We start from the raw sequence: 1,153,433 nt of genomic DNA on the forward strand, positions 1-1,153,433 counted from the left end.
GGAATACTGAAGGAAATCGTGGGAAGCCCATGCAATTCCCCGATTATGGGTTTGCAGAAACTTAGTGGGAAATTTAGGATAGTACAAGACCTTCGAAAAATTAATAACATTGTTGTTTCATGTTGTCCAGTGGTACCGAATCCATCAGTGATACTGTTTCAGATACCATTCCAAGCTGAGTGGTTCACAGTGATAGATCTTTGTCAGGCTTTCTTTTCAATCCCATTAGACGAAGAGAGCCAGTATCTCTTCGCTTTTAAAATGGAGAGTCGCGTCTTAACATGGTGTAGAATCCCACAAGGATTCACAGATAGCCCTTCAATATTCAACCAGCTGTTGAAAAAGAACCTTGAAAGTCTGGTACTGCCCCAGAATTCGGTTCTGGTCCAGTACATAGACGACCTACTTGTTGCGTCAGAAACAGAAGAGGCTTGTAAGACAGATACCATCGCCTTGCTGAACCAATTAGCTGAAAATGGACACAAGGTATCCCCGAGCAAATTGCAGTACTGTCTGACAGAAGTACAGTACTTGGGTCACCGGATAGAAAAAGGAAAGCGCAAGGTGTCACCAGATAGAATAGAGGCAATCATGAAGATGAACTCGCCTACAACACAGAGAGAAGTCAGGATGTTTCTAGGAATGGTTGGTTATTGCCGACAGTGGATAGCGAACTTTTCACTGAAAGCAAAACCCTTACAGAAACTGACGCACAAGGAGGTGAGTGATCCGGTACCATGGGACAATGAGTGCTTGATGGCGTTCCTACAGCTGAGAGATGACTTGTGTCGTGCTCCGGCTCTGGGGATGCCGGACTATGAGAGGCCATTTTCCCTCCATTGCTGCGAAAGGGAGGGCTGTGCTTTGTCAGTTTTAGTGCAAGTCCATGGAAATGCCCGTAGACCAGTTGCTTACTTTTCGGCTACCTTAGATCCAGTAGCCGCAGCGTTGCCCGGATGTCTCAAATCCGTTGCTGCAACAGGTGTCAGCATTGAGCGTTGTGAAAGCATAGTGATGGGACACCAGTTAGTGGTGTATGTACCTCATTCTGTGGAACTGTTAATGACCAGGACCAAGACCCAGCACTTGACTAACAGTAGGCTCACGCGCTATGAGCAAGTTATTCTTGCTGCGGAGAACGTGACCCTTAAGAGGTGCTCTGTCTTGAATCCTGCTACACTGATGCCCCTCCCTAATGACATTGAAAGCGAAGACTGTGAAGATCACGATTGCCTTGATGTGACTGAACTATGTACGAAGCCAAGACCAGATATTGTGGATGAACCATTGATCGACCCCGATGAAATTTACTTTGTCGATGGTTCATGTTTAAGAGATGATACTGGTCGGTTGAGAGCAGCTTATGCTGTTTGCACCATTACTGGAGTTGTGGAAGCCGCTTGCCTGGAAGGAGTACACTCCGCACAGGTAGCAGAAATCGTTGCATTGACACGTGACTGTACACCAGGCAAGAAAATTAGAGTCACCATATATACTGATAGCCAATATGGTTTCGGTGTAGTTCATGATTTCGGGCAATTGTGGTCTCAGAGGGGTTACATGACTTCCTCTGGTTCGCCAATCAGAAATGGAGAATTTGTGCGGCTGTTGTTAGAAGCATTACAGGGTCCAGCTGCAATCGCGGTTGTAAAATGTGTAGCGCATACGAAAAATACAGATTTTGTGTCACAAGGAAATAGATATGCAGACGAAGTTGCCCGCTATTGTGCGGAGCATGGTTATTCTTTCACGGAGGTGGAAGTAGGTGGGGCTCAGGAAAGGACAGAATTAAGCATGATGTTAGAAACGGTCGATACTTGGGAAGATTTGAAACAAATGCAAGACAATGCACCTGAAATTGGGAAGCAGGCATGGGAAACAGCAGGGTGTGTGAGAAGCGAAATGGACTTTTGGGTTTCAGCAGATGGAAGGGCAGTGTTACCTGAGGAGTTAGCGAGCCCAATGGCACGACAGATACATGGTCCAGTGCATTTAGGAAGAGATGCCATGTTGAGGGTGTTTAGGCAGACTTGGTATTGCCCAAAATTTAGGATTGCAGCAGAAGCAGTGTGTAAGCGATGTGTTACCTGTCAGCAGTTGAACATAGGGAAAAGAACACCAGTTACACTGAGTCACATTGAGAGGTCTGGGGGGCCTTTCAACAGAATGCAATTGGATTTTATTGAAATGCCAAAAGTCAACCGCCTTAGGTATGTTCTGGTGGTAGTATGCATATTTTCCAGATGGGTTGAAGCATACCCTACACGCAGGTGCGATACACTCACAGTAGCAAAGTTGTTGCTTAGAGAGTTGATACCGCGCTTCGGGGTGCCTGCCTCTCTGGAATCGGACAGAGGGACACATTTTAACAGCGAAGTTGTGAAGATGCTTTGCTCTGCATTGAACATTGATCAGAAATTGCATTGTAGCTATCGACCAGAGGCTTCAGGTATCGTGGAGCAGATAAATGGGACGTTGAAATGTCGAATGGCTAAAGTGTGTTCATCAACTTCCTTAAGTTGGCCTGATGCTCTTCCTTTGGTCCTTATGAGCATGCGTAGCACACCCGACAGGAGGACAGGTCTCTCTCCACACGAGGTGCTGATGGGGAGGGCAATGAGACTTCCAACTGTCCCAACAACTGCATTACTGAACATTACAGATGACCTGATCCTGGATTATTGCAAGGGGTTGTCTGACGCCATTCATTCTGTGTCTCTTCAGGTACAGGCCGCAGAAGTTCCACCTTCAAGAAATCAGTGCCGCGACCTGTGCCCAGGAGACTGGGTGCTGGTGAAGAAGCACGTCCGGAAGAACTGCTTGGACGTGCGCTGGAAGGGTCCTTACCAGATAATCTTAACCACGAACACTGCCGTGAAGTGCGGAGGACTGCCAAATTGGATCCATGCTTCCCATACTCGAAGAGTTCCAGCACCTCTTGAAGAAACAGCTCCTCTCACAGACGAAAATCCAGTAGTGGAAGAAGAGTCACAAGAGGGGATCGGTCAAGCTGTGGGGGTGTCTGAAGAAGTTGGGAGTATCACAGAAGACGAAGAAAGGCAGGACGGCAGTGAAACCGAAGTTGCCACTGAAGGAGAAAGCTGTTGTGAAACCAACTCAGAGACAGAACGAATCCAGAGTGATCAAGAACTGAGTAAGCGGACAAGAGATAGGAGAACAAGGCGTGGAGCAGCTACCTGGCCTGAAAGAAAAAGGAGGCCAAGCTTGAAGCTAGCTCGAGAGGAAACTCTTGCTCCTATATCCGAAGACTCCGATCCAGAAGAAAGTGCACAAGGACATGAGCAGGAAGGTCCGAGAAGGTCAAGGAGGGTGCGAGTGCCTTGCAGAAGATACGCTACTCCCGAGTGGACCTACCTCGCTACAGATGTCCTCAGCGGGACGCAGAACTGGGAGGGTGAAGAAAGTGACCCTGACCAGAACTGACCCCTTCATAACAGTGGAAGTAGAGTTGGTGGTACCAGGAGTGGAGGTCGAGAGACTGCTGACACTTAACATCGTCTATCAACCTCTTCTGAGCGGAATAAGAAAGTTGATCCTAGAGACAGTTGAATTTCCATGTTGTTGTTCGAGGTGTCCAATACTTGAGGGAATCCTTCTTCGTATGGAAATATTCGAGCAAGTGGTGGAACTTCTTGGAACACGCATAGTTTCGGATTACTAAAGACTTTGCAAAGAACTTTGTAAATACAGATTGAGAGATAACCTAGTGCCAAGAAGAAGAAGAAGAAATTAGGGATTTCCATTTTAGAGGATGGAGAAGGACTAAGGTTGCCTGTTGCTACAGAACTCAGAGACTGTTTTGCGGAGGGGATTTTTCAGCTTCCAGGTGTGGTTCGAAAGATTGGAGGAGCAAAGAAAAGAGACTTGTGCTGTGAAAGAAAAACAGAACTACACTGTTTTGGGACCATGGAGGCTGGCAACCCGAACCGCAGGGCAAAATGCATAATAGGCACACTTTTAGTGGTAGTGATTTCTCTTATAGTTTTAGTGGTTACTGTATCATATGTAGTAGGACATGAAAATGATGTAAAAGCAGAAAAAGAAGCAAAAAGTGCATCGACACAGAAGCCTCCTACGATTGGCAAACAGGGGGAAAACACAGCGAAGGAGAAAGCTTTGTTAGATGCTGAAATAAAAAGATTACATGCAGATGAATCACAGGGGAACTTTAAAACAAATGCTTATGCCAAATTGCTTTATGAATATATTGATGTCATGGAGGCGAAGAACTGCTACGTCTGTATGCAGTTGCCAGCTTCTGTAGTAAAACAAAAGGACCAAGGCAGTAGACCAGGTCAAGCACTACGGATCGTTTAGTTCTCAAATCAGGATGGTGCAATCTCTTCCCACACCCTCTGCCACAGGATGTACAGAATAATGAAAGTACAAGAAACAAAATGGAAGGTGCACTCAAATGAAGTCAAATAGAAGTAATAGTTTAAAGTGTCTTCTTCTTTATTCAAAAAGTATTCGTGAAACATAGGCACAGCCAACGCGTTTCGTTCCTCTTGCCTCTTAGGAACTTCGTCAGGGCGAGTTCTGTAAGTGAGATCAACTGGAGTCAGTGGCGGTCATATGGTGTTGAAACAAGGTGGCCGTTTAGATTCGTCGGGCCAAAAGAAATAACCAGCAGTCGGCGCCCAGTCAAGAATAATGTAGGGTATATTGACCTCGTGCACTCCTCAACCAAGATTCTATAATAAATCGCACGGTGCTGGAAGCATTGGATCTCATGGGAAAGACCTCTGAAGTTAGAAAATCAATTAAGTCGTTCTTTCGCCGCCGGTCCGGTTTTGACTCGAAAATGTGTGGCGAAGAGCCCAGAGCGCCTAAAATAAGTCGTGCGGTGCTTAAGGCATTGGATTCCAAGAGAGAGACCTCCGAGGTAGGGAAGTCGAGTCAGTCGTTTTTTCGCCGCTTGGTCCAGTTTTTGACCCGAACGTGTATGGCGAAGAGCCCAGAGTGCCTGTGATATGGCACTCGAATCCAAAGTTTCCCAGCTTCTGTAGATGAAGGCATCAGATATCACCATTTTCCATTGACTTATGGAATATCATGTAGTTTATTGCTGAGCATATTTTATGAACGTGAGGGGTTTGAGTATTACTTCTCGAACTTCGATTCGGTACTGCCAGAGGTGCCGAATTATAAACACCTAAATAAGTGGGATTATTATAAGTGTGAAGACAGGTTACAGAAGTTTTTCCTTCCATGGAGAACTTTAGATACTTCACATGCCCGAAGAAATAATTTGACTTGTAAAGTATCCGAAATTGAGAAAAAGTTTATAGGGCAGGTGGATGATCGATATAGGAGACAAAAGATCCTAAAAGCTTCAGGACAATGGAAAAAAGATTGGACCAAGGAAGAAAGAGAACACCAAAGAAAGGGTAGCAGTGGTCCAATAGCTTTAGACTGAGAGAAAAGGGGAAAGCTATGTATACACAGAAGTCGAACATATTATGAGAATGTGTTTGTGGGAGAAGTCAGTTGTGAACATGCTTTCCAATTAGAGTACTATTCTAAGGATTTCCTGAAGGAAAGGCAGGCGATCCCAAATGTGTATTTTGTTTGTGGAAGAAATGCATACGTGAAACTACCAGATAATTGGTATGGATCATGTTATTTAGCTATAGTCTTCCCCAAAATTTACCATGCTGAGGACTTAGAAACCAAAAAGAGGGGAAAACAAACTAGGAGAAGGAGGGGTGTAAGCGCTGAGGAGGTAGTTGGAGATGTATTTGGTGCTATGTTCCCTATTTTGGGAATAGCACTAAATGATGTTAAGATAAGAAGATTGGCAACAGTTGTAGATAGACTATCCGCCAGTACTGCTAGATCTTTAATGCTGGTGGAGGGAGAGATGCAATCGATAAGGGCAATGGTTCTTCAAAACCGACTTGCTCTAGACGTTCTGTTAGCCAAAGAGGGCAGAGTCTGTAAGGCTTTGAAGGTCCAGGAATGTTGCACTTACATTCCAGACAATTCAAAACCTCTAGAAAAGTACATTCGAAATATTACTGAAATACACCATGAGATAGAAGATTTGACTAAGGTAACAGTGTGGGAAAAAGTAGGTCAAGGAATGGGTAAAGTTGGAGGTTGGTTTGCCAACCTGGGAAAGAATATCATTTGGTACATATTGAAACCTATCATCATAATAGTGATTTGTGTAATCACTTTGTGGGGGTTGGTGAGGCTGTACAAATGGTACCGAGCAAACAGATTGCAGCGATCCATGCGAGAGCAGGGGAGGAAACTAGCTGCGATGCAGGAGAATCAGTACAGGAGTCTGAGGGCTCTAGAGGAGATGAAACGAGGGAAGGTTGCAACGACTTCAGTTTGATACTCTATACCTTAGAGAGGGTGTTGTGATGATGATGACTACTGTAAGTCATCAAAGGGGGGATTGAGAGAGCACAAATCTGAAAAATGTAGAAGTGCACCATATTTACAAGCACGTTGTATTAGTCTAGTAGATAATATACAAGAGTGTCAAACTTATATAGAGAAAATATATACATGAGTGTTTAATTAGAATAGAGATACATATATCAGTGTGAAAAACTAATGTAGAGATGTAGAAATGTTAGAATGATGTTGGAGTCTCACGTTATGGGGCTGTGTGAAAAAGAAATGTAATTCTGCAAACCATGGAAATGTGTAGGCCACATGGCATTTCACAAGAAACGAAAGATGCTGCTACACTTTTAAGTAACTTGGATTCTAATGTCTTTTTACTATAGAGTATTGTTAATCATAGAATTGAAATAATGTTTTAAATAGATGTGTTACATTATAGTAATGTGTGTTAATTAGAATACTGTTTAAATAAAGAAATTAAATGTGCATATTGCAGAGGCCCGTTTCATGTAATTCTAGTAGGCCTGAATAGATAAAGTCGCTTCTTTGATCTGCATGTGCTCGTTAAGGAGAGGTCGCACAGAGCACGAATGTAAAGCCTGTCCAAAAATAGTTTACGACCTAAGATATGGTGGAGGTCGGAATTTGGGGCCTACCGAGAAAGTGTCTGTTTGCAGGTGCGAGGGGGACTTAATCAGAAATGATGAATAGACTTTTGTTCAGAGACGCCAGGCACAGGCCTGTAGGAGTCTTCAGGAATTTTAGGGGGTACCGCCTGGTCGGAGAGAAGCCTGGGAAGCAAGGTCAACTTTAATGAAGGGTCCCGAGGAGCACCAGCATGGAATTTGCCGCCGGAAACTACACCACGTGAGAGGCGTCTCCAGGGGCGTTCCTATTGGAAATGTGATTTTGTATTAGGGACAGCACCCCGGGGTGGAGCTAGAGCAGATGATCTGAGGAACCTAAGAGAGCGGATGGGTAGGCAGCTAGGGAACTGCAAGACTTCGACTTTGAGACATAGACTAAGGGAAGTGTGTGATCTTCTTTGGGAGTCACCACTGCTGACACCTTTTTAGGTAAAGATCTTGTTAAGTAGGGATGTCACTTAGTCCAGTGTAGGGACAGCCTAACCTGAACTTTTTCTTTCTGTAAATGACTCTCAAGTTGCAACTCATAGCGATTCTTGCAACTCTCATGGTATTTGAGATATTTTTGATAATTTCCTTTTGCCGATTAAGAGCATTCAGAGAATATCTTTTTATATTGATACCTGTATATCTTTTGAATCTTATTCTGAGATGTTTGTATCTCCAGATACTTTTGGCTTTATAATAAACTTTTAAACCTTTTCTAGTGGTAAGTGGTTCTTTAGAGTGGTGTACGTTCTTTCTTGATTAACCTAGAAGTGGATTGCCTTTTACTCAATGACAGATACCAACGATTCAGTCGACCTGAGCTGGGATCTGGTAAGGTAACAATAGACCAGAAATCCCGCGTCAGCAGGTGAGACAGAACATCCTTGCATACACATGAAATTCGCAGACTACCTCCAAATGCGAGAGCTTACCAGGGAAATTACATTTCCAGTCCTACACAATTCGACCAACATAAGAATAAACTAACAGGCCTTTCATGAGCGCAACGTGAACATTTCGTTTAGGCCTTTACAAATCAGTTATACACTCATGTTAATAATGCTGCATCTGCAAGCAACTACATTTCATTACACCTTAAGCATAATTAGCCATTTCTTCATGCAGGCTTCATCATGGTGCACATTCAAATTAAAATGCATTACATTTCACATCAGCTTTTCATTAAGTAATTTCAATATACATCAAAAGCTTACAGTTTCAAATACAAGCACCATTTTAGTTCTCTTCTGCATGGCACAGAATACTTTTCTATTCATTCACTTGCACATCTTTGTTATTACAACACATTTCTACTAATCAAAATTAATACAACACAAGAATATATATGTGGATGCGGACTATTCATGATTATGATGCACCCCTACAATTTTAGGGCACCATCGCACTCCATCACTACTCTGCTCACGTGAGTGCACAAACAGTCTGCTTGGCACCACTCAAAACCTTTGCACCATGGTGCAGAGGTTTGTGCTGTCTAAATAGGATTTGTACTAAAAGCATATGCTTCCATGACATTATCCTAGACATATTCTTAAACATTCCACACATTATTTATGGGCTGCACTTTGCATCATACAATGCAACGTGTGGAATGTTTACCGAGATTACAACATCCCTCCGTGTTAGTGCTTGCTTCAAGAGGTATTTTTTTACGTATTGCCTAGTCTGGCTACCTTAGTAGATTAAGCTTTGCGACAAAAAACATGGGTGATTCCGCAAATCCATCGAAGTTACATTTAATTGATGCAAAATAGTGAAAACAACACAAATAAATATTTACGCTGTGAACTCCTTTCCAGTGCAAAATAAGCACTCTTGCAAAAGTGTGCACTGTTTTGCATCACTTTGCATGCATTTGCTCCGCGCAAACCCTTAGTAATTGTGGCCTTATGTTTTTGTTAAGCATGCTTAGGTGCCAGATTTTAAAAATACAGATTTTTTATGGGCAGCGTTATTATGGCAGAAATGTCGACTGTCCTACTCACTTTACCAAGAGGTCCCTTGGCAGGTGGGGACACTGGGCAATTGCCCACTTTGCCTTAAAACGTCTCTACTTATATGTTGTAAATGTAAACACGGCCTAATGGGGAGGAATGCAGCCATGGCCAGTAGGACTGTTTCAGCACAGGATCATGTTTATGAATAATGCACGTCGCCCCCAAAAGCAAACCTCCACCGTATTGTCTATTTGCTATCTGTCTGGCACTAAGGCAATCCACTGAAGTTGGACAAGAGGAAACAGTAGTTTTCACAGATTTCATCCAGACTTTCAGCGCTTTATGTAAATCTCAATATAATAGTGAACCTAGGTAAATCCAATATTTCTGGTTGAGGCAGTAGTTCCACCATACCAGAAGTAGCTGGGCTGCCAAATGTATATATGTCCACTATTGCAGAACGCATTTTCCCCCTAAAATGGCTCCCGCCTCCAAGGCAATAGACAATATGAGAGGAAAAGGCACGGTGCATTGGCTACATGGCACAATCCCCAAATTTGGAGGATCGTTTCCAAGACCAACACAACAAATGTCACTGTTGCACTGGGAGTGTTCTCCTAGCATTCAGAGAACATTTGAAAATACATAGGGGGTCATTAGGATGGCCCACCACCCTCACGGTGCTGGGACTGTCCGCCAGACTTGTGGCGGTCCCGCACCACTAATTAGGATGTGACCGCCACCGTGGCGGTCGAATTCTGCATTTCTAACATTGCAGCGGGTGCTGCTGCAAGAAGCACTGTCCGCAATGGTGAAAATGGTGAATGGTGAAAAGGCATGTTGTTCATTACCATGAACAATGTGGCAGGCACCACACGGTGCCTGCCACCTTGTGCATGGCAATGTAGGGGGTACCATAGGTACCCCCCAAGTGCAGCCCCCCTCCCCTCCCCACCTGGGGGTCCGCAACGGACCCCCAAAGTGAATCCCCGCCAGCCTTTCCATGGCAGCATCGCCGCCATGGAAAGGCCTTGATTCCCACCCATCCTAATATGGATGGCGGTGCTTGCTAGGCACCGCCACCATATTGAGGCCCAATTCCGCCCGGCCGGCAATCGTAACGATTGCCGACCGGCGGAAAAGCGGCAGACACACTTTGCATCCGCCACAATACCCCATTATAATATGGCGGGGGTAAATTGGGTTGCGATGGCAGGCAGATTGCCACCGCCGGGCCGGCGCCGGGCCGCCATCTTAATCAACCCATTGTGTCCAGAAGTGCCTTCTTCAGTGGTAGTGTCAGACAGAAGGGGACGTGAAAGTAAACTGACTCCGTATGGGTGTTCCTGAATGGGGAGTTGGCAGCAAATACACCTCTGCAAATGTTTTCCCTCTTAAGGCAGACAACCGTCGGAGGCACATAGGTTTAATACATTTTTTAGGTTCTAAAACTTTGTTTAATGCTTTTGTTTAACATTTCTGAAAATGAACTTTATCAAAAGAATTTTTTTTTTCTAAAATTACAATTTTTTCTTAACTTTGTAGTGTAACATTTTTTAAACAATTTCAGGATAAAAATATTTTACACAGCTGCCAAAGAACTGCTTAAGATATTTTTGAGGCGATAGTCCAAAACTGAATGTGCAGTATAGGGCATATGTACACGGAAGTGGTGGAGCGCAGGGTTATCCTCCTTGGCTTAATTCCACGCTCCGCCACTCCAGAAACGCAGGGCTGCAATGTATTTACAATAATAGAGTGCAGCCCTGCGTTTCCCCTGTGCTGGTGTTAAATTTAGCTGCCTAGCTCCAATGCAGGCATCTTTGCACTATGGTGCAAGGGTGCCTGCATTGAGGGAAATGCTTGTTTATGTACAGGAAGGTGTCTCTTCCTGCACATAAACAATCTGAAATGGCGTTTTGAAACTTCTTTGTGTGCTGCTTAATGCACAACTTAGAGAAGTTGCAAAACGTAATTTTTTTTTAATGATTGTTTATGTGCAGGAAGGGAAACCTTCATGCACATTTACAATCAATGGCGGTTTGCTGCTTCTGTGGGTGCTGCACAATGCATCACACATGGAAACAGAAAAAACGAGGATAAATTAAGCATTTCTTCTCATTGTGCCAGGGTAAGACCAGGTTTTCCCTGGTCTTATTATTGGCACCGCCCATTATTTACACCAGCCTTGTAATTATGGAGCAGCATCAAAATTAATGGGTGTTGCGGTGGAACGCCCACCACAACACCCATTGCCCGACCCTTTTGCGCTAAGTATAACGTGAAAGGGTGCCTTATTCACAAGGTGGCATTAAGCCACCTTGTGAATAAGGCAAAGCCCCTATCGCCACCACAACATCGAGAAAAGTGACGTTGTGGTGGTGATAGGATCTTGTAGATATGCCCCTTTGTTGCAAAACAGCTTTAGCCTATAATCAATCTCTCCTGCCTATGTTTTCAGGACTACAGGAGACATTGATTCTTCCTCCCCTTCCTCTTATTGTTTCTTCAGTCAGGAAAAAACTCATTGAGATGAATGTCTCTCAGATGCTCTATCATCCCCGTGGCCTCAAATGAGTAAAGATCACTGTGGTCCTGTTACAGAACTGGGTTGCACAAAGTGGGGTGACTTTTCCTGCAGTAAACTTCTTACATCATGAGCGAATACATATATATTTTTTTTAAATGACTCTCTACACGGATGCTCACATACACTTGTAGTGGGTGGTATTTCAACCACATTTCCACCTTGAACTTCTGTAGATGAGGCTGTGAACTAAAGTCTGCTGTCTTTTTAGGTTTCGCCTGGCGATCCGCTGCGCAGCAGCGTTCGCGCAGGCGAAATCTTTTGAGAACAGTATGTTGTTTAGTCCCGCCTCTCTCTTCCATTGGCTAGCTCCATAAATGGAGGCTAGCCATTGGAAGAGAGATCTGTCCGTCATTGTGCGAGGCGATTCGTGGCGTTCCGGTGATTTTTTTCCCTCTCCGCCCCTTTTTAAAACGTCATGCGGCAGTGGGCGGATGTTTTTTTTTTTCCGTGATGTTTTGGCCATTTTGGACGTGTATTTTGCAGGGGTGGGTTGCGCGATTTCAGTCCTCTCCTAATCAGGTAAGCAGCATTTTGTTCATTTACGTCTTTGCATGTCTCCTTGCTGTCGTCCTCTGTTCCCGTATTGCCCGCCTCCTGTTGATCGCTCCCAGTGCCATCCAGCCACATTGCCCAATGCCCACCCGTCCAGTATCATCGCTTGATCAAGCCCGACATTTGATTGCTCTGTGTCCCTGTCCCTCCCCTCTTATCTGATTCCCCCCCTCCCGTTTTCCCGCCGGCCATGCTGTGGATTGTATGTTAATACCCCACAGGACGCGCAAGCCGCCTCTTCTCACACCCTGGCAGCTGAAAGGGTCTGAGGAATGCCAGATATTCAGAGCTAGTGGCACCACCCATGCCCCCAGACTCCCCCACTGATTCCAGGCCCCCTTTCAGGCCCCCTTTCTCCCAGCGCGCAGGAGAGCAGGCTGCGGTGGTGACCTCCGGGGTGGGCAGGCCGCTCTCCTTACGCAAATGGATGCTTGTGAGCAGTGGCTGCAATACTTCACTGTGGGGAGTTGTGAAATGAGGAAATATACGGTGTTTACTTTGTGAAAAACAGCCCTTTACCACTTGATCACAGGTCGAGCACGCTTCCCAGGTTGGTACAGCAGCATACGTACCCAGGGGTTTCTTTCGCATGCATCTATCTTTTTATATGTTTTTGCTGAATGTTTTTTCGATTTCTTGTTACGCGTGGTGCCTACAACTTTTTTATTTATTTCTGCAGCAACTGGCTGGTGGTTTAAACATGACTGTTAATTCCAAAGTGTGTAAGACAAAGAGCTGTTGGAAACCCCCAGGATCCACAGTGATGAGTGTAGACCCAAACCTCCATCGAGCACTTCTCATAAAAAAGTTGTTACATAGTTATCAGCTGCACTAAAGTAGGTGCGGGAGTCTGGCATCCGAGGTGTGAGATTGTTGGTGATGTGAGTTACGTTCGTATTTATCGGAGAAAAGTATAATATTTAATGGAGTAAAACTCCTGCATGGCGCAGATTGGTCGGCTGGATCTCGGGGTAGTGGCTTTTTGGTTTTGGGTTATAGTGCGAATAGAATAAACAGAATGTGCTAGCTCCAAGAAAGGTAATCACTGGAGAGGAGCTAACATGCCACAGAAAAAACAAAAGAACGGTTGCTGGCACACTAGAATTAAAACTAGCCACTGGAAATTACCATTTCCAATTAATTGTGTTTTTACCATCTATTGCTCCAAACAGAAGCTGGCCATGCACAGGTCTAACGTGGTCTTATTCTAGTAAAAACAGTCCGACCTGAACTGCCAGGCCAAGTCCCCCCTCCCCCAAATACGTGGTCACCAGCAATCCCAGACTGCTGCAGCACTGGCTCTCTTCAATGGGGTTTAGTTTGAGTCCTGTGGCACATGGAGCATGCGCCCCTCTCCTGGTCAGACCAGTCACACTTATGGTGTCTCATATAGTAAATCGAAAAAAGTGATGGGTCGAATGCTTTGATGTCAGCTACTGGTCATTTACTTTGTCCACATCCTAGTTAATCATTCATTGTTCACTATGCCACTCCAGATTGAAAACAACTATTTGCAAATCGGATTTGGTCGTGCTATAATGGGAAGAGCAAAGCTTTAATTGCTGGGTCTCATGCTGTGTAGACTGGAAGACAAGTAGTCCCAGAAAGCTGGTTATATGCGCCAGTGTTTCTGTTTACTCTTCTGTGCATGACTTTGTAAAAACAGTCTAGTGACCAGTTGTAAGTCCCACCCTCTAGGTGTTGATCACCCCTTGGTCTGAGCCACCGGTTCTGTGCTATAGCGGCACTCTGTGTAGGTAGGGAGAGCATGGGAAAATCTGTTGAGTGACAAGCTGGATTCTTATTTGTTCTAGGTGATTAAAGCCCTGGGACTGACTTGCCAGTTTCTAGGCTCTTTTTAGGTGCGTATGCACTCTAAACCCAGTCTTCCTAAGTATCTGCAGCTCCTGAGATGGCATCCTTCAGCCAGCCTGGGCTCTACATGCTTGCAGCATTTCATCAGAACACATGTGTAGCCCTCTGGTGAATAGTTGGCCAGTCCGTACACAGTGTGCCTCGCCCTTTTAATGTGTCAAGAGCGCTGGAGTGTCTATCTCTTTACCATGAAATCCACCTGTTTGAATTAGAACGCCTGTGATCTGTTGAAAAGCTTATACCCAGAGGTGTCATAAGATCTTGAGGCCCATGTGCTTTTAACAACTCTTCTGTGTGTGGGCATCAAGAAAGCTGTGGAGATCTGCTGTAAGCCATGTTCTTCCAAGTTTGCAAAGGGTTTCGTCACCTGTCACTGGGCTGCACCTGCGCTCAGCTGCTTTCCTATGCTTGATGGGATATGAATGCACCAGAATTGCCTCACTGAAAGCCCTGTCCAAGCTCTTGACCCATAATCCATCTGCCACTAGTTCTACCTTCTATTAGCTGTTTTTCTGTGCTTGGCAGTGGTGTATGGATGGGGGTTCCTGTAACTTGATGAAAGCCTCAAGAGCTTTGTGTGTTTAGAACTCTTGACCCTGCATTCCTGAGCGCCCAGTTCTTCCTCCTTTGAACTGCTTTTCTGGGCACGAACTCAAGTTGTAGGCACAGCTCTGTGGTGACCTACTGTAATTCTCTTCACATTCAACAGCCCTTATTTTCTATAGCTTCTGCGATCTCATGAACGTCCATTGCCTACAAATGGTCTCCATTACACTTCTGTCTGCCTTTGTGTGCATGACATTAGGATATGGTTGAAGCTTTTGATCTTCTCTTCGCTTCATCCTCTGCGTGTGACACTTCTGAGCCTGTAGCTCTCTGTCCAAGGTTTTAGCCTTTTTGTTGTGCTTCATCAGGACTGTGTTATGCAGCAACCTTGTGTCTAGTCACACACATTGTGAAGCTCTGGGTGTGTGTTTGTGTGTGGCTCTGGGTGTGTGTGTGTGTGTGTGTGTGTGTGTGTGGCTCTGGGTGGGTGTGTGTGTGTGTGGCTCTGGGTGTGTGTGTGTGGCTATGGGTGTGTGTGTGTGTTTGTGGCTGTGTGTGTGTGTGCGTGTGTGTGGCTATGGGTGTGTGTGTGTGTGGCTCTGGGTGTGTGTGTGTGTGTGTGGCTGGCTCTGGGTGTGTGTGTGTGGTAGTAATTGCTGTCTGCTGAGCTCGTTCAGTAGGGTACAATAGGTCTTACATTTGCGAGAGATTCAGCTGTTGGCAATGTAAATGACAATGCCATTTATTTATCTGTTTTCAAAACCAACACATAAATAAAAATATTGTCAATTACAATGCCAATAGCTCTAACTTTTGCAAAGGCGAAACCATTGCATTGTAAATGCTTGTTTGCTTTTCTGGCTATGTTGTTGAGACACTGTAATTTCAAAGATATTGAGCTGTACTGCCTTGAATAGTTTTCTCTGATCAGAGTGGACACAAATGGATTCTGCAGAAGAGTGAGGTCCTTGTTTACTATTGTCTGGAACTTGTTTTTTTGAAGTCAGTTTAGTGTGTAACCAAACAGACGTCTGTTTCCTTTTTTGATTTAGCAGATCCAGCCTTGGACATAGCACTTCCAGGTTGAGATGTCGGGAGTCCTTTCTTGTGGTCGCGGATCTCACTTGATCGCAGAGGTGGGATTGCCATTTTGAGAACCGCAAATCCAACAAGCACTGGCAAAGCCAATAGGTCTCGATAACAAGAGAACCGCTATGACGCACCAAACCCTAGCAGTGTCTTACTGCTTTTTTGTTTATTGCAGGGTGAAAGACAGGAAGGATAATGGTGCAAGGAGAGGCAGAAGACAAAACAGAAGGAGGAGAGGTGAGAGTCAACACAAATTGAAGGAGGGCAGGTTGGGGGAAACATGGACAACGGGGGTGGAAAGGAATGAGTGGCTGTAGCATGTACTCAGACAACTGAGGGTGCGAGTGCACAAGTTGTACCACAACAGACGGTGGGAAGGGCTGGACCAAACAACAACACAGGCAACAACGGAAGGAAAGGAGTGGGTTGGAGCAAGCAAAAACATGAAAAACAATGAAAAGAGAGATGGGCAAGCCACAACACCGAGAGCAAAAGAAGGAGGGGAGGCAGGTGGGGGCAAGCAACAACATGGATAACAATGGAGGAGTGCGGATGGGGAAGCAAAAGAGAAAAAGGAGGGCGGGTGTGTGGTTGGGTGCAAACATCAACATGGAGAGCAATGGGAGGATGAGTAGGGCAAGCAAAAAACAGAAAACAACAGAAGGAGTAAAGGTAGGTGGGAGAATGCAACAACATGGACAACAACAGGGGAAGGAGGGCAGATGGGACAAGCAGAACAGAGGTAGGAGGGTGGGTAGGGGCAAACAACATGGACGAGGCAGGGATGGGGAGAGGAAAAACACAAAATGGGAACAGTACACAAAGGCACCAGGTCAACAAGAGACACTCAATAGAGTGCTTAAAAAATAAGGAACATGTAGCTCCTAAAAAAAGGGCAATGAAATTACACAAGTAATGCATTCATGCTGCAGGGGAGTAACAAACAAACTATAAGGAATGAACCTTTTGGCAGCTGACCAATTTAAATCAAGCAAATGAGAGTGACAATGAAACCAACCAAAGATAACCATTGGACAAACTCTAAGCTCAATGTTAGAAAACAAAAGATCTTGAATAGACAGTGGATACACTGACAGGCGAGATCTCAAAATGAGCGCTGCGAACCTCGAAAAAGTTTTTCAGAATGCGTTTTATATGAAAACAAACTGTACTATACTGTTTGAAGGTAAGGTTATGTAAGTACAACTAAAAAGTCACAAACATACCCTAAGATTTAAATTTTTCATGTTTGAAGCCTTGTGAGTATCAAAAACCAAGGCGTGCCTGTGTCTCCAAAGCCTGTTTTCCAAGGTTTGCGGAGAATCTACAAATTATTATGGACTATTGCAGAGCTTTGATTGGTTCATGAGAATGAATTGGTTCATATTAAAACAGTTCTTGGCTTTCTGGTGAAGTAAATTTCACTTCTTATCACAGAGGGCTCTGCAACAAAGGATACTGTATAGTTTTTTTGCTGTAGTTTTCCCCAAAAGAGAAGCATTTTATTCTACTTTTCTGGACAAGTAGAACAGTAAGGGAGAAATCGAGAAGGAAATAAAGACCTGGTAGAAGTTCAGACTGAGGATTCCTGTTCACCACCTAAATCCGCTGTAGGGAAATTTTACACCATCCTTCAGATGAAACAAAATTGACACCCAAATAGGTGAATTGTACTTTGTCTGTGAAGATGCTGAGTCAAGGCAACTGAGAGAAATACAGCTTTGGAACCACAAAGACACACAATTACCTTAATGTGTGCCAAGAATCGTAGTGTATTCATGAAACAATTAAAGAGGAAGAGGGACGCAGAGGAGGCGAGTACATCTTCTGCAACCATGCCTTTTGCATACCTGCTGGTGATTGGTTGCCTGCGGAAATTCTACAGGAAACCAGGAAGCCCTGGTATAAAACTGTGGGATTGCATTGCGTGATGTGTGGCACTGTCATCTGCTGTGGTAAAAAAAAAACTGGCCTGCTCAACTGTGGCAAATTACACCAGCCAAGTTGACAATTCCTTTAGCTGTTCCAATTGTTTATTTCCAGTTTTCATTGTTTGAGCAATACTAGTGTAAATTAAAACAGAGTTTACGCCTGTAACAACAAAACCAAACGGTTCTTCCCAGAAGCAACTTTTATGGCGTAAACAAAATACAAATATATTTTATTTATTTTGGCAAGAGACAGTGAATGACAATACAGAAGACGAGGAGAGTCACTGAATGACACAGAGTGTGAAAGTGAGTAAAAGAGTATGTGAGAAGGGGTATTGAATGAAAGGGACTCAGTGTGTGAGTGTGAACGTACACTGACTAAAAGACGCCGAATAAAATCTGAGTAAGAATGAAAGTGAGAGAATGAGAATGAGTTAGGTAGTTAGTAAGTGAAAGGTGGAGTGAGTGAAAATAAGGTGAGAGGGAGCAAGACGAAGAGTGCAAAAGTTACAGAAAGAGTGAAGGACAGATAGTGGATGAAAGTGAATGAGGGTGTCAGTGGATGAAAGTGAAGGAGGTTGTGAGGAGGCAGGCTGCATGAGAGAGTGGATGAGTCAGAAAGGGAGTTAAAGAGAGAATGCGAGGGAGGGAGTAAAGAGTGAGTGATAGCCACTGAGAGTGCACAAGGAAAAGTAAGGAAGTCAGTGAGTGAAATGGTGAGTGCATGAAAATGAGGGGGTGAGTGGGTGTAACGAAATTGAAGAGTGAGTGAAAGACAGTGACTGAAAGTGAAGAAGGGCTAAATAGAGAGTGTGATTCAGAAGGAGTACATAAGAGAGTGGCTAAATGAGAAAATGAATGAGAGACCGAGAAAGTGGTGACTAAGAGGTGGAAGAGAGTGAGGAAAACTTAGGAAGTGAGTAAAATGGTGACTTATTGATAATTAGGGATTGAATGAAAGTGAAGGAAGGATTCAATGTGAAAGTGAGATAAATGTGAGTGAGAGAGCAAGTGGGGTGAAAGAGGGTGTGAGGGAGAGTTTGAAGAAGGACAGGGAGTGTATGAGAGTGCAGGCAAGTGAGAAAGTGAGTGAGAGTGAGTGAGTAAAAATAAGGGAGCCAGTGAATGAGGTCTTTATGTCTAATCACATCAGCTCGAACTCAAACAACACTGTTTTTTCCAAAAGAGGTCGCACACTGCTCGTCCCATCAGCGTGTGAGCCCGGAGCATGATGGTCGATGTAGTAGGTATCAGCGGGTGCGCTTCTACCCGAGTCTTGAGTCTTGAGGGTGTTCACTGATGTGCTTGCCATCCCTGGACACGTGTTTCGAGGTCATTACCTCTCATCAGCAGGGATTAGGCGTGTGCACGGGGTTGCTGCGTGGGCTGACGAAAATATTCATAGTTCCAGATACCTCTTATGGCGCGCAGGTGCGTTGTCTCGAGGTCGGCACCTCCACCGGCTCAAGGGAGCCTGTATAAATAGTTTTGCCTCCCAAGGTGATGAGCTTCTGGACGACGCACCTGCGCAATTCTTCGAACTTCAGGCACTACACATACCAGAGTGCTTAGGGGCGACCCGGAGGAGGGGCTAGCGGTGTGCGGTCCATTGCTGTTTTTTCTACATAAGGGCTCCCTTGAGCCTCCCAAGCTGATGAGCTTCTGGACGACGCACCTGCGTGCTGGGCAACGAGGCCCGTGACGGTTACGAGGCGGCCTTCTTTTCCATCCCTATTGACTTTCTCTACTGATGAGGGAAGATATCCCGAAACCCGGGCCATGTCCCGGGTCTAGAGATCAGGGTAACAACAAGTATCTACTTGCACCTACATAGGTGAGCCACTTGCGAACTTTCAGCAATTCTTCGAACTTCAGGCACTACACATACCAGAGTGCTTAGGGGCGACCCGGAGGAGGGGCTAGCGGTGTGCGGTCCATTGCTGTTTTTTCTACATAAGGGCTCCCTTAAGCCTCCCAAGCTGACGAGCTTCTGGACGACGCACCAGCGTGCTGGGCAACGAGGCCCGTGACGGTTACGAGGCGGCCTTCTTTTCCACCCCTATTGACTTTCTCTACTGATGAGGGAAGATATCCAGAAACCCGGGCCATGTCCTGGGTCTAGAGATCGGGGTAACAACAAGTATCTACTTGCACCTACATAGGTGAACCACTTGCGCACTTTCAGCAATTCTTCGAACTTCAGGCACTACACATACCAGGGTGCTTAGGGGCGACCCGGAGGAGGGGCTAGCGGTGTGCGGTTCATTGCTGTTTTTTCTACATAAGGGCTCCCTTGAGCCTCCCAAGCTGATGAGCTTCTGGATGACGCACCTGCGTGCTGGGCAACGAGGCCCGTGATGGTTACGAGGCGGCCTTCTTTTCCACCCCTATTGACTTTCTCTACTGATGAGGGAAGATATCCCGAAACCCGGGCCATGTCCCGGGTCTAGAGATCGGGGTAACAACAAGTATCTACTTGCACCTACATAGGTGAACCACTTGCGAACTTTCAGCAATTCTTCGAACTTCAGGCACTACACATACCAGAGTGCTTAGGGGCGACCCGGAGGAGGGGCTAGCGGTGTGCGGTCCATTGCTGTTTTTTCTACATAAGGGCTCCCTTAAGCCTCCCAAGCTGACGAGCTTCTGGACGACGCACCAGCGTGCTGGGCAACGAGGCCCGTGACGGTTACGAGGCGGCCTTCTTTTCCACCCCTATTGACTATCTCTACTGATGAGGGAAGATATCCAGAAACCCGGGCCATGTCCCGGGTCTAGAGATCGGGATAACAACAAGTACCTACTTGCACCTACATAGGTGAACCACTTGCGCACTTTCAGCAATTCTTCAAACTTCAGGCACTACACATACCAGGGTGCTTAGGGGCGACCCGGAGGAGGGGCTAGCGGTGTGCGGTTCATTGCTGTTTTTTCTACATAAGGGCTCCCTTTAGACTCCCAAGCTGACGAGCTTCTGGACGACGCACCTGCGTGCTGGGCAACGAGGCCCGTGACGGTTACGAGGCGGCCTTCTTTTCCACCCCTATTGACTTTCTCTACTGATGAGGGAAGATATCCTGAAACCCGGGCCATGTCCCGGGTCTAGAGATCGGGGTAACAACAAGTATCTACTTGCACCTACATAGGTAAACCACTTGCGAACTTTCAGCAATTCTTCGAACTTCAGGCACTACACATACCAGAGTGCTTAGGGGCGACCCGGAGGAGGGGCTAGCGGTGTGCGGTCCATTGCTGTTTTTTCTACATAAGGGCTCCCTTGAGCCTCCCAAACTGACGAGCTTCTGGACGACGCACCTGCGTGCTGGGCAACGAGGCCCGTGACGGTTACGAGGCGGCCTTCTTTTCCACCCCTATTGACTTTCTCTACTGATGAGGGAAGATATCCCGAAACCCGGGCCATGTCCCGGGTCTAGAGATCGGGGTAACAACAAGTATCTACTTGCACCTACATAGGTGAACCACTTGCGAACTTTCAGCAATTCTTCGAACTTCAGGCACTACACATACCAGAGTGCTTAGGGGCGACCGGGAGGAGGGGCTAGCGGTGTGCGGTCCATTGCTGTTTTTTCTACATAAGGGCTCCCTTGAGCCTCCCATGCTGACGAGCTTCTGGACGACGCACCTGCTTGCTGGGCAAGGAGGCCCGTGATGGTTACGAGGCGGCCTTCTTTTCCACCCCTATTGACTTTCTCTACTGATGAGGGAAGATATCCCGAAACCCGGGCCATGTCCCGGGTCTAGAGATCAGGGTAACAACAAGTATCTACTTGCACCTACATAGGTGAACCACTGCGAACTTTCAGCAATTCTTCGAACTTCAGGCACTACACATACCAGAGTGCTTAGGGGCGACCGGGAGGAGGGGCTAGCGGTGTGCGGTCCATTGCTGTTTTTTCTACATAAGGGCTCCCTTGAGCCTGCCAAGCTGACGAGCTTCTGGACGACGCACCTGCGTGCTGGGCAACGAGGCCCGTGACGGTTACGAGGCGGCCTTCTTTTCCACCCCTATTGACTTTCTCTACTGATGAGGGAAGATATCCCGAAACCCGGGCCATGTCCTGGGTCTAGAGATCGGGGTAACAACAAGTATCTACTTGCACCTACATAGGTGAACCACTTGCGAACTTTCAGCAATTCTTCGAACTTCAGGCACTACACATACCAGAGTGCTTAGGGGCGACCCGGAGGAGGGGCCAGCAGTGTGCGGTCCATTGCTGGTTTTTCCTCAAACAACACTGGTCACAACTCACCCCTAGCATCCTTGCAACTTTTTTATTAGGCTGTCATCTACATGTCTCAACACCATTGTCTGGGATAACGCATACAGTTGTAGAATGGTTGATCAGTCCCCAGATTACTCCAGCCTTTCCACATGCAGTTGCTGCTCGTGAATAGTCGATGATCTGCTACTAGTGTGTATTTCGGGCTTGTTCTTTTACTTGTATTCTGTAGTAAGTGGCCAATTTGCAGTAGCTCTGAAATGCATGATGAGTGCTAATCACACAGTTTATCATAATTTTTCTAAACTCGCTACCTGGCATGAAGTTGGATTACTTGCCGGTAATTTTTTATTCCCGAGATACCTCTGCTAAGCACTACCTACAAAAACAAAAATGTGTTTATTTCAAGGACCAACCTCATATAATGTTTCTCTTAATAAAATGTAGACGATAACATATTTCACTATGAATAGAAAAAAAATATATCATTGCTACATTCAACAAGATTGGCAATACCAATTGGTCCTGCATTGTTAGCTATAAGCCAGACTTATTGTCATTGGCAGTGCTTGTCGGTAGGTGGTATGCCTCCTGTTTATTTGCTCTGCCATTAATTGCCTAATTTGCCATGCTATTAAGATATTTCTCCACTGCTCTCAATTATTGTAAATTGTTGCTCTGTGTTTTACCCTGCCTAGGCCGGTAAAAAGCTTGATTTTGGGAGAGTCGGCTAACTTTATGAATATTGCAGGTTACCCCACTCTTTTTGGCGCTGAAAGCACCGATACTCCCTTTTAATAGGGAAACTGCTTACAATTGAATAGTAAAATGCTGTCAATATTGCATTTTAAACCAAACCTACTTTGTATCTAAGTGCTGCACATAGCATGTATTGCTATTGCCCAATTTAAAATGCTTAATTTACTGACATCAGAAGTAGAGACCTTTGAGTTGGTCCTGCTGGAATCCAGCTGGTGCTCTGCACAACACTGTATGATTCAATTCACTGAACCACATTGCCACCTGGAAGCAGCCAATGTGTTATTAAAAGGGACATCGAGTGAAGTGAAAAAGGTGTCAGTTTCCTTTACCCAGCAATCCACCTCCAGCAATGCCTGACAATAATGATTCTGCCTGATACCAGGCTAGAGCCCGAAACTATTGTCACATCATTCACTCAAAAGACCCTTTAATGCCCCAGAATTATTTCAGCCCTTGGGTATTTGATCTTAGTGCATGCGGGTGGCCTGGTAGTTTTCTGATACGCTGCAAATGTTTTAGAGGTGGAAGCTGTTGAGTGTGCTGCTAGGTAAATGGTAAATAGTCTGCTATTTTATCGGTTACCTGAAAAATAGAATATATTTTATGCTATTTGGCCGGTGGCCATGCAAAACCCAAACAAACTTCAACATTTACACGCCAGCTGGCTGAATAATAGAATTTATGCAATATGTGTCCAGGGCCGGACGGGCCGTAGCAGGCAACAGGCATTTTCACCGTGGGCCGCCAGGGTGGAGCCGGTTTGGACCCTTGGGGGGCCGTTTTTGTTACAGGGATGTTTTTGCAGTGTCGACCGAAACCGGCCCAGGCAAACAGGTCGGCCGTGCCCCCAACCCTTTGAAGGGCCCACCAAGCACTTTGCCAGGGCCGGTATTGACTCCCAGTCCGGTCCTGTATGTGTCTGGCAGCCACACAAATAGTAAAGAACCATCGCTATTTGTCCGGCTGCTGGACAAAAAGTGGAGTGCTTAGTGTGGCCCGTGGCCATTCAAATAACAAAGAAACTTCACTATATACCTGACTGCTAGACAGATATCAGAGATTAAGTACTGTTTGACCAGAAGCCGTCTAAATGGCAGGCATTAAGTACTTTTTGAAGGCTGCTGGGCAATTAGTAATGAAATTTCACTATTTTCTTGGCCATTGGCTAAATAGTAAACATTTTACATGATTTGGCCAGTGGCCATGGAAATGGCTAAAATGCTTTATTATTTACCCTGCTAAAGTTTAAACAATAGACACTATACATTATAAGGCCAGTGGCTGTGCAAATATCAAACAAACATCATATTTTACCATACTATAAATGAAAGACACAAACAATGCATACAGCAAATACACTTCGTTTTTTTTTTATCCATGCAGGGATTAAATAGTAGACATTAGGCATGATTTGGCTGCGCAAATAATTTTCATTATTTGCACCGTGGCTGGTTAAACAGCAAACATTATGAATAATTTGGCTGGTAGCTGTGCAAATAGAGAAGAAGTGGTATTATATATCCAGCAACTGGCTACATTTGCAAAACATATGTAGTTTTTGGCAACAGTAGTGCTAACAGCATTGAAACTTCACTATTTACCCAGCTGCTGGTTAAACAGCAAACATTAGGAGTGGTTTGGGCAAACCTCATTATTTATCCAACAACTGGCTAAATAGTGAATAAACAAAATAATATACTATTTGATCAGCAGGCATGAAAATAGCAAATAAACGTCACTATTAACCATACATCTGACTAAACAGCAGATGGTACATAGGGGCAGATTTACAAGAAAGTGATGCATCTATAGAGATGCGTCACTTTCCTTGCGCCACCCGACAAAATGCTTGCGCCACCATGGATGCGGGGTATTTACAATACGACGCACCCTGGCGGAAGGATTGACAGATGCGTCAGAATGACACATCTGTTGGGGCAAACGACACGCATTGCTGGAGTTGTGTCGCAAGCACAAAGCAACTCCAGCAATGCATTTTGTGGCGTATTCCCACGCCACTGCGTCACCCTTACACTTGCTTCAAGCAGGCATAAGGTTTTGATGCAGTGTAGATTTCACTGCGTCACTTTTACGAGGCTTTCCTGCATAGGAACGCCCCCCCTGCATACATTATACCTGACGCAGGTATAATGTGACGCAGGGCTTTAAAACATGAGGCATCTCCCCAGGTACATCAAGTTGTAAATAGGGCACATTATTTGCGCCACAGTTGCGTCACAAAAAGTGACGCAATGGCAGTGCAAAGAGGCACAAGGGGCTTGTAAATCTGCCCCATAGTATTTTTCTGGCACCACGCAAACTGTAAAGAAACTTCACTGATTGCCTGGCCACTGGTTAAATACCAGTTTAAACAAAACAAGTTGCCAGTGCTGCTATGTAAATCAACTAATTTCACATGCACAACGACTTCAAACTGTTGCTGCATATATATAGACACACAAATGTCAAGCTTAATCCTTTTTATTATTTTGACACTTTTTTAAATTTTTGCACAAGAAATTTTTTCCAATAATTGTCAGGGCAGGGGGAGAGGGAAATATCTTAAAATCTCTTTTATCAGAAAATAGTGTATAAAGATGAAAAAATGCACCAAAATAGATGAAAAAATAGACCTCAATCATGCAGACTCATTTATACGTCAACATTCATTCCGTAAAAAAGTCTTACACACACTTCTTACTCGCTAAAACATACATGCAAGTGAAAAAGATAGGGGTGAGAACACGTGTGAATACCCTCATCTAGACACAGGAGAATCTATTATAATCGTGGGTGATGGGGTATTAATGAAATGATTTCACAATAATTTTACAAATGACAAGTGGTACAAAGGCAGGCCATCAAAAAATTTTAGGCAATCTAAACGTTTTTACAAATGATATTAACATATGATAGGCCTGAACGAACAAAACAGGGTCGACGCGTTTCGCAACCCCTTAATTGCGGCCTTCTCCTCAGGACCTTGGGGGATTCACTCCTGCAGAAAACACAAAAACATATTTCTTACTATCCTCACTCCTGAGGTGAACCTTCAACTTCAAAAAGACCAGCAGGACCTAAATAAGTTACTTTATCTTCTTCCCATTGAAAAAATGGGAAAGCTCACATTCCTGTGGTTCGACAAAACGGAATTTGCAATGTCCTGTATATTGTAGCACCAATCATATACTGTTGGTAAAAGAAGGGGGGAAGAATGTGTTGGATTTCGTGGTTGACTTAAAACAACATAGAGTCATATAACATCGGATCGATCAATTTAGAATCAGACGGTTACCTTATTCAAAAAGGGTCTTGTATCTATCAATCTCTTCTGTTTTCGTTTTGATATTTTCCAATCGTGCCAGACTCGGCTTGGTTATTAGTCCCAGGGAACCGGATCCTGTTAAATATAAGAGGACGGGTCACTAAATAACGTACTTCCGGGAACTGGAGTTTCTCATTCGGTTTGGACGTTTTTTACAAAAAAGGGAATGAATAACACGGTTCCTTTCGCACGAGACAGCCCGTGATTTAACATAAGAGGGAAAGGATGTATCGGTTGTAACGTGAAGGGCTCGTGGCACACGTCTATAGTCTGGGCGTATGGTCTTGCTTACCTCAGTCAAGAAACGGGTTTCCTCTCCATTGCGCGGCGTCTGTCAATCCACCGTCGCCCTGCGATATGCGTTAGTGCCGGCACGTAATATATGACGTAGATGGATCCCCGCATGATGGACATTACATCACTATACACCCAGATACCCCAAGAGGAGGGACTGGAGGTTCTAAGACTTTTCCTAAATATGAGAGAAAGACCTATGAAGATACTGACGAAATTCATCCTTGACTTGGCCAAACTTGCCCTTAAAAAGAATTTCTTCAAATTCCAGGAAGATTTTTACTTCCAAATTCGCGGAGAAGCGATGGGCTGTCCCTTCGCCCCAGAATTGGCAGTGCTATTCATGAGCAAATTTGAGGACAAATTTATCTATGAAAACAATCCCTTTTCACAATTGATCGGAGGTTGGCTCCGATACATAGATGACATTTTTTTCACTTGGTCAGGAACAGAGGAACAACTACTGAAGTTCCACCAATGGCTTAACAATCGGACGGAAAACATCAAATTCAGTGTACAGTATTCTAAATCCAGATTATCTTTTTTGGACGTGGAAGTTTATTGCACGGATGGGGTTTTGGTAACAACTCTCTATAAAAAAGAAACGGACCGAAACAATGCGTTACACTTCTCAAGCTATCATCCAAGAAGTCTGAAAGAAAACCTACCACTGGGGCAATTTTTGCGGATCCGCAGAAATTGCACGTTTAAAGACGAATATATGTTTCACTCCAATGCCCTAAGAGAAAGACTATTATTTCGAGGATATCCAGCTAAATTATTGAAACGCGCGCTCAAACGGGCGTGGTGGACTTCCAGAGAGACCCTCCTGACAAAGAAAGAAAAAAATGACCAAAACAGAATAGTTTGTGTGTCCACATTTTGCCCAACATCAAACTGGCTTAAGAAAGAAATCTGTAAAAACTGGCATTTGGTAAAGGACTTGGATGGACGACTAGTAGAAACACCACTATTTGCCTTTTTTTAAAAAGGACAAAAGTGTGGCCAATCATATAGTCAGAGCAGTAATGCCAAAACAGAAACCCCAATCTCTCAGAGACTATTTGAACCTTCCACCCATCACAGGCCACCATCAATGTTGTACATGTGTATCTTGTCCTCTCACAATAGAAGGAGATCTGTTTCAGCATAATGGCATCAGCTGGAAACATTCCAGATTTTAGAACTGCAAGACAAAATATGTAATTTATGGCATCATATGCCCATGCACCAGGCTCTATATAGGAAAAACGAGCCAAGAAGTCAGACAGCGAATAAACCAACACAGGTCGCGAATTAAAAGAACTATCCTCGCTGCACTTCTAGTGCAACACTGGATGGACCATTCACATACTGAAAATGACTTAAAATGGATGGTCATTTCCAAGGTGGACCCTGATCCAAGAGGAGGTGACCTGGAGGCTAAATTATCTTCTCGAGAAGCATTGCTGATTCTTAAATACAATTCGGCAGTCACAGGACTGAATGAGATGTCTGAATTATATCACCTCTAAGACTCCAATATCATAGTTTACACCCGAAAAAGCGATCTGTATAGTCAAGTTTCAAAATGTTTACACCTGCAGTGTAAATTTTTTGCAACTTCCGCCAATCATTGGGTTGAATACCCTTCCAGCATACATGTTACATAAAGCAACTTCAATTTTAAGATGTGCTCGAGTCTGTACCAGCATATACAATCCCAAAGGAACTATAATTCCCATAAAACCGTGGGGATCCATCTACGTCATATATTACGTGCCGGCACTGACGCATATCGCAGGGCGACGGTGGATTGACAGACGCCGCGCAATGGAGAGGAGACCCGTTTCTTGACTGGGGTAAGCAAGACCATACGCCCAGACTATAGACGCGGGCCACGAGCCCTTCACGTTACAACCGATACATACTTTCCCTCTTATGTTAAATCACGGGCTGTCTCGTGCGCAAGGAACCGTGTTATTCATTCCCTTTTGTGTAAAAAACGTCCGAACCAAATGAGAAACTCCAGTTCCCGGAAGTACGTTATTTAGTGACCCGTCCTCTTATATTTAACAGGATCCGGTTCCCTGGGACTAATGACCAAGCCGAGTCTGGCACGTTGGAAAATATCAACACGAAAACAGAAGAGATTGATAGATAAAAGACCCTTTTTGTATAAGGTAACCGTCTGATTCTAAATTGATCAATCCGATGTTATATGACTCTATGTTGTTTTAATTCAACCACGAACTCCAACACATTCTTCCCCCCTTCTTTTACCAACAGTATATGATTGGTGCTACAATATACAGGATATTGCAAATTCCGTTTTGTCGAACCACAGGAACGTGAGCTTTCCCATTTTTTCAATGGGAAGAAGATAAGGTAACTTATTTAGGTCCTGCTGGTCTTTTTGAAGTTGAAGGTTCACCTCAGGAGTGAGGATAGTAAGAAATATGTTTTTGTGTTTTCTGCAGGAGTGAATCCCCCAAGGTCCTGAGGAGAAGCCCCGCAATTAAGGGGTTTCGAAACGCGTTGACCCTGTTTTGTTTGTTCAGGCCTATCATATGTTAATATCATTTGTAAAAACGTTTAGATTGCCTAAAAATTTTTGATGGCCTGCCTTTGTACCACTTGTTGTCATTTGTAAAATTATTGTGAAATCATTTCATTAATACCCCATCACCCACGATTATAACAGATTCCCCTGTGTCTAGATGAGGGTATTCACACTTGTTCTCACCCCTATCTTTTTCACTTGCATGTATGTTTTAGCTAGTAAGAAGTGTGTGTAAGACTTTTTCACGGAATGAATATTGACGTATAAATGAGTCTGCGTGATTGAGGTCTATTTTTTCATCTATTTTGGTGCATTTTTTCATCTTTATACACTATTTTCTGATAAAAGAGATTTTAAGATATTTCCCTCTCCCCCTGCCCTGACAATTTTGGGAAAAAATTTCTCGTGCAAAATTTTAAAAAAGTGTCAAAATAATAAAAAGGATTAAGTCTGACATTTGTGTGTCTATATATATGCAGCAACAGTTTGAAGTCGTTGTGCATGTGAAATTAGTTGATTTACATAGCAGTACTGGCAACTTGTTTTGTTTAAACTGATATTTGGTGCAGCCTTACTGCGCTTTAGCCAAACCCTTTCGTTGTTTTCTGACTGGTTAAATACCAGCTATTATGTATGATTTGGGTAGCGGCTGTGCAAATGAACATCATTTACTCAGCCTTTGGCTAAATAGCACACATGATCTATCATATGGCTGCAGTCTTTGAAACAGCAGAGATATTTCCTTATTTACAGGGCTTCAGGCTACACATCTGAGCTTATTACTGTTATGTCTTGTTCAGATTTTAACCAACGCTTACCACCAAGTACAAAACTATGAAAGGTAGCTGGGGAGAGAGCATGTACACACGTAATTATCAATTCAATTCAGAATGTCTCAATCATCACAAAGCATCAAGTGTTGGGTGCTCAAGCAGTGGGGTAGGAAGTGGGGTGCGGTGGGTGCGGGCCGCCCCAGGTGTCATCACTGAGCGGGATGATAAATCGGCAAAAATATGTGTGTTTAAACACATATTTTTGCCATTTTGTCAAGCCGGGAGTGACAAGAAATTTTCCGCACCGGGTACCACCTGACCTTGCTGCACCACTGTGATCAAGAAGGGAGAGGAGCCACCAATTCTTCTACTGCTGGAACAAGTCCAAGGCATAAGATAAAGAACTCCAAGCACTCCGAAAATAAATCAGTGTAGAGGTTTTTGTGTGTTATCACCAGAAGGATTTATTCCTCTCGAAAGAGGTTTAGCTATTCCCTGCTTTTGCCAGCATATGCTTTGTCTTTGCTGCAGATTTGGCAGCAGACTTCAACAGGGCTAATCTGGTGTTCCTATGAGGCTGTGTCTACCGTGAGTTCTCAAGTTTCTGGTCGTCAATTCCTTTAGTGCCTGCAGTGTGTGTGCGGTCGCAGGATCTCTTCTTTATATTACCATGCACGCCAGTGAATACCCAGTAGAGCCCTATGAGGGACTCGCACGCCGGGAGAGCTCTTGTGGATTTGTGTCTCCTGGTCCCGTTTGGTCTTTCTGTCTTTGTCCCCCTTATTCCTGAGCCTCTTGGTTCTCTTCGTACTGTACCGGCTGTGAATCTCCTGGCCCTGGTTCCCTGAGTCAGTTTTCTTTTCTGTCTGAGCCCAGTCTCATAGTATTTCTTCTTCTGCCTCCTCCCACCTTCACAACTGCTGCACCTTGGTCCTGGCTCTCCTGGTTCTCCATCCTCTGATTGTCTTAGCCTAGGCCGTCCTGGTAGCCCTGGTCTCAACATAGCCTTCTTTCGAGTATTAGTGCTTGCCCTCTGCCCCAAAAATTTCACACCCAGCCATTAGGGCTCCCAATTCTGTCACTAAAGTTTTATTTTTGCAGATTTAGAGGGCCCCAAAGAGACCTGCCATGAACACCTATTTTTTGTTTTTCTAGTTATGAGCATAAGCAGGACTCAGCCTACTCAAATCACTGCTAATCGTGTTAAAAGCAAAACTGCAAGCCCCAGGGTACATTGTGCATTTGATTAAAATGCTAGGTTGAGCTGAAGTGTATATAGTGCAGATAAGCACTAAAAAGAAGATACAAGTAGGTAATGGCTCTCTGGCTTGGACGAGACGTGGAAACGGTGAGAAGGGACAGACAGACAACAACATCAACAAGTGACTATTGTCCTGCAGGATTTTACCATTCTAGATGGAGTGCTCATGCTAGAGACGAGTGAGAGGGTTGGAACGAACCATCTAACATTCCTCTTCCCAAAGAGTTGTTTGCAGAATGCAAACCTCATTTCACCACACGTGGTGGGAACAGGAATGAAACTGAATTAATGTCAACGGAGATATTTTCAGAAGAGTATATGCCAACCCAAACAAAGATTAAAAAAATCCAGTGCTACCCCTGCTCCCAGATGTGTCATTCCATCAAGGCCCAGTACTTCTGTAGACGCAAACGAGGACTTCGATGTCGGGGTCTATCTACGTGGTACTTCCGCATTTGCGTCACAATCTGTTGCTGGTGCTTGGGATAGTTTTATTTCGCAGCTGAGTCTGTCTCTTGCGAAGGAAATTGAAGAAAACTATGGCAGCATAAACATATTATCAAGTTTCCAACGGCGAGAGAGAGGATAGTTTCCATGCAACGCTTTTTCAACAGGAGCATTTATCTTGGTGAAAATGATACTTTGGCAATATAAAAATCCAAAGTTCCGCTGTACACAAGAAGGTTCTGAAGCGAATAGCTTGAATTGGGATGCATACTGCTCCATACACAGTGACAACAAGTGCTTATTTAGGCTGAATAACTCTGAGCACCAGCCTCTTGCTCTTGATATTTATCTCTGACCTTCAAGACGCTTCTTCAAGAGTGTTGGTGCTCTTGGTGTCCTCCTTGACCCTGGCGTGTCCCACTGCAGGTCTGTGTTTTATCATTTGCCGGTAGAGGACTGGCCTTTCATCCATCACTGTCCAAACTTTGCCCAGACCCTTAATCATCTCAGACTGGAGCACTCTCTGTCTCCCTCACTACCGCCACTTTGTGTCTACCTGCTTTTCTCGCTCCTCTGTGTTCTCTGCCTCCTCCTCCTCCTGTGCGTTGTCTCCTCTCCTCTTCTCTAGTCCCTGCTTCTCTTCTCCCAGAATCACGCTCCATTTCTCTGCCTCCTCCTTGTTCTCCTTGTCTTCTCTTATTCTCCTCCTACGGCGATCAATCCCACCCACCCACTTTTTGCGCCCCTGGCCCTCTACAATGCTTCGCCTTTTTCTGTCCATCTCTAATTCGCCTCTTTACTTCCTAACTCTTATTGTCTCTGTCTCCCTCGTGTTCTTCTCTAGGTTTCCCTCTCCCCTCCTCTTCTCTCTGTATCGCTCTCCTCTCTTCCCCCTTCTCCTTTGCTCCCTCCCCTCTACTCTCAATTTCCTCCCCCTTTCTCCTCTCTTCCACTCTCGTCTTGACCACTCCAGTGTCTCTGCCAGTCTCACTCTTCCTCTCTGTTTATCTCTTCTGTCTCCCTCTGTGCCTCCTCCTCTCATGGGTCCTATTCGCCCAGTCACTCTTCTTCCTCTCTGTGTCGCTCTGATCTCTTTCCTCTTCTTGCTGCAATCCTCCCCACTTCGCTCTACTTCATTCTTCTCTTCGGACTGCCTCCACCCTCTAATATTTGGGTCGCTTCAACTCTGCCTTTTGCTTCCCTCAACCTCGTCTCTCAGTTTCCCTCCCCTTCTCTACACTTCTTTTTGCCACTTTCCATCTTTCTCCCTGCATCTCGTCTCCGCACGGCCTCCTTCCCCACTTCTCTTGGCCCCTTCATCTATCCTCTTTTACCTCCTTTTTCATCCTGTTTTCCTGCCCCCTCCCCTCCCCTCTTCCTTCTGCCTCTCTCTTATCCTTTCTTTGCCCTCAACCCTCTTATCCCTACCTTCTTCTCTACCTTTTTCTCCTCATCTTTGTCTTCCTCTCATCTCTACCTCCCTCCGCTCTTCTTTTTGTCTTACTCTGGTCTCCTTTCCGTTTTCGTTTCGTCTCCTTTCTTCTCTACTTTCCTCCTGTCTTTTTCTGTCTCTCTCTTACCTCCTTCCAACCTCTCTCCTCTCACCCCTCACCCCTCTACCTCTCTCTGCTGTTTGCCTCTCCCTCCTCTTCTCTCTGCCCCTCTCCTCTGATAAAGCAGTCCTGTTCTGCTCATTATGCTGCCACACTTGGCACTGTCAGTTTGGATTGGTTCCTCAAGTCGGTGTATGACGAGATTGAACAAAGCTCAGTGTGCTTTACATTTGCATGTCGCCTCTTTGCAGGAGAGGATTCCAGCAATGCCATTAGAGGCCACTCACGCCCACTCTTCGTGGGAGCACGACCATGTGACTTAAAATAAGTGCATACAAATAAAGGGGCATATTCTCAAGGACATATCGCCGAGCTATCGGCCCTTTATCGCAAACAAAGTGGCGATAAATTTATTGCCAAGCTGGAGCTAACAGCCCATATCACCAGTTTACCTGCGATAGCAGCCGCAAAAAACATCGCCACAGATGACCCCAGCAACTATCGCTAATGAGATGCAGAGTAGGCATTCCCATGCAAAAAGCAGCGAGGACACCACTCTGCAACATTCTCAATGACCAGCCAGATTGGCAATAAGATACCAAAACAGGCAATAAGGCACATTAGCAGCAGGGATTTAACACCTGCTCTGACCTGGTGTAAAGTCGGACGACAAACTGCACTGGAAAAGGGAGCCCAGCACAGAGCCACTCCTCAAGAACAACAGATGCCATGGAGCTACTGATCATGCAGCTCGGACACCCAAGAGGGCCACAACACCCACCGCTACCCCCCCGGGACCCTTCCAGGGCCCCTACCCCAGGTACCCCTCCCCCTTCCCGGACAAAGATATGTTACATCAGCCTCACGAAACCATGAAAAAGACAATTTGCCTTATGTTGCACAATCACAGCACTTAACATGCATGTGTGGTCAGAAAAAGGAGAACGACTCATTCATCTTTGAATCACCAAACAAAACATTTTATTCACATGAACTCAAAACAACTATTTTGAAGAGTCATGGCGGGTCTTCTCAAGACAATCTGTAGGTCACAGCCTGCAAGACAAAATTCCAGATAAGAAGGTGTGTCATGCGCTCATCAAAGGATAGAGAGAGAGAGATAGAGAGAGCAAGAGAGGGAAAGAGAGAGAGCGAGAAAGAGGGAAAGAGAGGGAGAGAGAAAGAGAGGGAGAGAGAAAGAGAGAGAAAGAGAGGGAGAGAGGGAGAGATAGAGACAGTGGAAGAAGAGAGGGAGTGGGAGAGAGAGTGCCGACACTGCAGACCCAGGCCTCACCGCTCACCTGCTGCCATCGGTGTGTCTCCAACCACGTGCCGGTATACACTGCAGTCCACCTAGTCCCTTATCTGAAACAGAGTCCAGATTTATGAATGGCAGAGTACCTACAATTGCACACGCCATCATCGCTTGCCCGCCCCTGCACACCCAGGCTGCTGCACCTCAGCCCCTCCAGCCACCCAGTGGTGACTGCCCGCCCCTGCGTACCCAGGCTGCTGTATCCCAGCCCTTCCCGCCGCCCAGCGGTGATTGCCCGCCCCTGGGCACCCAGGCCTCACTGCTCACCTTCCGCCATCGGCGTGTCCCCAAGAGGGGCCACCACGTGCCGGTGCGAGCCCCAAGCCCGGGGTCCGCAAACATGGCACGCTCCACATCATGCAGCCCCGCTCCGCGGGCCACCAGGTCACACACTTGATTCTGGATCTTGATTTCGGTATGGCAGAGTTCATATCGGTGCACACTGCATCATCGTAGGCTGCACACGCGCTCAGCACTTTAGGTGCCACTAACTCTGTGACCCGCGAGACAACACCACATGCCGAAAGGCCAGCACTGCTCGCTGGCTCAGGCCTACACTGCTGTCCAGCAGGACTTGCAGAAATCCTTACCAGTCTGGACCGCCAGGACGGGGCATCATCGCAGGCTGCACACCCGCTCAGCACTTAAGCTGCCCCAACCTCATTGCACCAAAAGTCACCATCTCATAGCGGTGTGCCTGTGCCGACCGTAGTGTATCCGGTGCCACCAAGTCAGTGCCCTGCAAGTCATGGACCCTTTAGGATTGAGTCTCGTGGTGCAGACGCCATCATGGCACCTCCAGCACTGGGGAATGTGATGTGGCAGGGCCTAGGCCCTCATGCATAAATAATAACCACACGAATACACCCAGATAGAGAACGGAAATGGCATCCAGCCTTTTTTATTGACAGGGTCACATGTCCTGTGATGCTTGTGCTGGATGGGTGTGGTGTGGGTATATACCAGCCGTGAGGGAGTGGCTGTGGCATGCTGACAACTTGACCTGTGATCAGCAGATCACTACAGGGAAGACCTGGAACATGTAGCGTTGTTGTCCCCCTCCAGTAAGCATAAGCGGAGTGGGCTTGCCTGGCGTATGCCAGTCCAGCGTAAGGGTGCGAACAATGACCCCGGGGCTCTGGGCGTGGTTCCGTCCTGGGCTGGACAAGGCAGTAACTGATGCGTGTGTCCCTGTTGTAGTGCCGGCGCCACCTGGACCGCAATCGGCAATGTGTCACCCTGTGACCCAAGTCCGACAATATGAGCAACATGGACGTAAGGTGAAATCACTGAACCTACATTCATCCATACTTCCACACTTGAAAGATCATGGACATGACACATCTGTGTGAATATGAATGTTTAATGCAAATTCAGTGGAGTGTTGTAGCTGGAGCAGTACAGGGCCATGCAAACCCCACTTTACATTGTTGGCCCGTGAAGGGCCAGCCAGAGTCCTTCAGGGAATGACAGGTTCCACAGAAGGGGAAGAGTACAGTCCGCAGTCTAAATGCTGTGTCATTGGTGACCAAACAGAATATGGCAGTCCATGTCGAGGCCCAAGGTGAGTGTCGCAGAGTGTATCGGGGGAAAGTGGAAGGTGATGATGCAAAGGGCAGACCCAAGCAGAAACCGTCAATATGGCGGAGATGAATGCTACAATGTTCTTATTACCAGTAAGGCAGATTCATCCACATCTTCGTCCTCTGCTGTTTCATGTGCCTCACGTGTGGGCAGTGGTGTTCTGTCTCCAGCTCTGTTTAGCAGTGATACCTCAGGGGCCGGAGGTGGAATGTCTGCCACATTGTGTGGCACTGACACTTCAGGGGCGGAGATGTGGATGGAGTGGTAGCAGCAGCATTCATCAGCGCCAGGCCTTGTGGCAGCAATACCATCAGGAGGGTCTTTAGGGCATTGAGGAACCCAGCTACCACTGTGGCAGCCGCTCTTTCCGCTTGTGTCCGCTCCATGGTCTCCATTATCCTCCGTATGTGTCCCAACTCCCGGGTGACATCTCTAGAGCCACTCTGACTAGAAAGTTGTTCTTGACTCTGAGTCAGGACTCCAACGATGTCAGCCACGGTTCGTTGGAGAGCATGGAGCGGACTGTTGGTGTCTGTTAGGGACTGTGAGTGGTCCCTGATGGGACTTAGACACCCATGTATGGCATCTAGTTCGGCCACCATGAGGTCGACCCCACCCGCACCTGTTCAGTCAGATGCTTTTGGCACCCCAACACAAGGCGTTGGAAGGCAATGTGGTCTTCGTGGGGGTCCTGGGAGGCTTCCGTAGTGTTGGGTGCTGCCTGCTGTGTGGTCTGTGTAGGGGATGGGGTCTCCTCATAGCAGCTGGGCTGCCCTGCTCTTGGAGGTGGGGTGCAGAGCCTGTCCATGAGCTGTTGGAGGATGTCGGGGTCGAAGGTGTGGTGGTCCTCTTCGTCATCAGAGAAGCGAGGTTCGGCCTGCTCTGCAGGGGGTGTTGGATTTCCCTCTGCAATGTGAAGGGGAAATGCAGTTTAAAAGTGTGTTCACATGTATGTTGACACATTGTACATGTTTATATTCAGACTGCATGACAGTGTGCATTGTGACTGTTTGGGTGGAGCTGCCTATTTGATGTGGGACAGTGGACATTTCAACACCATCATGGATGTATGTTTGTACTTGTACATCATCATCTAACATTTCCCTGCAATGTCAAATGTGATTGGCCAGTTTCTACACACAAGCAGCACCAGTTGTGTCCTCTGTTCTGTTGTGGACGAGTTGCGGTTTGTACCACATTGTTGTCAATGTTGATGTGCTCTGCCTGTTATGTGTGTATGCATTCTTTTGGGGGAGTTGCCCCTGCAGCTCTGATTTTGCTGCCCCTTCTCCCTTTCATGTGGTGTGCCTTTGACTTCTCTGCTTATACAGTGCTGAGATGTTTCATACTTGGATACATTGGTCTCTTGGTGGGAGTTGGGGGTCTGGGGCATGGTTTGTCCACAGATGTGCTCTTCTTAACTTTGCATGTGTGCCATTGTGCCCATCTCCCCCTGTCCCCACAGTCCCTGGTCATTACTCACCCTGGTGCTGTTGTGTCCGGTCATGTTAAGCAGTGTCCGGTCCCCCAACTCCTGCCACCGTCTCCCCACTGATGACTTTGGACACCATTTCCTCCATCTCGTCCAGGTCCTCCTGTGGCGCTGGACTCCCACCTCCAGTCTGCATTGCTGTCTTCCGGTTGTTCGCGAGTTTCTGCTTGTTTTGCACTTCACATCATTCCAGCGCCTCTTGACCTCTTCCATTGTCCTCTTCAGCAATCCAACTGCATTCACCTTGTCCACGATGGACTGCCAAATTCCATCTTTTGTTGCTAATGATAGTGGAGGTGACGAACAGTAGTTGATGGTGTTCTACGAACTCCGTTATCAGGATCCTGTTTTCCTGTGGACTGAAACGCTTCTACCTACTCTTCTTGTCCTTACCCCTCCCTGACCCAGAGGTCCCAGGCTGGTCCTCCGGGGGGCTTGTGGGGTTCTGGTTGTCCTCAGTACTTGCTCCGACTACCTCCATTCTGCTTCGCTGTTGTTTGACTTTTGCTTGTATGTTTTTTTCCTACTTTTATAGTGATTTTTCCCACCCGACGTGTGTGAATTGCAGGCCTGAGGAAGATTATTGCAGATTTTTGTATTGCGGTTGGGCCCATCGCAACTTTTTTCTCGTTAGGGTTTACTTTTTTATCTCCGTCCCGGTGACTTTATCGCAGACATTTGATGCTATATTGTGAGACTATCATATGGTACAGCCGTGTTGAGAATACAACGTTAACACAGCGTTATTTTCCTGTGATAGACTGTGATGTGAAGAGTTGCGTTAAGCTTATTTTGCGATAATTATCACACGTTCTTGAGAATATCCCCCAAAGAGTTTTAACAGAAGGAGCCATGTTGCCTCTCCCCTGCTACCAGTGCAATTTGTTCTTTTGGAGGGGACAGATCCATGTGCCCGTTTTGCATTCTGGCCTGGAGGTAAAATGGACTGAGCAAACTAGGGTACGCGTCTCTGTGCCTCCTGAAAGCTGCCTCTCTACACATTTACAATGAATCTGATATCTTACAGGACCGAAGCCACACCTTGCTTGAGGCAAAGAGGCATGTGGCCCACGTAAGAAGTCCATTGTTTATGGTGATGAGGGGTCCAGCAGCCCAGCAAGGGTGTGATGGGACTGAATGCATGCAAAGTATAGAGACTTCTTGATTCTCGGTTGGTTAGTGAAAGGCAGCTTTATTTGGGTTGGAGTGGACCTTTTATAACCCCAGGCCCAGGTGCCACTGCATCTGCTGCAACATTGAAGCCTTTGTCCATCGATGGGCCACATTGTGCTTCCTTTTTTTCAGGAAGAAGGGGGTTTATTGCCTGATGGTTATACTTGTTCCTGCCTCTTCCACAGTGAATGACTGCAAGGAAGGGATATGTCTGGATGGAATTATATGTTGCGTCTCACATACCACTCATGATTCAATGGCTGACCGTATTATTGTTCAGTAAAACAGCTTTCCCAAATGCATCCTGATGTTTCAGGACTAAGAAAAGGAGCTTCTCCTCACCACAGCAGGAGTCTGTAATCCAAACAGCATGTGTCTTCAACTCACTGCCAATGCAACAAGCCCATGAGATCTCTTGTACTCCTGCATCTTCTGGTGGTAGTTTTAAGTCCACCAGAAGATGGTCATCAGTCCATCTCTCATAAGCAAGACCTGATGTCATGTAACTTCTAGTTGTTCAACCTTATTAATATTATGTGGAAAAGCTGACACAGGGGCCCAACTAGTCAAACATACTGCGGGACCACTTGCGTGAATGTAAGTGGATCTTCGCAACAGAAATCCACATAAATATTTTTCACATGCAAATGCTACTTTGTGCCTAAAATTGAAATGAGCATTATGCCAATTATTCTTTGTATTCAGAGCACCATCCCCTCATATCTGTATGCACAAGGCGATTAATCGGGCAAGAAAACCACAAAACACCCCTAGGATTCCATGGAAAGCCAAATTTATTAAATTAGCAGAGTCTGTGTTTGCATGAAAGCCTAGAGTAAATTGAAAGCATTTGTTAACAAGAGGTAAGCAGACTATCGCATAACATTTCCAGGTCATTTGCAATTTCTATGAAATTACACATTTTATAAAGATTACTCTTGGTCCTTACCATCACATAGAGATTTGTCCTGAACGGTGTACCCTGGTAAAAATCTGTCACATGACACCACAGCCTTATCTGTGTGCGTCTGCATAATACTTAATTATTGCGCTGATGTGGAATGTTTTGTGCAAGTGCAACGATGGCATCGTAAGGGCGAGGCTTGTTTCTCTTAAAGGAGCCGTTGTGCAATATTCCCTGCAATGCAGGGCTGCTGATTTTAAGCAGGACTGTGCAGCACGACGGTTATAACCCTTAAATCTTGCTTTGCAACTCATCAAGTTACAGACTTAAATGCGTGGAGCCAGGATCCTGAAATGCAGCTCCTGATGTTATGGAATCCTCCTGTTGAATAATCATATGCATCAAACTTGTTTATTCTTCAGCCAATATTGGCGAGCTACAGACATACAGGACCCGATTCACAACAGTAAACTGAGACGATAGTTTAACTTTATGACTTTCGGTATTCACAAAGTAGTAAATGCCCTTTGTGACAGTAAAGTTAGACTTTGGTCTCATTTTACAGGAGTGAATCGGGCCCATATTGTTTACTGTTGAGGCTCGACTTTGTCTCTTACTTTCTTTAGTTCATAGCTAATGATGATTAAAAACAACATCATCATAGCTGCGGATTTAATACACGATAGTCCACTCCAAAAATGAGTTTATAACTTTTCTTTTTCATTTTAACTAACAAACTACGTAGAAGTTGCTGAATGAATTTGCTTTGACATTTTACTTTCATTGCACATATTTTATTTTATAATGATTCGTGACTTAATATGAAATTTACTTTCAACTTCTTTCTTTGCTCTGATAAAAACTCCACGATACCTCTATGTTTAATACAGAGGCACATGATTATAGTAAAACTGGTGTATAATCTAGTCAGCCCCAACGAACCAGGTTAAAATAGTAAGAGCTTGATGTAAGAAGTGGGGTTCCTTGCATAAATTCCCAGCAGCTGGAATTGCTGTTAATGGCAAACATCTCTGCAAGGAATTCTACAGATTAGGAGTTAGGGGGCATATTACCAAGCAATAGCGATTATTATCGCTATTGCTTAGTTAGAGACAAAAATTTACCGCCGAGCTGCGGCGATTTTTATCGCAGATAAACCTTGGGATTACCAAGGTTTATCGCAAATGCGATAAAAAACGGCCGCAATGCATGAATATCGCTGAAAAGTCAGCGATATTCATACATTACCAAGCTAATGCTCTTAGCCATGTTATCCACCTCCCATTGGATAACATGGCTAAGAACTGCTCAGGGCAGGTGTTAGCTTTTGGAGATATTCGCGCTTAGCGCGAATATCTCCAAAAGTTGGTAATAGGAGATAGCAATGTTAGCGACTGTTTCCAGTCGCTAACATCTTGGCACGCCCACTTTGCATGTCATTAGTGATAAATATCACTGACATGCAAAGTGGGGCCCAAGATGGTCGCTATCTCCTACTAGCTGTCGCTAACTGGTGTTAGCGACAGCTAGGTAATAGGGAGATAATTTTATCTCCGCTTTCTTGGCTTTTAAAGCCAAAAAAGCGGAGATAAACCCCCTTCATAATATGCCCCGTGATTCCTTGGAGTGGGGGTAACTGTAATGGCCTGCCCGGGCGGCAAGAGTTATGGGTAAAGCAGCCTCCCCCGCTCTTACTTGCGGCCGTCGCAGGGTGGCAAAATCAGAAATCGCCAGCTCGTCGAACTGTGCTCTTACATGTGGTGGCAAACACAAAGACTGCCTCTGACAGCCACACGTCTAGCTGCTCTTAGGGATGATAAGTTTGCGCATTACAAATATGGAATTATTATTATGAACCATTTGTGATCAGGTGGAGTATTATATCAACTGGCCCAGACCTAGCCCCAGGTAGTCAGGCCCTACATGGATATCAGGAAACCGTACTAGCCTAGGCATGATACTGACGAGTGTTTACCCATTCAGTCCTACACTTGTGATGAACAGCATCTTCAACTGAAAATCTTCTCAAAGCAATGCTCTTTTATGCGCTATCTATATGGTCATGCTGTAAATCCCACAGACACCTGCTTCAAATAGTTAATCTTGCGCCAATTCATAAAATCCAAATGTGCTCCTTGTAATCAATGTGCTAATTTTCTCTAATTGTCTATGTTACATACCTTCATTAAGAACCCAGCTTGAGTACAAAACACCCTAATCACAGGCATGCTGACATACCAAACAGTTGGGCACTTTTTAGGTTCCGCCTGCAGAGCGATTGCACTGTGCTTTTGAAATGTCTTGTATTTAATATATCTTAAAAGGGGCCTCTTATAACTCGCATGGCCTAATTACTGGGTTCATTCGCTTTTGTGTGAAACTTTTTTTTTTTACTTCCCCTGGCTGCACGCATTGACATTACTTCAACTAAAGCTGTTCACACTGTTTAAGCGCCATTCACTGACGAGATTAGATCTATTCCCACATATAAGGCAGAGGGCCTCTAAAAGTAGGCTGGAATGTTTGCTTTTTATTACTTGGTTGTGTAAAGCAGATGCTTTAGCCTTAGTACATTTGCATGATTTCCTATTCATTCCTCAGTGCTTTTTTGCACTTTGAAAGCATTATCAGATAGATTTTTTTCAACTTAGTCTATTTGGTCATTATAATCAAATTCTAAATGTTGTAATAAACATTATGTGTTAAAAATAAAGTTAATATACAAGACCTGTGCTATACTTTACTACTAAACGGGCAGTCCCAAGTGCTGTCACCTTGCAGACAACAGGGTGATTATTTGAATGGTGCATTAGGTGCAGTTGTAAAAGTAGACCTCAGCAAAGCCTACCGGTGCTAGGGGTTCGTCCTTCTGCGCACTAGTCTCAGACCAATAAGTAGAGATTGGCACGGAAGCTGAAATATCAAGAAAACACTTCAATAAACCTCATGAGGTGGAATTACCTTCACACAGCACCATTCGGCATTGTATGAAGTAGCACAAGGAGTAGAAGAACTGTGGGTCTTTTATACCCACACAGGAGCTCAAAAGGAGGTGGTACAAGTACACATAGGATGTGTTACATACATAGATGGTCATACAAAGAATGCACAGTCAACAAAGAAGGAAGGGCAATGAGTTGCTGACTTCAGTAAAAACAGCCTGACAGTAACAGACTAGAGCAGGTGCATGGGCAGCTACAGACTCTTCTGAGCATGTGCAGAGTAGCAGGAGCTAAGTATAGCCAGCCTTGATCAAAGCACAAGGGCAAGCAACTTCGAAAAAGGAAGGAGCACATGGTCAGTCAAGATGGCTGCCGGAAACAATATGGCTTCAGCGCAATTCTAACAGTAATCTCTGCCAAATTTCCACAGACGACCCTTTTAGCATTAGCTGAAGACATCTATAAGTGTGAAGAGTCTAAGTATACGTCATGTTTGTCGATTCTCATCATTTTATCAATCTCTTTTTATAGTACACGTTGGGCATTCATTTGTTTAACATCACGTCTGGTAGGTGTACAAGCAGTGATACGGAAAGAGCAAAGCATTGGTCCGCATTGTATACATAAACAGCAGGTCATCAGAATTACAAACAATATACATAATATCGTCAACAACTTCCAGCCCCAGGTGGTAAACAGGGTCCATAGCCAACCGGTCAAATTCCATTGTTCCGGTATCAGGGTGTATCTCAGCATCTATTTTGTGTAGCTTGGATATTGCATCAAAAAACGGGGCATGATCTGGAATGTACATGCAGCAACTACTCCCGATGATGCGGCATGCACCACCTCGATCAGCCAGGACTACGTCCAGGAGCATACAGTTTTGGAGCACCACAATCCTCGCAATCTGTAATTCCTCTGGGATGTTTCCAAGTGCCGTAGCTATCTGGTTGGTCACAGCCTCTACGACACGTGTCAACCGTCTGATTTTCCTACTGTTCAAAGTGCACCAACAAAGAAGAACAGCCACAAATTAAAATCAACATATTGCTGCAGTGCGGTGTACCTACCCAGTCGGTCTTTAGACAGACTTCCTTTCGTCTCTCCTGTCGTCTCTTCCCGCATCCTCTCTCTATTTAAGTCTCTCCTCTCTCAATGTATTGAGACTGAACTATTTTGTCTGATGCCCGATGGAGCTACCTGGTTTAGTTATAGGGGAGATGGGCCGTGGATTCCCTCCTTGGTCGTCACCTACCCAGTCGGTCTTTAGACAGACTTCCTTTCGTCTCTCCTTGTTGTGTCTACCCTTATCCTCCCTTTCTCACCTCCCCTGTCCCCTCCACTACCTTTCTCTCTCCTTTCTTCCTCTCGTAATGTATTCCCTATTTTTTGATGTATTGTGTAATTGTTGATCCCTTTCTGTTACATTGTTGGTTCTCATGTAAAGCGCTCTGATACCTTCGGGTCTAGCCAGCGTTATATAAAACTCTTTAAATAAAATAAATAAATAAAATAAAGTCTGATCCACATCATCATTACTTATTGTTCTTATGTATCTGTTCTTGGAAATGTGATTAAACAGTCGCTAGTCCTTGTGATATGATGCAGGTGCCAGAAACACAGGAGGTAACAAAAAGGACACATAACATGTTCCTGACCAGCCGACAGGTAAATTATAGTACCCCTTGTTCCCACATATAAAATAGGTGTTATATGACGATGTGAAGCTGCTGTTGATGGTGTCAGCAATGTTCAAAACCAGAGCACATTCACTTCTTCCCACTGGAATTTTCCCAACACTACTCACACATAAATCTGCTTGGGCTCTTTTGACAGCTATAACAGGAGGTCCATTACCCTTAGATGTTCGAGTATTTGGGTAAACATAATGTGTAGAAGCATTTCCTCGTCGGTACTCCTCCATCTCCCATATAGTCCCTTTAGCTTGAAGATCACCTTCCTCATCAGGATAACACGCTTTATTAAGATAGTAGTTTAGCCTCCCTACTCCAGAATCAGTAATATTAGCCACTTCGGAAGCCAATAAAAGTGCAAACCAGGCTTGACAAGAACCACAGTGTGAGAATGGTAAAGGAATGAAAGGTGTTCCTCCCTTTTTCTGATGAGCAAGCATCAATCCACACACCCAACAGTTTGTAATGTTCATAGCATCATGTGTGTGGTGTAACATCTGGATGAACGTATTATTCAGATAGGATTGTCGATGTTTCTGCTCATGATAAAGGAGAGAAAAGTAGTGATGCTGAATGGGTGCTGGAGTAGTGGCCGTCAGTATTTCTCGAGCAGGAGCCACTTCCTCTACAACCCAAGTAATTACTGCCATAATGATCACACTGACAGTAGACCCAACAATTCACATAATCTTCTTGCCACAGATTCTCGCAGCAGTCGAGGTCTCTTTCACAGGCATAGTCTCTTGATCCTGAAACAACAAAGCAGATGGAGCTCTAAAGTCCAGGGCAGCCGTTTGTTTCTTCACTGAGGGCTAAGATGGGTGTCACTAAGCAAAAGGATCACCCCCTCACCACATCAGTCTATCACAAACCCAGGACGGTTGCTCAACCAGTCTCTTTCAGCGATGCAGTTTCTCTCCGGGGTCGCAGTTGGTATTGGGATGTACCAGGGTTTGTGTGGTCCAGGAAAACTCCCTCAGGTTCTTCAGGTGATGTAGCTTGGCCTCTCTCTGTGTCCAGGATGTTTCGATGGTCGACCAGGGCAGTAGGTTCCACCAAGGTAGATGGCACCTTTTTGCAGTGGGTGGAATGCACCCAGTTCCTTCTGTTCATCACTCGGAGGACCTGTTCTGGGCCGTAGTTCGTGGCCTTCACCTTTTGACCTGTCAGGAAGAGCTTCTCGAACCTGTTGATGAATAGAAATCAAGCTGTCAGCCAACTGTGATGGGTAGTCACTTATCAAGACACAAGGTATGGGGCGCGGCTTACGAATACCCCAAATATTCATAGGCCTTCCAAATACCACCTCATATGGTGTAAGGCCAGATCATGAATGTGGCACTGACCTAATGGACAACAATGCCAAGGGTAGTGCGTCAGGTAATTTCAAAGATGTAGAAGCCTGGATTTTAGCTAGCTTCAGCTTGAGGGTAGCATTGTATCGCTCCACTAGCCCTGCTGATTGTGGGCGAATGGCAGCATGAAACTTCTGCTTAATCCCTAATCCTTTCAGGACATTCTCAACAACTTGCTCAATAAAATGGGGTCCGTTATCACTCGAAAAAAGTTTGCAAACACCAAATCTGGAGAAGAATTCTTTTAGAAGCACCTTTGCTGTAGTAAGAGCTGTATTGTCCTTCGTAGGGTACGCCTCTATCCACTTAGTCAAGGCACATAACACCACTAGGACATATTTCACATTGTTGCAACGTTCAAGCTGGATGTAATCCATTTGCATAACTTCAAAAGGTGCAGTTGGTGTAGCAAACCCTCCTGTAGGAGTTCATGTCCCTTTTCCAGGATTGTGCTAAAGACCTATCAAGCAGGACTGCACTATCTTTTTAGCCATGCTGGCAATCTCTGGATGCTCCCAAACTTGCGTAAGCAACTTCGTTATCGGGGAGACTCCAACATGTGCTGGCCCATGTGCCATATGAATCATAGAATGTAAGTAGGCTGTGGGCAATCGCCACTTAGTCATATCTTTATCTCTCCAACAGCCCTCATTATCCAATGTTCCCTCCTTAGACCATTGCTCAAGTTCTTCCGTAGAGGCAGATGTCTGCATATCTAGCACTTCCTCTTTGGCATCATGCCAACGTTAAGCCTGTGACTTCACCACGTACATAGATGTGGTGCTTCGCTGCATTGCAGTTTTGCGGGCTATGTGATCTGTGAAGGCCTTGTCTTGTACTATTCTATCTGTCACCTTCTTATGTGCACTACACTTAACAATCGTTATTTTCTTTGGAAATGTCAAGGCAGTCAGGAGATTGTGCACCAACTCTCCACGCACTATTTGCATCCCATGGGATGTAAGAAAGTCCCTCTCCTTCCAGAGTAACCCAAAATCATGAGCCACTCTGAAAGCATGGCGGCTATCAGTGTAGATGTTAACAGACAAGTCAGTACTAAGTTCACACGCTCTCGTCAGGGCTATTAGCTCAGCTGCCTGAGCTGACTTCTGTGGAATACGAGATGTCTCAACTACCATCTGAAGTGTTGTGATTGCATATGCAGCTGATGTTGTGCCATCTGGTAATTTCAAACAGGACCCATCAACTCACAGTTCTCCATCAACATTTGAGAGGGGCGTATCTTGCAAGACGGCACAACCCTTTGTCTGTTCCTAAGTAAGGAATATACAATCATGAGGCTCTTGTGACAGGGACTGAGTCGCTGGATATGGCTACAGAGTAGCCGGATTCAGAGTTGAACATCTTTTCAGAGTGATGTGAGGAGCCAAAAGTGTAAATTGATACTTGTAAATTGATACTTGTATAGTGCACTACTCACCCGCAAGGGTCTCAAGGCGCTTGTACGAATACCGCTGTGGAACCCATCCTGGCTTTCCCTGTGAGGTGTCCACTCCTGGGAACCCCCAAGGTGGAGGCCAGGCATCCTTAGCGTTGTGGGGGCCGTTGTGGAGATTAAGCAAGCTATTGCCCAGAGTTGCAGAGTGGGACTCCATGATTGGAATAGGCACCGAGGCGAGAATTATCAGGTCCGTGGAATTTTTTAGCCCAAGACCCGCCGAGGCGGGGAATTGAACCCTGCTCCCGGGCTAGACCTCTGCATCAGGGTCCGCCGCTCTAACCATTGAGCCACACTTCTCCACTGTCAATTCATATCCGGTCAAACGAGCACTAGTTAAATGCTGCGTTTTGGTTTGGTTCAAAATGGCACCAACTGCATGGGGTACTAACATAAGCAATCTATATGACAAGACTATCCCTTCACTCTGACGTATGGACACAGCTTCCACTGCAACAGCATGGAAACATCCAGGCAACGCACGAGCAACTGGATCAAGGACAGCAGAAAAGTATGCACAAGGACGCTGCTTATCACCGTGTGTCTGTACTAAAACTGAAAACACACAACCATCCCGCTCGTGTACATAGTATGTGAAAGCCTTGTTGTAGTCTGGGGTGCCTAATACTGGTGCAGAACAGAGAGCTTGACGCAACTGTTGGAAAGCATTCTGGCATACAGTCGTCCATGGAAGGGGCATTGGAGTGTCTTTAGTCAGAAGGGCCAACAAAGGTTTAACAATGTGTGAGAAGCTAGGGATCCATTGCCTACAAAAAGAAGTAGGACCAATGAATGCACGTACATCTTTCTGAGTACTGGGCACAAGTGCGTCTAAAATAGCTTGAAAGCGGTCAGGTGTAAGTGCACATCCCTCCTTAGATAGGAGGTGACCTAAATAGGTAACCTTCTGTCTACAATATTGCAATTTCTTCCGAGAACCTTTGTGATGGTGTGAGCCAAGAATTGAAAGCCATGACAGTGTTCCTTCTAACCCTGGGCAAAGCACTACGCTACGCTCGGGTAGTTTGTGAAGTTTGCGCAACTTTGCACTAGGCGAACTGCACTTAGCACAGTGCAAACATGCGTAGCGTAGTGTAGCGTAGTGCAGCAGTCATTTTTTGCTTGCTCGCAGTCCTCAACGTCAAGTTGGCGACCGCGAGCAAGCAAAATGACATCCTCGAGATTCTCAACGAGGGAGGCCAGGTTCCTCATTGCGATGAGAAACTACCAGTCGGCATTGAGAAAGCTGCAGCTCGAGTAAAAATCTACTCGAGTGGCAGAAAAGTACAGCTCGCACTGTGCAAGATGCCGTTTTTAATGATTACACAGTGCCAGATGCTTGTCCGCACTGTGCAATCATTGAAAGCGACATCTTGCACAGTGCGAACATGCTACTACGCAGTTCGCGAAGTGCTATGCGTAGCTCGCGTAGTGCAAAGTGCACATTGCGCAGCTACGCGTAGCGCTACTTCGCGAACTATGCCCACCCCTAGTTCCTTCTTTACACTGCTCAGGATGTCATCTGAATATTGTACAAGAGCTACCCCTGTTGGCGCAGGAAAAGAATCAAGTTGTCTTTTTAACGCTCGGCTGTAATTACTAGGACTCTCTGTATACCCTTGGGGAACTTTACTAAATCTGAAAGATCTATTATCCAAAGTGAAGCCAAACAAATATCGGCTATCAGGATGGATAGGGATCGAAAAGAAAGCGTTCTTCAGATCTATCACTGAAAATGTAGTAGCAGTCGGAGGAACCATGGTAAGGAGTGTCGTGATGTCGGAGACTACAGGGTATTGGGGCACTACGATCTTATTAACCTCTCGCAAGTCAATGATGAATCTGTTTAGTTTAGTATCAGTGTCTTTCTTTAAGATAGGAAGGATAGGGCTCTTGCAAATATTGTCAATCCTATAAAAAAAAAAATATATAATAATATAAAATCAAATCCTGAACAATTTGTATTAATGCCTCCTCGAGAAATTTTGTATTGAGGTAACCGAGGTAATGAAGCACCTTCCCTCACGTGAATATGAACTGGTGGGATAACCATTTGTCCTACATCTGTGTCTGACACAGATGTCCGATTTGTTTGTTCAGCTGCAGCAGCTGCCTTTTTCTCCTCTCGCAAACAGAATGCACTGGCTTGTAGTTTAACCATGCGTCTAATTAAGTCAGCCACCTGGAAAGGGAGAAAAAGACCGCCACCCAATTGTTTATAATCGTTTGCTGTATCAACACGCTCTAATTCTCTGGAATGCTTTCTAAACCATTCAATTACTTCTGTGGCAAACATCTCTACAAAATATAACTGCTCTCTATCCAGCCATTGTTGTTCATCGGCTGTAAGATCAGAAGCAAAAGTCTTACCACGAGCTGCTTTGCGAGCAGCAGATCTAACAGTGGCCACAAGGTCAGCCGTCATAAAAGAGCGAGTCTGTCGCTGAGCATCTGATCCTAACTTATCCTGATCTGAAGGAGAAATATCATCATCAGAATCAAAGGTAGGAGCAGAAAGAAGAGTATAAGGAGGCGTAGAGCGATCCAACAAAATTGAATCATCCTGAGGTTTATTAAGGTGAGGGTAGAGGGTGCACCGGACAGGGTATTGGCCATTTACCTGTAAACGACGCTCCCTTTCCTCTCTCTCTTTTATCTCCTTCATTTCTTTATTTTTCATCTCCAACGCTTTTGCAAAGATATTTTTGCGTTGTTCTTTTTCTACAAAAGCTTGCTCTCTTCTCACTCGTTCACGCGCTTCTTTCTCCCACATTCGTACACAGTCAAACATATCTTGTCTACTCTTGCACTTAAACATACATTGTTCCACATACTGAATTTTTCTAAGATCAAATGACCCATTTATAGGCCAGCGCAACTCAGGATCCTTGCTGGTATATTTATTCAATAATGTGCTGCACATTATAGAAGAAATACTGTTTTTAATATATATGTCCCTATTTGGTGTCCCCTCAGGGGGAGCCAGCTGAGCTCGTTCAAGATTCACATTGGTACCTCCAAGATAGCAGCACATTCTACGAAGTGTGCTTGAAACAGGCATGCCAAGAATATTGCAGTATATACAATATTATATACAAAGTAGCACTTAGCTTAGAGTGTGCCGTTCAAGTATTCACAATTTAGAGAAAAATCTCCTCATTACCTGCCTATGTAAATTGCAATTTACATATATAATCACACAAATCATGATAATCACGTTATTGGCCAATACAAGTCAAGCACATGTCGACGACAATACCAAGCACAAATCTCCAGCCTCTCCCTGCCAAGTTCTGATTGACCAAACGGTCTCTGCACAGTGAACATCAGAAAGGATCTCAGTCGAGGACCGGCACCACCTGGAGGGTCAATTCGGGATAAGTAGAAAAATACCTTGGCTGCCAAGACACGGGCCTCCTCAAGCAGCGATCTTCCGCAGCGAGATTCCAATCCCTTGTCAAAACCACTCCGTCGGGCATCCGAGTCGCCGATGAGCCCCACGGGTTGGGCGCCAATTTGTACAAGTAGACCTCAGCAAGGCCTACCTGTGCTAGCGTTTCACCCTTCTGCGCACTAGTCCTCAGACCAATAAGTAGAGATTGGCACGGAAGCTGAAATATGAAGAAAACACTTTAATAAACCTCATAAGGTGGAACTACATTCACACAACACCAGCCGCGGCCGGTAGTGGGAGTACTGGCCGGGCGGTGATGTGGGGAGGGGGAAGGGCAGGGTGGGGGGTAGTAATGTATGGATTATGGACTTTAAAAGATACGTAAACATACAAATAAATAAAACGAATTTCGTTGCACACACTGCATCACCAAATGCGATGCAGTGTGTGCAACGAAATTCATTGTATTTATTTTTATGTTTACCTACCTTTTAAAATACGTAATCCATACATTACTAATCCCCACCCTGCCCCTCCCCCTCCCCACGTCACCGCCTGGCCGGTACTCCCACTACCTGCTGACTTCAGTAAAAACAGCCTGACTATAACAGACTAGAGCAGGTGCATGGGCAGCTACAGACTCTTCTGAGCATGTGCAGAGTAGCGGTGGCTAAGTATAACCAGTTCTTGAGCAAAGCACAAGGGCAAGCAACAGCGAGGATGGAAGGAACACATGGCGAGCACATGTTTAGTCAAGATGGCTGTCAGAAACAATATGGCTTCAGGTTAATGCGAACAGTGATCTCTGCCAAATTTCCACACAGTGGCACCGGGCCCAAAAGTTGTCAGAACTTCTCTAAACACATAATATTGCTATATTTTACTACTAAACAGACAGCCATATGTGCAGTTATCTAGCAAGCAATAGGTTAAAGATTTCAATAACACAACAGGTACAATGGCATTGGGACCAAAAGCTTCAGGCACCCCACTAAACACTGATTATTGCTATATTTTACAAATAAACAGGGAGTCACAAGAGCAGTTATCTTTCATGCAGTAGGGTCATGATTAGAATGGTGCAGTGGCCCTGGGCCAAAAAGCTGTCAAAACTCCTCTAAACACCTAATATTACTATATTTTACTACTAAGCAGGCAGTCACAATTGCAGTTACCTTGCAGTTGAAAGGGGCTTGATTTAAATGATGCAGCAGGTACAGTGGCACCAGGCCCAAAAATTCTCACAACTATTCTAAACACACAATATTGTTATATTTGACTATCAATCAGGCATTCACAAGTGCAGTTACCTTGCAGTTAAAAGGGACTTGATTGTAATGGTGCAGCGGGTGCAGTGGCACCCGGGCCAAAAGCTCTACGGACCCCACTAAACCCAAATGATTGCAAAAATGTCAAAATAAACAGGCAGTCACAAGTAAAGTTACCTGGCGGACATCAGATCGATGATTTAATTGGTGCCGCAGGTCCAATGACACCAGGAGCAAAAGCTGTAGGCACCCCACAAAACACCTAAAATTGCTTTATTATTCTACTAAACAGGCAGTCACAAGTGCAGTTACCTGGCAGACAACAGGGCCATGATTTGAATGGTGCAGCAGGTTGAGTGGCAACGGGCCATAAAGTTGTCAGAACCCCTCTAAACACCTAATCTTGCTATATTTTACAACTATACAGGCAGTCATAAGTGCAGTTATCTAGCTAGCGCTAGGGTCATGATTTCAATAGTGCAGCAGGTGCAGTGGCACTGAGACCAATAGCTCCAGGTACCCCACTAAACACCTAGCATTGCTATATTTTACTACAAAACAGGCAGTCAGAAGGGCAGTTATCTTTAAGGCACTAGGTTCATAATTTGAAAATTGCAGAAGGTGCTTTGGCACTGTGTCAAAAAGTTGTCAAAACTCCTCTAAACACCTACTATTGCTATATTTTGCTACTGAACAGGCAGTCACTAATGCAGTTACCTTGCAGTTAAAAGGGGCTTTATTTAAATGGTGCAGCAGGTACAGCGGCACCGGGACCAAAAGTTATTCATAACTCTGCTAAACACCATATATTGCTACATTTTACTACTAATAGGCAGTCACAAGTGCAGTTATCTTGCAGGCAAAGGGGTCATTTGAATGGTGCAGCAGGTGCAGTGGCACTAGGGCCAAAAGTCATAACTCCTCTAAGCACCAAGTATTGCTATAGTGTACCACTAAACAGGCAGTCTCAAATGCAGTTATCCTGCAGGCAGAAGGGTCATAATTTGAATGGTGCAGCAGGTGCAGTGACACTGGGCCCAAAAGTTGTCAGACCTCCTCTAAACACATTCTATTGCTATTAGCTCAATAAATTCAAGTATGTCTCTCTTTCATTTCAATGTTCAAAATGTTGCTATTACTTACCCACACTAGGCCACTAGTAACATCACAATATACTACCTTTTTGTACAAAAACAAGTCTTAACACTTTAACATAATATCTGAAACTTATTTTGCACACCTGCTCAGCAAGCTACAACGTACAACAAAAAACTGCTTATTATTAATCATATAGGCGAAACCTAATGCATTTACCAATGCATATTTTTTACACCTGTGCCTTGTAGTCACAAGCTAGTAATCACTTAAATAAGTCTCATTCAGAAACCAGGCCTGAGCCAATTCTATATCCCCACAGAACACATGTAAATCCTTAATTACCTATCGACTCTAAACTAAGGACTGTGCCCTCTCTTCTGTCATCAGTGCTTTTTAGGTCGCTCGCTTTCCAGTGGCATCCGGCAAACACTGTAAGCCATTTACAAAATTGCAGCTGGGTGCGTGACTCTGGTGAAAGAAGAACGTTTATAGTCTTGGTACCTAGGGAGCCAGTCCTCTTAAGTGAGCCATGGAGGCAGACTGACAAGGCGACACAATCGTGCAGAGGAAATTATTTGGAGATGCGAGGAATGGTGATATCTGTACGACAAAAAATATTGAATTGTTTCGCTTCTGTAACTTTAATTAGTTTTCGCTCTCGCCTAAAGACAGCTTTAGCTGTTTCCAAGCTTCATTTTTTGAAAAAAAATATTGTAATTATAGATACATATATACACACACGGCAATTCTGTCAGGCCTCTGTATTCATTTGTCTGCTCAAGTGTCATTCACGTGTTGCTTCTGCTCACCGCAGCACTCAGCATGGGGCAGTGGGTCACACCGCTTCATCCATTATGTGTCTTTCACCTGGACTGACGCCATTTTGTTTGTCAGGTGCAGAGCCACCAGAATAAAGGAATGCCGGGCTGGTGAGCCTGGGTTGCTTGTATGGTGGGCAAAATAAAATACTTTTTAAAACGCACGCATGTGAAGGCCATACCTGTTGGTTTCCCCAATACTAGCTTCCTATAATGGTGGTGAGCGTACTTTTTTTTTCCAAACACTGTTTACACTAGTTTATAAGAAAACCTTCCATAATTGCCTGCCAAGCTCCCAGCCACGTGTTTAAGGCAGATCACTCTAATTTATTATAGATCTCTCATTTAAGTTTCTCTTTTTTGAGACTCATTCCTGTGCTTTTCCATCACTTTTATTCTGAACAGCAGGTTGCCGTGACCTATGCACGTGACATTTGACCTCTCAGGTTGATGAAAGTCACTTGATGTGCTCCTCATATGCATCCTTTATGGCTAATTTGCATTTATGTCTGCCAAGGAATTCTTTGAATACTTAGGTCTTGCCTCCTGTCACACTCTTCTCAGTCTGCAAGACATGACGCATGAGTTGGGTTTTTGACTTGACTGTGACATTTCTGTTTTAGAGACCTAGCACGTTGTTGATGATCATAGGTTAGTAAACCAATATTATTTTAATGTCTTCTGAATAAGTTCTGGTAAAGCGAATCGGGGTCTTGACTTTTGATGCAGATCCCCACATGTGCAGGGAATGGAGCAAGGGGAGGCTTTGACTTGGCATTTCACTTGTAGAGGAAACAAGTTGCACGTGGCCGCAGGTTAGATGCAAAATAGTAGAGCTTTTTTTAATCAGGTGGTGTTGTGTGCTGATGTGTGCATACCCATGCACTGTGGAGAATTATTTGCAAGTGCAGAAAGGATACCCTATTAACACTCATCAAACCATCTCAGTTACCCTTCTAAATAAAAAACATATCTTTGAATCTTTTCTGTGCAGCTACATAATAATAGATTGAGAGTTGAGCGGATGACTTCTTTTTTCAAATTAGTCATATACAGGGTCACCACAACAGGGTTCAAAGGTGCTCTCATAGGGGTGCGCTTTATAATGTTTCGCGCAATAACTCACTGTCCACAACTTCTTTATTAGCCAAAAGGCCACTTTATTAAGACAGGTGCAAAGTATTTATTTTCTACAAACCATCTTGCAGTTTATCTGATAAGCAAATCCCCAAACTTAGCTTAGCATACCTACCAAACATAAACCCCCACAACTTTGACCCAACCAAACCCAGAAGGAAATTACTCCTGTTGAGATCCCCCTCATTTTCCTTTCACTGTGTACCCCACCTCCCCCCTTTGAGGATGGACAAACCCGCTCCAGGCTGCCCACCCCCCAGAAAATCCCGCCTACCAATCCTAACATCTAAGCTAAACCTGTCTTATAGTGGCAAAAATTAGAAGACAGCTCTGGCAGTAACCAAGGCTGACAAAAGCTAATACCTGAAAAAAGTCCCGTACAGAGTGAAAAACCGGGAACGGTGGGTGGGACAAAATTGAAGACCTCCGCCTCCCACCTCCCGCCTCCCGCCTCCCACGGACACAGTGCCTTTCCCGCCCCACCTCTATAAATAAACTTTCAACCCTGCACGCCCGCCGCCTCTCTAATCAGCCCTATCCCCCTGAGTGGCCCGCTCCTCTGCGTGAAACAACCCAGGGGGAGACCGGCTGGCACCCAGCTCCCCCTGGGTCTCCCCTCGCTCAATAACTCACTGTCCACAACTTCTTTATTATCAAAAAAGGCCACTTTATTAAGACAGGTGCAAGTATATATTTTCTACAAAACATCTTGCAGTTTATCTGATAAAGCAAATCCCCAAACTTAGCTTAGCATACCTGCCAAACATAAACCCCCACAACGTTGACCCAACCAAACCCAGAAGGAACCTACTCCTGTTGAGATCCTCCTCATTTTCCTTTCACTGTGTACCCCACCTCCCCCCTTTGAGGATGGACAAACCCGTTCCAGGCTGCCCACCCCCCCCCCCCGAAAATTACGCCATCCAGGAAAACCTAACACAGTTTTCCTGCCCCACCAAGGAGAAAAATCAGCACCATCTGCTAGAGCACCATATATTTCCCTTCCATATGCATACAAGTCCCTTAATTCCAGTAAATAAAAAGCTTGCCCCATCTCACAAAAAAGATGTCCCTCAGTGCTTTGTATATTAGGGTGACATAAAACTTTAACCCCCAAGCCCTCACAGAAAAGTCTCATGGCTCTATTAAGTTTCCGTCTCGCCTTCTCCAAAGCTGCATGGTTTCTTGCTCCTCTCCAATGCAGCCGCGTTATGAATTCTGTTCAAACCACTGTGGTGCTCACCACTTGTCTTTGATGACGGACAGATCCAATTTCATTAATTTGATCAGAGTCAGGCCAGATAAGTCTACAAGATCGTTCTCGCCTAGGTGAATAACAAGCAAATCCGGAGGGCCCCCCCCCCCTAGAACACATCAGAGACAACACTGGAAATAAACCCCCCCAACGGATTCCCCCTTTTCCTTTCCATACCACCTCATGGTTAACACTTGTGAGTCCAAACGATCTCCCACAAATTTGTTGCTCAGCGTACACAGCAGCCCACTTTACGAAGGATTGTCTTACTATCCAATTGTCTTTTTCAAACTCACAAGCCTCTGAATCTGAACTAGGTAGAGAAATAAAGATTAACAGGAGAACAAATGAAGCACTGACAATTATTTCCTAACATACTTTTTGCAACATTTGGACTTCCACCTCCCAGTCCTACGTATGTCTGACCAAGACCACCCCAATCGTGCAGCTTCCGTTGCTGCTCCAATACGGAAGGAGTTATTATTCGGGATTCTCACCTAAACTAATGAGCACCTTCCTCAATACTGCCAACAACTGAGCAATGGAAATCAGTCTCCCCTGTGCATGACGAAATATGTCTCCTGGTGTGAGAAAATTAGAAGCCTGGAAAACTTCCCATTCCTTGGCCGGACAACAAAACCCCACTCCACTCCTATTCAAGAAAACTAATTTTCCCCTACCCAATTGATCCGTCTTAGAACCCCTCAACCAAATTCTCAGCCTGTGGCCTTCAACAAAAACTTCATTACTGCGTATGCCTGTCCTATTCCTTAAACCTAGTAACTCAGATGCTCTAAATGCCCCAAAAAAGAACCACAAAAAACATAACCTAAACTTACCACACTCAAACTCATTATAGCAGCAAGAAGGCAACTGCAACAACATCCTTTGCAGCAACTCAAAATTCCCCGGCTTACACAACTGTTTGCTACCAGCCTGTTCTCTGCTCAACCCTTTAAGAACCTTCTTCACAAATACCCCTCCCCCCACCGGATCCCTCCCCCACCTCAACTGCCCATAAAAAGAAATACCAGCCAATTTGCCAGAAATAGTAGTGTGGGAAAGACCTTTATCTATCATGTGTAAAACAAAACCTAATAAAAACTGTTCCTCATCAGCCATCCTCCCATTTGTAGGAAACCGGTTACCATTTCTTAAGAACTCGTTCCAGGCTCGTTGATAGCTTCTTCTCGTGGAGGCTGCCACTGATTTCTCTACCAACTCGACAATTCTCATTCCCCCATGCCCAGACGCACTGTGGGATCTGAGTCTTGTTGGGCTCTGCCCCAGGAGCAAGCCTGCGGAATTCCTCCCACTGAAAACGAGACAGAGTGTCCGCTATACAATTATTGACTCCTGGAATATGTCTGGCTTTAAAAATAATGTTAAGCTGTAGACACTTGAGCATGAAAGCACGTACCAACTTCAAAACTCTCAAATCCCTGGCCTTTTGCTTGTTGATCAACTCAACCACCACTAAGTTGTCTACATTGAACAAGACTGTTCTATTCTGAAATTCCTCGCCCCCGACGTACAATGCCACCAGCAGAGGAAAAAGCTCTAAAAAACCAATGCTGCGACCCTGATGGCGCCAATGCAATGGCCAACTTTCGGCGCACCAACGCCCCGCCCAGAATATGCCAAAACCTTTAGCACCAGATGCATCCGTGTAAACCTGCACTTGCCAAATCATATCTTCATCCGCAAAAAACAAAAGATACGCCATTGAAGACCTTTAGAAATATTAACCATATGTACAGATCTGCCCTAGTCGCTGCTGAAATGCGCACTCTATGGTGTGGGAGATAGGCCCCAGAAAACGACATCCCCGGCCTCCTGCAGAAGGTTCTACCAGCTCTAACCGCCCTACATGCGAAATTCAGGTATCCCAAAAATGTCTGCGCCTTCCTGAGCTCCATTTTACGCTCCTCCATCACTGAAGACACAAACGCTGAAATTTCCTGTACTTTTTCCTCTGATAATCTCGCTACCATTCCCATAGTGTCTATTTCTATTCCCCAAAAAGTCAGTCTTGTACTAGGACCTTCAGTTTTGTCATGTGCCAACGGCACACCAAGCTCCTGAGCCATACCTTGAGAAATGTGTAGCGCTTTTTGGCACTGCCCTGAATTCTGAACACCAATGAACAAAAAATCGTCCAAATAGTGACAAATGAGGTCATGTCCACTGATGTAAGTAAAACGGACTGTAAGAAAATGCTGAATGTTTCAAATAGCGCACAGGATACCGAGTACCCCTTAGGAAGAACTTTATCGACATAGAATGCACCTTGGAATTGCATACTTAGCAGACCAAAATCAGAAGGATGAATGGGTAAAACCCAGAATGCAGACTGTATATCACTTTTGGCCAATTGTGCAGCTCTCCCCACTGATCTAACCAAACTCAATGCATCGTCCACCGAGGCGTAAGACACACTAGAATCTTCTTGGGATATGAAGTCATTAATAGGGGAGCCCTCGGGCCAAGACAGGTGGTGTATCAAACGGAACTCCCCAGCTTTCTTTTTAGGCATTACCCCCAGAAGAGAAACAATCAAGTTGGGCATTGGACAATGAACAAAAGGACCAGCAACTCTGCCTGCTTCTGCTTCGGCTCGTAACTTCTTCTGAACAACCTGAGGGAATTCTTTAGCTGACTTCAAGTTGTCCAACCACCTACTCTGGCGGGCACCTTGGTAACCAATCTTAAATCCATCTTTGAAATTTCAAAATAATCTGTTGGCAGCTTCAGTGTCTGGATATGCTGCCAGCCAATTTTCCAAAATCTCCAACCTAATTGGTGTATGAGCCCTATTGGGACAAACTGAAAAGCCTGGCCTCTTCCCCTCTGCCCCCTTCCTTGATCACCAAATCTCTGGCCTGCGAACCATTGTGTGAGGGGATGTCTGCCACCACATTGGGAGCACTCATGCGTGTACCTACAGAATTTCCTACTGCAAAAACCTCTGTTGAAATTCCAACAGGCTCCAAAAACCGCTGTCTGACCCCTACTGCTAAATCCCGCCCCAGGCTGGGTGGGACGATATTGAAAGGGCTGGTAAGATACTGGCAATCCACTTGCAGTATGAGTAGTAGCATGCGGCTGAGAAGACGCCATCCATTGTAACCACAGCTCCGAGTCCACGTCACTCCAGGGTCTATCAGTAAAAACACTCATGCAAGCTCTGAATTCCTCATCAAAGGACAACCAAGCATAACCCCCAAAATAACTCTGAGCTTTCCTTATGATATCCATGTACTTAAACATTGCTACCGCTCTTTCCTGGTGTTTTTCACAATAAATGCTAGCGTATATAAGAAAGGCAGATGTCAGTTCTCAATCGTTTTGGGGACCCTAGGTCATCTGGCTAACTCCCACTCCTCCTCCTTTGAGCCTTCATTGGCCTGAATATCCTAATGCAACAATTTAAAAACATCCACAAATTCATGACGCCAGATTCTGCTCTTGGTCTTTTCCGACAAATGAGAGCCTAACAGCATACCAATCCCCATGTAGGGCAATTTTCTGTGTATATTGTTATCCTCCTCTACTGCCTCTTTGCTTTCTGTTTCCACTCCCTTGGTTCCCCGTACAACTTTGTCAGTGACGCCACCCCCGAATTTCTTCTTGTAAATGACCTTGATGCACCGTCCCAGCAGGAACCTTATCCAAAGCTGTCTCCCCGCCAAATATGAATAGACCTGGTAGATTTCTGTGATTGACACCCTTGTTGCCAAAATGACCACCATCTAACCTTACCTTTTGGCAACTGCGATGCTCTCCTGTGAAAGTCCTGAGGGTCATCATGCTGGTTATTGATAGTTGCTGGTTCCCGTAAAATTGCTCGGTCCGCACTTGACGTCTGCAAAAGACTAAGAACACTGGTTTTCCTTGAGGCACCCATCTTCTCCGCCACCAGAGTCAAACATTTTTTCCCATCATCCCCACAGTCCCCATCTCTCAATTCACCTTCTTCCAGGTCATCGCTGTCTGCATCAAATACCAATGATTCTCCACATCCAACATAATCTGCCCCACTTCCCCCGGGCATTTCCCCATCACCAAGCCGTCCATCATAAAATTGCCATTGAATATCTTTTTTAGCATTTATGTTGCTTGTATTGGAAAGGAAATCCGCTCCAGATCTCCCTCCCTCCAGCAGCCCCCCTGACTGAGACGCATCGTGCTTAGTCCGCAGCTTACTTTTGCCAGCCACTTTCCTTTCAGACAAAACTGGCACCTTGCCCCTCAAGCCGCTCAGGCCTGACTACTCCGCAACTCCCGAAGTCCCCTTTGAAACTCCCAATCTGCCACCAAGATCTGCCGGGGCCGCTCCACCCTTACACACCCATACCCACTGGCCTCCCTGGGGCTCCTGTACTGACTTCTTAAGAGGGCCTCCAAAACTCAGTCCCTGATGACCCAACACCAGGACTGGTCTGTCTGGCTGCTGTGCCACCTGGCATGCTGCGTCCCCGATGGGAACAGTGGGCCCTGTCTCCTGTAGGGGCTGTGGCCATATGGGCAGCTGCAGTGCCTCCCCGTGTCCCTTAAAACCTGCCTGCAACACAACCTCCCCACTGTTGAGGGCCTGTCCTGCTGCCAACACATTTGGGGTCAAACTCCCACTCCCATGTGCCAACCTCCCCGCTGGCGCCACCGCGAAAGCCTCCAGGGGCATATCTGTGTGGTATAATCATAAAAATAGGCAACAAATAAATAAATAAACCCCATGGTGTCAGGCATACAACCAACTTACTCTCGTGCTACCAATCATACTGCAATCAAACCTCATACATAGATGAAAAAAGGAACTGGTTAACAATTAGCCAGATCACACAGCTAAATTGTTCAAGGGCTCCAGAAAAGGAATAACGACCCTTGTAGCAGGTCTACGCGCGTTTCGGTGGTTCAAGCCACCTTCATCAGGACCTTGTTCATCATTTTGGAGATAACTACCAAGACATGAGCTACGGCCATTCAAACCCTGGCCCTTTCAGGGGGAGACCTAATCAACGTCCATTCAATGGGAGGGGTTTTTTACACCGGGGCCAATACAGAGGGAGGAATGTTCGCTGGCAAGACCAAGCGACCCATGCTCAAATGAACCCTCAACCTCCACAACAATACGTAAGAACTCGCAACCAACAGTATTGGTGGTAGAAAATGCAGAGGAGCTCATGGTTACCAATGACTTACCTGTCTACAATCTTTCCTCTATAAATTTCAAACCTGAGGATATAAAAGTACTCAGTAGGGGATTGTCCTTCGTTCCGAGTATCCATCTCAATAAATTCAAATTACACGAAGATTTGTTTGCGTTCTTCCGCAAGGTTAGGCTAAATACATTTTTTAATGATCGTCCACCTTGTGAGGAAGCGAACAACTTATCGGGCTGTAAACCGACATCGACTTTTACACCGACCCTGGATATGGTGGGCACAGAGGTACGCATTTTTGAACAGAGTGTTCTTCAAGATATCGCGAGGGTTATCAAAAACACCTACACCCCTCAATCTAACCTCTCTGATTCAGAAACAACTGCCCTTAATGAATTGAAAACCAACTCCTCCATAGTCATCAAGCCTTGTGACAAAGGCGGAGGTATTACTGTTTTTGATAGAGCGAATTATGACGACAAAATGTTGGGAATGCTAGCAGTGACAGAACACTATAGACCTGCTCAGCGAAAGGAACTGGACCGCTTGCAAAAACATATTCAAGAAACAACTCAGGTGGCCTTCGCAGATGGTTTTATCTGCGAGGATGAGTATGACTTTCTTAATAAAACCACTCCTTCTACCTCTGTTTTGTATGGTCTCCCGAAGACACACAAATCAGAAAGTAATCCCCCAATGCGGCCCATTATTTCAACTATTGGCTCATGTACCGAGCCACTGTCAAAATATGTAGACAGATTTTTATGCCCCTTGACGCAGAGATATGCATCATATGTCCGCGACACCGGGGATATAATTAACAAAATAGAGGGCCTGCAATTTAATCCTGCCACAGACATCCTGGTGACGCTCGACATTGAGGCCTTGTACACCAACATTCCTCAATGTCGAGCGTTGCAAGCGGTGTCTACTCTCCTCAGGAGATATCCATCTGATCGCCCAGATATTTTCATTCTCCAATGCTTGGAAATTGTGCTCATGAACAACTTTTTTGAGTATAATGGGAAGATTTTCAAGCAAATTAAGGGGACATCAATGGGGGCTTCTTGTGCCCCTAGTGTGGCCAACGCATTCATGGGAGAATGGGAGCTTAAAAATATTTACAATGAACTGGCCCCATTTTTTGAAAACATTTTTGTTTGGAAGCGTTTTATTGATGATATTTTTTTTATTTGGAAAGGATCTGAAGAAGAACTACAGGCGTTTTACCTTTGGCTCAATGCAAGTGACACCAACTTGAGGTTCACTATGAACCTGAGTACTCAAAAGGTAGACTTTTTAGACATCAGCATTGCAGGTACCAATGGACACCTAACAGTTAGTCTGTTTAGGAAAAGCACTGCCAAAAATACAATCTTGGAATTTGGCAGTTTCCATCCGAACTGTCAAAGGGAATCTATACCCTTCGGCGAATTTTTACGAATTCGCCGCAATTGCACGGATATTGGTGCATTCCACCTACATGGAGATGCACTTAAAGACAGACTACTGAGGAGAGGTTACCCACATCGCTTGGTGCGACAAGCCTACAAAAGGGCCAAATATTATGATAGATCTGCACTACTACAAGGTAAAACACGTGTCAAACACGACAGAATCACATGTGTGATCAACCACTCCACCCTGAATCACAAGCTTCGGAATATCATCAATAGAAACTGGAGGATTTTGAATACGGATGAGAGCGTTCCTCCGCTTCCTCTCCCCATGTTGGCGTATAGGAGAAATAGAAATCTTAGGGACATGTTGGTCCACGCCAGACCGCCCACGAGAAATTTCCAAATCAACAACCAGCTCTCCATTACTGGACTTCCGGCAGTATTGGGCAACCACAGGTGTGGCTCCTGCCACGCTTGTGAGTCAGCTATGATATCTGACACTGTTACTTATAATGAAAAAAAGATTAAACTACGTTGCCTTACAAACTGTCGTAGTAGTAACATAGTGTATATCCTTTTTTGTGATTGTGGCCTGGCCTATGTGGGCGAAACCGGTCGCGAGTTTCGCGTCCGCTTCAGCGAACACAAGTCCGCCATCAGGACCAAAAAGCTATCAGCCCCGATAGTCCAACATTGCATTGATAAGTCCCATAAGGAGGATGAGATCAAATGGTCTATCCTGGAAAAAGTTACACCGAAAATGGGACAACCGAGCGAAATCACGCGTAAAAAACGTGAAACCTTTTGGATTTTCCTGTTGGACAGTGTGAAAAGAGGACTCAACGAAGAACTTTCTTGGTATGTGACCAAGTAAAATATTATCTCCTCGACGCAGTAACCCTCAGTATGTGCCAGTGTGGAATCTTGCTATGAAACTCTCAGAAAAACTGTTTTTTATTGCTCCCTCTGGGTAGTTTCAGTAAAGTTTAGGTTCAGTGAATCTTGACCTACACTAGAATGTTAGCTTGGATATCTAACACACTTGATTACTTTTTTTGAGTATTTATTGTGAATACGTATACATTAATGCAGTGTGTACAACAATATACATGTTGCAGCATTGATGATTCAGTTGTCACACATGCTTCGTGTACATCCCTTGGCGGTTGGACCACGTCATGTACTTTGTATTATATAGTTGGACCATTTGCGGCTTTTCAGGCTCTTCTTGGAAGACTCCCTCTGTTTTTCTCGCAATCTTGCGTTGAAATTAAACAGCGTTATCCTTTACGCCTGGAATTGTGGGACCACTAGTACTGACAATTCCATTTACGCAACTATTGATACACCCTGAATCATTAAAGGCGTACTTTATTGCAATTTGCTGTAAATGCACACCTCCTCCCTTGATTATGTTACACTCTAACATGTAAATCTCAAGCTGTAAACGCTTTTACTTACAGTTACTTGGCTCAGCGGTATTATTTATTTTGCCACGTTTGAAATTACTCTCTTAGTCTGACACTAGCAAGATGGACGCATTTCGAAAGTCCCTCGTTTGTGTTTACATTTGAAGCCCTTCGTTTGTGTTCACATTTGGAGACCTCTGCCATCTGACGTCCACTTCCCGCGGGATTGGAACGTCTTTGAAGGGGTATAAATCATGGCGGCTATGAAGTGTCCGTTTACCAAGGGGCGCAGTGACGGAGAAGGATTACGGCGCGTTGCCACAGACCTGAAGGTAGGCGTTTGAATCACGGAGTCGTGCTGGAGGAACCTCCGGTTTTAACGTTAGGACATGGCATTTTGAGGTTTTGGCGTACTCGGTACTAACCCGATGAGTGGGTTTAGACACATCTTACTGATGCAGGATGGTCAGCCACCTAAGGAACAGGCTGCCTTTTGCGCGTCCGCCAGCCCGAGAAACAGTACAGGGCCCCCCATCCTGCCAGCGCGTGATAAGTTAACGCGGTACCGGGCAGGTTATTTTGAAGTTGCGGCACTCTTGTTAATAACTCGATGAGTGGGGCTAGAAGCATTGCACTAATTCAGGAGTGTAAGTCACCTGAGGTATAGACTGTAATGTGCGCGGTCACCAGTCCGAGAAAGAGTACAGGGCTTTCCTTCCGGCCAGCGCGTATGTTAAGGCTAACGAGTTCACGTGATACCGAGACCCGTGTTGCCAGTTGTTTATTCAGACCAATGTACTTGACAACACTTATAGTCCGTAACTATCATCCTTTACTGAAGTATGGACGCCTGCACGCCCTCAAGATATGTAGCCTATCTAAATTCAAATAACTATCTACGCGCAGTATTTCTTGCCAGACTCTGCATAAATTTAAATAGCGTGTTATACTTGTTTCGCCTCTTCCTCCATAGGGTCGCTGGTATATAATATAGCAGTTGATTAATGGACTGCATCTCCACTGTATATAAAAGTAAGCCTACACCCCTCCTTCTATGGCTTTACTGCTCGTTGTTATCTTGGACATGCATATCATGTGTAGTGCGTCAGTTCTCATTGAACTTTTTGTTATTCTTTCTTCTGTGCACAGGTTAGGAAGTAACAGTACTTAGTCCCTTCCCCGTCTGCTCCAATTAACTTGAGACCAACTTTTAACATGGCACATTGATGTATTTCGTGAACTCTCACTAAATAAGGACACACTGCGACCACCTGGGTAGGTCACCATCAGTGCGTAATAAGGATGGGTGTTTGTAGGAAGCATCCACACGTTATGCAATTTCCGTAATTTGTGTATAAATTATGACATTATGGCGTTTAACATTCTCCTTGTAGCCATCAATTCGGATGAAGTCCTGAGTCTCGCATGCCTTTATTGCTCCCATCATGAACGACGCCATTGGTAAGCCCTATATAATTTGGGAAATGCTAGAGTCTAAGCAAGTCGCCATTACATTTTAATTGACAGCCTCCCTCAATTCCTTTGTAGATGCTGCTTAATTGATCTGGTTCCTCACTTGACCTTTATACTCACACTTACTAATGAGAAATACTCACTGTGTAAGTATATGCAACGAACATCTGTGCAATTGCGTGTCCCCCTTTCCTTTGAGGTTAGGCCTCCTTGTAAATAGCCAACTTTTGAGTCCCTTTTATCTGGTGCTCAAAATTTAGCTGGTAACATGATATGAGTGTGAATAGGTAAATCTGGGCCCAATAAGGTTTTACTATGAAGCTAGTTAAATCATGTTCCCTTAACTTTTATAGTATAGGATCCTACTATAGTCACGGTGATGAGCCCCCATAGTTTAACTGTAATAGTGAACGTTGTACGCTTTTTTAATATTTCACTTGTGGATGTCTGAGTGACAGATTTATTTTCCTTTTTAGGTTTTTTGCTCTGTCTGATCCCCGGGTTCTGCACAAAATGATGAACAAGGTCCTGATGAAGGTGGCTTGAACCACCGAAACGCGCGTAGACCTGCTACAAGGGCCGTTATTCCTTTTCTGGAGCCCTTGAACAATTTAGCTGTGTGATCTGGCTAATTGTTAACCAGTTCCTTTTTTCATCTATGTATGAGGTTTGATTGCAGTATGATTGGTAGCACGAGAGTAAGTTGGTTGTATGCCTGACACCATGGGGTTTATTTATTTATTTGTTGCCTATTTTTATGATTCTATTGTGTTGCTCATGAATTTGTATAATTAATTGATGTGTTTTCTATAAAATTGTCTGATTTATAACGATTTTTATATGAATTTACACTTACAAAAAAGATAAATAATAAATACAATGTTTTGAATGACTTTTGTTCAGTACTACCTTTCTTCTGTCACTAGTTTTTGATATGTATTGATGTATGCACATAATTGAAGTATTTGGCCATTGAAGGGACTTCTTCCACTTTCAGTTTAGTTGTTTTTCCCCTCCGTCCCTTGGCCACATTCGCTCTTTTGAGGGGGTCCCATTGTACATGTTACCTTCATTCGCGGTTTTTCAACCGTGGGATTTTCGTATGTTATCATTGTGAATTTGTGACCTTTTCTTCTTTTTTGAATTATTTCACTATTGTGGTTTTCTTGGGGTGTTCTCACGTGACTAGAGTATTTAGATGTAAATTTCCTTTGAGCCATACTGCTTGGGATATTTTTTGCCTTTCTGATATTAAGAAGTACAGTGTCTTTTTTTCTATCTTGCACTGTTAGTATCCTCTCATCAATATGGACACCTTCCAGACGTTTGGTTTCACAGACGATGATTTCAATACCCTTATGGGGAAACTAGCAGGTGATGGTGGCCCTACTCCTCCCCAACAATTAGGTAATAGTGAATGGCAGAACCTCTTGAACATGCGTAAAAGACTTAAACGCATAGAATCTCACGCCTTCTACATGTTTGAATATTTAAAGGCGGGGGTCATTCCTACAGGCCTTAGAGTACGTAATGCCCCTGCACTCTTTGTTGACATCAGAAAGTTCCTGGAGCGGTGGTCGCTTATTTCCAACCGCTGCTCCAGGGATTGGATGATGTTAATCATTGAAACCGCAAAAGATGTAGCCTCTACACTTTTGCAGGAAATTAACGACCTCGAGGAAAAATTGAGCACATCTACAGCTGTAGAAGAAGGAAAGACCTGCCTTGAAAAGATCAGAACAGATATAAAGGACTTTGAAACCTACCTCACAAACAAAAAAATGGATAAATTAAAAAAAGATGTGAGATGGTTTACTAAAGAGAAGATTTACCCCTACCTTACCCCGAGCTACTACCAGGAGGGACCACAAAGTAATCAGAATCCCAATTTTAATGGATATCAAGGGAGGAAATATACTAACTTCTCTGATACAGGTTCCTCGGGGTCAGATGGAGATAACTACCAAGACATGAGCTACGGCCATTCAAACCCTGGCCCTTTCAGGGGGAGACCTAATCAACGTCCATTCAATGGGAGGGTTTTTTTACACCGGGGCCAATACAGAGGGAGGAATGTTCGCTGGCAAGACCAAGCGACCCATGCTCAAATGAACCCTCAACCTCCACAACAATACGTAAGAACTCGCAACCAACAGTATTGGTGGTAGAAAATGCAGAGGAGCTCATGGTTACCAATGACTTACCTGTCTACAATCTTTCCTCTATAAATTTCAAACCTGAGGATATAAAAGTACTCAGTAGGGGATTGTCCTTCGTTCCGAGTATCCATCTCAATAAATTCAAATTACACGAAGATTTGTTTGCGTTCTTCCGCAAGGTTAGGCTAAATACATTTTTTAATGATCGTCCACCTTGTGAGGAAGCGAACAACTTATCGGGCTGTAAACCGACATCGACTTTTACACCGACCCTGGATATGGTGGGCACAGAGGTACGCATTTTTGAACAGAGTGTTCTTCAAGATATCGCGAGGGTTATCAAAAACACCTACACCCCTCAATCTAACCTCTCTGATTCAGAAACAACTGCCCTTAATGAATTGAAAACCAACTCCTCCATAGTCATCAAGCCTTGTGACAAAGGCGGAGGTATTAATGTTTTTGATAGAGCGAATTATGACGACAAAATGTTGGGAATGCTAGCAGTGACAGAACACTATAGACCTGCTCAGCGAAAGGAACTGGACCGCTTGCAAAAACATATTCAAGAAACAACTCAGGTGGCCTTCGCAGATGGTTTTATCTGCGAGGATGAGTATGACTTTCTAAATAAAACCACTCCTTCTACCTCTGTTTTGTATGGTCTCCCGAAGACACACAAATCAGAAAGTAATCCCCCAATGCGGCCCATTATTTCAACTATTGGCTCATGTACCGAGCCACTGTCAAAATATGTAGACAGATTTTTATGCCCCTTGACGCAGAGATATGCATCATATGTCCGCGACACCGGGGATATAATTAACAAAATAGAGGGCCTGCAATTTAATCCTGCCACAGACATCCTGGTGACGCTCGACATTGAGGCGTTGTACACCAACATTCCTCAATGTCGAGCGTTGCAAGCGGTGTCTACTCTCCTCAGGAGATATCCATCTGATCGCCCAGATATTTTCATTCTCCAATGCTTGGAAATTGTGCTCATGAACAACTTTTTTGAGTATAATGGGAAGATTTTCAAGCAAATTAAGGGGACATCAATGGGGGCTTCTTGTGCCCCTAGTGGGGCCAACGCATTCATGGGAGAATGGGAGCTTAAAAATATTTACAATGAACTGGCCCCATTTTTTGAAAACATTTTTGTTTGGAAGCGTTTTATTGATGATATTTTTTTTATTTGGAAAGGATCTGAAGAAGAACTACAGGCGTTTTACCTTTGGCTCAATGCAAGTGACACCAACTTGAGGTTCACTATGAACCTGAGTACTCAAAAGGTAGACTTTTTAGACATCAGCATTGCAGGTACCAATGGACACCTAACAGTTAGTCTGTTTAGGAAAAGCACTGCCAAAAATACAATCTTGGAATTTGGCAGTTTCCATCCGAACTGTCAAAGGGAATCTATACCCTTCGGCGAATTTTTACGAATTCGCCGCAATTGCACGGATATTGGTGCATTCCACCTACATGGAGATGCACTTAAAGACAGACTACTGAGGAGAGGTTACCCACATCGCTTGGTGCGACAAGCCTACAAAAGGGCCAAATATTATGATAGATCTGCACTACTACAAGGTAAAACACGTGTCAAACACGACAGAATCACATGTGTGATCAACCACTCCACCCTGAATCACAAGCTTCGGAATATCATCAATAGAAACTGGAGGATTTTGAATACGGATGAGAGCGTTCCTCCGCTTCCTCTCCCCATGTTGGCGTATAGGAGAAATAGAAATCTTAGGGACATGTTGGTCCACGCCAGACCGCCCACGAGAAATTTCCAAATCAACAACCAGCTCTCCATTACTGGAATTCCGGCAGTATTGGGCAACCACAGGTGTGGCTCCTGCCACGCTTGTGAGTCAGCTATGATATCTGACACTGTTACTTATAATGAAAAAAAGATTAAACTACGTTGCCTTACAAACTGTCGTAGTAGTAACATAGTGTATATCCTTTTTTGTGATTGTGGCCTGGCCTATGTGGGAGAAACCGGTCGCGAGTTTCGCGTCCGCTTCAGCGAACACAAGTCCGCCATCAGGACCAAAAAGCTATCAGCCCCGATAGTCCAACATTGCATTGATAAGTCCCATAAGGAGGATGAGATCAAATGGTCTATCCTGGAAAAAGTTACACCGAAAATGGGACAACCGAGCGAAATCACGCGTAAAAAACGTGAAACCTTTTGGATTTTCCTGTTGGACAGTGTGAAAAGAGGACTCAACGAAGAACTTTCTTGGTATGTGACCAAGTAAAATATTATCTCCTCGACGCAGTAACCCTCAGTATGTGCCAGTGTGGAATCTTGCTATGAAACTCTCAGAAAAACTGTTTTTTATTGCTCCCTCTGGGTAGTTTCAGTAAAGTTAAGGTTCAGTGAATCTTGACCTACACTAGAATGTTAGCTTGGATATCTAACACACTTGATTACTTTTTTTGAGTATTTATTGTGAATACGTATACATTAATGCAGTGTGTACAACAATATACATGTTGCAGCATTGATGATTCAGTTGTCACACATGCTTCGTGTACATCCCTTGGCGGTTGGACCACGTCATGTACTTTGTATTATATAGATGGACCATTTGCGGCTTTTCAGGCTCTTCTTGGAAGACTCCCTCTGTTTTTCTCGCAATCTTGCGTTGAAATGAAACAGCGTTATCCTTTACGCCTGGAATTGTGGGACCACTAGTACTGACAATTCCATTTACGCAACTATTGATACACCCTGAATCATTAAAGGCGTACTTTATTGCAATTTGCTGTAAATGCACACCTCCTCCCTTGATTATGTTACACTCTAACATGTAAATCTCAAGCTGTAAACGCTTTTAATTACAGTTACTTGGCTCAGCGGTATTATTTATTTTGCCACGTTTGAAATTACTCTCTTAGTCTGACACTAGCAAGATGGACGCATTTCGAAAGTCCCTCGTTTGTGTTTACATTTGAAGCCCTTCGTTTGTGTTCACATTTGGAGACCTCTGCCATCTGACGTCCACTTCCCGCGGGATTGGAACGTCTTTGAAGGGGTATAAATCATGGCGGCTATGAAGTGTCCGTTTACCAAGGGGCGCAGTGACGGAGAAGGATTACGGCGCGTTGCCACAGACCTGAAGGTAGGCGTTTGAATCACGGAGTCGTGCTGGAGGAACCTCCGGTTTTAACGTTAGGACATGGCATTTTGAGGTTTTGGCGTACTCGGTACTAACCCGATGAGTGGGTTTAGACACATTGTACTGATGCAGGATGGTCAGCCACCTAAGGAAAAAGGCTGCCTTTTGCGCGTCCGCCAGCCCGAGAAACAGTACAGGGCCCCCCATCCTGCCAGCGCGTGATAAGTTAACGCGGTACCGGGCAGGTTATTTTGAAGTTGCGGCACTCTTGTTAATAACTCGATGAGTGGGGCTAGAAGCATTGCACTAATTCAGGAGTGTAAGTCACCTGAGGTATAGACTGTAATGTGCGCGGTCACCAGTCCGAGAAAGAGTACAGGGCTTTCCTTCCGGCCAGCGCGTATGTTAAGGCTAACGAGTTCACGTGATACCGAGACCCGTGTTGCCAGTTGTTTATTCAGACCAATGTACTTGACAACACTTATAGTCCGTAACTATCATCCTTTACTGAAGTATGGACGCCTGCACGCCCTCAAGATATGTAGCCTATCTAAATTCAAATAACTATCTACGCGCAGTATTTCTTGCCAGACTCTGCATAAATTTAAATAGCGTGTAATACTTGTTTCGCCTCTTCCTCCATAGGGTCGCTGGTATATAATATAGCAGTTGATTAATGGACTGCATCTCCACTGTATATAAAAGTAAGCCTACACCCCTCCTTCTATGGCTTTACTGCTCGTTGTTATCTTGGACATGCATATCATGTGTAGTGCGTCAGTTCTCATTGAACTTTTTGGGTTTCGCCTGCCGAAGGCTGCGCTCTGCGCAGCTCTTCAGCGCAGGTGAAATCCTATGTCGTCAATAAGGACTCCTGGAACGTCCCCCGGCTCTCATTGGTTAGCTCCATAAATGGAGGCTAGCCATTGAGTGCCGGATCTGTCCGTCAAGGCCGGACCAGATTCGGGGGCGTTCCCGAGATTTTTTCGCAGGGCGGAGTTACGTTTTTTCCCGTTCCCTCCCCTTTCACTGAAAGTGAATTCAGATGCGCTGTCCATTCCCGCCCCCTCCGTGTCCTCTCCCGCCCCCTCCCGCCGTCCGTCCCGCCCCCTCCGTGTGCCTTTCCGCCCCCCCCCCTCGCTGTCCTGTGCACGTTTCCCGCCCCCTCCCGCCGTCCGTGTCCCCTCCCGCCCCCTCCCGCCGTCCGTGTCCCCTCCCGCCCCCTCCCGCCCACTCCCGCCGTCCGTGTCCTCTCCCTTCAAGAATGCTTCGAAGGGCTCAGGACGGAGCAGCGAACAGACAGAAGAGCAAAGTAGTGGATACGTTGAAAGGTGCATTTGGAATAATAAATGCATTTATTTGCACGAGCTCAACTGACCTCATCCCCCTCCGTGTGCCTTTCCGCCCCCCCCAACCCCCCTCGCTGTCCTGTGCACGTTTCCCGCCCCCTCCCGCCGTCCGTGTCCCCTCCCGCCCACTCCCGCCATCCGTGTCCTCTCCCTTCAAGAATGCTTCGAAGGGCTCAGGACGGAGCAGCGAACAGACAGAAGAGCAAAGTAGTGGATACGTTGAAAAGTGCATTTGGAATAATAAATGCATTTATTTGCACGAGCTCAACTGACCTCATTTTACTGCAGCTGCCCTCCCCCCTGTGAGCGGCCGGGCGTGGACACACCTGCCGGGGAGTGAGGCGGGAGGAGCCGAGGACCCGGGCCGGAGCGGGGACACCGCAGGTCAGTGCAGCTGCGTGCGATGTGCCGGGAGGTAGTCTGTCTCCGAGGCGTGTTCTGCTGTGTGCCTGCGCGTATTTGTGTAGGTGAGGTATCCCCATGTTTGTGAGGTGCTTTCTCTGCTCGCCCCCTCCGTGTGCCTTTCCGCCCCCCCCCCCTCGCTGTCCTGTGCACGTTTCCCGCCCCCTCCCGCCGTCCGTGTCCCCTCCCGCCCCCTCCCGCCGTCCGTGTCCCCTCCCGCCCCCTCCCGCCCACTCCCGCCGTCCGTGTCCTCTCCCTTCAAGAATGCTTCGAAGGGCTCAGGACGGAGCAGCGAACAGACAGAAGAGCAAAGTAGTGGATACGTTGAAAGGTGCATTTGGAATAATAAATGCATTTATTTGCACGAGCTCAACTGACCTCATTTTACTGCAGCTGCCCTCCCCCCTGTGAGCGGCCGGGCGTGGACACACCTGCCGGGGAGTGAGGCGGGAGGAGCCGAGGACCCGGGCCGGAGCGGGGACACCGCAGGTCAGTGCAGCTGCGTGCGATGTGCCGGGACCCTCACCTCGGGTTCTTGTGGTTATAAATAGATTTTTAAACACATTGTAGCACGCCCTGCCTGTCTGCCTCGCGTGGGAGCGGGGTAGTCTGTCTCCGAGGCGTGTTCTGCTGTGTGCCTGCGCGTATTTGTGTAGGTGAGGTATCCCCATGTTTGTGAGGTGCTTTCTCTGCTGTGTGCGCTATATCTTTCACTCGGGGGTGGGTGTGTTTTAGTCTGTGTGTCGGTGTACATTTGTGGGTGTTGGTCCTCTCTGAGGAGAGGTTCACTGTTTATTTACATTTTATGTCGAATATTTTATGTGCTGATGTCAGTCCCGTCCCCGGTTTTCGGTGTAAAGCGCTATATATCTCGATGTGTGGGGTCATTCGGTTATTTATTGCGGCGTGTGTGTGTTTTATCTTTGAGCAAAGTGTACTTCGATGTTTGCTTAAGTCTGTAAGTATACTTCATCTGTGCTATGAGGTATATTAATATCGGAGTAAAGTAACACTTATCTGCGTCTGCCATAGTCACAGCTGAGGCGCTCTGCAATCAATGGTCTATAGCGCAGCTTTTATTCATTTACTTTTGCAGACGAAAAGTGGCCAATAATGCAGTGGGCCCCGGTGCCACTGCACCCGCTGCACAAATGGTAGTGCACATCTGTCCCCTGACAGGTCTTGATGGTAATAGATATGAAGCTTGTAATCTAATAATCTAGGAGAATATTAGTATGAATATTTACCCCTTTGGTCATTTCAGAACCTGATTTTCGATCAAGTAATACAGATTCTCACATTACCTTGTACATAAATCGGAATCCTGGTTATGGTAAATACATTCTTTTTAGTCCTTAAAAGCCAAATATTAATATTCTGAGTGGGTGTGTGTGGCTCTGGGTGGGTGTGTGTGTGTGTGGCTCTGGGTGTGTGTGTGTGGTAGTAATTGCTGTCTGCTGAGCTCGTCCGTAGGGTACAATAGGTCTCACATTTGCAAGAGATTAAGCTAATGGCAATGTAAATGACAATGCCATTTATTTATCTGTTTTCAAAACCAACACATAAATACAAAATTTGTCATTTACAATGCCAATAGCTCTAACTTTTCCAAAGGCGAAACCATTGCATTGTAAATGCTTGTTGTTATTCTTTCTTCTGTGCACAGGTTAGGAAGTAACAGTACTTAGTCCCTTCGCCGTCTGCTCCAATTAACTTGAGACCAACTTTTAACATGGCACATTGATGTATTTCGTGAAGTCTCACTAAATAAGGACACACTGCGACCACCTGGGTAGGTCACCATCAGTGCGTAATAAGGATGGGTGTTTGTAGGAAGCATCCACACGTTATGCAATTTCCGTAATTTGTGTATAAATTATGACATTATGGCGTTTAACATTCTCCTTGTAGCCATCAATTCGGATGAAGTCCTGAGTCTCGCATGCCTTTATTGCTCCCATCATGAACGACGCCATTGGTAAGCCCTATGTAATTTGGGAAATGCTAGAGTCTAAACAAGTCGCCATTACATTTTAATTGACAGCCTCCCTCAATTCCTTTGTAGATGCTGCTTAATTGATCTGGTTCCTCACTTGACCTTTATACTCACACTTACTAATGAGAAATACTCACTGTGTAAGTATATGCAACGAACATCTGTGCAATTGCGAGTCCCCCTTTCCTTTGAGGTTAGGCCTCCTTGTAAATAGCCATAGTGTTGCATGTAAGTGTGCTTGATATAAGATCCTCCTATTGTGGGTTGAGAGTGTAACATTTAGATGTGAGAGAGATCTCATTTATATTGAACTCAGACATCCAACCACTGTGGATACCAAATGTTCCTTAGCCGGCTGTAGATGGTTCCAATGGTTAGGACCTGATTTTAGCCTTTGTCTGTTTAGTTTATCCTTAGTTAGTGTTATATTTGTTGGTTGAGAGTGTTGTCATTCTCGTTGCTAATTACAGGAAATAGGTATGTTGAGAAATTGACGTGTACTTTATTCAGAAGTTCTCGCTGTCAGGATTAAAAAAACAGTGCACCTGCGGTATGGATTTAAAGTGCATCTCTTCCCTAGGACCCTCCCTTCATTTTATTTTGTCCAGAAACATAAGGATATCTGACAGAACCGTTTCCAAAGAACAGTAAGAGAACTACATTTCCTGGTGAAAAGACAGCCAGGGCACACTGAGATGTTATCTCTGGCAGAAACCGTGCAAACAAATACCTCTACCTTTTTTTGTTTTTGTTTTTGGGGGGGCCTTTATATGGGCCGAACTCGACCCGAAGGGATCAGAGTGCTTTACATGAGCACCAGTTGCATTACATATCAGACATTCATTTAGTTAGGCAGGGAAAATTAAGTGATTTGCCCAGAATAATAGGACGTTGAGCATCCCTGCCCAGACTCGAGCCTGGTTCCCCAGCTTCGAGGTCCACCGCTTTAGGTCACATCCTGGTTGCCGACTGTCTACTCTATAATCTTTAATTAACCTTTCTCAAGGCAGCAACACACACACACATAAGGGGAAAAATGCCAAGCCCAGCCAAGGCGCGTGGGCCTTCTAGTCTAAGAATATTTTGATGCACGATCCTTTGCAGCCTATGGTATATGATCCATATGTCAAGAGAGGTACTCCTCTCGCTCAGAGCAACCTCATTTGGTGCTGTGTCAGTTTCAGTAGCAGCCTGAGTGGTTGTGCGTGACGCGCTAATGTAACTTCATATCATTTTTTTTAAATCAAGGCAGTACTTGCAACTGTGGTGTATTGCCTGTGGACTCTGCTGCCAGCATGTACGTTCTGTTAGGTGTTACGCATAGATTAATAATCTATGATCATATAACGAGGAGCTACATAAAGTGTGTACTGGTATAATGGATCAGGGTTCGAACGCATTGGGCTTGATACATAAAGCTTTTTCGCAGTTGCAAAGCCTTTCCGTTTCACAAAGTAACTTTTTGAGACCCTTTCTGAATCACAAATAGGCGGGCCGTTAAAAGGGGGCAGCCCTCCTATCTGTGATTCTGAATGCCTTCTACCAATGGCTTGTGACAGCAATTGTGGCCTCAAACCACAATCAGTTGGCAGCGCCTCCTCTGGGGTTGTTGCCGATTTGGAAATCGTGTAGGGCGGCTTTTGGGGGGAATCAGGAAGTGGCCCAGAGGCCGCAGAATGATCCTTACAATGTCATTAGTCCAGTGAACATGTTTTTAAAAGCAGCCGTGCATCTTTAAGTGGGAGGGATAGCGGGCTCCTGTCCCTCATAGGCCTCCATCCATGTGCAGTCAGTCACAGGGGGACACAGAGGGCCTCCTTCCTGATTAATATTCATTAAGCAGGATATTTTGCACCTCTGCAGATTTAATATGACTGGTTAGTTCAATCTTCAAGCTGCAAAATGAATCCCAGGTAAACCTGGCTGGAATGCAGATAGAACATGATGGTTCCGAGCTTGGCTTGTTCATTGTGACCATGGTTGTGTAACAGAAGGAGTTATGTCATGCAAGATCTTTCTTTGCAAAAGCCAAGTTCCACTCATTAGCCTGAAAATGACACATTTGTAGGATCGTCAGTCACCCCGCCTTAAGAGCATGGAGCACAGCACACACTGTACAGTAGGAACCTATTGGGAAGAGCTTCCTATCCTTGCATGTAGGAGAGTAGGGTCTGCTTCCTATGGTTACCCCCACTTTTTACTGTGATTCTCTGGTTTTTCGACTTTAGTGTGACTGTGGGCTTGCCAATCAGACCCACAGCCCAGCTGTTCTCTCTCTAAATTGATACCATGTACTTTAGGTACATACCAGATTGGTTACTGGGTCACCCTTGTGTGCCCCTGTATAGTATACCATAGGTACCCAGGGCATAGGTGCACCTTGGGCGATATCTCCCTTGTGATCAAGGAGTGACCACCCTGTTCAAACAGGCACCAACAGCAACTTTGCCGGTCTGCATTTTTGAGGCTCCCGCCAGATCCCGAAGAACCTGCGACACAGGACATGGACTTCCAGACATCTTTGACCCTGACCGACCCACATTCACAGCAAAGCTGAGACACGTGGCGGACACGAGAGACATGGGACCGGAACTCCTGGACATCCTGCATTTTGCAAGCTGCACTCCTTCAACGAGGTATCTCGAAGTTGTTCTTTGGGGTGCATGAAGCCCCATCACCGAGCACCATTTGCACCGAAGCCCAGGCACCCACACTCTGCGAGTGTTCCGTGGGCCCCGCTTTTGCATTTGAGCTTGACGTGTCTTCCCGGTTCCTTGCCCATTGGCTAGTGAGCCCCCTGAAGACTTTTCTTTGAACTTAACTTGCTTTCCTGATTGCTCCAGGATTGCTCTAGCTTCCCTGTGAGGTTCCGTAATTTTTGGAACTGGACTCCATTTTGTTTTACGTTGTTCGAGACGCCATTTTGTGTTGCCCTCACGTCGGCCGTGGAAGTAAACAAACAAACGAAGTTGCATGGGCCTCGTTGTCCATGTAAAGTTTAACGTGGGCCTTTTCGACTTGCGAGTGAATTGCAAGATGCTGACCCCCTTCACCTGAAACTGACCCTTCCTCGAAGCTAGTTTCGTTAGCTGATCGTAATCTGGGAATCCAATCAATGTTCAGGATATCGTTAGCCTTTACTTTCTTGCACATATCTTATCCTATACTACATCTGAATTGCTCTTTTCTTTATGTCTTTTCATTACATGGGTAGTGCTTTCAATTATGGGTTTGTCCGGCTTTTGGAAATCGAATTTGGGACAATCCTAATAATTAACTTGTGGGGTTCGTACAATGTAAAGTGAGCTTTTGGAATGTGATAATGTATAGAAATGTGTTTCTATTGGTCAGAATTTGCCGCAATGGGTGTGCATTTGTAATGGGTTGAAATTGGGCATAAAAGGAGATGTCTTGCTCTACCAAAATTGAGCAGGTTCCTGAGTTGTACACCGTGTTGTATTGCTTGGTTCACTGTTACTGGCTGCAGCTAATAAATTTGATCTCTGACGCCACCTAGAAGTTTTCCGTGTCTCTGTTGGCCAGAACAGGTGGAACTCAAAGACATCGGGCGTGTCACTGACGCCGCCGGTTCTGAGTGACCCGGTTCTTCAGTTGGGGCCCAACGTGGGGCGACTTCAGCGGTACCGGTCCAAGCCTGAGGTTCGTGAGGAGCCATGTGAGGAAATTCTGGAGGAAGGCCGCCACTTCATCGACCCCTGTATGTCGATGTGGACCGAAGGTGTTTTCTGCGAGGCTTCCCGCTTCCCAACGGCTACGAAGGACTGCTGCCCTGACTGTCGCCCTGTCTTGGACCCTCGATAGATGATTTGTAGAGCGAGACGATAGACGGTCTTCTGGTGGCGTGACAGATATTTTGGTTAAGTATAAGTGGGTCGCTCCCACGAATTGGTTTGGTTCTTGGTTTGGTTCTTGGTTTGGTTCTTGGCTTGGTTTAATTCGGCTGATGCAGCAATCGAAGCCGAGGGGCTCGTATATTTGCGAGTGTATCGATAGTCGATAACCCCTTGAAGTTTGAAGCTAGATTAGTGAGCTATAAGATGCCTGGTCTTAGCAAAATTAGGAAATGGATTAGTTGTGGTTGCAACAAGGATTCCCGATTGGAGGACTCGTGTCCGATACCTCTGGTTGGAACTCTGACTTATGAGCTCTATGCAAAACACAGAGTGGGACCTACTACTTATAACGAAGTATGGATCCGTTATACTAGGAAGGATGGTGTCTTATGATGGCCCCAATATGGTAGTTTCGAATTAAATATTTTAGATAATCTGGAAGTAGCACTGTTCAAGAAGAAAGCCAGGCCGGCAATGTTTGACTCTTTCCGCCTTTGGCGAAAGGAAGCCAAACAGCGAGAAATTGAGCAAGCGAAAAGAGATAGGAAAGATAAGAATATGTCAGTATTACAAGCTGCTAGGCAGTATAGGGATGATGGAGAGGAGCGAGCTAATGAAGTTCTAGATAGGCAGCGTTGCATGGCCATAGATAAATGTTATCTGGCCTTGCCGTCTTCTCCTCCGAAGGCGATTGAAGATCTTGAAAAAGATTCTTTGATCTCTCATCTGTTGAGATGGACACCTCCTTATGTGCAGGGTGCTACTGTGCCTCCATTACCACCGGTTGTTCCACCCTTTGTTGTTCAACCTCCTGCTGTTGTTCAGCCACTCGGTGCTCCACAGATGGTTTTGCCTTCTCCTGCGCAACCCACTCTAGGGTCGCCAGCTTTGCTACCAGCTTTGCCTCAAACTCCTTTGCCTTCTACTTCTGCTTCTTTGACTCAGACTGTTCTTATTCCTACACCTTCTTTGCCTCAGAATAATTATTCTCCTGTTCTTATGTCTGCTTCTTCTCCTTCTGTTCGAAAACGAATGACAGAAACTGTTTCAAATTTGCTGTCTCCATTGTTTGGGTCACTGAATATGACCCCTGTTTCAGAACGTAAGCGGAGTCGTAGTCATCTTCCTAGTTCCGAGGAACAGACTGTGTTGGACTTGTTGGCTCGTAGATGGATTTTAAATGCCTCAAGGTATAATTTGCCAGCGGTTATGGATGTTTTCTTTCAGTGGGAACCGCCTAAGCAAAGGTATGTTTTCGATGTGATGTGTAATGACCTGCGTCAGGAATGGGAAGATAATGAGTTGGGTCCGATTCCGCAGGATGTGCTCGATGTTCAGTCAGATTTTGCTAAAGGGATGATACTGGCTTTTAGATCTAGACTTCAGTCCTAGACATTGTACGAACCTGATTCCTCTGTTAGGAGGAAAGTCAAACAGTTTCCTATGAGAGAAGTTCCTCCCGTATGGAAGGAAGCAGTTCAGGCTAATGTAAATCAGGGTATTGTTGCTGCTCCGGCTCATTTTCAGCGAATATGGGTGCATGTCCCTTGGAAGAGAGCAGAGGTCTTGGCTCTTAAGCAGACCTTACCTGATCCTCGTAAGAATCCTGCTGGTTACTACAAAGAGTTGTCTCAGACAGTAGATGCGTGTATAATGAATTTAGCCGACATCGACATGTTGATGGGTAATGTAGTTCCGCAACCTTTGTGGGCGAAGATTCGTCATGAGAATCATGCAGCAGAATTAGGTGATACTTGGGCGAACATTGTTGCTGCAGATGGTAGACAAGAGGGAGGTGCTAAACCTGAACCTTTGGTTACGGAATTGCCAGGTAGAATTATTAATTTAATGAAGACGATGATGCCTGCTTTACGAGAGAATTGGGATAAGTTAGCAGCATGCAAGCAGAAGAAAGACGAGAATGTGTCTGACTTCTTCACTAGGTTTGAAGAGACGTTTATCAATCACAGTGGTCAGGATATGAGTACGGAAGGTGGTCAAAGGTTGTTCGTGGACAAATTCGTCTTTAATTTTGCTTCCCGAACTTTCTAATAATTTGAAGGACTCTGAGAGTTCATGGGCCGTTTCTTCGTCAGCCCAGATATTGGCTACTGCCCAATATTACGAGAATAGGGATAAAGATGAGAAGGATAAAGCAGAGAAGAAAACGAAAGATTTAAAGACGAAAGTTCTTTTGCAGCAAGCTTATCCGCCTCGTCAGAATCAGCCTCAGTTTCAGCAACCTCCGCAATTTCAGAGATTGTTACAGAAGCCTGAGCCTTATGTTCAGCGATTCTTTCCTGGCCCTAATCAGTGTGCTTACTATAGAGAGGAAGGTCATTTCAAGAATAGTTGTCCGACTTTGTTACAGCGTGCGAATGGTGCACCTGGTCAAAGAGGTCGTGGTGGTTTTCAGCAAGCTCTTAGGGGTAGAGGTCGTGGTGTGATCCCTAGAATGAGCGTCCCTCTTCCCTACAGAATTCTGCGAATTATTTTGACAGGCAGAATGTTTTGAGTGGTCAGTCTTCTCAGTACTATGTTGAGGATTACTATGTTGAAGGTGAGAGTGTTGGTTATAATGATAACTAGGGCAGCCATGGACAAAGTAAGGGAGTAGTGTCAGTTCCAGTAGATCAGAGTGGACCGTATGTTGAAGTGATTACATCAGGTGTGGTAGAACCTTTTCTTTTGGATACTGGTGCGACAAAGAGTTCTATTATGCACTCTAAACCGCCTGGCGCACCTTTGTCTGGTTTGACCAATGTTTCCGTAGGATTTTCAGGCACCCCAGTTTGTAATCCGGTTTCTAGTCCTTTGTCCCTTTCCATTGGCCCTTGTGAATTGGAAGCTCCACTTATTCTAATGACTGGTTGTGGTGAGAATCTGTTGGGTTTGGACTTGCTGAAAAGATTGTATGCGACATTGCATTGTTCTCCTTCAGGAGTACAACTTACTCTTGGTAAGAAAGTGATTTTTCCAATGTATTTGTCTAAAGATTATCTGCCACTGGAATTACATTCGCTTCCTGAAACGCTTTGGGCTACAGGTCCAAATGATGTGGATCTTTTGCAGATTCCACCGTATGTTGTTACGCTCAAGTCGAATGCTAAGTTGCCTCGTATACCACAATACAAGATCTTGAGTGATGGTGAGAGAGCTCTTTTAGCGATTGTCTATGATCTTGTTGAGAAGGGTGTGGTTGAGGAAACGAGAGGTAACGTGTGTAATATCCCGGTTTTGCCTGTTCTTAAGCGTACTGATGCTTCTCAGCCGCCTGTGTATCGGTTTGTGATCGACCTTCGGGAGGTCAACAAGATTGTCGTGCCACAGTTTCCTGTGGTACCTGATATCACCGCATTGTTGACCTTGATTCCTGCTTCGGCAGCCTGGTTTTCTGTCATCGACTTGAAGAATGATTTCTTCAGTATTCCTATTGCTGAGGAGAGTAGGGATATTTTTGGCTTCTCATTAGGAGGACGAAGCTTCCGGTTTAAGAGAGCTCCCCAAGTTTATCGTGAAAGTCCCTCAATCTATAGTCAAGCGTTGAAAACTCAGCTTGACGGGTTTGTGTTACCAGTTGGTTCTACTCTTATTCAGTATGTCGATGTTTTGTTGATTACTGCTGATGACGAAAAGATTTGTAAAGAGGCTACTCTTTCGTTGTTGCGATATTTGTCTGACCTTCATCATAAAGTGTCACCTTCGAAGTTACAATATTGCCGCCAAGAGGTAACCTACTTAGGTAATCTCTTGTCGAAGGAGGGAAGGAGATTGACCCCAGAAACAATTCAAGCGATTGCGCAAATGAGTGTGCCATCGACACAGAGAGAAGTTTGTGCTTTTTTAGGTATTACGTCGTATTGTAGACAGTGGATCCCCAATTTTTCCCTGTTGGCGAAACCTCTGTTAGCATTGACTCTGAAAGATACTCTGTATCCTCTTCCTTGGTCTGATGAATGCCAGAAAAGTTTTTCTGAATTACGCAATGCATTGTGTTCGGCTCCTGTGTTGGGTACTCCAGACTATAGCAAGCCTTTTATGTTGTACGTGCACGAGAGAGAAGGATGTGTGTTGTCAGTGTTGACACAACCTTTTGGGGACAAGCAGCGTCCATGTGTGTATTTCTCAGCAACGTTAGACCTAGTTGCTAAAGCATTGCCGAGTTGTCTGAGAGCTACAGCCGCAGCTGCTGTTTCTATCCGACAGTCTGCTGGTTTGGTATTGGATAATACGTTGATTGTAATGGTTCCACATGCAGGGGATATTTTATTAAACAGGACCAAGACTCAGCATCTTACTAGTGCACGTCTTTCAGGTTCCGAGTTGACACTGTTGGCTAGCCATGTTCACATTAAAAGATGTAATGTGTTGAATCCAGCTACGTTGTTGCCGATCTCTACAGAAACGGATGCTCAAGAACAGCATGATTGTTTTCTTCGTACAGAGGAAGAAACAAAAGCCAGGATTGATCTTAAGGACACTCCTCTTGAGAATGTTGATGGTACTCTGTGGGTTGATGGTTCGTGTTTTAAGCTTCCGAATGGTGAAACGACTGCAGCGTATGCTATCACAACTTTACATACAGTTGTTGAGACAGCACGAATACCACAGAATTCTGCGTAAGCAGCAGAGTTGATTGCACTGACTAGAGCGTGTGTATTGTCGGAAGGAAAGCGAGTGAATGTTTACACCGATAGTCAGTATGCGTTTGGTGTTGCCCACAGTTTTGGGCGTTTGTGGAGAGAACGAGGGTTCCTTACTTCCCATGGTACTAAAATTCAGCATGGGCAGTTAGTGAATGAACTTTTGGAATCTCTCACTCTCCCAAAGCAGATTGCTATTGTGAAGTGTAGTGCGCATAAGAAAGTTGTGGACGATGTTGGTCAAGGGAACGCGTTCGCGGATGTAGTTGCGAAGGAAACGGCGAAAGACATGATGAGCCGTATGTATGTTGCAGGCCCAGCAAGATGGGTTATGGCTGATGGAATGTGTGAAGACACAATAGAAAGTGTGAAGATGATTCAGGCTGAAGCTACAGAAAAGGAAATGAATGTTTGGAGAGAGAGTACGGGTATGTTGGATTCTACAGGTTGTTGGGTTGAGTTGTCGGATCACCATGTTGCCAGATGCGTATATGCTCCCAGGGGTTACAATGGCTCATGGATTGGCTCATATTAGTTCGAAAGGAATATGCAAGTTGTTGGCTCCGGTTTGGCAGAATGCTGGAATCCCGAAATGTGCAGAGAACGTGGTGAAACATTGCATGATTTGTCTGCAGTATAATCCTGGTAAGGGAACTCCAACTCCAGCTGGTCATTTTGCTCCTCCGACGTATCCGTTTGAGGTGATTTATTTATTTGAACTTATAATGCGCAACAGCTAGATTACATTCACATGGAGAGATGCAATAATCTGAAACATGTTCTTGTGGTTGTTAACGCCTTCTCCAGATGGATAGAGGCTTACCCCCTAAAAGACAATACTGCCTTGTCTACAGCCAAGGTTTTGTTGAGAGAGTATTTCCCTAGGTATGGATTGCCGAGAATTGTGTGGTCGGACAATGAGAGTGAATTTGTGGGTCAAATCATGAAGAAAGTGTGTGCTGGATTGGAAGTCAATCAGAAGTTCCACGCAGCGAATCACCCCCAGTCTGCTGGACTTGTTGAATCTTACAATGGTACGCTTAAGCTGAAATTATCTAAGGTACAAGCGAGCACTGGTCTTACATGGCCAGATGCCTTGCCGTTGGCTCTTTTGTCAACTAGGACGACTGTGCATTCTCGAGTGGGATTTAGTCCGTATGAAGTTGTGTTTGGTCGTCCAGCGAATGTTTGGGGAGTGCCTCGTCCGAGAGAATACAGCAGTATTGAGTACCCTATGTTGGTGGATTACTTACATGACTTGACTCCTAAATTACGTGTTCTCCACCAACAGGTCTATGACAGTTTGCTGACAGCTACTACAGATCCAGGCCACGTACTTGAACCTGGACGGTATGGCCTCGTGAAAAATTTTCAGCGCACCAAGAACTTGCAACCGAGATGGACCGGTCCTTACTTGATTTTGTTGGTTACTAGAACCGCGGTTAGAGTAGCAGGCAAAAAGAACTGGGTGCATGCCACCCACTGTAAAAAAGTTTCTTTGCCTTTACCACATGATCAGTGGGTTAGGGATGGTATAGCCGACTTTGACTATGAGAAGGTCCCTAGATTTGTTCCGTTTAGTGATGCCCATTTGACATGGACTCGGTCAGAACGCGAGGATGATGATGTTCTACAAGCTGCTGTGCCTCCTCATCTGAAGATTGACACCACCAATCCGGATCTTCTGCTCAAGGACCAGACTGTGCCTGATAAAGAATGCTACGATTTGAGACCAAGAAAGACTGTACATATGGACTAATAAATTCTTTTTTTATATATATAGTGTATTTACACGTTGGCAGATCAAGAAACTTTTTTGCTTTTCCTTTTTCGAGTCACCATTCGGACTCCGCTGCAGGGTCATGGTAGGAAGTTCTTAAGGGGTAAACCACGTAGTGACAGAAGGTCTGTGGTCCAGGGTCGTTAGTACGATCTTGGCACACACTTAAGCGAAGAAGGTAACGACAGTGAGCAGCACGTTAGAGGATGGAGTTTTTTGATGCTGACCAGAGTGTTAGGAAAATGCATTCTAAAGTCCGAATATGTATATTGGTTCGTAGCAAATGTTTTTGTAATAATGTGTTTTATAATGCTTTTTAATATTGCGTTAGCTTGTGTGGGTTTGATTTTCTGTGCCACACAACAGCCGCTTACATTTACCTCCCAATCTACTTTTTCTTTTTCTACTGTTTCTCCACATGAGTCTCATACTTTGCCTGAACATGAACAAACACGTAGATCAGAATTTGTGAACAACTCGTTTATACAAATGTTGCATCAGCATCAGCTAGTCATAAACACTACAAATTGTTGGGTGTTTGGTCTTATGCCACATACGACAGATAAGGGAATGCCATATTTGGTTATGCCTTTTTCACCTAGTGGGTCAGTTTGGGCACTCCAATTGATGTTCATATATGCGAATGAAGCCTCTCCAGTGTGTTCTGTCAACGATAACGTGAGTAAGAATGCTTTGATACGGGGAATAGTCGATATGATTAGAGATATTGACGCATATAATGCTATCCCCAAAGATGAGGTACGAGCGTATGTCGGTTGGAATAAGACGACATATAGTATTAGTTTGATGGAGAAAGAGAGACAGTGAAGGTCTCCTCCGATTTGGATTGTACCCCACCGTGGTCATCTTTGCTTACAAGGTAATGTTCAGAATCCGAGAGCTCAGCTTGGCAGGAGTGTGTACGTTCACACATACGTCTATACGTCCCAGAAATCTCCTATGTTCGTGCCAGCCAAAGGCACGTATTTTGTCTGTTATGATAGAGCATACACATGGTTGCCGTCTGATTTTTTTCGGGCACATGTTATGTAGCGTTTTTGCTTCCCCCTACGTATACAGCTGCTTTTGACTACCATAAGACAAGATATGGTAGAGGTATTATCGATGCAAGATACTGTCGCACAAGAAGTTGGAGACTTCTTTAAGGGTTTCTTGCCCTTTTGGGGTCCTATGGCTAATAGTAGGAATATTCGTCAGCTTACTAGAGTGGTTGAGGCCACTATAAATGAGGCTGCAGGTGCCTTTAGCAATATTACTGCTGAGCTTCAAGCGGATCGCCTTATGACCTTACAGAACCGCTTTGTTTTGGATATTATACTGGCAGATAGAGGTGGGGTATGGAAATTGATCGGATCTAGTTGCTGTGTTTTCATACCAGATAATGCTCCGACGGTGTACCAAGCTATTCAGAAGTTGCATAAGTCTGCTGAATCTATACATGTAGATGAAGGTAACTGGTCGTTAATGGGATGGTTTTGGGAATTGCTGTCTAAATGGGGATGGAAGATTTTGATGTTCCTTGGTATTGCTTTAGCGATTCTTTTCTCGTGTTGCTTATTCATCCAGTGTGGTCCCGCCATTTGTGGCCTTTTTGCTAGGATCTGTGTGAGAAGACCCGTTTCGAGAGAAGCGAGAGAGAATAAGATGATGTTACAGCAACACCTTGATGATCTGATGAGAATAGACATAGACCTGGATTCAGATTGACATGAGTTTAGGTTATTGCCTACATAATGGCTCAACGAGGGGCTGAGGTTCCGTAATTTTTGGAACTGGACTCCATTTTGTTTTACGTTGTTCGAGACGCCATTTTGTGTTGCCCTCACGTAGGCCGTGGAAGTAAACGAACGAACGAAGTTGTATGGGCCTCGTTGTCCATGTAAAGTTTAACGTGGGTCTTTCGACTTGCGAGTGAATTGCAACATGCTGACCCCCTTCACCTGAAACTGACCCTTCCTCGAAGCTGATCGTAATCTGGGAATCCAATCAATGTTCAGGATATCGTTAGCCTTTACTTTCTTGCACATATCTTATCCTATACTACATCTGAATTGCTCTTTTCTTTATGTCTTTTCATTACATGGGTAGTGCTTTCAATTATGGGTTTGTCCGGCTTTTGGTAATCTAATTTGGGACAATCCTAATAATTAACTTGTGGGGTTGGTACAATGTAAAGTGAGCTTTTGGAATGTGATAATGTATAGAAATGTGTTTCTAATGGTCAGAATTTGCCGCAATGGGTGTGCATTTGTAATGGGTTTAAATTGGGCATAAAAGAAGATGTCTTGCTCTACCAAAATCGAGCAGGTTCCTGAGTTGTACACCGTGTTGTAATGCTTGGTTCACTGTTACTAGCTGCAGCTAATAAATTTGATCTCTGACGCCACCTAGAAGTATTCCGTGTCTCTGTTGGCCAGGGCAGGTGGAACTCGAAGACATTGGGCATGTCCCTGAGTGACCCGGTTCTTCACCTGCAAAGGAGAAGCGCCACTGACCTTGCTGGTCTGCAACAGAGCCAATCTCGACATCCTGTGTGGGTTGCGGTTGCCAAGGCTTGTTGGGTCCAATCCAGATACTGACACTGCAGTCAACTAGATCCATTAGGGGACTGCTCGAATCCAGCGCCTGGTCATCGTCGAGGCCTCCTGGACCTCGTGACTGAAGAGACAAGTTTGACAACTTCACCTGAAATCACCCGACATTGCCTGGTTCCTTCCTGGTTCCTTCCTGGTCACTGGCTAGTGACCCAGACTCTGTCCCTTCTGCTTTCAGGTTCTTCAGAACTTTATTCCACCCTTGGATCCACCCGAACACTTTTCCTCTGGTCGCCTGCAGCACTTCTTTGCAGCTCTCCATAGAAAACGACGAGGAAACCCGACACGAAAAGACACCTATGCACCCGGCTCCCCTGGGTGAGGTAACACGAGTCCTTCGGTGCTCCCGTGGGTCTTAACTCTCGAAGTGTCCTAGTTTAAAAGGGTTCCATCCTAGTCTATCTGGAAGCGTCCTTAAATTGTATATTTGTAACTTTTTTCGATCATCATAGAAAGTCAATGGTAACCTGCTCCTGTATTTGGATACTGCATGCGTCTCCCTTGGACCTCCTCCTTCCTAACCTTTGGTTGTTTAGAGTAGCCCCAGCGATTCCACAGGCCCCATGCCTGCTTTCTAATTCTCTCGTGGTTCTTGTACCACTTACTTAGTATATGGTTTGTGAGGCCCCTAGGGCATAACGTATACTGTGCAACTTATTGTATATTAATTGTGTGACTTGTATTGTATGTTTACCTCTGACCTCATAAAGAGTGCAGAGGGGTTATGTTTAGACTAAATACATATATATTTGATATATACCTTGTGTGGTGCCCTTTCATTTGGTATTCAAGGGATTATAATTGGTAAAACAACTTGCTTAACTTGCCTAATGAAGTCTTAGCCTGATGACTGCTGGTTCATGCTACGACTAGGATAGCTTTCTATAAGGTTGACTTTACAACCACCATCAATAAGGGTTGATTAGACTGGTACAAGGTGCCCACTAGAACAAATGGACATCATGTGCCAGGCTAACTTCTCACATTGCATATGTAGCAGCCCTTTCTGATTCCATCATGCATGGCATGAATCCCATGTGGAGTACCTCTGTTTCGCATCTACCATCTTTGTCTCTATTCCAGGTTTGTGTTCCTTAAACAGGAGTAGGCAAGCATCCCTGAGCCTGGAGTAGAACAGAGATACTTGAGTTTGTGGATATGTATACATGTATAAGACTGTACGAGAACTGAGAAGTTCGATTGCACTCTAGTATTGTAGAGAGGCCACACATTCTGACGTTAGACACCAGATTACGCAAGGTGCGTGCGGAGTAGGGCCGGGTAGATCTGCGTTCCAGGACTTTGAGCCTTGTGCTCAGTACTCCGTGCCCCGAGGATTTTTGTGCTGGTGTGGAGTAGAGGGAGCAGGCAGGTGTTCTCCGCACTTCAGGCTCCATGCTCTTGGAGGGCCTGAGTCTGAGTTTGGGGCCCGCTTCCCGAGCGTCCTGAGCCTGAGGATTTCGTGTTGGGCGCTGTGGCCTTTCCTTTGGTTCCTTAAAGCTTGCCCAGCCTTAGCGGGACAGAGAGTCCTTTGGTAGAGGGGACAATGTCCTTTGGTGGATGGAACATTGGGCTTAGCCCTCAAACTCTCTACAGACAGTTGCTGTACTAATTCCCCCTTCCTGGAGGCAGGGGGCAGACAGCATCGTCGGTGATAATGATGCAAGGTGCAAGGTGAAGTTGGTGAGATGGGTATCAGGATCTCATGCTTTAGTGGCATTCAGTGTACAGTAGAGGCTTAGGCCACAGGCCCCCTCAGCGGTGAGGAGGTGGTTGACATTAGGTCGGTGAGTCTTGTACCTCCTGGTGGAGAGCCTGCTCTCTGCTCACATACGCATATATTGCTGTCTTTTACTAACTCTCTGTTTGCCATTTGGAGTCCTGGACCTGGGCTTCTCCTGCTGCCCACTGTTTGCCCACATTTATTTTATTTTATTTTATTTTATTTATGTTATCAATCCTATCTCTGCTAATTTTGTCATCACTGCTATCTATGCCTGAAGGATGTTGTTCACATTTAAAATTCCTCAACTCTGACCTCAAGAAGAGCGTTGTGTGGTTACTGGTGCTTGGTCATGAACTTGAATCTGAAATACTAACACACCGAAATATTAATACTGAAATATTGAAAGTTTGACTCCAAGGGGTGCGGCAGGGTGGGTATTGGAGCCATATTGGGTTGAGCCAGTCATCATGAAGATGGCACTGCTAGGTCAGGGTGCGGTAAGTGAGCTCGATGTTTGCCCCATCTTGTATTCTAATATCTCAAGTAGTTGGCGCTCCATGACCCCAAGCACCTTAAGCTTCCTAAGTACACCCAGCAAGTCTCGTAGCTAGTTGGATTACTGTTTAACTCAATTGATCTCAATCAACCACTAATAAGTGTAGGTTCTTTGTAGGTGCCCTGCTTTCTTTCAGGACATCATTGTAAGATGCCATCAAGGCTTTTGCACTCTGGCAATTTAATTCCTACCTCTGCTTCAACTGCAACATCCTTCAGTTCTCCCAAATGTTTAAAAACAAAAAAAAACGAATCTGTGTAAGAAGCCATAGTCTCATTTGTCTATCGTGAAATCTCACCCTACCATTCTGTCTCCGTTTTCGAGGAGGGGAAACGGGGCAGGGTATAAAGATTTGGAGATGGCTTTGGGCACATATAAGTAAGATGACGTGAGTTCAGATATGGGTCTGTCCCAGTGAGTCTCATCATGCCAGGTTAGTCGAATTGGTCACCGATCGGTCTGGCAGCTCCCCTAAGCCTGTCTGATAAATTATGCTGTACAAAGGAAGCAGTGGAAGAAGAGGATGCAGGGGCTTCACCTATGATGAACATCACTTGCATCAAGTTTGAGTTCAAGATCCATCCCAAGTGTCCCATGGTTCCCTGTGGTGGCCAAAATGCTGCATTTGTGCCAGAAAAACTGCCGCTTAAGGAGACCTCTCGAGAGTCTCATGGGGGACTCTGTGAGGATTTGTACAATGGGGATCCTGGGCTGTCAGAGGACTATTTACTGCCAGACATTGCTGCTCTTACAGAAAAGAATCAGATAAGGGAGGCCAATTTAAGACCACCTATTGCTTTGTGGTTAGACTTGAGCCCTTCTCTGACTTGTCTACAGAGCGGTCCATAATTACCGGCATTGTGTAGTAGTACGCCATCTTCGAGGGTCTCTTTATTAGGCACAAAAAACTCCTTGAACAGTGTTTTATCTGTGTCTGCAGGAGCGCAAGTACTTGTGCAGTGATTTAATTTGGCAGGGGCGGTAGGGGTTAGTGCCTACTCCAATATTTTGTTTTGTGTTGAGAAGGTCTCATCTTTGATTTTGGTTTAATTTGATAGAACAGTTGCTAATTCTGATCATTTGCTGGATGTGTTGTCCGCAATATTAATGGGGGTGCAGCACCTTATCTCTTTTGGCCTTTGCCTAAGGAAGGAAAGAAAAGGTATTGAAGTGAAATCACAGGCCTCCCAGACTAACATTGTGGCACAAACTGGGGTGAAAGAAATTAGAATTCAGGTTGGTGATCCTGGTGGACCTGGGGGGTCACATTTTTTGGCAATCTAACACAATCCTGAGTCCACTAAGGAGGTTGACAATCTGCCTCTCTCTCCCTCCTTTAATCATTTGTATGAAGAGTGTGGTCAAGAAATCCAACATGCCAAAGTAACTGTAATTGAGAGTCCTCTTCCTAGTTTTCAGATTTTTAAAAAAATGTTTCCCCCTCCCTTTGGTTTTGTTGTTCCCCTAGATGATCATTTTAGTGCTAATTCACCTGGGGCTTCCACGAAGGGTGTTTCTCCTGTGAAGGGGGCTCCCTCTTGATGTTCTACGGTAAAACACCTGAAGATGAAAAAGAAAAGAACATGGTGGATTATGAAAAGTATGTTAAAAAAACTTAGGTTTTCAAATCTTATAGATGAGTATGTCCCCATTATTTAGGCACAAAAAGCAGAAGTGCAACAGAATGCTTCCCAGTTCGAAAAGCAGTTGTCTCTTTTCGGAACCCTTTGGAGTAAAATTAGAAATACTAGTGTTAAGCCCCCTTCAAGTATCCCTTGGGCGGTAAAAAAGGTAAACCGTGAAGTAAACTCTTTAGTTAAAAAATAATTTAAGTTGCCGTCATTATTGAGGCAAAGGGAAATCAACTGGTTGAAGCGTGTAAGAACTAGAATGAAGGCGTGAACAAAGGAAGGAGGAGGATCAAAAATTGATTAAGTTGAGAGAAGCTGCCTTTTCTTGTGACACACGTAAATATTGGTCTTTAATAGCCAAATACTGTAATCCCAGAATTAAGGGTGTGGCCATTTCTGTATCGGATGAAGAGTGGACTCAGTACATTTCACAGTTATATGCCTCTAATTCTAGTTGTAGAAATATATATATATGTAGATATATATATATATATATATATATATATATATATATATATATATATATATATATATATATATATATATATATATATATATATATATATATATATATATGTGTATATATATATATATATATATATATTACTCCACACTCCTGGTACACACGTTCCTTCTCCGGGGATGAAAAGAACCAGAGCCGAGGCCCAAATAGTGCTCAGTGCAATAATTTTAATGGCATACAAGAAAAAACACCCTACGCGTTTCGAAGTACTCGGACTTCTTGCTCACGGGTGAGGTGGAATCCCGGGCCATTCTATTTAAAGATACAGTGTTATTTTATAACGTGCACGTGATCAATAAAGATAGAAAAGTTACATTGTTGCCAATTCAGTCCGACTTGAAATAATAAAGTTATAACTTGATGTATATGGTGCAGTCACATAATTAAATGGAACATATCATCGTTAGATCCAATTAAATTGCAATACGTTATTCACAATGAAAAACAACCCAAGTATTTCGGCATGATTTTCGAGTCTGTAAATAAAGCCCAAGTGGGCAGATGAAACGGACTCAATTATTAGTGAAACTAGATAACGATCAGCAATTTCTAAATATAACATGACATAAAGTTTCACGCAATGTGCTTCAACGTTCAGCACCATGATATCTGCTTCATGGGATATTGCCCAAGTGGGCTAACCCTCTCCATCCGCACATAACATCTTTAAATATTGTCTGTAAATCAAACGGACAAAAGGACACATTTACTATCAAACAAAGATCATTTCTTATCATCTTAGCTCTTACTGATCAGAGCTAAACGTAATTGTAGCTCACAGGCAGGATATGAGAATGAAAAAAAGACTATGGACAAAAGATTTGTGGAGAGAGGATATAGCAAAACTGTGATCAAACAAGCTGAGGCAAAAGTAGATCAGATGGTAAGAAATGATCTGCTTATCCCCAAACAAAGGGATAATAAAGGACAAATAAGATTCATCACTAATTATGATTGTCAAACCTGGGAGGTCAGGAGGAGCCTGAATAAATTCTGGAATATCCTGAAACTTGATAAAGACTTGATAGAGGTCATAAGTGATAATTCATCCATAACTTTTAGAAAGGCTAAGTCAATTAAAGATACACTGAGTACTGCCTTAATTAAAGAACAAGGAAAATCTAATCCGATACAAGGATTTTTTGTTTGCAAGAAATGCAAAGCATGTAAGAATAGTACGAATTGTAAAAAAACTCAAAATTTCTGAAGACCAAGCTCCACATAAAATAATGAAGCATGTGGGATGTAATACAGAATATGCGATATACGCATTACAATGTCCCTGTAATAAGTTTTATAGAGGGAGCACCATCTAGAAAGCTAAATTGAGAGTATTAGAACATTTGAGAGCTCTCAAAAATGTGAACCAGCAATACCCAATTGCACGACACTTTGCAACAGAAAACAAACAAAATCCAAATCTACTTCAATTCTATGTACTAGATTGTATTGCATACCGGGAGAGGGGAGGTAATAGATTGTTGGAACTGCGAAAACTTGAATCAAGATACATTATCAAGTATAACACGACCCACCCCACAGGACATAATTTGGATGAGGAACTGGCAGTTCACTTACAGATTTAGAAAAGTATGATGAAGAGAGTAGGCCGTCTTTTCAAGGAATCTCATTCTTTGAATTTAATGTGTTTTTAATCAAAAGTGGTGATCAATTTTTCTTTGTTTGATAGTAAATGTGTCCTTTTGTCCGTTTGATTTACAGACAATATTTGAAGATGTTATGTGCGGATGGAGAGGGGTAGCCCACTTGGGCAATATCCCATGAAGCAGATATCATGGTACTGAACGTTGAAGCACATTGCGTGAAACTTTATGTCATTTTATATTTAGAAATTGCTGATCGTTATCTAGTTTCACTAAGAATTAAGTCAGTTTCATTTGCCCACTTGGGCTTTATTTACGGACTTGAAAATCATGCCGAAATACTTGGGTTGTTTTTCATTGTGAATAACGTATTGCAATTTATTTGGATCTAATGATGATATTTTCCATTTAATTATGTGACTGCACTATATACATCAAGTTATAACTTTCTTATTTCAAGTCGGACAGAATTGGCAACAACAATGAAACTTTTCTATCTTTATTGATCACGTGCACGTTGTAAAATAACACTGTATCTTTAAATAGAATGGCCGCGGATTCCACCTCACCCGTGAGCAAGAAGTCAGAGTACTTTGAAACGCGTAGGGTGTTTTTTCTTGTATGCTATTAAAATTATTGCACTAAGCACTATTTGGGCCTCGGCTCTGGTTCTTTTCATCCCCGGAGAAGGAACGTGTGTACCAAGGGTGTGGAGTAATTTTAGGGGTTGGCGACCCCGCCGAGTGCCCGCCGCGTCAAGAGGCAAATTGGTGTTTTGATATATATATATATATATATATATATATATATATATATATATATATATATATATATATATATATATATATATATATATATATATATATATATATATATATATATATATATATATATATATATATATATATATATATTTGAGGAATGGTGCAAGGTCTTCTGGGGCGATGTGCCCAAATGAACTTTTGATATCTGTTATGAACAAGAAGTTTCTGCATGGGCTCTCTTTTTAGATCCTGTGTTTCAATACTGTTACATGACTGGGGTTATTCCGCCTTCCTGGAAGGGAAGTGTTGTTGTACCTTTATATAAAAACGGTCCTAAATCCTCTTCTGCCAGTTTCAGGCAGACTGCTTTATTGTATACAATTGGGAAATTGTTTGCCAAGAGTATTCTTCATCAACTTCAGGATTTTCATTTGGTAATAACATCGTTCCTGTTTAGCTGTCCGGTTTTTGTAAGAACTGTGGAACTTCAGATAATACCACTATTCTTGAAACGCTGATCAAAAAGTACCCTGTGGGTAAGGGCATGGCTCTATGCTCTGCCTTTGTTGATTTCTCCACAGCGTTTGATAGGGTTGACCGTGGGACGCGGGGGGAATTGTCTGCACTGGAGATCCTGTTCATCTCTTTAGTCTAATTATTGCCCTGCTCTCTTCCACTTGGACTCAGGTCTTGATGGGAAGAAATCAGGGTTTGTCCAGCAAAGAGGAGACACATAATGTCTTGAAGCAGCGGTGCCTACTTGTGTCCCTCCTTTTCTGTCTTTACACTCATGAATACAATGCAGAGTTGGACAGACTAAAAGGGATCCACATAATTTAGGATTTATGAGTGTCAGTTGTCTACTCTATGCTGGTCTTGTTTTATTTGATTGAACCCCAATAGGATTACAGAGGTGTCTCTCTACACTGGAAAACTATGCTGTGGAACACTTTCTAAAACCAACATCTCTAAGAGCAAAGTTATGGTTTTTAGGTCTTTGGATTGTAGGGTTAGGAAAGATTTCAAATGTTTCTTGGGGAACAATAAGTTGATGGCCGACTGAATTGAACCCTCCCCCTGAACCTGTTCATACAGCCCGTAACCTTGGCTTCCAATTTGACACTGCTGTCTCCACCAAGACACAAATTAATAAAGTTACCTCAGCGTGCTTTGGCAAACTACGCATGATAAAAAAAATGATCCCTTACCTACCAATTGACTCACGGAAAACAGTTGTCCACTCTCTCATTACAGCTCACCTGGACTACGCAAATAGCCTATACGTAGGTGCCCCGGCTTATCTCATTAACCAACTTTAGAGAGTACAGAACGCGGCGGCCAGGTTGATTTGCAACATCCCATTTCGCCACTCTATCTCCCCACATCTGATCAATCTTCACTGGCTCCCAGTAAGACGCTGCATCCAATTTAAAGCCCTAATTCTGGCCTTCAGAGCGATGAATGATCGAGGTCCTCTCTACCTGCGCCACAGAATCAAACACTCACAAGCCTCCCGGAACCTCAGATCCAACCACCTCCGTCTTATGATCTGCCCCCGTTTTCGCCTAACCCGCACAGGTGGAAGAGGCTTCGCAGTGACCACCTCCAGACTGTGGAATCAACTGCCCATTGAATTAAGATTCTTGACATCGGAACCTTTATTCCGAAAAAAACTCAAGACCTGGCTCTTCTCCCTTGCCTAAAAATTCTCTAATCGCAGCATTATCCCACTGCCCCTTGGTAAGGGTATACCTTCAGCGCAGGGACACCTCCGTTGGAGGTAGCTGTGCGCTCTACAAACTACTAAATAAATAAATATATAAAATAAGTGGTGAAGCTGTAGCCATATCTGGGTGGAATTTTTTGAGCAATTGTTTAAATAAAGAACATATTAATCAGTATAGCAGTAAGGCATTATCTCAAACCTCAGCCATTCACAGACTATTTAAGTGTTGAGGGAAAAGGCACATTGCCCATGTTCTTGCGGTTCCCGCCTTCACTGAGTTATGCGTGTGAAGTAATGGAGGAGTGGCATTGGGCCCTTTTTAAGAAGGTTGAAGGGGAAGCATTGTGTGAATGCCCGGGGGTGGGGGGGGGTTCGGGGATCTTCCTCCTCTGGGGACTTTTTCTCTCTTTCTGTAGATTTGTTCAATGGGGCGACAGGCACACTGCAAGTTGGGGTGGCTATTAGGTCTACCGCAGGGGTGCAGGGAGGGGGCTTTGACTTTGATGGGTTCCTTGGGGGTGGTGGGGGGGTTCTTTTCTTTTTGTTGGTTTCGAGGCTGTGTTTTGCTTTACAATTGCTCTCATGTGTCTGTTTCAGGATGGGTGGGGCGGTCGGTCTTCTTCCGGGATGGGGGGTAGGGGACTCAGGGTGTTGAGCTGGAATGTTAACGGTCTTGGGGACAGGATAAAACGTGGGGTTGTGCTACAATATTTGAAGAGACACACCCCAGATGTGGTCTTGCTTCAGGAGACCCATTTGGTGGGCAATACTTGTCATGCATTGGATAGAAGAGGCTATCGCTTGGTGGCACATTCCGGCTTTACTTCGGGATCGAGAGGGGTTGGTATCCTGGTTAGGAATTCCCTTCCCCTGGAGATAGATAGCACGGTGCTGGATGACAGGGGCCGCTATGCTGGCATTACGGGGAGATGGGAGGGGAAATTGATTTCCATAATGTCTATTTATGTTCCGCCTGGGCTGCAATCTACCACATTCACCGACTTGGGTGAGGTTGTCCTTGGTTTGCCCGATGGCTTACTGGTGTTGGGTGGGGACTTTAACTCTGTGGCGAATGGAGAGAGTGATCGTAGCCCCCCCAGGCTCCTCCCTGCCTCGCAGTTGTGGTTGGGGAAATTCTTGGACGCCTTTGGTTTGGCCGACTGCTGGAGGCAGCTGCACCCTGGCCGGCTTCAGTACACTTTCCATTCGGGGGCTCATGGCAGTCTCTCGAGACTTGACTATTTCCTCGTGCCGGTGGTGCAGTTGCTCTCTGTGCGTGAAATTAAACACTTGGCTAGAGGGATCTCAGACCACTCCCCGATATGGCTCCACTTGGATATCTGTTTGGGGAATGGGGGCCGAATTGCCCCGATAAATCCATGGCATTTTCAGGACCCTAAGATCAGAGCAGAGGTGGTCAAATGCATGAATTTTTATTTTGCTGAAAATGAGGGATCGGTGTCTTCCCCGGTCTCCTTATGGGAGGCCTATAAAACTGTTATCCGTGGTCAGACTTTATCACTAATTGCTGACAAGAAGCGGCGCACACAAGAAGAGGTGGTGAGATTGGAGTCTGAGATTACTGTGTTGGAGGAGCGGTTGGAAGCTGAGGTTACGCCTGAGTCGCTGCATGTTTTGGCTCTTAAGCAATCTGATTACAGAGCCTTGGTCACTACCTCGGCTGAGGCACTGCATCGTATGCAACAGGGGCGTCTGTACGACGTGGGTGACAAAGCGGGGAAGTTGATTGCATGGCTGGATAAGCGAGATAGACTGAATCGTGTGGTGCCTGTGGTGGAGAGAATTGATGGAGCGCGAGTCGTGGACCCGGTTGAGATAGTTGAGGTGTTTGCCCAGCACTTTCGGGTTGTGTACGCGCCGGTTTCGGGCTTGCCGGAGGAGGACTCGCGCTTGCTACTTCGTGATCTTGAGCTGCCCAGTCTCGCGGAATCGGACGGGCTTTTAATGGAGGCTGATTTCTCCATCGACGAGGTCGCACTCGCTATTCGCTCTCTTCGTTCAGGAAAAGCTTCGGGCCCTAACGGCATACCGGTCGAGCTGTATAAGCTATGCCCGGATAAAATGGCGCCGTATCTGCTGCGTATGTTTGCGGCGTCGCGTGACCTCGGCTGTCTTCCTAGAGACCAGAGGCTAGCTTCTATTGTGGTCATTCATAAAGACGGCAAACCCCGTGAGTGCTGTTCCTCGTATCGCCCAATTTCGCTTTTAAACGCGGAACCCAAGATATTGGCGAAACTACTGGCAAACCGACTAGCCACGGTGATTAGCGGACTGGTTCATCCTGATCAGTTCGGTTTTATCCCCCAGCGTAATACTGCACTCAATCTTCGTCGACTGCATGGCGTCAAAGCGAGGGCGGGATCTCTTGGGGAGCCAGCCATTTTGGTTTCTCTTGATGCTTCGATGGCTTTTGATACGGTTGAGTGGCCATATTTGTGGGCTACTCTCGCCAAGTTCGGTTTTGGCCCGAAATTTATTGCATGGGTTAAACTCCTGTATGAGCAACCGTTGGCGCATGTGGTGGTGAATGGTAGAGCTTCACGGCCCTTCCTTCTTGGGCGAGGCACGAGACAGGGCTGTCCTTTGTCACCGCTGTTGTTCACCCTCGCGCTCGAGCCGCTGGCGGCCTGGCTCCGGTGGGAGCCCTCCTTGAAGGGTATTCGGTGGTCCCCTGATTTTGAAGACCGCGTTTCATTATATGCCGATGACATTTTGTTGTATTTGACGTCCCCCCGTAAGTTATTGGGAGTCCTCTTTGATGTCCTGCGATCCTTTGGACGTAACTCCGGGTTGGTTATCAACTGGTCCAAATCCTGTATTTTCCCGCTTACCTGTGACCCTCTCTCTTTGCCCCGAGTGTGCCCGATCCCGGTCCGCACCAAAGGTTTTAAGTATTTGGGTATTTATATTTTGCTTGACCCTGTGTTGCGCTACGATCGGAATCTGTTGCCTCCACCCGCCCGACTTCGGTCGGACGTTGCGGCTTGGTGTAATCTGCCCTTATCCCCCCTGGGACGGGCGGCCCTGTTTAAAATGATGTCTCTTCCCCGGTTCTTATATGCTGTGCAAAATACACTTGACCTAGTGCCGGCTAGCTATTTCCGCGAAATTGAGGGCCTCCAAAGGAAGCTGGTATGGGCTGGCCGGCCTCGTATTGCGTTGACTAAGCTTACGTTACCTTGGTACGATGGGGGCATTGCGTTACCTGATATACGACGGTATTATTGGGCATCTCAACTGAGTGCTGTGAATCATGCTATGTATGGTCCAGTTCCGAACCCTGCTTACGAAATGGACCGGTGGCTCTTGCCCGGGGGAAATTATTACAGGGCGTTCTATTCTCGGAGTGCTAGGAAGAACTTGACAGGACCCACTGGAGTGGCGGTGCGGGTATGGGGCAGCGCGACCGCGGCTACCGGATGGACAGATAGGCTGACCAGAGCGACCCCTCTATTTGCCGCGGAGAGGCTGGGTGAGTTGTGGACCTCAAAAGGGTTTGATAGATGGGACCTCATCGGGATCAGTGAGTTGGATGACCTCTGGGTTAAGGACAGGGTTAAGTCCTTTGCTGAATTGTAACAGGAATATGGTTTGTCTGATTCGAAGTTTTTCCGGTACCTTCAGGTTCGTCATGCCATTGGGTCGGTTTTTCCGGCTGGGTCTGCCATCCCGGAGAGCTCCCCCCTGGAAGACAGGGTGCTGGACGGACATGTGCCGGACAGCACTATCTCTCTTATATATAAGAAGCTTATTAATACTCGGTCGGATTTGCTGCTTCATCTGCGTACTTCCTGGACTGATGACGGACTGGAGCTGGATGATGAGGATTGGCAGACCGCGATATCCTCTCCTAAGGAGGTTGCGATTCCGGCGCGTCTGCGACTCGTTCAGCTGAAAATTCTACACCGGGTCTATGTCATGGGTCCCCGACTGATGCATATGGGTTTTTCAGAGTATGGATTGTGTCGGCGGGGCTGTGGTATGCTTGCTACCTTCCTCCATATTATATGGGAGTGTCCGGAGGTTGTATCTTTTTGGTATGGAGTGTATGCGGTGATGAGTGAAGTTACGCAAGTTCAGTTGCTGCCTGAAGCCCGGCGTTGTCTTTTGAATGTATGGGAGCCGACTGATTGTAATGTTGCTCAGACTCAATGGGTGACGCTGGGGACCATGGTTGCAAAGAGGGACATTGCACAATTGTGGGGATCTCAGAGGGCTCCATCGGTCTCCGGGTGGGAAGATAGTATGGACTGGTGCATGTTCAAGGAAAAGATTGTGTATGTCTCCCGTGGCAGGCCCAAAAAATGGGGTAGGATATGGGGCCAATGGAACTGGTTCCGTGGGGTTGTCTGCGACCCCCCTTTCATTGATCCCCCTGATACTCCTTGTTCCCCTTAGCTGTGTGTTTCGGCTCTTTCTCATGCTGTATTTTTGTCCTACCGCTGGCGCTGGGGCCCCCTCTCTCTTTCCTCCCTTTTTCTTTTATCCTCTGTAGATTCTCCTGTCTTTCCCTGCTGTTTTAGGTCTGACTCACCTCGCATCTCATGACACAGACGTAACAATTCGGGTATAGCCTTGTCTTTTTCTTCTTCGTTTGTTTAGTTGTTTTGAAAAATGAAACCTTTTTATATCCTGTCGTTTTGTGATTGATCGATGTCATTCACCATGGCTGCCGGACCCCTGGTTGTCGGCTGATGAGCTGTGTACCTTACCGTTGTCTTGAGATGCTGCATCGGCCGGCCCAGAGGGTTGTAGACGCATCTTTGTTTCTATTTGTCTATTGTAAATAAAGGTTTAAAAAAAAAAAAAAAAGAAGGTTGAAGGGCATATTTGGTGCCACATTTGTAATTTGAATAACTCAGCTGCTCCTTCTCCCCTCTGGCTCCTTTATACATATGTATTTGCTATAGCAGCTGGGTTAAGGTGGGGGAACAATTTATTGAATGTTGGCTTGCTTTCTATCCACGCAGCATTAAAACGTGAACTTTTTCAAAGCTTGAAGGGAAGAATTGCCATTTTCCCAAATTATTTGAAAGCTTTCGATATGGTCCAAAATGGTCAGAATGAGGTGGCACCTCTCCCTAAACTTATTTTAAAAAACCTAATAAAAAAATCTGTTTATATAGTGAGCTGGAAAAGGGTTATTTTACTTGTGCTCAGCTTGCTGGAAATGAAATTGTAGTTGAGAGCAGCATTTGTAAAAAAAAACCTCAACCGCATGTTTTATTGAGCCTTCCCTATAGGATGCATTGAACCATCTTATCACTAAGGTTGAACTTGCTCCCTCTACGAGTTCTTATGGGATCTTGGGAAGGCATACCTAATATTCTTTGTGTCCTTTGTCAAGTCAAAGTCAAAAAGATTTATTGCATAATTAATAAAAATTATTACAAATTCACATGATAAGATAAAATGCAAAGATAATAAAATGTTCCTGAGTTATTACTTCTCAAGATCTAATAAAGTTAAAATGATACAGTTTAAAAAGGAGAAGGGAAGTAAAAACTTCCTCGGACGCTCCACAGTCTATCTCAGATCTTTAGTTCTAGTCTCAGTTTGCCCTCCGCCATGATGTTCCCCCTGCTCAGCTTGTCCTAAGCATTTTCTCGCCTCATCCAGAAATTTGACTCCACGGCATGCCAAGATAATGGATGCTCCTCCCAACCAACTTTTTACTGCGTGCCTGCATGATCGAATATTCAGCTCATTAAAAATGGATTTCAAATAACGTCGTCTCTGTTGTATCAGTGCCGGGCATACACAGAAAAGATGGGCTAAAGTTTCGGTTTTGTACCCGCAAAGGCGACATTGCTCCGTCTGGTGTGAGTGTTTCCAAGAGGGTAATAAGTCCTTCGAGACATGCATGCCCATCCTATAATCTGTGAAAGCTTTTTTTAAGTGACCGCTGAAGTGGGATGTAAGATATGGCAGAGGTTTTAATGAGGTAAAAGAGTTAATGATGGTCCAACCATGCCGACGATTTGCAAGTGATTGTTTATCCTCCAAAAAGGATTCCCTTTTTGCTGCCGCATTAGCTAGTCTGCTTAGGGTTGATTTGTCAGTCCCAGATTTCCAGGCTAGTTCCAGGTCCAGTTTTTCCACGCAGCATTTCAAATACTTCCCCCATTTGTTCACGGTTTTGGTCTCCCCCCGTTGTTTAATTTCTTCCCAACTCAGCCAGTCCATTGTGTTTGGGTCTGCGGCACGAAGTTTATAACATAGTTTCACGAAGCCGCTCATGCTCCGGAAATACTGATTATGCAGTCCGAACTGCAGCCTGACTTGGGATACTGAAGCGGATTTTGGGAGATAAAAGACCGCTTTATAGATTTTAACCTGTAGGTCGTTTAAGAAATCGGCCTCCTTACCACACCAGGTAACTAGACCATAGGATAAGGTGGGCATGATTTGGGCTGCCATTACTTTTAATAGATGTTTATGATTTGGGCAGTCCATTTTTCCTTTTAATGATCGATATGCAAAGATTAGAGATTGGGCTTTTGCTTGTATTGCTGCTTTGTGCTCCTTATGCTTTAATCCTTTTGATATTATTATTCCCAGGTACTTGTATGACCCTTGTTCTTCCACGGTTACCCCGTTTGCCGTCCATTTATACTTTAGTTTTTGCGAGTCTATTAGACGGACCACTTTTGTTTTGTTTTTGTTTAATTCCAGCCCTTCCCGTTCCAGGTAAGATGTTAGTTTATTTATGGCTCTTTGTAAGCCAATGGGTGTTTTGCTCAGCAGTACTATATCGTCTGCGTATTGCAAAAAGTGTATTGGGTTGTTGGTCAAAGATGGAGGGTGACTTTCTGCCAGTTCTAGCACGCTTGAGAGGTCAGAGAGGAAAAGGTTAAAAAGAGTAGGGGCTAATACACAACCTTGTTTTGGTCCTTGATAAGTTGGAATACTCCTGGTTGTACTACCTCCATTACCCAGTTTCACTCTTGCCCAGGTGTTCTGATGTAGGGCTTTTATGGCTTGTAAAAGTTGGTTTGGCAGGCCCCAACTCTTTAGTTTACCTCACAAGCGCTCTCTATTCACCCGATCAAAAGCAGACTTGATATCGATAAAACAAGCATACAGCCGAGCTCCCTTGGCTACTGCAATGTCCATTAGTAGTGACAGACAAGTTAAGTTTGTTATTGTTCCCATTCCTTGCCTGAAACCTGTTTGGTACTTGGGAATTATCTTTGTTTCTCCTATCCAGGTTTGTAGCTCAAGTAGGATACAAGAGGCGTAGAGCTTGGCCTCCACATCAATTAATGATATCAGCCTATAGTTTGTGGGGTTACGATGATCTCCATGCTTGAAAATCGGATGTATAATGTTGCCTTTCCAGGAAGCGGGATCCTCAGCTTGATTATATATATGGTTAAATAAAAGGGTTAGAGTCTCTAGCCACAAGTCCGGGTCATGCTTAAAAATCGCATTTGGCAGCCCATTCGGGCCTGCAGCTCCTTCTGACTTCAGTCTCGAAATGATCGTTCTTAGATTATTTTTTGTGATTAAATCGACTGCTTCAATTACCCCCTTTGAGTCTTTCTCAAGCTCGAGACCTTTATTTTCTTTGTTCTTTACTCCTTTTGATTTATACTCGTTGTAATGTATTGCCCGGAAACCTTTCGCGGGACCTTGATCTATATCTCTATAAAAGGATTGCACATAACGGATCCAAGTATCTTCTCCAACCCCAGCTTCCTGTTGGAGTTTTACTCTTTGGTTCAGATCGTTTATAATTCCCCAGAAGTGACGGCTGTTAGGGTGTTTGCCCGCAATTAAAAGTTTGTTCCAAATTGTTTCTTTATACGAAAATTTTGCAGCCCTCACGGCCTTTCTGTAAATGCTCCTAGCTTCCTTTAAGTTGGATTTGTTTATCACTGACCCTGGTATTTTTTGGCTGGCAAGAGCTCGTACCTCCTTGGCGACTTTTCTTTTTTTTGATCTTAGTTCCATATTAAACCAGGGCTCCTTCTTACAGTGAGTGTTACTCTGATTCCTGGCCCTTGCTGGGAACTTTTGCTGTAATACCAGTATCATTTGCTCCCAGTTGGGTACACGCTCTTCATCTTTTTGGGTCCCTAGGTTGGCCATCTGGGCTTTCACTGTAGCCTCTATCCTGCCCAACCCTTCTCCGCGCCATTTACATTTTTTAGGTTAAACTTTGAAGCGTGGTGTAGAAGAGAAATCATTCTTGGCGCCAACGTGGGAGCGATGTTCAGGCTTGTTATTTGGGGGAAGTGATCGCTTTCTACTCGTTGTTCTATTTTGAATGAATCAATGCAGGGAATTAGCTCGTCGCTTACAATAGTGTAGTCAATAATTGACTGAACCCTGCCGCTCAGGTAAGTAGCACCTGCTGGCCTGTCCCCCTTTGTATTGCCGTTCAGGATTGACAGTCCTAAATCTTTTAAGCTTGCTAAAAAAGATTTTCCGCAGCTATTTGCTTTCTTCTTCGCCTTGTCCATATTTTTCCCCAAAAAGGCGCTGTTGAAGTCCCCGGAGAAGAACAGGGGACAATGTGAATATGTTCTTTGCATTAATTTAATCAATGCTAGTAGGCTTGCATATTTTTCTTTTTGTGACTTTCTGTCTGGATGAATATAGACATTGAAAATTAAAAGTTGCCACAATTGAGGCCCGGATAACGAGGTTTCAGTGATTCTGGTCACTTGGACCCAGTTTAAACCCACGTCCAGCTCTTCTGATAACCAATTATATTTTTGGGCTATATAAGTTGATAATCCACCACGTGGATGCCCACAAGTTGAGAGGCGTTCTGCAAATATATGGAGTTCTTTAAAACCTGAAATTGAGGTTGGTGTTAATTTCCAGGATTCCTGGATCAAAATTACGTCTTGTTGATTAAAAAAAGTTTGCGTTGCGTAGTCGTGCACCATTTCTTGGAATCCATGCACATTCCATGAGCAAAATGACACTCTTGTAGAATTTTTTCCATTTTGTGGAAGCTTCTTGTGCATTGCCATGGAGAGATTTGGATCATGGTTAGGTAGATTTGTTACTCAGAACCTTGAGTATCCAAGACCAGTCCGTTTTGTCCGCATCGTAATAGCCAGTTACTTGCTGGATATCAACCGGTGGGGGCCTAATCCTCGCAGTTGGAGGTGCTGGCGAGGAGGCCCGAGCACCTCGCAGACAGGTGATTTGATGTCCGATATTTCCATTTCCCTTTTTTTGGTAGCACGTTCTGTTTTGTAAAGGATAGGGATACCTTGTACGCTTATGTCGTATAATGGAAATGCCCCATCGTTCAAACTGGGGTCTTGCAGAATATATCTTTTCAACCAGGTCTTTTGAGGCCCAAGTTGTAACGGTTTCCTCAATTGCCGCATTGTTTTCGTTAAGTTGAAATTCGACGGAATGAAGGTCCTTTGAAATAATGTCTTTTAGAGCTGATGTTTCATTAAATAGTTTTAGCAGATTGCCTCGGTTGAGAGTATCTTGCGGACCCTTAGTCGGATATTCTGGTATAAAAGTTAATTTTAATTCAAATGGGTCTGAAAGTTGGATAGGCTCCTTTGGTCTTAGAACTGCTTTGGGGAGTAATGAATTTTGTAGTTGGGTGCTATCACGCCACACGTAGGTCACCTGTTGTGCCTGCACCTCCTGTGCTGCCTCAACTGTAGTTATTATTTTTTGTGTTGGTCCTACATTGGGTGACTTTATTGAGTCCATACTTAACTCCCTTTGCATTAGCGTGCATTTGCGTTCCTTTTCAAGAACTGTGACTCACATGGGAGTTAATACACTTTTGATTCCTGATACGACTGTTTCCCCAAGATTTTCATGTAGGTTCCCTACAAGTGGTGTAGCTGTAGACTGCGCGCTGCTAGCTAATATATCCTGATCTGACCCGTTTTTGGGTATTCTGTTTATACCTGTATTTTTTATTTTTGTTACCGGGGGTAGTGGAAATTGAACTTGCTCGCCTCTGCCGATGCCCGCCACTTGTACGGATTTCGATTTTTCTTGGCACTGCTCTTGTGATTCTCTTTGCTGGACCGATCTTTTTTTCCTTTGGGGGTTATGACCTGAAGTTGGCGATGGGCACATGTTTCCTCGTAAGTGAATAGGAGTGTATTTGATTCCTTGACTGGAGCCTCCTTCCCTGGGTGAGTTTGATGTAATTATTTTATCAGATGGGTCTATATAATTCTCCTCTCCCTCTGATAGACCAATTGGTGAATTTAATTTATTTTCCTGGAGGATCTTAGTTTTAAAAATGGGAAAGATATTCTCAAGGTCTGCGTTTGGTTGCTTTTTGTACTTAAGCCTGGCCTTTCTTGCTTTTTTCCTTTGCCTCTTTGTGGGCTTATCCTCGGTTAGGGATTTTTGGGTAAGCAGTGTATGTTCAATGTCTATGGCTGATTTTCCTAAGCCAACTTCATTTAAGGTTTGTTCTTGATTCATTATTAGGCTTCTTTTTGTGGGACCATTTGTGTGCTTACTCTTTACTATTAGTGACTTATCCAGATTGAGTTTAGTTTCTTTCGCCTGACTGTGGAATTGTTTTACCCCTCCCAGGATGTCCATCAGAATGGCCGGGAGGCTTGCTATTTTTTCCAGTATACTTCCACATCCGCAGTTGCACTGTTTACTTGGGCTGGTGATTGCCTCTGATTGCCCCCCATTTGTTAGGAGCGATGATAGAGAGTCCAATTTTGCGTTGATACCCGAGATGTGGCCGGCCACTAAAGTAATGAGGTCAATCTGAACCTCAATTTTATTTGATTGATAATTCAACACCCTTATTGCTTGATCTAAAGTGCTCAACAATGGTTGAAACCATGGCGTGGTTGGCTGATCTTTTTGGAGATTACTTAAATCCTTAAGCTCTGGGTCCGATGTACACCCGGATGAAATTGAAATTGGAGCAGAATGGTTAGGGTGAAGTTGGTTTGTTGGCATAATAATGCAGTCATTTATGGAAGTTTTTCCTTGGTCACTTTTTGCCGCATAACAACGGGGGGTTGAGACCAGCATACCAGCACTCGAGTGGCGATCCACGAAGCCATGTTCTGCACGTGGTTCCCTCCCCTGAGAGTCAATGTACTTAGTTATTCTCTCAGTGAGGTCCTCCAGTTGAGAATCGTTTGGTAGAAAAAGAGATTTTAGCCATGGATCACCTTCTTGACAAAGCGAGTTGGATAAGCTACTTTGTCCAGCGATTCCCTCCTTGCAGCCCTTAATAGCCTTTGTGTGGTCATTAGCTTCTACCAACTCCGTGATTGTGGTGCTTTTGTTCTCGATCACTCGGTCATCTTTTGGGAGGGGCTTGTCTATCGGGACTTTTATGACTCCTATGTTTCATTTGTGGAGACAGCGGTGTTGGAATGATGCACTTGGGCGGTTACTAACACCTGTTTGCCCTGCGGTGAAGGAACCAGCTGCACTATGGGGGGTGGTGGCCCTGGTTGGTCGTCTATCGATTTCTGTAAGGAGAGAGCATTCTGAGGAGCAATAGGGCTTGGCAATTTGCAAGCCTCAGCTGTGGATGCATAAATCGACGCCATTGGATCCTTTAGGTAAAAAAATTTTAAGAGACCGGTTTTCTGTCTGGAGTCCGATGTTTGTTCCGGGGTTGGGGCTGAAACCAACCTCTCCCTAGAGTTTGACCGTGACCCTATTTCCAATGGCGGTTTGGCGCCCACTATAGACTTCCTTAACTTTTTTTTGCGTTTTTTTAGTTTCTACAGGTTGGCGCATTTTCCCCGATCTCATATCCAAGGTTAGGGCTTTGCGTTCTTTTTATAAACCTACTCAGAGATCTGGCCAGGTGAATAAATGGGAGGTTTTTTTTCTTCTTGACTCTCAGTTTGTGGGTTCCAGTCCTGCCGTTGCAAGTGGCCCTGCGTGGGCTTTTCGATTTCTGGAACTTGTATACTCCTTCCTACGAAACTTGGTTGTTAAATTGGAGCGGGCTCCAGGCTGAATCACGGCCTCACTTACTCGCTTAGTCGAAAAAAGAACGGGACCCTCGGGGCAACCGCTGGTTTGTGGTGATTTTCCTCCTGCTGCTTTAGTTATAATTGATGTTTTTCTGTGTATTTAGTTTCTTTATTTGACCACGTTTAAATTAAGTTAGTAGCAGGTTCCTGCCGTGTTTGGTTAGATCGATTCCTGGGTTTCTTGAGTGAAAGAACACTCCTGAAGGGGTCCAGGAGCTGGCAGCAGTGTTGGCGCCCCTGCGTTCTTGTTCGTGTTCCGATGGCTTCCTTGGGAGGTCTCAGCCACTACCAGGCTTGTCTGCCCGGAGATCTTTTGGAGGGACGGCTCCTGCCTGCTCCTGCCTGCGCGACACAAACCCGTTCCGTTCTCAACTCTCAAGGGACGCACAGGCACTCTAGCTCTGGCTCTTGACGGGGGTGCCCGACTTTGGCTATTTCAGGTGCTTGTATGAGGGAGACGATGTAGGTGCTGGGCAGGGGCGGGGGAAGGGCTGCTGCGGGGGCTGGTACAGGTACAGGTGCAGTCACTCGCCCGTTCAAACTAACACCCTCGACTGCCAGCTGCCGTCACCCCTCCAACTCACCCCGTCCTGGTGGCGGTTCGCGGCTCCTGTCAGCTCCTGTCAGCTCCTGGTCACCCACCGCCACTGCCTCTGGTTCCGCGGGTTCCGCTTGCCGTTGGCTGCCGCTCCGCTGCTGCTCACAGGGGCTCGCTACGACTCACTGGGGCTCTCCTTGCTCATTAACACTGAAACACAGTAGCGAGTAGTAGCCAGGAGCCAGGAGCACAGGGGGAGGGGGAGGAGCCAACCGAGGGGCCAGCGAGCCGTACTGTGTGCTCACTTGGGTGCACTTTGACTGGGGTGCCCCTTCGAGTGCTGTCCTCGGTGCCTCCCGTCTTCACTTTCTTCTTCCCATCTCCGGGATCTCGCCGGATCGCTTCAGCTGTTTTGCGGGTCTGTCCCTGCCCCACCCGCGACCCGACCACCGGGTCCGACCTCCGAATTCCTGTCCCCGGCGGAGCTTGCGAGGGGGGGGGGTATAATTGATTCTCCTCTCCTGCTCACCCAACCCGTGAGACTCAAAGGCGGGGGGTATAATTCGTTCTCTCCGCAACGGTAACAGCAGCGAGAACGAGCTCCTGAGCTCCTGTGGTGTCCACGGCAATCCGGCAGCAATCGTAATAGAGATAGAACTTTTGTTTGAGCTATGTTCAAAATTTAAATCATGTGATATTTGTTTGTCCTTTCCTACATTCATTGCAATGTCAATTGTTAAGACCATTATTCACAAAGTACAGCATATATGTGCCGAAGCTCAACAATAACTCTTCGCTCCTCTAACAGAAATGGATTGCAAAAAAAATGATTTTTTTTTAAACACTTCTTAAATATGTTTTAATATGTTTGCATAATGTAATTCTAATGTTAATATTTGTCTTTGCACTTGTTTGACTAGGGTATCATAGCTTTCTTTAATGATTAGACATTCCATAACATAAGTATTGTATAAGTATTGCCTTGTAAAGTTGAATGAATACCTTCGCCTTTTATTTGCCATTTTGCACTATTTATCTGCTGTCATTTATTAAGAATGCTCAGTTTCCGGCATGTTCCAAGAATTGCATTGCAATGCCTAACTGATCCCTTTGTGTATTTACAATTTATCTGATTTTTAGTTTTAAGTAGAGCATGGTAGTGAGCGGAATGGCTTTGTTTTGTACTTTATATATTTGTATACTTTTATTGTATGTTTCTCTGTATTGCTCCTTGCATAGTTTTACTTTTATTTTTGTGAACTTCTTTTGAGTTCTTAATCATAATAAAATACTTTACTTGAAAATATATATAGAGACATTATCATTACCATACAAAGGTTATGAAGGGTCAAGGAAATGATATACTGCACCCGCCAACACAATGTAGAAACAATAAGTTGTAATCTCAATGGTGCAACAAACCTGAAGTGCAACTCTTCTACACTCCTGAGGGGAAATACATTTCTAAAATGAACAGGCAAGATGGTGGTTCAGCACTCAATTTCAGAAGTTGTTAGAAGTACATAGTGAGACTTATCTCTATTTGTGCATAATTTATAACTTCAAACAATGTTATCATTTAGTCACAATAAGCAGATGTGAAGATAATTTCTTCTTTCAGTAAATCTTTATTCATCTCTTTTTTCTTAAAATCACATCAATCGAACAGTAGCCAATGGATTTCGTCCGCCAGGGACTTCTTCAGGGCTCAATTCATATATTGCCATCATTTGTCCTTCCTATTCCAATGAATATTACAAATGGTTTATCATATAACAAAGTCTAGAGTGCAATTGCCCCTGCAGTATACCAGCATGGCGTCTGCTTCGAGTGAAGCAGACACCATGCTGGTATAGACATAAGTCTCACTATGTTCCTCATACAACTTCTGAAATTGAGTGCTAACCCACCCCAGAGACATAATCATGCTAAGGCCTGAAAGTTATTTTAAACATTACTGACGCCACCTCATTTCTTGAGTCCAATAAATATTTGCATTTGTAAACAAGTACTGGCAAAGCCAATATGTCTGGTACTGAAAACAAGAATTGCCTATATGCTGTGCCAATGAAATAATGCAAATCTGCAGCAACTGATTTTCCTAATCACTTATGAATTTGCAACATATTCCAAATCTGCTCCATAATCTGCAGATTTCTATTTCAAACGGATCAAACATTTCTAAAAATGTGGCAGCACGTGTCCCAGCTGAGTAGAAAGCCTTTGCAAAGGCTGACTGATTATCTTGCAAATCATTATTGCTGTATTTGGATGTTAAACTGATACTAAAAGAGTGAAATTCTTGCTCAGACAGTGTGACCATGTGTAAAAATGTCAAAATAATTAAGTAATACTATAACAAAATGTGCATCTTTACGCCACATAATTTGCTTTTTCTTGCAGCTTAATTTGGTAAACTCTGACACACAGTTTGCTCCTCCCCTGCTGCATGATTCCAGAGGCCCTTTCCTTAAGCTAACATGTACATACTTTTTATGAAGAAACGCATTGCACCAGTAGGGGACAGCCGCGGCCGGTAGTAGGTGTACCTGCAGGGCGGTGACATGGGGAGGGGGAGGGGCAGGGTGGGGGTAGTAATGTATGGATTGCGGACTTTAACAGGTAAGTAAACATATAAATAAATAAAACGAATTTTGTTGCGAGCACTGCATCGCATTTGGTGATGCAGTGCACACAACGAAATTCGTTTTATTTATTTATATGTTTACCTACCTGTTAAAGTCCGTAATACATACATTACTACCCCCCACCCTGCCCCTCCCCCTCCCCACATCACCGCCCTGGAGGTACACCTACTACCAGCCGCGGATGGTAGGGGACTACTTATTGCACAGATGTGCACTTTGTGAAAGAGCAGAATGCCACAGCTCACCATCAGGTAAGCCAATGGCTGACAAACTGGAGTCGATGGTGCTGATGTCGGTGAGCAAAGGCTGCAGTGTTGGATGGAGCAGTGCATTGTGTAACTTACAAGCAATTCCCCCCAAAAAAGTAGCAGGCAGCGGCGTTGAAACCAGCTTGGAGCAGCATCGTCGGTGAAACCAGGGTTGTGGTGAGAAGTGTCCTATGCGGTGCCTTCAGGTTACGGAGCCAGGATGTGGTGCGAAGCGGGATGGTGCTCAGTGTTCTCCAAAAGTGGTGTCCACAGGTCACGGTGCAGGTAGCGGCGTCGATGACGTAATCGACAGGGATACCTGGGCAGCGGTGTGAAGTGAGGTGGTGCGGTGCCCACAGGTCATGGTGTAAGCAGCAGCTCGGTGATGGCGTCAAACGGGATCGTCGGTGAGACCTGGGTTGTGGTGCGAAGTGCAACAGTGCCCTCTGTGATGCCTTCAGGTCACAGAGCTGGCAGCAGAGTCAGGACAGAGTTGTGTTGCTTTTTCCTGTGTGGCAGCTGAAACAACCAGTTACAGAAGCTGGTACCCAGAGGATCTTGAAGTCTTTGTTGTTCCTGAGACCTCTTGATCAGGGGGCAAGCTCTACCTTAAGCCCTTGGAGACACTCAGAAAGAAGTTGCTGAAAGTTCAATCCAGTCCTTTCTCTGCCCAAGACAGAAGCAGCTACTGCTGGCCAACACAGCACAGCACATAGCCAAGTGGTAGTCTCTACTCATATCTTCTCCAGCTCCTATCCTTGGCAGGCACCTTGATCCAAAAGAGTTCTAAAGTTCTGGGATCAGGGCCCTCATATTTATACTGCATTTCCCTTTGAAGTTGGCACAAACAAAGTTTCACTGGCATACACAAACCAGTGCTGTCCGGCTCAGGCCAGGTTCACTCCGGGACGGGGAGAAAGCTTTGTGGAAGGCAGCTACAGTCTATTCAGGTGCATGTGACAACTCATCCTACTACTCTAAATGCAGCCAGGTCTATTCAGCCTGGCTATGAGTCACCCAGGAAAGGCAGTACACACCTCAACCGCCCCCCTTGTTTCTGTCTGGTGTGAATGCACATCCTTGCTCCTATCACTCTGAACCCAGACGGGGAATACACAAATAGCAGAGGCACAGAGGATGGTAAAGCAAGAAAATGCCCACTTTCTAATTGTGGCCTTTTCAAACACACAGCATAACAAGCATTGGCATAGCCAATAGGTCTCGCCTTTGGGACCTTATAAATGTGTAGCCTGAGATTTTTGTAATGTTTTTAAGGTATGTTATAGAGCAATGTAGCTGTTGTGTTTAATACTGTAAAGATTGTGTGCAAGTTGTGACTAGTGTAGTGACATAAGGGTAGTGTCATCCAGTGGAATATAGTGGTGAGTTATGATATGATGTGTGTTGGTGGGATGTATGTGTGTAGTGTGTTTTGGTGGTGTGTATGTGGTGGTATATGTAAGTTTGCACCCCCCAAAAAAACAATTGTAATGATATTAGTTATGTGCGTAGAGTAGTGTATTAGAGAGATGAGGGGAGCAAAAGACAGAGAAAAGGGACAAAATGAGGGTATGAGAAAGAGTAGCATAGAAAACCGAAAGTGCAAGAAACTGGTGGACTGAAAAGAGAGGAGAGAGGCAGAGGAACGAGAAGAAACACGGCTCTAGGTGCTGTTCCTAGCCACGGGATGGTTACGTGATTTGCCCAGAATCACTGGCTGTTGAGTCGCTGCAGACCGCCAGCTACAAAGTAGGCATCACTGGCCATTACGCCACACCTTTGACTCTCAGCCCTAGCCCAATCCCGAGTTTTCAATCTGCTTTTTTGAGCACAATAGTGTTTAAATCTGAGCTAGGAATGGCGGGGCTGAAAGAGTTAATAAAGGCAGACATTCATATTTTGCCTATGGATTTTAATTAGAGCCTAGCCCGGATCGATGGTTCCTAAAGTGCATCGATACATGCAGAACCGGCCGGGATGATGGAGGAGGTGGGAATGGCATGTGGAAAGGCCGTCGGAGAGTCCCGTGCAGCCTTTCAGGGCCGAATGCAATGCATGATATTTATGGTGGCCCCCCGTATGGGGCAGCGCCAAAGGAAGCACTGACTGCCGGAAGCGGCCTCGTCCACCGCCGGCTTAACTGAACTGTAGGGGCGGAGCATGCATGCTAACTAGAAGTCCAGTTGGATTAATATCTGATGCATATCAGCCATTGGCCTCAATAACCAGTATTGTGTTATTAAATATATATGCTTTAAAACGCTAGACACTGTCCCTTAGGACTGTGTGACTTAATCTGTGTTAACTGGAAATTTTAAAAAAGGGACAGGGCATCATACATGCCCCGCACAGAACCAATTCTGCATACTAGAGTGAACACAGCTGGTAGGTGATCGTGCATGCCGTAAGGGTTGGGTGTACCCAACAGAGCCTCCAGCATCCAGAGACAGCCACTCCCCTCTTTTAGTTTTCCCTCCTAAAAAGAAGAGGAATTTGGAGTAGGAAAACAATCCCGAAATCTTGAGGAAAGTGGTTTCAATTCCAGACAGGCCTGTGAGGGGATCTCTCGGTTCCCCCTGAGGTGGAGGAATCCTGAGCAAGAACTGATTGTAAACAGCAGCAGGAAGGGGCTGGCCTCCATGAGGTAGACAAGAGGTATGCTGGGGGTCCTCAGTACCCAGAGAAAGCGGGTTTTCCAGGGGTATCCTCAGCAGCAAGCTGGCTTCAGCATGTTAGCATGGCAGAAGGTTGGAATCCGAGGATCCTCAGGGAAGACGGTGGTTTTCAGAACACTTCCAGTGCAACAGGAGGTGCTGAGTTGTCTTCCGGAGTAACGGGTATTCGTGGATTGCAGCAAGGGGTGTTCTGATGTCATTGGCCGGGCAGCTGAGGCGCTCAGGTTTCTTCTTCGGCAGTACAAGGTGCATGCTTGGGGCACCGTGCTTGGCTGTCTCTCGGGCCCCAAACTGCCAAGTCCTATAAAAGGGAGGTGGTTGCCATCTGCGGTGCGACGGGCAGGGTTCAGCAAAGCCATCTGCAGTCAGTGGTCACCGCCCCCAAAGTAAACTCTCGGCAGCAAGCAGTGTGCATGCTCAGTTGCAGGAAGCACTTCCTCCATCCCCCGCCCCGCCCGAAACTACCTGCACCCTGGGAGCTCAGCCAGCTTATCACCGAGGCCATTACATAGTTGAGCCAGGAGCTGCAGCAGAACATCATCGCCGTTTACAGTGTTAAAACAAGCGTGGTACGTGAAAGCGCAATGCAAAAGTTAACTTTCTGCAAGGCTTCTGATGAATGTGCCATGAACGCGTAGGGACAAAAAATGCGCGCACGTGTGCACATCCCTATGCTAATGAAAGTAAACAAAGAGGGTGTCGGGCTGTCCACATGCGCATGCATTTTTTTGTCCATATGCGTGCATGTTTAGCAGTGTGGACGGCATGAGCAGCCATCTTTGTCCACCTGGATGCTCGTGCATTCAGCTTTGGCTGTATCTATTGCAAAAGGCGCTTCCATGGCGAGAGCAGCTCATGCTCTGCTTTCGCCAGGCGAGACCTAAAAATCATCTTTACTAAAAGATGTATCTTTAAATCCTCCTGAGTTCAAGAAGCCTAAATTCCAGTTCTCTATCTTGTCCCAATGGAGTGCTATCCTATGGGACAGCAAGCCTTTTTAATAGCGAAAACGAAATTGGCAGTACTTCACTATCTGAACATGTCCCACACAGCAGTACATGTCCTACATTTTATATAAAAAAAAGAGTGTCTTTGCCACAGTGGGGAGCAGTAAACTCAAACTTATGAGACGACCTCACTAGGACGTTTAAAGAAAGCCCTCACTCACCACCTAGTGATGACATGCTTCATCATCGGGCTTCACCAAAGAGACCGAATGTCTCTTTGGTGTGCTGCAACGCCAGAATTACTGCGGAGCGGGATAGTGAGTTAAGGGCGTGTTGTGTGATACTAAACTAGTGAGTGATGAGAGTATAAAAAAAGTCAGTAGTGTATCACAATGAAAATTTTATTCTATGACCACTAAAGACAATGGTTAAAATAATGTGTATGGAAGCAGTCCACATTAAGTTGAGTGGAGGATTCCTATGCATCAGTCGACATGTTTCTTGCCATCGAAACGGTGTGATTTTACCCGGAAATTCTTCAGGACTAAAAAGTGTTCTATACCCTGGTGGTATGGACGCGCTAAGGCCCACCCTTACCTAGGGGCGTGAAAGTGAAAATTAAACAAAAATAGTGCAAAAAATTAGGAAGAATAAATGGCTTCCTAATAACTCCTGGTTTAGGAGGCTTCGATTTAGCGGTTTCTGCACTTTTCTGGCGTTAAATTGAAACACCATGGATCTCAGGATCTCAGGAGCGGGGTGGGAGCGTATTCGGCACACCGCCCTCGACGCTCGGCACCCTCAGTCTACCTGCATCGCCCTCAGACTGGATCCTGAGTCGATGGCAAGAAACATGAAACATGTCGACTGATGCATAGGAATCCTCCACTCCACTCAACTTAATGTGGACTGCTTCCATACACATTATTTTAACCATTGTCTTTAGTGGTCATAGAATAAAATTTTCATTGTGATACACTACTGACTTTTTTTATACTCTCATCACTCACTAGTTTAGAATCACACAACACGCCCTTAACTCATTCTGGCGTTGCAGCACACCAAAGAGACATTCGGTCTCTTTGGTGAAGCCCGATGATGAAGCATGTCATCACTAGGTGGTGAGTGAGGGCTTTCTTTAAACGTCCTAGTGAGGTCGTCTCATAAGTTTGAGTTTACTGCTCCCCACTATGGCAAAAACCTACTTCTCTAGACACTCTTTTTTTGTTTATTAATGTATGACCGGGGATTAAGAGTGTCACATTACTCTCCCTATCTCTCTTCTTGTTGAACCCTACATTTTATATATACTGCACTCTGCCCAGGGGGGACCTTGGGCCTGCCTGTGCGGCGCCTTACATGTAAGAAAAGAGAAGGTTAAGGCCTGGCAGGTGTGTGCACTTGCGAGGTTGACATGGCAGTAGAAACTGCGTGCAGACATTACAATTGCAGGTCTGAGAACCGTTTGAAAGGCTACTTGTGTAGGTGGCACAATCAGTGCTGCAGGCCCACTAGTAGCATTTGGTTTACTGGCCCTGGACACACACAGTGCATTGTACTAGGGATTTAGGAGTACATCAAATAAGCCACTCATGAAAACACCAATCCATAAACACAATTTACAGTAGGAGCACTTGCATTTTAGTACTGATCAGAAGTATTAACCCTTTCCGCGCTGCAGGAATTTTTGTGCAGTGCGGGCGTTTTATTGAGTGGGCGGAGTTCGGACGGCCCCGGCCGTCCTCCGCACACGGCCACCGTGACGTCGGATGGCCGGGGGCTGTCGGACACACGCAAGTGTGCAGAAACACTATACCAGCAAAAACAATATCCAGAGTATCACCAAAACCAGTAGGTCAGAAGCAAAAAGACAGGAGAAACACACAAAAAGATGCCAGGTCTAACAAGGAGGAAGTAACCAGGAGAAATAAAGATATTTCCTCTTGTTAAGCCTCCCTGGGAAGGCATATCATTTTGGCGCATTCCAAGGATTACCAGTTCTGGTAAATCTGGGAATGCATCAAAACTATGGAAGTAGCATTGGAACACTCATGCAATGCCGATGGAAAGCCTCACTTATGCTGCGTCAGGCACTGCAGCGATTTGCGCTGCGTTGCTTTACTCCAGAATTATGGAGCCACTCAAGACCATGCAGAGTTGCCTTGTGTGGCTTTGTAAATCTCATTTAGGACTTGCGTTGCTCTTGCACATTACGTGGTGCAAGAGACACTCAACTCCGCTCATAAATAATCACCCAGGTTTATACATTATTCCCACATCTGTAGAATATGAACATACTGTTCCAACAACGCAGAGAGCATCATCATCATCAGAGCAGCACTCCCTTTGTGTATACCAGCACGTGGTGCAGTGAACCACCCACACTGTACCACCAGCATCAGAATCAGAGGTCTTCACAGAGGTATTAACTGGCACGCATATTTGATGGGAGTCACACTGAGTGTATTGTTGATGACGGCATCTCTGTCATTGACCCGCACCATTTGTAGGCTCTCTATGCTTCTCAGTCATCAGGGGCCCTATTATTACTTAAAGGTGTTGGCGAGCTAGGGAATTCAAGGAAAGAGCTGAGCCAGGAGTGTAAACCACGAGCAGAGCAGGCAAAACATAATTAGGTAAATGTTTTCTCACTCTCCCTCATTCTCCTACCATCTTGTCTTCTGCCTCCTTTTCTTTCTCCCTCTTTCAATCTCTTTCTCTCTCTTTCTCACTGTTTCTCTTTTTTTTGTCTCACTCTTCCCTCTGTTTCTTTCTGACATTTCTCTTCGGTCTCTCACTGTCTCCCTCAAATAGCCCTCCATTTGTCTCTTTCACTTTTGCTATTTTTTATTTTATTCTTGCCGCTGCATCTCTTATCCTATGCATACCCTTCTCTGTTTTTTCATTTCAACTCCATTCAAGCTCTCACTTTTCCCGTCACTCTTACAACCTTAGTAATCAGCTTCTTTGAACCAAGTCTTTCCTTTCTGAGCCCATCCCCCTCCAAACTTCCAAGTCAGTCTCGGCCTCAGTTTCTCAGAATCTTTCTTCCAGTCGCCAGAGATACCCTAAATGAAATGAAATGCATGGAGTGTATTTACCAATTCCAAGAGAACACTAGATAGCAAAAGGTTTGATATTGAAAGGAGGAAAGCTGTGCTACTACACAGGGCAAGACTGGCCATAAGGGGCACGGGCATTTCCCGGTGAGCCGCCAGGGTGGGGGTCGGTTTTGAACCCCTCGGGCTGTTTTTAGCATACCAAAGAAGCAGCGGTGAGACGGGAGTGGTGACAAGCTTTTTGCCAGGCCAGTTTCGATTCCCAGTCCAGCCGTGCTACTACATCTCCTGTGTTTGGAGGTAAATCGTTTATGACCTACCTCTTGACAACATGGTGTTTTCTGTGCGATCTAAAGCCCAGATGTGCGACCATTAATTGCGGTCACAAAGGGGCATTTAGCCCGTCTTCGACCTCAATAAACTGTGGCACAATGTACTAACCCTATTTAGCGAGTCGTTAATCTCTTAGCGACTCACAAAATAGGGTTAGCAACTCGCTATTAGGAAGGGGCGTGCCAAGGGCGTCCCTTCCTAATAGCAAGTGCTATTGCCATTTATGAGTGTTTTGCAACCGCATTTGCGGTTGCAAAACACTCACAGTTAACCATCTACTTGAAGTAGGTGGTAAACCATTCACAAACGGGAAGGGGTCTCCAGGGGACCCCTTCCCCTTAGTGAATGGATGAGCAAATATTTTTTAAGAGCAAGCAGTGGTCCCAGGTACCACTGCCTGCCCTTAAAAAATGAAACTGAAAAGTTTCATTTTTCTTTTTTAAATGCATCTCTGTTTCCTTTAAGGAAAACGTGCTGCATTTTTTAAAAAACTGCTTTATTGACAAAGCAGTCCCAGACATGGTGGTCTGCGGACCACAGCAGGCCACCATCCCTGGGAGTGCCAGCAATTCCCAATGGGGTCGCAAATTGCGACAGCCTCATTAAAATTCAAAAAGGATGCAATTTGCGGCCCCACTGGGAATTGCGAAACACTGTTGTGCATTAGATTTTGCGTCTCACAAATTGTGACTCGCATTTTGTCACAATTTGCGAATCGCAACATCGAATGGTCGTACATCTGGCCCTAAGAGTGCTCTCCCCTTCTACGGGCGAGGTCATGCAGGAAGGGAAGAGTGGAGATCTCACTCACTATGGCTGTGCTGTAACAATACCAGCCTATAAGAGGATAGAGCCCTCAGATGGAAAATAGCTCACTAGTGAAAGGGTTCATCCCTCCTGCAGGTAAGGGTGGGGGGTAGGAGAACCCTTATACAAACCAACATAACGATTAGGTGGAAATATGAGGTAAATTATTCCTTGTAATAAATAACTTCTTGCGAATAGTAGCATAATTTTCTTATTACAGGCGCGTTCCAACATCAGAACACGAGGGCATTCGTGTGAGTGTGCATTCTATTGCTGCTTCCCTCGATGTACCTATTACTTTGTTAAGAAAAGATGCTATGGTCCTTGTTGTGAAACACCATCAAAGTTCACATTTTCAGGACCAAATCTCCTCCGCTTCTTCAGCCAACAATGTATCCCAAAATAACTGCCCCACTGAAACACCATCCTAAGAGAGCCTCTCTTTACCTCTTACTCTTGTAGCTCTGCAGTCTCCCATCTTCCTCCTCTTCCCCTTCACCCACTTCTGTTACATATGCCTCCTCCCCTCCCTGACCCCTCTTGCCCCTCTCAATTTTGAACCCCCTTTCTTCGTACTGGACCCTACGCCGTCTACCCACTCCGTCACATTGCGTAGCCCTTTTTCATCGAGTCTCCAGGGTGCCTTGCTCTCTCTTTTACCTCTCAAGTCCACTCATTGCAGTAAAAGGCTTAGAATGGCCAGATCCATTGAACCCATTGAACCCATTTAGGTAAATGTAAATGTAAATGTACATGTATTTATATAGCGCAAATCACCGACACGGTATCTAAGCGCTTGCTTAGGGAACCCGTCCTGGTATTCCCCATTGAGATACCCCGGCAGGGTATCCACAAGGTGAAAGCCAGGCATCCCGCCGCGAGGGGCCGTAGTGGAGATTAAGCAAGCTATTGCCCAGAGTCGCAGAGTGTGACCCCGTGAGTCGAGTAGGCACCGGAGCAAGAATTATCGAGTCCGTGGAATTTTAGAGCCCGAGACCCGCCGAGGCGGGGAATCGAACCCTGGTCCACAGCCGATCTCAGCTTCCGGGTCTGCCACCTCTAACCACTGAGCCACACTTCTCCACGAGGTAGTCAGCGGCACTCCGTAAAATGTGGCATAGTTCTGCGCTTACGCTGAACACCCCTGTTGTAAGTAACCCCAGAGCTCTGAGTGGAATAAAAAAACTAGGGGGTCTCTCAAAGGAGCATGGCCGATGTAATTAGGGGTGTGGCTTAAAACATGCAAGCTCAAAATCCTGTGCTTAGCACAGTGTGCCGCCTGACTGGGATTTTGCCTGTTTCTGTCATTGCATACAGATATATAATTTAACAAGTAACATTACACCTACAACAAGACAGGACTATTGGCTTTGCCAAAGGTTGTTAGTTGTGTAAGATAAATAAAGCAACACACTTTAGCTTTGTTATACAGAAAATTGAAAAGGCTTCAGTTCTGAAATGATGAGACTGTGAAAGAACTAGAACGAGTCACTTTGAAGTTACCTCAAGGCAGCGAAGGGCGGTACTCCTGCAGAGTTGAGTTTTTTCTCCATCCTGAGGGTGAGGGCAACAATGGAGAGCCCGATAGGGACCCGTCTCAGCACCTGCTTTTTCAAACTGCCAGTGCTGAGCACCAGCAGGACCAGGCCAACTTAAAGCCCCGAGCAAACCCATTTAAATCTTGTATAGGCCTCCACTGCTTTGTAGATAGTTTTCCATCAAATAAATCACAAACATACAAGCACGTATTGTCTCTATTCAAATTCGCATAAAAATGGAGAATTGTAGTTAGTTTTAGCATCTATCGTTCTAGCGCTTCTGCATATAAGCGGCACACGATTGCCTATGGAGCACATTAAAAATAAAAGTAATGCCTTGGGAAAATAGCCTTATTTATTTTCATGTATTCCTCCCACACATTGCAAGATGTGCAGAAACTGATTCTGCAATATGAGCTATTATGTAGGTGATATGATAGGAGGGCATTATATGATACAGAGCTTGTATGAACATTGAATCTGGGAAGAAAAAATCCATCTGGTAATGTTATTGAAAGACAGGACGTCAAATCAAGATTGTGGTACATCATATTAACTCTAACCCGGCACCTTGGGAAATTGATATCCAGCAATATACATGATGACATTTTCAATAAAGAGTCCAGGCTGCCTGGAGTTATAGCACCTCTGCTTATTCAAGATCTGGATCTGCCTAAGCCTTCTCGCTAACCTCAATATGCTGAAAGCATTGGAGCTGGGATTATCTCCCCTGGGCCTCCCAAATAAAGGTTGTGGGGAGGGGCAGCAAGAATGTTCATTCATATTTCTCCGGCAATGTTTCCCGTTTATCCCAGGACTCTGATAAACATGAACAAGTCTCGCTCACTCCCTCTATATCTGATATTCTTTTTTCCCTGCCTCCACCTTTTCTCTTCTCCACATAACCACTTCCCCACATTCTCTCCGAGATCTGTGGATGGCTTATAGGAATCCTGCCATAGCTGTATGTCCTTCCACAATCCTTCCCTCTTTTTTTCTGCCCTCCTAGAACCTACAATTCACTCTCCCCTATAACCAAATTCTGACAAAATTTGGTGAAGAAGAAACATTTTTAAAGACTCATCTAACGCGTCGCTGCAAAATATCAATAGCATATTTTATGTATAAAATCCAATCCGCATACTTGTTTTGAAGCATACTGACTTTGAATACATTTGAGTGAATAAACGCCCCAACTCCTCTGCATTCCCATTTGCCTCCTACATGTGAGAAAGTATGTGCTGCCCATTCTAATTCAAATGAACTGCTTGTTGTACTAAGGACATTTTAAGAACAAAATGTTCTGTAGAATTTTCTCAGCTTGTCAGCTTATTAATAGTATTCTTTAAACACATGGACCTTGTCATGTAATTTGTTCTTTTTGGGCTGAGTTTCTTTCAACACGAACCTCTTTTAGGTCTCCTCCACAGATATCTTTAACTGCCTGTTGTCAAAAGACCTATTGTGCACAAAATGATGTGCAATGCCAATATTTGTATTTGTATTTGTATTTGTATTTCCGGTTTATATAGCGCCAACTCACCGGCAGGACTCAAGGCGCTTCTGACCAAAAGGATACAACATCTTACTCAGCAGGATGACCAGAGAGGGGGCACGTTTAGGCTAAGCTCAAAGCCTCTCTGAATAGAATTGTTTTCAGGGACTTCTTGAAGCGAAGGAGGTTTCCCTCTTTGCGGAGGGACTCAAGAAGTTTGTTCCATATTTTAGGGATCAAGACCGAAAAAGATCTTCCACCTTTTGTATCGAGTCTATAACGAGGACAGACAAGCAGTTGTGCATCAGAAGACCTAAGACACCGTTCTGGCTTATACAGCTCCAGTCGTTTTTTTATGTATGACGGAGCTTGTCCATAGATCGCTTTATGGGTTAACAGAGGCTCTTAAATTCAGACCGCTGCCTTATAGGCAGCCAATGGAGGCTCTGTAACAATGGTGAGGCATGTGAGCGTCTCAGTAGCCTAAAAATGAGACGGGCCGCATCGTTCAGAGTCACCTGTAATCTGTTCGTTAGTGTTTTCGGAAGACCTAAACACAGCGCATTTCCATAGTCCAGCCTGGATAGTCCAGGCTGGACTATGGGCTGGACGTGGGAGTTTGGCCAGCACATTGCTTGTCATTGGGTGGCTTACTTGTTAGTCTAATTTGCTTCTTATTAGATGGCTTCCATTCCTCTTCTTGATTTTGCACCATCCCTCCTCGTACCCAGAGTTTCGCTTCTTTACCATCCTTTTGATTGGATGACTTGTATCCTTCCACTGCTTGTATTCTGGGAGCTACTTTTCTTGCTCTCTCTACCTTGCAGCCTCCGGTGTTCTACGGCACATTTCACAGTCCCACTTCTGTACTCTCCATGTTTGTCTCAAACCCAGCAGTTTAAGCATTGCCTCCTCAACATCTTGGATTTTTTATTTATTCTCTGTGGAGTTAGTCTAAAATGTTCAAATTTTGGAGCCTCTAGAGTGTTTCCAGTTGTATGTGGCATCATGCTAGGAAGATTCTAGTCAGTTGCACTGGTGTGGAGAGAGTTTAAGGTTGGGTAACAGGACTTTGAATAAACTTAGATGAAATTAAAACTGGCACCGTTGTGATCATTGTATTTTTACACCACCTCCCCAGACTTCTTCATTACTCCTTTGCCACATCTCACTTTCCACCACTTGCTGGTGGTGTGGACTTGCCCCTTTTACCCATCACTGCTCCAATGCTGGCTCACCCCGCTGACATCCCATTTTTTTCATTACATTTTTATATAATTTTTAAGAGAGCCTGGCATCTACAATTTGCTACCAGGCCATTCCTTTCTCTAAATGTACTTCTTTTTTAATTTACTGCTGCAAGATAGACGTCGGCCATCTTGGAATGGTAAATTTAAAAAAAATGCTGCAGCATGGTGATACGTGTGCATATATCATCACTCTGTGGTCTCTGCAGCATCATGTCATATACTTTTATATGTGTGGTAATGGATGTGAATGTGTATATCATTATGCTGGAACTTTTTGTTTTAACTGATGCGGAACACCAACGGCAAAAAAACATTCGCAAATCCAAAAATTGCACTCTAGTTGCTTTACCAATGCTTGTTTATGCAAAATGGTGGACATGACTGAAAAAGGAGTGAACTGCAATCATAGGCAGATGTTAAATAAGTACAGCTACTTTAGTTCCAGTGAAGTCGGTCAGTTAAAGAAACTCTTTCAGCCTGGGATCAGCTTTCGAGACTAACAATCCAATACTATCACTACCATTTAGTTGGCTGATGTAGGTATTGATACTTGGTGGTAGCATTGATCCTACACCTTTGCTAGGCAGGCTCAATCAATAATTCACAGTTTTTCCTGGGACAGTTGCTGGTGTTCTGCCACATCTATAGCGAATGACCTAGCTGCATCCTAACTTGTGTTAATAATATATCAGACCTACTGCACCCATTCCCAATACTGCAAGCAACATGTATTATTGGCATGGTAGCTTTAAATACATATGATGCCCTTGCCTTGAGGTGTGGTGGTCAGGCTGTACACAAAGTCTGCGCTTCTGATCGCGAAGAAACAGACAAGTGAAGCAAGCGAAAATGGTGTAAACATGGAGAACACCTCCACCTGCAGGAGAGCTTCCTTCAAGGAAAAATGAATGTTTAGAATGTTGCATCAGTGAGACCATTCCATTGTGCGTGCCCTGTTTGAGACCTTCGAGGAGAGGAGTTTTTTTAGGGGTTGATGGCTCTCCAGTCTTTTCTTAACCAACTTGGACTATGCTTTGAACTTATTATATGAATCACAGACATTAGGCAGGGAATTATGGTGACTGCTGTACTTCCACCACCTGGAATCCATGAATGAGAAATCTTTCCTTTCCTAATAATCAAAGTGAGTGGGACTACTGCAGACATCCAGAGCAAGGGCTTTGGTGTTGCAGGAGTTCAAGAAGAGCTTCTCTTACAATAAACACCAGAACAAAATGCAATGTCATAATTGCTTTTAGTTTTACTTTCATTTTCCATCAATGTTATTTGTTGGTGACAATCCCTAGGATTAGGTAATTTCACGATCATATCATACTTCTGCGTTTCTGTATTTATAGAAAATTATGATTCTAAACCAATAGTTTCAGTCGCTGCACTTGTACTCATTTTTTCAAGTCCTCCTCTCTGATTCATTCCTCAGTCGAATCTCATGTTTCTCTAACACAGTCAGATGGCCACCTTACTTTCCTTGGATCAATTGTGCTGGTGGTGTTTATCCTCTCTCCTCTCATTCTGAGGACATCTCTTGCACCCTTTTGGTTGACTTAAAGTGAGCCTTGTTAGAACAGTAAGAAACTTACAGTCAAGAGCTCAGTTTGCCTTCCTGCTAGCGACTGATGGTCAGGCCCCCGCATTACTACATCCATGCATCCCATAATAATAGTACCTGCTATTCATTTTGCCGAAAAAATTTAAATAGCCATTTTGAGAGAGATTTTATCCTGTGAAATACGGTTTTGCAGGAACAACTTTGTGACAGGAATATTTAGAAAATAATGTCAAAACCTTTCAATTTAGAAAAGTGACAAAATCATAAGATTTCATCCAATTCTGCTCACAAATCTTTGCCCACCTCTAATGAAAGCTGTTGCACTGCTTGTAACAGAAGAAGTAGGTACACCAGTCCCAGTCCACTGTAGAGCTTTAGGTCCTTAGTCCATTTTGTAAGAACAAGCCCTCCCTGTGACTACGGCTATGAGGCTCATTTGCAATAGGGTCTATCCATATTGCAGCAAACACAACAGAGGTGTCCTCCACAAATCTAATCAAACTTCAGACATCAATGAACATATTGAATCCTTTTAGGTGCAGCAGAGTGTAAACCGTGGGTAGATAACAGTGTCCCATGAAGGTCCACATTGTGGCTTTGGTGAAATATTGGCGTAGAGGGTTAAGATCACAAAGGGTTCTTTTGGTGAATACTTTCCACCCTAGATAGAGTGATTGTATCAATCTGTTGCCATATTGATAACTTTCTGGGTCAACGCTTTGCTCCTAGGGGAAACTAAATGCACAAGCAATTGGAAGCCCTGGTGTCATACAGCTTATGCTTTCTCAGTAAAAACTGTGCATTTGTTGGACAACATAAACTTCTAAACTGTGCAAGAATGATCCTGAGCTCACCATCAGGATATGTTGGCCTTAGTCCTGCTAGCTCACAGTGCACCATCTGTACCCCTAATCTGACAAGGTAATAAATATATGGCGCAACATCACAACATGACAACTATGACTCCCCAATGAAAATTGTGGTAACAGATCTAGAACCTTTTCATTTGTTTACTCATGCATACCCAAAGGAGAAACACAAGAAATACACAACATGCAGTTTAACATTTATTGAAGCATTGTGATTCAAGATTAAAAGATGTGCTCTCTCTGCAATAATCAATGGAAGGAAACAGAATAATGTTATTAGCATAACGAGAAAGGTGAAAAAGATAAACAGTTCAACCATTTTGCTGTTACAGAGAATATATGTTCCATATAAGTACTGTATTATAATGTACTTCCACCTAGCTCTACCTAACCCAGTGTGCCTAGGTGGGGGGGGGGGGGGGTAAATCTGTCAAATCTCTGTAGGTTGATCTAACTCCCCAGTGACCAGTTGGTAAGTGTAATCGGGGAGCCCATCTTGGTGGAGAGCTGGGCCTCCTCCCTTGCATGAGGAAACCAGGAATCAGCTGAGCTGGAATTCCAGCATGTGGTGACCTCTCAGTGCCAGCGAAATGCTCCTCTAACTAAACAAGGAAGTGATGTTGTTTATATCATAAACATCACCCATGTTGTCATACAGGACTCCCAGTCAGGTTGCTTTTGTTGAAGGTATTCTGGCAAGCTCTGTCGCCAAATGGACAAAAACAACAGCCCTTGTACAGAATGTTCAAAGTATTATCTTTCCTAAAACACAATGACATTTGACACACAGTTGCTTGTGTGCCGGTGCAGGATAATATTCTCTGAAACAGCATTGCCTACAATGTGGAAATGTAAGCAATGCTGTTTCAGAGAATATTATCCTGCACCGGCACACAAGCAACCGTGTGTCAAATGTCATTGTGTTTTAGGAAAGAAGTCAACTTAAAAAACACAAGCATGTAAAATGGTAATGTTTCTACCCGGGACTGTAATGTGACTACACAACAATGGAACAGCGCAGTCTCAGGTCATTGACCTGAAAGCATGGAAGAACGTCCCCACAAACTTGGTTTAGCACATTGCAATGTTTTATTGATAATCACAAAGTCATCGGGTCAGCTTGCTTTGAATCATAATATGAAAATTCCTAATAACATGAAATGAAATGAAAGGACATTTGTAAAGCGCGCGGCTACCCGGAGAACTCCCAGCGCTAGGCATGACCAGTAATCAGAGGAGAGAGATTAGGGGAACAGAAGGGTTTTCAGTTTTTTACGGAAAGCGGGATGGCTGGGTTCTCTACGGAGGTGGAGTGGCAGTGCGTTACAGAGCTTTGCGGCGTTAACCGAGAAATGTCTGCCACCGCTCCTGGACCTCCTAATTCTTGGGGTTTCAACTAAGTGAAGTTCGTCGGAGTGATGTTTCCTCCTCGCTTTGTAGGGGTGGTTAACTGTAGAAATTAAGGGTGGGCCCATCCATCTGTTATCATAGGTAACTATCCCATAACCCTAGCATTTATTTAAGACCAGTACCACCCTTAAGTCCATTTTGCACTTGCTTGTGTTACACTGAAATGTGACTCCATTCAACTTCAACACTGTTGTTGGGACTGCCTTTCAGATGAGTGAACTCTTGTTATCATGGACCAACATTTAAGATCTCTTAACTAGTAAATTGTGGAATAGAAGATATGTGTGTTGGAAACAGATAATCTTTCATCTTGCAGTATTGTTTCTTTGGTCAGGTCACTGCAACAACAGATGAATTTGTACTTGTATAGCGCACATATACCCTGATGCGTCTTGGCGCTGTACGCATACCGCTGTGGAACCCTTCCTGGCTTTTTCCTGTGAAATGCCCACTCCTAGGCACCCCCAAGGTGAAGCCAGGCATCCCAGCGCTGTTGGGGCCGTTGTGGAGATTAAGCAAGCTATTGCCCAGAGTTGCAGAGTGGGACCCATGATTAGAATAGTCACCGAGGCGAGACTTATCAGGTCCGAGGAAATTGAGCCCAAGACCCACCGAGGCGGGAATTGAGCCCTGCTCCCGGGCCAGACCTCTGCATCAGGGTCTGCCGCTCTAACCCTTGAGCCACACTTCTCCAGATGATCATAAAAATTGAAGCTTGTGAAACATGGTACCCAATATGTGACCAATATCTATTAGAGATCAGGGAAGTAGCTGATAGAACTGACACCACGGAATTTATGATCAAGTTAATGTAACAGGGCCTTTCAGAAATGTGTAACTTTAATAAGGAAGCCCCTTTGCCCACCATTTTCCCTTTAAACAGTTTGCTGATCAACAAGTTCCTCAAGCTATTCTCATTAATTTCAGGGCACTTCATCAGTCTGGAGCAGGGTACCTTAGCGCAAGAATTTGTGTTTACCCTACTTCCAGACGTCTGCGCTCTGGCTAAAATCCCCAGCATTCAATGTTCCAGAACGGGGGAGTAGGTCCTTTTCATTTTTGGGACTTTCACTTTGGAATAAACTCCCTTTGGAGTTAAGGTGCATTTCATCTGCTCCCCAGTTCTGGAAGAAATTTTAAAAATGGCTTGTTAACCAAGATTAACGTTGCTTCTCTCAGCTACATCTCCCTGGAGGTGCAGAGCACCAGGACACTCCTTGGAGTAACAATGCGCTTTAGAAATACCTTTTACATTATATTACATTACATATCTAGAGATGTCGGAAACTATGGGCCATATTTATGACCCAGTTTGCATCGCGCTTGAACCATGCAAGGTGATTCAAAAGTGACACACACCGTAAGTCATATTTTTGAAAGCCTCACAAAGCTACTTTGGGTGGCTTTGAATGGCTTAAAACATATGGAGTAATGCAACGCAGCGCAAATTGATGCACTGCATTCCTCTGCGCACGTGAGGTGTTCTATGGGCATTGTGTGAGTGTTCCACACAATTCCTATGGTTTTTGATGCATTCACAAATTTTCTACGCCTGGTAAAATTTTGAATGCACCAAAAAGAGACACCTCCCAAGGTGAGGATAACGAGGAGAAATATTTTTATTTATGCTTATTTTTTTACTCTTTCTAGGTATGCTTTGTTCTGCAGCACATACAGAACGAGGAAAACGCCTCTCAGGGTTGTTTTTGTGCAGAAAGGTACACTTTGGTCAACAAAGTCAATCTTGCCTACAGCACAGGCCTCCTTTTCTGGTGCAGGAGTGCCTGCTTTGGAACGAGGCTGTCAAAACGGTGCCAGCACAAGGGGAATGGACAGGAATGCACTGTATGGGATAAATATACAACATTCCTGCCCTTTCCCTGTGATGCACTCTTTTTATGCAGTTCATCACTTGCAGCCCAATTTTTTTTATACTGTAATTGGAGGTAAAGTATTTTTTATTTACTGTATATAATTTGATTTAATTAATAACTTAAAGAAGTTCCATCTTAGTTCTGGGATATAGATTTGTTGAAAACACCATCTAAAAGTCTAAATTGTTTTATGTCTTTTATTAATTCTACTTACCTGGATTTTATGCTGATTTGAAGTGTTTGGACGAAAATATGACGCTACTTAGCATGCCATTACTACGCATGCTTTAGTGCAATGTTTTTACATCAAATCTACCATTACTCCGCATATTTTTAAAGCGCAAACCATTACTATGCAAATGCATTTATAAAATAAGAAACTGCTTTTACTGTGCTGTTAATTACTTCGCATACCACTAATACGCAAATATGTACAATTTTTTATATTTTTAAATAAAATAACCTAACCCCTGGGACGGGATTACAGGAAAATAGGGGTTTTGGGTGGGGGAGTAATTTTAAATATATTTTTAATGTTAAAATCTTAACCGCGGCGGCAATTCCGCAGCGGGCGTTCTAAAGGGTGGGCGGACTGCGACAGCCAACGGTCGTGCGCAGCACCAGGGAGGGAGTGCGCCTGTCGGCCATTGGCTGACGGGAGCACGGAAGGGGTTAATAGTCATGTATGAAATTTAATACACAGCCTTTTTTAACATCGCTTTTTTTTAATAAACACCCAAACACTTAGAAAGGTAATAAATTGTTTTTGAAACATTTAATAAATAAATAAACACCCCTGCACTACGCAAAATACAAATTGCAAATACACTACCCTACACAACACAAACTTCTCAACACTACTCTAATCCTTTCAACACTACCTTTAGCACGACCCTTCTCTGTGCCACAGTCCTACCCCTATACACAAACACTTCCCTACACGTCCCCCTGACACTACCCCAACCCTAAAACACTACACAAACACTACAACACTACCCTAAACCCTACATGACCCTACCCCTACTCCTAGTCCGTTCCCTACACTCAAACACGACCCAACACAACCCCCTGGTACTACCCTAAACCCTAAAACACTACCCTACACTACACTACACAACACAAACACTACAACACTACACTATCCTAAACCCTAGAACTCTTCCCCCAGTACAAGCCTACCCCTACTCCCAGTGCTTCCCCTACACTGATATTTATTTATTTAACTTATAAAGCAGACTGTCACCTTGCAGGCATCCTGGCGCTGACTGGCTCAAAAGGGCGGGCGAGTATCGGGCGAGACGTGAAAGAGCAGTACAATTACTTAGGAAACAGCCAGGTTTTGATCTTTCTCCTAAAATGGAGAAGTTCCCTGGTTTGCCTAATCTCGAACGGGAGCAGATTCCATAGTTTGGCAGCGGCCACCTCAAAGGATTTACCCCCTGCTCTAACCTTCCTAAATCTAGGCACCATCACCAGCCTAGCCGCTGCGGATCGAAGCCGCCTGGTTGGTGTATACCAAGCGAATTTTGATTGCAGGGAAACAGGGCCAGTTCCATGGAGGGCCCTGAAAACCGGGCAAAGGGCCTTGAATTGTACCCTCTGTCTCAGAGGTAGCCAGTGCAGTTTCGCTAGGGCAGCTGGCCTCTCACCTGATACACTACAATACACGACCCCCTTACACTATCCTAAACCCTAAAACACTACACTACACTACACAAACACTACAACACTACCCTAAACCCTAAATAGATACCCCCAGCACGACCGTACCTACTACCAGTCTGTCACCTACAGTGAAACACTACCATACACAACCTTCCAACACTACCCTAAACCCTAAAACACTACTCTACACTACACAAACACTACAACACTTCCCTAAACCCTAAATCACTACCCCAGCACGTCCCTACCCCTACTACAAGTCCGTCCCCTACACTGAAACACTACCCGGCACAACCATGGGACACTACCCTAAACCCTAAAACAATACCCTACATTACAAAAACACTACAACACTTCCATAAACCCTAAAACACTACCCACACTACAAAAACACTACTATACTACTCTACCATAACACTAAAAAAGCTACTCCACATACTCAAACCCTTCAATAATACACAGTCCCTCTTACATCTCTAGATCGCAAAGTAAAATAATGTGTGCATTTGTGAAGCAAAAGCATGCTATGTAGCAGCATGCGTAGTAAACCCTAGAACTCTTCCCCCAGTACAAGCCTACCCCTACTCCCAGTGCTTCCCCTACACTGATACACTACCATACACGACCCCCTTACACTACCCTAAACCCTATAACACTACACTACACTACACTACACAAACACTACAACACTACCCTAAACCCTAAATAGATACCCCCAGCACGACCGTACCCCTACTACCAGTCTGTCCCCTACAGTGAAACACTACCATACACAACCTTCCAACGCTACCCTAAACCCTAAAACACTACTCTACACTACACAAACACTACAACACTTCCCTAAACCCTAAATCACTACCCCAGCACGTCCCTACCCTTACTACAAGTCCGTCCCCTACACTGAAACACTACCCAGCACAACCCTGGGACACTACCCTAAACCCTAAAACACTACCCTACATTACAAAAACACTACAGCACTTCCATAAACCCTAAAACACTACCCCACACTACAAAAACACTACTACACTACCCTACCATAACACTAAAAAAGCTAATCCACATACTCAAACCCTTCAATAATACACAGTCCCTCTTAAATCTCTAGATCGCAAAATGTAAAATAATGTGTGCATTTGCGAAGTAAAAGCATGCTATGTAGCAGCATGCACCACCACATGCCGACCCCGTTTCAGAGACTCACTCCTTGGTGCCCCCGATGTCCTGGCACTCTTTACTAGTGCCTGGACTGCACTGCAACACGCACCCCCTGCACATCCCGAATTTAGTCTCTCTTCCACGATGCCCACAATTCACAGGAGCTCCAACACCTGTAGCCACACCAAGACACGCACCCTGCACGTCAGAGTCTTAATTCGCTCTGGGCATCCCTTCAGGGGTCTCAGACTGCCACGACACGGTCCCACCACCGCGCCACTTGAGACTACTTGGAAAGTTTTATGTTCCTGTGTTTGCGAACAGGGAGCCAGCTCACCTCGGGCCCTGGGGGTACAGGACGCAGTACACAGAAAAGTCCTGCTCAGGAAGAAGGAGGCACGACCCACTGTAGCGACCCTTCAGTCTCTCTTCGGTCAAGAGCTACTTGGGGAGACCAAATCGGGCCCCCCTTCCAGAACTCCCACCGGAAGCAGTGCCTTTCGTGGTAGTTCTTACAGGGGTGCCTGAGCTGGAAGAGAACAAGCGGGAGGGATTCGCTCAACTGAAGAACAAGATCTCGCATTGGCTGAGTTTATATAGGCCAATTGCAAGTAATATCAGCTGCGAAATTGTACACGTCCGCCGCCTTCAGTGGTTGGGGGGCAGACCCAAGGATAAAGAGGGTGATGTGGTGGTAGTGAACTTTAGAGATCAAAATGCTGTTCATTTTATATTAAATTGGCCCCTAGGTAATGCCAACAACCGCATTATTCCCCGACCACTGACTTATTTCTATCCAAGATCAGTGGTGTTTCCACCTCAGCACCAACCCCCCCAAAACATGCAAGCACAAGTTTACTCTAACATCTACCCTCCGACCATATAAAATGCCAGGAACCCTCCCTATGTGCCCTATTCTATGTCGGTCCCCGATCGCTATGGGTGGAATTTTGTACCAACTAGGTCCAATACTACCACTAATAGGAGAATGGACCATTTAAAACCATTCACGCCATTGGAGACTACAAATAGGTTTGACATATTTAATGGCCTAGATGACTGTGATTGATGTTTTGGGAATTCAGGGGATGAGGGAAGTGGAATACATACTTTCAGTGTGGAGGGTATTGATAATGGAGCTGAAGCGATGGGGACTCCTGAGGTCAACTTCTTAACCACTGTAACAAGCTCAAGTATTCCGATTGAAAGAACCGAAGCGGAAGTCCCGAGACTGACTGACAATATCCAGAGGTCCATGAGGTGCAATTATCACCCAGGTCCCCTAACTTCCCATGGGGAAGGTCGTTTACAGTATATGGTACCCCCAAACGATCCTGGGGACCAGGGAACTTTGGGTCATTGTCATGCTCATGTCACTGGATTTATTCCAGGGTGTCCAATTGCAGCCAGATAGCTAATATGGTAGTGAGGGATGAAAATGTTCAGGGGGAGAGCAGAAGAGGTCCTATTGCAATAGGAGGAGTAAAAGACATGTCGACACAAATGTCAACAAGTGAGGAATCAACATCCGTGGCCCAATCCGAGACCCTAATTGAAATGGTGGAGACTCTAACATTGGTATCTTGGAACATAGCCGGAGTCTCCAAAAACTTAAGGGACCCCGAATGGGCAAGATTCATAGATACCAATGATTTCTGTCTGTTGCAGGAAACTTGGGCGGTGGAAATACCACATAGGCTAGGGTTTAAGTCTTTTGGAATAGGTGCTATCCCATCCAAAAGTGGAAGGCCCTCGGTGGCCTTATAATTTGGGTGAAAGTAAATTTGAGGATCCAGATTGAGGTGGTAGACGCAAATTCTTTGGACATACTAGCGTTAAAAGTTACCACATGTGAAGGGAAAAAATTCCTTCTAATAAATATCTATAATAGACCAGCAACCTTATCCAAAGAATCACCTACCCTAGCCAAACTAGATTTTTTTTAAAGTAGATTAGATGGCAAAGAGGAATATGTTATTCTGGCTGGTGACTTAAACTGCAATTATGAACCAGTCCTGGGGCTCAGTGACATTTTCGAAGATGAGGACCAAGCTAATAATATCCCACCATTGGAGAATGTCAAACCGGTTAAATGTTCGGTTTTGGCACTCCAAATAATGAAACTATGTGCGGAGCACTGTCTTAGGGCCTGTAATGGACGGTTCTCGTCAGATTGTTTGAAAAAACCAACCTTCAGTAGAAGTAGCTACAAAAGTAATTTAGATTTCGTGATTATTTCTACTCCCATCTGGCCGAGTATTCTAGATTTTGAGGTAAAGGACAGGTTAGAAAGTGACCACTTTCCCCTGAGCCTTTCAATAGAGGCTTCTCTGTTCCAGGGAGTAGTGCGTCCGTCACCAGCAGATGTAAATAATGAAGAAAACGTTGAGATACACATTAGCAACAACAGACGAGTACTCAAATGGCCATTTATATTGGACCATGGCGAGATTCTCGCTGACATATAAGCACTTTTTGCAGGGACTTTTGGTCCATATATAGGTTCTATGGTAGATGAGGAAAATCCTACCCATTTTATGTCACTTCACCAAAAATTCTTTATGGATCTAAAAATGCTAGTTACCAAAATGCCCAAGAAAAACCAACAAAAGACACAGAATCTGTCCCATAGTAAACCATGGTATGACAGAATCTGCAGGGAATCTAAAGGGGCGCTTATATTAGCCATTAAATCCAAGTCACTACCTGATATAAAAATAGCAAGGAATAATTATAAGACAGCACAAAAGGACTCAAAAAAAGCCTGGGAAGAAGAAAAATGGGCAGACATGCTGCTAGCTTTTAAATCAAATGATAGCGTAGGTTTCTGGAGGTTAGTAGCTAATGGGAACCATGTAGGGAGAGTGGTTAAGGACGTCTATTTGGACGAGCTAACATGGGTCAACCATTTCACTAACCTCTACAAAAAGTATGAAGATGCCCAATTTGATGTGGATGCCCCATGTTTTGAATACCCCACTGACTGCCTGGACTTTACACTAGGTGAAACCGAGCTGGCAATTAACCTAGTAAAGACTGGTAAAGCTCCAGGCTTAGATAAGATTCCTGGGGACTTATATAAACATGATTTAAAAGAATGGGCACCATATATAAATTATCTGTGCAATAAGTTATCCCTTAGCTTAGATTTCCCTGAAAGTTGGAGGGGAGCAGAAATTGTTTTAATTTTTAAAAAAGGGGATCGGATGGACCCTTCTAATTACCGGCCAATCAGCCTGATGGACATTCTCCAGAAAATCTACTCACGACATATCTTATTTCGTGTCAGTGACTGGATGGAGGAGAATGCAATCTTAACCAAATTTCAAGCTGGGTTCCGATGTAAAGTAAGCACAATAGATCAGATATTCAGATTTTGTTGCCTTTACTGGAAATATGTACATATTAAAAAGGGGCATTTATACGTTGCTTTCGTCGATCTGAGAGCAGCGTTCGATTTAGTGCCACGCAACCTCTTATGGAAAACATTGAGTCTAGTGGGGTTACCAAATAGCCTATTGGTTCAGATAAAAGAGCTACACGAAGGGAACTTCGCGAAAATTAGATGGGGTCCAAGTGGGGAACTGACCCAAAAAATTCCCATCGAGCGTGGCGTTCGTCAAGGCTGTGTACCGGCCCCCACACTTTTCTCCCTGTTTGTGAATGACATCCCTACACATCTAGAGGGATGTTTAAATGATTCACCTAAACTCAATGGGGAAAGGGTAACATCACTATTATTTGCAGAGGACACTATTTTGATTTCCCAAACTAAGAAAGGCCTCCAGGCACTACTTAATTCTTTTAGCGAAAACTGTAGTAAGAAAGGACTGGAAATAAATGGGAAAAAGACAAAATGTATGGCCCTCAATCCACCAAAAACTAACAAAGGCTGCTTAACACTGAAAGGTGAAAAACTAGAATCGGTCCCACATTTCTCATACCTAGGGGTTACTTTAGACGCTAACTTTTCCTGGAGAGCCCAAATGGATAAAAGCAAGCTGGCATTCATTCAGAATGCAAAGCCGATTCTTAGGAAACAAAGCTTGAGCACTAGTAAAGCTGTGTCTCCGGTATTAGAGATTTTTAAATTCAAGGTCCAACCAGCAGTGTTATATGGTGCAGAAATCTGGGGCCCTGGGTCAAAGGATACCTTCTGCGTCTTGGATAACAACTTTATGAGAAGTCTGGTAAGGGCCCCAAGAGGTACTCCTTTAGTGCCTCTTCAACTGGATTTAAACGTCAAAAGAACTGACCATTACACTATAATTCGTCCACTGATGTTATGGGTTAGGCTGTGGCGGATGCCAGAATTGCATGACTACAGAGATGGTCTAAAAGAGATTATGAGGCTGGATAATTCAAAAACTATCCCGTGGTTAAAACATGTTAAAATTTGGTTTACTAAAATAGGTCTAAAACATTTCTGGGAGAACCCAGAACATCTACCGTCTAACCCAAAATTAATTGTAAAAAGGGCCTTTTGGAGTTTCATGGTTAACATGGTAACAAATGTATCGGATGCTGGAACTTTAGTAACCAATTTTCTTAGTTTCAAGGATGAGCCACTATTTGAGACCTTTCTTGACGAGATAGAGCCCCCACTTGCCAAAACCCTACTCTTAAAACTAAGATATGGGAATCTTTTGATCAAAACAACTTTGGCACGTTGGTCAAGGAGGCCTAATGTTCCACTCCTAGTGGTAGATGAAATTTGTTCAATGTGTGAATGTAACCAGATTGAGACTGAGTTTCACATCTTTTTTTTCTGCCCTGCATATGCAGTGGCCAGAAGAAGATGGATCAAACCACTGTGCCTATTGTTGGGCCTGAGATCATGCAACCAGGCCCTGAGAAAACTTAAAACAAACACAACCCAAACAATAGTATTTAGTGTTAGTCGATTTTTACACTCAATCTTTTTCTTAAGGAAAAGAAAGGGGCAAAAACTATAAATGAAACATATCTCCAAGATTAGAATTAGAATGAGTCTTAGTAACCAGGGGGGATCTTTGGTATCTAAGATTCAGTTGTGCCTCGACGTATTTGTATTTAGAAATGTATTTTTATTGATGTATTTAAATTTTTCTTGACCAAATGTATATTTTAATGTAATGATTTGTGTTGTGACTCTTTTATGGCATTCATGCCGAAATAAAGAATTTGAATAATAATACTCCACATACTCAAACCCTTCAATAATACACAGTCCCTCTTACATCTCTAGATCGCAAAGTAAAATAATGTGTGCATTTGCGAAGTAAAAGCATGCTATGTAGCAGCATGCGTAGTAAACCCTTGAACTCTTCCCCCAGTACAAGCCTACCCCTACTCCCAGTGCTTCCCCTACACTGATACACTACCATACACGACCCCCTTACACTACCCTAAACCCTATAACACTACACTACACTACACAAACACTACAACACTACCCTAAACTCTAAATAGATACCCCCAGCACGACCGTACCCCTACTACCAGTCTGTCCCCTACAGTAAAACACTACCATACACAACCTTCCAACGCTACCCTAAACCCTAAAACACTACTCTACACTACACAAACACTACAACACTTCCCTAAACCCTAAATCACTACCCCAGCACGTCCCTACCCTTACTACAAGTCCGTCCCCTACACTGAAACACTACCCAGCACAACCCTGGGACACTACCCTAAACCCTAAAACACTACCCTACATTACAAAAACACTACAGCACTTCCATAAACCCTAAAACACTACCCCACACTACAAAAACACTACTACACTACCCTACCATAACACTAAAAAAGCTACTCCACATACTCAAACCCTTCAATAATACACAGTCCCTCTTAAATCTCTAGATCGCAAAGTAAAATAATGTGTGCATTTGCGAAGTAAAAGCATGCTATGTAGCAGCATGCACCACCACATGCCGACCCCGTTTCAGAGACTCACTCCTTCTTGGTGCCCCCGATGTCCCGGCACTCTTTACTAGTGCCTGGACTGCACTGCAACACGCACCCCCTGCACATCCCGAATTTAGTCTCTCTTCCACGATGCACACAATTCACAGGAGCTCCAACACCTGTAGCCACACCAAGACACGCACCCTGCACGTCAGAGTCTTGATTCGCTCTGGGCATCCCTTCAGGGGTCTCAGACTGCCACGACACGGTCCCACCACCGCGCCACTTGAGACTACTTGGAAAGTTTTATGTTCCTGTGTTTCCGAACAGGGAGCCAGCTCACCCCGGGCCCTGGGGGTACAGGACGCAGTAAACAGCAAAGTCCTGCTCAGGAGGAAGGAGGCACGACCCACTGTAGTGACCCTTCAGTCTCTCTTCGGTCAAGAGCTACAAATTCCCCACAAGCCCCAGATCACGAAGCAAGGATCAAGTGTCTCCCACAGCCTATTCAGCAACTCTTCCTGAGGCAGAGGTTTTCTTCCTGATCGCGGACAGGTCAGAGCCTCCAAAGACTTGACCAGTCCATGGCGTCTTCAAACTGCTCCCAGCGCTTCTCTGAACGATACCGAGACTGTTCTCAACGACATCATCAACATAACCATAGCTTTGGGGTTACAGTTCTTCCAGTTATACTCCTCATTGTCTTTGAAGTTTCCTTGTGCTCATGTGTCCTCAACCCCTCCCTAAATCAGTCTTGTGTATCTCCCCACCCCCCAAGTGTCACCATTCTCTATTTGATACTGGGGGCTTGGAGCTTCAATCACAAAGAGGGAGATGGGTCTATTGTTTTATGGCTCTGAACCAGGCCTCTTCACCTTGCAAAGCTTATCCTTCTCCCCGCTTCAGGTGCAGGGCAGCCTGGTGCAATCTCCACCCCTCCCCTGGGGCATGACCTCCCTCAGCCTTTCTCACCTCTCCCAGATCCAGGCAGGCAATTCACATTCTGCTGAGACACATAAAGGTCTAAAGCACAAACTCAGCCATTTTCTCAAACAGCCGTTTCTGGACACACAGCGACAAAAACGTTTACTCAAAAAGATGCATTATGTCGCTGTGAGTTCAGACGTACCAAACTTCCATTTCCAATTCTTGGGAAACTATGCTAACAATACTACACCCAGCCTCCCCCATTCTGTCCCATGGGTAGGATGGCCTTTCACCAGGGAAGATGAAATTGAGTATTTTCCACTGTCAGAGCCTAACACCCACACTGGCACAGGTCCTGCCTTTTACCTGCACTGCATCCTGCCTAGGGGTTACCCAATACGTCCTACAGAAGTGCCCCATGTGTATGAAAAAGGCCTGACAAGTGGTAGCACTTGTCAGGACAACATGCTAATTTAGCATAATGCGCGCTGGCCCTGCACTGAAGACCTGTGTTCCCTGTCTGCGCATTTCGTTAGTGCTAGCTATGGCACACACAGTGCACATCACTTAGGGACCTTGCTAGTAAGGCAAACATACCAATCAGAGACAACCAAACACCACTACAATTTATGCAGGGAACATCTGTATTTGCACACTGATTAGCAGTGGCAAGTACCTACAGCATCTAACTTCACAGCTCTCTGTCAGGAAAACGGTCTAGGGGAAAAGCAAAAAGATTAAGTCAACTTTAGCAAGCAAGGCCAAGTCCAACAACTCCCATATGACTCCATGAAAGGAACAATACAGAAAGCTGGGGTGCATCCCTATGTGGGGATATCAGTACCTAAATATTTTTTTTCATATTGAAACGAAATTATATGAAAGTAATTTCACAGTACCTTGCATATTACTGGGACTTAAGGGTCAATGTTGCATGAGATACCAGCAAAGGGACTGCCTCAAGTAGTAAATGTCTCATGCAAATCACTTTCTACTCAAGCCATCCTCCTAGAAGGAAGTAGTGTGAAATTTCGTACCTACAAAATTCACATATTTTTGGGAAATGTTGCGTAATGCTACATTTGTCAATTTCCTGAATTTTGTCAGCCAATAAAAATTGTGCACTTGCTTGCCCACACCCGTAATGTGCTACTGCTTCAAACTGTGTTTGCTTGGAAGACTGAATGCATCAATTAGCCTTTGCCTCAACCTCAGGTCATTCTCGGTTGACATTTTTACTTCATTTTCTGAAGCAAAGGGGCTTTGGATTTCTTTTAATGTTATTTCTGTTTTGATAGGTATGACCCAGGTCATCTAGGAAGATCTGCTGTTCTTCAGGATCTTAGCTGTGTGCTTGATAATTGGGCATTGCTTCAAGGAGAATAACCCGCAAGACCTTAGGGAGTGGAAGTATGAAATCCTTCATGTATCTTATTTTCAGACGCTAATGGCACAATCACACTCAGGGCCATGGTGGTTTCTGAGGGTAAGGAGAACTTTAACATTGATCAATGCTCAGATGCATGTGTGTGACCTTTTTCACTTTCGCTATACAGTTGATCACTTGTAGACCAACCATTTTATCTTTTTCATATTGTAGGAGGTAAAATATTGTTTATTTTAATGATATTACTTGATGTAATCAAAAAATTAAAGAGGTTCCATCGTAACTCTGGAATGTAAATTTTGTGAAAACACCATCTAAAAATCTAGATTGTTGTATGCATGCGAGGGAAGGACCTGCAGGGCTCTGCACGTTTTTATTTCAATGTGTATTCACTACCGAGGAGGACAAGTCCCTGCAGGGCAGTGGAACATTAGTTTCCTGTCCTGAAGGGCAGGACAGAACATAACAGGGCAGTCTGGCAATGCCTTCACAGTTTTTAAAGGGATGTGGTTAAGCAACTCCCCGGAGAGGCTCTGCAGCTTTTTAAATGTAATATTGAAAAGTGCTACAACTCATTTTTGATAAACATAGAAGGCAGACTACATTCGGGTATGTTTTATAATGTATAGTCAACAGGTTGTATTTCTTTAAATACGTGAACATAGGTCAGACTGTAACTTTAACAGGGAAGCCCATCTTGCCCAACATTTTCCCTTTAAGGTTTGCCAAGCAATAAGTTCCTCAAGCTATTCTCATTAATGTATTGAATCTTTTTGTAAGGTGTGGGGGAAGTCTTTTCAAGTTGGGCAGGGAAATTTACTTGCTGGTTGAATTCTCCAGTACAAACTGGATTCTAAGTGAAAATTGCATACTATAATTATCTTTTCTAAGTGTAAGCTCTAAAAGTACCATTCACTAACTATAAGGTTTAAAATTACCATTCGCCATTTGACACCCCTATGAATCCATGCAAAATAAAGTAAAGAAAAGCTTGACCTTACCCCGTATGTAGTCATGTCGGAAACTATATTTACTTAACTAGGTGAATTTCTTTTTTAAATAACAGAAAATTATATCACATGTATTTCACAGTATCTTGTGAATTGCTGGACTTCAAGGGCACACTTTGCATTTAACAACCACACATGGTACTAGCAAAAACACTGACTCAAGTAGAAAATGTTTTCCTCAAGTCATTTTCTGCTTAGCCAGGCCTCCATGGAGGAAGATTGTGTGAAATTAAAATACCTTCAAAATTCATGGAATTTTTTTAAATATTGCATATTGTCTCAATTGCGAATTCCCTGAATTTTGGCGACTCAATAACAATTGTATACATGCATGCTCACAACTGTAGTGTTCTAGTGATAGATGAGGTGTTTGCTTGATAGACTACGTGCATATATTTCCCTGAATCTCAACCTCAGGTTTTATTTTCGATTTCTGCAGTAACTGAGCCATGGATTTCTTTTGATGCTGTTTCTGTTATGATACATATTATCCAGGTCATCCAGGAAGATCTACTGTTCTTCAAGATCTGTATATTTGATAATTGCCCATTGCTTCGAGGAGGATCACCCTCAAGTCTTTAAGGAGTGGTTGCATGAAATCCCAGGGTCATCGTGGTTTCTGAGATTAACATACAACTTTAACATGGAGAAATTTTCAGATGCATGTGTATGTCCGTATTCTTTTTTTTTATGTAGTTCATCACTTGTAGCCCAAATGTTTTATGTTTTGGTATATTATTAAAGGAGGTAACGTTTTGTTTATTTTACTGGTATCATTTGGTGTAATAAATTAAAGAAAGTTCCAGTGTAGCTCTGAGATGCAGCAACTGTGAAATAGAACATCCTACATCCACATATGTAGTTAATCATGTGTGTCTGTAATGAGAAATTGCATTTCTCGTACCTATGTGGTATGAGAACCAATAGAACAAACTTGGGGCCAGATATAGAGGGCCGAATCACAAAAGTAATCTGAGACAAAATCCTAACTTTACGACTTTCGGTATTCACAAAAGGCATTTAGGAGTACTAAAGTTAGGATTCCTTCGGTAAATACCGAAAGTCGTAAAGTTAGGATTGTTCTCATTTTAGAAGTAGTAAAGTTAGGAATCATAATGTTAGTACTACTAAATGCCTTCTGTGAACACAAAAAGTCATAAAGTTAGGATTTTGTCTCAGATTACTTTTGTGAATTGGGCCCACAGTGTTTGGCAGACCTGATACTCTGTCTGAAACATGACAGAATAACCTGTCTACCAAACCCTAGGGCCCTTCAATGACATTGGTTTGTTTCAATGTACAGAGGTGACCACTGTAACGGCGGAAATCTCAAAGATTTGATTAGTGGTCGTCCATCAGGAATGGTGGAGGTAATGTCTGATGAATAAAGTGCCATGGGTTAAACAGTGCAACGGGCCTTTAGACCATTGACCTGCATAAAGATGTATACTCAACATTATTTGCCAAAAAGGCATGTCTACAGGAGTGGCCCGTGCAGCTAAGAGCAGTGGGCGGGATGTGGTGGTGGGGGACTCAACAAGCGACGGCGAGGGAAAATTAATTACTTCTTTATTTTTTCCTTGTCGTTGTCTGTCGAGGCCCCCCTGCCAGCCCTAGCATCCTTACCTGCTCTGGCCAGTCCTGCATGTCTATAGTACACTGGGAATAAAACTTCACTTTAAGTAATTCAATGCGTCAAAATTATTGAGCAAACTGCCAACATATCACCATATCATTATCTTCTTCAAACAAAACCACAAAATAATCACTCTATGGCTCAGCAATCATATCCCTAAGCCACAAAATAATTTTCCACATCAATAAATATTCACTACCTTTACACTACCTAATGAATTATACAAATAACATACACCCACACGGGCACCAAAACATTCCCACTTAACAACAATTTAGCTCATAACTGTCACAATGTTCCACTTACCCCGTTACGTCTAATTACAACACAGTTTACCCACTTCTATGACCACCATAACTTTTGCATTAACACTTGGGTATGGATACCTTGGTGGCCTCAGCAACGTAAAGAACTGTTAGATCAGCGCCTAATATAAAATCACATTGTATGCAATACAAGTCAATTGCAATAAAAAAAATTTTTTTCAAATACACCATGTCAGCCTCATCTGCTACCCCCTCCTTTTAACAGATCAGGATAGCAGAGTCAGAGCGAGTCATATAAGAAATTGCAGCCCTTGACAACCAATCTGTTGCTCCTAATCTGGCCCTTCCTCGGTTCCTAGGCAGGGGTCATTCTGCAGGTCCAGCAAATCCCAATATCGACAAACTCACCATCAAAAAAAGAAAGATGTGATGCCATTGTATGTGACTCACACTATGGACAGTGATTTCTTTCTATCCACATTACCTCACACATTCCCTTACTGTGCTGATGTCTCAACACTGACTGCAAACAACTACAGATCACTTTTCCCAAGCACATTCACCATTAAACTACCTCATCCCAGGGAATCCTATGACACCTTCAGCTCAATAGGACAAAAATGTATATATTGTAAATAAAGAAACAAGTAGAAATTATGGACCATGTACTAAACTTTATGTATTTTTTCACAATGATGTATCCATGAATGCCTTATTTCTCCATGTTGCAACATATCAGCTGAATGGCTGCGGCCTGTGAAAGTTTGAACAAAACATTCATGAATTTGAGAAAAAATCCAGATAACATGCAAACCTATGTATACAGACTTCCGATTTGTATGATACTCAAGCGGACACTCCAACTTAATTCGAAAAATCCTCACACTTTTTGTGTACGTGGTCAAACTGAGCACCAAGTAGATTGTTGTACACTGTGTGGATACTTATTTATTTATTTTTATTTATTTGCTTGTATAGCGCAGGAATTCAACCCCCGAAGGGGTATCTCCGCGCTTGTGTTCTTACCAAAAGCCATAACCAAATAAAAACAATCAGAAACAAGAAGATTAGAGTCTACATTGTTGGGAACAGGTAAGTCTTTAAAACACCTTCAATGCTACAGGGTATTTTTCTCCTGTGCTGCAAATCGATATTTACCCTTATTCATGACAAGGTCAGCTCGTCATAAGCACAGCTCCAGTGGTACTGCATGACGAGCTGGCCTTGTCATTAGCATGGAAGGGGTTAAGCATTTCCTAAAGGCTCCAAGATTGGAGTTTTGCCTCAGGGTGAGGGGAAGAGTGTTCCAAAGGGTGGGGCCCCTATAGGAGAGGGCTCAGCCACCCTGTCTTTCCCTTTTGATCCGCGGTACCTGGAGTAGTGATTGATTCTTAGAGCGCAAAGAACGACATGGCTCATAAGGTTTGAATTTTTCTGACAGGTATTTCGGACCAGTACCAAACAGGCATTTATGTATTACACAGCATATCTTAAATTTCACCCTCTGGCGGATAGGCAGCCAGTGGAGTTTATTCAAGAGAGGGCGAGAAGGGGATCTGGCTGGAACGTTAAGGATCAGCCTAGCTGCTGTGTTCTGGGCCACCTGTAACCTGTCCAGTTGCTCTTCATTGGCAGAAATGAGCAGCCCATTGCAGTAATCTAGTCTACTGATTACCAGTGCCTGGACCAAGGTTTTTCTATGATTGTCTGCCAGGTATGGGAACACTCGCCTCAAGAGCCCAATGACCCTAAGACAAGATCCCGCTACCTGACTTACATGGTCCTTTAAACTTACACTGACAGTACAGTAATTAATAATATAAACATGTGAGATGTGTATGAACAAAGGAAAACACCACATGTCAAACCAAATGCTGTCCTGCTGTGCATTTCACAGGAATTTCAAAAACAGAAATCTTGTTGGCAATGCATTGTCACACATCCTCTCCCTATTGCAGCAAGTTTTCCAACAGATTAGTAGTCCTGCAACACAATGACATGATTGTGCATGACAAAAATGTACATAAAACAAAATGTGTCTATTACATGCCCCTATTAATAGATGACGAACCAATTCAACATCCTCCTCTGGAATAAAAAAGGAAACGTATGTCCTGAGTGGCATGAGGTGTATAGGCCGACATGTTCCACAGCACCATGCAAAAAAATAGACATCTTAAAGAATAACAGATTTACAAACAACACAATTTTAGGTAAATAATGACAGATACAGCCCTTTGAATACAGGCATTTGGCTCAAAAGACACACCCCGCCACCGCTGTGCTAGCAGTAAATATAAACAGACTATGGATGATACCAATCAATGTCACAAACAACACTTTTTACTGAAAGACACATTTACTGAAAGTTCATTCTGTAAACAGATAGGAAGTTCTCTACTTCCGAGTGGGCATGGGACTGTTAAATAACATCACCTCAAAGTTCTATTTTTTTAAATGTACTCCATATATGTCAGATCCAACTGGCAACACAGATGTAACACTGACATCAGAATATGACTGAGGTCTGGCACACCCCGTCCTGAAGCACTCACATTCTTTCAGTGTGCAGATGCTTTGCATTGAAGTTACGCACAAATCCAGTATTTCAGTTCGAGGTTCTAAGGCCCAAAACATGACTTGATAGTGACCCAGTAAATAACGTAACGAAAAGGTCTGTGAAGAGACAACAATGAAGACTATATTGAGGACAACCTATAGATGTCAAATATTCCATCACCTACATAGACCCAAAAATATTATGTAAGAAGCAAATCCTTTATGGAAGCCTTGATCGTTCTTATCCCTAAACCCGACAAGGATCATTCCCTGTGTAAAAATTACCAACCTAACTCCTTAATCAATTATGACTGTAAGGGTTTTGCTAAAATTCTTGCCACTCGACTTGAAACTATTATCCCACTATTGGTTAAAACTGATCAAGCTGGTTTTGTTAAGGGCAGATTGGCTGCGGATAATGCTCGTATGTTTGCCAATGTTATTTCATTTGCTAAAACATTTTAATCCCTACTTGCAGCATTTCCCCTAGATGCCGAAAAGGCTTATGACCGAATTCATTGGAAATTTATGTTTAAAACACTTCAATGGTTTGGATTTGGTCCAACTTGTATTTTCTATATCAAATTGTTATACTCTTACCCTTGTGCCAGTATCTTTGTTAATAATCATTTCTCAACATATTTTTCTCTGTCTAGAGGTACACGTCAAGGATGACCTCTCTCTCCCTTGTTATTTGTTTTATGCCTTGAACCTTTCCTTGAACGTATTCGTGTTAATACACATATTTCTGGCTTCACTTATAACTCTTTAAAAACCAAAATGTCAGCATATGCTGATGATATCTTAATATATATGTCTAACCCACACACTTCCCTTCCTCTCTTTTTGGACGAAGTTCAATTATATTCTAATATTTCTGGCTATAAATTGAACTTTTCAAAAACAGAAGTGCTGCCATTGAATTCATTATGTTATCAATATATGTTTAATGACACTAATTTTACTTGGTGTCCAACAAAAATTAAATACCTTGGTATCTGGTTTTCTGCTACTTTATCTATCACAATTAAACACACGTTTAATACAATATTTAACAAAATTCAATCTCTCCTACATGTTTGGTCTCCTCTGCATCTATCCTGGTGGGGTAGGCTGGACCCCATTAAAATGATGATTGTCCCTCATATCCTCTTTATATTGTCTATGCTTCCTTTCCGTATCCCTGTCTCATATTTTTCACAAATCAATTCCATTTGTAGAAAGTTTTTATGGAACAAAAAACACCCACGCATTTCTCTTACGAAACTTAAACGTCCCAAATCTGAAGTAGGCGCGCAATTTCCTGATTTTAAAGCTTATCACTCTGCATTTTTGATCAAACAATTGTTTGCCATATCTTATGAATTTGCTGATATCCCTATACCCAGATGGATTATTTTCAAACGATCCTTATTGAAAGATTTTTCTTTATGTAATATAATTTACATGTCTAATTGCACTTATATAGCCAATAATCCAATTTTTAAATATTCCCAAAATGTATTACATAGTATATTTATTGGTGGTCTAGACCTGTTTCAATGTTTTTTATCCTCCACTATCTGGTATAACAAATACATTAAATACAAAAGAAAATTGTTCTATTACAAACACTGGAAGGAGAAGGGAGTTATCTTTGTCCATCAATTTATTCACCAGAACTCCATTACTTCCTTCCCTGAATTACAATTGCGTTATCATTTACCCGATACATTCCTTCATGAATATATTCTAATTTCAACAGCTTTGCTGTCTCACTTAGCAACGTTCGATCTCTCTAATGTACCCACCTCTCTTACTCCATCCACACCGTTATATAATATTTCTCAAAAACACAAGCCTAAAGCCGCTCACATTTATAAGTTGCTGTTAGCACCTGTTACTGAAAGACCTAAATCCCTTACAGAATTAGCCTGGGAAAATGACATCCTTTTCAATATCTGTCTCTGCTTGGGATAAATTATGGTCTAAGTTATTTAAAATCCCTGCTGCTGCTCGTATTACTCAATCTCTTTATTTTATTTATAATAGAGCAGTTATTACTCCTGTTTCTATATCCAAGTTTTCCTCTTACTCATCTACCTTATGCTGGTCTTGTTCTGATTCTACTGGTACTTTATCTCATCTAATTTAGGAATGCTCTAATACTTTGACCTTTTGCCGTTCTATTTGGTCTACTTGCATGGAAATTTTTAATTGTGATATTAAGTTATCATTGAAAAATGTTTTTCTAGGTTCATCTTCGCCTGACTTAGTTGATTGTTCTCCTATATCTTTACTGTTTGACCTATTTATTGCATTCACTTTTAAAGTTATTATGTCTTGTTGGAAGGATAATTCTAAGTTATCCTCACTAATTTGGTGGAATTTCATTTGTGATGAACCTAGAATTGCTATTGTGTCCTCCTCTATTTTATCTCAGAAAATTAAGTCGGATCTTCTCTGGTAACCTTTTACATCTTACCTTGCCTCACATGCACCTATGCCTTAATTATTCCCTCTTCTCGATTTCATATTTCATTCCATGCACTTTATCTTTTCTCTTACTTTTCTAATATATTTCCTCTCCCTTCTTTTCTTTTACTTTCTTTCCCTTTTTGTGTTAGCGTTTTCTCATTTGACAGTTGTATATTATATCCTTATATATTATTTGTAATAAGCATACTGCTCTGATAATGTTGTTACCGCTTCTTTTTCATGTGTTTGTTATCTTTAAAACTCAATAAAATTATTTTTTTTAAAAGCAAAACTTATCACGAGTCATAGCATACGTCAATATGCTTAGGTACAACAACACATATCTACCTGATATCCATGTCTGACAGGGATGTCCATCATGGCACACAACCATCAACCCTTTCAGACACAAAATATACCACATCATGCATTAACTTGACTTTGGGCGAACATGTTTACAATCAGATTATACATGACATCTTTGCTATCTTCATAATCACTTGATCATGCTGTTGTCTGCTCTGAATATCACTCTCGAGCTAGGAATGGTAGTGATCATAGGGGATAAGTAGCATGATCCTTTAGAAAAATGTTGTGAAGCATATACCTAGGCAGCACATGTTGTCAGACACTGCACAGCATAAACTCTGCTCCAGAGGTACATTCACAAATTAAACGTAAATAAAAAAAATACATGATTAAACAATTTGCATCATTATTGATTAATTAAATATGTCATTTACAATAAAACAATTAGTTAACAATAAAATTGAAACCATTATAGTTTAATTAGCTTCCCCTTCAAACCTAAAAAACCCACTACTACAAAAAGACAACCTTGTGCATGTACCAATAATAAACAAACTACAATTACATTTCAAATAAAAAAAATACTTAAGCAAATTATATAAATAATAAATCAAATATTTAATGTACAATAACAAATTAATAACAAAACATATTATAATTGTAATTTCATTAACTTCCCACAGTATTGCCCTACAAGCCCACCAACATAGATTAACGTGTATCTAAAACTTGTACCTAAAAATAAATACATTAAACCTAAAGACCTAATATAACATTTAAACAATTTACATTAATATTAAGAAATGTCATATTTAATTTACAATAAAAATTGACAATAAATATAAATTGATTATAATTTAATAAATGTCCCTTTCTTTTCTCTACAACCCCAACAACCCACTCCTACTTATTAAACTACTAAATAAATCAATATTTAAATTACACATTTTAAATGGAAACTATATTTAAAATCATTAAAAAAATTACGGCAATACTACTACCTAAAATTATGATACTAATATCTATTACATTGATTAAAAAACTTTATTTATTGCAACTATATTAAAATAAACATTATGAAATACAATGATATTATTAAAACAATGTTATATTCCCCAAAAATATATTCTTACCTTTTGATACTCTGTTTCACAGTATTTTTGTTGCCACAATGTTTTTTGACGATATTAAGTAGCACAAAAATTTTACTTTGAAATTTGTGTCATTCATCACTCATTCAAACTCTATTTTCAGTTTTAATCTTACCTGGGGCAACCACAAAAAATATCCAAGTAGTTGACTACCTAGTAATTTTCTTATAAAATATTTTGGATCCCATTGTCTCGGAGTGCCAAACCGACCAGCAGGAGCTCATTCAGACAGGCATGACAGATGTTCTTAATGAAAAGGTAACCCAATGATGAAACACCCAAAAGGGTGGTGTTGACACGTTGGATGGACGTGGGTTGGAGGTCAATTAAGTCCTTGTTCTGCCCAGAAGACCTGTAGATGAGATGGAAGGTGGTGGTCTGATGTTGTAGAAAGTAAGAAACGGTGTGTGAGAAGTTCCATGGAGATGAGTGTTACTTACTTGCCTAGAGTGTAGGACCGGAAGGATTTATGTCTCAAGTACATAGTCCACATGATGGATGCTGTAGCAGGTGGTAAGAAGGACATCTAGGATGTCTGAGGGTGAATCATGCTTCTGTGATGAATAGGGCAACTTTAGATAGTTAACGAGCTCTTAATTTTGCATGGCATATTGGAGGGCAAGGCGGTTAGATTAGAATGTGTTTATGGCCCAAACATGGAGAACCCTGACTTCTTCTTATCTTTACGGCATCTGGTGCTAGGAATAAGCTGCTCAACAAAAATCTGGAAAGGGGAATTTAACGTGATTCTCTGCCCCTACTAAAATAAGTTTCTCGTGGGATGGCGCCCCCACCCACTCGCAACTGTGGTATTGCACACCATAATCTCTGACCATGACCTGGTTGGTATACTGCTGGCACCACACCCAGAGGGTCTGGAGGGCACCTGTATCTGAACCTCACATAAATCTAGGTGCCAAATTGATTATGGTTAATATCAACAGACGTTGCAGCTCTGGCCCTTGAGGCATAACATCTGCCATGCATGCTCTCTGACCATGCCATAGTAGTGTTAAGATTAAGTATGGCTGTGGCTGACTTTGGGATACCAGGTCTTCCACTCTGAGGTCAGGGATGCCTTTGTGGAATACTTTACACACAACACCCACTTGGCGCAATCTCAAGGTGTGCTATGAGAGGCCTTCAATATCAAGGGGATCTGCATATCTAAGCATATGGGGGTGCTGCGCGCCCTCTGGACTCAACTGGAACACTTGGAGCATGAGATATGCGACCTAGAAGGTAGTTACTTTGCCACTAATGACCCACAACTCCTGGCGCAAGCTTCGATCGCACCTGGAGGATGGAGAGAGAGAAACTCCCTGCTTGCATAAAGAGGCTGCAGCTCATAGGTAAGGGGACAGCTATAGTGCTGGGAAAACTCCTGCATCCCTGCTCTGGTCATCTTGTGTAGCTCCCTATATCTCTTACATTTTTGACGTTGACGGTGAGCACTGCTACTTCACTAGGGAGGTGATGCATGATGTCACACAGTACTACATGAACCTCTATTAATCCTCCACAATAGTGGCCACGGAGGCTATACAAGAATACTTTGAGCCCGTGTAGGTACTATGGCTAAACAATGCACATGAACCGTATCTAGATACCTTATTTGACATGGGGGATGTTGTCCGTGTCATCGGTAGAATGCCTAGCGGTAAGGGCCCTGGACTGGGTGGCCTCAATGTTCAGTTCTACAAAGAATATGCTGAGCTGCTGGCCTGGCACCTTATGGCCATGTTTGAAGAATCCAGGGCCACTGGAGCATGGTGTAAAGCTGGGTAAACCCCCTGACAAGTGCGACTCCCGTCAACCCCTGTTGATGATTAATGTGGACAATAAAATATGAATAATGTTGACAATAAAATACTGGCCAAAGTCCTTGCTGATCGCCTGCTGTCGCTCCTTCCACATATCGTGCAGCCTGACTATTTGCGGTTTGTACCTTGCTGGTCGACTGAACATAACCCGTGCACTCTGTTTACAGTGCTCCACACCCTGACTCCGGAGCTGCCTGCTGTGGCCGCCTCTCTAGATGCCACAAAGGCTTTTGATTCTTTGGAGTGGACATACCTATGGTTCCTTCTGCAGTGCTTTGGGATCAGCCCAAGCTTTTTAAAATGGGCCACTCTGCTTTATACATCCTCTACTGCTCGAGTTCAGGTAAACAGCTTGGCATCGCCCGCCTTCACAATCGGCAGAGGCATGCATGAGAGCTTTTTCTCCCCTGTGCTCTTTTTTTTTTTTGTCCTCATTGCCCAAGTATACCAAAGCTTTGGGTCACAAGTCCCTATCAGGAAAGAACGGATTGAAACTACCCCATAGTCGATATATTGGGATGTATCACTCTACACCGTGCCTACCTTATTCACCCATCGGTAGCTAATTCTTTGCAGCCCTTGCGTGCCACCGTCAGAATATTAGGCAATATGGTATAGAGGCCTAATCATCGGACTATTTTAGATTTAACCCATTTCTCGTATGGAACCCAGAAATGGTTTCTCTTACATATTGAAGATCTATCTAAAACATTAGTATGTTGTATAGAGGCCAACCATTCTACTTTACTGGGAGGTACCGCTTTCACCTATTTTTTACATATTTCCCTGTGGGCTAATAATATGAGGAGGAAAATCAATTTATTTATATTTTTTCTCTGTGATGTATAGTCAACAGGAATTTAAAAAAAAAATCAAGATTATGCTTACCTGGAGCGTCTCTCCAAGTATAACCGAAATAATATTACTCACTTCCAACCAAAAATCCTGGATCAACCGACAGTCATAAAACATGTGGATATCATCGCCTTTCGCTTTACCACATTTAGGACATTTAGACACTGCTCCATTCCCTATTTTGGATAGTTTGTATGGCGTCCAATAAACCCTGTGGGGACAAAATAGGTGGTTCCGCCTTAAATGTGCAGGCCGTACTGTGGAATATAAATTAGTACAAGATACTTGCCATAATTCTTCCAACTGCTCCCTGGGCAAGCTCTTCTCCCACATTTCTTTCGGCAGGTTAAAATCACCATCACTCAGCTCCACCAACAGCCAATATCCTTGTGACACCTCTTTTTTCAGGTTTACTCCAGCCGTCAGCGATGATTCATGATTCCAGATTCCAGATTATTGTCCTGACCTGCACCGAGTCCCTCAGTACGACTCCAACTCAACATTTGTAGATATTTAAAACTTGATAATCATCCATTCGTTAGTATTTGGGTCTCCTCCCAGGAGATTAAAGCCTCATTTTTCATCACCGAACCCCAGGGCAGGATTCCCGCTTCTTTTAGTGGCTGCGCCAGACTGTCTTTCGTCCATTCCGGGGATCCTGGTGAGTCAAAGATTGGGGCCCTACAGCTATAATAACTGATCTTTAATTCCCTCCTAACTTTACACCAGGTTGTGGCTAAGCCCTGCAGAGTTTTTAATCAAATCTTTACAAAGTAGCGATTTATGTAAAAAATCAGTATCTCCTCCGTTTACATTTTTTAGCATTGCTTTATACATTCTGCCTATATCTGATTCCTCTGGAACTTTGAACAAACGTTTCCCTCCTTTTAACAAGAACACCCATGCGTAGTATGAAAGATCCGGCAGCTTAAGTCCTCCTCTCTCATATCGCCTTATGAGTTTCCATATAAAGCTTGAAATTTTGGACTGAGCCTTTTTAAGCCATTCTTCCTTAAAGGCCATCGGAATGTGTCAGAATAAAAAAGTAATTTTTGGAAGGATAGTCATTTTAATGATATTCACTCTTCCGTAAATTGATAGTGGGAGATGTGACCAGCCCAGGAGCAATTTCCCTATTTCTTTACTGACCCTCTGGAAGTTAGTTTCAGGAATTTGTTCTGGATTCTGTACTATTTTTATACCCAAGTACCTCATTTCCTCTTTGACATATTCTACCCGTGTATCAATATTCCAGACCATAATACCCGTTTTACGCTGGTTTATTTCATAGCCTGAAATCTCGCCAAAACCTGCAGCAAGCTCATACACCACTGGTAAGGCTGAATCCAAGTTCGATGTATACACTACCAGGTCGTCAGCATATAGGCCCACTTTCTTTTCCCCACTTCTTACTTTAAACAGGATGATTTCGGCATGCTTCCTAATCTTTTCCGCTAGGGGCTCGATATATAAATTAAAGAGTAATGGGGATAGCGGGCACCCTTGCCTTGTCCCACTACAAAACTTTTTTGATAGTCTTCCATTTATTAATATTTTTGCAGATGGGGCTTTGTACAATTGCATTATAGCACTACAAAAGTTTCCTCCTAGATTAGATAGCCTCAGAATTTCCTCCAAATATCGCCAGTTCACGCGATCGAAAGCCTTTGTCGCATCAACCGTGATAGCTGCTAAAGGCACTTTGTCTACCGTGGCTAGATCGATGGCGCCTATGAGGTTGTATGTAAGATCTTTAATATTTCTCCCTCTCACTAACCCTTTTTGATCCTCGTGTAGGAGTGCTCCCACCACCCCATTCAGCCTATCTGCTAAAATGTTTGAGTATAACTTGTAATCGGAATTTAAAAGCGAAATAGGCCTGTACGAGTCCCAGCAGTCTGGTGGTTTGTCAGGTTTTAGAATGAGCGTAACAGTGGCCTCATTCCATGAGGGAGGGATTTGTTCCCCCTTTTCAAATATTGCAGAAAATAGTTTCTTTAATACTGGGGCTAAGACTTTCTCTAATTTTTTATATAGTTCCGTAGGAAGGCCATCTGGACGCGCCGCTTTATTTGATTTACCTAACTTAATAGCCCTCACAATTTCTTCCTCCGTTAATTCCTCATTAATACCTTCCTTCTGAAAATCTGATATGTTAAGCGGGAGCACTTGGTATAGCCAGTCTAATATCTCGGCCCCTGTGGTGTACTTGTTTAAAATAATTTAATATGGTATCCACCGTACTAACCCCCACTTTTCTTGGGCCACCTGCTGTCTCGTAGTTTAGCTCGTTTATATAACTTCTCGCCTGGTCATTTTTTATTTTCCAAGCTAGAAGCTTGCCGCACCCCTCCCCAAAGTTAAAATGTGTCAAATTACCAGCACGCCATCTATCTTGTAACCTTTTTTCTAGAACTGCTACAAGATTTGATTTATGAGTCTGGATAAAAGCCTGGCCCTCCTCACAACCTATTTCATTATTATGTATCATATATTCCAAACTCTGAATCTTTTTTTCTAAGTCTTGGATTTCCGCCTTCCTCTGCCTATTTTTATATACCTGCGCCGATGTAATTTTCCCTCTTAAAAAGGCTTTATAAGTGTCTCAAACTATACCTAAGGGGGCACTTCCCAGATTGTTATAAAAAAAACTCTTGGGACTCCAGACCCAGGCTCTCCATTTAAGAATCGTCCGCCAATATGGTGCGATCCATAGTCCACCTCTGTTGTGCCCTCGTATCCTGTGGAAACAGAGTTAGCGTTATGGCGGAGTGGTCTGACAAATGTGCACTCACATGGTTTACGTCGCCTGCTGGATGTTTTATACATTGGTTCATTAAAAAGAAGTCAATTCTAGACTGATGTCCATATTTTTTGTTATTGAATTTAAAACTTTTTAACAACCCCTTATTTTCTCTCCAAATGTCACACCACCCTAAAGATTTAATTGTGTTAACTATTAATGACCTCGACTTGTTATGCGTCTTACTCCTACTTTTAGTGGAACGATCTAAATTACCATCTAAGACCACATAAAAATCTCCTGCCATTATGACAGGGTCAGGAAAATCCAGTAACTCTGAGACCAGTTGACCAAACGGAAGAGGGTCATCAGTATTGGGCCCATAATACCCAACCCCTGTGTATAACTGATTGTGGCTTTTTAACTTCACAATTACCCATCTGCCTGCCCTATCTACTCTGCTTTCCATTACTTCAACTTGGGCATTTGATTTTATCAATATCGCCACCCCTCTTATTGTGAGCTGCTGATCCGTACAAATCAGAGTTCGCACCCATTTCCTTTTCTCAAAAAGCTCTTTCATCTCCTTACAAGTTAAATGCGTCTCTCAAAATAATTTGTGCTGGCACATCCTTTAAGTATTGCAACAACCTCTCCCGCCTATGCAATCCTCTCAGACCGTTTACGTTCCAAGAAAGAAATTCTAAACGCGGCTTCTGACTATCTGCCATCTCTTTTTAATCTCTCCGGCTCCATTATATCTTGGGCTAAGCTATATATAGAGGCCAAACTTTTTTTGGACTTTTTTTCCCCCTGCTCCCACACCTGTGCACTAGCAGCACCCCGTGAATCCCACCCCCCTCCCCTCGGGAAACCCTCCTCTTCTTCCTTAATGGCTCAAAGCCTTGGGAGGCCCCCATTCGGGAGATTTACTCCTATTAACTATCGTGCCTATATTATCTGAAAGCATACTTCCAGAGTTTATTCTTTTCTATGCTGTGTTCTCTACGTTTAATACTTTTTTACACTCTTACACTCTTGGAGAAATCCGATCTAAAGACTGAAAACGTATCCTTGTCCCCTATTCTCAGTGGCGGCTGTCTCAGAGATTGATATTAAGAAGCTCTCTGCATCTTCAACTCTACAAAAGTTCTGCATTTTATTGTTATACATAACACGCAGGATGGTGGGAAACTTTAACTGTACCATCGCTCCCAAGCTCTTAAATGGTTCCATCAGTTTTCCTAGTTCCCACTGTCTATTTGCAGTGATTTGTGAGATGTCTGATCTGATCTCAAAATCATTTCCATCCACTGTCAAAAGTCTTAATTTTAATGCTTTCAGGAGGATTTCCTCTTTCAAGCTATATGTGTGGAAGTTCACCAGTATTTTCCTCGGTTTACTTTTGTTCCAAGTTCCTCCTGTAAGGATCTTTGTGCACCCTCTGTATATCTTTCATTAGTTCTTCTTCCGTCCATTTCCCTTGCAGACCTTCTTTAAACAGATGCACCACAAAAGACTTAGGGGCATATTACCAAGCAATAGCGATAATTATCGCTATTGCTTGGTTAGAGACAAAATTTTACCGCTGAGCTGCGGCGATTTTTACCGCAGATAAACCTTGGTATTACCATGGATTATCGCAAATGCGATAAAAAACGGCCGCAATGCATGAATATCGCTGAAAAGTCAGCGATATTCATGCATTACCGAGCTAATGCTCTTAGTCATGTTATCCACCTCCCATTATGCTCACCCTTTCTTGAGATTCGGTAAACTCCGCCAAAATCTGACACTTATTAGTACTTAAAATATTTTCCTCTTCTGCAGTCACTTTAGCAGGGACTAACGTTGTTTTTTTTTACAGTACCTTTTTTGGAACTACCTTAAAAAAAGTTCTCAGGGACGTGGTTATCTTGAGATTAGAAGCTTGAAGCTCTCCTTTCTGTGTCTTATAATTAGGTTTCGCCTGGTCGTAGCACTGCGCAACAGTGCTCGGGCAGTCGAAATCTTTATGATCCTACAGTATGGGGCTTTGTCCCGCCTTCTCTTCCATTGGCTAGCTCCATAAATGGAGGCTAGCCATTGGAAGAGATTGGTTGTCAATCACTCTTTCCCCGTCAGGACGCGATTCGGGGGCGTTTCCGTGTCTTTTTTTAAGTCCCGCCCCCCCACACCCTCCCTCTCGCCGTCCCGTTGTCCGTGCCTCCTCCCTCCCGCCCGCCCACTGTCCCTGAAACCAGCTGCTGCTGAGACAGTGCGGGGCAGGCTCAGTGCACCGTTATGTTCATGTTTACCAAGAGTTTGCTTTCTTTTAGTCACTGAAAACTCGGGGAGCACACGTGTCACCTCATAAATCTCACTGGCACGCCCAGGCTCCGGCTTAGTAAGTCACAGCTGCCACCTGCTGGGGCAGGTCCGTGCCTTCTTCCTCCCACCCGCCCACTGTCCGTGCCTCCTCCCTCCCGCCCGCCCACTGTCCGTGAAACCAGCTGCTGCTGAGACAGTGCGGGGCAGGCTCAGTGCACCGTTATGTTCATGTTTACCACAAGTTTGCTTTCTTTTAGTCACTGAAAACTCGGGGAGCACACTTGTCACCTCATAAATCTCACTGGCACGCCCAAGCTCCGGTTTAGTAAGTCACAGCTGCCACCTGCTGGGGCAGAGATCCCGTTGCAAATGTCCGTTAAGCATAACGAGCCTTTGTTGGCAACGGCTGGGATAACCTTTGCCCCCAGGGCCACCTGCCCGCCCCAGAATCAAGCCAGGGGTGTGCAGTTTGCTGTGTTATGCGCTGAAGGTGCAGTTCCCAGAAGAGGGCCTCGGACACTTCCCCTGCCTGCCCCAAAACACAAACCCTCGAGAGTCGCAGTCTGTGACAGGCATGCCCAGATGGAGACGTTTCTTCCAGAAGGTTCTTCTGTGTGTGTTCGCTGCCCAATAAGGCCGGCGTGCCAGATGTAAGGATATAAATAAAAAAAAGAGAAATTCCACTGAGCAGGTGCTTTACAGGTCACCAAAGCTCGCCGCCCTCCAAAGTGAATCATCTCTCCCCCAGTTATGACAACGCCCTCCAGTTTCCTGTTGCTCCCCACATCATTACTGCTGTAAACCACTCTTCACCCCTTTTCCATGTTTCACCCCCTGCCGTTCTCCCCTTTACCCCATGCTGGAGTGACCAGACCCCGCCTTGCAATGTACTCCCTTGCTGTGAAGCATGGTTCGTGGATGCAAATTACTTACAGACCACCATGGGCTACGACTCGGTCGTTGAGTGACAAACTTCTACTAGGCGCTTCACTTCACGGCCCGGGTCGGGAAGCTCCCTATCAAGCTCCACACTGTCAAATTAATTCCATTACAAGTTATGCCCGCAGCATACAACCCAGAAGTATTATATTTTTAATGTTCCATGTTGTCTGCTCGGTCTCCACCAGCGTAAGAATGTAATTACGTTTCCCGCCCGCCGCATGGACGTATACACGTGGCACAGGGTCGTGAGCAAGGCCTGCAGTGTTTATGAACTGTGGGGTGTCTTGTGGTGCGTGAGGAGTTGGAGCTGTGGAGGTCGATGAGATAAAGATGGCAAGAGCCCACATCGATTGGCACAGCTCGGACACCGTACTGGCAGCACCTGCAGCTCGGCATCACATGCCTTTGTGCATTCCAGCACTCTTCTTTTATGGGGGAGTGTCTATTACAACACTTTTAATATTTTGTGGGAGGTTGAAAGTTCAGCTGGATGTTTTTCAAGCCCAGGAAGGTAATCACGTTAAGAACATTATTTAGCGGTATACCTTTCGTAAACTTTTTCCTCCCACAAATTAATTCAGATCTGAAAATTGGCCCAAACATTCAAATACGGGAACAGTCCACAATTCAGGGCCTGAACTTAGAGTTACAAACAAGACAGAGACGTTCTGTTTATTTCCTGTGTTGGTCCTTAAATGCAGGCACCCAGTGCGCAAGTTCATAAATATGTTTGTATCACATACTCCTGAAGCATGTCTAATTAGGCTGCTTTTACTTTACTACAGCCAAGTCAGTAAGAACATACAGACTGTGGGTATTTTATCAGTGGCTCCTGTTTCAACTAAAACGTCTAGAACGAATCCAGAGGTTGCAGGAACAGGAACAAATGCACACACAGTTCTGTGATATTCAAAAAGAGTAAGACATTGAACTGTATTAGTGTGTGAAACGTATACTGCTGTCTGAGCTAACAAAGCTTTGTTTCATTGTCTTGTGCTCCTACAGGTCAGGCACGGAACCCTCACCCCAGTCTCCTGAAAATGTAACCAATTTCTTTTCCTTTAGCGTTTCAGATGTCCCGCAGTGCAATCACTTCTCATAATTGACTTTCCCCCCTTTTTATTTTATTAATATTTTCTGCAGGTCACCGTCGGAAGTGGCACCCCTTTCTAACCCTTATTTATCATTCTTTCCATTTTTTAGGTTTCGCTGGCCGTAGCACTGCGCAGCAGTGCTCGCCCAGGCGAAATCTTTTGATGTACAGTAAGGGGCTTTGTCCCGCCTCTCTCTTCCATTGGCTAGCTCCATAAATGGAGGCTAGCCATTGGAAGAGATAGTTGTCAATTACTCTTTCCCCCGTCACGACGCGATTCGGGGGCGTTTCCGTGTCTTTTTTTAAGTCCCGCCCCCACACCCCCCCTCTCGCCTTCCCGTTGTCCGTGCCTTCTCCCTTCTGCCCGCCCACTGTCCGTGCCTCCTCCCTACCGCCCGCCCACTGTCCGTGGCCTTTTTTGTACTGCAGTGTGCAGCTGAGCCAAGTGCGCCATCAGCAGAGGGCTGGGCTGCAGCCAGGAAGCAGTGTCCTGCCGGTGATCCAGAGAGAGACGGGTCCTGTGTGCCTGGAGACCCACCAGCTAGATGTAGTGCTTCGTGCTCACTTTGGGCTTGCAAAATAAATTCTACCACAGAACTCTTTGGTGCGCCTCGGGCTCACTAAAAGAATTCTGCGACGGAGCACTCCTTGTGCAAGTTGGACTCGGTGAATGTATTCTGTGGAGGAGCGCTTTAAGCGCGTCTTGGGCTCAGTAGATGAGTTTTACGACAGATTGCTTTATGCGCTTTTCCTTGGGCTCACAGCGCTTCATGAGCGCACTCGGCTCACTGAATGCATTCTGAGATTAAGTGCTTCATGCGTGCCTTGTACCTACAGCGCTTCGACGCCTGTGGGGCTCACTGAATGAATTCCCGCGTTGGGGCCAGGAGCGAGGCCCGGCGTTGCGACAGCAGTGTGTGCCCTGCATCCAGGATGCCGCCCTGTCCAGCCGGCCAGATTACCGTTCAAGGTTGGAGCAGCCGCTTTCCCTCCACCCGACTTCTAATTACAACAGCCATTATACAGGGCACATCGGCGATAAGGACAGGGCATGGACAGGGCACGGACAGGAGCACACAGGGCAGGGGTGACATTTCAGGAACACCGCACAGGCTGCCGGGTGTGTGCACAGAGCAATTGGCGTGCCTCTGCCGAGCGCATGATTGGTATTCAGCAGGAGTTGCCTGGCGCCATGCACCGGTGAGTGCACACGGGCCTGAGCACGGCAGAGTCAAGAGAGGGGTGAGGGGGGCACAGCCATGCCACTCTCTCAGGCCTCCAGCACACTGCCACCTCCCACTACATCCACAGCATCTCTCAGCTCCTCTTCCCCAGTAAGTCAGATATGTTTTTCGGCCTGTCGTCTCCTTCGCACATCACCATCTCACATCTGTCTCCTCTGAAAGGACAGGCGCTCCCCATTCCCGCTGTTTATTTTTCATTGCGCTTTCCCTTTAAAGTGAAGGCGAGATGCAAAAATAAACATGTGGCGTCATGTCTCTCCAAACACCAGACGGAAAAGCTGTGACAAGGAAATCCATTGCATAAGAAGCAAGCAATTGAGAGTGACGATAAAGCCAACCACTGGTAAACAATGGGCTGGAAACCCCTGTAAGTACTTGGTAAGCGCATAATAGGCCTTTCACAATCAGACATCTTACGCTATCTGATAATCAAGACCTAAAAAACACCAACTCATGATGCTGAACAGAATCCTCTCTCACATATGGACTTGCTGATTCGAACTTAGAAGGCTTCAGGTATTATTCTAGATTCTCTGTGTGTGTGTGTGTATGGCTCTGGGTGTGTGTGGCTGGCTCTGGGTGTGTGTGTGTGGTAGTAATTGCTGTCTGCTGAGCTCGTCCATAGGGTACAATAGGTCTCACATTTGCGAGAGATTAAGCTATTGGCAATGTAAATGACAATGCCATTTATTTATCTGTTTTCAAAACCAACACATAAATAAAAATGTTGTCATTTACAGTGCCAATAGCTCTAACTTTTCCAAAGGCGAAACCGTTGCATTGTAAATGCTTGTTTTTCCTTTTAGGGTTCTTCTTTTTGGGGGTCACCCACACTCCGGGATTGTTATCACCCTCCACTGTAGATAAGGTTGTTGCTTTTCCTATTTCACTTAGGTTACGTGATGGGGCTGCCCCCCCCTCGTACGACCTCCCCCTTTGCCACTTCTCAGATAATATCTTTTCTGTTGGGGTTTTACCTCTCCTACCACCCTTTCAGGAAGCAAGCCACCCGCGAGCTGGACCCCCCTCTGCACCTCTCTTCACTTGAGATTCAGACACCCTATTCACTAAGGAGCTTAAATCAGTTTTTTGACCTCTCAGCCTTTCTATGCCGGTATTCTCTGCACTCCCCTCTCCCAGCCTACCCTCCTCACAAACCGCTCCCTTCTTCTCCCTCACCTCCTCTGTCCCCCCTGAATCAGTACTGCATCTACTCACTTTTGCGCTCACTTTCTATAGACCTCCAAGACTCGCTCTCCGTGATAATGCCCTCCGGCCCCTGCCAAGTTCTCGAGCCACCCGGGCCCAGCAGGGGTCCTGAATCGAAAGTTTTGCAGTATCCACTTTCGTCCTCTGCACCTTCCCGAATACTGTAACGCCTCTCCGGCCGTTCAGCCGTGTTGTTCCTTCGTAGAGGCAGCCTCCACCTCCAGATACACCCTAGACCAGACTAGCCGCACTCAAAGCCCAGCCGAGAAGGTGCAGCAGAACCCTGCTCCTCACCCGCGGCGCTCGGTAAGTTTTACCCAATCCCACCAGTTTTACCGCAATTTACTCGTACGGTGAGCTGCCCTGAATGCTCACATAACTTAAAAACCTCTGTTCGGCACTTTCCACAAAACTGCCATTATTCGTATGTCTCCGTCTTGGGAGCCTCCGCGACCGCGTTTTAAACGGCCGCCATGTTTCTCCAGCCCCGAAGTGGAATTGTGGTCGCGTCCGAGACATGATGTGACAAGGCCTCGGGAGCCGAGAAACGCTTGCCTGTGGCGCATTGGACCTCCCCTGTGCTCTTTTTGATTGCTACAGAGCCCTTAGTAGCCCAACTCCGGGAACACCATGCATAGCGGGGACAGGCTTTTACATCCCAGAGGCTCATTATCTCCATGTATGCAGATGATGTCACGGTCTATGTTCGAGAACCTGCCCATAATGTAGCTGTTGTTCTGTTGGAGTTTGTCCACTTTGGCGAACTAACTGGTGTCATGGTCAATTGGGAAAGTCTACTCTTCCCCTTGACTCCCGCCATGCCCTTCCTATGCACTGTGTTTTACTGGGAACAGATTTTAACCCTGATTAGGGCTTTTACAAACGCCAGACATGCTGAACAGTGCCAGGAGGGGTAGGGGAGCACACCCTAGACTCACTCCTCTTAGGGCTCTCTACCTCAGCTAGATAAATAAGGAAATAAAAAATTTAGAAATTGTAATGAGAAGGCCTCAGGGCTTGACTTTGAGTTCACTTAGGAGACCTTGTGCGATAGGAAAGCTTCTCCAGAGAGAGGTGGGATTCCAAAAACTAGTGCCTATGTGGGAATGTGTCCGGTAGGATGTAACAGACAAAATGAGAAGCTTCAGCAGTGTGCAAATCAGGGGCGGCTCTGCCGTATTGGAGGAGGAGCGTCGCCCCACTAGATCGGAGCCAGCAGCTGAAAAATAAAATTATATTCTACCATTGTTTTATTTTTGATCTGCTGGCTGAGCCAGCATGTGTAGGAAGGGGCTGGGCTGGGCCATGGGAGAGGGTAGGAGGACTGGCTGTTGCACTTCTAAGTGAGCATGTGTGTTTGGCCGGCTGTCTTAGGCTGGCCAAACACACATGCACACTTAGGTTTGTCCAACCCCGCTGTAATGAACAGCTGGTTTGGAGAAACAGCACAGACTCCCCGAGTGGAGCGTCAAATTAGCCTGCTCAGGCCAATCCCCATGCTGCTCTCATAGCATTAGAGCAGCGCTGGAATTGCACAGGGAGTCGGCCACGCTGTCTGAGTGTCTGCTGGGACCAGGAAGGAGAACATCGAGGCGCGGCAGGCATCCAGCAGCTTCAGGTAAGTATTCCTCTTTTTAATTATTACATTCCCCCCTATGCTACCTCTCCCGTGTTCCGCCCGATCGCACCCTGACCGCCCACCCTACCACTTTTTGTTTGTGGTGGCCGCCACTAGTGCAGACAGGAAAAGTCGTCCATGGATAGTCATGCAAAGCTTTCCAGTACTGATTCGGCCACAGAACTCCTAAAATGTATCTCTGTATTTGTTAACTGGCATCATGCACCAAATCAATATTTTGAGTACTCTCACAATGTGCTTCTGTTGTGACAGATGCTGTGCGCTAAGCTCCAGGCACTCAGACAGTCACCAAACTCTCACAACCATCACCTGTAGTATGCACTGGTACTCCAGTACTGAGTCATCCACTGAGCTCTCACATTGCATCTCAATTGTGATTTGCGTTACACAATAATAACCATACCTCAGACATTCTCAGAGCTCTCATAAAGCACGCCTGTCCTGACTTTGAGTATGAACTGGCATTCCAGTGTGAGATGTATCCATGCCTACTACAAGCACAACTATCCTTCAGAACGGAGCCACCCACCTCTATTATGGCCTAAAAGTGCATCTTTATCTCAATAGTGGTAAATTCACAGAGCCTACTCAACTTGCTTCTATTCTGAATTAAAATGTGTACCAGTAACTCACTGCTGAAAAACTTGTAAAAGGAATCAATGTGTTTTATTGGTTTCTAAAGCTTGTCCCCATATTTGGTAATCCTCATCAGGTCAGTGCGCCTGGTGCAGAGGCTTACTGTGCCTCTTCCACAGATGTGCTTGCAATCCGACTTCCATGTCATACAGTTAGTGCACCTACTGTTGCTATGTGTATGTATCCTGTCTATCACGGTACGTACTGCATCGTGATCAGCTAAAATGTTCACTCTTTTATAGTCAAGAAAAAGAGTCAGTGTGAATTAAGCACTCGTTACAGATGTTGCCACACGTTGTACAGACAAGCCTCAACGTATGTTATTCACTCCCCTCTTTTTAACTTCCTTTGATCAAGAGGAAGAAACCTAGAGATATTTAACCTGCAGCCCCCAATTTGACTGTTTAAAACAGGGTCATTTGTGTTCATAAACAGAAGCATTACATAATTTCTTAAAGTATATGAAAACCCCCACTGCATTCCTGATAGACCAGTAATGCTTAAAATATAGAGGTTCTCACTTACTATCTTTTGACGCACAGCAGCACAGCAATCCTTCCTGCTAAACTGCTGTGCATCAAAATAAAAGGGCAAGAAGTAATTGTATCTATAAGATACGGTGTCCTTCTACCCTGAGCCAGCGCACAAACAGCAGCCATGTGCCACCGCAGACACCCTTGCGTCATGGTGCAAGGGTGCCTGTGTTGCAGGGATGATTATTGTTGTGCTGGAAGGGACACTTTCTTGCACAAAAACAATCATTAATGTGTGAAAGGGGCCCATATTTTCAAGGCCATGAAAAGTCATGCAGAGTGACTTGGCATGCCCTGGTAAATGTGGCCAGGTACACTGCGCCGCAGGTGCGTCTAAAAAAGTGGCGTGCCTGAGGCGCAATGGACTTGTAAATGAAGCCCAGAAACGTTTCCAGCCACAATTTTTTATTTTTCTTATTTTATTTGCCTGATTACTTAAAACCATTGCAGAATTACAACCGTGCTAAAAGGAATGCACAGATTAGTAAAATCATGTTAATAAATCTAAAATAGCTCAGTAATTTTAGACAACACATGGTCAGCGACTAGCTGCCGCCTCCCCCCCAATCCGGCACCCAACACCCAGGAACGTGGACACGAGACGTCTTTACTTTTTGGAAGGCGGGCGCTAGTCGCCCGGCCGTATTTATTAAAGTATGAAATTAAAAAAGGTTTTTAATTGCATCATCAACAATGAATACAAAAATCAGCAGGACATTTAGTTACACAATTCGTATCAACAAGTTTGAGAGCCTGACCTTAACAAAACTCTAATACATGTTGTTTCCTAACTTAGACTAAACATCCTAATCTTGATTTTTGTACATTTCTGGCCATATGGCAGGGTCACTACCGGTGTCAGGTCCTACAAGCTGCGCCTCCCCTAGAGACGTGCGCATGCGCAGTGTTACCCCGGGAATTGCCCGGTCTACGCCCTGAACTCCATTTACCCACTAAAGGAGAGCCCTTACTCTGCGCCGGTGGCGTCATGAGTCCATGCGCGCGGGGTGGCTACCAGCCTAAGGAAAGCGTGAACTACTCCTACCCGCACTCCTTTGCTTTGCAGCATCCATTACCTTGCCCCTGGAGTTCTGGGAGTGGCCCGCAGGCCCCTCCCCCTGGGCGGGAACCTCCATAGGATGATGCCCGCCCCCTCAGACCTCAAATATGTGCTCACCGATAATGACCTTACCGCATGCCCCATACCTAATAAATACGACGACCTATGGGAAAAAATTCTAAAGGACAGCTACACTGGCTAATAAATAACAGTATCAACGTATAGCTACAAAGGGAAAAAAGGCCTAAAGACACATGGCATCAAATACAATTCACTTCACACATGGTTTGCTAAAAAGGGGAAAAATTCCTAAACAAAAGCATCAACAAAATATACCAGTTCCATCTCTACTACCCTGTGAAACCTGTGGACCGTACCTTCAAAAACTTACCATTCAACCAGACATAAGAACTGCTACAAGACTTTTTTGTTCCAAGGGATGGTGGGTGGGAAAACAAAGAAGCCCCGAGTGCGGGGCACACCGTTCAGCGAGGGAGCGTCCAGGGACAAGGGGGTCTCCTGGGCGCTCCCCACCTCTTTATTCCCGAGGGGCCAGCCGGCCCCTCCTATCGCCCGCCCCCCCTGACCCGGACCCACTACTTTGGATCCGGGTCAGGAAGGCCGCCGGCCAATCGGCGGTGGGCCGCGCCCCCAGGGCACGCCCCCACCGCCGAATGACAACAAAGGGGAAAGGGGGGGCGACGGTCACCGCGCCGCCATGCTTTCGGGGGGGCCGAGGGCCCCCCCTTTTCACATGGTCAGCGACTAGCTGCCGCCTCCCCCCCAATCCGGCACCCAACACCCAGGAACGTGGACACGAGACGTCTTTACTTTTTGGAAGGCGGGCGCTAGTCGCCCGGCCGTATTTATTAAAGTATGAAATTAAAAAAGGTTTTTAATTGCATCATCAACAATGAATACAAAAATCAGCAGGACATTTAGTTACACAATTCGTATCAACAAGTTTGAGAGCCTGACCTTAACAAAACTCTAATACATGTTGTTTCCTAACTTAGACTAAACATCCTAATCTTGATTTTTGTACATTTCTGGCCATATGGCAGGGTCACTACCGGTGTCAGGTCCTACAAGCTGCGCCTCCCCTAGAGACGTGCGCATGCGCAGTGTTACCCCGGGAATTGCCCGGTCTACGCCCTGAACTCCATTTACCCACTAAAGGAGGGCCCTTACTCTGCGCCGGTGGCGTCATGAGTCCACGCGCGCGGGGTGGCTACCAGCCTAAGGAAAGCGTGAACTACTCCTACCCGCACTCCTTTGCTTTGCAGCATCCATTACCTTGCCCCTGGAGTTCTGGGAGTGGCCCGCAGGCCCCTCCCCCTGGGCGGGAACCTCCATAGGATGATGCCCGCCCCCTCAGACCTCAAATATGTGCTCACCGATAATGACCTTACCGCATGCCCCATACCTAATAAATACGACGACCTATGGGAAAAAATTCTAAAGGACAGCTACACTGGCTAATAAATAACAGTATCAACGTATAGCTACAAAGGGAAAAAAGGCCTAAAGACACATGGCATCAAATACAATTCACTTCACACATGGTTTGCTAAAAAGGGGAAAAATTCCTAAACAAAAGCATCAACAAAATATACCAGTTCCATCTCTACTACCCTGTGAAACCTGTGGACCGTACCTTCAAAAACTTACCATTCAACCAGACATAAGAACTGCTACAAGACTTTTTTGTTCCAAGGGATGGTGGGTGGGAAAACAAAGAAGCCCCGAGTGCGGGGCACACCGTTCAGCGAGGGAGCGTCCAGGGACAAGGGGGTCTCCTGGGCGCTCCCCACCTCTTTATTCCCGAGGGGCCAGCCGGCCCCTCCTATCGCCCGCCCCCCCTGACCCGGACCCACTACTTTGGATCCGGGTCAGGAAGGCCGCCGGCCAATCGGCGGTGGGCCGCGCCCCCAGGGCACGCCCCCACCGCCGAATGACAACAAAGGGGAAAGGGGGGGCGACGGTCGCCGCGCCGCCATGCTTTCGGGGGGGCCGAGGGCCCCCCCTTTTCACATGGTCAGCGACTAGCTGCCGCCTCCCCCCCAATCCGGCACCCAACACCCAGGAACGTGGACACGAGACGTCTTTACTTTTTGGAAGGCGGGCGCTAGTCGCCCGGCCGTATTTATTAAAGTATGAAATTAAAAAAGGTTTTTAATTGCATCATCAACAATGAATACAAAAATCAGCAGGACATTTAGTTACACAATTCGTATCAACAAGTTTGAGAGCCTGACCTTAACAAAACTCTAATACATGTTGTTTCCTAACTTAGACTAAACATCCTAATCTTGATTTTTGTACATTTCTGGCCATATGGCAGGGTCACTACCGGTGTCAGGTCCTACAAGCTGCGCCTCCCCTAGAGACGTGCGCATGCGCAGTGTTACCCCGGGAATTGCCCGGTCTACGCCCTGAACTCCATTTACCCACTAAAGGAGGGCCCTTACTCTGCGCCGGTGGCGTCATGAGTCCACGCGCGCGGGGTGGCTACCAGCCTAAGGAAAGCGTGAACTACTCCTACCCGCACTCCTTTGCTTTGCAGCATCCATTACCTTGCCCCTGGAGTTCTGGGAGTGGCCCGCAGGCCCCTCCCCCTGGGCGGGAACCTCCATAGGATGATGCCCGCCCCCTCAGACCTCAAATATGTGCTCACCGATAATGACCTTACCGCATGCCCCATACCTAATAAATACGACGACCTATGGGAAAAAATTCTAAAGGACAGCTACACTGGCTAATAAATAACAGTATCAACGTATAGCTACAAAGGGAAAAAAGGCCTAAAGACACATGGCATCAAATACAATTCACTTCACACATGGTTTGCTAAAAAGGGGAAAAATTCCTAAACAAAAGCATCAACAAAATATACCAGTTCCATCTCTACTACCCTGTGAAACCTGTGGACCGTACCTTCAAAAACTTACCATTCAACCAGACATAAGAACTGCTACAAGACTTTTTTGTTCCAAGGGATGGTGGGTGGGAAAACAAAGAAGCCCCGAGTGCGGGGCACACCGTTCAGCGAGGGAGCGTCCAGGGACAAGGGGGTCTCCTGGGCGCTCCCCACCTCTTTATTCCCGAGGGGCCAGCCGGCCCCTCCTATCGCCCGCCCCCCCTGACCCGGACCCACTACTTTGGATCCGGGTCAGGAAGGCCGCCGGCCAATCGGCGGTGGGCCGCGCCCCCAGGGCACGCCCCCACCGCCGAATGACAACAAAGGGGAAAGGGGGGGGCGACGGTCGCCGCGCCGCCATGCTTTCGGGGGGGCCGAGGGCCCCCCCTTTTCACATGGTCAGCGACTAGCTGCCGCCTCCCCCCCAATCCGGCACCCAACACCCAGGAACGTGGACACGAGACGTCTTTACTTTTTGGAAGGCGGGCGCTAGTCGCCCGGCCGTATTTATTAAAGTATGAAATTAAAAAAGGTTTTTAATTGCATCATCAACAATGAATACAAAAATCAGCAGGACATTTAGTTACACAATTCGTATCAACAAGTTTGAGAGCCTGACCTTAACAAAACTCTAATACATGTTGTTTCCTAACTTAGACTAAACATCCTAATCTTGATTTTTGTACATTTCTGGCCATATGGCAGGGTCACTACCGGTGTCAGGTCCTACAAGCTGCGCCTCCCCTAGAGACGTGCGCATGCGCAGTGTTACCCCGGGAATTGCCCGGTCTACGCCCTGAACTCCATTTACCCACTAAAGGAGGGCCCTTACTCTGCGCCGGTGGCGTCATGAGTCCACGCGCGCGGGGTGGCTACCAGCCTAAGGAAAGCGTGAACTACTCCTACCCGCACTCCTTTGCTTTGCAGCATCCATTACCTTGCCCCTGGAGTTCTGGGAGTGGCCCGCAGGCCCCTCCCCCTGGGCGGGAACCTCCATAGGATGATGCCCGCCCCCTCAGACCTCAAATATGTGCTCACCGATAATGACCTTACCGCCACAGGCCAGCATTGTTAACCGACGATCTGGCCTCCCCCTGCCTAGACCTACCCTAGAAAGTTCTCACTTCAGCAACACCTTCCAACCATGCCCTGACTTCATCAGACCACAGGGCCCTTCTTTCCTCCGTCAAATGGACTCCCCTCACCAGGTAGAACAAATACACCCATGTTGGATCATCTATAACCGAGGGGGGGGCTTGGAATAATTTGTCCCACTGTGTGTTGATCCTCTTTATCGAATGATTCAACGCCCTGACCGAGTCTCCGCCACCACGGGATAAGTTGAGACCCTACTACTGTGCCACCCGGGCAAGTCCTGAAGACCCACCCACAGTGGAGATGAACTCAATGAGTATTCGCCTCCCCAGTTTGGCCAATTCAGTCCCCCCTAGGTGAAGTAGCACCGCTGACAGGGGGTCGGGCTGCTGAGCTAAAAGTCCCTGCAAGATGTTCCCGGACTGACCATAGCACAGACCCTTAACCAACTCTTCCCTGTCCTGCCTGTTGCTTGTGTTGGCACATTGTAGCTCCTCGACTTCTGGTGATGAGTACCTCCCCTGCGTGACAGGTTTGAGAAACTGCAAGAACCAGGAAAAGGCCAAGAAAACCTGGATGACAAATTTCCCACTTCCCCCTTAGGGAATGGGTAGCACTTACACCTGCCAGCAATACCTGGGCCCTTGGTGTCCTCTTTCTCGACGTATGCTTCCCTTTTGACGTCCACCCGCTGCTGATGCTGCGGTGTGGAGGACTCCTCAGATATCCGCCATGAACCCAGCCGTGACTGACGTAAGCATCCCTTGGGCTGTCCACCTGTTGCAGCTGTTGTGATGTGGAGCACTCCAGGTATCCACCATGGACCCGGTCATACATAAATTGGAAAGATAGACACAAACCATTAGTGTTCCGGCAATAACTGCTGTACACGCCCCAAACTCACATTACCATCAGTCGCTAAGTTTTAGATAATCTTAGTGCCAGATCACTACACATTACCATGTCGACAGTAAATGTTACCATGGTAGGCTGAAAAATTGGCTTCCTATTTTCACAATCATTGTTACACAAGAAAGTTGTGCTGCAGGCGAGGACCTCGCCTCTGACTCCTGGTTTTCTACCCACGTCTTCATGCATAGGATCTAAGTGTAAAACAAGACAGCCTCCTTAACAATGCAGCATCACAGTCTTTAGCTCAAAAAATTAGCACAGCCCTACCTCCGCCAGGCCATACGCTGGCCCAAGGACCTTTTCCGCTCGCCACTTTGGCTTCTGGGAAATATCATCCCAGCCAACCGGACATAATCACATGCATCCCTAGAACTATGTGATGGCGCAACTAGGCTCTTGGGCACCTTTCCGCTGTGACATCAGGGTGTGTATCATTATCAGTACCCCAAGTGGTCTTCCTAAAGGCTCTAGGCCCTGTCTCTATGCTATTCGTGGTTCCCCCACCATATTATTAATGTGTGGCTTATGGTACACCCTTAGAGCTCAACGTATCTGGTGCTAAATTACTGTGTGCCATATAAGTTTTCATACTGCAATTATTCGCCTCAAATCTCATCATAGGCTCAACGTATATTGTGCCAATTTACTTGTGTGTTAAATAAGTTTACTGACTGAACTAAAGGGGTGTGTTTAGTACAAATACATATATTTGTTGGTATACACCTGTTCTTTCTCATTTACTCATTCATGAGATTAAAGATTGGTAAAACAAGCTGCTCTCTATTCCCTCATGATTTAGCTGAAGGCTGCACGCAATACAGCTAACCCTAGGATAGCTTACTAATAATGTTGACTTTAACCTATCATCCATGAAGGGTCGTTTGGACAGGTGCAATTTTTCGGACTGGTGCAACGCCCCCCCTTAGAATAGTGAACAGCACCTCATATGGTGCATACCTCCACAATGCAATCAGTCCATTGTTTTATACCTTATTCGTGAATGGTTCCATGATTGTTCTAACTATCACCTCCTGCTGCCGCCAAATTCTTGCCACCACCCTCTCAATTATCCTACCTCGGCTACCAACTAGGAAGCCCTGGGGCAGTCATGCATGTGTCCATGTGCCCAATCCACTATTTTGTTCTGTAAATGTAAATTACAACTATGCCAAGGTCTTGCAGATGTGTACGGTCACTCATTGAAGTATAGCAATGATACCTGACGGAGTCCTAGTAAGGGGCTGAAAGATGTTACTAGCAAAGTCGTGATGGCCTATCTAGAGGGGCGTTGGAGTGTTTCCACATAAGCAAATATCTCTGAAAGACTAAGGGCCTTATTTATGGCATTTTGGCACAGGGCAGCGCATTTTGCTGCGCTGCCTTACGCCAAGTGAAAATGCGGGAATCAACCGTGTTTGAGCAATTCAAAGCATTCCTGTCCTTTATGCCAGCGCTGACGCCATTTTTTCAGCTTAGTGCCAACTTAGGCCAACCATGGTGCAAGGGGCCTCCGATGCAGGCAGGATTGTTGTAGTGCAGGAAGTGGCACCTTTTTGCACAAAACCATTCTAAGAGGTGTTTTTCTCTTTCTATGTTTGCTGCAGAATGCTGCACACATGGAAAGAGGAATTAAGTTATTTCTCATTGTTATGCCCCGCCTTGTGAGTCATATGGATTTGGTTCTTCCCGGGGTTTGCATGTTTTTATAAATCTGGCTCAGTGTCAAATTCCATGAGTGATGTGTGGGAAAACCCACTGCCACATCATGGAGTGCCTCCCTAGCTCAGAGTAAGGTGACACAGCAATTTGTGCTGCGTTGCCTTACCCCTGATTTTTTAAGCCACTCAAAGCCACGCAGGGTGGCTTTTCATGGCTTCATAAATCTTTATGCGAGCCTTGCATTGCACATGTACTACTTAACGTGGTGCAAGTGTCACTCAGTTGAGAGCCTTGGCTAGCTTATTTAAATTATGTAAACAAAACAATGTGCTCTAGCTTTATAAGAGCACCCTAATCCTAGGAAGCAAAATACTCCCCACCGTTGGATAATGGCTAGTAAAATAAGCTATATTTGGAGATCAGTGTTCTCCATATGCACCCGGGCGCTGGTGCCAATGGACCTGCTGCAATATTAGTCGCAAGACAATTATGTGATAATCACCAGGACAGGGGATTTGGCTTTGTCCACATGTTGGGAGCCAAGAATACATGTCATGAAAGGCAAGAAATTGTGCTACCACAAAATTGTGCTTGCACACCACACAACTGTGATCACTTTTTTGTATTCATCCGGCTTGTCAAGCTTGAACTTTCAATGGACACAGACATAACATTGTAATACTTTTACATTTTCCTAGAAAAATAGATAATGTATGATGTTTTTATCTGGCAGCAACACCGACGGAAGGAGGGCAGTCAATAACCTGCCATGATTTTTTAGGTCTGGCTTGACAGTTCAACTGTTACCTGATCTTTACACCTACACCAATATCATTCGAGTTCAACAGTTCTACCTTCTACCGTTCTTTGCTTCCACAGGAATGGATATCACTTCCCATGCTATTCACTTGTAATGCTCCACATTTCCATACAACATTCCTTGAAAAACAGACCTATTGACACTGCGAATGCTTTTTAAGAAATTGTTCCTGTTTATGACATTCACATTCAAAGGCAGACTTTCTTACACTTCATACCCCCATATGCTTTCTTCTCGGTTCACCGACTGCTCCTCCACAGTCGTTGCTCCCGTCTCCACCTCTCTTTCCATGACCTTTCCTTCCCACTGTCTCCTAGTTCTGTTAAATTCAGGTTCTGAATTTGTTTAAGGATCCCTTTTTTGAATTCTGAATTATCTCGGAAACGTGAGGACTGTGTTGGTTCGGGAATATTTTGAAAACTTGATCCACTCTCCATGCTTGTTAGTGATACTCTCGCTAGTTATTTTAAAACTGAATATTTGAGATCCCCATATTCACAATTAGCGCACAGGATTATTGATGCATTTGAATGGAAATGGTGACTAAGTAGACATTGTTAAAGCTTTAAAAACACCGAGGTCTGACTCAGAACAACATCATAAATCTTCCTCAGAGACTTTAAATAGATTTGTACAACACAACGCAGTGAGGACATTTGCAGTAATGCACCATAGCAGCCTCCATATAGTGGAGAAGTGTGGCGCAAATGGAGAAGTGTGGCTCAATGGCCAGAGCGGCAGACCATGATGCAGAGGTCTAGCTCGGGACCAGGGTTCATCTCCCCACCTCGACCGGTCTTGGGCTCAAAATTCCCCAGACCAGATCATTCTCGCCTCGGTGCCCATTCCAATCATGGAATCCCACTCCGCAACACCGGGCAACAGCCTGCCCAATCTCCACAACGGCCCCACAACGCCAAAGATGCCCGGCCCCCACCCTGGGGGCGCCCAGGAGAGGACACCCCACAGGGAAAGCCAGGATCGGTTCCACAGCGGCACTCGCACAAGCGCCCCGAGTCCCCCGCGGGTGAGCAGCGCGCTATGCAGGTATCAATCCACATCCCACATCCACATCGTATCATCCCCAATGAGGACCTCCGTTCGCCAAAAAGCGCCAAAAATGCCCTGCTTGCATGACGCTACACACCACCTGGCACAGTGCCACAGCACGCAGGTGAGAGGCCGGCGCTCCCAAACAGCTCCGTCCCCAAGGCAGATGCTCCAGCAGAAACACACTATGTATCTCCCCAGGGTCCAAACGCACAACATGTCCAGTCCCACGGAAATCACAGACCGCACCTAGCGAACCAACCACATGCGAGTTCCAGCGCGCAGTCAGCCGCACTCCCCATCTAGCACTGGGACTCCACACAAAGGCAGGCGACGCCACCCCACACTCAGCCGACGCTGCGCGGCCTCCACACGGTCGTGTCCATGCACACCCACCCTCCCAAGATGAAGAGGGGCCTCACACCGCTCCACACAAAACCCGTCTCAGCGATGCAATCCCATCAACGCTCAGTGCGGGTCCATACAAAAGGATGCTGTGCACAACATATCATCCAGCCCGGGCCCCCATGTGCCTGGGCACACGGCCACGTCACGAAGCGACCACACTCCGTCCACCTGGCCCACAGAGACACCGGTCAAACCCAACTCTGCAATTTCGAATCTGCACCCGAAACGACATTTCCTCCCGACACTCACCCGAGCCCAGCATGGTCTGCACCTGAAACGACACTCCCCCCTGACACTCACCCGAGCCCAGCATGGTCATTCATGACTGCAGACGAGCCCGCACCACTCGCCGAACAGACGCAGGTGAAAACTAAAACGACACACAGTGCAAAACCGGCCTCGGACAATCAGGATTTTCCATATTTCCTACCGTGCACAATCGGGCCGCCCCCAGGTCCCGCCAACAAATACCTCGTCGCCTGCCGGCCCCTCCACGCAGAAACACCGATTTGTTCTCCCGGTCCCTGATGCGGCGCCGCTCTCTAGCCGCTCCTGTTCCCGAAGCGGTGTGGTGCTTTGGAAGAATTATGCCCGAGCTGGCCTCTTCAGCCGGCGGCCTCCGCCTGCCGCGTCGACGCTCTCGCTCACAAAGGGGTTCAAATCCAAAAACGCCTCCAGGAACCTGAAAAAGAAAGCGGACAAAATTATAAAAACAAAGAAGCCCCGAGTGCGGGGCACACCGTTCAGCGAGGGAGCGTCCAGGGACAAGGGGGTCTCCTGGGCGCTCCCCACCTCTTTATTCCCGAGGGGCCAGCCGGCCCCTCCTATCGCCCGCCCCCCCTGACCCGGACCCACTACTTTGGATCCGGGTCAGGAAGGCCGCCGGCCAATCGGCGGTGGGCCGCGCCCCCAGGGCACGCCCCCACCGCCGAATGACAACAAAGGGGAAAGGGGGGGCGACGGTCGCCGCGCCGCCATGCGTGCGGGGGGGCCGAGGGCCCCCCCTTTTCATATGCCGTTGTGTCTATTCCCAAATTCATAAAACCACGTTATTAAAACTAAAAAACACAGTAGTTTTAAACAATGAATGCCATAATATCTATGTTAAAAATAAGGATTTCATTGTGGAGGTTAAACTTCATTTAGACTTTTGCAATTAAAAACTTTTCAAGCTTGTTCTAAAATAAGCGGTAATCACAGGTTTGTGTCCGGTGAATCAGTTAGCTGCTAAGTTTAGCTTAGTTCCTGCTGCGCTCATGAAGTGGACCAGGCTGCAGGCTAGCTGGATAGCTCTTCCTTCAAAGCAGGCTTTCACTACCTGTCTACATATTTGGATCTGTCTTTCATTAAGGACTGGTTTTATTAATGATCTTCGTTCCTTGTCTGAACCCTTACAGATGTACAGTAAGTGTAGTACATCTTCTTTGGCATCATCACATAATCTACACTGTTTTATTGTATCTAACTGTTTCCATGGTGGAAGGTGCCACATTGCTGGTAGGATGCCCAGCCTCAGCTGCAGGAATCTTTCCTTCGCTGCTCTCGAAAAACCTATACCAAGGTACGTTTGTGGCGAGCACCTGGAATAGCTCTAAATGACGAACCAAACGTGGGCCCTCTCCTTTAGTGCGGCTTTATCTTCTCCAAGGGACAGTATTTGTACTGATTTATTTACTAGTTCCTGCCACAATTGTTACTGTCAATCAGGGCCGGAATGGCCATAGCGGGCACTGGGCAATACCCCGGTGCGCCGCACGGGTGGGGGCCGATTTTGGGTCCCTGTGGGGCATTTTTGTTACAGGCCCGTTTTTGCAGCTGCAAAATCGGCCTTTACCAAAATCAGCCAAAAACCGGCACCGGCAAAGAGCTCGGCAGCACCTCCAATGCCACCCCCTTGCCCCTAGTGGGGGGGAGGGGAGCAGCTGAGCACTTTGCCATGGCCGGTTGTGGTTCCCTGCTGTCAATGATGCCCTCTCTGCAGTGGTGTAGCTAGCCACTTTGCTGCTTGTGGCAGTTCCTGCCTTTGCCGCATGGAAGAGCCGGGGGCGGGCAGGCAATATTCCAGCGAATCCCCGCCCCCCTACACTACCGCCTATCTGGAACATTACAAATGCCGCCTGTGTGGCCACCGGCATATGGACTGACACCGGCTGCAGGCCAGTCTGCAGGCACTGGTTTTAAGAATTGGATATCAGAGTCTGCCTTTTATGACTGTACCTCTAGGATTCGATAGAAGCCTCACCCCCAAATTGCGAAGACACCAACTCTACGTGGGAGAATGGTCCTTGTCCTAGCACAGACGTCAAGCTTCCAGTCTGACTCGGATAGATAACCTAAAACAAAACGGAATAACAAACCTCGATGAACGGTGCATACAGATGTCCCTCTGTGAGGCTGTGCAGATCTATGGTGTAAATCAAGCCTGGTGTGGATAAGTATTATCGAAGTTTGCTCAGGCCTGGTGAAGCTGCGATGCTTTTCTTTTGCCTTTTTGTTCCCTGTGGCTTTTCAACTTCGCAGCTTGTCTATGTTTGTGCTAACACAGATATCTCTGTTCTTTTCAAGGCTGCCATGGCCCCTTGACAACAACATCAATAACCGGGCGACAGCTTTATTTCATGACCTTAAACATTGTATTTTTTTCGCCATTGAACTTTCCATGTCACACTGAGAGAAAATGGCAGTGTGAGAAATGCGAGCTGCTGTGTATCTGTATTTATAGTCTGTCCTGTGACCTTCGAAGCTAAACATTGAAGCTACCACAAAAATAGAAACAAACCTGTAGCATGAAAGATAAAATGAAGGTAAATTCAAGGTATCAAAGAGACAGATAAAATTGCTGTGCGCCAGGTCAGTTTAGTTAAGCTCGCGGAGGTGCAGAGTAAGGAGCGCATTATGTGCACTTGTGAAGAGACAGCGCATCAAGGGGGTGATTTCCTAACATTTCACGCAACGCAGCGCAGTAACCATAGTTGCTTTATTGCATTACGTAAAAGGTTGAGAGCAGTACATTGCCGTATTCTCGCTCGCCCTGCACTGATGCTTTTTGAGCCTGCCTTGCACCATCATACACACTTAGGGCCCCATTTACATGAGGCCTGCAGAGGCAGAAAGCCACTTTTTTTGATGCTCCGGCGGTGCAAGTCTCAATCATATTTATGAGGCCACAGACAGCCACCCTACGTAGATTTGCATGGCCTCATAGATTACCATGCAACATCCATTGATTTTGACGCTGCCCCAGATTCACAAAATCACGTAAACCTAGAGCAGCACCCAGTGACGGCTGGCAGGGACCAGGGGTGGCGGGGTTGAAAAAAAAGAAAATATTGCAAAAAACACCTTTTCACAGCTGCTGTCTCTCCTCCGTCGTTGCTTCTCTTCCTGACAAGTCCCGGAAGCAGGAAGCACACAGGCTCCCTTAAGCCAATCGGCAGCATGGGGATTGGATGGGAGTCTTGGTCTCAGGGCCTGCTGAGACCTAGGAAGAGGAGGGGCGGCAAAAGCAATGCGGCGCTGGAGGCGGCTGATGGCAAAAGGTATGGTTTTTTTTGTTTGTTTTTAAATGTATTTCTAACACACCCCATTGGAACCCTTCCCGCCCACCACACTTTGTTTAAGGTGACCGCCGCTGCATCTATTCACTCCCCAACCTCTCACCATCAATAAGTTACAGTAAACCCAAAGTTCGTTTTATGGCCATTTTTCCTCCACTGAACTTCCCATGGAGAGAAAATGGCAGTGTGCGAAGTAAGAGCGGCTGTGTATATGCATTCATTGTCTGTCCTGTGACCTTTGAAATGAAACATTGTACCTACCACAAGAACAGAAACATTGTTCTCCTGTCTCTTAAAGTGACACAAGGAAATACGTTGGCTCAGGCCTACAGCAACTTCATCGTGCGCTGAGATCTTAAGCCCTTCATGAATATCCATAGGAAAGCAGGCCTTAGCAGAGAATGCCAATAACCACATGAAAGAATGCAATATAAAAGTAGGGTCAAAGAGGAAGCATACTTAGTCCAGCATGAAATGGTTAAATGTCAAACCTCAGCCCCCATAACTGAAAGAACAAAAATGCAAATAATATTGCAGGATGCGGGAGGAGCTTCGCGCGCACCCAAGATGGTCACGTGAGCACAGGGCTCCCGGACCCTCGCCACCATCACTGATTATCCTGTATTTTATCCTGCTTTGGACGATGGGTTGCTCATGGCGAAGCCCTGCTGATCACTTATCCGATCTCGAAAACTGTTTTGGACTTTGGGGACCGGAGCTACGGACCTTCGAATTTCTCGGGCCCGCTCACGGTGGTGCCCCGGGTTATGTTATCTCTGCCAGCCGGCCAGTAATTGAATAACAACGGCTTCCTGGATTCGTCTGAGCTCGGCAGTCACTTTCGGTTTCGATTCTTGTCCGGAGACCTGATTGACTTTGCCTGTTGTGCGGCTGGACTTAATTGCCCTTACTCGCCTTTCAACGTTTGACGCCGGACTGTTGTGGCTTGGGCTTGGAGAAAGACGTCTGCTCTACACTCCTTGGTGCTGCAGATGCCTCTACAGTAACCATTTTTACCCGACACCAAGCGGCCCTCCTGGGTCCGGGATCTAAGATGGCCACCAGGCCAGAGGGTGAGAAGCGCAAAACCAAGCCGGGTGTCCGAGGAGGCGCTGTACAATCGAATGTCATGGACAGGTACACCCTTACTAAAGGATCACCAGGAGCAGTGTCTAAACCTTCGACCGTAGCTCAGGAGGACCCCTCGATTGAAGAGGAACTCTCGTTACGAGACGTCATGGGCGCCATTTCTGGAATGAAGGCTACACTGGGACAACAATATGAGGCCTTGTCCCTCAAGTTGGATACGGTCGCCATAGATGTCAATTTGATCAGGGCAGACCTGGCGAAAACGAATGAAAAGGTCAAATCCCTTGATATCAAGACTTCCAGCCTTGTTACCGATGTCGCTGATTTGCAAGCTGAGGTCGGGAATCTGCGGAAAGCTAATGACTATTTCTCCGGGCGGCTGGAGGATTTTGAGAGCCGTGCCAGACGAAATAACGTTCGCCTGATTGGTGTGCCGGAAAAATCGGAGGCTGCCTCGACGGACCTCTTGGTGGAAGATCTGGTGCTGAACCACCTGGCACCCAAGGGTCTTAGCAAGTTTTTTGCTGTCGAGCGTGCACATAGGATCCCTGGCGGCACGCCTAAACTTGGTGCCAACCCACGTCCCATCATTGCGAGGATTTTTAATTTCCGGGACAGAGACGCTATCCTGCAGGCATCGAGACAGTCTGGTCCCATCGCCTACGAGAACTCCACGGTCAGCTTTTATCCGGACTTTACCCAACAGATCCAGAAGCAGAGACTGGGGTTTCAAGGGGTTAAGAAGCGGCTGAGAGACAGATCCATGAAGTACGCTATGCTCTTCCCGGCTCGCCTACGTGTGGTGCATAATGACCGAACCTTTTTCTTTGACCATCCTGGGGTTGTGAGTGACTGGCTGGATTCGCTACCTATGGATCAAGAACATTCTGAGGGTTTTGGTCAATCGGACCATGCGGAAGAAGGCCTGCGGGAACAAGAATAGGGACCAGTATCGGCTCCCGCTCCCTTATAGTTGACTTTCAGCTGTGGCTAATGCCGTGACGTTATAGTTTGCAAGTATTTGGTCCTTTCGGGGGTGGGTGGGGGGTGAGTGAGTCCTTCTCCTTCTGGGTTTCTTTTCGTAGACTAGTTGGGTGGTAGGGCGACAGGCACACTGCAAATTTATGGGGCTTTTTAGTCTTCCGCAGGGGTGCGGGGTGGGGGGTGAGACGGATAGGGCATGTTTGGGGAAAGGGGGGTTTTTGTTTGAGTTTTATTGTTGTTATTTGCAAGGTGAAGACAATACGAACTCCTGTTTTTGGATGTTGCTTAGGATGTGGAGCGGGGGTGGGGCTGGATGCGGGGATGGGGGGTAGAGGACTTCGAATATTGTGTTGGAATGTAAACGGGTTGGGGGACGGGATCAAGAGGGGTGTAGTGTTGCAGTTGTTGAAACGTTTGTCTCCTGATGTTGTTTTGTTACAGGAGACGCATTTGCTCGGCAACAAGTGCTATGCTCTAAATAGGCGTGGCTATCGTCTTGTGGCGCAGTCCGGCTTCACTTCGGGCTCCAGAGGGGCGGGTATTCTAGTCCGGACTTCCCTCCCCCTGGCCATTGATGATGTCATGCTTGACGATAGGAGAAGATATGCCGCCATTGTTGGGCGTTGGGAGGGGAAGGTTGTTGTTTTGCTTTCTGTATACGTGCCCCCGGGCCTCCAAGCCACCACGTTTGCCGATCTGAGTGGGGTTATCCTGGGACTTCCCGAGGGCTTGCTTGTAGTTGGTGGTGACTTCAATTCCGTGGTTTCTGGGTTGTGTGATCGCTACCCTCCCCGAGACCTTCCGAGGGCCCAGTCTTGGTTGAGTGGCTTTCTGGAGACCCTGGGGCTAACTGATTGCTGGCGTTTGCTCCACCCGGGGCAGTCGCAGTATACTTTCCATTCTGGTGCCCACGGCAGTCTCTCGAGACTGGACCATATTCTTATTCCCTCTTCCCAAGCCTCCGCCATACAGGAAGTAAAGCATCTTGCACGAGGCATTTCGGACCACTCTCCGATTTGGTTAGTTGTGGATGCACAACGGGGTTCGGCGGGCCGCGTGGCTCCGATCAACCCCTGGTATCTCCGGGATCCCAAGGTCAGGGCCGAACTGATTAAAACACACAATCACTATTTTGCTGAGAATGTGGGTTCTTTTTCCTCCCCAGTTTCCTTGTGGGAGGCTTACAAAACTGTCATTCGTGGCCAAGCTCTTTCTTTGATCGGCAGCGTCAAGTGGGCCAACCGTGCTGAGGTGGTTCGTGTCGAGGGTGAAATCACTGCTCTGGAGGGAGACTTGGAATCTGGGGTCACCACGGAGGGGCTGCATCTGCTGGAGTTGAAGCAGTATGAATACAGGGCTCTGGTCACGGATGCTGCTAAGGAAATGGGTAGGGAGCAACAGGGACGTCTGTATGATATGGGTGACAAAGCTGGTAAGCTGCTTGCTTGGCTGGATAAAAGGGAGAATGCGAGCCGGGTTGTTCCTGTGATTGTTGCCGCGAATGGAGAAAGTTACACTGACCCTGTTGATATTGTTACATGCTTTGCCGAATACTTCCAGGAAGTGTACTCCCCAGTGTCTGATAGATCCGAACAGGACTCCCACTTGCTTTTACGAGATATTGCACTTCCCCGTTTGTCTGATATTGACAGGGGCGCTTTGGATGTGCTGCCCACTGTGGAGGAGATTGCTGCTGCCGTCCGTTCGGTCCGATCTGGCAAGGCGTCGGGCCCAAATGGACTCCCCATTGAGCTCTACAAACTTCGCCCAGATACGCTAGCCCCGCACTTGCGCTTGATGTTCCTCGAATCTTTGAAGGTGGGTTCCCTCCCCCATGACCAAAGACTGGCCTCTATAGTCGTTATTCACAAGGAAGGAAAACCACGAGATCGCTGTGCCTCTTTTAGACCTATCTCGTTGATTAACGCCGAACCTAAGATCCTGGCCAAAATGCTAGCTACGCGTTTGGCTACTGTCATAGGGGACTTGGTTCACCCTGATCAATCCGGCTTTATACCGCATCGCAATACGGCGCTTAATCTTCGACGTTTGCATGGCGTCCTAGCGCGAGCTGGGACGTTGCGTGAGCCCGCCATTTTGGCGTCTTTGGACGCCACTATGGCATTTGATACAATAGAATGGCCGTATTTGTGGGCGGTTCTTGTGAAGTTTGGTTTCGGTCCGGAGTTCATTAAGTGGGTAAAACTACTATACACTGATCCCATGGCTCAAGTAGTTGTTAATGGTCATGTCTCCGCCCCCTTCACACTTGGCAGGGGTACGCGACAGGGCTGTCCTTTGTCCCCGCTTTTGTTTGCTCTCGCCTTGGAACCACTGGCGGCCTGGTTGAGGTGGGAACCGTCTCTGAGGGGCATTGGATGGAATTCGGAGCTTGAGGACCGTGTGTCTCTCTATGCGGATGATATTCTGCTATATCTGACGTCACCTCGAAAATCCCTCATTGTTTTGTTTGATGTCTTGTCATCTTTTCGCAAGAACTCGGGTCTAGTCATTAACTGGTCGAAGTCCTGTATATATGTCCTATCGGGAGACACTCCCCCTCTGCCGCGAGGCTGCCCCATTGCGGTCGCGCAAGACGGATTTACCTATCTAGGCATCTTTATCACTCTGCAGCCTGCTCTGCGTTTTGACCGAAATCTGCTGCCCCCTCTCCAACGCCTCCGGGCAGATGTTATTGCTTGGGGTAAACTGCCTCTCTCCCCTCTGGGAAGGGCAGCATTGTTTAAAATGATGTCACTGCCCCGTTTCCTCTACGTATTGCAGAATACACTTGACATAGTGCCAACTAAATATTTTCGTGAGATTGAGAGCTTGCAGAGGCAATTGGTGTGGGGGGGGGGAGATCTCGTATTGCTATTGCTAAATTGACACTCCCGTGGTACGACGGTGGTATTGCTCTACCTGATATCCGTCGTTACTATTGGGCGTCCCAATTAGGGACGATAAATCACTGTATGTACGGCCCTTCACTGAATCCAGCCTTCGAACTGGACAAATGGCTTTTGCCTGGGGGTGATTACTATAGAGCTCTTTACTCCAGACCTGTTCCCCGGAATGTAACGGGTCCCACCAGGACAGCCGTCCAAGTATGGCGCCATGCCTCAATGGCGTTAGGCTGGACTGAAAAATTGACTTGCGCCACTCCACTGTATGCCTCCGATCGGCTCGGGTCTCTTTGGCAATCGAAGGGATTTGATAGATGGGATTTGATAGGTATCAGCAAGGTGAACGACGTATGGACTGGAGGGAGAATGAAGACGTTTGACGAACTGAAAACTGAATACGGTCTGAATGATCGCGCATTTTTTCGCTATGCCCAGGTCCGTCACGCGGTCCTATCTGTTTTCCCCTCGGGCACGGACATACCGGAAGCGTCCCCACTTGAGGACAGGATACTGGACGGGCATGTCCCGGACAGTACGATTTCGCTCATTTATAAAAAATTGATTAATTCCAGGTCCGATCTCTTGTGTCACCTTAGGGAGAGTTGGACTAGCGACGGACTAGAGCTCGACGATGAAGATTGGCAGGCGGCGATCTCCTCCCCCAAAGAGGTGGCCATCCCGGCGCGCCTCAGATTTGTACAGCTCAAAATCCTTCATAGAGTGTACGTGACTGGTCCCCGCTTGGTACACATGGGCTTTTCTGTTGATGGCCTGTGCCGGCGTGGCTGTGGTCTCGTGGGCACATTCCTACATATCATATGGGAGTGTCCCGAGAGAGTGCGATTTTGGTCTCGTGTGCATGAAGTGATGAGTGAGGTTACGGGTGTGCGGTCGGTGCCGGAGGCTAGGAGATGCTTGCTGAATGTATGGGAGCCGAATGACTACAATGTACCGCAGCTCCGATGGGTGACCCTGGGTAATATGATCGCCAAGAGGGATATTGCCCAATTATGGGGTGCTCAGGGACCGCCCAGGGTTCGGCAATGGAAACAAAACATGGATTGGTGCATGTTCAGGGAAAAAACTGTGTATGTTTCTCGAGGTACGCCCCGTAAATGGGGGAAGATATGGACTCAATGGAACTCTTACCGTGGCGATATATGTACCCCCCCTCTCCCGGAATTGGATATCGAACTGACGTCCCCACAACCCAATGATTCCTCCACTTGATGCTATACATTGAACCGTTGAACTGCTGTTGCTCCCACTGCCCCCCCCCGAACTTCCTTACTGAGATATTGTGTGACCACTTGTATACTCTCCCCACTCCTCCCACATGATGCAACCCTGTAAAGAAATGATGTTGTCTTATTTCTCTTCGTTCCTTGCAAGTTGTTTGTGTTCTTTCAAATTAATAAAATGTTTTAAAAAAATATATATTGCAGGATGCTGACTCGCACTGAAAATCCAGTCAAATCTATTTGGAAAATAGCAATGAAACAACAATAATATATCAGTAAAGGTGTGCACCTTACAGGACATCAAGAGATCGATACATAGCAGCTGATCCACACCTTCCGAGGAGAAACTTGCCTCTGCTTCTCATTTGTTTCCTGGGGTGGTTGCCCTTCCTAGGGACATCAGGATTGATCAGCACTCTACCATCTTGCAGGCCTTCCATAATAGACTGGGGGGCATATTCTCAAGGAGCTATTGCAGAGTTAATGGCACTTTATAGCAGCCAAAGTCCAGATAATGTTATTGCCCCATTCACAAGCTGGTGCTAACAGTCCATAACACCAGTTTACCTGCGATAGAATTCGGAAAAAACATCACCACAGAGGACCCCTGCAACTATTGCTAATGAGATGCAGAGTAGGCGTTCCCGAGCAAAAAGTCACAACAACAACACTCCGCAACATTCTCAACGACCAGCTACATCGGCGATAAAATGACAAAACATGCGATAAATACGTGGTCAGTGGCACTTAGGGTAAGTGCCAACTCCTTGAGCACAACCTTTGTGAAACGAAATTCGTCTCTGTATTGAATGTATATCGTATCAAAATAAGGTTTGAACCAAAATTGCATCAAGTTTCATTCATGTTTAATTCACATGATTTTAGTATCGTTCATTGCATGGTTTCATTCCAATGCTTCATATTTGAAATCCACTTTAGTATATGCATAACATCATCATTTCCCAATGCATTTCGGACACAACGGTCCTTCATCAGGGGAATCCTGAAAAACAATAATCCAATCTAAGTATGGTCCACCGAGATCAAATCAAAACATATAAATACATGCAGGTACATCCATTGATAAGTTGAATAAAAAGTAATTGAACGTTAAAAAAAAAAAAAAAAAAAACCAAAATGTGTGATCATCAAATGCGTGTACTCCCGTTGATACATGAATGCCTTAATGATTTATGGATTATCCGACGGATCAAACGAACCCAGTGCCATTATAAAAAACGCTCAAACCAATCACCGATATTCGGCCAAATTAAAACCATGTGCGTAATGTGACCAAAATTAATGCCCAAAATCTAATACAGTCATGCAAGCCTCGTGAGTATGGAAACTTACGGATAGAGTAGAGCAAGATCCCGCGTCTCACTCGTGTGCCCTTCGCCGGTGAGTGCAAACAGTGTGTTGCGTGAAAGCGGAAGTGAATCAAGTGAAACCAAAAACATAAAAAGCGGACTATCCGAGTGGCGGCCATCTTGTGAAAGTACCGAAGATAAGTGTAACAGAACCTGAAAAGTTAATGAAACATATAGTGTATCAACATTGTAAAAACCAGTCCTAAAACATGAAGTGGCAATTATATCTATGATGTGAAAGTTCCTGCAACATGAAGAAAAATTGTGATAATTCATTACTTAAATTAATAAAATAAATATATCAGAAAATGTCATTATCCACAAGGTGCTCTATAGATAACATGTAAATTCCATCCGGTCATTAAGACCGGACGGTTTCATGGATTGAAGATATTTTATCCAGTGATTTTCACGCTGCAATAAAAAATCATTATTGTCTCTGTCATCACGCTTAATGACCACTTCCACAGCAGCGAACCTGAGTTGACTGATGTTGTGTCTGCTGTCTTTAAAGTGCACAGCGAGGTTGGATTTTAAGTTCACAGTTCTTATATTGCTCTTATGTTCATTTATTCTCAGTTTCAGTTTTCGAGAGGTCTTTCCAGTATATACCAGTCCACAGGGACATTTGATGATATATATGATATTCTCAGTATCACATGTTGCGTTTAGTCTCAATTTTATGTCGGTACCCTTCAGGGGATGCTTAATCACAGGACCTTTGATCATGTTGTTGCAGTTCTTGCAGTTTAAACAAGGTTGATTGCCTTTGTACGTGGTATCGGGAGGATGTTTGGGGTTTTTGATAATTTCCTTGAGATTATTGCCTCTTTTATATGCGAATAATGGTTGTTCACAAAAGATACCATTGAAATCCTGTTCTCTGCTGATAATTGGCCAATGTTTTAGTATTGAAGTCTTGTATGCCCTTGATGCCTCTGAATATTTGGATACGACCACTGGTCTTTTTGCATTGCTCTTTTGTTTGGTTGCTAATGCATCTTGACGTTTTAAACTGTCACATCGTTCTTTAGCTTTGCGATAAGGCACGTTAGCAGCAGGAAACTAACACCTGCTCTGACCTGGTGTAAAGTCAGACCGCAGCCTGCACCACAAACAGGAGCACAGCCCAGAGCCACATCTGAAAAACAACAGATGCCATGGAGTCACTGATCATGCAGCCTGGACACCGAAGAGGGCCACCACACCCACGGACACCACCCCCAGGCCCCCACCTCGCCGTGCCCCCCGACAAAGACATGCCACGTCAACTACACAGAATCATGTACAAATATTCTGCCTGATGTCACACAATCACATCTGGTTACATGCATGTTTCGACACAAAAATGAACATCACACATTCCCCTTCGAAGCAACAAATGTAAATTTATTAAAACAAACAGAGAAACAGAAATGAAGACCCCTGGGGGCCCCCCTCGGGACACTCCGTAGGTCACAGCCTGCAAGACAAAAATCATGATGAGAAGGTGTGTCCTGCACACATCAATGGACAGAGAGAGAGCAAAGGAGAGTGAGAGAGGGAGAGAGAGATAGAGGGACAGAGTGGGGGAGAGAGAGATAGACGGACAGAGGGGGGAGAGAGAGATAGACGGACAAAGTGGGGTAGAGACAGATAGATGGAAAGAGTGGGGCATAGAGAGATAGACGGACAGAGTGGGGGAGAGAGATAGACGGACAGAGTGGGGGAGAGAGAGATAGACAGACAGAGTGGGTTAGAGAGAGATAGATGGACATAGTGGGGAAGAGAGAGATAGACGGATAGAGTGGGGGAGAGAGAGATAGACAGACAGAGTGGGGGAGAGAGAGAAAGAGAAAATAAGAGAGGGACAGGGAGAGAGAGTGCCAACACTTAGCACCCAGGCCACACTGCTCACCTGCTGCCACCGTTGTGTCTTCAACCACGTGCCGGTATGTAGGGCAGTCACCAGGTCCTACATCTGAGCCAGACCCGTCATCTGAAACAGAGTCCAGATACATGAATGCCTAAGTACATACAATTGCACGCGACAGCATCGCCTGTCCACCGCTGCACACCCAATCAGCTGTACCCCAGCCCCTCCTGCCGCACAGTGGTGCATGCCCGCCCCTGCACACCCAGGCCTCACTGCTCACCTTCGGCCACCGGCGTGTAGAAGTGAGGGCCCACCACGTGCCAGTGCAAGCCCCAAGCCCGGGGCCCACAGACATGGCACCCTCCACATCATGCAGCTCCACTCCGTGGGCCCCCAGGTCTCACATTTGGTGCTGGGTCTTGACTTCTCCATAGAAGAGTCATACCAGTGCTCCCGGCATCATCGCAGGAGCACACCCGCTCAGCCTCATAGGTGTCACTAACTCTGTGATCCAGGAGGCAACGCCACATGGCAGTAGTCCCGCGCTGCCCGCTTGCTCAGGCCTACACTGCGGTCCAGCAGGGCACACAAAACCTAAGCCGTCCGGACAACCGGGAAGGGGCATCATCGCAGGTTGCACACCCGCTCAGCACTTAAGATCCCCCTACCTCAGTGCACCGAAAGCCACCGTCCCGTGGCGGTGTGCCTGTGCCGGCCGCAGTGTATCCAGTGCCACCAAGTCTGTGCTCCGCTAGGTATGTACCCTCTATGATTGGGTATCATGGTGCGGACGCCATCATGTCACCTCCGGGCCTGTGAAATGTGATGTCGCAGGACCCTGGGCCCCATTGCCTACATGCACACCACACTGATTTACCCAGAGTGAGGTTTGAAATGGTGTCGTGCACGTGCGCCTATCCCTTTTTATTGGCAGGGTCCCATGTGCTGTGATGTGTGTGCTGGATGGGTGTGGTGTGGGTGTAAACCAGCCATGAGGAAGTGTTCGTGGCATGCTGACAACTAGACCTGTGAGCAGCAGATCACTACAGGGAAGTCCTGGCATATGTAGTGTTGCTGTCCCCCCCGGAGTGTAGGCATAGTGGGCTGGCCTGGTGTATGCCAGTCCAGTGTAAGGGTTTGAACAATGACCCCGGGCCTCTGGGCGTGGTTGGGTATGTGGCTAGACAAGGAAGGAACTAATATGTGTGTCAGCGCCACCCGGACAACATTCGGCAATGTGTCACCCTGTGACCCAAGTCCAAAAACATGAGCCACATGGACGTAGGGGGAATTCAGTGACCATACATTCATCAATACTACCAAACATGAAAGACCATAGACACGACACATCTGTGTGATGCACATTCAGTGTAGTGTTGCATCTAGAACAGTACAGGGCCATGCACACCCCACTTTACAATGCTGGCCCATGGAGGGTCAGCCAGAGTCCTTAAGCGAATGACAAGTCCAAAGGAAGAGGAAGAGTTCAGTCCGAAATCTGTTTGCTATGTCATTGGCGATCAAACAGAATATGGCAGTCCTTTGCGAGGTCCAAGGTGAGTGTCGCAGAGTGCATCGGGGGACAGTGGTAGGTGATGATGCAGAGGGCAGAACCTAGCTGAAACTGGCCATATGGCAGAGATACATGCTACTGTGTCCTTCTTACCATGATGGCACTTTCTTCCACCTCTTCGTCCTCTGCTGTTCCATGTGCCTCATGTGTAGGTGGTGCAGGCCTTTCTCCAGCACTGTGTGGCAGTAACACCTCAGGGGCCGGAGGTGGAATGTCTGCCACACTGTGTGGCACTGACACTTCACGGGGCGGAGATGTGGATATAGTGGTAGCAGCAGCATGCATCAGCACCAGGCCTTGTGGCAGCAATGCAATGAGGATGGTTTTTGAGGTTATAAAGGAACACAGCTACCACTCACTGGGAGCAGCCGTGGCAGCCGCTCTTTCCGCATTGGTCCGCTCCATGGTCTCTATGAGCCTTTGCATGTGTACCACCTCCCGGGAGAGCTTGATGGAAGCCCTCTGACTAGTCAGTCGTTCTTGTCTCTGAGTCAGGACTCTGGTGATGTCAGCCATGGTTCTTTGGAGAGCATGGAGCAGACTGTGGGTGTCCGTTAGGGACTGTGAGTGGTCCCTGATGGGGCTTAGACACCCACGTTTGGCATCTAGTTTGTCTGCTATGCAGTCGAAGCCCACCCGCACCTGTTCAGCCAGCTGCTCCTGGCATCCCAACACATGGCGTTGGAAGGCCACGTGTTCTTCGTGAGGGTCCTGGGAGGCAGCCGTGATGGTGGGCGCTGCCTTCTGTGTGGTCTGTGCAGGGGGTGGGGTCTCCTCATTGCAGCTAGGCTGCCCTGTTCCTGGAGGTGGACTACGGCAGCTGTCAATGAACTATTGGAGGGCGTCGGAGTCGAAGCTTCATCATCAGAGAAGAGTGGGTCGGGCTGCTCTGCAGGAGGTGTTGATTGTCCCTCTGCAATGTGAAAGGGAGATGCAGTTTAACAATGTGTTCACATGTGTGGTGTCGCATTGTACATGTTTACATACAGACTGCATGACTATGTACATCGTGGCTGTTTGGGAGGAGCTGCCTTTTTGATGGGGGACAGTGGACATTTCGACAACAGACGTGTGTGTTTGTACTTGTACATAGTAATCTCACATTTCCCTGCAATGCCACTTGTGATTGGACAGTGTCTACACCCAGTCGGCACCAGTTGTGTCCTGTGTTCTGTTGTGGACGTGTTGCTTTTGTGCCACATTGTTGTCAGTGTTGCTGTGCTCTGCATGTTATGTGTGTGCTGCATTTTGGGGGGTGGCCCCTGCTGCTCTGTTTAATGCCCCTTATCCCTTTTCTGCAATGTGCTTTTGCCTTCTGTGCTTATACAGTGCTGAGATATTGCATACTTGAGTACATTGGTCTCTTGGTGAAAGTTGGGGTCTGGGTCATGGTTTGTCCACAGATGTGCTCAGCTTAATTGTACATGTGTGCCATTGTGGCCATCTCCCCCGTCCCCCCAGTTCCTTGTTCGTTACTCACCCTGTTGCTGTTGTGTCCGGACTTGTTACCCAGTGTCAGGTCCCCCGATTCCAGTAATCGTCTCCCCACTGATGACTGTGGACACCATTTCCTCTATGTCATCCAGCTCCTCCTGTGGCGCAGTACTCCCACTTCCAGTATACATTGCTGCCTTCTGGTTGTTGGCGAGTTTCAGCTTGGTTTTGCTCTTGACATAATTCCTGCGCCTCTTGACCTCTTCCATTGTCCTCTTCAGCACTCCCACTGCATTCATCTTGTCCACGATAGATTGCCATAGTCCATTTTTGGTTGCCAATGACACAGTGGAGGTGTCTAAGAGTTGTTGATAGTGTTCGACCACCTCTGTTATCAGGATCCTGTTTTCCTGTGGACTGTAGCGCTTCTTCCTACCATTCTTCTCCTTTGCCTATCCTGACTCCGATGTCCCAGGCAGGTCCTCCGGGGGGCTTGTGGGGTTCTGGTTCTTCTCCGTACTTGCTCCTGCAAAGTTCATTGTACTTCGCTGTTGTTTGGCATTTGTTGCCAGTTTTTTTTCAACTTTTATGGTGATTTTTCCCGCCTGACGCATGTGAATTGCAGGCCTGTAGCTGGTTTTCGCTGATTTTAGTATCTCAATTGGCCTCATCTCAGCTTTTTTTGTGTTTGCATTTCTAGATTTTTGCGGTGTGGCAATGATTTTAACGCGGTCAGTTGATGCGTTATCTGGAGACTATCGCATGGTACTGCCATGTTGAGAATGCTTGGTTAACACGGTGTAATTTACCCGCGATACACTGTGATGTTGAAAGTTGCGGTAAGTAAGTTTTGCAATGGTTATCACACGTTCTTTAGAATATGCCCCTGAAAGTTCACAGGGAGGCTGGAGGTGCTGGGGCAGGTAGTGTCCACTAGAGCCACAACTTAACCTATCAGTAGAGATGGAAACAATTATTGCTTTTCCCCAACTTGTGCGTCGATAGATATATATATATTCACTGAAAAAACCATAGGTTATAGACCATATATAGTTAGGAATTAGCATTTAAAAAACCTTATTTTACTCACACAAAACCATTGAAATTCCATATATAGTTAGTTGCACTAACTATATATCGTGCACCCGCAATCCACTGCTGATCATGTCACATATTACATCATTCATGACATGGTCAGTGACATCACTGATGACATCACTGATGACATCTCAAATGACATCACTGATGACATCACTGATGACATCTCAAATGACATCACTGATGACATCACTGATGACAACATCCAGTGACTGTATTTTTCTGTAAAGTTAAAATATGTCTTGAGTGGATGTATAAGTGTCTGGATGAAGGATTTAGTAGGTGCATGACTGACTGTATGAGTGAGTGATTAAATGTGTCTCACTGAGTGCATGGGTTAGTGACTAAACTGTCTTAATTTGTGCATCATTATGTCTGTTGTTCTGAAAACTGCTGCATGTGTTGTTCAGTAGGTATATGAGTAACTATATGGGTTATTGATTGGTTGCCCAAGTATTTGTATGGGAGACTGAGTGTGTGTGTGGGTGGCTGGGAGGTGTATGACTCTGTACATAGATGTGTGAGCAGTTGATTCACTAGATGTATGGGTTCAAAAGTGCATGTGGAAACAGCTGTATGGGCGGTTGACTGTGTGCATCAGTGTATTGGTGAGTGAATGGATATCTCAGTGCTACATGTCAAAGTAAGTACATATGTAAAACACAGTACATGTGAGACTTGACATATATAAATAACTGTGCATAAGAGCCAGTGAATGTGTGAGTGGCTGTATGCATCATTGTGAACTTGTATCCAGGATTGTATAAGAGAGTAAATATGTTTTAGTATATGTTTGAATAAGTAAGGTGTGTATAACTGTATAGTTGGGAAAATGGAGGTGTGATTGATTGTTTGCATGACTGACTAGGTGTGTGTGTAACTTCATGGATGAATGACAATCTGTGAGTCTGTGTTTACACTGAGTGTATCTAAGGTTATATTAGAGTCTGAAGAGGTTCATCGTATTATCACATGAATGATGTCATCAGTGATGTGATCAGTAATGTCAAATGAGATGTCATCAGTGATGTCATCAGTGATGTCATTTGAGATGTCATCAGTGATGTCATCAGTGATGTCATTTGAGATGTCATCAGTGATGTCATCAGTGATGTCATTTGAGATGTCATCAGTGATGTCATCAGTGATGTCACTGACCATGTCATGAATGATGTAATATGTGACATGATCAGCAGTGGATTGCGGGTGCGCGATATATAGTTAGTGCAACTAACTATATATGGAATTTCAATGGTTTTGTGTGAGTAAAATAAGGTTTTTTAAATGCTAATTCCTAACTATATATGGTCTATAACCTATGGTTTTTTCAGTGAATTTTCAAGGTTTTGTAAATGCTAATTCCTAACTATATATGGTCTATAACCTATGGTTTTTTCAGTGAATTTCAATGTTTTTTTAATAGCAAATATCATAAGCTGTCGAATGTCAAGTACGTGGTAAGTGAAAACATTTTCGTGTTTATGCACACTGATCTGCTTTGAATGGTGCCCCCCCCCCTCATTTCTATTAGGAGTACTCTCTCTTTGCAGATAGTGAAAGGTAGTTAACGCAGGCCTTTGCCCCCGTTGTAATCCGTCGTGCCTGCTTCTCTCTCCATTTGATTGATTGTTATCCAAGTATTTACTGTTTTAGAATTAGTTCTCTTTGGTTCATTCTCTATTTACAAACAAACACAGAGTCGCAATACTCTGTTTAGTCTTTGCAGATAACGAAAAATCGTGTAAAAAAAAAGAAAAGGAATCGAGCAAAATCAGTAGGCCACTAATGGGATCTCTTTTTGACCTCGCTAAAATAGAAACATTAGGAACAACCCCTCATGACAAATACAAAACTAGTGAGATGAACTGAACTCCACACAATGATGGCTGCAAAACAGCTCGGCTCCGCCACCCACCCCGCCCAAAATAACGATAAAGAGCGGCTGCCATGATTGGTTGCGGAATGGCCACGACGGAGCTACGAAATGATGCTGCTCTCATGCTAACCCCAGCTTCAGTCTGAAACATCCAGAAACACTGTAGACTACCAATTCGATCAGTTCCGGTAGCGCCCCAATGTAACCCGGTAGAGAAGAACTAGCCCTCCCCTCTTTGACTGATGGTTCTTGTTGCCTGTCCCTTCTGTTGTCATTTAACAGAACTATTTAGCCTGCTGAAAGGGGTTGTGTTCCGACCGCTGGTTGGTGGAGACATTTTGACTATATTCTGGACCTGCGTTGTCGCGTAATGCGTCATATGACGCGCCGCGTTAGCGCATCCGGAAGTCATCCGGGGCGCGCAGCGCGTAACGTAAGCATAACAAGTCATGTGACTAGTTAATAAAACTTTTCATTGGTTCATTTTACTTTTCTTATTGTAATGATGAAAGGCTTGGTCATATGACCTAAAAATTACGCTTTTCATTACTTCCGAACATTATTTTTTCTTAAATATATGTTCTAATGTTCCAGGCTAATGTACTTTCCCGGAAATTTTACAACTGTCCTGCAAGTAAAATATATTCTTTTTTCGAGAAAAAGAGCGTTTCTTCGTCCCATGACGGAGCCGTTGAGCAAAAGAGGGTCGACCTGCTGTCTTAGTCGCCGATACGCCTGAATATGAGATTCTTATCGATCACTTTATGTTGCAGGAATAGAAAACACAACAGCCCTTCACCATTTATCTTTACTGCGTTCCTTCGTATTATACCTTTTACCCTTCATGTAATTGGTCTGCTTTATTTCACTTGCCTTTTAATGATTCTAAAACAGTGACTATTATTAAAAACTTTACCAATGTATATACTACTACCATGTTTTCTTTTAAAAACCTTTATTGTGAAAATTTCATTATACAAATACGAGCCTATAACCACGTGGGCCTGCCACGGAGCAAACTGTAATCGTATATGATGAATAGACATTTACACTGTAGAGGAACGTAACGGGCGGGCCATTAGGTTGCAAGAACTAAGGTGTCTAACAGTTACGGAATCGGTGGAGGTACATTTTATTATTAAAATACGACAGGGCCAGTTACAATAAAATTATCTAGATATACATTTGCGGGCAAGTACCATGGGTGACGTTAATTCGAACTTTCAACAGTACAGTAATCAATAACACATCAGAACTTAATATCAATAGGGATGTCGAAATATTCAATCAATTCTCGTCCCCGCCCGCCATGTGCTTCAAAACTGCATACGTATCTCGTGATTTCAAGGTTCTGCAACCAGTACACAACAAGGAGTTACGAGTCCCATTTATTCCGGCGCCATTTTGGGCGAGGACGGGCAGGTCCAGGATATAGTCAAAATGTCTCTACCAACCATCGACTATGATGATGTTCATATGCTGTATTTATTAGAGTAACACTCATCTGTCCACATGAAATTAATTTGCCACAATCTAAACATGTCATTTTAATCTTTCCAAAGTTCTTCTAAATACTTGGGACCGTTTCCCTTGCCTCTGAAGCTCTCAGTGCCACTTCTTTGATGAATGTACTAGCAGGTCAGGGGTTCTCCTCCAAATCTCTCTTTTATGCAGCACTATAATTAATTGGTGCCACCTCTCCATATGACGATGCATGGTATAGTTACCACAACTATATTTTTTTTCGGTTCCTCTGGAGAGTTCATCGTGGCAGATGAAGCGTGTAACGTACCGGGCATTTACCTTTTTTTGCATGTACAGGAAAGGAAAAAAAAATCGAGCGTCCGAGTTCTAAGGTGTCCCAGGGCCATTTTAGTGGACCAGGCCCAAATCCAAAGAACAGGCCGCCATTTTGAGAGTCCTCTTGCAGCCGCCTGTCGCTGTAGCATCAAGAGCAGCCGAAACTCAGCTGAATGGCAACTGAAACGGTAAAGGGGCGCCCCACTACAGCAGACGAGCCTCCACCTAGGAAGGCCCATTCACGCCGCCTCCCCCCCCCCTTCGGGCACCCCACGCCGTTATTCGGAGCAGTATTGTAGGATGGCCACACCAGTGCGGCAACTTGCTAGACATCACCTCGGTGGTAACCGAATCTCAACGCCTTGTGGTGTCTTCTATTCAGAAAACATTGTTATGCTGCCTTCGACCTATTCGCCGCAAGTGCGCACACAACTCAACTGCATAGCTTGCTAGACACCACCTCGGTGCCATCCGGATCTTGGAATGTCAGCGCCTTTTGGTGTCTTCTCTTCAGAAAATATTGTTGCGCTGCCTTTGGCCCCATTCGCACATCAGTCCGCTACTGACGCCATCTCACAGGCTAATGGGGCGCCCCACGCCGACTTTCAGCATTGTAGGATGACCACACCAGTACAGCAACTTGCTAGACATCACCTCGGTGCCATCCGGATCTCGGCGCCCCACTGCAGATGAAGTGCCTCTCAACTATGAAACCACCACGGTGACATCCGGATCTTGGCGCGTTGTGCTGCCTTCGGCCTATTCGCACATTGGTCCGCTACTGACGCCATCTCACAGGCTAATGGGGCGACCCACGCCGAGTTTCAGCATTGTAGGATGACCACACCAGTACAGCAACTTGCTAGACATCACCTCGGTGCCATCCGAATCTTGGCATCTCAACGCCTAGTGGTATCTTCCATACAGAAAATATTGTTACGCTGCCTTTGGCCCCATTCGCACATCAGTCCGCAACTTAGACATCACCTCGGTGCCATCCGGATCTTGGCATCTCAGCGCCTTGTGGTGTCAGTCAGAAAATATTGTTGCGCTGCCTTTGGCCCCATTCGCACATCAGTCCGCTACTGACACCATCTCACAGGCCAACAGGGCGCCCCACGCCGACTTTTACCATTGTACGATGGCCACACCAGTGCCACAACTTGCTAGACATCACCTCGGTGCCATCCGAATCTTGGCATCTCAACGCCTAGTGGTATCTTCCATACAGAAAATATTGTTACGCTGCCTTTGGCCCCATTCGCACATCGGTCCGCAACTTAGACATCACCTCGGTGCCATCCGGATCTTGGCATCTCAGCGCCTTGTGGTGTATTCTCTTCAGAAAATATTGTTGCGCTGCCTTTGGCCCCATTCGCACATCGGTCCGCAACTTAGACATCACCTCGGTGCCATCCGGATCTTGGCATCTCAGCGCCTTGTGGTGTCTTCTACTCCGAAAATATTGTAGAAAATATTGTTGCGCTGCCTTTGGCCCCATTCGCACATCAGTCCGCTACTGACACCATCTCACAGGCCAACAGGGCGCCCCACGCCGACTTTTACCATTGTACGATGGCCACACCAGTGCCACAACTTGCTAGACACCACCTCGGTGCCATCCGGATCTTGGCATCTCAGCGCCTTGTGGTGTCTTCAAATCAGAAAATATTGTTGCGCTGCCTTTGGCCCCATTCGCACATCGGTCCGCTACTGACGCCATCTCACAGGCCAACGGGGCGCCCCACGCCGACTTTCAACATTGTAGGATGGCCACAGAAGTGCGACAACTTACTAGACACCACCTCTGTGCCATCCGGATCTTGGCGCGTTGTGCTGCCTTCGGCCTATTTGCACATCGGTCCGCTACTGACGCAAACTCACAGGCCAACGGGGCGCCCCACGCCGACTTTCAGCATTGTAGGATGGCCACACCAGTGCGGCAACTTGCTACACACCACCTCGGTGCCATCCGGATCTTGACATCTCCGCGCCTAGTGGTGTCTTCTATTCCGAAAATATTGTTGCGCTGCCTTCGGCCCCATTCACACATCGGTCCGCTACTGACGCCATCTCACAGGCCAACGGGGCGCCCCACGCCGACTTTCAGCATTGTAGGATGGCCACACCAGTGCGGCAACTTACTAGACACCACCTCGGTGCCATCCGGATCTTGGCGCGTTGTGCTGCCTTCGGCCTATTCGCACATCGGTCCGCTACTGACGCAAACTCACAGGCCAACGGGGCGCCCCACGCCGACTTTCAGCATTGTAGGATGGCCACACCAGTGCTGCAACTTGCTGGACACCACCTCGGTGCCATCCGGATCTTGGCGCGTTGTGTTGCCTTCGGCCTATTCGCACATCGGTCCGCTACTGACGCCGCCTCACGTGCCAACGTATTTTCTCCGCATTTTATACCCTATGCCGCATAACAGGTCATGTGACTTGTTTATAAAACTTTTCATTGGTTCATTTTACTTTTGGTTTCCTAATGATGGAAGGCTTGATCATATGACCTAAAAACAACACTTTTCATTGGATGAAAACTTTTTTTTTTTCCCAAACGATGAAAGCCCCACCTTGTTTCTGGATGTTTCAGACTGAAGCTGGCGTCAGCATGAGAGCACCACCATCTCGTAGCTCCGTCGTGGTCATTCCGCGAGCAATCATGGCAGCCGCTCCCCACCAGAAGCCTGCAGGAGTCGGGACCCCCAAAACTTTTGATGAATTCTCAAGGCGGAGGGGACGCTTTCGAGAATGGGGTCCAAGACCTAGCAGACAAGCGTCCGATTTCCAAGGTGTCCCAGGGCCATTTCAGTGGACCAGGCCCAAAAAGGAAAGAGCCTGCCGCCATTTTGAGAGTCCTGTGACAGCCGCCTATCGCTGCACCGCAAGAGTGGGCGCAACTCAGCTGAATTGCGGCTTTTGACACAGTGGACCAAAAGCGGACGGAATGGCAACTGAAACGGTAAAGGGGCGCCCCACTACAACAGACGAGACTCCACCTGGAGAGGCCCGTTCATGCCGCCTCCCCCGGGGCGCCCCACGCCGTTATTCGGAGCAGCATTGTAGGATACCAAAACCAGTGCGGCAACTTACTGGACATCACCTTGGTGCCATCGTTCTGCTGCCTTGGAACTATTCGCACAACAGTTTGCTACTGATGACCCACCCCCCGCGACGCCCCACGCCGTTATTTGCTGGGTGGCAACTTACTAGACATCACTTTCGTGTCATCTAGATTTCAGCGCGTTCTGCTGCCTTGGAACTATTCGCACAACAGTTTGCTACTGATGACCCACCCCCCGCGACGCCCCACGCCGGAAATCTGGACGTTGTGCTGCGTTGGGACTATTCGCACAGCCGACCGCTACTTCGTTGTTTTTCCCTAAAAATGTTTATATGTTATTACTATTTTTGTTTTCTTGTATATATTTATAAATTATTAAAGTTTTATAATCTTACTACTTTGTCGGAGTGCTATATATTTTTAATGTGACACATAATTGTAAAAACTTTGATGTACAAAGAGTCATCCCTGGAATCTTCCGCTTCACGCTCGGTCCCCTCCCCAATCACAATACAGGATGGTTTTCAGATAATAGCAACGCTTCTGCTGTGACGGATCTCATCGAGTGTGGGCCTTGATCTACTATAACTCCTTTGAAGAAGGGTGATTCTTTACAGCTGTGGCCATAAACTACATCTGCAGGGCTAGCTGATACCCTAGGACCAGCCTGGACAATCGGACACAGAGGAAAAGGAGTGTCAGAGGGTTCGGTAGTGAATAGGGCGAAAGGGAGGTGTCGGGCGGGCACAGGGTGTGATTCTCAGGGAAGAGCAGCGCAGATGGGGGGAGGTTTATTACCCATGCATAAGACAGAGAGCGGGGGTGACCACTGCCTGGGGGAGATGCTTGCGAGGGTGGGGAGCCATGCTAAGGATCGACAGCGTGCACAGAGTGGGTCTGGTCAAGGCATCTAAAATGGCTGCCGTGCACGACAAAAGTGTGGCATTTGAAAAAAGACAAGATGGCGCAGACAATGTTTTTCAACACTTCCTGATTTCCTTCGAATCGAACGTTAACAAACGTTGGGGCATATTACCAAAGTTAAGCGATATTTATCCCTAACGATGCATTGCAAAGATTTTTTTACCGTCAGAAATTATCGCAGATAAACCTTGCTATTATCAAGGTTTATCGCAAATACGATAAAAAACGACCGCAATGCATTAATATCGCTGAAAACTCAGCGATATTCATGCATTACCGAGCTAATGCTCTTAGCCATGTTATCAACCTCCCATTGGATAACATGGCTAAGAACTGCTCAGGGCAGCTGTTACTTTTTGGAGATATTCGCGCTTATCTCGAATATTTCCAAAAGTTGATAATAGGAGATAGCGATGTTAGCGACTGTTTCCAGTCGCTAACATCTTGGCATGCCCACTTTGCATGTCATTAGTGATAAATATCACTCACATGCAAAGTGGGGCCCAAGATGGTCGCTATCTCCTACTAGCCGTCGCTAACTGGTGTTAGCAACAGCTAGGTAATACAGATATAATTTTATCTCCGCGAAGCGGAGCGCTGTTACAGATATATATCTTGTTTTTGAACGTTAATTTCTCAAAATGCACTGAAGCACATATATTGAGACCTAGCAAAGGCACATCGGGCTACCAGTCCCTAATATTTTACCAAGTTTCGTGCAAATCCATTCAGCCGTTCGATTATTATTATTATTTTTTTTTTTGCCCCGCGGGGCCCTTTTAAAACCTCCACATCAAACCTAGGGGGTCAGCGAGGATCTACTATGCCCCCTTATGGTCATTTGCCCCTTCGCTTTGGCCTTCTCTTGTCTCTCGATCCTACCGAGAGACAAGATGGCGGCCACTACGGACTGTTTGGAATGTTTACAGACACCGGAGAGCCAATCAGCTTCGCTTCGCAAAGCTCCGTAACGCAAAAAGTACGCGAAGCGGTGCGCTGTTACAGATATATATCTTTTTTTGAACGTTAATTTCTCAAAATCCACTGAAGCACATATATTGAGACCTAGCAAAGGCACATCGGGCTACCAGTCCCTACAATTTTGCCAAGTTTCGTGCAAATCCATTCAGCCGTTCGATTATTATTATTATTATTTTTTTTTGCCCCGCGGGGCCCTTTTAAAACGTCCACATCAAACCTAGGGGGTCAGCGAGGATCTACTATTCCCCCTTATGGTCATTTGCCCCTTCGCTTTGGCCTCCTCTTGTCTCTCGATCCTACCGAGAGACAAGATGGCGGCCGCTACGGACTGTTTGGAATGTTGACATACGCCGGAGAACCAATCAGCTTCGCTTCACAAAGCTCCGTTGCGCGAAAAGTACGCGTCCTGGAGCGCTGCCCGGTCCGCTGTTACAGATATATATCTTTTTTTAAACGTTAATTTCTCAAAATCCACTGTAGCACATATATTGAGACCTACAAAAGGCACATCGGGCTACCAGTCCCTACAATTTTGCCAAGTTTCGTGCAAATCCATTCAGCCGTTCGGGCTAAAAGTGAGGCCAACCGCCCTATGGAAAACTCAATGTTAAAAACACGTTTTGGGACCCCCCTTTTTTCTCGGCCCCCCCTTGACGAACCCCCCCCAAATTTTCAAGGGCTGCTCAGAAACAAAATGTGCCATTTTCCTGAAAATGTCAGCCAATTCCGTCCACAAACGCCAAAGTTATTAGACATAGAATTTTCAAAAATCCCATAGAGAAAAAATCCTAACTATATATACCTACTGGCGACCGCCAGTAGGTAATATATATATATATATATATATATATATATATATATATATATATATATATATATATATATATATATATATATATATATATATATATATATATATACATATCTTTTTTTAAAGCAGACAGTGAGTCCGGATAGCCGTGCAACTTCTGTCTGACGCTCTCAGCACTTGAGTTTGCCCTCAAAAACCATGGTATGGTGCCAGGTGTAGGTAGGTATATGAGGAGCAGGCCAGGGAGCCTCACCAAAGGTGGGGCTTTGCACAAGACCAGGCATCAACCTTCTTCAGTTTAGGGTAGTTGGAGGGGAAAGAGAGAAAGAAAAGGGCATTTGTGGACCTATGACTGCGCTCCCACAAACCTACCTGTCGAGGGGAATGATTGCCTTGCTCAGTGGGATGAGACAGAGGCGGTCCATGCTGTGTATTTGGTTCCTGATTGCTTTTATCGAGAGTATAAGGCAAAAAAAAACAATCTTTAATGGTATTTTATTGTTTGGACATATGTATGGTGTGTACTGCTCTTGCCACTGTTTGAGAGCAAGATGATTATGGGCACTGTTATAAACTTTTCCTCTCCTAGTTTCTTATCCTCTAGGATGCCAAGCACCTCACTAAATCCTTGTTTGCTGCTAAACTATTGTATATTTCATACTAAAAGGAGCAAATTTATGGTATTGAACTACTTTGCACAGTTATTATGCTGCTTGTTATACAGTACAGTTTAGTGAATAGATAAATTATCTTTTTACATGGTTCTTGCGTCCAGGATCTAGTACTGTATAGCAAATTAAAAATGTGTCTATTTTATAATAAGTTTTAATACCGAATGTGTTAGGATAGCATTCAATTATAAATCCGTATGAATTAATGTATGTCAACATGATTACTCAAGGTCCAAGCCCTCTAGCACTGGAACACCACAAGTCCGACTGCTACTTTTTGTTTATCCGGGTTTTTTGGATGTAATGTCAATATGAATTTACGTTGGTAATTTTTGTAGAATTAAATGTGCTTTTAACCACTTGGCTGCTAAGGGGTGTGCATGTAGGTCCATTGACTTTCCATTGAAATCAATGGGCCCTACATGACGAGTTACCCTTGTCATTAGCACTGAAGGGGTTAAGATGTATTTTTATGTGGAATTCTGCGAAATTCCAAATCAAAATAAATAAAAATTGAATTGAATTGAGAGCAAGGCTGTGTCCCCTAGGCTTTATTTATTCTTCCGGTGTTGTGTCAGTTCTTATTTTGCCTCTCTGCCAATTATTGTGTTTCAGAACCCACAGTAGAGGGTCAGTCAATCACTTACATTCATCCACACATGGAGACACAAACTCCCTTCAATGAACCCTACCCATCATTCCAACGGGCTTTGGGCGCTTACTATTTATTTACTAAGTCTCATTGCCATTGAATATAGTGTTGGGGGAAATCCCTCTTTGCCAACCAACTTTCCCAGATAGAACCAAGCCCCCGCTGCATTCCTTATCAGTGAAATGTGGGGAAGGAGTGCACCAACAGTGTAACTCTTGATGCCTAGTATACTGTTTAACTTAAAATGGTGGGTGAGGAGTACTTCCAATCCAGCATCAGGTCTTTAAGTGCCTCTGTGGCGGGCATCAAGAATCTCAACTATAATTCACAGTGATTGCTGTAACTCTGGCTGTTAACTATTATCCCTTTTGTAATTTTTTTAGGTTTAGTTTGTTCATATGAACCTTTAAATCCATTTTCACTTTCTGTTTTTCTCTAGCATTGGCGTGTGACATTATCTAGGTTGAATGTCTGAATATCAAAGACTAAAGAATAATGCCACCAAAATATCATTGCCGGGGGAATGGGGGTCTACAGAATAGAAGGACGACATGTCATGGTCCTACAATATCATGACCAGAATAGCAAGGACCAAAATATTGACAGGTTAGCATGTTTATATTTTCTATACCTAACTCCCCATATGCATATCATGACGATATATATAACTTCGTGGCATAAGCATTTGGAATTAAGAATGGTAAATTTATACCATCTTCTGTTAACTTACTTTGTCAATGTTTTTGTCCTCGATATTCTGGTCACAATGTTGTGTGACCTCAATATTGTCTCTTCGATACTCAATACAACTGTCATAGCCAGAATTTAGACTACCAAAATATTGTGACGAAAAGAGTATATCGGTAAGTATAGATTTACTATACTTAATTTCACATATATGTTCCTTGACATTATATATCATTAAATTACTTTGGTTTGAAGTTCAGTATAGCAAATCCATAGTTGTCTATTTATGCTTCAAAGGGGGAGGGTGCACACTGCTTCACATCCCAGCACTGTGTTTGCTCAGATGCATTTTGATAAATGCAGTGCATATTAACACTTTCTTCAGTAAAAGTCTTGAGTTTTCACCATTGCTGGTGCAGCCAGTGCTGTGTATCCCCAGGCACATCTTTCAGGATTGTTGTCCTTCTTCAGTAGAGAGTAACAAATTGGTTTAGAGGTGTTGGAAATACTGCTGACAATCTTCTCAGGTCTCTGTGCCACTCACTAAGCGCAGGTTCATCAACAGAGCTTGTCAGCTCATCAGCTCAATGGAGCCTTATCAAACAAAGGAAGAAGTGAGAACACTGACTGACAATCCAGTAGTCAGTTTACCCAGATAAATTATGGTAAATGCAGAGCATGGTAACACCTACATCAGTAAAGGTCTTTAGTTTTCACCGTTGTTTGTGCAGTCAGTGCTGTGTGTCTCCAGATACAACATTTTGGCATACAATGTTTGAAATTTGGTATTCAGGAAGTGTTGGAAAATGGCCATCACTGAAGGGTCACCCCAAACGTTTTGCCTTCCTCCTGCTCTTTTTCTGACCTTGTTTTCGTTGGCTTTAGGCGTCTAAGCACTTTACTACTGCTAATCCATGGTAAAGTGCACGTGCTCTCTCCTTTAAACAGGATAATCTTGGCGCATACCCATTTGACCCATTTAGTTTACCTGTAAGTCCCTGTTACAATGCGCTACATGTACCCAGGGCCTGTAAATTAAAGGCTACTGGTGGGACTGCAGCACTTATTGTGCCACCCACACAAGTAGCTCTTAAACACGTCTCAGGCCTGACACTGCAGAGCATGTGTGCAGTTAACACTGCTATGCTGACCTGGAAAGGTAAACTCATGCAGGGCCTAAAAATCCCATTTTATTTCCTCATATATCACCCCTAAGGTAGGCCCTAGGTAGCCGAAAGGGCAGGGTGCTATGTAACTAAAAGGAAGGACATGTACTTTTGAGAGGCCTACCACGTCTCATAAGTTAACATTGGGAATTCCTTATTACACTTAATAAGCTGTCATTCCTAACCAGATAGAGATGTCATGTTTAGTACCTCTGGAAACGTAATGAAAAATACTCTTTAATGGTGAAAGTGGATTGTAGTTACGCTTCTGAAAATGGCACTTTCAGAAAGTTGGACACTTTACTGCTCTTATCTCTTTGGTGTTGTAGTAAACTGGACTTTTTGCTGAAGTCCTCTCACATTTTTGCTGCTTGATGCTGTGGTAATTAATCTGAAAGTGTGCTGGGCCCTGATAACAGGGCCCAGCACCAGTGCTCTTTCCCTTAAACTTTAAATAGTAATTGGTACACCCAATTGGCAAGTCCATTTACACCTGTGTAAGGCCCTAGTATATGGTACCAGTGGCACCCAGGACAGGATGTAAAAGGGGCACCAGGGCTGCAGCACTTATTTTGCCACCCCGAGTGACAGAGTAAAACTGGAGTTCGCATGTCAGCCATTTCAGCCACGCACAAGCAGCTTGCCTGCTAAAGTTTGATCCTGCACACACTACGTGTGACAGGATCACCTCACAGCATTTAATATATGTCAGCCACCCCTAAGGCAGACCTCCTATAGCCTAGGAGGCAGGGTGCATTATAATATATTTGTGCGAATATCTGTGCAAGCATATATTGCTCTATAGTAGTATCCTAAACATAATTTTACAGCAAGTGACCGGCGTTTCATCGGATAAAATGGACTGGCATATGGGCATTACCTATATATCCAGCTCCATCATGACCCGGCCATTTTCTTTCGTGTTTGGTGTCACACACTGTGCTTTTCATCCCCCGACACAATGGTTGTGTTGAGATTTAACCAGCATGTACCTAGGTGGCCCTTTAGAAAGTGTCCATGTAGTTATACCAATGTTCTAGTGACTTGGCAGGCTTTTTTGAAGGTTTGCAACAAAGACAGAATTCTGGCCTCCTGCTGGGGAGTGTATGCCGCTCCCAGAGGACCTAGACAAAGACCTGTGTGAGCAGGAGATGACATCTCCGCCCACACAGGATGGCAAATGATTAAACTTGTGCAGCTGTGAGCTTCAAAGGCTTCACTGGTGCCATAGGTCAAAGGAACTTGTCTCCCACTTGGGCACAAAGCCTCCCCTGCCCCAGGTACTGTTTTTTACAGCAGGTAGGAAATTAACTATGCAGGAGGCGCTCACACCCAGAAGGCTGTCGACATCTCTAGGGTGTTGCAGCTGAGGTGTACAGTCGAGGATGGATTTGGCTATCATGGATTTAGGCTAAAAAGTAAATTCTGACTAGCTTTATTGATATACACCCATAGGATGTTGTCACTACTAGGGCAGATTAACAGCAGGACTAGATGGCCATTGGTTATTAGTCCTCACACCCACTAACAACCCTAAATACTGGATTTAAGGGGCACTCCAGACACCAGAATCTTACATTTGATGTGATAACAAGAAATGACCCATTCCCACGACAAGGCAGGACTCCCCAAAGAGAGGCGCTAAGCTCTGCACCTGTGGCAGCCACCCTGCACCCTCTGTATTTCGACTCGACCAAGGCAAGGGGCCGGTTCCAAAAGGAAGGTGAGCCTCTCTGCAAACTCTAGACTTCACAAGAACTCCCTTGGGCTAGAGGAGCTAGTCCCCAGCAAACACAAACCGCTAAGTCCATGACCTTAAAGTCCTGTTCCTAAGCTGTCCAGCATGGCCGTTCAAAGTACTTGGGCAGGTGGCTTCTGAGAACTGTAATTCGGACCCTTAGTAAGGCTCTGCTTTCTACAACATTCCCCTGGTCATATGGACCAAGATTTTCTCAACCGGAGTGCTTGCAGGTACCGAGGCTTGTTGGTGGTCAGTCCAACTATAACCTGCTTTACTCAACACTTCAAGAGAAGATATTCACCTGCACAAATGACCAACCACCCCTGTTGCTCCAATGTGAAGAGATTTGATTTGTTTTCATCCTCTCTTGGCACTCCTGCTAGCTGAGCTCCTCTGGCGTAAGATCCAGTTCAGCACCATGGATAGCCAAGAGCACCTCTGCAGCTGAGCACCCAAAGCCAGGGAGATCGGATCTGCCCGGAGACTTCTGGTCCAGGGCCAGCTCCTTGCTTGAATTCCAAATGGTTCTGCTCAACTCACCCTGCAAGTACCTTTTTGCTAAGGTAACCATTTCAACACCATGGGGTCGATTCCGATCCGGTAAAAAAATCCGCCGTACGACTCGCATCCGGAGCCGTTTCCGTACGACTCGTACAGACGCCGTACGACCCGACGAGTACGATCCCGACCGGTGTACCAGGACGCGAGTCGTACGGTCCACGTCAGGTAAGGGCAATCCGTACGGAAAAGCGCACATTCACATACACACCGTACGGCGCGTACACCCCATGATCGCAGGGGTACGCGCCGTACCCCTGCGATCATGGGGGGTACGCGCCGTACCTGGGAGGGGGCCGTTCCGTACCAGTCTCGGGGCGAACACCGCTTTTAGGACTGTTTTCAGCTCCCGTTGGAAAAGGGTCGTACGGTGCGTACCCAACACGAATCGTACTTGCCGGGTCGGAGAAATCGTCCGTGAACCGTACAGATTTCGCGTACAGCGGGTTCCGAGGGAGAGTCATACGGGGATTTCATTCGTACGGTCCCTGTACGATTCGTACGGAGTACGGCTCCTGGTACGGATCGTACTTCGTCGTTCGTACGGTGGACGTTGCAGGGTACGATTCGTACGGGAAAAACGCTCTGAACGGCAATTCGGAGCGCTTTTTACCGGATCGGAATCGACCCCCATGAGTCAGATTGACAGCGTTGTTTGACCGTTGAAGTGCACCTCTGCGTGCTGCTTCCCTGAGCCAGGTAAAATTGTGCTAGCTGTTGTGTACTGGTCAAGGGAATAATGAGACCTTAACTCTAAATGGGTCGTGTTGAACTCACTCTCTAAGTAATTGCACATATGTGTTTTTCCTATTAGCCGCAACATTAATGTTTTAACATTGCCAAGTACTGATTTATTTAATGCTTTGAAATTGATATCTCCGGTTATGGTGCAGAGTCTAAATATTGAGTTTTTAATTTCGACCTAAAATAATATCGAGTTGGAAATATCGTAGGGACAGAATATCAAAATCAAGAATATCGACCACCAGAATATCGACCTGAAGCTAAGAAATATTGTTTTTGTTAATATAGAAGTTAGTAATATTGATAGCAAAAATAATGATGTTACTAATATCGATATTTATATTAGTATTATGTATTTTATTATGTATTTTATATGTTCGTGTTTATATTTTTTGTTAATTATTGTACTAGTTTTAGAATATATGCATAACATTTTTAGAAGTTAGTAATGTATTTTTAAGTAAATTATGTATTTTAGTACCGTAGCGGGTTGTGGGATTTATAGGGGAATAGGGTGGGAAGTAATTTAAATTAAGTAAATTCATTAAAAAAAATTATGAATTATTAATAATTTGTAAGTAAATTTAGCATTTTAATTCTGAAGCGGGAGGTGGGTTTATAGGGGAATACGGTGGGAAGTAATTTAATTATAATTATGTATTTTTTATGTTATTAATTTAAATTAATCATTCATTTTATGTTAAATAATTATTAATTGGTAATTAATTGTTATTAATTGGTAATTAATTTTTATTAATTAATTAGTTGGTAATTATATTAAGTGCATTAATTTATTATTGAAGTGTGTTGTGAGTTTATAGGGGAATAGGGTGGGATGTAATTTAATTTTAAATAAGTAATTAATAATTTTTTTGTTGAGTATTGATAATCAATTAATTAATTAATTATTAATGGGTAATACATTTTTATTAATAAATACTTTAAAAACACATTATTGTACATTAATTAATATTTGGTAATTAATGTTTATTAATTATTATTTATTGGCATTTATCAATAATGTATTGTTCATTAACTATTCATTGCTAAATATTTTTATTTGGTAATTAATTTTGAATAAATATTATTTATTTGTATTTATCTTTACCTTAATTGTTAAATAATTATTATTTGGTAATTATTTTTTATTAATTATTTATTGGTATTGGTAATTAATTTATTGTCATTTAATAAATACATCATTATTTATTAAAAAAAATATTTTAATTATTTGTAAGTAAATTTTACCCCTCCGCTATCCAACACTTTCCCTACTGTTGCACTCTCTGGAGTTGGAATATTAATTTTTACCCCTACGCTATCCAACTCTTTCCCTACTATTGCACTCCCTGGAGTTGGAATATAAATTTTTACCCCTATGCTATCCAACACTTTCCCTACTGTTGCACTCTCCGGAGTTGGAATAGTAATTTTTACCCATACGCTAACCAATACTTTCCCTACTGTTGCACTCTCTGAAGTGGGAATAGTAATTTTTATCCCTATGCTATCCAACATTTTCCTTACTGTTGCACTCTCTGGAGTTGGAATAGTAATTGTTACCCCTCCACTATCCAACACTTTCCATACTGTTGCACTCTCTGGAGTTGGAATAGTAATTTTTACCCCTATGCTATTCCACACTTTCCCTACTGTTGCACTCTCTGGAGTTGGAATAGTAATTTTTACCCTTACGCTTTCCAACACTTTCCCTACTTTTGCACTCTCTGGAGTGGGAATAGTAATTTTTACCCCTACGCTATCCAATATTTACTCTTTTGGTTAATGTAGTGTATTATTCTTTTTGTTTTGTTTTTTTGTTATATATAAATATATATATATATTTAATCTTTTTGTTTATATTATTGTTGTATGTGTCTGTATGTATTTATAAGTTATTACAATAATTATTTGGAAATATTAAGTAAGTATATATATTGTATTTTATATTTATGTGTTTAATTTGTTTTTATATTATATGTATTACTTATAATTTTAAACATATTTTAACTATGTTTATTTTAAATATATGTATTATTTACTTTATTTTACATTATTTTTAAACATTCAAAAAAACGATATTTTTAACAACGTTATTTTTGACAATGATATACTTTTTCCGATATTTTTGTACTTACCAAAATGTAGATAGGACTTCGATATTCTTGACATCGATATATCGCCTCCAATATTTTTGACGTCGATATTTTTGACGTCGATATTCTGTCAGTGATTCTCCGGTTATACTGTATGCATTGGTTTCATTTTGGTGTCTAAAAATCTATAAAATCAGAGCTATTTTTATCAATTGGATTCGGATTTCTCTCGAGTCATGTCGATTACTTATCGCCCATGTTGGTGATGTGAAATGCTTAACACATTCTTTTAAGTAGCCTGTTTGCTCTTTGCCACTCTACCAAGACTGAGAGAAGGTGTACGTAGAGATTACCCAGGGCCATCTTTCTGCATTGTGCTAGTATTCCATGGAAAAGCACCCCTGCCATCCAACATAATACTTTCACCTTGCAACAGGTGTCTACTGCCTGCATCTGATCACTGGTTGGACTGGGTGACAGTTCACTTTGTGTATTCCCACTAGACAGTCCCACACAAATGAAGAGCTTGGTGTGACCTCATGCATCTTCCTGGGAGGAAGGAGGGGAAGGGCTGGACACAGCCTCACACTTACACCTGAATAGGCTGTACTCTAACCACACACAAAGATCCGCATAACCCTCTATAGTGAGTCTAAAACCAGGGCAGGATGAAGGGACCTGTGTGCACTTCAAAAACTCTCTTTGAACTCACCTCCCACTTCAAAGGCACAATTGGGTATAAGTACTGGACCTGTGATCCTACCAACTCAGTAAACTTCTGGACTTGAAACCACTTTTGACAAGAAGGATGACTGCTATGGTGAGGATTGCTGCTTCCTGGACTGCTTCTCTAGAAGACTGCTGCCTTGCTGTGCTCTCTGCTGCTTGATTGGTCCCATTGACTGTCTCTGAGGTCTAGCAGACTAGCCTCTTGTTGCCAAAGACACAGGGACATCAAAGTCTTTAACTCTGCTCCTGTGCCTGGGTCATTGGAAGTGACTCCAGGTGCTTGCTCAGGAAAAACCGACGCAACCTCTGCTGCGACGGCAGAATCAAGGCATCGCTGCCGAAGTGGGAGCAGAATCGCTGCATCACACTTGGAGCCCGAGCAGCACTACTGGAACCGCTGTGTCAACCGCTGCTGCTGAAGGACGATTGATGCATCAGTTCGACAAGTGAGGAGAAACCCAGCGCATCAGCTACAGATGCAGCAAATAGACCACCACATTGCTGCCACCACTGAAGGACTATTAACGGATCCCTTCTACAGGCGTGGAGTAACCTGGTGCATCAGATTCGGAATCAATGCATAGTGGCTCTGATGCTCAGATACTAAAACGAGAGCATTGCCAACAATGCGTAGGGAAAATCAACACATCTCTTCATCTGCAGGAGTGACATCCACGCATCGATCAACACATCCTGCATCTCAAGGACTAAGGTACTTTTTCTCAGCAAGCCCTGCGTAGGTCCTTTAGCCAGTCTGTGCTCCATGGCTGGCAGCCTGAACTCTTGACTTTGTCCCGGTCCAGCACGTCCAGATAACCCCTTTACACGCTATTTGCTTCCAAGTGTAATAACTGCATTTCATCTTTAAAAATTCATATCTCAACTTCTACCTATTGGATTTTTATTGTTTTGGTCTTTTTTTATTTATAAAATCATAGACTGTTTTTCTAAACCTGGGTAGAGTATTTTTGTGGTGTTTCCACTGTTCTACTGTTGTTGTATTGCACAAATGCTTAACACATTGCCAAAGAAGTGAAGCATGCCTGCTCTTTGTCAAGATACCAGAGGGTGAGTACATGTTAGATTAAAGTATGTATCTGACGTACCCTGACTATGATTGTGGTTCCTGCTTGTACGGGGTAGATACTCTGCCAACCAGGATCTTAATTTCTAACAGGTAGCTGACCATTATTAGATTTGTAGAGGGTTCTAAATATAGGTGGATTTCCCTTGTTTGCAACTCAGCACTTTTTTCACCACTTCGTGGCTTGATATCTTAGTCCACTGGGTAATGTGTGATGTCCTAAATAGAAGATCTTTTCTATGTTTTCCAGTTCTTACTCTATGGATACGGTCCAAAATGGGCATTTCGCCCTTGTCATTTAGCGTGCTTTTCATGAATTTTCGTCCACTTGACCTTATGGCGAGTGGTAATGAAATTTCATAGGATTTCGGACTTGACTGCTAAAGACGGTGAGCTGTATGGGTAGGTAACAACCAAAAAACATAAGGTTTTCACTCATGTAATCTGCTCTGCAACCTCTCCTCTCTCTAGAAATGCGGCCGTCCTAGGAACAATCAGCCTGATTCATCAAGCCGAATTGCGCTCGCAAAGGGCCAGATTCTGAGAATCTGGCCTTTTGCGAGCGCAATTTTTGCATTTGGGATTCATCATCCCAAATGCAAAAATCGGTAATTGCTAATTCGCTAAATTGCGAGGAATTACATTTAAGGAATCTCTATTTGAGATTCCTTAACTGCAATTCATCAACCATTTTTAAATTGCGAAAATGCAATTTTGGGCCGCTATTTACCGAGAGGTCAGACCTCTCGGTAAATAGCAAAAACTTAGAAAAATGCTTTTAAAAGCATTTTTCTAAGTTGCATGTTGCACACACACATGTCCCTTGGACATGTGTGTGCGCAACACCTGTTTCAATTTGCATTTCAGGGGTGCTACAGGGCACCCTTTCAATCGCTATCTTATTTGCGAGTAGCAAATTGCTAATCGCAAATAAGGAATACTCCCCATTCATTCCTATGGGCCTTTTGGCCCATAGGAATGAATGGGGAGTTATTCCTTATTTGCGATTAGCAATTTGCTACTCGCAAATAAGGAATGTGTAGGAATCGCTATTTATTTAGCAATTCCTACATGAATACCGTTTTGCGAGTCCTTAATAGCGATTCGCTATGATTCGCTATTAGGGGCTCGCAAAACGGCCCGTTGATGAATCAGGCTGAATATCCTTTGCTGCTGTTAGGATACAGCTCTAATACGGTAATATGTAATGCTGTGACGTATCTGTAAACAATAAAATGCCTAAAACTGAATATAATGTACTGTCTGTTAATGGCTCACAAGGAGCCGTTATGTAAATTGCTTTTAAAATGTTGCAAATTGTCAAAGAATGCTTTGTCCTCTCTCCTTAGCAAAGAATTGCTCTACATGCCACATGTAATCACATGGTACTACGCTTTTTTTCAGCTCTGTTTGCAATGAAGAGAATTAAAAAGCTAAAAAAAGTGGCCTATAGTTGCAAATTGGGAGAGTTCTGAACTTGTAAAGACATGCTGTATATGTGTTTTGCAAGTATGGGAAGCCTGCATTAAATTTAGCTTGCTGTAAGCAATGTTTAGTTTAATTTCAGGGAAATCAACAACAAAAACCAGTCCAGTAGACCTAACAACAGGTCCATAAACATCTAAAAATGTGGCTCAGACACTCACCCGTCAGACCAGGTCATCGGGCACTGCCTCATTGCCCTTTAGGCCAGTCCGACCCCGCTCTCTACTAGAATTTCCCCGGACCCTTCTACAGTTCCAGCTGGAAACAGTTGGCATTTTACCTCAGACAGGGACAAGGACAAGGCAGTATTGGGAAGTAAGACTGGAAGAGAAAGGAGGGGGCCGCATAGGCCCCCCCTCAGGTATGGCGGGGCACCGGCCCCCCTCACCTTGTCTGCAACCCATGTTGGGGCGCGCCCCACCGCGTCATCATGACGCGGTAAGCGCACCTCACCATCGATTGGTAAGAGCTCCCAGTTGACCCGGAAGCGATAGGATCACTTCTGGGTCAAAGGGGGGGAACTGAGGTCAGGCCTGTTAGAACTGGTCTGATGGGTAGGGGGTTTAAAAGGCCGGGGAGCGCGGGAGGCGTTCTCTTGTTTCCCGTGCTCCTAAGGCCTGCCTTTGCTCCCAGCCTTCTATGAGGCTGTGATCTGTTTCTTTTTGTAAATCTTTTTATTAAACAGTCTTGACATGGAGGTACAAATCACAGAATCAATTGGGTTTACAGTAAAGTCAGGTTATGCACAATAGAGTAATGCAATTCATTGGAATTCAAGAGGACTGGGGGTCATCATCATCTGCATCACGAGGAGGTGTACATATATCTCTCCGGTATGTGTCCCAGGGGGCCCAAACCTTGGACCATTTGCTGGGACAACCCCGAGCCACATAGACTGTTTTCTCTGTCAGCATACACCAGTCTAGGTCTTGTTCCCAGGCTACAACTGTGGGTGGGTGTGGGGCTACCCAAAGCTGCGCAATATTTCTCTTGGCAATCATACAGCCAAGCGTGACCCATTTTGTAGTTTGGGCGTTAAGGTCGGTAGGTTCCAAGATATTAAGTAGGCACCTGGGTGCTTCAGGTCTAAGTTCCACCCCCAAAACTTCACTCATGACTGTATGGAGTTTACGCCAGTATTCCTGGATTTGCTCACAGTGCCATAGAATGTGTATGAATGTGGCCAGCTGTGTTCATCCCCTCCTACAAGAGCCATCTGTCAGCCCTCCCATGTGTACCAGTTGGGGACCAGTTATATAAATTCTGTGGAGGATTTTTAATTGTACCAGCCTGAGTCTTGCTGGGGTGGCAACCATTTTAGGAGAAGAGACCGCCACTTGCCAGGTTTCATTATCTAATTCTATTCCGTCCTCAGTCCATTTGTCTCGCAAGTTTAGAAGAGGATTGTCTGTGTTGTTGATGAGTTTCCGATATGTTAGGGAAATGGCCTAGTCTGGTAGGTGGCCATCCAATAGTCTGTCCTCTAGTGGGAGGTGTCTAGTACAGCAGAGCCCTCTGGAATAGCTGTTTGCAGCGAATGCCTATTTTGTAGGTAACGATAATATTCGGAATCCATCAGGGCATATTGAGTTTGCAGAGTGTCAAAGGGCTTCACTCCCCCTGCACCCCAAAGGTCTTTTACATGGGAAATCCCTATTAAGTCCCATTTATCAAAGCCTTTTGAGTTCCCCATATATCCTAGTTTTTGTGAGTCCCACAAAGGTGTGGCCATCGTTAATTTGTTTTGCCAGCCGATCGATTTAGTAGCAGAGTGCCAGATTTTAACTGTGTGAGCCGTGGGTCCGGTGAGCGGGTATTTATTTGTTGTTGAATATAATGCTCTTCAAAAGGTCCCTTTTTGTAAAAGCTATCGATCCATCAAGAACCCTGGGTTGTCAGGGTGTCCGTACGTGCAATGGTTGATAGCAACGAGATGCAAAGCCCAGTAATATTTTTTGATATCAGGCAACCCGATTCCCCCATCATACCAGCCAAGTGTCCATTTTTTCATCGCTATACGCGGTCTCCCGCCCCATAATAGGTCTCTAAGGAGCCCTTCGAGGTCTTTAAAGTATGAGTTCGGGACAAGGTCAATGGAGGTCTGTAGCGCGTATAAAAATCAGGGCAAAGACATCATTTTCAACAAAGCAGCCTTGCCCAACATTGAGAGCGGGAGGGATTTCCAATGCGTAATATCACTCTTGAGCTTCTGCAGTGGGGGAAGTATATTGTGGGTGTAGCGAATAGAAGCGTCTAATGATATAAAAATGCCTAAGTACTTGAAACCTTCTGAGGCCACTGGAATAGGGCAATTTCGGGGCAGAGGGGGAGTAGTTCCCCAAAGGACGTACAGGAGTGACTTCTGCCAATTGACTCGAAACCAAGAGTATCTCCCAAAAGTGTCCAATATGTCAAAATCTGCTATTAGGGATCTCTTAGGGGACGTAAGATAAAGAAGAATATCATCAGCATAAAGGGAAATCTTGTCCTCCCATTCGGCCGACCAGTGCATTCCACGGATCATTACATCTTTATGGATCCAAGCTGCGAGTGGTTTAAGGGCCAAAGCAAATAGTAGGGGAGAAAGAGGGCATCCCTGACGGGTTCCCCGGCTAAGTTCAAAGGGTTCAGACTTTCTGTTATTTACTCTACTTGAGCCAGTGGCTCGCTGTACAACAGTCATATCCAGCGGCAAAAATTTGGCCCAAATTCCAGTTTGGCGAGTACTGCAAAAAGATAGGGCCACTCCAATGTATCGAAAGCCATGGAGGCATCTAGGGAGACCACAACGGCGTCCTCTCATATCGTCGGTACCCTGCCCAGGACTCTGTGTAGTTGGCGCAGATTGAGTGTTTCTTTTTAGCATGAACCCTGATTGGTCTGGGTGGACCATATCCCCTATCACTTTAACCAGCCGGTTGGCAAGTACTTTACCTAGTATTTTGGGTTCTGCATTCAGCAGCGATATAGGCCGATAGGAGGTACATTCCATTCTAGGCTTCCCTTCTTTGTGAATTGTGACTATAGTCACAATTCTCTGGTTGCGTGGTAATATTTCCTCCTTTAGGCTATCCTCAAACATAGACTTCAGATAGGGGGCCAGTCATCAATGGAGCGCACACCGCTAGCCCCTCCTCCGGGTTGCCCCTCGGGACTCTGGTACTTGTAGTTCTTTAGTGGATCACCCAGGTGGGTGCAAGTCGGTACTTGTTGGACTGATGAATCTCTAGACCCGATACATGTCCCGGGTTTTAGGATATCGCCCGAGACATGTCTCGGGTTTCGGGATAACTTCCCTCATCAGTAGAGAAAGATCGTTAGGGGTGGAAGAGAAGGCCACCACACAACAGTCAAAGGCCTCGATGCCAGAACCGGCACGCAGGTGCGTCGTCCAAGAGCCCGTCGGCCCAAAGCTCAAGGGAGCCGTATTGTGTTTAGTCATCAATGGAGCGCACACCGCTAGCCCCTCCTCCAGGTCGCCCCTCGGGACTCTGGTACTTGTAGTTCTTTAGTGGATCACCCAGGTGGGTGCAAGTCGGTACTTGTTGGACTGATGAATCTCTAGACCCGAAACATGTCCCGGGTTTTAGAATATCGCCCGAGATATGTCTCGGGTTTCGGGATAACTTCCCTCATCAGTAGAGAAAGATCGTTAGGGGTGGAAGAGAAGGCCGCCACACAACAGTCAAAGGCCTCGATGCCAGAACCGGCACCCAGGTGCGTCGTCCAAGAGCCCATCGGCCCAAAGCTCAAGGGAGCCGTATTGTGTTTAGTCATCAATGGAGCGCACACCGCTAGCCTCTCCTCCGGGTCGCCCCTCGGGACTCTGGTACTTGTAGTTCTTTAGTGGATCACCCAGGTGGGTGCAAGTCGGTACTTGTTGGACTGATGACTCTCTAGACCCGATACATGACCCGGGTTTTAGGATATCGCCCGAGACATGTCTCGGGTTTCGGGATAACTTCCCTCATCAGTAGAGAAAGATCGTTAGGGGTGGAAGAGAAGGCCGCCATGCAACAGTCAAAGGCCTCGATGCCAGAACCGGCACGCAGGTGCGTCGTCCAAGAGCCCGTCGGCCCAAAGCTCAAGGGAGCCGTATTGTGTTTAGTCATCAATGGAGCGCACACCGCTAGCCCCTCCTCCGGGTCACCTCTATCTTTCTCTACTGATGAGGGAAGTTATCCCGAAACCCGAGACATGTCTCGGGCGATATCCTAAAACCCGGGACATGTATCGGGTCTAGAGATTCATCAGTCCAACAAGTACCGACTTGCACCCACCTGGGTGATCCACTAAAGAACTACAAGTACCAGAGTCCCGAGGGGCGACCCGGAGGAGGGGCTAGCGGTGTGCGCTCCATTGATGACTAAACACAATACAGCTCCCTTGAGCTTTGGGCCGATGGGCTCTTGGACGACGCACCTGCGTGCCGGTTCTGGCATCGAGGCCTTTGACTGTTGTGTGGTGGCCTTCTCTTCCACCCCTAAAGATCTTTCTCTACTGATGAGGGAAGTTATCCCGAAACCCGAGACATGTCTCGGGCGATATCCTAAAACCCAGGACATGTATCGGGTCTAGAGATTCATCAGTCCAACAAGTACCGACTTGCACCCACCTGGGTGATCCACTAAAGAACTACAAGTACCAGAGTCCCGAGGGGCGACCCGGAGGAGGGGCTAGCGGTCTGCGCTCCATTGAAGACTAAACACAATACGGCTCCCTTGAGCTTTGGGCCGACGGGCTCTTGGACGACGCACCTGCGTGCCGGTTCTGGCATCGAGGCCTTTGACTGTTGTGTGGCGGCCTTCTCTTCCACCCCTAACGATCTTTCTCTACTGATGAGGGAAGTTATCCCGAAACCCGAGACATGTCTCGGGCGATATCCTAAAACCCGGGACATGTATCGGGTCTAGAGATTCATCAGTCCAACAAGTACCGACTTGCACCCACCTGGGTTATCCACTAAAGAACTACAAGTACCAGAGTCCTGAGGGGTGACCCGGAGGAGGGGCTAGCAGTGTGCGCTTCATTGATGACTAAACACAATACGGCTCCCTTGAGCTTTGGGCCCACGGGCTCTTGGACGACGCACCTGCATGCCGGTTCTGGCATCGAGGCCTTTGACTGTTGTGTGGCGGCCTTCTCTTCCACCCCTAACGATCTTTCTCTACTGATGAGGGAAGTTATCCCGAAACCCGAGACATGTCTCGGGCGATATCCTGAAACCCAGGACATGTATCGGGTCTAGAGATTCATCAGTCCAACAAGTACCGACTTGCACCCACCTGGGTGATCCACTAAAGAACTACAAGTACCAGAGTCCCGAGGGGCGACCCGGAGGAGGGGCTAGCGGTGTGCGCTCTATTGATGACTAAACACAATACGGCTCCCTTGAGCTTTGGGCCGACGGGCTCTTGGACGACGCACCTGCGTGCCGGTTCTGGCATCGAGGCCTTTGACTGTTGTGTGGCGGCCTTTTCTTCCACCCCTAACGATCTTTCTCTACCGATGAGGGAAGTTATCCCGAAACCCGAGACATGTCTCGGGCGATATCCTAAAACCCGGGACATGTATCGGGTCTAGAGATTCATCAGTCCAACAAGTACCAACTTGCACCCACCTGGGTGATCCACTAAAGCAGTGGTTCCCAAACTTTTGACTCTTGAGGACCCCCATTGAGTCACCACTGGAAGCCGGGGACCCCCAAGCAATTTGTATGAGTTAAATTTCAAAATTAAAACAGTAATTCAAAAAAATACACACGTGTGCACACAAAACAAAATACTCAAAGTACTAAGGATTTTGGGGCCAGATGTATGACCATTTCATTTAGCGCCTCGAAATTGGCGACACATTGCGAGTGGCAAATTGCGAGTCGCTAAATGAAATGTACAACAGTGTGTTTAACACTGTTTGGGATTCCCAATGGGGTCGCAAATTGCGAGGTTCCTTAATATTAAGGAGCCTCCCGCAATTTGCGAGCCCATTGGGAATGCCAGCCCTCCCAGGGATGGTGGCCTGCTGGGCTCTGCAGGCCATGTCTCGGACTGCTTTTAAATAAAGCAGTTTAAAAAAAATGCAGCCTGTTTACCATGCATTTAAAATAGAAATGAAAATGAAACGTTTATGTTTCATTTTCTAAGGGCAGGCAAAGGTCCCTGGGACCACTGTCTGCCCTTAAACAATAATCTTGCATGCATTTGCAAAGGGGGAGGGGTCCCCAGGGGACCCCTTCCCATTTGCGAATGCATTACCATCTACTTGAAGTAGGTGGTAATTGCGACTGTTTTGCGACCGCAAAAAATTTGTACATGGTTTTGAGACTCCCTATTTGGAAGGGAATGCCCCTTCCAAATAGCAAGTTGCAAAACCTATTTAGCGAGTCGCAAACAAATTGCGACTTGTGAAATAGGCTATGTACATGGCTCAATAGGTTTTTCTTGCATGCATAAACGGGTTCGCGAACCTGTTCGCGCATATAAAAACAGATCGTACATCTGGCACTTAGTATTTTATATTGAAGTAATAGCCCCTCTGTCACATGTATTTCATTGGTTTTATAGCATCTCTCATACCATTGTAGGATGTCAGAGCACTTTACATCACACACATATAGAGACATTGAATCATACATGTAAATCAGTGTGCATATAAAATGTTTAAAGAGTGCTTGGTCTGGAAAAGCACAAACTCAGGATTCGGAACATAACACAGTGGTTAGCACTGACTTTAACATTAAAAATGCATTTCCACCCAAATAAATCTTTTTAGCAGCATCAGGATAATGAATAACTGGGAAAAAATATAAGTTAATAACTGGTACCATGCCGTTTGCAAGCAGCACTTTGATAGTTTATAGGTCCCTCTGCTAGATTATGATTGTCACTTATGAAGTGCACAGTAACAAAAGAATTTCTGTGACAAAAGCAGTAACCACGAACCTATGCACATAAAATATGCTTTTTAAGATGCACGATACACGTTCTTTGCAATAGACACATTAACCCTCTGTGCTACATTAGTTCAATCAAAGCTGCCACTGAACAAAACTCTCCTCAGCTCCAAAAGGTACATTAATCACTGGCATTCTCTTGAGACTTTTATTGTTGCTGGAAGGCTGCTAATTATACAAGGAACGTTTCTGTGCTTTTAAAACTGTTGCCTACGGACCCCCTGGGAATGTGTCACGGACCCCTGGGGGTCCGCGGACCACAGTTTGGGAAACACTGCACTAAAGAACTACAAGCACCAGAGTCCCGAGGGGCGACCTGGAGGAGGGGCTAGCGATGTGCGCTCCATTGATGACCAAACACAATACGGCTCCCTTGAGCTTTGGGCCGACGGGCTCTTGGACGACGCACCTGCGTGTCGGTTCTGGCATCGAGGCCTTTGACTGTTGTGTGGCGGCCTTCTCTTCCACCCCTAACGATCTTTCTCTACTGATGAGGGAAGTTATCCCGAAACCCGAGACATGTCTCGGGCGATATCCTAAAACCCGGGACATGTATCGGGTCTAGAGATTCATCAGTCCAACAAGTACCGACTTGCACCCACCTGGGTGATCCACTAAAGAACTACAAGTACCAGAGTCCCGAGGGGCGACCCGGAGGAGGGGCTAGCGGTGTGCGCTCCATTGATGACTAAACACAATACGGCTCCCTTGAGCTTTGGGCCGACGGGCTCTTGGACGACGCACCTGCGTGCCGGTTCTGGCATCGAGGCCTTTGACTGTTGTGTGGCGGCCTTCTCTTCCACCCCTAACGATCTTTCTCTACTGATGAGGGAAGTTATCCCGAAACCCGAGACATGTCTCGGGCGATATCCTAAAACCCGGGACATGTATTGGGTCTAGAGATTCATCAGTCCAACAAGTACCGACTTGCACCCACCTGGGTGATCCACTAAAGAACTACAAGTACCAGAGTCCCGAGGGGCGGCCCGGAGGAGGGGCTAGCGGTGTGCGCTCCATTGATGACTAAACACAATACGGCTCCCTTGAGCTTTGGGCCGACGGGCTCTTGGACGACGCACCTGCGTGCCGGTTCTGGCATCGAGGCCTTTGACTGTTGTGTGGCGGCCTTCTCTTCCACCCCTAACGATCTTTCTCTACTGATGAGGGAAGTTATCCTGAAACCCGAGACATGTCTCGGGCGATATCCTAAAACCCGGGACATGTATCGGGTCTAGAGATTCATCATTCCAACAAGTACCGACTTGCACACACCTGGGTGATCCACTAAAGAACTACAAGTACCAGAGTCCCGAGGGGCGACCCGGAGGAGGGGCTAGCTGGGTGCGCTCCATTGATGACTAAACTTAATACGGCTCCCTTGAGCTTTGGGCTGACGGGCTCTTGGACGACGCACCTGCGTGCCGGTTCTGGCTTCGAGGCCTTTGACTGTTGTGTGGCGGCCTTCTCTTCCACCCCTAACGATCTTTCTCTACTGATGAGGGAAGTTATCCCGAAACCCGAGACATGTCTCGGGCGATATCCTAAAACCCGGGACATGTATCGGGTCTAGAGAGTCATCAGTCCAACAAGTACTAACTTGCACCCACCTGGGTGATCCACTAAAGAACTACAAGTACCAGAGTCCCGAGGGGCGACCCGGAGGAGGGGCTAGCGGTGTGCGCTCCATTGATGACTAAACACATTACGGCTCCCTTGAGCTTTGGGCCGACGGGCTCTTGGACGACGCACCTGCGTGCCGGTTCTGGCATCGAGGCCTTTGACTGTTGCATGGCAGCCTTCTCTTCCACCCCTAACGATCTTTCTCTACTGATGAGGGAAGTTATCCCGAAACCCGAGACATGTCTCGGGCGATATCCTAAAACCCGGGACATGTATCGGGTCTAGAGATTCATCAGTCCAACAAGTACCAACTTGCACCCACCTGGGTGATCCACTAAAGAACTACAAGTACCAGAGTCCCGAGGGACGACCCGGAGGAGGGGCTAGCGGTGTGCGCTCCATTGATGACTAAACACAATACGGCTCCCTTGAGCTTTGGGCCGACGGGCTCTTGGACGACGCACCTGCGTGCCGGTTCTGGCATCGAGGCCTTTGACTGTTGTGTGGCGGCCTTCTCTTCCACCCCTAACGATCTTTCTCTACTGATGAGGGAAGTTATCCCGAAACCCGAGACATGTCTCGGGCGATATCCTAAAACCCGGGACATGTATCGGGTCTAGAGATTCATCAGTCCAACAAGTACCGACTTGCACCCACCTGGGTGATCCACTAAAGAACTACAAGTACCAGAGTCCCGAGGGGCGACCCGGAGGAGGGGCTAGCGGTGTGCGCTCCATTGATGACTAAATTCAGATAGGGGACCAGTTTGTCTGGTCTAAGCTTGTAGAGCTCAATTGGAATAACATTTGGACCTAAAGGTTTTCCCGAGTTCAGCGCTCTTATTGCCATAGCTATTTCGTCAGTGGTTGATGCACTATCCATGAACGTTAAGTCTGAATCCGATAATCTTGGAAGTGTTATATCTTTAATAAGATCATTAAAGTCTGCTTCTGGGTATGGTGCCACTGAACTATACACAGTCTGGAAGTGGGCTGCAAAGTGGTTAGCTTTGTCTTGGGGCTCCGTCACTGTGGAACCATCAGCGCTCTTAACTTCTGGTACGAGTCTGCTGGCCTGTTCTCTTTTGTCTAACCATGCAAGCGATTTGCCAGCCTTGTCTCCCCAGTCATATATCTATCCTAACCTGACTTGCCCCATTTGTTTGGCACGGTCAGTGACCAATGTTCGGTATTCTTCCTGTCTCAGGTGTAGGGAGTATAGGGCCTCAGGCGTGGCATCTGAGGCGACATCCCGTTCCAAACGGTATAACACCTGCTCTATGTCAGAGATTTCTCGCCTTCTGTCTTTTTTGGAACCTGCTTCCAAGGAAAGGGCTTGTCCTCGGATCACCGTTTTGAAAGCCTCCCATAGTGTCTGGGGTGACTCCACTGTGTTTTCGTTTTCACAAAAGTATTCCTCGATAGTTTTAATTAAGCCTTTCTGAATTTTGGGGTTCTTGAGATACCAGGGGTTTATTGGGGCAACCCTTCCCACCTGTGTATAATCAAGAACTATATGGACTCATAGATGGGAATGGTCTGAGATACCTCTTGCCAAATGGCGGATTTCGTGTATATTCGCAATTTGCGAAGCCGGGACCAGTACATAATCCAGTCGGATAAGCTGTTGTGCGCCCCTGAATGGAAGGTGTGTTGTATCTTATCGGGGTTATGTGCCCTCCAGCCATCCATTAGTCCCATTGCTTCCAGAAAACTGGAGAACACCTGAGCGGCCCGGGGTGTTGCCCGGGGTGGGTGTCTGTCTAAAGCGCCCGAGAAAATTGAGTTAAAGTCGCCTCCGAGCACCAGGTGTCCGTCAGGCAATGTCAGGAGTATAGCACTCAAGTCAGTGAAAGTTGTGTCCTGCATCCCAGGAGGTGCGTATATTGACAGAAAGGTGATGGGTTTGCCCTCCCAAGAGCCCATGATTCCAACATATCTACCTCGGTCGTCTATGTCTAAGTAGAGGTGAGTGAAAAGGGAAACGATTTTTTCTGCATAATGCCTACTCCCTTGGAGCTAGAGGTGAAACCCGCATGCACCATCATCGAATATCCCCATCTGTGCATTGCCTTACATGAGTTGCTGACGAGGTGCGTTTCCTGGAGTAAAACAATGTCTGGTGATTGTCTTCTAATATACTGCAACACAACACTCCTCTTCTCCTCTTGATCCTGTCCCCCAACCCATTAGCATTCCAACTTAAAATTTTTAATTCCCTGTTGCACTGTACATTTTAAGCCAGGCGAATCCCCCCTGAAGTGTTCACATGTATACATTGTACCGTCGAGATAATAGAAACTAACAACATAACAAAAGAATAACAGTCCCTCCCAACAACCCCCCACCCTGCTCCCCTTCACGTCGGGCTTAGAACTGCCCATGTTATTTAAATGCAGAGTGCCTGTCGCCCAACTATTCTACTGAAAAGAGATAAACACACGGGGGAGGTGTCCGAAGTGCATCGCCCCCCGTCTACCATCACAGACTATCGATGCAGGACATGTCCGATATTCAGGTCTCCATATGGGAGAGTTCCCAGGGCGGCAATGCAAGGTTCAACATCGGCGTGGGCTCAAAGTTCCACAGCGGCAGAAGCAAAGCATTTTGAAGAAGTGAAGGCCCTTTCACAAGAGATCACCCTGAAGTCACTGGTCAGTGAGGCCCTGTTCCGGCCAGGGCCTAAGGCTGTCCAGCCAGTCATATGCCACTTCTGGAAGGTCAAAGAAGCGAGTTTTTCCATCAAGTTCAACTCGTAGACGTGTTGGGAAGAGCATGGCGTATTGGAAACCTTTTTCTCTTAGTCGTCGCTTGACATCCATGAAGGAGCGGCGTCTTATCTGCACCGCTCGGGTGAAGTCGGGGAAGAAGGTGATCTCTGAGTTGTCTACTTGCATTGGAGGAGCAACCCTTGCTGTCTGGAGGATTGTGTCTCTGTCTCTGTAATTGAGCAATCAAGCTAATATTGGACGAGGGGGGGGCGGCTTTGGGCGACCCCCTGGCACTCTATGGGCTCTCGCCACTACGAACAGCTTAGAAAGGCCCTTTGGCTGTAACTTCATCGTGATCAGTTCCTCAATGAATAGGTCAGCAGCTGGCCCCTCCGATTTCTCCGGTACGCCAAGAATGCAGATGTTATTACGTCTCATGCGACCCTCATGGTCGACAAGCTTGTCTTCGGTGTACTTGTGAAAAGTTTGAAGCTCCCGATGTCCGTCTGGAGCTGTGAGGTGTCCTCTACAAGACTGGCAGTGGTAGTCTCCAGTTGCTTGACCCTCTCTCTGTATTTGGTGAGACCTGCTCTGATCAACGTCACCTCCGAGGAAAGAGTGTCAATGGACGTGCGGACGCCTATGATAGCCGCCATTAAGTCCTTCATAGTAGGCTCAGTGGGGTCCTGCTCGGCTCCACCCTGCGATTTGTCACTAGTCCCCTTCTTTTCAGCAAGGTCCGCCTTCGGGCAGGTTTACTGATCGAGTCTGCTTTGGTGAGACACCCGGGAGCCCTTGACGCCGGACATGTTGAAGTCCCCGCGGTGTCCTGGAATGGATTCCCAACTGTAATGTTAGATGGAGTCGTTTTTTGGCAAAGTCTCCTTGGGGTCATCAGTGCAGGTCTGTCGCATGCAGAGATGGAGGACGCAAATTGAACTCCGTCGTATCCTGTTGTGTGGTGGGATCCGGCATCAAATGTAAGCAACTGAAAGGGGCATCAAAGGTGTCGCTATCCGCGAGGGCGCCGTTCCCAACAATCGTGGAAATCCTCGCAGGTCGAGTCGGTCGCAGAGTGTGACTCGGTCACAGACCACCATTCGCTACTCAGTCTAGCCCCCTCTCTGGTCTAGGAGGTTTTCAGCTGCTAAGCCCTCCAGGTTGCAGAAGGCATCTGAGGGGAGGCAGACCAAAGGCCACCGGAGTGCCAAGGAAGAATGAGGGATCAGGGTGGATCACCTCATGTGTCTTCGGGCAGTTGACTGGAGTGACATGGATATATCAGGCGGACCCCTCTAAATCCACTCCTCGTGTCCCCATAAACCACAGCAAAAAGCACTCTCACCGCCAGTCCAGGGGAGGGCCATCAGTCATTGAGGCCTGATCCAACAGGGCACAGATTAATGTCAGCCACTCCACAAATGGGCCTGTCCAGCCTCCTCAAAGTGTGATCTTTTTCTTGTGCTTTCTCGTTTCAGGCAGACCCGACGTTTACAAAGATCTGACAGCGGTTTGCGGATTGGGGAAGAAGACTATCTTTTTGTTTTATCTCCCCTGCAGGTGGCTGTGGAGTGGTGGATTGAGAGCGGGCCCGGGAGCAGCGATTGCGGAGCGGAGAGCCGGCGCGGTATGCGGAGAGCTGGCGCGGTATCCAGCGTCCTTGTTTCGGTTGTGGGCAGTGCGGCTAAAGTGTTCTGCACTCGCATGCGCTGCAGGTACTGGGGGGATAAGAGCATACGCTGTATTGCAGCATCAGCGGAGCGCGGCCTGAGCAGGCGGTGAGACTCGCTGCAACGGAATCAGCATTGCAGGTTGGGGTACAAGCCAATCGTGCTGTGTAGCGTAGTAGGCAGAGTGGCCGTCTCATAACCGGAGGGTCCGGTGGTAGTTCCGGATAAAGCGGTTTACGTTTAAAGGGCATTTATTTCGGGAACGGTTTACATTTAGAGGCCCGGAGAGCCCTAGGGGGTAATAAAAAGGAGCACAGTAGTCGTGCATTGCACGCTGTTGCCCACCAGAGGGCATTATTTTTTGTGCTACACGAATTTTGGGTCCTGGTGAAGCCAGCTCAGGGGGGATTGATGTAAGTTTGTGAATCTCGGAGTAGGAGGGCATACGGTCTGAGGGGAATTTTTGGCGGGCAGATCAGAGCAGCAGCTCAATAAGATAATAACTTGGGCATACAAAGAAGATCGCCCCAAATACTGTGATTCTGGGCAGATCACTTAATCTCCTTGTGCCTTGAATGCTTGTGTACTGTTACGGGTGCTCATGTAAAGTGCTCTAATACCAAGGGTCGGGGGTTTTTGGCCCTATATAAAGCAGCATACTTTTTGGATTGATTCGGTGAATGCCACTATTGCAGGATTAAATAAGCTATATCGCTTGTGTGTCCGCAAACATATGCTAATCTTGTTTTACATCGTAGGAGTACATAGGGAGTGCTCTGCATACTGGGACGATAACGAGCGAGGCTGGGGACATCGCGGAAAGGGGACACAGGCAGGCCTGCACTTCACTGCTTCTGATGGCCGCCGGGCTAGAGTACGCTCACCCAACTACCCAGGCTAGCTGGTGCGGCGCGGTCCCAGTTGCGTGGTGCTTACGGCCAGTCTGTGTACCCCCAACATCTGCAGGTAAAGACCGGGCTAGGTCCTGGAGGTAGCAAATAACATTGTGTTCACAGAGTTATTACAGGTCAGGGTGTAGGTTACCTGTCAGTTGTTGGTTGAAAGAGGATGGCCAGTAAACGTAGCTCAAAACGTTCCCGCATGGAACATATGCCGGAAGGAATGATGCGTAGTATGGCGACAACGAATCGGATATGGGGAAAGGTGGAACAGATAAGGAAAAGCGTTGCGGAGTTCAGACAGAGGTTGGATGAGCAGACCGGGCCAGCAGGCAGGCCTAATCGAACGATAGTGCCCCCGCGACCTAGGGGAGAATTGGACCCACTCCCTAAGCGGGCTAGATCAAGGAAGGGGAAAGTTCAAGATCCAAAGCAGCCTGTTGGGGAGGGTCCTTCAGGGGAGGGTCCCTCAGGGAGCTTAGTGCCACCAGTGACCCCTACACCTATCCCTCAGACTCAGGCAAACATACCTGCAATCCCAGCCACAGCCGCGCCGGTGCCAACACCTGGTCCAGTGCCTCCGCTGGACCCAGTGGTAATCCCGGTGGTGCCCACATCGAGCTCCACGCCATCCCTGGAGATTCCTGTCCCAGACGCAGCAGCCCCCACCCCGGTCTTGCCACCAGCAGTGGTTAGTCAGGTCCCGCCGGAGCTAGTGGCTCAGATAGCGGCAGTTCTCCCGTGGCTAGGAAAGGGGGGATGTTACCGTCTTCAGTAGGCGTCAAAGAAGAAGGGGAGGATCCTTTAGCGGAGGCACATAAGATGGTTTCGAAGATTATGGCTACTCCAAGCGGCGTGGGGCCGAGTGTTCCTAGTCCGCCCCAAGCAGCGCAACCAGAGGGCAACACCGGAAAAGAGAAGATGGTAGAGCCAGCAGGTGCAGGGGAAATAGGTAAGGAGGTGGCATTACCATTGCTAGGCGCGGGTACACTACCCTCTAGGAGGGAGCATTTGGCAAGGCATGTAACACGAGAAGTGAAGGAATTAATTTGGGCTGGTACATATGTCAATATGTATTCTTTGCTTGTGGATAACAGGGAAATGAAGTATGCGAGGAAGCAGAAAGATTGGATGTTGCCTAGTGAATGGCGGGTGGAAATGGCGAGATTCAGAGTTGAAGAAACTTTGAACAATTGGATTAGGGCCTTCTCTGTATTTATGGCTATTATAGCTGAGCGTTCACCTAACTTGCAAGCAGAAATGGCGTGTTACCAGAGCAGGGTCACAATGTTGCATGATAATTATGGGGGTGTAAGATGGAAGGATTATGACATGAATTTCAGGAAAGCTAAAGAATTTGACTCATCACTTATCTGGGACCAGGTTGACTTGATATCATGGTTTAATCACTTTACTGCAGGTCAGCCGAGTACTCCAGGCCAAAGCTGGAACAGAGGTTACACCCCCAAATCACCTCAGCCCTTTTGGCCGGCGCAGGCCGGGGGCCCGGCCCCTGGTGCGGGGAGCAGGCGGGGAAAGGGGTCTGCTGGGATTTTAATAAATGACCATGCACCAGGGCGCAAGGCACATGTAAATTTAGACATGCATGCTCCATATGTAATCAACCTTCCCACCCTGAAACAACATGCCGCAAAAAAAGGTAACACCTCCTCTGGAAATAGGGGAAGAAAGAAACAGGAATAAGGAAAAGGTACCACTGGTGTCACATTCACCCATTGGTGTTCTGGCTATGACTCCTTGGCTGAACAAGTACTCAGACCATGCCACTGCTAGGATGTTACAAGAAGGTTTTTTGTATGGTTTTAGGATCCCAGAGGTGGATTACACAGGGACTCCAGAGTGTAGAAATCACCTGTCACCAATCCAGAGGTGGCAGCGGCCAAAATTACAAAAGAACTGCACCTCGGCAGAATAGCTAGTCCCTTTGATCACACCCCTGTGCACAATTTTGTTTGCTCACCCTTGGGCGTGGTCCTGAAGACAGAGGAAGGCAAGTTCAGACTTATTCATAATTTGTCAGCACCTAGAGGCACGTAACTAAATGACGCCATCAATGAAAAAGTCTGTAGTGTAAAATACAGCCGCGGCCCGTGGAGGGAGTTACGGTGGGGCAGGGGGGAGGGGCAGGATGGAGGGTGCTAAAAACTGGCATATGGATAATTGCAGGTAAGTATACAATTTAATTAATAAAACGAATTTCGTAGCGCGCACTGCATCGCAAAATGTGATGCTGTGCACGCTACGAATTTCGTTTCATTAATTAAATTGTGTACTTACCTGCAATTATCCATATGCCGGTTTTTAGCACCCTCCACCCTGACCCTCTCCCTCCCCGCCTCCCTGCCCCACCGTAACTCCCTCCACGGGGCGCGGCTGCTAAAATATACCTCTTTTGACCAGGCAGTGGATATGCTAAGGGTTTTGGGACCAGGTGCCTTATTGGCCAAATCAGATTTTGAATCCTCTTTCCGGCTACTGCCTGTACATCCTCTAGATCACCATCTGCTAGGTTTTTCATTCCAAGGTAAATTCTATATGGATATGTGTATGCCCATGGGTTGTTCCGTTTCCTACGCCTACTTTGAGAAATTCAGTTCATTTTTGGAGTGGGTTTTTAGACAGAGGACAGGGCACCAAAACATCATGCATTATCTGGATGACTTTCTCTTCCTCGGGTCGGCGGGCTCTCGGGAGTGCGCATGGGCATTGCAGGAATTTTGTGTGCTCATGCGGGCTTTTGGGGTCGCGCTGGCGCCGGGAAAGATGGTGGGTCCATCAACAACAAAAGAATTCCTGGGCATTAAATTGGATTTGGTAGAAGGTTGTTTCAGGTTACCAGAGGAAAAAATCATGAAATTTAGAGCAGCACTCCAGCAATGTTTGGCAAAAGACAAGGTGAGACTGCACCAGCTACATCAGACTGTTGGCCAGTTGAACTTAGCATTCAGAGTGATACCCATGGCACAGCCATTCTCCCACTCGATCTCACAGGCCATGACTGGGATGCGGGAGAAGCACCATCACACGAGACTGTTGTCCGAGGTCCGCCAGGACATGCAGATTTGGATCGCATTTCTGGAGGGTTTCAATGGCAGGGTAGTGTGGCTAGGTCCCCCCACTACGTCTGCAGAGTTATGTTTATGGACTGACGCTGCAGGCAGTGTGGGATTTGGTGCCATACTTGGAAACAAGTCGGTAGCACAGCAGTGGCCGACTTGGTGGGAGAAGACTGGGCCAACAGCCAATATAGGTTTCCTCGAGCTATTTCCAATCTGGGTTGCACTGACCATTTGACCTCAACAGTTGTGTAATCAATCTGTAATTTTCTGGTCAGATAACATGACAGTAGTGAAATGTATCAACCAACAGGCGCACCGGTGTAAAATGATACTCCTCTTGTTGAAAGAGATAGTGCTGGTGTTTATGAAGCTGAACATACAGTTTAAGGCCAAACATGTTCCGGGGTGCTAAATAATGCAGCTGACGCACTCTCTCACTTCAAGATGCAGGTTTTCAGGGAACATCTACTATCTGCGTAGGCGACGCCAACACACTTCCCGGAAGCACTCTGGCAGATTGGTGCCCCCAGCTATAAAACCTCAGCAGCTAGCCTAGCGCCCAGGACCAGAAGAGCATACGAAGGGGCGTTTTGGTCTTACTGTGCTTTTTTGGGACAGAGTTGGGTGGAGAGCTGGGATAGGTCAAGGAACTTCCAACAGTACTTGGACACATTGAGCAAGGAGGGGCGCTCGGCGGCCACAGCCAGCCGGCACGTGGCAGCTGTTTCTTTCTTTGCACAGATCAGGGGTACCAAGGACCCCACAAATAGGTGGCATGCAGCCACTCCCCTACTCATGAAACTGCACTGGCTTCCTGTCACCCAACGCTGTGCATTTAAAACAGGATGTATGATCTTTAAATCCTTGTACTGCAAAAGCCCCAAATTCATTGACCAACTAATCACCAGGTACGTACCATCTCGCAACCTCCGCTCACTCCACCAGGGCCTCCTCCAGACGCTCCCTTTCAAACTTAAGCGTTCTGGAGGCCGTAGGTTTGCAATACTTGCCCCCTGCTTGTGGAACACCTTCCCTCTTGAGATCCGGACCTGCCAAGACCTCCTCTCATTTCGGAAAGCCTTGAAGACCTGGCTCTACCGACAAGCATTTCAATAACTCCCCACCCCTCATCCACGTTTATGTTACTGTTGATCTCAGCGCCAAGAAACTAATCGGTGATAGTGCGCTTAACAAATGCCTTATTAACATAACATAACATAACATAACAAATAGCTTCATTGTGATGAAGGCTCTGAAGGGGTGGCGGCGCCTCCAGGGAACCACCACTGACACGAGACAACTGATAGGTTTAGAACGGCTGGCAGCGCTATAACAGCCCTGAGTGGCATTTGCAGTTCGACTGGGGAGGTGCTACTGAGCTGCCTTTTCACTAGCCTTTTATGGGACATTCAGGGTAGGAGAACTGGTGGCACGCTATAAGCAGGATGTGCTAGGTGGACTCCAGCTTGAGCATGCAAAGATTCAGGGTGATGCACTGTTAATTACCATTAAGAAATCAAAAACTGATCAAGAAGCCTGTGGTGAGGGGCTGGTGCTTCATCGGGCACGAAATAACGCATGCTGCCTAGTGACGCACTTGGGGGCCTTCCTCCGCCAGAGGGTAGGTATAGTAGGGGGGACACTATTAATGCATGCAGACGGTACCCCACTTACCATGTTCCAATTCAAAAGTGTTCTGGCCATGGCAATTGACAGGACTGGTTTAAATCTAAAAGGCTTTGAGACACATTCGTTCTGAATAGGGGCTGCCACAGAGGCAACTTCTAGAGGGTTGCACAATGACAGTGTGAAAAGAATTGGGAGATGGTCGTCTAATTGTTACAAATGTTATGTGCGGCTGTACATGTTGTGAGGGTGGCAGAACAATTGGACTGATGCCTGTCTTGTTTGTTTGCTTATATTGCAGTTTCTCGAACCTGTCACACAGGGCGGAAACTGCCGTCAGCACATCACCAGCAAGTTTCTTCACCACGGCGGACGCAGGCACAGGACAAGTGCGCACATGTTGTATGGGTTATTGGTCATTCTTATGTAAGGGGTGTCAAATCCGTTTTTCTTGCAGGTAATTACAGACAGAGAGCTGAGCAGGGAGGTTTCAGGGTTTCCTTCCATGGAAGAGAGGGTCTCTGCCTCAGTCAGTTTAGGGCGTTTGTTACTGAGCTGTTGAACAGACACACTCCGCCGCCCACAGTTGTTATCTTGCACTTAGGTGGAAACAATCTGGTAAATTTGGGGAGAAGGGTCCTGATGGAGGAGATAATCTCTGAGGTAGGCTGGTTAGCTAGGACATGCCAGGACTGCACCATAGTGTGGTCCCAGATGATACCCAGACTCAGGAGGGGGGGATTCTGTCAAAGCGTTGAATCACTCGGTAAAGAGGTTCAACAATAAAATAGCGAAATTGTTTAGGTCACCTCAATTGCAAAACATAGAACATGGGTGTGTCAGGGGGGAACCGTGCTTCTTAAAAGCAGTGGTGGCTCGTCCATGGGGGCGTTTGGGCGCCGCCCCACTGCTTTTTCGCCGTGCGAGAAGGCAGAAACAAATGGTAGGTATTACCGTAATAACTACCATTTGTTTCTGCCTTCTCGCACGGCGTGAAAGCAGAAGTTCCTTGTTGAGAGAGTGGGCGGTGTTACTCAAGGGCAGGGGGGAGCGGCTTGCCCACTGTTGTTAATACTGTCTGTTTGGGCAGCCTGAGGCTGCCCAAACAGACAGTATTAACAACAGTGGGCAAGCCGCTCCCCCCCCCCGGCCCTCGAGTAACACCTCCCACTCTCCCTGTTCTCTGTATGCTGCAGCATTCAGAGAGAAATGATGCGGTTGGGGCAGCCGGCCGCACCAATCAAAGAAGACGCCGCAGTGGAGGGGAGGGAGGCTGCCTGCAGCCTTCCTGTTGACGAGTAGCACCCTTTGAATTCGAAAGGCAGACGGCGGGACGGAGTCGGGAGTCTCGTAACCAACTTAAAGGCGGGAAGTTAAGTTAAGTTTTACAATTACACTTCACTTTTGTCCTGTGATTTTAAGACAAGGCTAGGTCTGTAAACCCAGCGGAACTCATTTATTTGTTATTGCAGCTACTGTTTTGATTGATTTTGGGGTATTTTACAAGGTGTGACAAATAAATACAAGTGCGCAGCTAGTTTCTTTTGCGTCCAATCGTGACCGTATGGTTACGTGAACACATGATGTGTGTGTATATATACATGTTTTTGCAGGCGTGGGCTTTTTTCAAGTGTTTCAGCGTATGATGGCAACACCTGCCTGTGGGTGAGAATAGCGCCTGGCTTGGACTGCATACTGCATAGCCCAGTAGCAGTGACATGTTTAAACTGGTTTTGCAATATGTGGTTATAGAGACAAGTGGTGGAAACCTGCTAAGCTGTGTCTGCCTAGATCAGACAGTGATAATTGAAAAATAATTATCATTCTATCGGACTTTTAGACACGTTGATAGTGTCTGTTGGTTTACATTCGTATAGTTTGCCAGTGGTGGTTTCTTCGCTTTGTTTCTGTTGGACTCCATCGCTACAATATCCAAAAGTCACATGTGACGACGGCTGGATCCAGCAGAAACCATTTTGAAGTTGTTAACTGGCATTCGTGTTAGAGGTATGGCTGCACCGCATACTAACTCTAGTCGGTTGATGTCAGAGAGAACCCTCTAGAGACCCGCGTTTCACGTCATTCTGGCGTGTCAGCGCCTTGAAGTGCTAATTCGCCTGCCAGCGGTATAGCGCCAATAAGGGGGTGGAGGTGTGTGTGTGTGTGGGGGGGGGTACAGAACGCTACCACACCTACTTCAGGTCACCGTAGTTTGAGTAACAGCAGTCATCAAACAGTTTTTGCTCGTACTGGGGTACGACCTACTGCTTTCAAATGTCACCAGCCGCCACTGCTTAAAAGACGGGGTTCACCTGAATAGTGTGGACAACGACATATTCTTGGAAAACATCATGGCTTGGCTAGGGGGTTTTAGGGCAGGGCATGACCTTTCAGCGTAGAAAGATAGGAGGGGGCCAGATAGTCGGGCAACTACGCTGGCCTGTGGCGGTAAGGTCATGATTGGGGAGCAGTCTAGTTAAGGTCCTTAGGGGGCGGCGCCATTCTTGAATGGGGTCACCCAGGGGGAGGGACAAGTGGTCTCTCCTAGAACTCCATGGGCGGTACATCCGGTTAGATGGATGGGTGCGGGGGAGGGGGGAGTCACGCTTTCTTTAGGCTAGTTGGCCACCCCGCACGGGCACTATGACGTCACTAAACGGCGCAGAGTGCAAGGACTCCCCTTTGTTAATGGAGTTCATGGAGCGTACGGGGGTAACCGAGGGGAGGGGTAAAGTACCCTTTCGGTAAACGGGTCCTCTGCGCATGTGCACTCAAACGTGAGGGTGTGGCTGATTGATAAGGATCTGACACCGGTTAGTGACCTTGCCGTAGGCCCAAATACGATATGCAGAAAACTTAATAATGTGTGATTATGATTCAAAAATTAGTTTTGGATAGGACATACTTCATATTAGAAGTATGTTAAGGTTAGCAATTTAATACCGGTCTACATGAATTGTAATCTAATGTCAAGAACGTTTTCTGCATACAATAATTGTGTAAATATTGTTTATTTCAAATTTTTATTTGCTTTTGTTTTAATAAATACGGCCGGGGGTTTGTTTGACCCCCCAATAAGAGAGGAAATGATAAGAGACCAGTTAATAGTGCAGTGCAGGAACAAAACAATGCAGGAGAAACTAAGGGCAGCATAAAACCCTACCTTACAAGCGGCTATAGATATAGCGAAGGTGGTAGAGGAGTTGAATGCGTGCATGAAGGAGATGGAAAAAAAGGATAGTGTAAAGGAGAGTGGGCATGGAAATGGAGTCTCGTGTGTAGAACAGGAAGAAGTTGCTGCTGTAAATAAGAAAAGTGAGGACTCAGGGGAGAAAAGTGTAAAGAGATTTAATAGCGGGTATGCCAGTGGAGAGAGAAGTAGATATCAGGGAAGGATGTGCAATAGGTGTGGGAGTACGTTTCATACCTCAGAATATAAAAAATGCTTTGCCTTAGACAAGGTGTGTAAGAAATGTAGGAGGAAAGGTCATTTCTTTAGAATGTGCAAAGGAGTGAATAGCGAGAAGGTGGCAGTTGTGGAGAAAAGAGAAATAAGTAGAGGAGAGGCTAGCGTTGAGGGCACTAATAAGGTATTGTGTCTGGGTGGAGATGGTGCATGTCAAAAGGAACGAGGTAGAAGGGAGAGACCTAAAGCGCAGTTCATTATTGATAAGAGGGAGGTAGAGTTAATGGTCAATCCCGGGTCATTTTGGACTATTATTCCAAAAGAGATGTACTTAGAAAATTGGAAAGAAGTGCGCTTGTTGGCCAGCGATATTAGCCCTTGTGGATATCAGGGAGAGAGTATAGAATTGATTGGATACATGGTATGTGAAATATCGTTTAAGGGTCGCTCTGCAAAAGGGAAAGTTTATGTAGCAAAGTCAGGACCTGCTATCTTGGGTTGGGGACAACAGTATGATCTCAGTATTATTATTAACCCGAGGGCTGAATAGCAGGTGATGGTGGTAGACAACATAACTGCAGAGTCAATAGTTGAAGGAATGACAAGTTTGTTTGATGAACACACTGGGGAATTGAAAGGTTACGTACATAAGATTGTGTTGCGTGATGATGCTGTACCCATACAACACAGGGTGAGGAAGGTTCCGTTTATTGCACGAGAGGAGGTGAAGAAGATGCTGAAGGAGATCTTAGATCAAGGGGTGATAGAGCAGATAGAGACATCACCTTGGATTTCGCCAGTTGTCATCACGACCAAAAATGACGGCAAATTCAGATTTTGTGTGGACCTTCGCACCTGGAACCAAAACATTGTGGTAGACAACTTCCCACTACCGAATATCAACGAGTTAGTTTTGTCGCTAAAGGGTGGGAGGTATTTTTCGAAGCTGGACCTCCGTAGTGCATACCACCAAATTATGTTGCACAAAGACTCAAAGGCACTGACTGCTTTCATAACAACTGAAGGAATTTATCAGTTCACACGTATGCCCTTTGGGCTTAAGTCTGCGGCAGGGGTCTTTCAACGAATGATGGGTGCTGTGTCAAAGGGGGTGAGCAATGTGGTATATTTTCAGGACGATGTTTTGATTTTTCGGAGAGACTGTGGAAGAACACAATTTAATTTTGAAAGCGGTTTTGGAAAGGATGGAACAGGCAGGGTTGACGTTGAAGAAAGAGAAGTGTAAGTTTGCGGTGGAGGAAGTGGAGTACCTTGGCTATACTCTGTCTGTAAATGGGGTGAGACCAAAGAGAGATCTGTTGGAGTCTATTAGAGGTGCACCAGCTCCATGTGACAAGGACCAGTTGAGGTCTTTCCTTGGTCTCATAGAGTACTATGCGAAATTCGTAAGGAATTTTGCAGAGAAAACTGAGAAAATTAAGGTGCTATTGAGGAAGGGATGCAAGTTTGTGTGGGACGTGGGGCAGGAAGATTGCTTTCAGAAGATCAAGAAAGAAATATGTGAGGCTGGTATTTTAACACCTTTTGATACCAATCGCAAGTCCGTTTTGACAGTGGATGCGAGCGCTGTGGGGATTGGTGCGGTGTTAGCTCAGATGCATGATTCTGGGTTGAAGACAGTTGCTTTTGCGTCAAGAACTCTCACAACTGCAGAGAGGAATTATTCTATAATCGAGCGAGAGGCTCTAGCTGCAGCATGGGGTTGTGAGTACTATAGGATGTATTTGTGGGGGTTCAAGTTCACGTTGTTGACGGATCACAAGCCCTTGGTTAAAATTTTATCACCTGGTGGGGCTGGAAAAGGATCAGCGAGGTTAGCTAGACTGGCTGCGAGGATTCAGGAGTACTTGTATAGTGTGGAGTACATTCCTGGATGGAGGAATAGCCAGGCTGATTGTCTTTCTAGACTTCCGCTACCTTAGGAGGTGGTGGATAAGCTGGGGGTGGAATCACTTAATTCGGAGGGGTCTGTGGCAGCCGTGGATGAAGTGGTGGACATGTGTGCTGGGGCAGTGAGTAGGAGTTGGTGGAATACCAGTATGGTAAATGATGAGGTGCTGAGAGAGGTGAAGGATTTAATTGTGAAGGGTTCAAGGAGAGAGAGTTGTTTATCTCCTGCTCTTCGCCCGTATTTGAAGGTTTTGGAGCACTTGTCGATTTTAGACAAAGAAGGTTTCATCATTTTGAAGGAAGACAAGTTTATTCCCCCACAGGAGGTGAGGTTCACCCTATTCAAGATAGCCCACGAAGGTCACCTGGGGCAGTCTCTTACTAAGAGGAGAGTGAGGGAGCATTTTTGGTGGCCAAGCATGGATCGGGAGATCTCTGAGTGGGTTGAGAGATGTACGGATTGTTTGGAGAGTGAGAAGAGGCTTAAGGTTGGTGTTCAGAGTGGGTGTGGAACAATAGAGGACCCAGGGTTTCCGTGGCATACTATATGTCTTGATTTTATTGGTCCTTTTTATCAGCTGGGTGATATGAGGTTTGCTTTGGTGGTTGTAGATGTTTGTTCGAAATGGTTGGTGGTCAAGTTTACGAAAGAAATCACTACGAGAAGCACGATTGATGTGTTGAAGGACATTTTCAGGGAGGAAGGTTTTCCCATGAAGATTATCACTGATAATGGGACGCAATTGACTTCAGTGGAGATGGTTTATTTATTTTATTTATTTATAAAAACATTTATAGAGCGCGAACGAAGGCCCTTGGGCATCTCGGCGCTAGAGTTACTGCAATGTGTTGAGCCTCATCAGACAGGAGATCATTGGTTAAAGAGCCATGTTTTTAATTGCTTGCGGAAGATCCAGAGGGAGGGGCTAGTTCTGATTGACTCTGGTAAAGTATTCCACAATTTGGGTGCAGCTACCATGAATCTTCTGTCCCCCCAAGAAACGAGTTTGGTTCGGGGTACCACTAAGTCATGCTGGGAAGATGAACGTAGCATTCTTGAGGGACGGTAAGGAATAAGGTTTTGGACAAAGAACGCCGGTCCCACGTTGTTCAAAGCCTTGTAAACCAGGCAGAGGGACTTAAACATGACTCTCCTTCTTACTGGCAGCCAGTGCAGCTGTCTTATAGTGGATGCGGCCGAGTGATGTTTGGGGATGCGCCCTAAAAGCCTGGCAGCAGAATTCTGAATGGCCTGCATTTTCCAAAGCACTCTCTCCTGGGCACCTAGAAACAGTGCATTGCAGTAATCTAGGGTCGACAATACAAGGGAACTAACCAGTGTTTTGCCGGCACTTTCCGGCAGGAAAGGCAGGATTTTTTTTATAAGCCGCAATTTGTGGAAGGCTGAGGAAGAAATTTGGTTGGCGTGTGGCATAAAATTTAGCTGGTCGTCGAAAAGGACTCCTAAATTCCTCACTTTTTTTGGTTAGTTTCTTGGAGAAGTGTGGCATTATGCATTCGAGGACGTCGTTGTACAACCCACAGGGGAATGGCATGGTTGAGAGGGCGAACCGGATGGTTAAGGGGGCAATCCAGATGGCCCTGTCATCTAGGGTGAATGTGAGGGAGTTAGTTAATGATTTGGTTTGGGCCTATAGAACCACTGAGAATGGTGTGACTGGGAAGATCCCTTTTTGCGTGATGAGAGGGCGTTTGGCCGGTACCAAACTTGTTGCGGCATGGATGAAGGAGTGTTTGCGTACCGGAGTTTTGGAGAAGTGTGAGGATGAAGGGGAGGCGGCGAGTAGGTGTAATTTTGCGGTGAATGATTGGGTGAAAGTGAAACCAGGACGTGTTGGTGTTGGATTAACGAAGTTCAGAGGCCCGTTTAAGGTCAAGTCTGTGCATAAGAGGTTTGTGACTTTATTTAATGGGGAGCATTGGAATTTGAGGCGGGTGGCTCTGTACAAGAAAGCGGAAGAGGGGGTTGGTTTGTCTCAGTCTAACCGAGCGTTGGAATCGAGTGAGGGTGGCAGTAGTGGTGATGTGGGAAGAGAGCAGAGGAAAAGGAGACCACCGAGGTACTTGCAAGATTTTGTTTGTGAGTGAGTGTTGTTTGCGTAGTTGAGGGCATGAGCATGTTTTTTTTTTCTTTCTTGTTTTCTAAATTTTTTTTTTTTTTCTTTCATGGGAAGGGAAGAGGATATGTTGTATTTCCTTTACTTGTATTTAGTTGTATCGCTTTAAGATCTACATTCTATGTTACTGATGTCATATGGTGCTTTGGTTTGTCTGGATTCTTGCCTGTCAGTTAGCTCCCTGGCTTTCTGATGGGAACACCAGTTATTCTCTGTAGCATTCAATAAATACCTTTTATCTATTTCTACTCTGGTATCCGCCTCCCTACTTCCATTACAACAAAAATCCTCCTCATGTCCATTTTTAGGTTTCGACTGCAAAAAGTTGCGCAAGCAGCTTTTGCGCAGGAGAAATCTAATGAGTACAGTATGTTGCTCGGGAATCCGCCCTCTGTTCCATTGGCTAGCTCCATAAATGGAGGCTAGCCATTGGAACAGAGAGGTGTCCGTCATGGCCGGACCAGATTCGGGGGCGTTCCCGAGAATTTTTGGCTTTTGGCTATGTCATGCTACTTCAGCCAAAAGCCGGGAACGCCCCCGAATCTGGTCGGGCCGCAAGCAAGCCGGAAGTCCCGCCGCCGCTTGTTCTTTGCCAGGGGAAAAGTGCCCGGGGGAAAGGAGTGCGGCCGCCAGCGAGGCCCCGGTGCAGGAGAGCCCCGCCCGCGGCACCCGAGAAGAGAGCCCAGGCCCCGGCAGAGGAAGGACACCGCAAGCGCCCCCGCCGCCTCCTGGGAGCAGTCCGGTGAGTGCGTTAGGTATTGTGGGTTTAATTATGGGCTTGTTTTCACGAACTCTTATGCTTGTTTTGCTGCCCGGCCTGACAACAGTGAGAGCAGCTGGATCCACCGTCATGGAGTGCCCGCATCTCGTCTCCAGTGTCTGCCTGGCCCCCGACTCACCCAGCTTCCCCGGCGGGTCCCCCTCCTCCTGGTGCTGCACCGGTGAGTGATGCCCTCTCGCCCCGGTCCTCGGGGAACCCCTCCTCGGTGTTCACAGTGTGTAGTGGCTGAAGGGCCTAGGTGTGTGCGAGGGGCACAGGCAGCGCACGGAGCCCGGCTTTGTGCTCTCTGCCCTGCTTTATGCGGATGGTCGGGCACCCTGATCCGTGAACCCTGTGTCATTGGACCTGCATCGGGCACGTGGGCCTCTGTTGTGCTTTGTACGCTGTGTACTGGCACCGGATATAATTAGTGTTGTTTTACCATTGTACCTGAGGCCCCTATGTCATATCTGGTTTAATGTGCTGTACTACGAATCGTGCTATGTTCCATATACACAAAACCCTACAAGGTGCTACTGCATGTCAAGTGTTCTCAACCACCCTGCATTATATCTGCCCTTTGTACTTCACTATACCACAGGCTCTGACGCATATTTTGCATGGCATTGTGCACTTCCCAATGCATTGCACTAGATGACTAGTACATTAGGTACATTGAGCAGTGCTATTTGCCCAGTACATTCTGCAGTTGGTTGGCATACACCTTGCACACTCCAGACTTTTGGTGCACGCACAGTGCGTTCAGCACTGCTACTTGTCTTGTGCACTCTGGGCTCTAGTTTTCCTTGCCCTGTGATTTGCTTTGTCCCACCTGCTCTGTGTTCTCTGTTAATGCTCTGCCGTGTGTACAGTGGTCTGCCCTGTCCTTGGGGTGTTGCCCACTCCTCTATTCTGCATTCTACTCTGGATTCTCAACATTCTCACTGGATCGGATGCCCCCTCCCATGTATATACTCACATCCTGTTGTGTTCACTTCATTTTGCACATGGCCTGACTTCTCTTTACTGGCACTGTCTGCTTACGTCACACGATGTGAAACTTCAACAGTGTGTCATTTTGCAATCGAAAGTAAAATGCTGCCTCCCACTAAGAACTTGAAACGACATTAATGTGAAACATTAATGTCGTATCAGAGCGATACCCAGTGTTAAAAAACAAAACAAAAAAAAGGTTATTTCCAAGGCTTGTTTGATTTGCTTAGAATGAGCGATTCGATAGCTGGAGAACTCCTCTCCAACACAGAGTGTAACCATTTGGTGTCCGTACATTAGCGCAATAGACTATCTAATCTACAAGCATTGTGGGTGTGTGTGTGGAGGGCTCTGTGTGGGTGTGTGTGTGGGGGGCTCTGTGTGGGTGTGTGTGTGGAGGGCTTTGTGTGGCTGTGTGTGTGGGGGGCTCTGTGTGGGTGTGTGTGTGGGGGGCTATGTGTGTGTCATTTGCGAGAGATAAAGCTAGTGGCATTGTAAATGACAATGCCATTTATTTATGTTAAAAAAAACATAAATAAAAATAATGTCAAGAGCAATGCCAATAGCTCTAACTTTAACAAAGGCGAAACCATTGCATTGTAAATGCTTGTTAATAACTGTTGGTGAAACACAAGGCAGGGGTGGGGGATGGTCGGTGTCCCTGACCATACTCAAATGCGTCATGTAGAAGTAAGGAGTTGGAACCTACAATTAGGAATGCTTGGACGTCTCGTAATTTGCCTTTAACCAATTAGGAGAAATTGCAGTGAAATGCCACAAAATTATGCGTTATTATACAAAATTCAAAACCATTTATTGGTGCTGTAATTTAGTGAAAAACGCACCCTCGCGACCTTTTCGAAGTACATTTTTAATTTCTGCTAAAAGAATAAGACTCACAATTAACACAAGCGCCGACAACAGCAGCCGCTCGCCTTCAGGCCATTCTCATTTGTCCCTGCGTGCTCACACAACCTTTTCGGCACGACTCACACGTAATTAGGTGACGTGGCATAAGAGAGTAATTTCTGGAATCTTGTGGAGCATAAAATTACAGAAATTGTGCACGATTGTGTCGGCATAAGAGGAATTTCGCCCGGGCCTGCATGCACTCTTATGCTGAAGACATGATCATGTGGACAACAAAGAATTGAAAGAAATGAAGTAAGAGCGTGCAGGCATGTTCCCATTTGAACTCGTGCTCCAGACTTCTATCCCCGAGAGCGCGAGGAAGGAGACACTGACACTTGAAATCGATCGACTCATATGAGTTTTGTTTGGTGTCAGAGCAGAACAATGGAAGCAGTAAAGGCAGGCGCGAAGAGAACGGAGGTTGCTGCGCAGTAGGAATATTTACCGCGGCAATAAAGATCTTTAGTCTCTTTCATTGCCCCTTTTGTTTTGAGCCGCATTCACTCCCAACAAAGCAGCCTCCTCACCAGGGCAGGTCCTAGGCCTTCTGAGGCCCCGGGCGAAAGGGAAGATGCGAGGCCCCCCTTGTTGCATATTGCGTCACAAGAAGTGACATCACAGAAAGCGACATCGCAGTACTATTGATCTTATTTGGCATCACTGAAGCTAACTAATGTGGATATCAGTAACATGGACAAAAAGTAGAGGGGATTGAAAACACGTGAGCAAATATCAATTTATTATAAAAAGTAGATAAAATTAAATATTGCAATGAAACAAGGTTGAGAGAATGAACACAATGCTTGTTGCAAAATGCAGTGAGGTCGCAAACTCCAAACCAGATCGCTTGTAACCACAAAAATGTTTGAACATCTGGCCCATGGCTCTTCTAGCTGACAAGTTAAAACTTTTTGATTCTGCTGGTTTTAGTTTGAAAGTGAAAATTACATAGATTGGTCCAAAGATCGCCGACCTTGCACCAGGAAGCTTAGCACCTACAACAGTGATTACTCAGGATCAGGCACGTTGCCCATTGGGCTCAAAGGGCTTCAGCATCTTTTTAATTGAGATTTTTCAAACAAAGAGTACAGGCACAGTATAGAAGAAAGAGGAGCAATCGCATAGTGGGGTATGAGGACTGTGAGACGGAACAGCATGCTTTGCTATCAAGTTGTAGAGTCAAGGTACCATCATGACGTAACATAACATAGTAACATTTAATCTTAGTATCCTAGGTCATAGGTGCTTGAGATGAGTAAGGAGCTATAAGAGGACTGGCGAGTGTTGAAGCGCAGAGAATTCTAGAGGAGGCCACCTCACCTACCGGTAGTGAACAGCAATGTAGAGCAGACTTTTTGTGCAGTGGCGAGCGTTACTATTACGTAATCTTTAAGGGTGTGTAATATACCGACCTTGGAAGGTTAAAAGTGTTAGCTTGCCTAGGCACGATTTACGTGTAGGAACCGCAGGTCAGGAGTGAGCATCTGATTTACTGACACATCTTGCCAGTAACGCATAAAGAGCATCTTCTGGTCTATGCCGTACTTCAGGACTAGAGGATAAAATGCATTTTGAAGCAATATGGTTGAGATGTGATAGCATGGCCATCGAAATGATCCCTGCAAGAAGTCACTCAGCACCACCACAGCACCACTCAGCACCACCACAGCATCACTCAGCGCCACCTCAGCATCACTCAGCACCACCACAGCACCACTCAGCACCACCACAGCATCACTCAGCACCACCACAGCACCACTCAGCACCACCACAGCACCACTCAGCACCACCACAGCATCACTCAGCACTACCACAGCACCACTCAGCACCACCACACCACCACAGCATCACTCAGCACCACCACAGCATCACCACAGCATCACTCAGCACCACTCAGCACCACCACAGCATCACTCAGCACCACCACAGCATCACTCAGCACCACCACAGCATCACTCAGCACCACCACAGCATCACTCAGCACCACCACAGCATCACTCAGCACCACCACACCACCACTCAGCACCACCACACCACCACTCAGCACCACCACAGCATCCCTCAGCACCACCACAGCATCACTCAGCACCACCACAGCACCACTCAGCACCACCACAGCACCACCACACACCACCACAGCACCACCACAGCACCACCACAGCACCACCACAGCATCACTCACGGCCTCCACAGCATCACTCAGGGCCACCACAGCATCACTCAGGGGCACCACAACATCACTATGCGCTACCATAGCATCACTGAAAGCCACAGCATCACTCGTCGCCGCCACAGCATCACTCGTCGCCACCACATCACTCCGCGCCATCACAGCATCAATATGTGCAACCATTCAACAACAACTGGTTCAAATACATTCTCTCAATGTTTCAAGCTTTATTACAAATGTCACAAAACGATGTTAATATTTCACTTCTGTTCTTGGATTTTCTTCACAATAAAATACACTGAACATAATCTTCACAAAAGTTATTTACAAAAGTTTAAGCTGTTGCCATTATAAATTACAATCACTTTTATTTAAGTATTAATTAATTAAAAAATTAAAAGCCATTGTTATTTGTAATATCAATACATCTAAGTCACGTAAATACAAAACATGTTGCTTTACAAATGCTATAGGTGTCACATTTGCGAAAGTTATAACTATTGGCATTGTAAATGACAAAGCTATTAATTTAGCTATTTTCAAAACCAAGACATAAATAATAAAATTGTCATTTACAAGACCAATAGCTCAAACTTTCCTAATGCGAGACCTATTGCATTGCAAATGCTTGTTTAAAAGGTCCACTATACTTAAACGGCAAGGTGCTGTTCTACTAGTAATTTATGAACGTGGTTTCCACTGCAACTGATTTTGCTTCACTTACTTTTTCACGTCTCTGCTTCCTGCCCAATAGCCACCGATGGCTACAATGCCCACATTACAAAGATGATAACAATTTTGTAGTCCAGGACAGGCTCATTGGAGGCATACATTGCCACCTTCACTAACTTGCCAAATGTATCACCAATATATAAATGAGTCCTGCTTAAAACCTACACTCTTTCTGCGCTTTCTGAAACAGACACCGAAGGCTACAAGGCCCAGGGAAGGGGGCCCCCACACCATGACCTTCCAGCTCGACACAGTGCTATGAGGCCCTGGGAGGGGGGCCCCCCTCCCCTGGGCCTTCAAACCGTAACAAGGCACTTCCCAAGACACTGCAGAGAGCTCATCAGAGAGCAAAAAAAAAAAAAAAAAAAACCTCAGCTGAAGGGGTGTGCTTCAATTGTAGCTGTACCTAGCTTAGATGGCAACAGTAAATATATTTTCGATGTGTATGTAATATTGCCCCCCCTGTCAGATCAGTACAAGTCAAATATTGCTTATGCATACATTTTAAGATACAAGACACTGCCCTACCAAGATTCGAAGTATAACAAAAGCCAGTTGATCTGGCTGCTCCCTCCTCCCCTCACCCACCTTCTCTTACCTGTGTCCGGCTGGTGCTCGAAAGAAACAAAGGGGCCTCTGTTGCTTGGATACAAAATGCCCAAACAGAGCCGAGAATGGCCGGTACTTAACCAAGGCGCCCGAGGCGCTGCCGGGGGCCCTGAAGTGAGCTGTGAAAGTGTGACCTTTCACAGGGGCGCGAGGCCCCCTGTGTTTTGCTGAGCGCGAGGCCCTGGGCGGCTGCCCACACTGCCCATGCCTAGCGCCGGCCCTGCTCCTCACAACAGAGCAGTGGTTTCAAAGCACCAAGACAGCGGATTACAAGGGTGGGGGAGTGCTCGCCTCGATTGAAGGGGGATGGAGACATGAGCAAGGTGGAAAGGTATTGCCAGGATGGATAGGAACAACTGGAGGATATGTTTTTTGTCAACGCCTTACAAAGAATTTACGCTAAAGATTTTTCCCGCGAAGAAAAACTTAAATAACACAAGTACTTACCAGTACTATTAAGTGCTTCTAATTTGTCTTGTCACAGTAGGGCCTTATTTAGAGTGTGGCAGGGCTGCCAAAAAGTTGTAGCTGTCTCATATGTCCTATTAGAAGGCCATCTGACTAACTCTAAATAAAGACCATACATATTCCTATCCTGATTCATAGTGTGACGAGGAAGAGGTAGAAGGAGGCAAGGACCCAATTCAAATCAATTCCAATGTTCGCATATATTACAAAATTATATAACATTTCTGTAAGAGTCTCCCAACATCTGATCTAAAATTCATAAAAACAGTTAAAACAAAGCTCAAACTTACTATAACTACAATTTATTAGTGTATAATAAAAATCCATATTAGAAAAAAGTTGCACTGGTTCTAGATAAGATGAAATAGATATAAGAAACAAGGGCAAGAACATCAACTGCACTACAGGACAAGATGGGTGCTTACTGCACTTCCACTTCCGTTATTGCAGCAGGCCCTTAGTTGCTACAGGTTTTTTTTTCTTTTTAAAGTACAAGACAGTAAGTGGTCTGAATCTCAGAACAAACAAACAATGTTCCAGTGGCCTCATTGGGCACTTCTCAAGAGTCTAGATCTCACATGTAAAACAGCTTCTAGGTATTTCAAGACTGAAAACACCACAAAGGGACGTGTCTCAAATTTACAAATTCTCACGGTTTTTTGGTACTGCCTTACACCCAATAGGCTGCATAATGGTTTAATCCATTGAGTGCTTTTCCTTGCATAGGCCAAACAAACAAAAAATAGATGTCCCTCCTTTTCCTGTGCCTGGAGAGAGATATGGAACTGTCTAGAATCAGTACATTTCATCTGCCATCTAGTTGTAAAAGAGGCTAGGGGAGGTATGCCTGGCCTCAATTTATATACCCACTTTTATTTGAAATGGGTGAAACGCAGATGAGGAATTTGGTTCACATTTCTTTAAAAACAAGCATTTGCAATGCAATAGGGCTCGCGTTTGAGAGAGTTTGAGCTATTGGCATTTTAAATGGCAATGCCTTTTATTTATTCAAACGCAATTATATACTTGCACATATGGGTTGAAATGAGTTGTGCAGTTGGACCAAGGTGTCTGCTGCTCATAGGTAATACAGCGTGGCCGGCCCCATGTGCAGTTCCTGCTACTTCTGAGATGTGAGCTGACCTTTGTGGTCTAGACAGATGTGAGCCACTCATCTCCTTTCACACCTCGTCCCCGAAAGAGAACTAATATTCAGTCCTGCTTACTCCAGTTCTACGGGTGCCCTGGGTTTGTAGCACTTTATGTCGTTTTTGATTACAACAAGGTAAAAATAAAAATAAAAATCTTTTTTGTAAGTAAATCACAGCCGAAGGGCTGTGAATATTTCTAACATTACGAATCTGGAAGGGCCCCTTGACTGAACAATGCACTTAAGCAAAGCATCCTTTTCTACCTCCTCCCGGAAATAGGGGCAAATAGTGGTGTATTTCTATTTGTCTTCTATTTTGAGGCCTGGTGGGTTTTGGTGGCGAGGAAATGACAAACAGAACTGGGGGGTCCAAGAGAATTGAGTAAAGCTTCAACTGCAGACATTATAGCACGTGTTAACTAGAGCTCGGCCACAGAACTAATTTTAGAGCAGCAGAATAGTCTAGAAGCCACTGAATGTGTCCTCTGGTCAACATTTTACTGAGGCAGTCCCGGACCCACCTCAGCAGCAGCTACGCCGCCTGCAATGCCTCGACCATCCTTGCGCAGGAGAACGCAGTGCTTCCGAGGATGCCCAGTGAGTGAGCTGTCTCTTTGTGTGGTTGGGTTGTGGGAGTGCTGTGGCCGCATCGGATGGTTGTGCTCGGAGGTGCACCGTGGCGGAGCTGCCGGCTGCAGGGACGGTGGAGGGGTTTTCGGTATGTGAAAGAGGCGTGGGTTGAGCAAGAGCTTGTTTAAGGTTCTGCGCTGAGGCTGCAAACCCCTTTCTCAGAAATGTTAGCTCTCGGTGCGTTTGGAATATAGGAATCTTTGTTGAATGCATTAGTAGGCTTCTTACCAGCACCTGGGTCCCACGTGGGAAGCACCCCAAAGCAGAGGACAAAATATCAGCTGCACTTGGTGCTCTCATAAAACTATACAGTCGGTGCGTGATACAATGGATAAATACATTTATTTCATTGCACTGTGTAGGCCAAGTACGTTCGCTAATGGCCTTCTTAGAGCTTTACGCATAGACTTTGGATGCATTGTCAAAATTCAGCCTATCCATGCAAAGCAAGTAACGGACCGGCATCTGTAAAGGCTGGGGTATTTAATGCACTTTGAACATAACAATCCTCACAAATGCAAATGTAACCCCATGCTGTCGCACTATGGATTGTGGTGCTTTGTGAAGTGTGTAGTTTTTACTTGTGTTTGGCAATGTTTGAGGTTTGGTGGAGAACTGTTACGGACAGGACACAAGCCATCCGTGAGAGGCAGAAGTTTGAGCTATCTGCAACTGGCAGTCAAGAGGAGCTTAGAGGGTCTGTGGCCCTCCAGAAGATGGTGTTTTGAAACCTGATCTGTCTTCCAGCTCCCTTTCCCGCGCGTGCACGGGCTGTTCTCTAGGAATGTTTGCCTTTGGACAGGTGGCTGGGTGTTTGCTAAATTGCTAATGCTGGTAGATGTGGTACTGCAGTAGGGTCTCCTGTTTGTTTAGAGCACGAGAGCTGGCCTCGGCATGAGCGCAACTGGCACACGGACATGCGTAGTGATGTGGAAGGACGCAGTGAAAGGTCAGCCAAAACCTCTACCCAGGGCAAGTCTGTGGGAATACTAATGAAAGAGAAGGGGGGGCCCATAGGCCCCCACGCAGGCATGGCGGGGCCCGGCCCCTCCTACACCCCTCCCCCTTCGTGGTCGCCTGTCCCCCGCCCTCGCCCCAGAAGTAGATGAGCACTTCCGGGGTGAGGGGGCGGGGCCGCGGCTACGAAGGGGTTAAGAGCCTGGGGAGCGCGGGAAGCGGCCTCTTATCAAGCTCCAGTTTCCCAGCTACCTGGTCAAGCTACTGTCCAGCTACCTGACAAAACGGACCTTTCACGTGGCAGTGCGAGAAGAATGCTCATCGCCACGCCCAATTCTTGCTGGAGTGCCTCAGGGATCAATCCTAGGACCATTCCTCTTCAACATATTCACAAACGACATCCCCAGGGACCTAAAGAAGACTGATCTTGCCCTTTACGCAGATGATGTTGCGGTCATCTCTCAATCCTTCAGCGACAAGGAAGTGGCTAAGAACCTGGAGACATCGCTCTGCAGACTCTCCGAATGGTACAGCGACTGGCAGATCACCTTGAACACGGGCAAAACCACTGCAACATTATTTACCAGGAAGCAGAACAGGAAACACCCACAGATCCTCCTCAACGGGGACGAGGTCAAATGGGAAAACAGCAGCTCCTACCTGGGGGTGACTCTGGACTCTAAACTCAGCTGGAGAAACCCCATAGAGAAGACCTGCCAGAAAGCAGCATCCAAACTGGCTGCATTATACCCACTCCTGAAGACTAAGTCGATGCCCATGCAGAGCAAGGTGCGAGTAGTCACTGCAATAATTCGACCAACTATGACATACGCTTCACCAGTTTGGAGTGGCTGCCGCCCACAGCTTCGGATGGACCTACAGAAAGTACAGAACAAGGCCTTACGGATTGCAGCAGGTGCACCTATGTTCACACGAACAGCAGACCTCCACAGAGACTTAGGGATTGAGATGTTGGACGACCATCTCCTCAAACTCAACAGGAAATTCTACACAGGATTAGATCAAAAGGAAAACCCACTGATCAGGAAACTCGCAGACATCTCTACGAACCCATTTGACCGCTACCCGCGTCCCATTGAAGCGCTAACCTTGCGAAACTGAAACAGAAACGCAGCATCCAAAAACTCAGCACTGCTTGAAGGCAAACGCCGGCAGGTACACAAAACCCACCGCTGCCAGATGGCATAACAGCCTCGGCAAGCAACCAAAACTCAACACTATCAGAAGGAACTTGATGGACAAAGACAAGACCCTCTGAGGAAACATGCTGACAATTCTGCATACTCAATCGACCGCTACCCGCGGCCCATCACTGAGATGACCATGTGATGCAACCTCAACTGTGACAAAGCGTCACACATCAATAAGACAATCTAAACAGCGACTAAAAAATTCAAAATGATTGTGGAGTAATGAGGCTACTGCCTCGGTATCCAAAAACTCACCACTGTCAGAAGGAATCTGACAGACGAAAACAAGACAGCAGAGAAGCGGCCTCTTTGTGCCCGCGCTCCCCAGGCTCGCTCCTCGCCCCACCATGGGGTTGTGTAATTTTCTTGCTTTTATTTTACAGGTGTTGCCTCGCGACTGGATCTGTGCGGTGTATTTTGCAGGTTTCTGTGCCGTCATCGGGGCTGGGACCAGAAGATCTTTGCCGCTTTCGAAGCAGCGACCGGAGGAGCGCGACCAACGGAGGACTGCGGTGTGTGGTCGGCGAGGACAGCGTCTGGGAGGCTCGAAGAGTACGGATCGAGGCCAGGATCGGCGGCGGGGACACCCAGAGGCGCGTCGCTGAGCGGAGGGTAGTCGGAGAGAGCAGCCGGGACACGAGGTATTTTGCGGGGCGGGCGGGCGGCCAGTCAGCTTCACAACGGTGATAGCAAGCCAGGTTGGCAAGCCCTCGGCGGTTAAGCAGCGAGAGTGTGATAATCAGGCTGCGTGTGAGTGAGCCAGGATATTTTACAGTAATTTCGAGCCAGTGAAATTAGAGCAGAGCGAGGCGGGTGTGCGCTGTCTTTTTTCGTGGAGGGAGACGCGTGGAGGGGGAAACGCGATCGGTTGCCGGGCAAATGTATTATTGTTCTAAGAAGCTAAGCAGGGACAGCTAGGGCACACGGTGGATGGGAGACCAAACAAGGGTCGCTAAGGGAATAAGTTTTTGCATGTAAACAAAGGGCTGGTATATATTAGAAACAGTGAACGCTCCACTCTGTAATAACAGGGGAGATTGAAAGTGTTGTAACAAGATATATTGAAAGTGTTTTAGTGATATTTAACTGTGTTAGTCACAGGTTAAAGAAGTATATGCCCTTTGTGTGTGGGGGGAAATGTGGCAATTGATCAATAAGAGATCTGCAAAGACCCAGCGACAGTTTTGAAAAGTAATTGCAAGTTAATAATTTTCTACCAAATAGTTAGTACTCTGAGGGGTGACTGACCTGCAAGGCACCCAGGAAATATCATTTCTGCCTTGTTTTATAAGGAATCTTGTTTCTGTGGAAAGGTAGTAGAGTGACACCTTTGAATTGCATTTTGTTTTACTGGTATAGGGTCCTATCTAGTTTAAGTACCCACTATTGGAGGTGTAACATATTTTGTTTTTTCAGGGCTACAAGACTAGGTTGTGGTCTTCATACCCGGCTCAGGCACCTTCAATCAGGACGCGGATCTTGGTCGCTTATTCCAGCTCGTGCACCTCCAACAGGGTCAGGTACGGAGCACGGTGTGCTCATAAATATGTCTCAAAGAAGGGGGCATGGGAATGCGAATGTGGGTTTAATGTTCCAGAAAATGATGCGCAGAATGTCTGCAATGGATAAGAGACTGGGGAAGTTTGATAAATTGGATAGGACTGTAGCGGAATTGGGGGCCAAAGTAGATGCCCAGGCTGGGCCATCTGGAAGACCCAAGCGGACGATAGTACCGCCCAAGCCAAGGGGCGTCTTTGTCACACCGCCCAGGCGGGCAAGAAATAAGAGGGTGGGGGGTCGGCCACAGAGTCCTACTCCCATTCTACCTCCGGCGGCACCGGTACCGCCTCCCATTTTTCCTCCTGCTGCACCTATCCCGCCACCTCAGGTCCCGTTGGTCGTCCCGGCACCGGTGCCCCAGCTGCCAGTGGCAGTACCAGTCGTGCCGGTCATTCCGGTGGCGGCACCTGTGCCCTTGGGTGCAGCCCCTACCCCTATCCCCGCGTCAGGGGCAATGCCAACAGACCTGGCAGCCCAGGTGGCGGCTGTCCTCCCGTGGTTGGGGGGGGGGAGCGTTACCGGCCAACACGGCCCTCACAGCAGAGCAGCAAACATTGGTGACTCAAATACTGTTGGCTAGTGGTCGGGGCGCCACGCCGCCTGCACCAGTTTCTCCCCAAACAGGTCCAGCGAATGATGGAGGCGGTGCCAAGACCGCGGAAGTGACGTTACCCTGCAACAATGGTAAGGAGACTGCCCTGCCACTGCTGGGCGAGGGAACATTGCCCTCCAGGGGAGAGTGCTTAGCGCAACATGTGTCACAAAGTGTGAAGGAAATGATATGGGCTGACAAATATGTTAATATTTTTTCATTACTGGTAGATAACAGAGAATGGGAATATGCAAAATCACAGAAGGATATGTTGTTGCCTAGTGAATGGAGAGCAAAATTGTACAAATTTAGGGTGGAAGAAAACATCATCAACTGGGTGAGGGCTTTTGCAGTGTACGGCGCAGTAATGGGTGAACGCTTTAAAGGAATGCAACCAGCTATGAATTGCTATCAAAGTAGAATCACAATGTTCCATGAGAACCATGCAGGTGAGGTGTGGAAAGAATATGATGTAGCGTTCAGAAAATCTAAAGAATTTGATAAGACTTTGTCATGGGACAAGGTGGATTCTATTTCATGGGGGGGGTTGCTTTTCACGAGGAACTCATAATTTTGACTTGTGTGCCAACCGGGGTTTGCACCAAGTGCCAAAATGTATGAAAGCCCGATTCAAATGCTGGGGGTTGTACTTCTATTTGATTAACTGAAAATGAAATGCAGAGATCGATATCGCCCTGTGTCAGTGCATCAACCACGCGACCCCTGAATGTGGTACCGGCCTGAAGGAGGCTACGCTGACGCTCAGCAACAATACTACAATTAAAGCGCCTACCAACGCACCGAGGCAAATAGCCAGACTTTTTGAAAATTGAAAAGACACATTCTTGTAGTCTTGGTACCAGCACTTTCTCTTCCGGGAAGCGTCTAGTGACAATGCAGTTCGCAGGTGAGCGCTACCCAATTGTGCAAATACATTTGCAAATGTTAATCAGTGTAACAAGTAGAAAAACTAAATGAAATAAACATTGACTTGAAGAAACGGTTCACAACCTCTCTTTCCTTCTTTCCTTTAGTTCATTCCCCGTGTAATGGATCCAAACAAACAACAATCCCGCGTGTGGTGCGCATGCGTGCCCACAGCGAGACATGTGGTTTCAATTATCCCGCCCGTGTCTGGGCACGATAATTGAAACCACATGGCAGTGGTGCACGTAATAGACACCAATAAGCCTTGGGCGGAGCAAGGTGCCCGCTTTTGGCCAATTGCGTGCTGTGTTTCAGAAAAAGACACACGCAAAGGCCAATAGCGTGGCCCAAAACGAAAAGCACACGCACGAGCATGTGCAATTCCTAGGGTCGTTTTCAAGCCCCCTACAAAAGTCTCACGCGACAAGGGCAGGGCTACGCACTGCAACGCTAGGTGCAAGACCTAAAAAGGCAATTGTCAGGCTTCCCATCAGTGTAATCATATAAGACTTCTCCCATTTACGACACTTGAATCTTTTTTCACACATTTTAGAAAATTTCAAGTGATGGAAGATGTGTTATGCCAATAATCACTCAAGCCTAATGCAGATAAAGAGCTCTTAATATATTTTAGTCATGGAGCTTATGAGCAGCAGGACTTTCTAAGACGTCACACAAGCCTTTCTTGTAAGGTTTGATTTCTACTGTGGACCATATACAGAACCATTGAATGATACTTCTCAGTTTAATTTGTCCAACTATTTGTTTTAAAGCTAAATTAAATCTCAATTTTGCTAAAGGGGGGGCTGCTCGGGAGTCTCAACAACGATTTCATAATAGATATTTTCAGCCATCTCCAGGGTGTCCACATTACCATGCCCCCACACTTCAGACCCGTACAAGGCAGCATTGACAGCACGAGCTCTAAAGATTTCAGGGCAGGGGAGACTGGGTAAAAAACAGACCGGCTGGGGAACCTCATGATAGCAGCCGACCCGTGTTCCAACAAAAAAGTGCTCTTTGTAATTTGAGAGTACCAGGACTTGGAGTCTGAAAGCCTGACACCTAAATAGTTAAATTCAGATACTGTCTCCAGTAATGTTTCCCCTAGTGTCACCTTACCCCTAAAGTTCTCGTGCGGATTTATAACCATAAACTTTGTTTTAAGTGCATTAATCTCTAGACCATTGATGGTGCATTAGGAGGAAAATCTCTTGAGGAGGACCTAAAGCTCTCCGGGTATCTTTGATTCTAGAAGTGTGTCGTTCACAAATAATAATGCAGAAGTTTTCTAACATGCTAGAGTTGGAGAATCATTTGCACACTTTCTTCAGTATACAACACAACTATTTATAAATAGTAAGAAAAGGGTAGGGGCCAAGACAAATCCCTCCTGCACACCTTTGCTGACTGGAATAGTCTCAGTTAGCTCTCCATTTGGGCCCCAACACACATGAGCAAAGTTATTTGCATGCAGGCATATTATTACGTCCAGAAGGGCTCATGGAGCAATTAGCTCCTTCCAATCTCCCAGAGCTTCCCCCTTGGTACTACATCGAAGGCAACCTTTAGGTAAGCAGAAGCTAGGTAAAGGCTGCCCGATTGATATCCATTGTCATCCACCTGAGCATAAGAAAGGTGAATACCTTGTCTACTCTGCTAGTTTTCAGTCTAAAGCTGGCTTGGAATTCATTAAGAATGTAATTTTCTAACATCCAGGTGGATGATTTATCCAGGGCTTATTTACAGAAGATCTTCCATAAGATGTCGAGTAAACTGATTGGAGGGTAGTTACCAGGTATACTATGACAACCCTTCTTATGGATAGGAACAATCTCTGCGCCTTTTGAAGTAATTGGAACAGGAGTTCCAGCAGAAATGGCACTGAAGAGGCTATTAATATAAGGGAACCTCAACTCAGGACTTTGAGCGGTATAAAGCAGCAGGGATTCTATATATACTAGATGCCTTCCCAGCTCTCTGGTTGTGCATAAACAGGTAAGTGTCAGTCACCGAGAATGAAAGAAGGCTCATGTCTATAGGCCTGACAGGACCATTATCAGATGAAATAGTTCCATCTTGAGGGGTTGGCAGCTGTGTTTCTAGATGCAATCGTTTCATCGAGGGGGTTTGGGAGCTGGGCTGGTGAAGACACAGCATCATCATTACAATTTGTAACCGAAATCTCAAACATGTTTCCCTCTGTATAGGCTGAATATAGTCCTCTGAAATGTTTAATCCACTGGGGGGACAAATCATGAATCTCGGGTTTCGTGTACTTTTTTCATTCCCCGTAAGCTAAAATGTACCAGTATGTTTTGCTATCCTTAAAAAGGCAGCTTCAGCAAATTGCTCTAAAATGTTGTTTCCCATGTTGTTTTAGACCAATCTTGGGTCATTTTATAAATAATCCTAACCTCTCTCACACTGCTTTTATTGTCCTGTTTAATAGCATCAAAGAGTATATTCTTGACAACTCAGCATTCTTTGTTGAACCAAGCTTTAGCTCCTTTAGTGTTAGTAGGATAATTTTTGTTGGGCTTTTAAAAATAACTTTTTTAGCTTTTTAAGGAATGTAGACTGCCCTGCCAGAAATGTTGGTGCATTCACTATAACTTGACTAAAACAGTGGAGAACAGCAACAAGTGTTGTATGGTTTCACCTTTCTGAGTAGGAACTGTTTGTTTATTTGGACAACATAAATGCTGGAATGTTGCTAGACTGATCTATGGACCCCCGTATATGTTGGCTGATAGTCTTGATAGCTCCCAGGGGCCCCATGAATACCCCTAAAGCATAGCAAAGGAACTAATGGTTTTGGAATCTTCAGAACATGACATCCCTGACTCCCCAAGAAGATATGGTAACAGATCTAGAACCATTTCTCTCAGTCTTCTTGCATACTCACGGAGATACACAAGAAATACATAAAGTGATGTTTCAATATTTATTGAACCATTGTGATTCTTGTATAGAATATATGCACTGCAATGTTTAATAGACAGAAGCAAATGTTAGTGATTAGCAATATAAAGACAGTGAAAAGGATACACAATTTGACCATTGTGGGAAAGCAGTAAATATATGCTGGCATATAAGTAGTGTGTATAGTGTACTCCTATGCCCTCCCTAACCAAGTTGCCTAGGATCAGTGCTCTGCCAAGAATACCCTACTGGATGATCCCTATTACCTGAAGGTAAATGTATGAAGGTCCCGGTCTTGGTCACAAGTTGAACATCCCTCCTTGCAGAGGCTAAACAGGAATCAGCTGGGCTGAGACTCTGAGAATAGCGACCTCGCAATGACAGCAGAGTGCTCCTCTGATTTGAACATGGAAATGCATGTGTATTTATAATAACAGTATCCATACTTACTAGTCGAGGCTTCAGCCAATCTGGCATTGTTTATTCTCTTCTGATAGCCATGTTGCCTCATGGACAAATAACAAACAACATTTGCACAATGTGTGTTCAGTCCTTCTACTACATGTTCAAGGTGTCGTGATAGTGTACTTGTGAAGTGGAATTTGTAAGAAATGTGGTTTCAGAGAAACTAATTCTGCACTGTCACAAATGTGTGTCAAACGTCTTCATGTGGAAAAGAAGGCAACTTAAGGAACATGTGTATGTAAAATGTCAGTGTTTCTTCCACGGCCTAATGTAGCCACGTGACACAAGTGTACCATACATTGCTTCGAAGGCACTTTAAGTTACTTATATTAGTTGTAATCAGACCTCCCCCAGGATTTTTCGATTTGGCAATTTGCAAAACAATTGTGAAATCAACACTTTTGCAAAAATGCCATGATTTTTACAAAAGTGCCCACAAAATATGTTTAACAAACACTGCTGTTCATCCTCGCTTTACTGGCTCTGTGCTGCCACTGATCCAGTAAAGAGAGGGTGATCAACAGGTCAGCAGGCAGCATAGGTGTTAAAGGCCTCTGCTGCCTGCCTTTGAAATGCAGCTAGAACCCCTCTGAGCAATTAGCCTGCCGCCTCATACGTTTGGGTGCCCCACTGCAGACTAACCCCTAACCTCCCATGTCTCCTATTGTTTTTTTTTTACCCTCCCTCAACCTTCTCTGCCGCCACCCCCACCACTCACCCCTCCCAGATCTTCACCCTTGCTCTGCACGCATAAGTTGTTTGCCTTCGGTATTTTTGTAGTGGGCACATTCTTTGCCCACTGCAAAAATACAGCAAATTTTGAGGTTTTGGGCTGCAAATTTTGCTTTTTTATGCCACGGTATTTGCCATTCAAAGTCGAAAAATCCTGGGGGGTCTGGGTAATTGTCAAATCAACTGTACCTTTTTGAGACAGATCACGTGGCATGTTAAACAAAGGGCCACTGAGGTAATAAACATAAAGGGATGGTGATCACTCTCATGTTTGGATCACAGACGTATCAATCACTTCAGCCCACAAACTTAAGTCCAAGATAAACATAGTCAAAGCACTTCTATATAACCCTCTTTTAAATGTTGGATTCACACAGATATCTGAAGGTGAACGACCATAACAGGCACTTAGGCCACAGGCCATGGGAGAGTTTAATATTTACTAATTTCCAGGAGGTCCTCGTAAGGTGAGTAATCGTAGCAGGAACATTTAGTTGCAAGATACCCCAATATGCATCCTCATCTCTGGTCAAAACACTAAGGGGCCGATTATGATGGCGGACGGACCTGAGTCCGTCCGCCACCATAGAGAAGGAGGGACCATCCGCAGGGGCAGCAGCGGTCCCTCCGTGCAAATTAGGATGTGACCGCCACCCTGGCGGTCACATCCTGTATTTTTATCATTGCGGCGGGTGCTGCTTGAAGCAGCACCCGCCTCAATGATAAAAAAGTAAGTTGTGCATTTGCATGCACAAAGCGGCAGGCACCTCGCGGTGCCTGCTGCTTTGTACAGGCAAATGCAGGGGGGTACCATAGGTACCCCCATGTGCACCCCCCACCCCCCCTTCACCCCTGGGGGCCCGCAACGGGCCCCCAAACACAATTCCGTATGCCTTTACACGGCGGAAATGCCACAGTGTAAAGGCATCATTCCGCAGTCATCCTAATATGGCTGGCGGTGTCTGATAGACACCGCCAGCCATGTTAATGCTTTTCAGCCGCGGGCGGAATCCGCCCGCGGCAGATTAGCGGCGGACAGATAGTAAGACCCACCAGCCATCCTAATATGGCGGTGGGTCTTGCAAGGCTCCCCGGCGGATTTCCCGCATCCTCCGGGCCGGCGGTGGCTTCCGCCGGCCCGGTGGATGCGGGAAATCCGCAATCGTAATCGGCCCCTAAGTACAATGGATGGTTCAAAAGAAGTGTTAAAATCACTCCCTACAATAACCTGACAATCTCTGCAAAATATATTTAGGAAATCAAGTAATACACGGAGAGTTTGAGATTCAAAAAACGTACTAGTTCTTCTACTGTAAACATTGATCAGGAGAAGTTTCCGATCTTGAGGCAGATCCAGGCTAAGAGTCAATGTGTCTCTTCAGTTTTGGGATGTTGGCCATGTAGACTATTGCTGGGTGTTAGAACTGTCAGCCTTAGGGTGCTCTCTCCTTAAACATTTGCCTTCCTCCTCCGTTTTTACTGACATTGCCTTTGTTGACCTTAGGGCTCTGTGCACTTTATCACTGCTAACTAGTGCTAAAGTGCTTGTGCTTTCTCCTCTAAACATGGTAACATTTGCCTATACCCAGTTGGTGTAATAAATTTACTTATAAATTAAGTAAAGTGAAATCACATGTGCCCAGGGCCTGCAAATCAAATGCAACTAGTGGTTCTGCAGCACAGATTGTGCCATCCACTTAAGTAGCCCGTTAAACGTGTCTCAGGTCGACCACTGCAGCCTGTGTGCGTACAGATTTAAACTGCGATCTCGACCTGGCAATGTAAACCTTTTGCCAGGACCAAACCTTCCTTTTGAATACATACATCACCCCTAGGGTAGGCCCTGGGCGGGCCAGAATTCAGGATGCAATGTATTAAAAAAAGTGGGACATGCACTTATAATATTTACATGTCCTTCTAGTGAAAAAGTCTTACATATGTTTTTCAGTACTGCAAGATATATCACTCCCATGAGATAACATTGGAGTTGCCTTACTACATTCTATAAGTGTAATCTCCAAATGGGAAAAGATGCCCAGTTTCTGTTTGGTGTCACTGGAAACAATGTAACATCCTAACTTGTGTTGAAATCAGATTTTAAGTTACATTCTGAAAATTTTAATTCTAGAAAGTTGGCATTTTCTTGCCTTAGCCCTTTAGTGCCTGTAGCCTGTCTCTGGTCACATGACTGGGTGTAGCTGACAATTGGCCTGGTGTATTTCTCCTAGACAGCGACACACAATAGAGAGTTTAGTTGTGCTTGGATGGGCCACCATCACTGGCAGGATGGGAAAGAGGAGCTGAGCACAGTTCCACTTACACCTGAAGAGGCTGTGTCCTGCTGCCACACAAAGGGTGAAAAGTGCTATGCAAACAAATGATGGACTGAATGCTGAATAAATCATACATTCACCCCCAGTCAAGAGATCTGGGTTAAATCCATTGTTCCTTTGCTCACCATGCCACCCCAGTTTAGACCCAGCCATATGCAAATCAGTCTTGACTCTGTCCCTCATGGGAAAAGTCCAGACCGAACTGCCAAGCCATGTCCTCCCTGGACCGGAAACAAGCATCCTGGGGCCGGGTTCTGGGTATTACCCTTCATCAGCCAGGCTAGCTTGAATCCAGTGGCACAGTGAGCAAGGGACCCACGTCTGGGCGTACCCATCCCACTTAGGGTGAAAAGTGCTACGCAAACAAATGATGGACGGAATGCTGAATAAATCATAGATTCACCCACCAGTCAAGAGATCTGGGTTAAATCCATTGTTCTTTTACTCACCATGCCTCCCCAGTTTAGACCCAGCCATATGCAAATCAGTCTTGACCCTGTGCCTCATGGGATCAGTCCAGATCGAACTGCCAAGCCAGATCCTCCTTGGACCGGAAACAAGCATCCTGGGACCAGTTCTGGGTATTACCATTCATCAGCCAGGTTAGCTTGAATCCAGTGGCACAGTGAGCAAGGGACCCACGTCTGGGCACACCATCCACTTAGGGTGAAAAGTGCAACGCAAACAAATGATGAACGGAATGCTGAATAAATCATAGATTCACCCACCAGTCAAGAGATCTGGGTTAAATCCATTGTTCTTTTACTCACCATGCCTCCCCTGTTTAGACCCAGCCATATGCAAATCAGTCTTGACCCTGTGCCTCATGGGAACAGTCCAGATCGAACTGCCAAGCCAGATCCTCCTTGGACCGGAAACAAGCATCCTGGGACCAGTTCTGGGTATTACCCTTCATCAGCCAGGCTAATACCCCCTGTAGTTAGTCTAGAGCAACAGCAGGGAAGACAGGATGCCTGGAGGCTTTAAAGGGAAACTTCTAGAAGCTTCTTCCCCACATCATAGAAACTACTGGGTATAAAAACTGGGCCTCAGACACCAACTCTTCAGTACACTTCTGGACCTGTGGATAATTTGCCAGGAACAAGGACTGCTGTGCTGCTGAACGGACTTCCACTTTGCTGGACTGCTGCTCTGAAGGACTGCTCCCCTGCTGTGCTGACCTTCTGCACTCTTGCCTGGGTGAGAAGGACTGAACCTGCATCTCTTGAAACCAGTACCCAGAGTGTATTCAAGGGCTAGTTGGCTGGCCTCCTGATCTGAAGCCTTAGATACCCAACAGGCTTTCAACAACCTTGCACCTGCTTCTGGACTCTGCTATGTGCTAGTCAACCTTTCCTAATGGTGCCACCAGTCCTAGACCCTTGGAAGTGGGCTTAAGGGGCTCTGCCAGCCTCTGTGGATTCAGCGGAACCGACACATCTCTCCTGCTGCGTGGCACAAATCCAGGAAGAACCAGTGCTTCTCCGCTAGCATAGATCGGACCCGTTGCAAAGACCCACACTGCCTCAACAGCCCAATTGGAACCACCACTGCACGACGCATGCTTAGTGCAGGCCCAACCACCCTGCCTCAATGGCAGCCTCAGCAATGATGACGGACTCCGCATCAGAACGACGCAGCTCTTCAGAACAAAAGCATAGCCCCAAATTGCGCACCCCAACCTCAATGCTGGACTTTCCATTGTAACCCCATTGTCTGGATCCTCAGAGAACGCAGGTCCTCGTATCCCAACCTTGTTGCATTTTGGAACCAATGCATCACTTTGGCTGTGCAACACATCTTTAACCCCTTCCATGCTGATGACGGCCCCCAGCTGTCATGCACTACGGGGCTCGTGTGCTGATGACGGCTGGAGGCTGTCATAAACCCGCCCACTTGCGATTTTGCCGCGCAGGCGCAGAATCGCGGCCGCATGGAAGAGGTTAATGTGGATCCTTGCAACACTCTGCAAACCAGGGTTTTAGGTACTCTGTTCAGTGGGCCTAACTAGGCCCGCACTCCATCGTGATTGGCATGAACTAGTGACGTTGTCCCGGTCCAGGATGACCAAATATCCACAGCTGGCACGTTGTGCTTTTTGGCGCTATTTTCGTTCAAATCTATTTTTGTAAGAAAGTTCTATTTCTCTAACTTGATGTGGGGTCCTTTTGTGTGGTCTCACTCTATTACTGTTTGAAGTGCTTTGCACATTGTCTCTAATGCCTGACTGTCCTGTGCCAAGCTACCAGAGGGTTAAGCACATGTTAATTTAGGGCTGGCTTGTGCCTTACCCTCACAGGATTATGGTTGTTGCTCAACCAGGGCTCACACTCCAGTCTGCCAACAACTCAATTTGTTACACACAATATAACCAATCATACCAGTAGGTCGTCATTTTCGGAAAACATAACAGGGATGCCAGGTTATTTAGATCTTCTGTAATTGACAGAGTGAGGGCCAAAAGTTAGGGCTTTCATAGAGAGCTCACCTTGTGAAGCATGGAATAAAAATACATCATAAATCTTGAAAAGAAAATTCCAAGACAGCCTAGTTCTGATGAAGAACTAAGGGGCCCATTATGATGTCGGGCGGATTGCCTCCGTCAGGCTGGCGGTAGCCACCGCCGGCCTGGCGGAGGCAATCCGTCCGACACCTATGCCCGGATTCCCCCCCGCCGTATTAGGATGGCGGGGGGGAAGCGCGGCGGATGGAAAGACCGTCCACCGCTTTTTATCGCCGCGGTCGCAAGGTGACCGCTGCGGTAATAGAAAAATATGGTGGCGGTGCCCAATGGACACCGCCAGCCATATTACAATGGCCACATATAGGTGCCTTTCCGAGGTGGCAATGCCGCCACAGAAAGGGAGGCGATGTTTGCTGCGGGGGCCCCCTGCGGGGCCCCCAGGTGATGCCGGTTTAGGCGGAGAAAAGGGGGGGTACCTATGGTACACCCCCCACATTTGCATATGCAAAGCAGCAGGCACCACGCGGTGCCTGCCGCTTTGCACATGCAACTGCGTTCACAAGTGTTTTGCATTGTGGCCGTCGGTGCAGAGTGCACCGCCCACCACAATGCAAAACATGGGGGATGTGCCCGCCACAGTGGTGGGCACATCCTAATTCCCCCTACCGGACCCCCGCCCTTATGGCGGGCGGTCCGGTGAGCCCCTTAGCATCCACTTTGGGTGATTGTATTACCAAGTATTGCCAAATTCTTGTACTTTTTGTTTGTTGTTGCAGTGATATATGATTGGTTTTCATTTTATGTTTTTATAATACAATGTGGTGGTTGTGGATCTTCATGAATCTTCCTATTTGAACATTTGTGACACATCGTGAATTTATCATTCTTTCTTTTGCTTGACAACGGGGACTGGATTTGTATATCATACATGCATTGCTATCTGTCTAACCAATATTATTTTGAATTAAAATAAGTGCAATATATATTTGTTCTGACTGCCACTAATTACATGCTCACTGCATCAGGGATTGATGTCTGTTGTTTGGCTCCGGCAATATAAATATGTGGATAATTGTTATTATTGATTGACTTTCGTATATTGGAATCAGCTGTATTTTGAATGTGAAACCCCATTTTTTTGGCAGGTTCCATTTGATTTGTCTTATATAAGAACGGGTTTGTTATTATTCAATATATTTTCGTTTACCTATGTATATTTTACTTTGTACATTGATATTGCAATGACATTAATCATTGCTGTTATATCTTTCACAGGTTGTGGTTTCATGTTAGCCCACTCTAAGATGTCTGGCATGTTTCACAGACAGGATCCACTACATTTCAACATGCTTTTATGTTTAAAAATAATGTTTACAGTTTAAAATGGCTGAACTTCATAACACCTGAAATAAAGGCATGGGTGTGCTCGCTCTTGTTGTCCGAATACATGTCTTCAATACTTTCAAGATCATGAGTGTACTGTCTTTGTTTGTGAGTTTATATATTATATATATAATATTGCCAAGTGTCAGTTGCCCTCTGGGTATTTATAGTTAGGACAACATTTCTACAGAAAAAACACTATCTGGTTTGCTAATGACTTTGTCACCATCTAATGAATCTTCACAAACCTTTCCCCCAAAAACATTAATCCACTGCATCACCTTCCTGGAAGGTTTTGGGGTGATCTGTCAAGCTGGGGGACGAGAAAAAAGGGGGATCCCAAAATGCAATTTCCCCATGCAACCAAAACGGTTGACCGGAATTACACCAATTCAGCAGAAAGCTAGATCTTGGTCCAGGAAGCATGCCTTTTGTGATTTGGTGTAAATCTGTTTAGTAATTTTGAAGAAATGAAAGTTCAAAAGTTAGTATTGAGGATTGGTGGAATCGACAGTTATAGAGATGAGATCTCATTGGCTGCCACCACATCAACAAAGAAGTGATGGCAGCAATGTAATGACTCAGTTCAAAAGTAGGGGTGGGCGGAATTTGCGAAATTGCCTTTCGCAAAATGGCAAAAAATCTCTGCGAACAGGCGGAATTACGCGTGCTGGTGGAGATTTTCGGGGGCAGGGCTTCTTTGCAAATTCATAGTGCTTTTCCTACACTACAGCTGCGTAAAGGGCCAGAAGAGTTGTCTCTCCAGTGACCATGTGTGTTTAACCTTCCCATCACGCCGAAAGGCGCGGGGGTCCCTTGAGTGAACTGTCCATCATAGTGGGTAAAGTGCGGGAAGACGGTGCACACGGCTAGTGCGTGGGGTAGGGCCAAATGGGCGGGCTTCTATGCAAGTTCATATGCCTCTTGTGTTTATAAAAGGTCAAAGACTGATCAGAGCAGCGGATGAGGAGAAAGAAGCTCCTGGTCACAGGAACTGCACGGGGATTGCGCTTGTGAAAGTCAAGGATGCAAAGGCCTCCATCAAGCATCACAACTAATTTTCGACTGTAGATATGGGGAGAAAGGCAAAGCACACCTGCCCACCCTCGACAAAGCTCACGATGTTTTGGGCTGATTAATGAGTTACTGAATTTGAGCTTCAACTCGGGCACCTGTAAGTGCTTCCTGTTGAGGTTTAATTTTTGTGACAGGAGCACTGTGCTAGAAAGAATACTGCCCTGCATATTTATCCAAGAAGATGCCACAGTTTTGCAATACAATTCCGTTCCACCGCGGATCGTGGAAGTTTTGACATTTTCGCGTTCTGCGCGGAATGCAAAAATGCTGACATTTCGCAAGTTCCGCAAGCGGAACGGAATTTGCCGGCCACCCCTATTCAAAAGTTATCATATATAAGGCCGCAGAGGACTCTCAGAGCCAAGAGATATAGTGATGTGATCTAATTAGCTGCCACCAAAGTAATGTTAGGATTCTGGGACTCAGTCCCCTGTCCTGAAAATAAGTTTAAAAAACGTATGGTGTCAGAGCAGGGATGCCCTGTCCACCTAGGCCTGATAGGGAGTCCCTTTCCCAGGGCCAACAATGGCTGATCTTTATAAGGTACTGAGCATCTGCAGACCCGTCAAACAGAAAAAATGGGCAGAGTTTCACACTTTACGACAACAATTCCTCCAATTAAGCCAGGGCTGGAAGGTTAATATTTTGCCGCATGCCCATCTCCCCAAGTCTTGGCAAGGCCCCAGGGGACCGCATTATCTAGGGCCATATGTTATATTTTTTGAGAAGGAAGATTATGTGGCCCCCTTCTGCGAGCCTTGGAAAGGCCCCCCTGGGACAAGAGCAATTTTTGGGGGAGGGTGGATTGAGGCCCTGGGGCTGTAAGTATGGCACTCCCTTCCGGGAGAAAACTTTTAAGAATGTTTGCTCCCATTGTGGGAGCAGATAGAAAGTCTGCCCCTGCATGGATGGAGCATGCTGGTAGCTGGCTCAGCACCCAGGATGATGCTGGTCGGGGAGTCAGCAGGGGCTGCTGGCATCCTGGGATCCCCTATGGCCCCCAACACACTATATAGATGTGGGTGCCCTAGGGGGCATTGGAGCACCCACCAAAAACTAAAAGTGATTGACTCCAGACTGGTTAGCAAGCAGTAGTTGTAGGAGCCTTGGGGATCCCTCCACAGCCCCCAATAAGTTATATTGATGTTTCTGCCCTGATTGGGCACTACGGCACAAACCAAAAACTAAAAATGGCCAGCTGGGGCTCCCCCATGTCCCTCAATGGAATTTAAGGATGCAAGGTAATCAAGAACAATGTGGACGGACCCACTAGTGAATCCTTAGACAAGGTTGACTCTGTTATAAGTATTGGAGTGCCAGGAACCACATTGGTTTTTAAGAAAAACCCTCACCCACCAACCTACTTAGTGGTGTGCTTCATCATCGGGTTCCCAGCTGCACTGCCGAATGCAGCCCAGCTGTGCTTCGACACCTGAGTCACAGCGGGCGAGTTTTGCTTTTTTCCGGGTCATGTGTGCTCAAAAGGTGGTGAAGTTAAAAATGCCTCGGGGACTCCTTGCTGACAAAATTTTTATTCCCAGTGGCCCAGTACATAGTTAAAGAAAAAAGGGGGGATAAAGTGAAGACAATTAGTCTTCATTATCCTTCAAATACTGGTCGACATGTTTCAGCCTCGTCAACGAAAGTGAGGCTTTCTTCAGGACCTTACAGTGTGAAAATGTGCTGTGGCAAAAATAAGTGGCGAGTTCCTGAAAAGACCGGAATAGGTGAGACAAGCGGGCGGTCAGCTTCACGAATGTTTGACTACAGGAGTCCACCGCTTCTGGGATCTAATACAGCTACCGTAAATACTTAGCTAGTGTCTTAACCAGATGGTGGGTTTGTAAGTATGGTTACACCACTGCATGCACAGTACACCTTAGCGTGTGTGCTGAAATAAATAGACGTGGCTTATTTTTGCCACAGCACAATTTCACACTGTATGGTTCTGAAGAAAGCCTCACTATTCTTGACGAGGCTGGGAACCCGATGATGAAGCATGCCACCAACTAGGTTGGTGGGTGAGGGTTCTTTTTAAAACCTATGTGGTTATGGCACTCCAATACTTCTAACAGAGTCATCCTTGTTTAGGGATTCACTAGTGGGTCCGTCCACATTGCTCTTGATAAGTACTAGTCAGGGGATAGGGACGTACCCCGTTTACCTTCCTCACTCTCTCTTTTGTTTTTTCAGGTGCCCAAGGTAGACACTGGTGCACCTACAAAATATTAAAACAAAAAAAACAAAGGACAAAGAATAATGAATGAATGGATGGAGCTGCTCACTTAAGGGGCACCCTAGAATGCTTTTCTTAGTGTGGTAAATAAATAATTAATTACCGGTACTATTTTTCTATACATTAACCAAAACAGATAGCTCAATAAATAAGAGGCAGGATCCGTGGAATCTGAGTCAGAAATGGCTTTAATCGGATGGCTCGAGCCTAAAGACCATAAAGTGGCATGCAATGGACTGGAATGGCAGCTGCAACGTTTCATCAACAGTACATAGTATATATAGGAAAACATTACAATTGCATTGAATACAGTAGGCGTAACAAGTGACAAACGTAAGATAAGAACAAATGGGCGTACAAAGAAGGCGTGCACAGGGCGTGCACGTAGACATGTGATGCAAACGTCACAGAAGTGTCATAAATGGGTGGATACATGGAGGGGGCTACCTGGGCAGCTGGAACCTTTAACCTACTGGTGCGCGCAAACGGGCCATGACGTGTAACTAGGGAGAACTGGGGGCTCTGACTTCTACACTAGAAGAGGAGACTAAAGTCTGGGATGTCAGGACGACATGTGCCTATAGCATATCTGATATCTGGTGTTTGGAGAACATGTTGATTGAATCTAAATGTCATCAGGGCAAAGGCTACTCGACACTAAGGCTGGTGCATGCATATATTCTACGTGTATTGCGTGTGCTATGAATCTTCTATGGATATTAATTCAGTAATTCTCTTGCATGGAGACAGGAAGACTAGACTATAGCTGAAGATGTTTATGCGGTTCGTTAGCTTTTAGGAATGTGAAGACGGGGAGCTGAACTGATAACTAGAGGCATAACATATTCTTGGCAGACAGGCAGGCAGGCCAGGCCGGGCACCGCGCTGCTTGGCAGAAAGTAAGCGAAGGGTCAGGGATGCGGGAGGGGCTGCATCGCTCCTCGGAGTGGTTTCAGGAGACTGTAGCTTGAATCTGGTGTCCGGGCCCTTTGAGGCCTAGAATCGGGGACAACTCGATGAATTAACGTGCACAATGTAAAACGTTGGCAACATAGGCCTAATACTCGTTGCTTTCACGAAGACTGGAAACTGGCATACTAACGTTGGACACAACTATAATTGCGTCTTTATTCGGTCAAGGGGGAACATATGCATATCGATCATGCACATATAACATATAATGGGGAACACGTAGGGACACATGACAAGGCAAAATTCAATTTTCCTCATTCCCTCCTTGTGCCCTACGTTTCCTTCAGGAAACATCAATATTCATGATACCATCTATCTGTTCATATAGCATCATTTGCTCGTCTCGAATTTTCTTGGAACGGGACTTAGGACTAGGAATACAAGAGGTAGCGCACAAGCCGCAAATCGCAGGGCCACATTGTAAACATAGACAACAACTGAATATGATCATTACTACTATTCCTAGGAATGACAATACTTTCCATCCCCAGGCAGATATTATACTCCAGAGCCAACCGGACCATGTCCAGGTGCCTGGATTCTGGTGCAACTGATGGGCTATGTTATGAAGTCTGGTTATAGCTGAATAAACAGACGGTGCGTTATTAGGAATGAAAATGCAGCAACTAGATCCGATGACTCTACAAGCTCCGCCCCTATCGGCCAGTATGACGTCAAGGACGAGACGATTTTGAAGGACAACAAATCTCATAGCAGATTGTTCTTCAGTTAAGTTACCTAGAGCGGAAGTAGTCTCATTCACTACTGCTTCAAGGGTTCTGGTTAGCCTACGTATTAGCATACTATTCTGGACAGGACCTATGAAGAAAAAGAAACCTTTATTGAAGTCTTGATACTGTTCTAAGGCAGTTTCAGTTTGATCGACAATTGGGGACTCAGTCTCCCTTCTATGTCTAACGTGTACTAGATGTGTATTTCTGTGATAATCGGATGGGGCTAGGAAAACAGGTGGCAGTAGGAAGGCAATGTAACATGTTCCATCCCAATCTAGGGGCAGACGTACATATGCGGTCTGACCACACACAAAATACGAATGACGTGAGGCTTTGAAATTAGATTTCCCACTGTCACTATACTCGACCACAGTAGTACAATCACTATGTCCTAGATGTACTGAACCATTCTTTCTGACACATAATTCGCCTTTCACTGGTAGGACTGTAATAGCAGGCAAATCTGGAGTAGTCTCGGACTGAACATTCAAAACCATGAAATTCGAGGAATAATTACCTAGATCATATACTTCATTTTCTAGATCTAACCCTGTTCTATGGAAAAGTCCTTCCTTGTCTGGGAAACATGTTCTATTCAAAAGGGACTTATCGTCTGAGGATGACGTTATCATAAACCATGCTCCACACGAACCATTATGTGAAAACGGATAGGGAAAGAGTGGCAGAACTCCCTTCGGTGTCTGGAAAGGGGGGAGTCGACCACACACCCAACAATTAGTGGCATTGCTAGTCTGGTGTGAATAGTGTAACATTCGGATAAAAGTATTGTTGCGCATGGCAAGTCTGTAGGATAACTCGTGAGGAGGCAGTTCACTAAAAGTGTGCTCTACTGTATCATTAGAAGACAAATGTACATGTGAATCAATAGGAGGAAAATATACATGTAAAACATAACTTATGCTTGTAACCGTAAGACTCAGAAATAACATAAACAGTAAAGTAATTACGCATCGACTGCGTACATTTTTACAATAACGTATTTTCTTAGAGTTTCGACTAACTCTCTCACTATGGGGGTCTATCTCATACATGTCAGGAACCTGTCTAACCGCTTCACCCGAGAGGGACTTAAACAATTAAACTGTCTGACTTGCTAGACCTCAGTTTTAGTTTATACTCCTGCTGCGGAGTTTTCTCTAACAGGGGAAGTTTAGAGTCAGTATCTGGGCAGTCCTTGAGAACGGGGCAGTCTTTGAAAAAAGTCTTTGGACGGAGTCCATGAAATCGTTTAACTTGACTGGAATGAATCCAGCCTTTGCGGCCCTCCACCTTGATTGCAGTCCTTGTGGTCATCAGAACGAGCTTCGGTGCTTTCCAGCGGGGCTCCAGCGGACTTGAACGATCAAAGTTTCTTATCAATACTAAATCGCCTGGAACGACCTCGTGCGGTTTCACTTGCGTGTTATCTGGAAAGGCAGCAGCGACCTGTGAACGACAAGAGAGTAGTGCAGACATCAAGGAAGCCAGGTAATCTGTCAGCATATTACTGTCAACATCTGTAATTTTACGTGGCATTGGTGTACCCCACATGTTCGGGGGACGACCGAATATAACCTCAAAAGGGGACAGACCTGAACGGGAGTGTGCGACCATTCTCATATAAAAAAGGGCGACTGGCAGAGCTACCATCCAATCTACGCCTTTTTCCGCGCAAACTTTGGCAATGCGGATTTTCAGAGTCTGATTATGTCTCTCAACGAGGCCAGCTGCCTCGGGGTGTCGTACACAATGGAACTTCCACTGGTACCCTAACAGAAGAGATACTTGTTTCATGAGTTCGGATGAGAATGGCTGGCCGTTGTCTGAATACACGACCCTGGGCAAACCATAGCGGGGAAAAAACTCACGAACCAACTGCCTGGCAGTGGTCGCGGCAGTGTAATCTGGGACTGGATATGCTTCTGTCCATCTGGACAAAGCGCATACAACTACGAGGACATACTTGAAACCTCGACATCGATCCATCTGAATATAATCCATCTGGAGGACTTCAAAAGGGTGGTCAGGAGAATGGAATCCACCTTGTTCCACCGGAACACCTTTACCTGGATTGAACTGACAACATATCATGCAGGTACGTACTTTCTGCTTGGCTGCTGCTCGTAAATGCTTGTTAAACCAAATGTTCTGGATGCTGTCTAACATGGCTTTTTCTCCTAAATGTGCTGGACTATGTGCGGTATTAACAATAACTTGAACCATAGAGTCGGGGAGAAACCATGTGGCTTTTCCCTTCGTCAACCATCCCTGATCTGTCTGGACCCCTCCTTGTTCAGACCATTTCTTGATTTCATTGGGAGTTGCATGTGTCTGTATGTCTAGTACATCTCGTGTAGGGTCTTTAACTGTCATACAAGTAGTCTGATCTGGAATATCTGTCTTTGTCGTGTTAACTGGAATGTCTGGAGTCTGGGCTGTAAGCTTGGCTGTTCGATCTGCTAGATCGTTACCTTGGGAAATGGTATCAGTGGCTTTCGTATGTGCTTTGCACTTCATAACAGCAATGGCTTTCGGTAAATGTATTGCTTCTAACAGAGCTTGAATGAGGGGGCCATGCTGAATCTTGGCTCCATGAGCGGTCATGAAACCTCTTTCTTGCCAGAGTACTCCAAAGTCGTGTACGACTCCGAATGCATAACGTGAATCTGTATATATGTTTACTTTCAGGTTCTTGGCTCGTATGCAAGCTTGGGTCAGAGCGACGAGCTCTGCTGCTTGAGCAGACAGGGTGTCAATACGATGTGTTTCTGTAACTTCAGTTTCAGTAGTCACTGCATACGCGGCTACTAGTTCTCCTGTACTTGTTCTCATACATGAACCATCCACATAAAGTGTCAGGTCGGGATCAGGTAATGCAATGTCTGTCAAGTCTTGTCTTGGCTTCGTCATAATGTTGATAACTTCCACACAGTCATGTGTGGCAGGATTCGATGTACTCGAGGGTAACAGTGTAGCAGGATTTAAAATATTGCAGCGTCTGATTTCTATGTGTGGCTGAAACAGTGTCAGTTCATACCCTGTTAATCGGGCAATTGTCAAGTGCTGAGTCTGTGTTCGGTTTAAAAGAACTTCCACGGAGTGTGGAACCTGTACTGTCAGGGAGTGTCCTAACACTATGGAATCACTTTGTCTGATAGCTAGAGCTGTGGCTGCAACTGACTTGAGGCACGCAGGCAGAGCCTGGGCTACTGGATCTAATGTGCTAGAAAAATAAGCACAAGGCTTGTGTTGTCCTGCTTTATCTTGTGTGAGAACAGATAATGCTGTACCATCACGTTCAGTGACAAAAAGTGTAAAAGGCTTACTGTAGTTCGGTGTCGCTAACACAGGTGCATTACATAAAGCTTTCTTTAATTCATTAAAAACAAGTGTATGTTCCTGGGTCCAAGGGAGGACAGTCGATGTGGCTGCCTCCTGTGTCGTTAACTGTATCAGTGGTTTGGCTAGATATGCATATTGAGGAATCCATTGTCTGCAGTAAGAAGTGAGGCCGATAAAAGCTCGTACCTCCTTCTGTGTCTTGGGCTGTGGAAGATGTGCTATTAACTGGATACGGTCAGGTGTCAACTGTCTACCCCTCTTGGACAGTAAGTGTCCAAGGTACACCACTTGCTGGACACAGAATTGTAGTTTGGAAGGGGACACCTTGTGCCCCATCTCAGCCAGAAAATACAAGACTGTCAGTGACGCACGTTCGCAGTCACGTTCTGTACGGGCTGTGATCAATAGATCATCGACATACTGGAGCAGGGCAGTGTCAGTTGGCATGTGAATACTGTCTAGTTGTCTTTTAAGTGCTTGACTGTAAATACTAGGGCTTTCTGTGAAACCTTGAGGAGCTCGTGTGAATTTATAGCTTCTTCCATTTAAACAAAATCCGAAAAGGAACTGGCTGTCTGGATGAATGGGGACACTAAAGAATGCGTTCTTGAGATCAATAACCGTAAAGAACGTAGCTTCAGAATCAATGGCTGTCAATAGGGAAGAGATATCTGGAACCACAGGGTACTGGGGTATGATACATTTATTAAGTTCTCGAAGATCAATCACTAATCGATAAACTGGAGGTGCATTTGGATCAGTACGTTTAAGAATCGGAATGATAGGAGAATTACATACATTGGAGTCAGTTTCTTCAACCACTCCCTGAGCAATGAGTTCGTCAATAATTTTCGATAAGGCTGTTACAGCCTCAGGTGGCAATTTGTACTGTCGGATTCGTGGTAATACAACACCTTGTTTCAGAGTGACACGATAGGGTGTAATGTGCATACAACCTACATCAGTTAGACCTTGTGCCCACAAATGCTGTGGTACATTCAGTAATCTTGGATCAAAATCTCGTAACACATAATGACCTTTAAAATCACGTAAAAACAATCTCACACCTTCTGGGGAACAACATATTACTGCACCTAACTCTTTCAATGTCTTAATACCTAGTAAATTTTCGGGACAGGATTTCGTAAGTAACAAGTCTGTAGTTCGGGACAATGGACCAACTTCTAGGGAAACTGGTTTCGATATTTCATTAACAATAGGCTTTCCTGAAAATCCCAGGGAAACGTTTCTTGAGCCTGAGAGTGGAGCCCCTGGAACTTCGTCATGACTGATGGTAGTCCGACTTGCCCCTGTATCAATCAGAAACTTTCTGTCTTTCCCTAATACTTGACCGTGTACATAGGGACCCTCTTGATCTACAGGAACCTCGATGAGAGGCAAGCCAACCTCCCTCTCTAGGCTGTTTCATGAATACTGCTGATATTCTGGATAATCTGACTGTGCATACTGGTACATCTGTTGTGTAACGTGTTGTGTGGCAGCTATAGGCTGCGGTACTGTAACTGTCTGTTGTGCGTTCTGCGGTGGCTGAGAATTCTGCGGAACTTGTTCTTGTCTAGGAGGACGTGGTCTCTCTTTCGTCTTACCTGTAGCTATGTTGTGTTTCAGAACTGCACATTCGTTTATATAATGCGGCTGCTGGTAACGTAACTGGTACCGTAGGGGTACGTAATGTGGGTTGATCCTGGGGTGCTGGCGCATGGACAGGACCAACGACTGGAAGCACAGAATTTACATTATTAACAGGGGGCTGGACTTGAACTTGAACTGGCGGGGTAGGATCTGTATTAGCATATTCTGGGACAGTGTCGTCTAAATAAGAAGAAAGAAAAATTTCGGCTGCAGTCGGTATATGACGCAGCTTAGTCGGAACCAAGGGTGGCGGTAAATTATGGAGTGCTTCCGGGGTCGCCTTCGGCAAACCCTCGGCGAGAAGAGGATACATACCTTTAATAAGGGCATTTCTCTGTCTGTCTGACTGTTCTGCTCTAACTCGTTCACCTTCTTCGATTAATTCCCTTTCTTGGGCTTTTTCTGAGGATTCTCTACTTAATTCTGCTTTTCTGAATTCTTTCTCGGTTCTTCTATGAGATTCTTTACGCCATAACTCTATGGCATCTTTCTGGGACTGTCTGGCTTTCTTTTTCCATAATGCTTCTTCTACTCGCATGATGCACTCGGCATCCCATGTTCCTGAAACAGGCCATCTATATTTCTCTTCAAGATGCTTGGTATAATCAACCCATAAATCTAGATACAATATGGCATCTAAGCCATGCTTGTGATACATGAAATGTCCAGGACTGTCCCTAGGAGGGACAGGAACTGATTCTTCGAGTAACCCTTTTCTGGTTTTTATCTGACGTAATTTCGAAAACAGCGGCATATTTGAACCGTACTTGAACTTGAACACAATACACAATGAAAACACAGTAATGAATAGCAAAACAATCATTCATACCACGACATCAAGAACACATTAATAACAGCTCGAACAGAATACTACCTGATACATTGAAAACATAATACTTGAATTTCTCGAGAACGGACTTAATAGAATTACTGGATGCACTGCTAAAACAGTACAGAACATACCGGTCTCCTAAAGAGACACGTCATACCGTATCCACCTAGGTGAACACGTCGGACCGGATCTGTGTACCCAAACCCGTCAGGACCGGGCACAAATTAATGAACACCCGTCTAGATACCCCCAGCAACGGTACTCACCGGGAAGCAAACTGAAGGCCTCGGACTGGACTGGACTGCTACGACGTCTGGTTACTGCTACGCACTACGCATGCGCTTCGGGCTTCGGTTACAGGTGGGCCTCCGGATACCTCGGACCTTGCTCTCTCGGCTTGGGCTCTGGTCGGAACGACCCGCCTTCCTCACCGCCTCGTCTGGATGCCGGACCGCAGTCTCCGTCTCCTTCGTGGGCCTGAGGGAGACTTGAAGCAGAAATATCTGCACGTGCACGGTAGAGGTTCCGTCACGGCTGTAGAAGGGTCAGGGGGCCTGCGTTACATCGCCGGCGCGTGGGGAAGGGGCTCGTTCCTATTCGGGCGCCATTTATGTGGTAAATAAATAATTAATTACCGGTACTATTTTTCTATACATTAACCAAAACAGATAGCTCAATAAATAAGAGGCAGGATCCGTGGAATCTGAGTCAGAAATGGCTTTAATCGGATGGCTCGAGCCTAAAGACCATAAAGTGGCATGCAATGGACTGGAATGGCAGCTGCAACGTTTCATCAACAGTACATAGTATATATAGGAAAACATTACAATTGCATTGAATACAGTAGGCGTAACAAGTGACAAACGTAAGATAGGAACAAATGGGCGTACAAAGAAGGCGTGCACAGGGCGTGCACGTAGACATGTGATGAAAACGTCACAGAAGTGTCATAAATGGGTGGATACATGGAGGGGGCTACCTGGGCAGCTGGAACCTTTAACCTACTGGTGCGCGCAAACGGGCCATGACGTGTAACTAGGGAGAACTGGGGGCTCTGACTTCTACACTAGAAGAGGAGACTAAAGTCTGGGATGTCAGGACGACATGTGCCTATAGCATATCTGATATCTGGTGTTTGGAGAACATGTTGATTGAATCTAAATGTCATCAGGGCAAAGGCTACTCGACACTAAGGCTGGTGCATGCATATATTCTATGTGTATTGCGTGTGCTATGAATCTTCTATGGATATTAATTCAGTAATTCTCTTGCATGGAGACAGGAAGACTAGACTATAGCTGAAGATGTTTATGCGGTTCGTTAGCTTTTAGGAATGTGAAGACGGGGAGCTGAACTGATAACTAGAGGCATAACATATTCTTGGCAGACAGGCAGGCAGGCCAGGCCGGGCACCGCGCTGCTTGGCAGAAAGTAAGCGAAGGGTCAGGGATGCGGGAGGGGCTGCATCGCTCCTCGGAGTGGTTTCAGGAGACTGTAGCTTGAATCTGGTGTCCGGGCCCTTTGAGGCCTAGAATCGGGGACAACTCGATGAATTAACGTGCACAATGTAAAACGTTGGCAACATAGGCCTAATACTCGTTGCTTTCACGAAGACTGGAAACTGGCATACTAACGTTGGACACAACTATAATTGCGTCTTTATTCGGTCTATGCTATATGGTATGCTGAAAGCATCTTTACAATCATCGGAGTTAATGAAGAATTCTAATGACTTTGTACTCCATTCTGGTGCTTTGTTTCGTTGTGTGGGGAAACTAAAAATAAACATGTTCCATGTTAGAATGCTTGCCACTTGGTAAGCAAAGAAATGTTAGGGAGCAATCCAGGAAATTTTATTTTACAATGCATGAGAAATGGCTTGCAATGATGCCTAGAAATGTCCCTTCACCAATCATGGTACATGAAGTCAATGAAGCCTCACTGTGGTACTCTGCACAAGTTCTAGTTCCGTTCTGTGAAGGAACATTTTCTACAGACTTTGAAAAGCACTGTTTAATGTTTAACCACTTCAATAACTGAGGGCATATGCGGCCAGTTCAATGCATATGTTGCAGAACCTGTCCCAGAGAATCACAATCTTCAGGTGCACCAGTATTGGCATGAAAAGCTATGTCATTGGCCAGAGTTAGTAAATTGTGTTCTGGCTGTGTTGACATTGGCCTTCTCAAGTGCCAATGTTGTGAGGGCCTTTTCACAGATAAAAGTTTATATGGGAAAGAAAGAGCAAGTGCACATGACCAAAGACTTACTATGTTCGATTTGTAAAAATGTATTTGGACCTCATATACACTGCGCATACACTGTCTATACACCATGCAATATCAGTACAGAAAGCCAGCAATAATAGGAGCTAAACGTTCAATAAATACTGGAAAAGCACTGTTTCTGTAGTTTTTAATGACGCAAAAATGTGTAACTCCTTATAACCACTGTTTTCTAAAGATATTGAAATCACTGGGAAACACACAAAAAACACCAGAATCTTCCAAAAATAGAAACTGAAAACAAGAAAGCCTAATTTTAAACTAAAACAACACTGAAACTAACAAGACGGAACATAAAGTGGGAGCAGGCTTTGAATGCAGGAAGGAGCAAGGCCCATTAGACATGAAACATGCAACAGAGGGTCTTAATCTCAATGCGCTTACTGATTCTAAGCCAATGAAATTGGTGGAGCAGAGGAGAAGCAGAGGCAGATTTGGGCAGGTGGAAAAGAAGGCGAGCAGCAGAATTCAGTAGCCGATGTAAAGGGGCTTTATCAGCACCCAAGTACAGGACTTTGCAGTAGTCCAACCTGGAATTCACCAGAGCCTGTAGAACCATTCTCTGAGCTGCCAGAGGGATTAGCCACATTATTTTTTTAATTCATCTGAGAGCAGCCAAGCAGGATTAGGCAACTCTGGAAACCTGAGGTTTAAGGGAGAGCTTTTGATCAATAATAAAGCCCAGGTTCTTAACTTTAGACACAGGGTAAGGCACAGGGCCCTGACGATCAGGCCAGTGTTTAATACCCCATAGCTCAGGGTTTTTACCCAGAACAAGCACCTCAGTTTTGAAACTGTTAAGCTTCAGGGCGTTACTAGTGAGCCAGGATGAAACATTCCTCAGGCCACGCTGCAATAAGGAAGGATCCTGGTGCTGTGCAGCAGAGAGGGAGAAGACAATCTGAGTATCGTCAGCAATGAAGAAGATAGTCAGACCCGACTTCTCCACAATGTCGGCCAAAGGGCGAACATATATATTATTAAAAAGTAAAGAGCTCAAAATAGAGCCCTGTGGAACTCCAGAGGTTAACTCTAATGTGTGCGATCTAACATTGTTAGAAAAAACCTGAAAAGTATGGTCAGTAAGAAAAGACCTCAGCCACTTCAGAGCCAGAGCCGTAATCCCACAGGCTTCGAGGTGATCTAACAGAATGGAGTGAGACACTGTGTCAAACGTAGTGCTCAAATCCAACAGGATGAGCACAGAGGTTCCCCCGGAGTCAAGTTGAAGTCTGAGATACTCAGTGACCCAAGGAGAGCAGACTCAGTACTGTGGCCATGTCTGAGTCTAGACTGGGACGGATGTAGCAGCTTAGATGTTGTAACAAAAGAGGAAAGTAAGGTATTGTATTGTATTGTAATTGCATTTGTATAGCACTTACTACCCCATACGAGGCGTCAAAGCGCTTCTTCGGCAAGTAGCACGGTACTCCGCCGCAACCCATAGAGCATTAGTGTTGAATTAGTATAGTGAAACATGCAAGTACATTTTAAGTGGTATTAACATGTCATTCCAAACTTTTTGAAAACACAGAACGAAGAGACATAAGGTGAAAATTGGACCAACAAAGCGTGTCAAGACCTTCCTTTTTAGGGCTCGGGCCTAAGCCACCACGAAGTGGAGGCGGAGCTTCCGAGCTCTTATGTGTTAAAAAAAAAAATGCAGAAAGGGGTCCGGCTGGCACATTCCTTAGTTTTTTATGGCATCTGCCTAGTGATTCGTCTTCGCTGTGCTGTGTATTTAGTAGCGTTGACGTGATAGGCTATAAGTAATTTACGCGTGCCCGATGTGGCATATTCTGTGCGAGAACGAGCACGGCAGAGTGATTAATCTTAATTAGGAGCTGTCAGAGTGCCCGTGTAATGCAATCCAGATGGTTAAGAGAGGTGTCCTGCTTGAACTTTTCACACATCAGGAGCGCTGACTCCTTCTCAGTTCTTATCTCTCGCTGTGTGATTCACTGCCGTGTGAAGTGGAGGGGGCAGCCGGGCAGAGCGTGTGCCTAAGGCTCGGAGATTTCTGGACTCGATGTCTGGCGCGGGGATGCTTATCTATGCCCCTGCGGAATGTGCTCGACCAGCCAACCACGGAGGGCCGGCGCGGCGGAGGCCTGGCCTAGGGCAATGTGTTAGTTCTGCAGATGCTGTACCTGTGATTGCCCGAGTAGGACCGGAGCCTCGTCAGCCGCATGTCATTCGGCCTACTACAGGGAATTTATAAGTGTGGGGAACAGTCGACCGCATATTAGGCGATTCCGAGAGCACAATATGCGTCAGAGCACTTGAAATGGTATTAGGGCTGGGTCAGAGTCAGTCTTAAGGGAGATAATAGTTTCAGAATCAGCACTGTCAAGGGCTAGTCTGCAAAACCCCTCGTGTTTTTCCGAAAATGTGCCCCGATTCTCAAAAAGGCTTAGTCGGTCTCTGTCCAGAGGAACGTGCAGAGTGGTAGTGCGTAGTGCAGAGGCGTAGTGCAGAGTGGTAGTGCGTAGTGCAGAGGCGTAGTGCAGAGGCGTAGTGCGTAGTGCAGAGGCGTAAGGCAGAGGTGGAGTGCAGAGGCGTAGTGCGTAGTGCAGAGGCGTAGTGCAGAGTGCAGAGGCGTAGTGCAGAGTGCTGAGGCGTAGTGCAGAGTGCAGAGGCGTAGTGCAGAGGCGTAGTGCAGAGGCGTAGTGCAGAGGCGTAGTGCAGAGTGCAGAGGTGTAGTGCAGAGTGGTAGTGCGTAGTGCAGAGGCGTAGTGCAGAGCGGTAGTGCGTAGTGCAGAGGCATAGTGCAGAGTGCAGAGGCGTAGTGCGTAGTGCAGAGGCGCAGTGCAGAGGCGTAGTGCAGAGTGGTAGTGCGTAGTGCAGAGGCGTAGTGCAGAGTGGTAGTGCGTAGTGCAGAGGCGTAGTGCAGAGTGGTAGTGCGTAGTGCAGAGGCGTAGTGCAGAGTGGTAGTGCGTAGTGCAGAGGCGTAGTGGTAGTGCGTAGTGCAGAGTGGTAGTGCGTCGTGCAGAGGCGTAGTGCAGAGTGGTAGTGCGTAGTGCAGAGTGGTAGTGCATAGTGCAGAGGCATAGTGCAGAGGCGTAGTGCAGAGTGCAGAGGCGTAGTGCAGAGGCGTAGTGCGTAGTGCAGAGGCGTAGTGCAGAGGCGTAGTGCAGAGTGGTAGTGCGTAGTGCAGAGGTGTAGTGCAGAGTGGTAGTGCGTAGTGCAGAGTCGTAGTGCAGAGTGGTAGTGCGTAGTGCAGAGGCGTAGTGCAGAGGCGTAGTGCAGAGGCGTAGTGCGTAGTGCAGAGTGGTAGTGCGTAGTGCAGAGGCGTAGTGCAGAGGCGTAGTGCAGAGGCGTAGTGCAGAGGCGTAGTGCAGAGTGGTAGTGCGTAGTGCAGAGGCGTAGTGCAGATGCGTAGTGCGTAGTGCAGAGGCGTAGTGCAGAGGCGTAGTGCAGAGTGGTAGTGCGTAGTGCAGAGGCGTAGTGCAGAGTGGTAGTGCGTAGTGCAGAGGCGTAGTGCGTAGTGCAGAGGCGTAGTGCGTAGTGCAGAGGCGTAGTGCAGAGGCGTAGTGCAGAGGCGTATTGCGTAGTGCAGAGGCATAGTGCAGAGTGCAGAGGCGTAGTGCAGAGTGCAGAGGCGTAGTGCAGAGTGCAGAGGCGTAGTGCAGAGTGCAGAGGCGTAGTGCAGAGGCGTAGTGCAGAGGCGTAGTGCAGAGTGCAGAGGCGTAGTGCAGAGTGGTAGTGCGTAGTGCAGAGGCGTAGTGCAGAGTGGTAGTGCGTAGTGCAGAGGCATAGTGCAGAGTGCAGAGGCGTAGTGTGTAGTGCAGAGGCGTAGTGCAGAGTGGTAGTGCGTAGTGCAGAGGCGTAGTGCAGAGTGGTAGTGCGTAGGGCAGAGGCGTAGTGCAGAGTGGTAGTGCGTAGTGCAGAGGCGTAGTGCAGAGTGGTAGTGCGTAGTGCAGAGGCGTAGTGCGTAGTGGTAGTGCGTAGTGCGGAGTGGTAGTGTGTAGTACAGAGGCGTAGTGCAGAGTGGTAGTGCGTAGTGCAGAGTGGTAGTGCGTAGTGCAGAGTGGTAGTGTATAGTGCAGAGGCGTAGTGCAGAGTGCAGAGGCGTAGTGCAGAGGCGTAGTGCGTAGTGCAGAGGCGTAGTGCAGAGGCGTAGTGCAGAGTGGTAGTGCGTAGTGCAGAGGCGTAGTGCAGAGTGGTAGTGCGTAGTGCAGAGGCGTAGTGCAGAGTGGTAGTGCGTAGTGCAGAGGCGCAGTGCAGAGGCGTAGTGTGTAGTGCAGAGTGGTAGTGCGTAGTGCAGAGGCGTAGTGCAGAGGCGTAGTGCAGAGTGGTAGTGCGTAGTGCAGAGGCGTAGTGCAGAGGCGTAGTGCGTAGTGCAGAGGCGTAGTGCAGAGGCATAGTGCAGAGGCGTAGTGCGTAGTGCAGAGGCGTAGTGCAGAGTGGTAATGCGTAGTGCAGAGGCGTAGTGCAGAGTGGTAGTGCGTAGTGCAGAGGCATAGTGCAGAGTGGTAGTGCGTAGTGCAGAGGCGTAGTGCAGAGGCGTAGTGCGTTGTGCAGAGTGGTAGTGCGTAGTGCAGAGGCATAGTGCAGAGGCGTAGTGCAGAGTGCAGAGGCGTAGTGCAGAGGCGTAGTGCGTAGTGCAGAGGCGTAGTGCGTAGTGCAGAGGCTTAGTGCAGAGGCGTAGTGCAGAGTGGTAGTGCGTAGTGCAGAGGCGTAGTGCAGAGTGGTAGTGCGTAGTGCAGATGCGTAGTGCAGAGTGGTAGTGCGTAGTGCAGAGGCGTAGTGCAGAGTGGTAGTGCGTAGTGCAGAGTGGTAGTGCGTAGTGGTAGTGCGTAGTGCAGAGTGGTAGTGCGTAGTGCAGAGGCGTAGTGCAGAGTGGTAGTGCGTAGTGCAGAGTGGTAGTGCAGAGTGGTAGTGCGTAGTACAGAGGCGTAGTGCGTAGTGCAGAGGCGTAGTGCAGAGTGCAGAGGCGTAGTGCAGAGGCGTAGTGCAGAGGCGTAGTGCAGAGTGCAGAGGCGTAGTGCGTAGTGCAGAGGCGTAGTGCAGAGGCGTAGTGCAGAGTGGTAGTGCGTAGTGCAGAGGCGTAGTGCTTAGTGCAGAGGCGTAGTGCAGAGTGCAGAGTGGTAGTGCAGAGGCGTAGTGCAGAGGCGTAGTGCGTAGTGCAGAGTGGTAGTGCAGAGGCGTAGTGCAGAGGCGTAGTGCGTAGTGCAGAGTGGTAGTGCAGAGGCGTAGTGCAGAGTGGTAGTGCGTAGTGCAGAGGCGTAATGCGTAGTGCAGAGGCGTAGTGCGCAGTGCAGAGTGGTAGTGCGTAGTGCAGAGTGGTAGTGCGTAGTGCAGAGGCGTAGTGCAGAGGCGTAGTGCATAGTGCAGAGGCGTAGTGCAGAGTGGTAATGCGTAGTGCAGAGGCGTAGTGCAGAGGCGTAGTGCGTAGTGCAGAGTGGTAGTGCGTAGTGCAGAGGCGTAGTGCAGAGGCATAGTGCGTAGTGCAGAGTGGTAGTGCGTAGTGCAGAGGCGTAGTGCAGAGGCGTAGTGCAGAGTGGTAGTGCGTAGTGCAGAGGCGTAGTGCAGAGGCGTAGTGCGTAGTGCAGAGTGGTAGTCCGTAGTGCAGAGGTGTAGTGCAGAGTGGTAGTGCGTAGTGCAGAGGCGTAGTGCAGAGTGGTAGTGCGTAGTGCAGAGGCGCAGTGCAGAGGCGTAGTGTGTAGTGCAGAGTGGTAGTGCAGAGTGGTAGTGCAGAGGCGTAGTGCAGAGGCGTAGTGCAGAGTGGTAGTGCGTAGTGCAGAGGCGTAGTGCGTAGTGCAGAGGCGTAGTGCAGAGGCATAGTGCAGAGGCGTAGTGCGTAGTGGAGAGGCGTAGTGCAGAGTGGTAATGCGTAGTGCAGAGGCGTAGTGCAGAGTGGTAGTGCGTAGTGCAGAGGCGTAGTGCAGAGTGGTAGTGCGTAGTGCAGAGGCGTAGTGCAGAGGCGTAGTGCAGAGTGGTAGTGCGTAGTGCAGAGGCGTAGTGCAGAGGCGTAGTGCAGAGTGCAGAGGCGTAGTGCAGAGGCGTAGTGCGTAGTGCAGAGGCGTAGTGCATAGTACAGAGGCGTAGTGCAGAGGCGTAGTGCAGAGTGGTAGTGCGTAGTGCAGAGGCGTAGTGCAGAGTGGTAGTGCGTAGTGCAGATGCGTAGTGCAGAGTGGTAGTGCGTAGTGCAGAGGCGTAGTGCAGAGTGGTAGTGCGTAGTGCAGAGTGGTAGTGCGTAGTGGTAGTGCGTAGTGCAGAGTGGTAGTGCATAGTGCAGAGGCGTAGTGCAGAGTGGTAGTGCGTAGTGCAGAGTGGTAGTGCGGAGTGCAGAGTGGTAGTGCGTAGTGCAGAGGCGTAGTGCGTAGTGCAGAGGCATAGTGCAGAGTGCAGAGGCGTAGTGCAGAGGCGTAGTGCAGAGGCGTAGTGCAGAGTGCAGAGGCATAGTGCATAGTGCAGAGGCATAGTGCAGAGGCGTAGTGCAGAGTGGTAGTGCGTAGTGCAGAGGCGTAGTGCTTAGTGCAGAGGCGTAGTGCGTAGTGCAGAGTGGTAGTGCAGAGGCGTAGTGCAGAGGCGTAGTGCGTAGTGCAGAGTGGTAGTGCAGAGGCGTAGTGCAGAGGCGTAGTGCGTAGTGCAGAGTGGTAGTGCAGAGGCGTAGTGCAGAGTGGTAGTGCGTAGTGCAGAGGCGTAGTGCGTAGTGCAGAGGCGTAGTGCGCAGTGCAGAGTGGTAGTGCGTAGTGCAGAGTGGTAGTGCGTAGTGCAGAGGCGTAGTGCATAGTGCAGAGGCGTAGTGCAGAGTGGTAATGCGTAGTGCAGAGGCGTAGTGCAGAGGCGTAGTGCGTAGTGCAGAGTGGTAGTGCGTAGTGCAGAGGCGTAGTGCAGAGGCATAGTGCGTAGTGCAGAGTGGTAGTGCGTAGTGCAGAGGCGTAGTGCAGAGGCGTAGTGCAGAGTGGTAGTGCGTAGTGCAGAGGCGTAGTGCAGAGGCGTAGTGCGTAGTGCAGAGTGGTAGTGCGTAGTGCAGAGGCGTAGTGCAGAGGCATAGTGCAGAGGCGTAGTGCATAGTGCGTAGTGCAGAGGCGTAATGCAGAGGCATAGTGCGTAGTGCAGAGTGGTAGTGCGTAGTGCAGAGGCGTAGTGCAGAGGCGTAGTGCAGTGTGGTAGTGCGTAGTGCAGAGGCATAGTGCAGAGGCGTAGTGCGTAGTTCAGAGGCGTAGTGCGTAGTGCAGAGGCATAGTGCAGAGGCGTAGTGCAGAGGCGTAGTCCGTAGTGCAGAGGCGTAGTGCAGAGTGCAGAGGCGTAGTGCAGAGTGCAGAGGCGTAGTGCAGAGGCATAGTGCGTAGTGCAGAGGCGTAGTGCAGAGTGCAGAGGCGTAGTGCAGAGTGGTAGTGCGTAGTGCAGAGGCGTAGTGCAGAGTGGTAGTGCGTAGTGCAGAGGCATAGTGCAGAGTGCAGAGGCGTAGTGCGTAGTGCAGAGGCGTAGTGCAGAGGGGTAGTGCAGAGTGGTAGTGTGTAGTGCAGAGGCATAGTGCAGAGTGGTAGTGCGTAGTGCAGAGGCATAGTGCAGAGGCGTAGTGCAGAGTGGTAGTGCGTAGTGCAGAGGCGTAGTGCAGAGTGGTAGTGCGTAGTGCAGAGGCGTAGTGCGTAGTGGTAGTGCAGAGTGGTAGTGCGTAGTGCAGAGGCGTAGTGCAGAGTGGTAGTGCGTAGTGCAGAGTGGTAGTGCGTAGTGCAGAGTGGTAGTGCATAGTGCAGAGGCGTAGTGCAGAGGCGTAGTGCAGAGTGAAGAGGCATAGTGCAGAGGCGTAGTGCGTAGTGCAGAGGCGTAGTGCAAAGTGGTAGTGCGTAGTGCAGAGGCGTAGTGCAGAGTGGTAGTGCGTAGTGCAGAGGCGTAGTGCAGAGTGGTAGTGCGTAGTGCAGAGGCGTAGTGCAGAGGCGTAGTGCGTAGTGCAGAGTGGTAGTGCGTAGTGCGGAGGCGTAGTGCAGAGGCGTAGTGCATAGTGCAGAGGCGTAGTGCAGAGGCGTAGTGCAGAGTGGTAGTGCGTAGTGCACAGGCGTAGTGCAGAGTGGTAGTGCGTAGTGCAGAGGCGTAGTGCAGAGGCGTAGTGCGTAGTGCAGAGTGGTAGTGCGTAGTGCAGAGGCGTAGTGCAGAGGCGTAGTGCAGAGTGCAGAGGCGTAGTGCAGAGGCGTAGTGCATAGTGCAGAGGCGTAGTGCAGAGGCATAGTGCAGAGGCGTAGTGCAGAGGCGTAGTGCAGAGTGGTAGTGCGTAGTGCAGAGGCGTAGTGCAGAGTGGTAGTGCGTAGTGCAGAGGCGTAGTGCAGAGTGGTAGTGCGTAGTGCAGAGGCGTAGTGCAGAGGCGTAGTGCAGAGTGGTAGTGCGTAGTGCAGAGTGGTAGTGCGTAGTGGTAGTGCAGAGTGCAGAGTGGTAGTGCGTAGTGCAGAGTGGCAGTGCAGAGTGGTAGTGCGTAGTGCAGAGTGGCAGTGCAGAGTGCAGAGGCGTAGTGCAGAGGCATAGTGCAGAGTGCAGAGGCGTAGTGCAGAGGCGTAGTGCGTAGTGCAGAGGTGTAGTGCAGAGGCGTAGTGCAGAGTGCAGAGGCGTAGTGCGTAGTGCAGAGGCGTAGTGCAGAGGCGTAGTGCAGAGTGGTTGTGCATAGTGCAGAGTGGTAGTGCGTAGTGCAGAGGCGTAGTGCAGAGGCGTAGTGCAGAGTGCAGAGGCGTAGTGCGTAGTGCAGAGGCGTAGTGCAGAGTGCAGAGGCGTAGTGCGTAGTGCAGAGGCGTAGTGCAGAGGCGTAGTGCAGAGTGGTAGTGCGTAGTGCAGAGGCGTAGTGCGTAGTGCAGAGGCGTAGTGCGTAGTGCAGAGGCGTAGTGCAGAGGCGTAGTGCAGAGGCGTAGTGCAGAGTGCAGAGGCGTAGTGCGTAGTGCAGAGGCGTAGTGCAGAGTGCAGAGGCGTAGTGCAGAGGCGTAGTGCAGAGGCGTAGTGCAGAGTGGTAGTGCGTAGTGCAGAGTGGCAGTGCAGAGTGGTAGTGCGTAGTGCAGAGTGGCAGTGCAGAGTGCAGAGGCGTAGTGCAGAGGCGTAGAGCAGAGTGCAGAGGCGTAGTGCAGAGGCGGAGTGCAGAGTGCAGAGGCGTAGTGCAGAGGCGTAGTGCAGAGTGCAGAGGCGTAGTGCAGAGTGGTAGTGCGTAGTGCAGAGTGGCAGTGCAGAGTGGTAGTGCGTAGTGCAGAGTGGCCGTGCAGAGTGGTAGTGCAGAGTGGCAGTGCAGAGTGGTAGTGCGTTGTGCAGAGTGGTAGTGCAGAGTGGTAGTGCGTAGTGCAGAGTGGTAGTGCGTAGTGGTAGTGAGTAGTGCAGAGTGGTAGTGCGTAGTGCAGAGTGGTAGTGCAGAGTGCAGAGTGGCAGTGCAGAGTGCAGAGTGGCAGTGCAGAGTGCAGAGTGGCAGTGCAGAGTGCAGAGTGGCAGTGCAGAGTGCAGAGTGGCAGTGCGTAGTGCCGAGTGGCAGTGCGTAGTGCAGAGTGGCAGTGCGTAGTGCAGAGTGGCAGTGCGTAGTGCAGAGTGGCAGTGCGTAGTGCAGAGTGGCAGTGCAGAGTGGTAGTGCGTAGTGCAGAGTGCAGAGTGGTAGTGCGTAGTGCAGAGTGGCAGTGCAGAGTGGTAGTGCAGAGTGGTAGTGCGTAGTGCAGAGTGGTAGTGCGTAGTGGTAGTGCGTAGTGCAGAGTGGTAGTGCGTAGTGCAGAGTGGTAGTGCGTAGTGCAGAGTGCAGAGTGGTAGTGCGTAGTGCAGAGTGGCAGTGCAGAGTGGTAGTGCGTAGTGCAGAGTGGCAGTGCAGAGTGGTAGTGCGTAGTGCAGAGTGGCAGTGCAGAGTGGCAGTGCAGAGTGGTTGTGCGTAGTGCAGAGTGGTAGTGTGTAGTGCAGAGTGGTAGTGCGTAGTGCAGAGTGGTAGTGCGTAGTGCAGAGTGGTAGTGCGTAGTGCAGAGTGGTAGTGCATAGTGCAGAGTGCAGAGTGGTAGTGCGTAGTGCAGAGTGGCAGTGCAGAGTGGTAGTGTGTAGTGCAGAGTGGCAGTGCAGAGTGGTAGTGCGTAGTGCAGAGTGGCAGTGCAGAGTGGTAGTGCGTAGTGCAGAGTGGCAGTGCACAGTGGTAGTGCGTAGTGCAGAGTGGCAGTGCGTAGTGGTAGTGCGTAGTGCAGAGTGGTAGTGCGTAGTGCAGAGTGGTAGTGCGTAGTGCAGAGTGGCAGTGCAGAGTGGCAGTGCAGAGTGGCAGTGCAGAGTGGCAGTGCAGAGTGGCAGTGCGTAGTGCAGAGTGTCAGTGCGTAGTGCAGAGTGGCAGTGCGTAGTGCAGAGTGGCAGTGCGTAGTGCAGGGTGGCAGTGCAGAGTGGTAGTGCAGAGTGCAGAGTGGCAGTGCAGAGTGGCAGTGCGTAGTGCAGAGTGTCAGTGCAGAGTGGTAGTGCAGAGTGCAGAGTGGCAGTGCAGAGTGGCAGTGCGTAGTGCAGAGTGGCAGTGCGTAGTGCAGAGTGGCAGTGCAGAGTGGCAGTGTGTAGTGCAGAGTGGCAGTGCAGAGTGGCAGTGCAGAGTGGCAGTGCAGAGTGGCAGTGCAGAGGGCAGAGTGGCAGTGCAGAGTGGTAGTGCAGAGTGGTAGTACAGAGGGCAGAGTGGCAGTGCAGAGTGGCAGTGCAGAGGGCAGAGTGGCAGTGCAGAGTGGCAGTGCAGAGGGCAGAGTGGCAGTGCAGAGTGGCAGTGCAGAGGGCAGAGTGGTAGTGCAGAGGGCAGAGTGGTAGTGCAGAGTGGCAGTGCAGAGTGGTAGTGCAGAGGGCAGAGTGGTAGTGCAGAGTGGCAGTGCAGAGTGGTAGTGCAGAGGGCAGAGTGGTAGTGCAGAGTGGCAGTGCAGAGTGGTAGTGCAGAGGGCAGAGTGGCAGTGCAGAGTGGCAGTGCAGAGTGGTAGTGCAGAGGGCAGAGTGGCAGTGCAGAGTGGTAGTGCAGAGGGCAGAGTGGTAGTGCAGAGTGGCAGTGCAGAGTGGCAGTGCAGAGTGGTAGTGCAGAGTGGTAGTGCAGAGGGCAGAGTGGTAGTGCAGAGTGGCAGTGCAGAGTGGAGGTGCAGAGTGGCAGTGCAGAGGGCAGAGTGGTAGTGCAGAGTGGCAGTGCAGAGGGCAGAGTGGTAGTGCAGAGTGGCAGTGCAGAGTGGTAGTGCAGAGTGGCAGTGCAGAGTGGTAGTACAGAGTGCAGAGTGGTAGTGCAGAGTGGTAGTGCAGAGTGCAGAGTGGTAGTGCAGAGTGGTAGTGCAGAGTGGTAGTGCAGAGTGGTAGTGCAGAGTGGTAGTGCAGAGTGCAGAGTGGTAGTGCGTAGTGCAGAGTGGTAGTGCGTAGTGCAGAGTGGCAGTGCAGAGTGGCAGTGTAGAGTGGCAGTGCAGAGTGGCAGTGCAGAGTGGCAGTGCAGAGTGGCAGTGCAGAGTGGCAGTGCATAGTGCAGAGTGGCAGTGCGTAGTGCAGAGTGGCAGTGCGTAGTGCAGAGTGGCAGTGCGTAGTGCAGAGTGGCAGTGCAGAGTGGTAGTGCAGAGTGCAGAGTGGCAGTGCAGAGTGGCAGTGCGTAGTGCAGAGTGTCAGTGCAGAGTGGTAGTGCAGAGTGCAGAGTGGCAGTGCAGAGTGGCAGTGCGTAGTGCAGAGTGGCAGTGCAGAGTGGCAGTGCGTAGGGTGGCAGTGCGTAGTGCAGAGTGGCAGTGCAGAGTGGCAGTGCGTAGTGCAGAGTGGCAGTGCAGAGTGGCAGTGCAGAGTGGCAGTGCAGAGTGGCAGTGCAGAGGGCAGAGTGGCAGTGCAGAGTGGTAGTGCAGAGTGGTAGTACAGAGGGCAGAGTGGCAGTGCAGAGTGGCAGTGCAGAGGGCAGAGTGGCAGTGCAGAGTGGCAGTGCAGAGGGCAGAGTGGCAGTGCAGAGTGGCAGTGCAGAGGGCAGAGTGGTAGTGCAGAGGGCAGAGTGGTAGTGCAGAGTGGCAGTGCAGAGTGGTAGTGCAGAGGGCAGAGTGGTAGTGCAGAGTGGCAGTGCAGAGTGGTAGTGCAGAGGGCAGAGTGGTAGTGCAGAGTGGCAGTGCAGAGTGGTAGTGCAGAGGGCAGAGTGGTAGTGCAGAGTGGCAGTGCAGAGTGGTAGTGCAGAGGGCAGAGTGGCAGTGCAGAGTGGCAGTGCAGAGTGGTAGTGCAGAGGGCAGAGTGGCAGTGCAGAGTGGTAGTGCAGAGGGCAGAGTGGTAGTGCAGAGTGGCAGTGCAGAGTGGCAGTGCAGAGTGGTAGTGCAGAGTGGTAGTGCAGAGGGCAGAGTGGTAGTGCAGAGTGGCAGTGCAGAGTGGTAGTGCAGAGTGGCAGTGCAGAGGGCAGAGTGGTAGTGCAGAGTGGCAGTGCAGAGGGCAGAGTGGTAGTGCAGAGTGGCAGTGCAGAGTAGTAGTGCAGAGCGGCAGTGCAGAGTGGTAGTGCAGAGTGCAGAGTGGTAGTGCAGAGTGGTAGTGCAGAGTGCAGAGTGGTAGTGCAGAGTGGTAGTGCAGAGTGGTAGTGCAGAGTGGTAGTGCAGAGTGGTAGTGCAGAGTGCAGAGTGGTAGTGCAGAGTGGTAGTGCAGAGTGCAGAGTGGTAGTGCAGAGTGCAGAGTGGTAGTGCAGAGTGCCTAAAACACATTGCCATTTACAATGCCATTATCTCTAGCTTAAAACAAACCCGAGCCCTAATGCATTCCTAATGCTTGTTTAATAGAGGAAGGACAAGAGCATGCTTCCACCCCCTCGGTACCAGACCTGTACATAAAGAATTATAAAGTAAAAAAAGAATCACAGGAAGGACAATGTCATCCAGGCGACTGAGTATAGAAGGGGGAGAGAATCAGCAGGAGAGCCAGACTTGATAGAGCTCAATGACAGCTTCAAGGAAGGCAAATTCAGGAGAGGCCAAGAGCGGATCTGTTCAGAGAACTCATACGCAGAGGTCTGGGAAGAAAATTCCTGGGAACATGTCAAGGAACTAGTAGGGAATATTATGTTCCCTTGTTGAACAGCGCCCACTGCGAGTTGGGCGTGGATAGACTTAACTTTGTTGTAAAAAAAATGCTAACTCAACATATTGAGGTTGAGTCAGTGAATGAGGTGGCAGAAACGTACTGGCAGCCGAGAGTTGGTTAAGCACCAGTTGAGAGTTGATTCACCACCTACAACAGAGTTTTCTGGTAGTGCTGAGAGCAAGAAATCTTATCTATGAAGAAGGCAGCACATGCGGATCTACATAGAGCGTGGTATTTCTTTAAAGCTCCCTAACTTAATATCAGGCAAATATTGTTTCCTCCATTGTCTTTCTAACACTTTACAGCACGTTCTCTCTTGTTTCAGAGAATCAGTAAACCAAAGTGCAGGGCAAAGTGTCCTCAACTGGGGTTTAGAGACAAGAGGTAAAACAGCATCAGTGGCTGAAGAGAGCCAAGAGTACACACCACCTTGTGCTTGGTGAAGAGAAGAAACAAGAACAGGAAAATTATCCTGAAGCAGTTTATTCAGGGAAGACATATTAAGTTTGGACTCAATAGAAAAGGGAACTACAAAATGATCAGTCCAGAAAAGCTGGACAGGAAGTGCAACAGAAATAGTAGAAAGATTAGAAAAAATAGGGAAGATGACCAGCAATATGAGTGGGAAGTGAATTTAACAATAAAAGAGTGAGAATATTCATATCCTCATTAAATGTAGAGGCTAATTTGTCTTTCAAATTCTCAAGATGGAGATTAAGGTCACCAAGCACAGAGAAGTTAGCAGAGCGGAGAATATGAGGAGCCAATAGATCACAAAAAGTTGAGCACCAATTAAGCAAAGGCCCAGGTGGGCGATAGACAGGAGCATCTGAAAAAAAGTGAATTCATGATTAAAAGGAATGGAAAAGACCAAGGCTTCGGGATCCGAAGGTCCACAATTTTACAATTGTAAATAGTTTTTAAACTGATAGCAATACCACCCCCAACTTTGAGGGATCTATTAATACCCAACAAGGAGAAGTTGTTGGGCAATGCTGAGATAATATCAGGTATAGAACCATCATGAAGCCATGTCTCAGTTAAAAAAACTACATCAGGATCTTCATCAATGAGAAAGTGAAACAGAAGAAGTTGGTGCTTAGGCAGGGAACGACAATTCAAACTAAAACAACGAAATTCCCTCTGCGGTGAGGAAGTGTTAAAAAAATTAGTAGAAGAATCAGAACCCTCACTCTGGGTCTGTTCCGCTGCCAGCTGAAAATTAGAAGTGATTTACAACAAGGGGTGGTGATGGACAGAGTCTCTGAATTAAGCAGAGTACTCTCACCCAGTCAAGAGATCAGGGCTAGATCCAACACCGTTTTTTAGCTCATTGCACCATCCCAGTTTCAGAACCCGGCTGTATGCAAATTAGTCTGTCCCTGGCCCAGTGCATCATGGGAACAGGGCAGACCAGACTACAAAAGCCAATTCTTACACTGGGAAGGAAACAAGCTTCCGGGTAGCTTGTCTCCTTTCTGGTGAAGAATTGGCTTGGTAGTTTGGTCTGCCCTGTTCCCATGATGCACTGGGCCAGGGACAGACTAATTTGCATATAGCCAGGTTCTGAGCTGGGATGGGGCAGTGAGATAAATAACGGTGATGGATCAAGCCCTGATCTTTGGACTGGGTAAGAGTGGTCTGCTTAATTCAGACACTCTGTTCATCACCCCCCCCCCTTTTCTGTATCGTTTTTGGCCACTATAGGTGTGGCAGGGTATACTCAGACATGAGTCCCTTTCTCACTGCTCCATCAGGATTCAAGCAAGCCGGGCCGAAGAGGCTGAAATGCCAGAAACCGGTCCCCGGTAGCTTGTCTCCTTTCTGGTGAAGAATTGGCTTGGTAGTTTGGTCTGCCCTGTTCCCATGATGCACTGGGCCAGGGACAGACTAATTTGCATATAGCCAGGTTCTGAGCTGGGATGGGGCAGTGAGATAAATAACGGTGATGGATCAAGCCCTGATCTTTGGACTGGGTAAGAGTGGTCTGCTTAATTCAGACACTCTGTTCATCACCACCCCCTTTTCTGTATCGTTTTTGGCCACTATAGGTGTGGCAGGGTATACTCAGACATGAGTCCCTTTCTCACTGCTCCATCAGGATTCAAGCAAGCCGGGCCGAAGAGGCTGAAATGCCAGAAACCGGTCCCCAGTAGCTTGTCTCCTTTCTGGTGAAGAATTGGCTTGGTAGTTTGGTCTGCCCTGTTCCCATGATGCACTGGGCCAGGGACAGACTAATTTGCATATAGCCAGGTTCTGAGCTGGGATGGGGCAGTGAGATAAATAACGGTGATGGATCAAGCCCTGATCTTTGGACTGGGTAAGAGTGGTCTGCTTAATTCAGACACTCTGTTCATCACCACCCCCTTTTCTGTATTGTTTTTGGCCACTATAGGTGTGGCAGGGTATACTCAGACATGAGTCTCTTTCTCACTGCTCCATCAGGATTCAAGCAAGCCGGGCCGAAGAGGCTGAAATGCCAGAAACCGGTCCCCGGTAGCTTGTCTCCTTTCTGGTGAAGAATTGGCTTGGTAGTTTGGTCTGCCCTGTTCCCATGATGCACTGGGCCAGGGACAGACTAATTTGCATATAGCCAGGTTCTGAGCTGGGATGGGGCAGTGAGATAAATAACGGTGATGGATCAAGCCCTGATCTTTGGACTGGGTAAGAGTGGTCTGCTTAATTCAGACACTCTGTTCATCACCACCCCCTTTTCTGTATCGAAAATTAGAAGTGAGCTCAAAGCGGCAACAAGGGCACTACAGGAGAGGAAAATCTGGAGTGAGAACTTGGCAGATCTCGCCAATAGGAGTTCGATGGTTATGCAGCATTAAAGAAGAGTAACAGCCTGACTGAAAAAGACCAAGGTTTCTGGTCCCTGCTGCGCGCGTCCGCTGCACACCTGCTTACTTGTGTGCATTAAATAGGGAGAGTGCGTCACAACTAGCCCGCCCCCTACCTGGAAGAGGAAGATGTCCGGAAGTGGCCAAGGAAGAACTCCTTCCATGCCCTCCACTCAAACGGCACAGAGCCGCGGTGGACCAGGGCAGTGATCAGTTAGAGCAAATAAAATGCAGTGAATTAGTTAAAAATAAGTTAAAAACAAAGCAAATACTCGAGAAATTCCTTAATTCCTTCATCACTGCCACACAAAGTGTAAACAAATTCCAGAAAAAGGCATAATATGGAACTTTTTCTTACCGATGCTGGTTTCCCCCCTAGACTGCTGTCCTAATAATATTACTGCAATTATGTCGTGGTCAGTCCTGCAAGCTACGACAGCACAGCACAAAGCAAATAATCTGCAAAAAATGTTTTAACAAAGATTATATGAAATGACGTGAAATAATTTTGTGAAATCTCACTTAAAAATGTAATGCAAGAGCACATTGTGCTTTCAAACGTCAGGTGGGCTACTACCAGCTAAGAGACTGGCCAATGCGAAAGTGCCCCCACAAAGCATGCTATGCATTTCATCAAGTTCCCCACTACTTCGAATTGCTCACCAACTTAAAAAAAATGTAATACAGCAGTTGCTTGCGCAGAGACAGTTCATGGTCTGGTCCTTTAATTGGTGTGAAATTCTTGACTCCTAATGGTCTCTGCACACAAAATAAAGACTTGGCTAATCTCTCTTTCAAAGCGGAAAATCCCATTTTAATTCCCAATTTCAAGCAGAATTTGCGTGCTTCATTTACAGAATGGATTCATTTTGGCAAATGAGAAATTGGACCTTATTTAGTCTTGTTTTTTCCAGTGGATAAATACTAAATCAAGGTGCGGCAAGTCTTCCTAAGTGGAACATCAGAGGACATATATTCACAGTTGCCAGACAATCCGATGAAGTCTGGATAGGAGAAAGACGTGGAAGTGGAGCAATGAAGTAAATTATGTTTTCTATGCTATTCGATTTTATTCTGCGGCTACCTGCCATTCTATTGCTCTGGGTGCTCTTTCGTGTGGATCTGAGGAAGTTATCATTGTCTCTTTTGTGTTTTGATGTTTGGTAGGGTTCTTGCTTCATTCATTGGCCGCACTGCAGAAATAAATCGCCGCTCGTCTTTTTGCCATTCTAGAAATGTTTGAGGTTTTATTTTCCCTTGTTTTTTTTCGTTTCCACAACCGTGAAGGGGGAACATCTGGAAGTCCTACTGTAAACAGCGGGGGTGTTGTGCCCAGTGAAGCGTGAGCGCTTCGTATTTCATGTTTTCCGAACTCCCTTCATTTATTTACTTGTCAAATCTTAATGCCTAAATCAAAATCTCTTCCCAGATCTCTCACCGAGCCTCTGCATGCATATTAATGCCCTGGAGGAAAGCGGGGACATCAAAATGTCCGCCACAGACCGAGACAGCCGTGGCGTCGACAGATATGTTTGGGGCGCTTTGTGGAAGTGCAGACCTTGCACAGCGACAGAGAGAGATGGCCAAGCATCTGTTTCATCAAGATGTCTTGTTCACGACAGTCAACCTTTCTGAAGCTCGAATTGGAGGCAGCCTGCTTTTCTGACAGTGGTCGAGGTGCATTAAAATAAAGTATGAGAACTGTGATTGAGTGAGAGTGTGGGTGCGGTGAAAGGCATGGCTAAAAAAAAAGAAAAAATCTGTAACTTTTTTCTGAGTATTTCACATTTAGGTAACACATAAAAAATAAGGCACAGCTTACCAGAAAATTAATGCAGGTTATGTTGATTAATGGGAAAAACGCTATTGTACGTTCTGAAACCTTTATTACTTAATGCACTGCACCAGAGAACCACAGAATTGAATCATGGTGGGTGCAGTGGAGATTAGTAACATATGTATGTTTAGTGCTACAAGGTCCCAGACTGTGAGACAAAGTACTTTGAATATGTAGTAAATATTTTAAATGTGCATTACAACCAGTATAAGAGCGGCTGCTACAAAATGCGCAAAATATTTCAAGATAAAAAGGTGCTTTCAAAATTTAGATATTAGAAATACCCAAACTGTATATTGTGCAATTTTTTCTATAACTGTCTTTTAAAAGCACACACTTTACAGATTGGCTGGTAGCTCCCTTACAATACCGCTCAAAAAGAATAAATGTGTGTGATCAGGAAGCTTCAAGTCATTCTATCAATCAAAGCCAATACAATGGGCGTGGCCAACATGGCAGATGGGAAAGATGTGCTTTAGTGTCTCTCCACTTCCTGCCGCCGGGCCTGGCCACTTTGCATGCATAGAGCAGTGATCGAGCCCACAGATCGATCCAGCGAGAGAGCCGGAGTGGCGAGGAGGAAAGAGGACTGCCTGATTCACTCGGGGCTCCCTCCATGCCTGACAGAGGAGCTTGCGAGCGGCAGCTGCAGAGGGGCCTGCAAACACGGGCAGTTGCGGCGTGACGTGATCCTGCGACCGCGACTGCAACTCCTGGAAGGGAGCGGATCTGGAGTCTGCTGATGCGCCCAATGCCAGCAACTCAGCTAACTAGCAGGAGCAACTGACCTGCCCTGGAGCAGCCACCCGGCTTGGCCAGTGGTACAGGCCGACGGCCTGGACTCCTGGGCCTGCAAGGTAGGGCGACTGTGGTGGGCCCAAAATCGCGGCTGCGGCCTGATTGACACAGAGTTCCCCGGCAGCCCTCCCTGGATCTGGTGCACGCCCCAGCTGAGGGTGAAGGCATATGGCAGCCGGAGGTGGTGGCGGTGTACTGATCTGACGGGGAGAAGACCAGGTCGCAGGCTGTCGGCCGGTAAGTGAGCAGCAGGTATGGAGTCCAGTAGGAAGGTTTGTACTCGAGACAGCAGGGGACCTAGCCTGCAAAAGCGGTAAAGAGCAGGAGGAAGGAGCCCCAGCATCCCGACTGTCCCGCCCCACGAGCCAGGAGGGACACAGTAGACCTAGACTGCACATAGACCTGCCCTAAAGAGCCTGGAGGGCGAGACCCCTTTGGTGTCAACGAGGGGCGGACCTAACGGGGGCCACACAAGTGGCATGAGCAGGAGAAGTGAGCCCCCAGATTCCGGTCGCCACACCCTGCGAGCCAGGGACAACATAGTAGGCCCGCTTCTGCATCACACCGGGCCATTGGAATGTTCCGGGATGCTGTTTGTTCGGGCCACCCCCGCATCCCTGTTTGCTGGAACTTTACCGGGGGATACCTAGAGGGTCCGGGATGGCTGGTGGAGGAACTCCCCTCACCGCTGCAAAGCATTTGCAATACCTGTGCCCAATCACAAGAACATAGCAGAGATAAGTATCTGAGCTCTTTCACCTGGAAAGGAACACTGACTATTGCACACTGGTCCCTAGAATCCTAAGGATGCACAGCAGGGTGCTAGCCAGTGGTGCTAACCTTCACCTAGCAACTATGGTAAGATATCCCCAGCGCCTTGCCTGCAGCAGCTGGGCTTGGGACATGGGGTGGAGGTGGGAAGTCCCGATCTCTACATAGAGCATTTCTAGAAATTTGCCCGCTACCCCCAGGGGTCCAGAAAGGAGATCATCAGAGTACTCCTCCAGCCCTCAAAATGGCAACGGCAAGAGGGAAAAAAGACCGCAATCTAAAAGGCCTTCTGCTGAAAGCCGCAGGAGTCCCTAGGTGGACGCGCCTTCGAGGGAGACCTAGGGGACACCGGAGGCTGCGGAGGAACAGATCACCCGTCCCTATCGAGAATCGCTCTTCATTCCATGAGGACTTGCATTCTTTCAGGAAAGAGGTCGTGCAGGAACTAAAAGATAAGCGGCGAGACCTGGATGGGCTAGGCAAAAGTGTCTCCACGTTGAAGGACTATCAAGCAAGCAGGGACGAAGAAACCGAACAACTCCAGCAGAAGATTCTGCAACTTAAAGACCAAAACTTGGACCTCCAGGCCCATACGGAAGACTTAGAGAGCAGATCTTGCCAGAATAACATCCAAATCCGTGGCGCACCATCCGGAACGGAGGGATCTGATATCACATCGTATGTGCAGGGTCTATTCAGAGCTATACTGGAAGTGGGTCCTGAGATGACCATCCAACTTGACAGAACACATAGAGTGGGTCTCATACTCTCACCTAAGGCTCTGCCGCCTGACATACTCACGTGTGTCCACGTCTTCCCATTGAAAGAGCGAATCCTTCGGAAAGCTAGAGACAAAACCCCAATGCAGTATCAAGGGGCTCACGTGGTGCTCTATCAAGACCTCGCAGCAACAACTCTTCAAAAACGGAAAGACCTTTATCCCATTAGCGCACATTTATGAGCAGCAGATGTGCGTTACTCCTGGGGCCATCCTTTTCGTATCATTTTCCGCCCTGCAGGAAGGCTCCATCAAATTAGATCCCTGGAGGAAGCATGCCGAGGGCTGGCCCTGGAGGGGGTTGCTTCTGACTCCCTACGCCATAAGGGAGAAGACCTAGATGGTACCAGTGCTTTTACACGGAGGGGCCCTGGTGTCTTCCTGGGAGGCCTTCAACCGGATACTGAAACAATAGCCAGAGAGAAGCAGGCAGTCATCAACACGCTAGCTGGCACCTCCTCGCTGCCAGCATCACCTTGACAAAATCCATTCCTTGGAACTCCCGCTCAGGCCTCTCTGTCAGCAGTTCTGTCCTGTCTCTACCTGTGTTAGATGTACCCTCAAATGGGGATCGGCCGGGCCCAAGCAGAAAGGGGGACACACCCACAACCTCACTAGTGTCTAAATGGATATACGAGAAATGGAGTCTACCCTTTGTTATTTTTGTTTTAAATTTCCACTGTTACAGTTTATAGGGACTTTGGTTTGTTTCAGATTCTTATTTTTTGGGGCCGGACCTGGGAACCGCAGCTGTGTGCCTTTGACCCACATATTTCCTAATAGAGTGCCTAGGCTCACCAACAGGGGCCTCATAGATATTTGGAGTAACACGCACAGGCAGACTAGTGACTACACATATTACTCCTTTGCGAGGAAAACATACTCAAGGCTGGACTTCTTCCTGGGTTCCCGAGAGCTGGTTTCAAGGGTACAAGACCATTTAATGTTTCTGCTTCTCGCACTGTGAGAAAGCAGAAAGGTCTGATTGGGAGGCGGGCGGGCGGGCGGGCGTGTGGGCGTGTGGGCTGGTGGGCCTGCTCTAGGGCAGGGGAGGAGTGGCTTGCCCACTGTTGTGGGCGCTGACTCTTTGGTTGGCCTTCTAGGGCTGACCAAACCAGCCATACACACTCTCCATTTTCTCCATGTAGGCTACATTCAGCCTACATGGACAAAAATTGCCTCCCCGTAGAAGCCTGTGCGGTCGGCATCCCAACCAATCACAATGCTGCCATTTCAGCATTGTGATTGGCTTCGGGGAGGGGAGGGAGGCTGCCTGCTTCCTGTTGCAGAGGACAGCTCGTGCCTGACGACGCGGAACCCGGCTGGTGAAGGTAAGCTTTTTCATTTTAAATGAAACCTTCCTCCCCACGTGCCCCCCTCTCCGCGCGTCCCCCCACACACATCATGCGGGTGCGGCTGTCTACATGAGAAAAAACATTGGGGCATATTTACGAGTTCTGGCGCATCTCTGCATATCAGCAGAGATACGCCAGAACAAATGCGTCATGCAAAACAACCGTTGCGTCACAGAAGATGCGCCGCATTTACAATGCGGTGCGCCGTGGCGCAAGGGTAGGCAGATGCGTGATGCATCTTGTGAGGTAAGGGCGGCGCATCGCTGGAGTCCCCTTGCAAGCGCGACGCAACTCCAGCAATGCTCAGGGCTGCCCAATACTTAACATGCTGCGTCAGTCCTTACGCCTGTTTGAAGCAGGCGTAAGGAATTGACGTATCAGCGTCGCAGAAGTGCCTGCGTGAAATCTTGTATATTTCTTTCAGGCACTTTTGCGAGGCGCACAGGCGCCGGAACGCCCCCATTGTGACGCTGGGCTTTATAACGTGACGCATCTCCCTAGATGCGTCACGTTGTAAATGCCTCGCAGGGATGTGCCACATATACACTGCTGTTGCGTCACGCAAGGCGGCGTAAACGTGGCGCAAGGGGCTTGTAAATCTGCCCCAATGTGTTGAATGGAAAAACTTTTCTTATGCGTCATGCAATAAGGATGAAGCCTGTGCAGAGTCCTATAGAAGGTAATGTCTTTGGAGCTCCGTCCAGGGAGTTGTACCAGGAGAAACGCGTACGGCAGTGTTGTCTTGAAGTGTTTCAGAGAGAAGTCTCTGAAAAAGCTCCAATGTATTGCAAAATCAAAACTGTCACTTTTCTCTGAGGGGCTGTACAGAATGAAGCGTGTCCAGGAATGTTTTCCAAGCCACTGCACGTGAACCACTGCTATTCGACATAGTGAGTGTTGGACTGGAAGCAAGGATACCCAAGAAACCCGTCCAAGGGGCTGCAGTGAGAGAATACAGTGCTGGAAACTGTGTCAGTGGCAGTCCTTGGACAGTCGGTGCATGAACGCTGTCCATGGTGCTGCAGATAGAGAGCCTGAACAGGCGTGCCAGCTCTTCTCCCGACACAAGCAGAGGGAAGAATGATCCCTGGATTACTGCTCTGATAGTCACGGCTGCAAGAGTGCTATGCAATGTCTGGTCTGTAGCTGGTACCGAGGACCAGTCCATGTTTGGTTTATTGGTTGTGACTTGACTGCCTTTGGATTATGGTAGTTCACTGAGGATGCTTCTCAAGTGCAATGGATGCAAACTCACAGTGATAGACGGCGTGAGAGAGGACACAAAAACAGCAAAAGGCTTGGAATGCTATCTATGAAGAACCCCGGGTGTGGACATAAAATGCACAACGTGAGGGACTTCCGGGTTGTAGAAACAATTATCAGGGATACTCTGCAACAGCAAATCTATCAACTCATACATGTGAACCAGTACAACATTCACTACTGAATACTTCATTCGGCCATTCAGCATAGGGGAAGGTTATTTTTTAAGGGGGTCAGGTGTGGAGCAGTTCTCTGCACCGGAATATAAGCATGCCTAAGCTGTTCTTTCATTTCACATAAAGACTGGACATTTATTTAGAGTTTATCAGACAAGGTGCTCCATCACAAATGGGGAGGATGTCGCGCCCACGTACAACATTGTAGTGAAAGGCACTTAATACAGCTGATAGGATATCCACCATGAGATCAATGCTCCGAGTTTTAGATCCATGTAACAGCAAGACACATCAGGGATCTCCATGTATTGCTGACAGTAGTGGCTGGCAACATCAACATTAGGTGGGGCGCTATGCTCAAAAAACCCACCAGAAGTAGGTGGCTGGCCACAGTGTCTGGTCGCCGTCTCTATCTTCTTCTGGTGCTCTCGGGTGGAAAGGGAGGGACTTCCTCCCTTGTACCACGTGAATCTAACCAATCCTGGAGCTGTACTGGATGTAGCAAGCTAACCCTGCGCTCAGTTTGAGTCTGGGTGCCTGTGGCTGCAATCTTTCTGCTGTTTCTCAGCCTTGGGATTGAAGGCTCTGAACTGCGCGGGTCAGATTGGTCAGCTGTAGACAGCCAGTCAATCTTTCATGTGCACTGGCAGGGGCTGACGTAATAGTGCAATTACACTAATCAGCCCCACCCCCTGCCCCCGCGCTGTAGCAGCGCGAGCCTGCCAAACATGATAGAATTGTACTTTAGATTTTTTTATGAATGTGTGTGCCGGCTGCGCTAGCAGCAGGCAGGGCGACGCTCCTCCACCATAGCGGAGGAGCCACCATTGATTTCTGAGTTCACTGGGGGATAACAAAAATGCAGACTATCACAGGAAAAAATTACAAGGGCAGGGAAGCACACTTTCAGAGCCACTCAAGGGACTTTAAGTCCAAAGATTGGCTTTCCCTACTTGGTAACTTTAATCAAGCATATTAATTAATGATGTGCCCTCCAAAAAAAGCTAGTATGTATCCTATTCTGTGATTGCCATGGATTACTTCTCGATGTTCCTGATCTATCTAGGTACTAAAGGCATATCCAACACTTGTTTCTTCGAGTACTTTCAACTCCACTCCATGGTAGGCCACATAGGCCCATATAAGAAAACTTGATTTTTCAGTGTCCTGCCATCTCCACCCTACATGGATCCAATAAACCCATGCATGAATGAAGTCTCTTGCTCTTTCTGGTTCTGAGCATATACACTCTTTGGGGCACCATGTGACAATGATGTCTGTTGATGTTTATTGGGTCACACCCTTCCTTTGCCTAGGCTTCCAACCCACCCATTCTCAACAAGCACAGGAGGGATATCTCACACTAACGTCAACATAAGAAATAATGATGGTAAGTATTGTAGGATAAGTGTAGGCAAAAGCATTCTCTACCTTTTCTGCATTCATACCTTGGTTAAGCACAGCAACATCCTGTCACATATTCAAAGCACATCTCTGAACCTCACACACAACATCAAAATGCTTTCAATATAGACCACACTATGATACATAGTTTCTCCCAGCCATGAATAACACTTTCAGGATCATTTAAGGTAGGAAATTGCTAAGCAAATGCTACAATAAATTACAATGCTCCATAAAGCCATTACCAAAACATGTTCTGTAGGTTTGGTTATTATCTAATGCACATGCCATGGGCATTTACATAAAGGGACTTGTAGGTAGTCCACTTTGATAGCTATCTAGAACATGGGAAAATAGACTATTCAAACATATATGCATTATAATTGCGATTCTCCTATTAACTTGCCTAGAGAATCTAGATTTCATTAAAGACACGGAGGCTCACATTATGCAATGACTTTTAATTGCAGATCCAAGCAGCCGCATCACAATATAAAGGTTCCAATAAGAACACTGAGATAAACTAAGAGAAATAACATAGCAACTATCAGCCTCTTTTAAATCAGGCAAAAAGAAGATCCAGTAGAAAGGAGAGAATTCAAAATGAAATCCAAACAAGAGTTGAAGAAGGCGACCAGTCAGTGAGAATCCATCCAATGTAGCTCAAGTAGAAGGGTTATCTGAAAAGAAAAAGAGCAATGAAAATTGTGTCCAAAGGAACAGAGTAATCACAACGAACTTAACAATTTAAATCACATGTCAATGCAAACATATTAGAAATAACATGTCAATGAAAAAACATGAGCAATCAGGTTATAAGTGAGAATAATAATAAGACACCAAATACCAAACAGGGAATGGGATGGGTGGGATAATGTGAGCCTCCGTGTCTTTAATGAAATCTAGATTCTCTAGGCAAGTTAATAGGAGAATCGCAATTTCATTACAAGAACGGAGGCTACATTATGCATGTTGGTAGCCTTGTAAAACGACATTAGACATGTGTTCAATTGGTTGACAATAGTTCTTGCGAAGGTACCTGCATTAGACCAGTTGGCAGCTTTAAGAATATCATCCAACTTACCTCCGGACCAAAGTGACTTTTTCGCCATAGCACCTCTGAGAGAATGAGCTTGAAACTTGGTTATTTCGATACCTGCTAGAGTTATAGCGGACTTAACCCATCTAGCAATTGAAGTGGAGGAAATGGCCTTATGAGGTTTAACGAAGGAAATATGAAGCTGATTCTCATCAATAGGCCGCAGGATAGACATTGTCTGATCATAAGCTTTCATACATTCAACTACACAAAGTTTCGGGCAAGGGTCGAAACGAGGATAAAAGATTGAGTCAGACATGGTCTTGCTTCTTCTGTAGACCTCAAATTTGACTCCAAACAAATTATAGGACCTGTTAGAGATCTCCAGAGCTTTAACGTCAGAAACTCTATGACAAGAGATAAGGCAAAGAAGAGTGGCGAGTTTAATAGAGAGAAATGTTCTATTCAAAAGAAAATTGTCGGGCCAAGAGGTGAAAAGATCTAGAATCAAATTCACATCCCAAAGTGTATCATATTTCGGTTTCGGGGGTCTTTTGAGACGAATGCTCTTCATAACCCTACAAACAATGACGTTTTTACCGACTGTCTTGCCATTAACAAGAACATGACCCGCAGAGATAGCGGATCTATAGCAATTAATCGATCTATAACTCAAACCTTTGTCAAAAAGTTCAGCCAGAAAGTTCACTACATCAACGATAGGTGCCTGTATGGGATCCAAATCCCTCTCCAGGCACCAACGAAACCAAGATTTCCAGATATTATTGTATCTGTACTGAGTTCCCGGCGCCCATGACTCTCTGAGGAGAGTAGCAGCTGATGTCGAATGTCCTGAGACTTCGTTGGATCTCCTGACACTCTCCAAAGCAAGAAGGTTCAAACTCCTGGATAGGGTCAGGAGGTCAGGATCTCCGTTTACGTCTGTAAGGAGATCTTCTAGAGAAGGTATCAGAAAGGGAAGTTCGTAAGTTAGCTCCAGAACTGTGGGGAACCACACTTGTGACGGCCAGAAAGGAGTTATCAGGACTAGAGAGCATCGCTCTTGCCTCACTTTCTGCAAGACTCTCTGGATCATTGCAAATGGGGGAAAGGCATATGCATTGATCCCTGACCAGGGTTGGAGAAATGCGTTCACTGCTAGAGCACCGGGATCTGGCATTCAGCTGAAGTAATGCTTTAGTTGAGAGGTGAGACGGCTCGCAAAGAGGTCTATTTCGAATGGACCCCAGAAAGAATTCAGTGAGTCGAAGACAGCGAAGTTGAGTTTCCAATCGCTGAAGTCCAAAAGGAATCTGGAATTCCAATCGGCAGAAACGTTCGATTTCCCTGGGTAGTATTCCGCTTTGAGGGCAATTTTGTGTTCTAAGCAGAGCATCCAGAGTCTCTTGGCCAGGTTGGAAAGGTCGGCAGATTTCATACCTCCCAAACGATTGATGTAGGACACTGCGGAAACATTGTCCATCTTCAGAACAACCGACCTCCCCTGTATATACTGCTTGAAACTCATAAGGGCGTACAGGCCAGCAGTAAGTTCGAGGAAATTTATGTGGTGAGATGACTCCTCCCGAGACCATACCCCTCCCGTATTCCAGTCTAGGAAGGATGCACCCCAACCATGAAGGGAAGCGTCCGATTCCAACACAAAATCTGGTTCTGAACCAAAAATTGCTTTCCCATTCCAAGCCTCCAGGTTTTCCAACCACCAGTCTAGTTCTGCTTTGGCTCCAAATCTAGGGTAATTCAGTCCTCGTACCAGAGACCGGACCTCAAGGCCCTTCCTTTTATCCTTTGCAAGGCCTGGTAATTCAGAGGGCCTGGAAAGATCGCTTGGATGGAGGAAGATAAGAGACCTTGTAGGCTTGCCAGCTCCCTTAAAGGGATATCCTCCTGTCTCAATACATGTCGAATCTCTTTTTTTTTTTTTTTTGAAAAACCTTTATTTTATAAAATGAAGACAGATACAGACCTACAACCACCAAGGCCGGTCAGTAATGCGAAGCAAAAAGAATAAATCAGTACACAGCTCATCAGCCGACAACCCAAGGGTTCGGCAGCGTAGAGGCATGATGTGGTCCGGAGCATCTGGCAGATGAGGATAAATAAAAGGTTTTTATATTTTATTACATACAAACAACAAACAAGAAACCCCACAAGAAAAAGAATCGAGGCAAAATTATCAATATAAGGGCCGCTACGTGCGGTATGAGGGAGACAACGAAAAGCAAGCATCAAGAAATCATGGAAGTGGGGAGCGGGGACCAAGAGCAAACAATATTTCACAGAAAATAGAAAATCAAAATACTGGAACGTACAGTCAAGGAGATCTTGTAGTATCAGGGGGTTCCGCAAGGGGAGGGACACAAATCTCTCCACGATACGAGTTCCACTGACCCCAAATCCTATCCCACTTCTTGGGCCTACCTCGGGAGATGTATACAATTTTTTCTCTAAACATGCACCAGTCCATGTTCTCCTCCCAGGTTGAGACCAGCGGTGTCCTATGAGACCCCCAGAGCTGAGCAATGTCTCTTTTTGCGATAATGTTGCCCAGCGTGACCCATTGAGTCTGAGCAACGGTACAATCATTCGGTTCCCAAACATTCAGCAAACAGCGTCGGGCCTCAGGAAGTAGCCCGACGCCCGTCACTTCTCTCATCACCGCATGCACTCGATTCCAGAAAACCACTAACGTCGGGCATTCCCATATAATATGGAGGAAAGTAGCAAGCAAACCAGATCCACGCCGACATAACCCATCCACAGAATAACCCATATGCATCAAACGTGGACCCGTGACATAGATACGATGAAGAATCTTGAGCTGCACCAGTCGGAGACGCGCCGGAATAGCGACTTCTTTCGGGGAGGATACTGCAGCCTGCCAGTCCTCATCATCTAACTCCAGCCCATCACCAGTCCATGCCTCACGTAGCTGTATGAGAAGGTCCGAACGGGTATTAATACGTTTTTTGTATATGAGGGAGATAGTGCTGTCGGGGACATGTCCATCCAGCACTCTATCCTCCAAGGGAGAAGACTCAGGAATCGAGGTACCAGCAGGGAAGACCGAATCGAGCGCATGGCGGATTTGAAGGTATCGAAAATATTCTCTGTCACTCAGCTTATATTCCCGTTTTAACTCGTCAAAAGTTTTGACTCTATTGGTGGCCCAAAGATCACCCACTTTGCTGATACCGATAAGGTCCCATCTATCGAACCCTTTCGAAGACCACAGACCACCCAATCTCTCAGCTGCATATAGAGGAGTCGCCCTAGTGAGTTTATCAGTCCAGCCCGTAGCCGATGTTGCACTATCCCATACACGTATTGCCACCGCAGTGGGGCCCGTCAATTACCTCCTGTCGGTCTTGGAATAAAGCGCTCTATTATAATCGCCCCCGGGCAGTTGCCACCTATCCATATCATAAGCGGGATTAGGAACAGGTCCATACATGGCGTGGTTAATAGCACTCAACTGGGACGCCCAATAATAGCGCCTGACATCCGGTAAAGCTATACCACCATCATACCAGGGCAAAGTAAACTTCGCAAGCGCTATGCGCGGCCGCCCGCCCCAAACCAATTTCCTCTGGAGGCCCTCGATTTCTCAAAAATAACCAGCTGGAACCAGATCCAGCGTGTTCTGGACGGCGTACAAGAACCGGGGAAGGGACATCATTTTAAACAAAGCCGCCCTCCCGAAAAGGGAAAGAGGCAACCCACACCAAGCCGCCACATCCGACCGAAGTCGGGCAAGCGGAGGCAGTAGATTCCGCTCGAATCGGACCTTGGGGTCCATAGAAATATAAATCCCCAAGTACTTGAAACCAACACTGGAAACAGGTATAGGGCAGTAGCGAGGCAGAGAAGGCTGTCCACCCGTAAGTGGGTAAATACAGGATTTAGTCCAGTTGATAACCAAAACAGATTTCGTCCCGAAAGAGCACAGGACATCAAACAGGACACCCAATGACTTACGGGGAGAAGTAAGGTACAATAATATATCATCAGCATAAAGAGACACCCGATCCTCGAAGGTAGGGGACCACCGTATGCCCTTGAGCGAGGGCTCCCATCGGAGCCACGCGGCAAGGGGTTCAAGAGCCAGCGCAAAAAGAAGAGGCGACAAAGGGCAGCCCTGTCTCGTGCCACGCCCGAGGACAAAAGGATCCGAGGCCTTTCCATTAACCACCACTTGTGCAAGCGGTTGTTCATATAGAAGTTTAACCCACCCAATAAACTTAGGACCAAACCCAAATTTAGCGAGAGCAGCCCACAAATAAGGCCACTCCACCGTGTCGAAGGCCATCGAGGCATCAAGGGAAACCAAAATGGCCGGTTCCGCAAGAGACCCCGCCCTCGCCAAGACACCGTGGAGGCGACGGAGATTGAGTGCAGTATTACGGTGGGGGATAAATCCGGACTGATCAGGGTGCACCAAATCACCGATCACCGTGATCATGCGGCTCGCCAAGATTTTAGCAAGAACCTTAGGCTCCACATTTAAAAGCGAGATCGGCCGATATGACGAACAGTGTTCCCGAGGTTTTCCATCCTTGTGGATGGCCACAATGGATGCCAGTCTCTGATCTCGGGGAAGAAGCCCGAGATCTCGTGACGCCAAGAATGACCGACGAAGATACGGCGCCATTTTGTCGGGACACAACTTATACAGCTCGACAGGCAAACCGTTCGGGCCCGAAGCCTTACCAGAGCGAAGTGCACGGACAGCGAGCGCTACTTCATCGGTTGAAAAATCCGCCTCCATAAGCTCCCTGTCCGAGTCCGATAGACTAGGCAACGTGATATCTCGGAGCAACTGATGCGAGTCCTCCACAGGTCTGTCCTAGACCGGCGAGTACACCTCCCGAAAGTGCTGGGCAAAGACCTCAACTATCTCGACCGGGTCCACAACCCGCACACCATCCATTCGTTCAATAACAGGCACCACACGATTCACTCTATCGCGTTTATCAAGCCAAGCAAGCAATTTCCCAGCCTTGTCACCCACATCATACAGGCGTCCCTGCTGTTCACGATTCATCGCCTTAGCCGCATCGGTCACCAGAGCTCTATATTCAAACTGTTTAAGTGCCAAGGAGTGCAGGCTATCGGGCGTAATCACAGATTCCATCCGTTCCTCCAACTCAGAGATATTGTTTTCAAGTCGTACCACGTCTGCAGTTCTGCGCCCCCTTTCGCTGGCAATCAAAGAGAGAGTCTGACCCCGGATCACAGTTTTACACGCCTCCCATAAAGTAACAGGGGAGGATACTGACCCTTCATTCTCAGCAAAGTAATAATCCATACACTTAACCACTTCCTTACTAATATTGGGGTTACGAAGATGCCACGGATTAATAGGAGCGACACGACCCCCGGACTCCAGCCGCACATCAATAGTAAGCCACAGTGGGGAGTGATCTGAGATCCCCCTTGCCAAATGCCTAATTTCTCTCACGGAGACCATCTGCGCCGCTGGTATAAAAATGTAATCAAGTCTCGAGAGACTACCATGGGCCCCCGAATAAAAGGTGTACTGGAGCTGTCCAGGATGAAGTTGTCTCCAACAATCTGCTAATCCCAGTGTATCCATGAAATTTCCCAACCATAGCTGCGACGTGGGGAGGGTTCTACGAGGGCTACGATCTTCTTCTCCACTGACAACCGAGTTGAAATCTCCACCCACCACCAGCAAGCCATTGGGGAGTCCCAGGACCACCCCACCCAAATCAGAAAACGTGGTAGCCTGTAGACCAGGGGGAACGTACACAGACAAAATGGAGATCGTCTTCCCCTTCCATCGACCTACAACAGCAGCATAACGAACCCTATCATCCAACACTTCTTCATCTATCTCGAGGGGGAGGGAGTTCCTAACCAAGATACCCGCCCCTCTCGACCCAGTGGTAAATCCAGAGTGGGCCACCAAACGTTAGCCCCTTCTATTCAGTGCGCGGCACGTATTTCCTACCAGGTGCGTTTCCTGTAGCAGAACAATATCCGGGGAGTGCCGCTTCAAATACTGTAGAACTATTCCCCGTTTTATTCTATCCCGAGACCATTAACGTTCCAGCTCAACACCCTCAGCCCCCTACCCCCCATCCCAGCCAAAAACCAACAGTCCCCCCGCCACAAAGCAGGCACTAAGGATAAAATAGCGACCAAATCAGAGCCTCGAAACAAACAAACAAGAAAAGACGCCCCCTCCACCCCCCAAGGAACCCTCAACACGCAACCCCCCACCCTGCACCCCTGCAGTAGACCAGAAAGCCACCCCAACTTGCAGTGTGCCTGTCGCCCCATTAAACTAACCTACGAAAAGAGAGAGAAAAATGTCCCCTGAGGAGGAAGAGTCCCGAATCCCCCCACCCCCGGGTATCCACAGCGTATAAACATCGCTATCACAGAGCCACTGCAAAGCGTCCAAGAATGGCTCATCAGCACTGACTCACTACTCCTGCTCTTCCAGGCCGCCTTCGGCACCTCTCGAACTCTCCGGGCTGGTGCGCTGTGTCGGCAAGCTGTCCAGCCAGTCACTGGCCACCTCAGGGCGATCAAAGAAAAATGCACGTTCGTTATGCTCCATCCTCAGGCGAGCCGGAAAAAGCATGGCATACTTCAGTTCCATGTCCCTGAGGTGTCGTTTCACCCCCGTAAAGGCCATACGTTGCTTCTGTACTGCCTGAGTGAAGTCCGGATAGAAGCTGATCGATACATTTTCAAACTTAGTGGGACCATTAGTGCGGGAGGCCTGCAGGATAGCGTTTCTGTCCCGGAAATTAAAAATCCTGGCTATGATAGGCCTCGGAGCTGTCCCAAGCTTGGGCTTCCCACCTGGAATCCTATGAGCACGCTCCACCGCAAAAAGATTACTAAGGCCCTTTGGTGACAGATAGTTCTGGATAAGGTCCTCTACCAAAAGATCCGTTGGTACATCCGTAGAATTCTCCGGAACGCCAACGATGCGAACATTATTTCGTCTGGCCCGGCTCTCGAAATCATCCAGCCGACGGGCAAACGAGTCTCTGGCCATGCGAAAATCGCGGACCTCGGTTTGAAGATCCGAAACATCTGTAATTAGGCTTGCTGTCTTAACATCCAGAGATTTGACCCGTTCGTTGGTTTTCCCCAGGTCCGTCCTGATAAGGTTGACCTCAATCGCAACCGTATCCAACTTAGTAGCAAGAGTTTCATATTGCTGACCCATCGCATTCTGGATACTGGCAATGGCGCCCATGACATCCGCCAAAGTCGGCTCCTCATTCGCAGGAGTACCATCACCAGCCTCTCCGAGGGACTTGCTCGATCCACCCGGGGAACCCTTCGGGCGAGTGAAGCGTTCTATAGTCTGGGTCTGAACGGCACCCCCTCGATTCGAGCCTCTGGTGTTACGCCTCTCAGCGTCCGTCCTGCCCGCCATGATGGTCGACGAGCTCCGAAGGGTCCTCTGAGATCTGGGCAGAATGATTCCCTCTATGGCAAGCTTATTAAGTCGAGAGGTCAAGGAACGACAGCCAGAGGAGAGTTGGCGACTAAACCAGGGCAGCAGTAGCAATCAGCAATGAGTCGGCACCAACAATGACCGAAATCGAAACCGAAAGTACCACAGAGGCAGCGGAGGCGTCTCTCCAGCCGTTGTTGTTCAATTGCCACCTGGGCACCCCGGCAACTCAAGTCCCTGGATGGTCTCTGCCATAGGCCTCAGAGTACGGGGTGCAGCAAGTCCAGTTCCCGGCGGCCAAATCAATTTCTGGAAAAAGCTTTCAATATCAGCAGGGCATCAACAAGAAATACCCGTCGTCCAAATCAGGATTTGTTGCAGGATAGATGAGGGTGGCGGAAGGGGTCTCGGGAACCCTCTGCTCACGCGTCCATCTTGGATCCGCACGTAGCTCTTCCTCGAATCTCTTTTTTGATCGTCGATATCTTTGAAGGAGGTAAGAGGAGAAGACACTTGTAAGTGACCAGAATGAAACCCAGAAACTCCAGGGATTTTGAGGGGGATAGAATGGACTTCTCTTTGTTGATGATGAATCCTAGACTTTCTAACAGATTCATAACTGTTTCCAGATCTAAGAGTATTTGATGGAGCTCTTGAGACATTATCAAAATGTCATCGAGGTAAACGATAAGGCGGATGCCTCGTTCCCTCAGGAAGGAGGCTACTGCTCTCATAACCTTGGTAAAGCACCAAGGGGCGGAAGAAAGTCGGAAGGGGAGAGCCTGGAACTGGTAAAGATGATTTTTCCATAGGAATTGTAAGAACGGCTGATGTAAAACCGCCATCGGAATCGTGAAGTAGGCATCCTTCAAATCTAGTTTGACCAACCAGTCTTCTTTTTGGAGAAGATCTCTCAGGAGATGTATTCCTTCCATTTTGAAATGCCTGTAGACAAGAAATTTGTTGAGGCCTTTCAGATTTATGACCGGTCTCGAACCTTTACCTTTTTTCTCCACGAGGAACAGTGTACTTCTATTAGAAGAGGTGTGGCGCCGCGGCCAGGGCGACTGACGCTGGAATCTGGGGACCACGGTTCGATCCCCGGCTCCGGCGGCAGGTTAGCCCAGCACCATGTGACTCTGGGCAATAGCTCGCTTAATCTTCCCGACGGCCCCCAGCGCCTAGAGACCCTTACGGGTGATTGTGTGCTTTACAAATGTGGACTTTATTATCGCTCCTTTTTTAAGCATAGAGGAGATCTCCTCCTCTACTATTTTCTCTTTTTCTAGTGAAACAGGGATGTCCCTAGGTAAGGAAGCTTGAGACGGAGTTTGAACAAAATCTATCATAAAGCCCTTCACTGTGGACAGAACCAAGGGATCCTGTGTTATTTCCTCCCATCTTTTCGAAAAAAGCTTGAGTCTGCCTCCCACCTTTAAGGGGATAGAAGGAGAAAGTAAAGGAGGAGGACTTACTTGGAAGATTCAAGGTGAATGAAGCTGGCGATCTTGCCCCTCTGGCTCGGTTACCTCTTCCACAATTGAAGGGGGTGTTGTAGTTATATTGTTGATAGCCTATTCCGAAGGGGCATGATCTCTGGTAGGGCCTCTGGTTAAATCGGCCGGAAGAAAGGCCCCTTCTTCCGGCCCTCCCAAAAACATTATTGTTAAATACTCTCCTTATGTTATGTTGGGCCTTATCGAGTGCTGTGAAAGTAGACACATACTTTCCAAGCGATTTTATAAGCTCCTCCCCAAAGAGAAGGATTTTCGGGTTTGAAGATGGCTCTTTCTCTGCCATGTCAGAAAGTTTAGGATCGAGTTTATAAAGAATCAGTCTACGCAAGCTACTTATCTGCTTGGAGCCGCATTTAAAAGAGGCTGATAGTTGCTATGTTATTTCTCTTAGTTTATCTCAGTGTTCTTATTGGAACCTTTGTATTGTGATGCGGCTGCTTGGATCTGCAATTAAAAGTCATTGCATAATGTAGCCTCCGTTCTTGTGATGAAATTAATTCTAACCATGGTACATTTGAACTAAGAAAGTGCATTTGACTTTATTAATATTCATTTGCTCTAGAAAAGTCTGACCAATTAATGTAAATACACAGACACAAATGTACATTCATATACTATTCCCACAACAACACCCTGACAACCCTCAACTGAATGCTTGCAAACTGACATGATTATAAACTATCAATATTCATTCAAGAACAAAACAAAATAGCAGAAATATGTTCTATGAAAACCAACTTGAAAAGGAATTTTTTTTAACCTGAACATTTCTTGACTATGCTCTACGTAGCTTTACATAGGGTCCGAATTATAGTTTGGTGGGCAGGGTCAAGCTGAAGATTCACCCACCACTCTTTTTAGAGTAGGGTAGACAGTCATGTTTCCAACAGTGGTTCCCTCCAGGCGTGGCCACTGAAAAACCTTACACTGACAGCCTGATGGACTTGAGTCTGTCAGTGTAAGTACACCAGACCACCCACCCTACTTAGAGCGGATGGTCCAATGCTCATTTGTTTCTCTTTGGGACAGCCAGGGAGAGCCTGGCAGACCCAAACAGGAAAAACATTACAGTCACACACTGGTAGAAAACACCAACGGTATCTGAGTAATTTATTTTTTTTGTTTTTCAAAAACAAATTCACACTTTGAAAGTTTTCTTTCTTTTTTAAAAACAAAAACATTAACTGTGTGGCTGCTTGAAATGTGGCATGGCAGATTCTCAGCAAAGGGGCACCTTTGAAGGCACAGAGATCTCTCCAGGCCAGCAGCGATCATTAAATATGCCGGGCGATAATCTGAAGGTCAGCATTAGTTAATACCTCGGACGCCCTGATGGACCACCTACCAAACTCTAAATCAGGACCTAAGTCACTGTCATTCACTTAATACAAAGATTCCAATAAGAGGCAGAAATGGTGCAAGGATTACTGGTGCCTCAGGCAAACTTTTGTTTTTGGCAGTACACTCTTCAAAAGGACCTTATTTGAAATTCCCCTCTGTAATAGGGACTTTTTGATGCATGCTCCAGGTGATACAATAAGGCAGTAGTATATCACGTAAGATGCCTTTGAATAAAGACATCATAGTGCCATAGAAAAATCTTAAGTAAATCTATGCAACTTTCAATACTGATATGACTTCATTCGTTATTTAGATAAAGGTATAGTTTGCATAGCGCTATTTTTTATATATAAAATCATTTAAATTCAGTCTTTTTCAAACTTTTCTTTGTTTTCAAACTGTATCCTGTACCCACGGTAACATTAACTTTTATTGACACTTTGGGGCATATTACCAACAACTAGCGATAATTATCGCTATGTTGGCTTAGCGGCAATAATTTTATCGCTGTGTTGCGGCGATTTTTATCGCTTAGGAGCCTTGCTATATCAAGGTTTATCTCCTAAGCGATAAAAATCGGCCGAAATGCATGAATATTGCTGTGAAGTCAGCGATATTCATGCATTACCGAGCTAATGCTCTTAGCCATGTTATCCACCTCCCATTGGATAACATGGCTAAGAACTGCTCAGGGCAGGTGTTAGCTTTTGGAGATATTCGCGCTTATTTCGAATATCTCCAAAAGTTGGTAATAGGAGATAGCGATGTTAGCGACTGTTTCCAGTCGCTAACATCTTGGCACGCCCACTTTGCATGTCATTAGTGATAAATATCTCTGACATGCAAAGCGGGGCCCAAGATGGTCGCTATCTCCTACTAGCTGTGGCTAACTGGTGTTAGCGACAGCTAGGTAATAGGGAGATAATTTTATCTCCGCTTTCTTGGCTTTTAAAGCCAAAAAAGCGGAGATAAATCCCTTGATAATATGCCCCTTTGTTTTTGATGTAATAACTATGTACTTTGGTTCTGTAATTGCATTTAGTTAGCATTCACTATCCCTTACGAGATTTTAAATGGCTTTATGGCGAACCGCACACTATTCGGAGAAACTAAGGTTAATGGCCAGTCAAGTAGAATATTGGTTATTAGGATTAGACGTCTGCTTTTAGAGAAGCAATTCCATGAATTTACTTCCTTTTTTTGCTATAAAATAAATGGAATTAGATGATAATATTAGTAAGGGTTTGGTGGCATCATGCAAGTGATTGAAGAGTTGAATAAAGGGGCTAGAAAGGATTAGGTATTATTGAGTTTCAGGGAGAGGAAGAGTGTGATCTATGAAATGGGCTGCAGTCCTTTCGCAGGAATACTAGTTGTTGCTACAGTAGAGTTTGCTATGTTATACCACTGGAATTTTCAAAGGGCCTTGCCATCAAATCAATGAAACTCATTTAATTAATTTTTGAAGGATATACAACGGGGATGCCCCTGAAGGGATTCGAAGGCACAATACTAGTCAATAAACCCATATATACACAAACATTCACACAAACATTCAAGTATGCATTCACAAAAGAACACATGTGCTTTAATCGAAAGGCTGATAGAACAGTTTTATGTAATCCCATATGTGTTGCACAGAACCGCGCCGACGATGAAGTGCACAATGGTGGATATACGAGGTTCTCCATCGAGGATGCATTGTGCCATGGTGGTTCTGATCAGTTTGAAGGTACTATGTCAGGGATGCATCGCTCAGTGGTGGTTCCGATGTGGAGCTGCGAGGCAATGCATCAAGGTAATCTGTTCTGCTAGGACCACAGCTGGGCTGGCAGAGAAATTCCAAAGGTCTAGAACTGTGGGGCCACTACTTGAGGGTAAAAACCACAGCAACCAGAATCCAGGTGCAGGGTGGTTGGAGCCTTTTCTAACCCTGAACCTCTGATCAGAATGCCTGTCAATTAGCCATTGGAGTCACTCTGATGGTTCTGGATTTAAGAAGTAGGGTTCAGTCCTACTCATTCAGGCAGCAGGGCACCAGAACAGCAGAGTAGCAGGACAGCAGAGCAGAGTAGCAGTCTTTCGTGCAGCAGAGCAGCACAGCAGTCCTTCTTCTGAGTCTTCCACAGATCCAAATGTGTACTGAAGAGGGGGTCTGAGGGTCAAATATTTATACTTGGCGCCAGTTTTGAAGTAGACGTTTCTAAAGGTTTTCACCCTAAGGAGTTTGACGTTTCTTTCCTCCCGGTTCTGGCCTCAGCTTGTCTGGGGAAGAAAAGACTAGTGTGAAACCCTTGGTGAGTATGATGAGGCAGAGTGTTTGTGATGAGCAAGTGTGGTAAGTGACAGTTCTGCCACCCTATCAAGTCAGAGATGGGTCATCCTGCCAACACATATTTCTCCTTTGTTTCAATGGAAGCAATACACAAAGACCACCTGCCAGCTGATCTAAGTCATGTGACCCACGATACAGGCACCAAATGTTTAGGAAAAGAAAATGGTAACTTTCTAAAAGTGGCATTTTCAGATTGTGACATACAATCCAACTTTACCACTAAAGAGAGTTTTAAATGATGATTCTTTAGAGACCAAACTCAACTTTCCTATCTGCTCCCAATTAAACGATATCACTTAGTAAATGTAATAATGTAACCCAATGCTATCCTAGGGGAGAGGTGGGCCTCGCAGTACTGAGATATGAATTTGTGCGTTTTCCACTATCTGTACATATACAATTTATAAGTACATGTCCAGCCTTTTCATTACAATGTACCCTGTCATATGGGCAGTTTAGGGCCCATCCTAGGGGTGACTTATATGTGGTAAAAAGGAACATTTAGACCTTTCAAAAGGATTATTTTGCCAGGTCAAAATTCCAGTTTAAAAGTACACAAACAGGCTGCAATGTCAGGCCGTAGACATGTTTAGATGACTACTTGAGTGTGTCGCACAATCAGTGCTGCAGGCACACTATTAGCATTTAATTTCCAGGCCATGGATACAGGTACTGCCACTTTCCTAGGGACTTACAGGTAAATTAAATGTGCCAGTTGGGTGTAAGTCAATTTCACCATTTTAAAGGAGATCACAAGCACTTTGGCCCTGCTTAGCAGTGGTAAAGTGCACAGACTTCTAAAAGTCAACACAAACTGGTTCAGAAAAAAGGAGGGTGGAGGCAAAACGTTTGGGGATGACCCTGCAGAGAAGGTCAAATACCACAATTAGTAAGAAAGATCAGGGGCTGCAGATGGAACAGGGTGTCATTCAAAGAGACAACAAAGGCTTGTTGAGCTGAAAATGACAGTGCCATATATGTGATGGTACTGGCAGCCTGATTCCTAGGCTCAGTCAAATCCACGGGGGCTGCTGCGGGGGGGTCTGAAGCCCTCTCAGCCCAATGGGTGTTATGCGCCTGGTGAAGACCACCTGGCCAGGACACACCATGCACAATGTGAATCACTTCCAATTTGTAGATAATGTATCAGGGATACTGTCTGCAACTGAAGATGCATCGACTCATGCATGTTGTGAACCTGCACAAGAGGCAGCACTGAATGCGTTATTCAATCAGTCAGCATGGGGAAGGTTTTTTGTTTTAAGGGGGTCAGGTGTTGTGGTGTTCTTTCTGTCAGAATTAAAACCATGCATAGGCAGCTCTGTCATCGCACTGGAACCCTGAGCCTTATTTAGAGTTTGCTTGGAAAAGTTATTTCATCACAAACGTGGAGGATGCCCCGTCCAATTACAACATTGTAGTCAAAGGCACCTAATATGGTAGATGGAATATCCACCATGTTTGTGACAATGTACCCAGTCTACCAAATTTAAAATAAGATGCACTGTTGCCTACCTATATACCTTTGTGGAAGAAGGTCATCCTGCAGAAGCCTGTTGCTCTGACCCACTTGGGACCTCGGGAATTCCTGTTCTCTATCCATGCTGAGAGTAATATCCTGACCAGGGAGGGAGTGTGGCCTCGCCCACTCATTCCAGAGTAAAAAGTCCCCTATTAGCAGATGCTTTAACTCTGGCCAGTAAGACAAGGCATTATCAGATCCTGCAGGATCTGATCCCTGGTCTGATTATGGCTGTGAACTTCAAGCCAATGAAGTGCTCTCTCTCTTGGCCACTGTTGCTTAAATTCTTTTCTACGGCTGTTTTTGAATGGTGCTCTCAGGCATGTGGAGTACATGCCACAGTCATCGAGCATACTTTCCGTTTGTGCTGCTAAACTTATCGAAAGATAATGTATATGTTTTCTAGTATCTGTTGGGCATGGTATTGCATATACCACTTTGGCTCCCACGTACGACTAGCAAGGAATAATGCAAAGCATTCTGGGTGGGGTGCAGGTTTAGTTTTTCATGCACAGCACAATTTTCTTCCAGCCATGGTCAACTGCTGTATTGGGATTCCATTGTCCGCCCAACTGTACTGGATCATGCCTGAGTGTTGCAGTGCCTGCAGCCACTTTCGTTGCCTCTTCTTCTCAGTCTTCATAGACCTGCCAGTAATAGGAGCTGGTGGGCTGTTAAATCATCTCCAACACTTTCAGCTTCTGGTACGCTTTGTGGCTTCCCCATGGCAGATACATCTTCTCTAGCTTTCAGGGGTGTAAGTGAACTTCTACCACCTGAGGGACGTTTTGTAGACAGAGGAGAATCTATAGTGTTTTTTGTAAGGGGCATGACTTTCCACTTCCTCAAAGTTTTTCCTAAAGGTACTCTAGAGCAGGGCAGGACTGGCCGAAGCGGGCACCGGGCATTTCTAACTAGCAACCCCCCGCACCTCACCTTCCCACCCCCTCCCCGCTCCCAGGGTCGGTGAAAAAGCAATCTGCTAGGGCTGGTTGCTGGTCCCAGCCCGGCCCTGCTTTAGAGTATAGACGCAACCAATCAGGGTGACTCTTCAACTATCCATCCCCAGTCTTCACTCTCTTAACATTCCAAGACCAAACCAAGTCCTACAAACCAGGGGGAAGGAAAGAAAGGGTTGGGGAGCGGTAAAGCAAGGTAAATAAATGGAATAGAAACACTGTCATTTAAGAATGTACAACGTGGGTTTAAACAGGTGTCTGAGAGTCATTGTCCTCTATCTATGTGTGCTGCAGAATGCAGCACACATAGAAAGAGGAAGAATGAGGGGAAATAGAGACATTTCTTCTCATTACTCCTCACCTTGGGAGGTGTAAGTTTTTGATGCATTCCCAGGTTCACAAGTTTTTGTAAATCTGGGAATGTGCTACAAACCATGGGAGTTGTATGGAAACATTCACCTCAAAGCTCATGGAATGCCACAGAGTAAGGCGAAGCAGCAATTTGCACTGCAATGCTATACTCAGATTTATGAGGCCACTTAAAGCCACGCATTGTGGCTTTGTGTGGCTTCCTAAATCTGACTCCGAGCCTTGCTTAACGCATATACCACTTTGCTTGGTGCCAACGTGACGCAAGGCTCTCATAAATATGCCCCTGATATCCCAAACAAGTGATCTAGCTCAACTGTTGTACTCATCGTGTACCTCAGATTCTTTTAACATGTACATTAGTACCATATTGCTTGTTTAAAAAAAAAAGATATTCTTACCTTAACCTCACCAACTAAAATAGTGATTGACACTGAATTCAGTAGTTGCTTGATCTACATTAGGAAGGTTTTCATGATTACCCTCACCTCCATCTTTATATATATTGAACAGCTATTACTGTAAGGCTATGCTCTGTTTTGTAAGTCAGTTTGCTTCCCACTATCAGTGGTAGACCGAGTATGACAGTAATACAACTGTTAGTTTTTAAATATAGTCAACAGATGTGTCCGTATACCTTTGCTGTACTCCATTCTGACAGATTGGAGGTCTGACACGTGGTCTAGGGGTTCAGTGCTTTAAGGTAGGTACGCTGAGTGGCCGGGGATGCACTCCTCAGTCTCAGCTCAATGTGCGACTGGGATCCTGTGTGCTCCAATGAGTGGCTGGCTCTATTGACAGCTTCCTGTCATGAGACTGTGGTCCAGCGAGTCTATGACTTTACAACCACAAGTAAAAACAGGCAAGGAGGTTCATTCTTAGGTCTGCAGTTAGTTCACTTTCAGCCAGCCTTCTTCATCTATTGGACTGTTATTCTGTCATTCACCTTTTTCTTCCACCCACTACAGCACAGAGCATGGGGCAATGGTTCAGTCCACTTCATTCACTGGCTGATTTGACAGTGATTGATGGAATTCTGCCCTTTCATAAAGAGTACATTCACAGACATAGTGGTTCCATTAAGTGCCAGGTATTACTATCATGATGTGTGCTTTTTCCGATCACATATTTTAGCTGTGACGTAAATGTTTTACCAACATCATAACACAACAAACAAACATTGACAAAGACAACAGGCTGGAGGTCAATGATAGACTAATTAGCCGTGCCAGTGCTTGTTTTCCCAATGTAATTGCAGATGGATTCTTTTTATTCATATTCAGTGGTAGTGGAAGGTTGTTCTCCCTTTCCAATGTATGATAACGGTGGGTTGTTTTCTCTGACAACTGCCGCATTAGCCCTGTCTGCTTTCACTTTTGCTTTGTTGTGACGTCTGCACAGCAGTGCGATGTTCGGCACAGTAAAGAAAAAAATAAACAAATTGTGGACATGAGGGAATCATTTCCCTCGGCCCCTTACTTTGGTTTGGAAAATATTTTCTTTCCATTACTCGTAGATAACCTGTTGACGACTACCGTGCTATGAAGATAATGTGGAGGATTTCAATGGGTCAACTACTGCACCAAAGTGGTTACGCTAAAACATTTGAGACATATGCATTCACTAAGTGAGCTTAAAAAAATGAGGCAGGTTGAGAAAATGATAGATTCAATACTTAGACTAGATATAATGGGAGGTCTGGTGGGCTGCCTGTTACATGTTTCTTTCTTGCTGCTGAAGCCTAGGGAAAAAGAGATGCCTTAAGTAATCAAAATATTTAGAGGTTTCACATGGGTTCTATTTGTAGGACCTAAAGATAACCACCAAAAGGCCTTAACAACTATATTAAATAGCTGCTGCACATGGTCCAACTCGCTAGCATAGCAAACAGTCTTCTTACTGAAGTAATCTGATCACAAATGCTGTAATAAGTCAGATAATGCCCAGAAACATGATAATACCACTATCAAAGGCAGATCAGCTGACCAAAGGTGGAGAATATTCCTTGTTTTGGATAAGCTCTAGGATGATCATGCATAGACACTACGGGCCATATGTATGAAAGTTACGTTTTGCTATTCTCAAATAGCGATTTTTAGAGAATCGCTATTTAAGAATCACAAAATGCTATGTATGTAGGATTTGCAAATCATTTTGCGAATCCTACATATTCCTTAATTGCGAATCGCAAATTGCAATTCGCAATTAAGGACTACCTCCCCATTCATTCCTATGGGCCTAGAGGCCCAAAGGAATGAATGGGAAAACATTCCCAATTTACGATTCTCAATTAGAGAATCGCAAATTGAGAATGCAATTTCAAGGGTGCCAGGGTGTCAAAAGGACACCCTGTTGCACCCCTGAAATGTACATGTGGGCCCATGTGGCACACATACATGCCCTAAGGGCATGTATGTGAGTCACATGGCACTTTGAAAATGCAAAGAAGTGCATTTTTCAATGAAATCGCAAATTACCACCAACTTGAAGTTGGTAGTAATTTGCGATTCCTTATGGCCAAATTGCACTTTTTCTGGGCCTCATACATTGCATTCAAGGAATTGCAATTTGCGATTCCTTAAATGCAATCGCAAAATAGGGAATTGCAAATTTGCGATTTCTTATTTTGCGAGGCTGTTTTGCTTACATACATACCACTTAGCTATTTTGCGATCGCAAATGCCAAAATTCGGCGAATTTCAGTGTTTGCGATCGCAAAATTGCCTTCATACATATGGCCCTACATTTTCTCTGAAGGTTGTATTGTTTCTTACTCCAAAGCTCCTTCAGGGGCAACACACAGACTTTTGTAGCTCTCAGAGGTACACAACAGATTTTGTTCAGAAACAGCTTCATGGAGCATTACATATTGTAAGAAAATGTAATCAGAGGTTGGGCAAACAAAGCTACTATTAAATGGAGCAGTAATGATTTCAGCTTCTCCGTGAGCCTATGGGTTGTGAAAGAATTTGATTAAGGTCTATCGCAATGGTTGTGTGTCCTCAAAGTTTTCTCTACCTTACACAGGCTGCCCTAAAGTGGGACAGCTACCCTGGAAAGAAAAAAGGTGGGATGGGGGACTGTATGTTGTGGAGAATGAGGAAACTGCTGAAGATATGTCTCTTCAAAATTTATTATAGAGTTAAAGGGGACCATGAGTAGGAATATAATGATCTGTTGTTTATCCTCCCAAATTACATGAACAATCAAACAAACAAACTGAAAGTTAATCTGAATTATTTGCAAACAGCAATGGTAAATTGGTCGAAAAGGCAGGTGCACCTAAATCTAAAAGGTATGCCCAGTCAAAGGATGTGAGTGATTTGATTAGAGAATACCCACAGCAGGGTACCCAAGGGTCCTCATCATGCGGTCACTGTCCAATTTATAGTAGGGTGGCAATAAAAACTGGTTTACAACAACCGTATGTATTTTTGAAGATTATTTTTCTGGATCAGTTTTCTATGCAGCTCAGCACACATTCACGTAACTCATAACTCATACCTAGGCTGTGGGGTTTTAGGTTTAAACCTATAATAACTGATAAAACCCCACTGAAAGCAAAATACTCCCCACCGGTGAAAACATATAAACACTGAAAAAACACCTGCACAACCACAAACTAAATGCCATTCAAAGAAAGGAAAAAGAAAGTGAAAGAGTCATTTTGTTCTTACTGAAGGGGTCAATAAAATGTAACTTTGTTATACAAGCTAGCAGTAAAAAAGACTGGCTAACACTATTCTGCTTGAGTTTTGTTCTTTAGGGATGCCACTAAAATATTGTTTCTTCTTCCTTTTACTTTTTTCAGTTTTATGGCCTTTGGTCTAAAGATGCAGGGTTTAGTTTCACGTTTTATGTTTAGTTTAATTATTTTATAAACTGTAGAGAATCAGGACATATCAAACTCACATTTGATATTTTGGCTGCATTTGATTCTTTTACTGATAGGTAAAATGGCTAGTTTCATACAAATCTTTCCTAATATGTGACATCACATTTGCCCACAGAGAATGGGTAAAAACCCTTAATACATTAGACCATAGTTTCTAGTGGGTCAGTATTGATAGTAGGTGAATTGCCAACACCTCAGGCTTTAAACATTAAATGCAAGGTATAGTGACAAGTATATATATCACCGAACATCTGGGATAGTGGTGAAAACGTGACACTAGACTTTTGGAAAACATGGAACGCAGAGTCACTTGTTATGCTCTGCAAAAAAGGTTCTTTCCAAGTTCAACAAAGATTGGAGTGATATTGCTTGTATTTGTAGTGATGCAGCTACGTATATAGAAAATTCGTGTGATGACCTGTCAAAATTGATACCCGAGCTGAAGTGATTCACTGTAGGAGATCCTTGCCACTTGTTAGATGGTATGCTGGAAGCATCTTTACAATCTTCAGAGTTAATGAGGGATGCTATTGACTTTTTAGTCCATTCTGGTGCACTGTTTGATTTCTTATGCCCAGGAACTAAAACGCAAATATTTATCATTTTGTGCTTTATGTGGCATCAAAGAAAGAGTCATCTCAACTGTTCCCCTTAGTTGACGGTTCTCAGCCCAAGGGGCTATGAATGCTTAGAGGGCCTTTTCACAGAAGTTTACATGGGAAGGAAAGCACGAGCACACATGACCAAAGACTCACTGAAGAATTATTGTATGGTGTACTACAATACGATTAATTTGCTAAAATCTCTTTGGACCTCATATACACTATACGTACACTGTCTTTATACCATGTTCTTTCAGTGCCGAAAGCAAGCAATGATAAAAGCAAAACATTCCATAAACACCGGAAAAACACTTTTCTGTTGTTTTTAGTGGCGTGAAAATGTGTAATCACTGATAAAAACTGTTTTTTAAGATATTGAAAACACTGAAAAAAAACACCAGAATTTACCAAAAATAGAAACTGAAAACAGGATAGCCTACTCATACCTCATACCCCGTACATCTGTGTAAGTCAGTCTAGCTGTTAGAATAGAAAAATCATGCTTACGCATAATTTCATGTATGTTAGCATTGGCAGCGCCATTTTCTTTTGTCAGCGCCATTTTGTGATATAATCGAAACGTATGCCCTGCTATTTCCGAGAAGAGGCCCCTGTTAGGTTTTGTTTCTCCAAAGCTAGGTTTTGCTTCAGTAATGAATAGACTGTTCTTATTAACGCATACCTTTCCCTTTAGATAGAGGCTGTCTCCCACTTGTCTAGTGGCGGGCACGGGCAGAATGACCTTGACTGAGAGATAGAGTGTGCCCGCCGCAGAATCAAAACTTTTTTTTTGTATTTCACTGTTTTGCTGCATCTGCTTGGAAAATTCCATTGTGGACGAGCCTTCGTTGATTCTGAAATGTACATAAAGTATCTCTATGCTTGCTGATGTCAGTCCCTCTGCAGCACTCCTAACAGACTGGTCAGACTGGGCTCCACTCTGAGTGTTTCTGAATAAATAGATATTACTTTGTATTCTCTACTGTCTGACCGACTCTTCATTTGGTGTGGAAGGCTGAGAGGTGGTCGTGAGTGACCCAGATGACTCTAATCGGGCCACTTCCTTCAGTTGGTGCCCGAACAGTTTGAGTGACCCTTTCCCTTCTGCGGACGGGTGGGAGGTTGAGGCTATCATCGGGTTGGGCTGACGGTTCAGGAATTCCTGTATGAGGAGCACTGATTGCTTGCAGCTTCCCCTTCTGTCCTGCCAGATGGTGCCTCGCCCAGCGGCCTTCCCGACTGGAGTCTAAACAGCAAAACCCTTGGATCTGACCATTTAGTCTGAAGAGTCTATAGTGGAGAATTAGTTCATTTTGACATGCATATATCAGGTGAGTTTGTTTTGGTTCTTTGTGGATATGGTACCATTTTGGTTTGCATTTGGTACAGTCTAAAGACCATCTTTGGGATAAAAGCTATTGCAATTGCTTTGCCAGGCATAAAATAGTGAACTTGTTTTGTTTTTTAAATGCCTGGGATCATCTGGCTGTTCTCTTTGTGCTGTTGTTGATCTGCAGATGTCGATTGGAAGAAACTCAGCTGGCGCCTCCAGAATGTACTCCATATTTTGATATGTATGTGAAGCATGGTCTTGGCCCTATTATGTTTAGTACATTATGGCACAAATATACGCAGTTGCAGGTACAGAAGAGAACAGGAAAGTCGTGGAAGAGAGCCCAGTACACTACAAAGCTGCCTGGATATTTACAAATCAGGAAGCTACTGGTGCAGACAAACTACAAAAAGAAGGTCTACTTTAACCTACTAAAACAACCTCAAGTAATGAAATTGGGGCAACGACCTTCCTGTCCAGATTTCAGGTTCCAAAACAAAGTAGAAACTTGAGGAAGATAACGGTTGGACATGAGGATTCCTTAATGATTATGGGAAGATATACCTCTACCATATCCCAATTCAGTTGGCAAGAACAATAAACACCAACTGAAAATAAGAAAATAGGAAACCAAGAGCAGAGAACACATAAAAGATTCCGCTCTACAGTATAACCAAGTAGCAGGAACTCCAACAGGCTTCTGGTACTACAATTCACAGCCAATTAATATAGGCTGCAACATAAAATAATAGAAACATTGTTATTAATATAAGAAAGCATTGTCCTGAAGAAGGTGACCAACGTTTTCACCGAAATGCCGCGTTAACAGTTTCTTTTTTCCAAATGGTTTTTATAAAATGTACTTTAATGTTTTAATAAATTGTATGATTTTTTATGATATAATGTTGAATAACAGATCAGACCCCCTTTGTTTATAATAAAATCTAATATAAAACGCAAATCTTCTTGTCAAACTCGCCTAATCCATTTCCGCTGCAAAGCTCATATTGTTCATAATCATCAGTATTTAAGAGTTAAAAGTGGTTGTTTAATCCTCATGACACATTTGTGAATTTGTTAATTTGTTTTTGGACTCCAAGAATTGACTTAACTTACAGGTCACCACAGAATAAGGTAAAACAGGGAGACTACTTATCATAGTATTATCTGTTAGTCAAAACCAGGAAAAGGGATCTCTTTGCATTTGTTGATCACAAACCCATTCCCTTTTTCTTTAAAAAGGGTGTCTCCCATTATATTTTTACCACAAATATACGAGGGACAATGACAAGTTGCAGTGGCCGTTAACGGGCAATCTCGCTGAACAAAAGATTGGGTAATTACAGGAACAGATATTTAAAAGGCAAAATAGACAGTCTATGTTTGATTCTCTTATAACGTGGCAGAACGCAGGTAGACAGAGACAACTGAAATCAGAGAAAGAGGCACGGAAAGGGGAAATGCAGACACTGACTCAGAAAGCTGTAGCATATGATAGAGAAAAACAGGAAAAGGGAGTTGAATGTGAAGCTCGGAGGTTTTGATTGCATATTGATACATCGTATTTGGCTCAGGAGGAAACTGATACTTTTGTGGAAGAATTGTTAGGCACCTGACCCCCGCCTCCAAATGCTCCACAAAGGATATATCCTACTGTACCTGTGTCATCACAGCCGCCTGTTACAAGTGTCCTCTCTGTTCCTGTGTCTACTGATGTCATTTAAATGGCTGTGGCTCCTCCTCCCGCTCCTCTTTCTTCTATTTCTTTGCCGTCTGTGGCAAAGGTGACTTTTAGTACTCCTGCCACACCTATTGTCTCAGCATCCCTGTCTCCAGTTCTTACACCTACGAGGCAACTTCCAGCGACAATTGTGCCTGCTACTTCAGTTGCTTCTCCTTCTATGGTTCTTCATCACCCCATATTTGCAAGCACTGAGACACCAGTTTGTGGGTTCGAGGATAGAGACGTACCATATTATCATGAGTGTATGGGCCCTTTTTTATGGTCTGCAGTGTGAGATGAAGAGAAGAAGGTTGTGCCAAATCAGGCTGCACAGTGGGGTCGTAATCCTATTTACATTGTGCAGGATGTCTGGAATGGTGATGAAAGATTATGAGCCTTTTATATAGCAGCATGCTCATAAACATATGTCCTCTACGTTAATTTGTCTTGGGGAGCCATACTTTGGGAATGCTGCACCTTAAATTTGATTTAATATTAAAGATCGTGTGTATAATAACAGTATGGAGCCAGGTCAAGTTTTTAGTAACATTACCACATAGGGGCAAGTTGCATGATAAGAGTACTACTACAGTGTCCCAGTTTCCGATGAGAGAAGTACATCCCATAAATCCCCCCGAGATACCGGAGCTAACGGACCAGCGTGGTAATGTTACTCAAGCGGCAGTGGCTGCCCAGCTTTAGGAACAGTGGGTTTATACTCCGTGGAAAAGAAGTGAGGTTTTGTCCCTTAAGACTCATTTACCTGATCCTAGGAAAAATCCTACTGCTTATTATAACGAATGGACTGAAGCTGCTTCCTCAACGGTAATGACTCTCGCTGATATTGAAATGTTTTTTGGTCTTCTTGTTCCGGTTCATATTTGGAGGCAGGTCCATACTCAAGATCATGTTCCGGAGTTGGGTGGTACTTGGGATCAAATTAAAGCATGGGACTAGGAGAGAAAGCCAGGTGAAAAACCAAGAGCGGAAATATTTGTGTTGCCAGGCTGCATTATTACATATATGCATTCTCTTATTCAGCCAAGAGAGTAGATTGGAATAAATTGTCGGCTTGTAAACAAAAGAATGATGAGAGTGTGTCTGATTTTTTCACTCGGTTTGAGGATACATTTCTGGATTATAGTGGGCAGAATTTGTCTATTGAGGGAGGTGTTCCGTTGTTTCTTAACAGATTGGTCTCTAATTTGCTTCCTGAAATTGCGACTCGATTGCAGGCTTCTGAAAGTACCTGGTCCACCTCTTCCCCTTCTGTATATTTTAACATGGCACAATATTATGAACATCAAGACAATGAGGAGAAAGAAAGTACAGAGTAAAAGCATAAAGATTTTAAAACAAAGATATTGTTGCAGCAAGCAAGAGGGAATGAGCTGAGTATGAAGCCTTTCTTTTTACTATAGGCCTCTCGCCCAAAGATTCATTTAAGGGTATGCTAATCTACCGCCCTCCCGGGTCACGTGCCAAGTTCCTTGCTAACTTAGGTAATATGATCGAAGCCTCGGTAGGTTCCACCCATTTTACCTTATTGGGAGATTTTAATTTCCACTTGGAATCCATTAATGACCCATACACAGCACAGCTAACAAATGATTTAGCATCTATTGGCCTGCTGCAATTAATAAAAGATCCCACACATCAAGCAGGTCACACTTTAGACGGCCTTTTTACCAACAATCCTCATATTGTTGTCACCAAGGTAATCCCGCTGACTTGGACGGACCACTCAGCCATATGCTTCTCCATTGCAACCCCGTCTACTAAAGACAGTCTCACATCTTCGGCTACAATCTCATACAGAGACTGGAAACACATCAACTTGGATCTTTTAGGAGAACTGATGCTATTCAATCATATTCCTGACGGAACTCAGGACCCCATCTCAGCATCCGCAAGCTTTCTAAGCAGTCTCAATAAGGCCTGTAACAAACTAGCCCCTATCAGAACTCGTCATCTTAGGAGGCTAGCCCCTTCAGCACAGTGGTTCACTGAGCCCGTGCGAATTCAGAGACAGTACTGTAGGAACCTGGAAAGGCAGTGGCGTCGACATTATGACTCTACTGACAAGCAGACCTACATAAGTGCACTCCGGAATTACAAAAAACTCATAAAAGCAGGAAAAAGTCGCTACTACACCGCCCAAATCAATGAGGCAAAAAACTCGGTAGGGCAACTATTTCAGGTAGTCACTCACCTATCCAACCCCCCGGTTCCACGCCTAGAAGGATCACAAGCTCTCTCGGACTCCCTGGCCAAATTTTTCGAGGACAAGGTCAATTCCATCTTTCTGAACTTTCGTCACTCCATCAACCCTCCAATCTCTACGCTTACTACGACCCCCTCGATCAATAACAATTCCCCGATCTTTTCTTGTTTTGAACCAACCACACAGCAGCAAGTTCAACAGCTGGTGGCTGGTACTAAATCGGGCTCCCCTCTCGACCCTTGCCCTGCTGCAATCTTTAATCATATACCGGAAGCCATCTCGCCTGCTTTATCTACAATCTGCAATGCAATGTTTGCAACAGGCATCTATCCGTCTGTCTGGAAGAAGGCCATAATCAAGCCTCTTCTAAAGAAGCCCACTCTCGACCCTCTCCTCCCGGCCAGCTACAGGCCTATCGCATGTCTCCCCTTCCCAGCCAAAATTTTCGAGAGAATAATGAACATCCAACTCTCGAAATTCATCAATGACAATGAACTTCTTGATGATACTCAGTTCGGCTTCCGACAAGGCCACGGAACGGAGACAGCACTACTTAAGGCAGCAGACGAAATAAGAGCCACGATGGACAAGGGAGGTTCCGCTGTCCTTATACTTTTGGATCTTTCTGCCGCCTTTGACACGGTCGATCATCTTACACTGATCGACCGTGTCTCGGCTGCGGGAATAAGAGGCAAAGCTAAGGACCTCCTCGCCTCATTCCTGGCCAACCGTCCACAGACTGTGAAGTTGGGCAACTACACCTCCCCGACCTTTTCTCTCTCGTGCGGAGTGCCACAGGGTTCCTCGCTAAGTCCGATGCTCTTTAATATCTACGTATCGGACTTGGCGAGGGTAATAAAATCCTATGGAATCGCACTCACAACCTATGCTGATGACACTCAGTTAGTGTTATCAGTACACAACGATGGCATTGCAGTCGCGGCCAACTTCCAGGAGGGAATGAGGGCAATAAGTTCCTGGATGTCATCAAACTGTCTCAAACTAAACTCTGACAAAACGGAGGTGATGACATTCGGGAACTTGCAACCCACCTGGTCCCCTCAGTGGTGGCCTTCCCAGCTGGGGAACCCCCCTCAACCTGTAGTCAAGGTGCGCAATCTGGGAGTAATCTTCGACACCAAGCTGACATTCTCTCATCATGCCAATGCGGTGGTATCCTCTTCCTTTTATATCTTAAAAAGGATAAAAAAATTATTGCCATACCTGCCGCCTTCTGCGGGCAAAACCCTGATTAGCTCCCTGGTGTTCTCAAGAACAGATTATTGCAATGCCCTCCTTCTAAATGCCCAAGAAAAGGTCCTTCAAAAACTACAGACGGTACAAAATGCCGCAGCCAGGGTCCTCTTGGCTATTCCCAAATTCACTCCCACTTCCCCCTATATCAGAAAGCTACATTGGCTCCCCATACGGAGTCGAATCAAATTTAAGGCTTTATGCATAGCCTATAAAGCTATTAATAGCCCCGGCCCGCAGTTTTTAAAAACAGCTCTCCGTCCCGTGGAGCATGCAAGAACCTTACGATCATCCTCAGCACATCTACTGAGGGTTCCACGGACAAGGAGGACCAACTGGGGAGACAGATGTTTTTTCATAGGAACTGCTAAACTGTGGAACACATTACCATCTCATATCAAAACTGCCCCTTCCCTACTACACTTCAGAAAGAACCTTAAAACCTGGCTGTTTTCATCCTAAACTATTTCTTGCCTCCAGAGTGAGTTCAGTAGTACCAGCGCCGAGACACCCTCACGGGTATTTGCGCGCTCTAAAAATCGCATAAAATAAATAAATAAATAAATAAATGATAGAGGATGTGGTGGTCCTGCCCAAAAGCTTTTTTGTACTAGTAGGCAGCCAAATACAACGCCTCTGGGGCCGAATCAGTGTGCGTATTGTAAAGAAGAGGGTCACTGGACTTAGCGAGTGCCCCGTGCTTTTGAAAAAGGTGGCAGTCCCTAGAGGACGAGGTTCTTGTGGATGGGGTCATGGAGCTGGTGGTGATGATAGGGCTCTACAGCCTCACAGGATCATTTTGATAATAAATACTTTGATGACCCTGGGCATGGACAGTATTATCATGATGATTATGATATCGATGAAGCAACAGGAATGTCTTACAGCTAGGACAGCCAGGAGCAGAGTGGGGGACCAGTTCTGATACCTGTAGACCAGTGTGGTCCTTATGTAACAGCAGAACTGCAAAGTTCGCCAAGGAATTTTTGGTGGACACAGCTGCAACAAAAAGTTCTGTTTTTTAAAATATGGTCCCTGGGGCTGCTCTGTCTGGCCATATTAATGTTTTGGCAGGTTTTTCTGGTGTACCGGTAATGAGCCCCATTTCAAGACCCCTTGCATTGACTATTGGTCCTTTCACTGTGGATTCACTATTTCTGTTGACATCTAATTGTGGTGAGAATTTGATGGGTTTGGATTTGTTGAAAAAATTGCATGCTACCATTTATTGTTCCCCGGCAGGTGTCTATATGATGATGGGCCCAGATGTAGTAGGCGTTAAACAGTGTTTGTCCAAGGATGAACCTCTCCCTGCTGTATTTGTTGATATGCCACCTACTTTGTGGGCGACAGGAGATACCAATGTGGGACTGCTACATATACCGACGGTTGCGATAAGAGTTAGGGACAATACTCTTTTGCCTCATATTCCTCAGTATAAAATCCCACAGGTAGGAGAGTGAGCCTTATTGCAAATTAGTCAATAAGGGAAGGGAGTGGTTGAGGATATGTTTGCCAATATTTGTAATAGCCCCATTCTTCCAATTTCTAAACAGACACCCTCAGGCTCCCCTAAAGATCATGAAGATGTTTATCGTTTTGTAATTGATCTGCTTGAGGTTAACAAAATAGTGGTTCCCCAGTTCCCAGTGGTCCCATACATTACTACACTTTGACGATGATCCCTTCCACTGCTAAAAAAAATTCTGTCATTAATTTAAAAAATGCATTTTTCAGTTTTCATATTCATCACGATAGTGGGTACTTGTTTGGGTTTACGCTAGCTGGCAGAAGCTATAGGTGCAGTAGAGCCCCTCAAGGCTATACTGAGAGTCCAATATTTACAGTCAGGATTTAAAGAATCAATTGGATTCCCTTTCACTCCCTACAGGTAATGTATTGGTGCAGTATGTTGATGGCTTGCTTTTCGCTTCTGATACAGAGCAAGGTTGTAGAGATAGTATGGTTAAATTGTTATTGTGTTTGGCTCATCATGGACATAGGGTTTCTCTTTCTAAATGTCAGTATTGTTGACAGGAAGTCATCTACTTAGGTTACCCACTGTCAAAGGAGGGTAGGAGACTGACCCCTGAGCGCATCAGTACCATTGCTAAAATGCCTGTTACACAAACTCAAAAAGATGTGCGTGCTTTTATAGATATCACTTCCTACTGTCGGCAGTGGATACCTAATTATTCCCTACTAATCAAACCCTTACTTGCACTAACAATTAAAGAAGTGCATGAGCCCTTGCCTTGGGCGCCTGAATGTCAGCAGTCTTTTGAGCAATTGAAAACTGCACTTTGTTCAGCTCCAGTACTCAGCACCTCAGATTATTATAAACTGTTTATGTTGTATGTCCATGAGATGACTGGTTGCATGCTTTCTGTTCTATGTCAACAATTTGGAAATAAACAACGGGCGTGTGCTTATTTCTGTGCAGTCCTTGATCCAGTTGCAAGAGCCCTCCCGAGTTATCTAAGAAAGGTCGTGGCTGTGGCTGCTTCGATTGGAAAATCGCCTGGACTTGTACTTGATACTGATCTCATAGTCATGGTACCCCATGCTGTGGAAAGATTTTGAGCAAGTCAAAGACACAGCATCTGACCAGTGCAAGTCATACTGGCTATGAATTGACATTGTTTGCTGACATTGTTTGCTAAACACATTACAATTAAAAGATGTGCCTCTCTGAATCCAGCCACGTAACTTCTCCTCCCATCTGAGAGTGAGTAAGTCGACAAACATCTAACCCACAAGCGGAACTATATGTAGATGGTTCTTGTTTTAAACTACCAGATGGCACTACCACTGCTGCTTATGCTATTACCACAATTTGTACAGTAGTAGAGACATCACAAGCCCCTTATCAGTCAGCTCAAGCTACTGAGCTTGTTGCCCTTATACGAGCTTGCAAATTGAGTGAGCGGCTGGTTGTCAAGATTTATACTGACAGCCAATATGCCTTCAGGGTTGCACACAATTTCGGGTGACTCTGGGCTGAGAGAGGGTTTCTTACTTCACATGGCATCAAAATCCAGCATGGGCACCTTATATTGAGACTTTTGCCTGCTTTGATACTCCCTAAGAAATTGGCTATAGTGAAGTGTAGCGCCCACCGGAAAGTCACTGACGATGTGGAAAGGGGAATTGTTCTGAGTGGATCAGACAGCTAAAGAAACTGCCTGGACTAAAATGAAAAGAATGTTTGTAGCAGACCCGGTTAGGTGGGTGCCTGAAGTTACCATGTTTGAGGACACACTTGAGAAAATGAAAGAGATACAAAGTGAAGCCACAATTGAAGAGTTGGCAGTGTGGCAGGAAAGTACAGCACAATTGAATGTTGGATTGATAAGTCTGGAAAACAGAGATGGATGTGGCCTGATGCATATGTTCTTCCTCTCGTTATGATGGCCCATGGCACAGCCCATATTAGTGCTAAGGATATTTGCAAGCTGTTAGACCCTGGATGGCAGAATAACAACAATTGAAAAAGGCCGCACATTTAGTGAAGTACTGTATGGTTTGCATTATGCACAATCCTGCAAAGGGTACCCCCACACTGCCTGGTAATTTTGCACCACCCACTTTCCCTTTTGAGGTCCGTCAGATGGATTATATAGAACTAGAGAGATGCAATAATTTGAAGTATGTTTTGATGGTTGCCTATGCATTCAGTAAATGTGTTGAGGCTTATCCCATCAAGGACAATACAGCCATTACGACTGCAAAGGTACTCCTGTGGAGTTCTTTCCTTGTTTTGGCTTGTCACATTTGACCTGGAGTGATAACGGAAGTCATTTCAATGCAAAAGTGATTCCATTGATTTATGATGGTCTATGTATTAAGCAGAAGTTTCATGCTGCCAAAGTCAGCAGGTTGGGCTAAAATTGGCAAAAATTCAGGAGACCACAGGGTTACAGTGGCCAGATGCTTTACCGTTAGCTCTGTTGTCAATGAGAATGACAGCACATTCTAGGTCAGGATTGTCACCATATGAGGTCGTGTTTGGACACCTGGAAAATGTGTGGGGTGTTTGCGTCCTCTGCGGTTCTCCGATATTGAATATCCTTTGTTAATTGAATATCTTGCCTAGTTAACTGAAAGTTTGAGTTTTATTCACCAACAGGTCCAGGAAGCCTTGCCAGCCACACCAGAGTGGCCCGGACACAACATTCAGCCTGGTTACTTTGTTGTGGTGAGGAATTTCCATGGAAGAAGAGTTTGGAGTCGCGTTGGAAAGGACCAGAACAGGTCTTCCTAGCTCCGTGTACAGCAGTCAAGGTCGCTGGCCGTAAGAACTGGATTTATGCTACGCACTGTCGCAGAATACTTCTCCCTTTGCCCTATGATCAGTGTGTGAAGGATGGAATAGGGGACTCCGAGTGTGAGACGGTGCCTCAGTGTGTCCCCTTCAGTGACGCCAAACTGACTTGGCCCCAAACAGATGAGGAAAATGATGAAGTGTTGAATGCAGCAGTTCCTTCAGAATTACAAGTTATTCAAGAGCCTCTTTTTGTTGATCCTTCTGTGCCCGGAGTTATTAGGTACAATTTGCGTTCTCGGCTGGGGACAGGGCACCAAAGGAAAAGATAGATTAGTTAGGGATGGACTGTGAAAGTTAGGGTGTAATTTGCTATAATACCAATGGAGTTAGTTTACGGTGATGACAGATGAGAGATTTGTGCACTGTTTGAACATTGGAGAGGGTAGATCAAAAGGATCCCCTCGGGGTATATTATCCTGGTCGACGTGGAGACCCGAGCTTAGGACAGAGCAAGCTCCACTGATGGTGCTCAAGAGCACCAACATGTTGATGGACAATAGGAGCCTGTACCAGTGAGGCTCTGATGGACATTGGAAACTTGTATATTTCTGTTGCTTGCATTTCACCCCCATTTCATCATTTGATATGCATCCCTTTGGCAGAATGGTTGCTGAGGAAGAGCAGCCAGTAAACCCCCCTGTTTATACATTTGCCTTTTGGTCCACAAACAAAAGATACTATGTGTTGTTTTTATGATTCTGTTGCTATTGATCTTAGGTGGGGTGTCATGGGTTTTGGAACAGGATCAGATTGTATCATCATGTGTTAAGCAGAAGGTTATTTCTCAAATTCGAAAGAAAAGGACCGCCAGAGTAATATATTTTTAGATACTCATAAGAGATTTTTGGGAGAAGGTATTGCTTGTTATCCCACTGAATCTGTCACTAGTTTATCGACAGCGTATCCATTGTCAATTGTTAATTATACCTATAATCGACCCCCTCATTTCGTAGACGTATTTGGGTTTGGCTATTCAGGTCATTGTCTGTATCATAGAAAGCCACGAGGCATGGGCTATCCAGGGTGTGACAACAACACTTATTGCGACAATTTCTATAAGTAAAAACAGAATGTTACCTTAGTAGGTTACTATTACAAGGAGTTGACAGTTCCCCGAGAAGCTGGTTATTACCCTGCATGTTGCCCAATTGTCACTTTTACTGCCCTCATTCTGTATGTCAACTGTCCAGGGATAGTTTTGCGTAAGGGCATGTACTCTATGGGAGACCCAAAGAACCCGAGTACCGTTAGGTGGAATTCTAGATATTCTTTTGTAGATTATGATAGGCCTATTTATGCCTACCCTGGGTTTTTCTTTCTGTCCAATGGAACATATTCAGATGTCCTTAACGGCACACATGACGTGGCACATGGGATGGTGCTGCCTTTGGGTATACCCTTTCAAACATGCAAAGCCTAAAGTAAGTTGGGTTAAAAGAACATTGACCAATGAATTCTGTGTGGGAGAAAAAGTTAATAATTACAGTAATGGTATTACATGCAGGTGCATTCTCTCCTCCATGATTACATTTGGTGGCACTGCCATGGCCAGGGGTGAGAGATCTAGAGAATATTTTGGATGTAAGCTGCAGATATTGTCTAATTTTACAGTAGCAGCTTTGCGTGCCATCACCACCCAATTAGAAAGTATGCAGCTAAATTCTGAGCAACTAGATATGCTGTTGATTTCATGCTAGCTAAGAGTGATGGTGTAGGTGCAGTAGTAGGAGATCAGTGTGTAGTTGGGATCACTAATATGGAAAGGAATATCACCCAACACATTTTAGATATCTTAGAAAATGTTAAGGGCATGGAAAGTGGGAACTGGAGTTGGTCGCTCTTTGGCAGTTGGGGTTGGATCCTCGAAAAGGTGATTTATTTCATCGTAATTTTGGTCTCTAGCTGTGTCTTTGTTCAATGCCTCCCTTTTTGTTGCTCTTATTGCACCACCCTTCTCACTCCTGAGAGGAAAATATCAGTTCATGATACTAATGCAACAATTATGATTCAGAAAGAGATAGACAATCTTGTGTAAATAGATTAGGGCAATTTTGAGACCTCTTCCTTCCTTACAGTCTCCCTTTCTGATGCTGAAAACATGGAGTGCTCCTAAGAAATTCACCTTTGGTTCACTAATTATATGTTCTTTCCTATTAATAAAAAATGTTGAGCTCATGCTAAAAGGTGGGTCTGTTAGAATAGAAAAATCATGCTTATGCATAATTTCATGTATGTTAGCATTCACGGCACCATTTTCTTTTGTCGGCGCCATTTTGTGTTATAACCAAAACCTTTTCTCTGCTATTTCAGAGAAGAGGCCCCTGTTAGGTTTTGTATCTCCAAGGCTAGGTTTTGCTTCAGTAATGAATAGACTGCTCTTATTAACGCATACCTTTCCCTTTAGATAGAGGCCTTCTCCCATTTGTCTAGTAGTGGGCATGGGCAGAAGGACCTTGACTGATAGATAGTGTATGCTCGGCCGCAGAATCGATACTTTTTTTTTGTATTTCACTGTTTTGCTGCATCTGCTTGGAAAAATCCATTGTGGGCTTGCCTTCATTGATTCTGAAATGTACATAATGTATCTCTATGCTCTCTGATGTCAGTCCCTCTACAGCACTCCTAACAGACTGGGCAGACTGGGCTCCACTCTGAGTGTATATGAATAAATAGATATTGTTTTGCATTCTCTACTGTCTGACTGACATTTGGGGCCAGATGTAGGTAGCCCTTTACCGGTCGGTAACGGCCGAAAATCGGTATTTTCGGCCATTACCGACCGGTATTGAGCGATCAGTATGTAGGTGATAGAAATTTGGCCAAATCGGTAAATTTACCGAATCGGAATATTTACTGATTCGGTAAAATACCAAATCGGAATATTTACCGAATAGGAAAAATACCGATTAGGAATATTTACCGAATCGGAATATTTACCGAATCGGTAAAATACCGATTCGGTAATTAAGAATAGGTAAAATTGAAGATTGAGATGTAGGTAAGCTCTGAAATACCGAATTTGCTTCAAAATCGGTATTTAAGAGTCGGTATTTACCATCGATTCAAATCAGGTGGTAACCAGGTGCAGCCTAAAAAAATTTACCCAAAATGCAATTCTGTTTGCACAATGGCGGCATTTTATGTCATCGCAAGACGGCTACGGCTACAGGAGGAAGGAGAGAGGGAGTGGCTGAGACAGGTGCAGGTCTACAGGCAGAGGGTGACCCTGTTCATGCTCACAGAGGAAGAGATACTGCAGAGGTACAGGTTGGCCCCAGACACCATCTTGGAGCTCATCAGGGACCTCCAACCACTGTTGCAGCACACTACCCCTAGGGCACATGCAATTCCACCCCATGTGCAGGTGCTGTGCAGCCTCCACCTGCTTGCGTCAGGGAGCTACCAGAGCGTGGTTGCTGCGGTAGGTGGGGTGACACAGAGCAGCCTGTCAAGGTTTTTCCACAAATTCCTTGACGCCATGATACACAGGATGGAGCATTACATTTCTTTTCCTGCTACCCATGCTGAACTTGTGCAAACAAAATCTGACTTTTACAAGATGGCTCGATTTCCAAATATACTTGGCTGCATAGATGGCACACACATTCCCATTTATCCCCCTGCTGACACAGAATACATCTACAGGAATAGGAAATCCACCCACACCATCAATGTACAGGTGATTTGCAATGCAAAGTTCGTCATCACAGACCTTGTTGCGAAATTCCCTGGGAGTACCCACGACTCCTATATTTTTCAGAACAGCGGCATCTATGCACAGCTGTCTGCAGAGGGGGAGAGGTGTGGCGCCGCGGCCAGGGCGACTGACGCTGGAATCTGGGGACCACTGTTCGATCCCCGGCTCCGGCGGCAGGTTAGCCCAGCACCATGTGACTCTGGGCAATAGCTCGCTTAATCTTCCCGACGGCCCCCAGCGCCTAGAGACCCTTACGTGTTATTGTGCGCTTTACAAATGTGGACTTTACTTTACTTTACAGGGGAATTTGGCGAAGGATACCTCAGACGTGAGTCCCTTGCTCATTGCACCATCAGGATTCAAACAAGCCGGGCCGAAGAAGGCTGTGATGCCAGAAACCGGTCCCCGGAAGCTTGTTTCCTTACCAGTATAAGAATTGGCTTGGTAGTTGGGTTTGCCCTGTTCCCATCATGCACTGGGACAGGAACAGACTAATTTGCATATAGCCAGGTTCTGAGCTGGGATGGTGCATTGAGCTAAAAAACGGTGATGGATTAAAACCATGATCTCTTGACTTGGTAAGAGTATTCTGCATCATTCAGAAACTCTGTCCATCACCACCCCCCTTTTCCAAAATCGACACAGAATACATCTACAGGAATAGGAAATCCACCCACACCATCAATGTACAGGTGATTTGCAATGCAAAGTTCGTCATCACAGACCTTGTTGCGAAATTCCCTGGGAGTACCCACGACTCCTATATTTTTCAGAACAGCGGCATCTATGCACAGCTGTCTGCAGGGGAATTTGGCGAAGGATACCTCCTAGTTAAGACAGAGTGTGCGACCCCTTCAACACCTATTGCAGTAAGAATAACAAGTATGCATGTGAGTAATGTATTCCCATTTCCCTTTTAGGAGACAGTGCATATGCCCTACGTTCATTTATCCTCACTCCCTATCTCAACCCCTCCACACCCAGCCAAAGGAGGTATAACCGTGCCCACAAAAGCACAAGGAATGTAGTAGAACGGACCTTTGGCATATGGAAAAGCAGATTCAGATGCTTGCACAAGAGTGAAGGTGCAAGGCTTTATACCCCTATCACCTGCTGTAAGATAATTGCTGCCTGTGCCATGTTGCACAACCTTGCTGTTAAGAAGGGTACTGAGGTGGAGTTGTCTGACTACGAGGATCATGATGACGACAATGCTGTGCCAGAAACCCAACCTGCTGGAGTGTCAACACCAAGTGATGGCAGATACAGATGTGAGGAGATTACAGACAACTATTTCTGAGTGAGTAAAGAGACACAGACAGGTTGTGAATGTGAAAAACGATTTTTAATGTTGCCACAATGTTCATGCACTGATGTCGAACAAAAAATAAGTATTTGAACGTGGGGACTGCTAATGTCCCAGGTTGCCTCACCCACACTGTCAATGTCATTTGCGACCGCGCTTCGCAGAGCCACTGGGGTGTTGCTCACTCCCTTCAGCATGGCCTGCAGGCTCAGCTGATCGCCTGGTGCTCCGGCGTGGCTCAACAACTGCGCTACACTTGTAAAAAACAAGGGTGCCCTGAAGGAATGGATAAGAACACAACCCCTAGGTCAGGGAGTAACACAGTGAAGGTATCAACCTAGGCAGTAGAAGGAAACTTGCCCACGTAATAAAAAACATATAATGAGTATTTTGTCATGACAAAATACTCATTATATGTTTTTTATAGAGAGTACATATGTGTCTTTTATGAATTATTATTTTTTTATGTATTTTACTTTATAAAGTAATTTGTTCCATATTTATGTAACGACCACCAATTGGTTTATTTTTGTATCTCATTTGTATGATTACATGCTTTTTAACTTCATATTTGTAATTATGTTTTGTTGATTTATGTTTAATAAAAAGTGCCTTTAACTGGAAGTGGTTCGTCCCTGTCCTACCACTATTACGTGGGCAAGTTTCCTTCTACTGCCTAGGTTGATACCTTCACTGTGTCAACAACTGCGCTAGCCAGGCTGCTGCGGCTGCTGCTGTCGTCTGCCTCAGCCACGTCCAGGGCAGGATTCACAGCAGTATGGGAGATGATCATGGCCTCCAGGGCACTGGTGATCCTGGCCATGCCCCTGGTTACCTCCGCGGTGTTCTGCGTGAGCTCTCCTGCATGTTGGCGCCCCTACGGCATAGCTGGGATGTTGCCGTGGCCAGCCGGTGCATTGCCCTGTTGTGCACACGCGCATCCCTGCGCCTTGTGTGCTCCTGGGTATCCATTTTTGCGCACAGCTGGTTGATGGCGGTGGTCATGTGAAGCATTCAAGATGCAATGTCACTGTTGGTCTTTGCAACTTCCCTGTTGGTTTCCACTAAATCACTGATGCCCTTGCCCATGTCTCCCATTTGCTGATTTAGGATTCGAAACTGGCGGTGGCAGGCCTGAATCGATTTCCCCTGCATGCGCTGGATGCGCACCATGCACCCCTCAAGGCCCCGGAACACAGTGCCCTCTCCAGGTGGACCTGCACTGCTGGGAGTGCGTTGGCGGCTGCGAGTGCTGCTGGACTGATGGATGCACACCTGTGCAGTAGGAGTGACTTGTATGGTTGCTGGAGCCTCACCCTCACCTCCCGCCATGACTCTCAGTGGGGCCACATTTCTCCTCCTGGCTGGTGAGGTAGCAGGTGTTGTCAGGGACCGTGATGGGGAGTGCTCAGGTGAGAACACCAATGGGGGGGATTGGGAAAGGTGTGGGAGTGGGGAAACACAAGGGGACGAACAGTGTCATCCTCATGGGAGATGGCAGTGGCGTCTTCGTCCTCCTGCGAGGCTTCTGCGGTGCTTGGCCCTGCCTCAACACTCTCCTCCCTCGCTGGTGCAGTTCCTTGTGATGCAGATGGTCCACTGCCTGATGTTGGCCCTAGGTATAAAGAAGCGTATGTACACTGAGTGCTATTGTCTTACAGTCACTACAATAAATGCATTGCACATTTCACTTTCATTACTCTGATTGGCTTTCAATGCCTTGCTGTTTTCTGTGCACTTACATGTGGTCCTACATTTGCTGACTACATTTCCGATAATGCATTGCTCATGTATAGTGCTAGCAGTACTGGACTGGGGTTGGCCTGTACACAAAGGCTAAAGGGAAGCAGTTTGCTTTGGGGTGTCATGCTGCGCAAGCCTCTTACCTTTTCTAGTAGCTCTGGCTGAGCTGTCCACATCTCCTACTCCCACAACACTGTCAGGCTCGATGGTTGAGGCCACCAGTTCCTCAAGGTCAGTCAGGGGGGGCGCAGGGTTCCTGCCTCCACCGGTCACACCAGCCTTCTTGTGGATCTCTGCCATTTTTTTTTGGGGTGAGGCTCCTGAGGTCGTAAAATCTTTTCTTCAGGTCCTCCTGGCTCCTGCTGGTCACACCCACAGCATTCAACTTCTCCCCTATGGCAAGCCACAGTTTTCTTTTGGCTGACTCTGGTACTGTGAGGGACAGCCTGCCAAAAGCTGTTTGTGGACACTCACCATTTCATCCACCAGTACCTGCAGCTCCATGCTGCTGAACTTTAATTTTCATTTTCTTTCAGCCTTCTGGCTCTCTGTGCTGCTTGCCATTATTACTCTCTTTCACTGCAAACAAATCTCTCCCTGCTGCTCTGTCTCTCTGCTCAGCTCTGACTGCCTCTCCAGAACCTTCTAATGAGTTGCAGCTGCCTGGTTAGACACTTCCTGGTTGGGAGGGGGAGGGTGGTAGCACCTGATTGGCTGTTTTCATTAGTTTCACTTTTGCTTGCTTCCCGATTCGGTATTTACAGATTCGTATTTACTGATTCGGTATTTACCAAATCAGTATTTTCAATGCATTCCTATGGGCCTTTTGGCCCATAGGGTTGTATGGCCATTACCGATTCGGTAATTACCGATTCGGTATTTGCCGAATCGGTAATTACAGAAAGTCTGATACCGACTTTTACCGATTCGGTAAAAAATACCGATTTTTTACCTACATCTCATTTACCGATTTTTGAATACCGAATCGGTAAAATTCGGTATTTAAGAATCTGTAAATGACATTTACCTACATCTGGCCCTTGGTGTGGAAGGTTGAGAGGTGGCCATGAGTGACCTGGGTCACTTACTTCATAAGGATACTTGGCCCTGATGAAAGCCGCAGACCCTTTATGGGGCTCTCCATCAAGTGGCTATAACTAGAGGTGGGTGTAATTAATGGAATTTCACTCTGAGGAATTCCACGGAGTTCTGTTAACTGGTGGAAATATGCACATTGCGCTCCCCACTCTGCGATATGGCTCTGGTACTGCATTTCGTGCAGACAAATCATAGCAAATGGCACCACATGGTACGCAAGAGCACGCTGCCATTCGAGTTATGTTGCTGCCGCTCGAGTACAAAATCTACTCAAGAAGTAGACCTCTGACCGTGCTCATGACTGCCTGTGGTAGTTAATTTCTCAGGAGGTCCTCCTAGTGACTGGAAATCATGCTAGGGGATAACAAATCTTGCCTGCACTCACCAGCTCGCTTTCTGGAGCCTCACAGGAGAAAAAATACCACCACACAGTGATTGGGGGAATTCGACTGGAGATCTACATTACAAAAGAAAAGCTGAGTCACCAAATTCTGTCAATTCTGTGAGCGAAATAACATTTTTCACCCAGTCCTAACTGAAATCTGATGCTAAGAGTGGATAATACCTTTTATTTGATTGGCAAGGACAAAAGAGGATATCTAGTTTTCCAGCACTCGACACAGTTAACCACCAGGTCCTTCTAGAATGGCTTTCCAAAGTGGCCGAAAGTAGGGTAACAGCAATACGGGGCATATTTACTAGAAAATGACACCGCGTGGTGCTGCAAACCATCATGCTTTGCCGAGCTGTGTCACTAGGAAAGTGTAAGGATTTATCCTATTTACAGCAATACAACGCATCCCTCAGCTTTCCTCTGCACTGGTGCACAATTGGCTGCTTAGTGCCAATGCAGGCACCTTTGCACCATGCATGCAAGGGTGCATGCATTGCAGGGATTATTGTTTTTGTGCAGGAAGGGACAGGGGCCCAGGGGCAGTGGAGCAGGGGCCTTGTAAATATGCTCCTAAGTTGGGTTACCTTTTCCTTGGCTCATCGAAGTAAACATGCAAATCTAGGGTCCTTTCAGTCCACTTCTACATCTTTTCATACCCCTATGTTTTATTTTAGGAAAATGCTGTTTAAATATGGATGCCAAGAGATTTTAGGATGGCCATCTAAGAGAGCAAGAAGAATTGGCAAACCCATTATCTTTCATAGCTGGAATCTATTGGTGTTGTCAATGCTTGTTTAGTTTTATTCACCACAGTGACAGGATATCACAAAGGTTTGTGAACTCAGAGTAACTGTTACTTAGAAGGATTAAAGTGATTCTCCCCTTTGCATTATTTTCCTTCTTGCTTCTCATACTTCCCTGTCTTTCTCTTTCTGTTACACCCTTTCGGTGCATCTCTCTTATCCACTTCTTGAATTCACGTAGGACACTATCTGCAGGGCATCTGAGGACGTGAAAGAATAATTTGCTCAAGGCCTACCAACTATATTTTAATATGAGTCAAGACTTCCTGTACCCTAGAGCTCCTCACCTGCTTCCAATATGAGAAAAACAATAACTGTTCAAGCATTCACACAATACTTTTGCTTCAGTCTTGGAGCATTTCACTCATCTCTCAATTACATCTGATATTCAATTTGTTGAGACGCTCAACCATGAATGAATGCTTGTTGGTCAGACTTGACAGCACAGCTGCCTGCAAAACCTATTGTTGCCAAATATAAAAATATACAAAGTGTGCTTTGTTTCCAGGGCATTGTTTTTCTCTCCCCTTATGATATTGGTTGTGCTTTAAATGTTCACTTATTGAATTATTTATGACTTTGAAGCTTTTGATAGAGAAAACTATTTTTCTCCACTGCAGGTTTTATTTTAGTCAGAACTCAAATGAAGACAGGTCTATTGGCTTTGCAAGTGCTTGTTTTCTTTTGGTGGGTACTTAACATATTTACTTCTTCTCTACCTTCCTTAATTTCATGTTGGGGGTAAGCTCTGCCCCCCCTTCTCCTCTGCCCATTCCTCTCCCTCACCCAGATTCATAAATGCCAACAGACCCAATTCAGGGGGTATACTCCTGATTTTTTTAGCCAAAATTGCTTTATTTTATATGCCGCCTGCCAAAAATTGTCTATGTTTCAGTGTTACTTAATGGGGAAAATAAGTAACCCCAATTTTCTTTTTACTATCTCCCCCTATAAACACTGAGGGGCAACTCGCCGATGATAAAATCTTCTCAGTGAGAGCAGTGCTTAATTTGCACCTGTGGTTTCAGGTGCTCAGCACCAGCAGTTAATTGTCAGCACCAGTGCATGCGACAGCCTGCCGCAAGGTGGCGCTGTCTAGTTAATTTAAAGATGACCACAGCAACAGTTAAATATTAATGCTATATTCATTAAAAATGACTATTACCTGCTGCCCAAGCAATTCTTGTAGCTTTGGGGGCCTGAAATCGTCCGAGTTGTCACACTTGTAGGAGTGTGATGGTTGGTAGCTGTGCTGTTACTGCCGTTGGCGACATAGCTGGGGCAATGTCCGGTGGAAGCTGAAGTGGCATCCTGACGAGAGCCCTGGCACTTTTTTTTTTTTTTTTACAAACCAAGCACTGGAGACAACCTTAACCCTTCGGGGCCTCTCTACTTCCTATTCGTTTCAGCTCCCCCTTTCCCCTCTCATCACGCGCCAGCCATGCCTTTCTCCTTCCTGGTTCTCCCGCGCAACCTATTCTGTGTGCAAGGGCAATTTCCCATAGTAAAGAGTTTAATATTGCATTGTAGCTGTAGTCACACATTGGAATGTCTTCTTTGTTTCTGACTGTCTTATTGCTCGGATGTTTTTCACGGGCCTTGATTTGAAGAGTGAGTCACTCAGCGAGTTTGTCTCCCGTTTGGTTTAACTCAATAATTGTCATCCTCCGAGTGTCAAAACTCAGGGGAAAACACATGTATCAATTATCAAGTTTCCTTGAAGTGTTCATTTTAGGATGTGCCTGGCTGGCTCGAGTGACATTTTTTCAAACAGTGCAAGCTGACAACCCTGGGTTAGACGGAAAATGCAAGAATTTGAGGGGCCTACATTAAATGAGTTAAATGTTCACAGGCAGAGTAATTTTGTATCTCGACAATAATGCAACAGAAGTGAGGAGGCATCCGTGCTATATTTGAACTGCCTCTTTTTCTGCTTGAATTGAACTTTCAAATAACATTTCCAAATTTTTGTCCAGTTTAGTTGGGCGCTGAATGGTGAACAACCTTTACAACGAAACTTTTACAACGCACTACCATTACAACGCGGTCATTACAACGCAAACCATTACAACGCATTGCGCTGGAGGGGCGCTCTAGGATAGGGAATACGTTTAATTTTCTATCCAACACCTTTCCTAGTGTTCACGGGGACTGGAGTTGGAATAGAAAATTAAACTTTTCACTATCCAGCACCTCTAAGCGCTATGCGTTGTAAAGGTTTGCGATGTAAAAACCGCGTTGTAAAGGCAGGAGTTGTAATAGCCTGCGTTGTAACGTCATACATCCGCGCTGAATATGAAATTATGCATCATTCTGTTGGATTCATAGTTCTGTTTCACGATTTCACCCAGGGTTAGTACCACAAATAACAACCGCTAGGAGAAGTCTTTTTCTAATCGTCCGCTTACATTACTTGATGTGGCTCCAAAGGAGAACGATTCATTTTCTACTCTTTAATTTTATGAGCTGTTCAATAAACAGAAGCAATTTAAACAAGCATTTACAATGCAATGGTTTTGCCTTTGTTAACGTTTGAGCTATTGGCATTGCTCTTGACAATATTTTTATTTATGTTTTTTTAACATAAATAAATAGCATTGTCATTTACAATGCCACTAGCTTGATCTCTCGCAAATGACACACACAAACACCCACAGAGAGCCCCCCAATACACACTCAGAGGCCTCCCCACACACACCCACACAGAGCCCCCCACACACACACCCACACACTGCAAGCCCCCAACACACTGCAAGCCCCCCAACACACTGCAAGCCCTCACACACTGCGAGCCCCCCCACACACTGCGAGCCCCCCAACACACTGCAAGCCCCCCCACACACTGCAAGCCCCCCACACACACTGCAAGCCCCCCCCACACACTGCGAGCCCCCCCAACACACTGCAAGCCCCCACACACACTGCAAGCCCCCACACACACTGCAAGCCCCCACACACACTGCAAGCCCCCACACACACTGCAAGCCCCCACACACACTGCAAGCCCCCCCCATGTCCCCCTCCAAAACTGGCTTCTAGGAAACACCCCCGGGCCTGCAGGAGAGCGAGCCAGAGTTTATTTATTCAGTCAGCTCGACAGGACTGAGAGCCCAGAAAAACAAGCCTCTGCCTCGCATTTGGAGAATCAGTCGCTTCTCCGGCCCTGCAATACAGCCTTAACTTTACTGCCGAAAAGAAGTACTTTCGGTTTGCAACTGCAAGTCAAAAGAGAATGGTCATCACAGCTTCTGGCGGGTTCCCATGAAATCGGAGAAGATGAAGCCATCTATCTCTCAAATTTCCACAGAGAGCAGCGTTTTCTTCAGAAGGCCCTCGAGTTAGAGAGAGTTCTGGTCCTTTTGAATACATTTTGTAAACATACTTCATGCAAAACAGACCTTCAATGCAGCAACAGAGAGGAGTTTTCCATTGAAGGCCTTAATTAAAACAGTTCCTGGCATCCAACTAGTCCCAGAAAACATGCATACAGATATACCCACAATTTTAAGTTAGAAAACCCTCTGCTTCACAGCACACTTCGGTGGCAGTTAAAGAAGAATTCTAATATGCATACCTGCCCACCCAGAGCAGATTTTCACTGTGTGCAAGAAGGCACAGGGCCTAAAGTCAGCCAGGGCCTGAAGACCTATATAGGGACACGGAGGGTACGAGCAGTGGCCCCATGGAAAGGGGCGGGGCTTTGTGACCCACTGGAAAGACAACCACTCCCATCCTTCCCAAAAACCCCAACTCCTTTGTCTCTGGATATTTTTTTGAAATCGTGTACACTGCAGATTATCACTGTAGAGCCTCCACAGCTGACTTGGAAACTCAGTTGGTGCACAGGGTTTCCTAGTGCCCCGCGTGTTATCGGCACTTCACCGGGTGACATGTCTTGTGCATTTTTGTTTCACAGTGCTAGCCCCATCCCAGCGCTCACTGACACGCTATCGCTCAACCCAAAGAGTACAGACAGAAAGAATGACACACTGCCGGGGGGGAGGGGCCGCGATTGAAGCGAGGGGAATGGGGCGTCTCAGTCGGGGGGGGAGCCTCGGAGATCAGCTGAGAGCCCCCCGCTGCAATTTGCAATGTCAAACATTGTTTTTTTAAAGCCTCGCATCCGATGAACTGTGTTTAAACGCCGCCCTTTTTTACGTAAAAACCCCCCACATATGAAGCAATCACTAGCGACGTAGGCACGTGACTGATTAAAAAACACACTGTCGAGAAAAACGCACTATTTACAGGAAAACACTCAGCACTGCACTTTCCGTTTCGTTTCTGAACCTGCCGTTAAAGGGTGCCAGGGGCCCCTCGGCTGCCCGACGGAGACCACACAGGATGGGAGGGCACGGAGGATGTCCACTTGCATGCCCCACCGCCCCCGCCTGCTCGAGAACAGAACACCCCCCAAATGTATAAAGGAAGGGCCATCCAAACCAGGAGAGCGGGAGGGGGGAGAGCGGGAGGGGGGACGGCGGCGGGAGGAGGGACACGGACAACCTGAAAACTCACCGGACTGCTCCCAGGAGGCGGCGGGGGCGCTTGCGGTGTCCTTCCTCTGCCGGGGCCTGGGCTCTCTTCTCGGGTGCCGCGGGCGGGGCTCTCCTGCACCGGGGCCTCGCTGGCAGCCGCACTCCTTTCTCCTGGCATAGAAAGACCGGCGCCGACTTCCGGCTTGCCTGCGGCCCGGCCGGACCAGATTCGGGGGCGTTCCCGGCTTTCGGCTGACGTCGCGTGACGTCGGCAAAAGCCAAAGAATCGCGGGAACGCCCCCGAATCTGGTCCGGCATTGACGGACAGGCCCCTCGTCCAATGGCTAGGCTCCATTTATGGAGCCAGCCAATAAATGACGAGGGCCGACCCAAACACCACTACAGTTCTCATCAGGTTTTCGCCTGCGCGAAAAAGATGCGCAGAGCGCATCTTTTCGCCAGGCAAAACCAAAAAAGGCAGTGTCCCAGATGAAACTATAGCATCTGCTTCGAACTATGCATTTGTTTATTTCCTATTCTATCTATATTTTTCTAATTAGCAATCCAACTTTATTTAGGGCCTATGTTTGAGAAGTGTGTTTGATTTTTACTCATTTAACTAACAGATCTATATTTGCATTACTGGTTATTTGAAAGTATGCACTAATGTGCACATTTAACAAGCATTTGCAATGCAATAGGTCTCGCATTAGGAAAGTTGGAGCTATTGGTATTGTAAATGACAACATTTTTATTAATGTTTTGTTTTTGAAAATAGCGAAATTAATAGCCTTGTCATTTACAATGCCAATAGTTATAACTTTCGCAAATGTGACACCTATAGCATTTGTAATGCAGTATGTGTTCTATTTGTGTGACTTACATGTATTGATATTACAAATAACAATGGCTTTTAATTTTTTTTTCAATAATTAATACTTAAATAAAAGTTATTGTAATTTATAATGGCAATAGCTTAACGTTTTGTAAATGACTTTTGTGAAGATTATGTTCAGTGTATTTTATTGTAACGAAAATCCAAGAACAGAAGTGAAATATTAACATCTTTTTGTTACTTTTGTAATAAAGCTTGAAACATTGAGAGAACATATTTGAACCAGGTGTTGTTGAATAGTTTCACAGGTTGATGCTGTGGTGGCGCTGAGTGATGTAATGGCGAACAAGTGATGCTGTAGCGTTCAGTGATGCTGTGGGAGCGCATAGTGATGTTGTGGTGCCCCTGAGTGATGCTGTGGTGGTGCGGAGTGATGCTGTATGCTATGCTATGTTTTGTTTTGCTATCCTATATTTTGTTTTGTTATGCTATGCTATGATTTGCTATCCTATGCTTGGATTTGTTATGCTATGCTATGCTGGGTTTGGTTCTGCTATGCTGTGTTTTGTTATGCTATGCTTAGCTATTCTATGTTTTGTTGTGCTATGCTATGTTTTGTTATGCTATGCTATGTTTTGTTGTCTTTTATTATGCTATGCTTTGTTTTGCTATGCTATGTTTTGTTATGCTATGCATCTGTGTTGTTGTGTTTGGTATGCTATGTTTTGCTATGCTATTATATGTTTTTTTTTGCTATGCTATGTTTTGCTATGTTTTGTTAAGCTATGCTATGTTTTGTTGTGTTTTGCTATGTTTTGTTATGCTATGTGTTGTGTTGTGTTATGCTATGTTTTGTTCTGTTATGCTATGTTTTGGTATGCTATGCTTTGTTTTGCTATCCTATGCTTTGTTTTGTTATGCTATGCCATGTTTAGTTTTGCTATCCTATGCTTTGTTTTGTTATGCCATGCCATGTTTAGTTTTGCTATCCTATGCTTTGTTTTGTTATGCTATGCCATGTTTAGTTTTGCTATCCTATGCTTTGTTTGCTTATGCTATGCTATGGTTTCTTGTGTTTTGCTATGCTATGCTATGTTTTGTTATGCTATGTTTTGTTGTGTTGTATTATGGTATGCTTTGCTATGCTATGTTTTGTTATGCTGTTTTGTTTTGCTATCCTATGCTTTGTTTTGTTATGCTATGCTATGTTTTGCTATCCTATGCTTTGTTTTATTATGCTATGCTATGCTATGCTGTGTTTTGTTATGCTATGCTATGTTTTGTTATGCTATGCTAGTGAGGGTGTGTGAGTGTGTGTGAGGGTGAGTGGGTGTGAGGGTGAGGGGGTGTGAGGGTGAGGGGGTGTGAGGGTGAGGGTGAGGGGATGTGAGAGTGTTTGAGGGGGAGGGGGTGTGAGAGTGTGTGAGGGGGTGTATGAGGTGAGGGGGTGTGAGGGTGATGGTGTGTGAGGGTGAGAGGGTGTGAGGGGGTGAGGGGGTGAGGGTGTGTGAGGGTGAGAGTGTGTGAGGGTGAGAGTGTGTGAGGGGGTGTGGGGGTGAGGGGGGTGTGAGGGTGTGTGAGGGGTGAGGGGGTGTGAGGGTGAGGGGATGTGAGGGTTAGGGGGTTAGGGGGTGAGGGGTGAGAGGGTGTGTGAGGGTGAGAGGGTGTGTGAGGGTGAGAGGGTGTGTGAGAATGAGAGGGTGTGTGAGTGAGTGAGGGTATGTGAGGGTGAGGGTGTGTGTGTGTGAGGGTGAGTGAAGGCGAGAGGGGGTGTGAGGGGGTGTGAGGGTGAGGGTGTGTGGAAAATTGATGATGACAGCCCTGGGATCAACTGCTGGCTGACTCAGCCGGTACACCATATGTGCACTTGGCACTCATCAGTTACATAAGCAGTTCACCATGTTTTTAAATACATTCACAAAGAGGGCAATAAATCCAGTTTACGTACTCAACTGATATGCACTAAATAAATGTCCCTCACAATTCCTCTATCTTTTTTTCAATGAAAGACTGCAATAGCATGGGATCGCCACAAAGCAGCAGGTGATGAGTCAAAAAAAAGGTTTTCATAAATAAAACCTGGGCTACAAAAAAGAATAACTAAAGACCACACACTAGTTAACTAACCACACCAAACAACTGGCCACCACTACCTGATGTCCCGCTCTTGTCCTCGATTTGAATTTATCGGGACTTTATAGATGGTACATCTGCTTTACAACGCCGAACCACAATTGTCCTAGAGGGCGGAATATGATCTTTCAAGCATCCAGAATCCCATATTTACAATACATATTATGTATTTTGAATAATATAATCATGCAATACAACAGCTCAATTCAGCTGATGTTAAATAAGACTACAGCTTCCAGAAAGCAGCTTCAAACTGGATGTGAACCCAGGAACGGAAGCATATGTTGTTAATGGGAAAGGAATGCACAGGTAAGTTAAAAGAAAACATTAAGTCGGTCCATATTAGATAGAATAATGCTGCACCTACACTCTTACCTGCCCTGTGATGCCGGTGATGAGTGCTACTTTCCTGGGCTTTCCGTTGCCCCCTGGGGAACCGCTGACTGCAGTGCCAGAGTGCTGGTTTTGGGCCATGATGGGTTGGCTGTCGGAGCTGTTAGAGGAGGGCACAGGTCAGAGCTCTGCGAAAAGGCTGGCAGGTACAGGTGTGGTGCGTGCAGATGAGAAAGCTGGCGTGCAGGCTGGTGTGTAATGTACTATTTCCTCATCACGGGGGAGGGACTCGTGGAGGCCAGGTGTCCTAGTGAAGCACCAGTAGCAGGACAGGCATGGGCGGTGCCACTCCAGGCTGCAGGTGCGCCAGGGGTGGGGCAGGCAGGAGAGCTGTGGAGCCGTGCACTCGGCACAGGCTTCGCTGCTCACAGATTGAAAAGAGCCGCTCCGCGGCATAAATCCTAGAATACTAATTTTAGCACCCACAACAATACCATCTGCGCCCCAGGGTACTGTACACCACACCCCCTCAAAATCGGTGCGTTGGGATAGCGTAAAAGCGGCAGATGGCACCGGAAGTTAACTGTGACACTGCTGCTTCTACTGCCGAGTAGTGGGGGCGGGGTCAGGGGTGTTATCGGAGTCCGGTGATGCATCAGTGCTGGAAGGCACCCAGCGTTTCTAATACGAAGAAATGCGCTCTCGCTCGTGAAAACGTGGTGGAGCGCGAGAAGAGACGCGCACGTTCACAGCGCGAGATGCGTCACAGCGCGTGTCTCCTAAAGCGCGCCACATAGCAGACCAGCAGGAGCAGGACGACCAGGAGGAGGGTCCGGAGTTCGAAGCGCTGCCCGAGGGATCCACCGTCACCACCCACATGCTGGCCGGGACGTGGGCCGCATCATGGAGCATTGCCTCATGTACCCAGTGGACTGCGTGAAGGTGCAGCCGGTGAGTGGGGGGGAGTGGGGGGTATGTGCGCGTGTGTGGGTGTAGCTGTGTGTGTGCGTATGTGTAGGTGTGCATGTGTATATGTGTGGCTGTGTGGCTGTTAGCTGTGCGTGTGTATATGTGTGGCTGTGTCTGTGCGTGCGTGATCCATGGTGACTGAAGAGCATGCCGGAATCGGAGCGCGTGTTCACGTGCGTGACCTGATCCGATTCCGGCATGCTGCGCGTGCACATCTCTTGTCTCCGTCTTGGCTCCTTGGAAGCAAAGCTGACAGCTATAGGTCTCGCGGCAAGAACGCACTTCGCACGCTTTCGCCAGGGCGAGACCTAAAAATGGTATACTGAATTTCAATGTTCAACAAGGATACAATTTGCCAACTTCACTATTAAATAAATACAGTTAGTCTAGGCCTAAACATGACACTTGATCAATTGTATTTCTTCACTGAAATTTATGTAGGTCCCATCGAGTATTTAAGTGAATGTGGTGTGGCCCTAGTGAGTGTAGCAGATACATGGTTTGTAGAGCACTAGATATGCCAAAATCGTCAGGTCCAGCAGGAAATGCAACAACATGGTAAGCAGGCATGCTGAATCTGGGATGGAAAGAAATTGGTTTGTTAGTTGTGCAAGATGCAGGGGCGGCTCCTTCATTATAGCGGAGCAGCAGCAGCAGCATGAGGAGGGTGGGCTGGCTTTGCCCTTGTTTAAAGTGCGTATGTCTCTTTGGCCTGCCATCGTGCCACGGCCAGCCACACATGCACACTTTAAACCTTTCTAACCCAGCTATCTTAAGACAGCTGGGTTAGAGAAAGCAAAAGCCTCCAGTGCTCTTATGTGCGCTGATAGAGGCCGCTCTCACCAATCCTGGTGCTGCTCTGATGCTGTGACAGCAACACCAGGATTGGTTAAGAGAGTTAGCTGGGGCCCTGGAGTTATGAGGGAAGAAGACCGGAGAGAGCTGGACGCAGCAGCAATCATGGTAAGTACATTTTTTATTTTATTTAATGTAATTGTTTTGATTTTATGAAACCACCCACCGACCACCCATTTCCCCACCCCTCCACTCGCCAAACTTGGCAGCCGCCACTGGCAGGGTGTGATGCATATGCAAGTAATAGGTCCACAAATTCTCCTTACTGGGAACCAAACACCCCATTGTAGCACTTGACTCTCTCAGGGTAGCGAGGAAGAGCAGCCCAGGCCTTCTTAGGGGAGGTGGCGCGAGCTAGTAATCACATTCAGACATGTGCGCACACACACAATACTAAATACTATGCATTAATTTACAAATATACAGATCAGGCAGGTAGAAATACCTTTGTGACATTCCTAAATCACATTTCACCCTTGACTTCCAAAAATTACAATACCCCTCAGCAATACCTGATAGGCAATTACAATATAAGAGGCTAGAACTTCAAATAAAGCAGACATATTGGCTTTGTCAAGGGGTAACCACATTTACAGCATATTGGCATTGTCATGGAGTTATCACATTTAAAAAAAGCAACATCTACATGTTAAAAATACCCCCATTTTATGTTCAAATGACTAACCATGTTTAAGTGCAATAATTATTGTCAATAAAACATTGCAATGTTAATAAAAAATGGATTATCTCCAATATATCAATAAAGTATTTAAAATCAACATAACATGTCTCTGAGTCTTTCATAACACTCTGTAGGCCAAATTACATGTATCCATAGAAACAACCACTAGAGTTTGCTTCACTCCCAGGCTGTAGAACAAAAGTTACCTTCTTGGTAATGCTTATCATCAAGATTGCAAAGATTTGGGGTCATGCATTCCCTGATTCCATAAACTTAGGGTCATTTTTTAAACCCTTTTTTTTTGGTTTGGGTGTTGATGTGACTCCTGCTGCCCCAATAACACTACTTTAAAAAGTTGGTGATGCATCTGCATTCCTGGGACCACTACAAGAAGGAAAATGTAGACAAATTGGCCCATGGGGCACATTAATGGACCTTCCCTGTCGGAAGCCATGAATATTTGATTAGACTCATTAGAGGCTCTCTAACAGGGCCCGCGACAACCTCGCTGCAGGGTCAGTGGGTATGACCTAATTTCTCTTTTTTCTGATTGTGTTGGGGTTCCTGGTCCCACCTAAGACACCCCGATAAATACTTCAGTGGGGCAGCATAGGGAGCACATGCACTGCCAGCCAATGCCCCACCTGCCAGCTAGACTCTCTCTGCCTGTGCAGGCCGAGCTGCTCTTGCGGTGGCTGCCCTGCTTCCACCAGACATAGGCATGGGGGGGCGAGCCCACTTCCATTGTTGGGCACACCCCCTTCCTATTTACTCACCGGAGGCCCAGGGATAGGTCCTGAAGCCCTTCCATTATGGGGGCAGGGCACAATTATGCTCCCCTCTTCATTATTTGTCAAGGGCCTAGCAATAGGGCCCGGGGTGCCTTCTGTGCATAATCCAGCCTTGGTTGATGGGGCTCCAGGGCCTCGCAGAGCTCTGAGGTGAGGGCCCTATGTACCCCTCTCCCAGAGCAAATGTGGCAGAGCCCATGAGCTCTGTCACCTGCGATGTGGGTATCAAAGGTCAAATCATTTAAAAGTGAATATCTTGGGAAACTGTGGGTTCATTTTTCTCCTAGTGGCAAGTTCTGGCCACCAGGAGCATTTTCAGAAGGCCTCCTGGCCTGTAAAGGGGCACATTCTGCTGGGAGCTGGTTTTGCTGGATCCCTGCACCAGCCATTTCCTCTGCTGGGCCCTCCACAGACCCCATGACCTCCTATCCATCTCTGGGCAGTGTAATCTAAGTCTTTCCCCAACTGGTCCTCAGGAGGTGTACGGAGGCTAGTCCAATATGACATCATGAAGGTTGCGCTTTCAGCTGTCAGTGGTGTTGCCGCAATCCAATTCCAGTTTAGCTCTCTCTTGTGCAAGAGCTTTTAAGTGGTGGTCGATACTTGTAGATCACATTACCCCTTCACCCCTCCGAATCCTCCTTCACAGCATATGGGGTACCCCAATGTGGCGCTATCAAATGTCCGTGGTGCACATATCCTCCAGCGGGCCTCCTCAGCTTTACCCCCAGCTGGCATCACTTTCAAGGACTTTCCCACCAAAAATTCGAAGGGAAGCCACATCCTGTGTTGTCTCCAAAGTTTTGGACTTCCTCCTTTGTTCGGTGGGCTTGGGCTGTCCCAACCCTGCTCCGGCGTGGCAGCTAATTAACAGATGCTGATTTTCTTCCACACCACTTTATCCTCAGGAGCTGAGTGAATCACTGTTACTTGCTCCACTTCTCTGGGGAGGCCTTTGTTCCCTCTGCTGAGGAGCGGAGCCATTAACTAGGCCCAGCAGGTTGACAAAATTCCTGGACTCTGATCCTGATAACTATGACAATTCTGGACAACACACAATGTGTACCTGTAGACTCTTGGGACTTGCTTATTCAAACTTGACGTATATGTTTCACCCCAGTTTGATACCTCTCTGGAATTTTTAGGCCTAAGGGAAGTGAAACTGTACTTTAACGCAGATTACCCCCTATGTGCACAATACAGTGACACTGCAGATAAACCAGTAAACCCTACTGACCTTACTTATGAGTGCTCACTAATATTAGAAGGCCTACTCCAGGTCAGCATCTAACCTTGCAGAGTCCCCTCTTGCGGCAGGCTACCTGTGAGCAATTACGGGGTTGCGCGTGATGAATGTCTAACATTTGCAGCCCTCGCACATATACACATGAGTGTGCACACACGTTCACGTGTAACCAGCCCATTGACTCCTACCCTAGCGATGTCCTTCTCTTTAAAGGCAGGCACTGTTGATAAAGGGAGTTCTCTCTGATAGAAGACCTTGGAGAGAACTTAGGCACTCTGTTGGTGGAGGGTCATGCCCTCAGGGACCCACGGCTCGACATTTTGGCACTACGTCGGATCTCAGCCTCAGTTAGGCCAGTGCCTAGTGATCACTCATGCCAGCCCCCACCCACAACAGCATGAGCAGCAGAGGATAGAGCAGAGTCCCCAGAAGCAGGAACTTCTGCTTGTGTAGGAAGTAAACGGGTGATGAGTTGCAAGCCACCAGTACAGGATTAACAACCAAGGTGGGTGAGTATAGAGCATCGGGTGGCATCACACCTCACTGGGAAGGGATCAGCTCAAAAGATTGGCTCAGATCCATGACAGAGGGGCATGTTTTCTAGAAGTGAGTGTTAGGCAAAGCCGGTTATTTAAGTGGATTTCTGTATTGCTTTGGAGAGACAGATCTCACACCCGCACTTGTGTTCTCATTGATGTCTCACTGACAATTGTACAATCACTCTACAATTGGTGGAGGTCACCTCTTGGTTACGGATGGAAAGGCGGGGATTGAGGTTCTGCCACCTCTGATGAGGACATAGACTAAGACTTGTGTGAATGTGTGCCACAATGGGTAGTATTTGTAGAACAGGTTGCGTGTAGGTGTTTTCATCTTCGAAAGTATTTGTTTAGCCAGCTTTCCAGGGAGATGCAGTCTGCTTATAAGTTGCACTGTTTATACCCTGCAACAAAATATGTGTACTGATGCCTGTATGCATGATGCCTACTATGTATACGTTGTGATACAGAAACAAATGATGGACGGAATGATGAATAAATCATACATTAACCCACAGTCAAAAGATCTGGGTTAAATCCATTGTTCTTCTGCTCACTACGCCACCCCAGTTTAGACCCAGCTATATGCAAATCAGTCTTGACCCTGTGCGTCATGGCAACAGTCCAGCCCAAACTGCCAAGCCAGGTACTCCCTGGACCGGAAACAAGCATCCTGGGACCGGTTTCTGGGTATTACCCTTCATCAGCCAGGCTAGCTTGTATCCAGTGGCAAATTGAGCAGGGGACCCACATCTGGGCATACCCATCTCACTCAGGACAAAAAGTGATACGCAAACAAATGATGGATGGAATGCTGAATAAATCATACATTCATCCCTAGTCAAAACATCTGGGTTAAATCCATCGTTCTTCTGCTCACTACCCCACCCCAGTTTGGACCCAGCTATATGCAAATCAGTCTTGACCCTGTGCCTCATGGGACCAGTCCAGCTCGAACTTCCAAGCCAGGTCCTCCTTGGACCAGAAACAAGCATTCTGGGGCCGGTTTCTTGTATTACCCTTCATCAGCCAGGCTAGCTTGAAACCAGTGGCAAAGTGAGCAATGGACCCACGTCGGGGCATACCCATCCCACTCAGGGCGAAAAGTGATACGCAAACAAATGATGGTCAGAATGCTGAATAAATCATACATTCACCCCCAGTCAAAACATCTGGGTTAAATCCATCGTTCTTCTGCTTACTACGCTACCCCAGTTTAGACCCAGCTACATGCAAATCCGTCCTGACCCTGTGCCTCATGGGAAAAGTCCAGCCCGAACTGCCAAGCCAGGTCCTCACTGGACCGGAAACAAGCATCCTGGGACCGGTTTCTGGGTATTACCCTTCATCAGCCAGGCTAGCTTGAATCCTGTGGCAAACTGGGATGGCATGGTGAGCAAAAGAATGATGGACTTAACCCAGATCTCTTGACTGTGGGTGAATGTTTTTATTTGTTCTGCATTCCGTCCATCAATTGTGTGTCTTTTACTATGTATACGTTGTCACTGCACAAGTGTTAGAATTGTGTATATGGTTTCCTAACTACCGATAACCATTTGAAGGCGCTAAGTATGTTTATGACAACAATAAACTTAGCATATTGGACAAGGATGTGAGAATACTTCTGTAATGGCAGTCACAGATATGGGGAACCGAGCACTACACATAACTATCAATCATGTTTCCTGCTCAAGAAACCCAGACTTTTGCAACAAGAGTTATTAATGACAACTTACTTTTATGTACCCCTTCAGAGGCAGTTTTGATCTTTCTAGGCATTGCAACTAGCGGATTTTTCTATTGCCCGATTTGATGGTACTGTATTTACTGACATCAGAAAGATACAAGACCTGTTTTGACGACACCGGCAAGATGCCCGCTGACAGGCCGTAGGGGGAAGACGTGCTCTCTCCTCACTCCCGAGACTGCGGCTTGAACGGACCACGCCACTCTTCTAGGATGGTAAAAGGATGATAAGATTCCCCTTTGAAAACCTCTCATGAACAGCAATGCTATGACTTTTGAAGTTAGATATCAGAAGAAAATATCCATGGTGAGCTTGCCTGTAAGCGGTTTGGGCTCCCCCTTTGAGACACTGTAGTCGGTCCTCGCTTTAAAGGATAATATAAAGGGGGGCTTCAATCGTACTCGTGGAGTTTTTGGAAAAATCATCGATGTGAGCCGTTGCTATTGGTATCGCTTGAGGAAGCGCATAATGGCTCCAAAACAGCAAACCAACACAAAGGAGGACATGGAGAAAGCAGTATGTAGTGACCCTGACCCCCCTGCGGCAAACCTTCGAGCAAAAACAAACCTACGGAGAATGGAGGTCCGGGATACGGAGCCGACTAAAGCAATCAGTAACAGTACAGCGGCAAACCAAAAGGAGAAAAAGGAGAAACTAAAAGAAAAAATAATTGCAAATAGGAGAAATAATACCGGTACAAAGACGCTTGAACAGGCAGGACTAAGGCAGCCTACGGTGTTGGAGGCGTTCTCTCCTGCGGCAGCTGCAATACGCTAGAACGTCAAAGTGACGGTGAATGCCAAATCAGCTGAATCCGCGGGTAAAGTGATCACCCAGACCCCGCTGCTTACGACCCCTGGGCTACATCCCCCGGCGAGTTTACAGGAGTTGAACGGGACATTAATCAACGGCGCTACGGAGCAGACAGGTACGATGACTGTGGGTCCACAGGGCATGCAGGGGGCGGGATCAGGGACGAAGCATCGGTCTGGACAGACCTCGCAGACTCAGCAGACAGAGCAGCTGGGGCAGCCGGAGCAGCCGGAGCAAAGGTCAGGACAGGTCCCGCTCCAGGATGTGCAGAATGACTTAGAACGGCCAGATAGAGTATGTGTTCTGCCGGGGAATGAGAGGAACGAGATCCAGGGCTCAGATATCGCATCTGCTCCCACTCAGATATCGGCAAACATGGAGATAATACAAAAACAAACATTCCAGGTAACTCAGGCGGAAGGGGAGGCCCTGCCTAATGTGGAACTGTTATCAGAGCGTATGGAGCGTATGGAGGGAGTAGGAGTAACAACACAAGCGAATATTGAGGATATAATATGTATAGAAAATACCATGGGTATAGAGGAGCAAGATGGAAGAGGGGAGATAGTGCCCATATCAACAATGCCACAGAGTGATAAGATTGTACTAGACTCGGATTCTAACCCTATGGGTGTTACTCTGCACTCTGGCCTAAACCCCGGTTCACCCAGTGATGATTTTTTCTATTCACTCAACGAGGGCGGTGATGAGGAGGAAGGGGCTGTGGGAGGGAGTGAAGCAGGTTCAAGCACAGAGTTAACTAATGATTCAAAGGATACTGATACTGATATAGAAGCAGAATCACTCCCTTCTGGATTAGACTTGGATAGTTCAAACCTGAGGGAAGATACAGTTCATAAACCCCCCTCCAGACGTAAATCAAAGACCCTTCTGAGAAAGAGATGGAATAGATCTAAAAACGCCGTAAGCCCCCTACAAGTACAGGTTGTAAAAAGACTGGATTGGGATTATTCTGCGACATCACAACTGTACCAAGAGGCAGCGGGTTCTGCACCAACGCAGGATATGTCACAGAGGCAGGCTCCAGGTCAAGGTCAGGATCCGCTTGGATTTGAAACAATGTACTCAATGCTGAAACAGATTCAAGTGGAGGCTAGAGTGGAGAGCTGTAGAGCGAGACAGGAGAGTAAGAAGATACAAGGTTCCCTCAGGAAGGTTAATAAACTATACACAGAATAACTGGGAAGAGTCACTGAAGTAGAGGAAAGAACCGGCAATTTGGAAGATGAAGTTAATAAGTGGCAAGACTTTAAACAGGATCAAGAAAAACTACATCAGATGTTTTGTGGAAACTCGAGGACTTCGAGAATAGGCAGCGAACAAATAATATACGATTACTGGGTGTGGCAGAGGGGAAGGAGGGTCAGGACGTGAGGGCATATGTAATTGAACTGCTCAGAGGTGCATTGCCGGATATAACAGGTTGGAATTGGGAGAGTGAAATACAGCGCGCACACAGATTCCCATTTGTACAGAGCAAGGGCAATATGTCTGCTAAACCTAGAGCAATACTCATATATGTTGGAAATTACCTATTAAGGGAAGAAATCATGGCAAAGGCAAAGCCTCAGGCTAAATGTAGATACAAAGATGGGGAATTCTTCGCTAGGCCTGACTTCTGTCTCACAACAGTTGAGAGGAGATGGAGGATGAGGGAGTTAATAACTCCATTTCAAAAACTAGGATGTGAGGCATATTTGATGTTCCCTAGTAGGCTAAAGGTAGTCAAAAACGGACAATTTAAAGTTTTCTACTCAGAGATCAAGGTCCAAGAATATTTGGTATGGTTGAAAGAAAATAGAGCTCAGGATGGTACAGTGGCTTTGATCTCTCATGGAAGTCGGAAAACTTAATAGCAGAATATGAAAAGAAGCCTATGAGATTGTATTAATTAAGAATCTGAGGCTAAAACACAAGAAGAACAGGGAGAAGGTCAGTGTAGGGGGCATAGGGGGGGTGTGTGGGAATGAGAAAATAAGGGGGAGTGATGTGTTTTTTGGGAGTTGTAGGGGTAGGGAGATGAGGGAGAGAGTGTGGCACCCCTGGGGGGTCACAGTCGCTACATATAGGTCTCATGGACCTATTTGCCAGTAGGGGGGTGGGATCGTCGGGGGGGGCTCTCAGGGGAGAGGGTGGGGACTATTTGGGGGTAAGTGGCACAGCATGGAAAAACTTTATACAAAAATGCAAAGAAAGCAAAAGAAAATAAGCAATGAGCAATTGTGGAGGCTGTATCTGATGAAAGAAATATTTGAGTCGAAACGGTTAAAATGGAATGGACAGGTGTTTGAGGTTTTTTAATGGCTGTATGAATAATGACATGGAATGATAGGCAGAAGAGACAGAAGGTCTTTCTTTTGTTAAAAAATATGAAAGTTGATTTTTTACTTTTACAAGAAACACATATTATGGCATCTGAAATACATCTCTTAGAGCAACTGGGTTTCGTAATCTTAGCTTTCTCGAGACAAGGGTCTAGAAATAGGGGGGTGGCAATATTAGCAAGGCGTAGGGACATCACTACGAGGAAGAAATTAGAGGATGCCTGGGGGAGATGGGCTTTGGTAGAATGTATGGTTGGGGGGGAATGGGTAACTCTAGGTTCTATTTATGGTTCCACAGGAGATGACCCTGAAATTTTTGAATTCCTGGATGTTGAGTTGGCTACATGGGCACCCTGCATCATACTTGGAGGTGACTTTAACATCAATGGTGCAGGGGGATTAGGATTAGGGGCAGGATCTCATACATTATATAAAGGTAGGAAGAGAAGAGTTTTCCGTCAATCTGCTCTATGACTAGGAATAATGCCCTAATAGATCTATGGGATACTTTAAAACCGCAAGAGAAGGGATTTACATACTATTCCGCCCCGCATAGGGTGAGGGCAAGATTAGATTATGTTCTGATCTCGAGTAACTGCTTATCTAAATCTCAGATTGAGAGGATGCCACGCCTATTGTCTGATCATGATCCACTAATATTAAATTATACTGCCACGTCGAGCACTAGGGGGGGGTACAAGGTGGACATTTGAAAGAGCCCTCTTGGAGGACGAGACATATATTCAACACATGACGCAATGGATTGAGGAATACTTGACAATAAATAGAGGCAGCGCATCAGAGGGTATTGTATGGGATAGATTTAAGGCGGGGGTAAGGGGGGATACTCTCAGCTATAGTGTGAATAAACGGAAGCAGGAGCAACGGAGAAACCAAGTATTAAAAACACAAATGCTCTTAGCCGAGGAGGAGTTAAATGAATGTATAGTAGCAGGCAATTCATTGGAGGCTCCACTTATTAAATTAGCAAAGATAAGGATGGAGGCAGAGGAAGATATAGCAATCAAGGCGGCAAAAATATATGTGGCAAATAGAGAGAAATGCTATGAAGCTAGTGAAAGGGTGGGACGAACATTAGCAGTACGAGCAAGGCGAAAAATAGCGATAAGAGAGATAAGGGTGATTAAAGATAGTTCAGGGACTGAGGTAACAGATACGCAGGAGATCAGAGAAGTCTTTAGACAGTTTTATATGAAATTATATGAAGAGGAGCAAGGAAAGGATCCGGGGGAAATTGCACTTTATCTAGAGAACATTACAAGAGTGATGTTAGAAGAGGAAGAACGAGAGAGATTAGATACACTATTAGATTCTCAGGAGATTGAAGCGGCTCTTATGAGTCTCCCTTCTGGAAAGGCAGCAGGACCGGATCAAATACCGATAGAGTTCTTTAAGGTATTCTAGAAAGTATTGGGAAAGGATATGGTGAAAACCGTGCAACAAGCACAGATAGGGGTATCTGTACCAGGCTCTTGGTCAGGTGCAGAAATTGTGGTTATATTAAAGAAAGGGAAACCACCAAAAGACCCCGGATCTTATAGACCTATCACACTTATGAACGCCGATACAAAGGTTTACTCAAAGGCACTAGCAGTAAGGTTTGCAAATGTAATAACACCATTAGTTACCACCAATCAACATCGATTCATACCAGGGTGGGGAACGACCCACCATACCCGGAAGCTTATTACTTTATTAGACACCACGGAAGTCTCGGGGGGCCCGATGGCGGCGTTGTTTTTAGATGCCGAGAAGGCTTTTGATCGGGTCTCCTGGGACTATCTATGGTGTGTTTTAAAAAGAGTGGGATTTGGGGAGGGATTTGTTAATGCTATAAAAATTCTTTATAGGAATCCGGTAGCAGCTGTCAGGGTAAATTCAGGGCTAACTAGGGAGATTCAAATTAAGAGGGGAACAAGGCAGGGGTGCTCGTGCTCCCCTCTGTTGTTTGCTATGTATTTGGATCCTTTGATTCGGAGGATGGAAAGTAATGAAGACATAGCTCCATTGATTACGCACAGGGGGGAGTGCAAGATACTTGCGTATGCCGATGATGTGGCAGTTCTTACACCATCACCCACGGAGGCTATTCGATATGTGGAACTGGAGGCAGAAAGTTTTGGAAGGGTTTCATGATACTCCCTGAATACCAATAAAACGCAAATAATTAAGAATAATAATGTAGTATGTCAGGATCATAGGGTGGTACAAACAGGCGTTTATCTTGGCATTATAATTACCTCAGAACTGGACAAGGTAGCGGAATTGAATATAGCCCCTATCATAGCTACGGTTGGAAGGGATCTAGATAGATTACACAATCTTCACCTCTCAATAGTTGGTAGAACAAATATTATCAAGATGCTAGTGTTACCAAAGTTTTTGTATATATTCAGGGCAATCCCATTGATGTTTGACAATTTCTGGTTTAAAAAGCTAGAAGTCATCATTAATAGGTTTATATGGTCTAAAGGAAAGACCAGAAGAGCATTACGTTTTATGGCACTCCCAAGAGAACGAGGAGGGTGGGCAGTACCTGATCTGAAACTTTACTATTGGGCTGCTGCCCTACAATATATGGTGGGGCTAATTGGTGGTGCAGAGATGGAGGGGGATGATGAATTAGGAACCCTGGCAATATATGGCCTCCTGTTGGGTGGAGACGTCAATAACGTGCTCCTTAGACATTTCGACTCAGCCTATTATAAGAGGACTCGTTTTAAGACCCTGATGGCAGCATATAACATCTGGAAGGCCTTTAGTAAGAGATATGGCCTGGGCAAATATAATAGATACACAAGAATGAAGAATAACTCAACCTTTCCTAATGATATTTTCTCAGATGCAGTATTCACGATTTGGGTTAAAAAAGGAATTATTAAAATTGGTGATTTGATGGGATATCAGGGTCTAATGCAGTTTTCAGAGATTCAGACTAAATATGGGATAGAAACAAGGCACTTTTTTAAATACCTTCAAGTAAGAAGCTTTCTGATAAATAAAAGAGGGGGGACTGCTGGATTTGAGAAAAATAATATATTGGAGTTGGTGCAGGAAGGAACTAGTTGCAGTATTAAAAGGTTTTATTATGAATTAATAGAATCAAAACAAGACGATATGTTGAAATGGGGGGAAATGTGGGCAACTAAATTAGAGGTTGAAACAGACTGTTTTAATTTGTCACTAGAGCTGGGTCATAATGTTTTGTGCTCTGCAGCATTACAAGCGCAACATTATAAGACGCTATTTCGGTTATATTACACTCCGGCAAAAATTGCACAATGGGGCGCTACAACGAGCATTAATTGTGCAAGATGTGGAAGTTTACATGCAGACATTATACATATATTTGCAACATGCCCACAATTATCCACAGTATTGAATGAAATAGAGACTTTTATGCAAAGGGCATTGAGAATATCAGATAACTTAACCCCCTCTTTAATATTGTTGGGTGTAAATCCGGATGGTACTCAAGGGGAAGAATGTTACTTTATTTTTGTGGCCATGGCGATATTAAGATTATGTATTGCTTCTGCATGGCTTGATCCAATACCACCGACATATCAACAATGGTTGGTCAGGATTCTGAATGTATATAATTTGGAAAAAGCAATTTACGCTAGAAAGGGAAAGAAAGGGAGGAAACTGGGACTAAAAATATGGGAACCAATAACTATATGGAAGAATGAGACTTAGGACAATAGGATTGTATATAGAGATGTATTGATTAATGATGTCATTAACTGTTGAGGTATGCTGTTGTATCTATGCTGTATCTATTTAATTTTTTTTTTTTTGCTAGATGTATTTAATATATACTTTTGTATGTACAAAACAAATTTGGTTGTATGCTATGCTGTGCTTCTTGCCCTTGGTTTAGGGGGCAAATAGTTAAAAAATTTCAATAAAAAAATATTTTAAAAAAAACAAAAAGAAAGATGCAAGACCTGGTTTACCTTTCTCGGATTCAAATGTATGAACTTCATGAGGTCACCTTCATTATATCATGTCCTTAATCGGCTCACACATAAAGATCCTGCAGTAATACTCTAATGCTCCACTTACATCATGTAGGAAAGTGTCTCTTTTGACATGGTTAGCCCCCACTTTTTGCCTGGAACATGATGTGGTTCATCTGAAAGTGCCTTGGGTCCCTGCTAACCAGGTTCCAAGTGCCAGAGCTCTTTCCCAAAACTGTACCACAATTAGCTATCCCTATATGTCTCTAGTACATGGTACCCCTGGTACTAGGGCAAGTGGGAGTGGAAAAGGGTCCACTAGGGCTGCAGCACAAATTGTGCCACCTTAGGGACCCCTCATCAAGACCAAGCAAACTGCCACTGCAGGGTGTGCATCTCGGTGCAGAGCAAATTGAAGAGTAGACATGGCACAAATCCTTGTGTGCCATGCCCTCAGACACTGCATTAGGTATAGGTAAGCCACCCCTACTGCAGGCCTTACAGCCCTAAGGAGGGGTGCACTATGTTCTATGTGTGCACATACCTGCATGTGCAGACATGGTCCTATAATATCAGAGTCCATTTTTAGATATTGTAAGTGCACAGGAAAATCATATAGAGTACATGGGCTGGACATCCATCATTATGAGTTCTTTAGCATCATGATTGCTTCACTGTACCCAGGGATATCTGGTACCAAACATCTTGTCTAATAAATCCACACTGATGCCAGTGTTGGATTTATGAATAAATGCACACAGGAGACACCTTAGACGCTCCCCATGAAACCTACAAAACACTTGTGTGGTCTCTGACTAGTCTTAGCCAGCCTGTCTTCACCAGATATGGTTCTGACCTCATAGGGTGAGTGCCTGAACTCTCAGAGGCCAGGAACAAAATATGCTCTGGGCGGAGGTGCTTCACACCTCCTCCAGGCCTGAATGGCATTCCAAGGCGGGAAGTTCAAAGGCGATGCCACCTTTGAAATGTAACCCAGGCATCCCAGGCATCTCCAGATAGTGGAGGATGCCCCTGTCCTGCTCCACATTTGGCGGGATTACAGGCAGCAAAATTAGTTAAATTAGGAGGTGGGTCTCCATTCAGCCAGCACCTACCCTGAGGTCAGGCAGGTAATGTGAAGCCCACTTTTCAGTTTCCTCCATCTTGGTTTGAGAGGGAATTAGCCATTGAGGGTGAGGGTTGTGCCCACTTCCCAAAGAAAGTGGTCACATAGAGGGTGTAGACACCTTAAAGGTAGGTTGTCCAATGGCTGTTACCAGTCCCTCCCTATAATGCCCCTAAAGTTAGTATAGGATCCCTGGACCCTGAACTTTAGATTTGACTGACCTAAGAAGAAGACGGACAAAGAAGAGCTGCTGACCCCAGAATAGAGTACCTGCTGCAGAATGTTGGTGTTGTTGTCTTCAAGTACTTGACTATTTTAGTGTGCTGTCTCAGCCTGCAGCTGTGAGGTCTCCAAGACCCACATAGCACCCTCGCCCGCCCTTTGCCGATTGCCAGAGACCTCCCTTGGAGTAGAGGAGCTAATCCCCTGCAGTCCGAAGGTACTGAACCTGCAGTGTCTGGTTTATTGACTTGCTGCTCCCGGGTGACTCTGACACAGCACCCAAGCAACAAGAGGTTCACCTGCTCTGGAGGGTTAGATCTACCCTCCACCAAATGAGAGGACACCAAGACCTACCGGAGCCATGCCGTAGCAATACCGAATGTACCAAACCACCTACATCTTACACCGAGACAAAGTGTTCAATCTGGACTCCAACTGCCCAGGTAGCAAGCACCCATTGAGGGACATTGAGACCCCTGATACCCACTTTGTGGGTGGCCCAGTTGTCTGGAAATCTTCCCTGCAACCTGCCTGCCCCGACCGCAAATGTCATCTTGACGCACAGAGCCCGGAAAGCCTATCTGCTCTGCAACCCAGGGCCTGGCCTGGTTTCCGACAAACTAGCTGTGCCCCTATGGCCCTGAAGCCTTTGAGGCCCGATCTCTCTTTTGGGGTCCCCTAGATTTACCTGTAAGTCCCCTTCTTCAGCCTGTTTTTGGATGCCCCATTTCTTCATAACGCACCAGCTACCAATGACCTCAGCACCCTGTTCCAGGCTGAATCTGGAACGCTCACAACAATCCAGTGGTGGACTATTAGACCTTTGCCTGCTGCTACCCTAAACCTCAAAGGTGAAACCCTAGAACCAACTGTATGATTTTAGATGCATGTTTGTGTTTTTCTCCACAGACTATTATTGTGCATAATTTTGCACAACAGTGAGCTATTTTTCGAACTTTGAAAATTCATAACTAAAAAAAGTATTTACCTGTCAATGAAGTTCTTGGTTCTTAAAAATGATATACAAATCTGTGTTATTTTCTAATTGGTGTTAAATTTATTCTTGAGTGTGTGTCTAGGGGCCCGATGTAGGTAAATCCCATTTACCGATTTTGAAATACCGAATTTTACCGATTCGGTATTTCAAAATCGGTAAATGGGATGTAGGTCCCAACATCTGGATTCGTTACCGAATCCTTAACAATTCTTTAATTACCGATTCGGTAAATACCGAATCGGTAATGCCTATTCATTCCTATGGGCTTTGAAGCCCATAGGAATGATTAGGCATTACCGATTCGGTATTTACCGAATCGGTAATTAAAGAATTCACAAGGGTGCAGGGGGTGTCACTTTGACACCCTCTAGCACCCCCAAAACGGGCATGTGTGCAATGTGGCACACAGACATGCCCTAAGGGCACGTCTGTCTGTCACATGGCACATGTGTACATGCACAGATGTGCATGTACACAGGAATCGGTTTTTTACCATGGATTTGTATTCCATGGTAAAATACCGATTCTGTAAGCCATGTGCTGATGGAACATAGGCTACCTACATTGCATTTTCGGTAATTTTACCGAATCCTTATCATTACCGAATCGGTAAATATTACCGAATCGGTAAATTTACCGATTCGGTAATGATAACGAATCGGTAAAATTACCGAAAATGTGCCCCTGCATCTCGATAGCCCTTTACCGATCGGAAACGGCCGAAAATCGGTATTTTCATCCGATTCCGATCGGTAAAGGGCTACCTACATCGGGCCCTTAGTTATTTCCTCTGTGAGTACAACAAATGCTTAGCACTACCTTCTGATAAGCCTAACTGCTCACCCACACTACCACAAATAGATCGTTAGTAGTATGCACTTTTGCCTCTGTATACCAATTGGTGACCCACGGAACACTGCACTGTGTGCTTTGTTTTAGTGCACTGTATAGAGAGCCAGCTTCCTACACGTTCCACCTATTGCTAATGCCAGTTGGGCACTAATTTTTGTGAAAAACCTAGAGAAGAACTAGTTTACATGGGCTCTGTCTATAAGCCAGTGTTTCTCAAAATCGAGTAGCACTGGTGTAGAGAACAGCTCATCTTGATTAGAGCACAATCCTACTGTATGAATGTGACTGTTGAAGCTTTGACTGTTGACATGATAACCACACGATTGAACCATGTTCATAGTATACAGCTGTGACCCAGGAGGAGGCGCGCAACACCCATTGGGCTCACGGAGCTTCAGCCCCCTCCCCGTTGTGTGTGTCAGCCCGGGCGGAGACAGCTTCGCGGGGTGGCGAGCTTCTAATTGTAACCGCACCCGAGTACTTAACAGGTCTTTAAAAGACCATTTACTTGTAAATGAGGCTTTTGTTGTGTGTTCACCCCTTCTTACAGCCCCTCTGTCTATGGTTGGAAGAATTTGCCCCCCCCCCCGAAATATTTTTCAGCCCCCCCCCCCCCGAAATTTGGCTCTAGTTGCCCGCCTGCCCGGGAGTAACATTTGAGGTTTGTGCTCACCTCAATTTTTCAGGTTACCCCAGCCTGAAGCAGTGGTTTCCCACATGGCCTGCACAAAAGAGCTCAAATTACCTACTTGTCATGAAGAAATTGACCGGGCTGACTTAACATCCATCCTTGTTAACACAAGAATGTCTCATCTTGGACAAATGCTGGTGTGAGCTAGCCTTATCACCCTCTGCCCTGTAGGTGAATGCCCTACTTTCTCTGTGGGGCAGTGTGCCTCAGAGGACTCCTTGGAGGTGCCCAGGTGAAGTCAGCAGATCTTATTTCAAGCAGTTTCAATTTCACCTTTATCTGAGGTGCCCTCAAAAACTCCCTTTCCTTTCCCACTGCGTCTCTGCTGGCTCAGCCCTTGCTTAATCTATTCATCAGCATGTCTCTTTGGGAGGAGGATGTCTATTTAAATAGTTTCTCGGATGAGAGTGAATGCCTCATTAATTTAAACATATTAACCCGAGAACACTATTTATGTCACACAGACTAATGAATGCCATTATAGAGAGTATACAACACTCAGCAGAAGAGCGCGGCAAAGCTCCGGGCTCGCGCGGAGGACACGGGCCTGCGTTTGCTGCATAACGGCTTTAGAATAGGGAGAGGAGAGGGCGAGGAGGACAAAAGAGAAAAACCAGAGGCAACATGCACAGCTCCAAACCAAACAAATGCCATCATTTACTCTTTGAGGGCAAAAAAACAAGAGAGTGTCAGAAAAAGGGAGTGAGGCTCCTCCCATGTAATGCATGCAGACGAGAGGGAACGAGTACAGGAACAGATGGAGAGGAAGGGTGGGGGTGGGGAAAGAGAGAACATCGGATGGGGCGGAAGGATGGACGAGGCAAAGACAGCAAGCAACATATTATTTATTTATTTATGCGTTTTTATATAGCGCAGACTTTACCCGAAGGTGTCAGAGCGCTTCACAATAGGAACAGAACTGATACATGAGAACATTACAAGTGAACAAATTACAAAAGCAAACGTTACATTACATGAGGCAAAAGTGAAAATCGTGAGCAAACAAAATACAAGAGGTAGCAAACGTTGCATTGCAGGAGGAAAAAGTGACATATGTGCAGGTTACAAAAGCGTACAAAGTACAAGTAGAGGTATAATACTGCAATAAATGGAGGACACTCAAACACAAGAAAAACCGTTACGTAGGCAATGGTGGCACTTGTGCAAGTATCGAAAGCAAACAAAATGTAAGAGGTAGCATACTGTGTGTTACAAGAGAAAAATGACGTGTGCGTGTTACAAAAGAGTACCAAACACAAGTAAAAGGTTAGTACTGCAATAAATGGCAGACTCTCAAACCACAAGAATACACTGGGAAGGCACTTCCATAGTCATGGAGAATAGAAATTTTCTATACTAAAAGGTCTTCCTTCAGATAATAGAGAGGGCTTGAATTAACTTTGGAAGTGTCTTTGAAGGAGGAGAACTTTGAGGTCAGTTTTGAAGGCCTGGGAGGAGTTGGTGGTCCGGAGCTGAGGCGGAAGGGAGTTCCAGATTCTCACTGCGTTGCCTGAAAAGGATTGGGGCCATCGTTCTTTCCTTCTTGAAAGTGGGAGGTTCAAGCAGTAGATTTCCTGCATTTCATGATGGTCTGGAGCCTACAGAGAGTTTCAGTTTAGTCGCCAGGTAGCGAGGAGAGGAGGAGTGCAAGGCTTTGTGGGTGATGCAGGCAGTCTTGTAGATAGATCTTGCCTCGATGGGAAGCCAGCAGAGGGTGGATAACATGGGTGTGATGTGGTCGCTTCTTTTGGCCCCATAAATGAAATGAGCTGCTGAATAAAGAACAGACTTAAGGGGGGACAGGTGGGATTTGGGGAGGCCAGTAAGAAGAGATTTGCAGTAGTCCAGTCTGGAGAGGACCAGCGATTGGACCAGGGTTTTAAGGTCATGCTCCGGGAAGAAGCGACGAAGCCCCCAAAGAAGGTGCAGTTGGTATCGAGCAGACTTTGCAATTGAATTAATGTGGGAGAGTAGATTGAGTTTTGTGTCGAGTATGACACCAAGGGATTTTGCGCTGTCGACAATGATGGGTTTATTGTTCAGTAGATTCATCTGATCCATCAATGATTGAACCGGTGGAGGAGAAAGTGAGGAGGAGAGGAGGAGGAATTCAGTTTTGGAGGGATTCAGAATCACTTGATGTGTTGACATCCAGTCTTGAATGGAGTCCAGAGTAGAGCTAAGGACGGAGAGATCATGAGTGGAGGCAACCTTGAGGTAGATTTGAGTGTCGTCTGCATAGAGATGATAGTGGACCCCGGATTCACTTAGGAGATTTCCCAGTCGTTCCAAATAGAGATTGAACAATGTGGTTGCAAGTATAGAGCCTTGAGGAACCCCTTGACCCACCGCCAAAAGAGATGAAAGACTGTCCGCTATTTTGATCATTTGGGATCTATCAGAGAGGAAGGAAGCAAACCATTTAAGCACAGTGCCCTCCATGCCCATTCTCTGTTGAAGAGTGTTGAGGAGGATGTTGTGATTGACAGTGTCAAAGGCTGCAGAAAGGTCAGGGAGAATTAGAAGACAAGACCCCCCCCGAATCGCTTATCCGCAGTGCGTCATCAATCACTTGCAGCAGGGCTGTTTCAGTGCTGCAGTTTTGGATGAAGCCGGGCTGAAAATTGTCAAGAAGATCATTGTCCTTGATATGACGAGAGAGCTGTTTCCCAACACATCTTTCTGTGATCTTCGCAAGAAAGGGTAGGTTAGGGATAGGGCGGTAGTTGTTGAGGTCATTCGCATCAGCAGTTGGTTTTTTAAGCAGAGGGGTGACCTGCCCAGTTTTAAAGGGAACAGGAAGGGAGCCTTGACAGAGGGAGAGGTTGACCAGAGTGGTCCAATAGGGAAGAAAATGGGTACTGAAGTCAATGGCAATGGCACTAGGGATGGGGTCAAGAGAATGGTTGGAGAGCTTTGTTTCGAGGATGCACTTGAGGAAGACATCTTCAGAGATGGGGTCGAAGTTCTGCCAAATGGTTAGTGATTTGCGCTCCTCTGGAGGGGTAGGATGAGCGACCTGATCCACAAGTGATTTCACTTTTTCGTCAAAGAATACAGCAAAATCCGCAGTTTTCTTTGTAGAATCCTCCAACTTGGAGGTTGGGGGAGAGCAGTTAGTATTCTTGATGAGATCAAATAGTTTTTTGGGTCTATTTTTGGCTGAGTCAAGGAGGGATCTGAAGTGTGATGCTTTCCCAAGGAAGATGTGCTTGTGGTACTTGGATCTTTGCTGAAAGAAGCGTGGCCAAATTATTGGTTGAGAGCGCTTGCCTCCATTGTTTCTCCAGGAGTCTTAGGTGCTTCCTTTTTTCATAGAGAGATTTGTTGAACCAAGGTGCTGAGGGAATGGGCCTTTTCTTTTTGCTTTGGAGAGGAGCGACGTTATTGATTTCGACTGCAAGGACTGAGAGGCATTGGTAGGTGAGATCGTCAACATCTAGGTTCGGGTCTAGCTTTGGAAGTGACAGCAAAGCTGATTCACAGAGGGAAACGGTGTCAATATTTTTAGTGTCCTGAAACCAGGGGGTAGCCCTCTTAGGTTTACCAAGAGTTATAGAGTGTGCTAGGTGAAGAGAGAATGGGATGAGGAGGTGGTCAGAGCAGTCTACGTGAATAAGGGTAGTGATAGAAAGCATGCCTGCTTTAGAAATAACAAGGTCCAGGATTGAGCCCTTAGAGTGTGTTGATTCTCTGCAGTGTTGGATAAGATTGTTTGTAGAGAGGAAGGTGGCCAGCAAGTTCGCAGAAGAGTCTTGCAGAGAGCCCCAGTGGAAATTGAAGTCACCCATGAAGGTCTGATTGTCACTTTGTGAGTATTGGTCGCTGATGAAGTCAGTGAGTTCCTCCATAAACGAAGAGCCGCTGCCAGGTGGGCGGTAAATGACATGGAATCTGAGGGGTGAGCGGTGGTGTAGTTGAAGCTCAAGAGATAGACATTCAAAAGTGCGGAAGGTGCTGATGGGAGAAGCATTAAGTTGAAGGGAGTTTCTAAAGATGACTGCAACACCTCCCCCAACTTTGATAGGTCTGTCATTCCTAAAAATAGAATAGCCTCTGGGTAATAGGAGATCAAACATAGAGTGAGAGGTATCGTTGAACCAGGTCTCTGTTAGGAAGAAAATGTCAATATTGTGAAGGGTGATGGTAACAGAGATTTCGAGTTTGTGTTTTATTGCAGATCTGCAGTTGTGAAGCAGACATCGCAGCTCTGTTTAGACTGTTTTGGTGACGGGGTCACTTGGGCTAAGAAGGGTGATAGGGATATTGTACTTATACGGGGGTGCACGGGAAGGTTTAGGTGGATGCTTGGTTCTGACAGAAGAGATGGTCGGAATAGTGTAGATAGTTGGGTTACTCGGAGATGCAAGTTGAAGAAGGGTGGCATTCAAGGGCTTGTGTGAGTGAACGATGTTTGCAGACGACAGGTTATGCTTGGCTAGGATGGGGTGAGGGGGCTAGGTGCATCTCGTGGGAAGGTGAGAGTTTTCTAAAGGAGTTGAGGGGAATGGGAAAGTGGAAATCTTGGAGCTTAAAAGTGAAATGGAAGCTACAAGCTGGGAGATGGAGGTGATGAGAGAGCCTAGCTTATTTTCGAGAGAGAGTAGGGCAGAGCACGGTAGGTTGGGTGTCTTGATGGCAAAAGGAGGGGGTGAAATTGGTGGTGGAAGGCAGAGAGAGGTCGGGGGACAGGAGGAGAGTTGGGGTATAGGGTTCATAGGTGGGGAAAGGTGGAGGTTGAGAGCGGGGGTTGGTGTATCAGAGGTGAAGGGAGAGTTGTCTTTGTTGGCGTTGCACGAAGGAAAGGAATTAGGGACATATTTAGGGGGAGATGGGTGCGGATCAAGGCGGTGGAGGAGAGGGAGAGGGGAGGACTGTGAGGTGACATAGGAGTGTAGGAGGTTTGGGAGGAAAAGAGGGGAGGTGGTTGGAGAGGTCCTGTTGGCTAGGAGAGGTGGCTGTGAGGGAACGGGCATTGTTATTGTGATTGTTATTGTTAACTTGGTCTTTTATAGCGCCAACTCACCAACAGGTCTCAAGGCGCTTGGAAACAAACCAGCAACAAAGATTCATAAGGAAAAAAGTGACCTAGGGACCAGAGATATGATCTATTTAGCTGGTTCGAGAGCCTCCCTAAACAAGAAAGTTTTTAACAGCTTCCTAAAGCGCAGCAGATTCGCTTCTTTCCGAAGTGTTTCTGGTAAGTTGTTCCAAATCTGCGGAACCAGAACCGAGAAAGACCTGCCTCCTTTAGTTTTTAGCTTATAGCGGGGGCAGACTAGAAGCTGAGAGTCGGCGGACCGCAAAGCTCGTCTGGGGGTATATACCTCCAGGCGCTCTTTGATATACGCAGGGGCCAGCCCATAGATGGCCTTGTGGGCTGTACACAGGCTCTTAAACTCTACCCTCTGTTCAATGGGGAGCCAATGTAACTTGAGGAGTAGAGCAGTAGCATGTGATCTTCTGGGTAGCTTGAAGATCAGACGTGCTGCATCATTTAGGACCACCTGCAATTTGTTAATCAAAATTTTGGGTAGGCCCAAATAAAGAGCGTTCCCGTAATCCAACCTCGAGACAATAGTGGCAGAAGCTACCATCCGAAGTGCGGAACACGAGAGAAGAGGGGCCAGCTTTCTTAGCTGTCGAATCAGGCCAGTGCACATCCCCACTACTGAGGAGATCTGACTGGCCATTGACAGCTCATTATCGATTTTTATTCCAAGGCTTTTCACCTTATCACTAGGTATCGGTGAAGGCCCTAGTTCTTTGGGCCAGTAGAGGTCACTCCAAGGTGATGCTAGAGTAGAGACCACCAGTACCTCCGTTTTATCAGGTTTTTTTTTCAGCAGATTGGCCGTCATCCAGCCAACCGTATGTCTGAGTATGTTCTGAGCACTGGTTTGTGCTGAGATTGTATTATCGATACTCAGCAATAACTGGGTGTCGTCAGCATAATTAAATACACGGCAGCCCATGTCAGCTAGAGAAGCAATCAATGGCTGGAGGTACAGGTTAAAAAGCAGTGGGGACAGTGCGGAACCCTGAGGGACTCCGCACTCTATCACACCTGCTTTCGAAATGGCATCCCCCAGTTGAATCCTCTGGGTCCTACCGGTCAAGAAAGATTGGAGCCATTGATGGGCCTGACCCCTTATCCCAAAAGCAGCCAATCTATCCAATAGCAAGGAGTGGCTGACACACAGTATCAAACGCCGCTGGGCATCTGGCAGAGAGAGGGGGGTTGGGAGAAGGGGAAGTTGAAGAAAGGAAATGGTTCTGCTGTGCCCGATGGGGAGAGATGGAAAGGGTTACCAAGGGGGGAAAGGGGGTAGCACAGCATAGCTGTTGGAGTGGGGGGAAGGAGAGAGATGCAATGGGAATGTGGAGAAATCGGGGTAAGAAGCGAGGGGAGGAGGGGGTAGAGAAGAGGGGGAGGAATAAGGGGAGCATAAGGAAAGTTAGCTGGGGGAGGAGGTTGGAGGAGGGGTGGACTAAAAAAAGAATTAGCAGGTAGGAATAGGGGGGAGGAGATGAGATTGGAGTACTGGGACGGTGCAGATTGGACGAGGAGCGTATTAGCTGGTGGTACGGCTGACGGGATGAAGGGGGGGCATACTGTGAAGTAGGAGGAAAGGGAGAGGAGGGCACAAGGGAGGGGGAGGGAAGAGGACCGACCTGTGCCTCCCGAGGGTGCAGCCTATTGGAGTGTAGAGGGGTCAGGGGAGGAGAAAGGGAGTGATGGGCGGAGCTAGATGGAAAGTCAGGGGAAAACCCAGTCGCAGAGAAGGGGAGTAGGGAGGGGAAGAGGTGGTCAAAGAGAGAGAGACAGGTGTCTTTGCATTGGATCATGACAGTACCGTTGTTATGGATTGAGATGGTGAGGGAGCCGTTGAAATACGCAGAGGGGGAAATCTTTAGTTGTTTCCCATGAGGGATAGAGGAGGAGGAGGTGACGTTAAGGGAATTATATAAGCTGGTGGACCAAGAGGGGGTGTTGTGAGTAAAGAAAATGAAATCGTTTTTGCGCCTCCCAAAACGACCATTGTAAAATTGATCAACAAAAAGGGAATCGGGGAAACGTTCAATAGTGTTATGCTTCAATCGTTTTACTGAAGCTTTAGTCTGGCCGGGAGGATAAATGATTTTGTAGCAGTTAATTCCAGCCTTAACTCAAGTGGTGGCCATGTTGGGAAAATGAGGAGAAGGAGTGCGGGGGGATATGAGAAGGGTGTTACAAGGAAAGCGTTGGTGAGGAGAAGTATAAGGACTAAAAGGGGGCACATATTCCAGACGTCAGATGAGGAAATCTGAACTAATGTGCCGTCCAGGAAGAGAGGTGGGTATTTGTTGGGCCCTTCAACTAGGTATACATGAAGTCAACTGGCACAAGATAATATTTACAAGGGCAATGTTTACGTACAGAAAAAAGCATTCGGAGAGCATAAAGATTAGAGGAGTAAGGGAAACAGAAGAATAGAATGCAGATGGAAAAGATGGGATAAAGAGATAACTTAAGAAAGATTTGTAGCTGAATGGAAAGCTTTGGTGAATTGTTAGGAAAAAGCAGACGAACAGTGACGTAACAAAAAAGGGGCCTCATTTTCCCCCTCTGCTGGGAAAGTGCCACAGGTCACAGAGAAAGTGAACACAATTGGGCCTGATTCACAAAGGTAAGTTCACACTTTTGTGCAGGTTTACTATTTTTTGGGGTATTCAAACACTAAAATCTTAAGTTTACTAATAGTAATTCTACTACCGTCCGGCTGGAGAACTCTGTACGTAAAAAGATAGCATTTACGTGTGGAGTTCTCTACAGTAATAAAATTAGTATTAGTAAAATTAAGCTTGTAGTGTCCGAATACCAACAAATTGTAAACTTACAACAAAGTGTAAGTTTATCTTTCTGAATCAGGCTCATCACACCCTATTCATAAACTGTATCTAGTAGTGCGCAAACTAGTACTACTAACTTACTAAAAATTTAATTCATGAATCTACAGGTGGAAATCGCCACCCCCTTCTATTTTTTCTATGAGGAGATCTCCATACATGTAAGTTTTCTATTTAGTAGTAAATGTGGGAGGGATCAGGGGGCTGGCTGGAAAATGAGCAATATTTCCTACAAAATGGGAGGGGTTTAATGTTGGAAAAGGAAAGGCTTAGGGAGGGCTAACCTAATAGGACCACACACCCCACACAACATAAAGGACATTGTTAGTCACAAACGACACTTCCAAATTTACTGCAGCCCTAAAGTTCACTGAACAGTCATAAATGTATTCCACTGCAGCTTTGGAATAAGACTAGCACCACACAGGGCCATTCACAGGCAGTAGCGGCCGGTGTCAGAGGAGAGGGTCGGGGGAGGGGGATTGGACGACAAACAACAAAAAAGAAGGAAAAAATAAACTTACATGCTAGCTGCAGCCCGCTGCATCCCCGTCTTCTGTTCCTCTTGTGGCTCTACTGCAGGCAGAGGGTCCCAGACTCCCCCAAGGCCAATGCTAAGGCTACTCTCATACTTGAGAGCAGCTGCAGGATTGGCCTGAGCGCCAATGATTTGTGCTTCCAGGGAAACTGGGAGCCTGTGCTTTGCTGTATCCAACTCCGCAACGCAGATGGTTTGGAGAGAGCTTCGGTGCGCATGATGCTTTGGCTGGCCTTAGACGGCCGGCCAAACCACCATGCAAACTCATAACAGTGCATTCCACTCCCCGTGGGTGCCTGTTATAACCCTGGACCCACCCCAAGTCTCCGGGGGAAACAAAATAAAACAATAATAAACCTGGTTTTATTATTAAAAAACAAAAATTCACCCTTCTGAGGGGTTTGGGGGTTTGACGGTACTCCCCCATAACCGAGGAGTCGCCCTGTTCACATGTGTATCAACATACTTCGATAGACTATAATGCAGGTATTGACTTACAATAACACCCCCTCAGGAAATAATTTTAAACTATATAAATTATTTTGACTTTCAAAACAAATATATATGTAACTGTTTTTAGTGTTAATGAGTAATATAACATTTACATTTAAATATTTTAGCCTTTGAGAAATATTAATTCACTTAATTTTAAAAAAGAAATTTAAAGTGTTAATAACACTGTAAAAATAGTTTAAATTATTTTTAAAAAACGACTTTGATTTAAATGTATGAAATATTAATTAAATATAAAAAAATGCTACCAAGGGTAGTTGTTTTGACGTAAAAGAATATTTATACATTCAATTAATGTATTTTTATTTAAATTGTTAATGTTTATTTAATTAGTTACAGTTTAATAATAAATATTTAAATAAAATTTTGAGTTTTATTTGGCATTAAATACTTTTTTATATTTTTATGAATTAATACATATTATTATTTTTACCTATACTTTACCAAAGGAAAATCTTCGGCCTAGTGGTGTAAAACTCCACCTCTGAGTGCAAAGTTACTAGTAGTAACTTTACACTTGTCATTTCAGACTTAGGTGTCTCCACTCCCAGGTTTCAGGAGGTCAGGGGTGTAACACAGGGCCCCGCGGTGCGGGGTCCCCAAGATCCAAGGGGCCCCCTCAGCACAGCACTCTGGCTGCAGAGCTCCTGATTGAGTCCGGAGGGGGGCCCTCCACGTGCCTTGCAGGGAGGCCCCCTAGAGTTTGGTTATGCCATTGCAGGAGGTGGAGGCTTACCTCTCTTATCTGTATTGCATATCAGCTGATTCGGACACATCCAAGAGAAAACTGCGGCCAGGCAAGGCTTGATTAGATCTGGAGCAATATCTTCCCCTTTATTAAAGGAGAAGAGCAGCTGTGTATCATCAGCATAAGATATTATCTTAGCTCTAAAGGATTCTACCAGATGAGCAAGAGGGGTTAGATAGATATAAATTATTTTGGGGCTAAGAGCAGAGCCTTGTGGTCCCCCTACTGTTAGGGATTTAGAACCTGATGAAAAGGAAGGAGGCCAGACCTCTTAACCTCTGTTCCCCGAAAATAAATCCATCTCAGTGCAAGGCCCTCCAGTCCAATGGTCGGTAAACGATGAAGGAGAATGGAGTGTGGAACTATATCGATGGCTTTTGATACGTCTACCAATATTAGCACAGTCTTGCCTTCTTTATCTGAAGTATGTTTAATGTGTTCTAAGAACTGTGCTCAAATTGGGCCTAAACCCCAATTGACTGGGATGCCATTACATTCCAGATAGCGAGATAGCTGTTGCTTTCCAAACTTCTCTAGCCGCTTTGATAGCACAGGGATCAATTAAATGGGCCTATTCTTGGCCACATTTTTGGGGTCCGCTGAAGGTTTTTGCCTGCTTTCAAGCTGAAGGTACCACAGCAGTGGTTAGAGAATCATTTAGCAATGTATTCACCAATGGATTGATCACCTCTGACCCCAAAATTACCAAATCAATGGGACAGAGATCCGTTGGTGATCCTGATTTAAGGACCCCAAGAGCCGCTATAGAATCATCTAGAGAAATAGGGTTGAAGGAAGATAAAGAACATTCCACAACCCCTATTGCTTCCTTAGGGAGGGGTTCTTCTCAAGTCATTCGAAGACGCTGTGATAATATTAGATTACATTTTGAGAATCTTATGAAAAGATTAGGCCAGTTTTTCGCACCATTCTAAAGAAGGTGGTAGGCTTCTGACGCAAGGATTGGGTCCCAAAAATATTTTCATCACCCTAAACTGTTCTCACAACTTGGTACCTGCAGCCTAAGGTGCACTAGCACAAGGAAAGAATAGTAGTGCACTGTATGATGTTAAATACGGTACTTTCCTGCCCTTTCCCTTTCGCGCCGTTCAGTGCATCAAGGTGACTTATTGCGTTGCGTGAAGCACTGATAAATGTACCCCTACCACTGATGACTAATGCCCCATGTTTCTAAATGTTCATGAATCATGTAGGCCACAACAAAAGACAGATGGAGACCCGGCTCCAAATGTCGCCGGGGGCCCTTCAAGGGTGAAGACACCACGGATTGCACTTCTCAGAACTGGAACTCCCCTTCACTTCTTCGTGTGGGGTCCCTTCAGGAACGCCCATCACTAACAGGGATCCAGGACAATGCTGGTAAACAATGAAGAACATGGCCCTCTGCCTTTTCATTTAGCAATAGCTGCAACTTCTGCAACTCCTCGTGCATTCTGCTCCTTGATGCTCCTCAGAGCTTCTCAGCCGGGCCCTTGCAAACCACTGCATCATTCCATATCTTTAAATCAGCCTCTCCTTCCTGTTTGCATATTCTGAGTGACCATCCTGTCCATGTCTCATAAGCATCAGCAGTCTCCTGAGTGTCAGCTCTGTCTCCTGAGCATCATCAATTCTAGCTATTCTAGCCACAAGTACCTTTGCACAGCAGTAGTTCATGCTGTTGGTGCCACAATACTTCCTTCTTGTGTGGACAGTATGAGATGATTGGCTGTGGCCTCCTCATTAGTTTTGTGATTGGGTGGACTTCAAAATACCTGCTGATTAGGTGAGAACTCCTTAGTACTGGTTGATCGGTTGGACAAGTAATGCTGGCTAAATTGTTGGGGTCCAGTCATAATAGCAGGGAAATAGCATCGCAATGGGTCAGGTCTCCACAATACTGTGTAGAACTCTATGTAAAATATATGAATTGTACTGGGAACATTCTGTGTTATGTAAATACTTATGGAACTGTACGGTGAATATTCTGTGTAAGGATTCCACTCAACAATATGATGTATTATCTCAGAATATTTTGCTTTGTAAATGTGACCGTTGTTCTAGAGGGAGACTGTTGAAGGAACTCGTGGGTGAAGTTCTCTACAACTGTGTAGCAGTTGGAAATAAATCTTACTAAAAGTTCATCCTGCCTCCGGCTAACTACTACAAATGTTGTGGTGACGATCCTGATATACAGTCGAACCCTATTCATGTGCTAATCTCCTGTCGCCTTGTGGTCCCACTTTTCAAATTTTTTTCTGAGGATGAGTAGATTTGGATTTCGTACGACCACTAACAAACTGTGACCACAAATGTTTTTCGAGACTTCAGTGTAGTTGGTTTGGTGGTGTGCAGCTGGTTGATGGCAGCATCACAACAGGCACCTCGGCATTTTAGTCACACTCGATAGGCATTTCAATTGATCTACGTGCCATCTTGGGTGTTCTATGTCCTCACATGTGGTCACGCTTGTAGTTCCTGTCACATTGTTCACTGATACTGACGCTTGTCACGTAACGTTGAGTGGACATTTTGGAATCTGTCGTTACACCTTTGTGTGTAGTCTGGTTTTGCTGTACTTTCACAGTGATGTGCATATCTGGATGAGGTCCCGCCCTGTCCTTGCGTTAAGTTACACAGTCTCCCATGATAGCCACGCATCCTTGAGCACTTAGTATAGTCTGGTGCGTGTCTAGTTTTTCCAGACTACGGTGATGCACACATCTTACTGAGAGTGTTCATCTAGGTTCTTCTTGGATTCCATGGTGATGTATAGCAGCTTTGTTCTTATGCCCTCTTTCACTTTCATGGTTCATGTTTACCAACCGTTTGTGTGCTAACGGAGATGCGAATACCATTAGACTAGCAGCTGTGTTTATATGTACTTTTCTCATACGTGGTTCAAGTGTACTAGGTCTTGTGTGCTAACGGTGATGTGCACACCATTTGTAGGCTGTCATTGACTTTAAGATGTAGGGCATACAGTCTGTTCCGTTTTTTTATTTTTTAGGTTATTTGTCATTGACCATGTACGTACGTTGAATCATATTGCATGTCCAGATGCTCATGTTACATATGTTCTGCAGACGAATTTGTGGAGGAAGTGGTATATAAAAGAGTTTTTGTTTAATTTTAAATTTCATATTATAGCTCTGGGCATAATTACTGTGCTATCTTACCTCATTCTATTAGCAATAACCACATACGTATTATGCAAGATGCAAGCAGGTACTCCCCCTCCTCCATTTTAGATATGCCTGGTGGACCGCCTATCAGGTGCGAAATTTGGTTCTATGCATTTGAAACCTATCTGAGGGTAATAGAAGCTTTGCGGTTTGTGGCTGAGAGAAAGAAATGTTTGCTTCATCATTCGTTGAGGTTTGAGGGTTGATCCTTTTTTAAGCATTACTGGATTTTCCACATGAGGAGGGGGATAATGAGATGAATACTGTGATGCTGTACAAAATCTAAAAGACAGATCTGACAAACAGCCTAGTCTGATGGCATTGAGACACATGTTTTTCAAGAGGAAACAGAATGAAGTAGAGGATGTTGGTGTCTATATTTCTGTTTTATGTAGGCTGGTAACTGACTGCCAATTGGAAAATTCCATAGACCAACTTATCACAGAGACTAGTTTGAGTGTCACTGTAGAGACAAACAGATTAGGCAGAAGTTGTTGGCTATGGGTAACCCTACATTGGAAGAAACCATCAAAGTAGCTAAAAGCATTGAAATCTCACAAGTTAAAAGAACCGGATTACAAGCCAGTTGAGACAGTTAATGGGGTTAGTGCAGGGAAATCCCGTCAGAAATCTGTACGTAACAGTAATACTGGGTCATTTAAGCCTGCCAAGAGAGAGAAATCAGACCCGGGCAATGTAAATATATGTTTCAGTTGCGGCAATGCTCTACATACCAAGTGGGGAAAATGTCTGCTGGCCAATGTATCGTAATTATTGCAAAAAGGTTAGACATTTTGCTAAAGAATGTTTTAAGAAGAAAACTTACAAAACAACATGTGGCACATGTGGTTAAGTCTGAGAATGAATAGGATACTGATGCAATATCTGCTGTTGAAGATGAGCAAGTTCATTATCAAGAGTGTGATGGCACTATTTTTAATAACAAACCATTATGAGTGATCCTTTAAGTTGTGTTGATCCAATAGCTAAAGTATGTGTCAGAGATAAGGTCCTTAAACTCTTGGTGGATTCTGGTGCTAGGATCACTGTAGGAACGGGGGATCTGCTTCTTATGGTTACCCCCACTTTTTTCTGAATGTAATACTGTTTTTGACTAGTCTGACTGGGATCCTGCTAATCAGGACCCCCGTCTATCTGCTTTCTCCCTAAACTGTTATGTTATATAATTAGGTACACACCAGATTGGATACTGGGGTACCCTTGTCAGTCCCTAGTATATGGTACCCATGTACCCAGGGCATAGGTACCCCAGAGGCCTCCTATTGGCTGAAGCATGTATTATGCCACCCATGAGAGGCCATGCATAATGGAACTACAGATCTGCCATTACAGCCTGTGTAAGTTGGTGCATGCACCACTTACTTAAGATATAGGTTTACTATATCTAAGGGTCACTGCACTTAAAACCTATAAGTCATGCCTGTAGCAGGCCTTAACAATCCTGAAGGCAGGGTGCTTGGTTCTAAGTGAGAGGGTGCCACTGCATGAGCAGGACACCCCTGCAGGACCAAGGAGTCCATTCTCCCGGGTTGTCAGAGAAGCAGCCATTTACGAAATATAGAGTGGCATTATGCAACTGCGTGATGACTAACTCTAAAATGGCTGAAACAAACCCTATTGTGTTTGGTCAAAAACATGTTGGAATCATACCCCACACCGGAAATCAGTGTGGGAGGTATGATTCCACCCCTCAGAAGCGAGCTTCGTGAGGTCCATGGTGTTCAAGGTACCAGCCTTCTAGTCCCGGGCAGCACAAAATGGTTGCTGCTGACCAGAGACACATTTTTACCCTCCTGCTGCTGAGCCAAGCTTGAGCAGGGGGAAAGCAGAATAATAGGCATCCTGTCACAGGGTCAAGGACTCCATCAACCAACCTGAAGCACCCAACATCGGTGGGAATTCATCTTCTGAGCCCCTGGTCACTCCCAAGTGACCCAGACTCTGTCCCATCTGCTTTCAGGTACTACTCGACAAAAATACACCTTTGGATTCCAATGGACACTTTTCTTCGAAGTCCTCCAATGGGTTCGACAGCGGTTTCTATGCCTGAAGGCTGCTCTACACAGCCACCCCTTCGATAGTTTTCTAAGGTTATCTTTGACCTCTTAAATCACCATAAGGGTTATTTGGACGGGTGCAAGGTACCCACTTTAATTAGTGGACAGCATAAACCAGACCAGCTTCTCACAATCACCAAGATAGCACAATGTCTATTTGCAGAGAAATGGGGAGAAAGACTTTTGTTGCCTCTGGGCCGTTCCTCTGTTTCATATGAAGCATAAGATTGAGCTACTGGGTAATATAGCGGATGTAATGGAGCACAAGGGGAGAAGATCAGAGGAAAGATTTTGGTGGCTATCAAGGGGCTTACCGTCCTGGGATGGTTCCATCAGGGGCTGTTTGGGATGATGCAAAGACCTAGGGCCACAGAGCAGGTTTTAGTTGTTGACTGTGGTGATGTGGGTCAAAGGCTGAAGGCTAAATTGACCTCTGTGTTTAGTAATGATTTAGGAGAAATTCGAGGATTCAAACATAAGATTAACATAAAGTAAGGTGTGGTCCCGGTAAAGCATAAACTAAGAGGGATACCTTTTAGTGTGAGGGAAGACCTTGAGAAAGAACTCAAGAGCATGTGTGACAGAGGCATCAGTGAGCCAACTGAATCCTCCTTGTGCCTTTCTCCGTTAGTGGTGGATCGTAAGTGGTGTAGACAGTTGCAGGTTGGCATTGAACTGAGTTCATTGAATAAGGAAATATGGGTTGACTTGCATCCATTACAGAAAATGTATGATTTATTTCATCCATCAAGGTAGCTAAAATGTTCTTTAAACTTGAGTTAGGCACTGCCTACCATCAGGAAGAAATTCATTCTGACTCACAATCCTTAACTGCTTTTGTATTTCCTTTTGGTACTTTTCAATACCATTGCATGCCATTTGGTTTGCATATGCACAAAGGTTTTTTTGAGGCCTAAGAGGAGGGGAAGGGAAATAAGTACAAAGAGAACAACCTCTTATCAAGCCTGTCTGATTTCTCAAATGGTAATGACTCTAATCAAATTTTTTTCTCTGCAGCATAGAAACACAAAAATTAACTTTCTTTTAAATTATGTTTATTTATCAAACATATTTTTGTATATTTAATTTTTTATATATTTTTCACACTTTGTTTTGGAATTATATTAACAAACATATTGCATAAAACACATTCACATTATTATTTCAATTAGAAAAAGACATTCCTTGACTTTTCTAAACGCAAATTTGTATTTTGCTAACCCCCAAAAGAAAGAATTGAAACTCCATCATTCTTCCATTCTCACCTTTCATTCCTCTCATACATACCAACTATCATACCACAGAAACAAATTCACAATAAAAACACATCTGAGCAAGAGTCCTACTTGCTATATCTGTTTGTCATATATCAGTGCGTTCCATAGTTTGAACACAAACACAAGTCCATCACTTTGGTTCTACTTAGTCGTTTTCTTTACTTGGATTCTTGGGTGAGGCTCACAGATGTGTGTTGCTGGCCTACGTACTTTTTGGTGAAACCAAATTATTATCACCTTCTTCAGGGCCAATAAAGTACATATTCCATCTTTAGGGTTGTCTGGGGGTTTCTATATGTTTTGCGAAAAACAGAAGGCATTTTTTTGATGCTGCAAGGTATGGAGCAGTCCACACGTTTTTTAACCCCTTCCATGCTCATGACGAGCTCAGCTCTTCATGCAGTACACTGCTCGTGTGCTTATGACGAGCTGAGCTCGTCATGAACAAGGGGATCCAGTAAATGTTAGCACAGAGGGGGAATTACTGCAGCAGTCAAGGTGTTAAAGAAGCAAAGATGAGTCTCCCTTGTATTACCTTTAGCTGAAGGTACTAAATCTTATGTTTCTCCAAAGAGTGTTAGAATTCTTTCAAAGGCATATTATTGTCCTGACGATAGAGAAGTGTGATTTTATGTGTAGTGAAGTTGAATATTTAAGACCCATAATTTCGGAGGAAGGTATTAAACCTAAGCCTGGTTTGTGACTTCTATTGTTAGTGCTCCACCTCCTACAGATAAATTAGAGTGAAACCACTGTTGGGTTTGTGTGAATATTATTCTTGTTTCATGCCTCATTATGCCACCAGAGTAGGTCCTATCAGCAGTTTGCTAAAATAAAAGGGTGTTAAATTTATGTGGTGTGATGAATGCACATCAGCTTTTGAACAAATCAAGTCTTTGTTGAGTCAGAGCAGGGCTCTTAAGCCCTTTAACCTAGGTTTTCCATGTTCTGTCACAGTTGATGCCTGCCAGGTGGATTTGGGGGCAACCTTAACGCAGGGAATAGGGGAGTCTGAAAATACAGTAGCTTTTGCATCCAAAGTGTTGAGGGAGGCAACCCTTCAATACTCTGTCATTGAGAAGTAACTGTTGGCATATTTGTGGGCCATCAAGAAATTTTGACCATATGTGTTGGGAAGGCGTTTCATGCTACAAACTAATCATAAGCCCTTAGTTAGTATTCTTGGAAGAGGGGTGAACAAATGTTGTACACCAAGGATTTTGAGAATGGTCAGTAAACTATTGTAATAGCAGTTTGATATAGTTCATATTTCAGGAGGTAGGAATGGTAGAGTTAATTTAATTTCTTGCTTCCCCAGTGGTTGAACTAGTGAAAATGGGTTGGCCCAGAGATGAGATTTTATCTCCTTTGTTACAACCATCTCCTACCTCTAAATGATCTAACAGCACATTGAGCATCCAGAACTTGAATCATGTTTTGTTAGTGTGTCCAGCACTGGCCTTTCATTGTTGTCGCTGGCTTAGGCCGATGTTGTTACAAAATGGTGTTAAGGATGTAGCTTCAGCTCACAACTTTCTTTTTAATCCCAAAAATGAAGCAGTGTGTGTAAAATTGTTTAACTTTTTAAAGGAATTTATGTACATATTTAATTGTATATTTTCCAAGTGGGATATAATTTCTGAACCTTTTGACCCTCTTTGTAGTCATTTTATCCTCTCTTAATTACGAATGTATTTCGCATTGTTCTGTCTTCCATTTTAAAGGTTTTGCTTATTTAATTTTTAACCTTAAATTGTAAACTTGCACATGATCTGTTTGCTTTTTATTTGTTATTTGCACAATTCAGGATATGCTCTGTTCTCTCATTGTTGGCTGCTAATTCCAAACTTTGCTCCATGAAAGTGTTCTATGCTGTCTTGGTTGCCTTCTAATTGTTATTTGCACAACTCAGTATATGCATGGTTTCCTCATTGTTGGCTGCTAAATTCCAAAATGTTACCCTTTGAAACTGCTATATGTTGAAAAAAGTTTTTATTCGGACTGCCTTGTCATTACTGCATTATCACATGGTTTTATTGCACTTTATATATTAATTGGTATGTATCTTTTTAAGTGGACCTCATTGGAGTTCCAAAACTTTAATAAACTGAATTGAATTAAATTGAATACAACCATTCTGTAAGATTGAAAGTGAAATTACTATTGAAGATGATATGCTTTTATGGTCCGACACGTGTTTTCCACCCCACACAGTAAGGAATAATATAATCAGGAAGGCCCATGACAGCCATCTGTGTTTGTCCTTCACTAAACGTCGCATTCACAAGTCATTTTGGAGGCCTAGTATGGACACTGAGATTAATGAGGAGGTTGAAAACGTTTGTGTGTGCAAGTTGACTGACAAAGGTCTGATGGTGGTAGCACTGTCCCCCGTGCCTATTCAGTGTACCACTGGACCATGGGCCAAGCTAGGCATTGATATCAAGTGTCCTTATGATTCCCTACCCGGTGATGCCAAATGCATTTAAGTATTAATGGACTATGCATCAAAATGAGATTAAGATGGTCAGGAAGCCATGTGCTAATATTATTGTGGAATTTCTTAGAGAAATCTTTATGAGACCAGGATTACCTGAGGCTCTTGTTTCGGACAATGGGACACAGTTTGTAAATAATGAATTGCAGGTGTTCCTAGAGTCTTGAAGAATCAAACATTTGAGAAGGTCATTGAACCAGCCGCAGACAAATGGTCTTGTGGCTAGAATGAACTGTGTGTTGGGTGCATGTATCAGATGGGCCAAAAGGGGGAACTTTGGAAATCTGTGTGTACATTGATATGGTTCTATAGAACAGCACCGCACTTGTCCATAAAGGTGTTCCTGTTAGAAATGGGATTTCGGGTTGGCTAAGGTTTGAGCTGAAGCCAGGCCGGAACCACCACTCTGGTCAGGATAACGGAGTTACACTCCTAAAATTACCCCTGCTCACTCCCTTGGTAGCTTTGCACAAGCAGTCATGCTTATCTTACAGGCAGTGTGTAAAGCATTTGCAAATAACCAACAGTAACACAGTGTAAGCACTACAAACGGACACCACACGAGTTTAGAAAAATATCCAATAATTTTATATACTTAAACAAGACCAATTACGATAAAGATACCACAGCACAGTACTTTTAAAATAGTTGCGGTGCAAGATGTCTTGAAAACACAGCTCTTTGATGTCGATAGCTCCGTCCGGGCTATGACGGTGTCGTGAACAAGCAAGTCCAAACAGTTCTGACTGGCCGCGGCGTCGCGGGTCAGCTGCGGGGTCGGGAAGACCTACCAACAGTACCTTTCAGAGATGCAGGTTGTCGATGACCTCTCATTGTCACGCCTGTTGCAGGTCGATCTCCTCACTGATTGAATCAGGAGGGCTGGTGTTGGCGGGAGTCGGGTGCTGCGGTGCAAAGTGCAGCGGTGCGGCGTGCGTTGCACTCAGGTTGCGGTGCAAGCAGCGGCTCGGTGGCGGCATCAGATGGCATTGTCGGTGAGACCAGGGTCTTTTTTCTTTTTTATCTTTTTTCAGTTTTATATAGCGCGAACTAGAACCAAACCGAATCAGTTATCAGAGCGCTTTACATAGCACCAGTTACGTTACATGAGGACACACTTTCATTTTAGGCACGGGGAGATTAAGTGATTTGCCCAGAATCACAGGGGGTTTTTGGCGTCGTTACCGAGACTCGAACCAAGTTCCCCAGGTCCGAGGTCGAGCGCCTTAGCCGTTAGGCCAACCCCCCGCGGTGTGAGAGGAAGGCGGTGCTTGTCATGGTGCTGGCAGGTTGCAGTGCAGCAGCGGCGTCGCTGTCGCTGAAGCACTGTAGTCGGCTGACAACTGAAGTTGATGATACCGGCATCGGAAGGCCAGGGCTGCGGTGCGGAATGAAGGCAGTGCGTCATATATCTTTACAAGCAGTGCCCCAGAACCACGGTGCAAGCAGCGGCGTTGAGTCTGGCGTGGAGCGGCATCGTTGGGGATACCAATGCGTTGTTGTGAAGCGAGGCGGTGCGGAGTGCGGTGCCCACAGGTCGCGGTGCAAGCAGCGGCTCAGTGGTGGCATCAGCAGGCGTCGTCGGTGAGACCAGGGTCGCGGTGCGGAGTTGCGGCAGTGCTCTCTGCGGTGCTTTCAGGACATGTGTCGGCAGCGGCGTCATTCACAGCATCGGGCTTGAAGTCTTTGATGTTCCTGAGACTTCGTGACCAGGGGGCAAGCTCTACCTCAAGCCCTTGGAGATACTCAGCACAAGCAGAGAAAGTTCAGTCCAGTCCTTTCACTGCCCAAGGCAGAAGCAGCAGCTGCAGGCCAACCCAACAAAGCAACAATACAGCAAAGGGGCAGTAATCCTCCTGGCAGCTCTTCCACCTCTTCTTCTTGGCAGGTTCCTTAATTCAAGCGAGTTCAAAAGTCTTGGGGTCTGGGCCCCAATATTTATACCAGCAATTCCTTTGTCCTCTGAAGGCAGAGGGGCCTGGACCTATTTCAAACCAGTTCGGGGTGCATTCTGCCAGGGTGCACCTTCTTTCTTTGTCAGTGTGTGCAAGGGTCCTCAGACATACCACAGGGGGAAAAGCCAGCATTGTGGAAGGTGAGCTCAGCCCTATTCAGACCTAGACTCTACTGCTCCACCCATCTAGGTGTAGATGTGCCTATTCAGCCCAGCTGAATCACCCTGCCTCCCCGAGCTCCTGTCACTCACAAACCAGACAGACAATGCACACGCTAGCAGAGGCAGGCTGGGTGGTTTGGTCTGAAAATACCTACTTTCTAAAAGTGGTATTTTCAAACACAGAATGTTAAAACCAACTTCACTTTAAGATGTATTTTATCATTTTGAGTTCAGGCATATAAACTTGAATTTCTACCATGTTCTCTGACTCAGTTAGGATCATAGGATGTAATGATCAAACTGCCCCTTCTGGCCTACGGAGAACAGGTAGCCTTGCAATAGTGAATAACGAGGTAGGCTGTAATTAAATATCAGGACATGCCACTCACACCAGGGCATGTCCTACCTTTTACATACAATGCACCCTGCCCATGGGGGTACCTTGGGCCTACCTTCGGGGCGACTCAGGTGTAGTAAAGGGAAGGTTTAGGTACTTGCGAGTGTGTGCACTCGCCAAGTCGGCATGGCAGCCCCAGGCTGCGCACAGGCTCTGTGATCGCAGGCCAGAGTTACACTTTATGGGCTGTTTACATCGGTGGCACAATCCAGTGCTTTAGCCCACCAACAGCATTCGATTTATAGGCCCTGGCACACGCAATGCCCTTTACTGGGGACTGACACATAAATCAAATAGCCAATCATAGAAATACCAATCCATAACACAGTTTATACAGGAGCGCTTGCACTTTACCACTGGACCGTAGAGAGGAAAGTGCGCAGAATCATTGTAACAGCAACAACAGAGTCAAAACCGGGAGGTCAGAAAGCAAAAAGTCAGGGGAAACACGCCAAAAGATGCCAAGTCTAACAGTTCCCTTTTGAGTTATTTAGGGGAACGAAAGCTTACACCAGTTTCAGACCTACCTGAATGACAAAATGGCTCAAATGTGACTCTGATGTACAAACATTGCTGTCGATGGTGAAGGAGAATATGTCTCAAACCCAAGAAAAATAAAACAATATGTCTGCTATGACAAAAAGAAAAGTGTCAAATTGTTCCCTTTTAAGATTTGTGACATGGTTCACATAAAGTCTTCTGTCAATGTGAAGAAGGGAAAAAACAAGTTTGGTGAACCTGTCAGAGTAGAAAAGATTGGTGGAAATGCTGTTCAAGTTGAAGGGGGGCATGGGTGGAATTTAGCAAAAGTGGTTAAGGTAAGAAAGAACCAATGTATAATAATAATAATAATAATAATAATAATCTTTATTTGGATATAAAAAAGATATCCTTAAAAGCGCATCTCAGTAATTACCACAACTCGGCACGTTATTAAATTAAATAAAGAAACACAGTTTAACAACAATTAATAAATGAAGAACCAATGTGACAATTGGTGAATGTTAAGGATTCTGAACCTATCAAGCAGTTGCCGAATAAGGGTTGTGATAGCTGTGAGTTGCCCAAAAGTGAATTTAGAAGAAGAAGTTCTAGAGACACAGTTACTCTTAATAGGTTTTGCACCTAATTTCTAGGGTTCTTATGGTTTATTGCCTGCTTAATTACTACTGTATTATCCATGTTTTTTTTGTGTGTTTTGTATTCTGTTTTGTGCTATTGTTTTTTTTAGAAAGAAAGTAAGATGTGTAGTACTCTATGTAAATACTTACAAATTGTACTTTGAACATTCTGCATTATGTAAATACATATAGAACAGTATTGTGAACCTTCTGTGTACGGATTCGACTCTATAGTATGATGTATTATCTCTGAATGTTTTATTTGTAAATGTGACCATTGTTCCGAAGTGAGAGACTGTTGGAGGAACTTCTGGGTGAGGTACTCTACAACCATGTAGCAGTTGGAAATAAATCTTACCACAAGTTCAACCTGCCTCTGGATAATTATTACATACTGGCTGGTCATTTGTTGGCTCCACAGTACTGATGCGTTTGGGTCTGCTACTGGAAGAAGAGATGTGGGCACAATAATACTGCGTTATCCTATGGGTGTTTTTGAGTACAGGCTCATTGAGTGAGTGGTAAATGATAGTGGATGAGGGATACACACCTGTGACTGTATGAAGGACAAATACCTGTATTCGGAGGCAGCAGAATGTGTTTGGCCAATATCCAACCTGCCCATTCCCATTTAAAGAGAGTAATGGATTACTTGCAGTCCCTAAGGGTCATACTCACAAAGGTAAACTGAGACGAAAGTCTAAAGTTATGACTTTCTGTATTCACAAAGAGCATTTATGAGTCGTAAAGCTAGACTTTGGTCTCAGTTAAACTTAAGTTTTGGTCTTAAGTTTAACTGAGACCAAAACTGAGACAGAAGTCTAACTTTACTACTTGTAAATGCCCTTTGTGAATACTGCAAGTCGTAAAGTTAGGCTTTCATCTCAGTTTACCTTTATGAATCGAGCCCTAAATCATGTCATGGGTCTTGGGGTTAGCTATCCCGAGTTTAGAAGCACTGTCCTTTACAATTATACTCAGTTTCATAACTCATTTTCATTGTATCTCACATTCCATTGAAATTTTGGTTAGTCCGTAAAAGGACTCTCCGTCGATAAAATGTACAAACAGAGCACAGTCTTTATTCAGCTGGTCGTAGAGGACAGTTACGTATTAGGGCAGTAGGGATTTAGCAGCGCAACACCCTTCAGGTAGGAAGAGTCCGACTCCAGGCAGCCACTGAAGAGGTAGTAGGCGTGCTGTGGCGGGAATGAAAACATCACGGCCTTTGAGAGCGAATGGTTTCCAGTGGCAAGGCCCTGCCAAGAAGAGGCTTGCTTTCATTCCAAAAACGAGCAAGAACTCGGAAAAAAAGGTTTTATTTCTGAGAAGGGGGGCGTGCTAACAGCGGGCGTGTTGTCTATCCAAAAGCATGTACAGACATCAGACATTCTAAAATAGAGGCTGGGAGAACAGAGGAAGTCAGTCAGGTGTCAGGTGATGTGGTGTTCTTTAAAAAATAATAACAGTAGGAGTGGAAAATCCTAGAGGCGGCGACCACAGTGAAGTCAAACCTGCTGCGTTTGCTGATAGGAAGCTCGGAGAACGGGTGTTCCGAGTATCAAGCATTTTTAGACACCATTCTTCGGAAAAATCAACAGGACAGACAGGAGAGCCATAGGTGAGTGTCACCACAATGTTGCCTTGGTCCCATTACATATCTTTCCTCTTGGCTTGCTGAAGCATATTAGTGCCAATAGTGGTGGGAGGATTATTAGATCTGCTTGACAGCACAGCTGTCTATTGTTACCAGCTATTTAAAATATACGTAGAGTGGGGTTTGTTTCTCCTCTCAACTTCTCAGAACTCTCTCATCTCATGCTGTCGGCTTCTAGGTGTATCCATCCACCTTCCTGGAAATTTTTTCACTGGAATTAACGAAAGACTATTTTGCATCCGAAAGGTACACAGTCATCACACTGTTTGTCACATTTAATTCTTTTAATCCAAAATACATTCTAAACAGAAAGCAATCTTGTTTGCTATGTTTTTCAGAGCATTGGCAAAGCCAATAGGTCAGGCTCTAAAGTGCCACAGCATTTGTGCAGACAATGCATGTATCAATCAGCGGTTTTGTTTAAACGCGAAGGCACACTGAAGACAGATCTACTGACGTTGGCAGTGCTTGTTCAGACAGCACTCACTATGTCTGAGGCACATCGCAAGCAGCTTTCAGTTTGGCACCCTCTCTTTGCCAGGCCCCAGTATCTGTGTAGCATCAGAAGAAAATATAAAGTTAGGGTAGTAAACTAGACAAGCAAGAAAATAGTTTAATAAACTAGGCAAGCAAACCTTGTGTGTGTAAGTGATGCCGCCAGACAAAGAGAGCAGGTGTGGGGCATAGTGCAGCCGGGTCAACTACTGAGTCCATGACTGCCCACCCATGCTGTGTGCTGCTCACTCGGGGGAGGGCGCTGCTGTGCGCGGTGGCATTCATTCATTTAATTTCGTAAGGCTTTATTCGGAGCAAAAGACAAGTCCATAAAAGCACAGCATAAAAAGACAACAATATAAAACAACAGTCAAAAGCAGGAGATACAGCAATTTAAAAAAGTAAAAAAAGCATACTTTTCCTTGCATTAATTGATTTAAGGAGAAAGGAAACCGTATAAAAACAAACGTCAGGGTGATGTAAGTTAAAAAGCAGGCTCATGCAGTCTCGTATTGTCCTGACTCCAAACTTAGCAAACAGGGGTTTCAAATAAGCAATCCGCAGGTATTTGTACAACTGACAGAGCAAAAGAAAGTGCACAGTGCTTTGAGGGGTGGTATTGTCACACGGACAAGGGCCAGCGGGATGCGAATGCTGAGAGGGGAAAGCAACAAGGTTGTGGACTACTCCGGTTCTCAGTCTAGTCAACACAAACCGATGTGCCTTCCAGGTCACTTGTGACAAATACGGTTGGAAACCCACAAATTCATTTAAATCATGATAAAGAACACAGGATGAGAGTTCAGAGCTATTTTGATGCCTCCTGGTGGAAAGCTGTTGTAAAAAACAGTACTTAAGTTTGATTTTGGACAGCTCAGTAGCCCCACATCGATCCGCAATGATGTTAATGTTAAAGATCTCACGAAAATTATCCACAATATACTTTAACCATGGGAACTTTAAATGATGGTCCAAAGAGAGACAATCAGAAATAATGGCTCTGCACAATGAAGTCTCTTCTTTTATCCAAATGGAACACCATAGCATCAGTGGCCTAAGGAGGATCAAGTCGGCAAGATGGTGAATACCCAGTTCATTGTGCACTAAAGCATTAGAAACAGAGCTTGGCAGGCACAAAAGTCTCTTCAAGAATGCATTCTCCTCAACCTGAAGAGACCCTGCCGGGGCGTAGCCCCAAATGCCCGCTCCGTACAAGGATATCGAGACACAACGGGACTGAAAAATTTTAAGCATGTCATGGACCCGCCTGTCTCCCAGTTTCGTAGCCATTGTGAATATTCCATGAGCACTCCTCGCCATCTTAGCCCGGACATTCTTATGTTCATTGGCCCAAATGTTATTATTTGAGAAGGTGACCCCCAAGTACGAAAAATTGTCAACAGCCTGGACCTTCTGTCCCTCTATAAAAAATGAAAACTGTTTCTTTCTGTTCCTTCGCCCGCATTCCATAACATAGGTTTTAGATTTATTTAACACTAACTTTCTGCTTTTAATAAATTGCGAAAAGCCGTCCATCAGCCGTTGAAGGCCGATGGGGGTGCGTGAGATTAGGACCGCGTCATCCGCGTAAAGTAACACAGGGACGTTGTCCTCATTGATTTTGGGAGCATCCACTGACAGAGATTTGAGAAAAGAATCAATCTCATTGATGAAAAGGGTAAAAAGCAGGGGGGCCAACACACATCCCTGTCTGATTCCACGCCCGATTTTAAACTTAGTAGTACATTCCCCGTTAGAACCGTAACGGACACAAGCACGTAGTTTGGCATAAAGACGTGCTAGAAAGAACACAATGCCCTCGGGTGCCCCAATTTCAATTAGCTTTGCCCAGAGAATGCCATGGTCCACCAGGTCGAAGGCACTACTCAAATCCGCAAAGCAGAGATAAATAGTACCGGTCTTTGCCAAGGTATATTTACCGATGAGCAGGTCTAAATTTAGACACTGCTCAATCGTACCACGACCCTTCCTGAACTCAAACTGGCTCTCTGCTAGAATGCCATTATCCTCCACCCATTCTTCCAACCTTACTAGAAGCACTCTGCTCATTACTTTTACGGAGGAATCCAACAAGGAGATTGGACGATAGTTCTTAACGTCCCCTCGGTTTCCCTTCTTAAATATTGGGATTAAGATGGATTCTTCCCAGGTAGGGGGCACCTCATTACGGACTGCTGCGTTGAAGATATTAGTTAACAGAGACCCCATACTTCAGGGACCAATTTATAAACATCGATTGGTACCCCGTCTGGACCCTGTGCTTTTCCTCCTTTGCTGACCCTTATGCTTTCTAAAACCTCTTGGACGGTGATATTGAGTGGCGTATGCGGCCACCTATCCCCTATATCCCTGGCTGCACTGTCCGAATCAAAGATTTTAGAAAAATGAGAAACCCACTCTTCCTTCATAACGTTGGAAGTTAATTCAGGGATCTTATCATCTTTGAGGAATGGGGAATTAACTGTTTTCCAGAACAGGGTACAATTATTCAATTCAGCAGCCAGGGTCAAGTTGTCCCATGCCTCCTGTTGGAGTTCCAATTTCCTCTGTGTTAGGGTTTCTTTGTATCTGGCTCTAAGATCCACAGCCAATCCCTTATCTCTAGGCGTAACTGATAAAGCTGACTTTAGTTCCTTTAGGGCCAGGGTACAAGCTGGATTGAACCACCCCCGCAGGCGTTCCTCCTTGCGCTTGAGTGTACTAGTAAGCTTAGAGTCGATGACCGCATTAATACCAATAAAATACTCAATAGAGCCGGTGGTACCTTGATTGTCTTCTAAAATCCCTGTAATTCCTGCCAGGCAACTAGTAATGATTGAATCGGACATGATTTCAGCCTTATCCCCCTTCGATCTGAGTCTAGTGCTATTAGGTCGCACAGCCTCAATGTTGTTAATAATACACCCCGGAATGGGGGTCCCTTTGTTTTCCCATAGCATGGCCTCTACTATCAGGCAATTGTGGTCACTAAGCTGGATGTCTATAACTTTAGGTGCCATAGTCCAGGCCTCAAGGCTCGAGGAGATACAAATAAAATCAATAACAGAATTCGCTCCCCGGCTTGTGAAAGTGGGGCAAATCTCCTCCTGTTCATTTGTCTCGTTAACTATAATATACATTATATGTGAGTCAAGGAGACTGTTTAAGGCATCTCCATAATAGTTATGTTGAAAATGGGGGACTCCATCCCCATGACAGTCCACCGCCCCCCATACATTGACATCTGAGAGTGGGCAGGTAGTGGCGTTAAAGTCCCCTGCCATGAACAGATCAAAACCTACATTGGAATCCTTGAGGATGTCATCCAATACACTAGATAGTGCTCTAACCACCTGATCCCTAGTATCATCAAAAATGTTGTTATAAAAATGTATTAAGAGAATATTCCTACCTCCTGTTTTGTGCAGCCATAAAATCTGGGAGTGAACCCCAACTTGTAAGTATTTTTTGACCAGCAGAGGAGTTTGGACAGAAATCAAAATCAAAAGGCCCCCCTTAGCTCTACCTGATAGGGAACCGGTAGCAGGTAACTGGTAAGAGACAAAACCATTATATCCTTTAAAGTCCCTACACCAGGTTTCCTGTAAACAGATAATATCAAAGAGAGCTAAAAATTCAGTCCAACCCAGACAATCTGATTTGGACCTGATACCCGCAATATTCCAACTGGCAATATAACAGCTGGAAAAACCGGAGACACCTGACCCCAATAGAGAACAGTTACTACCCTGCTGGAAAATAGCGATGTTAGTAGTATCCAGTAATAACTCCGGGCAACCTACTGGATCACCCTCCTTGCCCATAGGCGTATAATCTACAGTTGTCCCAGAAATGTTAACCATAGGCCCTGATATACAAACACTTTGTCCCATACCAGACGAGACCTGTCTCTCCAAAGTTTCTGGGGGTACCGTACACAGCTCCAGTAATGACTCCTGGCAACCTACTGGATCACCCTCCTTGCCCATAGGCGTACAATCTACAGTTGTCCCAGAAATGTTAACCATAGGCCCTGATATACAAACACTTTGTCCCATACCAGACAGAGCCTGTCTCTCCAAGGTTTCTGGGGGTACCGTGCACAACTCCAGTCAATCGTTTTGATCCAGCCCACTAAAGCATTGGAAACGATTAACGGTGTTCACCTGGAAACTATTTGGAAAGCTATGCGAAGCTTCTCCCCTCGTTCTCTCCCCCCCGTGGTTACTGGGATGATGGCTAGTGTGTTGTCTATAGAAAAAGCCCAAAGGACAGAGTGAAATGCCCTGCTCGTTACAGGTGCGGGTGTGGCTCAAATCAGAGCTGTTGTGGCAAGGTGTGGGTTACTGAAATTAATAATAACGCAATCCCCAGAGATGTTCTTCGGGGACGTGCCAATCCAGTTGGTTCTGGTGGTGGTCAAGATTTGGTCCGCCAGAGCCACTGGAAAGCCACACTCCCGATTGAGCCATGCCACAGTTTTGTATTTGAGGGAGTCATGTGATTCCATAGAGCGGTGAAGCCCATCCTCCCTGATTGGTGTAACGTTTGTCAGGACTGCTACATAGGGTGCGCAGTCCGGAGGGAGGTTCGGTTGAGAGAGGCCACAATTGTTAGACTTCCCCCTTTCGGTAATCTTCAACTGATTCCCCGGGGCACGGGTAGTGGGGGTGTTCAAAGAAACATCATTAAAGCATATAGGTGTTACTGCAGTGACATTAATAGTGTCCCCTGTAGACGGTAGTTTTGGTTTGCCAGTTACGCCCTGCTGCTCGATAACTGTTAAGGGACTACTGTTTGGCTGTGCAGGAATGCTAGAACCTGCACAGGCCACTCCAACACTGGATGGGCCTTTGTTGGATTGCACAGGCTTGCTAGTCCTGCCCCCCGCCACAGCAGCCACAGCAGCTGGTTGCGGACTGGTTTTTTGCTTCAAGCCGTATTGCACCAACACACCCAATCTAATCACTTCCCTAGAGACGGCCTCGAGTTTATCCAAGAGTGGAAGAACAATTTTGTCTAACTTGGCATCAATCATACCAATAAGCAGCTCAAGCTGATCTGGAGCTAGTTTCAGGTGGGGTGGAATTAACGTCATTATGAAGACAGTTTAGCTCAATGGGGCCCCCATTTGATACAGAGACAGTGTTCTTTTTACTTTTATGACCCCCCCCTTTTTAGACAGTACAGGTCTATTTAGATGTCTCCCTGACCTCAACACTCTATGAGTTTTGGGGGCCACGGAACCCGGGGCGTCAGAGTCATTATGGGACTCGTTTGCTTCGGATTCCTTTTCATCGGATTCCTTGTGAGAGTCCTCAACGTCAAGGATATCTTGTGATGGCTCTATTTCGTTGGTACCCTCCCTAGTTGGACAATCCGGAGAGCCCGTTACACAACTGTCATCAATGGTGGGGATCAACAAGGGGGTAGGCAAAGGGACAGGTATGTCAGCAGAGACCAGTGGGATCGTGGGGTCTGGGACACTTCCTAAACCCAGGGACAGTCTTCGTTCCTTATTGATCTTGTCTACTACTTTAACTAAGTAGTTGTCAAGTTTAGAGACAATGGGGCGGGAATTCCCGCCGACTGACTTGGGCATATTGCCTTGGAGAAAGGTACAAAATAACCAGCACAGATATTACCGAATGGAAATAAGATTGGTGATCAGGGCTTCAGGGGCAAGTCCGCCCGCAGGAGTCCGCTCGTGATCCGCTCCTCGCTCCCGATGAAATGCAGGTGAGGTGATGTTTTCTGCAGGTTTTCCGGGCAGGGGCGTGGCTAGCAGGGTGCGCAGGCCGGGTCAGACAGGACTCGCAGGGACTCCTGGACTAGCGAGTCCCTGTGGCGCTCCACCCCTGCTGCACTTGCTGAGTTTGTTTTTCCACCCCAAACGCCACCAGGGGTGTCCCGGTCCCACGAAGCGGCACCCGCGAAGCGGGTGCTGCAAGGCGCTGGTGGGACAGGACAGGACAAGCTCCAAAAGACAGGGCTTCAGGGGCAAGTCCGCCCGCAGGAGTCCGCTCATGATCCACTCCTCGCTCCCGATAAAATGCAGGTGAGGTGATGTTTTCTGCAGGTTTTCCGGGCGGGGCGTGGCTAGCAGGGTGCGCAGGCCGGGTCAGACAGGACTCGCAGGGACTCCTGGACTAGCGAGTCCCTGTGGCGCTCCACCCCTGCTGCACTTGCTGAGTTTGTTTTTCCGCCCAAACGCCACCAGGGATGTCCCGGTCCCACGAAGCGGCACCCGCGAAGCGGGTGCTGCAAGGCGCTGGTGGGACAGGACAGGACAAGCTCCAAAGGACAGGGCTTCAAGGGCAAGTCCGCCCGCAGGAGTCCGCTCGTGATCCGCTCCTCGCTCCCGATGAAATGCAGGTGAGGTGATGTTTTCTGCAGGTTTTCCGGGCAGGGGCGTGGCTAGCAGGGTGCGCAGGCCGGGTCAGACAGGACTCGCAGGGACTCCTGGACTAGCGAGTCCCTGTGGCGCTCCACCCCTGCTGCACTTGCTGAGTTTGTTTTTCCACCCCAAACGCCACCAGGGGTGTCCCGGTCCCACGAAGCGGCACCCGCGAAGCGGGTGCTGCAAGGCGCTGGCGGGACAGGACAGGACAAGCTCCAAAGGACAGGGCTTCAGGGGCAAGTCCGCCCGCAGGAGTCCGCTCGTGATCCGCTCCTCGCTCGCGGTGGCATTCAAATCCCACCAACTCTGATCCAAACTAGACAGACAGAACTACCTGGCTGAAACCCTGTGGTGAGCTCTGCCAATGGTATGAACACCGGAGCTCCTGTTATCCCCAGCGCCCCTGAATGTGCAGTCTGGGCAGGCCAGGTCGCTGCAAACGTCATTTCTGAAAGAAGACAATGAGACAAGTAAGGCCATTATCGCAAAGATTAGCAAGATTGTTCCAGGAATAATGTATATAATGTTCAAAAGAAACACCAGTCCCCAGGGAGTCTCCCACAGTTGTACAAGCGCAAGATTCGAGTCTCCAGTGTCAGAAGAGTGAACACCGGGAGAGGTGTCTTGATGGAGATTTTTATCCATTCATTTATTTCTCATGAGCAGTGCGTTTCTGCTAGACTCCTCCTGTGGAGCGCTGAACTAGAGGCAATGCTTACTTATCTTTGGCCTGGTGTCACGGCCAAGTGGTGAATCAGGAGAGGGCAAATGTTTATGAGTTGGTCTGTAAAGTAGTGTGTACGGTTCCAGTTTGAAGAGGTCAGAGGAGGGACTTTGATAGCTTGTGCCTTTGCGTGTAGAGTTTTCTTTGCTGAAACATTTTCGCTTAGTGGACTAAGCAGATGTCGGTTCTAAAATGCTCGGAGAAAGAGTACTGGACAATCTGGCACACCCTATTATCCTGACAATGTTAATTCCTGGGACAGACAAGGGGGGAGCTCCCTGGTTGGCAGCAATTTATAGAGTGGGGGTACGTGAGGAAAAAGTATTTTTTCCGGGTTTTCCCCCCCACTTTTTGCCCACAATTGTACTACTAGCTGCTGTTTTTTCGACTTTGAGAGGGTGCTAAGGCCTTCTAACCAGATATCAGTTCCAGTGTTCTAACCCCTTACAAAATGTTTGCTACATTGGCTATCCCAATTGGCTTTAGATGACTTACCTATAAGTCCCTAGTATATGATACCAATGGTACCTAGGCCATGTACGTTAGATGGGCCACCCAGGGCTGCAGCACTGATTGCACCACCCTGTGACTGACAAAGTAGAAAATGACTCTCAGCCTGCCACTGCAACCTAGAAGGGCAGTTTTAGAACTGCTAGTTCGACTTTGCTATTAAAATCAATAGCAAGACCTCCACTTCCCTTAATAATATATGTAAGTCTCCCCTAAGGAATGTCTATGGAGCCATTAGGCACGGAGCTGTATATCATTAACTAGGATATATACTTCTGATATATCCTAATAGCAAAACTTCAAAAATGTTGTTTTTGCTGTGGAAATGTTAGTAACCGCATAAGCTAACACTGTGTTACTGTGTGACTCCTCAGTTCAGCTAACTTCTGAGTGGGAGTACTAAAATAGGTAGTTCAAGGTATCAAATTAATCATGGCGGCATTATACTGGACTTGATGTCCAAGTCAAATTTAATGTAATTTTAAGGAAAGCAACTTTTAGGAAGTTGCAACTCTGTTGCCCAATTTGCCCAGTGGCCTCACATTGTTTTTTTTGTCACCAGACTGCCTTCTGCCCTCCTGGGGAGCAGTGTGAACAACTCCCAGGCTCAGAAACAATGGAAACCTGCAACAGGGAGAAGTGTTACCTACTCCTTGCAGGAAGCTACTCAGGTTGTTGGCCCAAAGGTGAATTTCAAAGGTAAAGCCACCATTGGTGGTCAAATGGCAATAACACTCTTGAAAGGTTGCCCCTTTGTTCAGGGAGACAGGCGGGTGATAGAACATAGAGGGGAAACCAGTAGCCAAACTGGTTTTCCCATGGGCGTGTAGCCCACATATAGCATCACCTCTAGGGTGGATTATCAAGGCCCTAACATCCAAGGAAGGGTTTAAACCTTTTGGGAGTGGGCAGACCAGTGCACTCTTGGATTGGTAGACCACACACATAGCTGGAAGTTATCAAAGATCGGGAAGGATCCTGGCAGCCCATTGGCTAGTGAACATATCATCCCCTCAGGGCACTTTCTGAACATAAATATGGCACCCATAGCACCCGGAACCTCAGATCATGCTGGAACTGGAGAAAGGACAGAAAAAAGACTGCTCTGCTGTCACCTGAACTTGGCAGGAGAGAATGCACTGCAAACACAGGGTCAAGACTGATTTGCATATAGCTGGGTCTGAACTGAGGGGATGAAGTGAACTACAGAACGATGATGGATTCAACCCATATCTGTGACTGGGAGTGAGTGTCTGAAAAGTTTCAGCGCTCCATCCATCATCTCCTTGTGTTTGCTTTGTTTGCCCTAAGTAGGCAGGGTATGCCCCGACATGGTTCCCTTGCTCACTTTCCCACTGGATTCAAGCTAGTTTGGCTGCTCATTTTGCCACTGGATTAAAGCTAACCTGACTGATAAGGGATGTTACCTCGAAACAGGTCCCAAGATGCTTTTTTCCGGTTTAGGGAAGACCTGGCTTGGCCAATAGGGCTTGACTATTCCCATGAGGCATAGAGTTAGGAGTGATTTGCATATAGCTGGGTCGGAACTGAGGTGGCAAAGTGAGCTAAAGAACAATGATGGATTCAACCCAGATCTGTGACTGGGGGTGAGTGTCTGAAAAGTTTCAGCGCTCCATCCATCATCTCCTTGTGTTTGCTTTGTTAGCCCTAAGTAGGCAGGGTATGCCCCGACATGGGTCCCTTGCTCACTTTCCCACTGGATTGAAGCTAGTTTGGCTGATATGAGGTATTACCCCGAAACCGGTCCCAGGATGCTTGTTTCCGGTTCAGGGAAGACTTGGCTTGGCCGATCGGGCCGGACTGTTCCCATGAGGCACAGGGTCAAGAATCACTTGCATATAGCTGGGTCTGAACTTAGGTGGTGAAGTGAGCTAAAGAACGATGATGGATTCAACCCAGATCTGTGAATGGGGGTGAGTGTCTGAAAAGTTTGAGTACTCCTTCCATCATCTCCTTGTGTTTGCTATGAGAGTTTGCACTGTCTGCTGGACTGTGTGCCTTAAACTGAAGAATAAAACAAGATAGACCCGCCAATTGCACTTATATTGGCCCCCGTTCAAGCTCAACTTTGGACTACACAATAGTAACTCTCCCACTTGTTAGGCAAACAATCAGCTTTGAAATTGAATGCTCAGCCGATAGTGATCACTCAGCTCAGCATATCGAACTTAAAATAACATTGTTAAAACATCAAGAAGCCCCAGCCATTGATGGGGAAATATCAACAATTAATCTGAAACGTCTAAGATGAACATGTAACACTCTCCCAGACATCGCTTTAAAAGCCAAAAATCTAATTACATCACTTGAGCTAGAAAATAAAATAGTTTCAGAAACATGGACCGTTTTCCTGGAAAAACTCACCGAATCAGGAGTATCCAACAAATGCTCAACTAATAACCGAAAATATATCAATCGTTGCCTGAGTAAAACATCACAAAGCTTGAGAAAGCACTTAAGAAAGGCCCTGCGTAAGGCACAACGTCAGAGTCTCCGGTCAAAGATATGGGATGAAGTACGCCTATTAAAAAGGAAATACAAAAATCAAATCTGGATCGATAAGAGAACCAAAGAAAACAACTTTTGGACAAAATTGTTATATAATGCAAAAAGATCCGATGCTAGGGCATTCTGGGGCCTGGTGAATTCCATGAATAGAAATTTTAAAACTATCAACATGTCCTGCGTCAGTGAGCACGCATGGGTACAGCATTTAATTTCAAATTTTTCAAATACTACGGACCATCCATTCACAGTTGTGACGAAGCCAAATAAAAAGCAGAACAAAGATGCATCTCAGTTGATAGCACCCTATGCTGAAACAGAAATTCTACAGATCATAAAAAAAAGTCGGCTGGACAGTGCACCGGGTCCAAATGGTCTTCCACAGGCAGTTTATAAGCAGGACCCCAATTTCTGGGCATGCAAGATCGGTAGCCTGTTTCAGATGATCAGCACTACTAGTAGAATCCCAGAAAGTTGGAGAGGTGCGATTATTAATCCAACATACAAAGCTGGAGATCGTACAGATCCCGCAAATTATCGCCTGATCGGGTTGATTGATGCGGAGGCCAAATACTATGCAACCTTGATTCTAACTGACTTGATAGATGCCGCTCGTACTGTAAACCTACCGGAGACATTGGTGCAACAGCTAATCACCGGAGCCTTTTGTGAACTTTGCCGACTTTGCCGACTTGGGTGCAGAAGACGGACCGGCAGGCTACCAGCGGGACTGCGAGGACCAGCGTGCTGTGCGGCCCCTGATCTGCCGCAGCTGGTCCTCTTCCCGCCCCACCTCCCATTAGGATAAAACTTCTCGCGGCCCCCGCTTCGCGGGAGCTGCTTGTGCTGTAAACCTACCGGGGACATTGGTGCAACAGCTAATCACCGAAGCCTTTTGTGAACTTTGCCGACTTGGCCAACTTGGGTGCAGGAGACGGACCGGCTGGCTACCAGCGGGACTGCGAGGACCAGCGTGCTGTGTGGCCCCTGATCTTCCACAGCTGGTCCTCTTCCCGCCCCACCTCCCATTAGGATAAAACTTCTTGTGGCCCCCGCTTCGCGGGAGCCGCTCGTGCTGTAAACCTACCGGGGACATTGGTGCAACAGCTAATCACCGGAGCCTTTTGTGAACTTTGCCGACTTTGCCGACTTGGGTGCAGGAGACGGACCGGCAGGCTACCAGCGGGACTGCGAGGACCAGCGTGCTGTGCGGCCCCTGATCTGCCGCACCTGGTCCTCTTCCCGCCCCACCTCCCATTAGGATAAAACTTCTCGGGCCCCCGCTTCGCGGGAGCCGCTCGTGCTGTAAACCTACCGGGGACATTGGTGCAACAGCTAATCACCGAAGCCTTTTGTGAACTTTGCCGACTTTGCCAACTTGGGTGCAGGAGACGGACCGGCAGGCTACCAGCGGGACTGCGAGGACCAGCGTGCTGTGCGGCCCCTGATCTGCCACAGCTGGTCCTCTTCCCGCCCCACCTCCCATTAGGATAAAACTTCTCGCGGCCCTCGCTTTGCGCTCGTGCTGCAAACCTACCGGGGACATTGGTGCAACAGCTAATCACCGGAGCCTTTTGTGAACTTTACCGACTTGGGTGCAGGAGATGGATCTGCAGGCTACCAGCGGGACTGCGAGGACCAGCGTGCTGTGCAGCCCCTGATCTGCGCAGCTGGTCCTCTTCCCGCCCTCACCTCCTCCTACTTATTCCTACTTTAACCCGCGCGGGCGGGCCCCGGTCTAAGCCCGGGCAAAGAGCGGGCCGTCTGAGGCCGTCCGAGGACGCTTGAGGCTGGGCTGGGCACCCCCTTTAGCCCTGGTTTGAGCTGAGTTTAACTAGTATTTGTTAGGCTTCTGTATTCTCCTTACCCTCTCCTTCATTATTGAGTTGTTGTTTGGACTAAAAACTTGGGACACTAGTTACTATGGCTTTACGTTCTGGGAAAGAAAGAACTGTACAAGTTACAACAAAGAACGGGGTGGTAACTGGTGGTACCTTAGATCATTTTTTTAAACGGGCAACAGGTATTTTAGAAAAAGAAATTGCCTTTGTTGAGAAGCGCTTATCTGTTGACCTCATAACGGGTAAACGCTCGTCTTTAGGCCATATTGGGTCAGTAGTATCCCCCGTCATATCAAGCCATCGAGCCCTTATAGTTAATCAAAGTCCTTGTCCTGACTTTATGTCTGTGGTACCGGACATTGAGGCAGTCTGTCCCACACTAAATACAACTATAACCAGCACGTCCTCGAATAGTTTAACCCACAGAGATGGTGACTCTCCCCTGCATTATAGTCCTGTTCAAAAAGTCCAAAATATGGGTGTATCAAAAAATTCTAATCCCAGTAAAAGGAAAAGAGGGGGTGTAATGCAGAAAGGGGGCATTTCAAAAATTTCCCAAAAAAATAGCGTAACTCAGCCCTCACATGTTTCAATTAGCCCCCCCAATCCCACGGTGGTCCCCATCAACTCTGTTGATCAATATTCGACTCGTAGTACAGATGATGAACTTTTGGGTAAAATAGAAATTCTTGTTAAATTTCTGATGTTACCCTTACTGGAACGAACGAGGTTGATTAATTCCAAACTAGATCAGCTGGAGAACTTAGTTACAGCCAATTCCAATACATTGGATAAACTAGCAAAAGGTTTGGAAAAACGAAAGGACCCTCCCATTGATTCCCAGAAAATAGGGACCAGTGACGTATTGAAGGTGGTTCTTCCAGTCACAATTGATTCATCGAATATCCAGTCAGGACGACCATGATTGGAGAAACTTCCCGTCTGTAATAACTCCTTGGTTACTACCAATGGTATGGTCACGAAGGAAGGTGCGGTGCCTAGAAAACAGCCCGCTCCTTGTGTACCAGACATTGGTAGTCAGTCAAAAGGGCATAGCAATCTAGAGAAGGAGGCTGTTAAACAGTGTCTCCCATGTGTTAATTTACCCCCTGAGTCTGTTCCCTATACGAATATTTTGACGGGAGTCCCAGCTATTGCGGAGGCTAAAACGGAATCATATAGGGAGTTGAAAAACAAAGTCAATCTTTTGGCTCAATAAGAATAGAATCCTCCCTCTCTCGTCTAAAACGGAGATTTTAAAAGTCAGAAGAGTAAGCTGGGTGGGACATTGCCCAAAGGACTTAGAGGGAGATTGTGTTATAATAAATTTTAGGGACCCTTGGGTGGTGGACTTTATTCGTAGAGAACCAAGGTTTGAAAGGGTGGGCGAAGTACAATCATTAGGCCTTCACTATTTCTATCCCCAAAGAAGTCGCGGTCCTCTTTATCACCCATCTAAGCTCCGAAGGAGAAGTCCTACTAGAGGATTCCCCTTTGACCGGGTAACACACTTCTCACACTTTTCACCCTTGTTCAACTGGTTTGAGCCCCTTTCAAGCTTAGAGGGAGTCGATTGACTTTTGATCATGCCAGAAACATCCAGCCCAAGAGCACCGGAAGGGCTTCTGAGGGAACATAAATATCTGAGGTTGGTGCGGCCGTTAGTCGTGATCCTGCACAGTGCAGGTCTAAGGAGGTGGTCAAGGTGAGACAGGATGACGATAATGGTGTGGAAAGGTCTCCCCTGGATCTTCTGATTAGTAAACTCCCAGCCATAGAATTACCGATAGTGGGTGGGCGGACAGCAGGATCTACTCTAGGGGCTCCTGAGCAAAGCCAACTGACCGTACAGGATTCTTTACTTAAAATAGTCTCGTGGAATATTGCAGGGCTAAAGGGGAAATTAGACTTAGGAGAGTGGGCAGATTTTGTAGATGACTATGATATTCTAATTTTTCAAGAAAGTTGGGCTCCTGACCCCATTTTTCGTTTGGGGTATCTCAATTTTTTTAAACCTGCCATCCGGGGCAAAAAAGGCAGAGCATCCGGTGGCCTAACCATTTGGGTGAGGCAGTCCCTTAGCTATAGGCCGACAGAAGTGTCAGTGCATAATTCTGATATTCTTGGGATTAAGCTTAGTAAGAAAAATCACCAGGAAATTTTTATTGTTAACATTTATGCACGTGGCCTACCTGGAGGGCGGTGTCCGACAATTATTGGAGAGTTAGACTTGCTCCTTAACTCAATCGGGAGGGACAAGTTTTTAATTGTGGCTGGGGACTTAAACTGTACCTTTGAACCCCTTTTATGCGAGAGAGAGGACATTTTTGCTGAAGAAGATGCGTTATGGAATGTCCCACATCTTGTTCTAAATCCAATCAAGAAGGGGACTGAGGCAGCACTTCACTGGTTGGGATTATGTCTTGAGTGGGGGCTTAGAGCGGTAAATGGCCGCTCACACTCCGATAAAATAGGCCGGGCAACTTTTGATAATGGTACCGGCACAAGTCGAATTGACTATATTTTAATTAAAATTGAGTATTAGTCACTACTTGATGATATGTCAATTTCTGTTCGTCCTGAGAGTGACCACAACCCGCTGGTCTTAAGCTTAAAACTTGAAGATAGCCCTGGGAGTAGTAGTCCTACTAAGTGTGCCACAGCAGAGGCCATCCTAACCAATGACAGACGTATGGTTCGTTGAAGTAGGGTAATAGAAGACCCTACCATTCTAGATAGTATCTCTCACGAAGTTTCTTCCACCCGGTGTGCCATTCAGGCTCTGGTTAACCCTCCAGGGTTTTCGGAGCATTTAATTGCGCTTCATTAGCAGCTTTTTGGTAATTTGAAAGCTCTCTTTACCAAAATCCTTAAACCCGGGATAGTTTCGGCATCTATATCAGGGAACAAATGGTACAATAAATCATGCCGACAGGCTCATAGCTCCTTGATCAAAGCCATAAAATCCAGAGTGGTAGTAGATATTAGAATGGCAAGGCTAATGTATAAGAAGGCCCAAAGGGAGGCTAAAAGAGCATGGGACGATAGCCGCTGGCAGGATTTATGCGAAGCAAGTAGGTCCTCAAACCAGATTAAGTTCTGGCAGGTTGTAAAATGAGGTGGGAATCTGGATTCGCAAACCCTGGTGAACCACGTACCTGCTGAGGATTGGGTTGTTTATTTTGCATCCCAATTTAGGGGCCCCGAGTTAGAACTTGTGTGTGGTTTGGTCACTTCTGCACCTATGCTCTCAATGTCATGTTCGCCTCTAGTGTTTGTGAATAAAGATGCAGAGATTGCGCTGGGTTTGGTTCAAGCCGGTAAAGCTCCAGGCATGGACTGTATCCCGGCCGATCTATTTAAATACGATCAGTCGAACTGGGTGCCTGATATCACAACACTTGCTAATGCCATCGCAAATGGGACACGGATCCCGGACTCTTGGAGAGGGGCCGAAATCTTACCCATCTTTAAAAAGGGGGATCGTTCGACCCCGGGGAACTATCGCCCCATAAACTTAATAGACGCAATTCAGAAAGTTGTCACTAGGATGGTGTTGGCTAAAATACAGGTTTGGATTGATAACGAGAATATTCTATCCCCTATGCAAGCTGGTTTTAAATTTAGCATCAGTACAATTGACCAGGTGTTCAGATTTATTCTGATATACTGGAAGGTGGTGCTCTTGGGTGGAGGAACCATTTATGCAGCGTTCGTGGACCTTAAGTCCGCCTTCAACCTCGTCCCAAGAGACAAATTATGGGCTGCCCTAGGAAAAATGTGAATGCCTCGTGAACTTTTGGATTTAGTAATAAGATTACACGAGGATCATTTTGCAAGGGTTAGATGGGGTAGACAGGGGCAGGTAACCGAGCGTTTTCCTGTCACCCGCGGTGTCCGACAGGGGTGTGTTCTCGCTCCGACTTTGTTCCTGTTGTTTATAAACAAAGTCGTGCAGCACTTTGCAGACACATCAACTGATGCCCCTGCCTTGGGTGGTATAAAGTTTCCTCTCCTTATCTTTGCAGACGACACCCTTATCCTCTCCAAAACACAAAAGGGACTTCAAATTGCGTTAAATAAGTTTGAGGTTTTCTGTAAACTTAATGACTTACAGGTGAATATGAGCAAAACCAAATTCATGGTACTAACTAAAAATAGGCCGATGAAGAGCCATGTTAGCATGAATGGTACTGAATTAGAGCAGGTGGAAGTAATGACCTATCTTGGGGTAGTTTTAGAACATAGGTTAAGATGGAAACCACAACTTGATGCACTCTGTCTAAAATTTGCTCGATTACCAGGGTGCCTAATTAAGGAACAAGGAACCTCACTAACCAAAAGGATAGCGCCAGCGTTAAAAATATTTGATGCAAAAATAAGTTCTGCAATCCTGTATGGTGCGGACTTATGGGGCTTTTCAGACCTTTCCCTATTGTTCAGAATTCAAAAAAAATGTCTATGTAATTTGGTTGGTCTTCCACAGTCTACCCCTATGAAACCCTTAGTGCTTGACATGGGCTGTCGCTCTATTGCTGATGTTTATGTTTATGTTTACGGATTTCTAGAGCGCATGGCTGCCCGTGAGCGTCCCAGCGCTGATGATGAGAACAGGCGTGGACACATGAGGAGAATTAAGGGAACAGCCAGGTTTTTAGGAGTTTACGGAAGGAGGCTAGATTGGGCTGAGCACGAATTTCCAAAGGGAGTGAGTTCCACAATTTGGAAGCATTATAAGAAAAAAGGCGGCCTCCAGCTCGAGCTCTCTTAATCCTAGGTGTCAGGGTCAGATGGAGGTTCATAGACTGAAGGGTTCTGTTTGTTGTGTAAGGGGCAATGAGGTCTTTAAGAATGGGTGGGGCCTTGCCATGTAAGATTTTGTGAGTTATACAAAGGGCCTTGAAGTATACTCTTTCCTGTATTGGCAGCCAGTGGAATGCTCAAAGGGCCGGTTTGGCCGAACAGCGATTGTTGGTGCCTGTAAGGATCCGGGCCGCAGTATTTTGCACGACCTGCAGTTTAGCTGTGACTTTCTTTGGTACCCCAAGGTAAAGGGCATTTCCGTAATCCAATCTGGACAATATCAATCCCTGAACCAGGAGTTTCCTGGAATGAAAGGGGAGCAAGGGTAGGATTTTACGGGCAGTTCGAAGGAGACCATGACAGGTTCCGATCGTTTTCCTTGCTTGAGTACTAAGTGTAAGATCTTGATCCAACCAGATCCCATGGCTTTTAATGTCAGCCTTTGGGATGGGAGGAGTACCCATACAGTGGGGCCACAGGGTCTCTGGACAATAATTGGATTGCTTGCCCATGACCAGGATCTCCGTTTTGACACTATTCAGTTTTAACTGGGACTTGTCCATCCAGCTGGTTATATCCCTAAGGCAGGAATACAAGTCGGTGGCAGTGTTGTTCTTTTGATTAAGGGATACAACGAGCTGAGTGTCGTCAGCATAGGTCAGCAGTTTAATTCCATGGGAAGTGACAATTTTTTCCAGGGGAGACATGTATACGTTGAAAAGCGTAGGGCTCAATGAAGAGCCCTGCGGGACTCCGCAGTGTGTCGCGGTCACTTTGGAGATGTAATTGCCCTCTGCCACCTGAAAGAAGCGGTTGTGTAAAAAAGATCCCAGCCAGGACAATGCAAGTCCGGAGATGCCCAGTTCCCTGAGCCGTTGGACCAGCGTATGATGGTTGACGGTATCGAAGGCCGCACTCAGATCGAGGAGGATCACTGCCACTGATCCTCCTGCGTCAATGATCTTCCTGGCCTCGTCGACTACCGCAACCATCGCTGTCTCGGTGCCCTGACCCGGGCGAAAACCCGTCTGTGAGGGCATGAGTAATTTGCTTGATTCCAGATAATTAGACAGCTGGCCGTTGATGAATTTTTCAGCCACCTTGCTGGTACTTGGCAGGAGAGAGATTGGCCTAAAGTTGTTTAGATCCAGCGGGTCTAGATTCGGCTTTTTTAATAAGTCCTTAACCTCAGCCTTCTTCCAATTCGGGGGGACAATGCCCTGTGAGAGGGAGGAGTTTATTACGTTCACCATTGGGGCAAGAATGGTGGATGCAACAAGTTTCAATGCCTTCACTGGGGCTGGATCTAGCGGCGAACCACTCTTGATTGATTGAAAAATAGGCAAGAGGGTGTCCTCAGTAATCGGAGTGAACGCATCCATTCCCGTCTTAGGATCCTGTGATGGTGTCAATTTGGCTAGTTCATTACATCGGTTTTCCGAAGGGTCTACCAGGTGATGCGGCTTCGGGGTTTTTAGGAGTTTCTTTACGATTTGGAAGGTTTCTCCCGATGAGCTAGAGGCTGCACTTATCCTCTCTTCGAAGAACGCTGCTTGCGCCGATTTGAGGGCTTTCTTGTAGTTAAGAATATTAAGTTTATATTCCTTCTTACTGTTAGGGTCGTAGTCCTTCCTCCAGGCTCTTTCGGATTTTTTACAGAGTGATACGCACTCCCTTTGTAAACCAGGGCAAGGTGGTCTTTTCCCGTGGTTTAGGGGAGATTTTTTTGGAAGGACTGTGTTCAAAGAGTTTTCGATCCATACAGAGAATGTGGTGTCCAGATCTTTGGGTTCTGTTTCGAGGAGGGGGGAGAGAAGCTCTAGGGCATGATTCTATTTATCAGGGTCAAGTTTAGACCAAGGGCGAGTTGGCCTGCAGGGAGCTAACCTGGGGCGGGGCGTCGTCGGAATCCACCAGCTAAATGGAATGAGCATGTGGTCGGACCACGGTATCGGAATAGGTGCCATTACTTTAAGATCGAGATGTTTGAAAAAATGGGGTCCAGCAAGTGCCCCTCAGAGTGGGTAGATATGTGGCTCCCCAGGTGTAGTTGATGAGATGCTAAGTCTGCTAGTAGTTCAGAGGCTCGGCTGTCACCCCGGTTATCGAAGTGGATATTTAAATCCCCCAAGATCATAAAGTTGGGGAGTGTACCAGCCAGAGACATTGAAGTTTCCACAAGGGAGCTGCAGAATTGTCCCATCGCCCCTGGGGGTCGGTAAATTAGGACTCCCGAAAGAGATTTGCATGGGGAAATTTGGATTGCGAAATGGACGTTTTCACAGACAGCAAGAGGACTGCCGTGAAGCCGGCAAGAGAGATTATCTCTATGGATTATGGCTATCCCTCCTCCCCTCCCTTTAACTCGGTCCCAGTGTTGTATTAAAAAACCCGGCGGCAACGCCTGAACTAGGTCCGGGTCAGAGTCTGATGAGAGCCAAGTTTGTGTTAGAAACAGTATCTCCAGATTATGTTCCTCTAGGAGCATATAGACTTCCTGCGCGTGCCTAGGTAGGGATCGACAGTTTAGCATAGCCATGTTAAAAATGATCTGGGCTGGAGGGCAGGGCCTAGGGGAAGAAAGCCTATACGGGCAGTGAGCACAGTAACTCCCCGGCCCATCAATTGATATAGAGTGGGCACAGGGGGACAAGGGGGGCTGGTTCAGTTGGAATAGAGAGTCCCTAGAATAGACTTGTCTGTTGCACGCCAAAGGAATTAGCGTACTAGGCCCTTGGCTCGGTCTGGCGCGGACGGGCGCAGATGGGCTTACCTCTGGTGCACCTCCGGCGCACCATCGTCGCGCCCGCTGCGCGTACGACGTAAAGAGGACATTTTGTAGTATGAGGGGCAAATTGCCCGCAACACTAGAGCGCCGACCGTTCCTACCCCAAGATGGCGCCTATGCAAAACGATGTTTGCTTGCCTCGTCCCGCGTGTGAGCTCGGGAGGATCATGTGAAGATTAGGTGTACGTGAGTTATTTTTTTTTAAAAAGAGTGTCCCAACACACAATTTTTTTAAATCGCTTTCAAAATTGCAATAAATCACAGTGTCATCAATTTTTTAAAAAATGATAAGCCCTTGGCTCCCGGCTTCTGCCTCAGGAGTCGCGATATTCTATCAATGAGGCTTTGTTTCTGTCAGCCCTATATGTAGTATGAGGGCCAAATCGCCCGCAACACTAGAGCGCCGACTATTCCTGCCCCAAGATGGCGCCTATGCAAAACGATGTTTACTTGCCTCGTCCCGCGGTCCAGGAGGCCCCAAATCGGCCACAAAGGAGCGCGTGACCTTGGGAGGATCGCGTGAAGATTAGGGGTACGTGAGTTATTTTTTTTTAAAAAGAGTGTCCCAACACACAATTTTTTTAAATCGCTTTCAAAATTGCAATACATCACAGTGTAATCAATTTTTAAAAAAACAGGTAAGCCCTTGGCTCCCGGCTTCCGCCTCAGGAGTCGCGAGTTGTAGCGCGGTATAGGATGGTAGCATTGTGGAGGAGAATATGGACAACTTCGGAATTGGCCCTCTTTGCTAACGAGATTTCAGATCTAAGATCAATTGTGGGATCAGGTAATCTTCCCTGGTTCAGAGATGTGAAGTCTATGTTGGGAAATATGGGTCTTAGTCTGTTGTGGACGGCCCCCGGAAATAATGTTTTTCCATTAAAAAAAGAATTTAAAGCACTATATTGGACGTCCATAAGACACCAATTTGTTGTCCAGACAGAGTCCACTTCACTGACTGGTAGGTTTTTGGTCCATAAGCTTGACCCCCTATTGGAGGATTATTGGGATGTCATTATTAGGAGCAATGATAGAAAGCTTTATCACCAGCTTAGAGTTGGGACGCTACCTGTGAGGACATTTACAAACAAATGGCGTGGACAGTCTTCAGAGTACTGCCCTTGGTGTAGGGATCAAAAGGAATCAATAGGTCATATCTTTTTTGTTTGCCCTGCTTACTTAGCCCCCCGGAGAAAGTGGTTAAAACCAATTTGTACTAAGATGAGAACACGGGTGGGTGCGGAGGCGCTATGGCTTTTAAGAACCAACACATCTGAGATCGTGACCATAGCAGTAGCGAAATTTTGGGGTGGGCATGGATTATTAGAGCTAGGTACCCACATGTGAGCTGATTAACTGATAGTTTTTAGTTCCAATATAGTTAGTACGTCTGTAATTGCAAATTTAATTATGTTTTATGTTTATGACTTTGCATGATATGTCCAACACCCTGTGTAGTGATTATTTGTGTGTCGAAAACAACCTTTGTATACTAGGTCGTACCAATCTAGTTTTAATGTTTTTATCGAGGGTCATTGTGCATATTAATATTGTTAAGAGTAGAGTGTTTTTATGAATATTTTTTTATATGATGTCTTTTATGATGGAATATCTCGAAATAAAGACGTATGAACTGAACTGACTTGATAAACTGGTCCGATGTAAACAATAAAATTCCCATGAATCAGTCGGGCTTTCGACGCGACACAGGTACAATATCAAATATATTAGCAATAGGGCTAATTGCGGATAAAAGCCTAAGACAGCGACAGGCACTCCATCTATGCTTTGTGGATTTTAAAGCGGCCTTTGACCGCGTCAATCGACATATATTATGGGCCAAACTTAAGCAACAGGGCTTACCAGACACACTTCTAAATTCAATCATCGACCTCTACACGAACACCTGGATGCAGGTTAAGATTGCCGATGGTCAGAGGCTCACACGGAGGATCCACACTAATGAAGGGCTTAAACAAGGCTTTGTATTGGCCCAGTACCTTTTTAATTTATTTATGGCTGACTTAACACCAAGGTTAGACGGGGTCACTCCCACCCACCACGGCTGGGTACACTGCCACTAACACACTTGTCCTATGCAGATGATGTTGTACTTTTAAGCCACACGAGAATTGGATTGCAACGATCAATCCATGAGTTAGCGGATTATACCAAAATAACTCTAATGGAAATAAACATAAAAAAACAAAGGTCATGATTATAAAAAACTGTCGACCGAAACACCCACAATTTATAATTGACAACACCAAGTTGGAAGTAGTTGATAGCTACAAATATTTGGGCTTATACTTGGACCGAAGGTTTTCATTTGCTACGCAACAGGAAACATTGGAAAAAAAGGGAACTGCTCTACTGTTTGCTATTTGCAGTATTCTAAAACGACTAAAAGGCCCATCGTTTGCCCCACTTCTTGCAGTTACGAAAGCAAAACTACTACCAACTATTGCATATGGAAGTGTGGTTAATCATGGGAAAAGTGCGCCATTATTAGACAAAATACAAACACGAGTCTATAAAAGAGTATTCCATCTGCCATGTGATGCCTCGCCAGCCCAAGTACGTCTTGAGTTTGGATTACAAAAACAGGAAATACACAAAAGGTACCAGACAATCAAATTTTGGTATAAAATATGGCTGAATCAGGATCTAGTTATCAACTCTGCACTCTGGGAAACTCTGAAAAATGATACAAAATCATACTACGCAAAGTACTTTCATTCCTCACTGAAAATAACCAAGATGGAGGCTCTCTGGCAAAGGAAACTGCCAGGGACAGCTTTTCAGATGATTATAAAAAAAAGCGGCAAAAGCTCACTCATTAATTGAAGATAAAGCAACCTTAAACCGACGTGCTCAAGCATGGATGGTCCTACAAGCATATACAAGGCCTGAGCCAGCAGCATATCTGGCCTTAACATTTCCGCCATATCTGAAAACTAAGTATATGGAGTTGCGCATGGGGAAATTACCGTCCAATGCCGATCAACCGATCTGGAGTACCCATGGCCGAAAAGACTGCGATCTATGTGGAGCAGCAGTACAGGATTTTACGCATTTGATATGTATCTGCCCAGGGCTAGGGCGCTGCCGTCAGGATTTGCTTAAGAGAAAGTTTAATGAAAAATGCATACGTACCTGCAGATCAGCAATATTAATGAGCATGGACTCAAAGCACCCAAAATTAATTTGTTATATAATCAAATGTTTAACTTATTTTGAGAATTTGAAGAAAGAATAATGTTTACAATATTAGCAGATCTTGTAAAAATTGCAAACTGTTTCTTAAGCTTGATATTAATTGATTTCTACTGATCTTTTATAACAGTTCATGAAGGCAATATGTAATATATTTTATGTTATGGAACATTGTAATGGTTTTAATTAACTACACAATAAACTATTTACTTACTTACTTACTTACTGCTGGACTGCACCTGCCGCACCTTGGGTTAGGAAAGAGAGGTCTGTGCCTTTGACTCCTGGCTCATGGAGAAGTCACTCCCCACTCTAGACCAAAGAAGTGACTCCATGGGTCAGCCAATTGAATTCTTGGAACCAGCACCAGGGCCATCAAAGCTGAAGTAGCTAATTTCAGCAAGTCAGTGTTCACTTTCTGCGAATTACTGCTGACTGCTGCTGGGCACCCCAAGAGACCGATCCTCGATGGCCAAAAGTTATACCTGAGCCTGCCGGACCCAGGAGTGTTAGCTGAATCTAGATTGGTCAGCCAAGAAGGACACCGAGCTTTACCAAAGCATACCGCTGGGCAGTGTTCCCAGTAATGTGCGCGCCCGCGTGGGCGCCCACGTCTAATCCCCCGAGCGCGCAGTGGTGCGTGTGGAGCGCGCATCCACAGCACATTTTAGGAGAACATTTGCGGCGCCGCTTTCAGAACAGGAGCTGCGCAAATCTTTTTCATTTCCGGCTGGTGGTGGCTCCTGTGCTTGCTCCGGGTTTTCCTTCTTAATGGAGCGCAGCTTGGGGCTGTCTGTTGACCATTGTGAAAATATTCCTGTTAATTGTAGCACCGTAGTGCGCTGTAATTAACTTAAATATTTTCACAATGGCCCATAATCAGCCCGCAACCGCGCTCCTTTAAGAGAAGACATGCAGAAAGTCCAAAAGCTCGACGTGTGCTTTATACGTCGTTCTTTTGGGCTTTCTGCATGTCTTCTCTTAATGGAGCGCGGCTGCGGGCTGATTATGGGCCAATGTGAAAATATTTAAGTTAATTGCAGTGCACGACGGTGCTACAATTAACAGGAATATTTTCACAATGGTCAACAGACAGCTCGTAGCCGGGGTCTATTAAGACATGCAACCAGCACAAAAGAAAGACGTGTAAAGCACACATTGTGCTTTTAGGCATGCTGCACACCTTTTGTTAATAGAGCCAGGGCCGGACTGGGAACAGATGAGCTGCACAATAGTAACAACGGGGAATCATGGAAAAATGACAAAGTTACGCAAACTATGCGCTGTCCTTGCATGACCCTGCAGAAAGCATGCAGCAAGTAGCCGGAAAAGCAGGTGTAGGTTTATCATACTTATTTGCATGTCCACTTGCTCACTGTGCAGAGACAGCCGTTGCTTCTCGTTCACATCGTCTCCAGGACTTCGGAAGTTTTGGTGTCAGGCACTAACATACCGTTTAATCTGCAACCTTTCCCGATACATCCGAAATCATTGAGAGCAAAGATAGCAACAGGGCCACGTTCACGCTGGAACGATGGTGCATGCCATTATTTACATTATTCTTCCCATACTCCATTTGCACCCCCACCTCTTATTTACGACTGGCACTGCTTTATATACTTCGGGTGTTCTTATGCAGAGCGTACATAGGCGCTTTGTGTGGCTAACAATTGTGCTATTTAAATAGGTGAAAATGTGAAATACAATAAAACCAGGCAGCCTGGGGGCGTTTGAACCCCGACCTGACCATTTTCAATTTAAAAAAAAAGGCTTGCTGGAAGGGTTTCACTTAGATACGGGGGTTGATGGATTAAACATGCATTTCTATGTTAAATCTAGCAGCTTTTCTTGTTTTTGTCAGAACGAACTTTCATGAGTTGTCTCACGCTGGGTGTTCTTCTCTGTATCCTTGGTGTGAGTTATAGAGCGCGGCAGATTGTGTGACTTTTTGAAAGTTTTGATGTTAAATGCAGCCCCGTGTATAAGTGTGTCGGGCTCTGCAATTAACATGAACACTTTCCAAAAGGCATGTACTCTACCGCCCTCTATTAACTAAAGGCATGCAGCAAGCCTAAAAACATAACGTGTGCTTTTACAATCACTAATAAATGTTAGTGATTCTGAAAGCACACATCCTGCTTCTAGACTTGCTGCATGTTTTTTGTTAATAGAGCGTGGCTGCGGGAAGATTGTGTACATTTTTGAAAGTTTTCATGGTAATTGCTGCAATTAACATGAAAACCTTAAAAAATGCACACAATCTTCCCGCAGCCAAGCTCTATTAACAAAAAACATGCAGCAAGCCCAGGGCTTTAAGTGGACTGGGTCCTGCTGATGCTTCGTTTTTAAGACAGGTCCCAATCAGGCTCTTTATTTTTGCCCTCACCCGTAGGGTAAAAAAAAAATCTCAACTGCTGAAAGCCTTTGGTGTAACTTCAGAGGACTTTTTAAAGATCATTTCAGAACTGAGGCATTTTCAATATATTCAACAAAGCTGTAGTTGTTGCTTATTTATCCTTTGCAACTAACAACCATTGACAAAGTCAATAGTCCTGGGTTTTTGTAGGTATAATGTTACTTATTGTGTTATATATCTGGATGCAATGACAGAGGCAGCACAATAACGGTCGGGGGCTCACTATACTAAGCAGAGATTTTTAGCTTACGTGTTTTAACGCCATGCCCTCAATTACATCAAGCACGCCCCTTTGAGAGACCCCCCAGTTTTTTCATCCCACTTAAAGCCCTGAGCAAGCCTAAAAGCACCCCGTGCTTTCAGAATCACTAACATATATTAGTGACTCTGAATGCACACATGGTGGACATCTATGTACATTCCCCCCCTGCGTATCCAAGAAACCATCTTCAGAGCGGATAAGTGAACTCATGATTATCAGTTTTAAAGAGTGGAGTAACCCCCGCCTTGGTAGAGCCAGCTCTGTTCTGCAGAGTCTTGCCCTGATGACCTTGAATAATACATAAACAGATTATTGCAAATAGCATTCTCCTTTAATTTATTTTTAATCTGGGTAATGTGTGTCGCTGCACCCACACATGCGGTTGGGTTCTTGGCGCACATTGCTGTGGCTGGAGCGCACAGAGACCTCACGCTGCCGCACACAGAGGAAAAAAATTAGAGGGAACATTGCCGCTGGGCCCGCTGTGTACAGAGATTGGAAGCCCAGCTTCAGCTGGCGTTCTACTTGCTCAAAGAGGACTATGAGGTACACTGACCCTTGGCCAAAGTTGCCCCACCTTACCAGTAGACTGCAGATGTACTGCAAGGACACGCCGGTGACCTCACAGCACCCAGAGTATCTTTCAGCATCCTCAGCATCCTGCATCCCCAGCATCAGGGCCCCTCCATTGAAGTCTATGGTGGTCTTGATGTAAAGTGTGGAACTAGACTTGAAACTGCTTTGGTGGTCAGGTAACTGTCCAAGTACTCCTTAATGGGCACCCTGACCTTCTCCCTGCTGTATTTGGTTGCGCCACTCGGGCCAGAGTAGTCAAACACAACTCTTTCAAACTTTTCAAAAGTTACTGAATTTTACAGTCACCAATGCTTATTGTGCTTTGGACTAAAAAGCCAATGTTTTACGCTTTTTATAAAAATGTATATCTCTGGAACCCTCCCGTGGGTTTTGCTCATCTTAGTGTCTAAGCATTCATAAAAATATAATCTATTAAAAAAATTGGTGTTGGATTTCTTTTGTGTTGTGTGACTTTCTTATTTTGTTGTTTGGTTTTTCTAAGTGCTTTTCTCTACTTCCTTTGTTTAGGCCTTGCTGCTCAAAGCCACTGATACACAGGGTTAAGCTAAAGGTTGTACAAACAAGCCTGGCGGTTTTGCAATGTATTACACAGTAAGGTCACACAACTATACCATATAATACACCTCAATCCTCACAGTCTAATTATCTGTGCCATGTAGTACCCCATCACTGTATCCTTCCTTTCTCTTTTATGTGAATGGTAAGTTTGGTAAAGTATCCCTGTAATGTGTATTAGTTGGATGCACGCTTGGACTGTTTTGGACTTTCCACAGTCCACAACAGTGTGAGGATAACTATCCTCACACCTGTGCCAGATCTCCAAATAAAACACAAATGTCCTACTATCAACCCATCTGTCTCTGACCATAACATCAAAAACATCTTAACCATCATCCTACCTCCATATCCTTCTTACCTAAGACCCTGTCACCAAATGAGATAACTTCTAAAAATACCCTACCACCATTCCTAAATCAAACATCTTTTACCAACACAACAAGATGCTGGAAATTACATTTTACACAGTGTAACTCTGCCATTTCACCCCTAAACCTCTCATCTACAGTCTTGGATCATTCCATTTATTCGCGCACTATAAATGACAATGCATTTGCAAAAAACTAACAGCATCTTGAATTTGATAAACAATTCTGATACTTTCTAGCATCAAGACTCATGGTAGTCAAAACCTCTTATTTTCAAGATCTAATCTTTTCAACTATACTTTCAAAGTCAATTGTCGAAATGGCAGTTTAAACTGCACACACAGGCTGTAGTGGCAGGCCTGAGGCATGTTTAAAAGGACTACTTAAGTGGGTGGCACAATCAGAGCTGCAGGGCCACTAGTAGTATTTAATTTTCAGGCCCTGAGTACAAGCAGTACCACTGTACTAGGGACTTACAAGTAAATGAAATGTGTCAAGTGGTTATAAGCCAATTTTACAATGTTTATGTCAGCAAGCACACACACTTTAGCACTGGTTAGCGGTGGTAAAGTGCGCAGAGTCCTTCGGTCAATAAAAACAATGTTGGAAAAAATGGAGGAGTAGGGTAAAAAGTTGGTGGAAGATCAGACTAAGGCTGTCAGGCCTACCTTTGGGCCAAACACCCATCCCTAAAGCAGAAACAAAAAACTTGGAGTGTGGTTTAATTTGAAACTTTCATTTGAAAGTCAAATCAGGAATGTAGCTGTTAAATACTTTGAGACTCTTAAAGTCCTAAGGAAACTCCTCAACCGTCTACCTATAGTAGCCAGAAAAACTATTGTCCATGCCCTGGTCACATCTCAAATAGATTATGGCAACATCTTATATCTAGGCGTGCCTGAAGGAAGTCTAATTAATCTTCAATGCTTTCAAAATGCGTGCCGCGCGAGTGGTTCACAATCTCCTGAGAAGTGCTTCCGCTTCTAAGGCCCTGGCTACCCTTCACTGGTTGTCCGTGGTGAAGAGGATCACCTATAAGGCCATGTGCTACTGCCACTGAAATCTGTGGAATAAGAGCCCAAGTTACCTTCCAACACGTAATCTAAGATCTGGAGGGCTCACCTGGTCAAGGTACCAAGAATTCAGAAAGCCAGGATGGGAGCTCGATCTTTAAGTTACCTTGCAGCTAAAAAATGGAACACTTTGCATCTGAACCCGCGATCTGAACCTGCAGAACGGATCTTCCACAAGGCACTAAAAGCCTGGCTATTTGCACCTTAACTCGGTCCTTCAGTTCTCTGTTCTTGGTATTCTTGCTCTTTTTGTCTAAGTTCTGTTTTGTCCTTTGTTTCTTTTGCCCTGCTAGATGTTGAGAATTTAGCGTGGGGATAATCCACTGAGTGTAACCAGGCACTTTATAAAAGGTAAATAAATAAATAAACGCTGTCAACAAAGCTCTGTCATGGGCATCTTCCTCGCGTCGTCTTAAAGCTAACTTGTCAGCTAAATCATCACATCCTTTGACTTTCCTTATCACCTCTGGTCTGATGACACTCACATGTTTCTCCTTTCCTATGTTCACCAGCCATCTACAAACAAAAAACTGTTTCTTAGCCACACTTCATAGGTTTGCTGCTATATAGTTGTGGTCGAATTTATCTAAAGCAGAAATAATGTACTTTCCTGCCACCACCAAGTCCGCCTCTGTTCCCTACCCTATCCACTTCTCCCCAAATATTCTTCGTACCACACCGACTGCAAGAAACCTCAGAGTTTACTTCAATACTTGTATGAACATGTAACTAATAATTAGCAATACAGTTAACCATAACCAACTTGCAATTATTAAGCATTCAAAAAATCTGGCCTACATTTTCTTCCACTCAGTCATTAAACTGATATTTCCACTTGTCCTTTACAAACTTGACTATTGTACCGTTTAGTGGGTCTCCCCTGTACTCTTTCATCCCACTAGGCAAGGTGTCAAACCTTCTCCAAAGGTCCTGTACAGTCCTCCCCAACACCCTCATACCTCTAGCTCCAGTCACCAGCTGAGAACAGAACTTTTTATAAATTATTATTCCTAGTCATCAAAGGCAAAACTGGTTCCTCTCCAAGCTCCCTCTCCTCAGAACATATTTCTGAGAAGGGGACTGTGCTAACAGCGGGCATTTTGTCTTTCAAAAAGCAAGTACAGAGATCAGACATTCTAAAATAGAGGCTGGGCGAACAGAAGAAGTCACTCGAGTGTCAGGTGATGTGGTGTTCTTTCAAAACAATAACAGTAGGAGTGGAAAATCCTAGAGGCGGCGACCACAGTGAAGTCAAACCTGCTGCGTTTGCTGATAGGAAGCTCGGAGAACGGGTGTTCCGAGTATCAAGCATTTTTAGACACCATTCTTCGGAGAAATCAACAGGACAGACAGGAGAGCCATAGGTGAGTGTCACCACAATACTGCCTTAGTCCCATTACATATCTTTCCTCTTGGCTTGCTGAAGCATATTAGTGCCAATAGTGGTGGGAGGATTATTAGATCTGCTTGACAGCACAGCTGTCTATTGTTACCAGCTATTTAAAATATACGTAGAGTGGGCTTCGTCTCTCCTCTCAACTTCTCAGAACTCTCTCATCTCATGCTGGCGGCTTCTAGGTGTATCCATCCGCCTTCCTGGAAATTTTTTCACTGGAATTAACGAAAGACTTTTTTACATCCGAAAGGTACACAGTCATCACACTGTTTGTCACATTTAATTCTTTTAATCCAAAATACATTCTAAACAGAAAGCAATCTTGTTTGCTATGTTTTTCAGAGCATTGGCAAAGCCAATAGGTCAGGCTCTAAAGTGCCACAGCATTTGTGCAGACAATGCATTTCTCAATCAGCGGTTGTGTTTAAACGCGAAGGCACACTGAAGACAGATCTACTGACGTTGGCAGTGCTTGTTCAGACAGCACTCACTATGTCCGAGGCACATCGCAAGCAGCTTTCAGTTTGGCACCCTCTCTTTGCCAGGCCCCAGTATCTGTGTAGCATCAGAAGAAAATATAAAGTTACGGTAGTAAACTAGACACGCAAGAAAACAGTTTAATAAACTAGACAAGCAAACCTTGTGTGTGTGAGTGATGCCGCCAGCAAAGAGAGCAGGTGGGGGGCATAGTGCAGCCGGGTCATCTACTGAGTCCATGACTGCACACCCATGCTGTGTGCTGCTCACTCGGGGGAGGGCGCTGCTGTGCGCGGTGGCATTAAAAGCCCCCCAACTCTGATCCAAACTAGACGGACAGAACTACCCGGCTGAAACCCTGTGGTGAGCTCTGCCAATGGTTTGACAACAGGAGCTCCTGTTATCCCCAGCGCCCCTGAATGTGCATTCTGGGCAGGCCAGTTCGCTGTAAATGTAATTTCTGAAAGAAGACAATGAGACAAGTAAGGCCATTATCGCAAAGATTAGCAAGATTGTTCCATGGAAAAATGTGCATAATGGTCAAAAGAAACACCAGTCCCCAGGGAGTCTCCCACAGTTGTACAAGCGCAAGATTCGAGTCTCCAGTGTCAGAAGAGTGAACACCGGGAGAGGTGTCTTGATGGAGATTTTTATCCATTAATTTATTTCTCACGAGCAGTGCGTTTCTGCTTGACTCCTCCTGTGGAGCGCTGACCTAGAGGCAATGCTTACTTATCGTTGGCCTGGTGTCACGGCCTAGTGGTGGATCAGGAGAGGGCACATTTTCATTGCGTTGCAAGATTAATGTTTATGAGTGGGTCCGTAAAGTAGTCTGTCTCCGGTTCCAAGTTGAAGAGGAGGGACTTTGATAGCTCGTGCCTTTGCGTGTAGAGTTTTCTTTGCTGAAACATTTGCGCTTAGTGGACTAAGCAGATGTCAGTTCTAAAATGCTCGGAGAAAGAGTACTGGACAATGTGGCACACCCTATTATCCTGGCAATGTTAATTCCTGAGACAGACAAGGGGGGAGCTCCCTGGTTTGCAGCAATTTATAGAGTGGGGTACGTGAGGAAAAAGTATTTTTTTCGGGTTTTCCACCACTTTTTGCCCACATTTGTACTACTAGCTGCTGTTTTTTCGACTTTGAGAGGGTGCTGAGTCCTTCTAACCAGATATCAGTTCCAGTGTTCTGACCCCTTACAATTTGTTTTTTTTAAAAACATTTTTATTAAGTATTTTTTAAATTTTTCTGCAAAATTCCTGTATATGTTACAGCACAGTACAACTGAGAGAGCGCAAATCTGAAAAACGTATAAGTGCACCATATTTACAAGCACGTAGTATTAGTTTAAATATAGATTGCACCAGAGTGTTATATTCATAGAGTGAAAATGATAAAAGTGTTTTAATTAGAATAGAAATATATATATATGTGTGGAAAACTAATGTAGAAACGTTAGGATGATGTGAAACCCCATGTTCCTCATGTTAAGTGACTATGTGAAGGAGAAACGAAACTCTGCAAACCATTGAAAATGTGTAGGCTCATGGCAATTCACAGTAAATGTATAAGTGCTGCTACACTGACATGAGACGTGGACATAACATTTTTCTGCAAAGTATTATTAATCATAGAATTGAAATATATGTTTTATATAGATGTGTTACTTTATAGAAATGTGTGTTAGTTAGAATACTGTTTAAACAAAGAAATTAAATGTTTTCAGAGTGCAGAGGCCTGTTTCATGTAATTTAGTAGGCCTGAATAGATAAAGTCGCTTCTTTGATCTGCATGTGCTCGTTAAGGAGAGATCGCACAGAGCACAAACGAAGACATAGTTTACGACTTAAAGATATGGTAGAGGCCGGAATTTGGGGCCCACAGTAGAACTGTCTATTTGCAGGTGCGAGGAGCCCTAATCAGTTTGGTGATGAATGGGCTTTGTTCAGAGACGCCTGGCACAGGCCTGGAGGAGGCTTCAGGAATTTCTTGGGGGGTACCGATCAGCGGAGAAGAAGCCTGGGAAGCAAGGTCAACTTTAACGAAGGGTCCAGAGGAGCACCAGCATGGAATTTGCCGCCAGAACCGATACCACGTGAGGGGCGTCTCCAGGGGCGTTCCTATTGGAAATGTGATTTTGTATTAGGGACAGCACCCCGGGGAGGAGACAGAGCAGATGATCTGGGGAGCCTAAGAAAGCGGATGGGTAGGCAGATAGATTGAACTTAAGAGAGCGATTCACCAAGAAGACTAAGAGAAGTGCGTGATCTTCTTTGGAAGTCACCACGGCTGACACCTTTTTAGGTAAAGATCTTGTTAAGTAGGGATGTCACTTAGTCTAGTGTAGGGACAGACTAATCTGAATTTTCCTTTCTGTAAATGACTCTTAAGTTGCAACTTATAGCGATACTTGCGACTCTCATGGTATTTGAGATATTTTTGATCATTTCCTTTTGCCGATTGAGAGCATTCCGAGAATTCCTTTTTATATTGATACCAGTATATATTTTGAATCTTATTCTGAGATGTTTGTATCTTCAGATACTTTTGGCTTTATAATAAACCTTTAAACTTATTTGGTAGTCAGTGGTTCTTTAGAGGGGTTTAAGTTCTTAATTGATTAACCTAGTAGGGGATTGCCTTTTACTCAATGACAGGTACCAACGATTCATTCGACTTGATTTGGGATCTGGATTTATAACTATAGACCAGAAATCCAGCGTTAACAGTTGGTAGCAGGTAGGATGGTTATCTTCTTGAGGAAGGTAATCTAGACTAGGTTAGTTTACCCCAAGGCCCCTAGACATCGAGAGATGAGCAGCGGAAGAATCGAGTACCGAAGAAGGTGCTGACGGTGCGAGAGAAGCAGCAGTGTCGGAGGAGAGTGAGTATAACAAGGGTCATGCGTGAACAGATTGCGGTGTTTTGTGTTGTATCTGTATTGTAATGTCTTGCGGAGTTGAATGCCTGTAGTGTGATTGAGAGAAGGTTGTGAGCGCGCGCAACCTGGTACTGGTAAACCTGGTAAACGGGTGAACTGGTGAAAATCTTAAGCTCGAGGTAGAGCTTAAGTGGTTCGGGTGTATCGAACACCCAGAGTAGTTGTCGACCAGAGTAAGGAGGTCATGAGGTACCATTGACCGCCGCAGGACCGAGATAGGGGGAGTGTAAGAGTGAGTGTGTGAGTAACGGACGCTGGTCGAAAGTTACTGTGTGCAAGTAACCTATCAGAGAAGGCGATTGTCTGGACGTAATCGGAAAGACATTTCGTCAGTTAAGGTGACAACTATAGTTAGGCTGTGGACGTACAGTCAAGAAAAGTGATCGCTTGGACGGAAGTAATCATTTTTCATAGTATGGATGAGACGCATGCATGACCGAGGAGACGAGCTAAGAAAGGAGGGGAACTGCTGCAAAGGGGGACGAGAGACGTCGGCTAGAGCCGCGCTCTGATTGGGCGGTTGGTGTGACGTCGGCTAGAGCCGCGCTCTGAATGAGCGGTTGGTGTGACGTAGGCGAGAAACCGCGTTCTGATAGGCCAGTTAGCGAGAACAGTGCTGAGATTGGTGGATCATCACCAGGAAGTAAACGAACGCAGAGAAAAGTAGAATTATTGTAGATTTTGAACATGAAGTGCTTTAAATGTTTGAGAGGGATTTTTAAAAGAAAAAGAAGTGACTCTTTTTACGGGGAAGAGGCACCGCCAGAGGGTACACCGGCTCACTATATGGCAACGTATGTTGGTTTGCACACTATATTGTGGATTAGGGATTGGAACAAGCTTACGGAAGGGAATGAGGAACTGCCGTTCCCAAAGTATGGGACGTTTAAGTTAGAGGTGTTACATCGGCTAAAAGCAACCATGTCCTCATTGAAACCTCTGCCTAGACCGACCCAGTTTGAGGCCCTTAATGCATGGGTTAGGGCGGCGCACGACAGGAATCTGAATAGGCGTCAAGGAAGGCTGACGCGATCGGTAAGAGCAGTGCGAGATTCCAAATGGGATGAGGACGCCAAGAGATGGAGGGTACAGGCTATTGAGGTAGATAAGTTGTACCCAGTGAGAGAGGTGGCAGGAGGACAGAACCTCATGGAAGAGGATGAGGAGAGCGACTCGGAGGACAACTTGATAAATAGATTGCTGATGGATAGACCGCCTCCGAGAGTTGGGGAGATAGAAAGTAGAGGACTCGCAAGGGAAGATGGGGCTGCCATAGAGGGGTATGTACCGCTTCCTATATCGGAATGGACACCTATCAAAGGCGAGGAGACACCTCAACATAGTATAGCACAGAGTGTGGTTGGAAGGTTTGTGGTACAGAAGACACCAACCACTGAGAAGATTGAGTCTTATGGATTGCCAGATGCTCTCCAAGTACCCGTTACCATAGGTCCTATAGTATCGATTTACAACCCGAGAGAGACAGAGAGGAAGAACAGATACGGTTAGACAGAGAGAGAGTTGAAATGGAAAGGAGAAATAACACGACAAATGCCTGGAGGCAATTGCCAAGACCAGTAACGTGGAACACCCCATTCGATTCAGCAGTGGGTCCCACATCAGGACAGGAGGGTCAGAGAGGACCGATGGACCTAAGGCGACCACGGCCGAAATCTTTTAAAGAGTTAAGAGCTGACTTGAGAGAATGGGATGGGTTCGCAGAAGCACCGAGCAACAGGTCAAGAGCAGAGGCAGAATGGGGAAGTCGAGGCAACGGGACAGTATCTCACTGCGGGGCTAGCGAAAGCAGTCAGGAGCGTGAAGGTCAAAGTCAGGAGAACAGAGGAGTTACACGTCCTATGGATGATAGGGAACAGCAGGAGCGGAACGGTAGAGGTATCGAGTGTGAATAGATGTCTCGTCTCTGGGAAAAGGGTGGAGACCAAATGGTACTAGCATACAGAGATAGGTTTAGGTGCGCTCATCACGCACTTGGAGAAGATGTACAACACTGGAATAGAGGGAACAGTGAAAGATCTCGCCATACATCGAGTAGTCAGAGATCACAGGCAAACTGTGAGGAAAGGGGGAGTAATGGGATGTCTAGCCATGCACCCAGAGAAACCAGGCAGGATGGGGAATGTAGGACCATGAGGCACAATGGAGTGTTTCATCATCCACCCAGAGAGGACGGAACTGCATGGGACCTGGAGGGGTGGGAGCATGGGAGGACTCCCCGTAACTCGCCTGAGCCCAGACGTAGGACTCGGAGCTGGGATGGGAGAGATGTGAATGGACCCCCTAGAGCTAGCATACTGAAAGCTGCAGTGCAAAAGACTCGATGTTACCAGCTTAAAATCAGATGTGGATGAGATTATAGATGGTACGTTGCCCTTAGAAAGGATTGATTTGTACGAACAAGATGAGTTGCTGTTTATAGCAAAAGATATTACCCGAAAGGCGAGAGCAATTCATGAAAAACTGTCTGAACTGGCAGACAAGTATATGGTAGACTTGTCCAGAACAAAGACCCTACAGAGTAACCATAGGTTGCAGTATTCGGACCAAGATTTAGATGAGAAGAGAACTACAGGATTAAAAACACACATAAGGGAACTGATAACAGGAATAAGAGTGTGGAGGGATCTGGACAAATGGGAAGAGAGGTGGGCAAAAAGGGGCACTGTCAGACGGAGCACGAGTGTGATGTCTCCAGAAGGAAGGGTAATGCAGATGGAGGCATTTCCTCTGAGAGAAATATCAAATGGGAATTATGTACATGTGCCCTGGAGTAGAGGGGATTTAGCTGCATTTACCAACTCATTTCCAAAGTTAAGGGACAATCCTGTTGAGTGGTACAAGCAGGTAGAAAGGTTTGTGAAAATCTCAAAGGTATTGTGGATTGATTTGAATACCTTGTTTGACATTGTGGTCCCAGGAGATTTGTGGACAGCATGCAAGACTAGTGTCGAATGGCCAGCTGCAGAGCCAGAAAGGGATGCTGCTACAAATGGACCGTCTGAAATTGTGATGCAAAAGTATGAAAGGGTAATAACTTGGCTGAAAGATAAGGTGCCGCCACAAGACATAGATTGGGTAAAAATAGACCGAACAAGACAGGAACCCAAGGAGACAGTTCATGAGTTTTATGAGAGATTGCTGAAAACATTCAAACAATACAGTGGACTCGACGTAATGGACCCCAAGGATATAGGACAGTTTGTATCAAAGTTCGTTTTGGGGTTGAGACCTGATATTTGTTTAATGATTCAGCAACATTTAATTTGCTGGCAGAACAGACCATTAGATGAGATTTTGAGGTACGCAAGGTACTGCAGCGATGAAATAGATTCCAAAGCAAAGAAGCTGAAAGAAAAACTAATGGTAGTGCAGATGCAGTCAGCTGGAAAGGGCGGACAGCAGGGAACAGGGACAATGGGACGGAAATCGAGTAATCAGAATAAGGACAGTGAGGATAACTCGAGACCTAGAATAGACTTTGCCACATTAAAGAAGACGACAAAGTGCCATCAGTGTCACCAGGTGGGACATTGGAGACGCGAGTGTCCCTATAACCCTGAAAATGGAGAATTAGAGGTAGAGGAGGAAGTTCAAGAGGTTCCAGTTCAGGGGGTGACAGTGCCAAAGAACAAGGTGGCCAAAGGGGGGACTTCGGCTCCACGAGCTCAGTTTCCGCAGCCACCTAAGATTGCGACAGGGGGAAAGGTCTTTAGACAAATGCCTCTTTTCATAGAGGAAGAAAATTGTTACTACATTGACCCTTTGAAGGGCCAACGTGTAAGCAAAGAAGAAGACTGTACCCTCGGGGCAGTTCTAGAAGTGGATCAGAGAGGACCATTTGTTGAGGCAGAGGTAGCAGGGTGTCCCACAACATTCTTGGTGGATACTGGAGCTACTCGATCAACTCTGAGATCTGCAGTGGTTCCTAATCTACCAATGTCGGGGGAAACAATTCAGGTGGTTGGAGTCGCAAACAAGAGAATGACTAGTCCTTTGACGGAACCAGTGTCAGTGAGAATCGGAAACTACATGAATGAACATCAGTTTGTAGTATGTGATTCAAGTCCTGTGTGTCTGTTAGGAAGGGACTTGTTGTGCAAATTGAATTGCACCATATATTGCACACCTCAGGGAGTGGAGGTACAAACCACAGACGATGATGCGACTTTTAAAGTTGTTAATTCGAGAACATGCATAGAACTGTATCCGACTCTGACTGTGGAGGAACTTCCTTGGGACTTACGCGAGGAAGTATCATCAGAAGTATGGGACTTTACCGGAGAATAGATAGGATTGATCAAAGGGGTAGAGCCAGTGAAGATCATGGTGAAACCGAATGTCACTTATCCAAGAACGCCTCAATACAAACTGTCCCAAGAGACGATTGCAGGAATAAAACCTGTGATCGATTCTATGATTTAACAGGGAATTCTGAAGGAAATCGTGGGTAGTCCATGTAACTCCCCGATTATGGGTTTGCAGAAACCTAGTGGGAAGTTCAGAATAGTTCAAGATCTTCGAAAAATCAATGAGATAGTTGTTTCATGTTGTCCAGTGGTACCGAATACATCAGTGATACTGTTTCAGATACCATTCCAAGCTGAGTGGTTCACAGTGATAGATCTTTGTCAGGCTTTCTTTTCAATCCCATTAGATGAAGAAAGCCAGTACCTTTTCGCCTTTAAAATGGAAGATCGTGTTTTAACATGGTGTAGAATCCCACAAGGGTTCACAGATAGCCCTTCAATCTTCAACCAGCTGTTGAAGAAGAATCTTGAAAGTCTAGTACTGCCATAGAACTCAGTTCTGGTCCAGTACATAGACGACCTACTTGTTGCGTCATACACAGAGGAAGCGTATAAGACAGATTCCATCGCCCTACTGAATCATTTAGCTGAAAATGGACATAAGGTATCTCCGAGCAAATTGCAGTACTGTCTGACAGAAGTACAGTACTTGGGTCACAGGTTGGAAAAAGGAAAGCGCAAGGTGTCACCAGACAGAATAGAAGCGATAATGAAAATGAGTGCACCTACAACACAAAGAGAAGTCAGGATGTTTCTAGGAATGGTTGGTTATTGCCGACAGTGGATAGCTAACTTTTCACTGAAAGCAAAACCCTTACAGAAACTGACGCACAAGGAGGTGAGTGATCCGGTACAATGGGACAATGAGTGCTTGATGGCGTTCCTACAATTGAGAGAAGACTTATGTCGTGCTCCGGCTCTAGGGATGCTAGACTACGAAAAATCTTTTTCACTTTACTGCTGCGAGAGAGAGGGATGTGCTTTGTCAGTACTCGTCCAAGTCCATGGAAATGGCCGTAGACCAGTTGCATATTTTTCGGCTACATTAGATCCGGTAGCCGCAGCGTTGCCCGGATGTCTCAAATCCGTTGCTACAACGGGTGTCAGCATTGAGCGTTGTGAAAGCATCGTTATGGGACACCAGTTAGTGGTGTATGTACCTCATTCTGTGGAATTGTTAATGACCCGGACCAAGACACAGCACTTGACCAATAGGCTCACGCGCTATGAGCAAGTTATTCTTGCTGCTGAGAACGTGACCCTTAAGAGGTGCTCTGTCTTGTATCCTGCTACGTTGATGCCACTTCCCAATGATATAGAAGGCGAAGAATGTGAAGATCACGATTGCCTTGATGTGACTGAACTATGCACGAAGCCCAGACCAGATATTGTGGATGAGCCATTGATCGACCCTGATGAAATTTACTTTGTTGATGGCTCATGTTTAAGAGACGATACTGGTCGGTTGAGAGCAGCTTATGCTGTTTGCACCATTACTGGAGTTGTGGAAGCCGCTTGCCTGGAAGGAGTACACTCCGCACAGGTAGCAGAAATCATTGCATTAACCCGTGCCTGTATAGCAGGTAATAAAAATAGAGTCACCATATATATTGATAGCCAATATGGTTTCGGTGTAGTTCATGATTTCGGGCAATTGTGGTCTCAGAGAGGTTACATGACCTCCTCTGGTTCGCCAATTCGAAATGGAGAATTTGTGCGGCTGTTGTTGGAAGCATTACAGGGTCCAGCCGCAATTGCTATTGTAAAATGCGTAGCTCATACAAAAAATACCGATTTTGTGTCACAGGGAAACAGGTATGCCGATGAGGTTGCCCGCTATTGTGCGGAGCATGGATATTCTTTCACGAAAGTGGAAATAGATGGGGCTCAGGAGAAAACAGAACTGAATATGATGTTAGAAACTGTAGACACTTGGGAGGATTTAAAAGTAATGCAAGAGAATGCACCAGAATCAGAGAAACGGGCATGGGAAACAGCAGGTTGTGTGAGAAGCGAAATGGATTTTTGGGTTTCAGCCGATGGAAGGGCAGTGTTACCTGAGGAGTTAGCGAGTCCAATGGCACAACAGATACATGGTCCAGTACACTTGGGAAGGGATGCCATGTTGAGGGTATTCAGGCAAACTTGGTATTGCCCTAAGTTTAGGATTGCAGCAGAAGCAGTGTGTAAGCGATGCGTTACTTGTCAGCAGTTGAACATAGGGAAAAGAACACCAGTTATACTGAGTCACATTGGGAGGTCTGGGGGGCCTTTCAATAGAATGCAATTGGATTTTATTGAGATGCCAAAAGTCAACCGCCTTAGGTATGTTCTGGTGATTGTTTGCCTATTTTCTAGATGGGTTGAAGCATACCCTACACGCAGGTGCGATACACTCACAGTAGCAAAGTTGTTGCTTAGAGAGTTGATACCGCGCTTCGGGGTGCCTGCCTCTCTGGAATCGGACAGAGGAACTCATTTTAACAGCGAAATTGTGAAGATGCTTTGCTCTGCATTGAACATTGATCAGAAATTGCATTGTAGCTATCGACCAGAGGCCTCAGGTATCGTGGAGCAGATAAACGGGACACTGAAATTTCGATTAGCTAAAGTATGCTCATCAACTTCCTTGAGTTGGCCTGATGCTCTTCCTTTAGTCCTTATGAGTATGCGCAGCACACCCGACAGGAGGACAGGTCTCTCTCCACACGAGGTGTTGATGGGGAGGGCAATGAGATTTCCTTCTGTCCCAACTGCAGCATTGTTGAACATTACAGATGACCTGATCCTGGATTATTGCAAAGGGTTGTCTGACGCCATTCATTCTGTGTCTCTTCAGGTACAGGCTGCAGAAGTTCCGTCTTCAAGAAATTTGTGCCACGACCTGTGCCCAGGAGATTGGGTCCTGGTGAAGAAGCATGTCCGGAAGAATTGCTTAGACGTGCGCTGGAAGGGACCCTACCAGATAATTCTAATAACGAACACTGCTGTAAAGTGCGGAGGACTGCCTAATTGGATCCACGCATCCCACACTCGAAAGGTTCCAGCACCCCTGGAAGAAACAGCTCCTCTCACAGGCGAAAATCCAATTGTGGAAGAAGAATCACAAGAGGGGATTAGTCAAGCTGTGGGGGTGTCTGAAGAAGTTGGGAGCGCAACCGATCTAGAAGAAGAAAGGCAGGACGGCAGTGAAACTGAAGTTGCCACTGAAGGAGAAAGTTGTTGTGACTACGATTCAGACACAGACCAGTATCAGAGTGATCAAGAACAGAGTGTGAGGACAAGAAGTAGGAGAACAAGACGTGGAGAAGTTAGTTGGCCCGAAAGAAAACAAAGGCCGAACTTAAAGCTGACTTCAGAAAGAACTCTTGCTCCTATATCCGAAGACTCAGATCCAGAAGAAAGTGCGCAAGATCAGGAACAGGAAGGTCCGAGGAGATCAGGGAGGGTGCGAGTGCCTTGCAGAAGATACGCTACCCCTGAGTGGACCTACCTCGCTGCAGATGTCCCAGGGACGCAGAACTGGGAGGGTGAGGGAAGTGACCCTGACCAGAACTGACCCAATCATCACAGTGGAAGTAAGGTTCCTGGTACCAGGAGTGGAGGTCGAAAGACTTCTGACACTCAACATCATCTATCCTCCTCTCTTGAGTGGAATAAGAAAATTGATCTTAGAGACAGTTGAATTTCCGTGTTGCTGTTCAAGGTGTCCAATACTGGAGGGAATCCTTCTTCGTATGGAAATATTTGAGCGAGTGGTGGAAATTCTTGGAACACGCATAGTCTCGGACTATTAAAGACTTTGTAAAGAACTTTGTAAATACAGATTGAAAGATAACCTAGCGCCGAGTGGAAGAAGAAAGAATTAGGGACTTCCATTTTAGTGGATGGAGAAGGGCTAGGGTTGTCTATTGCTACAGAACTCAGAGACTGTTCTTGCGGAGAGAATTGTCAACTTCCAGGTGTGGTTCAAGGAGAGACTTTGTGGTTCAAAGAGAGACATTGTGCAAAGAAAAGAAACACTGGAGTCCAGCAAGAGACTTTGGCTGAGAACGAAAACCAGAGTTACACTGTTCTGAGATCATGGAGGCTGGCAACCCGAACTGCAGGGCAAAATGCATAGTAGGCACACTTTTAGTGGTAGTGATTTTTCTTATAGTTTTAGTAGTTACTATATCATATGTAGTGGGACATGAAAATTAAACAAAAGCAAGAGAAGAAGCAAAAAGAGTATCGACACAGAGGCCTACTACCGCTGCACAAGGTAGAGTTAACACAGAGAAGGAGAAGGCTTTGTTAGATGCTGAGGTTAAGAGATTACACACTGATGAATCCCAGGGGAATTTTAAGTCAAATGCTTATGCCAAATTGCTATATGAATACGTTAATGTCATGGAGGCGAAGAATTGCTACGTCTGCATGAAATTGCCAGCATCTGTAGACGAGGGTATTAGGTACCACCATCTTCCATTGACTTATGGAATCACATGTAGTTTGCTGCTGAGCATATTTTATGAACGGGATGGGTTCGAGTATTACTTCTCGAACTTCGATTCTGTGTTGCAAGAGGTGCCAAATTATAAACATCTCAATAAGTGGGATTATTACAAGAGTGAAGACAGGCTACAGAAATTTTTCCTACCATGGAGAACATTAGACACTTCACATGCTCGGAGGAATAATTTGACTTGTTCCGTGTCAGAAATTGAGAAAAAGTTTATAGGGCAGGTGGATACTCGATACAGGAGACAAAAGATTCTAAAGACATCAGGTCAATGGGAAACAGATTGGACTGAAGAAGAAAGAGCACACAAGAGCAAGGGTAGCAGTGGTCCAATAGCATTGGATCGAGAGAAGAAAGGGAAACTATGTATACATAGGGGTCAAACCTATTACGAGAATGTGTTCGTGGGAGAAGTCAGTTGTGAACATGCTTTCCAGTTGGAGTATTACTCCAAAGACTTCTTGAAGGAGATGCAGGTGATCCCCAATGTATATTTTGTTTGTGGAAGAAATGCATATGTGAAACTACCAGATAATTGGTATGGATCATGTTATTTGGCAATTGTCTTCCCGAAAATATATCATGCTGAAGAATTAGAGTCCAAAAAGGGAGGAGCTCAAGCAAGAGGAAGGAGAGATGCAAGCTCTGAAGTAATTGGAGACATATTTGGAGCTGCATTTACCTCTTTTAGGGTTAATACTGAATGACATCAAAATTAGAAGGTTGGCAACAGTCGTAGATAGATTATCTGCCAGTACTGCTAGATCTTTAATGCTGGTGGAGGGAGAGATGCAATCGATAAGGGCAATGGTTCTTCAGAATCGACTTGCTCTAGACGTTCTGTTAGCCAAAGAGGGCGGAGTCTGTAAGGCTTTGAAGGTCCAGGAATGTTGCACTTACAGTCCAGACAATTCAAAACCTCTACAGAAGTACATACGAAACATTACTTTGATTCATCGTGAGGTTGAGGATTTGGCGCAGGTAAATGTGTGGGAAAAAGTAGGACAAGGAATGGGAAAGGTTGGAGGTTGGTTTGCCAACCTGGGAAAGGGCTTCGTTTGGTACATACTGAAACCTATCATCATAATAGTGATTTGTGTAATCACTTTGTGGGGATTGGTGAGACTGTACAAATGGTATAGAGCAAACAGGTTGCAGAAATCCATGCGAGAACAGGGGAGAAGATTAGCTGCGATGCAGGAGAATCAGTACAGGAGTCTGAGGGCTCTAGAAGAGATGAAACGAGGGAATATTGCAACGACTTCAGTTTGACAATCTATACCTAAATGAGGGTGTCGCGATGATGATGACTACTGGAAGTCATCAAAGGGGGGATTGAGAGAGCGCAAATCTGAAAAACGTATAAGTGCACCATATTTACAAGCACGTAGTATTAGTTTAAATATAGATTGCACCAGAGTGTTATATTCATAGAGTGAAAATGATAAAAGTGTTTTAATTAGAATAGAAATATATATATATGTGTGGAAAACTAATGTAGAAACGTTAGGATGATGTGAAACCCCATGTTCCTCATGTTAAGTGACTATGTGAAGGAGAAACGAAACTCTGCAAACCATTGAAAATGTGTAGGCTCATGGCAATTCACAGTAAATGTATAAGTGCTGCTACACTGACATGAGACGTGGACATAACATTTTTCTGCAAAGTATTATTAATCCTAGAATTGAAATATATGTTTTATATAGATGTGTTACTTTATAGAAATGTGTGTTAGTTAGAATACTGTTTAAACAAAGAAATTAAATGTTTTCAGAGTGCAGAGGCCTGTTTCATGTAATTTAGTAGGCCTGAATAGATAAAGCCGCTTCTTTGATCTGCATGTGCTCGTTAAGGAGAGATCGCACAGAGCACAAACGAAGACATAGTTTACGACTTAAAGATATGGTATAGGCCGGAATTTGGGGCCCACAGTAGAACTGTCTATTTGCAGGTGTGAGGAGCCCTAATCAGTTTGGTGATGAATGGGCTTTGTTCAGAGACGCCTGGCACAGGCCTGGAGGAGGCTTCAGGAATTTCTTGGGGGCTACCGACCAGCGGAGAAGAAGCCTGGGAAGCAAGGTCAACTTTAACGAAGGGTCCAGAGGAGCACCAGCATGGAATTTGCCGCCAGAACCGATACCACGTGAGGGGCGTCTCCAGGGGCGTTCCTATTGGAAATGTGATTTTGTATTAGGGACAGCACCCCGGGGAGGAGACAGAGCAGATGATCTGGGGAGCCTAAGAAAGCGGATGGGTAGGCAGATAGATTGAACTTAAGAGAGCGATTCACCAAGAAGACTAAGAGAAGTGCGTGATCTTCTTTGGAAGTCACCACGGCTGACACCTTTTTAGGTAAAGATCTTGTTAAGTAGGGATGTCACTTAGTCTAGTGTAGGGACAGACTAATCTGAATTTTCCTTTCTGTAAATGACTCTTAAGTTGCAACTTATAGCGATACTTGCGACTCTCATGGTATTTGAGATATTTTTGATCATTTCCTTTTGCCGATTGAGAGCATTCCGAGAATTCCTTTTTATATTGATACCTGTATATCTTTTGAATCTTATTCTGAGATGTTTGTATCTTCAGATACTTTTGGCTTTATAATAAACCTTTAAACTTATTTGGTAGTCAGTGGTTCTTTAGAGTGGTTTAAGTTCTTAATTGATTAACCTAGTAGGGGATTGCCTTTTACTCAATGACAGGTACCAACGATTCATTCGACTTGAATTGGGATCTGGATTTATAACTATAGACCAGAAATCCCGCGTTAACACAACCATACATCAGGTTATTATATAACATAACCAAATTACATCATGCTTCTAGTACATGACATCATAAGAGGACCCCAAATAAACATACAATATATCTCCAAACAATAAAAAAAATAAACACACAACCATACAGGAAAAAGAAAAGATACGAAACTTGCATATTGAGCTAACCCTCCTTATATGCCAGACCTTATATAACGGGTATCAACACTTCCCCCGCATGTCCCGTCCCCAATCTACGGCTTTTCCAGTTTGTGATAGGCTGCCATATCCTTTGACCTAATAGCTTAGCTTTCCTACCTTTCCTATCATAAATCACCTTTTCTAGATTATACATAGCAAGTAGGCTTGCAATCCATACTTGAAACGGGGGGGGAGCCTTGTCCAGCCAAGTCCTTGCTATGCATATTCGGAATACCGCAAGGGAGACAAACATAAATTCTGCTGGCAATCCATCTGCCATATCCCCCACCCCCAAAATAATTAGTTCATCTGTAAGCTTTATCTTAATCTTTAGCGTAGTGTCCATAAACTCCTCAATAGCATTTTTTAGGGTGTACAATTGAGGACATCGTGCAAACATATGTACGATGTCTGCATCAGTTGAGTTGCAGCGGGGGCACGTTATTCCAGTCGTACCGCCCCATTGGGCAATTCTAGCCGGAGTGTGGTACAGTGAGTATACAGTCTTAAAATGTTGGGATTGTAAGGTAGCTGAACATAGCACAGTTCTTCCCAGATCCAGAGATATCTGAAAGCTTTCTGAATCTGCCCCCAGTTTTTCTATCCATTTTAGAGCATATTTCCCCCTGTCATCAATTTTACTTGCTTTCAGCTCCGCATACAACTGTCTAATGGTGCACAAATTACAGCCTCCTATATACTCCATGATTTTACATTGACCCAGCCCTACAGGCCCACCCTGTTTTTCAAAAGGAAGCTTCTGATTTGCAAGTACTTGTAAAAACTGCGAAGTTCTAGCCCAAACTTTGCTTGCAGCTCCCCAAACTGTAATATACTCCCCTGGCTATCCAATAAATTGCCCACTTTCACAATCCCCTTGCTATTCCAGTCCCTCATTGTAATTAAGCATGGGCGGATCTAGCGGATCTCGCGTACGCGAAATTGCGGATTTACGGATTCGCAATCCGCGAAGATACGCGAACTCTAGCGGATTTGCGGATTTTCCCGTTTTTTGTGTTGGCGCGCGTTCGCGCCGATTTTGGGACAAGTTCGCAATTGCGAACTTACTTTTCGGCTCGCAACGGCCGCGACTATGTTGTTTCTACGTCTGGTTTATCATCACAGGTTCACAGCACCCTCTGTTTCACCACTGCCACCCTCTGGGACACCCATGCCACCCTCTGGTACATCCTCACTGCCACCCATTAGGTTTATTTATCACTGTAGATTATGGTGGTTGAAAAAAGCAAGCACACCTGCCCTTCTTCAACTGCCATCAATTAATTTGTGGGTCATTAATGTGTCAGTAATTTTGAAACTTCCAGTCTGGCTGGCACCTGCTTCCTTCCTTATCTGTAATTTGCTTTTTGTTGCAGTGAAATTTTTTTTCACAGAACCTTTATGGTCTACTTGTATCTATTCTATGAGCCTGCTGTTTGGGTCATAGCAGGGTCATAGAATAGTTGCAAACTCTGGAGGGGCCCCTCAGGAAGCACTACCTTGAATGTTACTAATGTTAAGTTTGAACTTTTGCACCTGCTCATTGCTTTCAGTTTAGCTAAAATCGTTTTTTCTGCAATTTCGCGCGTTTTTTGGGGCTCGAATCCGTGCGAGATCGATTTCGGAAGCCGCGAATACGTGCGAATACAAAATTGTTTTTTGTGCGACGTGTATGTTCGCGTGATCTTGCGCGTGTTCGCGAGGCGCTTCTAGCTATACGTTTGCCAAGTTACCCTATCGGTCGTACACGGGCGCGGCCATCTTGTTTGCGTGACGTAATTCCGTTTCCGGCCGCTATGTGTAATCTCGCAAAGTGTGCTGCTCGCTAGTACAATTTCGCGCGTACTCGCAAGGAAAATCTCGCGCGAACTTACCCACGCGGTCGTGAACGGGCGCGGCCATCTTGTTTCTCATTCATTGCTATGGTTCTGGGCATGCTTCTCTATCCTCTCTCAATCTCTGCCATCCTTTGCTTGTTTGAAGTTTATTTGATCTAATTTTACTTATTATCTATCCCTCTATTTTTCTAGCTCTATATTTTTGTGTTTTCTGCTGCTTTTAGTTACTTTTAAACTACTTTTTTAAACTCTTTTCTTTTCTTCTTCACTATTCTATTTCTTGTTTATCATTTAACTGTATTTCTGCCCAGACCATGGTAAAGGGAGCCGGGAAGCACCCTGAGAAGGGGAAGGGTCCCGCACCCCGTGCCCGGCTCCCGTGCGGGCGTTTGAGGGGGGAGCAAGTGGTCCCGCGGGAGATCTTCAGCGCGGAGGAAGTGGCGGCACTCATCTTCCACGTCCAGCGCCGCCTCCCCAAGACGATCCTGGGAGGCGGCAAGATCGCGACTGGCTATGGCATCCGGGAGCGCCGCCAGCGGTGGGAGAAGGTGTGCCGGGCCATGTATAAGCTCTCTGGGGTCCGGCGCACATATGACCAGGCCACCCACCGCTGGACCGATGTCATGGACCGGGAGCGGGACTTGCTGGACGCGCTCGGCGTAGAGGTCCCCGGGCTTGGTGAGTAGTAGTAGCTATTCATTTACTACTCTGTTTTATCCGGCTCTGTTATTTGCAAATCTTTGTTCTTTACCAAGAGCAATAATGCTGCCGATTACATTGAGGTAAATTATATTTCAAAATCTTCTATGCATTTCAGGTGCACTGCTCTCCTTCTCAGTAGCCTTGCTTGCTACTATGCTTCTTTGTTTTGTATGTTGTGTTCAGAAGCATTTCATTGGCCTGAGAAATTATGTATGAGTGTAGTGTAAAGATAAGAACTGCGTAATGCTAGACACTAAGGGTCATATTTTCAATTACCGGCGCATCCCTGCAAAGTAGCAGGGATGCGGCAGTAATTGTGTGCCATGCCACCACCACCCATTGGCCCAAAACGTCACAGAAGCCTTACGCATCTGTGCCGTAAAGGCAGCGCATTGCTGGAGTTGCGTGCCAACGATGGCGCAGCTCCAGCAATGCTCTGGGGTACCCTATCTCCCCAATGCTGCATCAAGCCGTACGTCGGCTTCAAGCGCGCAGGGTTTGAGTCATGCATCATTGTCCTAAAAGTGATTGATTGACATCTTGTAGATTTCCCTCAGCCACTTTTAGGATTCGTTCCTGCGCGGGTACGCCCTCCCTTGCGCCGGAACGCCCCCTGATGGCGCAGGGCTTTACAACGTGATGCATCGCCCATATGTCCATATGTGTTTTTTTTTTAATATATACGCCGCACCAACACCATGGCGAGTCTTTTGTTCTGCCGCTGCGTCACAAAAGGCACGCAACAATAGAGGAAAATGAGCCGCAAGGGACTTCTAAATCAGCCCCAACAGACTGAAGTCCAGTCCTTCCTTTAGACACATGGCTATAAGAAGAAATAGTGGCGGTGGTGGGTGGATTGATAGTTTGAGTATTCACTGATCTGCAAGCAGGATGGACTTTGTCTGTCATGTCACTTCGCGTGCTGCGGACTGCTGCCTGCAGTGCCAGGCCTAGGCAAACCTCTTTAGTAGTCTGTTTATTGAGTTACATAGGAACTTTCTAAGTCAACGTTCCGCAAATCAGGCAATACGAATAACGTAGTATACCACATGAGATAGATCCCGTGGAATAGTTGTCTATCTATTTGCTATTTCTCCAAAATATTTTGTTATTGTTCTTTTGAAATGTTTGATTTGGTTGAAAAATCTCATCCATGTTTTCTGGTTTTTCTTTCTTTCATGTTGTACATCAGCTCCCCCCAAGGGCAAGAGGACACAGGAGGAGGGTGCTGAGGATGCAGGCCAGGATCGGGCAGGCGAGGGCTCCTTTGCTGGCCCCAGTAAGTTTACATTTTAATAAAGAGTACCTATTTTTTCCTAGCGTTCCTCATTCGATTTTTTCTAAATCGTCTTTGATCTTCTTGTAGACTGGATATAAATTCTTATCCTGCCTCGAATATGACTCCCTGTGGTATTACTAGACTATTCTTATTAGTCTGTCTGTGTAGCTCACTAAGATTGGACATTTGGCAATTCCATTGGACTCCCATTCTATTCAGCAATAGCTCTATGCACTGTCTCCTTACTGACTAGATAGTGTGGCACAGTCATTCAGCTCCCGAAGTCACCGATTATTGATCCCCAATGATCTCTAGATTATCGTACGCAGGACAAGAGAGTACGGAGTCACAGCACAGTCAAGAAGTGTCAGAGGCACTCATGCTTGCAAAAATTCCAAAACCTTTAGCTCATCCACTCTAGTCTGGAGGAACAAAAACCACAGAGTCTATTTAAGTTTAAAAGCTTTATTAAAACTAAACACATTTATTACAATTTACTTTGTCATAAAACTATTTAACTGAAAACGGAAAAGTGGTTAGTGCTGACGATTAATTGGACACATTTCTTGTGGTCGAGCCGAGCTCTCACCTGGTTTGAACTTGATCCTGGTCGTGTTCTTAGGAGTCAAGCTTCTGTCTGTTAGGAGAAAAAGTGGTGCGTGTTAAAAATCAAAAGCAAGCATTCATCAGTTGTGCATAAAAGTGCAGCAAGACAACAGCCTTCCCTGGAAAATGGGACATTTTTACTTTGGAGTAGACAGTCACAAATTATTACATTGTATTCCGTTTTTTTAACATTTCTCCTAGACCAAATATTATATAGTAGTGAGTGGTGTATTCTAACATTCTTAAATGTACTTTGTAGGTGTAACATCTGGTGACGGGGCCAGCGCGGAGGTGGCTGTGTTGGGCGAGGACTCGGCGGACTCTGGGAAGGAGGCGGTGCAAGAGCCGGCGGACGGTCCTGTGGGGGTTCAAACGGTGGTGGCGGAAACAGGTAAGCTATATATTCCTTACTTATTGAGATTGAAGACTGCATAGTGTGCTTTCTGCACGGGTGTATTACAAATCAACCAGGTAGTAGCCTCCTCGAAATGTACTTCGACTTAGCTGTGAAGTTTTTGGTGAGAAGAATCCCAATAAGTTCTTAGACGAACGTGATGGATGGGATGAACGAAAAGCGAAAGAAGGGTGTAAGTAAGTGGGACGCGAACTTGTATGATGGCTGCCAAAGAAGAACGATATGTGTTTGCTTGGCCCCCGAGGTGGCTGGGAAGGAAAGAATATGGTATGGTGCATGGCTGGGTCAATGATGAAGCAAGGATGGGTGGAAGGACAGCAGCCTGGGTGGGTGAAACAGAAACTGTATGTGTGCGTATACTTTGACTGAATGGATGCCTGGAGCATGGTATTCTCTGACTCTTAGATAGCACATGTGTATCTAGAGAGAGTAGATGGTCGCCAGATGAAGTAAGTGTTACCTTGAAGAGCATGTACCACCGCACCCGCACGTCCGTTCCAGTGCAGGGAAGGCAAGGAAAAGAAATTGTAAATGTGTCCAATACTACCATGAATAGTAGCAGTACTTTGTATTGCGTCTGCAATCACAGCATATATCTGGTTATTACGGTGGACACTCCGTACCTCTCTTAATAACTTTAGTTTACTTGTAGTACGTCATTCATGTGTGGGTGTATCACTGTTCACTCAATATTAAGCAAAGCACCTAAAGTCATCCCATATGTCATCAAATACGTCCCATGTGAAGTGATAGATAATCAAATTAGTTAGCTTCTTCATTTTCCTTTTCTAGTACTCATTTGCACTGTAGGGTGAAAGGTAAATTAATTAAGCAGTAGCCCTTGTAACAGAGTATTCTCAGTGCCACCCGTAATAGAAAAGTAATAGCTTCACCACCTGCATGTACTGGACCGGTACAGTAACGCAAGTCTGTCTCACTCATCATGGTGTGCAACTTTTTTTCTCGGGTGCAAGTTCACTGTGCTGTCCATGTCATTCTGCCGGCTTGCATAAGATAACGTACCAATTTCCCTAAACAAGAGAGAAGAAGAAGAATAAGACTGGTGTACTGTCATAGTCGACTGTAATGGAAGTCCATAGTGGTCGTAGAATTTGTTCATTAAACTACCACTAATGTTAGAGCAAGGATGCAGAAGTGGGAGGTTACATAGATACTGTCCTCAATAGTTATGTACGGTGCTTTCAATTTGCTACTTGTACTGTGACCCAACTTTCGGCTCAATCACTTTGTGTTATTAATGCTAAGGAGCATTGGTTACAGACTATGTCTTTCTTTCTTCATATAGTTGCTCCTTCCAAATCAACAACACGGAGGGAGCAGGCTAGACTGGCCCGGCAACGGAGGCTGGAGGCCACTGTCGCCGAATATCGGCGGCTGGTGGCCCTGGAGGAGGAGGAGGACACGCAGTCGAGCGGGGCAACAACAACATCCTCGACTGTGACCACTGCATCCTCCTCCGTGACTAAGCCAGCGGGACCGAGCCGGGCTAAGAAAGACAACCGCCACCGCCAAGCAACAGAAATACCAGCTGCCCCCCACAGGAGCTGCAAGGAACGCCAACGCCGCCTACGAGTCCGAATGTCCAACCTGGAGCAGGAGGTCCTGAAGTATAAGAACTTGGTTAAGGGCCTCCGCTCCGAGCTTGCCACCCTCCGCAAGGAGTATGATGCCCATGCCGCAAAATGCCCCAGCACCAGCACCCTCCAGTAGTGGAGTGTCCCTTGCCCTTTTTTTATAGACTTTTGGGGGGTGGGATTTGGGAGTTGGGATCGTTTTGGGACGTTTCAAAGACAATCGTTGGGGTTAGGGTGGGTGAGGGAGATTATTTTGTTAGGGCTACATAAATATATTTTTAAACTTTATCTGACCATACCTGTTTTTTACTGCTTTTCAGTCTGGTGGGTGGGGGGCGGGGGTGTAACAGTAACTTTGTTTTCCTGAACAGTCGTAGGACTTTAGTAGTACAACCGTCAATCTCTTGTCTACTCCGAAATAATACTCCATTATACTACCTCCCACCAAACGCTTATCTTACCTGTAATTTGTGTTAGAAATTAGGGCTAGGCCCAGGGCTGGCTCCACGTGAAATGGGGATTAACGTTGTCAATCCTGGGCGGGTGACATTTCCTCATTGCGGTGGTACTAGTGGTGTGACACAGTGGCAGTTGCATGCCTATGGAAAAAAAGAAAACAAAACCTTGTTTGTCCTTACTGTAGCATTACAACGGTTACGGTACGATCGAGAATATAGCAGGTGACAGACAGAACAGTGCCATAATGTAGCCTAACAAATGGTAAAGTATTTGCTTGCAAGTATAACTAGTATTTGCCTTGAATTTATTTGACATTGGCTACTACTACTAGAAGATATAGTACTGAAGCTGAGTAAGTCTAGAAGATATCCTCGTATTCCTTCACCAGCCTGTTGCTATGACCTTATCCTCCCCAGCAAGTGTGTGGAATTATTGATGTCATTTTAGTCAGACATCAAGCAAAACAACACAGCCCGGGGGAAGAGGGTTAGGGTTTGTAAAATGGATGGGAATGGGGGTTTCTTTTTGGGTAGGTTTTGTTGAGAGAAGAAAAAAAAAGCAGAGCATGGACAAACAATAATTGAAGATAAAGACAATCTTTGGTTACAAAGTAAAGCTAAGCACATGCAGTCACACTCATAGAATAATACAATGGATACTGTATCTGTATTGCGTATGTTTTTGGTGTTGTCCTTGAATTTGGTAAGTAAGTTGCATGCAGCAAACAATTCCTCTTATTGGCGGCACTCCTCCATTCCAGCTGACGCTTCGTCCATAAATGTTGGTGACCACTGACAGAAGACACCCTGTCCACTGCCTGCCTGGCGGATGTTGACTGAAACCCAGCCTGTAATTATTGAACGGAAAACAGGAAGTGCTATTACAATACCACGGATAAATAAATAAAAGGTATGTACGCTGTGTGGTTCAAAATGTGACACTTTGATTTCCCTAATAGACAGTACAATATTTTTGAAATTGCGTGCTCTGTCGGACTCACCTTTTTAAAGATAAATAAGTATGGCCAAAATATTATAGCGGATCTTTCCCCTCAATTAAGGTGTACTATAAACTGTGTTTTAGAACAAAATTTGACCTTCCCAGCAATGCTCCCACCAAGACCCTTACTAAAGCCAGTCGCAAAAATGTAGAAGAACCCCAATCAGATCTCCAAAAACGATGCCTAGCAGAAAAATGGTTACAAAACGTACTTTGAAAGTAACAGTAGGCCGAAATACAGACCGTGGATTGTATTCCAACCACTTGCAAGCAAGCAAAAGTATCCATAGCCAGCATCGCTCCAACAGTGCTCTACAACACCAGAACTGCGTTGCAATAGAACCCCCCGAAACACATGCAATCGTGCTGGTAGGGCTAACCCTAACGAACCCTAACTTACAAAAAGTGCCAAAACTGGTGTTTCCTTCAGGATTTTGTCCAAAACACTTCTATCCGGTATTGGACCTTCCCAGGAATGCCCCAGGCAAGACCCGCCAACCCACCCGGAAAAAACCACCCGACAACACCCCCAAACAGCGAAAAAGCTAAATCTCATACTTACAATATCTCTCGGCCTTCGGTCCAAACGCGGCGCTGTGCAGCTAGGTCATCATCATCATCAATCATCATAACTCCTGTTTTCCACCACGGATTTCCTGAAAAGCAAATGCAATCAAGATTAGATTGTCGCAGCAGTGCTTCGACAGAGACCCCGGCCGCAACCCACCCACGAACAGCAGGAAGCCCCCCAAAACGCTACATTGAGCAAGATGACAGAAGAAATAGCAAAAAAAAGGCTGTTCCTTCAGGATTTTGTCCAAAACACTTCTATCCGGTATTAGACCTTCCCAGGAATGCCCCAGGCAAGACCCGCCAACCCACCCGGAAAAAACCACCCGACAACACCCCCAAACAGCGAAAAAGCTAAATCTCATACTTACAATATCTCTCGGCCTTCGGTCCAAACGCGGCGCTGTGCAGCTAGGTCATCATCATCATCAATCATCATAACTCCTGTTTTCCACCACGGATTTCCTGAAAAGCAAATGCAATCAAGATTAGATTGTCGCAGCAGTGCTTCGACAGAGACCCCGGCCGCAACCCACCCACGAACAGCAGGAAGCCCCCCAAAACGCTACATTGAGCAAGATGACAGAAGAAATAGCAAAAAAAAGGCTGTTCCTTCAGGATTTTGTCCAAAACACTTCTATCCGGTATTAGACCTTCCCAGGAATGCCCCAGGCAAGACCCGCCAACCCACCCGGAAAAAACCACCCGACAACACCCCCAAACAGCGAAAAAGCTAAATCTCATACTTACAATATCTCTCGGCCTTCGGTCCACACGCGGCGCTGTGCAGCTAGGTCATCATCATCATCAATCATCATAACTCCTGTTTTCCACCACGGATTTCCTGAAAAGCAAATGCAATCAAGATTAGATTGTCGCAGCAGTGCTTCGACAGAGACCCCGGCCGCAACCCACCCACGAACAGCAGGAAGCCCCCCAAAACGCTACATTGAGCAAGATGACAGAAGAAATAGCAAAAAAAAGGCTGTTCCTTCAGGATTTTGTCCAAAACACTTCTATCCGGTATTAGACCTTCCCAGGAATGCCCCAGGCAAGACCCGCCAACCCACCCGGAAAAAACACCCGACAACACCCCCAAACAGCGAAAAAGCTAAATCTCATACTTACAATATCTCTCGGCCTTCGGTCCAAACGCGGCGCTGTGCAGCTAGATCATCATCATCATCAATCATCATAACTCCTGTTTTCCACCACGGATTTCCTGAAAAGCAAATGCAATCAAGATTAGATTGTCGCAGCAGTGCTTCGACAGAGACCCCGGCCGCAACCCACCCACGAACAGCAGGAAGCCCCCCAAAACGCTACATTGAGCAAGATGACAGAAGAAATAGCAAAAAAAAGGCTGTTCCTTCAGGATTTTGTCCAAAACACTTCTATCCGGTATTAGACCTTCCCAGGAATGCCCCAGGCAAGACCCGCCAACCCACCCGGAAAAAACCACCCGACAACACCCCCAAACAGCGAAAAAGCTAAATCTCATACTTACAATATCTCTCGGCCTCCTTCGGTCCAAACGCGGCGCTGTGCAGCTAGGTCATCATCATCATCAATCATCATAACTCCTGTTTTCCACCACGGATTTCCTGAAAAGCAAATGCAATCAAGATTAGACTGTCGCAACAGTGCTCCCAGACACCAAAAATTACCCACAAACACCCGGAACCCCGCCAAAGAGCACCTCAAAGGCAAGCAAGTCAGCAAAAACGGCAAGAAATTTCCACCTCATATTTGGTCCAAAACACTTTTGTCCATTATTAGAGCTTCACAGCAATGGGCCCAAATCCGTCAACTCACCCGCAAAGAAGTACAACACCCCCACAAGTGCTGAGTCTTTCTTCATTGGGCGTAATCCAGCACTCTGCTTTGAGGGAAATCGCAGTCTGGAGGAGGAGGATAGAGGAGCATGTTCTTCAGAACTTGTGAACCTGAGGAATGTAGACTGCGGCACCTTCAAATCAATAAGCAAACAAGTGAAGACAGTTCTGATGATGGTCTTGTTTTTGGGATTAGGTGATTAAAGTTTGAATTAAATTAACTGTGCAAAACAAAGAAAGAGAGACACAAAGCACACAGGAATAAAAGTGAATAAGGACGAAAAATAAAGTTCTTGATTGATTGTCTCATTTTCAGGGCTCGGTGTCAGGGAATAAGAACAAGATTTCGTCATCATACTCTGCGAATTCAGGCTGGATGAGGTCAGTGCCACCGAACAGAGAACAAATCCCCTCATCTACGTTGCCGTCCTCCTAGTCTTCATGCGGCGTGCTTTCCCGTACTTTGTAATCTGGTGGTATGAGGTGCTGATTCATCTTGATCATTGTCAGCCGCTCCACATTTTTGGGCGAGAGGCGGCTCCGTTTGGGAGTTACAATGCCACCAGCAGCACTGAAAACACGTTCAGAAGACACACTTGCGAGTGGGCAAGACAAATAGTTTATAGCCAGGTTGAAGAGCTGTGGCCACAATTGTTTTTTGCCATGCCAATACTGCAATGGCTCATCATTAAGAAAGATCTCTGTTGAGTCATTCAGATAGTCCTGCACCATCGACTCAAGGTCATCAACGGTTCCTCCACTTTGCTTACTTTTTGCTGTGGCTGTGACATTTTTTCGAGAACCATACCCAAGCAAACTTAGCCAATCCTCTACAACAGCCACTGTTTTTGTTGTGTGTGGTGCAGATGATCCAGTTGCCGGTGTCTTTAACGGCTGAGAGGTCACTTGTGCCCCAGCCACAGGTGCAGAAGTGGATTCTTGTGACTGGGGATGGCCTGCTGATGCTGATGCTGATGTACTGGCTTCTCCTTCAATAACCTGCCGTTCTTTTTCAAACCTCTTGGCTGACCAGGCTAACCAATGTTTGTACTTTTGAACATCTGCATCAGCAAAAGGAAAGAATGCTTCGCCTGCCAGCGCCTTTTTGTAGCGTGGATCCAGAATAGTAGCACAAATGTAATGCTGATCTGACTTGATCTTTTGAAGACGTTCATCACCACGTAGGCGCTCTAATAATTTCTCAGACAAAATAAAATGGTCTTTTTTTGGAACATCTTTTTCAAACTCAGAAGACACCGCCATCAGTTGGTGCTCCAGCATGCACAACAATGGGATAGCTTTTCCCAAATTACAGTCCTCCTGGCTGACTGCACGCGTGAAGAACTCAAAAGGACGAAGCATGTCTGTCAGGCTTTTAACTATGTCCCATTGCGCCGCACTCATCCGCAGGTCCTCCTTCTGAGATGTACCCTCTGTGAAGAAATAGTGATCGAGTACCGTATACTGCTCATACAGACGCTCAAGCATGTAGAAGGTTGAGTTCCAACGTGTTGCCACCTCCTGGATGAGTGCTTTCACTGGCATTCCACGTTGAAGTAGCAGTCTCCGCAGATGCTTCCGGGCCTTAAAAGAATGGCTGAAATGGTTGCACATTTTGCGGCAGGTGGCCATTACCTCGAACGCTGGACTCTGTTTATCAATCAAGAATTTTTGAACTACCAGGTTGATACAGTGCGCCAAACACGGCACTCTAACATGGTCACCCATCAACATGGCCTTAACTACATTGGCGCCATTATCCGTGGAAACATAACCAATCTTGCGTTTTAGGGGGGATAGCATTTTCAAGACCTTTTTGTCAAACTCTTCCAAAAGGTTTTCTGCTGTGTGACTTTTCTCCAAGCCAAACATGGCTAGTGTTGCATGTTTCCGAGCAGCTTTGAAAACTTTGTCCGGGTCAACACCTGCGTTTAGCTTTGCTTTAACACCTGAAAAAGAGACCCAGTGTGCAGTGATGCACATGTAATCAGCGCCTGCGCCACTGGTCCACATGTCTGTTGTCAGATGTATTGTGTGAACAGCACTCTTCTGCAAAGCTGCCCCAATCGCCTCCAGCACATCTTCATGTAGTGCTGGAACCGCAACTCTGGCAAAATAGAACCGGCTCGGAACCTTCCATTTAGGGCAGAGCGTTGCCACTTATTCAAGAAAACGTACCGCTTCTACAAAAGAAAAAGGTAGAAGGTCCACAGCTAGCATTTTAGCCAGCTTAGTGTTATACAGACGCGTCAGTGGGTGGTTGCGTTCATATGGCACGTCTGAAGTAAGCATTGTTCTAATGTTGCCCTGGACCAAGCATTTACGGGCTGATAATGACTTCGTTGACCCAATTTTGCTCGCTGGTGAACTTTTGTGCGTTGGTGTCTCACTCGCTCCAACACTCTTAGTGTGCCTCACATTGGGTGTGCTGCTGACAGGGGTACTGGGTGTAAGGGAAGTGTTTGACACGTCTTCTTCCTGCTCGTCATCATCAGATGAAACATCAACGTTTCCTTGAATTTGGCCTTTCTTGATCGCATCTAGGTGCGCAAACCATTTGACAGTGTGCTGTCTCCTAAGATGACCTCTCTGGCCTCCGGTACCATAGTTGGTACCTGGCTTACCACGACTAACTGCTTGCTTACAAATGGTACAAATGGCAAACTTTGGATTTTTTGGACAAACAGTAAAGAAGTCCCAAACTGGGGACTTGAAGTGTCTGTGGGACATGGAGGAGGCGGCGATACTGGTGGTGGTGGTCATGAAGCTAATGCCAGATGAAGTGGAGGATCTGGATTGCCCAACTTTTGTACGTTTTGCACTTTCACCGCCACTAATTAAGGTCGAGGTTGACGGAGGTCTCTTCTTGCCAGAAAGAAATATGGAAGCGGGACGAGTTGGTGTACTACTTAACTCCAATGATTGTGGTGTTTCCACTGCCTCCTCATCGACAACATCATCATCATCATCACACTCAGCAGCTCTTCGGGCTAGGGTCAAAATGTCTGTTTGCTGCATGCCCGCTGGGGCTGCAGTGACCTTTATGATGACTGGGTCGTCGTTGGCAGAGTCTTCATCAGCAGCAGTATCCGCCACTTCTTTTTGAGACTCATCACACTCCATAACTCTGAGACTTTGGACGAGCTTCCTTTTACGCTTAACTACCTTTGTCGGATCATGGTGTGCCTCACTCTCAGACGGCTGTGGTGCTGGTTCCCAAGTTTGATCCGTATCATCAGAAGGAGGTGTGCTTGAAGAAGATGTAGACACCACCCTTGATCTCTTCCTTGCTAGGGGTGTGGAAGACAATGAAGGATCATCAGGAGGAGTGGCTTCCTCAAATGATACCTCGCCTTGATTGTCGATTTCCTGATGTGCCCCTACTTCGGGAGGAACAACTATTGTGGGCACTTGTGACCCTCCATGCACCTCTGCTTGCGCATCTCCTTGCGCTGCCTCTCCTTCCACATGTACTTGGGCTTGTACTTGCACATGTGATTGTTGTTGTGGCTGTGGTTGTGCAACACTCGTCAGATGAGCTACAACAACCTGTGTTGATTGAGGGACATTGCTGCTGCTTTCTTGCGATGAGCCAACATCACTGGTCGATGGTGATTGAAGAACTATACTGGCTGCCTCTGCAGCACTCAAGGGCTTGGACTTAAGTTGGCGTGGTGGTGGTGGTGGCACTGAGCCCAATGGAGCGGGGGTGCTGCTGCCAGCTTGGTCCCCAGCAGATCCCGCTGCTGCTGCTGCAGGCATACTTTTTTTTTTACTCCCAAAAAAAGGGGCGGGCAGCACACCAGTGTCCTTGGTAACTTGCTTCTTCTGCTCCTTACTGGCACCTTTCTTGCTAGAGGAGCTACGGGTTACTTTTTTTGGGGCTATCTTCTTCAGAGCAGGTCAGCACGGCAGCAGTTGCACGAGTTGCAGAGGGTTCTGTGTCCAGACGTGACGTCGCGTGACGTTATGCTGCACACACACACACACCGCTGCAGGACGTCTTCCTGGCACTGGTGGTTCTCTTGAGTCTTTTTGTGCACCTAAAAGCAATGGAAGACAGAGGAACATCAGTTCAGTTATACACCCCAAAAAATCGACAAAGCACAGAAAAATGAGCACAATCCCATGCCATCCATGATGTTTACATTGAAGACACCCCACAGAAAGACTAGGGAGTGGGACATGCAAGTATGCAACACTCAGTCACTACCCCTGTGCATAATGGATGAAAAGTAGGCAAAATAAGTGCAGGCCTCAGACACTGCCTCTCCTCAAAATGGCCCCTTACACCCCAAGCACATGTTGCCTGTACCAGCCAGCACTCAAGATGGCCACCACCACCACCCACATGGCCAGTCCACATCAACAGTACACCCCCAAAAAACAGAAAAACAGCCAGAAATCACCACAATCCAATGCCATCCATGATGTTTACATTAAAGAGAGTGAGACCACACCACAGGCACACTCAGTCCATGCACCACCACCCCTGGGCAAAAGGCCACACCAGCAGCCCCCCAAAAACGACAAAAAACAATAAAATCAGCACAATCCCAGCCCATCCATGGCCTTCAATTATGTTTAAATTCAAGAAGACACCCCACAGAAAGACTAGGCCCATGCAACACTCACCACCCACCCCTGGCCAAAGGGCCCCACCAGCAGGCCCAAAAAAACGACAAAAAACAATAAAATCAGCACAATCCCAGCCCATCCATGGCCTCAATGGTGTTTAAATTCAAGAAGACACCCCTCAGAAACACTAGGCCCATGCAACACTCACTACCCCTGGGCATAATGGATGAAAAGTATGCAAAATAAGTGCAGGCCTCAGACACTGCCTCTCCTCAAAATGGCCCCTTACACCCCAAGCACATGTTGCCTGTACCAGCCAGCACTCAAGATGGCCACCACCACCACCCACATGGCCAGTCCACATCAACAGTACACCCCCAAAAAACAGAAAAACAGCCAGAAATCACCACAATCCAATGCCATCCATGATGTTTACATTAAAGAGAGTGAGACCACACCACAGGCACACTCAGTCCATGCACCACCACCCCTGGGCAAAAGGCCACACCAGCAGCCCCCCCAAAAACGACAAAAAACAATAAAATCAGCACAATCCCAGCCCATCCATGGCCTTCAATTATGTTTAAATTCAAGAAGACACCCCACAGAAAGACTAGGCCCATGCAACACTCACCACCCACCCCTGGCTAAAGGGCCCCACCAGCAGGCCCAAAAAAACGACAAAAAACAATAAAATCAGCACAATCCCAGCCCATCCATGGCCTCAATGGTGTTTAAATTCAAGAAGACACCCCTCAGAAACACTAGGCCCATGCAACACTCACTACCCCTGGGCATAATGGATGAAAAGTAGGCAAAATAAGTGCAGGCCTCAGACACTGCCTCTCCTCAAAATGGCCCCTTACACCCCAAGCATATGTTGCCTGTACCAGCCAGCACTCAAGATGGCCACCACCACCACCCACATGGCCAGTCCACATCAACAGTACACCCCCAAAAAACAGAAAAACAGCCAGAAATCACCACAATCCAATGCCATCCATGATGTTTACATTAAAGAGAGTGAGACCACACCACAGGCACACTCAGTCCATGCACCACCACCCCTGGGCAAAAGGCCACACCAGCAGCCCCCCAAAAACGACAAAAAACAATAAAATCAGCACAATCCCAGCCCATCCATGGCCTTCAATTATGTTTAAATTTAAGAAGACACCCCACAGAAAGACTAGGCCCATGCAACACTCACCACCCACCCCTGGCCAAAGGGCCCCACCAGCAGGCCCAAAAAAACGACAAAAAACAATAAAATCAGCACAATCCCAGCCCATCCATGGCCTCAATGGTGTTTAAATTCAAGAAGACACCCCTCAGAAACACTAGGCCCATGCAACACTCACTACCCCTGGGCATAATGGATGAAAAGTAGGCAAAATAAGTGCAGGCCTCAGACACTGCCTATCCTCAAAATGGCCCCTTACACCCCAAGCACATGTTGCCTGTACCAGCCAGCACTCAAGATGGCCACCACCACCACCCACATGGCCAGTCCACATCAACAGTACACCCCCAAAAAACAGAAAAACAGCCAGAAATCAACACAATCCAATGCCATCCATGATGTTTACATTAAAGAGAGTGAGACCACACCACAGGCACACTCAGTCCATGCACCACCACCCCTGGGCAAAAGGCCACACCAGCAGCCCCCCAAAAACGACAAAAAACAATAAAATCAGCACAATCCCAGCCCATCCATGGCCTTCAATTATGTTTAAATTCAAGAAGACACCCCACAGAAAGACTAGGCCCATGCAACACTCACCACCCACCCCTGGCCAAAGGGCCCCACCAGCAGGCCCAAAAAAACGACAAAAAACAATAAAATCAGCACAATCCCAGCCCATCCATGGCCTCAATGGTGTTTAAATTCAAGAAGACACCCCTCAGAAACACTAGGCCCATGCAACACTCACTACCCCTGGGCATAATGGATGAAAAGTAGGCAAAATAAGTGCAGGCCTCAGACACTGCCTCTCCTCAAAATGGCCCCTTACACCCCAAGCACATGTTGCCTGTACCAGCCAGCACTCAAGATGGCCACCACCACCACCCACATGGCCAGTCCACATCAACAGTACACCCCCAAAAAACAGAAAAACAGCCAGAAATCACCACAATCCAATGCCATCCATGATGTTTACATTAAAGAGAGTGAGACCACACCACAGGCACACTCAGTCCATGCACCACCACCCCTGGGCAAAAGGCCACACCAGCAGCCCCCCAAAAACGACAAAAAACAATAAAATCAGCACAATCCCAGCCCATCCATGGCCTTCAATTATGTTTAAATTCAAGAAGACACCCCACAGAAAGACTAGGCCCATGCAACACTCACCACCCACCCCTGGCCAAAGGGCCCCACCAGCAGGCCCAAAAAAACGACAAAAAACAATAAAATCAGCACAATCCCAGCCCATCCATGGCCTCAATGGTGTTTAAATTCAAGAAGACACCCCTCAGAAACACTAGGCCCATGCAACACTCACTACCCCTAGGCATAATGGATGAAAAGTAGGCAAAATAAGTGCAGGCCTCAGACACTGCCTCTCCTCAAAATGGCCCCTTACACCCCAAGCACATGTTGCCTGTACCAGCCAGCACTCAAGATGGCCACCACCACCACCCACATGGCCAGTCCACATCAACAGTACACCCCCAAAAAACAGAAAAACAGCCAGAAATCACCACAATCCAATGCCATCCATGATGTTTACATTAAAGAGAGTGAGACCACACCACAGGCACACTCAGTCCATGCACCGCCACCCCTGGGCAAAAGGCCACACCAGCACCCCCCCAAAAACGACAAAAAACAATAAAATAAGCACAATCCCAGCCCATCCATGGCCTCAATTATGTTTAAATTCAAGAAGACACCCCACAGAAAGACTAGGCCCATGCAACACTCACCACCCCTGGGCAAAGGGCCACATCAGCAGGCCCAAAAAAAGGACAAAAATCAGCACAATCCCAGCCCATCCATGTCCTCAATGGTGTTTAAATTCAACAAAACAGTTGTATCATGCACCCCTAACCAACCCTGGTCCTACTGGATACTGTGGCTACCCACAATATAATTTATTTAATGTTCTGAAAAAGTTCCCAAATTTTACTTGCAGCAACTGTAATGCCCCAAACAAACTTACTTGTGAAAGTTGATTTCTAATCCAAAAGTGATCCAAAGACAGTCAAAAAGGCCTCAAATCCAAATATCCAGCAGCACCCACAAAAAGTAATCCTTCCAGCTCCAGATCCAAATGAAAGTGACCAGGAGATGGACAAAGCACTGGGAGGAGCCTGCTGGACAGGAACAGGAAGTTGGAGACTGTGGGGCACTTCCTTCCTCCCCCCCCCCAAAATGGACTCCTTGCAAAAAAAAAGGCCATGCAAATGTCAACCTGAGGAGTGATTCTGATAAAAATCATAATTTTCTGAAGGTTTATCCTGTTTGCTGGTGATTTTCTTGTGCGAAATTGCAAAATCTCTATTTCGCAAGTGCGAGATTGTTCCTTTCCGCCGCAACTACGTGTTCGCAATTGCGAACTCTCGCGAGGTGTGCTGTGCAAGGTGGCAAGCCGCGAGTACGTATTCGCGGGCGCCAAACTCCCGCGGGAACACGCAGCAAGATCTAAAATGGCGCGTCACTCGCAAAGAAAAACAACTCGGCACACGCTAAATGACGGAAAGTGAACGCCGTGCACCACGCCGCGCGCCGCAACCAAGCAAAAAATCCGCCGCGAGCGGATTCACGGATTTTCGACAAATTCGCGAGAGTTCGCGGATTGCGAATTTGCCGAAAATCCGAAAAATCCGCGAGCGGAGCGGATTTTACGCCCATGCTTAATTGTAATATCCCTAAAGATGTCCCTTGGTAGTGAACAGTTCGTATACAGTCGTGTATAATTATTATACCTTCCTAGGCCAATTTTCTTTGTAACCCCTTTCCAAACCCTATAGGCCGCCGTTAATGTCTTGAATCGTGTGTGCTTAAAATAGCTAAAGTCAATTGTGTTTAAAAGCCCATTCTCTGCCCCCTCACCCAAAAGTGTAGTGTAAACATTGGTGAATCCCGAGCCGCCCTCCACTGTATGTCCTGAGCCTCCCCCTCCTATCAACCCCTGACAGTACTGCAGGGCAGCAGCCCAGTAATAAAGCCTAAAATCTGGTGCCCCCCAGCCACCCCTTTCTCTGGATACCGTTAGGTGTCGATAGGCTCTCCTTGTCTTCCCCTGAGCCCATATAAACTTATTCAAAATTGCTTCCAGTTTATTAAACCATATGTTGTCAAAGGATGTATGACGTTATAACGCATACTATTACTCCGCAGACCATTACAACGCGACTTTTACTCCGCATACCGTTACAACGCATAGCGCCTTGGGGCGCTGGATAGTGGTAAATATAATTTTCTATTCCAACACCAGTCCCCGTGGACACTAGGGAAGGTGTTGGATAGAAAATTAAACTTATTCCCTATCCTAGAGCGCCCCCCAGCGCAATGCGTTGTAACGGTATGCGGAGTAAAAGTCGCGTTGTAATGGTAGTGCGGAGTAAAAAATGCGTTGTAACAGGTGTATACCGTTGTCAAAGAGTAACGGGATGGCTCTAAACAGATAGAGGAACTTCAGGAATGTTACCATCTTTATTACGTTAATACGACCCATCAGGGTCAGATGCAGATTGTTAATCCTTTCAGTATTCTCTTTTACCTTTTCCAGCAAGGGACCCATGTTTATCTCCACTAGCCTATCTAGATCAGTTGTAATTTTTACTCCTAAGTACGCAGCTTCTGGAACCACTCTTATATCCTGATAATTGACCAAATTATTCTGTACTATCTGTGTCTTTTCTTTGTTTAGGGAATAGCCCAACACTCCACCAAAGGCTGCGGCTTCCTGCTCTATTTCTGTAATTGCCGATTCCGGATCTGGCGTGACCACCGCCACGTCGTCTGCGTAGGCGAGTATTTTATACTCATGGCTATGTAGCTTTACCGGACAGATATTGGTATTCCCTACCAGCCTACGCAGAAGGGGATCCAGATATAACGCAAAGAGAAGTGGCAAGGCCGGACAGCCCTGCCGTGTGCCACGCCTTATTCGTATTACGGCAGTATACCCTCTGTTTATCCTCACTTTTGCCATAGGTTCCACATAGAGAGCCTGTATGGCCTTAATAAAACCTACCCCCATACCAAACCAATCCAAGACCTTCCATAGATACCCCCAGGAGACCCTGTCGAAGGCCTTTTCTGCATCTAAGAAAATATCTGAAACAGGGTCCCCCGTGTCTCCTGCTGCATCCAAGATGGTGACCATCTGTCTTGTGTGCTGGGTAGTCCCTTTCCCTGGTATAAAGCCATGCTGTGTTACATAGACTAAGCCCTCAATCACCTTACTTAACCTTTGTGAGAGTGTCTTAGAATAAATTTTTGCGTCAGCATTCATAAGTGTAATTGGCCTATACGACCCCGGCTCCAAATGTGGCTTATTTTTTTTCAAGATTACTATTATGTTTGCTCCGGCCCAGGACCGAGGAATAGCTTCCCCCCTCTGTGCTTGCCTTAATGTCTCCAGCATATCAATCCCCAGGGTGTCCCAAAAGGTTTTATAAAATTCCGCCGGGATTTGATCAGGCCCTGCTGCCTTCTCTGAAGGGAGTTTGGTAACTGCGTTTTGAACCTCGTTCAATGTCAATGGCATCTCCAGTGCTTCTCTCCTCTCATCACTCAGCCCCTCATGTGGAATACCTGTTAGATAATCCTCTATCTCAGCCTCTACATAACCCAGGTCTTGATCATATAGATCAGAGTAAAACTCCCTAAAGACTTCCCGCACATCCTCTACCTTGTTCACCACCCTTCCCCCTTTATCCTTAATTTCTTTTATTTCACCAGCTGCCATATTTTGTCTAATACGGACTGCTAAGAGATGGCCTACCCTCTCATTAAATTCGTAGCATTTTTCCTGTTTCGTCAAATAATTACTTGCTGCTTTACTTGCCAAGCTCTCACTAGCCTCAGATTTTTTTCAGCTCAATCTCCAGTAAGATCTCCTCCAGTGGTTCTTGACTAATGACTGCTCGAATAAGTTGCTCTTCCAGTTCCATCAGGTCCTTCAGTCTTTTAGTTAAGGCTGATTTTTCCCTTTTACCCCTATGGAGTGTATAGGCCAGTGTTTCCCCCCTTACCCCTGCTTTAAAAGCATCCCAGATCATCCCCGCAGATGCCGTACCTCTATTCCCTTCCCAGAACTGCCTAATCCATACCCTCATTTTAGTCACATAGTCTTCTTCCCTAAGTAACCCTCTCTCAAACGTCCAGTTATACTCTTTGTGTTCTCCCCTAGGGTTCTGGGGGATAGTTAATACTAAAGGATTGTGGTCTTAGAAGACGCGAGGGAGCCTCTCTATTTGTATATCAGAAACTAGTGAGCTGGAAACCAAAAAGTAATCTAATCTAGCTGTCACCCTATGAGGAGCAGAATAAAAAGTACTGCCTGTCCCAGTTGGATTGTTGGCTGCCCAGACATCTACCAGTGCATTGTGCTATATTAAATTGCCAATAGCCCTACGTGTTTTCTTTTTACGATCCCCCTGAGCCCCCCCCTCCCGACAGACCCAACCCTAACAAGCCATTAACATTAAAATCCCCACAGCAAATCACGGGTTCTGGCCAGAGGGCTAGTTCCATATCTAGGAAGTTAAATACTTCGGGTTCATCGTCGTTTGAGCCATATATGGAGACAATAGTGTAACACCCCACAGATGTTTCCCCTTCGATCATGACCCATCTCCCCCCATCATCTTCCTTTTTCTTCTTTACCTGTAAGACTCCCTTTTTAGCGATTATAGCAACGCCTTTTGTTTTGGAATCCTGCTGCGTATGTGCTAAGACCTCATAGCCAAGCTGATCCATGAGGTATTTATCCTTACCCCTCAAATGTGTCTCCTGAAAACATATAACATCCAGCTTCAGTAACCTAAGCATCGCTGCAACCTTCTGCCTTTTCCCGCCTTCGTTTAGCCCACAGATATTAATAGAAGCAATTTTTAACGCCATCTGATCTTAAAAAATGAACTAACCAGTCGCCTTCCTCTTGATGTATCTAATACCGGTTTGTTCCTATGTATCATCCACTCTTGTGCTGTACATGTCCATAATTCATCACCACCCCCCCTCCCTCCCCCTTCAGCCCCCCCCTTGCCTACCCCCCCTACTACAGGCAAATAGGTCAAACATGACCTATGTGTGACCGCTCACTGTTGTAGCGTCGCCTCCCCCTCCTCCCCTCCTTTCCGTCTCCACCCAGTCTACTGGCATATCCAATACTCTCCTGTACATTACACTATGCTTCCTTGGCTGGCTCCTTGCCTCTATTATTCCTTCCCTTTTGATTCTCCATGATCTCTGCAAGGTACTCGCCTGCCTTAATTTCGGAAAAGAACATTCTGACGCGACCCCCTGTAATGACTTTTAATTTTGCGGGAAACATCAAGTATGCTTCAGATCCCTGTCGCTGGAAAGGAGTAATTAATTGCCTAAGCTTCCATCTCCGTTCAACTGTCGCGTGACAGAAGTCTGGCCTTGAAAAAAAAGTAACCCCCTCAAATGTTCTCTTTTTGTCTGGTCTAGCCGTCTCCATGATTTCCTGCCTGGCCAGAAAATTCCCAAAAAAGACTAGCATAGCCCTCGGCAATGAGTCCTGGCTGCCACCTCTTGACTTTTTCTGCGTAAGTGTAAATCTATGAGCTCTCTGAACTTCAAATTCCCATTGCCACTGCGCCTCTGGGAATGCTCCTTTCAGCAATTTGACCACATACCCTCTTGGATCCTTCCCTTCCACCCCCTCTTCCAGGCCAAGAAGTCTCAGGTTATTCCGCCGCTGGCGGTTCTCAAAGTCCTCCAGCTTCCATTGCAAGTCCTCGACCACCTTCCCTTGCTCCGTTTTGTACATCTGCCAGTCCGTTACCTCGTCCTCCAACCTGCCAGTCCTTTCTTCCACTTGGACAACTCTCTCTTCTACTTCTTCATATTTTTTATTCATTTTCCTAATACTTGCTTGGATTTTTTTGGTATCCTGTCTGGCTCTCCGGCTTTCGGTTCTGGCCTCTGTGTGCATTTGTTTCAGCATATTAAACATTCCCTTTAATGTAGCATGTGATGTTGATTCAGCATTGGTATCTTGAGAGGCGTGAATGGCATGAGTAACAGCCCCCTCTTCTACATACTGCTCCTTGTACCCTTTAGAGGTATTTCCGTAGTCCCAAAGTAGTTTCCTATTTATACTAGATGCCGATCTGTCCCTATCCCGTCTTAGTACTGATCTCCTTTTCTTCTGTGTTTTCTTGCCTCTAGAAGCGCTAGAGCAGGATCCCTCTGACTCTGACTCGGTAGATAGTTCTGTAGCACTATCCTCCTCCTCCGTACGCACTTGTGAGGAGTCAGAGCCTTCAGTTACTGAATAGAACTTCTCCCCTTCTGGGGATCGAACTCTCCTTTCCTTGGTCCCCTTATGCCCCTGCTTGGAGGCACGACTTTCAACACTTTTCATACTTCCCCAGGTCGCAGTCTGCAGCAGTGTATTATTCCCTCCAGGAGGGGGAGCGAGATCGACCTGCATCAAGGCTTCTAACATTTGGGAGTTATTATAATTTTCTGTGTCCCTCAAGCCTGCCCCTGCCTCCTCCAGCTCCCCTCCGCTCACCGTGGCTGTGCTCTCTGTGTCCTCCTTTCCCAGCGCGGCTTCCGTGGGAGGCGTGTGCAACAGGAGCTCCTGTTGCTTGGCAACCGACGTGCTTGCGTCCTCGAGGACGGTGAGCGCGGCTCCAGCGTTCGCTCCCATGGAGGCCTCGGAAGACTCGGAAACCTGATTCCCCGGTTGGATTCTGCCCGCAAAAGCCTCCGTAACGGTAAGCTGCCTCAGATCTTTGTTGGCAGCGGCGGTGATCGCATGCTTCGAACCTCTGCCTTCCTTAGGAAGTGCGCCGCCATCCAACTGCGAGTGCCGCTGCTGTTGTCCTTTGGTGCCAGGAGCGCCTGCCTGCGCTGCTGCCTTATCCACTTTATCTTTGACAGCTTTCTCTGTTTTCTCCCCCTTCTTGGGCTGCTGGGGTTTTTGGAGGGTGCTGCTTGCAGGGATAGTTTTTTTACTTGTATTTGGGAGCTTCGAGACTGCACCTGAGCGATGTGCCATTTCCACGGCTGCCCTGACTCTGTCCCCTCGAGCGCACAAATTCCTCCAGTGCCTCCCGAGGATGACGAAAGTTGTAGAGAGGGATTTCCGTACTGTCTTAGCTGTGTGAAATAGAATGCCAGTGCGTCCTTCTTTCTGGGTTTTGCCAAGTCCTTGAAAAAACAGCATATCTGTTCAAACTGCCAGCCACATATTCCGTGGGTCAGGAGAGGGAGTAGGTGCGACTACTCTCTACAGCAGCTTAGCGGCCATCTTGCCCCCCCCCCTTACAACATTTTTGCTGAATTGGCTACCCTAATTTGCTTTAGATGACCTACCTATAAGTCCCTAGTATATGGTACCAATGGTACCTAGGCCATGTACGTTAGATGGTCCACCCAGGGCTGCAGCACTGATTGCACCACCCTGTGACTGACAAAGTAGAAACTGACTCTCAGCCTGCCATTGCAACCTAGAAGGGCAGTTTTAGAACTGCTAGTTCGACTTTGCTATTTAAATCAATGGCAAGACCCCCACTTCCCTTAATAATATATGTAAGTCTCCCCTAAGGAATGTCTATGGAGCAATTCGGCATGGAGCTGTATATTATGAAATAGGATATATATACTTCTGATATATCCCAATAGCAAAACATCCAAAATGTTGTTTTTGCTGTGGAAATGTTAGTAACCCCATAAGCTAACACAGTGTTACTGGCTGACTCCTCAGTCTAGCTAAGTTCTGAGTGGGAGTACTATAATAGGTAGTTCAAGGTAACAAATTAATCATGGCATTATACTGGACTTCATGTCCAAGTCGAATTTAATGTAATTTTAAGGAAAGCAACTTTTAGAAAGTTGCCACTCTGTTGTCCAATTTGTCCAGTGGCCTCACATTGTTTTTTTTGTCACCAGACAGCCTTCTGCCATCCTGGGGAGCAGTGTGAACAACTCCCAGGCTCAGGAACAATGGAAGCCTGCAACAGGGAGAAGTGTTACCTCCTCCTTGCAGGAAGCCACTCAGGTTGTTGGCCCAAAGGTAAACTTCAAAGGTAAAGCCGCCATTGGTGGACAAATGACAATAACACTCTTGAAAGGTTGCCCCTTTGTTCAGGAAGACAGGCGGGTGATAGAACATAGAGGGGAAGCCAGTAGCCAAACTGGTTTTCCCATGGGCGTGTAGCGCACATATGGCATCACCTCTAGGGTGGATTATCAAGGCCCTAACATCCAAGGAAAGGCTTAAACCTCTTGGGAGGGGGCAGACCAGTGCACTCTGGGATTGGTAGCCCACACACATAGCTGGAAGTTATCAAAGATCGGGAGGGATCCTGGCAACCCATTGGCTAGTGAACATATCATCCCCTCAGGGCACTTTCTGCACATAAATCTGGCACCCATAGCACCCGGAACCTCAGATCATGCTGGAACTGGAGAAAGGACAGAAAAAAGACTGCTCTGCTGTCGCCTGAACTTGGCATAAGAGATTGCACTGCAAACACAGGGAGATGATGGATGAAGTGCTGAAACTTTTCAAACACTCACCCCCAGTCACAGATCTGAGTTGATCCCATCAACCTTCTTTAGCTCACTTGACCACCCCAGTTCAGTCACAGCTATATGCAAATCAGTCTTGACCCTGTGCATCATGGGAACAGGCAAGCCTGAACTGCTAAGCCATGTCTTCCCTGGACCGGAAATAAGCATCCTGGGACCGGTTTTGGGGGACGTGGGTCCCTTGCTCACTATGCCACTGAATTCAAGCTAGTCCGGCTGGTGAGGGGTGTTACCCCAACACTGGTCCCAGGATGCTTCTTTCCTGTTCAGGGAAGACCCGGCTGGGCAATCGGGCTGACTGTTCCCATGAAGGCACAGGGTCAAGACTGATTTGCATATAGCTGGGTCTGAACACAGGTGATGAAGTGAGCTACAGAACGATGATGGATTCAACCCATATCTGTGACTGGGGGTGAGTGTCTGAAAAGTTTCAGCGCTCCGTCAATCATCTCCTTGTGTTTGCTTTGTTTGCCCTAAGTAGGCAGGGTATGCCCCAACGTGGGTCCCTTGCTCACTTTGCCACTGGATTCAAACTAACCTGGCTGATGAGGGATGTTACCCCGAAACCGGTCCCAGGATGCTTGTTTCAGGTTCAGGGAAGACCTGGCTTGGCCGATTGGGCTGGACTGTTCCCATGAGGCACAGGGTCAAGACTCACTTGCATATAGCTGGGTCTGAACTGAGGTGGAGAAGTGACCTAAAGAACGATGATGGATTCAACCCAGATCTGTGATTGGGGGTGAGTGTCTCAAAAGTTTGGGCAATCCTTCCATCATCTCCTTGTTTTTGCTATGAGAGTTTGCACTGTCTGCTGGACTGCACCTGCTGCACCTTGGGTTAGGAAAGAGAGGCCTGTGCCTTCGGCTTCTGGCTCATGGATAAGCCACTCACGACTCTAGACCAAAGAAGTGACTCCATGGGTCAGCTAATTGAATTCTTGGAACCAGCACCAGGGCCATCAAAGATGAAGTAGCTCATTTCAGCAAGTCAGTGTTCACCTTCTGCGAATTACTGCTGACTGCTGCTGGGCACCCCAAGAGGCCGATCCTCGATGGCCAAAAGTTGTACCCAAGCCTGCCGGAACCAGGAGTGTTAGCTGAATCTAGATTGGTCAGCCAAGAAGGACACCGAGCTTTACCAAAGGATACCGCTGGGCCCGCTGTGTACAGAGATTGGAAGACCAGCTTCAGCTGGCGTTCTACTTGCTCAAAGAGGACTTTGAGGTACACTGACCCTTGGCCAAAGTTGCCCCACCTTACCTGTGGACTGCGGATGTACTGCAAGGACACCCCGTCGACCTCACAGCACCCGAGTATCTTTCAGAATCCTCAGCATCCTGCATCCCCAGCATCAGGGCCACTCCATTGAAGTCTATAGTGGTCTTGATGTAAAGTGTGGAACTGGACTTGAAACTGCTTTGGTGGTCAGGTAACTGTCCAAGTACTCCTTAATGGGCACCCTGACCTTCTCCCTGCTGTATTTGGTTGCCCCACTCGGGCCAGAGTAGTCAAACACAACTCTTTCAAACTTTTCAAAAGTTTCTGAATTTTACAATTACCAATGCTTTTTTTTGCTTTGGACTAAAAAGCTAAGATTTACGCTTTTCATAAAAATCTATATCTCTGGAACCCTCCCGTGGATTTTGCTCATCTTAGTGTTTAAGCATTCATAAAAATATAATCTATTGAAAAACAATTGGTGTTGGATTTATTTTGTGTTGTGTGACTTTCTTATTTTGTTGTTTGTTTTTTCTAAGTGCTTTGCTCTACTTCCTTTGTTTAAGCCATGCTTCTCAAAGCCACTGATACCCAGGGTTAAGCTAAAGGTTTTACAAACAAGCCTGGCAGTTTTGCAATGTATTACACGGTAAGGTCACACAACTATACCATATAATACACCACAATCCTCACAGTCTAAATATGGGTGCAATGTAGTACCCCATCACTGCATCCTTCCTTTCTCTTTTATGTGAATGGTAAATTTGGTTAAAGTATCCCTGTAATGTGTATTAGTTGGATGCATGCTTGGACTGTTGTGGACTTTCCACTGGAAGGTAAACCAGCATAACTATCCTCACACCTGTGCCAGATCTCCAAATAAAACACTAATTTCCTACTATCAACCCATCTGTCTCTGACCATAACATCAAAAACATCTCAGCCATCATCCTACCTCCATATCCTTCTTACCTAAGACCCTGTCACCAAATGAGATAACTTCTAAAAATGCCCTATCACCATTCATAAATCAAACATCTTTTACACAACACAACAAGATGCTGGAAATTACATTTTACACAGTGTAACTCTGCCATTTCACCCCTAAACCTCTCATCTACAGTCTTGGATCTCTCCATTTATTGGCGCAGTAAAAATGACAATGCATTTGCAAAAAACTAACAGCATCTTGAATTCGATAAACAATTCTGGAACTTTCTAGCATCAAGACTCATGGTAGTCAAAACCTCTTCTTTTCAAAATCCAATCTTTTCAACTATATTTTCAAACTCAATTGTCGAAATGGCAGTTTAAACTGCACACACAGGCTGTAGTGGCAGGCCTGAGGCATATTTAAAAGGACTTCTTAAGTGGGTGGCACAATCAGAGCTGCAGGGCCACTAGTAGTATTTAATTTACAGGCCCGGAGTACACGTAGTACCACTGTACTAGGGACTTACAAGTAAATTAACACCTTCAGCGCGGCGCAGATTCCTGCGCTGGGCTGAAGGTTCTAATGAGCCTACCGGCTCATGACGAAACTGTTCCGTCATGAGCACAGCTCAACCGACGCTCATGACGGAACCGTTCCGTCATGAGCATCGAAGGGGTTAAATGTGTCAAGTGGTTATAAGCCAATTTTACAATGTTTATGTGGGCGAGCACACACACTTTAGCACTGGTTAGCGGTGGTAAAGTGCACAGAGTCCTACGGTCAATAAAAACAATGTTGGAAAAAATGGAGGAGTATAGGGTAAAAAGTTTGGGGGGAGATCAGACTAAGGCTGTCAGGTCTACCTTTGGGGCAAACACCCATCCCTAAAGCAGAAACTAAAAATCTTGGAATGTGGTTTGATTTGAAACTTTCATTTGAAAGTCAAATCAGGAAAGTAGCTGGTACGTACTTTTGGACTCAAGTCCTAAGGAAACTCCTCAACCGTCTACCTATAGTAGCCAGAAAAACTATTGTCATTGCCCTGGTCACAGCTCAAATAGATTATGGCAACATCTTATACCTAAGCGCGCCTAAAGGAAGTCTAATTAATCTCCAATGCTTTCAAAATGCGTGCCGCGCGACTGGTTCTCAATCTCCTGAGAAGAGTTTCCGCCTCTAAGGCCCTGGCTACCCTTCATTGGTTGTCCGTGGTGAAGAGGATCACCTATAAGGCCATGCGCTACTGCCACAGAAATCTGTGGAATAGGAGCCCAAGTTACCTTCCAATACGTAATCTAAGATCTGGAGGGCTCACCTGGTCAGGGTACCAAGAATGCAGAGAGCCAGGATGGGAGCTCGATCTTTTAGTTACCTTGCAGCTAAAAAGTGGAACACTTTGCCTCTGAATTTTAGATCTGAACCCGCAGAACGGATCTTCCGCAAGGCACTAAAAGCCTGGCTATTTGCACCTTAACTCGGTCCTTCAGTTCTCAGTTCTTGATACTCTTGCTCTTTTAGTCTTGGTTCTGTTTTGTCCTTTGTTTCTTTTGCCCTGCTAGATGTTCAGAATTTAGCGTGGAGATAAACCACTGGGTGTAACCAGGCACTTTATAAGAGGTAAATAAATAAATAAATAAACACTGCCAACAAAGCTGTCATGGACATCTTCCTCGCGTAGTCTTAAATCTAACTTGTCAGCCAAATCATCACATCCTTTGACTTTCCGTATCAACTCTGGTCTGATGACACTCACATGTTTCTCCTTTCCTATGTTCACCAGCCATCTACAAACAAAAAACTGTTTCTTAGCCATACTTCATAGGTTTGCTGCTATATAGTTAATGTCGAATTTATCTAAAGCAGAAATAATGTACTTTCCTGCCACCACCAAGTCCGCCTCTGTTCCCTACCCTATCCACTTCTCCCCAAATATTCTTCGTACCACACCGACTGCAAGAAACCTCAGAGTTTACTTCAATACTTCTATGAACATGAAACTAATAATTAGCACTACAGTTAACATAACCAACTTGCAATTATTAAGCATTCAAAAAATCTGGCCTACATTTTTTTCCACTCAGTCATTAAACTGATATTTCCACTTGTCCTTTACAAACGTGACTATTGTACCGTTTTAGTGGGTCTCCCCTGTACTCTTTCATCCCATTAGGCAAGGTATCAAACCTTTTCCAAAGGGCCTGTACAGTCCTCCCTAACACCCTCATACCTCTAGCTCCAGTCACCAGCTGAGAACAGAACTTTTCATAAACTATTATTCCTAGTCATCAAAGACAAATCTGGTTCCTCTCCAAGCTCCCTCTCCTCAGAACATAACTTCCAGGATATATCCTGTGCTCAGCCAACCTCAATATCCTTGTCATTCGCAAACCTCCATGTGCGTGTTCCAGCTTCCAGTCCTTCCATTTAATGGCAGCCATACTGGATAAAATGCACTCTGCCATTCTGCCATCCTTTTCCAATACTGTTCTCAATCAATCAGTTTTAATAACAATGTTAACATAGACATACGAGTCATTTCTTTGCATTGTGTATTACCCAGATTAAACAACAGACATCCATCAACTATCTTATATGTTCCCAGAAGAACTGATACACTTCTCATCTACTGTGCAACGGTTACTACCGAGAGCGTTTTATGTAGCTCTTTCCACCTGCTGGTAATAGCCGAAGTAGTTCTGCTTGGACTGATTGTAGTCTGGAATATAAATTTTTTTTTTTCGAGTGGTCCTATTATCATGACCAAAATATCGAAAACCAAAATATCGAGGAGGTAAGTGCACACAGAAAGGTAAAGATTTACTATTTATTACTGCGCGTCTACGTACCTTGACGACCCACATATCATCAAGATATGTGGATGTGGAGTTAGGTATAGAAAATCTAAACATACTTGCCTGCTTGATAGTTTGGTTCTTGATTTTCTGGTCACACTATTGTGACCACTCCATATTCGTTATGTGATACTTAGGGCCCACATCCATGGACTCTTGTCTTACCTATTTGCCTGCATGCTGCTAGATTGCTGAAGTTCTAAAGCCCATCACCATGATGATACCTTGAGTGATTAGCACCAGGATAAACTGACAGTAAGCACAGTTTGTGCCGGAAGGAGTAGATCCATTATAATAAGATACAATCAAAGTGCTGGTGAACAGTGTGAAGTAGTGAGACTGCCATGTGAACTTCCTCCACTACATCACCCCACAAAACTCACAATTTGCTGCCACTGATCTAGTTCTGTCATATCCCTCCTCCAATTTTCTGCACATAAATACACGAGGCTCTCCATAAACCTCTGCCCACTATAGCATCAATGTCCTGAAACTGGAAGTAAAGTAACAAAGCCAGACCATCAGTTTCCTTAGCCTCGTTCAAGATCCACAACTCTTGCACAAAGATACCTGATGCTCGCAGACACTTGTAAATGTAAATGTAAATGTAGTATACTTGTAAAGCGCACAGCTGCCCCAGCAACGGGGCGTCCCGGCGCTGTATAACTCTGGGGAACCCGTCCTGGCTTTCCCTGTGGGATGGTCCCTTGCTGGGAGTCCCCAAGGTGGAGCCAGGCATCCCCGGAATTGGTGGGGCCGTTGTGGAGATTAGGCAAGCTAATGCCCAGAGTTGCCGAGTGGAACCCCTGATTAGAGTAAGCACCGAAGCAAGAATTATCAAGTCTGCTGACCAAGGTCCACGACCCTGCCGCGTCGGGAATTGAACCCTGGTCCCAGGCTGACTTCTGCTCTCAGGCCTGCTGCCTCTAACCAGTGAGCCACACTACTCCACTTGCAGGAATAACATTTTTTCCAATCTCATTAACAGATGCCAAGATATAGGCATCTGAAATTCTCTGACCTTGACTTTAAGACTCCCAGACTCCAGGGGCACAAAAATGTGCACCGTGACAGGTTAATTTGAAAATAAGATCCTATTAATCCTATCCATATCTGCATGCCCACCATGAGGTCCCAGTACCACTAACACAAAAGATAGGTTTTACTATATCCAGACAGTTGCATTATATTGGTTAGTCTTTCCCCCCAGTAATCACATCTAAAACATGTTATGTTATAAACTGTTTTGTAACGCGCTCAATTACTACCGTAGTATCCTGGCGCGGTATACCGCTGGGGAACCCGTCCTGGCTTTCCCTGTGGGATGGTCCCTACGGTGAAGCCAGGCATCCCCGGCGTTGAAGGGGCCTTTGTGGAGATTAGGAAAGCTAATGCCCAGAGTTGCGGAGTGGGACCCCTGGTTAGAGTAGACATCAAGGCGAGAATTATCAAGTCCGCTGACCCTGGTCCACAACCCTGCCGTGTCGGGAACTGAACCCTGGTCCCGGGCCGACACCTGCTTCCAGGTCTGCCGCCTCTAACCAGTGATCCACACCACTCCACTGTGACACATAGTAAGCTCTGGGGCCCTGGCTTCTAGTACAAAATCGTGTAAAAGTCCTAAAATCCCAAGTATGAAAAAATATAACTTTCTTCCAGTGCTTTTGACTTTAATTGACATTTGATTCAACCCCCCACAGATTCACCATAGCATCAACCCACAACCTAAACACACCCTACTGCATTGGCTTAGAATCCCGGGGCCCAATCACAAACGTAAACCTAGACCTGAAATCTAAGGGCCCAATTCAAGTTTACCTTTGTGATTTGGGCCTTCGACTTCAGGTCTAAGTTTACGTTTGTGAATTGAACCACCAGTCATTGAGCTACAGGTTGAGCTTAGCCTATCTGTTGTTGAATGATGGCTTATATATCTCTGTGTCCGGTTTTTATTATCTGTGCATTGATTCTGCAAAACTGAAGTGCGTCTGAGAAACTGCAAAGCCTGTCACAGAAATTTCATTTGGCCATTGTACTTTTCTTTTATAGCCACTATTGTGTGTTCTTCTGCACTATGGCATGCAATGCCTACTCAAGGTCAAATCCCTACTTGACGTCAGATCCTGGGGTGGAGGCACCAAAGGGTAGGCAGAGGCTAATTGGCTCCAATCATGGTGGTTGAGGTAATTTACCACTTGTGTCTGGTGTCTTTCCTAATATGTTTCTACAAAATTGTCAGGCCCAGTTCACCAACATCCACTAGATCTGACTGTTACTGTGAGAATGATGTGGAATCTATTAGACTCCTTTCCCAGTTGACAGAGCTGAATATGTCCAAGAATGCACTCGCTGGTGACGGCAAAGAGGGAAAATTGGGGATGCGGATATGAAAGAAGGCGTACAAGAGACTTGATTGGTTTCAGTCACATAGCTTATCTTGTCAATTGAAGATTGTGTCTGATTTTTCCGCAGTCTGTCATGAGTCACAGCCTTTTTATACTAAATAGAACTTGACTGCTGTAACTCTCTGCTCTTATATGAACTTAAAATGCACACAATTTGTCATTTACATAGATTTCACATGAATGGAAACGTTCTACAGGAAATGAGACATATTCTTGAGTTGCTTTAGTAACTGATGCAGTATGATAAATATGCAACTTATCAATGGCTAAGTACATTTATATTGTTATGACCAAAAGAATCGCCATGAGCTGAAAATGCACTAAAAGTTAAGAAACGATTCAGAAACAAAAGTTCACATAGGCTCTCCATATAACATTGTGGAAGCCGAAGAGACAGTTACAGAACAACTTTGAGTGTGTGACAAACTCCCCATAGTAATCACTAACATCAGACCACTGAAGACAGTGCTAGAAGTGGTGAAATAATTCCAAGGAGGCAATATTTTTAAGGTAATGCTGCAAAAGAACTTTGAAGAAGCTCCGCAAACAGGAAAACTTCTGGGAAGATGTTCTTGAAGTCTGGCTTGCGACTGGAGAGCCAAGAACACAGGTGAAGAGCAGATACCACATAGAGGCTTTCTGTTATCAACTAAGAAGAAAGCCAAGCACGTGGATTACACAATAAGTGATGGACACTTGCTACTTGTAGGTCAAAAAACAAAAGCTGTTGAACAATTGTGATGGGAGTAGGGCCAGTTAGCTATAAATGGAGTGTATTGGAGGGGTAATTGTGATGGTCAACACACGCCTCTGTGACAGTGTATATATATAAATATCTACATATATCAAGAAAGACACAATACCATAAACATATTCATATGACCCTGCAAGTGGCAACAATAACATCTCTTCTTCAGTTGCAGTTAACAATTACATATCTGTCATGTAATGTCTTCCACACTCAGTTCAAATGTGAATGTTTTGCACAAGTCAAAATCTGTAAACAAACAGCTTTTTCAAATGCTGCACACATATACCTGTGTCTTTGCATCCCATCTCCCACCCAGCCCCACCAGTGTTTTTAGTTCAATTACCAACTACAGCCTGGTTGCATACATAAAATATGAGCAGCCAAAAACAAACCCTTTCAGACCTTATGTCATGTTGCTGAATGTGTTTGTCAGTTTACCCATTGTAATGAGTCAGAATGATTTAATGTGGAGGTGGAGGAGGAGAGCTGAGAGGATCTTCATACAAAGGATCAAACTCTTTGGAATGTCCAGTTAAGATGTTACCTCCAGATTCCTTTTACCACCTGATGTCATCTTGGACATAGTTTCTGAGTGGGAGCAGGATCTTGATTCTGCTACATGCCGCGCCATGCCATCCCAGTCTATGGCAAGATCCTAGTAGCTCTACATTTCTTTGCTTCTAGATTATTCCCGAGGGTGCCTGTGACATTGTGGTAATTTCTCAGGCAAGCTAGTCCTGATGCTTGCGTCAGGTTCTGAGCTGCATACATAGAAGAGTTTCTACATACATAATTCTCTATATAGGTATGTCACAAACACTGGCAGTAAGGCACATGGTTGCTAATGATTGCTAACTTTTTTCCCTCTTTCCATGTGCGGTAGGTGTAATTATTTGCACTCATGTGGCACTACAGCCACCTCGCCACAATGTACATATCTTCTGCAACAGACACCACGGGCACACTGTCAACATGCAGGGTGTGTGTGATGCCAATGACTGCTTTACTGATGTGTATCCAGTGTTTGCAGAAAGTACACATGATAGCGACATATTTCCGCATGTCACCTCTTACCTGGTGGTTGGCAGTGGAGAATTTGCCAACATGTGGGTTCTGAGTATGTACTCAAGCACCTTACGTCTGATAGGTATGAATGTTGTTTGAATATACACAATCATTATAAATGACTAACTCTCATGGCAGATACATAAACCCAACAGACACAACATTGCCATATGTCAAGGCTTACACATATCTCTGAACCCTCAAAAAACTTTGAATCCAGGAAACTGTGCATTGTTCTAAACAGAGGGCAGGGTATGCAGGTGCGTAACAAGCTGGTTGACACTTTTTTCTCTTGATCCACCAGTTGTGTTATGGCTTTTATGTTGGTTTACAGTCTGTTGTCAATGATGATTGGTGGACATTTAACACTCTGTCCATAAATTCCATCCTGAGACTACTCTGTAAACCATACATAATGTATGTATACAATAGCTGTTGTCAATAGTAAAGAGATAGGACATGTAACACATTTCTTGCATATGATAGTAATTGGCATAGGCAAAGTTTCAAAGGACTCCATTGCCCTAGGGGAGTAAAGTTCACTGCATGTGTGAAATCTCCCTGGACAGTGGACATCTGAAATGTTGTCTGCACCAAGTGTCACAATGAGTCATGCCAATGCATAGCGTGAGTGAGGATTGGCATTGTGCATTGGATGGAAAGCTACAAATATTTTTGAAATAGATGAGATTGCAAATATTGATAAGTTGTGTAATCTTTTGAATTTTGGGTTAGACATACAACAAACAATCATGCCTTCCCCATGGCTTATATGTGCCATGCAGTGTGGCACACCGTACCTTTTACAATGGCTCTTACTAACATATGTCACATGGGGATGATAATCAGTGCTGACAACTTATTGGTCCACTCACTGTACATTTTAGGAACAACTAAGGATCAAAATGTATCAAACTACATACTGTTTATTACATTTTGAACTTAATGTCAGCATTGGAGACACAGGGGTCCCTGGTGCGTACCCAATGAGGCTAGGAATGTTTAGAAATTTAGTGGGCATGATCTATTGTTTAACAACATTGCATTATGATGGGTAGCATTATACTGTCGTGGCATACACAGTCATTAAAACGTCAAAATGCATGTGTGATGTACTTAGACAGAACTGAATGAATTATGGTGAGTATCTGTGTGGAGTTGTGGTTAGGAATTGTAACATTAAACATATGTATGTATAGGTAGGAAATTATATATTGTATCTGTGTGCAGCTACTCATGTGGCAATGAAGCTTTATGTCTGTCATACATAGGCCATGGTGCAAGTGTACTATGTAATGACCTGGATTGTCTTTGCTCAGAAAATGACACTTTCATGCACCCAACTAAAAAGTAAAAGGTTGATTATTTTTGTGTGTGTGATGTTGAAAACATCACACATACTAATAAAGTCTAATGTGCATCTATTAGTATATGTAACTGTCTCATGGATACTTTCGGGAAGCATGATAAATAATTGACAAGGAGTAAATGGCACTCTTCAAGATGTAAATGGTAAACTTACACATTCTGTATATATTTTCCTGTATGCCACTTTCTGTGTTACTGCCATTGATTTCTGGCCCGATCCGTGGAGCCTCAGCCACATGTGCAGAGATTCCTCTCTGCACTCGGGACGGAGGTTCCGCATTTGGGGTGCGATACTCCGCAATTGGGCTAAAACCACTGAAAATACTCAGGAAGTGACATACCGGAAATTACATACAGGCAATTGAAGGCAGCCATTTTGTGTTCATTCTGTGCCAACCTCTCCTCAGAGCAACATTCTCTGCTGCTCTGCTCCTGCCCTCAATACGGCTGAGGTACCTAATGACAAGGCACCCCCCTTCAATGAGCATGAATTAAATGACCTCACTGAGGGTGTGCTTAACCCCTTCCATGCTGATGACGAGCTCAGCTCGTCATCAGCATTACCTGGCGTACGCGGATGAAGAGCTGAGCTCGTCATGTATCGCGGTAATTTAAAAAATGCCGCACACAGCGGGAAAAGCCGCCGCAGCGATGCTGTTAATAACATTTGTCGGGGACCAGATAGCCAACTGAGCAATGCAGCGTGTTTGCAAATCCGGTGTGATAATGCAGTGCAGTGGGTGTTTACCAGCAGCAGGGCAAGAGCAAGATCAGGCCTGGGCGTAGTTTGCGGAGTTTTAATACACGGAACTCACGGAAGAATTTTCACCAAGTCCTTACAAAATAGGTCCCATACTTTGAATCTGACCCGGAAATCTGACGTTCACGTGGGAGCACTTTTACGGCTATACGCTGCATCTGGACCAAGAAATTTTTCTGCAATGCTTAAGGTATGTAGTGCCAAAGTTCCACCTGTACTGTCGTACGCACTTGAACACATACCGATAAGTCAGTGGTCCTTTCTAGATTTAAAAGAAGGAAAGATCCTACGGAAACTAATGAAGTTCTCCCAGTCGGTTCCAGTACAAGCTCTCCGTCTTGAGTTTTTGTTAACTAGCTCCTATGCCCGAGGAATCGCCAATATCATCAGGTGGGCGTATAATCTCCTCCATGCTGAAGAAGGAACGCTCAGATTCCTGTTAAAAATTGAGACATTTTAACGTGAATCATCGAAGTATGTATTTTCTAGAAATGCCCTATCTGCTTTTAAGCTACCAGAGGTCAACATCAAGCTGTTACTCTCTTGGACTCCTGCCCAATTGAAACTTTTCTTAAAGCACTTTACTACAAGACTAAGTTTTGACCTTGACTCTCAACATTGTCTTAAACTGTCTTTATATAAAAATGTCACCGAAACTATTGAGTATAAGAAACCTCAACAATATATTAATTTTAACCTGTACCATGGGGTTAGGAGATCGATTGTTCTGCTCCGATTCGGAATACTCCCTGTTAAAACCATTACATCTAGGTGGTATTTAGAAGAAAACCCTATTTGTAATCAATGTAATGGTGAAGAGCAGGATTTAGAACATTTATTGTCTACTTATACAAATGCGTCAGTGGTAAAGGCAAGGAAAAGATTTTTACAACCAGTTTATTCAAAATGCAGAATTAACTCAGTACAGGAATTGATTATTTTATGTAAAGATCCGCCAAACGAATTTGTATGTCACAATTTTTACAAATTTTTAAAACCATTTTTAATTTTGTATTAGAATGAACATTTTATCAAAACTGTTTAATTATTACATTGTGTATTTAATATTTGTGGTTCTCAGTGGAGAACCAAATCAAATACAATAAAAAACTTGAAACTTGAAACTTGATACACGGAACTCTGGGAAGTGACAAACACCTCAGCGAAGTTCTGCAAGTGGTGGAGGGCAGTGCTAACTGCCGCTCGCACTGTTTTTTCTGCTTCTCGGGTAGAAATTTTACCAGAGTAGCAGCATGCACTCACGAACTTACCATTTGCGAGCGCGAGCAGGGAAAAAGTCCGCTGCACTACCCGAAGTGGAGTTTTCTGCACTCTGTGAGCTTCGCGGAGCGAGGAGTGCAAAAAACTCCTCAAACTCCACGAACGAAGCGGAGTTCACCTCCCAGGTCTTGGCAAGATGTGCTGCAGGAGCTGGGAGGACCTGTGATATGGGCCTGCTTTAAGGCCCAGGACGTCATGGGTTTGTCCTCACAGATACATTCACAATGGCCCTGGTTGAGTCCACTGTACAAGAGGATCCTGAAATTGGAGAACCGGGCCTTATGGACCCAGCGATGCAGGGCACGCCTAATATCCCCGGGTTCACCTGCCTTGTCTGACAGAGACACGAGACACTCTGTTGGGCGTAGAAAATCAGATTTATTAGCTGCAGCCAAGCACAGTGGTCCTAGAAGTTACAGAAGGTAGATTGTCAGGAGACTGCCACTTAACTCCGTGGCTCACAATCTTTTATAGGTAGTATATTTACAATGCCTACTCCCAAAACATATAAAACCAACGAATGGGAATAGTTAGAAAACAAGCTATTAAATGTCAAAACACACCCTCCTTTCAGACCCCGTGTGCTCTCCTCCCCTCAAGTTAATCAACACTAGTGCCCGTAATTCAATTTTCAGGTGGTAGAACATGTTTGAATGCTTCAAAGGATAGTTTATGTAACAAGAGAATACACAAAGAGAATAGCGAAGGCCAGTCAAATAGAATGAAGTCGAGAAGAATGGTGGGACCCAAACAGTGGAGTTAGACAAGGATTAATCAGTCTAGACACGGATTTAACAAACTCAGCCAGGCCCTGACATCGGTTTGGTAATCAAGGACAAGGGTTACTCTTTAACAGGAGAGACACTTAGCAGCTGAAAAGGCAAAAACACCGCGTTCGCCGTGCTGCCTGAGTGAGGCAAAACAAAATGGCGGCCAAGCACAAAATGGCGGCTAGATACGAAGCGGAGTTGAAAACTACGTAACCTCAGACCCTCCTTTTGCCATACTCAGGCAAAGCACAAAAGACTCATGTTAGTCTGAGTCAATGTCAATGGTCATGAGGTCATTGAGTTGTTGCTGTAACATCATTCTAATATTCTCTGTTTTCTGTGACACTGGCTTCGGAACGCATACAGTGGCACAAACTCCACAAATGGCTGGGCCACACTGTAAACAGAGGCAACAAGAAAAGAGGATTGCTAGAATTGCTCAAAGGAAAGTTAATACTTTCCATCCCCAGGTGGACAGTAGTCCCCAAAACCATCCCATCACAGACCAATCTCCAGTATCCTGATGAATGGACTCGGAAATGACATGTAGCTTAGAGATGGCTTGGTATACTGTAGGGGCATTATCGGGAACATAAACACAGCAACTAGACCCAATCAATTTACAGACTCCTCCTCTATCCGCTAAGACAATATCTAAAACCATTCGGTTTTGTAAAGTCATAAGACGATCCGCCTGAAGCTCAGCTGTCAAATTATTCAATGCTCCAGAAGTTACATTTATGGTAGCATCGACCACACGGACTAGACGTCTGATGTTCCTGCTATTTAACTATTGGACCCCAAAAGGGAAGAAACCCCTTTAGAAAATCTCCTCCCTCTTGTCCAGCTGTGTCTTCAGCATCAATAACCCCTCTACCATATCTCTTTCTGTGATGATCCGCAGGAGCAGTATGTGTCGGAGGAAGAAGGAAAGCTATATAACATGTTCCCGAGAAATATGTGGGAAGCCATGTATAACCTCTATCGTGACAAATAAAATATGTACCGTGAGATGGTACTAACGGAGAAGAAATCAAGGGTGTATAAACATATGTATGGGAACAGTTACTCTTTTCCTGTTTGATCTTAGGGTTCAGACCATTTATTTGTAAACACAAATTACCTTTATGGGGTATAGTCCAGATCGGTTAAGATCTTTTCTTTTTAAACTTGTCAGTGAGACTAGTGATATAACGAGTTACATTCCAACCATCATATGCTCGTTTCTCATCCATGGGAATCTTACTAGTGTCGGCAATTTTCGCCACAGTCACTATTCCCTTTATCAAAGGACTGTGACTAAAATCCACTCCACCACTGTAGGACCCACCAGGAGGATACCGGAGTTGATTCTGGTATGCATTAGAAAACATAGCCAGATAAGCCCAAGCAGAACCTTCATACGAGAATGGGAAAACTAAATACGGCATTCCTCTCTCTGTATTATGGGGCATGAGTCCACAGACCCAACAGTCAGTAGTATTGACTACCAATTGATGTTGATGTAACAATTGAATAAATGAATTGTTAAGATACTCAGTTCTCCTCATTTGCTCATGGTCTGGGAGTGCATAGAATTTGTGCGGAGAAATAGTAGTAGAGGAAATCAAAGAGATAGAAGCAGGAGCAGGTGCTGGCTGCATAATGTGTACAATCCATCCTACACATGCCAACAAACTACATAAACATACCAGAATACATAATGCTACGCCACAACGACTAAACAGTAACTTTTTATAATGGTTTCTTTTCATCACTTTAATATCACCCCCTTCCATTTTGTTATCCATTACTCTAAAGGCGTTGCTCACGATAATCTTCCTTAATCACTTGGCTGTGATTGTTAGCCGTCCTATGACACTGCAAGTCCTGTTGACCTAGTCACTATTCAGGTCACAGCCTAAGACTCCTACTGTGACTCTGCAACTTGATGGATAATGGAAAAGGAATGTCTTTTATTAAAAAGACAAAATCACAAAAAATGCAAAAATTAACTGTCCTTGGTCAACCTTGGTCTCAGGTTGTACCGTGTCTTGCCAGGTATCGTCTGGTCCCTGAATAAAGTCTCTGGGTCTGACGTGTTCAGTCATAAGTGAGATGGTCCAACTTCCTGCAAAATGTCGTCGTCCTCTTTTTCAGAACTTGTCCAATCCAGGCGTGCACTACTAAATGGTACAAATCTGGGTACTTTCTCGCATTCGCTATCACCAACACCTTCTCGGACCCACTGGTCGTAGGGTAAAGGCAATGGTACCCTTTTACAATGCACGCCGTGGATCCAGTTTTTCTTCCCAACGACCTACACAGCGGTACGAGTGGTCAGCAAGACTTGTCTCGGCGGCCCGCAACCAGGTTACAGGTTCTTTTTCCTCTGGAAGTTCTTCAGACACACCCAATCCCCAGGTTGGATGGAGTGTCCTGGATCTGAGGAGGCCTCCGGCAAAGCACTTTGGACCTGTTGACGAATAACACGTAATTTAGTGGTGAGGTCATGCAGATAATCAACCAACAATGGATACAGAACATCTGAATATTTCTTGGGGCGAGGGACTCCCCAAACATTGGCTGGACGTCCAAAAACAATCTCATATGAGCTAAGGCCCAAACGAGAATGGACTGTCGTTCTTGTTGATAAAAGTGCCAAAGGCAAGGCATCAAGCCAAGAAAGGCCTGTGCTGGCCTGAATCTTTGCTAACTTGAGCTTGAGGGTGCCGTTGTAACATTCTACCAAACCCGCTGACTGAGGATGGTTTGCCGCATGGAATTTCTGCCTAATACCAAGACCCACACACACCTTCTGCATAATTTGACCTACGAATTCACTCCCATTGTCACTCCAGACAATGCGCGGCAAACCAAACCTCGGGAAAAACTCCTTCAAAAGAACTTTGGCAGTGGACAAGGCAGTATTGTCTTTTAGGGGGTAGGCCTCTATCCATCTGGAAAAGGCGCAAATCACCACCAAGACATACTTAAGATTGTTGAAACGTTCCATGTGAATGGAATCTATTTGCAGTACCTCAAAAGGATATGTAGGGGGAGCAAAGTGAACTGCCGGGGTTGGTGTTCCTTTTCCTGGATAGTGCATTAAACAAACAATGCAATGCTTCACCACATTTTCTGCACATTTAGGAATACCTTCATTCTGCCATACTGGAGCCAAAAGCTTACATATACCCCTTGCATTTATATGGGCTGGTCCATGCGCCATAGTAACTACAGGTAGTACATACGCATCAGGTAACAACCATCGCTGATGTTCTGATAATTCCGTCCAACATCCCATCATGTCCAACATTCCCGTACTCTCTCTCCACTTACTCAATTCTTTCTCCTTTGCTTCCTTCTGAATCATTCGCACACTTTCTACTGTGTCTTCACACATACCTCCTTGTACGACCCATCTTGCGGGGCCCGCAACATACATGTGACTTTCAATATCTTTCGCTGTTTCCCTCGCAACTTCATCCGCAAATGCGTTTCCTCGACCCACATCATCAGTAATCTTTTTATGTGCACTGCACTTCACAATCGCTACTTGAGCAGGCAAAGCAAGTGATTCAAGAAGGTCAGTTACCAACTGACCATGCTGTATTTTAGTGACGTGGGAGGTAAAGAATCCTCTTTCCTTCCACAAACAGCCGAAACTATGAGCAACGCCAAATGCATATTGGCTATCTGTATAAACGGTCCCTCTCTTTCCTTTCGCCAACACACATGCTCTCATTAATGCAATTAATTCTGCAGCTTGTGCTGAATTCTGTGAAATGCGTGCAGTTTCTACTACTGTATGCAAAGTTTTAACAGCATAAGCTGCTGTCGTCTCGCCATTAGGGAGTTTAAAACAAGACCCATCTACCCACAAAGTTCCATCTGGATTTGCAAGTGGTGTGTCTTTCAAATCAATTCGGCCTTTAGTTTCTTCTTCTGTGCGAAGAAAACAATCATGCTGGTCTTGTACATTTGTCTCGTCTAAAATAGGTAACAATGTTGCTGGATTCAGAACATTACATCTCTTGATGTGTATATGACTAGCTAAAAGCGTCAACTCATATCCTGACGACCGGGCACTCGTTAAGTGCTGTGTCTTTGTTCTGTTCAAAAGGGTATCCACTGCTTGTGGCACCATAACATTAAGAGTATGATCCAATACCAGTCCAGCAGATTGACGAATGGAGATCGCCGCTGCTGCTGTCGCTTTGAGACAACTAGGTAATGCCTTGGCTACTGGATCCAATGTAGCCAAAAAATAGGCACATGGCCTTTGTTTGTCTCCAAATTGTTGTGTCAGGACTGACAATGCACAACCTTCTCTTTCATGAACATAGACTGTGAAAGGCTTACTGTAGTCTGGAGTACCCAACACAGGAGCAGAACACAAAGAAGTACGTAAATCAGAAAAACTCTTCTGACACTCATCAGTCCAAGGAAGAGGTTGGGGTGTATCTTTCAGAGTAAGTGCCAACAAAGGTTTGGCCAACAGAGAAAAATTTGGGATCCATTGTCTACAATAAGAGGTAATGCCTAAGAAAGCAAGCACCTCTCTTTGTGTGGATGGCACAGACATTCGTGCAATTGCATGGATACGTTCTGGGGTCAATCGCCTTCCCTCCTTCGACAAGAGATGACCTAAGTAGGTAACCTCTTGGCGACAATATTGCAACTTAGAAGGTGACACCTTATGATGTAAATCAGACAGATGTTGCAAAAGTAACAAAGTTGAAGTTTTACAAACGTCCTCTGAATTGGCAGCCACTAATAAATCATCCACATATTGGATGAGAGTAGCACCTGGAGGCAAAGAAAAAGTGTCAAGCTGAGATTTTAAAGCCTGACTATAGATGGAGGGACTCTCGCAAAAGCCTTGAGGTGCACGTTTAAATCGGAAACTTCGGCCTCCGAGAGAGAAGCCGAAAAGATCCCTACTTTCCTCAGCAATAGGAATGCTAAAGAAAGCATTCTTGAGATCAATAACCGAAAACCAAGCTGCTGAGGCAGGAATCATGGTGAACAAAGCAGTAATGTCCGGAACAACAGGAAACTGAGGGACAACAATTTTGTTGACCTCTCGGAGATCAATCACAAAACGATACACAGGTGGCTGAGAAGGATCAGTATGTTTAAGGACAGGCAAAACAGGACTATTGCAAACATTTCCTCTAGTCTCTTCAACCACAAGCATCTGACCTAATCGTAAACAATAGCCAATAAAGCTCTTTCACCATCTTTAGAGATCTTGTATTGAGGAATGCGTGGCAACTTAACATCGGGCTTAACAGTAATTACATAAGGCGGGATTTGAAGCAAACCAACATCATTCGGACCCGTAGCCCAAAGTGTAACAGGAAGTGAACGCAATTCGAGTGGCAGTTGGTCTTTAGATACATACATTGGAGAAGTCAATTTATCACCCAAAGTAAGATGTACACCAGAGGGAGAACAATACAATGTGGCATGCAAACGTTTTAATAGATCCAAACCCAACAAATTCTCTCCGCAACCGGTCGTCAAGAGAAGTGGAGCTTCTAAATCATACGGACCAATGGAAATAGGCAAAGTACAAGAAACAGGGTTACTAACTGGGGCGCCAGAGAATCCTACGGAAACATTTGTTAAGTCAGAAAAAGGTGCCCCAGGGAGTTTGGAATGTATGATAGAACTTCTCATTGCACCAGTATCCAAAAGAAATGGTTCTGTAACACCTAATGCTACAACATCAACGTAAGGTCCATTCTGATCCACTGGAACTGATACGACTCCCTTGCTTTGTCTATGGCTGTCCTAGCTAGTGTGAAAGTCGGGACTCTCACTTTCTGCACAATAATCATCGTTATAATATTGCGCGGACTGAGAGTTCTGCTGATCAAAATAATTCATAGTGTTCTGCGTGGGTAAGGAACGCTGTCCTTGAGGCAACGCACCTCGCCCTCTACCCCTAGGCGTTGACTGAAAACCACTACTTCCTTGTCCACCAGTACGTTGTAACAAAACCGGACAATTATTCTTAAAATGACCTTCCTCTTTACAATAGGCGCATTGATTAGGACCCAGCGGAGGTCGCGGAACAAAAGGTGTAGGTTTCTGCAACAATCTCTGAAACTGTGGAGGCTGTTGCGATTGGGGCTGACCAGAACGAGGGGGATAAGCCTGTTGCAAAAGAATCTTCGTTTTCAATTCTTTAGTCTTTTTCTCCACCTTTTCCTTTTATTTCTTATCCCTATTCTCATAATACTGAGCAGTAGCTAATATCTGGGCAGTCGATGAAACGGCCCATGAACTTTCTGATTGTTTCAATTTCTGCGATAATTCCGGAAGTAGATTAAATACAAATGTATCCACGAATAATCGCTGTCCACCTTCAGTACTCATGTCTTGACCACTATGGTCGATGAAAGTTTCTTCAAAACGAGTAAAGAAATCAGAGACACTTTCATCCGTCTTTTGTTTGCACGCTGCTAACTTATCCTAGTTAACGCGTACAGCAGGCATCATCGTTTTCATAAGAGCTATTATTCTACCAGGTAATTCTGTGTTCAGATCATCAGGTTTAGTACCACCTTTTTGTCCTGCATCTGCGGCCACTATAGCAGCCCAATTTCCACCTAAAGCTTGATCATGATCTTCCCTGCTGATTTTTGCCCATAGAGCTTGTGGGACTACATTTCCCATCAGTAAATCAATATCTGCCAAATTCATGATAGACAGTCTGGGACAACTCTTTATAATACCCAGCGGGATTCTTACGAGGGTCCGGTAAAGACTGTTTAAGCGCCAACACTTCCGATCGTTTCCAAGGATCATGTACCCATATACGCTGGAAATGAGCTGGAATAGCTGGATTAGCACCTGCTTGAGGAACTTCATCTCTCCATATTGGAGGAACTTCTCGCATAGGATATTGTGTTGTTTTACGACGAACCGCAGGATCAGGGTTAAGAGAAGTTTGAGAGAAGAAGGAAGACCGGAAAGTAACAAGCTTTTGAACAGCATGCTCTACATCAGGACCCACAATAAGTCCTTTATCAAATTGATCCTGTATCTTGAACAAACCCTGAGGAGGTAAATCTAGATCCATATCTCCCCACCCTTTGATAAGAGTGTTACACATAACATTAAAGACATACCTCTGCGTAGGCGCATTCCATTGTAGAAAAGTGTCTAAAATATCACGCACACTATACCGTGGACCACTCATGATCCAATTATGAGCGAGAGAATCTAACCTAATCCGCTCTTCCAAATCTGGAATCTGGCTACGCGATTGCCTTCGAGATGAGGCAGGAGAAAAATAAAGAGGCCCTAGAAGAGGTTTCAAAAGACCAGAAACGGTGTCAACTAATCGTTGTCAGGCTGTAGGGGAATCCAACACTAGAACAGGAGACAATATATTCTGTACGGCAGGGGAAGAACTGGTAACAAAGGGAACTGAAGGTGAAGGAGACTGAGGCACGGAAGACTGAGGTACAGAAGCCGGTGGCAAAGGGGGTGGAGTTGGAATTATAGGAAGAGGCATTTGTGCAGGAACCGGAACAAATGGTTGAGCAACATTTTGTTGAGCAGCAGGTTGTAATGGGGGCGCATTAGCACCTAATACATAAGGTGGAGGTAGTGTAAGTAAATGGGACATGAAAGGATCTTCATCAAGACCCTTAGTCTTTGAGGAAGTAGGCAACACAGGATAGCATCTATCTATTGCCATACGATGCTGTCTTTCTGAAACTTCGATTATCTGATCAGTCTCATCATTTTTAAACTGTTGGGCAGCCTGTAAAATTGTCATATTTTGCTCCTTCTTATCTTTCTTCATTTGCTTAATTTCTTTCTGTTTGGCTTCCTTACGCCAGAGGCGAAAAGAGTCAAACATTGCCGGCCGGGCTTTTCTCTTAAACAAAATTGCTTCCAAATCATTTAATATATCAGGCTCAAAACTACCATTTTGTGGCCACTGGAGGACACCATCTTTCTTTGTGTATTTGATACATGTTTCATTAAAAATAATAGGGCCAAGACCATGTTTCGAATAGAGCTCGTAAGTGGGAGTTCCAACCAGAGGAATCGGACAAGAGTCCTCTAGCTGGGAATCCCTAGAACAACCAAAGCAACAAAATTTCCTAAACGTACTAAATCCAGGCATTTCGTAACGAACTGGACTTTCTTCAAACGTCAAGGGGTTTTAAGACAATATAGTCACAGCACAAACGTACTTACCCCTCGGCTTCGATAAGTGCACTGATCGAATAACAAAAACCCAAAACCAAAACAAAGAGTAGGCGCTACCCATGAATACTTAACTAAATGTTTTCGTACGCCAACAGATGTCCATCTAACGTCTCGCGATACCAAACATCACCAAAGGGCCAAGGCAGGGGGCGACAGTCAGGGCAGCAGTCGTCAGCAGCCGTCGGAAAGGAGTAGCCGCGCTGAAAAAGACCTTCGTCCACTTCGACATACAGGGGTCGCTCACGTGGCTCGCGAACCCTCCAGAATTTTCTTGCGAAGCTCCTCACGACCCTCGGGCTGAACCGCTACCGCTGAAATCACCCCATGTTGGGTGCCAATTGGAGAACCGGGCCTTATGGACCCAGCGGCGCAGGGCATGCCTAATATCCTCGGGTTCACATGCCTTGTCAGACAGAGACACAAGACACTCTGTTGGGCGTAGAAAATCGGATTTATTAGCTGCAGCCAAGCACAGTGGTCCCAGAAGTTACAGAAGGTAGATTCTCAGGAGATTGCCACTTAACTCCGTGGCTCACAATCTTTTATAGGTAGTATATTTACAATGCCTACTCCCAAAACATATAAAACCAACGAATGGGAATAGTGCGAAAACAAGCTATTAAATGTCAAAACACACCCTCCTTTCAGACCCCGTGTGCTCTCCTCCCCTCAAGTTAATCAACACTAGTGCCCGTAATTCAATTTGCAGGTGGTAGAACATGTTTGAATACTTCAAAGGATAGTTTATGTAACAAGAGAATACACAAAGAGAATAGCGAAGGCCAGTCAAATAGAATGAAGTCGAGAAGAATGGTGGGACCCAAACAGTGGAGTTAGACAAGGATTAATCAGTCTAGACACAGATTTAACAAACTCGGCCAGGCCCTGACATCGGTTTGGTAATCAAGGACAAGTACTCTTTAACAGGAGAGACATGTAGCAGCAAAAACACCACGTTCGCCGTGCTGCCTGAGTGAGTCAACACAAAATGGCGGCTAGATACGAAGCGGAGTTGAAAACTACGTAACCTCAAAGACAGCCAGATACGAAGAGGAGTTGAAAACTACGTAACCTCAAAGACAGCCTGGATGACCCTCCATGCTCAGCTAGAGGACTTTGAGCATCAGAGAGCTGGTAAGCACATGAACTGCATTATGTGTCTTGAAGTATGATGTGTGTGGTGAGAGAGATGTACCATCTTGTGTTGTCACCTTTTACTTTATCTGAGTAATGGCTGCAAAGACTATAAGGTCTATGCATCAGTAGAGCTATTGGAATGCTGATTTCTGAGGGAACTTGGGGACTTGTAATTTTCCGAACACAAATGGTTAAAATGTCATTACAATTGCATTTTTAAGATAAAACAGATGCATAATCATGACTAGTGACCTAACGGCTGTATAAATGTTGAATGCTATGGTGAATGAACAGATTAGACAATGTCTATTGCTAGTATGTTAGTATTTGTGTGTTGTTTGTTGTATCATGCATGCTTTTTGTGTGTGTTGTGTGTCAAAGCTACTAATATTTGTTGTAAAATAAAGGCTGACATTGTGTCACTTGTTTCACTCCAAATTATACACATATCCAATGTGTACTAAATGCACATACATTCTCAACAGTGGCATATATGCCATTTCCAATTTATATGTAGCTGTACAGTAAGCACATAAGATTTGCAGGTACTGCACAAAACAGTCTTGTAATGCAAAATGTGGCTCTTGGCACATACAGTGTCTGATGTTTCCAGGGAATATACACACATTTTGGATCACATTTTTTCAAAGGTTATCTCCAAGTCCTTGCTTGCATGATGTTGTACCCTAGCAACCTTACAGCATCTGGTTGCCATCTCCGCTGGATTCTAGATTGTGGAGTCTAAACAGTAAGAGCAAGCAGTTGCTGAGGGAGAAGGACTTCAGGAGTTGTTGTACAGGACTAATAAGCCTGTTCTACCAATCATCACATGTTTCAGGTGACTTAAAACAGAGGTACAACAAAATTAGCATGTAAAGTATGTTCCGCTATGTTGCACAACAGATGACAATTGATAGTAAGTGTGAGACTGTTGAGGCTGTGCATTCAGAGCTGAGAACTCCATTCATAAAAGGATAAACCTGGATTCCTGTTTAGGTGTGGAGATATCCATTCTGATTGTGTACCATCTCCACTGATAAAATAACATTAGAAGATTACTATGTGAAAATATTAGGAACCTCACATTGCCCTAAAATTGAAGGAGCGGTTGGTAAATCTGTCTTAAAATTAGATTTTGTTTATTAAATACATTTTTGACATTACAGCAACAGTACACCTACTGTTGATTTCAAACCACATATCATTGCTTAGTGAGACAAGGCATATGCATTGTCAGCACTTGCTTTATGTTGTCTCCACCTTTATTAGAAATTGTACACCACCTACAAAAAATGTATTTCATTTTCAGTGGGCCGGGCTGGCCAAGAATCATCTGGAAATCAGAACAGGACATCCTCGGCTCATCGCGGACACGTCCTCTGGATATCACCAGCGAGGAGGCGGAGAAGAGAGATCAAACAACAAGCAGGTGTAGTGCATCCACCCTCACAGAGACATTGACTTCTACTTCAACATCCCAGGTGGAGGCTGAATTGGGGGACATTGAGCGGGACACCACCAGCTTCAGGAAGGATGAATGTGGGTCTCCCCTCAGGCTGACTAGATCTAGAAATGGTGTCTCGTGGGCAGGCACCAACACAATCTAGGCCTGCCACCGACCCATGCTGAACTCCAGAAGCCCTCATTCAATGGGGGCCTCCAGCGGCACTTCCTGTTACTACTACCCCTCCAAGTGCCTGAAATGAAGAGCTGAGAGACACATCTGCCCACCACCATACACCCCTCATGTTCAACCCGAACCCATTTTGCGTGTTTGCTCCTGTGGCTGCACCCCAGTGGTGATAGGAGCAAATTATAAAATCGGGACTGCTTTCTCTCAAGGTTGACAGGAGATCAAAAATTAGGTCAGTGTGTTCCAAGATTCACAGTCCAGGTCCTCGGGGAACATCAATACATCCATCAGTTCCTTGAGTGTTGTCTGCATTGTCCCAAAGACCACTGTTGTTGTGTCCTCAAGTGTGTCTCTGTTTCCCCTGCTACCCCTTGTGTATTACCCCCTTTGGGGTGTCTGGTCCTGCATTGGCCAGCCACAGTGAGCCCACATATGTAAAGGATCTCAGTATTGGCATCAAAAAGGACAGGGAGGGGTGGGGCCCGAGCTATTGAGAAGGCCTGCTCCAGGAGAACCAGGAGCGGTTGCGGTGGGGGCCCATCCTCAAGGGACTTGAAGAACTCTACCTCCTTTGCAGAGAACTGTGGCCTCACTAGGCTGCGGCAGGGTGTGAATAACAATGTCCCTGAGCTGGGACCTGGGACAGAGATGCGTTGCGCCCAAACAGAAGCATAGGGGTATGGGTGGAGACTAGCAGGTGTGTTGCAAGCCTCTCCCGCCACGTAGTATACAGAGGACTGGGCTACAGCAGGCCAAACACACTGCAAGGGGAAGTTGCGCTTGATGACCTCAAAGAAGACGACCCACAGTGAATCTACAAGGGGGGGAAATGGCAAAGACTAGGACTAAAAAGGACCCCACCATCAAGGACCTTTTCACTAAAACCTCACCCAAGCGGCAAGGGCAGAGCAGGCTTGGAGGGCGGCCCTTACCAGTGCTCCAGTAAATGTGTGTTTGTATTTTATATAGGGCACTTCTACCCAGAGGTCTCGTAGCACTGCATTCTAACTGCTATGGAACCCATCCTGGCTTTCCTGTGAAATGTCCACTCGTGGGCACCCCCAAGTTGAAGCCAGGCATCCAAGCACTGCTGGGGCCATTGTGGAGATTAAGCAAGCTATTGCCCAGAGTTACAGAGTGGGACCCATGATTAGACTAGGCACCGAGGCAAGAATTATCAGGTCCGGGGAAACTGAGTCCCAGAGCCGCCGAGGCAGGAATTGAACCCTGGTCCCGGGCCAGACCTCTGCATCAGGGTCTGCCGCTCTAACCATTGAGCCACGCTTCTCCACTAGGCAGGAGCAGAAGCTGGGCAGGAAGGGGGTCAGGAAGTCCCAGTTACAAGGGGCATTATGGAGTCCCTCTTTGGTACATTGTGGGAGGATATAGCAAAATTAAGGACGATGGTGGCAAACGATATGAGAGAACTGCGCCGTGAGGTGGGCGAACTTGAGCAGCGAGTGGACTCCGTAGAGAAATTGTGTGATGCCAGAGAGGGGGAACTGGAGGATCTCTCTCTCATTTCCCTGCAGGGTCGTCGTTCTATGAAACCCATTACTAACTTTCTGAGGGAAAAGTATGTGCGTTACAGATGGGGTCACCTCTTTCGCCTACTGTTTATATGGAACAGTGAGACACGCTTGACTCGCACCCCCCTGCCAGCAGCGGTGATCCTGGGCCTAGACCTGGAACAGGGGGAACGGATGGATGGTCAGGGATCCCCCTCCTCACGCTCTCAGAGGCTCGACAGGCGAGGGCGGCTCTCTAAAATCAAGCCTCCAAAACTCGTGAGCAAGCCATTCACCACTGAGTGCATCATAGAATGGTCGGCTCTATTCCAGCACCTTGCAAAGCAGGACTCCTCACTGGAACAAGGAGACGAATAATGGTCCTAGAAGCAAAAACCAAATGGGACTGCATTTTCATAGCTCTGCAGCGGAATTGGCGTTGGCCCTAATAGACACAGACAGTATGGTTAGCCGGTTCGGCTTCAGTCTCTGCTGAATGATAACATTGTTATATTAGCATATGCTGGCGGAGTACTCCTTTGATTGATTCGTTCTTGAATGACTCAGGAGGCCTGCCAATGACTTGGACCCCTACTACGTCTACACTGGTTGTTCTTCAATTGGTATTGTTGTTGTTTATGTTTCATTGCATATTTCTACCCTCCCAGGCCCAAACGCAGTAAACGCTTTAGACCGTCCTTTCCGCCAAATAGAGTCAAAGCTTAGCATTATTCCTTAAAGCTACCGTTATTCTTCACTTTAACACCAACTCATGATAAAGGTAGTTAGCCTCAACGTACGGGGCCTTAACTCTCCAACAAAAAAAAATAGTGCTGCTGACGCAGTTGAGGGAAATGCAATGTGACATACGTCTCTTGCGAGAGGCTCACCTTGTTAAAAAGTATTGGCGTCGCATGAGATCGAGGTGGTTCGACCAGCAATTTTGGTCAGCCGGACCCAGCAAGAAGGCAGGGGTCGCTATATTATTCGCATCACACTTTCAAGGCTGGATCACTCATACACATTCGGAGATCACTGGCTGAATGTTAGCTTTGTGAATTGCCTTTCGTCAGTGCACTATTATGATTGCAAGCGTGTTTTCGCCTAATGATCACCAGCAAGGGTTAATCTGTGAGGTAATTGGGTCCATTATCACCACTCCTGATGCCCATGTCCTGATTGGAGGGTACTTTAATATAGCTCGAGACACCTCACTGGATAGACACCGATACCGGGTAGATCAAACTGAATCACTCACACCACACGTCTTCAATGGCTCACGGACATGGGGCTGGTTGATGTGTGGAGAGCTCAATGCCCCACTTCGAAATCATACACACAATTCTCCGCAGTCCACTAGTCTTATGACAAAATCAATTTTTCCTTAGTATCTACCTCGTTGTTGCGGTCGGCAATGAAACCAGAAATTGAGGTTTCCTCACTTTCTGATCACCCCCCATTACCCTGGTGCATTGCTTACCGCACAACAAACAAACATTCTAAAATCTGGAGACTTAGTTCTAAGCTGCTTTCAAACAGCTTGGATGTTGAGGAGGTTGTGGGAGTAATCCAGGATTACCTCACTATCAGCGATACATCCCAGGTATCGATCTCAATGCTGTGGGACGCGCTCAAGTCTGTAATACAGGGAACCTAAATAGCAAGAGCTGCAAGGCGTAACAAAGAGCGCAGGACCAAACGCGTGGAGCTGGAGGGGGCGGTACCAGCATTGGAGGAAACACACAGCCATAAGGAGACGCATTAGATGAGGAGACAATTGACCATTGCTAGGAACCAACTCGAAGCCTTAGATATGGATGCAGACGAGTATGCTTTACTCTGCACGCAGCAGAAATATTATGCAGAGGGGAACAAGGCAGGTAAATTGCTGGCACATAGGCTACATACACAGACGCAGACGCAGGCTCGCTGCATACAGGCTTTGGCCGACCACTTCCTGAATACTCTGACGAAAGATGTTGAGATTGCACCAGATTTCGGTGAGTTTTATGCACACCTTTACGAAGCAGAAGCACAGCAACACAGGCACCACACCACTTATATAGAATGGTCTCCCCTGACCAAACTGACGTAGCCGCACCCCTTGGACTAGACATTACACTACATGAGGTTCTTGACGCGATCGGGAGACTTCAGGTTGAAAAGGCCGTGGGTCAGGATGGATACACTGCTGCCTTTTGTAAAGTATTCGCAGAGCAGCTGTCCCCAGTGCTGGTGCGTCTATACAACTCCTTTAGCTCCACGGGTACTCTGACAGAGAGTATGAAAACAACTATAATATCAGTGTTCCCGAAGCCCAGAAAAGACCCGCAACAACGCGCCTCATACCGCCCCATAACCCTCCTTAACGTAGACGCCAAAGTGTTTACAGGAATCTTGGCCACCAGACTGGGGAAGTATATGACCGGCCTGATTGACCCAGACTAATCGAGCTTCATTTTGGGACTCACATGTGGGAACAACATTAAGCAAACACTAAGCGAATACTCCACCTCATCGATAAAACCTACTGGTCGCAGACGCCCACTCTACTTTTATCCATAGACGCTGAGAAAGCATTTGACCGGGTGCATTGGCCCTTCTTAAGTGAGGTGCTGGTGGCCATGGGTCCTCGTTTCTGCAAGTGGATATAGGCCAGCTATGCGGACCCTAAGGCCCTTCTGAAAGTTAACAATGCAATCTCCCCTGTGTTTCTGATTTAGAGAGGGACGTGGCAGGGGTTCCCCCTCTCCCCTCTCTTATTCGCGCTCTACATGGAGCCATTGGCGGAGCGAATCCGAGGGCACCCTCTAGTGGAGGGGGTGCGGATGGGTGGTCAGGTGCACAAAATAGCATTATATGCAGATGACGTTCTGCTTGCAATCACTAAGCCTAGTAAGTCATTGCCTCCGCTTCTTCAGGAAGTGGAAGAGATCGGGGAGGCTTCGGATTCAAAATGAATGCTGCCAAGTCACAGGCCGTTGGCATCACTATCCCATAGGAAGAACAGACTTATTTGACAGACACATTCCCCTTCTCTTTGGCTACACGGGGCATCTCTTATCTGGGTATCCAATTATTCTCCACTACCAATAAGGTGGTGCCTGCTGGCTACGGTGCGTTCTCTCATACAATCATGGTATGGAGGTCCTATTTCATGGTCAGGGCAAATTGCGGCAACAAAAATGACCCTAATGCCAAAAACTCAATATTAATGCAAGCAATACCGCTGTAGCCCTCCCCGTCATGATCAGGAAACATCAACTGGTGTTGGAGTCCTTTATATAGGACTTTAAAAAAGCAAGGATGGCCAGAGAGAGGGCCTATCTCCCTGTGGCTGAGGGAGGCTTGGGAATCGATTACTTGGTACCCTACTATCAGGCGGCTCAATTGAGGTTTCTAGTAGAATGGCTATGCCAGCTTACAGACAAGCATTGGTGTTTTCTAGACCAGGCAGTGGCCTGTGTTAATCTCTGGAAAGGGCCTTGGTTACTGCATAAGAATCGCCCAGCGGGAGTGTATATTTCCCCGGTGGTCTGGGCTACAATGGGAGCATGGGATAAATTGAGCACCTCTAAAGGTCTTTCCTCCCCGATATCTCCACTCACCCTGATCATAGGAAGTGTGGACATTCCCCCGGCCATGAGTGGTACAGCTTTCTCCCTGTGACAAGATGCCAACTGTAAACGAATGGGTGACCTCTTTGACGAAAGGTGTCGACAAGACTTTCCAGGGCTTCAAAAAGACTATGGCCTCCCGGAATCAGAGGGATGGCAATATGCAGCTGTCTGCCACTGGGTGGCTCAACCAGACATGCGACCCCATGCTAGCAGACCCCTAACTCAATTTGAGTGCTGGCTCCTCACGCTAAGCGAGGACCAACATTTGCTTTCTGACATTTACTCCTTTCTAAACACCTCTGCTGCCCCCTACTATCTCCAGCGAAATCCCAATGGGAATTGGAATGTGAGCACACGATCACAGATAAGGAATAGTGCAGGGTGCTCACACATCGCAGTGCAGCGGGGAGGGAGACCCTTTTTAAGTTGGCACATTATTGGTTTTATACACCTGCTCACCTGTCAAGGTGGAAACATGGTTGCAGTGACAAATGCTGGCGTTGCTGTGACAACACAGGTACACTAACCCACCTTTTATGGCACTACCCCAAACAAGATATTGGCAGCTATAGAGCAGATATTTGAGACAGACCTGCCTCGCTTCCCCAGCAATGTTCTTTTGGGTCTTCCCAATGCTTTGACATTTCCCCTCCATTCACTTAGGGGGAGGGCCATTACCCTAGCATTTTGTGCGGCGAAGCAAGTTTTACTCTCACGCTGGGGGGCTGATACCATACCCAGACATTTAGACTGGTTACATAAGCTCTGGAACCTACTGAGAATGGAGAAATTAACTGCGGCTGTGGATCACACACTCCCTAAATTTGAGAAGACTTGGGGCCCTTGCCTTAAATATTTGTCCAACATATTCCGAGAACTCATTTGCCTGAGATATTTACTCATCTTGCGCTTAACAGCGGGCACAGAGCCTGACTCCTAAATAATGCTGGGGTGGAAACTTGATCACATTGACGTTAACACAGTACAGGCGGGCTTGATTGGGATGGGTATTTTGTTCAGTTTAATTATCATTTTATATTATTGATTATTTTTTTCTTTATTGTATTCCACCTCTCCCCCCTTTTCCCCTATTTTGTTTGCTTTTCTCCGCCGGCCATTGGCGGTTGGTTGTAGACGGATGATTTGTATAATGTTTCATTTCACTGGTTGAAAGTGAATAAATTGATACAATCCAAAAAGGGCAGTGAGGATGGCTGATGACTGTGTCCCCCCAAGCCTAGACACTCTTAGGAAAACTGCATGAGCCATAGATGTGTGCAACTTTTATGTGGCTTGCAGTGCATGAGTTGCAGGTGGCATTGATTGTCTGCAGGTGTGTATGATTACACTTTCCCTGCCCCAAGTGTGGAGGTTCCGCCACAAATTTCAAAGCTCTCCCCCAGTAGATCCTTCAGGAGTAAAGATACGGCATGCAAGTCACTTTGTGAATACCAGAAGTGGTAAAGTTAGTCTTTTGGTCTAAGAGAGACTGCTGGTTTAACTTTACTTGTGTGAATCGGGCCCTGAGTGTTACTTTTGTAGGGTGGGGTATTCTTCAATCCTGCAATAGATCATCAAATCCTGTGATACACAGTCATATCACAGGAATGTTCAGTAGACCCATGAATCCTATTGTAGCCTGCATCTCAGGTTGGACATAGAGTCATGTTTTGGAGTGCCTTAAAGGGGTAAGATTACCTCTGCAGGTGACTGGACAATTATAACTGGGCAAATTATATCTGACAGCCACAATCCTGAGTGGCATGACTTATGTCACACAGCATAGTGAGTGTACAAATACCCTGAGAAAGAGACAGAATGGGTAACCAATAATGTGAAGGACCAAAGTTTGATTGCAGTAGGGGCAAAACTGGACCCAGTACAATCGTTTCCACACTTGATGATCAGGGTAGTAAGGATGAGCAGTCACAGACTTCTCGGGGAGCTTGTTTAGGAGGAAGAGCACAGAATTTAACAGCTAAACAATAGGTATAATGACGTATTGCCTTTTACACTGCTTATCTCTTCAAAAGAAAGTACTTTATTTCACACAAAAACAGAATACTACGCAATCATATGAGTAAGTTATATGGGCTTGTCATATGATGCATTCTAACAGTGAGCTCCACTCCTGCTTGAGAGACACTCTCCCTCCTATTATGTTCAAGATCCTGATATTATAGCAGCATACTATGGGCATAGACAGCATTTAGGCTCAGGCGTAGATGGCTCAGATTTTATCACTAGTTGAGTTTAATGTCTTTTTAATTCCTTTTAGACTACCAAATAGTCTCAAGCTGGCACAGATTCCTTGCCCATGTGCCTCTGTCTCTTGTCTCCAGGTGCAGGCTAACTCCTACGATTTACCTGTTGGTCATTTGTGGCAGTCCGGGCTGTGCGACGGAGGTGAGCTGCACTTCCACACTCACAGCATTGACTATTCTTTCTCAGGGACGTCAGCGGCAGTCTCGCTCTGGACAAAGTTCATGGGACGGACTCAACGAGATGGACTTGCGCATCGGAAACCAACCTTCAGCAGTGGCAGTTCTAGACAGACTCTTTGCAGCAGCAGCTGTGGCCTCCAGACTGGATCCCCTCCTGTAGAGTTTTTGGGGTAGGTGCGGCATAAGGACTGGCCTGGGCTGTCTGCTTTGGTGGCGGTGCAGCTTTTTTCTCCTCGCCGACAATGGCAGCACCAGTCTCTGAAGCCAGAGACAGGCTGCTGGGTGACACAGAAATCCATGCTCTGGTACAATCTTGATACAATTAACACATAAACTGCACAACAATACTGGTGGGACCACTCACAGCATGAGTCAATCCTATCTCCCTGTCTTGGGTTGTCACTTTCTCTAGGGGCTTCTCTCACCAGGAACATGCTGGGCTTCTTCTCCTGAATAGTCTATTCTGCTCCAACAGGGCCATTCACACTTCTTCCCTCCCCTAGCAGGCAAGCAGGCTTCCATGTTCTTTAGGCTGACCTTTAGCTCCTCCAGCAGAAAGTGTTGACTTCATGTAAGGTTTCCTCTCCTCTGGTGAACCAGAAGATACAATCCCTGTTTGCACAGCAGCTCTTTGAGTACTCTCTGGAGCACTCTTTACCTTAGTGAAGAACTTGGGACTGGAACAAAGTAGGGCGGTCTGGATAAAGGTGTGTGTGAATTACCATAATTTTCTTTTTGTGTAATTATATAAAATTACGCTTTTACATATATTACTTGAAATGTAAATCTGTCATTTTATGCTGTATTTTAGCGCAAAATGCATATTCGTGTCATGTTTTTGCACGAGGAAACATTAAATAAAAGCACCATGAACAACAGCCATTCACGTTCTCTTGCTCATGTGCATTCACTGTAAATTCTTACCGCAAATTGCACGATTTGCTGTACATTTTTGCCACAAAGCAAGTGGCGTAATGGCATAATTGTGGTAATAATATGAAATTCCCATAACTACACACATTATGAAAGCATAATTTTAACCTCGCCCAGGCCTAGTCCGGAGCCCATGCTTAGGCACATGTTCCAGACAGAGGATGTGGTTCCATAGGCTAAATCTTAAGAAACGGTTTGGGTTGGTTCTCTTGCTGGGGGCCTGCAAGCCCCATAACCTACTTCTGCATTCCCTCCCAGGAGGGAGGAGGAGGAGCCAGGCAGCGCTTGAAAAAAGTGCAGAGCACCACGGTGTGGGGCACGCCTTGCTGTTGCTGGGACTACAAGCCCCATAACATACAGCTGCATTCCCTCTCAGGAGTGAGGAGGAGGAGCCAGGCAGCACTTGAAAAAGCGCAGAGAACCACCGTCGGGCGCGCAGGGGGCGTGCCTCGGCGATGCATGGGTCAACGGTGGGCCCGTCCTGGCCTGTCTTTGCCAGGAAGAGGCAGGGCAGGGCCACCCCCCTTGACTTTTATCTTCTGCTGAAAAACTGTGGGTAAGACTTTGCTGCTTCAATCTTTTGTTAGACCCCTTGCTCCATGTCGAACTATGTGCAGTGTCCACTATGTGGAGCCTAAGTTGGATCGCAGGGAAGAATAATCGCAGTGGAGATCAGGATCAGGAAAGTGTCTCCTAACCATCTCAAGTGAAGAGTTTTGCTCATCATTCCCCCACAGCACTGAACTGGGCTTTTCTTGTGCCCCCTCTGTCAATTTTATCTTGTCTGCTGTATGATTAGCTCGCATTTTCTTAACTCTTTTATAGTATGGACCTCAAGGGGCAGGGAAAAATGGCCAATTTCACTTGTATGATACAGGTTGAAATCTTCTTCCCGCTTTATCCAATAATGATATTCCCTGTATGTTCTCTGGCTGGCTGCTTGTTTTGTCGCTTGTTCTGAGCCTCCTATTTGGGTGGTTACACTGTGGGTCTAACAAGGTTCAGTAATGGGAAAATGCACTGGCGCTGTTAAACAGCTTTGTCCCTGTTAAAAATGGGGGTCTCTAGTTGGCAAGGGCCTACACCTTTATCCAAGTAGGGTTTGTTGAAAATAGCAATGTGTATGTACATAAGCGGCGTTCATTTGTGTTCACAGTACCCCTTGTTGTAAGCAGAACGGATATCGCTAAAACACTGACTGTGTTATCCCGCTAGCATAGACCCATGCACACACGTACACGACAGCCATTTTAGGTATCATGGTCTCCTTGTTCACGATCGATCATCAGCCCCTTCCCTGACCCTGCAAGCTTCCCCCATGCACCCTGACTGCCCCCGCTCTCACATGTACAAGTCATGAGCACCTCCCCTCCCGCATGACTCTGTCTCTAGGGATCACACCCCGCGCCTGACCAACACCTCCTTTCCTTCCATGAATACCCCTCCTTTGATGACCCCGACCTCTGAGCCTGAATGTCTGCACGGACCGCTGGTCATCCCTTAGCCCGAGGATACAGTTTATTGCCCACTACTGTATGCACTCGCCTCTCTTGAAAGGAGCCACTATTGATCATGACCACCCCACCCCCTGAGATTCGATCAGGCACACACATTCCGATGGAATCAGCAGAACACTCAGCTGCGTGACAGCCCCCTCCTATTGCATGGAGGATAAGGGCCCCTACTGTAGCCACGTGTTGGAATATCTTCATACTTCACAATGTCTTGATTGTAATGAAGGATGTGTGTGTGCCTTAAACCTGTGTATAAAAGACGAAGCCTCAGAGAAACTTGTTAGAGCACCTCCCGAAGACACTATGCGAGTGTCCCAAATGACATGCTCTCCTCATGAGAAATAAACCTTTTTCCTTGTCTTCCTGCTTCCAGTGCCCGTCTCTTCATTTGGTAATTATTCAAGATAGGAACGAAGAGTCGCCCTGCACCAGCAGCCTGGGCATCGAGTGCGATGTGGGCTGACTTTTCTACAATTGGCGCCCCAACGCGGGGTCCATCAGCGACAAGAGGTAAGAGAGGTCCAGACGATGAGGTGAACATCTAAATGATTGGAGTATACCTGCCTTGAGAGGGCCCTCGTCCGGCTGCCGATTGAATGAACTTCACCGATTCCGAACGGACCTCTCTCAAATGACCTGTTGTCCTGACTGGAATCCCACAGGAATGCTGCGGTAAAAACATGGAGAAAGAGAACGATCGGGCGCTGGAGGCTGTCGCAGGGTTTCTGTTCTCACACAGAACTGTGCACAGAGGAGTGGAACCTCGGCGAATTAGGGTGTCCCAAAACTCACCTTAGTATCCAACTCACCCCTTACCGAGCTAGCTACAGTGTCTCATTGGACATATCAAACTCCCAATGTTTAGACAAACCAGAACATGAACTTACTGTACCTCAGGGTACGTGGAACTCATGAACACTCTTTCGTTATATTATCATTACAAACCAGAACATGGAGTAAAGAAGACACATGTGCATTTGAAATGTTTATTTACTAATGCCGTCTTCTCAGGCGCAGTATCTTAGATAATACAAGTATACTTATTATCAGTAGCAAAATTACCAGCATAGTTACTAAGACATAAAAAAGCGAATGGTGACAGCATGTTAACATGCTGTAATGAATAAGAGTTAACAATACTTATATCTCACCCTCCCTAACACATATATTATATTATTAGCTAAGAAGGTCTCTTTGGGTTGTTTTAGGGCGGGCCCATACCTTAGTGTCCTAGCATGAAGGAATCACATCAGCATACACCAGCTCTCTCTGCATGTGCACCGCATCAAGTGTGTTCTATGTGCCTTGTGCAAAGCAATATCAATCCCGCCTGAAACCAGAGTTGGCAAAGGCTGCACTTATGTTATGACTATGAAGGCGTAGAGATCAGACCTCATAACAATTCCATATCGTGTTGTTCCTGAAACTTCAGCACTCTTCGTGCAGACATAGTTTATTAAGCAAAGCTGATATCAGAGCAATAACATATTATTCTCACATAAACCATGGCAAACTACTAGGTTGAAAGCTAAGTCAACAATTAAGTGTCGTGTGCAGAAGTTGCAAGAAAGAAAAATGGCGTTTAAACCTCAAATGTACCTATGCTAACTTAACACGATATAAGGATATACGGGAGCTATATGACACCCCCCCATGATCCGAGAACGGACTAAATATGATAACAGAAGTGCCATCACATGAGAGCAGAACTCAACAGTAAGCCAGAATGAATCAAAACTAAACTTTAAAAAGTAACGCTAAAAAATAGCCCAAAAATATAACGTGGCTCAAGCCAATAGGCAAAGGAAATAAAAAGTTCTTGACAAATAAGTCAATAAAATCAATGAAATGCTATTGATCAGCACGTCAATCCGAGGCAGTGTCTATGATAAAACTGTATATGAAAAGTAAGCAGCAACAGCCTCTAATAGGAAATCACTGTCCTCATCCGAAAATAGTTCAGCCATCCAATTTAAAAGATGAAAGGAACATACATGTTCTCCAAGCACCGGATCCTCTATAACCATCAGAGGACAGCTCGGTGGGTTTTCAAGAAAACTTTGTTCCAAGAAAGTCCGTGCTGCAGACAATATATCCCAGGGACCCATTAGTCCATGCGCCACTGCTAAGGCCATAATCCTTTCGTCAGAACAAACCAACTCGTGAGCAATGATAGGACTCATCAGCTGATTAAAATCGACGTCAGGAGAAACCGGTCCGCAGAGACACAAATCAATGGCCCAATGGAAATCACAGGTCAGGCAGTGAAATACAGGCTGGACACAGGTGAAGTAGGAGAATCGAAAAGATAATCCATATGCCGTGCTCAAAGTCGCCAGCGGCAGTGTGCCATAATATTCAAGCATGCGGTTGCGAAACCGCGTCAGTAGCTGTTGCGCGGGGTCTTGCACAGGAAGGACATCCATATTTAAAAAGACAAAAAACCACTAGTGCGCCAGCCGCTAATGCAAGTAAAAACGGGAACCCTCCAAACAAGGATGAAAAAATAGAATGGAAGAAAGCAGGGAGGACTCCAAAAATCTTTTCAAATGAAGTCACGAGACCACTGCTAACAACTTTAAAAAAATGTGCAAGGCCTTTTGTGGAGGATGCGTTGAAAGATAGTTCGAACCATAGCTCCGAAATGCAGAGGCAAATCAGTATTCAAAAGAGCCTGAACCTCTGTACGGGTGTTTGCAATGTGAAGCACGAAAGTTTCACGGGCCGAGCTCAAGGCCACCTCTTTCTGGGACAAAAGAGCCCTTATTCTTGCCATGCCGCTGAATTCTGCTCCCAAGGTTGGTATCTGTGGCCAGATGGAAGACTCCCTATGTTCACGTGTGGGAGGATAAAGCACATTTCTGCAGCAAATAACCCGCTCACTTACTGTAACTATGAAAGCTATACCTTTAATTAAACCACAACAGTTTTCATTATTGAGCATCAAATAACTACCATTCTCTAATAATTTAAACGTGGGGATGATAGCAGGAACTGGCGTGCCTTGTAAAACGCAAGCCATATTGGGTCGGTCCTTGTTGCATGAACCGTGTAACTGTATGTGTCTACACATTAAAGAATGATCTGGCGTCTCAGTGCACTCCTCCCCTGTTAGATAAACTTGCTGGTCATCCTTAAAACATCTGTATGTGTATGGGAGTGACCAGACTTCATGAAGGAAACCGCTACCTAAAGGTTCATAACGACCTATTGGTACATATTTCATGCAATTTGAAAACTTATATAAAGCAAAAGGCAGCGTTATTAAACCGTGGATAAGCCACGTTGCAGCAGTGGCTTCAGCCACGGAAAAAGGTAAAGATTCTAACCTTTCAATATGTAACATAGAAAAGGAAGCATCACGCATTGAAAGTAAGCGTTGTTTGTCAGTCAAATTAAACGGTGCAAATAAAGAAGAAACGTTCATGTACCCCCAGGGAACCTTACCCATTTTTAGTGTTTGAAGGGTCCATGCAAACTGCATGATTGATCGTAATTGATTTTGACCATGGTATAATACTGACACTTCATCATGTACAATATCGAAGACTGACGACACAATATTATCCAAAGTGTAAATTCTAGAGGAAAGCACATTAATGCTATTGTCAACAACTGCAAGCACTTTCTCAAGATTTGCTTGATCAATAGCCCTAAGGCGTGTAGCAGCCTCAATCTGTGATAGCTTCCAAATTTCATTGTAAACCCCATATAACCACCTTTTCGACCTGCCACTAGCCGGGCCTTTAATGAAATCATTCAAGTCCACTTCTGCATTTAGTTTAGAAAGGTGATTCTTAACCGCAGGTAAAGTTGAATGTTTCAGCCAGTTTTGACACAATTTGCCTACAGAATACGAGGTGACAGTATGACCTAAGTCAAAACGGGGATCAGACCTAACAGTTTTAAAACCGTCAGTTAAATTCAAAATTCTATGCTGGCAAGAATCAGCACTACGGTGCCAAAGCAGCCAACCCTTAGGATTCACACTGGAAATGTTAAAGGAGGAATTAAGTAGTAGAGTCTGTAAGTCTCTAATGGACAACCGAGTAAAATTACTCCAACCATCATATTCCTCCAACTCCGGGAAAGAAGGAGCATTTAATTTTTTAGAAGTAGCCAATCCAAAGCATGTGGTCTGGGAAATTGTTTCATTCAGAAACAGCATATGATTCGGGATGAGACATGCACGGTGCAAAGCCTCAGTGCCTTGTACCTGCCAGGCCTTTGAACCCCAAACTGATTTAAGGTCAATCGTATCCTTCCATAACTCATAGCCTCCAGAAACTAATTGATCAAGGAAGGACTTGGAATACAACAATTTAGTATCGGTAAGTCTAACCTTGGACATTGTCATTTTTCGAAACCTAAAATAAAAGGACTCGGGATTGGACTGATTAAAGTCAGTGAAGTAAGAATACTTTCTCAGAAATGTTTCAGAACTCCCCTGATGAGGCGCTGGGCAATGTTCCCACTGAGTAAAGTTAACAGTATCCCTCCTGGATGATGATTTGTGTAAGAAGTGATTGCCATAATGTTGGTAACAGAATAATTCACCATAATTAGCAGAATCTAAATATAAATCCTCAGCATCAAATGCAGCATAGTATTGCAAATCAGAAAATAAACTTTCTACAGCATTGACATCCCAGTCATCAGAACGAATGTTTTGTTTCACCACATCCCCCATATTCACTCTAAGTACATTAGGGACATTAACGACTTCCGTTGGGCCATGAATCTGAAACCGAACTGCATCCCACACGATTCCATCAAGGACAGGCCATGCTGTGATGTTAACCAAAGTCAAGTCTCTTTTTAATCTGTGTGTAGAATGTGAAGAGGAAAGTGGGGCCAAAGTACCATTTAAATGAGTAATGCAAGTTCTCTCCTCGACATAGTGTCCATCCATAATTCGAAAAAAATAAAACACAAAACCAATTGACATAAAAAGGTAAACTGAAAAAAGGACCAGCCAAATGTATGTCCAAGGGGGTATCAAAAAATGTATCTTAAACAGGCTAGCATAAACTGCAATTCGAGAGGGTTTCTTCGAGGCAAGGGAAGCAGAGTCAAATGAAAATCTGGATTCCGTGGCTAAACGAGCTTGCAGGTCAGGCATGGACAAATCAGTGGGGTAGGTATAGTCCAACTCATCAATGTTAGTTCCGGGTAAATTATTTAATAACGGACTGGAAACAGCAGGTAATTCGATGGCCACTTCAGGTTCAATATTAGAAGCAGTGGGCATAACTGAATTTCTCACAATGGAAGGACAGGAAACAGCCGGCGTCATGCTAAGAAGAATCGGCCACTCTGTGTATCTTGACATTGTCAATTGAAATAAACCTGTTTTCCTTACGACCAGGAAGTGGTGGTAAAATGACTGTTCTTGTGCCCTTCACTCCAACGACGGGAACCGGAGCTCGATAGGAAGGACCAAATTCTTTCTTGTTATCGATCTTCTCTCGAACCAGTTCGCCAACTTGGGGTAGCCAGCCAGCTACCGGGATCTGCAACGCATCATCCGACGTGGAGGGCAAATGTTCCTTTGCAAGACTGTCTCTGGTCTTTTGTAGATTCTGTAAAACATTGCAATGTTCATCTGCGTCAAAGGAAGTGGCGCGAACCACATAGTCTAGACCGTCAAGGTCAGGGACGTACATCTTGATACCAAAGAGCATTTCGTATGGGGTCCGCCCACCCAGAGACCTTCTAGGGAGATTATTAAGAGCACGCTGCACGCCATAGAGGTGAGCCAGCCAGTTTCTGCCAGTGCCTATAACTCGGGCTGTCAAAGATTGCTTTAAATCACGGTTCATTCGCTCAACTACACTGTTACCCTCAGGTCTGTAGGGAGACGAAAACTTGACTTGGACCCCCATCGAAGTCATGGCATCCTTATACGCCTTAGAGGCGAAAGCCGGACCCTGATCCGAATGGAAAGTACCACAGGCAAAAATCCTCTATAAAGACACGCAAATCTCTAATGATAGTCCGTGAATCAGCGCTGCGATGTGGCCATACCCACACAAAGCGTGTGCATGAGTCAACTGCTACTAAGATGTACTTATACGCAGTATCAGATGAAAAAGGACCGCAGTGATCTAAATAAACACAACCTAGTGGTTTATTAGAAATGTACAACTGAGTCTGTGGCGGACGCGTAGCAGTTGAAGGTTTAATCTGCTGGCATATGTCACAAAGAAGGACAAAATCACGCGTCTGTTTGTACAGTCCCCGCCACCAGAAACGTTGTTGTAATTGAGCTACAGTGGCCGAGACGCCCGCATGCGCAGACGCCACACCTTCATGTGCCGCTGTAATCAAGTCTGCTCTGCGATCCGAGTTGGGAATCAGCCGTTCCCCAACGTCAGGAATTGTCACAAAAGGAACCTTTTCGGGACTTAAGTGGTATTTGTACTTCGAAGGGAATCCCGCAGGATGTTTACTTCCCTTCTCAGAGGCAGCAACTGCCGCCAAGATGTCGCTATCAATCTTGGTTTTTGATCTAGTAACCGCTGCAACTAAGTATGTAGATACCGCTGATTTCGCTGCTTCATCAGCAAGCGAGTTGCCAACAGCGTGAACTCCTACGCGCTGATGACCGAGAGTATGAATCACATAAACGAGTGGCAACATAGCCTTAAGCTCTGCCACTCGAACCCAGATCATTTTATGTTTTATTGTGCTACCCTTGGAATCATGAAAATCATTTTGAATCCAAAAGAACAAGTTCTCATTGTAAGACTGGACACAGTAGTAAGAATCACTTACAATAAGAGTAGTAACACTTGGATCTGCGTACTCCAACGCTAGTAAAAGAGCACGAAGCTCAGCCAATTGTGCAGTGCAATCGCCAAGGGGCAAGGTGTGTACTTCCCTGGAAATGAACTCATCGTTCAACATAGCACCCACCACAATAGCGCATGCGGAAACGTAGGCATGTTTAGAGCCATGCGCAACCTGCGCCGACCCATCAGTGTAAATGATGCAATGGAAGTCCTCCAAAGGTCGCATAGCCAGAGGAGCAGGATGAACGAACTCATACTGCAAGAACTCTTGCGACCGTAAGGAAGCGTCAAAAATGAACGTGACATCCGTGGACGTCAATGACGCAGCCCACTGAATCCACCGAGGGTGCAAAGCTTTTGAATTCGGTACACTGGCTTTCGTGACTGCCTCCAAATGAGGACAGGGTGTTACCACTAACATGCGCTTCCCCTGTGACAGAGCTCGTTCTTTAAGAATCGCCATCTGTACAGCAGTTAAAACTTTCTCCACAGTGGGAAACCGCAATTCAGCCGAAGTGTACAAGTGTGACTTGTAAGCAATAGGCACTGTGTCTCCTTCATTAAAAGTCAGGTACGTGAAACCCACCGCCCCTGGGATTATTCTTATCACCAGGTTGGTGTGGTTATCACGAGTCAGTAAGTATTTAGAAGCGAGCAGATCAGCCTGCAAGGATTGCAAAATGGCTGAATGCTCAGGCAGCCAGCATGATTTTGAGAAAGTAGGTTGTATTAATGCATACAACGGCTTGATACGCTGGGCATATTCCGGAATGTATGTCCTTCCGAAATTCAAAAAGCCCAGTAAAGATTGTAATTTTTTCAGTGTTGTAGGAGCGCGCAATTGTGCGCACTTCTCTAAGAAGTGAGGAGCCAAACCTCTACCTTCATTGTTGAGCTCATAGCCCAAAAACAACACTGTGTGTTCAGCAATGTGCGATTTTGCAAAGTTAAATTTGTAACCCATGTCAGCGAAGTTGCAAATAACAGAATTTACACGACACAGATGCTCCCAAATATCGTCGTCTGTGAGATATATGTCATCCACATACGAAAAAGCATCAGGGTCGAGTGCCTCCAGAATAGAGACAATGCGAGCGGTAAATATACCAGGACTATTCTTATAGCCCATTGGAAGACGCCGGAATTGTTTTTGGACTCCAGCGCTCGTAAAACTGGTCCATTGGGAGCTAAAGCTGTCCAATCTGTGGGCATAAAAACCATTGGATATGTCAAGCGTTGTCTTGAAACGCTTACGCACGAGACTATCCACAAGGGCAGAGCCGTGGGTATTCTGTACTGCACAGTTACGGCAATGCGAGTTTAAATGCCGGTAATCCAAAACCAAACGATATGATCCGTCAGGTTTGTTCACAGTAAAAAGGGGATTATTCATCGGTGACACACACGTTTCAATAACTCCCTGATATTCCAATTGCTCAAGGATTTCCGCGACTGAAGTTTTTGCTTCACGCCTAATGGGATATTGTGGTTGAGGCTGCGGCTGAGACCGCAACGGAATTTCGTGGCAAGGCGACAATTTATCCCAACCACATTGGTTACGGTACAGAGCCGGCGCGAGAGCTCGAGCCCACTCTTCTGCAAAATGCTGCGCATGCTCTTTCGAGACAGTGTTCGCGAAACTGGGGAGGATCACCTCCTCCCCTCGCGGCGCCGCGAGCACAAAAGGTGGGGGCCAGTCAGCCTCCGAAAGTAAAATATCATATGTAGAAGACAGATTTTCCCAAAATACACCTTTAACGGTACGCTGTATGTCACCTTCAATTAACAGGACAATTTCATAAAGTCTTTCAGGGGGAGCAAGTCTTGTATCCGCTGTTTCTATCACAACATAGACATCAGTCGCTGTCACCCTCAGTAGTGGACGCAGCGCCTCTCTGACTATGGTTATCTCCGCCGCGCTGTCCAGCAAGGTCAGAGCCCACGTCAGATTCCGAAGCCGCGTTCTCACTATCTGTGGCATATCGATGCGCTGTTAAGGCTGCGACTTTCTTTTTCGCAAACTGCGGTCTCTTAGGCGTAGAATCTTCCTGCTTCCATGCGCCTTCTGTCTGGCGGGGCTGGCCACGTCCCTGTTGGCCACCACGTCCCCGTCCGCCTCCTCCTCCACCGGTCTTCTGGGCCGATGAGTCCTGTAAGGAACGAGGAGAGCGTTGATCAGAAACCTGAAATCGATCAGGTGATTTAATCATCGCGCGATCGCGCAAATCATAAACTTTCTCAGCTGGCGCAGGGACTTGTGTTGCAGGATAAGATTCCTGAGTTTGCTGCTGTTGCTTCCCCTGTTTCTGTTTCTGAGGCCAATTTTGTTTTTTGGACTTTGGTTGTACATCTGCCGCAGCAGATTGCACTTGTGGTTGTTTCTTATCCTTAACCGCGAAGTACTTTAAACCCTTACTTGTGCGACCGATAGTTTTGTAAGCGGCCACCACAATCTTCGCTAACTGGCGGGGTTCTCGGCATCGGGTAACGCTGCCAGTGCATTAAAAACCTGGAAGTTCACCGCATCTCCCTTGATGTTGGAGAGTATGAGATCACACACAATCTCAAAAGAACCACACAGGCGCATACCCAATTCAACCGCTGCCTCAGGACCGTGATCATCCTGAACACGTTTTATGATCGTAGGCAGTACAGCCATAGATGGGGTGCCGAAGCACCTCGCATAAACAGCCGCAAAAGTCTTACCCCAGCTTTCACAGTCAACGAGTTCGGGAGTGATATCCTTAGGTAAAGTAATCGTCAACATTCTATGTTTGTCAGCAGGAGAAGAATTGGGAAACACGGCTTCCAGTTGGTCAAATTTCTCGGCCAGCCAAAAAGGAAAATCATCTTTATTATCAGGGCGTTGACCAAAAACAGAATTTACCATAACTGGATTAAGCCGTAAACCACCACGTTCCGTTTGAGCGGCCGGACCCCCCGGGGGACCACCCGGGAGATGACGACCTATGTATTGCACTAGTGCTCGAATCACGGAAATAGATACAACATGTAACCTTCGAATTTCCTGAAGGGTACAAGCGCCATGATTCGGGTGCGGGGTAAAACCACCCAACGCAGGCCAGTTAGTACCTGGAATCGAGAGTGGACCTAACCTCGCAGCGGATAAAGAGTGGGGGAGGGCGCCATCAAACCAAACGCGATGCTGCCAATGATCAATAGGTATTTCCAGCGCCCTGTACGGTGTATATTCAGCTGGGACAGCTGAGGCGGTGTAGGAGTGGAACAAACCAGAAGTTGCATCCACAGCCGGAAACGTAACCCAAGAGTAAAACAACTCGTAAGGGAACGCCGGATCTGCACACACCACGAAAATCACAGCCATCCCATCCACCGGTACTTGGTACGTCTGAAGATGGTTGCGCACCGCCACGCGACTATGCTGCGCAATGGCCACCGCCGCCATGACAACACTGGAAACAAGAAAACACAAAGAATACTTTGTAGCACAACTGGGTAGTAATTCAAAGAAACCGTTTTAGAAAGAATCAAGCTTGAAAAAGACCTATCTCAAAAAATAGGTAGGTTTCACCGACACCCCGCTTTCCGGAAACGGAGGTGAAGGGGTTAAGGAATGAACAATATACTACTCGAGTGTCATGATATAAGACCACCGAAACCGTTGGGCGCCATGTCGCAGGGTTTCTGTTCTCACACAGAACTGTGCACAGAGGAGTGGAACCTCGGCGAATTAGGGTGTCCCAAAACTCACCTTAGTATCCAACTCACCCCTTACCGAGCTAGCTACAGTGTCTCATTGGACATATCAAACTCCCAATGTTTAGACAAACCAGAACATGAACTTACTGTACCTCAGGGTACGTGGAACTCATGAACACTCTTTCGTTATATTATCATTACAAACCAGAACATGGAGTAAAGAAGACACATGTGCATTTGAAATGTTTATTTACTAATGCCGTCTTCTCAGGCGCAGTATCTTAGATAATACAAGTATACTTATTATCAGTAGCAAAATTACAAGCATAGTTACTAAGACATAAAAAGCGAATGGTGACAGCATGTTAACATGCTGTAATGAATAAGAGTTAACAATACTTATATCTCACCCTCCCTAACACATATATTATATTATTAGCTAAGAAGGTCTCTTTGGGTTGTTTTAGGGCGGGCCCATACCTTAGTGTCCTAGCATGAAGGAATCACATCAGCATACACCAGCTCTCTCTGCATGTGCACCGCATCAAGTGTGTTCTATGTGCCTTGTGCAAAGCAATATCAATCCCGCCTGAAACCAGAGTTGGCAAAGGCTGCACTTATGTTATGACTATGAAGGCGTAGAGATCAGACCTCATAACAATTCCATATCGTGTTGTTCCTGAAACTTCAGCACTCTTCGTGCAGACATAGTTTATTAAGCAAAGCTGATATCAGAGCAATAACATATTATTCTCACATAAACCATGGCAAACTACTAGGTTGAAAGCTAAGTCAACAATTAAGTGTCGTGTGCAGAAGTTGCAAGAAAGAAAAATGGCGTTTAAACCTCAAATGTACCTATGCTAACTTAACACGATATAAGGATATACGGGAGCTATATGACAAGGCGGAAGACGAGAAACTGTCCATGCGGTCCGGGTAAGGTCGTGACACACGACAAATTGCGAAATTGATTGATTGATTGTTTGAAAATACTAGTATTACTTATTGACTGTTTCTGAGAGATTCTCTATTTGCAAACAAGCACAGAATCGCCATACTCTGTTTAGTCTTTGCAGATAGTGAAGGATAGGTAACGCGGACTTTTGTCCCCCATTGTAATCTGCCGTGCCTATTTTTCTCCCCATTGATTGATTGTTTGAATCGAGCATTGAATTGTTCGAAGTTGGTTCTCTTAAGGATCTTCTCTGCCTGCAAACGGGGAAGAATAGGAATATTCTCTCTCCCTTTGCAGATAGTGAAGGGTAGGTAACGCAAACCTTTAACACGTCGTGCCTATTTCGTTCCTCATTGATTGATTGTTTGCCCGAACATTGACTGTTGGGGAATTGGTTCTTTTTGGAGGTATTCCCTGTTTGCAAATAAACGTAGGAAAATCTTTGCAAGTAGTGAAGGGTAGGTAATGCGGACCTTTGTCCCCCGTTGTAATCTGCCATGCCTATCTACTCCCCATTGATTGAGACGCCAGTTTCACCCGGACCATTTACTAGAGGTAGGTCATCTGGCCCGACCAGAGAGCACCCCTAGTGAAAAGGACATATACAATAATAACGAAGTGATCACTGTATCCTGTTAACAGAAACTTTAGCATGAAACAGCCTGGAAAGAAAGGAATAGGAGAACGAAATCAGTAGGCCACTGATGAACTTTTTATTAAATAACGAACAAGGAAACGATAACAATACCTAATGATAAAATCTATTATTGTCCTAGAAACAAGAAACGTTAGAAATAAGCCCTTAATAAGAAACCTGAAAATAATAAGAGAAGCCAAGCTTGACATTGCGACGGCCACGAGGCAACGAGGCTTCATCGCCCCTCATTGTTCCAAACATGTCTGTCCCACCGCCTGCCACGCCCAATAACGACAACCTGAGAAAGATACAAAGCAACAGACATCCGCCCCCATCCCGGAAACTTCCAAAGTGCAACAGGTTTGCGGCTACGCCCAGCCGGAAGCAACACATATAGGGCGGGTCCTGCTGCCAACCGTCGGCCGGAGATCATCACATAGGGTGTAGCCGGAGGAGAGGCCGAGGCCGAAGGGATCCGGCCAAGGGGACTGCTACGACAACCCTGGAGAGTTGCAGGGGGGGGGAATGTCTATGTCCTCGACCCTCCCCTCTCTCTCCCAGTCTGGACCAGCATCCATGGAGGGCCTGGGAGTGGAGAGGCCACTGCACGAAAGGCCCAGGAGAGGCGTCACACGCCAAGGCTTACCCCACCGGATGAACCAAGGAACCCGTTCCTGGGGCCAGGGCGAAGAGCGTCCGGCCGCCATCCACCGGAGGCCCGGCCCGAAAACATGCCAGGCGCCACTTCTTTCTTCAATAATGGCTGCGACAACCCTGGGGGGGGGATGTCTTGCACATGCCTCCGACCCCCCCCCCCTCGTCCTCATCGCCTGGTTTGGCCATAACAAATGTCAAGCGAGACGCCGTGGGGTGCACTGGGAGGGAGAGACGGTGCGAACAAGTCTCTCCCGCCTCCCCAGGTGGAGGCTTCCCAGCTGCACCCTCAGCGCTCCAGGCACCCGGAAAAGGGTTCTTCCACTGTGGCGATGCTGCAACGCCTCGCCCGGCAGGGTGGAGCCCGTCCTCTCATTTGACCCCGCGATCGCCGGTAGCTGCCGAACTCTCAAAATGGCGATCGACCTGGCAAGAGCGGGCCCAGCATGAAGGAATGGCCCGGTCACTTGTTGACTCCACCATCATAGTTCTCCACGACCTTGAAGATTCTAGAGGAGCCGCGGGAGTCCCCGACCCCCGCAGATACCCCCGATGGGGAATGACTGCCATGATTGCCCACGGAATGATGGAAACGTAGCCGCAGGACGTCGGCGCTTCCATGCTGTCGCCAGCCTCAGTTTGAATGACTAGAGTCCTGCAGACTACAGTTCGGATCAGTTCCGGTGAAAGCACAGTATGACCCGGTAGGAACATTGTTGCCTCCCTCCCCTTTTTGATTGATGGTTCAGACCACCGATCCTTTCTTTTGCCCTTTAACGGAACTTTTGGACTGCCAAAAGAAGCTCTGGGCCAACCACGAGTTATTAGAAATTTAGACTATGCCTGGTTCTGCCTGAACGCACCCAAAATTGCGCCAATGCAAATGAAACTTTCAACTCCTTGTTGTACCCCGATTGTTCAGCCCTGGTGTCATGAGATATGTATGAAGGGTTTTTTTAACCACATGAATTGATATAGGATGTGTACTAATTATATGTTCGGACAATTAATTGATTCAGGATGTGTACTGTCAGTTCGGGAAATGAATTGATATGGGATGGGTACTGGCTATAGGTTCGGACAATGAATTGATATTGGGTGGGTACTGATTATGTGTTCAGACGGTAAATTGATATCAGATGGGTATTAATTGAACATTCGGACAATGAATTGTTGTTAAGTTTGGCGCATCATGATTATTGAAAGTTGGAAGCCCAACACTCATGACACTCGCTCACACTGAAGTCTCGACATGATTTTGTTGCACTTGTCGCACTTTTAGATTATGAAATAAACGACCACCGACTCCATTAAAGTTTTCCGCTAATAAGTATCCCCACATATAACAGTTCCAGCCTGCTCCGTGGCCGGCCCACGGGGTTGTAAGCCCATATTTATGCACCGACATTCTTATTAAAGATTTTCTGGAAAAAGCAAACGTAGTTGTCACGTGTGAATTAGTAAGTTTCGAATAAATGACCACTGTTTAAGGATTAAAAGGTATAGTACGCAGAGATACTGCAAAAATGAATGGAACAGGTTTTTGTTGTATGTACTTTGCACATCTTTGTACGGCCTAAAGCAACCGCTAAAAGACCCTGGAATTCAGTCTATACTTTATATGCTACCTGTATCAGAAAAATTGTGCTAAAATGCCCCTAAGTCGCTCCAAAGGAGTGCCATCTGGCCTCCCTACATACGATCCGTAATACCACACTTGGGTGACCTATGCTATCCACCGGCTTCCGATAATCATCTCTCGCACACTAAAAGGTTCATCTGGGCTTAAATGCCAAATTGGCAAGAACTGCGTTCCGGGGAGATAGACCGCGTATGTAGTAAGTAAAAGCCTTTTCGGGTTTATGCGCACTGATGTATTCTTAAATGCTGCCCCCGCCCCCTTCTTTTTCCCTCTTTTCTGCAGGTCACTTTGGAACATCGGTTAAAAATACGAGAAAAAGAAAATGGTGATCTAACGGACGAAGAGACGGGAAAAAGGCGTTCGATTATGGTGCCCACGCACTCCGAATAATACAATCTAAACTAATGTGCGCACATGATTAAACCCTCCACACTTAACTAAATAGGGAAAGTCTAAGGAAAATTCCGAGGTAAGGATTACACAAGTACCCTCCGACGGGAGGACTAGGGATATTGCCGACACTTAAAGACCTACTACCTCCTTTTTCGCATCCTCATAGACATGTAACCCAAAGCTGCCCCATTATTCTCCAACTGACACCGACTATTGTCTCAGCCTGGAAACGCATTTGCTAGAAATGACTCGAATAAACCACCGTGAGCATTAGCCCGACCAGGTTAGTTCATGACCAATTGCCAAAGGCGTAAGTTTGTACAATCAAGGCCACCAGTAAGGGCAGCCGACGGTTAAAAGAGAAAAAAAAGGTAAAAAGAGCTTAGGATGCTAAGAATGCACAGCATACAGAAAGGGATCATTTTGGCCAATAACTGTTTTATGTTTTGTCTTGGATTTTCGTACATAATACATGTACTGTCTTCTCCGCCTGAGTTTGTGTATACGTGATGCATGGATCTACGTCATCCCTCTGTCTGTATTTCCGTAGTACTTAATCCCTGTTGTTCTGTGTGCACTGGATGGCCCATTATTGTACACGTCTCTCTCTCTCGCTCCATGCCATGCGTGTACAGAATGGACCATTTAGAGTGCGATCTCTCTCTCTCTCTCTCTCTCTCTCTCTCTCTCTCTCCCTCACTCTCTCTCTCTCTCTCTCTCTCTCTCTCTCTCTCACTCTCTAAAAACCCCCCTGTTCCCTCTTTTCTTGTAATGGTAACGTTGTGCCCCTCCCGGCCAACACCTAATTGGGTTTCCTCGAACACAAAGGTGTTTGGAAAAATTGACAGGTACTAAAACGACTATAACTTGCCATGTTACTACCTCTCCTTTCTGCAAAACAATAGGACCCGAGTTGGTCATGAAAGAAAGGACGGGTCAGACGACTAACGTCCCCTAATCTGGCCTTTATAGGGGGACTATAACGTCAATGGCCTCCTGTTTCTCAGTTCGCTAAAAATGCAATTCCCAATGCACAGATTACTTCGCTCCTCTGCACTAAAGGGTGGATGTCCAGAGTACCCCACTTCTCCCGATCGACCCCAGCTCCCTGTCCAAAGCGTCCCCGTTTCCCCCGATTAACCCCAGCTTCATGTCATCTACCCTCGAAAGCGAAATTGATGACCTTGATTAACGTTCACTCCCCAAGAAGAGCATGTTTTACGTCCACCCCCTCCCCCTTCTTCATGACGATAACGCCCCACTTACAAGAGTTAGCCGACCCCGAAGGGAGATGTAAGATGGTCGATACTTGGGTTAAAGGGAAGGACGAGTCTCTACATAAGGACTCGATTTTGAATTTGATGTAATACACTGTGTATAAAAGTCCAACTTCTCTCATCATATGTCGCGAATGAACGCTAAGCAGGTCTATGAATTCAATAAGCAATGCCCTTCTACAGGCTCCATAAGTGACGACTTCTGACTGTGACCGATGAACTTATCCCCCACCTACATAGGATTGGGGACGGAATTGAGATGTATAAATGTCTTCTCCTGCCAGTTTTTCTAAAACTTGTTTTCTACCCATTCAAAGATATAATCACCGGAGGAGAGGAGCTGGACGTAACGCACAGCCTGGCCACAGATCATAGAGCACGTGTGACGACCAAAGGTGGAGCCGCAGAGCAACGAGACGCGGGACGAGGCATAACTTTCAAACTCGGCAGATGAAAGAATGAAGGGCTACCTTGAAGCCCTCGACTTGCTGACCCACTCGTGCCTGAAGTCCCCGTCCCCTTTTGAGTCCGACTGTTGGGCTTGCCTGCTCATTGTCCTTTGCTCCCTTGGTCTCTTGGTGTGTTCGAAGATCTGGCCCCACTCCGCCCTCTCTTCCCTCGATTATTCAACAAACTCTTTCATATAAACTTTTGACTATGGAATGGGATTTTGCCACGGAAAAAGAAAGACACGCAGGTGCCCAGCATGAGGCACCCCTAAGAAAATGAGTTAGGAAACAGGACTGTGATCTAACAGCAGAGGACTGATCGCACCCTGCAACGCGTAAGGATGATTCCGAGCTGGACTTATAGCTCCACCGCCGGTGATCAAAAGCGCCAACGAAAAGAAAACGGACTACCAGAGTCTACCAGTGGTGGCTCGTCGTTGAAAAAGACATTTTTCACTAAGACCCCCCCCTTCCTGAACTTTCTACCCACCCCTTGACTAGTTGTTTACATCGAATTGCATTCCTCCCTCAATTTTATTGCTTATAAAAATGTTTTGTCGGTCACCCATGTATCTAGCTTCCCAAAGTACTGATAAGACCCGAAGGTATCAGATTACTCTTAATTAATGTCATCGGAGAAAAAGTCTGAACTTGATTCTGTAATGTTTCGGAACCTCTTTTCTTGACTCCGACTCAATATTATGCCGATCTCTAGGCTTGTATGAAGAACCCAACAAATGTAAACTGACATGTAGTGCATTCTGCCTATCGCATCGACTATGTAGAAATTGAACTCGCTTATGTAAAAAAGCGGCGACTGTTGAAAATAGCAATGTGTATGTACATAAGCGGCGTTCATTTGTGTTCACAGTACCCCTTGTTGTAAGCAGAACGGATATCGCTAAAACACTGACTGTGTTATCCCGCTAGCATAGACCCATGCACACACGTACACGACAGCCATTTTAGGTATCATGGTCTCCTTGTTCACGATCGATCATCAGCCCCTTCCCTGACCCTGCAAGCTTCCCCCATGCACCCTGACTGCCCCCGCTCTCACATGTACAAGTCATGAGCACCTCCCCTCCCGCATGACTCTGTCTCTAGGGATCACACCCCGCGCCTGACCAACACCTCCTTTCCTTCCATGAATACCCCTCCTTTGATGACCCCGACCTCTGAGACTGAATGTCTGCATGGACCGCTGGTCATCCCTTAGCCCGAGGATACAGTTTATTGCCCACTACTGTATGCACTCGCCTCTCTTGAAAGGAGCCACTATTGATCATGACCACCCCACCCCCTGAGATTCTGTCGTGTATTTCTATAGGTTCTGAATCGATCCCCCTATTCCTGACCCTATTCTGGTTAAACTAACTATCAAGTTAACTAACAATCAGCCCATGAGGCAATCACAGCCCCCATGATGCAGATACCGTTATCTGACGCAGTCACACTACGGCACAGGAACGTGTTATCTGATTAGGTAATAACGCTTGAGATCTAATTAGACAAGCGACATTCCTCCAGCCCCTGATAAGGCATACGACGTTCTCATAACAAATCAAACCTATGACAACCTGGAAAATCCGTGCGGCCATTGTTTTGATTTCACAGAGAACTTTAGTAAAGAATGTGCTAACGAGCAAGTCGTATGACATCTTTATTGACGTATCTATGTCCATCCTTACGTCAATCTCGGCACCTTTAAGGTATAAATATTGCCGATCTTGCCCTATGCAAAGACACGCGTGGTGACAAGACGGAGCAGCCATACTTGCCGAAGCCGAGAGCAGAAGCAGACCCCGCAGGCAGCAGCCCCGCCTTCCTGACGCGCTGAGAGACGCGCTGCTATCTCAAGCCGAGAGACCCAGCACCGGCGTTTCTGGGCAGCCCTCGCAGGCAGCCTGGAATATCGAGAGCAGAGAAAGAGATACCATTCCTCATTCATCCTAACTTCCAGGTACAGAACTGAATAACCCCTCACAGAGAATTCTTTAGTTATTCACTTGGCAAAAACAAACTTAACTTAAACTGTAACTTTCTATTCCCGCCCACGCATTAGACTTAGGTCAGGTACACGGGGTAGGCGTATTTAGAAACACCAGTTGAGTACGTTTAGTCAAATGTATATGTGTATGTAAATATATTTTAATCATTTTAAACATCACATGGCTCAGAAACCATATTAATGTTTTTACAGTATTATTTTATACTATTGCTTTTAATGTATGCACTTTACTTAACTATAAGTATCGCAATAATATCGATCCATTTCTCTTGTACGAGAAAAGAGACTGATCAATAAATAACATCTTTTTATTGAACACGCCCGTCTCGTTTCCCTTTTCTCTACATTCTGATGAGACTAAGAATGCACGTACTGACTGAGTAAAATAATTGCCTTGTGCTCACACGACTCTCGAGATTGACTCTTGATTAGGGGAGAGCAAAGTTGTCATGTTCTATGGTTGTCAGAAACTAAATCCCTTCTTGTCTAATCAGGGGAGTTAATTCTTTCCTGAACATTCGAGAAAGTTTCTAGCGAACTCTGAGCTTAGCTGGCAAACCCAAAAATTAAGTCTAATATCGACAGTAGTAGACCTAGTTAACGTCTGGCCTAGGCCTTTACTGCTGTAGGTATTATTCCAATGCGCAGAGCCTATTGGGATAATAGGAACTACACTACATGGCGCCCAACGCGTTTGGAAAGGGCGATAAAACTAACGTAAGACATTTAGAGTAACTCAGTCGTGCTTTCTCACTCAGACCCCTTTTCCCAAATACTCCAAAGACGTCTGGAGTGGGTGAAAGGTTATATCCTCCAAAACCTCGCAGGAGGGAACTCCTATGTATGGTTCTTGGTACAGTCAACGTTGAAGGATAAACAGTTCCAAAATATTGTGCATCTAATCTCTGTTTCCATAAAGAAACCTGATCTGCAAATAGACATAATACCATCCTGTCTGTAAAATGGCAGAGAGTGATGATGAAAGAGAGGCAGTTAGATTAGCAACTGAACTCGCAGATGCTGATGCTACCATGCAAGCAGCAGACCAGGATATAATACTCATCCCCGTCATCAAAAGGAAATCTATAACCTTAAAACTTATAGAAAATGGACTGACACCTAGAGGTGGCACAGTCATATTCGTAATCGAGGCACACGAATATCGGCAGACAGAGGTATACTATTCATGGATACATTTTCCAGCAGCAAATGCTGTAACAAAGTACTTCCACTATTACAAAGTAGAGGAACCTCCTGAAACGTACACTCCTTTCGAGGAGGTGGAAGTACCACTCAAATTCCAAGAGCATTTGCTCTTATTTGATGGCGCCCTAATACATAACAATCACATTACAAGGCTCGGTCCTTTAGGAAGACCAGGAGCAACGTGGCCGGTCTTAGCCGGATACACACCACATCCAGACATCGATAGGATGCCTGCAGCTGAGCTGTTAATACAGCTAAAACAATTACTAAAAATTCATAGACAATTAGTTCAGTATGTAATGCGGACTTCAACAATTCAGCCAGCGATTAAACTTCCACAGCTGACCCCTCACCAGGGGAACACAAATAAAATTACACCACAGAACATCCAATCCTGCCTAGGTAAAGTTCCAGCTAAACGGGAACAAATACCATTCTGGTTGGCACAGAAAATTACCCAAATAGAGGCGGTGTTTCCTGACACCACCCCGCTAGAAAAACACAGGATTCTGACTATATGTCTCCCAATGGGAATCGCACCACACATAGAGGACTGTGACACTTGGGGTACAGTCTTTGCTTCAATCTACACAAAAACGCACGGTGTTCCATCCATTTCGGTAATACCAGATGTGCTAAAACAAATTCAAGATGAATACGGTCCAGAACCAGCTTTAACTCTTGGTATGAAATTACTAAAAGACTTCAAGCAGGTCTCGGCTATATTATTAGCCAACATAAAAGGTGAAGCAGCAAACGTGGCGATCCGCCAGAGGTTAAAAGAGACAGATATAGCAGACCAACCAGCTGAAATTGCCAGAATCATAGAAAAATCCTATGAAGAACTAGGCAGAGATAGTCTAGGTGGAATACCAGTAAAACCGCAACTGACTACAAGTCCAGAAAAAATATTTCTTAATAATAATTCACCAAAAAAGAACTGGGATGGAAACAAACAATCCAATCCTAAAGAAAAGAAATTCCAGTCCAGAGGAAGGTCTCCTAGGCGAAGGGAGAAATCTCCGAACCGAAGACAGAGGTCACCACAGAGTGATCCCTCTGGGAATAGATATAACCTTAGAAATAGGGATAATATTAAAAAACCTGATAGATATCAAGACATTGATACACGTCCCTCTCAATCTTTTCAGACTTCCTCGCAGAAATCGGAAAGAAGAGGACGATCAGAAGAGCACGCCAAGTCCAAAGACAAGGAACCTGCTCAGCTAAAAAAGAAATTACAATTTCCAAAAAAGAAGGTAGCCAGTATCAAGGTAGTTAACAATGCCGAGAATACTGAGGACACAACTGAAAAACGGAGAGTGGGCTCAGACAATGCTAGACAGCGCAGCAGAGGTGAGCATAGCTCGCAAAGTCCTTATGAATCATCTGGAGACAGTGGACACGAATGAATACCTTCAAGTGGAAACTGCAGACACCAGAGTTAGCAAGCCCCACAAGATATACGAGATAACATTACGTATAGAGGGAGATAAGACTAGGAAAATAAGGGGACTATTTTGGGATAACCTATCCAAGGGCTATGACATCCTTCTACCTGAAAAAGACTGGCCACCAGAGTTTGTCAGGGAGTGCCCTCATGGCGAAGAAGTAATTATGCCTGCCTTCTCGAATCAAATACCGATTCATAAAAAATATACACTTGCTAGAAAGTGGGCAGTGGCCTTAGCACCTGCTTTATATAAAAATCATGTAGGATGGGATGAGGATTCTCCTCCTCACAAAATCCAGTTAAAATCACAACCTACTGCACAAAGGCAGTACCCAATTAAGCAAGAAATTAAAAAACAAGTAAATGAAATACTAGATCAGCTAGAATACCAGGGGGTGATTGAAACTTGCACCTCACAAATGAACAATCCTTTGTTTCCGGTCTCCAAACCAGACAATTCATATCGTCTAGTTTTGGATTACCGACACCTTAACACATGTTGCAAAACCTTTGCAGTGCAAAACTCACACAGTGCTGCACTAATGAATAACATAGTGCGCAAAAAATACAAAACAACCTTGGACATCTCCAATGGATTCTTTTGTCAAAACATAGCACCAGAGAGCAGACATTTAACTGCATTCTCAGTAAATGGCACTCAAAAGCAATTCTGTCGGTTAGCCCAGGGGTACAAGAACAGCCCGGGGGTATTCTCAGCGAGAGTAACAGAATTACTACAACTATATGATGATGAAGCATTATCTTATGTCGATGACATTTACTTAACAGATGATGACTTGGAGACTCACTTGAAAAGAGTGAACACCATAATACTTGGGTTCGCTGCAGAGGGTTACAAATTTAACTTCAAAAAATCCAGAATTGCCCATCTGAAAGTCCTGTACGTAGGATATGAATTATCAAGTATAGCATGGATGACAATTTTCTAAGAAACTAGAAGAATTAAAAAATCTAAAATATGAAAAGACGTATCCTCTGCCAATCGACATTCTGCCTCTACGACATTACACCTGTGTAATCTATACAGACGGACATGCTCAACCCTCCGTTTGGGGAGAACATGCATACAATCCCACATGTGAGATTACAAAAGAAGTGTGGCGCGGAGGTAAACTAAGACCTCTATTAACAAAATCACACTCAGTAGAAACTAATTCAGAACTACAAACTGAAATAATAGCTTTGAAAATGGCGCTAGATAATGCGGATCGCGAATTCCCGACACTTATAGTGTCAGATTCATATTACTGCGTCAAAGCATATAATAAGGATTTGCAGACATGGATTCAGAACGGTTACAAAGATGACACAGATGCACCAATAAAGCAGAGACTGCTCTGGGAACAAATAGCTCTTTTACAAAAAGAACTACCAAAGACTCACGTGACTCACTCACTGAGTCATCAACGTGATGGCGTTCACGTTGTAGGGAATTCATTGGCTGAAACAGCCGCAGCGGCAGCCACTAAACCGGCTCCCGTGGATCGAAAAAAGCGTACATTAAAATACATTGACGGTAAAACAATGCTGGCAGTAAAAACGTCATCAAAAGGCGACTGCTCAGCGTTACCGATCAACTATCCACTCAATTATACATACATAATCGATGCAAACTCCGTTCCTTTTGCTCGAATCCCTGGAGTGGGGGATAGAGTGATTCCAAACATGGACAGGAGAAGCTTGTTAATCGCAGACGCACACATGGGCGAGGGTCTCAGACACCTTAAATTAAAAGATTCTCTGGAAGAATTACAATCACGGTACTGGTGGCCAGGCATGAGCCTGCACTACACCATGTTTGTAAAAAACTGCCTAAACTGCAACAGAGATCGCAGTGGGGAGAGAAGCAGTTTAATACCTCGTCGGATCAAGGCAGATAATATTACCAGCAAAAAGAATGGCTTGCGATTAACATATACAGGCTAGTTTCCACTTATAATGTAGATCACCAGCACTCGGCTGACGTTCGACTATTATACAAGATTTGCGAGTCTAAATGGCATATACGCTAAGAGCATGCTACGTTCGACCATTGTTTTAACTCAGGCAATCCAGCCTGGGGGGGAAACATGGCCAAATGAGCACAGTCCAGCGGGAATCTTCTCACTTCCTTCCTGAGGGTACGGGATGGTGTAAAGAAAAAACCAAGGCAGAAAGCAATCTATAATGGAAAGGATATTAGGTTCGGGAGCTGGGTGGGTCAAACATCTAATAAGTGTCCAACGTAGTCTAAATAACTTGCCAAGAAATTCTCTGAAGGGATTCAGTCCGTACGAATTATTATTCGGAACTAGGATGTTGATCTCTGACCTTGATAGTCAGACTTCAGTGGTTAAAGAAAAAAGCTTTGATGTCAAAGACCGTTTGGCTATTTTGCAGGACTTAAACAAAACAAGAAAAGACCTGAGCAACATACAGTTGAAACAACAGCCAACGACCACTGAAGAATCACCACCTGTCCCAGCAAGACCTGTCTGGATTCCAAAAGTCGGGGATCTAGTCAGGGAGAAGATCGCGGTAAAGAAGGAATTTGGGCCTTCTTACAGAAAAGCAGTTCCTGTCTTGTCCGTCAACGGGACAAGATCAGTTGTACTACCGCCACTTGCTGGTAAAAAGGAGAACCGAGTTGTATCCATCGACCTGGTAAAACCACAACATGTGGCCGATAACAAACAGTAGGCCAAGTGGACTCCCAATAAGTAGCAGAACACCAAGGTTTGCTACCAGTACAGAGGTCCTAACAAAAAGGCTCATCACATTCGAAACGCCTAAAGAAGAACAAGAAGGACTATGCAACAATGCAATAGAACTCAGACCTCTGAAAACCCAAATAAAGACATTTAGCAGAGACACACCAATCTATACTGAAGTACCAAGTGACAATGCAAGAAACAAAAAACCTGAACCAATTGGAACAATTGACAGAACTGCATCCGGTTACTTTATCAACTTCGATGATTCCTCTGACGGCTTCAGTGAATCAAAGACAAAGCCATCATCAAAATCCTTTAAAGACAAAACTAAGGAACTTTTGAAACATCTGAAAGAAACATATCTGGTTTCTCCATGGATTGAATTTTGGGTGGGTTTTGGTGCATTTATCCTCATACTTTGGCTCATCATGGTATTTACTTTGGGACGCTTCGTTGAGGGAAAATATGCTAAAATGGACACAGCAAGCCAGAACATCAACTTGGTCCTCAAACCACACACATCTTCACACGTCGAGAAAAGAGAACTTTCTCCAGAACTTTCTTCAGCCAACTTCACAGCCAATCCAATACCTGGTGGGGTAGCCTGGGACATCACTGACTATGAAATTTATGGTCCGGTCGAGATCCTAAAATATCCACACCAAATCAAGATCTCCTTGAGTGACTTTGCAAAACCAAACTCATTTGCTGATGATTGGGACTTCGAAAGCATAAACAATATGATGTCTGACTTAGTAATGTCTGCTAAATTTACAAAACATGATTATTTGCAAGGTTCTACAAATTATGATAGTATGTATTGCTATAACCACTATGGTAATCATTTTTTGCATAAATCTGCACAACCTAGAAATGTTTTAAATTATAATCAATGGGAACATTGTGCTACACCTCCAAAAGGGAGCTCTAGAACAGTATATGACAAATATTCATACTTTTCAGGTTTTAACTTAAGTAATGCTGAAACATTTTATTATAAATTGTCAAACAAGACAGGGATGAAAACCATGATAACCAACACAAAATTGATATATTCAGATTCATTCTTCGAAAAAATGAATACTTTTGGATTTGATTATTGGGACAAAAATGTTGATTTGAAAAGTGTTTGGGGTACAAAAGAATGGCAAGTACAGGGTATAGAAGCTTTGTTAAGAGCCTGCATGATCCCAGAACAAATGATATTTTTAAATGACACTGTTCAACAAACCACCTGTCTTGGCTTAGCCAAAATCAAAGATTTAAATAAACCGTCTATTCCAAAGCCAATAATGTTTAGCAATAACTCTGATACAGATGAAGAGATAGACGTAAACCATATATTAAACCAAAACAGAACACATCCTGATTGGAAACAATGGTTGATCTGGCCCACAGATACAAATAACTGTCAAGATAGATTCCTGAATAAAACACAGGGTTTCAAAATGACCAGGCCAGACCCTAGATATCCCCAAAGACATCACCCAGGGATAATAACAACCTACAGTGTGGGCAAATTATGCCTTCAGTGGCTACAAACTTCCACACTGCCTGAAATTAAGCAACACCTAACTTTACTTACTGATGGTGCTGACTTGCGTGATTTCATACTGGGACCACGCAAACAGCGTCAAAAGCGTTTCATAGCAGCCTCTGTATATGCAGCATACAATGAGGCCTGGAAGGTTACTCAAATTGAAACAGCAGAGAGAATACGGGAAATTGACCGTATTAATTTGGAAAAATCACTTTCTGTAGTGGACAATGGGTTAATGACTCTGTCCTCCAGAATTTTTTCATTGGACAGCATTGTGTCTTCAGCAATCGATATATTATCGCAAGACTTACTGTTATTACAACATGGTCAGTCACAATTGCGTTCTATCGTACAGCTTGGCTGGACGTTACAAAATCTGCGTTCAGGCTATGTGCCTTGGCGTTTAATCAACACAACGTCACTATTCCAAATCTTTAACCTTACTGATAGACAAATCGGTATGGCGCAAAAGGGTGCTGATTATACAATCTTGAGCATTGAAAAACTAGAAAGATTACCAATGACAATGTCAGAACGACCTGTCAGTGAATGGATAATCCACGGAATCATAAATATTCCAATCTCAACCTTCAGGTTTCAATACTGCCAAAAATATATACAGGCTGGCATGTACGAGAAATTGGGAAAGGGGTACCTTAAAACAACTTGGAACCTGCCCTATTCACATGCATGTGTCAGTAATAAAGGACAGAAAGTGTTTCTTAGTGGCAACAATTGTGCTATGTCACTAAGCGGCACGCTTCTGTGTAACGGTATTAGTTTGCACGGAGCCTGTGAAGGGAATTCGTACAACCTTTCATGTCACCAGCAAGGCGCACCTGCAACTGAAATAGAACCATTCTTTCAAAGACTCTATAATGGGAGTTACATTCTTATTGTAGACCGCAAATGTTGTAGTCTTATGCCCGGGACTCCTTATCTAGTCACTACGACGGCGAAGGTCAAGTGCTGTGGACGTTCTTTGTTCCCCAGCTCCTTTCCAGACAGGGAGGCGAGGGCATGGCCCAGTTTGAAAATTACTTCTATTCGAATAGATACTTTAAGCAGAATGAAAACAGTGCTTCTTCAGACGCCTACAAGGCTCACGTCATCAAAAGAAACGTATGATCTACAAGTCGCAAGGACGACTGCAGAGATACATACATTATTATCAACTAATTCCCCCGTACATTTCGCGGAAATCCTGAGCGAAATCTTAAATATTTCTGATACCAATGGGATCTCAGGGGTATTTAAGACAGTATTTTCGATGGCATTAACACCATTCAAAGCCATACTGGGTATTTTTCCAGATTTCGTCCATTCGATTTTTGGCGGACTTCCCCTGATACTGGGACTAATTGCAGGAATCCTATTCTTAGTCCTTATTTTTCGTTATGGCAACCCATGTCACAGAGCAAACTCTCGCGACAATGGAAGATACGATCCTAGCCATTGGATACCGGGACCGGATATCAAAAATCCTGGGACTATCCCGGCTTAGAGACCTGAACATGACTTGGTTTCTATCATTTCGACCAATGTGGCAAAGGTGTGTTTTACCTGTATTGAGATGTCTGCTATGCGGAGAAGAATGCGTGTTAGACACCTGTCTGACGCTACAATCGGATGCGCCAGTGGATGCAGATACACTGTTGGTTCCTACCAAGGTTCACGCACTGTGCTGCCCTCAAAGGCTGCCAATTCTGATGACGGCATTCCTGGAATCTTCACCACTACGATTGAAGAGTAGTGAAGTTCAAGATGAAAGCAGCATTGAACAGGTACGACCTTCTGTCAGCAATGCAAATCAGAATGTCAATGGAGACAATCATGCGCATGAATGCATGGTTACCCCTATTTCCGACTTAGTGGAACTTTCCCATGAAGCTGTTGATAGTTTTTTCGAAAGCCTGAATGATATGATGTTCTCTCCGGAACAGAAATAGAGACTTTTGAGCAAGCTCGCACACGGCGTTCCCTGAATTCGGCCTTCAACTTTTAAAATAAAGTCACATGAACAATTTTTCCCACCAGTTCACGGACAACAATTTTTTAGCAGCCCCAAATTATTTTTCACAAATTTTTCGGGACACTTATCTTCTGCTTAAAGTAAGAAACTATTCCTAGAGAACTAAGATTTCTATTTTTAGATACTTTATAAACTTTAGTTGCCCGCTGGGATGTTCACAAATATTTTATTATGTGATGAGATGGTCTCGAACTTCCTTTCTGTATAGCCATATTAAGAGCCATTTCATGTGTATTTCTCATATACCAAAAAGCAATAATGCATAACAAATGCGTGTTTACTTTTGCATTTAATTCATAGCTTAAGTGCGTACAATATATATGACTGCAATTTTTCAGTATATTTGAAAATTTCAAAATGCATTTATGTATTTTGGGGTGGTAAGGTATACACTATACTCTATAGTATGTTGTACTATGTTATACTATGCATAGATTAGTAGATATGACCATAGTTAGCGTGGAGTGGGTGTCGTGTATTTCTATAGGTTCTGAATCGATCCCCCTATTCCTGACCCTATTCTGGTTAAACTAACTATCAAGTTAACTAACAATCAGCCCATGAGGCAATCACAGCCCCCATGATGCAGATACCGTTATCTGACGCAGTCACACTACGGCACAGGAACGTGTTATCTGATTAGGTAATAACGCTTGAGATCTAATTAGACAAGCGACATTCCTCCAGCCCCTGATAAGGCATACGACGTTCTCATAACAAATCAAACCTATGACAACCTGGAAAATCCGTGCGGCCATTGTTTTGATTTCACAGAGAACTTTAGTAAAGAATGTGCTAACGAGCAAGTCGTATGACATCTTTATTGACGTATCTATGTCCATCCTTACGTCAATCTCGGCACCTTTAAGGTATAAATATTGCCGATCTTGCCCTATGCAAAGACACGCGTGGTGACAAGACGGAGCAGCCATACTTGCCGAAGCCGAGAGCAGAAGCAGACCCCGCAGGCAGCAGCCCCGCCTTCCTGACGCGCTGAGAGACGCGCTGCTATCTCAAGCCGAGAGACCCAGCACCGGCGTTTCTGGGCAGCCCTCGCAGGCAGCCTGGAATATCGAGAGCAGAGAAAGAGATACCATTCCTCATTCATCCTAACTTCCAGGTACAGAACTGAATAACCCCTCACAGAGAATTCTTTAGTTATTCACTTGGCAAAAACAAACTTAACCTAAACTGTAACTTTCTATTCCCGCCCACGCATTAGACTTAGGTCAGGTACACGGGGTAGGCGTATTTAGAAACACCAGTTGAGTACGTTTAGTCAAATGTATATGTGTATGTAAATATATTTTAATCATTTTAAACATCATATGGTTCAGAAACCATATCAATGTTTTTACAGTATTATTTTATACTATTGCTTTTAATGTATGCACTTTACTTAACTATAAGTATCGCAATAATATCGATCCATTTCTCTTGTACGAGAAAAGAGACTGATCAATAAATAACATCTTTTTATTGAACACGCCCGTCTCGTTTCCCTTTTCTCTACATTCTGATGAGACTAAGAATGCACGTACTGACTGAGTAAAATAATTGCCTTGTGCTCACACGACTCTCGAGATTGACTCTTGATTAGGGGAGAGCAAAGTTGTCATGTTCTATGGTTGTCAGAAACTAAATCCCTTCTTGTCTAATCAGGGGAGTTAATTCTTTCCTGAACATTCGAGAAAGTTTCTAGCGAACTCTGAGCTTAGCTGGCAAACCCAAAAATTAAGTCTAATATCGACAGTAGTAGACCTAGTTAACGTCTGGCCTAGGCCTTTACTGCTGTAGGTATTATTCCAATGCGCAGAGCCTATTGGGATAATAGGAACTACACTACAATTCGATCAGGCACACACATTCCAATGGAATCAGCAGAACACTCAGCTGCGTGACAGCCCCCTCCTATTGCATGGAGGATAAGGGCCCCTACTGTAGCCACGTTTTGGAATATCTTCATACTTCACAATGTCTTGATTGTAATGAAGGATGTGTGTGTGCCTTAAACCTGTGTATAAAAGACGAAGCCTCAGAGAAACTTGTTAGAGCACCTCCCGAAGACACTATGCGAGTGTCCCAAATGACATGCTCTCCTCATGAGAAATAAACCTTTTTCCTTGTCTTCCTGCTTCCAGTGCCCGTCTCTTCATTTGGTAATTATTCAAGATAGGAACGAAGAGTCGCCCTGCACCAGCAGCCTGGGCATCGGGTGCGATGTGGGCTGACTTTTCTACAGGTTCCTTCTTCCTAGTCAGGGTAAGGGAGTTACACTCCTAAAATAACCCTTGCTCACCCACATGGTAGCTTGGCACGAGCAGTCAGGCTTATCTTAGAGGCATTGTGTAAAGCATTTGCACATATCGGACAGTAATTCAGTGTAAGCTCTACAAAAGGACACCACACCAGTTTAGAAAAATAACAAATATTTTTATATACAAGATCAAAAACGATAAGAATCCACAATACAGTACTTAAAAATCTACAGTAATCAAAACACGCTTTAAAAACAGTTCCTTGATGTCGATAGCTCCGTCCGGGGCTATCACGGCGTCGTGAGCAAACAAATTCAAACAGTACAGGTTGTTTGCGACATCTCGGACCAGCTCCGGTGTCAGGAAGACCTGCAAACAGTACCTGTTAGAGATGCAGGGCACCGAGGTCCTTGAAGTCTCTCGCATTGCAGGTCGAGCTCCTTTCCATTGGGATCAGGAACGCTGGCATCGGCAGGCGTCGGGTTCTGCGGTGTGAAGTGCAGCGGTGCGGCGTGCGGTGCCCTTAGTTCGCGGTGCGAGCATCGGCTCGGTGGCGGCGTCAGATGGCGTTGTCGGTGAGACCAGGGTTGTGGTGCGAGGTGAAGGCTGTGCTTGTCACGGTACTGGCAGGTCACGGTGCAAGCAGCACCGGCGTCGTTGCTGAAGCGCTGTCCTCCACTGACAAACACGAGTTGATGGTGCCGGCTTCGGTAGGCCAAGGCTGCGGTGCGGGATGAGGGCAGTACTCTTTGTAACTTTACGAGTGGTGCCCTCAAACCATTGTGCAAGCAGTGGCGTCGATTTCGGTGTGGAGTAGCGGCATAGGGGAGGCCAAGGCATCGTCGTGAAGTAAGGCGGTGTGGAGTGCGTTGCCCAAAGGTTGCAGTGCGAGCAACAGCTCAGTGGCGCCATCAGCAGGCGGCGTCGGTGAGACCAGGGTTGCAGGGTTGCGGCGGTGCTCTCTGCGGTGCCCAGGCTTCGGCGTGAAGTGAGGCGGTGCCGAGTGTGGTGCCCATGGGTCGCGGTGTGAGCAGCAGCTCGGTGGTGGCATCAGAAGGTGTCATCAGTGAGACCAGGGTTGCAGCGTTGCAGCAGTGCTCCCTGCGGTGCACAGGCTTTGGCATGAAGCAAAGCAGTATGGAGTGCGGTGCCCACAGGTTGCGGTGCGAGCAGCGGCTCGGTGGCGGCATCGGCAGGCAGAATCGGTGAGACCAGGGGCATGCCTCGGCGAAGCATGGGTCAATGGTGGGCCCGTCCTGGCCTGTCTTTGCCAGGAAGAGGCAGGGCAGGGCCACACCCCTTGACTTTTATCTTCTGCTGAAAAACTGTGGGTAAGACTTTTCTGCTTCACTCTTTTGTTAGACCCCTTGCTCCATGTCGAACTATGTGCAGTCGCTACCACTGCCTGGTGCTAGTGCAGTGGAGCCTAAGTTGGATCGCAGGGAAGAATAATCGCAGTGGAGATCAGGATCAGGAAAGTGTCTCCTAACCATCTCAAGTGAAGAGTTTTGCTCATCATTCCCCCACAGCACTGAACTGGGCTTCTCTTGTGCCCCCTCTGTCAATATTATCTTGTCTGCTGTATGACTAGCTCGCATTTTCTTAACTCTTTTATAGTATGGACCTCAAGGGGCAGGGAAAAACGGCCAATTTCACTTGCATGATACAGGTTGAAATCTTCTTCCCGCTTTATCCAATAATGATATTCCCTGTATGCTCTCTGGCTGGCTGCCTATTTTGTCGCTTGTTCTGAGCCTCCTATTTGGGTGGTTATGGTTACACTGTGGGTCTATTAAGGTTCAGTAATGGGAAAATGCACTGGCGCTGTTAAACAGCTTCGTCCCTGTTAAAAATAGGGGTCTCTAGTTGGCAAGTGCCTACACCTTTATCCAAGTAGGGTTCCTTCTTCCTAGTCAGAGTAAGGGAGTTACACTCCTAAAATAACCCTTGCTCACCCACATTGTAGCTTGGCACGAGCAGTCAGGCTTATCTTAGAGGCATTGTGTAAAGCATTTGCACATATCGGACAGTAATTCAGTGCAAGCTCTACAAAAGGACACCACACCAGTTTAGAAAAATAACAAATATTTTTATATACAAGATCAAAAACGATAAGAATCCACAATACAGTACTTATAAATCTACAGTAATCAAAATACGCTTTAAAAACAGTTCCTTGATGTCGATAGCTCCGTCCGGGGCTATCACGGCGTCGCGAGCAAACAAATCCAAACAGTACAGGTTGGTTGCGACATCACGGACCAGCTCCGGTGTCGGGAAGACCTGCAAACAGTACCTGTTAGAGATGCAGGGCACCGAGGCCCTTGAAGTCTCTCGCATTGCAGGTCGAGCTCCTTTCCATTGGGATCAGGAATGCTGGCATCGGCAGGCGTCGGGTGCTGCGGTGCGAAGTGCAGCGGTGCGGCGTGCGGTGCCCTTAGTTCGCGGTGCGAGCATCGGCTCGGTGGCGGGGTCAGATTATGTTGTCTGTGAGACCAGGGTTGTGGTGCGAGGTGAAGGCTGTGCTTGTCACGGTACTGGCAGGTCACGGTGCAAGCAGCACCGGCGTCGTTGCTGAAGCGCTGTCCTCCACTGACAAACACGAGTTGATGATGCCGGCTTCGGTAGGCCAAGGCTGCGGTGCAGGATGAGGGCAGTGCTCTTTGTAACTTTACGAGCGGTGCCCTCAAACCATTGTGCAAGCAGTGGCGTCGATTTCGGCGTGGAGCAGCGGCATAGGGGAGGCCAAGGCGTTGTCGTGAAGCAAGGCGGTGTGGAGTGCGTTTCCCAAAGGTTGCAGTGCGAGCAACAGCTCAGTGGCCCCATCAGCAGGCAGCGTCGGTGAGACCAGGGTTGCGGCGTTGCGGCGGTGCTCTCTGCGGTGCCCAGGCTTCGGTGTGAAGAGAGGCGGTGCCGAGTGTGGTGCCCATGGGTCGCGGTGTGAGCAGCAGCTCGGTGGTGGCATCAGAAGGTGTCGTCAGTGAGACCAGGGTTGCAGCGTTGCAGCAGTGCTCTCTGCGGTGCACAGGCTTTGGCATGAAGCAAAGCAGTATGGAGTGCGGTGCCCACAGGTTGCGGTGCGAGCAGCGGCTCGGTGGCGGCATCAGCAGGCAGAATCGGTGAGACCAGGGTCGCGGTGCAGAGGTGCCCTCTGTGGTGCCTTCAGGACACGGAGTCGGCAGCAGCATCCTAGACGTCTTCGAGTTGCTTTTCTTCTTTTGCAGCACAAAACACACAGTCCCCAGTGCTCAGGGCAGAAGAGCTTGAAGTCTTTGCTGTTCCTTAGTGAACAGGGTGCAAGCTCTACCTCATGCATTTGGATAAACTCACAAAAGTAGATTGCAGAAAGTTCAGTCCAGTCCTTTCACTGCCCAAGACAGAAGCAGCCACTGTAGGCCAACACCGCAAAGCACAAAGAAAAGTGGTAGTCCCTCCTCACATCTTCTCCAGCTCTTCTTCTTGGCAGTCTTCTTGATCCAAAAGAGTTCTAATGTTCAGGGGTCTGGGCCCCAGTATTTGTATCCAACAATCCTTTGATCCTGTAGACAGAGGATGTCTGTGCCCAGCCAGAACCAGTTCTGCCTTCTATAGTGTGAATTCCCGGGAGGGGGTGGAGACGGCATTGTCAGAGGCAGACCAGGCCCTTTGAGGTGCAAGGAAATTTCCTCCCTCTTTCCCCATCGCCGCCCAGGTCTATTCAGCCCTTTGGTGACCTACGTAGACTTGCGGGAGCCACCCTTGCTTCCTAGCCATCTGTCGTCCAAAACCCAGACAGGCAATTCACATTTTAGTGGAGGCACACGGGATGACTGAGCAAGAAAATACCTACTTCCTAAAAGGGTTATTTTCAAACACAGAATGTAAAAATCACCTTTACTAAAAGATGCATCGTTAGATTCTGAGTTCAGGCATACTAATTTTTATTTTCTCACCTAGTTCATAGTGCCAGTTATGTTCATAAGATGTTATAAACAAACTTCCCATTCTGTCCTAAGGGGAATAGGTAGCCTTGCAATAGCGAAAAACTAAATGGGCTGAAATTCACTATTAGGACATGCCACACACACCAGTGCATGTTCTACCTTTCACAAACACTGCGCCCTGCCCACAGGGGTACTTTGGGCCTACCTTAGGGGTGCCGACATGTAAGAAAAGGGAAGGTGAGGGACTGGCCAGTGTGTGCACGGGCCAAGTCGACATGACAGTTACAAACTTTGCGCAGACTTTCCAATGGCAGGTCTGATGTACCTTTTCCGGGCTACTCACGTGGGTAAGAGAGTGGAAGACTTTATTTTTCTATTTATGCTATCGTATTATCATTTGTTTATTTGTGTGTGCTAAAGAAACTGTTAATTGCATGTTCATTCTGAGATTGAGAAATTAGGAGGTACTGGGTGAATATTCTCCTCTTCTGAATGCACAGCAGGATATTTGTGACTTGCCTTATATTTTTCGTGTAAATGTTTTGTGTAAATTTGTGTGAGCGCCTGTAGTCTCTATTTCACCCATCTTTGGATAATTTTCCCCAACATGTGGTTGATTGTTGTGAGGAGGATTCGCGATGACTAATCCCCGATCCACAAATCCCACCAATTAAGGCCTGGTCCCCACTGGCACTTCAGATCAACGTGCTCACACTGACTCATTCTCTTAGAGCATGCAACAGCCGCACAGCATCGGACACACCTGGGAGCCTTACATTCAATAGAATAGGCCAAGCCTCTTCCCTGGATTACATACTAGTGGAGACCAGGCTATGGCACAGGGTTCTTGACTCCACTGTCCTTCTGCGGCATAATAGCGATCACAACGCTCTGTCTATGGATCTGAAGTGTCCGGACCTTGGAACTGCCATGTTCAGCGGTACCCCCCCAGAAAATAGACTAATACTCTCCAACAATAGCAGAAGAGTAAAATGGGGGGTAATTCAGCTGTCACCCGAAAAGCTGACCACACTTTTTGCAGCAATTGTTCCAGTCCTACTAGAATTTGGGGAAGCTGCTGCAGTGTTGCATAATCCAGTATCTACTGACAAAGTCACAGATTTGCATGCCAGTGTTACATCTAAACTGGCTGATATATTCTACCCAAAGATACACTCCAACATGGAAAAACAGGCCATTCGATCTTGGTTTAATGATAATTGTTGAAAGACGAAACATGCTTTGTTAGAGACCATTAAAGCTAAAGATAAGTCACTAACCAAACACATGAGAGTGTTGTATAAAGAGACCACTCGTCTAGCAATACAGACCTGGGAACTGAATAGATGGGATGCCTTAAAAACCACCCTATTCAACAAAGACATGAAGGAATTTTGGTCCATAGTTAGCACAGGCAGTAGTGAAGGTACAACTAGCAACAGAACCGAATACAACAGCAGAAGCATGGGTTGTACACTTCCAGGATCTTTATTCTACAAAGGAAGCACCCGGCCTGGATGATGATTCACCCACAATTTCACCAAGAGCCAATTATGAAGAAGCCGCCAAGATTACCCAGTTTGAAGTTATAGATGCAATCAACAAGCTTCCCACCGGAAAAGCACTGCGTTTAGACAAGCCTTTTTTCGGGCAGAACCAAAAATATGGGGACCTTACCTTTGGGTTTTATTTAATGCTATTATGAAAGGCAGGTCGATCCCTGAAACCTGGGCTGGGGAAGAAATTGTCCCAGTTTTCAAAAAGGGCTCACCACTTCTGCCTGCAAACTATAGACCGATCAGTTTGATCGATGTCACGCAAAAACTCTTTGCATGGGTACTTCTTGATCGCCTCCAGGGGTGGATGGAAGAACACGAAATATTGAGCCCACATCAAGCCGGATTCAGAAAGAACACCTCCACTGTCGACCAAATATATAGGCTCTAACTTTTATTTTGGAAAACGGTGAGAATGGAGGGTGTCAGCCTCTATTTAATTTTCGTGGATCTGAAGAGTGCCTTTGATCTGGTCCCCAAAGCTAAAAAATGGGGGATACTTCGAGACATGGGGATCCTCCGCTACCTTTTGAGTATGCTCATGAGATTGCATGAAGGTAACTTTGCCCAAGTAAGGTCGGGGATAGGAGATGAACTAACCTCCCGATTCCCAGTTGACAGAAGTGTAAGGCAGGGGTGTGTGCTCGCATCCACCCTGTTTTGCCTCTTTGTCAACGCACTGGTTGCTCAACTCACTGAGGTAAAGGACAACGACACCCCTAAACTAGCAAGAACAAAGGTCCCAGCAATGATGTTTGCGGATGACACCCTTCTATTGTCAAAGTCGCCCATGGGCATCCAGAGGGTTCTAGACTGCTTTTGTATCTTCTGTAACAACGGGGGACTGGAGATTATCATCCAGAAGACCAAGTTTATGGTCTTTAACCCAGCCAATACATCCCACTCTAACCCTAGTCTAGAGGGAACTTCGCTGGAGAGGGTGTCGGTATTTGAATATTTGGGTGTCACCCTGACAGAAAATATGGAGTGGGGGCCACAAATAGCCAAATCTAAGCTTAAATTAGCTCAGACTACCGAGGTAATTGCAAAATGACTTTGAAACTCCTCCTCCAAACCTGCTGGGTCTATAGCAGAGATTTATAAGGTGCAAGTCAGAAGTGTGACAATGTATGGGGCCGAACTATGGGGTCACTGTTGTTGTAGTAACGTGAGTAAAGTAGAGAACAGTTTTTTCGGGGCAGATTTTGGGTCTCCCCTCAAGTACCCCCCTATTCCCCTTTGGCTGGATCTAGGTATCAGACCAATTGGGGATGAGATTGTTCTCTGAACCCTAACCTTTTGGGGAAGATTGTGGGTGACCCCGGAATTGGCAGTCTATCGGTCAGAATTAAAAGAGCTATTAGGTTTCCTGGGTGTCGAAAAAATCCCTTGGTTGCATACGTAAAGGGTGAATGGAGTAGGCTGGGAATATCAAGTCTTTGGAGTAATCCAGAAGAAGCGTGTCTTGCACTCTCACTCTCAGAATTGGCAAAAACCTATTTTATGAACAAACTGGCAGGCATCAAAGGGAGTTCGGCCTTAGGACACTTGACAGCTGAATATCTGATAACGAAAGATACGTATATATTAGAGCCCTTCCTGGATGATATCCAGCCACAACTGGCAAGGAAAGTATATGTTCAGTTTAGATTTGGTACCCTGCCGCTCCGTGCCTTTTCCTGCAAATGGTCAAAAACTGCCTTGCGAGGGTGTCCTGCCTGCAACTGTGAGAAGGAGTCAGGGCTCTATGTCTTATTTTTTGGCTACAAACCAGCAAGGAAGCGCTGGCTTACCCAGCTGTGCAGGACTTTAGGGTTTGAGCACTGCGAGGAGGCATTTAGAGCCCCGAAGTTTGATACTCACAAGCCCCTTGTCTTTGATGTATCTCGAATTTTAATTTCAAAGTGGGGCAGGCTCTGGACCTTTCTTAAACTGTTATCATAGTTGCAAGCGCACACACTGCTCCTAGCTGCTAATAGTTCATCTTAAATTTGTAAACCCTTTAATCCATTAAAATCTAATTTTATTGATGTAATAAGTTTTTATTCCTTTCTGGCATGTGTCATTTTTTATCCCCAAGGTGGCTTGTGATACAATTTGCCCAGATCCACCATTCTACGGCCTCTGCTATGCACTTTAACGCTGTCTTAAATCAAACACATGTAGCCTCCGATGATTGGCCCTATTCTGTGTTTGCCTCTGCTTGTCATTGTCTTTCGTAATGCAAATACCTCGTACACGCACTTTAATGAGGCTTTGGATCTGGATATCTGTCACTGCAAACTGTTTTTATGGAATATTAAGGAGATGCACATGCACTTTTTTATGATGAATGGATTCCTTTTATCATTTTATTCTCTAATGAAATGTATTGTACTGTACACATACTTTTATGGTCTTAGTGACCGAAATAAAGTTTTTCTGAACTGAACTGAATTGAAATGTAATGTCTAGGCTGCTTCTCAAGCACAGCCTTTGTGTAATGTGTCGGCTCATCCAACAGGCAAAATTTGGGCTGGCTCCAATCAGGAGCACCCAAAACATGCACATAATGGAGTATGAGTTCTCGTTCATCAACTGTCCAGAAGCTGTAATCAGAAACAGACAAAAGGGTTGGCTCTGGCTATGTCTATAAAACGTCCTTAACCTGAATAGAAATTCCAGTCCCCCCCCACCCACTCTACCATCACTAAATAGCAGTGCTCAGAAAGCAATCATCTGAGTCCTTTACTAGCAAGGAACTTGTGCACTTTCTAAAGGTAGCCCTATCTCCATCCTCCTCACTTCACTGTCTGGCTCGTCACCCTCCAGCCACGGGAATGCAGGCAATATACTTCCAATGTCTGGAGAAAGCTGCCTCATCAATCATTTTGAGCCATGCTAAACTAGGGGCATCCAAAATTGATCCTACTGGCCCCAAATACTCAAACTTGCACAGCACATGAAGTCCTACTTCCATACACGTGACATACTCTCACTGCACATACGTGCATTTGGCATGCTCACAGGATGTCAGAGAAAGATTCTGGGTTTTACATCACAGCAGTAACAGTGGTCAGTAGACTGCACTCTCACTGACACAGGAAAAGGGTCTGGTACCACTATAGAGTCACAAACATGCTATTATTCCACCACCAATTTATGTTTTACACCCAAGGCATGGACAGTAAGCCACTGACAAATATGTAGCTCCCTCCATGCTTGCAGAGCAGATCTTGGAGTTCGCATTGTCAGGGATAGGCCTAGGCATCTATGCACATCTTAGATTAGTGTGTCAGGGCTGAACTGAATGTTAGAATTCCATTTCACTTACAGTAGAGCACTCACAGCAGGGGTACACACCTGTTTACCATTCAGGGGAGATTGCTTTTCCACACTCAGGAAGTGTTTGCGCTGGCCACATCTGGTTTTCACCTATGGTTTTATTTTGAAATGCTCCTTTCTTCGAATTGCATATTAGGTACGTTTTTCTAGAAATAGCACTTTTTGGACATTGACCTTTGTTACGTGTTGGTGTGTGCCCTGTGCTCACTCAATGGCCCAGGGCCAGGAGGCAAACACATACACTTAGGCAGAGGCAGCTAATGATGACAGACTGTTGCTCATCCTTATTGATAACCGGATGCTTCCATCACGGGTTAAGGGCTAAAGAGAGATCTAAACTGCAGGTGAAAATATTTCAGCAGTGTACAAAAGTTGCTTTTGGATTTTTTTTAATGTCAAAAGCCAAAGTGTTACTTATTTTTAAGCACTGAACAACCTCAATGGTGAATTGCCTATACAATCAATTTGTTAGGAACTGGAAAGCTGTCACATATGACACAACATATCTGCAAACATCGAAACAACTCCACCAAACCTTTAACAAGTAAGCTCAAATGTTAAGCAGCACCTAAATCAAGGTATGAAGTGAACACCCAGTGCTTCTTTATTTGTCGTGTGACTGTAGTGGGAGAGGGCCCAGTGAGAGTTGGGAAACCGAAAGGAACGTGGGAGTTGGCCGAGTCAGGGTTGGCAGACTGGCGGAAGCGTTGGAGATGGCCCAGCTAGGGTTGGAAGACAGGCATGAGCGTGGGAGACGGCCCAGTCAGGGTTGAAGACCGGAAGGAAGGTGGGAGGTGGCCGAGTCAGGGTTGGGAGGCCGGAAGGCACGTGGGAGATGGCCCAAGCAGTGAAGGGAGACTGAGAACCCTGAATAAATCCACATTTTTAAGTGTATATATATCCGTGCTTCAGATGCAATGCCATAATTTCTGTATCCGGTTGTCGCGCTGCTCAACGCCCACATACGAAGGTGTTTAACAGCTCTTTCTGCTTATTGCACACCCTATGCTGAGGATTCAATCGAGAACCTGGTGTTTTGCTGTGGGCGGGCAGAAAGGCGAGGGAAACGATGACAAGCTAGCACGAAATCGCCATCTGGACTGTTAACTTCAAGCTCCCTGTCTCGAGACACTCTCATACGAATAGACACAACATGACTTAATTACATTTCCGACTTGTAGACCTTGTACAAAAGCCCACGCAGAGGTAGAAAGAGATGTAAAACAGCTTGTTGGAGGTAGCTCTTCCACAGCATTTTCACACGGATAATTAAGCAATACTTGACTTTTACATGTGTTTTCTATAAGTCTGCCATCGAGCCTTAAGTATTGCCAGAGGAATACAACGTTGAAAAAATAGTCCCGGTGGCTCTCCTGCTTGAGCGTAGAGAGAGTTGCAATCAAGCTAGCGGCAAGTGCTCCGTTTATCACACATTAGGCCAGTAAATGTGGTCAAAGCATTGTGGTGCATTTTATGATCTGGCCTTGCAGGGCAGCTGTAGCCAGACATCTATGTTAGAATCACCAGGAGTGGGGCTTTGGCTCAACCCACATGTTGTGAGCCAGTAGTACATGTTATGATTGGGCAGACGTTGTGTCCTTCCACAAAAAGGACACGCACTCAATGCGCTATGATTATTTTCTTTATTTATCCATCTGCCTGAGCTTGTACTTTCATTGTCACAAACATATCATTGTAATTCTATTATATTGCCTTAGATAAATAGATAATTTATTATGCTTTTCTCTGTCAGCAGCAAAATTGGAGAAGGGCAGTCATTATTCTACATGTATTTGTAGATCTAGACGACAATGCGATTGTCACCTGGTCTTCCGTGATCAACAAAATAGAGCTTTCAGAGCACTACTGAGAGATATACTTAGGCTCGACTGACATCTTAGTCCCCTGAGTACAGGATTTGACTATTCCAAATTTGTGTGCCTCCACTAAAAATACATACAATGCACCTTGTTGGCTTGTATGCAAGTTTACACTCGATGTAGAAGACCTGAGTTGGTTATGGTGGCAAGCCACTGATGGTGGCCGTAGGCCAAATATGTTTATTATGAAATGTTACGGTAAAGGCACTAGGCTTGATGTATCTACTGTGGAAAGTATGTGTTATAGTTGATAGGCATTTTGGTGTGCATTGTTATTTTTCTACATATTTGTAATTTTATAACTGTATGAATGATCATTGCCAATTCAGGTACAGTTGAATAGGCTGTTGTTGTGTAAAGTATAAAGCCAATGTTAGAGAGTAAAGTCATCATGGCCTTATTCACCGAACTAATTTAAGACAAAATCCTAAACTTACTACCATTTTGGTATTCACAGTAGGCACTTACTCATTTCGGTATTCACGAAAGGCACTTACTCATTTCGGTATTCACAGAAGTCATTTAGGAGTATTAAAGTTAGGACTCCTAACTTTACTACTCCTAAACTGAGAGAAATCCTAACTTTAAGACTTTCGGTATTCACAGAAGGCATTATAGGAGTCCTAAAGTTAGGACTCCTAACTTTACTACTCCTAAACTGAGACAAATCCTAACTTTAAGACAGTTGGTATTCACAGAAGGCATTTAGGAGTCCTAAAGTTAGGACTCCTAACTTTAGGACTCCTAAATGCCTTCTGTTGTCATCTAGAAACATTAACCTCTGTACAGAGGGCATAAGTTGGTTATGGTGACATGCCAATGACAAAGGCTATATGCCTAATTGTTTATTATGAAAAGGTATGATAAAGGCAGTAGGCCTAACATTTTGTTTTTGAGAAGCGTATGTTAAAGTTAAAAGGCATTTAAGGGTGGATTCTTCTTACTCTGGATTTAAGCCTACATATAGATTTATTGTTACATGTTGTCTCATAGATTACCTTAGGCGAGATTCTTGGTGTTGTTTACCTCCCTCTGACAAAACATGAGTATGGAAGACTTGCGCTGTGAGAATCCTTGTTAAGCCCCGTTAGGAGAGATGCAGTTTTACTTTGCCAATTCTAATTTTTTGTACATTTGCAATTTTATGACTGTATGCTTGATGGTTGCTTTGTGGAAAAGTTCACATTCAGCACAGTAGGCATGAGTTCGTTATGTTGGCAAGACAATTATAGCAGCTTGATTGGTTTGGAATAAAGGCTTAATTGGTGTGCAGGGAAATGTTACACATGATGCGGTAGGTCTGGCCTGTTTATTATTAAAAAGGCTGGCTTATTTATTGTGAAAAGCATGTGGTAACGTCAGTAGGCCCCTAACTGTGGATATTTGGTACATTATGATACAGGCCACTGAAAGGTATTTTCTTACATATAACCTTAGAGATTGCTGCTGGAGGCAAGGTTATGGTGTTGGTCACCCACTCTTAGAAACCGTGGGAGTGAACGTTCACCATAATGATTCTTGTTAGGAACTTGGGAGCAGCTGTATATTGGTTTGTCAATTGTAATTTGTACATATTTGTAATTTTATAGGTGTATGCCAGATGGTTGTGAACTTTTTCAGGCTTCAGTAGATCCAGGCTGTACATAGTGTCAACCTATTGGTAACCTTATGAGTTCAGTGAGAAACGTATTGTCAGATTCCATAGGCGGGGTCTGCTTATAATATAATTATGACAGCAAGTAGGATTTACTTATTGTCAAAGTTTTTCCAAGTGTGGATGGATATTACATGGTGCTAAAACCTGCAGGCATGCATACTGTTTCATGGGATCTTGCAGATTACTTTAGTAGGCAAGAGTTTTGTGCTGGAGACACACCTGAACAAACCACGGGAATAGATGTTTTGCATGATGGTAATCCTTATTTGGCTCTATTAGTAGACTTTTCGTATTGTTTTGACAACTGTATTTTGTACATATTTGTAATTTTATTATGTTATACCTGATGGTTGCCTTGAGGGAAGGATTATTGACCAACACAGTAGGTCTGAGATGCTCATTGATAAAGGTTATAGGCTTGATCTTTGTAGCATGAAAATATGCAATTAAGGCAGTAGGCCTGACATATTGATATTGAAAAGCATTTGTTAAAGTCTATGGGCATTTAATGGTATATTGTTATTACTGTGCATTAAAGCCTACAGATAGGTATTTTATTATACGGCATCTCATGTAAAGGCAAGATAAAGGTCAGAAAAGAGCAGTAAGAGGCAGAATAAATGTCAGATACGAGCAGAAAGAGACAAAATAAAGGTGAGAAATGAGCACAAAGAGGCAGAATAAAGGTCAAAAAGAAGTAGAAAGAGGCAGAATAAGGGTCCAAAACAAGTAGCAAGCAGCAAAATAAAGGTCAGACACAAGCAGAAAGAAGCAAACTAGAGATCAGAAACTAGCAGAAAGAGGCAAAATAGAGGTCAGAAATAAGCAGGAAGAGGCCCCAACATCCCTCAGCAGGCAAAGGGATTTCATCACACAACCAGTGGTGCTCCATGAGGCGTGTTTACCTAGTGGTTGAGAAAAGAGACGGGCCTCCCATGAGGTCTAAGCAATCCCGCTGTAGGGGACCTACTGGTAGCAACAATAGGAGTTCTTGGCCCCCAAGGACCCTCTGCAGCCAAGGGGACTACATCCCCCAACCAGTAGTGTGCCAGGAGCTGAGTTTGCAGAATGGTTTAGAAATGGGGCGGGACTCCAACAAGGTCTCAGAAATCCCAATAGAGGTTATTGACCCCCATGGGCCCTCATCAGCCTAATGGAGTTCATCCCCCAACCAGTGGTGCACCAGGAGGCCCATTTGCAGAGTGGTTGACAAAATGGGTGGGGCATCTGGCCAGTAACAAATGGGTACCCCATCCCTTGGGGCCCTGGCTTTTTTTGTTTTTAATACAGGAGGGTTGCCCCCATCCCCCTGACCGATTTTGAAAACCAAAGGTTTCAGCGACATCATGGTTAGGAAATTCAATTTGCAAAACCTTAGAAATTCTCTGAAAAAAGCAAATGTAACAGGTACGCTATAGTCAGGAAATAGAATTAAAAAACTGAGAAATTCACAGAAAAAAACAAAGGTTACAGAGACGTTATAGTTAGGCTCACATTTCACTCTTACAAAACCAGTGAAATTCAGCAGTTATAGTTATTTTAGCTACCTATAACTTACTCACATCTCACCATGCAATGCTTATTACCTCACATATTATATGACTCATGACACGGTCTGTGACATCACTGATAACATCTCAAATGACATCACTGATGACATCACTTATGATATCATCCACAGAAGCACTAAAACACCCACTCACATCCCTATACAACCTCTCATACACCCACTCACACACTCACACAACCATTCACATACCCATTCACAGACGCATACAAGTACTCAACCACTCACTCATACATACAGCCACTCAGACACCCACTCACTCATTCATACAGACACTCACACAACCACTCACTCACCCATAAATCTACTCATACAGCTAGTCACTTACCCATGCAGCCAGTCACACAGCCACACACTCACCCATACAGCTACTCACACATTCACTTATTGACCTATACAGCCACTCACACACCCACTCACTCACCAATACAGCCTCTCAAGACAGCAACTCACTTGGGGGCGTGGCCAGCAACATGGCCGTCTAGACGTGCCTGCATAGAGCTCCGGCCGAGCCTGCTCATTATCCGACATTCAATATCCCCCAAGACCCAGAAACGCCATCCAAAAGTAAGGAACTGATACCCGATTACCTGCTACGAGCTGCTGTGGTCCTGAAATGGAGTCTGCCCCGCCTAGCTCCGGCGTAGGAAGCTGACTCCTTTGCATCCCGGAGATCGAGATGGCGGCCTAGGCACCTAGGGAGTACGGCGTGCGCCGAGAGCCGGCGGTCCAACTGATTGCTGTCGCGGGCTGCTGGAGGCTTGACCGGGTGGACGGCCGCCGGGCGGACGGTCGCTCACCGTCTCCGCCGGACAGCGGGAGCGGGACAGCGACGAACGCCGACCACCTACCCAAGATGGCGGCCGACATGGTGGTAGTGAATTGACAAAGGCGAGATCCCCCCATTGATCCCGTCGCCGTGCAGCAGCTGCGACCGGGACCAGAGACGGAGCGTAGGTGAGCCTGCTACAGAGGTGAGGAGATCCGCTCATGTCTGGCACCCGACCCGGGGGACCGACCCCAGTAGCGGCGCCCGCCTTTACCAATATGGCGGCCGCGCGCTGAAAGAAAACGGCGGGACGGCTCTCGAGTCGCGGAAGACCACTGAGGCCTGCCTGGAGGGGGACGGCTTGCTGGTGCTGCCCCGGGAACCCTGTGGCCCATCCCGGATCGGGAGCGACTGGATGACACCGCGAGCCCCCTGCCGCCAGCACTGCGCCGCTTGTGCCTACATCTGGGGGTACAACACTGAGGAGGTGAGAATCCCGGGCGGCACCCCATACGGGAAAAGAAGCGGCTGACCGATACCTCGACTCCCCCAACTACGGCGCTATGTTGCCGGTGCCTATGCCCTGAGACCCGGGCTAGGGGGAGGGAAGGCTCCTCAGGAGACACGATACGAGGACCACTGCCCGGCTACCCGCACCCAGGACGGGAGGTGTGCAGGGACCCAGAGACTCTAGAGAGGCTGCCTAAGGGAACTGACCAGTCGGGGCGACCTGTAGCTCTGCCTCTGCCTCAGACACACGACCGAGCACAGTGGTAGCACAGCGGAGCGGGGATCTAGCCCAGAGGCGTCCGGCCTCCAGACGACGCAGTTATGGGCAAGAGGGAGACAATACCCAAAACGGCGAACAAGGGCCCAATGGACAATTTCGCAGCTCCGCGACCTACGGTGGACCCACAACCCATGCACTCTGGCGCACGCAATGATACGAACATGCTACTGGAGGCCATACAGGCGTCGAGAACGGACATCCAAGCCTCACGAGCGGCCCTGGAAACCAAGATAGGGGAGGTAGGGTCCGAAGTGACACTGCTGCGCCAGGACTTTCGAAACTTGACAGACAGGGTCACGGTGGCCGAGTCGAGGTTGACGGACAATGAGAAGTCGGTTTCTGAACTTAAGAAGGACATGGCAGAGCTCCAGGCCTCCCACCGCCAACTCCTATGGAAGGTGGACGACGCGGAAAATAGGTCAAGGCGGAACAACCTACGCTTTGTGGGCTTTAGAGAAGGGATTGAGGAAAGGAGCATGGCCGCCTTCCTCCTAGACTGGCTCAAGAAGACCTTCCCGACGGCACGATTCTCCTCGTGCTTTCTCATAGAGAGGGCGCACAGGGCGCTTCTGGCCAAGCCACCGGAGGGCGCGAGACCACGACCGGTCATAGCGCGATTCCTGAACTTCGCAGATCGAGATCTGATCCTACGAGAAGCCAGGGGTATGGGCGAGATCCGTTTAGAAAACACCACCATAATGATTTTCCCGGACTACAGTCAGGAGGTCGCGAAACAGCGCCGCTCCTTCGACGCCGTAAAAGCAAAACTGAGATCCCTCAGCATTCAGTATATGCTCCTCTTCCCGGCCAAGCTCAAGGTCATCTATCATGGGAGAGGCCGAAGCCTCAGCGTCGAAGACTGAGGAGGACGCAGAACAAGGCGCCGGGGACTCCCTACAGGACGAGGAACCGACAGGACGGGAGACGAGGCAGATCGGCGTCACCGGGTACCGGTTCAGTGGCGGACTCGAGAATTGGTAGCCTGAGAAATGGAATCCGCTCAGAAGAAGAAGATGTGGAGGAATCGGAAGGCCGAGCATCTGGGGAGGAGGAGGAAGATACAAGGAGTGATTCGTTGCACCCTCTGGCTCAAGAAATCCAGCAACTGGAACAAGACTCTACAGGCAATGAGGGACGAGTGGACACACAAGACTCACATTCGTGAACTGTGGTGTACTGGGAGCGGGAAAAGATGGCGGCTCGGCGATGCGGAGCAAGCAAGTTGGCACACCCCCACTACTGTTCTCTGTGTTCTTAACACTGGTTACTGTTGATTGAGGGTGGGATGTGTGGGAGGGCGACAGGCCTTCTCCCACGGATAGTTGAGACCCGGATTGGGATGCAACTGGAAGGGGAGGGAGGTGGGGAGGGGGGTGTGGGATGGGGTTTGGTTACAGTTTGCCTCATGTTGGGGTGTTGGGACGTTGGGAAGGGAGGGAGACAGATGTGCATGAAGCAGCGAGTTCGAGAAAGTTTACCCTTGCTACCATCCCAGCCCTGGGGCCCGGTACTCGATAGTCCTCAGGTGATACAATGGCGAGTACACTAGCTGCACCAAACGGTGAAGGCGCCGGGGTTAAGGCGCTAACCTGGAACGTGAACGGACTGGGTTCCAAAATTAAGAGGAGCCTGGTTACTGCATATATTAAGCGAGTAGCACCTGACATCATCTTCCTTCAGGAAACACATTTGAGGGGGAACCGCTGTGCCTTTTTAGCGCGCGGGCAATACATGGTCCTGGCACACGCGGGATACACTATGGACTCACGGGGCACGGCAATACTCGTTAGGAACACAGCACCTTTCACAGTAACACGTACATGGTTGGACCCACAGGGCTCGTTTGCCGGGGTGCAGGGGACATGGAGGAGGCGCAGGTACACTCTGCTGTCGGTCTATGCTCCACCCAAATTACAAACACGAACAATGCAGGAGATCACGACCATTCTGCTAGACACGGCTGACACGGTACAGATTGTGGGGGGGGATTTCAATGACGTGATGTGCACGACGCGCGATCGCTCTGGGAACCCACACACAGTGGCTGCAGAGACTGCTTTGGCGCGTAGAATGGACACGATCGGTCTCACCGACGTCTGGCGGTGGCTCCATCCTACCCAAGAAGCCTACTCATTTTACTCTGGGGCCCACAAGGTCTTCTCTAGGCTAGATTACATATTCACTTCGAGACAGGAACTCTCGGCGGAGGACGCGGCAGACTACAGGGCGAGGGGTATCTCGGACCATTCCCCGCTGTTCGTACACATAGGTCGGGGAAGGGGGAGAGGTCAGGCACAGTGGCATATGTCGCCATGGGATTTACAGACTCCTGAAATTCTAGGGGGCATACGAGCGGATATCAAAGTCTTTATGGCGGAAAACGAGGGATCGGTACAGTCCGGGGTAACACTATGGGAAGCCATGAAAACGGTGTTGAGGGACCGCTTCCAATCCAGGGTAGGGGAGGCCAGAAGGAAACGCACTGAAGCCATAGCGAAGGAGGAGGCAAACATCTTGACCCGAGAGGCCGAATATCACAGAACGAAGGAGGAGGTAGATCTCAGAATACTGCTAGACACTCAAAGGCTGTATAGAGAGCTAAGCACGGATGAGGCGCGTACACAGGCGCTGGCCACCCTACATCGCCTGTACGATGTCGGCGACAAGTCTGGCAAACTCATGGCATGGCTGAGCAGGCGGGAGCGAGCTGCCAGGTGGGTGGATTGGGTTGAGCTCCCTGGTAAGGCGCGGGCGTCCACGGACGACACTATAGCAGAGGCCTTTGCGACCTATTTCGAAGACTTTTACAGGGCGAGGGACCTAGGGGACCGTGAGGTGGTGCAGTCGTTTCTGGATTGCATGGCAGTTCCGCAGTTGACCCCCGAAGATAGTGGGGCTTTGGAAGCCGACCTGTCCCTAGATGAAATTGCAGAGGCGATGGCTGCCCTGAAACCGGGGAAGGCCCCGGGACCAAATGGTTTCCCGGCGGAGTTCTTCAAATGAACGGGGGACCTCCTTTCACGTCACTTGAAGTCGCTATATGCGGGTGCATTCGCCTCCGGAAGCCTCCCGCCGGACTTGGCCCTCGCTACCATAATCCCGATCCACAAGGAAGGCAAGCCCCGTGGAGACTGTTCCTCCTATCGCCCAATCTCCCTGCTAAATATTGAGACTAAAATCCTGGCCACTATTCTGGCACGGCGCCTACGACAGGTAATAACGGACCTGGTCCACCCAGACCAGTCCGGGTTCCTGCCGGACAGGGCCACCAAACTCAACCTGCGGCGCACCCACAACTGGCATCAAGAAGTCTGTGACAGGAGTGAGCCACATTGGTTCCTCTCCTTGGACGCAGAGAAAGCGTTCGATGCGGTCCACTGGCCTTTCCTAATGGGGACCCTTGAACGGTTTGGGTTTGGGCCCAAGTTCCGGCACTGGGTGAAACTTCTATACTCGAAACCTAGGGCTAGAGTCCGAATAAATGGGCGAATGTCGAGAGAGTTCGCGATAGAGCGGGGGACGCGACAGGGGTGTCCGCTATCCCCACTCCTTTTTACCCTCACGATTGAGATCCTAGCGATCCGTATCCGGCTTAACCGAGATGTGACTGGCTTCCACTGGGGGGAATCGGCCACTGAACAGGAGAAGATCTCCCTATACGCCGATGATGTGCTGTTGTACGTGACCGACCCGGCTAAGACGATACCGGCCTTATTCAAGGAATTAGGAGACTTTGGTGCGGTGGCCGGACACACTATAAACTGGCATAAGTCGGTCCTCTACGACCCACAAGGTGCCCCGCGAGGGGAGGAACTGCCTGAGCTGCTCATCCACTCCACGGTAGGCTTCCGGTACTTGGGGGTCTTTATCACCCGAGATAAGAGGCGCTCCTACACAGACAATGTCGACAGAATTTTGGTGGCAGCAAAGGCGGAGATGGATAGGTGGAGGCCGCTCCCGCTCACTATTTTGGGCAGGGCCGCTCTGTATAAAATGATCCTACTACCGAAGTTTTTATACGCCCTACAAAATGAGTATTACCCCCTGCCGGCTCTGACATTGCAAAAAATCCATACCGATCTCCGCTCTTTCTTGTGGCTGGGGAAGCAGTCCCGGGTGGCACTCACGACTATGCAGCGACACCAATATAGTGGGGGGCTCTCATTGCCTAATCTGGAGGCCTATTACTGGGCGGAACACCTTACTCCAATCAACGATTGGATACACGCCCCGGCTGATCACCCCACTTATGCACTAGAGAGATCTAAATGGGGCAATAGGACGGTGCTCCACTTCTTATATGGGGGGAGAGGGGGCCGCCAGCTCCTCCCTGCGACTAAGATTACCCTGTTGGCGTGGCGCAGAGCGACGGTTAGAATGGGCTGGCATGAAAGGCCCACCCGCCAAACACCCTTATGGTCATGTAGGTGGCTGACTGAACTGAACAAGCTGCGAGGGTTTCAAAGATGGGATGACATTGGCATCTCCACAGTTGGGGATGTCATAGCAAGGGGGGAACTAAAAACCTTTCAGGCACTGCAGCATGACTTTGGACTCCAGAGAACCCAATACTACAAATACATACAGCTGCGACATGCATGGGGTGCACAAAACATATCTCTCACGGACATACCCCAGTTTGCACCACTCGAGGGCCGCCTGCTGCAAGAACGAATACAGAGGGGGGCGGTGTCCATGACCTACAAAACACTGACAAATAACATGTTGGGTGATCTACAGGCTCTCAGGGAGAGGTGGGAGGCAGATGTGGGCACGCTGGAGGACCTGGATTGGGAACTAATACTCATGCACCCACGAGAAGTGGCCATAAAATCGAGGCTTCGCCTCATTCAGTTTAAGGTCCTTCATCGGGCCTACTTTGACAGAGTGAGGCTTTTCCGGATGGGGAGGGTTATCGACACCGCTTGTCTACGATGCCAGCACCAGACAGGCGATTTCTTCCACATCATTTGGGGATGCACAGTGATACAGGAATATTGGGATGAGGTTTTCACTGAATTGAGTGCGATACTGGAGGTAGAGATACCTAAGGACCCCAAACTGGCGCTCTTGGGAATGTCCACGGAGGTGGATATCACGCGATACTTACTCATTTTTCTGCTGCTGGCCCTGGTAGTCGCGAAAAGAGACATTGCAAGGCTGTGGGGGGCGCCTGGGAAACCCAATCTCGAGGAATGGAGAAGAGGACTAGATATGTACATGGCAGCTGAACGTGTTACATATAAAGCTAGAGGGTGCCCACGAAAATTTTGAAAAATATGGGCTAAGTGGAGGCACTACCATGGATTGGAGTAGGAGGGTGGGACCGGTGGGGGAAGGGGGCGGGTGGTAGGGTGGATCACAGAGATGGTGCGTAGATCGCTGATTCCAGCAGTTGTACCCTTAAAGGTCTCGGGCCATGGGGTTTGCTTATACTCAATGTCACACAACTTAGAGGGCCGAGGGAGTCACGAGGGTCGGGGAGGGGGAGTGGTTGAGAAGGGTGTCACGCTGCTTGGGGGGGGGGAGGACGGGTAGGGGGACTTCGAGGAGAGGTCTCCCAGTTACTGCCTTTCTCTATAGTTGATGGGGGGGGGGAGTTCGGGGTGAAAATGAAAAATAAGTTCGTCAGGATGAATGCAATGTAACTTACTATTTCAAAAGTTGCGTAATGGCGGGTAGAGCGGAATGTTGATGCTCCCCCGCAATGTCTTGTTTCTAACACGTATGATTCGCCTGATGCAACAATAAAAAGAATTTATAAAAAAAAAAAAGACAGCAACTCACTTACCCATACAGGCACTCACACGACCACTTACATACCCATTCACCCATCGATATAAGCACTCACACATCTGCTCACTCACCCACACTTCCATTCACACAGACACTTACTCTACAATACAGTCACTCACACATCAACTCACTTAACCAAACACCCACTCGAACAGCCACCACTCACCCATACACCCACTTACACAGCCAGCCATTCACTCATACAGCCATTCAGACACCCACTCACTCACCCATACAGTCACTTACAAACACCCTTGCCCACCCATACAACACTCACACAGCCACTCACTGACACATACAGCCACTGACACACCCACTCACTCACCAATACAGTCACTCACAGAGCCACTCACTCACTCACACAGCTACTCACAAACCTACTTATCCACTCATACACCCACTCACACATCCATAAAGGCACTCAAACACCCACTCACACACGGAGACACACAGGCACACAGCCACTCACAGCATATATCTTACAAAAAGTATTACTCATTAGTAGTACAGAAAGTATACTATTTTAACTTATGTAGTACCTTCGTATATATGTTTAACACTCATAAACTTTAAGAAAACACTTACACTCACTGGATGATGTAATCAGTGATGTCATCAGTGATGTCACAAGGAATGTAATATTTGAGGTCATAAGCCGTGCATTGCAGGGTGTAAGATATAGTTAGCTCAGGTAACTAGAACTGCTGAATTTCGCTGGTTTTGTACAAGTGAAATGTGAGCCTAAATATAACGTATCTGTAACCTTTGTTTTTTTCTTTGAACATATATGTATATCCCTTCAAAAGTATCCCGCAATGCTGTAGGTCTCATCCACCAATCGGGGCTGGTGCGGAATAACAGCTGTGAGTCCAGTTTCATTATGAAAGGAGTCATTCTCAATCCCAAGAAAAAAACGCACACATTTTGTCAGCTTCACCGGATTTTTAATTGGCCAAGAATTTCAACCTATGCAGGACTTTGTTACGGCCTCATTTTAGAAATTGTGCCCAATCACCTTTAAAAATAGTACACCATTCAAAACATAAACAAGATACTACCATCACCAGTCCAGTCCACAATGTGGGAGCTACAATTATGTAGTACAGTTTAAAATCTTGTAATAAATCAATTTAGATTACTTGAGCATGCGTTTTGATAATTAACAACCTAGTGAGCAAAAAAAGAAATTCATGCTAAAAATGTGTACGTCTCTTCTGGTGACATTTCATCATCATGTTGATGCCAAGTGGCCCAATTACCGCACATTTATAACAATAGACATAGCATGCATACAGATTTTGCTGCTCTGTAAAGGGCATTCAGTAACCTATTTTACAAAATACCATAAAAGCCAACAGTTCCTATGAGGGTATGTCAGTTGACCCACTCTTTATTCCATATTGCAGGTAGTGAATTGAATTGAATTGAATTTAAAGGGCACTTGTATAGCGCATGGCTACCCGGAGGCCTCCCAGCGCTGGGCATGCCTAATCTGGTAGAGATGAGGAGGCTTAGGGGAACAGAATAGTTTTTAATTGTCTTCCGAAGACTAAGTGGTTGGATTCCCTCCGGAGCTGAGGTGGCAGTGTGTTCCATAGTTTGGCAGCATTAAGAAAAATGAGACAACCCCCCACTTCTGGCCCTCTTGACTCTGGGGACTGCCACAAGATGGAGGTTGTCCGACCGGAGTTTCCTGTCAGCTTTGTATTGGGTAGATCATGGATGCAAATAATGGGGGCCCTTTCCCCTGAAGGGTCTGATGAACGATACAGAGGGCTTTGAAATTTACTCTTTCCTTCACTGGCAGCCAGTGAAGGGAGCGGATGGCAGGTTTGGCTGTGGTGCGTTTGGGTACACCCAGCAGCAGTCTGGCTGCGCAGTTTTGAACCGTATGTAGTTTATTCGTGACTGCCGTCGGGGCTCACGGGTAAAGTGCATTGCCATAGTCGATCCTTGAGAGTATTAATGATTGAACTAGGATTTCTTGGTTAGTGGAGGAAGGAGGGGAAGCACTTTCCTAGCCATTCTGAGCAGGCCAAAACAGGTGGCAACTGTCTTTCTGGCCTGCACCTTGAATTTCAGGATCTGATCAAGCCAGATGCCCAGGATCTTTATTTCAGTTTTGGGTGTTGGGGCTGGGCCCATGCATGCTGGCCACAGGGACTCCGGTGTCGCTGGGGTGTGGTTGCCCAAGATCATGACCTCTGTCTTATCCCCGTTGAGCTTCAACTGGGAGGTGCCCATCCACTTAGAGACGTCCGTTAGGCATGAATTAATGGTCTTAGTCTGATGTGTTGCTTGATTGAGAACACAACAGTGATGGACAGAATGTGGATCAATGTCACACATTCACCCCAGTCCAAAGATCTGGGCCCAAATCCATCGTTTTTCCACTCCACACCACCCTGGGTTAGACAATGGCGATATGCAAATCAGCGCTGACCCTGTGCCCCATGGGAACAGTCCAGTCCGAACTACAAAAGCCATGTCCTTCCCAGAACGGAAACAAGCATCCGAGGACCGGCCCGGTTTCGAGGTAACACCTCTCATCAGCCCGGCTAGCTTGATTCCAGTGGTGTGGAGTGCCTGGGACTCACGTCTGAGCATCCCCAGTACACTTAGAGCGGTAATTGCAAACACAACAGTGATGGACAGAATGTGGATCAATGTCACACATTCACCCCAGTCCAAAGATCTGGGCCCAAATCCATCGTTTTTCCACTCCACACCACCCTGATTGAGAGCCACAACCAATTGAGTGTCGTCAGCATAGGTTACCATTTGGATTCTGAATGGGGCAATGATTGCCGCCAAAGGGGCCATATATAAATTAAAAAGAGTCAGGCTCAATGATGAGCCCTGGGGGACTCCACATACCAGAGGCATGGGTAGTGCGCTCACATCTCCCTCAAAGATCTGAAAGAGACGACTCTCTAGGAAAGAGCAAAGCCATTTCAGGGCCATGGCAGCTATTCCTATTTTTTTGAGATGGTGAATAAGGATACAATGGTTTACCGTATCAAATGCTGCGCTCAGGTCGGGAAGGATGATGGCCACTGAACCTCCAATGTCCAGGATCTTTCTACTTTCCTCTAACATGGCTAATAAAGAGGTTTCCGTGCTCTGGCGTTAGTCGGAATCCGGTTTGGGAGGGGTGCAGAATGCTATGGGATTCCAGGAAGTTGGAGAGAGTATGATTAACATTTTTTTCTGTCACTTTGGCGATCCCAGGAAGGAGGGAGATGGGGGTTTAGTTGCCCAAATGCACCAGATCCAAATTGGGCTTTTTCAATAGTGTCTTTACCATTGCACTTTTCCAGGTAGGGGGTACTACTCCTGTTTTGAGGGAGGTATTAATCACATTTGCAACAGTGGGTGCAACTATGTGTGCTACCTATGCGTGCCTCTTTGTAATCACGACCAAATGACCTAAATAATACATTCAACGTATTTGTCATTCGTCATCAGAAGTAAAAATCAGATTATATTAGAGCAAATCATCAACTTATGTCATATTAACATAAGCACAAAGAACGGGGAAGAAGAGACACCTCTACATTTCATGTATCAGTATCATATAGGCTCCAACACTGTACCGATCACCCAAGTCCTACTGCACCCATCAGGAGCGTGTGTCTGTGCAAATGTGTAAAATAACAAACTAAATCAAATTAAAACAGCACAAAACAAATTAAATTAAATGAAAACAGCACAATGTCAGGTTCATTGAAATGAACACAAGTGGAAAACAGCGAGAAAAGTCGATTTAGATCTACACTGAATCTCATAAAAACAGAAATAGTCAAAAAGAGAGGAGCAACGATTGCGAGGGGTGAAGAAAAAGTCAAAACAATCGGAGAAATGAGACTGGATTGGGAAGGCCGCCAGAGGAAGAGGAGGAAACAGCGTAAGAGGAAAAAGACAAAAAGAGGGGCTAGAAACGCCCAATGATAGACTGCCACATGGGAGATCAACAAGGCAGACAAAGATAAAGTAATGGGTGAGAATTCTCTAACTGTGATTAATATTTCTTCCGACACCCTGACCTTGCACAAACTATTGGTGTTAGAACTTGGCCTGACTTTCTGTCCCACAGTGAAACTGGACCAGAATTGATGTATTTCTCTTTGTGTGCAAATGAAACTTGATTGCTCAGTATAGATTTGATTGGAATCAAGGGATTTCTATATGCAATGTGAAATTTGGGTACGATCATCTCCTTAGGGCTATTTGTATTCATTCAATTTACCATTTTAAGGAGGGAGAGTATTTTAGCTTAAATGGAATTATATTACGATTTTATTGAAGTGTGAAATCTCTGCATATGTTTTTATTGTGCTTTCATTGTCGAGATTGACCAAATAAAGATAGCTAGGGTGATGATGATATATATATATATATTCACTGAAAAAACCATAGGTTTCACACCAGTTATAGTTAGGAATTAGCATTTAAAAACCTATTAAATTCACTGAACAAACCATAGGTTTCACACCAGTTATAGTTAGCTGGAAATTTTACTCGCATAAAACCATTGAAATTCCCCTGTTATAGTGAGTTGGACTCACTATAACTTGCACGTGCAATGCACTGCTGATGACGTCACATATTACATCACTCATGACATGGTCAGTGACATCACTCATGACACTTTGCTATGGTGAGCAAAGTATAAAACTTATCATCTGTGCTGGTGATAACCATAAGTGCCCGAAAAAACCCTAATTTTTTCTCTTTTTTTTTTGCTCCAGTTGAGCCATTTACAATTCCCTGTTTTTTGTTTCTCCCCATAAAAAATACAAAAAAATATAAAACTGTTCAGAAAAGCCAAAAAAAGTAAAAAATGTTCAAAAAAACAATAAAAAAATATAAAACAACAAAAAGAATAAAAAAACCAGTTCTTTTTATAACTACCTTTAATTTATAAAAATAAACCTATATTTTTAAAGAATCTCTGTCAATCTTTTTTCTGCAGGGTACGCGTACCTGTACGTGCACCGGGGCGCGCACCGAGGCGCGCACCCAAAAAATAAATTAAAAAAAATATATAGAAAGAGTGCGCATGAGGGAAGAACACAGAGAGAGTAATGTTAAGAGAAAAAGAGCTTGAGGGAGCAACACAGAGGGATTGTTTATTACATAGTAAAAAACAGAGAAGGTGTAACAGGGTGTAAGTGAGAAAAGGAAAATGAATAAGGGAGCGAAAGAAGGGAAGAGAGAAAAAGAAGACTAAAGTAGAGGTACTGGTAGAATGTGAGTGGGTGTTGAAAGTAAAAGGAAGGACAGTAAAGAATAGGGAATGAGGGGTAGTGACGGAACCGGAATAAATGAACAACGGTGAGGGAGGGTGAGAAAGAGAGCAGTGAGTGTAAGTAAAGAGGGGTGAAAGAGGGTGGGTAAAAGTGAATAAGGGTAAGACATGGGGAGTGACAGAGAGAAAAGAGAGAGAGAGTAAAGGAAGGAGTGACTGAAAGAGTCTGAGTGAAACAGGAAAGAAAGGTAAGTAAGGCAGTGTGGGTGACTTATAGGGAGTCAGTGGTGTAGATGGGGGTGTGGGTGTGTAACGTGTGTGTGTGTGGAAGTGAGTGTGTGGGGTGTTTGGGTGTGGGTGGAGGTGTGGGTGTGTGAGATATGTGTGGGGGGTGTGTGGGTGTGGGGGGTATGTGTGTGGAGTGTGTGTGTGTGGGGGATGTGTGGGTGTGTGTGTGTGAGGAGTGTGTGTGTGGCTGTGTGTGTGTGTGTGAGGTGTGTGTGTGGTGTGTGTGTGGGGTGTATGTCAGAGGTGTGTGTGTGTGTTGGGGGGGAGGTGTGTGTGTAGGAGTGAAGTAAATGATTAAGGGAAAGAGAATGAGTGAGGGAGCAAAGGAAGGGAACAGAGGGTAAGGGAAGTAAAGAATGGGGACTGAAAGAAGTTGAATGTGGGAGGGGAAATAGGGAAAGGGTAGTAAACATGGAGAATATGAATAAGTGAGGGAGGCAGAGTAAAGAACCAGGAGTGAGGTAGGTTGAGAAAATAGTAGTGAGGTTAAAGCAAATGGTGATGACAAACTACATTTTTTTTGTCACACTTACCATATAATAAATGTAACTTTAATTACATTTCTTTACTACATTTTGTATCTGTGAAAGAGAGAAGAAAAAATAAGTTATAATTAGTAAAATATATATTTTAAAATAAAAGATACAAATGAAGAGGTTAAACATCATAACAGTGTATTTAGAAATAAAGTAAGAGTGAAGGACACAGAAAGGGAAATAAAGTAAGGTAGAAGGACAAAAAGAGGGAAAAAGAAATAGAAGGAGAGCAAATTACTAAGAGTAAGGCATATAGATTCACTGACAGAAAGGAAGAGAAGAAGAGAAAAATGAACTGAAGGTAAGAAAGATACTAAAAGAATGTGAGTTAGCAAAACTAAATCAGGAAACAGGAGTAAGTAAAAAGATAATGACTGAGAGGGAAAGGAGTCTAATTAAGGATGCATTTAGAAGAATGAGGAATGGAAGATAACTGAGAGTAAGTGAAGGAGAGTCATAGAGTGAAGGGATGAAGGGAGAGAGGATAATATAGAAGGATTGAGGGAAAAGGAGTGAGGAAGTTAGTAGAAAGAGAGACTAAGAGAAGGACTGAGTGAAGTGGAGTACAATGAGTGAGGAAAGGAAATGAGTAAGGGAGCAAAAAAAGGAAAGAGAGGAGAAGAGGACTAAAACAGTGGTACTGAGAGAAAGTGATTTGGTTATGAAAGTAAAGAGAAGGACACTGAAAGATAGGAAATGAGGGGTAGTGATGGAACCACAGTAAAAGAAATGGGATGAAGAACGATGAGAGAGGAGCAGTGAAGTTGTTGTAAGAGAAATGATAGAAGGTAGATAAACACAAGTGAACATAACACAAGGAGAGTGAGGCACTGAGGACATAGAGGTTGTGAACGGAAAATAGAGAGAAGAGGTCAAAAGAAAAGAGCAAACAAAGATAAGCGAGGGAGAGTGGGTGAGTTATAGTGATAGAGTGCGACAATACTGCTGAGTGAGTAAACAGGAATTACTAAAAGAGCAAAGGAGGAACAGACGGAAAAGGAAAGCAAAGCAGAGAGACTGAAAGCTGAAAAGTTATGCAAGGGAGAGAGGGGATGCAGACAGTTGAAATGAGAATGAGAGGTTGTGAAAGAAGTGGAGTAAAGGAACGGGGTGAAAGAGACTGAGAGAAAGACATTATAAGTGAGTAAAAAGAGCTGAAAGAGGGTGGAAAAAGGAAAGTGAGTGTGAGACAATGGGAATACAATTTAAATTACTCAATACAAACTATAGAATAACTTGTACAACATGTTACATAGTTTATTTTTGCTGTTCTCAGAATATATTGAATTTCACTTAAAACAGTGAGTTCAAATTACTCATCATATGACAGCGGGAAAAAAAACACAATCTAAAAGATTGTGTTTTAAAAAAAAACTTAGAAACTTAAAAATCACAAATGTACACTAATCTTTGATTCACTTACTTTTCCTTTAGGCCAAATAGTATATCATGAAGGTCCTTTTCGTTGGAAAGTACTCTGCTGTTCACTAAAAAATCCATTTCATCGACTTTCTAGAAGAAAAGCTCCAAGAACATCTGAAATATGTTTCAATGTTTTTATATACTCCTTCTGTTCAGTCATGACTCTTTCCTCATTCCTTCACCTTTCCTTAAGGCCAAATAGTGTCAGATGTATCAGTATATTTTCAAATTAGTTTAAACAAACTCTAAAATTACCGTTTTCCCGACGTTCTGAAAGAAAGGCTCAAACAACATTTTCACAATATTTAAATATTCATAATTCTATCTCTGGCTCTCTCATGTTGAACATTTCCTATAATACTGATATCACTTACTATTCGATCCACTTACCATACCTTTATAAGAACTATCATTTTTATATTATCTTCATCACTGTTACTCACAATATAATTTTAAACAGTAAACTAACTTTTATTAACTGCTCCCGTCTTCATAGGGCAATTACTTTTACTTACATTTTGGTTCTAAAAACACTAGGTATGAATTTTTTAAGTCAAAAGGTAAACGTTGTTTGAAAGTCAAATGACTGTCATTACAGTTAGTCCAACCTTTACGACATTTTAAATAGCATCTGTAATGCCCTGATGTTGTTGAAGTACCGTCATGATAAATAATAGCTACAGTTGCAAAAGTTCTTCCTGAAATTGATAACTGAGAAGCCACGAAATTTTTAATAGAAGTTGTCAATTTACTTCCATCAGGTCTACATTGTTGGAACATTAAAATGACATACTGACCATAATTTTGTATAAATAATGTGGACAGAATTGCAGACTTACATTGGCTACACACCATATTGTGATCAGCTGCTTTAACTAGATTATTAAAAGACACTGATTTGCAGTCTGGTAAAGTCAAATATATAAATCTTTTAGTGTCTATTGTAGTACTACTTGATAAACTACAGTTGTCACAGTCATGCTGCCATTGATAAGAAAGGCTAAAAAGATTTTTTATATCTACGCCTTCATCTTCCAATACATCAAACATATACATTAAAAATTCCTGACAACCCTGCTGAATATTCTGTGAAAAATGATTTTGACCAGAATATATGTCTAGAAGATTTCGAATTTCTGAAACACTTTCTATTTTTGCTCTATCACTGCTACATTTCTGAAACACAGAATTCAATAAACAGCATCCCGATTTGATCCCGATTTTCAACAATCTGTTCTTGTAAATTTTGACGAAAAAAAAACAACATTAACCACTACATTAGCATAGCAGTTGACACCAGAACTGTTTTCAAACTCAAATCCAACAACATCTTCAACAGAATCCTTTTTCTTTCTGCTTACAATTACAGTTTCATCTACTTTTTGTCTTTTTGCTACTACCTCACTGCAATTATTCTCATTTCTTCTTTTTCGGCCTACCACACGTTTTTCAAACAGAGGATATTGAGGCAAATGTGGAGCATACTCTCTTCTTAACCTATTGTATTCTTTAACACAATCTAGATCTGCACAAATCTTTGTTTCATCACACTCAATCAAGTACAATCCTGATAAAGTTCTGACTCGTGATAATGCCACATATGCTATACCCTCTTTAAACACAGAACTTCCAATGTTCACCAAAGCGATATCTACACTTAAACCTTGAGATTTATGGATTGTCACCGCATATGCCAAACAAACAGGAAACTGTTTTCTGCGAACATATAATTCTTTCACAAGCAAAAATCTAGCTGAACAACGACAAATTTGTTCTATTTCGTCAATGCCATCAAATTTAATTTTTAAAATTTCAATTCCATCTCTATTTTTGTAATTCACAAAATCAACAACATGACCCATTGCTCCATTTACCAGACCTCTTTCAACATTTAAATTCCTTCTCAAAATGATACGACAATTTAAACACACATTCAGAGTCTTTTCAAAACCAGCAGTTTTAGATAGAGTCCTCTCTAATGAATCCAATTTTGATTTCAAATTTTCAGACAAAATAGTTGTTGCTCCCATATGCTCTATTTTATCTATAGCTTCCAGTTTCACTATCTCTTCATTTTCTAACTTTAACATTTTGTTGTTGAACATGGAACATTTTTTCAGAGTTGGCATCAAACATATCCCAGATTTCTTCTTGTTAATTTTCTTAAAAATATTCTCTGGAAGAATGTTTTCATTTGGGTACAAATTTGAAATTAATCGTCCATGTAAAGCTTCTTTCCCATGCTGACTTACTTTTCCGATTCTTACATCTTGTAGAATATTTTTATAATCTTCATACTTTGCCTGCCGCATATTTTGGAGTAGTTCTGCATATTTGAAATTTAACCATATATTAACGTTTCCAATGCTTCCTAGGCACTTCCTGGTATCTTCATGCGTGACCATTTTAAACACTGGTTGTCCTTTCACTGGAGTCAAATGCAGTAGATCTCCAAAAACAATTATGTGTTTCCCTCCAAATAACACATCATACTCTGTTCTAAGAATTTCTTGCATTCTCAAATGCACAAAAGCAAGCATTAGATTTGAGACCATGCTTACTTCATCAATGATAAGAAGTTTCATTTTCTTCAGGACTCTGGAAACTTCGGAACACGCATCTCCAGATAGCTTGTGGTATTGCAATTTGTTATCATGCTTCACTGGCAGCATCAGTAAACGATGTAAAGTAATCCCTTTAATATTATGTGCTGCCAGCCCAGTTGGAGCGGTAACAACACAAGACAGCGGTGATTCAGTCCTTTTCTGCAGATAAGTTGCAATTGCTTTAATCAGAAAACTTTTTCCAGTTCCCGCTTCTCCACTCACGTACAGTTGGACAGGCTTAAATGATGTACATGAGCACTCTTTTTTCTCATGACTGAATCCATGTTCAACCTGTTCTGTGACTTCGTCATATATCTGTTTCTGCTCAAGGTTTAGTTGTTTCACCAAATCTTCTAAGTTAACTACATCATCTTGAACTTGTTCCATAGCTCTTTCCACCTCATCCATAGCAGTGGCAGCTTCCTTTTGGATAATTGGTCCTCCTAGTGGATCCTGACTCAATGAAGCAGAACTCTGACTGTCTTGAGAACTGTCTCTAGCAATCTCTACAGCAATTGTGGCTTCTTGCTCTATTTCTTCGTTCAACATTTGCAGATAATTTGGAAAAACAGGACATTCTATGGTATCCTTGGTTGCATTAAAAGAATCTTCGTAACAGAGAAAATCTCCAAGTAGTTCCTCTTCTGTACGCCATGGCTTAAAGAGTTGCAAAAGAGCTAAATAGTAAAATTCCCTTTTCTCTGGATTTTCGCAACTCAATTTTCGATGATTAATCAAATGACCTTTTCTCTGCTTCACTAGACATCCTTCACACCCAATGACAGCATATATTCCATTATTGATATCTTCTCTGATGTTCCTCTTATAAATATAGTTTTGCAGAACTTCATACAAACAACTGTTCTCAAGATGATTACTTCTATTTGGATAGTATGTATCCAACATGTTTGTCTTCAAAATATCTGTACTGTTTGGTTCTTTCTCCGCCAAATACTCAATTTCTTGTACAGATTTCAAAACTCGGTTTCGTGTTGTAGCAAGACCTAGACTCACCCAAATAATTGTTCTAGACTTGGCGTAGAGACTTGTGTCATGCTTCGAATCTCCTGCAACACTGTCCCTTTAAATTCACCGCTATTTAGGACACCAAGACTCATTGAGCGACGCTTTACATTCTTGCGTCTAGCTCAGTCTGGTGCAGTTTCCTTCCTGATCCTGTTTGCCTGACTTCCGTTTTGTGGATTTCCTGTTCCGTCATCTCTGCGGGATTGTTACCGGCCCTCGCGCTCCGGTCTTCGTTTTCCCCCTCCCGTGGTTTGCTGTCAGCGGGCGTTGCCATCCTGACATCTGCTTTCTTGTATCAGCAGAGTGCGGGTTTCTCCGTCAACAATCACTCCTTTCTGGAGTCCCGCCCGGCGGCCGGGTTCTTCCCCGCCATCCGGCTGGGCTCTGTCTCAGTACTTCCTTCTCCTCCTTATTGCTCCGCCCGGCGGCCGGGCTTGGTCTCCGCTGTCCGGCTGGGCATAATCCCTGGTCCCCATCTCCCTAGAGTCCCCGTCCGGCAGCCGGGCTTGATCTCCGCTGCCCGGCTGGGCATTGTTCTCTATTTCTTGAGTTGCTCCGCCCGGCAGCCGGGCTTAGTCTCCGCTGTCCGGCTGGGTCTTCACTCAAGCCCCCGCTTAGTTAGTTAGTATCCTTCCCTTTATTCACTCCTGGTGCTTCTCCTCACTGCAGGGTTCCTCTGCACCTCCCGCTGGGGTTATTATTTCCCTTTGGGATATACTATCTTTGTTTACTTCAGAGATCAGCTTCAACTGTGTTTTGGAGTTCTTGCGTGTACCCAAGTGGAGTACAGATTTCATCATCCCGACATAGAATCACGGTAACAGCGCTTTTGCGCTGCATACTATATTGATTAATGTTTATGAATATAATGGAAACCTGAAACATATGTTTTGTTTTGTAGATTTACATGCAACGGTCAGAGGTGTTGGTTACAGTTTTCTTTCATATCCATCAGACAATTGGATGTTTATCTCTAGCCTTCTACAACAGACAGAGTGAGAAATTTAACAAGTCAGATTCTGAAAACACTTACGTGTATAAGATTAGAAGAAGTTGTTTACTATTGTTTTATGTCATCTTTGTCACAGCTCAAGACGAATCCCTAATAATAGCCTACATATCATTTCTGCGACATATCACAACACTTTGGTATGTAGTACTGTTCATGTGCATAAAGACATCAAGGTGTATATGGGTATAGTGTTTCCTCTAGATAAGGTTGTTTACTTACCTTTCATTGCAGCCCACCTGTTGTTACGTGCCCATCTGGAGTTGCCACGCATTCATTCTGAAGACCACCATCAAGCACTTTTTCCCCCAACCTTTCCTTGTTTTGTCTCCCTGTTTTCCCCTGGCGAGCCTCTCGATACTCTAGTGTTTGATAGAGTCGGAAGGCCGTAGGGGAAGGCTGTGGATTATTCTTCGGATTCCTGACGCTCCTGCGGAACCTGCTTGCAACCATTACAACTTGCTGATGATAACCGATCAGAACATTCATATGCTCCAATTTCTCGATGCGACAACATCTTCAAACTGAAACTGTATAATTTCTTGCTTATACTCTTTTCATGTGAAATGTCCTCCCACATTTCCTTCAGTTCTGTCTTTTCTTTTTTTGTGATGTAAGACGTCACATATCGAGCCACATCAATAGAGTTGTCAGCAACTAATTGAATATCCATATTAGCATTTCACATGGACAAAATCACTGGGTTGTAGTCGTTGATGTACTTGGACTCTTCGTTTCTTTTTAAATTGTATGTATTTTTTGGTGATTTCCTCGTCCAGTATGTCGCAGAGAAGACATCAAATTATTTACTCTTCCTTTAGAAATCACTGGTCGTGGAAACCCGAAACTACATTTTGTGTAGAACTTGTCCTTGTTTCTGAATTTTCGATGACAGTACTTTCCACAACGATGGGATTGAAAGCGTAAAACTTGTTGCCTTAAACTGTTTTCTTCGGTAGTTTTCGGAACAGCACATGTTGAATACTCTTCAATGAACCTCATCACTGTCTCATCCAAATCTGTTCCAAATTTGGGTGCATCTTTAATCCACAACAACATATGTATGTGAGGAGCACCTCTCGCTTGATACTCCTTTCTCCAAAAGAAATCCAAAACCTCTCCAAGGGGAGGATTTTTTTTGTTGGTAATAAAAGACATCATAGCTTCAAATCTATGATTGAAATAACTGCATACATTCACTGGATCCAAAGAACACAGTTCTCCAGCAGTTTTGAATTCTATATTTTGTATATTTGCATTTGCCTCTCGTAGAAATTGAAGTAAGTCGTCCCATGCATACTCGGCACAGCTAAGAGTGAGGAACCATCTAGGAGTTCCTAAGTTTCTTAGCATACATTTCAATTCCCCATGACGACGGTACCAATACTCGTTTGTACCACGCTAACATGCCATGAGATTGATTAAATGAGATTCTAAAATATTATTTTGCAGATTCACTTTCTCCATAAAGTCCCTCGCCGAAACATTTTACAGATGTGCTCCACTTTTCAGTATATGGTTTACTGCATAAGAAAGCCCAGACAAGTCACTTTCATACAGTAGATGAAACAAATAGGGAATGTATTGACGAAACCTTGGATCTTCAGCATATAATCTTACAGTTCGATATTCAGATGCAGGAATTTGAAGTGGTCGATCGTCATATCGTCCACCTCGACCTTTTGGAAATAAATGTGGAAAACAACAAGCTTCCAAACTTTCTTACCATACACTAATGGGACTTCCTTTTGCTGCTTTCATTTGAAACAAGTCAATTGCATTCCCCATCACTTCTTTGGAATGCAAAGGATGAACAGTATAATGTTCATATATTTCTTCACTTCTAGACACATCAACTTTTTCAATTTGGCCAGCTGAACAATCACTGTCTTCATCTGCAGCTGTTTCCTCTGCTTCAACACATACATGTTTGTAGTACTCATTGTTTTTGACCAAATACAACGTTGCCTTTTTGACTTTCCTAACATCCACTAAATCTTGCCAGATTTTCTTACTCTTTGTCGGAACCCCAACCCCAACTCAAAACAATTCTCCACCCACAAATAAGTTGCAAAATCCTTCCACTCATAATTATTTATCTTTTCACTTTTTACGTATAAATCAACTAATCTAGTTTGATGCTTATAATGAGTTCGTCGACAACACACACAAGTAAAATTCGGCCTTTCACTTGATTTCACCTTAAACCTGGTAATTTCCTGGTCAAACTTTTCTGTACTTGAAATCTGAACATTGTCTTCCACATTACCTTGAATTTCTGTGTCAATTTCTACACTGTCCTCTTTTTCACCAAAATAACAAATCTCAATTTCTTCACAAATCTTCTTCACATCTCATTCAGTTCCATGCAAAAGAGCACCGTTTAGTTGTTTAAGCTTAAGTGCTGGACTTTTTGCATAATACAACCTTCTCACTAATTTCCTCATTTTGTTATGATGCACTGCTAACATCCTAAAATTATGAAAAACACTCTGACAGACTTTTCTAGAAAGACAAGCCAGTGAATGCCCTTGCAAACCTGTGTTTTCTCTCACTCTGCAAGGATCTAAGTCTTGCAACATCTTCATTTTCTGTTTTAGACTTTTCTTACTATATGTACGTAAGAAATTACAAAACAAATCAATTGATTCCTGTCGCACACTACAAATACTACTACACTTCCAAGTGTACACTGGACCCTTAGTACGTCTCCCTAAAACTTCATCAGTTAACACCTCTTCTGGTTCTCTAGGCACAAGTTTCTCTTTTTCAATCTGACAACCGTCTTTCACCTCATATGCTCGACCACTGGTGTCAACTGCATGCACTAAATCATTCTCCTGGAAGTAACTCTCCTCATTAAAAAATGGCTCACAACTTGAACTGTGCATCCATTCTCCTGAAAAAACTTTACAAAAATTAGTCCGATTAATTACTCTTTTCCATCTACTGTTTGATTTGAAAACATCAATTGTCTTGTTAAGTGTCCTAATTCTATTGATTATTAAAATAAATAATTTTTTCTTAACTTCAAAAGCCTGATCAACAATCTTCTCTACACTTTTCTTTTTCTTATAAAAAGCAGCTCTCTGTTTACCTTTCCTAATGTTTTTTAACAAATTTAAAACCACCCTATTGCGAAACATTCGTTTACGAATGTCTCTAAACTGATTCTGCCTTCTATTCCTATACATATTATTCTCTCCTGCTCCAGTAGTAAAATTTTTTGAGGGCCTCTCCTTCCTTTTCAAATTTGCTCTCTCCTTCTCTTTTTCTACATTCTGTCCAACATTTTTTTTTATCTACAAATGTTCCGTAAGAAAGACTTAGTTGTCTTACCAGGAGTTTTTTTTCCTGTTTTTTGAAGTATTTGTTGTAGAGGAGTGCTGTAATTCCGTTGCTGTTTTTGATTTTTTCCGCTTATCATCTTTCCTTCTCCTCTGCCTTGAGGGCATCTTTCCTTACTCTTGAAATCTTGATTTCAATCTGTGGTAAAGAAAAAAATAGCACATTAGACCACTATTACCAAACAACAAAGCAATGACAAAAAGCAAACGGTCTATTCAGGGTTACAGATCAGGTGAGGATTGTCCAGGGGTGCAGAAGAGGTGAGGCCTGTATTGAAGAGTGTAGTGGAAGAGAGGTCTGTCCACAGGTACAAAGAAGGTGAGACCTGTGTCTAAGAGTGCAGTGGGGGATAGGCTTCATGAAGTCTAGTCCACTGTACTCTTACACACAGGCTTCACCACCTATGCTTCCCAGGAAAGGCCTCTCTCCCACTACAGTCTTGAACACAGGCCTCACCTCCTCTGTCCCTCTGGACATGCCTCACCTCATCTGCACAATGTTATGTTACTGGCATTTATTATGCACACAGCTGCTCCAGGGAAAGGAGCGTCCCGGCGCCCAACAAGGCAGCCACACAACATAACTAAAAGATGGACATTAAAAGAAGAAAGAGCTACGGAAATAAAAGAGTTTTAACGGCCCTACGAAAAGGGAGCAGGTCAACAAGGGTCCGGATTTCAAAAGGAAGGGCATTCCACAGGGTGGCTGCCCGCACCCGAAAGGAACGTCCCCCAGCTCTGCTACGTTTAAAACGTGGAACTGCTGCTAATTCACGGTCCGAGGAATGAAGAGAACGGCTGGGAATATAGGGACACAAAAGGTTTTGCAGTATCTGGGCGGAGGGGCTTTTTAAGATCTTGAAGGACATACAAAGCACCTTGAAGTGGATCCGCAGCCTAATAGGCAGCCAGTGGAGAGCACGCAGGGTGTGAGAGACAGGGCAAAACCTAGGAAGGCCTATAACTGCTCTGGCTGCTGCATTTTGCACTCGCTGGAGGCGGGTGAGCTCGGCCTGATTTAACCCTATAAAAAGGGAGCTGGCATAGTCCAGCCGAGACAACACCGTCGCCTGAACCACAAGTTGGCGGGTCGCGGCATCAAATAATTTGAGTGCAGGTCTCAGATTACGCAGAATGCCAAAGCAGCAGGCCGCCATCCTTTTAGTATGGCCTACAAAACAGAGGGTAGGGTCCAGCCACACCCCCAGATTTTTAATCTCCGAAACCGGAGTGGGGGTGGGACCCAACTCAGGGGGCCACCAAGTATCGCCCCAAAGTTCCGTCTGTTTGCCAAAGACCGTAATCTCTGTTTTTTTGGCATTCAGTTGGAGACAGTTGGACGTCATCCAACTGGCCACCGCCCGTAGCCCGTCCCGGAATCTTGGGGCCTCCACCCCAGAGTCCCCGCTGATCGTGACCGCTAGCTGAGTATCATCCGCGTATGACACCATGGTCATACCGCAGTGCCTTACGACCTCAGCCAGCGGCCTCACGTAGAGATTAAACAACGTGGGACTCAGCGAGGAACCCTGCGGAACCCCAGCGTCAGAGGATGGAATTTGGACTGATGGGGCGGGGCAGCCACACGGAAAGAACGATCCGCCAAAAACGATCGGAACCACTGCAATGCAGTGCCAGTCACACCTGCCTCCTCGAGACGCTCCAGGAGGATCCCATGCGAGACGGTGTCGAAGGCGGCGCTCAGATCTAATAGAACAAGCGCCGCCATTTGCCCTGCATCGAGCACCGCCCGCAAATGCTCAACCATAAATAGGAGTGCTGTCTCCGTACTGTGGCCAGCTCGAAAGCCCTTCTGTGTGTCATCCAGAACGTTAGTACGCGAGAGATAGTCAGAAAGGGCGGTGTTGACATACGCCTCCGCGATTTTGGCTGGCCACGGGAGAAGCGAGATTGGCCGATAGTTCTCCGATTTACTGGGGTCGAGAGGTGGCTTCTTCAAAATGGGCATTACTACTGCCTGCTTCCACTTTGAAGGTACACAGCCAGACGTGAGCGAGATGTTAATCAGATCACAGACTGGTTTAGAGAGTGTCAGATCTCTGAACATTGCTGGCTTGAGCGGGTCTGCCGGAGACCCCGATTTAACTTGAAGGGCCAGAGTCTTAAAAATCTCTGGTGTAAGACAGGGGAAAGAGCCTAACACCACCTGTCTAGGCAGAGTATGCAGCCCGGCGCCTGTATGCACAACCGTAGGAAAGGCTCTATGGGTGGTATGAACCTTCTCCAGGAAAAAGGCCGCCAACATTTCACAGTGAGTGTTGGAGATAATAACATCGATAGGGGGCTTTTTGGCCACAAGGTCTTTGAGAGCCTTGAAGATGTTCTTGGCTGGATTCGGACTGTTACGAAATTCCAGGGCATAAAAAGCGGCCCTGGCTCTGCAGACGGCTCGGTGGTAGGACTTAACGGTAGCCATATAAAAGGCTTTCTTGCTGTTATCATACGTTCTCCGCCAGTCTCTCTCTGCACGTCTACAAGAGCTTTTCAGCGCACGCAATGTGCCATTGTACCAAGGACTAGGGTCGCGGGGTCCACACTTACTCGATGTCATTGGAATAAGGGAGTCAAGGGCTCTGTTTACCCATTCGCAAAAATGGTCATAGCCAGTTTCCACATTCTCCGCTGCGCCCAGTGGGTCTTCAAGAAGAAGGCGGTGGAGGTCTTCCAATTTTAATTTACTCCAACGCCGTCTAGACAGGACTCGCATCGAGGGCTTAAAAGGGGCCTCTGGTAGTGGACAGTGAATAGTCACCAGCGAGTGATCTGTCCAAGACATAGGAAGAGGGGAGGCCACCTTTACCTCTGCTAAATTTGAAAAAAAGGGATCCAAAATATGTCCACCGACATGGGTGGGATCCGAGACCAATTGCAGTAGTTGGAGGGCCTCGAGATTAGCCACAACCCCACCCACTGAGGGTAGAGCCAAGGAGTCAAAATGGAGGTTCAGGTCTCCTAAGATAGAGAAATTGGCACACCCTACTGCCAGCGAGCTAATGGCATCAGGGAGAGCCTCCCTAAATGCCACATCGCTGCCCGGTGGACGATAAATTAGCAGTCCTGAGAAAGTAAAATGAGATGTAACAGAGACCTTAAACAAGGCGCTTTCGCAGCCCGCTATATTTTGAACTCTCCAGGCACAAGGGTAGCAGGATTTAACGACAAGCGCAATTCCTCCACCCCTAGAAGAGCGATTGAGCGTATAAGTTGAATACCCAGAAGGAAAAGCCAGGTTAAGAACAGCTGTATCGGAGTCCTGAAGCCAAGTCTCTGTCAGACAGAAAATATCGGGTAGTTCCATGCCCATGAGGTCAGCTATGTCCTGGTGGTGTTTAACCAGCGACCTCACATTCAGGTTCCAAATCTACTTCCTAATCTGAGGTAACACAGGTGACATTATTGTGAAAGATTGAAATATATTTCTTTAATCATGCAGACACTATTTATTCCTTCTCAAAAATGTAAAAGCCATTCATTTTCCCCAAAATCGTTTTTCACATCACATTTAAGAAACACAGCACAGGTCCTATGTACAAGCATTCCATGTCACTACTGAAACTTCACAATTTCACAAAATACAAATCCCCTATCTTGCAAATATTCATACCAAGAATTATCAAAAAAACATGACACAAACCAACAGCAAAGAAGCTCAGTGTGCTTCCTAGTATGAGGTAACACAGGTGACATCATTGTAAAAGGTTCAAATGTATTTCTTTAATCATGCAGACACTATTTATTCCTTCTCAACAATGTAAAAGCCATTCATTTCCCCCAAAATCGTTTTTCACATCACATTTAAGAAACACAGCACAGGTCCTATGTACAAGCATTCAATTCAACTACTGAAACCTCACTATTTCACAAAATACAAATCCTCTTTCTTGCAAATGTTGATACCAAGCATTATCAAAAAACATCACACAAACTAATTGCAAAGAAGCTCATGTGCTTCCTAGTATGAGGTAACACAGGTGACATCATTGTAAAAGGTTCAAATGTATTTTTTTCATCATGCAGACACTATTTATTCCTTCTCAAAAATGTAAAAGCCATTCATTTTCCCCAAAATCGTTTTTCACATCACATTTAAGAAACACAGCACAGGTCCTATGTACAAGCATTCAATTTCACTACTGAAATTCAACCATTCTCAAAAAACATGACACAAACCAACAGCAAAGAAACTCAATGTGCTTCCTACTCTGAGTTAACACAAGTAACATCATTGTGAAAGGGTCAAATTTATTTCTTTAAGCATGCAGACACTATTTATTCCTTCTCAAAAATGTAAAAGCCATTCATTTTCCCCAAAATCGTTTTTGACATCACATTTAAGAAACACAGCACAGGTCCTATGTACAAGCATTCCATGTCACTACTGAAACTTCAAAATTTTACAAAATACAATTCCTCTATGCAAAGAAACTCAATGTGCTTCCTACACTGAGTTAACACAGGTAACATCATTGTGAAACGGTCACATTTATTTCTTTAAGCATGCAGACATTATTTATTCCTTCTAAAAAATGTAAAAGCCATTCATTTGGGAAACGTCGTTTACAACGCGGTGTTTACACCGCACGACCTTTTCCCCGCAGCTATTACAACGCAAGTCGTTACTACGACTTGCGCTGGATGGTGCTGTGGGATAAGGAATGTTTTCATTTTATAGTCCAACACCTTCCCTACTGTTACGGGGACTGGTGTTGGAATATAAAATTAAAAAATTCCTAAATCCGCGCCCTCCAACGCAAGTCGTTGTAACGACTTGCGTTGTAAAATCTGCGATGTCAAGTACCGCGATCTAAAAGATCGCGTTGTACTGACATACATCCATTCATTTTCCCCAAAATCGTTTTTGACATCACATTTAAGAAACGCAGCACAGGTCCTATGTACAAGCAATCCATGTCACTACTGAAACTTCACAATTTTACAAAATACAATTCCTCTATGCAGTAAAAACTTTTTACCAAGCATTATCAAAAAGCATGACACAAAGCAACATTAAAAAACCACAATTTGCTTCCAAATCTTCTCCATAGAGTATACAACTCTCTATCTATATTAAATGAATCATTACTCACCTTTACAAATGCTTTAGGAGATTGAGAACAGTGTCAGACACACACACCAATATTTCTTTAGCAGAGCAAAAGGTATGTACTCCAGCCACTGCAACCATGAATGGCACAGAGAACCTCTAATTCTACACACATATTCCTCATGGTAAGCAATCAAAACTCTTCCCTCTCTATTTTCAAATCAACACCCTTCCCCCCCGCAGCCCTTTCTACCTGTTACCATAGCAACTCCCTCCTCACTGAGCTTTCAGGTTTAAAAGTTTATTCTACAATGTTGCAATTCAACTTAGCAAGGATGTTTGACCTCTTAATACCCCTGCTTAACCAGTGCAATGTTTCTTTAAATGACTTTTTCTTAACCATTCAAATTGCTTCTTTCACAAAACAGAACCATGCACCCTAACTTTCAGTTTTCAACTATCTGAATCCACCAATCATTGCTTGTGATTCAAGAGCACTGAAACTCCACAGTTTTTTTTTTGCAAACTCCTACTGTTCCAACTGCCATTTCATTCCCACACTTCATCTGACTGCACCAGAACCTCCTCTTACCATGTATTCTGTCTGGATTATTGGACATAGCTACATCCACTGGGCTCAAAGGTATGCAGCTATCAGCAATTTTCACAACCTTGATTTACCAAATGTGAACATTAAATGGATTGGCCAGAGAGGATTGAGATGTCATCAATTGATACCATTGGTGAAAACCTTTTTGCATCTGCCACACCTTCACCTCATAATTCTGCACTGTGGTGGAAATGACTTAGGCACTTTGACTGGGGTAGGTCTGGAAATGCTTTTAAAGGACACCTTTGAACAATTGATGGCACTTTTTCCTCAAACTGCCTTGGTATTTTCCAATATATGCCAAAGACAGAAATGGAAGTGGTCCAACCAATTTTGTCCACAATTTGAGAAAGCATGGAAACATGTGAATAAATCTGTTTCTGCTTACATGAGAGACTATGGAATGGGTTCAATATACAACAATAACTTGCGTTACAACATGCAAGATATCTACAGAGGAGATGGTGTGCACTTCTCAGATGAGGGGAATAGAATATTCCTCCTGAATATAAGACTGTGCATTGGAACCTACTTGTAGGTACCTAAATCAGCCACAGAACCCAAAAGCTCTTTTCAGGGCTACCCTACCTCTGATCACTCAAAACAATTACTTTACTCTAACTTTTTTCACTGTTTTTCACCAAAGTACGCTCCCGGTACGCTCCCCGGTACGCGTACCGGGCGCTTCCCCCGAGAAAATTTAAAACAAATTTTTTTTGGGCCTATATGGGCCTCCTAAGCCTTCCTCAGAAAACCTAGGGGGTCAGGGAGTGTCTACCGTGCCCCCTTTTACCCATTCCCAACGTTGTTTGTCATCTATCTTGTGTCTAAAATCTACCGAAACACAAGATGGAGGACTCACGTAGCGCTGCCGGTACGCGTACCGGGGCGCGCACCGGTAAGTGCTCCCAAAATGTTTTTTAAACTTAATTTACATGAAAACCTCTGAAGAGATGTTCACCAAATATATAATAGGCCATACTACATACCAGTCCCTACCATTTTCCCAAATTTGGTGGAATTCCATTGAGCCATTTGCCCTTTAGCCCTGTCTAAATATCCTGAATTACATGACAAAAACACATATGAAGAGTTAGGATTTACAACCAATTAAAATGTTACTTTCATTTTCTACTATTTTTTCCTGACATTTGATTGGTTATGTACATGAATATAAATGTAAAATGAGAGGGAAACACTGCCATTTTGACTACACCTACCTGAGGTACATCTTGAAACTATTTTCTCCATTTATCTTCATCACCTTTTAATAAGGTAAATTGTTAATTTGTAAGGGGCACTTTAAGTTAATTTGTAAAAATGTTTTCTGATAGTTATTTACTGTCCCTCTGTCATAGTTATAGATTGAGATAGGCTTCTCTGTTATAGTTATGGATTGAGTTAGGCTTCTCAGGTATAATTATGAAATTACTTAGGCTTCTTCACATACACTTTTTTGATATTTCTACTTCCTGCTTGATACCATACACTGCCCAAAGATAACTTCACTGTTAAAAACTCAGAAGTACCTGTCTCAGCTTAAACCCAACACTGCCCTAACTCTACTGATATATTTATTTTTAATGCAATTTACAGCAAGAAAATGGAAGGAGAAGCAAATATTTCTTTCGAAATAGTTCTTCAAAACAATCCTGAGGAAGACTTGGACTTTATGGATCAGTCTCTAGACGAAGAGTTAGTTAATTGTGTGGAAGAAATCTAATCATGGACTGAAAATGAGGACATTCCTGACGATATAATGTTGGAAGTGTTATTAAATTTTGAAAAATCAGAGCAATACATTTTTATTTATTAATTAAAAATTGCTCTAGACATTATTCTTTTTTATATGTAATTCATGAAATAGTACCAAAATGAATATAACATAAAGAGAGACTTATAGTATACTGTGCAACTTTTTTGTGTTACATAATAATTTTGCTCATAGTTACTTCCTTTCTCCCGGTGTACATGTAAATTACATTGTACATTGAATTTAAGACTCTGTATTGGTACCTACATGCTGGTACTTAAATCACCCACACAACACAACAACTCTATTCAGAGCTACCCTGCCTCCAAGCACTTTAAATTATTATTTTACTGTTTCACTGGGTTTTCCCCATGTGTGGGGGGGCGGGGGGGAGGTGTGTGTGGGGGATGTGTGGGGTGGGGGGAGGTGTGTGTGTGGGTGTGGGTGTGTGGGGTGTGTGGGTGTGGGTGGGGGTGTGGGTGTGTAAGGTGTGTGTGTGGGTGTGTGGGGTGTTTGGGTGTGGGTGGAGGTGTGGGTGTGTGAGGTGTGTGTGGGTGTGTGTGTGGGGTGTGTGCATGTGGATGTGTGTGGGATGTACTTATAGGTACCTAAATCAGCCACAGAACCCAAAAGCTCTTTTCAGGGCTACCCTACCTCTGATCACTCAAAACAATTACTTTACTCTAACTTTTTTCACTGTTTTTCACCAAAGTACGCTCCCCGGTACGCGTACCGGGCGCTCCCCCCGAGAAAATCGAAAACATTATTTATTTATTTTTGCCCCGCGCGGCCCTTTTATGGCCCCCACATCAAACCTAGGGGGTCAGGAGGGGTCTACCCTGCCCCCTTATGGTCATTTCCCCCTTTGTTTTTGCCACCTCTTGTGTCTCGATCCTACCGAGACACAAGATGGCGGCCGCTCAGGACTGTTTCAAATGTTGACAGACACCCGAGAGCCAATCAGCTTTCCGCGCGCGAACTCGCGTTACGCGCCGGGTGTGCTCCCCGGTACGCGTACCGGGGCGTGCTTATAGATATATATTTTTTTTTTTAACCTAAATTACTCAAAATCCACTGGAGCACATATCTTGAGACATAGCAAAGGCACATCGGGCTACCAGTCCCTACAATTTTGGCAAGTTTCGTGGGAATCCATTCAGCCGTTCGGGCTAAAAGTGAGTCCAACCGCCCTATGGAAATTAACATGGGGAAAACACGTTTTGGGACCCCCCTTTTATCTCGGCTCCCGCTTAACGAATCCCCCCCCAACCGGAGCGCCGCGAGGCAAATTTGAGGAAAATTTCAGGCAGATTCCTCAACCGGCGCCAAAGTTATTCCCAATAGAATGTTGCGATTTCCCTATGGAAAACAATCCTAACTATAACTACCTACTGGCGACCGCCAGTAGGTAATATGTATATATATATGTATTCCGGGGACACAAACATTAGAATTCTAAAGTTATAGTTATAACTTAAATTTAGAAATGACAGTCCATCTTCTAAGTGCTATAAGTTGAATGCCTACGTACACAGTTTTATTACAACTTACATTATAACCTAACACACTGCCTTCAAATTACTCCGTACACTGTGTTCTCATCTCACTTGCCATAAAACATTATTACTTGCAACTCTGCCATGCACTGTGTTCTTGAAAATCATCTCAATTGAGATGTCATAAGTGTTGTTATGAAAGCTATGATTTGAGATGGTATAAGTGATGTCATATGCAAGGGTATAACCAGTGCACTGAGATGGCGCAATATCTTTGCAAGATGGACACTCGCTGCTATATTTGATTTAGTTGTTGGCAAACATATGCTCACAGGGGTAAACAGGCAACATGCTTTCTTTTTTGTACTTGTATTCTTTTAATTTGTCTCGTGTACGTTGGTGTGTTTGCATGTGTTTTATTGCCATTACGTCAGAGGGTGAATGGAAGGATGAGTCAATGAATTGATGATTGGATGGTGGACTCCAGGGTGAGCATCCCTTCTTCGCACACAAGAACCATCATCCTACTAATTAATCACCCACAGTCCGAATTTCTGTTTATGCTACATATTGGAAGGCTGCTGAGGAAGACATTTCTTGAAGCTCCATTATTTTGGGGATATACATTTTTTTCTTGTTGTGAAGGGGCGTTTTTTTTTATTATTTTTTTTTTGGTTCTGGTTGGTTATATATAAAAAAGGCTTTTTCTTTCACATGGGTGTGCGATGAAAGCCAAGCAAGACCCAGTACTTGAGAGACAGCTGTTTCTTTTCAATAGTTGAGCTCCAGAAGGCTTGTATGGCCTGCTAGGTAACACCTTATCTGCCCAGTTCCTGTCCATTCTTTGCAGAAGTCCAGCTCAGGTACATGAGGAGGTTGTTGAGGCAAGCCTGTCTGCGCCCGTCCGCGCCTTGCCTGGGCCCAGGGCCTGTTCCCCTGGCCGTCAAAAACAATTTCCAAGTGAAAAATCACTATCATATACTAGCACTCAGCTAATGGATTTAAATAATATCAATAATAATAATCATTGTTCCCCATTCAATGAGGATGCACTATTCAATATGTCACTTTCCACATGCCCAAACTGTTTGTTTAATATAGAACCAAACCAGGGCATCTTTCTTTTCTAGTACACATATCTCCCTAACTAAACCAGATATTATTTACATCGCACTCTTAAATGTTCGTTCCCTTCCTAAGCACTAGCTTGAAATACATGAATCTCGTATTAGTCTGAACTTGAATTTTCTATTACTGACTGAGACCTGGGGTGATTCCTCTCTGGTCCCGACTTCTGCGCAGCCAACCCCGAAGGCTACTGCGTATTTAGACTGGACAGAACGCAAAAAAAGGGTGGGGGCTTAGCAATTATTTATTGTGATGAATACGTTATTAAAACCGACATCCTCAACCTCTCAGCTTGTGAAGCGTTAACTTTCTCAGTCCCGCTTTCAAATATCAATCCTTCAGAGGAACCCTATTATATCGTCCACCAGGCTCGCGAATTGATTTCATTGCGGAACTTCACACTTTACTAGAATCAACAGCAGGAATCCCGGATTATACTATCCTGGGAGATTTTAATTTTCATTTAGAGTGTCATAACGACAAGGAATCCTCTACTCGTATTACAGACCTCCTAACAGTAGGTCTACATCAGCTAGTCACTTCCGCCATCCACAGAGCGGGCCGTACACTGGATGGTCTTTTTACCAACAACAGCAACATCTTTCTTTCCTCGGTCATACCCTTCATCTGGACAGATCATTCCGCAATAATCTGCACCATTCCGATTAGGAAACCCAACTCTAGGGGTAAGGGTTCCCATATATCTAAATACATTCGGGCATGGAATAACATCGATGCCCACCTTTTGCAAGAATCTCTTTCCTCTTCCCAATATAGACCCTCAGAAGACCCCGAAATAGCATCTAACAACTACTCCACCTGGTTGCATGACACCTTTTCTACTTTAGCACCACCTAAAAAGGTCTCCACTAATGGAAGGGTCCATTCCGCACCGTGGTTTTCAGAGGAATTAAGACTGGAGAGACAACACTGCAGAAACGTAGAGAGACATTGGTGTAAAGACTATAACAGCAACGCCAAAACACTTTATAAAGAGGCAATGACAAAATATAAACATCTTATTGTCATAGAAAATAGTAAATACTATTTTACACAAATAAAACTGGCCCAGAACTCCACCAAGGAACTATTTCAGGTAGTAACCAAACTATCCACACCCCCAACAGGTACTTCTGCAGAAATCTCTCAAGATTTATGCAATTCTTCTGCCAATTTCTTTAAAGAGAAGGTTAGTCACATTTATTCAAACTTCGCCAGTCAGGCCAATATAGAATCGCCTATGTCTAATAATTCATTTAACATCTCCTTCACCGCGGCATTCTCAGAATTTGCTCAGGTTTCATTTGAGCAGGTACGAGAGCTTGTTCTCGCCATCAAATCTGGTTCCCCCTGGACTCCTCTCCCCCTTCCATTCTCAAACTAATTCTGGACCATATCGCCATAATCCTTGGTGACATTTGTAATGTAATGTTCCTCACCGGTGTTTAACCATCAGCCTAGAAAAAGGCTATTATCAAACCCTTACTCAAGAAATGTAATCTTGATCTGTTAGAACCTAAAAGTTATAGACCTATAGCCTGTCTCCCAATGCCATCAAAAATTATTGAAAAGATAATGAACTCACAACTAGCCCAATTCATTGATAACAACAATCTGCTTGATGATACTCAATTTGGATTTAGGAAAGGGCATTAACGCTTCGGACGAGATCAGGATGATCTTGGATAAAGGTGGAGCGGCAGTCTTGATCCTATTGGATCTGTCCGCGGCTTTTGACACGGTCGATCATGCCATCCTGATCGACCGTGTCTCTGCTAATGGCATTGCGCAAAAGGCTAGAGCTTTATTAACCTCATTCCTTGCTTATCGCACTGAGTCTGTTAAGTTGGGTTCATTTTATTCTCCGATTTTTTACCTCCCATGCGGGGTGCCTCAGGGATCCTCCCTAAGTCCGACCCTATTTAATATCTACGTGTCGGACCTGGCCAGGATCATTAAGACCCATGGGATGAGGTTAATTTCCTACGCCGATGACACCCTGATCGTGTTGGCTGTCCACAATGATGGACCAGAAGTGTCAGCAAATTCTCAAGAGTGGATGCGAGACATCAGTTCCTGGATGTCACGGAACTGCCTGAAGTTGAACGGAGGTAATGACTTTCGGTAGTTTATCCCCCAGATGGTCTCCAACTTGGTGGCCAACTGAGAAGGGTCCCCCTCCGCAAACAGTCACTAAGGTTAGGAATTTGGGAGTGATGTTTGATGATAAGCTTTTGTTGATTCACCATGCAAAATGTTTAGGGAACTCCTCCCTTTCCTCCTTCTTAGCGCAGGAAAAATCCTTATGTGCACACTGGTCTTATCTAAGATCGATTATTGCAATGGCCTCCTCCTAAATGCTCAGGAGAAAGTTTTGAACAAGCTGCAATTGGTTCAAAACTCAGAAGCCAGAATACTGTCAGGCACGCCCAAGTCTAAATTCATCTCTCCGATTATACGCCAACTTCATTGGTTGTCGGTCAGTAACCAAAAATAAATTTAAGGCTCTTTGCATTGCATACAGGGCAACCAACAACTCTGGTCCTGAGTTTCTGAGAAGATCACTATGCCTGTACATCCCTAACCGATCCTTGCGTTCCTCCTCAGCTCGCCTCCTAACTGTTCCGCGTACAAAAGAATCATTATGGGGTGACAGCCGCTTCTCAGTTGCGGCAGCACAATTATGGAACACCCTACCTCTTCACATTAGGGCCAGCCCTACCCTTCCTATTTTAAGAAAGCTGGTGAAAACGTGGCTTTTCAACCAGTAATCAATCATTCCAATAGTTTGCTCCACTGTCTTTGCAGCGCTGAGACACCTTTGGGTATTTGTGCGCTATACAAATTGCACAAATAAATGTAGGAACGGTAGTGCAGAAGATCACTCATTTGGGTTTAAGAGATTGCAGATCCAGCTAAGTGTCTATTCCAGCAGCTCCTCGTGGTCCTATTGACAGTTGTTTCCCCTGATCCTTGTGCTCTGAAGCATACGTTTAAAAGACACAGACTCCAAGCTTGTGCACTTGCTGGTATTGCTTCATTCCAATCACAAAACCCGGGGTCTGTGATTCCAGAGAATATATTAAAACCTGATAAGATATCTAGAGCTCTGCAAATAGGTATTCTTGCCTCAATGTACCATTAAACATTCACAGACTGACAAATACCCCAAGAAGGATGATAGAACCAGTGTTAAATGTCTTCCATTAGAGATGTGAGAGAGGAAATGGCTTCTCGTTCCCTCATAGGAGAACCCGTTTCATGGCCGCCCAATGAATTGTACATCCTCGAAAACAAAAAACAAGGGGACAAATGCACACAAAGAGAAGAGAGTGGGAAGTAGGAAGTTGGTACTGATATTGGAACCATTTTCTATTATTCTCATAGTCACATATACCTTGCATCAGGCCTTACTGGAAGTTGAATCTAAACTCTTGCAGCAAACTGACCATATGATCTCTTTTGGAGCAGGAATTTTACCCTGATAGTCATTTATAGTTTTGCAAAGTTCAAATAATTTTTCACCAGATGACCTTCTGCACTTGCCAGAGCGTTCACCTTTTCCTCCACCTTGGTTCCTCCTTCTCTTGTAATTTTAAACACTGATCATGACCCCAGTCCACTTACCTTCACTGTGCTCACTACTCCTTGAATACTGGTCCCACTCTACTGTCTGGCAGGTGACTATTGGCTAAATGTGCGAATGTAAAGAATTGATATTTCCTAATTGCGAATTGCAATTCTTTATGTACATATAATTTGAGGCAACAAATTGTGAATTGCTACTCAGTCACATTGCAGTTTTGGAAATCGCTATTAGCAATTTTCAAAATTGTGACTGGTCATGGATAATCACCTCTAAACCAGGAAGTGCCTCACTCTACCTGCCTGTAGACCAGCCTAAGATGAAGTAGAGTGGAGGTGGGGGGGAGGTGCCATTTCCAGTACAGCTATCTATACCCATAAAAAAGGTCAGCACCAATGGCCAGCCAAAGTGGAGAAAAGGATGCAGGATGCAGACAAAGAAAAATTAAGTTCTCAGAGAAAGAGTTGGAGATCCTTACTGAAGAGTGCTGTGACAACCATGTGTGGCTGTTTGGAAGGGCATCTGTCACAGTCCCAGACTCTCAAAAGACAAAGATCTGGCAGGAAGTGCAATAAAAATGTATGCCATAGAAGTCCTACACAGCTCCGTCAATGGGATCCGGAAGAAGTCCTCAGGTCGCATTAAAAAAAGGTGTCAACGCAACTCATGGAATCATGGGCAACAGGAGGTGGCCCCCACCTGTATCACTCACCCACTGCACTGGAGACCATAGATGAGACCAGTCTGGAGCTCCCGGCTGATATGGTTATCAGGAACATTGACACTTCAGCAGTTGGAACCACACAAAGTAAGTGTGACCTGTTTACTATTGTCACATCTAAGACTTTACGTCTATGTCCAAGACCCCATAGAACTGTAGCATGCATCAGACGATTGTTCTTCAAGTTGATCAAAAAGTATCGTTACAGTGCAATATGGGACATGTAGTCAAAAAATCAGCACAGGTGCCACGTGAATATATTTATTGCAGTACTGCTATCAAAATATACACATTGATAGCTCATCATATCAGTGAGTAAACAGAATTTCATTATTTCCAACAGATCTCACTGAGGAACATAGTCATGACACCAATGTGGAGGGAGTGGAGGGCTCAAACAGGGCAGCTGAGGAACCCATTCCCATTGCCAATCACCCAAGCACAACTCTAGCCCAAAGTAGCACAGCCTCATTGTCACCACATGCAGCATTAATGGAGGACAACAAGGTCACTCTGTCTACCAGTTCCATCCAGCACCATTGTGTGAGGCAACAACAGCAGTGTTTTCCAGGGCGTTGGCACAGATGGTGCCATAAGGCACATCACACTGTAGATCCTGAAGCCACTGCGGAGTTGTTGGAGGCCTTGAGGTGTCCATGATCCAAATTCAGCATCTGCAACACAAACAGATAAAACTCATGAACAGAAAGATGCAAAACATGCAGCAACGCATTTCATTTGGCTTTGACATCATTGGGACACAATTGGCAAAAATGAACACCAATATGGTCAGCCTCTCTGCTGCCATAGGGGAATAATGCCAGCACATGGGGGATAAACGTGCCTATCACAGGTATAGCGACCATAGCGCTGCTTGCTGGAATGGACATCCTAACCTTTTCCATTGGTTTTTTGGCCAATTCCACTTCCACCCTGTCCATGAGAGCAGTTACATTGCTGGTCGAAATGGGACACTTTAGTGGCAATGTTGCCAGGGGCCTAAGGCAGATCCCATCTGCAGTTGAAATGCTACAACCTACACAGATAGCAGATGGTTTTGGAGATACCCCCCAGTATAATGAGTACATCTCAAGTGTTAGCAGCGTCTTTGCCAGTGATGCATGTGCCTTGTGACACAGCAGCAGCCGTACTCCTGCTGGAGAACAAGTAGGGGCAGACCACGTTGGACGTAGATGCAGAAAGCAGTGAAATTGAAATGAAATGAAAACAAATTTATAAAGTGCACTAAACCCAAAGGTATCAGAGTGATGAGCCAAAAAAGGAACAATCTCAAACACAACTGAGAAGCACTCAGGGATAGAGTTCATAAAGAAAAGAGCCAATGTTTTAGATGTTCCCTAAACAAAGAGAGAGAGAGTCAACTTCTGAAATATGAGCAGGTAAAGTGTTCTAAAGATTTGCTGCAGCAACAGAGAGGGAGAAGCCTTCCCATATGTGCTTTGTGGTACCTAGGAATAATCACCTTCTTGCAAAGAGATGATCTAAGAGGTCTACGTGGTATGTACCACTGGAACAGAGAGCTAAAATGCCTGGGTCCATTATGGTGCAATGCCAAGAAGCCCATGCAGAGCATCTTAAAGATTATCCGCTTTCTAACTAGTAGCTGGTGGATAGTGTGAATACTGTCTCTCACCAAGAGGCACTTAGGAATATTCAGAATGTGGCAAGCAACCACATTCGGAATCACCTGGAGTTTGTTAAGAGAACAGCTGTTGATGTTCAAATAAAGTGCATTGCAATAATCTAATCGTGATGTAATCAGACCAATGACAACTGATGTATGCAGTTTCGGAGGAATTAAATTAAATATTTTCCTAAGAGCTTCGATTATATAAAAACAAGGACTAGTTGTGCGACTAAGCTATGAGTCAAAGTTCAGCACATTGCAGACTTTACTGAGGTTGGTAGCGGGCCAGAAACCTCCGGTCAACAAACACCAGCAAAACCGTGTTGTCCACATTTAGCTTTAAGAAATTGTCTTTCACCCAGATGCTAGTGCTAGACAAACAGTTTTTAAATGTATCCGCCACAAAAGGCAGCCTGTCATAAATAGACAAAATGATTTGTGTGTCATCCACATAAGATGGAACTTTGAAGCCAAAGGATCGCACGAACTCTACAAGAGGGAAGACATACAGATAAAAAAAAGGGTAGGACTAAGGAACGATCCCTGTGTAACCCACATGGAAGGCCGAATGCCTTAGCGTTGAATCTTTAACAGTTGACAATATGCACCCGATCTATAAGAAACGAATGAAGAAGATTTAGGGCAGTACCACTCACTCCAGCTGGACAATGTGCAAGGGCAAGACAGAATCAGATGTCAAGGCAAGCGTCAAAAGGATAGCCCCGCCCTGATCTACCTGGCAACAGATAGTGTCTACTGCCACAATGAGTGAGTTTCTGTGCTGTGTCAACTCCTAAACCCATTCTGAGATGGCTCCAGGATGTCATAAGTGTCAATCAATTCGACAAATTCCTGATTTATGTACTTCTCCAATATTTTGGCCAGTGTGGGCAGCAAAGAGATGGAGTCAAAACATTTTTAGATCGTCAGGATCAGCATTGGGTTTCTTCTGCAAAGGAATAGCTATGTCTTCCTTGCATAAACGTGGAAACATTCCAGTTTTTTAGAGTGTAATTGAGAACTTCTTGCAGATGCTCTGCAATACAAGCAGTAGTCAGTTGCAGGGTTATGGGGAGACAATGGTCAGCAGATGACCTAGTTTTAATGCGGATCAGAAATTCCTTGGTTTGGAAAAAGAAATAGGAGGAAAGGCAGAGAGCAAGGGGGAACAGTAAGAGGTAGTCAGAGCGTCAACTAGAGTGTCCCTAGCAGATGACGAGTTGAATTCAGGATACATATTAAGAATTTAATTGCTGAAGTGAGCTGCTACTTTATCATAAAAAACATGTGAAGTGTCCATGAAACATTGAACAGGAGGAATAGAAAGCTCCTTAATCACTTTAAAAAGTTCCCTTGAAAAACTACTTGCTGATCAAATTTTCTCAGTGTAAAAAGTGGATTTGGTTTCACATATGACACATTTATAGCTAAATAGGAGACCTTTATGATTCTTTTTTTCTGCAAGAGCCAAATTCAACCCCCATTTCCACTCCTATCTGTGGCATTTCTGTCTCAGACCTTTGATTTCTTCTGAAAACCAAGGAACCAAGGGATTGCTTCTAGTGCACAATTTAGCTTTCAGCTGTACCACAATATCTAAAGCTACATTAATCCAACCTTCAAAACCCCTACCCTATAAGGCCATAGGGGCAATCATTGATTAGAGTCAAAATATTAAGCACCTCCTCCAAGTCTGCCGATATAATCCTGCTCAAATTCCAGGAGGATTCGGATTTAGATTGAGCATGTCCCACGATTACCAATGGCTATGGGGAAAAGACCTTTAAAATTGCCCGGCGAATCCCCTATGAAGGAATGTGTCTTTGATTTTTCCCTACCTTCTGTATTTGATCCGTTAGTGTTGGGCACAGGCTTGTGTACCACACTGGTGAATTGTGGAAGGTATTCTCTCTGTATGGATCAATTGTTTATTGAGTAAACTTAAAAGACCTCTGTCTGGCTGGACATGTCGCTCCAAATATAGATTTGATTCTGTCTATATTTATTGCTTTATATATTCTTGAATGCATGGGACCAATGTTGTTCTAAAAAGTATGTTCCCCGAGGTCCCCTGCTGACTGAATTGGGGTCCCTTGGTGTTGTTAATATATTTGCTTTTTCCCAAGCTTCATGCAATTGGTTCAGGATGCTTTTAAAAAGTTTCTTTTAGTTAAGAAGAAGCTGAAGGACCGAGGCTTGCTCTACGCCATGCTATACCTGGCATGTTTCCAAGTCACCTGTAAGGACGCAACGGTAGTGTTTGTGGACTCTGCGTCTGCCCTTGCTTTCATCCAGAAACAATCACTGATGCAAAGGAACAGGTCACCCCTGGATGGTAATAACTCCAACTCCCAGCTGGATGATATTGAATGCGGTGCATATTGTGAGATCTGTCCCTTTTTTCTGCCAGATACTATTTTGTGTCCTCTCAACTCCTTTGGCATTTATGGCCTTGTTTGTAGTTTATGTTCATATCTAGGGCCTGCTAATAGTCTTTCCGAATACGGGGAGTATGCTATCGAGCTGTGTTGTATTGTTGTTCGCACATATATGCACATTCGTGAATACAATGTTACATCCTTTGCTGCTCTAACATTCCCCTGCTTTATGCCATTTTTGATTCAAGTCCTGTTCTACATTGTGTTAGACTCACTGGTAAATTTGTTTGTTGTGGTAAACTATGGGTAGGGTGTTCACTGGGAGGTTAGGTACTGGTGTGGGTGAGGGGGGGGGGGTGGTTTGTGAAACTGAGGCAGTTATACCATTTGCTCATCTGGTTCTTGGGGCAAGGTTCATTTTACTTATGACTGAGTTGACAATGCAACTGATGGATTATTATGGTCGGGTACACAGATAGAAGGACAGAACTTTTAAATTGCTTACGCGGAATGTTTGCAGGCTCAATAACCCGAGAGAATGTCGTCAGGTCCTTGTGTACCTGACTTGGCACAACATAGATATTCTTTTCCTACAGGAAATGCACTTTCCCCCTCGACAGGGAAACCCCTTGTCTCCGCATGGAGCTCTCATGGACTATTTTCCTCAAATTCCCCTTATTGTACCCATAGTGAGTATACTTTCCATTTGGCAGCTCATAAGTCCTCGTCACGCATATATTTTTGGCTGGGCATGAAGGATGTGATGGGTGATCAGTTGACTGGGGGTGAGTGTTTGATTTGCTCAAACGCTCCGTCCATCATCCCCTTTTGTATCGCTTTGTTCGCCCTAAGTGTGGCAGCGTATGCTCAGACGTGAGTCCCTTGCTCACTTGGCCACTGGATTCAAGATAGCCTGGCTGATGAGGATTATGAATCCGAAACCGGTCCCAGGATGCTTGTTTCCGGTCCAGGGAAGACATAGCTTGGCAGTTCGGGCTGGACTGTTCCCATGAGGCATAGGGTCAGACTGATTTGCATATAGCCATGTCTGAACTGGGGTGGCTGAGTGAGCTAAAGAATGGTGATGGATTAAACCCAGATCAGTTGACTGGGGGTGAGTGTTTGATTTGCTCAAACGCTCCGTCCATTATCCCCTTTTGTATCGCTTTGTTCGCCCTAAGTGTGGCAGGGTATGCTCAGACGTGAGTCCCTTGCTCACTTGGCCACTGGATTCAAGATAGCCTGGCTGATGAGGATTATGAAACCGGTCCCAGGATGCTTGTTTCCGGTCCAGGGAAGACATGGCTTGGCAGTTCGGCTGGACTGTTCCCATGAGGCATAGGGTCAGACTGATTTGCATATAGCCATGTCTGAACTGTGGTGGCTGAGTGAGCTAAAGAATGGTGATGGATTAAACCCAGATCAGTTGACTGGGGGTGAGTGTTTGATTTGCTCAAACGCTCCGTCCATCATCCCCTTTTGTATCGCTTTGTTCGCCCTAAGTGTGGCAGGGTATGCTCAGACGTGAGTCCCTTGCTCACTTGGCCACTGGATTCAAGATAGCCTGGCTGATGAGGATTATGAATCCGAAACCGGTCCCAGGATGCTTGTTTCCGGTCCAGGGAAGACATGGCTTGGCAGTTCGGGCTGGACTGTTCCCATGAGGCATAGGGTCAGACTGATTTGCATATAGCCATGTCTGAACTGGGGTGGCTGAGTGAGCTAAAGAATGGTGATGGATTAAACCCAGATCAGTTGACTGGGGGTGAGTGTTTGATTTGCTCAAACGCTCCGTCCATCATCCCCTTTTGTATCGCTATGAGTTGTCAATCACCTTCCCTTAACCCTTCCAGATCACTCTCCTGTTTTGCTGGTGCTAGCTTGGCCCAGAGACCGGAAATGGATGTATCATTGGTGCTTATCCCCTAATACTTCATTAGATACAGTTTTTCGGGAGGACATATGTAAAGCACTAACAATTTTTTTAGAGCTAAACAGGGGACCTATGACTATCGTGGCCACCCTATGGGATGCCTTGAAAACTGTCATTCGGGCTGAATGCATCGCTAAGAGCAACAGAACCCTAAAATCCATTTGGCTCGCCTACATACACTGGAGAATGACCTACATAATTTAGAGCAACAGTATGATACCCTACATGACGGCTGGCACCCTATTAGAGACAATGCAGGCATTAGTGATGAAGTTTAGAGAGGAGCCGGACAGAAAACTAAAGTTATTGGGCAGATAAGCACTGTCCCGCAGATATGGGGGGAGAGATAGATCGGGCCACACTTTGGTTTCCTTACTAAGACCTCACTGGGCTGCAGGACATATTACTCATATACAGATGCCTGATGGAGGGAATTATTAAACGCCCAACGCCATTTGGGATGTTTTTGCTACATTTCACCAGGAACTATACTCTTCCAAGTTGCAGACTGATGGTGAGGTTCTTCATAGATTTTTGGAGCGTGCAACTCTGGCCTGGCTGGGGCCGGAAAAGCGTGCTACGTTAAACTAACCTGTTGCCTTAAGAAGAGATTAAAGCAGTGATTCGGCAGCTTAAAAATGGTAGTGCCCCAGAAAATGATGCATTCCCTACCAAATATACAAGACATATTTCAACGACCTTATATCCTTGTTCTTAGCGGTTTATGAGGTAGCTTATGAGGCTGGCACACTTCCACAACCATGCAGGAGACACTTATTATCACACTTCTTAAACAAGATAAGATTGCCCCTTATCACTTATAAATCTGAACAGTAAGATTTTAGCTGAAATAATGATGAGCAGTCTGTGTCATCTTAAACCCCTCCTAGTACAGCTGGATCAATCTGGTTTTATTCTAAGGTGCTCCACTTTCGACAATCTTCACTCCCTATTCGGTCTTACACATTGATTGGACCCTAGCCTGAAAGTTGTGGCAGATTGGGAGATGCGGTGATCAGAATGATTGGATTACTCCACACCGACCCCCTTGACTGAGATAGGATCAATGGAGGCATATCCCTTGCTTTTTCGATTAGCATGGGAATGAGGCCGGGATGTTCCCTTTCCCCCTTACTTTTTGCCCTCACTATAGAGCCCCTTGCCTGCATTCTTGATGTTTGCAGCTGATGCTCTTTTGGTGGTGAGAGACCCTGAAGTTAATTTGGGTCCAATGTTAGATGATATTACCCAATTTTTACACAGGGCAGGTTTCCAAATAAACTGGTGAAAATCCATTATGGCCCAGCTCACGTCTGCCACTACTCAACCCTGTTTGTCGCTCCCGTTACAGTGGTGGTCAGATTCAGTCCATAATTTCGGTATCATGTATCAGGTTGACCCTCAGATAATTCTAATTCAGAACTGTGGGACATATCTGAAGAGGCTCCGGGATAGGTAAAACACTGGATCACCCTGCCCCTGTCTCTGGCTGGCAGGGTGGCACCAATAAAAATGACAATCTTACCAAAATTACTTGTTCCAAAAGATTCCTATCCCATTGAAGAAATCCTTTTTTACGCAATTAAACTCGCTTATGGCCTGCTTGGTTTGAGCTGGCTACCAACCTCATCTGAATTGGAACCTCCTACGCCTCCCTTATGATAGAGGTGGAATTGTGGCGCCACACTTTGAAATCTATTATCTGGTGGCTCCAGTAAAATGTATGCATCATTAGATTCATATTAGTCGACATGCCCCACGTGTTGCACTGGACCAGGGTCAATTGCATCCATTGCCTAAACAAGGGTCTCCTTTTACTCGATTGACTAGACCAAGGGTGGAGATTCACATAGTACAGTGATGATCTGGCAAGCAGATATTAGATACAGTTGAAAACGAGTCAGTTTGGATAAAAAAGCTACAGTAGCTCAGAATGTGTAGTAACATGCAGAAAGATGCTCTCTTTTCTCTATCAAAGGAGTGCGTAAAATAAACATATTGTGTCTGCTTGTCATTGTAAGCTATTAAAATGGGCCACAAGAAAGAAAAGCAAAGTTCTGTTTTTCTTGCTTTTTGTTTTTGTTTGATTTAAACAGTTACTTGAATTTTGCTCATTGACCTGACCTGCCTTTTACCTTGGCTGCCATTGTGAGGTCAGAACTCAACTGTCATCACTTATATTAATCAAGTTCTGATGTCTTTTCTTTATGATCAGAGCTTTAATACATCACCAGTCCCCGATTATAAAGAAATTAGAGATGTGCATTTATACAGGGATTACAGAATCCCATGTATTATATACAAATATATTCAAATATTAGCATAAGATCACACCAGTTTTTCGTTTAATGGGTTGTCTTCCAAAATCTAAAATAAAAAAACAATCAAAATCTAAAATGACCCTACAGGTCTGTTTGTTATGCGATGTGAAGTGAAGTGAGAAGCATTATGTGAAGTGAAGTGAGAGTCAAGCTGCTGTGCAGCATTGAGGGTGCAGCATGTGGTGGTGGCCGGCCGACCTTATAGCGGTGCGACCGATGCTGCTGCACTGGGCGCTGACCTGGACGGCGGACGCCAACCTCAGGGGGGGGGCTTTGTTTAAAAGTACGATTTAAAAGCACATACTGAAGTGTTCTTAGTGCGTCCAGCTTTCAGCAGTAATACAATCCCCCTAATAACTCTTGTGATTAATGATCCAGCTATAAAGAGAGAGAGAGCTGGAGTTTTGTCTAGCAGAAGTTTTCACTTGCATTAAAGCAGTGCAGAGGGTTAAAATGCCTGCTGGACAGCACAGATCTGTATTTTATGTGGATAGCTGAGTGGATTAGTAAAACCAGCCTTTACCAGTGCTTTAAAGCAAATAAAAATATATTTAAGCTAGGGTATTGGAGAGATGATGGGCACTTTTGTCGGATGGTAGTGAGGGAATCTGGGGAGGAGGTCGTATGGAAGGGGGGTGCAAAAAAAAGATTCTCGCACTGGGTGCCACCAGTGCTAAAGCCAGCCCTGCCTTTGAATAGACCACTTCCTGCATCCTGAGGTTCTGTGTTATCTGTGGATGTTCCAGTGCCACCTCATTTACTATGCCTTTGAAAAGAACATAATATAAGCTGGACTAATCCCTATGCCCGAATCGGAGCCAGAGTAGGTTGAAAAGAACATGGCATGTTAATAAGTTCTTTGGTCGATCTAGCCATCAATCAATTTTGTCCCTTGTTATGGGAGGCTCTTAATTGGAGCTACGACTGGTAACTGCTATTTGTAGTCAGCGTTGTAGCATATTCCTTAATCACAGGAAAGTGTGGTACTTGTAACTTCAGCTCTCGATCTGACTATATGCACACTTTTTCCGCCAGCAATGTAGTAACATGGGCCATGGGATTCTGTGGACCACCAGACATAACTCTGCATACTTTTCATTTGGGAAACACTAAATTCAAGCACCTGAGCTCTGGTAAGTTTGCCAGAGGGAGCTTCCGGTGAATTTGTGAGGTGCTTTTTGCAGGAGTTATACTGAGGTTCTGTCAGCAGCTATCTATGGCCGCATGTCTAAGCCCTAGACGTGTTTCACTCTTCATGAGCTCTTAAGCGGAGTATAGCAGGTACTGAGTAGCAAATTTGTTTGCAGTATAACATTTTGAAAAGAAAATGCCTTTTTAACAGTCCATCAAAAGGTGTGTTACTGCAAGATCATCACCCTCTTGTGTATAGCCACTGGCACGAAACCCTTATGCAAAAAAAAACTACATTTGATAGCACTCAAAACATCAAAATAGGGTGGGCACTCACACTTACTTTCCTACAAGCAGAGGCGGCGGGCTTGTACCAAGGGTGAAGGAGCAAGGGGAGCAGGGAGCACAAAAAAAAATTAACTTATCTTCACAGCGCAACATCCTCCTCCCGCCGGTGTCTTCCAGGAATCTCTCAATGCAGGAAACTGCGCTACCCAATCCTGGCACTGCTTTCACAGCATGAAAACAGCGACAGGATTGAATATAGCAGGATCTCCCAGTGCTCCTAAGAGCACTGGAGGCCTGTGCTTCCTCTAACCCAACCGTCTAAGACAGCTAGGTATTAGAGAACTTTAAAAAGCGACTTTCTGGCTGGCCATCCCAAGGCCAAATAGATATGCGCATTTTAAAGTACAGAGATCCCTGCTGCTGCCACTCTGCAGGGCTGGCCCCGCCCGTCCTGACACTTATTCAGTATGGGTTGCTGAAAAATACAAGGAGATGATGGACCGAGCGCTGAAACTTTTCAGACACTCACCCCCAGTCACATATCTGGGTTGAATCCATCATCATTCTTTAGCTCACTTCACCACCTCAGTTTAGACCCATGCTATACGCAATTCAGTCTTGACCCTGTGCCTCATGGGAACAGTCCAGCCTGAACTGCAAAGCCAGTTCTTCCCTGAACCGGAAACAAGCATCCTGGGACCAGATCCGGGGTACACACTTCATCAGCCAGGCTAGCTTGAATCCAGTGGCAAAATGAGCATGGGACCCACATCTGGGCATACCCTGTCAACTTAGGGCAAACAAAGCAAACACAAGGAGATGATGGACTGAGCATTTGACACCTGAGTGGGACGGTTATGCCCAGACGTGGGTCCCGTGCTCTCCATGCCCCTGGAGTCAAGCTATCCTGGCTGATGAGGGGTGAAACCCTGAAACCGGTCCCAGGATGCTTGTTTCCAGTTCAGGTAGGACCTGGCTTGGCAGTTTGGGCTGGACTGTTCCCATGAGACACAGGGTCAAGACTGCTTTTTCATATGGCTGGGTTAAAACTGGAAAGGCATGGTGAGCAAAAAACTATGGCTTTAGGCCCAGAAATCTGCACAGGTGTGAATGTATGACATTGTTCTGCATTCTGTCCATCAACTGTTCATTTTTCTTTTTTCACCCTGAGTGGGACAGGTATCCCCACACGTGGGTCCCATTCTCTCCATGCCCCTGGAGTCAAGATATCCTGGCTGATGAGGGGTGAAACCCTGAAACCGATCCTAGGATTCTTGTTTCCAGTCCAGGGATGACTTGGCTTGGTCGTTGGGGCTTGACTGTCCCCATGAGACACGGGGTCAAGACTGATTTGCATATGGCTGGGTTCAAACTGGAATGGCATGGTGAGCAAAAAAACGATACATTTAGGCCCAGATCTCTTTACTGGAATGAATGTATGACATTGTTCTGCATTCTGTCCATCAACTGTTCTTTTTGCATTTGTCACCCCGAGTGGGACCGGTAGGCCTAGATGTGGGTATCGCGCTCTCCATGCCACTGGAGTAAAGCTATCCCGGCTGATGAAGGGTGAAACCCCCAAACCGGTCCTAGGATGCTTGTTTCAAGTCCGGGGAGACCTGGTTTGGCAGTTTTGGGCTGGACTGTTCCCTTGAGGCACAGGGTCAAGACTGATTTGCATATGGCTGGGTTCAAACTGGATTCGCATGGTGAGCAAAAAAACGATGGATTTAGGCTCAGATCTCTGTACTGGGGTGAATGTATGACATTGATCTGCACTTTGCCCACCAACTGTTCTTTTTGCATTTGTCACTCCGAGTGGGATGGGTGTGCCCAGACGTGGGCCCAGTGCTCTCCATGCCACTGGAGTCAAGCTATCCTGGCAGATGATGGGTGAAACCCCAAAACCGGTCCTAGGATGCTTGTTTCCAGTCCAGGGAGGACCTGGCTTGGCAGTTGGGGCTTGACTGTCCCCATGAGACAAAGGGTCAAGACTGATTTGCATATGGCTGGGTTCAAACTGGAATGGCATGGTGAGCAAAAACCGATAAATTTAGGTCCAGATCTCTTTACTGGAATGAATGTATGACATTGTTCTGCATTCTGTCCATCAACTGTTCTTTTTGCATTTGTCACCCCGAGTGGGACCGGTATGCCTAGATGTGGGTATTGTGCTCTCCATGCCACTGGAGTAAAGCTATCCCGGCTGATGAGGGGTGAAACCCCGAAACCGGTCCTAGGATGCTTGTTTCAAGTCCAGGGAGACCTGGTTTGGCAGTTTCGGGTTGGACTGTTCCCTTGAGGCACAGGGTCAAGACTGATTTACATATGGCTGGGTTCAAACTGGATTCGCATGGTGAGCAAAAAAACGATGGATTTAGGCTCAGATCTCTGTACTGGGGTGAATGTATGACATTGATCTGCACTTTGCCCACCAACTGTTCTTTTTGCATTTGTCACTCCGAGTGGGATGGGTGTGCCCAGACGTGGGTCCAGTGCTCTCCATGCCACTGGAGTCAAGCTATCCTGGCTGATGAAGGGTGAAACCCCAAAACCGGTACTAGGATGCTTGTTTCCAGTCCAGGGAGGACCTGGCTTGGCAGTCCGGGCTGGACTGTTCCCAGGAGGCACAGGGTCAAGACTGATTTGCAAATGGTTGGGCTCAAACTGAATGGCATGGTGAGCAAAAAAAGAAGATGGATTTAAGCCCAGATCTCCGTATTGGGATGAATGTATGACATTGTTCTGCATTCTATCCATCAACTGTTCTTTTTGCATTAGTCACCCCGAGTGAGACGGGTATGCCCAGACGTGGGTCCTGCGCTCTCCTTGCCACTGGAGTCAAGCTATCCTATCTGATGAAGGGTGAAACCCCGAAACAGGTCCTAGGATGCTTGGTTCCAGTCCAAGGAGGACCTGTCTTGGCAGTTCGGGCTGAACTGTTCCCAAGAGGCACAGGGTCAAGACTGATTTGCATATGGCTGGGTTCCAACTGGAATGGCATGGTGAGCAAATAAACGATAGATTTAGGCCCAGATCTCTGTACTGGGGTGAATGTATGACATTGGTCTGCATTTTGTCCATCAACTGTTCTTTTTACATTTGTCGCCCTGAGTGGGATGGGTATGCCCAGACATGGGTCCCGTGCTCTCCATGCCACTAGAGTCGATCTATCCTGGCTGATGAGGAGTGGAACCACGAAACCGGTCCTAGGATACTTGTTTCCAGTTCAGGGAGGACCTGGCTTGGGAGTTCGGGCTGGACTGTTCCCATGAGGAACAGGGTCATGGCTGATTTGCATATGGCTGGGTTCAAACTGGAATGGCATAGTGAGTACAAACAAACGATAGATTTAGGCCCAGATCTCTGTACTTGGGGTGAATGTATGACATTGTTGTGCATTCTGTCCATCAACTGCTCTTTTTGCATTTGTCACCCCGAGTGGGACGGGTATTCCCAGACATGAGTCCCGTGCACTTAATGCCACTGGAGTCAAGCTATCCTGACTGATGAGGGGTGAAACCCCGAAACCAGTCCTAGGATTCTTGTTTCCCGTCCAGGGATGACCTGGCTTGGCAGTTCGGGCTGGACTGTTCCCATGAGGCATAGGGTCAAGACTGATTTGCATTTGGCTGGGTTCAAAATGAAATAAAATGGTGAGCAAAAAAACAATTGATTTAGGCCTAGATCTCTGTACTGGGGTTAATGTATGACATTGTTCGGCATTCTGTCCATCAACTGTTCTTTTTGCATTTGCTGAAAAATAAAACAGTAATAAATAAACATTAGTGCCATTTTATTTGTCAGCTCTGGGGCTTGTGGGGCGAAGCTCCTTCACTCAAATGGAGGAGCCGCCCCTGCCTACAAGTAGACCTGATGTTGCAATATCTTCTCACCAGGCTTGTAGACTCTGCCTCTGAAAATTTGCAATACTCTATTTAATTGTGGAAGAAATGGGTTGGACCAGTTTTCGTGTGCCTATTGGTTTTGACGACTACTCGGAAATCCTTTTAGTAAGTATTTCTTGTTGTCCCTGTAAACAGCGGAACAAGATAGTACTGTGAAGTCACTGATTTATGGATAGACCCTTTTTAAACAGTAACAGCTTACTGTTGAGTGTTGGTTGGAGTGTTCTCTTAGATACAGTAAATAGTGCACATAAAAACGATTGAAAGTCAATTCAAATTATTTAATAAAATATTAACGTAATTATTGTTTAAGTTCAATAGCTCAGAAAATGTTCAATATCTAGCAGTTAAACCATAATCCTACAGTATTTATGGGGTTACTGTCTCCCTCTACATTACCCACTTAGTTACATAGTGTGTGGATAAACACCAAGGGGCACATGCATGAAGCCTTTTTGCAGTTCGCAAACAGGCCTTTTCCAATGCATGTAGGTTTTGTCATTCGCAATTTAGGTAATCACAATTTTTTGCGATTACCTAATGCCGATGCATGTACCCTTTGGAAATGCAAACTGTGTATTTAGGAAATGCTAATTACTATCAACTTCAAATTGGTGGTAATATGTGCATGCTTCTAAAAATGCAAAAAAAACAATTTTTCAAAGTACCATGTAGCGCACACATGTGTGTGCTTTACATGTGGACAGTCACCTTTTTTTGTGCGATGCTTCAGGGGGTCTTAGGCCCCCGGACACCCTTGGATTTGCATTAGCTATTTGCGATTAACAGTTGGTAATCGCAATAGGGAATGCAATGTCATTCATTCCCATAGGCCTTTGGGCCCATAGGAATGAATGCAGTCACATTAGCTAACAGCGATTCGCCATTTCCAAATCGCTATTAGCTAATGTTAAGGAATCGCCTATTTTTGGGCGATTCTTACATGCATAGGTATTTGCGATTACCAAATAGAGATTCGTTAATAATCACTATTTGGTAATCGCAAACTGTAACTTTGATGCATGTGCGCCCAAGTGTGGTGATGATGTGCAGCAAGTTCTTGGGAGTTTAGTAGACAATGCACCCCTGTTTAATATAGAAGGTTCCTAAGCATCACATGTGCTTACGTTTCTCTTGGTGGTGGATGCTGGTGTGGAAGAGTTAAGGGGGACCTTGATTTTGTGACAAAGTCCTTTAGGTGTTAGCCTTAGTGCACTGTGCTGAGTGTGCTGTCCGAGAGTGGCCCACAGATGTGGTTGAGGAAAAATGTATTCCTCTGGCAGAAGGGGGAAACCACTGTTACTTTAGAACAGTAATGGTCTGTTCTGGAGCATCACTATGGTAAGGGAAATAAAAGTTATTGAGGTGATCATCTTTTTCGAAGTGGCAGCCAGCTGGCAATGCAGGGTGGTAGGGCCCACAGAGTAGCAAAGTGTTGCACAGAGGAAAGCAGTTCATTGGCATGATTCGGCTGATCTGCAGCCAAGAGCAATCTGCTCAGCAAGGTTGGTTGAGCTTTGTCCCCCTCACCATCAGTTCCACTTCCATTGGGGATCACCAAGCTGGAGTGGGTGATGAGGAAAGACCCATGGATAGTTGCTGCGGTGATGCTATGCAGTGGGTGTGACCTGGTGCTTCAATTTCCTCTTCAGTTTCGGGAGAGCTCATATAGCAGGGGTTAACAACAGAGAAGGCAGGTGGTTGTTCCAGGGAGGCCAAGAAGATTCACAGCTAACACAGCAGGCTACCTGCTTTTCCCAAGGTGTAAGGAAGCTCAGACGTTTCATCATTAGTCCTAGTGTATGGGTTTCTACTCCTTCACAGAGGGTTACCGAATGTCACGTCACAATGCTGGAGCTGTGTGTATTCAGAGAGATGCTCAAATTGGGGTACCAACATTCACTTGTCCAAAAAATGCTTTTTGCACCCTCTTGTACTTGTGCTGCAGGAGTGGTTCCAATCATGACAGGATATGCAGATATTACCAGGGAGAGCCATGAGGCAGGCTGATGGCTTTGAGGGTGCCAGTTAATGGCCCATGATACAATATAGAACCGCTTCCAATAACCATTAGCTAAGCCATGCCATGGTCATATGGACAAAGCAAACACAAGGAGATGATGGGCGGCGCACTGAAACATTTCTGACACTCACTCCCAGTCACTATTAGATCTGAGTTGAATCCATCATCGTTCTTTAGCTCACTTCACCACTCCAGTTCAGACCCAGCCATATGCAAATCAGTCTTGACCCTGTTCTTCATGGGAGCAGTCCAGTCCGAACTGCCAAACAGACAGTGCCTACCAATTACAGAGTCCCACTTTGTGCAAAAGCCTCTAGTTCAGCAGATTCAAAACTCTGCTAAGGATCAACACAAATATCAAGTAGAGCACCTGTCACGGGACCTGTAATGGGTGTTGATGCAAGAATTCATATGGTGAAATGAGAAGGACAGCATATGGTGATCACGCCAAGGATAGTGAATGTTACGTGAGCTGCAAATTTGGTTCTGCAGGAGAAACCCACAACTTTACAACTTAATAACAAAATAAGTGTAAGATTCCTAAGGGTTTTATTCACATAATATGCTGTAAACATATCCCACAAATTGACTTTTTGCGAATTATTATTGCCCTGAATAGTCACTGAATTTTGCATGACTTGTAAATGAAAAAAATATATTTACCAATTTCTTTAAAAACAAAATGGTTGGGCAATCTCAATTTCGCACACCACCAAATTATGTCGAAAGGTCAGAATAGAATCAAGACTCCAGATAAAAAAAATGTATCTATGTTTCAAGAGTTTAATGTGAAAGAGCAACTGGATAGATGTTATTTAATTTTCTCATTATATTGCACATAAAACAGACAGCCACCGGTGTGTATTGCACAAAACCTACATTTATTTCGGCTCACAGATCATTGTAAGCTCCCCATTTTTACTGTACCTTCACTTTCTTGGCTGCAGCATGTTGAGGCGCACTTGTCTCTGCTGAGATTGTGCCAGAAAGCTCAGTGAGCGAGCACAGCAGCTATTGGAGCCAGTCTGCATGTGCCAGGAAAGTAGGGCGGCAACTCTATTACAAAAGATGTCAAATGCAACTTCAGATATTACCAAATTGCTCCATCTTTTCTTCCCAACTGAGCTGCAATGGTCGTGCTGTGCTGCAAATTGCCCAATCAGATCTTAGAGACAGGCTCTGGCCGCCTGTGAACAGTTCCCTGCTTCCTCCAATTGTTCTGGCGCCACCACGGAGGAGAGTCATGGGGATAGGACAAGAACAGCACCATTTTTACATCTACAAAAGTTCCTTTTGTAGATGAAAACTTATAGCTAAATGCAGAGATTAATAGCATGAATTAAGGCGTGCTTGGGCAAAATGCATTCAATTTGAGACATCCACATGCCTCCACAACCCTTTACTTGAAGTGGCATTGTAGTGATCTCTTTGTCTAGAAACCCAGGTCTGGAAAGACTGTCAGCAAAATTGTACTTTTGGTTATTTATTAAAAAGGTGCAACGGTCTTCAGAACAGAACCGGATACATCACAATCCACTCAGACCGCTCAGGAGACACCAAGACCTTTCACCCAAATGAGGTGACTGTGGTCAATTAAGTTATACCATGGCTAGATCCCCACAGACCTACTGAGATGGGATTACTGCCTGCACATGTGAAGTTGGAACGAAATCTGGCAGTCAAGTTTGATGCTAAACTCACTATTGCCACTCAGGAGCGTGCCCTTGTTTCTCTCTGTACTAAGGAAAGTTCTTCTCCCATCTTAACAAGAATGGCAAGAGATTAGTTATTATGGCCAAAGGTAGTTCTGGGTGGACCAAGCAAACTAATTTTTCTTGGGTCTCACCGAGCAACTTCTCCAAATCATTCAATTCCTTTTAAACCAGGCAGCCCACCAGGTGGCTGGTGCCAGCAGATAGTACAATGCTTTATACTGCAGCCGCTTACACTGGCTTTCCATTACGAAATGCATTTTATTGAAGGCTATCTGCAAGGCATGGCATTTGTGTCACTGATGTAATTGTGGCATTGGTGATTGTGTTGTTCGTTGTTGTTTTGGTGGTAGTGGTTTGTTATTGGTGTTTGAGTAATTGGAGGTGGGTTTTTATGGTATTGCAATGGTTGTATTACTGGGTTTGATAGTGGTGGTGGTGTGATATTGGTAATGTCTTGCTGGTAGTGATATTAGTGATTGCAGTAATGGCTGTAGTGGTTTTAGAGGCATTGGTGGTGTTATTGCTGCAAATAGTGGTAGTGGTGGTAGCATGGCATTAGTTGTGGTATTGATGATGGTGGCATTGGCAGCAGTGGCTTTAGTGGTTTTGTCTGAATTGGAAGTGATGAGGCAGTGTGGGTATTGGTGGTGGTGTGGTAAACTTGGTATTGATGTGGTGTGTTGTAGTGGTGTGTTGGCAGAAGTCCACCAGGTGGCTGGTGCCAGCAGATAGTATGATGCTTTATACTGCAGCTTCATACACTGGCTTTCCATTACAAAATGCATTTTGTTGAAGGCTATCTACAAGGCATGGCATTTGTGTCACTGATGTAATTGTGGCATTGGTGATGGTGCTGTTAGTGGTTGTTTTGGTGGTAATGGTTTGTTATTGGTGTTTGAGTAGTTGGAGGTGGATTTTTATGGTATTGCAATGGTTGTATTACTGGGTTTGATAGTGGTGGTGGTGTGATATTGGTAATGGTCTTGCTGGTAGTGATGTTTGTGATTGCAGTAATGTCTGTAGTGGTTTTAGAGGCATTGGTTGTGTTACTGCTGCAAATAGTGGTAGTGGTGGAGGCATGGCATTAGTTGCGGTATTGATGATGGTGGCATTCGCAGCAGTGACTTTAGTTGTGTTGTCTAAATTGGAAGTGATGAGGCAGTGGTGATATTGGTGGTGGTGGTGTGGTAAACTTGGGATTGATGTGGTGTGTTGTAGTGGTGTGTTGGCAGAAGTACAGAAGGTGAAATTGGTGATGGTATAGTGGCACTGTTGATCATGGTGTTCTTTGTGGTGTGGTATTGATAATATTGATTGGTGGTATTAATGGTGGTGGTTTTGGTAGTGTAGTTTTGGCCGTTTTGGTGGTTGATGGTATAAGAAGTGCCATTGAAGTTATTGCTATTAAGTATTGTATTTGTGGTGGCATTGTTATTCTTGTGGGGTCATTGGTTTAGCTGGTAATGGTCGTGGTGTTAGAGATGGTGTTATTGGTGCACCTGGCAGTGGTGGATTCACTAGTGGTGGTATTAGTAGAATTGGTGTTGGTATTCTTGATATTGTTGGTGGTGGTAATTGTGGCAATACAATTGGAGGTGTCATAGGTAGTTACATTAGTGGTGTAGCATTGGTGGTACAGGTAGCAACAGCATTATTGGAGGTGACATATGGGTGGTGTTATGGTACTGTGGAATAGGTGATGGTGTAGTATCGGTAATATTGGTTGTGTACTGGAAGTGGCATTGGTGGTTGTGCTCTTATTGCACTGATTGTAGTGGTACTCGAGATAGTGTATTATTAATAGTGTGGTATTGTTGATGGTGTGGTGTTAATCTTGGTATGGTACTGATCATGACAGTATTTGCAAAATTTGTGGTATTAATGATTGCAGTGATAGTGGTGTTACTGGGTTTGGTATGGGACAGGTGATGATGATTGTGTTATTGATAGTGTTTTAACTTGTGGTATTGCTGGTGGTGTTACTGGTGGTATTAGTGATATTGGGGGTGGTTTTGGTGGTATTGGAGTGGTGGTGGTATTAGTGGTATTGGCAGTGGGCTGTGTCTGTGGTATCGGTGGTGGGATTACCAGTGGAATTAGCATTTCCCTTATTGCAGAACAAAGCGTGGTGTGGTATTGGTGACATTAGTATTGGTGGAGATTTCGTATTGAGGATGTTGTGTTATCAGTGATGGTTTGGCATTGATGGGGTTGTATTAGTGGTATTGTATAATTCATAATGGTGTGGTACTGGTAGTACTGGTGGCAGTAATATGCTGATGCTGTTGGAAGTATTGAGGGACTTGGTGGTTGTTATTATTATTGGTGGTTTTGTTGGTGGTTATTTTGTGTTGTGTTGCTGGTAGTATTGGTGGAGATGTAATTGGAGTGGTGTTGGTATTGATGGTAGTATTGGCAGTTGTGTTATTGGTTGTGCAGGTGATTATATTAGTGGTTGTTTTGGTATAGTGCTATATTTGATGGTGATACTATTTATGCTATTAGCAGCATTTGTATTGGGGGCATTGGTAGTGGTGCCATCTGTAGTGTTCCAGATATTGCATATATGAGATGAAGAAATGACTGGAGCAAATGTCATAGATGAGTGTACTTTTTAGGTGTAAAACACTACCTCATGCGTTCCATTGCAAGCACTACATAGGAGGTGGAATGAGACACCAAACCATCCATAAAATGAAACAGGAGAGCAAGATACCTCTGGGTGGGGTGAAAGCCTACTCTACGTATAATCTAAAGAACTATTAACAAAGGCCAAGCAAGCAACTAAAGCTTTCTATAGCTAGATCTAAAAGAAAATTAAACAAAATAACAGCTTATGATAAAATGCAGTATATTTACTATTAAATACGTTAATATTCTTATAATTATATAGTAGAAACAACTGCCTCAATAAAGTGCATCTAAAACAGTGGATCTGTGGGCAAAGAAGTGCATGTGTAAAAGATTCAATAAAATAATTACACACACGATGTAACCGTTCTTCAGAATTCTCTCCTCCAGGCATATATAACTTCCTTTAATCATAAGCTTCACAGTTTCATGTTCAATGTGAAATGTCCTCATTATCTTTTGCAGAGAGATATTTCTGTGGGGACTCTGACCTCCACCAGACAATGCCCAACATAATCATTTCAGGATTTTTAATCTGGCATACATGAAAACCTGCCTTTGTATCTGCTGCTATGACCTATCCTGTTGGACCGGTTTATTTCTTCAGGGTAAACCCAGATTTTTGCAGTCCTTTAATGAACGTATTTTTGTTGGCTTTTAGGACTTTGTGCACTTTACTCCTGGTAATCAGAGGTAAATTGCTTGTGCTCTTGTGTAAAAACATGGTAAAACTAGCTTACAACTAGTTGGTACTTTTAATTTACTTCAACATCCTTAGTATATGGTATTACAAGTATCAGGGCCTGTACATTAAATGCAACATTGTGCCACCCATTAAAGTAGCACAGTAAAACATGTCTCAGGCATGTCACTGCAGCTTGTAGTTCAGTTTTAAACTGCTATTTCTGTCTGATAAAATAAACTTTTTTCCAGGTCTAAAGCTTCCTTTTAAATACGTACACATCTCCCCTAAGGTAGACTCTTACCACCCCTTGGGCAGGATGCATATTATTTGAAAAGCAGGACATCTGTACTTACGTTTTACATGTTCTGGCAGTGACAGACTACTAAAGTTATTTTTCACTGGTGGAAGGCCATGCCTCCCATAAACTAATACTGGGTTACCTTATCACACTTAATGTGTGATAACTTCAGTTTGGGAACAGATCGAGAAAAGATTCTTTCACCCAAATGAATGGCATTTTAAAACCATCCTTAATGGCAAAGCTACATTTTAAGTTTGCTTTTAGAAAATTGGCATTTTTTTTGCTGAAACCATATGTGCATTTCTACCAGTGTTCAGGGTCACATGACTCTGAATGGCTAACCTGTGGTGTTTGGTGTTTTCCTTCCAGGCTTGGGGACACAAGGGCCAAGGATGTGGGGGAGGGTATTTACTCTTGAGCAGCAAGTCCTGGGTGTTGTACTAAGCCTTCTAGTGCTTCAAAGGATAGCCTCAAAGCATGTCTACCTCCTTCCCGAATTCTAAGGGCTGCTTGCACTGCCATTATAAAATGCAGCTCACACGTAGGCCTGCCTGCCAGTTTGGAGCCAAACCCAGGAAAGGAGGAAGGTTAGCTGGCCTCTGCTGAAGTGAGTCCTGATAACCAAGAGGTGCCCCTCCAGGGCCTTGTCCATTGGCTGGCAACAGGGAGCATTTCTCCTTCCACAAAAGCACAAGTCCTGCGTTCCAGGTGAAGATTGAGAAGTTTTTGGGCTCTTAGTGACTCCAAGGGGATATCAAACGTTGCTCGACGACCAACCGGGAAGCCTGCAGATGCAAATTTCCAGGGAGGACCTGTTCTTCACATCTGCTCGAAAAACCAGTGGTAACATCAATAGTGTGCGTCAACCACCAATGTGAAGCTTCAGCAATGACCGAATTTGCGCTGAACTGCGATGCCATACCTCCTCTTAGCGTTGACGTCTTCCTTGCATCCACCACCAATACGAAGCTCCACTGCAGCTCCCCACTTGGACTTGGAATCAGAGAAGGTAAAATCTTCAGTGGGATGAATCTGGTTCCTGTACTCAGCCCATGCTCCATCGCGGTTGGCCAGAACTTGAGACTTACCCTTGTCCAGTGTGACCAGATAACCACAATTGTTGTTTTGTGCATGTTGGCGCTATTTCTACTAAAAACTTTAAATATGCATAACTGTGGTACTACTTTTTGGAGTTTTGTCATTTTAATCTTGTTTTCTTCATAAAAATTAACTCTATTTTTATAAATTGGTTTCACACATTGCCTCTACTTAAGTCTGACAGCTTTGTTTGAAGCAACCTGAGGGTTTTGAATACATTTATTTAGGGATATTGGGTTTACTCTGACATGGACTGTGTTTATCATCTGAGTGGGACTTCTACCCCTCTTAACTGATTACCCAATTTCGTATTCGATTTTTTTTAGCAAGGACCTTATTCAGTGCTGACTTATTCACTTCATCTGCAGCTGTTGCTAAAGAATAGAGATTTCAAAGTATTTGTGGACACACCTTCATAGCATTTATCAGGTCCAGCTACAGAGTAAACCACAGAGTTGTATTACCTGAGTGAATCAATGTCTTACACCTAAAGGTAGGATGTTTTTTAAATCTTACCTTCATAAGAGCTACAATCTAATCAAAGCCCAAATGGCTTTGTGTTTCTCATAATTTTGATGCTTTTTACACTACACACTCACTCACTCTCTCACTCACTCACTCACTCACACACCGTATATTTTGCACCATGTATTGAATTAGATAGGTGTGTGACCACCTTCTTTAGATTTGTCATAGAGTAGTACTAAGCCAAATCTCTTCTTATCTTTCTTGGACAATGTCTACGGGACTACCTTCGGGCAAACCCTTAGTCAATCTAAGCTATCTCTACTTCCAGTAACCTGTTGCTTTAGTTTTTGATGAATACATCTTTATATCATGCACATCGTTTTGATTTTCTCCAAAATTACATGCCCACTGCAGTCTTAAGGCCAGCAAGTCAAATACCGCTAGATCATCTGTGTACATGAGTACTATCACCAAGTTGTTATGCAGACGCTGCAGAGACTGATCTACGCACTTCTTGAAGGTTACAAATTAAAGGAAAAAAAAATAATGGTATGACATTACATTCTTCTTTAATCCACATGCTATTGGGGATCTGACCATTATAATATACTCATTACCAATTTTAAGGTAGGGGCACTGAATTCCTGTCAGGAGAGTGGCAGAAGTCCTGCTGTTCCTTAGTTTGCCTTAGAGCAGGTCTCTGTCCACTTGGTTGAACACCATTGATTAATTAATCAAGCTGGCAAACAGAAGCATATTTTTTATTTTAAAGTATTCCTCCGCCAGTCTTTACAGAGCTAAACAGATGACAACATTTGATTGGCTCCTGCGGAAATCAGTTATCTCCATTGGCAGCAGTTTGTTCTGTTCATTCCAATCTGAGATATGTATTAGAATGCGTATGGCCAATGTCAGACCCATATGGTAATGATAGTAACTACTCACCATTGGTCTTTCTGTCCAGAGGGGCTTGGCCTGGCAGTTTCAGCTGACATTTTCTTTTTGGAGTAGGAACAAGACCGATTTGTATGGTTGTTTTCTTTATAGAGTGGCAGATGAAACACGGATTCGTAAATTCATTAGGTTTTCGCTTATGTGATTAATAATAAGCAGTTTTTTGTTGTAAATTGTAGCTTTCTGAGTAGTTGTACAATATAAGTTACAGAAAGTCTGTTGACGTGTTATGACTTGATTATGTACAAAAAGTTGATATATTGTGCTGTTACTAGTGGTATTATAAAGTAGAGAGAATAGGTAAATGGTGGAGTACAAAGATAAGAAAACATGTACTTGTACATAGGCTTGAAAGTGGTGTAGCTATGGTGAGAATAGTTAAAGTATGGATGAAAAAACATACAATTACAGTGTAGGTGCTGTTTTTGCAAATTCCAAAAAGCATGATTATGAAAACTAGATGAAAAGGTGTAGTTTGGCTATTGTCCATTGTAAAGATAACCAAATTAAAATTAACTTTACATTTTTTAAATGTGCATATGAGCAGAGTTTCAATATAAACTCTTGAAACATAGTTCTATTTTTTTTATCTGGAGTCTCGGTTCTATTCTGACCTTTCGACGTAATTTGGTGGTGTGCGAAATTGAGATTGCCCAACCATTTTGGTTTTACAGAAATTGGAAATATATATTTTTTAATTTACAAGTCAAGCAAAATTCAGTGACTATTCAGGGCAATAATAATTCGCAAAAGTCAATTTGTGGGATAATTTTACAGCATATTATGTGAATAAAACTCTTAGGAATCTTACACTTATTTTGTTATTAAGTTCTGAAGTTGCGGGTTTCTCCTGCAGAACCAAATTTACAGCCCATGTAACATTCACTGTCAAAGAAAAAAACAACAGTTTTTTAAAATGTAAAAGTATTCCAAAATAATACAAGAAAAAGAACAGCAGCACAAATCCCATACAATAACCAAACACGCTTTGTCACATAGACAAGCTGTGACACAATGCACTGCAATCACTTTGTTCGGGTTTAAGCTACATAACGCGCCAACAACAAACACATGACACAGAAACAAACTATTTTATTAGCGCAAAACACATGACACAGAAAAATTGCAATTTTATTAGCGGAAAATGATCATAAAAATTTGAACATTTGTTAAAAGTTCCACCCACTAAAGCAGAGTTAAATGACCATGTTTAAAATGCATGAAGCCAGGGGAAGATAAGTATCGGTAAACACTGTGCTGCCTTAACAAAAAAAAAAAGTTCCATAACTTTTGGGCCTGGTGCCACTGCCTCTGCTACACCCTTGAAATCATTACCCTAATGCCTAAAAGATAACTGTACTTGTGACTGCCTGTTTAATTGTAAACTACAGCAATAATCGGTGTTTAGTCAGTTGGCTAGAGCTTTTTGTCCTGGTGCCACTGCACTTGCTGCACTATTGAAATCATGGCCCCAGTGCTTACTAGATAACTGCACTTATGACTGCCTGTTTAGTAGTAAAATATAGCAATATTTGGTGTTCAGGGGAGTTAGGACAACTTTTTGGCTCCGGTGCCACTGCACCTGCTGCACCATTTACATCATGACCACTTGCCTGCAAGGTATTTGCATTTGTGACTGCCTTTTTAGTAGTAAAATATAGCAATATTAGGTGTTTAGTGGTGTGCCTAGAGCTTTTAGCCCCTTTGTCACTGCACCTGCTGCACCATTGGAATCGTTGCCCTAGTGGCTGCTAGATAACTGCACTTGGGACTGTCTGTTTAGTAGTAAAATGTAGATATAATCTGTGCTTAGTGGGGTCCCTAGAGCTTTGGGCCCCGGCCCCATTGCACCCGCTGTACCATTCAAATCAAGCCCCTTTTAACAGCAAGCTAACTGCAATTAAGACTGCTTGTTTAGTAGTAAAATATAGCAATATTATGTGTTTAGAGGAGGTCTGACAACATTAGGGCCCAGTGCAACTACACCTGCTGCACCATTCAAATCATGACCCTAGTGCATGCAAAACAACTGCATTTGTGACTGCCTGTTTAGAAGTAAAATAAAGCAATATTTGGTGCTTGGTTTAGTTCTGACTACTTTTGGCCAAGTGCCACTGCACCCGCTGCACCATTTCAGTCATAACCCTATTGCAGTTAGTAGTTTTACAATATAGCAACATTTTGTGTTTAGAGGGGTTCCAAAAAGTTGAGCCCCGGTGTCACTACACCTGCTGCACCATTGAAATCATGGCCTTAGTGCCTGCAAGGTAACTGCACTTGTGACAGTCTGTATAGTGGTACACTTTAGCAATAATCTGTTGTAGGAAAGGGCCTCTTTTGACATGGTTAGCCCCCACTTTTTGCCTGATGTATGATGTGATTTTGAAAGTGCACTGGGTCCCTACGAATCAGGTTCCCAGTGCCAGGTCTTTTTCTTAAAAATGTACCACGGCTGGCACAACTTCAGCCACTCCTGTAAGTCCCTAGTAAATGGTGCCGCTGGTACCTAGGGCATTGGGACTGAAGAGGGTCCACTGGGGTTGCAGCACAAAGTGTGCAACCCCAGAGACCCTTCACCAAGATGATGCAGACTGCCTCTTGCTTGGTGCAGAGAAAACCGAAGAGTCAACATGGCATACAGTTCTCTGTGCCATGTACCCATACACTGCATGAGATATAGGTAAGTCACCCCTACTCCTTGATACTTGCCATTACAAGTTTCCTAGCGCTATAATGTCTTCACTGTACCCTAAGATGTTCGGTATTGAACATCTGCTCTTAACAAATCCTCACTGATGCCAGTGTTGGATTTATTAACAAATGCATACAGAAGGCACATTAGAGGGTCCCCTGAAGCCTTCCCTGAAACCTACCAAACACTGATGTGGTCTCTGACTAGTTTTAGCCAGCTTGCCACCACAAGGCTTGTTTTTGACATCATGGGGTGAGAGCCCACAAGCTCAGAGGCCAGGAACAAAGCGTGCTGCGGGCAGAGGGGCTTCACACCTCCCCCAGGCCAGAATGTCCTTCCAGGACGGGAAGCTTCAAAGGGCGTGCTGCCTTAGAAATGCCACCCAGGCATCTCCAGATAGTGGAGGATGCCAACCCCCCTTTCCTGTTCCACATTTGGTGGGAGGACAGGTGGGAAAATTAGTTAGATCAGGAGGTGGATCTCCATGCAGCTAGTTCACCACTAAGGTGGGACAGGTGATGTGGAACCCACTTTTTATTTCCTTCCATCTTGGTTTCAGAGGGAATTAGCCTTTTAGGGTTAGGGTGGTGCCCCTTCCCACAGGAAGTGGTCACTTAGAGGGTGTTGACACCATAAAGGTAGGTATCCCATTGGCTACTACCTGTCACCACTCCCCAAATGGCCCTAAATGTAGTATTTTGGTGGCATCCACAACCCTGAACTTTAGATCCGATGGACACAGAGAAGAAAAGGACAAAGAAGAGCTGCTGCCCAGAGAACTGTAGCCCGGCTGCAGAAAATTGGCACCAAACCCTGCCTGCTGCCTTAAAGGCTTGACAATTGTGGTGTGTGGTCTTGTCCTGTAACTGTGAGGCCTATAAGAACCCTGGAGCATCTCCAGCTCTCATCTAATCATCAAAGAACTCCCTTGGAGTAGAGGTTCTACTCCCCTGCAGTCCGCATTCACTGATCCCAATGGAATCTGGTTTCCAGACTTGCTGCTCCCCGGAGACTTTGACGCAGCACTCAAACCAAAAGTGGTACACCTGCTCCTGAGTGAAACATCTGTCTCCCCCCAAGCTTAGAGACACTGAACCTACCAGAGGTGTGCCGCACCAATACCTGGGTTAACGGACCCTCTGCAGCATTTACCCAGATGAAGAGTACAATCCGGACTCCAACTGCCCAGGAAGCAAGCACCCATTGAGGGACGTCAGGACTTCTGAAACCCACTTCTTGTCCCAGATTCGCCTATCCAAGTTGCCTGCTCCTGACTGAGAGGACATCTTGACGCGTGCCACCCGGCTGACATACCTGCTCTGGTAACCATCCCGCCCAGCCTGAGTACCGATGAACCAGCTGTGCTCCCATGTTCCTGAGGCCCTTGCGACCTTCTCCCTTGATTGGGACCCCTCAGGCTTACCTTTAAGTCCCCTAATGCAGTGTGTTTGCACGTGGCCCCCCTCTTCTTTGTGCACCAGCTACCAACGACATCAGTACACTGCTCCTAGACGAATCTGGGACGCTCCAGAGAATCTGCTGGTGGTACATTAGGTCTAGCCTTGCTACTTACCTAAATCTCAAAGGAGAACATCGAAATCCAACAGTATGATTTTATATGCATTTTCTGTTGACTCCCATTTACTTAAATTGTGCGTAACTGCGCACAAAAGTGATTTACTTTGCAAACTTGAAAAATTCATAACTTGAAAAGTTCTTACTGTAGAACAAAGTTCTTAGTCTGCAAAATTATATAAAAATCTGTGTTATTTTTATAAATTGGTCTTGGATTTATTGTTGAGTGTGTGTGTCACTCATTGCCTCTGTGAGTACAACAAATGCTTAGCACTACCCTCTGATAAGCCTAACTGCTCTGCCACACTACCACAAATAGAGTGTTAGTATTATGTACTTTTGACTCTGTATACCAATCTGGGTCTCACTGGAATCTCTACACAGTGTACTTCGATTTAGTGCACTATATAGAGAGCCAGCTTCCTACATCTGTGTTTAGTTTGGTCCCTAGATCTTTCTCCACGGTGCCACTGCACCTGCTGCCCCATTCAAATCATGCCCCTTTTAACTGCAAGGTAACTGCAATTGTGACTGCCTGTTTAGAAGTAAAATATAGCAATATTTGTTGTTTAGAGGAGTTATGACAGCTGTTGGCCCCGGTGCCACGGCACCTGCTGCACCATTTCAATAATGTCCCTATTGCCTGCAAAGTACCTGCACTTGAGATTGCCTGTTCAGTAGTAAAATATAGCAATATTAGGTGTTTAGTGGTGTGCCTAGAGCTTTTAGTCACTTTGTCACTGCACCTACTGCATCATTGTAATCATGACCATAGTGGCTGCTAGATAACTGAACTCTTGACAGTCTGTTTTTATTTATTTATTTATTTATTTGCTTGTATAGCGCAGGACTGGACCCCCGAAGGGGTACCTCCGTGCTTGTGCTTCAGCTATAGTGCCCAAAACATGAATAGAGGTGCGCTGTACTGTTATTTTAAGGTGTCGAGAACTGATGGGTTTTGAGAGATTTCCTAAAGGTCTGGTAATTTGTAATTTTTCTCAGAGTGATGGGGAGCGTATTCCAAAGTTTGGGGCCCTTGTAGGATAGTGCTCGGCCTCCTTGTCTAACCTTCCTGACATGAGGGACCTGAAGCAGCAGTTGATTGCTAGAACGCAAAGGACGACCAGGACTATAAAGATTGAATTTTTCAGCCAGATATGTAGGGCCCAAGCCAAAAAGGCTCTTATGTATTGTACAGCAAATTTTGAATTTGATACGTTGCCGAACGGGCAACCAGTGGAGTTTGTCAAGAAGAGGGCGCGAGGGGGATCTGGCAGGAGCATTAAGGACCAATCTTGCCGCGGTGTTCTGGGCCACTTGTAATCTGCTAAGCTGTTCCTCATTGGCAGATATAAAGAGGCTGTTACAGTAGTCCAGCCTACTAACCACAAGGGCCTGGACCAGAGTCTTTCTGTAACTATCGGGCAGGAACAGAAACACACACCTCAGGAGTCCAATGACCCGGAAACAGGACCCGGATACCTGGTTTGCATGCTCTTTTAGCAACAGTGCCTGGTCTAGTCACACCCCCAGGTTCTTTACTGCCAGTTTGGGGGATGGCACCGGCCCCAAATCCAGTGGCCGCCATTCTGGTGACCACAAAAGAGGGGCCTCCCCAAACAGCATGACCTCCGTTTTGCCCACGTTGCATTGGAGACAATTGGAGGCCAATCCAATCAGTCACCGCTCTCATACCATTGGCAAAAGACTTTTTAATTGCAGGTGTGAGGGTCTGAAAGGGGAACAAAAGCTGGGTGTCGTCGACATACGACACCGGGGTGAACCCGTACGCTCTCACAATGTTAGCTAAGGAGGCCACATACACATTAAAAAGTGTGGGGCTTAGACATGAGCCTTGTGGCACCCCCTTAGTGAGCTCCCTAGAAATGGAATGGTGGTAGCCCAATTTGACACCTTGGGAGCGGCCCGAGAGAAAACTCTCAAGCTAGGACAGAGCCGGACCTCCTATCCCTACCTTTCGTAGTAAAATGTTCCAGCAATCTGTGCTTAGTGGGGTCCTTAGATTTTGGGGACCCAATGCCACTGCATCTGCTGCACCAATTAAATAAAACCCCTCTTAACTGCAAGGTAAGTGCAATTGTGACTGCCTGTTTAGTAGTAAAATATTGCAATATTAGGTGTTTAGGGGGAAAGAAAACAAAATGTTGTTAGAACTGGGGGTCTCTAGTTGGCAATGGTATACACCTTTGACCAAATAGGGACCCTTGCTTCTAAGTCAAGGAAAGGGGATTACACTACTGGATAACCCCTGCTCACCCCCTTGGTAGCTTGGCACGAGCAGACAGGCTTATCTCAGAGGCAGTGTGTTAAGCATTTGTGAACACATACAGTAATACAGTGAAAACACTACAGATGGACACCACACAGGTTTTATGAAAATAAGTATTCTTTATATAGACTTACCACAAGACCATAAACGACAAACATCCACAATACTGTACTCAATATTAATTCTTCAAGATGGTAGAAATGGACTAAAAATAGGTTCTTCACTTAAAAATAGTCTTTAGCAACAAATAACCCCAACTGGAGTTAACACAACGTCAAGGTCAAAGAAATCCCAAAGTTGGACAGAGCGCTAGACTTCTCGTCCCAAGCTACCATCACTGCCGCGGTATGCGTGGGGCTAATGAAAATGCTCCGGAAAGTGCTCCCGCTGCTCCCATTTCAGGCGAGGAGGGTCATGGTCCAGGCCCTGATTCTCTCCCGCCTGGACTACGGAAATGTCTTATATCTTGGGGCCCCGGCAACAGTGACAAAAAAACTGCAGGTCACTCAAAACTGCGCCGCCCGCCTACTGTTTAATATTCCTCGCTGGCAGTCGGCGAGAACTGCCCTAAAGGAGCTTCACTGGCTCCCAGTGGCCTCAAGAACATTATTCAAGGCCATGTGCATCCTGCACAAATCCCTTCATCAAACTGGCCCGGCGGTACTGTACCCTCTAATACCGCCGTATGTGCCACTTAGAACCCTACGTTCAGCATCACTGCATCTGGCAACCAAAGGAAAAATCAAGAGAGCTAGATGGGGCGGCCGCTCTTTCACCTATTCAGCGGCTAAGGCATGGAACTCCCTGCCCCTGTCCCTCAGGAAAAACAGCAACCTGATGTCATTTAGGAGGGAATTGAAAACCCATCTGTTCTCAAAAGCGCATTAATCCCTCCCTGCAGCCGCACACAGAATTCAGTCCCTAGCGCTGCGAGGCCTTCGGGTGGTTATGCGCTATACAAATGGAATTTTCAATTCAATTCAATTCAAAGTACGGCGCTGACCGCGAAGTGCACGGCATCGGGCCCGGAGTCAAAATAGACCCACAAAGAACAGTACCTTGGAAAAGCGAAAACGAAGACAGCTCACAGCGTCGGGAGATGCAGCGTTGTTGGCCCGTTGAGGCGTTGGTTCCTTGTTTCGGGGGAAATGAGGCGCGGGACCTGTATGCTTCCGCAGGCAGGAGAGGCGTCGGTTCTGGACCGGAGAGGAGGTGACATCACGATGGTACCGAAACCATGGCTCCGTACAATGTCGATGGATTCTTGACCACCCACGTCGATGATCGGCTCCGCAATGATGTCGGCTGCGGAGTCGACGCGGCACAGCAGCAGGCGTCGGGCCGGCGTCGCAAGTCGGAGCAGCGCACGCGGCTATGGCAGGCTTACGAGGTAATTCGCTGGCGTTGATGTGGCACGGCAGCCGGCATCGGGTGTACGTTGCAAGCCGGAGCAGCGCTCATGACTTCGTTGCATATTACGGCGTTGCTTGCCAGCGTCAGTGTTGCGGATTCCTTCTGTAGCACTAGAACACCAAGTTCCAGATGCAGGCAAACAGAAGGGGGTGAAGTCTGGTATCCCTGAGACTTCGGTCAGGAGGCAAGCTCAAATCAAGCCCTTGGAGTAATATTCTGCAAGATGATGAAAGCTCTTTTAAACGTTCCTTCTCCTTTCCTTTGCAATAAGGAGAGCACTACAGGCCAACCCAGCAAACAGCACACTGGAAGAGGGGCAGTCCAAACTCCTGCAGCTTCCTTGGTTCTTCTCCTTGGCAAAAGGTGTGTCTTGTTCCCAGAAGTGATCTAAAGTCTGGGAGTCTAGGTCCCCATATTTATACTCAAATTCTCTTTGTTCTCTGAAGGCAGAGAGGCCTCTGCCTAGTGCAAACCAGTTCTGGTCAGCCCTGGAGCACTATGTTGAAAAGACTCCTTCTTTCCTTTCACAGTGTAGGCCAGGGACATGAGACATACCACAGGAAGTGGAGCCAGAATTGTGGAGGGAAGGCACAGCCCTATGCAGGTCCCAGGTGCAACTCCTTCCTCCCATCTGCATGCAGATCTCTCTATTCAGCCTTGTGCTGACTCACCCTGTCTCCTGGAATCCCCCAGGCCCTGTCAGTCAGACTCCAGACAAGGAATACACAACCTAGCAGATGCAGGCTTAGATAGTTAGGCAAGAAAATATATACTTTCTAAAAGTGGTATTTTCAAACACAGAATGTTAAAACCAACTTCACTAAAAGATGTATTTTATAATTCTGAGTTCAGGCATACTAAATTCGAATTTCTTCCATGTTCCCTGAGTCCGTTAGGATTATAAGATGTAATAATCATACTGCCCAATCTGGCCTATAGGGAAAAGGTAGCCTTGGAATAGTGAAAAACGAAAATGGCTGTAATTTACTATTAGGACATTCCACAAACATCAGGGCAGGTCCTATCTTATACGTACAATGCACCCTGTCCTTGGGCCTACCTTAGGGGTGTCTGATATGAAGAAAAGGGAAGGTTTAGGGACTGGCAAGTGGGTGCACTTGCCAAGTCGACATGGCAGTCACAGACTGCACACAGGCCCTGCAATGGCAGGCCTGAGGCACACTTTACAAGCTGCTCCTGTGGGTGGCACAACCAGTGCTGCAGGCCCACCAGCAGTATTTGATGTACAAGCATTGGACACACATGGTGCATTGTACTAGGGTCTGACAAGTAAATCTAATAACCCAATCATGGAGTCACTAATCAATACATCAATTTAACATAGGGAGCACTTGCACTGTTTCTCTAATTATAAGCTTGAGTGCTCTAATCAGCACAATATGACCCAACCTGTTGCTGGATAATGCATATCCTTATAAAAGCCCCTGTAACCTGTACCTGTAACCTACACTACGTAGGAATGACGAGCAGGAAGATCAAGCTACGCATCGGAGAGCACAGAAGCACCATTAGATGCAAAAAGACTAATACAAAACTTACTGAACACTTTCTGTCCGTAGGTCACACTCCAGATGACCTTCAATGGACAATCATTGAACAAGTCAAACCAGGTACAAATCTGACCCAACGTTTATTCGAAAAAGAACAGAGGTGGGTTTACAGACTCTCCACTCATAAATCCAGTTTGAATGACAATATACCGTGGAATAGCGTAATGGCATGAGTGGGGTCATTATTTTTATTCACAAGATCAATATACCGAATAGCTATTTTGCCCGGATGCATCTGCAAATAGTGGAGAATCAACCCGTGAAATTCCTTTTTCTGTCCTCTGTGTTCCCAAAAACTCTCGACGTACATTGCAAGTCAACATGATAACGTCCGTCTTATGCTGAAACATAGAGAAAGTACGATCACCATAGCAATGTAAACAATTGATGCTGGTGAAAGAGTAGTCCCTCTACCCTTTCTATCAAGCACCCTGATTGGCTATCACCGAACTACGTGTCAAGACCACGTGACCCAGCCACGCCCAACCAGGAAATGCGACCGTTTTTACTTTACCGGCAGCGCACGAACACCCCGGCCAGTCCTCGGGGCACGTCTAGCAGGAACCAAGTAGGTTTTCGGTGTGACGATCAGAAGTTGCAAGTAAGTACACGCGGGCCGACCAGAATGCGGAAATGATCTACCGCAAGTTCCCATAGGCTGTACTTAAATGCCACAACTCGGGCAGCTCACGGCTGACACTTGGCATATGTTCTTTTATTACTTCACAGGAGACGGACTCTTGCCGTCTTGGAAACGCTGGTGCCCATGAAGCGGTAGTGCCGCATCTAAGCGTAAGCAAATAACAAAACAAGTTGCTTTCATAAATTATGGCGGCAATGACACGACTGCTCACAAACAACATTTGGCAGCCGTCCACATCGCAGCACGATATAGATCACTCTCCTATATACCGGCCCCTTGTTTTTTCACACGATATTTTCTGACGCCAAAACCAGTTCGACACCTCTCCTTTTGGCGCTGGTCCTTTGATTGAAAGGCACAATCCGGCAATTATCACTGTAGTACTGTTGCACGACCGCAATAGATGGACCCTACATTCGATCCTAAATGCTGGCATGACCCCATACATTGATCATACGATTGGGGTAACAACCATAAACTTATGTGTTAAATGTGGTACATTTGTTTTGTCTACCCTAGTATGTGACCCCTTCCTGTCTTTTGTTTTCCTGTTTCCTTACAGGTTTTTTCCCAACTAAGGAAAAATGCACCCTTTTTTCATGAAACCGTGATTTGCGGTCTCCTATTTGAACTAGGGCAGGACGCTCCTTAGCGAGTGCGGACCACCCAGTTCAAAATACCACGGTCCTGACGAAAACCCTTGAATGGATTTATGGGTTGAAACATGTAGACCTTTTTAACCAATAGTTTTGTAAGATTCACATTCACATAGCACACTTTTGCTATTTTTATATTTTCAATACTACTTATGACACCAAAGCCTACCTAATTAGGCACAGGTGCCACACTTTATTTTAACAAGGGTTCAAGCACTCAAGAATAAAATACTTGCAGTGAGTAGTGTTGGCCCCTTTTAAAACACATTTTTGACAGATATGAACACATAAAAGAAAAAATTAACCAGCTCCACTGTAGTCAGGTGTCGCAGCACACCCTATAGGCACTCGGCCTATGGGGTGGGACCCCGATGATGAAGCATGTCACCAACTAGGTTGGTGAGTGAGGGGTCTTTTATAAGGATATGCATTATCCAACAACAGGTTGGGTCATATTGTGCTGATTAGAGCACTCAAGCTTATAATTAGAGAAACAATTCTCTATCCACGAGGGGTTACTCCTCTATTGTTTTTGTAAATTGTTTGGGGGACCAGGAGTTCCCACCTCACATAGTGCTCGTATATTTTCCCTCACTCTCTCTTTTGTTACTAAGCACTTGCACTGTGTCACTGAATAGCAGTGGCACAGTGCCCAAATCATCTAACTAGCAAAAAGATCAAAAACAGAGGAGGCAATCAGTAAAAAATGGAAAGGAGACTCACGGCAATGGTACCAGGTCTAACAAATGATAACAGTAAAGAGTATGCGGCGTTAACTAAAAGAAAAAAGTTTGAAGCACCAACGTGGATGGGAATGAGTAGCTAGGCCACGGGAAACTGATAAGAAAGACACAGAAGGGAGAACTGGCTACAACCAATGGAAACAAAGGAAAGTAAACTGGCAAGCATAGGGACCAATAAAAAGTGAAGGCGAGATATAAGTCCCTTTTATGATATATTTTAAACAATGGATTTCGCAAACAGTGAACAGGAAAACGACCCCCAGCAATTATAGTGACCTAAAATTCAAGTACTCCTTCCATCACACTGCTGTTTGTTGCTTCCATACTTATGAAAAGATATTTAACATTTTTCAAGCCTCCATCAATCATTGTGAGTTGGAATTTAGAAGGCCTCTGTAAAAAGTATTTAAAAAAGGAGGTGTAACTGATGCAGATATTACTTGTCTTCAAGAAGCTTGGGACCTGTTCTGTGCTGCGCTGCTACACACACCTAACCTGAGCCTGCCATGCTTGCTCTCTTTTAGAGTACCGGCAGGACCGTCTTTCGACCGTCTTTCAACAGGTGCGGCTGCATTGGGCGTTGACCTGGAGGGGGGCGTTGACCTCAGCGGCGGGTTCTGTGATTAGCAATAACAAATGTCAAGATAACTCTAGTGATTAATATTCCTGCCAGAGAGAGAGCTTGGAGTATTGTCTAGTGGCAGGTTTGACCCACCATATGGTAGCACAGAGGATCAATACACCTGTTGCAAAGAACGCGTACCGTGCGATCACAGATCTGTATTTTATGTGGATAGCTGAGTGGATTACTGCTTTTGTCACAGAGATCCATTTGTCACAGTAGTTCATAAGATACTACCCTAATATAAAACAGTGACTGTTACTGAACTGTCTTCAAGAAGTTTTGTGCAAACTGCATTAAACAGCTTAGAACGTTATGTATTTCTTTCTTTATCAATTCCTAATGTTGAGAAGACGGGTTTGTTTGGGTAGATATACATTCTTACTAGTAAAGACAGGTTTAACCAGCGCTTTCAAACAACTGAAATGAATGTGAGAAAGGGGCTATGGAGAGATAAGGGGCACTTTGCCCAGGCTGTGTTGAAGGAATCCGAAAAGGAGGACATAGAGGGGAGGGGGCGCCAAAAATTATTCTTGCACAGGGCGTCACCATTCGTAAAGCCTGCCCTGAGTAATGGTACTCTTCCCTGAGCATAGAAAAGTTTTGGCAGTAGCGGCTCCTGGAGGGAGTGCTTCGGGCAGTGGGGCGGGGCGGGGGAGGGGTAGGGTGGGGGGTAGTAAACTACGGCATATGGCTGATCGGAGTTAGGTAATGAAATAAATAAATAAAGCAAATTAAATTGTGCGTGCTGCAACGCCAAATGTGTTGCAGCATGCACAATTTTATTTGTTTTATTCATGTATTTCTTTACCTAACTCTGATTGACCATGTGCCCGAGTTTACTACCTCCCACCCTGACCCTCCCCACCTCACCACCCCGCAGCACTCCCTCCAGGGGCCCCTACTGGGTCTCAAAAGCGCATTTGTTGGATAAATCACTGGATGCTAGCTTGGCAAATATTTGTTCACCGTGCCATCTGCAAAACCTATGATAAACGCCTGGTAACAAAAGAAGATTTTTAAATACTGTGCATGGGCATTATCTCCATCACGGTTGTGCCGATTAAAAGTGTATAGAAATGCATCGGAAAAATAAAAAAGGCAAACATGCCGAATCCAGTGTCCAAACTACACAAGTATGAAAAGTACCATCATTAGGTCAGTTTCCACAACATTTCGGTATGACAAGCACAATATTCAGACACACTGGTCTAGAATGTAACCCAAGCTAATGGTCAGATTGCTCTGGGATGTAAAGTGGCAAATAACTCAGCCTCCAATGGAACAAACTGAACAGATCTTTGTACATATGAACAATTCAGCGCAGATATGCCAAATAGTTGGGTATCCACATGCTGCCAGCATCACTGTTCACCAAGGATTGCCATACACTGGCTTACAATTGCACATATTGCTACAGAACTCTGTACTCTGAGCATGCACCCAAGCAAGCTCACATATGCAATTAACCGGCTATTAAGGAATAAAATAATACTTACTACTATCAGCTACTTACCACACATAGATGTAATGAACGAAAGAAAGGATTTCACAAAGGGCACAAATACCCAGTGACTGGTGCTGAAGCTGATTAATACGGAAGAGAAAGGGAGATAAGAAAGAGAAAAGAGGTGTGCTTTTAGCAGTTTGTGAAAGATGGGAAAGCGGTCTATCTTATGCAACGCAGAGAGAGTCGAGTTCCAAGCTTTTGCGTAAACACAGCAAAAGCACAACCTTCAGTCCTTCTGCTCTGAAATCAGGAAACAGCAAGAAAATTGGCATTTTCAGAGCATTGTCTCCTAACAAGCTTATGGGGAAAAAGAAACTCTGGGGCATATTATCAAAAGCATTATCGCTGCTTTAACGCCACTTTTTGCCGAAAAAGCAGCAATATTTTTATCGCCCTATTAGCAAGCCTGCGCTAACATGTGTTAGCTCAAGCTTTCCGGCGTTAGCTGGCGGTTTTTCTATCACCTTGCATGCCAGCGATATGTATCGCTAATGACATGCAAGGTAGGCATTACTTACCTAAATTTCATGGTAAAAATCGCTAACACCACTTCGCTGTAGTATCAAAGTTGACCCGCGATAAAAATAATTCGCGCTAACCCCCGATGTACGTAGGTTTTTAACACCTGAAAAAAACCTGACTATACATGGTCATACAAGGAAGACTAGCCCTGATTTCCGCCACAGACAACAAAGAGGTAGACCTCATGCTGCATTATTAGCCCTTACCATGTACAAAGGTGCTATTGTCTTGTACAGGGGGTACATTGCAGTTATTAATATCATCAAAATTATCAATGATTAGTTCTATGTTAATATCTTTGATGTTAGCATTCACTGTTACCCAATTCATAGTTTGTCAACTTTCATGCTGCAGAGTGCGAGGCGCCTGTCAAACAGGGCGTTTTCAGACTGCATGGCACGTTAGCTGAAATATTATTCCCGCTAACGCACTGCTAACGTGCTGACTACATGTTATCGCATGTGTGTCTATCGCATGTTAGCAGGAGTTTTCGCTTCCTTTCCTGTACACCACCGCATTTTATCGACGTCTTAATAATACGTCAATAAAAATGTTAAATGTGTTCAGGCTAAGGAAGCTATAAATAAAATGCCGATACCTTTCGCTGGCGATCATTGTCGCCTTTTCTAGATAATATGCCCCCAAGGTTTGCAGTCAATAGCAGGTGAATGCAAAGCTTTGTGCCATAAGAAAAGACAGCTGTTGTGTACTGGCAACCAGTGAATCAAATGAAAGGAGATCCGGATGTGTCTATTGAAGTCAAGGAAAAGGTGAGCAGCAACACTGTGTATATGCTGGAGCCTCGATGCTAAATATGCTGGCAGACTAAGATATAGTCCAAGCAAGATATAGAGACTGGACTGTACCCTTATGATACTCAGGTGAAAGCATGGGAAGAACCTTTCTGAAAACCCTAAGTAAAAAATCTGGTATAGATAAGTTTTGCAAATTGTTTTCTGAATGTAAAATACATTTTAAGATTCCAGGGAGACGTGGACTGTGAGGTTGGGAGACAAGCTAAGCAGGCACAAGTTGTGATACCAAATATTTGCTGAAAAGGAGCACTTCTATTGTGTCAGAATTAAGACATAGAGATGGGTGTCCGCCCATGTGGCAATAGCACAGATGCTGTCCTACAACAGGAGCTGTGGTGACCTATAGTCTCCATCCAGCATCATAATCAATTGAGCTGTGTTTTTCTACAGTGATCCCTGAGCGAAAAAGGCAGTAGGAATCACATATAGATTGAACAAAAGTAGGGTGTAAAGCAGAGTTTAAAGGAGGAGCTAAAGGTAGTGAGAAGCACTGCTTGAGAACGGTTAGACATTTAAAAGGTGACGAAGTCAAGAGCTGAGCTACAGACTCCTACCGCCGCGAGACGTGCCAGCAAGATGGTGAGAGAGCACAAATCTGAAAAATGTAGAAGTGCACCATATTTACAAGCACGTTGTATTAATTTAGAATAGAATACACAAGAGTGTCAAAACTATAGAGTGAAGATATATATATGAGTGTTTAATTAGAATAGGGATACATATATCAGTGTGAAAAACTAATGTAGAGATTTGTAGAAATGTTAGGATGATGTTAGAGTCTCACGTTATGTGGCTGTGTGAAAAAGAAATGTAATTCTGCAAACCATGGAAATGTGTAGGCCACATGGCATTTCACAAGAAACGAAAGATGCTGCTACACTTTTAAGTAACTTGGATTCTAATGTCATTTTACTGCAAAGTATTATTAACCTCTTGGATGCTATGGGAATTCCCCTGCTGTGCTGGGATTTCGCGATCCTCGCACATTCATGACGAGCTGGGCTCGTCATGAGCGTAGCAGGAGGCTACTGCATGACGAGCCCAGCTCGTCATGAGCGTCGAAGGGGTTAAGCATAGAATTGAAATGTTTTAAATAGATGTGTTACATTATAGTAATGTGTGTTAAGTTAGAATACTGTTTAAACAAAGAAATTAAATGTGCTTAGTGTAGAGGCCCGTTTCATGTAATTTTAGTAGGCCTAAATAGATAAAGTTGCTTCTTTGATCTGCATGTGCTCGTTAGAGAAAAAGTCGTGTTAGGCACAAACTGTAAAGCCTGTTCAAATGGTTTATGACTTCGAGATATGGCGGAGGCCGGAATTTGGGGCCCACAGAGAAAGTGTCTTTTGCAGGTGCGAGAGGGTTTTATCAGGAAAGTGATGAATAGACTTTTGTTCAAGAGAGCCAGGCACAGGCCTGTAGGAGTCTTCAGGAATTTCTAGGGGGTACCGTCTTGCCGGAGAGAAGCCTGGGAAGCAAGGTCAACTTTAACGAAGGGTCCCGAGGAGTACCAGCAAGGAAGTTGCCGCCAGAACCAACACCACGTGTGAGGCGTCTCCAGGGGCGTTCATATTGGAAAAGTGATTTTGTATTAGGGACAGCACCCCGGGGTGGAGTTAGAGCAGATGATCTGAGGAACCTAAGAGAGCGGATGGGTAGGCAGATAGGGAACTGCAAGACTTCGCCTTTGAGACAAAGACTAAGGGAAGTGTGTGATCTTCTTTGGAAGTCACCACGGCTGACACCTTTTTAGGTAAAGATCTTGTTAAGTAGGGATGTCACTTAGTCTAGTGTAGGGACAGACTAACCTGTATTTTCCTTTCTGTAAATGACTCTCAAGTTGCAACTCGTAGCTATTCTCGCAACTTTAATGACCTTTGAGCTGATCTTGGTAATTCTATTCTGTCGACTACGAGCATTTAGGGATTTTATGTTTATCTTGACACCTGTTTATCTTTTGAACCTCATTTTGAGATGTTTGTATCTCCAGATAGCTTTGGTTTTATAATAAACTTTTAAACCTTTTCCAGTGGTAAGTGGTTCTTTAGAGTGGTGTAAGTTCTTTCTTGATTAACCTAGTAGTGGATTGCCTTTTACTCAATGACAGGTACCAACGATTTAGTCGACCTGAATTGGGATCTGGATTAACGACAATAGGCCAGAAATCCCGCGTTAGCAGTTGGTAGCAGAGTGAGGATGGTTACCTTCTTGAGGAAGGTGATCTAGACTAGGTTAGTTTACCCCAAGGTCCCTAGAGATCGAGAGGTGGCCTGCCGAAGAAGGTGCTGACGGAGAGAGAAAAGCAGCAGTATCGGACGAGAGTGAGTATAAAAAGGGTCATGCGTGGACAGATTGCGGTGTTTTGTGTTGTATTTGTATTGTAATGTCATGCGGAGTTGAATGCCTGTAGTATTGTATTGTATTGTATTGGGAACTTATATAGCGCTCGGCTGCCCCAGCAAAGGGGCGTCCCGGCGCTGCGAGCAGAACTAAAACAGAAGGGGAATACCAGAAGAGAAAAGATACAGTTACTGAAAAAGATGAGTTTTGATGGCTTTTCTAAAAGCCAACAAATCCTGAATGCCACGAATATTTTCCGGAAGGCTGTTCCAGAGCTTGGCGGCGAGCGAGCTGAAGGAACGACCGCCCATTCTGGCTAGATTGATACGGGGAATTACCACCAGATGTTGTCCTGCTGAACGCAGTCGCCTCCCAGGGATATACTTCGTCCGGAGGGGGCACAACATCGGGGGGAGGCGGTTTTAAGGATTTTGAAGGCGAGACAAAGTGCCTTCAACTGAATCCTTTTTCCCACCGGGAGCCAGTGCAGTTTTTTCCGAACTTCCGCCACTGAAGAGTGGCGGGGAAGACCTACCAACGCTCTGGCGGCAGCATTCTGCACTCTCTGAAGTCTAACAACTTCCGCCTGATTAGCGCCCAGTAAACGGGAGCTGGCATAATCCAGCCTAGAGAGGATAATAGCTTGGACAATAACCTGGCGGGTGTGACAGTTGAAGAACTTCAGTGTAGGTCTTAGGTTGCGCAGGATGCCAAAGCAGATGGCTGCAACTTTTTTTGTATGATGAGTAAATTTCAATGCAGCGTTGACCCAGACTCCCAGATTTTTTACACAGTCCTTAGGCTTAGGCGGTTGGCCTAGACTGTCAGGCCACCAGTTACCGCCCCAGGCTGCGGTGTTTTTCCCCAAGAGCAGTATTTCCGTCTTCCCAGCATTTAGCTGGAGGAAATTCACCGTCATCCAGTTGGTGATGTCAGTAAGGGTCTGCTTGAAGTGATGGGCCTCCAGACCGTTGTTACCATTAAGAGCCACCACCAACTGGGTGTCGTCTGCGTACGATACTAACGTCAGACCACTCTGTTTGGCAACTTCTGCCAGTGGTCGGACGTAAACATTGAACAGGGTGGGGCTCAGAGATGACCCCTGAGGCACCCCCTGTCCAATGTTATGTTCTTCTGAGATGTAAGGGGGGGTAGACACTTTAAAGGATCTGTTGGCAAGGAAGTCTTTAAACCATCCCAAGGCCGTACCTATGATTCCAACTTCCTCCAATCTCATTAAGAGGACCTCGTGTGACACCGTATCGAAGGCAGCACTGAGATCCAACAGGATCAGTGCTGCCGTTCCGCCGGTGTCAAGAATGAAACGGAGGTCCTCTGTGACACTAAGCAAGGCTGTCTCGGTGCTGTGACCCGCTCTAAACCCGTGTTGGGAGTCATCCAGAATGTTATTGGTTAGGAGGAAGTTGGTGAGGATGGTGTTAACATGTGCTTCCATGATTTTAGCTGGCCAAGGAAGAAGGGAGATGGGCCGAAAATTTTCAGGAAGGGTAGGATCCAGAGTGGGCTTTTTCAAAATGGGAGATACCCATGCCTGCTTCCATTTAGGAGGAATTTTGGCCATAGAAAGAGACTGATTGATAATATTTCGTATTGGTTCCGTGATAAGCTCATTGGCTACACAGAAGGTCTCAGGTTTTAAAGGATCGGCCGGGGAGCCAGATTTTATTTTTTTACAGATTTTATCAAAACTCACACGTTCTAGTGCGGGAAGGGAGGACAGACAAGGTCTGCTAGGGTCTAACGTAACGGAAGGCTGAGGGGAATGGGGGAAGGTCTTGTAAATTTTCTTTATTTTGTCCGTAAAAAAATTGGCCATGTTGTTACATAGGTCTGGAGAGGTGACAGCAGTAATGGTGGTTTTCTTTGCAGTAAGATCTTTTACAATTTTGAAGACAGTTTTAGAGACATTAGTGCTATTATTGATTTCAGTGGCGTAATAAGCCGCCCTCGTTCTACAGACCTGGCGATGATAAGTTTTCTGCAATTGAGCATAGGCATGCTTGAGGTTGGCATCGTAATTTTTTCTCCATCCTCTTTCCGCCTTTTTACACTCCTTTTTCAGAGTGGCTAGGTCTGAGTTATACCAGGGGTTAGCCCCGTGGGCGCGGGCTTTAACCCACTTAGCAGGGACCAAGGAGTAGTATGATTGTGAGAAGGTTGTGAGCGCGCGCAACCTGGTAAAATCTTAATTTCGGGGTAGAGCTTAAGTGGTTCGGGTGTATCGAACATCCAGAGTAATTGTCAACCAGAGTAAGGAGGTCATGAGGTACCATTGACCGCCGCAGGACCGAGATAGGGGGAGTGTAAGAGTGAGAGAGTGAGTAACGGACGCTGGTCGAAAGTTACTGTGTGTCAGTAACCTATCAGAGAAGGCGATTGTCTGGACGTAAACGGAAAGACATTTCGTCAGTTAAGGTGACAATTACTGATAGACTGTGGGCGTACAGTCAAGAAAAGTGATCGCTTGGACGGAAGTAATCATTTTTCAGAGTATGAATGGGACGCATGCATGACCGCGGAGACGAGCTGAGTAAGGAGGGGAACTGCTGCGAAGGGGGACGAGTGACGTCAACGCGAGCCGCGCTGAGATAGGCCGGTTAGCGAGAAGCCGTGCTGTGATAGGGCGGTTGGTGTGACGTCAGTGAAAAGCCGCGTTGTTATAGGGCAGTTAGCGAGAACCGTGCTGAGATTGGTGGATTGTCATCAGGAAGTAAACAAACGCGGAGAAAATAGAAATTCTGTAGGTTTTGAACATGAAGTGTTTTAAATGTTTGAGAGAGATTTTTAAGAGAAAAAGAAGGAACTCTTATTACGGGGAAGAGGCACCGCCAGAGGGTACACCAGCTTACTATATGGCAACGAATGTTGGCTTGCATACTATACTATGGATTAGTGAATGGAGCAATATTTCGGAAGGGAATGAGGAACTGACGTTTCCTAAGTATGGAACGTTTAGGTTAGAGGCTTTACATCGGCTGAAAGCAATTATGTCCTCATTGAATCCTTCGCCTAGACCAACACAGTTTGAGGCCCTTAATGCGTGGCTTAGGGCGGCACACGACAGAAATCTGAACAGGCGCCAAGAAAGGTTGAAGCGATCAGTAAGGGCAGTGCGAGATGCCCAATGGGATGCGGACGCCAAGAGATGGAGGGTACAGGCTATTGAGGTGGATAAGTTGTACCCAGTGAGAGAGGTGGCAGGAGAAAAGAGGCTCATGGAAGAGGATGAGGAGAGCGAGTCGGAGGACAACTTGATAAATAGATTGCTAATAGATAGACCGCCTCCGAACGTTAGGGAGACAGAAAGTAAGGAACTCCCAAGGGGAGGTGGGGCTGCCATAGAGGGGTAAAGACCACTCCCTATATCGGAGTGGACACCTACCAAAGGTGAGGAAACACCTCAACCTAGTACCGTACAGAGTGTAGTCGGAAGATTTGTGGTACAGAAGACGCCGATCCCTGAGAAGGTTGAGTCTTACGGGTTGCCAGACGCTCTACAAGTACCCGTTACCATAGGTCCTATAGTATCGATTTACAACCCCGAGAGAGACAGAGAGGAAGAACAGATGCGGTTAGACAGAGAAAGAGTTGAAATGGAAAGGAGAAATAACATGACAAATGCCTGGAGGCAATTGCCAGGACCAGTGACGTGGAGCACCCCATTTGATTCAGCAGTGGGTCCCGCAGGAGAAAAGGGGGGTCAGAGAGGACCGATGGACCTGAGGGGACCACGGCCGAAATCCTTTAAGGAGCTGAGAGCTGACTTGAGAGAATGGGATGGGTCCACAGAAGCACCAGCCCACAGGTCAGGAACAGGGGCTGAGTGGGGAAGTCGAGGCAACGGAACATTGTCTCACTGCGGGGCTAGCGCAAGCAGCCAGGAGTGGGATGGTAACAGCCCGGAGAGTAGAGGAGTTATACGTCATATTGACGGTGGAAATGGGCAGGAGAGAAGGGAGAGAAGTACAGAATGTGGAGAGACGTCCCGTCTCATTACAAGTGAGGGAGACCGAAGGACACAAGAATACAGGGATAGGTTTAGATGTACTCACCATGCACCTAATGATAATGTACAGCACTGGAGTCGTGGGAGCATGGGGAACAGTGAAGGATCTTGCCATGGGTCGAGAGATCGGAGACCACCGGCAAATGATGAAGAAAGGGGGAATAACGGAATGTCTTACCATGTATCTAGGGAAACCATGCAGGATGGGACTTGTGGGATTATGAGAAATGGGAAAGTGTTTCACCATAAACCCAGAGAGGATGGAACTGCATGGGACCTGGAGAGATGGGAACATGGGAGGACTCCCCATAACTCGCCTGAGCCTAGACGTAGGACTCGGAGCTGGGATGGGAGAGATGTGAATGGACCCCCTAGAGCTAGCATACTGAAAGCTGCAGTAAAGGCCAAAAGACTTGACGTCACTAGTTTAAAAAATGATCTGGACGAGATAATAGATGGGACGTTAGCCTTAGAAAGGATTGACTTGTACGAACAAGATGAGTTACTGTTTATAGCAAAGGATATTACCCGAAAGGCAAGAGCAATTCATGAGAAACTGTCTGAACTGGCAGAGAAGTATATGGTAGACTTGTCCAGAACAAAGACATTACAGAGTAACGATAGGTTGCAGTATTCAGACCAAGACTTAGATGAGAAGAGAACTACAGGATTAAAAACACACATAAGGGAGCTGATAACAGGAATAAGAGCGTGGAGAGATCTGGACAAATGGGAAGAGAGGTGGTCCAAAAGGGGTACTGTCAGAAGGAGCACGAGTGTGATGTCTCCGGAAGGAAGGGTAATGCAGATGGAGGCATTTCCTTTGAGAGAAATATCGAATGGGAACTATGTACATGTGCCCTGGAGTAGAGGAGATTTGGCTGCATTTACCAACTCATTTCCGAAGTTAAGGGACAATCCTGTTGAGTGGTACAAGCAGGTAGAAAGGTTTGTGAAAATCTCAAAGGTATTGTGGATTGATTTGAACACTTTGTTTGACATTGTGGTGCCAGGAGATTTGTGGACAGCATGCAAGACTAGTGTCGAGTGGCCAACTGTAGAACCAGAAAGGAATGCTGCCACAAATGGACCGTCTGAAATTGTAATGTTGAAATATGAAAGAGTAATAACTTGGCTGAAGGATAAGGTCCCACCACAAGACATAGATTGGGTAAAAATAGACCGAACAAGACAGGAACCCAAGGAGACAGTCCATGAGTTTTATGAGAGATTGCTGAAAACATTCAAACAATACAGTGAACTCGATGTAATGGACCCCAAGGATATAGGACAGTTTGTGTCAAAGTTTGTTTTGGGGTTGAGACCTGATATTTGTTTGATGATTCAGCAACATTTAATTTGTTGGCAAAACAGACCATTAGATGAGATTTTGAGATATGCAAGGTACTGCAGTGACGAAATAGATTCCAAAGCAAAGAAGCTAAAAGAGAAGCTTATGGTGGTGCAGATGCAGTCAGCTGGAAAGAGCGGACAGCAGCAGCAGGGGACAGGGACAATGAGACGGAAATCGAGCAATCAGAATAAGGACAGTGAGGAAAAGGTGGGACCTAGAATTGACATTGCTACGTTGAAGAAAACGACAAAGTGCCACCAGTGTCATCAGGTGGGACATTGGAGACGCGAGTGTCCCTATAACCCTGAAAACGGGGAACTAGAGGTAGAGGAGGAGGTTCCAGAGGTTCCAGTTCAAGGGGTGACAGTGCCAAGAATTAAGGTGGCCAAAGGGGGGACGTCGACTCCACGAGCTCAGTTTCCGCAGCCACCAAAGATTTCGACAGGGGGAAAGATTTTTAGACAAATGCCTCTTTTCATAGATGAGGAAAAATGTTACTACATTGATCCCTTGACGGGACAACGTGTAAGCAAAGAAGAGGACTGTACCCTCGGGGCAGTTCTGGAAGTGGATCAAAGAGGACCGTTTGTTGAGGCTGAAGTGGCAGGGTGTCCCACAACATTCTTGGTGGATACCGGAGCTACTCGATCAACTTTGAGATCAGCAGTGGTTCCGGATCTACCAATGTCGGGGGAAACAATTCAGGTGGTAGGAGTCGCAAACAAGAGAATGACTAGCCCTTTGACGGAACCAGTGTCAGTGAAAATCGGAAACTACATGAATGAACATCAGTTTGTGGTGTGTGATTCTAGTCCTGTGTGTCTGTTAGGAAGGGACTTATTGTGCAAGCTGAACTGTACCATATACTGCACACCTCAGGGAGTAGAGGTAGAGACGACAGATGATGACGCTACCTTCAAAATTGTGAATTCAAGAACATGTATAGAACTGTATCCTACTCTGACTGTGGAGGATCTTCCTTGGGACTTACGCGAGGCAGTATCATCAGAAGTATGGGATTTTACAGGAGAAGAGATAGGATTGGTCAAAGGGGTAGAGCCAGTGAAGACATAGTGAAACCAAATGTCGATTATCCAAGAACGCCACAATACAAGCTGTCCCAAGAGACGATTGCAGGAATAAAACCTGTGATCGACTCTATGATTCAACAGGGAATACTGAAGGAAATCGTGGGAAGTCCATGCAACTCCCCGATTATGGGTTTGCAGAAACCTAGTGGGAAATTTAGAATAGTACAGGATCTTCGAAAAATTTATAACATTGTTGTTTCATGTTGTCCAGTGGTACCGAATCCATCAGTGATACTGTTTCAGATACCATTCCAAGCTGAGTGGTTCACAGTGATAGATCTTTGTCAGGCCTTCTTTTCAATCCCATTAGATGAAGAGAGCCAGTATCTCTTCGCTTTTAAAATGGAGAATCGCGTTTTAACATGGTGTCGAATCCCCCAAGGATTTACAGATAGCCCATCAATTTTCAATCAGCTGTTGAAGAACAATCTTGAAAGTCTGGTACTGCCCCAGAACTCGGTTCTGGTCCAGTACATAGACGACCTACTTGTTGCGTCAGGAACAGAAGAAGCTTGCAAGGAAGACACCATCGCCTTGCTGAACCATTTAGCTGAAAACGGACACAAGGTGTCCCCGAGCAAATTGCAGTACTGTCTGACAGAAGTACAGTACTTGGGTCACCGGATAGAAAAAGGAAAGCGCAAGGTGTCACCAGATAGAATAGAGGCAATCATGAAGATGAACTCGCCTACAACACAGAGAGAAGTCAGGATGTTTCTAGGAATGGTTGGTTATTGCCGACAGTGGATAGCTAACTTTTCACTGAAAGCAAAACCCTTACAGAAACTGACGCACAAGGAGGTGAGTGATCCGGTACCATGGGACAATGAGTGCTTGATGGCGTTCCTACAGCTGAGAGATGACTTGTGTCGTGCTCCGGCTCTGGGGATGCCGGACTATGAGAAGCCATTTTCCCTCTATTGCTGCGAAAGGGAAGGCTGTGCTTTGTCAGTTTTAGTGCAAGTCCATGGAAATGCCCGTAGACCAGTTGCATACTTTTCGGCTACCTTAGATCCAGTAGCCGCAGCGTTGCCCGGATGTCTCAAATCCGTTGCTGCAACGGGTGTCAGCATTGAGCGTTGTGAAAGCATTGTGATGGGACACCAGTTAGTGGTGTATGTACCTCATTCTGTGGAACTGTTAATGACCAGGACCAAGACCCAGCACTTGACTAACAGTAGGCTCACGCGCTATGAGCAAGTTATTCTTGCTGCAGAGAACGTGACCCTTAAGAGGTGCTCTGTCTTGAATCCTGCTACTCTGATGCCACTTCCTAATGACATTGAAAGCGAAGACTGTGAAGATCACGATTGCCTTGATGTAACTGAACTATGTACGAAGCCAAGACCAGATATTGTGGATGAACCATTGATCGACCCCGATGAAATTTACTTTGTCGATGGTTCATGTTTAAGAGATGATACTGGTCGGTTGAGAGCAGCTTATGCTGTCTGCACCATTACTGGAGTTGTGGAAGCCGCTTGCCTGGAAGGAGTACACTCCGCTCAGGTGGCAGAAATCATTGCATTGACACGTGCCTGTACAGCAGGTAATAAAATTAGAGTCACCATATATACTGATAGCCAATATGGTTTCGGTGTAGTTCATGATTTCGGGCAATTGTGGTCTCAGAGGGGTTACATGACCTCCTCTGGTTCGCCAATCAGAAACGGAGAATTTGTACGACTGCTGTTAGAAGCATTATAGGGTCCTGCCGCAATTGCGGTTGTGAAATGTCTAGCTCATACGAAAAATACAGATTTTGTGTCACAAGGAAATAGATATGCAGACGAAGTTGCCCGCTATTGTGCGGAGCATGGTTATTCTTTCACTGAGGTGGAAGTAAGTGGGGCTCAGGAAAAGACAGAACTAAGCATGATGTTAGAAACTGTTGATACTTGGGAAGATTTGAAACAAATGCAAGACAATGCACCTGAATCTGAGAAGCAGGCATGGGAAACAGCAGGTTGTGTGAGAAGCGAAATGGACTTTTCGGTTTCAGCAGATGGAAGGGCAGTGTTACCCGAGGAATTAGCGAGTCCAGTGGCACGACAGATACATGGTCCAGTGCATTTGGGAAGAGATGCCATGCTGAGGGTGTTCAGGCAGACTTGGTATTGCCCAAAATTTAGGATTGCAGCAGAAGCAGTGTGTAAGCGATGCGTTACTTGTCAGCAGTTGAATATAGGGAAAAGAACACCAGTTACACTGAGTCACATTGGGAGGTCTGGGGGGCCCTTCAACAGAATGCAATTGGATTTTATTGAAATGCCAAAAGTCAACCGCCTTAGGTATGTTCTGGTGGTAGTATGCATATTTTCCAGATGGGTTGAAGCATACCCTACACGCAGGTGCGATACACTCACAGTAGCAAAGTTGTTGCTTAGAGAGTTGATACCGCGCTTCGGGGTGCCTGCCTCTCTGGAATCGGACAGAGGAACACATTTTAACAGCGAAGTTGTGAAGATGCTTTGCTCTGCATTGAACATTGATCAGAAATTGCATTGTAGCTATCGACCAGAGGCTTCAGGTATCGTGGAGCAGATAAATGGGACGCTGAAATGTCGAATTGCTAAAGTATGTTCATCAACTTCCTTAAGTTGGCCTGATGCTCTTCCTTTGGTCCTTATGAGCATGCGTAGCACACCTGACAGGAGGACAGGTCTCTCTCCACACGAGGTGCTGATGGGGAGGGCAATGAGACTTCCAACTGTCCCAACAACCGCATTGTTGAACATTACAGATGACCTGATCCTGGATTATTGCAAGGGGTTGTCTGACGCCATTCATTCTGTGTCTCTTCAGGTACAGGCCGCAGAAGTTCCATCTTCAAGAGATCAATGCCACGACCTGTGTCCAGGTGACTGGATAGTGGTGAAGAAGCACGTCCGGAAGAACTGCTTAGACGTGCGCTGGAAAGGACCTTACCAGATCATCTTAACGACGAACACTGCCGTGAAGTGCGGAGGGCTGCCAAATTGGATCCACGCTTCCCATACTCGAAGAGTTCCAGCACCCCTTGAAGAAACAGCTCCTCTCACAGACGAAAATCCAGTTGTGGAGGAAGAATCACAAGAGGGGATCAGTCAAGCTGTGAGGGTGTCTGAAGAAGTGGGGAGTGTCACAGATCCAGAAGAAGAAGAAAGACAGAACGGCAGTGAAACTGAAGTTGCCACTGAAGGAGAAAGCTGCTGTGAAAACAACTCAGACACAGAACAAGTTCGGAGTGATCCAGACCTGAGTGAACGGACAAGAAATAGGAGAACAAGGCGCGGAGCAGCTACCTGGCCTGAAAGAAAAAGGAGGCCAAGCTTGAAGCCAGCTCGAGAGGAAACTCTTGCTCCTATATCCGAAGACTCAGATCCAGAAGAAAGTGTACGAGGACAAGGACAGGAAGGTCCGAGAAGATCAAGGAGGGTGCGGGTGCCTTGCAGAAGATACGCTACTCCTGAGTGGACCTACCTCGCTACAGATGTCCGAAGCACGCAGAACTGGGAGGGTGAGGAAAGTGACCCTGACCAGAACTGACCCAATTATAACCGTGGAAGTAGAGCTGCTGATACCAGGAGTGGAGGTCGAAGGGCTGCTGACACTCAACATCGTCTATCCTCCTCTTCTGAGCGGAATAAGAGAATTGATCCTAAACGCAGTTGAATTTCCGTGTTGCTGTTCAAGGTGTCCAATACTTGAGGGAATCCTTCTTCGTTTGGAAATATTCGAGCAAGTGGTGGGAGTTCTTGGAACACGCATAATTTCGGATTGCTAAAGACTTTGCAAAGAACTTTGTAAATACAGATTGAGAGATAACCTAGCGTCACGAAGAAGAAGAAGAAATTAGGGATTTCATTTTAGAGGATGGAGAAGGGCTAAGGTTGTCTATTGCTACAGAACTCAGAGACTGTTTTGCGGAGGGGATTTTCAGCTTCCAGGTGTGGTTCGAAAGATTGAAGAAGCAAAGAAAAGAGACTTTGTACTGTGAAAGAAAACCAGAGCTACACTGTCTTGAGACCATGGAGGGTGGCAACCCGAACCGCAGGGCAAAATGCATAATAGGTACACTGTTAGTGGTAGTGATTTCTCTTATAGTTTTAGTGGTTACTGTATCATATGTAGTGGGACATGAACATGACGTGAAAATAGAAAAGGAAGCAAAAAGTGTATCAACACAGAAGCCTCCTACGGCTGGCAAACAGGGGGAAAACACAGCGAAAGAGAAAGCTTTGTTAGATGCTGAGATTAAGAGATTACATGCAGACGAATCACAGGGGAATTTTAAATCAAATGCTTATGCCAAATTGCTTTATGAATACATTGATGTCATGGAGGCGAAGAACTGCTATGTCTGCATGCAGTTGCCAGCCTCTGTAGATGAAGGCATCAGGTATCATCATCTTCCATTGACCTATGGAATCTCATGTAGTTTGTTGCTGAGCATATTTTATGAACGTGAGGGGTTTGAGTATTACTTCTCGAACTTTGACTCGATATTGCCAGAGGTGCCAAATTATAAGCACCTCAATAAATGGGATTATTACAAAAGTGAAACAGGTTACAGAAATTTTTCCTTCCATGGAAGACACTAGATACTTCACATGCCCGAAGAAATAATTTGACTTGTAAAGTGTCCGAAATTGAGAAAAGGCTTATAGGGCAGGTGGATGATCGATATAGAAGACAAAAGGTCCTAAAAGCTTCAGGACAGTGGAAAACAGATTGGACCGAGGAAGAAAGGGCACACCAAAGAAAGGGTAGCAATGGTCCAATAGCTTTAGACCGAGAGAAAAGGGGAAAGCTGTGTATACACAGAAGTCAAACATATTATGAGAATGTGTTTGTGGGAGAGGTCAGTTGTGAACATGCTTTCCAACTGGAGTATTACTCCAAGGATTTCCTAAAGGAAATGCAGGTGATTCCGAATGTGTATTTTGTTTGTGGAAGAAATGCATACGTGAAACTACCAGATAATTGGTATGGATCATGTTACTTAGCAATTGTCTTCCCCAAAATATACCATGCTGAGGACCTAGAAACCAAAAAGAGGGGGAAACAAACTAGAAGAAGAAGGGATGTAAGCGCTGAGGAGGTAGTTGGAGATGTATTTGGTGCTATGTTTCCTATTTTGGGGATAGCACTAAATGATGTTAAGATAAGAAGATTGGCAACAGTTGTAGATAGACTATCCGCCAGTACTGCTAGATCTTTAATGCTGGTGGAGGGAGAGATGCAATCGATAAGGGCAATGGTTCTTCAGAACCGACTTGCTCTAGACGTTCTGTTGGCCAAAGAGGGAGGAGTCTGTAAGGCTTTGAAGGTCCAGGAATGTTGCACTTACATTCCAGACAATTCAAAACCTCTAGAAAAGTACATTCGAAACATTACTGAAATACACCATGAGATAGAGGATTTGACAAAGGTGACAGTATGGGAAAAAGTAGGTCAAGGAATGGGTAAAGTTGGAGGTTGGTTTGCCAACCTGGGAAAGAATATAATTTGGTACATATTGAAACCTATCATCATAATAGTGATTTGTGTAATCGCTTTGTGGGGGTTGGTGAAACTGTACAAATGGTATAGAGCAAACAGGTTGCAGAGATCCATGCGAGAGCAGGGGAGGAGATTAGCTGCGATGCAGGAGAATCAGTACCGGAGTCTGAGGGCTCTAGAGGAGATGAAACGAGGGAATATTGCAACGACTTCAGTTTGATACTCTATACCTTAGAGAGGGTGTTGTGATGATGATGACTACTGGAAGTCATCAAAGGGGGGATTGAGAGAGCACAAATCTGAAAAATGTAGAAGTGCACCATATTTACAAGCACGTTGCATTAATTCAGAATGGAATACACAAGAGTGTCAAAACTATAGAGTGAAGATATATATATGAGTGTTTAATTAGAATAGGGATACATATATCAGTGTGAAAAACTAATGTAGAGATTTGTAGAAATGTTAGGATGATGTTAGAGTCTCACGTTATGTGGCTGTGTGAAAAAAAATGTAATTCTGCAAACCATGGAAATGTGTAGGCCACATGGCATTTCACAAGAAACGAAAGATGCTGCTACACTTTTAAGTAACTTGGATTCTAATGTCATTTTACTGCAAAGTATTATTAAGCATAGAATTGAAATGTTTTAAATAGATGTGTTACATTATAGTAATGTGTGTTAAGTTAGAATACTGTTTAAACAAAGAAATTAAATGTGCTTAGTATAGAGGCCCGTTTCATGTAATTTTAGTAGGCCTAAATAGATAAAGTTGCTTCTTTGATCTGCATGTGCTCGTTAGAGAAAAAGTTGTGTTAGGCACAAACTGTAAAGCCTGTTCAAATGGTTTATGACTTCGAGATATGGCAGAGGCCTGAATTTGGGGCCCACAGAGAAAGTGTCTTTTGCAGGTGCGAGGGGGTTTTATCAGGAAAGTGATGAATAGACTTTTGTTCAAGAGAGCCAGGCACAGGCCTGTAGGAGTCTTCAGGAATTTCTAGGGGGTACCGTCTTGCCGGAGAGAAGCCTGGGAAGCAAGGTCAACTTTAACGAAGGGTCCCGAGGAGTACCAGCATGGAAGTTGCCGCCAGAACCAACACCACGTGAGAGGCGTCTCCAGGGGCGTTCCTATTGGAAAAGTGATTTTGTATTAGGGACAGCACCCCGGGGTGGAGTTAGAGCAGATGATCTGAGGAACCTAAGAGAGCGGATGGGTAGGCAGATAGGGAACTGCAAGACTTCGCCTTTGAGACAAAGACTAAGGGAAGTGTGTGATCTTCTTTGGAAGTCACCACGGCTGACACCTTTTTAGGTAAAGATCTTGTTAAGTAGGGATGTCACTTAGTCTAGTGTAGGGACAGACTAACCTGTATTTTCCTTTCTGTAAATGACTCTCAAGTTGCAACTCGTAGCTATTCTCGCAACTTTAATGACCTTTGAGCTGATCTTGGTAATTCTATTCTGTCGACTAAGAGCATTTAGGGATTTTATGTTTATCTTGACACCTGTTTATCTTTTGAACCTCATTTTGAGATGTTTGTATCTCCAGATAGCTTTGATTTTATAATACACTTTTAAACCTTTTCCAGTGGTAAGTGGTTCTTTAGAGTGGTGTAAGTTCTTTCTTGATTAACCTAGTAGTGGATTGCCTTTTACTCAATGACAGGTACCAACGATTTAGTCGACCTGAATTGGGATCTGGATTAACGACAATAGGCCAGAAATCCCGCGTTAGCAGTTGGTAGCAGAGTGAGGATGGTTACCTTCTTGAGGAAGGTGATCTAGACTAGGTTAGTTTACCCCAAGGTCCCTAGAGATCGAGAGGTGGCCTGCCGAAGAAGGTGCTGACGGAGAGAGAAAAGCAGCAGTATCGGACGAGAGTGAGTATAAAAAGGGTCATGCGTGGACAGATTGCGGTGTTTTGTGTTGTATTTGTATTGTAATGTCATGCGGAGTTGAATGCCTGTAGTATTGTATTGTATTGTATTGGGAACTTATATAGCGCTCGGCTGCCCCAGCAAAGGGGCGTCCCGGCGCTGCGAGCAGAACTAAAACAGAAGGGGAATACCAGAAGAGAAAAGATACAGTTACTGAAAAAGATGAGTTTTGATGGCTTTTCTAAAAGCCAACAAATCCTGAATGCCACGAATATTTTCCGGAAGGCTGTTCCAGAGCTTGGCGGCGAGCGAGCTGAAGGAACGACCGCCCATTCTGGCTAGATTGATACGGGGAATTACCACCAGATGTTGTCCTGCTAAACGCAGTCGCCTCCCAGGGATATACTTAGTCCGGAGGGGGCACAACATCGGGGGGGAGGCGGTTTTAAGGATTTTGAAGGCGAGACAAAGTGCCTTAAACTGAATCCTTTTTCCCACCGGGAGCCAGTGCAGTTTTTTCCGAACTTCCGCCACTGAAGAGTGGCGGGGAAGACCTACCAACGCTCTGGCGGCAGCATTCTGCACTCTCTGAAGTCTAACAACTTCCGCCTGATTAGCGCCCAGTAAACGGGAGCTGGCATAATCCAGCCTAGAGAGGATAATAGCTTGGACAATAACCTGGCGGGTGTGACAGTTGAAGAACTTCAGTGTAGGTCTTAGGTTGCGCAGGATGCCAAAGCAGATGGCTGCAACTTTTTTTGTATGATGAGTAAATTTCAATGCAGAGTCGACCCAGACTCCCAGATTTTTTACACAGTCCTTAGGCTTAGGCGGTTGGCCTAGACTGTCAGGCCACCAGTTACCGCCCCAGGCTGCGGTGTTTTTCCCCAAGAGCAGTATTTCCGTCTTCCCAGCATTTAGCTGGAGGAAATTCACCGTCATCCAGTTGGTGATGTCAGTAAGGGTCTGCTTGAAGTGATGGGCCTCCAGACCGTTGTTACCATTAAGAGCCACCACCAACTGGGTGTCGTCTGCGTACGATACTAACGTCAGACCACTCTGTTTGGCAACTTCTGCCAGTGGTCGGACGTAAACATTGAACAGGGTGGGGCTCAGAGATGACCCCTGAGGCACCCCCTGTCCAATGTTATGTTCTTCTGAGATGTAAGGGGGGGTAGACACTTTAAAGGATCTGTTGGCAAGGAAGTCTTTAAACCATCCCAAGGCCGTACCTATGATTCCAACTTCCTCCAATCTCATTAAGAGGACCTCGTGTGACACCGTATCGAAGGCAGCACTGAGATCCAACAGGATCAGTGCTGCCGTTCCGCCGGTGTCAAGAATGGTACGGAGGTCCTCTGTGACACTAAGCAAGGCTGTCTCGGTGCTGTGACCCGCTCTAAACCCGTGTTGGGAGTCATCCAGAATGTTATTGGTTAGGAGGAAGTTGGTGAGGATGGTGTTAACATGTGCTTCCATGATTTTAGCTGGCCAAGGAAGAAGGGAGATGGGCCGAAAATTTTCAGGAAGGGTAGGATCCAGAGTGGGCTTTTTCAAAATGGGAGATACCCATGCCTGCTTCCATTTAGGAGGAATTTTGGCCATAGAAAGAGACTGATTGATAATATTTCGTATTGGTTCCGTGATAAGCTCATTGGCTACACAGAAGGTCTCAGGTTTTAAAGGATCGGCCGGGGAGCCAGATTTTATTTTTTTACAGATTTTATCAAAACTCACACGTTCTAGTGCGGGAAGGGAGGACAGACAAGGTCTGCTAGGGTCTAACGTAACGGAAGGCTGAGGGGAATGGGGGAAGGTCTCGTAAATTTTCTTTATTTTGTCCGTAAAAAAATTGGCCATGTTGTTACATAGGTCTGGAGAGGTGACAGCAGTAATGGTGGTTTTCTTTGCAGTAAGATCTTTTACAATTTTGAAGACAGTTTTAGAGACATTAGTGCTATTATTGATTTCAGTGGCGTAATAAGCCGCCCTCGTTCTACAGACCTGGCGATGATAAGTTTTCTGCAATTGAGCATAGGCATGCTTGAGGTTGGCATCGTAATTTTTTCTCCATCCTCTTTCCGCCTTTTTACACTCCTTTTTCAGAGTGGCTAGGTCTGAGTTATACCAGGGGTTAGCCCCGTGGGCGCGGGCTTTAACCCACTTAGCAGGGACCAAGGAGTAGTGTGATTGTGAGAAGGTTGTGAGCGCGCGCAACCTGGTAAAATCTTAATTTCGGGGTAGAGCTTAAGTGGTTCGGGTGTATCGAACATCCAGAGTAATTGTCAACCAGAGTAAGGAGGTCATGAGGTACCATTGACCGCCGCAGGACCGAGATAGGGGGAGTGTAAGAGTGAGAGAGTGAGTAACGGACGCTGGTCGAAAGTTACTGTGTGTCAGTAACCTATCAGAGAAGGCGATTGTCTGGACGTAAACGGAAAGACATTTCGTCAGTTAAGGTGACAATTACAGATAGACTGTGGGCGTACAGTCAAGAAAAGTGATCGCTTGGACGGAAGTAATCATTTTTCAGAGTATGAATGGGACGCATGCATGACCGCGGAGACGAGCTGAGTAAGGAGGGGAACTGCTGCGAAGGGGGACGAGTGACGTCAACGCGAGCCGCGCTGAGATAGGCCGGTTAGCGAGAAGCCGTGCTGTGATAGGGCGGTTGGTGTGACGTCAGTGAAAAGCCGCGTTGTGATAGGGCAGTTAGCGAGAACCGTGCTGAGATTGGTGGATTGTCATCAGGAAGTAAACAAACGCGGAGAAAATAGAAATTCTGTAGGTTTTGAACATGAAGTGTTTTAAATCTTTGAGAGAGATTTTTAAGAGAAAAAGAAGGAACTCTTATTACGGGGAAGAGGCACCGCCAGAGGGTACACCAGCTTACTATATGGCAACGAATGTTGGCTTGCATACTATACTATGGATTAGTGAATGGAGCAATATTTCGGAAGGGAATGAGGAACTGACGTTTCCTAAGTATGGAACGTTTAGGTTAGAGGCTTTACATCGGCTGAAAGCAATTATGTCCTCATTGAATCCTTCGCCTAGACCAACACAGTTTGAGGCCCTTAATGCGTGGCTTAGGGCGGCACACGACAGAAATCTGAACAGGCGCCAAGAAAGGTTGAAGCGATCAGTAAGGGCAGTGCGAGATGCCCAATGGGATGCGGACGCCAAGAGATGGAGGGTACAGGCTATTGAGGTGGATAAGTTGTACCCAGTGAGAGAGGTGGCAGGAGAAAAGAGGCTCATGGAAGAGGATGAGGAGAGCGAGTCGGAGGACAACTTGATAAATAGATTGCTAATAGATAGACCGCCTCCGAACGTTAGGGAGACAAAAAATGAAGGAACTCCCAAGGGGAGGTGGGGCTGCCATAGAGGGGTAAAGACCACTCCCTATATCGGAGTGGACACCTACCAAAGGTGAGGAAACACCTCAACCTAGTACCGTACAGAGTGTAGTCGGAAGATTTGTGGTACAGAAGACGCCGATCACTGAGAAGGTTGAGTCTTACGGGTTGCCAGACGCTCTACAAGTACCCGTTACCATAGGTCCTATAGTATCGATTTACAACCCCGAGAGAGACAGAGAGGAAGAACAGATGCGGTTAGACAGAGAAAGAGTTGAAATGGAAAGGAGAAATAACATGACAAATGCCTGGAGGCAATTGCCAGGACCAGTGACGTGGAGCACCCCATTTGATTCAGCAGTGGGTCCCGCAGGAGAAAAGGGGGGTCAGAGAGGACCGATGGACCTGAGGGGACCACGGCCGAAATCCTTTAAGGAGCTGAGAGCTGACTTGAGAGAATGGGATGGGTCCACAGAAGCACCAGCCCACAGGTCAGGAACAGGGGCTGAGTGGGGAAGTCGAGGCAACGGAACATTGTCTCACTGCGGTGTTAGCGCTAGCAGCCAGGAGTGGGATGGTAACAGCCCGGAGAGTAGAGGAGTTATACGTCATATTGACGGTGGAAATGGGCAGGAGAGAAGGGAGAGAATTACAGAATGTGGAGAGACGTCCCGTCTCATTACAAGTGAGGGAGACCGAAGGACACAAGAATACAGGGATAGGTTTAGATGTACTCACCATGCACCTAATGATAATGTACAGCACTGGAGTCGTGGGAGCATGGGGAACAGTGAAGGATCTTGCCATGGGTCGAGAGATCGGAGACCACCGGCAAATGATGAAGAAAGGGGGAATAACGGAATGTCTTACCATGTATCTAGGGAAACCATGCAGGATGGGACTTGTGGGATTATGAGAAATGGGAAAGTGTTTCACCATAAACCCAGAGAGGATGGAACTGCATGGGACCTGGAGAGATGGGAACATGGGAGGACTCCCCATAACTCGCCTGAGCCTAGACGTAGGACTCGGAGCTGGGATGGGAGAGATGTGAATGGACCCCCTAGAGCTAGCATACTGAAAGCTGCAGTAAAGGCCAAAAGACTTGACGTCACTAGTTTAAAAAATGATCTGGACGAGATAATAGATGGGACGTTAGCCTTAGAAAGGATTGACTTGTACGAACAAGATGAGTTACTGTTTATAGCAAAGGGTATTACCCGAAAGGCAAGAGCAATTCATGAGAAACTGTCTGAACTGGCAGAGAAGTATATGGTAGACTTGTCCAGAACAAAGACATTACAGAGTAACCATAGGTTGCAGTATTCAGACCAAGACTTAGATGAGAAGAGAACTACAGGATTAAAAACACACATAAGGGAGCTGATAACAGGAATAAGAGCGTGGAGAGATCTGGACAAATGGGAAGAGAGGTGGTCCAAAAGGGGTACTGTCAGAAGGAGCACGAGTGTGATGTCTCCGGAAGGAAGGGTAATGCAGATGGAGGCATTTCCTTTGAGAGAAATATCGAATGGGAACTATGTACATGTGCCCTGGAGTAGAGGAGATTGGGCTGCATTTACCAACTCATTTCCGAAGTTAAGGGACAATCCTGTTGAGTGGTACAAGCAGGTAGAAAGGTTTGTGAAAATCTCAAAGGTATTGTGGATTGATTTGAACACTTTGTTTGACATTGTGGTGCCAGGAGATTTGTGGACAGCATGCAAGACTAGTGTCGAGTGGCCAACTGTAGAACCAGAAAGGAATGCTGCCACAAATGGACCGTCTGAAATTGTAATGTTGAAATATGAAAGAGTAATAACTTGGCTGAAGGATAAGGTCCCACCACAAGACATAGATTGGGTAAAAATAGACCGAGCAAGACAGGAACCCAAGGAGACAGTCCATGAGTTTTATGAGAGATTGCTGAAAACATTCAAACAATACAGTGAACTCGATGTAATGGACCCCAAGGATATAGGACAGTTTGTGTCAAAGTTTGTTTTGGGGTTGAGACCTGATATTTGTTTGATGATTCAGCAACATTTAATTTGTTGGCAAAACAGACCATTAGATGAGATTTTGAGATATGCAAGGTACTGCAGTGACGAAATAGATTCCAAAGCAAAGAAGCTAAAAGAGAAGCTTATGGTGGTGCAGATGCAGTCAGCTGGAAAGAGCGGACAGCAGCAGCAGGGGACAGGAACAATGAGACGGAAATCGAGCAATCAGAATAAGGACAGTGAGGAAAACGTGGGACCTAGAATTGACATTGCTACGTTGAAGAAAACGACAAAGTGCCACCAGTGTCATCAGGTGGGACATTGGAGACGCGAGTGTCCCTATAACCCTGAAAACGGGGAACTAGAGGTAGAGGAGGAGGTTCCAGAGGTTCCAGTTCAAGGGGTGACAGTGCCAAGAATTAAGGTGGCCAAAGAGGGGACGTCGGCTCCACGAGCTCAGTTTCCGCAGCCACCAAAGATTTCGACAGGGGGAAAGGTCTTTAGACAAATGCCTCTTTTCATAGATGAGGAAAAATGTTACTACATTGATCCCTTGACGGGACAACGTGTAAGCAAAGAAGAGGACTGTACCCTCGGGCAGTTCTGGAAGTGGATCAAAGAGGACCGTTTGTTGAGGCTGAAGTGGCAGGGTGTCCCACAACATTCTTGGTGGATACCGGAGCTACTCGATCAACTTTGAGATCAGCAGTGGTTCCGGATCTACCAATGTCGGGGGAAACAATTCAGGTGGTAGGAGTCGCAAACAAGAGAATGACTAGCCCTTTGACGGAACCAGTGTTAGTGAAAATCGGAAACTACATGAATGAACATCAGTTTGTGGTGTGTGATTCTAGTCCTGTGTGTCTGTTAGGAAGGGACTTATTGTGCAAGCTGAACTGTACCATATACTGCACACCTCAGGGAGTAGAGGTAGAGACGACAGATGATGACGCTACCTTCAAAATTGTGAATTCAAGAACATGTATAGAATTGTATCCTACTCTGACTGTGGAGGATCTTCCTTGGGACTTACGCGAGGCAGTATCATCAGAAGTATGGGATTTTACAGGAGAAGAGATAGGATTGGTCAAAGGGGTAGAGCCAGTGAAGACATAGTGAAACCAAATGTCGATTATCCAAGAACGCCACAATACAAGCTGTCCCAAGAGACGATTGCAGGAATAAAACCTGTGATCGACTCTATGATTCAACAGGGAATACTGAAGGAAATCGTGGGAAGTCCATGCAACTCCCCGATTATGGGTTTGCAGAAACCTAGTGGGAAATTTAGAATAGTACAGGATCTTCGAAAAATTAATAACATTGTTGTTTCATGTTGTCCAGTGGTACCGAATCCATCAGTGATACTGTTTCAGATACCATTCCAAGCTGAGTGGTTCACAGTGATAGATCTTTGTCAGGCCTTCTTTTCAATCCCATTAGATGAAGAGAGCCAGTATCTCTTCGCTTTTAAAATGGAGAATCGCGTTTTAACATGGTGTCGAATCCCCCAAGGATTTACAGATAGCCCATCAATTTTCAATCAGCTGTTGAAGAACAATCTTGAAAGTCTGGTACTGCCCCAGAACTCGGTTCTGGTCCAGTACATAGACGACCTACTTGTTGCGTCAGGAACAGAAGAAGCTTGCAAGGAAGACACCATCGCCTTGCTGAACCATTTAGCTGAAAACGGACACAAGGTGTCCCGAGCAAATTGCAGTACTGTCTGACAGAAGTACAGTACTTGGGTCACCGGATAGAAAAAGGAAAGCGCAAGGTGTCACCAGATAGAATAGAGGCAATCATGAAGATGAACTCGCCTACAACACAGAGAGAAGTCAGGATGTTTCTAGGAATGGTTGGTTATTGCCGACAGTGGATAGCTAACTTTTCACTGAAAGCAAAACCCTTACAGAAACTGACGCACAAGGAGGAGAGTGATCCGGTACCATGGGACAATGAGTGCTTGATGGCGTTCCTACAGCTGAGAGATGACTTGTGTCGTGCTCCGGCTCTGGGGATGCCGGACTATGAGAAGCCATTTTCCCTCTATTGCTGCGAAAGGGAAGGCTGTGCTTTGTCAGTTTTAGTGCAAGTCCATGGAAATGCCCGTAGACCAGTTGCATACTTTTCGGCTACCTTAGATCCAGTAGCCGCAGCGTTGCCCGGATGTCTCAAATCCGTTGCTGCAACAGGTGTCAGCATTGAGCGTTGTGAAAGCATTGTGATGGGACACCAGTTAGTGGTGTATGTACCTCATTCTGTGGAACTGTTAATGACCAGGACCAAGACCCAGCACTTGACTAACAGTAGGCTCACGCGCTATGAGCAAGTTATTCTTGCTGCAGAGAACGTGACCCTTAAGAGGTGCTCTGTCTTGAATCCTGCTACTCTGATGCCACTTCCTAATGACATTGAAAGCGAAGACTGTGAAGATCACGATTGCCTTGATGTAACTGAACTATGTACGAAGCCAAGACCAGATATTGTGGATGAACCATTGATCGACCCCGATGAAATTTACTTTGTCGATGGTTCATGTTTAAGAGATGATACTGGTCGGTTGAGAGCAGCTTATGCTGTCTGCACCATTACTGGAGTTGTGGAAGCCGCTTGCCTGGAAGGAGTACACTCCGCTCAGGTGGCAGAAATCATTGCATTGACACGTGCCTGTACAGCAGGTAATAAAATTAGAGTCACCATATATACTGATAGCCAATATGGTTTCGGTGTAGTTCATGATTTCGGGCAATTGTGGTCTCAGAGGGGTTACATGACCTCCTCTGGTTCGCCAATCAGAAACGGAGAATTTGTACGACTGCTGTTAGAAGCATTACAGGGTCCTGCCGCAATTGCGGTTGTGAAATGTCTAGCTCATACGAAAAATACAGATTTTGTGTCACAAGGAAATAGATATGCAGACGAAGTTGCCCGCTATTGTGCGGAGCATGGTTATTCTTTCACGGAGGTGGAAGTAAGTGGGGCTCAGGAAAAGACAGAACTAAGCATGATGTTAGAAACTGTTGATACTTGGGAAGATTTGAAACAAATGCAAGACAATGCACCTGAATCTGAGAAGCAGGCATGGGAAACAGCAGGTTGTGTGAGAAGCGAAATGGACTTTTGGGTTTCAGCAGATGGAAGGGCAGTGTTACCCGAGGAATTAGCGAGTCCAATGGCACGACAGATACATGGTCCAGTGCATTTGGGAAGAGATGCCATGCTGAGGGTGTTCAGGCAGACTTGGTATTGCCCAAAATTTAGGATTGCAGAAGAAGCAGTGTGTAAGCGATGCGTTACTTGTCAGCAGTTGAATATAGGGAAAAGAACACCAGTTACACTGAGTCACATTGGGAGGTCTGGGGGGCCCTTCAACAGAATGCAATTGGATTTTATTGAAATGCCAAAAGTCAACCGCCTTAGGTATGTTCTGGTGGTAGTATGCATATTTTCCAGATGGGTTGAAGCATACCCTACACGCAGGTGCGATACACTCACAGTAGCAAAGTTGTTGCTTAGAGAGTTGATACCGCGCTTCGGGGTGCCTGCCTCTCTGGAATCGGACAGAGGAACACATTTTAACAGCGAAGTTGTGAAGATGCTTTGCTCTGCATTGAACATTGATCAGAAATTGCATTGTAGCTATCGACCAGAGGCTTCAGGTATCGTGGAGCAGATAAATGGGACGCTGAAATGTCGAATTGCTAAAGTATGTTCATCAACTTCCTTAAGTTGGCCTGATGCTCTTCCTTTGGTCCTTATGAGCATGCGTAGCACACCCGACAGGAGGACAGGTCTCTCTCCACACGAGGTGCTGATGGGGAGGGCAATGAGACTTCCAACTGTCCCAACAACCGCATTGTTGAACATTACAGATGACCTGATCCTGGATTATTGCAAGGGGTTGTCTGACGCCATTCATTCTGTGTCTCTTCAGGTACAGGCCGCAGAAGTTCCATCTTCAAGAGATCAATGCCACGACCTGTGTCCAGGTGACTGGATAGTGGTGAAGAAGCACGTCCGGAAGAACTGCTTAGACGTGCGCTGGAAAGGATCTTACCAGATCATCTTAACGACGAACACTGCCGTGAAGTGCGGAGGGCTGCCAAATTGGATCCACGCTTCCCATACTCAAAGAGTTCCAGCACCCCTTGAAGAAACAGCTCCTCTCACAGACGAAAATCCAGTTGTGGAGGAAGAATCACAAGAGGGGATCAGTCAAGCTGTGAGGGTGTCTGAAGAAGTGGGGAGTGTCACAGATCCAGAAGAAGAAGAAAGACAGAACGGCAGTGAAACTGAAGTTGCCACTGAAGGAGAAAGCTGCTGTGAAAACAACTCAGACACAGAACAAGTTCGGAGTGATCCAGACCTGAGTGAACGGACAAGAAATAGGAGAACAAGGCGTGGAGCAGCTACCTGGCCTGAAAGAAAAAGGAGGCCAAGCTTGAAGCCAGCTCGAGAGGAAACTCTTGCTCCTATATCCGAAGACTCAGATCCAGAAGAAAGTGTACGAGGACAAGAACAGGAAGGTCCGAGAAGATCAAGGAGGGTGCGGGTGCCTTGCAGAAGATACGCTACTCCTGAGTGGACCTACCTCGCTACAGATGTCCGAAGCACGCAGAACTGGGAGGGTGAGGAAAGTGACCCTGACCAGAACTGACCCAATTATAACCGTGGAAGTAGAGCTGCTGATACCAGGAGTGGAGGTCGAAGGGCTGCTGACACTCAACATCGTCTATCCTCCTCTTCTGAGCGGAATAAGAGAATTGATCCTAAACGCAGTTGAATTTCCGTGTTGCTGTTCAAGGTGTCCAATACTTGAGGGAATCCTTCTTCGTTTGGAAATATTCGAGCAAGTGGTGGGAGTTCTTGGAACACGCATAATTTCGGATTGCTAAAGACTTTGCAAAGAACTTTGTAAATACAGATTGAGAGATAACCTAGCGTCACGAAGAAGAAGAAGAAATTAGGGATTTCATTTTAGAGGATGGAGAAGGGCTAAGGTTGTCTATTGCTACAGAACTCAGAGACTGTTTTGCGGAGGGGATTTTCAGCTTCCAGGTGTGGTTCGAAAGATTGAAGAAGCAAAGAAAAGAGACTTTGTACTGTGAAAGAAAACCAGAGCTACACTGTCTTGAGACCATGGAGGGTGGCAACCCGAACCGCAGGGCAAAATGCATAATAGGTACACTTTTAGTGGTAGTGATTTCTCTTATAGTTTTAGTGGTTACTGTATCATATGTAGTGGGACATGAACATGACGTGAAAATAGAAAAGGAAGCAAAAAGTGTATCAACACAGAAGCCTCCTACGGCTGGCAAACAGGGGGAAAACACAGCGAAAGAGAAAGCTTTGTTAGATGCTGAGATTAAGAGATTACATGCAGACGAATCACAGGGGAATTTTAAATCAAATGCTTATGCCAAATTGCTTTATGAATACATTGATGTCATGGAGGCGAAGAACTGCTATGTCTGCATGCAGTTGCCAGCCTCTGTAGATGAAGGCATCAGGTATCATCATCTTCCATTGACCTATGGAATCTCATGTAGTTTGTTGCTGAGCATATTTTATGAACGTGAGGGGTTTGAGTATTACTTCTCGAACTTTGACTCGATATTGCCAGAGGTGCCAAATTATAAGCACCTCAATAAATGGGATTATTACAAAAGTGAAACAGGTTACAGAAATTTTTCCTTCCATGGAAGACACTAGATACTTCACATGCCCGAAGAAATAATTTGACTTGTAAAGTGTCCGAAATTGAGAAAAGGTTTATAGGGCAGGTGGATGATCGATATAGAAGACAAAAGGTCCTAAAAGCTTCAGGACAGTGGAAAACAGATTGGACCGAGGAAGAAAGGGCACGCCAAAGAAAGGGTAGCAATGGTCCAATAGCTTTAGACCGAGAGAAAAGGGGAAAGCTGTGTATACACAGAAGTCAAACATATTATGAGAATGTGTTTGTGGGAGAGGTCAGTTGTGAACATGCTTTCCAACTGGAGTATTACTCCAAGGATTTCCTAAAGGAAATGCAGGTGATTCCGAATGTGTATTTTGTTTGTGGAAGAAATGCATACGTGAAACTACCAGATAATTGGTATGAATCATGTTACTTAGCAATTGTCTTCCCCAAAATATACCATGCTGAGGACCTAGAAACCAAAAAGAGGGGGAAACAAACTAGAAGAAGAAGGGATGTAAGCGCTGAGGAGGTAGTTGGAGATGTATTTGGTGCTATGTTTCCTATTTTGGGGATAGCACTAAATGATGTTAAGATAAGAAGATTGGCAACAGTTGTAGATAGACTATCCGCCAGTACTGCTAGATCTTTAATGCTGGTGGAGGGAGAGATGCAATCGATAAGGGCAATGGTTCTTCAGAACCGACTTGCTCTAGACGTTCTGTTGGCCAAAGAGGGAGGAGTCTGTAAGGCTTTGAAGGTCCAGGAATGTTGCACTTACATTCCAGACAATTCAAAACCTCTAGAAAAGTACATTCGAAACATTACTGAAATACACCATGAGATAGAGGATTTGACAAAGGTGACAGTATGGGAAAAAGTAGGTCAAGGAATGGGTAAAGTTGGAGGTTGGTTTGCCAACCTGGGAAAGAATATAATTTGGTACATATTGAAACCTATCATCATAATAGTGATTTGTGTAATCGCTTTGTGGGGGTTGGTGAAACTGTACAAATGGTATAGAGCAAACAGGTTGCAGAGATCCATGCGAGAGCAGGGGAGGAGATTAGCTGCGATGCAGGAGAATCAGTACCGGAGTCTGAGGGCTCTAGAGGAGATGAAACGAGGGAATATTGCAACGACTTCAGTTTGATACTCTATACCTTAGAGAGGGTGTTGTGATGATGATGACTACTGGAAGTCATCAAAGGGGGGATTGAGAGAGCACAAATCTGAAAAATGTAGAAGTGCACCATATTTACAAGCACGTTGTATTAATTCAGAATGGAATACACAAGAGTGTCAAAACTATAGAGTGAAGATATATATATATGAGTGTTTAATTAGAATAGGGATACATATATCAGTGTGAAAAACTAATGTAGAGATTTGTAGAAATGTTAGGATGATGTTAGAGTCTCACGTTATGTGGCTGTGTGAAAAAAAAATGTCATTCTGCAAACCATGGAAATGTGTAGGCCACATGGCATTTCACAAGAAACGAAAGATGCTGCTACACTTTTAAGTAACTTGGATTCTAATGTCATTTTACTGCAAAGTATTATTAAGCATATAATTTAAATGTTTTAAATAGATGTGTTACATTATAGTAATGTGTGTTAAGTTAGAATACTGTTTAAACAAAGAAATTAAATGTGCTTAGTATAGAGGCCCGTTTCATGTAATTTTAGTAGGCCTAAATAGATAAAGTTGCTTCTTTGATCTGCATGTGCTCGTTAGAGAAAAAGTCGTGTTAGGCACAAACTGTAAAGCCTGTTCAAATGGTTTATGACTTCGAGATATGGCGGAGGCCGGAATTTCGGGCCCACAGAGAAAGTGTCTTTTGCAGGTGCGAGGGGGTTTTATCAGGAAAGTGATGAATAGACTTTTGTTCAAGAGAGCCAGGCACAGGCCTGTAGGAGTCTTCAGGAATTTCTAGGGGGTACCGTCTTGCCGGAGAGAAGCCTGGGAAGCAAGGTCAACTTTAACGAAGGGTCCCGAGGAGTACCAGCATGGAAGTTGCCGCCAGAACCAACACCACGTGAGAGGCGTCTCCAGGGGCGTTCCTATTGGAAAAGTGATTTTGTATTAGGGACAGCACCCCGGGGTGGAGTTAGAGCAGATGATCTGAGGAACCTAAGAGAGCGGATGGTTAGGCAGATAGGGAACTGCAAGACTTCGACTTTGAGACAAAGACTAAGGGAAGTGTGTGATCTTCTTTGGAAGTCACCACGGCTGACACCTTTTTAGGTAAAGATCTTGTTAAGTAGGGATGTCACTTAGTCTAGTGTAGGGACAGACTAACCTGTATTTTCCTTTCTGTAAATGACTCTCAAGTTGCAACTCGTAGCTATTCTCGCAACTTTAATGACCTTTGAGCTGATCTTGGTAATTCTATTCTGTCGACTACGAGCATTTAGGGATTTTATGTTTATCTTGACACCTGTTTATCTTTTGAACCTCATTTTGAGATGTTTGTATCTCCAGATAGCTTTGGTTTTATAATAAACTTTTAAACCTTTTCCAGTGGTAAGTGGTTCTTTAGAGTGGTGTAAGTTCTTTCTTGATTAACCTAGTAGTGGATTGCCTTTTACTCAATGACAGGTACCAACGATTTAGTCGACCTGAATTGGGATCTGGATTAACGACAATAGGCCAGAAATCCCGCGTTTGCAATGGCATCTGAGACCTCATTAAAGGCCGAGGAGGGTCCATTATCAGGCTAGCCTTTATGCTCATGTCAAGAATCATAAGGGTATCTTTAGCAGGGGAGACTTATATTGACTCAGTTTAGTGGGAGGACCACAATCATAACTGAAATGGAGTCTGAAATTCCTTGGTCTCAAAACAAGCTGAAAACTCAATGATGACAGAAGTATCAACTATCTTGGTTGGAAAGGGTAAAAATGGATTCAGTTTGTAGTCAATCAAATTTTTTGAACCTACTGTGTTTTTTGTGGGGGGGTAATGGAACTATCAGCGTCAGTTTGCAGCAGCTTAGAATTCCACTTGTTGAAAGAGAAAGATTGGAAAGTGCGGTTAGGATGGGAGCAGTGACCACTGATATTCTATTCTGTTCGATTTAACTTTCACCGAGACACCTTCTTCTAAGACAATTGCAGCAATGATGATTGTTGAGTACATGGCTTTTTAGCACTGGAAAAGTCATTCGCAAGACTCCTGGACTCCTTATTTGAGGAAAAATATTGCAAATTTGTTTCAGCCTTAGGCTGAATAAAGTTAGTCAAATCGAGAAAAAGTTGGAGATATTAGTTATGAAAGAATATGAGCACTGGACCTGGAAATATTATTTACTGATGTGTGAAGATTTTCTTTACTGGTATTCAGTCACTCCTTATTGGGGGAGAGGAGTTGGCCTAACGGCTAGGGCGCTCGACCTCGGACCTGGAGATCTGGGTTCGAGTCTCGGTAACAACGCCAAAACCTCCTGTGATTCTGGGCAAATCACTTAATCTCCCCGTGCCTCAAATGAATGTGTGTCCGTCCTCATGTAACGTAACTGGTGCTATGTAAAGCGCTCTGATACCTGATTCGGTTCGGGTCTAGTTCGCGCTATATAAAACTCTGCAAAACAAAAAAAATTGATAATATGCAGCACAAGCTATCAGCAGGAGTGTCTTTTAAGTCATAAATTCAGCCCGTGTTCTATCTATCCATCCATCCATCCATCCATCTATCCATCTATCTATCTATCTATCTCTTTGTCAATGAATGAATAGGTATTGTGCTGTAGTTGTTCTAGCTTTTTACATTTTCCTTTAGCTTCTATAAGTAATTTATTCAAAAACCCAGCAGCAGAAGAATTTTTGCTACTGTGATGGAGAGAGCTAAGATGAATAATATGTTCTGAAGTAGAGATGTTGCAATCATTAAAAACTTAAGATCCACCCCAATGTTAGGGAAGCAGGGACGAGAGAGATGACAGAGGTGGAAGAGATGATGTCCAATGGAGACACCACTAAAGTTCTTTCCAGTCTATACCACACCTTAGATAGACCTACTCTCTAGACAAAACTACCATTCACAGAACAGTTGTTTAAGGACTTTGCCCTTACACTAACAGAGGCAGACTGGATACTGATCTGGGGCAGAGTGGCCCCAGAAAGCCTTCAATACAGGCCCAATGCTTTCAAAATAATACTGCGGTGACACTTGGCCCTGGACTGTCTGAAAGTGATATGTAATTCCTCTTATAGCTGCTGGAGTGAGACCTCTACATACACGCATATGTACATGTGGTGGGACTGCCAGAAATTGCAATTGTTCTGTGGCAAAGTTTTGGAACTTATAAAGGGGATCACAATCATTGTAATACCCAGACTGCCACAAATAGAACTTTTGAGATACATGGATGTAGATGGCCTACCGACGCTTTCTCAAACTGAAGGAAAGTTAATAACTCCCTTTGTTTTGGCTGCCCAACTAATGACAGCTCAGAGATGGCAGAGCACACCTTGTTGCCAACTATAGACCAATGGTGGGCGAAAGTATGTTTAATACATGCGATGGAACGCCTAATGGCCATCTTAAGAGATACATTACCCAAGTTCTAAAAAGTATGGACACCATTCCACATGTACATGAAAAGAAACCAAGGATTCCCACTGCCACCATCACTGATACATCTGGCCGGAGATGATTCACTGGACACCACCATAGGGCGGGAATCTGAATAAAGCTTCAAATGATCCTATTTGTGATGCTGGTCTCTCATGCTTTTCTGTTCTTCTCGTCCTTGTGCTTATGTCAATGCACCATTGCTGTCAATCTCTAGATAACTTATAATGGTCATTAAATTGTGTAAATAAAGTTGTTAAAAAAACATTAGAACAAGATTCGATATCATCTGCCAACAAGGAGCTTAAGCTTGAAGTAACAACAGTTCGTGTTTGCTTTGTAACTTACCCTAAGTGGACAGTTGTAACAAGTGCACTCCCACTAACTGGCAGTGCGCTCCCACACCAGTTTGTGTTCAGTGGCAATACAAGCAGTACTGACTGGTTACAGAATCAGACGTTGCAACTCATATGCAGTTGTTTGCTAACTTTTTTCTTTTACTTCTTCTTCATACAATACTAGATGAATAAGATCAACGTTGGGTGGGTTGGGATAGAAAGAGAGTGGGACTAATCCTGAAGAATGCCCCACATCTGGCTATAATTGAGGAGGCAGAAACATGCCAACCCCACACAATGTATGAAATTATAAAGGCAGCTTAGAAAAATATATTTCCTTAAAAGGTAAGGAGGTCAACAAATAAATGATTTGCAACATATACCATCACTCACACATTTTAAAGTTTGAAAAGCTCCCATATGCCTTGCCAGTAGGAAGGCACACAACCTTTTAAATCATCATCAGAGCTCCAGGGAGAGCCCACCGTGGCAATCTTTGAAAGGCAATTGAGGGTTTGCTAGGCAGTGGATCTGATGTGGCCTGTGGGAGCACTGTCAGCAAGAACACCATGGTTGGAGCAGCTATAGAAGAAGATGGTATACAATGCTGACACTGGAGTACTGCAATGGGAGTACAGCCACTGTTAGAGGTAAGTCGTGCAGCCCCAGGACACCAGTGTGATGTGAAGGAAAGGTCTAGAGCAACCAGCAAGAAGAAGCATATGGACTTGTTACGATTATGATCGACAGTGGGGAGGACCTGGCTATGATTGGGGTTTAAAAGAAGAAAAAGGGAAGCTGACACAAAAGTAGCTGGACTACGACAAAGTGCTAGGGAAAGATCAAATTGTGGAAGGTTGCGTTGGAATGGAATAACAGGATTTAAGAGGAGCAAACCAGTGGTCATTGGTGGGAACAGGACTTGTCATAGATTATGGCTAAGGACAGGGGAAGAGACATAATGGTGTTTAATAGAGTGACTTCCTGGACAGGCCTACTGAGGAGCAAACCAAGGGGTCCATTAGGATGGAGGGCAGATCGCCACCGCCCACATGGCGGTGGTGATCGCCCTACATCCTACCCAGCCCCCCACCCATTTCCCCTGCCATATTAGTATGGTGGGGGGGCCCCGGTGGACAGAAAGACCATCCAACACTTTTTCCGCCCGTTCGACGAGTCGACCAGGCAGAAAAGAATTTAATATGGTGGTGGTGTCTGCTAGACACTGCCATCCATATTAGTATGCTGGCGGAGAGCAGCCTTTCCGTGCCACGGAAAGGCATGCGGAGATCACAATTGGGGGCCTTTGCGGGCCCCCAGGTAGTTGGGGGTGCACCTATGGTACCCCCATGCATTTGCGGTGCCTGCCACTTTGTGCATGCAAATGCACAATATGCATTTCTACCATTGCGGTGGGTGCTGCTGAATGCACCGCCTGCCGCAATTTTAGAAATGCATGATGCACCCGCCAGTGTGGCAGGCGCATCCTAATATATCATCCACGGGACTGCCGCACCTATGGCGGCCGGTCCCGTTTTCCATCAGGATGGCGAGAGGACAAAGTCCACCTGCCAACCTAATGATGCCCTTAGGAGACAATGATAAAAAAAATATGGAGCAGTAAAGCCAAATGAAGAAAGAGAAGAGGAACATGCAACAGGTTAAAGCTAATTTGTGGGTGGCATAGGAAGTAAGAAAAGCCAAATAGAGAAGGGTCGAAAAGCATGTACAGTCCACTGAGCATGGGGAGTACTTAGAGATGAGAGGAAAAGAGGTAAACGTAAATAAAGTGGTTGATATAGAGGTAGGAATATCAGAGGAGGAAGATAAACGTTTTGACATTAAAATTGGAGCTGCAAACAATATATTAGGGGAAATAAAGAAGAAGAAAGACGAAAGCACATAAAAAGAAGGGAATGAGTTGAGTAGAAAGATGACCGGGATGGGTGTCTGGGTGAAGCAAAAAAAAAGATGCATGAGCAATACGAAAGACATATGATGCTTTCAACCAAAGACATTTGGAAAGGGGACTGTGAGGTTGCACTCAAGTTGTTGCATAGGGTGGTGTCTTCGACAGATATACAATATCACAATATGTTAAAAATATATTCAAGCACATCAAAATTGACATCTCTCAAACAATATTTTCCTTCTTCTTCATCATAATATGTGTTTACCTTCCTCAGAATAGCAAAGCCTGTCTCCTGCTTCCAAAACAAACACAGAGCAGGCACTCTGAAAAGCATCCCTGCAGTTAATGTGTACTTTCTCCATTATTGACACAACCCTCTTTCTGAGCCTGTAAGACATCTGAGTCTGTCAGTTACTGAATCTGTTAGCTATATTACTGTGACCATATGAGATATAAATGTTGTCCATATCTGCGCGGAAACTGCGGTTGTTGAGATCACTGATAACATCAGGCTCACATTGGACAAAAGAGAAACAACAATGTTGGTTCTCTTGGAACTATCTGCAGCCTTTGATACCATCTCCCAGAGTATCTTGAAACATCGACTGTGGGAGATGGGAATCAGAGGGAAGGCCCTAGATTGGTTTGAGAGTTATTTGGCTGATCGCTCTACCACCGTTCTCGTAGACTCAATAGCCTCGTGCAGTCGTCCAGTCACTGTAGATGTCCCACAGGGCTCCATTGTTAGCCCCATGTTGTTTAATCTTTATTTAACACCTCTAGCTGGTAACATCAGATCATATGGTTTTGAAACCGTGTCGTATGCTGACGACACTCAATTACTTGTCACCTTTGGTCCTGATCACTTTGACACACAATCTCTTTTCAAAAACTGTATGGTCCAGGTAAACAATTGGATGGGTAGAAATAAATTACAACTAAATGGTAGCAAGACCGAGATCATCCTGTTTGGTAGAGCGGAGGAATTCTGGGCACAAGACGGTGGTCCCCGGAATTAGGCCCATGTCCTTCCCCAAAGCTAGCAATACGTAACCTGGGAGTTACCATCGACAGTTCATTGTCCATGAAAACCCATGTTAATCAGGTTCTTGGTGTCTGCTATGGGATCATGCGTAATTTTCAAGTGGCTACCCATTGAAGTTAGGAAACCTTTGGTGCAGGGTCTTGTTATCAACCGACTTGACTATGGGAATGCCTTGCACGTGGCACTCAATGAGGATCTGCTTTCCAAACTTCAGATTCTTCAAAATACTGCAGCCAAACTCATTTTCAATCTTCACCCTGGATCCCCCTCTGCCCCAAACCTCAAAACTCTCCATTGGCTTCCGGTACGAAAAAGAGGCCATTTCAAAATCTTATGTCTCACACATAAGACAATGTATGCCACCGGCCCAAAATACCTAGGAAAAAAACTTCAATGGTACATGCCAGGAAGATCTTTAAGGTCCGGTACCAAATCGTACCTTGTCCAGCCTCGCATTCGAACTTCTCATAATGGCGGCCAATCATTTTCCTACTTGGCCCCTAAGCTATGGAATAAACTACCATTACACCTCTCGTCCATAGTTGACCACAGATGCTTTTGTAAAGAGATGAAAACTTGGCTTTTCCCTCAGTAAGCTCGCTTTCATTGTTCCTGTTGCTGTCCGCATTGCTGTTGTTGTATCCTAGCACCATGAGACCTGCCGCTGAGATGTGTGCTTAACAAGAACATTTGACATTGACATTGACATTGACATTTGCGATGCCTCATTAATTATTTTACAGCTGTCAGTTAGAGTAACTCTAAGGAATCTCAAAAACTTAGGGGCATATTTACAAAACATTGAGCGCGGTGTTAAGCCAAATTTGGCAATGTGTGCAATGACTTTTAAAACACAGGGATGTGCTCTCTTCTCAAAAATATGCAGCTCCCCTTTGAATCCCCTAGCACTGACAATAAAAAAGCTAGGCACCCTGCCTTCATGTTGCTAGGGTGCCTGCACTGCATGGGCGATTGTTTATGTGCAGGAAGTTACACATTCCTACATATAAACAATCAATAAAGGAGGTTTGCTCTTTCTTTGTGTGCTATAGAATGCAGCACACATTAAGAAGGAGCAAAAAACGAGGAGAAATTAATAATTTCTCCTCGTATCGCCATCCTACGACCAGGTATTTCCCCCCGTGTTAATTTTTGATGCTGTGTCAGCCTTGTAAATCTGGGTCAGCATCAAAGGCAATGGGTGATCCCGTGGAACACCCACTGCAACACCCATTGCACGTCCCTCTGTTGCACAGGACTGCAGCGGAAAGGGGCAGATTTATAAGGTGTTGTTAAGCCATTTTGGGGAATACCGCTATGCCACCGGAGTGTCAAAAAAGTGAAGCTATCTGGTATGCCACCGGTGCGTCTAAAAAGTGGCGCTCCTGTGATGATAGGGGCTTGTAAATGTGCCCCTTCATGTCAAACAACGAGGCTATTGTTGCTTCTGAATGAATTACATTCTTCAAAACAATTAATTTGCCCCTCTCTAAACGTACTGATTTTTCAAACAGAATTAAGCAAAGAGAAAGTGATTTGATAAGTGACATTCAGCTTTATCCTGTGAGGGTGGAGTGAGGGAAGCTTTGCTAACAATACCAGGCACAATATCCTGGAGTTACAGTACCTAATCTAACCGCTAGACCACATCTCCTCCTTAAAAAGTGTGTGAAGCCATTACAGTCGTGAGCCCCTCCCTCCAAAATGATGAACGCTGAAACACTCACTCGTTTATTACAATGCAGTTTTCATTTGAAATACATTCACTGAATCCAATTGTTGTATGTGTAGTGCTTATGCATTTAGCTGTCTTCTACCTGCTTCAAATTTCGAGATCACGTCTTGGCTTTTCTTGATCTCTACTTCAAAACTTTGCCACAGGCATTCGTCCCCTCCCTAACAGTAGAGTACAAGCATTATAATATGGAGCCTTCTCTGAGAATCCAGCTTGTCAAAAGCACAATCTTCTCTGAAATTGCAGCGTTTACATGAGAACTAATTTTGTACATGGCACCTATTTTTATAGCACATTGTATCAAGAAGTTTACCTGTCTCAAAATATGTCTTAAAATTGCTTGTAAGAATGGGCTGTTTTTCTGAACAACCATTAAAAAGGTGACTATCCAAGAACCAATGCTGCTTAGTCTTTTCTAGAGGTGTACGAAATTTGCATAATTATCTTTAACTTAATTACAGGAAATGTAGGCATCGTAATTACACAAAATGCAAAACCGTTTTTTGAGCTAATTTTTAGCATGCAGCACATCCTCGAATTAACTTGTGTCACAGGGACACATTTCCCGCTGAGAAATAATGTAAACGCAAAGTACAGTGCACAGCAGCCGCTCGTGTTCTGCTGTTCCCGTGCATTTTTACAGCGAACAGCACGTAATTACGCAAAGTGATGTAATGGCGGAATATTGCATTATAAGCATAATGGAAAATTAACAAAATATGAGAATTATGAAAGCATACTTTAAATTTCACAGTCCTAGACTTTTTAGGTCTGGGGCAAAATAATTGTGCAATATAAAATACGCAGTCATATTTCACCACCAGGGCAAGAGAAATCAGAACTGGCTCTGCACCTCTCACCCAGATCGCGCTACTTTGGCACCATTGAGAAATTTATAAATCCTTGTGGGGCATATTCTCAAAGAGCTATCGCTGAATTATCTGCACTTTATTACAGCCAAAGTCACGATAAATGTACCTCCCCATTCACAAGCAGGTGCTAACAGCCCATATCACTAGTTTACCTGCGATAGCAGCTGCAAAAAACATCGCCACAGATGACCCGGCAACTATTGCTAATTAGATGCAGAGTAGCCGTTCCCGGGCAAAAACCCACGACAAAACCACATTATGACATTCTCAACGACCAGCCAGATCGGCGATAAGATCACAAACCAGGCAATCAGCCGCGTTAGCAGCAGGAAATTAACACCTGCTCTGACATGGTGTAAAGTCGGACAACAACCTGCACCAGAAAAGAGAGCCCAGCCCAGAGCCACACCTGAAGAACAACAGATGCCATGGAGCCACTGATCATGCAGCGAGGACACCCAATAGGGCCACAACAACCACCGCCACCACCCCCGGACAACCCCCACCCCTCTCCCTGGGCCCTACCCCGGGCACCCCCCACCTCCCCGGAGCAAGATATGGCTCATCAACGTCACAAAATCATGAACGAAAGCATTCATCTGATGTTGTACCTTTACCATAATTAACAAACACGTGAGTACAGAAAATCTGATTCATTCATTCACCATTGAAAGTCCAAACTAAATATCACAAGCAAATTTGTCTCCAAACAACTATTTAGAAGAATCATGGCGGGGCATCCCTGGACAATCTGTAACTCACAGCTTGCAAGACAATATCGAAGATAAGAAGGTGTGTCAGGCATTCATCAAAGGAGAGAGAGAGAGAGAGAGAGAGAGAGAGAGAGACTGAACAAAGAGCGCAAGGCCAATCGGGCCATTGGCTCATTCATACATGCCAACTGGTGCGTATGTTTTGCAATTGGTGCACCCCAAATCTAAGGCCTGGCATCAATGTCAGAGTGAAGGCCACATCACATTCAAGAAATGCAAGTAGTAGTCAGTCTAAAATTAGGTATGGAAGCTCCTTTGTCTCACTACACAAGGCGGAAGGACAACCGAACCCCCGGCCTTGGTCTTGAATGCGGCTGGCACACCCTGCGTGAGATACTATACCAGACTCCGACGACTCCCACACCACGAACTGCACTAATGAAAGACCAACTTGTCCACACCCCACACACGTGTCCCTGCTTGAGCTACACCTGCAAGGGCTGCCCTTGTTACCTTGGTAAAAAACAATCCATATGTCCAAACATTGCACACACATATGACTCATTGCCCAGAGCTGTGGCATATCGTCCACAGAACTACCGCCGGTCTGAGGATTGCGTGTGCTACGAGACCACCAAACTGGGCACATGCACAACCCCTGTCACATGAAACTGTACCATGCATGAATGCTGCATCTGTTGGGATCACTGCCAATGGCAGTGTTGCAAATCAGTTTCCGTCTGAGTTTCCGTCTTGCCTACGTCACATACGTCCAGCCCTGGTTCCACTGTCGATCATGCACATTTGGGTGTCCCATGGAGGTCTGCCTATCCAATGCAACGGTAGCTGAATTGTATTATGACTTGAGTGTGTGCCTCCTGTTCAACCACAAACAGGAGTGTCACCGGGATACCCGTGCATGGAATGGCTTGATCTTTGAAGTATGTGCTGGCAGTTGTGCATGAGAGATTGCACAACTCCTCGTGTGCAGTGACCATATCGAGGCGCTCCCCTATTGGTCTGTGTTGCGGATTGGTGAAACGGCGTGAACAGAGCACATCTGCCCAGATCTGTTACTGGATTAGCTCTCCCTCGTGTTCCTTGAATTCGACAACGACGTACTCTTGGAACAGATTGCCCATGAAGCTGCGCTTGCATTCATGGATGAATAACTACGTCCCTGCAGCCACATCTGATTGTCACCCACTGCACAGTTCCCCACACCTTGTTGCATCTTGGGGAATGCTCACATAACCCAAAACAACAGTGGACATGTCTGCCTTCGCCAGGACTCAGAATGCATGTGCGTGGAACTACGCGTGTCTACACACACCTGTGCAAGGTGATGCAGTCCCATGGGTAGAGCTGCACAGCTTCGTTTGGCAACATTCCCAATTCAGACATATTGCTGGGGGAGAGTACACACATGGCAATGCAGTACGGCATGTGACCATGTGACCTTGTAGGACCCTTTCACCTGCTCACTGTCAGCAGAGCAGACAGTCGGCGCAGTCTGGTGGTACAGCACCATGCAGATCCCATGTGCTGTGAGTTGCGTCCCCTGACACGGGGCACTGAGCATACACCAAATGGCACATGACTCATCCTGCAAGGCATGGTGGGCTTAGACCATTGCCATCCGTAATGATTTCAGTTAATTTTTTTCTCCCCATTTCTTGCACCTCAACATATTCCTATGCTGCCCGTATGTGTCTTAGGGCCGGACGTAGGTCGCCCAATACCGGTCGGTAACGGCAGAAATTACCGAATTTCAGCCGTTACTGACCGGTATTTGGCATTTGGAATGTAGGTGGCATGATTGTAGGATTCGGTATTTTACCAAATCCGTAACTTAAGGAATCGGTAAATTACCGAATTCTTAAGGTTGTATGACATTACAACGCATGCTAATACATCGCATGCCATTACATCGCGGGTTTTACAAAGCAAGTTGTTACAACGACTTGCGTTGGAGGGCGCTGGACTTAGGAGTAGTATAATTTACTATTCCAACTCCAGTGTACATACAGTAGGGAAGGTGTTGGATAATAAATTATACTTTTCCTTGTCCTAGAGCGCCATCCAGCGCAAGTCGTTGTAACGATTTGGTAAATTACCGAATCCGTAATGTAGGGAGCACTCAAGTTAGTGCTTTTCTGAGTTAAGGATTAGTTATTTACCACCAACTACAAGTTGGTGGTAAATATTGAAAACCTTAGAAAAAGCACATTTTTTGCTTTTACAACAGTGCGATGTGGCAGACATGTATGTGTGCCACATGTGCACACATGCACGATTCAGGGGTGCAACAGGGTGTCAATGTGACACCCTGCCACCCTTGAATATGTGCCCCTATTACCGATTCGGTATTTACCGAATCGGTAATAGTGAATGGCTTCCCATCCATTCCTTTGGGCCTCCAGGCCCATAGGAATTTATGGGAATTACCGAATCGGTAAATACCGATTCATAATTACCGAATCCTACCGATTTGATAAAATGTACCGAATAATTATCTACATCCCATTTACCTATTCTTAAATACCGAATTGGTAAAATTCGGTATTTAAGAATAGGGAAATAGAGATTACCTACAATTGGCCCTTAATCATTTCTCTGCATGTTGTGGCCCTTGCTTTGCCCACACTGACACGCACATGCCAATAAAGTCTACGCAACTTCACTAGTGTTCAACTGTGATGAGTGTTGATTAGAATGACAATTTGTGTGCCTCAATGAGCATTGTCTGTACACGGGGAGGGACTGACTGACGCATATACACTGGGAGTGGGTCCCTTTTGACAGCTACACCTCTGTGAGCAAGACATTGTGTTTGGGATAGTTGCTGGCAGACTTGTGCACGTACGTGTCTTCAGCAATGTGAGTATGGTGTCCAACTTCTGGCCCTGTAGAGCAATGTTATCCATCAAAACGGATTGTGTCCATAAAGATGTGTGTGAGTAGGCATGCGGAGAGACGTTCTGTTGTCACATGTGATGGGGGACACCACTTCTCGCCTGCTATCGATTTTGTCATTTGTACACACAGCCCTATTTAATACATGGACGTGGGGCTAAGTTGGGGGGTTGCGAGATCGTTGTTCATGTGCAATGAGGCCACAAGTAGTTCACACCTTTACAGTCATCTAATTGGCCATGTGTCTCAGGGTCAAACATGCACATTGATATCATTTACCAGGGTGTAATTTCAGTGCAATCAATGTCCCTACATTCATCTATACTTTTATACTTGAGTGAATATAGACATAAACTATCTGTGTGATTTCTAATGTTTAATTCACATTCTGGGGAATTCCGGAGCTGGAGCAGTACATGGCCATGTCAAGCTCACATTACATGGGTGCCCAGTGGTGCAGCTGCTTTGCTGTGTCATTGGTAACCAGAGCAGATATGGCAGTCCATGTCGGGGTCCAGGTGAATGTTGCAGAGTGTTCCGGGGGACAGTGGGAGATGTTGTCCCAGGGCATGATGCATAGGGCTGAACCAGGCAGGGTCAGGCCATATGGCGGGGATGGATGCTACTACCTCTTTCCTCACACCGTCCTTACCATCCACATCTTACTCCTCTGATACGTCTTCTGTATCCCATGTGTCAGGTGTGTGCGGTGGTGTTATGGCTGCATCACTGTGTGCCACTGGCACATCAGGGGCGGAGGTGATAGTGATGCATCACTGTGTGCCAATGACACATCAGGGGTCAGAGATGTGTATGCCAAACTTCCCGCAGCAGTTATCTGGGACAGGCTCGGTGGCAGCAATGGCAAGATGAGGAATTGAAAGGCATGGAAGATCCCGGCTACATCTCACTGTTGTTCTGTCGTGGCAGCCATACTTCCAGCCTGCGTCGGCTCCATGGTCTCCATTGTCCTGCGCATCTGTGCCAACTCTGTGCCATCATCACTGGTGCCTGTCTGACTAGACAGTTCTTGTATCCAAGTAATGGCCCCAGTGATGTCAGCCAAGGATTGTCGGAGTGCATGGTGCGGACAGTGGGTGTCCGGTATGGACTGTAAGTGGTCCCTGATGGGACTCAGATACCTACGTATTGGATTGAATTTGACTGCCACGCAGCTGATCAGCCATCTCCTCCTGGCAACCCAACACATGACGTTGGAATTCCATGTGTTGGTTGTGGGGGTCCTGAGAGACAGCTGTGGTGGTGTGTGCTTCCTGCTGTGTGGTCTGATCAGGGGGTGGGGTCACCTCAAGGATGCCCTGCTTCTAGGGCTGGGGTGTGGAGGCTGTCCATTAGCCGTTGGAGGGTGTCTGAGCATATGTGCAGGGTGTCCTCTTCATCATCACTGATGAGATGTGTGGTCTGCTCTGCAGGAGGTGTTGATTGTTCCTCTGCAATGTTAAGGGGAGATGCAGGTTAACAGAGTGTCCCATGTATGTTCACACTTTGTAGATGTTTACATACAGACTGCATGACAATGTACATTGTGACTGTTTTGGTGGAGCTGGCTATTTGATGGGAGACAGTGGACATTTCGACTACATGACGGATGTGTGGTTGTACTTGGTTTTCATGACATCATTTATACCACCATGCCATTTTTGGCAATTGCTCCTCTGTCACCCCATCTAACATGTCAACAATATGAAGTGCTCTGAGGGATGCACAGGTACCCATGATGCGGTATGGCATTTGCCACATATCATGATAAATGTGGGCTAAGGGGTGAACCCAAGTATGCCATTGGTATGGAAGATGGACGTACACACTAGCTACAGCAAATGGGGATATGTAACTTACCCACTGGTTTTGTTATCATGAATAATACATTTTATATATGGCACATCACAAATCCATATGCAACATACATACTAGTAAGGAATCATGTTTCAGTATGCCGAGCCTGCTCACATGATCACCCAGGTCCATTGGAATCCAGACTTTGGCTAGACATTGAACTACAGGTACATTTATGGATCCCAGAACAATTTGCTGTTTGAGTGGCATTAATGTCTGACATGCCTTAAAACATTGAGACAGTACCAATTTTGGTAGGGTGAAGGAACTTATTCTGCAGGTATGTGCATGGCATGATATGTATACACACAAAAAGGGGTGGGGAGAACAAAATACACGTTTAACAACACGACACAGACAAAAAAAATCTGTTTTGAAAACTGGCATGATATGAACACACAATAGGAGGACCAATAAACTGGGAGAGCTGTTCACTGTGCACATGTAAACATTAGGGGGCCGATTAGGATAGAGGATTTTCCGCCTCCTCCGGGCCGGCGGAAGCCACCTCCGGCCCGGAGGAGGCGGAAAATCCTCTGCGGAGTCACCAAAGACCCACCGCCGCATTACGATGGCTGGTGGGTCTTGGTTCTGTCCGCTGCTTTTCCGCCGCGGTCGGATTACAACCGCGGCGGAAAAGCTCTCATTTGGCTGGCAGTGTCTATCAGACACCGCCAGCCAAATTAGGATGCATTTGTAAACATGCTTTTCCGCGGCGTTTATTCCGCCGTGGAAAAGCATGTGTACTTTTGAATTTGGGGGCCCGTTGCGGGCCCCCAGGGTGTAGGCGGGTGGGGGGTGCACATGGGGGGTACCTATGGTACCCCCCAGTATTTACATGCACAAAGCGGCAGGCACCGCGCGGTGCCTGCCGCTTTGTGCATGTAAATGTTAAGCATGCACTTTTAACATTGCGGCGGGTGCTGCTTGAAGCAGCACCCGCCGCAATGTTAAATATCCAGGATGTGACCGCCAGGGTGGCGGTCACATCCTAATTTGCACGGAGGGACCGCCGCAGCCCATGCGGACGGTCCCTCCACCTCTGGGATGGCGGACGGACGCAAGTCCGTCCGCCATCCTAATCGGCCCCTTAATGTGCTGTTGACAATTGGTAGCATTGTCTGAGATATGCATTACACCACAACCACACCTGTGTCCTTCTCAAATTTGGACTTGGGCAACCATACTGTGTCATAAATATCGCAGCCTATTCCATCCAACTTTTCTTTGACATATTTTGGGTAACATGTTGTCACTTTCTGCCCATATTCATCAGTTGTTTTTGGGACAGGTGATGGTGCAAGTGCCATCAGCATCCACTCAATGCCTGGCACAACATTCGCACTGCAGATTCAGACAGGAGCGGCCAGTTCAGGTACGAGCTGTGGGGCGGTAGGGGAGAAAATAAGTTAAGCGGAGAAAAGTTCAGTCAATGCGCATGGTGATTGGTGATTGATCAAGCCACATTCAAGTACATGTCTGTTATGTGTGCTGAATGACACACATTTCAACCAAAATTCTATGCAATTGATTTCATGAAGATTTGCACAATTAATTCCACATGTCTATTCCTGTTCTATGTGTCAGATTGAAACATGTGCATTGCCTGCTACTTTTGACAGTGCCACAATGGGCCAAACACATTTTGGCTGTGGCTTAGTGTGATAGGTGTTTTATTGGTCCGTTGCCACAGTAAGAAAGAGTCTGTCGATCACAAATTGGGGGTTGTTGCCATGATCAGGCTGTACTAGTATGAACCTGTTTCACGGAACATATACATGTGTCCCTGTGGAACCACTGAAAATCATTGTGCCACTACCTAGAGATGAGGAGCCTTCAAATTGTGAACTTCTGTTTGGAAGTGTAATTTGGTGAGTGTACATGGTGAATGTTACATTTGAGCACACAGACAACAGCCATGGCAGCCCTTGCTTGTGCACAGTGTTGCAATACGACATTTGTCCAAACATTGCATTGCTCAGGTTCTTCCAGCTATTGATAAACACATGCAGTGGTTTAAAATATCTTGATACGTGTGACTTGTAGCTTTACATTGCACTTGTGCCCTGATAATTGGTGCCAGTATAAAAACCACCACTCATACATATGCACTGTCACAGGTAGCACACACAGATCTGTCCATTGAAACATTATTTAATTACAGTTATTAGGTCTGACATGTACTTCAGATGTATTTACCAACCAGAACACTATTATCATATGTGCCATTCTTGAAGCACTCATTGATGATGGAATGCATGAAGATGTATGCGTCATGCACACTCCTGGAGTATTTGGCCAACACGTTGGTGAACATTCCCCGATGGTCCACGAGGGTCTGGTTATTTTTCGAGTATGTGTGTTTCCAGTTCCTGTATAGATGGGATGTTGCTGCAGGGCAACCAGTTGAACATGTGTAAAGTCCGTGGCACTCAGCAAATGTGGATAACTTGCGATGGCCATCCATGATCTCCAGCAACAGTTGTTGTGTGTTGATGAAGAGGAGGTACTACAGTGTTAGGAAGATGGTGGCATCCAGGAAACAGGGTAGGAATGCTGAGAAAGATGGCTGGGAGATTCCTGCCACTCTGGCTGTCGTGAACTGGAATGAACCAGATACCAACATGTGTAGGACAGCCATGAGCTTGATCTGGGAGTTGGTGCCTGGAGCCTTGGCACTATCTAATGTAGCAGTTGGACAATGCACCCCCTCCTGAGGCGGTAGTAGGTGATGACCTCCTTCTCCCTGATATCAATGAAGAAAGTCTGTTGTGCAATTGACATGTCCCTTCTCCTACACTGCCTTTTCAATTCAATTCAATCTTTTTTTGGTTAAAAAAACCTTATAAGATACAATACATATAATTAATAAAATACAAGCGGATACAAAGTCACAGTTAAATTTGGGTACAGTTAGCAGCACGTTTTTTCTTGTAGCAAATAATACAAAATATGTAATTACATTTCCCTGAGGGTTTTTTAATTGGAAGACAATTCATCACAGTCAGCTTGCCTCATCTAACGAGATCACTTAGTAAGTATAAAAAATAAAACAATAAAATATTTTCTATATAAAACAAGCACCAGGATCACTAAAAACAAGCAACACTTTGCCGTTTAGCAAACAATATCATGTTAAACTAACCAGTTCATTTTACCTCTGCACCTAACTTATACATTCAGTTCTAGCCAGCGATAGTGCAGTACAAAGGTAGATAAAATTAGATTTTAAGACCTTTTCTCTTTCTGATCAAGGCTACACATAAGAGGAAACGGCTCAGACTGAACACTATCGGTTGAGAGGTGTCTCCCTTAAAAATTCTAAGCCCAACCCCAATATGGCGAAGGCCTAACATTTTGCATATGGGCTTTAACCATTTTTTCCTTGCGTTAAGATATGCAGGACATATAAATAAAACATGAGATTCATCCTCTTTCAACCCCATTTCACAAAGCTCACATAAAACTGAATCAGTATTCCTATTTGCACCCTTATTACAGTGCCATTTGATTGTCCTGTCCCTCGTTTGCAAAATGATGTACCGGAATTTTAGATATAGACTTTTAGCCAACGGGGGTAAATTTCATCCATAAGGGGCTCTAGTTGCATATTTATTTTTACTTCAAAAAATTTTGAAGTCAGAGTTCCTATATTGGGGTTGGCTAACACTGAATCACTAATAAACTCCCAATACCTTTGTTTCAGAAGCTTTTTTGAGCTATTAGTGAGCGAATCTGGGTCTGACCAAAAATTACTCAGCCCCAGTTTTCCAAACCATTTTTCGACGTACGCTAACCATGACAAATAGGTGATATTTTTTATAGCCATTATCTCTTTCAGTGCTTCTCTGTAGTCTACCAGCTCCTCTGTTGACCACAGACGGACCCAGTAAAGCAACGGGCGAAGAGAAGCATAATCATCTATGCGTCGAAAATTGAGGTCCCACAGTACGGGGGTCAATGGTGTGGAACCAGGTACACCTAGGAGCTGTCTGATTAAGGAATTCTCGCGTACTAGAAAGGTATCCTTCAATGCATAACCCCAAAGATCCGCTCCATAGAGGGAGGATGATTGTGCTTTACATTTAAATAATTCAATGGCCGGTGAAACTGATTTAAAATGACTATTCTTATGCTTTTTTAGAATCGGGAACTGGTTTTGAGTCAACCTCAGTTTTGCATTTTCTAGTTGTGTTTTCCATGATATTTTGCTATCTAAAATACTACCAAGGTATTTAAAATTAGGGACTTCTTCAATAATTTCATCATTTATTTTAAAAACTTTGTTAAAACCTTTATGGGGGTTGATTGTCATGACCTTTGTTTTTGAGGAATTAATTTCCAATTTCCTGTCATGACAATACAAACTAAATTTATTTAAAAGGTTCTGAAGTCCTCTAGGTGTCTGAGAGATTAGAATCGTGTCGTCTGCAAATAACAATGCCGGAACGGCTTCACCACACAATTTGGGAGAGTCATGCTCGCAGCCCAAAAGGGTGTCGGGAATATCGTTGACATAAAGGGAGAATAGGGTAGGTGCCATTACACACCCTTGCCTAACCCCTTTGGATATTTTTATTTTCTCACTTAGCTCCCCATTTGGTCCCCATCTGACTCGTGCATAATTATTCTCATGCAGTCTAATTAATAACTGTAGAATGTTTCCGGGCACGTCCATATTATTTAGTGTCTTCCATAGGTCTGCCCTTGGAACCATATCGAAGGCTGCTTTCAAGTCGACGAAAGCCACATATATGTGGGAGCTCCTTATAATAGTATATTTCCAGACTAAACATAAAAATCTAAAAACCTGGTCCACTGTGCTTATTTTTGGTCTAAAACCAGCCTGGTACTTCGTAAAAATAGAATGGTCATCGATCCATAAGGCAAGACGACTAAGAAGTTGGTGGGCAAATCTTTTTTGTAACACATCAATCAAACTGATAGGACGGTAATGCAAGGGATTCGACCTATCACCTTTTTTTAATAATGCTACAATCTCTGCCCCCTTCCAAGTTTCGGGGACAGAAGCTCCACTAGCAATTTCATTAGATAATAAATTAATGTAGGGAGCCCAAATGTAATTCTCATGCTTCCAGAGGTCCCCAGGTATTCTGTCCGGGCCTGGGGCTTTTCCTGGCTTAACTGCTTTAATTGCTAAAATTGTTTCGTTCAAGGTAAATACAAGAGGGGTTTCATGCAATGCCAAGTCACTACACTGCCTTTGTGGTGGAGAAGAGGGGGCAGTAGGGTGGTTGAGGTGGTGGTCGTCTCCTTGCAACTGCCAGCTACAAAATAAGCACCTCCATGGTGCAGTTACCAAGGCCAATGCGCTGTTTCATAGTTTCATATACATGGGTTTCAAATATCAATCAGTCTGTTTTATGGTAGAAATTACGATAGAATGCCTACCTTGCATATATTAATAGTTATGTGATGCAGCCGGTTCAGACTCAGGTAAATGTTGATGCAGGAGTCCAGTAAGTGACGCATCAGCCCAGATGTGTCAGCTTGTAAATGTGGAGTACAGACATTGCGGCCAATGCTTAAAACATTATGAAGCATTGGAGGTGGAAGCTCCTTGTAAATAAGACCCCCTATATTCAACAAAGTTCACTTGCCTCCTTCTTCATTTCGGTAGATATCTTTGTCGTCCCTACTGCTAGGCTAGACGGATCTGTAAACCTGGTTCTTTTTGTCAAGAAGGGGGAAATTACACTCTCTGGAGCGCATTAATGGCAAATTCTTTTGAGTCTCAATGTCCTGAATTTCATAGTATTTTACATGCACATGGTTCACTTGCGCTTGTAAAGCTTTCTAGTCAGTCCTTTATGGCTTAGGCCCCAATAAAAAGAGTTGTATAATGTTCTCTAGAATACTCCCCTATGGAATTAGTGTTACCAGGGTTTCCAGAAATGAGCAAAATAATGGTGATTATACGTTTTAAGAGATTAACGTACATAAATCAGATTTACCATAATTCCTACAGGGTTTCCCTGGTATTCCACCTTATAATTCAGCTGCTTTCGAAAGATGAGGTTTCTGGATGGAATTGTGCTCACCAGAGTGCGTTCGGACAACATAAACATCAAAACTGTGGGAGACTCACTCCAAACACACCATCAGCATTTGCTGGCCTTACTCCTGGCTAGCTCACAGATTACCCATTGGACCACTAAACCTACAATGTAATGGAGGGCATGTGCAACCTCAGAACATGACAACTCTGACTCCCCAAGGAAATTGTGGAAACAAATCAGTCCCTTTTATTAGTAACTCATGCATATCCAAAGAGAGACACAAGAAATACTCGGATTGCCACTTCAATAATGTATTGAAGCACTATGATTCTTGTGTAAAATATGTGTGCAGCAATGATCAATAGAAGGAAACACAACAGAATAATCAGCATTTCTAGAATTGTAAAGAAGATGAACAATGCAACCTAGTGTGCCAAGGGTCCGTGAATCTGCAAGATTCCCCTGGGTGATCTAACTCCCTAGTTACCTGTGGGTTTGTTTCATAGGGGGGTCTGTCTTGGTACAAAGCTGGGCACCATCCTTCTCAGGAGGTAAACAGGATTCAGCTGAGCTAGAATTCCATCATGAGGCAACATCAACAGTGTCAGCGAAATGCTACTCTGTCTAAAAAAGGAGTGATGTCATTTACATAATAAACTTCACCTATGTTACCATGCCGAAACCCCAGTCAGGACGCCATTATTGATTCTATCTCTACAGAGTTGTCGCTGAGCAGAGAACAAACATCAACATTTTGCAAAGTGAACTTAGCCCTCATACAGAATGTTCAAGGCTCTGATAATATGCCTATGTAGAAATGTAAATGAAGCAAAGCCATTTCAGAGTATATTATCCCATACAGGCATGTAAGCAAATGTGTGTCAAGTGTCAACGTTCAAGAAAGATGTCAACTTTAAACTTGAGCATGAAAAATTGTGATGTTTTTGCCCATGCCTAAGTGACCACATAACAGAGTTGTACTGGTTAACTCATAATTCCATTGGGCCAGTAACTTCAGCAACTGGGCCCAATGATATGAATGGACCACATTTAATGAAGGCCTTAGTGGTGAACCTAAAAGAGAGAGATGCCAAGGGTATTCAGGCCCAGGCCATCTGTGTGGAACTTACACAAGGCATATGTGTATTCTGCGTTCATATGTAGCACCATGCATACTGTGCACTTCAAATTCTTAAAAACTTTGACCTCCCTCGCTTCAATTATTCTGATGATATACTCAAATGAAGACCAAAATCAGATCTTCAATGTTGAGCATCTGGATTCTGCCTTATCAGCACCCATAACAGGCGACCAGAAACCAACAAAAGACCAAAAATGCAAAAGGCAAAGTCTGACAGCACAAGGACATGGACGATAGGTTTTTATAAATCATAGAGGGGCTTTCACTACAATGACTACTTTCATAAGTGGATTACTCATAAACATTCAGACTTTAAAATGCCCGCACAAGCATAAGCACCATAGAGAGAAACACGTTGGCTAAAGAACTTTTACCTTTAACATTTCTGTATAACAAGCATTAGAAGGATATATTTCAACCCAATCAACTTTGCCTCTTGAACTTTCACTAATGGAATCAATATATTGATCAATGAATGGGTATTAAATACAAGATAAACAAATGCTACCTGCTACGCTATTTTGGATATGCTTTCCTGTGGTAGGGAGGTCAACCCAATACAGAAGGCTAGCACTATACTAAAGACTGGATTTATTTGAAACATGTTATACTGGAGAAGGGCCTTTGTTCTATGGGCTTGTTACCACTCTTTATGAAGAGGAAATGCTGACCTTTATTTATTTGCCACCAGTGTCAGCTTTACCTTGCATACTCAAAGAGCTGTCTAAACACAAGCCTTACACGTAAAAGGTATTCACCATGTACTTATATTGTATTGTAGTATATGCATGGGGCTACTTACCACACCGGTAACAGTGAAGCATTAGTATAGGTGGATATAGTGCTACACTGTGTGGGTGTGTGGCTGGAAGGCTGCTGTCTTTGCTTTGAGTCCATCTGGGAAGTATTTTGTTACTTTGCGTTAGGTAGGTGTTGAATGGGTAGTTCCCATTCATCTATCCTTGAATTTTGATTCAAACCCATACTTACAAACAATTGTAGACATGCAGAGGATAACCTAATGAGGAGAAATGTCTTTATAATTTCGTATTCGCATGTATGCTTCATTCTGCAGCACACATGCAAAGAGGAAAAACCAACTAAGGATAGTTTTTGTGCATGAAGGACTTCTGGACTTAACACTATCCTTACCATAACAAGGACACCCTTGCATTATGGCGCAAGGGTGCCTGTATTGGTACCTGGCAAATCAAAGTGCCTCAGTGCATGGAGAGAGCAGAACTGTGCCATTTCTTTGAAGTCATGGTGCAGTTCTGCTCTCTTCAGGTCACAAAATGCAGCGCAGCAACTATGATTGCCATGCTGCATTGCACCACTTCTTTGTAAATATGCTCCTTAGTGACCAGTTTAGTAAAAAAGTAGCACATCTGCACCCACAAAGTACTCCTTGAAAGGATGCATATTTTCTACTTTTAAGAAATCTCAAATTTTGGCAGTTGTAAGCTTGGAAGGATATACCAGTCTCAGGTTTCCAGGCATAGTTCTGTCAATTAAATACCCCAAAAGTGATGGGACGAATAATACCTAATAGTCCTTCATGTTAGCATTTCAAACCATTATTTTTTGCCCACTTTGCCACTTCAGGAAGAGGCAGATTTCAGGATTCAGCAGATGGGGTAAGGGCAAACTAGGTAATGGAGCACTTTACTACCTTTACTCCACCTGCCAAATTTAGACATGGAAATCTCCATACATTGGCAGGAACCGCCGTCATGGAAAAGCTTTAACGAACTGCTTCGTAAAACATGACAGCTAGCCATTAAACTTTTTCCAAAGTCTCTTATGTTTCAAAAACAAATTCTCAAAACAGCAGCAGTTAATTCGTGAAAAAAAAACTGTTGACCCTACACCAGGTTCATCTCATGGTGTGGGAATCATTTTCTTTTTTAATTGCCCTTTACCAGCAGTGACTATCAAAAAAAGCCATCTGACCCTCCACTATATAGAGCGGATGGTCGGCTGGCTTACTTCCAATGGCACCTACTCCATTGGGCCGTTGAAGGAAGATTTACACTGACAGAGTACATTTTAGTGCATAGACAATAAACTTGCAGTCTGCCCAACTTAAAATCAGGAAGGTGTACCTTTAGTTTCGTGGAGAGGGTACTCCCTCGCAGTTGCAACAGAGTACATCTCCATCAAACTCTAAATCAACCCCAGAAGCCCACTTAAGGCAAATCAGTATTGATTATATGCAAATAGAGCGGCAACTTTAATCCGTTCTCAGTGTTATGTATACAGAAAACAATAAATAGATGGTTGTAGGTGTTTGTTGGTAAATGAGCAGCTGACCATTTTGGAGGGCAACATGTTAATCTAGCATATTTTTTGTGACACGCTCAGTTAGTGTGGTTTTGTAATCCTAGGCTGCTTCCTTTGACTTGTCCAAATCAGCATTGCCCCTACTCCTCATAGGAACTGTCCATCCCGAAGCTTTGTCACCTTGCACATTCACCCTGAGGCCCACTGCATTTTAAGTTGATAAATTTCAGATTCAGACACCAAATCTCACTGACTAAGTTACCCCACTGGTCCTGGATGTGGTTCCCTTGTCGTGTATGGATTTGTGAGATACATATAGACATGTTTGAGACTTTTAAATAGTACGAAAAAGGAATGTGTTATGTAACTTCACAAATGTGTTACTTTTACTTGGAACGTACACTAATGACCTGATTTATAGAGGACAGTAACAGGATATACTCTTAGAATTGCCAATGACCACTGAGCTCACCTCGGTGTTCCTCCATCATGTTAGAGAGTGGGAGAAGACAGTATTCCCAATAGAGACGGTGCTGCCAAGTGAAGACCATCATGATGAAGCAGCATCATTTTGACTCTCTCATTCTACTTTAGGCTAGGTCATATACAGATTTACATTTGGCCTTATGTACTCGTGTAATACAATAATACTCATGAAATATGGTGCACTAATTATATGGCAAGTGAATTTATTGTGTGCTTTTGATAAATATATATGTGTGCATATTAACGTTTTGCTTTCCAGATATGACTTCTATAGGTTTAGATTGTGAGGTGGTGCACTGAAATGCATTGAATGCAGTGCATTCGCCAGGGATTAGTAATATTTAATCATACATGTGTTCAATGCTTACTTTATAAAGTGCGACCAGTTGTCGTTTTCATTTAATATTACATGTATCATATATAGTGCACCATATAAGTGTGCAGTTAAAGATGATTGGGATATATGGTGGTTGTAGAACTAGTCTGCATCCAAAAACAAATATTAAGTTAGCATGATTGTGGTACTTAAATAAAGCATTTCTCCTCATTTCACCATGTTAAGACCAGGTTTTCCTTAGTCTTAATTTTGACGCTGCCTCCCATTTACGCCACCGGTGTAAATAGTGGAACCAAACAACAGAATGTCACCCATATACCCAGTTGAGGCGTGGGTGATGAATATAAGTAACAAAGGCAATGCATCAACAGGTAATATTTGGAAAACTGTGAATTAACATGCACATTAATTGCAAAAAGGGAAGACAGGGAAACTGGAATAGTTTTTGAAATATTATGCAAGGCGCTGTCTGTATTTAGAACAAAAATAAGCAAGAGTACAGTATCAGCACTAGTTACATTGAATGTGAGCATAACCCGAAATAACTTAGGCACATACATGCTTGTGGAAAACAAGGTGAACGGCGCAAGTGACACAGCGGAGAACAGCGCAGAGCAGACAATAGTAACGATATTTAGAAGAAACTTTTAGCTTCACGAATGGTTTGTTACCAAAAATTAAATTAAAGAAAATTTACAATTTTGTGAACCGTAGAGTTGCGCTGGGAGGTCAACAAAGTTTTAACCTGTGCTGAGTTCAGGTCATCTTCTGGACCAGGCTACAATTTTATCTGTGCTGTACAAAAAGGAGTAAGAAAGGAAAGGATAAGGAAAGGGTGAGACGAGCGGCATGTTAAAAATTGGAAGCAGAAGGGGATAGGTACTTGTCTTCCCTTTTTTTAACTAAGGTGCATGTTTTACTAACGGTCTTCCAAATATTACCTGTTGAGACATTGTTTTTGTTACACCTTTGTAAATAGAGCGCAGTGTCAAAATTAATGGGTGTTGCGGCGAAATGACCACCGCAGCACCCATTGCAGACTCCTCTCACGCTAAGTGTAGTGTGAAAGTGGGCCTTATTTACAAGGTAGCGTAAAGCCTTGTTAAGTGGCTTTTAACGCCGACTTGTAAATAAGGCAAAGCACTTGGGGTCATATTTGCAAGCCCCTTTCGCCACAGGAACGTAGTTAAAAGTGACATTCCTGTGGCAATAGGGGCTTGTAAATATGCCCCCGAGCTTTTTCTTGGGAACTGGAAGATACTGAGATGTGTATAATGCCATGTTGTCTCAAATGTTATTTGTGCATTTTAATTAGTGAAACCACTTTGAGGATAGTCAGATTCCCTTTAGACCTGAAAAGGTACTGCCCTCTCTTGACTTCTTTGATTGTGTGGCTTCATGCTTGTCGTATTCTTATATTTAGCTTGAGTGTTATATTTCACAATACAGCTTGTGGAATGTTGATGAGTTGCCTGGTTGCATTGTTGCTCGGTTCCGGGGATTCAAATTGGGCTGAGAGCTATTGGAGCTGGATGTGTCTTGATTACGCTCTTCAGTCTGCTGTGTAGTTTATCTACAATAAAGCTCTATTGGATTCTTCTCCAACTACAAGTGGCTTACTACAATTTTTAGCGACGATCTTGAACTACACAGCAACACGCTGGACTCTGCGTGCAACTCAACTCACCTCCAGTGTTAATGGAAGACTCCGTCATCCGGTGGTAAGACTGTTCCTTGTTATTCTTTTTCAACCCGCCGATGCTCCCGTCTTCGCCTCATAATTCAAGCTTATTTTCCCCATTGCCTGCATGCCGACTCCTCTCTCTTGAACTGTTTCATTCCAAGTCGATGTGAATCGCAGCTTTACTGGGGCGTGGCATCTTGTCAATCTCAAGAAATGCAAGAAATGCCTACTTCTCCATTCCCTGGGATTTGAAGGTCATTCTATTTACAAACATCTCCCTGAAATTGTTCATTTACCAGAGGATGATGTTTATGATTATCAGGACACCATTTTAAAACTCAAGACACGGTTAGACAAACAACCAAGTCTGATGGTTCTTCGTCACAAATTTTTCAAAAGACAACAATGTCAAAATGAAGATGTAGACTCCTACATTTCTACATTACGTAGACTTGCTGCAGTTTGTTAGTTTGAAGTCTTCACAGACCAATTGATCTGTGATCAGTTTGTATGTCATTGTAGAGATAAACAGATACGCCAGAAGCTTCTTTCTCTTGCCAATCCTTCTCCTGATGAAACTGTCAAAATAGCCAAAAGTATTGAAACTTCACAAGAATCTCTAAACGAGTTGGAAGAGAAGTCTGCAGATCCTGTCAATGTAGTTTTCACTAATTCTAAGGGAAAGGCTAATGACTATAAATCATCTTCTTCTTCTACCAAAGGCAATGCACTCAAAAATCTCTGGGAGATCTACATCTGATCTTCAACAAGTTAAACAGATGTGTTATCGTGGAAATCCACCTCAAATGAAAGGAGAAAATTGTCCCGGAGCTAATGTGACCTGTAAATATTTCAAAAAGATAGGACATTTTGCAAAGGTTTGCATGAAGCGTAAATTTCCAAGAAGGTCTGTTGCCTGTGTTTTGGAGTCAGATCAAGAATCTGATACTGAGGTACTTTCTGTTGTTTCTCTCCCACATGAATCTGTATCTAGTATTGATGAGTCATGTGAATGTGTGGATCTCATTGTTGAAATTACTGTGGGAGGTAAACTACTTAGGGGCAAATTTACAAGTCCCTTGTGCCTCTTTTACACCGCCTTTGCGTCACTTTTGTGACACAGCGGCGGCGCAAATCCAGCGCCATGGTGCGGGGTACTTACAACGTGATGCATCTGGGAGATGCGTCACGTTGTAAAGCCCTGCACCATAAGATGGCATTCCTGCGCAGGGGGGAGCGTTCCAGTGCACGGACGCCTCCTAAAAGTGGCTGAGTGAAATTTAGATTTTTCACAGCCTGCTGGGCAGAAAATCTGGATTTTATTAAGGACACGGAGGCTAATATTATGCAAATCTCCTTTATTACCACAGCTCAGCAGCAACAATGGAATAGAACTTTGTGAATATTCTAAAGAGAAGACTAGTCCCTCTCTGACCAGGCATCTTCCTTCTTGTCAGGCTGCGAAGAAAGGTGATCAACGTGAAGAAAAGATTGAGGAACAGGATTCCAACAAATAAACTTTCAGCATCAGAATTCCAACGAATAACATTTTCAGCTTCTAATCCAGTAGGTTATTAATCTGAAATAAGAAGAATACATTTTCCAGATATTGTTCAAACAAAAAAGGGTGGGTTACGAATCATATTAAGAAATAGAGGCGGGATAATATTAGCCTCCGTGTCCTTAATAAAATCCAGATTTTCTGCCCAGCAGGCTGTGAAAAATCTAAATTTTATGGCACGACACGGAGGCCATATTATGCAAGTTCAAAGTGCATTAAGAACATTATCAATCACATTAGAGATTGGTCTAAAGTAGCAAGATCTAAACATAGTATCATTAGACCAGTCTGCCGCCTTAAGGATTTCTTGCAAACCACCACCAAGAAAATAGGCTTTAGAAGCAGAAGCGCCCCTAAGGGAATGCGCTCCAAATATAGAGGTGTTCACACCACTTTCGCACATAACTCCTTTCACCCATCTGGCTAGAGTTGGAGAAGAAACTCCTTTATGGGGAGATCTAAAAGAAATCAGTAACTGAGTTTCATTTGATCTTAGACTAGCAGTCCTCCTCTCATACTCTTTCAGGCATTTAACTACGCAGAGTCTCTCATTCTGAGGAAAGAAAGGATAGAAGATAGAGGAAGATAAAGTTTTAGTTCTTCTCTTAAGGTAGAAGCATACACCCTCTGGTTGAAAGGATCTGCTAGAAATATCTAGAGCTTTGACGTCGGAGGTTCTTCTGAAAGATACCAGACATAATAAAACAGTAAGTTTGAAAGAGATACGTTTTAAAGAAAGGGAAGAGTTCTCCCCCCAGGATGATAAGGTTCGGAGTACCAGTGTTACGTCCCAAAGAGCGGTATATTTAGCGGTTGGAGGATTAATGACTCTCATGCTTCTCATGATCTTCTTAGTGAGTAAGTTCTGTCCAACGGAGAGACCATCAATGAGGGAGTGCCCTGCAGAAATTGCGGATCTATAGACATTAACGGTTCTATAAGAGAGTCCAGAAGTAAAGAGTTCAGACAGGTAGTTGATAACGTGAACTAGATCAACTGAAACGGGATCGTGATCTCGTTGAAGACACCAGCGAACCCATTTGTTCCATGCCAGTCGATATGCTTTCCTTGTACCTTGAGCCCATGACTCGGAAATGAGTCTGAAAGCATTCGGCGAAAGCCCAGGGATTTGCCATTGTCTCCTGAAATCCTCCAGGCCGTCAGAGTTAGAAGGCCCTGATCCACGAGGGGATGGGCGTCTCCCTCTGGGCCCGAGAGTATTTCCCTGAAGGAGGGTATTAGAATTGGGAAGTCTATGCTCATTTCCAGGACGACTGGGAACCAGGCTTGGGACCTCCAGAGAGGAGTTATCACGGTCATAGTCTCGGTGTAGCGTCGAGCATGAAGAAGAAGTCGAGGAAGCAAGGCAAACGGCGGGAAGGCATAAGGTTTCAGACCTTTCCAGTCTTGTAAAAAGGCATCTACTTCCCGAGCTAGAGGGTCCGGCCTCCAACTGAAGAATTCCTTCAGTTGTGTGTTCAGGCGATCTGCAAAAAGGTCTGTCCTGAAAGGACCCCAAATTGATTGAATAGTCAGAAAAATTTGTCTGTCTAGTCTCCAGTTGCTCGAATCTTTGAAATTCCTGGAGTACCAGTCTGCAACACCGTTGCTCAGACCCGGAATATGTTCCGCTACTACCGAAATACCTTTGTTCAAGCAATATCCCCAAAAACTCTTCGCAAGGTCCGTTAGGCCCTTGGAATGTGGACCGCCCAGCTTGTTGACGTAACGGACTGCTGAAACATTGTCCATGCGTAATGTCACACAGCATTTCGCTGTTTTGGGTGTAAAACAGCGAATCGCAAATGAACCTGCCAGTAATTCTAAGCAGTTGATATGCAATCTCTTTTCTTGAGTGGTCCAACGACCCCCTGTGGAGTATTTCCCACATCTCGCTCCCCATCCTACCAAGCTCGCATCTGATTCTATTATCAGATCCGGCTGTTCCCCGAAAATGGCTCTGCCGTTCCATGCTTCCGCATTCCTGAGCCACCAAAGGAGTTCCGTCCTCGATTCCTGATCCAGGGAAATCATATGGGAATATGAATGGTTCGATCTTAGAGCATTCGCCTTTAGTCTTTGGAGTGCCCGATAATGGAGGGGTCCCGGGAAGATGGCTTGGATTGTCGAGGAGAGGAGGCCAACGATTCTTGCCAGTACTCTCAGGGGGAAGGTCTTTTTCGCAAGAGCCTTCCTCAATTCCTTCCTCATTTTCCTGACTTTTTCGGAGGGTAACTTCAGTTCCGCCTTGAGAGTGTCTACCGTAAAGCCTAGGAACTCTGTTTGTTGGTTGGGAATAACACAAGATTTCTTGGTATTTATGATGAAACCCAGATGTTCCAAAATTTGAATTGTAAGGTTGGTGTGGAGGGATGCGGTCTCTTTCGATTGGGCCATTATAAGGATGTCGTCTAGGTATATGATCAGTCTTACCCCTCTCCCCCTGAGCCAGGCGGTTACGGGGCGTAGTACCTTGGTGAAACACCAGGGGGCGGACGATAGGCCGAACGGGAGGCTGCAGAACTGGTAGAGTTTTCCTAACCAAGTGAATTGGAGGAATTTCTGGTGGGGTTCCCAGATGGGGATTGTTAAGTAAGCGTCTTTCAGGTCTAACCTCGTGAGCCAGTCCCCTTTCCGTAAAATGTCTCTCAGGAGGTGTATACCCTCCATTTTGAAGTGTTGGTAAACTACCCAACGATTCAAGTCTTTTAGGTTTATTACGGGTCTCTGTTCTTTGTTCTTCTTCTCCACTAGAAAAACATTGCTGAGGAAGCCTCTTGTTTCCGCTTCGGTTATTGCCCCTTTTTGTAACAGTTCTTGTACTTCTTTGGAGACTAGGTCTCGGTCTTTGGGAGAGAAGGTGATCTCGTGGGGGCGACGTGTTTGAAAGGGGATACCCAGAAAGTCTATTTTGTAACCCTTTACTGTATCTAAGACCCAGCTGTCCTGTGTTACTAAGTTCCAGTTCCCAGCGAATTGGCGTAGTCTCCCTCCCACCCTTGGAGGGGTATCTGAATGGTCTTTTAAGGTTCTTACCTGAGGAAAAGGAACGTTGTCTCCGTTCGCCTCTGAAGGTGCGTCCTCGGTTTCTCTGTCTTTGCGGAAAGAACTGGGAGCCATAGTTGTTGGAGAATCTTCCTCCACGGGTATTGAAGGGTCTCGAAGGTTGAGTTCCGCGGCCGGGGAAACGACCCCGTATTCTCCCGGCCCTGGCAAAAACTCTATCGTTGAATACTTTTTTAATCTCTTTTTGCGATTTTTGAATCGAGCTGAAGGCGCTCACATACTTGGCCATTTCTTTTATGAAGTCCTCACCAAAGAGGAGACCTTGAGAGTCAGCGCCTCCGTCTTTCTTGGCTAGTTCAATGAGTTTAGGGTCTATTTTGAATAGGACTCCTTTTCTCCTTTCTGTGGAGATGGCGGTATTGGCATTGCCCACCAGGCATATCGCTCTTTGCACCCATTCTCGTAGCTCCTTGACATCGATTTGGTTATTCCCTACGTAAGCCGATTCTGTCATTTCGAATATTTTGGTAAGGGGTCCTATTACATCAAGAAGGCGGTCCTGACATGATTTTAGTCCTTTGTCTAGACCTTTCCTTGGGTCCCTGTTGTTTTTGGCTATAAAGGCCACAACCTTAGGGTCTAATTCTGGGGTCATAGCGATCTTATTTGGTAGGGATGGGCGTGGGCATTCAGATCTGAGTCTAGATCTGACTTCTTGGGGTATTTCCCTCCTGAGCCAGAATGACAGGTAGTCAACGATATGCTGGGAGGGGGTCCATTCTGGAGAGAGTGGGTGTTTAATTAGGAGGGGATCAAACATTTCTTCCCCGAATGGGTCTAGAGGCATACTGCTAGAACCTGAGGCCTTAGAGGCTCCTTCTAAGCTTCCGCTTTGTCTAGCGTTCTCATCCTCCACATCTGTATTAAATCCTGATGAGCATGATAGTTCAATTTCTTCATCACAGCTTTCGTCGCTGTTGATGTGGATAGGGAATTCTGGGCCTATATCTTGCCCATCTGGGGTGCCCGAGGCACCAGTCTGGTCAGCGCCCCTAGGGCCTGTAGAGATAGAGCTCTTTAGCTTCTTTGCGCTCTTTTTGTACTGGGTCGTGATAATAGCCCTTTTTTTATTGCTTTTAGGTACCCCATTGGTCTTACTAGTAGAGGGTAAATTGGAAAGGGAGTCCAATTTTTTGTTGATGGCGTCATCAATTGAGCCTAGGGCTTTCTCTAGGGCCTTATTGACAAGTTCCTCTAGCTTCTGGTCTAGAGACGGGGATGTAGACATGTTAGTAATTGTGCCCCTTTGGTAGGTATTCCCTTGTAAATAGGTAGGTATGCCTCTGCCCCTTTTTTTTTTTTTTTTTTGGTATAGCGTTTATGGAGGGAAAAGAACTAGTTAATCGGAAAAATTACCGATTAAAATCGCGGAGTTAGGGTGTTGTCCTAAAGAGATAGCAGGTCGTTGAGGAGAAGCCGTTGTCGCTCGTGAAATGCCGAAGGGAATGGTTGTTAGGGGTACAAAATGGTTGCCACGCAGATTGCGGCGTGCGTGGCTCCCGCTAAGGTGCTTTCCTCTAAAGCACGTCATCGTCCAAGCCGGGTCATGCTTGAGTAATGTGTGCGCGGAGACGGCGCGAGAGGAATGAAGGTAGGGAGCAGCGCGAGGCTGTTCAGTTCAGCGTGTGTGATCCTTTGAAAGTAAACGGCCCTTATGAGGAAGGGGGGGTTGCCCGGTTCGTATCCCAAGCTCAAACGGCACCGCTTGAGAGAAAGGGGTGGCGCGGTCGAGAATGTTGGTATGGGAAGGCCGTACAACGATCTCCGCTCGGTAGAGCAACCCATTAAGGGCTAAAGCGATTTAGGATAAGAGCGGAGTGGGGTCATTAGCGGAGAGAAGGGGAAGTTTCCGCTGGACTGTAAGAGTCACTGCTGATAGGGCATTACTGATAAGAAGTAATTAAATCATGCGAGAACAGACAAAAAACGTGCCCATAATTAATAATAACAATAATAACGTCATATTAACATGGTATCAACTCTTAAGCATTCAAGCATTCAGCATACACCATAGGTAGCGTTAAATCATAAGTTAAGGTACTAAGCTTGGAAAGGTAGTACTTATCTTTCTGAGCAGCAGCAACAAAGAAGGAAGATGCCTGGTCAGAGAGGGACTAGTCTTCTCTTTAGAATATTCACAAAGTTCTATTCCATTGTTGCTGCTGAGCTGTGGTAATAAAGGAGATTTGCATAATATGGCCTCCGTGTCGTGCCATAAAATCTACAAGATTTCACTCAGTCACTTTTAGGGCCATACTGCGTCAAAAACCTGCGTCTGCTTGTAGCAGGCGTAAGGATTGATGCCGCATGTTAGAGATAGTGCACCCATCCGAGCCTTGCTGGAGCTGTGTCGTGCTTGCGATGCAACTCCAGCAATGCGCGCATTTCTGCCGGGGATGCGTCATGCATCTGCCCACGCAAGCATCACGGTGCGCCGCATTGTAAATGCGGTGCATCATTGGTGGCGCACGGGTGGGCAGATACGTCAGAACTCTTCTGGCGCATCTCTGCTGATTAGCAGAGTTGTGCCAGAAGGCCTAAATCTGCCCCTAAATCTTCTTGTCGACGTCGGTGCAAGAATTACAATGATTACTCAATTATTATTTTTCAAAACATGGAGAGAAAGAGCTCTTCAACCTCCTGATAGATCTCCAGTCTCGTATGAGGGACGGAAGATTGATCTCCTCAGGTTTTTTGAAGACAACCTTATCTTTAAAAATAGGAAAATAAGTGGCAAAGTCTACGTTGCTGTAAAGGGGCTGAACATTTTAGGTTGGTATCATCAGGGTTTGTTCAAGATGATCCTTAGACCTGGGACATCTGAAGAAGTTCTTATTGTATCTGATGATCAACATTTGTGTCAGTGGAGTGAACGGTTTCCATCTGTCTTTGGAGGAGGGTTAGGAACCATAAAGGGATTCAAGCATAGAATTATTGTTAAAGATGGGGCTCTTCCGATTAAGCATAAGTTGAGAAGGGTACCCTTCAGTGTGAGAGACGATCTACAAAGAGAACTCAAGTCCTTGTGCGACCAAGGGATTATCGAACCGTCTGAATCGTCATTGTGGCTTTCACCAATGGACGTCGCGCTCAAAAAATGTGGGAAACTGCGTGTCTGTGTGGACTTGAGATGTCTCAATAAGGAGATTTCGGTTGACTCTCACCCCTTACCGAAAATATGCGACCTGTTTGCAAGCGTTAGGAGGTCCAGATACTTTTCCAAACTGGACCTAGCCAGTGTTTATCATCAGATTGAACTGGAACCTGCATCACGCTCCCACACTGCTTTTGTCTCACCTTTAGGCACATTTCAATACAAACTGATGTCCTTCGGGCTTGCCTCTGCTACATCTGTTTTTCAACGTGTCATGCAAAGTATGTTGGGTGGAATTAGTGGTGTCCTTGTGTTTCAGGATGATGTGTTGATTAATTCCAAAGACGTCCGGCACATAACTCTTTGCTTGAAAAAGTTCTGGGAATTTTCAAAGATCATGGTGTGGTTGTCAAACCAGAAAAGTGCATGTATCTCACTGAAGAAATAGAATATCTTGGTCACCTGATCTCCGGTGAGGGGATGAAACCCAGACAAGGACTGCTAGATGCAATCACTCAGGCACCGGCTCCATCTGAGAAGAGTGGCGTCAAGTCTCTACTTGGCCTCTTGGAGTTTTATTCGAAGTTTGTTCCTAATTATGCCACCCTTGTATGGTCCATCAGTTTTCTTCTCTGCAAGTGTTTGTTGTTCGAATGGTCGGATGAATTTGAGTCTGCTTTGCAGACTGTTAAGAGCGCACTTGCTAACAGTGGTGCGCTTAAACCTTTTGACCCGGAGTTTTCTTCTTGCATAACTGTTGATGCAAGCCAAGTGGGGTTAGGTGCTGTATTGACACAAAATACTTCGATAGGTGAAAACACAGTCGCATTTGCCTCCCAGGTTTTGAGAAAAGGGGAAGTTCAGTACTCAGTCTTTTCCTGTTTGTGGGCTATTGAAAAGTTTTGACCCTACATTTGGGGTAAGCGTTTCTTATTGATAACAGATCATAAACCTCTTATTTCCATTCTTGGGGCTGGTACTGGGAAATGCTGCTCACCTACGATTCTATGTATGGTATCTCGCCTTATGCAGTACCAATTTGATATGGTTCAATTTTCTGGTGGGAGAAACTCAGAGCAGATTATCTGTCACGTTTCCCATTGAAATTAACAATGAAAATAAGTCTTCTGATGTTGGGGAAGAAGATTCTGATGATTGTCTTGTAGCCTCACTTGATTTACCGGAGCATGGGCTTGATTCTGCAGATAGCTGGATTAAAGCTCTTACTGATGATGAGACCCTACAACGAGTATGTGGGTTTGTTAAATCAGGATGGCCTAGAGAGCGTTCCCTTCCTCATTGCATACAGCCTTTCCGGAAGGATGAATCTGAGATTTCACTGGAAGATGGTGTTTTATTACGAGGTGATAAGCTTATTGCTCCTCAGAGTCTCAAAAAAGAACATTATTGTTAAAGCACACATGGGTCATTTGGGATCCATGCTCACTAAGCGACGTGTTCGTGAATTATTTTGGTGGCCCTCGATGGACTGTGGTATTGATGATTTTGTTGGTTTATGTTGCATCTGTAGTTATGTGGTAAATAAATAAATAATACCTCTCTTTTTGAATGCATAAATGAATAACAGATAGCTCAATAAATAAGAGTCAAGATTCGAGGTAGTAGGAGTTTTGCAGGTTTAATACAGCATAAAGACAGGGACAGGACAACCTGCACAGGAATAGGATGGCAAGCCCTGGCAGCGCTGCCAGGATCTGGACAAGAAGGCTAGGAAGGAATAACTTTTTAATAACAGTACATGAGCATATATACATAACGCAAACACATAGCATTACATCGCAATAGGCGTAGCAGTGGGTGGAGCAATAGGCGTGACGCGTAGCAGTCGCGAAAGATAAGGGTGAAAAGAGGTGTAACAGGGCGTATACATAGACATGTGATGCAAACGTAACAGAATATGTCATGAATGGGGTGGAAACCATGGAGGGGGCTACCTAAGGAGCCGGGACCTCTGACCTGATGGTGCGCGCAAGCTGGCAATGACGTGTTACTAGGAGAAGCTGGGGGCTTCGAACTCTGTGCTAGGAGCAGAGACTGAAGTCTGGAGAGTCAGGGCGACATGTACCTAAGCAGTATCTAGTATCTGATGTTTAGAGAACATGTTGATAGAATCCAAATGTTATCGGGGTAAAGGCGAACAGACTCTAAGACTGGAGCATGCATTATTCTACATGTAGTGCGTGATGAAGAATATTAAATGATCATTAAATGCAGTATTTCTCTTACATGGAGACGTAGAGGCTAGACAATGACGGAAACTATTGATGCGATTCAGTAGCTTTAGGAATGCAGAGAAGGAGGGCTGTACTGATAACTCGAATCATAACATACTCTTGGCAGACTCAGAGGCAGAGCCAGGCTGAACCGGGCACTGCGAGGCAGGAAGTAAGTGAAGGGTCGAGGATACAGGCGGGGGCTGTATCGCTCCTCAGCGAGGCTTCAGGGGACAGGAGCTGAATCTGGTGTCCAGGCCCTTTTGAGGCCTAGAAACGGAGATTTTACAATGGAATAACGTGCACACTGAGAAACGTGGCAACGTAGCTTTACATAGGCCTGATATTCGTAGTATTCACGAGAACTGGAAACTGACATACTAAAGGTGGACACAACTATAATTGCGTCTTTAATCGAACATGGGGAATAACATATGCATATTAATCATGCACAGATAACATATGATGGATGACACGTAGGGACACAGAACATAGCAAAATGTACTTTTCCACATTCCCTCCTTGTCACTACGTTTCCATCAGGAAACATCAATATTCATGATACCATCTATTATTTCATACAGTATCATTTGCTCGTCTCGAATTTTCTTGGAACGGGATTTAGAACGGGGCTTGGGACTAGGAATACATGATGTAGCACAAATGCCGCAAATCGCAGGGCCACATTGTATACAGAGGCAGCAGCTAAATATGATCGCTACTGCAATACCTAGAAAGGACAAGACTTTCCATCCCCAGGCGGAAATTATATTCCAGAACCAACCGGACCATGTCCAGGTGCCTGGATTTTGGTGTAACAGATGGGCAATTTTATGAAGTCTGGTTATAGCTGAATAAACAGACGGCGCGTTATTTGGAATGAAAATGCAGCAACTAGATCCGATGACTCTACAGGCCCCGCCCCTATCGGCCAATATGACGTCAAGGACGAGACGATTCTGGAGCACGACAATTCTCATAAAGGATTGTTCTTCGGTTAAATTACTTAGAGCAGAAGTAGTCTCAATTACTACTGCTTCAAGGGTTCTGGTTAACCTACGTATCAGTTTACTATTCACAACTGTACCTAAATAAGGGAAGACACCTTTATTGATATCTATATATTGTTCTAGAGCAGTTTCAGTATAATCGACAATCGGGAGGTTTCTCTTGTGTCTAGTATGTACTAGGTGGGAATTCCTATGGTAGTCGGGTGGGGCTAGAAAAACCGGTGGCAGTAGGAAGGCAATGTAACAGGTTCCCTCCCAATCGAGGGGCAGACGAACATATGCGGTCTGACCACAAATAAAATAAGAATGACGTGAAGCTTTGAAAATAGATTTCCCACTGTCACTATACTTGACAATAGTAGTACAATCACTATGTCCTACGTGTGTAGAACCATTATTTCGGACACATAATTCGCCTTTGACTGGTAGTACTGAAATTGCAGGTAAGTCTGGAGTAGTATCAGACTGAACATTCAGGACCATGAAATTCGAAGAATAATTACCTAAATTATACACTTCATTTTCTAGATCTAACCCGGTTCTGTGGGGGAGACCTTGCTTGTCTGGAAAACATGTACTGTTAAGAAAAGACATATCTGTTGAGGATGACGTTAACGTGGACCATGCTCCACACGAACCATTATGTGAAAATGGATAAGGAAAGAGTGGCAGAACTCCCTTCGGTGTCTGAAAAGGGGGGAGTCGACCACACACCCAACAATTAGTGGCATTGCTGGTCTGGTGTGAATAATGTAACATGCGGATGAAAGAATTATTTCGCATAGCGAGGCGGTAAGAGAGTTCATGAGGAGGCAGATCACTAAACGTGTGTTCTACTGTAACATTAGAAGACTTATTTACATGAGAGACTGGAAAATACAGATAAAATGCATAACTGGTGCAGGAAATCATAATGCTGAGAAATAATATGAAACTTAGAAAAACGATACATCGGATTGAGTTTTGACTAACTCTCTCACTATGGGGGTCTATTTTATACATGTCAGAAACAGTCTAACCGTTTCACCTAGGGGAGGACTTAGACAATCAAACTGGCTGACTTATTTTACTAGACCGGAGTTTCAACTTATACTCCTGCTGCGGAGTTTTCTCTAACGGGGAGGGTGCAGTATCATTGTTCTTTGCGGGACAGTCCTTAAGAATAATACTTTGGTAATCCTTCAAATCCTGGGAAATGTTCTTTGAGACCGGTTTCAGTCCATAAAACTTCTTTATATGTGAAAGATGCACCCAGCCTTTGCGTCCCTCCAACTTCACGGCTGTACGTGTGGCGAGGAGGACCTGTCGGGGCTCCTTCCAGCGAGGCTCCAGCGGACTTGAGCGGTCAAAATTTCGCACCAGGACCATGGATCCTGGAACGATTTCATGCGGTGCCACCTCGGTATTGTCTGGAAATGCGGCGGCAACCTGTGAACGACAAGAGTTGAGGGCAGACATCAAGGAAGCTAGGTAATCTGTCAGCATATTACTTGAAACATCGGTAATACTTCGGGGTCTGGGTGTACCCCACATGTTAGGGGGGCGGCCGAAAACGACCTCATACGGGGACAGACCTGATCTGGAATGTGCGACCATGCGCATATAGAACAAAGCGACTGGCAGAGCTACTAGCCAGTCCACACCTTTCTCTTTACATACTTTGGCGATGCGAATTTTCAGGGTCTGGTTATGTCTCTCTACGAGACCTGCTGCTTCAGGATGGCGTACACAATGGAACTTCCACTGGTACCCTAACAAAAGGGAAACATGCTTCATTAACTCTGAGGAGAATGGCTGGCCGTTATCAGAATATACGACCCTAGGGAGTCCATAACGGGGGAAGAACTCACGAACCAACTGCTTGGCAGTGGTCGCGGCTGTGTAATCTGGGACTGGATATGCTTCTGTCCACCTGGACAAAGCGCATACGACTACAAGGACATACTTGAAACCTCGACATCGCTCCATCTGAATATAATCCATCTGGAGGACTTCAAAAGGGTGGTCAGGAGGTTGGAATCCACCTTGTTCCACCGGGACACTTTTACCTGGATTAAACTGACAACATATCATACAGGTACGGACTTTCTGCTTAGCTGCAGCTCGTAAATGCTTGTTGAACCAAATGTTCTGGATACTGTCTAACATAGCTTTTTCTCCTAAATGTGCTGGACTATGTGCGGTATTGATAATGACTTGAACCATAGAGTCGGGGAGAAACCAAGTGGCTTTTCCTTTCGTTAACCATCCTTGATCTGTCTGGACCCCTCCTTGTTCGGACCATTTCTTGATTTCATCGGGAGTAGCATGTAACTGGATATCTATGACATCTTGAGTAGGGTCCTTAACTGTCATACATGTAGTCGGATCTGGAGTGTGTGTCATGTTAACTGGAATGTCTGGAGTCTGTGCTGTAAGCTTGGCTGTGCGATCTGCTAGATCGTTACCCTGGGAAATAATGTCAGTAACTTTCGTGTGTGCCTTGCATTTCATGATAGCAATGGATGTCGGTAAATGTATGGCATCTAACAGAGCTTGAATAAGGAGACCATGCTGAATCTTGGTTCCATGAGAAGTCATGAAACCTCTCTCCTGCCAGAGCACTCCAAAGTCGTGTACGACTCCAAATGCGTAGCGTGAATCTGTGTAAACATTAACTTTCCGGTTCTTAGCGTGTATGCAGGCTTGTGTCAGAGCAACTAGCTCTGCTGCTTGAGCGGACAGGGTGTCAATACGGTGTGTCTTAATAACTTCGGTGTCGGTAGTCACTGCATACGCGGCAACTAGTTCTCCTGTACTTGTTCTCATACATGAACCATCCACATAAAGTGTCAGGTCGGGATCTGGTAACGGAATATCTGTCAGATCTTGTCTTGGCTTTGTCGTAATATTAACTACTTCCACACAGTCGTGTGTGTCCGGACTTAAAGTAACTGATGGTAACAGTGTAGCAGGGTTCAGGATGTTGCAGCGTCTGATTTCTATGTGTGGCTGGAACAGTGTCAATTCATAACCTGTTAAACGTGCAATTGTCAAGTGCTGAGTCTGTGTTCGGTTTAAAAGAACTTCCACGGAGTGTGGAACTTGTACTGTCAGGGAGTGTCCTAATACTATGGAATCACTTTGTCTGATAGCTAGTGCTGTGGCTGCAACTGACTTGAGGCACGCAGGCAGAGCCTGGGCTACAGGATCTAAGGTGCTCGAAAAATAAGCACAAGGCTTGTATTGTCCTGCTTGATCTTGTGTGAGAACAGATAATGCTGTACCTTCGCGTTCTGTGACGAAAAGTGTAAAAGGCTTACTGTAGTTTGGTGTAGCTAGAACTGGAGCTTGACATAAAGCTTTCTTTAACTCATTGAAACTGAGTGTATGTTCAGATGTCCAAGGGAGGACAGTCGATACGGCTGCCTCCTGTGTCGTTAACTGTATCAGTGGTTTGGCTAGAAATGCATACTGAGGAATCCATTGTCGGCAGTAAGAAGTGAGGCCGATAAAAGCACGTACCTCCTTCTGGGTCTTGGGCTGAGGAAGACTCGCTATTAACTGGATACGGTCAGGTGTCAACTGCCTACCCCTCTTGGACAGTAAGTGTCCTAAGTAGACCACTTGCTGGACACAGAATTGAAGCTTCGAAGGGGACACCTTGTGCCCCATCTCGGCTAGGAAATACAGAACTGTGAGGGATGCTCGCTCGCAAGCACGTTCAGAACGGGCTGTGACCAGTAGATCATCGACATACTGGAGCAGGGCAGTGTCAGTTGGCATGTGAATGTTGTCTAGTTGTCTCTTAAGTGCTTGACTGTAAATACTAGGACTTTCTGTGAAACCTTGAGGAGCTCGTGTGAACATATAGCTCCTTCCATTTAAACAAAATCCGAAAAGGAACTGGCTGTCTGGATGAATGGGGACACTAAAAAATGCATTCTTGAGGTCTATGACTGTAAAAAATGAGGCTTCTGAATCAATGGCTGTCAATAGGGAAGAGATATCTGGGACAACTGGGTACTGGGGAATAATAAATTTATTAAGCTCTCGTAGGTCAATCACTAATCGATATACTGGGGGTGCATTTGGATCAGTACGTTTCATGACTGGAATGATCGGAGAATTGCATATATTGGAGTCAGTTTCTACAACCACTCCTTGAGCGATGAGCTCGTCAATAATTTTGGATAAGGCTGCTACAGCCTCCGGTGGCAATCTATACTGTCTGATTCGTGGTAACACTACACCTGGCTTGAGAGTCACACGATGGGGTGTGATTTGCATATAACCAACATCAGTTGGACCTTGCGCCCATAGATGCTGCGGAACAATGGACAATCTGGGATCAAAATCTCGTACTACATAGTGACCCTTAAAGTCACGCAGGAACAATCGTATTCCCTCTGGGGAACAGCATATAACTGCACCTAACTCTTTCAGTGTTTTAATACCTAATAGATTCTCTGGACATGACTTAGTAAGTAACAGATCAGTAGTACGGGACAATGGACCTACTTCTAGAGTAACTGGCTTTGATATTTCATTTACAATGGGTTTTCCTGAAAATCCAAGGGAAACATTTCTTGAGCCTGAGAGCGGAGCCCCTGGAACTTCGGCGTGGCTAATTGTGGTCCTACTTGCCCCTGTATCAATCAAAAACTTTCTGTCTTTCCCTAATACTTGACTGTGAACATAGGGACCTTCTTGATCTACAGGTATCTCGATGAGAGGCAAGCCTACCTCCCTCTCTAGGCTGTTTCATGAATATGGCTGATACTCTGGATACTCAGACTGTGCATACTGGTACATCTGCTGTGTAACGTGCTGTGTTGCAGCGATGGGCTGCGGTGCTGTAACTGTCTGTGGTGCATTCTGTGGCTGAGGAATCTGTGAAACTTGTTCTTGTCTAGGCGGACGTGGTCTTTCTTTAGTCTTACCAGTAGCTATGTTGTGTTTCAGAACTGCACACTCGTTTATAAAATGACCTGGCTGTTTACAATAATTGCAGTTCCCTTTAACGGGAGCTGCAGGATGACTGGCTTGATTCGGACCCCTCTTCTGACTGTCTTGGGGAACAGATTGTGCAACTAGTACTTTCATTTTCGTGTCTTTCATACGTTTTCTCTCGTGTTCTTGCTCTTCTCTAATTCTATTCTGGTGGTATTGGAGCATCTGTAACATCTGGGACGGGGTATTAGCTTGCCAGGTACTTTCGACTTTCAAAACTCGATTCTTAATTTGTGGACTTGAATTCTCGACTAATTTAGTAACAAAAAGGTGAGGGTATGACTCACTACTTGTCTTGAGGCCACTGTTGATGCTAAAACATTTCTCAAATCTAGAATAAAAATCACTAATGTCTTCGTCTTGTTTCTGTTTACAGGCTGAGATTGCATCCCAGTCTTCCTTTTTCGTTGTTAACAATCTGGGTAAAACTTGAATCAATAATTCAGGTAATTCTTTACATTTCGCTCCAAGACCGGTACCTGGTACTCGTGCCTTATCTTCAGCTTCTAGAACTGCCCAATCGATCTTTTTCTCTCCCACCTCCCATTCTTTTTCCTTGAGCTTTTCATACACCCCTGCGGGCAGCAGAACCTTTAACATTTTAATTATATCTGGATACGTGTATTCTCCCATACGGAGCATGTCTTTTAATTCTCGATGGAACCCTGCTGGATCTTTATCATGACAGGGGATTAATTTTTTCATCTCTAAGAGTTCCATCTTTGTGATCGGGGTGTAAACAAACACTCGTTCTAGTTCGCCACCCGTTCCTCTAACTGGGTGGACTTCTCGTAACGGATTCTGTCTCTCTATGTAAAATGGTTTACTTTCTGGGGGTGAGACATGAACAAAATGCGGGTTCAAAAACGTTCTATATTTGTGACGCTGTTCTAGAATGACACTAATTAAATCGGTACCTAAACCTTTCCATCTATACTGGAGTAACTCGTTCAGGATATCATGTAACGGGCCTGGATCAGAGTGCTGACCCTCATACAATGTAATGAGGTGCTGAATCATATACATACCCGCCAGTCGTTGCTCGGCTGGGGGCATTTTCAGAAACATTTGTGCCACTATTTCGTCTGGAAAAGTGGTAGAATCAGTAGTCCATCGGACTGCTGATCGGGCTAGTTCTTGTTCATGCATAGTACTTAACTCACTGTAACCGATTCGTGATTTCAGAATGTGATCGGTAGCTTGAAACACTTGTTCTAGAGAACCTTGTTCTGGTGCTGGATGATGGAAAGTTGACTTGTGTTCTAGGCGTAAATGGCGATCTGGAAATCTAGATTTTCCTAAATACACTATTCTGGCGGGATTCTCGTCGTCTACCTCTTCAGTATCAGAGTTACTTTCTTTCTCGCTTACTTGTGCTGCTTTACGCTGTTCGTGTAACTTTATTATTTCTTTACGGATTTTCTTGTACATACTTTCCATAGCACTGATGGTCCTGTGCTTACCCTCGGCTATATTATCACTCCACTTTGTCAGGGTTCTCATTTCGGCTTGATCTTTGGACGGGTAATCTTGTTCTCTTATTAAACAATTAATCAAAAACTTTAGTATCATGAGCTGGATCTCGGCTTTCCTTTGAGACATGACTTCGCCAATGCTTTCTGGATCATCCCCTGTACGGATGAAACGATATATTCTGTCTAGATCTTCTTTCATATTCGGTAGGGTGACTAGATACTCGGCCACCTTTCTTACACGTAATGAATATAAAACCATATTATCCTCGCCTGGGACTGGATCATAGCCGCATTCATTAAGGGCTTTTCTTATTTCTGCTACAGACTGATGTCTGGGCGTACGCTGTGACGCTTGTGCATGTAATTCGGCTGACGTTAAACGCTTATGTGGCGGCGGGGTCTGAGGAGGACCTCCTCCTGCGGCCCCTAAACTAGAATCGTCGACTGATCCTCTTCGTACTAGTGTGGCAGGAAATTGAAATGCGGGCTGAACTGGTATGGCGGGCTGGACCGGGGGGACCGTAACAGGTACTGCAAGGGGTACCCCGGTGTCTGGAGAAACGGGGAGTGCCTGATTTACAGGGACTGGCGGAGCGCGAACAGGATTTGCATATTCTGGGACTGTGTCGTCCAAATAGGACGAAATGAAAATATCAGCTGCGGTCTGTTTGTGACGTAGCTTGGTCGGAACTAATGGTGGCGGAAAGTTACTGGATGCCTCCGGGGTCGCTTTTGGCAGGCCCTCGGCAAGAAGAGGATACATACCCTTAATAAGAGCATGCCTCTGTCTGTCTGACTGTTCGGTTTTAACTCGTTCACCAATCTCGATTAATTCCCTTTCTTGGGCTCGTTCCAAGGATTCTCTACTTAATTCTGACTTTCTGATTTCTTTTTCGGTTCTTTTATGAGATTCTTTGCGCCATAACTCGATGGCATCTTTCTGTGACTGTCTGGCTTTCTTTTTCCATAATGCTTCTTCTACTCTCATGATGCACTCGGCATCCCATGTGCCTGACACAGGCCATCTATACTTTTCCTCTAACTGTTTGGTATACTCGACCCATAAATCTAGATACAATATGGCGCTTATGCCATGCTTCTGATACATAAAATGACCTGGACTGTCCCTAGGCGGGACAGGAACTGCTGCTTCTAGCAGACCTTTTCTAGTTCTCAACTGACGCAATTTTGAAAAGAGCGGCATGACTGAACTATAATCTGGACACAATACGATACACAATAAACACGATAACTACTTCACACTCATACCACGACATCAAGATACATGAAGAACATTCAGAATAACAGTTCGAACAGAATACTACCTGGAATACGGAAAACAGAATACATGAATTTTCTCGAGAACAGAACTGACTAGAACAGAAACTAGATGCACTGCTGAAACAGTACGAAACTTACCGGTCTCATACAGAGACACGTCAGGACCCGCATCCACCGAAGTGGACACTTCGTTTGTGGGTCTGTGTACCACCAACCCACGGACCAGAGTCAATTAGATTGACCCTGTCTAGATACTACCCCAGCAATGGTACTCACCGGGCAGTAAGAACGGAAGGCCTCAGACTGGACGGGACTGCTTGGACGCCGGACAGACGAACTTCGGACTTCTGTTACGGGTGGGCCTCCGGATACCTCGGACCTTGGACTCTCGGCTTGGGCTCTGGTCGGGACTCGCCGCGTTCCTCCACCGTCTCGTCTGGATGCTGGACCGCCTCCTCCGTCTCCTCCGTGGGCCTGAGGGATACTTGAAGCAGAAATATCTGCCGGTGCGCAGAAGAGTTCCGTCACGACTGCAGAGGGTCAGGGGGTCGGCGTGGCTTCACCGACGCGTGGGGAAAGGGCAAGTCCCTATTCGGGCGCCATTATGTGGTAAATAAATAAATAATACCTCTCTTTTTGAATGCATAAATGAATAACAGATAGCTCAATAAATAAGAGTCAAGATTCGAGGTAGTAGGAGTTTTGCAGGTTTAATACAGCATAAAGACAGGGACAGGACAACCTGCACAGGAATAGGATGGCAAGCCCTGGCAGCGCTGCCAGGATCTGGACAAGAAGGCTAGGAAGGAATAACTTTTTAATAACAGTACATGAGCATATATACATAACGCAAACACATAGCATTACATCGCAATAGGCGTAGCAGTGGGTGGAGCAATAGGCGTGACGCGTAGCAGTCGCGAAAGATAAGGGTGAAAAGAGGTGTAACAGGGCGTATACATAGACATGTGATGCAAACGTAACAGAATATGTCATGAATGGGGTGGAAACCATGGAGGGGGCTACCTAAGGAGCCGGGACCTCTGACCTGATGGTGCGCGCAAGCTGGCAATGACGTGTTACTAGGAGAAGCTGGGGGCTTCGAACTCTGTGCTAGGAGCAGAGACTGAAGTCTGGAGAGTCAGGGCGACATGTACCTAAGCAGTATCTAGTATCTGATGTTTAGAGAACATGTTGATAGAATCCAAATGTTATCGGGGTAAAGGCGAACAGACTCTAAGACTGGAGCATGCATTATTCTACATGTAGTGCGTGATGAAGAATATTAAATGATCATTAAATGCAGTATTTCTCTTACATGGAGACGTAGAGGCTAGACAATGACGGAAACTATTGATGCGATTCAGTAGCTTTAGGAATGCAGAGAAGGAGGGCTGTACTGATAACTCGAATCATAACATACTCTTGGCAGACTCAGAGGCAGAGCCAGGCTGAACCGGGCACTGCGAGGCAGGAAGTAAGTGAAGGGTCGAGGATACAGGCGGGGGCTGTATCGCTCCTCAGCGAGGCTTCAGGGGACAGGAGCTGAATCTGGTGTCCAGGCCCTTTTGAGGCCTAGAAACGGAGATTTTACAATGGAATAACGTGCACACTGAGAAACGTGGCAACGTAGCTTTACATAGGCCTGATATTCGTAGTATTCACGAGAACTGGAAACTGACATACTAAAGGTGGACACAACTATAATTGCGTCTTTAATCGAACATGGGGAATAACATATGCATATTAATCATGCACAGATAACATATGATGGATGACACGTAGGGACACAGAACATAGCAAAATTTACTTTTCCACAGTTCCGCTGACAAAGGGTTAAAAGTTTCTTGTCCACCGTTAGTTCCTATTGAATGTCCCTCTGGGCCACGGTCCTGAGTAGGTGTTGATGTAATGGGACCTCTAGAAATGTTACCTGGAGGTTGTCATTTTGTTTTAGTGCTAATTGATTATACTTCAAAATAGCCTGAAATAAAACTTGTTAAGGAGGCTTCTGCCAGTAGCATTATTCTTTTCTTGAAGGATGTGTTTTTGAGGAAGGGGTTTCCTGACACTATGGTGAAGGATAATGGGACTCAATTTACGAGTGCTGAATTTAGAACCTTTTTGAAATCTTGCAACATTAAACATGTTAAAAGTTCTCTTTACCATCCCCAGTCCAATCGCTTGGTTGAGCGAATGAACAGAGTTGTGGGGTACTATATTAGATGGGCTAGGTCTAGTAATTGTGATATTATTAATTCCCTCAACAGTATGCTTTGGTTCTATAGGACCACCCCTCATTCTACTACAAAAGTGTCTCCCTTTGATTTGTTAAGGAGAAGGAAGCCCAACACCAGTTTTAAGCCTGCATGGATGAATAAATGGATTAAGTCTGTTCCTGGTATTGACAGTCTCATGCTTTTAGTTAGAGAAAATGTCTCCAACTCGCAGTCAAAACAGAAGTCTTGGTTTGACAGTAAAAAAGGGGTCAAGACTGTTCCTGTTGTTGTTGGAGATCTTGTTTGTATTAAGTCTCCATTACATGTGAAGAAGGGTGAGAGTAAACTTGGCTCTCCTATTTCTGTCACCAGGGTTGGTAGGAACTCTGTACAAGTTGAAGGAGGAAAATGGTGGAATGCTGGTAAGATTGTCAAAGTTAAAAATGTTGTCAAAGTTAAAAATGTTTCTTCACATTCTGTTTCCGTTCCTCTTGATCCTGAGGCTGGTGTTCCTTCAGATTTGAATCTCAGAAGGAGCTCAAAATCTAGAATTGTTCCTAAAAGATACCGCATGTGTAAATTGTATAGCACAAGATCTAAAATTGTTCTTAAGAGATATTGCATGTAAATTGTCTAACATGTCGCTTTTTGCTCACATACAATTTGTTCTTTGGTTTTATTTTATTTTTGTTTCTGTTCTCTTCTTTTCTTATTTTCATTTATTGAGAAAGGAGGATATGTTGTATTCTTATGTTTTGCTTGAGTGTTATATTTCATGATACATATTTACAACAAGGGGTGGTGAGGGACAGAGTCTCTGAATTAAGCAGAATACTCTCACCCAGTCAAGAGATCAGGGCTAGATCCAACACCGTTTTTTAGCTCATTGCACCATCCCAGTTTCAGAACCTGGCTGTATGCAAATTAGTCTGTTCCTGTCCCAGTGCATGATGGGAACAGGGCAAACCAAACTACACAAGCCAATTCTTACACTCGGAAGCTTGTTTCCTTTCCAGTAAAGAATTGGCTTGGTAGTTTGGTCTGCCCTGTTCCCATGATGCACTGGGCCAGGGTCAGACTAATTTGCATGTAGCCAGGTTCTGAGCTGGGATGGTGCAGTGAGCTAAAAAACGGTGATGGATCAAGCCCTGATCTTTTGACTGGGTAGGAGTGTTCTGCTTAATTCAGATACTCTGTCCATCACCACCCCCTTTTGTGAATCATATTTCATGATACAGCTTGTGGAATGTTGATGAGTTGCCTGGTTGCAATGTTGCTGAGTTCTGGGGATTCAAACTGGGCTGAGAGTTGTTGGAACTGAATCTGTCTTGACTACGCTCTTCTGTCTGCTGTGTAGTTTATCTACAATAAAGCTCTATTGGATTCTTCTCCGACTAAGAGTGGCTTACAACAATTTTTTACATAATTCCTTACCTAAAGAACTTCTACAGAGGTTCTGATGCTGACATATTTCTTGCTTTTCCTTTTCTTCAGGTTAGTGTAGGGTTTGCTCGATGCTGGAATTCATTTCTATGTATGGGAAGAAGGATCGAAATCATTTGTCCAGACATCACGTTCTTTTCCTCATATGCTGCAACTGAGATACTTATATGCTCTCTGCTGTAGAGGACCAATATTTTAAGATGTATTGGTCTTCCTTAAAAAATCTTATATTTCTATATTTTGTTCTTGAGGTTGATTTATATCAGTCTGGTTTTGAGTTTGTAATAAATCTTTTAACTTCAAGTTACTGACTCAGACTTTCTTGTGTTATCCTAATGATCACACTGTATGTGGAGATTTTTAACTGTTCTTAACCCCTTTTCCTCTCAGGGTGCTGAAAAGGTCTGTTGGCCAGAGCTGAATTGGAAGAAATGGCCCAGAGTGTTCTCAATGGCAACTGTGATACAGCTGAAAGGATGTCACACCGTGTTTTCTAATGGGATCACTGCTGTGTGAGAATGTCGTGTAAACTTTGCGATTTTCCTCAGTAACCACAAAAAGTGCCCTTGACAAGCAGGAAAAAAACGTATAATACATTTATTTTATGGGTGCAGCTACAGTACACAATTCCACCACGCAGATGTGGATATTTTTCCTTTGAAGTGACCTCTGTCAAGCATGTTTTGGGGAAAAATCACTACGGCTTCTGTGTAAAGGTAGTGGGCCTCATTTATGAAAAGTGTTTCATTGCTGCGTGAAAACAGCGATGCAACACTTTTCTGTGCTCCCTCATTCCGACACCATGGATGCCCTGTATTTACTGTAGGCGAAACAGTGACGCATTGTTGGGATAAGTCTGAAAGCAGACATTATTCCAGCAATGAGTCCTTTCACATGGGACTAGCCCCATGTGAAAGGGCCTGCGTCAGTCTTATGCCTGCTGTGAGGCAGGTGTAAGGATGTGACGCAGTGGCGTCCTAGAAGTGTCACAGTGAAATCTCATAGGGTCCGATTCACAGAACTACCTTAAGACAAAATTGTAAATTTACTATCATTTTGCTATTCACGGAAGGCACTTACTCATTTTGATATTCCCAGAAGGCACTTACTCATTTGGAAATTCATGGAAGTTAGGAGTCCTAACTTTAGGACTCCTAAATGCCTTCTGTGAATACTGAAAGACTCAAAGTTAAGATTTTTCTCAGTTTAGGAGTAGTAAAGTTAGGACTCCTAACTTTAGGACTCCTAAATGCCTTCTGTGAATACCAAAAGTCTCAAAGTTAGGATTTTTCTCAGTTTAGGAGTAGTAAAGTTAGAACTCCTAACTTTAGGACTCCTAAACTGAGAAAAATCCTAACTTTAAGACTTTCGGTATTCACAGAAGGCATTTAGGAGTCTTAGGGGCACATTAGGATGGCGGGCGGGCAAACCTATCGGAAAACGGGACCTCCCGCCTTCAGGGCAGGGGTCCGGGGGGTGCCATTAGGATATGCCCGCCACAGTGGCGGGCACATCCTGTATTCTCAGCATTGTGAGCACCGCCCGCCACAATGCTGACAACACATCACAGCATTTTCATTTGCAAAGTGGCATGCACCGCGCGGTGCCTGCCGCTTTGGAAATGAAAATGAAGGGGGGTACCACAGGTACCCCCCTGTGTGCACCCCCCACTCACCTTCGCTCTGGGGCCCGCAGGGGGCCCTCAGAGTGAAGACTGCCTGCCTTTCCGTGGCGGCATTGCCACCACGGAAAGGCATTGCACTCTTGCCATCGTAATATGGCTGGCGGTGTCTAATAGACACCGCCACCATATTAAACATTTTCCGCCCCGGCCGCAAGGCGACCTGGGAGGAAAAGTGGCGGGCGGTGTTTTCTTCCGCCGTGGTCCCCCCGCCATACTAATATGGCGGGGGGGAATACAGGGAAGGATGGCGGGCGGATTGCCCCCGCCACGCTGGCGGTGGCTACCGCCAGCCTGGCGGGGGCAATCCGCCCGCCATCCTAATGGACCCCCAAAAGTTAGGACTCCTAACTTCTGTGAATACCGAAATGAGTAAGTGCCTTCTGTGAATACCAAAATGAGTAAGTGCCTTCTGTGAATACCAAAATGGTAGTAAGTTTAGGATTTTGTCTTAAGTTAGTTCTGGGAATCAGGCCCATAGATTTCACTGCAACACTTCTACAAGCCTTTTTTGCGGGGAAACGCCCACCTTGCATACATTATACTTGATGCAGGTGTAATATAGTGCAGGGCTTTACAAAGTGACACATCTGCCTCGATGCGTCACTTTGTAAATGTGGCACAACAGGGTGCATTTTTTTCGCCGCCATAGCATCACAAAAAGTGATGCAATAGCTGGGCAAAGGTCTCATAAATAAGCTCCTGTGTTCTTCTGAGCCGTTCGTTTGGCAGACAGGTCAATAAGTTGTGCATTGATCCTTAATTCCTGTGTTTACCATATTTACACTAGGGTGAGATAATCATACGTTTGACTAAAAGTATGATTCACGTCCCATTTTCAAGTTTTTAAGGAGCTCAGTCATGGCACATTTAACACTTCTTTGCGTTCTTTTCATACAGTGTACAAAGAGTGTTTGTAAAAATAACAGCGAATGACATTATGAAATCATCAGCCGCCCAGTCGGGTTCTTGGCTCTGGTCACCTTCCGCATTCCCCCCAGTCGCGTGACATATGTTGGTCATTGTATTGGCAATGCAGTGTTTTAGATGGGCACAGCACCACCCTCTAACACATTTACTGAAACAGAACACCTCTCCACTCATGAACAGCTCTATGGGCATTCATCTCCCAAAAGGAGTAAACACACTTCTGTATGATCAAAGGTAGGCAACAATCTATCCCCTCGCTTGCCATCTACTGTCATGCACTATCAGAGCTTTGCAGAAGTGTTATCAAAAGCATGTGTGTACTTGGCCAGCTTTCTGGTAGGCAGAGACGCTAACTTCAGCATCTGTAAAAAAGCTTTTAAATCCATATCAGACGGGGGTACTCAGTAGACTGTTTTCAGCTCTTCCGAAGTGTCCACTACTTCCATGGCAACGGGATCTAAGCCTGTGAACGTCTGAGAAATGCTGTCATCTTTGTCGATGTGTCTGATGAGAGGCCGCGCGCCACTTGAGTTGTGCAGCCGTCTTCACCTGAAAGCATTTCCTATAAAACAAAGAGACAGGAGGGACGGGCTGGGGCTATTATGTTTTCTGGCTAGGTCTTGAATTTATAACCATTATTCTAATGGCACGCAATCATACCTCAAGAAGACAAGACGTCAGAATAACCATTTCGGTATCACACCCCTCGGCTTCCGTTGGTGATCCTGTGGTCAGAGGTTGTCTTGATGTGTCAGTTGCGCATTTGAAGTGTACGGGCCAAGCAGTGCCATCAAAACTTTGAGGCAATCATAATTAAAGTCATAACTTGGCGCGAGTTGCCGTTGACTCTCAAAGTTGCAAAAAGTGCTATAAGTACATCGTTTTTTTTTCTTTATAAAGGCGACAGTTCCATCTCTTCTTTTTGGCTCTGCATTGGGCGAGTCCAGAAGGATCTAGAAATACAAGGAGTGGCTCCTCGTGACAGATTTCCCATGCCTTCCTTGCAAATCGATGTAGCAGAGCATTGGAACGAGATGCTGGACAGCCACCCCAACCCTGTCCAAGCCCAACTATCCCTGACTTAGATATGGGTATGGCAGGTTCTTTCTCCCTTCCTCATTGTGGGGCATCGCATCCGTTCCGTCCCCTCATCTGCAGCTCTCAGTCACAGTCAACTATTCAAAGTATAAAGGAAGAGCTCATTGTGGTTAATTGTCCATTAGTGCCTTGAAGGGCCGGTCACATTTGTTGATCCAAAAGAACAAGGTGGAGCACATATTTATCGTCCTAGCACTGATGGCCTTACTGCCAGAGATCCAGGGGGCGTTAGCCATGGGTGTAATTGACACCTTCGCAGGCCCCGAGGTGGGGAAGGGGGGGTGGGGGGGGGAGGGTCAGGCTCGGCTTGTGTTTGCTTTCTTGTCTTACATTCACTGTTCCCTCTAAGGTGCGTGCCTGGTTGGCCGTGCTCACAGCAATCAATCTCCGCATTTGAAAGGAGAGACCTTTAAGTTCTAAGTGGAGAAATCAGGCAGGGAGAAACGAAAACAAACAGGGCTAATTTAACCTGACGAACACTCATTTGCATCTGTGTATGGGGTGTTCTCCATCGTGCTTAGCAGCATTTTACTTTGATTGCCAACCGGTTACAACACAGACAAACGCCGCCAAACACGATGGGCTCAGCTCACCCACAGGCTCTCCCAGTTAATTTGTATGCTTCCACACCTGTACAAAACTTTGGAGTTTAATGCAATTTTTAGGTTTCGCTGGAGGGCGGAGCTCTTAGCTCCGCCTCCAGAGAAATCTCTTGATTTCCAGTAAGGAGAATGGAATACGCCCCCCTGTCCCATTGGCTAGCTCCATAAATGGAGGCTAGCCATTGGAACAGAGATCTGTCCGTCAAGGCCGGACCAGATTCGGGGGCGTTCCCGAGATTTTTTCCCAGGGCGGAGTTACGTTTTTTCCTGTTCCCTCCCCTTTCACTGATGCGCTGTCCATTTCCGCCCCCCCCTCGCTGTCCTGTGCACGTTTCCCGCCGTCCGTGTCCTCTCCCGCCCCCTCCCGCCGTCCGTGTCCTCTCCCGCCCCCTCCCGCCGTCCGTGTCCACTCCCGCCCCCTCCCGCCGTCCGTGTCCACTCCCGCCCCCTCCCGCCGTCCGTGTCCACTCCCGCCCCGATTGATGGTTATCTAGAGCCGGTGCCCACCCGGCATTTGCCCGTAAAAATCAGCCCTCGCCTGCCTACCTAAGGAGAAGGGCCGCTGCGCTGCCCGCAGCGACCCGGAAGTGGTTGGCCGGCCGGCCAATCCCAGCGCGGCCGGCCGGAAGTGCCCGCCCCCGCAGCCCGGGGGGAAGAAAGAAGAAGCATGGCGGCCGGTTTGCAGGGCTCCCGTGATGCGAGGGAGCCCTGCTGCATCTGCATGTGGGTAAGTGGAGAGTGCCAGTGAAGTCTCAGAAGCATATACCAAGGGGCTTGTAATTTTCTCTGCGCCCTTTCTTGAAGCTTTTGGGTGGTTGACCGTTGAGTATGAGTACCTGGCAAATATGGGGCTGTTGAAAAAGCCATCATGTAGTGTTTTATTGTTTCTTTTCAGGAGAGGCTACATTGTCCTTTCTCATGTTATTAGTCCTTTACTCTGTCTCATGCAGGCTGTTATACTTTGCTGTTTCAGGATTGCCTATTAGAGAGCTCTGGGTAAGTTGACTCCTAATTGACATGAGTAAATCTCACTTTTCAACTACACATCATTCCTATTCCTAGCAGCATTATTGTGTAAGAAAAATAAAAAATGTCGCTTAGCTATTCGTTATTTGTGTCAGGTTATTTTGTGAAAGAACGTATTGTCGCACAATAACAAGAAGAATCTATTAGACTTCTGCAATGCTTTGGAAATACTTGTCCTGTCTTACTAAAGTAGCGCTTCTAAATCTTGATGCTACTCCCTTTTATTGAGCGTAAAGATGGAAGTTAAACCGACCTACACAACGCAATCGAACCACTAAAATCATATTCTAAATCAGTTAAGTTAACGTAGTGTACTGTCATAGCAGCTGTTAATCTGATTTGATGTTTTGCTTTAGTCGCTTGATTCTGCAAAAACGAGGGGTATCAGTTATTTTTTATTGCAGACTTCTAATCAGTGTTTTCAACCTGTAGTCTTTCCTGCGATCAAAGCACGAGTTCAGTTCCTTTTTGCTTATTTAAACTTCCCTTGCTTATTCACATTGGCAATGGATGGGGACAAAATAAACTCCCTAGATGCTAAGCGAGGCTTCAGATGAATACATAGCAATGATATATACCTCAGTTGTGAGTTTTATTTTAATAAGGCCCAATTGAACTTTTAGAATGGACATGGTTCTAAGAGTGCCTGACAGATTAATTCCTTGTGAATACAGTGAAGAGGGAGACGTTATAAACCACTTTGCATATATTAAATTGGTGGTATACTTCTAGCTCACGTTTCAAGTCCAAGCACTTATAAGTATTCCATGAACAACATTTATATATTATGTAATATTCTTGATTTAATAGTTACCTCTCGCATCTACACAGTTGAAATGTGTATCAAGTATCATTTACGTTTTGAATTTTTAGACACCCCCATCCCAATAGTACCATTGCTTTTTTCTAATTTATGAGAGGTTCCAAATAGTTTTCTTCTGTGTGTTTGACAACGTGTGCAATGCTTGATAGATTTATGGCCGGTCCGGTATCCTGCACAGATTATTCTCTTGTAGCTAGGATGGAGACTGAATAAATGTCTTCTCTGTTACTGCTGGCTGTTTCACAAGACGAGTAACTCTTTAAGATCTGCACTACAGTGATTATCATTAGTACAATACATGACCTATTGTTAAAACGAAAAATATAGCAATATTATTTAATGGGTCCAGCTCGTACAAACCCAATAGGCGTGACTCCACTTACCATATTTCTGTAAGGCTGTGGGCTGCATGAAAAAAACAACTCATGTGTTGTTAGAAGCAAAGAATGTCTGATTAGATATGTGTTCCTCTACAATCAAAGAAAAGATCGGCATCAGGATCAAACCAAAAAGATGTGAAAATCTTTCTGCTGACCAGTGTACAGTTTGATGGATAGGAGTTAAATGTAATTTCTTCATGCCTTCAAATGGTCTGCAGTACAGTCGAATCAGTGGAAACATAGGCTTGTAGGGTGTGCTTGGTAGGTTGTCCCCAAGCTTATAAATACAAAAGGATGCCCATAAATTGCACTTCTTGCAAACAAGTCACCCATTGAAAGATCTCAGTCACAACTTTAAGGTACCAAGATTTTTTTATATTTTGCAAAACTGATGTTTTATACCACAGATAATTGTTCTTCATTGATTTTCTGGTAAGAACTTTAAGGAATGGGGGAAAGATGGCTTCTTTTCGGGATGATTTGAAAGCATGATTGTGATGGCATATGGGATACGTGTAAACTGTGAGCCTAATTATAGGGAAATGATGGCGGCGTTAATTGAAAATGTTGTAGTGAATGAATGATTGAGCGTAAAGAGCATAATTAATGTGTCCTCATGTAATGCAACTGGTGCTATGTAAAGCACTCCGATACCCGATTCCGGTCAAGTTCGCACTATATAAAACTCTGGAAAAAAATATACATTTGACTCCTGTAAGCACTTGCTTGCCAATAATGGTGCAGTTAAAGTATGAATACAATATAAGTATGATTAAACCTTCTCTGGTCCTGCCCTTTTTGGAATTTCCTTCGTTTTCGATAAAGCTATGATGATTTTCTTCCAACAGTGCATGTTTAGTACTGTTTAACTGAGTTAACAGATTTAATAATTTCAATTGGTGTGGATAACCCCCTAATTTCCATATGAGGTCTCTTGACTTAAATAAGTCCCACGGGATGTTTGTATTGCTTCATTCATATTTATCCAGGTCCTGTGGGCATATTGAGTTGTCCAGTTGCATGCATCAAAATGTACACCTACAAATGGCTGTCTTCGAAAGGGTCCAAAGATTGTTTTGCGATGCTCCAGCATGCACCGTGACGCACCATGCGCATCCATCTTGATGCAGGTGGTCATTTTAATTTACCATTTATCGTGGCGGATGTCATTATAAAATGGTAAATTAAAATGTATTTCTATTTTAGGTCTTGGCTAAGCAGTGCTGTTCTGTATTCAGGTAAGGGCTGTAAGCTTCGCCCACTCTCCACCCCTCTGTTTAATTGGCTGATGTCACTGTCCTTTGTAACGGTTGTCCTTTGATTTGTTAATATGCTTATTAGTCCCTCCTTAATACGTCCCTATCTTCTGTTGTTTCCTCGCATCAGGACACCCCTTTGTTACATGTGTTGTTACTCGGTAGCTTTCGATTACAGCCCGAGCATTCTTTTGTTAGTTGTCTTCTTCCTGGCAGGACATGCTCTCTCACAATGTTTTAATTTTTTATATTTAACTAACGCGGCCAGCACTAATAATGGTGACGCATGCCTTTTCTTAAGCTAAAATGTTGGTGCTGCGATTACGTCAAAAGCACAGAAATAGAACAAGCATTTACAATGCAACGGTTTCGCCTTTGGAAAAGTTAGAGCTATTAGCAATGTAAAAGACAATGCCATTTATTTATCTGTTTTCAAAACCAACACATAAATACAAATTTTGTCATTTACAATGCCAATAGCTCAAACTTTCCAAAAGGCGAAACCTTTGCATTGTAAATGCTTGTTGATAAAGGCAGCCGCAAGATTCCTCGCTTTGTGCACTGAGAGATCTGCCAAAATTTGCTGATTTCTTTCCACATCACTGCACACTACAGTGAAATTTCCATTTCCACATAGTTTTTTTATTTATTTAAATGGGATGTGTCATTAAATTCTAAATTTCAAAGTTTTGTACAGGTCGGCAAGCTAACAAATCCACAGGGAGAACCTGTGCAAGAGACAAGCCCTGAAAATATTTAACAGATAACCCTCGCACTCTGCCCCACTCTACATGCATGCATCATCTTTACCCCTTCGGTTGTTTCCCCTCCCGCCAAGAAAAGCCACTACACTTCTTGTCTTGTGGTGGTCATTTGTTGGCCGCAGTTTATTAGGGTTACAAGGAAACAGTTATATTTGTACTTTGCATGTTATATAATTCTACATTTCCTTGTGATCATCTCTTGGCCCCTTTGGGCCGGTTCTTTGGTAGGTTGAATTTTCTTTGCGCCTCCTTTGCGCGGGGAAGGGGGTAGCCTTTGTCCACAGAGTTAGGCCGCCTCGCTACCTTGTCCGAACTTTGTTGTGCCCTGCCATCCGGCGGGGGCTGGGCTGCGAGCGCCGTCACTGCTTGCTACCCCTTCCTTTTTGTAGCAACGAATCCCAGCCGTGAGGCATCCCAGGGTCGCTTTCCTTAGTCCACCTCACCCAGCCGTGCGGCATCTGAAGGTGAGTGGACCTATTCTGGCGCACCGCCCTCCGGTGTGCCTCTGTACCAACCGTTCTCAGCGTAGCCCTTTGCCACGTAGTTTGCCCTTTACAGCCCTGCGACATCGCTGTTCCTTTGGTGTGGGTGGGTGGGACAAGCTCTTCGGTCTTCCGTCGCGCTGCTCCCCAGCTCCTGGATGCTAGGAGCTTACCTGGGGGAGTCGCGCTTTTAAGCCCCCCCCCAACTGCACTTCGGGGTTCGCGCCACATTGCTGATTGGGGGGTTTGAACCCCGCGCGCCCTCCCGATTGGTCACTGCCCCGCCAGGGGGGTGTGGGGGGGGGTGAGAGGGGGACACCTTGCCCGGTGCCGGCCTTTTCGCGCCAATCCGTGTCCCCCTCCCCTTTTCTTCCGGGGGCGCCGCCGGGTTATGGCGCCGGCTTCTGAGCCCCTTCGGGGGTTCGCCTCTGCGATAACCCTCGCACTCTGCCCCACTCTACATGCATGCATCATCTTTACCCCTTCGGTTGTTTCTCCTCCCGCCAAGAAAAGCCACTACACTTCTTGTCTTGTGGTGGTCCTTTGTTGGCCGCAGTTTATTAGGGTTACAAGGAAACAGTTATATTTGTACTTTGCATGTTATATAATTCTACATTTCCTTGTGATCATCTCTTGGCCCCTTTGGGCCGGTTCTTTGGTAGGTTGGATTTTCTTTGCGCCTCCTTTGCACGGGGAAGGGGGTAGCCTTTGTCCACAGAGTTAGGCCGCCTCGCTACCTTGTCCGACTTTGTTGTGCCCTGCCATCCGGCGGGGGCTGGGCTGCAAGCGCCGTCTCTGCTTGCTACCCCTTCCTTTTTGTAGCAACGAATCCCAGCCGTGAGGCATCCCAAGGTCGCTTTCCTTAGTCCACCTCACCCAGCGTGCGGCATCTGAAGGTGAGTGAACCTATTCTGGCGCACCGCCCTCCGGTGTGCCTCCGTACCAACCGTTCTCAGCGTAGCCCTTCGCCACGCCGCCAGGGAGGCTGCCGTCTTCCTGCGGCTCCCCCCTCTAAGTTCCGCTTTTTACTGACATCCCGCCAGTACCATGGCGCCCCACAGGTTGGCCCAGAAGATTCTCATGCCCTCCTGAGAGAGGTGCACCCCATCGCTGGCGTAGTACTCTGGGCGGCCCGTGTGTATCAACCCGTGCCTGATTGATCCCAGGCCGTTTAACCTGCAAAACTTACTCACTGCTAGGTTCAGCTTTTTCTTGAATTTTCCACCCCTTTGTAGGATTCCGCTCCTCTCCATTCCTTTCTACTGATTAGCTCGGACCATACTATTGTTGTGCGCCCAAAAACCCTGGACGTCTCGATTAGGTCTTTCTGTATCCCGAGGAGCAGCGCTCTCCGCCCCATCCCGGCCAGGTCATTCCCTCCCAGGTGTATGATTAAGACGTCCGGGTGCCGGCCTGCGTCCTTGCTTAAGTCTTTGAGGGCTGCCGCCAATTGTTCCCAACGCATGCCCGACCGACCGAACCACCGGATGCATGTGTATGTCAGTCTGTCCCCTAGTGAACGCCCTGCTGTTTTCCACCACGCCTCCATTCGTCTGACAAATGAGTGGCCCACCACCCAGACTAGGTGTGGTCTGCTGCCTGTTGGAGCAATGAAAACACGGCCGGTCACTAACAAGGCTGCCTCGCGTGTCCATTGGTCATAGCAGCTGGGGGCGAACGTATGTTTTGTATGCCTGCGAGTGCCATCTTCCTACCGCTTGTATCCCGGACTCGGACATCCCATGCTGTGCTGCGATCGTGGCTTCCCCTATCCGGAAAGAGTGGGACCCAAAGCCCCTTGGCGGCAGGCCCGCCTTGCTGATCGCCAATCGCATTACTGCTGTGAACTGGAATTTGCTGAGGTGCGTGCCATCCCTGTGCTTGAACAGAGGCCCCTCCCTTGCTGGACGCACTGCCATGAATGCCCGCAGGCAGCACACGGCGCAGTGTCTCTGATCCTGGATACACTGTAATCTGATTAAGGCCCCTTTACCTGCCTGGTCTGTTTTTGACTGCCTTAGGACCAATTCTACTCCCTTTGCCCTGGGTGTCACGTCGCTGGCCTGAATGCAGTGCTCGGCCAGCCCTTCTCTGGCTGGTGCTACTAACTCGCTGATGCGAAATGCCCCGAAGAAGGCCGTGGAGAACGCGGCCCGGAAGAGCAGCCGCTCGTACCCGTCTGTTGTGACGCCCTGTAGAGCCTCTAGTAGCACTCCCAGCCTTTCAAAGTCTATTGGGCGTCTTGTGTCCACCACATTTCCTTCTACACCCCTTCATTGCTGCCTTGATGTAAGGGGATGCACAAGGGTTGTGCCCTGCTTCTAGTTTTGCGTGGTGTGACACGGCTGCTAGGTGGGCCTGTGCCCATGACCTCGATTTCCCTTCCCTGTAGGCCCATCCAATGAACTGTTCCACTGCCCCCTTGGTGTCATCGTTGTCCGCCAGGGATTGGATGCCCCCCACTCTCATCACTGTCTCTATGTATTTACTGTAGCGCTTGGCTGCCGCGGGGCAAGGGCATGTGTGATCAGTTCCGACAGGTCTGTTTTGCAAGCTCCCACAGCTGGACCGGGAAGGGGGTCATGTTCCTCTCTGCTTTGGGTGCCAGCTCCCTGAATTTGCCCATCATGTTTCTTGAGAGTGCAGCTGCTACGTCGTTCTCCACCCCTGGGACGTGCCTTGCTCCCAGTTCTATGTTGCCCTCCAGCTGCAATGTAACCAGACGCCGCATTAGTCTAAGTGTGTCTGGACACCTGGCTGACCCTCTGTTAATAGCCTGCACTACGCCCTTGTTGTCTGACCACCGTGTCAGTTTCTTGTCCTGTAGTTCCCTTTTCCAAATCACTAGCGCCACTACGATAGGGAAGAGCTCTAAAAATGTTATGTTGCCCATTATGCCTTGCCTGTGCCAGTCACTGGGCCACTGGCCTGCGCACCATTGTTTCCTCAGAATAGCCCCAAACCCCGTGCTTCCTGATGCATCGGTGTATAGCTCGATTTGTTTGCTGGTCAGCCAGCCCTCCCTCCAGATCAGTACCCCATTGAAATGCACCAAGAATGTGTCCCACATCTGCAGGTCCCTCTTCACTTGGGGCCCGAGTCGCACGTGGTGATGCCTGTGCTTAAGGCCCCGTGTCAGCTGTGTCAAACGCCTTGCGAACACCTTGCCTACCGGTATGACCCTTGTTGCAAAATTCAGTTTCCCTATGAGCTGCTGTATGTCCCTCAATGTGGCCTTGTTTCGCCCGCATAGCTTCCTTATGTCCTGTCTGAACTCCTCTACCTTCTCGGGGGGTAGCCTGGATGTCCCTGTGACTGAGTCAAGCTCGATGCCTAGGAACACGATCTTCGTGGTTGGCCCCTCGGTTTTGACTTTGAACAGAGGTATCCCTAGCTCGCCATCTAGCTGAGTGAAAGCCCCCAGTGTATCTTTGCACACGGAGGACCCCGCTGGCCCGGTAAACAGGAAGTCCTCTAGGTAATGTAGTTTCCCGCCAGCCGGGTGCCTGTCGTGCAGTGCCCACTCTATAAATGTGCTGAACAGCTCAAAGTAAGTGCAGGACACTGAGCATCCCATGGGCATTGCCTTGTCGTGATAGTATTGTCCCTCCCACTGGAAACCTAGCAAGTGGAAACTATCTGGGCGGACTGGGAGCAGGCGGAACGCTGACTCGATATCTGCCTTTGCCATGAGGGTACCGCTGCCTGTGGTCTTTATCAGGTCTATTGCGTCGTCGATCGTGGAATACGTTACTGAGCACACCTCAGCTTCAATTCCATCGTTCACTGATCTGCCTTCTGGGAACGAGAGGTGGTGGATCAACCGGAATTGCCCTTTCTCCTTTTTTGGTACCACCCCCAGCGGTGATATGATCAGTCCCCTCCCCCTTTCGGCCGGGAGGGGGCCCTCAATCCTGCCTAATTGTCTCTCCTTCTCTATTTTCTTGGCCACCACCCCTGGGTGTTGCAATGCTGACTTCAGGTTTTTCTCACAAGCGGGGGGCAGGGGGCCGCTGAAGGGGATGGGAAAGCCTTTCTCAAAGCCGTGTACTAGTGTCTCTGCGTCTGCTTTGTTATGGTATCTATTGGCTAGCGTCCTTAATCTCTGTGTGTTAATGGGGGACCACGCTAGCGGGGGGCTGTCCTGTTCCTCCGCCCCCTCTCCGCCCCCCCCTCTTGCCTCATTGAGTCTTTTTCTCTCTTTTGTCGCGTTTTGGGTCGTCCTTCTGCCTACAGCTCGCTGCGGAGTGCCCTCCCCCGCACGTGGAACATGCGTGTTGGAATTTACATGCTGTCCCGTATGTACATTCCCCCGCCTCAAATTTCCAGCATATCGCCGGTGGCCCGTTGGCGTGTGCCCCTCTGCCTGCGCTGGCGTACTTATGCTTCTGAAAGGGCTGAAAAGGCCTCCCTTTCCCCTTCTGAAAGGGGGGCCGAAAGGAGTGATTGCTCCTCCCCCCCCCCCATGTCCTGGCCTCTTTTGCTGCCATCATCTTATGGATGAAACCGGACACGTCTTCCTCGTTCCATTCTATCTCTGGGTGTGCCTGCATTTTAAGCCTGAAGCCCTTGTCATATTCTAGCCATGCGTCGCCTGGGAACTGTCGCTGTGCGTTGTGTATGTTGGCTTCGTACAGCCATAGATCGGCCGCGTAGTGTGGGAACTTTTCGACTATAATGCACGCCATGATCCTGAATGCGTCTAACCAATTATCAAATGTCCGCTCCTTGCGCTCCTTCCTTCTCTCCCTCCTATATTCCTCCTTCTTATCACACGTTGTTAAATCCAGCCCCTCTAACTGAATCTCCAGCAATGAGAATATATCTATAAACTCTTTCCTCCAGATCCTTTCTTTTACTGCTATTGGTATTAGGCTAGCCAACCCCGTGGCTTTGGTGGTCAACGATGCCGGACCTGGCGAGGGCCGTGCGTATGTTTCGGGTGATGGACCTATTCCCGGGGGTAGGACTGTGGGTGGGGCGACACCCCAGGCTGCCGTGGGTGACCCTGTCCCTCCCTCTGCGGGCGCTAGCCCTAAGTGGTGCTGCCGCGCCGCCCCGGGGTTGACCAGGTGCCAGGGTAACCCTGTGGCCTCACCCACCTGTGGGATTGTGGCCCCTCCCGTCAGCCCCGTTCCCTGCCCTGCGTTTGTTTGCGCCCCTTGTTTCACCGTGCCTTGCACCGCCAATTCTTTCAGTAACATTGGCGCCATGGCCCTACAACACTCCTGAATTATTGCGCTGATTTGCTCACCATCAGTAGCTGTGTCCTTGGGCCCCTGGACCGGTCCCTCCGCCGCCGTGATGGCTGCAGGTGGCTGGATCCGGGCGCTTTCGTGACCTTTGCCGCGTCTGCGAATTTGGCTGGAACCTTCCTTCTCCTTTTTTCTGCCGGTGGTGCACCCACGCCGCGTTGCTGGTTGCTGGTCCCCTCCCCTGGGTGGCGGTTGAGCTGTTGTTGCAACCATTCCTCCCCATGCAATGCCGCGGCTGCTCGCATCCTCCCTAGTAGGTCCTGCAGGTCATCCTGCTCTCGTTGTTTGCCCCCTTTTCTTGCCATGTGTCCTGCGCGGGGTGCTGCCGCGGTATTATGCACCAAATAACTTGGGGGGGGGGGGGCGGGGTGCTGCAGCCAATATCCCTGCACCAAGAAATTGCCTTCGTCCTGCCCCAGGCGCCTCCTTTACAGCAGCCCGTGCTTGTTCCCTTTGTATCTAGCCTCGGTGCTGGAATGCGTGCGCCCTCCCCGCCGCTAGGGGGCGCCTGGAGCTGTCCCCGCTTCACTCGCCGAGGGTGCTCCTCTCCTTCGCCTTTGGTTCGCTGATTTGCCGCCTCCCCTTTGTTGCCTGCGGGGACCTGTATGGAGCCGGCTGCATGCACACGCTGGTAAGCCGGCTGCGGGGGTGTTCTTTGTCCAGCAAGGCCCGCAATAGTACTCACGCTGACCGGGTGGGCTCCGGTCGCGTCAGGCTGCGTCGCACCAGTCGTCCGCTCACCGGGTGGGCTCCGGTCGAGTCGTGCTTTGCCTCCTGGCCGCCCAGTCGAGTCAGGCTTCTCCCGCGCTTACCGGGTGGGCTCCGGTCACCTCAGGCCGGTCGTCCTCTCGCCCAGCTCGCCGGGTGGGCTCCGGTCGAGTTGAGTTTCCCTTCTGGATTTTCCGCGCTGACCCGGGTGGGCTCCGGTCGGGTCGGCTTTTCTTGCAGACCGTCCTGCGCTGCCCTGGGGCTCGGGGCACTTGTGATTTGACCGCGATCCAGGTGCTTCACTTCCCAAACCCCGCGCCGGTCAGGGGGCTCCGGTTCCGCTGGGTCCTCACCGCAGGCTGGCACGTTTCCCCGGGTGGGCACCGGGCCGGTCAGCAAGGTTCAAGTCCTGTGATCGCCGGGTGGTGTCCGGTCGATGCAGCTGGCAGCGCGGCGGCGTTGTCCCGGGGGTAGAGTTGTCCACAGCTAGGCTCCCGCCAAGTGCTCTGTCAAGGCCCCACGTCGTCCACAAGCTCTTCGGTCTTCCGTCGCGCTGCTCCCCCGCTCCTGGATGCTAGGAGCTTACCTGGGGGAGTCGCGCTTTTAAGCCCCCCCAACTGCACTTCGGGGTTCGCGCCACATTGCTGATTGGGGGGTTTGAACCCGCGCGCCCTCCCGATTGGTCATTGCCCCACCAGGGGGGCGGGGGGGGCTGAGAGCAGGACACCTTGCCCGGTGCCGGCCTTTTCGCGCCAATCCGTGTCCCCCTCCCCTTTTCTTCCGGGGGCGCCGCCGGGTTATGACGCCGGCTTCTGAGCCCCTTCGGGGGTTCGCCTCTGCGATAAACTCCACACCAAACATCACGTCAACAGGATAAAATCTTTACAAAACTCAAAAAGTTTATGTCTTTAACATGTGGAAGCTTTGACATTAATACATCATCATCATCATCATATTCTTTATTTCGGTTCAAAATAAAACAATAAAAGATACATCTTCAATATACACATACAATTATAAAATACATGGGACAATTCCGTATATAAATAGTAACACCTCAACATGGTAGGGGCTGCAATCTGAGTGACTAATACATTTTCCGTACCAAAAAATACTATTAAAACAAATAAATACATTAAAACAGCCATAGAGATTTTTTTTTTAAATTAGTAAACTGTACACATAAGTTAATTATTTATTATTCTAATTTGAGCATGTGCATGGTTATATGAGATTTCAATATTATTTCCATACCAACTTAAAATACTTTTCTATACAAGGATAAATCCATAGTTTAATTTTAGCGTTAAGGCCATAAAGTGCATGTGCGTAGTTACAATTTTAATCCAGCTTTAGCTCTTATAAGACTCCCATCAAATAAAAACCTACTAACACTAAAAACAATTTTTATACAGGCTCTAGTAATCAGGTTACGGCAAATGGGTTTGATCCATTTATTCCTCGGTTTGCCGTATGTTGGGCAAAAGAATAGTACATGTAAGTCATTCTCCTTTAATGCATTTTGCCATAATTCACAAAATTCATTACTATTCCTATCACTGTTTATTGCCCATTTAGATGTGTTCGCATTGATTTGTAGCACACCATACCTGAACTTCATGTACAGGGCCTTGGCTAGTGGTGGGTATATCTCATCCAAGAAAGGTTAAAAACTGGCTACTTCCTTGAAAAGAAGAAACTCAGTTGTTAATGTACAATTTCCTGTGGAATGTAACACGTTGTTTTGAATATGAGTCCAAAAAATAGATTTTAACAGTTTTTTACTAGCCATAGTCAGCTGTGTCGGAGCTTGCCACAAATGTTTCAAGCCCAATTTCTCGAACCAGGAAAAAACATGTTTGGTCCACGGAGTACCCCTTCTTTTCTCAATTTCTATAACCTCCTGTAAACCCTCCTTGTAAATGGTCAATTCGGGAGTTGACCAGAGCCATACCCAATATAGTAGGGGTCTTAATATTGCATGGTGGTCCATTCGTTTGATGTTTAAATCCATAAAAATTTGAATTAGGGGTGTTCTCACTGGCAAGCTTGAAACCCTTCTGCAAAACTTGTTTTTCCTAATTCAAAACTACTTTTGCAGTGTGGTCCCCAAATTTCAGCGCCATAAAGAGCAGCTTATTGTACTTTATATTTGTAAACCTCGAAAGCAGGACTCAACGCCTTCGATTTACTACTCCCATGCATCTTTATTATTGGCAACGAGTTTTGAAGTTGGATAATCTTGTTTTTTTCGAACTGTTGTTTCCAGGACAACTTCGAGTCCACAGTTATGCCTAAATACCTAAAATCGTGTACATACTCTAGTTTTTGGTCGCTAACTGCTAGATTCTTTTTAAAAGATTTGTGTGGATTTGTTGCCATGTACTTTGTTTTGCCGGAATTTATTTCAAGGCCTTTTTTTTTACAGTAAGTATTAAAAGAGTTCGATAAAGATTGTAGACCTTTAGGGGTTTGCGATATCAGTATGGTGTCGTCAGCAAATAAAAGGGCTGGCATGAAATCCCCACCCAACTTGGGCGAGTCATGTGTGCACCCAAGTAGATAACTTGAAATATCGTTGAAGTATATTGAAAATAGGGTGGGTGCCAGTACGCACCCATGACGTACGCCCCTTATTACCGGAATGTCCTCAATTAATTCACCCCTCGGTCCCCACCTTACTAATCATTTGCATCTGTGTATGGGGTGTTCTCCATCATGTTTAGCAGCATTTAACTTTGATTGCTAACAGATCAGACCACAGACAAACGCCGCCAAACACGATGGGCTCAGCTCACCCACAGGCTCTCCCTGTTAATTTGTAAGCTTGCCCACCTTTACAAAACTTTGGAGTTTTATGCAATTTTTGATAAAGGCAGCCACAAGATTCCTCGCTATGTGCACTGAGAGGTCTGACCAAATTTGCTGATTTCTTTCCACTTCACTGCACACTACAGTGAGATTTCCATTTCCATATAGTTTTTTCATTTATTTAAATGGGATGTGTCATTAAATTCCAAAGTTTTGTACAGGTCGGCAAGCTAACAAATTAACAGGGAGAACCTGTGCAAGAGACAAGCCCTGAAAATATTTAGCAGGTAAACCCCACACCAAACATCACGTCAACAGGATCAAATCTTTACAGAACTCAAAAAGTTTATTTCTTTAACATGTGGAAGCTTTGACATTAATACATCACATGTAGTACTGCATTGAGAAGTACTTTAAACATGAACAATAAATGAACTAAGAGCAAGACATTTTTCATATAAACCCTGAATGTGCCCCAGATTGTTATAAGGCAATATTGTAGTCTATTAAATCAAACATAGGTTGTTGTACAACTGTTTTTCTAAACTCAGATATTTGGATGTGCTTTCTTATGCAATAATGAAGAAAAATAGAATTTGCTAAAATAAAATATTTGCCGAGGATCTCACAATTCAAGGGAGTAAGCCATGATTTATTCAGGTTTCCTGGTGTCACTTAGTATAAACCAGGCAGTAAATGGGTATCTATTTGACTTTTCTTATGTTACAGCTTTCCCTTTACCTCTTTGTGCCACCTTTCAGCAGTTTTTATGTAGCACAAACATAACCCAAAGGTACTGGAGCGATTTACATGTGCATGGTTAATAGGCATTGGGAGATTAAGTGATTTGCCCAGCACCACAGAAGGTTGAGTTTACTCCGAGACTCGAACCTGGTTCCAGTGCTCCAAAGTAAACTCTGGCTGTAACACAACATCCAGATTATAGGGAGGGAGGTAGGCAGAAGCCACACAGACGCTTGCCTCATTACGGGCTCGAGGCTCCAAAAAGATCTCAAAGCTGAGCAAGAGCCAGCCTTCATGCTAGAGCCTGGCTTGAGCTTAAGTGACTGGCCCACCTCTAGAGTTTTCGAAACATTTAATTACAACAGAAGCTACCAATCTTAGCTTATCTACCCATAAACACTAAATGTATATATCTCGAAATAAATAATATTCAAAAATGAGTACAGGTAAACATTTGATAGTCAAGAGAAGGCCAGAAGGTAGTTATAGTTAGGACCTACTTTCCATAGGAAATCCACCACATTCTATTTGGAATAACTTTGGCGCTGGTGGACGAATCTTCGTGAAATTCTCCAAGAAAATGGCCTGCTCGGTTCCGCTCCTTCCTGAAAGTTTGGAGGTGATTCGTCAAGTGGGGGCCGAGACAAAAGGGGGTCCCAAAATGTGTTTTCCCCATGCAATTTTCCATAGGGACCTTTAGCCAGAGCTACAGCCCGAACGGCTGAACGGAATTACACCAAATTTGGCAGAGAGGTAGAGTTTGGTTCGGAGATTGTGCTTTGTGTTAAATGGTGTAAATCCGTTCAGTAGTTCCTGAGAAAATCAAAAGTAAAATCATAGTGATATCTATAGACGAAGTACTGTACGCGGATGGAAATCCGTACAATTACGAGCACGAGCTGCATGTTGATTGGATGTCAACTGTCTGTCAACACTCCAAACCAGTAAGTGTTGGCAGCCATCTTGTGCCTCAGTAGAACCGAGTCACAAGAAAACAGTAAAACAAAGTTGAAAAATAAGGAAAAGGGGGAGGGTAAAAACATCCTGACCCTCTAGCCCTGCTCAGAGGGTCCCACATGGATCTTTAGGCCCAACATTTTCTTTTTTTTTTTAAATAAACAATCGGGGGTACGCGTTTCTTACGTGTACGCGGTGGAAAAGGAAAAAAAAAACAGAAGTCCGTTTTATTCTTAATTAGCCCCCGGGGGGGCCAAATCCCGGGGGATTTTTTTTCCATAATGGGGGGCTTGTAAGGCCCTCTGAGACCCATGGAAAGCCACCCCCTGGGGTTTTATTTTGAAGTATGCCGGGGGGCTCACGGCCCCCCTCCCCTTGCAGCCCCGGGGACCACCATCCCCTCGGGGCTTTTTTTAAAATATATTTTTTTATCAAGTATGTTTTCAGCTCCCCCTCAGCTCCCCATCCCTCTCCCCCCTTACACGTCCCAGGGACCGCCACCTTCCTGGGGCAGTAATATGTAAAATGACCTTCCAGCCCCGGGGACCTGCACTACCTGGGGCTTTTTTATGTTGGGAGGGGGTCCCGCGGCCCCCCTCCTGGAACCCTTGATGCCCCTGGTGACCACCACCTCCCAGGGCCAGCTACTGCAGTGTCCCGGGGTGCCTACCCCCGGGACACTGCTGTTTGCTATGGTAGGATTTTAACAAAGACCAAATAAACAATTTCGTTGAATCTGGTCTGGTACATTTATTTATACCTATTATTCATATGTTCTCTGTGGAAAATAGTATCTTCTAGAAAAGTGTTTAGGCAGTAAAGGAATACACACCTCAACAAAGCACTTGCATTCTTAATCAATCAACAAAGTGCATTTCCAACTAACATAAAAAATTACAAAAACATTCAAGGAAATATCATCAACAGAAAAACATCAAAAGAAAAAACATCCAACAAACAATTACAAAATTATGTTCATCAATTTGAAATACACTGAATCATTTCATTAATCACAAACCTTAAAAATACATAATTCATAACAAGACCAACAGCAATTGTATCTCTTAATCAAACAACGCTTAATGTCATAATTGGCTCTTGGTGGATTTGCCGACGCGTTTCAGGTTCGGATCATTGCTCCCCAAACCCTCATCAGGGCTCTGTTAATAATCTGTTTAGGATGCAAAAAAACATAACGTTTTAATGACAACCTGTAAGCCTCTTCGCTAGCTATCATAACGTTTGGACAACATTTATTCGTACCTGTACCTTCTTATGCAGGTGACCATTAGTCAATCCTGTCGATAGATGTACCCTCTTCTTTAAGTCTGAAGTGGCACACCTTTTTGTCTAGGAATCAAACACATATTACCTCTATGTATCGGATGTGTATTATTTAATTAGTCAAAGAGCTAGTGAAAGTAGCAGTAACGTCCATACCTCTGTCTGCGCGAACTGGCGCTGTGGGAGGAGCGGAGGAGTTTCTGAATCTCTTTGTTTTATCCTATTTAGCAAAGAAACATATAGCGCTTTTAGCAGCATTCCTGGTATGAATTGGCATCTTAATAATCCAAAATAGGTAGTACAAGCCTACCGTACCTTATGTATAGTCCACTGTCATACTGTGGCTGGGCTACGTCCCCTTTTGTCACGTAGCTACGTATTCACCCTAAAACAGTAATAAAGTTCTATCAAAGTCCGCACTTCATGCATGTCAATTCATGAACCGTTATCCATTACATGATGGACTCCTACTCTACCTTCTTTTTCTTTCTTTCACCAAGGTGACTCCTCACACCCCCATCTGCAGCCCCATCTGGGGCTCAGCGTATCTTGCAATCGCCTTAGGGTGAATACGTAGCTACGTGACAAAAGGGGACGTAGCCCAGCCACAGTATGACAGTTTTCTTCAAGTTCGCCAAGCAAAGCTGTCCTCATTTCAGGTATTACATTTGCCGCTTTCTATTCCCGGGCCGTGTGTGTCATCCGCTGCTATACTTTTGTAATATATCAATAATCATATTCTATCTATATTTATTTGAAACGTATTGCTGAGGCGCCAAACGTTGATTACATACTCCGTCCTCCGCTATTTTAGTAGTTTTCCTCCGTTATTTTTCTTATACCTGTTACTTTCATTTTACTCTCCGCCTATCTTCTCTGTGATCGATGAGATTTCCTGCCACAGACACCACGGTGTTTGTCATTGGCCTCCGATGTTATCAGATTTGGTCACACGCATACCTAAAAACTAATTTGAAGCACGTAAACCACAGCCTTTACTACGCGTGTCCGTCACCACAAAGCCATTATCATGCTTATGCCTTTGTCATGCGTGGTAAATGTATACTAGTGGTAAAGCCATATGCGTGCTAATGAATTTGTGGTGATGGTCACACGTGGGTATGACCGCGTTGTAATGGCTGTTTCCCCCCAGGACACTGCAGGAACCGGGTCTGGGTGTGGCGGACTCCAAGGCATCAGGCGGTGGGCCACGCAGCCTCCCTCACACAATATAGAAATCTCTGGGGGGGTGGTAATTTTTGTGGTTTGAGGGGCGTCATTGAGGCCTACACAGTTAATTTTGTAGAGGGGTAGGTTTGCACGCGAAAATGTCGCAAGAGGTTTGTAAATGTGGTACACATTGTTGTTTTACTTTGATTTCCTTTCTATGTTGTAGTGCATCCAGAGAAAATATAACTTATTGTACAGCCAGTACTTTCCAACCCTACTGTCAAACATCTTACTATAGTACTTCAAATTATACATTTTATTTGTGTTGTGGACCGTTCTCCCCCCCCAAAAAAAACCAAGTATATCGTTTTTTTATTAACTTTTATTAAAACAACAATACCTGTAAACATAACTTAAAGATAATGTAATAAACAACTAGAAAATAACTTTAATAAAACAGTATTATAAACAAATTGTGATGTGGGCTCCAAAAGACGTTGGGTAGGTAATCTGCAAAACAAAAAAGAAAAAAGAGTTTAAAGTTATGTAGATGTGACTAAATAAGGTGAAGCATTACAAGTGAAGGTAACACTACGATTTTACGTGTGCACTGTGCCTAGTACATTTCACTTCTGTTATAGTCCCGCGTTCAAGTGGTGTCTATATGGAAGTGCCTACTGCGTTACTGACACAAAAGTGGCACAACGGGATTGTAACGACGCCGACTTATTTCTAATGCATTGCAATGGAGGCATTGTATATCTAGGCCGCTATGCTTACCTTGTATAAACACTGCGACCACCGGAGTTCACAACTTCAATTCAACTCTGCTTCTACACGACAAAGTAGACAGCAGTGTCTATAACTTTAAAAGAGAAAGAGAAATGATGTCACAGAGAGTGATAGAGAGAAAGAGAGAGAAAACAACATTAAAACTATCTTGCAGAGTCTGGAGTTGAGATTTTTTCTTGAAAAGTCAGACACAGATTTACAAGCTCCTTGCGCCACATTTCTCATGTTAAAAGGGACACAAAAGTGGCGCAATAAGCTAGTAGTGTTGTAACCTATCTGTTGTCACTGCTCCGAGGTAATTATACATTTCTACACAGTCAAGCTGCTGCACACTACCCACTCTCTCCTTTCACAAATAATTTGTTGTTGTTTCGGAAACAAAATTCTTTGCTCACCTAGTGCCATTGGCGTGATTGAAAAAGGGTGCTCTACGTGTCGAAGAAGCCTTCACTGTAATCAAGAGAGTTCACCACTTCAACTCAGATAAGGTTGTATACAGCAGAATGGATATAGTAGCAGGGCCGGCCCAAGGCATGTGCAAACTGTGCACCTGCACAGGGCCGCCAAATGCCAGGGGCCGCCACGACGAGGATCGGATCGGAAGGATCACTGGCAGCCCCCTGGCAGGATTTGGCGGCCTCCGGGCAATGCGTGAGCGTTGTTGTTACTTGTTTTCACTGACTCGGTTTCACTTGCCAGCCCCAGCCAGCCAGCACTTTTCACACTCCACTGCTCTGGACACACGGAGCTAGGGGGGGGCGAGGGGGGCGGTCCGCCCCAGGCTGCACTATTTGGCAGGCGGCAGCCTATCGGGCCCCGTCAGGTTATGTGCTAGTAAGTACGTAACGTGCCAGCACCACGGTGGACGTGACCGTCGTCACATCCTGTCTTGTTATTGATCGGGGAGTTCAGTTTATTGCCGACGGCTCAGGCTGGTTGCTGGATTTGCCTCACCGCCCGCGAACCATTAGTGGCTCTCGTAGCTTCCTGCTGCAGCTCGCACCGGCCCCTAGCCAGCCTGGCCCGGGTGAAGTGTGCTGTCAGCTGCTGCACCCTGGCAAATACAATTCTTGCCACAGGGACACAGAGGAAGGAGTCAGTGACCCGTGGGGCACCAGCCGGCAGGAGAGACTCCAGTCCGTCACGAAACAGCCCCACGCTCGGGACTCACTCAACACCAGCCTGGACGACTCCCATCTCAATTAGGCAACGTGAGTGAAATGAAAATATACTTTCGCATTTACTTTCATTTGCTATAACTGAACATGGAATGAGTAGACTGCACCACGTGTTGGACGTGTTCTTTGCTAAATGTCAATACAGAGGAATTTAAATACTTGCTGCCAGCTTCATGTGTAGTCATAGTATGCTACATTCACAGTCGGAGTAGACTGCTATTCAAGCGAGGAAAAAATAATCTACAAGTCTCTGGACAATCCCCACATTAGAGAGGGGCAGGGGTCATAGCGACAGCTGGTTTCACTGCTCTCCCCGCCCCCGACCCCTCCCCCAACCACAGCACACCACATTAATCCAGCATGTGCAGAGGTGAGGTGAGCCGCCCTGAATGCCATCCCGCTGCCCGGCGTTTTGCGGCCTGTGTCATACTGAAAAGGGGGGGCCCTCGGCCCCCCCGCACGCATGGCGGCGCGGCGATCGTCGCCCCCCCTTTCCCCTTGGTGGTCATTCGGCGGTGGGGGCGTGCCCTGGGGGTGCGGCCCACCGCCGATTGGCCGGCGGCCTTCCTGACCCGGATCCAGTTTAGTGGGTCCGGGTCAGGGGGGGCGGGCGATAGGAGGGGCCGACCGGCCCCTCGGGAATAAGAAGTAGGGAGCGCCCAGGAGACCCCCTTGTCCCTGGACGCTCCCTCGCTGAACGTTGTGCCCCGCGTCCGGGGCTTCTTTGTTTTATAATTGCTTTCTGCTTTCTTTTTCAGGCACTCCGGAGCGGGAATTCGTTGGAAGTCGAGTTTGTACCGGAACGTGGTGATTCTCCCTTTTCTGCTTGCAGGTTTGGACGTCCGGAGTTCCAGCCGCGTGGGGGGCCAGGCGCATCGGAGCAGCGGAGAGCCTTGCCCGGGAGCATCGCCGAGGAGCAGGGAGCCGTCGTGAACAGCGCCTCGCCGGTGACGGACTAGCAAGGGCGCGGAGTCGACGGGGAGAGCGCGGTACGGGTCGTTTTAAGGCCCCGTAAGGTATTGTGTGGGGCAGGGGACTTCGGTGGCGGGCCCCCCCTTTGAGAGCGGGGGTATGTTCTTATGTCTGGCTGAGGGCCTGTGAGCTCCCCCTCTACCGCCGAGTCCTGGAAAACATAAACCGCACAATTATTTAAGTACGCCGCTGAGATACACGCGAGCGGCGGTAGCAATACGGGTCATTGTGTACCTTGCCACAGTGGATTATTATATGAGCGTCGTTGGAAAAACGGGTTAGAGCGCGCTTTCTTAAACGGCAATCAGGCCGGGGGGAGCAGGTTACGATAGGACGTGCAGGGAAGCGGAGCAGGGTCGACCAGGGCAGCACCTGGAGGGGAGACCCCTAGAATACAGTGCAATTGCAAGGAGAACACTAGGATTCAGGTGATATCGTTTTTGCAGGAATGTTGTAGAAGAAAGGGTGAAGTAACATTCAGTAACTGTGTGATAAATGTATTGCATTGCCTAATCTAATCTTGTAATTGCCTAAATCTGATAATTACCTTATATGTTCTGAATTCTCCTTACATTACACAGTGGAATGTTCATTTTCTGTTAATATTCACAACGAATTTGGTAAGACACACCCCAATAGGGAAGTTGAGCGAATGCTACTGGACAATTGTTTTCTTTTCATGACTGTTTCGAAGAGATAAAGCGAAGTGCCCTGTGTAGCTGTTATTCGGGACCGTTTTTGCAATAAGAGGCACCTGGATTGGGGGAACTGTTATAGGATTGTGTTACTCAAGGAAAGGTATTTGAGACTTCATTACTGTCCTGTGTTAATGCATTTCTCTATTCCAGGCCTCTAACGACATTATTGGTGCAATTCATTCTGCTGAGAGGACGCAAGGAGATTAAACGCGCAGCCTAGTAGGGGACGTGATCACAGACCAATATCGCCGGCGAGTACACGGGACTGGTCGGTAAGAGGGGTACGGGGGGCTAGCATTCATCGCTCCTGGTGGCCGCCGGGTGGGTCTACATTAGGTTTACTCACCCCTTACATAAGCGGACAAGCCGCTAGTGTTGCGGTCGCCGTTGCATGGTGCTGAAAGCCCCCTGGTGACCCTCCACCGGAAAGGTACAAATAGTTGACCTGTTGTAATTTAAGAGAGTAGGCTGCGGTTGTTTGGGGTAGCATCATGCCAGGTCCGCGGGGTGGAAAAAGGGGGTCCAACATGGAGGCTATGATGCGGGCCATGATGCGGGAGATGAGTGAAATTAAGCAACAGCTAGGAAAAGTTAATGAGCTGGAAGCACGGTTTAATGAGAGAGATGGTGATGCCCCGGGCCCATCCGGTAGGCCGATCCGCAAGAGGGTGGCACCAGTGCCAAGGGGGGATTTTGTCACCCCACCCGGGAAACCTAGGTCCAAGAGATCCAGGGACGCTGCCCCCATCCCGGGGCCAGTAGAACCGGTACCTGCCGCGCCGCCGGCGGACGTCCCGCCCCCGCAGATACCTAGCCCTACACCCCTTGCCCCCGTGGTGCCGGTGCCGACAGGTCAACCAGTAGACGCTGGGCCTGCTCCGATACCGGTGCCCACAATCCCGGGCACAGGCGTGCCACACCCGGCACCCGCCCTGCCAGCTGCACCAGTACCACCGGGCATAACCCCAGTGGTACCTGTTGTCCCGGGGGGTAATGTAGAGTCCATGCCCCCTGAATTGTTATCCCAGATAACGGCCTTGATGCCGTGGCTCCAAAAAGGGGGAGCTTTCCCGAATTCTGCAGACCATGCAGCAGAGGCGGCGAAGTTTGTGGAAAAGATCAGATCGGCAGCGGTCGCCGACAGTGTTGCCTTGCCAATATCTTCTCCCCTTGCAGGTCCAAGTGTTCCCCAGCTGGACGGAGTTAAAGGGCAGCCGCCCCCGGTGCCCGCACTTGGTAAGGAAGTGGCATTGCCACTCTTAGGGGACGGTGTTCTACCTTCTAGGAGCGAGAATTTGGCTCAGCATGTGTCATTAGCTGTGAAAGAGATGATTTGGGCGGATAAATACGTGTACATTTATTCTTTGTTGTTAGATAATAGGGAAATGGAGCAGGCAAAAGCACTAAAAGAGTGGATGCTTCCAAGCGAATGGAGGGCGCAGTGTACTAGGTTTAGGGTTGAGGAAACTCTCAACAACTGGATGAAAGCATGGGCTGTATTCACTGCAATTAAAGCTGAGCCTCCTCCAGATTTACAGGCAGCATTGGCATGCTACTCGAGCAGGATTGTGGGGTGGAGTGAACAGTACTCTGGGGAAGCATGGAAGGGTTATGATGTTAATTTCAGGAAGGCATTGGAATTCAATAGATCATTGCCATGGGACACGGTAGATTCCATGGCTTGGCACAAACAGTTCTCTGATACTGCACCTCCCCCTCAGTTCGGTGCGGTCAAAGTGTTCACTAGACCGCAACAGCCCTTTCGGCCCCCCCAAACGAGCGAGGTACCTGGGAAGTTTAGGGCAGGTGGGCCAGAGAAAAAAGGGGTGTGCTGGGATTTTAATAGGCGCACCTGCACAAGGGCCGCGTGTAAGTTTAGACATGCATGTTCCTCTTGTGGGCACCCCTCTCATCCAGAAACTGCCTGTAGGTCCAAGCAGGGAAACACGGGTCAGAGGGGTAGGGGAAAGCCACTATAAGACAGACAGGTTAGGCCCCCCCCACTCCAGTGGATGTGGTGGCAATGATTCCATGGTTGAACAGATACCCGGACCACACATCAGCCACCCTACTACAGGAAGGTTTTTCTAAAGGCTTCAGGATCCCGGCCGCGGGATACACAGGTAGTGCGCACTGTAGAAACCAATTGTCAGTCAAGCATAATCCGGCGGTGGTGGCAGCCAAAATTGACAAGGAGCTATCATTAGGCAGGATAGCTGGCCCTTACTCTGAAGTGCCAGTACCCAATTTTGTGTGTTCCCCACTAGGAGTTGTCCCCAAAAAAGAGAAAGGACAATTCAGATTGATCCATAACCTGTCAGCACCCAGGGGGGCGTCACTGAATGATGCCATTGACGAGGGTATTTGTAGTGTTAAATAGGCCTCTTTTGATCAGGCTGTTAACCTATTACAGGCCACGGGACCCGGGGCGCTGATGGCGAAATCAGACATAGAATCAGCCTTTCGCCTCCTTCCAGTCCACCCAGCGGATCAGCATCTGTTAGGTTTCACTTTTGGGGATATGTTCTACATGGACAAATGCATGCCTATGGGTTGTTCTATATCTTGCGCTTACTTTGAGATGTTTAGTTCCTTTCTTGAATGGGCCATGAGACAAGTGACGGGCCATCAGGGGGTCATGCATTATTTAGATGATTTCCTCTTCCTCGGTACAGCGGGATCTCAGGAGTGTGCACTGGCATTGCAGGAATTTTGCGTGCTCATGCGGGCTTTTGGGGTCCCGCTTGCGCCCGGGAAGACAGTTGGCCCGACCACCTGCTTAGAATTCCTCGGCATTGAGATTGACTCACTAGAAGGATGTTTTAGATTACCTAGGGACAAAGTGGACAAATTCAAGTCAGCGCTGCATTTATGCCTCCGCAAGGAGAAGGTCACTCTGCAGCAACTACAGGAGGTGGTAGGCCAGTTGAATTTCGCACTGAGAATCATCCCCATGGCTCGCCCTTTCTCTCGCTCCATCGCTCAAGCGATGAAGGGGCTGAGGGAAAAGCACCACCGCACTCGCCTATCGGCTGAAATTCGCCAGGATATGCTTATTTGGATGGCATTCCTGGAGGATTTTAACGGTAGGGTGGTCTGGCCCGGCCCGCTCACAACATCAGCGGAGTTGGGCCTATGGACTGATGCGGCCGGTAGTGTGGGCTTTGGCGCCATCCTAGGGAACAGGTGGGTCGCTCAACAGTGGCCGGAAGAATGGAAGACATGGGGTCTGACCAGCAACATTGGCTTCCTTGAACTCTTCCCAATATGGGTGGCACTGATGGTCTGGCCCGAACACCTATGTAACCAATCAGTGGTGTTTTGGTCAGATAACATGACAGTGGTAGAATGTATCAACCAGCAAGGGGCACGGTGTTCTTTCATACTTCGTCTGGTCAAAGAAATTGTTTTGCGGTGCCTTAAGCTGAATGCTAATTTTAGGGCCAAACATGTCCCTGGTGTTCTAAACAATGCGGCTGACTCCCTCTCTCGCTTCAAAATGCAGGTTTTCAGGGAGCATCTTCCCACAGCAGACCCCTCGCCCGCACACTTCCCAGCAGTACTTTGGCAGATTGGTGCCCCAGATTACAGGACCTCGTGGTCGCTAGCCTAGCCCCCAGGACGAAGACGGCTTACGAAGGGGCGTTTCTGTCTTATTGTTCTTTCTTGGGGCCACAATGGGAAGCGCTTTGGGCGGAGGAGGATGGCTTTGCAGCCTATTTAGAATGGATGCATAGGGAGGGGCGCTCGGTGGCAACTGCGAACAGACATAGGGCAGCGGTGTCATTCTTCGCTCAAGCTAGGGGCTTCCGGGATCCCACTAATACCTTTATGATACGTAAGGCTTTAAGGGGATGGCGCCGTATTCAGGGACACCAGAAGGATAAGAGAAAGCCCATTGGATTGGCCCGGCTGACAGCCTTACTGGGCACGCTGGAGACTGTTTGTAGTTCGGAGTGGGAGGTGCTTCTTTTCAGGGCGGCATTCTCTTTGGCATTCTATGGGGCGCTGAGAATTAGCGAACTTGTGGCAGGTTCCAAGTCGGACCTACTGGGCGGCTTGCAAAAGGCTGGTGTGACGATAAGGGGGGACACCATGTGGGTAATTATCCAGAAGTCAAAGACCGACCAGGAGGCTAGGGGTCACACCATAGTTCTGCAACGGGCCCCCGCCAACCCGTGCTGCCCGGTGAGGCACGTAGAAATATTCCACGGAATGTTGGTAGGCTCAGAGGGCAGGGCATTGCTCTGTCACGCCGACGGGAGCCCCTTGACCAGGTATCAATTCAGGAAAGTATTGGAGATGGGGGTTAGGAAAGCAGGTCTTGACCCTAAAGATTTTGGCTCTCATTCCTTCAGGATTGGGGCAGCAACTGAGGCGGTGGCAGGGGGCCTCCCAGTGGAAAGAGTGAAGACAATTGGGAGATGGTCTTCAGAATGCTATAAACGTTATGTTCGGATTGACATGCTATGATTACACGTCACTCACGCTTGGTTTCTTTCCGCTCTCTTACAGTTTCTCAGACCTGTTACGCAGGGGAGGAATTTGTCGTCGGGCACCGGGAACACTCATCAGCACGGAGCGGCGACCAGGAAACAATGAAGAACAATGTCTGGATTGTTGGTCATTCATATGTGAAGCGAGCGGAATGTGTCTTTATGTCAGGTGACAAGAGGAAAAGGGCGGCACAACTAGGGTTGGACATCACGTTCTTTGGCAGAGGGGGGTTGTGTCTTCACGAGTTTAGGGGATTCTTCCAAGGGCTTTTAGCACGCCAGCAATCTCCACCGTCAGTGGTGATACTTCACCTTGGGGAGAATGATTTGGCAACACTGGGTAGGCGCATTCTGATTGAGGAGATTATTTCAACGGTGGGTTGGATGGCTAGGACCTGCCCCGGTTGCACATTAGTATGGTCACAACTCATACCTCGACTACAGTGGCGGGGGGGACATTCGGTCAGGGCGTTGAATCACTCGGTGAAGAGGATCAACACACGGTTGGATAGGTTGTTTCGAGCCCCCTTGTTACAGTCAATACCTCATGGGTGCATCTGGGGCGACAAGTATTACTTGAGGGACGGAGTTCATTTAACAGAGGAGGGTAATGTCCTATGGTCTGATAATATCTGGGCCTGGCTAGAGGGTTTTGAATGCAGGAGGGTGTCCTTAGGCAGGGGCTAGAGGGGGGAGGCCAGATCGTCGGTTAACAATGCTGGCCTGTGGCGGTAAGGTCATTATCGGTGAGCACATATTTGAGGTCTGAGGGGGCGGGCATCATCCTATGGAGGTTCCCGCCCAGGGGGAGGGGCCTGCGGGCCACTCCCAGAACTCCAGGGGCAAGGTAATAGGCAAAGGAGCGCGGGTAGGAGTAGTTCACGCTTTCCTTAGGCTGGTAGCCACCCCGCGCGCGTGGACTCATGACGCCACCGGCGCAGAGTAAGGGCCCTCCTTTAGTGGGTAAATGGAGTTTAGGGCGTAGACCGGGCAATTCCCGGGGTAACACTGCGCATGCGCACACCTATGGGGGAGGCGCAGCTTGTAGGACCTGACACCGGTAGTGACCCTGCCATATGGCCAGAAATGTACAAAAATCAAGTTTAGGATGTTTAGTCTAAGTTAGGAAACAACATGTATTAGAGTTTTGTTAAGGTCAGGCTCTCAAACTTGTTGATAAGAACTGTATAACTAAATGTCCTGCTGATTTTTGTATTCATTGTTGATTATGCAATTAAAACCTTTTTTAATTTCATACTTTAATAAATACGGCCGGGCGACTAGCGCCCGCCTTCCAAAAAGTAAAGACGTCTCGTGTCCACGTTCCTGGGTGTGGGGTGCCGGATTGGGGGGGAGGCGGCAGCTAGTCGCTGATCATGTGAAAAGGGGGGGCCCTCGGCCCCCCCGCACGCATGGCGGCGCGGCGATCGTCGCCCCCCCTTTCCCCTTGGTGGTCATTCGGCGGTGGGGGCGTGCCCTGGGGGTGCCGCCCACCGCCGATTGGCCGGCGGCCTTCCTGACCCGGATCCAGTTTAGTGGGTCCGGGTCAGGGGGGGCGGGCGATAGGAGGGGCCGGTAGGGAGCGCCCAGGAGACCCCCTTGTCCCTGGACGCTCCCTCGCTGAACGTTGTGCCCCGCGTTCGGGGCTTCTTTGTTTTCCCACCCACCATCCCTTGGAACAAAAGTCTTGTAGCAGTTTTATGTCTGGTTGAATAGTAAGTTTCAAAGGTACGGTCCACAGTAGAGATGGATCTGTTGGTGTATTTTGTGATGGGTTTGTTTAGGAATTTTTTCCCCTTTCTAGCGAAACATGTATGAAGTGAATTGTATTTGATGCCATGTGTCTTTAGGCCTTTTTTCCCTTTGTAGCTATACGTTGATACTGTTAATTTTTAGCCAGTGTAGCTGTCCTTTAGAATTTTTTTTCCCATAGGTCGTCGTATTTATTAGGTATGGGGCATGCGGTGAGGTCATTATCGGTGAGCACATATTTGAGGTCTGAGGGGGCGGGCATCATCCTATGGAGGTTCCCGCCCAGGGGGAGGGGCCTGCGGGCCACTCCCAGAACTCCAGGGGCAAGGTAATAGGCAAAGGAGCGCGGGTAGGAGTAGTTCACGCTTTCCTTAGGCTGGTAGCCACCCCGCGCGCGTGGACTCATGACGCCACCGGCGCAGAGTAAGGGCCCTCCTTTAGTGGGTAAATGGAGTTTAGGGCGTAGACCGGGCAATTCCCGGGGTAACACTGCGCATGCGCACACCTATGGGGGAGGCGCAGCTTGTAGGACCTGACACCGGTAGTGACCCTGCCATATGGCCAGAAATGTACAAAAATCAAGTTTAGGATGTTTAGTCTAAGTTAGGAAACAACATGTATTAGAGTTTTGTTAAGGTCAGGCTCTCAAACTTGTTGATAAGAACTGTATAACTAAATGTCCTGCTGATTTTTGTATTCATTGTTGATTATGCAATTAAAACCTTTTTTAATTTCATACTTTAATAAATACGGCCGGGCGACTAGCGCCCGCCTTCCAAAAAGTAAAGACGTCTCGTGTCCACGTTCCTGGGTGTGGGGTGCCGGATTGGGGGGGAGGCGGCAGCTAGTCGCTGACCATGTTGTGATTGCGTCCACAAGAGGCCTTTACTTAATTGCCACGCTCACCAGCATTAAATTACACATAAAAGTAAGCAGAGTAATGTATTCTAATTCTCCGGTTTTATTTTCTAAATCACAGCCGGTAAATGTTAAGATCTAAATACTTCTTTGTCAAGGCAGGCTCCTTTTAATGTAATGCTTCCACAACCTGGCTGGCTCTTTCAAGGTATGGCGCGTAACTAACTCCTAACTGGATGGAAAAGGTATGTTTTTTTACAAGTCCTGTGGCTGCCAGCCCCAGGAAGACATAGACAAAATGAAGTACTCGACTGCACGTTTCATTACGGTGAGCACTGCATTTTAAAAGACACTCACCGCACACTGCAAAGTATTATTTCTGCTGCTGAGTCTGAGAGCATTTGCCTTTTTCTGCCCACGTCAGAGCACTGTGGTGTATCGACTGCCCGACGGACTCGAGCATAGCACTGTCTGTGAGCAGCTCTGAGCAGAGCAGCTGTCAGCAGTGAGTTTCACATTGCAGCTTAGACACTACAGCCCTAGGCAGGATTTTCTCGTTCGTAAGTGGCCTACGGGGCAAGCGCTAGAATCATTGATGTTTGTGTTTAGGAACAGAGCATGCAATAAGGTTCAGATTACAAACAGAAAAGGAGTAGGATTGCTGAACAAAGTGCAATAAGGTGCTCCGTGGCCAAACATGATCTAGCAATTTTACACTGGCAAATGCAATTTCTGGGGCTCTGCAAGAATCAACAATGATCACAAGTGTGAAATCACTAGAGTAGATTGTGGGTATACAATCGTTTTACGGTGGGATCAGGTGTTTTGCAGCAGTTTCAAGTTCTTTTCAAAGCTTGTCCTTGCTCAAATTAATGTAATTTGTTATGTTTATCTGTTTCCATGTACTTAATTTGTTGATTTTGCTTGCAAAAAAGTATCACTCTTAGTGTCATACATTTAGTAGCTGAATGCCCTTCATAGGTACCCTAAAACCTTGAAAATGTCACACATAAGCACTCTTAAAACGTGGCAGCTACGCAGTCTGTGTTTCTTGTCAGATAGTGCCCTTCCATTTCTGGTGGTTTGCAATAGTTTTAAGATCTTCGTAGTGTTTCTTGTTGCTGAAATGGCTGTAATTTCTGATATATATATATATATGTTTCCCTCATCCTAATTGTTTGATTTTTGCTCGCGAGAAAGTGTCACTCGTAGTTGTTGAATGTCACTCATAATTACACTCAAATTACGAAAATGTCACACATAAGCAATCTGAAACCTTGGCAGCTATGGGCCTCACTGTCAGTGACTGCAGTCAGTGTCCTCAAATAAATTATAAAGGCCGCCCCCAGTGCCGCGCAGCCCCCGTGTAAAGAGCAAGGCAAGAGCACCTGCTTGTAAATGCTGCCTGCAGTGCAGCATGCGCTACGTACCCCGTTTGGGTTGCTTGTGGGTCCTGTCCCAGGGCCGTCAATCTTGTAGCGCAAAAGCTGCGGATGCTATGGGCGGCAATCTGAGGGATAGCCCCGGGCGCCACAAGCTCTAGCTACGCCCCTGGCCGCTGTGTTCTCTGCTTTCGTGGATAAACTGCAGCTGTTCTGGAAACAGCAGAGGAATCCCCGCCAATACCTCTGCTCCAGCTGTCAGCCTGAGAGGACAAGGAACTGCCACCTGTTCCAGTGTCTCTTCCGGCCTCCTCCACCCCTGTGGTTGCCTTCCCCAGCTGAACCACCTCGACGTAGAGAATCCCTCCTGCCGATGCCCCCTCCCCCACCCTTTCTCTCTCTATCCAGGTGTACCTCGACTTCTCCATACCTCATAGCACCTCTAGTACATTTTACAAGCGTCACTGAAACCCATATCTCATGCACAACATGACTCAAAAGCGCCAAACGCAGACTTTATCTGTATATAGGCATAGAAATCATAACCATATTTAGACTTGGCTCTGCCCCGTCCGGACCCCCTCTTCCGGGGCCCCCACCTACGCTCCCTGCACACGGCCACCATTAGCCTAGAGCCGGCCCTGATAGTAGCGACCAAAACTTTAAAAAAGAAAGAGAAACAATGTGAGAGTAAGAAAGAGAAAAAGAGAAAAGGGGAAGTGCCTGAAGCCAGAGGCACAACCACAGTCAAAAATATTGGGGGGGCTAGAATTGTTTTTCGGGGGGGCTTAACTTCAAGCAAAAAGAAGAGTGGAGCTGCAGGGGCTGTAAACGGGGGGGACATCAAAGCCTCATTAACAAGCAAAATGTCTTTAAAAGACCTATCTCATCCTAGCTGAAGCCCCGTTAGCCCAATGTGTGTTTTGCGCGCCTGCTACATACTACACATTCTCTCCTTTCACAGATAACTTGTCGTTCTTTCGGAAACAAGCTTCTTTGCTCACCTTGTGCCATTGCCGGCGTCCTTGTTACATAATCCATCCTGAAGCTCTACATCTAAAAGATATTAAAAGAAAGATGTTAGGATTGGTAATTGTTACTATATTAATTTGTAGTTAGATAACATTGTGCTTTTATACACGTTCCTTCTCACATTTTTACGAACTGTTTGTATTGGTAATATTGCGGACATTTCAGCGATTATAAAAACGTTCCTGCTATTGGGAAAAAAATGTATACATATAAATTAATACACTATATATGAGTGCGTTCGTCTAAAATACGTAGTCGCATTTTTGTATCTAATCTGCTACAACCCTGACTCCCTCCGATGCGTGCTCAAGCCTCACTGCTCACCTTTTCGTGGATAAGACACCTTCTGCATGATGTAGTCCCGATCTCCAACAAAGAAGTCTCATATATGGTGCCAAGTCTTGTTATCTCTATGGGTAACGACATACTCCTGCTCCCATCATCATCATCACAGGTTCTTCACCCGCTCAGTGCTTCGGGCACCACTAACTCAGTGACCAAAGAGGCCACGCATGTAGTAGTGGGCCCCTTGTTTGGTACTTTGGGAACAACTCTAAAATGGCGTACAACACGTACGCTCCGTATTTTTTATACATAGGGTCACATGTGTAGTGACGAGTGTGCTGGATGGGTGTGGTGTCGGTGTATACCAGCCATGAGGGAGTGTGTCTGTCGATCTGACAACTAGACCTGCAACTAAGAAATCACTACAATGGAAATTGGGGCCTTGTACTGTTGTTGTGTTTTCCTGGTAGCGTAAGCACAGTAGGCTGTACTAACGTACTCAGTCTCGATTAATTTACCACCTCTCCCAGGGGCTTTTAAATGTTGAGAGAGGGGTCAATAATTGTGCTGACTTTTCTCATTTAGCGTGCAGTACTATATTGTTTTATAAAATGTATAACTCTTCAGACCATCTTTGCTCGACGTACGGCCGCTATTTCCGTAATTGCTTTTAAAAGTAATATACGCTTATTTAAAGTTAAAAAAAACAATTTTCATGATTATTCCAGATAATGTCTTCCCTTAATATGTACATTAAATACATAAATATATGTTTTTGAACAATTAGAATCTTTCGCGCCGAACGCGTACGGGGCGCCGTACATGACAACACGCGGGATTAAATAAAACAAAAAAACAACGCGGAGTACGCGTTTGGGCGAAAAATAAAAAAAACGTGAAGCTCGCTTTATTGTTAATTAGCCTCCGGGGGGGGGCCAAATCCTGGGGGCAATTTTTTTTTCATAATGGGGGGCCCAGAGGGTCCCCCTGCGCGGGTTCGCTACCCCCGGGTCTTTAACTATATGTATGCGGGGGGCTCATGGCCTCCCGGAGTTCCGTGGACCGCCTCCCCCCCAAGGCCTCTTTTTATTTAAAAAAAACTGTGCAAGGGGGTTGGAAATGTGGTATTTTGCTTTCTTTTCTGTGTTGTAGAGGATCCAGGGTAAATATAAAGTTTTTTTGTACAGCCAGTACCTTTCTGCCTGTTACCATAGTAACAGTTCATGGATCACTTGCGTGAGTACAGAGGTTAGAAGTTCACCACAATATGTTGCTAATTGAAATAGTTACTGTGCTGGAGATTTATATTTATTTTTTTCATAGGAACCGTTAGTCGTAGAAGAAGTCAGTGGAAAAGTTTGGAAGCGATTCCTTCCTGTTCGGGGAGTATTAGGGTAACGTGCTCCAAGCGGGACTTTACGAAGCTTAATGTTCATTGGTTGTGAAGTATTAAAAGTAGAAGGTTTGGCAGTCATTCCTTGCTCGTCTGTGGAACAACATGGACATTTTATTGGCTAAAGTGTTTCGAGCACAAGTTTGCTCCTTATTGGGTGGGAACGGTTCACTGTTGTCAGTGATATTGTGATGCATTTTCCAAAGGAGTATGGGGAAAGAAAGTAGTAGAGGGCCGGTTAGGAACACTATTAACTCTGTACAGTGCCCATAAGGTGGTGGAGAGGGATTATGAGGGAAACAATTTTTTCATATGTTTCAAGGGCCATTTATATAATTGCCGTGTGGTGTATAAATCACGGTGGAAAAATGACAGTGTCATGCGCTGTTATTTTTAATCAAGTTTGTAGGTGACATACTTCTTAGGAGTACTATTTACTTATAATGTGGTGTAATTCCTGATGGGGAGGTGTGGTTGCTCAGCAAAAAAATCAGTCTAGGTTTGAAACAGTTTTTATTAAGCAAATACAAATAAACTTTCTTCAGAAACTGTCGCTGTATAAATGAAAGGGGTGACAATTAAAAATGGAACTTCATAAAATATCAGTTAAGCGTGGCTATATACTTCTTTTTTGTGCTACAGTTTGTAAAAGTGTTGCCCCACATTCTTGATGATGTAAGAGGGCATCAGTTACTTTTAGATAAAGTAGAATAGAAGTGCTACAACAAACACTCCTGGACTACATTATCTCAGATCAAGAGAACAAGTAAAAAACAGTAAAATACAAATGATTTCATATTACATAGAAATGCATCCATTATTATTTTTCAAATTTGTATTCTGTACAATTCAGGAACATGCTGTCGTCGTGCTTAGAGGTTGCAGACTATCCCGCTAATAAATCACATACTCACTGACTTGACTTGACACTAAAGAATATATAGGATGGTAGTCTTATAATATAAAGTACAGGTCCTATATATTCTTTAAGGAGGTGAATAGGAACAGTAAATAAGAATAGAAATTAGAAAATAACATTCAGAATGTAGGGTTTATTAAATATTTAAAGTAACAAAGTATGCATGATAGCTATATTTTTTTGTTCTGCTGTTTCGTAAAATATGTTTCTTGAAAAAAATATCTCAGCAAGTACTTTTTAATATTTGAAAGTTATATTATAGATGGCGCTGAAAAATCTCCCATTCCTCTTCTGTAGCAAAAGGACAATCTATTATAATATAACGATTGACACCATTGTTACAATAAAAAGAAAAGGAAAATAAAGTGATGTAATTAAAAGAACATCCATGATGAAATAGTTTCGAGCAGTAATTATTACTGAACTTCTTTTCTCCGGGAGGTGAAAAAGTTTGATCTTCCTGATGACGGGTCATAAACTCCTCTGAGATCATGACGGTGAGAATAATAGTATGTATATATTCTCACAGCACATGATCACAAGGGAAAAATAGACTGAAAACCGCAAGCCAGTATCGTTGCTTACTTATCGTTACTCTTTGTGATGACGGATCGTGAAGTCCACTAAGATCACCAAGACTGTTAATGTTATAATAAACTTATTAACAGTATGTGATCTCTAGGGGAAAACACAATAGCAAGTGGAAGATGGTGACGTTGATTGTAAATGTTTAGGGTTTGCGTCGACGGGTCACCAACACCTCTCAAGCTAAGTACAGTGTCAATATTATAATATAAAAACTCACTATATATAAGGTGAAAGGAGCCAGAAAAGGAGCAATGTTTGTTACAATCTATCTGTTTTTAAAAACAAGCTGCTGACGTTACAGAGAAAAAGCGAAAAAAATGCAATAACATTTTTTCTACATATAAATGTTTAAATATTGATAAATAGCCACAAATTATAACTAAGTACTATGCCTATGCCATATTGAAACAACTTACAACTCCAAGATATGTTTGTTGACGGAAAAAGAGAATCCGATGTTAGAAAACGGAACCTGCAACATAGATTGGCGACTCAGAAATAACTCACGAAACTAATTGCACAGTAGGTGTGGTTTATATATTTTTTGGTTGTTTAGAAGTCTATGGAAGGAAGCTGTGGGTCTGCCTATTTAGATGGCACGTTTTGAAGTTACAAACTGTGAAGCTGTAAATGTTTCGATTTCGATCGTAACACGTGTAAGGTATTATTATCTACATACGTTGGAGAGTTTAGAAAGTGTTACTCTGTAAAATGTGTTTTGCATTTTCATGATTAAAAACATGTAAATAGAAGATATAAAAAAATATCGTTATCATTAGAAGAAAAAAAAAGGATTATTATTTGTTCTTATTATGCTTTCTAATTTGATTTTTTTTAGCATTTGTAAATCGTAAACCTACCCTCGGAAAGGTGTGCTGGCGCTTCGGGCGTTGGGAAGATTAATAAATAATAAATGACTTTTTCTATGCACCTGCAAACTTGGCTTTTAAACTTTCAATTGCCCAGTCTGTATCTTTACACTTCCTCCAAACATTCTGCTACTGCTATTTTAGTATTGTAGTGAGCCATACAGCAGTATGTGTTTATCTATACACTGTTTTAAAAGTGAAGCAGTTATACATTCAGCTCGACACTCTCCTTGAACAACTGTAATAATCCAGTCAGTATCTAAGTAGTCATGGAGCAAAGTAGGCCTTAGGCCATGGACTGTTTTAAACTCTTATAGACTATGCTTGCAGTCTTCTATGCACCTGCAAACTTGCCTTTTATATGTTTAATTCCCCAGTCTCTATCCTTACACTTCCACCAAACACTCTGTCACTCCTGTTATAGTTTTGTAGTGACTCATTGATCAGTGTGTACTAATCCATTCACTATATTAAAACACTAATGGGTAGATGTACAATAACTGCCGTATCCCCAGGGATATGCCAGTTATTGTGCACTGTGACATCATCACTATGGATGTGCCGTATTTAGAATGTGGTGCTCTATGGGGCAAAAACGGTACAGATATGTGATGTATCTGTGCCGTGAAGGCGGCGCATTGCTTAAGTTGCGTTGCAAGTGCAACGCATTTCTAACAATGCTCGGGGGCTCTATGCTCACAATGCTGAGTCAATCCTTTCACCTGGTTCGAGCAAGTGCAGGGTTTTGACGCAGCATGAGTTCAAAAGTGACAAAGTGAAATCTTGTATATTTCACTCAGCCACTTTTAGGAGGTGTTCCTGCGCCGGAATGCCCCCCCATTCCCCTGCTTCAAATCATTGTAGACTATGCATTCACTGTTGTATACAGTAGCAAACTTGTCTTTTATATCTTCTATTACCCAGTGTGTATCATTACACTTTCTCCAAACACTCTTACACTACTGTTTCAGTATTTTAGTGAACCATACAGTATATATGCTTATCTATACACTGTTGTAAAAGTAAAGCTGCTATACATTCAGCCACACACTCTCCCTGCAAAATTGTAATAATTCAGCCAGTACCCAAGTACTCATGGTGGAAAGTGTGCCTTAGGGCATGGACTGCTTCAAACACCTATAGACTATGCATGCAGTGTTCTATGCACCAACAAACTTGTCTTTTATACCTTCAATTCCCCAGTCTGTATCTTTACACTTTCACCAAACACTCTCACACTACTGTTTCAATATTGTAGTGAGCCATTCAGCAGTATGTGTTTATCTATATACTGTGGTAAAACTGAGGCTGTTATAAATTCAATCAGGCTCTTTCCTTGCAGAACTGTAATCATCCACTCACTACCCAAGTACTCATGCATTAAAATAGGCCTTAGGCCATAAACTGCTTCAAACCCCTATTGACTATGCATGCAGTCTTCTATGTACTTGCAAATTTGTCTTTTACACCTTCAATTCCCGAGTTTGTATCCTAACACTTCCACCAAACACTCTGTCACTGCTGTTTTAGTTTTGTAGTGACTCATTCATAAGTATGTAGTAATCCATTCACTACATTCAAACACTAATGGGCACATATACAATAACTGGCATATCCCCAGGAATATGCCAGTTATTGTGCACCGTGACACCACCACCATGGATGCGCCGTTTTTACAATGCGGTGCACCATGGGACAAAAACGGGACAGATATGTGATGTATCTGTGCTGTAAAGGTGGTGCATTGTTTGAGTTATGTTGCAAGTGCAACGCATCTTCAGCAATGCTCTGGGGGCCCTATGCTCCGAATGCTGTGTCAATCCTTACACCTGCTTCAAGCTAGTGCAGGGTTTTGACACAGCATGAGCCCAAAAGTGACAAATTGAAATCTTGTAGTTTTCACTCAGCCACTTTTAGGAGGGGTTCCTGCGACGAAATGCCCCCACCCGCCCCCATGTAGGAATGTCTCCTTCTGGTACAGGGATTTACAATGTGACGCACCTCCCAGATATGTCACATTCTAAATACCACACACCATGGCTCATCTTTTGCACCACCGCTGCATCAGAAAAGTGATGCAACGTCGGTGTAAAAGAGGCACAAGGGGGTTGTAAATCTGCCCCAAACAAATACTTATAAATTCACCCAGGCAGTTTCACTAGCAGTGCATTTTTTTTTAATTTACTTTTGTTATTATTTTACATTAAAAATATGAAATGTAACTTCAAAAATAAAATAAATATAAGTATTTATAATAAAAATGTAGGAAATTACTGTAAAAGGAAAGAAATATAATAATTAATACATTTTAAAATTATCATTTACAAAACATTTCAAATTCACTGAAAAAACCATAGGATTCAGACACGTTATAGTTAGGAATTAGCATTTAAAAAACCGTACAAATTCACTGAAAAAACCATAGGTTTCACACATGTTATAGTTAGCTGGACATTTCACTCATACAAAACCGTTGAAATTCCCCCGTTATAGTTAGTTCAGCTAACTATAACTCGCGCACCCGCAATGCACTGCTGATGACGTCACATATTACATCACTCATGACATGGTCAGTGACATCACTCATGACATCACAGATGACATCTCAAATGACATCATCCAGTGAATGTGTGTCTTTCTGTAAAATAAATATTTTTATATATGTATATCTAAAGGTCGATGGAAGAATAAATGGGTAAATAAGTGTCTAAATGGATGGTTTTTTTCTCAAATGGCATCACTGATGAGATCATCCAGTGAACTGTGGTTTGGTTCGATATTCAAATATATCTTATATATATAGCCATCTGCATTGAAGACTGAGTGGATATATAAGTGTCTGGATGGAGGATTTAGTAGCACTGTGATTGACTGTCTAAGTGACTAATTTAAAGTGTCTCACTAAATAAATGGGATAGTGATTAAACTGTGTGTATATCTGTTTCACTGTATCTCTTGTTGTGTGAACTACTACATAAGTTGGTTACTAGCTATGTGAAAGTCTATATTAGTATTAATTATTTAAGTGAATATTTGTATGTGATAGTGAATGTGTGTGTGGTTGGGTGGGAGGTGTGTGACTGTCCAAAGATGTATAAATAGTTGTTTTTGTGGGTATGTGAGGTTAAGACTACACGTTGAAACACTTGTTTGGGTGAGTGAATCTCTTTATGGGTGTGGTGATGAGTAAATATATATCTCAACGATACATGTCCAACAAAGTAGAAATATAAAAGGCAGTGTATGTGACAGTTGTTGTTTATAAATAAGTATACTTAAGACTCAGTGATTGTATGAGTGACTGTATCGAAAACTGTATACTTGTAATAGTGATTTTAAAACACACAAAGTATGAGTTATTATGTATATGAATCAATAAGGTGGTGTTTGTATAAAAGTGTAGCTTAGTAAATGTAAGTATGATCAATTATTTGCATAATTGAGTAGGATGACTGCATAAGTGAATAGGATGTGTGCTGGTGTGTAATGTTGATGTAGGTGCATACATATATTTAATAACTAGCTGTACCCGGCCACGCATTGCTGTGTCTCAGTTTGGTTAAATGGAAGAGAAAGAAAAGAGTAAGCGCACGTTTCTAATATGTTTAATTTCACAATGCCTGTGGGTATACAATATGTTTTTGTGACTATTGTCTCTATGCGTCCCTTGCAGTTGTTGCGCAGCAAGCAAATCGTTTGGGTCTGTTCGGCCTTTCGATTAAAAATGCGTGCATATTGTACACGCGCTATTCTAATCCAACGTTGTGTATATATAAACACGTGCTAATGTTGCAAAGTGAACCAACTCCTTAGAAACTTTTCTGGTGAAAACCAGACAATGGATTCCAACGGTTACTGGTAAGTACGGCTAGAATAACTTTTCAGGGACAGTGCTGGGCTAAAGGATGCAGTACTGGGTTCTCTCCTGATAACAGGCGAGTAAATCGGAATTCATTGTTCGGATGATTTTAGGTGAATATTTTAAAGTTCCATAGCTCCACACTTAGAAGAATTTCCAAGTGAAACCAGTCAATGTTAGCCTATGGAAGGAAATTCAAGTTACTGGTAAGTATGGTTAGAATTACTTTTCAGGATCAGTACTGGGCTCAAAGATGCAGCACTGAGGTCTCTACTGATAACAGGTGAGTAAATCGGAATTCGTACTACATCCAGTAAGCGCCACGGAACTGCGTAGCAGAGAGATGTAAAAAGGGGCACGGCCTGCACCACCTCTCTGCAATGCAGCGCAGTGGCGCTTCCTGGAAGCACCTGGTGGCCTACTTGGCCCCCATGGTCCCTCAGGTTTGAAGTGGAATGTTTTCCCCAACTTAAAACGCGCCACAGGGCGTGTTTGCACAAATCACAACAGGCCTCGTCCCCTCCCTTCACCACTGTGTAAACTCACCCTGTCCCCGTTCTAAGTTGAAAGATTTAGTCCCCTTAAATCCTAAGGGTCCCTAGGGTCAAACTAGCCTGCTAGGTACCTCCAGTAGGCGACACAGAGCTGCGTTGCAGAGAGGTATAAAAAGGGCGTGGCCTCTGAACACCTGTCTGCAACGCAGCTCCCTGGTGCACTTCACACTTCATAAAACCACTGCACTACCCTAAACCCTAAATCTACCCCCAGCACGACCCCTACACTACCCATTCACCACTGCACTACCCTAAACCCTAAAACACAACCCCAGCACGACCTCCTACACTACCCAAACACCATTGCACTACCCTAAACCTTAAATCTACCCCAGCACGACCCCTTACACTACCCAAACACCACTGTCCTACCCTAAAAGACTACCTCAGCATGACCCCCTACACTACACAAACACCACTGCACTACCCTAAACTCTAAATCTACCCCCAGCACGACCCCATACACTACATAAAAACCACTGCACTACCCTAAACACTAAATCTACCCCCAGCATGACCCCTACACTACACAAACACAATTGCACTACCCTAAACCCTAAAGCACAACCCCCATCACGAACCCTACATTACACAAACACCATAGCACTTCTCAAAACCCTAAAACACTACCCCCAGCACGACCCCCTACACTACCCAAACACCACTGCACTACCCTAAACCCTAAAACACTACCCCCAGCACGAACCCATACACTACACAAACACCACTGCACTACCCTAAACCCTAAATCTACCCCAAGCTTGACCACCTACACTACCCATTCACCAATGTGCGACCCTAAACCCTAAAACACTACCCCTGGCACGACCCCTTACACTACCCAAACACTACTGCGCTACCCTAAACCCTACAACACTACCCCCGGCATGACCCCCTACACTACCCAAACACCACGGCGCTAACCTAAACCCTAAAACACTATCCCCGGCACGACCCCCTACACTACCCAAACACCACTGCCCAGTGGTGCGTTTTAAGTTGAGGAATCATTTCCTCTTCAATCTTGAGGGTCCCTGGGTGCCAACTAGCCCACCAGGTACCTCCAGTATGTGCCAGGGAGCTGCATTACAGAGAGGTGTTCTGAGGCCACGCCCCTTTTTACACCTCTCTGCAACGCAGCTCTGTGGCGCTTACTGGAGGTAGCTGGTGGGTTAGTTGCACCCCACCTCTCAGCAACGCAGCCTCCTGGCGCATACTGGAGGTACCTGGTGGGAATTAATTCTCTAATTTAAAATGTGCCACAGGGCGTGTTTGCAGACATATCACCTCAGGCTACGCCCCCCTTCCTTCACCACTGTGCAAACGCGCCCTGTGCCGCATTGTAAGTTGGGGAATTAATTCTCTTTCAATACTGAGGGTCCCTGAAGGCCAAATAGCCCAACAGGTATCTCCAGTATGGGCCAAGGAGCTGTGTTGCAGACAGGTGTTCAGAGGCCACGCCCCTTTTTACACCTCTCCGCAACCTAGCTCTGTGGCGCTTACTGGAGGTACCTAGTGGGCTAGTTTGATCCAAGGGACCCTTAGGATTGAAGGGGACTTAATCGCTCAACTTAGAATGTTGACAGGTTGTGTTTACACAATGGTGAAGCGGGGGCGGGGGACGGGGCCTGACGTGATGTGTGCAAACACGCCCTGTGGCGCGTTTTAAGTTGGGGACAAAATTCCTCTTCAAACCTGAGGGACCGTGGGGGCCAAGTAGCCCACCAGGTGCTTCCAGGAAGCGCCACTGCACTGCTTTGCAGAGAGGTGGTGCAGGCCGCGCCCCTTTTTACATCTCTCTGCTACGCATCTCTGTGGCACTTACTGGATGTACTACGAATTCCGATTTACTTACCTGTTATCAACAGAGACCTCCGTGCTGCATCTTTGAGCCCAGTACTGATCCTGATAAGTAATTCTAACCATACTTACCAGTAACTTGAATTTCCTTGCATAGGCTAACATTGACTGGTTTCACTTGGAAATTCTTCTAATTGTGGAGTTTCTGACTTTAAAATACTCACCTAAAATCATATGATCATCTAAACAACGAATTCCGATTTACTCACCTGTTATCAGGAGAGAACCCAGTGCTGCATCTTTTAGCGCAGCAGTGAACCTGAAAAGTAATTCTAACTGTACTTACCAATAACTTGAATTTCCTTCCATAGAAATCCATTGTCTGGATGTCACCAGAAAAGTTTCTGTGTTGATTTTCACAAACTACAAATATTCCTTTAAAATCGTCTGTATGACTTAATCGCATTCTTTCAACTGTTTACAGGAGATGCATCAGTGCTGGATCCAGGATCCACCAGCGAGTTAGAAAAAGTAACAATAACACTACTTACCTGCTAAGTGAATTTCCTCCCATAGGATAACATTGGTAATTCTATGTGAAAATGTTTCTGTCAACTTTTAAAATACAATATTATTCCTTAAAAATCACTACTGTAACCAAAACGCTTTTACTCAACTGTTTACAGGAGATGTCCAAGGACTGAATCTAGGATCCAGTCATGTGGTTAGAAAAGTAGTCTATAAAGTACCTAATTGCATTTAATTAGAAATTCACATTGAGCTCAATGTTGCATTGTATTTGAAATTGTGTTGCCCATTGCAACAACTGTAAGTACTGTACTTAAAAGTCTATTACCTATTTCCAAAGAATTTAAACTAAAGTAAGTCATTCATTCCGAGAAGGTATATTTTGTAATGTCATGTATAATGTAATTATAATGTTATTTAAAAAATAAAATATCTAAAAATAAATAGTGTAAAAAAATGTAGTAAATCAGTATCAAAAAAATAAATATAACAATTCATACATTTAAAATTAGTCATTTGCAATACCTTTGAAATTCACTGAAAAAACATAGCTTTCAGATATGTTATAGTTAGGAATTAGCATAGAAAAAACCTTCGAAATTCACTGAAAAAAACATAGGTTTGAGGCCTGGTATAGTTAGGAATTAGCATTTAAAAAACCTTTGAAATTCACTGAATAAACCATAGGTTTTAGGGGTGTTATAGTTAGGAATTAGCATTTAAAAAACCTTTGAAATTCACTGAAAAAACCGTAGGTTTTAGAGCTGTTATAGTTAGCTGGACATTTCACTCGTACACAACCATTGAAATTCCTCCAATATAGTAAGTTGTACTAACTATAACTCGCACTATCCCATATATTTAGAGAAACACTATAAATTAGTCACTTAGACAGTCAATCACAGTGCTACTAAATCCTCCATCCAGACGCTTATACATCCACTCAGTCTTCAATGCACATTGTTATATATATAATAATTATTTAAATATCAAACCAAACCACAATCACTGGATGATGTCATCAGTGATGTCATCAGTGATGTCATTTGAGATGTCATCAGTGATGTCATCAGTGATGTCACTGACCATGTCATGAATGATGTAATATGTGACATCATCAGCAGTGGATTGCGGGCACACGAGTTATAGTTAGTACAACTAACTATATCAGAGGCATTTCAATGGTTTTGTACGAGTGAAATGTCCAGCTAAATATAACACCCCTAAAACCTATGTTTTTTTCAGTGAATTTCAAAGGTTTTTTAAATGCTTTTTCCAAACTATAACACCCCTAAAACCTATCTTTTTTTCAGTGAATTTCAAAGGTTTTTTAAATGCTAATTCCTAACTATATCAGGCCTCAAACCTATGTTTTTTTCAGTGAATATATATATGTTTCCCACTAGAGATCTGCCTGTGCACCATGCCGGTATTTGAGAAAGTCTTTCTTCTCTGTCTCCTGTGTGTTAAACAGCTGATTGTAATTGTATTTGCACTAGCAATTTAAATAACCTTATACATATACGCAACACGTCATGTGATCAAGGCCCAGATGGGGCTGAAACGCGTTGTGGCGGCGATGCAGGGTGATTGAAAATAAACAGTACCTGGCACGAAGAACTTTGGGTCCGTACTTCATCTTTCCGTTTGTGAGTGGAATCACAGATGAAAGACTGCAATTTATGGTGCTGAGTTGCTTTAGCAGCACTGGCCGTAACCCCTCCTCTGTTCGGGCATTGTGGAAGGAAGCAGCTGGTTTCGTATCACGGAACTGGAATCTCTTTGCTCCAGTGAGGACCGTACCACACGGAAGCCCCTGGACGCTGGTTATTTCTTTCTGCCTGAGGTACTGGAAGCGAGGCGGCCGCAGATTCAAGGACGGACTGCCGGGTGATATCTAGCGAAGGTAGGAAGCATATTGATTGTCCAGTTGAGGCGTGTGCCCGGTGCAGCCGCGAGCATTGTTTTTTAGTGCCTGACATCGTCGTTAAAAACATTTACACCCACACAATTGCATCATGGCCGCAGAGGCGTTGCGTAGCTGTGAGGCAGCGGCAGACAAACTGTTTAACGATTCCCCGGCTGGGGGTCGGCTACGACGGTGCAACAGTGCACTGCACTACAAGGAAATATGAATGCACGTGATCTTTTTAAAAAATTGGAGAAACTTATGCGCTCGGAACAAGCAAAGTGGTGGCACCATAAGTCCCTATGACGTTACTTGGAGGTGGGCAGAATTCCTAGGGGCTTGAAAATTACACTGGCGCCAAGCTTCGAAAACCCAGATCCCGACATCCTGGCCGAATGGGCTGACTGTAATCTAGAGTCCTCCAGTAGGTTGGTTCGCATTCTGGTTAAATACGCGGAAAGTGACAGAATTAAATTACAAGCCAAAGTTGAAGAACTTAATGTTGAAATTGACAAACTGGAAGCTACTGATAACGTTAAAAAACTGAGGGATAAAATGCATAGAAGGTTCCAAAAAGATGAAGAAACCATTAAAAGGTGTAAAGCACACAAGTTTAACCGCGACAAGCTGGACTACCAAAATGGAAATGTGTTCACTTTTGCACGTAAATATGATGTGGTTAAAGCAAAAGTAAACGTTGCCCGACAATGGAGCAATGCACAGGACACTGGGGAATCAATTGTTGTGTCCACTGCCTCTCCCTCGGATCTGAGTTCGGCACCAGAGAGCGAACCAGAGGGGGATGGGGCAAGATCTTCAGGTGTGGGGTTTACCAAGCTATCCCTGGCACAGGAGGTCGACTGCCTGTACCAGGACAGGAGGGACACACTACGACCTCATGCATACAAAGCCCCCAAAACAACAGGAGAACAATTCAAAAGTGCAGTGAGAGAAGAAAGCACAGCCAGCGACGCAAAGCAGCCCTACAAAAAAGCTGCAAAGGGAAGATGGAACCGTAAAACCAAACAGAACTAGATGCGGCCTCAAATACTGCAATTACTCCAACTGACATCACCCTAACAAAAGCGGAAACTCAAATCCTGGCATTAGGACTCTCTTATAGCCCTGAAAGTAGCTTTAACTATTCCGAAAACCCGGACGGACGTTTTCAGGTTCATCAGGAAACTCAAGTTGCAAAAGTACCATAAACTGCGGGCCAAAAAGCTGCCAAATTCTGACCAGCAAACCATAGGTATTCCCTCTCTATTTACAGCTGGCGATGTGAACTTGTTTCATGATCTGGTGACACTTCAAAAGGAGCAAACAGCCACCACAAGTGATTTGGGGTTGGAAACTATGGAATTGGGTGGGATTGTGAAAATACCATTCAAGCCCAAATCTGTTTTTCAACCAATCATGTTACATGATAATCTTGATATCTACCATGAACAGGCAATATTTGAATTGAAAAAGCTTTATAAATCTACAAACTTTTCGGGGCACAAATACAGTTATCAACAACAGTGCTATGTACAACTTATGAAGAAGTTGCAGCACAATGAAAACCTGATTGTGAGACAATCTGATAGGGGGGGAACATTGTCTTGTGGCCGCGCACATTGTACATGGAGGAAGCCCGCCTCCAATTAAATGAGATTGAATGTTAGAAAAAAAGCAACATCAATATTGTCAAAGCTTCCTGGAATGAATATTATGGCAAATTACTTGCTTGGAAGAGTGGGAGGTTACTATGTGATGATGAATAACACTTCTTGAGAAAGGAACATCCGGTAATCCCCTCACTTTATTTCATTATTAAAATACACAAAAAAGAAACAAAACACCCTGGTAGGCCCATCATTTCGGCCATAGGTAGTATTATGGAAAATACCTCTAAATACATTGATTATTTCCTCCAGGAGTGGGTTAAAGGTTTACCGTCCTACCTCCAAGACACATCTGATTTCCTCAGAAAAATCCAGGGAATAGAATGAAGTACTAATTTAATTTTAATAACTATGGACGTCACCGCATTATATACTTCCATTCGCCATTATGACGGCATCAAGGCAGTAGAACACGATCTAAACCGTAGACCGGCATATCTTTATTTGCACAACAAAGTGCTGGTTAGTATGGTCACCACCTGTTTAGAGCAAAACTTCTTCTCTTTTGACAACCAAATCTACCAACAAATCAGGGGAGTTGCGATGGGGGCCTGCTTCTCACCCAGCTATGCTTGTTTACATATGGGGCTGTGGGAGGAGCAGGTCCTCATGGGGCAATTTAAACACATCATAGATCAGTATGTACCCCTTTGGTTACGCTATATAGACAACCTATTTTTAATCTGGAGGGGTCCTGAATCACTTGCCTTAGAATTTGTTGAACAGATAAACAGAAACCAACTCAATCTTGAGTTCACTGCGAATATGAGTGAATCCTCAGTCTTTTTTCTTGATGTGGATTTATTTATACAGGATGAAATTATCTCCACTAGATTGTACTGCAAACCCACAGCGGGAAATTCTTTGCTGCATGCCACTAGCCATCACCCGCAACACCTAATTCAAAGCATCCCCTATGGGGAGATGCTTCGGGTGCGGCGCATTTGTAGCAGCGACACCGATTGCCAAGTAGCGCAGGAAAACAGCAAACAAAGGTTTCTGGCGAGAGGATATGCCCCGGTGGTTGTAGACAAAGCGATCAACAAAACAAAACTGCTTACCAGGGATCAGGCTCTTCCAAAAAAGATGACATACAGACATTACCAAATAAACCAGAACCGTCTTGTAGAGTCATACTTACATACAATAAACAACATAGAGCCATCAGAAAAATTCTAAATAAAAACTGGCACCTGGTATTGAATAACCCTGAATTAGGTACAGACCTGTCTAGGACATCCCAAAAACCGCAATTAACTTTTAGAAAGGCGAGATCTATGGGAAACGGCCTAATTAAGAACAGTCCAGAAATTAGAGCGCCCACAAATTGGCTGTCGGCACAAAAGGGCTTTACAAAATGTGTATCGTGTAAGGTATGTAAATTTGCTAAGAATAGAATGAATTACACAACACTGTTTAAGCCACATCCAGTATGTATCAATAAAAGACTCAATTGTAAAACAGATCATGTTGTGTATGTGCTGGAGTGTCCTTGTGTTTTAAGGTATTTTGGAAGCACTAAATTACCAGTACATAAAAGGATACTCCAGCACATATGAGCCATTGCCAACAAAGATCAGGCCTATCCTGTGGCAAGGCATTTTGAGGTGGCCCATAAAAGTAGCCCAATACATCTCAGTTACTTTGTAATTGATTGCGTTCCTCCACTTAGAGGAGGGGTGGAAATCATGAAGGCACTCTCCATATTTTAGAAACACGCTGTATACTGGAGCTAAATACTAAGTCACCGAAGGGGCTCAACGGTAGCAAGGACTTATACATTTGGCTTTAGAATGTGAGATGTCCTCCCCTTTTTTCTAAATTAAAATAAATCCTCCATAACTGTATTATGAAATCATATTTTGTGCAAAGTTCTCCTTATCTTTTTCGAATGCACTTATTTTATTGCACTTATTTATGGGTATTGGTGTTTTTATTCTTAGGTGATTTTACATACAGTAGCTTATCCCTTGAACCGGCTGGCTCAAGGATTTAATATGTCTTGCTCGTCTTTTTTTTTAATACATCAGCTGTATATCACGATTAGAAAGACATAATCTGCCCACTTGGGCTGTATTCTGGCATGAGGATGGTCATACCCATTTTTTTAAACAATTACAATTTTTGATAAAATGACAGCAGATTTTTACTCAGTATTGTTTTAATATGGACATTCAGGGTATAACAGACCGATTTATACTATTGTGGTATTTAAATTGGCATTTTTAGCTTTTTTACAATTTAAAAAAAATGTTTTTATAGATTTTAAATACCTAATGTATTACCCTGTTATAATCTATATTAATGTATACAATTATGTCTTTTGTCCTGCATTTAAGCAGCAATTTAAGAGTATGTTTTCCACTAGCGATCTGCCTGTGCACCATGCCGGCATTTGAGAACGTCTTTCTTCTCTGTCTCCTGTGTGTTAAACAGCTGATTGTAATTTTATTTGCACTAGCACTTTAAATAACCTTATACACATACGCAACGCGTCATGTGATCATCGCCCAGGTGGGGCTGAAACACGTCGTGGCGGAGATGTAGGGTGATTGAAAATTAAAAAATACCTGGCACGAAGAACTTTATGTCCGTACTTCATCTTTCCATTTGTAAGTGGAATCACGAATGAAAGACTGCAATATATATATATATATATATATATATATATCCATCATCAGTGCAAGCAGCTGTCGCACCTCGCTATGACCCCTCCTCTGGCAACAGCGGTCCGTACTGGGCAGCGAGCCCAATTATCCAAAAACAGTCACACTTACGTCCTCTAGTCAAAGGACAGTATGAAGTACGGACTCCAGCCGGCGTATATGCAAAAATTCATTTATTCAGCGTTTAGTAGCAGCAAAACATAGTCACTCCGACGCGTTTCGGGGCTCCTCCCCTTGGTCACGAGTCAGTGAAAGGTAATTGGTGCAAACATGATATAGTCAAAGTCACATGGTTTTGGACTACAATGAATATAAACAAAATACTTATCGCGCTGCTAGCACGAAACAAATTTCAAAGTGGACGGCATAATTACATAAGAGTAACATCATGGAAAAACTCATACTTTTCACATGGACCACATTTCGGCAGTGTAAACCCTGTAAATAAACAAAACTCGTAGGTTACACTGAAGCCTTCTTCGGCCATGAAAGTAATTGACGGACTCTCGGTTCCTTACAATTTCCTCGGAATCTCGGATTACGTACATAGACTCAAACATAAAATATAATGCCCAAGTGGGCGATCAATTTAGTATTCCATTGCGGTTCATGGATTCCGTTACTTGAATAAGTACTGATAATTTCCCTGTTGACAAATTCCATAAATTCGACATCAGCTCATTTATATACAAAACCTATAGTGTATGGTCTCTCTCCAATGGGCAATTCAATTTATAATGCCCTGCAATGCATGCTGACAGTTTGAAAAACCAACTAAAGTCATGCCCATGTGGGTAAAGTTCAAATAATGCCAATGCTTCATCTGATATCTGATATACTCAGGAATCACAAATATATATATATTGACTGAAAAAAACCATAGGTTTCAGGCAGGTTATAATTAGGAATTATCATTTAAAAAACCTTAGAAATTCACTGAAAAAAACATAGGTGTTAGGGGTGGTATACTTAGCTGGACATTTCACTCGTACAAAACCATTGAAATTCCTCCGTTATAGTTAGTTGTACTACCTGTATCTCGCGCGCCCGCAATCCACTGCTGACCATGTCACATATTACATATATTCATGATATGGTCAGTGACATCACTGATGACATCTCAAATGACATCACTGATGACATCATTTGGTGAATGTGGTTTGGTTCGTTATTTAAATATGTATTATATATATAGCAATCTGCATTGAAGAATGAGGTGATATATAAATATAAATATCTGGATGGTGGATTTAGTAGCAGTGTGATTGACTGTTTACTTGACTAATTTATAGTGTCTCAATAAATATATTCGATAGTGACTAAACTGTGTGAATATCTGTATCACTTTGTCAGTTGTTGTGTAAACTGCTTCTCTAGTTGGTTATTAGCTATGTGAAAGTCTATATTAGTTATTGATTAGTTAACTGAGTATTTGTATGGGAGAGTAAATGTGTATGTGGTTCTGTGGGGGGTGTTTGACTGCCCAAAGAAGTGTGAATAGTTGATTATGTTGGTATATGACGTTAAGACTACATGTTATAACAGTTGTTTGGGTGAGTGAATATCTTTATGGGTGTGGTGAGGAGCTAATATATCTCTCAATGATACATGTCCAACAAACTAGACAAATAAAAGGCAGTGTATGTGTCAGTTGTATATAAATAAGTATACATAAGACTCAGTGATTGTATGAGTGACTGTATGGACAACTGTATACTTGTAATAGTGATTTTATAACGCACTAAGTATGAGTTACTATCTATATGAATAGATGAAGTGGTGTTTGTATAAGTTTGTAGCTAAGTAAATGTAAGTGTGATCCATTGTTTGCATAAGTGAGTAGGATGACTTCATAAGTGAATAGGATGTGTGCTGGTCTGTAATGTTGATATAGGTGTATAAGTATATTTGATAGTGTTCTATTGTTCATCGACAGCATGTATGAGTGAATCTATAGGTAAGTGATTACATGTGTGTGTAGAACTAGGAATCACTGAGTGGGTTTTTAGAAACTTGCATTGGTGTGTCAATGGATTCAAATATTGTACTCTGTATTTTACAGTGAGTGATGTAAGGTTATACTAGTGTATGATGAGGTGTATCTAATTGTCACGTGGGTGATGTCATCAGTGATGTCATCAGTGATGTCACTGACCATGTCATGATTGATATAATATGTGACATCCTCAGCAGCTGATTGCGGGCGTGCGAGTTACAGTTAGTACAACTAACTATATCGGAGGAATTTCAATGGTTTTGTATGAGTGAAATGTTCAGCTAACTGTAACACCCCTAAAGCCTATGTTTTTTTCAGTGAATTTCTATGGTTTTTTAATTGATAATTCCCAACTATAACCTGCCTGAAACCTATGGTTTTTTCAAGTGAATTTCAAAGGTTTTTTAAATGATAATTCCTAACTATAACATGTGTGAAAGCTATGTTTTTTTTAGTGAATTTCAAAGGTTTTTTCGATGAAGATTTTTAAATGTATTAATTGTTATATTTATTTATTTGGTACTGATTTACTGCATTTTTTAATCTATTTATTTTTAGATATGTTATTTTTTGCATTACAAAACATATTTTAAATATTTTTCTTTAAAAAAATTACAATATTTATTTATTAAATTAATTTTTTTCAATATTTTAATAATATTTTCTTTTTTCTTTATTTTACAATTTTGTGAGCAGTCCCGCGCTCAATCACACCTCTTGATTACTGCGCGGAACGTAGCCGGCATTTTTTCAATTGTTCCGTAGGATCCGCGTAGGGTGTGCGATGGGTGCGTAGTTCCATACGCGATCGCTATGCGACCCGTAAGCGGCTTCAAGCGCCTACGCTACATATAAGTATCACACCAAGCTTGCGCATTTCCTTATGACATCATCTACGTCTTCAACGCGGTGGGCGCGCGACATCCGCACATTTTTTCGATACACAAAAAGATATATATATGTATTTAATATAAATATTAAGGCAAAAAAATTATTTTCTTTTAGTTGTAATAAACTTATATTACTCTTAAATGCAATTTCGTAGAGTCGCTTGGTACGTGTTGCGTGTACACACCCAACGATGATCCCATGTGACGAAAAAGAAGAGATTTGATTGGTTTATAACACCTACTGTTTTAACTAGTGAAGAACTCCACCCATTTTAATTACTCTTCTTAGACCTTCTTTAGGAGAAGACCTGTTCTGAGAAGACCCTCACTTTTTCTCCGTTGGAAATCTGAATTTCTTTTTTGGAGAAAAAAATGGCTACACCGCTGGAACAATCATCTGATTCTGATGATATTGTTGCTGAACAATTTCTACCAGAACTTCCCCCTCCCGAAAAGTACACATCCATCGTATGGAAATGTTTTACTTTTATGGAGGGCCAAAAGAAATGTAATGCTACGAAGGTGACATGCGAGATTTGCCAGGCAGTGCTGTCCAGAGGAGATCCTAATAAGAAATACTCCTGTGGCACTGCTTGTATGCGCAAGCACTTCCAATCCCTGCATCCTGTGAACTACGCTAAGGAAGAATGTAGAAGACTGCTCCAAAATACACCTCCACCACCGGCAATACCAAGTACCTCTGGGGCATCACCTTCAACATCACCAACAGGCATGCAACCCCAATTTGTGAAAGTTCGAATGCACTGCGTAAAGTGCAAACATTTAATTTGTTATGGGGAGCAGTCAGTAGACCTAGTTTGCAGAGCAATTGAAAACCATTGATGCTAGTTTTTTTTAATTCCTTCAAAGTTCATGGTTTTTGTTTGTCCTGTTGACTTTTTTTTTCTTTTGTTAAAAACAAAAAGAAGAAGAAAACGCTCCAAAAAAAATATATATAAAAGTAAAAAAAAAAAAAAAAAAAGCTCTTTTCAGAACTAACTACTCTGGTTAAAGAAAGAGCTAAATTTGTATGCTAGTGTATGAAAGTTGATATGAATGTATAAGTACTATATAATTGAGTGAAAGAATGCATTTGTGGTGTGTGGTAAATGTATAACTACAGAACTATAAGGAAGTGCTGTAGCATGATCCTGTCAACTCTTTACCTACAGCATGCTAAGGTACTTCCGAACCACAGGGATGCAACATATATACATAAATATATTGCAACTCTGTGCTTCTCTCTGCACTGGTGGTTAAACTACATCCATGTGATGACATAGGCTCCCTTGCACGATGGTGTAAGAATATCTGTGTCATGTGGAGTTTTTATGTGGTGTAGGGAGGTGCAACAAGGAGAATTTTTTTCATTTCTCCTTGTTTTTTCCTCTTTCAATGTGTGCTGTATTCTATAGTTATGTTAACAACCACAAGGGACCCCAAATCAGTCAGCCGGGACCTCGGGGAACATACTTTGTATATGCAACAGTGGTCCCATGCATTCAAGAAATATGAACAAAAAATGAATAGAGACAGAGTCAATCTATATTATGAGCGACATGTCCAGCCAGACAGTGGTCTTCCAAGTTTACTCAATAAACACTTAGTTAAAACACAAAGAATACCTTCCACAATTCAACCAGTGTGGTACACAAGCCTGTGCCCAGCACTAACAGATCAGGTACAGAAGGTAGATATAGAAAGCGAAGAAGGGCTTTTTAAGGCAAAAGACGTTTTCTGTTTTCAATTCAGTTGTACAGAATTTGTACATGAAGCACCATTACATTACATAGTAATCACGTTTTGTATTAGGTGCTAAATAGGTCGACGGCGTTTCGGACCCCCTATTAAATCACGGGGACCATCATCAGGACATTTCAATGAAAGCCCTAACTATAATTAGCCTCTAGTTGCCTAGAAAAAGAAAGAAGGAAATATACACATTTAGATACATAAACTACAAAAATATATATACAAGTGACTTGTAGTGACACGTGAAGCACTCCCCTCCATGGCGGGTGGAATTCATAACATGTGCATTAACGTGGTTGCGCGAACGGTCATGCTGAAGTATACTACCCGGTGTTAAAATTCTATAGCACACATTGAAAGAGGAAAAACCTTTTAGTGATTCTTTTTGCTCAGGAAGGTGCCCCTTCCTGCACAAAAAGAATCGACCCATGGCACAGGCATCTTTTCGCCATGGTTCCAAGGTGCCTGTGCCGGCGCTTAGCAGCTGTTTCTGCACCAGCGCAAGGGAGAGCACAGGAATACGACATATCATTGTAGATATATCGCATTGCTATGCTCTGAAAGTGCCACAGCGTGGTGCAGCCAAAGGGCTTGCGGTGCCATGGTGCGGCCCTATCTTCTAGATCTGCCCCTCAGTATTCATGTTAACTTTATCCGGTAACTTAAAACAGCCACAGAGCATCTTTCCACAAATATCTACTGTGTCCTTCTCCATTTTCTTCACCTGTGTACAAACACAGGCTATTGTGCATTTTACTACTTAGTTAAACTTATTTTCACAATAAAATAAATAAAAAATGCTAGATATTTTTTTTCAGTTTTTTAAATAAAATAAATTTGAATACATTTGATACTTTAGAATTAGAATCTGTACAAGAGAAGAAAAAATAAAGTTATAGTACTATACTTTTTAGAAAAAAGAATATTTTTTACATTTCACAAAATATTTTCTTTGCCTTTTTTGCTGTTCTCAGATTATAATGAATTTCACTAGAAACATTGATTTCAATCGTACTCATAACATAACAGCGGGCAAAACAAAACCAATCAATAAGATTGTTTAAAAGAAAACAAAAATCCATTCTTAATGAAATAGCATAAAGTACAAATCACACATATATAAAATGCTTACTGGTAAGAACATTTTATAACTTAAGTTCATAAACACTGTAAATGCTGTTGCTTAAAACTGTAAACCGAGACAATGAGCATGAAAAAGTCAGTAATTCAAATAAACACTTTTCCTCAAGGCCAAATAATATTCTTGAAATCCGTTAAATTGAAATTTTGCAACAGTAATCGTATTAATACATATTAATAAATTCATCAGAGACCAAATTTTGTTCCTAAAACTTTGGCTTTAAAAATATTAGGTAGGAATTAGGTAATTTGTTTGGCAAACGTTGTTTAAAAACTAACTGAGTATCATTACAAAGAGTCCAGCCTTTGTCACATTTTAGATAGGCAGTGTAATGTCCAGATGTTGTGGAAGGACCATCATGGAAAATGATTGCCACTGCTACAAAAGTCCTTCCTGATATTAATAGTTGACTTTCTACAAAATGTTTTATTAAAGTTTCTAATTTTCTTCCATCAGCTGTACAACGTTGCATCATTAAAATTATATATTGTCCATATCTTTGTATAAATAATGTTGACAACATTTCTGATTTTCTGCTTTAACTAGTTTATTGAAAGACGCTGACTTACAGTCTGGCAATGTCAAATGTATACATCTTTCAATGGCTATGTTAGTGCTACATGTATACATACAGTTTTCACAATGATGTTCCCATTTATAACAAAGGCCAAAAAGGTTTTCAATTTGTATAACTTCATATTCCAATATGGTTAGCATATACATTAGAAATTCCTTAGCATCTTGTTGGATATTTTGCGTAAATTGTGTAGAATCAGAACATACATCCGAAAGATTACGAATATCACAAACACTTTGGGGCATATTATCAAGGGGGTTTATCTCTGCTTTTTTGGCTTTAAAAGCCAAGAAAGCGGAGATAAAATTATCTCCCTATTACCTAGCTGTCGCTAACACCAGTTAGCGACAGCTAGTAGGAGATAGCGACCATCTTGGGACCCATTTTGCATGTCAGTGATATTTATCACTAATGACATGCAAAGTGGGCGTGCCAAGATGTTAGCAACTGGAAACAGTCGCTAACATCGCTATCTCCTATTACCAACTTTTGGAGATATTCGCGCTAAGCGCGAATATCTCCAAAAGCTAACACCGCCCTGAGCAGTTCTAAGCCATGTTATCCAATGGGAGGTGGATAACATGGCTAAGAGCATTAGCTCGGTAATGCATGAATATCGCTGACTTTTCAGCGATATTCATGCATTGCGGCCGTTTTTTATCGCATTTGCGATAAACCTTGGTAATACCAAGGTTTATCTGCGATAAAAATCGCCGCAGCTTAGCGGCAAAATATTGTCTCTAACCAAGCAATAGCGATAATTATCGCTATTGCTTGGTAATATGCCCCTTTGTATTTTACTTTTATCAGTTCTCAATTGTTCATAAACGCAATACAACAATGAACAAAATCTTTCTTCCCAATTCTTCATAATTTGTTGTTCCCAACCTTCAAGAAAAAAAACAACATTGACCACTACATTAGCATAGCAGTTGACACCTGAGCTATTTTCAAACTGATAACCAACAATTTCTTCAACATTGTCCTTTTTCTTTTTGCTTGCAATCACATCATTATCTTGTTTTTTTCCCTTCTCTATACCCACAATACAGATTTTCTTATATTTTCTTTTTCGACCTACTACACGCTTTTTTGATACAGGATTGTGACCTAAATTGGGAGCATACGCTCTTCTTAACCTATTATACCCTTTTACACAATTTGCATCTGCAGTACCCTTTGTGTCATCGAAATCAATCAAAAACAAATCAAATAAAGTTTTGACTCGCGAAAAAAGTAACATATGCCATACCCTCTTTAAACACAGTATTTCCAATGTTCACCAAAGACATTTCTACACTTAAACCTTGAGATTCATGAATAGTCACTGCATATGCCAGAGAAACTGGAAATTGTTTTCTACGGACATACAAATCTTTAACAAGCAAAAAATTAACTGAACAACGACCAATTGGTTTTACTTCTTCAATGTGATCAAATGTAAAAAAAATTTAATTCAATACCATCTTTATTCGGATAATTAACAAAATCCACAACTTTACCCATTGCTCCATTAAATAAACCTTTTTCTACATACAAATGACACCTTAAAATTACCCAACAGTTTCTACATACATATAAATTCTTTTCTAAACCAGCAGTTTTAAATATCGATTTTTCTAATGAATCCTATTTTGTTTTCAACTTTTCAGTCAAAATAATAGTGATTCCTTCATGCTCAATTTTATCAATGGCTTCCATTTGTATTATTTCTTAATTTTTCAGCTTCAAAAGTTGTTCGTTGAATATAGAACACTCATGCAGAGTTGGCATTAAGCAGATTACAGATTTGTTTTCTGCAATTTTCATATATATTTTCTTAGGAACTACATATTCATTTGGAAACAAATTGGAAAGTAATTGACTCGGCAAAGCTTCTCTGCCAAGTTCTGTCAGCACGCCAATTCTTATAACTTGAAGAATAGTTCCATAATCAATATCATTAGCCTGTCGCATATTTGTAATGAGTTCCTTGTATTCAAAATATGACCAAATGTTTACATTTCCACCACTACCCAGAGACTATCTGGTGTCTTCATGCGCAAGTGTTTTAAATACTGGTTGTGCTTTTACGGGAGTAAGTTGCAGTAGATCTCCAAAAACGATGACATGTTTTCCTCCAAATAACACGTCATACTCTGTTTTAAGATTTGCTGCATTCTTAAATGCACAAAAGCCAGCATTAAGTTTGACACCATGCTTACCTCATCAATAATGAGAAGTTTCATTTTCTTTAGCCCTCTTCTCCAGATAGCTTGTGATATTCCAATTTGTTTTCATGCTCCACAGGTAGCATCAGTAAACAATATAATGTAATTCCTGTAACGGTGTGTGCTGCTAACCCAGTTGGAGCAGTTACAACACAAGCCAAATGTGATTCTGTTGTTTTCTGTAGATAACTGGTGATTACTTTATTTAAGAAACTTTTTCCTGTTCCAGCTTGTCCACTCACATACATTCAGATAGGTTGAAAAGATGAGCATGTACATTCTTTCATTTCATGAAGAAATTTATGATCAGTCTGTTGTCTCACTTGCTGATATATTTCTGTCTGTTCAACATTTAGTTGTTCTCCCAAGTTTAGTAAATCCGTTATATCTTCTTGAGCTTGATGCATTACTGTTTCCACCTCATTCATGGCGATTGCTGCTTCATTTTCAACAATTAGTTGTCCGAGTGGATCTTGACTCAGTGCAGCAGAACTTTGACTGTCTTGAGAACTGTCTCTAGCAATCTCAGCTGCAATAGTAGCTTCTTGATCAATTTCATCGTTCAACATTTTCACATAATTTGCTAAAGCAGTACATTGTATGTTATCTTTACAAGCATTGAAGGAATCTTCATAGCTCTGAAAATCTCCAAGTAATTCCAATTCTGAATGCCACGGTTTGATCAGTTGCAAAAGAGCTAAATAGTCAAATTTCCTTTTATCAACAGTGTCGCAACTCAGCTTCCGGTGATTAATCAAATTTCCTTTCGTTTGTTTTATCAAACATCCTTCGGATCCAATCACTCCATATTTTCCATCATTGATGTTCTCAGTAGTATTCCGTTTAAAAGTGTAGTTTGGCAGCACTTCATAGAGACACATGCTCTCAAGATGATGACTTCCGTTTGAGTAATATGTGTCCAACATATTCGTTTTCAAAATATCTGTACTTTCTGGATCTTTTTCTGCTAAATATTCAATTTCTTGCACAGATTTTAATACCCAATTAATCATTGCAGCAAGACCTAGACTCACCCAATTTATTCTTCTAGATTTGGAGTATAGACTTGCTGATGATAACCGATCTGAGCATTCATATGCTCCAATTTCTTGATGAAATAACATCTTCAACCTGAAACTGTATAATTTCTTACTTAGACTCTTTTCGTGAGAAATCTCTTCCCACATTTCTTTCAATTCCGTCTTTTCTGATTTTGTAGTGTAGGACGTTACATATCGAGCAACAGCAATGGAATTGTCCGCAACATATTGAATATCCATGTTAGCATTCCCCATGGACAGAATAATCGGATTGTAGTCATTTATGTATTTTGACTCTTTGCTTCTTCTTAAATTGTAGGTATTTTTTGGAGACTTTCTTGTGATGACATGTCGTATAGCTGACATAAAACTGTTCACTCTTCCTTTGGATATTACAGGACGTGGAAATCCAAACCGGCATTTGGTATAAAACTTGTCCTTAGACTTGTACTTTCGTTGACAGTGTTTTCCACATCGATAGCTTTGGAATCGTAAGACTTGTTGTCTTAAGTGTTTTTCTTTTGTGCTTTTGGGTACAGCACATGTGGCATATTCTTCAATAAAAAACAAAACAGTATCATCTGAATCTGTTCCAAATTTTGGGGCATCCTTGATCCATAACAGCACATTTATATGAGGAGCACCTCTTGCTTGATACTCCTTTCTCCAAAAGAAATCCACAACTTCTCCAGAGAGGAGATTTTTTTAGTGCAGGTAAAAGACATCATAGCTTCAAATCTATGATTAAAATACCTGCATACATTAACATGATCCAAAGAGCACAATTCTCCAGGTGTCTTGTAATCAATATTTTTTATATTGGAATTTGCCTCTCGAAGAAATTCAAGTAAATCATCCCTAGCGTATTCAGCACAGCTTAGGGTAAGGGATCATGTAGGAGTTCCTAAGTTCCGTAGCATACATTTCAGTTCTCCATGACGACGGTACTAATATTCATAAGTACGACGCTGACATGCCGTTAGATTAATCAGCTGAGATTCTAAATGATCATCTCTCTGGTGCACTTTATCCATAAAATCCTAAGCAGAAACATTTTGCAGATGTACCCCTGTTTTCATTGTGTGATTGACTGCACATGAAAGTCCAGACAAGTCTCTTTCAAACAAAAGATGAAATATATAATGGATATATTGTCTAAATCTTGGCTCTTCTGCATATAATCTTGTTGTCTGATATTGAAATGTAGGAATTTGCACAGGTCGTTCATCATATCATTCTCCTTTTCCTGCTGGAAACAACTGCAGAAAACAACGAGCTTCCAATACACTCATGGGACTTCCCTTAGCGTTTTTCAGTTGAAACAACTCAATAGTGTTCCCCATCACTTCTTTTGAATGAAGTGGATGTACACTGTAATGTTCATAAATGTCTTCACTTCTTGACATTTCCACATTTTCAATTTGTCCACTTGAAGTTGCAGTCTCTTCTGCTAAAAGGTTTTCTTATTCTCCGATATACACATTTTTATAGTACTCTTTGTTTTTTATTAAATACAAAGTTGCTGTCTGCACTTTCCGAACATCCACTAACTCCTGCCAGATTTTCTTACTCTTAGTAGGAACGCCATTAAGTAGAATCACTAGTGGTTCATTTTCTACACACTCTACACCAATAGTTTCAACATTTTTCTTTAAATCTAATGGTAAATATACAACCCTTTCTTTTAATCCTTTCTGTAAATCTGAAGGCGGCAATTTACCTGTATTAGGCTCCATACGAACAATAGCCTGAAACGGGTGCACGCATTGAATAAGAATAGACTCATAGCTATTTAAATCAATCAATTCTGGAGGAATAGCAACCAACTCTAGATTATTATGGACAGCTCTAGCGGGCATTTTATTCTCATCTAATTTGTTATAACAATATTTACAAATACGCTGATCAGAACCCAAATCAAACCAATTCTCTACCAACAAATAAGTTGCAAATTCCACTTATCATTATTTTCTCTTTCACTTTTTAAATACAGATCAACACTCCTAGTATGATTTTTAGAGTGAGTTTGGCGGCAACAAATACAAGACTAATTTAGCCTTTCACCTGAAATCACCTTACACTTTGTAATTTCACCTTCAAAAAAATATTTTGTACAACTATGTTCAACATTCTCTTCAACATTTTCTGACCCACGCAAAAGAGCACTGTTCAACTCATTTAACTTTAGTACTGGACATTTTGCATACTACAATCTTCTGACTAACTTCCGCATTTGATTATGATGTACTGCCAACATCCTGAAATGATGAAAAACACTTTGACATACTTTTCTAGAAAGAAAAGCCAGAGAATGACCTTGCAAACCAGTATTTTTCTCACTCTGCAAGGGTCTAGTCCTTGCAACATCTTAAACTTTTGTTTAACACTTTTTTTTACTATATTCTCGTAAGAAATGTTGTAAAAGATCAATAGGTTCTTGTCGTACACTACAAATACTACTGCAATCCCACGTGTACACTGGGGCTTTAGCACGTCTGCCTAGAACTTCATCATCTATGACTTCTTCTGCATTTCTGGGAACCATTTTCTCTTTGTCAATTGGACAACCATTTCTAGCCTCATAAGCTCGACCACTGGTGTCAACTGATGCAACAAATCATTGGTCTGAAAATAACTCTCTTCATTAAAGAAAGGTTCGGAACTTGAACTGTGTTTCCATTCACCCAAATAAAATCACAAAAATGAGTTATGTTAATTACTCTTTTCGTCTTACTTTTGGCCTTCATTGAATGGATTGGTATATCTAGTGACCGAATTCTGTTTAAAACTTAAATAAATAGTTTCCTTTTTACTTCAAAAGCATTTTCAACAATGGATTCAATATGCTTCTTCTTTGTATAAAATAGTGATCTCTTTTTATATTGCTTCAAATCTTTCAGCAAATTATGTACTACTCTATTATAAAATATTTTCTTTCGAATCTCTTTATACTGATTTTCTCTTCTTTTACCAAAAGTCGATTTGTTTTATTCTACATTTGCTTTGTTTCCTTTCCTATTATTTCGATTTTTTTCCTCGTTGAAGCGTCATCACTGCTTTCAACATTTTCAACCTTATTTTTCAGTCTAGAAACATTTTTAATAAAGTTCTTAGTAATCTTACCAGAAGATTTTCTCTTTTTGGCTACATTATGTTGCTCATCCAATACTTGTTGTTGAGTTTTTTTCAAGTAAATATCCTTTAGCTCCCATTTTCCTTTTCAACCTCTTTCAGGCATGATAACGTTATTTTAATGTTGATAAACAATATCTGTAAAAAATAAACATAAATAAAAGTATATTACTAATCTTATAAATTATACTTTTCGATTACTATGACAACACATTCTATATAGACACTGACAAAGAAATTGTATACTTTAACTACAAATGTGAAAGTAGTTACACTACACCACATGCATAGTGCATAGCAGTTTGATGCACTCTGTGCCCTAAAGCCTAGCTTACTATATGAGTACATGCATACTAACTGAATAATTAAAATATTACAAGAAAAGATACTAAGTGAATTTATAACTAGTTGAATTTTACTTTACTGAATGCACTAAAACATAGTACTGAAAGATTCACTATGGCATTTCAAGAGCAGTGACAAGGTGTTTGTTGTACTGTAGGTATACAGACTAGAGAATTGTAGGCCTGAAACACAACTGTAAAGGTGATTAGACCAGTACATGCATTGGGGCTTATTTACAAGCCTCTTGCGCCACGTTTGCATCATTTTTAATATGGGAAAAGTGACGCAAAAGTGGCGCAAGGGGCTTGTAAATCTGCCCCATAGTGTACAGGACTTTAAAACAGTGCATGTCCTAAAGCATGTTTTAAAAAAAAAAATTACAACGAAGAAATGTGCGCGGGGTGCATGGATCTGCCGTAAAAAAAAAAAAAAATGGAGTACAGGCTCCTGTGCTTGTTTAAAAATTAGCTACCTTTGGAGGGCCAAATCTCGGGGGCTTAAATATTACATTTCAATGGGGTTCAGAGGGACCCTGTAGCCCGGGAACCGTCGTTCCACGATGCTACAAAATAAATGTGGAAGAGGTCTTCCGCGGCGGCCTGGGCGACTGATGCTGAATGCTGGGGATCACAGTTCGATCCCCGACTCCGACAACAGGGGTCTGCCCAGCACCATGCGACTTTAGGCAATAGCTCGCTTAATCTTCCCAACAGCCCCCTGTGCCGACATACCCCTTCGGGTATAAAAGTACTGGATTTACATTTACATTTACAAATGTATGGGAGACTCAAAGGTACTCGCTAGAAAAATACTTAGGTAGGTTGGTCTTAAAGATCCCCTCCAGCTCCAGGAACTGCTACTCTTCAAGGCTTTGAAAAACAATGATCCGGAGGGCTCAAAGGTCCCTCTAAACCCCGCTGATCACCACCCCCCTTGGCTTTCTATATTGTAGGTGAGAGGTCGCGTGGCCCCCATTCTGGAGCAGTCGAAAGCCTTGGGGAACATCAGCCCCCAGTACCGGCTCCTGCTGTATCTTGGGGTGTCTACCCCTGGGACTCTGCTGTTTGCTATGGCAAGGTGGAGTCGAGGTTCCTGCTCTGTCATAGCAAACTTGAGGGCATATTAACAAGTGCCATTTCCCTGCAATTTTTTTTAAAAAGCCAAAAATGCGGTGAAAATGATATCGCCCTATTTACTAGCTGACGATAAGATGCATTAACGCATGTTAGCAGCCGGCAAACAGCAAGTGTGCTTGACTTTTCAAAATATCACCTAATTTAATGTAATGTTGCATTAAAACAGTTTCTCATAACCAATAAGAAATATGATTTTAAAAAACAGAAACATGCACTCTACTTTTCAGACTACAATGTTTTTAAACAGCCAATCATGTCTATTGTTTTTTCAAAACTACACCTTATCCAACATTTTAGAAAAATATTACTTTTCAAACTGCCATTTCATTTACAGAGACCATCTCAGTGCATCCACACCTCCTTGCAAGATGCTTACAGTATGGATTGTGGGACACAGCTATATTTTCTGGAGCCAAAGGTACGCAGAAAATGGAGCCATTGACAAAGACCTAGGTTTACCAAATGTAGACATTAAATGGATTGGACAGAGAGGGTTAAAGTGGCACCAATTGATGCCATTGGTTAAATCCTTTTTACATCTCCAACACCCTGACCTCATAATTGTGCACTGTGGTGGCAATGACCTAGGCACTTTGACTGGGGTAGGTCTGGAAATGCTTATGAAGGACACCGTTGAAGAATTGATGTCACTTTCCCCCAAACTGCCTTTGTCTATTCTAACATATGCCAAAGGCAGAAATGGAACTGGTCCAATCAATTTTGTCCACAGATTAAGAAAGCTAGGAAACATGTCAATAAATCGGTTTCTGCTTTTCTCCGAGATTATAGAATGGGGTCCATTTACCACAACAATCTGCGTTTCAATGTGGATGGCATCTATAGGACAGATGGTGTACATTTTACAGATGAGGGAAACAGAGTCTTCCTCTTGAACTTTAGACTCTGCATAGGTACTTACTTGTAAGTGCCAAAATCTCTCAATAAACTCAAGGGCTCTTTTCAGAGCCACCCAAAATCTAAACACATACGTTTCATGTATATCTGAAAAATATGACTTTTTTTTCTCTTGGAGTCGCGCAACCGACGCTTTAGAGTCGTGCACCTATCGCGTGCACACCAGAGAGCCAAAGAAAACAGAAATAGCAGTCCCTCGGACTGGAGGGGCCTTTGAGCCCCCTCAACCATTTTCAAAAAAGCCCAGGGGGTAGCGGGCCTTTAAGGCCCCCCACCCATTTATTTTACTAGTGGGGTGGCGGTTGAGCCACCCCCGCCACCCATTAATGTTTTAGCCCCAGAGGGGGGTGATCCCCACTGCTAGGAAGCCCCTCTGGGACCCCATAAATGTAAAACTTTTGCCCCCAGAATTTGGCCCCCCAGCAGGTAATTATTAAAGCCTGCGCTTCCTTTTATTTGTTTGTTTACAACATGATCCGTGCATCCTAAGTGCACTTTACCGTTTTTAGAAAAAAAAAATGTTGGGCCCTGGGCGGCGTTGTCGGACCCTCTAACCAGCTATAGAGGGTCAAAATTTTTCTACGCTACCCCCTTCATACGTTTTCCACACTTCTTCCACCGACTTCTTCAACCTTGCTTCTACCGAGGCACAAAATGGCTACCAACAATTCCTGGTTTCGAATGTTAACAACCACTTGACAGCCAATTAGCATTCAGTGTATGATCGGGACCGTGTGCTTAGAGTGTGTGCAAGATGCGCGGATTCACCGAGGTCATAGATATATATGTATTTTTAATTGAACTTTTCTCAGAAACTACTGAACAGATTTACACCATTTAAGCAAAAGGCACTGATCTACACCAAGGACTACCACTTTGCCAAATTTGGTATAATTCCATTCAGCCGTTCGGGCTGTAGCCGTGATGAACTGTTCCTATGTAAAATTGCATGGCGAAAACACGTTTTGGGACCCCCCTTTTTTCTCGGCCCCCGCTTCAAACAGAATATTTTAGACCCCAGGATTCCTCCTTCCCACGTAGCTAACTTTTAAACAAGCACAGGAGGCCGAGCTTTTTAAAAAAATTCTTTTACGGCGGATCCATGCACCCACCGCACATTTCTTAGTTTAAAAAACAAAAATCTTTTCTGCGCCCTAGGTTTTTTTTTTGCGACCCCCTAAGCAGGTCTAGAAGGTCAAAATATTTCTTACCTGCCCCCTTTATATGTTTTAAACACTTGTTCCACTAATTTCTAGATCCTCGCTTCTACAGAGGCACAAAATGGCTGCCAACACTTCCTGGTTTCGAATGTTGACAACCACTTGACAGCCAATCAGCATTCTGCGCGTGATCGAGACGGTGCGCTTATAATCCGCGCATCCACCGAGGTCATAGATATATATGTACTTTTAATTCTAATTTTCTCAAGAAGTACCAGCGCCAAAGTTATTCCAAACAGAATGTTGCGGATTTCCTATGGAAAATAGGTCCTAACTATACTATAACTACCTACTGGGGACTGCCAGTAGGTAATATATATATATATATATATATATATATATATATATATATATATATATATATATATATATATATATATATATATATATATATATATATATATATATATACATATATATATATATATTTGCTTTTTGGCAGTCTGTTTGTGAAGTGCTCTGATGCCTGTTGGGCCACAAAACCACAACAATAAAAACATGCACTTTTTAAGACCAAACAAAAAAATTAGCAATGGAGCATTGACTTCTACATAACTTCATCACGTGAAACCTTTATTTAGCTGGTCTAGTCGAAAGTTCAGAATTTAACACTGAATTTTCAGTTCTCTAATGGCACATTCCCACATATGTTTAACAGTACCCTCATCTTCTTCATTGGCATGTCTATGCAGCTCTCCTCAGCAGGGTCAGCACAATAGAAAAGATATCATTCCAGGTCGGCAGTTCAGCTGAGTGTTAGTCCTAGATGCAGCACAGCAGTTCTTCTGACAGAAATCAAACTAAATACCAGCATTTGTAAAGCGTACAGCCACCTCCGGAGAGGTGTCTCTGCACTTGGGGCCCTCAGGAAGATTAAGTAAGCTAATGCCCAGAGTTACATGGTGCTGGGACAACCTGCCGCCTGCATCGGGGATCGAACTGTGAACTCCGTGGTCCGGAGTCAGGCACCCTGGCCGCTGCACCACACTCTTCCACAGAGAACAGTTGTAGGTTCAGAAGCGTATGATCTAGTGGGGTCAGAGACCCAGCACATATACTCTCTTGTGCCTTTAAATTAGGGTTGACTACAAAGAAGGGTCTTTGACGTACACATGGGTCGACTGAGTTGACTGGCTCATACCGTCATTCACATAATCTATACCCCAGCCCCATTAAATTATTAAAAAGATAATACATTTGTCTTTTTTTCAATTATTTTTTCTTTTATCAATTCTTCTTCCAATAATTCTTTTTTCAATAATTTAATGGAGCTGGGGTAGAGATTATGTAAATGATGGTATGAGTCAGTCAAGCAAAGTAATTTTACACATAGACAAGAGTTAATACATGGTGTATTAACAAGTTAAGTTAATGTATGGTTGTCGGAGGCATTGCTTGATTTTTATATAATTGGATCCCAGCCCCCTATCCCTGAATTGGACGGAACCCCCTTTTGTAACTGAAATAAACTCACACAGGAAATACTGGTGAATGGTCTCTGGGGATCTAGAGATCCCGACAGGTCTATATATACTTTATTCAAAACTGGTGTAGTAATTGTTGATAAAAAACAGAAGTGATATAAGCTGCTTTTGAATATTTTGACCATCTAATATTCTTTGTTGGGGGTCCATTTATGGGGAGGCAGTTACTTAAAGCTGATGATAATATCCTGTGTGTAAGTGAACTGCTCTTGGTTGCAACGTGAGTAGATTCAGGCATGCATAGGATATTATCATTCAGTTATGACCTTGTAATTTTAAGGAACTACCTTACCGCAAGTTTGTCTCTGAGAAACATAGATGACGGTTCAACTATTCAAAAACATTACATATCGCTTCTGCACATGTACAAGGATGAATTCATTTCTGTGCGTGTCCCTACCTAGCATAGAGTCCAACTCATCTATCAGGTCTAATATCACTTGCCTGCGCTTCCCATATATCTCTTCCTCAATTTGGTCAAATATTGTGAAGTTGATCCTAAATATTCTCTGCTGTCTCCTCCTTCTCCCTGATCTACTCCCAACAACCTCTTTCTCATTCCATGACATAGAACACAGCTATTTTGGTTGAAAAATGCATTCTGGCTTCCTTTTTTAGGCCTCGCCTAGGCAGTGCATGCGCTGTCTTTCCGTGACATCAAATAATCTATATGTTGGTTGAAACTCCTCCCATTACTGGGAAAATTGTCCTGCTGCTTGCCATTAGTTTAAAAGTGGCATTGCTCTTCTTAGCGGCCTTTTTATTGTCTGTTGATTTGATACGTACTTCCGTTTATTCCGGGAGCAGCACCTCCTAACTACAGTTAATCTCCGCTGCAGGGCTGTATCCTTTAATGTTTGGATACTTCGTTGTTTTATGCTCTTCTCGACACGCTGAAGAGCGAAGCTCTTTTAAAATGTCACATTTAGTACACTGAATGCGTTTCCTTACTTCCAGCTTCAGTGCACGCATGCGCAAGCCCCACAATCACAAGCGTCTGTATATTTGTCTGTATATTTTTTTTGTGTTCCTATCGACATGCTGAAGAGCGAAGCTCCTTTAAAACATCACATGTACCACACTGAAAGCATTTCCTTACTTCCGTATTGAGTGCATGCACGCGCAAGCCCCACAATCAAAAGCGTCTGTATATTTTTTTTCCGTGCTCCTATCGACATGCCCAAGAGCGAAACTCCTTTAAAACATGAGATGTACTATACAGAAAGCGTTTCCTTACTTACGGATTCACTGCATGCACGGGTGTACCCACAAGCACCAGCATCTGTACATATTATATATCGTTGTGACAAAGCATCCGGGGTGATAGGAAGATGGCAACGAAATGCAGACATATGCTGTTCACCTGTCAAAAGGAAAACAACCGCAATAACAAAATACTGCCCTTGCACGCAGAAAACAACAGCATTGGGTATTTATACTCATTGATGTGTACCACAATAATAACTAATGCCGCATTTTATATTGACAGCATCTGTCAGCTCCAGCTAGTGTCAAGGGGTCCGCTTGCTGCAGTGTGCATAGCACCTCTTTAGCCAATCTTCATCCAGCTGCCGGCAGCTGGTCCTAAATCCATTGTATAGACGAACTCAGACACTCCTGCACCACCCTATTGCCATGGCAAAAGCCTTATCCTGGCCTTTGCATAGTTGCTAGACTGGGGTGAGTGGCTTCCTTTGTGGCATAAAGGAGATTTCAATCTCCTGATAAACGCTCGCCCCTGCCAGGACGGTTCCTGTATCAGTGTTGGTGAGAAATTCTACAAATAATAAAGTACCTACAAGTGGTAAATTATTTAAAAGGATGCATACCGCACCGTGAAAACCACTGGAAACACTTAATGCAGACACATATTTAGGTAAACACAAAAAAGGGACATGCTGCTTTTTAACTATGTATATTTACTGCTCGCAAGGACTTTAATAAGTGATAAGCTTGACCTACTGGCTTTACCCATGCTTAATGTTACGCAAGAGCAGTGTTAAATGCTTAGAAAGCAAAAAACATAAGTAAAAACTTTTCCATTTATAATTATAATGGCAATAGCTCTAACTTTCATGCATTCAAGAACGATTGCACTGCAAATGCTTGTATTCCTATGCAATGTGCTCTGCTTCTTATGGTGGTGCTGGTGATACTTATAGGTTTTAACCGCATGCTTGTGGTGCAGATTCCCACGGTGCGCTGAGTTTTAAAAAAAAAACGCGGTTCATGACGAGCTCAGCTCGTCATGAGTGTACGAGAGGCGTAACTCATGACGAGCTAGCTCGTCATGAGCATCGAAAGGGTTACGTGAGTGAGTGAGGCTCATGGTTACTTTTTTCATCGTCCCAAAAACTCACTCGCCTCAGAGAAACGGCGGGCATAAATTCTTGTAATGGAAGAAATTTGGGGTTTTGTAATAATTTAGCTGATTTTGTTCCTCCAATTTTTGTGCACTGAAACAGGGAGTTGGGTGGAAGCATTTGCTTCTCACTATCTAATCTTAGTACTGCAAGGAATGTGTGTGTTTTTTATGCAGCATGTGGTGTGCTGTGAGCCTTGCTTCTTGTGGAGGAAGGGTGTAAATTAAGAGATCTGCCTTAAGGAAAGGCACCACCCACCCTCTAACTAAAACAACTGTTCTCTATGTACTGCCATTTAATTACAATTAGAACATTGGAATGTTGGGAGCTCCATTGAAGACAATGGAGTGCTCCCTGCTTTTTTGGGCCAGTAAAGTCCCGCAGAGCAACATTCCAATGTCTTACAAAGGCCTCTTGAAGCTCGAGGGAGTTTAAATCCCCTCGAGCTTCGAGAGACCTTTGTTTTATTTGTTAGAATAGTCTGCCCTCTAGTGGCAGAATGTTCTAATAGCTTATAGCAGGGCTATACGGGCTATTAAAGTCCTGCTACCTTGTTTAAGTCCCTCGCCTTCAGCTCTGGCCTTTAACAAGGTAGCGGGGCCTTTTTTAGCCGGTGTAGCCCGCTCGGTTCGGATCTTTACCGTGGTAGCTGGCCTTTAATAGCCGGTATAGCTCGCTACGGCGGCAAGTTATATATTACAGCGGGTAGAATGTAAAGGGAGATGCTGTATTGTCTTTATAACACTTGAAAACACTTACTAGTGTAGAGCTCAGAATCGCTTGTGTAAACGGATAGCAAATGTAAATGTAAATGTGGGATACTTGTAAAGCGCACTGTTACTCTACCCGAGTGTCCTGGCGCTGTAGACCACTGGGGAACCCGTCCTGGTTTTCCCTTTGAGATGGTCCCTTTCTGGGTATCTCCAGGGTGAAACCAGGCATCCCCGGCGTCTGTGGGGGGCCGTTGTAGAGATGAGGCAAGCTTAATGCCCAGAGTTACCGAGTGTGCTCCCTGGTTAGAGTAGGCACTGAGGCGAGAATTATCGAGTCCGTTCACCCTGGTCCAAGACCCTGCCACGTCGGTAATTGAACCCTGGTCCCAGGCCGTTCTCTGCTTACAGGTCTGCCGCCTCTAACCAGTGAGCCACACCTCTCCTATATAGTGTGCTACACCCAGGGCTGGCTCTAAGGTGGTGCGACCAGTGTCACTGCACTGGGTGCTGACTTTATATGGGGGCGCCTTTTTGCTAGTTGTAAAACACCTGCTGCAGCGTTCCTGACCTCCAACAATTTTCAGCCAACAATAAAAATGTCAAGCTTACTCCATTGATGGATGCTCTTCCTGGAGAAAGAACAACGTATTGTCTATTGGAAGTTTTCACTGGGGGATATTTTGGTTCATCTTAAGGTAGTGCAGAGGGTTAATATCCCTGCTGCAGAGAATGTGTACCATGCAAATCACGAAGTGAACATAACAAATCGGTCAGTGGGTTAGTGCTTTAATCATAGACTTCCTTTTGTTACTTGCAGTTTATAAGTTAAAATGCTAAGAAAACAAACCTGTGAGCTATTAACTGTCATCAAAGACATCAAAGAACTGAAATGCAGACTTCAAGTACAGATTAGAGCGTATTGATTTATTCCCCCAGACTTCGAATGAATGAATGAAGGGGCATTTGTAGAGCGCGTGGCTCGCCGGAGGCCTCCCAGCGCTAGGCGAAGCTACTCAGTTGGTGGACAGGGCGGGAGGGAGTATTACGGGAAGAGGAGGGTTTTCAGCTGTTTCCTGAAGATGCCGTGACTGGGTTCATTTCGGAGATGATGGGGAAGGGCATTCCACAGTCTGCCTGCATTCAGGGAATACAGTCTGCCGCCACGCCTGGCTCGTTTGATTCTTGGTGTAGCAAGGAGGTGAAGGCCATCCGAGCGCAGTTTCCTCCTGGCCTTGTAAGGGTGCATTATGGCTGAGAGCAGGGGCGGCCCTTTGCCCTGAAGAGATTTATGGACGATGCAGAGTGACTTGAAGCTGATTCTATCTTTCACAGGCAGCCAGTGTAGTAGGCGCAGGGCGGGTTTGGCAGAGGAGAGTTTGGAGGTCCCAGTGAGCAATCTGGCTGCATAGTTCTGGATGACCTGTAATCGGTTAATGACCGAGCTGGGAGCACCAATATATAGCATGTTACCATAGTCCAGTCTGGAGAGTATGATAGACTGGACCATGGTTTTCTTGGCTTGGGGGGGGGAGCGGTGTGAGGACTTTCCTTGCTGTTCTGATGAGGCCAAAGCAGGTTGCCACAGTTTTGGTGGATTGTGCTTGAAATGTCAGTTTGTTGTCTAACCAGATGCCTAGGCTCTTTATTTCTGGCTTAGAGGTGGGGACTGGGCCCATACATGCTGGCCAGATGGTTCTGAGTGCTGTGTTGTCGAAGTTGCCCAGGGTCAATACCACGGTCTTTCCTCCATTTAATTTCAGGTGGGAGGACCCCAACCAGTTTACCACTTCAGTGAGGCAGGTTTTTAGGGTCGTGGAATGAGGGGTGGATTGATTTAGGTCTACAACCAGTTGGATGTCATTGGCGTAGGTAACCATCTGGATCCCAAACGGGGCCACAATGAATGCTAGTAGGACTATATACCCGTTAAAGAGCGTTGGGCTCAGCGACGAACCCTGTGGGACACTGCTCTGGAGAGGACGGGGTTTGGAGCTCCTGCCATCTTCAATGACCTGGAACATACGGCCTTCCAGGAAGGATCGCAGCCAACTTAGGGCGGTGCCGGCAATACTCAGCTCGCCCAAACAGTGAATCAAAACTTGGTGATTCACCATTAAGCATGGGCGTAAAATCCGTTCCGCTCGCGGATTTTGCGGATTTTCGGCAAATTCGCAATCCGCGAACTCTCGCGAACTTGCCGAAAATTCGTAAATCAGTGCGAAGCGGATTTTTTGCTTGGTCGCACTTGCCAACTAGAATACTATACAATTTCGCGGGAGTAAACACTTGCGAACACGTAGATGCGGCGGGCAGCGACAATCTGGCAATTGCGAGATTGCTAAATTTGCAATTTCGCACAAGAAATCCACCAGCAGGCAGCATAAACCTTGAAAATTATGATTTTTATCAGAATAACTCCTCAGGTTGACATTTGCCTGCACTTTTTTTTTGCAAGGAGTCCATTTTGGGGGTGGGGGGGTGGGAGGAAGGAAGTGCCCCACAGTTTCCAACTTCCTGTTCCTGTCCAGCAGGCTCCTCCCAGTGCTTTCTTCATGTGCTGGTCACTTTGATTTGGATCTTGACCTGGAAGGATTACTTTTTGTGGATGCTGCTGGATATTTGGATTTTTGCAAAACTGAAAGCACTCAGCAGGTGCAAAAGTTCAATCTTATCATTAGAAACCATTCCCTGTAGTGCTTCCTGAGGGGCCCCTTCAGAGTTCAGTTGCCTACTTGCAACTTTTCTATGACCCTGCTCTGACCCTCACAGCAGGCTCATAGAATAGCTACAAGTATACAACAAAGGTCCTGTTAAAAAAATTACACTGCAACAGAAAGCAATTACAGATAAGGAAGCAGGTGCCAGCCTGGAAGTTCAAATTCAGTGACATATTAATCAGCCCCTAATTCATTCATGTCAGTTGAGGCAGGGCAGGTGTGTTTTCCCCCCCATAATCTACAGTGATGAACTAGAGGGTGGCATGGGTGAGCCAGAGGGTGGCATGGGTGAGCCAGAGGGTGGCAGTGGTGAAACAGAGGGTGGCAGTGGTGAAACAGAGGGTGCTGTGATGAACCAGACGTAGAAACAACATGGTCGCGACTGTTGCTACCCGACAAGTAAGTTCGCGTTTGCGAACAGGTAAAAAACCCTTGCGAAATGGCAGAAACACTTGCGAACACAAAAAAAAGGAATCCGCAAAATTCGCGAGAGTTCGCGGATTTTGCGGATTGCGAATCCGTAAATACGCAATTTCGTGGATTGCCAATTCGCAAAATCCGCCCATGCTTATTCACCATATCGAAGGCTGCGCTTAGGTCTAGGAGAATGATGGCAGCCGCTCCTCCTGCATCTAGAAGTTTCCGGCTTTCCTCCACAACCGCCAGCAAAGCAATCTCCGTGCTCTATCCGGGCGGAAGCCTGTCTGTGAAAGATGTAAAAGGTTGCCGGTTTCCAGGAATTCGGAGAGAATGTGGTTCACATATTTCTCCACGATTTTTGAAATTCCTGAGAGGAGTGAGATCGGACGGCAGATGCCCAGGTCAGTTGGATCGAGGTGGGGTTTCTTGAGGAGGGTCCTGACCATTGCGCCCTTCCACAGAGGGGGGACTACTCCTGAGACGAGGGAGGCGTTGATAGTATCAGTGATTGTGGGACCGATGATGGGACCAACTTTGGCTAGGATGTTCATGGGTACCAGGTTGGTAGGTGAACCATTCTTTACTGTGGGCAGGAGTGATAGAAGCACCTCAAGTGATATAGGGGGGAAATATTCCAGGAGGTTGGTAGTGAAGGGAGGGTGTGTTGTGGGGGACATTGCTAGAGGATCGATAGGGGGAAGGGTTTTATGAATTGTCTGGATTTTTTTATCAAAGAACTCGGCCTGATTTTCGCAGCGGGTTCCAAGAGGGTCCGCTGGGACGGGGGGGTTCTTGGCATTAGAGAAGTCTATTTATAATGACGAAGGTCTCTGTAGGGGAGTTGCGGCCTGTTGGATTTTTTCCTCATAGTAGCTTGCCTGAGCTTTCCTCAGTTCCTCCTTGTATTTACGTATAGCTTCCCTGTAAGTGAGCTTGCTTTCAGTGGAAAAGTCTTTCCTCCATCTTCTTTCTAAGACTTTACAGCTCTGTTTCAGATTACGCAGTTCAGCTGTGTACCAAGGCGACCTAGTGGCGCCGTGCTTTTTTGTGATCCAAACTTTAGGGAGGACAGTGTTGAGTGAGTCCTCTAACCAGTTTCAGGGGTTGTGGTACATGGTCAGCGGGCAGGGAGTGGGCTGGGGTGTGTGCTTTCCCAGTTCCTGGATCCACTTTTCCCGAGGGAGCTTCAACCAGGGGAGGGTGAAGGACCGAGGAGGGGCGACTGGGGGGAGGGAAGACTGGGGGTGCCAGGAGATAGGGATCAAGTAGTGGTCGGACCAGGGGATGGGGATCAGATCATTGCTTTTTAGTGTCTCTAGGTTTGAGAATACTAGGTCGAGGCAGTGTCCCTGCGAGTGGGTGGGGAGAAAAACCTTTTGTGCCAACTGAAGGGCCACAAGGTCCTTAGCTAATTCAACTGCTACTGTGGTCCCCATGTCGTTGAAGTGAAGATTAAGATCGCTGAGAAGCATAAAATTAGGGGATGATCTGGCTAGATCGATGGAGGTTTCTACGAGGGACTTACAAAGGGCGCCTATTGCCCCCGGGGGGCGCTAGACCAAAATGCCTGAGAGTGAAAGAAGGGAGGAGAATTTAACAGAAAAATGGACGTTCTCGCAGTCCTGCAAGGAACTGCCGAAGAGGCAGCAGGTGAGGTGGTCCTTGAACACGATCGCGATACCCCCGCTTTTCCCAGAGATCTGTCCACACTCTGGATCCCATACCCCTGGGGTAGTGCTTGTACCAAGTCTGGGTCAGAGCTAGCATTAAGCCAAGTTTCCTTAGGAAGAGTACCTCAGGGGTGAAGTTTTGTAAAAGGAGCGAGATTTCCGTTGAGTGCCTGGGGAGGGATCTACAGTTCAGCAAGTAGATGTTGAAAGCTGGGCTTTGGTGGGGGGATAGTGGGATATGAGGGAGAAATGTGAAGGGACAGTGAGGACATTTTAAATTGTTGTCCAGCAGGGAATGGAGGCAGTTGGCCCTGGGCAGCCTATTAAGCTGGTGGAGTTGTGCGCTAGAGTATCTAAGGTGCCCTGGAAGGAATAGGCCAGGGGTTCTGGCCCCAGGCCCCGGTCTGGCATGGACGGGCATGGACGGGCGCAGACGGGTTTGCCTTTGGCACGCGTCTGCTGCACGGTCGCGGCATGGGCGTGATTTATGCGCCTCTTCCAACGCCGAGTGCAGCAACTATATTGCTGCCCCGAGCGTCTGAAGCACCAGCCGGAAGTGGTGCACGCGACCTTCCTGCCTGCCGAGCATTGAACACAGCTCGTACCGGGAGGTGGTTTCAATATCCTAATGTACAAAGTGTTGATTTGGGTAAAAATCAATTCCAATTATCAAGATAATCCCCAACCGTGGTCTTACATTTTAAAATCGTTTGTGCTTCTCCAGACTAAGCCCCCCTAAACTATACTGCCTACAAGTATGGATGACATATAAATCCTACCACTCTCTCTTATGTAACATTTCCTATACATTGATCTACACACATATGATTGAGTAATGTGTGTGCAATGTAAAGTGCTCTGACACCCTCAAGAGGTTTAAGCCTCCAGTGCATATCCGCTGCTCTTTAACACTGCTCATAGCACCACCCAAAATGCTGCTGTGGGGACGTGGTCTTGCTAGCGATGCGGTGAGACGTGTCTCTGGGGAGCTCCGGCGATCCTCTATCATTATAGGTAATTAAAGCGGAGCTGGGGTGCTGTACTTGCTGTCCTGGAGGTGGACGCTGACCACTGAGACCTGGGGCGCCTGTAGAGGGGCTCCAGCGGCCCGAGGAGCAGAGGTCGGAGGGGAGTTGGAAGCCCGGTGGAGTTGACCACCATCTTGAGAATTTTCTGGCAGAGCCCATCCTGCATTCTGTCGGCTCCTCCGGGTCCCTGTGAGTCGGAGACGGCTGGCGATACGGCGACCTCTGGCTGACTGGTGGAGGCAGCGGCGGTCGGACCGGGGACATCTCTGCAGCTCCCACCGGCGGAGTCCACATCGGAGATCGCAGAGGCGGGAGATGACTGGGCGGCCTGGTGGGGCCTGCCCTGTGGCCCCCGACTGGAAGCTGTGGCTGCCGCCCCTGTGGAGGATAGTGATCGAGGGCCCAGCTGGGGGACTGTGTACTAACCGGCAGAGGTTGTAGGCGGTGAGTGCAATGGGGGCTGGCGACTAGACGGAGCTGACCGCCGCCCTGTGAGGCCTTTGGGGGAACCCTCCCGAAGGACTGGTGCCTCCCCAGGCCTCTGCACCTAAGCTGGCAAACCCAGGCAGGCAGAGAGAGCGACTGAGTGGCCTGGAAGCTATCAGCGGTGCTGATCCTGACGGGGCTGAAGGCTCCCACTGCCTCTTGGGACTGTCGGAGATCACAACAGGTGCGGTGCGGCCGAGACTGGGGACCGCTAGTGAGTGGCACGGCAAGACATGCACTTCCCCGCCATTTTGAAACTCTCCAACAGGGCGGCCTTGAGCCACTGGGTCCCGTGTGCTGCTGTGCCGGGGGAGCTTGGATCCTACACGTAGCCCCTACCCTAAGTGAGACTGCCTTGGGGGTGGTACAGAGAGACGCAGCGGGAGACGGCTGCACGCTGGCAATCGGAGAACTGCGAGGGAAGGCGTCTGGCTCAAGGTGAATGTCCCGCCATTTTGTGTCCATTGAGCGGGGCGGCCTGGAGGCACCGGGCGGCCCTCCATAACACTTAAGAGGCCTGAACTCCACGCCTCACCGGTCTGAGAGATGGAGGGGGAGACCGGTACAATTGCATTGCAGCATATAAGCACTCGGGGGCACTGCTGGCACATCTGACCTCTGGTAACATCAAAGAGGGGCAGCTTGGACACTCTGGGTCGGCTGCCTTTAGGCCTTGAGAACTCGTGATTTACCCTGGGCTGGCTGAGAGATAGCAGGAGGCACGGCGCAGGGGGACAACGCGCGAGCAGATGGAGGTTGCGCAGGGTGGTCTGCGGTGGTAGTGGAGACAGTGAGCTGGAAGCAGAGGGGGGCGTTGGATGCCTCCCAGCTGGTTGGAGTGTGTTGCTAGCTTCAAATCTGCTTCCTACAAGAGCGGTGCCCAGCCTGGAGTTGGGGGCTTTTTGTTGCCTGAAGCGACTAGTCAACAGATACTGCTGTAGAGAGGGCGGGGAGGTGGAGGGCCTACGCAAGATATAATTTACGTCTTGGTGGATAGGGGTCAAGGTGGAGGACCCTACGCATTGGACCCCCCTGCAGCAGTTTTGGGCATTGCCAGAGAGGAAATATAGCGGCTCTACTTTGGTGGAGGATCTCTCAGTGTGCATCGCAGCGGCCACTCGCAGACCACTCTGTTCGGTCACCAACGGGATGCTTAGAGACTGGCGATGACGCGTTCCAGAGGGGGCAAGGCGGATCCGGCGGCGGCCCCCAGAGACAACTCCGTGGTGGTAATGTGGGGCAAGGCGGGAGCGTCATCTCCCACTGAGGTGGCACCACAGGCCACAGGGGACTCGCGCCGGTAACCCAGGCATTGTTGACCTCCTTTATGTCAGAACTCAAGATGGAAATTGGCTCCCTGCGCACGGAGGTCCACTCGTGTGTGCGAGAACTTAGAAAAGAGGTTACCGAATTGGGGGTCCGGGTGGACGGCCTGGAAAAGACAGTGGATGCCCGCACGGAGGACCAGGAACAACTGTGGAAACGTCTGGCTACACTAGAGGAGCGATTCAGAAAAGGGGGTGGTGATGAACAGAGTGCCTGAATTAAGCAGACCACTCTTACCCAGTCCAAAGATCAGGGCTTGATCCATCACCGTTTTTTAGCTCACTGCACCATCCCAGCTCAGAACTTGGCTATATGCAAATTAGTCTGTTCCTGTCCCAGTGCATGATGGGAACAGGGCAAAACAAACTACCAAGCCAATTCTTGTACTGGGAAGGAAACAAGCTTCCGGGGACCGGTTTCTGCCATTTCAGGCGTCGTCGGCCCGGCTTGCTTGAATCCTGATGGTGCAATGAGCAAGGGACTCACATCTGAGTATACCCTTCCACGCTTATGGTGGACAAAATGATTCAGAAAAGGGGGTGGTGATGAACAGAGTGCCTGAATTAAGCAGACCACTCTTACCCAGTCCAAAGATCAGGGCTTGATCCATCACCGTTTTTTAGCTCACTGCACCATCCCAGCTCAGAACTTGGCTATAGAGGAGCAACACATTGAGCTGCAAGTAAAGCAGGAGGATTTGGAGAAACGGAGCCGCCGGAATAACCTCCGCATCCGAGGGGTCCCTCTTGGCACGGAGGGGAAGGACATCATGACTTACGTGGCACAACTCCTCCACGAGGTCTGGGGGATGAGAACGCCTCTTTGGATCGGGCTCACTGAGTGTCTGGCCCACGGTGAGGCTGGGTCTCCTCCCGGACATCTTGACCAGGGTCCACTTTTTCACAGAGAAAGAAGCTATCCTCAGGGCAGCGCGTGCTAAGCCAGATCTCAGCTATGACGGGCATAAAATTCAGATCTTCCAAGACTTGGCACTCAACACTCTGCGACGACGCTGTGCTTTTAAGCCTGTGACCGAGAAGCTGCGGAACATGGACATCTCCTACAAGTGGGGGCACCCATTTGCCCTCATCTTCCAGTGGGAATCCAAGCGAAGAGTGGTCCGGTTCTTTTCGGAGGCAGTACAGTTGCTTCGGCTGCCGTCATCACCACCAGCCAGCCCTTCCCGCCCCCGGCGACTGGAGCGGGTGCCTGCCAAACCAACCTGGACTGCTGTCCCCCACCGTCACCGTTCGCGGCCCAAGGATGAGCAGTCTGCCTCACGGGCCAAGCAAGATATCATCGCGCACATACGATCCCTTGAAGGGGATAGGGAAGAATCCGGCTCGCACCCATTGACCCCATGATAGACTAAACATATGAATGCACTAGGCTGTGAAGCATGCTCTTATTGAAATGCACCCCTCCCACTAGATTTACGGTCACTACAGCATCTTGATTTGCACCCCAGTTCCTTATCTGTAGGATGTGCGCGCTGCGGCTCCCCCACTGGACGAATTTGAGGAGGACTGCTAACCTACCCCCAATTGTTCCTGAGGGAGTGACATCCCTGGGTCCATCCAAACCCTCGGGTGTAGGATGCCTTGTGAAGGGAACAGAATAATGAGGCCCCGTTGGCCATTGCTGGTTTACTATTCTTAACTGTTGTGCTTTCCTACTTCTCTTCCCCTTCCTTCTTCTTTCTTTATCTTCCTCAGTGTGGCGGGCGGAAAACTTTGTGGTGCTGGCAAGGGTTCCCTGACAGTCTGGAAATTACCCTGCGCGCCCCTTCCCTTGAACTGCGCTGCTCCCTTCAGTGGCTTAAAGGACTAACTTGGGATAAGACCCAATCATGGCCCTTCCTTGCCCTTTACAGGTGCTTTCCCTTAATGTTAAGGGACTTAACTCGCCGAACAAGCAGGTGGGGGTTGGAATCGGGAGGCGCATATTTACACTGTGTAATGTGTATGTACCAAACCAGATGCAGGACTCCTATCTCCGAGCACTCTTGCGGGACCACGTCCCACAGGGCGATCCCTTGCTGATTCTGGGGGGTGACTTTAACCTGGTATGGGACCCTGGGATGGACCGTAGTGGACCATCTTTGACTGGGGTGGGAGCTATGTCCTCTACGCTCCGAGCGCAAATAACAGCCCTGGACTTGACGGACGCATGGCGTTCTATTTGCATGTGCACCGTTCGTATTCGCGTATTGATTACCTATTTATCTCCCATGCTATGGTAGGAGACATGCTGGCAGCATCTATGTCTGCTATATCGCTTTCTGACCATGCCCATGTTGAACTACTCCTTCAGGACCCGGCCGCTTGCTCTCCTAGTGCTCCGCTGTGGCGTCTACCGCCGAGTATCCTGCGGGACCCAGCGGACGTGGAAAGCATATGGGTTGCCATTGACTCTTACTTCACGAGCAATGATATCCCTGAGACGTCCTTCCCTGTGGTGTGGGATGCTTTCAAATCCACGATTCAAGGTCTTATTACCTCGCTCTATTTCGCGCGAGCGCGTGAGACCTGGCGTTTGGAGGATAGCCTTTCTGCAGACATTAAGGCGGTAGAAAAACAAGACCAGGCTTGAACCTCGCTGACATCCTGGAGGCGTCTTGCGAATCTCCGGGGGCAACTGTGTGGTTTACGCACCAATAAAGCGGAAAGGTCTCTTATAGCCCTGAAGTAGCGGTACTATGAAGGGGGGGACAAGGTGGGCAAGCAATTGGCGAGGCGTCTGAGGGCACGGGTAGTGAAAGCTCACATAGCCAATATTAAACACCCGGACGGCACTCGAGTCACCTCAGAGCGGGCCAAATGTGAGGCCTTTAGGGCTTACTATGCTGCACTCTATGCGGCAGAAACGCCATCCCCAGATCTCGTTGAGGATGCCTTAAACCAGTGTGCTTGGAACCCGCTACATCCCCACCATGCTCAGGCTCTGGAGGGGCCTCTAACTGCGGAGCATATGGCGATGGCGTTAGAGGAACTCCCTCTTGGAAGGAATCCGGGTCCGGACGGACTACCGCTGGCATTTTACTGCATGTTTCAGACACAGCTCATACCCCACCTTTTGCAATTGTACAATTCTTTCTCAGACACAGACGGACCGACACCCTCTATGGGTATGGCGGAAATAGCTCTCATACCTTAACCCGGGAAGGACCTCGCGTTATGCGCCTCCTACCGCCCCATAGCGCTCTTGAACTCTGATCTTAAAATTTACACCAAAATTCTCACCAAGCGCCTGGACACCCACATGCTGGGTTTGGTGGAGCCGGACCAAGTTGGCTTCATCTGCAATCGTCAAGGGGCGGACAATGTACGTAGGCTTGCGCACATGGTGGGGAAGGTGCCCGCCTGGAACATGCCAGCTTGCCTTCTATTGCTCAACGCGGAGAAGGCAATTAATCGGGAAGATTGGGCCTTCCTTCGGGCAGTACTGCAGAGAGTTGGGCTTGTTCAGAATATGATCTCTTGGATCATGGCACCATATCTGTCCCTGCAGGCCAGGGTCAGGGTTAATGGACAAACTACTCACTGAGCCTTTCTGCATTCATAGGGGCACCCTGCAGGGGTGTCCACTGTCAGCCCTGCTCTTTGCCCTAGTGGTGGAACCCCTAGCAGAAATGATCAGACAGAAGACGGACATACATGGCATCTCCATGGAGGGGTCGGCAAAACAAGGTGGCGTTATTCGCAGATGACCTCATCCTCACACTCTCACGACCGCATACATCTCTACCGGCTCTACATTCCCTCTTGCAGACTTTTGAACGGGCATCAGGACTCAAAATCAATCACGGCAAAACCTGGGCCTTTAACCTCACAATTCCTAAGGAGGAGATACCTACCTTAGAGAGACTTGCGCCGTATCAGTGGGCGGCCGACCACATCCAATACCTAGGTCTTAAACTAACTCCCTCCCTAAACCCATGGACCCAAGTTAACTGGCGGGAATGTAGAAGGGCAGTGTTGGAGGAATTAAGAAGGTGGAAACCTCTGACGATGTCATGGCTAGGCAGGCTCAATGCCATCAAAATGTCTGTCCTCCATAAAATATTGTACTTATTCCAATGCCTACCCACTCCGATCCCACGCCATCAGATTCAGGGCTTACAGTGCAATCTTACCACATTCCTATGGGGTGGGGCAGACCGAGATTCTCTCCTAAGATCCTCATGCTACCGCCGGATAGAGGAGGGTTAGCCTGTCCCAACCTTTTAGACTATTACTGGGCCTCTCATCTCTGCTTTGCGTCGGAGTGGACAACCACTGAAAGCGAAAAGGTCTGGCTCCATATGGACAGGATGGTCTCTGGGCGCACCATCTGGGACCTTACATGGCTCCACTGTGCAGCGCGCTCTCGGAGTGCCTACATGGCGGTACCCACTAAAACGGTACTAGATATCTGGGATAAAGTGGCGCTACACAGAGGTCTCACATCCTTTCCATCTCCTCACACGCCCATAGCGGGCAACCCTCTATTCCCCCTGGCACACCACTCACAGGCTTTTTATAGATAGGTACAAGGGGGATGCAGAGTGATCTGTGACCTCTTCAAGGGGGGGAGTACTCAAAACGTTTGCACAGTGTAGGAAAGAATTTAACCTCCCACCGGGAGCTGAGTTACAGTATGCGCAGTTACGACATTGGGTTACCTCAGAAGAGATGCAGGAGGCAGTTACTCATCCATTTACTCCCTGTGAGCGGCTGGTCCGCTCATTTGATGAATCGAAGGGCCTAATCTCCCGCACGTATCAGATTTTACAACACCCCCCCCCTTGATGCCTACCCACCCATACCAGTGCAAATCAAATGGCAATTGACGTCTGATACGGAAATCTCACCCTCACAGTGGGGTCGTTTATCGTGACATACCTAGGGTCTTCCGCATTATTCCACAAAGGGAAAACGCATATAAAATCATGACGCAATGGTATTACACACCAGACCGTTTGCACAAAATGTTACCTTCCTCTTCCCCAAGTGCTGGAGATGTTCGACTGCATCTGGCGATTTCATACACATTTGGTGGCCCTGCCAACTCCTGACCTTGTTCTGGAAGGAGGTCCTTAGTCATATCAAACGGGTACTTGGTTTCCCCCTGCCTGAGTCTACTAGCACAATCCTGCTGGGCATCAAGCTGACCACTTTTAAGACTGTCACCCGGAGCGATTGGACTATAGCATTACATATGCTTGGAGCAGCCTAGCAACTTATAGCGTAATACTGGAGGAAGGTGGAGGCGCCCCCTATCGCCGCTTGGTACATGCGCCCATGGCATGTCATAACCATGGAGCTCTTTACAGCACGGCTACAAGCGCATGATACTCGCTTCACTGCAGTTTGGCAACCCCTAATTACTTATCTTTGTAAGCTAGAACATGCACATTATTTTCCTGTGAAGCTTAGAGCGCTGCGCCTTTTCGAAGATGCTATCCTCCCGTCTATTCCCAACAAGGTGCTCCCGCAGCCAGCCCCACTCAGTGCATGACCTCCTTGTATAGAACATAGGCCCCCCACTGGCTTAGATCGTTGGCCCCACCTCCCTTCCATCCCCCCTCCCGTCCACTCACACGCTCTCTTCCTCTACTACTATCTAAACACTGTAACTCATTCTTATCTATTTTCCTTCTTTCTACTCCTCTCGCTTCCTTTTCTTCTGGGCCTTGTACCCCTGATATAGTATTGATAGTTTTTTAAAGGGTCCAATGGAACGCCACACCACATCAGTATTGCCTTTTACTGTCTGCCAAGCGGCCAGCCCTACATGGGTTGTAGGCGACATGCTGTTTTAAATTACTGGATTATTGCTCCTTTTGAGTTATATGTTACGCGGCCGGCACTGAATACGGTTGTGGGAATAATACTGTGGGTATATGACCCGGTATTCTGTTCTTTTCTAGTAAAATAAAACAGATTTGAACAAAAAGAAAACGCTGCTGTAACATCCAGGACCTTGCATAATTTTTTAAGGATAAGTAAAGGAATTTATTCATCAGGATCACTTTTGTTTCCTTTTTGTAAAAGGTAGAGGAGAGGTTTTTCCTGGTTTCAGGCAGTAGTGAGTTTCATATTTTAGGAGCTAGACCAGAGAAACAGAAATGCACAATACTTAACATAATACGTTGCATTTTCAACAGCGCTGGCTCACTTTTGGCTGCCTAGCACCAATGCAGACACCCTTGTGCTGTGGTGCCTGCAATGCAGACAGGATTGTTTTTGTAAAGGAAGGGGCACCTTCCTGCACAAAAATAATCCTCTGAGGCGTTTTCCTCTTTCTATGTGTGCTGCAGAATGTAGCACACATAGAAAGAATAAAAAACAAGGAGAAATCAATATATTTCTCTGTATTGCGCCTCCCCTGTGGAGGCGTAGCATTTTGAAACATTCCACTGTTTACCAGTATTTGTAAATCTGGGAAATGGCCAAAATCCATGGGTGGATGTATTGGAACAACCATGCTCCACCCATGAAATGCCTCCCTGGGGCAGCTTAATGCAATGCAGTAATTTGCGCTGCGTTGCGTAACTCTGGATTTATCAAGTCATGCAGGGACACACAAGTTGGCCTTCTGTGGCTTGGAAAATCCGACTGAGGTTTTGCGTCACCCTTGCGCCCCCTTGCGAGACTCTTGGCAGAATAAACCAATCCCTTCATATGTGATATGCATAGGCTTTCATAACAGCCTTTCCAAAGGGAACTCTTAGAGAAAAGCCAAAGACTCTGTAAAGCTATCTCTCTCATGGGCCAAGCCTAAGAATGAATTTGATGGAGATGCTTAAGAAAGGGTGCAACGATCAAAAACTAAAAAACTATTATTTGAAAGTCTTGGGGCCACAGGTGTATAGGCTTCAATTTGCGATTACCTATGAGCGATTCTTTGCCAATCACTATTAGGTGATTGCAAACACCTATGTACTAATGTGTCTTTGACACATTTAGCGATTCCTATTGGGTCTGAATTGATCTACCTCATTAATATTCATGAAGTAGGTCTTAATTTGCGACCTTTTGGGTATTGATAAGAATACAGGGATGGTGGCCTGCTGGGGACAGCAGACCAACATGTCTGTATTTGCTTTTAAGTAAAGTATTATTTTTTTAATACAGCCCGTTTTCCATAAAGGAAAACAGGATGTGTTTCAAAAACAAAAATGAAACGTTTTCTTTTCATTTTGTAAGAGTAGGCATAATCCATGTGACCACTGCTGGGTCCTAAAAAACGTTTTTTCATACATTCACAAAGGGGACGGAGTCCCCTGGGAACTACTTCCTGTTTGCGAATGGGTTAAAACCAACTTTAAGTTGGTGGTAAAATGTGAATGCTTTGCGACCACATTTCAGTCGCAAAACATTCTGATATACCTCTGCGAGTCGCTAATAGGAAGGGATGCCCTTATCATGCTTCTACCTGATACTGAATTGCTAACCCATTTTGCGATTCTGTGATAGGTTACGGAATTGCAAAATAGGCCTTTGTACATAGAAAAATGCTTTTTTTTCCGATCGCAAATGGCCTGACTGGCAGAATCAGGCCATTTGTGACATGAAAAAAACTACATACAAGTGGCCCTAAGAAACTTAATCTTCAATCCAATAACAAAAAAAAGGAACCAATGATTGATCACTATTACAAAAATCCAAAGAACATTGATGAACAGAGAATTATTAAACTGCTTCCAAGCATTCCTTTGGGTGCACCCTTTAACAAGGATTCCTAAGCATGTCAATTTTGTTTTGTGGGGAAAGGCTAAGCTATTAAAAAAATTTATGAATGACTTCATGAGTCTTACTGTCTTCATCCGGATATTGGTTAAATGTAGCCCAACATGCAGTCAGAGAAGACGGAGATATTTAGATTACTAAAAATTATCATAAGAGAGATTTCTCATTCTCCAGATCTATGCAAGCACATTTTTCTTCTTCTGATGGGTCCCAAATATGTGAGTTATCAGCTGCACTGAATCTTCTCACTGAGAACTCAAAAAAACTTCGTGCAAGAGTCTTTCCCCCTTTATGAACAAATCCAGGAAGAGGTTCGAGGCAACCCTTCTCAAAGAAATGGTCTGGACCAAAGTTAAACTATGGCTGACCTGTGACAACCATAATGCTTCTCTGTAAGTAGAAACTGAATAGATTTAGGGCCAGATGTAGGTGGCCAATTACCGGTTGGTAACGGCCGAATTCGGCCGTTACCGACCGGTAATTGGATTTTGAGATGTAGGAGCATGCTTTACAGAATCGGTATTTTACTGAATCTGTATTTACAGATTCGGTAAAATTACCGATTCGGTAAATACAGACTCGGTAAAAATACCGAGTCTGTAAAAGCACATGTAGGTAGCACATCTTTGAGTGCCGCAGGCCTTTCAGATTCGGTATTTTAACACCCAATCCAATTGGGTGTTAAAATACCGAATTCAGGTGTGCATGCACATGTGTGCATGCACACCTAGCCATGTGACAGACAGTCATGCCCTTAGGGCATGTCTGTGTGCCACATGGCGCACATGCCTATTTTTGGGGTGCCAGAGGGTGTCAAAGTGACACCCCCTGCACCCTTGCAAAATTCGGTATTTACCGATTCTGTAATTACAGAATCGGTATTTCCCATTGATTCCTATGGGCTTCACAGCCCATAGGAATCAATAGGAAATACCGATTCGGTATTTACAGATTCGGTAAATACCGAATCTTAACGATTCGGTATTTACAGAATCTGAAATACCTACATCTCCCCCCTTCATATTTACCGACTCTTAAATACCGAATCGGTAAAATTCGGTATTTAAGAGTCGGTAAATATGAATTACCTACATCTGGCCCTTAATTCTCTGATATTACTAAACACCAACAGCGTTAACAGACCATATGTGGTTCTTAGAACCTGGTGCTCTTTAGCAAGTAGTAAGCAGGTTTCATTGTAGAGACTCTGGTGCTGGTGATAACATCTCTTCTTATCTGAAATGCAATTTTCTTCAAGGCTGGAGACTGCGTAATAAAGAGTATGGCTTACGCTGTATGTTTATTTTTTTTCAAAATCAGACTGCTGTAGTGGGCATTTGTTTCTGAAAAAACAGAATATAATTTACAGGATGCGCTGTGAATTTTCTCCCAGTGTGTGGGAAAGACTTTTTGCAATTTTCCTGCTGGGACTATCCCCCAGATTCATCATGCTCCTCTTTTGCGAGTCCTTAATAGCGATTATTAAGGAATCGCTATTAAAGACTCGCAAAACGGGATGCATGTAGAAATCGCAAAATTTATAGCGATTTCTACATCTTCCTTATTTGCGATTCGCTAATTGCTAATCGCAAATAAGGAATGACTCCCCATTCATTCCTATGGGCCATAGGCTCATAGGAATGAATGGGGAGTCAATCCTTATTTGCGATTAGCAATTAGCGAATCGCAAATAAGGAAGCGATTTCAAGGGTGCAAGGGTGTCCAAAGGACACCCTGTAGCACCCCTGAAATGGTGATTTACACTGGTGTTGTGCACACACAGGTCAAAAGGACATGTGTGTGTGTAACATCCAACTTAGAAAAATGCACTAAAGTGCATTTTTCTAAGTTTTCGCTATTTACCACAAAGTCAGACTTCGTGGTAAATAGCGGCCAAAAATTGCGATTTTGCAATTCTAAAATGGTTCATGAATTGCATTTAGCAATCTCAAATAGAGATTCCTTAAATGCAATTCTTCGCAATTTAGCGATTTTAGAATTTGCGATTTTTGCATTTGGGATGATGAATCCCAAATGCAAAAAAAGCGCTCGCAAAGGGCCAGATTCACAGAATCTGGCCCTTTGCGAGCCGATTTGTCCTTCATGAATCTGGCTATAAGCCCTGTATAGTGATTTTAGGAAATAAACCCTGCCAGAAACAGGCCCTGACACCTTGGAGAAGGCACGTGGCCTTCTAGGAAGCGGTTTCCAACATCAGAGCCAGCTGAACCTCTGTTGTTGGAAGCTATGCGCCAACACCCTCCTTTAAAGGAGTTGTGGGTGCTGTGTGGCAAGCCCGCGGGCCTAAATGTTATTCCGCCCGATGAACTATGGGCTATCAATGAAAGACATAAGCAGGTGCAACAATTCACTGCTCAGTCATGCTAAAGTACACACACCTGCAAAATCAAACTCCCTTCGGGCACAGCTGCAATCATGTTATTTCTGAAATATTGTCCCTGTTAAAGTTGTATTTAGTCAGTAAATATCAGCTGTCACAAACAACAGGTGCTTCTTGCAGCCTGTTATCACAGGGACTGCATGCTGCGATTGCTGCAAGGGCACAGCCTCTGAGTAGGTCACTTTACGCAGCACGTCCTCATTTGCCGATCCCCCTTGCTGTGGACTGTCATGGTAACCTTGACCATTTTCTGCTCTTGGCACCACAGTGTTCAGAAAATTAAACAATATTTGATAGTTGTGCTGCCCTTCAAGTCTGCAGGTCCAGTCTCTCCTTATAGCATAGGGTGTAAAAGGCCTGCAGATTCCCTAAAAAGTGACACACTATTTGAGAAAAAAGAATGCATGGTGTCCCATGTTTTCAATGATCAGTCATTTCCAAAGTACCTCATTTAATGAAAACAATAAGGGGCATATATATATAAAATTGTGATGCAGCACAGCACACCAAGAGTCCACTCTGAGTTACAAAATCAAGTGCTAACCTTCAAAAAAAGTGACTAAAACCAAAAGAACTGTATCCGTCAGTTGTAGCACGCCCTGTCCCACAGTGGGGCGGGAAGAACCCGATGATGAAGCATGCCACCAAGGGACCTTTTGGTGGGTGAGGGTTATTTTAAGAAACTCCATTGCTTTCCTTTGCTAGTAACTAAACGGTTTGCTTGGGTTTAGTCACTTTTTGGAAGGTTAGCACTTCATTTTTTAACTCAGAGAGGACTCTTTTTGTTTTTTCATAGCTTACACAGGAGATTGAGTCCATGACTGATACATCTCTTCACTCCCTTCTTTGTTTCTTAATAGCACAGCAAGTCACCTTGCTGTGCTGCACTGCGTCACAGGAAAAGGGCAGGAATACACCACATTTAAAAGAATAGGGCACATTCCTGTCTTTGTCTCTGTGCTGCCACTGTTTTGGCTGCCTAGCAGCAATGGAGGCACCCGTGCACCATGGTGCATGGGCACCTGTGTTGTAAGGAGGATTGTTTTTGGGCAGGAAAGGACACCTTTCTGCACAAAAACCAATCCTGAGAAGCATTTTTCTCTTTCTATGTGTGCTGCAAAATGCATCACACATTGAAGGAGAAAGTAAAGAGGAGAAATAAAGATATTTTTCCTCGTTACTCCTCACCTGGGAATGCATAGCATTTTGGCACCATCCCAGGTCTACCACATTTGGTAAATCTGGGAATGCATCAAAACCCATGGATGAGGCGTGGGGATACCCGTGGAACACGTCCCTGGCACATATAAATGCAACGCAGTGATTTGTGCTGTGTTGCCTTATTCCAGATTTATCAAACTGTCCAGGGCCACGCAAGATGGCCTTGTAGGGCTCCATAAATTGCATTTTAGGCTTGCATTGCACATGCACCACATTGTATCGTCCAAGAATGACACAGCTTCCCTGATTAATATGGCCCTGATATTCTAAGGCAAGCAGAACCAAACCAGCACCTGCACAAATGTTCAAATCAGCCTTGCATTGAAACCTGCAGGGGTGGGTAGCGAGCAAACTTGACCCTGTCTCATGGATTTCAGGGCCATGTTCCCCCGAATACGTATTTTTTTTTTAATGGTGTAAACAGTGCATACTACAACACAACCCATACAGACATAAAATCAGCCCTCAGTTTGGTAGACCCCCAGTAAAAATCCTGACTGCACTACACCTGCAACACAACAGCTGAACGCATTCTCACTCCTTAACGTGCGCTCTCTCACCAGAAATTCCTCCGATGTCTGGGACCTCATCATACCACTTGCACCAGATGTCCTCTTCCTTACGGAGACCTGGCTTAACCGATCATCATTGCAATGGCTTTCCTAGATGGATACAAGATCCTCTACATCGATCACATGAACAAACCAGGAGGAGGGCTTGCCATCATCCACAGAGACTCCATTGGCTGCCCCACCGTCATGGATGACACCACCTTGGCCATGGAACACATGAACTTCAAACTCCAGACTGACGAAAGAACAACCTTCAAGGCAACCCTTGTGTACCACCCACAGGGACCATGAACCAGTTTCACAAACGTCTTTGCAGACTTCATCGCCTTGTCATCAATTCCAAAGAGTACAAACTCCTCAGTGTCCTCAATTTCCACCTAGATGACTTCATGGACCCTAATTCCACAGATCTCCACAACTGCCTGAACAACATCAGATTCACCCAATGTACCCATGACCCCAAACGTGCCGCAGATCACACATTCAACACCATCTTCTTCGCCAGCGACAGAATCACACACAGCCACACAACCCAGCTCACCTGGACAGGCCACTTGGCTGTACACTTCAGCATCACCACTTCACAGACCCAACTTCCAGGAAAGCCCAGTGAACCCAGCCACAACTGGAGCAAAGTCACAGAAACAGACTTGATCAATGTAGTCACATGTAATCAAGACTGAATCCTCCAGCAGCGGGGGACCTCAGCGTCAGAAACTTCAACACCTGGATCACGAACTGTGCCAACACCCTTGCACAGGTCAAACACACCAGACACAGATGAACCAGCAAGTAAGCCATCTTGTACACAGAAGACCTCAGGGATGCCCAATGCTACTGTAAACAGCTAGAGAAGAGATGAGAACTCAATCAATCAATCAAAACACTTATAAAGCGCACTACATACCCATGAGGGTCTCAAGGTGCTGGGGGGGGGGGGGTATGGGGGTGCTGCTACTGATCGAAGAGCCAGGTATTGAGGAGTCTTCTGAAGGCTAGTAAGTCTCGGGTCTGCTGTAGGTTGGTGGGGAGGGTGTTTCAGGTCTTGGCGGTGAGGTGGGAGAAGGATCTGCCGCCGGCACCGCTCTTCGGATACAAGGGAGGGTGAGGCCGGCGGAGCGGAGCTGGCGGGTAGGGGTGTAGAAGCTGAGTCGTCTGTTGAGGTATGCTGGGCCGGTGTTGTGGAGAGATTTGTGCGCATGGAGGAGGAGCTTGAAGGTTACCCTTTTGTTGACGGGGAGCCAGTGCAGGTCTCTCAGGTGGGGTGTGATGTGGCTCCGGCGGGGGATATCGAGGATCAGGCATGCCAAGGTGTTTTGGATGCATTGCAGCCGTCTCAGGAGCTTGGCCGACGTTTCTGCATAGAGGGTGTTTCCGTAGTCCAGCCTGCTGGTGAGGAGGGCCTGGGTGACTGTTTTTCTCGTTTCGGTGGGGATCCACTTGAAGATCCTACGGAGCATTCGGAGGGTGTTGAAGCAGGATGAGGAGACGGCCTTGACCTGCTTAGTCATGGAGAGGATGGAGTCAAGGATGACCCCTAGGTTGAGTGCGTGGCCGGTGGGTGTCGGTGCTGTTCCCAGTGTTGAAGGCCACCAGGAGTCATCCAAGGCTGAGGGGGTGAGGCCGAGGATGAGGATCTCCGTCTTGTCAGAGTTTAGCTTAAGTTGGCTCTTCTTCATCCATTCGGCGACGTCCTTCATTCCTTCGTGGAGGTTGGTTTTGGCGGTGTGAGGGTCATTAGTGAGGGAGAGGAAAAGCTGGGTGTCATCAGCATAGGAGATGATGTTGAGGTCGTGCTGTCGGGTGAAGTGGGTGAGGGGTGCCATGTAGATGTTGAACAACGTTGGGCTGAGGGAAGAGCCCTGGGGTACTCCGCAGATGATCTCAGTGGCCTTGGAGCGGAGGGAGGGGCGGCAGACGCTCTGAATTCTGCTGGAGAGGAAGGATGTGGTTCAGTCCAGGGCCTTCTCTTGGATTCCGGTGTCATGTAGGCGTGTTCGTAGTGTGCGGTGGCAGACCGCGTCGAAGGCTGCTGACAGTTCCAGGAGGATGAGGTCCCCTGTTTCTCCGTTGTCATGCAGGGTCCTGATGTTATCAGTGGCGGCGATGAGGGCCGTTTCAGTGCTGTGGTTGCTGTGGAAACCGGACTGGGAAGGGTCCAGGATGTTGTTCTCCTCGATGTAGCGGGTCAGTTATGTGTTGACAATTTTCTCGGTGACCTTTGCCGTGAACGGAAGCAGGGAGATGGGTTGGAAGTTCTTGGGGTCCTTAGGGTCCGCCTTGGGTTTCTTGAGTAAGGCGTTGATGTCGGCGTGCTTCCAGCTTTCCGGGAAGGTTGCTGTCTAGAAGGAGATGTTGATTACTCTCCGGAGATGGGGTGCGATGGCTGTGCTGGCTTTGTTGAAGATGTGGTGAGGGCATGGGTCTAAAGGTGACCTGGAGTGGATGGTGTTCATGACCTTGCTGGTGTCCTCGTCGTTGACGCAGGCCCAGGAGAGCAGGCGGTGTGTGCGGGTGGTGGTCGTGGGGGCGGTGGTTGTTGGGGTGGTCGTGGTGCTGAGGCTGTCATGGATGTCAGCGATCTTGCGGTGGAAAAGGGTGGCCAGTGAGTCGCACAGATCTTGCAAAGGCGGGATGTCGTTGGTGTTGGAGTTGGGGTTGGAGAGTTCCTTCACGATATTGAAGAGCTCTTTGCTGTTGGGTGCATTCTTCTCTAGGCGGGCCTTGAAGGAGGCCCTCTTGGCATCTCTGATGAGTTGTTGATGTCTGCGGCGTTCTTGAGGGTTGAGTAGCTGTCCAGTGATCGTTCGCTGAGCCAGTTCTTTTCTAATTTTCGGCATGTTCGTTTGGAGGCCTGGAGGTCTTCGGTGAACCAGGTGGCTTTCTTGCAGGTGTGGCTGTTGGAGGGTAACTTGAGCGGGGCGAGGGTGATTGCGCAGTCATCGATCCATTGTCTGAGGTTGAGGGCAGCTGTGTCAGGATTGGTGGAGTCGGCGGGTGAGTTCTGTGTGAGGGTGGCGGTTAGCTGGTCTTCGGTGACTTTGCTCCAGCAGCGTCGAGGCATCTGTTGCGTGTGGTGGTGCGTGGTGGGCTTCCTGAAGGTGAAGTGGATGCAGTGGTGGTCGGTCCAGTGGGGCTCGGTGGTGTGGTTGAAGGAGACGTGGGGGCTTGCGGTGAAGATGGGGTTGAGCATGTGACCGGCGGCGTGGGTGGGTGTTGTTACAAGCTGCCTGAGTCCGAGGTTGGCGAGGTTGTCGATCAGGGTGGTAGAGTTGGCGTCGTCGTTGTTCTTCTCGAGGTGGAAGTCTGTGGAGACAAGGACGTGCGTGCTGATGAAGTCGGTGATGGAGTCGCTGAATTGTGGTCGGGGCCCGAGGGGTCTGTAGACGAGGGTTCCTCTGAGGGTGGTGTTGGGGTTGTGTGGATCTTGAAGTGCATGTGTTCGGCAGCGCTACAGGTGTCGTCGGTGTTGGTCGAGACTCTGAGGGTGTTGCTGTGGATGATGGCGATTCCTCCTCCTACTTCGTTGGTACAGGCTCTGCGGGTGACACAAGGGTACTCATTACCGGCCTAATGCCTCCTTTCTGGAGACCACATCTAACAAGAAGGACGCTTTGCAAGCATACTTGTTGCTGGATTCAATCTATTGGCAAACCAACCTCATTACCTTTTCTATGCCCTGAAGAAGCCTTTGTGTAGGGTGAAACGTGTTGGCTGTTTCTACATGTGTACAAAGGACTTGTAAAAAATAAAGACATGCAACAAAACCCACAACGTCTGCTAAATGAATTTGCTTTGAGTACATTGTAATTTGATGATTGTGTGTATTGCCTCTCATCAACCTTCTTTCTCTGTATTCATTTGTGGTCATGTGGCAGCTGGCCATTTGAGGTGAGCAATATGAATCTAAAGTACTTCTTGTGACTAGCCGAGGTAGTGCAGTTGCCGTTAACCCTGCTGCCTTTTGCCTTTGTTGATGTCCCTATAGTGGCCTTTACCACTAAATGATACTATAAAACAATGTGCCTCATCACCAAAATACATGAATCTTATGTTGAGGACAATGTGACATGCGCCACTGAATTTAATGACTTTGTGTCCTTTCGGAAACTCTATTGGGTTTTCATTACAGAAACATAGGCAAGAGATTGCTCGGGCCCAGATTTAGTGGAAGCTATTCCCCCTGGGTATCTCTTTGAGAGACTGGATAGGGAGGGGAAGCTGGGTGGGGGTCTAGGGGTAATGTATAAAGACATTTACTCCTGTCTTACAGAGGCCCTCACCTTTCCTTCGGATCCCTATCAGGCTCTCTATTTTTCTTTGAAGGTTTTTCCAACTGAAAGTTTTATAGGAGTGATTACTTATCGGCCACCTGGACCCAGAGCTTTGTTTGCCCAGAATTTTAGTAGCAGGATAGAGCCTTAATTAGCTAGCCCAAAGGCTACGTTTCTGGGTGATTTCAATTTTCATTTGGAGAAAACGTTGTGCCCTGAAACGCAGGCCTTCTTGGATGGTATGGAATCCTGTGGCTTCCCTCAGCTGGTGAAAAGCCCTACACACACAGCAGGATATATCCTTGATGGGATTTTTTCTAATGATCCCAGGGTCAATATCTTGGACCCTATTCCCCTTTCTTAGTCTGACCACTCTTCCATTCTTTTTACCCTTGAAATGTTAGTACCTCCCCCGGACTCTAGCAGTAGTAATAGGGTGGAGTGGAAGAGAAATCTTAGTAAGGAGGCTCTTCTTGACAAGCTTAGTAATCCTTGCTTTTCTCTTTTGTCGATATTAATATCATCTATAAGGAGTGTACTAGCTGGCTAACAACAACTTTGGATTCCCTTGCCCCTTTTAAGAAGCACTATGAGGCAAGAAAACGTCCTTCTGCCCCATGGTTCTCCGAGAGATTGAGAAAGCTTAGGCAGGTCTGCCGACAGCAGGAAAAAAAATGGCGGCCGGACTCTTCTAGAGTAGAAATGCATAAACTCCGGTTAAGGGAATATAAGGAAGCCATCAGAGAGGAAAAGGTCTCTTATTTTGACCTGACCTGACTCTGGTCGGTGACGGTCACTCCACCCGCCGCGCGCCTCCCTGTGAGTGTGCCCGGTGTCCCTACCTGCCTGTCCCTGCTCGCTTCCAGTGCTTCTTCTGTCCCTGAGCTTGTTCTTGTTTTTTGTTCTTCCTTGGGCTTCCATGCCGTCTCCTCGCCCTCCCCGCTCCCTGCCGCTGCTCCCCTGCGGCCCCCGCCCCCCCTTCTGCCGTGTACCGATCCCCTCCCCGTGCCACCCCGCTCCCGCCTCCCAGCTGCTCCTCCCTCCCTCCGGATCATTTAAGTGGTGGTAGCGCGACGGGGAGCTGTGACCTGACCTGACTCTGGTCGGTGACGGTCGCTCCACCCGCCGCGCACCTCCCCGTGAGTGTGCCCGGTGTCCCTACCTGCCTGTCCCTGCTCGCTTCCAGTGCTTGTTCTGTCCCTGAGCTTGTTCTTGTTTTTTGTTCTTCCTTGGGCTTCCTTGCCGTCTCCTCGCCCTCCCCGCTCCCTGCCGCTGCTCCCCTGTGGCCCCCGCCCCCCCTTCTGCCGTGTACCGATCCCCTCCCCGCGCCACCCCGCTCCCGCCTCCCAGCTGCTCCTCCCTCCCACTCCGCTCCTCCCACTGCGCCATTATGGCGGAGTCCGCACGTACGTGCAGCGTTCACGCGCAGCGGGTGTGCCGATTGTGCCCTGAAGGCACGCCAAAGGCAAGCCCGTCTACGCCCGTCCGCGCCTGGACCGTGCCCAGCGCCAGAACCCCTGGTCCCCGACGATGCCAGACCTCACGACGGACCTACGATGCCGCCACCCTCATCGCACTCAACACCGGACGGAACCCCGCCTGATACCGAGCCACCACGAAACGCACCCACGGACCGTTCACTTGCCAAGCCTGCAAGTTCACCTGCCACCGGACCGGCCCCACACCCAACAGGCCGAGCACCACCAGCAACCACCTCAAGTGCATCCTGCTCAACACCCGCTCCGTCCACAGACACGCCGTGGAACTCTGGAACCTGCTCGACACAACATCACCAGACGTCGCTTTCCTTACAGAAACCTGGATGAACGCCTCCTCAGCGCCAGACATCGCCATTGCCATCCCGGACGGATACAAGATCATCCGGAGAGACCGCGTCAACCAGACCGGAGGAGGCATCGCCATCGTCCACAGGAACGCCATCCGCATCTCGACTAACTGCAACAACAACTTCACCGCCGCCGAACACCTCCACTTCCAGATACACACCGACCCCAAGACGACCCTCAGAGGCACCCTCATCTACAGACCCCCTGGACCACGCACACAATTCAGCGAAGACATCGCAGACTTCATCAGCCTGCACGCCCTCTCCTCCACGGACTACATCCTCCTAGGGGACCTCAACTTCCACCTGGAGAACAACAACGACAGGAACACCGCTGCCGTGCTGGACAACCTCGCCAACCTCGGACTCCAGCAACTGGTGAACACCCCCACCCACTACGCCGGCCAAACGCTTGACCCCGTCTTCTCCACCAGCAAGCACATCTCCTTCAGCCACTCCACCGGACTTCACTGGACCGATCACAGCTGCGTCCACTTCAGCTTCAGGAGAAACACGACCCTCCACCACCCACAACAGGCGCCTCGCCGAAGCTGGAGCAAGATCACCGCCGAGCAGCTCACCACCTCCCTCAGCCAGAACCCGCCCTCCAGCACAACGGACCCCGACGAAGCAGCCAGCAACTTCACACAATGGCTGACAGCCTACGCCGACGACCTCGCACCACTAAAGAACCCTCCGAACAGACCCGGCAGCAAGAAAACCCCCTGGTTCACCGACGAACTCAAGGACTCCAAAAAGATTTGCCGCACCCTCGAGAAAGCCCGGCGCCACGACCAGACCATAGACAACATGACCGCCCTCAAGCACGTCACCCGCAGGCACCACCAGCTGATCCGCACCACCAAGAAGACAGCATTCAAAGAACGACTGGACAACAACGCCCACGACAGCAAGGAACTCTTCAGCATCGTCGAAGAGCTCTCCAACCCCAGCGCCGGAAACAACGACATCACTCCTTCGCAAGACCTCTGCGACTCACTCTCCTCGTTCTTCCATCGCAAGATCGCCGACATACACAACACCTTTGGGGCACCAACCATCGAACCAACCATCGAACCAACGCCCCCCACCACCACCCTCTGCAACTGGACCCCGGTTAGCACCGAAGACACCACCCGCACGATGAACACCATCCACTCCGGATCACCTACCGACCTTTGCCCCCACCATGTCTTCAACAAGGCCGACTCCATCATCGCTACCCATCTATGGGACATCATCAACACCTCCTTCCACACCGCCACCTTCCCGGAGAGCTGGAAGCACGCCGAGCTCAGCGCCCTCCTGAAGAAACCAACAGCGGACCCCACCGACCTCAAGGACTTCCGTCCCATCTCGCTCCTCCCTTTTCCTGCCGAGGTCATCGAGAAGACCGTCAACAGACGGCTCGCCGCCTTCCTCGAGACGAATGGATCCCTCGACCCCTCGCAGTCCGGCTTCCGAGCCAACCACAGCACCGAGACCGTCCTGATCGCGGCCACCGATGACATTGGATCCCTGCTCAACAACGGGGAAACAGCAGCTCTCATCCTCCTGGACCTCTCCGCAGCGTTCGATACTGTCTGCCACCGCACCCTGGTACAGCGCCTCAGCAGCATCGGAATCCAAGAGAAGGCACTGGAGTGGATCATCTCGTTCCTCGCCGGAAGAACCCAGAGAGTCCGCCTCCCCCCGTTCAGATCCGAGGCCACCGAGGTCATCTGCGGCGTACCACAAGGATCATCACTCAGCCCAACCCTCTTCAACGTCTACATGAGCCCTCTCGCAACCATTGCACACTAACACAACCTCAACATCATCTCCTACGCTGACGACACGCAGCTGATCCTCTCCCTCACCAACGACCCCGCCACTGCCAGAACCAGCCTACACGAAGGGATGAAAGACGTCGCCGAATGGATGAAGAACAGCCGCCTGAAACTGAACTCAGACAAGACGGAAGTCCTCATCCTGGGATCATCGCCCTCCGCCTGGGACGATTCCTGGTGGCCCCCGGCCTTGGGCTCCACTCCCAAGCCAACGGACCACGCACGCAACCTGGGCTTCATCCTGGACTCCTCCCTCTCGATGACCAGACAAGTCAACGCCGTCTCCTCATCGTGCTTCAGTACCCTGCGCATGCTCCGCAAGATCTTCCGCTGGATCCCCACCGAGACCAGGAAGACGGTCACCCAGACACTCGTCACCAGCCAACTGGACTACGGGAACACCCTCTACGCCGGAACCACAGCCAAACTACAGAAAAGACTCCAACGCATCCAGAACGCCTCCGCACGACTCATCCTGGACATCCCCCGACACAGCCACATCTCCGGCCACCTGAGAGACCTGCACTGGCTCCCCGTCAACAAGAGGATCACGTTCAGGCTCCTCACCCACGCACACAAGGCTCTCCACGACCTGGGCCCCAAGTACCTCAACGACCGCCTGACCTTCTACACGCCCACCCGCCAGCTACGATCAACCAGCCTCGCCCTCGCCACCGTACCACTCATCCGCAGAGCCACCACCGGAGGAAGATCCTTCTCCTACCTGGCAGCCAAGACCTGGAACTCCCTCCCCATCCACCTTCGTCTGATCCAGGACCATCTTTCCTTCAGGAAGCAACTCAAGACCTGGTTGTTCGCGCAGTGACATTCCCCCCCCCAGCGCCTTGAGACCCTTCCGGGTGAGTAGCGCGCTATACAAATGTCATGATTGATTGATTGATTGATTTTTCAGCAATGATGGAATCTACCAGATCTTCCAGGGAACTTTTCACCATGATTAATTCCCTCTTAGTTCCCTCGTCCAGTGTCAGCATTGAGGTCTCCCAGGATTTCTGTGATAAAATGGCATGTTTTTCTTTGCCAAAATTAAGGAAATCTATTCTTCTTTGGAGAACTCAAATCTGGAGGGTGTTAAAATAACATCTCCTTCTGATCTTGTGTCAGTACCCATGGTGGACAGCCACTTGCATTTCTTTCCGCCTATCCTGCAGGAAGACACTGAGCTGCTGTTAAGTGCGATCAGATCTGGCTCCCCCCTTGAACCCTGTCCTCTTAAGATTTTGAAACTGGGAAGTGAGGCGGTTGTTCCTTCTCTGACGGTTATGCTCAATTCCGTCATTTACGCTGGCCAATTTCCCACCGCATGGAAAACTGTTGTGGTAAAACCTCTGCTTAAGAAGGCGTCTCTTAATCGGACCGAACTAAAAAACTATCGGCCCATTTCCCTGCTGCCTGTTCCAGCCAAGATCTTGGAAAAACATCTTAACTGCCATCTCAGTGCCTACCTGGAGGAATTTCATTTACTCGATGGCTCGCAGCATGGGTTCAGGAGTGAACACAGCATGGAGTCGGCACTAACCGTTGTCTTTAACAACATTTGGCAGCAGGTGGATGCTGGTCACACTATTCTGCTGATCCTCCTGGACCTGACTGCAGCCTTCGATATGATTTCTCGGAGAAGACTGTTTGGCAAGCTCCGGGAAATCGGGATAGAGGATTCCGCAATCAATTTGTTATCATCTTTCCTCACGGATCACTCACAAATAGTTAAGATGGGCCAATTCCTGTATGCCCCTAAACAATTGTTTTGTGGAGTACCGCAGGGATCCTCGTTGAGTCCTACTCTCTTTAATATCTATGTAGCCCGTCTCGCCGCTGTGGTTAGGTCTTTCGGTCTAGAAGTCCTTTCCTACGCTGATGACACTCAGAAATTGATTTCTATCACTGAGAGTGTCTCAGCATCAGCTGTAAACTTCAAAAACTGTATGTGGGCGGTGGCTGCATGGATGATCGAGAATTATCTTCGACTCAATGGGGACAAAACGTAGGTCCTAATCTTTGGAGACAAGTTGGACATCTGGTCAGTGGCCTGGTGGCCTGTATCTCTTGGATCTTGCCCCTCACCCTGTCTTAGTGCCAAGAATTTAGGCATTATTGTAGACTCGTCCTTGTCCTTCAGGGAACAAATAAACAGAATGGTGTTGACCTGTTTTGGGATGATACGGGCTCTTAGGAAGATCTTCTGTTTTCTCCCCTTTCCTGCTCGGAAACAGGCAGTGGTGGCCCTTGTGGTATCCAGGCTGGATTACTGTAATGCCCTGTATTTAGGCATAAACAAGGGACTCCTGCATCGACTCCAACTGGTGCAGAATGCATCTGCCAGGCTGGTGATGGGGCTCCCTAAATTTCACGCAGTCTCAGCCACCGTCAGAAGCCTTCATTGGCTCCCGCTAGGGAGCAGAATAGTGTTCAAGGCTTTGTGCTTGGTTCATAAGGTCGTCCATAACAGGGGATCTGAAGGTATAAACAAAATGTTTCATAGATACATTCCTGTGAAGAACCTGAGATCAGCTTGCAAGAATCGGGTGATAGTTCCCAGGTTCAGGAAAGTCAGGTGGGGGGAGGGTTTTCTTGCTGATAGGAGCCAACCTTTGGAATCTGCTTCCTCTCCAAATTTCTACTCTGGAAACACACTCTTTAGTTCGTAAAGCCTTGAAGACTTGGCTCTTTGCCTGTACTAACTGTTACCTGCCTTAATCTCATAGCTCGCTATCTTCTTACATCTGATATATTGATCTCTATCCGCAGCGCCTTGATGCCCCTGGGCGAAGTCCGCGCTTTACAAGTCTTATACTCACTCACTCACCCAGGTGATTTCCTCAGAGGTTGCCCACCCGGTTGCCCCAGCCTTTCCTGTGTTCTGACTGCCAGCCCGCAGCTGTTACCTCCAAGACAAAAAACATGAATGTGTCCGTCTGTAATGCAACTGGTGCTCATGTAAAGCACACTAATGCCTTCTGTTCTAGTTTGCGCTATATAAAACTAAAATAAAACAGGAATCTGGCACCTGCCAGAAGGTGTGAACTCTCCCAGGAGTTAGAAACAATGGCATGGACAGGAAGGAGGTCACACCTCCTTCCATGACAGGATGGCTAGAGAAGTGGCATATCAAGGTGGTGAGCTTTACAGCTTTCACTGCCTCTGATATGCATCAAGACTGCCTCCCAAAGGAAGAAACAACCATCTTGCTGCCCCAGACACTTTTTCACAAAGGCTTGAGGGAACATTATGTAGTCAAGAGATGTACACCCCCAAAAGGCTACCACACCTCTAGGGAGGGCTACCTGGTCTATGCCGCTGAGGAAGACAGCTGCCATTATTAACAGTTGCATAATAGAGGGTTCTGGGAAGAAAAGGCAACCTACACCCCCGGATGTGATCACTTCAGGGAGATTAGCCTCTAGGGATAGTAGCTCATTGGCCACTAGTACCCACACCCTAATACTCCTAAATCTAGGATTTAAGGGCCTCCCCTGACACCAGAGCCTCAGTACTGATCCCTCTTGCAAGAGGATGTAGAAGAGACCTGTGACAACAGGATCTCCACAAAGCAAAGGCATGACACTCTGCACCTGTGGCAGCCTTCCTGGAACTGCATGGCTGTGTACCCAAACAAAATCCCGGATCCCCCAGAGAGAGGGACCCCTTTGAGAGCCAAAGGCATCACCAGTAAGCATGGGCGTAAAATCCGTTCCGCTCGCGGATTTTGCGGATTTTCAGCAAATTCGCAATCCGCGAACTCTCGCGAACTTGCCGAAAATTCGTAAAATCCGTGCGAAGCGGATTTTTTGCTTGGTCGCACTTGCCAACTAGAATACTATACAATTTCGCGGGAGTAAACACTTGCGAACACGTAGATGCGGCGGGCAGCGACAATCTCGCAATTGCGAGATTGCAAAATTTGCAATTTCGCACAAGAAATCCACCAGCAGGCACAATAAACCTTGAAAATTATGATTTTTATCAGAATAACTCCTCAGGTTGACATTTGCCTGCACTTTTTCTTTGCAAGGAGTCCATTTTGGGGTCGGGGGAGGAAGGAAGTGCCCCACAGTCTCCAACTTACTGTTCCTATCCAGCAGGCTCCTCCCAGTGCTTTCTTCATGTGCCGGTCACTTTGATTTGGATCTTGACCTGGAAGGGTTACTTTTTGTGGATGCTGCTGGATATTTGGATTTTTGCAAAACTGAAAGCACTCAGCAGGTGCAAAAGTTCAATCTTATCATTAGTAACCTTTCCCTGTAGTGCTTCCTGAGGGGCCCCTTCAGAGTTCATTTGCCTACTTGCAACTATTCTATGACCCTGCTCTGACCCTCACAGCAGTCTCAGAGAATAGCTACAAGTATACAACAAAGGTCCTGTTAAAAAAATTACACTGCAACAGAAAGCAATTACAGACAAAACTGAAAGCACTCAGCAGGTGCAAAAGTTCAATCTTATCATTAGTAACCATTCCCTGTAGTGCTTCCTGAGGGGCCCCTTCAGAGTTCAGTTGCCTACTTGCAACTATTCTATGACCCTGCTCTGACCCTCACAGCAGGCTCAGAGAATAGCTACAAGTAGGCCACAAAGGTCCTGTGAAAAAAAATTGCACTGCAACAGAAAGCAAATTACAGATAAGGAAGCAGGTGCCAGCCAGACTGGAAGTTTAAATTCAGTGACACATTAATCAACCCTAAATTAATTCATGTCAGTTGAAGCAGGGCAGGTGTGCTTGCTTTTTTTCACCCCCATAATCTACAGTGATAAACCAACCAGAGGGTGGCAGTGATGTACCAGAGGGTGGCATGAATGTACCAGAGGGTGGCAGTGGTGAAACAGAGGTTGCTGTGAACCTGTGATGATGAACCAGACGTAGAAACAACATAGTCGTGGCTGTTGCGAGCCGACAAGTAAGTTCGCAATTGCGAACTGGTACACAACCCTCGCGAACTGGCAGAAACCCTTGCGAACACAAAAAAAAAAATCCGCAAATTCGCGAGAGTTCGCGGATTTTGGGGATTGCGAATCCGTAAATACGCAAGTTCGCGGATTGCCAATTCGCAAAATCCGCCCATGCTTAATCACCAGACTGTGCTGGACTAGTTGCACTAGTCCTCTGCACACCGCAGGTAAAAACAACATATTGGAACCAAAGAATTGCTGGCCGTTGGTCTCTCCGAGGGATTGCCCAGAAGTAAATGGTCCAGTGCATTGTAGGACCTGTAGTCCTGACTTCCAAGAAGTGTCAGGTGGTTACTGTGTTCACCAGGACCGCCGGATGTCCAAATACCTTTCTGCGGTGATTACCGCTGCCAAGGCTTGTTGGTCGCCAGTCCGGCAACCACAATATTTACTCAACACTGCACCTTGGCCGAACTCCGCAAAACCTTCATCTGATGTCCAAAATGGCTTTGTTGTCAACCTTTGCACCCTGTTCCCCACCACCACCGTGTAAACTGTAAAACTAGGTCCCTGAAGGGTCCTGCTTCAACACCACAAACAGCTAGGACAACTCTGCACCCGGGCTTCCCGAGTCAGGTAAAATAGAACTGACTGTCAGGGCTTGGTTCTGGGACCTGCATCACCTTAACTTTCCCTGGGTTCCACTCAGCTCGACCTGCAAGTGGCTGATTGTCACTAGTTGTCTTTACCATTCATTGCAATAGCAAAGTTATGTAGCACTATTTTGAACTGATTTAATTTTGCTTCGTAAATCAATAAACCCAGCTATACTTATCTGATTGACTTCATTTTGGTGTCTACATTTATATAAAATCTGCTTTATGTTTATAAATTGATCTTGGATTTCTTATGAGTCATGTCAATTACTTATCATCCATGTTGGTACTTTGAAATGCTCAACATGTTCCTCTAGTGAAGCCTGACTGCTGTTTGCCACTGTATCAGGACTGAGCTAAGGATTTAATATTGTGAATCCAAGGGTCATCTCTGGGGTATTTTGAGACTATTGTATGGTGAAGCCTAACCAGCATCACCACATTATATTCAACCTTCCTTCTTTGGTGTTACAGAGGTGGGAGCTTGAGTTTGTGTTTTGCAGTACCACTTGGTTATAAGAGATGTTTGCATGAGAAATCCACTATTGACTTTAGATTCAAATAATGTTTTCAAAATGTTTTCCATTTTTGTACAATTTAAATTCCTGGGGCCTCATTTATGAGAAATGACGCATCGCTGCGTGAAAGCAGCGATGCGTCACTTCTCAGTGCGCACTCCTTGCGACATTCCTGATGCGTCATATTTAATGTATGACGCATCATGGCGCAAGGAGTTACAGATACGTCAGTATTTCTGACGTATCTGTAAGCGCAAAAGTGACGCATTCCTGAAGTGTGTCACAAAAGTGACGCAGCTCCAGCAATGCACCCTTTCACATGGGGCAAGCCCCATGTAAAAGGGCCTGCGTCAGTCTTACGCCTGCTGTGAGGCAGGCGCAAGATTTTGACGCAACGGCGTCCTAAAAGTGACGCAGTGAAATCTCATAGATTTCACTGCGTCACTTCTACGACCCTTCCTTGCGTCAATACGCCCCCTTGCATACATTATACCTGGCGCAGGTATAATGTGGCGCAGGGGTTTACAAAGTGACGCATCTACCTAGATGTGTCACTTTGTAAATATGGCGCAACAAGGCGCATTTTTTACGTCACTGGTGCGTCACAAAAAGTGACGCACCGGCGGCGTAAAAGTGACGCACAGCCTCATAAATGAGGCCCCTGGGCCCTGTGTACATTCCCATTACAATACTATCACAAAAGGCTTAGAGAGTTAGGAAAATTTGTTAACGTTTTTTAAAAGTTTTAAAAAGGTCCCAACTTTGAGGTAAAAAGTTAGGCACAATGAAGGCTGGCAAGAAACTCGACCTGTCAGTCATCCCACCCCTGAGGATCAGTGATCGGATGGTACTGTGCAAAGCTTGGGGCATTAGCTATAGAGCTAAAGCTAAATAGGAGGAACTCAAGAAATCCCTCAGTTCCGAGAAAGAGAAATTAGAGAGGGAGGATCCCTCCTTAGAAGAAGACCTTGAAGAAGGTGAGGATGATGCCCTAGCCCAGATTGAAGAAGATTGGGAAGAAGGTGAAGACCAAGGGGGTCATTAGGATGGCGGGCGGACTAAGTCCTATCGGTGATTGGGACCGCCCGCCATAAGGGCGGGTGTCCTGTGGGGGGTATTAGGATGCGTCTGCCACTGTGGCGGGCGCATCCTGCATGTTTGGCATTGTGGCGGGCGGTGCTCTCAGGACCGCCAGCCACAATGCTAAACATGCATGTATGCATTTACATAAACAAAGCGGCAGGCACCGCGCGGTGCCTGCCGCTTTGTTTATGTAAATGCAGGGGGGTACCTGGTACCCTCCCCACCCCCCCCCCCGTGGGCACCCCCCACCTCTCCTGCGGGCCCCCAGAGTGAAGACCGCATGCCTTTCAAGGCATCCAACTGAACCCATGGTAATATGGCTGGCGGAGTCTAATAGACACTGCCACCATATTAAACTTTTTCCGCTCCGGCCGCAAGGCGACCGGTGCGGAAAAGCAGCGGACGGTGTTTCTGTCCGCCGCGGTCCCCCCCGCCATACTAATATGGCAGGGGTCATTTAGCTGAGGATGGCGGGCGGATTGCTCCTGCCAGTCCGGCCGTGGCTACCGCCAGCCTGGCTGGGGCAATCCGCCCGCCATCCTAATGACCCCCTAAGACTCAACACCCTTTCCTAGATCCCTTTCTCCAGTGGGAAGTGACAGGAGTCAGTCTAGCATACCCAGTACTGGTAAGGTGGTAGGAATCCTTGAGGAAGAGCTTGACCTCCTCTCCCTAGAGGAAGGGGCATCTTCTTGTGCATAACCAATTTTCAGAGGCTTTTTTTTTTTTCTCAGGATGCTGCAGTATGCAGAAGTAATGATATTTCTCCTCGCTGCGCCACTGGTGGGGAGGCACACAGTTCTGATGTATCCCCAGGTATTCCAGTGCTGGTAAATTTGGGATTGAGTCAGAATGCATGTGTGGATGCATTGAAACACCCATACCACGCCTCCCTGCTGCAGAGTAATTCATGGCAATGATTTGAGCTTCCTTGTGTTTCTCTAGATTTATCAAGCCATGCAGGGACAGGCAAGGTGGTCTAGCGTGGCTTGGTATCTCATTCACGTTTTTCATCACCCTAACGTCTCCTTGGGGCATAGGGTGCACAAAACGTTGATAAATATGGACCTAAATGACAACCTGCCGAAATTTGAAAAGGTGAGGGAGCACTTCCTGCTATGAGGTGTGGACGAGCATGGGAGGCCAGGGGCAATGGTTGTATGGCCATTTTGGTTCTGCAGCTCTGGTTCTTATGCTCTGTTGTTCGGCTTTGGTTAGTGGAATATGATTATGCCATTTGCCCAGGGGTATAGCTACAGGGGTGTGAGGGCGGTCCGCACCTGGCGGCACTCTTTTGGGAGCAGAGGCGAGCACAAGTTATGTTTTCTTTTTTTTGTTTCCCCTCGTCGTCTGCTGCTCTTACCTGCACAGGACGTCACTGGGCAGCAAACTCAGGGACCGTCCAGGGCAGCAAAAGCTCTTGCTCCGCCACTGCAATTGCCCGAAAATCCAGGGTAGGCCATGTTCGTGACTCCCGGGGAATTAGCCTTGTTGATTGACTTTAAAATGGTTGCGAATGGAAAAGGGGGAACATTAGTTACGTATTGTCCACTACATGATACTTTTTTACATCTCAGTAAGTAATTTTGGGTGTTGAGTTTGGATTGTAATTGACCTGGAAGGATTGCATATGTTGTTATTTTTTATGTTATGTTCTTGTCACTGCTGTGGCATATGGACTGTACTTGAAAAACTTATAAGGAAATTATTAAAAAAAAGTAAAATATAATATGGCCCTTTATCACCATTTTGAGGTTCTGGTGACCAGGGGTGTAGGAGACACTAAAATTCTGGGGGGGACAGGAACAACCTTGTGGAATTTCCAGTGACCCTATACAAATCACCGCCCATTAAACAAATACAATCGCATACTTTCTAAGTGAAATATTGAGAAAAGCATGCATGTTGTCACAGTTTGCATGTATGCTTTATTGTTATTTACATTCATATAGTAATCAGACCAAATGTTAAAAAAATGTATATGAATCTTGCATCTACATGCACTAAGCAAACAAAGGTCGCTGACTTAGGTTGGGGGCGTCAAGTTTGCAAGTGCCTTATGGTTTGAAAAGTACCTGCTTCTGTATTCCTGGGCTCCAGCAATTTTCAGGCAACAATGCAAATGTGAAGATAACTTTGGTGATTAATGTTCTTTATTGAGAGAGATCGGAGGTTTGTCTAGTGGTAGTTTTGACTCTTGGTAAGGTAGCCACAGTGGGGTAACATGCCTGCCGCAAAGAATGTGTACCACGCAGATCACAAAATGCATATCATGTAAATAGGTCAGTGAGTTACTGCTTTTGTCTGAGAGATTCTTTTGGTATTTGCCGTTTATAAGTTAAAATCCTAACATTGAACAGTGAGCTATTAAACATCATCAAAGAGCTGCATGAAAACTACAAGGTATAGATTAGAACGTTATGATTTTTCCCCAGTCTTTCATTATCCTAATGTTGGAAAATGGGTTCATTAGGATATAAATCAATTCTGATTATTAAAGAGAACCCCCCAACCATGGTGTTATGTTTTAAATTCTGAGTGTGTGCTTCTTTAGTGTTGCAAAGCCATCCTGTGCCCTGGGCACTCCCCAACGTTTTGCTGACTGGTACTGGTGGTACCTGAATCTGACTGACCCTGGCCTCTGCCAGAACAGGCCCAGGGCCAGTGCTGTTCTGAAAGAGACACTTAAAGATACTGTGAAAACACCCTACATACACTAGGGTGCACTATGGGTCAGGGTACCCCTATGATTGGCATTACCTCTCCCATAAGGCCCTAGTACATAATAGGGCAGGGGGATTAGAACTACCTTTAAGTCCCTAGAATATAATAGGGCATGGCAGTTTAGAGGCCAGCAGCCCTTTCTACATTTGCATGTGTGCACTGCTGAAGCCTGAGGTCAGATTAAAAGTAGCCCTGTGTTGCAGGACTGCTTTTAAAATGCTAATTGTGCCCAAACTCGACTTTTGGGTTTGGGGAACTTATAACTTGATCAACTACAATGCTGGGGCAAAATTAAGTTACGTGGAAAAATGTTTTCCACTTAACTATGGCTGTATCATATTTGCCACACAATACATCATCTGCTGCATAATCTAACGATTTGACCCAAAACAATGTTGTAGCTCAAACGGATCAAAAATTACTGAAAGAAATGTGATTTATGTTGCTGTGAAGTGTAGGGCCCTTTACAAAGGTTGCCTGATCACATTTCCCACTGCTACATTTGTATGTTACACAAGTACTAATGAGGCAAAAGCTTTGCAGAGGCTGTTAGTATGTATAAGTATGTCAAAATAATAAAGTATTATAAAATGCACTGCCTTACGCTGCAGCCTTTTTATTGTTGCATCATTTAGTCAACACTGCAACATAATTTTGGCCTCCATTGCTGCATAACTCCAGTGGTCCGAAAGCAGGCTGCAAGTGTTTGTGCATGAAGCAGAGACCATGAAGTTTGCAAACTTAGGGGTTGATTACGATGGCAGGTGGACTTCAGTCCGTCCGCTATCGAATCGGGGAATGGGACTGCTGGCCTCCACGATAGGCATTACAATGCGACCGCCACTATGACGTGCGCAGTGCCTATCTTTTACATTGCAGCAGGTGTTGCTGACTGCATCATATGCCGCAATGTAAAAACTGACATGTTACATATATCACTGCACTACGTGGCAGGCACAATGCGGTGCCTGCCACATGGTGCAGTGATATGTAGGGGGGCTTCTTAGATGCCCCCCAGGTCCCATGTCTGGGGTCTGGGGGGAAAGGGACCTGCTAGAGGCCTCCAATGTCCCTTTCCGCCAATTTTTCCATGGTGGGTGAACCGCCATGGATAGGCTGGGTGGTAAGGGGTATCGTAATCCCTACTGTAGTGCCTGGTAGGCACCACTAGCATTGTAGGAACCACAAGCCCCTCGCCGCACTGGCGGGCTCAAGGAGCCAGTCGAGTGTGTGGCGGTTGGTCTTTCCGACTGCCAGGGAACCACCCGCCATTGTAATATGGTTGGTGGTGATGCAGTCACCGATGGCGGTGAGACCACCACTGATGGGGTGAAGTGGCGGTTCCACCTCCATTATAATCACCCCCTAAGTTTGGTGTGCATGCAAATACTACATTGCCAACCCCTGGTAAGTTGCACCACTACTGCTGAAAAGGCCAATGGAGGTACCAATGGGTGCGGTGGACTGGCCTCAAGGATCTTGTGACCTCAGTGTCACTGTCGATCTAGGGTGTGCTTCTTCGTATGCCTGCTCGCAAAACTGGAGGTGAACTGCAGAATGGATTGTGGTGGACAGGCCTTCAAGGTTAACTCACACTTGCCACCCTTAGGGTCCACCTGCCAGTGCTAAGACATGAGGGCTTCCAAGGTCTATCGGGCCTTCTAAGGTGTAGCATCGGAATGAGCTCTGTCAGGAGTGTGGTCTGGTGGACTGGTCATGAAGGCTGAAAATGGTACTCCAGTTCAGCAGCTCTGGCCAGAGTGCCACATCCTCTCCCACACTGAACACGATACTGCCCCACTGAGAGAAACGTGCACTGCCTTCAGCTACAACTCAATTGTGCTGCGACTAAATTCAAATTATGCACTAGACAACAGTAAAATGCTGCCTGAAAAAAATGAATAACACCCTACAAAAAGCAAACACTCATAAGGAATGCAAGAAAAAGCAAATTATGTGAAATGTATTCAGGAGCAACATGGTTACCTTAATAGTTTAAAACTCATTATTCAGAAATCAGTAAGTGATTTTGCCTGAAAAATTCAGGACATGGCTACAGGACCAGGAAGGGGCCTGTCTCAATGTCCATTTGTTATATCCTTTGAAAATGTAAGCAGTTTGGTTTAAAAAAAAGACCACATCCCCGGACACAGAGCCGCAGTACACATTTTATAAGCTAAAATAATTAAAACAGTTGAAAATGATCATATTAAACATTTCCACTCAATCCATCAACCAGGTATTTCCGTCCGTTTAGGAATGGTTCCCCACCCTGGGAAAACAATGGTGTTCAAAGAAAGAAGAAATAAAGAAAGTAGCACTTTCACTGGTAAACTCTGTAAAGTGGCGCTAATGAGTGTGGCTGTAAATAATAATCTGGCCAGTCTGCTGACCACTCTGTATTGCTTTATTTCGGTGTTTCAAAAGGAGAGGCAAGAGAGAGTACGTAAGAGCTCTTGAAATCAGAAAGAGATGGAGGAATAAAGAGACAGAGGGGAGGAGGGCAGCTGCCAGAGGCAGGACAGGAGAAGTTGACACTGTCCTTGCCTTCTCCCGGGTTATGAAGGAAAGAGACAGAGTTTTTTTCCCTTCTCTGCCCTTCCCAGAACGCTGAGCCTTCCTGCAGCATAACAAAGGGCAGAGTGCGGGGGGCCTGATGGCCTCTTTGACTGCAGGTAGGTCAAGTACAGGGCCATTAGGTAGCGCTTTTGCGCGCTAATGGCCCTGCGAATGACAGAAGGGAGAGGGGAAATTCTTTTGTCCCCTCGCCCCCCCACCCTTGTCCCCCATGTCCCCCCACTCCAAAATCTGGGGGGGATATATCCCCCACGTCCCCCACACTTCCTACGCCCATGCTGGTGACATTTACAAATCACTCGGCTTTAGGTGTCAGTAGAACCCCTCGATGCAATGCTTGACCATATTATACAGTTATCCGTTATTCAGTCTCTACATATATATTTTAGATTTACACTTGGACCACTGTTTTTTACAATTGCTTTTTCTCTATAAATGGGACCCGCAGGGCTCTCGGGTTACCTCCCACACCGTGAACAGGCTGGCCCACCTCCACATAGCGGCTGCTCCACATGTTTAAACAAATCGTGTATTCTTGAGCACAGAAGACCCTCCCAGCAAAGGAGGGCGCCTTACTAATGCAATAAGTGGACAAGGGGCAGAGGGAATTACATACTTATCAGCTTGAACAGTATAATCTGTTTAAAAAGCGAATGGAAAATATTTTTTCAGATTACAACAAAGGACACCGGCGGAATAGAAGCCATCTGCTTTATTACCATGCAGGTATATATAGACTACTCTAGCCCAGCTTTACCAAGGCGCGCGGGGCTAATCCAATTCAAGTGGCCCACTCTGAGGCTTACTGAGCCACAATAGAGCTCTGCACAGAAGGGCACTTGAGTCCCACCATAAATGCTGACGATGATGGTGAACGTTTTGAAAGGTTTTTCAGCTCCTCTGTTAACCAAAGCCACATATGCTCTCTCTCTCTCTCTCTCTCTCTCTCTCTCTCTCTCTCTCTCTCTCTCTCTCTCTCTCTCTCTCTCTCTCTCTCTCTAGACTCTCTAACGCTCTCTTGTCTCTCGTTCTCTCTCTGTCTCTCTCTATCTCTCTCTCTCCTTTCTCTCTCCTCTCTCTCTCTCTCTCCCCTCCCACTCTCCTCACTCTCTCTCTCCCTCTCTCTGTATCTCTAGTCTCTCACTCTCTCTCGCTCTCTTTCTCTCTGGTCTCTCTCCCTCGCTCTCTCTCTCTAGACTCTCTAACGCTCTCTTGTCTCTCGTTCTCTCTCTCCCTCTTTCTCTCCATGCCTTCTTCTCCCTGCTTCTCTCTCCCTCTCTCCTTATCTATATTCTCTTCTCTAACTCTCGTTATCCTTTTCACTTCTTATCTCGCTCCCGTCTCCTTCTGCACACTCTTTTCTCTTTTTCCCCTTCCCTGTCTCTTACCGTTTTTCAATTGTTGCTATGTCTCGCTCTTGCTCTCTTCTGTTCTCCTCCTCTCCCTCCTCCACTCTTTTTCTCTTTCCTTTCTCGCTCAACCATTCTCTGTCCTCGCTCACTCTATACCTGCTTCCTCGTTCTCTTTTCTTTTCAATCTCCTTTGCTCTCTCTCCTTTCCCAGTCTCTCGCTGTCGTCTCTCTCTTTCTCGCTTCTCTTTTCACTCTTTCTCGCCCCGCCCCCACGCACTCCCTCTCTCTCTTTCTCTGGCTCTCTCTCTCTCATCATCAGCAGTTTGCCCTCTGCAGTGAGGCGGGGGGAGGAAGTCAGCTGAGAGCTGTGTTTCATTCGCTCCCCAAACTCTTCAACCGTTTGTCATTTCATCTATGTAAAGCGAATCTGAGAGGCGCCTTTAGAGCTTCTGGGAGTCTGCAGGGTGACCCGTGCACAATGATTGGCTGCCCCGGGACACCAAAGGTGGCCACCTACGAGGGCGGCCACCCTTAGTGCCATAGGATGGCACAGACCCTGAGCGGTCTAGTGGTTGGGGGGACCAGTGGTCGCCCCGTGATGTCACTTCCTGGTCTTTGGTGGGAGGGGTGTCTATATAGCCCAGGGGGCGAGGGTCAAGCGCCCTCTTTGTCCGTTGGCCGCTGCTCGCGCTGACCCTCGCCCTCCCCGGCATGGCCCCTGAGCGGGTGACTGCCCGTTGCCTTTTTGGTAATGAGGCTCTTGGCTTGTGGTGAGTGGATTCGCTGCTGCTCGGGTTGGTTTTGTCCCTTGTGCTGGCGGTCGATGGGGGGAGCGGGGGTCCGTCCGTGAGGGGGTGGGGGGTGCTTGTCATGTGGTTTGTCCACGGGGTCGCGGCTTGCTCCGCATGGTGTGCTGCCTCTCTCTTGGTGCGGGGGGGAGGGCAGGGGTGAGGGAGGTGGGGATCTCCTCGGGCTGTCGGCGCGTGGCTGCGACCCCTTGGTGCCATGCTCCTCGCTACATGCTGACCAGGGTGGAGGGGTGGTGTGGCGTGGCGGGGGGGCAGGGGTGGCGCTCCCGGGTACGTGAACGGCGGTCTATGGGCGGCTTGTGTGGCGGGCGGGAGGGTGTCTTGTGCCGGTGTTGCCCCAGGTCCGCTGTCCCCGGGAACTGCCTTGGGGTGGGGGCGGGTTGCTGCGGGAAGGTAGCGCGGCAGGCATGGGGGCTTACCTCGCTCCTGCGCTCAGCCGGCGCTGATCCAGGCCAACGGGCCTCTGGGTTCAGGGTGTCCAGTGGGTGGGAAGGGACGCCGGGGCGGCTGGTACGGGGCACTCTGCCTCATCTCGTCCTGTGGCTTGGGGGTGGGGCGGGGGTCTTCCATTAGCCTCTACGGGGGCTACGTGCACCTTCCGTGCCTGTGCTCCCTGCGAGGGCCGCCCTGCTGCAGTGTGTGTCCTCGTGGATTGGGTCCCACGCAGGATTTGTTTTGGCCGGAATTTCACTTTTGTGGCAGGGTGGGGGGGGGTCTATTCTTTGGGCTGACCGCGCGAGGTCAGTCGAGGATCGGGCGCTCCGCTCTGGCCCTGGGCGGGTCCTTGTGGTTGGGACCCACGTAGCGCTTTGTTTGAGGCGACATGGTCGCCATCTTGTCGGTGAGTCGCGCATGCGCAATCCTGCGCATACGTGGTCATCGGAGGGTATGCGATCCACGGTACTCTCACTCTCACCCCCCCCCCTCCTCTCCTTCGCGCTCCCCCAACTGGATGTTCCTTTACGTGTCCACTTCTCTGGGGAGATCGCTGCTGTCAATTCATTTATTTATTTAATTCTGTGCGTTTTTATATAGCGCGTACTTAACCGGAAGGTGCCAGAGGAATTCACATTAGGGACGGAAATGATACACTAGTACTTTACAAACGAACATCATACAAATTCAAATGTTACATCAAATGAATTCAATATTAATACTCGCGAGATACAAATAATAGAGGCAGCAAAGGTTTAAGGATATTCCTCGTCTTGAATGTCCTTAATTGACTACGCAGAGTGCAGTGGGGGGGGGGGGCACCCGTAATTGATGTCTCTTTTCTTACTACAGGACAACAGCAAGGGGAGGTTGTAGGTGCACACTACGTGGACTGAATGAACATGGGTAAACAGGTGACGCACTGTGACTGGGTGGACAGTGGTAGGTCTGAGGGCCGACAATAACGTAAACAGTTGCGGGGTGAGATTGATTTGGATAGCTAATGCGGCACACACTCTGTACTGGTCAGGTAGCCTAGGTCTGCTATCCAGGGATGAGGTAGTTCATGGGTGAGTGGAACCCTCTTGACTCCTCTTACTGCGACATGGCTTACATCTTCAAGGAGTTGACTTTTACGTCAGGAGCAAATAGGGACACATCAGAGCAGAGAGCTGATGCAAACATCGATGCTCCTCGGAGTCTGTATATTCACTTACGATATATGCACATGCAGAGTCTTTTTCTTACAGTGGGCAGTGCAGACTACATTATTTAACATCCCTAATGTCCTTCTCGCTTTCTCAGTCCTTATGTTTTTCACCCTAAACCAAGAACAACACTTCCCCACGGAGGACTCTATCGTGCTGTGGGTAAGGTGAGCAATGTAACAATTAGTTGCTGTTAATCATCCTAATCGAACAGGTCCTTTCCATCAGCCCGCACCCCTCTCCTACGTCTGATGTCTAACACAACACCTGCAGGATGCCAGGAGCTTCTAATTATAAAGTTATTACATGTACATAGCGCTTGTTGCCACTAGGTAGAGCTCCTTACACCAGGCAACACACTGCTGCTGTGCCCTATGTTTATTTGACTACAGTGGCTATTGCTGCTCATTGTGATTAGTATGGTACAACCCTGTTGCTCTGTGTCTAGTGGTGTATATGATATGAACAGCCAATAGGCATGACTTATGAATCTATGCATGTTGGGGGATGTCATATGTCATTTCTACGATTACAATGGCATAGGTAACACAACACCATGGGGCTTAAGCCTATGCAATTTTCGCGAGCCCGTCCAGGCTTGGTTGATGTTTCTGCTTTATATCCATGCAGGCGATCGGTCAGAGGAGGACGTTGTGGTGCACTTCATGGCAGGTAGCGTGAAGGTTCTTCATGGGCTTTTACAACGGGCAACACATTGCTGCTGTGCCCAATGTTAATGATTCCAGCGGTTATTGTTGCTCATTGGGATTAGATTGCTTTAAGGAAAACATGGAATGATTCACTTTAATTGGTGTTATTAAATTAACGGGCATTAGGCATGCCTCAGGATTCTATGCATATGGGGAATTGTCGTGTCAATTATACGATTGCATGCCGAAGGTAACTCAACACCTTGGGGGTTCTCGAGCCCGCCCAGCGGGCTGCGATGTCTTTGTTTATATCCATGCAGGTATCGGTCAGAGGAGGACGTCGTGGATCCCTTCATGGCAGCCATCGAAGCGACCTGTGGTGGTTTGACACTAGTACAAAGTAGAAATTGATGGTGGGGCATGCCTTGTTGCAATTTACTTATGTCAATGTTCTTCATGGCGTGTAAGGTACACACATACACTGTCTAGGTGGTGTGCAGATAGCATATCTAAGAATTACATAATTCATAACTGATCTATTAGCATCGTTGATCATTATGAGCGCATTCCTGGTGTTTCGGAAATAGTGTCTTCAGCCATCATACCTGCCATGATACGCTGGAGGGAGGGTATCCATGCCAGCAATGAATCAAGTTTAACAAGAACATTGCGGGCCTACCAGGGGGAATTGGGCCTTGCATGAGGATAATTTTGCTGGAACTCCTAACTACTTGAAGCTGAAATCTGGGGGAGCGAGAATAGATTTAATCACTCAGTTGAAGGTGGAGTGATTTACCCAAGCTTCTATCTAGAGGTCCGCTACAGAGTAGACCGTATAGTTTTAGAGTGAAAGGAACCTTGTTCCAGGTCTCTGCAGTTCTTTGCGCCTGGAGCGGGAGCACAGACTTTGCCCGATGGGGGTCAGAACGTTTCTCATAGGGGACAGAACCATTACTCCCATAGGTGTTCTCGCTTAGAGCTACGCGAAGTCACAAGAAGCTAGTTTCTACACGAGTGGATAGCAGAAGATGTTTGTACTTGGCATTACAGGAGGAGAATAGGTCTTGCGTACTATTACACTAGCGTATATAGTACTAGTGAGGTACATTCAAGGCGGTCAGTCTAACCTAATAATCAAACGTTAATTAAGTGTTGGGGCGACTCGTGCAAACCCCGGTCTAAACAGACTGTTAGAGGTAGCAAGCTGTGTGTTACCAGAGGTTGGTGACGGGCGCATGCGACAACAGAGGATGTATTCAGTTAGAGGGATATTACTGCAAGAATGGGCAGCCTCTCGAGGCATCAGATCACTTGGGTAGACACCTTCAAAGCCAAGTAGGGAAGTGTTTCGTTCATGAATGAACTTCCGTCAATTATTAAGAGAGGACAACTTTAATTGTGGAAGGGTGCAGGTAATGCTGACTAATTATTGCTAGTAACACCCACTGGCCTGGGTAGCTTGTGGGGCATTGAGGGCCATGTTTCATTGCAGAGAATGCAAAGCGTGGATCGGGGGGGGACATTTTAATCAATGTTTGCTGTCTCTAATGCAGGAACCGCGCACGAGAGCCGCTCCACCCACATGGGGGCTACCGGAATTATCAACAGGTATATGGGTCATAGCACACTGGGACAGTGTGTTAGGGTCTGGGATTCCCATGTTCTCCTCAGTTGTCATTACTATACGGGGTGTGGGGCAAGTGCTAGTTTCACTCATGGAAGTAATACATGGATAGTAACTGGGAGCTGGGACTTATTAGCCAGCCCTGTGCAAATTTGGATGTTCTCTCTGACTTGTGTCTGGGCAATGTGTTTTATGGTACAATAATTGGGGTGTTCGCGCTGTATGCAGTGGCAGAACAGGGGCTAATCATGCATTAATGCGATAGCAAATGGGAAATGTGTTCTCAGCTCAACAACGGGTTGATTTAGGCATATAATGCTTCTCATGTGCTTCAATGGATTGTTGTGCCGTTTGTTTTCTAAGAATTTATTAGTAGTGTGAACATCTGAGGCCCCATCCACTGAGGGACGGGTGGGTGTAGCACATTGTAAAAAACCCTTCTTGGGACGACTCCCTCGGCACAGGCTGATCAGTTCAGGATGGTAAATTTTTTTTTTTTTTTTGATTCCCCGATACCCACAGTTATTGTTCAACTACATTAGTCAATGAACAAACAGCAACAAAGTCTCATTTCCTGTCGGGCTACAGCTCGTAGGTGACTGGACAAGTAACCTCATGGGTAGAATGGTGACGACTGGGCGGGTCCTCATTGAGGGGTACATGGAGGACTTCTCTTAAAATCCCTGGTCTCACGGGGCCAGGCAGTTCTGACCGACTGTGTAATTTTGTGATACTCTGTTCCATTTGAGCTACACAGTCTCATTCAAGAACAGGCACTTTTACGCCCAAGATTTCGCGCATAGGTTACTGCCTCACACATGCACACTACAAGCTATGGAATGTCTGACAAAAGCAGCCTGATAACCTTGGTCTGCCTAGTATGCTTGCGGGTCTGAGGGGCGCAATTCTGACATTGGGCCCCCCTCATCTCAATGATGTGTACTAGCAAGAAAGTGTTTTTCTTGTCCTTCAATGTCACTCGTCGTGCACTGTATTATGGAATTGTCATACATGGCTGTTTCACGCGGGTAGTTGAAGGGGGTGGCTAGTTCGTTCTTGGCTATGCAAGAAAGCTTTAACTGCGGCTTCTTCATCTTGGGCAACTAAGCAACATCGACTGTGGTAGTGAAGCGCTCCTTTTGTAAATGACAGGGAGTCTATTGGCACAGCTGCTATATACCAGGCATTATTCAGCACTTCACCTGAACAAGCTGGATAGCCCTGCAGATTAGTGGCCCGGCATATGCCTCACATTAACGGCTGCATCCTGGCCCACGCTGAGATAATCACATAGTTGGACCACAGCATTGACAGTTTTTCTTTACTCTGGCCCATTTGGCACTATGGGGATGTATTATCATGTTGCACAGAATTTTGGGCCTACATTAGCCACTCACATACCTCCTCCAGTCTGATCCCACTAAGACCTCTCAGCTCTGCATTCACTTTGGATCAGGCTGATACGATGCCTCTAACTTGTAATTCATGGGTCACATGTTGGCACTTAGTTGGACATGTAAGCGTTTGGTTTGGCTGGTTTTACGTGAAGTGTTCCGTGGGGGCAGGCAATTTTAACAGCAAAAAAAAAATCAGCAACAGGTTTTGTCACGCAGTGGAGGGCCCGTGGCTAGGTGTTCGGGTAAGCTTTCACCTAGATAGTATCTACTTAGTTGTCTTCAGGTACTAAAGTAAGGATTCCTTTGGCGGTGTGCACATGCCAGGAAGTAAGAGCGAGGAAGGATCAGTTCTCTTAGTTGCACAACTTATACATACAGTTGTATAGGCGGCTTGTTACAAGCTTCATAGGGTCCATTGAAGGCCAGGCACAGGGGGACGTCTGGTACAAGTGTCTAACATGAGGAGATTCTCTACACAGTGTTTTAAGCCGTCACCAGAAAGCAGTTGGCAGGTCTAGTTGGGAGGTGATGGTCTTACAATTAGGTTCCCATGGGTTTGAAAGTTACGTGTCTTTCCAGTGAGGCTAAACATGTGAGGAGTTGGTTAGCCCACAGTAGGGTCGGCGTCAGGGGAGTGAGCCGCCTGGTGTGACCTTGAGGGTGAATATGTCCCCAGTTGGTCTAAGTAAGGGTGTAAGGCCACATGCTAGACAGGGGACACCATGCCAGTGGCAGTGGTGTCGTTACCTGATAGGGACTTGTTGGTTGCTGGTCAGCCAGCGGTACAGAATAGGAACAGTCTGGGGGATGGCACACTTGATGGACACCTGCAAAGCACAGTTGGCAATTAATTGTGAAGTTCATGGACATCACTGTCTCAGTTCCCTGTCCGGAGGGCGGCAGAAGTGAGAAGGAAGTTTGGTTGCGGGCCAGCTTGGCGGTGCTGAGGAAGAGAGCAAACTTGAGGTCCTTGGCGCCAATGAGAGGTGGATAGTGTTGCCCGACAACTCAGGAGTAGCCTGAAGCATAGGAGAACTTGTTTCATCAGGCTTGGGTTGCTACTTGCCAAATGCACTGTGTGCTTTGATGTAGACGGGGTTCATTTACCCGAAGTTGATATGACGATCCTTGGTTGATATAGCGGAAGCACTTGGAGCAGCAGGTTGTACTAAGAGGAAGCTAGTAGGTGGGGGGACTCTGGGGCGGTGGCGGCCACACCCAGAGCCTTGGCGGAGTTACAGGGCGATCCAATGCAGAAAGGTACAGAGGGGTACCCTCTACAGGAGCACCGGTGGGTGCGAGAGCAGAATTATCCCCCAGGGAGATCCACGCTGTGATGGATCCTGGAGGACCGACGGCGCCCCGTTAGTCCTTCGGGCGGTTGTAGACCTGAGCAACCGGGGGTTGCCACAACGCTCCGCCCCCCGAGGGGGGGGGCGTGAGCAAGGGGCGGAATAGAGGTCCGCCGAGGGGAGGGGTTAGACCATCCCCCGAAACTGACAACGCCCCCGCGGTTAACACCCCGGGGGGTTATGGCTCATCAGGTGGGAGGGTCGCGAGAGGCGGCCTGCTCTGGATCGACCCGTAAGATAACCCAACATGAGCATAATGTATATGCTAATAAAACTGCAACAACTTTCTCCATCAAACTTGTGTTGTGCCGGTTATTGGTGGAGTGGTGTGTTGTATGAAGAAAGGTCTGGGGCTGGGCCTAAATTGGCACTATGATTGGCTGCCCCGGGACACCAAAGGTGGCCACCTACGAGGGCGGCCACCCTTAGTGCCATAGGATGGCACAGACCCTGAGCGGTCTAGTGGTTGGGGGGACCAGTGGTCCCCCCGTGATGTCACTTCCTGGTCTTTGGTGGGAGGGGTGTCTATATAGCCCAGGGGGCGAGGGTCAAGCGCCCTCTTTGTCTGTTGGCTGCTGCTCACGCTGACCCTCGCCCTCCCCGGCCTGGCCCCTGAGCGGGTGACTGCCCGTTGCCTTTTCCCTCCCATCCGCTTACCCTGCTTTCGGGCAGTAAGTGGGGGGGGTTTGCTATTAATATTACTGTCTTTTGTGTTGCAGGCGGAGTTACAGGGCGATCCAATGCAGAAAGGTACAGAGGGGTACCCTCTACAGGAGCACCGGTGGGTGCGAGAGCAGAATTATCCCCCAGGGAGATCCACGCTGTGATGGATCCTGGAGGACCGACGGCGCCCCGTTAGTCCTTCGGGCGGTTGTAGACCTGAGCAACCGGGGGTTGCCACAACGCTCCGCCCCCCGAGGGGGGGGCGTGAGCAAGGGGCGGAATAGAGGTCCGCCGAGGGGAGGGGTTAGACCTTCCCCCGAAACTGACAACACCCCGCGGTTAACACCCCGGGGGGTAATGGCTCATCAGGTGGGCGGGTCGCGAGAGGCGGCCTGCTCTGGATCGACCCGTAAGATAACCCAACATGAGCATAATGTATATGCTAATAAAACTGCAACAACTTTCTCCATCAAACTTGTGTTGTGCCGGTTATTGGTGGAGTGGTGTGTTGTATGAAGAAAGGTCTGGGGCTGGGCCGATATTGGCACTATGTTTACTACCTTTCCATTATTACTGTCATCCAACCTCAAAGAGACACGAATCACTCACCAGTCCCCTCACCAGAGTCTTGTGGTGCTTACATTCACATAAAGACAGCTTAGCAACACTTTGCTCTGGTGCACACTCACCAAAAGTGACACAAACCAGTGCAAAGTCTTGATTTAGGATTTACTTTACAGGAATGCTGCCTAAAAGTAACGTAAAGTGGCTCTATGCATTACTTTGTGCTACTTTGCATCAAAGGGGCCTTCCACGGATGGTGCATGCTCACATTCACAACGTGCAAGTCGCAGACCTTCGCCACCCAAATACCATCCCATCCCCAAGATGAGAAAAATACATACATACTCAAACTGTCTGGTGTCTCCAGGACACAGCTGTTTAATCAAGGAAAAACAACATTAGTGAATGAGAGGCAGTCATAAAATGCAAGATATAAACACAAGGAAAACAGAGGACACTCAGATGGAACAGCAATTGACTTGAGGTAAATAAACCACAAAATATTTCACATTATCCCAGATTCCTCGGTCCAGGACCAACAGCATGTCCGGAGCTTCCGGAGGGAGCACTCTAGGATGACCTCCTTCTTAAAGGCACCACCGCGTGCTTCGGCACCCCTAGATGATGTCATACCTGTTGTGAGATGAGAAGTCACGGCAGGGTACGCCTGCTCATTTCCATGCCATCCACTGACATTTGCAGACAGATATTTGCACTAAAAAACACATGCTTCTTGAGGCAAGCTCAAAGCAGGGTAAACGTTTTATTTTCTCCACGCGATTCCCAATTTGCATCTATGCTGCGCTGTGCAGCATTTATACAAAGTGGGAACATGTTTAAAGTTAGGCTAAGCATAGTGTTTTGCACTGGAAGGATACCCTTCCAGTACAGAACCTACCAGCCTCAAGCACATACCTTTGTACTATGGTGCAAGGTTGTGTGCTTGGCACAAGGCGACACCACAAACCAGCGTTTGGGATGAGAGAAGCAGTGCCAGATCTTTGTAGATATGGCATTGTCCTGCTCTCTCCTTTTCACAGAACACCAGCTTTTTTACATGCACCCCATGCTGGGGAGGCTGCCTTTTGGTCATCCTTGGTAAAGTGAGGTTGGATCATATTTGAGACCTTTAACCCCCTCGGAAGGCATCAGATATTTAGCTCTCTCTCTATATGCAATATAATCATTGTGTAAGAGTAAAAACAGAGTTGGTGATCAATATGAGTCTATGGGCTTACAGAATCAGACTAGAGTAGCCTAATTGTCTTATCCTGATATGTCGCTGAACATTTAAAGGCAAATCATTGACTCAAAATATCCCACTCATCACCCGACCTGAACAGGGGCCACATAAGCTGTTGGGCTTCAAATTCGAAAGAAAATCCCTGTTTTCAAAGCCGACGGAGATAAGTGTGTGAGTGTGTGTGAGAGAGAGTGTGTGTGTGAGTGTGTGCATGCGTGTTGTTCACAAGTGAGTGTGTGTGTGCCATGGGTGCCTGTTTTATGCACCTGCAGTGTTGCGATGTGTAATCAGTTGATTTAATCCAATATTTCCCCACGTTAGTGCATTACTTTAGACAGCACAGCTCAGAAACAAGAAGAGACAGACCTTGTTCATTGTTCACTGTTCATTGTTTATTGCTCATTTCCATGCTGTAATGTCTAACACTGAAGCTCTTATTTGTTTGTTAAAATCATCTTCATTGATTTTTCTAAAGAATAAACAAACACAAGGACAGTTTGATGAAGCAAATAAGTGAGAAACAGAATTTGCCCATCAATACAGTCCATATTATCACAGAACATGCCAAGCATAATCGGAGCAGAAAAAGAGGAACATAAGAAAAAGGGGAAGGGGTTCAGACTGCTCAATAAATACATTTGTTCTTGTCATTTAAGAACACACAGTATAAAAAACATTAGACACTTGAATTGAAACACAGAGTGAATGAGTATGAGTGTGCTAATTTGAATTAATTAAAGGATACATCACTGGAGGTTATGAATATAAAACCCAAATGAAGTGTATACTGAGTCATAGACATCAGGCCATAGTAAGAGACTTATATGTTTATGGTGGTTTGAATTACAGGGTAGCGGCATCAAGTGTGCCCCACATAGGTTTGTTGGCCAGATGCCACGGGTAAGTTGTAGCGAGGTATTATCCGCTCCTCTAAGAAACGTGAGCCATTCATACCACATATGAAATGAGATAATACTGGATTTCTTCCAATTAGTGAGAACTAATTTGCAGGCTAGAGTCAGCTTAAAGTCTATAAGAAATTCATCTGCTTCTTTTTTTATTTGTGGCCCAAGTTGTCCTAGCAGTGTATAGGAGAATACATGAGTGGGGATAATACCCAGGGCACTTTTAATGAACTTAAACATTTTATACCAGTAATTTTTCCATGTGGGGCAATAGCAGTGCATGTGCGGCAGGTCGTCTATGTGTTTGCCACAATTCCAACAGGTAAGTACTTGTCTGAGGTTAAGTTTACGTACGTTTTTCTTTTGGGTGTCCAGTAGGATCTGTGAATGAGCATGTATTTAGTTTGGGAAAGCATTAGAGATATCCTATTAGTGAAAGGGGATTGTTAGATACATTTCCAATCACATTTTGTAGATCTTTTGATGGTACTGCCTCCTATGTTTGCTCTTTTTTACGAATGTGCTTTCAAAGATTTTGGAAAGAGTAGCTTGTATACTTTGGATATGCGAGGGCAGAATTTTTGGGTCGAACTTATAAATGTAGCGCAACGTTTCAATTACTGTCACTCAAAGGATCAGGACCCTTTCCTACACAAATTTCTACTCTCTCAGGTGATGGATCTTTGCCACCGTATTTTGATCAAAAGAGGTTACTACATCATCACAAGCAATTTAAAGTGCAATTCCAAATGTTAGAAAATAATGAGAGTTGTGAGTAGTTTTACATACTTTTATTTTCTATTTAAAGCTTAGTTTTTTCTGATCCTTTTATTCATTAGTCAAATATCAATCAGGTTATAGAATTGATAATAAAAAAATATAGTTAGTGCAGATCATAGTGCATTTAGTGTGTTCAATAAAGGAAAATACCTATTCAAAGAAATGAGGCACCACAAGTGTCAGTCAGAACCCTTGAAGAATTCAAAAGTAAAGGCAAGAGTAAGATGTATAATTTTGGAACTTGCCAATAAACAGAGGTTCAAAAGATTTAGCAAAATCTTAAAACAGCATAGGGTAAATAAGCATTGGCAAAAGCCAATTAGAAAGGTAAGCATAAAGCTTGAGTAATGTCAAAAGGGCTCAGCCTGTCATCTATGGTATCCTCTGCTCTGCCCTTATCAGCTGTTCTCTGTGTCTCGAACTCATGTGATGCAGCTTCCCCTCATTTGCTCTCATCAGCTGCTGCTCCAAACCCCTCTAAATCTTCGCTGCTCTGCTGCGAATCTGCTGATTTGAACTCGTAAACTAGAAACACGCTTTTAACAACAGCAATTCATGTTGCAAAAACATGTGGCCTGTTCTCGACTACATCCAATGAAAATTCAACATTCTCCAAAAGGCACATTTCTCTACCTTCTCACATGTCTTTCTGTCACCCAGCAGGATGTAGCAGGCTGTAACTTTCTACATTTGCAACAATGAATCTCCAGCACATTCCTTAGCTTGGGTCTTTGTCTATCTCCCATGACTTAACTTTCCTAATAAAGCAAACTATTTTTTACTAAACAAATAATCTGTATTAAAAACATTACATTAGCTGCAAGAAAAAGATTATTAAGCAGGAAATGTATTCATAACACATATACATTGTCAAAAGATGCATTTTGTTATTACATGTGTTTTCTGCTTTCCTTCAGGAATTAAAATACGCAAGTCTGTTACGAATTGTGTTTTGTTGTGAATGATGACATTTTACCAGAAAGAATGTCTGACAAAATATCGACAGATAGAAAATCGACCTACAAAAATATCGACACAGAAATATCGAAGTCAAAAATATCGAAGTCCTATCTACATAAAGGTGTGTACAAAAATATTGAGAAAAAAAAATATTGTTGTCAAAAATATCAATGTTAAAAATATTGTTTTGTAAAATGTTTTAGTAATAATGTAAAAATAAGTAAATAATACATATAATATAAAAATATATAGATATAAATATTATAACATACTAGCTTACCCGTCGCGCGTTGCTGCGATCTCCGAAGAAAGTAAATTCAAGGAAATTCGTTATGATAACATTCAATTTACATTGTGTCATTTTTATTGAAACGTATTCATTTTAATATGAAAAACATTTCAAAGAGTCGTTTTAATTCTCTTTATTTATTCGAGTGCTTGTGGATACACAATTTTTTGTTTTTCCGTTTGGTGCGTACATCAGTATTCAAAAGATTATGAGGGCCCTGGGGGGCCGATATTTAAAAAATATTTATGCCAGAAACCTTCGCGGGAGTGTACTCAACAACTTCCCAAAGTTTCCTAGTGATCGGATGAATGGTGTTTTTATTCTATTTATTTATTCGAGTGCTTGTGGATACACGATTTTTTGTTTTTCCGTCTGTGCGTACATCAGTATTCGAAAGATTATAAGGGCACTGGGGGGCCAATATTTAAAAGAATGTTATGCCAGAAACCTCCGCAGGAGTGTACTCAACAACTTCCCAAAGTTTCATGGCGATCGGATGAATGGTGTTTTAATTCTATTTATTTATTCGAGTGCTTGTGGATACACGATTTTTTGTTTTTCCGTTTGGTGCGTACATCAGTATTCAAAAGATTAGGAGGATCCTGGGGGGCCGATATTTAAAAAAAATGTATGCCAGAAACCTTCGCAGGAGTGTACTCAACAATTTACCAAAGTTTCATGGCGATTTTTTGTTTATCCGTCTTGTTCGTACATCAGTATTCGAAAGATTATGAGGGCCCTGGGGGGCCGATATTTAAAAAATGTTTATGCCAGAAACGTTCGCGGGAGTGTACTCAACAACTTCCCAAAGTTTCATGGTGATCGGATGAATGGTGTTTGAATTCTATTTATTTATTCGAGTGCTTGTGGATACACGATTTGTTGTTTGTCCGTCTGGTGCATACATCAGTATTCGAAAGATTATGAGGGCCCTGGGGGGCCGATATTTAAAAAAAGTATGCCAGAAACCTTCGAAGGAGTGTACTCAACAACTTCCCAAAGTTTCATGGCAATCGGATGAATGGTGTAGTAATGCATAAAGGACAAACAGACAGACAGACATACATTCGTTTTTATATATATAGATTTTAAAATAATAACTAATACATATAATGTTAAAATTAATTAAACGTATACATATAAATTAATATATATACTTACTCCACATATAGCGTAGGGGTAAAAATTACTATTCCCACTCTAGTGAGTGCAACAGTAGGGAAAGTGCTGGATAGCATAAGGGTAAAAATTACTATTCCTACTCCAGAGAGTGCAACAGAAGGGATAGCGTTGGATAGAGTAGGGGTTAAAATTACTATTCCAACTCCAGTGAGTGTAAGTGTGGAAAATGTAGGAAAGCATAGGGGTTAAATTAACATACTTATCAATTAAATAATGAAAAAATATATAACTTATTAATAATTAATTTACAAAAAAAATATTAATAAATACCAATACATTTACATTTATATTTACTTAAATAACATAAAATTACATCCCACACTATACCCCTTTTAACGCACAACACACTACACATACAAAAAAACACAATTAATCTATCAATTAATAACAATTAATAATACATTAATTGTAATTAATATAATTATCAATTAACTAGTTAATAAAAATGAATTAAAAATTAATTAAAAATAAATGAATAATCAATAACAATAAATAAAAACAATCTCTTTAATTAATTTAATTTAATTACTTCCCACCCTATTCCACTATAAACTCACAACCCACTACACATAACAAATCACATAATTAATGTAATTATCAATTAATCACTTAATAAAAATTAATTACCATTTAATAATTTAACAACAAATTAATTAACATTAAAAAGTATAATAAATTAATTATAATGAATATAATTATGAATTAACTAATTAATAAAATGTAATTACCAATTAATAATTAGTTAACAATTAATTAATAATCAATACCAATAAATGAAAACATATTAATTAATTATAATTAAATTACTTCCCACCCTATTCCCCTCTAAACCCACAACCCACTCTGATACTAAAACACAAAATTTACTTTAACAAAATTAATAATTAAAAAAAAATGTAATTGATGAAAATACATTAAAAAAAGTTTAACATGCATATAAAATACATACTAAAATGCATAACACTAAAAAAAATGATATTATTGACAATGATATTTTTGCTTACGATATTACTTACTTCGATATTACTTACTTTGATATTAAAAAGAACGATATTAATTACCTAGGGGTCGATATTCTGGTCAACGATATTCTTGACTTCGCTATTCTGTCCCTACGATATTAAAAACGCGATATTAATGTAGGTCGATATTTAAAAATCGATATTTTGACTGACCACCACCAGCAACGCAATATGAAAGTTTCAAATTACAATTTCACAAACGAAAGACACATTCCATTCAATGTTATATTGAAGGCTAAGCTGAGGTGAGCTTTTCAAACGTGTCTGAAAGCACATTCTCAACTATTATTTTTGCAATCTATTACTGTGTTCTGCACTATCAAATGTCATTTTTATTTAATACAAACAGTACGCTAATTCTGCATACATGTTTTACTTTGCAAGTGTAAGAAAAGCACATTTCTTCAATTAGGACCAAATCTTAAGGCTGTTTCTGAACTGGGATGGTGCAGTGAGCTAAAAAACGGTGATGGATCAAGCCCTGATCTTTTGACTGGGTAGGAGTGTTCTGATTAACTCAGATACTCTGTCCATCACCACCACCCTTTTTGAATCGTTTTGGCCACTACAGGTGTGGCAGGGTATGCTCAGACATGAGTCCCTTGCTCACTGCACCATCAGGATTCAAGCAAGCCGGGCTGAAGACGGCTGTAATGCCAGAAACCGGTCCCCCGAAGCTTGTTTCTTTTCCAGTAAAGAATTGGCTTGGTAGTTTGGTCTGCCCTGTTCCCATGATGCACTGGGCCAGGGCTAGACTAATTTGCATGTAGCCAGGTTCTGAACTGGGATGGTGCAGTGAGCTAAAAAACGGTGATGGATCAAGCCCTGATCTTTTGACTGGGTAGGAGTGTTCTGATTAACTCAGATACTCTGTCCATCACCACCCCCCTTTTTGAATCGTTTTGGCCACTACAGGTGTGGCAGGGTGTAATTGATGAAAATACATTAAAAAAAGTTTAACATGCATATAAAATACATACTAAAATGCATAACACTAAAAAAAATGATATTATTGACAATGATATTTTTGCTTACGATATTACTTACTTCGATATTACTTACTTTGATATTAAAAAGAACGATATTAATTACCTAGGGGTCGATATTCTGGTCAACGATATTCTTGACTTCGATATTCTGTCCCTACGATATTAAAAACGCGATATTAATGTAGGTCGATATTTAAAAATCGATATTTTGACTGACCACCACCAGCAACGCAATATGAAAGTTTCAAATTACAATTTCACAAACGAAAGACACATTCCATTCAATTTTATATTGAAGGCTAAGCTGAGGTGAGCTTTTCAAACGTGTCTGAAAGCACATTCTCAACTATTATTTTTTCAATCCATTACTGTGTTCTGCACTATCAAATGTCATTTTTATTTAATACAAACAGTACGCTAATTCTGCATACATGTTTTACTTTGCAAGTGTAAGAAAAGCACATTTCTTCAATTAGGACCAAATCTTAAGGCTGTTTCTGAACTGGGATGGTGCAGTGAGCTAAAAAACCGTGATGGATCAATCCCTGATCTTTTGACTGGGTAGGAGTGTTCTGATTAACTCAGATACTCTGTCCATCACCACCCCCCTTTTTGAATCAAATCTTAAGGCAGTCATATTAAGTATATTTGTGCATGGTTCAGTATTTCCTAAAGCATTTATTTATTAAAGGGAAAGAGTCTAGTTAAGGCCTGGCATTAAATAGGAAAGTCTCATGTTTTCAGAACAAATTTTCTGTGTCAGTTTAAAAGGCATTTTTCGCAGATTATTTCTAATAGTGATGCATTTTATAGGAAATGTTTCCGCTCTCACAGATACCATATGGCCAACCTTGCCTAAGTTACTGATACGGCTAGGTAATGAAGGTTGATTCATTATCGCTTGATTTGTAGATAGTTGAACCTTGAGCCTCAGGAATTTGTAGAAGTCGAGGTTATCCAACTTGAATTGTGATTGTAGATTTGAGAAGGGGAGTGGGCATACAATCAAATAGGTGTTTAACCAGGTTAAACACTTTCTCAGAGCAATCGGATCACATTACTGAATATCCATTAATTTTAATTTTAGGGTTGATGACAGGTTAGAAATGAGGATCTTTATTTTGTAGTGGAAGTCCATTCTTAGAATAGCCATTTTAGCATTATTCATGATGTATTTCCAGTGAGGGAGGTAGTAGTTGTCCATCATTAGGTATAAGTAAATATATTTGCCACCTAGTAACGATTTTTCTAAATTCACTCAGACTTGGTAGGTAGTCTAACTCATCAAGGAACCAATTAGTGCCTTGTTTTAACAAATATGCCATTTGGAAGTTCCTAATGTTAGGGCTGCCTATATGACTATTATCTTTCGAGAGCCTGCGTTTTAGGAGTGGGATTCTTGCTTTTTTTTGTTTTGTCATAGGAATTTGTTAAAGGTATTGTCTATTTTGGCTAAGAATTAATCGGAGAGCATGCTGTTGAGATAATTAACTACAGGAGTGATTATCATTTTGAGGAACTCTGCTCTTACCCATCACAAAAGGAATTTGGGAGACCGTTCATCAAGAAGGTGACTGATCTTCTTGAATATGGACTCAAGTCAAAGTCAAGCCAAATTAGCTTTATTCGAGATGTACTCATACAAGCATAGAAATAAAAATTCCACATTCTATACAAATATATGTACAATGGCAATTCACTATTTATATACGTATGAAGATTTACAATAAAAACAGAATCTAAAACGATAAAAAGAGTCAAATTCATCTCGAAGGCTATATACAAAGAGACTGTTAAAACAAGTTATGGTCAAGCTTATTTCATGGTCATGCTAAGCAAAACATAATTTTTCTGAAAAACAGAACAGGCACATAATCAATAATCACAACCTGGGATTCTGCCTTAACACCCACGCCCATCCCAAATATTTAGCAGTTTCTATTGAGATGAATGGTAAAGTGCTAGTGCGTATGAGTCTTAGCGCTTCGGCACTACTGTTTGTACCCAATAATTTACACATTGGGGTTTGCCAAACACGCCTTGGGATTGCATATACGGGACAAACAAACAGAAAATGAGCGGTAGTTTCCTTTTCACTCCCACAGGCAGGGCAGATGTTACTACTTGCACTAGCCCACCTCGCAGTCAACGACTTTAGGGGCAAAGATCCGGCTCTAAGCTAGAAATAAAGCTTTCTGTCTCTAGGTTTCGTAATGATGTCCCAGTATAATTCTAACCTGGGGATAAGCTTTGCCTCAAGGAACCCTCCTGCCATAGTGGAAGAGTCAATGCCACTCCAAGTGCGATAAGCAACCTGCTCCCAATAGGTCTCCTATAAAGCACTTTTGGATGGAAACGAAGCTACCGCAGGATTTTCCCACAGCATTTGCATACCCAAACCCACCAGAGTGTTTCTAAGTTTCATTAGCCAACTAATCTTGTGGAAGTCATCAGATTTTATAACATCCATGAACCCTTCAGCATAATGAGAGAGCTCTGGTGTAGTCCAGAGCCTACACCAATATAGAATAGGGCAAAGCTTTGCTACATCCGCAATGGCCTTCCTACCCAGATCATATCTGAGTGGCTTTAGTGGGGTACTCTGGGGAAGACCCATAATGCTGCAAAAAAACGTATTTTCTGAAAGTGTTAATGGCATCAATTTCTCAAATCCCCCATAGCTCTGTGCCATAAAGTGCAGAACTGAGAGCTTTGGCTTCATAAACTTGGAGTACTGACTTTATCGGTTTTGTCAGGGATTTTTTATGCTCCAAGTTTAAGGCCCCCGCGTATTGCCAATGTTTAAGGGCAGCTATATCTATGTGCTGGTCCCATTTATTATCTTTTGCTACATGAATGCCTAAATAAGTAAAAGCCTTGACCATTTCCAGTGGTTAACCATTCATAAAAAGCTTCCCTCTAAAACTGTGATGCGGATTAAAAGCTGTGAGTTTAGTTTTTGCCACGTTAACTTCCAGACCATGGTCAGAGCAAAACTCCTCAAAAATGACTAAGGCCCGCTGTAGGCCACTCGGAGTTTTGGATAAAATAAGCGTATCATCCGCAAACATTAAAATCTGGATCTTTACGCCGGCTAAGGTGGGAGCATCTGTGTTTACTAATGACATGGAGTCGACTACTCCATTATTATACAATGTGAAGAGCGTAGGGGCTATTGCGCAGCCTTGGCGCACACCACGCTCTACCGTTAATTCGGGAGTGACCTTTCCCTGTCCACCCCACTGTATCTAGGCATAATAAGCCTCGTGTAGACTCATCACTAAAGTTAAGATTTCATCAGGTAAACCTAATTTTTTAAACTGCCCATAGCTGTGATCTGGAGACAAGTTCAAAGGCTGCACGTAGGTCGACAAAGGCAGCATAAAGTCTGCCTTTGCCCAATGTCACAGTCTTCCAATGGAGTAGGGTGAAACGGAATACCTGGTCGATCGTACTTGTGAATTTGCGAAATCCCGCTTGGAAAGGGGACAATATATTATTTTCCTCTACCCAATCAAGTATCTTATTCAAGGTCATCCCCCAATCACCTTTTGAATGGTGTCTATCAGGCTAATGGGCCTATAATTTCCCGGCTGCGTTTTGTCACCTTTTTTGTAGACCGGGATTATCACCGCCCCTTTCCACGATACAGAGACAGGTGCACCCTGGGCCACAGCGTTAGCCAATAACATAATGTACTTGCCCCAACATTCTTTATCATGGAGAAAGACGTCTGCCGGGACCCGATCCGGTCCCGGCGCTCTACCAGCCACTGCGTTGAGAGCCACTAAGACATCGCTATCATTAAAAGGTTTATCTATATATAAAAGAGGTCTAGAATCTTCCATCACATTGTCTAAAGGATTACCCGCATATTACGGTCTGAAGTAGTTTACCCACCCTTCCTGAGTAACATGGTTTTCGGGCGGGTCAGAATGTTCCCCCCTCCCCCACTTGACGATATTCCAAAATAGCTTAATATCTTTACTATCACTTGCCTCCTTGAGGTCCTGCCATCAGAGTTCATCCCACAGTTTCTTGGCCTCATATATACACTTTTTGTACTCCTGTCTGGCTAAGCGGACAACTTCCTATTCCCCCCCCCCGATAGCAATGCCTAATGCAGTTCTAGCAAGCCTGCAGTCATCATTATACCACCTGAGAGGTTTAGGGGCAAAAGCCTTATTACTTTTGATTGGCTTAAAAAAGTGGGCCCTAATACCCGCAAAAAGACTATCATGCAATTTAGTTACGTACCCCGGATCTTTACCCGATCTATTTGCATGATCTAGGTCCAATATGGATTTATCAACCCCCCTGCTAATATTATCCATGGCCTTTAGACTGGTCATGACATGCGACCATTTAAGCCGGCGCATGTCATTAGTGGGGAAACTTTCAGGGAGACAGTGCTCAGCCATATCTACCCCTGGTTGTTCTGACTTCCACCATCGGTGCGTTACACACAAAGGGTTGTGGTCACTTTCTATTCGTGCCTGGATCATCATGTCCACTATCGTGTGACAAAGCTTCATGCTACAAAGGACGTAATCAATCCTGCTTTTGTGACGCCCATTATCAAATGTATTAGCCCCTGCCCTGTCATTCAAAGTTCTGCCATTTAGTGCCCTCAGTCCCTTTTCATAACAAATAGCATTGATCTGAATGGCAGCCTCTGTCCACCTTGCTACAGGTTTAAGATCTAATTTCGGTACCCCCCATTGTCTGTCTCCTCATCCCCGAGATACCAGTCGTGAGCAGCCAGGGGTTCAAAAGTTAAATTTAAATCTCCCGCAATAACTACACTGTTCTCTGTCGAATGATATTCCAAGAAGGAGTCCAAGGCCGCTATAGCCTGGGATTTCCCCCCCCTAGACCCTAAAAATTCAAATAGCCCTGGGCAAAGAGAGGTTCACATGACCAGGTCTCTTGAAAGACACATACATCATAATCATTGATGAATGTTAGCTATTCCGGCGATTGTAATCTAGAACCCAGGCCTGCTACATTCCACGATATTAACATGCCCCCCCCAAAACTACGGCCCTTAAGTGGTGGAATATATCCATTACTTGACAAATTTATACTGTGCTGCCTCTTCAGCCCTGGGTTATGGCATGTGATTGAGTAAGGTATAGGAGAGGCCTCTCCCATGTTATTACTAGGGGTACTCACACTGTCATGTTGATCCTTATCACTATAACTACTTCTACAACTTTTGCCAGTTGTGATGGTAACAATTTCTCCCCTAATATTGTTGCGGGCTGTGTCACTAAGGGATCTTACAGTCAAGTCCTGAGGAAGTCAATCGATATTCTCCAACCCAGAACCGCCAGACCTACTCCACTTGTTTTGTATAGGGACCCGGGGGACCTGAGGTAAAGGGCAGAGCTTCCTTAACTGGATACGTGAATGTGCTGGCGGACTAGTTCTAAATTCAAGGGCGAAGAGGTTTTCAGCCAGTAGCTCTGTACGTAACGTTTGCTCAATGGAGTCATATTGCTCAGATGGAAAATGTAGCCTTCTCGTCTTGGAAATATCCTCCCTGATTACCGAGCGACATCATCTGACATGTCGCAGCCAGTGGATCGCTTTATTAGTTAAGGAATCGGCACTATCGCAATTGCTATTTCTGCCCTGAGCTAACTTAGGGACATTGGTCATGTAAATTTTATTTGAACTGTGTGCTCCACTCGTGTGCAAACTCCCCCTTCTAGTATGTGGGTTCATTTTTGTTGCCATCCTATCTGCCATCCTGTCTGTACCACTCCCCCTAGTGTCAGCAGACGAAAATTCCTGATTTAATGCTGAATTCGGGTACATTGGACTATTAATTTGTGTTGTTGATGGTGGCTTGTTTTGAATTTTCAACTGTGCCATGGACCTACCTTCCCTGTCTATTTCGGTGGGCAGAGAGATGGTTTTGCTCCCACCGGTCCTTGGCTTTTCCGCGGCCATATGATTTTGGGCAACGAGATTTCAAAGGGAAACACTTAACATTAATTGGATTAATATTAGACAAAGTGCGTGAACCCCCTTCCAATGCAGGTCCAACCATAGCAGGTAAATTTGTAATAAAAAGTTTCATAGACTCAATCTCATCTCTTAAAAGTGAAACTAAGTTCATCAGGTCACTAATATCTCGTGAATCAGTTCTATCTTTATTACTACGGGGATCTAAGACATGGCTTGATAAAGGATTTGGAACTGGGGCAACTCCTGGTCTAATGGTTTGTGATATTTGTAAAACTGGGACCTCCTTATGTATGTTCGCCAGAACAGAAAATCTATTAGAACACTGAATTAGTAGATCAGACATAGATGAATGGCTACTATTTGCTGTAATGGGCTTATCAGTGGACTTATCAATAACCTTGTGATCAATGATCTTACTCATCGGGGAAACTGTCCCCATTTCATCCAAATTACTCACCTCTTGCACTTTCTGTTTTGTATGGAACATAACAGGGATAGTAGGAGATTGATTATCCTCAGATTCTACTCCCAAACCTCTCTTGTTCTGCTGGACAGTAGGCCCACCCATTTGTGTACTTTTTCCAGTAGACAGTATCTCCTCGCATTCTTCAACAAGGGATTCAATACGATCGAGGATACAGTTAGAAGCAGCATGTCTAAGCATCTTTTTGGCTTTCTTCCCCTTTCTCTGTTTAGAGGGGTTAGCGATCTCAGGCCCCCCTGTCCCCCTTCCATTGACTTGCGCTTTCCCATACCCGCAACCTCCTCTTTTTGCTGGACGTAAAGTGCGTCGTACAATAACAATTGAGAGAATTAGTCCTAAAATAGACAGTAGTGAGAGCCAGGTATATTTTCAAGAGGGTGAGAAATCAAGCAAACAGTACCTTCCTCAGATTTCTTGGTCAGTCCACGCTTCCTGAAACAAAAATATAGAAGATTTTAGGGGGGTGACCATGCCCTGGCTCTTTCTGGCGCTGATGGGCGCGGGACGGGCCCGGGTATGCCCACACACGTCCCTCACTGCGGGAGCCCTCAGGTGAATTTAAAGCGCCTCCCGGTGCTTTAACAGTGACGCGTTGTTCTGCGTCGCAAGGCAGCGGTGGAGGACACTGGGAGTTGTGGTCCTTGTCCCCGTGCGGCGGTAGTAAAGCTTCGGTGCCGTCCCTCCTGGGACTGTTCGAAGAACAGCCAGCGGCAGCAACCAGCAGGCAACCAACAAGGTAGGGCAAAGAAGCAGTACTGACGAGTAATGTGGACTCTTCGTTATGTTTCTATGTGGCAATAAGAATGATGGAAAATTCTATCTGTAAGTATTTAATGCAACCTGTTTGCCTAGCAAGGCCGTATTACCTACACTTTCTTTATTACGAATGTTATTGAGAAGGTTAACCTCAAACTTGTCTTTATTAAGCGTATAACCTGTAACCTCTGCGAATTCCTAGATCAAAGTCACTACAGCAGTAATGGAAGCAGGGGAGTCTTCATTGGTAATTAAAATATCATCTGCATAGGCAGCTATTTTTATCGTAACGTTACCAAACGATACTCTGGATAGTCTTGCATTTTCTCTTAGGTGATGGAGAAATGGTTCTAGTGTTAGGGGGAAGAGGGGACAGCCTTGTCTGGTTCTTTGCTGCAGGGAGAATGTGCTAGAAATAGCACCTCCATCTCTAATTCTAGCTACTGGGTTGTGATAATTGTGCCATTATCATTCGTATCAGAGATTCACCTAGTTACATTTCATAAGGACTGAATTTAAGTAGTGCCAATATACTGTATCAAACGCTTTTTCTGTGTCGAGTGCCATCGCTACTGTAGAGGTATTTGATGGTTTGGCTTTCTCAATAACGTGACAGAGAAGTATTGTATTGTAGCTGGAAATTCTGTTCTTTAGAAATCCAACTTGTGAAGAGTGGATGAGTTTAGATATACATTTTTGGAACCTGGTGGAAAGTATCATGGCATAAATTTTGCTGTCTAGATTAAGTAATGAGGTTGGTCTGTAGTTTTTTGGAAGCATAGCGTCTTTCCCTTCTTTGGGGATCAGTGGTATGATGGCCTCCGATGGGGTGCCTGTGATTTAGCAAGTTTTGGCAAAATGGGTGAAGGGTTGTAATAGAGGTAGGATAATTTCAGTCGAGATGAATTTAAAGAAGTGTGACGTATACCTGTCTGAGCCAGGTGCTTTACCTATTTTGACTTTTTTTATAGCACTGGCAATTTCCTCTTTTTGGCCATTAATCTTTTTCATCTGTTCTTCTGTTAGTTTGGGTAAGTTGGCTTTGTATAGGTATGCGACACGTTTTTTGTGATCATTTGAAGTGTTGTTTGTATTAAGTTCCTGGTAAAAATCTTTCATGATATCAGTGATTTTATTTGGGTTAGTGTGGATGAGACCTTTCTCGTCTTTAATTGCGTTTATGGAGTATCTTGGTAATCTGTGTTTTAAGTATGCTGCTAGGGTTTTGCCCTCTTTGTTCTCTACATATAGTCTAATGGTATTTTGCTTGTTGACCCAGATACCCGCTCTAGTGTTTAAAATGTTATTGCATTTGTATTATTTCTTGGCAATCTCATTTAGTATATGTTTATCTTTAGAGGTGATATAGTGCTTCTCTAATTCACTGATTTTTCTCTAGGTCCATAAGTTTGCTGTTAGCGTCTTTGTTCATATTAGATCTAATTTTAATAATCACACCTCTTAATGTGACGGTAAGTGCCTCTCATCTAGTGAGGTCACAGGAGTAATTTTCTTTCTTTTCATTGAGGAAGTTATGTAGGGAGTCGGCAATAATTTGCACATTATGTTGGTGTTTAAGTATTTGGTCATTAAGGGGCAGATGTATCAAGGGTTTTTTTGTCGCAAATGTTGCGAATTGCAATTACGCAGCGTTTGCGACAAATTAAAGTGTATTTGGTATGTATGAAACATTTCGCATCGCATATTATGAAATCGCAATTTTTGAGATTTCTTAGTTTGCAAGAAGTGTTTTTCCCAGAATTATTTGCGATTCTTTATTTTGCATGTTCTTATTTTAGCGATTTTCTCAAATTAGAAATCGCAACGTAAGAAATCGCATCAGTATGTAAGAAAGAGTCGCAAATTGCGAATTTCCAAAAATCGCAAATTTAGAAATCGCAATTAACATCAAATAGAAGCAGGTGGTAACTGAAAAAATATATAAAAAGGCACCCAGAATGCATTTTTTTACATTCCAAAATGGCGGGACTGTACCTCATTGCCAGGAGGCTGCGCATTCAAGCTCTTGCTCAGAGAAGACAAAGACAGGAGAGAATCTTCAAAATATGCATTACGCTGTTCCAGCAGACTCAGGAGGAGATATATGACAATTACAGACTTCATCCACACACCATTTTGGACCTGATTAATTAATTGGAGCCTTTTTTGGAACATCCTACAGGCAGGACACAATCAATCCCAACACATGTGCAGGTATTGTGTTCACTGCACCTTTTGGCTTCAGGGTCTTTTCAAAGTGTGATTGCAGAGGTTGGTGGAGTGTCGCAAAGTGCACTACCACGCTTCTTTCATGTGTTCCTGGATGCAATGCTAAGGAGACTCCAACATCATATATATTTTTCAAATACACCACAAGCCTTACAGGAAGCAAAGTTGGATTTCTATCAAATAGCACGATTTCCACATGTGATAGGATGCATTGACGGTACCCATATTGCTATCACTCCACCTGCTGCCACAGAATATGTATTTCGGAATAGAAAAAGCTACCACTCTCTCAACATTCAGATCATATGCAATGCAAAAAATATTATCAATGATATTGTGGCAAAGTTTCCAGGGAGTACACATGACTCCTTAATCTTCAGACATAGCGCAATACATAGACGTCTTAGTGCTGGTCAGTTTGGAGACGGATACCTGCTAGGTGAGTAACAGTCATGCAAACATCCATCCATCCATCCTTCTATTCTTCTTTTTTATTTTTAACATACAGTTTCTATTTTCTCTTTAACATGCAGGTGATAGTGCCTATGCAGTGCGTGATCTCATTCTAACACCATATTTGAATCCTGCAAAAGCAAGTGAAAGACAGTGCAACAGGGCACACCGGTCCACACGTGGGATAATTGAACGTACATTTGGAATTTTAAAAAGCCGTTTCAGATGCATACACAAAAGTGGTGGAGCTTTTCAATACAATCCTGAAACCTGTTGTAAGATTGTTACAACATGTGCAATGCTGCATAACATGGCCATGTGCAAAGGCACAGAGATTGAAGTGAGTGAGTCTGACTCAACTGATGATGAAGACATACCTCCACCTAGAATGGCTGTTGAAGGAGTTGGAGCAATGGCTGGCCGACAAAGAAGGGCAGAGATTACACGAAATTATTTTTAGGTAAGAAAAGACAAACTACAGACTCATGTTTGCAAATATTGTTTTAATTCACAACAGACAAACCGTGCAATGTCAGGAAATGTAAATTTTAAAAAGAAGGAAAAGAAAATAATCATACGTAGAACACAAAGACAGATTCCACAATGTAGTTATGCTAAGTTACTAATCCAAATGTTACTTTTTGCGCTGGCGGCTTGAAGCATGTTACTCCTGTGAATGCATGGCTTCTTGTTCTGGTCCTGCACTGGTACGCCTTCCACTTCGGCGTTGGCACAATTGGGTTGTTGGTGTGGGGTTTCTACTGCTCCTACTGGAGTTGTCCTCACTTTCAGTTGAGCCTAGGAGAGCGCTTGCACCAGAGTTTGATGTTTGCATTGTTTCTAATACTGAGGTCATTTTGTCCAAACTTTTAGCCATCTCACGTGTGCAGTCGCTCAATTCACGCTGCATGTTAATGCTGCGCCTGGAGAAATTACTAGTGACAGCACTAAGCCTGTTAATTGCCTCAGTGTAAGTAAGCATCCTTACATGTGCTGTCTGTGCAGCCCTGTTACGAGCACTTTCTGTTTGTGCAAGGGTCAAGCAGAGTTTCTCAATTGATGCAGCCATGCCTTCTTGATTTTTATTAGATTTTAAAAGCTGCCTATTTATTGACCTCAGTGCCTTGTGTTGCAGGCGCTGTACATGAAGCATATCCTGCTCAAAACCAGCAAAAACAGTCCCTCCATCATTTGGCCCACTGCTGCTCCTACATGTCCCAAAACGAAATAACCGTGCCCTCCTTGCTATTTGTCGTTGTTCTTGTGACTCTTGAGTGAACACTGTGTCAGTCTCATTGGATACTGAAACTACATTTAAATTTTCATTTTCTTAAATTGCTGGAAGAGGAGCAACATGTCTGCGCTTTCTATGTATGTATCTATTGTGGGCAGTGGCATCAGTGACTCCATCTTCTGTGTCAGTGGTAACATGTTGAGGAGAATTCTCCAAATCACTTTCTGCCCTGGATTCTCTTGACTGTTCTGTGCATGTAGAGTGTGATAAATGAATTTGTGTTTGTAAAAAATAAATTGAGTTCAATGCAGACAATAACTTTCACTACACTGTTTTATTATCCAAAACTATTATTTGCAAAACACTCTTGAGTTCCTATGCTGACAATTGTGAGGATCAATATGGCACTACAACTCCCATGATGCATTGCTTACTTTAGATTGTAAAGTGTCACTGGATTACTATGTTACTTCAAATGAGTATAAACACACAACACACACACATTCATTACACACATTCTTTAATCTACTTTACATGCATCTTACCTTGTGTAGTTGCTGTAGGGTCAGAGCTATCAATGCTAGCCACTCCACTCACACTCTCTGGTAGCAGGATTGATTCTATTAATTCCTCATGGGGTGTTGGTTGGTCTGCAGATGAAGTCCCACCACCTGTTTTATTTGCCTCTTTAATTCTGTCTGCAAGTCTCTCTTTAGATCTCAGTCGCATGTCATACCATCTCTTCTTGATCTCATCAATGGAGCGAGTGGTAACTCCAACTGAATTCACTTTTTCCTGAATCTCCATCCAGATTTTCCTTTTTCTTGAATCAGGAACTTGTAGTGCTTTCTTGCCAAAAAGAATCTAATGGTTACAACAAATTTCTTCTATGAGGATTTCTTGCTCTTTTTCAGAAAATGTTTGTTTCCTTTTCCTCTTTTCAGCTAACATTTCCTCCTGTGCCTTTTGTGACTCCATTGCTCTCCAAACAGATCTGGTCTGCCTCAGAACACTCTTCCAACTGCCACTGGGTGGGGCTCAGGAAAGCAGGTGCAAGCAATCACTGGAACTTCCTGGTTGTGATGTCATCAGGCTGTTCCTGCATTGCATGATCCCGTTTTTGCGATTTCTAAATTTGCGAAATTCGCTATTTGAGAAATAGCAATTTAATCGCAAAAAATTCTGCGATTTTTAAGAAATCGCTAATTTCTCGCAAAAATGTACATAATTCCATTTTGCGATTCCAGCATTGCGATTCGCAAAAAAACGCAATTAAGGACTCGCAAAAATAAATGTTGATACATCTTCCCCCTAATCTCTAATGCACATTTTTTGTGTCGGTGTAGTGCCAGTGATTGACAGAGTGATGCACAATGACTGGAGATCACTCTCAGTTCAATTGTTGTTTTGGTCAACACTTCTAATGGTGTGTCCTGATATTAGTGAGTAATCTATTTGGGGCTACGAGTTGTTCAGGGCTGAGTGCAGGTATAGTCCCATCTATCTGGATTTCTTTGTTCTCTGAGTGTCAAGGAGATTGTCCAGAGCAGAGGTTCTTTAGGGCCTTATGGTTTTGTTAGGTTGGTATGTACAGTGTGAGTTTCTATATAGTTTTGTGTCCACTGGGAGATTGAAATCGCCTGCAAAAATGATAGTGGCAGTATCCGGGATAGTTTTAAGTTGGGTTGAAAGATCATTCCAGAAGGTTGGATCATCACAGTGGGGGCATAGACATTGATCACAAAGAAGACATTATTGTTTTTGCTAAATTTTGAGATAATCCATCTTCCTTGTTCATCAGAAAGATTGGATACCATATCTATACCTCACTTCTTAGAAATCAAGGTCAGGGCGCCATTTTTCTTCCCAATTGTGGGGAGCATACTTCATCGCTAAATTGATTAGTTCTGAATGATGAGCTGTGTGTTTATTCAACCTTGGTTCCTGAAGTAGGATGGTGTCCCCTCGTAATTTGTACATGTAGTCATTGATTTTCCTATTTTTAAGACAATGATTAATTCCTTTTACATTTAGTGATATAATCTTTATGTTCTGCTTAGAGTTTGTCATGAGAGGGGGTCTTGGATTTCATAGCTCCTTTACGGGACATATTGGGTTTAGCTAAAACACTGAAGTGTTGTTTGTAAGAGAGAGGGAGAAAGTTAAGTGTATAGCGTGATTGTTTTAATAATGTATGATGATAAGAGGTTGTGGTGTAACAGATATAAATGCTAGCTCTCATGTTGTACCCCATATTGTGAGGGTGTACTAACAGTTGACTTCTGCTGTGTCCATTGTGGTGTGCAATGCTCACTCATAGTATGCACACATAATTATGGTAATAGTAAACGCAAATAATATCAACACATGAGTAAAAAAAACAAAATGATAAAAAACTCCCATATTTCAACCCCCCCCTAAAGTGTACAACAGGAATGGCAAGAGGAGAAAACACTCCTCCAGGGAAACAGATGGTCATGAGCAAAACAGCAAAAACTATACTACTATTATAAAAATAGGTGTATGAGCTTCGCATCATACAGGAGTTATAACTGAGCAAAGAATGACTAGGAGTGATTTGGTCACATTTCAGATAAATGAAGATATTACAAAGTTTACATTAAGCAATGTGGGTGGCTGATATGGCAGAATCTTGTACTCGGAATAATCTAATCATAACATTAGCGGCTGTAGAATAAGCAGTCCAACAAAATGCACATTTGATATAAAATAAACTGAGAAACCTTAAGAATGGGCAGCATGCCATATCAAGGTATTGATTTAGCAATGACTCTCACCTTTCGTTTTGTGCATAAATCATCATGTCTTATATCTGCAGTCAGTAGTTGGGATTTTATAGTAGCTAATTTCAAATCTGCTGTATAAAGGCAATTACATACAAAAAGAGTGTATTGGCTATAATATTTGCAATTTTTAGGTACTTAGGGGGTGATTAGGATGGCGGCCGGACCATATTGAACAACAGGACCACCCGAATTGCTGTCGGCTGTTCTGTCAACCTGAGTACTATGCGACCACCTCCAAAGGCGGTCGCACTGTCTCTCCTGTATTGCAGCAGGTGCTGCTTGTTGCAGCACACGCCAAAGTACAAAAAGTAGACAGGAAACGTATCCCTGCACTACATGGCACATGGTGCAGGGATATGTTGGAGGCACCATAGGCGCCCCCAGCACCAAAAATCAAGGGCCAGAGGGAAGGGGGGCCCGCTACGGGACCCCAATGTTTCTTTCCAACAGCCTTTCCATGGCGGCTGAACTGCCATGAAACGGCTGGTGGGCAGGGGCATCGTAATCCTTACGGTGGTGCCTGGTAGGCATCGCCACCAATGAAGGGATTGCAAGGCCCTCCACTGCACCAGCAGAGCCTGTCTGATGCATGGCGGTCGGTGTTTCCGACCGCCATCACTCGGCCCACCAATGTAATATGGCGGGCAGGAAGGAAGTAATCAGACTTTTGCGATTTTGTGGACAGTATTGAGTTAGTGCATGTTTGATGACAATGCAACCTTGTGTGATGAAGCGCCAATCTCTGATTCAGCAGAACTTTCAATGAGGGAATTATGGTTGGTGAAGATATGAGAGATTCCCTTGCATCTTACTCAGTATTTGGTTGGACCTGCAGAGGAAAACTGACAGCTCATTGCCTTCCTTTTGGTTTGGGAGCTTATTTGCCGGCACTGTATGTGATCTCTCTTATTCCAGGTCTTTATCAAACATGATGCCTGTGTTTTGAGGAATTACTTTTCTAAGAACAATATGCATGACCCAGCTGGATCTCCTGCTCCTATTGGGATGACGAAGATACGGAGGTTTGCCCGCCTGTTTCTGTCTTTCAGAGTGACTAGTTCTTTGAATAGAGATAAAGTTGTGGAATTATTGGAAGAGCTTTATTGGATAGCTTTATTTGATTTGATTTCAGAATCCTCAAGATTGCTAATCGAATTTTCAGCTTCCATTATCATGTTGTTGATTTATTTGATATCGGTTTGGAAGGCACAGATTTAATTCTGTATTATCTTTTGTGGATTTGGTCAGATCGTGTCCTTCTGCTCATTTCTTGAGAATCATCTCCATTTTAGCACTGATGTCATTTTTGTTTTTTAATGGGCCAATCAGGAATATGTGGGTCCTCTTTGATGTGTTTTGTGCTTGCTTTGGTTTGTTTGTCTCCCGGGTTGTGTCAGGAATTACCTTCTGGGTAATCTTGTGTCCCCTGAAAGAGGGAGATGCAGATGTTATTCTATCCCACATATATTTGACTCTGTGCTCCCGCGCATCTGGAGGATAATGGCTGAGGGTAGAAGTAGAGCTGCAGAGAGCAATCAGGTAGCCTTGAGGTAAATGCTAACTTTTCTCAAGGCAAGTGGTAGCATTGTTAGTCCTATCAGCACTGTCAGCAAGGAGAGATTGGCGTAGTGGTAGGATGGTTGTTGGCATCTGCTTAAATGTGATAGTGCAGTTTTACAGTATCGGGTAAAGGTTTCCTCTGCACTAGTAAGCAGTATCAACCCTGTCAGTCCTGTTAGTCCGGGGAAATAAAGTTCTTCACTTATCAGGAAGTAAAATGCCACTCTAGGAGATCTTAATCTTGGGCCATTCACTCCTTGTCTCCCAACACTGCCAACAATTATCAATCAACTTACATTTCAGTTACATTTAATTTTCAGCAGGGTCAGTTAGCTAGTTGGTTCCAGGTGGTCTCGATTTTGGGCAGGGCATTAGTTAAGACAATCCTTGTCAACACTAGCATTAAGCGATATTTGTATCACTAACACATTTTAACTGCTCTCATTACATATACAATTCAGTGTGCTTGGTTCCTGGATTCTATTTCAATATGTTTCTTGTGTTCGATATGATAGATGATCAGGCTATTTTACTCATTGTGGTGGTTATCGGCCACCATTTTACATTGCTTCAGGATAGTTTTCAAGCTACGTGAGCAAGAGTAGTCGCGCAATAACTCACTGTCCGCACATTCTTTATTAGCAAGAAAGGCCACTTTATTAAGACAGGTGAAAATTAAATATTATTTTTTCCAAAACATCTGGTCATTTATTAGATAAAGCAAATCCCCAAACTTGATTTAGCCTGCCTACAGAACCTAAACCCCAACAAAGTTACCCTAACCAAACCCAGAAAGGAACTAACTCCTGTTAAGATCCCCCTCATGTCCTTCTGCTGTGTACCCCACCTCCCCCCTTTGAGGATGGACAAACCCGCTCCAGGCTGCCCACCCCCCAGAAAATCGGCCTACCAAATCTAACAACTAAGTAAAGCCTGTCTTATAGTGGAAGCCTGTCTTATAGTGGCAAGTAGTGGAAGACAGCCCTGGCAAACCATAGCCGACTTTCCCCAGGACTGAACCCAGGACCCATAAAAGGTGAAAAAAAAAGTAAGGGTGGGTGGGACAAAAAGCAAATGCCTCCGCCTCCCGCCTCCCACTGGCACAGTGTCTTTCCCACCCCGCCAGGCCCCCTATAAATAAACTTCCCCGCCCGCGCGCCACTCTAACCCGACTTGATCCCCTTCACCTGGTGGCCTGTTCCATGCGCGAATTAACCCAAGGGGAGACCGGCTCGCGCCCAGCTAGCCCTGCCCCCCCCCCCTAAGAGCAACATACAGGCATAGAGTGAGATGCAACAAAAGACCAGAATAGTCTGGATTCAGATTAGGCAGAATGCCTCTATAAAGCCCAACGCATAGGAAGCAATTACAATTTTTGTCACCAAAAGCAGCAGTTTATTCTGATAGCAGCGCAGTTATTATACAATACGATTGGTGCACTTCAGCTCTATGCGCGGTAAGACCTGTAAGCTTGATATGCTATGCAATGATTGCACTGCACGAGGGCGCTGCCTCTGAGAGTGCAGGGCACTGATCGCTAACTACTAATCTCAAGTTTACTCAGTGTGTTGGATGCGATGATTGCAGGCCGCCATTTTAGATTGGTACAAGAGGCCTTTCCATCAGTTAGGCATATTGCATGTATGAGGTGTGTGGAAATAAAAGCAGTGGTTTAAATTTCAGGCAATGCTACTATGCCTCTGTTGCATCTCAGTTATGTAGAGCCAAAGTTATTGCCATTGCTCTAATGTGAGTATTACGATTGCTTAAACAAAGTAATTCAGATTCCATATTCCAAATGGTGTAAAGATATTTCACTCAGACATTTCACTCGAGCATTCTGAAATCTCAATTCCGTTTTCAGTTCAGAACTCAAATCACATAAGCCCCCATAAGATGTGTACCCCGCTGTTTATGCTGCTGCTGCTTATTTGTGGGACCCAGCTGGGGAGTGTGTTCTGGTTTATGTTGCTACAGTTCAGCTAATTGAAGAATCTCAGAACCACAATGTAGAATTGAGAATTTCAGTTTCTAAGCTTCGAACATTTCTGTTATTCACATAGAGACATTGGCATGGAAGGTGGTTGGGGATGCCATTTGAACTTATTCTGATTGCAGGATCCTGTTGCGTGTAGGTGTGTATGCTACTGCTTCGTTATGATGTTGGTAAAGAGTCCAATAGACATATGCAACTTGCATACTCACTCGAGCGCTTACTTGAATGCCGTTTTGGTGGTTGAACAGCAGCCTATCCACTACTAGTGTAAAGCCATAAGGTCGTGCGGCGCCATTGTGGTCCGAGTCAAGGCAGCGTGATCTGTCTCCTTATTTTTCTGCACTCGGTCGCCAGGGTCGTAATTGGCATCTTGTAACATGCACAAAGTCAAAATGCACTGCTTTTGATAGTTTCTGGCATGCTGTGCAGTCAGAGGAATTAGTGAATAGCCGTTCCCCTGGAGTGGAGCTGCAGGTTCAACCCGCCTCCTCATCCAAGTCATTCCCCCATCTAAAAGGAAAGCTCTACATCACAGAAATATTATTTTATATATTATTTTGTTACATGAACTTACAATGCACACTGGATGCGCATAATAGGGACTCGTTTCTGTCCTGAGCCGGCAAAACTCATCATTACAGGATTCCATAATGCTATAAAATACAACAACATTAATTTGGTTGGCAAGAAAGATTCAATGGAAAATATGTCTAAAAGCAATAATACTCGCAATAATACTTGCATCAATTAAACATTATGACCACCTTGGTCATAGAATCTCATATCGCTTTACTGGGGGGGGGGGGGAGTAAGGGGGATCCCATTCAAAGAACAGCACTTAGTGCTACCCCCTAGAACTCTGCAGTGCTTTGATCAAAATGTTCATGAAACTAAAACAGTGCCAAAGACTCATAATGTGGAAGACGTTGGTGAATTGTACGTAGATAAAAGACTTTCTTTAAAAAGCTATTGGGAGTCCCAGATAGTACAAGTCAATCTTGCAGCTGCATTTAGGTAGTCAAGCATTAAAGAATGTCATTGAATTATGGTCAATATAGTGCTGTCTGAAATTTGACAACCTAAAGAACTATAAATAATGATCAAACTGTTTGGATAACTCCACTGAGTTGTGAAAACCTCTGTGGTGCCTTGCAATATAGCCATAAACTGGCCTTGTGGTCCTTGGACTAGCTCATTTGGGAATACTTCCGGGTCCCACAGAAAGTTAGGCTGATTTTGACAGAGAAGTTTGATTCTCATATGTGTACTCAAAATGTAAATCTGTCTGCTCAAACTAAATCAGCATTAGAATATGTAATCAGGATATTAACCGATTCGAGAAAACAGTAGTAAAACATTAAATAGTCACATGGTACTATTTAGGGGTGGGCGGAGTTCATGGGGTTTCACTCCGTGGAATTCTACGGAGTTGCCAAAAAACTCTGCGCCATCCCGCAGAGTTCTGTTTGCAAATGGGAGTAATAGGGAAGTAAGTGAAAACACCTTCAAATGCGCCACACCACACTACCCCTCCTCTGATTAAGTTACAGAACACACAAAGGCACTGATACCCTCGTGCCGCACTGTGCCAATACTCAGCAATTTTGGCAAATCACACTGCTGATTACGAAGAACAGCAGCTAACGACAAGTTGCATTGCACAATGCTGGTGCTTAGAAATCACTTCTAGTTCTTACCGCCACACAAGGTGCTGCTCTGTGTCCACACGATAATGCATGCTCCAGCAGCAGCCTTTGCCACCTTGCTGCATCTGTTCCTGGTCACTGCAGCACATGACACAACACTTAGAAGAAGCGCAGAAAACGTGTGCTGCCAGACCTTATGACTTCGAGAACATCCTCCGGGGCTACCACCACTGGCACCAAAGCCCCCGTGGACCAGAAGCGCTGTTGTGGCAACTGCGGCAGCCCTTGTGAGGCATTGCCATTGGCACAGCTCCACTAGTGCAGTTCTGCTGCATCACTCCTGGTGTTGCAAATGCAATGACTCACTGAGTGGTTTCTTAATCATTGCGGGCTTCGGCGGTGATAAGGAAGGTTCCGCCATTTTTGGTATGGTCCAAGAGTGAGTGGTTGGAGGGCAGAATGGGGCAAGATAGGGATCCAGATAGGGAGTGGCGGAGAGGAGGGCCTGGAGCAAAGGTGGGTGAATTGGGTGAGTACACGGCTGCCACTCCATATGCGTTTCCTCATGAGTCACAAGTCAATAAGAGGCTTGGAACACATGCGTTCCAGTGGGGAAAGAGAAAAAAGACAAATGTTATTACCAGATGAGTCTGACTGTAATGTAACCAGGACTGTGTCCATTTCACGCATGAGCCGAGCGTCATTTGTCTCTGAATAAAACTGTAATTAGAGGTGGTTGATGGTAAACTCCACCACACGGTGGAATTGGAGCTTTTTGCCGAACTCCATGCTCCGCATTGGAGTACGGAGTCACAAATTTAAGCAAACTCCACCCGCAGAATGGAGTTAACCGCCCACCTTTAATAATAATGTGGATTTAATATTGTGCTGTAAAAATATTGTAGCAAACAAATTGCCTACCAAATATTCTCAGCAATGGGCAGGCCAACTGGGGCTTTGGAGACCTTGGCGGAAAAAAATCTAAAATTAACAAACATTGACAAACTCAATAGGTCTTACCTTTGGGACCTATTGGCTTTGCCAATGGTTTTAGCAATCTGTTACTGTATATACCATGCATATTTTACAAAAGTAAAAACTTTTAATTTGTTAACATTTGTAAAATCCCTTTGCATAATTACAATTTTGTATTGCAATTGACATTTCTGATTATTGGCTGAGACAAAATGTCTCAATTCTGAGCAAATTACAGATTCTAATTATGTATATGAAAACTATTGTTGTTACTCAATTGTATCAAACTGCTAGCAAGAACTCAAAAAGCCAATAGGTATGTTTTGGTTTGGTATTGGTTTGTTGTTGTGTGACATATCTGGAAGCAGTAGCAGAAAATTCACAAAGACGAACCTAACTGCTGGTCAGGCAGCAAGTGATTGCAGTTCACTTGTTTTAAGCCACTTAGGCCACACTCTTTTTAGAGACCCCCTACTTTTTTCAGTCCACTTACAACACGTTTGTCTACAATAGGCGTTTGTCTAAAGACAAATCAAAGCTATCTTGTAGGCAAGAGCTTAAAATTGTGAAGTTGTGAAACTGTGGAGTCCTTGGAGTCAAATCTAAAACGTATGGGGTCAAAAGAATGAGTGACCACTTACCTCTTCTGTGGCATTCACTTTGCAGTCTCTGTGGGAAGACAGCAACACAGATGGTGTTACATGCCAAATGGTGGAGTTCTGCACTTCAGTGAAAAAAAGCTGAAGGCCTGACCTCCTTCACTGTGACACCCAAAGCCGAAACAGTAGGTCCACGGGGTATGAGTGCCACTGTGTCCCTTTATAAGTGGAGCTGAAATGTTTGTTCCACTGTTAGGTTCATCCAAAAGTTGAACAGTTCATTTGCTCGCTGGCTAAGCAGATATCCTCAGCTTCTTTGGGAGTCAAACAAAAAGGTACAAACACTGGAGGGAGACAGAAACTTCAAGCATGTGGGATTGAGTCACAGAGAATGGAGGATAGGCGTGAGGGAAGCAATAGGAAGTAGGGGAATCAACACAGAGGATGGGGTAGAAGCAACACAGGTGGCATGGGTGAACGTAAGCAATACAGATGATGGGAGGAGGGAAGCAAACTAACGGAGAGAGGGAGAGAGCAATGTGGAGCATGGGGGCAAAGAAAAATAGGCACAAGTGCCATGGGAGCAAGTGTGGGGGAACCACACAGGCAAGATAGAGAGCACAACAAAAGAGTGGAGAGTGCAAGAGAAGCACACTAGGGAGGCACTTGGAAAACACATGTACTCCCATGAATGCTTAAACAAAAAAATGTAGTGCCTAAACAACAAGCTATTGTAGGACGCCAGTAACTCTTCCATTCCCCAGGGGAGGGAAAATGCAAGAAGAGGAAGAAAAGGCCACTCAAGCTAACAAATACGAAGCAAGCATTTGAGAGTGGCAATAAAGCCAACCAATGGTAAACAATGTGCAAACTCTAAGCCCACTGTAAGCTAGCAATTTATTTTGCATCAGACAGTGCATTATCTTTGTAGAAGGTGAGACATAAAATCAGAAAGAGTAGATACATGTATTTCCTGTCTACTGGTTCTAAAACTTTTAACTACCTAGAAAAATATAAAAAAAATCAGATTTACTAATATTGAACAAATTCCTTCATCATAGATCAAAGCAATAAAGATCATTCATCTCTCAGGTATCAAATTATATTTCTACATTTCTAGCATCAATGACCACCTATTACATCATTTTAACAGGAGATTTAACCTAAACGTAAAATATCCCAATAAAAAAAATGAAACGACACACCAAGAGGACAAAATATAGAACGTACTAGAATAGTCATATTTTGCCCATAGAACTCATCAAAAGACAAATAAGACCTTGTAGATCTGCCGTTATAAAATGCTTAGGAGGCTCGATAGTCCAACTGGCATGCAAGCCGATAACGTTTTTGAGCTTAGCGGCAAAAGAACTAGAGAAGAGGGACAGATGAAGTAGGCATGCCTTCTCAGAATTAACTTTGTTCACTTACATCAATATCCCACAAGTCACACGACCATTGCAACAGCTCTTTATTTATAAACTATGTCTATGAACCATAGGTTTGGACAGCGTGACTCAAATATATCAGAAGCCTGATTTCTCCTGTAGGGCTGGAGGCCACATGTTCATATGCAATCAAAGAAAATCGTTTTTAACATCAGCTTTAGAACATATTTTAACGAGTTCAATGCAATTTCATATTCAAATTCGTACTAATGTTCAATGATTTCTAAGTATTTTGTGGTTAATTGTATGGTGCTTTTATGATTTTAAATGAAATTGAATAAAAGTATTAGCGCCTTAAAAAAACACATCAATTCCTTTCACTTCATGAGGGCAAGGGCACTCAGTGGGTGCCTTCAAACAGTCTCATATCCACTCGTATTGCAAGAAATAGGGCTACACTATTGTCTCAAGTGAGCTAGTTAATCTTTTTCAAACCTTACAAATAAAACAAGTATACCCCTTTAGCGCTCAACGCTCGTCATAATGTGGCAGAGCAGTCCAAGGCTTATGTACGGTGGTGGTGTGGGCTAGAAACTCAGGACTCAGTAAATGCACAATTACATTTGTATATAGCTGCTTTAATCTACACACAGCTACATATTACACATAAACACTACAAATGTGCATAAGGACAATGATAAGCACTGTAAACAGGCAGTTCGCCATAACCAGATCTTGTCGACTCTAGTTAGCAAAAAAAGTAGGTTTAATTCTGCATCAATCCCCACCTATTGTGTTTATTAGGGTGCCTGCCTCGATACACTGAATCCTACCTGTAGCCTCTGACATTTTGTAACACCATACTTTATTCTCCTTACTCTGACTATCGCCCTTGTCACTGGGGAGGATTTAAACTAGTGTCAGTCGGTCCTTGTGAGTGTGGGCCCAGGGAAGGAAAGAGTCAACGTTCTATGTTGCAGTGTTTAAGAATTTAAGAGGAATGTAGACAGTTTTTTTTTAGAAGCAATTGTATTGATTTATTGAGGAACGATACATGAATTATGAGCAGCAAGTCTACACAATCCAAGCACATCATACAAAACAGATCAGCATACATCTGACGGTTTCATCGCATGTCGATATGCGGAGCCTTAGGGGATGCATCTTTAAAGTGAAGAATGAAACCTTTAAATGTAGCACAAGCTTTGCGGTTCACTGCAGTCCCTGCTTTAGTCTGTGCTCACACACACACACATAGCGGGCAGAGTGGGCTGCACAGGAGACTGAGGTTGCCTGTAATCCAAGGATGGAGGCTCCTGAAGGCGAGGCACTGAGAGTAAAGAATAATCTGCTGACCAGAAGCACCCCATTTTGGAACCAAGCTCCACTGGTGCTGACAGGCAACCCCCAGACTGGTGTGGTATGGTATAGCCTGTCATTGTATAGTATTGTATGGCTTGCTGATGTATAATATGGTTTGTGCCATTCTATAGTATGTTATGGTATGCCTGTTATTGTATGGTATGATATCGTATGTTTTGGTATGGTATGGCCTATCATGGTATGATATGGTATGGTCTGTCAAATGTGTGATATGTTATGGTATGGCCTGTCAAGGAGTAGTATGATGTGGTATGATATGGTACGGTAGGGTAGGGTATGGTATGGTATGGAATTACGTAACATGATAAGGTATGGTGTGGTCTGTCATGATATGGTATGGTATGGGCTGTCATTTTATAGTACGGTGTGGTATGGCCTGTCATTGTATAGTGTGGGATGGTATGATATGATATGGTATGACCTGTCATAGTATGGTATGGCCCGACATGGTATTTTATGGTGTGGTATGGCTTGTCATGATATTGTTATGGCCTGTATTTCAATAGTACAATACAATGCAATGCCCTTTCTGCACCCTACTGCAGAAGATGCTAAAGAAGGGCAGACTTTTAGGCGCCCGGTCTGTGATTGGAATCACCTTGCTCTGCACCAGAAAAATGTCCCCTATGCACCTTATACTTCCGAAGATGCAAAGGAGGACTGTGGGGGGTTCTAGGTGCCCATGCTACCATCGAAATCACTGCAATTTGCAACAGCAAAGTTGCCATCTCTGCATCTTCCTCTGAAACACCTTGGTTTACACCTTATACTGCAGGAGGTGCTAAGGAGGAATGGGGGCTTCTAGGCGTCCGGGCTATGCTCAGAAACACCTTGCTCCACCACCAAGAGTTAACTGGCCCTTCTGCACCGTATTTGGCAGGAAAATGCTAAAGAGAAGTGGTGTGTGGGGAGGGCTTTTATGCGCAAGGGCTGTGCTATATACAACAATCACGTACTATGAGCCCTACTGTCATTAAAATCGTCCAAACAGAAAATTAAAGACATTTGGCAAAGTGATTTTATTTATTTTTTATTTAAAACTATATTTCACGCCTTCTCGTCCCTAGCTCCAACCCCGAGGAATGGGTATAATCGCCCCACACCTCAAAAGACGATGCCTAAGGACAGGCGGGGTGATGCTAGAACACGTGGGCCAGGGCCCAAAGATGAATGTTTTTTTGTGGATGGGGGTCAGGAGGCCCAAGAATACATTCATTAGTGAACCCCTATTTTACCCCATTAATCAATTGATTTAGCAGCTGCCTCTGGGTTGTTCTCCATCTGTCCAACACGCTCTAGTCACGGTCGCCATCAGGATATCAAGATCGGGCTGCAATCTGCTTCATTATTGCCTTTTTCAAGCCATAGTTTGGAGGTTGGAGTGCTCCTCGTTTGCGTTTATCTTCTTTTATTCTGTAAAATAACTATAAGACGGGCGTCCTGGTGAAGCCCTCGCTTCGTTGAATTAAAACGTGAAAAGAGCAGCACCTGGTGCCCATCGCCCTGGTACTTGTTAACTCATTGTTATTGTTATTGTTAACTTGGTCTTTTATAGCGCCAACTCACCAACAGGTCTCAAGGCGCTTGGAAACAAACCAGCAACAAAGATTCATAAGGAAAGAAGTGGTCTAGGGACCAGAGATATGATCTATTTAGCTGGGTCGAGAGCCTCCCTAAACAAGAAAGTTTTTAACAGCTTCCTAAAGCACAGCAGATTCGCTTCTTTCCGAAGTGTTTCTGGTAAGTTGTTCCAAATCTGCGGAACCAGAACCGAGAAAGACCTGCCTCCTTTAGTTTTTAGCTTATAGCGGGGGCAGACTAGAAGCTGAGAGTCGGCGGACCGCAAAGCTCGTCTGGGGGTATATACCTCCAGGCGCTCTTTGATATACGCAGGGGCCAGCCCATAGATGGCCTTGTGGGCTGTACACAGGCTCTTAAACTCTACCCTCTGTTCAATGGGGAGCCAATGTAACTTGAGGAGTAGAGCAGTAGCATGTGATCTTCTGGGTAGCTTGAAGATCAGACGTGCTGCATCATTTAGGACCACCTGCAATTTGTTAATCAACATTTTGGGTAGGCCCAGATAAAGAGCGTTCCCGTAATCCAACCTCGAGACAATAGTGGCAGAAACTACCATCCGAAGTGCGGAACACGAGAGAAGAGGGGTCAGCTTTCTTAGCTGTCGAATCAGGCCAGTGCACATCCCCACTACTGAGGAGATCTAACTGGCCATTGACAGCTCATTATCGATTTTTATTCCAAGGCTTTTCACCTTATCACTAGGTATCGGTGAAGGCCCTAGTTCTTTGGGCCAGTAGAGGTCACTCCAAGGTGATGCTAAAGTAGAGACCACCAGTACCTCCGTTTTATCCGGATTTATTTTCAGCAGATTGGCCGTCATCCAGCCAACCGTATGTCTGAGTATGTTCTGAGCACTGGTTTGTGCTGAGATTGTATTATCGATACTCAGCAATAACTGGGTGTCATCAGCATAATTAAATACACAGCAGCCCATGTCAGCTAGAGAAGCAATCAACGGCTGGAGGTACAGGTTAAAAAGCAGTGAGGACAGTGCGGAACCCTGAGGGACTCCGCACTCTATCACACCTGCTTTCGAAATGGCATCCCCCAGTTGAATCCTCTGGGTCCTACCGGTCAAGAAAGATTGGAGCCATTGATGGGCACTCCTAAAGAGAAGCAGCCAAGGCTCGCTCTGCCGCAGCACAGGTGCGTGCCAAGGGGTACACGTGGCACACCAGCTGGAAAACATCTGCCATACCTTTGTTTGCAATATCCATAAACAAATGAGCTTTGCATATCTGTGAAGGCAGAATATCGCCACCTTATGAGAGATCAGTGTTGTGATGGAATGTTTACCTTATTCCACACGATGTAAACATAATTTCCCTTTTCAAGATTGCAGTCTGCACTTTCGATCCAAAAGGATTGGTGCTAGACTACATGTACAAACCGCACACATCCACCATGTCCTTAAACAACCATAAACATTAAAACCAGTTTACACCGAGTGCATTTAAAAATATCAACTTTAGCAACCAGCACAGGCAGATTCAACATGTCTCTGCTCAAGGATCTGTTGACTTTACTAAATTAAATGGAAAGCAGGTTGGGATGGGTTTAAGCAACTGAAAGGGCACGGACGAGATGAGCAATACAGAGCCATGGTGTGTTAGGGGGTGAGGAGAAGCTAATGTAGCCATACTAATACTGCTGCCTATTTTGGAGCTGGGCAACCACGCTCGAGAGCCAGTAACAGCTCAATGTCCTGTGAAACAGGGCACATGGGTGATAACCGGTGGCAGAGTCAGGCTATATACATAAAAGATTAAAACAGAAGGGAGCAATAGTGGCGTGGGTCGCAGGGTGAGACTGTAGCTTGGTGTACTGGGGGTGGGGTAGAAGGAGCTCATAAGGGAGACAGCAGAATAAAACATGCACTCTCATGGAGAGCTTCAGGCAAAAGAAAGAACAAGATTGTCACATAAATCCTCTCACAGTGAAGTCAGAGAAAGAAAAGTAAACAAGCACCATAGGAAAACAGAGCCTGACATTGGACCTCAGCATTTGAATGCACAGCAAATGTGACAAGATAAGAACAAGATTAACAGGCCTGTTTACAGAATGGGGGCACTCAGAAGGATAAGACAGCGTCTGATATTTGACCGTGGTCTTTGAATGCCCAGCAAACGTGATAAGATAAGACCAGGGCAAGCTGTGTTAAAGGCGTGTTTACAGAAAATGAGTTTTTGGGAGAATACCGTAAATATGGTTTAGGCACTGGGAGGGACAAACTGAACCTGGACAGTCTAAAGCAAATAAAGCCAGCAAATGGAAAGCAAGAAAAGAGAAAACATGAGATACAACAACAAAGCCAATAGCAAGCAATGGATGGAATGCATTCTTGGCTCATCTTTCTGAAAGTTTCCAAGATGTCTTTAGCAAACCAAACAGTTCACTGCCTGCTAGCCTGCAACCTTAACAAGTATTGGCATAGCCAATAGGTCTTCCCTTTGCGACCTTATAAGTGTTTAGCCATGCAGCACATTATCCTGGGTGCTGCGCAACTAGGGATTGAAGAACTATACAATTGCTACACACTGGGTCATGCAGTTCGATTCAGAAATACATCCTTGCCTAGGGGAAACATTTATGGGAAGGCTAGGTCTGATACACAGAGGTGGGCGAGAAAGGTGGGACAGTGAGAGGGATTGAGTTTGGGAAGGATGAAAGGAGTCCACAGTGGTGTAACAGAGGAGCCTACTGCAATTGTACGGGGAAGAGGAGGGGTGCGCACCCATCTGTCACTAAAACAGTTTAGCCTAAGGCCTAATAAATCTCCAAGATACATGAGTCTTGGGGGCACTCACCACACTCTGCAGGTGCTCATCATTTTGCATGACACCACTGCAGAGGGGTTGTGGGGGGAGGTGAGTCAGAAAGCTGGGTAAGGCAAGTGGGAGAAGTTTATTTTATTTATGCGTTTTTATATAGCGCGGACTTTACCCGAAGGTGTCAGAGCGCTTTACAATAGGAACAGAACTGATACATGAGAGCATTACATGTGAACAAATTACAAAAGCAAAAGCTAAGTTACATGAGGCAAAAGTGACAATCGTGAGCAAACAAAATACACGAGATAGCAAACGGTGCATTACAGGAGGAAAAAGTGACATGTGTGCAGGTTACAAACGCGTACAAAGTACAAATAGAGGTATAATACTGCAATAAATGGAGGACACTCAAACACAAGAACAAACGTTACTTAGGCAATGGTGGCATTTGTGCAAGTATCGAAAGCAAACAAAATGTAAGAGGTAGTAAACAGTGTGTTACAAGAGAAAAGTGACGTGTGCATGTTACAAAAGAGTACCAAACACAGGTAAAAGGGTAGTACTGCAATAAATGGCAGACTCTCAAACCACAGGAACACACTGGGAAGGCACTTCCATAGTCATGGAGTCATGGAGACAGGCAGGTGGGTGAGCCAGAAGAGAGAGAGAGGACATCACAGTGAAAGAGATGTGTGGGAGAGCAGAAAAGAGACTTAAGAAAGTGAAGGAAACAGGTGGTGAGATAGAAAGAGAGAGAGGGAAGGGAAGCCACGGGGATAAGTGGGAGTGAGAGAAATGTGGAAGAGGCAGCAGGATAATTAGAGGGAGAAAACAGTTGACAGAGGAACAAAGTTTGGAGCGAGGGGAAGAGATGCTGTGGAGCGAAATGCTGTGGAGCAAGAGCTGCATAGCAACTAATAAAAAAGTGAGGCTGATAGACTGGGAGATACGGTGGGGAGAAAGCTGTAAGCAAGAAAAGAGGTTGGTGGTTCGATCACACATATAAACAATGAGAGAAGCAGGTGTAGAATGCATCTAAGACAAGCTACGGAGTTTCAGGAATCCAGGTATCTTGCCAAGAGCACATGCTGGGACTTGCAGGCCACACTAATAACAAGAACATTTAAAAAAAACAATTCCAAGAAAAAGAAACTGATGGCCTGGCCATCCTCATCATGACAGTGGGTATATTGGAAACGCAAGTGGTCATAGGGGATAAAGAGTGAGACAGAGAAGGGTGGGAGAAAATCCTGTGGGAGAGAAAGAGTCAATTAATGGGGAGGGGAATATGGAGGAAGAGAGAAAGGTAGAGGAAAAGTGGTCGTAGGGGATAAAGAGTGAGATAGAGAAGGGTGGGAGAAAATCCTGTGGGGGAGAAAGAGTCAATTAATGGGGAGGGGAAGATGGAGGAAGAGAGAAAGGTAGAGGAAAACAGACAGGAAGAGAGAGAAGGAACTTGTCAGGTGGAAGAGATGAGATGCAAAGGTGGTAAATGACCCATAATATGTGTAACACCACCAACCAGGCCTGACTTTCACCAAACACAGCTTTGCAGTCTGGGACTTGTAGTCCCACAATTACACAGCAAGGCTTGCAACTACAAGCCAGTCAATACAAAATGACAGGCATTGGAATAGCCAATAAGTCTCACCTTTGGGACCTTATAAGTGTTTAGCCATGCAACAGTTGATGTTGTTGCACCAAGGATATTGTGCTGGATAACTAAGCACTTATAAGGTCCCAAAGGCGAAACCTATTGGCTATGCCAATGCTTGTTAGATAATGGTTTTACATCGTATTCAGAAAAAATCTGCAAACAAATTTCGCAAAGATATGTTGTCACACAAGGGAGAAAATAGCACAAAGGCGTATATATTTGGCGGGTGAAAAGCACATGAGGGAAAGAGCTGAAAAATGCAGGAACTCAAGAAGTTCTCAACTAAAAAGAAAAAGCAGTCCCCTAAAAGAAGGCGTTACTCCGACGGAAGTAAAGACACAAGAAGAGGAAGGCAAGCCATTGAATGAGAAGCAAGTAGATTAGAGTGACAAATTCACATGTTGGTAAGCAGTGGGTGAGGTGATAGCTCAATGTAGGTTCTTTGCATGCCCACAAGAAGTCTTTTGCAACCAGCTAGCTTGTACTGTTTGATAAGCAAGACCTAAAAAGCAAGGGCAATACCGTAATATCCTACACAATAGTAAGATTATTTGTTTGGTTGGTGCTTTATTTGAAACAGGAACCAAACATTCATTTGAGTCTGGCTTTGCAGTTACATAGTCGTCCAAACAACCTATCCATGCTGAGGATTTTAAGAAATGGCCTTTCAGACCTCAGCCATGTATGGGAAAGAATAACAATTACATGAGGTATATGCATGGCCGAGTGAAAGGCCTGACTGAATAATTAATGTCCAAGGCTGTAAACGGATTATAATGGGCATAGTACATGTGTCCTTCTTACGATGACCTGATGCCTTACATAATTTAGGTGTGTTTCCATAAATTTGGATGCCATGTAGATGTGTAATACCGTCGCAAAGAACAGTTGCTGCCATGATCTGCCATGAACACATTTCAACAACGCTCTGGGGCACACTTAGTTACTAAAGTATTATTTCTCAGCACTTCTCTGCTCAGAGCCCATTCTAACTCCAGGGCTGTAAAGAAGAGGTTAATATTGCTGAGATTTTAAATTGACCTCTGGAATAGAAATGGCCCACGCAACATTTTTCTCAGAGTATTGGAGCACTGAAGCCGTTTCTTAGTTTTCAGTAGCCCTCTCAACACTCGAGTAACTTTTTGTAAGGATACTCAAAGCACAACTTTTAATATAAGAATGCAGTGCTGACTCCCCATTTTTCCGATATCTGCAGATTACGCGAAAAATAATGAATTTTGTACTACTGTGAAAACTCTAAATTCCAGCTACCCTGACCAGTTACTGGTACCAAAAGAAGCACTGGCGAAGCTGGTAGGTGTTGTTTTTTGGCTTTGCCAAATCTATTTGCTGATGCAGTCAGCAGCTTGGGGATGGGGCTGGAGGCAGACAAGTAACTGAAAGCAGCAGCATTCATGAGGAGGCGGTCGGTAAAAAGTCTGGGGTGTTGGGAAAATGATGAAGGGAGGAGGGGGGCACAGTGAAGGAAAGCAAACAATAAAGAAAGCGAAGGCAGAGACGAAAAAGAAATCATAAGGGGCAGAAGCAACAAGCAGGTAGTTGGAGGGAGTCTGGAAGGAGCCTGGTGTTGGTGAAGACTGGCAAGAAAAGAAAGCAGAAATGTGCAAGTGTAGGAGGGGTTGGTTTGAGGTAGCGGGTGAAAACACTGCAGGAGATAGAGGGAGGTGAGGTAGGGTGGGGGAGGGTAAGCTGTTTTCAAACACTCGTCCTTGCGGGAGCGAGGAGCGGCGCGTGCGGCCATACTAATTGAAAACATATGGTGGGCGCGCAGCTGCTCGCTCCCATAAGGTGGATGCCACCACAAGCACGAGTGTGCTTGAAAAGGAGCAGACCGATGGCTGATGGCCCTTGTATGCAGCGCATGCGCGCTGCCTAGGGGAGACCAATAAATGACTAATTTCCCTAAGCAGTGTACAAAGGATTGCTATTTCTCACTTCAAGTTTCCCTCCCCCTTCACCTTTACACTACCTCGTACACGCACATTAATGTAACCCTTCAATGCTTGTATGTAGGCCACCTTTAACATCTGTGTTATCTGAATCTTTTGTGTTCAGTTAAAGCTGAATGGCTCACCTGTCCTTGATCTGTTTGCAAAGATCAATATTGCCCTCAAAGGTCCATTGTTTACACCCTGATGTAGCGAGCCAGTACCCTTTCATCACCCACAAAACACTCTGCTGGACGACTTATAGTGGACGTGAGCTTCGAACATAAACAAGCTGATTGCCACCTAGACTGTGGTGATATCTATAAAGCAGTGTACAGGGTCATCTTCTTTTTATAACTTTAAATGAAAATTGGTGAATTATGTTACTGAAATTTGGAGATCGGCTGAAATCTGGTTTCACACTCAATAAAACCAAAAAATAGCTGATAGCCATCCGTTCATTACAGAGTAGCAGCAGACCTCAGCCATCAGTGGGGTGTGTATCACAGAGGTTTGTTTACAGCCTAACTAGGGAGCAGCATCAAAGAAACTAGCATTGGCAAAGTCACCATACCTTGGCTTAAGGACCTATTGACAGTGCTAATGCTAGCAAACCATGTGTGCCAACAAAATGACGGAACTACAGGGACTGAATCATGAAGCCAAATGTAGTTTTTTATTTACTGATCCAAGAAGGATCAGTAGATTAAAAAAAGGCAACATTTTAGCTGGAAAGGGTGTGAAAAAGCCCATGGATGAGATGGAGGAATACGAAGAGCAGTGGGGGACGATGAAGCACACTGGTGAGAGAGCTCTATTTGGGCATGGGTGGGTGGACAGGGAGCACATGGGCGAGACAGTAATGTGGAGCATGGGGTGAGAAAGGCGGGTGCACAGAAGTGCACCATGCTTGAGAGCAACACAGCATGGGGAGCAGAGCAGCATACAAGGGAGACAGCTGGAAAACACACACACTCTCATGGAAATCTTTATGAAACAGAAAAAAGAGTTCCAAAAAACAAGACCTTGTGGAAATATTGAGGAGTCAGTCATAGAGGTGGTAAGTAGCCTATGCACCACTGGAGGGACAAAGACATGCAGGTCGGGCTAAAACAAATAAAGTGAATATAAAGTAAGCAAATGTGAGTGAAAAAATACAGTAAATAGTGAGCATTGGTCGGAATGCATTTCCAGGTAAGCTTTCAGCATGTCCTCAATGTGTCTTTGCAAACAGAAGTTGTGTTATATGGTAGGTTTCAACATACAAATGAAGCCAGAGTACAAGACCACCCAAAGTCCCTTTCTAGACTCATGGGGAGTATACCTTTGATCGCTGCCAAACTTCGGCCAAGACCAATTGGTAAAATGTTTGTTCAGGCTGATTAATCCATTCGCTACCAATTTATTGCAGAAAACACATCTAAATAGACATCACTTTTTGAAAATTGTCTAGAAACAAAAATATCTAAAAAGTTTACATAGGATCAAAAAAATGTATTAATAAAATTAGTGCATTATAGCACATATGAACAATAAAAATGTTAGTAAATATGTAGAAACAGTTGTGGAGTTTAATTATCTTTCCTTATATAGAGAGGGATATTTTAGGGGAAAAACAGTTTAAAAGATTATAGATGTATTAAAAACAAAACACTAAGAAGGCATTTATTTACAAACTTAATGCTGTGTTTTACCCAAACAGGTGAAACACGTAAAAGACAGAAGAGAATAACTGTGTCCAAAACTGATGTGGAGTGTGTGATTTACATAGTTTTCATAGAGGGTGGGATATTTGGATGAAATGAAAAGGGGAGTCTAGCATTTTTCATATGATAATTGAAAATGTGGACTTGGATGCAAATGACATGTGTGAAATTGAAAAGGTTGTTTTAAGTGCATTTTTACATATAAAAAATTCACTACGCAGAAATGCAAATAATGCCATTTTATTCATGCTTTTATGTATGGATGGATATTTCTAAGGCCTAAATCTAGCTGAGTAGCAACAGAGCACTGTACTGGAGACAATTCTATTGCATGCGGGAGAGTACCGAAGGAGGAGGTAGAGCTAGTAGAAGAGTTGATTGGTCAGCCTAGCAGAGGTAGTGTTACAATGAAGAGCTGATGTTACAGTTATTCCCTAAGTTTTAGGAAAGTAGGTGCCGTCCTGATGTCTAGGGTGATATTTTTCCAGATCCTGTGGGTTTATACTAAGATGGCTTGTTTCCAAGTTTTTTTCTTCCAGCAGTGTTAAGCCGATAATCTGGCAATGTTGGGCTCCTTGTCAGGTTTTGATCTCCAGATATTGTTAGTATTTTAGCAACATAAACAGGTGTTGTAAGAGATGCCGCTGGTTTTCTTTAAGCTGATCTGGGCTTGCTGGGGTAGCCAGTGTAGATAATTTATCACAAGGGTGATATGGTGCGATTTCTTCAACCTTGATGAGCCGTGTTGCTACGTGAAGGATGCCGTTCATGGAAGCGAGGGTGGTCTCTGGGATTCCATTGAGCAAGGTGTTGGCTCCATCTAGGTGGGAAAGGACTAAGGTTTGAACTGTCAACTTAAGTCTTCTCCTCGGAGAACAGGCTTCACTTTTATTAGGAGCAAGATTTGAAAACAGGCTGCTTTGTTCTTCTTGGCAATATGTTCCAGTCCAGGGTGAATCCAAGGGATTATGCCTGTCCTGTTAGTTTGGGTGTGAAGCCTGTTAGGTGTAAGTGGGAGAGCCATGATTGAATCTGAGAATGTTTGGCGTGGTTGGCATACAGGAGAAATTGGGCCTTCATGGGGTTTAGCATCAGGTAGTTTGTTCACATGATTTCTCATGAAGAAAGGTTTTTTCACCTAGTTGCTTACGTCAACACGATGAAGCCTAGATAAAAAAATTGTCACCAAAGGCTTGACTAACTGATTTTTCTGATAAGGTTTTTCATCCAACGCACATACAACAATCTGAATGAGTTGTTTTCAAGTGGGCAATGGAGGATGTAAACCATTGCACAATTGTGGCAGTGAAGCCCATACAAGTTTTTGAAGTGTGGATGTTTCAACCCTATAGCATGGTCTGAACCCAGATTGATAATTTTAAAATAGGTTATTCTTGCTGATGTACTCCTATAGCTAGGAGGCTGCTGTCTTCTCTGTGATTTTTCCCGGAAAATGTGAGGTGGGTTATAGGAAAGAAGTTGGCAAGGTCTGGTCCCATCAAAAACGAACTTGTGTTCAGGCCAAAACCCACGGCGCAACTGGAGTATCATCTCGCCAGTCAGTCTTTGCGCTCAGCTGGGTACCACAGTTCCGAGGGAGGCCGTTGATCTTGATTCTAGGCTAAACAATTTCAACAGTTGGATCTCCTCAGCCATTGATTCAATTGCCCTCGTCAGGCCAATTAAAACTTTCCGTTCTGCCCCCTCCGCACCATGGTTTTCAGAAGAATTACGTAAATGTAAATCGGCCTGTAAACTTTTGGAAAGGCGTTGGAGACTCTCACACTCTCCCGCCAATAAAATAGAATATAAATTAGCACTCAAAAGGTACAGGAAAAAGATCATAGATCAGAAAAGAACACACCTTGAGGAAACAATTAGCAAAGCTCATGGTTCTGCTAGGGAGATCTTCCAGACGGTAAGATCATTCACCGATCCCTTGGCCCTCAAACGCCAGTCCCTTGTCTCTCAATCCCTTTGTAATCGTTTATCCGATTTTTTTGAGGACAAAATTGTCGCCATTTATGATTCCTTTCCTAATAAAAATCATCCTGTTCCCTCCAATGAGTCCACGTTAATCATTCCCTCCGACTCAGCACCTTCCAAGATCTTTATCAACTTTGAAGAAATTCCCCTTGATCTTTCTCTGGGAGAATTATCTAAATGCAGATCGGGTTCACCGACCGACCCATGGCCTGCAAAACAATATAAAGCCTTGGCCCCTCTCCTCAACCCTATCCTGAACAGCATTTGGAACGATTCTCTCCAGACCGGCATCTTTCCAGACTCATGGAAACATGCACGATTAGTTCCAATCCTTAAAAAGGCCAATGCTGATCCCAATGAGCCTGCTAACTATAGGCCTATATCCCTGTTGACGGCCCCAGCCAAGGTACTGGAAAAACTAGCACAAAAACAACTTGCTAATTTTCTTGAATCCAATGGTGCTTTCCATGACTCTCAACATGGATTCAGACATGGCCACAGCACGGAATCAGCTCTGATAGAGATGGCCAATGCTGTTCGCTGGAAACTTGATGGAGGTGCAAAGGCGGTGTTGGTGCTGCTTGACTTGTCGGCAGCATTCAACACCGTCTCTCACTCTGTCCTGCTGGATCGTCAACACTCTAAGGGTATTCAAGGCCAGGCCTTGAGGTGGTTATCTTCTTTTCTGTCCAACAGGACTCAGGCAGTCTTCACTCCCCCGTTCACGTCCAATAGCCGTCCGCTCAAGTGGGGAGTCCCGCAGGGCTCCTCCTTGAGTCCTCTTCTTTTTAATGTTTATTTTTCCCCGCTTGCCGAGATGATCTCCCAGGCCGGAATCAAAGCCACTTCGTATGCAGACGATATCCAAATTTTGTTCGCCTATGATAAACTTTCCCAGTCTACATTCGATCCTCTAAAAGACTGCCTGCGTAAAATATCACTATGGATGGATAATAACTGCCTCCGACTCAACGCAAGGAAAACGGAGGTCCTCTTTTTCCATCAGCTATCTCCCTTGGATCCCCACCTCTGGTGTCCACATGACTTAAGTCCCCCCCCTTGCCTAAGGAATCTATAAAAAACCTGGGCGTCAGATGGGATCCCAACCTCTCTTTACACAAACAAGTACAGACAGTGTCGGCGGCTTGCTTCTCCAAAATTAGGATGGTAAAAAAATTCATCAAGTTCCTCCCTAATAACACCAGAAGAGCCATAGTCCAAGCATTGATCACCTCTCACTTGGACTATGCCAACGGTCTGTACACCGGGCTGTCTGTAGGTTTATGTCATCGACTACAGACAGTTCAAAACTCCGCGGTGCGCTTGGTGTGTGGCATTTCCCTAAGAGAGCGTATCTCCTCTCATCGGCGCTCGCTTCATTGGCTACCAATCCAGAAGAGAGTCGAATTCAAAGCCCTAATTTTGGCTTACATGGCTTTGAAAGGACAAGGCTCTGCCTACCTGACATCCTGTCTTCGCCCTTATAAAAATGTGAGATCTCTCCGTTCTGACACCAAAAATTTTCTCATCTCCCCCAGATTTAATAAAACTCGTTCTGGAGGGAAAACCTTCCAGGTCTGTGCCATCTCTTACTGGAACAAACTTCCTCTTGCCATCAGGTTGATCCCTGAGGAGCCCTCCTTCCATAAGGCACTAAAAACGTTCATTTTCTGCTGATTCCTTCAGGAGTATGATCTTTTTACACTCTCAGAAGCGCCGGGACACCCCGTTGGGGTAGCCGCGCGCTATATAAGACACACAACAACAAACAATGGTGGATCTAGTGTAGGTATTTTCAGCAGGATCTGTCCAGTTTTGATTTTTATCGAGAACAAAGGTCCTAAGCTTATCAGATAAATTCATAAATGGCGAACATAGACTTAAATAGGAACTATGGCTATTTTTTCGATGTCCAGCCGGACAGGGAATTACTTATTTTCAAAATTGCACAAAAATTCAAGGTTGCGTGAAACACAACATGAATCAAGAAACTGGGCACAAGCCTGTACCAAGTGCAAGAAAGAGAACAATACAGGGAAAAATAAGAAAAGGGGGTTTGACAGGCAAAGGAAATGGAGCAAAAGGCGGCTTACATTACAATGCAATCTTGAGTAAGCACAAACCAACAGTTACTGCAATGAATATATACAATTGAAGGATGCAGTACTGTTAACACAGTCGACGTGACATTTCGATCCCTAGCTCCAAAATGTTAACGGGGATCATCTTCAGGACTAGTTAATGTACTATTGCCTGGGTCGTTTACAAGCCAGATCGCGATTCGAGTTGGTGAGCGAGGCAACTGGATGTAGTACCTCGGAGGTGATACGCGTCACCTTCAATGTTGAACGTGGAGCCGGAAGAGGCTTCTTAGAGAATTCAATTCGGCGTTCTTTGTGCAGGAATTAGTAGCCTGTAAGGATTGGAATATGGGCCAGCTCCAATTATGGGCCTGGAGTGGATTAGGAGAGAGGCGGCTTCAGCAGTGCGCAGTCCGTTCCACACAGATCCTCAATCGGATCTCGGTGTTTGAATCTCCATCAGCGGTGCATCGTTGGCAGCAAATAGGTTGTGGTGCATGATGATGTTAAAGATGTCAGGGGCACAGCTTATTACTGGGTGTGCGTTGATGAGCACAAGTTGAAGATGGGGTGGTTTGTATATCGTAGTGAGTGGTATGTGGAGGAGGTTGTAGGTGGTAGATGTGTGAGTATGGTATGTCTGAGCGGTATTCATCAATAAAAAACATAGATGCGCTTTTGAACTTCCCAAAGAGATGAACGGAAGAATGGTAGGGCATCAGACCCCGACCTATGGCATGTTCCAGGTAGCCTGCAGTCTAGGGAGTAGCTTTAATTGCAGGATGGACCGCCATAACCCAACCAGGCCCCCTCAGATCTATTATATGTGTGACTTTCTGCAGTCCAGGGACGGTCTGAACATTTTTTCCATGGCTGTTTTTGGTTTTCCAGTCTGACCATTTAGAAGAAGACAGCCTCCCCATCCCCTTTCAATTCAATTCAATTCAATACAGATAAGCTTATATAGTGCATGGCTACTCACCTGGAATGTGCCAGCGCTCAAACTAGTTAGGACACTATTGAATCTGAAAGGGCCGGGAGTATAAGTTTCATGTGCAAACCATCCTACACTGCTACCAACTGAAAGGGCTGGGCCCATAACTTCTGGACCTGTTCTAGAAACATTCAATGGTTCTTTTGCACAGAATGAAAGTGTGGAGGGGAGAGAAGTTGTTAGGGAGCCAATCAATTAATCTATAATCCACCTAGACACATAGTAACTACATAAGGTTTGTTTGATTTATAACAAAGCCAAAAATAACTGAACATAGACGACTCAATACAAGGGTGTAGAAATTCATCGGAATCAGTATGAAGCCAAATCTGCATATCCAGTTCAGACAATGCAGCATGAAGAATACAATGTCTTCAAGAAGTAGAATGCAAAAGAACATAAAGCATCAGCCCACATTTCCCTGCATTGATGGTTGGGGAATAAAAGTTTACATCCCTACACTAACTCTAACGTGATATCCCTACTTAAGAATTGTGAGGAAGAAGGATAAAAGGTGTCAGCATGTGGAGTCTTCCTAAGAAGTTTTTCCACCATCAATGGGTAATGTAGCATAAAGCTAACGAAACAGAGCTCGCTCTAAGGTGCTCTCTCTCTGACGGCAAAAGAAGAAGTGGGCGTTTTCCCTAATCCCAACAGCACATTATTCATAGGTGATATTCTCAAAATCCTTTGCGGGCCACGTCTTCTGCTTTTGGTACGATCTTTAAAGTATTTTTCGATGGTACAAAGGTGTTCTTTCCTCGCTACATTTTGTCCTTGGTTCCCAGGCCTTCTACTGTGTGAACCACAACGACCTTCCTTTATAGACTTAAACCACACAATTGTAACGTCTCCTGTCCTTGCCTGACTGCTAAAACAAAGACATTATTCTAGCTAACAAGAGCGCTTTTTCACCTGCAACACAAAATGTGAGAAAGAACAAAATCCACAGCACACATTAAATTCAACCTGTTAATTCTAAAGCCAGAGTTTCCAGGGAACTGCATTTCAGGCCTACGAAATTCAGCTAAAATAAGAAAGCATCATATGAGCTTTACGAAATTGTATAGAAATTAAGACACTTTTGGTGAAGGCATCTTCCTACATGTAAAATGACACAATTAATTAACACATTTAGTACATGAATAATTGTCAGTTTCACAACACATGTTCTTCAGGTTAATGGTTTCTGCTAGTTACTCTCACTTTCTACTTTGATTCTCCATGTTACCTTTCAATGGCCGAGCGTACATCACGTTTCAGATTAATGTATTTCAAATTCTAACACGTCATGTGACTACAACAAATGATTATCTGTGGGTGCGCTCTAAATGTGTGAGTATAATGTACCCCTATAAATTAAATGTGAATTCCGCTACATCAAATCATAGTCCTCAAAACCCTGTTAGAGCATAAATTGTGCAGTTTGCATGTCTCTTCTCAGCAGTACAGTCTGTGCCCTGCATCCCATGTCTTCATGCAAAAGGCTCAGCACAAGCTGAGCTGAGAGATACTCAGACCTGCCAGTCCCATTGCTCGCCCATGTATAAGATGTGCTATTTGCTATTCATACAATGACCTTATGAGCCAAAGCCCCTGTGGAACCATAAAAGCTTTTAAAATTCATCTTCTGTCTTTGGCATCTAATTTCATTTTTTTGTCTTCTCATTTCTGCTTTTTTTATTTGTTTTACCTTATTAGTTGGGGGACTAGCAGATGCCTCTGGTCTGGACAATATTTTATCGTGGTCCTCTAGTGACCTCAGAATCTGTGCTCACTGTGCGACAGCCTCTCCTTATCCAATCCACCTCTCCCACCTATTTCCTCCAGCCCGTAGGCAATCTCAACAGTTTATCTTCCCTGCTATACTATGTTCTTCTCTATACTCTTTCTTACCAACTTCTTTGTTCTAATATTTATTTCCAACACCTTATCCATTTCCACGTCTTTCTTCCGTCTATCTCTCCCTACCTCCATCCTTACCTTTCTTGCCCTCGCATCTCATTTTGCTCTTCTCCTTCATCAAGCATCTTCATTTATCACGACCTAGAGAGCTATTATTTTCCAGCAGTGGGCTCAGAAACCAGCTATTGCTTGCCAATGGTTGTCTTCATTGCGAATTTCATTTGCTTGCTTCTTGTGGCCAGCTGCAGTAGGCTTCCTTCCTCTTCACACGGTTGTCCATTCCCCGGAGCATGGATTCTTTACTTGTGTCCTCATTCTTTAGGAATTACTTTTTTCTTTGTGTTAAAGCACTGTACCAGAGTGTGTTTTTTCACCTGTCTCCCTAGTGTACTTCTCCCCTGTGTTCCTTCCACTCGCCAACCATCTTCTTCTGTATGTTGTGTTAACCCCAAAACACACAAGATGTGAAGAACTGGGACTTCAAGTACCCAGCGGCGCCAGGGACACGCCCAAAGTCCTCTGGGTTCCCTTGCCTTGGTATACAGAGACACGGAATACTTCTAGGTGGCGTCAGAGATCAAATTTATTAGCTGCAGCTAGTAGCATAAATACCAGCAATACAACACGGTGTACAACTCAAGAAACTGCTCAATTTTCATAGAGCAAGGCATCACCTTTTATACACAATATTCTCATTATAAATGTACACCCACTGTACCAAATTCTGACCAATAGGACACATTTTCTAACTGAGTATCACATTAACAAAAACCCAATTTACAGTAACCCAACCCAAAAGTTAATTATTAGGACTGTCCCAAATTCAATTTCCACAAGCCGGACAAACCCATAATTGAAAGCACTACCCATGTAATGAAAAGTCGTAAGGAAAGAAACAATTTAGATGCTGATTAGGATAAGATATGTGCAAGGAAACTAAAGGTTAACGAGGTCCTAAACAGTGATTGCCAATTTCAGACAACGATCAGCTAGTGAAACTGGTTCTGCAAAAGGTCAGATTCAGGTGAAAAGGGCCACTCTCTCTGCAGTTCATTCAGAGTCAGAAAAACCCAAGTTAATATATGCACGAACTCAGAAGGCCAGGCCACTTGTTCGTTGGGCCTACTTCACAGGCCTACGTGAGGGAAAGACTAAAATGGAGTCAGGTTTGAGAATTACAGAACCACAGACCCTCCTATTGCCATTACGTAGGCAATAACCTAAACTCAAGTCAATCTGAATCTAGGTCTATATCTATTCTCATCAGGCCATCAAGGTGTTGCTGTAACATCATCCTATTATTCTCTACTTCTCTCGTGACGGGTCTTCTCACACAGATTGAAGCACAAAGACTACAAATGGCGGGACCACACTGGATGCATAAACAACACGAGAAAAGGATAGCTAACGCCATACCAAGGAACATCAGAATCTTCCATCCCCATTTGGACAGCGATTCCCATAACCATCCCATCAACGACCAGTTACCTTCGTCCACATGAATAGACTCAGAGATCTTATGTAGTCTAGAGATGGCTTGGTACACTGTCGGGGCATTATCTGGTATGAAAACGCAGCAACTAGATCTAATCAATTTGCATACCCCACCTCTATCTGCAAGTATAATATCTAAAACAAAGCGGTTCTGTAATGTCATAAGGCGATCCGCTTGAATCTCAGCTGTAATATTGCTAAGGGCACCTGCAGTCTCATTTCTAGTGGCCTCAACCACTCTCGTAAGCTGACGAATATTCCTACTATTAGCCATAGGACCCCAAAAGGGTAGGAAACCCTTAAAGAAGTCTCCAGCTTCTTGTGCGACAGTATCTTTCGCATCGATTACACCTTTACCATATCTTGTCTTATGGTAATCGGAAACAGCAGTGTATGTAGGGTGAAGCAAAAATGACACGTAACATGTGCCGGGAAAATCAGATTGCAACCATGTGTATGCTCTATCGTGACAAACAAAATACGTGCCTTTAGCTGGCACGAACGGAGGAGATTTCTGGGACGTATAAACGTATGTGTGAACACACACACTCTTACCAAGCTGAGCTCTCGGATTCTGACCATTACCTTGCAAACAAAGATAACCTCGGTGGGGTATAATCCAAATAGGAGGCGACCTTTGCTGCCTTTCTTTCTCCGTCAAGCTAATACTATTTCTATTCCAACCGACATATGCTCGTACCTCATATCTAGGGATAGCATTATATGCATCGATATCTCTAATCATATCAACTTTTCCCCGTATCAAGGCATTATTACTTGCATTGTCCTTGACAGAACGTACAGAAGAGGCTTCATTCGCATAGATAAACATTGATTGGAGTGCCCAAACTGACCCATTAGGCGAAAAAGGCAAAACCAAATATGGCATTCCCTTATCTGTAGTATGTGGCATAAGACCACACAATCAACAATTCGTGGTATTTATGACTAGCTGATGCTGATGCAACTTTTGTATAAACGAATTGTTCACAAATTCTGATCTTCGTGTCTGCTCATGTTCAGGTAACGTATGAAACTCATGTGGAGAAACAGTAGAAAAGGAAAGAGTAGGCTGGGAGGTAGATGTAAGCGGCTGTTGTGTGGCATAGAAAATCCAACCCACACAAGCTAATGTAATATTCACAAGCATAAGAAAACACATTATTAAAAAACATTTGCTACGAATCAATATACATATTCGGACTTTAGAATCCACTTTCCTAACACTCTGGTCAGAATCAATAAACTCCATCCTCTAATGTGCTGCTCACGGTCGTTACCTTCTTCACTTAAGTGTGCGCCAAGATCGCACTAACGACCCTGGACCACAGACCTTGTGTTAATACGTGGTTCACCCCTTAAGAACTTCCTTCCGTGACACTGCAGAGGAGTCCGGAATGGGATAGTGACTCGAAAAAGGAAGAAAAAAAGTTTCTTGATCTGCCAAAGTGTAAAATTCACTATCTAAAAAAAATTCCAATTTTACTTTTATTTGTCCATGCGTACAATCTTTCTCGGTCTGAAATCATAGCGTTCTTTATCAGGCACCGTCTGATCCTTGAATAGGAGCTCTGGATTGGTGGTGTCAATCTTCAGATGAGGAGGCACGGCAGCTTGCAGAACATCATCATCCTCGCATTCTGACCCAGTCCATGTCAAATGAGCATCACTAAACGGAACAAATCTAGGAACTCGTTCACACTCGAAATCTGCTATACCATCCCTCACCCACTGATCATACGGTAACGGCAAAGGAACTTTTTTCGTATGGGTGGCATGCACCCAGTTCTTTTTACCAGCTACTCTAACAGCAGTTCTAGTGACCAGAAGAACTAAGTAGAGACCAGTCCATCTCGGTTCCAGATTCTTGGTGCGCTGGAAATTCTTAACGAGAACGTAGTGTCCAGGTTCAATGGAATGGCCTGGATCTGTAGTAGCTGTCGGTAAACTGTCATGGACCTGTTGGTGGAGAACACGTAATTTAGCAGTCAAGTCATGTAAGTAATCCACCAACATAGGGTACTCATTACTGCTGTATTCTTTAGGACGAGGCACACCCCAAACATTCGCAGGACGACCAAACACGATTTCATACGGACTAAGTCCCACTCGAGAATGCACAGTCGTCCTTGTTGACAAAAGAGCCAACGGCAAGGCATCCGGCCATGTAAGACCAGTGCTCGCTTGTACCTTAGCTAATTTCAGCTTCAAGGTACCATTGTAACATTCAACAAGTCCAGCAGACTGGGGGTGATTTGCTGCATGGAACTTCTGATTTATTCCCAAACCAGCACATACTTTCTTCATGATTTGACCCACAAATTCACTCCCATTGTCTGACCATACAATTCTCGGCAATCCATACCTAGGGAAATACTCTCTCAGCAAAACCTTGGCTGTAGACAAGGCAGTATTATCCTTTAGGGGGTAGGCCTCTATCCACCTGGAAAAGGCGCAAACAACCACAAGGACATACTTCAAATTATTGCATCTGTCCATATGTATATAATCTAGCTGTATCACCTCAAACGGATACGTCGGAGGAGCAAAATGACCAGCTGGAGTTGGAGTTCCCTTACCAGGATTATACTTCAGACAAATCATACAATGTTTCACCACGTTCTCTGCACATTTCAGAATTCCAGCATTCTGCCAAACTGAAGCCAACAACTTGCATATTCCCTTCAAACTTATATGAGCCATTCTATGAGCCATTGTAACCACTGGGAGCACATACGCATCAGGCAACAGCCATCGCTGGTGTTCTGACAACTCAACCCAACAACCTGTCGAATCCAACATACCCGTAGTCTCTCTCCAAACACTCACTTCTTTCTCAGTCGCTTCAGCCTGAATCATTTTCACACTTTCTATTGTGTCTTCACACATTCCACCAGCCATAACCCAATTAGCTGGGCCAGCAACATACATACGGCTCATCATGTCTTTCGCCGTTTCCTTCGCAACTTCATCCGCAAACGCATTCCCTCGACCAACATCATCCACAACTTTCTTATGCGCACTACACTTCACAATTGGAATCTGCTTTGGGAGAGTGAGAGATTCCAAAAGTTCATTCACCAACTGCCCATGCTGTATTTTTGTCCCATGCGAAGTAAGGAACCCACGCTCTCTCCACAAACGCCCAAAACTAAGGGCAACACCAAACGCATACTGGCTATCAGTGTAAACATTCACTCGCTTTCCTTCTGACAACACGCACGCTCTAGTCAGTGCAATCAATTCTGCCGCTTGCGCAGAATTCTGTGGTATGCGTGCTGTCTCAACAACTGTATGTAAAGTTGTAATAGCATACGCTGCAGTCGTTTCACCATTCGGGAGCTTAAAACACGAACCATCAACCCACAGCGTACCATCAACATTCTCAAGAGGCGTATCCTTTAGATCGATCCTAGCTTTTGTTTCTCCTTCTGTACGAAGAAAACAATCATGCTGTTCTTGCACATCCGTCTCTGTAGAGATCGGTAACAACATAGCTGGATTCAACACATTACATCTTTTAATGTGCACATGACTAGCCAAAAATGTCAACTCGTAACCTGACAGACGTGCACTAGTAAGGTGCTGTGTCTTAGTCCTGTTTAATAAGGTATCCACTGCATGTGGGACCATCACAATCAACGTATTGTCCAATACCAAACCAGCAGACTGTCGGATAGAAACAGCCGCTGCAGCTGTAGGTCTCAGACAACTCGGCAACGCCTTAGCAACTGGGTCTAACGTTGCTGAAAAATATGCACATGGACGCTGCTTGTCCCCAAATGGTTGTGACAACACTGACAACGCACAATCTTCTCTCTCGTGCACGTACAACGTGAAAGGCTTACTATAGTCTGGAGTACCCAACACAGGAGCCGAACACAATGCATCGCGTAGTTCAGAAAAACTTTTCTGACATTCGTCAGACCAAGGAAGAGGATGCAGAGTATCTTTCAGAGTCAATGCTAACAGAGGTTTCGCCAACAGTGAAAAATTGGGGATCCACTGTCTACAATACGATGTAATACCTAAAAAGGCACGCACTTCTCTCTGTGTGGATGGTACATTAATTTGCGCAATTGCTTGAATTCGTTCTGGGGTCAATCTCCTTCCCTCCTTCGACAAGAGATGACCTAGGTAGGTCACTTCTTGGCGACAATATTGCAACTTTGAAGGTGACACATATGATGAAGGTCAGATAAATACCGCAACAAAGAAAGAGTAGCCTCTTTACAAATCTTTTCATCATCAGCAGTAATCAACAAATCATCGACGTAATGAAAAAGAGTAGCACCAACAGGTAACACAAAACCGTCAAGCTGAGTTTTCAACGCCTGACTGTAGATGGAGGGACTTTCACAATAACCTTGGGGAGCTCTCTTAAACCGGAAGCTTCGGCCTTCCAATGAGAAGCCAAAAATATCCCTGCTCTCCTCAGCAATAGGATTCTTCAAATCGATGACAGAAAACCAAGCTGCCGAAGCAGGAATCAAAGTCAACAAAGCAGTAATATCAGGCACCACACGAAACTGTGGCACAGCAATCTTGTTGAACTCTCGAAGGTCGATCACAAACTGGTACACAGGTGGCTGAGAAGCATCAGTACGTTCAAGGACAGGCAAAACAGGACTGTTACACACATTACCTCTCGTTTCTTCAACTACACCCTTCTCAACCAAATCATAAACAATCGCTAAAAGAGCTCTCTCACCATCGCTCGAAATCTTGTATTGTGGAATACGAGGCAGCCTAGCATTCGACTTAAGGGTAACAACATACGGAGGAATCTGCAAAAGACCAACATCATTTGGACCTGTAGCCCAAAGTGTATCAGGAAGCGAACGCAATTCCAGTGGTAAACAATCCTTAGACAAATACATTGGGGAAATCACTTTCTTACCAAGGGTAAGTTGTACTCCTGAAGGAGAACAATGCAATGTCGCATACAATCTTTTCAGCAAGTCCAAACCCAACAGATTCTCACCACAACCAGTCGTTAAAATAAGTGGAGCTTCCAATTCACAAGGGCCAATGGAAAGGGACAAAGGACTAGAAACCGGATTACGAACTGGGGCGCCTGAAAATCCTACTGAAACATTGGTCAAGCCAGACAAAGGTGGCCAGGAAGTTTAGAGTGCATGATAGAACTCTTCGTCGCACCAGTATCCAAAAGAAAAGTGTCTACCACACCTGATGTAATCACTTCAACATAAGGTTCACTCTGGTCTACTGGAACTGACACTACTCCCTCTCTTTGCCCATGGCTGTCCTAGCAATCATTATAACCAGCACTCTCACCTTCAACACAGTAATCCTCAACATAGTACTGGGCAGACTGACCACTCGGAACATTCTGTCTGTCAAAATAATTCGCAGAATTCTGTAGGGAAGAAGAACGCTCATTCTGAGGGATCACACCACGTCCCCTACCCCTAGGAGCTTGCTGAAAACTACCACGACCTCTCTGACCAGATACACCATTCGCACGCTGTAACAAAGCCGGGCAACTATTCTTGTAATGACCTTCCTCTCTGCAATAAGCACACTGATTTGAGCCAGAAAGAATCGCGGAGCATAGGGCTCAGGCTTCTGTAACAATCTCTGAAATTGTGGAGGTTGCTGAAACTGAGGCTGATTCTGACGAGGCGGATAAGCTTGCTGCAAAAGAACTTTCGTCTTTAACTCTTTAGTTTTCTTCTCCACTTTATCCTTCTCATCTTTATCCCTATTCTCGTAATATTGTGCAGTAGCCAATATTTGGGCCGACGAAGAGACAGCCCATGAACTCTCAGAGTCCTTTAACTTATTAGAAAGTTCAGGAAGCAAATTAAAGACAAATTTATCCACAAACAACCTTTGACCACCCTCCGTACTCATATCCGGACCACTATGATCAATAAACGTCTCTTCAAACCTAGTGAAGAAATCAGATACACTCTCGTCTTTCTTCTGCTTACATGCTGCTAACTTATCCCAATTCACTCGTAAAGCGGGCATCATTGTTTTCATCAGATTAATAATTTTATCTGGTAATTCTGGAACTAGAGGTTCAGGTTTAGCACCTCCCTGCTGTCTACCATCTGCAGCAACAATATTCGCCCAGGTGTCACCTAATTCAGCAGCATGATTCTCATGACGAATCTTCGCCCACAAAGGTTGAGGGACTACATTACCCATCAACATATCGATGTCAGCTAAATTCATAATACACGCTTCAACTGTCTGGGCCAACTCCTTGTAATAACCAGCAGGATTCTTACGAGGGTCAGGTAAGGTCTGTTTAAGAGCCAAGACCTCTGCTCTCTTCCAAGGGACATGTACCCAAACTCGTTGAAAATGAGCCGGAGTGGCAACAATACCCTTATTTACATTAGCCTGAACTGCTTCTTTCCATACAGGAGGAACTTCTCTCATAGGGTACTGTTTCACTTTCCTCCTAATAGAGGAATCAGGTTCATACAATGTCTGAGGCGAAAGTCTAGATCTGAAAGCAAGTATTGTCTCTACGGCATCTGTAACATCAGATTCCACTATCATCCCTTTAGCAAACTCTGACTGAACATCGAGCACATCCTGCGGAATCGGACCCAACTCATTATCTTCCCATTCCTGATGCAGAAAAGTACACATTACATCAAAAACATACCTTTGCTTAGGCGGTTCCCACTGAAAGAAAACATCCATAACTGCTGGCAAATCATACCTCGGAGCATTTAAAATCAACCTACGAGCCAACAAATCCAACACTGTCCGTTCTTCAGAACTAGGAAGCTGACTACGACTGTTTACATTCCGAAACAGGGGTCATATTCAGTGACCCAAACAATGGGGACAACAGATTAACAACAGTCTCGGTCATTCGTTTTCGAGCAGAAGGGGAAGAAGTAGACATAAGAACAGGAGAATAAGTATTCTGAGGCAAAGAAGGTGTAGGGACAAGAACAGTAGAAATCGAAGATGCAGAAGCAGAAGGCAAAGGCGTTTGAGGCAAAGCTGGTAGCAAGGCTGGCGACCCTAGAATGGGTTACGCAGGAGGAGGCAAAACCATCTGTGGAACACCGGGTGGCTGAACAACAGCAGGAGGTTGAACAACAAAGGGTGGAACAACCGGGGTAATAGAGGCGCAGTAGCACCCTGCACATAGGGAGGTGGCAATCTCAGTAAATGAGAGATCAAAGGATCTTTTTCAAAGTCTTCATTCACTTTTGGAGGAGAAGACAGCAAGGCCGGATAACATTTATCTATGGCCATATAAACGCTGTCTATCTAAAACTTCACTCGCACGCTCTTCTCCATCTTCCTTAAACTATCTAGCAGCTTGTAGTACTGACATATTCTTATCTTTCCTATCTCTTTTTGCTTGCTTAATTTCTCGCTGTTTGGCTTCCTTACGCCAAAGGCAGAAAGAGTCAAACATTGCCGGCCGGGCTTTCTTCTTAAATAGCCTAACTTCTAGATTGTCTAAAATCTCTGTTTCAAAACTACCATGTGGGGGCCATTGCAAAACACCATCTGTTTTTGTGTAGCGGACCCATACTTCATTATAAGTAATAGGGCCCACTCCGTGTTTAGAATAGAGCTCATAAGTCGGAGTTCCAACCGGAGGTACTGGACATGAATCCTCCAATCGGGAATCCCTGTTACTACCACAAACAAACCAATTACCAAATTTACCAAGACCAGGCATCTTGCTCACTAGTCTGGTTTCAGACTTCAAAGGGAATCAAAAAAGGATACACTCGTAAATATACAAGCCCTTCGGCTTTGGGTACTGCAGCAACCAAATCAAAACCAAGGAACCAAACAAAGTCGTGGGAGCGACCCACTTATACTTAACCAAATATCTGTCACGCCACCAGAAGCCCGTCTATCGTCTCGCTTTACAAACATCAATCGGAGGGTCCAAGACACGGTGACAGTCAGGGCAGCAGTCCTTCGTAGCCGTTGGAAAGCGGGAAGCCTTGCAGAAAAGACCTTCGGAACACGTCGACATGCAGGGGTCGATGAAGTGGGGGCCCTCCACCAGAGTTTCCTCACGTGGCTCCTCGCAATCTTCGGGCTTGGACTGGTACCACTGAAGTCGCCCCACGTTGGCCGCGCCAACTGAAGAACTGGGACTTCTAGTATCCAGCGGCGCCAGGGACACGCCCAAAGTCCTCTGGGTTCCCTTGCCTTGGTATACAGAGACACAGAATACTTCTAGGTGGCGTCAGAGATCAAATTTATTAGCTGCAGCTAGTAGCAGAAATCCCAGCAATACAACACGGTGTACAACTCAAGAAACTGCTCAATTTTCATAGAGCAAGACATCACCTTTTATACACAATATTCTCATTATAAATGTACACCCACTGCACCAAATTCTGACCAATAGGACACATTTTCTAACTGAGTATCACATTAACAAAAACCCAATTTACAGTAACCCAACCCAAAAGTTAATTATTAGGACTGTCCCAAATTCAATTTCCACAAGCCGGACAAACCCATAATTGAAAGCACTACCCATGTAATGAAAAGTCGTAAGGAAAGAAACAATTTAGATGCTGATTAGTATAAGATATGTACAAGGAAACTAAAGGTTAACGAGGTCCTGAACAGTGATTGCCAATTTCAGACAACGATCAGCTAGTGAAACTGGTTCTGCAAAAGGTCAGTTCCAGGTGAAAAGGGTCACTCTCTCTGCAGTTCATTCAGAGTCAGAAAAACCCAAGTTAATATATGCACGAACTCAGAAGGCCAGGCCACGTGTTCGTTGGGCCTACTTCACAGGCCTATGTGAGGGCAAGACTAAAATGGAGTCAGGTTTGAGAATTACAGAACCACAGATGATGGACAGAATGTTGCACAATGACAAAACATTCACCTTCAGGCAGGATAGCTTGACTCCAATGGCATAGTGAGCACGGGACCCATGTCTGGGCATACCCTTCCCACATAGGCTGAACAGCAAAACACACAAGATGATGGACGGAATGTTGCACAATGGCAAAACATTAACCCCAGACATCATCCCTGAGTTGTCTGTGTTGCCCTAACTCACCATCTCTCCTATTTCTGTATTGCCCCCACCCTCAGCCTCCGTTGTCCATGTTGCCCCATTATCACCCACCAAGTTTAAATTGTGTGTGTTGCACCCACAACTCCTCTCCCCCTGTTGCTTCTGGTGTCTGTGTTGCCCCCCCCACCTGCCCTCTCTCCCTTGCCCATGCTGCCCTTCACACCCACTTATCTCCTCTGAACTCCTCCTTCATCGCCCATTTTGCCCATCCATTGTCTGTGTTGCCCCTACCTCCCACCCTCTCTCTATTGTCTGTGTTGCCCCTGACCTGCCCTCCTTCCATTGTTTGTGTTGCCCCTGATAGTCACCCACCCTCTGTTGTCCATGTTGCCCACCCACAATAAAAAAAAAATGTGCAGTGACACGGCCAGTGCTGGGCGTGTTATGGTGCTGTTTTTCCTCACGCCCTCTATTCTTTGTGTTACCCCACAAACCCTCTCTCGCCCTGTGTTGTTTCCCACCCCACCATCACTCCTGCCAGCAATAGAAAACAAAACATGTTTTCAACACTCAGCCTTGCTGTACAGCATGGCAACATGGCTAAAAACATTGACAAACCCAATAACTTGCAAAGGCAAGACCTATTGACTTTGACAATATTTGTTATTCTATTCCTACTTTTTATTTAAATTCAGTTAATTCAAATTGCATTGTTATTACGACTCACAGGGAAGAATTGCCTCAGACATACACATTTTCGGTGTTTTTTTACCTACAAACATCCTTACCATATTTCATTCATGCCATTTCCTTACTCCACTGACAGCTTGGCGCTATCTTACTGTCCAGTTATTGGTTTGGTTGACAAAAGTCGCCCAAATGCATTTTTACTTCACGAGATTTGAATACTAGGAATCTCTCTTTTATGCTCCATTCACCAAGACAAACATCTGGTAGCCATCTTGTTCCAGCAAAATGTTACCACTGCTTGAAGAGTAGCCTGAGGTATTGGGACCTTTTGGGTCACAGAAGATGTATCACTGCAGAACTGGAATATGGGGTTTTGGTATCATGAAGGAGTGTGTTCATGCAGCGCACAGCTGGGACTGGAAAAGGGTTGGATTGCAAGTAGGCTCACATAGGCCCACGGGGGCAAGGGAGGCAGTCAGCTTCAGCCCGAGGAGGGGGTCAGTGTTTCCCTGCTTGCACCTCTGCATGAGCCTATGTGAGCCTGCTTGCAAAACTCCTGCACAACTCACAGGGCTGCAGTGAGTCCAAGTGCACATTGTTTTCCAGCTCATTGTCATGCACAGACTGACAATGAGTCAGCCAGATCAGACACAGCATTTCCACACATACTGGCACCTGATATAGGAAAAGGCGAAATTTTCGTTATGCCAGCATAACCTTGCTGACCTTTGGGAATTTCACATAATGCTTGTTAAGCAAAATTACGCCATCATACCATGTGATGTAACTGCGCTGTATTTGCAGCAAATGTTTAGCGCAGGATTATGTGGCCGACCAGAACATGAGCAGCTTTTGTTTTCAACACTTGTGTTTTTGTGAGCCTTTTTTAGCACAATACACGTCCTTGCATCCAAAATGAATGAGAGGAAGTATTTCACGCAAAAATATAAAGCCAAATGCCGGTTTGGCGATTCACATAATTTAGCCGAATTTCTTCAGAATTTGACTTAGTTACTGTCGTGACCAGACTGGTGGGCACTGGGACCCACGGGGTCAGGGACATTGGGGACAAGACAACGGACACCACATCCGGTCAAGGGGCAGCGGAAGGCATTCCAGGGGAGCGAGGACAGGAGGCAGGAAGCAGAACGAGCTGTGTCCCGAAGTATATATATAATAAAGGTTACCTGAACGAATGACCGGTGTCGTGTGATCCTTGGGAACCCCTCACAACACTACAACTGGCGACGAAGGTCAACGAAGTCCCGCGTGCATCAAAACCAGGAGCCCACCCTGGATCGCATCGTGTGCAGGAAGGAATTCAGCGAAATTCGACAGCTTCAGGAAGCGCAATGACGTGGGAGCCCACCCCGACTGCTGCAAAATCAAGATTGCCTATGTCCGGTAAGCGCTGTGTGTGAGTGCGAGAAATTGAAAAAGTGGCGCGAGCTAGCGCGAGAGTCTCGGCGGCCATTTTGAAATCAGGCGAAACCAACCAATCAGCGTGCGAGGAATATGGGCGGCCATTTTGAAGTCAGGCAACGTCTGATTAGTCCCCATTTTGAAGTCAGGCGGAGGAGCCAATGAGAAGACAGAAATAGGCGGCGGCCATTTTGAAGTCAGGCAAAAGCAAAACATAGCAAAAAAAGGCCGAAAAGAGCCTCAAAGAAAGGGAAAAAGGCATAAAAAGGAAGCCAAAAGTGAAGATAAAGGCCCAGAAAGAGTGCAAAAGAAGACAAGTGCCAGAAAGAGCACCAAAGGACATAAAATAATCAAGTGCAAAAAAATAGAAGAGCATCACAAAGTAACAAAGAACAAGGAAAGAGAAATGGCAGAACCAAGGCAGAGCGCACAATATCACAGATCGCTCCCATTCAACATGTCAGAGCCACAAGTGGGGATAAGATGGGAGCGATGGGTCAAGAGGTTCGAAAGATACATGGAGGCCACTGATGTAGTAGAGGCTAAGCAACTAGGTCTGTTCCTCAACCTAGTAGGTGATGACGTGGATGATCTACTAGTGACCTTACCAGAAAGTGAGACATCAACATACAAGGACCACATAAAATGTTTGACAAACAAATTTGACCCACAAAGAAACATTGATTTCGAGCGATACACATTCACCATAGCATTCCAGCACACAGATGAGTCGTTTGATGACTTTGCGACGCGACTAAGGAAGCTGGTAACACATTGCGAGTTCGATAAATATGACAACTAACAAGCGATTCTCCTGCGCATCATCGAAGGGTGTCGCGACACAGAGTTCCGCACAAGAATCCTAAAGGAACCGACATCCCTAGAGAACATACTGGCACTAGCAAGAGCAGAAGCAAGAGCAACGTCACACGCAAAACAAATGGAGCGAGGAAAAGAACGACGATTTGAACAGGTGCACAGCGTAACAGAAAACAGCCGCGCCGGCAGCTGGAAAAAAGGACAAAGTGAACAAACAACAAGGAAACAACAAGAATCACTGTGCTACAGGTGCGGACTGGAATTTCCACATAGAGACGCGTGTCCAGCGTTTGGTCAAACGTGCAGAAAATGCAACAGGAGCAACCACTTTGCCAGTGTGTGCCAAGGGATGCAATTTAGAAGTGAAAGGGGGAGACCGGGAAGACAGCGGATGACGACAAGCAGGCGTGTCCTACACGTTGAAACAGCAAACAGAAGCTCATCAATAGAGTCGCGGAGACGAGGAAGAAGAAGAAAAGGTGGAGCGACTCTACCTCATGTCTACAGATAAAACCAAAACTGAAGAAAGCATCCGCCTGGTAGACAAGAAAACGATCAAGAAAACGGAGTCTGTGACAATAGATGTAGGACCACACAAAGCACGGTTCGTGCTTGACAGTGGTGCCACGTGCAAGATCATGTGCGCGTTGGAATATGACAAGATGGAAATAAAGCCAACGCTACAACCATCAAGAGGCGAGGTGTTCACATGGGGCTCAAGAAAACTGGTGACCAACCTGGGAAAATTCACAGAAAACTTAACATACAAAAACCAAACGATTAAGGAAGAGATTCATGTGCTGAGAGGGGATATCCCAGCACCGTGCCTGCTGAGCAACGTCACAGCACAAGTGATGGGCCTACTATCGATGACATACAACATGTCTGAAAAGGGAAGCATCCTAAAAGAATATCCAAAACTACTGAAAGGACTGGGCGACAAATCACGCTACACATCGATGAAACAATAAAACCGGTAGCTCAGCACCACCGGCGAGTACCCATACACCTGCAACCACAAGTAGAAGAAGAGATGGAATCACTGCTGAAACAGGACATCATAGAACCGGCAGAGGGACCTACGCCCTGAGTGTCACCAATAGTGGCTGTACCAAAGAAAAACACTTCAAAGATCAGGATCTGTGTTGACATGAGGGTACCAAACACAGCAATTGAAAGAGAAAGACACCCTGGACCTCACCTCGACGACATGATCAGCTGCCTAAGAGTAACAAGATGATTCTCCAAACTGGATATGTGCAAGGGATATCATCAGTTAGAGTGGGATCCGCAGTCAAGATACATAACCACATTCTCTACGCACCTAGGTCTATTCCGCTATAAGCGTCTGAGCTTTGGGATATCATCAGCCGCCGAAATATTCCAAGAGACAATAAGACAAGTGATAAGGCCAGTGAAAAATAGTTTGAATTGTAGCGATGACATCCTGGTGTTCGGCAAGTCAGATGAGGAGCACGACAAGGCTTTGCGAGACGTATGCGCCCAGCTGGAGCAAGCCGGACTAACACTAAATGAAGACAAGTGTGAACTGGGGCGAGATGAACTGGTGTTCCTTGGGCACATTTTTTCAAAAAAAGGAATGCGGCCAGATCACAGCAAGGTGGACACTCAGGAAAAAGCAAGACAGCCAAGTGATGTCGCAGAAGTCAGGTCATTCCTCGGCCTTGCCAGCTACTGGGCAAGGTACATCAAAGACTTTGCAACAGTGAGGGCACCGTTGCGGGAACTGACAAGACAAGGACAGAGCTTTGCATGGACAAAAGAATGCAGCAAGGCCTTTGAAGAAATAAGAGAAGCTGTGACTGCAGTAGATCACTTGGCGTACTTTGACCCGCTTCTATGCACTGAATTGACAGTAGACGCAAGCCCGGTAGGGTTGGGGGCAATACTGGCGCAACACAGACCAGGAAAGGACTCCTCAAGATGTGTGGTGGCTTATGGGAGCAAAAGCCTATTGGACATTGAGAGAGCATACTCTCAACCTGAGAAAGAGAGTCTGGCAGTTGTGTGGGCCTGCGAACATTATCACATGTTCATCTATGGGAAACCTTTCACCATAGTAACGGACCACCAAGCTCTAATCACAATCTATGGGAATCCCAACGCCAAGATACCACCCTGAATAGAGAGGTGGGGAAGAAGGCTAATGGACTACAATTTCAAAATAATACACAAGCCTGGCAAAGAACAGAATCCAGCTGACTACATGTCACGACATCCTTTGCCACACAAGACTGAGGCCACGACGATGGCGGAGGAATATTTAAAGTTCATATTGAAATACAACACTCCGGCCTCAATAACAATGCAGGAGCTGAAACAGGAGACAAAACGAGACCCCACCATGCAAGCCATCCAGAAAGTGATGAGACAACAAAGGTGGAGACACATAAACAACAACAGCATCTTGGAGGAAGGGGTAATAAAAGAGGAACTGCTGGCATTTAAGAAAATTCACGAAGAGCTCTCAGAGACTGAAAATGGCATCATGATGAGAGGAACGAGGATAGTGATGCCCCGCACGCTGAGGAAGCAAACAATAGAACTAGCGCACGAGTCACACCGAGGAATGGTTGCAACTAAGAAAATGCTGAGAGAAAAGGTGTGGTTCCTGGGTCAGGACAGCATGGTTGAAGCGATTGTCATGCGTTGCCGCGTCTGCCAAGTGACGGGCCACCACCCAAGCCGGAGCCGTTACAAATGTCTGAACTACCAAAGGCGGTATGGACCGAACTAGCGGCAGATTTCCATGGACCACTAGAGACAGGAAACTATCTATTGGTCATCATAGACGAGTTCTCCTGTTTTCCAATAATCAGACAAGTAGCATCAACGTCGGCAAACGCGACACTACCAGTCATGGACGATGTATTCGCAGCATGGGGCTCGCCACAAGTACTAAAAACTGACAATGGCCCGCCATTCTCAAGAGAAGAATTCCAAAAATGTATGGAATATCTAGGAATTCGACACCGGAAGATAACGCCTCTGTGGCCACAAGCAAATGGAATGGCGGATGGTTCATGTGGACCTAAAGAAGGCAGTCCAAAGAGCGAAAATGACAAAAATATCGATAGGTCAGGCACTATGCCAGAAACTGAGGGACTACAGGAACACCCCTCACAGCTCCACAGGCCGATGCCAGGCCGAATTAGTTCTGGGTCATACAAGCAGGACCCGTTTGCCGCAGATAGAAGCCACGATGAGTGTGAAACAAAGCGACATAGCTGTCAAAGATGAAGAGGAGAAAGCAAAAATGAAGGCCTACGCTGATCAACGGAGGCATGCCTCCAAAACAAAAATAAAAGAAGGAGACACCATGATGGTGCGGCAACTGCAGCAGAGGAAGTCAGACAGCACATTCTCGAAGGATCCGCTGACAGTAATGGAAGTGAAAGGACCAATGATAACAGCGGCAGCAGGGCGGTACAACATCACAAGGAACAGCTCGCACTTCAGAGAGTTAAAAACAGAAGAAGAAGAACTGCCGACAACAACAGCAACGGCAGTGAAGGAGGAAGACAATGGACAAGGGAGCAAAAATGACACAAGACCGAGAAGATCGTGCAAGAAATCGCAGACACTGATTAAAGAGATGTAATGTGACAAGGACCTGTGAGTCTCTCTCTCTCTCTCTCTCTCTCTCTCTCTCTCTCTCTCTCTCTATCTCTCTCGCTCTCTCTCTATCTCTCTTGATCAGCAGTCACCAGCAGTGACAGCAGACCGCATCACAGAAACTGTTTTTGTTTGTAACAAAGGGGGAGATGTCGTGACCAGACTGGTGGGCACTAGGACCCACGGGGTCAGGAACATTGGGGACAGGACACCGGACACCATATCCGGTCACGGGGCAGGGGAGGCATTCCAGGGGAGCGAGGACAGGAGGCAGGAAGCAGAACGAGCTGTGTCCCGTGTATATATATAATAAAGGTTACCTGAACGAATGACCGGTGTCGTGTGATCCTTGATATGATATGATAAATGATATTTGTCAAGCGCACGTTCAGCTACGGTATCTGGGCGCTGGGGTGGGAGAGCTGTCTAAAACTGGTCTGAGGAACTCAGTTGTATGCAAACGAAAAGAGCCAAGTTTTCAAGGATTTTCTAAAGTGAGCATGGGAGGGAAGAAGACACAGTGAAGGGGGAAGGGAATTCCCAAAAAGGGGCCTGTGTAGACAAGCCGCAATCCTCCATGTTTTTTCCGCCTAAACGGGCGGGGGTGAGGAGATTGTGAGTGGATGAGCGGAGGTCGCGCTGAGGAAAATATCGATGCAAAAGAGAAGAGATGAAAGCGGGTCCCTGAGAAGAAAGAGCTTTATGAATCCGGCAGCCAATGAAGGCTCTTTAACAGGGGCTTAGTGTGAGTGGGTTTAGGCAGTCCATAGACCAACCTGGTTGACTGGTTCTGGATAAGTTGGAGACTTTTAACTTGGTATGCTGGGATACCCACGAATAATGAGTTCGCATAATCAATTTGCGAGATGACCAATCCCAGGATGACCTGAACAAGAGCTTCGTGGGAGAGAAATCTGCTGATTTTCCGTATGCGACGCAGGTGGTAAAAGCAAGTGGAAACCACAGTCTTAATTTGTGCCCTCATGGAGAGGTCTTTGGAGATGGTGACCCCTAAACTCCTGACAGTGTCAACAGGTGAAGGAGAGGGACCAAGTGAACGAGGCCAGAAGAGCGAACTCCAAGGATTATTATGGGGACCAGTGAGGACTAACTCCGTTTTATCAGGGTTAAGTTTGAGTTGATTATAATTCATCCAGGAGCTTATAAAGTTCATTACAGAGTGGACGTGTTGTATAGAGGACGGGGAGGAGTCAATGCTAAAGATGATCTGAATAGTTGAAAATGGTGACAGATTTTTGTTGGAGCTCCGAGATGAGAGGGCGAATGTAAAGATTAACAAGCATTGGAAATGCAATAGGTCTCGCATTAGGAAAGTTTGAGCTATTGGTCTTATAAATGATTTTTTTTTATTTATGTGTTGTTTTTTAAAATAGCTAAGTTAATAGCTTTGTCATTTACAATGCCAATAGTTATAACTTTCGCAAATGTGACACCTATAGCATTTGTAATGCAACATGTTTTGTATTTACGTGACTTAGATGTATTGATAATACAATTAACAATGGCTTTTAATTTTTTTAAATAATTAATATTTAAATAATTTATTTAATTTGTAATGTCAATAGCTTAAACTTTAGTAAATAACTTTCGTGAAGATTATGTTCAGTGTTTTTTATTGTGATGAAAATCCAAGAACAGAAGTGAAATATTAACATATTTTTGTGATTTGTAATAAAGCTTGAAAACAGCTTGAAACATTGAAAGAACATATTTGAACTAGTGATGCTGTGGTTGCGCTGAGTGATGCTGTTGTTGCGCTGAGTGATGCAGTGGTTGCGCTGAGTGATGCAGTGGTTGCGCTGAGTGATGCTGTGGTTGCGCTGAGTGATGCTGTGGTTGCGCTGAGTGAAGCTGGGGTGATGCTGAGTGATGATGTGGTGATGCTGAGTGGTGCTGAGTGATTCTGGGGTGATGCTGAGTGATGATGTGGTGATGGTGAGTGATGCTGGGGTGATGCTGAGTGATGATGTGGTGATGCAGAGTGGTGCTGAGTGATGCTGGGGCGATGCAGAGTGATGATGTGGCGATGCAGAGTGATGATGTGGTGATGCAGAGTGATGCAGAGTGTAAAAAGAGGGAGAGGGTAAAAAGGGGGAGAGGGTAAAAAGGGGGAGAGAGAGGGGGAGAGAGGAGAGAGAGGGGGAGAGAGGAGAGAGAGAGGGGGAGAGGGTAAAAAGGGGGAGAGGGTAAAAAGGGGGAGAGAGAGAGGGGGAGAGAGGAGAGAGAGGGGGAGAGAGGAGAAAGAGGGGGAGAGAGAGAGGGGGAGAGAGGAGAGAGAGAGGGGGAGAGAGGAGAGAGAGAGGGGAGAGAGGAGAGAGAGAGAGGGAGAGAGGGGGAGAGAGGAGAGAGAGAGAGGGGGAGACAGGGAGAGAGAGAGGGGGAGACGGGGAGATGGGGAGAGAGAGAGGGGGAGACGGGAAGAGAGAGAGGGGGAGACGGGGAGAGAGGGAAGTGAGGGAAAGGGAGAGAGGGAGGGTAAGAAGAGAGGGGGAGAACGAGAGCGAAGGACGGAGGGGAGAGAGAGGGGAGGGAGGGAGAGAGAGGAGAGCAAGCAGAGGGGGAGATGGGGAGGGGGAGAAAAAGGAGAGCAGGGGGAAGGTAAAGAGAGGGAGAGAGGAGAGAGAGGGGGAGAGAGGAGAGAGAGAGAAGGAGAGGGTGAGAGGAGAGAGGAAAGTGCGGGAAAGGGAGAGAGGTAGACGGAGAGAGGGAGAGTGAGAGAGTGAGGGGAGATTGAGAGGCATTAGAAACGAGGGGCGACAGGAAATATTTATACCGGCAAACCTAAATGTAGCACAGCACTATGACATTTTTATTATATACAGAGGGGTACTTATTTTGTACCAATCACTGACCGATGTTAATGTAAGGGTTGTAGATGGTGGGTTGCGCATGCCTTGTTTTCATTTCCATTATAATGACAATAATCCTTTCTTTGACCCTGTGCTCAATCAACGTCGACTGTATTATAGTGAATACGAGGCGCTTAGATAAAGAAATAGGAGAGGCGAGGAGGAAGGGAAACTGGGGTAAGGAACAGCCGATGGAGGAGAACAAGACGGAGGGCATTTCTGTGGGGAGGGGGGAGGAGAAATGCGACACGGCGGGCAGGGGAGGGGGCGGAGCGGGGAGAGCGGCGATGAGGGTGTGAAGGTCTCACATGAGGGGGCGTGGTATCTTAAGTCGTGTTGCTTTGGGAGGCAAGATTTAAAAAAAGCGCCATACTGAAAGAAAGGCGTGCGCCGCCTTGTTGAAAGTGAAAGGTGCTGAAAATAAACATATGCTGTGGCACTACTGCTGAAGCGCAAGTGCGGAGCTGGTTAAAAAACCATGAGTAATTGAAATTTAAGGGAGCCTGCTGTGAGGAAAAAAAGCCTCGCCCGCCATTGTTTGTATGCGCTGTGCTTTGCTCAAACATGAAGCACGACGCCCAGGCGATGAGGAGTGCACGACCCCAGAGCCTAACGCTGCTTGGTGTACATTTAAGAACTCCGTTTGGTCTCTCATGAAGGGGCGTGGGATCTTAAGTTGCGTCGCTGCGTGAGGCAAGATAAAAAAACAAGTTAAACAAGTTTTAAGAGGAGACGCGGCCGTGAAACAGAAAGTACGGCCGACCGGCCGTGAATAATTAGGGGGTGAGAAATGCGCTGGGAGGGCTGCCTTTGATGTGGTAATGCGAGGCAGGCAGGCAGGCGGCTGGTGGCATTGTGCACGCTCTTTTTAGGGCTTGCGCTTGCGCAATGACCTAAAAAGCACATGCACTGCATGGAATCGCCAGTTCGGTAAACTCTCGATAAGCCCCTATACATCTCGCTCCCGCTCAATGCGCATGCGCATTGAGATAGGTCGCGAGACCTAAAAAGGAGTGGTGAAAGCGAGAAGCCCTGCAGGACTCCACAAGTAAGATGTTTTCCCACTGAGGGAAAAGGTGGGAGGGACACAGCTTGAGTACGATCCTGAAGAAAGGAGGCGATCCACTTCAGTGGTAGCCCCTGGATGCCGGCGTGCTCGACACGTTCAAGTAAGATGGAATGATCTACCGTGTCGAACGCCGCCGACAAATCCAGGAGCACCAGAGCCTGAGAGATGTTCTGATCGGCCCCCCTTCTTAACTCCTCGTGAACGGCCAAGGCGATAGACTCGGTGGAATGCTGGGGTCTAAAGCCGGCCTGATGAGGGTCAAGGAAGTGAGAGGATTCAATAAAGTCGCTCAAGCAGCTACCCACATAGGCTTCCAAGACTTTACCCAGGTAGGGAAGGAGGGAGATTGGACGGAAATTGGAGGGAATGTCGGGATCTGATCCAGGTTTTTTCAGGATTGGAGAGACCACCGCCATTTTGAAGGAAAGGGGAACCACTCCAGAGGAGAGGGAATTATTCAGGAGGGCTAAAGGGGGCATGGGGATGTTGCGAAAGATCTCACGACTGATATCAGGAGGGCAACAATCCTGAGGCGAACCCGACTTCACTTTCCCTAAGAGAGAGAAGAAGATGTCATCAGTGAGAGTGGGGAATGCCAAATAATGCGAATGATTGGGGGCAGCTGTGGAGGGGTGTGGCATAGTGACAGCAGCAGGAATGCTAGTTTTTATTGTTGTAATTTTATCAATAAAATAACTATTAAGAGAGTCGCAGAGAAGTTGCGATGGGGGAGATTTAATGGTAACGCGGTCAGGTTTGACCAGCTCGTCCACAATGGAGAAAATGGTTTTAGATGTGCAGCTAGCACCAAGTATTTTCGCTGAGAAGTGTGCTGATTTGGCCGACACGATGGCCAACTTATAGTCCTGTATGGCCTTCAGGAACAGGGTTTTCCTGAGGGGGCAATAATGGAGCCTCCACTTGCGCTCCAGTTGGCGCAGAGCGAGCTTCCTGTCCCTGAGGTCTTTAGTGAACCAAAATTGGGCATCGTGGGGTCGCTTGATTTTTAAGATCTTAAGGGGGGCAAAGTTATCTCTCGCCTGGGTCAGCCAGGAGGAGAGAGCGTCTGCTTGGGCATGTGGCGAACATTGGGAATCCGAAAGATCAGGAAAAGCTGAGAGGGTGGAAGTGAGATTGGAGCAAATGGAAGGAATATCTACATGCTTCCAGTTTCTGATCATGGTGGGGGCAACTGAGTGTGTAGATATAGTAGCCGGAAGGCTGGTAGAGAGATAGACAGAGTAGTGATCGAACCAGGCACAGGGGGATACCTGAAGCTCAAGAATGTCTAAATTGAGGCTCCAGGCCTGGTCCAGGGTATGCCCTTTAATATGGGTAGCTACTGTAATGAGTTCTGAGAAGTTTAGCCATGAAAGCAGATCCCCAAACTGTCTAGAGCAGGAGTTCTCAAGGGGATTGTGTGGCCAGTATGATGAGGAGCTTGGCATGATTAATTACAAGATCTGCGACAAGATTGCTAAAAAATTGGACAAAATTTAAGGAAGGGTTGGGTGGGCGGTAGCAAAGAACACATGCCAATTGAAAATTTTTGGAGTGCAAAGTGACTGCGAGAATCTCAGCCAGCGGAGTGTTGGGGATAGTGAGGGAGGTAAAAATGTGAGGATGAGCAATGATGGCAGCAACTCCTCCCCCAGTCTTCCCGTCTGGTCGATTAGCCTGGAGAATATAAAAGTTATCGGGGAGGGCAGCCAGAATATCTGGTGTGGACTCTGACGATAGCCAGGTTTCAGAGAGAAACAGGATGTCTGGGTGGAGGGTGTCGAGTAGATGGAAAATCTCGACCTGATGTTTGGCTAATGAACAGGTATTTAGATAAAAAATAGAAAGTTTGGAAGGGGTCGAGGCAGGGTGAGTGGTTATGATAGGGAAATTCTGAGGACCGTCAAGGGTACAGGGGGAATATAAGGGGACAAAGACAGGATTCCGGTGGTGGCGAGGCTTTCACAAAGTTCACTGATGATAGTCCAAGGACCCCGAAGGTTCCTTAGCTCAGCAGAGGTGTAGGTGAAAGTGAATCGCGCAGGGGGAGGGGTCCTAGGTCCCGGCCGGGCGCGGACGGGCACAGACGGGCTTGCCTTTGGCGCGCCCGCTGCGCTCGTCTGCTGTGCGACTTGTATGGCATCTGTTAAATAAGGGTTATGCGGCCAATGGGCGTGTCTGATAGGAGCGTCTGATAGGCGGATGGGCCCGGAAGTAGTGAATCACTTCCGGGGCCCAGAATCTCCTCCTTTGTCCCTCCACAGCAATCCAAAGGCTTGATGGTGGACCGAGGACTGTGGAGGCGATGACGGCGGTACAAACGCGCAAGCAAAGGTAAAGGTTACAGCGCGGGTAGTTTAAAAGCCAAAGAAAGTCTACGTGATTAAAAAGTTCAGAGCGCCCTAAATCGGCGTGCAACTAGGTTCAGCAAGATACCTGTAGACAAGCGCGTCCACCGTGCAGCTTGCCAGCTCCTGATATTTAGCCAGTGGGGTTGGGCTGACCCCGTGGGAGTGTCTGATAGGTGGATGGGCCCGGAAGTAGTGAATCACTTCCGGGGCCCAGAGTCTCCTCCCTTGTCCCTCCACAGCACAGTCCTTGGGGACCCCTCACGACACTACAGTTACTCAAAAGCAAATTGGGTAGTTTTCCGCCTCCCTAGTGGGGGTATGCAAGGAAGGCTGCCCCACAGGAGCAGTTGTTTAGGAGCAGTAGAGTTTTCACTAACCTCGCAAGAAGGAGGGTCACAAGGAGCAGCTTATCCATTTCAGTGGAGGAGCGTTGCCCCACTAACAAATCCCCAGGCCAGAGTTAAAAAATAAAATGGTAATAAAGTTTATTTATTACTGTTTTCTTTTTCAGCAATCGACGGGTCCTGAACTGAGTGACAGGACGGGGCCAGTGCTGCCATGCCGAGTGGCAGCAGTGGGGAGCTGTGCACTTTAAAATGCACGTCTCTTTGGCCGGTGATCTTGTGATGGCCAACCAGACATGCGCATATTAAAGTTCTCTAACCTAGCTGTCTTAGACAGCTAGCTTAGAGAAAGCGCAGGTCTCCAGTGCTCTTAGGAGCTCTTAGCGAGGCCCCTCCTCCAATCCTGGCTCTGGTCTCATGCTGGTGAGAGCAGCACCTGGATTCGTTAGGGGAGTTTGCTGCTGGGTCCCACGTTGGAGCCTACCAGAAAACCGAATGACAATGCGTCAGAAGGTAAGTCTGTGTTCTTTTCTCTTTTTTTGACACACATTGGAGATGAAGCCAAAGGCAGTGAGTGCCAGTCAGTGGGTCATAAAGGTGTTTAGAATACGCGCTCATTCAATCCTTGGCTTCTCTGCAGCAGGGGCGGCCTTAGGCATGTGCAAGCTGTGCACCTGCACAGGGCCGCCAAACCCCAGGGGCCGCCACACCAATATTTATCCTTAATGTAATAATCCTCTGAGGATGGATACATATTTGTGTGGCGGCCACCAGCAGGGATTTGCCGGCCTCCGGCTCTGTTCCACTTCCAAACACCCTGACCCCCCCTCTTCACCGGCCTCTGCGTTCCTCCGGGGGCGCCCTACCTAGGCTCCCTGCCCAGGGCCGCCATGAGCCTAAAGCCGCCCCTATCTGCAGAGCCCACAGAGCGATGCTCAGTTATGCACTAAATGTAATTACGGTTCTATGGGAAAGCGTGTGAAGGAGGTACACAGGTGTCACAATACTGACAGCATCAAAGGAAAAGTAAGTGTAGGGCTTACAGGTGAGTGGGTGAGTTTTGCTTGGACAGATGGTGGTGAAGTGGAGGAGATGAAAGGAAGTACATGCATAAGGAGAGAGTTCAAAGATGGTGTGGAAGTGTAAAGAGATAATGAGTGAGATATGTAGATAGCCAATTTTAGAAAGATGTGGGGAGGAATATGTGTAAGAGTTTAGCGGAGTGAGAGATGCAGACGAAACTGGTGTGAACGTGAGAATGGGAGTGAATGAGGCACTTCGAAGACCACTCTTCTTTCCTTAGAAATGTTTAATGCACAGTGTTGTTTTTCAGAATTTAAACGTTTCCGTTGTTCACAACTATATCATTCTTTGCACTTATTTAGCTCATACTACTAACAACCATTGGTAAAGTCAACAGGTTTCAGTCTGATGTTGTTCTATAGATCTAGATGCAATAACAGAAACCTCACGGAGAGGCACACATATACTGATCAGGAGTACACTGCGTAAAGCCGAGGATTTATTGGCACATCTTTTAAGTCATTAATTATTTAGGCCACGTCTTTTGGGAAGTATTCCTAGTTATGCGTCCCTGGGCATGCTCCTTTTATAGACCACCCACTCCCCCACACCTTTTCATACCACTTACAGCGCTGGGTTTGGATGAAAGAAGCATTTTAGCAGCTAGTCAATATTGCTCTTTCTTATTTATGGTGAGCCTCTCTATTGTTTCCGCTGCTTCTGCTGTTTCAAGCAGGAGATCCATGTTTGCCATGGGAGCTGCAACTCTAAAACTGAAGAGAAAGTGACCCAGGTGCTCCATTGGTGCAATGCAGAGGCCGCCGATGAAGACCTGCGGGGGCATAGCGCCTATTGCCCCTTACTCTCAGCATGCAGGCGCTGCTTACTAAGAGAAGAACCTTCCTATGCACCACCGCTGTTGCCAACACTGCTGCTGGTATTGCAGACGAAGGTATGACGGTATTCAGCATGATGAATCTTTGCCAGAGACATTTATTTGTTTAACTTTTCTCATGTACTTTTTGAAAACTTTCAGTTCTAAGGCAAGTTTTAACTTTTTTTCATGCTATTTGGAATATAAAACCACCTTGGTTCCTATCATGAAGTTGTCCGTTCACGCAAATCACAGCTGTGAAACTAATGTGACTGTATTTTTTAAAATGATTATATTTGATTCATGATTTCTATAACTTAATGTATGTGCTACGGACAGCTGAGCTGGAAGTGATGCAGGCAGTACTCATTGTTTCCAAACTGCGCTGTCAGCAACGCATGCACTAACTCGGAAAAACGTTGAGTTAATTTTATGCATTTTAAAAAGTGCAGCCGCAAAAAAGGCCCATGTGCCTACAAATGATGGGGCCTACATTCACAGATCATGACCGCTTGAGAATCACAATCTTAAGCAGAGGACTACTTTTGCTAGTTGAAGAACGAAAAAATGATTATGCACTAAGAAACAACACATTGGAATATCCTGCAACCCCTTTATAGCTCCTAAGCAGAGGCGAGCCGGTACCTTATTTAGATTTTTGGGGAAGATTCCTAACAAGAACTCAAGAAGGTGTGCTCAACGAGAAACCATGCTGATTTAAACAAGGGATCTAAATTAAGAACACAATTAGAATGTCTTTGATGCCTTTATAAGAGGCAGGTATTGGCAGATCAACACTTACTGCCGCTTTTGAGGGGTTTGCTCTTTGTGTCGCTTTGCTCATTTGCACGCTGTTCCTTGCCTATTTTGCACTCTAATATTGTTGCTGCTAACAATTTTGAACGTTTCAAAACTATTTTTATCCATTATACCGAACTGTGGGAATTTTACTGTGGCACATTTGCACTGTATGAATTTGATGCCTAGTACTGCATTAGGGGGGCTCTGTTTCATTCGCCATACACACTCACGGGAGTTGGGGGAATCCAAACCGGCTACCACTTCCTGGTCTTTACCGGTCGATAGCTGGGGGTGCCATTTTGGTCAGTGCACTTTCTAGTTTTCTAAGGGATTTCCCCATAAATATGCACGCTGCGTGGACGTGCCGCTGGCGCTCCTAAGGCAAGCCTGTCTGCGCCCGGAAGCGGCCAGCGCCAGCCACGCTGCCCCATCTGCCCCCCAATCTGAGAGCCTGCAGTTCTATAGCAGCGATCAATTGCGGTTACTTTGTCATTGCCCCTGCTCCGATTCAAAAAGATGCGGTGTGTCAGTGCTTCCTACTACTGCCTGCCCAAAATGCGGCTACTGTTTGGGTTCCGGTTCAGTTGGCTCCGCCCGGCACAGCATTTCTTCTGGCATTGGTAAGAAGGGGCCCTTTATCCGGCAGCTATGATTAACAACCGTTCATTAAGGAAGCACTACCAAGACACATTTGACTACCTCTCTGACAAACCGGTTGACCTCTTGTTTAACACTGAGACATGGTTAAACGAATTTTCTAATCCTATAGTTACGATGGCCAATCCAGATGGTTATAGGATCTCTGTAGCCGACCGCAAAGGCGGGAGAGGGGGAGGGGTGGCAGTTACATATAGAGATAAGTGGGCCTTCCACTGTGGTGAGGTTTTATCGTTGGAAGAGTGTGAAGCTCTGGACTTTAGTATCTGCATCTCTGCACATTTTTCTTTGGGAGGTACCCTTATTTACAGGCCCGCGGGGCCGGCAGGGGCTTTTCTTAAAGCACTGGAGGAAGTTATTGTCCCCCGTGCACTACGGTTCACTCACTATATTCTCTTTGGGGATCTGAATATACACCTAGACCAGGCAGATGATGGGGACACTCTGGAATTTCAGATTCACTGAACCTCGCCCAACGTACTCAATGGGTTAGCCTACCAACGCATCTTTGTGGTCAAACTCTCGACCCCATTTGTTCTAATTTCCCCATTATGGTAGAAGATCCCCTTCCAGTGCCCTGGTCTGACCATTACTTGTCTTATTTGACCTGGGTGGCAGATGGCATTAATATACCGAGCCGGTCAAGTCAAGGCTCTGCCTTTGCCAAGATTGACCCACTAATTCTTAATAGGCCCTGGCTGATTCAAAGCCTGATTTTTCTACTGACCTAGAGGGGGCTTCACCAGCTCGATCTTGCAAGCAATGGATCTTCTTTCCGCTACGCCCCTCCATAGGCGGTCCAGGGACTCTTCTTCAAAGCCCTGGTTCACGCCCGAACTCAAAGAATTAAAGCAGCAATGTAAGAAATTGGAGCAAGGTTGGCGTAGGGAATTCTGCCCTCTGGCGAAGTTAACGCTTAGGAAAACTCGAAAAATCTATTATACTCCTATAGACCATGCTAAAAGCCTTTATTACACTGCCTGCATTGATCTAGCGAGGAATAACTCCAAGGACATTTTTACCATTGTTCAGAGTTTTCTGGCCCCAAAAGCGCAATTCTTCCTTCCTCAAACGCCTGGTGCGTAAAATTCTGAAGTTTTTTTATTGATAAAATCCGCACTATACAGGCATCATTCACTACTTACAACAAGGCCATGGCCATGTGCTTGCCTCCAGTGGCTCGGCCTGCTTCTTCTCCCACTTTGGTTGCCTTTACACCCATCGATTTGCCTGACTCACTTAGGGTCCCAAAGGCCTTGAAATCAGGCTCTCCGTCTGACCCCTGTGCAGCCATACTTCTGGTGTCAGTAGCAGAGACAGTTAATCTAGAAGTTAACAGACTCATTAATATGTCCATCCAGGAGGCTTTTGTTCTGCCTGCGTGGAAACAGGCCAAGATTTTGCCACTACTAAAAAAAACATTGCTAGAGCCGCTGAACCCAGTGAGCTATCGTCCCATTTCCCTTTTGCCCAGTGTGGCAAAAGTCTGTAAAAAAGTTGTGAATAAACAGCTTACTGACTTTATCGAAAGCTTGGGCCTATTACACCTGGCCCAATCTGGGTTCAGGGTCTCTCACAGTACCGAGTCTGCTCTAGTAAAAGTTTCAGAGGCTTTTTGGGATTCCTTGGATGCTGGCGGACGGGCAGCTCTGATTTTGCTGGACCTCACGGCAGCATTCGATACTGTTCCCCATACTATGTTGCTTGCCTGACTTGCTGATATGGCTTCAATTATTTCTGGAGGGTCAGACGCAACAGGTATGGCTCCCCTCGTTTGCTTCCTCACCGCAGATGGTATCTATGGGGGTTCCACACGGTTCCTCTCTGAGCCCCCTTCTTTTTAACATCTATGTTACGCCCTTGGTTCAGTTGGCGGAGGATCTTGGAGCTAAAATTATGGCATATGCCGATGATACTCAGCTTTTGTTTACTTGGGGAAAATCAGAGTGTTCCACTTCCTGGCTTAAATGCAATGAGGACAAATCTGAAATGCTCCTCCATGGAAGCTTACCCCCTCAGTTTGAAGAAGCACTTTGGCTGGCTGATTATTCTTTGCCGGCCTCAACGGGGCAACCCGCCAAGAATCTGGGGATCTGCATTGAAGAGAATCTTTCTTTCTCCACCCAGATCAAGAGGCTTGCCGGGAACTGTTTCGGGATACTCAAATCCCTAGGACATTTTTATCACTTCTTCCTAGGGCTGCTAAAGAAACGCGGTCACCCAAGCCCTAATTCTTTCGCGTATTGATTATGCCAATGCTTTGTACATTGGCTTACCGGACTACTTGCTTAACAAACTACAGGTAGTCCAGAATGTGACGGCCAGGGATCTTTTTAACATCTCCATCCGAAGCAGTGTAAGACAGCATCTGCGTATACTTCACTGGTTGTCCGTGGCCAAACAAGTTTAGTTCAAAGCCTGTGACATGCATGCTTCCGGTTCTATCTATTTGTGGAAACGTTTTATGCTCTACACCCCATCTAGACAATTGCGCACTGTTTCTCGACTACTAGTTCATGCTATCCGCTTTCGCCTGCAAAGGATGGGCAGCAGCTCCCTTGCCTTGAGGGCCTGTCTGGCTAGGAATTCGCTTTCTTTCGCTCTCCGTAGCATTCAGGACCCGACTTTTTTTTTAAAAATATCTGAAAACATTCCTTTTCTTTTAATCAGTTTCCCCGCATTCCTCAAGGTTTACGCCAGGACAATCCTCGGAGTTTCTGTGCAAGCTACAAATTCAAATAACATAACGTAACATAACTTTAAGTTACAAATTTCAGTTTTAGACAGGGTCAGAAATAGGTTCACTTATATGGAAAATAGAACCGTATATTTGGTTGTGATAAGGACTACTAAAATGTCCACTCTTCTATTTACTCGAGAAACCTACAAGGTTTCCAAGTTTACCTTGTCCTATCAAATACTCTTGTAACCATTTTCGGTTCCAGACCTTGACTTAACGGGATTAGAATACTTCCTGCTCATCTCCAAATGAAGCAAGGCTGCAGGACCTCGCTCTCCCTGACCTCCCTCTAGTGGCAATTAGATGAATCAGCTGCTGCCAACTGGCATTTCGACTGGACCACCTATACAAGGATGCTTCACAAGACAAAGACCCACGTTAGGTCTCTGTCTTGTGGTTGCAGAGAGTGGCCAAGAGTGGGACTGGCCACGCTCCCCTCTGGATCTTCTTTAGCAACACTACATGATCTGAAGGGGAAAGCACAAAAACACACTCCATCCATGCAAGAAGCTTCACTTCCGAGTGTGACACTAACTCATTAGTAAAACAGGCGGTGATTTGGCACAGGAGATGCGTTCATTTAACTAGTAGCCAAACTCATTCAGTAACTTAAGTGTCCAGGGCAGAAGTTTGCATGTAAACAGCAGGTCAACGTTGTGGAGTCTAGCAGAACCAGTTCAACCTTTCTTCTCATCAAGGATGTTATTACACTCTGAGTCAATTATACAAGTGTGGCCTGCGTGACAGTGCATGCTGTGTGCGCTGTGGTCAGGCTGACGCGGTCTTTATGCATTTAGCCTGGTCGTGTGTTGGCATTTTCAGGTTCTGGGTACCGGTCACGCAGATATTGTCTGCAAAAAAACCAAAAGATGTTTAGACAGACAACACTGTGTTGGAGAATCATAATACAACTATTTAGGCCCCAAGAGTCCTTTCGGTATGTTATGTGCACCGACCCTGTATGAAACAAGGGGGGCATCGCAGGCTTTAAATATGTGTTAAAAGCGTAAACGAAAGGGTGAACTAGTGAAAAGATGGGGTCCTCTGATTTCTCATTGGTATCATGCGGTTTAAGGGAGTAAGAGAAGGGAGTGTGTATATCATAGAAAAGGCAGATGTTAAGCTCTTTGAACTTCTATAGAGTTGTTCTTATTTGCGACTGTTGTTTGCAAAGGGAAGCAATGGTGCCCCTTGATAAGCAATGCGTATATTTCCACATTTCACTCTGTAAGTGCACGGAAAATAGCTGTGTTTAGGTTTGCAGTCTGATATTGCCCGTTCAGTCAGCGTCTCAAGTACTGTCAAACATAGTGCTGGTACAATCTAAGCCGGTATGGGATGTAGCTGTCCCTAAACGTGAGCATGTGACTTTGTATCCTTCTCTCACCTACATGAAGTTCTGTCTGCCATCTTGAACTAGCAGATGAGAAAGATCAGATAGTCTCTGGTTGTACATGTGTTTCATCGCCATTAGTACTTCTTGACTTGAGCAATTTTAGTGAGTCGGATTTCTGTGACGAGAGGTAGTGTTTTTTGGAGAATTATGTTAGTAGAGGGCAAACAGTTAGTTAGATAGCTTGGTGCCTAGTAGGTTTTTGTGGAAGAGGAAGTCGTTAGGATGAAATGATGTGGGAAAAAGTAAGAACAGTGATAGAGGCTTTTTTGGTTGCTAAGGATGCCGGCAGAGGAGACCTACTGGTACCCAGTGTCCTTGGGTACTCCACCAGTATGACCATCGGCGGCGGGGTGACAGCCCCAGTTTTGGCACACTGTTTGAAATCAAAGAAGGTGCGGTCTGAATAGGGGTGGAAGGAGCAGGTGTGGAGTGCAGGAGCTCAGCCGGCACACCCAGGGTGACCGTCTGCAGCAGCCTGTCAGACAGCTAAAAGAAAGGCAAATAGGTAGCCACGAGTTTAGCTGCAGGTGTGGGGGCAGTCGAGTTTTTGCAGACAGACTGCAATTGGCCAGGACTGCGGGGGGACGCCAGAGTATGTGGTTGGTCCAGTCCCACAAGGGGGCGTGCGGTGCTACTCAGGGCTGGCTTCAGCGCAGGTGGTGCGACAATCATTTTTTGCGCTCCTCCCCATGACTTCCTCCTCGGATTCCCTCACGACCACACGGCAAAAGTACCCCTCATCTTTTCATAGCCCTTCTCTCACATACATTTCATTTGTTTTAAAGCACTGGTAAAGGCTGGCTTTACTAATCCACTCAACTATCTACATAAAATACAGATCTATTCTTTGCAACAGGCATATTAACCCTCAGCACTACTTTATAGTGAGTCAATGCTGCCACTAGACAAAACTTTGATCTCTATTTTTCTCTAACAGGAACATTAATCACCAGAGTTATCTTGACATTTTCATTGCTGCCTGAAAGCTGGACCACAAGGAACTCTGCATCAGGTGCTTTTAAATCTTAAGTTATGCTAAACACAGCGCCCTCCCTCCAGTCAGTGCCCCCCTCCAGGTCAGTGTCCAGTGCGGCCGCACCAGGCGGACTGCTCTGAAGCCGGCCCTGGTGCTACTGGAAAGGCAGGGGCTGATGGAAGGGGCACGGCTACACAGATGAGCGTGAGGAGCACTTCTCAGGCTTGGCAGTGGGACAGAATGTTGGCTGAGAAACAGGGTTTTGGCTTGAAGTTGCATGGCGACAGAGGGAAATGGCCTGGCAGCAAGAAAGAAGGAGAAGGCTGAGTGGGCTTCTAGGTTGGTGTCAGAGGTGAGGGAACTGGAAAGTGAATAGCGGTGGGGGTAGCGACTAGGCAGTGGGGACGGAGTTGGGTAAGAAGAATGGGGGCCTAACAGGGTAAGTGAAAGGAGTGTAGGAATAGCAATGGTGACTCACGAACGCTTCGACAAGCGATGTGTAGAGTAAAAGGGGGCTGGAGGTTGTCCCTTTACAGAGGAAGGTTAACAGCTACTGTTTTAGCAAGCCTCTTTGAGGGAAAACAGGTTTTTACTTTGTTGTGCCTTAACACCGCATATTTTAGCACGCATATTTTTACCGTGAATATGCATGTACAACGCATGCCAATACCATGCATTTAAGGTAAGATTGGGGGGTGGGAGGTCTCCCCCCACAAATACATTGTTTTGATATGTAAAAACAATGCATGGTATTCGCATGCGTTGTAAATGCATATTCGCTGTAAAAACATGCGTGCTAAAAAGTGTGGCAAAGGTATGCAGTGTATTTACCTGCGTTGTAACATCTTACGACCTCTTTGAGGCATTTCAGAGGAGCGTAGCTGCAGAACATTGGTGACCCAGACTATACAGATTTATTCTGATGTAGCAGTTGGGTATGGCTTTGGTTTTTCCTGGCAGGGGAAATGGTGTCTTAAGGCTGGAGAAATGGTTACAAAAAGGAAGAAGCATTGCATTGTTGGAGTTTTTCCCAATTGGCAGAGGATCTGGTGTTGTGGGGCAGATACTTCAAGAATAAGAAGGTAGCTTTCAATGTTACCAACTTGTCAGTAAATCATATGGAGAACAGTTAGCCATTGGGCGATGTTGAAGTGTTAAAACTGATGGGAATATTTTATCTTGGTTGGTTGCAGTACAATATTATATTTTGAGTACATCATGAGATAATAATGGCATACATTGTTACTATTATCTCGTGATGATAATGGAGAGGCATTGTCTCATTATAATTGGTTGAGATTCTAGTTGCTTGCTTCCGAGGCAGAGTGGAAGGAAAAGGCAATGCCAATCAACCATTGGAAGATATTTGATGAGGGTGATGAAACTGATTGAGCAGTCACCATGGTCTCTACAAGGCAATCTTATTAACACACATGGATGGATTTTTTTAGTGTCCGGGGCATGCAGTGTAATAAGGGTGAGGGTTCGCAGGCTGTGCAGTGGGATGATGTGGTCAATTTTATCATGGATGTGATAGACAAAGGTTCGTCTGCAGTTACCATTGCAAGGAAGTTGGTAGGCATGGTGTTTAATGGTACGTTATGGTGTGGTTATGGCCCTATGGCAGGTGAGATGGGTTGGGGTATGTTATAGAGTTAGTCTAGAGAGGGCAGAGTTAGGAAGCAGATGAGGCAGCATATTATGGTTGATCTGTTGGATTGATTGGTGGCGGAATTGTTGGCAGTCTATGGCGATGAAGGTGAGACAGCTCTTTTTGGATTAACAATTTCATGGGTATTCTTTTAAGTTTTTTGGGTTGCAGGGCTGGTAGTACAAGTAAGACAGATTAATGAGGTGTCGGCATGTAGGTATGCATGCCAAGATACTTAGTGGCTGTTGTCTGCCCCATGAGGAGGTGGCAAATATTTGGAGACAAAGGGATATGTCTCAGGGAATAAAACATGTGTGTTAAAGGATCTCTTTTGACGAGTGTTCAGCTTCTGAAGGCTCTGGGATTGGTTTTAGTGAAGTTGCATTTGCAGCTATTAGTTTTTAGGATGCATTCCTTTTAGATTGTTGCTGCCACAGAAGCTAGTGAGAGGGGCTGTACAGAGGAAGTGATAGGATTAATGGGAGATTGCCCTCACATTGTTCTAGTAGATGCATGCAGCCTGGGTGGATTGTAATAGATGAGAAATATTCTTTGATGTGGTTTGCCTTGGTTCTGTTTCAGGCCCAGCATCGATGCGTGTGCTAATATGAATTTGTGGGCACTCCTTCCAGAAATGGGCAGCACTCACATGAGAAGAGGCGTTATGGCAAGCAGTTGGGCAATGTTGCATATTCAGTTGTGGAGGAAATAGAGGTATAAATTGAAGGAATTGTTGCTGACATTGGCGAAGTTGTTAAAAGGAAGAAATTGTCTCAATGTGTTGGTTGCACACATAGTAGAGAATAAATTGATGCAGCCAAATAAATGGGTTGGCAAAAAAAAGATGAAGAGAGATATCAAATAGACTTGACTGTTTTGAGCAGGCATAACAGTGCTCTGGACATACTTGATACCAAGGCAATTGTGGTTTGAGGTGGTTAAGCAGGCAGTAATTGACGGAGCACATCGTAAAGTAAATAGAGAGAAGAAAAACGAAGGGTAGGCAGAGTGCACCAAGCACGAATTTAGGGATGATGATGTGTGCTTGGTTTTATGGGTACCGACACTACGGAGTTGTATCTGATAGAGTTGAGAGACACGTTGGCATCATTGCTGGGAGAAAATTGATTGAGATAAGGATTAGGAGGGAGGTGAAGGAGGAGTAGGAAAGCAAACCTCCCCTTAAAAAGAGGTTGTTTTCGGTAACAGATTGTATGGTTTTTAGGCTTAGGGTGCATTCACAGTTGGTCTCTTTACTGGTTGGAGGGATCAGCTTGTGTGTGGGGGAGAAAAGTACAGTGGAGACAGGGGGAGTTTGAAAATGGTTATGGTCAGTTTAAATAAGTTTGGTTGAAAGCTGTTGCCCTTTGAGGCATAAAGGAGGTTAACATTGAACAGAGATGGAGAGGTTTTACAGAGGAAATGTATTGAGGGGCATTGGTCTCTGGGTGTTAGATACTCATTGATGTCTAGTGAGTCCCATGTTTAGCCTGTAAGGCATTTGTCAGGGATATGTAAAGCCTTTGTAATGCACACCTATTTCATTAAGGATGCTTTTTTCACATCATAAAAGTCTGATTCACGTGTGTGACTCATCTTACTCAATTTGATGTCCAACCAGCTCCCCCTTAAATGGCTGTCTTTGCCTGCTGTGGGTGCTCAGCTGGAGAGGCATATGGTTTCCAGTTTATAAATCTGTGTGCTTTGGTGGTGATAGTTATTTGACACTGATCAGCTAATAATAAAGCATCAATTTCCATCAATTTGCAATGCTCAGGTATTTGATTTCTGAAATGACAATGGGTTTTGGGTTCAGATTGGCGGGAGAAGAGAAACTGCGAGCCACACTAGGATTGACTCGATGTAATGAAACGGGTATGGAGGTGATAGTTTTCTCCATACTCGTGGAGCCTTCAATTAATAAAATATAGACATAACAGATAGACCACATCATAATTGGGAGCTGGACCGGCACAAATATAAGATTGCCGATAACCGATAAATTTGAAAGTGTGGGACAGAATTACAACTGACTGGAAGGAACTTTGGAAAAAGATTATGGCCCTGAGGAAGTCGCGGGACAAATTTCCCTTCTGTGCGACGAAACACGTGTTGGCTTTTTAAAGCCAAGGAGTTATACACTTGGTCAAAGGAACAATAAAGAACATAAAAGAAGAGTACTACTGTTAATCCTTGATTGTTATTTGATATTAGAGGATAGCGTGTGCTGGTGGAGAGTTTGCACATGTTAGGGAGTAGGGTGCTTTTCCCTACCTCATTAGCAGCGTAGTTTCGCATAAATTTGAATATATAAATTGTGTATATATTCCAAAAGGATACAGAAATGACACAGTGGAATTCCCTAGCCTAGACCCTTACATACAAGCACCCACACATCTCAAAGGAGATCTAGAAACTCCAAATAGTTGTTTTAGTCATTTGTTGATAGGCTATGATAGGCCATCCTTTTTTGCAGAAAGGTAAGACAAACTATACAATAGTTTGATTTATGAGAGCGGAGTGAGTTGGTGATGAGTTGGTGATGGGACAGCATTCTAAACAAGTGATTGAGAGCATAAGAAAATGAAGGAGTTCATGAATGGCTCCTCACTCATTTGGAGATTTGGAGAGTCTTGTGTCTTAGGGCAAATAAGTGAGTAATCTTTCAAGGTCCTACTGTAGAAGGAGATGAGTCAGTTCCTTTGATCAGTCGGCAGCTACACCCAAGCTTACCCGACAATTATCACCTGATATGTGTGCATCATCACAGATAGCACACCTTTAGCTCAATGACACAAGATGCTGCAAGTCAGAGAGCCATCTGCGTGTCCGTTCCAACTGTTACTACAGCAGATAAACAGTGAACCCTCCATAGACGAAATATAACACAAACGTAACAATTCACAAAGCCATTGTCATCCATAAAAGTTATGTGTACAGCCTTCCCTGCTTATGTTCATTTGCCCACCTATAGAACACCGTGCTTTTCCAGGCAAGGTTTCTTTTAGAACATGTTCTTCTAGGAATAGGGGTTATCTGATTCTAAACAAAAAGTAAGAAGCAATAAAAACAATAATTCAAAAGAACAACACATTTAGTCTAACTTTTTTAGAATTCTCATTCTATGTATGTAGACTAATATAATTGGCATGGAACCGTATTGGTTAGAGTTCCAAAATTACATTTTTTTTTCAAGTTTTCACCAGAAATGAATAGATCTCAGGATTGATGACCAGTTATAATTGGATTTCTCAGATTGTTCTTTTTATGCCATTAGAAAAGGTATTAAATTGTGATCCAATAATGAGTCTCCGTATGTTACACTTTTTTCCGAGGTAAAATATTAAACAGGAACAAAACATAACTAGACTTCAGACACTCGTCTATTCATTTATGCTTATTTTACAGATTCACAATACCAGAGTAAGTAGCAGCTGAATCTCAAAGTCTGGAATCTCAAGCCAAAGTACCGGAGATCAGCAAAGAGAGAGTTGTGGGTAAAGAGGGAGGGAAATGTGTTTTCTTGGAGGCAAAGCATCAGCGCACCAGATGGACTTAAAATGGAAGCAGCATATAAGATGGCCGCCGGGATTCGATATGTTGCATGATCATGATCATGGAATAGCGAGATCTCACAAGATCCCAGATACTCTCGAAGATTTATCAGAGAGGAGATTGCTAGAGCCAAGAAGAACTTCTGGGGGCAGACCCTTGAGAAGAACTTAAAATTGGTACTTTGTCTTTAGGACAGATGACAAGCACATAATGGAGTCTTTTATAGACTGCTTACAGAAAAAGAGAATGAGGAGTCTCTGGGGTCAAAGGCACCTGCCTTGAGAGACATTACTTCATTTACAACATAGCTCTCTCTTCTCTTTTCTCTCTATACATGCTTCCTTTAAAACCTCTTGTCTCCCTCTAAGCAGATTTACTCTCTGGCACTCTCTTTAATACTCTCTCTGCATACCCTTTTGCTTTCTCTAGTTTCCCCCCTTTCTTTTTCTACTCTTACATTGTTCTTTCATCTCCTTTCCATTTACCCCATTTCACCATCACTGAATTCCTTTCCCCTATTTTTCTCTCTGACCGCTTTCTTCACGTGTTTGCTCTCTTTAACCCCATCCTGATTGCTCTTGCTCTCCGCTTTTACTCTTTCTCTCCGCCTTTACTCTTTCTCTTCCCCTCTACCAGTGGGTGCATGTTCTCTTTTCTCTCTATCTTCTATCATATTTCAATTCTATGCTTCTCTCTCTCCCCATGTTTACCCTTTCTCCTCCGTCTGGATTTGTCTTTCCACATACACCAAAGCTTCTTGGAGCTGGAGTGATACAGTAGCACAATACAATCCAATTAAGCAGGCAATTGGTAGAAGACAAGTTTTCAGTTTTTTTCTCCAAAATAAAAGACTGCATGCGGCTATGGAATGTATGATGTATTCAGCATTCCGTCCATCATTTGTTTGCGTAGCGCTTTCCACCCTAAGTATGATGGGTATGCCCAGACTTGGGTCCCTTGCTCACTGTGCCACTGGATTCAAGCTAGCCAAGCTGATGGAAGATAATACCCAGAAACCGGTCCCAGGATGCTTGTTTCCGGTCCAGGGAGGACCTGGCTTGGCAGTTTGGTCTGGACTGTTCCCATTAGGCACAAGGTCAAGAATGATTTGCATATGGCTGAGGCTAAACTTTGGTGGCATGGTGAGCAAAAGAATGATGGATTTAACCCAGATCTCTTGACTGGGAGTGAATGTAGGATTTATTCAGCATTCCGTCCATGATTTGTTTGCGTAGCACTTTTCACCCTAAGTGCGATGGGTATGCCCAGACGTGGGTCCCTTACTCACGGTGCCACTGGATTCAAGCTAGCCTGGCTGATGAAGGGTAATACCCAGAAACCAGTCCTAGGATGCTTGTTTCTGGTCCAGGGAGGACCGGGCTTGGCAGTTCAGTCTGGACTGTTCCCAGGAGGCACAGGGTCATGACTGATTTGCATATGGCTGGGTCTAAACTGGGGTGGCATGGTGAGCAATGAACAATGGATTTAACCCAGATCTCTTGACTTGGGGTGAATGTATGATTTATTCAGCATTCCATCCATCATTTGTTTGTATAGCGCTATAGAGGCCGGGGCAAGGGGAAAAAATGGGTTTCTGGGTAACGCCCCATCATGTTTTCCTGTCCGTGCCACTGGACATCCTGAGAGAGCATCACATCAACTGACACCTGAAACAATTTCCTAAAAGGACAAAATAGAATAATAGGTCAGGGGCCCTTCAGTCGAGGGGATTGTGTGAAGCTCCAGGTAAAATATTTTAGGTGTGGAACTGTAACCAATATAGTTCCATTCCAATTATTATATATCAGTCTACATATGTATAATGAGAGTTGTAGAAAGTTAAACTAAATGTGTTGTTCATTTGGATTATTGTTTATATATATACTACTAGCTTACCCGTTGCGCGTTGCTGCGATCTCCGAAGAAAGGAAATTCAAGGAAACTCGTTATGATAACATTCACATTGTGTCATTTTTATTGAAACTTATTCATTTTAATATGGAAAACATTTCAAAGTGTCGTTTTAATTCTATTTATTTATTCGAGTGCTTGTGGATACACGATGTTTTGTTTTTCCGTCTAGTGCGTACATCAGTATTCGAAAGATTATGAGGGCCCTAGTGGGCCGATATTTTAAAGAAAATTATGCCAGAAACCTTCGCGGGAGTGTACTCAACAACTTCCCAGAGTTTCCTGGCGATCGGATGAATGCTGTTTTAATTCTCTTTATTTATTCGAGTGCTTGTGGATACCCGATTTTTTGTTTTTCAGTCTTGTGCGTACATCAGTATTTGAGAAATTATGAAGACCCTGGGGGGGCCGATGTTTAAAAAAAATGTATGCCAGAAACCTTCGCGGGAGTGTAGTCAACAACTTCCCAAAGTTTCATGGCGATCGGATGAATGGTGTTTTAATTCTATTTATTTATTCGAGTGCTTTTGGATACACGATTTGTTGTTTTTCCGTCTGGTGCGTACATCAGTATTCGAAAGATTATGAGGGCCCTGGGGCGCCGATATTTTAAAAATGTTATGGCAGAAACCTTCACGGGAGTGTACTCAACAACTTCCCAAAGTGTCATGGCGATCGGATGAATGGTGTAGTAATGCATAAAGGACAAACAGACAGACAGACAGACAGACAGACAGACATACATTCGTTTTTATATATATATAGATGAACACCTCTAGCTTGTGCTAAATAATAAAGAGGAGATATTCCTTGACCCATGTAGTGCTACTTCTAATGGGGGACCTGGATTCCACAACTGGCTACAAAGAAACCTAGAATCTACAGTAACAGCAACGGAGGCGAGATGAGCCTCAAAAAATGCCTGCATCCGGAATGTTCACTGTACACAATGTATAACCAACTGTGCTCTGATGTACTTCCAACACCAAAGAGCGATGCCCTCATCACCTTAAATAATACATTTAAGTGCTCAGAATGAGGAAGACAAGTCCCAGAGTGACGACAACACTGGAGTAGGGTAATTTTGGCTCCACTCTCACACGTCAGAAATACCCAATATATATGGTCATCATTATAGAGCAAGAACGTCATCATTGATCCCACTTAAATTACATGTTTACACTTCTGATGAAGTTGGACCACAACAAAGGCTATAACCTGCTTGAATTCCCTAAAGACCCTTGCTATGTGACGACTTTCACAGTTCACCTAGGTCTCTTCCAATACAAGAAACTGTGCTTCAGTACATGGTCGATAGAGAGAGCTGTATGTTAGGATGATCAGACTAATAATCAACATACTAAATTAGACCAATGACATCTGGTATTTGACACTTCTTTGTTTACAACAAAAACGTATTTCCTACATGTCAAGTTGTACAAAATGTAAACTTGACATTAAATTGGAGAAAAGTGTAAATGCCACTGACATCAATTGCAATTCTATGGGCATGTTGTCTCAGACAAAGGCACAAGCCCAGATCCTGGCAGAGTCAAGATGCTAAATGAGAACCCAGCTCCTCCCAATATGGGGAGTATTTGATACTACATAGGAGTGCTACATTACTGTCCTGATACATAAAGGGTTATGTCACAATCAGCAGCATCATCAGAGATATAGCAAAACAAGTGCAACATTTCAGTTGGACCCAAGTCTGCAAAATGCATTTCATGAAATCAAAAGGAAGGTTAACAATACAACATACACTGCCTAATTTGACTCGCAACTTCCCACTGAGATCACTGTAGATGCAAATTCAGTCAGCTTAGAAAGCATTCTAGCACAACATCGAAAGGGAGTTGACCATCAGAATGTGATGTGTTATGCCAGTCATAGTCTGTTCAACACTGAACGAGAATACTACTAACCAGAAGAAAAAAACCTGTCTGTAGTAAGGGCATGTGAACACTTTCACCTTCTCATATGTGGTTATTGATTCACAATATGGGCCATCAGGCATTACTGACAATAGTTTGATACCCTAGAGCCAAGATTCTGCCTCACATCCAGTTTTTGGAATTCAGTTGTATGAGTATACACAATGCACAAACAGAACGACAACAACATCCTTCTCTTGCTGACTACATGCCTACACATCTGCTACCATCAAAAGGGGCAAGAAAGTCACCTGCATGGGAGCACATCCTCTTCATCACTGATCAAGGGATGCCACCGGCCAGGTCCCTCTGCACCATTCTTGAGGCAACATAAAAACAGATGTGACTCTAAGTGAAGTCAAACAAAGAGCAGAAACTGAACAATAGAGACACAATAATGATCATTCTCTCCCAGCCAAAGTAAGAGTCAAGCAAAGAAATAATGACATTTCAGCATATCCAGGAGAAACTTTTCATGGCAAAAAGTGGCATTCTATTTTGAAATAAAAGGATTAGTATCATCGCAAAACTTCAAAAATGAATTATCAACCTCACACGTGAGGTCATTTAGGAATCATAGAAACAAAAAATGCTTTGTAAGTGTGGATCTCCATGCTAGACCAAATGGTAGAAGACACAATTCAAGAATGCTGTCAAATTCAAAGCCACCATCTCTACAACTGTCTCCTCTTCCTGGAAAGGCATGCTGTAATGTTGCTGCTGTTATCTTCTGGCTACTTCAATCAGGAAATTATGTGTTTATCAACATGGACATATATTTATGTTTCCCATTGGCGAGTCGACTGGCAACGATCAGTGAACAGGCCATACTTCCAACATTAGATTATATATTTTCATTGTGAGGGATTCCAGAGGTCAAGAAGTCAGACAATGGTCCTCCATTTCACAGTCCTGAATCCTCTGCCCTTGCTGCTCACTAAAGTTTCAAACACGGGAATCGTATCCCTGTGGCCAAAGGCAATAGCATGATTGTGCATTTCAAGGCGACCCTCCCAAAAATATTTATACTAGAGAGGTGGCCCCACAACCAGAGGGAACAGAACACTACTAAACAGTAGAAGTAACACGTTTTTCTTTTGGGTTCAAAGTTAAAAACACACTTGTTCACAAACCCACTAAGTGAGTAAATATTTTTCCTACATTTTGGATGTAAATGTTTTAACATTGTAAATATTGCTTATTATTGTGATGCAAGGTTTTTCTACCATTGTACACATTGTTTTCTATATTGTATATTGCATGTTGTATACGAATTTTAGATTATTGAATGCTTTTAAGGATACAAACTATGATGGTGTTATGATGTGATTTTCTTCTTGTGTAATTAAAGCCTCTGATGTTTACATTTCTTGTTTGGTGGTACATCAGTTTATGGTGGGAGGTCTCATTCCAAATGTATATTTGATGCATGGTGAATTGCTATTCTGAGTGAGTTTGTGAACGAGTATGTTTTTAACTTTAAATCCAAAAGGGAAATGTTTTTACTTCTACCACCCTCAAAAAAACCTGTGAAAGGCTGAGCTAGATCCCATCTGTATTCAATCTTCACCAAATATAAGTCTGCCTCTTTATCAGTACAGCCTGGTGCTCTTCAACGTCTACATGGCTCCACTCGCCCCCATCGTCAGAATCTACGGACTCAACATTATGTCATACACAGAAGACACCCAACTCTTCCTCTCCATATCGAACAAACCCAACACTACCAGGCACAACTTTCAAGAAGGCATGGAAGCTGACGCCAGATGGATGAAACACAACTGCGTACAACTTAACACCAACAAGACAGAAGTACAAATCATGGGCCCAAACCCTGACGCCTGGAACAACACCTGGTGGCCCCCGCCCTCGGCAACCCATCCATTCCCATGAACCACACACGCAACCTAGGAATCATCCTGGACTCCGAGTTCGAAATGGACCACTAGATCAATGCAGTCTCATCCTCATGTTTTCACACCCTCTGCCTCCTACGTAAGACCTTCAAATGGATCCCCCTCAAGCACAGAAAGACCATCATTCACACCCTCGTCGCAAGCAGACTTGACTATGGCAACACACTCTTCGCAGGAATTGACAAAAACCTCACCTGCAAGCTACAGAACATCCAAAACGCTGCCGCAAGACTGGTCCTCAACCTGCCAAAACACTGCCACATCTCGCAGCACCTGCCCACACTCCACTGACTCCCCATCGAGGCAAGAGTCACCTTCAAGATGCTCACCCACGCACATAAGGCCCTCCACGACACTGGACCAGCATACCGCAACAGCAGACTCAATTTCCACGCACCCCAAAGGACCCTACGATCAGCCCATCTCTCCTACGCCATAGTCCCACAAACCAGAAAAAACAGATCGGGAGGCTGCTCCTTCTCCTTCCTCACGGCCAAGGGCTAGAAAGCCCTTACGCTCCACCTCAGACAGACATCACTTCCCATCTTCGTAAGAGACCTCAAGACCTGACTCTTCGACAGACCCCCTCCCTGATGGGCCGGAACCTGCACCCCCACTCCCCCAGCACCTTGAAACCCTTATGGGTGAGTAGTCATGCTTAACAAACCCATGATTGATTGATTGACCCCACAGAACCACAGGTCAGTGCACAGCCAATCTCATGTTGGTCTGTGGAATTTGTAAGAAGTTACCAAGCAGAAGAGCACAAATAAAGCAATCACTTGCTTCCTGATAATTAGTGAATGTTCCACTAAAAAGATCACAACCGAAGGAGAAAATGAAGCAGTATGCAGACAAATGAAGACAAGTTGGCCTCTCCATTTAAAAGAAGGTGATTAGGTTTGAGTCAAACAGACTCAAACAGGAAAGCAAGACACAGGGTAACAAGCATGCCACTTTAGGTCACTCCAGGGAAAGGGTCAATGGTGGTCATGAGATCATGAAGTGACTTGCAACATCTCACACTTCAAAAGATGTTATCACAACTGTGACACCACATACTGCGAAGCAGTGGCTCAGACCACTGCAAATGATGATGATAGGCCACGACAAGACAGAAGAGACAACAGAACACAGCAACAAAGATGATATAAGTGGCTCCAAGAAGCCACTGCAATCATTTGAAGAAATATAAGCTCACAGAAGAGGATGTTCCTCACTCCAAAAAAAGGGGGGATGCACCAAAACAGGGGGGCAATGCACCAATAGGCCAACTAAAACCACTTCCTGTAAGGACAAGTGGGAACAACACAATGTGGGGCAGAGGAGACTTTTGGAAGTGGAAGAGAAGAGGAGGTAAAACATAGAATGAGAAGCAACAATAGACCAAGGTGTAAACAACACAAGTTAAACAAAGGACTACAGAAAACAAGACGAGGCAGTCACTGCTTGTATTTCTTTTCTTATGTGTTCCATTCCTTTTCAGCAAGTGCATTTCACCTAAACATAGACTTCCTGTGGGCAAAATCCTGTGAACTGTGATCTATCCTCTCAATAAGAAAACAACATTGCAAACTATCACAGCATGTTCATCAGAATGGCCAGCGTTTGTTGTTTCACTATAGTTAAAGTCGAGCTCAATTGTGCTTAAATCTGATGCCGAGTAAATAAGTAAACAGAGTATCATAGCCAATTAATACAGTGTATAACAATGAAGTCTTCCCGGTACTTAGTAAAGATGGTATAAACCTGGGGTTGTATTGGTTTCAGCAATGTACCATAACCATGGTTGGTGGATGTCTAAAATCTCACTCCACATAAATAATAATAATAATCCACATTTGTATAGCGCACAATCACCCGTTAGGGTCTCTAGGCGCTGGGGGCCGTCGGGAAGATTAAGCAAGCTATTGCCCAGAGTCGCATGGTGCTGGGCTAGCCTGCCGCCGGACCCGGGGATCGAACCCTGATCCCCAGATTCAAGCATCAGTCGCCCTGGCCGCGGCGCCACACCTCTACCCATAAGGCCCACTTACAATTGGCCTGTTAATAAGGCATGTTAACAACACACAGTGTCCTCCCACAAATTACATTACGTAACTCCATATCTACATATCTTGACTGTAAATACACATCTGTTCGATATTTTGGCATAACCATAATATTGTCAGGCGATATGAAATACAGCTTGTCATTACTTGGTATTACCAATACCAGACAGTGTTAGAGGTGGGTGAGGCAACAAATTACCAGGGCGAGCCAAGCCAAGAGTATGGCTTGGATCTTAGAGCCCATGCATGACCCGAGCCTAGAAAATGTTGGCCATGGAAATCATACAACAAACATCACTTAAAATATGATAAAGTTGCTTCAAAATTAAAAGTCTGCGAAATACCTATTAAAAGTGATAGTTGTTTAACATGAACTTACAACCATCCTTGGCTCCTGCCGTTTCTGAAGTAAAAAGCATGGCAATTGTCATGTGAATCCTTTATGTAGCCCAGGTTCTTATAGACAGGGCAACATTATAGACTATTAAATGAAAAACGATTGGTTTTTGTGCAGCTGGTATTCTGAAGTCCCATATTTGAAGGTGCTTTCATATGCGATAGTGAAGATAAAAAAGGATAGGTTAAATAAAATGTTTGCAGAAGATCACACCATTTCGTTAGACGAGGAAGCTGCAATTAGAGAGGCTTTATTGTTTCACTTTGTACAGCTTTAACCTCTTTGTGCATGAGGGTCGAGTGAGGGTGGCAGGTTCCAATGTGATGACCCACATGCTGCACCACCTCTCCTGACTCATACACCTTCCGCCTTTAACACACGCAAAAAATATAAGCAATATGCCACACCTCACAACTTTGCTTCCCCAAGTCTACTGCACAACAATGTTACACCACAAAAGCAACACAGCACTCCAACTCACACCCAATATGACCCATCCAAAAACAATAATCACTGGCCTAGATGCATTGAACCTGCATCAGATTTTCCCCAATCCGACACACATCGCTGGACATATCCTAGATGTCATTTTTGCTAATACTGAACTAGTTACCTTTCAAACTAAAGGTAACTAGTTCACTACCCTATCTCTCATCCTATAGATCTATCAATATATCCTCTTCATCCACTCTCTTTTATCCCAAACCCCATACCACTACTATGATCGCCAAAATAACCTTTTCTAGACTCTCTCCTGCTCTACCCATCCTTGCATCATCTGACCCCTCTTTTTACTACACCGATCCCCTAAAACAAACATTTCTAAACTCTCCCCTCTGACTCCTTCCCTCCAAAACTCCTTTTCACTCACCCAAAAGCCTCTTCCTACTGCTAAGACTTAAAACAAACAAAAATAATAATAATAATAATAATAATTAAAAAATCCTTCACTCTTTTATCCCTCCACTATAATTTTTCAATCAAAATTAACAGACTAACGTGTTTCACTTCTCAAATTCCATATTCCATATTCAACTATATTAATATACTGCCCAAATAACTGAATAACATATCTACTACTCAAATTACTTCATATTTATTCTACACTAATTTTCAACACTAATCCGTTATGGGTTCCGGAGTGGCGTGCTACTCGCCAGAAAAGCGCTTCAACACCCATCAGGGGCAACAAGTGCTATATGAATGCAAATCTTTCTTCCCCTTTTATCCATCCGTTATCCTTCTCACTCCAAGTAACAGACTAATATCCTCCACTGAAATTACCTCATATTTCACCATATTAATTCACCACTAATCCTTTATAGGCTCCCTGAATAGCATGCGTCAACAAGCGAGCTATAAATAAATACAAACCTTTGTCCTACTCTATCCTTCTGCTATCATTCAAAATCCAAATAACTGACTAACCTATCCACCACTTAAAATGTACTTGCATGTTACACTATACTAATTCAACACTAATCCTCTGTGGGTCCCGGAGTAGAGTGCTACCCGCCGAAAAAGCGCTTCGACGTCTCGTCAGGGGTAGTAAGCGCTATATAAATGCAATTACAATACAATACAATTACAATACAATCTGAGCTGAGCCAGTGCCAGGCTTCAGGCGTGAGCCTGGCTGAAGCTTTCAGTAGTTTTCCCACCTCTATCTGGGCAGCATTTCTTGAGCCATTATGAGTTGTGACATGTTGAATTGGGAATAACACGTGGAAATTGGTGTTTCCACACCACACTCAAATGCGGACACGTTTTTGTGTCTAGCAGGTGACTATATGCCTGGAAATACCTGGCCAATTACAATCCAATTTTTGCCAAAATCGAAAGATTTTGACTGAAGAATATACTGTTGAGTACGAACCATCGCCGATTTTTTCCAGGCATTTTTCCAGGCAGAATAGAAGACGGACATGTGTAACGTATTTAGGATCTTTAGGAGGCAGAGTGTTTTTTTTTCTATTTCTCCTCTCTTTTCTTCTCCCTCTTCAGCTCACTTCTACTCTTTCTTTTTATCGCCACACATTGTTATTCCCCCTTATTCCTCTTTATTTGCCTACCTCTTCCTATATTTGTACCTTTTCTCTTTGTCTCCCTCTTTCTCATTCTTTTCACCCTTTTCCGCTTTTTGCTTTCTCACCTTCCCTCTATCTTTTCTTCCTCTCTCTTTCGTCTTCTTTGTTACCTCTATCTCTATTTGCTCTTTCCGCCCCCTCTTCTTTTTCACGTCTCCCTGCCTCTCTATCGTTGTCCTGCCGTTATCCATTTCCATCTTTACTTTCTATCACCCCTTCTCTCGCTTTGCTCTCTGTTCTCTTATTTCTATTTCATTTTCTTCTCTTAAAAACTCTGCACACTCACCCCTGCTCTCTTTATCCCCTAGCTCGAGCTTCTCTTCTCCCCCTTGCTTTATTTCTCCGTGTATGTCTCCTCCTTGTTGTCTTCGCATCACCTTTCCGCCCCTTCTCTTCTTGGCCCTTCCTTTATTTCTTCATACTGTGTAGTCTCCTGCGTCCCTCCTCATAGCATACCTTTCCATTCTCTTCCACACGCCCCTCCCGGCCTCTCCCCCACTCCCCGACCCCCAACTTTCCCCTTCCCGTCTCTCCCCACTCCCAGACTCCGCGGCCCCTTCTTTCCCCTTCACGTCTCTCCCCACTCCCCGACTCCGCAGCATCCCCATCTTTCCCCTTCCCGTTTTTTCTCCACACCTCCGCCGTCCCCTCCCTCCTCCTCCTCCCCTCTTTATCGGCGGTGATGGAGTGTAATCAGCTGCAGCCAGTCATTCACTTGGCGCCGGAGCAGGGAAGGAGCCGGAGATCTCCAATTACAGATCACTGCGAGTGTTTATTATTCCTGGAACAAGCTTCCTAAATTCGGAGATAAATGAAACTAATTAAAACGTGGGCTGTAAAAAATGAAAGCTTTTCCTATCACTCTGGGGCGATAGTCTGTTAACGAGTCTGCAGAACAGCTCTTCCCGCTGCCCTGAATTAAACAAAACAGGGTCGCGTTTGCCAAGTCTGCCTTCGAAGGGCACAGCGGGTCTTCCTGCCTGGCGGCCCTGGTGAAGGTGTATTGTGGATTAATACTAATGAAGGCGAGTGGTCACTGGAGGGCCGTGGCCAATAGCTAAGTAGAAGATTCCCGACAGTGCAGTGATTATACAAGGCAAACAGCACAGAGGTACAATCAGCCTCATGTTACGGGTGAACCTTCCCTACTCTCATGTCATGGAAATGGATATTTCACAGATACCTGCTGCCCTGGCACAGAGCCATTTTCAGACTTGCTTTTCACGAGGTTAACTTGTCCATTACTTTCCAGCCTTTTGGATATATGGGAAAGATTTCAGGCCAATCAGGGCATCTGGAATGTCACTGGACGCACGTGCACAAAAGTGCCAGAGGCAGGGCTTTAAGTGGGCCGGATCCTGCCGCTGCTCAGCACCGGCAGTTCTAAAAAGCAGGAGCTGAGAGAGTCCCTGTCAGGCTCTCCATTTTTGCCCTCACCCCCAGAAAGAAAAAACATATTCTTAACTCGGCAGCAGTTCCACCCTTCACTGCCTTTGATGTAACTTCTAAGAGACTCGTCTAGCGCTTTCAGTCTCATCATTTCAGAACGGAAGCATTTTCAATATCATATACAACTAAGCCTTTTTGCTTATTTAACTTATTCAGCTAACAACCATTAACAAAGCCAATAGTTCTCAAGGCGCTGAAGGGGGAATGTTGTTCAGTAAATGGTATCGTGGTGCAGTCGCATAGCCAGGTCCTGAGGTCCTTCCTGAATTGAGACAGTGATTGTCCAGATTTTTTAGCTTAAGTGTCTTTAAGCCACGCCTTTAATTGCATTGGCCATGCCCTTCTGAGAGACCCCGCCAGTTTTTTCATTCCACTTAAGTTCCTGGCCAGAGGTAGTAGGACATCACAAGTGCTTGTGGCACACTTTCAGTGCACATCCTAAAGGCATGTTTGCCTTACCGCTCACGTCCATAATATGACGCAGGCGCAGTGGTTAATTTGTAAAAAAATAAGTTCCGGGGCTCTCGTCAAAAGGCAGCTGGCACCAGCCCATTTCTCCTGTTAGCACCACCTAAAATAGGACCAACTGCTAACCATGAAAGTGGGGGGAGGGTGTGGCTTAATAGGAAGAGCTGCCTTCAGGCCGAGGAACCAGGTTCGAGTCTCAGGTGGGCTCAACATCCTGTGATTCTGGGCAAATCACTTAATCTCCCCTTAAATATACGTGTCCTTAGCTGGTGCTTATGAAAAGCGCTGGTGGTGATGATTAAGTGCTGGTGCTGATCATTGGAAACCACCAACTCAAATTTAGCACCGAGTACCCCTGCCTCAAGGAAGCTGTAAAATCCGGCATCTACAGGTAGCAGCAAAAGACGTTAGTGCGTGCCACTTTCTGCTCACATTTTTATACCATCATTAATAACCCTGAAATAAGTAAATGAGACAGGCAGCTATGCAGGTAGAGTGCTCAGAGCACAAACTCATTTTCTATTCAAAACAAAACAAATCTATCGATGACATCAGGAAATGCAGGGTTGACACGAGGATATTTGATAGGGGGTAAACAACAACAGACAGGCAGAGGTGACACCCATACATGCCTCTCCCACTGAGATTTCATGATTCAGAGCTTTCCCAGTGCCCAACAGCTGGGCCGGGAGCTCCAGGTGGTGCATTTCCGCAGGGGATCATTCCTAAATTCCCCCACCCCATTTACAGGTGGTGCCGAACATCTCCATGGGAGCTCATGTCATGTGTCACACAGACCATCCACGCACACTGCGATACCCAGTCAAGCATAAAGGCTGTGTTCTGACTCACTTATAGAGAAATTCACATAAATCCAACCAAGTAGGGCCTTTGAAGGGCTGATAGGGTTCGGCAGAATCAGTCACACGTCAGCCTCATCTGACCACCTGTGACATACTGCCTCCCAGCCCTTCTGGCCTTAGCCGAATTTCGCTATGAGCCGCTCCTTTCCTGTAAGAGGTTCTTTTCCATGTATGTGTTGTTCTGCAAAGGGGACGGGTCGGGCGTGGGTGTGGGGAGAGGGGGCTATTGCACCTAATGCACAGCGAGGTAGACCACTCCATAAAATCGATATTTGACTCGTCACACCGTGGTTCACTTTACACAGAGAATTCACTTCATGCGTATGAAGTGAATTGTAAAGTAAACCATGGACTAGGGAGTCCAAGGCCTGCCCTGAGCAATCATGCCTCCAGCACAGTGTACAACTGCAACGCCACTGCCCGGGTCAGGAGAAGGCCGGAATGCCGGGCCCCGGGGGAAGCAAAGTCGCAGACTAGTCTTCCCCCGGGGTCATTCGCGCGAGGGTAGTACCAGGTAGGGGGAAGGGGTGGAGTTAGGGGGTGGGTATAAGAGCACAGGGGAGAAAGGCAACTTCCTCTTCCTGTGCTCGGCACCATCGGGAGGGAGGTTTTTGAAAGGGGAGAATTAATTGCTATAAGTAGTTTTAGTTAGGCTTCGAGCGATTTAGCAGGGTGCCGTCTCTACGGAAGAGCGATCTGCGAGTGCAGCCGAGCCCGTTGGAGGCGTTTTCTAGGAACCACTGGCCGGTGGCTCGGGCAAGTTGTTCCCGGTGTGCTGCGGCGGTTGCGTAGATGTCGGGCGTGTCTTCCGACAAGGTGAGGGCAGTGCTGCAATTGCTGGGGCGCGCGGGGCAGGAGGATTTCCTCCGGCCCGGGTTCCCTGGGGAGGTGTGGGTGGGTTTCACGAGGGCCCCGCGTGCGGCCTCAGCAGGTGCCAGTCAGAGGAAGAGGTGGGGCCCGAAGGGAGCCCGTCCGCGGAGGCAGGCGAAAGAGCCTGCCTCCGCACGCTGTCTTTCCCCAGTTGGACTTCGTGGTCCAGGGGACAGCAGGACAGCTGGTGCCCCGGTCCCCACTGGGGAGCAGTTAACGGAGATAGATGCTCGGGTGGGTGAGGGTGGGGGTGAGGGGGCGGGGCTGCCTGGAGTTCAGCGCGGAGAGGTGCTTTTACCAGCAGAGAGAGAGGAGGTGGAGGGAGGGACGGGGGGGCTGGGGCCCAGCGCTCCCTGCTCTCCTGCATGCTCATGCTCCTGAGGATTGGGAGGCTGACTGGAGGCAATGGGAGGACGCTCCCATTGACCTGTCTAGGGGCTCCAGGGTTAACACTCTGGCTCCAGAGGGTGTGTAGGGGGGGTTGTTCAGGCTGCTGCTCAGGTGGGGGCTGACAAGGGGGTGCCCCTGTGCTGGGGGGCTCTGCACTGGGGGGCCTCATGATTTGTTATTGCCGCCTGGAGCGGGGTATCAGGGGTACTGCCCCTCCCCTCCTGAGTTGGGGGGCTCTGGTGTGGGGGGGCAGGACTTGGGAGCAACGTTTGCTTGTGCAGCTTAATGAGGCGAGATGGGCTGAATAGACTGCGGCCTGGGTTGGCGCTATTTGGGAGGATGGGGTAGAGGGGCCCCCCACTCCCAAGTCTGAGGAGGAGTGGTGGGCTGAGCAGGAAGAGGCGGCCCGGTCAGCGAAGGGCAAGAGAGGGAGCGCACGCCGCAGTAAGGGTCAACAGGCGCAGACAGGGATGGCCGGGACGGCTTAGAGGACCGATGGTGCCGGGGCCCACTCACGTTGGAGCGACCTGGGGGGCTGGTGGGGTTCCAAGCCGGTGGCTGTCGGCAGAGTTCGGGGTGGCCCGGCGGTGCGCAAGACGGCCCCGGGACGCCGGCTTGAAGCAGCAGGGCAGTCTGCGGCGGCCATCCCTCCGGCGTGGTAGCAGGCATCGGCGGCGGGTGTGTCTGGGGGACGGGGTGCGAGTGCTGTGAAGAGTAAGGGTGTGAAGAGGGCTGTGAAAGAGGTGTTGTGGACACCTGTGGATGTGGATCTTGCAGTGGAGTTGGACTATGAGGATGAGAATGAGGAGCTTGAGGACGGGGAGGTGAGGGATGATGATGACGGGACGGGGAAGTGAAGGACAAGGTGGACTTGGTGTTTTGCAGGTCCCTAGGCCATCGAAAGGCAAGGAGAAGGCGGAGGTGGCCAAGGTTTCGACTCCCCGAGGACGGCCCGGAGAACAGCACTCATCGCTATTAGGTGAGGGGACTTGGTGGGCCGCTTGGGACAGTGGGCCAAAAGGGGGTAGGAAGAAGAGGAAGAAGGCGTGTAGGTCAGTGGGCGTTGGGGATGGTTCTGTCCGGGAGTATGAAGGGAAGCCTAAGGTGGGGCTGCCACTGGGGGTCAAACCGGTGGATGGTAAGTCTGTTTCTACAGCTGGGGTCCAGACTGACAAGGTGGATGGGAAGGACGATAAGGGGGACAAAGTGGATGACAAACACCAGAAGAAGCTCCCCTACATGGGGTTGGCGATGCCCCTGGGGTCTCACCTGTCGGATAAGATTAAGGGTAGGATTTGGAAACACAAGTATGTGGACGTGTTTAAGTTGTTGCACAGGGAGGTGCAGGCGAAGGAGGGTTGCTAGGAGGAGGAGTGGGAGTTGAGTAGGCGGCCCAGGGTCCCTGTGACTATGGAGAATTGGACTTCAGCGTTTCTCATCTGCGCGAGTATTTACTGCGAGAAGCACCCGGACAGTGCCATAGCTTTAATGAAGTATATGGACATAATAAGGAAGGCCCAAATGCAGTTCGGTGGGTTTGCTTGGCTGAGCTATGATGAGGAGTTTGGTACCAGGGTTAGCACTAATCCGGACAAACATTGGGGGGAGGTGCACCAGGAAATGTGGATACAATGGATGGCATCCATGCACTCGTCGGTGTCTACCCATACTGCTAGCGGTTTGCCGATGGCGTTTTGGTCCTTTCTGCCATGTCCCACCCACAGCGGGGCGGGAGGGGGGCTGCCGCCGGTGCCAGTACCGCTGGGCAAACAACTAACACCCGGCAGTTACAACACAGGGGCCTGTTGGAGTTACAACCGGGGCTATTGCTCGCTCTACCCTTCTAAATTCAAGCACGAGTGCTCCAAGTGTGGGGGGAAGCACACCCTTACCCAATGTCTTACATTGGTCACTCCCTATGAACAGTGGCGGAACGTGAAAGGGAGGGGACAGGCTGGGCAGAAGGGCACCTACACTGGTTAAGGTGGAGGTGATGGCCCGTGGCTCTCGTGTTACCCGGATCGGGAGGCGGCGTTGCAATTTCAGTGGGGTTTCATGGAGGGCTTTTGGGTGGGCTATCAAGGTCCCAAAGTGAGGAGGTGGGCAGAGAATTTAAAGTCCACAAAAGAATTGCCAGGAGTGGTGGCAGCCAAATTGAAGAAGGAGGTGGAGGAAGGGAGAATAGCTGGCCCGTTTAGGGACTGGCCGGCGGATGACCAAATAATTTCTCCGCTTGGGGTGGTGCCCAAAAAGGAAGTGGGTGAGTTTCGAATGATACACCATCTCTTGTGGCCTGAAGGACAATCTGTGAACGATTTCATCACCGAGGAGGACTCGAGGGTGCTTTACGCCTTGGTGGACGATGCTATCCGCCTGGTGAGGGTGTGTGGGCCTGGGGCGGAACTGGCGAAATGTGATATCAAGTCAGCTTTCTGCCTCCTGCCTATACACCCCACGGATTTCTTGCTCCTAGGGATGCAATTCAGTGGAGCTATCTATGTGGACAAGGTTTTGCCCACGGGGTGTGCTATTTCCTGTGCGCTGTTCGAACTCTTTAGCACCTTCTTGCAATGGGCCTTCACTCAGTTCAGCAGGCATCGGGATGTCACTCACTATCTAGATGATTTCCTCTTTTTGGGGAAGGCACACTCTGGGGACTGTGGCAGAGCCCTGTCACTTTTACAGGAGCTGTCGCTGCGTTTTGGTGTCCCCTTGGCCCCAGAAGAAACAGCTGGACTTAGCTGCAGCCTGACATTCCTTGGGATTGTGCTGGATTCCGTATGCTGGATGGCTCGGCTCCCTGCTGCGTAGGTGACGGAAATTCAGGCGTGCCTGTTGTGGGCGATCAGAGAGAAGAGGATTGTGTTGAGAGTGGTGCAGCAGCTGCTGGGTTTCCTGAATTTTGCGTGCAGGGTGGTCAGGGCTGGACGGATGTTCTGTAGGCGGCTCGGCATGGTCACACACCATAGGGTCCGGATCACCATGGGGGTTCGGGCGGACTTGAGGACATGACTGATGTTCTTGAAGGATTTCAACGGGGTGTCCCTGGACTTTGATGATGAAAGGGCGGTTTGGCAATGTCAAATTTACTCAAATGCAGCCGGGACGGCTGGTTTTGGGATTTTCTGGGATGGCAGGTGGTGCGCAGAGAGCTGGCCGGCTCATTGGGTGAAGCAGGGGAGGAGCATTGCTTTTCTGGAATTCTTTCCCTTGCTTGTGGCGCTGGCAGTGTGGGGTCCTGCGTTTCAGAACAGATCTGTGCTGTTCCACGTGGACAATATGAGTGTAGTTGAGCTGGTTAACCGTCGGAGGGCCAGGGACCTGAGAGTGCTGAGATTGCTGAGAAGTTTCATGTTGAAATGCTTGCGCTGGAATGTGGTTTTTAGACCCAAACATGTCCCTGGAGCGAATAATGACATTGCGGATGCTTTGTCTCCTTCGCAGTGGCAGCGGTCCCGGCGTTTGACACCAGGAGCGGATCAGTGCAAGACCGAGCTGCCAGACGGCATCTGGGCCCTGGGGGAGTGAGAATGATAGGCCTGGTTGAAAAATCTATTGCTGATACCACGAGAAGGACATACCAACTGGCTTGGGCAGAATTTGGATCCTTTCAGGGTTGGCATGAGGTTTCAGTTTTGGGTGACAGATCAGTGGTGGAGCAAGGGGTTCTGCAGTTTGTATTGCATTGCATCGACAAGGGGCTGACGGCTGCGACTATATCGGGAAAATTGTCAGGAGTGTCCTTTTACTGTAGTTTGTTTTTGGGGTTTGATCCTACAAAGGATGCAATTATCAGTAGGGTCCTTAGAGGTTGGGGCAGAGAAAGGCGGGGGGTGGAGGGGTGATGCAGGAGGCAATCACGTTTGAGTTGTTGGTTCGGCTGGTTGAGGTTTTGCCGTTTTGTTGTTATGACTCCTTGGAGGTGCGGGTTTTTCATTTGTGTATGATTGGGATGTTTTTTGGGGCCTTTCGGGTGTCTGAGTTATTGGGCACGAGGTCGCTGTGTGGCAGGCGGTATGAGGAGCTCAGGATGGATGGTGGGCGTTTGGGGATTTGGTTGGGTCACTCTAAGACGGATCAGTTGGGCCATGGCAAGTGGGTCTGGCTGTGTGAGATGGGTGGAAGGGGTGTGTCCGGTGATCGAATGGAGGATGTTTTTGGCTGCCTCACAGGGTGCAGGAGGTGAGATATTTTGTCACAGGTCTGGGGCGAAAGTGATGTCTGGACAGCTATTGGCAGTGTTGCACATGGCTCTGCGGCGACTGGGGATGGAGCCGGCTTTTTTTGGGACCCACTCTTTCCGCATTGGGGCTGCGACAGCGGCGGCCCAGTTAGGGTGGTCTTGGGATAGAATTCGACAGATTGGGAGGTAGAAGTCTAGGTGCTGTGAGCAGTATGTGTGGAAGTGAGGAGTTTGAAAGGCGGGATGGTAGGTTGACGATTTGTGTTGAGTTATAGGCTTTCTTCTAACGTATTTCTCTTTCGTAGGTTGCGTGGGTGGACCGGGGGCTAAGACGGTTGCCCGGACTTACTGATCATACACTTGGGGAAGAAAGATTTGGTTCGGCTGTCGGGTTTGGCGCTCTTACAGCTGATGCAGAGGGACTTGGAAGTGCTAAAACACAGGCTTGCAGGGACTTGCATTGCCTGGACCGAGTTTGTTCGCAGGAAAATTTAGAGGGGAGCAATGAAAGATGGGGCTATTGAAAAGGCCCGGAGGAAGCTCAACAGAGCGATGAGACTGTTCTGTGGGGACAAGGACATTAAGGTTATTTCTCACGCTGGACTGCGACTTGAGGAACCGTTACTGTTCAGGGATGACAGAGTGCATCTTTCAAGACTGGGGAATGGTTACTATATGATGAAGATGAGAGATGTGGTCAGTAAGCTGTGGAATGAGGCGATTTGGTGTTGCAGGAATGTGTGAGTGGGTGTGGTTGGAAGATGCACTGTACGGAGCCCGGAGGGGGGCAGGTAACCGCCCTAAAGGGAGTTTCCTGGTTGGCGATACTTTGCAGGGGTAGCGGGGTCAAGAGCGGGCGCACCCATCCCGTGGGGGGGAAGATTGAATGATGTGGGGAGCTGGAGGCATGACTGGAATGCCAGAGGATATCGGGGTAGGATGCTATGTAATTTGTGGATATGGATGAGGTACAAAAGGGTCATGAAGTGGTTGGAGACATGAGTCAGAGTGGGTGAAGAGAGTGAAGCGAGGAGGAGTTGATATGGGGGTTACTGTTGTTGATGTTATTGTGTTTACTGTTTATTGTTGTGCAGCCTGGTCCTAATAAATGGCCTTTTATTCTTAGACATCTGCGTGGTCTGTTTATTGCGCGATGCCGGGCCCCGGGGGAAGCAAAGTCGCAGACTAGTCTTCCTCTGGGGTAATTCGTGCGAGGGTAGGACCAGGCAGGGGGAAGGGATGGAGTTAGGGGGTGGGTATTAGAGTGCTGGGGAGGAAGGCAACTTCCTCTTCCTGTGCTCGGCACCATCGGAAGGAGGTTTTTGAAAGGCCACCCACCCACCCTGCAGTTACTAGGGTTTGAGGGGAGGGTTGGCATAGATTGCCAGTTTAGGCCGGGCTGCGGGTAGGCAATACTTTGGAGGGGTAGGGGGGTCAAGAGCGGGCGCACCCATCCCTCGGGGGGGAGATTGAATGATGTGGGAAGCTGGAGGCATGACTGGAATGCCAGAGGATATTGGGGTAGGATGCTATGTGATTTGTGCATATGAATGGGGTACAGAAGGGTCATGAGTGGTCGGAGACATGAGTCAGAGTGGTGAAGAGAGTGAAGCGAGGAGGAGTTGATATGGGCGTTACTGTTATTGATGTTGATGTTATTGTGTTTACTGTTTATTGTTGTGCAGCCTGGTCCTAATAAATGGCCTTTTACGCTTAGACATCTGCGTGGTCTGTTTATTGCGTAAGAAGGGCAGGGCCTTTAACTTAACCCCAGCCCGATAGTGATAACTGATCTACAAGCTCTTCTCTTTTTTTTACAATTTTGGGCATTTTAAAGTACATTGAACCCTTGCCCGGCTAGGCTGTGGTTTACCGCACTGGGGCAATTTAACCCTGCGCTGACACAGGCCACGCCTTCTCCCAACCACCCTGAGTCAGTTTATGTAAATGCTTTGTCTTGGCTGCACACACACACTTTTACTCTTCCATTCTTGTCAGCGGCAAAGGTCAGCGCCTGCTCTACTGCACATACCAGAGGCCGGGGCCCTGTGCACAATCTTAAAATCTTAATCAAATCTTCAGGTGGAGCGGGAGCTACCATGGTGACCGTCATGTCACGCCACCCACCATGACCACGCTCAAGGAAAAAAAAGCAGAGTTGGTTTTGCTAGACTTACGGTTATCGTTAGGTGTGGTGGTGGGCGGCCGGGCACTGGCCTGCCTGCCTGCCTTTATTAACTGATGGGGACGATGGGCCTGCTGCTGCCTGCACTCGAGGTGAACCACTGATGACTCATGGCGGGGTGCGCATGTGTCGGGACGTGGTATTCTTAAAAAAAATCTACGCACGCTGCCTGCTGCACAACCCTTCCCCAGCAGAACCAAACCTAGCCCAATCAGTGTCCCGCCCACAGGCAACACTGAACTAAGGGACGCCGCCTATCCAAGGTAAATTTGCAATGTCCATCATCACGACCAGTTGAATGTGGATCATAGATTCATTCATTCATATTGGAATAAATAAATTATGGTTGGAGTCCGGACCCAGTAATGAATCATATATGTGATTTAAATACTTTTTATTGGCTCTCATTGTCTAACAGCCACAGCACTCTTCTTCGGGAGTCGGGAGACGAACACAACACTGTTCGCACCGAGTCAGTGAGTGAGGTCATTTTTATATACTGTCTACGCCACAATGCCATATGATATGCAGGGTTGCAGACGTGTGGTAGACCCGGCCCTGATCAGTAAGTGCTGGTGTTAAGCACTGGAAAGCACCGGCACAAATAAAGCACTGCGCAGGAGCAGAGATAAATTGATTCTGTCAATCGAATAGTGTCATGCCACATGCAAATAAGGTAACATTATCTTATAATAGCTCTGGCTCAACATGTGAGCTAGCCCTATCAGGATTACAGAAGGGAAACAAGCATCTGCGGTCCCCTCTGTAATACACACCTGCGTTGCGCACCCGGGGCACTATATATAACACGACGCCAGATAGATTTACTTTTTTAATTTAAAAGCCTGAACTGGAATACGCTGCCTTCTGTGACACGGTGCTATATGTCTTCCAGTCTCACTCACTGCTGGTTCAGCCACTGGCTTGAGGTTCATATTCAGTAAAGGCTGAGTATGTGGGACCTAGGATTCATGGCGGGTACCCGCCGCACGGACTATCTAGTGCCCACTTACCATACCTCCTCTTACAAGTTTGCTGTCTTCCGATGATCTACTTTCCAGTCACGAGTCAGAGTAAAAGATAGCACATTATGCAGGAGCTCTCTCACTCTCCCCAGCACCGCCATTCAGAACCACTGAATGTCAAATCATTCCGTGATTGAGGTCGGTAACTCCCCTTTGCATTATTACAAATATTCTCGACAGTTGAATATATTCTGCAGAAAGCTGGACTAAGGCAATCAGGTGGGAAAGGGACAATAGCTGAGAAATGCATGAAGTAGCAGAATCTTGTTACTTCACACTTTTCCAGTCTAAGGGAGACAAGGTTGCTCATTAAAAAACATATGAGAAAAATGTCTGCAAAAGTGGGGTTTCAAGAGAAAAACTTCATAAATTACCATATTAAGAACTGCTTTTGACAGGCTAAGCAAAACATTAATGGAGCTCCTTTCCACTCATGTTTTTATTTTACAGAGTTTTATAATAGCACAAACTTGACCAGATTAAGTGTGTCATTGCTGAGACTTGAACCCAGTTCCCTAGATTCGATGTCGACTGCCCTAGCAGTTAGGCCAACTCCTCTCCCCAAACATGTTAGTTGAAAGTAAAGCCTGGTGGGCGATTGAGAGACGCCTTGTTGAAGCCGAGTCCTAAGCCTCATCTCAAGCACTGTTTTATCCGAATGGCATGTGCAGGATGTCACATGGACCCAGCTGGGTAAGGCCACATATCGTCTCCTCACCCAGAAACCCTTTTCGGAGAAGTGCGATACTGTATGTCTGTGCCAGTTTACATGTTAGATAATAGATAAACAGAGAAATGATGCGTTTAACTTCCTTTAGCTCTCCATGTGTGTAAGTTGTGTAGGTCACTGTGGGCAATTGCACTAATAAGGACTATTTGTGTAGCAGATAATGCAAGCTGAATTGTTTTTTGCCCCAATGTATTGGTGTTAAACACTACACTTATCCATTGACCCCAGTATAATAACTTGACTAAAATGAACAAATGTAGTTACTGATGGCAAGAATTCGCCTTATGCATTTGCACCTTTAGAAGTGGCGGTTTACATGGGTGCATAACCCACAGAGCCATTCTACCTTGATTTAATGTGTGAACTCAATATTACTCAATTATTTCAGCAATAAATGGATTAACCCATTAAGCTATCTAATTGCATACAAACTAATGTGATGTAGGTTACACCGTGCTCTACATTAGCCACAATAATACCTTAAGAAAATATAAGACAATTCAGAACTGTGATTAGAATATTACACTCAACTCACAAAAAGTGTGTTATTGTATTGATCTATTTATCAGTATTATACTCTCAATTTTGGTGGATGTTAAGATCTGTGTATCATGTGTCTTGGAACTCTAATCCATTCTGATATTAATTATGTGACCAATACATCTAGTCAGATAGGGTTAGGTATGCAAGTTTTAGGAGGGATCAACAATAAAAATATCATTTCATTTCATAAGTCTTTATTGCGATTTTCCATTGTAAAAGACAAGATACAAATTTCATCCATAAAATACACCATAAATTCAATAGTAAAAGACTACATCTAATATATCAGCACAATTAATAGCATAAATACATATATATTTACATATAAAATCAATTCTAAAAAAAGGACTAAATATATGGCCAGCATAAAGACTTAAGACAAATACCATGGTTAAAAAGGAAAGATCAATTAAGAATACCAATTCCAGCACTAGTTCAATTGCCTAGCTGGGCTTTACATAGCTATTTCGCCCCCCGTTCTTCGTGTGTAGTACCCATGCCCAACTATTCCAATTACTACGAGATCGGAGGAGTCAGACTTCAGTAGTTTCTTAGCAGCCATCGCTAAACGTGTACCCAGGGACCAGCATACTGGTTTCAACCAGATGTGTCGAGGTTTATAGTAAACCGGGAAGACAAATAGAAAATGATCAATATTTTCTATATAATCCTTACAAAAAAGGCACTTATCACTAATAGCAGGGTTCCATTTACTTGTTAGCCAACGAAGGGGTAATGTCCCTACCCTAAACTGGTTGAACAGTTTACGATCTTGTTGCTTCATTATAAGGTCCCAGTAGGTTTCTAAAATGGGATCATCTTTAATCTCGAGATTATCCCTTGACAGGGACGGGCTAATATGGAAGGAGTATCTTCTGACTTTAATCAATTCCCAGTACGTTGCTCTATAGGACTTTTTTTAAAGGAATACAGCTGTCTTTGGGTAAACCCAGAGAGTCCTCAAACCCATGTCAACAGAGATTTGTTACCAATCAGCCATGGGATCCTATGTGAGCGGCTTGACCCCCTTACTTCCAGCAACGCCCTTGCATAAAGGTGGAGCTCCGGGCTGATCCAGAGATGCCTCCAGAAAGCCAGCGGTCTATATCTTGCAACATCCTCAACTGCCTGACAACCAAGGTCAAGAGCAGTGGAATACTAGGGGAGGATTGGGGCAGCCCCACTATAGATCTCATAAATTTCTTCTGAGCTGCAGCCAGTGAATATAAGTTACCGAAACCCCAAATTTCTGCACCATATAAAATGGCTGGGAAAATTTTGGTCGTATAAATTTTAACAATAAGGGCAATAGGCTTGGTTAAAGACAGCCTGTGCTCCTTTATCAGGGCACCGGCTAGCTGGGCATGTTTCAGCGCTAGAATCTCAACTTGAGTCTTCCAACTCAACTTGACACTAAATGTGACACCCAAGTAGGTAAAAACATCTGTCTCCTGCAATAGTTCGCCACCCTGAAAAACTCATGCTTTGACTGGCTTTGACCCATGGAGCACCATAAACTTTGTTTTCCCTACATTAACCACGAGCTCATGTTCGCGGCAAAACACCTCAAAACGCGACAGTGTCAACTACAGACCCTGTCTCATCTTGGATATTAACAAAGTGTCGTCCGCGAACATGAGCAAGGGTACTTTCATACCAGCTAACGTTAGCGCATCCAGAGGGTGATTCACAAAGTACTGGAGCACCCCATTTATAAATAAAGAAAACAGAGTGGGAGACAGGACGCAGCCCTGTCGGACGCCTTTGCTTACCTAAAACTTTCCAGTAACCTCGCCTGGTTTACCCCAACGAACCTGCGCATGGGTATATTCATGAAATTTGACCAAAATAGTAACTGACTCCTTGGACATCCCTACATTCAATAGAACTCTCCATAATTTTGCCCTTGGAACAAGATCAAAGCGGATTTTAAATCCACAAATGCTACAAAGAGCATACCCCCACCTAGGATAACCTCCTTCCAAAAAATGAGTACAAATCTAAAGGCTTGGTCAATAGTCCCTATGTGAGACCGAAATCCTGCCTGCAAAGGTGTCAAGATATCGGCGTCAGTCATCCATCCCTGTATCCTGCACAATATCAGTCTTGCAGCAATCTTTTGGACTGCATCGATTAAACTAATCGGTCTATAATTGGCCGGTGCAGAGCGGTCACCCTTCTTATAGACCGGAATAATCTCTGCTCCGGACCAAGATGCTGGAAGCGGTGCTCCACTCGCTATGGCATTAACTAGTGTCTTAATATATGGGAACCATAAGTCTTGATCCTGATTGAATAAATCAGCAGGAATACAGTCCAGCCCCGGAGCCATGCCACTCAGGATTAGTTTCAACTCTGACTCCACCTCTCTATTTGTAAACACCAGTGGGTCATCAATTATAATGAGCGGGGCAACATCAGCACTATTGTAGTGTAGTTCCTATTTTCCCAATAGGCTCTGCGCATTGGAATAGTACCTACAGCAGTAAAGGCCTAGGCCAGACGTTAACTAGGTCTACTACTGTCGATACTAGACTTAAGTTTTGGGTTTGCCAGCGTAGCTCAGAGTTCGCTAGAAACTTTCTCGAATGTTCAGGAAAGAATTAACTCCCCTGATTAGACAAGAAGGGATTTAGTTTCTGACAACCATAGAACATGACAACTTTGCTCTCCCCTAATCAAGAGTCAATCTCAAGAGTCGTGTGAGCACAAGGCAATTATTTTACTCAGTCAGTACGTGCATTCTTAGTCTCATCAGATTGTAGAGAAAAGGAAGAGACGGGCGTGTTCAATAAAAAGGTGTTATTTATTGATCAGTCTCTTTTCTCGTACAAGAGAAATGGATCGATATTATTGCAATACTTATAGTTAAGTAAAGTGCATACATTAAAAGCAATAGTATAAAATAATACTGTAAAAACATTGATATGGTTTCTGAGCCATATGATGTTTAAAATGATTAAAATATATTTACATACACATATACATTTGACTAAACGTACTCAACTGGTGTTTCTAAATACGCCTACCCCGTGTACCTGACCTAAGTCTAATGCGTGGGCGGGAATAGAAAGTTACAGTTTAAGTTAAGTTTGTTTTTGCCAAGTGAATAACTAAAGAATTCTCTGTGAGGGGTTATTCAGTTCTGTACCTGGAATTTAGGATGAATGAGGAATGGTATCTCTTTCTCTGCTCTCGATATTCCAGGCTGCCTGCGAGGGCTGCCCGAAAGCGCCGGTGCTGGGTCTCTCGGCTTGAGATAGCAGCGCGTCTCTCAGCGCGTCAGGAAGGCGGGGCTGCTGCCAGAGGGGTCTGCTTCTGCTCTCGGCTTCGGCAAGTATGGCTGCTCCGTCTCGTCACCACGCGTGTGTTTGCATAGGGCAAGATCGGCAATATTTATACCTTAAAGGTGCCGAGATTGACGTAAGGATGGACATAGATACGTCAATAAAGATGTCATACGACTTGCTCGTTAGCACATTCTTTACTAAAGTTCTCTGTGAAATCAAAACAATGGCCGCACGGATTTTCCAGGTTGTCATAGGTTTGATTTGTTATGAGAACGTCGTATGCCTTATCAGGGGCTGGAGGAATGTCGCTTGTCTAATTAGATCTCAAGCGTTATGACCTAATCAGATAACACGTTCCTGTGCCGTAGTGTGACTGCGTCAGATAACGGTATCTGCATCATGGGGGCTGTTCTTGCCTCATGGGCTGACTGTTAGTTAACTTGATAGTTAGTTTAACCAGAATAGGGTCAGGAATAGGGGGATCGATTCAGAACCTATAGGAATACATGACACCCACTCCACGCTAACTATGGTCATATGTACTAATCTATGCATAGTGTAACATAGTACAACAAACTATAGAGTATAGTGTATACCTTACCACCCCAAAATACATAAATGCATTTTGAAATTTTCAAATATACTGAAAAATTGCAGTCATATATATTGTATGCACTTAAGCTATGAATTAAACGCTAAAGTAAACACGCATTTGTAGACATTATTGCTTATTTGGTATATGAGAAATACACATGAAATGGCTCTTAATATGGCTATACAGAAAGAAAGTTCGAGACCATTTCATCACATAATAAAATATATGTGAACATCCCAGCTGGCAACTAAAGTTTATAAAGTATCTAAAAATAGAAATCTTAGTTCTCTAGGAATAGTTTCTTACTTTAAGCAGAAGATAAGTGTCCCGAAAAATTTGTGAAAAATAATTTGGGGCTGCTAAAAAATTGTTGTCCGTGAACTGGTGGGAAGAATTGTTCATGTGACTTTATTTTTAAAGTTGAAGGCCGAATTCAGGGAACGCCGTGTGCGAGCTTGCTCAAAAGTCTCTATTTCTGTTCGGGAGAGAACATCATATCATTAAGGCTTTCGAAAAAACTGTCAACAGCTTCATGGGAAAGTTCCACTAAGTCGGAAATAGGGGTAACCATGCATTCGTGCGCATGATTGTCTGCATTGACATTCTGATTCGCATTGCTGACAGAAGGTCGTACCTGTTCAATGCTGCTCTCATCTTGAACTTCACTACTCTTCAATCGTAGTGGTGAAGATTCCAGGAATGCCGTCATCAGGATTGGTAGCCTTTGAGGGCAGCACAAAGCGTGAACCTTGGTAGGAACCAACAATGTATCTGCATCCACTGGCGCATCCGATTGTAGCGTCAGACAGGTGTCTAACACGCATTCTTCTCCGCATAGCAGACATCTCAATACAGGTAAAACACATCTTTGCCACATTGGTCGAAATGATAGAAACCAAGTCATGTTCAGGTCTCTAAGCCGGGATAGTCCCAGGATTTTTGATATCCGGTCCCGGTATCCAATGGCTAGGATCGTATCTTCCATTGTCGCGAGAGTTTGATCTGTGACATGGGTTGCCATAACGAAAAATAAGGACTAAGAATAGGATTCCTGCAATTAGTCCCAGGATCAGGGGAAGTCCGCCAAAAATCGAATGGACGAAATCTGGAAAAATACCCAGTATGGCTTTGAATGGTGTTAATGCCATCGAAAATACTGTCTTAAATACCTTTGAGACCCCAGTGGTATCAGAAATATTTAAGATTTCGCTCAGGATTTCCGCGAAATGTACGGGGGAATTAGTTGATAATAATGTATGTATCTCTGCAGTCGTCCTTGCGACTTGTAGATCATACGTTTCTTTTGATGACGTGAGCCTTGTAGGCGTCTGAAGAAGCACTGTTTTCATTCTGCTTAAAGTATCTATTCGAATAGAAGTAATTTTCAAATTGGGCCATGCCCTTGCCTCCCTGTCTGGAAAGGAGCTGGGGAATAAAGAACGTCCACAGCACTTGACCTTCGCCGTCGTAGTGACTAGATAAGGAGTCCCGGGCATAAGACTACAACATCTGCGGTCTACAATAAGAATGTAACTCCCATTATAGAGTCTTTGAAAGAATGGTTCTATTTCAGTTGCAGGTGCGCCTTGCTGGTGACATGAAAGGTTGTATGAATCCCCTTCACAGGCTCCATGCAAACTAATTCCGTTACACAGAAGCGTGCCGCTTAGTGACATAGCACAATTGTTGCCACTAAGAAACACTTTCTGTCCTTTATTACTGACACATGCATGTGAATAGGGCAGGTTCCAAGTTGTTTTAAGGTACCCCTTTCCCAATTTCTCGTACATGCCAGCCTGTATATATTTTTGGCAGTATTGAAACCTGAAGGTTGAGATTGGAATATTTATGATTCCGTGGATTATCCATTCACTGACAGGTCGTTCTGACATTGTCATTGGTAATCTTTCTAGTTTTTCAATGCTCAAGATTGTATAATCAGCACCCTTTTGCGCCATACCGATTTGTCTATCAGTAAGGTTAAAGATTTGGAATAGTGACGTTGTGTTGATTAAACGGCAAGGCACATAGCCCGAACGCAGATTTTGTAACGTCCAGCCAAGCTGTACAATAGAACGCAATTGTGACTGACCATGTTGTAATAACAGTAAGTCTTGCGATAATATATCGATTGCTGACGACACAATGCTGTCCAAAGAAAAAATTCTGGAGGACAGAGTCATTAACCCATTGTCCACTACAGAAAGTGATTTTTCCAAATTAATACGGTCAATTTCCCGTATTCTCTCTGCTGTTTCAATTTGAGTAACCTTCCAGGCCTCATTGTATGCTGCATATACAGAGGCTGCTATGAAACGCTTTTGACGCTGTTTGCGTGGTCCCATTATGAAATCACGCAAGTCAGCACCATCAGTAAGTAAAGTTAGGTGTTGCTTAATTTCAGGCAGTGTGGAAGTTTGTAGCCATTGAAGGCATAATTTGCCCACACTGTATGTTGTTATTATCCCTGGGTGATGTCTTTGGGGATATCTAGGGTCTGGCCTGGTCATTTTGAAACCCTGTGTTTTATTCAGGAATCTATCTTGACAGTTATTTGTATCTGTGGGCCAGATCAACCATTGTTTCCAATCAGGATGTGTTCTGTTTTGGTTTAATATATGGTTTACGTCTATCTCTTCATCTGTATCAGAGTTATTGCTAAACATTATTGGCTTTGGAATAGACGGTTTATTTAAATCTTTGATTTTGGCTAAGCCAAGACAGGTGGTTTGTTGAACAGTGTCATTTAAAAATATCATTTGTTCTGGGATCATGCAGGCTCTAAACAAAGCTTCTAAACCTTGTGCTTGCCAATCTTTTGTACCCCAAACACTTTTCAAATCAACATTTTTGTCCCAATAATCAAATCCAAAGGTATTCATTTTTTCGAAGAATGAATCTGAATATATCAATTTTGTGTTGGTTATCATGGTTTTCATCCCTGTGTTGTTTGACATTTTAAAATAAAATGTTTCAGCATTACTTGTGTTAAAACCTGAAAAATATGAATATTTGCCATAAACGGTTCTTGAGCTCCCTTTTGGAGGTGTTGCACAATGTTCCCATTGATTATAATTTAAAACATTTCTAGGTTGTGCAGATTTATGCAAAAAATGATTACCATAGTGGTTATAGCAATACATACTATCATAATTTGTAGAACCTTGCAAATAATCATGTTTTGTAAATTTAGCAGACATTACTAGATCAGACATCATGTTGTTAATGCTTTCGAAGTCCCAATCATCAGCAAATGAGTTTGGTTTTGCAAAGTCACTCAAGGAGATCTTGATTTGGTGTGGGTATTTCAGGATCTCAACCGGACCATAAATTTCATAGTCAGTGTTGTCCCAGGCTACCCCACCAGGTATCGGATTGGCTGTGAAGTTGGCTGAAGAAAGTTCTCTTTTCTCGACGTGTGAAGATGTGTGTGGTTTGAGGACCAAGTTGATGTTCTGACTTGCTGTGTCCATTTTAGCATATTTTCCCTCAATGAAGCATCCCAAAGTAAATACCATGATGAGCCAAAGTATGAGGATAAATGCACCAAAACCCACCCAAAATTCAATCCATGGAGAAATCAGATATGTTTCTTTCAGTTGTTTCAAAAGTTCCTTAGCTTTGTCTTTAAAGGATTTTGATGATGGCTGTGTCTTTGATTCACTGAAGCCTTCAGAGGAATCATCGAAGTTGATGAAGTACCCGGATGCAGTTCTGTCAATTGTTCCAATTGCTTCAGGATTTTTGTTTCTTGCATTGTCACTTGGTACTTCATTGTAGATTGGTGTGTCTCTGCTAAATGTTTTTATTTGGGTTGTCAGAGGTCTGAGTTCTATTGCTTTGTTGCATAGTCCTTGTTGCTCTTCTGTAGGCGTTTCGAATGTGATGAGCCTCTTTGTTAGGACCTCTGTACTGGTAGCAAACCTTGGTGTTCTGCTACTTATTGGGAGTCCACTTGGCCTACTGTGTGTTATCGGCCACATGTTGTGGTTTTACCAGGTCGATGGATACAACTCGGTTCTCCTTTTTACCAGCAAGTGGCGGTAGTACAACTGATCTTGTCCCGTTGACAGACAAGACAGGAACTGCTTTTCTGTAAGAAGGCCCAAATTCCTTCTTTACCGCGATCTTCTCCCTGACTAGATCCCCGATTTTTGGAATCCAGACAGGTCTTGCTGGGACAGGTGGTGATTCTTCAGTGGTTGTTGGCTGTTGTTTCAACTGTATGTTGCTCAGGTCTTTTCTTGTTTTGTTTAAGTCCTGCAAAATAGCCAAACGGTCTTTGACATCAAAGCTTTTTTCTTTAACCACTGAAGTCTGACTATCAAGGTCAGAGATTATCATTCTAGTTCCAAATAATAATTCGTACGGACTGAATCCCTTCAGAGAATTTCTTGGCACGTTATTTAGACTACGTTGGACACTTATTAGATGTTTGACCCACCCAGCTCCCGAACCTAATACCTTTGCTGTTATAGATTGCTTTATGTCACGTTTTTTTCTTTCAACAATTCCGTTCCCCTCAGGGTGAAATGGACAAGAGTACCGCAATTGCACGCCCATGCTGACCATGGCCTCCTTATAAGCCCGAGAGCTAAAAGCAGGACCATTGTCCGAATGCAGCATGCCAATTGCGTATGTGCCGATAAAGACTCGCAAATCTTTTATAACAGTTCTGGCGTCAGCCGTTCGCTGGGGCCACATCCATATGAATCTCGTGCATGAGTCCACTGCGACCAAGATATATTTATAGTTACCATCCCTTTGTAAGGGACCGCAGTGGTCTAGATAAACACAGGCTAATGGTTTATCCGAGATTAGAAGGGGCGTCTGCGCTGGACGTCTCACCGTTGATACTTTCATTTTTTGACATATTTCACATGCTAGAACATAGTTCCTAGTTTGTCTTCTCATTTGTGGCCACCAGTATCTCTGTTTTAATAATGATACTGTGGCTGAGACGCCAGCATGGATAGAAGCAAGCCCTTCGTGTGCCGCTGTTATTAGTCCTAACCTATGTTCCATGTTTGGAATTGCCCTATCCCCCACTCCAGGGATTTGAGCAAAAGGAACATTGTTTGCATCAGTTATGTATGAGTATTTTACTGGAAAGCCTTTAGGGAGTGGTTCTATCGAATCCTTTTCTGAAGCGCTGACAGCTTGTAATATTTCGCTGTCTATTTTTGTTTTTGACCTGGTGACGGCAGCTACGGAAGCCGTTTGCACAGCTGCCTTCGCGGCCTCATCAGCCAATGAATTCCCTGCAACGTGAACGCCATCACGTTGATGACTCAGTGTATGTATCACGTGAGTCTTTGGTAGTTCTTTTTGTAAAAGAGCTACTTGTTCCCAGAGCATTTTATGCTTGATTGTGCCACCTTTCGCATCCTTGAAACCATTCTGAAGCCAGATCTGCAAGTATTCATTGTAAGATTGAACGCAATAATACGAATCGCACACTATGAGTGTGGGGAATTCTCGATCGGTATTTTCAAGCGCCATCTTGAATGCTAGTAGTTCAGCTCGCTGAGCTGTACAATCTCCTAGGGATTGTGTTTTAGTGAGGGTTGGTTTAAATTTCCCTTCGTGCCAACGACCTTTAACAATCGCGCACGCAGCACTGTAAGCTTGTTTACCCCCTACTGCGGGTTGTGCTGATCCGTCTGTATATATTATACAGCCGTAGTGATCTAGAGGCAGAATTTCGGTTGGCGGAGGACATTCAAATTCATATTGGAGAAATTCTTGTGTTTTTAAGTAAGGATCAAATTCGTACACCACGTCTGTTGCAGCAAGAGAGTTAGCCCATTGTATCCATCTTGGATGGAGTGCTTTAGCATTTGGAATGCTTGCCTTTGTTACCGCCTCTAAGGCTGGTATTGGTGTTACGATTACGATTCGTTTACCTTGAGCCAGGGCTCGTTCTTTTGCTATAGCTGTCTGTGTTGCTGTAAGAATTTTTTCCTTTGGGCTAAATTTCATTTCAGCCTTAGTGTACAAGTGTGATTTGAATGCAATTGGTACCTTTTCTCCCTCATTAGAGGTCAGGTATGTGAATCCGCATCTCCCTGGGATGACTCGAATCACAAGATTGCGTGTGTTATCACGTGTTTCTAATTTTGTTTTAATTAGCATGTCTGTTTGTAAGGATCTCAAAATTTCTGTGTGTGTTTGAGTCCAATTGGATTTTTTAAAGTCTGGTTTAATTAGATCATAAAGGGGTTTGACCCTTTCTGCGTAATTTGTAATGTATGTTCTTCCGAAATTTAGGAAGCCTAGAATTGACTGTAGGTTTTTTAGTGTTTTAGGAGCTTGGATTACGGCACATTTCTCTAGGAAATTGTCTGCCAGGCTTTTACCTTCACTTGATAATTCATATCCTAAGAACAGGACTGTCAGATGGGCAATTCTGGATTTTTTAAAGTTGAATTTGTAACCCTCTGCAGCGAACCCAAGTATTATGGTGTTCACTCTTTTCAAGTGAGTATCCAAGTCATCATCTGTTAAGTAAATGTCATCGACATAAGATAATGCTTCATCATCATATAGTTGTAGTAATTCTGTTACTCTCGCTGAGAATACTCCCGGGCTATTCTTGTACCCCTGGGCTAACCGACAGAATTGCTTTTGAGTGCCATTTACTGAGAATGCAGTTAAATATCTGCTCTCTGGTGCTATGTTTTGACAAAAGAATCCATTGGAGATGTCCAAGGTTGTTTTGTATTTTTTGCGCACTATGTTATTCATTAGTGCAGCACTGTGTGAGTTTTGTACTGCAAAGGTTTTGCAACATGTGTTAAGGTGTCGGTAATCCAAAACTAGACGATATGAATTGTCTGGTTTGGAGACCGGAAACAAAGGATTGTTCATTTGTGAGGTGCAAGTTTCAATCACCCCCTGGTATTCTAGCTGATCTAGTATTTCATTTACCTGTTTTTTAGCTTCTTGCTTAATTGGGTACTGCCTTTGTGCAGTAGGTTGTGATTTTAACTGGATTTTGTGAGGAGGGGAGTCCTCATCCCATCCTACATGATTTTTATATAAAGCAGGTGCTAAGGCCACTGCCCACTTTCTAGCAAGTGTATATTTTTTATGAATCGGGATTTGATTCGAGAAGGCAGGCATAATTACTTCTTCGCCATGAGGGCACTCCCTGACAAACTCTGGTGGCCAGTCTTTTTCAGCTAGAAGGATGTCATAACCCTTGGAGAGGTTATCCCAAAATAGTCCCCTTATTTTCCTAGTCTTATCTCCCTCTATACGTAATGTTATCTCGTATATCTTGTGAGGCTTGCTAACTCTGGTGTCTGCAGTTTCCACTTGAAGGTATTCATTCGTGTCCACTGTCTCCAGATGATTCATAAGGACTTTGCGAGCTATGCTCACTTCTGCTGCGCTGTCTAGCATTGTCTGAGCCCACTCTCCGTTTTTCAGTTGTGTCCTCAGTATTCTCGGCATTGTTAACTACCTTGATACTGGCTACCTTCTTTTTTGGAAATTGTAATTTCTTTTTTAGCTGAGCAGGTTCCTTGTCTTTGGACTTGGCGTGCTCTTCTCTTTGTTCTGATCGTCCTCTTCTTTCCGATTTCTGCGAGGAATTCTGAAAAGATTGAGAGGGACGTGTATCAATGTCTTGATATCTATCAGGTTTTTTAATATTATCCCTATTTCTAAGGTTATATCTTTTCCCAGAGGGGTCACTCTGGGGTGACCTGTGTCTCTGGTTCGGAGATTTCTCCCTTCGCCTAGGAGACCTTCCTCGGGACTGGAATTTCTTTTCTTTTGGATTGGATTGTTTGTTTCCATCCCAGTTCTTTTTTGGTGAATTATTATTAAAAAACATTTTTTCTGGACTTTCTGTCAGTTGCGGTTTTACTGGTATTCCACCTAAACTGTCTCTACCTAGTTCTTCATAGGATTTTTCTATGATTCTGGCAATTTCAGCTGGTTGGTCTGCTATATCTGTCTCTTTTAACCTCTGGCGGATCGCCACGTTTGCTGCTTCACCTTTTATATTGGCTAGTAATATAGCCGAGACCTGCTTGAAGTCTTTCAGTAATTTCATACCAAGAGTTAAAGCTGGTTCTGGACCGTATTCATCTTGAATTTGTTTTAGCACATCTGGTATTACCGAAATGGATGGAACACCGTGCGTTTTTGTGTAGATTGAAGCAAAGACTGTACCCCAAGTGTCACAGTCCTCTATGTGTGGTGCGATTCCCATTGGGAGACATATAGTCAGAATCCTGTGTTTTTCTATCGGGGTGGTGTCAGGAAACACCGCCTCTATTTGGGTGATTTTCTGTGCCAACCAGAATGGTATTTGTTCCCGTTTAGCCGGAACTTTACCTAGGCAGGATTGGATGTTCTGTGGTGTGATTTTATTTGTGTTCCCCTGGTGAGGGGTCAGCTGTGGAAGTTTAATCGCTGGCTGAATTGTTGAAGTCCGCATTACATACTGAACTAATTGTCTATGAATTTTTAGTAATTGTTTTAGCTGTATTAACAGCTCTCCAGTAGACATCCCTTCGATGTCTGGGTGTGGTGTGTATCCGGCTAAGACCGGCCACGTTGCTCCTGGTCTACCTAAAGGACCGAGCCTGGTGATTTGATTATTATGTATTAGGGCGCCATCAAATAAGAGCAAATGCTCTTGGAATTTGAGTGGTACTTCCACCTCCTCGAAAGGAGTGTAAATGTCGGGTGGAACCTCTATTTTGTAATAGTGGAAGTACTTTGTTACAGCATTTGCTGCTGGAAAATGTATCCATGAATAGTATACCTCTGTCTGCCGATATTCGTGTGCCTCAATTACGAATATGACTGTGCCACCTCTAGGTGTCAGTCCATTTTCTATAAGTTTTAAGGTTATAGATCTCCTTTTGCTGACCGGAATGAGTATTATATCCGCGTCTGCATCCTTTAGTGCAGTATCTGCTGCTGCTATTTCAGCTGCTAATCTAACTGCCTCTCTTTCTTCATCACTTTCTGACATTTTACTGTCAGGATGGTTATTTTGTTTGTTTGCAGATCAGGTTTCTTATGGAACAGAGATTAGATGCACAATATTTTGGAACAGTGTATCCTTCAACGTTGACTAAACCAAGAACCTTACATAGGAGTTCCCTCCTGCGAGGTTTTGGAGGATATTACCTTTCACCCACTCCAGACGTCTTTGGAGAATTTGGGAAAAGGGGTCTGAGTGAGAAAGCACGACTGAGTTACTCTAAATGTCTTACGTTAGTTTTATCGCCCTTTCCAAACGCGTTGGGCGCCATGTAGTGCAGTTCCTATTTTCCCAATAGGCTCTGCGCATTGGAATAGTACCTACAGCAGTAAAGGCCTAGGCCAGACGTTAACTAGGTCTACTACTGTCGATACTAGACTTAAGTTTTGGGTTTGCCAGCGTAGTTCAGAGTTCGCTAGAAACTTTCTCGAATGTTCAGGAAAGAATTAACTCCCCTGATTAGACAAGAAGGGATTTAGTTTCTGACAACCATAGAACATGACAACTTTGCTCTCCCCTAATCAAGAGTCAATCTCAAGAGTCGTGTGAGCACAAGGCAATTATTTTACTCAGTCAGTACGTGCATTCTTAGTCTCATCAGATTGTAGAGAAAAGGAAGAGACGGGCGTGTTCAATAAAAAGGTGTTATTTATTGATCAGTCTCTTTTCACGTACAAGAGAAATGGATCGATATTATTGCAATACTTATAGTTAAGTAAAGTGCATACATTAAAAGCAATAGTATAAAATAATACTGTAAAAACATTGATATGGTTTCTGAGCCATATGATGTTTAAAATGATTAAAATATATTTACATACACATATACATTTGACTAAACGTACTCAACTGGTGTTTCTAAATACGCCTACCCCGTGTACCTGACCTAAGTCTAATGCGTGGGCGGGAATAGAAAGTTACAGTTTAAGTTAAGTTTGTTTTTGCCAAGTGAATAACTAAAGAATTCTCTGTGAGGGGTTATTCAGTTCTGTACCTGGAATTTAGGATGAATGAGGAATGGTATCTCTTTCTCTGCTCTCGATATTCCAGGCTGCCTGCGAGGGCTGCCCGAAAGCGCCGGTGCTGGGTCTCTCGGCTTGAGATAGCAGCGCGTCTCTCAGCGCGTCAGGAAGGCGGGGCTGCTGCCAGCGGGGTCTGCTTCTGCTCTCGACTTCGGCAAGTATGGCTGCTCCGTCTCGTCACCACGCGTGTGTTTGCATAGGGCAAGATCGGCAATATTTATACCTTAAAGGTGCCGAGATTGACGTAAGGATGGACATAGATACGTCAATAAAGATGTCATACGACTTGCTCGTTAGCACATTCTTTACTAAAGTTCTCTGTGAAATCAAAACAATGGCCGCACGGATTTTCCAGGTTGTCATAGGTTTGATTTGTTATGAGAACGTCGTATGCCTTATCAGGGGCTGGAGGAATGTCGCTTGTCTAATTAGATCTCAAGCGTTATGACCTAATCAGATAACACGTTCCTGTGCCGTAGTGTGACTGCGTCAGATAACGGTATCTGCATCATGGGGGCTGTTCTTGCCTCATGGGCTGACTGTTAGTTAACTTGATAGTTAGTTTAACCAGAATAGGGTCAGGAATAGGGGGATCGATTCAGAACCTATAGGAATACATGACACTATCAGAGGCAGCTTTAAACTGTGCTTCCAAAAATGCCACCCACTGCTCGGGATCGACTTGGTTACTCGGAGTTTTTGATTGCTGCCCGTTCCCCCACTTAAGTATATCCCAGAATTGAATCATATTCCTACACTTGCAAGCATTTAACAGGTCCTTCCAGCGCTCTTCATCCCAATCTCTCTTGGCTTCTCTTAGGACTGTTTTATATTTTGCTCTACACACCTTGATGTTACCCTTGATTTTATGGCTTCCACCAAGGCTTTATGGGCTAGTCTGCACGTGTTATTATACCACGTGCTAGGCTTCAGCGTGCTAGACTTTTTGGATGGCTTTGCGTTTATAAAAAACCTTTTCAGCCCACTAAAGAGATTATTATGAACACCCAGTAGATTTGCATTAAGGTCCTCCTGGGATTCACATTTAGAAAATTTCTCTAAAGACCTTCTTACCATAGCCCTAATCTGCGCCACATTCCTTTCATTAGTGGCTACCCGTGCCCACCTTACCCTTCTTAAGTCATTAGAGATGGATAACAAGTTGGGACAGCTGTCGCCTTCCCTCTGTACTTGACTAGAGAAGTTCTTATCTTTAATTTTAAGGACCAGGGGGTTATGGTCACTTTCGGGTCTGCACTGTACCTCCATGTCAAGGACTAGAGGCCACAGTTCCACATTCACGAGAATGTAATCAATACGACTTTTGGACCTACCATTATCAAAGGTAACAGTGCCCTGGCTATCCGACTTTGTCCTTCCATTGACCGCCCTCAAGCCCCTTTCCAAACATAGCCCCTTCAGTTGAAGTGCTGCCTCAGACCATTTCCTAATGGGTTGAAGCTCCAAGTGAGGGACACCCCATAGTTCATCCACAACATCACTTAACTTTCCATCTTCAGAATCTAATGGTTTGAAGCAGGTATTAAAATCGGTAAATGGTCCAAATATCGATTCCAAAATATAGACAAACCAAAATATCGAGTCCAAAATATAGAATGGACAAAATATCGAATGGAGAGAATACAGCCATCAAAAATATCGTTTTGAAGGTAAGTAATGTAATATCGATTTTAAAAATATAGACAGTCAAAATATCAAAGTACATAATATAGTTTATTAAAAATATCGAATTTTTAATAATATCGCAATTTTGTAAGTGTTTTTTCTGTTAGTATATGTGTGAAAAGTGTATATATTTTTGTAATTTATTTTAAGTAATTAATTTTATGTTATTTAATTATTGTGTAATTTAATTCTGTGGCAGGTTGTGGGTTTGTAGGGGAATAGGGTGGGAAGTAATTTAATTATAATTAATTAAATATGTTAATTAATTAATTGGTATTTATTTAGAATAGATTGTTAATTAATTTGTAATTGGTAATTAATTAATTCTTAATTGATAATTATTTTTTATTAATTGATTAATTGATAATTATGTGAATTAAATTAATGTATTTTCTGTAGCAGGTTGTGGGTTTATAGGGGAATAAGGTGGGAAGTAATTTAATTATAATTAATTAAATATGTTAATTAATTAATTGGTATTTATTTTGAATAAATTGTAAATTAATTTTTAATTGGTAATTGATTAATTCTTAATTGATAATTAATTTTTATTAATTGATTAATTGATGATTATGTGAATTATATTAATTTATTTTCACTAGAATGGGAATAGTAAAATTTACCCCTATGCTATCCAACGCTTTCCCTACTGTTACACTCTCTGGAGTGGGAATAGTAATTTTTACCCCTGCGCTATCCAACGCTTTCCCTACTGTTGCACTCTCTGGAGTGGGAATAGTAATTTTTACCCCTATGCTATCCAACGCTTTCCCTACTGTTGCACTCTCTGGAGTGGAAATAGTAATTTTTACCCCTACGCTATCCAACGTTTTCCCTACTGTTGCACTCTCTGGAGTGGGAATAGTGATTTTTACCCCTGCGCTATCCAACGCTTTCCCTACTGTTGCACTCTCTGGAGTGGGAATAGTAACTTTTACCCCCACGCTATCCAACGCTTTCCCTGCTGTTGCACTCTCTGGAGTGGGAATAGTAATTTTTACTCCTACGCTATCCAACGCTTTCCCTACTGTTGCACTCTCTGGAGTGGGAATAGTAATTTTTACCCCTACGCTATCCAACGCTTTCCCTACTGTTGAACTCTCTGGAGTGGGAATAGTAATTTTTACCCCTACGCTATCCAACGCTTTCCCTACTGTAGCACTCTTTGAAGTGGGAATAGTAATGTTTACCCCTACGCTATCCAACACTTTCCCTACTGTTGCACTTCCAGGAGTGGAAATAGTAATTTTTACACCTCCGCTATCCTACGGTAATAATATTGTGTATTTTTTATTAATATTATGTTTATATATATATATATATATATATGTTTTAACAGATATGATTGTAATTTGTTTTATATAAGTTAAATTAGTTATTTAATAATTTTAAGGTAATGTAAGTATTTTTAAGTATATTTTAGCTAATTTTGTTTATATTTTTTAAATTTACATTAATTTTAAGAAATTCGATATTTTTATAATGTATATATATATAAACGATATTTTGGGGGTCGATATTTTGGTACTTACCTGTTTGTAGATAGGAATTCGATATTTTGTCTGTCGATATTTTGGAATCTATATTTCGGGTAGTCTATATTTTGTCCCTCGATATTTAGTCAGTGATCCATTAAAATACCCAGCAATGATCAAGTTCACCAGCAATGATCAAGTTAAATAAAATATCATCTTTTAACTGAAAAAGTGAGTCTGTTTCCTAAACTGTGAGCATTTGCACGTACAGTGGATTAAAGGACCCGGGTATGCAGCATGTTATCAAATTTAACAGCAGGATGTAGGACCATAGTGTGGTTCAAACGCATAAAGCAAAATAAAATCTAAATATTTCCTGCTGTGCCAGTATGTCTTAAATGGTTTTTACAACTCTTAACCACTGTTATGAAGCAGGCCCAACAGTGATCTCAGTGTATTGCCTAGGTCACAATGGATCAGAGGCTTTAGGCCGCTCCCTTGCTGGTTTAGAGAATCCGCAATGTAGATTCACATTACCCCTTAGTAGCACTTACTTCTGTGGACTAGTTTTAAAGATTGTGCTTTGATTACTCCTTCTCTGCAGCAGCACACCCACCCCCATTTACCAATAGCCACCTAACAGAGGGCCCGATTCACAGAACTAACTTAAGACAAAATCCTAAACTTACTACTTTTGGTATTCACAGAATGCACTTACTACTTTTGGTATTAATGCACTTACTACTTTTGATATTTACAGAAAGGATTTACGATTACTAACTTTACGTCCGCACTCGGGCCGGAAATTTCGGCCCGGAGGCAGAGCTTCCGACTTGGGGGTGGAGCTTGTGGCCCAGAGGCAGAGCTTTCGGCTTAGGGGCGGAGCTTGCGGCCCGGAGGCGGAGCTTCCAGTCCAGAGTTGGAGATTTCAGCCATGGCTAAATCTCCACCTTCGAGCCAGAAGCTCCGCCTCCAAACCATAAGCTCCGCCTCCGGGCACCAAGCTCCACCCCTGGGCCGCAAGCTCCGCCACTGGGCTGGAAGCTCCGCCTCCGGGCCGGAATTTCCGTCCCGAATGCGGACGTAAAGTTAGTAGTCGTAAATCCATTCTGTGAATACCAAAAGTAGTAAGTGCATTCTGTGAATACCAAAAGTAGTAAGTTTAGGATTTTGTCTTAAGTTAGTTCTGTTAATCGGGCCCATACTGTTCATACAACCAATGTTTACAGCGCATGCCCCTACAAATGTGACATTCTGCCCAAGGCCATTCAAGGCATCTGTCCAAGTGCAATCGTCAACCTAGAAACGTTTGTTTGAAAAGGGCTTAAGATTATTGCACAGATGCAGTTCCCAGTATCCCGGGTGTATGCTCCTCCCTAATCTGTGCACCCTGAAGCAGGAGGTGGGCGGTCGCCAGGCATGCGCCTAAGAGCAAACATAGACCATGTCTCTGGAATTACTCAGTTGACAGCATCAAACCCCTCAGCCATCACCAAGTGAAATCTACAACAGGAGAGCTCTTATGTTTCCTGAGCGCAGCAGATCAAACTACCTTCCCAACCACAGAGCAAGCTGCATTCAGCGGGAGACAGATGCTTCTCGGTCCAGGGCTCTGCCAATGAACATGCATTCTTGGACCACCCCAATCAGAATAAACTTTCAGAAAAGAAAAGGTCGAACCTTTTCTACGTCTCTTCCAGGCCTATAAGTAAGGGGAGCCTTGAAATCAATTACAAACAGCGCTGTACAATAGAATGGGATCTGTGGAGATGGGTGCAGACCCACAGATGAAAATACCACACGATAACTGACCCGAAAATATGTGTGTTTTCTTTTGAGGGTAACTCACAGGGCGTATTTAATTACTTTACAACACGTTCACATTGAAAACACATTGCATAACCATTTTGCATGAAAGAATATCATGTAGATGCTTTTTGATAACAGCATTATGGCACAGATAACTAGACAGGAAATTCCTATTGCAGAACTCTCCCAAGTCCTGCCAATTAGACCATGGTTGACAGCCCAACTGGCCCCTCTGAATCACATAGATTGTGCCCCTTGTCAGAAGTGCGGGTCCCCTTTTGGATTTTTAATATATGCTCTCCACTTCAAAACCATAGGCCAGCTCATATACTGGCGTAAAACCGTATCAGAAACATTCATGTGGGGACACTCTTCTGGAAGATGTGCGGGCAACAGGGCTATATCTTGGCCCCCTGGAGCAAGCCCCTTATACTGTATTCCCTGGGCATTAATATGGAGATCCAAACACACACCCCTGGAGGATACCCAAGACAGGGAACTAGAGGCTATGGGGCCTCAAGGGTGAGCTGGCCTCCAAGCACAATGTTTTAAACCATTAGCAGACTAGTATGGATAGACTCATGAGGGATAAGCAATAATCAAAATACAGTCTCAGGTGGCTCTGTTGTGTTTAAAACATTAATATGGAGAAGCTGCAGATGGCTAGCAACAGTCCATTACATGCTCTTCCTCGCCAACCCCCTCTGTTACCGTTGGAGCTCCAAAGCTAATGCTTGGGTAAAAGAACTGATTTCAAGAATTGTAACAAATGTTGATGCGGAATTCATAAGCCTACAACACCCAAACAAAATACGTACAGGTACAACAACATTCCCAATTACCAAATCAAGGGGCGTAATTACAACCAAATGTCAGAGCGCAGAGCAGCGCCAAATTTGGTAGCGAACTCTCCAACATTTCCAAAATGCAGGGAAGTGCCGTATTACCTAAATACGGCGCACCCCCGTGTTTTCCCTAATACTGACACTACAATTAGCTTTCTAGCGCCAATGCAGGTACCCTTGGACCATAGTGCACGGGTACCTGCCTTGCAATGAATCATTGTGTATATGCAGGAAGGTGTCCCTTCCTTCACATAAACAATCCATAATGGCTATTTGTTACTTCTGTGTGTGCTGCAAAAGGAGAGGTAGGAGGCTGGTGAGGCAGAGGATGGTTGGGGGTTAAAGAGAAGAAAGAGATCACTTGCCCTCTAGCCCGTACTTTTGACTCTAGTGCTAGGCACATCACCAGTGATTCACTTCCCCTCCCTGTCCTGCCAACATTGAAAAACACTTGCAAAAACAAGGGAACCCCACAATTTACAAGAACCTAGGGTAGTAGATAATGTTGTAAGCAGGAGCAAGCCTTATGTGCAATACGGTAATTACCAATGATTGAGATTAATTCAGCTCAACCCTTTTTTGTTTTCCTCGGTACGACTTTTCCTATTACAGTAGGACCAAGCCTGATTTGCATTAGGTGGTTCACATCTAGAGTGGCAGAGTGGACAACAAAAATGATGGCCAGGAATGCAGCCCAGATTGGCTGAGATTAATTCAAGCATTCAGCCAATTGTTTTTTTTTCCTTAAAAAAAGATCTAGTTTATATTTATACCCCTTGGTAGTTGGGCAGAAGTACACTGTCAATACGTTCAAGAGCCTCCTAGAAAGTCAAAATTCCCATCACCATGTTTGGAGCATCGATTGCTGCATACAGTAGGCCTCACCCTACTTCCAAATGCGCAAGAGTTGCTGTTGCCAAAGTGACACCAAGCAGGTGCATACTCCAGTGGTCAACTCTGGCAGGAAACCTTGGGCCATATTTACAAGCCCCTATCCCCACTGGAGTGTTGCTTTTTTCTGAAGCTCCGGTGGTATAGCAACATTTTCAAAATTTACGCTGTGGCACTAAGCCACTTGGGTATATTTACAAGCCCATATCGCCACTGGAGCGTCACTTTCTTTGAAGGTCCGGCTGCATACGCGTCATTTTCAATATTAACAAAGTGGCGCTAAGCCACTTAGCATGGCTTAACATCACCTTTTAAATATGCCCCTTTCTGCTGCAGTCTTTTCGGCAAAGGGGCTTGCAATGGGTGTTGTTGTGGCGTTCCACTGCAACACCCCTTTCTTTTTGGCGCTGCCCCAGATTTACAAGGAGGTGTAAATCTTTGGCAACGCCAAAACAAATGCCATGCAAGAACAATCATTAAATAATGACGATTTGCTACTTAATTGAGTGCTGCAGAATACACACATAGAAGTAACAAATCAACATTATGAATTGTTTATGTGCAGGAAGTGATACTTTCCTGCACATAAATAATCATTCCCTGCAACGCAGACACCCTTGTAATATGGTGCAAGGGTGCCTGCGCTGGCACTAGGCAGCTAATTTTAGCACCAGTACTAGGGAAAATACAGGGGTGAGCCATATTGTGGTAAATACGGTGCCTCTCTTCATTTTGAAAATGCTGGGGCGCTGCGCTGCCAGATTTGGCGCAGCTCCGTGCTCCTACATTTGCAAGGAAATATGCCCCCTTGTGTTTTCCCTTGAGATAGGCTTTGGTGGCCAAGGAATTATATTGTGAAAGAAGTTGTTGGCATGGTCCTTGGTTTTTCTATGCGGGATATCGGCATTCTCTATTCTATATTGGCCGTACTAAAATCCCAAATGAAAGGTGCACCATAGGATATCACGACCATCATCACACGTGCATTGTTGACAATCATTTTCATGAAAGAAATCTATTTAATATTTGAGAATAGTTACATTCATTAAAAAAGTAAATATGAACAATTTTTAGGTCTCGGCCTATTCCATTCGCAGGAATGAATAGGATGAGTCTATAGCAGTGAAACCAAGAGTTAAACTAAGCTCTCCCAAAGCGGATTTTCACGAGTGCATGTGCTCTCGTGCACAAGCTTTTGTCCGATCCGCCTGCCTCCAAGAGCTTCACATCCAAGCCATCTGTTACTTCCCCAGCGTGGTGCCGCCAGCAGCTTCACTTCAAGGGGTTCAGCTCCACCCCCTGCTGCATTTTTCGCGGCCGCGCCATTACTTGACTCAGGCCACAGACTCCATTACTTGCGCACGTTGGTCTATTCCAAACCCCCCTCTCTCACATGCACGCTCTTCGCTCTCCAAACCAATTACACATGCCACAGACTCCATTACTTGCGTGCTATTCTTTTAGGTGATACAAGTTGTCATTGCATCATAAGTACAAAGTGTGGTGCCCGACTTGTATTTTGCTGTTTTCGGCATTGCATCTAAATATATGATACAATTTACATGCTTTTGGTAAAATGTATTTCTTTTCCTTTACTGCGCGCAAACACGCAGACAACAGCCTATCTCTCACTCAGTTGCACATTCGTCCATTCCACCCCCCTCCCTCTCATGCACGCTCTTCGCTCTCCAAACCCATTACTCAGGCCACAGACTCCTCGCTCTCCTTTTTTTTAATCGCAAACAATATTAATCAGGCCACAAACTTGCTCCATAATTTGCGTGATAATCATGCTAACACGCAGACCACATCCTATCTCTCACTCAGCTGCACGTTCGTCCATTCCCCACCCCTCCCTCTCATGCACGCTCTTCGCTCTCCAAAACACAATATTAATCAGGCCACAGATTTGCTCCATAATTTGCGTGATAATCATGCTAACACGCAGACCACAGCCTATCTCTCACTCAGCTGCACGTTCGTCCATTCCCCCCCTCCCTCTCATGCACGCTCTTCGCTCTCCAAACACAATACTCAGGCCACAGACTCCTCGCTCTCCTTTTTTTATCGCAAACAATATTAATCAGGCCACAGACTTGCTCTATAAGTTGCATGATAATCATGCTTTTTAAAAGTGACATAAGACCTACTCACTATGGCATCTACAACACAGAACATTTGTAACAAACAGTAACACAAAACTCGGCAATTCTGTGGACCATCATGTTTTTATTTTCGAGGGAGTGGTGGGGCCGTCTGGTGACGATACCACACCAGGATACTGGAGTGCTTTAAGCACAGCCATAACGATTCTTATCTGTTGGCGGACATCCCCTGTGAAATGCAAATCTGAGCTAAAGGAAACGAAAAACACAACGGCCCATCCACAGTCACATCATAAGTAGGAAGTGTGGCGCCCGACTTGTACTTTACTGTTTTCGTCATTGCATATAAATATATGATACAAGTTTCATGCTTTTGGTACATTTCATTTACTGCAAGCAAACACGCAGACCACAGCCTATCTCTCACTCAGCTGCATGTTCGTCCATTCCACCTCCCCCCCTCCCTCTCATGCACACTCTTCGCTCTGAGCTTTTTGGGGGAGTAGTTCATGCAATTCAATTCCCATGTCTATAAGCATTTTTTAAAGAAATATAAATGACAGAAATTCGTCCATTGGCTTTTTTCGGGAAAGTTTTCTGAATAAAAGCCGAGCCGCCTGCCTCCGAGAGCTTCACACAAAGCCATCTGTTGCTTCCACAGCGCACTAGGCCTCACTTCTCCTCCCCCTAATTACACTTCTTTCACGGCCGCGAGGCCGTACTTCAAAAGGATCCTCATCCGCTCCTCTCTGCCCCCCACCCTCGCCTCCAATTCTCATCTCTCATCACAGCTCCGCTCTCATTCATCCCCCCACCCCCAAATCCACTCTTGTTTTAGGACTTGTGCCCTGACTCTACGTCTCCACTCACATTTGTGGAAGGGAATCTGCGTGGTGTTTAAAAACTGTTGAAATCATAATGTGTGACATCAATCTACTTCTGAAATAGCACTCTTGAACAGCAGGCAGCTGGAGCATGTGAAGGAATCCTGCGCATGTTTATGGCAGCTTTAGAAGATGCAATCCATGTATGACACCGGCCCAGATCACGTTCACCAGTGATCTTTCCCTCATGCGCATACTTGTAAAATATTAATTCCTGGCACCTGCTTCACGTGCAAAATGCGTCAGTAAGGCTGCATGGCTGCAAATTAAATCCCAAAAATGTTGTTTGTGATGGATGACACTTCCCAGATGTCAACGCGCGTGGGCAGCTATATTTTGTATTTGATGCATGGACTTTAAAGCTATCCCGAAACATGACTGCAGCATCATTTTTTCCTGTGATGCTGCTTTCACTTAGGAAGGCATGTGTGTTCATGAAATGTTATGTATTCAGGAGTAAACTCCGCGTGTACACACAACAGACCCTCTTGTTTTCCACACAAGCTTGAAGGCAATCTGCTTCTCCGCCCCCCCCTGGTGTTCATGGCTTTTCTCGCTCGCTAATGCGTTTTTTCCCCCTCCCACCCTCCCTTTGATGTCCACCGCGTGTGGCCTCTGCCTGTCGCCTCCCCGTCCTTCACAGCCCCTCTCTGTCATGGAATCTCAAATTTGGGGACTACATCTTCAAAACAAGCCTGTTCATGTTGACACTTGCAAATAGAATCCTATCTTTCTTTCCATTCATCCTTTCTTTCCTTCTTTTCTTTCCTTCCTTTCCTTCCTTCCTTTCCTTCCTTTCCATCCGTTCTTGCCTTCCTTTTCTTTCTTCCATTCCTTCCTTCCTTCCCTCCCTTTCATTCCTTTCTTTCTTTCATTCCTCCCTTCTTCCTTCTTTCTTTCGTTCTTTCTTTCTTTCTTCCCTTCCCTTCCACATTATCACTCAGCATCACCACTGCACAACTCAGCACCACCACAGCATCACTCAGCGCCACCCAAGCATCACTCAGCGCCACCCAAGCATCACTCAGCGCCACTCCAGCATCACTCAGCGCCACCACAGCACCACTCAGCGCCACCCCTGCATCACTCAGCACCACCACAGCACCACTTAGCACTACCACAGCATCACTCAGCACCAGCACAGCACCACTCACCGCCACCACAGCATCACTCAGCCCTACCCCAGCATCACTCAGCACCACCACAGCACCACTCAGCACCACCCCAGCATCACTCAGCACCACCCCAGCATCACTCAGCACCACCACAGCACCACTCAGCATCACCACATCATCACTCAGCGCTACCCCAGCATCACTCAGCACCACCACATTATCACTCAGCACCACCACATTATCACTCAGCACGACTCACCACCACAACAGCACCACTGAGCACCACAACAGCACCACAGCACCCCTTAACACCATACCACAGCACCCCTCAATGCCACAGCACCCCTAAACGCCACAGCACCCCTAAACGCCACATCACCACTCAACGCCACATCACCACTCAATGCCACAGCACCCCTCAACACCACAGCACCCCTCAACACCACAGGACCACTCAACGCCACAGCAGCCCTCAACACCACAGCACCCCTCAACACCACAGTACCACTCAACGCCACAGCACCCCTCAACGCCACAGCACCCCTCAACACCACAGAACCACTCAATGCCACAGCACCACTCAACGCCACAGCACCCCTCAACACCACAGCATCCCTCAACACCACAGGACCCCTCAACGCCACAGCACCCCTCAATGCCACAGCACCCCTCAATGCCACAGCACCCCTCAATGCCACAGCAGCCCTCAACACCACAGCACCCCTCAACGCCACAGCGCCACTCAATGCCACAGCACCACTCAACGCCACAACACCACTCAACGCCACAGCACCACTCAACGCCACAGCACCCCTCAACGCTACAGCACCCGTCAACACCACAGCACCCCTCAATACCACAGCAGCACTCAACGCCACAGCACCACTCAACGCCACAGCATCACTCTGTGCAACCAATCAACAACTGGTTCTAATATGTTCTCTCAATGTTTTCAAACTTTATTACAAATGTCACAAAAAAATGTTAATATTTCACTTCTGTTCTTGGATTTTCATCATAATAAAATACACTGAACATAATCTTCCAAAAAGTTATTTGCAAAATTTTAAGCTATTGCCATTATAAATTACAATAACTTTTATTTAAGTATTAATTATTTAAAAAATACAACCCATTGTTATTTTTAATATTAATACATCTAAGTCATGTAAATACAACACATATTGCATTAAAAATGCTATAGGTGTCACATTTGCAAAAGTTACCACTATTGGCATTGTAAATGACAAAGTTATTAATTTCGCTATTTACAAAACAAAAACATAAATAAAAAAATTGTCATTTACAATACTAATACCTCTTGCATTGCAAATGCTTGTTGTTTGTAGCTATTGAACTTAAACTACATGAGGAAACAGTCCCCAATTGATACAAATATTGTAACACTAGCTAGCACCTTAGTAAAAGTGTTTTTTGGTGGGGGGGGGCTGCCATCTTGAAATTTATATTTTTGAGGTCTCAATTATCTAGTGTGTGGCAAAAGGGCATTAAATATGCAGTTTGGGAGTCTTGTGGGACTGGAGGTCGTTTAGCATCATCCACAAATGGAACAGTATAGGTAGTCCTAAGGGACAAAAGTAAAAATGGCAAGAATTGAAAAACTGCTCAATTAGTTATTCGCATGCTCTAGCTTTTGGAGGAGTGACAAACTGTAGGGGCGGTGCTTCACAATATCCTCTGGGGTTTGGCTAGGGATGGGCAAATATTGTGTGATGCAGTATTGGGGCACCAGAACTCCAAAGATCATGGGACAATTGTTCTTCACAGTTTCACCACTTCCTGCCCAGCAGGAGAAGGAGGGGACAGAAGAGCCAAGGAGAGGGTGCTCAAGACTGAAGCAGCATAGAGTGTTAGGGTGACCAGACGTCCCTGATTTCCCCGGACAGGACCGGTGCAGAGAGCTAAAGCATCCAACTGAGGCAAAGTCCAACTTCTTCTGCTGTATTCAACCGAAGCCCCTGCATCGGTGAATTCCACAATACATGTTACAGTTCTATGTGACATAAACAATAGCTATTAGTCATGAATGACTAAATTGTATAATGAAATTAAAGGTAGGATACGATTACCACACTGTGACAACCAGTTCCTAAACAATGTCGTCTTATTTCATTTTTATCGCCAGGTTGTGAGCAGAGACTGAGGATGAATACATTTGTGTGAAAGGGCTTTGTGGATAAGAGGCAGGCAGAGAGACGTGTGCACAAAGAATAGACTATGTTTCTAAATGGGTGTCAGGTTTAGGCTAATTTAGCAAGTAAATTGCATATTTGCATAGGCCATACATCAGTCATCCCTGGTTAGAGTGGAGACGTAGGGGGCAGTAATGAAGACAGAGTTCAAATGTCTAAGTATGCTTAGAAAGTTATTATATCAAAGTAGTACAATTGAAGTGTATTACAAAAAATTAAAGGAAAAAGTAAAAAAAGATGGAAAAAATCCATCCAAGAATAATGTTAGTTTCTTACAAGTCTTGGAGATTGCAGTCCGGATGTTCTTCAGAGGCTTGAGATACGTAATGTTCCAAGAGGTCATTGTTGCCATTGTGTGATAAAAGTGAAGTGATCCAATTCATATCTTCGAAGGGACAGTAATGTTCCTCGAATGTTGGAGCGTCAATTTGTATTGGCAGGCAATCTGAGATGTTGTGAAAGGTCGCACGTTGCAGGAGATCTTTCGTGGTTGCGCAGAAATCCCATTCCGCCATGATACCTTTTTGCATTGCATTCGCCATTGCTCCACTGCCTGAACAATCAAGTTCATGGTTTTCATGATAATGCATTATCTGCTGGATATCGGGAGCGATTGTTGGGATGTTGGCAAGGCATAGATTCATTTGCCAGTCGAATGGGCAAGTTTTGAAATAAAAAGATGGTTGTACACAGATTGCATATATGTAAATAAATGTTATGTTGTAGCTGGCTCCAATAATAGCTAGAGGTTGGCAGCCGAAAAGGTTTTCCATTTTTTTACAGTATTGATGTAGCTTCTTGTAGAGGCGTATTCTGTCAGACATGGTTGTTACCACAGAGAGCGCAGCCATTTTTTACAAGCAAAATTAGTAGTAGGATGGCCACAAAGAGAGGGAGAATTATGGGCACTGTTCCTGTTATTCCAGAGATGATCGAATGAATTAAGTCTGGTATTAAAATAAAAACAGTTTGAAAGCGTGTGAGAAGCCCGAAGGAGACCGTGTTAAAAAAAGTGTGCCAGACCTTGAGTGTGAGATGTGTTGACAATTGTGTAACAATTCACAAAGTGTAATGGGAGGTTCGTATTTAAAAGGGAGTGTATTTTACTTGAAGTTCGTGGTATCTGCAGTCGATAAATTTATTTTGCAGATGTGAGGGACACTTCTGTTGTGAACAAAAGCGCTTTCAGTTTGTTTTGTTTAATGAAATCTGTTTTCAAAGTAGGAATTGAAGGCCATGTTAAAGTTTGGGAGTTAGTTTGTGTGGGTGGGAACAGCTATTGCCACAGGAAGTTACTCGGTTTGAAACAGTAAGGACATACGGTATGCCAGCTCACATTCCGTAGGAGTGCATGTTATTGAGAAGCAGATAACTGCCATTAGAAAGCTGTGTGATTGTTCGTCTGATTGTGGGAGTTGGCGTCCTTTTAAGAAAGGACGCAAGAGTGGGGGCTGTAAGCTTAGAAGCGCCGTGTAGTTGGACATTCTTGGATAGTAATGAATGACTGGTCGCACCTTTCACCTGTGACAAAAACTTCTGTATGCTCTCTAAGACAGCGATATGTAAATGGGAGAAACCACTGCTCGTGAATAAACACGCTACTTTATATAATCACATACAACATAACAAAAAACATGTACACCTAGCAGTCACAACGACACTAAGTACTGTGGGAACCGTGGCTAGCCATGTATACAAACCAAACATGGCATGGTACCTCTGCCACACAATGCAGAATGCGGGGAGAGATGAGAGCAAAATATTTGTGAAGGTGGCAAGTAATTCTCGATTATAAAAGTATACAACGCAAAGTGTTGAGGGGATGTGCCAGACAGACTTGAGTATACAGAGCACAGACATGTACATGTCAACACACACTGATGTTCTATTGAGTGAAGTAGGAAAAAGGGAAGGGGAGTTTCCCTTTTTGGAACAAAAACCCTCACACACTGAGCAAGCTAGGTGTCATGCTTCATCATATGGGTTCTGCTCCTCGTCAGACTGGCGCTGCAATGTCTGGTGCCCGTCATCTCCCGGGGCCTGGCCACTTCGTTGGGGTCCGTGCGGGGAGCCCCAATGCCCACACGGTCCCTGCCTAACCGTGTCTTGCGGGAGCCGGCACTGCTTTTCCACATGGGGAACTGACTACCTGTTTCTTCACCAGTTGACGATGGTGCAGCTCCCCACGGATGGACCGCCGAGTAGCCAGCTGACTGAGGCTGCCATCCGAACTATTGGAAAGTGAACAGCACATTACTCTTGCAGATCGAGTCTGCCTGTCTGCGCCATTGCCTACTAAGGTTATAATGAATTTTCAATGAACAATTGTACCATTTAAACTTACTAAAGAATAATGGCTGTCGCTGTAGGACTCTGTGTCCCATCATGCAATTTGTTATTCTGTGCACGATGCATACGTCCACTGAGGTATGGTGAATTCCGGAAATGAATAAATACCGGATATGCAAAACAGCGAGTATTTGAATGTTCCTTTTGAGCCCAGGAAGAAGGAGTTTTGCTACTCTGAAACGCGTTGGCATTATTAATGTATTATGGTGCAGAGAGGCGGGCTGCAGTGTGAAAGCCTGATGGTGAAGTGATGTCGAGTGCGCTTCTGTGCGCATGGGCACATTGTTGGAAATATATATATATATATATATATATATATATATGCATTCCTGGTTCCTCCGTAGAGAAGTTTGCTCTTGCACTCCGGAATCGTTTTTCCAACACAGTGATTACTCCCAATTCGGTGGTTTTAAATTTTATTTGATCATTACAGCTCAGCCAGCAGCAACTCTACGCGTTTCAGTCTTAACCAAGACCTTGCTCACGAGACTGACATGGAACCACAATTTTTTCATCACATTTAAAAAAAAAACTTCAACAGATACTTGTGACATCACATCCTGTTATTTACCCTGTGCATTCTGGTACTTGTAGTTATTCCTAAAAGGGAACGCATTTGGCCTCAATATATAGCATGCTTTGATTCCAAACTTCATTCTGGTTATAGTTTCAGCGGTAACATGTTAACTGACAGTGTTATATCACAATCTCCATTGGTTCATTTGGGTGCATTATTTTTATCCCTCTTTTTGTAATATAACACTCACACTCTGTTAATCACAATTCTGGCTCACCGCCAATAAACACAACCTCACACCCTCCAGTGGGTTTTGAATTTGAATGAACTGTAATGGGAAATATCATTCTATTTTTACCCTCTAGTGGGTGTCTAATCAGGCCAATTCCCATTCATTGCACAGAAGCTAGGCGCATTCCCTTATTCCAATCCACCCTTATATAATTTCTCATTTAGTGCACACCGTGAATCACAATTGAATTAAAACAAGTGAAATTAAAAAGTATTACAGTTATATGAAAAAAAGTCTAGTATTTGCCCTCAGCATCTTCTCTCAATTGTCCTATAATTTACAGATGGTAATGTAACTCCTCGTCCTGATTCAGCCCATACGGGGTTAAGGTACGAAAGTTAATGATATGCTTTGCTTCCTTCTGCCTGAGGATTAATTCACGGTCCCCCCCTCTGGGGTGCATTCCAACTGATTCCACAGCGTAAAATTTTAGATCTTTCCAATTATTCGAGTGTTCTTTCTCCATATGCCTGGCTATTGCGTTGGCTCTGTCTGTGTTGATAGTGGCTCTGACATGCTCCAAGATGCGTTTCTTCAACTCGCATATTGTGCTGCCCACATACCTGAGCGAGCAGGGACACTCTATGATGTAGATCACGAATTGGCTTTTGCAGTTGATCAGTTGTTGAATTTTCCAGATGCGGTTGTTTGCCATTCGTATTTCTTTGGTGTTCTGGGCAATGGCACATACCTTGCAATTTGAGCACTTGAAGAATCCTTTTGGTTTCATCCAATCCTCTCGTTTCTTTGGTGGTTGAAAATGACTGTGCACCAATTTGTCCCTTAAGTTAGTAGCTCGTCGGTAGGTTATATTAGGATGGTCCCCCACTATTTTTGCCGTCGTTTCATCCATATGTAGGATGTGCCAGTTTTTGCGCATGATCCTCATTAGTTGTTGGTTGGCCGCAGAGTAGGTAGTTATCATGCGGATTTTATTTTCCTCAGTCTCCGGAATTTTTTGTTTCAGCAAATCGTGTCTCTGTAATGTTTCTGTTCTTTTCATTGATTTTTCAATATTACCCATCTTGTATTTACGTTTTCTAAAACGTTGTACTGCATTTTGTTGATGTTTATCACATTCTTCTTTTTTGGAACAAATCCTTTTGATCCTCAGGAACTCGCCAAAAGGAATGTTATTGATCAAACTGTTTTGGTGAAAGCTTTCAGCATGTAGCACAGCATTGGTTGCGGTACACTTGCGGTGTAGAGTGGTTTGTACTTCGTTGTCCTGGATATATATTTCCGTATCCAGGAAGACGACACGTTCCTCACTGATCTCAAAGGTGAATTTCAAATTATAATCTGAATTGTTCAATATTTCAAAATATTCAGAGAACTCATCTTTAGTGCCATCCCAAATCAACAGTAAATCGTCTATGTACCTCAGCCATGCAATGGTTTTGTTTACAAACCGGTCATTTTCATGCCTCCACGCCCATGTCATTTCCCAAAGTCCCATTGTCAGACATGCGTACGAAGGGCTGAAGGAAAAGCCCATCGCCGTCCCTTTCGTTTGTCTAAACAGATCATCTCCAAACAAAAATATGTTCTGTACTAAACAAAGTTGAATCATTTCTATTAGCATTTGGTTATGTTCAAAGTACTGTATGCTTCTTTCTGCCAGAAAGTGTCCACAAGCACTGATGCCAATGTCATTGCTGATGTTAGAATATAAGGACACCACATCCATAGTAATAAGTTTGTAATTGGGTTGCCAAGGAGTCTCCTGTAGGCGTCGCAGCAAATCGCCTGTATCTTGTATGTATGATGTGAGTCCCTTCACATATGGTAACAAGTATGCATCTAGGTAGTTAGCCATGGGCTCCAATAGCGCTCCCTTAGCCGATATTATCGGCCTCCCTGGTGGTTTCGTGGGGTGCTTGTGGATCTTGGGAAGGAAGTATATTGTGGCAATTTTGGGATGTTCTACCTTTAAATACTTCACTTCATCCTCATTTAATAAATTTCGGTGCAGCCAGTGATCCAATTTTGTGTCCAGATCCTCTTTCCATTTCCGCGTGGGGTTTGTTTTCATTTTCTCATAATATTCCCTGTTTCTCAGTTGGGAATACGCTTCACGCATGTAGGCCTCTTTGTCCAAAATTATGACGTTACCGCCCTTGTCTGCCATTTTTATCTCAATGGATAGATCATTTTGAAGATTCTGTAGTGCCTTACGTTCCTCTGGGTTAAGATTGTCTTTTATTTTGGGATAGTTCAGTTTGTACAATTCTTTGATCACACAGTCGTGGAACAAATCAATTTTATTTCCTGGGGTGAGCTGCGGATAGAATCTTGATTTTGGTTTTTTCTTGCTGCTCCCCGCCCCGATTTGGGCCATGTATGCTCCTATGCTGTTTCTTTCTTGTTCTGGATCTTGGTCTAGTTCCATTAATGTAATAAAGCTTTCCGTGTCCCTAGCACTTAGGTCTGTAGTCGGCATCTCCGGGTTGATAGTATGTTTTGCCATTTTGGGATTCTCTGCAAACATTTTTGCTAGCTTTATTTTGCGAACATATTTATATAGATCCACTCGGGTTTCTGCCAAGTCAAAACCATTTGTGGGGCAAAAGTTGAGGCCCCTTTGTAGGAGTTTTTGTTCTGATGTTGTCAAAATTTTTGTCGATAGATTGATGACTTGTAATTCGTGTGTCATGTCGTTATTTGATGTCTCTAATTCGACATCCCTTTGCTCATTAGTTGTTTCTAATTCCATTTCTGCCTCATGCTTCTCGTCATTGTTCCCACACGATTTGAAGTGAATCCTTGGTTTTGCGCCCCGCCTGCCTCTTCTTGTTGGTTTTTGCGGTTTGCTCCGCGTCCTCTGCCTCTTCCCCGATTTGTGGTTGGCGGGCCCCTGGTCTTTTCCCAGTTTTTCTGTTGTAGCGCCAACTTCATTTCGTCTAAAAAAGTGATTTTTGGTCCAACGGCTCCCTGTTCTACTTCGCTTCCACTTGTGCTGGCATCTGTTGAGGCTAATGACGACATGCTACCACTGTTGGTAGTTAGATCCTGTTGTTTGAATCTATCATACTTTCGTGCATACGTAAATATGCGACCCTCAGAATAATCCTCCTTGTCTCGCTGAAATTTTGTTTGTTTTCGTTTTCGCACAGTCTCCTCATGTTTCTCTATATAGTGATCTAGTTCTTCTTTAAATTTCATTATTTCAGGGTTCAAATCCATTGCTCCCAATTCCCTTTCCAAGTCCTTCAGTTGTCTTGTTATTTTTTCCAGTGCGATCTCTATATGTTTGACTAGGATTTCCATTAAACCCAGTGAGGATTTTAGAATGAATTCGCCCCATTCGGTAAGTAGATCATTACTGGTGTCTTGGTGATTAGGCAGCAGATTAATACGTAACCCGCGTGGGACGCGTTTTACCTCCAAATAGTTTTTGATGGATGCCACTTCCCACCATTTGTTTATTTCCTTTTTGGAGAGCTTCTCCCATGTGCGTAATTTATTTTTAACATCACTTTTGCGTTTGTCATTACCCCCTTTCAAAAGGATTTGTGGCAAAACATTAGCGTGTGAAGCGGAATCACCAATATTTAAACACAGACGAGAGGTAAATAATCTACAGCGACATAGTTAAAGAAACAGCCAGCGCAAAATGGATAAAAGAGAAGCTAGTAGAACCGCCCTCATTAACACATGCTTCGATGAGGAAGTGACACCTAGCACTGAAAATGGGGGTAATGACAAACGCAAAAGTGATGTTAAAAATAAATTACGCACATGGGAGAAGCTCTCCAAAAAGGAAATAAACAAATGGTGGGAAGTGGCATCCATCAAAAACTATTTGGAGGTAAAACGCGTCCCACGCGGGTTACGTATTAATCTGCTGCCTAATCACCAAGACACCAGTAATGATCTACTTACCGAATGGGGCGAATTCATTCTAAAATCCTCACTGGGTTTAATGGAAATCCTAGTCAAACATATAGAGATCGCACTGGAAAAAATAACAAGACAACTGAAGGACTTGGAAAGGGAATTGGGAGCAATGGATTTGAACCCTGAAATAATGAAATTTAAAGAAGAACTAGATCACTATATAGAGAAACATGAGGAGACTGTGCGAAAACGAAAACAAACAAAATTTCAGCGAGACAAGGAGGATTATTCTGAGGGTCGCATATTTACGTATGCACGAAAGTATGATAGATTCAAACAACAGGATCTAACTACCAACAGTGGTAGCATGTCGTCATTAGCCTCAACAGATGCCAGCACAAGTGGAAGCGAAGTAGAACAGGGAGCCGTTGGACCAAAAATCACTTTTTTAGACGAAATGAAGTTGGCGCTACAACAGAAAAACTGGGAAAAGACCAGGGGCCCGCCAACCACAAATCGGGGAAGAGGCAGAGGACGCGGAGCAAACCGCAAAAACCAACAAGAAGAGGCAGGCGGGGCGCAAAACCAAGGATTCACTTCAAATCGTGTGGGAACAATGACGAGAAGCATGAGGCAGAAATGGAATTAGAAACAACTAATGAGCAAAGGGATGTCGAATTAGAGACATCAAATAACGACATGACACACGAATTACAAGTCATCAATCTATCGACAAAAATTTTGACAACATCAGAACAAAAACTCCTACAAAGGGGCCTCAACTTTTGCCCCACAAATGGTTTTGACTTGGCAGAAACCCGAGTGGATCTATATAAATATGTTCGCAAAATAAAGCTAGCAAAAATGTTTGCAGAGAATCCCAAAATGGCAAAACATACTATCAACCCGGAGATGCAGACTACAGACCTAAGTGCTAGGGACACGGAAAGCTTTATTACATTAATGGAACTAGACCAAGATCCAGAACAAGAAAGAAACAGCATAGGAGCATACATGGCCCAAATCGGGGCGGGGAGCAGCAAGAAAAAACCAAAATCAAGATTCTATCCGCAGCTCACCCCAGGAAATAAAATTGATTTGTTCCACGACTGTGTGATCAAAGAATTGTACAAACTGAACTATCCCAAAATAAAAGACAATCTTAACCCAGAGGAACGTAAGGCACTACAGAATCTTCAAAATGATCTATCCATTGAGATAAAAATGGCAGACAAGGGCGGTAACGTCATAATTTTGGACAAAGAGGCCTACATGCGTGAAGCGTATTCCCAACTGAGAAACAGGGAATATTATGAGAAAATGAAAACAAACCCCACGCGGAAATGGAAAGAGGATCTGGACACAAAATTGGATCACTGGCTGCACCGAAATTTATTAAATGAGGATGAAGTGAAGTATTTAAAGGTAGAACATCCCAAAATTGCCACAATATACTTCCTTCCCAAGATCCACAAGCACCCCACGAAACCACCAGGGAGGCCGATAATATCGGCTAAGGGAGCGCTATTGGAGCCCATGGCTAACTACCTAGATGCATACTTGTTACCATATGTGAAGGGACTCACATCATACATACAAGATACAGGCGATTTGCTGCGACGCCTACAGGAGACTCCTTGGCAACCCAATTACAAACTTATTACTATGGATGTGGTGTCCTTATATTCTAACATCAGCAATGACATTGGCATCAGTGCTTGTGGACACTTTCTGGCAGAAAGAAGCATACAGTACTTTGAACATAACCAAATGCTAATAGAAATGATTCAACTTTGTTTAGTACAGAACATATTTTTGTTTGGAGATGATCTGTTTAGACAAACGAAAGGGACGGCGATGGGCTTTTCCTTCAGCCCTTCGTACGCATGTCTGACAATGGGACTTTGGGAAATGACATGGGCGTGGAGGCATGAAAATGACCGGTTTGTAAACAAAACCATTGCATGGCTGAGGTACATAGACGATTTACTGTTGATTTGGGATGGCACTAAAGATGAGTTCTCTGAATATTTTGAAATATTGAACAATTCAGATTATAATTTGAAATTCACCTTTGAGATCAGTGAGGAACGTGTCGTCTTCCTGGATACGGAAATATATATCCAGGACAACGAAGTACAAACCACTCTACACCGCAAGTGTACCGCAACCAATGCTGTGCTACATGCTGAAAGCTTTCACCAAAACAGTTTGATCAATAACATTCCTTTTGGCGAGTTCCTGAGGATCAAAAGGATTTGTTCCAAAAAAGAAGAATGTGATAAACATCAACAAAATGCAGTACAACGTTTTAGAAAACGTAAATACAAGATGGGTAATATTGAAAAATCAATGAAAAGAACAGAAACATTACAGAGACACGATTTGCTGAAACAAAAAATTCCGGAGACTGAGGAAAATAAAATCCGCATGATAACTACCTACTCTGCGGCCAACCAACAACTAATGAGGATCATGCGCAAAAACTGGCACATCCTACATATGGATGAAACGACGGCAAAAATAGTGGGGGACCATCCTAATATAACCTACCGACGAGCTACTAACTTAAGGGACAAATTGGTGCACAGTCATTTTCAACCACCAAAGAAACGAGAGGATTGGATGAAACCAAAAGGATTCTTCAAGTGCTCAAATTGCAAGGTATGTGCCATTGCCCAGAACACCAAAGAAATACGAATGGCAAACAACCGCATCTGGAAAATTCAACAACTGATCAACTGCAAAAGCCAATTCGTGATCTACATCATAGAGTGTCCCTGCTCGCTCAGGTATGTGGGCAGCACAATATGCGAGTTGAAGAAACGCATCTTGGAGCATGTCAGAGCCACTATCAACACAGACAGAGCCAACGCAATAGCCAGGCATATGGAGAAAGAACACTCGAATAATTGGAAAGATCTAAAATTTTACGCTGTGGAATCAGTTGGAATGCACCCCAGAGGGGGGGACCGTGAATTAATCCTCAGGCAGAAGGAAGCAAAGCATATCATTAACTTTCATACCTTAACCCCGTATGGGCTGAATCAGGACGAGGAGTTACATTACCATCTGTAAATTATAGGACAATTGAGAGAAGATGCTGAGGGCAAATACTAGACTTTTTTTCATATAACTGTAATACTTTTTAATTTCACTTGTTTTAATTCAATTGTGATTCACGGTGTGCACTAAATGAGAAATTATATAAGGGTGGATTGGAATAAGGGAATGCGCCTAGCTTCTGTGCAATGAATGGGAATTGGCCTGATTAGACACCCACTAGAGGGTAAAAATAGAATGATATTTCCCATTACAGTTCATTCAAATTCAAAACCCACTGGAGGGTGTGAGGTTGTGTTTATTGGCGGTGAGCCAGAATTGTGATTAACAGAGTGTGAGTGTTATATTACAAAAAGAGGGATAAAAATAATGCACCCAAATGAACCAATGGAGATTGTGATATAACACTGTCAGTTAACATGTTACCGCTGAAACTATAACCAGAATGAAGTTTGGAATCAAAGCATGCTATATATTGAGGCCAAATGCGTTCCCTTTTAGGAATAACTACAAGTACCAGAATGCACAGGGTAAATAACAGGATGTGATGTCACAAGTATCTGTTGAAGTTTTTTTTTTAAATGTGATGAAAAAATTGTGGTTCCATGTCAGTCTCGTGAGCAAGGTCTTGGTTAAGACTGAAACGCGTAGAGTTGCTGCTGGCTGAGCTGTAATGATCAAATAAAATTTAAAACCACCGAATTGGGAGTAATCACTGTGTTGGAAAAACGATTCCGGAGTGCAAGAGCAAACTTCTCTACGGAGGAACCAGGAATGCATTTTGACGGCGGGGCCCTGCCGTGGCTCGTTTGCACCGTCGAAGAGCGCCTAACATAACCTGAACCCGGGCTAAAGGAGAAATATATATATATATATATATATATATATATATATATATTACCTACTGGCAGTTGCCAGTAGGTAGTTATAGTTAGGATTGGCTACCATGGGAAATCCGCAACATTCTATTGGGAATAACTCTGGGGCCGCTTGAGGAATTTGGGAGCAATTTTCCAAAATTTGGCCAGCTCCGCTCCGCTCCTTCCCTGGAAGTTTCGGGGAGATTCGTGGAGTGGGGGCTGAGAAAAAAGGGGGGTCCCAAAACGTGTTTTCCCATGTTAATTTTCATAGGACGGTCTGACAAGTCTACAGCCTGAACCTCTGAACGGAATTACGCCAAACTTGGCAAAATTGTGGGGACTGGTACGCAGATGTGTCTTTGCTATGTTTTCTGAAAATTGCTCCAGTGTTTTTTTTTAAATTAACTTCAAAAGCACATATATATCTACAAGCGCTCTCCGGGCGCTCACAGGTGCGCGTACCGGGGGAGCGCACCAGGTGCGCTACGTGAGTGCACGAGCGGAAAGCTGATTGGCTGTCGGGTGTCTGTCAACATTCTAAACAGTCCGGAGAGTCCGCCATCTTGTGTCTCGGTAGAATCGAGACACAAGAGGTGAAAAAGAAAGGGGGAAATAAGAGTCTTTAGAGGTAAGTTAGCTCTGAAAAGAGCCGTTGTGTTAAGTGGGTGTTTTTTGTACCTACAAGTAGGTACCTATGCAGAGTCTTATATTCAAGAGGAAAATTCTATTCCCCTCATCTGTAAAATGCACACCATCTCTCCTATAGATGTCTTGCATGTTGTAACGCATGTTGTTGTGGTAAATGGAACCCATACCATAGTCTCTGTGGTAAGCAGAAACAGTTTTATTCACATGTTTCCTTGCTTTCTCAATCTGTGGACAAAATTGGTTGGACCAGTTCCATTTTTGCCTTTGGCATATATTAGAAATACCAAGGCAGTTTTTGGAAAGAGTGACATCAATTGCCCAAAGATGTCCTTTAAAAGCATTTCCAGACCTACACCAGTCAAAGTGCCTAAGTCATTTCCACCACAGTGCACTATTAAAAGGTCAGGGTGTGGTAAATGCATAAACGATTTTACCAATGGTATCAATTGGTGACTCCTCAATCCTCTCTGTCCAATCAATTCAATGTCCACATTTGGTAAATCAAGATTGTAAATACCTCTGTTAGCTGCGTATTTTTTACTCCAGTGGACATAGCTATGACCCACAAACCAGACTTTTGTCATTGTGAAGGTAGATGTGCTTCAAGTCAGATGAGTTGTGGAAATGAAATGGCAGTTTGTTTATGAAAAAAGTGGTTGTGAATCAGTGCAGTTGAATAACCATAAATGATTGGAGCTTTGTTAAAAATCTCCACTTAAAATTAGGGTGCATGCTTTTTTTTTTGTAAGACGTAATTTCAATGGTTGAGAAAAAGTCATTTAAAGAAACATTGCATTTCATTAGCTAGTAGATTGAGAGGTCAAACAGCCTTGAAGGATTGTTTTGCAACATAGTATGATGAACTTGTGAACTGTGTGCTGGTTTAAGAGGGAGTTACCATGGTTGCGGGGTAAATGAGCACTGGGGGGATGGGTGTATGTTATGTGAGTTTCAAAGGCTTGAAATGTACAACCAATTAAAATGTGCAGTTTGGTTTTGAATTTGTGTGGGAACAATTTTTATTGGCTATGTACAAGAATATGGGTCTGAAATGAGAAAGAATCTGTGCCATTATTGAAAGGCTCCAGTGAAGGTAGCATTATTCAGAGATTCTTCTTAAAAATATCTGTTGACTGTGACTGACACTGTTTTACATCTTCCAAAGCATTTTTAAAGGTGAGTAATGATTGTTTTAAAAATGATAGAGAGCTTAAAGATTTTTGACAAGTATCATGGTGAATGTCTGTGTGAATTAAGGAATTATATTTTTACCTTTTTCCATAATGTTAGCTGTGTGTTTATAAGGTAGTCTTCTTTATAAATTGTTTTTTATGCTTGGATTCAATGCTGGTTTAGAAATTGTGTAATGGTTTCATTGGACTTGTAAATATGCTCCTTTTTTTGAAGCGCCTTGTGCAACCTTTAGTACAATACCACAAGCTATCTGGAGAAGCTTGTTGTGAAGTTTCAAGAGTCCTAAAGAAAATTAAACTTTTTATCATTGATGAAGTAAGCATGGTATCAAATGTAATGCTTGCTTTTGTGCATTTAAGAATGCAAGAAACTCTTAAAACAGACTATGATGTGTTATTTGGAGGCAAACACATCATCGGGTTTGGAGACCTACTGCAACTAACTCCAGTGAAAGGACAGCCAGTGTTTAAAATGCTTACGCATGAAGATACCAGGAAGTGCTAGGGAAGCATTGGAAATGTTAACATATGGGTAAATTTCAAATATGCAGAACTACTTCAAAATATGTGACAGGCAAAGGATGAAGATTATAAAAATATTCTACAAGATGTAAGAATTGGGAAACTAACTGAGCATGGCAAAGAAGCTTTACGTGGACGATTAATTTCAAATTTGTTTCCAAAGGAAAATATTCTCCCAGAGAATTGATTAAGAAAATTCCTGAGAACAAATCTGTCATATGCTTGATGCCAAGTCTGCAAGAATGTTCAATCTTCAACACCAACATGTTAAAGTTGGAAAATCAAGAAATTGTGAAACTGGAAGCTATTGATAAAATTGAACATGAAGGAGCAACTATTATTTTGTCAGAAAAGTTGAAATCAAAATTAGATTTTTTAGAGAAGACAATATCTAAAACTGCTGGTATGGAAAAGACTCTGTATGCATCTTTAAATTGTCGCATAATTTTACGACGTAATTTACATGTGGAAAGAGGGTTAGTAAATGGAGCAATGGGTCATGTTGTGGATTTTGTGAATTACCGAAATAGAGATGGAATTGAAATTATAAAAATTTAATTTGATGGTATTGAAGAAGTACAACAAATCAGTTGTTGTTCTGCTCGTTTTTTGCTTTATATGTGCGTAGAAAACAGTTTCCTGTTTCTTTGGCATATGCAGTAACTATTCATAAATCTCAAGGTTTAAGTGTTGATAGTGTTTTGGTGAATATTGGAAATTCTGTGTTCAAGGAGGGTATGGCATATGTTGCTTTATCTCGAGTCAGAACTTTATCTGGATTGTACTTGATTGATTTTGATGAGACAAAGATTAATGCAGATCTAAATTGTGTAAAAGAATATAATAGGTTAAAAAGAGAGTATGCTCCAAATTTACCTCAATATCCTCTGTTTTAAAAAGCGTGTGGTAGGCCGAAAAAGAAGAAATAAGAAAATTGTAGTGAAGTTGTAGCAAAAAAGAAAAAAAGTAGATGAAACAGTAATTGTAAGCAGAAAGGAAATGGATTCTGTTAAAGATGTTGTTGGATTTCAGTTTGAAAATAGTTCTGGTGTCAACTGCTATGCTAATGTAGTGGTTAATGTTGTTTTTTTTCTCCAAACTGTAAAAGAACAGATTGCTGAAAATCGTGATCAAACATTTTGTTGTTTATTAAATTCTGTATTAGAGAAATGTAGCAGAGATAGAACAAAAATACAAAGTGTTTCTGAAATTCGAAAGGTTTTAGACATATGTTCTGGTCTAAATCAATTTTCACAGAATATTCAGCAAGATTGTCAGGAATTTCTAATGTATATGCTTGTTGTTTTGCAAGATGAAGGTGTAGATGTAGAAAATCTTTTTGGCCTTTCTTATAAATGGCAACATGACTGTGACAATTGCTCCTTTTCAAGTAGTACTACAGTAGACACTGAAAGATTTATATATTTGACTTTACCAGACTGCAAATCAGTGTCTTTTAATAATCTAGTTAGAGCAGCAAATCAAAACATGGTCTGTAGTCAATGTAAATCTGCAATGCTATCAACTTTATTTTTAAGAAGATATGGACAGTATGTTATTTTAATGTTCCAACGATGTAGACCTGATGGAACTAAATTGACAACATTAATTCAAAATTTTGTGGCTTCTCAATTATCAATTTCAGGACATTACACATGTTATTTAAAATGTCAAAAAGGTTGGAAGCTCTTTAATGATACTCAATTGACTTTCAAACAACGTTTGCCTTCTGAATTACTAAATTCTTACCTAGTGTTCTTACAACCGAAATTTTAGGGAAGGTAATTGGCCTATGAAGATTGCAGCAGTTTGCTCTTCAAAATTACTTTCTGAATGAGAGTGATGAAAGTAATAAAAAACATGTAGTTCTCATAGAGATAGTATATGTTTATTATATAGTGTGTGCTGTGAGTATTATAGAAATCTATACTACTATTATAAAGGAAGAACTTCGAACCTTTGAGGCGGGTAAACTCTGGAACCACAGCGCGAATCCGCACACTCGATACATCGTTGTAATTGTCAGGGTGTGTAGATGGACATAGGCTATATAAATTAAAAAAATATAAGTTATTTAAAACATTTACGAGAAAAAAAAAGTAGTCCCATGGAAGTAGCGCCAGCCGCGAAGTGCGTGCTGACATCAGGATCGCGGGGAGGAGCGGCGTCCAGGAGCGTGAGGAGGAGCGGCGGACATGAGCGCGGGGAGGAGCGGCGGACAGGCGGGGAGGAGCGATGAGGAGCTGCGTACAGGCTGGGAGGAGCGGAGAGGAGCGGCGGACAGGCGGGGGGAGCGGCAAGGAGCGGCGGACCGGTGAACTCAGGAGCGCAGGGAGGTTCGGTGGATGAGGTAAGGCTCCGGGGGACCCACGGAGAATGTCGGGGCGGGCGGGGGCCCTGAAGCCAAGGTCGGACGTGCTGCTACTCCGGGGGACCCACGGACAATGTCGGAGCGGGCGGGGGCCGGGGCGGGCGGGGGCCCTGAAGCCTGATTGCTCCCGGACAAGGTCGGGATGTGCTGCTAGTTATTTATAAAAAGTAAGCTAGAGGTGGAAATAAAACTCTTGTTTCATAATGTAAAAGGTGTTGGAACTTTTCTTTCAGAAAGTCGGGTAAATGAGACATTAAGAATACTCTGGACTAATTTCCATAGAAAAGGACTTTCCATATACTATTTGGCCTCGTGGAAAAGTGGATGGATCAAAAGTGAGTTTAGATATGTTTTTTTTAAATTTTACATTATTTAAGAAATTATTCAATCGGTTTTTTAAACACAATCATTTTGATTGTGTTTTTTTTGCCCGCTGTTATATGATGAGTACAATTGAAGTCACTGTTTTAAGTGAAATTCAATATATTCTGAGAACAGCAAAAATAAATCATTTAACATGATGTTGAAATTATTATTAAATATATATTACTTTCCCATTCTCTTATGCTTACTCACCTATTTCCACCCTCTATAACTCCTCTTAACTCACCCTCACTGGCCTTTTTTCACTCTACCTCCCTTCTTACTTCTACACTCTCCTTCCTTCAATCTCTTTCTGTTAGCCTCATTCTCTCCATCCCCTTAGTCTCTCACTTCTCTTCTGTCACGCTCACTGCCTATAATTCAGCTATACTCCCACACTCACCTTCTGTCTGACCTTCTCCTTTAGTTTGCTTCCTCTCTCTTTCCTTCCTCTGCTCCTTCACTCTTTTCTCTTCCCTTACTTTTTTATTCCCCTGTACTAACTCCTTCTCTTACTCCTTCTGTCCTCTTATTTGTACACTCCCCTTCCCTCATTCTCTCTCTGTTAGCCTCATTCTCTCTGTCCTCTTAGTCTCTCACTCATTTTCTATCATGCTCACTCCCTATAACTCAGCCATACTCCTACACTCACCTTCTTTCAGACCTTCTCCTTTACTTTCCTTCTTCTCTTTTCCCATCCTTTACTCCTTCACTCTTTCCCCTTCCCTTACTCCTCTTTCTGCAGTTCAGTAACTGCTTTTGTCAATCCCTCTGTCCTCTAACTTACTCATGTGAAAGGGCCTGCGTCAGTCTTATGCCTGCTGTGAGGCAGGTGAAAGATTTTGACGCAACGGTGTCCTAAAAATGACGCAGTGAAATCTCATAGATTTCACTGCGTCATTTCTACGATCCTTCCTTACGTCAATACGCCCCCTTTGCATACATTACACCTGGCTCAGGTATAATGTGGCGCAGGGGTTTACAAAGTGATGCATCTACCTAGATGCGTCACTTTGTAAATATGACTCAACAAGGTGCATTTTTTACAGCACTGGTGCGTCACAAAAAGTGACGCACCGGCGGCGTAAAAGTGACACATGGCCTCATAAATGAGGCCTTTAGTCTTCTACTCATGCGTCATATTTAATGTATGACGCATTATGTCGCAAAGAGTTACAGATACGTTAGTATTTCTGACGTATCTGTAAGCGCAAAAGTGATGCATTGCTGGAGTGTGTCACAAAAGTGACGCAACTCCAGCAATGCATCCTTTCACATGGGGCCAGCCCCATGTGAAAGGGCCTGTGTCACTCTTACGCCTGCTGTGAGGCAGGCGCAAGATTTTGACGCAATGGTATCCTAAAAGTGACGCAGTGAAATCTCATAGATTTCACTGCGTCACTTCTACGACCCTTTCTTGCGTCAATACGCCCCCTTTGCATACATTACACCTGGCGCAGGTATAATGTGGCGCAGGGTTTTACAAAGTGATGCATCTACCTAGATGCGTCACTTTGTAAATATGACTCAACAAGGTGCATTTTTTACAGCACTGGTGCGTCACAAAAAGTGACGCACCGGCGGCGTAAAAGTGACGCATGGCCTCATAAATGAGGCCTTCAGTCTTCTACTCATGCGTCATATTTAATGTATGACGCATTATGTCGCAAGGAGTTACAGATACGTCAGTATTTCTGACGTATCTGTAAGTGCAAAAGTGATGCATTGTTGGAGTGTGTCACAAAAGTGACGCAACTCCAGCAATGCATCCTTTCACATGGGGCCAGCCCCATGTGAAAGGGCCTGCATCAGTCTTACGCCTGCTGTGAGGCAGGTGCAAGATTTTGACGCAACAGTGTCCTAAAAGTGACGCAGTGAAATCTTATAGATTTCACTGCGTCACTTCTACGACCCTTTCTTGCGTCAATACGCCCCCTTTGCATACATTACACCTGGCGCAGGTATAATGTGCCGCAGGGGTTTACAAATTGATGCATCTACCTAGATGTGTCACTTTGTAAATATGACTTAACAAGGTGCATTTTTTACAGCACTAGTGCGTCACAAAAACTGACGCCACGGCGGAGTAAAAGTGACGCATGGTCTCATAAATGAGGCCTTCAGTCTTCTACTCTTACTTTTTCTTTCACTTTCTCTGTTTCTTCACTGCCTTACTCACCTTGTCTCACACTCACTTGTCTTTATCCAGTCTGTATCTCCACTCTTTCCTAAACATCACTGCTCTTTTCTTACCCTTCCACACCCCCGTTCTTTTACTACATTTTCTTCACTTATCCACATTCCCCATGTTCACTCTCCTTCTCCTCACTCTCCTTCCCCAAACTCACCTTCTTTCAGTCCCCCTACTTCACTTCCCTTCCTCTCTCGTCCTTCTTTGCTTTCTCACTCATTTTCCTCTCCTCTCTCACTGCACTCCACTTCAGTTACTCTTTTTCATTTTTTTAAGAATACAGCTCTTTGATGAGAATTGGAGGTAGTTCTGAAAAGAACTTATTTTTTTCTTCTTTTTTCCTTTTTTTTTGAACAAAAACAAAAACAGGGAATGGGAAACTGCTCAACAGGAGCAAAATAAAATAATCAAAATTAGGGCTGGGGACGGCAGCGGTGGTTCTCTATTGCTCGAACCATGAGCATAACACTTTGTTCCCCATAACAAAGTAGCTGATCACATTGTCTGCATTTAATTACGGCTTCATTAAAAGCAGGCTGAATATTAGGGATCAGCTCTTCTGGTCGCCCCCTCACCAATGCAGTTGCTCCTCCAGTTGAAGTAGAGGCACCATCTCTTGGAGACTCTCGTGCCAGAGCCCTGACACTCTCCCGGGCATAGTTCTGGGGATGTCTTCTCTGCACGTGGCGAATCATGGTAGAATTACCAAAACTGTACTTTCTTGTGGGGTCTCCTCTGGAAAGCACAGTATGGCAGATCTTACACTCCACCTTTGGAGCATTTACTTTCTTACGTCCCTCAGGTACATCAAAAAATTTCCAGATAAAATGCTCCTTAACTCTAGGCTGAGGAACCTCTTCATCTATAAATCCCTCTGTGTCATCACTGCTGCTGGATGCTCTGGCAGCCATGATAATCCAACAAAGATTCAAGAGCAAAAAGACAGGTCTTGCAGTCACAAAAGTGAAAGAAGAAGTGAAGGAAATGGGTGGGGATTTCATTCTTTGTAAAAAATAAACTGTTAGCAACCAATGAAAAGTGTTATTTGAAGGTCACATGACTTGACACACTTACGCTGCGCGCACCGGAGCGCTTCCAGGGGCGCTTACGCGGTGCGAACGTAGGCGCTTTCGGGGGCGCTTACGCGGCACACCTGAGTGACGTTTTGGTAGCTTTACAGAAATGCAAAATCATTTTCATTTCGTAAATCAAAAATACTGCTTTTATAAGTATGGTACTGAATGTCTTGCATTATTATTTACTTTTCATACATATTTTTTTTTACGAACGCAGAAATAGCGCTCTCGCTGCGCTCTCGGGAGAGCTTACCGGTGCGCGTACCCTGAGCGCTCCAAGACAAAATGATACGGGTAAGCTCACCGGTGCGCGCACCCTGAGCGCACCAGGAACATTTAAAAAAAAAAATTATATACATTGAACAAATAATTTTTTATTAAAAAAAATATAATTAATACTTATAAAAACAGCTAATAAAATAAATAAATTGTAGGTTACAAAGTCAATATACAAAGGAATTTGCTTTTTAAAAAATAATGAAATTCACTGCAAAAAACATAGGTTTCAAAATCGTTGTAGTTAGGAATTAGCTTTTAAAAAACCTTTGAAATCCACAAAAAAAAAAACATAGGTTTCACAAACGTTATAGTTAGGAATTAGCATTTAAAAACCTTTCAAATTCACTGAAAAAAACCATAGGTTTCACACCAGTTATAGTTAGCTGAACATTTTAATCATAAAAAACCATTGAAATTCCCACGTTATAGTTAGTTGGACTCACTATAACTCGCGCGCCCGCAATCCACTGCTGATGATGTCACATATTACATCATTCATGACATGGTCAGTGACATCACTGATGACATCTCAAATGACATCACTGATGACATCACTGATGGCATCTCAAATGATATCACTGATGACATCACTGATTACATCATCCATGTGATAATACGATGCACCTCCTCACACTCTAATCTAACCTTTGATACACCCAGTGTAAAATACAAGCTACCATTCCTGAAATTATTGACACACCAATACCCGTAACTACATACGCACTCACTGATTCCTAGGTCTACACACACATCCACTCATTCACCCATACAATCACTCATACATACAGTCACTCATCAATAGAACACTATCATATCCACTCATACACCTATACAGACACTCACATGCTGACACTCATCCACAGAGTTACTCACACACCTAGTCAGTTATGCAAAGAATCAATCACACTCCCATTTCCTCAACTACACAGTTATACACACTAAACCTTACTTATTCAAACATATACTAACACATACTTACTCTCTTTTTCAATCACTGATACAAATACACATTGATCCATACAGTCACTTACGCAATCACAGACACTCCTGTATAGTCATTTATATATGCCAACTCTCACATGCACTGTGTTTTACATATGTACTTACTTGGACATGGAGCACTGAGATAGCTATTCACTCACCAACACACCCATGCAGACAGTCAACCACCCATACAGCTCTTTCCACATGCACTGTAGAACCCATATACCAAGTGAATCAACTGCTCACACATATATGCACAGAGTAACACACCTCCCAGCCACCCACACACACACTCACCCTCACATACAAATACTTGGACAACCAATGAATAACCCATATAGCCACTCCTATAGCTACTGATCAACACATGCAGCAGCTTACACAACAACAGACATAATGATGCACACATTCAGACAGTTTAGTCACTAACCCATGCATTCAGTAAGACACATTTAATGTCCCACTCATACAGTCAGTCACACACCTACTAAATCCATTATCCAAACACTCATACATACACTCATTCTACAATATGTTAAACACATTTTTAATTTTTAATTTATAGGAACACACATTTACTGGATGATGTCATCAGTGATGTCATCAGTGATGTCATTTGAGATGTCATCAGTGATGTCATTTGAGATGTCATCAGTGATGTCACTGACCATGTCATGAATGATGTAATATGTGACATCATCAGCAGTGGATTGCGGGCGCGCGAGTTATAATGAGTCCAACTAACTATAACGTGGGAATTTCAATGGTTTTGTATGAGTAAAATGTTCAGCTAACTATAACTGGTGTGAAACCTATGGTTTTTTCAGTGAATATATATATATACTATAACTACTATCACACCTGTAGAAATGAAGAATGATATAAAAGTCTAGCTGCCGAGAAACCTGAGTTCGCTAGGGACATGTCCTGAATGTATTAATACAGTAGTATGTTGGAAGAATATATGATTTAATCGTTTTTAGTATACGAATATTGGATGACCAGAGCAATTATGATTTTAGAAAATTGATGCAATAATTGTAATAATTTTATAATTGCCTATTTTAAGGCTTTATGAATTCGCATACTATAAGAATTTATTTACTTCCACTACTTGATGAATTTGGATGATAACTGTATATAACTGCCATGATTTACTGTTTAATTAACTATTCATGAATTGAAACGTTATGAATGCCCATCCAGGGCATTATAACCTACACACAAAAAATATCGATTATTTGATCAAGGCAGTGTTGCACATCCTAACTATTTTTGCTTGTATTATTATTTGGTTTTATCTTTACCGTTTAAAGATGGCGCTTATGGTTTTGGACCCTGGTCCTCTTTCTATGTTTTTCACTTGCCATTATTTACACTCGCCTCGCCGCCGCCAGTTTGAAACTGACGAAGGCAAGAGCCGAAACGCATTTTTCCTGTTTTGTGCAATAAACCGTAAGTGGTTTAACTTACTGCGAGTGCTGGTTTTCTGACTTTGGTCAGGGGAGCTGTAATATATATATATATATATATTACCTACTGGCGGTCGCCAGTAGGTATATATAGTTAGGATTTTTTCTCTATGGGATTTTTTAAAATTCTATGTCTAATAACTTTGGCGTTTGTGGACGGAATTGGCTGAAATTTTCAGGAAAATGGCACATTTTGTTTCTGAGCAGCCCTTGAAAATTTGGGGGGGGGTTTGTCAAGGGGGGGGCCGAGAAAAAAGGGGGGTTCCAAAACGTGTTTTTAACATTGAGTTTTCCATAGGGCGGTTGGCCTCACTTTTAGCCCGAACGGCTGAATGGATTTGCACGAAACTTGGCAAAATTGTAGGGACTGGTAGCCCGATGTGCCTTTGCTAGGTCTCAATATATGTGCTCCAGTGGATTTTGAGAAATTAACGTTCAAAAAAAGATATATATCTGTAACAGCGGACCGGGCAGCGCTCCGGTTCGCGGACTTTTCGCGGTACGGAGCTTTGTGAAGCGAAGCTGATTGGTTCTCCGGCGTCTGTGAACATTCCAAACAGTCCGTAGCGGCCGCCATCTTGTCTCTTGGTAGGATCGAGAGACAAGAGGAGGCCAAAGCGAAGGGGCAAATGACCATAAGGGGGCATAGTAGATCCTCGCTGACCCCCTAGGTTTGATGTGGAGGTTTTAAAAGGGCCCCGCGGGGCAAAAAAAAAAAATAATAATAATAATAGAACGGCTGAATGGATTTGCACGAAACTTGGTAAAATATTAGGGACTGGTAGCCCGATGTGCCTTTGCTAGGTCTCAATATATGTGCTCCAGTGGATTTTGAGAAATTAACGTTCAAAAAAAGATATATATCTGTAACAGCGCTCCGCTTCGCGTAACGGAGGTTTGCGAAGCTGATTGGTTCTCCGGCGTCTGTAAACATTGCAAACAGTCCGTAGCGGCCGCCATCTTGTCTCTCGGTAGGATCGAGAGACAAGAGGAGGCCAAAGCGAAGGGGCAAATGACCATAAGGGGGCATAGTAGATCCTCCTTGACCTCTTAGGTTTGATGTGGAGGTTTTAAAAGGGCCCCGCGGGGCAAAAAAAAAATAATAATAATAATCGAACGGCTGAATGGATTTGCACGAAACTTGGCAAAATTGTAGGTACTGGTAGCTCGATGTGCCTTTGCTAGGTCTCAATATATGTGCTTCAGTGGATTTTGAGAAATTAACGTTAAAAAACAAGATATATATCTGTAACAGCGCTCCGCTTCGCGGAGATAAAATTATATCTGTATTACCTAGCTGTTGCTAACACCAGTTAGCGACGGCTAGTAGGAGATAGCGCCCATCTTGGGCCCCACTTTGCATGTGAGTGATATTTATCACTAATGGCATGCAAAGTGGGCATGCCAAGATGTTAGCGACTGGAAACAGTCGCTAACATCGCTATCTCCTATTATCAACTTTTGGAAATATTCGCGATAAGCGCGAATATCTCCAAAAGCTAGCACCTGCCCTGAGCAGTTCTTAGCCATGTTATCCAATGGGAGGTGGATAACATGGCTAAGAGCATTAGCTCGGTAATGCATGAATATCGCTGAGTTTTCAGCGATATTAATGCATTGCGGTCGTTTTTTATCGTATTTGCGATAAACCTTGATAATAGCAAGGTTTATCTGCGATAATTTCTGACGATGCTTAGCGGTAAAAAAATCGTTGCTAAGCATCGTTAGGGATAAATATCGCTTAACTTTGGTAATATGCCCCAACGTCTGTTAACGTTCGATTCGAAGGAAATCAGGAAGTGTTGAAAAACATTGTCTGCGCCATCTTGTCTTTTTTCAAATGCCACACTTTTGTCGTGCACGGCAGTCATTTTAGATGCCTTGACCAGACCCACTCTGTGCACGCTGTCGATCCTTAGCATGGCTCCCCACCCTCGCAAGCATCTCCCCCAGGCAGTGGTCACCCCCGCTCTCTGTCTTATGCATGGGTAATAAATCTCCCCCCATCTGCGCTGCTCTTCCCTGAGAATCACACCCTGTGCCCGCCCGACACCTCCCTTTCGCCCTATTCACTACCGCACCCTCTGACACTCCTTTTCCTCTGTGTCCGATTGTCCAGGCCGGTCCTAGGGTATCAGCTAGCCCTGCAGATGTAGTTTATGGCCCCAGCTGTAAAGAATCACCCCTCTTCAAAGGAGTTATAGTAGATCAAGGCCCACACTCGATGAGATCCGTCACAGCAGACGCGTTCCTATTATCTGAAAACCATCCTGTATTGTGATTGGGGAGGGGACCGAGCCTGAAGCGGAAGATTCCAGGGATGACTCTTTGTACATCAAAGTTTTTACAATTATGTGTCACATTAAAAATATATAGCACTCCGACAAAGTAGTAAGATTATAAAACTTTAATAATTTATAAATATATACAAGAAAACAAAAACAGTAATAACATATAAACATTTTTAGGGAAAAACAACGAAGTAGCGGTCGGCTGTGCGAATAGTCCCAACGCAGCACAACGTCCAGATTTCTGGCGTGGGGCGTCGCGGGGGGTGGGTCATCAGTAGCAAACTGTTGTGCGAATAGTTCCAAGGCAGCAGAACGATGGCACCAAGGTGATGTCCAGTAAGTTGCCGCACTGGTTTTGGTATCCTACAATGCTGCTCCGAATAACGGCGTGGGGCGCCCCGGGGGAGGCGGCGTGAATGGGCCTCTCCAGGTGGAGTCTCATCTGTTGTAGTGGGGCGCCCCTTTACCGTTTCAGTTGCCATTCCGTCCGTTTTTGGTCCACTGTGTCAAAAGCCGCAATTCAGCTGAGTTGCGCCCACTCTTGCGGTGCAGCGATAGGCGGCTGTCACAGGACTCTCAAAATGGCGGCAGGCTGTTTCCTTTTTGGGCCTGGTCCACTGAAATGGCCCTGGGACACCTTGGAAATCGGACGCTTGTCTGCTAGGTCTTGGACCCCATTCTCGAAAGCGTCCCCTCCGCCTTGAGGATTCATCAAAAGTTTTGGGGGCCCCCGACTCCTGTAGGCTTCTGGTGGGGAGCGGCTGCCATGATTGCTCGCGGAATGACCACGACGGAGCTACGAGATGGTGGTGCTCTCATGCTGACGCCAGCTTCCGTCTGAAACATCCAGAAACAAGGTGGGGCTTTCATCGTTTGGGAAAAAAAAAATGTTTTCATCCAATGAAAAGTGTTGTTTTTAGGTCATATGATCAAGCCTTCCATCATTAGGAAACCAAAAGTAAAATGAACCAATGAAAAGTTTTATAAACAAGTCACATGACCTGTTATGCGGCATAGGGTATAAAATGCGGAGAAAATACGTTGGCACGTGAGGCGGCGTCAGTAGCGGACCGATGTGCGAATAGGCCGAAGGCAACACAACGCGCCAAGATCCGGATGGCACCGAGGTGGTGTCCAGCAAGTTGCAGCACTGGTGTGGCCATCCTACAATGCTGAAAGTCGGCGTGGGGCGCCCCGTTGGCCTGTGAGTTTGCGTCAGTAGCGGACCGATGTGCGAATAGGCCGAAGGCAGCACAACGCGCCAAGATCCGGATGGCACCGAGGTGGTGTCTAGTAAGTTGCCGCACTGGTGTGGCCATCCTACAATGTTGAAAGTCGGCGTGGGGCGCCCCGTTGGCCTGTGAGATGGCGTCAGTAGCGGACCGATGTGCGAATGGGGCCAAAGGCAGCGCAACAATATTTTCGGAATAGAAGACACCACAAGGCGCTGAGATGCCAAGATCCGGATGGCACCGAGGTGGTGTCTAGCAAGTTGTGGCACTGGTGTGGCCATCCTACAATGGTAAAAGTCGGCGTGGGGCGCCCTGTTGGCCTGTGAGATGGTGTCAGTAGCGGACTGATGTGCGAATGGGGCCAAAGGCAGCGCAACAATATTTTCTGACTGACACCACAAGGCGCTGAGATGCCAAGATCCGGATGGCACCGAGGTGATGTCTAGCAAGTTGCTGTACTGGTGTGGCCATCCTACAATGGTAAAAGTCGGCGTGGGGCGCCCTGTTGGCCTGTGAGATGGTGTCAGTTGCGGACCGATGTGCGAATGGGGCCAAAGGCAGCGCAACAATATTTTCTGTATGGAAGATACCACTAGGCGTTGAGATGCCAAGATCCGGATGGCACCGAGGTGATGTCTAGCAAGTTGCTGTACTGGTGTGGTCATCCTACAATGCTGAAACTCGGCGTGGGGCGCCCCATTAGCTTGTGAGATGGCGTCAGTAGCGGACCGATGTGTGAATAGGCCGGAACCAGCACAAGGCGCCAAGATCCGGATGTCACCGTGGTGGTTTCATAGTTGAGAGGCACTTCATCTGCAGTGGGGCGCCGAGATCCGGATGGCACCGAGGTGATGTCTAGCAAGTTGCTGTACTGGTGTGGTCATCCTACAATGCTGAAACTCGGCGTGGGGCGCCCCATTAGCCTGTGAGATGGCATCAGTAGCGGACCGATGTGCGAATAGGCCGAAGGCAGCACAACGCGCCAAGATCCGGATGGCACCGAGGTGGTGTCTAGTAAGGTGCACTGGTGTGGCCATCCTACAATGTTGAAAGTCGGCGTGGGGCGCCCCGTTGGCCTGTGAGATGGCGTCAGTAGCGGACCGATGTGCGAATGGGGCCAAAGGCAGCGCAACAATGTTTTCTGAATAAAAGACACCACAAGGCGCTGAGATGCCAAGATCCGGATGGCACCGAGGTGGTGTCTAGCAAGTTGTGGCACTGGTGTGGCCATCCTACAATGGTAAAAGTCGGCGTGGGGCGCCCTGTTGGCCTGTGAGATGGTGTCAGTAGCGGACCGATGTGCGAATGGGGCCAAAGGCAGCGCAACAATATTTTCCGAATAGAAGACACCACTAGGCGTTGAGATGCCAAAATCCGGATGGCACCGAGGTGGTGTCTAGCAAGTTGCTGTACTGGTGTGGTCATCCTACAATGCTGAAACTCGGCGTGGGGCGCCCCATTAGCCTGTGAGATGGCGTCAGTAGCGGACCGATGTGCGAATGGGGCCAAAGGCAGCGCAACAATATTTTCTGAAGAGAAGACACCAAAAGGCGCTGAGATTCGGTTACCACCGAGGTGATGTCTAGCAAGTTGCCGCACTGGTGTGGCCATCCTACAATACTGCTCCGAATAACGGCGTGGGGTGCCCGAAGGGGGGGGGGAGGGGGCGGCGTGAACGGGCCTTCCTAGGTGGAGGCTCGTCTGCTGTAGTGGGGCGCCCCTTTACCGTTTCAGTTGCCATTCAGCTGAGTTTTGGCCGCTCTTGATGCTACAGCGACAGGCGGCTGCAACAGGACTCTCAAAATGGCGGCCTGTTCTTTGGATTTGGGCCTGGTCCACTAAAATGGCCCTGGGACACCTTAGAACTCGGACGCTCGTTTTTTTTTTCCTTTCCTGTACATGCAAAAGAAGGTAAATGCCCGGTACGTTACACGCTTCATCTGCCACGATGAACTCTCCAGAGGAACCGAAAAAAAATATAGTTATGGTAACTATACCATGCATCGTCATATGGAGAGGTGGCACCAATTAATTATAGTGCTGCATAAAAGAGAGATTTGGAGGAGAACCCCTGACCTGCTAGTACATTCATCAAAGAAGTGGCACTGACAGCATCAGAGGCAAGGGAAACGGTCCCAAATATTTAGAAGAACTTTGGAAAGATTAAAATGACATGTTTAGATTGTGGCAAATTAATTTCATGTGGACAGATGAGTGTTACTCTAATAAATACAGCATATGAACATCATCATAGTCGATGGTTGGTAGAGACATTTTGACTATATCCTGGACCTGCCCGTCCTCGCCCAAAATGGCGCCGGAATAAATGGGACTCGTAACTCCTTGTTGTGTACTGGTTGCAGAACCTTGAAATCACGAGATACGTATGCAGTTTTGAAGCACATGGCGGGCGGGGACGAGAATTGATTGAATATTTCGACATCCCTATTGATATTAAGTTCTGATGTGTTATTGATTACTGTACTATTGAAAGTTCGAATTAACGTCACCCATGGTACTTGCCCGCAAATGTATATCTAGATAATTTTATTGTAACTGGCCCTGTCGTATTTTAATTATAAAATGTACGTCCACCGATTCCGTAACTGTTAGACACCTTAGTTCTTGCAACCTAATGGCCCGCCCGTTACGTTCCTCTACAGTGTAAATGTCTACTCATCATATACGATTACAGTTTGCTCCGTGGCCGGCCCACGTGGTTATAGTCTCGTATTTGTATAATGAAATTTTCACAATAAAGGTTTTTAAAAGAAAACATGGTAGTAGTATATACATTGGTAAAGTTTTTAATAATAGTCACTGTTTTAGAATCATTAAAAGGCAAGTGAAATAAAGCAGATCAATTACATGAAGGGTAAAAGGTATAATACGAAGGAACGCAGTAAAGATAAATGGTCAAGGGCTGTTGTGTTTTCTATTCCTGCAACATAAAGTGATCGATAAGAATCTCATAATCAGGCGTATCGGCGACTAAGACAGCAGGTCGACCCTCTTTTGCTCAACGGCTCCGTCATGGGACGAAGAAACGCTCTTTTTCTCGAAAAAAGAATATATTTTACTTGCAGGACAGTTGTAAATTTTCCGGGAAAGTACATTAGCCTGGAACATTATAACATATATTTAAGAAAAAATAATGTTCGGAAGTAATAAAAAGCGTAATTTTTAGGTCATATGACCAAGCCTTTCATCATTAGAATAAGAAAAGTAAAATGAACCAATGAAAAGTTTTATTAACAAGTCACATGACTTGTTATGCTTACGTTACGCGCTGCGCGCCCCGGATGACTTCCGGATGCGCTAACGCGGCGCGTCATATGACGCATTACGCGACAACGCAGGTCCAGAATATAGTCAAAATGTCTCCACCAACCAGCGGTCGGAACACAACCCCTTTCATCAGGCTAAATAGTTCTGTTAAATGACAACAGAAGGGACAGGCAACAAGAACCATTAGTCAAAGAGGGGAGGGCTAGTTCTTCTCTACCGGGTTACATTGGGGCGCTACCGGAACTGATCGAATTGGTAGTCTACAGTGTTTCTGGATGTTTCAGACTGAAGCTGGGGTTAGCATGAGAGCAGCACCATTTCGTAGCTCCGTCGTGGCCATTCCGCAACCAATCATGGCAGCCGCTCTTTATCGTTATTTTGGGTGGGGTGGGTGGCGGAGCCGAGCTGTTTTGCAGCCATCATTGTGTGGAGTTCAGTTCATTTCACTAGTTTTGTATTTGTCATGAGGGGTTGTTCCTAATGTTTCTATTTTAGCGAGGTCAAAAAGAGATCCCATTAGTGGCCTACTGATTTTGCCCGATTCCTTTTCTTTTTTTTTTACACGATTTTTCGTTATCTGCAAAGACTAAACAGAGTATTGCGACTCTGTGTTTGTTTGTAAATAGAGAATGAACCAAAGAGAACCAATTCTAAAACAGTAAATACTTGGATAACAATCAATCAAATGGAGAGAGAAGCAGGCACGACGTATTACAACGGGGGCAAAGGCCTGCGTTAACTACCCTTCACTATGTGCAAAGAGAGAGTACTCCTAATAGAAATGAGGGGGGGGGGCACCATTCAAAGCAGATCAGTGTGCATAAACACGAAAATGTTTTCACTTACCACATACTTGACATTCGACAGCTTATGATATTTGCTATTAAAAAACCATTGCAATTCACTGAAAAAACCATAGGTTATAGACCATATATAGTTAGGAATTTGCATTTACAAAACCTTGAAAATTCACTGAGACCATATATAGTTAGCTGGACATTTTATTGACATAAAACCAATGAAATTCCATATATAGTTAGTTGCACTAACTATATATCGCGCACCCGCAATCCACTGCTGATGATGTCACATATTACATCATTCATGACATGGTCAGTGACATCACTGATGACATCACTGATGACATCTCAAATGACATCACTGATGACATCACTGATGACATCTCATTTGACATCAATGACCACATCACTGATGATATCATTCATGTGACAATACAATGCATCTCCTCACATTTTAATATAACCTCTGTTTCACCCAGTGTTAAATACAGAGTATAATTTTTTAAACCATTGACACACCAATACTAGTTACTACATACGTACTCACTGATTCCTACGTCTACACACACATTCACTCATTCACCCATACAATCATTCATACATACAATCACTCATCTTTACAACACTATCATATGCACTCATACACCTATACAGACACTCACACTCTGCCACTCATCCATGGAGTTACTCACACACCTAGTCAGTCCTGTAAAGAATCAATCACACTTCCATTTTCTTGTCTATACAGTTAAACATAGAGCACCTTACATTTTCAAACATATACTAACACATACTTACTTTCCTATACAATCATTGATACAAGTACACATTGATCTGCACAGAGTCACACACCTCCCAGCCAGCCACACACACACTCAGTCTCCCATACAAATACTTGGACAATCAATCAATAACCCATATAGTTAATCATATAGCTACTGATCAACACATGCAGCAGTTTACAGAACAACAGACATAATGATGCACAAATTAAGACAGTTTAGTCACTAACCCATGCACTCAGTGAGACACATTTAATCACTCACTCATACATTCAGTCATGCACCTACTAAATCCTTCGTCCAGACAGTTATACATCCACTCATTCTTCAATATGTAAAACATATTTAAACTTTACAGAAACACACAGTCACTGGATGATGTCATCAGTGATGTCATTTGAGATGTCATCAGTGATGTCACTGACCATGTCATGAATGATGTAATATGTGACATCATCAGCAGTGGATTGCGGGTGCGCGATATATAGTTAGTGCAACTAACTATATATGGAATTTCATTGGTTTTATGTCAATAAAATGTCCAGCTAACTATATATGGTCTCTAACCTATGGTTTTTTCAGTGAATTTTCAAGGTTTTGTAAATGCAAATTCCTAACTATATATGGTCTATAACCTATGGTTTTTTCAGTGAATATATATATATACACACACACACACACAGAGACATTTACAAGACTTTGCAAAAAACGGGCCAGGACAGATATAAAAGTGAGACTAAAGGCTTTAGTCCTTCTTTTATCTCTGACCTGTCCAGCTTTTTGCTTCTCAAACTCTGGTCACCCTATAAAGTGGGCCTAGTGGGAGGCAAGCTCTCCTAGAAGTAGAGAATGAGTGTGCAGTTTGAATATTGTACAAAGAAACAGATTGGCCTGCACAGAACGTTTCTGTTTCATTATGTCTTCCCTGTTGCTAAAATAGGATAACCAGTGCCGAAGGGTGCCAAAAACCTGCACTGTACATTCCAGGCACTAAAAGCTTCCAAATACAAAACTGAACGGTTTTGGTTCTCGCAGTGCCCAATCGTTGACACTTTGCTCCATCCAGGAAACTGTTGGAGAGCAAGAGCACTCCCTCCTAGGGCCCCTTGTAGTTTAATGGCAGCGCCTATATGCATTAAACAATTGTGGACTGCTATAATAAGTATATGGCTGCTGAGGTAGTCATGCATACAGTGTGTGCATTGGGAGTGGGTGACAGAAGAAGTAGTTGCATCATGCCTTTGGACACGTATATTATGTAAGCAGCCTCTTTGCTGTTGGCTCACCTGAGGGTTGTGTCCTTCATCAGACGACATCAGAACTGGTGGCTGCTACAAAGTCTTATAAAATGCACGCGCTCTTATTCGAGTCAGCAATGTCTTAGGTGGCATCAGGCCTCCTGTGACCAGAGTCCCTCTTGAAGCATTGCCCCCAGAAGATTGGGGGAAAAACTCGCAATAACTTGTGAATTATTTATAAGTGACACAAAGGCGTACCTTGACAATTGAATTTTATGTCTTTGTAGGTTTTGTGGCGTAGCCCCTGTCAGCATATTAGTCACCCTTAATTCCCTTTTAACTTTTGTTTTTAGCAAATGTCTTTAGATATTTCTTTTATTATTAATGGCCTGCTTTAAATTATGTTAACATAACTGGTGTGCTGTTGTGTAACCGTAACATTTATATGTAGAGTGGCTTATTTGTAATATACATTTTATGCTTCTGTGAGTATTAATGCTTTGTCTTTTCTGCTTTATTGATAAAACTTCTGTTGAATAATAAAATTGATTAAAAGGTATTTGGTTATGTTATGATATATAAAATAATATGTTTTATTTATATTCATTTTATTTTGTTTATTGACCTTCAAACTTGAACTTTACAATGCTCGTTGTTATGAGATAAATTTTGAAAAACTTAAACACAGCGTCACGTTTAAAAAAAATAAGCATTTCAAAGGAAGTTTGTCAAAAAATAATGGCTGGCTCCAAACACCCACAGAAAAAGTAGTTTAGTTTGCTCTGGGCACAAACAGCATAGCAATACTCAGATTCCATTCATTTATAGAGAAGAAGCATAAATGTAGATCTGTAAAAATTACAAGTTAATGATATCCTTATGTTATTGGTTGTGTAATGTTCCAAAAAGGCATACAAGTTGTTTTATGAAGTAGTATAAGATCGGCTTACTATATGATAAAGTAAATCAATGATAGATTGGAGTCTGTTCGTAGCATTAAAACAGCGACAGTCCTCAATAGTAAACAAAACATAAAGAGATTTTTTTTGTAGGAAGGGTAGTTTCCTTTACATCTGGTCCAAAGTATTTTTAGAAATAAATTAGACATTACTCTTGTTTGAAGTTTTCCAATCCATATCATTTGAGCTAGCACAGAATAAAAGAAGTGTTTTTCTGCGACAGAAGCCATCCATTGTTTACTTTTTTTGCTGGAAGGACTCATTATGGGAAGAATCGCTTTGTGCCTGATGACTCTCCTGAGATCACTCTTCAGGATTGATGCCAATGCTTGCTGGATGGTGGGAGCGCTCAGATGTGACATGGAACAGAGTAAGATTGTGGCATCTGTTTGTGTTTTTTTCTGCTTTTGGAGGAAATAATAAGTTCTTTTTTCAAAAATTTCGGGAGAATCTAGTGTTAAAGTGTTCCGTATTGATGGGCTTGCCTGCTTGACCTCTACGGCATCATTCAAAAGCTGGTGAGTGGCCCGCTATCCCTCCACTCAGCAGAGACCCTTCACAATCTGGTGAATGGCCCTCTATTCCTCCAGTCAGCAGAGACCATTCAAAATATGGTGAGTGGCCCACTATTCCTCCAGACAGCAGAGACCATTCAAAATATGGTGAGTGACCCGCTGTCCCCCCAGTCAGCAGAGACCCTTCAAAATATGGTGAGTGGCCCGCTATCCCTCCAGTCAGCGGAGAACCTTCAAAATATGGTGAGTGGCCCGCGATTCCTCCAGTCAGCAGAGACTCTTCAAAATATTGTCAGTGGCCCGCTATCCCTCCAGTCAGCAGAGCCCCTTCAAAATCTGGTGAGTGGCCCGCTATCTCTCCATTCAGCAGAGAACCTTCAAAATATGGTGAGTGGCCCGCTTTCCCTTCAGTCAGCCGAGACTCTTCAAAATATGGTGAGTGGCCGGTGTAGTATCCTTGAAATGAATTGAAGAAGAAATGTCGTAAAATAAAGTTAGATTTCTTCTAAAGGAAAGAGCACATCCATGAAGATCTTCTACCAGCATCCACAATGAGTAACTGTCCTCACAGCGATTGCATCATGGAATTTAGAACACAAATAATCAAATGGATACATGCAAGTTAAAGAGGAAAGGCATAACATAAAGTAGTAACAAAACTATTTAATTGAAAAGCAGGATACTACAGCCCGCTATCCCTCCAAGCAGCAGAGACCCTTCAAAATATGGAGACTGGCCTGCTATCCCGTCAGTCAGCAGAGACCATTCAAAATATGGTGAGTGGCCCGCTATCCCTCCAGTCAGCAGAGACCCTTCAAAATATGGTGAGTGGCCTGCTATCCCGTCAGTCAGCCGAGACCATTCAAAATATGGTGAGTGGCCCGCTATCCCTCCAGTCAGCAGAGACCCTTCAAAATATGGTGAGTGGCCCACTTTCCCTCCAGACAGCAGAGACTCTTCAAAATATGGGGGCAGATGTATCAAGCTTTTTTTATGTCGCAAACGCTGCGAATCGCATATTTCGCAGCGTTTGCGACAAAATAAAGTGTGACTGGCATGTATCAAAAAAATCGCATCGCATTTTAAGAAATCGCAATATTTGCGATTTCTTAGTGTGCGAGAAGTGTTTTTCTGAGAATTTTTTTGCGATTCCTTATTTTGCATGTTCTTAGTTCTGCGAACTTCGCAAACAAGAAATCGCAGCTTAAGAAATCGCAACAGGATGTATGTATGCATGTATGTATGTAAAAATCGTAATTTGCGACTTTCCTAAAATCGCTAAATAAGAAATAAAAATTAACACCAAATACAAGCAGGTGGTAAAAGAAAAAAAAGTATAAAAAGGCACCCAGAATGCATTATTTTCAATTCCAAAATGGCTGGACTATACCTGATTGCCAGGAGGCTGCGCATTCAAGCTCTTGCACAGAGGAGACAGAGACAGAAGAGAATCTTCAGAATACGCATTACGCTATTCCAGCAGACTCAGGAGGAGATATATGACAAATACAGACTTCATCCACACACCATTTTGGACCTCATTAATGAATTGGAACCTTCTTTGGAACATCCTACAGCCAGGACACAATCAATCCCAACACCTGTGCAGGTATTGTGCTCACTGCACCTTTTGGCTTCAGGGTCTTTTCAAAGTGTCATTGCAGAGGTTGGTGGAGTGTCGCAAAGTTCCCTATCACGCTTCTTTCATGTGTTCCTGGATGCAATGCTGAGGAGACTCCAACATCATATATATTTCTCAAATACACAACAAGCTTTACAGGAAACAAAGTTGGATTTCTATCAAATCGCACGCTTTCCACATGTGATTGGATGCATTGACGGAACTTATATTGCTATCACTCCACCTGCAGCCACAGAATATGTATTTCGTAATAGGAAAAGCTACCACTCTCTCAACATCCAGATCATATGCAATGCCAAATACATTATCAGTGACATTGTGGCAAAGTATCCAGGGATCACACATGACTCCTTTATCTTCAGACATAGTGCAATTCATAGACGTCTGAGTGCTGGTCAGTTTGGAGACGGATACCTAATAGGTGAGTAACACTCATGCAAAACATCCATCCATCCATCCATTGATCCATCATTTGAAAATGGAACATACAGTTACTATTTTTTTTCTGAATAACAAACAAGAACCTAGGAGGTCTATGAGCCAAGCAAATTGCTGGCAAAACTGGCAAATCTATCTCTATGTCAGTTGGTGCTACAGTCACCATGTAACAATGTCTAAAGAATAAAGAGAAAGCGAGAGACACATGTGTGAGAAAAAGGGAGTGATGATGTCTGAGACTCAATCGGAAAACTGGTCAAACCAGATCCAGTACACATTATTTGTGGATAACCATCAAACAAACCAAGTGATCATTTGGCCGTCCACACTGAGGCCTGGCGGGTCCTTCGATCATCTAGACCTCATGCCACCCAGTAAGTAGTGGTCCACAGTGAAATATGAACCTCCAATTGTTGGTCAGTTTGTGATGGTTATTGAAGAGTGGTGAAAATACAGTGCAACATACAATAAAGTGGTGAATCTAAAATAGGGTGATATGTCTAAACAAACGCTTTAATAGGAACAAGGCACATCCCCTAATTAAAAAACAGGAACAGCGCAAATGACAGTATGGAACAAATGACTGTCGCAATTCGGGCCAACATGTTTCTGCCTACCGGGCAACACGTCCCTTGGCTTTCATCAGGGCCACTGCGCTTAAATAGTTGCTAGTGTTGTGTGTGAAATCAATACTACATCTGTCTAATCAGTGAAAAAAAGAGATATAAATAATGATAATAGGAACGATACAACCTGTACCTACAGTTATATACTCATCCTCCTAGTCAGTGGACACTCAACGTGATCTAGGAAAACATATGTACAGCACTCATATTAGTAACATAATTTAACACACACACGTGCTATCATCTTCTCGTAAATGTGTAATAAACAATTATAAAAAGAATTTATAAACATTTTGATTGCTCACCCAACATGACAGGGGACTGCACCTCACCTCACCTGGACCGTGCTCAGGTATACGAGGCCCCGCGCTGTGGAACAAATGAATGCGAACAGGGGGAGGCATCAAAACTCAATACTTTATGTAGAGTCTAAAAATACCTAATTATATTCCCTGCTTAATACGTCACATCTGTCTACCTATAAACTCAATAGTGGAGCGAACCCCAGGAGTATGGCTAGTACCCCCTAGACTGGTGTTGAAAACACCTATCTTTCATTCTAACAAAATACCTGTCAGCACAGGTCATCTACATTCAAAGTAATACAGATCTTAAGGGTTACTAAAAACTGGAAGGAATTATACAGTTCTTAATAATAACCCCTACATATACCAGCAACCCAACCATCTCAACTGCTGAACTCACCTCTCCGTCGGTGCCACCAAACTCGCCTGAGGCTTGGGGGAGGCACCGATCTAGAAGAGGTGTGGATTTAAGTACTAAAACTCAAAAGACGACTACTTTTCTTTCGTGTCCTAACAACTATTTACCAATGTTAAGAGTCCGCTATGCCCAATACTGTATTATACACAGACATTCCGCCGACCAAGCCTGGGTAACTCTGTGCACTAGATAGATCCATTTATTTCAGTGTCTACGCGGCCGTCTGCACTGTTTCACAAAAGCCGGGCGCTCGTATCCTTCTGCAGAACTACAGAATGACATCATAGTGGCCATTTCTGTAGTTCCAGCGGCGCGCGCGCTCCGAGCCAGTACCATATAGATCTTGCCCATCGTGAGTAAGTCAATTAACTTCTCATTCTTGGAAAACTGTATTTAGTATCTCCTTCTTTGTTTCCATGCCTACTCAACGGCTCGAGGTGATACTATTGGAAAAGAAGGAATGGAAATACCAACAGGACTACAAGATGACCGCGAAACGGCCATTTTAGTAGTTCTGGTCATGCATAATACTGCTCAATGGATGTTTTCACTTATGAGAAGTATGAAATGAAGAGACCTGACTTGATCAAACAAGGACACAATCAAAGACTATGGGAGGGTCCCATGAGGCCTAGCGATTTTTTTTCTCACATGCAGGTGATAGTGCCTATGCAGTGCGTGATTTCATCCTAACACCATACTTGAATCCTGCAAATGCAAGTGAAAGACGGTACAACAGGGCACACCGGTCTACACGTGGGGTCCTTGAACGTAGATTTGGAATTTTAAAAAGCCGTTTCAGATGCATACACAAAAGTGGAGGAGCTTAGCAATATAGTCCTGAAACCTGTTGTAAAATTGTTAAAACATTTGCAATGCTGCACAACATGGCCATGCGCAAAGGCACAGACATTGCAGTGAGTGAGTCTGACTCATCTGATGATGATGACATACCTCCACCTAGAATGGCTGTAGCAGGAGCTGGAGCAATGGCTGGCCGACAAAGAAGGACAGAGATTACACAAAATTATTTTTAGGTAAGAAAAGCCAAACTACAGACTCATGTTTGCAATTGTTGTTTTAATCCACAACAGACAAACCATAGTGCATTGTGCAAAAATCTAAAATTTAGAATGAAGGAAATGAAAATAGCCATAAGTGGAACATAAAGACAGCTTCCACAATGCAGTATGCTGAGTAAATTGCTATTCAAAATGTTACTTCTTGCGCTGGCGGCTTGAAGCAGGTTGTTCCTGTGATTGCATGCCTTCTTGTTCAGGTCCTGTACTAGCACGCCTTCCACTTCTGCGCTGGGTCAGTTGAGTTGTTGGAGTGGGGTTCCTACTGCTTCTACTGAAGGTGTCCTCACTATCAGCTGAGCCCAGGAGAGCGCTTGCGCCAGAGTTGGATGTTTGCATAATTTCTACCACAGAGGTCACTTTGTCCAAGCTTTTAGCCATGTCACGTGTGCAGTCGCTCATTTCACGCTGCATGTTAATGCTGCACCTGGTGAAATTGCTAGTGACAGAACAAAGCCTGTTAATTGCCTTTGTGGACTCATGCATCCTCACATGTGCTGTCTGTGCAGCCCTGTTGCGAGCACTTTCTGTGCGTTCAAGGGTCAGGCAGAGTTTTTCTATTGATGCAGCCATGCCTTCTTGATTTTTATTTAATATCAAAGGCTGCCTATTGATTGACCTGAGGGCCTTGTGTTGCAGGCGCTGTACATGAAGCATATCCTGCTCAAGGCCAGCAAAAACAGTGCCTCCTTCAATTTGCCCACTGCTGCTCTACATGTCTCCAACCTGAATGACCGTGGCCTCCTTGGTATTTGTGGTTGGTCTTGTGAGGCTTGAGGGAACACTGTGTCAGTCTCACTGGGTACTGTACCTGCATCTACATTATCATCATCTTCCATTGGTGGCAGAGGAGCAACATGTCTGCGCTTTCTGTGCATATTTGGATTGAGGGCAGTGGCATCAGTGCCTCCTCCTTCTGTATCAGTTGTAACATGGGGAGGTGAATTATCCAAATCACTTTCTTCCCTGGATTCCCTTGATTGTTCAGTGGATGTAGAGTAAGATATATGAGTTTGTCTTTCTAACAAATAAAGTATTTTCATTGATAACAATAACTTGGACTACACTGTTTATCTACCTTCATTATTAATTGCAAACAACTCATGTGTTTCTATGATGATATGTGTGACAATCATGATTGCACTACAACTCCCATGATGCATTGCTTACTACAGGTTTAACAGTCTCACTAGACTTCTACCTTTCTCAAACTGAGTATAAGCACAGGACACACACACATGCATTACACACATTCTATGGACTTCATTGCATGCATCTTACCTTGTGTAGTTGGTGTAGGGTCAGAGCTATCAATGTTAGCCGCTCCACTCACACTCTCTGGAGGCAGGGTTGATTCAATTAATTCCTCATGTGGTGTAGGTTGGTCTGCAGATGATGTACCGCCACCAGTTTTATTCGCCTCTTTAATCCTTTCTGCAAGCCTCTCTTTGGATCTTAGTCGCATTTCATACCATCTCTTCTTTATTTCATCTATAGAGAGAGTGGTAACTCCAACTGAATTTACTTTTTCCTGGATCTCCAACCAGATTTTTCTTTTTCTTGAATCAGGAACTTTAAGTGCTTTCTTCCCACAAAGAACCTCATGGTTACAAACCATTTCTTCAATGAGGATTTCTTGTTCCTTTTCAGAGAATTTTTGCTTCCTTTTCCTCTTTTCTGCAGACATTTCCTCCTGTGTGTTTTGCGACTGCATTGCTCTCCAAACAGGTCTGCTCTGCCTCACAACAGTCTTCCAACTGCCACTGGGTGCGGCTCAGGCAAGCAGGTGCAAGCAATCACTGAAACTTCCTGGTTGTGATGTCATCAGCCTGTTCCTGCATAGCAGATTCACGTTTTTGCGATTTCTTAATTTGCGAAATTTGCTAAATAAGAAATCGCTGAAAATTCGCAAATTATTCGGCGATTTTAAGGAATCGCTATTTTATCGCAAAAATGTACATACATCCCATTTTGCGATTCCGAAAATGTGATTCGCAAAAAATAGCAATTAAGCACTCGCAAAACAGATTTTTGATACATCTGCCCCATGGTGAGTGACCCGCTATCCCTCCAAACAGCAGAGACCCTTCAAAATATGGAGACTGGCCCGCTTACCCTCTAGTCAGCAGAGACCCTTCAAAAGATGGTGAGTGGCCCGCTACCCCTCCAAACAGCAAAGACCCTTCAAAATATGGTGAGTGGTCCGCTATCCTTCCAAACAGCAGAGACCCTTCAAAATATGGAGACTGGCCCGCTATCCCTCCAAACAGCAGAGACCCTTCAAAATATGGTGAGTGGCCCGCTATCCCTCCAAACAGCAGAGACACTTCAAAATATGTTGAGTGGCCCCCTTTCCCTCCATTCAGCAGAGACTCTTCAAAATATGGTGAGTGGCCTGCTATCCCTCCAACCAGCAGAGACCCTTCAAAATATGGTGAGTGGCCCGCTATCCCTCCAAACAGCAGAGACCCTTTAAAATATGGAGACTGTCCCGGTATCCTGCCAGTCAGTAGAGACCCTTCAAAATATGGTGAGTGGCCCACTAACACTCCAGTCAACAGAGACCCTTCAAAATATGGTGAGTGGCCCGCTTTCCCTCCAGTCAGCAGAGACCCTTCAAAATATGGTGAGTGGCCCGCTATCCCTCCAGTCAGCAGAGACCCTGCAAAATATGGTGAGTGGCCTGCTATCCCTCCAGTCAGGAGAGTCCCTTCAAAATATGGTGAGTGACCCACTATCCCTTCAGTCAGCAGAGACCCTTTAAAATATGTTGAGTGGCCCGCTAACCCTCCAAACAGCAGAGACCCTTCAAAATAAGGTGAGTGGCCTGCTATCCCTCCTGTCAGCGGAGACCCTTAAAAATCTGGTCAGTGGCCCGCTAACCCTCTAGTCAGCAGAGACCCTTCAAAATATGGTGAGTGGCCCGCTAGCCCTCCAGTCAGCGGAGACACTTCAAAATATGGTGAGTGGCCCGCTATCCCTCCAGTCAGCCGAGACTCTTCAAAATATGGTGAGTGGCCCACTATCCCTCCAGTCAGCAGAGACCCTTCAAAATATGGTGAGTGGCCCACTATCCCTCCAGTCAGCAGAGTCCCTTCAAAATATGGTGAGTAACTCGCTATCTCTCCAGTCAGCAGAGACCCTTTCAAATCTGGTGAGTGGCCCGCAATCCCTCCAAACAGCAGAGACCCTTCAAAATAAAGTCAGTGGCCTGCTATCCCTCCTGTCAGCAGAGACCCTTCAAAATATGGTGAGTGGTCCGCTATCCCTCTAGTCAGCAGAGACCCTCCAAAATATGGCGAGTGGCCAGCTATCCCTCCAGTCAGCAGACACCCTTTAAAATATGGTGAGTGGTCCGCTATCCCTCCAGTCAGCAGAGACTCTTCAAAATATGGTGAGTGGCCCACTATCCCTCCAGTCAGCAGAGACCCTTCAAAATATGGTGAGTGGCCCCCTTTCCCTCCATTCAGCAGAGACCCTTCAAAATATGGTGAGTGGCCCGCTATCCCTCCAGTCAGCAGAGACCTCAGCCTTTGATCATCGCCATTTCTAGAGATCTCAGCCAGCCTGGTTGGGACCAAAGTGCTTTCACTTCTCATGCAGGTGAGATATTCATTTGTTGTTTTACTGAAAATACTTGGCAACGCAGGAGTTAAGTTAAGCAAAACCCAAACTAAATGACTGTATTTGCAAAGAGTTTTGTTATGGGCATTGGATGTTTCCCAACCCAGGACCACCATGCCTCACGTTGCATTCCTGAACATGATAATCAACTGGTGGCCGCTCTGCACTAAGCCAGAAGGGGTGACTGCCTCTGAGACCTGGCAATCCAGTGGTGAACAGAATGTCACTTTGAGGTTTAAAGAAGGGTCCCACCATCATTAACCAACCGATGGCCGAGCTCCTGCTCTGGCAAGCTCTTGAAGAGGCCTTTAATGTCACTATCGCTCTTGTTTGGAGGGGCTCTTATTTCACAGGGAATTATTGCGTCTAATTTAAGGTACATATTTAAAGCATAAATTGACAGGAGGTATGTGTGGCACTTAGGAGTGCGTGTACTTAAGCAAGAACAGCTTGTAATGTCTCCTTATGCATATTGTATGTTTATTAACCTTTCTGATTTTCATATTGCTAGTATATGCTAAAACAATGTTCTGAATTAACAGCATTGTAATATTACATAGTCAGTGAAGATATGATCTTTATTTTGCTCATAAATGTTCTCTACTTTTTCTTTGCAGTTCTCTGTTGCTGCATTGCACTTGCATGTGTGTTTTTTATTCATTCAACAGCATGCTCGTTCAGCAACTCTGAAGATGGTGCCGGTTGATTTTTTCTTTACGGTACTATCCTAAAGTGTCAGGAAATTCCATTCGTTGGAAGATTTTCAGTTACCTCCAGGCTCTAAAGAGACCTTCTTCGTAAGTTAATGATGTTCCTTCGACATGAAGGGCTTCCAGTAGGTTGACAAGCTTCTTTACACTCTTTGCTTTCTCAGAAATAAGTTTGAGTCCTAAACTGTACAGCTTTTATCTTAGGACTCTTTCTGTAAAAAGATCATCCCTTAAATGTTAGAGCTCAGTTGTTTCTGACATATAAAGTGACAACATACACTACCGCAGTGCAGGTAGAGCTTGCGGGAGGACGGCCCGCCTTCTCGTTATCAGGTCAGACAGTTCAGCATGATTTATATCTGAACTATGACTGAATTGTGCTTATTCTCCACACTAGGGCCCTTATTTATGAAAAATATTGCATTGCTGGGGTAAAACAGCGATGCAACATTTTTCAGTTGTAATCATTGCGACACCATAGATGCACTGTATTTCCAGTGGATCAGTGACAGAATATCGAGGAGCAAAATATCGACCTGCCAAAATATCGAGGAAAAAAATATAGAATGCCAGAATATTGAATTCCTAACCACAAACTGGTAAGTACAAAAATATTGAATACAAAATATTGTTGTAAATAATATAGTTTGTTCAAATATCGAATTTTTTAAATGTCTTAAAAGTATTGCAAAATTAATATAATAAATATAATTAACTAAAACATACTTAAAATACTTAAATAACCTTAAAATAATAAATAATTCATGTAAGTTAAAAAAATAAATATGCATTTTTATTCCTTAATACATATATATTAACGTAACATTAATAAAACATATTCAGTATTTTTAGCGTAGGATAGAGGGAGGGTAAAATGTACTATTTCCACTCCAGTGAGTGCAACAGTAGGGAAAGCGTTGGATAGCAGGAGGGTAAAAATTACTATTCCCACTACAGTGAGTACAACAGTAGAGAAAGCATTGGATAGCGAAAGAGTAAAATTTACTATTCCCACTCCAGTGAGTGCAACAGTAGGGAAAGCGTTGGATAATGGGAGGGTAAAAATGACTATTCCCACACCAGTGAGGGCAACAGTAGGGAAAGCTTTGGATAGCGGAAGGGTAAAAATTACTATTCCCACTCCAGTGGGTGCAACAGTAGGGAAAGCGTTGGATAGCGGGAGGGTAAAAACTTACTATTCCCACTCCAGTGAGTGCAACAGTAGGGAAAGCGTTGGATAGCGGGAGGGTAAAAAATACTATTCCCACTCCAGGGAGTGCAACGGTAGAGAAAGCGTTGGAAAGCGGGAGGGTAAAAATTACTATTCCCACTCCAGTGGGTGCAACAGTAGGGAAAGTGTTGGATAGCGTAGGGGTGAACATTACTATTCCCACTCTGGTGAGTGCAACCGGAGGGATAGCGTTGGATAGCGTAGGGGTAAAAATGACTATTCCTGCTCCAGTGAGTGGAACAGTGGGGAAAGTGTAGGATAGCCTAGTGGTAAAAATTTCTATTCCCACTACAGAGAGTGCAACAGTAGGGAAAGTGTTGGTTAGCGTAGGGGTAAAAATTACTATTCCCACTCCAGAGAGTGCAACAGTAGGGAAAGTGTTCGATAGCGTCAGGGCCGGACGGGGAACCACAACCGGCCCTGGCAAAGTGCTCGGCCCGCCCCTCCTCCCCACTCGGGGGGTGTGGGGGGGGGGGGTTGGAGCTGCCGCTGGCTCTTTGCCAGAGCCGGTTTTCAGCCGATTTTGATACAGGGATTGCCCGGTGCCCGCTATGGCCAGTCCAGCCCTGGATAGCGTAGGGACAAAAATTACTATTCCCACTCCAGTGAGTCGAAGAGTAGGGAAATTAATGATTTAATATTTAAATGATATTAAATTCGTTATCAATACCAATACAAAAAATGTTAAATAACAACTACAAAATATTTAATAATTAATTAATTATAAATGCAAATAACTATTATTAATTAAAAATTAATTACCTCTTAATAATTAACAACAAATTAATATGAATTAATAATAAAAATACCACTTAATAATAAATTACTAGTAAATTAATCACCAATACACAAAAATAATTTAAATAATTACTTAATTACAATTAAATTACTTCTCACCCTATTCCCCTATAAACCCACAACACGCTCCGAATAATAAATGAATACAATTAATATAATTATCAATTGATAAAAATGAATTACCAATTATTAATTAATTAACAATAAATTAATTATCCATACCAATAAATAAAAATTTTTTTTACTTAATAACAAGAACATTTCTTCCCACCCTATTCCCCTATAAACCCACAACCAACTACAGAACTTAAACGCAAAATTAAATTAAAACTAATTAATAATTCCTAAATATTAATATTTAATTTACTATAATTAAATTACTTCCCACCCTATTCCCCTACAAACCCACAACCCACTACAAAATTAAATAACGCAAAAGTAAAATAACATAAAATGAATTACTTAAAAAAAAATTCAAACGTACATTACAAAATAATACATACTTTTAACACATATGCTAACACTTAATACACTATGAAAAAAATGGATATTTTTAACAGCTATATTGACTGTCGATATTACTAACTTCGATATTATGAAAATTGATATTTCTTACCTGAATTTCGAAATTCCGCACCACTATATTTTTGCAATTCGATATTCAGTCCACTCTATAAAAAAAACTCGATATTCTGTCCAGTCGATATTGTAACTGTTCACCATTTAAAGTACAGCGCTCCATGTTGCAAGGATTTACAGATATGTCAGTAATCCTGACATATCTGATGGTGCCTAAATGGCAGCTGGAGTGTGTCTGAAAACAGACGTAACTCCATAAATGTGTAATTTCAAATGGGACAAGCTTCATGTGAAAAGCCCTGTGTCATCCCTAACGATTGCTTCAAGCAGGCGAAAGGATTTGAAGCAGTAACAACGTGGAAGTGGCATAGTGAAATCTCATAGATTACATCGCCTCTTCTACAAGGCTTTTCTGCCTCAGAACGCCTACCATGCATACATTATACTTGTTGCAGGTATAATGTAGGCACAAGGGTTTGCAAAGTGATGCATATGCCTAGATGCGTCAACTTGTAAAAAGGGCGCAATGTGGCACACTGTTTACGACGACACAGTGTCAGTGAAAAATGACGCAACGGCGGCGTAAGGCTAGGTATTTTTTCATTATTTAAATTTAAGATTTTTCATCGGGACATGTGACAGTGTGACAGTGGGATAAAATCAGTTGGATAAGTTCATGGGAGTCCAAGGATCTTGGAGGTAGAAGTGTGAATTAGGACCATGTTATAAGAGCAGGAGGATTAGGAACGGGAGTAAATAATTGCTTAGATCCCATTTCAGACCCTAGTAGATGAATGTGTGGGAACATGTACATTGGTTCAACCACCCACAACCTTTTTGAGCCACGAAGGGCTGTGACTGGAGGTGTTACAAGTTCAGGGGTTGGGGGGCCTTGAACAAGTGGGAACATATCATTGGACCTCACTCATAGGTAACATGGAAAGGGCTGACAGAACATCCCTACTCTGTCTTGCCCCTCTTTTGCACTTCCTTCACCGGTATGAGCTGCACACAAGTCTGCAGGCTGTCTAAATGGTTTCCTGGTTATGAGGAAAATGGAGAAACAAAGGTGAATAAGACCCCCCCACTCCGTTTACCACCCATGTTATGTACAGCAGTATTGTAGGAAAACAAGCAGGTATTTAGAGATATGAATAAAGATTACTAACAATGATGGGAAAAAGTCCTTTCTAGATGAGTCCTTTCTGGAAGAAGACACGTTTGATATTGAGAACACGAATAATCTTAAGAAAAGATTGAAAGAACTGAACCCTGAACAGGGATTGACTTTTCTACATTGGTGCAAGGAGGCCTTGAAACACCAACAGAATTCACAGGAGCACTATTAACACTGTCATGATGTATATGTGTGTCTGATACTAACATAATTGACTACCATCTTTTGCACATTGTTTGAAAATGTTTCCCTGTTTTGTCCAACAGAAAACCCCTGAAGAAGTGGCCAAGTCCCGAAATGCATTGGTTTATAATTTATTTGGAAATGTATAATTTGGAATATTAATGCATTCATGTTTTGTTAAAATTTGGTCGATTATTTTTGAAATGTTTGTGAAAACAAAATGAAAATGAGTTCATGTTTTTTTGAAAAAATGGTTTTTGCCAAGTAAAAGCGTTTAAATGATATGAACAATAGTCTTATATTGCTGGTGCGTGTTGGTATCTATGCTTTCAGCATGCCCATCCATTTTGATTCATTCCTTCATGTACCTTTGAAATTCCTTTGTTTTTGTTGGTGAATAGTTTACACTTGTCCCTCCTTTTGCTGTTTTGGTCATGCCCCAGCGACTGGCCCTGTTACATGGATCACTTTGCCATTGGTGCACTACTTTGTCTTTTGCCTGGGCTTGTTTGTCTTTCCAAATGCACTCAGCCGAGGGCTGCAAATCATGTCCTTATCTTGTTTTCCACTGTCTTTAGCTTCACTAGCACTTTTTCAGCCAGAGGCTATGTTGGTTTTCATTCTATAATATTTTTAGTTTCATTAGCTGAAATGTCCAAACCTAAAATAATATACTTATTTAATGGAAGTGTAGTTTAAGAAGACGGCCGACAGTAGGTTCAACCTATTTACATTGTGCTTATGACAGCACAAATATTTGAATACAATTAAAGAGGTCAACATGCTGTTTTTGCTCCATTTTATGAAACTGGAAGCAGCTTTGACCTGTGCGCTTTCAACTTTTGATGCTTTCTTTTATGTTTCAAAAAACAAAGGGGGGTTATGGCTCTCAAACAGCACGGCTGAGACTAATTCCAACAAAAATGACAGAAATGCCAATACTGGTACACAATTCTTACCTTACAACCGGTGCATTGAAATGAAACAATGCTACCACAAAACCACTTTTTATGTTTGACTTTATAAAAATCTATTGTAGAATTCACATAAATAAATCACCAACAAAGTACATTCAATTTAAAAGTTTTGAAAACAACTAAGCTCCCCTTATCCACACACTTTTTTTCATGGGTGAAAGGATGTATAATAAGAAAGTGTGTGGGTAAGGGGAGCTTGGACGTTTTTAAAACGTTTAAATTGAATGTACTTTGTTGGTGATTTATTTATGTGAATTCTACAATACATTTTGATTAAATCATACGGAAAAGAGTTTTTTTGGTGGCATTCTTTCATTTCATTGCTTCGGTTGTAAGGTAAGAATTGTGTACCAGTATTGGAATTTCTGTTGTTTTCTTTTATGTTTCAGTCATTGGTGAAATAAAACCAATCTCAAGAGATGCCTACTAGTGATCTACAAACGCGGCATGTAATGTCAGGTTCCTTAACAATATATCCTGCAAGTAGACAGTGCAACACTACCTCATAGCATCACTCAACGTCACCACTGCATTACTCAGCACCACCTCAGCACCAGCGCAGCATCTCCTCAACATCAGCACTACACCACCTCGGCAACAGTACACCACCACCAGCCCATCACCATCACCAGCACAGCGCTACCTCAGCAGCACCTCACCACCAATGAAGCACCACTTCAGCATTAAAGCAGCACCACCTCAGCACCAGTGCTGCATCACCTGAGCACTAGAGCAGGACCAACTCAGCATCACTCAACACCACCAGAGCAGCAGCATAGCACCACCTGAGCACCACCAAAGCATCATTTAGCAACACCACAGCATTACTCAGCACCACCTCAGTATCACCCAGTACCACCTGAGCACCACCTCTGTACAAGCACCCCACGACCTCAGTATCACTCAGCACCACCTCAGCATCAGCACATCATCAGCGCAACACCACCTAAGCATCAGCACAGCATCAACTCAGCACCAGCGCAGCACTAACTCAGCATCACCTGAGTACCAGCACACTACCACCAAAGCATCACTCAGCAGCACATCGGTATCACTTAGCACCAGTCCAGAATCACTCAGCACCACCTCTGCACAAGCACATCACCACCTCAGCACCACCTCAGTATCACTCAGCACCACCTTAGCACCAGAGCAACATCAAATCAGCACCAGCACAGCATCAGTGCAGCACCACCTCAGCATCAGCGGAGCACCACTTCAGCACTAACACACTGCCACCTCACCACCAGTGCAGCGCCACCTCCACATCAGCACAGCACCATCTCACCATTAGAACACCACCTCTGCATCAGTGCACCACCACCAGTGAACCCTCACTGCAGGACCAGCACAGCCCCACCTCAGCAGCAACTCAGCACTAATGTACCACTTCAGCATCAGCACAGCATCACCTCAGCACCAGCGCAGCACCAACTCAGCATCACTCAACACCACTTGAAAATATGCACAGCACCACCTGAGCACCACCAAAGCATCACTCAGCAGCACATCATCATCACTCAGCACCACTCCAATATCACTCAGCACCACCTCTCCACAAGACCATCACCACCTCAGTATCACTCAACCCCGCCTTAGCATCAGAACAACACCAAATCAGCACCAGCACATTATCAGTGCAGCACCACCTCAGCATCAGGACAGCACCATCTCGGCACCAATGCAGCACCACCTCACCACCAGCGCAGTGCCACCTCAACATCAGCACAGCACCATCTCACCATCAGCACAACACCACCTCTGCATCAGCGCACCCCCACCTCAGCACCAAAACAGACCCATCTCAGCAGCAACTTAGCACTAATGTACCACTTCAGCATCAGCACGGCATCACCTCCGCACCAGCACAGCGCCAACTGAGCATCACTCAGCACCACCCGAATACCACCAAAGCATCACCCAGCAGCACATCAGCACCACTCTAGTATCAGTCAGCACCACCTCCGCACAAGCAAACCACCACCTCAGTATCACTCAGCACCACCTCATCATTAGCACAGCATCAGTACAGCACAACCTCAGCATCAGATTAGCACCACGTCAGTCTCTGTGCAGCACCACCTCAGCACCAGAGCAGCACCACCTCAACATCAGCACAGCACCATCTCAGCATCAACACAACACCACCTTAGCATCAGTGCACCATCACCAGCTCACCCCCACCTCAGCACCAGCACAGCCTCACTTCAGCAGCAACTTAGCACTAATGCACCACTTTAGCATCAGCACAGCATCACCTCAGTACAGCACAAACTCAGCATCAATCAGCACCACCTAAGCACCAGGGTCTGCTCCTCCGTAATGGTGGAAGAGCGTCACCCAACTTCCAGCAGATAATAAATAAAATGATAATAAAACATTGTTATTATTGTTTTATTAATCTCTGCACTGCTTACGTGAGGGAAACATCCTTTACAACGCAACTTTTACCACGCAGTGCTATTACAACGCAGGTTTTACAACGAAAACCATTACAACGCATTGTGCTGGGGGGTGCTCTAGGATAGGGAATAGAGTTAATTTACTATCCAACACCTTCCCTAGTGTCCACGGGGACTGGAGTTTGAATAATAAATTAAACTATTCACTATCCAGCACCCCAAAGCGCTATGCGTTGTAATGGTATGCGTTGTAAAAACTGCGCTGTAACAGCATGCGTGGTAAAAGCATGCGTTGTAACGTCATACATCCCTTACGTGAGAGTGGGAGGGATGGGGCCAGGCCATGACAGGCAGGAGTGGTGGGCACTTCTAAGTGCATATGTCTGATTGGTTGGCCATTCTAGGCCGGCCAAACAGACATGCACCGCCGGGTTGGAGAAATGCCGCAGGCTCCAATTCACTGTCTGAGCGTCAAACAAGGCTGCTCAGACCAATCCTGGCACTGCTCTGCTCTCATACCGTGAGAGCAGCGGCCTGGAATGGACGGGGTACCTGTGCTTACAGGCCCATCCACTTCCAGAGGAGCAGAACGGAGCGGCAGGTAAGTGAGTTTATTTTTTTTTATTTCCTAACCCCGCTCCCCCCTGCGTGCCCCACCCCAGGTTCGATTGGTGGCAGCCACCACTGCTGAGCACCAGCGCAGCACCATCACCTGAGCAAAGCACCACCTCTACATCAGTGCAAAACCACCAGCGTAGCACCACCTCTGCACCATAGCAGCACCTCCTCAGCAGCAACTCAGCACCAACAGAGCACTACTTCAGCATTAGCACAGCACCATCTTATCACCAGTGCAGCATCACCTCAGCATCACTCAGCATCATTCAGCACCACCTCAGCACCCGCACAGCACCACCTGAGCACAATCAAAGCTTCACTCTGCATCAGCTCAGTATCACTCAGCATCATCTCAGCACAACCTCCACACAAGCAAACCACTTTAGCATGACCTCAATATCACTAATCACCGCCTCAGCACCAGCACTGCATCAGCGCTGCACAACCTCAGTATCAGTGCTGCACAACTTCAGCATCAGCACAGCACCACCTCAGCATCAGCACCTCACCACCTGAGCAGCACCATAGCACTAGCTCCTCATCAGTGCACCACCAACTCAGCATCAGCATAGCACCAACTCGGCACTAGCACAGCACCACCGCAGCACCAGCACAGCACCACCTCAACATCAGCACAGCACCATCTCAGCATCAGCACAGGACCACCTCAGCACCAGCACAACCCCACTTCAGCAGCAATTGAGCACCAACGCAGCACCACTTCAGTATCAGTGCAGCACCACCTCAGTATCAGTGCAGCATCACCTAAGCGCAGCAAAAACTGAGCATCACTCAGCACCAGATCAGCATCACCTGAGCACCAGCGCAGCACTACCACCTCCGCATGACTCAGCATCACCTCAACATCACTGAGCACTCCCTCAGCATCATTCACCACCCCCTCAGTATCACTCAGCATCACCTGAGCAGCACCACCTCAGCATCAGGGCAGCACCATCTCAGCATCAGCACAGCACCAGCTCCTTATCAGTGCACCACCAACAGTGCCGCCCACCTTAGCTGCAGCGCGGCCCCACCACAGCACCACCTCAGCATTGGGAAAGCACTATCTCACCATCTGCACAGCACCACCTCCTCATCAGTGCACCGCCAGTGCAGCACCAACTCTGCATCAGAGCCACAACATCTCATCACCAGTACACCACCAGGGCAATACCACCTCAACATCAGCACAGAACCATTGCAAAATCAGCACAGCACCACCTCTGCATCAGTGCACCACCACCAGCCAGAGTAGCCCCACCTCAGCCTCAGTTCAGCACCAATGCAGCCCCACTTCAGCATCAGCGCAGCACCATCTCAGCAACAGCGCAGCATCACCTTAGCACAGCACCAACTCAGCATCAATCAGCACCACCTGATCACCAGTGCAGCACCACCACCTCAGCATGACTCAGCACAAAAGCATTACACAGCTCCACCGCAGTATCACTCAGCACCACCTCAGTCTCTCTTAGCGTTACCTGAGCATCACATCTGCACTAGCACAATCCCCCTCAGCATCACTCATCACTACCTGAGTATCATTCAGCATCACCAGCACACCACCACCTCAGCATCTCTCAGCACCACCTCAGTCTGCCCTCGGAATCTGGCATCAGTTGACCATTAATTTAATTATTTCTTACAAGCAGTTACCCCTTCTGAGAATCATACATGTACATACTCAATCACAGTCTTCACTGTAACACTGTAACTCGATATTTTGTCATGTTGATATTAAAAATTCGATATTGCGACTGATTACCCTCCATAACAATAGTGGTGTACTGGAGTAAGACCCTACAATTAAAGCTTATAGCCACATGTGCAATGCAACACAATCTAGCAGCACATACGAGTCTACCAGTTCACGCAGCAGGTGTTGATCATGAAGACAATGATGAAATTCCAACTCGATTTCCAAATCCAGGACTTGCTGCTGAGTTGATGTGACAAATAACTATTTTTAAAGTACTTGCCACATACTTGGTTAATATGAAGTAAACAATTGCACCAAATGTTGAAAGTAGAAATCGGTAATCAGTCAGAATATCGAATTTTTTATATCGACAAGGCAAAATATCTTGTCTAAAGTATAGAATGGACATAATATCAACTTACAAGAATATAGTGGTGCAGAATATCAAAATACAGAGAAGACATATCGTTTTTAATAATATCGAAGTTAGTAATATCAACAGTTGTAATATAGTTGTTAAAAATATCGCATTTTTTTAGTGTTTTAAGTGTTAGTATATGTGTTAAAAGTATGTATTATGTTTGTAATGTAAGTTTGAATTTTTTAAAAACAATGAATTTTCATTAATTTAATTTTTGTGTAATTTAAATCCGTAGCGGATTGTGATTTTAAAGGGGAATAGGGTGGGAAGAAATTTAATTATAATATATTTTCTAGAAATATTTAGAAATAATTAATTATATGTTAATATTTTTTGCGCAATGTAATTCTGTAGCGGGTTGTGGGAAGTAATTTAATTGAAATTAATTAATTATTTTATTAATTAATAATTTAGTATTTTATAATTTATATTGTTAATTAAGTTAATGTATTATTAATTAATTATAAATTGATTAATAACAATTAATAATTAATTGGGAATTGTGTTACTTGTGTTAGTGTTTTAATAATTAGTAATTAATTAGATATTAAATATTTAAAATGTGTAAATATGTTAATCGTTTACGTTTTTTAGGAGTGAGGGGTTTGATAGGGGAAAAGGGTAGGAAGTACTTTACTTTTAATGTAATTTTTATTATTTTTTATATTATATTTATTAAAAGTTATTTAATAGTGTTACATTTGTGAATTAATTTAGATTTGATGGTTATTCATTTCATTGTTAATTGTAATACGTTAATTAATACATTTTTTATTAATTATGTTAATTTATAATATTTTACAATATTGTAGGTGACATTTATTGGGGGAAATGGTGGGAGGTAAATTACATTTGAAAAGATATTTACTTGTTAATTAACCCCTTCCACGCTCATGACGAGCTGGGCTCGTCATGAAGTAGCCTGCTGCTACGCTGATGCCGAGCCCAGCTCGTCATGAAAGCATGAAGATCCAGGAATCCCAGCACAGCAGGGGAATTCCCATAGCATTCAACGTGTTAATGTTAATTATTTTGGAGGAGTGGGTATACTAAATTATTCCCCTACGCTATCCAACACTTTTCCTACAGTTACATTTGGTGGAGTGGGAATATTAAATTATTCCCACCCGCTATCCAACACTTTCCCTATTGTTGCACTTGGTGGAGTAGGAATAGTAATTTTGACCCTCCCGCTATCCAACACTTTCCCTACTGTTGCACTCACTGGAGTGGTACCAGTAATTTTTACCCTTCTTCTATCCAATACTTTCCCTACTATTGCACTCACTGGAGTGGGAATAGTAATTTTTACCCTCCCGCTATTCAACACTTTCCCTACTGTTGCACTGACTGGAGTGGGAATAGTAATTTTTACTCAACTGCTATCCAACACTTTTCCTACTGTAGCCCTCTCTGGGGTGGGAATAGTAATTTTTATCTACCCGCTATCCAATAATTTCCCTACTGTTGCACTCACTGGAGCAGGGATAGTAATTTTTACCCTTCCTCTATCCAACACTTTCCCTACTGTTGCACTCACTGGAGTGGGAATAGTCATTTTTATCTACCCGCTAGCCAACACTTAACCTACTGTTGCACTCACTGGAGTGGGAATAGTAATTTTTACCCTCCCGCTATCCAACACTTTCCCTACTGTTGCACTCACTACAGTGGGAATAGTGCTTTTTATCCACCCTCTATCCAACATTTTCCCTATTGTTGCACTCACTGGAGTGGGAATAGTAGTGTTTATCTACCCACTATCCAACACTTTCCCTAGTGTACCACTCGTTGGAGTGGAAATAGTTATGTTATCCCCTACGCCTTGCAATGTTTCCAGTAATGCTATATTTAATGTAGTGATACACATTCACTGGATGATGTCATCAGTGATGTCCTTTGAGATGTCATGAGTGATGTCATGAGTGATGTCACTGACCATGTCATGAGTGATGTAATATGTGACGTCATCAGCAGTGCATTGCACGCGCAAGTTATAGTGAGTCCAACTAACTATAACGTGGGAATTTCAATGGTTTTATGCGAGTAAAATTTCCACCTAACTATAACTGGTGTGAAACCTATGGTTTTTTCAGTGAATATATATATATATATGTAATTATATTTTAAATTATCATTAAGTTAATATACATAATAGAAAATAAAAATGTATGTTTATTTTTTACAATTTATTTATTATTTATTTTAACGGTTTTTATTATTTTTAAGTATGTTTTACTTAATTATATTGATAATTTAATTAATTTTATATTACTTTTAAAATATTATTTAAATTTGATATTTTAGCAAACTATATTATTTACAACGATATGTAGGATTCGATATTTCTGTACTTACCTGTTTGTGGATAGGAAGTCGATATTCAGCCATTCTATATTTTTTCATCAATATTTTGGCAGGTCGATATTCTACTCCTCGATAATCTGTCAGTGATCCGTGGAAATCATTATTTTTTGATTATTTTTTGATTATTTTCAGATTTCTTTTTCCAATGGACCACAGCACAATTTTTATTTTTCTTCAAATAAAAAATCGTTTTAGTCTAAATAAATTAAATAAAACATTTCATCCTGAAATTGTAATAGACATTGCCATAGTTTTATTTGTTGTTTATACCTTTGATGCCCAGCACTTGATAACTAGATAAGAACATGGGGTGGCCATTCCTTGTCCTTCCTCAAGCTGGTTTTTATTGATCCTAGATGTAGCAGGCTCACCAATTGATATACTGTTCAGACGAGCCCTCCTCAGTTTAACACATAAGCAGTTTGTATTTCCTCAAACATATTTGTAATTTGTGCACATTCTTTGCCACATCACCAAATGGTGTACTAATTCAACCTACATGTTTGGCTGTTCTTCTACACATAGTTGATGTTACTATAGCCGACCTTCCCACATATTGTCCAAATATTTGCAGCCAAGCGCTTTAGTGTCTTTGTTGGTGCCTGTGTGGTGCAGAATCTTTAGTCATTTGTGTGGCCAGATCTTTAATAGCCATAGTTACTTCATCAAAGCTGGTTTTCATAACCTTCCTCCTTCTAAAATGTCTCTCTCTAATTCGTATCCTACTATTCTTACCCTTCTATTTTACTCAGAATTTGCACTGTGCTGGTAGCTTTGCATTTTGAGCATGGATTGCTAAAATAAATGAAATTGTGCAGGAGTAGGTGATGTCTAGGTCTGGCCAAAATTGTAATCACCCCACAGTATTTTCAGTAATTTTGTGTTGCAACTGAAAATCACTTGATTAAATGCGCGTATGTAACTTAGAGTAATTTAGGGCAAAAATACTTACACAAGAGCACAGGAACAGAGTGAGAGCTGCACATTGCTGCTAATATTTGTGTTCTGTGGTATTCAGTGCATTTTAGAAATGCATCCTCAGGTCCATTATGGACACTATGGTGAATTTGTTGCTAAGAGAAAATTATGTTACATGCAGGGTTGCACTCCTCGCTTTTGCTGTACTTTTGCATAATTACACTACAGCAAATTACCAGAGATAGGCCCACCCCCGGTCTTGACTCACGGATATTTCGCATCACATTCCTTCCAGCCCATCTTAAAGGTCTTCTTCCTCTGTACACTACAGATACTGATGGCATTCTTTGATCTTCTTTTTTAGCTGAAGTAGCAATATATTTAATGCCCATTTAATGCCCTCCACTAAAAGGGTTGTGTGAGCTGATTGCTTATTCCACGTCCTCTGTCTGTTGGAATATTTATTACAGTTTTGTATGTTCAACTTTAGTTTGATAAAATGTCTCACCCACATCCTCTGTTCCTGGCTGCATAATTTTTAGTAGGCTGAGCTGGAGCAAGTAAAACAAGCCTTTGCAATGCAATAGGCATTGGATTCACATGAGTTTGAGCTATTGGAATTGTAAATGACAATGCTTTTTATTTATGTTTTGGGTTTTACCATACTAATTGCTTAAATTCTCGCAAAATGCTAGACTTATTGCATTGCAATAAAGGGCCCTCTCAGCCGCTTGTTAGAGCAGTAGAGAAGATGTGTAAGTGTTTTAAATTACACAGACACAAAGTGTGAAGTGCGACTTACATATGATCTGAGCTATAAACACTGACAAAGCGCTCCAACACCTTTCGTTCTGTGATTACACTGTCACAGCTCAGGAGGAAGAGCAGTGGGCTATTCCCTGCCCTCCCTGTGATTTGAGTGTGCAGTGTGGCATTGCGAAATGTCATTGCTATCTTTGGCCTAATAAAAAACACTCCAGCTGTAGTAGGGCCCTGGCTCCAGCCCCTGGTGAAGGGGGGGGGGGCTGTGCTTTATGGCAGGCATGAAGGAAGGGAGGGATGGTCTCGGCTGCAGCTCTGGCCTCATACAGTCCCCCTGCTATTACTAGTGAGCGAGAGGCACTGAGGTGGTAGTATTGGTGGTGGTGGCATTGGTGGTGGTGGTATTGGTGGTGGTGGTGGTGGTGGTATTGGTGGTGGTGGCATTGGTGGTATTGGTGGTGGTGGTATTGGTGGCAGTATTGGTATTGGTGGTGGAGGTATTGTTATTGGTGGTGGTACTGGTGTTGGTGGTATTGGTGTTGGTGGTACTGATATTGGTGGTGGTGGTATGTATTGGTGGTGGTGGTAGTATTGGTGGTGTTAGTATTGGTGGTGGGGGTATTGGTGGTGGTATTGGCATTGGTGGTGGTATTGGCATTGTTGGTGGTAATGGTGGGGTGGTATTGGTGGTGGTTTTGGTATTGATGGTATTGGTATTGGTGGTGGTATTTGTGGTGATGGTGGTATTGGTGGTGGTGGTATTGGTGGTGATTGTATTGTGGTGGTGGTAATGATGGTGGTGGTATTGGTGGTGTTGGTGGTGGTATTGGTGGAGGTATTGGTGGTGGTATTGGTGGAGATGGTATTGGTGGTGGTGGTATTGGTGGTGTTGGTGATGGTGGTGGTATTGGTGGTGGTATTATTAATGGTGGTGTATTGGTGGTGGTATTATTGGTGGTGGTATTGATAGTATTGGTGGTGTGGTGGTGGTGGTGGTGGTATTGGTGGCGGTGGTGGTATTCGTGGTGGGGGAGGTGGTGGAGGTTGTGTTATTATTGGTCGTGGTATTGGTGGTGGTGGTGGTATTTGTGGTGGTGGTAATGGTGGTGGTGGTGGTATTTATGGTGGTGGTGGTGTTGTTAATAAAACACACTTTTGAAGACAACCCATCAGGTGGCTTTAGTGCAGACGACATGTAACACAGATGTACTGTTGTCAGCTTCGGCCCACTAGCACACGATTATATGCTCCCTGGAATTCACATTACTTAATTTGCTAATCATTTCTAAGTACATTTTACTTTAGGGGTTGAAACAGACACCAGATAATGCCGGGTTAAAGTGATTGAAAGTGGGACCTGTGTTATGGGGGCTGCCATGCTGCTTAAAAAAACACGCAAACACAACAATGATGGACAGAATGTGGATCAATGTCACACATTCACCCCAGTCCAAAGATCTGGGCCCAAATCCATCGTTTTTCCACTCCACACCACCCTGGGTTAGACAATGGCGATATGCAAATCAGCGCTGACCCTGTGCCCCATGGGAACAGTCCAGTCCGAACTACAAAAGCCATGTCCTTCCCAGAATGGAAACAAGCATCCGAGGACCGGCCCGGTTTCGAGGTAACACCTCTCTTCAGCCCGGCTAGCTTGATTCCAGTGAGCGGTAACTGCAAACACAACAATGATGGACAGAATGTGGATCAATGTCACACATTCACCCCAGTCCAAAGATCTGGGCCCAAATCCATCGTTTTTCCACTTCTGTCCATCATTGTTGTGTTTGCAGTTACCGCTCTAAGTGTACTGGGGATGCTCAGACGTGAGTCCCAGGCACTCCACACCACTGGAATCAAGCTAGCCGGGCTGAAGAGAGGTGTTACCTCGAAACCGGGCCGGTCCTCGGATGCTTGTTTCCGTTCTGGGAAAGACATGGCTTTTGTAGTTCGGACTGGACTGTTCCCATGGGGCACAGGGTCAGCGCTGATTTGCATATCGCCATTGTCTAACCCAGGGTGGTGTGGAGTGGAAAACCAGATCTTTGGACTGGGGTGAATGTGTGACATTGATCCACATTCTGTCCATCATTGTTGTGTTTGCAGTTACCGCTTAAAAAAACACGAGCCATTTTAGCTGAAGCAGCGCATGTCCGGCCTGCAGTAAGAGAAACTCAATAAAGTAAATAGTGCTTCCAAACGAAATAACAGGTCCTGTGTAACAACCAAAGTAAAGGGGCCAGTAGCCATGGGAGGTTACAAAGGAAGACAATGCCGTGCTAAGGAGGGACTAACAAGCCTATTAACCAATCCACAGACAGCATTTACGAAAGACAATGACACAAGCCAATGAAAAATATGGCCGGAGCATGAGTGCGGCTTCTCTCCCATACTTTACTACAGCAGTCTCAAAGAGCGAGCAGCGCATGCGCACTGCTGCTAGGCTCAACCTATAAAAAACATTATTTACTAATAAAGGTTTTTATTTCTAAAAGTAGCAATAGTCACATTGATGCTCATTGTTTTTGTTTACAGGAATTTCATATATGTACTTCTTCAATGATTAATGATTGCTTCCTGAATCTTTTTTTTTTACCAGTTGGACTACATTATCCATAATGCACTGTATACAAACCTAAGAAAAGCTGAAATTAATTTTTCTAACAATGTCATTTAAACTTCATTTTAATCATCTAATAGGATTCAGTTATTTAAAAAATCATATTAAACTAAGTATGTAATATATTTATTTTGTAATGTGTAGGCATAATTTAAACAAAGGGCAATATATTTCTAAGTGTAAACAGTAAACAACTAACTTTGATGCTCTAATAGAGGGACAGAATTATTAATAGCAGATACTCCACAGACAAATTTTGGCTGCAAGGTAAATTTAATCATTTCTTCCATAGGGATGTGTTGTGGTCCATTACTTTGGCCTCCTCCAGCAGCTGATGCCTCCTTCCTTGTGCTTGATACATTCTCCTTTGTACAGAAGCAGAGGTCTTAGTACCTCTTGTGGATTTCTTCCACAATTCTTTTGATCATGCTTACAGCATTTATTCATAGCTATTTCCTGGTCCATATCTGTTTTTGGTGGACTCAAGAACAGAAATAGAAGCCTTTCCAAAAAGGTGGTCACACATACTTCCACTAGAATCTCCAGCTTAGCATCACTGAATGTTCTTTTGTTCTTCATCTCCATCTCCTCTGGTGGCTCCTGGTTTGCCATCTTGAAAGATAAATTGCTAGGCTGGGAGGGAAACTCTTTCTGCTGCTCCAGATAAATATACTTCATAAGCTGGTGTGTTCCTATTTGGCTCCCAGTGGGCGATTCCCAAATTGCAATTGACACTGAATCGCAATTTACAATTCAGTATTTAAAAATATTGACTTGTTCCGAATCACTATCTGCATAAACTAGAAGTATGTAAATCAACTTTAGCCTTTCCTAAACTGCTATTTGGTGTGAATCACAATTTTTGAATCGATAAATGTGGCTTTCGTACATCAGGTGGGGCTCCCGTGGTTCTGCCCTATTGCTGGCGTCATTCGGAGACTTCACTGGCTTCCAATGGAGAAGCGCATCCAATTTAAGACGTTGTGTCTTTCTTTTAAGATCCTGAAGCTCGCTAGGCCTAGCCTGTTGGGTAATTTGCTTACCCTATGTTCACCCTCGCCAGTTGCGCTCCGCGGGGCAGCAATTGGTCAGTGTTCCCCGGGTGAAGCTCTGTCGCGCGGGGGCCGTTCCTTTCGCTGCCTGGCAGCAAAGTTATGGAACTCCTTGCCTGTGCAGATACGCATTATAGAGTGTCTGATTGTGTTTAGGAAAGCCATCAAAATCTTTCTCTTTCCATTAATTTAGCCTCTGTGGTCTTCTTTTGGTGTTGTTCTGTTGTGGTGTTTGGCCCGCTTTACTGATGCTGAAAGCGCCGGGACGCCCCTTTGCTGGGGCAGCTGTGCGCTATACAAGACCTGGTAACATAACATAACATAACAGGTCCCTAATGTGTAAGGATTCAGAGTACTTCTGAGTTATCAAATAGCCCCTCATGGGGTTCCATACAAGCACTTCATAATAGGCAGAAAAACACATCATCAGTCAATAGCAATAGCATATAGAGAAAGAGAAATAGTCATATGGGTGAAGAAAAAACACGCTCTATGTATATTTTAAATAATTGTTAACAATATGTCACAGTATGCTACACTGTCAGCCTGACCTAAAATTATAAGTAGCCGAACGTCTGTGTAAGAAATCAAAAAATGTTACACTGCCCCTTTAGAAGTCTCTATCCAACTTCACCGCGGTATATTCAAAACCCCAGCACTACACTGCAATTTAAGAGCCTGTCAAGGGCCCGTTAATTAATGGCGGCACTGCTGAGATTAACCAATCTCCTCCAGAAGAAAATACAGCATCTGATTCTTCGGACACCGCCGTGCTTCACGCTGCTGACAAAGACTCTGTCCAGCCAGTTCATAAATTCAATGCTTAGAGATGTTGTTCTTTATTGCTCTCTGAAGGAACACCTAAAACTCTTGTCATAAGGAGAGAATAGCAGTCCCTCGTCTCTTCTCGCCAGCAGTGGTCTTCTGCGATGTAATTACCGTGGCGGACAAATACAGAATTTCAAATTAGTGCTCTCGGTTTGTAAATTGCATTAGCAGCTGCAATTTATCAACCTGGGGGAATTATGGGCTACAGAACGTTCTCAGAGGCTATTGTTTTTGTCTGAAGTTTACAAGTAGCACATCTATTTAGATATTGTCAAGATAGCAGGCACTTGCTTCTCTTTCTTTGTTCTGCGAGACAATCCAGGCTATTGGTGGGCTCGATTGGATATTGATCTTTTTGAAGAGAGCATAAGTAAGCCAATGAGCAGTTTTCTTAATTTGGTTACCACGATAACTGCGTTTTTTTGCTGCACACATTTTAGGTAAAGGATTTTACTGTTAAGGTATGGTACAATGGAAATGGTGCATACAAACAGGTTATCCAGTGGTCTAATCAACAAGAGAACTCTATTTTAATGTCTAATAACCACACTAGGCCTCTGGGAAGTGTAAACCTCTTTACAAGCACAAAAATATCTTTAAAAAGGACGGAGTCCCATCACTCACCAATGGTGATATGCTTCATCATCTGGGTCTCCTCCTAGGTCCCAGGTACACATTAAAAAGAGTGGGGCTCAATGATGACCCCTGTGGGACCCGCCAAGTTAGTGGGATATTTCTTGAGGTTTGCCTGCCTTCAAATACCAGGAATGATCTATCTGTTAAAAAGGACTTGAGCCAGGAGAGAGCATTGCCTGCCACTCCCACCTCCTTAAGTCTATCCGGTAGAATGTTGTGATTTACAGTGTGGAATGCAGCACTTAAATCAAGTAAAATGATTGCCACTGTGCCTCCCAGATCAAGGACTTTCAGTGATTCCTCCATAACTGTTAGTAGGGTTGTTTCTGTGCCATGGTTAGGTTGAATCCTGTCTGGAAGGTATGTAAAATCTCATGGGATTCAAGATAGTTAGTAAGGGTCTTATTTATATGTTTTTATAAGATTGTACTGGTCAAGGGGAGTAGCGAAACCTGGCGGTAGCTACTCCAAAGGTCTGGGTTGATGTTGGGCTTTTTTAAAAATGCTTTACCATGGCTTGTTTCCAGCTCGCTGGTTCTGGGTGAGTTGAGATCTTCCAGTAAAACCGGTTAAATAATCTCCTTTATCTTATGCAGCAAATAAGCTGGTGCTGGATCACAAGGAGATTCTGTTTTAACTGTTGTGAAAAGTTTAGAGAGCGTATCCGGATCTAGGATTGGGAAGTTGAACAGAGGATCCACTCTCTCTTTCCTACTTTCTAATTTAGTGCTAGGATACTCCGTCTCTGGACTAGGTGGAAAGGTGTTGTATATGTCTAGGATTTTTTTATTTAAAAAATTTTGCCAACTCCCTACAGCGCTGGGTTCCCTGGGTGCATTGGCTGCCTGGTTAATTTTCCCCTCATAGTATTTGGCCTGAGTTCTATTGGTTCCTATCTGGTAAGTTTTAATCGCCTCTCTGTATTTTTGCTATTTCTCTGGGCAGTAATCGCTCCAGTTTCTTACATTTTTGCTTAACTTCTCGTATTTTGGGAGTATACCATGGGAATCGTTTTTCTGTAGCTTTCTTTGAGCTCCATTTGTAGGGAAAAAAGTAGTCCAGTGATGTTTCAATCCATTCAGTAAAGTTATTGTAAGCTTTACTGGGTTCGGAGTCACCTTTGGGGTAGGTGATTGACAGTGTATTAGACCAGATTTCAGGGTCTAGTTTTGCCCAAGATCATTCCCAGCTCTTTATTGGCAGGTCGCTGGGGGCAGCCCTTACTGTCTTACAAATGAGCGGGATTAAAAAGTGGTCTGACCAAGGGACTGGGGAAGGGTTATCTACAGAAAGATTAGCTTCATTTGAGAATACTGGGTCTAGTATGTGACCTTTGTTGTGGGTCGGGCTAGTGACTTTCTAGGTAAGTTGTAGGGCTGGTAGGTTTTGTAACAGTCTGAGTATCTCACCCTTATTGGAGTCCTCCAAGTGAAGATTGAGGTCACATAGAAGAGTAAAGCTGAGTTTGCCCTCATTGCTGTCATGTCTGTCAGGGAATCGATAAACGAGCCACATGGGCCCCGGGGTCAGTATATTAAAATTACTGATAGGGAACATGTGAGGTTGAAGGTCAGTGCAAATCCTATACTCTCGCAGTCCTGAATAATGTCAGGTTCAATACGTCCCTTTACATGGTCTTTAAGGACATTGGCAATCCCACTGCCCTCTGGTACTCCCTGTCCTTCCTAAGTATATGATATCCTAGGGGTACTGCTTGTACCACATCTGGTTCTGTGTCTTTGTGCAGCCACGTTTCTGTCAGGAATAGTGCCTTCCGGCTGTTGTTCACTAAGTAAGATATTGATTTCAGAGGAGGGCTTTGGGAGTGACCTGCAGTGCATCAGGAGAATGTTTATCTCTGTAATATTCTCTTTGCTAGTAGGTCACCGCACTGAGTGACTCACTCGGGAAGTTAGGGCATTCTCTGTTTCCCGATGTAAGGCTGATACATTTATCATTATCGGGTGTTCTAACTGCTAATAGTTGGCGCTTTGAGTCTCTTATGTCCCTTATGTTAGGGCCAGGGGTACTGTCCCCTGGTCCTGGAAGGGCGTGGACGGGCGCAGACGGGCTTGCCTTAGGTGCACCTTCAGCGTGCCCGCTGTGCATCCGTGCTGCCATGCCATGCTGACACCGTTTCCCTCCACACAAGCGAAACACTCCGTGGTGGACCGGGGAATTGGCGATATTAGCGGGGGAGCGTGTGAACGGGTAAGCGATGCAGGTGTGTTGTGGTGAGTGAAGATTACAATTCCTTTAAAATCCCCCCAATTAATATCACTTACATTGTTTAAAAAATGACTGCCAGCCGATCTCTCTGATTAAAACTTCTAAAAAAGTACTCTGTAGAGAAAGTGCTGTGTGCTAGATAGAGCGTGGGCACTTGTTACTGTTGCAGGGTTGCTGATCATATTGCTTGCTCGTAGCTGCATATCTGCGCTGCCATGCGACTAAGTAAGCAGTGCCTCCGCCTCCTGACGCCTGCCCTGAGTCCCACCTCCTGACACCGTTTCCCTCCACACAAGCGGAACACTCCGTGGCGGACCGGGGAATTGACGAAATTAGTAGGGGAGCGTGGGAGCGGGTAAGCATCGCAGGTGTGTTGTGGTGAGTGAAGATTAAAATTCCCAATTAATATCACTTACAATGTTTAGTGCCTAGAAAAGGCTTGCTGCCGTCTATTTCCACTTCTGAATCAAGAATGGAGACTTAAGGAGGAGGGGAAATGGTGACAGACTGAGGAACATTTCAGCTGTTAGAGAAAAAATGCCTGGGAGCAAAAAACTCTATGAAATTTAGGCAGATCAAGAACAGCAGCTGGGATCCTTGTAGCCGAATCAGAAAGTACATTGGAAGCTTTCTGGGGCAAACAAAAGGGAGCGAAAAGGGACACCTTCCTACACAAAAACACTCCTCAGAGACATATCCCGCATTCTATGTCTGCTGAAGAAAGCAGCACACATAGAAAGAGGAAGTACTAAGGAGAAATAAAGATATTCCTATTGTTACTCTGCTCCTGGGAAGGTGCATCTTTTTGGTGCTTTCCCAGGTTTACCAGTTCTAGTAAATCTGGGAATGTATAAAAAACCATGGGAGTTGTGTGAGAACACCCATGCAATGCCCTGGAATGCTTCCCAGGTGCAGAGTAAGGCAGCGCACTGTTTTGCGCTCTGTTGCTTTACTTGAGACTTATGAAGCCACTCAGTGCCACAGTAAGTGGCCTTGCATTGCTTCAAAGATCTCATTTTTCAGTAATGTCATGCATGTACCACGCTGCGTGGTGCAAGCGTGATGCAAATGGGGTCATAAATATGGACCTGTTTTTAATATGTGATGGATTTCACATTTTCTTTTTAAACTACACAATAAGATACGTTTTTTGCAAGGTGATATCTGGCATGGATAAAGGCTTAGCTATGAAGAGAGGATAAGGATTTACTACTTTCAGTTTCAGTATACTTAAAATGCAATAACTGGGATTAGCACTTTTAACAGTGGCACAGAGAAAATGCCGCTCTCACCTGTCCTCACATGCCATGCATGAATTCTCGATAAGGCACAAGAGGCAATGCCAGGAATGCCTGCAGCAAAACACCCTAGCTGACCGCTGCTGAATCTGCAGTTTGATTGTGTCGCACTGATACCATTGAACAGAGAAGCCATTCTCATCCCAAGCTGAGCTACAGCTTGCTAGATGGTGAGAGATTGAGTGGAAAATACGACCCTTTGGAAATAAGATTATATTTGACTACCATCTCTAATTTCCATATTGGCCTAATCATGCGTGCACCTGTATGCTTAACACATGCCTTTCAACACTGACCTGATGTCCCATGCTTCCAAAGACATGTCATCATCAGTGTTATGTAAGTTATTGACACTTTCACACATTTCATTTATTTGTTCAAGTTTTCCAACAGAAATGTCTGAAATAACAGTGCAAAAACAACACTTGATGGACAAAATGCAGAACAGTGTCATACATTCACCCCAGTACAGAGATCTAGGCCTAAATCCATCATTTCATTTCTTTGCTCACCATGCCATTCTAGCTTGGACCCAGCCATATGCAAATCAGTCTTGACCCTGCACCCTATAGGAACAGTCCAGCCTGAACTGCCAGGCCAGGTCCTCCCTGGACTGGAAACAAGGATCCTAGGACCAGTTTCGGGTTTTAAGCTCTCATCAGCCAGGATAGCATGACTCCAGTGGCTGGAGAGCACAGGACCCATGTCTGAGCAATCCCGTCCCACTCGGGGTGACAAATGCAAAAAGAACAATTGATGGACAGGATGCAGAACAATGACATACATTCACCACAGTACAGAGATCTGGGCCTAAATCAATCATTTTTGCTCACCATGCCATTCCAGTTTGGACCCAGCTATTTGCAAATCAGTCTTGACCCTTAGCCCAATGGGAACAGTCCAGCAAAAACTGCTAGGCCAGGTCCTCCCTGGACTGGAAACAAGCATCCTAGGACCGGTTTTGGGCTTTCAGCCCTCATGAGCCAGGATACCTTAACTCCAGTGGCATGGAGAGCACGGGACCCACATCTGGGCATACCCGTTCCACTCGGGATGACAAATGCAAAAAGAACAATTGATGGACAGGATGCAGAACAATGTCATACATTCACCCCAGTACAGAGATATGGGCCTAAATCCATCTTTTTTTTGCTAATGGTGAAGCATTCAGTTATGGTTCAGACACCTCCACTGGCTACCATGACAAAATGAAGAAACATTGTATTTGCAAACTAACCGTTTGTTGAGAAACTAATTGGGTGGAAATCAACTCTAAGGTTGTTGCAACTGAGTTGCTACCTTCCCCAATCACTTGGTGACACATAGATTGACAGACACATCCTGTATCTTGGAATCAACATGGCATAGAATCAGGCTAGCTCTGAAATGTCTCTGAGTCCTCTCCCATGCAGAGAGGTTGGTCATGTTGGCAAATGCCTAATTGAGGTGTCAACGTAAACTGAGCAGCAGGATCCAGGCCATTCTTTAGGCAGCCAAACATAAGCTCTGTTATCATAGACAAAGTAAGTCCTAGCCTGATCAGCAGTGCTACTGGTTAATAGAACTGCGGGAAGAAAGATGGCTTGTAGAAGTCGACCTTACAAAAGGCAAGGAAGTGGATAGGTTCAGTTTGCTTAGGGATGACCATGTTGTATTCTCTGTGACCCATGAAGTAGCTGTCATTGTCCACTTTGCATAACAGTCTTTGGGCAGTGGAGGCTAAATGAACAGCATGAGGAGGCAAAATCTGTTGTTCAAGCAGGTGCTTGGCCTGATCTGCAAGAGAAAGTTGAGTAATGTAGTTGTCGCATTCAGAGGTGAAATGCCCAATCCCATGTAGTTCATTGCATTAATCTTCCAGTCAATAATTATGTACACTTCCCACTAACATCAGAGCCACATGAATAAACAACCAACATAAAGAAAGGTTCTTTGAAATTGTTTTTCACAGGAATAAACATAAACAATGAAAAAGACATATCAGTTTCCTGGCTCAGTGCGTATAGTTAACAGCTTCGTTGTAAGCCGAATGATCCCCGTGAGTGTTAATACATAATCCCTGAGCATATAAGTAAGACAGTAACCCAGTCCCTGAATGCATTCTGCTGCTCTCTGTGGCAACCCTCTGTGTTTATGCCCTGCTGTTCCACTTGGCACTGGGTTCCAGAATTGACCAAATTAGTGCCCCCTAGCATTGGACGAGTAAGTGGTACCATAGATGTGGCACCACCATCTGCGCTGCAAGCGTGGGATCTCATTGTGAGTTACATGTGTCTCCTGTAAAACAGCAAATTGTATTTTACAGAAAATCAGAGGAGAGTGTACTATGTACCGTTTCTGTATGGAGTTTGAACTCCGAATTTTTCAGGTCAATAGCCAATATACTTTATCAGAAGCAGACATTAAGTTGTGTGTAGCAGGGGAATATTGTAATAGACTGCACATAGAAGTGTATGTGGGATGAACAATATTAGTCATTGTATCCAAGCTGAACTGCATAATGGTACAGGGAGACGTTTGTGGAAGCCAAGGGCACTAATTGGACAGCACCCTAAACGTACCCATCCAACAGTAACTGAAAAACAAAAAATAAACCCCTAGGGTATTCCCTGCCTAAGAAATAATGGCTATGGGAACTGTAAGAAGGGGACAGACCAGAAAGCGGCAAACATTTTATGCAGCCTATAGAGTTTGGAGTGATTGGTATGAGCCAATATAACATTGAAGACCCAATGACCAACCATGTGTTTGTTGGTCTGCATACTCCACGGCCCATTTCACCAAGGAATGTCCCACCGTTAAAGTGACTGTCTTTCATGTCTCTAGGCCATGAACGCAGCCTTTGTCAGAGAAAATAGTAAGTAAATTCAAAGATAATATCATTTCACAACCAAAAACAAGAGTGGCAAGCACTAGTTACTTTCTAACGTATCTCCCACAACACTTAGGGCCCGATTCCGTTCTCAATAGGAAAGTCCTCTGTATGACTTGATCCGGAGAACTTTCTGAGCAAAATGTGATCCGGGAGTCCGAACAGGCGAGTACGATGCAGCCGTAGGCTTATAGACCCGGTTCGCTCGGACTCTCATTGAACTCTATTGGAGCCTGTGTACAGACACGCACACAGGCTCCCATAGCAAAATGGTGTGGGTGGGGAAAAGCATACACCCTGTGGCGGGCACCCAATGGTGCCCGCCACACTGTGCATGCCTGGATCGGGGGGAGCATTTGGTACACCCTCACAACAGATTCGGAGGGCCCCGGGTGAAGGGGGCCTGCTACGGCCCCCCGAAGTACGCTTCCGACAGCTGTTTCGTCTCACTGAGACCGAGGCGAAGCGGCTGTCTGAATCATGCATCATACTAGCTCTGTTGGACTTCAGCTCCATAGGGCGGCACGATTCGGCTCGGAACGAGTTGTATGGACAGGTTTGGGTCCCGGAAAAGGTTTGGTCGGCGCATACGCGATCTTGGCATCATACTTGGTTGTTCGGACCTGTGTACGATTCGGTCGTAAACAAGGGCAACAAATCAGATCTGGGAAAGCAAAATCCGATTAGGAGGCCTTTCAAACAACATCAGAATCGGGCCCTTAGAATGCCATCTCCCAATTCTCCTGATGTCTTGTCATGTCAAATCCAACCTTGCCACCTCAGTTGCAGCCCCAATCCTGAACAAATGTTTTTAAATCAAACATAAAATACAGACCAGCAGTTACTTTTGTCTCTTGTTGTAACCCAAACTATCCTATCCGTGCCTGGTATAACTAAATTATATTAATTTGTGCCATTCTTGCAAATACCTTTTACATGTACAATTCACAACAGATTTCTCCACCAACTCGACTACTCTCACTTTATAATGCCCATTTGTTGGATGGCAATGCTGTCTTCTCTTCTTCCACCCCCGGGGGCAGTCTCTAAAATGTCCTCCACAGAGAACAAGATAAGGTGTCAGCCCAGTATTATTCACTTCCTTAGGACCACCAATGCTCTCGCCACTGTTCAGCACGCCACCTCCAGTTCCAGAAAATCCCCAAACCTTTTGCACCTGCAGAATAGTACATACAAATGTGAACCTGCCAAAGTGTGTCATCTTCCAAAAATTGTATGAAGACACCATTACAATCCTCCAGAAATCTTTTCCAAATGAATAAATCAGCTCTCACAGCCATGGCAATGAGTATTTTATGATGAGGCAAAACTACTCCTGACATAGAAAAATCCTAATCTCCCAAAGAAGGTCCTCCCAGCCCTCACTACTCTGCATGCAAATTTAAAAGAACCGAACAACTTCTGAATCGATCAAAGATTCTGACTTCTTCAAACCAATTACTCTGTCCAAACATACCTGTATTTCTTTCACCTCATCCTCTGAGCATTTTGCTATCAAATCAGTCAATCAATTAAAAGGCATTTCTATTGCGCACAGCTGCTTCATCAGAAGCGTCCTGGTACTCATGGCTTAAGAAGACAGATAACAGGCGGCATCTTTCATCATGGGTTAATCACTGTCAAACAGGAATGTTTTTAATTCTTTTAAAATAGAAACTGACGTTGCCCTACAGAGTGTAGATTGGTGGAGCTTTCCACAGTTTGGCAGTTAGGACTGTAAAGGAGCTGCTTCCCTGTCTGACTTTAGAACAACCTCCATCAGGAGTAAATTATTTGACCTGAGCTTCAGTGTTGCTAATAAGGACGAAGTCTGTCTTTCAGATAGAGCGGGCCTTCCCATACAAATGCTCTAAAGATCACCATGAGGGCTTAGAATTTAGTTTGCTCGGTGACCAGGAGCCAGTGTAGCTGCATCAGATGGGAGGGGAGATAGATTGTTGAAAAGGATCTCGCCGAATAAGACTAGCTGCTTCATTATGAATAAACTAGAGCCTTTGAATTAGAAAAGCCGGAAGGCCTAAATAAAGATTATTAACATAGTCCAGGCGGGAGGTTACAATTGTATGAACCACCGTTTTTCATGTATCCTCAGAAACAAGGTGCAGCAGCTTCCTTGAGGATTTCAGTTTGGAAAAGAAAGCTGATGAGATCTGCAGGAAGGTAGGATCCTTCTGCATGTGTACCCCCACTTTTTGCTGTAATGCTGTTTCTGACTAGTCTGACTGGGATCCTGCTAATCAGGCCCCCAGTATATCTGCTTTCTCCCTAAACTGTTCTGCTATGTACCTAGGTACGTCCCCGATGGGATACTGGGGTAACCTTGTCAGACCCTAGTATATGGTACTCATGTACCCAGGGCATAGGTACCCCAGAAGTCTCCCATGAGCTGCCCCATGTATTGTGCCACCGATGAGAGACCATTCAAAATGGACCTACAGGCCTGCCATTTCCGCCTGTGTAAGTTGGTGAATGCGCCACTCACTTAAGATATAGGTTTACTATATTTAAAGGACGCTGCACTTAAAACCTATAAATCACCCTCTAGTAGGGCTTTACAAACCTGAGGGCAGTGTGCTTGGTTCTAAGTGAGAGGGTGCCCCTGCATGAGCAGGATACTCCTGCAGCCTGCGGAGTCCATTTTCCCGGGTTTTCAGTGAAGCAGCCATATATTAATATAGAGAGGAATTACGTGACCACGCGATGACCATCTCGAAAACGGCTGCAACAAACCCTATCGTGTTTGGTGTTAAACTTGTTGGAACCATACCTCTCACACTGGTTACTGGTGTGGGAGGGATGATTCCACCCACCAGGAAAGCCCTCCGTTATGGTCTCAGTGTTCCCGGTACCAGTCTTCTAGTCCTGAACAGCACAAAATGGTAGCTGCCGAACACAGGCCATTTCTGCCCCGCTGCTGCTGAACCAAGCTCGAGCAGGGGAAGGCAGGACAATAGGCATTGTGTCACAGGGAGTTGTGACCACCTCTCAGGCAGAATTTTGTGTATTAGGGCTGGGAGGGTGCGCTTGACAGTGCCTGAAAATCTGCATGAGGAACACATTTGGTGACCCTGTGCGTAGTCCAGTTCAAACCAGTCCTGGGAGCTGTTGGCTCCAGCTCTGGCACGTAACTGGACAAAGGACATGGGAGTAACCTTCCCCCTGTCCAGACCCTCTGCTGGGAGGGTCCCCTGAATCTTACCAACCCTTTCCTTAGGGTACTTAAGAGCTTACCTGAGTATAGGTGCCTGGATTCATCGTGGACAAGATTCAGAACTGAAACCACTGCACTTCGACTGTCTGGGCACTCTGGACTTCTCCGGACTTCGTTTGGGCCTGACTTCATCTCCTTCTCAGTCTGCTGCCTCGTCTGTGCCTGTGCACCATACAGGATCCGTGTAGGGTCTGTGGAGCATCCAAGACACCTGAAGATAATTTCCTTTGGAGTGAAGGCATCACTCCCCTGCATTCGCAGGCACCTCAACACTGCTGACAGGTCTGCTGATCCAAAGCTCCTACGGACTCCAAAGGGATCAACAACACAGAAAGCCCGAGCTGCCCTCTCACCCAGTTTGAGGTCAGAATCCCTCATGAGGGTTATGCACCGCGGACTTTTGCAAGTGCAAACACTTGTTGGCAATTCTGTAGCAAGTGCATTGGGCTCCAAGTAGCTCCAACATCTGGCACCTTCTCCTGCAAAGATCTTCGACCACACCGCACAGTGTGCTCCATGACCTGTTGTTTTGTAAAGCTGACCGAGGTCCTCCTGCGACTCGTGTCTTCAACCTGTGGGTCCTGTGGAGGGTCAACTACATCTTCTTTGGGCTTCCCTGGTTGCTCTGGGCTTGTCCAGACTTCCCTGCTTGTGGTGAGTCTCCTGGACCTTGCTGGTCCTCTTCCTGCAGCTTCCTGACTTCCTGCTTGGGTTGCTTTTACGAAGGCGTGTTGGTGCTCCCACCGGACACTGACCCCTCAGCAGTCAACATCCTTCGTGGGACAGATCTTACCCAGCTCCTGGTCAGCCTCAGCATCACCTGGTCCCCACAGCTCCAGAGTCAAGGTCATCAGCATCTCTCCTGAAACTCCCGACATCGGTGGGCATTCGTCCACCAAGCCCTGGTCACTCTCAAGTGAACCAGACTCTGTCCCCTCTGCTTTCAGGTACTCTTCATCAAGAATCCATGTTTGGATTCTCACGGACACTTTCTCCTCTTCCAGCAGTAGTACTTTCCTGAAGTCTTCCACTGGGTTCGACTGCGGTTTCTGACGCCACTTCAAACCTATAATTTCTAAGAGGAGGGTTTTTTAGCAGGACCAGGGATTTGCTTAGGCGCTCAGCTAGTCACGCGATTGAGTAAAAATAGCAAAATAAGTATGTATGGTGCAAACTAAGGCAAGGGGATAAGCCCTTAAAACCCCTATTTAGGGTGTAGGAAAACCCACACACAGAGTATATAAAACATATAGCCTAGGCACACATAAAAGGCAGTAAACAGAAATGATAGCTGTCTGTAGAGAAACAACACATATAAATAACAAGTATCTTCAGGATGAAAGGAAAAGGTCTTGTCTGGATCAGGTTGCAATCTTTTAATCCTTTTCAGACACAAAATAAAGGTGGAAAAAGCCAGCCGACACGTGTTTCGTCGCACAATGGAGAATTGTTCTGCGACTTCTTCAGGGCTGTGGTAATCTAATGTTGGTTTGTGAGAGCCCCTCGACCGGTGATACTTCCAACCCGGCCAGGCTAATGTGTAGGCGGATGAAGTGGACACGAAACGCAGTGAATTAGGGAGCGGAAGTAACCCACTGCCAGTAATGCACAAGAGAACTAGTACAAGCACGTTCTGGATTCTAATGTGTCGGTACACCTAAGGTCATGTGAGGGTCCCTTGACAGGCTGTGTAATCAATCACAGAATAATTCTTAAAAGTTTCAGTATACGCCGACCCTCTGGTTGTTCACTCGATGCCGGGTAATGGACGAGTCCTCGCATGACCTTATGTGTAAATTATGGTCAATTTTAACTCGTTTGGGTGTTGAGGACAACATTATTTGTTTTTTAAGAGAGCTTTATAATGGAGCAAGGGCTATGATCAGATATGGAATTAAAGGAGAGTGCACTAGAATGTTTAATATCGCGAGAGGGGTGAGACAAGGATGCGTCCTTGTCCCGTTTTTATTCTAAATTTACATTACTGGTTTGGAGAATACTTTACTGAGGGACTGTATAGATATGCCAACAGCATCGCAACGCCGTATCCCGGCACTTATCTATGCAGATGATGCCGTCCTGATGGCAAGGACCCCCGTGGCGATGCAAACTATGATCACATCATTCTCCACCTTCATGACTAATTGAGATCTGAAGGTGAATTGCACTAAAACCTTTTCTATGAATTGTGGCGTTAATGTTAAGCAAAGAAAAAGAACCATGTTCATTGATAAAAAGCCACTGGATCATGTTTCCAATTTCCCTTTTTTAGGAATACTGTTTGACTGCACAGGGCAATGGAAAAGTGCAATAAAAAGTAGAAATATGTTATTCGTCAAGTCTGTAATGGCCCTTAAACTGTTTAGCAAAAAGATGGGAAAGAGACCTGTAAATGAGCTCATACGCATTTATAAAGCTAGTTGCGTTGCAGTGGCAACTTATGGTGCGGGATTTTGGGGTATTTTTAGTGTTTCCAGCCTGCAGCTGACTGAGAACAGCTTTTTGCGCTATCTCCTCATTGTTCCGGAGAGCACGTCGACCCATAACTGCCACATTGAACTTGGTATGCCGTATTTAGAAGATCTCATTAGGGTTCAACCGGTTCTCTGTGGCACAGGGTTTGGACTACCAAAGAGTGTCATCTGAATCGCCTTATACTGGGGACGCTCTCAAATTGGAGGGCGCCCACCAAGTGAAATGGTTGAGATACATTAAAACTTTCTGTGATAACATCAATTACCCTGAATTGTATGATGATCCCAAGTCAATAGCAAAAATGCCTAGGAAAGAGTTAAAAAGGCTATGTATTACTTACCTGGGAACTTAAGAGATCAAATTGAACTGACTAAAAAAACTGTGATTGCTCACCAACTGACCTTAACTTCGCAGGCTATACAACCCTATTTAACCTTACGGATGACTGCACACGAAAGGTTTCTGCTGACAAGATTTAGATTTGGGATTGTTTTCAGGTTATTAAGTGAGGTACTGGGTTTTTAAGAACCGGCACAGAACCGGTAACCCAGCGGTGCCAGGGGATCAACACCCAGAGACCTCGGGTTCTCCTGAGTCAGACCTACAGAAACTCAGAGTCTTCCAGGTGAAGTCAAAGATTCGTTTATTGGCTGCAACCAAGGTAACAGGGTCCTAGAAGTACAACACGGGTATATTCTCAGGAGACTGCACATTTTCACGAAGTCAGGCTTCTCTTCTTATACATTATTTTCAGCCTTGGGCAAAACATTCCTTGGATTCGTGGTATTTCATTTATAGTTACTGATTACAAAAGAAAAGCAGAGTCATGATGACATGTACATATTTCACGTCGTGCTGCCCATAACAAATCATCCGGCAAGGCCCAACATTTCATCAGATATCGCTGGACCCCTAATAAAAACGGTCACCTCCCCATCATAAAGCAAGTGAAGAAAAGGAGTGGAGAAAAGATGTGAGCGAGATATGGCAGCTGTGCACGCTGAAATGGTTTTATGGCTGGTTGAGCCTAGATGCTTTCTTGCTCGGCCACTGGGAGGGAACTGACCTAACGAGTTCGGCCTGGGGCAATGGTTCTAACTTGTACTGGGGTCAGGGAGAAGTCGATTAAGGAGTATGTGTCCTTGTGGAATCAAATTCAACAGGATTAAGGCCTATGTAAAGGGCAACATGTAGCTAAGGGTTTAGAATGTAAACGACGATTTCGAGGTGAAATCGTCACTCGAATATGCCGAAAATATATGTACTTGATGTAGTCGTCATTCTCGGTCTTTTGATACCAAATTCGTCCCACTTCGACGAAGTTTTTATTCTTGAGTCCAGTACTATTATACGAATCCAGATTTTCAGAACCACATAAGCTTTCCCGCTATTAATGATTGGTCTACTTGTATATGTAAATGCCCGTGTGACAATACCTCCACTCAATCTGATATTCATATTTTATTTTTTTGTAAATTTTATACTGTACCAAGGAGAATGCCCATTTTAAAATATTTGAATCTTAGACAATGTCGACCTGCCTTTCTAGCAATTCAGAAACTTGAAGACATATTTTCAGTGGCATCTGTTTCAGTATTTCTTAGAAATGTTTTTCACTCAAGACAAACGATATCTGTTTAAATACAACTCCTTTTAGCTATGAGTCTTTGTATTTTTAACTATTTTTATATTGACTGACACATGTAAACTGATTCTGAATTGTGATTTTATGTACGTTCATGGTTGTCAAAGTTTTATAACCGAATAAAGTCTTTTGAATGAATGAATGAACTACATCTACATATTTATGTTTCCAAATTTAGTTTTTCATTTTCTCCACAATATGTGACCCCCAAAACCATGGCCAAACCAATATAAGGCAATTATTTCCTATTATAGGCTTACTACTCTGCCTCCACCACTGTGTTATCCTCATCTTTTTCTTTTCCACTCTTTTCTTTGCTTTGAATTTCTTAATCACACCTGGTTTCGGCAGTCTTTACCGTTAACCCCTTTCCACATTTTTCCCCATTCTCATCTTTTTTATCCTCCACCTTCACCTTACCAGCAATATTGTGATACCATCATCAACCCCAATAGATTTTCTCGTTACCGTGACACTCTATTTTCCTTGTATATCCCAAACCAGCCCCCAAGAACCTTTACCTTTTTCCAATTTCTTCTGTTGTTCAAGTCGCATTTTATCATTACTCAATATTGCCAACAATTACACAAAATTACATGTGAGTATGAGAAATGCATCTTGCACACAAAAATTACACATATGGGGGTCGATTCCGATTCGGGAAAAAAAACGTCCGTACGATTTGTATACGGAGCCCTCTCCGTACGAATCGTACCCGTCCGTCCGAGTCACGTAGTACGATCCGTATTCCGTGAATCCGTCTGAATCGTCGCGATCCGTACGTATTGCAAGGCTGAAACCGTGAACCGTACGACTCGTACACATGCCGTACGACTCGTACACATGCCATACGACCCGACGAGTACGATCCGGACCGGGGAATGAGGACGCGATTCGAACGGTCCACGTCAGGTAAGGGCGAGTCGTACGGAAAAGCACACAAACACATACACACCGTACGGTCCGTACCCCCCATGATCCCTCTCCGTACGAATCGTGGGGTGTACATGGGGTACGGCCCGTACACCCATCGTACATGAGGTACGGCTCGTACACCCCATGATCGCAGGGGTACGGTGCGTACCCCTGCGATCATGGGGGGTACGCACCTTACCCGGGGGGGGGGCCATTCCGTACCTGTTTCAGCGCGAACTCTGCTTTTACGGCTGTTTTCAGCTCTCGTAGAAAAAGGGTTGTACGGTGCATACCCGACATGTATCGTACTTGCTGGGTCGTAAAAACCAGCCGTGAACCGTACAGATGTCGCGTACAGTGGGTTCTGAGGGAGAATCGTACGGAGATTAGAGTCGTACGGTCTCTGTATGACTCGTACGGAGTACGGCTCCTGGTACGAATCGTACTTCATCGTACGTACGGGGGATGTTACAGGGTACGATTCGTACGGGAAAAACACTCCGAACGGCTATTCGGAGCGTTTTTTCCCGAATCGGAATCGGCCCCATGGTGTGTTCTGGTAAAAATTCAGATAAAATTTTTTATTTTGAGTTGATTTCCGGTCTCTTGCATTCAAAACTCTGGCACTCACGTTTGTAGTTTTCGGTTACAAAATTACCCAAATGGTCTGCTTGAGTAAAAAGTCTACCTGAACTGCCCCTGTGTTCACAAATTACCCAAACTGTACATCCTACATTAACATTTCTTCCTGAAACCCCGCAATGTGACTTAATAGTGTAATCTCAGTAATATTTCATGAATTGTGTTATGGAAAATTCCCACAATTACATTAACTATGTCTGCATAAGTAAAATTTTACCCAGGCCTACCCCTCCACCAGCTTAGACTGCTCTGCAGTATCAGGCAGGTCATTCCTCAGCAAGACCTGAAAACTGTAGTTCAGGGGCTGATATTCTCCAGAATTTATTATGAGAACTATCTCCTCTCCGGTCTCCCTAAAGCACATCTGGGACCCCAGAGAGCAGTGTTTGATGCAGCTGCTCATTTTGTGACAAGTTGCAAGAAATTAGATTACATTTCTCCTGTTCTTTGCATGCTACAATGACTTTACATTAAGGAAATATCCTAGTTTAGGATTTCATGCGGCACCCTCAAAGACCTCCACAGCGCTACCCTTCTACTTAGTTGGAAAGCTGAAAATATCTCACATTCAGCGGGGATGAGAAATGCTGAAGCCCTCCTGCTGGAACCTCCATTTTTCAGCCAGAACATTTTCTGAAGAAGATTCTGTAGCCGTGCAACAAGGATCTGGAAATCCCTCCCAACAGCTCTTCACACAATCTCGAGTCTTGCCACGTTTAAAAAGGATTTCAAAATTCTCCCAATTAAGATACACTTTAGTGGAAGATAGGGTCACTTATTCGCATCCCCTTTTTAATTTTAAATTTGTTTTATTGGTTTCAAAAGTAACAGTAGACATTACAGTATGAATGGGGGCAAAGCAGACAGGAGAAGCCATCAAAGCAAATAGGTGCATGAGTTCCGTAAAGCAGATTAAAGGCCGATGGTAATCGGCATAACAATGGTGTTGTGCCTGGCTTGCAAATGTCGCATCCCCTTTTTGACTTATCTAATCTATCCAGAACCAATCTGCCTAACCTTTTTTCCCTGATTCAAACTGCTAGGTTTTTGTATTTTCATTATTATTTACATTTTTATTTTATGATGATTGTTATCCATATTCTTCTTCTTGTTCTCCTGAAAAGCACATTGATGCCCTTGGGTCCAAGTTATGCTATCCACACTCACAAAGCAAAGCTCTCCATCTCATACTAATACAGTGTGAGAGTTTGGGTGTAATCAGGCAGACCTTAAGCAGATGCAGAGGCCAATGCTGAATTTAAAGAGGCACAGGCTTGTTTGACTTCCTTGTTCACGGCACTTATTTATGAAATCTTGTAACGGTTTAACAATACTAATACATTGATAGAATCTACTGTCTACAGGTTCCAGCCATTCCCAAGAGAGTGTGAAATTGAGAAACAGTGATAGACCGGGGCAGCTTACAGACAGCTGCAATATGATCAGCAGACAGATACTGTTCTACAGGAGATGTGACCTAAATATTGAATATAATTTGTCTTTGAAAGCCTCATGCTCATCCTTACCTAATTCACTGAACATATACAGGGAACCAGTCGTCCACTGGTCTTAGGACTCAGAAGCAACTAACAGACCATCACATACTAAATGAATGTAGACCCTCGAGAAAAGACCAGGGTGTCCAAGTCTTTTTTTCAGGGCTTTTCACAAGATGCAAAGACCCTATTTGTATGTACCTCTCGGTCCAAATTAGTTGAGACTCAGGGAAAGTGAATGAGAAAAGGAACTGACTTTTGGTGTTCATGGGAATAAAGAATAAGGCAAAATAAAAGTTGATAACAGTAAACCATGTGGCTTTCACCAGTATACATCACAGAGTAGTAGTTGGGATGGGCAAAACAGAAATATTTTGTAATACAGCAGCAGCAGTGGCATGCAAATATTTCACAAATTGATACAAATCTTTACCAGGCTTCTTGATAGGCAAAATGGGGATAATACTGATGCTTACAATGGGTGCCAAAACGTTTTATTTTGTCATGGCAGTAGTATCTGAGCAAATTTCTACTTCTGCCTCAGAATGTAGGAAATATTGGGGTGTGTGAGATAGTTTTTCATTGGATTCAACCTGATCTGAACTGGTTCGGCAGTCAAAATACGACCCACATCACGAGCATGTTGAGACTATATAGAGGACAGAACTTGATCCAATATATCAGACTTGGCTTGGGTGCAGTATTCAAGTCATCGTTGGTTTCTGGGTGATAATTATTTTCATACAGCATAGCTAAAATAGTATTTTCATTTTCAATGGGTACAATAAGATAATTGAGACAAAGCACCATGCAGTTCAATTTAGATAGACTGACTTAACCCAATGTGTTTGAGAAAAAGTGGGATCGGTAATTGGACAAAAGAACTATCAACAAAATCAGTGAAGTTATGGAAAATTTGCAGTTTTAGAAATACCAATGGCATTGTTCGTTTTGATGAGCGAGGAAGAGTAGGAAATGCTGAAGGTTTTACAGCTGCTTGACTAGCACCCGTATCAATCCCAAAATGAGGTAGGTTTTCCATTAATGGCACATTTTACATAGAGCCTTTACTGATCAACAGGAATTAAAGCTTGTACAGAGCAGTCTGCTCCACTCTGGCTGTTGTAAAATGTTTCATATTGATTCAGTGGAAGGGGAACTAAAACAGTCTGCTTTGGATGTTTGTGTCAACTCTGAGGCAGATTCAGGCAATTTCATTCCTAGTGCGCTACGGAACCTCAATTGAAACATGATGAATTACCAGGCAGAACAAAATGTACCCTTCCCTGCCTGGTATGTCTTCGCAGTTCCCCACCTTCATCGTCACCCTGCCCTCCAGCCTTACCCTTCCCCATTTCTCCCAGATCCTCACTCTGATGGCTTATTGCCAAGATTGCCTGTGTACTGACATGAGCGAAGATTCAGTCTGTTCCTTCTTATGCTATTGAGCTTCTACACAGTGATTTGATAGAGTCCAATTCTAAGAGGTTTTTGTTCAATTGCTCCTCTGCCTTGTGCGATAACCCTTGACCAAAAGCAGCTCCTACAGCCTCCTGAGCTGTTTCTGTAGCAATGATCAAAGACATCTTTCAAACCATCAAGGAAGTCAGCAGAGGCTTCTCCTTTGTTTTGTTTGCAATCATTGGCCAATATTTGTCTAATTGGTTTTTTCTCAGGGCACATTTCAAAGACAGCATTCCCTAAAAGCATCACCGTCAGCAGTTTGAGCAGCATCCTTTGCACGTGGCTGTAGTACCCAATTTGTTTTGATTAGCAGCTGGTCCTTTGCGTCTCCCAGCATAATGTCACGTAACAATGGATTAACATTGGCCCAGTTAGAGTAATACCATTCAAGAACAGTTTGCAACTCTTTTTAAATCTTCTGTATTTAGGGATACTTTTGAACAATATTCTGGTCAGATAGGGATCATTTGAATGATGACTGGACATCCTTGCTGCTGCCAGGGTACATTGCAAGGGTAGAAGGCTTCATGTTAGACAGGTGAAAGATCAGTTGAGTTGTTGTGGTCCTCGTCACTAGGTGAAGGTGCTCATCTTTCTGATCAGGGCACATGTTCAGAATCTCTCACTCTTCATCCTGCAATTGGTCTCAGACAATCCCAGACAATAATCAAATTGAATGCCCGACCACTTCCTAGTGAGATGAATTGACTAGTGAGATAAAGAAGAAGACTGTATGAGGGGAGTAAATGTTGTACTGTCGTGTCCATCTCCTGTCTTGCTCTCACACTTATCAAAAACAAACCATTACAAGAGGGTCCAAGGGATATGAAATTTAAAAGACCCACGCCTCGTTATTATCCCCAGCTCCTTCTACATATATAACACAAGAACACCGGGGGTCTAACAGATTAGTTCCTTAGCTGAGCTGCCAATCCGACTTGCCAGAATCTCTGAGTGTTTGAATCACATAAAACAGCCTATTATAAACGAGGGTGGACACTATGGGGGTCATTATGATGACGGGCGGACTTTGTCCGCCCGTCACCATAGTGGGAAACGGGACCGCCCGCCATAAGGGCAGGGGTCCCGTGGGGGGCATTAGGATGTGCCCGCCACAGTGGCGGGCACATCCTGTAGTTTTAGCATTGTGGAGGGCGGTGCACTCTGCACCGCCCGCCACAATGCTAAAAATGCTTTTTTGCATTTGCATATGCAAAGCGGCAGGCACCGCGCGGTGCCTGCCGCTTTGCATATGCAAATGTGGGGGGGGGTACCATAGGTACCCCCCATGTGCCCCCTGACAGTGTCGTGAACCTGGGGGCCCTGCAGGGGGCCCCCGCAGCAATCCCCGCCTGCCTTTCCGTGGCGGCATTGCCGCCGCGGAAAAGCAGCTGCAGACAGGCACCCTAATATGGATGGTTAATGGAAGGCTGTTAATTACGCTTCATGGTGCTTCCCTTGTCTATTTTACCTCTTATATCTATGTAGTGCGGGGCCTCGTAGAACCTGAGCAAGGTCCAGGTGAGGTGAGGTCAAGTCCCCTACCATGAAGGGTGAGCATGATCAGATTATTATTTTTCTCATAAATGTTTTGGGTGAAATACATGTTTTGAGATAAGGACACAGTCAGTTGATAACTAATCATTATACATTTCCTTCCACAGAAATGTTACTTCTCAATTGACATGGAGGGTTAATGTCCCCGGTTGATACAGGTTGTATCGTATTCAACCGTTTACATTATTATTTTTCCACTTTGGTGTTGGTGGTGTCTATTTTGTTCATAATCACTAAGTGCAACTATTGAAAGAACAGAGGCCCTGATGAAAGCCAAGGGACGTAAAAGCCCGTAAAGCAGAAAAATGTTGGCCCATTACTAGACAGATATTTGTTGACTGTCTCTTTTGCACTGTTCTAGGTTTTTAATTAGGAGATGTTGTTCGGCCGTCGAATAAACTTTGTTATAGGAGGACACACCATCCTATTTTAAATTCACTATTCTGTTTTTGTTGCACTATTATTCACTTTCCCATCAAAGATCAGCCATCATTGACGGTTCATTTGTGTTGGTGGACCAAATCCATAACCAGCAACAAATGGTGTGGCTTACTAGGTCCCAATGATCAGGGGACCAGCCTTACTCACACCTGGGTTTGGCCAGATGATAGGACTGATCACCAAGTCAATTTGATGGTAACCCATTGCTATATGTTTTGAATTTTGAAAACCATCTCTGGTTGCTCTGACACTCATCATACTGCTGTCAATCATGCTCAGTTTCTTGCAGGTGTCTCTTAATCCTCGCACCCGATATTCCTGCCTATATTTCAGGTCTTTGTCAAGTCAGATTTGGTAAACCAACCAGGCTTCTGGATTATGTTTATTAGGTTATTTCAATGTCTTTTTAAGGTTATTCAAGAGTAAGGTGGGCATAACCTGCATTATTCCGGGTAGCGTCATGTCACTAAATTGCCAAAATATTGCATGTAATCAGCCATATTTACATGAAATGTATCTTGCACTGAACCAATTTCTCGAGCGGTTCCTTCGGGCAAAAATTCAACTTGAAAATGAAAATTTGAGTTGATTTATGGTTGCTCAAGTACAAAACACGTACTCGCGTTCAGATTAGCAGTTTTGTATTTAAAAATTACCTGAACTATCTATTTGGGTAATAAAAACTACCTTAAATGTTTGTTGATGACTCAAGTTAAAGAAACTTCCAGTCACATTCAAAACACTACCATTCCCGTTCAAATTTGTAGTTTTGACACCGCAACATGGCTCTGAACTTACGTCGTCTTCACGGCGCGCTTGCGAGGGCGGGGCATCTGACAGAGCCGGCCATTTTAGCATCGTTGGACGCATCCATGGCCTTCGACACGGTGGAGTGGCCTTATCTTTGGGCGGCTCTTGAAAAATTTGGTTTTGGGCCTGAGTTTATTGGTTGGGTCCAGTTACTATACGCGGAACCTCTGGCGCAGGTAGTGGTAAATGGTAGGGTCTCGGCTCCTTTCACCCTTGGTAGGGGTACCCGTCAGGGATGCCCCTTGTCTCCGTTATTGTTCGCTCTCGCCTTGGAACCACTGGCTGCTTGGCTTCGGTGGGAACCTTCCCTCAAGGGGATTCGCTGGTCTCCGGATTTTGAGGACCGGGTTTCCCTTTACGCGGATGATATTCTTTTATATCTCACCTCCCCGCGTAAATCTCTGTCTGTTCTATTTGACGTTCTTGCTTCCTTTGGTGCCAACTCGGGCCTTGTTATTAATTGGACCAAGTCCTGTGTGTATGTTCTTTCGGGTGTTTTACCCCCCTTGCCGAGCAGACTTCCTATTCAGGTGGTCCAGTCGGGTTTCAAGTATTTAGGGATTTTTATTACGTTGGATCAGTCGCTCCGCTTTGAGCGTAATCTCCTCCCACCGTTGCTTCATTTGCGCTTGGATGTGGCCCGTTGGCGTAAGCTTCCTTTGTCTCCTTTGGGCAGGGCGGCCCTGTTTAAAATGATGTCCTTGCCGCGATTCCTTTACGCGCTCCAAAACTCCTATGACGCTATCCCTACGACCTATTTCCGGGAGATTGAGAGTCTTCAACGGCAATTGATTTGGGACGGGCGTCCGCGTATCGCACTTGCAAAGCTCACCATCCCTTGGTATGACGGGGGCATGGCGCTCCCCGATATCAAGCGATATTACTGGGCTTCTCAGTTGTCTGCCATTAATCACATGATGTTTTCCCCGGGTCGTAATCCTGCATTCGAGATGGATAGACTCCAGCTTCCGGGTGGGGACTTTAATAGAGCGCTTTATTCTCGATCGGCCGGGCGCCATCTTGTGGGCCCGTCCAAGATTGCAGTAACTGTATGGCGAGCCGCGAATGTGAGTTTGGGGTGGGAGGATCGACTGACGCTGGCGACGCCGCTTTATGCCTCGGAACGTTTGGGCGGTCTCTGGTCTACCAAGGGCTTCGACCGCTGGGATGTGATTGGGATTTGTAAGGTGGGTGATGTGTGCTCGAACGGTTCTGTGAAGTCGTTCCAGGCCCTCCAGGCGGAATATGGTTTGAGTGGGCGGGAATTTTTTCGCTATCTGCAGGTCAGGCACGCCCTTGCCTCAGTTTTGGTTCCTGATGAGGCCCCGCCTGAGTCTTCCCCCCTCGAGGACCGTGTCCTTGATGGGCATCTTCCTGATAGCACTATTTCTCTGATTTATAAAAAATTGATCAATAATCGGGCGGACTTATTGGTCCGACTTCGGGAGGCTTGGGTCAGCGATGGGTTGGAACTGGACGACGAGGATTGGCAGTCGGCACTCTCTTCTCCCAAGGAGGTGGCCATTCCTTCCCGTCTCCGTCTGGTTCAACTTAAGATCCTTCATCGAGTATATTTCACGGGTCCGCGGCTGGTGACGATGGGCTTTTCTTCGGATGGGCTCTGTAAGCGTGGATGTGGTTCGAATGCGACTTTTTTACATATCCTTTGGGAGTGCCCGGCTGTAGCGGCTTACTGGACTGCTGTGCTTGAGGTGATGACTGCTGTGACTGGTGTGGCCCTGCGGCCGGAGCCTAGACGATGTCTGTTGAATGTGTGGGAGCCCACTGACTGTTCGGTGGCCCAGACCAGATGGGCTACCTTGGGTTACATGATTGCGAAGCGGGATGTTGCGCAACTCTGGGGAGCTTCCAGGCCCCCTGAGGTCACGAGGTGGGAGGACAACATGGACTGGTCCATGTTCCGTGAGAAGACGGTGTATGTGGCCAGCGGCAGACCCAGGGCGTGGACAAAGATTTGGGGCCAGTGGAATGATTATCGCGGGGGTATCTGCACCCCTCCCCTTGTGGGCACTGCTGAGATTGTCCTATCTCCCTAGGCGAGCGTTCCCGGAACCCTTTCATACTGTTTTTTCCATTTCCGGTTCTCCCCGCTGCTCCCCTCCCCCTCCCGACTTGGTTAGAGCCTCCGGGCTCTGGGTGTGTTCTCCTGATCGTGTACCATCCCCTCCGTTCTTTGGGCTGACCTGACCTACCGTGCATTCGCCTTTTAGTGTTTGTTTTTCTTTTTGTAAAATAAAAATTCAAATTGCTCTGTGATATCTGTAGAGTAATGCTTTGTGCTTGAGCTTTGCCTGACCACGGGTGTACATTTTTACTCCATGCATTGTGCCTCATTGTTAGCGGCCAGCCCGTGTGGTTGTAGGCCCATTCTTGTACTTTTCTATGCTTACTCCAATAAAGGTTTTTGAACAAAAAAAAAAAATGTGTAGTTTTGTGCACAAAAATTAGCTGAACCATCGGGTAAAAGATCTACCTGAAATGCAACTCGCATTCAAAAATTTCCCAAACAGTACATCTCATGTTAAAATATTTCTCCGAAATTAAGTGACCTGGAGTAATGTAATCGCACAATCTTGGCAATTTTGAGTAGATTTTGTTACACAAAATTATGCCAATTACTTGGGCGTAATAAAAATGTAGCCAAGGACTATTCAGGAGCTTAATACTAAAAGGTAACTTTTTTAAGAAAGGAATTTATTGTGCACTTTAACCAATTATCTGTGTACCTGCATGTGTTCAGACCATCCTGTTAGTATATGACATGAGCAGGAGTCATTTTAGGTGGTTGGGTCCTATTCAGCTTTTATTTTCTGGCCTCATTTTCTCACTGTACCCTCATTCAAAACCAGGCAAAAATGTATATAGTCTGAAATTCATGCAACAAACCATCCCATGGAGGAGGTTGGTGAGAAGGGTAAGAATGGAAAGTTACGGTCTGACAAATCTTTCCCCACCAGTTACCTAGATGTGATGACAGAATGTATGTCCACAGGCTTATCCACTAGTCCTGTTGACATTGGCTAACCTCTAGTCATAGCATGTCCAGGCTCCCAGAGGTTTGGGGTGGCTGAATTAGTGACCCTCTTTCAACACATTTATCCACTGGGGTCTTTCCTGGGATTTAAGGCAATCTTTGCCTCCCCAGTCTAGATTCTCTTTCTCTTACAGCATATGTTTCATGCACACTACCAGCTCTTAAAGCCGGCACCGACTCCATGATGCATATATCTTCCTTGCACTGGCGAATAACATTTGAACCTCTTGGAAATTAATTAAACTAACCCATCAAGGCAAAACTGTGAAAAAGTGTGGAACATCTAAACTTTAAGTCTCAGTGGATTATATTATACCAAAGGTTATTTGGTTCCTGCACACAACGGACTCCAAAGTCACAAGCACGTTTTGTACTTATTACAGAGCACATCAGTAGAAATCACTGTATGCTTGTTTGGTGAAACGTTTTCATAAATGGTCATCTATGACTTCTTAACTCCTGTGTGTCAATGAAATATTTTCTTGCATTTGTAATAAGTGACTCCAACAGAACCACTTTCTATAATACAATATTTAGCTTCAAGGTTCAGAGGAACACAGAGTAACCCCATAAGTTTTAAAAACCTACAGGGACAATAGTCAAGGCTGTGGCAAAAGCAGTAAGAGAAAGAATCTGAAGTTATTAACCTGGAGCAAAACAGTTATAGTCAAGAGCTGGGATAGTTCAGAGTGACACAGGAAATGACTCTCAGATTGTTTCTTCCTGCCAGTATATGATATAGTAACACTAGAGTGCCCTAGTGTCCAAACCATGACCCTGTACCTGTCACAGTTTCAATGAATGACAACGAATTACAAACATATAATAGAATATACTTAACTCACAGAATGGATGAATAGTCAAATTGGTAGGTACATGGTCATGTCTGTTAAAGGCAACGTAGCTATATAGATGCCAGGTGTTACAATGCTGCTGGTGGTATGACTCAAGCACTTGAAAAGCACTTTTGGAAAACAGAGACTCAACCAACTTTCCCTTATATCTTTACTTCATATCTGAGGCAAACAGAAGTAATGCTCAGGTCATCAGGGGCATCATGAATATAATGTCTTCTAAAAGACATGGGGCCAGATGTATGAAGAAAATGTTTTGCCATTCCTTAATTGCGAATCCTTGCAATTCGCCATTAGGAAATCTCAAAGCAGCATGTATGAAAGTGTGCAGATCACTTTCTGCGATTCCCAGTGGGTTGCAAATGACCTACCTCATGAAAATGAATTAGGTTGGTCACAAGTTGCAACCGATTCGGAATCGCAAAAATCACAGTGATGGTGCCCTGCTGTGGTCAGCAGACCACCATGTCTGTGATTGCTATTAAATAGAGCATTTCTTTTTTTGGCTAAAGGAGCCCAATTTCCTTCAAGGAAAATGGGCTGCATTACAAAGAGAAAAATGAAAAGTTTTCATTTCATTATTTAAGAGCTGGCCGTGCTCGGTGAGACTGCTGTCTACTCTTAAAAATGCTTTTACAGACATTCATAAAGGGGAAAAGGTCCCTTGAGGACCCCTTCCGCTTTGTGCATGGGTTGCCAGCTACTTGAAATAGATGGTAAAATGTGATTGTTTTGCGACTGCATTTCAGTCACCAAACCTTCAAACATACCAATGCGATTCGCTGTTAGAAAGGGACGGCCTAAACACACCCCTTCCTGATACTGAATCGCAAACCTAAATTGCAGTAATCACAATTTGGGATAAATACATGTGAAAAACCTTTTTTAAGTTCAGAAATGGGCTGATTCTGTGAATCGGCCTGTTTGCGACTTCAAAGGCTCCCGACATGTGGCCCTCGGTATGAAAGGAAAGGGGGATGGCCCTAGAACATTTTTCAATAGTGGTGTGGGTTTCAATGACATTCTATCTTCGAATGATGAACCACGAAGCGGTCCTGGCAGGCTACAATCACAGAACACGTCTGCTACCACAAAAAGAAGAAAACAAGCTTTACAACCATGTACTTCAGATGTTTTTAATATGCCAATGTTTTCTCACGTTTTTTCTCTCCGCAGGAAATATTGAGGAAGGAAAAAGCATGTGATTGGGAACTTGATTTGATGCCTATTTTTGTTTAAAATAACAAACTTAATGGTGAACTACAAACAATTTACTGTGTTTCAAACATTTTGTTGTTTCAAGACTGATTTAAGAGGTCATAAACACTTGTACAAATTATTAAGACTGAGATTTTCCATTCTTCAAAACAGTTTATTTATTAACTAATGTTCACAAACTCTGTACAGATTTCAGTACCATCTTTACTGTTTAAGACCTCCTTTGATTTACCGGATAAGTATGGTTGTCTCCATCACTGCTTCGTTTATGTCATCGCCAGGCAGTAGTGCCTTACACTGGGCTGGTACATAGTGAAACATGCTGTGCATGACAATAATATAACAATTTTTCAATTTTTTACAGCGTATCTCACTTGAAAATGTGCTAATAACGCAAACCGCTTTACCGCAGTCCAGAGGTTCTCTTTATGGTGTTCCGCCTTTTGATATTGGCTTCATTACACCTACCTTGCATCCGCCTCGGGCTGGGGATGAAGGATGGATGAGAGCAACCATGGCTTAAAGGAGTAAGCACAATCAATAGCATAAAAAACAGACTGCAGTGAGTGCTCAGTATGCAAAGAAAGACCTAAAAGAACCAATTTCCCAATAGCTATTATTGGTCGTGCTTCAGTGTTGTCATCAGTCCAGGAAAGCTGCTGTTTCACTTGCAGTCTATGCAACCCACGATATTTGCAAAAGATGCAGTTAAAAAAAAAAGTTTTCATTGCAGTGAGCTCAGCATTAGTTTGGGTAACTTAACTAGTGGAACAAACACGTGGCTCATCATGGCAAGGGTGACTTGCTGAATCTTTTCATAGTAAATGGAAAAATGATGGATGCTTGAATCAATCTCAGCCACTTATAATTACTCTGGCCGCATCCCAACCCATTGTTATTTTGACAATCGTGCCATCTCAGTTTGCACCCAGCTATATGCATATCAGTCTTGGCCCTGCTCCAATTGGAACAGTCCAATCCGAACTGTCAAGTCAGGTTTCCCCTGAACTGGAACAGAAGCAACCCATGACCAGTTTCGCCCTATCTCAACAGTCAGGTACAACTAGGTTCCAGTGACCCTGTGTGCACAAGACCCACGTCTGGGCATATCCTCTCCACTTAGGACCACGCATCAAAGCATATAAAAAAGTAATGGATGGAATACTTGAATTATTCTCAGCCACTGGTAATTACTCTGGGCCGCATTCCAATCCGTCATTATTTTGCACACCATGCCACCTCAGTTTGGACCCAGCCATATGCAAATCAGTCTTGACCCAGCTCCAGTGGGCTGTAAGCAGGGTACAGTGAGTACCAGCCCAGCACTTTCCCTGACAGGAAGTGAACCATTAGAGGAGCTCGCTTCCAGCTACTCCGCCACACATGTAAGCCTTTAAATGTTCCATTAATAAGATTGCAGACAGAAGTCACAGCCCTGTGTTACACGCTAACTGTTCAGAGCCCTTTGTTGTTGAGCAGATATGAAAATCGCAATTATGTGTTTTAAAAGACTTAGCAAGGAAAGCAGTGACCCTTTAACAAGATAATTGGGTTGTCTAATATTAGCCAGAAATGCTATGCTTCGCCTTACAGTTATTAAATAGGTAATTAGAAATGTGCTGAAAGAAAGAGGCAACCAAATACGCCTGAATAGAGATATAATGTGTGCTGCAGAGCTAAAAAGAACCTTTGCTGTAAAGAAAAATTGAGATCTCCTCACAGCACTGCCAGTCAAACGTCAGGCTGAGCAGTGTCACGATGCAGAATGATGGAGCCCCCTCCTGAATGTGCTGAGGGGCCTTGAGTCTCTTATATGTCGCAAATATTCATTGGCCTTGGGCTGAAAGGGGCGCCCTGTGCTGCAGGGGCCAGCGGTATGTCCCCACACCCATGGTTCTGAAAATCCAGAGGGGCTGGGTGAAGGTAAATCAAATGTCAGGCTGGTGTCTCTGAAAGGCAAGTAGGCAGAGAAGATCACGAATGTTGCTTGTAATAATAGTCTTCTGTCTCTCCTTGACCCGGATGGAAGAAGCATGAGTGTAAAATAGGCCCTGCACTCCCTGCGGCACAGGGTGCCCCCAATCCTCCAGGGAAACCAACCCAAGGCCAATGAGTATCGGTAGGATATGGGAGACTTAAGGGGCCCTTATCTCAGTCTGCAGGGGAGGCATCATTTTATGTTACTCCACTGAAGAAGACTCATTCACCCCGTAGGATTGTAAGAGACCGGTGCCTCTGAAGGGATAAATGTCTGGAGTAGGGACAGTCACGTTCGAGGCTTAAGACAGCAGAATGGCTCTGGCAGGTCCGCTGGGGCTGGACCAGTGTCACCAGCACGATGGATTTATCCAGGGCACAAGTCCTAAAAAAGAAGTGGGGGGATGCTGACGTCACGGCAGGAATTGACGTCAGGAAAGGTGGCTTGCACCATCAGACTCATTGCCCCCCCTCGCTCACCCCTTAGATCCGATTGCATCAGAGAAGCCAGCACGTGAGCAGCGTTCTGAATGAGCTCCGATCTCGCCCCAGAGAGGCCAAAGAGTGAATGTGTGGCTCCATTTGCTCCAGTTATAGAGCTCCCAGTAAAATAAGTGGGGACACTGTCCACCCGTGTGTTACCCTGACTCGAGCCCTGGGTTTATCGCTACCTGGCCTCTCAAATGACTGTATGGCTGGCGCAAAGTCTATCACATCAAGTTTGCAAACGCATGCGACCTTCATAGGCCTGAACGGCTGGATCAGGGTCAGTTATGAATCAGCCTGGCTGGTGACAGCGAGCTGGCACCTTTGAAAGTCACCTGAGCATGGGGTAGAATAGAGGCTCGTGTCAGGCTTGTGATGGCAGCTGCCTCTGAAAGGTCATTTGAGCAGGAGCAGTATTAACCACAGGCCAGGCATTTGAGGTCTTTAAATAACAACAGTGACAAGAAGAAGACTTCCATGAAGGAGACAAGGGAGCACATGCAAACAAGGTCAGGTACCTGTGGGTGTTGGTACCATGTAATGCATGACGTCAGGCTTCACGCCTGTTTCTGTCTCCAGGGCCGGCCTAAGGCATGTGCAAGCTGTGCTCCTGCACAGGGCCGCCAAACCCCAGGGGCCGCCACGCCAATATATATCCTTAGATACATATTTGCGTGGCGGCCCCTGGCAGGGATTTGGCGGCCTCGGGCCCCCTAACTATACTCCCTGCTCAGGGCCTCCGTGAGCCTAGAGCCGGCCCTGCTGTCTCCAATCCTCTCACTTCAATGACTGGATCACCACCTGCAAGCCAGAGGAATGCAGGGAATGCACTTCATTGTCTGAGAAGTCTCCTCTCTCTCACCTCATGCAATGCTGAACCAGGGGCTTCAAAACTTTAAGGGTGAACATTAGAAGAAATCTGCTTCAGCAATCTCCTTAACATATTTGCATTATTTACCCATTTATTTTTTCACACAGTTTGAATCACAAGGTTCCTACTTTCTCAAGTGCCGCCTAAATCTCTCGATATTTCTCAATATATGCAGTCAGTCATTTCTTCACTCTTCAAACTAATACTTGATATTTGAGCAGTGGATATACTGTTCATTTGAATCTAGTACCTGTCACAAGTAACTTATGGAGTACAACATCACATGCAAATAACGTTGTTTCTTTCTGCAGTGTTGTATCCTCAAATTGATGCTATCGAAAAAGCCTCCTATACTCCTAAAACCTTGCTTGAAAATCGAGCTTCTGTCAAAACTTTGATTGTCAGCTCTCTCTTTCTGCAATGACACGTTTCTGCTTGCCAGCCCTGCTCACGTCCACTATCAGAACACAGCCTACTTGCCACTTGTGTTTGTCATAATCTCTATTATTGTATTTCTTCAAATTGTCCACACCTACTTTCAAAGATCATAGCAAATGTACTTCGTAAGAAACACCAGTGAATTCCCTCTAGCTTACTTATTAATCCCACCAACCATCTACATGAACTCAGAAACCGCCTGCTAATGATTACAGATCAGTGCTTAACTTGAGCCTGTATATTCTGGTGCTCAGCACCGGCACTTAATCATCAACACTGGTGCTTTTCATGAGCATCAGTTAGGGACACTTACATTTATGGAAGGCACAGGGAGTCTAAGTGATTTTCCCAGACACCTACCTCACAGTGAGATAGGGAGAAAGCACAAGAGGCACTCACATCACAGTTCATGTGGCGCTTTGTGAATAGCAGGTAGACCATTGACAGTAATACATCCAATAAATAAAAATAGTACAACAGGAGATCAGGTGGCACTTAAGGCAATGGTGTAGTTACATAAAAAGAGCGCTAGAGTCCACTCAGGTTTCAGTGGGCAGTAGCAGAGTTTGCGTCAACATGTAGTCTTGGAACGACATCCAAATGTCTCTGGTTTGACTGGGGGCAGCAGCATGGAGTAGTGTATTATTAACTGCTTGTGGCAGTAGGCAATATCCAATAACAAGTCACAAATAGTGGGCACACTTCTACCGCCCCACGTACAGGCCGCCCTTCCCTTAGCAAGGAGTAGTGCCAGCGCAAGAAAATGTTTATGTTTATCAAGCATTTCTGCTGGAAGACATAGCAGTGCTGGCCCAGGAGAAGTATGTAACGTAATGTGCAATATGTGTGACAAGGTAGTGAAGACAGCCTGCCAAAATACCAAAATTGGGGGAGAAAACCAAGCTATATACATGAAGTCGGCTCCCCCTCTGTGGCAGCGGGTGCATTCATTATGGGATCTCAACCTATAGCGACACAATTTTACTGGTGTGTTGTACGTCTGCTGAAGAAAGTAAAAATTAATAAGACGTAGTTTGCCATTAGGGGATAGAGACCACGTGAGGCCACACATTGCAGCCTAATCCTTATCTGATATGGATTTACCCAGGGCCATATCCCAGCGAAGCATAGTGTGCTCTGCGTTCAGGGGCATCTCAACTTGTGCAGAGGTGTAGAGATGAGATAGGAGATGACGGGAAGAGGAGGACGAGAGCAAGACAGTAAAGGTGTTACATTCTATTGGTTCATTAGGAAAGTCAGGGTAAGTCTCAGAGTTTTGCATGTATGTGAGAAAAGGTGAATAGGTCTAGCAATACAAATGGGGCATCCTTGCTGTTGGTCAATCTACCACAAAAGCAGATCTCAGAGAAAATATGACCCATTTCTATGATGCCCCATCCCAATACTCATGATGTGGCTATCCGCTCCTGCAAAATAGAGTGGAGCGGGGAATGGACAAGTAGCTGTTTGGGAGAGTACAGCACCTCATGACCTAGGCGAGTCTACAGCTGGACCCATGCCTTCTGGGTACATGCAATTGTGTCCACTTCACCCAGCGACTGTCACAGAGCTTGCCCAAGCAGGGATGGGAAAGGAGTGGGATGAGCCTGATGGCGCTCGGGGATGAGGTGCATCAGGTAGGGGTGGCCACATACAGTACTGCGCAAAGAAGGCTTGCACACTGAGATTGTTAGAAAATAGGTTACTGGTTGGCAGAGATATGCACCCTATCCAAGTAGGAACTACAACCCAATCAAGGTAAGTCAGATGCACACCATAAATTAACCTGTGCTCCCTCTCTGGTAGCTTGCCACAGAACCGTCAGGCAATGTGTGAAGTATTCGTGCAACACTCCAAACAGTAAAACAGTAAGAACACTACACAAAAAGATACCACACCTGGTTAGAAAATAGAGCTTACTTTAATGAACAAAACAAGACCAAAATGACAAAAATCCAATAAATAAAACCGAATTTATACATTTTAAAAAAAAACTGAAATGTAGTGCTTAAAAGGATACAGCACCAACCAGGGCTATCTGGTCGTTATAGACTAGGTCAAACCCAAAAGTTCAGGCCGACCACGACGGAGCATAGGTCGGATACAGGGACCAGCCTTGGTCCACTAAAACAATAACTTGGTTCGCTGTTGCGTCAAGGTTGAGATGTGTGGAGCAAAGGAGGCAATGTGTTGACGTCAATCCTTGGGATGTAGGCGATGTGTTGGCTCCAAGCCGCACAAAGTCAGGGATGCAGCGGGAATGAAGGCAGTGTTCTGTGCTGTCGGTGATGCAATATCCTTGATACTCAAAGCAGCAGTGATGTGTAGACATTGATAGAGATGTGATGCACTCAATCCTCGCAGCAGCGGCAATGAGTTGTGGGAGATGCACCATTTCCGAGGGTGCAACAATGTTAATGCATGTATTTTCGATGGAACAGTACTTTTTACCCACTTCCAAGGGTCCAGGACTGGATTAACACCACTTGGCAGGGCAAGATTCTCAGAAGGCAGACTCCAGGTGCTGTAGTAAGAGGAGTCTTTTATGTCCCTGAGACTTCAATCAGGAGGCAAGCCAGCAAGCCCTTGGATTTGGTTCTGGTTTGGAGAGATGTTGGTTTAGTCCTTCTCACTCCCAGGCAAGATGGCAGCAGGTAGCAGGTCAGCACAGCAAAGCAGGAGGCAAGCAGAATAGCAGTCTAGCAAAGTGGCAGTCCTTGTAGCAACACAGCAGTCCTTCTTCCTGGCAGAGTATCTACAGGTCCACAAGTGTACCGAGTTGGTGGTGACTGAGGTCCAGTACTTGTACCCAGTTGTGCCTTCTAAGAGAGGGAGACTTCAAAGGGATGCCTTCGTAGTGCACAGTGTCCCTCCCTTCCTACCCTGGTTCCAAACTCACTACAGGAAGGTATGGAGCACTTTGTGTGGGAACAGGGCACAACCTATTCTGGTGAGTCAGCTCCTCCATCCCATCCTGCCCAGGATGGTCCAGCATGATGTGGATGGCCCATTAGTCACACGTAAACTCCCTCTGTGTGTGGCAGTCTAGAGGGAATGCCCAAAACCCAGATGTCACCCACCCTAGACGTGTATTCAGAGACAGGAAGAAGGCACCAAATGGCTAAAGTAAGAAAATGCCAACTTCCTAAAAGTGGCATTTTCAGAATTACAATTTTAAATCCCACTTAACCATAAGTTGTGATTTTAAATTGTGATTCCAAAGACACCAAACTTGGGGGGTCCCTTCTCCCCCCAATTGGATATAACACTTATAAAATGTATGAAGGCAATCCCAATGTTATCCAATGGGAGTGATGGTGCTTGCAGTAATGAAAAGCGAATTTAAGAGTTTTTCACTACTAGGACATGTAAAACTTAAAAGTACATGTCCTACTTTTTTGTCAAGAATCTTTTTTATTGTCATTTGTGAATAACAACATAAAATGTAATGTTGGGAGACATGCAAAATCTCAACTGTTCTTCATGTAGATCATTCGAGAATCTACTACTAGTTACAGCATTAGTCATATTATCACCGGATGTCACATTTTGAAATGTCCTACTTTTTAAATACACTGCACCCTGCCACTGGGATGTCCAGGGTCTACCTTAGGGGTGACTTATATACATTAAAAAGTAAGGTTTGGGCCTGACTAGAAGGTTAAATTGCCATATCAACATGGCAGTTTAAAACTGTATACACAGGCTCTGTAGCAGCAAGTCTGAGACATGTTTAAAAGGCTACTTAAGTGGGTGCACAATCAGTGCTGCAGGCCGACTCGCCGCATTTAATTTACACTCCTGAGTACATGTAATGCCCTTTACTAGCAACTTATAAGTAAATTAAATATGCCACTTTGGTATTATATATATATATATATATATATATCACCTCGGATCCCCTGGGCTAACGTTGTCACCACAGAAGTCACGGCACCACAGCAGCTAAGTTCAGGTTTCTTTATTAATACACAAACACCATGTGCATTAGCAACAGGACGGCCTACGCGTTTCGACTATACTTAGTCTTCAACTGGACCATAGAGTCCCTTGTGTCTAGACAATTTATGTTGTGCTCTGTGTTTAGTACCCTTGTTAGTTTCCATACCCTTTAAAAACAACTAGACTACCAATTCTGAGTATGAACTCACAGCACATTATGGTCGCCATTTTTACACCTTGTGTCTATTCGCCTCAAAGTTTTCAGTAAAGTACTGAAATAGTAATGAGTTTCTAAAGTGTAGTGTGCATCATGTGAAATACTCAAATAAATTTATACTTTTCACATTCAAAATGAGATTTTACATAGACCAAGGTGCAATTTTTATACACATTCCGAAGTTAATTTTAAGAGTTCTTCTTCAAGGGTTTATTTCTAAAAATCATATTGAAGAGATAATTGATTCTCTCAGTCACAAACGTCCGTAAAGTGAATTTTTTCTACAAAAGTTGCTAAGGAAGGGCAAGAATTCATTTAGGGTTAAAGCTTTTGGTGATTACAGTGATTGATCAGTTCATTATGTGCAAATGTCCGAAGAGAGTTGTCAATATATATATATATATATATATATATATATATATATATATATATATATATATATATATATATATATATATATATATAAAATGGCCTCTGTCCATATTTGATCTCTAGCCTTGTTGATACTCCCAGAATCGCCGGCGTCCAGGTACTTGCACTGTTATAAGCTGATGACGTGGTCCGACTGGCTTGTACCCCCAATGCTTTATGCATGCTAGTGGATTGCTTTGTTTTCTACATGAGCAAACTTAACCTGACCACTAACTACGGCAAGTCACAAATTATAGCTTGGTAAAAATACTATAAACAGACTCATCATTAAAGGCCAGTCATTGGTTGGAGTCAGAGATTTTTGTTACCTGGGAATTATTTTTAATTCCCTAGACAGCAGCCCCCCAGGTAACCTCTTGCCATTTGAAGCTCAGTAAATCGGCGAGAGTGTTTTTAATCGTTCTAGTCCCATACTCAATTGCAACATCTCACCCCCGTTAAAAGTATTTAACCCCCAATGTATACCGGGGCAATATCTGGGGTAGGGGTTTGGGGTTATCAAAATGTCTCGCCACTCCGGCCAGAGGAAAATCATTTCTGCCGGAGATTTGTATACCTCCCTCCGACCCCTTTGAGTTATATTGTCCATGCAAAGTTAAACCAGCAATTCATAGAGGATGGGGTGCCATTGACACCCCTGTTGATCTGGGTTAGCATTTGGGTTAATACTCATGCCAAGCTCTGCAGAGACATTATCTTGGAATGTCTTTGTTTGGATCAGGGACATGCAATATCATGTCTGAGTTATATATCAAGGTCACTAGAGGCATTGGGGTTGTTTTCTCTTTTTTCTTCTACCACCATAAAAAAGAAGACAAATTTCAGGTTAAATAAATATATATCTGCAGTCTCATGAAGATAATAGACTGCAGTTGAGACCAAGAAATGCACAGTGCTATTTTAACATATATAACTTGCTTATCTGGAACCAGCTTTTTATCTCTCACTTGAACTAACTCACTGGGAGAGATAGAGATCACTCCTATTTTGTTTTAGATCAAGTACTGTACGGCAGCTTTTGTGTTTTGTTAGATCATATGTCACAACAGGGAGTTCTGCTCCACCTTGTCCCTGTGATGGCATTTCGGAGCAGTCTTCGCTGCATTATGTGTTTTTTTGTGTTAAAAAACCTTGGTCACCGCAGGTGCAGAGAAGCCCTATTACAATTGCAATTGTTGAACACCCCGAGTATCTGCTTTAGTGTATGTTCTTTGTTAAGAGATGCTATCAGAGCCTGGAAAGCTATGAATGGGCTAATATTTCTCCCAGAAGGAGGAAGAGGGTTTTGCTTTTATTGCTGACAAATGTGCTTTTTTGGCTTTAATAATTTATTATTGTATATATTGGAATTTTAGAGACCTTAATTTGACAACTCGCACATTCAATATCTGCACAAGCACTTAGGTAATTATTTTATTGGCAGCTGTTAACTGTTGATTGAGGAGTTACGCTGTTTTTTAAATGTGTATCTATTGATAATTTTTTATTTGGGAAATTTTTAACAATGACCACGCTACTCCTGCCTTTTTACTAGTCGATATAGAGGGGTGCGAATGTGCCCGTTTTAGCATCTTGATAAACCCCCATCTGACCCTCTCTGGGGTGTTGGTGTATAGGCCGCCCGGTCAAGCCAGTAGCTTCAAAAATGCATTCCTGGAAGAAGTTGGGACGCTGGCTGTAGGAACCGCTAATTTTAGCATTTTTAGAGACTTGAATCTCCATTTCGACCTTATTCAAGATAAGAATATTGGCAGTTTGCTAGCAGTTTTAGTGGCATTTCAGCTGCACCAGTTAGTTGCGAGCCTTACCCACTGCGGGGGACATCTGCTTGATCCCATCTTTTCCAACATTGAATCAGCTATAGTAGCTGCCCCCATCCCGGTTTCTTGGTCAGATTATATGTTGGTCAGAATGTCCTTACCTCGAAAGGAACCTTTAGGTATGATCACCAATCAACCAGTTCGCAAGCGCCCATGGCGGAAATGACGTCTTGGCGATTTCTACGCCCTGCTTAGAACAGACCCCCTCTAACCTTTTGACAACGCAGAGTCCGGGTACGAGTTGTTTTGTGCCTGTATAACTCAGGCTTTTGACTCTTTGATCCCGGCCAGCTGGATCAAAGGGCGCTCTCAAGAATCTAGCCCATGGTATAATGATTCCCGAACTATACTGAGGAAATCGTGTAAAAAAATTGAACGGGACTGGAGGAAAGGTTATGACCCAGAAATAAAAGTGCACTATATTGCAGCACTTAACAACTACCATAGCGCTATCTGCAGGACACGTGCAGCCTACTATGCCAAGGAGATTAAACTCAGCCCGAACCATTCAAAATGCATTTAAATTTGTTTTAAAGATCTTAGTGCCAGTAGCACCTGTGTGGGAAAAATAAGTCTGGCTCTCCTGCTGACCCCCTAAAACCCCCCAATTTAGGGAAGCGTCCGCGCTTTTGTTAAATGCCCTTCGTCAGATAATCAATTCCTCCTTTTTGTCGGCTGTGATACCAGCGAAGTGGAAACGTGCGTGGGTATCCCCTATCATTAAAAAGCCAACGTTGGATCCCACCAAACCAGGGAATTTCAGGCCTATCTCCCTTCTTCCTTGGGTGGCTAAGGTAGCAGAATCTTACGTCAATAGTACTCTTACCAGCTTTCTGTGCTCCAACAACACACTGGATAACTCTCAGCATGGCTTCCGCTCCGGCCACAGCACAGAGACGGAGCTTCTAGCCATGACCGAACACCTGCGGACCATTCTGGACTCTGGTCAAACGGTGGCACTGATCCTGTTGGATCTAAGTGCCGCCTTTGACACGGTCTCGCATGGTGTCCTGCTACATCGTCAGGAAGAAGCGGGTGTCATGGGATGGGCATTGGAGTGGTTCAGATCTTTTTTAACTGGAAGGTCTTTTCGGGTTTCCACTCCCCCGTTCCTATCCCATGAACGATCCATTGATCAGGGGGTCCCTCAGGGCTCGGCGCTCAGCCCCACTTTGTTCAACCTCTGTGTTCAGCCACTGGCTGCGGTCGCCAAGCAATGGGAACTGTCAATGATCTCATATGCTGACGACACGCAGCTAGGGGTTGCCCTGACGTTGGATTCCACTCTGAGCGCCTCCAGGTTTAAGAATGGCCTGACGGCCGTGGCTAACTGGATGACTGCCAATTACTTGCAGCTAAATGCGAGTAAGACAGAAGTTCTGTTAGTGGAGAAAAACGCCAACTCCTAGGGTGAACAATGGTGGCCAAATACACTAGGGAAAATCCCGGACCCCAAAACAGAAGTTAAAAATCTCGGGGGAGAGGAGGAGCTTCGCGCGCAACCGAGATGGTCGCGTGAGCACAGGGCTCCCGGACCTTCGCCACCTCCGGCACTTATCCTGACTATAATCCTGACTCTGACGATGGATTATTGAAGATGCAACCAGGCTGATCTGCTAGCTGCTTTTAAAAATCGATTTGGTCCACGGGAACCGATTTTGTGACGATCTGAACTTTCCTGGCCTGTTCCACGGATCTGCCCAGGGCTCGAGTTGATATCTGCCTGGGCGGTAGTCGAACAACAACGGCTGCCCCTGATCTGGCTATCGACCCTGGACGTGGCTTTCAGTTTCAGTTTCGTTTTTGGTCCGGACCCTTCTGAGCCGCGGACTTGTCACACCTCTTGAGGTTGGCTTTCCTCACCGGTCCTACTTCAGGGCCGGGACCGTGCATCACCGATCGGTGTGTGAAGTGCGACACACTGTCCTTTGGATGAGCATCTGTGAGTGACTTTGACGTAGCCATTTTCACCAGATCTCAGGGTCCCCTTGGGGACCTCGCTTCCAAGATGGCCCGCAAGCCCGAGGTTGAAAAGCGAAAGACCAAGTCTGTTCACCGTGGGGGTTCCGTACAAACTAACGTTATGGATCGATACACCCATCCTAAGGGATCCCCCAGTGGAGCGGGCAAGCATCCAGCTGACAAGGGAGAGGATTCTACAGCGGAAGATGATTTGACGCTCCGCGATGTCATGGGCACCATTGCGAACATGAAGACCTCCATTGGTGAACAGTACGAAACCCTGGCACAAAAATTGGATACGGTGGCGATTGAGGTCAACTTGATCAGGGCGGATTTAGCTAAAACAAACGAAAAAGTTAAATCCCTGGACTTGAAGACTTCTAGCCTCACGATGGATGTCTCCGACCTACAGACGGAGGTCCGTAATCTACGGACCTCCAATGATTTCTTTTCCCGTCGTCTGGAGGATTTTGAAAGTCGTTCTCGGCGAAACAACGTCCGTATTGTCGGTGTCCCTGAAAATCCTGACTCCTCAAACGTCGACCTTCTTGTGGAGGACCTCATCGTCAACCATCTGGCACCCAAAGGCCTCAGTAAATTCTTTGCGGTGGAGCGGGCCCACAGAGTGCCGGGTGGTAAACCCAAGTTGGGTGCTACCCCGCGGCCCATTATCGCAAGGTTATTCAATTTCCGAGATCGAGACGCTATCCTGCAGACGTCGCGCTTGGGTGGCCCCACGAAATTTGAGAACACGACGGTGAGTTTCTACCCAGACTTCACTCAGTTGGTGCAGAAACAGAGGTCGGGGTTTCTGGGAGTGAAGAGGCGATTGAGAGACAGGGACATGAAGTACGCAATGCTATTTCCAGCTCGGCTACGTGTGGTACATGCGGAACGAACTTTCTTCTTTGATCACCCTGAGGCTGCAAGTGACTGGCTCGACTCGCTGCCTGGGCGGCAGGAACATTCTGGACATTTTGGTGGAGCCGAAGGTGGTCCGGTGGAGCAGGAATAGTGATGGGATCTGATCCGATGGACTTCATATAGACCTTTCAGCTGTGGTTTGAGGATCCTTTCCTCCGCTTAAATTGACCGGGTCTCCGGGGGTGGCGGGGGACGTGGGTCTCTTCCTCCTTGGGGGTTCTTTTCGTAGATTAGTTATTTGCTAGGGCGACAGGCACACTGCAAGTTGGGGGGGCCTTCGAGTCTAACGCAGGGGTTCAGGGTGGGGGGTTTTGTTTCCGGGGTTTGCTGGGGGGTGGAGGGGGGGAGTCGTTTTTTGTTTGGTTCATTTCAAGGCACTGTATTGATGGACTTTTGGGATTGGCTGTCGCGACTTATGTGGGGTGGATGCTGCCATCATGTTTGGGATGGGGGATAGGGGGCTGAAACTGCTGTGTTGGAATGTTAACGGGCTGGGGGACAGGATAAAACGTGGTGTGGTATTACAACTCCTGAGACGTCTCTCCCCTGATATTGTACTGTTGCAAGAGACACACTTGATTGGGAATACATGTCATGCTATGAATCGTAGGGGATACCGTCTCATTGCACACTCTGGCTTTACCACTGGCTCCAGGGGGGCGGGAATCCTGGTCAGAGCCTCCCTCCCCCTTGAGATCGATGCCATCATGCTTGACGACAGGGGGCGGTACGCCGCCATCACTGGAAGGTGGGAGGGGGAAGTCATCTCTTTGCTTTCCGTTTATGTCCCGCCCGGCCTTCAGGCCACAACCTTTGCTGATTTGGGGAGGGTGGTCTTGGGGCTCCCAGAAGGCATTCTTGTTGTTGGAGGAGACTTTAACTCGGTGGTCTCCGGTTGTTCCGATCGCTACCCACCCAGGGATCTCGGGAGGTCCCAGTCTTGGTTGGGTGGCTTTCTCGACACTCTGGGATTGATAGACTGCTGGAGGCTGCTACACCCTGAACAATTGCAATATACCTTTCACTCCGGTGCACACGGTAGCCTCTCAAGACTAGACTATATCCTGATGCCCGCAACACAGGCCCCGTTGATTAAAGAAATCAGACACTTGGCTAGGGGCATTTCAGATCATTCCCCTTTGTGGCTTGTAATGAAAGCTGGGCCGGGGACTGAGAGCCGGGTAGCCCCGATCAACCCTTGGTATCTCCGTGACCCTAAGATCCGAACGGAACTGGTTAAATCACTGGATCATTATTTTGTGGATAATGTGGGGTCTGTGTCATCATCTGTCTCGCTATGGGAAGCTTATAAGACCGTCATCCGCGGTCATGCTTTATCGCTCATTAATAGCGCTAAGAAGCGTAGGTGCGAGGCAGTGGTCCGGCTTGAAACTGAGATAGCAGATATAGAAAGAGACTTGGAATCTGATGTTACTCAGGACAGGTTGCACCTTCTCAGCCTTAAGCAAACTGACTACAGGGCATTGGTCACTGATACTGCGAAGGTGCTGAGCAGGGAGCAGCAAGGCCGTTTGTATGACGTGGGTGATAAGGCGGGAAAGTTGATTGCATGGTTGGATAAGAGGGAGAGGGCTAGCCGCGTGGTTCCTTTGATCGAGAGGGCAGACGGTGTGAGAGTGACTGACCCGGTTGAGATTGTGGAGTGTTTTTCCGAGTATTATCAAACTGTCTACTCCCCAGTGTCGGATAGGCCGGAGCAGGACTCGCGCCTGCTCCTCAGGGATATTGCTTTGCCCCGCTTGTCGGATCTTGATAGGGAGCTGATGGACGCGACGCTCTCCGTTGAGGAGGTCGCGGCCGCGGTTCGCTCTGTGAGGTCCGGGAAGGCCACGGGTCCGAACGGACTTCCCATCGAACTTTATAAGCTACGTCCAGATACAATAGCACCACATCTTCGCTCTATGTTTTTGGAGTCGCTAGAAGCTGGTACCCTCCCTTATGACCAACGACTTGCATCTATTGTCTTGATCCATAAGGAGGGGAAGCCTCGGGATCGTTGCGCGTCGTACGGGCCCATCTCCCTCCTGAACGCCGAGCCTAAGATCCTCGCAAAAGTGCTTGCGAATCGCCTGGTAACTGTTGTCTGCGACCTCATCCATCCGGATCAGTCTGGGTTCATTCCCCACCGAAACACGGCACTTAATCTTCGGCATCTACATGGCGCCCTCGCGAGAGCGTCCTCACTGCGTGAATCAGCCATTTTGGCCTCCTTGGACGCCACCATGGCGTTTGATACGTTGGAATGGCCGTATCTTTGGGCCGTCCTCGCCAAGTTCGGCTTTGGCCCAGTTTTCACCAGTTGGGTGAAGCTACTATACCAGGATCCCTTGGCCCAGGTGGTAGTTAATGGTCGCGTCTCCGGCTCGTTTTCGCTCGGGAGGGGTACTCGCCAGGGGTGCCCGCTGTCCCTGCTTCTTTTTACCCTTGCTTTGGAACCCTTGGTGGCTTGGCTGAGGTGGGAGCCATCAATGAAGGGTATACGTTGGTCCCCCGATTTCGAAGATAGAGTGTCGCTATATGCTGATGACATCCTGCTATACCTCACCTCACCTCGAAAGTCGCTAATAGTGCTATTCGATGTATTGACCTCCTTCGGTAAAAACTCTGGCCTTGTTATCAACTGGTTCAAGTCCTGCGTTTATGTTCTTTTGGGCGAATCTCCTCTCTTGCCGCGTGGGTGCCCGATACAGGTGGTACAGACGGGTTTCAAATACTTGGGGGTATTTATTACCTTGGACCCGGTGTCCGTTTTGAACGTAACCTGTTGCCGCCGCTTCGGCGCCTTCGGTCCGATGTCGAGGCGTGGCGTAGACTCCCACTATCCCCGCTCGGACGGGCGGCATTATTTAAGATGATGTCTTTGCCCCGATTTCTCTACGCCCTCCAGAATACTTTTGATACCATCCCGGCTAGTTACTTCCGAGAGGTCGAAAGCTTACAGAGACGGCTGATATGGGGTGGGCGGTCCCGCATAGCCCTTGCCAAGTTAACACTTCCTTGGTACGACGGTGGAATAGCTCTCCCGGATATTAGGCGCTATTACTGGGCCTCCCAGCTGGGGGCGATTAACCACGGCATGTATGACCCTGCATCTAACCCCGCGTTCGAAATGGACAGATGGTTGCTGCCTGGTGGGGACTACAATAGGGCGCTTTATACGAAATCCGCTGGGAGGACGCTCACCGGCCCCACCAAGATAGCTGTGCAGGTATGGCATCGCGCCACCGATGCAATGGGATGGACGGAGGGATAGACTCACACGCGCGACCCCTCTCTATGCCTCCGAGAGGCTAGGCTCCCTGTGGAAGACGAAAGGTTTTGATCGGTGGGATGTTAAAGGTATAGGCAGGGTGAATAATGTATGGACTAAGGATCGGGTCAAAACCTTTGAGGAATTGAGACTGGAGTATGACTTGAGTGAAAAGGAGTTTTTTAGGTATGCTCAGATCCGTCATGCGTTGATGGCGGTTTTCCCCCCGGGCACTATTGTTCTGGAGGCATCGCCGCTTGAGGATCGGGTGCTGGACGGACACGTTCCCGACAGCACGATTTCGCTCATTTACAAGACTGATAAACAATAGGATCGACCTCTTACAGCGACTTAGGGAGGCTTGGACCGGTGATGGCTTGGAGTTGGATGACGAGGATTGGCAGTCAGCCATATCCTCTCCGAAGGAGGTTGCAATCCCGGCCCGCCTCCGGTTTGTACAACTTAAGATTCTCCACAGGATCTATGTTACCGGTCCACGATTGGTCAGTATGGGTTATGCTTCGGATGGGCTGTGCAGGCGTGGTTGCGACTTACTGGGCACTTTTCTCCATATACTCTGGGAATGCCCGGTGGTTGTTCGTTTCTGGAAGAGGTCACGGGTGTTGCGTTGTTGCCTGAGGCTAGACGATGTTTGCTGAATGTTTGGGAACCCAATGATTATGATTTGGCCCAGACTCAGTGGGTAACCCTAGGTAATATGATCGCAAAGAGGGACATCGCCCAGTTGTGGGGTTCCCAGAAGCCACCCACAGTCTTGGCCTGGAAGTAAAATATGGACTGGTGCATGTTCAGAGAGAAGACGGTGTATGTTGCGTGTGGCAGGCCCCGTAAATGGGGCAAGATTTTGGGTCGTTGGAATTCCTACCGGGGAGACATCTGCACCCCTCCCTTCACGCACTTAGTGTCTGACCCTCCTTCCCCTTGACCCGACATTCCTCCTAATGTGTTGCTTGGATTGTCTCCGGACTCGCTATGTTCCTCTTTCCTCCCATCCCGCAGGGTCACTGTTTGTATTATTTTCTCACGCTTCCCCCCCCGTAAGACGCTTCGCCATTTGATTGATTGTACTGCCTTGTTGTTTGTTTTTTTCTTTTTTTGTTTATGTTGTTATAAATTTCAATAAAAAGAAATATAAAAAAAATAAAAAAAATCTCGGGGTATGGATAGACTCCTCCCTCAGTCTCTACACCCCCTTAAAAAACGGCAGCTACGTGTTTTGGGCTCCTACGGAGTCTCAGGCCCATTCTGAAGTTTTTTGACCCTCCTACCCGCCAGCTAATAGTGCAATCGACTATCCTCTCTCGCCTGGACTACGCTAGCTCCTTGCTGCTAGGGGCTAACCAGGCAGAGATTAGGAGAATGCAGCGCATACAAAATGCGACAGCGAGAACTCTGGTAGGTCTCCCTCATTTCCAACCTATTGCCGATACTATTAGCAAACTTCATGGCTACCTGTGGCAAAGCGGATCCAATTTAAAGCTCTCTGTCTCTCTTTCAAGATTCTAAAGCTTGCTTCTACACGATGCTCTGTACGCTACTGACCCCGTATGTTCCCCTGCGGCGATCACTGCGCTCTGAGGGCCAGCACTTGGTAGCTGTTCCTCGGGTGAAGCGCTCCTGTTTGGGCGGCCACTTGTTCCGCTATCTTGCCGCTAAACTATGGAACGCTTTGCCGTCCCAGATCCGTGGTTTAGAGGATTTGCTGACGTTCAGGAAGGCCATTAAGACCCACCTTTTTCCTTTAAAGTAAGCTCCAATTGATTGTTTGTTGAGTTCCGCTGGGCTCTCAGTGGGGACAGCTGCCCTCCTTGTCAGTGACAGCGCCGGGTGCTCCCCTTGGCTGGGGCAGCTGAGCGCTATTTAAAACCATTTAACATGTAACATTCATGTGTTTTATATCGGTCTTTTATGGCAGGATCGTCCGAATAAAGATTTTTGAATTGAACTGATATATGCCAATTGTGAATCAGCCAATTTTACCATGTTTTAAGCAGAGAGCACATGCACTCTTTCCCTGGTTAGCAGTGGTAAAGTGCCCAGAGGCCTAAGGCCAGCAAAACTGAAGTCACAAAAACAGGAGGTCTGAAGGCAAAAAGTCATGGGAAGCCACGCCAAGGATGCCAGGTCCAACAGAGGTAAAGAAAAGGTCAAAGTTAGGAGTGGCAAGGTCTCCCCATTCCTACCGTAGAATCAGGGTTTCCCAGCTCCGTCTAGGCTGTCCACCTGCCCAGGCAGGACAAATAATAAGAGAGTGAAGGGGGTGGAAATTGTATTGAGACGAAGGGATGGGGATGTTGGAAGACCAATGTATGAGACAGAGGTAGCTAACTTACGTGACAAAATAAGGACAAGTGTGCAACGATGCTGCATGTTATGTGATTAAAGGCACATTTTGCATTTTCCTGCCTTCATTATGAGTGACCTGGTAAATGAGATGAATTTTACCCAACCCCAGATTGCTGATATTGAGGAACCAGTAAACCGGGGGGTGGAGAAAATCTGTTCCATTACAAGTTTAAGGTCTATTATGAAAGTTCCATGGATATTAGTAATTTAGGTTTGATTCCCCAGTATTTCGTCAAGTTTAGCCAGACTTTCACCTTGATATTTCAGCTCCGGGTGAAATTAAAGACATCTGCGTTGCAGTTACCTGATTTGCTTTACTTCTAATCAGTGCTTAATTTGTAAAAAATGAAGTGCAGGTGCTGAAATGTTTTTCGGAGACCACACCCACTTCCCCAACTCCACCCACTTCTCTGCTGGCCACACCCACTTGTTCTATTGGCTCCACCCACAAACTTAACTGGCACTACTGAAAGGCAGATGTAATACTCATTGGCAGCTGGTGGAATTTGAAACTGGCGAGGCGCATGCAGAATGAATCAACGTATGCGAGCGAGCACCCGAGACCGACGGCAATAAGGGGGGTTCTCCCTCCGTAAAGAAATGATTAAAAAATTGGCACCTTCTTGGTGCGATTTTCAGCACTATTATTTCTGAGAATTTCTGGGTTACCAAGCAAGTCTGACTTCTGAAGAGGGCTAAGGAACTAAGCAAGACTGCTTTGGCTCTACCCTTTCCAATAGAAAACACTAGTTAGCGATGTGAACAAGTTCAATGGACAAACCTGGGGACTAGGGAGAGTCCCTCTCCTGAGAAAGAAATGTAAAAAAGATTGGTAAATGGTGCATTTTAAAGCAAATGAATGCAGCGATAAAGCAGGGCTTAAGCAGTGGGAACGTATAGTCTTGAAATATTAAAAACATTAAAAACTGTCCTGTATCTTTTTGCATTAATTTGTTCAACAGTTACTGTAATATGTCAATTGTTCTGCATGACAACTTTAGCCCTTTAAAATGTATGCTTGCCCAGTGTCTTGCACTACATGCAGCATTAACTTTGGAAAAATATGCTCTAACAAGACTTCGGGAAGCACCCACAGCTGCTGACTGTAACCAGTCATATAGAAATATGTGCAGACAGGTCATTAAGTGAGATGAAAAAAGTGGGTGCTCCCTATAAAGGAACATGCCAAATGCATTTCTGTGATTCCCGTAGTGTGCCATCAGACCGGTATTTTAGTTTCTCTCTGATATGTAATTTCATCCAGATAAATGGCACAGCAACTGACATACGCCTAAAGCCTGTCAGTATGATTGGCTTTGTCACTGGGTGTTAGCTGTTTAAGATAAATGAGTAACAACCAGTGAATGATTTCTTATAAATAATTACCATTGAAAATGTTTAAATTCTGAAATAGTGAGTCTGTGTATTAAATAGCATTGAGACCTGTGGAAGGATTTTTGGCCTTCAATAATGTGTGCTCTATGTTAGATATGTATCCTCTTTTTCTATGCATATCTAGTCCTTCAACCCCCTCTCTTTCCTCTTCAGCATCCTCTTTTCACTCTATCCCGAATGCCCTTCCTCACATCTCCGTTACTTCACCGCCCCATCATGCACTTCACTCGCTCAAATATAAGCACTTTAATTCCTCTTACTTTTGCCTTGCAAATATTTTGACATCAGTGTACCCCCTTCACACACATTTCCACAGAATTTCAGTTGGAAATGGAATATACAAATATTGTTCTGTGTGCTTTGAAGAGAGAGGGGCCAACCCACTGACCGGCACTTTGTTTGGCCTTAGCACCTGAGTGTTCAATCAAAGAACCCTCAAATACATGGCATGGCTCAAGCCTCAAAGTATGGTAAGAGATTCATCACTTTTTGGGGGTCAGCAAGCTCGAGTACTCGTACTACCTGATGACATCAAACCAATGCTCCTGGCCTAATGCCACAATAAGGTTGCAGGGGGCAGCACTGGGCATCCCCATGACAGTGGACCCACTTCTCAGGTGACAAATACAATGTGCGGTAATGTGCATCTGGCGCGAGCCCTTCATTAATTATGAGACACCATTCTCTGGCAATTTGCATCCAACCTTTCAGCCGAAATGAAGAAAAAAATCTGACTGCTGCAAGTGAACTGTAATAGAATTCACCACCTCTCGTCATATGTTTTGTGAGAAATCAACTCATTAATTGCTTGATGAAAGTTACATTAAGAATGCTTTGCTTCCCCCCCCCCCCCCCTAATGTTAATCACCATTGGAAACGGCTCCTACCTGAAGGATTAAGGTTTTACATCCTGTTGTCGGAGAGTGGAACATTATTGCTACCCTGAAAGGCCCACTCTGGGTAAAGCAAACAGTTTTCATAATTACAGCTGAGATAACTTCTGACTTCATTGAAGTGATCACTCAATGCCCTCACATGCGCGTCATGCATTATCATTAGTTATGTATGGATATATTGGAGGCAGCTGTGCCCCGCCTTGCGAGTGGCCTGTAATCATTGGCATTACTTTACCTTCTCGGATTTACCATTACTGTGGGTTCCTGATACATGTAGGGGCAGGGAAGAGCTGCAGTTATGAACTTTTGGGCGATGATGACATGCGGAAATCAGACTTGTCATAACCAAACATCAGAACACTTTCCTAATCACTATAACCAGGCACAGTTTTCAGCTACAGTTATCGGCTGCACTGCGTGGCCCTTTACAAAGATTGGTCGCACTGGCCCTTCTGTTTGTCACAAAGCTAATCAGGTCCAGAGGAATGAAAGAACTGAAGATTAATCTGGGTAGTTGTAACATAAACTTGCTTACTCTTTTGAAACACTATCTAGACACCTACCACATGCAAACTATAGTGCGCGACCAGAACTACCAAATGAGAAATGCCAGGGGTCACCATTTTTTTCTAGATAGGCTCACAGTCTTTGTAATGCAAGCGGCACACGATCTGTGTATCTAAACGCCTCACGCACATGGTCAGCGACTAGCTGCCGCCTCCCCCCCAATCCGGCACCCAACACCCAGGAACGTGGACACGAGACGTCTTTACTTTTTGGAAGGCGGGCGCTAGTCGCCCGGCCGTATTTATTAAAGTATGAAATTAAAAAAGGCTTTTAATTGCATAATCAACAATGAATACAAAAATCAGCAGGACATTTAGTTACACAATTCGTATCAACAAGTTTGAGAGCCTGACCTTAACAAAACTCTAATACATGTTGTTTCCTAACTTAGACTAAACATCCTAATCTTGATTTTTGTACATTTCTGGCCATATGGCAGGGTCACTACCGGTGTCAGGTCCTACAAGCTGCGCCTCCCCTAGAGACGTGCGCATGCGCAGTGTTACCCCGGGAATTGCCCGGTCTACGCCCTGAACTCCATTTACCCACTAAAGGAGGGCCCTTACTCTGCGCCGGTGGCGTCATGAGTCCACGCGCGCGGGGTGGCTACCAGCCTAAGGAAAGCGTGAACTACTCCTACCCGCACTCCTTTGCTTTGCAGCATCCATTACCTTGCCCCTGGAGTTTTGGGAGTGGCCCGCAGGCCCCTCCCCCTGGGCGGGAACCTCCATAGGATGATGCCCGCCCCCTCAGACCTCAAATATGTGCTCACCGATAATGACCTTACCGCATGCCCCATACCTAATAAATACGACGACCTATGGGAAAAAATTCTAAAGGACAGCTACACTGGCTAATAAATAACAGTATCAACGTATAGCTACAAAGGGAAAAAAGGCCTAAAGACACATGGCATCAAATACAATTCACTTCACACATGGTTTGCTAAAAAGGGGTAAAAATTCCTAAACAAAAGCATCACAAAATATACCAACAGATCCATCTCTACTACCCTGTGAGACCTGTGGACCGTACCTTCAAAACTTACCATTCAACCAGACATAAGAATTGCTACAAGACTTTGTTCCAGGGAAGGTGGGTGGGAAAACAAAGAAGCCCCGAGCGCGGGGCACAACGTTCAGCGAGGGAGCGTCCAGGGACAAGGGGGTCTCCTGGGCGCTCCCCACCTCTTATTCCCGAGGGGCCGGGCGGCCCCTCCTATCGCCCGCCCCCCCTGACCCGGACCCACTACCCTGGATCCGGGTCAGGAAGGCCGCCGGCCAATCGGCGGTGGGCCGCGCCCCAAGGGCACGCCCCCACCGCCGAATGACCACAAAGGGGAAAGGGGGGGCGACGGTCGCCGCGCCGCCATGCGTGCGGGGGGGCCGAGGGCCCCCCCTTTTCACATGGTCAGTGACTAGCTGCCGCCTCCCCCCCAATCCGGCACCCAACACCCAGGAACGTGGACACGAGACGTCTTTACTTTTTGGAAGGCGGGCGCTAGTCGCCCGGCCGTATTTATTAAAGTATGAAATTAAAAAAGGCTTTTAATTGCATAATCAACAATGAATACAAAAATCAGCAGGACATTTAGTTACACAATTCGTATCAACAAGTTTGAGAGCCTGACCTTAACAAAACTCTAATACATGTTGTTTCCTAACTTAGACTAAACATCCTAATCTTGATTTTTGTACATTTCTGGCCATATGGCAGGGTCACTACCGGTGTCAGGTCCTACAAGCTGCGCCTCCCCTAGAGACGTGCGCATGCGCAGTGTTACCCCGGGAATTGCCCGGTCTACGCCCTGAACTCCATTTACCCACTAAAGGAGGGCCCTTACTCTGCGCCGGTGGCGTCATGAGTCCACGCGCGCGGGGTGGCTACCAGCCTAAGGAAAGCGTGAACTACTCCTACCCGCACTCCTTTGCTTTGCAGCATCCATTACCTTGCCCCTGGAGTTTTGGGAGTGGCCCGCAGGCCCCTCCCCCTGGGCGGGAACCTCCATAGGATGATGCCCACCCCCTCAGACCTCAAATATGTGCTCACCGATAATGACCTTACCGCCACAGGCCAGCATTGTTAACCGACGATCTGGCCTCCCCTCTCTAGCCCCTACCTAAGGAAACCCTCCTACTTGCAAAACCCTCTAGCCAGGCCCAGATATTGTCAGACCACAAGACATTCCCCTCCTCTGTTAAGTGAACTCCGTCCTTCAGGTAATACTTGTCGCCCCAGATGCACCCATGAGGTATTGACTGTAACACGGGGGCTCGAAACAACTTATCCAACCGTGTGTTGATCCTCTTTACCGAGTGATTCAACGCCCTGACCGAATGTCCCCCCCGCCACTGCAGTCGAGGTATGAGTTGTGACCATACTAGTGTGCAACCCGGGCAGGTCCTGGCCATCCAACCCGCCGTTGAGATAATCTCCTCGATCAGAATGCGCCTACCCAGTGTTGCCAAATCATTCTCCCCAAGGTGAAGTATCACCACTGACGGTGGAGATTGCCGGCGTGCTAGGAGCCCCTGGAAGAATCCCCTAAACTCGTGCAGACACAACCCCCCTCTGCCAAAGAACGTGATGTCCAACCCTAGTTGTGCCGCCCTTTTCCTCTTGTCACCTGACATAAAGACACATTCTGCTCGCTTTACATATGAGTGACCCACAATCCAAACACTGTTCTTCATCGTTTCCTGGCTGCCGCTCCGTGCTGATGTATGTTGCCTGTGACCGACGACAAATTCCTCCCCTGCGTAACAGGTCTGAGAAACTGTAAGAGAGCGGAAAGAGACCAAGCGTGAGTGACATGTAATCATAGCATGTCAATCCGAACATAACGTTTGTAGCATTCTGAAGACCATCTCCCAATTGTCTTCACTCTCTCCACTGGGAGGCCCCCCGCCACCGCCTCAGTTGCTGCCCCAATCCTAAAGGAATGAGAGCCAAACTCTTTAGGGTCAAGACCTGCTTTCCTAACCCCCATCTCCAATACTTTCCTGAATTGATATCTGGTCAAGGGGCTCCCGTCGGCGTGACAGAGCAATGCCCTGCCCGCTGAGCCCACCAGCAGTCCGTGCAATAATTCCACGTGCCTCACTGGGCAGCAAGGGTTGGCGGGGGCCCGTTGGAGAACTATGGTGTGACCCCTAGCCTCCTGGTCGGTCTTTGACTTCTGGATAATCACCCACATGGTGTCCTCCCTTATCGTCACACTAGCCCTTTGCAAGCCGCCCAGTAGGTCTGACTTAGAACCTGCCACAAGTTCGCTAATTCTCAGCGCCCCATAGAATGCCAAAGAGAATGCCGCCCTAAAAAGAAGCACCTCCCACTCCGAGCTACAAACAGTGTCCAGCGTGCCCAGTAAGGCTGTCAGCCGGGCCAATCCAATGGGCTTTCTCTTATCCTTCTGATGTCCCTGGATACGGCCCCATCCCCTCAAAGCCTTACGTATCATAAAGGTATTAGTGGGATCCCGGAAGCCCTTAGCTTGAGCGAAGAATGACACCGCTGCCCTATGTCTGTTCGCAGCTGCCACCGAGCGCCCCTCCTTATGCATCCATTCTAAATAGGCTGCAAAGCCATCCTCCTCTGCCCAAAGCGCTTCCCATTGTTGCCCCAAAAAAGAACAATAAGACAAAAACGCCCCTTCGTAAGCCGTCTTGGTCCTGGGGGCTAGGCTAGCGACCACGAGGTCCTGTAATCTGGGGCACCAATCTGCCAAAGTACTGGTGGGAAGTGCGCTGGCGAGGGGTCTGCTGTAGGAAGATGCTCCCTGAACACCTGCATTTTGGAGCGAGAGAGGGAGTCAGCTGCATTGTTCAGAACACCAGGGACATGTTTGGCCTTAAAATTGACATTCAATTTGAGGCACCGCAAAACAATTTCTTTGATCAAACGAAGTATGAAAGGACACCGCGCCCCCTGCTGATTGATACATTCCACCACCATTATGTTGTCTGACCAAAACACCACTGATTTATTACATAGGTGTTCGGGCCAGACCATCAGCGCCACCCATATTGGGAAGAGTTCCAGGAAGCCAATGTTGTTGTTCAGGCCCCATGTTCGCCATACTTCTGGCCACTGTTGAGCGACCCACCTGTTCCCAAGGATGGCGCCAAAGCCCACACTCCCGGCGGCATCCGTCCACAGGCCCAACTCAGCTGATGTTGTCAGCGGGCCGGGCCAGACTACCCTGCCGTTAAAATCCTCCAGGAATGCCATCCATATGAGCATATCCTGGCGAATTTCAACCGACAGTCGAGTGCGGTGGTGCTTCTCCCTCAGCCCCTTCATTGCCTGCGCAATAGAGCGAGAGAATGGGCGGGCCATGGGAATGATCCTCAGTGCAAAGTTCAATTGCCCTACCACCTCCTGTTTTTGCTGCAAAGTGACCTTCTCCTTCCGGAGGCATAACTGTAGCGCTGTCTTGAATTTATCCACCTTGTCCCTAGGTAATCTAAAACATCCTTCCAGTGAGTCAATCTCAATGCCGAGGAATTCTAAGCAGGTGGTCGGGCCAACCGTCTTCCCGGGCGCAAGCGGGACCCCAAAAGCCCGCATGAGCACGCAAAATTCCTGCAATGCCAGTGCACACTCCTGGGATCCCGCTGTACCCAGGAAGAGGAAATCATCTAAATAATGCATGACCCGCTGATGGCCCGTCACTTGTCTCATGGCCCATTCAAGAAAAGAGCTAAACATTTCGAAGTAAGCGCAAGATATCGAACAACCCATGGGCATGCATTTGTCCATGTAGAACATATCCCCAAAGGTGAAGCCTAATAGATGCTGGTCGGCTGGGTGGACCGGGAGGAGGCGAAAGGCTGATTCTATGTCTGATTTCGCCATCAGCGCCCCGGGTCCCGTGGCCTGTAATAAGTGAACAGCCTGATCAAAAGAGGCGTACTTAACACTACAGATACCCTCGTCGATGGCATCATTCAGTGACGTCCCCCTAGGTGCTGACAAGTTATGGATCAATCTGAATTGCCCTTTCTCTTTTTTGGGGACAACTCCTGATGGGGAACACACAAAATTGGGTATTGGCACTTCAGTAAAAGGGCCCGCTATCCTGCCTAACGATAGCTCCTTGTCAATTTTGGCGGCCACCACAGCCGGATTGTGCTTGACTGACAGTTGATTTCTACAGTGTGCGCTGCCTGTGTATCCCGCGGCCGGGATCCTAAAGCCTTTAGAGAAACCTTCTTGGAGTAGGGTGGCCGAAGTGTGGTCCGGATATCTATTCAACCATGGAATCATTGCCACCACATCTACTGGAGTGGGGGGGCCTACCTTATTTATATTATAGTGGTTTTCCCCTACCCCTCTGACCCGTGTTTCCCTGCTTGGACCTACAGGCAGTTTCTGGATGAGAGGGGTGCCCACAGGAGGAACATGCATGTCTAAACTTACACGCGGCCCTTGTGCAGGTGCGCCTATTAAAATCCCAGCACACCCCTTTTTTCTCTGGCCCACTTGCCCTAAACTTCCCAGGTACCTCACTCGTTTGGGGGGGCCGAAAGGGCTGTTGAGGTCTAGAGAACACCTTGACCGAACCGAACTGAGGGGGAGGTGCAGTATCAGAGAACTGTTTGTGCCAAGCCATGGAATCTACCGTGTCCCATGGCAATGTTCTATTGAATTCCAATGCCTTCCTGAAATTGACATCATACCCCTTCCATGCCTCCCCAGAATACTGTTCACTCCACCCCACAATCCTGCTCGAGTAGCATGCCAATGCTGCCTGTAAATCTGGAGGACGCTCAGCTTTAATCGCAGTGAATACAGCCCATGCTTTCATCCAGTTGTTGAGAGTTTCCTCAACCCTAAATCTAGTACACTGCACCCTCCATTCGCTTGGGAGCATCCACTCTTTTAGTGATTTCGCCTGCTCCATTTCCCTATTATCTAACAACAAAGAATAAATGTACACGTATTTATCCGCCCAAATCATCTCTTTCACAGCTAATGACACATGCTGAGCCAAATTCTCGCTCCTGGAAGGTAGAACACCGTCCCCCAAGAGCGGCAATGCCACTTCCTTACCAAGTGCGGGCACCGGGGGCGGCTGCCCTTTAACTCCGTCCAGCTGGGGAACACTTGGACCTGCAAGGGGAGAAGATATTGGCAAGGCAACACTGTCGGCGACCGCTGCCGATCTGATTTTTTCCACAAACTTCGCCGCCTCTGCTGCATGGTCTGCAGAATTCGGGAAAGCTCCCCCTTTTTGGAGCCATGGCATCAAGGCCGTTATCTGGGATAACAATTCAGGGGGCATTGACTCTACATTACCCCCCGGGACAACAGGTACCACTGGGGTTATGCCCGGTGGTACTGGCGCCGCTGGCAGGGCGGGTGCCGGGTGTGGCACGCCTGTGCCCGGGGTTGTGGGCACCGGTGGGGGAGCAGGCCCAGCGTCTACTGGTTGACCTACGGGCACCGGCACCACGGGGGCAAGGGGTGTAGGCATAGGTATATGCGGGGGTGGAACTACCGCCGGCGGCACGGAAGGTACCGGCTCTACTGGCCCTGGGGTGGGGGTAGCCTCCCTGGGTCTCTTGGATTTAGACTTCCTAGGTGGGGTGATAAAATCCCCCCTTTGCACTGGTGCCACCCTCTTGCGGATAGGCCTACCCGATGGGCCCGGGGCATCCCCATGCCTCTCATTCAACCGTGCTTCCAACTCATCTACTTTCCCTACCTGTTGCTTAATTTCACTTATCTCCCGCATCATGGCCCGCATCATCGCCTCCATGTTGGACCCCCTTTTTCCACCCCGCGGACCTGGCATGATACCGCCCCAAACAACCGCAGCCTACTCTCTTAATATCACAACCGGTCAACTATGTGTACCTTTTTGGTGGAGGGTCACCAGGGGGCTTTCAGCACCATGCAACAGGCGACCGCAACACTAGCGGCTTGTCCGCTTATGTAAGGGGGTGAGTAAACCTAATGTAGACCCACCCGGCGGCCACCTGGAGCTATGAATGCTAGCCCCCCGTACCCCTCTTACCGACCAGTCCCGTGCACTCGCCGGCGGTGATGATCCGTGGTCACAGCCCTCAACACGTCGTGTGCCCTGTCTGCGAGTGAAACGTGCCAATAATGTAGTTAAGGTTGCCTGGAATTGAAAACAGGTATTAATACCATGTAATAAAGCAGGAAAAACGTCTTTGAGAAAACCGACTGCGGCTCAGATCCCCACCACTTTGCGTGCTGGATGCCCTTAGGTCCCGTCTGCTAGAAATTCGCCGTGAAATGAAACAGGGGCAGATTTTGGGCAACCAAGTTTGAATACAAAGAGACAATTGAACACCCCTGTTAACCTCCCTGTTGCTGTGCTCCACGAAAACAAGTAATATCAGCACAATTCACAATATCCCTGACCTCCTTTACTCATAAATAAACACAATGCAGCCGTGGAAATTGTACTCTTTTCAATGATTGTGCAATGGTTATATAGGGTCTCCCATCCAGGCGCACTGGGGGCTTGTAATTAAAAGCAGTGTCAATAATACCAATCAAGCAGCATTCAAAAGATCTATAAACCTTAATTCACTTTCATTTATAGTTGTTAAACAATTCTGCGCGCCCCCGCACCTATTTATTATAAATTCATACACATTTGTGCTGATTGTAAGGAAAACAGAGCCTTATTATAAATTCATCCACATTTGTGAAAATCACTCCTTAAATGGGGTCTCCCATCCAGGTGCTGCCCTGGTCGACCCTGCTTAGCTTGCTAACGAAGGAAAAACACACCAACAATGCTCCAGCAGCCTTCGCGTGAGCTAATAATACAGGGAGCACACGGGCCACAGTCGGGCCACAGTCTTTCCCCTATCCTCGTTCCCCAAATACCTTAAGCGGTCGCCGTGCGCGCCACTTTCGCACTACAACCCAAGCCTGGGAAAAGATGCCTCTACTCCCGCCGCCTTTGCTGCCGGCTCGCGTCCCTTTCAGACGCTGATCTTCCCGGCGGCTCCCAACGACGCTGGTCTTCCCGGCGACGCTGCTGGGCCGATAGTCTCGCGGCTGCTCGTAGCTCCACGCGGGCCCCCTAAAAGACAAAATAAAATCCCACACTGTCGCCTCGCGTCCACGGTGCTCCGCGCAGCTGATCTCGGGGTCCGTTTTCCCGCCTGTAAAACAAAGGGGAAAATTAATAAACAAAGAAGCCCCGAGCGCGGGGCACAACGTTCAGCGAGGGAGCGTCCAGGGACAAGGGGGTCTCCTGGGCGCTCCCCACCTCTTATTCCCGAGGGGCCGGGCGGCCCCTCCTATCGCCCGCCCCCCCTGACCCGGACCCACTACCCTGGATCCGGGTCAGGAAGGCCGCCGGCCAATCGGCGGTGGGCCGCGCCCCCAGGGCACGCCCCACCGCCGAATGACCACAAAGGGGAAAGGGGGGGCGACGGTCGCCGCGCCGCCATGCGTGCGGGGGGGCCGAGGGCCCCCCCTTTTCATTCTGTGCCCAAAGCAAACTCTTCACTGTCTAGCGCCTATACTAACAGTGCATATGTCCCACAAAGCTGACCGAACCGCTCACGCAGTCTGTGTGTCCCAAACAACCTCCTTAGTCTGCATGTCTTAACTAGAACCGCAGTACGTACGTTCCCAACTCCTCAAAGTATATATTCTCAGGAGCCCATAATCCCAAGTGGCTGTGGCGCACGCTAAAAATCAGCCTGTTTCCGATCCTATATCGATGAAATGCCGAGCGTTGAGGTGCGGGAAGCAAGGGGCTGGTGCTCGCGCCTCTGTCTCTGTGCAAATATGACTCTATCCTCGGAAACCATGACCAAAATATCAACAGACTGGAACGTGGACACCCAGCACGTTATTTACACTTTAACAATTCAGTTGTTTCCATTACATCGATTGCAAACCCAACTCTTGTCTGTCCTGAAAATCACCCGTATATATTTTCCTGAGGATAAGGTTGGCTGGTGGCGTGGCGGTGGAATTTAAAAAAGGTTACGCATGCACGCTGCCGCCCCGCCTGTCGCAGCCACACATGACCAAATTCAGCCCAAACAGAGGCCCCCCACCCACCGCAACACAAAATGAAGGCATGGATTTATAAGTGGCTCAGCTCTTCACGGGGAGACAGAGTGAGAGTGCACTGCAGATCTCATGAACACTCAATTGTATTAATTGTTTTACTCACGCTGTTGATGTAAGTTGGCAGCAGTGGCAATCTGGTATAGACCCGCCCCTCATAAATAAGTGCCGGTGCTAAGCACCGGTAATCACCGGCACAAATTAAGCCCTGCTTCTAATGGAAAATTGCACCCACATCATTAAGACAACCCTCCAGCCTTCACCACAGAGGACACCTCATAAACCTGAGGTTGATGAGGAATTACATGGGGAAATGGTCATTCCAAGTCTGAATCCCCTGTATTTCTCATTCACAATACTGTTTCCTTTGCTTCAATGGCGGAAGTGCCTGGGGAGGCCTGGGGGTCGGGGGGGGGGGCCTGAAAGGCCCACCGTAATCCTGCGTACTTCATAATTCCCAATAAAGCATATAACAGTATTGCTGACCCTATCGGAAATTATGTGTTTTCGATAATGAGAGCCTTAGAATGACACCATATTCTGTTGAGGTGACAACCACTCATCTTTAAGATGATATCTTCTTCTATGGAGGCGAGATACACTCCAGCAATCACCTCTCCGATAGCACCATATTCTGTGGAGGTAACAACAAATCAAGCTCTCTCCTTTAAAATAATACCTTATTCTGTGGAGGCAACAACCATCTAAATCTGACCTCCAAGAAGACACCACATTCTCTGGATGGGGCACGCACTCTAACCATCAAGCGAAAGAGGACACTATTCCTCGGGAGGAGAACGCCACCCTACCCTGTTTTCATGTTAGTGTACAACTGAGGGCTGTGTACAGTTTACAGATAACAACATATGGATGACAAAGTTTTCATCATATATTTGACTGAGGTAGTCATCACCTCGAAGAGGTCACTTGGCTTTGTAGAGGCAATTACCAGTGTGGCCCTCACCTCTCCATGGACAACATGTATTGGAGAAAGGACACAGTTTTAATGCACACCTCAAACCACACCACTTGACCTGAAACAATTAGGCACTTTGGCCATTTCTTAAAGTGAAATGATTAATCCCTGAAAGGACACAGGGAAAGAAGACAAATACCAGCTGAACACATAAGTGTGAGTTGAGAATCATTCCAATGTTGGATTATTTCTGAAAGACCTTCAACAACTCTCTCTACGGACTGTATTAGCGAATATCGGTGACAGGATTATCGTGTTACAAGAATATTGTAGACAAAATATTGAAGACCAAAATATCCAAAGGTAAGTGCATGTAGAGGAAGTGTAGATGTACTACTCCTAACTCCAGGCCTAATTGCCTGGAAGGCATATATGGTTAAAGCACTCATAAGTGAGTTAGGTAAAGACAACCTATACTTACACATCTTTCAATCTCTTGTTTCAATATTTTGTCCTCCATTTTTCCATCCCAGAATATTCTGCCTTCAGTATTCAGGGGGCACTCCTTCTCTCCAGTAAGGGGGTCGAGGATCCTTGCTTGAGAAGGCCTCCAAGTTCTTTAGGGGCTGACATTTTAGCGGATATACCCATTCCTCCTCAACAGCTTCCCCTTAGAATCTTCCTCTTTATCCTACAAAGAATTACACAGTCAAGGACATGGCTGCTGAGCCCTTCTCTGGAGGGGCGTGGGGGGGGTATTTCTTATGTTATGTGAGGCCCAGAGGTGGTTGGTATGGCTGATGCAACTGCCATCTTTTAACGACTTACTCCCACACTCCTGGGGGATGTAGACAGTTTATTTGCATTTCCAGAAGGCTAGTCTCACTTCCCCAATGTCTCAGGGGGCTGCAGCATGGCAGGAGAAGTTTGGTAGCCAGATCCTGTTCCAGCTCCCACGACAGGGCATCCCCATGCATGTTTTTTTCTGTTTTTTGCTATATAGCACAAACTCGACCTGAAGGTATCAGAGCACTTTACATGAGCACCAGTTGCATTACAGACGGGCAAATTCATTTTAGGCATGGGGAGATTAAGTGATTTGCCCATAATGTCAGGATGCTTGAGCCTCCTGCTAGACTCCAACCTGGTTCCCCAGCTTCAAAGTCGGCCACTCTACCTGTTAAGCCACGTCTTTTAAGGAGTAGCCTGGTTTGTAATTAGCCTCATCCTTCACACTTGAAAAGGAAAGGGAGAAAAAGAGCAAGGATCTGATTGGATTCTATTTCACTTTACACTCGCATCACTCTACTTCTTCACAGGTGGAGAGTGGCATTTAGTGAGCACCGTCTGTCCGAGATAATGTTGATACCCATAGTAACAAGATAGCCCTCTCCTTGGGCCATCTAGTAGAGACCTGAGGTCTCCGTTCAGACTTGTGCCACGAGTGGATAATACTTGCATGGCTTATGCATGACTGCTACTAAACTGTTGCTCGGTTTAGTCTGGAGGCCAGACGGTGTCTGCCACATGTGCAACTTACACTGTAATTGCCAGCAAACTGCACCACATTCAGTCCAGTAGTCTTGATTCCCCCTCATGGCACTTTCATCCACCACCAGACACTCTCTTCCCCTTCATGTCACTCTTGCAGGATCCTTCTCATCCCTGATCTCTCGTTGCCACTGTTTTTCCATCCTTTTCTTCCTCCTCCATTTCCCATGTTCTGCCTTTTTGTTCTGGGTCAAAGCCGATGATGAAAAGTAAGTCCTAGTCTGCAAAAATCAGTGCATGTGGTCCCTCCAGTGAACACCAGCCTCAATTAACAACTTGGTGCAGGGGCACCAGGGAACAACTGCAGCACAGACAATCTGAAAACATTTTACACTGTGTGAGAGAAGAGGCGGAGCCTCAAATAAGGTGGGACTGGGAGGTAGGGCAGGGATTTCAATCCACCAGAGCTTGGGCTGCCATGGAAAGGCATTGGAAGGGGTGGGGCTTAGAGTGGGGCTTTTGGCCACTCATACCCTGGCCAAAACCACTAAAGGTTTCTGAATCCATCTCCCGTCTGTGATCCAGGGAAGGTTATGAAATCTGTGATACATTTCAGAAGTGCTGTCCCTCAACACACAAGTTAGAAGCCCACGCAGAGTGGCAGTCTGTAGCCCATCTGTTGTCCATCATGTGCTATACTCTCTTCTCCAGGTGCCTGTGTGAAGAGAGATGATATTGTGTGGCACACTGTATCATCATGGGAGGTAGCACATCCAGTAGTCCCTCATGAGGGCTGCTGCCCGTAAATCTGACCCTATTTCTGGAGCAGCAGGGGAGTGGCACGAGTACTCAGTCAGGCAGAGGAAACTATTGTGGCACACAATTTGTTCCCCCTGGTGATGCACCAGCAGGGAGCCTTCTTGCCTCTGATGATGACCCCTCTCCCCCTTCAATCAGCTTTTCTCTGTGCGCATTTGTACTGAAAACCTTCGCAGTGCAAAGGGTCCATGGAGGTAATTGTGAAGTCCTCTCTCTTCATAGACTTGAGTATATAAAAAGGTTTTTAAAAAGTATATTTAAGTGCAATAAATAATAACTAATATTATTATTTGTAGATTGGATATAATAAGCAAATGATGAATTAATATGATTATAGTTGAAACAAGTTTAATATGAGATATAGAATTATGTGTATCAACATAAATTAGTTGTGTCATATTGATGTGGTAGCTCCATTTGAGAAAAAATGGATGCTGATTCTGTCATTCACTCCTGTATGTATCCCCTCCCATCATGTCCCTCTGCACATCTGCTCTCCTCACAAGCCCTGCAGAAGCAAAGATATCTGACATAATGATTTTTGACAGTTATGTTTACAAGACTTCAATTCATCTTCTAGTGTTACTGATATGTAGCAACATCCAAGGTTTTTCTGATGTAGCTCTACTGGGTAAACGTGCCTTAATCATTTATGTGAAAATATATTTTTTTAATTTTTCCTATTTTGTTAAAACATCTCCAGATGACAGTAGCATTGATGATGCTGGGAGCTTATTTAAATGGGGTGGATAGTGATTATGTGTTATGGTATTGTGGTTCTGAAAAATCTGGATTCATATAATAGTTTTTTTTTTTTTGTTGTAATATCTTTATTCGGCAATTTATCACCATAAAAGAATACATATACATATACAATTCCAAATTACCAGTAAAAGATTATAAAATACATAAAAAACAAGGGAATCTCCTTCGATAAATTATTACACATCAAGTTCAGATCAGCCTATAGGGCCCCCCAGGCGCGATTTTAGTAAACGGGAGCGTATCAACCATGCATTTCCCAGAAATTTGGCCACCCCACAGATCATGATGGCAGATGAAGAATCTGTAGAGAGGACACGAAGTGCCTGGCTGTGGCACCTCAACCCTAGTTCCCTACAGACGGGTTTCAACTAGAATTTCCGCGCCCCTTTGTAGGCTGGACATGCGAAAAACAGATGAGCCACCGATTCCTTTGGGGCCGCGCAACCAGGGCATGTACGCAAGAGGACATCAGAATTCGACCATCTCGCCGTGAAATCGTGCACCGGGAGCGTCCCATAACGCAATTTTAGGTACAGCGCTCGATCCAACGGTTTAGTTATCAGGTCTAGAAAGGGTTCCAATTTCTTCACACACTTGGTTAACAAAAATTGGTCAGTAAGAGAACCCACATTCATAGCCCTCGTGGCCTTACTCTGTACCCAGTCCCAGTAAAGTTTTTTAATAACAGCTTTGGGTGGCGGAGATTGCGACTCCCATGCCTCTCTTAGACCCAAATTAAAGGCCAGTTCTTTCAATTTATTTAGCCATCCTATTTTATTACATGTGTCCAGCAAAAGCAGATCGTCCAGCCCTTCTGCATACTTTGCAAGCTCCTCAGTTCTTCTTAGTCGGGACCAGAAGAGCAGCGGGCGTAACCTCACCAAGTCCTTTAGTGTTCTTCTGCCCAAATCTAGTCTTAGGGGGATCATTGGAGTTGAAGCGGGAAGAGCTACCACTTTCCTAAAGAAATTGTTTTCCGCTACCACCAGATCTGTAACCCCTTCGAACCCCCAAAGTTCGGAGCCATAAAGTGCTGCCGGGAGAATCTGTCCCTCATAGATGGCCATAGCTGGAGAGACCGGTTTACTACTTGATTCCCGGAGCTCCTTCAGCGTCACCCCGGATACTCTACGGTGACTAATTAGCATTTTGGAAAGATGATCCTTCCAGGTCATACGGCTATTTATCCGGACTCCTAGATAGTCAAAGGATGTGACCAGCTCAAGGGGGGCACCATTGAGCACAAAATGGTTTTTAAATCTTTTTGAGGGGGCAAAAGCCATCAATTTAGTTTTCGATGTGTTGATGGTTAAGCCTCGAGTAGTGCAGAAGGAGCTAAACAGGTTCAAAAGTTTTTGTAAGCCCACCGGGGATTTGGATATTAATAGGGTGTCGTCCGCGAAGAGAAGTGTGGGGATTCTCTCCCCCGCCAGGGATGGGGCATCCGTCTCTTCCCCCTTCAGATGGTCCACCACTCCATTTACAAATAGGGAGAAGAGGGTCGGAGCCATAACACAACCCTGACGTACTCCTCTCCGCACAGGGATCCTATCTGTTAATTGTCCCTGCGATCCCCATCTAACCCGCGCGTAATTCCCCTCGTGCAGCTTCACAATTAGGTTCAGAAGACTGCTGGGAAAACCCATCTCTCCGAGTATTTGCCAAAGTTTAGCACGAGGGACCAGGTCGAATGCAGTCTTGAGATCTATGAAGGCCGTGTACAAACTGCCTTTCTTGATGGTAACCGCCTTCCAATAGATTGCAAAAAAACGAAAGACCTGGTCCATCGTGCCAACCTTCCTTCTGAACCCCGCTTGTAAGTGGGAGAGGACACTAGCCTCCTCTATCCAGTCGCCTACTCTTGAGATAATGACCCTGCCGACCACTTTCTGGATGATGTCTATCAGACTGATAGGTCTGTAGTTTGCAGGGTCATCTCTTGCCCCCTTCTTATGCACAGTAACTACCTCGGCTCCTTTCCAGGAGTCAGGTACCTGATGACCCCTCGTGATCAGATTCATTATTCTAGCAATTAGTTTGGCCCAGACTTCTGGCTCCGCCATCAGCAGATCTCCGGGGATCTCATCCTGCCCGGCGGCTTTCTTAGGGGTAAGGTGCCTAATTGCCATCATTACTTCTGAGGCCGAAAATAACAAAGCAATGTCCTCCGGATGGACCCCTTCACCCAACCCGTTCACCCCAAGACTCGATGTTTCCTCTAAGTCGCCATATAGGGATGAAAAATGAGTAAACCATTGCTGACTAGTTATATGAACAGCCAATGGTTGCGATTTTCCCTGCCTTGTTTTATTAATCAAATCCCAAAAGAGATTCGGGTTCCTACTACTCACAGCCGAGGAAAGTTCCTGCCAATGCCGTTCCTCCCACTCCCGTTTGGCCAATGATAATGCTTTCAGATAGTCCTTCCTGGCCGCTCTAACCAGTAAAGGGTCACCTGAAAGCAGAGCTCTTGTCAGATTTTTCCTTGTGCTCTTGCAATGATCAGTGTACCATGGTTTACAAAGAGTAGAGGGTATAGCGGGAGCCCTATTGCCTTTCCCCTTCGAAATGAAAAATTGGCCGACTTGATCTATTGTCGCTTTATAGACAGAGTCAAGTGAGGGGTGTTGGGGATCGATGGTCCGATTATCTCCCTCCCAGATCTCTAAATTAGAGGTCAAACCCTCAATCAAGGATTTAATGATACCTATATCATCCTCCTTGAGGTTAGCCTTATCCCATTTTAATCTACGGTTATTATTGTATGGGATCACCTCTTTAGTTGTTTTTAAGGAGTCGCTCACCCCCCTGACGTTAAAAACACCCCAATTGAACTTACAGCACAGGGGGTTGTGGTCACTATCCTGACTTGGAGAGACCTTCATATCAATAAGGTCCGCCCAGAATCCAACATCCATTAAGATGTAATCTATTCGGGACGGACCCGAGAGTCTATTAAAGGTCACAGCCCCTGACTGGTCGGATAAGGTCCTTCCATTAAGGGCTCTTAGATTGTAGTCCCTAGTCAGTGCGTTCATTTGAATGGCCCTGGGTGACCACTTCTTGATAGGGGGGAGGGAGAGCGTTGGAATGGACCATTTCGAATCCTCCTCTTCAATTCCTAAGGGATCATCTCCAAGGAGGGGTTCGAAAGTACAATTAAAATCACCCCCCACAAGGATTTTTGCCGAACAAGAACAGTTGGCTAAGGCCGAGTCAAGAGCTGATAGAGTCGAAGAGGTAGAGTCGCCTGGTGTCCCTCTAGCATACACATTAAAAAGGTCAAGCCTGACTGCGTCCTCCCGTCCTCTTGCCGAAAGGTGGAGTATATCATTGCACTCCACTTTGTGGCATGTGACCACCCAGTTCAGATCTATTTTTAACCAGACTATGAGCCCACCCGCTGGTCTGCCCTTACCTTTGCTTACAGCAGGCACAAAGTGGGTGGTGTACCCCGATTTGTATAGCGGGACTAAGCTCCATGTTTCCTGAAAGAGGCAAACATCAAACTGCTCAATGAATGTATGCCACTCCGGGATTTCGAGCTTCCTCTTTAACCCGGCAATATTCCAGGAAAGGAGGTTTATTACCCGCTGTCCTTTGGGCATAGAAGTATTACCCACCCCAATCGGACTCTCATTAACCACCCTGCTCATAAGACTCCCCCCCTCCTTGACCAGTGAAGTGGAGGTTGTAGCGCAACCAGCCACAATAGTCAAAGGCCCGGCTAGCCTAGAATCTTCAATGAGGTCATTGGTGATGGCCATATAGGCTGTAGGTAAACTAACTTCTCCTGCTTCTATAATCCCACCAATTAATCCAGTATCCTCTGCTCCATGGAGTTCATTCTCCCCCCCCCCAGGCCCCAAACTTCAATCGCAGTCTTCCAGCCCTGACAGCTGAGAAAACCGATTGTAAGTATCCAGCGGGGTAAACGGTATCAGGTGATTCATCCTAGAGCCCGAGTTCATCGTATGTCTATAGGGAACCATAGACCAAGCGGAGTGTAAATCAGGCATCCTGGTGGACTGATGCCCATACTGGGGATGGTTGTTAATATAGGGTAGTGTAAAGGGCGGCCTAGAAAACTGAGGTCTATTAGCGTATTTAGTGGTAGTGACTTCCAACCTGGGATAAAAGAATGTTAAAGCCCGTGGGGTGATGCCAGTTTCCCCGTTCCCAGGTGGCCAGTTTAAGATATAATCAACTGCCCGAGGGTCTCTAAAGTTAACCACCACTAAGTCCCCCTCTATATTTTTCGTAGTACTCCCCAACCAGTTAATCCTTCTGACATGAACTATGTCCCCATCTATATTTGGCGCTATCGGCCTATGCATCCTCAACCAGTGAATGATTTTATTCTTGAGGTCAACATATCCCTCCTTCTTGTTTCCTGTTAACTGTGGCACCCCCGTTAGAATCACAACATAAGGCACAGCTTCTGGAGGGATCTCTACTTGTGGGACCCTTTTATGAGATGTTCTACTATTATCACCATCCCCGTGTGCATTCTGAATGTTGCTAGTCAAAACCTTTAAGGTTGGTTTAGTGGAGACAGCACCCGATACAGTGGCTGGTGCCTTTAAATGTGTGGGCGGCGATGTGTTTTGTGGAGGGGGATCAACTCTACCCTGAGACTGGCTAATTTGCTTAATCTGAACAGGGACAGATAAAATTCCAGATTTCTTTTGGGGTATAGTGGGAGGGGGCCCTGTCAGGGGTATAGAATGCACCGCCCCACTTCCTTTATTAATGGTAGCAGTGGACATACTAGTTATGGCAGCTTCCAGTATGGTTAATCTAATTTCAACCTTTTTGATAGACTCATTGATAGGAAGGAGAAGAGATCTCAACAAAAATTCCACGTTCCCCGTCACTGAGGAGAGAAGTTGGGGTGAAGTAGCAGATGGGATGGCTCTATCGTTGTTAATTGGAGTTGCATCATGTGTGTCTACTACAACAGGGCAGTGAACCGGTATAACCACACCCTGTGGTGTATGATCCTGCGCTACGACTGGTGGAGTCTCAGTTGTAAAAAGAGTTTTAATCCCTTTACCAAAGTCGGTGTGCGATGTTTTGGCTGTACCTGGTACCACCCTTTGTTTCTTCCTTCTTTTACTAGGGGGAGGGCGGTGAATCTGTGCTACAGGTAAGGACTTAACTTTATGCTGCTTAGGTTTAGAAGTCTCAATAACACGGCTACAGCTAGGGGTAGGTGAGACGCTTACAATATCATCCGGGGGCAAACAGGGGGTGGCTGCAAAGTCACGAAACAATAAAGGGACTCCGTCTTGGCTTGTGTTAACCTCGCTCAAATCAATCAGATCAGTCGAATCTCCCTCCCGGTTCAATGCAAGAAAACTATCGGTGAGGGGTCTGTATTTCATATTCTCAACTGAGCGGCGCCGCTCTGCCCTACGCTCTGCTAGGGTAGCGTCCCTTTCTCCCTCACTCTTCTTAGGAAAGTAATTCTCCAGTGAGCCATTACGTAATTTAGGATTTTTACCCGGAGTAACCTCTTCTGTTGCCATATCCAACTTGTGTTGAGACACTATCCTCCGAACTACAAGATAAAAGGGGTCAGGCCCAGCCCGGCCTCCTGCGGCCCCGGACGGCCACAGACGGTCCCGCCCTTGTCCCGGGCTTCTCCCGGCGCCCTCCCGCGCGCTCCCGCGCAGCGGGAAAGGCTGCTTCTTTTAAAGGTGAACTAGGGGGCGTGGCCGGCAGGGAGAGGAGCCCAGCTGACACGGGCGCGCGGGGACTCCTGGAACTCAGAGTCCACCCGCTCTACCCTCGCAGCCCTGCCGGTGTCCCAACTAGCCCCAGGCAAAGTTCCACACACTGCTAAACCGCGAAGCGGGACCCGCGCAGCGGGTCCGGCGAGCAGCAGCGGCTAGCAGGCAGGATTCGGCAGAGGTCCGTGGTCCGAGGTCCGTGGCGTTGCAAAGATAAAAGTAGATTCCCGCTGGTGTGGGAGATGGAGGTAATTAAATACCGCTGTGTTGGGGGCGCGGCCGGCAGGGAGAGGAGCCCAGCTGACACGGGCGCGCGGGGACTCCTGGAACTCAGAGTCCACCCGCTCTACCCTCGCAGCCCTGCCGGTGTCCCAACTAGCCCCAGGCAAAGTTCCACACACTGCTAAACCGCGAAGCGGGACCCGCGCAGCGGGTCCGGCGAGCAGCAGCGGCTAGCAGGCAGGATTCGGCAGAGGTCCGTGGTCCGAGGTCCGTGGCGTTGCAAAGATAAAAGTAGATTCATATAATAGTACTGGACTCGAGAATAAAAACTTCGTCGAAATAGGACGAATTTGGTATCAAAAGACCGAGAATGACGAGTACATCAAGTACATGTATTTTCGGCATATTCGAGTGACAATTTCACCTCGAAATCGTCATTTACCTTCTAAACCCTTAGCTGCATGTTGCCCTTCACATAGGCCTTAATCCAGTCGAATTTGATTCCACAAGGACACATACTCCTTAATCGACTTCTTCCTGACCCCAGTACAAGTTAGAACCATTGCCCCAGGCCGAACTCGTTAGGTCAGTTCCCTCCCAGTGGCCGAGCAAGATAGCATCTAGGCCCAACCAGCCATAAAACCATTTCAGCGCGCACACCTGCCATATCTCGCTCACATCTTTCTCCACTCCTTCTCCTCACTTGCTTTATGATGGGGAGGTGACCATTTTTATTAGGGGTACAGCGATATCTGATGAAATGTTGGGCCTTGCCGGATGATTTGTTATGAGCAGCACGACGTGAAATATGTACATGTCATCATGACTCTGCTTTTCTTTTGTAATCAGTAACCATAAATGAAATACCACGAATCCAAGGAATGTTTTGCCCAAGGCTGAACATTTTGTATAAGAAGAGAAGCCTGACTTTGTGAAAGTGTGCAGTCTCCTGAATATACTGGTATTGTACTTCTAGGACCCTGTCACCTTGGTTGCAGCCAATAATCTAATCTTTGACTTCACCTGGAAGACTCTGAAGTTTCTGTAGGTCTGACTCAGGAGTACCCGAGGTCTCTGGGTGTTGATCCCCTGGCACCGCTGGGTTACCGGTTCTGTAGGTTCGGTACCGGTTCTTAAAAACCCAGTACCTCATTTGGCGCCCAACGTGGGGCGATTCCAGTGGTACCAATCAGCCTGAAGATCGTGAGGAGCTTCGTGTGAACATTCCGGAGGAGGGCCCACCACCTCATCGACCCCTGCATGTCGACGTGGTCCGAAGGTCTTTACTGCGAGGTTCCCCGCTTCCCGACGGCTACAAGGACTGCTGCCCTGGCTATCGCCCTGATGTTGGACCCTTGAAATTTTTGGTAGAGCGAAACGCTGAGACGAGTCTTCTGGTGAAGCCATCGATATTTTCAGTTAAGTATAAGTGGAGCGTCTCCCAGTCCTTAGTTGGACTTACTTTGTGGTATCTTGGAGATACATAAGGTTTTTATTGGTACTTGCAAGCACCATAACCGAAGGACTCGTGTATTCACGAGAAATATCGTAATCGATAAATGCTTTGAAGTTTTGGAACTAGACTAGAGAGCGAGGATGCCTAGTCTTAGACTCGGGAATTGGTTTTGTCTTGGTAGTAATAATAGGGACTCCCGATTGGAGGACTCGTGTCCGGTTCCTCCAGTTGGAACTCCGACTTACGAGCTATACGTTAAACATGGGGTAGGCCCCATCGTTTACAACGAGGTATGGATTAAATACACTAGGAAAGATGGTGTTTTAAAATGGCCCCAATATGGTAGCTTTGATTCTGAAATCTTAGACAACCTTGAAGTTAAACTCTTCAAAAAGAAAGCCCGGCCGGCGATGTTTGACTCTTTCCGCTTATGGCGCAAAGAAGCCAAACAAAAAGAAATTAAATTAGCTAAGAAGAATAAGAGAGAAGGGGGACTTTCAGTAATGCAAGCTGCCGTGCAGTTTAAAGATAATGAGGAAGAGCAGATAAATGAGCAGTTGCACAGGCAACGTAAAATGGCAATAGATAAGTGTTATCCAGTTTTGCCGTCTCTTCAGCAAGGGACAGCAAAAGTGCGTGAAAAAGACCAATTAATGTCACAATTATTAACTTCACCACCCCCATATGCGCAGAATGCTACAGCACCCCCGCAACCTTTAGTTGCACAAGCTGCGCCTCTGGCTCTTCCACAGCACCCACCAGCTGTTCTTCAGCTGGCTCCTACTTCTTCGGTGCAGCCTCCTCCAGGCCCACCGACCACTTCTGTTTCACCTGTGTTTTCTACGATTTTGCCTACAGTGCTTTCTACATCTCCTAATGCCCCCTCTAAGATTTTGCCTAGTACCACATCTATTATTCCTGATACCTCTTCTGCCATCTCTACCCCCGCCTTATCTCACCCCGTTTTTTCATCTGTTTTTCCTTCAGTTTCACCTTCCCTTCGGCAGAAAATGGCCAGCACTGTTACTAATCTTCTTTTACCCCTTTTTGGGTCGCCTGCTGCGACCCCTAACATAGGACGAAGACAGTTGCGTAGTCAACTGCCTGATTATCAAGAGAGAGATTCCCTGAATGGTTTAGCTCGGAAATGGGTCATGGACACTGCAAAATATGATTTACAGTCTGTCATGGAAGTCTTCCATCAATGGGAAGCAGCGACACAGAGATATGTGTTCGAACAAATGTGTGTTTTTCTTGGCGAGGATTTAGAAGACAATGATCAAGAATGCATCCCGCCAGAGATGTGTCGTGTACGATTTAAGTTTGGAGAGGGTATGATTGTAGGTCCCGATGTGGAAAAAGCAGTTGAAATGCTATTATCATATCGAAGTAAGGGAAGCAGTTCTGGGTCAGCATCGGAATCCAGTGCATCTAGTAGGAAAAAGGCACGACAATACCCTATGAGAGAAGTTCCCCCACAATGGAGAGAGGGTGACGCGACAGCTGTCCCACCTGTCCTGCCCCACTTTCACCGCGTATGGGTACATGTTCCATGGAAGCGAGCTGAAGTTTTAGCACTCAAACAAACACTACCAGATCCGCGTAAAAATCCTGCAGGGTACTATAAAGAATTGTCGCAAACTGCTGGGTCATGTATAATGAATTTGGCCGATATCGATATGTTATTCGGGAACGTTGTTCCACAGCCTTTATGGGGTAAAATTCGTCATGTAGATCATGACCAGGAATTAGGTGACACGTGGGCTAATATTACTGCTGCAGATGCACGACAAGTTGGTGGTGCCAAGCCTGAGCCTCTGATAGCGGAACTACCTGGTAGAATAGTAGATTACATGAAAACGATAATGCCTGCAATACGCGTAAATTGGGATAAGTTATCTGCATGCAAGCAAAAGAAAGAAGAAACTGTTTCAGATTTCTTCACCAGATTTGAAGAAACATTCATTGACCACAGCGGTCAAGATATGACCACAGAAGGTGGTCAGAGATTGTTTGTCGATAAATTTGTGCACAATCTACTTCCAGACTTGTGTAGGAAATTAAAAGATTCAGAAAGTTCTTGGGCAGTCTCATCTTCAGCCCAGATATTAGCTACCGCACAGTACTACGAGAATAGAGACAAGGATGAGAAAGATAAAGTAGAGAAGAAAACTAGAGAACTCAAAACGAAGGTTTTGCTACAGCAAGCCTATCCTCCACGTGGTGGTGGTAATAAAAATAATAATGGTTCGAATCACTACCAGAACACTTTTCAACAGCCTCAGAGAAACTTGCAGAGATTCGATTACAATCAAAACCGCGTAGGTCCCAACCAGTGTTTATACTGCAAACAAGAGGGTCATTACAAATATGACTGCCCTGCCCTACCACAACGTGCAAATGGAATTACTGGCGTAAGAGGTCGTGGTAGTCAGCAAGCGCCTAGAGGTAGAGGGCGTGAAAACGCCCCTCAGGACGCACGTCCCCTTCCACCACAAAACTCTATGAACAGGTTTGACCAGCAAAATAACGTATCTGACAGGACAGCTCAATACTACGTCGATGAGTATTACACAGAAAATGAGCAGTGGGAGAGTAATGATTGCTAGGACAGCCTTAGACAAGGAGAGGGAGTTGTTTCAGTTCCGGTAGATCAGAGTGGACCTTACGTTGAGGTGATTACATCGGGTGTGTCAGAACCTTTTCTGTTGGATACTGGGGCTACAAAGAGTTCTATTATGCACTCCAAACTCCCTGGCGCACCTTTGTCTGGCGAAATGAACATTTCCGTAGGTTTTTCTGGCGCCCCGGTTAGAAATCCGATTTCTGACCCTTTATCTCTTTCTGTTGGTCCTTGTGAATTCGAAGCACCCCTTATTTTGACAACAGGTTGTGGTGAAAATTTGCTAGGATTAGATTTGCTAAAAAGATTGTATGCGACTTTGTACTGTTCTCCCTCCGGAGTACAACTGACTTTAGGTAAGAAAGTGGTTTCTCCCATGTATTTGTCGAGGAATACGCTTCCAGCAGAATTGGCACTTCTTCCAGATATTCTTTGGGCTACTGGTCCGAATGATGTAGGTCTTTTAGAAATTCCATCATATGTTGTAACATTGAAGCCGAATGTCAAAATGCCACGAATTCCCCAATACAGAATATCCAATGAGGGCGAAAAAGCTTTGCTAGCGATTGTTTACGAGTTGATTGAAAAAGACGTAATTGAAGAAACACGAGGCAATGTTTGCAATAGTCCTGTTCTGCCTGTTTTAAAACGAACTGACCCTTCTCAGCCACCTGTGTATAGATTCGTGATTGATCTTAGGGAAGTAAATAAGATAGTGGTACCACAATTCCCAGTTGTCCCCGACATTACAACATTATTGACTATGATTCCAGCCTCTGCATCCTGGTTTTCGGTGATTGACCTGAAGAATGCTTTCTTCAGTATCCCGATTGCTGAGGAAAGCAGGGATATTTTTTCCTTCAGTTTAGGTGGTCGCAGTTTCCGCTTTAAACGCGCTCCTCAAGGCTACTGTGAAAGCCCCTCAATATACAGTCAAGCTCTGAAAAGTCAGCTTGACACAATGGTTTTGCCCAAAGGTTCCACTCTCGTACAGTACGTGGACGATTTGCTCATAGCTGCGGATACTGAGAAAATATGTAAAATGGCCACGTTGGAATTACTGCGTCATCTATGTGATCTACATCACAAGGTGTCACTTTCCAAGCTTCAATATTGTCGACAAGAAGTGACCTACTTAGGTCATCTCTTATCGAAGGAGGGAAGGAAACTGACCCCAGAAAGAATTCAGGCAATAGCTAAATTGAATGTGCCAAGAACGCAGAGAGAAGTACGCGCTTTCTTGGGCATTACATCGTACTGTAGACAGTGGATTCCAAATTTTTCGTTATTAGCCAAACCCTTATTGGCACTAACGTGTACAAATACACCCAATCCCATTCCTTGGTCTGATGAATGTCAGAAAAGTTTTCTCGAATTACGCACAGCATTATGTTCGGCCCCTGTGTTAGGTAACCCCAACTACAGTAAGCCTTTCACATTATATGTCCACGAGAAGGAGGGCTGTGCATTGTCCGTGCTGGCTCAGTTATACGGATATAGACAGCGGCCATGCGCCTATTTTTCGTCAACTTTGGATCCGGTAGCACGAGCATTGCCAAGTTGTTTAAGGGCCACAGCAGCAACAGCTGTTTCTATTCGACAGTCTGCAGGTCTAGTAATGAATAATACACTAATCGTGATGGTCCCGCATGCAGTAGACACATTGTTAAATAGGACCAAGACACAGCACTTAACTAGTGCTCGACTGTCCAGTTATGAATTGACGCTACTAGCAAGCCATGTGCACATAAAAAGGTGCAGTACCTTGAACATAGCCACATTGTTACCAATTGCTGAGGAATCGGATGCTTCAGAACAGCACGATTGTTTCCTCAGAACAGAGGAAGAGACAAAAGGGAGAGTTGATTTATTCGACACTCCTCTTGCTGAATGTGATGGTACATTATGGGTGGATGGTTCATGCTTTAAACTCCCAAATGGTAACGTGACTACAGCATATGCTGTCACAACTTTGCACACAATCGTTGAAACTGCGCGAATACCACATGGTTCAGCTCAAGCCGCTGAACTCGTGGCACTGACGAGAGCATGTGTGTTATCCAAAGGAATGAAAGTGACTGTCTATACCGACAGTCAGTATGCTTTTGGAGTGGCTCACAGTTTTGGACGATTGTGGAGAGAACGTGGGTTCCTGACTTCGCATGGAGCTAAGATTCAGCATGGTCAGTTGGTGAATGAGCTTCTTGAATCACTGACGTTGCCCCTGAAAGTAGCGATCGTGAAATGTAGTGCACACAAGAAAGTGATTGATGATGTTGGTCGTGGAAATGCATTTGCTGATGAAACTGCTAAGGAGACGGCAAAGAATATGATGAGCCGAATGTATGTTGCAAGCCCAGAAAGGTGGACTGGTGATGTTGGAATATGTGGAGACACGATAGAAAGTGTGAAGTCCATCCAAGCTGAGGCCACGGAGAAAGAGTTAAGCATGTGGAGAGAAAGTACAGGGAGAATGGATGCAAATGGTTGTTGGATTGAATCGACAGAGCAACAGAGATGGTTGTTACCCGATGCATATGTGCCTGCAGTGGTTACAATGGCTCATGGGATGGCCCATATCAGCGCGAAAGGGATTTGCGAGTTGTTGGCCCCAGTGTGGAAGAATTCAGGGATTCCCAAGTGTGCAGAGAATGTTGTCAAGAATTGCATGGTATGTCTGAAGCACAATCCTGGTAGGGGAACCCCAACTCCAGCTGGTCATTTTGCACCTCCTACGTATCCGTTCGAGGTTTTGCAGCTAGATTTCATACACATGGAGAGGTGCAACAACTTAAAATATGTGCTCGTGGTTGTTTGTGCCTTCTCAAAATGGGTAGAAGCCTATCCCCTAAGGGACAATACTGCCTTGTCCACAGCGAAAGCCCTTGTGAAAGAGTTCTTCCCCAGGTTCGGAATGCCTAGAATGGTCTGGTCGGACAACGGAAGTGAATTTGTGGGTTGTGTGATGAAAAAAGTGTGTGAAGGGCTAGGCATTAGGCAGAAGTTCCACGCTGCAAATCACCCCCAATCAGCTGGATTAGTGGAATGTTACAATGGCACGCTTAAACTTAAATTGGCCAAAATCCAAGCGAGCACAGGTCTTAAATGGCCTGACGCTCTACCCTTAGCACTCCTATCCACCAGAATGACTGTGCATTCGCGAATGAAACTCAGCCCCTATGAAATAATCTTTGGTCGGCCAGCCAACATATGGGGAGTGCCTAGGCCCACGAAGTTTAGCGAGCAGCAACACCCCATTTTGCTTGACTATTTGTATGAATTGACGGCTAAATTGCGTGTTTTATATCAACAGGTCCACAACACCTTGCCTCCGGTTTCTGAAACACCGGGTCACTCCATTGACCCCGGTTCTTGGGTGTTGGTCAGAAATTTCCGAAGAACAAGAAACGACCAGCCCAGATGGACCGGGCCTCACCTCGTCCTCCTGTCTACAAGGTCGACTGTTAGAGTGGAGGGGAAGGCCAATTGGGTCCATGGGATCCATTGTAAGAAAATACCCTTCCCTCTGCCACATGACCAATGGGTCCGAAAAGGAGGCACTGACTCAGAGCGCACAACTGATGAACGTGTGAAAGAAGCCAATCCTGATTGCGAAAGTAGGAACATTTTTTCAGAAACCGCGCCACCACCAGAACAATTGAACTCTGTGGAACCTGAGCTACTATTTCTGGACCAGACAGTACCCGGGAAAAGACGCTACAATTTGCGACCAAGAAAAACAGACTAAAGTAAAAGTGATTTATTTTATGATCCGAGAAAAACCTGTGGACTAATAAAGAAAAATATGTTTTTTTCCCAAATCCTATTTTTGAAAGTGCAGATTCTCCCTTCTAGGTAACTTGCTTATTTTTGTTTTTTTCGAACCGCCATCCGGGTTCCGCTGCTAGGGTCGCGGTTGATTAAAGACTTTTGGGTGCAGCTGACGACGATAGGTCGCTGGTTCCAGTTGGTCCAAGGGAGCCACTCTAGACTGACGGAAGCATCCTTTAGCAGAAACAACCTACCGCCGCGGGCAGCACCTTAGAGAGGATGGAGTTTCCTGATGTGGAGAGAACTGCCAAACAAATGAACTTTAAGCAGAGACTTTTGAAAACAATAAGGAAGAGAATTTTTATAATAATGTGTATTTTTATGCTATTCAGCGTAATGGTCTTTTTGATAAGCTATGTTTTATTCTCTTTTCATGTGACATTTGCGCCCACTACATCACCCATACCTCCTCCTACTGTTTCCTCTCATTCTTTCCACCCTTTGCCTGACCACGAATCAAATAGGAGATTAGAGTTCATTAATAACTCCTTCGTTCAGTTATTACACCAACACCAACTTGTAATGAACACAACCAACTGTTGGGTGTGTGGTCTCATGCCCCACACCACGGATAGAGGTATCCCCTATTTGGTCCTGCCATTTAGTCGCAATGGGTCAGTATGGGCATATAGGACAATGTTCATATATGCACGAGAAATCCAACCCCTACGCTCGGTAAAAGACAACCTCAAGACTAGCGCCCTAGTCAAGGGTATAGTTGACATGATCAAGGAAGTAACTTCTTACGAAGATACCCCGGATGATGAGATACTTGCATATGTAGGTTGGAATGTGACCGGATATGGCACTACATTAAGTGAAAAACAGCAAGCCAAGAGATCATCCCCTATCTGGATCGTACCCCATCAAGGTCACCTGTGTCTGCAAAGTATTGGTAAGAATCCCAGAGCTCAGCTAGGGAAGAGTGTCTGTACAGAAACGTACGTTTTTGGATCCCAGACTTCCCCTGCCTTTTCAGCCGCTAAGGGTACTTATTTCATCTGCCGTGATAGAGCCTATACATGGTTGCCCCCTGACTTCTCGGGCTCATGTTTTGTTTCATTCCTGTTACCTCCCACCTACACAGCAGCGGCGGATTACCATCGGACAAGGGTAGTTAGAGGTGTTTTGAGTAAAGAAGACACTGCAGGTCAAGAATTTGGTGACTTTGCAATGGGTGTTCTGCCGTTCTGGGGAGCCATGGCTAACAGCAGAAACATAAGGCAATTGACAAGGGTAGTTGAATCCACCGTGATTGAAACTGCTGGTGCCCTTAGTAACCTGACTGCTGAGCTCCAGTCGGATCGACTGATGACCCTTCAGAACCGGGTCGCTTTGGATGTAATACTTGCGGATCGAGGTGGAGTATGCAAATTGATCCAGTCCAGTTGTTGCATCTTTATTCCAGATAATGCTCCAACAGTATACGGGGCCATCTCCAAACTACATAAAATTTCCGAATCTATCCATGTGGATAAAGGAGATTGGTCATTAATGGGATGGTTCTGGGGACTGATATCTGCCTGGGGATGGAAAATTCTGATGGTCATTGGGATGGTCTTAGCCATTCTTTTCCTGTTCTGTCTATGCATACAGTGTGCTCCTGCAATATGTGGCCTCTGTGTTACATCATGTGTAAGGAAGCCTGTGTCAAGACATGAGCTCAGCACTAGAATGATGTTGCAGCAACATCTCAATGACTTTAGGAATATAGATCTGGACTCAGATTAACATGAGGATAGATTAATTGCCTATGTAAGGGCAAAAGGAGGGTCTGTGGTTCTGAAAAATCTGGATTCATATAATAGTACTGGACTCGAGAATAAAAACTTCGTCGAAATAGGACGAATTTGGTATCAAAAGACCGAGAATGACGAGTACATCAAGTACATGTATTTTCGGCATATTCGAGTGACAATTTCACCTCGAAATCGTCATTTACCTTCTAAACCCTTAGCTGCATGTTGCCCTTCACATAGGCCTTAATCCAGTCGAATTTGATTCCACAAGGACACATACTCCTTAATCGACTTCTTCCTGACCCCAGTACAAGTTAGAACCATTGCCCCAGGCCGAACTCGTTAGGTCAGTTCCCTCCCAGTGGCCGAGCAAGATAGCATCTAGGCCCAACCAGCCATAAAACCATTTCAGCGCGCACACCTGCCATATCTCGCTCACATCTTTCTCCACTCCTTCTCCTCACTTGCTTTATGATGGGGAGGTGACCATTTTTATTAGGGGTACAGCGATATCTGATGAAATGTTGGGCCTTGCCGGATGATTTGTTATGAGCAGCACGACGTGAAATATGTACATGTCATCATGACTCTGCTTTTCTTTTGTAATCAGTAACCATAAATGAAATACCACGAATCCAAGGAATGTTTTGCCCAAGGCTGAACATTTTGTATAAGAAGAGAAGCCTGACTTCGTGAAAGTGTGCAGTCTCCTGAATATACTGGTATTGTACTTCTAGGACCCTGTCACCTTGGTTGCAGCCAATAAACTAATCTTTGACTTCACCTGGAAGACTCTGAAGTTTCTGTAGGTCTGACTCAGGAGAACCCGAGGTCTCTGGGTGTTGATCCCCTGGCACCGCTGGGTTACCGGTTCTGTAGGTTCGGTACCGGTTCTTAAAAACCCAGTACCTCAGTATTGATGTTTTTCATTCTGATTGGTTAAACAGTTGTTACTTACGATCATGCTATGATGAATTTGCTGTGCTAGTTAATTGGTTAGGCAAGAATTGTATATGAGCACACCTTGATTTACAGGGTGAGCCAAAAGATGTTCTGATGATTCTCCTGAGCTACTACGCACGGACTCTGTCCCACTCTTTTTTGATTTTACTACTCGTTTGGGACTTATAATGATTTCGAATTTTTTAATACCCTGCAGTAACTCTTTATTCTACACTGCTTGATTTTTTGATTTTTGTAATAAAGCCCTTTAATATTCCTTCTGATGTTGAGTGGTCCCAGTTACTTGTTTTGATACTGTGCTAAATTGATGTTTGGGAGGGGCCATTGAATATGTACTGAGAGAGGTGATTAGGGCAAAGGTTCACTCCAGGGAATGGGTCACAGGTGAGAGTAGTGAGGTGAGCACCAACTCTGTGGAGCTTGCTCCATAGAAATTAATCTCCCGACCCTCCCAGTAGTAAAGTATGGAGGGTTCCATAGGATGGACCCTGTTTAGCCAGTTACAGTCCTTCAATTGGTGCGATTGTTGTCCCTCTCTTAAAAAAGCCTGGAGCTGACCCTCTTAATCTGTCAAACTGCCGTCCGATCTCCTTGCTCCCCTACTTGATGAAAGTGTTGGAAGCACATGTGGCAAAATGCCTGTCTAACTTTAAGGAAATGTCTGGCTATTTAGATTCTCACCAGGCGGGCTTCCGCCCTGCACATTCAACGGAATCCATGATACTGGCAGTCCTGGACAACCTATATAAGAAGGCGGATGAAGATATCCCAGATCTGTAAGCCGCGTTTGACACGGTCGACCATATTATTTGGAAGACCGGGTCAGACAGGCTGGCATCCAGGGACCGTCCTTAAAATGGATTAGTTCTTTTCTCAAAGGTCGCACTCAATCTGTACGACTAGCCTCATTCACAGCCCCCAAGCTAACTATATCATGTGGGGTTCCACAAGGTTCCTCGCTCTTACCCCATTTGTTTAATTTATATCTTCTTCCTCTGATACGGACACTGAAGGAAATGAACGTAACGACTTTCAACTACGCTGATGACCTTCAGCTTACCCTCACTATCGACAACTCACCTAAGTCAGTGGCTGTATTCCAGACCACCATGCTATTCATTCGCCAATGGATGGATCGAAACCATCTAAAGCTCAACCCTAGTAAGACGGAATTACTCTTGACGGGCAAAAGTAAGACCTTCTGGGGCCCACAGTACTGGCCGACGGACCTAGGTTCCTCACCAGTACCCTCTACCTCAGTAAAGAGCCTCGTGGTCGTTATAGATAATGATTTATCATTAAAAACCCAAGTAGGTTCAGTGGTCTCCAAATGCTTTCTTCAATTACGAAAAATCTGGAAAATCAGCCACATACTCACCCATGCGGCGTTATTCCAGGTGATGCTGGTATTGGTATTATCGCACCTGGGCTATGCTAATTCAATCTACCTACGGCAAGAGCCCTATATTTATTAATACTCTTCTAAATAGGTACACTCCCTATCGTAATTTCCGCTCAATGCATCTCCAGTTACTGAGCACTCCTGTTTGTAAACAGAAACGACAAGGTGGATGACGGTTTGCATACCTGGCCACCAGACTCTGGAATTTATTTCCCGTGGAGATTCTTTCCTGTACAGATTTACTTAAATTCAGGAAATTGCTCAAAACGCGGTTGTTTATAGGTGCGCATGTATGGTCTCCCTCTGTTCTCGGTATGTTCCTAGCAGCGCCATAAAACCCCTGGGTGTACGTGCGCTTTATAAGCAACTAGCAGCCCGTCCCGACGTTGTCCGAGTATGAATTGCTGCCGGACAGTAGTATATTGTTTTGTAGGATTTCGTTTTGATAGCATTTCTTATCTGTGACAGGCCTGTGAAAGGCTCCGATTCACAGTGCACTGCTGATGCACTTAAGAGTGCGCGTTCAGTAGTGTGTGAACTCGAGTTTCCCTACTTTATTTTTCCTTGCAATATTATATAGCGCGAACTCGACAACTTGGCATGAGCACAATTTACATTACAGAAGAACACATTCATTTGTGGTAGGCACGGGGAGACAACGCGATTTGCCTGGAATCACAGGATGTTGAGCTGATGCCGAGAATCGAACGTAGCACCCCAGCTCTAAAGTTCGCAATTCTAGAACTTGTGGCGGGAGGTGTGTCTAAAAGTGTATGTCGGTGCTGGCCATCAATGAGAGAGACCTGTGCATTTTTCAAATGGGTGGTGAAAAAATATGAGTATGTTGCTGGAGATGTGGGCCGCCGTGCCACCAATGTACTTACCGGGGGAGGGTAAACACCCATTATTCCGCAGCTTTCTTTCCGCATACCATCACTCTGCATACTTTCATTACGAAAGTACCATGACTCCGCAATGCCATTATAACGCATGGCATTACATTTTATATGCTTTTACCATGCATACATTTACAACGAAATTCGTTGTAAATGCATGAATGGTAAAAGCATGTTTTTTTTTAATGTTTGGATAAGGTAAGTATCGGTATAGGGGTATATGTTTTGGGGTACTGAGGTATATGTTTTGGGGTGTTTGGGTATTTTAAGGGTTCAGATATAGTTTTGGGTTATGGGGTACAGGGGTAGTTTTAGGGTTTAGGGATAGGTATGGGTTTTGGGGTACAGGGGTATTTTTAGGGTTCAGGGGTAGGTTTGGGTTTTGGGGCACAGGGGTATTTTAAGGGTTCAGGGGTAGGTTTGGGTTTTGAGGTACAGGGGTATTTTTAGGGTTCAGGGCTAGGTTTGGGTTTTGGGGTACAGGGGTATTTTAGGGTTCAGGGGTAGGTTTGGGTTTTGGGGTACAGGGTTATTTTAAGGGTTCATGGCTAGGTTTAGGTTTTGGGGTACAGGGCTATTTTAGGGTTCAGGGGTAGGTTTGGGTTTTGGGGTACAGTGGTATTTTTAGGGTTCAGGGCTAGGTTTGGGTTTTTGGGTACAGGGGCATTTTTAGGGTTCAGGGGTAGGTTTGGGTTTTGAGGTACAGGGGTATTTATAGGGTTCAGGGCTAGGTTTGGGTTTTGGGGTACAGGGGTATTTTTAGGGTTTAGGGATAAGTTTGGGTTTTGGGGTACAGGGTATATTTATAGGGTTAAGATGGGTCAGTGTTTAAGGGTGTTGGGGTATTTTAAGGAGTAAGGGTGGGTTATGATTATAGGGTTCAGGGGTATTTAAAGGGAGCAGGGTGGGATTAGCACATGATATGAGACATGACATGAAGGGCGGAACATACCACACCCCCCCAGCATTTGTCACGCCCCCAGCACACGACCACAGCACAACGCAGACATGCCCACAAGGGACTACTTTGCTGGCACGGTTCTTTTAACTTTTAAATGTATATGGTGGGCGTCTGAATAGCCTATGTCCTTCTGCTGCAACTGCCCTTTCCAACGCTGTATTGGGTGTTGTGATTGGTGCTGTGGTTCCTGAGATTACCCGCCTCAAAGATTTGGGCTCTCTCTTTATTATATTAGTATGGACTTGTAACATAACATAACATAACATTGGTTGGCGACATCTGGTCAATGCAGATGGCATGTTGGTTGGTGTAATTCAAGCGGGCTCATGATCAGCAGGACTGTACTCTGTCTTCAGCGGGTGCAGCCTGGAAGATTTACTGCCTGGGATCTCTGCTGTTCTTCATCCTTGTGTGAAGGTCCTTTGATGAAGCCATACCTTCTGGGATCTTGGAGTGGGCCAGATAGCCATTACTGGCATCAGGAGTGGCGCAGGTTGTATAGACACAAGGGAGCTTGCGTGTGTAGTAGAACCTACGAGGCAATGACCAACATCAGCAGATCTGCATCTAGGATATGCATGCGTGGGGTGAGGCTCACTCACAGCATCACTCGCGGGGAAGGGAATGCTGGGAAGTCCTTTAGTAATTTTGAAGGACAGTTCTACTTTCCACAGCCTACTCAAATGGTGGTCGGAGGGTAGTGCGAGGATTGCAAGGGAACAATGAGGGGACAGATGAATTAGGTAACAAATATTAACAGAGAGGGGCAGGTAAAATACAAAGAGTGAGGGTGAAAGGGAATAAAAGAGATAGACGCGGAGCGAGAAATGGATGCAGTTTACTCTAGCAGTTGAGACTTAGGCAAGAGAGCTGAGAAAAAGTAAGAGTTGCAGAAGGTAAGAGATGCGAGGAATTCAATTAACATGAATTTCCAATCTAGGGAAATAAAAATGACTTTCCAATCCAGGAAAAGAAACATTAATTTCCAATTTACAGGGAAAAAATGAATTTCCAATCAAGTTGCAGGTCCCTTTGTCGAGGCCAAGGGTTTGCTGTCTCTTATGGCTCCCAGTGGGCTGCCCTCGCTCACTGACTAGCGATAAATCTGCCCCGGTAAGTGATGGAGGGTTACTCTGGAGCGCTGAGGGATGAGGGCGGACGAGGAGGCCACGCGCCCTATTGATTTGGTTACGGTGATCCATACCAGTGGCCTGATGAATGGGAGTCACTGGGTAACTAGGTTTTAAATCAATCGAGCACGCTTGATGTTACCACAAACTGCGGCGCCGAGGCTGAAGTGCTTCGTAATATCATCCAGGCTTTCCTCCTCTCCCTGATTTATAACCAGCAATCGCTCGGGCATTCATTATTTTCCCATTTTCTAGGCCTTTTTGTTTTCATTATTTGCTCCCACATTGCCTCCGTACAGGATGCGGTAAGTCACCGTCGCGTTTGTGCTGTCAGCCTCAGTTACAGGCCTTGGCATTGCTTTCGCTTTAGTCATCACAGGATTTACACAGAACCACCGTAATTAAGCGAATTTGCTCCCACTGGGTAGTGCGAGGATTGCAAGGGAACAATGAGGGGACAGATGAATTAGGTAACAAATATTAACAGAGAGGGGCAGGTAAAATACAAAGAGTGAGGGTGAAAGGGAATAAAATAGATAGACGCGGAGCGAGAAATGGATGCAGTTTACTCTAGCAGTTGAGACTTAGGTAAGAGAGCTGAGAAAAAGTAAGAGTTGCAGAAGGTAAGAGATGCGAGGAATTCAATTAACATGAATTTCCAATCTAGGGAAATAAAAATGACTTTCCAATCCAGGAAAAGAAACATTAATTTCCAATTTACAGGGAAAAAATGAATTTCCAATCAAGTTGCAGGTCCCTTTGTCGAGGCCAAGGGTTTGCTGTCTCTTATGGCTCCCAGTGGGCTGCCCTCGCTCACTGACTAGCGATAAATCTGCCCCGGTAAGTGATGGAGGGTTACTCTGGAGCGCTGAGGGATGAGGGCGGATGAGGAGGCCACGCGCCCTATTGATTTGGTTACGGTGATCCATACCAGTGGCCTGATGAATGGGAGTCACTGGGTAACTAGGTTTTAAATCAATCGAGCACGCTTGATGTTACCACAAACTGCGGCGCCGAGGCTGAAGTGCTTCGTAATATCATCCAGGCTTTCCTCCTCTCCCTGATTTATAACCAGCAATCGCTCGGGCATTCATTATTTTCCCATTTTCTAGGCCTTTTTGTTTTCATTATTTGCTCCCACATTGCCTCCGTACAGGATGCGGTAAGTCACCGTCGCGTTTGTGCTGTCAGCCTCAGTTACAGGCCTTGGCATTGCTTTCGCTTTAGTCATCACAGGATTTACACAGAACCACCGTAATTAAGCGAATTTGCTCCCACTGCGTTTTCCGAATAATTATCCATTTGTTGCGTTTGACCCATAAGCCATCACCCGCACACATTTAATAAAACGCCGTGACACGTGTTGCCGTGCAGTCGAAGGCCCTTTGCCAATGGGAGAGGATGTAGCTTATGGACCAGAGCGAAGCTGGGGAACCGGGTTCGAATCTAGGCATGGGTGCTCAACTTCCTGTGATTCTTGGCACATCACTTAATCTCCACCTGCCTCACAAAATGAATGTGTCTCTCTGCAGAAACTGGTGCTTATGTGCAGCACTCGGATACCTGCAGGGAGGAGTTCCTGCTATATAAACTCCCACACCCCAAAAATTGTTGACAGGCCCCTTTTCTGTTGCTTCTTGTGTACTGGTACTAATGAGGTGAGGTCTATGCCCAGAATGTGTTGGCCTTTGTAAGAAAGACAAAATAAGTATGTAGTACTACCATGAAATGTGCCTCATTACCCCACATCATTTTCATTTTCTTGCAGCATAATTTAGGGCCTGATTTAGTGCTTGGCAGATGGCATGCTCACCACATACATGACAGAAACCCAGTTTGCCGTATTACAAGTACCTAATATCCAAAGGCACATGTAATCCCACAAGGAGGGTATCCCTCAGGGAGTATTTGGTCCACCACTGCTGGAGAATTCCAGCTGCCTTGGTTTTAAGGTGGACTACAAAATGGGATACAATAAACCAGTGGCGTAGCTAGTGGGGGGTCCCTCTGGCCGCACCGGGCGGCATGAGTTTTGTGGGCAGAGGCCGTCTCAGGCTGCAATCAGTTCCCCCCTGCTCTTCACTGTAGTCGCCGCGGGGCGGTTAACGCAGCACCACGGGCATCCAAAGGGATAGCTACAGGGCTGGACTGGCCGTAGCGGGCACCGGGCAATCCCCCGGTGCGCCGCACGGGAGGGGGCCGGTTTTGGGCATAGCTGCAAAATCGGCCCTGTACCAGAATCGGCCAAAAACCGGCCCTGGCAAAGAGCTTGGCGGCACCCACAATCCCCCGGGGGGGGGGGGGGGCTGGGGTGGGGGGGGGGGGTGGCCGAGCACTTTGCCAGGGCCGGTTTTGCTTCCCAGTCCGGCCCTGGATAGCTATACCACTGCAATAGGCAAATACATTCCTCTTTAAGATGGACGCTAATTATCATTACGCAGGCCTCTTTGCCGCTGCTAACGAGGTACATTTACTGACTTGAATATTTAAATTTCAGAATTTGTATTTTAAATATTTTCTATCTCAGACCTCGTTATAAAATGGGATAACAGAGAGCCAACAGACTGGGGAAACGCCCACACAATGTCCCTAAGTCCCTAAAGATGCCACCCTGCCACCACTGTGAAAGCCAGTGCACTTGTCCACACCCACATCAATTTTGAGGTGGTATTTAGCACAGAATGCTGGCCCTGATTAAGACCTTAGTTCTAATATTCTTTCAGGTGCAAAATCACAAATTGTGCACTGTTTACTGATCCGCTAATTGCATTTGTGCTAATTGCTCATGGGCAAATTGCCTGACCCACTGGAAACTTGACAAGCATCTTGTTGGAAAATAGTGCAAAATTCGTGAGTCCTTGCCAGAGCCTCAGAGTTTACGTCTGTGCCTACGTCATTCACACGTGTTGTATGTTTTACCTTGTTACGCAAACACAGATTACGCTGAACCTTCGCCTCCCCATTACTCCATTACGTTGTACTTTGCTCTCATGTTTCATAAACACTGTGCAGTAAATACATTATGGATATTAGGTGTTCATATTGCTGTAAGCGGTGCTGTAAATGAGAACATAATTTCATATGTTAGCTGGAATCCCTCAGATCATAAATACAATTATTCATTCCTGATTCACTTACTCACAAACCGGTGGTATTGCACAGGATTAGATGTTGCATTTAGTGTCTAACACTACCTCAGGGATCAATAAATCCTTTGGGAATGCTTTATTTCCCACAAAATTACTATGCAATGCTTACTTTGTTTTGGACAATGTTTGCAGAGGAGACTCCTCACAGGACAGTAGGGGGCTTATTTACAAGAAACTCACGCATCGGTATAGATGCATCAATTTCCCTGTGTCTGCCTGCAAAACCCATGCCCCACCATGGATGCGCTGTATTTACAATATGGTGCACCATGGAGCAAGGATTGATAGATGCATCAGAAATGTTGACGCATCTGTCGGCGCAAAAGTCACGCATTGCTGGAGTTGTGTTACAAGCATGACGCAACTCCAGCAATGCACGGGGAGGCCTATTTCTAATACACTGCGTCACTCCTTACGCCTGCTTCAAGCAGGCTTAGGGTTTTGGAGCAGTGACGTCCTAGAAGTGGCTCTGCGTTACTTCTACAAGTCTTTCCCCCAACCTGCACACATTATACCTGACACAGGTATAATGTGGCACTGGGCTTTACAAGGTGACGCATCTGCCTAGATTCATCACGTTGTGTAAAAGAGCCGCAACGTGGCACATTGTTTACGCCGCCGATGCGTCATCAAAAGTGACGCAATGGTGGCGCAAAAGTGTTGCACGGGGCTTGTAAATAAGCCCTAGAGGTTTTGCAGCCCTGCGTCCCAAACTGTGGAATGTGCTCCACTTGAATATTTCAGCAGATTAACACCTCCCATTGCAAAAATACATTTAGCTCTGATAATTGATTGAATGTAAACAGGAACGTAGGTGTTGCCGGGCATGTGGGGGAAAAGTCAACGTAACAATAACACGTGAGCTATGTTAGTTATGTTTGAAGGAGTGGAACAGGAGTAAGGTCGAAATTTGTCGAGAACATTCAGTGAGCACACATCAGTGTGTATCAGCAGCTAAGCCTTCGTTAGTGCAGCAACACTGACCACCTATTGGTGTGTAGGATAATGAGCCGGGATAAGTAGCTCAGTGGACTGAGTATTCACTCCAGGAGACTCTGTTTGACTCCATGATCACTGGCCAATCAATACATGTGGGCCTACTTAGTCTTTCATCCTCCCCAGCTCGAGAATGAGAGTTTGATAGAACTGAACATCTGTTACTCGACTCCAGATAAACGCGCCCTTTACAGATACACGCTATGTTGCTTTGTGAGAACCCATGCACAGCACGATAATGTAATTGGCTCATATCTGCGTGCCTTAAGGTAGAAGATAATGGTTAGCTGTTTAATAGAGCCCATACTACTGGTGGGCGGCTGGGGGTGGCATTTTGAGGCCAGCGGGTTCTGAATCGTTCCCATGTAAAAGGAGCCAGTCACTGGAGAGTTTACCGTAATTTGTCTAAGACCACATACTGTTTAATAAACAGTATACAGCCAGGATTCGGAGCTAGCGATTTTGGTTCCAAAGTTTGCATCGTACTATCATAACCACTGCAGAAGAGACTTTTAAGGCAAAGGAAAAGGGTGCTCAAGATGACGATCTTCCAAGGGGTCCCCAGAGAAAGTTATGTTTTTTTCTTGTTTCATCTTTCTGGCCCATATCTGTCTATTTATTACTCCCCCTCGCTCTGCCTACTGCTGCCACTGACTCTGTCTCTCCCCACCCAGTACCATTTTAAGCCTTTTTGGGGTCCAGGGGCAACATATATCTCAGCTGTTTTTGTTTAATCCCATTTCTGAAAATTCAACACCAATATCAATTCCAAATTGGTGTGTGTATAATTGTTGTCTGAAATGGTAGAAAATAGGTATTGACAGGAAAAATTGTTGTGAACGGGTGACCCCAACTTTTGTCTTGCCCAAGTCCCCAAAAATCGTTAAGATGACTCTGCACTAATGCACGCCTGTGTATACTGCAGGTAAAAGGTTTGATTCGTGTCAGGGGGTCCCAGCCATGAGCTTTCTCAGGGCTGCAAGATAAGTTCCTCCAAGATGGGTCAATGGAAGGGAGCGTTCTGCCTCCAAAAGGCCACTGGGCGGCATGTTATTCTATATGCTGATTTAATTTAAAGTAACATCTTTAACCTCATCAAAACTTCAGCTTTTTGTGTATACTCCTGGGGGTTTATGTAAATATGGAGGCTGTAGATTCGAGAAATATTCTGGAAATCTACCAACTCTGAATAGGAGGCTAAGACTTCTACACCCTGTAGACCTGGCCTTTCCTGCCACTCAATCTTCAAGCTTTGGGAGACCATGCTGGACTTTAGGCTGGAGGAATGATCTCTTTGGGTGCTCGAGGGTCTGATCTCACAGGGAAGAACATCATTGTTATCACTGTTGGACTCCTTGCTTGTGCTCATGGACTCTGGGCGGTGGTGATCAGCTTTAGAATGTTTACATCCTTCCTGGATCTTGTATCGCTGTTTTTAGATCTGGCGTGAGAATACTTTAGGTTTTATCCAGCGCTTTAGTTATGGTAAAACAGCAGGATGTCTTTGTCATTTGTGTCTAATTGTTTAATTCATGTCATTCGGAAGTGTGCCCATTGCACCATTAACATATGGTTACCATAAGGAGACTGGGCACCATTGAATGCACGCCCTTTATAGTGGGTGAAGAACAAGATCTGGGATATTCTACACAACCCTACCTGGGCTGAATGCACTCTAGTTTTTCAAGATACCCTCAGAAAGATCACTTAAATACACAGAGTCTAGTTGGAACTCATTACTTAGCGAGTGTCTATTCTATCACTACATATTGGACCCGGATCACCTGGGCCATTGTGGGACACCCTTGGTGTAGATGTTTGAGTACACGTAAAATCAGAATAAGGTCAATAAATGTCAGTGAACATTGGGTAACTTTAGTAATCCTGGCAGCTATCTTAGAATGGGATATTGTAGGTGTTGCCCATGCATGGCACATTGAGCGCAGGAAACATTCATTGAAATGAAACACTTGCTCAATCCTACAGAATGCTGGAAAATGGCCCTCTCCGAAGGGTCACCCCAAACCTTTTTGCCTTCCTCCTCCTATTTTTCTGACCTTGTGTTCTCTTGGCTTTAGGATTCTGAGCATGTTCCCACTGCTAACCAGTGCTAAAGTGCATGTGCTCTCTCTCTCCTTTAAACATGTCAATATTGGCTCATACTCAATTGACCTATTTAATTTACCTGTAAGTCCCTTGTACAGTGCACTACATGTGCTTTGGCCCTGTAAATTAAATGATACTAGTGGGCCTGCAGCCCTGATTGTGCCACTCACACAAGTAGCCCCTGAAACATGTCTCAGGCCTGTCACAGCAGAGCCTGGGTGTGCAGTTTACACTAACATGGCAAGTTAAACCCTCGGCCAAGCATTAAACTCCCCTTTTATAACACATAAGTCACCCCTAAGGTGGGCGCTAGGTGCCCTTAGGGCAGGGTGCAGTGTAAATAAATGGTAGGATATGTACTTTTACGTTTTGCATGTCCTGGTAGTAAAAAAAAGCCAAAGTTTGATTTTTACTCCCGGGAGGCTTACTCCTCTCATATGTTAACATTGGGAACTCCTTATGAAACATTTAAGCTGTAAATCCTGATTGGAACGGAGTAGCCATGTCATGTTTTATACTTTGGAATGGTAATGGCAAATCCTCTTTACTGGTTAAGTTGGATTTGACGTTACTATTTTAGGAATTACACTTTTAGAAAGTGGACATTTCTCTGCTCTTACAATTCTGTGTGCCTGCAGCCTGTCTACAATACACATCTGGGATGGGTGAAAGCTACACTTTGTGCATTCCAGGCTGCGTGTAGCATAACCGGCATATCAACCCTGTTGTGGGAGTAGAATTGGGCATTGCTCTCAGAACCAACACATTGCCTTGAGAGCCCAACGTATTGGAACTGTGTATCACCACCGCAGCAGTGTGGTGAGATCTACGCATCCACTCAACTGTGTGGAGAAGCCCGACTCACTATCCTTGGTAAAGAACTTATCTCAGCTCGGCACTTCATCTTCAGAACCGGCACATCACCAATATTGTGAGGAGAAAATCGATGCATCAAATCTACTGTGGGTTGACATTGAAACATCACTCATCTGCACCCTGCATCTCGATGTTGCTTGCTACCGGGATCAAGGTACTCTATTCACTGGGCCTGCATGGCTCTTGTACTTGGGCCTGCGCTCCATCGTGGTCAGCCTGAACTGTTGACTTTGCCATGCTTCAATGCGACCAGATAATCCCCCATTGGAGCTTATTGCTTCTAAGCGCTAAAACTCATTTTATTCTTTCAAAATTAACATCTCAACTTCTACTTGTTTAATATTTGTCCTTTTGGTATTGGTTTACTTGTACAATTTTTTTTTAAAACCAGTGTGGAGTCTCTGTGTGGCATTTTCGTGTTGTTACTGTGTGATGAGATGCACAAATACTTTACACGTTGCCTCTTTAGATCAGCCTGACTGCTCTGTGATAAGCTACCAGAGGATGAGATAGGTCTTTTAGTGTGTATCTAGCTTACCCTGACTATGTACATGGTTCCTACTTGGCCAGGGTTCATACCTCTGCCTACCAGAAACCCAATTTCTAACACATAAATATTATCTTAATAAACTACACATGCAATCGTGTAAACAACCAAGGTTTAGCAAAGAGCGTATTTTTAGCCATGCCAATAGATCATGTCAGTAAAGCAGCACTGGTTGATGCGCACAGGAGCAGGGTCAAATGGCAGGCAGATTGCCCTTCATTCAGCCCCACCCACTATAAAAAAATCTGTGTAGGAGTGCCATGAGGAGCCATCATCTGTTTATCGGGAGACTGGGACGGTAGTAAGCATGGGCGGATCTAGCGGATCTCGCGTACGCGAACTTGCGGATTTACGGATTCGCAATCCGCGAAGATCCGCGAACTCTAGCGGATTTGCGGATTTTCCCGTTTTTTGTGTTGGCGCGCGTTCGCGCCGATTTTGGGACAAGTTCGCAATTGCGAACTTACTTTTCGGCTCGCAACGGCCGCGACTATGTTGTTTCTACGTCTGGTTTATCATCACAGGTTCAATGCACCCTCTATTTCACCACTGCCACCCTCTGGGACACCCATGCCACCCTCTGGTACATCCTCACTGCCACCCATTAGGTTTATTTATCACTGTAGATTATGGTGGTTGAAAAAAGCAAGCACACCTGCCCTTCTTCAACTGCCATCAATTAATTTGTGTTTCATTAATGTGTCAGTAATTTAGAAAGTTCCAGTCTGGCTGGCACCTGCTTCCTTCCTTATCTGTAATTTGCTTTTTGCTGCAGTGAATTTTTTTTTTCACAGGACCTTTATGGTCTACTTGTAGCTATTCTATGAGCCTGCTGTTTGGGTCATAGCAGGGTCATAGAATAGTTGCAAACTCTGGAGGGGCCCATCAGGAAGCACTACCTTGAATGTTACTAATGTTAAGTTTGAACTTTTGCACCTGCTCATTGCTTTCAGTTTAGCTAAAATCGTTTTTTTCTGCAATTTCGCGCGTTTTTTGGGGCGCGAATCCGTGCGAGATCGATTTCGGAAGCCGCGAATACGTGCGAATACAAAATTGTTTTTTTTGCGACGTGTATGTTCGCGTGATCTTGCGCTTGTTCGCGAGGCGCTTCTAGCTATACGTTTGCCAAGTTACCCTATCGGTCGTACACGGGCGCGGCCATCTTGTTGGCGTGACGTAATTCCGTTTCCGCCCGCTATGTGTAATCTCGCAAAGTGTGCTGCTCGCTAGTACAATTTCGCGCGTACTCGCAAGGAAAATCTTGCGCGAACTTACCCACGCGGTCGTGAACGGGCGCGGCCATCTTGTTTCTCATTCATTGCTATGGTTCTGGGCATGCTTTCTCTATCCTCTCTCAATCTCTGCCATCCTTTGCTTGTTTGAAGTTTTTTTGATCTAATTTTACTTATTATCTATCCCTCTATTTTTCTAGCTCTATATTTTTGTGTTTTCTGCAGCTTTTAGTTACTTTTAAACTACTTTTTTAAACTCTTTTCTTTTCTTCTTCACTATTCTATTTCTTGTTTATCATTTAACTCTATTTCTGCCCAGACCATGGTAAAGGGAGCCGGGAAGCACCCTGAGAAGGGGAAGGGTCCCGCACCCCGTGCCCGGCTCCCGTGCGGGCGTTTAAGGGGGGAGCAAGTGGTCCCGAGGGAGATCTTCAGCGCGGAGGAAGTGGCGGCACTGATCTTCCACGTCCAGCGCCGCCTCCCCAAGACGATCCTGGGAGGCGGCAAGATCGCGACTGGCTATGGCATCCGGGAGCGTCGCAAGCGGTGGGAGAAGGTGTGCCGGGCCATGTACAAGATCTCTGGGGTCCGGCGCACATATAACCAGGCCACCCACCGCTGGACCGATGTCATGGACCGGGAGCGGGACTTGCTGGACGCGCTCGGCGTAGAGGTCCCCGGGCTTGGTGAGTAGTAGTAGTAGTACATTTACTACTCTGTTTTATCCTGCTCTGTTATTTGCAAATCTTTGTTCTTTACCAAGAGCAATAATGCTGCCGATTACATTGAGGTAAATTATATTTCAAAATCTTCTATGCATTTCAGGTGCACTGCTCTCCTTCTCAGTAGCCTTGCTTGCTACTATGCTTCTTTGTTTTGTATGTTGTGTTCAGAAGCATTTCATTGGCCTGAGAAATTATGTATGAGTGTAGTGTAAAGAAAAGAACTGCGTAATGCTAGACAGTAAGGGTCATATTTTCAATTACCGGCGCATCCCTGCAAAGTAGCAGGGATGCGGCAGTAATTGTGTGCCATGCCACCACCACCCATTGGCCCAAAACGTCACAGAAGCCTTACGCATCTGTGCCGTAAAGGCAGCGCATTGCTGGAGTTGCGTGCCAACGATGGCGCAGCTCCAGCAATGCTCTGGGGTACCCTATCTCCCCAATGCTGCATCAAGCCGTACGTCGGCTTCAAGCGCGCAGGGTTTGAGTCATGCATCATTGTCCTAAAAGTGACTGATTGACATCTTGTAGATTTCCCTCAGCCACTTTTAGGATTCGTTCCTGCGCAGGTACGCCCTCCCTTGCGCCGGAACGCCCCCTGATGGCGCAGGGCTTTACAACGTGATGCATCGCCCATATGCCCATATGTGTTTTTTTTTAATATATACGCCGCACCAACACCATGGCGAGTCTTTTGTTCTGCCGCTGCGTCAGAAAAGGCACGCAACAATGGAGGAAAATGAGCCGCAACTTCCGCAAGGGACTTCTAAATCAGCCCCAACAGACTGAAGTCCAGTCCTTCCTTTAGACACATGGCTATAAGAAGAAATAGTGGCGGTGGTGGCGGGTGGATTGATAGTTTGAGTATTCACTGATCTGCAAGCAGGATGGACTTTGTCTGTCACGTGTTGCGCACTGCTGCCTGCAGTGCCAGGCCTAGGCAAACCTCTTTAGTAGTCTGTTTATTGAGTTACATAGGAACTTTCTAAGTCAACGTTCCGCAAATCAGGCAATACGAATAACGTAGTATACCACATGAGATAGATCCCGTGGAATAGTTGTCTATCTATTTGCTATTTTTCCAAAATATGTTGTTATTGTTCTTTTGAAATGTTTGATTTGGTTGAAAAATCTCATCCATGTTTTCTGGTTTTTCTTTCTTTCATGTTGTACATCAGCTCCCCCCAAGGGCAAGAGGACACAGGAGGAGGGTGCTGAGGATGCAGGCCAGGATCGGGCAGGCGAGGGCTCCTTTGCTGGCCCCAGTAAGTTTACATTTTAATAAACAGCACCTATTTTTTCCTAGCGTTCCTCATTCGATTTTTTCTAAATCGTCTTTGATCTTCTTGTAGACTGGATATAAATTCTTATCCTGCCTCGAATATGACTCCCTGTGGTATTACTAGACTATTCTTATTAGTCTGTCTGTGTAGCTAACTAAGATTGGACATTTGGCAATTCCATTGGACTCCCATTATATTCAGCAATACCTCTATGCACTGTCTCCTTACTGACTAGATAGTGTGGCAGAGTCATTCAGCTCCCGAAGTCACCGATTATAGATCCCCAATGATCTCTAGATTATCGTACGCAGGACAAGAGAGTAGTACGGAGTCACAGCACAGTCAAGAAGTGTCAGAGGCACTCATGCTTGCAAAAATTCCAAAACCTTTAGCTCATCCACTCTAGTCTAGAGGAACAAAAACCACAGAGTCTATTTAAGTTTAAAAGCTTTATTAAAAGTAAACACATTTATTAAAATCTACTTTGTCATAAAACTATTTAACTGAAAACGGAAAAGTGGTTAGTGCTGACGATTAATTGGACACATTTCTTGTGGTCGAGCCGAGCTCTCACCTGGTTTGAACTTGATCCTGGTCGTGTTCTTAGGACTCAGGAGTCAAGCTTCTGTCTGTTAGGAGAAAAAGTGGTGCGTGTTAAAAATCAAAAGCAAGCATTCATCAGTTGTGCATAAAAGTGCAGCAAGACAACAGCCTTCCCTCGAAAATGGGACATTTTTACTATGGAGTAGACAGTCACAAATTATTACATTGTATTCTGTTTTTTTAACATTTCTCCTAGACCAAATATTATATAGTAGTGAGTGGTGTATTCTAACATTCTTAAATGTACTTTGTAGGTGTAACATCTGGTGACGGGGCCAGCGCGGAGGTGGCTGTGTTGGACCAGGACTCGGAGGCCTCTGGGGAGGAGGCGGTACAAGAGCCGGCGGACGTTCCTGTGGGGGATCAAACGGTGGTGGCGGAAACAGGTAAGCTATATATTCCTTACTTATTGAGCTTGAAGACTGCATAGTGTGCTTTCTGCACGGGTGTATTACAATTACAAATCAACCAGGTAGTAGCCTCCTCGAAATGTACTTCGACTTAGCTGTGAAGTTTTTTGGTGAGAAGAATCCCAATAAGTTCTTAGACGAACGTGATGGATGGGATGAACGAAAAGCGAAAGAAGGGTGTAAGTAAGTGGGACGCGAACTTGTATGATGGCTGGCAAAGAAGAACGATATGTGTTTGCTTGGCCCCCGAGGTGGCTGGGAAGGAAAGAATATGGTATGGTGCATGGCTGGGTCAATGATGAAGCAAGGATGGGTGGAAGGACAGCAGCCTGGGTGGGTGAAACAGAAACTGTATGTGTGCGTATACTTTGACTGAATGGATGCCTGGAGCATGGTATTCTCTGACTCTTAGATAGCACATGTGTATCTAGAGAGAGTAGATGGTCGCCAGGTGAAGTAAGTGTTACCTTGAAGAGCATGTACCACCGCACCCGCACGTCCGTTCCAGTGCAGGGAAGGCAAGGAAAAGAAATTGTAAATGTGTCTAATACTACCATGAATAGTAGCAGTACTTTGTATTGCGTTTGCATTCACAGCATATATCTGGTTATTACGGTGGACACTCCGTACCTCTCTTAATAACTTTAGTTTACTTGTAGTACGTCATTCATGTGTGGGTGTATCACTGTTCACTCAATATTAAGCAAAGCACCTAAAGTCATCTCATCTGTCATTAAATACGTCCCATGTGAAGTGATAGATAATCAAATTAGTTAGCTTCTTCATTTTCCTTTTCTAGTACTCATTTGCACTGTAGGGTGAAAGGTAAATTAATTAAGCAGTAGCCCTTGTAACAGAGTATTCTCAGTGCCACCCGTAATAGAAAAGTAATAGCTTCACCACCTGCATGTACTGGACCGGTACAGTAACGCAAGTCTGTCTCACTCATCATGGTGTGCAACTTTTTTTCTCGGGTGCAAGTTCACTGTGCTGTCCATGTCATTCTGCCGGCTTGCATAAGATAACGTACCCATTTCCCTAAACAAGAGAGAAGAAGAAGAATAAGACTGGTGTACTGTCATAGTCGACTGTAATGGAAGTCCATAGTGGTCGTAGAATTAGTTCATTAAACTACCACTACTGTTAGAGCAAGGATGCAGAAGTGGGAGGTTACATAGATACTGTCCTCAATAGTTATGTACTGTGCTTTCAATTTGCTACTTGTACTCTGTGACCCAACTTTCGGCTCAATCACTTTGTGTTATTAATAAGGAGCATTGGCTACAGACTATGTCTTTCTTTCTTCATATAGTTGCTCCTTTCAAATCAACAACAAGGAGGGAGCAGGCTAGATTGGCCCGGCAACGGAGGCTGGAGGCCACAGTCGCCGAATATCGGCGGCTGGTGGCCCTGGAGGAGGAGGAGGACACGCAGTCGAGCGGGGCAACAACGACATCCTCGACTGTGACCACTGCATCCTCCTCCGTGACTAAGCCAGCGGGACCGAGCCGGGCTAAGAAAGACGACCGCCACCGCCAAGCAACCGAAATACCAGCTGCCCCCCACAGGAGCTGCAAGGACCGCCAACGCCGCCTACGAGTCCGCATGTCCAACCTGGAGCAGGAGGTCCTGAGGTATAAGAACTTGGTTAAGGGCCTCCGCTCCGAGCTTGCCACCCTCCGCAAGGAGTATGATGCCCATGCCGCATCATGCACCAGCACCCTCCAGTAGTGGAGTGTCCCTTGCCCTTTTTTTATAGACTTTTGGGGGGTGGGATTTGGGAGTTGGGATCGTTTTGGGACGTTTCAGAGACAATCGTTGGGGTTAGGGTGGGTGAGGGAGATTATTTTGTTAGGGCTAAATAAATATATTTTTCAACTTTAACTGACCATACCTGTTTTTTACTGCTTTTCAGTCTGGTGGGTGGGGGGCGGGGGTGTAACAGTAACTTTGTTTTCCTGAACAGTCGTAGGACTTTAGTAGTACAACCGTCAATCTCTTGTCTACTCCGAAATAATACTCCATTATACTACCTCCCACCAAACGCTTATCTTACCTGTAATTTGTGTTAGAAATTAGGGCTAGGCCCAGGGCTGGCTCCAGGTGAAATGGGGATTAACGTTGTCAATCCTGGGCGGGTGACATTTCCTCATTGCGGTGGTACTAGTGGTGTGACACAGTGGCAGTTGCATGCCTATGGAAAAAAAGAAAACGAAACCTTGTTTGTCCTCCTTACTGTAGCATTACAACGGTTACGGTACGATCGAGAAAATAGCAGGTGACAGTACACTAGAACAGTGCCATAATGTAGCCTAACAAATGGTAAAGTATTTGCTTGCAAGTATAACTAGTACTTGCGTTGAATTTATTTGACATTGGCTACTACTACTAGAAGATATAGTACTGAAGCTGAGTAAGTCTAGAAGATATCCTCGTATTCCTTCACCAGCCTGTTGCTGCTATGACCTTATCCTCCCCAGCAAGTGTGTGGAATTATTGATGTCATTTTAGTCAGACATCAAGCAAAACAACACAGCCCGGGGGAAGAGGGTTAGGGTTTGTAAAATGGATGGGAATGGGGGTTTCTTTTTGGGTAGGTTTTGTTGAGAGAAGAAAAAAAAAGCAGAGCATGGACAAACAATAATTGAAGATACAGACAATCTTTGGTTACAAACTAAAGGTAAGCACATGCAGTCACACTCATAGAATAAAAGACAACAATGGATACTGTATCTGTATTGCGTATGTTGTTGGAGTTGTCCTGTTGAATTTGGTAAGTAATAAGCATGCAGCAAACAATTCCTCTTATTGGCGGCACTCCTCCATTCCAGCTGACGCTTCGTCCATCAATGTGGTGACCACTGACAGAAGACACCCTGTCCACTGCCTGCCTGGCGGATGTTGACTGAAACCCGGCCTGTAATTATTGAACGGAAAACAGGAAGTGCTATTACAATACCACTGATAAATAAATAAAAGGTATGTACGCTGTGTGGTGCAAAAAGTCACACTTTGATTTCCCTAATAGACAGTACAATATTTTTGAAATTGCGTGCTCTGTCTGAGTCACCTTTTTAAGGATCAATAAGTATGGCCAAAATATTATAGCGGATCTTTCCCCTCAAGGTAGGTGTACTACTGTGTTTTAGAACAAAATTTGACCTTGAAAAAAAGGCTGTTCTTTATGGATTTTGTCCAAAACACTTCTATCCGGTATTAGGCCTTCCCAGGAATGCCCCAGGCAAGACCCGCCAACCCACCCGCAAAAAACCACCCGACAACACCCCCAAACAGCGAAAAAGCTAAATCTCATACTTACAATATCTCTCAGCCTTCGGTCCAAATGCGGCGCTGTTCAGCTAGGTCATCATCATCAATCATCATAACTCCTGTTTTCCACCACGGATTTCCTGAAAAGCAAATGCAATCAAGATTAGACTGTCGCAGCAGTGCTTCGACAGAGACCCCGGCCGCAACCCACCCACGAACAGCAGGAAGCCCCCCAAAACGCTACATTGAGCAAGATGTCAGAAGAAATAGCAAAGAAAAGGCTGTTCCTTATGGATTTTGTCCAAAACACTTCTATCCGGTATTAGACCTTCCCAGGAATGCCCCAGGCAAGACCCGCCGGCGCCAACCCACCCGCAAAAAACCACCCGACAACACCCCCAAACAGCGAAAAAGCTAAATCTCATACTTACAATATCTCTCGGCCTTCGGTCCAAATGCGGCGCTGTTCAGCTAGGTCATCATCATCAATCATCATAACTCCTGTTTTCCACCACGGATTTCCTGAAAAGCAAATGCAATCAAGATTAGACTGTCGCAGCAGTGCTTCGACAGACACCAAAAATTACCCACAAACCCCCGGAACCCCGCCAAAGAGCACCTCAAAGGCAAGCAAGTCAGCAAAAACGGCAAGAAATTTCCACCTCATATTTGGTCCAAAACACTTTTGTCCATTATTAGAGCTTCACAGCAATGGGCCCAAATCCGTCAACTCACCCGCAAAGAAGTACAACACCCCCACAAGTGCTGAGTCTTTCTTCATTGGGCGTAATCCAGCACTCTGCTTGGAGGGAAATCGCAGTCTGGAGGAGGAGGATAGAGGAGCATGTTCTTCGGAACTTGTGAACCTGAGGAATGTAGACTGCGGCACCTTCAAAGCAATAAGCAAACAAGTGAAGACAGTTCTGATGATGGTCTTGTTTTTGGGATTAGGTGATTAAAGTTTGAATTAAATTAACTGTGCAAAACAAAGAAAGAGAGACACAAAGCACACAGGAATAAAAGTGAATAAGGACGAAAAAGAAAGTTCTTGATTGATTGTCTCATTTTCAGGGCTCGGTGTCAGGGAATAAGAACAAGATTTCGTCATCATACTCTGCGAATTCAGGCTGGATGAGGTCAGTGCCACCGAACAGAGAAAAAATCCCCTCATCTACGTTGCCGTCCTCCTCGTCTTCATGCGGCGTGCTTTCTCGTACTTTGTAATCTGGTGGTATGAGGTGCTGATTCATCTTGATCATTGTCAGCCGCTCCACATTTTTGGGCGAGAGGCGGCTCCGTTTGGGAGTTACAATGCCACCAGCAGCACTGAAAACACGTTCAGAAGACACACTTGCGAGTGGGCAAGACAAATAGTTTATAGCCAGGTTGTAGAGCTGTGGCCACAATTGTTTTTTGCCATGCCAATACTGCAATGGCTCCTCATTAAGAAAGACCACTGTTGAGTCATTCATATAGTCCTGCACCATCGACTCAAGGTCATCAACGGTTCCTCCACTTTGCTTACTTTTTGCTGTGGCTGTGACATTTTTTCGAGAACCATACCCAAGCAAACTTAGCCAATCCTCTACAACAGCCACTGTTTTTGTTATGTGTGGTGCAGATGATCCAGTTGCCGGTGTCTTTAAAGGCTGAGAGGTCACTTGTGCCCCAGCCACAGGTGCAGAAGTGGATTCTTGTGACTGGGGATGGCCTGCTGATGCTGATGCTGATGTACTGGCTTCTCCTTCAATAACCTGCCGTTCTTTTTCAAACCTCTTGGCTGACCAGGCTAACCAATGTTTGTACTTTTGAACATCTGCATCATCAAAAGGAAAGAATGCTTCGCCTGCCAGCGCCTTTTTGTAGCGTGGATCCAGAATAGTAGCACAAATGTAATGCTGATCTGACTTGATCTTTTGAAGACGTTCATCACCACGTAGGCGCTCTAATAATTTCTCTGACAAAATGAAATGGTTTTTTTTTTCTTCATCTTCTTTTTCAAACTCAGAAGACACCGCCATCAGTTGGTGCTCCAGCATGCACAACAATGGGATAGCTTTTCCCAAATTACAGTCCTCCTGGCTGACTGCACGCGTGAAGAACTCAAAAGGACGAAGCATGTCTGTCAGGCTTTTAACTATGTCCCATTGCGCCGCACTCATCCGCAGGTCCTCCTTCTGAGATGTACCCTCTGTGAAGAAATAGTGATCGAGTACCGTATACTGCTCATACAGACGCTCAAGCATGTAGAAGGTTGAGTTCCAACGTGTTGCCACCTCCTGGATGAGTGCTTTCACTGGCATTCTACGTTGAAGTAGCAGTCTCCGCAGATGCTTCCGGGCCTTAAAAGAATGGCTGAAATGGTTGCACATTTTGCGGCAGGTGGCCATTACCGCGAACGCTGCACTGTCTCTATCACTCAAGAATTTTTGAACTACCAGGTTGATACAGTGCGCCAAACATGGCACTCTGAAATAGCCACCCTCCGACATGGCCTTAACTACATTGGAGCCATTATCCGTGGAAACATAACCAATCTTGCGTTTTAGGGGGAATAGCATTGTCAAGACCTTTTTGTTAAACTCTTGCAAAAGGTTTTCTGCTGTGTGACTTTTCTCCAAGCCAAACATGGCTAGTGTTGCATGTTTCCGAGCAGCTTTGAAAACCTTGTCCGGGTCAACACCTGCGTTTAGCTTTGCTTTAACACCTGAAAAAGAGACCCAGTGTGCAGTGATGCACATGTAATCATGGCCTGGGCCACTGGTCCACATGTCTGTTGTCAGATGTATTGTGTGAACAGCACTCTTCTGCAAAGCTGCCCCAATCGCCTGCAGCACATCTTCATGTAGTGCTGGAACCGCAACTCTGGCAAAATAGAACCGGCTCGGAACTTTCCATTTAGGGCAGAGCGTTGCCACTAATTCAAGAAAACCTACCGCTTCTACAAAAGAAAAAGGTAGAAGGTCCACAGCTAGCATTTTAGCCAGCTTAGTGTTATACAGACGCGTCAGTGGGTGGTTGCGTTCATATGGCACGTCTGAAGTAAGCATTGTTCTAATGTTGCCCTGGACCAAGCATTTACGGGCTGATAATGACTTCGTTGACCCAATTTTGCTCGCTGGTGAACTTTTGTGCGTTGGTGTCTCACTCGCTCCAACACTCTTAGTGTGCCTCACATTGGGTGTGCTGCTGACAGGGGTACTGGGTGTAAGGGACGTGTTTGACACGTCTTCTTCCTGCTCGTCATCATCAGATGAAACATCAACGTTTCCTTGATTTTGGCCTTTCTTGATCGCATCTAGGTGCGCAAACCATTTGACAGCGTGCTTTCTCTCAAGATGACCACTCTGGCCGCCGGTACCATAGTTGGTACCTGACTTACCACGACTAACTGCAAGCTTACAAAGGGTACAAATGGCAAACTTTGGATTTTTGGGACAAACAGTAAAGAAGTCCCAAACTGGGGACTTGAAGTGTCTGTGGGACCTGGAGGAGGCGGCGATACTGGTGGTGGTGGTCATGAAGCTAATGCCAGATGAAGTGGAGGATCTGGATTGCCCAACTTTTGTACGTTTTGCACTTTCACCGCCACTAATTAAGGTCGAGGTTGACGGAGGTCTCTTCTTGCCAGAAAGAAATATGGAAGCGGGACGAGTTGGTGTACTACTTAACTCCAATGATTGTGGTGTTTCCACTGCCTCCTCATCGACAACATCATCATCATCATCACGCGCAGCAGCTCTTCGGGCTAGGGTCAAAATGTCTGTTTGCTGCATGCCCGCTGGGGCTGCAGTGACCTTTATGATGACTGGGTCGTCGTTGGCAGAGTCTTCATCAGCAGCAGTATCCGCCACTTCTTGTTGAGCCTCATCACACTCCATAACTCTGAGACTTTGGACGAGCTTCCTTTTACGCTTAACTACCTTTGTTGGATCATGGTGTGCCTCACTCTCAGACGGCTGTGGTGCTGGTTCCCAAGTTTGATCCGTATCATCAGAAGGAGGTGTGCTTGAAGAGGATGTAGACACCACCCTTGATCTCTTCCTTGCTAGGGGTGTGGAAGACAATGAAGGATCATCAGGAGGAGTGGCTTCCTCAAATGATACCTCGCCTTGATTGTCGATTTCCTGATGTGCCCCTACTTCGGGAGGAACAACTATTGTGGGCACTTGTGACCCTCCATGCACCTCTGCTTGCGCATCTCCTTGCGCTGCCTCTCCTTCCACATGTACTTGGGCTTGAACTTGCACATGTGATTGTTGTTGCGGCTGTGGTTGTTCAACACTCGTCAGATGAGCTACAACAACCTGTGTTGATTGAGGGACATTGCTGCTGCTTTCTTGCTATGAGCCAACATCACTGGTCGATGGTGATTGAAGAACTATACTGGCTGCCTCTGCAGCACTCAAGGGCTTGGACTTAAGTTGGCGTGGTGGTGGTGGTGGCACTGAGCCCAATGGAGCGGGGGTGCTGCTGCCAGCTTGGTCCCCAGCAGATCCCGCTGCTGCTGCTGCAGGCATACTTTTTTTTTTACTCCCAAAATAAGGGGCGGGCGGCACACCAGTCTCCTTGGTAACTTGCTTCTTCTGCTCCTTACTGGCACCTTTCTTGCTAGAGGAGCTACGGGTTACTTTTTTTGGGGCCATCCTCTTCAGAGCAGGTCAGCAGGCAGCAGTTGCACGAGTTGCAGAGGGTTCTGTGTCCAGACGTGACGTCGCGTGACGTTATGCTGCACACACCGCTGCAGGACTTCTTCCTGGCACTGGTGGTTCTCTTGAGTCTTCTTGTGCACCTAAAAGCAATGGAAGACAGAGGAACATCAGTTCAGTTATACACCCCAAAAAATCGACAAAACACAGAAAAATTAGCACAATCCCATGCCATCCTTGATGTTTACATTGAAGACACCCCACAGAAAGACTACGGACATGCAAGTATGCAACACTCACTACCCCTGGGCATAATGGATGAAAAGTAGGCAAAATAAGTGCAGGCCTCAGACACTGCCTCTCCTCAAAATGGCCCCTTACACCCCAAGCACATGTTGCCTGTACCAGCCAGCACTCAAGATGGCCACCACCACCACCCACATGGCCAGTCCACATCAACAGTACACCCCCAAAAAACAGAAAAACAGCCAGAAATCACCACAATCCAACGCCATCCATGATGTTTACATTAAAGAGAGTGAGACCACACCACAGGCACACTCAGTCCATGCACCACCACCACCCCTGGGCAAAAGGCCACACCAGCAGCCCCCCAAAAACGACAAAAAACAATAAAATAAGCCCAATCCCAGCCCATCCATGGCCTCAATTATGTTTAAATTCAAGAAGACACCCCACAGAAAGACTAGGCCCATGCAACACTCACCACCCCTGGGCAAAGGGCCACACCAGCAGGCCCAAAAAAACGACAAAAAACAATAAAATCTGCACAATCCCAGCCCATCCATGGCCTCAATAGAGTTTAAATTCAAGAAGACACCCCTCAGAAACACTAGGCCCATGCAACACTCACTACCCCTGGGTAAGCATAAGGGATGAAAAGTAGGCAAAATAAGTGCAGGCCTCAGACACTGCCTCTCCTCAAAATGGCCCCCGCCCTTACACCCCAAGCACATGTTGCCTGTACCAGCCAGCACTCAAGATGGCCACCACCACCACCCACATGGCCAGTCCACATCAACAGTACACCCCCAAAAAACAGAAAAACAGCCAGAAATCACCACAATCCAATGCCATCCATGATGTTTACATCAAAGAGAGTGAGACCACACCACAGGCACACTCAGTCCATGCACCACCACCACCCCTGGGCAAGCAAAAGGCCACACCAGCAGCCCCCCAAAAACGACAAAAAACAATAAAATAAGCACAATCCCAGCCCATCCATGGCCTCAATTATGTTTAAATTCAAGAAGACACCCCACAGAAAGACTAGGCCCATGCAACACTCACCACCCCTGGGCAAAGGGCCACACCAGCAGGCCCCAAAAAAACGACAAAAAACAATAAAATCTGCACAATCCCAGCCCATCCATGGCCTCAATAGAGTTTAAATTCAAGAAGACACCCCTCAGAAACACTAGGCCCATGCAACACTCACTACCCCTGGGCATAAGGGATGAAAAGTAGGCAAAATAAGTGCAGGCCTCAGACACTGCCTCTCCTCAAAATGGCCCCCTTACACCCCAAGCACATGTTGCCTGTACCAGACAGCACTCAAGATGGCCACCACCACCACCCACATGGCCAGTCCACATCAACAGTACACCCCCAAAAAACAGAAAAACAGCCAGAAATCACCACAATCCAATGCCATCCATGATGTTTACATCAAAGAGAGTGAGACCACACCACAGGCACACTCAGTCCATGCACCACCACCACCCCTGGGCAAGCAAAAGGCCACACCAGCAGCCCCCCAAAAACGACAAAAAACAATAAAATAAGCACAATCCCAGCCCATCCATGGCCTCAATTATGTTTAAATTCAAGAAGACACCCCACAGAAAGACTAGGCCCATGCAACACTCACCACCCCTGGGCAAAGGGCCACACCAGCAGGCCCAAAAAAACGACAAAAAACAATAAAATCTGCACAATCCCAGCCCATCCATGGCCTCAATAGAGTTTAAATTCAAGAAGACACCCCTCAGAAACACTAGGCCCATGCAACACTCACTACCCCTGGGCATAAGGGATGAAAAGTAGGCAAAATAAGTGCAGGCCTCAGACACTGCCTCTCCTCAAAATGGCCCCCGCCCTTACACCCCAAGCACATGTTGCCTGTACCAGCCAGCACTCAAGATGGCCACCACCACCACCCACATGGCCAGTCCACATCAACAGTACACCCCCAAAAAACAGAAAAACAGCCAGAAATCACCACAATCCAATGCCATCCATGATGTTTACATCAAAGAGAGTGAGACCACACCACAGGCACACTCAGTCCATGCACCACCACCACCCCTGGGCAAGCAAAAGGCCACACCAGCAGCCCCCCAAAAACGACAAAAAACAATAAAATAAGCACAATCCCAGCCCATCCATGGCCTCAATTATGTTTACATTCAAGAAGACACCCCACAGAAAGACTAGGCCCATGCAACACTCACCACCCCTGGGCAAAGGGCCACACCAACAGGCCCAAAAAAACGACAAAAAACAATAAAATCTGCACAATCCCAGCCCATCCATGGCCTCAATAGAGTTTAAATTCAAGAAGACACCCCTCAGAAACACTAGGCCCATGCAACACTCACTACCCCTGGGCATAAGGGATGAAAAGTAGGCAAAATAAGTGCAGGCCTCAGACACTGCCTCTCCTCAAAATGGCCCCCTTACACCCCAAGCACATGTTGCCTGTACCAGCCAGCACTCAAGATGGCCACCACCACCACCCACATGGCCAGTCCACATCAACAGTACACCCCCAAAAAACAGAAAAACAGCCAGAAATCACCACAATCCAATGCCATCCATGATGTTTACATCAAAGAGAGTGAGACCACACCACAGGCACACTCAGTCCATGCACCACCACCACCCCTGGGCAAGCAAAAGGCCACACCAGCAGCCCCCCAAAAACGACAAAAAACAATAAAATAAGCACAATCCCAGCCCATCCATGGCCTCAATTATGTTTAAATTCAAGAAGACACCCCACAGAAAGACTGGGCCCATGCAACACTCACCACCCCTGGGCAAAGGGCCACACCAGCAGGCCCAAAAAAACGACAAAAAACAATAAAATCTGCACAATCCCAGCCCATCCATGGCCTCAATAGAGTTTAAATTCAAGAAGACACACCTCAGAAACACTAGGCCCATGCAACACTCACTACCCCTGGGCATAAGGGATGAAAAGTAGGCAAAATAAGTGCAGGCCTCAGACACTGCCTCTCCTCAAAATGGCCCCCGCCCTTACACCCCAAGCACATGTTGCCTGTACCAGCCAGCACTCAAGATGGCCACCACCACCACCCACATGGCCAGTCCACATCAACAGTACACCCCCAAAAAACAGAAAAACAGCCAGAAATCACCACAATCCAATGCCATCCATGATGTTTACATCAAAGAGAGTGAGACCACACCACAGGCACACTCAGTCCATGCACCACCACCACCCCTGGGCAAGCAAAAGGCCACACCAGCAGCCCCCCAAAAACGACAAAAAACAATAAAATAAGCACAATCTCAGCCCATCCATGGCCTCAATTATGTTTAAATTCAAGAAGACACCCCACAGAAAGACTAGGCCCATGCAACACTCACCACCCATGGGCAAAGGGCCACAACAGCAGGCCCAAAAAAACGACAAAAAACAATAAAATCTGCACAATCCCAGCCCATCCATGGCCTCAATAGAGTTTAAATTCAAGAAGACACCCCTCAGAAACACTAGGCCCATGCAACACTCACTACCCCTGGGCATAAGGGATGAAAAGTAGGCAAAATAAGTGCAGGCCTCAGACACTGCCTCTCCTCAAAATGGCCCCCGCCCTTACACCCCAAGCACATGTTGCCTGTACCAGCCAGCACTCAAGATGGCCACCACCACCACCCACATGGCCAGTCCACATCAACAGTACACCCCCAAAAAACAGAAAAACAGCCAGAAATCACCACAATCCAATGCCATCCATGATGTTTACATCAAAGAGAGTGAGACCACACCACAGGCACACTCAGTCCATGCACCACCACCACCCCTGGGCAAGCAAAAGGCCACACCAGCAGCCCCCCAAAAACGACAAAAAACAATAAAATAAGCACAATCCCAGCCCATCCATGGCCTCAATTATGTTTAAATTCAAGAAGACACCCCACAGAAAGACTAGGCCCATGCAACACTCACCACCCCTGGGCAAAGGGCCACACCAGCAGGCCCAAAAAAACGACAAAAAACAATAAAATCTGCACAATCCCAGCCCATCCATGGCCTCAATAGAGTTTAAATTCAAGAAGACACCCCTCAGAAACTCTAGGCCCATGCAACACTCACTACCCCTGGGCATAAGGGATGAAAAGTAGGCAAAATAAGTGCAGGCCTCAGACACTGCCTCTCCTCAAAATGGCCCCCTTACACCCCAAGCACATGTTGCCTGTACCAGCCAGCACTCAAGATGGCCACCACCACCACCCACATGGCCAGTCCACATCAACAGTACACCCCCAAAAAACAGAAAAACAGCCAGAAATCACCACAATCCAATGCCATCCATGATGTTTACATCAAAGAGAGTGAGACCACACCACAGGCACACTCAGTCCATGCACCACCACCACCCCTGGGCAAGCAAAAGGCCACACCAGCAGCCCCCCAAAAACGACAAAAAACAATAAAATAAGCACAATCCCAGCCCATCCATGGCCTCAATTATGTTTAAATTCAAGAAGACACCCCACAGAAAGACTAGGCCCATGCAACACTCACCACCCCTGGGCAAAGGGCCACACCAGCAGGCCCAAAAAAACGACAAAAAACAATAAAATCTGCACAATCCCAGCCCATCCATGGCCTCAATAGAGTTTAAATTCAAGAAGACACCCCTCAGAAACACTAGGCCCATGCAACACTCACTACCCCTGGGCATAAGGGATGAAAAGTAGGCAAAATAAGTGCAGGCCTCAGACACTGCCTCTCCTCAAAATGGCCCCCGCCCTTACACCCCAAGCACATGTTCCCTGTACCAGCCAGCACTCAAGATGGCCACCACCACCACCCACATGGCCAGTCCACATCAACAGTACACCCCCAAAAAACAGAAAAACAGCCAGAAATCACCACAATCCAATGCCATCCATGATGTTTACATCAAAGAGAGTGAGACCACACCACAGGCACACTCAGTCCATGCACCACCACCACCCCTGGGCAAGCAAAAGGCCACACCAGCAGCCCCCCAAAAACGACAAAAAACAATAAAATAAGCACAATCCCAGCCCATCCATGGCCTCAATTATGTTTAAATTCAAGAAGACACCACACAGAAAGACTAGGCCCATGCAACACTCACCACCACCCCTGGGCAAAGGGCCCCACCAGCAGGCCCAAAAAAACGACAAAAATCAGCACAATCCCAGCCCATCCATGGCCTCAATGGTGTTTAAATTCAACAAAACAGTTGTATCATGCACCCATAACCAACCCTGGTCCTACTGGATACTGTGGCTACCCACAATATAATTTATTTAATTTTCTGAAAAAGTTCCAAAATTGTACTTGCAGCAACTGTAATGCCCCAAACAAACTTACTTGTGAAAGTTGATTTCTAATCCAAAAGTGATCCAAAGACAGTCAAAAAGACCTCAAATCCAAATATCCAGCAGCACCCACAAAAAGTAATCCTTCCAGCTCCAGATCCAAATGAAAGTGACCAGGAGATGGACAAAGCACTGGGAGGAGCCTGCTGGACAGGAACAGGAAGTTGGAGACTGTGGGGCACTTCCTTCCTCCCCCCCCCCCAAAATGGACTCCTTGCAAAAAGAAAGGCCATGCAAATGTCAACCTGAGGAGTGATTCTGATAAAAATCATAATTTTCTGAAGGTTTATCCTGTTTGCTGGTGATTTTCTTGTGCGAAATTGCAAAATCTCTACTTCGCAAGTGCGAGATTGTTCCTTTCCGCCGCAACTACGTGTTCGCAATTGCGAACTCTCGCTAGATGTGCTGTGCAAGGTGGCAAGCCGCGATTACGTATTCGCGGGAGCCAAACTCCCGCGGGAACACGCAGCAAGATCCAAAATGGCGCAGCACTCTCAAAATATGATCGAGAAAAACAACTCGGCAAACGCTAAATGACGGAAAGTGAACGCCGTGCACCACGCCGCGCGCCGCAACCAAGCAAAAAGTCCGCCGCGAGCGGATTCACGGATTTTCGACAAATTCGCGAGCGTTCGCGGATTGCGAATTTGCCGAAAATCCGAAAAATCCGCGAGCGGAGCGGATTTTACGCCCATGCTTAGACGGTAGGTGCTGCAGCACAGACGGTGTGAAGCAGAAAAACTATTTAGAAACACCTATATCTTTAGGCCTGCTAATGCTGAGGAATGTGATTGCAAAATCAAGGCAGCTCCAAAGAAGGAAGTGCCCGACCCTACAAGAGTTACATTATCCATTCTAAATAGAATTCTAGCTCATTGCATTTCAACAACTCCTCTTTCCTCGCCTTTGCCTTCTGGTTCTAGTCCTTGCCTTTACTTTGACCTGTCCCTGTTGTTACAGGCCTAGGTACCAGCAGCGGCTGGAAAGTAGGCAGAGTGGGGGGGGGGGGGCAAATGTGTGTTCAAGGTGAGTGTAAATAAAAAGAAATAACACTTACCTTGGTTGCTGCACGACGTCCAAAATCATCTTTGCTCCGGTCCTGTTCTGCTCTGCCTCCTCCAGGTTCCGCGACCTTCAGCAAATGTTCTGCATCAATCCTTGTGCTACTCCCATGGTGGTAACCAGCATGAGAGAAGCAGCAGGATTTTTTTTGTGAGTTTTATATATAGCGCAAACTCGACCTTAAGGTATAGGAGTGTTTTACATGATCACCAGTTGTGGTACAGACAGAAACATTTATTTTGTTAGGCACGAGGAGATTAAGTGATTTGCCCAGAATCACAGGATGTTGAGCGTCCCTGGGGAAATTAGAACCCAGTTCCTCAGCTTTGTGTTCGACAGCTCTAGCCGTTAGGAGCCTCTCTCAGCGCTCTCAAAAGACCTGGAGGACTGTGCTTTCTCTAACCCAGCTAATCTTGCTGGGTTAGAGAGGTTTAATAAGCGCATGTCTGGCTGGCTGTGGCAAGATAGCGGGCCAAAGAGACATGCGCACTTAAAACCTAAGTGTACAGCCAGCTCACCACTCTTCCTTTCTATAGCAATGGCCCCGCCCCGTCCTGATACTCGGTTCAGGACATGTGGATGAAAAATAAAATGGTAATAAATTAACTTTATTACTATTTTATTTTTCATCTCTTGGGCTCTCCTCGGGTGTATTTTTGGCAGCGGGGGTTCCTCCGTACTAATGGAGAAGCCGCTCCTGCTAGGTGCCCATGACTTCCTAGTGCCATCTGACTGTCCAGTACCGAACTTTCAAGCTGAGATTCTGAAGTCCTGAAGATTCAAGCCGGAAATTCCAGATTCTGCCCGGCTAGCTGAATCCAGAATGTATAGGCAGGTAGATTTTGTCTGTGCATTTAGATTATCAATCAGAACATGTATATACCTTTCTGGCATTTTCATTTCTTCTGCTTTAAAACACTGCTTTCCAGTGAGTATCTTTCTGTAATCTTTGTCACTGTCTGAGGGTGCCATTACTCAAAGGAAATGAGGGCTCCAATGCTCCATTCAGCTATTGATAATCAAGAGTTGTATTATTGGGTGGGTTTTTAGGGCTCGGCCTCCGCCCACTGAAAGTGGGAGGAGTTTCGAGATCCTAATGTTAAAGGAAAAAAAAAAGTATCTCCTAGGGCTTTGGCGAGACACATTCCACACATTCCTTAGTCTGGTATCTCATCTGGCCAGTGATTCGTCTTCGTTGTGGTGTCGTTTTAATAGGCTTGAAGTGATAGGGTAAATGTAGTTATCCTCCGCCATGTTGGGCATTTTTCGTTCGTGTGCGCGCAAAGAAGTAGATTAATTATAATTAGGAGCTGTCAGGGTGCCTCCGTAAGTGAATCCAGCGTTCACCATTCAGCAGCGCTCAGCGCGCAGCTGCTCCATGCCAGGCCGGGAAAGGGCTTCATTAGTTCAAGAACAAGAGTCTGACGTTCTGTCATGGGCTGTTCTTTTAATCTCAGTTTCATTTTTTTTCTGGAATGGTCCGTGGCCGGTGTGAATGGAATTGTTCTCTCGAGTTTATTATGTGTTTCTTTGCAGCAGCTTTTGTTTTCGGAGCTGAGGTAATGAATAGCAAGCTGGCAGGCAGCGCCTTTTAGAACTGTTTGCTTTCTGTTTGAGACTCCTGACAATGTTTTACAAAATCTTTTTTCTAAAAGCAAGCATCTATCGGAAGTGGGAGATAGGAACCTTTTGACTGGTTTCATATAGTTCAGAGATTCACTTTCATTCCTCTTTAAATATCACTCTTTAGGTGTTCAAGGTTTGTGTATTTTTTTTTTACATATCTTAAGACAATCTAAAAGTATTTTTTCAAGATGAAATGCCAAAGCAGCACTATGCAGAGCAATGACATACTACAAGTGGCATACTATAATATTTTTTTAGTAAGGGGCAAGACGTTGAAAGCCTAATAGCATTCTCAAAGTTTATGTGTAGTGTTCATAAAAGCAGCAAATCTGGGATAAGCTGGGGGGAACTGTCTTTCGCTCTAAAGGCTGTCTGTCAACAGGTTTCCGCTTTCAGAAGTCTAACTGGAATTCTTCAGGACTGTTTATATGGAGTAGTTGCACTATTCTAGCAGACAGTAAAGCATCTGATTACAGTGGTCTTGGGGGCAGAAAACATGACCGCCTTGCTCCTGTCACACTCACATACGTGTATATGACAATTGTGAGAGTGCAGTTTGAGAGTTGAGAGTGCAGATTGAGAGTTGAGAGTGCAGATTGAGAGTGCAGATTGAGAGTGCAGTTTGAGAGTGTAGTTTGAGAGTGCAGTTTGAGAGTGCAGTTTGAGAGTGCAGTTTGAGAGTGCAGTTTGAGAGTGCAGTATGAGAGTGCAGTATGAGAGTGCAGTATGAGAGTGCAGATTGAGAGTGGTGTTTGAGAGTGCAGAGTGGAGATTGAGAGTTGAGAGTGCAGTTTGAGAGTGCAGTTTGAGAGTGCAGAGTGGCGGTGCAGAGTGCAGAGTGGCGGTGCAGAGTGGCGGTGCAGAGTGCGGAGTGGCAGTGCAGAGTACAGAGTGGCGGTGCAGAGTGGCGGTGCAGAGTGCAGAGTGGCGGTGCAGAGTGGCGGTGCAGAGTGGCGGTGCAGAGTGCAGAGTGGCGGTGCAGAGTGCAGAGTGGCGGTGCAGAGTGGCAGTGCAGAGTGGCGGTGCAGAGTGGCGGTGCAGAGTGGCGGCGCAGAGTGGCGGCGCAGAGTGGCGGCGCAGAGTGGTGGCGCAGAGTGGCGGTGCAGAGTGGCGGTGCAGAGTGGCGGTGCGGCGGTGCAGAGTGGCGGTGCAGAGTGGCGGTACAGAGTGCAGAGTGGCGGTGCAGAGTGGCGGTGCAGAGTGGCGGTGCAGAGTGGCGGTGCAGAGTGGCGGTGCAGCGGTGCAGAGTGGCGGTGCAGAGTGGCGGTGCAGAGTGGCGGTGCAGAGTGGCGGTGCAGAGTGGCGTTGCGGCGGTGCAGAGTGGCGGTGCAGAGTGGCGGTGCAGAGTGGCGTTGCGGCGGTGCAGAGTGGCGGTGCAGAGTGGCGGTGCAGAGTGCAGAGTGGCGGTGCAGAGTGGCGGTGCAGAGTGGCGGTGCAGAGTGGCGGTGCAGAGTGCAGAGTGGCGGTGCAGAGTGGCAGTGCAGAGTGCAGAGTGGCGGTGCAAAGTGGCGGTGCAGAGTGGCGGTGCAGAGTGCAGAGTGGCGGTGCAGAGTGGCGGTGCAGAGTGACGGTGCAGAGTGGCGGTGCAGAGTGGCGGTGCAGAGTGGCGGTGCAGAGTGGCGGTGCAGAGTGGCGGTGCAGAGTGGTGGTGCGGCAGTGCAGAGTGGCGGTGCAGAGTGGCGGTGCAGAGTGGCGGTGCAGAGTGCAGAGTGGCGGTGCAGAGTGCAGAGTGGTGGTGCAGAGTGGCGGTGCAGAGTGCAGAGTGGGGGTGCAGAGTGGGGGTGCAGAGTGGCAGTGCAGAGTGCAGAGTGGCGGTGCAGAGTGGCGGTGCAGAGTGGCGGTGCAGAGTGGCGGTGCGGCGGTGCAGAGTGGCGGTGCAGAGTGGCGGTGCAGAGTGGCGGTGCAGAGTGGCGGTGCGGCGGTGCAGAGTGGCGGGTCAGAGTGGCGGTGCAGAGTGGCGGTGCAGAGTGGCGGTGCAGAGTGGCGGTGCAGAGTGGCGGTGCAGAGTGCAGAGTGGCGGTGCAGAGTGGCGGTGCAGAGTGGCGGTGCAGAGTGCAGAGTGGCGGTGCAGAGTGGCGGTGCAAAGTGGCGGTGCAGAGTGGCGGTGCAGAGTGCAGAGTGGCGGTGCAGAGTGGCGGTGCAGAGTGGTGGTGCAGAGTGCAGAGTGGCGGTGCAGAGTGGCGGTGCAGAGTGCAGAGTGGGGGTGCAGAGTGGGGGTGCAGAGTGGCGGTGCAGAGTGCAGAGTGGCGGTGCAGAGTGGCGGTGCAGAGTGGCGGTGCGGCGGTGCAGAGTGGCGGTGCGGCGGTGCAGAGTGGCGGTGCAGAGTGGCGGTGCAGAGTGCAGAGTGGCGGTGCAGAGTGGTGGTGCAGAGTGGGGGTGCAGAGTGGCGGTACAGAGTGGCGGTGCAGAGTGGCGGTGCAGAGTGGCGGCGCAGAGTGGCGGCGCAGAGTGGCGGTGCAGAGTGACGGTGCAGAGTGGCGGTGCAGAGTGGCGGTGCAGAGTACAGAGTGGCGGTGCAGAGTGGCGGTGCAGAGTGCAGAGTGGCGGTGCAGAGTGGCGGTGCAGAGTGCAGAGTGGCGGTGCAGAGTGCAGAGTGGCGGTGCAGAGTGGCGGTGCAGAGTGGCGGTGCAGAGTGGCGGTGCAGAGTGGCGGCGCAGAGTGGCGGCGCAGAGTGGCGGCGCAGAGTGGTGGCGCAGAGTGGCGGTGCAGAGTGGCGGTGCAGAGTGGTGGTGCGGCGGTGCAGAGTGGCGGTGCAGAGTGGCGGTGCAGAGTGCAGAGTGGCGGTGCAGAGTGGCGGTGCAGAGTGGCGGTGCAGAGTGGCGGTGCAGCGGTGCAGAGTGGCGGTGCAGAGTGGCGGTGCAGAGTGGCGGTGCAGAGTGGCGTTGCGGCGGTGCAGAGTGGCGGTGCAGAGTGGCGGTGCAGAGTGGCGTTGCGGCGGTGCAGAGTGGCGGTGCAGAGTGGCGGTGCAGAGTGCAGAGTGGCGGTGCAGAGTGGCGGTGCAGAGTGGCGGTGCAGAGTGGCGGTGCAGAGTGCAGAGTGGCGGTGCAGAGTGGCGGTGCAGAGTGCAGAGTGGCGGTGCAAAGTGGCGGTGCAGAGTGGCGGTGCAGAGTGCAGAGTGGCGGTGCAGAGTGGCGGTGCAGAGTGACGGTGCAGAGTGGCGGTGCAGAGTGGCGGTGCAGAGTGGCGGTGCAGAGTGGCGGTGCAGAGTGGCGGTGCGGCGGTGCAGAGTGGCGGTGCAGAGTGGCGGTGCAGAGTGGCGGTGCAGAGTGGCGGTGCAGAGTGCAGAGTGGCGGTGCAGAGTGCAGAGTGGCGGTGCAGAGTGGCGGTGCAGAGTGCAGAGTGGGGGTGCAGAGTGGGGGTGCAGAGTGGCGGTGCAGAGTGCAGAGTGGCGGTGCAGAGTGGCGGTGCAGAGTGGCGGTGCAGAGTGGCGGTGCGGCGGTGCAGAGTGGCGGTGCAGAGTGGCGGTGCAGAGTGGCGGTGCAGAGTGGCGGTGCGGCGGTGCAGAGTGGCGGTGCAGAGTGGCGGTGCAGAGTGGCGGTGCAGAGTGCAGAGTGGCGGTGCAGAGTGGCGGTGCAGAGTGGCAGTGCAGAGTGGCGGTGCAGAGTGCAGAGTGGCGGTGCAGAGTGGCGGTGCAGAGTGGCGGTGCAGAGTGCAGAGTGGCGGTGCAGAGTGGCGGTGCAAAGTGGCGGTGCAGAGTGGCGGTGCAGAGTGCAGAGTGGCGGTGCAGAGTGGCGGTGCAGAGTGCAGAGTGGCGGTGCAGAGTGGCGGTGCAGAGTGCAGAGTGGGGGTGCAGAGTGGGGGTGCAGAGTGGCGGTGCAGAGTGGCGGTGCAGAGTGGCGGTGCGGCGGTGCAGAGTGGCGGTGCGGCGGTGCAGAGTGGCGGTGCAGAGTGGCGGTGCAGAGTGCAGAGTGGCGGTGCAGAGTGGTGGTGCAGAGTGGGGGTGCAGAGTGGCGGTGCAGAGTGGCGGTGCAGAGTGGCGGTGCAGAGTGGCGGCGCAGAGTGGCGGTGCAGAGTGGCGGTGCAGAGTGGTGGTGCAGAGTGGCGGTGCGGCGGTGCAGAGTGGCGGTGCAGAGTGGCGGTGCAGAGTGCAGAGTGGCGGTGCAGAGTGGCGGTGCAGAGTGGCGGTGCAGAGTGGTGGTGCAGAGTGGCGGTGCAGCGGTGCAGAATGGCGGTGCAGAGTGGCGGTGCAGAGTGGCGGTGCAGAGTGGCGGTGCGGCGGTGCAGAGTGGCGGTGCAGAGTGGCGCTGCAGAGTGGCGGCGCAGAGTGGCGGCGCAGAGTGGCGGCGCAGAGTGGTGGCGCAGAGTGGCGGTGCAGAGTGGCGGTGCAGAGTGGCGCTGCAGAGTGGCGGTGCGGCGGTGCAGAGTGGCGGTGCAGAGTGGCGGTGCAGAGTGCAGAGTGGCGGTGCAGAGTGGCGGTGCAGAGTGGCGGTGCAGAGTGGCGGTGCAGAGTGGCGTTGCGGCGGTGCAGAGTGGCGGTGCAGAGTGGCGTTGCGGCGGTGCAGAGTGGCGGTGCAGAGTGGCGGTGCAGAGTGCAGAGTGGCGGTGCAGAGTGGCGGTGCAGAGTGGCGGTGCAGAGTGCAGAGTGGCGGTGCAGAGTGGCGGTGCAGAGTGCAGAGTGGCGGTGCAAAGTGGCGGTGCAGAGTGGCGGTGCAGAGTGCAGAGTGGCGGTGCAGAGTGGCGGTGCAGAGTGACGGTGCAGAGTGGCGGTGCAGAGTGGCGGTGCAGAGTGGCGGTGCGGCGGTGCAGAGTGGCGGTGCAGAGTGGCGGTGCAGAGTGGCGGTGCAGAGTGCAGAGTGGCGGTGCAGAGTGCAGAGTGGCGGTGCAGAGTGCAGAGTGGGGGTGCAGAGTGGGGGTGCAGAGTGGCGGTGCAGAGTGCAGAGTGGCGGTGCAGAGTGGCGGTGCAGAGTGGCGGTGCAGAGTGGCGGTCCGGCGGTGCAGAGTGGCGGTGCAGAGTGGCGGTGCAGAGTGGCGGTGCAGAGTGGCGGTGCGGCGGTGCAGAGTGGCGGTGCAGAGTGGCGGTGCAGAGTGCAGAGTGGCGGTGCAGAGTGGCGGTGCAGAGTGGCGGTGCAGAGTGGCGGTGCAGAGTGGCGGTGCAGAGTGCAGAGTGGCGGTGCAGAGTGGCGGTGCAGAGTGCAGAGTGGCGGTGCAGAGTGGTGGTGCAAAGTGGCGGTGCAGAGTGGCGGTGCAGAGTGCAGAGTGGCGGTGCAGAGTGGCGGTGCAGAGTGGCGGTGCAGAGTGCAGAGTGGCGGTGCAGAGTGGCGGTGCAGAGTGCAGAGTGGGGGTGCAGAGTGGGGGTGCAGAGTGGCGGTGCAGAGTGCAGAGTGGCGGTGCAGAGTGGCGGTGCGGCGGTGCAGAGTGGCGGTGCGGCGGTGCAGAGTGGCGGTGCAGAGTGGGGGTGCAGAGTGGGGGTGCAGAGTGGCGGTGCAGAGTGGTGGTGCAGAGTGGCGGCGCAGAGTGGCGGCGCAGAGTGGCGGCGCAGAGTGGCGGTGCAGAGTGGCGGTGCAGAGTGGCGGTGCAGAGTGGCGGTGCAGAGTGGCGGTGCAGAGTGGTGGTGCAGCGGTGCAGAATGGCGGTGCAGAGTGGCGGTGCAGAGTGGCGGTGCAGAGTGGCGGTGCGGCGGTGCAGAGTGGCGGTGCAGAGTGGCGGTGCAGAGTGCAGAGTGGCGGTGCAGAGTGGCGGTGCAGAGTGCAGAGTGGCAGTGCAGAGTGGCGGTGCAGAGTGCAGAGTGGCGGTGCAGAGTGGCGGTGCATAGTGCAGAGTGGCGGTGCAGAGTGGCGGTGCAAAGTGGCGGTGCAGAGTGGCAGTGCAGAGTGCAGAGTGGGGTGCAGAGTGGCGGTGCAGAGTGCAGAGTGGGGGTGCAGAGTGGGGGTGCAGAGTGGCGGTGCAGAGTGCAGAGTGGGGGTGCAGAGTGGGGGTGCAGAGTGGCGGTGCAGAGTGGCGGTGCAGAGTGGCGGTGCAGAGTGGCGGTGCGGCGGTGCAGAGTGGCGGTGCGGCGGTGCAGAGTGGCGGTGCGGCGGTGCAGAGTGGCGGTGCAGAGTGGCGGTGCAGAGTGCAGAGTGGCGGTGCAGAGTGGCGGTGCAGAGTGGCGGTGCAGAGTGACGGTGCAGAGCGGCGGTGCAGAGTGGCGGTGCAGAGTGGCGGTGCAGAGTGGCGGTGCAGAGTGGCGGTGCGGCGGTGCAGAGTGGCGGTGCAGAGTGGCGGTGCAGAGTGGCGGTGCAGAGTGGCGGTGCAGAGTGCAGAGTGGCGGTGCAGAGTGCAGAGTGGTGGTGCAGAGTGGTGGTGCAGAGTGCAGAGTGGGAGTGCAGAGTGGGGGTGCAGAGTGGCGGTGCAGAGTGCAGAGTGGCGGTGCAGAGTGGCGGTGCAGAGTGGCGGTGCAGCGGTGCAGAGTGGCGGTGCAGAGTGGCGGTGCAGAGTGGCGGTGCGGCGGTGCAGAGTGGCGGTGCAGAGTGGCGGTGCAGAGTGGCGGTGCAGAGTGGCGGTGCAGAGTGGCGGTGCAGAGTGCAGAGTGGCGGTGCAGAGTGGCGGTGCAGAGTGGCGGTGCAGAGTGCAGAGTGGCGGTGCAGAGTGGCGGTGCAAAGTGGCGGTGCAGAGTGGCGGTGCAGAGTGCAGAGTGGCGGTGCAGAGTGGCGGTGCAGAGTGCAGAGTGGCGGTGCAGAGTGGCGGTGCAGAGTGCAGAGTGGGGGTGCAGAGTGGGGGTGCAGAGTGGCGGTGCAGAGTGGCGGTGCAGAGTGGCGGTGCGGCGGTGCAGAGTGGCGGTGCAGAGTGGCGGTGCAGAGTGGCGGTGCAGAGTGGCGGTGCAGAGTGCAGAGTGGCGGTGCAGAGTGCAGAGTGGCGGTGCAGAGTGGCGGTGCAGAGTGCAGAGTGGCGGTGCAGAGTGGGGGTGCAGAGTGGCGGTGCAGAGTGCAGAGTGGCGGTGCAGAGTGGCGGTGCAGAGTGGCGGTGCGGCGGTGCAGAGTGGCGGTGCAGAGTGGCGGTGCAGAGTGGCGGTGCGGCGGTGCAGAGTGGCGGTGCAGAGTGGCGGTGCAGAGTGCAGAGTGGCGGTGCAGAGTGGCGGTGCAGAGTGGCGGTGCAGAGTGGCGGTGCAGAGTGGCGGTGCAGAGTGCAGAGTGGCGGTGCAGAGTGGCGGTGCAGAGTGCAGAGTGGCGGTGCAGAGTGGCGGTGCAAAGTGGCGGTGCAGAGTGGCGGTGCAGAGTGCAGAGTGGCGGTGCAGAGTGGCGGTGCAGAGTGCAGAGTGGCGGTGCAGAGTGGCGGTGCAGAGTGCAGAGTGGGGGTGCAGAGTGGGGGTGCAGAGTGGCGGTGCAGAGTGGCGGTGCAGAGTGGCGGTGCAGAGTGGCGGTGCGGCGGTGCAGAGTGGCGGTGCGGCGGTGCAGAGTGGCGGTGCAGAGTGCAGAGTGGCGGTGCAGAGTGGTGGTGCAGAGTGGGGGTGCAGAGTGGCGGTGCAGAGTGGCGGCGCAGAGTGGCGGTGCAGAGTGGCGGTGCAGAGTGGCGGTGCAGAGTGGCGGTGCAGAGTGGCGGTGCAGAGTGGCGGTGCAGAGTGGCGGTGCAGCGGTGCAGAATGGCGGTGCAGAGTGGCGGTGCAGAGTGGCGGTGCAGAGTGGCGGTGCGGCGGTGCAGAGTGGCGGTGCAGAGTGGCGGTGCAGAGTGCAGAGTGGCGGTGCAGAGTGGCGGTGCAGAGTGCAGAGTGGCAGTGCAGAGTGGCGGTGCAGAGTGCAGAGTGGCGGTGCAGAGTGGCCGTGCAGAGTGCAGAGTGGCGGTGCAGAGTGGCGGTGCAAAGTGGCGGTGCAGAGTGGCAGTGCAGAGTGCAGAGTGGCGGTGCAGAGTGGCGGTGCAGAGTGCAGAGTGGCGGTGCAGAGTGGCAGTGCAGAGTGCAGAGTGGGGGTGCAGAGTGGGGGTGCAGAGTGGCGGTGCAGAGTGCAGAGTGGCGGTGCAGAGTGGCGGTGCAGAGTGGCGGTGCGGCGGTGCAGAGTGGCGGTGCGGCGGTGCAGAGTGGCGGTGCAGAGTGCAGAGTGGCGGTGCAGAGTGGCGGTGCAGAGTGGCGGTGCAGAGTGGCGGTGCAGAGTGACGGTGCAGAGTGGCGGTGCAGAGTGGCGGTGCAGAGTGGCGGTGCAGAGTGGCGGTGCGGCGGTGCAGAGTGGCGGTGCAGAGTGGCGGTGCAGAGTGGCGGTGCAGAGTGGCGGTGCAGAGTGCAGAGTGGCGGTGCAGAGTGCAGAGTGGTGGTGCAGAGTGGCGGTGCAGAGTGCAGAGTGGGGGTGCAGAGTGGCGGTGCAGAGTGCAGAGTGGCGGTGCAGAGTGGCGGTGCAGAGTGGCGGTGCAGAGTGGCGGTGCAGCGGTGCAGAGTGGCGGTGCAGAGTGGCGGTGCAGAGTGGCGGTGCAGAGTGGCGGTGCGGCGGTGCAGAGTGGCGGTGCAGAGTGGCGGTGCAGAGTGGCGGTGCAGCGGTGCAGAGTGGCGGTGCAGAGTGGCGGTGCAGAGTGGCGGTGCAGAGTGGCGGTGCGGCGGTGCAGAGTGGCGGTGCAGAGTGGCGGTGCAGAGTGGCGGTGCAGAGTGGCAGTGCAGAGTGGCGGTGCAGAGTGCAGAGTGGCGGTGCAGAGTGGCGGTGCAGAGTGGCGGTGCAGAGTGCAGAGTGGCGGTGCAGAGTGGCGTTGCGGCGGTGCAGAGTGGCGGTGCAGAGTGGCGGTGCAGAGTGCAGAGTGGCGGTGCAGAGTGGCGGTGCAGAGTGGCGGTGCAGAGTGGCGGTGCAGAGTGCAGAGTGGCGGTGCAGAGTGGCGGTGCAGAGTGCAGAGTGGCGGTGCAAAGTGGCGGTGCAGAGTGGCGGTGCAGAGTGCAGAGTGGCGGTGCAGAGTGGCGGTGCAGAGTGGCGGTGCAGAGTGGCGGTGCAGAGTGGCGGTGCAGAGTGGCGGTGCAGAGTGGCGGTGCAGAGTGGCGGTGCGGCGGTGCAGAGTGGCGGTGCAGAGTGGCGGTGCAGAGTGGCGGTGCAGAGTGGCGGTGCAGAGTGCAGAGTGGCAGTGCAGAGTGCAGAGTGGCGGTGCAGAGTGGCGGTGCAGAGTGCAGAGTGGGGGTGCAGAGTGGGGGTGCAGAGTGGCGGTGCAGAGTGCAGAGGGGCGGTGCAGAGTGGCGGTGCAGAGTGGCGGTGCAGAGTGGCGGTGCGGCGGTGCAGAGTGGCGGTGCAGAGTGGCGGTGCAGAGTGGCGGTGCAGAGTGGCGGTGCGGCGGTGCGGCGGTGCAGAGTGGCGGTGCAGAGTGCAGAGTGGCGGTGCAGAGTGGCAGTGCAGAGTGGCGGTGCAGAGTGGCGGTGCAGAGTGCAGAGTGGCGGTGCAGAGTGGCGGTGCAGAGTGGCGGTGCAGAGTGCAGAGTGGCGGTGCAGAGTGGCGGTGCAAAGTGGCGGTGCAGAGTGGCGGTGCAGAGTGCAGAGTGGCGGTGCAGAGTGGCGGTGCAGAGTGCAGAGTGGGGGTGCAGAGTGGGGGTGCAGAGTGGCGGTGCAGAGTGGCGGTGCAGAGTGGCGGTGCAGAGTGGTGGTGCGGCGGTGCAGAGTGGCGGTGCGGCGGTGCAGAGTGGCGGTGCAGAGTGGTGGTGCAGAGTGGGGGTGCAGAGTGGCGGTGCAGAGTGGCGGTGCAGAGTGGCGGTGCAGAGTGGCGGCGCAGAGTGGCGGCGCAGAGTGGCGGTGCAGAGTGGCGGTGCAGAGTGGCGGTGCGGCGGTGCAGAGTGGCGGTGCAGAGTGGCGGTGCAGAGTGCAGAGTGGCGGTGCAGAGTGGCGGTGCAGAGTGGCGGTGCAGAGTGGCGGTGCAGAGTGGCAGTGCAGAGTGGCGGTGCAGCGGTGCAGAATGGCGGTGCAGAGTGGCGGTGCAGAGTGGCGGTGCAGAGTGGCGGTGCAGCGGTGCAGAGTGGCGGTGCAGAGTGGCGCTGCAGAGTGGCGGCGCAGAGTGGCGGCGCAGAGTGGTGGCGCAGAGTGGCGGTGCAGAGTGGCGGTGCACAGTGGCAGTGCTGAGTGGCGGTGCGGCGGTGCAGAGTGGCGGTGCAGAGTGGCGGTGCAGAGTGCAGAGTGGCGGTGCAGAGTGGCGGTGCAGAGTGGCGGTGCAGAGTGGCGGTGCAGAGTGGCGGTGCAGAGTGGCGTTGCGGCGGTGCAGAGTGGCGGTGCAGAGTGGCGGTGCAGAGTGGCGTTGCGGCGGTGCAGAGTGGCGGTGCAGAGTGGCGGTGCAGAGTGCAGAGTGGCGGTGCAGAGTGGCGGTGCAGAGTGGCGGTGCAGAGTGGCGGTGCAGAGTGCAGAGTGGCGGTGCAGAGTGGCGGTGCAGAGTGCAGAGTGGCGGTGCAAAGTGGCGGTGCAGAGTGGCGGTGCAGAGTGCAGAGTGGCGGTGCAGAGTGGCGGTGCAGAGTGACGGTGCAGAGTGGCGGTGCAGAGTGACGGTGCAGAGTGGCGGTGCGGCGGTGCAGAGTGGCGGTGCAGAGTGGCGGTGCAGAGTGGCGGTGCAGAGTGCAGAGTGGCGGTGCAGAGTGCAGAGTGGCGGTGCAGAGTGGCGGTGCAGAGTGCAGAGTGGGGGTGCAGAGTGGGGGTGCAGAGTGGCGGTGCAGAGTGCAGAGTGGCGGTGCAGAGTGGCGGTGCAGAGTGGCGGTGCAGAGTGGCGGTGCGGCGGTGCAGAGTGGCGGTGCAGAGTGGCGGTGCAGAGTGGCGGTGCAGAGTGGCGGTGCAGAGTGGCGGTGCAGAGTGGCGGTGCAGAGTGCAGAGTGGCGGTGCAGAGTGGCGGTGCAGAGTGGCGGTGCAGAGTGGCGGTGCAGAGTGGCGGTGCAGAGTGCAGAGTGGCGGTGCAGAGTGGCGGTGCAGAGTGCAGAGTGGCGGTGCAGAGTGGCGGTGCAAAGTGGCGGTGCAGAGTGGCGGTGCAGAGTGCAGAGTGGCGGTGCAGAGTGGCGGTGCAGAGTGGCGGTGCAGAGTGCAGAGTGGCGGTGCAGAGTGGCGGTGCAGAGTGCAGAGTGGGGGTGCTGAGTGGGGGTGCAGAGTGGCGGTGCAGAGTGCAGAGTGGCGGTGCAGAGTGGCGGTGCGGCGGTGCAGAGTGGCGGTGCGGCGGTGCAGAGTGGCGGTGCAGAGTGGCGGTGCAGAGTGGTGGTGCAGAGTGGGGGTGCAGAGTGGCGGTGCAGAGTGGCGGTGCAGAGTGGCGGTGCAGAGTGGCGGCGCAGAGTGGTGGCGCAGAGTGGCGGTGCAGAGTGGCGGTGCAGAGTGGCGGTGCAGAGTGGCGGTGCAGAGTGGCGGTGCAGAGTGGCGGTGCAGAGTGGCGGTGCAGAGTGGCGGTGCAGCGGTGCAGAATGGCGGTGCAGAGTGGCGGTGCAGAGTGGCGGTGCAAAGTGGCGGTGCGGCGGTGCAGAGTGGCGGTGCAGAGTGGCGGTGCAGAGTGCAGAGTGGCGGCGCAGAGTGGCGGTGCAGAGTGCAGAGTGGCAGTGCAGAGTGGCGGTGCAGAGTGCAGAGTGGCGGTGCAGAGTGGCGGTGCAGAGTGCAGAGTGGCGGTGCAGAGTGGCGGTGCAAAGTGGCGGTGCAGAGTGGCAGTGCAGAGTGCAGAGTGGCGGTGCAGAGTGGCGGGGCAGAGTGCAGAGTGGCGGTGCAGAGTGGCGGTGCAGAGTGCAGAGTGGGGGTGCAGAGTGGCGGTGCAGAGTGGCGGTGCGGCGGTGCAGAGTGGCGGTGCGGCGGTGCAGAGTGGCGGTGCAGAGTGGTGGTGCAGAGTGCAGAGTGGCGGTGCAGAGTGGCGGTGCAGAGTGGCGGTGCAGAGTGCAGAGTGGCGGTGCAGAGTGGCGGTGCAGAGTGCAGAGTGGCAGTGCAGAGTGGCGGTGCAAAGTGGCGGTGCAGAGTGGCGGTGCAGAGTGCAGAGTGGCGGTGCAGAGTGGCGGTGCAGAGTGGCGGTGCAGAGTGGCGGTGCAGAGTGGCGGTGCTGCGGTGCAGAGTGGCGGTGCAGAGTGGCGGTGCAGAGTGGCGGTGCAGAGTGGCGGTGCAGAGTGCAGAGTGGCGGTGCAGAGTGCAGAGTGGCGGTGCAGAGTGGCAGTGCAGAGTGGCGGTGCAGAGTGGCGGTGCAGAGTGGCGGTGAGTGCAGAGTGACAGTGAGTGCAGAGTGACAGTGAGTGCAGAGTGACAGTGAGTGCAGAGTGACAGTGAGTGCAGAGTGACAGTGAGTGCAGAGTGACAGTGAGTGCAGAGTGACAGCAGAGTGACAGTGAGTGCAGAGTGACAGCAGAGTGACAGTGAGTGCAGAGTGACAGCAGAGTGACAGTGAGTGCAGAGTGACTGTAGAGTGCAGAGTGACTGTAGAGTGCAGAGTGACTGTAGAGTGCAGAGTGACTGTAGAGTGCAGAGTGACAGCAGAGTGCAGAGTGACAGCAGAGTGCAGAGTGACAGTGAGTGCAGAGTGACAGTGAGTGCAGAGTGACAGTGAGTGCAGAGTGACAGTGAGTGCAGAGTGACAGTGAGTGCAGAGTGACAGTGAGTGCAGAGTGACTGCAGAGACAGTGTTTTAGGGTGCACATTGTGTGAGTGTGCAGAATGAGTGTGCAGGGTAAACAGTGTGTGACTATGCAGGGTGACATTAGGAGTGTGCGGGTGAGCAGTGTGTGAATGTTACGGGGCAGTGTGTGAGTGTGCAGAAAACACCACACACACATACACCACACACACATAACGCACACACAAACCACACACCTCAGTCTCTCAACACCACACACTTGTCACCACTCAACACAACACACTCACCACCACACTCACTCCCCAGGCTCACCGCCACAGACTCACCACCACACACTCACCAGCACACAGAAAACAACACACACAACAACACACCCCCAGCCGTCAATGAATGCTTTCACCATGCACAAACACCAACAACCATCATCCATCTGTGCACGCTTTTACCAAGCACACACCCACCAGCCGTCAGAGCACCCTTCCACCAGGCACACACACCTCCAGCTGGCAGTGCACTTTTCCACCAAGCAATCGCAGTATGGTACACTTTACTTTTAAACATATTCATATAAAGCACAGCATGCCACCATTGGTAAAATTACAATTCAACAAACATACTTCCACTACACACCACATGCACACACTCCATAACACATGGCAAAAAGACATTGGCATTTACAATGCCATTAGCTCAAACTCAAATAAATCCGAGCCCGATTGCATTTCTAATGCTTGTTTAGTTGTTCCTGTCGGTTGTCCTCTCTTTTTTAGTTCAACGCAAATACTGAGAGCTTCTATTGTGATTTAGGAACTTGAAGCAAAGGAAACATTTCCTGCCAGTCTTCCTTTTTGTCTGTTTGCTTTTTCGCGGGCTGTGACGCATGCGTGGTTGCAGTAGTTCTACACTGCACTTTATCATACTGACGGCTCAAAACATATCCACGAAATTGCAGTGTTTAACTGAGCAGAGAGCAGAACACTTTGGGATTTTACAAGTTCACTTCCAGCTGAAGAAAAATGAGACAAGAGAGCGGACAACCCCATTCCTCATTTTCTACTAAGTGTGCAGGCAGCGTGTGATGCACTGCCAGGCAGTTCCAATCTGACAAATCGTGTCAGGCCAGGGCGAGGGATTTAGGGTTAAGCTTTCCTATCCAAGGTGCTGTGAAACTATTACCATCATCATAGAAGTTTTAGGACTTGCTTCAATTGCATTTTCCAACAGTTTCCCCATGATATGACTAGCGTGGGAAACAGAAAATACCACGACCGCCGAATAACGCGTTGTACTTGCAACGCGGGCAGAACAACGAATGCGTCTGAACCCGGCATTACATTTACAACGCAAGTTGTTACAAAGACATGCATTAGGTAAAGAGGCATTGGACTTACTGTTGCAGGGAGTGGAGTTGGAATAATAAGTTATACTATTCCAAAGTCCAGCACCCCCATAAGGCAAGTCTTTGTAACGACTTGCTTTGTAAATGGAATGCGTGGTTCAGCAGCATTCGTTTTTCCGCCTGCGTTGTTAAGAACGCGTGGGAGTAAACACCCTATAGCATTGGAGTGGGAAGCTATATTGATCGCCCTTGAAGCAATTGATCTCACCCCAATTTTAACGGCTAGGTCCCAGTAGGGCACATTCGCCCTCAGACACCTTGAGGTTTATGGCCCTTTTTACTGACACGGAGGAGCATTATTTGTCCTCTGCACTCTGTAGTTTATGTGATGTGGTGGGGGGTGGGAATGACCAGGTTGGGAAGGGTTAGGTTTAACCGCATCGCTGCGGCGGCTTTTCCCGCTGTACGCAGCAATTTTGAAATTACCGCGTTACATGACGAGCTCAGCTCGTCATGAGCACACGGCAGGTAACGCTCATGACGAGCTGAGCTCGTCATCAGCCCCGAAGGGGTTAATAGGTTTGTTTATTGTAAAACAATGCACGTTATCATACCGGTAATTGGATTGTACATAGAATGATCCTGCAATGATCAACTGGGGGGCGATTACGATATACTGTTTATATTGATAGAGGATACATCATATTGTACATGTACAAATGTTGTGATTTTTTGCACTCAATAGACCTGAGATTGGGGAGGAAAATGAAAATGACTGTTTATGCCTCTAATTGCTCCCTATCTTACCATGCCAAAATACAGTTGATAATAAAGTGTGTTAAAAAAAAAAAGAACGCGTGGGAAAGGAGAGCGTGGTTGTGTCATAGAACTGACTAGTGTCAATTACATAATGCAGCAGCACAGCATGTTAGGACCCACATCAATCACATTCTCCAGCAACATAATAGGGCATATTATCAAGAAACATCAATAACATTATCGCCGCTTTAGCAGCAGAAAACTGCCGCTAAAGCGGTGATAATGGGCTTGATAATACGCCCTTGTGAATTCCCATAGAAGCCCATGTTCTGGTGTGAACATGGGCTTCTATGGGAATTCTCTACGGCGTATTATCAAGCCCATTATCGCCACTTTAGCGGCAGTTTTCTGCCGCTAAAGCGGCGATAATGTTAATGCCGTGCTTGATAATATGCCCCTACCTTGTTAGGAACTCTGTCAACTACATTGTACATCAACATCATTTTTTGACCTGTGCCAATTGAATACTCAGGAAGTATTGTATTAGTAGAGCCTGAGTGAATAGTATTCTCTGGCAGCACCTCCATTTTAGGACCTGAGTCAGTTACATTTTACACAACCCAACATTGCATTCAGAAGCTCCAGGGAAAGAGGTTACTGGGGCTGCCTTTCCTTGTACTAGATGTTTTGATGACTTGTGGTCCAATAGCTGAGAATTTTCTTCATCCTTTTCAGGGTAGAGTTGAAAACGCCACTCTTGAATTAAGTTCTCAATGTCTAAACTTTGTAATTAAGAACACATCCTTCACAGAGGGGATGGGCATCCGAGAAGGCAACATTTTATGTTTAAAGTATTTTATTTGGTGCAACATAAATGGACAATTTTATTTCACCAGCGAAAAGAGGCCATGTTTACGATTTTTCGAATTAATGCAGAGTTTTCCTCCGATAAACTCTTTGTGGGAATATTCTCTGACATGGAGTTCAACTGCGAGATTAATATTCATAAAAATACAGTAAAAACTCTTAACAACTTAGCTCTACTGTAAATTAAATGTCTGTTCCCTACAAACTCTATTTTCGGACTGTTTTGCCCCTGCAATAAACTTTGCAAATTTCATGAATTTTCATGCAGTTTGAACAATTTCCTCCACAACTTGAACACTTATAAAGAAACAAATTCCTGTAACTTCGCACAAGCCCAGACCAGAGCACCAGAACAACCACTCCCTTTTCTTACAGCGGCCAATATCTCATCTTCCCATTCCAGTGCAGAAGGGATTATACAAGTCGTCACCAAGAAAATGCTTTGATGAATAAATTACGTTTGCAAGGCGTTCTCAGGTTCTGGAACTTCTAATCATGTTTCAATTAAAGTGTCATAAACATTGCTGTTTGATCTTCTGCTGGATGGTGCGTCAGTGTCTTAAAAAAAAATGAAAAAGTGATGTGCATCAGTACGTATATGCGTTTCCACAGTACATGTACTAACACAGTATTCAGAAAAAGTGATTGCAAACTATGCATCGACTGCTTCTGAATAGAGTTGTACTTTGCGATCTGAGTATATACTAATAGGTCATTTCACAAAATACTGAATCACAGGGGCCCGTAGAACGACCTGACTCTTTAATTTTAATTGGGCATTCCTGTCATTGACTGCAATCCGAGGGGTGGTGGTCCGCAAGGACAGTAGACCACAATTTCTATCACTGTATTCCAGAACAGAAAACCTTTTTTTTTCTTTTACAGCAGCGCATTTTCCTTAACCGCATCGCTGCGGCGGGTATTCCGCCACAGCGCTAAGGGGGCGGGGCGGTCGCGCGGCGGCCGCATGCTGGTGACGGAACCGCTCCGTCATCAGCCGCGGTTGGGCTGTGCTCATGACGGAGTGGTTCCGTCATGGCCCCGCCCGTTCAATAGAACGCCCAGCGCAGGCGTGGAATCCACGCCTCGCAGGCGCGGCGGCCGGGCCATGGCGGAACCGCTCCGTCATCAGCACAGTGCCACCGCAGCTGATGACGGAGCGGTTCCGTCATCAGCATCCAAAGGGTTAAGGAGACCAGTGCTGCTTTTAAAAGGATTTCCATTTTAGATAATTCCCAAAGGGGGAGAGGTCTCAAGGGGACCCCTTCCACTTTGTGAATGAACTACCAATCAACTTGCTGCTCAGTAAGTAATCAATAGGTTCCGAATCGGAAATAGGAGGCCGATGCTGTCTTCGCACCCACTCACATATTTTTATGGGTAGGAAAGAATTTTCTGATATTGCAAAAATATTTTTTGCAACGAAAAAGTACTTTTGAGATTGCAAAACCAATATTTAGCAAATTCTAGGGTTTGCAGTCGCAAGAGGATTTGTACATTTGGGGGCATATGTAGGTAATTTCCATTTTGCGATTCCCAAATAGCGATTTTTAAGGAATCGCTATTTGAGAATGGCAAAATGGAATGTAGGTAAAAATTCGCAATTTTTTTGCGAATCTCTAGCATTCCTTAATTGAGATTAGCAAATTGCGAATCACAATTAAGGAATGAGTGTCCCATTCATTCCTATGGGCTAAGAGGCCCATAGGAATGAATGGGGATACATTCTCAAATTGCGATTTTCTATGAGAAAATTGCAATTTGAGAATCGCAATTCCAAGGGTGCCAGGGTGTCCAAAGGACATCTGTTGCACCCCTGGGATGTGCCTCTATGTACATGTAGCGCAAATACATGCCCTAAGGGCATGTCTGTGCGCCACATTGCACTTTGAATAAAAAAAAAAATGCATTTTGAAAGGAAATTGCAAAATACCATCTACTTGGAGTAGATGGTATTTTGCGATTCGTTAAGCCAAATTCACATTTTGCAAAAAATGCCCTCCTACATAGCATTTAAGGAATCGCAAAATTGTGATTCCTTAAATGTTTGAGCAAAATAAGGAATCGCAATTTTTGCGATTCCTTATTTTGCTAATGTGCACCTACATACCAAAGGGGCGTTTGCGATTCGCAAACGCCGAAATTCGGCGAATTTCGGCGTTTGCGAATCGCAAACGCCTACCTACATATGCCCCTTGGTCCTTCTTTCCTCCTCAATCGCGTAATATTTATTTTATTTTGACTTTGAATGTAATTGGACTGTCGTTAAATGAACTGCTCTTTTGGCGTGAAAATCCTATGATATAACATGCACTAATTGTCCACAAAGCCCAGCATTTCGTTATTATTTGTACATTATTTGTGCCTACATTGATAAACTTGAAAGGCTGCAGCACACTAAGTGGGGAGGGGCGCTGCTTTTATGAAGCCACCAGGGCTTCCCCTCCTGCAGGGATGGTCTATTGATCCACTTTGTCGCTTCTCAATTTTTTTTTTGTGAGGGGTGATTTGTTTCCCTCTGAGGCCTTTAGATAGCTATTGATCACACCAGGGGTGACATCTAACCATACAACAGGTCTGAGCAGAGGTGTAGGCTTGCTTGCAAGTGAAGCCAGCGTGAGATTTATAGGGGATTAATGTATGGGCCGCTGTGGAGCACACGGCTGGATTTTACGCCGCCATAAAACAAGAGCCAGGGGTTGAGCGGTGCTTTCAGTATTGTGCCCCAAGGAGAGACACACTACTCTGCATTTCATGGCAGCTCACATATTTATCTTTATACTGGAATATATTTTCATTCCACAGCAGCATTGATTTTGAGAATGGCAATTAACTTGGCTAGTGTAATATTTCTCTTACTTGGGATTCTCATGTGCAAATGAGCAGATAAGGGAATGAGGGAGGTCTCTCTCGAGTTCCTGTGTCCTGACTAATTCACCTAACACTCTCTGTGATCTTGTTATCACCTTTTTATAATTGTATTGTAGTTTCATTTATAGAGCGCTTACTACCCCTGACGAGGCGTTGAAGTGCTTTTTCGGCGAGCAGCACGCTACTTCGGAACCCATAAAGGATTAGTGATGAATTAGTATAGTGAAATATGAAATTAATTTGAGGGGTGGATATGTTAGTCTGTTATTTGGATTGAGAAGGATAGTGGAGGGATAGAAGAGAGAAAAGGTTTGTATTTATATAGCGCTTGCTACCCCTGATGAGGTGCAGAGCCGCTTTTAGGCAAGTAGCTCTGAAAGGGGCGTGAGTAATAAGTGTCACGTTATCTGGGAGGACGATCACCAGAAGGGGCAGCACAGATGGGGTTCGCCCCAGTGCTGCTTGGCTCATCAGGCGGGCAGGTGGCGAGTATGCTGCCTGCCCTTGGATCGCCCGTAAGATAACCCACCATATTACATAACGTTGTATGTAATAAACCTGCAGAGGTTTTTCCCAATAACAAATTTGTGTGGTGTGTATTTATTTGCACGCATGATAGGTGCTTGGGGGTGGGGAGTGTCGCCATGATGGTACTATTGCATTTGCAGTAAATTACTTATAGCAGCAGCCAAAGAAGGGGGTGGATTGATCCGTATTGTGGGCGGTATTTCACATAAATTTCGACTACAAAATATCTTGTGGCCAAAATATTGAGGCCTAAATAGTGAGGTTCAACATATTATATATTTAAGGGCATTGGCAAGTATAGAGTTGTGATTCCTAACTCCACCCAATATTTAGCCTCCAATATTTTAGTCCCCCAATGTATTTGTCCACAAACTATCGACCATGAGAATTTACCAAAGGGTTCCCCACAGGGCTATTTATAGGTATCCTGTGATTAGATGTGAGAAAAAAAGCCCCTTGATCCACCCACTACATATTAGTATGTATTTATGTACATTTCAATTAGGTTGTGTTTTTCTGGGAGGAGTCACTCACACATTTATGTTTAAAAGTTATAGGGAGGACTTGCTGGTGTAGTAATAAAAACCTTATGTATGTATGATGATACATTTCTGCAGTCAGTCATGTTTTCTAAGTCTCAGATTTACAATTTTCACCCCAACCATAGAGTTTACAGGGGAGTAGCTTAGTCAATGAGATTCGGGGGGTGTGAATCTAAAATTTGTCAAACTAAAAGATCAGTGGGCTTTAAAGTGGAAGGGTGAGAGGATGAAGATTCGAAATGGACTGTTTCAATGAGGAACATGGTCAGTACTGATTTGCATTTGGTGGGTCTCTGTCTGGAGGGGCATAGTGGGTGAAAAATCATGGCTTTGAATGGTACACCAAGCGATTATCACTAGTGAGACTATTTAAAAGCATTTAACCTCGCACCTTTTGCGTGATGATTGCCAGTAGTATACCTGGAAAGCTGAGACTGGTGCAGCTGTCAAAGCCTACTATTGCCAATGTGTGTGAATACCAAAACGCAGTAAATTTGCACCCATTCAAGGAGTACTTCTTTGGGTGCAAATGTAATACTTTGTTGGCAAACTACTCACTATATGTATCTAAGTTTCCACTCTCAAAAATTATCATGATAAAAGCTCTTAGTGAAATGAGTAAGACGAGGAAAAGCATCATAGACTTAGAAGATCTGACTCAGGGTCCTAGACCCAACCACCAAGCCAAAAATGCTTTTTATGGTTGTCATACCCCAAACACCTCCCATCCCACTGGTGCCTTGTAGTTTACCCTGAGAAATCTTGACTACTTCCACGTACAACACAGCAGCCTGGAATCCCAGTCCTGGGATCGCTTATTTGAAATGCATTTTCACCACACACATTCTTCCTCACTGCTACGAAAAACCTTAACCCTTTCTGTGCTCATGACGGTTCCACGCTGTCATGAGTCAAGGGCGGCGTGTGCTTATGACGGCGTGGAGCCGTCTTGCAACTGCTGCTCTGCCCAGGCGGTACTAATTCCTCGCATGTGCGGGCAAATTAGTGAGTGGGCGGGGTCATGACGGCGCCACGCTGTCATGAGCACATGCCGCCCGGAACTCATGACGGCGTGGAGCCGTCATAAGTACGGGAGCGCCACTAACTAGTAGATCCACCTCCTGGCAAAGCCCATTTGATCTTATGGATCTCAAGTAGATCCACATGGAGAGACCTCATTGTCACGGTAAGGAACAGCATATAAGTCTGGTGTTCCAATATTCTGGACCATCAGACTTTATAGATTTAAAGAGCACTATCAGTGCATACTTTTTGGCATTCCTTTGAAATGGGAGCCAATGAAGCGTCCTCAATACCAGAGTGATGTGCTCACTCCTGACTTGAATCCTGCTACTCCAGCACCAGAATTCTGAATCTTCTACAGGTTTCCTAAACGTTTCTTTGGGGCACCTACAAAAATTGTAAGTGGTGAAAGAGAGACTCAACTATGACCATTGGTACCTTTGCTCTATTTGCTTTTAACAACAGAGGAAACACAAGGAGACGATGGATGGAGCGCTGAAACTTTTCTGACAGTCACACCCTGTCACAGATCTGGGCTGAATCCATCATTGTTCTTTAGCTCAATTCGCCACCCCAGTTCAGACCCAACTATATGCAAATCAGTCTTGAGCCTGTGCCTCATGGGAAAAGTCCAGCCCAAACTGCCAAGCCAGGTCTTCCCTGGACCGGAAAAAAGCATCCTGGGACCGGTTTTAGGGTAATACCCTTCATTAGCCAGGCTAGCTTGTATCCAGTGGCGAAGTGAGTGAGGGACCCACGTCTGGGTATAACCTGCCAACTAAGGGCGAACAAAGCAAACACAAGGAGACAATGGACAGAGCGCTGAAACTTTTCAGACACTCACCCCCAGTCACAGGTCTGAGTGAATCTATCATCGTTCTTTAGCTCACTTCGCCTCCCCAGTTCAGACCCAGCTATATGCAAATCAGTCTTGACCCTGTGCCTCATGGGAACAGTCCAGCCTGAACTGCCATTCGGTCAGGAATGTTCATTAGGCACAGGGTCAAGACTGATTTGCATATGGCTGGGTCTAAACTGGGGTGGCATGATGATCAAAAGAACAATGGATTTAACCCAGATCTATTGACTGGGGGAGAATGTTTGATTTGCTCTGCATTCTGTCCATTATCTGTGTGTCTTGAACAATATATGTTGCAGGTTCAATAGTAGACGGATATGATGAAAACATGACCTAGGCTCTCATTTAGAGGTTGGCAGATGGGGGTCATCTGCACAAAGGCAACAGATGTTCTATCTGCCCTATGCAGAGTTCATAGAGGCCATATAGACTTTAACTAGAAGGGTGTCCCACATCCACCAAAGTCTAATTAAGACTGTAGCCAGCTAGTTGACCTGTCTTCAAGGGTCAGCAAGCAGTCAAACGCAAGGCTTTTAGCTTCCCTGGAGATGTTGATAACTGAATCGCTCAAGAGATAGTTGGAGTGAGTGCTTTCCAGCCTTTTCAAATGAGCTTGAGACCTAACCACCATTATTAGGCCAGTCTTGTTGGTGTTTAATTCAAGCACGTTTTTACATGTCAACTCAGTAATCCCCTAAATCAGCTCTCTCAGGTCTGTTGCACCATGATGTAAATCGTCAGTCAGCGGCAGGCAGATCCATTCGAGATTTGTCAACATAGATATGAAATCCCATCCCTTTTGCTTGCAGCAAATCTTGAAAAGGCTTCATATGAAGGTTAGATAGCTTGGGGGACAACTATGCTTCCACAGTGAGCTGCTGATACCACATTTTATCACCTCCAGTGTTCTATTTGCCAGGAAAGGTTTAACCCAAAGAAGAGGAGATGTGGTTATTTTAAGTACTTGTTCTAGATGTTTTAGCAAAACACCAGAACACAATATCTCAATGTAAAACAATGTCCCCTGAGCAGGCAACAAAGCTGTCACCTTACTTATGGCATGCCTGAAGCCCATTCGTGCATCACCCAGCATATCTTGTGCAGTCAAATGCATAGTTAGTTATTTGTTGCCCACATTGACTTAGTAGCAAAGGGGTTCCCACAATGGGCCTGTTACGCGCTGGATCAGCTGGAACTGGCATAGGTTATCTAATAGCAGAGCAGTCCCAAATAGGCTGCAACTCGTCCCTGAGTCAATTAGCAGATTACACTTTCTGTCATGACCTAGATCAAGCCATGCATTAGTTTCTTGATCAGTGATGATGGGCCAGTAGATCGTAGACCTAGGCAGACGATGACACTCATTAAATAATTGCATCAGTATCCTTTTGTGTCACCCGTAATAGGGAAACAACTGGTGATACTCAAAAAAGATCAGATAGGCCAGAGCTGGGATGTAGGAGAGAGCATTCATACCTGTGTTCACAACTGGAGCTACCTCAGTTCTAATATTCTGGACTTTCTTCACAAAGAAGTCCTGTATGTCTGAGCAGAAACAGTTTCTTAAAAGGGGCCAGAGAAGTTGTTCAAGGCCCTGGCAGCAGTCACCTATTTCAAAACATCAGAAAGCTCCCTGGTCTCACTATTAGCCTCCTGAAGTAGTGTGCTGAAATAATAGGATTTGATAAACTTAATAGTAAGAGTATACGCGTTTCTGAGAAACTTTCTCAGCAAATGTGGCCTATGATGTAACATCAAGTAAAGAATTCACTGTCTGCACACAGCTCTAGCATTGGACGAGTTATGCATGATATTTTATGTATTATTAATTTATCTGTAGATTAATGAACACATTTTAATTTATAAACAAAATGTGACAAGAAAAATATCAGCCTTCAAGCCCACACCGTCACTGTTAGGACAGGACAGTGACGTAATTTAGATAGCGAAGTATGCAAGACCAACATGTATTAGGACTCCAGGGGTAGCCAATGTAAAGTCCAATGGGTTCCTATGTATCCATCCATGTATTTTGCCGCAAACCCATATTTAAAAAGATTTGTAAACCTGGGATTGTACCAAAATGGTTGCCTACCCGACAGAGGCATAACAAGGGGAAATATACTTATTTCTCCTTGTTACTTCCTCTTTCCATGTGTGCCACATTATACAAAATATGCCTCTAAGGACAGTTTTTGTGCAGGAAGGTGTCCCTTCCCACGCAAAAACAATCCTACCCTTAACACAGGCACCCATGCACTATGGTGCCAGGGTGCCTGCATTGGCACTGGGCAGCAGACAGTGCACCAGTACCAGGAGAGAGCAGAAATACTCCATATCATTGTAAATACGAAACACTTCTGATCTTTTCTTTTCACTCAACGAGGCACAGCAGGTTCCATTGCTGCGCCACGCTGCGTGACAAAATTGTTAATGTGCCCCCCCTATTCCCCCTCTCGCCACCTGGTCTCTTGCTGTGCGAGATGTTTACAATGTTACCCTTCTGCCTTTCAGTGCTACTTCTGTAACATGGGCATGGTTTGCCACATGTTAACAGGCCAGGCAGCTGGCAATGGAAGGTACTAAATATTCATAATGAGACATTGTAAACAAACTGAGCAAAGGTGGGTGGCCTCGCTACTTAAGCATCGGTAATAAAATGAAAAGCAAAAAAACAAGATATGTCCACCATTAAAAATGTCACATACTCCAGACTTCTGTTTGGCAGTTCAAACTGCAGTTTTTCTTCTAAAAATATGACGTACCTGTTGAATATTTTATTTCTTTCTATAATAGAAGTGGCAGGTGATATTTGGCTTCAGTAAAACTACGCACTTACGCGAGGAGTCTAAATTAAAAGAAAGAAGTTTGATATCGCTTAGCATTTATAAGATATGAGAGAAGACATTCATAAAATACTCCCTGTTCGCAATGGATTAACGTAAATTCCATTTCTGCTTATGAGAGCTAACATAATTAAAGAAACTAAAGGATTCAAGGGGACACCTTTAATTTCCCCCAAGACGACACATTAAAGTTAACAGTTTATTAGGAAGGTGGGCATTTCTTTAAGGACTCTCCTTACTGTGCACACTAGGTAACGCTTTCCTACATGCTGCTCTTAATTTGAGTCCCAGCTGAGACTTGCATCCAGAGCAAGGGCTTGAAATATGCTCAAACTGTTTGCATCTAACTTTGTTGCAAAAACAACAAAGGAATGGATGGAATGCTTGAAATAATCTCAGCCACTAGCAATTACTCAGACTGCTTTCCAATCCAATGTTTGTTGCCCACTTTGTCACCTCAGTTTGGACTTAGCCATATACAAATTAGTCTTCACCCTGCTCCTCATGGACACATTCGAGCCAGAACTGACAGTTAATGTCTTCCCTGGACTGGAACACAAGCAACATAGGGCCGGTTTTGCTGTGGTTAGGGCTCTTCAGCCAGGTACAGCTTCAATCCAGTGACTCAGTGGGCCCGGGACCCACTTCTGGCAATACTCGGTGCACTTAGGGTGGCAAATGCAAAAACAACAAGGGGATGGATGGATTTCTTGAATTCATCTTAACCACTACCCGCCAGGTCCTCCCTGATCGGAACATTTGGACTGTTCCCATGAGGAGCAAGGTGCAGACTGATTTGCATATTTTTGCGTACAAACTGAGGTGGCATGGTGGGCAAAAAACATTGGATTGAGATGTGTCCCCGGCGATTGCCAGTGGCTGAGGTTAATTCAGACATTCCATTCATCCCCTTGTTGTTTTTGCATTTGCTGCAGTAAGTGTGCCAAGTATGCCCAGATGTGGGATCCAGACTCACTGTGCCACTGGAACCAAGCTATACCTGGCTGAAGAGCCCTAATTAGGGCGAAACCAGTCCTACAATGCATGTGTTCTGGTTCAGGGAGGGCCTGGCCTGACAGTGGAGCAGGATTAGGACTGATTTGCATATGCCTGGTTCCAAACGGAGGTGGCATGATTGGCAAAAATCAATGGATTGGGTTGCATCCAGAGGGATTGCTAACGGCTGAGATGAATTCAAGCATTCCATCCATCCCCTTCTTCTTTTTGCAAAACTTAGTTCACTGGTATGCCAGATGCCAGTCCCAGCTCACTGTGCCACAGGAATCAAGCTCTTGCCGACTGCCGACTTGGGGAAAACCGGTCCTATGTTGCTTTTGTTCTGGTTCAAGGAGGACCTGGTCTGGCAGTTCAGCCTGAACCGTGCCCATGAGGAGCGGGGTCTAGGCAGATTTGCATACGGGTGGGTTCAAACTGAAGTGGCTTGATGGGCAAAGACTGATGGATTGGGATAACGCATCAAGTGATTGCCAGTGGCTGAGATTAATTCAAGCATTCCATCCATCCCCTCTTGTTTTTGCATTTGCCGCTCTAAGTGTGCCGGGTATGCCCATACCTGGGTCCCGGGCTTACTGTGCCACTAGATGCAAGCTATACTATGGCAATATTACGAGATTAGTAACTAGTGATCTACCGGTCAATTTTGCTGTGTAGTAGTCAATAAATAGTTATCTTTACATTTATAAATGATTTACACCTTGAAGTTGTTCATGGCTTTGCACATAGTATATATTATTTCTGAAACACACCAAGTGTGGTTTTAATGTATATGTATATATTATTGCCTTGCTAAGCAAACCTTGTTATGAAAGGTCAGCCCCAGAGGCATTAGAGGGAATCTGTGGTGGCTGAATTGTAGGATGTAGCTGAGCTGCCATCTCCTTTACATTCCACCTCCACAATGAGATCTAGACTGTACAGTCTTTACAATGCTCAAGTGGTGATACAATGTCTCGAACAAGCACTGGCAAAGCCAATAGGTCTTGTCTATACGAGAGATATTGGCTTTGCCAATTTGTTTTAGCCATGTTTTACAACAGCTTGGCTGCTGTTCAGCGTGGCTAAACATTAGTAGTGTGTCATGGAGTAGAGTGGCATAGAGGAGACTGGAGTCGGTTGACATTGACTGGAGTGGTGTAGAGTAGAGCGGTGAAGAGTAGAGTAGCATAGAGTAGAGTGGCATAGAGTAGAGTAGAGTGGAGTGGCGTACAGTAGAGGGGCATAGAGTAGCGTGGATTAGAGTAGAGTGGTGGAAAGTAAAGTATAGTGGCAGAGAGCAGAGTGGCACTGTTTGGAGAGGTATAGAGTGGCATAAAGAGGAGTGGCATAGAGGGGAGTGTCAGAGAATTGAGTGGCATAGAATGGAGTGGCATAGAGTTGAGTGGTAAAGAGTGACAGAGAGTGGAATGGAGTGCTGTACAGTGGAGTAGAGTAGAGTGGCGTAGGGTAGAGTAGAGTGGCATAGAGTGGAGTGGTGCAGAGTGGAGTAGAGCCCCGTAGAGTGGCGTAGAGTATCACTGTGTGGAGTAGCATAGACTAGAGTGGTGTAGATTAGAATGGCGTAGAGTGGCGTACATTGGAGTGGAGTGGCATTGAATGGAATGGAGTAGAATCGAGTGGCTTGGAGCAGAGTGGTGTAGTGTAGAGTGGTGTGGAGGGCATAGAGTGGTGTAGAGTAGAATAGCGAACAGTGGAGTGGCATAGAGTAGAGTGGCATAAAATAGAGTGGCATAGAGTAGAGTTGAGTAGAGTAGAGTGGTATAGCCTGGGGTGGCATAGAGTGGGGGGGAGTGGCATGGAGCAGAGTGCCATAGAGTGGTGTGGCTTAGCGTGGAGTGGCATAGAGTAGAATGGCATACAGTAGAGTGATGTGGCATAGGTTAAGGTGACCTGAAATGGAGTGGCATTGAGTAGAGTGGTATTATGTGGATTGGAGTGGCATAGAGTACAGTGATGTGGTGTAGAGTGGAATGGAGAGGCATAGAGTAGAGTCTCATAGAGTAGAGTGGTGTAAATAGGAGAGGCGCAGAGTAGAGTAGAGTAGAGTAGGGTGGGCTGGACTAGAGGGGCATAGAATATAGAGGTGTAGAGTAGAGTAGAGTAGGGTAAAATGGAGCAGAGTGGATTAGAGTGGCATCAAGTGCAATGGAGTGGCATTGGGTGGTTTAGAGTAAAGTGGCATAGAGTAGCATGGAACAGAGGGGTTTGGAATAGAGTGACATGGAGTGGCATAGACTGGCATGGAGTATAGTGGCGTAGAGTGCCATAAACCATGAGTAGAGTGAAGTGGCGTAGAGAAGAGTGGCATTGAGTAGAGTGGAATTGTGTGGAGTAGAGTGGTGCAGGGTAGAGTAGAATAGAGTAGAGTGGAGTAGAGTAGCATAGAGTGGATTAAAATGGCATAGAGTGGAATGGAGTGGCATAGAGTACAGTGGTATAGAGTAGCATGGAGCAGAGCGACGTGGAGTAGAGTGGCTTGGAGTGATGTAGACTGGCACAGAGTAGAGTAGCATACAGGGGCGTGGAGTCCCATAATCTAGGATGGAGTGGAGTGTCATAGACTAGAATCTCGTAGAGTTATTAATGGTACAGTGGCACTGTGTGGAAGGAAGTGGCATAGAGTAAAGTTGCATTGAGTGGAGTGGTGTAGAGTGGGGTGTCGTAGAGTGGAGTGTCAAAGAGTAGAGTGGGATAGAGTGGAGTGGCATAGAGTGGCACACAGTAGAGGGGAGGGGAGAGGCATGCAGTAGAGTGGAGTGGTGTAGGTGGGGTAGAGTAGAATGGCATCAAGTAGAGTAGAATGGAGTAGAGTGGTGTAGTGTGGCGTAGAGTGGAATGGAGTGGCATAGAGTAGAGTGGCATACATAGAGTAGCATTAGTAAAGTAGCCTGGAGTGTAGTGTCATGGAGTAGCATAGATTGGCAAGGAATAGAGTTGTATGGAGTTACATAGACTAGAGAGGAGTGGAGTGTGGTAGAGTATAGTGTTGTAGAGTGGCATAGAGTAGACTGGAATTGTGTGGAATGGAGTGGTGTAGAATAGAGTGGAGTGGAGTGGAGGGGTGTAGAGTAAATTGGAGGGGTGTAGAGTGGTGTGGCGTAGAGTGGAGTGGCATAGATTGGCATAGAGTAGAGTGGCACTGAGTGGAGTGGCACTAAGTGGAGTGTCATAGGGAAGAGTGTTGTAGAGTAGAGTGGAGTGGCATAGAGTAGACTGGTGTAGAGTGGAGTTTCGCAGAGTAGAGTGGAGTGACGTAGAGTACAGTGTCCTAGAGAAGAGTGGTGTGGAGTGGTGTGGAGTGGCGTAGAGTGGAATTGCATAGAGTGGAATAGCGTAGAGAAGAGTGGTGTAGCGCATTTCAGTTATGGGTGTAAGTAACTAAGGGCCAGATGTAGGTAAATCTCATTTACCGATTCATAAATACCGAATTTTACCGATTCGGTATTTATGAATCAGTAAATAAGATGTAGGTAATAATTCGGTATTTTTTACCGAATCGGTAAGATTCGGTATTTTCCGATTCTGTAAATACCGAATCGGTATTTGCTATTGAATCCTATGGGCCTTGAAGCCCATAGGATTCAATAGCAAATACCGAATCGGTATTTACAGAATCGGTAAAAATACCGAATTGCAAAGGGGGACAGGGTGTCACTTTGACACCCTGTTGCACCCCTGTAACTGGCTTGTGCGCCATGTGGCACACATACATGCCCTTAGGGCATGTCTGTGTGCCACATGGCACAGGTGTACATGCACAGATGTGCATGTACACAGGGATTCGGTATGTACCATGCAATTGTATTACATGGTAAATACCGAATCCTGAAAGGCCTGAAGCACTGTTCAAAGTGCTACCTACATCTAAAATACAGAATCAGTAATTTTACCGATTGGTAAACTTACCGAATCGGTAAAATTTACAGAATCAGTAAATTTACCGATTCTGTAATTTTACTGATTCGGTAAAATTACCGATTCGGTAAAATTACCGATTCTGTATGTGTTTTTGAGCCCCTACATCTCCATAGCCCAATACCGGTCAGAAACAGACGAAAATCGGTATTTTCAGCCGTTTCCGACTGGTATTGGGCTACCTACATCTGGCCCTAAATCATCAATAGAGAGGACAGTTAGGGTGAAATCATCATAAATAAGAAGCCATATGCTTGTGATAAAAGTAGGAAACCACATTGCATGTAAGGAATTATTCCAACATGCTTATAAAATAAGGAAATATTGTGTTACAAAAAGACGAGGAAGAACAAAGACAAGGAAGACCACATGTACTTGGTTTATGCGCCTGGGAGGAGCTAACACATTAAAGGAAGAGAACCCTCAGGAGCTAAGCAATGTAAAGATTGCAGATGAGGGTGATAATACAAAGGACTAATGGTATGCTGTGAACAGGTTGCAAGCCCACTGAATTCTAAACAATACGTATCACCGAAAAAGCGCATATGCTGTGTAGGCGAAACCTAAAAAAGGACGGCTCAGAGGTGAAGTATAAAAACTATCTGTATTTTTCGCGAATTGTTCATCAATATCGTACCAAGGAGCCTTTTTCTTAGACATAGAAAAGAACGTATGATTTACCCAGCAGGAATTCCACTTTTGCAAATAAGTCTTCATCTTACTTGATCCCAAGTGCTGTTTCCTTTCACGGACTCCGAAAAAAAGCTTTTATTTAACAATCTGATATACCTAGCTTCTGTGGGCAATATTAGTACAAGGCAGTTGTCGCGGCTGCTACCGCGTTTTACACTGCTGAAGTGATTTTTCTGTATTTTAATCATCCTATTTCTAAAGTACTAAATGTGCCATCCACCATCATGGACCTGTATGTTTCCTTTTCTGCTGCCTGTCATCATCCCATCCTTTTCTCTGTAACCTTTATCTTTAATGAATCCTATTTGCCCAGTTTAGTATCGAATTTAATAAACTCCTTTCATTTTGAGATTTTTAGTTTCTATGAACTTGAAAATACATCTTTTTCACTAAATTAAAATGCAGTGACACATTCCTGATTACCTTTGGTATTATAAATTGAGTATGGCCTGCGTGCCTTTAACATTATGCTTATTTCGGGTTAAAAGCTGGGTAGACTGGAATCTAAAGCTGTGATATATATATATGCAGATAACAATACCAAAGTGAACCTATAAGTATACTGTGGGCAGCTGACTGCTCATTATGTGTACATTCAACACTACCCAAGTAACGCTATACATGTACTGACACACCCAGTGGCGCAGGCAGGTGTTTGTTAAATACAGCAAACAAATCCTCAAAGGGGACCATGGTCTTTGGTGGATTCTGGGATATAAGTGGCCACCTCCAAAAGTAGAAGCTCGAGTACCTTGAAGTACCTATAGGATATAAATTAACTGAGCGTACTGCATCACTTATACCTTTGCTTGTTTGTGCGTTGAAATGCATTATGAGGCCAAGATATCAATGCCTACATTTTGAGAAACCAAATATTGTGAAGGTATTTGGGTAGTGATTTACTATTCTTAGCCCTACAGCTACATACCTTGAATATATATATATATATATATATATATATATATATATATATATATATATATATATATATATATATATATATATATATATATATATATATATATATATATATATATATATATTGCCATAGTACATATATGTGAAGTTATCTACAGTAAGCATATACTTACCTATGTATACTTAACTTCAGGGTCTTTTTGTTCCCAATATGTAGGCCTCAGTATTTTGGCCCCTTGATATTCTGGTGAAAAACCCTTTGCTATGACGACAGTTGCTTTGTAGTTTTTCTATACTTACCTCTAGGTGACTAGAGCAGGAAATACACATCTTTTGCATGGTGTTCCCCTAGAATTGTGCTCTATCTGTTTTTGCTGCTGTAGAACTCTGTGCAGTCTACCCCTTCTAGCCACTACTAAATGCCTGTACTCACCTTTTCAACATGAACGAATTGCCATACTCCTAATTGGTATTTTCCCTATAAGCCCCAAGTAAACAACATTGAAATTCGAATTGTGAAAGTAAACCTTTGTGAGTGATATAATCTCGCTTTTAAATATAAATGTAGCCACACTGTAGGCCTTATAGCCCACAAGGCAGAGTGTCCTGCATGCTATTGTAAAGCAGGACATGTAGAAAATGAATGTTAACATATCCGTACAGCGAATAGCACCCAAAAGCTTATCTCATTGTGTCAGACCTAGTGGTCCTAGGACCAGAGTGCAGATTAAAATAATAAGAATGTATCTCAAGATTGAGACCGCCTAGAAAATATTTTACTAACTAATTTCCATAGTCATTAAAAATCCAATTCAATGGAAAAGTCTGATTTTTCAATAAAAAAAAAAAAGTAACTATAAGAAAGTTACTCTTTACATGCTCGAACTATCAGAAGGCTAATTAACATATGCCTCTGTCAACTCTCAGACAGTAATTAGCTTTGAATAGGCGAGAATATGTGTGAAATGCCTCCCAGGGGGCTGACCTGAATGGGAACAGATGACTCCTCTGAACTCAACCGAACATGCAAGATGAGGCTGTGGGCATCCTCTTTGACACTACAGAGTCAAATCCTGCTTGACAGGTATGCTGGGTTCACATATAACCTTTACGGTGCACTTAAAAGGGGAGATAACAGGATGTCTAAACAATTCTTGTAGAACCACTGTCTGGTTGCTGAAGTACTCTGATTTTGTCCTTCCAGACTTCTTTCTCTGGGATTTTTGCACGTACAGTGGCTGCCTCAAACTAGATTGTAGTGTTAGATGTTGGTGGTTAGTAGGATTACCACAGAACACTCTTCACACACACCTAAGTCCTCAGAGCCCAGGTTCAGTGTAAACAAAGGCTTTCTCC

Source organism: Lissotriton helveticus, chromosome 3_1, assembly GCF_964261635.1.
Source record: "Lissotriton helveticus chromosome 3_1, aLisHel1.1, whole genome shotgun sequence".
NCBI classification, from domain to species: domain Eukaryota; kingdom Metazoa; phylum Chordata; class Amphibia; order Caudata; family Salamandridae; genus Lissotriton; species Lissotriton helveticus.